Source organism: Hesperophylax consimilis, chromosome 22, assembly GCF_061612785.1.
Source record: "Hesperophylax consimilis isolate HC1 chromosome 22, BYU_Hcon_1.0, whole genome shotgun sequence".
NCBI lineage: Eukaryota > Metazoa > Arthropoda > Insecta > Trichoptera > Limnephilidae > Hesperophylax > Hesperophylax consimilis.
The window spans coordinates 29,764,081-30,917,513 of record NC_142857.1 but is presented as its reverse complement, the minus strand read 5'-3'; the positions used below and the strand labels follow the sequence as shown (position 1 = coordinate 30,917,513).

Here is a 1,153,433-nt window from a genome sequence, read left to right as displayed (position 1 = left end):
TAGGACCTCGGTTCTGTTTTGTTGGCTTTCTGATACCAGAGGTAATGATTAATAGGGACGACTGGGGGCATTCGTATTGAGACGTTAGAGGTGAAATTCTTGGATCGTTGCAAGACGGACTAAAGCGAAAGCATTTGCCAAAGGTGTTTTCATTAATCAAGAACGAAAGTTAGAGGGTTCTAAGGCGATTAGATACCGCTGTAGGTAGTTCTAACCATAAATGATGCCAGCCAGCGATCCACCGAAGTTTCATAATTTTAACCCGGTGGGCAGCTCCCGCGAAACCAAAGCTTTCGGGCTCCGGGGGGAGTATGGTTGCAAATCTGAAACTTAAAGGAATTGACGGAAGGGCACCACCAGGAGTGGAGCCTGCGGCTTAATTCGACTCAACACGGGAAAACTCACCAGGCCATTGCGTCCCTGACTGTCTTATTAAAAAAAAGCATTGCGATGGCCCTCGCGGGTGTTGACGCAATGTGATTTCTGCCCAGTGCTCTGAATGTCAATGTGAAGAAATGAGGGGATATGACTTTGTCACATCGTGGAGTTGTCTCACGGCAACCCCTCTATCCCGGGCCCATCCTCGTAAGAGGATCTTCCTGGGGTACCCTCAGGTACCCGGCCCATCTGGGTACCAATGTTGGAACAGGCAGTAGGCGACTGGAGGACTGTGGATCTGAGAGCGACTTCATCGCGCACACCAACCGGAACGGTTCCGTGCCCGAAGTCAATCGATCCCCCCACATCATCCTCCCTCAGCCAAGCGGCCTTATCAGCCGGCAAGGTTCCGTACCCCCCTCGTTCTTCGACTGGGGGACCTCCCCTACTGCCGCGCATCTGATCCGTCGACCTCCCGTCGACCCAGCTGACTCTTTTCAGAGTTACCCGTTCAGGTGCCAGTTGTTCCAACACTCTCGGCTTCTTAAGGATGATCCCTCGCGGGATGGTCCTAAGGAAGGGGTTCAGATGACCGAACCCGGAAGTGGCTTTTGCCATTTCCCCCATTTTTGGGTTTCGCAGTGCAACCACCTCCACGTGGTGAATCCTGGGTAACGGGGCATTAGCCCCGCGAGCTAAGAGTTGCAAGTTCCCGTACGACATGAGCCGGGACACTAAAATAATAGCATGTCACCGATCCCGTTAAGGTTGTTAGCCGGGACGTTAAAATAATAGCACTTCACCAATCCTGACGCCGTACCGGGATTATATACTAGCACTGGCACACGGAGAGTCAATTTGATCGAAAAATCTTTTGTGGGAGGGTTTTTCATATTTATGTTAGGTGCCAAAATTCTTTTAGTATGTGGATATTTAACAAAGCATGGCTTTTATTTCTTTGGTTTTACTCCTTAGCTTGTTCACCCATCAAAAGGGACCGTGAGATGGGTTTAGACCGTCACGAGACAGGTTAGTTTTACCCTACTTGATGACCGATCATTGCGATAGTAATACTGCTCAGTACGAGAGGAACAGCAGTTTTGGACATTTGGTTCACGCACTCGGTCGACCGACCGGTGGTTTGATGCTACCATCCACAGGATTAGGCCTGAACGCGTCTAAGGCCGTATCCCGCCTAGGCAAATCAGGCGGTGATACGTGATGTGAGTTCCGCGAGTCGAAAGGCTCTCTAAACAATGTGACATCTATCAGGCGGCCCCCGTCCGCGGGGGCCTCCGTCGAAGCTCGACGAGGCGACGCGAGCACTGCGCAACGTGGTTAAATGTCCCGGCGGGATGGCGCCCCGCCTCTGACCAAGCTTAAGTTCGACGTCAGAACTCGGAATCGTCCGCAGACGACCTTCGTACCTGGCAGGGTGTTGTGCCCGGTAGAGCAGCGTCATGCTGCGATCCGTTGAGACTCAGCCCTACGCCAAGAGATTTATCCGATCGTCTCCACGGAGCGTCGGCCCCCGAGCGTCGGCCCCCGAGCGTCGGCCCCCCCCATGCTGCTGCTGTTTGCGGCCTAGCGCAAGCGAGCGTGTCGTACAAGCGTACGGACGACGGAGCGTGTCACGTGTGTAACGTGACGCGCTTCCCGTCCTCTACGCTTGTGCGCGCGTTTGTTCGCGCTTTTTTTTTGCAATTTTTTTTTCCAGTCCACGACTCTCGTGACGGTTTTGGCGTGTTTGAAGGTTTCGCGTACGGAAAAGAAAAAAAAGTTAACATTGAAATGTTACATACATACGTATACATACATACATACCCACCGAGGGACACTCGAACGGAGTGTGCCTCGGGGGCTTTTTTTATGCGATTTTTTTTTAAAGCGGATAAGCGGCGGTAGTAACTGTGACTCTCTCGAGGTGGCCGAACGCCTCGTCCTCCAATTGTTGAAGCGATCGCGCGGATTTACCACATTCCCATCTATTCAAAAGATGTCAGTTCAGTTCAAGCCTCCGCGGTTAGAACGTGTTACAATTTTGCTCCGCAATTAACATTCTCTTTATCAGTTCCGGTCAAAATTCTTACAAACTTTTTAGCGCCACCAGGTGTATTTTTTTACTGTGTTGTTCTTTTTTCCTAGTGTTTAATAGCATATAAGTGTTTAAATTTAACAATCCGCCATATTGGTGGTTCTCACCACTTCCCCGGTATCCACTACCGATACAGGGTAGAAAGTTTACTTCCGCATCGTTTAACAAAAGTTCCGGTGAAATTGACACTACTTTGAGTTTTTTATAGTGATTTCAAATTTATACCGCGGTGTTCCTCATTGAAATACTACTAACGGCCGTATTTCGCAGTGAATCTCGACGACACATACTGTATCATACGCAGAATTTCTTTCTGCGTCGAGTGATCGTCGCGGTTTTTTTGTAAGTGCCATACTTTTGGTTTTATAACCGTTTTAAAGTTCAACACGTGGTCAATTCTCTAGAACATTCTACAATAATTTCTGTGAAGTGACGAAAGAACTTGTGCGAACTGCTTGGAGGACTGACCCTTCATTTGGCAACAACGGTTAATTTTGCAACTTTTTTGAAAATTAATATGGTTAAGTCCAAAATTTTTAAATCTCAGGGAAGTGCCATATCAGTTTGAACATTTTTTTTTTTTTTAGATAATCCATTCACAGTGGAGGACTAATAAGTGGATTTTGAAAACATTAAATTTTGCAGTTTTATTAAATACATTGGGGAGGGCTACTGAAAAGATATAAAATTAATTTACTAAAAATTGGGTAATTGTTAAAATTCATTGGGTAAACGCGTAACTTTGTCAATTTCAAATTTTTTGAAATTTGACAACAGTTAAGGTTAAAAAAATTCCCCATTTTTTCCCATTTTTGGGGAAAATTTCAAAAAGTAGGGTAATTTTCCCCATTTTTTGGGAAAAATGGATTCCGACGTAGTTTCGCCTGGCGAAACCGGTGGTGTCATTAGCAGACGTGCCGGACCATCCAGTACGCGGGAAAGTGCTCTTTTAGCCCGTATGATTAGCCTTCAGGCGGATATTTTAGGGGGGCCAGAGCTCCTGCAGGTCCCTCCAAAGGCAAAAAGAGACCAAAAAGGAAAACAACGTCCAAAGACCAAGATGCCTCCACGCCTGGTGAGTCGGATTCCGCTCACTCTTCAGACCATGAAGATACTAACCGTTCTGCACCTATACCAGAATCACACGAAATGGTCTCCATCACCGTTGCTGCGTCACCCAACGCTGAAAATAAAAAAAGGGTTAGATATAGTGACTCTCCCGACAACCAGGAGCACAAAGCCATCCCTGCTCTGGCTAAATGCCAAAAAATTCGCTGCATCCTGATGGACGGAACAAATAAACTCAACAAGGCCGACAAAAGTATCCTGAACACAACTCTCGATGACCTCATGTCGGATATCACCCGACTAATGCTTGAGTTAAACACTCTTACTACGCGAAGCTCCACCATAGATGAGATGCTTAATGCCCAATCTGCTATGGCATCAAAACTGGATCAAGCACTCCTGACTCGCCCGTCGACAACCACTGCTCCCTTTCCGAAGGAAACCTTATCCTACGCCAGGGCTGCTTCGTCCCTGCCTGCATCTAAAAAAATAGTTATTAATGGGTTCGAGCGTCCGATTCCTTAAAAGCCACTTACAATTTTGGTTTAACCTGAGGCTCCTGAGGGAAAAACCTCGGAGCAAACTCAGAAAGCCTTGGAGAAAATCCTTAACCCCAAGAAGGATGATTTCCAAATAGTCAGATCTAGGAAAATCAAAGGAGCGGGAATGGCCTTTCAAGCCAAGGACTCCAAGGATCTGGAGAATATAAAGAAAGCCGAAGCAAGACTTACTGCAAATGGCCTGAAGATGATCAATCCCTTGGGCCGTCTTCCAAAAATAGTGATTTACAACGTGCCAAAGGGCGATCAATCCACAGATCAGGAATTATTCACTGAGATTTTCTCCAATAATTTATCTGGCCAGACCACATTGTCTTTGGAAGATCACCTTCGGACTATGCGGCGAGACTCGCTGTTTGGCAAGCGCGACACTCCTACCATGAACATGGTGGTGACATGTTATCCAGCTGCCCGTAAGGTGTTACTAGACAGCGGAATGTGCTTCCTTGGGTGGAACGCCTGCCGCACTCGCGATTATACAGGTGCGACCAGATGCTTCAAGTGTCAACAGTATGGTCATATTAGTAAATCCTTCTCCCAGGAGAAAGAAACCTGTCGCCACTGCGCCGCTGTGGGACACAATCATGAGGATTGCCCCAAGAAGGCACTCCCCGCTGTCTGCGCTACCTGCACCCGATTTAAGAAGACTGCCGACCATCCAACGGGAGACAGGGACTGTCCTGCCCACCTGGCCGCCATAAACGCCCAAGTCCGTATGACCGATTATGGCTCCACATAATTTACTCTCCCTAGGTCAGATTAACTTGCAGCGATCCCGATTGGCCACCCTGGACGCTCAGCGGGTCATGTCTGACCTCAACATTGACATTTTGCTTATTCAGGAGCAGTACACCCGGGAAGGTAAGACACCAATTGAATTTCCGGGAGCGGTACTCGAAGTCGGCTCATCCCCAGGGGCGGGTGTTCTGGTCAATACATCATTGATCAGCCCCCTCCTTCTGGCTGGGCTGTCTAATGAGTACCAAACCTGTGTATGTATTAAGTTTGCTGATACTGAGATCTATCTGATCTCAGTCTATTTTAAATGGGGGAACCCGGTAGGACCACATATCCTGAGTCTGACTATAATTAGTTCATATTTAATAGTCTTACATCGCAGTACACTTACGAAAGTGTACTGCAAAGTCGCTGCCGAATTAGTATTTCCAGGATCTTGCCGAGGATTGGGAGCAAGGTTATCGGGCGATAAGCCTTTACGTCGGTGAGTGGTTTGCCGTTCCCTTTAGGTATAATCCTGAGCACGCCCCTCTTCCATTCAGAAGGGAAAATTCCTCTTCTCAGGCACGATTCCATCACTTGAAAGAGCTCCTCTTTAGCGTGGACCCAGACATGCTTCACTATTTCGCCGTTGAGTCTGTCATGCCCTGGTGCCTTCTTTGGACCCAAACCCTTAATTATAGCACCTATTTCAGCTCTAGTGACGGGAGTGATTCTATCCTCTTGGGCGAGGTCTCTAGGTGGAAGCCGTGCTAGATTTCTAATCTGTTTGTGGTGGTCACTTTCCCCAATTACTGACTCTACAGGGACTAACTTGCCCAAAAGTGTGTTGAGAGTAGAGGCCACGTCCACAGTCTCAGCGTCCCTCCCATCAATATTCCCAATTAAACTTGACAAAAACCGATCCGATCCCTTGCCGGATTTTTCAATTGCGCTGTGGATTTCCCACGGGTTGGCGTTGCCCACATCTTTAACCCAATTATGCCAGACAGCTCGTTTCGCAAGGAGAACCGCATGTTTGAAAGTTGTCCTGGATCTCCTGAGAGCGGCCTGAAGGGCTTGAATAGATGGGAATGTGGTAAATCCGCGCGATCGCTTCAACAATTGGAGGACGAGGCGTTCGGCCACCTCGAGAGAGTCACAGTTACTACCGCCGCTTATCCGCTTTAAAAAAAAATCGCATAAAAAAAGCCCCCGAGGCACACTCCGTTCGAGTGTCCCTCGGTGGGTATGTATGTATGTATACGTATGTATGTAACATTTCAATGTTAACTTTTTTTTCTTTTCCGTTCGCGAAACCTTCAAACACGCCAAAACCGTCACGAGAGTCGTGGACTGGAAAAAAAAATTGAAAAAAAAAAGCGCAAACAAACGCGCGCACAAGCGTAGAGGACGGGAAGCGCGTCACGTTACACACGTGACACGCTCCGTCGTCCGTACGCTTGTACGACACGCTCGCTTGCGCTAGGCCGCAAACAGCAGCAGCATGGGGGGGGCCGACGCTCGGGGGCCGACGCTCGGGGGCCGACGCTCCGTGGAGACGATCGGATAAATCTCTTGGCGTAGGGCTGAGTCTCAACGGATCGCAGCATGACGCTGCTCTACCGGGCACAACACCCTGCCAGGTACGAAGGTCGTCTGCGGACGATTCCGAGTTCTGACGTCGAACTTAAGCTTGGTCAGAGGCGGGGCGCCATCCCGCCGGGACATTTAACCACGTTGCGCAGTGCTCGCGTCGCCTCGTCGAGCTTCGACGGAGGCCCCCGCGGACGGGGGCCGCCTGATAGATGTCACATTGTTTAGAGAGCCTTTCGACTCGCGGAACTCACATCACGTATCACCGCCTGATTTGCCTAGGCGGGATACGGCCTTAGACGCGTTCAGGCCTAATCCTGTGGATGGTAGCATCAAACCACCGGTCGGTCGACCGAGTGCGTGAACCAAATGTCCAAAACTGCTGTTCCTCTCGTACTGAGCAGTATTACTATCGCAATGATCGGTCATCAAGTAGGGTAAAACTTACCTGTCTCGTGACGGTCTAAACCCATCTCACGGTCCCTTTTGATGGGTGAACAAGCTAAGGAGTAAAACCAAAGAAATAAAAGCCATGTTTTGTTAAATATCCACATACTAAAAGAATTTTGGCACCTAACATAAATATGAAAAACCCTCCCACAAAAGATTTTTCGATCAAATTGACTCTCCGTGTGCCAGTGCTAGTATATAATCCCGGTACGGCGTCAGGATTGGTGAAGTGCTATTATTTTAACGTCCCGGCTAACAACCTTAACGGGATCGGTGACATGCTATTATTTTAGTGTCCCGGCTCATGTCGTACGGGAACTTGCAACTCTTAGCTCGCGGGGCTAATGCCCCGTTACCCAGGATTCACCACGTGGAGGTGGTTGCACTGCGAAACCCAAAAATGGGGGAAATGGCAAAAGCCACTTCCGGGTTCGGTCATCTGAACCCCTTCCTTAGGACCATCCCGCGAGGGATCATCCTTAAGAAGCCGAGAGTGTTGGAACAACTGGCACCTGAACGGGTGACTCTGAAAAGAGTCAGCTGGGTCGACGGGAGGTCGACGGATCAGATGCGCGGCAGTAGGGGAGGTCCCCCAGTCGAAGAACGAGGGGGGTACGGAGCCTTGCCGGCTGATAAGGCCGCTTGGCTGAGGGAGGATGATGTGAGGGGATCGATTGACTTCGGGCACGGAACCGTTCCGGTTGGTGTGCGCGATGAAGTCGCTCTCAGATCCACAGTCCTCCAGTCGCCTACTGCCTGTTCCAACATTGGTACCCAGATGGGCCGGGTACCTGAGGGTACCCCAGGAAGATCCTCTTACGAGGATGGGCCCGGGATAGGGGGGTTGCCGTGAGACAACTCCACGATGTGACAAAGTCATATCCCCTCATTTTTTCACATTGACATTCAGAGCACTGGGCAGAAATCACATTGCGTCAACACCCGCGAGGGCCATCGCAATGTTTTTTTTTAATAAGACAGTCAGGGACGCAATGGCCTGGTGAGTTTTCCCGTGTTGAGTCGAATTAAGCCGCAGGCTCCACTCCTGGTGGTGCCCTTCCGTCAATTCCTTTAAGTTTCAGATTTGCAACCATACTCCCCCCGGAGCCCAAAAGCTTTGGTTTCGCGGGAGCTGCCCACCGGGTTAAAATTATGAAATTTCGGTGGATCGCTGGCTGGCATCATTTATGGTTAGAACTACCTACAGCGGTATCTAATCGCCTTAGAACCCTCTAACTTTCGTTCTTGATTAATGAAAACACCTTTGGCAAATGCTTTCGCTTTAGTCCGTCTTGCAACGATCCAAGAATTTCACCTCTAACGTCTCAATACGAATGCCCCCAGTCGTCCCTATTAATCATTACCTCTGGTATCAGAAAGCCAACAAAACAGAACCGATGTCCTATTCTATTATTCCATGCGTACAATATTCAGGCAAGTGTTAGCCCGCTTTGAGCACTCTAATTTGTTCAAAGTAAACAGCCGCGACGGCCCGCCTCGGTGCGCGGCCGACCGTGAGGCCGACCGACACAAGCCGGCGGTGGACGCATCGGCGAGAAGCCCCGCAGACGTGCCTGTCGTACCGCATTCGGTAGACCGACACCGCAGGACACAATTTCAACTACGAGCTTTTTAACCGCAACAACTTTAGTATATGCTATTGGAGCTGGAATTACCGCGGCTGCTGGCACCAGACTTGCCCTTCAATGGATCCTCATTAAAGGATTTAATGTGTTATCATTCCGATCACGAGGCCTCGGACGAGTCCCGTATCGTTATTTTTCGTCACTACTTCCCCGTGCCGGGAGTGGGTAATTTGCGCGCCTGCTGCCTTCCGTGGATGTTGTAGCCGTTTCTCAGGCTCCCTCTCCGGAATCGAACCTTGATTCCCCGTTACCCGTGACAACCATGGTAGTCGCATAAACTACCATCGACAGTTGATAAGGCAGACATTTGAAAGATGCGTCGCCGGTGCTAGACCGTGCGATCAGCTCAAAGTTATCTAGAAACATCTCGAATGGCGACGGACGGGGCGCGAACCCCGCCGCCGATTGGTTTTTGATCTAATAAAAGCATCCCTCCCGTTACCGGTCAGAACCTCGTTTGCATGTATTAGCTCTAGAATTGCCACAGTTATCCAAATAACCGTGTACGATCTAAGGAATCAAAACTGATATATTGAGCCATTCGCGGTTTCACCTTAATTCGGCTTTTACTGAGACTTGCATGGCTTAGTCTTTGAGACAAGCATATGATTACTGGCAGGATCAACCAGGGAGCTGCACCACCGTCGGAGGGTTTTCAATTCTCCGAACGACAGAGGCCCGCCCTTGCGTAGAGGGCGCGGACAACACGGCGTTAAAGAACACGCGACGGAGTCACCCGCACGAGTCACGCTCATTATGCGTACCGCTATATTCTCCCGCTCAGCAACCTTCGCCATACGAAAGCTCCGCAGGAAAATTTTTGCTTCAAACGAAGAAAGCGCGCGTAGGACGACTCCCGCCCGAGAGAGAGAGACCGCACCCGCGACGACGCTATCGTCCGATTTATAATTCCCATTCGTAAAACGTGTACACCGAAAGCGCACGCCTTTGGCGAGGCAACAGTGAGACGGGGATAAAATCCTCCGTCTTTTGCTTTTGAAAATTCTGCTCGCGCGGAACTCCAGAGTCAAAACATGAGCGCGAACGCCGCGCAGAAGCGGGCGTCACGTAGTGTCTAGCAAATAACACCGCCGACACGACCGATAGGCCGCCGCAGTTTGCAAACGCCGTGCATCGAGAGCCCGCCACACTCGGCGAGCACAAAGCTGTGCTGGGTCGCGTTCTTGCTCGGGACGGCACCGAGCGCGATGCGCCCGCTCCGACTCCTCGAAGGCGCGCAGACGGCCGGGCCGTCGGGCCTCGGGCGGCTCGCGAAACCGGGCACTACCGCGTCACCTGCGGCCGTCTGCCCGTGAGCGTTCGCATCTCACGCTCGGTCTCGGTAAATAAATTTACTCTCGTCACTTTCGTCTTCGCATTTTCGAAATTTTAAATTATTTCATTTAATCGGTGATACCGTTCCCGGTGAGTTTAATAAAACTTAATACAGAGGTACGTAGTTATTTCAAATTTACATAATAAGGACATATTTCATTTTTATTCACCGTGCTTCATACAATTTTAATACTTCATACAGTAAATTAGACTTATTTAACTCAGCACCCCACAATTTCAAACCTAAAATCAATAAATAATTATATTATCATCATTATTTTTTTATTAATACACATACGTACATGTTACACATTACACAGACTAGATCCATCCCATCCCCCTCCCTTCCGCCATCCCATCCCTATAGGCTAATTGTAACTTTTTTTCTAACATAAATATTATATATGTTCACTAAATAATTAAAATACCTTAGTGAAAACCTATTATTGGTTAAATAATTTAACACTTACTACACCATACCTTGTAATGATTATAACTGTTGGTTTTCCAAATAAAATAAAATAAAAATAAAAAATAAAATAAATTAAATAAAAATTAAAACTCAACATAGATATAATAATAATAATAAATAACTAACGTAACTAACTAAATTAAAGAAATAATAATAAAAAGACCGAGCGATTACTCATAATAGACCCGATATAGTTTTACATGACAAAATTTAAAAAATAACTTATATCATTGATGTCGCTATTCCAAATTCCTGTAATATTCAAAAATATTTTAGTGAAAAAATAAGAAAATACACAGATTTTGGAAATGAAATAAAAAGAATTTGGCATTTTCAGACTATAAAAATTTTACCATTCGTTATTTCGGCTACTGGCATTATACCTAGCTCTCTTATTAAAAATTTAGGTTTATTAGATCTATCAAAAAATTTATATATAAAGATGCAAAAGTCGGTCATTTTGAATACATGTAGGATATAAAAGATTTTTTAAATGTTTATGTTGAGGGATTAGTAGGATTTTTAGGCCCTGTTAGAAGTTCTACCGAGCCGAACCCTCTGATATGAAAATATCTGGAGTCGGTGTATTATTTTCCCATTTGATCTCTGATGAGTTGACGTGTTGTTCTTGTATTGTTTTGTGTTTATTTTACTTATATAATGTTTATTGACTAGAAGGGGGAGACAGAGTCTACGTGGAAAACGGAAATCGACTAAATAGGAAGAAATTGGAGGAATTGCGGATTGGACCATACAAAATTTTAAAGAAGATCTCAAATTCAATCTATGAAGTTGATGCCGGACACAGGAAAGCAGAATCAAACCTCTACCACATTACAAAACTGTCTCCAGTGTTTGTTATTAAATGAACATTCGCGTACATTCTCTTTTGCAAATGTTTCTCCCTGGGGGGGAGATGTAAAGAAAACCACTTAGGAGTGCTTTCTTTAAGTTTGAATTTGCCGCGTTACCGACAAGTTAGTTGGTGGCCCACTAGATGTCACTGATGACAGCATTGACATTTGCGAATTAAAGCGAGATATAAAAGTAAAAGGGTCATCATTATTTCATTAAATACACCGAATAAACCTGAATATAATATCTTACATTATTAAGAAACCTGAAATAAGGGCTTTAAGTGTTGTTTCTTTTGTTTTTACAGGTGAGTGAATCTTTTGTTAACCCTTAAATGCATACTGTTGCAAAACTGCAACATACCGTTCAAATAACCTTTAACTCTTTGGTGTATACTTAATGCATGCATTTGTAATATTTATATTATTTTTTTATTTTTTTTTGTAATATCTGCATTAACTGTACAGCGCCCCTGAGGTGATATTTCGCAAAAGCGGCGCTATAAAAATCATCAAATAAATAAATAAATGCCGTTTTTGAATTATCAAGTTCACGGTAATATATTTTATCGAGTGGCTTCACCTTTTTTTTCTTTCGCGAATGTCAAATGTCACTTTTTCTCTAACAAAGTGAAGATTCTCGAAAATTGGTCGGAGGTTAGAATTACAGTTTTGTTTTGCTGTTATTGTTTTGATTTTCTTAGGTAAATAGATACAATAATACAATACTTATATGTAATAACTCGTATTTTTCTGGTACCTACACTTATTAGTTTTGAGAAATTTTTTTAGGTTTTTTATTTTTTTTCATACGTAAATTGTTCATATTAATTTCTATTAAATACATGGTGTTGTAAATCTGCAACAATTTTTTTTAATCAAATATCATTGAAAAATTACAAAAAAATAAAATTCTTTATATTTCCTTGCATATGCATGTAAATATCTACAAAATATATTTTTTTCCAGAAAAATTAATAAATCATGCATTTAAGGGTTAACAGATAATGTGATGGTTAAGAGTTGTAAATACGTATTGTTAATAAATCTTTTGTTTTTACAGAGAAACGCAATTACGCCTTTGATTTCAAATTATAGTTTTAGATTATAAAAAAACTATAACATATATATATATAGAGATCTCAATATGCATCTCGTGCGAAAAATGATTAAACCCATGTCGAAATCTTTACTATACATTTTTGAATTTCAATTTTCCTAAATTCTACTTAATTTTATTGTCACCTATATGAGCTTTTCCATTTTAACCCGTACTTTCTCTATTTATGTCGTAGATTTGAGTTTTCTTTTTTCTTTGAATTTTCTTTTATTCGCGACGTTTTTCTCCACGAATTTCTTCTTTATTCTTATGTTATTTCTCATAACTCTATAATTAATTATATTCCAAGCCGTATTTATTAATTTTCGTGGATAACTTGGAATTGTATCGCTTTTCCCCACTTGGATCATCTCTTATCCCCGTTGTTTACCCTTTTCTTATCCTCCCCACACTGTTACCGATGTGTTCTGTCTCTAGGAAAATTTCATCCTTCATCTATTATTAATTAATATATCATTTTCCAAACTTCTATGGGAGATATTCCTAATTTGACTCTGGGATTTCTGTCAAATTTACTGTCTGACTTAAATTCCACCCAAAATTCGTCTCTTTCTTACCAAAATTCCCATAAACCATACGTATTGACATTTGTTTAGGTCTCAAACTTTGGTACTCCGATCGTAAATTACTTTTTATTACAGAATCATTAAATTTTATGTCTTTTTCTTTATCTAAACATCTCGTAAGCCCTATGTTAACCTTAATCGCTTTCTTAATTGCTTATTACTCTAACATAAACGAAAATCATGTTCGAAATTTTGATTGTTTATATCCTAAAATTCACATGAGATCGTCAACCTTTTATTTCGTCTCATTTCCCCTGTAGTCTCGTGCAACTCTAAGATCTATCTACCCTGATAATAATTTAAAATACCTCCTTTTTCTGAATTAAAGCTATCGCTTTATGTTTAGTGTTATTGCCTTCCTTTGGTACTCTATTTTTATGTCCCTCTGGACCTTGTAATTGCCCAAGATCTCTGAATTTTTCCTTCGTTCAGTCGCTGCACTCTTTCTTAAATGTCCATTTTTCGTGAAATTATCCTTCCGAATCATGTTCCCAATATCTCCGCTTCATCTAAAATTGATAACGATAAGTTTCCATTGTTTCCAACACTTTCATTTTTCTTTTACACGATTTTCCTCGAATTTTGACACCCTCCCGCTCTCATAAGTAATCGCACGACAGTTGAAAATCCTGCCAGTAATTTTCCTTCGTTTTTCCGCCCTTTCTTATAGATATTTCATTTATAAATTTTTCATTGTATTTTCGCGTGTTTTTCAACATGTAAAAGCCTCCAAAGCACTCGATTCCTGGGGTTCACTATCCCATAAATGTACACGCTCTTCAAACATTCCCTGGGGTTCGTCATACTAAAAACCTTGAAACGTTCGATATTTATATTACATTGCATCCACCTCCTCTTTCTGTGGGAATGAAAAAGTCATTAATTATCTCTTTAATTTTCGGGTCTAAAGGTCATTATTTTATCTCTCGTTGACACACGCCTCTCCGTTTACTGATTGGTTCACTCAAACCTTTATAGTTTTTGTCTCAATCTAATTGGCTGTCAAAAATTCAATGTTTGTTTTCACGCCTAAAAAAGGATTTCCCCTGCCCCGAGACAATTTTAACGACCTCTGTGTTTTCGTTTTAGAACCTCGATATAAGTTCAATTTTTACAGATGTCTACCGTCAACATAACTCGATCAAATTTAATTCAACTGATGTCGCAAGGATGTCCGTTTTCATAAATAATTGATATATTTTTTAATCGCAAAGTGGGAAGCTACGGTTTATCTGTTTTCACTGTTGATTTAAGCCATTCATCACAACACTCTGAAGTAGAAGATCCGTATTACCCTGCTCTAGAAATATATTTCTAAATATCTTTTCAATCCTTTGTAAAACCAGTACCACTTCAAGATCAAACTTTTATATAGTTTGGGTCAATTAATACTTCGCATTGGGAATTTATTAAAATGATTCCATCAGTTTTACAGTATACTTTACCAGGTTATCTTTTCTTGTGTTCCCAATAAAACGAACAAAAAAGTCTTCCCTAAGTGGTACTAATAAGATCTCATTTGTTTTATTATATTTAAAGGAAAAAAAATCGTAAATAATATCAAGTAATATGGTAATAAACTATATGATTTATTTGAACTTGAATAGAATTAGAACAATAATCTTTAAAAATAACATATATAGACTTAAGGGGAAAAATCTATAAAAGGGTTGGAAAGAGGGGAAGTGAAGTGGGCTGGGGGGGAAGAATGCGGGGGGGAAAAGCGGGGGGGAAGGTTTCACACACTTGAAGACTTAATCTTTTGGAAATATGAGAAAAAAGGGGGTGTCACGAAAATAATTCCTATTGTCAAAAATAATTATTTTCCTGACTTTACCTTGTAACGGGATAAATTAAGTACCCGTTGATTTATATTATTTGGTGTGGATATCCGACAACTGGCGACACCATGAGACAAGGTTCGCAGTTGGCTGACGGAACAAGAGGAGCTTCGTCTTGAGTATTCGGGTGGCGGATCCAGCAATCACACGTACGGGGAAGAAAGGACTCTTCGCGGATGGCGGTCAACACGAAATCGGAAAGTTTTTAGTTTATCATTATGCATTTCAATATTCATTTCAATATTCATTTCAAATATTCAATCTTTAGTTCTCTTACTGTTTGCAATATTGGTTTACTATAATTTTATAAATTTTGTTCTATCGTTATATGGAACTGGCGCCCTTAATATTTATAATAATGATATTTAAAATTATAATTCATTTTACTACCTACAATGTAGCATAACTTTCAATCACCATGTTAATTATTTTTACGTAATAATACCGACCTACTAACGCATCTTCGAGGTTAGTCGCACCCTGAGATTATTTATATTTAAATTATTCATTGAGTCTCTTGCTATGTTTTGTTTTATAATAAATTATATTCTCTAAGTATGAATCTTTTTATTTAGATTAACATCCTCATTATTCTTACATTTATTCACTAATAATATTACGTTACATTTGGCGGCCCAACGTGGTTAAACCGGGTTTTTTGTTGTTTCATGGTGATTTTATGTGCAGTTGTGGGTAGTTTGAATAGTTTCATGTTAATTTCATGTAATTTTTTAAATTTTTTTTGAATTATGGAATGCATATATGAAGCTTCACGACTTCGTGTTGATTCGCGAGAGTTTTTTGTTCTTCCGTCGTTATCATTGCAATCGGGGGTTTGATTTTAATTTGAATATTTTTTTTGCAATCCGCCACCAAATACTCAGAACGCCAAGCGTTCATTTTTTTCTTTGTGACGTAAAATTCTAAATCATCATATATTTTATTTTTATTGTTACCGTTCCGAATCCGTGACGTATTTAGTAAAGCGTCATCACATTATTTAAAACATTCTGAATCAGAATACTTGATTCACTGGCAAATATTATTAATTAAATATGTATAATGATTGTGTGTGGGTAAACTAATTATTATTTTATTTCCTCAGTGCACCGGTAGTTTATTTTTTTCACAATATTCGTGAACAACATGCGTCGCAATTTTGGTGACTATTTATTGCAACAAAATTAATTGATCAAACGGAGTAAGATACACTCTTATTGTTATAATGGATTTTTTTCTCATAAATGAATAATAATAATGATTATTATTATTCGATTTTTATAGCGCCGTTTTGTGCTAAATCTCCTCAAGATATATTAATATTCCTTTTCAGGTTATGTTGAATTACATTTGCATACCAATTCAAATTCTGTATAATTTTAATAATAACATTATAATATGATACATCTTAGTCATTTTCATTTCAATTGACTTAGACTTTTAAATCTTCCTGTTATAAGGCATACATATAAATTATTTTTAAATTAATAATCTTTTTAAATAAATTGTCCTGTTATAGGAAATAATTAAACTTTCCATCAAAGATAAAAGGGAGTTATTATTTTTTTTAAATAATATAATAAAATATATAAATGTGAATTTCAGATTTCTACATCAATGCGTTCAAGTATCACGGGATCGCTTGCTGGTAGTTTTGGAGGAGACGTCTTTCATCACTGCGGCAGACGACTCCTGTATATTGCGGTTTGCCTGTATAAGCATTGCATAAAGAGGTTATATTGTTTGTTTATTTTCTTTGGGGCTATGCGAGGTGATATAATGATATCTTCTAGGAAGGATTTAAAGTCATTTTATCGGTTCAATTGGTTTCGTTGGAGTTGACTCAAGTAAAAACAAAAACAAAATTTTTTCTCAATAATTATTTTTTTTAACTGTGAAACCTTTAATGTTTATTGTGGGTACTTTAAATTTATGATTGGTATTGCATCATCTGGGATTAATTGGAATCTGAATTTTATCACAATCAAATTTGATAGTCAAAGTTACATGCTTTATTTAAATCATGACATGGAAGTCCATTAGTAATTTCGATATAATTAACTTATTGCTATATTGTGGATGTAACTCATAGTTTGCCTAGTTTGATATTTTGAATTTTCTGAAGAATTTTTTTTGAAGTCAGACATTTAATTTTTTTGCGTCAATTTATTTCGAAAGGAGATTATTAAATGATTAAAATAGAATCACTTTTTTATTAGAATGTTATTTTAACATTTTACATACAGAACAATGTTACATATTTATTCGAGGAAATATTTATAATATCAATATTATCCATAGAAAAAAAAAATAACATCACACACAATTATTATTTTCATGCATATATTTTTTTTTCTTTTCTCAACACATATTTGATGTTGATGATTTTCAAGTAAAATTTACTAAAATACACTTGAATATTTTACTACAACATGGTAAAATAATGTTGTCTATCTAACTATAAATATTTATATTATTCGTTCTTAACAAATTCTCGTAATCGTTTGAATGCCACAAACGAGAAATGACAATTTGATCGCTTACATTTGATGTGTAAACGTAACGCGTATGTTTACACATTAAATGTATGTTTTGTTTTAGTCTTGTTCAGTGTCTTGTCATAATGTCAAGTTTTGTTTGGGTAGGTCTTAACGTATGATTTTCAAATTAAAAAAAAAAAAAAAAAATGTAGCCTGTATCTTACAGTGGGAATGTCATTTCATGCTTGGGTAGCCTCTGAAAGTGAATTTTTCTTTTACATTGCACATGTTTTTTTAATATAAAACCGCTGAGGCTTTGTACAGCTCGTAAGGGTTGACTGTAAGGGTGGGAATGATGTATATATTTACATCTAATGTCCATAGGGCATAGAGGGCCTGTAGCGTGTGGAAGTTTTTGCCTACATGAGACAGGGGAACTATGTGCTATGTGATATAGTGAAAGTAGTTGGCTTTTGTTGCAATTTTTCTCGGGAGAAAAGTACTACATGCTTTTTAGCCTCTGAGAGTACATTTTCTTTAATGCCGCCATGCTTTTATAAGCCTCTGAGTGTGCACCTGATGAAATTGTAGATAGTGTTCTGGCACATTTTTGGAAATCGATAATCTTAAAAATGGAAAATCATAACGTTAATTTCCTTGTGAGAGCGTGTTTTTGTTTTGTGTTTTTTTTTTTTTTTAAAGAAAAGGAATAAAAAAATTTTTCAAACGCTAATTTCCATCTCTATAACAGAGGATATGTTGGATATTATTTGAATTTTTTTTCATTGCTGTAAATTCAGTAAATCTTAGACAATTCTTGCTATTTTCCATCTCTATTACAGAGGATATATAAGATATTACTTGGCAATTTCTTTTTAATTGCTGTAAATTCAGTAACTCATGCTATTTCCATCTCTAATATAGAGGATTTGTTGTAAACTCATAAACAGTGTTTTTATGTTTAATTGTCCATTGATTTGATTTTTTTTTATAAATTCGGACTATTTTGGTCATTTTCCTTCTCTATTATAGAGGATTTATCAGAAACTTTGTTTTTGGATTTGAGAACGTAAAATTTTTCAATAAATTAAATAATGTAATATGCTTTCAAGGGCGTATTAGAATATCAACTATATGTTGAATTTAATACTTTTTCAAGGGTATTCATATCGGGTAGAAACAAATACAATTGAATTTGTAATTTTGAAATAAGTCCAATTTAATGGCAATCCAAGTACAATTTTATACAATCTATCAGTAATTTTGAGTTCTTGTGCTCGTACAGTTATTTAAAGTAAAATAAAATTGAATATTTAACTAAAATTTTAATTCATTGATAATAATTAATGATGATTTAAATAGTAATTTTAAATTCATACATAAATGAACTTGTATTCGAATTTTATAGGAAAGCTCAAATATGACAACATTTATCGCTTGACAGTAAAGTTATTTTTGTCTTTATTTTAACTTAATATAGGAACTTATAATGTAATCTTTACACATTTTCACACTTTAGATTTGTGATTTTCATAATTATTATTTTGAAATTTAATAATATTTACTGCCATCTTTTGGAAATTGTTCTAAACTTCGAACTCACTTTTAACTAATAGGTTAGCACCTTGGATAGGATGTTGACGTTAATCGATAGTAATTTTGGCAATATTTTTTTTAGAAAATACCATTGAATTTTAAATAGGTGTTAAATTCTATTTTACAATTTTTACCTAAATTTTTTTAATGTTTGTACATAAGTAGAACTAATTGACACATTTAGTTTTTTATCTATAATAACAGGCATTGCAGTTTGATCGCTTCAGAGGCTCATACATTTCTATTTTTTGGAAATTTAGGAAATTTCATTTAATTGGTTATGCCAAATTCATTATATCATGATTATTGGGGCCAGTATGTTTCAATCAAAATTATAACTTTTTTTAGTGTTTATCATCACTTCTATTTTTTATGATTATACTTTTAATATGATTAATTATAATTTCTTCTTACCTTTCTTTGTGAAGTAAGCCAATAAATTAATTAGGGGTTAGAAAATAGGGGACTTTAAGAAGACTTGAAAAAAAAGAAGTGGAACCAAGGATCTCAACATAGAACCAATTGACTACTACAGAGGCTATGAACATCGCATGGCTTACTTCGCATCTCCTACGGGCAATCTCATCATCAAGAAGTAAACTCCTTGGATTCTTCTCAACCCCCCATTCAACGACAATCAGCCTTCTTCTTCATAAGGAACTATTGACCCTTTGGCATTCATCTCAGAAGAAATTATGGAATAGCCTGGCTCTAAAGGCTTCATGCGGAGTTGGATATTCTCTTCAAACTTCTTATAGCCGAAGTGCTGCACTGTACCCAAAATGGACCTTAAGGAAGTGCCAGGAGGCACTACAAAAAAAAATTATAATATAACAAAAACATAATTTTTTTTCTCAACGGAAAGGGGTAATGTAACGGTATAAATTAAGTACCCGTTGATTTATATTATTTGGTGTGGATATCCGACAACTGGCGACACCATGAGACAAGGTTCGCAGTTGGCTGACGGAACAAGAGGAACTTCGTCTTGAGTATTCGGGTGGCGGATCCAGCAATCACACGTACGGGGAAGAAAGGACTCTTCGCGGATGGCGGTCAACACGAAATCGGGAAGTTTTTAGTTTATCATTATGCATTTCAATATTCATTTCAATATTCATTTCAAATATTCAATCTTTAGTTCTCTTACTGTTTGCAATATTGGTTTACTATAATTTTATAAATTTTGTTCTATCGTTATATGGAACTGGCGCCCTTAATATTTATAGTAATGATATTTAAAATTATAATTCATTTTACTACCTACAATGTAGCATAACTTTCAATCACCATGTTAATTATTTTTACGTAATAATACCGACCTACTAACGCATCTTCGAGGTTAGTCGCACCCTGAGATTATTTATATTTAAATTATTCATTGAGTCTCTTGCTATGTTTTGTTTTATAATAAATTATATTCTCTAAGTATGAATCTTTTTATTTAAGATAACCATCATCCATATTCTTACATACATTCATTCACACTAAAAATCTTACGTTACAACCTGACCAGTGAAGGAATAAATTCACAATCTTCAATTTGACTGCCAACATTTTAGGTAAATTTGGGCACCGTTTCCACCAGTAACGTCACTTCTTGAATGCTCGCCGTTTGGAGGCAAGGAGGATTCGATTATGTCACATAATAAAAGTTATTGACTTGCTTTTTTAACTTTTGGGCAATCCTTGTTGTTAGAGATGATTGTGCCGCGAGCCATCGTGATATTTTTTGTTTTCAAATTGAGTACTTTATTTTCGTTTTTAGTTTAAAGTGTGCTGAGTGACACCGGGAGTTTTAGCTTATCCCTTGTGAATCGAAAGCCATCTGCCGCTGGAGTTGATGGAGTACCTATTTAATTATCACGCGGATGAGCCCCGAAACTGAGTCGTTCATGCAAATGCCTTATTTGTGGGCCCCCTCGATGGAAAAAATCTTGACGTGTCCCATCTATCAGCACGTGTGCGGCTACCCTTGCTCGATGGAGCGAGCTCGCCTTTGAATGAATCAGCTCCGTGGGATGCTATGGATGGATGCTGTGAAACCAGGAACCAGGGTCGTGACGTACAAGAGATTTTGCTCCTGCCTTCTGCCCTTCCAAGTTGTTCCACGTACTTTCTACGTAGTTTTTTTTAGATTATCTCAGTTTTACGTAGGGTCCACAGGTTTGATGATTGTTCGATATTTATTTTTTAAATGCTGACTACGAAAACATAATTTGTTTTGGTTTAAATATATATTATATGATTGCTCCTATCAAACTCTTTTATTTCAGAACAAAAGATAGAACCTTTTCCCAATAACAGCACAATCTTTACCTTGCCCCACCTTAACCTGAGAGGATCTCAATAGCCCCTGCAATAGTTTATACATGACATTTAATACCATTCACATGTTATAGTGGGTAATACTTAAAAATACTGACTTTTGAAAATAATGGGGGGAAAAGGTTTGACATAGTTGAAATTACTTTTGGAGATATGAGAAAAAAAATGGAAGGGAAATGGGGGAGGGGAGGGAGTTCAGAGGGGGATAGCAGGGGAAGGGGGAATAAAGGGGGGAAGATAATATTAAGTCCTGCCACCGAACACCTCATCATCCGAATGCCGTTCCGGGTTTTTGACCTAAGAATATTATTCTAGCTCTACCCAGCCCTCATATGCGTGACGAACTACTATCAGTAGTGAAAGCTTTTAATCGTAGGAATGGTGATAGCAAATTGAATCGCCAACATCTTGGATTCCCTGACTCTTCCCCCATTTATGTATGCGAACATCTATCTCCACACAAAAAGGATATACACGCAGCTGCTAGGCGCGCCGCCAAAGATCTTTGCTACAAGTACGTGTGGGTCAAGCATGGGCGCATTTTCTAATGAAAAGATGACACTTCTTCTTCAGTGCTAGTGAATAACAAGGATTCACTCCTTAAACTATCTCAGTCATCATCCGTTCTTTAAACTGATTGTATACTTATGTCTTATAAAATACAAAATAGATCTGAAAATTTTCTACCAAAATGTTAGGGGAATTAGAACTAAAACAAATGACATAAAAAATGAAGTTATACTCAATAATTACGATATAATCTGCTTCACTGAAACTTGGTTAAATTCATCAATATTTAATAATTAATTGTTTGACGAGCGTTACCTGGTGTTTCGGAGAGGTCGCGATTCCACTAACTCGGGAAAGCGATGGTGAAGATTTATGGTTAGTGATAAAACCGCATGAAAATTCGAACTCATTCATCTACATATGTATACTATACATTCTCCTTAACTTATCTGTTGATGATTACTGTAATCGAATCAAAAATATTCAGGATATTTATTCCCAATTCTCAATTTATAATCATTGGTGATTTTATTCAACCTGAAATTAAATGGACACCTGACATAGTATATAATAACAAAATTCTAGCTCCATCCAATTACTCTAGTCACAAAGTTCGCTGCCTTGTTAATTTAGTCTCAGTGTGCAACCTTCACCGATTCAATTATTTACCTAACAAAAATTTAAATATTGTCGACCTTGTTTTATCCGATAAAACCAATATTAATATTTCAGCGACAGCTAACTTGTCAAAAATTGATCACCATCATCCCTGTTTTGAAATAAATGTAAATTTAGAAAAATGCAATTCTTGCAAGAAAATCACTCTCCCGTTAAATACAACTTCAAGTAAGGTAATTATGAAGGACCGGCAATTAAAAACCCGCGGAGCAGTTGGAATTCGCCCATTTAAAGTGATATTAACAACAATTACATAATAGATAGATATCAGGTCATTCACAGAGAGAGGGTTAGTATATTTAGCAAAAAGCTGTCTGCCTGCCCGCATGGCAGCAGAGCATTCTGGTCGCTTGCGGGCTCAATAGGTCGAAATTTTTGCAAACCCAGTTTGCCACCTCTTACCAGACCTGATGGCTCACTAGCAAACACCGCCACCGAAAAGGCTAACTTATTAGGGAAAATGTTTGCGGAAAACTCGACCCTCGACGACGGGGGTGCTGTTCCGCCGTCGGTTCCTCACTGCGGCTTCTATATGAAAAAGCTGAGGATCCGGCATCGGGATGTACTCCACGTCATACGGGGGCTCGATGTTAACAAAGCTAGTGGACCTGATGGAATACCTGCCCTGGTATTGCAGAGGTGTGCTGCGGAAATAGTTCCGGTTTTGACAAAGCTCTTCAAAATGTCCCTGAAGTGTGGCACTGTGCCCTCTGGTTGGAAAAAAGCGGTAATTCACCCTATTCCCAAGAAAGGTGACCGCTCCAACCCGGCCAACTACCGCCCCATAGCGATCACATCAGTTCTGTCCAAAGTGATGGAACGTGTGATCAACGACAAACTGCTCACATACCTCGAGAAGAACAAAATTATCAACGACCGTCAATACGGATTCCGGCGGAACCGCTCGTGCGGTGATCTTCTCGCGTATGTGACGCATGTTTGGGGGCGGTGCCTGGAACGTCACGGTGAGACCCAAACGGTCGCACTAGACATATCCAAGGCCTTTGACCGGGTCTGGCACCGAGGACTTGTCAACAAATTGCATTCTTACGGACTTCCCGCATCCCTGTGTACGTGGATTGCTAACTTTTTAAGGGATAGGTCGATTCAGGCGGTTGCTGACGGTTTCACCTCTTCCTCGCACTCCATAAATGCTGGCGTCCCACAGGGATCGGTTCTGTCTCCGACTTTGTTTTTGTTGCACATCAATGACCTTTTGACATGTGCACCGATTCATTGTTACGCGGATGACAGTACAGTTCATGATAGCTTTTTGTTTGATAAGCCCCCAAAGGGCACACAAACTCCAACGGCTCGGAGGGCTTTGAAGCAGAGAATGGACGGTTATCTCGAGAGTATTTCCTCCTGGGGTAAAAATAATCTCGTCGAATTTAATGTTTCAAAGACCCAATCCTGTCTGATTACGTCTAAAAGGGATCCAAATGATAATCTAGTCTCCTTCAACGGAAGCAATCTTCCGAACAGGCCTTCCATTGATATGCTTGGTGTAACTATAAGTGACCAGCTCAGGTACGGGGGCTCCATCGAAGCCAGAGTAAAGTTGGCCTCTCAGAAGCTGGGCGTACTGTACAGGGCCCGCAGATACTTTAATAGTACACAACTGCTCACCCTGTACAAATCGCAAGTGCGCCCTACGGTCGAATTTGGCAGCCATCTCTGGTCTGGAGCCCCTAAATACCTGAAAAAAACCCTTGACTCTGTGCAGAAACGGGCGGTCCGTTTGATAGATTCCCCAATCTTAACAAACGGACTGCAATCTTTAGAGCACAGGCGTCAGGTAGGTATGCTGTCCTTGTTCTATCGGTATTACAATGGAAGATGCTCTGAGGAACTAGCGTCATTGATCCCTTCGGCACCGGTGCGTAGTCGGGATACACGCCAAACGCGCGCCCAACATTTGTACACAGTTGACACTTGTCACATGAGAACGGGTCGCTTCTACGATTCGTTCTTAAGTTCAACAGCTCGGCTGTGGAACGAACTGCCGGCCTCTGTGTTTCCTCCCTCCTACAAAATGGGACTCTTCAAGACCCATGTTCACTCCTTCCTCTCCACAAAAAGACCCTCCACACAGCATCCCCAAAGATGACATAGGCCCTGAGGGAAATTATTTTCTTCAGGGCCTCCTGTGTGGAGTAAATATAAAAAAAAAAATAAAAAAAAAAGTTAAAACACGGAACAGGAAGGAGTTAATGTATAATAACATGCTAAATTTACGCATAATAAGAATGACAGTTGTTTAAATAAATGAAATTTTACGTATTTGTGATGGATTATTTCAAATGAAACACTATTATTGACTACTATTATTGTCTACAACTGATATTAACTGTTGCCGTACCTAATATAATTAGCTCATAGGAGACTTGCAGTGCTTAAATATGTGTTACAACCGTCAATGTCTATAAGTTGAATCAATATCGTATAGTTTGTCACAATTAAATATAGTTATAACAAAGTTGACTTAAATAATAGATTAATACATATTGATTAATTGTACCCAAAGATATTAGAAGAACGAGATATGCTATGTTGGCCGCCGGACCGTAGCCGGAGTACTACCTAATTAGGGTACTTTGAACGGTATCGGGACATGTACGCACAGAAATCTGTTCTATGTATTAGTGCGGATACCTTAGCGCAAGCGAAGGTGTGCAGTAGTATTGGTGAACAAAACCGGCGACACTCGGCAAAACAATTCCACTCAGTACGAACTGCGCATAGCACATCTCGTTCTTCTAATATCTTTGATTGTACCCGTGTTTATGAATAAAAGGAGGGTAATTGTGCGATGAGATTAGCAGTCGGTTTAATTAAAAGGTGTGAATTTTACTCCAACTGGTGGTAATTTTTTACCTAAAACTGTTACTGTATCTTATAAAGTTTAAAGTTAGATTAAATATACACCTTCATCGGGAGATTAACAATCTATATATAAAGGTAGATTATTACAATATAGCACCCCTGAGGTGATATCTCACAAAAGCGGCGCTATGCAAATTGTCCAATAAATAAATAAATATAATGTTTACATTTTATTATGTACGTATGCATTGATATATAACGGAAATAGATAAAATAATGTTATCCGATTAAACTTTATTTTATTAAAAAACAAATAACTTTTTTTAAATCACTTACTATATACAACCAATACATGTTTCATGAACGAAGTATACACCGAAGTCAAAAATTAAATATAGATTACAATTGGAAAAAAGAAGCGGAAGGAGGGGGGGAGGGGTAAGAGTAGGCTTGGTTTATAAGAATTAGGAATTACAATATGAAAGACCAGTAAAGTGGGAAAATATTTAAAAGATAGTTTATTAAAAAAAATTCTTATTAATTATATCTGCTTTTATAAACATGTTTTCTTATTTCTAAAATTTCTAAATTATTTATTTGCGATGCTTTATATCCTGTGTGAAGTATTTTAAGACCTGAAAAAAAATAGCATGTAACCATAAAACAATATATTCATAAGAAAAATAACATTTAATAACGGTTATTCTAATAAATTGATAGTTGAAGTAAAATAAAATAAATAAAAAAATTAAACATATTCTCTTCAAACGGTATTTTTACCCTATTTTAAGAAATTATGAAGGACCGGCAATAATCTTAAGAGATATAAATAAACAATCGGGATTAAAGCATCGCAAATAAATAATTTTTAAATTTTAGAAATTAGAAAACATGTCAATATAAAATCAGATATAATTAATAAGCAAAAAAAAATATAAATAATAATGAAAAATGCCATTGCAAAGTTTAAATAAACTTCCAGAAGAAATCTTTTTATGAAACGCAAGTAATTTTCCATTTTTAAATATTCGCGCCAGTTATTTGGTTCGTTCTTACAACGCCAGAGGTGCGCTCTGTCGGCCAGCTATTGCCGCGGTTAGCCGCAGTGCGTATCGGCCATATTGAATGAACGCGTGCTTTTTTCGTCAAACGTCAAACGTAATCACGTAATTGTGGATAATTTTCACTGTAGTGTAATTAATGCAATGGATTATGAACTTTCTAAAACATATTTTCTTCGATATTATCAGAAAATTGTATGAGCAGAAACGATATTTTTGAAGAAATATCGTATTACATGTGGCGATTCTTTTTCAGTATGAAATCGTGTCTTGATTTTTAATGTCTTATTTTTTTGTATCCAGTCGCCTGCAAACCGAAATTAACCTTACGGTTGCTTAAAATTGAGGGGCAGATTGGTATTTTTTGCCTGCAGACCCCCTATGCAGAATTTATCAGAATCACATAATTTTAATTTGACCAATCAGAGGGCCTACATCGTCCAGACGCCGGGACAATAATACTATCAGATGTTGTCAGGATTTAACAAATGTAAATTGGATCTCACTTTTCAGCAACTGTCATCTCAACAATAAGGTACAGTTATTCTACAATACAATATGGGATATTATAGATAAACACATTCCAAAAAAAAATCACATAAGAAATCACTATCCCAATTGGTTTGGCGAATCTCTAAAAATGCTCCTCAATGAGAAAAATAAGGTTAGACTACGGGCTAAAAAACACAATAACCCAAGAGACCATGCCGAGTTTTTTTTCCATTATTTCTGGCTTTCACCCTTCAAGGGTGTTCTTGGCCATCATTTAAAATTATTGAGAAATGAAAGGTGAATTTAAATATTAATTTTATTTAAATAGGCAAATTTCAAAATTATAATGAAAATTGGAGTCGAGTTCAGACTTAGAAGAGATGAGATGTTGAATGGAGGGGAGGCAATTTTAGATAAGGCTTGATAGAAGAGAGGATATTTGTTTAGAGAGGGACAACCAAAAAATATGTGATCTAAAGTTCCCACTTCTAGACCACAGAATGTACAATCTGGGGAGTCAACGACGTGAATTTTAAAAAGATGGGAAGGAACGTGTAATGGTTCGCCCTTCTACATTTATACCTACGTAAAAATAATGATTATTCCTCCTGTCTGATCTGCAAAATGTTGTAACACCCTGGTCATTGTCCTTCGATTTTCCTAAGCTGTTGGTGGCGCCCTTTAGAAGGAATACCTTAAAAGGAAACCCTAGCTAAGCCTTTCGATCTCCTTATGGAACATACGGTAAAAGATCTTAAGAGTTATTTCGCAATAATGCTCTTTTTCAGCGTTGTGTTTTTTTTTGGTTTTGAAATTCATATGAGATATGAACGAGCTATTAATGCATATGTTTGTGGTAATCCAGTTTCGTTTAAATTAGAGTGAGTGATCCCCTTACCATTGAAATTTTTTAAACTTTCTTATAAGACCGCGCGTTTAACCTACTCTTGTCCCCTACAGTACGCCTAACTCTAATACAGTAGTAATCACTTGTAATTTTTCTTTTAAGCTCTTTCCGACCTTAAATAAATCCGAGCACATGAAATAGTTTCGTTATTGTACAAATTAGTATAGTATAGTACTGACATGCATAGAGCATCGGTTTTCGGGGAATTCCCCGCTATCTCAGCTCCGGGGTCGCCTTCATCTGTTTTATTATATATTAATTTTGTTACTCGACACCTTATTCTTTTAAAGGAAAGGAATGAGAGGGGGGGGAGAAGAGGTAAGCTATATGATCGAAATATTTTTTCAAACTACGTTGGCTCCTCCACTGACCAATACGATAACGGTGGATGGTGATCAGAAATCAAACGCTGACTCCGACGCGTCTAGACTATCCCCATACAGCTGGCAACCCATTTCATAAAGGTACCCTGACCTATTGGATCTGTTCACGTCCAAGAGAAAGCGAATTAAGTCATCACGCCATTTCCGAAATCGCTCCAACGCCCATTCCTTCGGACAAACTACTTTACTGAGTCTAGATGTGGGAGGTAATTCCATCCCATATCATGATACTAACGCGAAAAGTGTGTCGTGTAGGTTTCGTCTTATGAAGCTCAAACTCCCACGTGCCGTCAAACCTACACTCCACCTCAAAGAAGCTGCTGTAATTCCGCCAAGGGAGCGTTCCAGTTGGCTTAAATCAGCTTTCCGGTCGATACCATTGGATAATGTGATAGCGTGCGGACTTATTCTCACGTAATACCACGCCGTCGCCCCCTCCACGTGGATTTCACAGACGCCCAAGATGCCTCCATCCTAGACGCCCCAACTGCTGACCATGTTCCCGTTCATTACTAGGTGGCATCAATTTTCATTCCACTTTCGCGCCCCTCACTCAACACGGTCCCGTCAGAGGGAATAGTCCTCAACACCCCGTTGGTCCGATCCGTCCGCGTTGGCAACCCCTATCACGTGATAGCGTGAGAAAAAAATCCTTCTGACTAGTCCATATTTGTAAGATACGAATTTGCAGCGTCACTATCAGACATTTACCAACTATGAAGTTTAATAGGAGGTTTAAATTCGGGAATGAGGTAAGGTTTGCGAATGATAATATCGATCTTGTTGGGGAATCCTGAAAATTGACATGTAGGTTTTATATACATATTAAAATGGATTAGTAGTAATTATTAGTCAACAGATGTCAGCTTCGCGCGTTCTAGGTTAGACTGGAACACCTCAGTTGAAAATGAAAACCACTTACCAAGCTCCTACCCGCTAAATAGCAAACATCCAGGTGGGATCTTACACAACCGTCGCCCTTGGGTGGAGCGCCCGCATAACCACTAGATATATTTTTGGATGGTACCCTAATATTCTATCTTTACCCGAGATATCATCAATCTTATTTTCCTAATTTTGATTGTGTTACCCTCGTCATTCACCGTAATGAATGTACTTCGATCTTCCCTCCCTAACCTATTAATTAATAATTTTATATACTTAATTAAAACTATAATTTTTCCCAAAATTGTTATGAGATGTCTTACTGACAGCCCTGATTCAATAGAGCTAACTCTTAGTTCTCAGCAAATTCAACCAAATTCAATATTGAAGGTAACAATAACCTCAATACTAAACTATTGTATGGATTGAAAATAAAAATGCTAATGTACCTATGTATACCAGATGTTATTTTTGTTTAATTTTCAACATAATTTCTCAGTAATTATTCTGTTTAACATAATACTGTTTCGCTCCTGTGAACCACTGTAAACATAAATCATGTATATTGTAAAAGCCTTTTACGGCGTCTAAATAAATAATTAAATAAATTATTGAAAAATTTTTCGTTGTAACACGGCTTCGATCGAGACTAACACTCGCGATAACAATATATTTAGGTATATAAATTTTCAATTATAAATTTAATTTTAGCCGAGACTTTATCAAAATCCCAAAGAGAGATCTTAGGTATATAAATTTAATTTTAGCCGAGACTTTATCAAAATCCCAAAGAGAGATCTTAACACTTTTATTTATAATTTTTTTGATTACAATTTTCGTTTATAATCCGTGATTTTATTTAAATCCATAACAATCGCGTTTTATTTTATTCGAGAAGGAATTTCGGTATATAAATTTTCAATTATAAATTTAATTTTAGCCGAGACTTTATCAAAACCCCAAAGAGAGATCTTAACACTTTTATTTATAATTTTTTTAATTACAATTTTCGTTTATAATCCGTGATTTTATTTAAATCCATAACAATTGCGTTTTATTTTATTTTTTATATAAATTTTCAATTATAAATTTAATTTTAGCCGAGACTTTATCAAAATCCCAAAGAGAGATCTTAGGTATATAAATTTAATTTTAGCCGAGACTTTATCAAAATCCCAAAGAGAGATCTTAACACTTTTATTTATAATTTTTTTGATTACAATTTTCGTTTATAATCCGTGATTTTATTTAAATCCATAACAATCGCGTTTTATTTTATTCGAGAAGGAATTTCGGTATATAAATTTTCAATTATAAATTTAATTTTAGCCGAGACTTTATCAAAACCCCAAAGAGAGATCTTAACACTTTTATTTATAATTTTTTTAATTACAATTTTCGTTTATAATCCGTGATTTTATTTAAATCCATAACAATTGCGTTTTATTTTATTTTTTATATAAATTTTCAATTATAAATTTAATTTTAGCCGAGACTTTATCAAAATCCCAAAGAGAGATCTTAGGTATATAAATTTTCAATTATAAATTTAATTTTAGCTGAGACTTTATCAAAATCCCAAAGAGAGATCTTAACACTTTTATTTATAATTTTTTTTGATTACAATTTTCGTTTATAATCCGTGATTTTATTTAAATCCATAACAATCGCGTTTTATTTTATTCGAGAAGGAATTTCGGGGTTTATTACTTTTAATTACTGAATTTAAGCCAGTTAAATTTTTCAACCGCTCCATTTTCCATAGACGAGTTAAAAAGAGCCACGGAAGACCTAAAAGACTCATGAACATATTCATCCGCCACACTGATGACGATTCCCTTTCCTACTTTCTCTCTCTCATCAATATCTTTCTGGACTCTGGTATTATTCCCCCGGACTGGAAAATTCAAAAAATCATTCCCATTTGCAAAAGTACCAAAGATCCAAGTCTAGGCTCAAGTTACAGACCGATTGCTCTCTCTTCAACACTTTGCAAAGTAGCTGAAAGAATGATTAAGAATAGATTAGACTGGTTTGTAGAGAAAAATCATATTCTTCCCCCTTCCCAGTTTGGATTTAGAAAGGGTAAAAGTACCCTTGACAACCTTTCCTCTCTTGTTACAGATGTCAAATTAGCGTTATCAAAAAACGAATATTGTATTGCAGTATTTTTAGACATCTGTGGAGCATACGACAATATAAATATACCCATTCTTAAAGAAAAGTTACTGGCGATTGGTATTCCTCCTAAATTGGTTCAATTCATTATCAATTTGCTCTCCGAGAGAACTTTTTTTGTAGATGGATCCGAATCCTCTCCCCACATAAGACAAATATTCAAAGGACTCCCGCAAGGGTCTGTCTTAAGCCCGATACTGTATAATATTTACACATACGATCTGGAAAAATCTATTAATTTCATGTGCAACATACTCCAATATGCTGACGACTTAACGTTTAACAAAATATCCGCCAATCTTTTCATCGCAGCATCAGCAATTAACAACGCTCTTAGAAAACTCTTGGCTTGGTTAAATAGTAATGGTCTTGAACTTTCCCCTGCCAAAAGCAAAGTTGTCATCTTCACTCGTCGATGAAAGCTTCCGGATATTCAGGTAATATTTGGCGATGAAGTGATCCCTATCTCGAAGGAAGTTATATTCCTTGGAATGTTTTTGGACTCCAAGCTTACTTGGAACTCTCATATAAATCACGTTGTTACAAAATGTGAAAGCAACATCGATCCCCTCAGATTTCTAGCAGGAGTGTGGTGGGGATCCCACCCAGCTTCATTAAAACTTCTATACAATGCCCTCATCCGAAGCCATCTCGATTACGGATCTTGTCTGTTTGATCCAATGTCCACTTCAAATTCTCATAAATTAGATAAAATCCAGTCAAAATCACTTCGCCTTGTCTTAGGAGCCATGAAATCTTCTCCAATCAACGCAATGCAAGTGGAATGTTGCGAACCTCCCTTACATATAAGAAGGCGATGCCTGGCAGAAAAATATGTTTACAAAATATGTTCAATAACATCCCATCCCTCGATTCCTATACTTCAATCCTTAAAGTATGAGGTTAATTCAAATTACTTTTGGAAAAATTATACCCCTCCCCTTTTTTATGATTGCTACAACTCTTTCCTGGATTATCTACAAACACCTATCTCAATGAATCTCTTCCCTTATACTCATACCCCTATGAAAGCCTTACTTTCTATCCGAAGGTCCATCAATTTATAGGAATAAGTAAAAAAAACATTAAAAACTCAACTCAATTAAATAATGCAGAATTTAACACAATTATTGAAAACAACTGGCCAAATTACATAAAAATTTTCACAGATGGCTCCAAACTCAGTCAGGACTCCCATTGCGGGACCAGTGTCTATGTTCCTCACAGAAAATTGTGTTTCCCACACAAACTTACCAAAGAATGCTCAATTTTCTCTGCTGAATGCATAGCTATCATAGAAGCTCTTCAACTCGTCAAATCATTAAATATTAAAAACGCACTCATCCTTTCAGACTCGCTTAGCTCACTACAAAAAATAAGCGCATCCCCACTCAATTCCAGTAGCGACTCTCTAATCTGCTCGATCAGGGACCTACTGCATTCCATGTCACTGGTTCATGCATCAGTGGTCCTAGCCTGGATACCGGGACACCTCGGTATTACTGGGAATGACATGGCTGATTATATTGCTAAGGAAGCCACTGCCCATGGTCCGTTAAGTGATATCCCTATTCCGGTTAGAGACCATTTCCCTATTCTAAAAACTAAGTACCAACTCCGATGGTCTTCTGAATGGAAAAAATCTTCTCTGATAAAAGGTCACAAGTATTCATTAATTCAACCTTCTATTCCTGTTAAGCCCTGGTTTCACAAATACACTACTATGCCTAAAAAATATATTTCTTCCTTAACCCGAATGCGGCTGGGTCACACTTGTTGTCTTAGCCATCTTGCCAGGTTCCACATAGTCAGTTCGCCGTACTGTGATTGTGGGTCAGAGGATACTCTGGACCATAATTTTTTTGAGTGTCCTATCAATGACCAATTTCCAAACTTCATGCATGAATTGGTAAAACTTGATATTAAATTGCCTACCAGTATACCTTGCCTTGTTAGTTTAAACACTCCTGAAATTTACCATTTGTTGGCAAAATTTATTTATAAAAATGGCCTTAATATCCGACCATAATAATAAATATAAACCAAATTTCTTTCACTTTCATTTGTATTCACTTGTTCAGGTTCCTATTTTCATCTATTTTTACTAATCCCAACTCTGCATATTTTGACTGAGTTAAAACACTATTCTTTATGAATTTGTATATTTTTCTTGATTCTTTATTGTATTTGTTTATATTCATATCATAGAACTGTTTTAAAAAAATAATGCTTCTAATTTTGGAAAAATCTGTTCTTTGAAATAACAAAAAATGCCCACTACTATTGTGCACAGGTTCCTATTTTTATAATTTTGTAATTACCCATTATTACCAGCTCTGTATTGTTTTTGTTAAGTTATGTTTATGTTACACCCATGTTATGTTTATGGTAGGTTTATTTTTATGATATGTTATGTTGATGTTATTGATATGCTGGTGAGTGGGGTTGTACCTACTTTGTGATGCTAGGGGTAGTAGCCGGTCAACACCTCTTGTTAAATGGGTGCATATAAGGATTGGTCATCATCACAGTGGTCGGCTTTGGTTCCGATGTGGAACCTTTGGACGCCAAATCTTGCCGGAGCAAGATATGCCGAGCTCTGCGGTGAGACATAAGAACCCTTCTCAGGGTGGTGGGCATATGGGGCTTATTCACAAGTAAATCAGAGTAAAAGACAAGTTTCTGTACATATAAGTTGAACTCTATTTCATGATAACAGGGTTAACATTAAGCAAGGGATTTTAAAAGACTTACCCCCTATCAGACCGATTCTATCCTATCTAACTATCTAAACGCGGATGAGTGGAGATGCCTTCCTCCCAGGGGTACGTCTGCTTCGGCGCGGTCGACCGGCCCACCAGCTCCGTCTCTCTTCCAGTCTCCAGCCAGGAAACCAGTCTCCGGTGTCCATCCACCCGATTATTGCGGATCCTTTCAAGGCGCGCGTGTGGATGGCGGTAGGCGGCGTTCACGCACCCAAATACAATACTCGTCCGAACGATCTAGTATTCCTCAGCGTACTCAAGGTTTGCATGTACGAAGCGAGAGAAGATTGTCTCTTTAAACGTGTTATTAAAATTATTTCGGCGCGGGTTTTTTTTACATTTAACCATTACTCCGCGTATCTCAGGATCGGATGCCTGATTTTACTTTTAAGATTCGTCGCGTACTTGCTCCGAACGGTTTTTTTTAAATTGCTCCATATAAACTTGGCACTTGACGTTTCAACTGAGTCCTCGCCCAACTGGGCTCCGTTGGAAAAAAGTGTCGAACCTTGCAAGAATAACCTTTTCCCGTTATTTTGTGCCGATTTATGGCTGTCAAAATAACCATAGACAAAAATCAAAATAATAATTAGTACCTAATTATAATTGTTATGTTTCTAAATATTTTCATAACATTATGTGCATGTTATGTTATGATATGTTTATGTTATGTTCATAGTATGTTTGTGTTATGTTTATCTTTATGTTTTATAATCACATTTGTTTACTCCTATATGCTTTGTTTGTTTATAAGATTGCCAATTTCATAATTCTGTTTAAAAAAAACGCTACTAATTTTAGAAAAATCTTTGGTTTAATAACGAAAAGCGCCCACTTATATTGTACACAGGTTCCTATTTTTATAATTTTGTGATAATCTACTGTTACCAGCACCAGCTCTGTAGTTATTAAGTATGTTATGTTATGCTTATGTTATGTTATGTTATGTTATGTTATGTTATGTTATGTTATGTTAATGTTATGTTATGTTATGTTATGTTATGTTATGTTATGTTATGTTATGTTATGTTATGTTATGTTATGTTATGTTATGTTATGTTATGTTATGTTATGTTATGTTATGTTATGTTATGTTATGTTATGTTATGTTATGTTATGTTATGTTATGTTATGTTATGTTATGTTATGTTATGTTATGTTATGTTATGTTATGTTATGTTATGTTATGTTATGTTATGTTATGTTATGTTATGTTATGTTATGTTATGTTATGTTATGTTATGTTATGTTATGTTATGTTATGTTATGTTATGTTATGTTATGTTATGTTATGTTATGTTATGTTATGTTATGTTATGTTATGTTATGTTATGTTATGTTATGTTATGTTATGTTATGTTATGTTATGTTATGTTATGTTATGTTATGTTATGTTATGTTATGTTATGTTATGTTATGTTATGTTATGTTATGTTATGTTATGTTATGTTATGTTATGTTATGTTATGTTATGTTATGTTATGTTATGTTATGTTATGTTATGTTATGTTATGTTATGTTATGTTATGTTATGTTATGTTATGTTATGTTATGTTATGTTATGTTATGTTATGTTATGTTATGTTATGTTATTTTATATTTATGTTATGTTTATGTTATGTTTGGTTTATTTATGTTACGTTATGTTATGTTGTTTTATCAATGTTGTTTTGTCAATCATATCAATTTTATCCTGTAATTTGTTGTATTTATTAATAAGAAAAATGTTGTAATTGGCCAAGATCACTCTTAATGGGTGAAAGCCAATATAAAGAATAAAAAAAATAAATAAAAGTTCACTGAGTCTAACTAATTGTTCGCAGTTTCGAAATTCCCTAAGGTCCGGCTTATCATTTCTTCAAACACTGAATTTAACTGTATGTTTTTGACCAGAACAATTTTCTAAGTCCAGAATAAATTTCCAAGAGAGTAAATTACCACGTGATTAAGTCGTAGCGCGACGTGTATATTTTCTTGAGCGGTTTCGGCGATCTGTCACGAACTGAGTTTAACTAATTGTTTGACTAGAATTTTTGAATTTGAATTGACTAGAAAAGTCCAGAATAATTACCAAGTGATATTAAGACGTAGCGCGACGTGTATATTTCTTTGAACGGTTCCCGGCGATTTGTGACGAACTCCCCTCCTATTCCCCGTGCATGACGTTTTATACCGGTAAGTAATTATGTTTGTTATTGCAATCCCACCTTTATCGAAGTGCTACGGCCCTATTTTTCTCGCACAATATCCTCTGTGTCACTTAAATCTTATCGGTTCTATTCCCCTGCGTTTCTCAGAAAAAACTGGCATTTGCGGTTTCATAGTATTTTTACAAGACTTTAACACTCATTTCGATATTATCATTTTAAGCGAATGTTGGATAGACGAAACTTTCACTGACATTAACATATTAGGATATACGACTTTCCACACAACTACTAAACTGAACAAAATGATGGGATCGTTATCTTTATTAAGGACTCGCTGAACTCTTCTCTATCGGAAATAAAATTAACAGAAGCAAATTGCGTCAAAATATCTCTAGGATCAGATTTATCTATTTTGGCTATTTATAGGCCCCCATGCTACAAAAATATATCACCTTTCCTAAACTCTTTACAACAACTCATGGAAAACAATAAAAATACTCAACAACTCATCTTAGCAGGAGACATAAATATAAACCTTCTTAACTGTAAACCCAAAACTAACGAATATCTAAGTCTACTAGCTCACTATGGCCTTCAGTCAACTATAAATTCTTCGACAAGAACCTCACTAGAGTCAAAATCCTGTATTGATCATATTTTTGTTAAAACAAAAAATAAAACCATCTCATCCACTATTCATTCCACCGTTACCGACCATTTCACCACCACACTTGGTATGCGATTGAAAAATGAAATAAAACGTAAAATATATACAAATATGTCACAGCATATCATAGCAGAGCACAAAACACTTCAAATTAAACCATGGATTACAGCAGGGCTAGTAAAAAGTATACACAAATGGAATATAATGCATTGTCATTTTTCCAACGTTGGCTTAGATTTAGCGGAAAAAATACTTACAAAAAGAACCACACGACAGAAGAGCTACTTGTCAAAGAAAGTTCCTCCTTGCAACCAAATCATTCCTTTAACATTTATAAAATAAATAAAAAAGAAATTAACGAACTCATTCTTTCTCTCAAAACTCATTGTGCACCTGGCCCGGACAACATATCTAACCAAATCCTGATTAATTTACGAGAATATATCGGTATACCTCTCCTACATATATTTAATCAAAGTTTCTTCCAATGTGTTGTACCTGACAAACTTAAAATTGCCAGTATTACCCCGATCCATTAATTTGGAGACAAAACGTTAATCTCCAACTACAGACCTATTTCACTACTTAACTCTCTATCAAAACTCCTAGAAAAAGCAATGAAAAGAAGAATAGGACTCACAACTCGCCTCTTGTCGAATTAAATGGTGTACACGTCCGTTCCTCCCTCTACCTTCCGAATCAATTACTTCCGACAGTCATTCCCATTCCAGCGTATGCTTATCCCTTGCGTACGATCGTCTCCTACATCTCACATTTAGTTATCTTCCTTTTTCCTTGGTTTAGTATAACTGTTTCATTTTTCACCGATTATTTCAATCTCCTAAGGTTCCCTTGGTACTCGTTCTAGTTGAAATGTCCCAGTACTCATTATGTCACCTATTTTTTTGTCCTCCGCCCGAGACCGCATCGATTTGATATCCTGTTTATTCCTCCGGCCAGTTTTATTTCAAGAATTATTACTGAATTTTCACGGTCCCTCTCTGTAATTACGGGTGTTAACCCTAATGATACTGCCACACGCCAATTTTTTGTCTTCGTCTCTCATCTCATTTCACATTAATCAGAGGCCTCTAGTCCCCGTCATAACAAAACCGAAGGTACTTGCTCATAATTCCTCTGTTAATCGTTAATACATTGATTTTAATGTATTTTCTTCTTCCATAAGCCCTGTGTTAATTTTATTACTTTCTTGAATGGTTATTAGTGCCTTGATGGTGCAGAACCATGTTCGTATTTTTTTTCCAAATCAACCCGTTCGAGTGCCAGAAATCGTCAACCTTTCCCCTCTTGGTACCCCTTTTCCAACTACCTTTGCGTCATTTATCTCCTGTAAACTCACTGCTCTCTCTTGGCAGTCCCACGTCGTGTTTACGATAGAGTCTCAACGTTTGCTTTATTTTCTCTTTTCTTACGTAATTTGTCGGCTTTTTCCCTTATTTCTGTTGTTTTCTTCTAAATAACGCGTATAACTGACCTCATCCCTAATGATTTCCACTTCCAGTGTATTTTAACGTAGAATTCTCCCAATTCCTCTTAGTCCTCTGTATGTTCGCGATATTATTTCACCTCACTTTGAAACACGTCTCTTCCGCCCTTCAATGGTCTACGACCCCGTGCGGCGCACCCTAAAATTCCACGTTTATGACGTCATTGCACTGCTCTAACCCCAATCCTCCGTTTTTTGTGTAATGAATCGAGATAGCTACGCCCCGTCCAAAGTCCAATCTTGTGTGTGTGTAGTCATAACACGCCCATTTGCTATTTTCTCATTTTCCTGATCTTGGATTCGTGGTCGATTAGATCTAGGCTTACAATCGGTCGATCTCCGCTCGCCCCCTTTATTTCATAGCGACATCTATTTTCAACCCTGTGAAGCTTTATTCCTATCTCCATTTGATTGTAATTACTCCTTTCTTGTCTCGAACGCTAGAGGTCTCCGTCTGCAAAAAGTCAATCTCAGTGAAAAGTGCACCATATTACATCCCTCTCTGTAATTCCTATGCGTCTGTTCCGATAGATGGCTCTACTATGACGGTTTATATCATTTACCTTGGAAAAGACCTTGGTCCATCACAAACGGAACAATGTCCGATCCTCATTCGAATGAGTGAAGAAATTTATTTTTTTGGAAAAATGAGGGAATTGCTGAAACCACGGTTTTGATGGAATAGTCCTTTGTATTGAGACATAGCAGGCTTCCTTGGATTGAATAGCAATCTGCCAATACTCCAACCAAACATTGCGGGATCTATCTTTGATGATGGAAAAAATGTCAGATAGGGGAATGTGGTTTACGAGGGTAACAACAAGGTTGGACGCTCCTTGTTTTGCCAAGGCATCCGCAATGTCATTACCCATGATACCAACATGTCCAGGAATCCAAATCAGAGTTACAGTTTTACCAGAGCTTTGAATGGAGGCTATCATCTCTCGAATAAGGCATACAAAGTGATCATCAGGATGAAGAAGAGGACTGGATTTAAGTTTTTGGAGGGAACTGAGAGAGTCAGAGATAACGAGGGAATGTTCAAAATTATTTTTGATTATATATTTGAGAGATTCTATTATTGCAATGCACTCGGCAGAAAATATTGAAAATTGATTTGAAATTGAATGAAATATTCTGTGATTAGAATTATTGTGGTAAACGTTAATACCTATACCACAGTTAGGAGAGTCGGGAGATTTGGATCCATCAGTAAATAAAAGAGAAAAGTTGAGCCATTTAGATGAAATAATGTCATTGAACATATTATTGACAGTTCGGGCCGGGAGATCGGAATGACTTTTAAGGATTCCGATCCCTTCAAATATTGTTGGGGATAGGGTGACTTGACTATATTTTAATTTGTATCAGGGAATTAGATCATTTTGGATGATGTGAAGCTCTGAGAGAGACTTAAAATTTTTACAGATGTCAGGAAGAGGTTTAGTTGAAGCTCTGATTGTAGATGAATGGGTTGAGTCAATGAACAACGAGACGCTGGGGATAACCTGATGACATTTAGAATTTAAACATTTAAGAACAAATTTGTCAGCAAATAATTGACGCCTTAAATAAAGGGGAGGATCGAAACATTCTACTTGAAGGGAATTGATGGGTGACGATTGCATCGCTCCAGTTATAATTCGCAAAGATTTAGATTGAATTTTGTCTAATTTATCAAGTACATTTTTTGAGGCAGTACTAAAAAGTGGGCAGGCATAATCGAGATGGCTTCGAATAAGTGCGTTGTAAATCAACTTAATGCAAGTAGGGTGAGCTCCCCACCAAACGCCAGATAATAAACTGATGATATTTAATTTTTTTTTTCGCATTTAGTAACTAAATTATTAATATGGGAAGACGATAGTCGTGCTCTGTGTTTGACGAATTGCCTACCTGCTGTCGCGGACTTCGTACAGATAAGAAATTATTGTTACATTTTTGTTTTCTATTATTTGTTTGTTATATTTAGGTTTTGATAAATTCTTGTGTACAGTCAATCAAATAGACTGTATTATTATTTTTTTGTTAATTAATTTATAAATATGAAAGAAGATGAAAATCGACCTTCTGACCCCGAGTGCATATTTAATATTGGAGATGAGTATGAATCGGATGTTTCTATAATACTCCCTTCCAGAAAACGAAGACCATCGCTCTGTCTTAATGTACCACCCAAAATTAAACCTTCGCAATCCGATGAAACCTCAAACCCTAAGTAAAGTCTAAATCTAGTCTAGAATCTAAAAATACTGAACTAAGTTATTCCCCATCCTCCTCGGCTCCATTCATTGTCAATGTCCAAAGTACTGAACAAGGAAAAATCATTCATCCTCTGGATTTCGGGAAATTCATTTTTAGTTCAAAAACAGTAACCTTGGCATAGTTAACGGATCTATTAAGCCGGAAGGCCGCTATAAGTTATCCCTAGAATTTAAATCCGCAAACTTTGCAAATGAATTTGTACAAAAAATTGATACGCTTTCACACCACAAATTTAAATCTTATATTCCAACTTACAACCTTACTAGAATGGGCCGAGTGAGAGGTATACCAACCGATCTCTCAGAATCTCAAATTGTTGATGCACTTAATGATTCTCAATTGACCCACGGTTTTAAAAGCACGTAGATTAAATTACAAAGATACATCTAATGGAACCACTACATGGAAACCCTTACAATCGGTTGTTATTACTTTTGAAGGCCAAACTTTGCCATCTCGGGTATTTATTTATTACAACGCACTCCCTGTGGAAGTATACAAATTCCCGACGATCCAGTGTTTTAACTGCTGCCGTTTCGGACACTCAAAACCCATATGTCGTTCCCCTCCACGTTTTTTTCATTGCGGAGAGGACCATCCCTTTGATCTTTGCCAAAAATCATCGAATGATCCACGTTGCATTAACTGCAAGGGAAATCATACAGCGGTTAGTGTGGCCTGTCCAGAATTGACCATACAAAGGAATATTAAACAATCAATGGCTTCAGACAACATTTCCTATTTCCAGGCATCAAAATTATTCCCATTTGCAATAAAATCGTTTGCAGAGGTAACATCTACCTCAATTCCTTGCAATTTATCTTACTCTAAATCTCCTCCATCATCTTCTCACAGGGAAACAATTTTTATACCACTAAAACCAAAACAAAATTTATTGCTTCTTTTGATAAAAATCAACATAATGATATTTTGTTTAACCCAAATGGGAATTATAAATCTCAGACACTCAATGGGAGTGCTTTAAATAGTTCCCAATCTTCCCCTAATTTAGGGAAAGTGGTGAATGAAAATTCTGCTTTCATTCAGACTTTAATTACCCTCTTAATTTCTATTCTTTCAAACAACAATAATATACCGTCCAACGCTGCTGATTGCATTAAATCTTTACTATCCTGTCTTCCTAATGTCTCCGAAACTGAACAGAATTCTTCAGTGGAATATCAGAAGTCTAATCTGTAATAAATTTGAACTTGTAAAATTACTCGATGAACATGAAATTTCAGTTGCCGCTATTTCTGAAACGTGGTTTAAACCCTCGTATCTATTTAAGATTTTTGGATATAATTGTCTTAGACATGATAGACTGGATGGTAAAGGTGGCGCTGCCTTAATCATCCATGACTCTATCCCTTTCAAACCAATCATGTTTCATACTCTCTCTAACAATTTTCAGATAGTAGCAGCTGTTGTATGTGATATTACAATACTATCAATATATGTCCCTCCCTCCACTATTTTTGATGAAAACGAATGGTCATCATTTATGTCTCAGATCCGTCCCCCGTATATGTTACTGGGCGACTTTAACGCTCATTCTACCTCTTGGGGTAGTGGATTAACGAATCGTTCTGGCCGTAATCTTTTAGATTTTATTGATTCCTATAGCGCATTTACGAGATTTTTGGCATTGCATATACACTGCATAAATGGTACAATTATAACGTCTTAGGCTTTATTACCTGTAATTGTTATAAATAAATGTACAAATTATATATATAAATAAATAAATAAATAAATAAATAAAAAATAGTTTATGTATTTTAAACGACGGATCTCCAACCAGATTCACCCCCCCCTCAACAAAGGAAAAGTGTTGTTGATTTATCTCTCTGTTCATCTTCGGTGATACGTAAATTTTCTTGGAACATACTTAAAGACCCCCTTTCCAGTGATCATTTCCCTATTATAATCCTCTTTCACTATCTAACCACCTCGCATTCCTTTACAATTAACAATAATTTTAAATTTAAAACGAAAGATGCGAACTGGAGATTTTTTTCTTCTGTATTAGACTCTCTTGTTCACTCTGTAAAATCTTCTCTTGGGAACATCAGAACACAATGTGAATTCATTCCTAGTATAGTTATAAAAGCAGCAGAAAAATCCATTCCAAAGCGTAAAGTTAACATTAAAACTAAACATTCGACTCCGTGGTGGGACGAAGAATGCACTCGTGCTGTTAACTCTAGAAAAGAAGCAGTTTCCATTTACCGCAAATGCATGTCTTTTGAAAATTTTTTATCAGTGAAACGTGTCCAATCAGAAACGAAACGTATTTTGAAAAATAAAAAGCGGTCTGGATGGCAAAAATTTTGTGAAAACTTGTCTCCTGAAACTCCTCAGTCATCTGTTTGGACTAATTTAAAAAAAATTCGGTTCGTCATATGCTCCGGAGCGTACCAAACATATTCCGGAGGAAATTATTATAGGTTTTGCTGATAAGATTGCCCCTCCTTCAGTTGCCAGATGTGAAGAAATGCCCTCTTTTATTTCATATCCATCTCACTCTAACTGGCTAGACTCTCCTTTCTTAGTTAGTGAACTAAAACGAGTAATTAAATCTCTTTCTGACTCTTCTCCGGGTCCTGATGGAATATTATATAGCTTTTTTAAAGCATTCTCCGACATGTCGGTTGAATATTTCTTATCCTTAATTAATAACATGTTTGAAACAGGATTTATTCCGGATGTCTGGAAAGTTCAAAAAATCCTCCCGGTTTTAAAACCAGGGAAAAATCCGTCCAAAGTCTCATCCTATCGTCCTATTGCTCTTTCGTCGTGTTTAATTAAAGTAGTGGAACATTTGATAAGGAACAGATTAGAATGGTTTGTTGAAAATCACAGTATTATCCCTCCAAATCAATACGGCTTTCGGAAAAAGAAATCTACTATGGATAATTTAAGTTTTTTAACAACAGATATCCGTATTTCTCAATCCCTTAACTCTTGTACATTGGCCACATTTCTAGATCTTTCTTCAGCTTACGACGATGTATTAATTGATGTTTTGAAGGAAAAATTAATTAAAATAAAAATCCCCATAAAATTAGTTCAATTAATTCAATCAACTTGCTAACAGACAGATCCATTATTATCCACTCTTCCTCAAACATATTGAAGCGCAAACTTTGGAAAGGGCTACCCCAGGGGTCTGTAATCAGTCCATTATTATTTAATATTTATATGAGTGATTTAGACATTGTAATCCCTTCGTCTATTAAGCGACTTTATTTTGCGGACGATTTTCTCATATATTCTCTCAAAAAATATAATCTCACAAAAATTTATCGCATGCTGCGAAGGAATTAAATTTGGCCTTACATAATATTAAAGTTTGGATGTTGACAAATGGAATGAATTTAGCTACCTCTAAAACCAAGGTAGTGGCATTTACTCGCAAAAGAAAACTGCCTGACTTTACAGTCTCTTTTGATAATTTCCCCCTTCAAATCGTTAAACAAATAAAATTTCTTGACCTGCTTTTGGACCATAAGCTTTCCTGGCTCCCGCATATTCAGAACGTTTCTGCTAAGTGTGAAAAGGGGCTTAATATGATGCGAGCTGTTTCCAGAGTATGGTGGGGATCCCATCCTACAACTTTTAAACTAATGTATAATTCCCTCGTTCGAAGTCACTTGGATTATGGCACATTTCTTTTCAACCCACTTCCTAAATATCTGGATAAAAAAACTTGAAAGAATCCAATCACAAGGGCTCAGAATGATTATTGGGGCAATGAAATCTTCTCCAATTAATGCTCTTCAGATAGAATGTGTAGATCCTCCCTTATTTTTGAGAAGACAATACCTCGCGGATAGATATATCTTCAAGGCGTTATCTTTATCGCGTCACTCATTGGAACAGAGTCTCGATCGTTTGTTCAGTATTTTGAATAACAGAAGGAGGGTAATAGATAGAGATCGATTCCCTCTCTTATTAAAAAGTTTTCTATCATTTAGATCTCTGTCTTCTTACCTTCAAAATCTACAAGATGATCCAATCCTTCCTATTTACAGTACCCCGTTTAATGCTAATAATTTTATCCCAAACGTAATAATTTCTGACTTCCGGACGAACATTTTATCATCAGCTAATAACTTTCAAAATGTTGAAGAACAATTTAAAAACATTATATTTTCAAAGTTTCCTGGATTTTCCCTCATATACACAGATGGTTCCAAATCCGACCACAAAGAATATGGCGCATCGGTATATATTCCTGAATTCAATGTTAATCTGTCTTATAAATTGCCTAAAGAAATTTACATATTTACTGCAGAATGCTTCGCAATTGAACAAGCTTTAATTCAAATACCACATATAACCATTCTCAAAAACAGAGTACAAAAATTAACCTTAATTTTTAGCTGCTTGAGACATATTCTAAATAAAGAACTACTGAGAATGACGTACTTCGCATTCTGTCAATCCATAATCCAATATGGTATAATAGGATGGGGGGGCCCCTATAAAACTCACACACAACCTCTTTACATTGCGCAAAAACTAATAATTAAAATAATATTAAAGAAATCATTTTTATATTCATCTGAACTCATTTTCAAAGAATTTAAAGTCAGAAAATTAAATACTCTTTTCCTGTATCACGCAACCTTACAAGTTTACAAAGATGATATCCTAAACAAAACCGTACCATTCAAAAACATAGCAAATCTCAGGCAAAAATACATGTTACCAATTCCGATTTGTAAAAAAACTTTGGGTCAGCAAAACTACAAATACTTAGGAACAAATTTCTTCAATAAATTGCCAGAAAATATAAGATCACTAAATGATAGTTTCAAAGAATTCAAAACACAATTAAAAAAATATACTGAAAACCTAAACCAAATTTAAAAAAGAAAAATAAATAAAAGAAAAACAAAAACAAAAAATTAAAAAATTATATAAAAATCTAAGAAACTAAACAAATAATACCTCATCCCATACATACATTGAAAAATAATAAATATTAATCATATCATAATATCTTATCTTATTACTAGTGAAATATATATTTTTTTTTTTTTTTAAATATATATATATATATATATATATTTATATTGTGAAATATATATATATATATATGTATATCACACATTGTAAATTTTTTTATTGAATAAATTTAATTGGTTTTAAAAAAAAAAAAAAAATCCAACTCCCCAATATTCGTCGAGCCTTACTGTGTACTGACTCTCTAAGTGCAGTATTAAAAATTTCCTCTAATATCGTTCGATGTCCAGAAGACTATGTTATTTGTAATATTAAAAACATCCTCGATTCTTTAAACTAATCTATGTTTGAGACAATACTGGTTTGGGTGCCTGGCCATCTAGGAATTGAGGGTAACGAGAAAGCTGATTCTCTCGCTAAACTTGGAACTGTATCTGGTTCTATTCCTTTAGATTTTAAAATTCCTGTCTCTGACGTCTTCTCTATTCTTAAATCCAACATGTCTCGTTCCTGGGAAGAAAATTGGACAATCACGAAAACTCAAACTGGATCTTTCTATGCTGGAATACAAAATCATATTCCAAGTAAACCCTGGTTCCACGGCAAAAAAAAGTCCAAAAGATTTATTTCCTGTATCTCGAGAATGAGAATTGGCCACTGCTCTATTGCAACTCATTTGTTTAAAATTCGGGTGCTCGAAAGTTCATTATGCCAGTGTGGTGTGGAGGATTAGACTCTTGACCATGTCTTCTTCAATTGTAAAAACCACTCTTCTTTCAAAGGCATGTATCGATTGCTTATTAAAATCACCCACCAGTCTCCCCTTAGTATTCCATATTTGCTGTCTCTCAACAACTCTCGCGTATATTCTATTCTTTATAAGTTTATAGGTTTATAGACTTTAATATATGATATGTCCAGTCCCCTTCTAGATAATTCACATCAGTTTAACCATATATCTTAACCCAATCGGCACAAAGCACTCTCTTTAGGGAGAATTGCCTAATACAAAAAAAAATATGGGAATACCATTTAAGTTTCCTATCAAATGTTACTCCCAAAAAATTACTTCAGAAGCGTTGGGGATTGGAGAATTTTTAAATAAAATTTTAACGGGGGGGTTTTTATGGCGGTTTGAGAAGGTGACACATTGAGTCTTTTGGATTGAAAGTTCAAACCCATTTAAGGTGAGCCATGTGCAAAGGGCCTTCATGGCTTCGTTAAGATATTTGACGGCGAGAGGGATGATTTTGGATGATAAGAAGAAAGCTATGTCATCTGCGAACTCAATAACTTTTACTTGTGGGGGAATGGTGACATGCATATCATATGTGTATATATTATACAGTAAGGGGGACAATACATCGCCTTGTGGTAAACCCTTCCAAAAGACCTACTTTGAGGAGAAATATCTGGAAGTTCAATGAATTTTTTTCTATCTAGAAATAGATTAATAATAGATTGGACAAACATGGGGGAAGGCCAAGGCCTAGAAGTTTTTTTTTCAGGGTTGGGATGGAACATTGTCAAAGGCGCCTTATATATCTATAAAGACGGCAAGACAAACTTCCTGTTTAGAAATTGATAAATTAATATCAATGCTGATGATGGCAAGGTTATCCTGAGTGGATTTTTTTTCCTAAATCCAAATTGAGATGGAGAGAGAAGCTGTTTAGTCTCGACAAAAAATTCTAATCAGTTTTTAATTAATTTTTCATAAAGTTTACTGAAGGTGGATGAAAGAGCGATTGGCCTGTAGTTGGATGCAGAATTTGGTGATTTGTTTGTTTTTAAAATAGGGATGATTATTTGACAACTCCAGTCATCAGGCATTATACCAGTCTGTAAGATTTTGTTTAAGATGCTTAAGAAGTGGTTTAGAACATTATCATTACTATTTTTGATTATGCTGTAAGGTATACCATCTCTGCCTGGAGATGAGTCCTTGACTATTGATAAACAATTTTTTAGCTCAATTAAGGTGAATGGAGAGTCTAGCCAATGATTAGTCATAGGAGTATTATAGATAGGCGTTATTTCATCTAAATTAGGAACAGAAGGGGGGGCAATTTCGTCCAAGAATTCATCTATCCATTTAGAATAAGACGCTCGAGGAGATGGTGAACTGAAGGAGGATCTAAATCTTCGGATCATAGACCAAACTTCCAAAATTGGAGTGTTCGGAGATACTGAACTGCAGAAGTTGTACCACCCAGATCTTTTTTTTGACCTCAATACACTTTTGGCATTGGATTCAGCGTTTTTGTATATAAGATAGTTCTCCATAGTCATATTGTAACGATAGGAAAGAGTCTTAGCTTTCCGAATTCTTACTATTTTGGAACATTCCTCATCCCACCAGGGAGTTGGAGGTAGTTTTTTTAAAAGAGATTTAGTTTTAGGGGGAGGATTCGATTTATTTATTGAAGTTATGAGCATTGATTTGAAGTTATTATAGTCATCTTTGACGGAAAATATATCGTTGGCGGGTAAATTTAGTAGGAACTTGTCCATATGAGAGTTAAATTCGTCCCATTTGGTGTGTTTCGTTTTAATCTTTGTCGAAATATGAGACTTGTCCGATTGGAAAGAAGTTTGATAAGTAATGGTGATCGGGAAATGATCACTGGAGCAAGGGTCGGGGGACACCACCCACGAGGAGAGAGAAGCCAGACTAGTAGAACATATTGAGAGATCCACTGCACTGGGGTTTGTGCTGGGGCGTGAGATTCTAGTAGGAGATCCGTCATTCAAAAGGAAAAGGTTGGATTGATCTAGGAAATCCATCACACTTCGACCATCTCGGTCGGAGAAAGCAGAACCCCAGACGGGGGAATGGGCATTAAAATCGCCTAATATAAAGAAAAGAGGGCTTAATTGACTTACAATTTGCAACCAAGTTTGTTTATTGAAGTGGACTGTTGGGGGAAGATAGACTGAAATAAAGGATGTGTCCTTTTTTTTAGCTAAAACCATTTGGAAGTCAGCATTGGGGGGTTTTATATTATTTATTGGGGAAAATGATATGGATTTTTTAATAAAAAGGGCAGCACCGCCGCCCGAACCTTCCGGGCGGTCGTCGCGGAGACAGGAATACCCTCCCACATTAAAGTGGGTGGATGGAGTAAACCAAGTCTCCGAGATAGCAGCCAAAGAAATAAAGTTGGAATTTAATAGGTTAAGGAGATCAGATTTGTTAGAAATAGCACTTCGGCTATTCCACTGAAGTATTTTGACATCTTGAAGAGTCATTTTGAATAAATGATTTTAATGTGGAAATAATAGTATCAGCGTTTGACGGTAGATTAGTTTGAGAAGAATTGAGAAGAATATTGTAAACATTGTGATGAAATTGAATCTTTGAAATTGAAATATCCTGATGCAAAATTAATATTTTTTGGGGATTTTAATCTCCCAAATGTAAACTGGGTACAACCCACTGAGTCTTCAAATCCCATTTCTGCTAAAGCCCAATTAATCATTGATACCATCAACTTTCTCAACCTTAAACAATTAAATCATGTTAAAAATATAATTGACAGAATTCTCGACCTTGTCATATCAAACATAAATAATAGTAATGTCAGCAAATCGCGTGAATCAATAGTATCCATTGACTCTCATCATCCCCCTTTACAAGCGATCATTTATTTGGCACCCATTGAACTCCTTAGTCCCCAACCTCCCGTTCACGAACTAAACTACAAGAAAGCCGATTATACCTAATCAAGTGCGCTTATATCTTTCTTTGCTCAATTGGACCCGCATCTTTATGTCTACAAACGTAGAAGAAGCAACAAATGTGTTCAACTCAAACCTTTATGATACTATTGAAAATTGGATACCAACTTCTATTGTAAAACGTAACGACTGTTACCCAAAATGGGCTAGTACTGAACTAAAAAAACTCATTCAATGTAAAAAAATTGCCCACGTTAACTTTAAATCCAATAACTCCACTGACTGCTATAAATTTTTTTCTGTTTTACGAAATAAACGTAAAAGTCTATCTAAAAAATGCTATTCAGATTATATTACAGATGTAGAGCAGACTATCAAGTCAAATCCAAAACATTTTTGGAATTATGTGAATTCTCTTAAAGACAACAACGGCTGTCCTCGATCAATGTATTCAGGGCGAAAACATGCTGACAGTGATCAAGAAATAGTTGACCTCTTTGCTGATCATTTCTCAAGTGTTTATGAACAGAAAAATGATAATGTAACTATACCTGAATTTAAATACACCAGTGTAACTGACATATCAACATGCCACATTTCTCTAGATGATGTTAATACAAAGATCAGATCTCTAGATTGTAAGAAGGGGTCAGGTTCTGACAAAATTCCACCGGTATTCATAAAGGAATGCGCTCAGTTTATAGCAGTTCCACTTCAACACATATTCAATCTGTCACTTCAAACTGGAATATATCCTGATCCTTGGAAACTTTATCACTTGACACCTGTATATATATGTAAATCAGGTGATAAAAATTGTGTTTTAAATTATAGACCAATTTGCATACTGTCTACCACCCCGAAAATGTTTGAAAGTATTGTCTTAGATAAAATTGCTGTTAAGTTTAGGCATATTATTACTCCAGAACACAATGCTTTTGTGACCGGTCGGTCTACCACAACCAATCTTCTATTGTATGAACACTATATCTGTGAAGCTTTCACGTCTCGTGCACAAGTAGATTCAATATATACTGACTTTTCAAAAGCCTTTGATAAAGTAAATATTAATATCCTTCTCGCGAAACTGCAAGCCCTTGGTATACATGGATCATTCCTAAAATGGTTGAATAGTTACCTCTGTAACCGTGAACTGATGGTAAAATTAAATAATAAAGTCTAATATAAATTTAAAGTAACTGCGGGAGTTCCTCAAGGCTCTCATCTGGGCCCACTTCTCTTCGTATTGTTTATAAATGATTTATCTTTATGTTTCGAAAATGTCAAATTCATTCTATTTGCAGATGACCTAAAGCTTTTTAAGATTATAAAATGTTTAAATGATGCACTTATCCTTCAGCATAATATAGATAGACTTGCTAGCTGTTGTGAAATAATCAAATTATTCCTAAACGTAAAAAAGTGTTTCCACATGTGTTTTTAGTGTTCACGGACTCCAATAACCATATCGTATTCAATTAACAATAATGAAATTGCATTAGTACCATTTATCAAAGACCTTGGTGTTATTTTTGACAGAAAACTTACCTTTGATCGTCGCTATGAAACAATTTCCAACAAGGCCATGCAAATTCTAGGTTTCGTAATGCGTAACACAAGGACTTTTCAAAACATTGAGTCAATTAAATTACTCTACTGCTCTCTTGTGAGATCGCACCTAGAATATGCATCTCCTGTATGGTCTCCGATTTATACCTGTAACTTACACCGCTTGGAGAAAGTACAAAGAAAATTTCTTCGATTAGTTCAATTCAAATTGAGACAGCCTGTAATTGATATCTGCTATAATACATTAATGTCTGGTCTAAATCTACCACTTCTTTCTACCCGGCGAACTATTAATGACATTCTTATACTTTTTAAATTACTGAACAATCTCATAGACTGCCCTCAAATGTTAAGTGTTATAAATTTTCGTGTCCCTGTTAAATCAACTCGACTCCACCATCTTTTCCACAGTGACAATCATAGCACTGACTATTTGTATCATTCACCATTGGCGCGTTTTCACCGCACTGCCAACACGTATACAGACCTTTTTGATATTTTCAAAACCTCACCGTCTTGCATCAAGGCAAAAATACTTGGTTGTGAATGTAACTGATATGTTTGTGAAATGTTAAATGTCTGTTTGTACTGCATCATACTGACATGTTATTCTTTATGTGTAACATTTGTATGGTGTTCTATACATATACATTCCACATATATACATATATGTGAAATGTATATGTATAGCATCAATATAAACTGCTTGCTTCAGATGTCTTATAGCGTTGGCTAACGGATGTATTATTTTAATGAAAAATGTTTTTTTTTTAATTGTCAAGTCTCTGACAGCACTGAACTGTGTACTTATAATCTAATGTTTCACATTACTGTAAAAGCCTTTTATGGCGTTTAATAAATAAATAAATATTTATTAAAAAAAAAGGACAATTAGAAGCATAATAAGAGTTTGGATAAATGAAGAATGTGAAAAAATGAAATTTGAATGTCTTGGGAGAGTTTTTCAGAAAATTTTAGAGAGTTCATTGAGGACGGATTATAATTATTTGCACGCCCATTTGTGGCATTTAAAAGAGGTGAACCATTGGGATTTAAGAGCAGTGAGTTGTGTTGTTGCTGATCGTATCCAGGAGCCGGTTTAGAGATAGCGTTTTTGTATGTGAATTTAGTTGAACGAGAAGAAATTGTTGTAGAAGAGGGAAGAGGGTTGGATGAGGAGTTGCTGGATAAAGCCTCAGCAAATGATTTTTTGACAGGCGGGAATAGTTTAGAAGCCTGCAGAAAAGACAAGTTCTGAGAGGCCATAGAAATTTTTATATTTTTTTGGCGAGATTGTTCTGGGCAAGAGGTGTTGATAGCTGTATGTGAGCCTGAGCAGTTAAAACATTTGGGTGAGGAGGAAGAAGGACATTGGTCAGCTGCGTGGTTTTCTTCACATTTAAAACATCTGGGTTGAGATCTGCATGCAGTTTTGGTATGACCAAAACGGCAGCAATTGAAACATTGAGTGGTGGGATAAGTATACAATTCAACTGGTAATGAGTTGAAGAATAAATATATATGGGAGGGAAGAGATTGACCTTCAAAGGTGATAACGACAGATTGGGAGGGCTTCCAGGAAATTATACCCTCAGAGGAGTCCTTGTAATTTAGCCTCCTGGCTTTTATGGGATTGCCAATGTGTTGGGGGGTTGAAAGTGAAGACAGAATTTCTTCGATGGACAGATCGGTCGAGATACCTCTGACCAGGCCCATGCGAGTGACATTGAAAGTAGGGATATATGCCTTGAACTTTGAATTAGATGAAATGAAGATATTTTTGATGAAACTGTTGGCAGCTGGCCCTGAGAGGAATTCGACGGAGATTCGGAAGCGACCCTCGGCTTTTACACCTCCAGACTTGATTGAAAGATTCTTGCTATTTGATAGGAATTTGCCAAATTCAAGAGGATAGATGGTTTTTCCTTGCTCAGTTTTTTGGGCGTATACTATGAATGGGCCACGGGAATGCGGAGAGTAAAAGTTTGTTGGAGGAAGTTGAGAAAGTGCTGGTGGGGACTGTGAAGTCGAAGGAGAGTCAAGTTTTATTGGGGAAGAAGGAGTAAATTTCCTTTTTTTGGTAGAATTCAAAATGACAGAATCACTGTCAGAAATTTTTCCATTTCCCCGTCTGGGGGGTCTGGAGAGGGATCTGGGGGCTTTGTAGGGGGTCCAGGAGGGAAATCTTCCTCCATTATTCACAACAGTAAACAACTACAATAATAGTATGGAAAATGACAGAAGTAAAAAAAGTTTATAAATATCTGGAAATCAGCAGCGAAAAGTGACTCCTGGAAGATCAGGAGGGAGAAGAAACCTCAAGGCACAAAACACTACACTTTTTTTTGCCAGAAAACAAAAAAGAATGGTTAAAAAAATAATTTTAGATAGAGCAAAACAAAACAACTGATGACAGCCAAATGTTATTGTTGCAATCCATGCCGAGTTTGCTACTCTTAGAAAAATATCAAAAAATACTTAAAGAATGCTACACAACCTATATTTACCTAGTTGAGCAAGGGATAAAAGATAATGTTAAGACTTTCTTGGCGTATTCTAAATCATTATGTAATACAAGTTCTATTCCAAAAATAATGCATATGGATTCAATGTCTGCAAATAATGGACAGCAGATTGCCAACATGTTCTCTAATTATTTTGGATCAGTTTATACTCAGTCGAATCCCACTTCAACTACTTCCGGACTGAATGTTCCTCTATTCAACCAATTTAATCTTAGTAAACTTAATGTAAGCATGGGATCCATCAAATCTCGTTTAGAAAGAATTGATAAACATAAAGGCCCAGGACCAGATAAAATACCTCCCTTGTTTGTAAGATGTTGCTTTAGCGCGTTGATTAAGCCACTTTTCATTATATTTAACGAATCATCATCAAAAAGAACTTTCCCAGATTTATGGAAAAATTCACATATTGTTCCAATACATAAATCTGGCATCAATTTTTTGTGAAAAATTATAGACCAATCAGTATTTTATCAAGTTTTGCAAAAGTCTCTGTATATTTATAATGTATAATTCCATATTCACACACTTCAATCCACAATTATGCATTAATCAACATAGATTTTTTCCCAACAGATCCACTAATTCCAATCTTCTTGACTTTTGTGTTATGTTTGCAATGCTTTTAACGAAATAACTCAAGTAAATACCATTTACACAGATTTTAAAAAGGCATTTGATAAAGTAAACCATTCTATTCTACTACAGAAGCTTGATCGTATAGGTATTCACGGTGATCTGTTTAGATGGCTTAAATCTTACTTGGAAACAGAACACAGCTAGTACTTATAAATGGGTATGAGTCACCTCCCACAATTGTAACCTCAGGTGTACCCCCAGGGGTCCAATCTTGGCCCTTTGATTTTTTTAATCTTTATTAATGACCTTGGTTCCATGTTACGCTGCGATTTTGTTTTATTTGCTGATGATCTCAAGACTAAATGCCATACTCCTGTCTTACGAGGAACGACTCCAAAACTTTAAATTTACGAACCTGGATAAAAGAAGACAATTTGCTGACTTATTGTGTCTACAAAAAATTATTCATGACAAGCTTGAAACAACTCATTGTCTGAGCAATATTCTTATTAAAGTTTTTTTTTTCTTGTATTAGGCAATTCACCCTAAAGAGAGTGCTATGTGCCGTTAAAGTAAAAGGAGATGGTTATAATTTTATGGGAAATCCATACGGGAATAGGAAATCTCAAATATTGAAGTCATTCAAGTCTATGAACTTGTATAGAACTGAGAAAATGCGAGAATTGTTGAGAGAAAGTAAATAAGGAATACTAAGGGGAGATTGGTGAGTGATTTTTATAAGTAAACGATAAATGCCTTTGAAAGATGAATGATTTTTACAATTAAAGAAAACATGATCAAGAGTCTCATTTTCCATGCCGCACTGGCAGAGTGGACTATCTAGGACCCGGATTTTAAACAAATGGGATGCAATGGAGCAATGACCAATTCTCATTCTCGAGATACAGGATATAGGTTTACTTGGAATATGATTTTGTATTCCAGCAAAAAAAACACCAGTTCTGGTTTTCGTATTAGTCCAATTTTCTTCCCAGGAGCGAATCATGTTGGATTTAAGAATTGGGATGACGTCAGAGATAGGAATTCTAAAATCTAAAGGATCAGAGCCAGAAATCGTTCCAAGTTTAGCTAGGGAATCGGCTTTCTCGTTACCCTCAATTCCTAAATGGCCAGGGACCCAAACCAATATTGTCTCGAAATTTAATTCATTTAAAGATTTAAGGGTGTTTCTGATATTATAAATAATATAGTCTTCTGGTTTATGGATATTTGAGGAAATTTTCAACACTGCGCTTAGTGAGTCAGTGCACAGTAAGGCTCGTCGAATATTGAAAAGCTGGATTTGACTCAAAGCTTGTTCAATTGCGAAGCATTCTGCGGTAAATATAGAAATTTCTTTAGGCAATTTATAAGACAAATCTAAATCGAATTCGGGAATGTGTACCGCAGCTCCACAATCTTTGTTATCAGACTTAGAACCATCTGTGTAAATGAGTGAAAATTCTGGAAACTTAGAAGATGTAAAGTTTTTAAATTTTTCCTCAACATCTTGATTAGATGAGGTTAAAATATCAGTTCGGAAGTCTGTAGTTATAACTTTGGGGATATAATTGATAGAATCAAATGGGATGGTGAAAATAGGAAGGATAGGATCTTTTTGTAGATTTTGGAGGGAAGAAGACAGGGATTTGAATGAAAGAAAACTTTTTAGAAGGAGAAGAAGTCGATTTTTATCTGTCGATCTTTTTTCGTTATTTAAGTTATTGAACAAATAATCAAGGCTTTGTTCTCAAGGGTGACGCGATACAGAAAAGGATTTAAAAATATATTTATCAGCTAGGAATTGTCTCCTCAAAATTGAGGGGGGATCAACACATTCTACCTGGAGAGAATTAATTGGAGAAGATTTCATCGCTCCAATAATTATTCTGAGCGCTTTGGACTGAATTCTTTCAAGTTTTTTGTCCAAATATTTAGGAAGAGGATCGAAAAGAAATGTTCCATAATCTAAATGGCTTCGCACTAGAGCACCATACATTAATTTAAGAGTAGTAGGATGAGATCCCCACCACACTCTGGAAACAGCTCGCATAATATTTAGCCCCTTTTCACACTTAGCCGAAATGTTCTGAATATGCGGGAGCCAGGACAGTTTATGATCCAAAAGTAGTCCAAGAAATTTAATTTGCTTAACGATTTGAAGAGGGACATTATCAAAGCAGACAGAAAAGGGGGGTATTTTTCTTTTGCGCGTAAAAGCCACTACTTTGGTTTTAGACGTAGCTAAATTCATCCCATTAGTCAACAACCAAACTTTAATATTATGTTAAGCCAAATTCAATTCCTTCGCAGCGCGCGATAGATTTTTGTTTGATAAATATATAAGAAAATCATCAGCAAAATAAAGTCGCTTGATAGATGAAGGAATTACACTGTCTAAATCACTTATATATATTCCATTTGCAATCCATACAAATGATACTCCTAAAAATTTTAACATTGTCATACATAATAATACTAAAATTCACAGCCAAAACTATTGCAAATCAAACTGTACAGTACTAAAAACAGCAAATAAAATTAAATATCTAGGAGTAATTATTGATAAAAATCTGAAATGGAAGGAACAAATATGTCAAGTAGTAAACAAAATTAGAAAATTAATATATGTATTTTTAAGAATTAGAAACTTTCTGTCGATAAAAAATCTATATTTAATTTACTATGCCTTAGTTCAATCCACTTTACAATACGCTATTATTAGTTGGGGATCCGCGTATAAATGTAACCTTCTTCCAATTGAAATTATACAAAGAACAATTATTAAAATTATATTAAAAAAACCCTTTGACTACCCAACAGAACGCCTGTTTGAAGAATTTCAAGTACCTACATTTAAAGACCTATATATTAAAAACTCACTAATCCAAATTATAAAAGAAAAAGATAAATATCAATTTTTAAATAAAAACAGAACGCGACTTAGACATGTTTTTCTATGCCCAAAACTAAATACGTCTTTTGCACAACATCATTATACTTACCAGGGAAGAACCTTTTTCAATCGTCTACCAGAAGAAATCAGAAGCATTAATGATAAAACCCAAATACTGCTCTCTGTTCTTCTTCTTCTTTCGTATGGTGGGGGGTCAGAGGGGGACATCTAGATCTGCGAGCCATTTTAGGGCCTCAGGCGTCGCCATGTGGACCTCATCAATCCCGCCGGGGAATGAATGGAGCGGGCATTCGTTGACCACATGTTCGGTAGTCTGCACCGCACCACATTCACACATCGCCGACTCTTTAAGGCCCCATCTGTGCATCATGTGGGCACAGCGGCTATGGGAGCACCTTAACCTATTGATGGCGGACCAGGTTTTGCGAGGCAGTGAGAACCCAGGCTGTCTCTCGGTGGGGTCCTGTATGAGATGGGCATTTCCCACGTTGGCCGTTTGCCACTCAAGTTTCCACCTATCTTCTGGGGTGAGAGGTAGTCGGAGGAGCCTCTCTCCTTCCGCCCAGAAGGGCTTTCGGGACTTCAAGCGGCATGCCGGGTGGGAAACGACATCTTCGTGTAGAGGTATTGCGCTTTTTTGCAGCGCCTTCTTGTATTCCCTCAGTGTTGCAATTTCTCGCCTGATGTTTGGCGGGGTTATGTTTGCAAGTACGGGGAGCCAAGGGAGAGGAGTAGATTTTAAAGTCCCGCTGATGGTTCGCATTGTGGCATTAAGCTGAACGTCTACCATGGAAGTGTGGGCGCTTCTAGCCCATACTGGAGCACAGTATTCAGCCGTTGAGAAAACCAGGGCAATGGATGCTGTTCTGAGCGTGTTGGCGTCGCATCCCCAGCTAGTTCCAGCTAGCTTATTAACTAAGTTAAGCCTTGTCCTGGTTTTTTTACCCACTGTTTCCATGTGTTGCCGGTAGTTCAAGCTCCTGTCCAAAGTAACTCCGAGATAGCGGGGGTGGGGGTCATGGTAAATATTTTTTCCATCAAACTGAACACAGAGTTTGGCATCCGCTTGTGAATTGCTAAGATGAAAAGCTGTCGCAACTGTTTTCGACCCATTTGGCTTTAGTCGCCAATTGAGGAAATATTCTTCCAAAGCCTTTAGGTCAGAATTGAGGATATCTTCTGCTGCTTTAAGGGTTTTGGCTTGAGCTGTGACGGCGATGTCATCTGCGTAAGCAAATTTTCTGCCTTCAGTGTGAGGGAGGTCTCGAGTGTAGATGTTAAATAGCGATGGGGCCAGCACTGAGCCCTGGGCAAGGCCATTATTGAGGGGTATTTTTTTGCTTTTTCGCCCTCCTAGAAAAACCCTGAAGGTACGGCCAGTTAGCAGTTGCTCAATGAGTAATTGCTCTTTAGTAAGTGTCTCTTTACAGAGAGCACTACTCATTGCAGTTGCAATGAGTAGTGCTCTCTGTAAAGAGACACTTTAAAAATATTCTGAAAAAAAAAACTACTGTCACTTAATTAATCTCACAAATATCCTTAGTTTTCCATAACTTTCTTTCTTTTTTTTAATTTATTATATTAATATATTATCCTTCACTATTATCAAAAAAAAATACTACAGCAAACATACATGTACAATGAACTATTTAAGTACTAACTAACAACAACATTTATGTACACTCCCCTTCCATACACAAGCAAATGCTTTCAATGGAAGAGTAGTAAAAAAAACCCAAGATGTAAAATGAATTATGTACCATGTAAACATATTATTAAAAATAATAAATAATTACAAAAAAAAAAACAAAAAAAAAATATTAAATAATAATGGACTGATAACGGACCCCTGAGGTAACCCCTTCCATAGTTTGCGATTTATCGTTTTTGAGGAAAAGTGGATAATAATGGATCTGTCTGTTAGTAAATTAATAATAAATTGAACTAGTTTTAAGGGAATTTTTATTTTTATTAATTTTGCTTTCAAAATGTTAATTAATACATCGTCGTAAGCTGACGAAAGATCAAGAAATGTGGCCAGAGTGCAAGAATTAAGGGACTGAGATATACGGATGTCTGTTGTTAACACACTTAAATTATCTATGGTTGATTTCTTTTTCCGGAAGCCATATTGATTAGGAGAGATAATTCTGTGATTTTCAACAAACCATTCCAATCTGTTCTTTATCAAGTGTTCTGCTACTTTCATTAAACATGACGAAAGAGCAATAGGACGATAGGATGAGATTTCAGATGGATTTTTGCCTGGTTTTAAAATATGAAGGATTTTTTGAACTTTCCAGACTTCCGGTATAAATCCTGTTTCGAACATGTAATTGATTAGGGATAAAAAATATTCAACCGACATATCTGAGAATGCTTTAATGAAACTATATAAGATTTCATCAGGGCCAGGAGAAGAGTCTGGAAGGGAATTGAATACTCGATTTAATTCACTTACTGAGAAAGGAGAGTCCAGCCAGCTAGGCTAGAGTGAGATGGATAAGAAATAAAGGAAGGCATTTCCTCACATCTGGCAACTGACGGAGGAGCTATCTTATCAGCAAATCCTATAATAATTTCTTCTGGAATATGTTTGGAACGCTGAATTTTTTTAAATTGGACCATACGGATGACTGGGGAGATTCAGGAGACAAGCGTTCACAGAATTTCCGCCATCCAGACCGCTTTTTGTTTTTCAAAACACGTTTCGCTTCTGCCTGGGCGCGTTTCACAGAAAGGTAATTTACGAAAGACATACATTTACGGAAAATGGAAATTGCTTCTCTTCTGGATTTAACGACACTAGTGCATTCTTCATCCCACCATGGGGTGGAATGTTTTATCTTAATGTTTACATTACGTTTTTTAAGTGTTTTTTCTGCAGCTTTTATTATCATGTTAGGAAATAATTCACATTGTAAACTAGTGTTGACAAGGGAAGACTTAGATGCTTGAACAATGGAGTCTAATTCTGAAGAAAAATTTCTCCAATTCGCGTCTTTCGTTTTAAATTTAAAAGTTTTGTTTATCGAAAAGGAATGCGTGGAAGATAGATGGTGGAAGGTAATTATTATAGGAAAATGGTCACTGGAAAGGGGATCTTTAAAAATGTTCCAAGAACATATGGGAATCACCGAAGATGAGCAAAGAGATAAATCGACTGCACTTTTCCGATGTTGAGGGGCAGTGAAACGAGTTGGAGATCCGTCATTTAGAATACATAAATTATAGGTATCCATAAATTCTAATAGATTATGGCCAGAACGGTTTGTTAACTCACTGCCCCAAGAAGGAGAATGAGCATTGAAGTCCCCAAGTATCATATACGGGGGACGAATCTGGGATATAAATGTTGACCATTCGTTTTCAACAAAAATTGTAGAGGGAGGGATATATATTGATAGTAATGTAATATCAGATACAACAGCTGCTACTATCTGAAAATTATTGGATAGAGTGTGGAAAATAATTTGTTTAAAAGGGATAGAATTATGTATAATAAGAGCAGTGCCACCTTTGCCATCCAGTCTATCATGTCTTAGACAATGATATCCAGGAATCTTAAATTGGTATGAGGGTTTTAACCACGTTTCGGAGATTTTCAATTCAATTTGTTTATTCCTTTAAAAACATTACAAAATTACATTTTATTTCGTTTTTAAGTACATTTGTAAAATGGTATTACATAATAGTTAGCGGTGTATAAACTATACCAGCATCAATAGAGCTTGCCTTTTAAAGGCAGCTTCACCGATGCTAAATATGTCGATATCCGAATTAATTCTGTTCAACAGCAAGACTGCTCTCCCCACCAGCATGACCATTGACAAGTTGGTCCTGCAGGCCGGGAGATAAAACAGTCTATGCTGTCGGTGACGGAGATAACCATCAGGAACATAGAGAACATAGAACATAATACTCTCCATGATAGTCGGATTTTCAAACCATCCATGAATCAGTTTGAAGAAGTGTGATACAATATGCACATCTCATCTGACCCGTAGATGGTTCATACCGAGCATGCCCAAGAGAAAGTCAGTAGGATAGAGCCACGGGTAGTAGCCATACTCCCTCAGGTAGAGGAATCTCAGAAATTTCTTCTGCACTCTCTCCAACATAAGGGAATACTTCACCTGATGTGGGCTCCAAACCACCGAACCACTCTCAAGCCTACTCCTAACCAACGCAATGTTTAGCACTTGGAGAACCCGGGTGTCTCTAAAATTCATCGCAGTGCGTAGGACGAAGCCCAGCATTTTCAGTGAAGCACTACACGTCATTTCGATATGAGTATGAAATGTCAGCCTACTATCAAACATGATGCCAAGATCTTTCATAGTGGAGACACGTTTTAAACTTCGGGCATTCATGGTATACCGGTAAAACCAAGTATGACGTGCCCGTGTGAAAGAAAGAATGAAACATTTAGAAACATTGAATTCGATCCGAGATGGCAGCAACTGAAATATTATGTTCATCAAGTAACTGTACAAGATCAATTTTGTTGGCGAATAGACTTCTACTATTCCATTGAAGTATTCTGCTCAGTTGCGGATACATCGGGAAGGCTAGAGAGTAAAGATTTCATATAATCGGCAGCGTTGGACGGTACTTTATTGTTATTTGAAAGGATCGTAATTAATAGGGTAATTAAAGTTTGAATAAAAGAAGAATTTTCAATCATGACTTTAGGTAAGATATCGGAAGTGGAACAGTTATTTAAGGCAGTCCCATTGGGAGCCTGGGATTTATTATTCCCATTTGGGTTAAGTAAAAGATCATTATGTAGTTTTTTATCGAAAGAAGGAATAAATTTTGGATTAGATTTTATCGGTTTGAAAATTGTTTGTTTGTGGGAAAATGATAGAGGGGATTTAGGGGAAGAAAAATGAAAGAGAGAAGCGTTAGATGTTATCTCTGCAAAAGATTTTTTCGGAGGAGGGAATAATTTAGAAGCCTGAAAGTAGGAAATGTTGTCTGCGGCCATTGACTGTTTGATATTTCTCTGTCTAGATAACTCTGGACAGGCCACACTAACAGCAGTATGGTTGCCCTTACAATTAATACAAATAGGGTTATTCGTTGTATTTTGACACTGTTCAAAGGGATGATCCTCTCCGCAATGGAAGCAACGAGGAGGGGAACGACAAATAGGTTTTGAATGGCCAAAACGGCAACAGTTGAAACATTGGATCGTCGGGAATCTGTATACTTCAACGGGAAGAGCGTTATAATAAATAAATACACGGGATGGTAATGTTTGACCTTCAAAAGTAATGACAACGGATTGGGAAGGTTTCCATATAGTGGTGCCGGTGGAAGTATCCTTGAAATTCAAACGACGTGCTTTTAAAACTTTTGGAGTTAATTGAGAGTCATTAAGAGCGTCTACTATTTCTGTTTCTGATAGATCGGTTGGGATACCTCTTACTCTGCCCATTCTGGTTAAATTGAATGTAGGTATGAAAGATTAAAATTTATTATTTGAAAGAGAACCTATTTTTTTAACAAAATCGTTAGCTAATGTGGCGGATTTAAATTCTATGGATAGTTTGTATCGACCTTCTGGTTTTATTGATCTATTTATAATACCGAGGTTATTGAGTTTTGAGCTAAAAATAAATTTACCAAAATCCAGGGGATGAATTATTTTCCCTAGTTCAGTCCTTTGGACATTAACAATAAATGGAGCTGAAGATGAAATAGAATACATAAGCTCAATGGCTTTTGCTTCTGTAGGAATGGTATCATTATAACTTCCATGAGAGATTGGGGCTTCGTTTGTTTGTGAAAGAGATTTAATTTTAGGAGGTACATTAAGGCAAAGCGGAGGTCGTCTTTTTCGGGAAGGAATGGTTACAGAAGTTTGAGAATCGTCAGAATCGTAGACGTCTGCAATATTTGAAATGGACTCAGGGTCTGGAGGTCGATTTTCATCCTCCTCTATTTCAACAAATTAAAAAAAAAAATTAAACAATAATTATTATTTTAGAAATAATAAATTATAGAAATAATACACGCAACTGCGTCGCAAACCAATAACAGAAACAAAAATAATGAATACGAAAAGGTAACAATAAATAAATCTTATCTGTACGCCGCGCCGCCGTCAACAAGCCATCAAACACAGAGCACTGGAAGTAAACACGACTGCACACTACCGAGGTTCGGTGACTCCTTATTAAAGTTCATAATAGACGTAATCTAAGGAGACAGAATATATTTCTAGAATTATTTAAGAACAATATCAACAGAACAAATCCATTGTTCTTATGTGTCGTCTGTACAATTCTATTGAATGTAACTACATAGATATATATGCAAATAGTCTGGCTTATTTTAAAAAGCAAATTAGCAATAGATTATGAATGTTTGTTTGTATTTTTATTTACTCAATTTGTTTTCTGTATTTTTTTGCTATTATTTTTTGGATCATATATTGAACTGTATGTGTTGTTGATATGTCTTTGTTTGCCTTTGTTCACGTTTTGCTGTTTTTATTTTTTGTTAGTACATAGTGTATAACTATACTTAAACTGTGCATGAGAAATGTGCGCATTGCTACAAATTTCTTTAGACTGATTCGTGGATGGTTTTAAAAGCATTCATTTCTATGTTCCCGATGGTTATCTCCGTCACCGACAACATAAACTATTTTATCTCCCGGCCTGCAGAACTAACTTGCTAATAGTCATGCCGGTGGGGAGAGCAAACTTGCTGTTGAACAGAATAAATTCGAATATCGACATGTTTTGCATCAATGAAGCTTCCTTTAAAAGGCAAGCTCTATTATCACTGGTATAGTTGATATACACACTGTTAGCACAATGTTTGCGGGGGGTTTTTTAATCAATCTACGCCGTTAAGCGGGCAATTTTTATCATGTTCGCGCGCAAAATTCCGATTCATGTAAAATAGCTATAACTTCTGAACTATTTATCAAATTTAAATAAAATTTTCAGTATTTTACCTTATTCGAAATTTTTATTATGATCTGGTCACAAATTTTTATATTTTTGAAGAAAAAATTACGATATATAAGTTTAAATTAAAAAAAATTGTAAAAACTGCACTATTGTCGTATTGTCTATTTAGTCATTTTATGCACATTCAACAAAGTATATATATTTTTTTAAATACACACCACTAAACACTAATATTGTTTGAAAGTATGAAATCGTTGGAAACAATTCCCTTCAGTTAAGGTACATCATAGAATTTACACATGTACCGGGTTTCGCTAAGTATTTTGTGTACCGCGCACACACGACATCGCTTTCGCAGATTCTTATTTTTACCAGGGCCTTCAATCTTTTCCAATATATGTTTTCGCATATCCATCGACAGTCTTCTTGGAGGATCAGATTTTGAAGATTTTTTTCGGATACCAGATGTTGATGGTGTTGGTTCCGGGTCTTGACTATTATCTGACGAAATCTGATCAGCCACCCAGTGCTCTGCGATTTCCTTAAAATGTTTATATTTTATTTTCCTTTCTTTTACGGAGTTGTACACAACAAATGAGTTGAATAATGCACAATTTATTATATACATCGCTAGCCTTTTTGTCCATTTAGTGGTTTTTCGTAAAATAGAATAATACGAAAGATATTGGTCTGCTAGGTCAATGCCTTTCATATATTTATTGTAATTGATTATCATTAACGTAGTCCATTTTATAGGGTATTTTTATATGAAAAAATATCCCTTTATTATGTAACAAATAAATTTTCGAGCACAGCACACAAATACTTTGTACGAATTTTTTAAAGCGGAATGTAGACAGAAAAGAAAATATAGAACGTCTTGAACGAAACAATATCGCTTTAACACTGAAGAAATATAAAGATTTAAAAAAAAAACGATACATTTATCACAGTTATTTTATTTCAAGTGCTTGTTTTATGACCACAGTCGGCCGGCCAACTGTGGTCATAAACCGTACCAACCAATTCTACGAATTGCCAGGTACCTAGTACACGTATCACGAGAGCTGATGCATAATTTTTACTTCACAGAGTAACCAACATCATACGTTACTCGTAATATATTGTTACTCTAAGTGTACCTACAACGCATTTTGACGTCTCCCGCGCTTTACCAATAGTGTACAAATACGAAAAACGCTTTTAAGCGTCTCCCGCTCTCTACCAACAGTACGCAAAAGACGCTTTTAAGCGTCTCCCTCAAACAATGTGTTAATATTAATCTAAGAATTCTTATTATAAAAATGTTTTTAAAACGCATTGAAATTAACAATTTTGTAATGTTTTTGAAATGAATAAACAAATTAAATTGAAAAAAAATGATGTGAACATTTTTAAGTGGACTGTTGACATCTACGCTTTTTCATAAAATAATTTCATAATTTCTTTTCATGTTAAGGGGGGGCTAGGGTTTTAAAATTTATTTTTTTGCATTTTTTTTTTTAATTTTTTTTAAATAAATGCATAATATGTTAAGAATATTGTGTTCAAATTTCAAGTTGATTGGAGCAAAATTGACGAAGTTACGAGTATTTTTATACCTGTCGGATTTTAATCCCTACACGACCATACGTATAAGCCGAGCAGAGCAGGAAGCTGAGAGACAAACTAAAGAAGGCAGGATTCGTCGTAGACAGGAGCAAAAAGGTGCTTTAGACATCATGGATGATAGCAACATCCTTTATAGACCTGGCATTGATGATTCAGTGTGAGGTAAGCCGATAAAATTTGCTTATAAACGTTTAATACCAGATTTTTTAGTGTTCAAAACTTTATAGCGTTTTTCCCACAACTCACGTTTTCAAAGTCGGTGCCCGTCATAACTTCAAAACTACTGCACCGATCCTTTTGAAATTTTGAAAACTATTTCTGTACATAATTTACGAGGTAACGCTGGAGAGTTTTTTTTTTCAAAATGTTAATAATTATTATTTTACAATAACAAATTAGCCGATTTTTTCACTAAAAATAGCGTTTTTCCCTTCAAAGTGTTCCAAAAAAGTGAAAAATTAAAATTTCGAAAAACTCTCTCAGCGTTACCTGGGAAAAACTATTATCTAACGAATGAACTTTAATTTTTTGATTTCAGATGACCCAGCACCGAGTTATGAGGGGCACCGCCATTCTACTTTTTTTTGAGACACGTCCGAATAATTGCTGCCATTGCCGTGTTTTTTAATATTTCTCCGTGAAAATTTTATACAACATTTTTAAAATGTCATACTTTACTGTCCTATTAGATTTAATAAAGAAATTTTTAATGTGTTGTCACGAAAAATTCACAAAAAATGCCTTTTTTCGTACGAATTAACCCTAGCCCCCCCTTAATAACCTGTAAATGTTCCTAAACAATAAATAAATAAAATTATATACTGTAAAAAAAACTATTTCATCTTGTTTTTGATTCTACTCCGTATATCATTTCAGTGCAGAACTGATGCGTTAAGTCTTCCACGAGCGTTCCCGAATACCATTCCCTACTGATTATTACATTTATACGAGTGCGAGGAAATTCTCTTAGATTTATGAAAAAACTATATTATGACCAATGTACCTGTGAAAGAGATCGTGCTTTTCGGGATCCAAGTAGACATCGAGCTCGATACATTTTTTTCTGAAAAGTGACTGTATGAACCAATCTTGTTAAATACATTTCTACAAACCTTAACTTCCAATGCTGGGAGCCATGTTAAACAGTTGTCTATTCGTTTTTTCCTCAATGAGGAAGTTTTGTCTATGTGTTATTTGTTCTGTCAAACAAAACGTCAAATTTGAAATGGTGACAGCGCGCGGGGACGTGTGAATGCGAAGCGGACGTTGTATGTGTCATCAGAATCAGGATCTGAATCAGAATCAGGAGAGCAGAAGGGAGTGAGATGCGCCTCGTCAGCAGTCAGCTGGTGGTGGAGCTGCTCTTGCGCTTCTCCATGGCGCTCATCTTCCTGTGAGTACTCAGGGTCCATTTCACTTCAAACAAACATATGTTTTGATTTCCTAACAACGTGTCGCCGAGTCTTGGTATTGACACAACGTCGCTCTAGTTCGTTTTTGTCCAACAGACCATTTTTAGCAAAATTGAATCAAGTACGCATTTGTTCTGAGAAAGCATTTATTTATACTATAGAAGCAAAAAAATATTATTTAAGGGGTTTTTAAAACGGATTTTATGAAGTCCTCCAAAATTAAACAACATTCAGCGCTTGCTTATCCACAGTCATTCGTAGCCTAAGCGTGAAACTTAAACACTCTGTTACGAGCGCAATTCTCACGCCACGTGATCGCTCTCAGCCGAGTCAATCGTTCGTTCATACGCATCACGAAAGTAAAAATCTTCACATATTATATTGCTCTTTACGAAGTTATTTTAGTGGGTTTTAATATATCATTTTAGTAATCCTTCAATTGAACTAATTTCAAATTGTATACCTTTCAATTTGTATACCTTTTTGAGCTAATTTCAATTTGTATACCTTTTTCGTAAGAAAAACTTTATTGTGCTATTTATGTTTGGTCTGTTAGACAAAAACGAACTGGACCGACGATAAGGAGACTATCGTGTCGTCTGTACTCATCAAGATGTTGATTTATATTCTTTTGTTTATGTAGAAATTAATTATAAAATTGTCACTATTGTGTTTCATCGGCTATTAGAGTAGGTATTTAAAATCATTGTAAGATAATTTAGACAACCTTTTGTGGAGCTACGTAAATATTCCTGATAGCTACGGAGCTGGCTCCAGTTAACCGTGAAAACTCGCAGCTCTGACGGCAGTCAACACTAGGAGCTTTATATTTATTTATTTACTAACTTTAGGATTTGTGAAGCTGAAAGTATTAATAAAATATTTGCCTCAGGATCTTTTATTGCCTATCAAAAAACTCATTAGAGACCATCAGAAATTCACATTTTAAAAAAAGGATTATTATAAATAAAATTATTTTGGTACCTACTATATTTTTGTTTCCCACAATTAGTTTCAATTTATAAAATAAATAGTTCATTGAACGAAATGAATCTGTTTATGTTGTGGGTTATGTTATATGTTCTATACTGACAGAGTGTGTGTGTTATGTTATATGTTCTATACTGACAGAGTGTGTGTCCGCGTGTAGGTACATGGAACGCATGAGCCCCTTCAACCGACAGATCCACCCGGACGAGATGTGGCTGTACCGCAACCCGCGCCGGGAGTCCTACGTGGGCACCTCCCTGCTGTGGTCACTGGCACTCCTCGCGCCGCTGCTCATGGCCCTGTGCCGCTTCGCCCTCGCGCGGGACCGAGAGGACCTCCTGCAGACCCTGCTCGGCGTGTCCCTGGCGCTCGGCATCAACTGCATCCTCACCGACATGGTGAAGCTGATGGTGGGCCGGCCGCGGCCCGACTTCTTCTGGCGCTGCTTCCCCGATGGAGAGCTCAACCCCGAGCTGCGCTGCTCTGGCGCCCCCGAGGACGTGGCCGAGGGCCGCAAGTCCTTCCCCAGCGGACACAGCAGCATCTCCTTCTGCTCGCTAGGCTTCATGTCCTGGTGGTGCATGGGCAAGTTGCGCGTGTGGGGGGGCCGCCCCCCCGGGCCCCCGGGCGCCCTCCTGCTGCTGGCCCTGGCCCCGCTGACCGTGGCGCTGGCTGTGGCGCTGTCCCGCACGTGCGACTACCACCACCATTGGCAGGACGTGCTGGTGGGCTCGCTGATGGGTCTAGGTGTAAGTTTCATGGTGTACCGCCAGCACTTCCCCCCGCTCTCCTCGCCCCACCCGCACCGCCCCCTCTCCCACTGCCCCCCGCCCTCGCTCGCCCCCCAGTCACAGCTGCCCCTGCCCCCGCCCCCCCAACAAGTCAAGTGGATATAACACTATATTGTACTTAAACCAAATTATGTTTTATTTGTACTGATAGTTTAAGATGACACATATCTGTGTCCGTTATTATTTCTACACAAACTCCTACGAGTTATAGAATCTGTTGCCACATAATATTATAACAAACCCACGTTGATGGGTTACTTATTTTTCATAATTTATTGTTAAGAATGTTACATATTTTGTACTTATCCTTTTAATGTTCCAAAGTATATATTGTTTGCTCTCTGCAAAAAGTCAATTTTTTTTTTGTAAATTCTTCCTTAGTACAAGATGTTTTATGTATCTTACATTAGGCTAGTTACACATTGGCGACTTAGAAGCGCGATTCAATCGGATACATCATATATCGCAGTGCTATACACATTTAGCGACATAGTTGCGCATTCAAATTACTTAGAAAACGATGTCCCCGGCTAAATTACCAATGTGCCAATGTGAAACTAGCATTAATCTGTCGAGGCATTCGAGAAGTCAGCCATAAAAATAATAAAGACCTAAAATGACAATATGGCTGAAGTAGGTCTTATAGCTATCTATGTTAGTGACTTTTCTCAGATTAGCAGGGATTAAGTGATTATAATATTATTTAATCGCTTACTTGTGTTATATTAATCCTTTTTGATACCAATGATTGAAGCCAAAGCCTAAGCCCGGGAACTTAGCGCCTCATTGTCCCCCTTCGTTAGAGATATATTTAAGAATTAGTATCTTGAAAACATGATTGGGGGAAGGCACAATACTTTCTCCCAGAAGATGTACTTAATTAAAATATTACATTCATAATTAGGAATAAGTTTTGGAGCAGAGTGGAAAAAATACTATTTTACCTCTTAAGTCTTCTAAAAGTCTCATGTTTGCATTTTATAAATTTATGTTAGAACATTCCTGTACTTAAACCGCTGTGAATTATTATTAATAGTTAAATGTATTTGTCGAGGAAGGAGAGATTCCTCATAACTAAAAGGTTCTACTTGTATTAAATTATTTATTTAAAACATTAATTTATGTTTAATATAACATTTTCTTATACATAATAAAATATTTACAAATATGATACAAAGTTTTATTTTACATAACATCCGTAATTAATAATGAATTATTATTGCTTATCAGTAGGTACACGCTTCAGTGAGGATGAGCTCAGATATCAGTTCTGAATGGTGAGGACTTTTTACGGAATTTCATAAACACATAGTGACCATCCTTTTGTTTTGCAGGTGAAGTGTAGCTAGCAAAACTGTAGATTTGTATACAAATTAAATCCACGCTGCCCGCCCGCAACAAACAGACACTCTCCTTTATATATTAGTTATATAAATAATTTATACAGCATTCAATCCTTTTTGTTCTATTTCTATATCATACAAGTAAACATACAGCTAGTAGTTACAGTAGCACAAACAAGAGTAATAGATAACGCATCACGCACAGGGGACTAGGAAATGTGATGCGTCAGAAGAGATCGGAACTGACTACCAAATCAAACGTTGTACGTGATCATAGTCGGCCCACTTGATCTCCTTGGTGAAGAAGATATAGAAGGTGAGGGCGTTGATGAGCAGGTACAGCAGGGACTCGGCGCGCGGGGCCGGGCTGCGCAGCTCCAGCCGCAGCAGCACCAGCGGGGGCACGAAGTAGCGTGGCTCCAGCAGCCTCTGCGGCACTAGCGCCCCCACCAGCGCTAGCACGAAGGGCACCACCAGCCCCGCGCCCCCGGCCCGCAGTGCCGCGCGCCACGCACTGCGCCCCACGTACACGTACAGCGGCACGCAAGCGTACCTCGCCCACCAGTAGCGCCCCCACCAGCGGCTCCACGCATAGAACGTGTAGTGGCGATTGTCCGCCAGCAGGTACGGGTGCACGAGCGTGTTGTAGCGCACCACCAGCGCACACGCGGCCAGCTGCAACACCACCGCACCTCGCCACCGCACGCACTCCCGCACATCCTCCCGCACGGTGCTCAGCAACAGGGGCAGGGAGAAGGCGGCATAAAACAGGAGGAAATAGAACAGTTGGGGGACGTGGACACTCGCCTCGTGAGCCGCCTTGTCCCCCAGCACGATGGAGCCATTCATCGCCACAAACACTACAAACCCCGCCATCACGGACAACAGAGACAACATCACCTTCAGATCTGCGAGGGGAGTGCGCCGGAAGAAGTATACGAAGAAAGTATTGAGGTGGAAGATGACAGCGGAACAACTCTCCCCGATGGAGTAGTGCTTGCGGGAGGGATCGCGCGTGTGAGCCACCACGGCCGCATCGAGCATCAAGCGTGCCAGGCAGAAGGCGAGCCACACCACGTTGGTCTGGCGCACGAACACGGAGAGCGCGGCGGCGGCGACGGCCGACAGGGGGCGGCGCGCGCGCACCAGTTCCAGCGTCAGGAGCAGTGCGGCCAGCGCCGCGGCGTCCGTGTAGTACAGCTGCGCCAGCAGACAGAGGGGAGGCAGTAGCGCCAGGCGGGCTGCACCGCGGCGGGCCAGCAGCGCGAGGCCGACGGCGGACAGTAGCACCGAGGAGAGGCGCAGCGCGCGCACCGAGCAGCCCAGCGCGGGGGCCAACAGCGCGGACAGCAGGTAAAGACCAGGCGGGGTGGTGAGCTTGGGCTCCCAGTGTGCCCAGTCCCCGCGGCAGTATGCCAGCCCCTGCGGCAAGTGGAACTCCTCGTCTATGACCATCGTCGATGCTTCCTCCACCTTCGAAGAGAGCATCAGAGACACCCCGAGGTAGGCCGCCACCATGAGCGACACGCGCCTCCACGGAGTGATCGCCGGCTCCTTCTCGGACATCTTGCAGCTAGTATTAATGTGATATAAGATATTACCATAGCCAGGGAAGCTCGGCAACGTACATTAATTTTAATGAAATTTGAAAGGCATCGGCATGAAAAATATTAGGATCATTATTTGACAGACTGTCAACGTCAAAACTGTCAAAACCATACACAAACCACTCACGTCAAAACTATCAACGCATCAAATTGGAAACAACGAAACCAGAATTAAAACCATAGATTTGTAGTATTTTGAACCGTCAGAACAACAGTGTGGCGATTGTTATCAAACGACCTCTCCCAAATTTCATAGAATTTCCATTTGTAGAAGTATTTTTTTGGGGTAAATTTGCAGAATTACGCAATTTTTTTAAGTTATTTGGTAGGTTTATTTATGACTACAAGCATAAACAGGGGCGTACAACTCCCGTCTGACCTTGTAACCCTGATGGGAGGAGTTATTCAATACCCAAATTCTTATAGACAAAGCTGTTGTGGCTGAAAGCTCAGATCTCAGCCAATGGGCTCAGAGCAAAAATTGTAGTTTGATCTCTCGCTCTCTACCATAGCGACTTGTGTAACAGAAAGAGAAGCTAAGTATGTGTTATGCTGCGATAAAAAAAAAGAGACTGGGACACGGTCAAGCGGCTTGATCGCAAGCACGTAGTTTTTTTGTCTATTGTTGTCTATTGTTGTCTATTATTGTCTATGCTTAGCGGCTTGACAGCCCGCATCAAGCCTCTCCGTCAAGCATGGCCACGCCTTCCTGTGATTTCGTGGTGGTCTATGTATATGTACTTCTATGCCTTCCTGTCATTTCGTGACTCGCGGCAAAATGGAATCTGTCAAAGACGCGTTCTTGGCTCTTACGTTAGCTTTATGTTTGAATAAAATAATAAAAAGAAACGAATTTGGTGTCAAGAATGGTACAAGTTAAGGTACCGCTTTACCCATGAGCATTTGCAAAGTGTATTACAGGCTACAGCTATTTTTTGTATGAATATCTTGTGCGGTATTCATACAAAAAATATGTTTTCTCCATTGAAAATTCAGAAAATTATTTATTCTACAGTTTGATTATTAATGACCTTGAAAACCGCTGTCATAATTATTAAAAAATACTAAAATACTTCCAAAATTTTTAAATTAGATGGATTTCTACAAATTGAACACAAAAACAATAACTAAGTACCTATTTTACAACAATTTTATTCAATTTATATCATTGTTTATGATACGTGATATTTATTTGTCTATTGTCGTTTGTCTATTCCCACAAAAATATAAATTCGCATCAAGCCTCGCCGCAAGCACGTAGAATTGCGCAATGCTTGCAAGCCAGCTTCGGTACACGGTCAAAATGCTTGACACAAAGTGCCATAGACAATAAACTACGTGCTTGCGATCAAGCCGCTTGACCGTGTCCACGTCCCATTAACGGTAATTTCCAAGACGCCATTTCGGAAGTCGAAGTCAGTTGAAGTTTTTAGCGTAAATATTTTGAATTTTGAAAATCGTCTAACCCATCTAAAAATAATGTTGCGTGCTAGAATTCTTCAAGGTGATAAATTAATGCCGTGTTGTGTTAAAGGTTGCTCAGACGGATTCGATAATCCGGTGCTAGCAAGAAGCAGCAAGAAATACGTTTGTTTGTGGATGTCATTTCGCAATTCAAAGCAAAAATACGGTACTTTTGGGATTAAAAAGAATGCTTGGCAACGCTTAATCTTCCAGTCATCATCTAATATCCTGTCTATCTCCACCAACTGAAAGAAGGACCCGAACCCGTTGTTAAATACAGGTACTAACCTCTCGTTCTTTGATACAATGTTCCTGATTCCTCAATATACGTCATTGGCTAATAATTTAATTAATTTTCCTTTTCAGACCTATCCGTATTCCGACGCGATACTAACCACGTATTAGGATGTTAAAACTGCTAAAAAAAAGCCACGATTACATCAAACAAGGTCATTTAAACCTCTCCAGAATTGCATCATGTAAGTATTCAGATTTAACCAGCATTTTCCATGATGTTTGCTGACGACAAAGCTGTGGAAATTATAATATATGAAACCCTTGCAGGAGAATTTGAATAACTTCTAGTGCTGTGGCAATAATAATTAACACTTAAATTTGTTACTCTTCTAATATTTATAAGATCACCTACAGTACGCTTGAACAGTGTGGAATCCTCATTTGAAGGAATATTCTGAAGGTATACACCTAATTTATATTGCAGTGAAACTCGCTCAAGAAGTTTTGTTTTTGCTCCCTTTTTTATTACTTGACATAATGAATATCTTTCAACACGTTGAATATGTATTTTGTGAATATATTCTTGTATTTTTGTGCAAGGTCAAATTAAATCCTATTAAGTTGTTGCAGTAAGACAGAAATCCTGGGTTCGATTCCTAGTTGAGACCGTTACTTTTTATTTTTCTGTGTCTTGTTCTGTTTCATGTTTTGTTTAGATATATTAGTATTATCTTTTACTTCAATGATAAATCAATGCTCAAAACATCGGTTGTACTGACCCTGTTTTGTATTACTGTCCATTGTATTTTTGAAAATAAAAAGTATTTTTATGTTTTTCACTATTACCTATTATTTCCTAATTTTATGTACAATGTAACAATGTTATAACTTAAACAATAAAAACAACAACAAAAAATTAAAAAATGTGTGCATAGCTGTGAGTTTTTTTTATTTTCCTTTTCCTGCAATCCAATATTTTTATTTTTAAAATATAATTTTTTTGGGCTAATGAATGAACGATGTTAGCTGGGTGCAGTTATATTGTCTATGTTTGCACTTTTTTGAATGGCCTTGAGATTTATTTATGGTCCACAATATATTTACCTGTCTGGACCAAACGACCGTTTTATCTGTGGTTAAGGGGGTGACAAAATGGGGCCATACAAAAAGCCCGAAGATATCGATCTAGAGAGTGGTTTATTTATGCCACTCACACTACAAAATAGAAGTGAGTGGTTCATTTGAATTGCGCTGTATTACGAACCAACAAGAACAAATAAATAAAATCAAACTTTTTTTCCAAAAAAACTTATATTAAAAAATATATGTATATATATATATATATATTATATTTTACACATAACATTGAATCTAAGTAAGAATCGTGGCTCCCGCAAGGGACTGGGACACGGTCAAGCGGCTTGATCGCAAGCACGTAGTTTTTTTGTCTATTGTTGTCTATTATTGTCTATGCTTAGCGGCTTGACAGCCCGCATCATAAATGAACCTACACCTAGATCGTCATCTTCGTGCTTTTAGTACTGAACATATTTCGTCCGACGGATTTTTTTGGAACTAAGAGAAAAAGAAAGAGAAGGGCGAGAAGGGCATGAGAAGGGAATAGTTGTCACGACGTCACAAACCATCGACCAAAGATAGAGGAAAGTAAAAAAAAAAAAACGGTACTACCATAGACAATATAAATACGGTCCCAATTTATTAGCCTAAAATATTATTTAAAAATGAAAAACTCGTAATTGCATGAATTATTTTATTACTCAAACACAGATAACACAAAAAAGGGACATACAAGCTTGTGTAAACACAAAACACATTTTAAATGAGATTAAAATGTTAACACACCAAAACAGAATATTAGAATATTATTTCATTTAGAGAAAAATAAAACAGTTGTATATAGAAGCGTATGAAGGTATACGCTTCTACGTCCATTTTGGCAGCAATGAGCCCGCTGCTGGGTTCAGGGAAGAAATCTGAAATAAATAAACATCACATTACTCAAACAAAACATAGAATATTATATCTGTAATTCAGTTGCTGGCTTTGAAGAAATAATAATTCTATTGAATGAATATCTTTATCATAATAACGACTCAAATCAACGTCTATTCTTTCATTCTATCTCTCTAATAATAAATAAAGTTAATGATAAGTTACATTAGAAACATTAAACAAACAGAGGGAGATTCGCACCTGCATTTTGGTTAACATCCCGGGTCCCTTGTGCACCAGGTAAATCCCGATATATTCCGATATCTGGAAGATTAAGGGTCGGCAAAGCATCTTTTTTCAACGAGCCACGTCGTTTTTAATTCTTTTGCAAAATGCGAACTACAAACATGTGCATAATTTGCCAAAATCGGGTAATAAATATAATCTATTCTGCCAATTCTCCACGCACATTCCCGAAACAGACTCTCGTTATTGTCGTGTCGCACTGAAACAACATCCTCACAGCTTTCGACACTACAGCGAAATTAGCGAGGCATTTTAACAAATCTACTTTCACTTTTCACAAATATTTACGTCGGCGAAGAACCATGAATATAACCATAAACATGTGGTGTTTTGACTTTTGACTTTTGTTACCACAGATATCCCATTTTATACAACTCAGTTCTTCTATGGCGTTCAAAGTGTTCCTATTGGATATTGGCATTTTAAATATTGCTATGACGTCACCAAACCGCCACCATTCTAGGACCAAAATTTAGGTCGGAGTCGACCCCCCCTGGCCCGCATCAAGCCTCTCCGTCAAGCATGGCCACGCCTTCCTGTGATTTCGTGGTGGTCTATGTATATGTACTTCTATGCCTTCCTGTCATTTCGTGACTCGCGGCAAAATGGAATCTGTCAAAGACAAAGCGTTCTTGGCTCTTACATTAGCTTTATGTTTGAATAAAATAATAAAAAGAAACGAATTTGGTGTCAAGAATGGTACAAGTTAAGGTACCGCTTTACCCATGAGCATTTGCAAAGTGTATTACAGGCTACAGCTATTTTTTGTATGAATATCTTGTGCGGTATTCATACAAAAAATATGTTTTCTCCATTGAAAATTCAGATAATTATTTATTCTACAGTTTGATTATTAATGACCTTGAAAACCGCTGTCATAATTATTAAAAAATACTAAAATACTTCCAAAATTTTTAAATTAGATGGATTTCTACAAATTGAACACAAAAACAATAACTAAGTACCTATTTTACAACAATTTTATTCAATTTATATCATTGTTTATGATACGTGATATTTATTTGTCTATTGTCGTTTGTCTATTCCCACAAAAATATAAATTCGCATCAAGCCTCGCCGCAAGCACGTAGAATTGCGCAATGCTTGCAAGCCAGCTTCGGTACACGGTCAAAATGCTTGACACAAAGTGCCATAGACAATAAACTACGTGCTTGCGATCAAGCCGCTTGACCGTGTCCACGTCCCATTACGTTAGCTTTATGTTTGAATAAAATAATAAAAAGAAACGAATTTGGTGTCAAGAATGGTACAAGTTAAGGTACCGCTTTACCCATGAGCATTTGCAAAGTGTATTACAGGCTACAGCTATTTTTTGTATGAATATCTTGTGCGGTATTCATACAAAAAAATATGTTTTCTCCATTGAAAATTCAGAAAATTATTTATTCTACAGTTTGATTATTAATGACCTTGAAAACCGCTGTCATAATTATTAAAAAATACTAAAATACTTCCAGAATTTTTAAATTAGATGGATTTCTACAAATTGAACACAAAAACAATAACTAAGTACCTATTATATAACAATTTTATTCAATTTATATCATTGTTTATGATACGTGATATTTATTTGTCTATTGTCGTTTGTCTATTCCCACAAAAATATAAATTCGCATCAAGCCCCGCCGCAAGCACGTAGAATTGCGCAATGCTTGCAAGCCAGCTTCGGTACACGGTCAAAATGCTTGACACAAAGTGCCATAGACAATAAACTACGTGCTTGCGATCAAGCCGCTTGACCGTGTCCCAGTCCCTTTATCAGGCACAAGAGCTCCTCTTTTCTGATAAGGTATACATGACCAACTATGTACCTAAATATTATATTTTGAAAAATATGTATGTATTTATGTAACTATGATCTATATTAAAATTTAAAAAAAAAAATTAAAAAAATTTATGTAGAAGTGAGTCGTGAGTGGTTTATTTATGAGTGAGTCGTTCGCGAACGACTATGTGAGGGAGATGAAAAAATATGCATGAATGTTCCATTTTTGTCGAAGTTCAAAATTAATTTCATTAATTTTTGTGTAAAGCTTGAAACGGGATTCTGGAACTTTACCTATTGTTGTAACATGAAATGTAGTAAAATTAATGCCAAAGTTATTTATATTATACGTGTTTTCAATCAAAATAAAGCATTTAAAAAGTGTTGAGCCAACTTTTTCATTATTTTTAACTTATATTAATCATCTTAATATAACAAAGTTTTCGTGTCTTTGGGAATATCAAGATAATTATATCGTTTACAAAATTATGGATTGCTGAATTGAAACATTAATTTAAGGTTCGTGGAAAACCGGCTCATACTTATTATATTGAAAAAGAAACAAAAAAATTCAAACCAAACTATCAAATAAAAAAAGACAATGGGTACTTAATTGATCTTGACATGCAAATAGGCTATCAAAACTATCCTAGCTGGTGTCTACTTGCCCACGAAATGCATCTTTCTAAACCATCAAAAATGCTTATGTAAAATAAAAAGAATAGCTGATGCGAGAAACGTAATAAGCCTTAGCAAATGCTGACTGGGCCCCTCTAGGCCTGTGGGCACGGTGAGAGGAGGGTTCAGAAAGGTATAAATCATCAGGCCCGGGGCCCAAGCAATCGCAGTACTAACCTAATATTTAAAGCGCCCTTGAGATGATTTGTTGGAGACGGTGACCAGGGACTGGTTTTGTTTAAACATCTACTCCATGCAGAAGGCCTCGATAGAAAATAATTTTCTTAAAAGCATAATATGTCAACTTTGGGGATGCTGTGAAAATGGTACACATTGAGGACACAGGACTCGAAAAATAATATATCAAATGTTCCATAGGGCTCCAAGCATCAGGAGTGACCATGATGCACATGAGGACACAAAATATTTCACATATTTGTGTAAGTGGAAAATTTTGCTGAAAATTTGTTTGCATACACAAAATAACCTTTACGTACCCAAAACTAAATATCATGTATGACTCTATATTACTAAGGTCCCCAAATATGTCGCTGATACGTTTGCTCTTCCCAGTAACGTAACACTCAGATACATATTACTGTTTTTCTAGGAATGCATAAATTATAGAGTATATGATGTAAAAAATAACTTAGATATCGCACAAAAACTGTCATTTGGGGGAAGTGAATTACCCCCCTCCCCCCTTCGGAGCGGGAGTGTTAAAAGAGAGTAACATGAATTTTCATAAAATAAATAATAACAGGTATAAGTCACAATCTTTATTTTATAGTTAAAAATAAATGTAGATTTGCATTATAAATAAAATTAACAATGGAAATCATTGTTACACAAGCAAATTAAAGTCTACCTTGGTCGCCCTAATTCTTAAACGTGTTGAAATATTGCAACAATTTTATTGAGACAAAATTATAAATACTGGTACATCATTCAATGACCAAGTCACAGTCACAACTATTCTATAATTCTACCAATAAGTACACGCACGAATACAGAATTTATATCTGTATGTATCTACAAATCAAACACTGCAACGAATCCAATGGCAAGATTTGTATTGTATCACTTATAATAATATATTCCTAACTTATATCATCCTCCAATAATATACAATTGTCAGCTACTCGCACACAAAAAATACTGGAGATCTAGCGATGGTGGAAACGAACTTGTTTTCTAGAAGAGTCACTGCTGACGGGGGCTTCCCTCTCTCTCTCCTCGTAGGAGGAGCTCAGTTCCGAGTCATCAGAGCCCTCCTCGCGGCACCCCCGGGTCCCCCCTGCCAGAAGTCCCCCCACAGAGCTCACCTTGTCGGCCTCGCTTTTAATGGAATTGAGCAGGCGCGCCTTCTGGCGGATGTGCGCCAGGAAGTCTGTGCCGACCTCCTCTTCCGCGGTGGACACGGATGCCGTCTCTGACTCCTCGGGCTGCCTGGACACCTCCGCCTCCGAGCTGGAATTCAACGTCTCCAAGGACATCCCCAAATTATTCTTAAAAGCGTCTCCGCCGTACAACTCCAGAACTTGAGAGCTCTTTCTGTCGGTCGACGAGGACACGTACACGGAGCCTTTAGCGGAGGACTTGCCCAAGAACTTGGGAGCCGGCAGCGGGATGGTGACTCGCTCTGTGGCCGCTGTGGACGTAGACATGGTGGACACACTCTCGTCATCTTGCTCCCCTTGCTTCTGACGGTAGGAGGAGTCGTCCAACAGGAAGATATCTAGGCAAGTGGAGTGGAAGGTGTACAGGAAGGGCTTGCGGAACACAAAGGAGAGAGGCAAGTGTCCCCAGGTGACGTCACGCGCCCGAGAGCGCTGCCCGTAGCCATCCACAAACACCCCCAGCTCCTTGTAGCACAGCAGGTACTCCGCACAGCCATCGCTGGCCCCGTCACGCACTCGCAGGATCTCCAGGGGGGAGCGCCCGCGCAGGCTGCCCAGCCCGGGGTCCGAGGGATCCAGGAATTCCTCCAGTGCCAGGGTGGCCAGGTCCAGCTCCAGTGGCAGAGGTGCGGCGAGCAGCGCCGTGTGTGCAGTGAGGGTGAGGGCGCGCGGCGCGCCGGGTAGCGCGAGGCGTCGGCCGGGTAGGAAGGCGGCGGTACGCGCGCAGTGTGGCATCAGGTGCAGGTGGCGCGCGGTGGTCAATAGCAGTAGGGCGCGGCGTGCGCACAGACGCAGGGCCAGGCAGGCTTCACCCACCTCCAGGGACACTGCGAGGGCAGGAGCCGGCAAGGCGGGGCGGGAGGAGGGAAGGGCTCGCAAAGCACAAGTTAGCTGGCGCAGGGACAGTAGACGCGGTGCGGCACCACCGATGGGCAGCAACACGCACGCGTCTAGCGGGGATGCCAGGACGGCGGCCGCTACGCCCCCGTGCTCCCAGCAGGACAAAGGAGGGACTCCATCTCGTCCGCGCACCCAGCTCGAGAGGCCTCTGTCGGTACCTGGAAAACGTAATAACACAGTGAATAAAGTAACTAGGGAGAGCTCTAGGAAAACTAATGGAAAAAATATAAATGCTTACCGATGAGCAGCACGTCGTTGTCCACCTCCAGCAGGAATGTAGGTGCGTGTGAGCAGACTGCGAGCTGGCGGCCCCATGTCTGGCCCCCGCCTCCTTCCTCCCGTTGCATCTGCACTCCGGCCTCGGCCAGCCCCGTGATCCAGTCGGAGCGCTGGCTCTCCGAGGGGCACACCACCACCAGGCTTAGAGAATCCGGTATCTCCAACTGCAAAAATACATTTATAAGTATTTGGTAATCCTATTCATATAATATTATTAATAATCACCCATTGAGTTAAAATAATCATAAGAATTCTGACCAGAAAGGCGGTGCTGGCCTCAGCTTTGGACAGAAGCAGGCGGGCGGGCGGGGGCGCCGGCAGCACACGCGCCCCGCCCAGTTGTACGGGGGCCCGCGCCCCGCGCCAGCTCAGTCCGCAACCCCTCAGCTCCATGTACACGCGCTCCAGTAGGCCCTCCCTGAAACACAACATAAGGATAATGTATGTACATATGTATGTCGCTAGTGTAATATGTAATACAATAGTGCGGACTTACTTTTCAATTCGCACCCAGCCCTCCATCAGCGGATGATCCGGAAGGGAAGTCTGCTTACTGAAAGGAATATATAAATAGTATTACTATTCCATATCTTTAAATCGGTGACTGTCGATAACAGCGTTTTTATTATTATTAATGCAGTCTATTCTTCTCCGATATCTCATACCACGAGATGAGGTAATTGACCAGAGTGGCAGTGTTGGGTATGTGCCCCCTATTAGCGTTACCTTTCGGTGACGGAGGGAACAATGGGGGCACTAGGGGCGTAGGGTGTGCTGGGGGTAGAGGAGGCGCAGTCTTCGAGCAGGCGGTGGGCTTTCAGGCTGCGGAAGCTGCCACTCCTGAAAAGCACAAACAATTTACATTTTATAACATGAGCACCATAAGTGTATATAACTTATAAATGTTGATCGCCAAATATAACATATGAGGCAAGGGGTATTAAATTTTATGTAAAATCTATTGCCGGGGCAAATGAGATCCTCTCAGGTTAAAGTGGGGCAAGGCTTGTGCTGTCATTGGGAAAAGGAAAGGTTCCATTTTTGTTCTGAAATAAAAGAGTCGGTTAGGAGCAATCATATACAGTAGAACCTCGTTAATTCGAAATCCACGGGACATCAAAAATCAAATTTCGAATTAACGAATTCCCACGTAATTCGAAATTTTGAAAAAAAATTGAAAAAAAAAAAAAAAAAAAACGCCGAAAATCGATTTTCTCGGCCGCCTCTTCAAATCCGAGTGGTATTTTAGGAGTAAATTCGTATTAATCCCAATTATTTCTTTATTTTCGCGGCCGATTACCGTAGCGGCGGGCCCTTTAAGTTCAGATATTCGCAATAAATTCGTAAAAATGCTAAATATTTATTTACGCGTAAATCGAGATTTCGCTGCCGATTTTAATCGCGTCCTACCCTTTAAATTGAGATATTCGTAAAATTACGATATATTTCCGCGTAAATTGAGATTTCGCGGTAATTTTCCGTCGCAGCCGGCTCTTTATTTCAAATATAAATTCGTAAAAATACGATATATTTCCGCGTTAAACGAGAATTCGCGGCCGTATTCCGACGCGGCAGGCTCTTTAAATGCAGATATTCGAAATAAATTCGCAAAAATACGATATATTTCCGTGTAAATCGAGAATGCGCGGCCGATTTCCGTCTCGGCCGACCCTTTAAATTAAGATATTTGATGTAAATTCGTAAAAATATGAAATATTTCCGCGTAAATCGAATTTTATCGGCAGTTTTTCGTCGCGGCCGGCCTTTTAAGTTCAGATATTTGAAGTAAATTCGTAAAAATATGTCATATTTCGGCGTGAATCGAAATTTTTCGGATATTCGAAGTAAAGTTAGTAAAAATACGATATATTTCCGCGTAAATTGAAATTTCGCGTCCGATTTCCGTCGCGGCGGGCCCTTAAAAATTCAGATATTCTAAATAAATTCGTAAAAATACGATATATTTACGCGTAAATCGATATTTCGCGGCCGATTTCCGTCGCAGCGGGCCATTTAAATTCAAATATTATAAATAAATTCGTAAATATACGATACATTTACGCGTAAATCGAAAAAACGCGGCCGAGTTTCGTCGCGGCCGACCCTTTAAATACACATATTTGGTGTAAACTCGTAAAACTACGACATATATCCGAGTAAAACGTATTTTCTCGGCCCTTCAAACTCGGATATTCGAAATAAATTTGAAAAAATACAACATTCCAGTGTAAATCGATTCAGATTTACAAAATAATAATACTAATTAGGACGATGTATAACCACGTAAAAATACATTTTTCGGCGTTTTTCCGCCACGGCTGACTTTTAGATTCAGATTTACGAAATATTAAAATTAAAATGATTTATTTTCGCAAAAATCAAATTTTTTCGAATTACACAAACAAATTTTCGTGCGCGGACAAAAATAAATTTCGAATTACGAATTAACGAATTTCGAATTAAAAAAATGTTTGTATGAAAAAAATTTTCTGCGGAAATTTTTTTGGCGAAAATTTCGAATTACGCGTTTTTTCGAATTATTGAGGTTCGAATTAACGGGGTTCTACTGTAGTGTTTATTTAACCAAAATAAATTATGAATTAGTAGTTAGCATTTGCAAAATAAAAATCAAACAACCATCATATCTGTGGACCCGACGTAAAATGGAGCTAATCTAACAAACTACGTAGAAAGTACGTGGAACAACTCGGATGGGCAGAGCAGGATCTCTCGTACATCACGATCCTGAATCCAACCTCAGCATCCAACTTCAGTATCCTGCGGAGATTCCTTCAAAGGCGAGGGTAGCCGCCAACGCGCTGGTACACGGGGCACATCGAGGCCTTTTCCATCGAGGGGGCCCACAAATAAGGCTTCTGCGTGAACTACTTAGTTTGGGGGCGCATGTGTTGTTGTTATGACTTTGTGCTCAGCTATCCAGCAGTGTTCTTAAGGTGTGGAGTAAGTGAGATGACACAGTGCGAATACAGACCTGGTGCGAGGGGTTCCGTCGGGTTCCTCACCCCTCTCCGCAGACTGCAAGCGCTGACGCAGCTCAGACACCTGCTCCCTCAGTTCCCTGAAAACATACATATTATACTAATGCAGACTAGAGGTACTATAACATATTAATTTCTCATTGAAACGCGAGGAGCTGATTCGGTAATTTCCGCTAGTTCAGTGTTGTTCAGAGTGTTGGGAGCATTGAAGGTCGAATTGGATTAACCGGTGAAGAGTCGAAACAGAAAATCTTCAGAATACACTCAATTGCCAGACGAAAATAAGCAATTTACTAAAAATTTTGTTTATTTTTTTCACTGTTTTCTGTTTATCAAATAATATATCTTATTTTTTAAATACATTTCACATTTATATCGTAACACATTTCTCTATAATAGCTAACTTTATCTAAAAAAAATTCTCCCATTCCGATATTACATTCAAATTTTGAATGCAAACATAATAAAGTTTTAACAATGGCTTTTTCGTAACTAAAATTCCTAATAGTGAAAAAAATACACACACACATTTTATTTGACAAATTTATTATAAGATTTGTGTTTTCATATAAAAACTATTAGTGAAAAATTCACAAAGTTTCATAATTTTTTTTCAAATTGCATTCGGAACTTTTGGTTTCATATAGGTTCATTGGTTTCATTTAATTATTTTGTGGTAATCTTCTAGATTTGAATACAAAGCATGATGTTTTTTCTTTTAGATCACATTTCTCACCATGACAAGGAGGGAGATACAACGATTTCTATGGGACAATATGAGCTGTTCCATTAATTAATTGATTAATAAAATTAGAGGTAAAAAGAGGGAAACCCATTATTTCACTTCCTGTCTCGTCAAATTGGGATAGTCTGAATTCTCGACAAATCAGTTCCAATTTTTGAACTGATTTTCAAAGCAAAAGTTCTAGGGCTCAATGAACCTGAGTTACAATCAAAACCACAACCATAATGAATGATACTAACTTGTTGATCTGGCGGTCTCGCAGCGGGGTGGGCGTGGAGGAGAGAGAGGGCGGCAGGTTCTCCTTAGCAGCCCTCCCCCACAGCAGTTCTCCCAGTCCCTTCTTCTTTTTGGAAGCCTCCTCCACCTGCAACAAACGTTTTATTACAAAACTTATTTATTTCATTTTACATCCAGCTGGACTTTTACATAGATTGTTAGAACAGAATAGAGGGTGTCTTGGGTGCCCTAACTAGTACAGTAGAACCACGTTAATTCCAAATCCACGGGATTTCAAAAATCAAATTTCGAATTAACGAATTCATTCAAAATTTAATAAATAAATTTTTGTTTTTAAAAAGACCCCAAAAATTAAGTTCCTCAGCCGCCCCTCCAAATTCAGGTAGTATCTTTGGAGTAAATTTGTAACAATACGATATATTTCTGCGTAAATCGAAATTTCGCAGCCGATTTCGCTCGCGGCGGCCATTTAAAATTCAGATTTTTGTTGTAAATTCGTGAAAATGTCTTATATTTCCACGTAAATCGAATTTTCTCAGCAGAAATTATTCGCGGCCGGCCTTTTAAATTCAGATAATTGGTGTATATCGTAAAAATATGGTATATTTCCTCATAAATCTAATTTAGTAATGGGTCGATCCGCACCAAATCATCCAGGCCATGTCACCCACCATCTCAGATTTTGATGAAACTTTAAATTTTTAATCCTTCCATATAGATAAGAAAATATACCAAATTTTACCTTCCTACCTCAACTCGTTTTTTTTTTATGGGCAGTTGAAGTTTGGGCAAAATAAGCGTTTTTACATATTCCGAGCACTCCGGAAGAGCTTGTACCTTCAATGAAAAAAAATTGTATCTTTGTCATTTATAGTGCAAATGCAATGAAAATTTTCAATATTATCAAGAAAACTATGCTGATTGCAGAAAAAAATAAATAAACCCTTTACATTTATCTACTTGACTTTAAAAAATTACCAAAAGTAATTTTTTAAGTAATTTTTGGGACGGAAAAGGTACTTTACAAAAAAGCAATATCTCGGGAAGGTACAGTGTTAATGAAGTAATTTTTTTTTTATTCATATCTACAAATAGCATAGAATCACATACAAAAATAAAATTCATGGCATTTTACTTGCTTCAATAAATAAAATCCATTTTAAACTTTTTTCAAACTTTTTGTAATTTTTTTTTATTCTTATCTACAATAAACATAGTACAACCTAAAAAAATAAAACTCCTGGTATTTTGTGTGCTTCACAGTGTAGAAACGTTTTTAAAATAAGAAATCTTTATCATACAGAATTGTTCTAGGTTTTTTTAAATCTAGATACAAAAATAAATAAAATCCATTTTAAACTTTTTTCAAACTTTTTGTGATTTTTTTTTATATCTATTTTTAGTTTGTAATTGGGCAAGTTATAGTTTAGGTATATAGCTAGTAATATAGGTTGAATGAATGGACTAATATCAAAGAAACAGTCCTAGAGACAAGTCACTACATGGAAATGATGTATCTGCAACAAGAACAAGACAGAACATGAAAATTACTATCTGCCTCATCACTAAGTTTGCAGGATACTACATGCTTTGTTTCCTCTGACGTGCTTAGTTCTGAGTCAGCTTCAAAGCAGTGATCATCTATATAAATACAGTAGTTGTTTCATGTTATGGTGTACGTTGTTAAAATGTCTCTAATCGAAACAAGTTTAGTTAAATGTAGTGTGGGACAACATAATGGTACTGAATGTCACAAAAAAAGTTATACTAAGTCAGAGAAATTAACGAGTGTGGATTTGTTAAGTGAATTTGAAAAAAAGCTTATTCAACAAAGAAGTTTTGTATCTACAGACTTGGTTTTCAACATTTGTGAGCACCACAGAATATTTAACTTAAATAAATATGAAACATTTCAAAAAGCTTGTTTTGACCCGTTCCAAAGCCACAAAAGGAAAATTACAAAAACTTTGAGAACAGTACCCTTGGAATTTTCAGAGAACATTAATACCATTCTAAAAGTAACTAATAAAGCAATCCCTGGACAAAAAATTTGTAATGCATGCAGAGCAAAAATTAGTAAGAGCCAAAACCTTAACAATGAAATTGAAGAGCTTAACACTTTTCAAGAAGACATAAGTGAAGTTGAAAATGTTTTAAACAAAGAATTTTTTTTACAAGAAATCAACACTTCTTTAACTGACATTGGAGAATCTCCATTTAAACTACATGCAATACCATCCCACAGTAAGTCTAGTTACGCTAAACGGAAGTTAGATTCTGCTTGTTCAACCTTAAAGAAAAAAGTAAGTAAAGTTTTAGAAAAAGAATTTTCCCCAGTAAAATGTGATGCAAAAATACCAAGATGTATTCAAGAAAAAGCTAATGACATGGACAGGCTTGTTGAGTTGGTTAAAAAAAAATTGGAAACACAAGTTACACGCCGTGAGAGAATTCAGCTTCTAACTCTCGCTCCAACTTCGTGGAGTAGAAAAAAGGTTGCTGAAGAATTCAGTGTTGGTGAATACTCAGTTCGTAAAGCACGAGAGCTACTAAATGAAAATGGTATCATTGCTTTACCTGATCCAAAAAAAGGAAAACCATTAGACCAAGGAACAGTTACTTTGGTTAAAAATTTCTACCAAAACGATGAATTTTCTCGTGTTATGCCAGGGAAAAAAGATAAAGTTAGCATAACCAAAAATGTTTATGAACAAAAAAGACTATTGCTTTGTAACCTGAATGAACTTTATGCTACCTTCAAGTTTGAATACCCTGCTTCAAAAATTGGGATTTCGAAATTTTGTTGGTTGCGTCCCAAATGGTGTGTGCCAGTAGGTTCTCCAGGCTCTCATTCTGTCTGCGTTTGTGCAATTCATCAAAATGTAGTGTTGCTTCTTAATGCTTGTGACAGTGAAGAAACGTACAATGATTTAATGGACTACTTAGTGTGCTCAAAGAACAATAGAGACTGTATGCTTCGACATTGCGATAAGTGTTCAACATCTAGTGAAAATCTTAGGCCCAGGCTACACGAGCGGTTCTCCCGCCGCGGGAGAACCGCTTGTAAACCGCTACAGACGGGCCCAGGCTACACGAGCGGTTCTCCCGCCGCGGGAAACCGCTCGAGAAAGCGACCGCGGACATTATTTGGTTCATTCTTCAAAATGGATCCGCCAATGATCACTGCTCTTGCAGCGCTTATTTTAATAGAGTTATTAAAAAAAAAAAAACGACGTAGTGTTTGGGTGGCACCAATATTAAGTAATCGTTTAAATTCCGGAATATTTCATTTAATGTTTAGTGTACACCGAGATAATCCTCAAAAGTTCTTCACATACTACAGAATGTCTGTGAACTCGTTTGATGAACTTCTATCAATTGTGAGCCATAGTATTAACAAACAAGATACAAACATGCGACGATCCATCAAACCTGCAGAACGCTTGGCTATCACACTCAGGTAAATAAAATCACATAATATTATTTATTATTTTATTTAAAAAAAATTATTAATAAAAAGTAGACCAGAGTAATTTATTGAAGAGGTAGGTAAGATATAATATTATAATAATCATCATTTTCTTGTGATGTGTCAGAAGCAGTCTCATTTTGTGGCGATGCTACTCTGCTTATTGGAGAAAATGCTTCAGAATACGTTCTTGAGCCTGAGCTCCCATCCTGGTTTCTGCGGTAAATAAATTCAGACAAGTTGCTGGGAATATCGGGATTTGTATTTTAATTATTTGCGTAGGTTGTTTGCTTTCTTTGTATATTTCTGAATAAACTGGTGATTTGATATCTGGTTTCCATAGCCAAATCTGGTGTAATCGAATTCATAATGGGTAAAAACGACATAAGAAATGCACGATTTCCCTTTTCATCCTTATCCTTGTTATCTTTTTGCAATTGCAAACTTTCGTTCAAAATTTTGGTTATTTGAGAAATTGCATTTTTTTCTTTTTGTTTTTTCTTCATAGAAACTTGTCTTTCTTGAGGTGGTCTCATTAGAACATCTGCTTCTATCTCCTGATTTTGTGTTAAAACCACAGGAGAAATATTAGACTCACGTTCGTCTGAAGTACTGGCAGCAGTAGGGCGTAAAAAGGACAAGAGGTCAAAATAAATATATCTTTTTTTTTTGTGCTGATTGTCCCGACACTGTGTTGGTTTCTGATTTTACTTCTTTCATATAACTGTCTTTGATGTTCTTCCACTTCTTCATGAGATCTTTTACTGTAAAAAAAAAAATATATTATATTTATAATGCATCTATTATTTTTTACGTTGTGGCGAGCTCTGATACAGGCCTATGTTCAGCAGTAGACAATATTGGCTGATGATGACAATGATTTATTTTTTCAGATATTTGGCTTCAAGAGGAACATTCACAGATTTGGAATACGATTTTCAAATTTCACGAAAAACCATACCATTTATTGTAAAAGAAACATGTCAAGCTATTTGGGAAGAACTGGCACCTTTAGAAATGCCAAAACCAAATAAAGAAAAATGGATCAATATTGCTGAGAAATTTTACAAAGTAGCGAACTTCCCTAATTGCGTTGGCGCCATGGACGGCAAACATATTAGAATTATTTGCCCTTCGAAAGGTGGATCTAAATATTTTAATTACAAAAAATACCATTCTCTTATTTTATTTGGAGTGGTGGACGCAGACTACTGTTTTACATCTATTGATATTGGTGCTCCAGGTCGAGAAGCTGACTCATCAATCTTCAAAAGTTCAAATTTTGGGCAAAAGTTAATAAATTCTCAGTTAGATCTACCAGAGCCCGCTTATCTTCCTGACAATATAGGACAACCACCTGTGCCTTTTGTATTTGTAGGTGACGCTGCGTTTGGTCTAAACAAAAATGTTATGAGACCATTTTCTTTACGAAACATAACATTGCCCAAGAAAATTTATAACTATCGATTATCAAGAGCTCGCCGTTTTGTCGAATGTGCGTTTGGTATTCTCAGCGCCAAGTGGAGAATTTTTCATTCAAGCATCATGATCAATCCACCGAGTGCCATACCCATTATAAAAGCAGCTTGTGTGCTACACAACTTTGTAAGACGCAGAGATGGGTATCGATTTGAAGACACGATTGAATGTGATTTCGAAGAATACGATGTAGTTCAGGCAGTTGCAGGCCGATCTACTGGCATTACAGTAAGAGATTCGTTTATTCGATACTTCAATGGTCCTGGTGCCGTTCCTTGGCAAAACAGGATGATTCATTAAGACGCTGGTTACTAACATTAAATTTCAATTATTATAACATTATTATTTAGCGTTTATGATTTAAAAAAAACTGTATATTCGTAAATGCCATATGGTTACCCTGTGATCCCAAAAATATTGGTGAAACTTTTCAAGATGGAGAAGCGTTCATTATAATCGTCAAATTCGCGTACATTTATTCATACTCACGTTAACTGCATCGCAAAACCAAACAATTTCAAGCATATTTCAATTAATAGGAACTGATCTAGAATGTTCATTATCGATACAAAACCATCCTATAAAGTTTCTCTAACATTTTTGAGGTCACCCTGTATAAGAATAAAAAGTATACTCACTAGATCTGTTTTTATCTTCTGGTCCTAAATCATCCCAATGATCCATCATTTGTTGTCCTATCTCCATCCATAACTTTGCTTTTAATTCTCGATTGGCGTAATCATTTAACTTTACATCATATAAAGCAGGCCGATCTTGTATTTCTATTATGAATCGCTCCGTATCAAACATGTTGTAACATGAATCCTTCACGCGCACGACCGACCAACAACGCTCTCTCGCAGGGAATGAGCAAAAGCGGGGAAACCGCTCGTGTAGTATGAACGTGGCGGTTATCCGCTGCGGGAGAACCGCTGCATGCGGCGGTCGAATTTCTCCCGCCCGTGAACCGCGAGCGGCCGCGGCGGGAGAACCGCTCGTGTAGCCTGGGCCATACAACGTTCATAGTAAATTGTGTCTGGAGCGGTTTACAGCGGTTCTCCCGCGGCGGGAGAACCGCTCGTGTAGCCTGGGCCTTAAGAAACATTTGTTAGAAAAATTTGAAGAATGGGACCAAGAAGATGAAATTACATACAGTGCATGGGTAACTACTGATAGAACACAGCAGGTTTCAGTTACAGTTCCCTTTCATGAATATGTAGAACATCTTGTGAAGAGTCTTGTAAAACTTCTTCCTCATTCTTTTATAACAAAGTCTCAATCAAAATATCTCAAAGAGTCCCTAAAAGCACAGCTTCAGATAAATGAAGCTGTTGTGTTATTAGACTTCAGTGAAAACTTCTCCTATGTTATCCAGAATGAAGTCCAGGGTTACCACTGGACGCAAGACAGTTGTTCACTCCACCCAGTGGTAATTTACACTTGTGAAGAGCCTGGCAAAGATCTCACAGTGTCAAGCTTGAGTGTAATTTCAGATGACTTGGAACATGATGTAAGTTTCGTTTACGAAACTCAAAAAATTGTTGCTCAATTTTTAAATCAAAAATTTCCCCAAATTCAAAGTGTTCATTATTTTACTGATGGTTGCGCAGCGCAATATAAAAACTGCAAAAACTTTTTAAATCTGTGTCACCATCAAAAAGACTTCAACTTGAAAGCATGTTGGTCGTTTTTTGCTACGAGTCATGGGAAATCTCCCTGTGATGGAATAGGTGGAACAGTAAAACGTCTTCTAACTAGAGAAAGTTTGCAACTTGGCCCTGGCAACACTATCACAACTGTAGACAAAACTTTTAAGTTTTGTCAGTCGAGAGTAGAAAATATATATTTTTACTTGCTGAGAAAAGAAAGCTTATTCACTTGCAGGCAACAATTACAGCAGCGTTTTTCACAAGCTAAAACAATACCAGGCACTCGAGGTTTCCACTGCTTTGTTCCTCTGTCTGAAAATGAAGTTGGCACAAAAAGGATAAGTTCAGATTCAGATTATGCTTTGATTTTTAACTTCAGTGGGGAACGAAATCGCTCTGAGCAACTAAGTATGGTACAAATTTGTACAAACTCTTATGTAGCTTGCGTATATGACAACCATTGGTTTTTTGGACTTGTGGTTTCCAAAGATGAAGACGAGTGTGATGTATCAATCAAGTTTATGCATCCTTTTGGCCCAGCTCCATCCTTTTACTGGCCACATCAAAAAGAAGATATTTGTTTTGTTCCACTACAAAATATTTTTAATATCGTTGACCCTCCCACAACAAAAGGTTCAGGAAGAGCTTACTACTTTCTTGAAAAAGACGTTCATCATGCTGATCAACAGTTCAACCATCTTATGGGTCAGATCAAGAATAAAAGTAAAAAATGAACTTGAACATTTATTTGTAAACAATATTATTGTAATGTACTTTCATTTAACCTAATCCTACATTGCCTGTTTTATTTTTATTGTATTTGTTTTTTAAAGAGTTAACTTTGTATTGAAAAGAGTTAATAATAAGAGTTAAATACTTAAAAATACAATATATTTACGCGTAAATCGAAACTTCGCAGCAAATTTCGGTCGGGGTCGACCCTTTAAATTCAGATATTTGGTGAAAATTAAAGTAAAACTACGACATATTTCCGGGTAAAATGAATTTTCTCGGCCCTTCAAATCGGATATTCGAAATAAATTGGAAAGAATACGGCATTCCAGTGTAAATCGATTAAGATTTACAAAATAATAATACTAATTAGGATGATGCATAGCCAAGTAAAAATACATTTTTAGTGCCATGGCTGTCTTTTAGATTCAGATTTATTTTTGAGAAATCGAATTTTTTCGATTAAATTACACAAACATACTTTCGTGCGCGGACAAAAAAAAATTTCGAATTACGAAACGTAAATTAAAAAACCATTTTGTATGCAAACATTTTTCTGTGAATATTTTATTGGCGAAAATTTTGAATTATCGAAGTTAACGAAATTAACGGGGATCTACTGTACAAGTAAAAAGAAATTGATACTTATTTCGAAATTCAAACGTTTTAGGGTAGTTTTAAGGTAAATAAAGTTGTTGTATGGGAAAAAAGTAGGAAGAAGAAGTTAGCGCACTTTACCCCGGACACCCTGTATATTTAATGAGCTGTAGAAAATTATACACCGAGTATTTAAAGCATGAAATAATGTTAAACTGATTTACACCAAATCGCGAATTTGTGACATTGGTGTTAATTTAATATTATTTGATGTATATTCCTGTGCGAGAAATGTATTATGTATTTATGTACTGATAGTGAATTGATGGTAACAAATGTAAATGTATAAGTTTGAACCTTGGCCTGCAGGAAGTCAATAAGCTTGAGGTGCTGATGTATGGTGGCCTCCGCCTTGAGTTCTCGCTGCCTCCAGTGCTGCGCCTGTGCCTCCATGTCCTCGAGCAGGCCGCGCAGAGCCTGCGCACGCTCCGCTCCCTCGCGCAGCTCCTGACGAGCGCGCATGGCGTCCTCGCGCGATGCCTGGTTGTGTGAGTGCAACGTGGCCAGCTCCTCCTTCAGCGCGGCGGCCTGTGCGCGCAGGGCGGCCAGCTGCGACTCTGCGAGGGAACGCCCCGAGCCTTCCCGCTCCGCCGCCAGCGCACGCTCCTCCACCTCGCTCTGCAGCCGACTCTCGCGCTCCAGAAGCTCATCCAGTTGTTTCTAAACAGAGATAGAGATTGGAATCGGGTTTCAGGATCATAAAAACCCTCATTCTAGGAATTGAATTACTACAATAACAAAATACGTTATTTAAATAGTTTTGGAAGGAAGTCCAAAGGTCCCGGTGTGGTCCAGAAAACGGAAGCGTGAAAGTGATAAAATCGAAAGATGGAAAAATGTTGACAAATTAGGAAGAAATAAAAGAGAGATGGATGAAGTATTTTGAGGAAGTCTTCGTAAGTAACCCGAGTGATAGTGTTTCCAGCGGCGAATCAGATATGAATGATGATGGGGCAAATGACGATGTATGAATGTGAATGAGGCAAGGAGTGTGTGCCAAGACCTATTCTCATAGTTAGTAGTTTACTATCCTTTTGTTGAAATACCGATGTAAACGAAAGGCATGAAGATAAATATAAAAAGAATACTTGCATTACGATTCTATAATTATGTACATATAGTTGGGATCTTTACAAAGATGTTGGTTTATAATATTCATATAAAAAATAGAATAATCTTTTTTTTGTCATTGAAATTAGGCCGGCGTAAAAGGTACAACTACCCCTCCAGCCGTTAAGCATCAATCGAGCGAACGGGTGGAACTAATAACTAGTCCCATGCCCCCATCTCTTATACAACATTTTGGCGTCCAACGTGCTTCTTTTAGTTATTGAGGTTCGAATAAATGCGATTCAACTGTATCTATTTGATTTATATAATACAGTTATTAAGTAAGGGTAGCTTGAGGGGATCAACGGTGCTAGTTCCTTTGTTATAGCATAGTGAGTATACCTCCAGATCCATATTGCGGTCTCTCTGAAGGCGGCCTTCGTTGGTGGCTTCCTGCAGCAGACACGTGGCCTCCGCGTGGCATGCCTCGGCCCTTTCCAGCGCGTGTCTCCCCGCACTCACCTCTACTTGCAACCGCTCCACCTCACTCTCCAACTCCTCCTTCTCTTTCTGAAACAGTAATTTCATATGCGTTATTATTAGTAGAGTTTTAATTTAATCTTCGAGTAAATGAGTCTTGTTAGGGGATTAATATCAGCTGTTTAATGAATTTTTAATACTTTATTAGCTGAAAAATTTTTTTTAAAAGTTTTATAAAAGCAAAAATCGAAATGTGCAGATTGAAAAAAATAATAATTTCTCTATATAATGTAGATTCAACAGTCTCTCACTTGCACGAGTATCCAGATACTGTGTACATAATGTGATGGTTACTAGTGCCATGACATCAGGATTTAGCTCGCAGATGAGAGCATGTGGGAACACAACGCTCGGCAACTAACCGATAAACAAAGATTCATACCGCTAACTGAGCACTGGTGGTCTCTTGTAGCTCGGTGAGTCGCTCAAAATCTAAGAGCTGTTCCTCCAGTACGGTGCACGCCTCTTGCAGCAGTCGGTGGTTGTGCGCCAAGCCGGCCAGCTGCTCTTCGCGCTGATGAAGCTGGTCCTGCATGCGCCCGCGCTCCTCCCGCTCCATCTGGCGTTCCGCCGCCCGCTCCGCCAGCCCCCGCTCTGCACGTTCCAGCCGCCCTTCCGCCTGCAGCCGCCGCGACTCGCTGTACTGCAGCTCACCCTTCATCTTCATCATCTCGTTTGCGCATCTAACACAACAAACAATCCATTTCCAGCTCAACTTTCTTAAGTACAAAATATTATACCAAAATATGTTGTAATAGATGTACGAGACATTCAGGAGTGTTTCTACAGATACTGTATTCAGGATGATGAAGGATGCAACTTTGTGGGTGAAATAATAATATTTGGCTAATTTATATAGCGCCGTTTTCGTGAGAAATCACCTCAAGGGCGCTGAAATACTTCTAACTTGGTCAGTTCAACTCACCTAACCCGTGACCTTAAATCTCGTTTATTTTTATTTACATATATTGGCTCTGATGCTTAACATTCTTTCAAAGTGCGAGAAATACAGTTAGGTGTCAGTTTTCAGGTAATTATTTTAGCGTATACTCATTTTTTGATGTTGATATTTATTTCCTGGTCATAATTAAGACCAGTTTCCCGTAATTTAGTCTTACGTTATCAGAAATGGTAATTTTGAACTGTAATTATGCTCCTTTGCTGTGATTGGCTGTAGGATTCGGCCATTGAGAGTTCACATTTCATCTGGTGATTAGTGGAGGGGGGACAACGTAAATACTGAGGCAGTTCTTTAGCGGTAGTCATTCCTTCGTCTGGTGGCTCCGGGTGAGGAGACAGATGTTTATTTAGACGTGTTTCAGAATCTGTTATTATATCGGCATGTAATAAATTCTCTTTACCAATTACATTTGGCTTTGTATTTGATAGAGTTAATTTAATTAAATATCTTTTATGTGTCGGCAACATGGTATCTAAAGATTTGGGAGTCTTGGTGTTTGGCTATGATATAAATTTGTAATATAAATTTCATTTCAAAATGTTGACATAATTCTGGAAACGTATGATACAATATTAAAAAAAATTAATACAATATTAAAATCACAGAAAACGATATTAAAGGTAATACTCAAAAAACATAAACTAACCGACACAGACCAAATATTTAAAAGCTGTGACATACTTGATATACGCCAATTATATGTTAAAACCTAAAGTTTAAGTTTAGACTTACGGAATTCAATACTTCGTTTGTGTGAAAATAAATAAAACTCTACTAAACTACATTTTCGACCAAAAAAACAAACCCCAACAAACACAAAATATCACTAATAGACCGGTCAGAAAAGCGTATAAAAAAAACATAAAAACTCCAACGGTAAACACTACCTTTGGACAAAGACACCATAAATACCACGCTATTAAAGCATTCAACAGTCTTCCACTTGAAACAAAAATTGAGGAAAATAAAAATAGATTCAAACACAAAATAAAAAAAATGGATTAAACAACAAAAAAGACAATATTTCCAAAATTCTATAACATAAAAGAATAAAACATATACACGCGACACAAAAAAAAAAATATAAAACACGCAACACGCACAAACACATAAATCATTATAAATGCCGATTTCCATTCTCTTTTAATATTTTTATTTTAGTGTGAAAATTAAATTTTAATTTCTAATCTTTATTTTTAGTTTAAATTTATCTTTATTTTAATGTTGTTTTTTGTTTAAATGTATAAATTCGTATATTTTAAAATGGGGCCTCAGCACGGGTAAATAACCCAGTGAGGAAAACATTACTGAATTAAGATATGAAATACTGTAAAAATAATGTATCAATAAAAAAAAAATAATAAAAAAAAATGGACGCCTTAATAACAATAACAGGCCCACTACTCACAAGCTTATAGAGGCTTCAAAATGTATCATGCTGCTTGTGCAGCCACACAAAGGCTTATCCACGAAGCGTATTAGAAGTGTACGTTATCTCTCATTTGTGATAATTTTATCAAACGATTGGCATTATATATTGGCACATTAAGTGTGTAGGCGTATGACACGCACGGCATTCTTGAGAAGAATTAATTAATAAACGGTGAATCAAAACCATCTTTCTGTGGATTCTTTATGCATATTCATTATTATTGAATGAGCAGGCAGCATTCTGCTTATGTACTCTTATCTGATATCTATGAGTTTAACAGTCATTGAGATGATTTAAATTTAAAAATGGTTTAATCCTTTCTTCTCTCCAAATAAGAACACAATCGAGCTTCATATTGATTTATATTTGTAGCATCAATAGCGTACTGTGAAAGTTTATTCCATGTTCCACTACTCTATTTGCAAGTATTTTCTAGGATTGGATACAAAAGATGTTTTGTTAATTTTTAAGTCCACAGAAATTTACATTTGTGTTAGTGGTGAAGATTTGTTGTATACATGAGATTGGTTTCTTCAAAATATTATGCATGAGAACCAAACAGAAAGTTGTAATCACTTTACTAGTCGTAAAAGACTTGCTGTTACCTGTCATGCTCAGCAGTAAGTTTATCTGTAGCTTGCTGCAGTGTGTCCAGGTGGGCGGTAGCTCGCGCCAGGGCGGCGGTGGCATGCCTCTCCTCCCCCCGCACACCACGCAACTCCTCCTGCGCTCCGCTCAGCACCCTCTCCACCGCCGCCTTCTCCTCACCCAGCACCTTCACTCGCTCCTCGGCCTGCTTCAGCTCGCGCACTGCAATGCGTCGGTCCAAGTCGCAGTCCGTCAGCTCCTTCTCCTGCACCACACAACATACAACATTTACACGAGTTCCAACTTCCTGAAGCCGTTGGAACTAAGTGAGATTATTCTATCATTCATATTCATTTTATAAACATTACAAAACACAATTCCAATAACATCCAAAGAGTTAAAACACCAAGTATTAAATCATCTTGCAACAAGAATTAAAAACATGCTGTTTTGAAAATTAATTCATAGTTAAAAATATATATTTACGAACAACTTTCGACCACCACATCGCTTGCTTGTGCCTAGTTTGGTGGTCTTAACACACCCAAAAATTGTAAAATAACCAAAAAACACTGAATAAAGAAAAATTAAAAAAAAAAAAACTGTTTGACAAAATATTCTGTCGGGATTAGTGTAGAGCGAACTCTTTATAATGACTGACAGCGTGCAAGTCTTCTTCCACATTCAAACATCAAATCACAAATATAAATGTAGACACACACGCACACTCCTTACTTCATCCACATTCAAACATCATACCAATTAACAATTAATTGCCTGCATCGGGCAAAAAGCTGGTAGAAATTAATGCTAACCATCCACGAATCAGTCTGAAGAAATGTGAAGCATGTGCAAAAAATGTGCACATCATACCATCTGACCCGTAGATCATCATCCATTACGAGAATACTAAGAGAAAGAAAGAGAGTTAATACCTTCTTCCACAATGCCGAGCTGGTCTTCCTGGCCTCCTGCTTCAGCAGCGCCGCCTCCTCGTGGCTGCTCTTCAGCTGCAGCTCCAGCCCCGACACGCGCTCCTCCAGGAAGATTACCTTCTCCCCCTTCACCTTCTCCTCTCCTGGGGACATTAATGGTAACGCTGTTAAGAGCATTGTTGAAGGAAAACCTCATTTTAACTGTTCCAATGTTACAGTTGTTGAATTAAGCCATGTCATATTTGCGGTGAATTGAAGCTGCTATGAACTCATGTACAAAATATGCACGTTTTAATATGACAGAACGATTGTTTACCTTTGGGAACAACTTCTTTAATTGGAATAGTCTTAACGACTTCCAGGCGAGCCACTTCCTCTTGCAGCTTGCTCAGCAACTCCTCCAACTCTGTCACCTGCAACCAACAATCAACACATTGGTACCCGACTTGTCCACCCACCCAGTCCAATAGCTGGTTGGCATTAGTCATTTCAAGTTGGGAGGCGGGTTCGGGTACGTTAACCATTTATTGGATAACCAACACCTCTACTACAAGTCACCCCAAGTGGTTCTCTACTCTGGTTGGTGATTTGGCAGGTGTGAGGTGTGTGCAGGATGCACCTGCCCACCGGCTGTGTGGAGACCCTCTGTTCTCTCTTACCTCGCATTGCAGCGGCAGGGATAGATCATCTGTCCGTCACTCTTGGACAGGCTGATTCCTACCCTCCCCTCACACCCTTTTCCTTACCAGACCGCCCACACAACATCCCCAACCATGGGCTGATGACATGATGTGTGGGGTTAATGTGCAAATAAAGTCCCGTAATCACCTTCCTGCGGTACTTGTCCTCCTGCTTGTTGGCTGCCGAGAGCCTCTCCCGGAGGACGGCCTCCTCTCCCCGCCACTCCAGCGCATCGGACTCCAGCGAGCATACGGTGAACTCCAGCTCCTGAAATATTAATATGCATTAATGCACCATAATAATTATTTATATTGAGGGATCAGTTGGATTTATGAGTCCAATTAGAAGTTCTACCGAGCCGAAACCTCTGATACGAAAATATCTGGAGTCGGTGAATTATTTTCCCATTTGATCTCTGGTGATTTGACGTACATAATGTGGATTGCCTAGATGATCATTTGTGGAAAAGTGTGTGGAAGGGTTTAGTTTTTCCTGTGGGGAAGATTTAACCCGGACATTAAGTCGGAAAAAAAAAGGATGATTTGTATAGCGCCGTTTTTGTGCAAAATCACCTCAAGGGCGCTGTACAAATATATAATACATTTCTACAATGATCTAACTTTATATGGAGATAATATACAGTACCATATTTACCTGGCCTGCGATTCTGGAGTTAAACGATCAATCGTTTTCGTATGCGCCGTCTTCGAGTGAAAAACTACTAGTCGTCGCGACTAACTTTTTCGAATGTTTCAATTTTACGTATTCTTGAGCGTCGAACGGTCGAAGTTGGTAGAAGAGATGATTATATTGGCACCCCTGTGAATATTGTCTATGTTCCTGATGTTTTTGGGATTTCTATGGTGTGACTGTCAAACAGACAACATTTATTCGTTATTCAAAACAGAAATGGCTGCGGGACATATTACAAATTGCCAAAAGCAACTCTTAATTAAGCTTGTAAGCTCCGATAAAGACTTAGTAAGTGGGAAATTTTCACCCACTTTTACATTTGCGGAATCCGCGCGGTAAAACAAAAATTGACAGCTAGACTAGATTTTGACAGCCAATTCCATAGAAACGCCAACAACCTACCACTCGCTGCCCTGTTTCTACTGGTTGTACCCAGTAGATGTTGTGTGGAATGACTTTTGACGTTTGGCGTCAAAGTATGTACCTTCGACCAATTTCGGGAATAGCAACGACGACCAACGTACGTACTTTCGACGACGATTACGAGCGCCCTCGATTCAGGAATAGAGCCCCTGGTAGGTCACTTTAACACTTAATTAACATTAACTAATTGTTTATTAGCGAAATTTAGATACAGGATTTAGGACATAATTGGTTATAATTGGACTTTCTCTCCGGAATGGTATATTTAATTTGAGGGTATGACAGCTTACCTTGCATATTGGAAGTAAACTGTCACACCGATAATAAAACATACCTCCACGCGGCTCTGCAACTCGTCCTTCTCCTGCTTCATGATGGCCGTATCAATGTTTCCCTGGTCCCGCTTGCATCTCAGGTCTGCGCAGGTGTTGCGCAGTGTAGACAACTCAGCCTGAAGCGGACGTAGCTGGTCTCCGCGCAGCGCCGCGTCGGCATAGTCCTTGCTGCGCTCCTGCAGCTCTACACGCAGGTTCTGCTCCGCGTCACGCGCAGAGGCCAACTGTTTGCGCAGGTCGTCCAGCTGCTCCGAGTGGTGGCGATCTCGCGCTGCGTCCCTCTCCGCGCGCTCCCGCTCTCCGCGTTCCCTCTCCGACTCCAGAGACACCAGCGACTGCTGAGTGAGTCGGCGAGCCTTCACCATGCTCTCCTGCCAATCCAATTACACTTTACATTATTATATTCTAACATTGATATTTTCTGAAAGCTCCCAAAAATAGTATATACATAAAATTAGAATTCAATGTTTGTATGTGTGCTCTATAGACTCAAAACAAAGTTGGGTATCAGGCTGAGAGCTCCAGGTTAGAAAGCACTGTATAGAGTTTGCTGAAGCGCTACGGGAGATTGATGCAAAAGCTCTGTGAGTTGGGCACAGGCGGGCGTGAGGGAAATAAACAGTTTATTTCCAATTCTTAAAACCCCGGGACTGCTGCATATTATTTTAGCGCCTTGGCGTAACGCACGTTACACCAACCGGGGGTATTAAAGTTTTGCAGACGCTCTACCGTCTTCAGCATGGCGTCTGTTGGTGCTCTCTTTAGCGGCACCTTTAATGCCACGGTGGGATCCGGCATATGGAAAACCGGAGCAGCTAATGTGGAACTGGGCCACGGGGCTCAAAGCCTCTATGGGGTCAGAACCCCCAAACACGCTCGCGTCGTAATTGCTGGCGGCATCTCACCTGAACACTAAACGCTGAATGTATCTTCTTCTGCGATTTCTTTCTGCGTCTCTTGTTTTTAGATCACGAACAATCTGAGCTCCAAGACAAGTCCATACTCTTACTGTGGCATTTGCGTATTGAAATCATTGGATCTACAGAGTAAGTAGTACACACTATGGAGGTAAATAAAATGGCATCCTAAGCAAGAAACTGCATTATACTTGTTGGCATTTTCACAAGTACACAGTTAAACAATTTTACAAGGAAGGAGAGACTTAATTTACAATTTTTGGAGTTATCTCAAGCACTATCGTACAAATTTAACAAAACTTAGCATCAGATAATTCAACCACATTCGAAAGAATTTCGAAGTTAATTGACAAATGAAATTATGTGGGAAGCCAACTGCCGGTGACAAAACAGACAACCAATCACAGAGTTAATAGATGAAGCCATCCCAGGATTGACAAAACAAGGAAAATGGAAGTAGAATTAGACTACAGAGACAAGAGTCGACATAGGATGAGGAACGGCAATACATAATAATAAATGCCGGGAAGCATTGCCGGGTCCGCTAGTAATACATAATTATAAACCTTAAGGAGGTGTCCCAATTACTCACTTCATAGGCAAGATATTGCCTACTTTTTTGTATTTCTTTATTCATAATTTTTTTAACCCGTTGTTTATTGCGAGGCCCAAATTGTCCCAAATCATCATAATCCTTTACGAGTGCAGGTAACCCATATTGTCCCTCAGCGGTCTTACATTAGTAAAAGTTAGATATCTCTCTTCCTCTTATGCGAACACTTGTGATTTTTTTTGTGTCAGAAAGAGAACAAAATAATGTTTGTTATTGTCTTTGTAATGTAAAAGCTATTTAGCATAGATATTTTACAAATCCGACCCAAAGTGACGGTTTCATTTCGCGCCATTTTCTGACAACGTCGTTTATCTCTTGACAGTTCTACGCAATAGTAAAACAGTTTTTTAGTAAAAAAATAAGTTGAAATGTTCAGGTAAGCAAACTTTTATTTGTTAATAATTATATTGTAGACGTGTTAATGTTATATTTGGTAGATTTTGTAATATTATAATGCAATTAATGTCGTATAGAAAATTAAAAATCTTTAAAATTACGGCAAACACATTTTTGAAATCATCATTACTAATTGAATTCCCTGTATTTGATGAATATCTTTATGCATATCATGGAAACATATATTATCATACAATATACAAGAAAAACATATCATTGTTTCAATCTATTTACAATGTTTTCTACGTTTTTATCAACTCATGCTTCGAAATATTTGGACCAATGTCAAATCGAACGCAAAATCTTGTAGTGATGGCGCGACCTATATCGAATCACTGTGACGGCGATTTTAATTTCGAGCGAGAGCTCGAATAATTTTAATTTGTTATACAATTAATGCTCTTGTATAAATAATTAAACAATAACATATCTTTTACTTGGTGTTTATACATTAGTGTTTATTAAAATATTAATATTATTGTGTATAATAAATACGTAATAACTTTTAATATCAATAATTTATTGGAAAAAAAAAATTTTAACACTGAAATAAAAGGTCTTTGTAAAGATTCTTTTGCTACCAAGATTCAGCGATAGATTATAAAACTCATTATTGTTATAATTATATAAGGAATAACTGGAAATGCGGTAGCGATGCACCTCCACCTACCGAGTTATTGGAGTTTTTGATGGCCGACACCGACCAATACGGCAGCAGCGAAGACGAAGCTGACGGTATTGAGGAAGCGGTTGTCAACCCACTTGAAGTTGAAGTAATTGTATGTTTTTTCTATTTAACACTGCAAATGTGATATTACGGTAAATAATGAAAAATATTCATATAATTGCTTTATTTACAGTCATCTACATGTTTCAAGGAGACGGTGGATATCGGCATGATGCAAATCATATTTGATACCACGGACGACGGTAAGAGTGCTAATAAAATTGATTCTAATAGTAAATCTGGACAATATAAAGCCCATTTTTTTATGAAGATATTTATACTATATTTTTACTTGCTTTCTAATAAATTTGTTATATTTTCAGAATTGATAAGTGATGGCGGTGAAGCTGGCCAGGCGAGCGACAGTCGCCCAGAAGGTTCCTTTATATAAATATATACATATATTTATGAAAATACATATACTGAGTTACGTACGTGCTTTCTAATAATTTATTGTTTTCAGAAATGATCGCAGACGTCAGTGAGGAAGAGGCTGGCCAGGCGAGCGGCAGCCGCGCGGCTGGTACATTTATACAAAATTCTATATACATATATTTATAAAGATATTTATATACATATATGAAGATAATATTTATGTATGTGTGAGTTACGTACTTGCATTCTAATAATTTGTTATGTTTTCAGAAATGATGACAGACGTCAGTGGCGGAGAAGCTGGCCAGGCAAGCGGCAGTCGTGCCGAAGGTACTTTATATATTTATATTTTTTATAATTTGTTTTCATTTTTTTCAAATATTAACAAAATAAGACGTCAGTTGTGTTGCTTATATCTTCTAGCATTATTTTCAGAGTTCCAGTTCCTTGTGCCACTAGAGGTGTCACGGGGGGGACCATCCCGGAGTAGACGTGGCCGCGGAGTCAGACGCGCCCGCGGGAATGGACGTGAAGGCGGAGTAATCGTCCGCGATGCTGCCCAGCAACGCCGCCGGAGGGTACGTCCTGTTGGAGCGGGAGATACCTGGGTATCCGGAGACTTACCGAATGAGGTTTATGGTTCGAATGACCAGGTTCCTCCCGAGCTCTCGGCTTTATCTAAGGCGCAAATCACCCGTGCGGCTCGCGGTGGGCGCATTCGCCAAGCGCGAGGCGCACCGTTGCCAACGCGTTCTAATTATCCGTCAACAGATGGGACAGATGGTGACGAAGTGGATGACCCCCTTTCGGACACCGATGCTCATTTGTTGACTGATGATGGGAACGCACCGGAGTTCTCTTGGGCTGGCATAAGTACATATGTCGGTCAAAGGGAAACGTTTGCGCCCGAGAGGTCAGGGCCTACCGCTGTGTATGGTACTGCGTATGATGCTTTTCGAGCCATATGGACGGATGATATTCTCGATGTTATTGTAGCAGAGACTAACAGATATGCGATGGACGCTCGGCGTCGTGATAGCCTAAGCCTTACATGGAGGAACACTGACAGGGATGAAATATTAATTTTGTTTGCATTTTTCATGATGCTAGGCATTATTCGCATGCCAACACTAAATTCATGTTATTCAACTCATTGGGTGATGAAAACTAGTGTGTTTAGAAAATTACTGACTTTTAAGCGGTACTGTGAGTTGACGAGATGCTTACATTTCAACGACAATGACAGGACGTACACTAGTCCTGAAGACAAGAAACTTTTTAAATTATTGCCTATAATAAATCACTTGAATTTTAAATTTCAAGAACTTTATGTTCCAAGCCAAAACGTTTCAATTGACGAGTCTCTAACATTATGGAAAGGTAAATTGGCTATGAAGCAATATATTAAAACAAAGTCTGCTAAATTCGGAATAAAAACTTTTGAACTTTGTGATTCCGAGACTAGCTATTTGTGGTCGTTCTTTGTGTATACAGGAAAAACAACTGAGCTGACTGATTCGGTACCAGGGGTCTTGAAATCCACATCCACAGTTCTGAGGCTTATTAAACCACTGTTGAATAAGGGTTATACGGTTTGGATGGACAATTGGTTCAATTCTCCTCTACTCGCTAGGTACCTCAAGAGAAATAAGACTGACTGCGTCGGGACATTGCGCACCAATAGGGTCAATGTTCCACCAGAATTTGGTCGTATCAACATGGCGGACGGACATTTTTTCGGTCGGCACGCTGGTGATGTCGCTATACTTTCATGGCAAGACAAAGGCAAGGTGACGACTATATCGACTTATCATGGCGCGGAAATGGAAATTGGACCTTCCAGGGGTAGGCCGAATATATACAAACCAAAGGTTGTTAGAGACTATAACAAATTCATGGGAGGTGTCGACAAAAAAGATCAAATGCTAGAACCCTACTTGATTGAACGCAAGAGATGCCTTAAATGGTACCATAAGCTGTTCAAGCGTCTACTGAACGTGAGTATTCACAATGCTCTTGTGATGTATCGCCACTCATATCCATCGGAGGGAAGCACCTTGATGTTTAGGTCGTCACTGGTTACGGAGTTGGCGGACAAGCACCTCCTGTTGGCACAGCGTCCGGCGCCGAGACGACTAATAGTAAACGACATGTTTTCCAACCCTGCCCGCCTGATCCTTGGTAACCACTTCCTAAAAATCAATTGCATTACTACTGACTCACAGACTGAGACACACGATGACCAACCTCCACCGGTAATAAAGAAACGGCGCTTACGGTGCATTTGGTGTACCAACCGCAACGGAGTTGAAAAAAGAACTATTTATATTTGTGAAATCTGTGAGGTACCACTCTGCATGGTGCCATGTTTTAAATACTATCATACTTGCGTTTAGTTTAAAAAAAAGAGATTCGGGGGAAAAGGAGGAGGGTTCGATCCGTGGAAAATTTTATTAAAAAGTTTTTTGGACTTCTACTTACCAAATATATTACCACAGACCTATTATTAACATCACATTGGTTTTTTTTTTTTTTTTTACAGTGAATACCTCACAAGAGTCCCAACTGCTCCCGTCTGGAGCCAGTGAGACTATGGCATCCCCAATTGGGGGATGTTGTGAGGCTGAAGGTAAGTGGGGAAGGGAAAGAGGAAGGTGGGGAAGTACCTGGCTATTCAGATCTAGTCACTAAACACGGCTAAAGCCATTTGGAGCAACGTTTCAATTCTGAATGGTGGTCTTACACCAGGGCGATACTGGTAGTATCTTCCACTCTGGAACGTGCCGCAAATATACTATATATTATTTTAATTAATTAATTGTGAAATAACACAAATTAATCAAATAAAATTTATTTGCGCACGCCGGGTTCGAACCCGCGACCTTCGGAATGGCAGTCCAATGCGTTACCACTGGACTATGCCGGCCGTCAAAAGAAAATGGTAGAGATTAAAGCGATGGTAGAAAAAAATATTTTTGTCTTTTCCAGGAATTTAATCTACAAGTACTATTCTCTTTTGTCTTACGCAATACTAAGGTCGATGGTTTCGCAAGTATGACATATTTAGAGCGGCGACCGTGGTGTGTGCACAAAATAAGCTTGTAGGTTTTGCCAATATAAATACATGAATATTCACGTTGTGTGGACTAGGGTTACAGTGTTTTCTGATTGTCATGACTATATTTTGGTTGATTGATATCATTTGGATGGCTTCTTGTGCGTATATTCCCCTCCCACAGACGGTCCAACCTGATTTGCACATTATAATGCTATATAGTCGTCACTCGACCGCCCGTCAAGATTCTCTTGAGGAACACTTTGTTTGACTGTGTTTTGCAATGTGACTTATAGCTATCGGATAATTAGATATTACCATTGAAATATATAAGAAATGGCCCTGCGATATTTGTCCGGATAGCTTATGTTTCAATAGTTAGTTTTCCGAATCTAGCGGCATAAACATTGCTGAAAACCAATATTTCATTTCATCTTTTTACAGACTTTTTAGGCCTAGTAAATTAACTGAATTTTATCAATCAGGAAGTTGATGTAGGTTCGATTTTATGAGTTTCTTGTTTTGATGGCAAGTTTTGTTAACGCTTTTTAGTCAAGTGTTTTTCTTTATGCAAAAGGTATCAAAACTTTTGGAATTAAACATGTCTTAGGTGTTGACTGCTTTTTGTGTCGTATGTACTTGTCACAAAATCCCAAAATAATCAATTTCTTTCTTAGAGTAATTTCACCATTATGAGATCCTTTACTAATATTTTTATGTTCGCTCGAGGTACATCATTGGCTAGATGACGATAACGATCGGTAGCGTTTAGGCGTCACATGCTAAATCAAATTTTGTCCAAACGGAGACTTTTTGACCAAAAACTAAGTTCACCAAGTTATAATTTTTCTTTAATTGTTATCATGGCAAAACTTGAACGTGGCATTCCTTTGCAATGACAAACCAAAAAGTTAATGCTAATATGAACATTTCAAAGAAGTATACCCGAGTCAAATTTTAATTAGAAATTAAATTTATTTTCAAACGAACTCAAAGTTAAAAAGCAAAATAAAATTATAATTCGTAAAACTTCATGATACGGAAAAGTATTCTGATGACAAGAGCAGCCATTTAGCATTACCACAGCCGTTCTGCGTCTGGGCGGCTATGGCTTTACTCATTATTCAAGAATGGTACTGGTTAATATGAACCATCCGAGGATCTTATAATGGTGAAACTTCTCTACTGTTATGATTTTTCATGTACGCTTAGATGATGGAGACACGAATCTATTTTGATCTGCTACAATAACATTCACTCAGGCCGCCAAGACACTGTGCGGTATATTCTGTTCTCACTAAAATTGCCAATGATGATTAATTTTTAACATTAATAATATTTCTTTGTGTATATTTTTGATAAAAACTAAATAATTATTTGTTTTACTTTTATTTTCACTTGCTCCAAAAAAATCAATTTTGGTGTTTCACATCTTGCCAGGCGTTCCGTGATGGCTATTTTTCATTTTTTTTTCATATGGCTCGAATAAATCATACCTTTTTTTAAATTTTGGTATCCTTCGCACAGGACGTCCCGATGGTTATAACGGCTATTTGGTTGTTATCTTATTTTTATGGCTTCTTTCTGTATAACACTGAATGTAACATTTTCAACGTGTTTGTAATCTGTATATATATTTTTTTAAATTTATTTTTGCTATAATATGTATAAATGTAAAGCCAGAATATCTTCATAGTTGGACGGTCAAATCACTACCACGGTATTGTTTCCAGGTAATGTTAAGGAATGTGAATTTATAATTAGTACAATGCCTATCTTTGCTGAAAACACGGCTCCTATGTTGAGATATATTATTATTAAGCTGAAATAAATTATATTTTTACTATAATACTAAATGCTAAATCAATCTTTAGTTTTACTCAGAGTGGCATATATGTATATTTTTAGAGGTGTCAATAATAATATTCTGTATTTTCACAAAAATGTGTAATAATCTTTATCTATTGTTATAATTTACGTGTAATCCATCTCATGTAACTTTTATGTTATTTTATATTGTGTTTCTCTCTTATACATATATTGTATATAATCGATTTGTCAAAAAATAAAATACAATTCCATGATTTTGAACAAAGTTATTGATTTATTTCATAATGTAAAAAGGGCATGATATGTACTGAATACGCACAGCGTGTGTGTTATAACAATGTTGTGCATTGTTTAATTATTCTTCTCTGCCTATCCCTGTGGTGAAATGGTGACGGCGGAGGCATTATAAATAAATAGTTAGATCATTATCGAATTATAATGAAAAAAAAAATTTATTCATCTTATGTACTTATATATTGTTATCTAGGTAAATTTGTAGATCTTCATTATAATTAAAAAAATTACACGTATATAAACGAATTTATAATCAACTTTATGTGAAAAATCTACAACTTACCCCGTTTTCGCACTAGAGTCGATTATGTTTAAAAAATAGCGTACCGCCCATCACTACAAACAACACGAAATGACAGTTGTCTTTGAAATGTTGTCCGTTACGCGTGGTTTATTGTTCGATTCATAATAATTTGCCTTTAGGTTTTGAAATTCGTTTTATTATATTTCGAACTCAATTAAACAATAAGTTGTAATATGTTCTATGTATTATTGAATTTGTTCTATATATTAATGTATATCTTATTCGTGAACGCGTTACGAAGTGTTTATAACTAGGTGAAATTTTAGAGATTTATCCGAGACCTGTTCAAAATTGATAAAAAAATGGTTGAATTTTACAAGACACTAACAAAAATTATATAAATTCATTAAATAAATGCCTCAGGATTATGTGAATCGCAAAGTTTTCCAGAAATGATCCATAAATACTTATGAAAACCGCGTTAAAATATATGGTATTTTAGCAAGCAAATATTTTTATGTTGAAAAAAGGTTACTCTTTGATACGTAATAAAAAAAATAAAGTGTATTGACAAGATAAAAAGTGAAGTGATAGTTTTATTGCAAATTTTCTTATCAAAAATAATGTATTTTGAAATTGTGAAGTTTCATAGATTTTTCATACGTTTTACGGAGTAATACACAGGTATGTTTTTTTAAACCCATAATACTTTTTAAATTTCAAAGTATATCTATTTAGAAATAAAAATGTTTATTTATAATAAACACGTCTGAAAGGTTATTTTACCTAGTTTTTAGTTCAGTTTTTGTTTTTGAAAAATGATCAATATTAACTTATAGAGAAGAACATGTATACCACACGGGAACAATTGGGAATTTCGCGCGCGAAAGTACGTTTGCCCAAGACTTCCTAAGTAATAATAACCATTATCTGAAGGGTTAAAAGGAAAATAAACAGTTTTTTTTTAAAATTTTCGAATAACTGAATTAGTAAAACCTCAAATTGTAACATTTAATCATTGAAGACAATATCAGAGACTCCCAGTGAAAATTTGAAACAGAAAAAGATTCGGTGGCATATACGAATTGAACACCTCAGCCTTGCCGAGGCTTTGTTCTCGTCCTTCTGCTGAGCAAAGCCCCGACTAGTTCTCGTCCTTCTGCTGAGCAAAGCCCCGACTAGGCAAGGTTGAGGTCTTGGGTTCAATTCCTAGACGCGAACGAAAATGTTTGTCTGATTTTTCTACTTAAAATTTTCGTTTGAGAGTCGCTAATATTGTCTTCAACAAGTTTGTAAATGGAAAATATTATATCAAACCAAGTCTGGCTATGAAATGATTGTTCTTGTGTGTGTTGTATAGTATTGAACAAAATGTAAAATTTTTCATCAAATTATTGGATCAACATAAACATAAAATTATATTTATAAAGATAATGGGCATGTGTATATTGATGGACACTGCAATGCTGTCCGAAACGTTGGCTAAGAAGGAGGTAGCGCAACAGGGCATAATACCCCAAAAACAAATCACTATAATTCTCTGGAAAAGGTTTTTCCAAAACAACACTTCTGCGTTTAGGAAATGAGTGAGAACCGTATAAGATTACACATAAGGCAAATTTCTTTTATTTTAGTTTTCAAAGGAACAAAATATCTAGAGCGCGAAAACTTGTGGGAACCTAAAATGCGGGCTTTACTTGTGTGTATTTTATACTTGTCCGTGACTAATAACTACAACATCAACAAAGGACACCACAAGTAGGTCCAGACAGTGCGCGGCATGTCTCCAATGAGATAGACAAGGGCTGTTACATAAAGGATTTTGTAACAATAAGATACCCATTGGGTATGAAAAGTTGTACCCCTTGATCGCCGGAGTATCCATACTACGGTAATACAGAGTTCCAAATATTATTGGAAAGGCCCAATATATGTGATTTCCAAATATCCTGCAAACTGGACAAAACTATTCATAAAACAAGCACGAACCTTATGGTCCTTCTGCAGCTTCTGTAATCCCTCTAACTGTTTGTGAGCATGGACCAGTTCTGCGGTGGAGGCCTTCAGCTTGGCTTGCAGGTCGTGTGCAGTGGCTTGCAGGCGGGCGGTCTGCTCACTCTGCTGCGCCGCGCGCTCCCTCATGGCGGCATGTTCGACGCCGCGCTGCTGCTCCCACTGGGCGCGCGCTGCCCGCACCGCCGCCAGCGAGCGCTGCTCTAGCGCCGCGCGCTCCCGGTGCTCCGCCTCCATTCCCCGCTGCAGCTTCTACCACACACACACGCACAGCACTGTTAGGACAACACAACACTAACTCTACATGACTATACATTGAAGGCATGTGGTACGCACTTGGTTGTGGCACGCCATGTCGGCCAACTCCCTCTCCAGGCGGGTGCGAGCCTCCTCCAGGTCTGCCAGGCGCCGCGCGCTCTCCTCTCCCAGCGCTGCGCGACACTCCGCGCCCGCCAACCGCTTGTGCAGATCCTCTATCTCTTTGCGGCGCGACTCCAGCAGGGACTCCATCTCTCTAAACCAAACATTACATTATCACACTATTCTATTTTTGACTAATGTGATGTAAATGGTACAATTGACTGTTGGTTTGGCACCTGAATGTGGAGAGGCAGATGGCCGTGGAGTTGAGGCTGGCATTGAGGAAAGGTTCCCCCTCTCCGTCCCCCTCCGAGCCGGCGTCCCCTCCGCCATTGGTCAGGCCCACCACACTCACCTCCGGGGCGTACGTGAAACCTGCAACACACATACGTACACGTACTTAAATGCTTGTTACAGCCATCCAATGGTAGCAGGCACGAGGATACAGTTAAGACAGTTGGTCTGGAAGAGAAAAGCTACCTTCTGCCAGGAGAGATGTATAAATGCATCCTATTGTGTTTATACAAAACTGCTTTTTTGATAATGCCATTTTGACCACTGAAAACTGCTTTTTTGATAATTCCATTTCACCACATGCCCTGGAGCATCCTGTAACAGTAAGGGTTTTACCATCGGAAGTTGTGTCAGGTAGGACCCAATATCAGAATGATTTTGTATAAGGTACTCAAATATTGAAATGAGGTGATGAGATGTTCCACCTCAAATAAGGTGAGGTATCGCAATATTTCCATCTCCGAAGGGGGGAGGAGGGGTGGCTAGAAAATTTCAGAGAAAAATATGCTAAACATCAAACACGTCATACAAATGCTTGTATTATTGTTGTGTGAGTAGTGCCAAGTTTCTCAACTGGCTGCAGGCTGTATGGAACAGTTGGGACTCTTATGCGGTATTCACATAGTAAAAAATAACCCCAATTAACCCCTCTTCAAAGGTTCCGACCGTATTTGAAAAAAAAAATTTCCATACATGTATTCAGAAATTGTGTTGACAAAAATATTTGCTCGGTATATCAGTGAATCTACGTCGTTATAACAAACAACAAATATATGAAGATAAGGCTGAACTAAAATATCGTTGTAATTGCTCATTTTAGCTGTGAACTCTATTTCCGTGATCGTTATAACCAAGTTCGACTGTATGTTTATTTCTAATATTAAATTTGAAAGCGTATTTCATCAATTCTTAAGGATTTTCAAGGATTTATTGCAAGGCCTGACTATTATTAAGTGCAGTATAAAGTTCTCACTCACCCACAAAAGGAAGATTTCTCCCACTGAATGTAGTCCTTGTCCTCAAACTCCCGATGCTGGGAACTCGCTGCAGCCGCTCCGGCCTGCTGAAGTTGCTCACATCGTCCTCCGCCCTCAGCGGGGGCACGTGGTGAGGCGTCTCCTCTCGCAGCGACCCCCACTGTGTGCGAGCAAACAACTCGTGGCGCATCAGCTGTTCGTGGGTGGGGCGAGCAGCGGGCTCGGGTGCCATGAGGCGCGTGACCAGGTCCCTGTACGGCGCGCTGGGACCGGAGGGGCTGGGGGAAAAGGGGGGCGTCGTGTGCCGCAGGATGGCTGAGTACACCTGCCCCGCGCTGCCCCCGCTGGCCCAAGGCGTGCGCCCTGTCACCAGCTCAAAGGCCACCACTCCCAGGGACCAATAATCACAAGGAGTCTGAAATAAGATGGAAGTAAAGCATAATGATCACTAATTAACACAATTCATACAAATAGATACACAGACACGCACCCTAGTAATTATTAATAAATCCTTGTAAACTGTTTACACTCATTTTGTTTACGTACTGATTGATTCGAAAATAATAATAAAAAATAACATGCTGCCAAACTTTAGCAGGTTCATGATACCAAGAAAAAACATTATAATGTAGCAGCCATTTGTCCTCTTCTGCTGATCACAATTTGTTCAAAAGCTGAACCTTATCATTAAATCGGCATTTAATGGAAACGTTGAAAGGTTGAAATGGTTGAAACCATAAAAAAAAAACAAAATGGCACTGAATGGCCATTTGATGACAGTGTTACATTTGAATTTCTGTGAAACAACTGGGCCTTACACTCGCCTGACATTGTAGATCTCAATACCATTTGAACAAGCTGAAATGTGCAACAGCATTGTCAACAACAAATATATTTTTAAATAATACGGAAAAACATTTTAGCAATATTAATTCGTACAGATAGAAAATTTATGTTTTTTGTATAGGAAATTTAAGCCCCGATTGGGCAAATATTTGGAACACGAAACACATTCACAAGGTATTCCTTGTGTCTTCTTTATTCTATGACTACAGCAATATAGTTTGAGCCTAACTTGGTTTTTTACTTACAAAGGTGCAATCAGTTTGACAATGCTTTTTGAAGGCAAAACAGCTGTCGCATGTTATAATAATCAAAAAAAGAATGAATGTAATACAGACCCCATGCGGATGGTTCTTGGGGTCCTCCAGGGCGCGCAGCAGCTCGGGCGCGATGTAGTGCGGAGTGCCCACGGGCGCTGGGGCGCGCACCACCCCGCCCGGTCCCAGGCGCGCCGCACTGCCAAAGTCCCCCAGCTTCAGGTGACCGCATCTACACTCACACACATTAGTATCACCCCATCGCAACTACATACAAGGACAGATCAGTCTAGGGGTGGTGCGCGCCCTGGAGGACCCCAAGAACCACAGACCCCATGCGGATGGTTCTTGGGGTCCTCCAGGGCGCGCAGCAGCTCGGGCGCGATGTAGTGCGGAGTGCCCACGGGCGCTGGGGCGCGCACCACCCCGCCCGGTCCCAGGCGCGCCGCACTGCCAAAGTCCCCCAGCTTCATGTGACCGCATCTACACTCACACACATTAGTATCACCCCATCGCAACTACATACAAGGACAGATCAGTCTAGGGGTGGTGCGCGCCCTGGAGGACCCCAAGAACCACAGACCCCATGCGGATGGTTCTTGGGGTCCTCCAGGGCGCGCAGCAGCTCGGGCGCGATGTAGTGCGGAGTGCCCACGGGCGCTGGGGCGCGCACCACCCCGCCCGGTCCCAGGCGCGCCGCACTGCCAAAGTCCCCCAGCTTCAGGTGACCGCATCTACACTCACACACATTAGTATCACCCCATCGCAACTACATACAAGGACAGATCAGTCTAGGGGTGGTGCGCGCCCTGGAGGACCCCAAGAACCACAGACCCCATGCGGATGGTTCTTGGGGTCCTCCAGGGCGCGCAGCAGCTCGGGCGCGATGTAGTGCGGAGTGCCCACGGGCGCTGGGGCGCGCACCACCCCGCCCGGTCCCAGGCGCGCCGCACTGCCAAAGTCCCCCAGCTTCATGTGACCGCATCTACACTCACACACATTAGTATCACCCCATCGCAACTACATACAAGGACAGATCAGTCTAGGGGTGGTGCGCGCCCTGGAGGACCCCAAGAACCACAGACCCCATGCGGATGGTTCTTGGGGTCCTCCAGGGCGCGCAGCAGCTCGGGCGCGATGTAGTGCGGAGTGCCCACGGGCGCTGGGGCGCGCACCACCCCGCCCGGTCCCAGGCGCGCCGCACTGCCAAAGTCCCCCAGCTTCAGGTGACCGCATCTACACTCACACACATTAGTATCACCCCATCGCAACTACATACAAGGACAGATCAGTCTAGGGGTGGTGCGCGCCCTGGAGGACCCCAAGAACCACAGACCCCATGCGGATGGTTCTTGGGGTCCTCCAGGGCGCGCAGCAGCTCGGGCGCGATGTAGTGCGGAGTGCCCACGGGCGCTGGGGCGCGCACCACCCCGCCCGGTCCCAGGCGCGCCGCACTGCCAAAGTCCCCCAGCTTCAGGTGACCGCATCTACACTCACACACATTAGTATCACCCCATCGCAACTACATACAAGGACAGATCAGTCTAGGGGTGGTGCGCGCCCTGGAGGACCCCAAGAACCACAGACCCCATGCGGATGGTTCTTGGGGTCCTCCAGGGCGCGCAGCAGCTCGGGCGCGATGTAGTGCGGAGTGCCCACGGGCGCTGGGGCGCGCACCACCCCGCCCGGTCCCAGGCGCGCCGCACTGCCAAAGTCCCCCAGCTTCAGGTGACCGCATCTACACTCACACACATTAGTATCACCCCATCGCAACTACATACAAGGACAGATCAGTCTAGGGGTGGTGCGCGCCCTGGAGGACCCCAAGAACCACAGACCCCATGCGGATGGTTCTTGGGGTCCTCCAGGGCGCGCAGCAGCTCGGGCGCGATGTAGTGCGGAGTGCCCACGGGCGCTGGGGCGCGCACCACCCCGCCCGGTCCCAGGCGCGCCGCACTGCCAAAGTCCCCCAGCTTCAGGTGACCGCATCTACACTCACACACATTAGTATCACCCCATCGCAACTACATACAAGGACAGATCAGTCTAGGGGTGGTGCGCGCCCTGGAGGACCCCAAGAACCACAGACCCCATGCGGATGGTTCTTGGGGTCCTCCAGGGCGCGCAGCAGCTCGGGCGCGATGTAGTGCGGAGTGCCCACGGGCGCTGGGGCGCGCACCACCCCGCCCGGTCCCAGGCGCGCCGCACTGCCAAAGTCCCCCAGCTTCAGGTGACCGCATCTACACTCACACACATTAGTATCACCCCATCGCAACTACATACAAGGACAGATCAGTCTAGGGGTGGTGCGCGCCCTGGAGGACCCCAAGAACCACAGACCCCATGCGGATGGTTCTTGGGGTCCTCCAGGGCGCGCAGCAGCTCGGGCGCGATGTAGTGCGGAGTGCCCACGGGCGCTGGGGCGCGCACCACCCCGCCCGGTCCCAGGCGCGCCGCACTGCCAAAGTCCCCCAGCTTCAGGTGACCGCATCTACACTCACACACATTAGTATCACCCCATCGCAACTACATACAAGGACAGATCAGTCTAGGGGTGGTGCGCGCCCTGGAGGACCCCAAGAACCACAGACCCCATGCGGATGGTTCTTGGGGTCCTCCAGGGCGCGCAGCAGCTCGGGCGCGATGTAGTGCGGAGTGCCCACGGGCGCTGGGGCGCGCACCACCCCGCCCGGTCCCAGGCGCGCCGCACTGCCAAAGTCCCCCAGCTTCAGGTGACCGCATCTACACTCACACACATTAGTATCACCCCATCGCAACTACATACAAGGACAGATCAGTCTAGGGGTGGTGCGCGCCCTGGAGGACCCCAAGAACCACAGACCCCATGCGGATGGTTCTTGGGGTCCTCCAGGGCGCGCAGCAGCTCGGGCGCGATGTAGTGCGGAGTGCCCACGGGCGCTGGGGCGCGCACCACCCCGCCCGGTCCCAGGCGCGCCGCACTGCCAAAGTCCCCCAGCTTCAGGTGACCGCATCTACACTCACACACATTAGTATCACCCCATCGCAACTACATACAAGGACAGATCAGTCTAGGGGTGGTGCGCGCCCTGGAGGACCCCAAGAACCACAGACCCCATGCGGATGGTTCTTGGGGTCCTCCAGGGCGCGCAGCAGCTCGGGCGCGATGTAGTGCGGAGTGCCCACGGGCGCTGGGGCGCGCACCACCCCGCCCGGTCCCAGGCGCGCCGCACTGCCAAAGTCCCCCAGCTTCAGGTGACCGCATCTACACTCACACACATTAGTATCACCCCATCGCAACTACATACAAGGACAGATCAGTCTAGGGGTGGTGCGCGCCCTGGAGGACCCCAAGAACCACAGACCCCATGCGGATGGTTCTTGGGGTCCTCCAGGGCGCGCAGCAGCTCGGGCGCGATGTAGTGCGGAGTGCCCACGGGCGCTGGGGCGCGCACCACCCCGCCCGGTCCCAGGCGCGCCGCACTGCCAAAGTCCCCCAGCTTCAGGTGACCGCATCTACACTCACACACATTAGTATCACCCCATCGCAACTACATACAAGGACAGATCAGTCTAGAGTACTTCTGTAGTTCACAACCTCTAAATTAACCATTTTACTGTCAAAAGGGCAAAATAAAGAATTTGAGTAAAAAATATTTGGACTTTTCCAAAATATGTTCATGTAGACCAAATTATATTTTCATGTAGACCAAAAAATATATTCATGTGGACCAAAAATATATTCATGTAGACCAAAAAATATATTCATGTAGACCAAAAATATATTCATGTAGAACAAAAAATACGTTCATGTAGAGCAAAAAATATTATTGGTAACTTTGTACAGTGTAATAACTAAACATATCTGTACATCTCTTTCTGTTACACGGCGGACTTTGGGAATAAGCGGGAGAGGTGGCCATACAGTTTTGTGTGTAGTTTTGTATGCTTATCTGAGGTTCTCAGATGATTTGTGATAGTCTTTTTAGTTTTATCGACGGTTGTGACCTGACTGCGATCTTCATAAGGTAGTGTTCATTAATGCACTAAATTATTTTAAAACATATATATAATAAAATGTCACAAAAAACAGATGGCTTAACGCCATCTACCATTTTTTTTGCGTAAAAATTTCCTGAAACAATGATAAATTGCATCGTAACACTTGTGTTTTTAACACATCGCATTAATTTAATTAATAATAATAATTAGCACATTTTAGAAGGTTTTGTTAAATTGAAGCTATTAGCACACAACACAAACTGAAAATCACCTAATCCCAAAATTAACATTTTTTTAATAATTAATAAGTAGGAACTCATTTCAAATTTACGTAAAAGCAATGTTTTAACCCTACTGGTGAGTACACGTTGAACTGCAGCAACGTGTTAGACTGTGAGCTATGTGTATATTTATATATATATATATATATATATATATATATATGGATAATACCATGTGAACCTCAATGTCCTGCCATGTTTTGGCGGGAATAACAAATTCTAATGTTAAAAATGAATTTTTTTTTGAAATTTTTATTTAAAAAAAAAAATTTAACACCCCTAATTTAGTTAGATAGTTAATATTGATAAAAAAAATGACTGGAATTCCTTAAGACGTAACCGGGCGTTGATTTTTCCATACAAACGTAGTCCCCATTTATCTTTCTGGATTTTAACCCCAGAGCAAATATTTTTTTAACATAAAATAGATATTGGCGACTTGCGTGTCGGTACATTTTGTTTTTTTTGATAAATTGCTTCTTTATAGAAGTTATGACCTTCCAAAAATCAATAAAATTGCCTGATTTAAACGCAGTCAAAAGACGTTCAGTCTACAAACTAGACAATATATTTTGAAAAAAAGCAAAACGGTCCGACATCGAATAGTTTCTTCTTATGTAGTTGGTAAAAAAAAATTGAAAATCGGTTAACTTTTGGAGGAGAAAAATGGGGAATACAAAACCTCGATTTTGAAGATTTCATTTAGGTATTTGTAGCCCGAGCTGCATGTGTCCCTTTCGCTCAGTATTCGGGAGGTAAGGGTCGGGGGACAGGGTTTAGATAAATACGTATGTATTTGTGCGAAGTGATGTCACGTAGTCATAAATCGATATTCTAGTGTTGTGTTGTCCCGAGTAATCGATGTTTTTTTTATTATTTTTTCCGTTTGGTCACTTTTGTGTTTGTTTGGTGAAGTATTCCGATATTCTTACTTAATTTCATATGTTTACGTAAAATAATATCTGTAAAAAAAACATCCGTTACGGCCAGACCAACTCCGAGGTGATTTCGTTCCGTATTGCCAATATGGATACAAAACACTCAAATGGATATTTTTTTAAAAAATAACTTTTGGGTAACTAGCATAATATTATAATTCTTCAATAACCTATAATGTATATTGTTATTTTATTTATTTAACTTCTATTTCGACAAATAAATATACAGCAAATTGATGTAGCGTAGTATATCAAATTGTGTTGGTGCACTAGTGTTGTCTTTTCCCGAGTTATTGATATATGTTATTAGTTTTTTTTTGGTTTAGTGACTTATTTCGAGTATACCATACTTGCCGATCTTACTAAAATTGGACCAAATTCAATTTGTATACGTCAAGTACTATAATAATTTTCAATTTGGGAGGTGGTTATAGGTACCGCCGCCCCGGGAACCATTTATTGGATAACCTCTGTCATAGGTCACCCTAAGTGGTTCGCTACGTTTGGTGACTTGAGCAGGGGTGCCCGGGTTCATGGGGGTGAGGATTGTCCGGGTCTTGGCGATATATGCATCGGTCCGCCAGTTGCGTGGCAGGCCGGATCGGGAGACCAGTCTAAACGCACGCTCAAGTCGCGACGCTACTGAAGATGAGTTAGCAGCAAGAAGCCACCTGACTATTGTATGTGCGCGCTCAAGTTGAGACGCGACTTATTTGGACGAGTATTATAACAAAACCCTGTAGCAACCCGATACAGAATTTGGTCGTAACACGGACATGTACCTAGCATGAAAGTCAAAAAATCCTCAACTTACAATGAATAAAGAATTTTTTTTTAAATATATATTTTTAAAAAGATGCCATTTGCGTGGTGATCTGTTAAGAAAAAACACAGTAGGAAAAGTTGCGCCGTTTAGTCATGACATTTTCTATTATTTTCGAGTTACATGGATATTTAAATACTAGTTCATTTTTACTCATGATCCGATTTTCAGAATCCCGACATGTCTGGAGGTAGAGTGGAAAAAATGAAGGTTTCCTCCACACCATCCGATTTGCAGTGTGGTTTCATGTCATTTTCAAAATTTCAACAAATGGCATTGGCGTTGGCTCTATTAAAAAAACACAATAATAAGATTCGTAAAACAAAATAGTGAACAAAAAAAAGCAATATTATATCGAAAATTGGTCACTTGCGATGTTTATGTGGTAAAAATTGGTCGTTTTGGCCAAATAAACATCGCAAGGGAATTAAAACCTGTTGATTTCAGGAATTTTACTAAAATAAAAAATAAATATTTTATTTTAATACTTTTCCCTGTCTCGAACAACTTGAATGGTTTAGTTAAGTTTTGATAAACAAAAAAGATAACTATCTGTCCAAACAAGTATTTTATATTATTTTTAATGGATTAATTTAGCAAAACGACACAAATTAATTTAATAAAATTTACTTGCGCACACCGCGACCTGCGGATTCGTAGCCAAGAGCCTTGCCCTTCAACCACGGAAGCAGTTCAAATGTAGGCACCTACATATTTTAGTAGGTGTACCTATATGGGTAGTAAGATTTTTTTTTAATTTTTAAAAGAAAGACAAACATTCCCTAGTTACGAATAACCTAACATTTGAAAACCTCCTACTACCACCACACTAAGCGGAAGGTATTGCTTGTGTTGTGATGGAGAACTTAGCCAGCCGAGGAATCGAACATGGGACGCCCGGGTTGGACCCAAACGCGATGCGCACTCAGCCACTGACCGGTCAAGTAAGTAAGAGCAATACAATTAATTAGTAGTACATTATTTTGATGTAACTCACAAGGTTTAGCCAGCGTTAGCAATTTAAGCGCCCGAAAATATATTTTAAATCACTTGATTACACAATGACTTTCCTCTACTTTTTATAAATATAATACATATTTATAAATTACGTGTGTAAACCTTTCGGAAGAAAATCTTTAAATGATAGTGAAAATCCTATCAAAATCCATTTCGCCGAGATTATACGCCGAGACAAAATCAGTAACGGAGAAATAAGTTGGAAAGATAACCACAAACACCAGATACATGACGAAGGACGGGAGATGCGGGAGGCGGAGGAGGCGGGATGCGGGAGAGGCGGGAGTCGAGCGTAACATGCACACACACACTCTTAGTTGGGTGGGTACCTACACATCGATAGCGCGCTCGCTGAGCAGAGTGAAATAGCAAGTGATTTTTAAAATACCTATTGTTCAAATTTCTCAGCGCCCGGGTTTCCTCTTAATGAAGAATAATGAAAATCCCCATAAAAAATGCCCTACCCAAGACTATCCACATCCACGGCTGTGCTCTGCACGGCACGTGCAGAGCACAGATGATGTCACGCACCCCCCTACCTCTTATCACTCAGATTGTAGTTGTATTAGAGAGTGGACACTCTTCTACAATGTACCTGTCCACATTCACACAATGCAGAGAGTCCCCTTAACCCTATATGTGCATCGAGTACGACATGTGACTGTGACTGTGAGAGAGAGGAACGTGGAAACAGAAAGAGAGAGACTAACCTATCGATGAGCACATTGTCGGGCTTCAAGTCTCTGTGGATGTAGCCGAGGGAGTGGAGCGCGTGTATGGCGAGCAGCAACTGCGCCAGGTAGGGCCGCACCTGCTCCTCCGGCAGCCCCCGCCCACCGCGCCGCTCTAGCAGGCCGCCCAGGTCGCCGCCTGCCATAAACTCCATCACCAAGTAAAGCTGGCCCGCATCCTGGAAGGCGTACTGCAGCGCCACCAGCCAGGGCGAGGCGCCCGTAGCCAGGATGGTGCGTTCCTCCTCCAGCGTGCCGGCTGCCCCCGCCTTCAGAGAGCTCTCCTTGCGCACACTCTTCATGGCGTACACGTCGCCCGTCTGCTTCTCACGCACCACCTGCCACAACAAACAACAAACTGTTATTCAACTTAAGAAACAATCCAATTATCAATTATCCCTAAGCCTACCTACTAGCGAGAGCCTACCTAACAACTAATTTACAATAAAAGCAGTGACTTTACAACAAGACCTAGGAGTTTATGTAGTTAGTTCATAAGACTTGAAATAGGAACTACTTATTGCTGGTTTAGGTATACGGGTGTATACTTACTGAACTAAGTATGTGTGGAGTCAACACAATGGGATAGAAATGAAATACACGACCGAGCGGTAGTAGGTGCATTTATTGACTGGTCTGATTAAAAAGAATACAGTTTATATATCCTCCGTGGAGGGGGGTGAGGTGAGGGGAACATGTCACCTAACCGCCACATCCCTCCCCCCCTAGTGGAAAGGATAACAAAATATTTCCATAGAGAAATTTAAAGGACATAAACTTAAAAAATATTAGATACAGAATTGTTTCAATATAACACATTGTAAGGAACAAAATATTTGAAATCACTAAGATAAACTTTAAAAAAAAAAAAAAAAAAATGTGAACAAATTTAGTTGGTAACATGATATTAAAATTTTGTAAACATGTTCAGTTTCATTTAATACATTGAAATTAGAGTTCGATTGTGAACAAAACATAGAAATTATTTTATTTGAGAGAAATCCCTCCATATTATTAGTTTCATAATAAAACACAAACAAAAATCAATGAATAAATCAAGCAAAATACATTAAAGACATCTTGGTTAATCGAGGTAAAACATGAAGATAAAGTGGAATGCTTATTTTACACAAAACACAAAAACAGGTTGCACAAGTTCATTGCATTATTTCAACGTGCATCATGTAAATTTTCACTTGGAGTTTAGAATTACTTGTTCGTTGCACATTATATTGGATGTTGACTCAGCGAATTGTTGGAATTTGGTTCCAGAGCTCGGCAAATCTATTGATCTCTACAGGTGTATTATACTTATCAATATTTAAGCAAAACGCACTGGTTTCTTTATGGTTCGTCCAACACGCGTAACGTATTTTGCTGACGGTGTGTCAGGTTCACTGTGCCCTTTAGTCATTGCTGCAGTCGGGCTGCTATTTGCTGAATCAGTTGGAAGAATTTGTAGGTATGCTGGTTTTAGTCTGTCGACTGACACGTTGACCTCTTTTGAACCTATTAAAATGCTGAACGATTTTTCTCTGCGTTTGATGACTTCATACGGACCTTTGTACGGTGGGGTGAGTGCTCTCTTCACCTCGTTTCTAAGAAATACGTTTTTGCAATTTTTTAAGTCTGGGTGCATGAAAATATTCCTTTTATCTTCCGTTGGTCGTCTATTTGAAAAAGAGATGTTTTTGAAATGATCCATAAGTCTCCTGGTGTAGTCTGTGTCGTTAATTTTTGGCTCGGAAGGCACAAAAATATCTCCAGGTAAAGTCAAGGTTGTTCCATAAACCATTTGTGCTGGGCTGTAACCTTTATCATCTTTGACTGCTGAACGTAGGCCTAATAAAATTATAGGTAACTCTTGTGACCACTGGGTGTTATCTACACATTTTGCCATAATTGCAGCTTTCAGTGTGCGGTGGTAGCGTTCTACCTTGCCGTTAGCTTTCGGGTTGTAGGCGGTAGTGTGAATTTTTTCCATGCCTAGTTTTTTTACCGTTTGATTAAATAGGTCAGATTCGAACTGTCGACCCTGATCTGTTGTTAAATAAGTTGGACAGCCAAATCTCGAGATCCAATGAGTTATTAGAACATCAGCTATAGTTTCCGCATCGATGTTTTTAACTGGAATTGTTTCTGGCCATGAGGTTTCTCTATCTACCATTGTTACGCAGTATCGGTTTTCCTGTGAGATTGGAAGTGGTCCGATTATGTCAATATGTAGGTGTTCAAAACGAGATACGTCATGGAACTCGCCAAGTGGTGAAATTGTATGCCTACCAACTTTAGCTTGTTGGCATGCTAAGCATTTTTTTACCCATATTGCTATGTCTCTGTTCATTGCGGCCCAAAAATATCGCTGCGTTATCAAATGTCTAGTCGCTTTGATTCCAGCGTGACTCGTGTTATGGACAGAGTTCAACGCCTTTTCGCGGAATTTCAGTGGTAGGTATGGCCTCACTCGTGCTGTTGAAATTTCGCAAGTTATTTGAACATTTGAATCTGGCATAGTTACTAATTTGAAAAGAAGATTACCTTGCTTTTTCAGCTGTTGTAATTCTTTGTCTTTGTTTTGTTCTTCTGCAAGCTCTTTGTTATCGAATAAACTGGGAAGGCAAATTTCTTCGATTCGTGACAAAGCATCTGCGACGGGATTGTCAGCTCCTTTAACATATTCGATTTTAGAACAAAACTGCGAAATAAAATCCAATTGTCTGATTCTTCGAGGTGTGTCAGAAGTTGAAATTTTCTTAGTAAGCGCAAACGTAAGGGGTTTATGATCTGTATAAATTATTAAGTCCCTTCCTTCTGTCATATTGCGGAAGTGTTTAATTGACATGTATATAGCTAATAATTCGCGGTCGTAGGTACTATATTTTTGTTGCGTTTCACTCAATTTCTTTGAGAAAAAACCTAAAGGTTGCCATCTGTTGTCAACTCGTTGTTATAGGACAGAACCGACACAAGTTTCGGATGCATCAGTCATGAGGGCTAAACTTACATTGAGAGCAGGGTGAAACAGCGTAACGGTGCTTTTTAAGCTATCTTTACACTGTTGAAATGCCTCCTTTGCGACTGATGTCCAATCAATACGTGTTTTGTCCTTTTTCTTAGAGTTATGTAAAAAAACGTTGAGTGGTGCCTGTATCTGTGCTGCTTTCGGAATGGAGCTGCGGTAAAAGTTTACCATTCCAAGGAATCGACGTAGTTCCTCTATGGTGGTGGGTTGCGGAAAATCGGTAATGGCCTGAATTTTCTCCTCGGTAGGGGTAACTCCATCGCTTTTCACGCAGTATCCAAGGAAATTAAGCTCCTTCTTTCCAAATTCACATTTGCTTGCGTTGATGGTCAAACCGAATTTATCTAGTCGGGATAATACTTCCTGAAGATGCTGCATATGCTGTTCTTCATTTTCAGAAGCAATTAAAATATCATCAAGATATGCGAAAACATAATCGAGTCCACGTAAGATCATATCTATAAATCTTTGGAAAGTATTTGCTGCATTGCGAAGTCCAAAGTTCATTTTAGTAAATTCGTACAACCCAAAAGGAGTTAAAATTGCTGTCTTGGGAATGTCCTCTGCTGCGATTGGGATTTGATGATAGGCTCGACATAAATCAATTTTTGAAAAAATTTGTCGCTTGTTAAGTGCGTAAGTGAAATCTAATATCCGTGGAAGAGGATAACGGTCTGGCACCGTGTTTTTGTTAAGAGAGCGATAATCCCCGCAAGGTCGTATTGCACCAGCTGCTTTATCAACAACATGCAGGGGATTCGCCCACGGACTCTTAGATTGTCGACAGATTCCAAGCTCAAGCATATATATGTTGGAATTCCTCTTTGGCTGCTTTGTATTTAATCGGGTTCAATGGCCGTACTTTTGCATGTACTGGTGGTCCCGTGGTTATAATATGGTGACGAATATCATGTTTGGGAGCGTTTTTCAATGAATCTGGTCTCGTCAAGTCTGGATATTTCAGTAGTAACTTGTGGTATTTGTCGTTAATGTCAACTGAATAAATGTTTGTGATACCTGGATCCTTTGTTATTGATGTATTGGTGGTCAGGGTTGTCACCTTGTCTACCAGTTTTCTTCCATGTAGATCTACGAGTAGCTGTTTCGCCCGTAAGAGTTTTGCTCCGATGATGGATTGCTTAACATCAGCAATGATGAACGTCCATCGAAGAGGTCTGCGCAACCCTAAATCCAGGACCAGGGATTTTTCACCGAAAGTGTTAATTTTAGTTCCGTTTGCAGCGTACAGTTTATAATCGGTTGGTGTTGAAGAGCAAAATTTTTTGGATGATAACACTGAAATGTCTGCACCTGTGTCGATCAAGTATTTTATACCACTTTTTCGGTCGGTAATTTTTTTTTTTTTTTTTTTTTTTACAGTAATACCGCACAAGAGTCCCAACTGCTCCCGTCTGGAGCCAGTGAGACTATGGCATCCCCAATTGGGGTATGTTGTGAGGCTGAGGGTATTGGGGAGGGGAGGGAGATGGGGAAGAGGAAGGTGGGGAAGTACCTGGCTATTCAGATCTGGTCACCAAACACGGCTAAAGCCATTTCAAGCAACGTTTCAATTCTGAATGGTGGTCTTACACCAGGGCGATACTGAGAGTATCTTCCACTCTGGAACGTGCCGCAAATATACTATATATTATTTTAAATTAATTAATTGTGAAATAACACAAATTAATCAAATAAAATTTATTTGCGCACGCCGGGTTCGAACCCGCGACCTTCGGATCTGTAGTCAAAAGCGTATACCACAAGACCACGCCGGCCGTCAATAATCGAGATGTTTTATCGACGCCGACTATCTCGATCGCGGGCGTCAGTTCTCGTTTTTTGGCTTGTAAGTGCACTGGTCGAGGCACTTATGAGCCTTTGGTCTGAATTTAAAATGATACCAACACAAGTAGTTAGAATCGCCAGGTTGTGGTATACGGCGGCGATTTGAAGAGGTTGACCCACGGCCTCTTGACGTTGAGTGTTGGCGCTCGCGGCTCCGCGGTTCTCTTCTCAAGCTGGCTATTTTCAGCTGCAGCTTTTCCACCATGCGAGTGAGCCTCTCCATGTCTGACGTAGCCGGTACTTTTATTTCAGCTACCTCCGATGCGCGTGTTGTATCATAGACTTTGTCAGCAATTTGCGCCAATTTCTCCGTCTCCTGCAATTCGCAAACGGTGAGGACGGCTCGAACGGTTTGCGGGAGACGTCCCAACCACAGAATCTTCAGGGACTCTGCGGATAGCTTGTTGATGGCCAGCTCACTCATTCGCCTCAGGAGCTGAGACGGCTTCTGGTCCCCTAGCTCCAGCTCCCCGAGAAGTTGTTGAAGCTGGCGGGATTCAGACTCTTCATAGACCTGTAAGAGTCTATTTTTCAACGTTTGATACTTGTTTTCGGCCGGTGGTTTGTTGAGCAGATCACTGATCTGCCGCAGTTCATTTTTCCCTAGTTTTGCGACGAGAATGTGGTACTTGCTTTCGTCGCCGAGTTTCTGCGGTGCCAAAATGGCATCAAGCTGATGAAACCAGAGCCTGGGCTGCTCGTTCCAGAATTCAGGTATTTTAGAATGGAGCGAAACTCCCATAACTTCAGCCTCAGGGACGGCCCTGCCACTAGCGTATGTATCTGCATAAGTCATTATAAATTACTGATAACGCAATTTAAAACCAATCACTTCAATTAAAAAAAACAAGTACTATTATCTTTGCTGACGCACCAATGTTTTTGCTGAGATTGCGCTCAGTCCCGAGAAAGCTTGTCGGTCTACTATTCACACACACTAAGTAAATCACGTCGGGGTCACCACTTTAGGTATATGGGTGTATACTTACTGAACTAAGTATGTGTGGAGTCAACACAATGGGATAGAAATGAAATACACGACCGAGCGGTAGTAGGTGCATTTATTGACTGGTCTGATTAAAAAGAATACAGTTTATATATCCTCCGTGGAGGGCGGTGAGGTGAGGGGAACATGTCACCTAACCGCCACACTGGGATTGTCAAAAGAGCAAATTCAATAACATATTTAATCAGGAAAGCCTTCCTTGACCTAACACCGGACTTGATGTTAGAAATATTTAAAACATATGTGCGACCTCTCCTGCAATATGGATTCCATAGTTCGCCAAAGATATACATAGATATACGAAGGTGGTCTGAAAAGTTTCCCACCTCAACGCAAAGATGGCGGTACTCCTCAATAAGTTAGCTAGAGAATGTAGTTGTGCATCTTTTGACAGTTACTCACCAAAGTTTCGTAGTTGACAGTCATTTGAGTGAATCGATGTGTGTGTTTTTGTGAAAATGGAAAAAATTGAGTATCGAGCTGTTATTGAATTTTTGTTTTTGAAAGGCAATAAGCCTACGCAAATCAAAGATGAGTTGGACTCTGTGTATGGAGACTCTGCACCATCATTTACCACAGTGAAATTTTGGGCAGCTGAATTTAAACGTGGCCGTAAGAGCTTGGGAGACGATGAACATTCGGGACATCCAAAAACTGCAACTACTGACGATAACATTGCTAAACTTCACCAAAATAGTGTTAGACGACCGCTGAATTAATGTAAGAGAGATAACAGAGGTTATGAAAATGTCCAAAGAGAGTGTCCGTCACATATTAAATCAAGATTTAGACATGAGTAAGCTGTCCGCGCGTTGGGTGCCGCGTTTGCTTGTGTTAGACCAAAAACGTGTTCGAATGAACATTTCCAACGCTCTGTTGGCGCAGTTTAGGCGCAATAAATCCGAGTTTTGGCCCCGATTAATTACTGTAGATGAATCTTGGATACACCAGTATACGCCGAAACAAAAATACAGTCAAAACAGTGGACTGCAAAAGGGGAACCGGCTCCAAAAAAAGCAAAAACTGTTTTCTCAGCTGGGAAAGTGATAGCGACTGTTTTTTGGGATAGTCATGGAGTTATCTTAATTGATTAGCTTCAAAAAGGAAAAACTATTACAGGAGCATACTACGCATCATTACTTGACAAGCTGAAGGCGGAAATTGCGGAAAAACGGCCACATTTGCAGAAAAAGAAAATCCTATTTCACCAAGACAACGCGCCGTCTCACACCTCAGCGGTTGCCATGGCAAAAATCCACGAATTACAGTTTGAACTGCTTGACCATCCGCCTTACTCACCAGATCTAGCCCCAACCGACTTCGTTTTGTTTCCTAATCTAAAAACTGCACTCAAACGACAGAGATTTTCGTCAAATGAGGAGGCCAATCACCTTTGTGAACAATTATTTTGCAGAGAAAAAAGCAGACTACTATTTGGACGGATTAGAGAGATGGGAGCATCGCTGGGAGAAGTGTGAAGAGTTACAAGGAGACTATGTAGAAAAAAGCAGACTACTATTTGGAGGGGTTAGAGAGATGGGAGCATCGCTGGGAGAAGTGTGAAGAGTTACAAGGAGACTATGTAGAAAAAAGCAGACTACTATTTGGAGGGGTTAGAGAGATGGGAGCATCGCTGGGAGAAGTGTGAAGAGTTACAAGGAGACTATGTAGAAAAATAAATAAAAAAACTTAAGAAAAAAATTCTTGTTTCATTGTTAGGTCGTAAAAGAAAGAAGAGAAAGAGGTTACTTGATTGAGATTTTCAAAATTATAGTTGCCCTGGCATCCAAGAAATCTTCACCACCAACAAAAATATAAATCTCCGTGGACACTAATTAATAAAACTCCTTTTGCATCCAATCCTAGGAATCACTTCCTTGCAAATAGAGTAGTGGATGCATGGAACAAACTTCCGCAACATGTCATCCATTCTACTAATAAAAATCAATTTAAGGCTCCATCGGATTCTTATTTGGAGAGAAGAAAGGAATAACTTATTTTAAATTAAAAGCAACTCAATTACTGTGAAATTAAACTTGTTGTGAAATCAGATGTGAGCGCATCATCATTCTGCTGATATCGAACCTGCGCCTGCTCATTAAATAATAATAAAAGTAATTCCCGTTGTCACAAACTAATTTTGTGCTACAAGCGGTTTTTGAATAAATAGATAAGGATATTTTCAGAATACAAACATATTATATAATATATAAGTAAATGTTTATTGAAATATTTTGTAAATATTCTTTAAAATGTTTGAATTACCGGAAATGGAAAATAATGCATTTAAATATATGGCGAAAAATGTATTATTATTAATAATTTGGAGCTTTTTATTCTATTTGGCAGTCAAATATTACATTGAAAATAAGTTGAAAAGAAGTGTGGTTGTTGGTAACATACTTCGAGGTAATGAATCCAAATAAAGGGTCCCATTATATAAAAAGGATATTCTTATAAACAGTATCTTTGAAAATAATACATAATGATTTCTTTTTTACATAGTACTCGCCACAACTCAACTATAAAATTATTAAATTTCCGCATTTAGCAAACACTTTGTGGACGTGCATAATTATAATCTCTAAAGATTATTAAAAACAAAGTCGCTATTCGCGTCTGTCAGTTTGTGTGCTTAGTTCTTCTAGATTACGCAACGCATTTTCATAGTGTTCGCTATCATTTAGAGAAAGTAGAGAAAAGTCAATGTTTTGTAATGAAGGCGTAAGAAAATATTTTCTGGCCCTTACGTTGCTAACTTAATGAGATCATCTCAACCTACACAAGCCCCCGAGCAAAACCGGGTACAAGCTAGTAATTAGAATAAAATAACTATACCACCTATTAAAAGTATATACTAATAATACCACTTTATTGTGTATATTTATTTAACTCTCGACCGGCCGAGATGCCAAACAAAACAAACGTCTGTAACCAAGTCGGTCTTCCGACAACCCCATGCATGCATAGTCTTATGGGATTTTAAACTTAAATTATTAATGGTAACTTATTTATTTGCGCAGAAATACGTAAAATACTAAAATAATATGGCAAGTATTTAAACTAATATAAGGAGGATAGTAATTTTGGGTACTACCTACTCCCCCACACGGCTGTGGGATAGTTGAAAACAAAGTTATTTTATTCTAATTATTACATTAAATTATTGTCTGAAATTAAAGCCTACTTTTGGAATACGGCTCCATAAACTGAAGTTAGAGTCAGTGTTGGGCCATTTAGCAATGTTTTATGTGTAAAAAATGTACATAATTTATTATAATTACAAATAAAACAAAAAAACTTTGGCATTTCCGGTATGGTAAGTGTAAGGATGTATTACCCATGTTACAGATTTAAATATAGTTTCCCTTTCTTCTTCCACACAAAAGATAAGAAACTGAAGAAACAACGAAAAGGAAATACATATGCATATAGTTGGGAATCTTACAAAGAGATTAATGTAAAAATAATCAGACAGCAATGCCTTTCCCGCCATTCAAGTAGGACCCGAGTAAAAGGTAGAACTACCCTTGATGCCGGAATAGTAAATATTTACCAATAATTTGTATAGTTTGGCCATTCCTGATATAATAAATAAAAACAGTATATAATATATTGGTATTTCTCACATGAACTTCTCCAAACTGTCCGCGCCCAATAATGTCCTTTACCTCGAAGTCCGAGATGTTTACCCGCAGTTGGCGGAGCTCCGAAAGAACGCTACGATCTGCGAATATACATAACACATGTACAGTATCTTTAAATATAACAATATCACAATTCATAACGATGGCAGCATTTTGTATTTTTTCTATCATCGTAATAATATATATCACAATTGTATTACTTTTTTAAGTACGTCTAATTTTGACAGGGACAGAAATTCTCGGTTTTTTCACAATTTGAGTAATACAATAATAATAATATAAAATAATTGAGCAACTTACACTTTTCAACAAATCTGGCGATATGTACGTCTCCTTTCTTGAGAGTTTCATTGTTACATTCATCGTAAAGGACAGACAATGCGTCTAGAAGTCCGTCTCTATGCAAAGAGCGTTTTCCGGCAGTGGATCTTCCGAGGAATTGATTGTTTAGTTTAGCGAGGCGAACACTTATCGCGTCCTTCGAGGGCTCCATCGTAGAAAATTCTACAGATCTTATATCTCACATAACATTCCCTGATTGAAAATTACACATCACGACGACAAAATCCGGAACAATCAAGTCAACATTAAAACAATATAAATATCGTGACAATAGCAAATAACAATAACGAGTAGTCAACTATTAACGGCCATCGGTTTTCAAATTTTGAAACTGACATTCATAAACCATAGAAAGAATAAATTTGTAATACTTTTATTTGCGTTCAAAGATAAAATTTCCACCACTGTTTAGGTACCTATATATTATTATGATTTATTTATCTATATAATATTGTGAGTGGTTTATTACGGTAATATTATTATCACCTGAAAATAATATTTAACGCGATTAATTTTGGAAAAATCTCTTTGGTTGAATAACGAAAAACGCCCACTATTATTGTACACAGATTATTATTTTTATAATTACCCACTATTACCAGCTCTGTACCGCTCATGTTATGTTATTTTTATGTTAAGTTTATTTATGTTACGTTATGTTATGTTCATGTTGTATAATCATAATCATTTGTTGTATTTGGTATAAAGTTGTGGCTGTACAGTGCCAATGTTGAAACATTATTCATTTAATTTTTACTTTTTTCTATTTTGTTTCTGTATAGTTATTATTATTTTATTTTGTGTTCTTTTAATTCATATATATTATCTTACAATCTTTATTTTTACTTTGATTTATTTTTAATATGCACCTCTTGCAGAATCTTTTAGACTAACTTTAATTATAATCCTACCGTTTTTCTTTATTATGCTTACTGTTTTTACTTTATTTTATATTTTTAGGTACAAAAATCTAATGTATTAACATATATTACCCACGCACAGACTGCGCCTTAGTGGGTTCCCTTTCCTATTATTATAAAACTTGTAATGTGAAATATATAAATTGGGAAAAAATAAAGGAAATAAAAAAAATAAAAATTGTTTATAAAAAAAAAAAAAATTGTGTATGGCCAAGATCACCTCTAATTGCTGAGCCATAATAAAGAATAATAAAAAAATATTTGAATAATATCTTTTGTGAGTCAGTGAAATATATATGTAATTATAAAGCATCGGTGGAATTATCGTATAGGTACATAAAACAGTTTAATAAACATAATGGTTGTTTTGTATTACAAAGAAAATATATTTAATACATGTATTGTTTCATAGTGCTTTCACACAAACGAACTATTGAATTCCGTAATCTAAACTTAAACTTTAGGGTGCACAGTTTACATCCGCGCTGTGCAAGCGGGTTCCCTACAGAGCATCGGACCATTCCTACATCTAACTATCTAGGTATATCTTTTTTATCTTCCATCTATGTAGTTATACGTTATAATAATATACCTAAAGAAGAGATGAAGAAGAGCAAAGAAGAGTATGCAAGATTGAAGCGCGAAGTGGCGGGCGGGCTGCGAAGCTTTGTTTTTTTTATACAAATCTACAGTTTTAGTCGGAGATTGATGAAATTTGGCTCACTTGATCTTCAAAACAAGGGAAACGTGACTGTATACACGATATTTAGAAATATCGTCAGTAATACGTGGGTAAAGTTTTTCCCTAATAATTACAAATTAAGTTTTGTTTGCGATCGGCGTCGTGGTGATTTTTCAAAATGGCGAGTGGTTCTGGTAGAAAAATTTAAAATACGAAATATATATGTGTTTTTTACGTAAATAAATATTATGACAATAAGATTGACGAATGTTAAAATTTGTTGTACCTCAGTAAAAAAAAGTTATTTGTGTATCCACATTTACACATATTATATATTTTTTAACTCAAAATGTATTTTTTACATAACTTGATTCAATACAGAATATTCGAAGTAAATTACAAAATTATTACGTTTAAAAGTTATATTAGATTTAGTACAACATTACAGATTTAAAAATTATGTCCCAAAATCAATTCGGAGGTGATGGCCGATTTTTAAGCTCAACCAGATCTTAATAGCCAGGTACTAACCCACCTTCCTCTTACCCGTCTCCTCCCCCTCCCCACTAACTTCAGCCTCATAACATTCCCCAATTGGGGATGCCATAGTCTCACTGGCTCCAGACGGTTGGGAGCAGTTTTCACTTTTTTTTTAAACGGAATGCATCAATCAAGTATAATATGCATTTCCTTTCCGTTTTATCATGACATACGATTCAATAATAAAAGAAAAATACCCTGTTTCATTTTTTGGCATGTTTTGTGAAGTATAGCGACATTTCGCCTAAATAATAAATTGTTATAAAAGTCCGGTGATTACTGTAGCAAATTACTGCTCACCTGACATAATATATTGTGTGTGAATGACAGTAGCATTTTTAATGGCTATAATTTACTTTAATATTCAATATCCGTCATATTAAATACTTACTAACGTATTCAGCACCTAGATAAAATAAATATTTAGTTTATTGAAGGTTTGTAAGTACGTATTTATATTTGAAGATTGTAAAGAATAACGTAAGAAATTAAGTACCTAGTAATTATTTTTACATGGCCGACCCTGTTCAGGTGAAATTGTAGTAGTCCGCTCTGGGCGCCGACTTGCCAGGGCCCCAAGGACCCAAACATAAATCAAGACCCAAACACAACGGGTTTTTACTGGCGCCAGGCGTCTTTTAGCTCAGGGCCGAACCTGAGTAGGTACCTAAATAATTTGAATGTAACGAATCTGAGTAGGTACCTAAATAATTATAGTGTAACGAATATGAGTAGGTACCTAAATAATTATAGTGTAACGAATATGAGTAGGTACCTAAATAATTATAGTGTAACGAATATGAGTAGGTACCTAAATAATTTGAGTGTAACGAACCTGAGTAGGTACCTAAATAATTTTACTGTAAGTACCTACCTAATAATAATTCAGCTATCCTTGCAAATTGACCACCAGTGAGCTTGTAACGTGAATCAATAAATAATTGAATGTAAGCGAATGTAAGTAAGGACGGGTTCGCAGAATTTGAACAATTCATCTAATTTCAAAGTTTATCTTCAAGTTCTGTGTTCAAATTCAAGTTAAAAACCTTGTTATTATATCATTTTTGGCCAGTTGTTTCACAAAACAGAAATGATGAAAGGACTTGTATTTTGACCCCTCCTATGTATGTGTTTAAATCAGTAAAGCAAGTTAAATAAACACAGTTGAAGGGACGAAGTTTAAAAGAAGCATCGAAACATGAACATGAAGGAATCGGAATATACTGCAACTGAAGTGTAGAGATCATACTGCGGAACATACTGCAACTGAAGTGTAGAGATCATTCTGCGGAACATACTGCAACTGAAGTGTAGAGATCATACTGCGGAACATACTGCAACTGAAGTGTAGAGATCATACTGCGGAACATACTGCAACTGAAGTGTAAAGATCATACTGCGGAACATACTGCAACTGAAGTGTAGAGATCATACTGCGGAACATACTGCAACTGAAGTGTAGAGATCATACTGCGGAACATACTGCAACTGAAGTGTAGAGATCATACCGCGGAACATACTGCAAGATCCCGATCCCGATCCGGATCCCCGAGGGGAAGGTTAAATGCTCAATCCTCAACATTATGTAATCTAGACATATTGGATCTATGGCAAATATTATATAAACAAAACAGATTTATTTTGGTTACAAAGCTTGATTGATTGATTATTGTTAAGAAAGTATGATTTTTTACACATTTAATCACTAAAATATTCACTAAGTCTTCGTGCGTAACTCTTTTTTTACATTCAAATGTGCAGGAGCACTTTAGTTCTACTCAGGTCAGTAGTTAGATGTTTCGTGAGAAGTGAGGTATGCATCTAAATTTTATTTTTTTCAAATACGTCTATTCAATTATAATTTTATTTCCCCTTTACTCACGTAAAGGTAAACAAGTTTTAAATATATTGACCGATCAGTGGCTGAGCCAGCTGATGCCAGCTTTTGGGTCCTCCATCACAACACAAGCAACATTTTCCGCTTACTGTTATGGTAGTAGGAGATTTTCAAATACTGTCAGGTTATTCGTAGCCCGGGAATGTTTGTCTTTCTTTAAAAAAAACTTTTATTTATGAACTGAAATTCTGCATCATTAAGTTATTCTATAAACAATAAATAAAATGTATAAAAATTTAGTAAGTTTTAGTATTTTACTAATGTTTTATAATTATTATTTTTCACCCTATTGGAGTATCTGCCGATCATAAATCATTGAAAAAAATAATATGAGTTACAAAAAAAAAGATTATTGTCACAGAATGGAGTTGTATCTTTTATGGCACGTTTTTATTCATTACTCTTTCAGAATATCAACACAGGGATGATCCCCGGATATGGAAGGCAAACTCCCATCAGAATGTTCTGGAATCAATTTCTCATAACTTCACATCTTTTTTTTTTTTGTAATCCTCTTTTTGGAAAAAAATTCCCGACAATAATTATGAAATGGTTTGGTTCATTAATTTCACAATGTAAACGGTTTTGATTTCATTAAAAGTTTTGAGATTTACATGGTGTTGACTTTTGTAATAATAATAATTGGATAATTTGTAGATCGCCGTTTTTGAGAAAAACCACCTCATGTAGCAGCCTTAATTATTTATTTATTTATTTATTTAATATAAACGGTATAAATATACCATAAACAATGATAAAATGTCACAGTTAAAATATTTAAAAAAAAGAATTACAAATATATGTGGCATTTGATTGTGAAATGACATTAGAGAGTAAGTAGGTAAGTAAGTAAACAAGAGATACAAGTACATAAGTTTGTATAGTGCAAATAAGGTAGAATTAGATTAAATTAATATTGATTGAAAAGATTTGATAGCATAGCCCTCTTGTACCTACCTTGCGTGCAGTTAAATAGATCTGCCACATCTGCGTATCTATTACTAACTTCATGCAACCTAGGTACAAGCGAGTGTTTGGAATACTCAGTCCTGATATTGTTGCATTTAAACAAAATTTTAGAACGAGTAGCTCTCGTGGGTATATGAAATTAGTAAGTATTATATAATTTATTAGCTTTAAAAAAAAGTCTTGTCTCTATACCTTCCAACGTTTAACTCACATACTCCTTATTTTATTTGTTATTTATTTTTTTGGAAGCATAAATTACTGTATGCATGTACGGTCATACTTGAAATGGTAAAGTCATATTTTACTTTGATTTACTTTACCATTTCAAGTACTATTATTTAAATTCAATATTAATTACGGCGTTGGTATTTTGCCATCACTTATTATTTTTTTCTCTATAGATACAACAGACATTATTTTTCTTCTTTTTTTAAACATTTGTTTTATATATAATACATATAATTGTTTTATATATAAAATATATATAAAACAATTATATCAGTATATTACATAATTTTTTTTTCTAATTCCTTATGAATACATTATATTTAGAAATTTTATCCATGTACATGTTACACTTACATACACATACTGTCAACTTACTATGTAAAAGCCCGATAGGGCGTTAATAAATATTAAATAAATTATGAGAAAAAAATCATATTTTATACTCTTACAAAATAAACGAAATACAATCTCTTTTTTCCTGTTGGGTATTTTAGTCGCCGGTCTCATGAGGTTAACTCATGGGTTAACTACTAATTCCGATTTCCGCTGACGTTATGACGGGTAATTGTGAGAAATATTGTGGACAAAAAACTGCGTGAATTATGAAATATTTTCAATAATTCTCAAATGATATATAAACCCCTAATCTCATAGTTCCAGGCACAGTTCTTTTCAAGTCATCTGACCAGAATCATTTGAGTGAAGTGAATTTTACAGAAGTACCTACAAAATGAAGATTTCCTTTGCATGGCTGCTCATGGCAGTTGCTGCTCTCTTGACAGTGGTGGTATGTTTTTTTAATTTTATTTATTTAAAAAGAAAGACAAACATTCCCGGGTTATGGATAACCTGAAAATATTTTAAAATCTCCTACTACCAATACACTAAGCGGAAAATATTGCTTGTGTTGTGATGGAGGACTTAGCCAGCCGAGGAATTGAACACACTACGCCTGGGCGGGACTCAAACGTGATGTCAACTCAGCCACCGACCAGTTGTAAAAGAAATTTTTCCAAACTTTTTTTTATTGATTATTTTTTAAATTTTTTCCGACAAGTCTTTAGTTCGAGAGAAAGTAGGGAAAAAAATTCCTTTAGGCACTAACAAATCTTGAAACATGTAGATTTTACTTTATAAGTACGTACATACATTTTTTATTGGCGTCAGGCCAAATACCTGAACAGGCAAGTCTATAAGCTCTACAGCGTGGGTGATAGGTAGGTGTATAGGTAAATTTCACTGAAGCTCCCTATCGGCTTTTGACTCCCCCGTTCCTGGTCACTCCAGCCAGTAAACGAGTTCTGAACCCATCAACCACCCAATTGACTATGATCCATGTTTATGTATTTGTTGAATAGTTTGGAGTGCCTCTGCAAGATGGCCACGTGCACACCGCTAAATGCGACCACGGGGGCGCAGACGGTCGAGGCCCCCCAGGAGACTTCCCAGGAGGCACACCCCCGGTTCGCCCTGCTAGTAAGTCCACCCCACCACCATTATTATTTAATCTAAAGAAAATCTTTATTTGTGGTGTCAGTAAGTGTACGAAGGAGATTGTTTAATTGGGTTTATAATATGAATATTGAGAAATTAATAACACCTTTATTTTTGCTTTCAGATACTACAACCACTGGATAGAAAACATCGGTGATGTTGGAAAAGTTTCTTCTCGTACTTACTTGAATAAATATAAAAATTATGTTGCTCGACTTGACATTATTTATCATCTTTCTTTGTACGTCCCGAAAGCAAAAATTTATTCAATTAAAAAGCATAAGTAACAACTACATCGTATTATTTCACTTAACCAAAATTCATAAATTCGACATCGCTCACGATTTCGTTTTAAGATTCAACATTTTACCAGATTTTCATCAAACGGGTCGATGTCATCGATGTCCGCAGCAGAGAAACATTGTTTTAATCTGTCAAAAAGCCGTAAACCTATAAGAAAATAACAAACCACGTTTTTATGAACCTACAAATGAACGAAAAAAAATTAAAAAATCCCGCCATTGCATAGACATATGAATATTAGTAGACCTGCCCTAAGTGATTAAAAGCGTATTATCCCCACTCCCCATACCGGTTCCATTGAGCCGGCTGGGCTCGCGTACGGCCTCAAGTGATATTTGAAAACGTGACGTCATCATTCTTGTGCGAACTATGGTCGAGGCATCATCGGTTCATTTTACGAAATAACACGGCAAAATGTTTACTTGTACTATGAAAACTGGTAAAAATAGATGCGAAAAAAGAGAATAAACCCAATTGTCGTATTACATTCCATATATAAGCATTATTTTATTTTATTTTAAGCATATTCACATCGTATAATATGAATCAGTTGTTACTATCACATCGAGAAACGTCTGGACGCGAAACACAAAGCTGGTTGGTTGCTGGGAAGTAAATTATGAACATTTATAAAAGTGTCTTAACTAAATACTCTGAAACTAACTACGACTCTGAATATAGAAGCTGCCTTACTTTGCCGAATTTGGACTTCGGTTAAATTTGTTCATAACGTGGCGAGTAATTTGCGCTCCCATGTAAAAATGTCTATTCATTCAAAGCAGATTTTACTTTTAAGAAGTAAATGGTGATATTATAATGCGAGATGCCTATTTACTGTCAGATTGATTTATTGACGAATCACAGTCATCTTCACTCCCTTCGTTCTTCAACAGTTGATTTTACCCCTCGCCTTTATCTTCTCGTCTATTAATTCCTATGTCTGTGCGCCATTGTCATTTTGAATTGTGTGTAATACAATTTGTGTATGAAAATATTATTTTGCATTTGTATAATTATATAATCATATAAAAATGGAATGTAAAAATTATTTTTTAAAAAGATGTTTAGATTACCTCGAAAGATGTAAAAAAGAACTGTGAAAACCGCACATTAATCCCAATTCTTCACAAATCTGATATTATAATAAATGACGAGATCGAAAGGAGTGGAAAATTAGTAATTTTCTCCAACATATCCCCCAATAGGAATAGGTATTTAGTGTGGGTGAGGGGAGTGGAATATGAATTGCTTCGTCGTTACCAATGTCCTGGGAAAGCGCCGTAGGTGAAAACAATTCTAGGTTGAAGCGCAAATAAATAATAGCTTACCCGGTGTGGGTGGAAGGAGTGATGTATAAAGTATTACACTCACAAACACAAAATTTTCTGGGTTAAAGCGCAAACCAATAAATGCTTTCGATTTTAATTTTTTTAAGATTATCCTAACAATATTTAAATGAAAATCCTTCAGTATTTTCTTATGCGAATACATTTGTGTGTTGTTTAAAATGGAAACCTATAAAACATATCAGTTTAACCTGCTAGTAGCCGTGTGAATAAATGCGTCAGGTTTTCACACTGCTTGCTAAGTCGTCCATCATTGCACAAGTAGTAGTAGAACTATATTGAACAGTTTCCCACATAGCCAACACAGGCCAGTCATGCTAAGCATAGGCATACAGATTCCGTGTATTTCCAGCAATCCGTTGCCGCGATGGAATCTAAGAAAGGCAGAATGGCGAGACTTCTCGGAATATGTTGACAGGGTTGTGGATAACATACCACCAAAGCCGAATTCCTACGACCGTTTTTCAAACCTTTTATTTATAGCCGCAAAGAAATTTATACCTAGAGGCTACAGAAAAGTGTATATTCCAACATGGAGCTCAGAAAGTGAACAGCTTCTAGCCGAATTCGAGAGGACGAATGACCCAGACACTGCCTCTGACCTTCTCCAGTCTCTGGACGACGGGCGTATGAAACGGTGGAATGAATTAATGGAGGAAATGAATTTCGAGCACTCGAGCAGAAAAGCATGGCAAACACTAAGGCGACTTGGAGCTGCAGATCAGCCAACTAAAACAATGCCCAAAGTGTCACCAAATGCTGTTGCTCAGCAACTACTCCGTAGTTCAAAAACGACAACAAGGTCTAACATAAACCACCAGGTCCAAAAATGTCTGAAGGCGGCGCGGCTAAAATGGCCGGTGAACCCCAACACTGTGGTCGCCGTTACAGCTTACGATGTAGATATCGCCCTCACTTCAACAAAAGCTGGGAAAGCAGCTGGATGTGATGGAGTTCTCCCAGACTTTCTGAAACATGCTGGACCACGGACAAAAATATGGATCGCAAAACTATTTACTGAAATTTTCAAAACTGGAGAAATACCAAATACCTGGAGAAAGTCTAAAGTTATTGCGATCCTCAAACCCAACAAGCCAGCAGAGGATCCGAACAGCTACCGGCCAATTTCACTTTTAAGTACCATGTACAAACTTCTTGAGCGAGTTGTGCTCCGCAGACTTACTCCAATTTTGGAGAAAGTGGTCCCACAAGAGCAAGCTGGCTTCAGACCAGGCCGTAACTGTTGCGATCAGGTGTTGGCACTGACAACACACATTGAATCTGGTTTCCAGAAACGGCTGAAGACTGCGGCAGCGTTCATTGATCTCTCTGCGGCCTACGACACGGTGTGGCACAAAAGCCTCCTTGTTAAACTGTACGACACCATAGAGGATGGCAACACAGTACGACTCATTGAGCAACTGCTAACTGGCCGTACCTTCAGGGTTTTTCTAGGAGGGCGAAAAAGCAAAAAATACCCCTCAATAATGGCCTTGCCCAGGGCTCAGTGCTGGCCCCATCGCTATTTAACATCTACACTCGAGACCTCCCTCACACTGAAGGCAGAAAATTTGCTTACGCAGATGACATCGCCGTCACAGCTCAAGCCAAAACCCTTAAAGCAGCAGAAGATATCCTCAATTCTGACCTAAAGGCTTTGGAAGAATATTTCCTCAATTGGCGACTAAAGCCAAATGGGTCGAAAACAGTTGCGACAGCTTTTCATCTTAGCAATTCACAAGCGGATGCCAAACTCTGTGTTCAGTTTGATGGAAAAAATATTTACCATGACCCCCACCCCCGCTATCTCGGAGTTACTTTGGACAGGAGCTTGAACTACCGGCAACACATGGAAACAGTGGGTAAAAAAACCAGGACAAGGCTTAACTTAGTTAATAAGCTAGCTGGAACTAGCTGGGGATGCGACGCCAACACGCTCAGAACAGCATCCATTGCCCTGGTTTTCTCAACGGCTGAATACTGTGCTCCAGTATGGGCTAGAAGCGCCCACACTTCCATGGTAGACGTTCAGCTTAATGCCACAATGCGAACCATCAGCGGGACTTTAAAATCTACTCCTCTCCCTTGGCTCCCCGTACTTGCAAACATAACCCCGCCAAACATCAGGCGAGAAATTGCAACACTGAGGGAATACAAGAAGGCGCTGCAAAAAAGCGCAATACCTCTACACGAAGATGTCGTCTCCCACCCGGCATGCCGCTTGAAGTCCCGAAAGCCCTTCTGGGCGGAAGGAGAGAGGCTCCTCCGACTACCTCTCACCCCAGAAGATAGGTGGAAACTTGAGTGGCAAACGGCCAACGTGGGAAATGCCCATCTCATACAGGACCCCACCGAGAGACAGCCTGGGTTCTCACTGCCTCGCAAAACCTGGTCCGCCATCAATAGGTTAAGGTGCTCCCATAGCCGCTGTGCCCACATGATGCACAGATGGGGCCTTAAAGAGTCGGCGATGTGTGAATGTGGTGCGGTGCAGACTACCGAACATGTGGTCAACGAATGCCCGCTCCATTCATTCCCCGGCGGGATTGATGAGGTCCACATGGCGACGCCTGAGGCCCTAAAATGGCTCGCAGATCTAGATGTCCCCCTCTGACCCCCCACCATACGAAAGAAGAAGAATTGCACAAGTAACATTTTCCGCTTAAATAAAAAAATTCGAGTCCTGTGTCCTCAATGTGTGTCATTTTGGCACCCAGCCGGGTCCACTCCCACTTTGGGGCCCCGTGGAAAACTAGATTTTCAGAGTCATATGCCCTCTTTATGTATCCCCAAAGATGATATGTTATGCCTTAATAAACTTATTTCCTATCGGAGCCTCCTGTGTGGAGTTAATTCAAAAATAAAAATTAAACCGGTTTCTGCCCGGGACCCTATCAATAAAATAAAAATGTAATCAACTGGGAATCAACCCCCCTCCCTCCCTCCTGCCCATCCCTGACCAACCTGCCGACGCCCATGCTTGCGACTCTGAAGTGAACAGTCTTTGGGTGTGTAAAGACCGGACAACGCCGAGGACTTCGGCTAGTATTTTTTTTCTAGCTCATTACGATGAGAGATGAAATGATATATATTTTTCTATCCATATTATAAAATAAAATAAAACAAGATAGAAGAAAAATAAAAGAAGAATAGTTTTATTTTATATAAGATTTCGAAAAACCATCCCATCTCCTATTCCATCTCTTAAAGCAGAATAAAGCACGGGCAACGCTGGGTACTTCAGCTATTATTTATATACGCGGGTTTAAGAACCTCATAAAAGAAAACGAAATCAAAAAAATATTAACCTACCTATTATATTATAAAAAACTGAAATGTCATAAATTATTATTCATTCATTCGAAAACTGAAATGATAAATAATTATTTATATATTTTCCGACTTTGTGTCCGGGTTAAATCTTCCCCACAGGAAAAACTAAACCCTTCCACGCACTTTTTCACAAATTATCATCTAGTCAATCCACATTATGCAAGTGCATTATATAAGCATAATAAATACAAAACAATACAAGAACAACACGTGAACTCACCGAGGTCAAATGGGAAAATAATTCACCGACTCCAGATATATTCATATCAGAGGGTTCGGCTTGGTAAAATAAATCCTACTGATCCATCAATATAAATATTTAAAAAATCTTTCGTTATACGTTTTTATTAGTACACATTTTTTTGTTATTACAGTGAGTGATTTATTTATGCATATTTAGTTACTTGTGTGGTGAGTGGTTTATTTATGCCTATGGGAGTTATTGCACCGCGTAAAGTAAACTCCTAATCAATATTTACAAAAGTTTATTAAAAACGTTATAAATCATCCATTATTTATAATTAAAACTAATCAAATGCGTATAAACATAATTCAATGGAAAAGCAGCATTAACAACGTTTAAATGTTTTACTTCGTGGACAATTTAATTTTAACTACATCCTTTTATTAAATTTCACTGATTCATATAATTCAGGTAAGTACTCCTAGTTTACGCGGCGATATTCTGAGGTTGGCAACGATATTTACTTGCCAGCATGTCCGAAGAAATAAAAATATTAATATTATGAAAAGTGATTATAGTTGCCATCTGAAGAAAAAAAAATTAAATTAATTTACTCTTTCCTGCGCTGTGTTTTTTGTGTTTTTACTGTCAGTTTTGCCGATCTAAACACAGATTTTTTGCGCAAAATCTCAAATACACGAAACATTTATGGATTACGATACCTTAGAATCGTATGTGAACGAGCGGGAATACATGTTGTAACCGAAATCGATAGTTCTCATCGCCAAACAAAGGTAAGCTTCTTTCACTGAGGACCTAACCTAATGTTTTTCAGAAGTGGCGTCCTATAGCGTCTGTCATAATTGCCTCAAATACATTGTTTTTGTTCCCGTTTTGTGTTGAGAAGCCACTCTCCGCGGGAAAAATACCAAGTGCGCAGATATGAGGGTTCTTAACTACCTCTATTGTTGTTTGTTTTAGCGAAGTATCCAACATGAACAACTACGAGGATAGGACCATGAACCACAAGAGGGTCCGAATGGATGGCGAAGGTGGTACTGGGGTTGTGCAGGGCAACGGCCTTCCGCTCAACTACATGGGTGAGTTCTGACAACTACATTAATAATTGTTCCTTTCTGTCAACCCTCTCCTCTAGTGACACCAGTGTCTATCGGCAGCTCTGTCAGCGCTCTGTCGGTGTCCGCGTGTAATGTTTCTCTTTCTGTTGACTCTCTTAGATCATTTACACAAAGTTGTGGGCCATTTTCCCGCAGACAACGGGCACCAGGTGTACGGAGGCGGCGCGGGGGCGTATGGCGCCGGCGGGGCGTACTATGGCGGCGAGTGGGGCGAGGGGTACGGGGCCCGCCTGCCCTACGCGCCCCCCGCGCACCAGCCCTACCAGCAGCCGGCCTTCTTGCAGCACCAGCAGCACCTCCACATGGGCTACGAGCCGCAGCGCCACCACCCCCTGCTGGCACAGCACCACGCAGCCCCACACCACAAGTGGGCGGCGCAGCCGCTGATGCAGCCCCCGCAGGAGCCGCCCAAGCCGGAGCCCAAGTCCGAGGTCAAGGCGGAGCCCGAGACGGTCCCCTCGCAGCCCACCTTGCCCACGCCGCTTCTGCGCGTGAGTACTACACCTTTACATAGTAAAGCGCTCGGTGTTTTAAAGTATGTATCCCATTGTCATGTTGTGTTAATGTTGTCTGTGCCAAAGTGGCCCCCTGCCGTGCTAATCCCCCCCCGTGTGCAGGCGGGGCCGCTGGGGTCGGCAGGGCTGCTGGGAGCTGCGGGGCCTGTAGGGCCTACGGGGCCACTGGGAGCCGCGGGACTGCAGCAGGAGGTGGAGGACCCGCCCAAGATCAAGATCAAGACGGATCTCTTCAAGGACGAGCCCTCCCCCCCGCGATCTCACCCTGAGGCGCCGCGCGGTGAGTCCCATAATAATTTAACATTTATATTAACAAAACCGTACCGGTTCAACCCTGCTATGACTGGTCACAGTGGTGAAATCAGTCCGATCTCAATAAATGAGATAATATTACAAAGAATTCCACCGTGGATTCACAGTTAGAAAAATATAATATTATCATTTAATGAGCAGGCAGCTTTCTGCTGATGCGCTCATATCTGATTTCACACTAAGTTTAACAGTCATTGAGTTGTTTTAAAGTTAAGTTTATCCTTTCTTCTCTCCAAATAAGAATCCAATCGAGCATTAAATTGGTTTATATTAGTAGAATCAATGAGATGTTGCGGAAGTTTTTTCTGTGCATCCGCTACTCTATTTGCAAGGAAGTGTTTCCTATTATTATGTATTTAAGAGTGCAATGTGCATACACACTGTTGGCAGATGGCAGTGGTGGCGCCAAAGGAGACGCAGAGGAGCACAAGTCAGTGGGTACAGCGCTGGCCGTGGCCCCCGTAGCAGACAAGCCCCCAGGTACCCCCAACTCACTCTTATTCGTCTTACCAAACTATTTGATAAATCATCCATTTCTCCAAAAGTGTGCCAATTCAGTACAAGGGGTTGATTCCAAATCTACGTGTCGGCAGTGGCCGGTGAAGGAGACCCATTGTCCTCTCCAGCCGGACTCTTGACCCAACGCCTTGCACTGCACTGGGAGGGACGGAGTCATTCCTGGACACATTGACCCCAGATTCCTGCCATCCCTCATTTTCCCTCCCCATAAATTCCTCTCCTCACTTTACTTAAATCCACACAGAATTCTCAAAATTGAAAAGTTCCTATGAAAAACCTAATGACAACCCGGGTGAACTACATTAAAGAGATTCAGTTAATGTCAACAGAATAAAGTAATACATGAGAGATACACATGGAATAAGGAAGTCCACTCCTTTTATTTTATTGTTTTTTTGTCAATATTAATAACTAACTTAGATACCAGTATTTTTTTAGAAGGGTTCAATTCCTGTCGGCAGTATTTATTTATTTATAAATTCACGCCCGGCTGGGCTTTTACATGTTATTTTCTTATTTTTTTTACAAAGAACATCTATCTAAATAAACAACAAAATCAAAAAAAAAATAATATTCAAAAAACACAACCTCTTAAACAAAAACAATGTCAAAATGAAATTCAAAAACAAAAAAAAACTAATTTATTTTTACTCCGGAGATATTTTCAAGTTGTACCCATACCCATTTCAGATGAATTACATTATTGCTTATAATATTTTTTTTAAGCAATAAAAACCTTGCATTATAAACATCAGTTTATCATTTAAAATAACAATTTACAAATTCTACATATAAGTCGGGGACGCCCGAGAAAGACATGGCACGATCAAGTGAATCAGATACTCGAGTCGGGCCATGTCAAGAGTCAGAATAATAGAAGAGTATGTATGAGACGATGTATGAATGTGAATGAGGCAAGGAGTGTGTGCCAAGACCGAGTTGTTTGGCGGTCCGTCCTCTCTGCCTACCCCTGCGGGGAAACGGCGTGATGGTTAGTTAGTTAGTTAGTTACATATAATATATACTAAAAATTCTACATGTTCAGTATCAGCATTTGTTGATCTATACTATATGAATGGAGTTATGCTGATGGTGTTGGTACATGTATATAATTGACTAGCTGCACCCCACCACGTGTTGCTGTGGCTAAGTCTGTCTGTGTAGATAGAGAAACAATAGCGCGTGTTGCTTTTACATCCAACATTATGGTTCTTTTTTCAAAAAAGCATATTTTTACCTGTCACAGGTGACATCTATATAATAATAATAATGATTGGATTATTTGTATAGCGCCGTTTTCATGAGAAAATCACCTCAAGGGCCCAAATATAGGTATATAAATACAAATACAGGTATATAAATCAAATATAGGTAGATAAATACAAATACAGGTATATAGCCAGTGGTCGGTAGCTGAGTTGACATCGCATTTGGGTCCCACCCAGGCTTAGTGTGTTCAATTCCTCGGCTGGCTAAGTCATCCATCACATAATACAATACAAGCAACATTTTCCGCTTACTGTGGTTGTAGTAGGAGATTTTCAAACATTGTCAGGTTATTCGTAACCCGGGAATGTTTGTCTTTCTTAAAAAAATATAAAATCACTATTTGAATGCAATGTTGTGTCAAAATTTCAGAGCAATTAGTCAAGAACTTTCAGAGCAATTAGTCAAGAACTTTCAGAGCAATTAGTCAAGAACTTTCAGAGCAATTAGTCAAGAACTTTCAGAGCAATTAGTCAAGAACTTTCAGAGCAATTAGTCAAGAACTTTCAGAGCAATTGGTCAAGAACTTTCAGAGCAATTAGTCAAGAACTTTCAGAGCAATTAGTCAAGAACTTTCGAAGTTTAAAGATTTTCAACAAACGAACATTTATATTTATATAGATGATAATAATTGTGTTATTCCAGAAGGAGACAGTTCGGTGGGCGGTGTGGAAGGAGCTGGTGGGGCAGGGGGCGGCGGTGGCGAGGAAGCGGGGCCTCCGTCCAGCCAGCGCCCTGCCGACAGCAGTAGCTCTGACAGTGCGGCCAAGACCAAGATACCCGGGTAAATATACCAACCATTTCTAACCGTGTTGGGCGCTCGTCCCACGGGTCGGTAAAGAATTGACCAAAAGCGAGAAAAGCCGCGCGGAACGCACCGCAGATAAGCCATGTAGCTTGTAGCTCATTAAACTGTCCAGAGGCGGCTCTAGTGTGGTCGGTCAAATGTGCGACTAATCTTTATTTGATATTGTGAAAAATGCCCATATATTATTATCTATATCAATTTGTAAGTAGGTAGGTCACGAGTCCGCCACTCAAATTACATATTATGTTAATACAGTCGACTCTCGTTAACTCAAACCTGCGATAATTCGAACCTCTCTATAATTCAAAGTTATCACGAGTTCCCTACGAAATCTCTTTATATTTCAAACTAAATCCATACATTTTTGTACACTTGGTAATTCAAACGAAAAAATCATTGCTATATAACAAAACGACGCGTTAATTCGAACTCATCGGCGTTCAACATTCGACAATTCAAAGTTGCAGAGAGAAAGAGGCGGAAAGATTGTTACACACACGTTAGTACAAATACAATTTTGCGACAAGAAGATGTTGCTGTCTCAGGTTCACTAACCGATGGCGAAATTTTATCTGCGACAGATACTAATGAAAAAAGTAACGATGAAGATGAGGACGATACATCAGAACCTTTGGCAGAAGTGTCAGTTAAGGAAGCAAGATCCTCATTCGATACCTTACAAACCTTCTGTCTAAAAAGTGATGAAAAAGCATTTCAGGCACTTTTTCTCTTAAAAAAAATTACTGAGAAGTCTGAGCAGCAGCAATGTGCTTTGAAACAAACCAGTATAACAGAGTTCTTTCTTTCGAAAGATTAATTAATTCACATTATGATTACATGTATGTACACGAATGTACCTATAAACTTTTGTCATTGTTATAGAATAGGAGTTAATAAATAATAATTGATCAACACTTAAGAATTCGAAGTTTTATTTATTTACTCTCACAAATTTCGAACCATTTGATATTTCAAACACTCGATTATTCGTAATATTTTAAGAGTCCCTCGAGTTTCGAATTATCGAGAGTCGACTGTATAGTAAATTGGAAATAACTACACAATACATGTGCGTACGGCAAACTTTTTTAAAGAGGATACGTTTTAATGTAGTTGTGCACACTATAATATAGATAAAATATAATAAAAAAATAAAAAATTTGAAACACACATTCGTAGTATCCTGGTTGCGAATCTAAGAGTAGTGGGGCGAAGCGACTCGACGTTTATAAATTTTATTTAAATTTGGACTTGCGATTCTATTTGACAATGATCTTTTACGTTTTTATTTTGTTTCATTCTTCTAAAACTACAATATCCATCATGCTGTCTCCCTCACGGCCATGTCCTAAGCGTCCCTAAGCTTTCTTCGGTACCTAATATTCACTTAGACCAGGTGCGGGCAACCTTTCCTAGGTCTGGGGCCAAATTATCATTCTCTCTCCGAGTCAAGGGCCGGACCAAATTATTAAACATAATATAGTAATATTAAATTAAATAAAACACGTTGCTATTTCTTATATATTTTTTTATTTATATAATGAATGACATAATACAGGGTTTTCCAATAAGAGGTGTTATTTTGAATAGCCCGCTATTTCGGTAGGTGTTACTTTTGAAGCTGTCATTTTTTGACAGTAGAAACTACGCCATTAATAAAAATGGAACGATACACGCTTCAACAACGCATTGAAATTATTAAAATTTACTTGAGTGAATCAAATGCAAATCATCTTGAGTGATGAGGCCCATTTCCACCTCGGTGGCTTCGCCAACAAGCAAAATTGTTGCATCTGGGGCTCGGAAAACCCAAGAGTTATTGTTGAAAAGCCTCTCTATCCTCAACGTGTGACTATTTGGTGCGGTTTATGGTCCGGCGGAGTCATTGGACCTTACTTTTTCGAAAATGAGGCTGGAGCAACAGTTACGGTGAATGGATTGCGCTATCGAGAGATGATTAATGATTTTTTTATGGCCGGAATTGGATGGTATTGATCTGGACAACATTTACTTTCAACAAGACGGCGCTACGTTCCACACAAGCAACGAAACCATTGATCTTTTACGATTGAATATCAAAATAACACCTCTTATTGGAAAACCCTGTACATATTACTATTATTAGAGTAGTAGAGTAGAGCACTAGTACTGCAAGCGCCCGTGTTATCTCCATTATTTAATCTCTCCCCGGAACTATTCATTTCATTCTCTAACGTATTACTTAGAGATGAATCTGGGCTGGATAAAATAGCTGGGTGGGCCAGCGGTTGCCCATATACGGCAGATGAAATACATAGTGCCATTTCGTTTATTCTATGGGGCGCATAGGGACAGAAGATGCCAAATCCGTGGACATTCTTTAAATTAACATAACCCAGCCAATTGTATGTCCTTGTGAATGAAACTTTCTATTAGAGACAATAGATGTCACTGCTCGTTACTCGCCGCCGCCACTCGCAGCTCTGCTATTTCACGGTACATTTCAATTAAATTAAGAATATGACCAGTTGTTTTGATATACATAATTTATTATTAAAAACCAATTGACCTATGGGAAGAGCCGCCCCTGAAACTGTCGATATTGCAGATTTCTGTTACCGGTAAAGCTAAAGTGATCTTATCTGTCAAATTCAAACTCGCATTGGGTACTGTGATAATAATAACAATATTTGGGTAATTTGTATATTTGGGGAATTTTGTGCAAAATCACCTCAATGACAAATATATAATACATTTCTACAATTATCTATCTTATTACTAACTATAGACTAGTCAAACTATTATCAATTTATGGCTAACTGATTACATCCACTGATTCGTCGATCACCAATACAAAAAGCTAGAATGTACATATGTTATTATTATTTATTTATATTTTGTACAGGCAGATAATATACAGTACCATACTTACCTGGTAGGTCACTTGAGATTAACTGTAATGTTATATATTCAGGTTATCGTCCGAATAATACTTATAAATCTAATAAAATGTCATGCTTTAATAATAAATTTAACTAAAATAAATGTTATTGATAAAAATGATAATTAGAAGTTCATTATTTGACATCCCCGCTGAAGCTATAAATATGGAGCACCCGCGTTTCTCTCGTCGACTAGACCCTCCTCAGTAAACCGCACTCGTTCTTTACCGACCCGTGGGATACATTATGTAATGTATACTATCGAACTGAGTGTTGTGTTTGATGTCTTTTAAACTTGTATGGTTTTACACGCCTGCCCACGGCATAAATCAATGAAACATTCTTGGTTTGGGCATGTAGAAACGTTATAAAGCTTAGTGTTTTGGCATCTCTTGACTCAAAGCCGACAATGCCTTTTGATAGAATCCACTAATGGTACTGGGCGCTAGTAGCTAGTAGTAGTGTGTGAATTAACATATGTGTATGTGACTGTTTCCATGCCTGTCCACTGCCTGGAGGAGAGCTGCACACAGCCGCTACTCTACTCTACTCTTACTAAGTAAGCCCTCAACCCTCAAACTCAAACATACATACACACTCCCAACCAGCTCTGCCACGTTGCGTACTAACCACTGACCCGTGCATGAAAATATAGTGGAACAATCTACCTGTTATTGGTCACTCCCTCCTGTAGGGGCAGAAATGTTGAATATTAAAATACAACAAAGCAACGTTTGTTGTTGGATTGCAGTGACCTACTTCCCTCCTCCAGCTCGGACGACGAGACTAAGATCCCCAACGACGTGTACTTCGGGGGCCCGGAGGGGGGCTCAGTGGCGGCGCCGGGGGCCCCTCCCTCGGAACCCCCCGCCACCCCCGTTGCTCCCGTCACGCCCCGCACGCCCGCCATGCCCGAGGGCAAGAAGCGCGGCCGCCCCAAGGGCTCCACCAACAAGCCCAAGCCCCCGGAGCTGCAGGGCGCTAGTGTTGCGACCCCCGGGGCCGTGAAAGGACAGGTGGGGCGCCCGCGCGGAGGTGGGCACAGCGGCAGCTACATGCGCCCCTTTAAAAGGGACTTTTCCGGAATACGCTTCAGGAGGTCAGTCTAGAATTCCTTTATTGCCATTCTTGCATCCCTATATTAGCTCTCGGTTGCTGTATATACCACTTGATTAAATTCCAACTTCTTTCCCACCCTTACTCCTTAGTCCTCTAATTACACTGGATACATTCAGCTTACACTGGATTCATTTGTACAGGCACAGGATTTGGGAAAAATGATTCTGATAATTGATAAATTATCCCCTGATATTTTTAATTGTAAATTCAAAATGTTTATAATATTACTAGCTGTACCCTGCCGTGGCTCAGTCTCTGTGCTGATAGAGAAACAATAGTGCGTGTTGCTTTTACGTCCAACAGGTGGTGCTGTTTTGAAAAAAAAGCATGTTTTTACCTGTCACGGTGATGTCTATATATAGGTATGTAAAAACACACGTACTCGAGTGCAACTTTGTGTCAAAATTTCAAAGCAATACCTTCAGAGATTTAAGATTTTGAAACAAACTAATATTTATATTTAAATAGTTTATTACAACATAATGTAAATTTATTATTGGTTACGTTAACTGTAAATGTATATTAAAAAAATAAATAATTTCCATAGTTGAATAAAACACAATTTGTGGTATTTTTATATGACATAAAGTTAGTTTATAACCAAATGTATCCTCCTCAGGAGATGGAGTGACGATGGCCTGGATTCTGTGCACATCCCCAACGAAGTGTACTTTGGGGATGTGCCAGTGCCTATGGAAGTGCTCTACAACTTCCACGATGCCCACGCCGAGAGGGAGAAGCAGCAAGCGCAAGCCCAAGCCGTAAGTATTCTCCCATCAAGTGACCTAACCTAACCGCTAATAATAACCACTCTGTGCTAACCATACCTGTGTTGGTTGCAGGCCGCCAAGGCAGCCGGCGTGACCCTTGTGTACTCCTCCTCGGACAGTTCTTCTGACGACTCCTCCGACAGCGACTCCTCAGACACGGATCCCAACCAGGTAAGCAAACAAACCACCACACTTGACACATGTTCATCGCTATTCTAACAGTGTAATAAGAAGTTAACTTGTTTGTTTCTAGGACCCGAACCTAGAGCAAAAGAAGCGGCGACCGGGAAGGCCGCGGGGCTCTAAGACCGTGAACCGACGCTCCGACGGGCCGCGCACCCCTTCCACGCACTCGGGGGACAAGCCTGCAGGCATCACCGACATGAAACGCTTCCTCAAGGCCGCCGGCATCCAGTACGACTACACCAAGTTGGTGGACGGTGAGTGCCACTATCCAACCTCTAACTAATAAGGTGGTTTTATTGTAATGTTACGTATACCAATAGCTGTGGTAATTACAGGCTGCACCTCCAACAAGGACCGGGTGGGGCGCTTGCTGTCCCTGCTGCGTGACAAGGGTTTGGAGGGCGAGCCCACGCTGGAGACCTGCCGCGCCCTGTATTCCGGCCCGGCCCAGCGGCGCCGCGGGCCCAAACCCGGCACCAAGCGCGGCCCACGCAAGCCCCGCCTTAGTGCCGTGTCCCCACACGCCTCTGACAACGAGCCTGAGCCGGACAAGGAAGCCAAAGGTAATGACTCCATCCGCTCTTGTACTACTTCACCTACACCTATGTACCACAGTAGAATCCCGTTAATTCCAACACCGATAATTCGAAAAAAAGTGTAATTCGAAATTTTCGTCAAAAAAATATTGACAGAATGAAATTTTTCTGACAATATTTTTTTAATTCGAAGTTGAAATTTATTTTTGTCCGCGCATGAAAATTTGTTCATTGTTAATGTTGTTTTGATAAAATAAATCATAAAATTTCGTAAATTTGAATCTAAAAGACAGCCGTGGCGGTACAATGTATTTTTACATCGTCCTGATTAGTATTATTATTTTGTAAATCTGTATCGATTTACACTGGAATGTTATATTTTTCCCAATTTATTTCTAATATTCGAGTATGAAGGGCCGAGAAAATTTTTTTACGTGGAAATATGTCGTAGTTTTACGAATTTACACCAAATATCTGAATTTAAAGGGTCGGCTGCGACGGAACCCAGCTGCGAAATTTATTGCATTTTTACCAATTTATTTCTAATATCTGAATTTCAAAGGGCCGACTGCGACGGAAATCGGACGCGAGATTTCGATTCACGTAGAAATATGATTATTTTTACGAATATACTTTAAATACCCGAATTTGAAAGGCCGGCTGCGACCGAAATTGGCCGTGAAATTTCGATTTATGTGGAAATATATCGTATTCTTACGAATATCTCAATTGAAAGGGTAGGCCGCGACCGAAATCGAATGCGAAATTTCGATTTCGATTTAAATATATCATATTTTCACAAATTTATTTCTAATATCCGAATTTAAATGGCGGGCCGTGACGGTTACGAAATTTGATTTATGCGGAAATGTGTGGTATTTTTAAGAATTTACTTTTTGAACTTGAAGGGCCGACCGAGGCGTTAATCGTATTAATACGAATTTACTACAAAGATACTACCCGAATTATATGTTGGATTGTCCCGTGGATTTCGAATTAACGAGGTTCTACTGTACAACTGTAGTAGCTGTAGTAAGTACATCCTATTTCTTACAGCTAACCCAATTAACAATAAGTTAAGGACAGTTTCACGAAGATGGTATGACTGAATGCGATGACTCCGAACCGATCAGGGGCCAATTCCCCAGGCCGAAGATCGACACCGCGTCTTCCAGCTGCGCCAGTGAGAAGTAAGCCGAAGGTACGGTGGACCTCGTTGACAGATGATGTGGCAACGTCGGGAACGCTTGTACATACCCATGGCCCTGTGGAGGGTCGCAGCCGAGCACGAATATAGGACTGACTGACTTGGTACCGCAACGTAACCGTTTTATATAGGAAACACTGGTAGAATCCAGAATCTTCCCGGCCACAAATGGATACACTGGCGGCTTTGTTATAATTCTAGGAGGTACTATATACGATGCGCATCAGAGCGCGCTCTGGAAGATCTCCAACGTTCAATGTACTATGAATAATATTGTAGTAGCGTACCGCTACAGATTAATAAAATACTTATGTTGCTCTGTAAAAAACAAAGTTTTATTTTATCAGTTTTACATCATAACTAACACACTTTTTACCAACACTCCTACCTACAAAAATACAAAGAAACGACATTGAAGTTTACTAAGTAAATTTCTTTCCCCTTTCCTTTTATTATTATTTTTACAAACTATATTCTTTTGGTTACTTCGGCCATGTAAAAATCAGACGCAATATCGCCATCTTGGTTTGCATTCTGTTTTATCTTCCACCTCGTACATCATCCGTCAGTTTTGACATTGACATTCTAACTGTGAAGCACTGCTTTACATGCATATCTAGTTTCCCCCCAAAAGAGCACTAGCTCAAACTATAACTATATAATTATATTCAGAGAAATGATTTTATTGAAAATATCCTTATATGTTGGAAAAAAGGAAAGTTGGTTACAAGGAATGACTTTAGTGTCCTTTCAAATTGGAGTAGGTATATTGTGTATTTGTCTAATGTTGTGTGGAAGATAAGTATTAATAGCCATGCAGTATTGTAGTAAGGTTCTTTTTGAAATATTGTTTTGTTTGCTTTTAAGAAAAATCCCATATTCCAGTTAACTGAATTCATGTAGATCCCTTTTTAAAAACTGAAACTTTTTTTTTCTTACACATCTCATTTGTATAGTAAAAACATCTTTGGTGTTTAATGAATTTCCCAAAAAAACTATTCCTATTTGTATTAACCCCTTCAGTAATCATTTAAAAATTAAAAATGGAAAAAAAACACCTTTTTTTTATCAATGAATTTTATTTACTCAGAATATATATCCTCATATAAAAGCCATTTCGGGCCCAAAATGGGACTGAATATTGATGTTGTGGTGCATAGTGTGAAAAAATAATTAAAAATCTTCTTTAGTATGAATTCCGAATTCTGGCACATAATAGCCATAGTCCTTAACCGCTTCTGTGCCAAGAGCGAGTTAACTCGCATTCTTGGCCTGCTGTGCACAGCTACACTTCTACCTACTGGCATTTAAAAGGTTAAGAGGTTAATCATTAAATAAAGGTATCCATAATATGCAGCGATTACTAAATCGATGTTCATGAAGTACAAAACAGAAGCTACTGAGTTGTTTGAATCCAGTTGCATTGCCAGCAGTACAGTAGTAGTACATGAATGTGTGTGTGTTACAGATCCGGTAGCGTTGCCAGTGGAGACCACCCCCAAGGACGGACGCCGCGTGACGCGCGGGCAGACATCCGGACAGCCGCGCCGCCGCATCGTCATCTCCTCCGACGAGGAAGACGCGCACACGCCCCTCAGCAAGCTGCGCTCCCTTCGCTAGGTCTAGTAGCAATTCACCTCCAGTGTCAGTGCCATTCATCGTTCAGTGACTATAAGCCTGGATGGAAGACTCAAAACTAAAAACTAAAAAAGATATAACGCAGCTATTTTTATGACGAATTTAAATCCTATTTGGAGTAAAATTAAGAGAAAAAACTCATCAAGTGTAAAGTAGAATATTAATATAACTATGTTTGGATGCGCGTTCCTATTGAAAATGAAACATATAATTGTAAGTATGTAAGTACGTAGGGGAGGGTTCTAGGCTTCCACACTACTCTAAGTGAGGAGACGTTTCTCTCGAGGACGGCGGCTATTGCCGCAACCTCTTTCATAGCTTCTTTTATATTTTAATCCTTTTTATTTGTATATTGAAGATATTATGTGTTTAATGAGCTTTTATCGCCAATTTATTGTTAGTCTTTATTTTTACCATGTTTTTTTAAATGATGCGTAACATTATTGTATAGTTATTTTATGCCCGCAACAATCACGTCCGATACATCGGACTTAATCTTTTTAAAAGCAATTTCAGAGTGAAACGCGATGTGATGTTTTAAAAGGGGATAACATAATGTCGTATAATATAAGTAGGATAGTGGTGAATAATCAAGTACTGAAACGATGGCCTTTACATACATTTTGCTAACAAAGTGTCTACGCTAATGCTGTTTTTATGTTTAGTAGATTAGTCAGTGGTGTAACAAGGAACTTGCCCTTGAATCCCCTTCACACGCACTCTGCATCAGGTAACCACCAGTATAGGTGTGGCAATATAAAGTGTCCTTTGCGATGTTACACTCGGAGCCAGAGACGGCTGGAGCCTCTCTGTCGCGTAATCCTAGGTGTCCTCAATCAATCCACTATCCCTCGCCTATTTATTTATAAATAATAAATCATCTCTCGTAATCCCCGTGGACGCTCCGCTACTCGGATGTACGGTTGACCCGATGCCGTGCGCAGCAGAAGAGACTAGTAGAGACATAGTATTCTTAAAGAAACGAAACACCATGTATATTGTATTAGACGCTAAGAGAAAAGAGTTTATTGATAATGACTATGAAATGTGTCCCATGTCTTTGATAGAATACGCAAGGTGGCTGGTGGCTGGCTGGCTGGAAGAGGTGATAGTAGAATGTGATAGCGGATCTTGTGTATTGTGTCGCATGGAGAACTCGATATAGATTTATTTGGACGGACCCGCGACACCACGGAGGCATAATACATATTTTATTATTTTAAGAGTTAGTTAAGTTAAGGAGTGTTAGGTTCTGTTTATATCCATATCAGAAACATTTTACAAGTAAACATTATCATAAGAGTAACAATACAAGTTTATAGATTATGAAATATATAATAGCCATTTGAATTGAAAATATTTGGGAGTTTTCTTTTATAGGTATGTTTTTCACACTCCCTCTGGAAGGTTTGCTTCTGAAGGAAGACGGTTCCACCCTCTGATATCAGATGGCGTACGTTCCAGTGGAGTTTGTTGTGTTCAGGTCAAGACAGAAGTATAGAAGTAGTTAGAATCATGTAGGTACAGCCTCCGAGAAAGCCCCGATGAGAATTATTAAACATTTATTTATACATTTGTAGGGAAATTGCCATAACTATTTGTGACTAGAAATTAATTAAAGAGATGTAACTTTATTAAGAGTAGTTCTATTTTAGTATCCACTTTGTGTATAGACAAGTCTTGCTTAGTGTATTTGTGATTCTCGAGACAAAATTATATGTTTTTGTATGCTGATCGAAAAATAATTAAGTATAAAGTTTCATTTACAAATATTGCATTGTATTATAACTATTGTAATTTTACACAAAACTGTCTTTTATTTTATTCCTTTTCCTCGATTGTGTATAACTTTGGGAAGAGATTCACTTGAGACCAGTTGATTGGTACGGTTATGTTTTGTTAATATAAATAACGCACTAGCTTTAAACTAGTGTGCCAAGACTGCCAAGAGGTCAACCATGGTTTTGCAAGTAACTCACCGCACTTGCCTCGATTTTATGGTACTTTGAACCTTACAAGATGTTCCTGGCATACTAAAATAACTATTATTCAAGCTTGTCGTTTTTTCACGTGCATACATTGATTTTTTAATATGTGAAAAAGTTTGTCACAAATTTCATAATTTTTCAGTCGTAGTACCAATGATATTACAATACATCTAGACCCATTATTGTCTCACATTATTAACAGAAACTGTGGCAAGTAACAAACACTCCACGTTTCCGGTAAATTCTTAATTTAGACATTGTTCATATTATATGACAAAGATAAGCATTCAAAGAATATCTGTATGTGAACTAAATAGTAATGGTGTTTTCGTATCTAAAAGTTGCAGTGAATATTACATTCTACATCACGAGTGTGATTGAGATACCCGCCAGTAGGTTGTCCTTACACTTATGAGTTGCTATGTTCACTATCTCATTTTCTCTAATGGTGCTTAAATTCAAAAACAAGCAAAATTATTGTATTATTTGTAATCATGAGTAATTTACGTGTATTTACAAATGAAATGTTATTTCTTGACTTTTACTAGTGTTTGATGTGTAATGGAAAACTTTCTCATCACACACAAGAGCATTTTAGCACTCATTTACGCAATTTAGAGATAGCACACAATCTCATGCGATGCGTGACAGTTTAGTACTAAAACCACTAAATCAAAAGTACGATAATTAGGTACCGTATGTATGTATGTTGCCATTTTTGACATCTCTACAACACATCAGGCAGATAGACTCGTTATAGGACTTCCTTTTAACAAGGTTTCGAAATGACACCGCTACATTCCTTCCATGTATGTACTATGCTCAGAGAGGAATGCGGGATGAAGGAGGTCCAATAACAGAGTATTTAATCCTTGAATATGCTATTATCGGATTAATAAACTTGAAAATCATCTATTTATATAATTAAAAATCCAAATGTTTGTTTGTTCAAAATCTTAAATCTCCCAAACTTCTTCACCGATTGCTTTGAAATATTGACATAACGTTGTATTCGAATTCACGTGTGTTTCTATATACCTATATTATATAGATGTCACCTGTGAAAGGTAAAAAAAATATTTTTTAAATTTAAAAGCACCTCAGTCAGTGAAAGAAGCGTTTTTGTTTTTCTCATTTTTCATACTTGGCGAAACCATGACAACAGAACTTTTAAGGACGGGTTGTTGACGGTATGTTATTATATCATTATAGGCTAGTTGCTTGACAGAACTGAAATAAAAACAGAACATGAAAAAATCTTTCACAGAACTTGAAAATGAATGGTAAGTTTTTAGATTCTCACGGCCAAAAGCATTTTTGTTGTTTGTTTTTGGGGTGTTATGCTGTGTTACGCTAACTCCTTTAGCCTACGTTTCGGACAGCGTCGGCTAAAGAAGGAGTTAGCGCAACACGGCATAACACCCCAAAAACAAACAACAAAAATTGAAAATGAATGTTGAAATTTGATGAATTCTCCGAAACAACCCGTCCTAAACTAATCTCAACAAACCTCGCCCATTGTCTCTTCTAAATGGCGCACCATCGCATTTCTCCTGGCGCCACCATGATTATGACAGGAGACTACAATCTGCCAAATGTCATATGGGACATTGATAACAATAAAACTTCTACCACGGACAACATCAACCATGGTTCTCATGAGATAATCGAGATGTCAAATTTTCTAAATCTACGACAGTTAAACTATGTACTCAATATTAATTCTCGTCTTCTCGACCTTGTTTTTTCAAATTCTTTATTTGTTAAAGTATCCGCATCTATTGAATCTTTACTCCCAATAGACAAATATCACCCCCCTCTACTTATCGAATGCAACAGTTCAATTAAAAAAATAAATCCATCGGCATCAACAAAATTGAACTTCTTCAAAGCCGATTATAATCAAATCACCAATCTTTTATCTTCAACTGACTGGAACTTCTTAGACTCTGAAGAAAACATAAATGAAATGGTAGATAAATTTTACTCAATTTTAAATAAATCTATTGATTCGCTTGTACCTGTCTCAAAAATGTATGTACATAACTATCCAAAGTGGTTCAGTAAGGATGTCATTAAAATAATTAGAGACAAAAAAATAGCTCATAAAATCTACAAATCAACACGCAATCCTATTGATTACGCTAAATTTAACGAACTCAGAAAGTCAACCAAAAAAATATCCAAGCAATGTTATAAAAAGTGCATCGACAACTGTGAAGAATTGGCTCTTGCCAACCCCCATAACATCTTTAAATTTTCAAAATTACTTAACAACAATGACTCCGGTATTCCCTCTAACATGTATTTAGATAACAAAACGGCCGATAATTCCCAAGAAGTTGTTAATCTGTTTGCTGAATTCTTCAGTAAAATCTATGCTTCTACAAACAACTCACCAATGCTCGACGCCACAACACCTAATAATAATAACATCGATTTCAATCAATGCATATTTGAAGAACGTGATATAAGAACCAAATTAAAATCCCTTGACCTTAACAAATCGGCTGGTCCTGATAAAATTCCCCCAATCTTCTTATCGAAATGCTCATCAGTATTGACTTATCCTCTAACTAAACTTTTTAATTTGTCCATAAAAACTGGCATTTTTCCGATAAAATGGAAAACAAGCTTTCTGTCTCCAATATTCAAGAAAGGTGATAAATCTGATATATCCAACTATAGACCTATCTGTATCCAGTCGTCAATCCCGAAAATACTTGAATCTGTCCTGCTCTCTAAACTCTCGCCTGAAATCAATAATGAAGTAATTTCACATCGACAACACGGTTTCATAGCAAAAAGATCTACTCTAACAAACTTAATGATATATCAGGAATATATAACTAATTCCATGAACAATCGTCTTCAAACAGATGTAGTGTACACAGACTTTAGTAAGGCTTTCGATAAAGTCTCACATAAAATTCTTTTAAGCAAACTAAGATCCTTAGGTATAACTGGGCATATTTTAAGATGGTTCGAAAGCTACCTTCACAAAAGAAAAATATCAGTAAAAATTAATTCACATTTTTCACATCACTTTGAAATCTTCACCGGAGTCCCACAGGGGTCACATCTGGGCCCAGTGTTATTTTCCTTGTTTATTAATGACATAACTACCATCTTTGATGGAGTTATGATACTTTTATTTGCGGACGATTTAAAAATTTACAAAAAAATAACTAATCATAATGACTGTAGCGTATTGCAATCAAATCTTGTGAGGCTACATGAGTGGTGCACCCTTAATGAACTGTTCCTCAACATTGAAAAATGTCAATCAATAACTTTTACCCGAATCAAAAATCCCATTAAATATCAATATAGCATCAACAACAATGTCCTAAAAAGAGTCGAACAAATTAAGGACCTTGGTATATTATTTGACAGTAAATTAACTTTTGTTCCTCATATAAATGAAATAACCAACAAGGCCATGAAATGCCTGGGGTTCATTCTGAGGACGATAAAAGAATTTAAAACAATTAATTGCTTTATAATGGGTTGGTAAGAAGTAATTTGGAGTACAACTCAACAATCTGGGCTCCATTTTATAAGACTCATCAGCAAAAAATCGAAAGAGTACAACATAAATTTCTAAGGTTTAATAATTACAAACTTGGAATACCAATCGAAGAACTTAATTATACATGTCTAATGGAACTACTAAACCTAAGCGATTTAACTACAAGACGCACAGTGAGTGACTTAGTTTGCCTTTTCAATATATCTAATGGCAACCTAGACGCCCTCGATTTAACGAGCTTAATTAATTTGCGTATACCTACCCATGATACCCGTTTAAATGCTCTATATTTTGTTACCAAATCTGCCAATAATTACTTCGTAAACTCTCCAATTCAAAGGCTTCATAAACTTGGAAACAAATATAGTTCAATCGATGTCTATCATTTCCAATCGGTTTCCAAATTTAAAACCAAAATATTAGAACTTTTAAAATAAAACAATAAACATCTAGCTATTGCACCTCTTATTGAATTATTTCCTCAAGATTGACAAAACAGGCTTATACCTACAAACTATCATGTTTAGATTTGCTTTTTGCTTGGTTTTATATGTCTAATGGTGAATGTTATATTATTGCTTTAATATTCTTTATTTATAATCTGCACAATATTTTTTTTATATAAACTATGTAAAATGGCTGACCGATCGCCCTCGATTGAGCAGGCCACTACAACAAGTCAAACGCAGTATATTTGTTAACAATACTGCCAATAATAATTATTTCGTTAGCTTTTTTACTCAAAGGCCTCATACACTATGTGTCGTATTGTATCATGTTACTGCTGCCACTACCTATTATTTACATATAAACTTTACATTTCTTATTAACTAATTTAAGTCTGTATAACTTAGGAGTAGGAATATTCTTATTTTTGTACTATTTACTTGCTGTTATAATATGTCAAATGGATATGGTTATATATATGTATTTTTACTATTACTTTTGTGAACTTGCAATCTTCAGAATATTATTATTTTATTAACTATGTATGTAAAAGCCCAATGGGCGTATAAATAAATAAATAAATGTGATAACCTCTACTCTCCAATAAGGTGCTCGACGGAGTAACATAACAAAGTGAGTGACTCGGTAGGTGTGATTTGACCATAAAAGCAACATCTGCTATTGTTTCTCTATCTCCACAGACAGACTGCGCCACAGCAACGCCAGTCCTCGGGGAGGAAGGTTCAATCCTCAGTCAAACAAACAAAAACCCTCTTTGAAATTGGCAACTAGGTTGAAAATAGATGTATTACGCAGCGGGGTTTAGTAACTCTACCCTGCTAAACCCAGTGTAACAAGTCCCAAAATCAGTTTCTACAGTATAGACTGTGTCAATAAAGATGGCACGAACTTGGTTATAAAGATCACGGCAATAGCAAATTCACAGCTATAATGAGCAATTACAAAACGATATTTTAGTTCAGCCTTATCTTCATATAATTGTTGACTGTTATAACGATGTGGATTCACTGATATACCGAGCAAATCATTTTGTCACAATTTCTGAATATGTACCATTTCCATGGGTCCTTGGGTCTGAAAAAATAGTTATTCAAGAATTATTCTCGAAGTAAGTAGTAACAAAAAGAGGGGCAGGAATTTCTTACCCCATTAAGGACGGATTCATATTTTTATGGCACTACCTGTGTAAGATTGTCGGCTATGCGCACCATGCTATCCAACGGGCACAATGTAAAATTATCGTAAAATCTGCAAAAATCATTTCAAAATTGTTCCCTTTTTATATCTTCTTTTGTATTACAACTCATAGTCAATTTTGTTTTAAAAACCAATAAATATGTTTATGATGGTACCTAGTTATTTATTTATTTATTAATGCCCTTTTTCGGGGCTTTTACATGAGAATATTAAGAAATATACATTATTTATTGTACATAACTGAATTGCTTCATTAACAACATTTTATATTTATTTAAACATAAATTGAAGATGTTCACTGACTTGGTATAATTGTTTCCCCCCATTAGTATTCTGGACAAAGAGGTAGTTAGTCCCAGAATTTCTGCTATAATGCGTTGATTGTTTTGAAGAGGAAATTGAGAAGCATGAAAGCGAAATCTTTAAAACAATCATTGATAATAAATTTGAGTAATAAAAGTGTACCTATATAAAGATTAGCGGCTATAAGGAGCAAATTTAGTCAGTCCCCTTTTTTAGTTTCTCAAACTAAGGTTAAGAAAAGCAGGTAATGTAGAAAAGGACATATGGTAGAGGTAGGATAGATAGATTTTGAATTCGAAATCCAACAAAGATCAACAATTCTATATTTTCTGAGGCGGATGCAGAAATAAATATCTTTGGAAAGTGTGATAAGTCAAATAATTTATGGAATGTGGTTAAAATCAATAAATAATATAAAAAATGATTATGTGCACAGCATAATTACATAATTACACAAATTACAACATACGCAGTATGAATAAAGGGTATTTAATGAAATTTATGTTCCAAGCTAAATTGCACCTTGTTTGACGGTCATGGGTGGGCAACTATCACAGTTTGAGTAAAAACAGAGGTGATGAGAGGCTGCTACCTCGAGCCGCTGGAGTCCAGCAGGAGGCGGCCAGCCTTGTCCTTGACGCGCACGCGCCCGTTAGCGTAACGCGTCTCCGCTGTGCCATCGCTGTACACCACCTTCACCGTGCCGTCTGGGAACTCCCGTCTCTGCAATGGTAGTAATTTATATTGCAACGTTGGTTACAAAATTACTTCAAGAGTGCTTTACAATCAATCAAACTACCTTGTGGTCCTTGGTGTGCACCTCGACCTGCCCGTTGGGGAAGCGCAGCGTGCGCTCACCTTGCGCGCTGACGGCCATGACCGTCCCGTCGGGGAAGCGCCACTCCTGCGCCCCGCCAGGGCCCCCCCAGCGCGAGGCCCCATCACTCAGCACGCTCTCCACTGAGCCGTCCGGATAACGCCTCTCCATCTGCCCACTGGAATCAATCTAATATAAAACTGACTCGCTGTCACCCCCTAGGTACTGCGCTCAAGGTATGCAGTCTTCACCGTGGCAGTGAATGAAATGACAGAGGAAGAATGAAGTACATAGGTTGGATGAGGGGATTCGAAAAGAATGCAAAGCCTACGTAAGCGTAACTAACAAGATTTAGAAAATTACACTGATGGTTTAGACATATAAAACAGGTAGCGGGGAAAGGAAAGTCAGCAGAATAGATATCACACAAGTCAATGAAAGGAAAAGTCAGGGATGCTCCAGAAAGATACGGTAGAACAATCAGTTGAATGAAATACTTGAGCAAGGTCATGTCGAGAGTCACAATAACAGAAAAGCATAGGAATATCATCAAATATATATCCAAATGAATATAATTGCCCTTACTTCAAATCTGGGTATATTTTTGGCACCAGGAGGGTTTGAGAAAGCTTTGAATAAACCATAGTCATAACATCAGTTGTATGTTAACATAGTCATAACATCAGTTGTATGTTAACCACTGAAGAGTGCGGTCTCTTCTAAACCCATGTTCACTCTTTCCTCTCCTCAAAAACACCCACTACACAGCATTCCCAGAGATAACATAGGCCCTGAGGGAAATTATTTTCCTCAGGACTTGCTGTGTGGAGTTAATCTTTAAAAAAAAGATAGATATAAAAAAAATAAATTAATTACTCAGGGAACTGAAGGACTTGCGATCCATCCTTGTATGTGGTGTGATGTGTGTTCACCTCTTTGTAGTAATACTTGATGGTCCCTTCATTGTAGAAGGTTTCCTTGATGTCGCCGTTGTAGTAAACAAACTTGGAATAGGATTCATCAGCTGACACTATTTTGGTGTTGCCATTGGTAAACCTTATTTCTTTGCTGCCGTCTGCTCTGTCTAATACCACGTGGTCTGTGGAATTATTTGGTAAGGGATTTCTCTTTTCTACAAACGGTTCGGTTAAGCGTGATTTATTCCCAGAATTGGTGCCACAGTCAAACTTTTCAGCGTACATCTGCTCGATGATGCGATCTTCGTTACTATCATTATTTGATAATCGTTTAAAGGAGCTCCTTCTTGAAATGGAATCAATATCAAATTTGTGGTTGGCCGTATCACTTTTCCTTTCTAGAACTATATCTCGTACCTGGGGTAAATCTGACAACATGCCCTTGGTGGAGTGCGGGGGGCTGGAAGGACAGGAGTGCTCCACACTGTCATCGGAGCCTTCACTACTGTCGGAGACTCCACTACCGTCGGAGTAGAGGCTGTACCCCTGCTGCTCCTTCTGTCGCTTGCACTCCTGATCCCTTTGACTGAAGAACTTGGCATAGCGAGAAGTCGGGGCAAGGTTCGGAACACTTTTGGACCTCTGCATCGGTACTTTGTGTTTAATTACTGTTGCCTTCGTTACTGTAGAATTCTTCTGGCTGTTTGACCTTTTCTCTTCATTCCTTTCAGGAAATACTTCCTCCACATCCATATCTACAGCTGTCAGTTTATTATGAAGGGAAAATTGCGCTAGTGATTTATTGATTTCCGCTAGAGAGTTGATGTTGGAAAGGCGCTGGGACCTGATGTTGGCGGAGCGCAGCCTGTTGTTGTCCTTCCTCAGCTTGTCAGTTTCCAGCTTAAGTTCAGAGTTCTGACCCTCCAGTACTTTGATCTGATTCCTGAGCCTGGATTGAGCCGCTCCCACTTTGGAATCTCGCACTTTAGCATTCTCTTTTAAATCATTCAATTCCTTTTTCAGCAAAGCTATTTCCTCTCTCTCTTTTTTTGCAGAGTTTCCTTTCATATCTTTAATGTGGCGATCGTATAAAAGTTTTTGCTTGGCCAGTTTTTCTTTCTCTTCCGCCAAATAATATTCGGAAACTATTTTATCTTCATTCAGTTTTCTTTCGGTTTCCGCCTTCTCTTTGAAGAAATTTTCTTTTTCCGATTCAAGTTGGCTTTTCATCTGCACTAGAGATTCGTTTTCGTTTTTGAAAATGTCGATTTCTCGCTGCAGTTCTCTCAAGCGAGCTTTGAGCAGCTCCGCTTTTGCCGCCAAGTCTAGATCTCTTATTTTATTACATTTCATTTCCACACTAGCATCGGTATCCTCACTTTGAATTAATGTTGACTCTCCTGCAGAAGGATTGTTTTCGCTGTCTTGACAGATCATTATTTTAAGAACTTTATCTCTCAAACTATTCTTCTTGGATCTGTTCTGTGTCTGGTTGGGAGTGGAGGTGGAGATCCGGTGGCTTGAGGTGGACTTGCGGGAAGATTGCTCGGTATCGGTGCTCTCACTGTACTCATCGTTCCCCGAGCTCGCCGGGTCCGTATCGTCCTGTGGGTTGTCACAACTGTCATCGGTTTTCAAAACAAAAGAATCTCGGCTACTGTCCAGATTATCCATTGTTTTGATATCTGTCAGGCCGGGTTTCAAACTGAGAACATGTGGGAAGGTGTGAAGGTAGTCCCTACTGGCCGTGGGGGTGTCTGTCCCGGTTGCCCCGGTGGCGCGCGCGACGAAGCTGCTGCTGGAACAGAAGCTGGAGTTGTCAACTTTCCTTTCTAGGAGGTCAAACAGATTTTGCTCGGCACTTTCCTTGAAAGACCTAATTTTATCCAAAGTACTGGGCCTAGAGAAATCTGACCAATCGTGCGGGGGCCCTGTGGAGCTCTGGGAGGCTTCTCTGTCCCCGTCGGGTGACCGCAGCAGCCGCCTGTAGCGCTCCTGCTCCTCCTCCAGCAAGGAACCCCAGGTATGTTTCCTCCCCCCCTGAAAAAGAGGTGAGCAAACACCATTTTTGTGGGAATCATCCGGTTCTTTCTTCGAGATACTTTCTTTATGGGAACATCCAGAACTCGGTTGAACTACGTTTGATTTGTAATCGGACAATTTATCACTTTTGACACTAGTTTCGGTGATTTTGTTCTTTTCTTGGCATTTACTTAGGACTTTAGCATCTGGAAGGCGCAATGGAGACACGTCCTGAAGTGTGGTGGGCAGTTTAGCCACGGCAGCCTGCTTCTTCCTCCAGTCGCTCTTCTTCCTTCTGGCCAGGCCGATGTCGTCGGGGGTGAGGTTGAATCTGACCATCCCTTGGCCTCTCTTTAAGAATGTTCTAGGTTTGGGAGGTGTAGGCTTTTTGGCAACATTTTTATTATTTTTCTGCACAACAATACCCGCATCGTTGCTTTTAATTTTATCTTCCAGCAAAGTTTTGAAATCTTTAGCGGTGGGTAATATCGGCACTTCATCGAGAACTATCTTCGATTTGGTTTTGAACTCATCTCTGATATTCGAAATTTTACTTTTTGGTAATTTCTCGAAATTATCGATTTTTCCGCGTGGATCTGTAGATGGGACCGATTCACACGAAATATCGAGTATAGTAACCCCTTCCATTTCTTCAGACAATCGAACGAGGTTTTCAGAGCTGTTAGAGCCATCTTCTTGATGTAAATCATCCTGAACCGAAGTGTCCTCTCCGTAGTTGGACTTTGGTAGGTTATAAGAATTGTAAAGTTTAGATTGGGCATCCGTGAGCTGTTTTCTCTGAAGCATTTGTTCCTGATACAGACGTTCTTCTTGCAACCTTTGCCATCGCCGAAGCTCTTCAAGGCGATGCAATATTTTACCCGGAGATAGCTCATCCATTTTACTGAACTAATTTGACATAATAAAATAATAATAAACTCACAATAAAGCCCTGTAAACTATAACTTGGAATTGTTTGAAACTTTTGACAGATCAACTGTCACTTTTTACTTAACTTTTCTTTTTGCCGCCGGGATATTACCATAGAAAAAAATCAGTCGTGCTTTATCTGTGGAAAATTACTAAACAAAAAAAAAATACAGAAACATGACAGAAACATAGTTGATTTATGACAGAAACTACGTGACTTGAAACTGGAAAAAACGTAGACGCTACATGAGAGTGGTATAATGGTGGTATATTTATGCGCTACATGCAAATACATGTGCCCTATACATGGACCGTGAGTGGTTTATTTATACATGGACCTAAAAAGCCAGCCTGGACAAAGCATTATTGGGATTTTGTATGAATGGCATTGAAGCCCAATCTAGGGTGGGGATATTGCCTGGTAGCCATCTTGTATGACTAACTTTTCAACTGATTTGTACGCGAAGAGGTGCATAATGAACTATTATTATTTTGTTTTTGTGTTGTTTGCAGTCATAACGGCTTATGATTTGTTTGGTATTTTATGAGACAATGAATGGGATACGTCATTAAAAAATAACGGTTCCATGAACCTAAAAAGCCCTGGACAGAGCAATTCGAGAACAATTTGAAGCTGCGGGTTGAGGAAGATGTATGAAATGTGATAAAACATTCATTTTAACGACAAATGCTTGGTCTCATCAAATACCAAAAAAAAATCATCACTTCTGTGTTCAAAAGGATTCAAACAATGATGTATGCAATTACAGACCAATTTTTATTTTATCGTGTATTTTAGAAAAAACATTTTTAGCAAAATATCCTCTAATTTCAAAAGTGTTATTACCAATTGCCTACATGGATTTGTCTCATATAGATCTTATTTCACAAACCTTCTAGTAAGTGAAAATTATATAAACATAGCATCAACTATTAGGAAACGGGTAGACTCCGTCTGCACTGATTTATGTAATCCATTCGATAAGTCTGCCACAAAATACTAATTAATAAGCTCAGAAAATAAGGGATAAGTTGCAATATATTGGTATGCTTGATTAGTTACTAATCTCTTTTTTTATATCTTATGAATTTATTGCTACCAGCAGTGTCCCCCAAGGTCTGCACCTGAAACCTTTTCTATTTATCCTATTCACCATATCATGAGGTTCTACAAAATTAAACATCCAATAATATATAATTATTCATTGTTTAATGTTGAATTATTCTCAGTATCGAAATACTTGACCTAGGCATCATACCATATGTGACCAAAAACTCAGCTTTTTATCTCATATAACTTCTATCTCTAATGAAAATGTTAGGTTTTATAGTTTCCAACGATTTAAAATATATTCACACATCTCTCGTTAGAAGCGGTCTAGAAGAAAAGCTTCTGATCTTATATTTTTATATAAAATTCTACGATATCAGTGTTGATTAACTTTCATGTTCCTACCAAAGTTTGATCAAGGTGTCCTAGTAAGTAACAATCATACTACGGTTTCAGGCTACAATTCTGTTATAAATAGATTACAAACCAATGGTAACTCGTATGCAATGTTAGCTGATGTTTTTGATTGCGTCTATCGAAATAAAAATCTGTTCATATTAAACATTTGAGCAGTGCTTATATTAATGTGATCACTGAATAACAGGTTTTTTGTTTTTGTTTCTTCTTTCTTTATTTTAATAATTTTGTACTATGGTGGTTTTTTTTCTTGTTAACTTATATAATCTTATAATTTTTCTTTTCTTTCCATATTGTATATGACTGTCAATAACTTTCATTTATGTAAATGGAACTTGTGTGCTGTTAATTTGACATAAATAAATAAGTCGTTATAACTGCATTCACAACATACAGATAAAATTATAATAGTTTATTTTGCACCACTTTGTAAAAAAACAGGGCCAGCCTTTGGAGCAGTCCGTTCCGGGCGCCGAATTGCCAAGGCCCTGATAATACAGTGATCACCTATCTAAGGCGCCAAAATGATACTCGCGCCGGCCCTTCATACAGATGGCTGCCAGGCAATTTCCCCTCACCCTGGATCTGGCTTCAATACCATTCATACAAAATTGCACCAATGCTCTGTCCAGGGCTTTTTAGGTCCATGGTGAAAAGCCCATGTGTCCGGGCATATCCGGGGGTGAGTGGTTTAATTACATCCCGGTAAAGTGCACTAACTACATGGTGCTACATTTTATTTTTCGAAATTCCAACGTTTTACAAGTCGGTGCATATTATGTGTCTATCAATCGTTGTCTTCGTCATAGTATTCACACAGATTGTAATAATAATAATAACTTACCTACAGCGTGTTTCATTTAGACCTAAAACATAAAATATTTTTGAAAGGTACATGACAAACCTTCCTAATCATTTTTTTTTGTATCTCTGATATTTTCAGTAAATTATTTTTAAATTTTATCCAATGGGGTATTTTCACAAACAATGAATACTGAAAAAATGTGTGGAAGATTTAAAGTTTATTTTTGTGATTCTGATCATTGTACTAAAAATGTGTAATTTTTATATTTTCATTCAAAATTATTGATTTGAAGAACCGCCACTGGCTGACGGCTGTCACCAAAACCAAAGTCGCCGGGCATGTTGAAAATGCCACAGAACCATAGACATATGAATATTAGTAGACCTGCCCTAAGTGATTAAAAGCGTATTATCCCCACTCCCCATACCGGTTCCATTGGAGCCGGCTGTGCTCGCGTATGGCCTCAAGTGAAATTTGAAAACGTGACGTCATCATTTTTGTGCGAACTATGGTCGAGGCATCATCGGTTCATTTTACGAAATAACACGGCAAAATGTTGACTTGTACTATGAAAACTTGTAAAAATAGATGTGAAAAAGAGAATAAACCCAATTGTCGTATTACATTCCATATATAAGCATTATTTTACTTTATTTTAAGCATATTCACATCGTATAATATGAATCAGTTGTTACTACCACATCGAGAAACGTCTGGACGCGAAACACAAAGCTGGTTGGTTGCTGGGAAGTAAATTATGAACATTTATAAAAGTGTCTTAACTAAATACTTAAACGAAATATTCGACTCTGAAAATAGAACCGAATTTTTTTGCCGAATTTGGACTTCGCAAATTTGTTCATAACGTGGCGAGTAATTTGCGCTCCCATGTAAAAATGTCTATTCATTCAAAAGCAGATTTTACTTTTAAGAAGTAAATGGTGATATTATAATGCGAGATGCCTATTTACTGTCAGATTGATTTATTGACGAATCACAGTCAGCTTCACTCCCTTCGTTCTTCAACAGTTGATTTTACCCCTCGCCATTATCTTCTCGTCTATTAATTCCTATGTCTGTGCACAGAACAAATAAACCACTCTCCCACCGAAATTACGAATAAAAACGAATATGTCATTTTGGCGGCAAATCAAAATGTCACATTTTAAATCGTAATATACCTTCTTTATCGTAATTTTTTTAAAACAAAAAATAAAAACGAAAATACCCTATTGTAATGTAGGTAATCATTATTTGTTACAATCATTGTTTATTTTATTACTAACCCTTGCGTAAAAATTGTAGACATTTCATGTATCCAATGTAAAAGTCCCATGGGCGTGTAAAAGAATAAAAATAAAAAATACACTTTTTTTTGGAAAAATGAGCAGAGCAGAACTAATTTTGCACAAAGAATACCTACCAGTGGCGGTCGGTGACTTCTGTAGAAGGGATGCTGGACATCAAATGTTTATACTCGTACTTACTACGTACTTGACATCAAATATGCACATCTAGATGCTAGCCCACGAACAAGATACAATTAGGTACCATCTAAATTATCTCCATAAATCCATTAAGCTCCATAGCTCAATAATAAAATTACAGATACAAAATATCTTAAATGTGTTATTCGTAATATTCAATAAGAATCCGACTTCAGTATTCAAGCTCAAAGCAAACTGTCAACGCAGCTCGCGCGTACACACGCACTAAGAACAATCCATTCTAGCATTTTGGAAGTGGTTTACAGATCGCTTCCACACCACAGTATTGCTTGTATACGTGTGTTTTACGCAGTATTTGAGAATGTATGTGTATTTAGACTCGCGCTCCTTGTATCGTGTCGTTCGTTGTGCGTACACAGAAACGGGATGATAATATGCACGATGTATTATAATAATAATATTTGTATGATTTTCTACAGCGTCGTTTTTGTAAAAAAAATCACATTAATGTCGCTGTAGAAATATTAAAATTGCAGTATTGCTGTTTACGGCTAGAAGTCAAAATCTTTTTAATCTAAAATGCAAGGGATGCGGAACATCCACAGCATGTATGGACTGACCGCGCCTTATACCTACATACAAATAACACAGCCTGAAATAATCATGTCCGTGCTTTGTGTCGGTAGACAGCAGTTGTATTCCGTTTAAAGTAACATCTAAGGCAGGAGGAAATTATCCCTGATACATGTTGAGATCTTATTTGAGATTATCAGTCCACATAACAGGTATCAGATAATACAAATTCGATTTTCAACCAGTATAGGTCAACGGAATAAAAGTAACTCCATCACGGTATTCTATTTGACGGCAATCAAAGGACGTTCTACACTGACTCGGTTACAGCTCGCAGAAGCATATACGGCTTTAGAAGAATACCTTCATGGTGCAGGAGCAATATAGAGACTAGAAAGGAAGAGTTGGGGCTTGCGGAAGTAAAACCACCCGAGTGTAATTGTGTTTGCTTTATTGTTACAATAAGTGACGGGGCTCGCTATTCTCACCCGCGACAACAGTTTCATCTCTCCAAATTGACATTGAACAAATGTTTTACAATTCACAGAAATGCCTCCTTAAAACATCACAAAATATTTTTGAATATATTTTTTCTAACAACCATTTACACTTTATTTACAATATAATATTGTAGAATGTCCAAATATATTATTTAATTTCCGTACAATTTAATAATTGCAAATTCAGAATATATCATTAATGTTTTGTCTAAAAGATACAGTGTTACTAAAACATCCGACCGATGAAAATATACATAGAAAATATTTAACAGAGTTCTGTCTAAACTTATACAAGTTGTGAAACCAATGTCCTATCAATTATATACAGTAATCGGCTGAGGAAAGAATTACATTCTTCCCAACAAGTCGGTCCGGAGCAATAACATCTCAGTCACCGAGGAAGAAGTCAAATGGAGAAGTAAACAATAGTAACCTAACCCAACATGACCTCGGCACTACACTTACTAGGTCAAGTCACTATCACTAGATATCAACAATGAAATGTTCACACCGATTGCTAACTCCTCCACACATCGTATTAACAAGAATAACAACATGTAACTTTAGTTAAACGTAGATTAGCACTCTAACCGTGACTCTCTTCAGTGACCTGCAGCGATGGGATTCTTCTTATAACTAAGGCATCGGGATTTCTGTCCTTATGATTAATACATATAATGCTTCCTTCTCTTTTGTACACTCAAACATAATTCTTAGTACGCCAGCTAAATGCCAAACACTATTTTCGTAATAACTTACTTTTTATAAATTGTACCGTCTTAAAAGATAATTATTTTATAAGCAATAATTATTAACCTGAAACACTCATCCACATTGAAAAATCTCCTGATAAAAGATACATGACGCCAACGGGACTTGAACCCGTGTCCCTTCGATTTCCGGTCGACAGCTCTGACCACTGAGCTATGGCGGCTTATCTCTTATCCGCGAAATAATTCAATATATACTAGTGTTTCATTCAACAATTACTGCTTATTACATTTTTTTCACCTGAAACAACCAACTTTATTTTATATGAGAAAGGCATTGTAAGTGCTAACTCTCTCACAAGATGGCGTCTAGACAAATTGTCTACATTTTTTGGTGAAGATACTAGAAATAAGATTTACAATAAAAATAAGTTATACGAGACTTTCCTGTAAATAAAAAAAAAAATTGAAAATGAAAGATTATGAATTTGCAACACAACTTTTCACAGATAAAAAAATCAATGTTTGCAAGTGACGAAACAACACACTAGAATAATAGTAAGATAAGTAGTTTAAGGTTTAAAATACCACAAAATAGGAAATACACGGTGGATTTGATGTAATACTAGAGTTTAATGTATGTAGTGTAGGAAGAGAAGTCGGCATCGCTTATTGTCGGACAGAATACCCCGACACCCAACAGAACAGGTCTGCGAGGCCAGTAGATAGAAGATACCATCTCTGCACTAGACACTTCTTATTGCATTTTCAAATCTTACAGACTTTCATTAATTTATTCAATTCTACTTGCACAGAGCCAAGTTAAAACAGAATTATTAAAAATATCTCCTCTTTTGTCATCTCGTATGATTAAAAGTAATGTGTACTTGCAAGGTAAAATGCTTTCTTGCCAATGGAAAATTTCACAATTCATTTTCTTAGCTAAAATGTAGGTTTTTGAGATGAGACAACACAAAAAACACCCACATCTTATGAACAGTCGTGCACACGCCATCTGCCGTCATCATAAAACAACACTGAATTGTTGTTGGAAAATAGAACAGCTGTTATTGCTCTAAAACCATTGTGGCGGTTTGTCTTTTGATTTTGTTTTGGGAAATCAGACTTATGTTATTTTACCAGCAAATAATAAAAAACAATTCATTCCACTTTCAGTATTAGATACTTCATATTATTGTTAATGTCTGATTAACAAATTTCATGCACTTAAGTTAATATCTAACATAAAACTTAGTATTTTAGCGGACACGTACTAAAACATATAATATTATAACAATCATATAATATTCTGGCACTAAGCACTTGATGCAATAATATATACTTATTTCGAGGCGAGGAAAACAAATAAATAGATACAACTTTTAAATTAACAAAAATATTTATTCAAATTTACAAAATGCAAAATGTTATAGATTTGGAAAATAAAGATAATATATACAAGGATATTGTTTACGTAGTCCTTCAGAGCTGGTCGGCTGATGAGTAAAATACAGTTTGTGTGCAGCTATAACAGCCAACAGCAACCAACACATCAGTCTTTGTGCTTGCTTCTCGGGTGGAATCTAACTCATATTGCCAAGGTGTGTCTGTCTACATTATCCGCATGACTAATATAATCACAAGGTATATAAGGTTGGCTCCTGACTTTCTAAAGACGCGGATTACTCCTGCTCGCGTGTTACTATGAAATCCCGTCAAGTAGATAAAACCAATTCCTTATTGCGAATGACGAAAAACTCTAGCTACTTTAAATTGGAAGCCTAAACAATAATGTAGAGCTACCAGCTTCCCCGCTGACCTGGGACGGCTCATGGAATGTGTCCCCTCCAGGGAGGGTGGATGGGGGAGTACGTAGCGCCTATGTACTACGTACGGAGGGGACATGGCAGCGCACGAGTAGCCTTCATTCTTTAAATTAGTCAACACCTATAGGATGTGTGCCATTAACATATCTTTTAGATAATTATATAACGTCTTATAATACAAACTATTCAATGGCCCAAAGAGAGTACAGAAATCAATGTTTGGTTTAAAATAAATTACAAATATCTCACGGGCCCAGCGCAGGCGGTTTACTGGCGCCCATATAATTAATACTCGAGGGCGCAATAATAAAATAGTTTAATAATCACAAAGAAAAGAGCCCTCATTCCATTAATGGCCTCTTCAATACACCCGCCATACCACTTTATACACATTAATACAAATAATAATTATAATTAGTGGGAAATAAGGAGTCCCGCAAGTAGGACCTGTGTCGTATATACAATACACCCTCGCATACATACGTACATTAGAACTCTGAACTGTATTGCAATAATCTAGCTAAACTACCTCTCCGCTCGCAGTGTACTTGTACTGTCCCTCCCGAACCAATAATTAAACTATTTAGTCTATGGCGGCCGACCCGACTCGATACTAAACACTGGATACAAGTTATTCTCTATTCGTCTCCCGCACGCATCCCGCGCACCTCCCCCTGCTTCCGCAGCTTGTCCAGGTCCTCCTTGGTCTTGTCCTCGATGGCGCGGATGTCGGCCATGGTCAGGCCGTGCCACTTGTCCAGCCAGCACACCACTTGCCGGTGGAAGGTGGTGAACAGCCGCCTCTCCGACTTGAGGATGAAGCTCTCCACTTTGCTCTGTAATGGAGATACACATATAGATACATACAACTGGTGATCGATTGGTTAGTGTGTATGTTTGTTGACACGTGCACATACCTGCAGGCCGAACCACTTGAACTCCACCGTGACCAGCTTGTAGCAGGTCATGGCGGGCTTGTGGCCGCGCCACCACTGCGGGCCGGTGAAGGGCCCGCGCCCCGTCTTCTGCGAGTGGAACTTGGTCGGGTCGAGGTCGGGCTTGTAGTCGCTGCTGGACACCGGGTCGTTGGCAATGTCGATGTACACCACCTCGCGGTTCTTCAGCTTCTCGGGAGATAGCTCGTGGACCTACAGACACATATAACACATCGGTTATAGAGTGTCAATGTACAAAGTGAATAAGAGAATAGGATCTGTTACTGTATCATTATCTCTAAATATTATAAAACAAAGTCGCTATCCGCGTCTGTCTGTTGGTGCGCTTAGTTCTTCTAAACTATGCAACGGATTTTGTTAGGGTTTTCACTATCATTTAGAATATTTCATCCGGAACATTTATATATATAATACATGCAAATTGTATTTATAGAAAGTAGAGAAAAGTCAATGTTTTCTAATTAAGTAGTAAAAAATATTTTCAGGCATTTACATTGCTAACGCTGGCTAAACCCTAACAAAGACATCAAAATAATGTACAACGGAACTGTATATCTTAAAAAGGCCTACAGAAAAGTGTCGAATGGTACATGTCTATCTCCTAAGCGTAACCCCCAGTAACGCCGGGTACACGTTATTGTATGATAAAATGGTAAAACATCTCATTTGACTGTAGGTAGCCCAACGTAGTAGTGGACCCATTTAAAAGCTGGGGATCAATCGTAATAAATATATTGATAGCCGCAGAGTTATCACTATTCTCTTGTGCCACTTCCGACACATTATCACTAGGAATTATTATATAATTATTGCATATCTATTGTATATTACACATTATTGTATCATAAAATGGTAAAACAACTCGTTTGACTGTAGGTAGCCCAGTTTAGTGGTGGATCCATTTAATAGCTGGGGATCAATCATAATAAATATTATTGATAGTCGCAGAATTATCTCCATTTTCTTGTGCCACTCCCGGGACATTATTACATAATAAATAAATTGACATTATTGTGACAAACAACTTGAATGTAACCTTCACTTGTAAGCCATAACAGTTAGAATTTTTTTATAATTTCTTCTCAGTTGATAAATTTTTAAATGTGACATCCAACCTTTGGTTTTTGAGGTACAGAATAAAGATAAGTTTGAATGGGCTATGATAATAACATATTTCACCTGTCTAATCAACTAGATCTGGCTTGTATGCCACATTAACCACCAGTTACCATGTACAGGGTTTTCCATTAAGTGTTTTTATTATTTTAATTATTATTTTGATATTCAAAGAAAAATGCCTTTTTTTAATATAAATGATCGAATGTTTATTTCATTATAAAGAGGAAGGTATGCCGTTAATAGTGAAAAATAACATCAGTCAAATGACCACCACGACCACGCCTACAGTACCATATCCTTTTCATGAAATTGTCCGTAACCAAATCGCAAAGCGGCTGCCTTATATCCTCGATAGCCTCACGAATTCTATCTTTGAGGTCTTGAATCGACTCTGGGCTGTTGGCGTAGACCTTCTCTTTCACGTGGCCCCAAAGGAAGAAGTCGCAAGGTGTTAAACCACAAGATGGCGGCCAATTGTGATCACCTCTTCGAGAGATAACACGGTCCGGAAACTTTTCCCGTAAAAGATCAATGGTTTCATTGCTTGTGTGGCACGTAGCGCCGTCTTGTTGAAAGTAAACGTTGTCCAGATCAATACCATCCAATTCTGGCCATAAATTAAATACATATAATCATATTTTTTGTTGTGATTTGAACGACAGTCAATTAAAACACAATTGAGTTTCTCTGTAATGAAAGGAACGACATTTAATGTTATTAATTTTATGTCAATTCCTTAATCACGATAGCAATTACAAATTATTTCCATCAATCTGCCTTGTCACAACCCATAGATTATTTTTACTATGTCACCATAGATTACGAAACATCGAGTCGACTGTGTAGGTACTGTGGCGCACATCCAGCCAGTCCACGACACACACAGCCACAATGACGAGACAAGCTCGGCATTGCCTTGAATTAAAGAAAATTATATTTTTCTTTACATACATATAACACCTCTTATTGTAAAACCCTATACTAGATATTTGTTATCTATAAAACGGTGCCACGATTGATATGTCTGTTAAGATGTCGAATCTGCCAACAAAGATTGCCATCTTGTTAAATTACTTTATTTAAAGGCTGCTGAGATAATCTCAGAAGATAAACAAACGGAATTATAAAATAAAGTGTATGAGGAATTTGAGTAAAAAATATTTTGACTTTTAAAAAATATGTTCATGTAGATCAAAAAAACACCCATTCTGAATATACAAATATATTTCTATATTTTTACTCTCAAAATTTATAAATGGTTACAGAAAAACGATTTAAAAGCTATACTGTATAAACACTCCATGATTGATGGAACGAAATTTTAGGTCAAATGTAATTAAGTTTGTACAGTAACTAAACATTTCTGTGCACATTTTACATGCGTATTTTGCGAATAAGAGGAAGAAGTTGCCACACAGTTTTGTGTTTTTCTTTTTTAGTCTTATCAATTGTTTTAACTTAAATTAGGTGACTGTGATCTTGATAAGCGTCCATTATGCCAATATAATGTTGTGTTTATATATAATATGTCAGAAAGCGGATCGATTGTCGCATCAAGATCGCATCTAACATTTATGGCATAAAAGTTCTTGGAACGGGCAATAAATTTCTACGTGACGCTTGTATGTGTTTACACATCGGAACGATACAATAATAAATTGTATTATCACCTGATATTTTAGAAGGTTTTGTTAAAGTCACATAGATCGATAACGTACACAGTACACAATGTACTGCCGCGACTTGTAAGGCTATCAGCTATGTAGGTATATCACCATGTGGGGCTTTGTTTTGGCGGGATAACAAAAGTTCTAAATTAACTTTAATCTGAAAACTGAAATTAAAAAAAAAAAACCCTTAACCACTCAGAACATTAGAACGTCAAAATACGTAAATATGATAATAGCGGTCAAGACATTAGAACGTCTTTTCACGTAAACGCGCGAGATTTTACAAAAATTGATTTATTTCCATCACTAGTATACGGATTCCCATGATTTAAAAAACAGAGTATCGATAATGAATAACGCTATGCGTCTGTATTCAAGAATATCTATGGAAAGTAGAGGTGCATTATCTAAGCCGATTGAAACTGTCAAGATGTTCGTTAATAATTTATTGCGTTTCTAAATAATTTATTAAAAATATTTTAGTTTGGACGGTTAATATTTTGAGGTGACTAATAGTTTTTAAATATATTTCTTCAATATATAAAGTGTTATTCCTTTGTGCTACTCAGAAAAAAGTACATTTTTCAAGGCTTTGAAATAATGGTAAGCGATTTTTACATATTTTTGACGTTTTCATAAAATGTATATTTAGAAACGCAAATATTTACATATAACAACACAATGCGATAGTGGATTTCATAATCTTTCCAAAACATTTTTTAGAATGAGGCTACGTTTCCCAAAACGTGAGTTATGAAGATTTTAGTAAAACTCGTAAATAACACAAAAATTATCACGTTCTGACAGTTCTCAAAGGGACACATAATAAATAAAATTCTATGTCTGAGAGGTTAATTTAGTTAATCCCTTTTTTGGGGCCTCCTGACTGTATATAACCCCTCAACATTGATTGAAAAAATGTAGTGGAATTCATTACAGAAGAATAAAAAAATTCTCTATACAAAATACCCTACTGACTATTGAAGGGTATCGTTCAGAGTACAGATGACGCCACGCGCCCCCGCTCCTCTTACCACTATGTTGGGTTGTGGCTGTTATGGGGAGTTTAAAAAAATTCAAACTTGGGGAATTAATTTACATATGAAAACGGAAATCTATAAACAAACTATAAAAAAAATACTGGCATTATTGGTTGAATGCGGATATTGATAAATAAATAAATTAGCTCAAATTCCTTATTATTCCGTATAATATTATATAAACCCTGGTTACAACCACTGGATTCAAATTGAGCTCGAACTACCATGACGAGTTGTGACATTATCTCTAAATATTATAAAACAAAGTAGCTATTCGCATCTGTCTGTTTGTGCGCTTAGTTTGTAGCGGTAGGAACTGTCCGCTCACTTAACAAGATTTCTAGACACGCGTTGCCATAGAATTTCAAGACGCCACTCGTTGATTTCAAGAGCCGAGCGTGGAATTCCAGAGAAGCCGAGAGTTGGTTTTCGTGGCAGGTGGTGAAAGGTCGTCGGGAACGGGCTGCTTGAATGTCGGAGATTAATACGCACACGTGAGACAAATTTGATTAATCCACATGAATTAGACACATCTCTTAGATATCACCATGAATATAAATTCGTTTAGATAAGTTTTCTAGACTGGCGCTCAGTGGTGATGTCTTATTTTAGCTTCATAGTTAATATAATCATACAAGTTAAACATCGTGGCCGAATTCAACTTACGTTGGCTGTCTAGTAGTCAACCACCCCTGATGATTTAATAATAAGTATTGCTCTTGTATTCAAGTTAAATCTCAAATATACCCCATGTTGTTTATCACAATTAATATTGCTGTATTCATTTCATTCCCTTCATTGCTGCCAGCTAAAGTAGAGCAAATAACCGGAGATACGGTAAGTTGTATTAATACGTGATAAATACGTTACAAGTTCTTCTAAACTATACAATGGATTTTGATAGGGTTTTCACTATCATTTAAAGAATTTCTTCCGGAATAATAATAATGACTTTGCTGCATGTAATCAACATGGCTGCTGCATTACGTGTCTTTTGTATTAATGGGTTATCTATGAAGGAGTTTTTGACTTGTAGCTTAGTTTGAATGGTTTTGTCAGTGACAACGCGATAAAGGATTAGATTACATTTTTTTCACAAAACATGAAATAGTAGGTACCTATTTATCATAAAAAAGACATTTTTTGTTTTGTTTTTGCCAAACATATCTAAAAAAGAAAGTGAGTTTTCACTTCTTTGACCGTCACTAGGCATTAGAAAATAAGTAATAATATAAGGTATATGGGGACTTACATTTTCGGAATCTCCCTCATCGGGCACGTGGAGTGACTCGATAGAGATTATGAAGTTCTCCTTCATGTAGCCGGGGTTCTGCGACACAAAACATGGGCCGATTAGGTTAGGTTAGGACACAGGATGGTTACATGTTCAGAGTGTATGCAACTCACGGTGAGGACTGTGCGGCAGTATGGGTAAGCGTTCCAGGCCTCTTCGTGGATCTCCAGGGCCCCCTTGGGCGCCAGCAGGCGGATGAAGGCCGGCACCTTGGAGGCCAGGTGGTAGATCTTGTAGGTGTACTGGCCAGCTGAATATTTGCCTCCTTCAAGGACAACAATACATTCAATTCATTAGGTCTTTTAAATTGCTAAATAACATTACACGGGTCAGTAAGCTCTAAGTGAGTCATCATCACATCCTCAATCCCCACTTTTACTAATGGATGATGGCGGACAGCCAAAACTGACATAAATGGAAAACTTTCCAAGCCGATTATCCTAAAATATCTAGGGATATTCACAGTCAACCAATTGTGGCTTGGCAGTTTGGTAATATATTTAAAATGCAAGGACAAAGGCTAACTTTAAATGTGGTAGTACCTGCAACATGAATTGTAATAATCATAGAGCTTAATCGGTGTAAAAATGCCTCATTAACGGTCAGTACCCAAAAACACACACTTTGTAGCCTGCAAACACAAGAAATACTACAAATGATGTATTTTCAGTAAAAAGTTCTTAGACTGTAAGCCTTTAAGTTCTATAAAAAGAATGTACTGTAATTTCAGGTAAAACATTTGAAATTACCTTCACTGGTTTTCAAACTGCACCTAATGTTAGGGATATTTTGGTATGTATTTATTTCATATAATTTAAAAGATTTCAATTGGAGGATTATTGGAATTTACAGATAAATCATCTGTGGTATAGTTTGTTTATGGCAGACTAGACGGCATCCATGGTCGAGGGGCAATCCGGAGGTTGCGGGTTCAAATCCCGGCACACGCAAGAACATTTTATTTGATTAATTTGTGTTATTTCACAATTATATCATTAAAAATAATATAAGGTATATTTGCGACAGGTTCCAGAGTGGAAAATACTCTTCAGTATCGCCCTGGTGTAAGTTCACCATTCAAATGGCTTTAGCCGTGTTTTGTGACCAGATGTGAGTAGCCAAGTACTTCCCATCTCCTTCCCTCCCCACTACCTTCAGCCTCACAACAAACCCCAATTGGGGTTGCCATGGTCTCTTGTTGGGACTCTTGTGCGGTAGGTAAAATTATAAATAAATATGTATAAAATGGCATTGAGAGATCACAAGAGTAAACACATTTGATAATGACAGGTGAGTTCGACAGGTAGATCAGTTCATGTTATTTATTGTTAGAACTGTGTCTATACACACAAAAAGCACCGCGGACAAATTTAGAATGATTACTCATTAAGGATACAGAAATAATAATACAAAAACCCTGAAGGTGTTTGACCTCAAACACATTGAATAAATGAGAAATGTTATTTCCGAAATTAGTAAGCAATTTTTCTTTAACATTGTCCATTTTATAATCATTAAAATATGGGGCACAAATAATCTGCACATCCAGCGCTAAGCACACACGTGTATGTAGATATTCATTTTGAGACTGACATAAGAAGTGCTTCATTTACACTGTTCTCTCGGAACTAAAATATCAATCAAATAAAAGATTTAAAAAAGAAATATGTCTACAGCTCTCTATACATATCTAGGTATTATAATATAAATTAACTACAAGGAGTGCTGATAATTTTTACGAAATGGTCAAGTTTTAAGTGGACAAATTGAATATTTTATTGCAAAATCGAGCAGCTCACCTTTGCCTACATAAATATACTACTTTTATATCAGTCATAGGTTCTACTTTAGAACGATTTATCACATAATAATTAATCAGAGGAAACTAATTATTTCAAGCTTTGATATTCTAAGAACAATGTCATTAACTTGTGTAAAAGAAACACGCCAAGTTAATATACATAAATCTATATTGTGTGCAGTTGATCATAACATTGTTAAACGGCCCTGCATCTTTCACACTTATATAATTTAATCCACCGATACATTGAGTTTAAACCTACATCAGAAGATAAATAAAATAATAATGTGGGTGAAAACAATTGTGCAAACACGGCTGTTGTTACGCGCTTACATGCTCTGTGCCGATACAAGCTACCTGCAATAAGTCCGCAGTATTAATAATAACAATATGTTTTTAGACTTACTTAACCTAAAGGTAAAAATTAAGTAGGATCCCAACGGGGGTCAATATGGTCCCCCATAAAACCGTAAGCGAATGGGGCTCTTAAAATGTATTTTGTCCTTTCCAATAACACTGAGATATTAGTACTCGCCTAACAGTCAATCATCAAATAATGCAAAGCGGTAAAATAGTTACTATTATTGTAGCCCTTTTCAGTAAAATGCTTATTTTAGGAGTGGCTCTAAGTGGGATAAGAGGGGGGAGGATGGAGTAATTTCATCAGAATTTATTTTGGACACTGCCGTCTCAGGAGACACATGCAGATATTGGGAGTGGAAAACACCAACAGATGCAGGAAATGTGAAGACGATGAAGAGACTCTAATTGGCCTTTGGTGCCAATGTCCTGCCCTGGTGGGAACTAGGCTCAGATACCTGGGGAGACATACGGTAGAACCAGAAGACATAGCCACATACCCAATAACAACCCTGGTGAACTTCATTAAAGGGACTGGATTACTGTTAAAGGAATGAGGTAAAATGGGAGATGGCACAATGGGCCTATGGCCTGAGTGCTCACGGGAACTACGTGTAAACCGTCTCCGCCCTTAAAAAAAAATAAAAAAATAGTAAAGCCTCTATCATAAATTTCCTGAGGTGTAAAATTAAAAAAGTCAATAGATCTTTTGTAGGTACTACGGATGTGTAGTATCATTATCAGTAGGCATCATGTAATGAAGGATATGATCTATTTTAATGGGAGATTGACCGCCTAGCAAGTAAATGAATAGGCACAATGTAGTATTCGAAAGTTCATGACATAATGAATGCCCCAATAAACTAATGATATAATAATGAGCGTATCCAAATGGCCGCGTTCCGATTCCAGGACTGAGTTATCCGGCTTATCTGATTGCGGCTTTAGGTAGAATAAGTACCATCCTTATCTGAACTAGGAGTTGATACCAGAGATAAACTGAATGCCATGTGATCCAACTGGTGACAAATTGACATTGACCATGGTAATTATGCCTATTGCGAAAACATAAAGACCGGAGAACAATAACTAATGAAGCTAACTATCCAACAAAAACTTATTTATTGTATTTGTGGAACTGCACTATAAATTATTTTCACTATTTTTAAAATTAACTAAGTTTATAATTTCATTTAATTCAGTTTTAGATTCAAATTTTACCTTTGACAATGCCTTTAACCCAAACGGAACTTAATCGCACACTAATTACTTAATTAAATTATAATTACCCACAAAGCAGAGAATCTATTTAAGCATCTGACTAAAAACACTTGAATGGTGAGAACTAGTGTCACATTATAAAATTTGTTTAGTATTCCTTTTAGTTAATAATATATTAGAGATTAATTAGATAATTGATTAAGTTTTGAAATTACAAATGAAAAAACAAAAACATTAATTATTTTAATATCAACCTAAATTTTTTAGTGTCGAAATATCACCAAAATGAATAATTTCCTTATATTGACTGTGAGAAGGAAATGCTTTAAAAAAATATGTCATTATTTGTTGCCAAATATGCATCGTAAAAAGAAATATGTTTCAAAGTTCAAGGAATATTTTGATGATTTAAATTAACCTTCATATAAAAATCATGACAAGGCAAACGTTTAGATTCTAGAAGTCATTTCACACTAAGGCCACGTCCGCACAGGCAGGCGGCTTGCTTAGCGCCTAGAGTCTAGCGAGTCACCTAGCGAGTAGCTTAGTAAAACAAACGTTCTAGAACACTCGCGACTGACCGCACTGCGCGCTTGGCGTCTAGCTAGTCGCTATGCTAGTCGCTTTGCGGGTATCGAAGTGAACGAACGTGTTGGTTTTTTGTCACTAGGCGCGAGGCATTTTTGAAGAGAAAAATGGACGAAATATTAATTGCATCTGTTTTTAAAAGAGAACCTCTGTGGAATCCAGCTAATGAACTACATAAAAATGTAGTTTTCTTAAAAAAAAAATAATAATAATTATGTCATAATTTTTTTACAATGAGATTTTATGGTTATGGCGTTGGATTATGTATACTAAGAAGTATATCAAATGATTCTCTGGGCTGGACTGGTAAAATTTTTCGTCAAAATTACGCAATTATTTATACAGAACATTAAACTGCCCATGACTTGACCGTGACTTATTTATGTCATGAACCCAACATGATGGATAAGGCCGTGAAATGGTATATTTTAAAGATGAATTTTCTGTAAGTAGCAGTTTTAGAGCTATTTTTGAAAGTGACATCTCGTCAACTAGACGACAAGCAAATGACCAAGACACCTAGCGACCCACCACGCAAACCACCTTCAGTGCGGACACCGTGTATCCTAGCAAGTAGCCAGAATGCAAGCCACTAGGCTCTAGGCGCTAAGCAAGCCGCCTGCCTGTGCGGACGTGGCCTAAGTCAGGGAACAGCATTCAAAAACGGATTATGTATTATATATTTTTTTAATTGTTTTAAATATAAGGTCTATACTGTTGAGCATACTATAACTTAAATACTGTGTTAGCTACATAGAAACATGAACAAATGTTGGGCACCTGTTTATGGCTAGTCTTTTACTGCAAAGCAAAAGGGAACAACAAGTAGCCAGCCGTAGGATCATAAAACTTCCATAAATAAATAAACAATGAACCATTATAAGACACCAAATCAATTTTATAGAAAACTAAATTATGAAATAAACAACAACTGCAAAAGGAACAAAACAAGCGGAATGAAAATCTACAATTCGATTCAATAGGATTAATCTCCACACATAACCATGACTTTTGACAATAATCCAAGAATGAATCTGGGGATATAATATCATTATATGTATTGTGATTCACAGACAGTAAGTAAGGTAGGTATAGTTAGATCAGTTTACCCAGCAGGGGATAGTCCTTGAAGGGTTCATTCTTCAGTACCTCGATGCCCTCTCCTCCGCCCGTCTCATTCTTGGAGGCCTCGGCCACCGCCCACAGCTGACCCACCTGGTACTGAAATACAACAACAACCATTTCATTAAAAACAACAACACAAAAGAAGCAGCAAACCCATAGACATCCAAATTGATAGACTTGCCCCAACATGAATCTGGGTATCATTTATATATAGATGGCGTAGTGATAATCAGACGTTGTCCGCTGAAGAGCGTACATTGAAATAACCAGACAATATCAATGTCTCTGAGCAAACCCAAGCATTTACAAAACAGACCATTTCATTGATAGACTTGCCCCAACATCAATCTGGGTATCACTTCCACGAACTGGAGGCAAACCACACATCAATCAGACGTTGTCCGCTCAAGAGCGTACATTGAAATAACCAGACAATATCAATGTCTCTGAACAAACCCAAGCATTTACAAAACAGACCATTTCATTGATAGACTTGCCCCAACATCAATCTGGGTATCACTTCCACGAACTGGAGGCAAACCACACATCAATCAGACGTTGTCCGCTGAAGAGCGTACATTGAAATAACCAGACAATATCAATGTCTCTGAGCAAACCCAAGCATTTACAAAACAGACCATTTCATTGATAGACTTGCCCCAACATCAATCTGGGTATCACTTCCACGAACTGGAGGCAAACCACACATCAATCAGACGTTGTCCGCTGAAGAGCGTACATTGAAATAACCAGACAATATCAATGTCTCTGAGCAAACCCAAGCATTTACAAAACAGACCATTTCATTGATAGACTTGCCCCAACATCAATCTGGGTATCACTTCCACGAACTGGAGGCAAACCACACATCAATCAGACGTTGTCCGCTGAAGAGCGTACATTGAAATAACCAGACAATATCAATGTCTCTGAGCAAACCCAAGCATTTACAAAACAGACCATTTCATTGATAGACTTGCCCCAACATCAATCTGGGTATCACTTCCACGAACTGGAGGCAAACCACACATCAATCAGACGTTGTCCGCTGAAGAGCGTACATTGAAATAACCAGACAATATCAATGTCTCTGAGCAAACCCAAGCATTTACAAAACAGACCATTTCATTGATAGACTTGCCCCAACATCAATCTGGGTATCACTTCCACGAACTGGAGGCAAACCACACATCAATCAGACGTTGTCCGCTGAAGAGCGTACATTGAAATAACCAGACAATATCAATGTCTCTGAGCAAACCCAAGCATTTACAAAACAGACCATTTCATTGATAGACTTGCCCCAACATCAATCTGGGTATCACTTCCACGAACTGGAGGCAAACCACACATCAATCAGACGTTGTCCGCTGAAGAGCGTACATTGAAATAACCAGACAATATCAATGTCTCTGAGCAAACCCAAGCATTTACAAAACAGACCATTTCATTGATAGACTTGCCCCAACATCAATCTGGGTATCACTTCCACGAACTGGAGGCAAACCACACATCAATCAGACGTTGTCCGCTGAAGAGCGTACATTGAAATAACCAGACAATATCAATGTCTCTGAGCAAACCCAAGCATTTACAAAACAGACCATTTCATTGAGCATAATTTGTGTTAAAAAGGGAACATTTCGGTTATCCCACTGTGAGTATCAACCTCGGCATGTCTCCTAGTTATTTTTATTTTGTTGAAATGCACTATATTAAAGAGTTAATAGCAACAATAAAATAAGTTTTCGATATCTCCAAAAATGACAAAGTTATAATCTTTCAAAGGGAACGGTAAAATGTTTACAATTGTGCGTCGTGACGTCACACGAGGTACAATATAAATTCGAATGGCAGTGCTGCAATACTGCCGTTCCAATCTTGTATTAACTGTGACATCACACGCTTATCCAATGACATTATTTAATCAAATTTAGTAATGTTATTATTAAGATTATGAATAAAACTAAAATACATGAAGAACTCAACAATAACATTATTAAAATTGATTCATGTAGATAACCACTTTAAATAATAAAAAAATCTGTCTGGTTTTTAGTGAATAAATAATAATCGAAAAAACAAGCGTAACTAAATCCATTGATTTTATAATTTTACATTAAAAAAAGTGTTGCCGCCAGTGAGACTAACATATCTAAAAAGGCAAGTTTTTATGAAATAACCTTTGGATTTAATGTACAGCTACATCAGACCAAGCTACACTTTCATAGCTTGGCCTATTTCAGCATATCGTTTGCCCACATTCCCAATTGGAATGATTGGCGAGAGATATTCTGAAATACGAGAGTGTAGCGCGTCAGCACATTTATGCAAAAAGCATTTGATGTTTGATTATTCTCAGGGGCAGGCAGGAAGTATTGAGCACCACAGAACTCTGTCTTGACACACACTACTTGCTTCACCCACATTCATACATTGCCTTCCATTATTCCGACACGATGGCACTCATTCAACTAGAATTTAATTCACTTGATCATCAAATTTTTCTTGGGACATCCTCAATATCATTCATAAATCACATAAATGTGATGTGACGTGGGAGCTCGGCATTTCAAAGGTTAAGACCAAGTATATCCGTATCTTTGTGGAATAAAAAAACAGTGTCAATAAATGCAATTCCAATATTGGAACCAGTAGACTATCAGAACTGATATTCAACGGGAATCATTTAGGATAGGTTTCCCAAAGGTTCAGGTTAGGTGTTTTTGAAGCCCCCTTCTTACAAACAACATCTTTAATCTGTCTCGTTAGCAAAATGAAAGTACATTCTAGAAGGAGAAGGGTTTATTGACTGTCGAAATGACAACTAAATTAAGGCTCAAGCATTTACTCCGGGCACTGAGTGGACTTGCACAAAGAGTAAATTCTGCAAAAGGATCAATACTCTAAAGGGCTGGTATGTTATTCATCTAAAGTCGTTCATCATTATTATTGAAAACAATCAAAGCTTTTGATAACCCATATTTCAGTGGTGTGTAAAAATATACACACGTTATGTTAAATAAAAACATGATTTTCAAATAATACATGACGCGAAAGTGTCAGTTTTGAATGAGAAGAATGGCAAGTGAATTTTTAAAACTAAACAAAAAAAAAAAAAAAGGTTCCCTGAGTCATGAATAATTTGACAATATTTTTAAATCTCCTACTACCACCACAGTAAGCGGAAAATGCTGCCTTGTATCATCATCACAGAGTTGTGCAGTGGTGCTTGGTGCATGCTTTATACCTGCTATGCCCTGCAGCTAAATGTTCCATGGTTATTTAGTTACTTTTCAAAATGATTTTCGATAGCAGGTAAGTAGCGGCACTTTTAATACTGCATGGTTCCGCTACTCAATTATTTGTAGAAATGGCTTGGTATTTCTTTGCACAAGTGAGCACACATCTAATTTGGATGTGTTGTAACCACACCGTGCACGTTACTGCTGTATCTGATGCAATTCACTTTAAAATATATATGTATATAATATACATACATATCTAGCAAAGTGTGAGCAGGTGCATTAAAAGTGCCTCTTTATCAGAAATCATTTTAATAAATTGAGTTTTATAATATCTAACGCATGTTTTACACAAGATCGCAAGATTGTACAAAAAATACTTCTTATCAAGTGGTCTGATTATATGTCAATCGTGTAGTGAAAAATAATGCAAATATCATTGTTTTGAGAAAAACAATCAAAAAAGAGAACCTGAATCTTGAACACATCCGTGTTGTAGGAGGGAGGAAATACTACAGTCGGTGAGTCATTCTAAGAACAAGTTGTACTCATAAACCATTCTATCGGAAAATGTCAACTGTGTACGAACGTTGGGAATATTGACTGAATCAATGCCGGACCATTCATGGACTCTTTGAAGCACCATCAATAGAAATAATAGTAAAACAAAACACATAATTCCCACCTGTAATGTGTTTAACCATCAATGTTGTAACCATCTGTTAAGATGGTTTGCTAAATCTATTTTTCAGATTGAGAGATTTTGAAAGAATTAAGATATTTTTCGATTATCTACATAAATAGCTCAATACCAAAGGTGGCCTCTAAATTTAATATGGTTCACTTTAAATTTGTAGTCTCAATAGTGGTCCTATCATTTTTATAACCAATGACCGGGGTCAGTGGCTGAGTTGGCATCACATCTGGGTCCCACCCAGGGGTTGTAAGTTCAATTCCTCAGCTGGCTAAGTCCTCCATCACGCCACAAGCAACATTTTCTGCTTACTGTGATGGTAGTAGGATATCTTCAAATTATTTTCAGATTATTGGTAACCTGGGAATGTTTCTTTCTTTAAAAAAGTAATTTAAATATTACGCTGATTGTTTTCAAACAAACCAAAACATATTATAAATTAATAGACAAATAATTATGTAAACATATTGGTATTGAACTTGGCTAGCAAGAGATCGAGAGGTAAGCGCCCACACCTATGCTTGTCTACCGTTGAATCTTCTCAATTTATGGCCAAAATTAGAGATCGAGAGGTAAGCGCCCACACCTATGCTTGTCTACCGCTGAATCTTCTCAATTTATGGCCAAAATTACATTCAATAAAAATATATTGGTATCAATTGTACACCATCGGTCACAATAGGTCACCAATTGGACCTGGTTAGTTAACATTATCACCCACAAAAAATGTATGTTCACCAACAAACAAAATTTATAAATGGATTAAATTATGAATATCATTGGAGACTTGCACTCTGAGCGCCTACTGATTCAAAAGAAATGTTGAAAAAAATTTGGGGAAGGTACTTTCTTGGTGAATTTTGCTCATATTTCAAATTGTTCTACTTTTGAAGTGAAATAAACATAGAAGAAAAGAAGTTGGTTTTGACAGATGGAATTTGGGGGGAAAATGCTTAACAAAGATTTAGGATTGATTGGAGGTTAGCACAATGTATCAAGAAAATGAAAAAGAAAGATTTGGGATTGGTTAATAAATAAATACAGAAGCAAAGAAAGTGGTTTTGAGAGATGGAATATGGGGGAAAATGCAAAACAAAGATTTGGGATTGGTTAATAAATAAATACAGAAGCAAAGAAAGTGGTTTTGAGAGATGGAATATGGGGGAAAATGCAAAACAAAGATTTGGGATTGGTTAATAAATAAATACAGAAGCAAAGAAAGTGGTTTTGAGAGATGGAATATGGGGGAAAATGCAAAACAAAGATTTGGGATTGGTTAATAAATAAATACAGAAGCAAAGAAAGTGGTTTTGAGAGATGGAATATGGGGGAAAATGCAAAACAAAGATTTGGGATTGGTTAATAAATAAATACAGAAGCAAAGAAAGTGGTTTTGAGAGATGGAATATGGGGGAAAATGCAAAACAAAGATTTGGGATTGGTTAATAAATAAATACAGAAGCAAAGAAAGTGGTTTTGAGAGATGGAATATGGGGGAAAATGCAAAACAAAGATTTGGGATTGGTTAATAAATAAATACAGAAGCAAAGAAAGTGGTTTTGAGAGATGGAATATGGGGGAAAATGCAAAACAAAGATTTGGGATTGGTTAATAAATAAATACAGAAGCAAAGAAAGTGGTTTTGAGAGATGGAATATGGGGGAAAATGCAAAACAAAGATTTGGGATTGGTTAATAAATAAATACAGAAGCAAAGAAAGTGGTTTTGAGAGATGGAATATGGGGGAAAATGCAAAACAAAGATTTAGGATTGATTGGAGGTTAGCACAATGTATCAAGAAAATGAAAAAGAAAGATTTGGGATTGGTTAATAAATAAATACAGAAGCAAAGAAAGTGGTTTTGAGAGATGGAATATGGGGGAAAATGCAAAACAAAGATTTGGGATTGGTTAATAAATAAATACAGAAGCAAAGAAAGTGGTTTTGAGAGATGGAATATGGGGGAAAATGCAAAACAAAGATTTGGGATTGGTTAATAAATAAATACAGAAGCAAAGAAAGTGGTTTTGAGAGATGGAATATGGGGGAAAATGCAAAACAAAGATTTGGGATTGGTTAATAAATAAATACAGAAGCAAAGAAAGTGGTTTTGAGAGATGGAATATGGGGGAAAATGCAAAACAAAGATTTGGGATTGGTTAATAAATAAATACAGAAGCAAAGAAAGTGGTTTTGAGAGATGGAATATGGGGGAAAATGCAAAACAAAGATTTGGGATTGGTTAATAAATAAATACAGAAGCAAAGAAAGTGGTTTTGAGAGATGGAATATGGGGGAAAATGCAAAACAAAGATTTGGGATTGGTTAATAAATAAATACAGAAGCAAAGAAAGTGGTTTTGAGAGATGGAATATGGGGGAAAATGCAAAACAAAGATTTGGGATTGGTTAATAAATAAATACAGAAGCAAAGAAAGTGGTTTTGAGAGATGGAATATGGGGGAAAATGCAAAACAAAGATTTGGGATTGGTTAATAAATAAATACAGAAGCAAAGAAAGTGGTTTTGAGAGATGGAATATGGGGGAAAATGCAAAACAAAGATTTGGGATTGGTTAATAAATAAATACAGAAGCAAAGAAAGTGGTTTTGAGAGATGGAATATGGGGGAAAATGCAAAACAAAGATTTGGGATTGGTTAATAAATAAATACAGAAGCAAAGAAAGTGGTTTTGAGAGATGGAATATGGGGGAAAATGCAAAACAAAGATTTGGGATTGGTTAATAAATAAATACAGAAGCAAAGAAAGTGGTTTTGAGAGATGGAATATGGGGGAAAATGCAAAACAAAGATTTGGGATTGGTTAATAAATAAATACAGAAGCAAAGAAAGTGGTTTTGAGAGATGGAATATGGGGGAAAATGCAAAACAAAGATTTGGGATTGGTTAATAAATAAATACAGAAGCAAAGAAAGTGGTTTTGAGAGATGGAATATGGGGGAAAATGCAAAACAAAGATTTGGGATTGGTTAATAAATAAATACAGAAGCAAAGAAAGTGGTTTTGAGAGATGGAATATGGGGGAAAATGCAAAACAAAGATTTGGGATTGGTTAATAAATAAATACAGAAGCAAAGAAAGTGGTTTTGAGAGATGGAATATGGGGGAAAATGCAAAACAAAGATTTGGGATTGGTTAATAAATAAATACAGAAGCAAAGAAAGTGGTTTTGAGAGATGGAATATGGGGGAAAATGCAAAACAAAGATTTGGGATTGGTTAATAAATAAATACAGAAGCAAAGAAAGTGGTTTTGAGAGATGGAATATGGGGGAAAATGCAAAACAAAGATTTGGGATTGGTTAATAAATAAATACAGAAGCAAAGAAAGTGGTTTTGAGAGATGGAATATGGGGGAAAATGCAAAACAAAGATTTGGGATTGGTTAATAAATAAATACAGAAGCAAAGAAAGTGGTTTTGAGAGATGGAATATGGGGGAAAATGCAAAACAAAGATTTAGGATTGATTGGAGGTTAGCACAATGTATCAAGAAAATGATTTAGTAAAAGCAATTTTAGTAAAATATCAGAGTAAAAATGAGAAGGTACAATCGATTTTTAATAAGATTTCTGCATAAGTGTCAACCGCACGAAGGCAGTGGGACTATGGTATGTTGTAGGCTGAAGGAAATGATGATAGAAAGATGAGCAAGGGGAAGGTTATAAATAGCCTCACTATTCAGATCTGGTCGCTATAGCTACATGACTAAAGCTATTCCAGGCAATTTTCTATCACACCAGTGTACAAAAAAATGTTTAGTGGACACAATATAGTAATAATAATCAAGCCTATTATATACCTACATCTATATACTAATCTAAGGCCAGCTATGAATTGATTCAATCCATTAATTATTCCTTATCTGAAAGTAATTTTACAGGGCACTTAAATACATTTACTGCAGAGAACAGTACATTTTTTTTATCTAGGCGTGAACTAGAGGCACTTGCATAATTTATATTGATATCTCTAAATAGACATATAATCATCATAATATATATATTATTATTTATGATTAACTATTGTCAATTTTGGAGATTAAAAAAAAGTTTCCGAGTATTTAATAAACCAACACAAGCATCACGCAAAGTAGATGTAATAATAATAAATTATTATGGCAATTAATTAATACCTTCAGCTAGATAACCATGTAATTAGCACTAATGATTTTAAAATGAAGAAAACATGTAATTAAATAGTATTCTTTGGAATATTATATGAACAAAGTTCAAAGTGTCTAGAAGTAACTATCGACGGATATTAATTATAGATTTTTTTTATTTTTATTAAAATGAAGTGCAATAAAGTGGATTGAGCTGGTTCGGGTTCCAGCAAGGGGTGCAAGGGAAGCAGTGAAGATGGGGAGGAACCAGAACTAGGCAGTGGCTGAAGGTGTATGTGTAGAGTGCCTGCCTAGAGTGCCTTGCGCCATCCTTGCCATACGGAGCAATGTGTGGGGGAAAAGACAGTCGCGTGAGTCAGACAGAGAAACAACTCACCTCCTCAACTGTCAGCGGCAACGGCAATCGGCTGCAACAAAAACATTATCATATTAACAGCAAGAAAACACTCATTAATAACTGTTATTATTATAAACAACTTCTAGAAAACAACACGCGAGAGACCGAAGGAAACGACATGACATGTCTCAGAATTGCACGGCAGCCTTGACCCGAGGACCTGTCAGTGTCACTTCGTCGCTTCAGAACGCTCCCAGGCGAAAAGAAAGAATAAATATTAACTATTAATATGATATTATCGATTTGCCACATCAATAGGTCTGGGAAAATGATATTTCGTAACGATTAATGTCACGAAGCAAAGATAAGCCTGGCCTCGGAGAAAAGCTGAGGCATTGATTTTCAACACTTTATAACAGAAAACTGCGGAGTTTGGCGGATAACGTTTATAAACCGAGACATTATGTTGAATTTGTACTTACAATTCTTTATAAATCATTTTGCTATTGACTAAATTTAATACACTAATCACACACAGAAAGCGCTACCGCCGACAACCGATGGAGTGTTCCACTGGGAAACATTCGTTGACTGCGCCGGCGCGGCTGCCGGCTAGTGTCGTGACGCAACGGAAATGGCGTCAGGACAGAATTACAGCTATAGATCTATACCGAATATAATACTACATTTGCATTGCCACCTGGCAGATAAGAGCGAAACTAGCATTAGAACGCAACGTTTCACTATGGTTTTACTCGTGTAATTATTATAGTTCTACTCCGCACTGCGAAAATCGCTGTTCCCAACAATTTTATCGCGGTTGGTTTTCCTCTAAACTGTCCTCCATAGTATCCATTTGGAGAACGGAAATTGCGTTAGAAAATTATAATCCTGCGAATCCCGGAAAGTGATTTTTCAAATAAATCCATCTTCGAATGATCGGATATCTCTTTCAATCAAATACGATTTTCAACCTTTTTTTTGTAATGCAGAAATACTGAAAAATGCGATTATACTCAGTGACGTTACAAATTGTAACGTAATTGATTATTATTATTTTTTTGGTGAACTAATGTTTAAGACAAGATTTTTTATGCATAGCACAAAGGGTAACAATTATTTTACAAGCAAATTTGTATTTTATTACCTGAAACACCCTGAGACACGGGTTCAAGTCCCGTTGGCGTCATGTATCTTTTATCAGGAGATTTTTCAATGTGGACGAGTGTTTCAGGCTAATAATTATTGCTTGTAAAATAATTGTCATTGATTATAGTAAATTTATAAAAAACCTAAGCAGGAAATATTCGAATAATCAAAATTTACGAATTACTTATTTTTTTTAACACTGTTCTCTCAATTTCACAATGAAATAAAAAAGCTACAAAATTTTTGAAAGGGAAGAAAATTAATATTTTCAAGTATACAATTGTTCACTGAAATAATCCTTAAAATCATTTTGCTTAAAACAGAAAGATGTGTTTTTTTTACATTACCTTCACACACCAAGGAAAAAAATCCCTCAGGGCCTATGTTATCTTTGGGGATGCTGTGTGGAGGGTCTTTTTAGATAAAGGAAGGAGAGGAAGTTCCTGGCTGGAGAGGTCAAAAGGACTCCCTAAACTAGTCTCTGCCAGTCCGGCCTACCGCACAGTAGTTGGCAAACGAATCCGCCGCCTCCTTCCTAGACAAACCTAACCCCATGAACCCGAACACCCCTGCTAGGTCATCAAACGTAGCAACCCACTTGGTTGTCCAATAAATGGTTCCTGGGGCGGTAGTATCCATAACCGCCTCCCAAATTGATTGGTTTAAACTAATTTCAGGTATTCTACAATAATTTTATTATTATTATGTGCCAGCATTCATTGTTGGGTCCAATTATTGTCCAATTGAAAAATATTGTATATTTATTTATTTATTACACGCACTAATGGGCTTTTACATAATAATTTACAAGCTAATTGTATCAATATAAATTCTTAAAAATAAATATTCAATAAAGAATATATAAATATAAGGGAAAAAAAAACAAAGTTACAACAAAAACAAAATACATAGATAATAAATAGGTACTTACTAATACTAATGTTTTGGTTTATATACAAATTATGAGTTGTTGTATGAATGTGAATAAGGCAAGGAGTGTTTGCCAAGACCGTGTTGTTTGGCAGGCTGTCCTCTCAGCCTACCGCTGCGGAGAAACGGCATGATGGTTAGTTAGTTTTAAAAGGCATGATCATTCTTTTCATCTCAATAAATATTTGAGATATTTGGAAGAAATTGTATACCATTGTGCTACTGGGTAACAAAACATATAAGCTATAATAAAATGTGCATACCTAAATCAAAAAATCTATCTATCTATAAATAAATAAAAATGTTCATTTGTTCAAAATCTTAAATCTCCCAAAGTTCTTCATCGATTGCTTTGAAATTTTGACACAACGTAGCATTAGAATACAAGTGTGTTTTTATATACCTATATTATATAGATGTCACCCGTTACAGGTAAAAACACGCTTTTTTGATAAAACAGCACTATCTTTGGACAAACATGCTTTTTTTTAAAACAGCGTCATCTGTTGGACATAAAAGCAACACTCCCTATTATTTCTCCATCTGTACATACAGACTGAGCCACGGCAATGCGTGGCGGGGTACAGCTAGTATAAAAATTAAATATTTAAACAGAAAATAAAAAATACAGTAAGAAAAACAAGCTTTGTAAATTGTAAATTCATTTATTAAAACATTTTATACAATTAACTACATAATAATAACATTATCTTTGGTTTGAAATTGAGCAGATATGTTGTAAAACTCCATTACAAAAGTACAGAATCTTATGGCGACCTAACATAAGCATAGTGCAGTCTCACAAATAAATGTACAAAGCAAGGAGGACCTGTACGAGTATATGGCAACACCAACGTGGTTCAAACGTAAATAGATGTAACTTTTAAAAATAATATTTAGTAATATTTGGCTAATTTATATAGCGCCGTTTTCGTGAGAAATCACCTCGAGGGGTCTGTAAAAAGCCCTATTGTTCAGGTCCATTAGTGGTACTTTACGAATGGAGATGATCTACAGAATCTAAAGTAATTTAACCTTCAAACCAGTTATCAAACTTTTACAATTTATTTCTTTCTCCAGAGTTTTCTCGACCACCATACTACCCTCATGTCCGTGTCACGGTAGTCGTAAATAAGTTATACTTACGTGTTAAATAAAACTGAAGATATACACAGCCAAATTAAATGAAATAAAAAAATATTTAATTATAATTCTTTTAATTTAAAAAAAAAAAGACAAACATTTCCGAGTTACGAATAACCTGACAATATTTGAAAATCTCCTACTACCACCACAGTAAGCGTAAAATGTTGCTTGTGTTGTGATGAAGGACTTAGCCAGCTGAGGAATTGAACACACTACGCCTGGGTGGGATCCAACCGCGATGTTAACTCAGCCACCAACCGGTTCAAAAGTAATATTTTAAAGCTTTGTAAAAAAATATATATTGAAAAAAAACTATATGAAAGAGATGCACACTTTCAGTATATTCTTAAAAACATAAAAAATGGAGTTTTAACATTTTTTTTACGGTCAAATATTAAACTTTCGAATTTTTGAGTAAGCACAAACTCACATCGGAATGAATTATAATAAATTTGATCCAAGATCATAAGGTTACTCGGTGTTGCCATAGTAATTAAAAGAGTTCTTCTATATAAAATTAGTACATTGAATTGTGAAAGTATACTATATGTTTGTTTGTACTTCAGTCATCTAGCTCCAGTTCTAGCTCCAGGTCGAGGATAGTGACCTCCTTGAGGGTGTTGATGACGATGAACCGGGAGAAGAACAGGTACAGATACCTGAACCAGACCATCTGGGACTTGTGCTCCTTCATGGAGCAGATTACCCTCTTTCTATCCTTCAAAGGCAGCACAAATCTGGAAACAAATACAATCATTAATAGGTTATAGAAACGATTCGCAAAAATACCAAGACCAGCAACATGAAGATAGACTAGAGGAATTAAAATTACTAACATTAAAAGGAAGAAAAGAAAGGTGTGACTTGATTGGGACAACAGAAATTTTTATCTGCACATTATAGTTGCCCTGGTATTCAAGAAATCTACACCATCAACATGAATGTAAGTCTCCGCGGGCATATTTTTTTTTATCAAAATACCTGTTATAAATTAGGGTCCTTGGAATTGAAACTCCGTTCTTGAGAGCAAACTGAATCACTTTTATTTAAGAATAAACCTCCACTATCACATGATATGACTAGGCACTTTTTAATAAATACTCTGGGTACAGGCTAGTTCCTGTAGTTCTTTAGGAAAGGTGAAACCTTCGGTTGTTTTTGAGCAAGAGAGAGTTTTTAAGGAAACACGAACTTTTATATGACACCTTCAAATTCAAAAGGGCCGCAAAACAGGGATCGTCTTTGCGGACACAATTTAATCATAAACAAATAGCAGAGGCGAGAACCTTTCATAAATAATATAATCTAACCTTCATAGGTGTCACTAGTGGTACATAATTACTCTGAAAATTATACAATACCTTTTGCAAACAATCCTAGGAGACATTTCTTACAAAAAGAGTAGTAGAAGCATGGAACAGACTTTCACAAAATATTGTCATCGATGCTATAGGTATAAGTAAATTTAAAGCTCGATTGAAGAGAAGAAAGATTGAATAATTGTGAAATTAGATATGAATGCATCAGCAGAATGTTGCCATCTCATTAACTAATTAGAGCCGGCCCTGGGCAGGTGCAATTTGAGCAGTCCACCAGTCATTATTAGTAAGGGAGATAGAGTTTATTAACTTGTGGGTGTTCATTGCAATAAGAAATGTTTTGATTCAGCCGCGTAATTGGTTTTGTATGTAAATCGTAGGGCTATACATATTAGTAACTTAGCCTTGTGATAATGGCGTTACTGAGTTACTAGCGAATCTGGTTGCCACCACCGCCAATCTCGTGACTGCAAATCTCAGTTGCGCAATTTGATTGCGTCATTGGCGATTCAGCAGCGCTGACGAGTCTTCAATTTGTAACCGCAAAAAGAAAGATTATTATGGATAAGATATTTTTTGTGCATATTTCAAGGTTTTTTAATGCATATTAATCCATTACCTCGGAATAACCAGAGATGTGCAAAATGGGTACCCAAAACCATTTGAAATGCAAAATGGAAATGGGTCAAAACTTTTCCATTTGAAAATGCAAAATGGTTTTTAGAAAAGCATTTCAAATGCAAAATGCAAAATACCTATTTTAAAAATGCAAAATGGTTTCTCAGGTCATCATCATCATCACTTTTGGCTCTACAACCCCCGGTGGGTCTTGGCCTCCTCAAGAGTCTTCCTCCACTCATCTCGGTCCCGCGCCAGCTCTCTCCAGTTTCGAAGCTCCAAGGGAGACAAATCTTTGAGGACGTTGTCGCTCCATCTTAACCTTGACCTTCCCAGGCTCCTTCTCCCTATCGGTCTTGAGCTCAGCAGGGACTTTGGTTCTTGATGCTCGGTCATTCTCTCCACATGACCTAGCCACCAAAGTCTTCCCAGTTTTATGAATTTTGTGACGTTTAGCTCCTTAAACAGAGTATAGAGCTCATTGTTAAAACGTCTGCGCCAAAATCCATTTTCTAGAACCGGTCCGAAGATGCGCCTCAAAATTTTCCTTTCAAAAACGTCCAGTGCTCGCTCATTCTTCTTAGTTAGAACCCACGTCTCGGCTGCGTACGTAAGCACTGGTCTAATTAGTGTTTTGTACACTAATACCTTGGTGGTTCTGGAAAGCAGTCTGGATTTTATCTGTTTTTGTAGGTGGAAATAGCAGCGGTTTGCATTCACGATGCGCTTCTGGATCTCCTCTGTAGTGTTGTTAATGTTTGTTATCAGGGAGCCCAGGTATGTGAATCTTGGTACCGTTTCAAAATTTTGGCTTCCACATACGAGAGATGGGGTTGGTTGGGTACATCCTACGGCCATGTATTTGGTCTTCTGCTGGTTTACTACAAGACTCATATTTTTGGCAGAACTTTCAAGATTTATGAAGGCGTCTTGTAAATCATCGGGATTTTTCGCAATTATGTCGATATCATCAGCGTAAGCCAATAGTTGCACAGAGTTGTCAAATATCGTTCCTCTTTTCTCAATGCCTGAGTCACGAATAACTTTTTCTAAGGCTATATTAAATAAGAGGCAGGCCAATCCATCTCCTTGTCTCACCCCGTAGAGCGCTTCAAATGGTTCAGACAGATCACTGCCAACCCTGACTCTACACGCTACTGGGGACATTGTCAGTTTCACCAGATTGATCAGCTTACGCGGTATTCCAAACTCACTCATTGCATTATACAATGCGCTCCTATTAATACTGTCATACGCGGCCTTGAAGTCTACAAAGAGGTGATGAGTCTCGACATTGTATTCTAACGTTTTTGGTTTTGGTTTGGTTTTTCTCAGGTAAAACAATTAAAATAATTATAGAATTTTTAAACAATTTTGTCATTTAATAATGGACATCAATGTAGAACAAACATGATGGTAAATCCAAAAACACCACAACTACAAATTATGAAACAACAAAAAATTTGCGCGGGACTAATGTTGCCAACGTAAAAACATAGAAACTGCTATCTAATATTTAATATTACAGCGTCATGGCCCCATGTTCAGTATTTGAATCAGTATTTTTTGTAATGGTATCACTCAATTGCCAGGGCTCCTACCAGGGGGCAACTTGACAAATGTAAATTATCTCTCATAGCGAGGTTGAGAACCGACTGATATTTGGGGCTTATGAAAAAAGGATGAGTAGAGATAGTAGGAAAAATGTTGCAAATAAGCATTTAAAATGGAAAATGCATTGAGAAAAGCATTTAAAATGCAAAATACCCATTTTGCATTTCCATTTGAAATGGATTTATTTGAAATAAAGCACATCTCTGGTAATAACAGAGTGACAACTGTTTGCATTGTGCGCTACAGTTGAATGATCAAAGAGATTCTTGATTGTGTAGTGGTGTAGTGGTGTAGTGGTGTAGTGGTGTACTGTACCGCAGGACTACTAACTGCAGGGTAGGCTTGGTCGTGGGCGCGTTCCAAACTATTTAGAACCACTTTTAATTGGTATGCACAAATACATTCAAACATGCGCTCTTTGATTTGCCTGTACATATTTTACCTGTTGGAAGCAAAGATGAAGCTGATTGGTATATCCAAATATCCCCAATACTTTCTAAGAATATTCACAGAATCTAGAGTCAACAGGCTGCAATCTGGAAATGAAGAAAATAAACATCAAAAGTACTTTTTTTCTCCTTAAGAGTTCTCTTTTTATTACATTGGCTCCACACAGTAGGAGTAAGGTTTGAAATATCTTATTTGCTATTCATCAGTGGCATGTATTGTTCTATGACCTAGGTAGGCTGCGTAGTTTTTTGACAATTTTTAAAAATTCCAACTGAAAAGTTTTCAAAACTTAGGTCAAAGTATATATGACCAAATATATAATTATTCCTCTATTACCATATCATTTACGATTACCTAATGGTAGTACATAGTAGCAAAAAATACTAAAAAAAGATAAATTGATAGAAAAAATAGTGGTTTGAATGGAAAGGTGACGGCACGGCAAGACAGCGTGACAGGGAAGCAAAATGTATGGGTTTATATGAAGATGCTTTTAATAAGCGTCTTGTTTCCCTGTTACGCCGCCGCAGTGCCTTGCCATTCCATTAGAAATTATAAAACGTAATAAATAATCAATAGGTAATAATTTTCTTCAGTCAAACACTTCTTAATTCATCTTTTTCCTCACAGATGATGGCACAGCAAAAAATATTTTTCATGTTAGCTGTTAACCTAGCTGTAGTTTTGAATATAAAAAAAAACAGATAATTTATGAAAAGGGTAAAACTTGTGTCCCTAATTTCAAGAGACATTTTATAATTGTGTAAAAATTACAAGCAGTAATTTCTTTACAAAGTTTAAAAACAACTTTGCCCCGCTCTCCGTATATGTACAGGTAATCTGAAAATGTGTTACCTACTTTAAAAGAAAATTATTTCACAGCTTTTAGTGCAAAGCGGTAAGGGGGTGTGTGGCTTTACATTATGTATTTATTCTGTAAGAAAACTTCAGGTTTCAACTAAAATTATAAATTTGTCAAATAGAAACAATTTATCACGAAAGAATTTGAATTGTGAATACAGTTATGGAAAAAATATTTCAATCAAGTTTTGTCTTTTTAAAGAATATTTTTTTCTTACTGTAGGCGCAGGTTTTCAGCCTTTATGGACTGAACACCACTGCTATACATAATATAATGTATACAACTTAATGGATATAAATACTTTGTTATGAACTAAGAACAAAAAGAAAAAAAAACCAAAGAGAAACAGTAGCATTGGCTACTTGAAACTCTCGTGATGTAGACAACATGAGAGTAAAGGCTGATTCACAATGCTTACAGTCCGGCAGGCGCCTCTCCATGCAGAGGTAGGCCACGGCCAGGAAGATGGCCTTGTGATTGGCATGACCCGATACGCCGGCCTTGTCGAAGGTGACCAACGTGTCCACGGCCAGAGCCTCCACGTACTGAAGCACTAGTTGCGCCAGGTGCTCCGTAGGCCAGCGCACGCTGGGGTCATCCTGCAACTGCGTGTCCCGCAGAAGAGTTACCCGTTCCGCCGGGATGCCCAGCGCCAAGCAGGCCCGCCAGAGTTCCCCCTGTCGCTCGCGCCCCTTGCCATCGTGGTCCCCTAGAATACAATGCGTGATATTGGTATGCATACACACAATGTTAAAACTTGTTGGACTACGAAAGTAATAGTGGTGCAATATAGAGGAAGAAATGTTCCCTACCTTCAGTAATACACAGTAAATGCACATCGATACCCTGCTGGACGAAATGAACTATGGTGGGTCCAAAGAACATACATTCGTCGTCTGGGTGGGCGGTCACAAAGAGGGCCCTCTTTGCACCTTTAATCTTTGAACACGACCAGTTCTTCTTAAAATATAGCAGCGTATAAAGAACTCCGCAAATAAGATAGTAGCATAAAACCCATATCAAAATGTTTTCCGCAACGCTGCGGCCGTACGTTGTCAACTCATATTTTGCTGATGAATATAATCTCCACAGCAGATCTCCGAGATCATATTCGAACGGTTCCTGTAATGACATTTCTTGTTGAGAAGATTTGAAACTCGGTTGACAGCGTAGATTTACACATAATATAGTCGGAAGCGATTCTAGGCGAACTGAAGGCTTCAGTTTGGCAATATTTATCCCATATTTTCAGAGAACTTTTATATTTATAACCTAAAATACTGGGTAAATGTCAAACATAAGACCAGAGACAACCATTGAAAACAATGTAGAAGAATGTTGAATAGATAATAGATACTTTTCATTCTGACGAAACCAGTTCCATGTCAGTTCCAGATTGTCTACGACTGAAGCCGGCATTTATTTCAGATTTCTATGGTTTTATTCACGCTTTGCGAATGTTGACGATGGGTTTAATTATTCTGTTTTGTTAGTTTATTAGTCCAATAAATGAATTATTGCCCGTACTAACGTATCGTGCAACCGTCTTAAAAAGTTAAAGCCAGAATCTGGAATAACTTCTGGGGCTGACGTCCCCAGGATTTGACAAATTTGATCAAGTAAAGACCGGACGAACACAATGTCGATGAGGACTTACGGAGATAAACCGATAAGTTTCCAGGTCGAAGATGGAGGAGAGTTCTACTGCGTGGGGTCGGAGGTATGTGCAACGTCCAGTGCACGTTTTGGTTATACTTTACACGATTAGAAATATTGGTTTATGTCATTAATTTGTTGGTTTTGATCGGTTGTCTTGAAATCTAATGATGCTTTCTCCAGGTGGGTAACTATCTCCGGCTCTTCCGCGGGTCGCTGTACAAGAAGTACCCGGGTATGGTGCGGCGTACCCTGAGTAACGAGGAGCGCAAGAGGCTGGTGGATGCCGGACTAGGGGCCCACGTCCTGTCTTCTTCTGTTTCCCTCCTCAAAGCCTCTGAGGTGGAGGAAATCATCGAGGGAAACGACGAGAAGTACAAGGCCGTGTCTGTGGGCGCCTCGGAGAGCAATACCCCGCGTGAGAGCAAGTCCAAGAAGCCGCACAACGCCCCCTGGCTGCCCGCTCTCCCCAACTCCTCGCACCTGGACGCTGTGCCACAAGCAACTCCCATCAATAGGAATAGAGTTCACAATAAGAAGGTTAGCCTTGTGATTTATACATTTAACCCCTTGTTCGCCAGCGCATCCTTAAAATTAGCATATATACAGCGCAGCGTATCCTTAACAGAAGGTAAACAATGTCTCTATTTAAGAAACCCAATCAAAGGGTTTTTACCACACGTAATATGCATAATTGCCTGAAACAATGTTTCTGTTTAAGAAACCCAAACTTACAACCAAAAAACCTATTTTTAAAAATAGGTCGTTGGCTTCCGAGTACGGGTTTAATTTTAAAAGATAAAAGACAGACTAAAAACCCATTCATCAATTTAAGTTTATGATTAAACCAACATGAATGGTGTAAAATATTCATTTTGATTTGAAAGAAATAGCTACAACTGAAACAACTGTCGTTGAATCAATGGCTTGTTTTTAAAAAAATGTGTATTAAGAATGGTAGTCGAAGGTAAAAGTTTACCTAAATGATTTCTCAGAATATAACTACCTATTCTGGGGAAATTACTTATGGTAAATTATATATTGTTAATCACAGACATATGAATATATGTATAGACTAGAAATTAAAGGTGAGGGGTAAAATCAACTGTTGAAGAACGAAGGGGGTAAAGCTGACTGTGATTCGTCAATAAATCAATCTGACAGTAAATAGGCATCTCGCATTTTAATATCACCATTTAGTTCTTAAAAGTAAAATCTGCTTTTGAATGAATAGACATTTTTACATGGGAGCGCAAATTACTCGCCACGTTATGAACAAATTTGCGAAGTCCAAATTCGGCAAAAAAAATTTCTTCTATTTTCAGAGTCGAATATTTTGTTTACGTATTTAGTTAAGACACTTTTATAAGTGTTCATAATTTACTTCCCAGTAACAACGATGCGCACACTTGGGAATCGCTACATTCGACCAATGTTGGAGGGTTGTCACAACTGCTATGTTCCTATTAATAATAAAATATTGAAATCTTTAAGAAAGAAAAGTAAAACAACTAAAAAAACAAATGAAATTATATACACACAGTTTTTACCAGCGATTCCTAAGAGTATTTGGAGTAAAAATTTGGACATCATTTTGCCTTCCGATGACATTTTTTCAATTAAAAACAAAAAACATGATTTTCGTTCACACATCGCCACTCGGTATAACCTAGCACATTACGTGATATGCACTCCTTCTCGTTCCAGCAGTACCGTACATACGAAACAAGCGCGTACCTAACACGTGGTACCTAAAGCGCAAAAGGCAAAGGCACATCCCTGATTCTTATGCAAACGGCTTTGTATTTTGCGTCCAGATGTATCTCGATGTGATAGTATATGTTTCTACAACTGATCCATATTATACGATGTGAATAAGCTTAAAATAATGCTTACATATGGAATGTAATACGACAATTGGGTTTATTCTCTTTTTCACATCTATTTTTAGAAGTTTTCATATCACAAGCCACCATTTTGCCGTGTTATTTCGTAAAATGCCTCGACCATAGCTCGACGCTAGTTCGAACAAGAATGATGACGTCACATTCTCAAGATTCACGGGAAGCCATACGCGAGCCCAGCCGGCTCCAATGGAACCGGTATGGGGAGTGGGGAATAATACGCTTTTAATCACTTAGGGCAGGTCTACTAATATTCATATGTCTATGCTGTTAATATAAATATATTATAATTACATTATCTGGTGAGACAATACAATTTAAAAAAACATAATAAATTAGTTATTATGAAAACAGAATCACCTGGCCCACGACCATAATTTAGTGTCGGCGATCAAGAAGTTAAAGATACTTGTTTGAATTTTAATGGTGTGAAGAAATCTATCAATTATACATTTCAATTAAAAAGTTGATCAAGTTTGTTGAAAAGGGTTCACATTTTATCTATTTTTCTTCGACTGTCACTCGACAGTAAACATAACCAAATGATTAGAAATGAGAATTGAATTCTCGAGCTGGATGGTAGAGGCGATCTTGTGTCGAATCCCTCCGAGTTCGAATTGTGATTTTATAAGCTTTGATCTTATATGATGGTTGACTGAGAACTCTGAACCTTCAAGTTAAATACAGTATGGTGATATTCATTTAGAGTTGATGCTTATCCTATTCTAGATAAGGACATTCCCGCTGTGTTTTGATGACACGGACATGGCAGCCAACTTGGAGAATGCGTCGCAGAAGCAGTGCCTAGTCCCCATTCGACTGGACATGGAGATTGAGGGACAGAAACTGAGAGATACCTTCACATGGAATAAGAATGGTGAGCTCTCCAACTTATCCTTGCCCTAGGAGAGGGGAGGGCGGGGGGGGTCTGCTCTTTGCTCAATGTAATTTGTTTTTAACCAGATAGAAAAAGCTGAGTTTGAAAAAAAAATTCCATTGCTCACTGCAAGTTTTTTGCGAAACACACAAATTTTCTGCCTTGTAGTTAAAATAAAAGACTAAAAACTCGTTGATCACCGATGCCAAATTTTCGCCTTGTGACAGCTGATTCTATTTTCGTAATAACCTACTTATTTTTTATTGCAAAATCATGTTTTTGTAAATTGTTAATAATATTGGGTAGTTTGTATAGTGCCATTTTTGCCAAGGGCGCTATACAACTTATTATGAGTTCCTAGACTCTATCTAATTTTGTAATTTACAAACAGATACAGAAAACATGCTTACCTGGCAAGTCACCTCAGATAAATACACTTTTATTAGATTTTTTAAGCTTGGATAAGATAGGACTTTGCACGCAGAGAGCGGGACCATACCATATCAAAAGCGCAGGACATTACATGACTTTATCTTTACTATTTTACCCTCCATTATTATTGATATCACAACTATTAGAAGATTAGTGGCAAAAGTAGATTTTATATTTATTTTAAAAGACTGGAGAATTTGTATGAATGGACCTAAAAAAGCTTAGATATTTTTAGTTACTTACATTTTTTACACATTCAGTTATTTCCAATGTCGCGGACTGTGAAGGTAAAAGATTTCTTATTTTGTGGATCGACTGTCTGAACAGGTGAGGTTTGAGTTTAGCTCTAAAGTCGCCATGTGTACCGGTCCATTGAACTCCAACATCCTTCCTCTCAGAGCATGTGTAGTATGTGGATTGTTTTTGTTTTAGGCTGTAAAATTTTACGTGTCACAAATCAGTGATGCACAATCCGCGGCCCTCTTGCAGCCAGTATGTCAATTTCATACGGCCCACTTGTCTGTAGAGAAAAATTTAAATGTTTGAGGTAATTTGTTAATAAGTTACGATTACTAGATAACAAAGATTGAGAGTGAAGATTCTGACCCACAGTGACTTTGGAACTCGCTTAAAACTATCATAGGTGAGTCTGAAAACTCAGTCCGAAAGATTCCTCCCACTTTTTCCGAGAAAAAATCGATAATATTCGGGTCACGACAGCATCTGCACCTTCACCTACGTTCACCACCTACAATGGCAAATTCTTTATTAAGTTCACACACACAACACCGGAAGAAGTCACCAAAATTGTGTCCAGTTTTCTAAACAAACAATGTGCATTAGACCCAATCCCAACGTGGCTTCTCAGAAAGTGTCTGAAACGTGTAGTACCCTTCCTAGTTTACCTGTATAACTAAACTTTCGATTTAGGCGAGGTACCCCAATTGCTTAAAAAGGCCCACATCTCACTACAAGGCTAAAGAAATCCCAACTAGATTCTGAGGATTTAAGTTATTATCGTCCTGTGTCAAATTTACCTTTTATCTCAAAAACCTAGAAAAAATAGTGATCAGGCAGATAACCGCCCATCTGGCGAAACATGAACTGCTGTCTTGTTAAGTTACAATGAGCTTATAGGAGGTACCATTCTACAGAGACTGGATTACTGGATTATTAGATTTAGTGCAGCATTTGACACCATCGACCACAATTTCCCGATCGACAGACTGGAAAAAAACTTTTGGACTGGGTGGTAAATTATTAAGTGGATAAAATCATACCTCTGTGGCCGAACCCAATCTGTACAAGCGGGCAGTAAAAACTCTCCCAACGTGACCCTGAATTCTGGAGTCCCCCAGGGTTCAGTCCTGGGGCCCCTTCTTTTTATTCTGTTCATCAACGATGTTGCCAAAATAATAGAATCATTCGGACTTCTCTCCCATTGCTATGCTGACGATCCACAAATCTATTTCTACTGTGCACCAAATGAGAAAGACAAATTAAAAGATATTGGTGCCATAACGGAGTGGATGTCTTCGAACAAACTAAGACTAAATCCATCCAAAACAGAATTTCTCTGGACAGCAACAAAAAAGTGCCAGTCAATATTAGACAAATCTCCTCTCATTACTTCTGGCTGCAACATTATCCCTAAAAAAGGCATTAAACTCCTAGGTGTTCATCTAGATGAAGATCTCTCACTCAAATCCCAAATTAACAAAACAGTAAGCGTAGATTTCTTTCACCTGCTTCAAATCAAATCTATAAGAAGAAATATTCCGGCCAACGCCACAAAGTTGTTGGTAAACTGTTATGTTTTATCACGACTCGACTATTGCAATGGCATATACACAAGTCTCCCTAAAATATACACTGACAGACTTCAGTCAGTTTTCAATGCTGCAGCAAGGCTGATAACCGGTGTTTCCAAATATGTATTCCCACATCTCATAACGTTTGCGGAACCTTCATTGGCTTAAGTACCCTGAGAGAATCCAATTCCAACTCTGCTGGATGGTTTTCAAAGCCGTACATGACAGGGCACCACCCTACTTGTCAGAACTGTGCATTCCAAACGATGTTAATGTTAGGCATGGTACCCTTCAATCAGCATCTTCAACAGCCATAGGTAGACTCTTAGTACCTGTGCGCAATCCTAATTTTGGAGACCAAGCTTTAGCAGTAGCAGGCCCAACAGCTTGGAACAAACTCCCTTCACATTTGCGAAAGATCGACAGCTCATCTGAGTTCAGAGCAAAACTAAAGACTCACCTTTTCAACTTGTCGTATCCAGAATAATGACCTTTTTTCTTAGTAGTATTTCATTGCTCAGTCCAGGGGATTTTTCTCCTTGATTACCCACTTTAATATAATAACCATTCATTATGCGTAAACTATTTTGTAATATTTTATACCATACCACTGACACCACGGGCAGAAATTTGTTGTTGCCACTAGTTGCCGTCCAGTTCAGTTAGAGGCGGGCACTTACCTATAATTGACCGTCTGAGTGTTAAAGACCTACTGCTTAAGACTGACTCACTGCTTAGGTACTGCGATGTGGTATTTATATAATGGTACACACGCGCCTGATCAAATCTTTCAGGCCGTAAGTAAGTAGGCTGGCGGCTTCGTCATAGTTCCGGGAGGTACTACATCTACTGCGTGCTGCTCTGAAAGATCTCGAGCGTTCAAGGTGTACTATGACCACTACAGAACTATTTCAATTATCTTTCTTCTAGGCTACAAGGGAAATATGTTTGTATATATTGGTAACTGATGATTAGAAATGAGAATTGAATTCTCGAGCTGGGGGTAGAGGCGATATTGTATTGAATCCCCCCAAGTTCGGATTGTGATTTCATAAGCTTTGATCTTATATGATGGTTTCACTATACCACCCCACCTCGAATAGCAATTATATATACATGTATTAATATTTATAAATCTGCTTGTATTTCTTGTTGTGTAGAGTCCATCATCACCCCGGAGCAGTTTGCCGAGGTGCTGTGCGACGACCTGGATCTGAACCCGGTGGCCTTTGTGCCGGCGGTAGCATCCTCACTGCGTCAGCAACTGGAGGCCTTCCCTTGTGAGCCGCCCGCGCTGCTCATGGATCAGCCCGACCAGCGCGTGCTCATCAAACTCAACATACACGTGGGGAACACTTCGCTCGTAGATCAGGTAATGAACAACTCCTAGGCGTAATAGGGATTTGGGCAAAAATTATCAAATAAATAAAAACTGGTGGGGACATTTAACAAAGAAAAATACCCCGAAACAATTGGGAATACTACAGTGCAGTATTACAATTTTGTTGCTGGTTTAAGATGGATAATTAATTATAGCTTAAGTTTATGGAGAAGGCAATCAGCAAAAGCAAGCACTGCATTATAATCTTAGAGGCTCTGCAATCACATTTCTCTTATCTAAACTATAATCACAGTACTCAACAATAATGTAAATACATCTATCTCCCTTGTTGACATGTTTTTGCCTTTTGGGTGCAGGTGGAGTGGGACATGTCGGAGGTGGAAAACAACCCGGAAGAGTTTGCGGGGAAACTGTGTGCGGAGCTCGGGCTGGGCGGGGAGTTCGTGACGGCCATCGCATACTCGGTGCGCGGGCAGCTAGGCTGGCACCAGCGCACCTATGCCTTCAGCGAGGCCCCGCTGCCCACCATCGAGCTGCCCTTCCGCACGGGGCCTGAAGGCGACGGCTGGGCCCCCTTCCTGGAGACGCTTACCGACGCCGAGATGGAGAAGAAGATCCGCGACCAGGACCGCAACACCCGCCGCATGCGCCGCCTTGCCAACACCACGCCCGGCTGGTAACATCCGCACAAGTAGGGACCTAATGTACTTAGGTTCTCTCTGTCTCAAGTGCGGCTCCGTGTAGTTACCAGTGAGTTTAGTGCCAAACACAGAATGCCCCACTGGACTGCAAACTTGAAGTTCTCTCTAGTAAACTCAAAGTGATGATTGATCTTTTGGGTGTTTATGGTTAATAGATAAGGACTATTTCATCATTTTTTGATATATTTTTTATAACTACCTAAAAGTTGTATTTTAAGTGGTGATAAACATTCAAAGAGGACTGGAATAATATTCCTATTAAGCAGGATACATTATGGTGTTCTCCCAACAGATCTGGGAACTCTTGTTCATTGTAAACAATGTAGTTTCAGGTTAGTATAAAAATATATTTAAATATCCTAAATTAAATAAAAAAAAAAAAAACATGTGTACAGATTATACATAATTGTTTTAAATTATTACTTTTGATTTTCCCTGACAACGTAATCATCATTTTGACCACAAACAATTCATTTAAAGTGAAAAAATAATGTACTGTGTAACTTCTTGCAGAATATTTTAGATATAAGTAAAAGTATTGTACATAGAAAATCTTTTAGTAAATAACTATATTATAAATCAATATGTATTTTGTTTAATTTTACAAAAATTAAGGAATGTAAATTTAGTTCTACATATGTAAAAGAAACCGAATTACAAAAAAATTCTCAAGGACACTGAACCAGTAAATGGTTTGAAAGAAAATCACTACTGTCACTTTACATAAGAACTTTCAAATAGACTGCTTTGTACTGCACCCTGCATCTCTCCATATTATAAGGCTTGAAGAAATATTGGTGCAAATCGTGATATTAGCGGCTTCAATAGAGTACGATTGACAAATGGAATTTGAGTAATTAAGAATCTATGAGTTTAATGATTGTAAAATTTGTCTTCAGGCGACTAAACTGTTGGGAAATAATACTAACTCGCAGGTAAAAACTCAATGCTGTTTAAAAACATCGGCGGTTCTTTATGAAAATAAAGAACCGCCGATTTTGTTTACAACAATGCTCAATTGTACGGTTAATAAGATAATAATACTATCAGATGATGAGGCAGCAACATTTTTTTTTTGGTAAGGAATCGACAAAAACTGAGTGCTGAACGCAGGAAACTTTGCGTGAAGTATTTTGCATGGTCACTGCACACAGATAAGCTATGTAGTTTGTAGCTCTATAAACTACATCTACTTACTCCAGTAGACTGTCGGTATTGCAGATTCCTGCTGAATAGCGGTTGTGCATAAAAAAACATCAACAATAACAAAAAACAAACTGGTGAGTCAAGCCAGTCACCAAGTGGGCGAAGATGTGGATGTGGTATCATTAATGTGCCCAAATAATAATTTCTTAAGAAAATTTTAAAATCATTTTTAATTAAAATAAATATTATTAATTAAAATGATAATTATAAGTTTGTTAAGTGATATCGGCTGATCGGCGGATGACTAGCGGTGTGTAGGTAAAGTCGGAATGAGTTCTTCAACCCCAGCCCTTTGCGGGGAGCGTATCCTCCTTTTTCAAATTAACCACTCCCAGAGAACTTGGACCCTTCGTATGTACCCAGCACTTGGTAGTGTGGCTTCCCGGCACCCGCGTCCGTAATTTTCGGTATGTGGTGAAGCGTCAGCTTTCGCTTATATAGCGGTCGATTCTGTTTACGGACTTACAATGAGTGAATTTTTTGTTTATTGTTCAACAGTATTGGAGTTATATGCGATTGTGGGTTTCTTTTCGGTACCGATGAGTTAATTGGTTAAATAATAATATCAATATAAAATATATTTTTCAGTGTCAGTAATATTTGATTAATTTAAATGAGTTTCTTAACTTTTGGGAATGTAATAAATAAAATAAAATTTATAGGTACATAGGTCCAAGTCCGGGCCTGCACTGGTGTGGCCGGTTTCTGGTCTTGGATCAAATTCGGGGCCGGAACCGTGTGTCATACAGTTCGTATCCAATAACTCGGAACCCGGAACCACTCCCAGAACTCGAATTCTTTTAAAAGGAAGCACTCAGAATCGAAGCGAATTTTCATTTTACGTAATTAAAATGCTAAAATTAAAAAATCCCAAATGCAGTCAGTTTCCTTTTATAGTAATTAAGATGAATCAAAAGGTTTTCTGAATCCTGAATAATTACCATTGATTGTCTTGCTGAAATAAAAATGCTTGACATGTAACCGAGTTTTCTTTTATTTTTCTTTCGTGAGGCAATGTTTTGATATTTCAAACGTTTTATTTCTCTGAATGAGAATTGTACTGCTTATATATTAGCTTATCTAAGCTTAAATATAGAACCAATTTTTTTCATACAATAAGTCTGAAGATATCGATGTTGTTTATTTATGCGTCTTCTTTACAATCGCGTCCAATGTCCAGCTGCCACTCCGGTGAACCCTCCATTCAGTGTCGCATCCTTTGACATTAATTTATATTCGATTAGGATGAAAGTGTATTTAAAAAATCAATCCAAACCAAAGAGTCCAACACATAAATATACGTCCAACACGACACACATTTCCACATTTTTACAATCATATTATTTTTTAAAAGTGTTGTGGAGCACAATGCTACTGTGATTGTAAAAAAATAACCAGGTAATCCGGTGATGTGCCATCACTTTGAACCATGAATAACTTTGAAGTTATATGTATTATATGTAATTATATTAAGTCGATAACAAATTGAAACGAAGGATTACACTTAAACACACTATGATATGTCCCTAGGTATATACATGACTTGAATTCACAGAAAGGCCAAAGCAAACACGTGCGCCTGCATCTGTGACTGTGATTTTACACGCAGACGGAGGCGGCAGTTCGAATTATCAGACCTTAAGTATTTACTGAATAGTTTCACCGGTCCCGCAATAAAAAAAAAAAATAGAAAGCCAACTTGGAAATACACCCATTAGTCGGCAGATTTAGCTCTAGACCCTCATCAAGTCGTAATCCGAAATGGGTGTATTGTTAAACCAGCGACCCGGCAATAAAAACCTTCGCCCAAGGCTAGTGCTAGGCCATATTGTAATTGTTTGAAAGCTTTGTACAAATGTCATTTTAGCATCTTTTAAAATAATAATAACGACTACGGTGAGAATGTCGATGCCAGCGCCACGGACTCAAACAGCGTACCGAAGTGGTGTAAAGCGGAACCACTTTAGTTCCAGCACCCCACGACAAGGCGCGCTACGGTCGCTGGATTGCGCAGCTGAAGACAGTCCCGAGTCACACAGTCAACGGTACCCAGTCAGAGAGTAATCATCTCGCCCGCCCCTTGGGGCGGTCGCCAAGGAAGCTGCCCTCTTGGCAGTTCTCATCTCGCCTCAGCTGAAGACAGATTCCGCAGTGTCCAGTACCCAGTCAGAGAGTGATCATCTCGCCTCCCCTTGGGGCGGCCGCCGAGGCGCCTCCGCCCAGGAGGCTGCCCTCTCGGCGGTCACGATCTCGCCTCAACAGCTGAAGACAGATTCCGCAACCAACAGTCCCGAGTCAAGAGTACCCAGTCAGACAGTCATCATCTCGCCCCCCCTTGGGGCGGTCGCCGAGGGGCCTCCGCCCAGGAGGCTGCCCTCTTGGCGGTCACGATCTCGCCTAGTTCTCGACACTTCACATTTCCGCACTCGACAGTCATCATCTTGGGAGTCATCAACCTGCTCTCCCTCTTGGAGCGGCGCCGAGGCAGCTGCCGACCAGGGAACTGCCCTAGCAGAAGTTACCGTCTCGCCTCCGCCGAGAAACTTCCTGCTCTCCCCCTTTGGAGCGGCACCGAGGCTCTTCCGACCAGGGAGCTGCCCTAGCAGAAGTTACCGTCTCGCCTCCGCCGAGAAACTTCCTGCTCTCCCCCTTGGAGCGGTGCCGAGGATTTTCCTACCCAGAAGCTGCCCACTCAGAATTCGCTGCCTGCCGACTCCGCCCTTCGGAGCCTTGGCCCAGGTTGAACAGCTTCCGCCCTTCGGATCCAACCCAAGTTGCCGCTTGTGTGCGTCGGTGATAAGTGCGAACGTGGAGATCCGTGATTCCAGAATCATCGTAAAGGGAAGTGTCTGCACAATTTTTGCATAATTATCTCGTAACGTGACCCAACTTTTAAGACAGTGAATGAAGATAATTTAGGATTAAGAAAAAGGACAATTAGTTTTAAGAATTAATTTTAAGAACTATCATTAAGCCTAGATTAAGACTAACCCTTCTTTATACATTTTATTAAATAAATTTTAAGAGTGTTTTGTAACTAAGTAATTTCTTTTTTTACTCGTTCCTCCTTTTCTTTTACATGAATAATATTAATTATTAACTTCCCTTAAGTAGAGTTATAACAACTAGTCTGTTTTCCGGTTAAAAAAACGAATTAGAACGATTCGTAAATAAAACGATTGGTACCTACTCAATCCGTTTATTGAGCATTATTTTCCTGGCAACATTTGTTCAAGTGACATGTCAGTGTTTACTTTTCTCTATGACTATCACTTTTGCACACTTTTGCAAGAATGGTGGCGTGAGTGCGTAGCCGGCTGGAAGTGTGTGTTTGATATTATCTCTAATATTCTAAATTTGGACTAGTGTTTCAGTGCTGTGATCTAAAGTAATTATATTGCTGCTTATTTTATCATCTATTTTAGTGATAATACTCTCAGTAGGAAACATGTCCTGTCAACAATAATACATTTTGGTTTGAATATAAATTTTGAATTAAAAACTATCCCAGTTTAATTGAAAAGTTGCAGTAAGTTTTATTTGTGTGATATTGTCGTGTTGTTGACACTAAAACCTCAGTGGGTCAAGTGTCAAGTTCCACGAATATTTATACATGTTTACAGCTATTGATTCCTGATCAATATTACGCACCCGCGTTTTAGAAATAATGTTTTTCCGTATAAAACATAGCCTAGGCGAACTATAAAGTGACCTAAAAAGTCTCAGGATATTCGATTTTATGGTTCGGTGATTCTAGTAATGTCAATAATGTTTTCTAGTATCAGCTTACACTTCGGAAAGATGTAGATCAGTAGTTAGGTGACAGTGAATTATTAAAATTTTCTGATCTTCAGCCACCACAGGTGTTGGTTTTGTTGTTGTTTTTTCTCTTAAAGTTAATAATCTTTCGTTGTTTTTTTTTCTCTCAAAATTAATTAGAAGGTAACCACTTAGCAAATCATCCAAACAATGCAAGAATATTTTTGCGATGAAATGAGTTTGTCCATGTCTTCGGAAATAAAATTAATAATAATGTTAGTAGGTAACCACTCGGCACACCATCCAAACAATACCAGAAAACTTTTCCGATGGAAATAATTTCTTCATCCCCCTCACCATGTTTCAACCCCCACCATGTCTTCATCCCCTCCACCATGACTTCATCCCCCACCATCCCTTCGGAAATAAAATTGAAAACTATAGTTTTTAGATTAAAACAATTGACGAGAAATAAATAACGTTTTTTTAGTGTAGGTACTGTTTTAAAGTCATCCTTGGAAATTGATTGCGATTTCAGAATTGTGCATCGAATATTAACACGAGCTAGACGAAGAGCTTTACCACCGACCTGTATAACCAAAATGTTAAAGCCCAGCTACACTACTCGCGAAGTTGATCGAAGTTGACCTAATACGATAGGGTGGGCACGAACTTCGCTTCGCTTCGGGCATCTTCGCTTCGCTTGGCCCGACTTCCGATTGTTGTCGGTAAATGCGCCCGAGTCAAAGGACTCGAAGTTCGAACACGAAGTGTCTGCCCACACTACTCGGTTCACTTCAGTTCGCTTCGAGACGTCGTGTTTGGTGGTTGTGCGTGCGCAGAGTCATAGTGACTATACGTAATAAAATATGGCTTCTACACTGTGGTCACAGGACCTAATTTTTTTGTTTCTAGAAACACTCCAATCCGAGGCGATTATTTGGGACCCAATTGAAAGGGACTATAAAGATAACTAACTAACCATCACGTCGTTTCCCCGCAGGGGTAGGCAGAGAGGACGGACCGCCAAACAACTCGGTCTTGGCACACACTCCTTGCCTCATTCACATTCATACATCGTCTCATACATACTCTTCTATTATTCTGACTCTTGACATGGCCCGACTCGAGTATCTGATTCACTTGATCGTGCCATGTCTTCCTCGGGCGTCCCCGACTTCTGCTACCATTCACATTTGCATCATATATCCTCCTTTTTTTTATATTTTTTTTATAGTGAATACCTCACAAGAGTCCCAACTGCTCCCGTCTGGAGCCAGTGAGACTATGGCATCCCCAATTGGGGGATGTTGTGAGGCTGAAGGTAAGTGGGGAAGGGAAAGAGGAAGGTGGGGAAGTACCTGGCTATTCAGATCACTAAACACGGCTAAAGCCATTTGGAGCAACGTTTCAATTCTGAATGGTGGTCTTACACCAGGGCGATACTGGTAGTATCTTCCACTCTGGAACGTGCCGCAAATATACTATATATTATTTTAATTAATTAATTGTGAAATAACACAAATTAATCAAATAAAATTTATTTGCGCACGCCGGGTTCGAACCCGCGACCTTCGGAATGGCAGTCCAATGCGTTACCACTGGACTATGCCGGCCGTCACACTCCTATCTTCGCTCATTCGCTCTACATGCCCAAACCATCTAAGCGTCCCTTACTTAATCTTACTCATTACGCTTACATCAGCCTTGCACTCTTTGCGGATCTCCACATTCCTCACACGATCAAACATGGTTTTACCACACATACGCCCTTGAGGTGATTTTTCACAAAAACGGCGCTTTACAAATTATCCAATTATTATTATTATTATTATTATACGCCTCAGGGATCTCATTTCAACAGCATTTAATCTATTTCATCCTTTATTTGCCACTTGAACGTCCATGTTGCCTAGTGCACGGACTCCGAGAGACTGAGCTACTCGCGAAGTTGCACGAGTGTGTGGGCACGCACTTCGGACTTCGGCTAACTTCGTCGAGGACTTCGTCGAAGCGCCGAAGCGAGTAGTGTAGCGGCCGCTTTAGGAGTCGAAGAGAGAAGGTGCTGTGTGCAGTGCCAACCAGCCTCCCATCTAATAAGCATAGAGAAACAATTACACACTTATCAATGCATTCCGGTTCTTTACAAATCCAACAAATTTACTAAAGAAAAATTTACTGTTTTGAATAAGTTCGTAAATAATTTTCCCTATTTTGAACACTCAAGTAGATTTTAATAGATACCTGAAGTAGGTACCTGAAGTGCCATTAAATTAGTTTTGATTTGTTCGGACCGTAATATTTCTTATTTTAACTCCAAATAATGAAGATCGAAGAAGTACCTACCACAACCAAAGAGTGATGTATGAGGTGCTGATCAATAGGGTACTCTTTAGCTGGTGAAGTGGCTGGATTAGATCGAAACTACCCTAAGTTAATTGAGCGACCGCTCCGCAGGTGAGATGTCTATCGCCAAGAACCCCTTCCGGCGGCCGTGGGCCGACAGCACGATGGCGGCCTCGGCGGCGCCCCCGGGCTCCGTGGCGCTCAAGGGCATCATCGCCGGAGGCATCACGGGGGGCATCGAGATCTGCATCACCTTCCCCACAGAGTATGTCAAGACACAGCTGCAGCTGGACGAAAAGGGTAAATATGTACACATAAACTTATTATCATATTTCACCTCTACTCCGCTACAATTAGGGTTTGAACATCGCGCACCTTTTTCAAATCCCCCTAGATTGGGGAATAGAATTTAGTAATCCCGCGGGATTTTTATTAAGGCTATTAAATTGAAATAATGCCAACATTATCAATCATCAAGTACCAACTAGCAATATTATAAAACATGCTGAAAAGGTTACATTTAATCCCTCCAGCGTTTTAGAGTCATATATGACCGGGCGACCATATTTGATAAAAGTAATTTTATATTTTTTTCTATAATGTGGAAATACGTATTTTTTTGGCGTTAAAAAGAGAGATACTAATTCTTTCCAGTTGGCTTCAAAATATTGCAATCCATTAATAAAATCCTAAAATTAACCAAAATGAATAATTCATATTTTGCGCCGCTATCGTAACAATCATGGGTTTAACATAAAAAAAATATTTTTTATTACATATGATGTTACGGTTTTCTTACAAATTCCCCAAACAAAACGATTGTGTTTTGAAATATTGAGTTCTCTCAATTTTTCTATGATTGGAGAACAAAAGTGTGGTTAGCGTAACATTTTTCACGTTTAATATTAAAATTTGATTATTTAGAAATATGAATGTTTATTTTAAATGAAATAAACAGTATTTGTTTTTACGGAAAGTAAAAAATATAAGATGTTTACAGCGCATTTAAAATACACAGAAAACATTTCAAACTGTGCTGTGTTTTCAACGGTATAAATATACCATACACAATAATTACATGTCACAGAAAGGCCCCCTGGGCCTCTTGAATATCGCCCACTGTCACACAGAGACAACACCCTTCAGTGAATAAAAGAATATTTCTATGTTGTGCTGTATTATCGGTGCCTATTATAAGTTTCCCCGATATCCGAATTTGCCGAGAAAAGAAGGTTGCTCTATTGGAAGTCGAATCTTGAATAAATTTCAATAAATGATTACTAGACGTTTTCAATAAAACAAGAAGTTGTAAGTAATAATTGTTTGACTATCATTAGTAAATTAGAATCGGTAACCTTCACTAGATATGTTGGGTACTTTGCTGGTGCACTCTCTGCGGTTGCGATCTTTGCCCCCGACCTGTAGCGCCGTATCACATAAGCGTGCTATCTGTTATCTTTCCACTGTTACGTGCTCCGTGTATTTTCTACACATTATCGTAATCAGGTAAAAAATTAACGTTCATTATTTTCTGATAAACTGCTCAGATTTTCGTCTTACAATTTAATTACAATTTTGTGATCAGTTTCGATGATTCGAATATTTAAAACACTATTTATTAGACAAGCCTAGAATTTCCATACAATCAATTCTATGTGTTTAGCAAGCAAAGATGTGCTTTATTTCAAATAAATCCATTTCAAATGGAAATGCAAAATGCAAAATGGGTATTTTGCATTTTGCATTTTGCATTTTAAATGCTTTTTCTAAAAACCATTTTGCATTTTGCATTTTAAATGCTTTTCTCAATGTATTTTCCATTTTAAATGCTTTTTTGCAACATTCTTCCTACTATCTCCACTCATCTGTTTTTCATAAGCCCCAAATATCAGTTGGTCCTTAACCTCGCTATGAGAGATAATTTACATTTGTCAAGTTGCTCCCTGGTAGGAGCCCTGGCAATTGAGTGATACCATTACAACAAATACTGAACATGGGGCCATGACGCTGTTATATTAAATGGTTTCTATGTTTTCAACATAGTCAACATGTCAACATTAGTCCCGCGCAAATTTTTTGTGGTTTCATAATCTGTAGTCGTGGTGTTTTTGGATTTACCATCATGTAATATGTTTGTTCTACATTGATGTCCATTATTAAATGACAAAATGTTCAAAAATTCTATAATTAATTTAATTGTTTGACCCGAGAAACCATTTTGCATTTTCAATGCATTTTGAAAATAGGTATTTTGCATTTGAAATGCTTTTCTAAAAACCATTTTGCATTTTGCATTTTCAAATGGAAAAATTTTGACCCATTTCCATTTTGCATTTCAAATGGTTTTGGGTACCCATTTTGCACATCTCTGTTAGCAAGCTATAATAAATGATAATGCAACCGTACTAATCGGTGTATGTACAATAAATATATGAATTCCAATAGCTCTCCGTCAATTGATGCCGCGATTCAATGCAAATTAGCATGATTCGGTTATTTAGAAGATACCTAAACAAATAATAACGAATTGTTGAAAGTCGAATATCTCGGGTGTACCCATATTGGTGCATTCGATATCTATACAAACTGCAACTCTCCACAATTCTTCGTTCAACTCGCGGCACTTAGATTGTAAGCGCTGGATGCAATTAATTAACTCAGTCGCCTTGTTCATTTAAATAATTAACCGTTGTCTTCCTTTATCCATAAAGTAACAAAACCTCAGAATGTAGGTTTCAATTATGACCTTTGCCACCGAAAGTAGTACGATATTATTATGTAATTCTTTGTTTTCGAAATCAGAAGAGCATACATTCATTTTTCACGATTTTCACGGCCAACAATTCATATGGTTTTGTTCTTTTGCGATTGTTTATCAGAAAATTACACAAATGTTGTGTGTATGCTATTCACTGAATTCTGCTCTTTACTTATCTCGCAGTTTCTTAACAATGGAAGTTAACAAAATCGACTTCGATTTAGTGGCTTATTCAATTTGTACTGATGTTTCCACTGTTCAAAACAGACACAATAGTAAAATTGATAACTTTAGCCAACTGATATTAGTGAATCACTTTCAGTATAAATGCTTAAGGTCATTCGAAACTAATTTACACAAAAAATAATGTTTTCGTTTATTTTTATCTTGAAAATGTGTCTAAACGTCTCTTGGTGAATAATATGAAGTCTAAAATACGGGCAGTAGACAGAGTGACAATAATGGTTGCCTTGGACCATGTGCCGTCAGCGGCAGGTGGGGGCGTTTTTAAAAATACGCCGGAAAACATTATAACACTAGAAAAATCGCCGATATGATATATGGAACGATGCCCGCACGCGCCGCAGGCATGCGTATTCGTAGCTCAGAGGTGTACAAGAGTAGGTGATAATATATCCGCAAATAAACGTAGCCTATGTGAAAAAAATACTGCACTTCTTATTTTTTTCTTTCTTACAGTTTCCAGTAGATTTGTTTAAATGTGTCGACCAAGCAAATGTTTAATTATCATATATTATAAATGACTATAACTTAGTGGGGATTGTACAGTGTACATTGGTACTCTAATGATACTTGATTACATTTGAAGGTTAAACAAATCTAGATTGTTACAAGTAATGATAACAAACAATGTAACGAGAGTTTAAATACATGCACAATTTTAACGGTGAACACAATTAATTAGTCTTTATTTTGGGTACAATCAATTTACAAGTATGACACGTATTTATAGCAGTTTAACAATAGTAAGAAAGTGGTAATAGTAATACTTTAATAACCACTTTGTGTGTTCACTGAAGAAACTAGTATCGTTCCTCACAAACGACCTAACCTTTTGTTTTACCAAAAGGATTTCAATTCGTTTTTTTCTCTCTCTGAATTCCTAAAGTAGTTGCGTAGTACGGTTTACTACGCGTCGCTTGGGTCAGACCTGTCAGAGGTTGCCGTAGTTAATACATCCCTTCCAGGGATCACATCTAAGCCTGAGCGGCGCGGCGAGGTGAAAACGTTAGTTACAAAGCAACCCTCGCCCTAATTAGACGATGCGATGCGGAATGATAACGTAATTAATAAAATAATTAAACCCTAATTAAACTAATCGATGCGGAATGGAAGAACTAATCAATATACGGTTTATATAGATGGTTTATTATAATAAAATTACATTTATTATGTAATCTATAGTTACTGTTTGTATGATCAAATTTAGCATAGTTCACAAGTACACTCAACTCCATTTACCAATAAAAATAATTACGTTATTTCACTATATGTATACGTTATTTTATTACATAATTTAGTATTATAGGTGTTAACAAAATACTACATACTTTACAATTGTTATTATTCGAACCACAGGCTATCCGATACGAAAATTATGTATTATTTTTATTACACCGCGATAACAAAATATTCATTCATTCACCTCTAACAACTCAGGCTTTCGATTGTGTAAGTATTTAATTGATTTACAATAAAAATATATAAATTTGTTTTATACTAAGTACTTTAAAACAAATTTATATATTTTTATTGTAAATTATGACGAGCCACAAAGTAAATGCTTATTACAAATATGAAATATGAAATATTCAATTGGTTGGTGTGATTCCCGAATTCTTTATTAGGCTCACCGGAAAGATATTATTTTGAATAGGTATTTTACATAGATATTTTTAATCTCCAAACCCCTCCAGGTACACTAGATCGCTTTCGCTTTATAATAGCATTGACTTAAAGATCTTGCATAATTAATGTAAATCCCACCAAAAAATTGGCATGGTTCTCTCTTTCGGAATGCATGGGGACTTATTATTGACTGTGCATTGTTTGAATGTGGACAAGTTCAAACACCAGAGCATATTGCTTTGTCCACTCGTATCATTTGTCAGGAGGTCAGGAGGCACAGCGATGCTGTACAACGCAGCGGCTTGTACTTGGCAGAAAGATGGTTCACAACAGAGCTCTTTAGCCTGGGTAGGTCCATAAACTCTGAAGCCAAGGCATGTAACTGCTGTAACATAACGCCTTGTAGAATTTGAACGATTACGTAAAGAAGTTGAGAGTGTCAACACCCACTCCGCATTGCGTATTATCCAACAGGACAAGATGAGAATAACCCGAAAAACTGTATTGACGTCAGTAGCCAAATTTTCGACAATTTTTTTCACTGCCTGCCAGTTTACTGGTCATTAGGTATGAAATGCCAGAAAATGGATTGCCAAATAACGGGATTAGGTACATCTGAAAAAAAAAACTATGAAATGAATTACTTGGCCTTTGAAACAATCGAATCGAATCGGAACACGTGCTCACGAGAATCCGCTCGGTAGAGTGGTTCTTTACTTACCGCCCACAACCGTCAAGGGCTAGAATAAGGGTGAATAAGGGTACCTAGCGTTCAAAGATGGTTTAAAAGAATGGAAATACGAATGTTAGAGGGACCGCGCTGATATTAAAAAACGATAATAATTAAGCGAAAATGGTGAAAATATTTTATAAAACACGACTTGTTTGAAATAGGGTAAAAATGTACATAGATACGAAATTTAATCCTCTTGGAACATCCGATCAAAAATCCACATAACATACGAATAACTGACAATGCAGTTTTACATTTAGCAGAACGCGCACATCCTTCGTCAAGCCATACAAGTCCTGGCGCCGAACATTTTACTCCCGTCTGGAAAATACTATAGAGCATGGGTAACCAACCTTTTCAGCATCCGGACCGGATTTAAGTAATTAGATTTCCTACAGGGCCGTACAACTCTATCTATCTTTTGTAATCAAAGCAAACCATAAATATATTGCTCTTTTTAGAAGATATAACAAAAATGAAATTCAAACATATTTATTAGATTAGAGTTAGGCAAAACAAAATAATAATAATAAAAAATAAACAAAATGTAATAAATTTTAGTGAGACGTCTGATTTTGTTTGTCAGAACTAAGTGCATCAATGTTGATAACGATTAATGTTGTTGCTACAGGCAAACCGTTTTCCAAATGTCCGTCAGTGATTCGTGTTCTCATTTGAGATTTAATTTGCTTCATAAGTATTTTAAAATAGCGAAATCATCGATAGAGCATGTTTGTGGATATTTCTCCTTGCCCAAATATGTTTTGTAAAACTCTTCCACACCAACCTGATCCATTTGTAAAATTCATGGCAGTAAACTCACGTCTACAAATGCAGCAAAAAGCACACGATGCTTTTTAAAATCTTGAAATCAGTTTTCAAATTCCAGTTTCAAGTCGGATATCAACGAAGTTTATCTCTGGCTGCAATAACAATGTACTAAAGTGAGTGAAGATTTTTGTCCTTAACTGTTGTTCCAAAAGCCCAAGTTTCAGTTGGAATGTGGAAATAAGATCATACATGTTATTAATTATTTGATCTTTCCCTGTAGACGAGTATTAACAACATTTAGGTAGTCAACTATATCGACCAGAAATGCAAAGTCGCTAACCCACTCCTTGTCTTCAAATTCTGGGATACTTTTTGACTTGCTCGCGAAGAATGATTGCTTCAACTCAAACACTATTTTCAGCATTTTGGCACGGGTCAGCCATCTTACTTCTGCATAAAATATTAGGTCACTATACTGTGAATCCAAAGACTTGAGAAACTCTTGGAACTGACGGTGATTCAACCCCTTCGACTCAATAAAGTTCACTGTTTTGATGACCACCTTCATGACATGATCCATTTTAAGAGACTTGGAACATAAATTCTCCTGATGAATAATGCAATGAAAATTTAGCATCGAAGTATTACCAACTTTGCAGGCCTCATTTTCAATTTTACTAAACCTTCGTGTTTCCCAACCATTGCTGGAGCACTATCTGTTGGTTGTTGAGTTGTAACGAAAAGCGATTCAATGTCGATGTAACAGCTCCTAACAAATCTCGTGAGCAGGTAGTGTGTGCCGCTAATTATTCTATCTTGTTAATATGGACATCAACACCCCTGATAAAAATCGCCATTTGGGCGGTATGTGTTAGGTCTGTGCTTTCATCCGATGCTGGAGCATAAAATATGAACTTGGATGCTCGCTTTTCAAATTATCTTCAATATGTTTTCCAATGTCATCGACACGCCTAGTAATAGTTTTTAAAACGAATATACCTACGATAGAAGAAATTCACACGATAGTTGAATCAATGTATTGAGATACTTCCATATATGAGATATGATACGAACTACACACGTTGGAATGTTCTTTTGGTGGTTTTATATAGACTAACAGAAAAAATGTGTGCATATTCTCCGCGGGCCCCAAGTAGACACCCAGCGGGTCGCGGTTAGGCCACCCTTGGTGTAGAGCGTACCAGAAACCGAATTGCATTGTGGTTCATTCAACCCCTCCGATAGCCGATGAAATTGCTCGATTCATTTTATTTTTTATTTAAATTATATACATTCTCTTACATAATAGTATTTCCTCATGGTGTGAATGTAAACCAATATAGTAAAGTTGTCTTCAAGGAGAAGGAAATAATAAAGAAATAGCCCTTTTAATGTCGTATTTATTAGGTTCTGCTCGTATATTTTATTACTCCTGTTGGAGGCGCGGTTTGATCTTTAAATGTAAAACAAAAATAAAAATTATAATATCCCACGTGTCTCAAACGGGCAAGGCATTTAGCATTAGATTGGTTGCGTCGAGGTCACCAAGGTTCTTAAAAACCCTGGAGGTCACACGCGACATACTACATATTATTACGAAGACGCTGGTGAACTTGATTTGCGATAACCTCAAAGTCGAGGTTTGTGTAAGATTAAGACATAGGTACCGCTAATACTGACAAGCGTAGGTAGCTCTATTTGGTACATTGTTTGTCTTTTCGTTGAAAATTTTATCTGAAATTTGCCGCTTAAATAACCTCTATTACTAAAACTATAGATATTAAATATATGAACCCACGTTTGTCGGTGAGTTGTTATTGCATAATATGACTGAAACACATTGCAGTTGCCGGGTTTTGGTAACCTCTTATTTCGCATAGCCGAACTAGAGCAAATATATATATCAAGTTATAAAATATAACATTTTGTTGTAATACGTTTTCCTTTCCCATAAATTCAGACTTATTTAAGTTTGTTCACTAGAAGGCGAAACAGCTGCCACGCTTAATAATAATTACACAGGAAAACTTGTTTAAAAATAAACTGTTTTTTTTTTTGTAAATTTAATAATAATATTATTGAATATATAAAAGAAAAACCATAATTGTTCACTCTTTACTTTAATTCTATATTAATTTTCGGAATAACTTTATTGAGTAAAACCCGAACTAAATGCAAGACGCAAGACAAGACGCTGTCTAGATTGCATTTAGTTCGGGTTGAATCTTGCGATCATACATAAAGATAGTTTCCAATAAAAATGTGCGGTGAAAAATGGAAGACAATGTTGGTAGTTCTTATTCGAAGTATGATACAGTTAAAAGTGACCGAGGGGGATAGGGTCCCATTAGCTCAGTTGGTAGAGCGGTGTCCCGGAAAGACAAGGGTCCTGGGTTCGAGTCTTAGATGTGACCGTATCTATTTCTGATTTTTCTGTTTCAGATTTTCGTTTAGAAATCGCTAATATTGTCTTCAATAATTTAATTCTATATGTAAGTATTTTTACACACACTTGAAAAACTGTTTATTCCTTATTTTATAAAATATTTAAAAATCGTTGCCGCAATTGTAGAACTTTTTCATCTACACAATATTTACCGTAGACTTAATTTACCTAAATTGTGGACTTACAAACCATTGGCAGTAATCTCAAGAGTTGTAATTATGCGTACGTCAACAACACTAGTTAATTTTTATTTAAATCTTGGTTAAAAAACAATGAGTTAATGACGATAGCTGTCACTATCGCTAATTTCCAATTGGATTTTAATCACGAAATTTTCAATTGATGTAATTACATTGTGGAGATTACTTACACGTTTACAATATAAGAGATGATTTAGGTAAGCATCTTAATTTTTTTCATTGTTTCTATGATGTGTAAGAATTATTATTTTAACTGATTTAATACGTGTTTATAGTACATATCATTTGAGTTTGTGAAGTGTGGTAGGAATTTTAGGTCTAGAGGCCAAAAATATTAAATAATTATATGAACGTACTAATTAATCATTCGTTGTTTATCTGTAAGTTAGTATATGTTCGCTCTTAACTCTCCCTAAGTCCAGAAGCCAATTGTAAACCGATTTACGCAGAATGCGTGCACTTTTCGATTTCCATGTATCGGGTATGAGGTTAAACATATTTGGCCCCACAGACATAGGAATTAATAGACGAGAAGATAATGGCGAGGGGTAAAATCAACCGTTGAAGAACGAAGGGGGTAAAGCTGACTGTGATTCGTCAATAAATCAATCTGACAGTAAATAGGCATAATTTATAATATCACCATTTAGTTCTTAAAAGTAAAATCTGCTTTTGAATGAATAGACATTTTTACCTGGGAGCGCAAATTACTCGCCACGTTATGAACAAATTTGCGAAGTCCAAATTCGGCAAAAAAATTCTTCTATTTTCAGAGTCGAATATTTCGTTTAAGTATTTAGTTAAGACACTTTTATAAATGTTCATAATTTACTTCCCAGCAACCAACCAGCTTTGTGTTTCGCGTCCAGACGTTTCTCGATGTGATAGTATATTATGTTTCTACAACTGATCCATATTATACGATGTGAATATGCTTAAAATAAAGTAAAATAATGCTTATATATATGGAATGTAATACGACAATTGGGTTTATTCTCTTTTTCACATCTATTTTTACAAGTTTTCATAGCACAAGTCAACATTTTGCCGTGTTATTTCGTAAAATGAACCGATGATGCCTCGACCATAGTTCGCACAAGAATGATGACGTCACGTTTTCAAATTTCACTTGAGGCCATACGCGAGCACAGCCGGCTCCAATGGAACCGGTATGGGGAGTGGGGATAATACGCTTTTAATCACTTATGGCAGGTCTACTAATATTCATATGTCTATGGGTTTAACATATTTGGCCCTAACTAAGAGTATTGTCCTTGAGCAAGGGATGTCTTAGTATTAGGTGGAACTACTGGATTCCCCTCTGCATGACGGGTGTCGTGAAAATGGTCGATGGAAGGGTAGTGGTGACGATGTTTGTGTGTATGTGATATAATTTTTCTTATGTATAGTTTCCTTACATCAAGAACTCGTATTTCTTCGAATAATATATCACTGGGGTACCTAAATGGTTTTTTAAGGATGACCCTTAGAAGTAATTTTTGAGCTTTTGCTAAGGGATCTAGTATTGTTTCGGTACATCTGCCCCAACCTGAGGATGCATATTCTAGTAAAGATGGCATAGTAAATTTGTTTTTTCTTTCTAAGGTATTACATTTACAAGTAGTTAGGTAATTGCAATTGTGTTTAATAATATTGTGTATTTCTTTTGGTTGTCCTGCTATAGTTGCACTGAAACGGATGAATTTAGTTTTATTGTAGTCATTGCTTAACCTTGTTTACACAAATTTCTTAGATTGTTGATTACTAGTTAACTAACTAACTATATAATATAAGCAATCTATAATACAAACAATAACTTATTTGTTTACTACTTGAGTTATTATTTTTAGAGACACATAAATCTTTTTTTTTTTACGAGATGCATTTTTTTCCTAATGAACAAAGGAGTGTGAGTAGATATGTGAAAAAGTCGGTGACGCCCGAGGAAGACATGGCATTACCTGCATGTTATCAAAAATCCAAACTAGATCGCTATTATAATGCTTACTCGAACAGCGGAGTCGAGATATACTCGAGGTCTCAGAGCAACCAATACTAATTCAAGTAACAACTGTGCCTTACGAGCGTGTAGAGTAGAGAAGGAATAATGGTTTCATTTTGAAAATTGCCTGGAAGCTGGAGCGACTGCTTTCCGTTCTATATGTAACTTTAAAATGGTAGTTGAGAAGTTGTTAGGGCAGTAACCTTGCAATGGTCACTTGTTCTCCCCTAGTGCACCAACAGATCCGCAATGGATGTTTTTATGATATTTTGAACCTTAAGTGCCCCTAGCGTACTAAAATATGTTTTATTCGCTTGGCAGTCAAATAGTGTTTCCTAATAACTATGTTAAAATTCCATGTCAAATTTTATACTTCGGACTTATTTAACGTTTATTTAGCTAGAAAATATAATAAAACTCATGTTGCCAAGTAACATAAAACAATTGTATATTCCCAAATAGATGCTGAAAAAATGGCTCATAAGTAGAAATACTTTATACTAGTCACCACCAGTGGCGGCTCGTAACTTTTAAGTGTACTAGAGTGCTAATATTACAAAAATGGGATTATTGATGTTGTTGTATCCGAAAATGAATTTTTTTTTTGAAAATTTGTTTTTTGTATGAAGATTTTCAGGAAATTTCAGTTTGGTCGTGCAATTTTGAATTTTCAAGAAAAATTCAAAATCATTTTCAGATACAACTAATAATGTCGAATTTGTCAAACTTAGCACCCTATCAAACTTAAGTCGGGAGCCGCCACTGGTCAATAGAATAGTCAATAATCAATATAATCAATAGTTGATATTTATTATCACGTAGATTTGGTGTTATTTTAGATGTGTGCCAATAATAATAATCTGATTAACACTAATAAAGTAACAAATTTTATAATTAGTATTAATATTACGTATTCTTATTTACAATTATTTGTAATTAAACATGTACATCCTTGTGAGAAACTGCTTAAATAACAATAAAAAACAATGCTTTCGTATGTCTTTAATGTATAATATTGATGTTAGCAATTATTTCAAGTCGTTTGCGACTTTTATTATCGCCTGCTGTTTATCAATGATGTCGGAATTTACTTACGAAAGTTTTACAAACGAATACATCCGAAAATAATGCAAGGCCGATGTGGGCGCTACTAACTAGAAGAAAGAGACGCGTTTTTTTTCTTTCTTTATTCGTAAAATATATATTTATGCAGTTTTTTTTACATGGTTTTCGACTACCACACTAGACACATGTCCGTATTATGGTAGTCGAAATTTGTGTATAATTATATAAATGTAATACATGTTCACTGGTTAATATATTATTTTGTTAAATGCAATGTATTTGTAAAATAGGTAATACTTTTACTGGTTTTCTAGTAAAGCACATTTCACACGAATAAACCAACCGTATTGCAAACTGTTGATTTTAATGAGATAAAATAAATATAAATATAAATGGGCAAATAAACAGACTTTACTTGTTGTTATAATGAAAATAAAGATAAATTAATTAATTATTTTGAAAAGAAATTTTAAACATAATTTAAATGAAAAAAAAATAATAAAGCAAATAAACTTAATTCAATGATGTCAGGCATTCTTTAAAATACATAGTTAATAATAGATAATATATAGTTCCTACCCTTCATAAATAACCAATTCTGAATATATAATATTAAATAGATTATCACATACAGGAAAGGAGTTCAAGTAGGTGAATCTCGTAAAAATAAAAATAAAGTAACACAAATAAAAATAATAGATAATGTTAGGAAAAATAGAAATAAAACTAAGAATAATCGCATCAGCGTAATATAAAGTTTTTGTTGAAAGTTAATTAAGAGATACAATTTTACTCGAGAAATATGAAAAAATAAGAACAGTTTTAAGATGTAAGGCATTCTTTATAATATTTCCTTCCCAGAGCAAATAACCAGTTCTGTACACTAATGGCATAAATATCATCAGTTTTCGATGTCTTAATATCAATACTCAGTAAGTTGAACATTTTAGGCGCTATATAAAAGAACTATAGGGCGCTATAATATAGTTGGGCGTAGGCTGTTTTTGTTGGAGGAATTTAACATTTTTGGTGTGATGAATGTGTGACATTTTATTATAATCCTTAGTAGCAGTTTTTGAATTAAGATCATGGGATAAATAATTGAAGCTGCACAGCCTCCCCATCCCACGATACCGTATGTAGCTATTGATTGGAAAAGTGCAAAATATATGCATCTCATTGTTTGAAGGTTCAGGATTGATCTGAGAGAGAGAAATATATAGCACAATTTGCGGAGTCTTTTTGTTATGAAATTGACATGATCCTCCCAACGCAGTTGATCATCTATAACAAGGCTGCCCAACCCCAGGCCCGCGGGCCATAATGTGGCCCGCGAACGAATTATAAGTGGCCCGCGTGAAACATTTTCAAAAAACCCGCCAATCCGCCAATTTGAAAAAGTGTCGCGGGTCCGCGGTAAAACAAACAATGCATCTTGCGCGCGGTCACCAGTGTTGCCAACGACGGCGATTTATCGCTATTTAGGCTACTCAGGACGAGAATCAGCGACGAAAAAATCTAACCTGTTGAACTTACTTTTGAAAAAAAAATACACCGGTTTTCGACATAATATTTTTTGCGTCGAAATGGAATCCTGTAGCCAACCCCCCCCCCCCCATGGAATTTTTTCTCAGCGAAGTTCCGTAACAACCCCCCCCCATGGATTTCAAATTATTTTGCGGGGGAGCACTTATTTAGATTTTTTTTTTGTGGGGAATTATGTTTTATAGAAATTCTCTAACAACCCCCCCCCCATGGATTTCAAATATTTTGTGGGGAGCACTCATTTAGATATTTTTTTTGTGGGGAATTATCTTTCATAGAAATTCTCTAACAACCCCCCCCCCCATGGAAATAGGAACCGTCAGGTATTCAGTGGCCCGCCAGTGATTCAAAATCGTCAATTTTGCCCAACTGTTAAAAAGGTTGGGCAGCCTTGATCTATAACAACCCCTAGATATTTAATTTGGTCGGATTTTTTTAGGTTGGTGCATGAGCAATTATTGAGGAGAGGCGTAGGGGTAATATGGTTTTGTGGGCTTGAGTGGATGATAAGATTACGACAGTTTTGAGGAGTAGTGACTTTGCGTATGGAGAAAAGTAAGTATTTTGTTAGAGTCAGAAGGTTGTCGTCTAACCGATGTTTTACTTTATTTAGGCCCTCATTTGCTTTTTCCTTAGTTGAGTTCCAATTTCAGCAAAATAACTTATAGTTCCATCAATTGCCAAGTTACATAAAGTGTTTATATACTTATTAGTAGAAAGAGAGAGCATTTGAGGCACGAGTGAATGGAAGAAGTCGGGGATACCTCAGGAAGGCATGACACTATCAGGTCAACAATTGGTATACCCAATAGAAGAGCATGTGTGAATGAAGTAATGGGTGTGCGTAGATAGATCCTTGTGGCGATCTAAGTCTACCTAGCACTCTCACAAACAGGTATAAACACTCCATAGGTACCCACAAAGGTACCTTGCGGATAGTAGGTAACTATAGACATGACTATTGGTAGTCGACTAGTTGATGTTTTATCGATATTCTATCTCTGGTCAGTGAACTTTCACGGATTCATTGGCTGAAAAGAAAGTCATTTTTCAGAGTCGCTCCTTTGGGCTATTAATATCACAGTTATTATTACCAAAATACATTGCCAAACAGGCTGTTATCACCCGAGACTGCTGTGTGTTGCATAACTGACCTAACCGTAACCACGCGTGTTGAGTTAAATTACGGCCTGCTGAGTTGAGAGTGCTTTGTATTGCGGGTTATCTAGAATAATGCGGTTCGAAGGCGAACCAGACGTGAGGAACACGTCAATGTTACGTTCAGTGCCAAGTGCCAAGAGCTGGAAGGATATGTAATCGGCCACCAGGGAAAAAGATAATGATATACATATTTAGATTTCTACGGTAGATTAATAATATTTACCTATTATCGATTTATCATTATAGATGTTCCGGGCGTCAGAAACACACATTTACATTAATTTGACAAATTATTAATCACGACAGCGGATAAAATAGCATTAAACTTGAATTGGCACACGTCCGACCTTAAATTAAATATCCCCACTAGATTCAAACGCGTGCTATTTATAAGGCAATAATATAATGTATTAACGTTTTCTATAATGCTAAAAATAATTCATTTTATTCCGGATTGTGGGAGTTTTTGCGATCCCACTCACACATAAAGTATATACGTACATGTGAGAAAGTACAAAACAAAACACGTTAATGGTGTGCAACATTATTCTTGATTGATAGGGCCCAGGGGAACCAAATTACCCTGAATGCACACTCTAGAAGAATTCTTCTATAGTGAGAACATTTCTGAAGTTCTGAAGTTTAATTCTACCACCCGGGTTTTGATGAGGGCTGCAAGCACTGCCGTATCTTTAGGTTGGGTTTACACTTGTAAGTAAAATTTACGACTTTCGTAAATTTTTGATAAGTTACTCACAGGAGCGATTACATATGCATCCAACTTATCGTAAATAATGCTCACGGAAGTTGTTAGGAAGTTTAACTTACAAACTTCTCACAGAGACCGCTACACCAGTAATTCTATTTTTGGTAAGATGGCTTCCTGACAACGCGTTGCCGCCGACTTTGACAGCTGTCAGTTAGTAATATTTGATAACAGGGATTTGTTTATTTACGGTTAGATCATGGATCCCCATATAATACCCATTTCCGCACACAACGGATTGCCGCTGCGATATTATGCACAATTTTGTCAAACAAAAACGTAAGGGCCGCAGAGTGTGTTGGATTAGGAGTTGGCTTCAAAGAAGAAGTACTGATGGGGCTTACGTTCGTTTAACGGCAGAATTAAGAATTGAGGATCAACAAAAATTCTTTAATTTTATCCAAATTATAGTAACTGACTTCTAATACATATTGGAAATGATTGGCCCGTAATTAAAAAAGAATGATACTCGTTTTCGGAATGGCATTTCACCAGCTGAAAAATTAATGAGATTCCTTAGGCGTATGAGTGTAACACCATGTTACGATCGTGTGAGAAATGCGGAGATCCGCAAAGAGTACAAGGCTGATGTAAGCGTAATGAGTAAGATCAAGAAAGGGACGTTTAGATGGTTTGGGCATGTAGAGCGAATGAGCAAAGAAATGAGTGTAAGGAGAATATACGATGCAAATGTGAATGGTAGCAGAAGTCGGGGACGCCCGAGGAAGACATGGCACGACGAAGTGAATCAGATACTTGAATCGGGCCATGTTAAGAATCAGAATAATAGAAGAGTATGTATTAGACGATGTATGAATGTGAATGAGGCAAGAAGTGTGTGGAAACGGCGTGATGGTTAGTTAGTTAGTTAGAAAAAATAATGGTGACTCTTCGATTTTTGGCGTCAAGTAATGTTTTCTATGTATTCTTGTATTGCATTGTTGTATGCATTCATTGGAGATATTAATTTGTTGTGAAGTTTGATAGCTGATCCATCAGTTCGTGAGGTCGAATACTAGAATCATTATCACACATTTACACGGGCATTTTTTAAACATGACAAAATAATGTTATGTTAGTCTCCATAGATTATTGCAGTGTATTATTTCATAAAGCTGTTCATGTCGACAAATAAACAAGTCCCGAGGAGCAACGGCAGAAAGACCTGTCAGTGTTGCAGATTTCTGTTTTACCATCCCGACAGTGACGTCAAAACTTACCGTAAGCGTCTCAACTTATCAATCTGTTTTGATAAGCTGTGAGAGAGCCGTAAATTCCCGCGTGAGCGATTAGACCTGTCAAAAACTTACGTAAAAAAAACTTCCGTAACTTGGTATAAATTACGGTAAGTGACTTTTGGTGTCGTTTACATTGGTAAATTTGTCGTAAGTCGCTTACGTGAGCAACTTACAGGAAAAAACTTACAAGTGTAAAGGCAGCCTAAGGGTACGTATACATTTGCGAACCGAAACGCGAACCGTACCACGAATTACGGGAAAGGAACGAATCAACTGCAAGAGGCGTTTCGCGCCATTTGCGGTTGCTTCGTTTCTTTCCCATAAGTTGTGGTTCAGTTCAAGTTCGGCTCGCGGATGTATACGTAGCACAAGATAACCGAACATCTTGCGGTAGGCGTAACACTGCACGCGAAACATTTCCAAGGATAAGGTTTTCACCATCATTTAGAGAATTTCTTCCGGAAAATTTATATATATAATACATGCATATTATATTTATATAAAATAAATTGTAATCAAGTCGTAAAATATATTTTCGGGCACTTACATTGGTAACGCTGGCCAAAACTTTTGAGATACATCAACATAATGTACTACTGAATTTTATATCTTTAAAAGGCCTACAGAAAAGTTCTCCACTGTATATGTCCACCGCCTAAGAATAATTCCCACCAACGCCGGGCATAGTTCAGTTAGTACTGAATAAATATGTATGCACGTATTGTATTATTATGTCAATGCGGTAACACGATTCAATGAGGAGAGAATTTTCAGGACTAACATACAAACTTGGCTTATTTAACAGATATCATTTTGATTAGGTTAGTCCGTCCGTAGTACAGCGTTACATCCTTTATGGACCAAGTTTATTTCTCTAATCTAGCTACAGTAATATCGATGGCCTAGCGCACATATGGGTTAAGTGCAGTTTATGTAAACATAATTACGTGTTTTGAAAAGCATTTATCAAGATTACTTACTTTGTAAATGGATGGTAAAATTTACTTTACTTATTTCATCTAGAATGGATGAAAAACAGATACTCACATTAATTCTTACGAATAGAATTTACAAATTTCGCAACACGCGTGCGCTAGGTCATCGATGCAATGTCCGGTGGTTGGCATGGACCTAAGAGCCCTGGACAGAGCGCTAGTGCGATTTTGTATGAATGGCATTGAAGACAAATCCAGGGCGAGGGGAAATTGCCTGGCAGCCATCTTGTATTACTAACTTTGAAACTGATTAGTATAAAAAGTGGTGCATAATTAACTATTATTATTTTATGTTGTTTGTGTTGTTAAAGCTTGTCCAGCGCATTGTAGGTCCATGTTGGTTGGCCCCAGGCGCCAGGCGTGAGACGCGCAGTGCGGGAGTGTGTAGATTAGAGAGTGGAGACGATAGAGCTAGAGAGATGCTGCCCAAATAGTATCATCTGTGCTCTGAGGTTACGGAGGAAAGTATTTTTATATTTCTCTCAAATCTACGGGAAATGCCGCAAGCAATGTTGCGCAGTATTATGTATTTCGCTTTCTGTGACGCAAGACTCGTCCTTCAGACGAGGAAATGCTACATCTTAAATTTATTTCCTTCATATTACCTAAGTACCTACTTGTTATTTATTGTAAAATGAATTCTAATGAATGTTGTCGATCATCTTCTGAAGTTTTCCTTGTCCTCTGCAAACAGGAACAGCTTGTCCAATCCTTGGAACTCCTGTCCACTGATGGATGTTTTTCTGCTACGGTCATATCCTATTTACCTACTCGTTAACATAAATGTTATGATATTATAATACCCCTTTGGTCGTGTTCCTTTTCACATTATTTGTCCAAGGTATGCCGTGCCGTCTTGCTTCTAAACATTTCGCTTTTCTTGATTTACAATCTACTTTACGATACTTTTACGAGGAAATAAAGGTTTAGATGTGTTAGCTCATAGGCAGAAAATTGATTGCGCTATTTACAACAGTGGCGCTGGTCACATTATTTGATCGTTTGTCTTTGGTAAGCTTGGTTGGGAACGAAAAAGCAGTTTCTTTTATTGTAATGATCCATTTATGAATTTGAATTTGATAGTAACCGGCTTGTGGCCGAATCAACTGCAAGCGGCGTTTCGCGCCATTTGCGGTTACTTCGTTTCTTTCCCATAAGTTGAGGTTCAGTTCGGCAGTTTGGCTCGCGGATGTATACGTAGCATTAGAGCTGTAAGTCACGTTGTATACGGACATAATATGTACACACAACACACTCCGATGTATCGTTTAAAAAATAGCCCACTCTAAAACAGTGGGTAATATCTAAGTAATATTTGGAATCCCTCTACACAACAATATTGCGAATGTGACGGTACAGAATAATTTTCTAATAAATCATCCAAATTGTATACTACAGACTACAGCTGATCATTGCACACATTTATTACAGATGATCATTGCAGCCGATCGATTTTCAAGACCCGCCCTTCGATGCACTGGAATGCATCGATCGTTGGAATAATTACATTATCAAAAGCCCGTGTTTTTACCCGAAGCAATGAAATAATGCTCGAAAGGCGAATGAATGAACCTATGTAATAAATGATAATATGATTTCGGATTGTTGGCGGTTCGAAGGTCTAACATTCCCCGCGGCCCGCGCGCTCTCTCCCCTTCTCTGTATCACTCTGTCTCTCTCTGGGCCAATGTAATAACATTATCATTCTAATGGATTTTGGATGAGGTGTTGCGGCATCGTCATTACGTTAGCCGGGTTTTTCGATGTGAGTTGTACTTGACTGACATTGTTATTGATGCGAAAGTTTTATCTTAGTTTTTTCTTCCTTTATTTAACCCACAGTATGAACCTAATATTTGTTCTTAGGGCCTTGGTTCTGAGTTTAATTAAAAATATATATTAAACTATTATATCAAAATATGACCCGAAGAAAAGACGTGAAATTATCCGTTTTTCCGACGAAATAGCTACTAAAATGCATTATTTTCCATTTCAAGAAACTGAAATACTTACTTTTCATTATTATCTAATAGTGTTTTTAAAATAAAAAGTGTTTATGCGTGTCCCTATTTTCTTTACATATATACCCAAGAAACAACTATTTACTAAACTAGTTTTCTCGTAAGCATGATCTGAAATTTGTAAGACTATGTTTGAAGGTTAGGAAATACGCATAAATTATTTATATAACTCAAACAAAGAACCTAATCACTTATTTTGTGTATTTATTTTTCGGAATAACTTTGTTGAGTAAAACCTCAAATTGTAATATTTAAATATTGAAGACAATGTTAGTGATTTCTAAACGAAAATCTGAAACAGAAAAATCAGAAAAGGATACGGTCACATCTAGGACTCGCACCCAGGACCCTTGTCTTTCCGGGACACTGCTCTACCAACTGAGCTAATGGGACCCTATCCCCCTCGGTCACTTTTAACTGTATCATACTTCGAATAAGAACTACGAACATTGTCTTCATTTTTTTACTGCACATTTTTTTATTAGTCCTAGATGTGACCGTATCCTTTTCTGTTTCAGATTTTCTAATAAACTTATTTTGTGCATGTTTTTCCATCTCCCCCGGCGTAAATGCTTGTTTCTTGTAGTAATTAAGATAAAACGAAATGTTATTTGTGCGTATAAATCGTTCAGTGGAATTCTCAATTTTCAATTTTCCCCGTACTTAGGTTTTTTCTTACAACTCAGTCCTTTGCCCTTTTTATTCTATAAATTCGCCATTTTTACGTTGTTATGCGTTGTCCATGCATTTAAAGTTATCTATTTGCGAGAATTGGTGTTTAATTGCTGTTGGGTTTGGTTGTTTGCAGGCGGCGGCCAGAAGAAGCAGTATGCCGGCATCGCTGACTGCGTCAGGAAGACCGTGAAGAGTCACGGCTTCTCCGGGCTGTACCGCGGCCTCAGTGTGCTGCTCTATGGCTCCATCCCCAAGTCCGCTGTCAGGTGAGCAAACAAACTACCCAACGTTTGTCCACTTTACAGAATTTCCCTTTATACGTGGGAAATATCAATTAATTTTCTCATTTTCTGTCCACCTCTTGATTGGTAAAATTTCCGTGCTCTGCTTACTTCTAAATATGCCCAAATTATTGATACAACACTTCTTTATACCTCTGTTGGGGAGATGGAAAAATATGCTTGTGTTATTGAAATAATTTGTGCGTATTGAACCGTAATCTTCCAGCAACCGTCACATAATACTGACAGGATTAAACATGGCATCATTAAGAAGAAAGCGTAGTACAGAAATTTAACCTTCAGTTTAAGACAAGGCAGCGTCTTTTTACTAATGTTATTAATGTAATATTATGATGATCTGATATTTTTGTCAACTATTATTGAATGTACTGTATTTCACAATCTATATAAATAAAAATAGAAATGTTTGTTTGTTCAAAATCTTAAATCTCAGAAAGTTTTTCACCGATTGCTTTGAAATTTTGACACAACTTTACATTCGAGTACTTGTGTGTTTTTATATACCGATATTATATAAATGTCACCTGTGACAGGTAAAAATATGCTTTTTCAAAAACAGCACCAACTGTTGGTCGTAAAAGCAACAAGTCTGCACAGGCAGACTGAGCCACAGCAATGCGAGGCGGGGTACAGCTAGTGTAGCACTCGAATGGTCATCTAGCATAATTATATAATTCCTAGCTGTCCAGTGGACTGACAAGTGTTTGTACGGTTCCAGGTTCGGCTCGTTCGAGGCGTTCAAGAAGCGCATGATGGACGAGAAGGGCAACCTGTCGCCGGGCGCGCGGCTGCTGTGCGGACTCGGCGCCGGCGTGTCGGAGGCCGTGCTGGCCGTCACTCCCATGGAGACCGTCAAGGTCAAGTTCATCAATGACCAGCTGTCGGGCAAGCCGCAGTACAAGGGCTTCTTTCATGGTGTCACCACCATCATCAAGCAGGAAGGTAAAACAACCACCACTGCAAATCTAACCAATACTTACTCTGAAATAACTAACCTGCCTATTCTATATGATTTAAGATTTTCACGGCCAAAAGTATTTTTGTTATTTGTTTTTGGGGTGTTATGCCGTGTTGCGCTAACTTCTTCTTTAGCCAACGTTTCGGACAGCATTGCAGTGTCCATCAACACTCACCTGGCTGTTTTTAGAATCCATCCTTTGACTTACTGGTGACCTAAGAGAGAACTAACCTACCTATTTTTAAATTCAAAATTTGAAACACTTGTGACCTAATAAAGAACTAACCTATAATCTTATATCTAACCCATATATTTTCTGTATCCACAAAATCTATTCTTGCAACTTCACCAACTACAAATTTACCAATGTCGATCTGTACAGTAATAAATTTAAGGGTATACTCAAAAGATTTCATAATCTGCTGTTTCATAGATGGAGCCAATAACATTATTTTAGGAAAAACACTTTGCAAGTTATGCTTTGAAATATTAAGATGAAGTATTGGATTGAGCCCGTACATATGCAATATGACAATAGTTTTATCTGTATGCAATCACAATTCTTTCAAGAAAGGCATTCAAATACAATATTGTATCGGTGATTCAATCCAATATTGTATTTGTATGCGTTTCTTGAAAGAATTTACTTAGAATACGGACAAAACTATACATATTCATTTTGCATGTGTACGGGCGTTAGTGAATAATTCATTTTAATATTTTAAAGCATAACTTGCAAAAATATTTTTTCCTAAAATAATTAAATCAGCCCCATCTATGGACGAGCAGATTATGTATTCTTTTAAGGCTAAATACGACCCTCGTTATATTCTACATGTTCATAGATGGCGTTCATTAATTTATTGCTTTACAATATTAAGACAAATTATTTGTTTGCGCCCGTATATACGCAATATGGATATGAATAAATAGTTGCAAAAAGTGTATTTAAATAAAAATAAATTAAGTAACGCCATCTATGCACATATAGAATATAACAAGCTTTGCGTTTAACCTTAAGTATACCCTTAAAGCAATCAGTCACCTAAATACTTCTTGTATACCAATAATAGTAAATTATCATTTATTTAAAATACCCTTTATGGCACGGCTATTGTAATGTGACAAAAACACTATTATTTTGGTAAAATGGATGTCTTTTAGTTGAATCATTAACCTAACTGTTTTTAATTCTTTGAGAACTTACAATGTAATAGTCCAAGGCTTTAGAATATTAAATATATAATTTTTGCGTCAACTCAAATTGAAAAACTAATTCATTATTTATTTGCACATGTGCTTTCCTGATTTATCAGAGTAATAATAATACAGTCCTAAATTCTAACTGATAACAAAACAAGTCAATTCATTATTGTATTATATTACCTATCACTTACAGAATTATAATTATTATATCATAATATGAGGTAGAAGCTTAGTGGACAAATCTATGCATTATTATATCATAATATGAGGTAGAAGCTTAGTGGACAAATCTATGCATTATTATATCATAATATGAGGTAGAAGCTTAGTGGACAAATCTATGCTTTCCAACATGCATGATGATTTTGGGAATAAGCCTGAATATTAAATCCCAGATTGGAAAAGGCGAGTAACATATGGTAACATATTTTGTGGGTGCATTCAATAACCACGCAAATATCACACTCAAAATAGCATCAACAGGTTCACTGCCGCCAACTTTACCCAAATGGACCAATGACAGTGTACGAGTTCAAAAACATTTTTATACATGATGTCTGGAATCTATTTGTTCAAGCGGGAAACTTTGGAATCTATATCCCATTTGAAGTTGATTTTGTGTTATAACTTTATTGAATTGAGCTTTCATTTTCAAATAAATCGAGTAGGAAGTTGGAATCTTTTAGGTAAAATTTGAAAAAAATAATCGCTATTGTTTATCACGCTGGTAGCTCTGTTGTAACTTCTCCCTCTTATGTATGTAAACAGAATCAGAGCTTACCGGAGTTCTCAGTGGCAAAATCAGACGTTAAAATTTTAAATGCAGCGTAGTGCGATATTCAGTGACCGCAATTTTAAAATTATGTGTAGTTCTTCTGCTAAAAAAATCATGCGCATATTATTAAATTGCAGTGCTTTTTCATTTGTTCCATTCCATGTAAAGTTAACATAAAAGTATAATAATAATGACTGGTATTTATTGAATTTAGTTTTAAAGATTAAATTATTTCCCATGACTTACGTTCTGACGTTGTTTGTTTTGTTGTGTGTGTTTAGGTATCGGCGGCGTGTACAAGGGCGTGACGGCCACCATCATGAAGCAGGGCTCCAACCAAGCTATCCGCTTCTTCGTCATGGAGTCTATGAAGGACATGTACCGCGGCGGGGACAACACTAAGCACGTGCCTAAGCTCCTCGTGGGCGGCTTCGGAGCCATCGCTGGTCAGTCAATCTACCTTCTTCTTTTTCACTACTTTCCCATCACTCTATTCACTTCTTACTTTTCTATCCTCTTCTTAATTGCACCTAGATTAATCTGTCAACCTTTTTACAAACTGTTAACTGTCCTTATCTCTTCTAACTCTTAGAGCTCTACAATTGGAAGGCGCTATTGTGTACTAATAACGCATTCAAGAAACAGTGCGCGGGGATCTGATTCAGTAGTTTGTTAGAGGACAATTGGAAAGTGGAAACACAAAAATGGAACCAATTTATTTTTCACGTCTTGTCTAAATTATAATACATCGATGTTCCAACCAAATTTTCCCCATCACTTTATAGAATTAGCTCTTATCACTTTTGAATTTAGATTTTGTTTTCCAGATGAATGAATTCTCGGAAGTGGAAATAAACCCACTTCCGGACATCCATTCGAGCTGAAACTCGGCAGATGGACTCGTTGTCGATGAGAATGATTTACTTTTGGTGGCACTCATGCACAACAACGCGCGTGCACATACTTTCCTTTGAAATTGGATGACATTGTACAAATTAACAGCAGTTTATACAATATAAAATAAATCTCAGTACCGTTCAATTAGGATTTAGCTAAAGTGATAGCGGTGTTCACTTATTTTACTCCTGCGGAGAAAGGTTCAATCCTCAGTCAGATCAAAAAAATATAGATTTATATTTATTTTAAAATACATCTATAAAAATAGATGCATGAATTATAACAAAAAACTTTGTTTTTTACGTGTTGATTTTTTCTTAATTTATGTCGGGGACTGTCACTGATTTACAGATATTATCTTTATTAATTGGATACTAAATGCCTGGTTACAAATCACAGGAGTTATAAAAATGTTGGCATTCTCTTCAAGGTGTAATGTTTCTATCTGCCTTGCAAATTATATTGTGCATTTCTGAGCTATTAGCTTTCCTATTTAAAAAAATAAATACATATCAATAGTTATTATTTATTGTGAGATAATATATATTGACAGCTTGTTGTGGTTAAAGCACTCTTGCACCTGCACCTGCATCTACACCTATACTGCTGTTATGTTAAAATATGTCAAACTAACGGACTTTATATTACTTTCTACTGTCTTACGTCATAGTGCACAGTTATTTAGAGCCCTCAACACCTGATGACATAATTATTGAAACTTTAAAATTGTAATAAATATATACTTACACAGTGAAGATGCAAAACTTCAATGTCCATTATCCCAGTTTGATATATTTTGACTTACATCGATGTAGTTACGGCTGTGCGAAATGTTTTTTTTTCTTTTTCTTTCCTTTATTTGTAAAATGTATGTATACATTTTTTTACATGCTTTTCGACTACCACACTAGACGCGTGTCCGTATTATGGTAGTCAAATGTGCATGCAATCTCCCTTGCTCACCCATCACAAAGTGCAAACTCTATGGTTGCCCCTTAAATTTGTGCTATGAGATTTTGTCAGTTGGAAGTTCATGTAATCTGTTTTGGTTTGGTGAAACTCTGCCTTTCTCCCTTTCTAATTTCCAATGATTCTGCGTCATATCAATATTGGTATTGCAGTCAGTGAAGCCTTGTGTATAACCTGGTTCATACAGTTCCCGTTAATAGAAATACGAATTGAAGAGATAAAAGAAGTAATTGCGTGATTGCAGGAGCGGCCTCCGTGTTTGGTAACACCCCCATCGACGTAGTGAAGACTCGCATGCAGGGATTGGAGGCGTCCAAGTACTCGGGCACGTGGGACTGCTTCGTGAAGATCTGGAGGAACGAGGGTCCGCTGGCCTTCTACAAGGGCACTGTGCCGCGCATGGGCCGCGTGTGCCTCGACGTGGCTATCACCTTCATGATCTACGACTCCTTCATGGAGGCCTTCAACAAGGTCTGGCCCTAGACTCACATACTCACAGACTCACAAGGTATGTAATAGTATGGATGTTGTACAGAATTAAAAAAACAAACATTCTAGATACACAAAATGCCTTACAATTCTTGAAAAACTCTTTACCATCATTATACTCAGTAGGAAAATATTGCTGATGCAATGATGGAGGACTTAACTAGCAGAGGAATTGAACCCCCAACGCCTGACTGGCTACCTAACGTTTCCATGATATTTCATCAAAATGAAAATTCAACACACCTTTAAAAAGTGATATAGAGTCATTAAAAGTGATGTAAAAAAACTAGGTTTAATAGTTACCTATCTAACATATTTAACCTAGTTTTTGTTTCATCACTTTTCATGACTTTATTTGTAGGTGTGTTGAATTGTCATTTTGATGAGATACCCGGTCACCCAACCTAACATATTGTCAACTCACTAGCCAGTGAATATCTGTAGGAAAGAGAAATGGGCAGAAATAATTTAAAGCATTCCGCATTAAAACAGAAATATTATATTACAATGTCCGAATTCAATAAGGAGTTCATATATATGAGAAATAGGAGCGGACCTAGAACACTTCCTTGGGGCACACCGTATTACTTCTATATTCCTGATTGGAGTGAATTACAGTTGTTTGTGATCTCTGTGTGAGGTAGTTTTTAAACCATTTCAGGGCTGTACCTTCTATCCCAATCTGTTGCAGTTTTTTTAGAAAAATTTGGTGTGAAATTGTATCGAAGGCTTTAGTCAGATCTAGAAAGACAACAAGAAGTTTATTGCCTCTATCGAGGATATCAGATATCAGGTTGGTAAAGGAAAAAATTACATATGCAGTACTACGATCTTTGCGAAAACCATAATTGATAGGATTTTATTATCCTCGAGGAACTTGATTATTAGTTTTAATACTTTTTCAATGATTTCGGAAATCGTGCTCAATAGGGATATTGTAATGTACGTACATAAAAACTAATTAAAATAAAATAGACTGCTTGTACTTGTTTAAAGTCAATTCCGCGAATGAACCATCCCCAATAGACTGCTTGTACTTGGTTAAAGTCAATTCCGCAAATGAACCATCCCCATAATTGTAGCGGTTTATACTAGCAAGCAAGAGTGCCCTTGAAGTGATTTTTCACTAGACGAGTCAATCTTATTGATCTTCCACAGACAATACGATTCATGAATCTTGAATATTGTATCTGAAGAATTTTTTAGTAATTTTCTTCTGGCATATTTTTGTACTTGCGTTAGTGTGATGTGTTAGTGTGATGTGTTAGTGTGAAGAGTTAGTGTGATGTGTTAGTGTGATGTGTTAGTGATGCATGTTTTCTATTTTATGTTTCAGTTAGATGATCATTGCCACCAGTCCGAACTACCTCCCACCCATTCTGCCAACTACGTCGTCTAGTTAATACATGTAGGAGCCATTACGACAGTCATACTTGGAGTCGACTGTAACGCTCTATGATGAATGGACTACGTGCATCCATTTGGAACGCCCGAGACAAGGCCACTGACATATCAGACCAGCACACGAGCCGACAAGCCAAGCTCACCGTGTCTAAGTATTCCATATGGATGACTACTTTTAGTTTAGTTGTAGGAAATGCACTATTTATAAAATGCCTAAACAGGGACTTACTGACTACACTATTGTGAACACTAGTTTGTATTCTCCTAGCGGCAGAGTGGCAAACTGTTTATTAGACAAACGTTGTATAGAAATATATCGATATATTTTGTAAAAATATTGATATGATTGTTGTAAATTTTAAGGGGAAGCCGAAATGTCCTCAAAACGCTTTTTTAGAAGAGTTCTTTATAACAAAACAGCGGGTGAAATGTGAATGTCAATTATTTATTATGAAAATATTATTGAAAAGCAAGTTGATTCTTGAGTAAGGTGTCGCTTAATATTTAGGACATTTTGGCCTCCGCGTGCACTGACGTAAATGTAAAATTATACACACACTTACTATAATATACAACATTGGGAATGACATGTGGGAATAAAAATGGTCCATAATGGAGTAGTGTGGGTTATGTTTGACCCGCCTAGAACATCCCCAATGTTCCCCGCGTTAATTAGTTAAGTAATCTGTTACTAGGTAGCTAAGAGAGGTGTACATTATGCCTCCCTGTTGTATGAGAGACAATTTCATTCCAATCAATTTTACAGATTATCATTTGCCTGTTCCATGAATTTATTTATATACAGATCTATATTTACCTTTATGCCATTATTATATCCTCCTTTATTTACAAACCTAAATAACAAAGATAATACAATACATTTATTTTTTTATGTAATTTTTCAATATTTTTGTGCAATTTCGAATGATGAAGATGCATATTTTTTATAATTCATTTACAATGCATTTTAACTGCATTTTTCTGTAGAAATAAGCTCTATTCGTTAAGAATAACTAAATTGTTAATGAATTATTGTCACAACTCTTCAGTCTGTTTGCTGTAAATATATAGAAACATTTAGAGTTTTACGCCATTGAATGATTATTTTATACGAAACTGAATTGGTTTCTTCCATCAAGAAATATGTTCTGTTCATCTAATTTTAAACTGTTCTGGCTTGAAATAATATGTGAATGTTATTTTATATTTCTTTTTATAGAAAAATGAATTGTTGAATTATGAAAGAAAGAATAAAACTATGAATTTGATGAATCCTTTTCATTTACTTGATGCCCATCTAATTCCTAAATAGTACAGTATCGAGATAGCCAAGCCGATATAGAAACATATTAAATAAGAAATCACCCTATGATGGCAACATTGGCGGTGTCTATGGAAAAATGGCTAGGTAGGTGCATACAAATAAATTGACGATTTCGAATTGAAATACACTCACTTTAAATACTTTTGACATTGAAAAGGCAGGTAATGAGATCTTTAGCCATAGATCATGATATTAAGCTGAAACGGATTCAATTGATTGTGTCTACAAAGTTTTTCAATTCTACGAGCTTCGTTGGTCTGCCTCCGTTCATTAATAAAGTTATGTACATTGACAGTTAACCGCGACAGCCAGAACCATGCCAGGACACTGCGCTTAATAAGGCGACTTGTGTCTACCGGCTGTCGGAATATTTTACATCAATTCAGGGGTGATGGAATTAAAAATGCAAAAGAAAAAAATTACTATTACGTGTAGAAATAGTGAGAACACTGAACGAATATTGAGAAAACTACAGGAAGACAAAACAAAGTTCTGTGAAAAATCCCGGATAAAATGTTCCCATCAACAAATTATAAGTAGCTGCAATTAACCGTTTGAGTGCCAAAAAAATTCATACAGTTGCTTGTAAAATGCCACCAAAAAAACATTATTTTTTATGAAACTGTATATTACGTACAATGACAATACTGAACCCCCTTCGCTGGAGGAAGTGAAGCAGGCAATAACACAGCTGAAAAATAACAAATCCCCCGGGTCAGATGAGCTGGTGGCTGAATTATTCAAAGCAGCAGGTGGAGAGCTTACTCAATACCTGCATAACCTAATTCAAAAAGTATGGACAGAAGAAGAGATGCCCGAAGAGTGGAGACTAGGAATTGTTTGTCCACTACACAAGAAGGGCGACCAACTCGAGTTCTGTAATTATAGGGGAATAACGTTGTTAAATACCGGCTATAAAATTATGTCTAACATCTTGTACAAAAGATTGCTCCCAATGTCCGAGGAAATTATTGGCAACTACCAATGTGGCTTCAGGCCAGACAAATCATGCATTGATCAAATTTTCTCCTTGAGACAGATCTTAGAAAAAACGTTAGAATACAATGTCGAGACTCATCACCTCTTTGTAGACTTCAAGGCCGCGTATGACAGTATTAATAGGAACGCATTGTATAATGCAATGAGTGAGTTTGGAATACCGCGTAAGCTGATCAATCTGGTGAAACTGACAATGTCCCCAGTAACGTGTAGAGTCAGGGTTGGCAGTGATCTGTCCGAACCATTTGAAGCGCTCTACGGGGTGAGACAAGGAGATGGATTGGCCTGCCTCTTATTTAACATAGCCTTAGAAAAAGTTATTCGTGACTCAGGCATTGAGAAAAGAGGAACGATTTGATAACTCTGTGCAACTATTGGCTTACGCTGATGATATCGACATAATTGCGAAAAATCCCGATGATTTACAAGACGCCTTCATAAATCTTGAAAGTTCTGCCAAAAATATGGGTCTTGTAGTAAACCAGCAGAAGACCAAATACATGGCCGTAGGATGTACCCAACAAACCCCATCTCTCGCATGTGGAAGCCAAAATTTTGAAACGGTACCAAGATTCACATACCTGGGCTCCCTAATAACAAACACTTGTAACACCCATATGGCCAGGAATGGGGCGCGTCAAGGAGAAGAAGAAGAAGATGACTTTTCGAGAGGGATGTTTTGCTTATCTATGGACACTTCCGGCTAGCGATAAGGGAAGAAGGTGGAATTATAAAAACACTGTGAGAGATACTGCAGAATAAACAGTTTAATCCAAAAGTATACAGACTATTATTGACTTTACCCCGCTGGATAAGTAGTGGTGGTTACAATTCAGAAGTGGGATTGGAATAAATGTGCCGTGAAGTATAGTGAATTCTGAAATTAGTGTTTTCAAAGTTCGTAACATCGCGTCCGTCGCCATCGTTTTTATTGTTCGTTTGCGTAATGTCGGGAATCGGAAAAGGTGTCCTCCTCAACAAAGGCTACAAGGCAAAGAGAGACGTGCTGAAGAAGTCTACACGAGAATTGATAAAAGAAACGTTGAAGGAAATAATGGATGAGAAAGCAAACAACGACGGCGTCCGCAAAGGTCCGCCATTACGTGTCATGGCGGAGTTAATTCCGCAGTTCGACCCAGAAGACAAGGACTGCCACGTATCGTCGTGGCTTCATAAGATCGAGCAGCTAGGGCTTATCCACGGATGGAGCGATTATGAAAAGTCTTTCACCATGCAAACTCGATTGACCGGCCAAGCGAAAGCATGGTTTAATCGTTTGGAACGCTACGATTTGGTGTGGTGTGAGTGGAAGGCGGCACTCGAGCGACTTTCCCGCGCCAACATGATTATGCCGACCTGCTCGAAAAATTGGTGAAGCGAAAGAAGTTGCCGCAGGAGACAATGTCTCATTTCTATCACTCCAAGCTCGCGATGATAAATCGGTGCCGTTTAGATACGGAAGCGGCAGTGTCACTTCTCATTAAGGGACTTCCGAGCGAACTACAAGCGAATGCTCGTGCGTTTAAATGCAGCGAACCAGACGAATTGTACTCAGGATTTTTGGCAGCCTTGGAGCACTATCAGTCTCCAGTGATACCAACATCGACGTCAACACCGCCATCAACATCGGCGTTAAAATCAGCTGGCGTTCCCCGAACCTCCCAGACAGGAGGCTGGCAACCCAGGCAGCAATACTAATATTTTATGTCACGTTGGTGGCGATTGTATGTCACCTTAACTCAGGTGTCGAGCAATATATTTATGTCACGTTGGTGTCGATTGTATGTCACCTTAACTCAGGTGTCGAGCAATACTAATATTTTATGTCACGTTGGTGGCGATTGTATGTCACCTTAACTCAGGTGTCGAGCAATATATTTATGTCACGTTGGTGTCGATTGTATGTCACCTTAACTCAGGTGTCGAGCAATATATTTATGTCACGTTGGTGTCGATTGTATGTCACCTTAACTCAGGTGTCGAGCAATACTAATATTTTATGTCACGTTGGTGGCGATTGTATGTCACCTCAACTCAGGTGTCGAGCAATATATTTATGTCACGTTGGTGTCGATTGTATGTCACCTTAACTCAGGTGTCGAGCAATACTAATATTTTATGTCACGTTGGTGGCGATTGTATGTCACCTTAACTCAGGTGTCGAGCAATATATTTTATGTCACGTTGGTGGCGATTGTATGTCACCTTAACTCAGGTGTCGAGCAATATATTTTATGTCACGTTGGTGGCGATTGTATGTCACCTTACTCAGGTGTCGAGCAATATATTTTATCACGTTGGTGGCGAATGGTAATATGGTTACTTGCTTCTAGAACTTCTATGGCAAGGAGAGAGAGAGTCGTGGGGACACGACAACCAGTCAGGATGGACGAGTGTAACACCCATATGGCCAGGAATGGAGCGCGTCAAGGAGAAGAAGAAGAAGATGACTTTTCGAGAGGGATGTTTTGCTTATCTATGGACACTTCCGGCTAGCGATAAGGGAAGAAGGTGGAATTATAAAAACACTGTGAGAGATACTGCAGAATAAACAGTTTAATCCAAAAGTATACAGACTATTATTGACTTTACCCCGCTGGATAAGTAGTGGTTGTTACAAATAACAACACTACAGAGGAGATCCAGAAGCGCATCGTGAATGCAAACCGCTGCTATTTCCGCCTACAAAAACAAATAAAATCCAGACTGCTTTCCAGAACCACCAAGGTATTAGTGTACAAAACACTAATTAGACCAGTGCTTACGTACGCAGCCGAGACGTGGGTTCTAACTAAGAAGAATGAGCGAGCACTGGACGTTTTTAAAAGGAAAATTTTGAGGCGCATCTTCGGACCGGTTCTAGAAAATGGATTTTGGCGCAGACGTTATAACAATGAGCTCTATACTCTGTTTAAGGAGCTAAACGTCACAAAGTTCATAAAACCGGGAAGACTTCGGTGGCTAGGTCATGTGGAGAGAATGACCGAGCATCAAGAACCAAAGTCCCTGCTGAGCTCAAGACCGATAGGGAGAAGGAGCCTGGGAAGGCCAAGGTTAAGATGGAGCGACAACGTCCTCAAAGATTTGTCTGCTTTGGAGCTTCGAAACTGGAGAGAGCTGGCGCGAGACCGAGATGAGTGGAGGAAGACTCTTGAGGATGCCAAGACCCACCAGGGGTTGTAGAGCCAAAAGTGATGATGATATATTTTTTTAAAACCCCATAAATTCTTTGAATTTTCAAGGATTTCGATGATTTTTTCGGTGTTTTATTAAAGAATATTGGTTTAGAATCACGCGGAGGAGGATCCCGAAGTCCAGGCGTTTCGAAAAAATGAGAATTTTACGTACAGACATACGCGCGAATCAGAACACGACTGACGCAATCGACGGAAATCGACGATCGGCAATCTTCGTTAAAACACGGATCGACGAAAATCGACGATTGGCACCCAAACGGTTAAAGATCAGAAATTAACCCTACAGGCCTCTGGCATAATTACTGTTATATTTCTTGAAGATGCTGTCAGAAAGTTGGAGAATTTGTGTCTACTTTCACTTCTGAATTGAATCCATATAAAAGGGGTATTTATGAACATATCCGAAAACTAAAAACTGCTTTTAAAAGATGATGAAATACGCTTTCAAATTTTATTATTAAAAATAAACATAATTTTTTAAATATTAAAACTTTGTAATCAAACATAAAAAAGTTTTAAAAATGGCTCACCGCTTTTTTGTCTAAACACTGAAGTAAAATATACTGATAATGAGAAAAAAACATATTAATGTATAATAAACATTACCACCACCTCAATTTTTTGTTGTTTCATATAAAAATTCACAAAATTTCATAAATTTTTCCCAAATTGCGGTTGGAACTTTTGGTTTCATAAAAGGGTACATTTTGATTATTCTGTGGTTAACTTCTATATTTGAATATAAAGCTTGGTGTTTTCTCTTTCTAACACCGCATTTAGTTGAGATTTCTAACTATGACAGTAAGGGATACACAACGATTTCTATGATACCATAATATATTATGTGCTGTTCCGAAAAGCAAACAAGTTGACTTTCGGGTTTGTTACTTTACTTAATTTTTATGATTTTTTTGTTTACTTTTGGGTTTTTTTCCCCAAAACCGAATCAATTAGTTTACCAAAAAAAAATTATTTAAAAGCAAACTGGAATACAAAATTAAACTTGATAAGCATAAAAAATAAATAAAAAGAAACGTGGAAAAATGTAGAGATGAGATGAGATTGCAGGGGAGGCAGTTTTAGATAAGGCTTGATAGAAAAGAGGATATTTGTTTAAAAGGGATAACCAAAAAATATGTGATCTAAAGTTCCCACTTCTAGACTACAGAATGTACAATATGGGGAGTCAAGCATGTGAGTTTTAAAAGGTGAGGAGAAGGAATGTAACAATGCCCAATCCTCATTCGAATAAGTGAGGAAATTTCTTTTTTGGAGAAATGGGGGAGTTATTGAAACCACAGTTTTGAAGGGATGATAGTCTTTTGTATTGAGGCGTAGCATACTCACTTGGATTGTCTAGCAATGTACCAATACTCTAACCAAACATCTATCGCTGAGGATGGAAAAAAATTCAAATAGGGGAATGTGGTTTACAAGGGTAATAATAGGGTTGGATGCTTCTTGTTTTGCTGAGGAATTCGCAATATCATTACCAACATGTCCAGGAATCCAAATATAGATAGAGATACGGTTTTAACAGAGCTTTGAATGGAGGCTACCAGCACTCGAATAAGGCATACAAAGTGATTGTCAGAATGAAGAAGAGGACTGGATTTAAGTTTTTGGAGGAAACTGAGAGAATCAGAGAGAACAAGGGAATGTTCAAAATTATTTTTGAGAGATTCAATCAAGTTGTAGTACATGAATGTGATGGGTCGTTGAACAACGAGACTCGGGGGATAACCTGATCACCGTTTAGAATTTATACATTTCATTGTTGATGCTTTATAAAGAGGGGGGATTAGAACAAGAATGTAGAAACTTGAAGGGAATTTATGGGCGATGATTGCATCGCTCTAGTTATTATTATCTAAGATTTGGATTGAATTTTGTCTAATTTACCGAGTACATTTTTTGCAGTATGTACTAAGAAGTGGGCGGGCATAATCAAGATGGCTTCGAATAAGAGCATTGTAAAGCAACTAATGCAAGTAAGGTGAGCTCCCCACCAAACTCCAGTTAATGATCTGATGATATATTTTTTAATGCATTTAGTAACTATATTATGAATATGAGAAGATCATGTTTCCTATCAAACGACACTATCAAAAATTAACCTTCAGAGACATTTTTTTCACATATATGTATAACCATTTTTGTACAATAATTTTTACCTTTTTTGCGTGTACAAAAATCCAGGAACCTCGTAGCATAGTAAATCTTATCTCTTTCTGAGCAGTTTGTTACGGGGGACCTGAGAAAAATACTAACTTAACGATATTTACAAATTTGATCGCTTCAAGATCATTTTTACACTTTTATTTAAATTTAAATTTAATTTAAAGATCTCCTCTTTTCTGATAAGGTATACATGACCAATTATGAACCTAAATATTATATTTTGCAAAATATGTATGTATTAATGTAACTATGATCTATATTAAAATAATAAAAAAAATTGGGGATTGAAAAGTTTTTAAAATTAAATTTGAAAAGGCGGATTTTTATGACAGTTTGAGAAGGTGACACACTGACTCTTCTGGATTGAAAGTTCAACACCATTTATAGTGAGCCATTTGTAAAGGTCATCCATGGCTTTATGACATTTGACAGCGGGTGGGATGTTTTTGGATGATAAGAAGAAAGCTATGTCATCTGCGAACTCATTAATTTTTGTTTGTGGGGGAATAGTTACATGCATATTGAGAGCCATTGACCTGTAGAATCCAGTATTGGGTGATTTGTTCAAATTTAGAATTGGGATGATTATTTGAAAACTCCAGCCATCAGGCATTATGCCAGACTGGAAGATTTTATTTAAGATGCTTAAGAGGTGGTTTCACTGGTGTCGCGAAACTGCGAATCCTCTATATTAGATGGTGTTGTTGGAATAAGCCCTACGCTGTTGCGTTAAGAATAATACTAATAATAATAATAATAAATCAGGTAGAAATGCTAAGAACTTTTTTCCATAGGAAAGCTCATAGCTCAGAAATGCACAAAATAATTTGCAAGGCAGATAGAAATATTACACCTTTAAATTTATACGATGAGAATGCCAACATTTTTATAAATCCCAACCAGGAATTATTAGATTCCTGGTCAAATAAAATTTTACACGCAAAACACTTCAATTATCTCAACCAAACGTATGTTGACAAAATTTCGTCAAACAAATGGTTGAGTATTGGAGAGTTGAGCGCAGAAATAGAAGGATTTATGCTTGCCATTCAGGATAGAGTCATTAATACTAAAAATTATAGAAAGCATATAATCAAAGATACAAATCAAATTGATGATTTGTGTAGAAAATGTTTGGCTTTTCCGGAAACTATAGAACATATTATATCGGGATGTTCTATATTAGCACCGTCCGAGTATACATTTAGGCACAATCAAGTTTTAAAAATAATTCACCAAAATTTGGTAACTAAACATAACTTGATTGACTGCCGTAATGTAGTACCATATTATGAATACGAACCAAATTCATTTTTAGAAAACGAATTTTATAAAATATATTATGATAAAACTATACTAACAGACCGAGCGATTAGTCATAATAGACCCGATATAGTTTTACATGACAAAATTAAAAAAATAACTTATATCATTGATGTCGCTATTCCAAATTCCTGTAATATTCAAAAATCTGTTAGTGAAAAAATAAGAAAATACACAGATTTAGGAAATGAAATAAAAAGAATTTGGCATTCTCAGACTATAAAAATATTACCATTCGTTATTTCGGCTACTGGCATTATACCTAGCTCTCTAATTAAAAATTTAGGCGTATTAGATCTATCAAAAAAATTATATATAAAGATGCAAAAGTCGGTCATTTTGAATACATGTAGGATAACAAAAGATTTTTTAAATATTTATGTTGAGGGATCAGTAGGATTTATAGGCCCTGTTAGAAGTTCTACCGAGCCGAACCCTCTGATATGAAAATATCTGGAGACGGTGAATTATTTTCCCATTTGATCTCTGGTGATTTGAGGTGTTGTTCTTGTATTGTTTTGTATTTATTTTGCTTATATAATGCACTTGCATAATGTTGATTGACTAGATGATCATTTGTGGAAAAGTGAGTGGAAGGGTTAAGTTTTTCCTTTGGGGAAGACTTAACCCGGACAACTAAATCGGAAGTAAAAAAAAAAAAATAATAATAATAATAATAATAATACCAAAGGACTAATAAATAATTAAATAATAATTCACCCGAAGGACTAATACCAAAGCTATGTTACCACACCCCTCACACATGAACTTCTCTACAAGACCGTCTGAAACGATGGCTCAGCAAGGAGAATTTTAACAATTCATCGTTATATACAAGTTCTGTTATTATTTCACTGTACGCCGGTTTTTCACAGTACTTGGATACTAACAGAACTTGAATAGGACTTTCACAGAACTTGAATATTAATTTTGAAATTTGATGAATTGTTCAAATTCTGTGAAACAAACCGTCCTTAATGTCTTTACCCCGAAAACATCAAGCATAAATTACAAATCTTGAATCATACATAAAATTAGACATCAATCTGATTATGAAATAAAAATTCACATTAACGCGCGCTATAGAGCACCACCCATAAGTTAAGTAAGTATTTCATTCATTTATTTTTGTAGCTTTAATTATAATCAAAGATACTAATTTTGGTTGTCTGAGCGTCAGACCAGTGTGTAATCTGGTTCAATGAACTCAAATTTGCTTTGAATTCGAGTGCCATCTTCAATATTGGAACTAATTGTGTGAGAATTATTAAGACAAGATGTAAAGTAGGTATCTATCTACCTATAATATAATATTTTTAATGGAAAATTATTTTTACCATTTTCAAAATTAGAACTGACTTTACCAAGAATTCAGGCTATCCCGTGATTTTTTACGGGTCTGAAGTATTTAATTAATAATTTCGCTACATTCATCGCATTCTTTCCGTGTTGCTAGTAAACTGAAACTATTTCCCATTCCACTGACAGCGCGCATTCATATAAATCTCTACTTCTTTGTTTTGTCACTGATACAGTTTGGCCACACCCCCCACTTCTTTTTAAATTATGTACCCCTACCACTCTGAAATCAACATTGTATAAAACTTGCTTTAAAAATATACTTTAATGGCTGAAACGAAATGGATTACGCTAAAAGTTCAAAGCGTTTTATATAACTCCATATTACTCGCCTTACAATTCCATAAGTGCTATAAGTGTGGGTGTGGCGACGATATGCGCTGTGATCTGCTAGCCAGGCTATATTTGAAAATCCTGCGACAGGAGAAGGGGTCAGAACAATTTACGGAGCGCCTGTAATTACGCGGCTGTCATCTATCAAAGTGACAGCTCCCATAGAAAGAAATGATATTCCGCGGCGGTCCCCCAATTGACCTGACTGAGGAAGATTATAGCGTAGTGTGTCAGTTCAACATATAATACGTACATACCACGCGTAATAGCCTGCGCCTTGCACACGGAACCAGCTCTGAGCGCTAGTCCAGGAATGTCCCCAAATCATACGACAGCAACATAAAGTTGGTCACACCATTTCACCTCCATATTCACTACCCACCTCCCCAATTTACTTGACTATTCTATCTACTGCCCAGAAATAGTGACTCAGATTTATGTTGCCTCCATCAACTGTTCTGCTGGGTTCCTATTGTTTTAGATGCCGCGCGTGTTGAAAAATATTTGTCTTGGAATGGAAATGAAGCGAAAACAGAATAGCAGTTTTTCTTGTAGACAAGTTGTTTTAGTAAACGCCACATAATGGTAAAATTGAGTTCAATTTACATCGTAAATTGCGAGGTATTTTTTAATTTACTCTCGACATATTTTTCGACTCCTTGCCGTCATTTAAGAAAAAAACATGGCTGGTAACTAAATCAATGCGCACTCACAAGACCTCCACTCTTAACACAATTCAGACGCATCACAGGAACACATACACACATACACACACACACACACACACAATAATTTATGTGTACCGTAAAGAAATTTAAAATTTAAAATTCGCATCAACCCAATTAAAATCAGTTCTACGAAATTCCAAGGAATTAATGTTCGCACTTTCCCAAACTCACTTTATTATGAATCTAAAAAGGTATGCGTCAGACCTTTTTGGAAATGAGTCCCCCTCGCCAGGCGGACACATTGTTTGTAACTAACTGTCTCTGAGTTTTCGTGTCAGGTATTAAATTAAATATCCATCCGAAAAAACTTATAATGAGTATCCGGAAATTCAGGAACTGATTCTGCTGCGCGCGAATTCTTGACATATGTACATACAAGCTACCGAATTATCTACTAGAAGTAAAAGGATATAGAATGTAGCAGAAAATCTGTGCGCTGATGAAGATGAAGGAGTCGCATTGCCTTATACCGGACACATGTCATCTCTCTCCCTTTCTGTACGATTTTATGGTTAAAATTTACTGTGTATAACTTAGAAACTTTTCAGTTTTTCAAACGACCTTCCCAACTCTTTTATTTCGACAATTTTAATTTAGTTTTCATGTTCATAAAGGGGAACCCCGTGTAGATAATAATTGATATTTTCCTATCATAATGTAGTGTTCAACTCGCAACGTCGGTCAGTAAATGTGTAAAACCAGTGCCAGTGTCAGACTTTTTTAAACATTAGCTGTACAGTGTACATAGGAGACCCTGAGAAAAAAATGGGATGTGGAGGATCTTTTTAGGGAAAGGAAGGAGAGGAAGTTCTGGAAAGAAAAAAAGATTTGAGGGGTGGGTAGGAATCTGGGGTTCAATGTATCCAGGACTGACGGACGTATGAATCCATCAAGGAGATGGGCTGATAGAGTCCGGCTGGAGAGGTCGAAAGGCCTCACTCAACCAGTGTCTAACGATCCGGCCCACCACAGAGCAGGTGGGCAAACGCATCCGCCACCCAGACCTAAACAAACCTCACCCCATAAACACGGGCACCCTTGCTAAATGACCTATGGCAGGGGTGTTGATTATCCAATAAATGGTTCCCGGGACATCGGTACCCAAACCCGCTCCCCAAAATGATTCAGATATGTTTCTCTTAGAATCGTCGTGGTGAAATAGCACAATTCCAAATCGACCAGATCTAAACAACCATGTAGGTACTTACTAATCTTCCTATCTCCTTACCTTTACCAGTGGCGTGCATGGCTCTATGGCCAAGGTTAGGCTGAAGTATTTTTGACTGTAAAAATTATACAATATTAAATATTTTGGTAGCCTTAAAAAAGCCTTGTTATAATATTACTATTACCTTCCGTTAATGATTGCGGCAGGATTGAAAACAAATGAGAGTAACACTTGTTTTCCGGTACATAACATCCCACCTCAACTGTCTATTTTAACTGTCAACTCACGTATTACATCGTCATAAAAAGTTCGCGAGCCATGTTCATAAGGTAGGCGCACGTTTTTAGCCTTGGTGGACTACACGGCACGGTTCACAATTGTGAGTAATTGATAAATAAAATAGTAATAAATAATTAATCCTAATTGGGTGTAAATTTACACCCAATTAGGATTGCCCTGGTCCTACTTGCTGAGGTCAATCGGGACTCTCGTGCGGTTAATTAAGATTGCCCTAGTCCTACTTGCCAATGTCAGTCGGGACTCTCGTGCGGTTAATTAAGATTGCCCTAGTCCTACTTGCCAATGTCAGTCGGGACTCTCGTGCGGTTAATTAAGATTGCTCTAGTCCTACCTGCCAATGTCATTCGGGACTCTCGTGCGGTTAATTAAGATTGCCCTAGTCCTACGTGCCAATGTCAGTCGGGACTCTCGTGCGGTTAATTAAGATTGCCCTAGTCCTACTTGCCAATGTCAGTCGGGACTCTCGTGCGGTTAATTAAGATTGCCCTAGTCCTACTTGCCAATGTCAGTCGGGACTCTCGTGCGGTTAATTAAGATTGCCCTAGTCCTACTTGCCAATGTCAGTCGGGACTCTCGTGCGGTTAATTAAGATTGCCCTAGTCCTACTTGCCAATGTCAGTCGGGACTCTCGTGCGGTTAATTAAGATTGCCCTAGTCCTACCTGCCAATGTCAGTCGGGACTCTCGTGCGGTTAATTAAGATTGCCCTAGTCCTACTTGCCAATGTCAGTCGGGACTCTCGTGCGGTTAATTAAGTTTGCCCTAGTCCTACCTGCCAATGTCAGTCGGGACTCTCGTGCGGTTAATTAAGATTGCCCTAGTCCTACCTGCCAATGTCAGTCGGGACTCTCGTGCGGTTAATTAAGATTGCCCTAGTCCTACTTGCCAATGTCAGTCGGGACTCTCGTGCGGTTAATTAAGATTGCCCTAGTCCTACCTGCCAATGTCAGTCGGGACTCTCGTGCGGTTAATTAAGATTGCCCTAGTCCTACCTGCCAATGTCAGTCGGGACTCTCGTGCGGTTAATTAAGATTGCCCTAGTCCTACCTGCCAATGTCAGTCGGGACTCTCGTGCGGTTAATTAAGATTGCCCTAGTCCTACCTGCCAATGTCAGTCGGGACTTTCGTGCGGTTAATTAAGATTGCCCTAGTCCTACCTGCCAATGTCAGTCGAGACTCTCGTGCGGTTAATTAAGATTGCCCTAGTCCTACCTGCCAATGTCAGTCGGGACTCTCGTGCGGTTAATTAAGATTGCCCTAGTCCTACCTGCCAATGTCAGTCGGGACTCTCGTGCGGTTAATTAAGATTGCCCTAGTCCTACCTGCCAATGTCAGTCGGGACTCTCGTGCGGTTAATTAAGATTGCCCTAGTCCTACCTGCCAATGTCAGTCGGGACTCTCGTGCGGTTAATTAAGATTGCCCTAGTCCTACTTGCCAATGTCAGTCGGGACTCTCGTGCGGTTAATGACTTAACAAAGATTATTATTCAGTTTACACAGATTACAACATTTTTATAAAAAAAAGATTACAAACAATTGTAAACACACGAATATGATTTAAATTAACTAAAATTTACTAGGACGCAAAAAAAATGTAAATTAATACCCCCTTACTAATTAAACCTGTTTTACAATTAACGCAACATATTCTATCATGTTGTTTTAAAATTTACGCAACTATTATTATCAACAATTTACGATACATTAATGCTTGTTTGATAGTCGTGTAAAATTTATAAGCAAGGCCTAAGTTTAAAAAAAATATCTGCTACTTCTGCATATTGGTTACCTAATCTGTGTATGAGTGGTATAACATATCTGCTACTTCTGCATATTGGTTACCTAATCTGTGTATGAGTGGTATAACATATCTGCTACTTCTGCATATTGGTTACCTAATCTGTGTATGAGTGGTATAACATATCTGCCACTTCTGCATATTGGTTACCTAATCTGTGTATGAGTGGTATAACATATCTGCTACTTTTGCATATTGGTTACCTAATCTGTGTATGCGTGGTATAAAATATCTGCTACTTTTAAATAAATTAGGATTTTTATTATTGTTGCAGTGAAATATATATTTAGGTATATAGATAATATTTAAAAGCATCTATAATATTTCTAAGCGATCAAATGTTTAATACAAAAACATATAAATGTACACTACGTCGCATTGCATCGAATGAACGCAACGAACGAATAGACAATTCCATTGACTCCGGGCAGTTGTATTGGGACTCTTGCGATATATCACTGAATTTTTTTCAAACATTTCTTGACTATGCATAACCTCACAATACTTGTATCTTGCAAAAATCCGACTCGTCTGATCACCAGGACACCAAAAAAAGTTTTGTTAAGTATAAAATGACATAATATTATAAAAGTTCTATATTTGCAAATTAGGAACATTATTCGCTTTGGGATCTTTTAGTTATTTATTTATTTATTACAAGATAATACATTACAAAATGATAACAAATTTATAATGTATTATTTATTCCCAGTGAGTTTACAAAACTCATTTGAAAGTTGACATTAGTTTATTTCAGTTTTGTTGTTCTTCATACTACATAACTATTATTTTAGGACAGGATATTAGAATGACAAATCACAGAATATTATAATAATTGTAGGATCGTGAAGCTGAAAATTTATGTAAAGAACAGATCAGCAACAAAATGTACTTACACGAAAAAATATTTACAGCAGCTAATATGTTTCTTGAATATTTAGTTTTTTATTAGTTTATTAACTGAGAGAATAGCTGATTAGATATTAATTTAATTAAAAATTGGTTCGATGAAAATACACCTTCGCTAAATATATGTATTTATTTTTTTTCAATTATATTTACTATCCCAATACAATTCAGTAGTTATTCAACAGGATGTAAATGTTCAATTGCAGTGTAATGCAGTGTAAATACTGACAAAAGTTTTGTTCTAAACTCCTCTGCTCTTAATAAAAATGCTATTTCTGAGAATTTAAATATGTATGTATACATTATATTACATAATTGTAAATTAAATTAAAATATATGCAAACATGACTGCTCTGTACTTAGTGATTAGAAAATTATCTTACACTTTAATTAGAAAACGAAACATTTCAAATTTTAGACTCTTAAGAACCATTTATTTTTCCCGATGTCAATCTGTATTGTAATTTGGAATTGTTAGCTAGGGTGGTCATTCGTTTCATTAGAAATCTGTATTGTAATTTGGAATTGTTAGCTAGGGTGGTCATTGGTTTCCATGAGAAATCTGTATTGTAATTTGGAATTGTTGGCTAGGGTGGTCACTCATTTCCATTAGAAATCTGTATTGTAATTTGGAATTGTTGGCTAGGGTGGCCATTCATTTCCATTAGAAATCTGTATTGTAATATGGAATTGTTGACTAGGGTGGTCATTCATTTCCATTATAAATCCGTATTGTAATATGGAATTGTTGACTAGGGTGGTCATTCATTTCCATTATAAATTCGTATTGTAATATGGAATTGTTGACTAGGGTGGTCATTCATTTCCATTATAAATCCGTATTGTAATATGGAATTGTTGACTAGGGTAGTCATTCATTTCCATTATAAATCCGTATTGTAATATGGAATTGTTGACTAGGGTGGTCATTCATTTCCATTATAAATCCGTATTGTAATATGGAATTGTTGACTAGGGTGGTCATTCATTTCCATTAAAAATCCGTATTGTAATATGGAATTGTTGACTAGGGTGGTCATTCATTTCCATTATAAATCCGTATTGTATTATGGAATTGTTGACTAGGGTGGTCATTCATTTCCATTATAAATCCGTATTGTAATATGGAATTGTTGGCTAGGGTCCCTTCACTACAAATTATTTATAAAAATAGTCCTTTTACAACAGCTATAGACCAAATTTTATTGGCTCCGTAACTATCCCGTGCTGTAACTATCCCGTGATGTAACTATCCCGTGATGTAACTATCCCGTGCTGTAACTATCCCACGCTGTCACTATCTCGTGATGTAACACCACCACAGCCCAACAATATGTTGCATTGAAATGGTTTTACCAATTACCGGTTAATATAAAATAGAAAACAAAATTCAAAAGTACTTTAAAAACTTTTCGCTTTCGTATCTATTATTGTCATTTGTAATATTTGTTTTTTTTTTGCTCGAAAGAGCAAAAAAAGAACTAGAAATCTTTCTCAAAAAATTATGTTAAAAGTTTATTTACGTATGTGCGTTTCTTCGCCTTTTTACCACGACCTTTAGCTCTAAAAATTTATAATATAAATGATATAAAAAAAGATATAACACGATTCTTACTATACATAAACACATAAAAAACATTATGTATTGTATATGTTATTCGTATCGATTAGTATGGAAAAAAGCAAGTTATCAAATGATGTCTGAATTCTGGAAACATCAGTTCTGATTTTAAAAATGATAATTAATCAATAATTTTCTGTTAAAATCATTGAATTATTTTGATATGGGTCGGTACAATTAATCTTTTTAAAAACACTTCAAAACAAAACCGAGTTCATTGAACCAGAGTCCCAACCACTCACAGACAGATCTACAACCGAAGTTAGCATATTTTGATAAATTAAGCAAGTTTTCTGGGTAATCATTAGTTACGCGTGACAGCTGCAGAAATCATCATATGTTTATCCTGATTGAAGATAAATCCTAGTCCTAGTCAGAGACATTGAAAGAATATTTAATAATTCTAAAAGGGACCCCGTCACGTGTCTTTCCAATAGCATGTACGGTACGCATTCTAATGTGAGGATTCCCTCCTAACCGTTGAAACAATTCCCAATATGTAATGTAATGTTTCTACCCCTAGTGAGACGATGGCTCCGAATCCCTCGTTAATTGGATGGGATGGCTCTGGCCATGGCAGTGAATAGATAATACGCACTAGTATCACTCTTCACGTATATTTGAAAGGAAACCAATATCGCCACTGACTTAGGACCTTTTGATTCTAGCCCATTTAGCACGCGCTCTGTCTCCTCTTACATTTGCCAGACATCGTATATCGTTATCCCATTAGATCTAAATGATGATTAAACCCAACTGTCTGTCCGTGTAGAAATGAAGCAAAAATAGAAAGTCTGCACAAGAAATTATGCAAAGAAAGGTCAGACTTTTGGACCACGAAACACGCCCACATCGCATTTCTTGTGTTGTTAATGGGCAGTAAGGAGTGGGTGGTGCGTATGTCTATAACTGCGGAGGTGGGGGTTTGCGTGAGGTTGTAGCGGCATACAGACACAGCCTGCAGTAGCGAGGGGGTGCGCACTGCGCATGCGCATCCTCCGTCAATCAGCAGCCTCTTCCTCTCAGGCGGATGTGACGTCAGCCTACTTCCCGCGGGGAGAGGAATAGGGCGGTTCTACCATCCATTTTGAATTTTCACGGTACAAATAAAATACAATTTTTTATTAATGTTTTTTGGTTTATTATCGAAAATATTCCCTAGCGTCCAGAATCCTGCATGTGCATTTATTTATGCATAATAAATGTTGACATTATAAAGTTAAAACCCTTATTACATAGGTGCATCGTAGCCTGACTGTAAAATATTCTGACTATATTTTTTTCATTCTCGATTTGTTGTTAAATGGGAAATCGACGGAAAAGTGTATTTCTGTAATCACACGGAGAAAAATGCGTATTGCTTATTTATTAAGAATCTCTTCAAATTATTTCCAATCTGGTTAAAAACAGGATGGATAAACTCTTAATAAATTTTGAATGTATTATATATCGACAGTATTATTATTACATGGTAAGTGCATAATCAACGCGAATAGTTCGTAATTATTTTAAGGGTAATAAAAATAATATTTCATAGTTACTTTCTGTATCTAAAAATGTTTTTAATTGATATAATTGGTGATTCTAGCACCACAAGAAATATTTAATTTACTGAAAATAAACCCAATTTGAAATGAAATTCATGAATACATTTATGTGGAACTAATTTCATTTTAATTTTTAATAAAATCACACTTTGTTCAATGAAATCATATTTTTTTTTGTTAAAAAAAAGGTTTTGAAAATTTCGTAAGATATAAAAGCAGTATAGTATCATCTGAATATATGAATTACCTCCCTCATTATCCATATCATGTGAACGGAGTTTCTTCCTGGGAATTAATGACACGATAATAAAACCACCGCGCATTAATAACTCGGATCGACTCATAAAGCACTTAGACGATTATTAATTCACTTGTAAAAAATGGAGGTTTGTTCAGGTTGCCGGGCCGCCCCGAGTTCCTCGGCGGCTCCAGACCGATGTCAGCCTCCTCGGCTTCAGTTCTGTCAGGCACGCGAGCCCGGAGCCCGCCTCGACTGTCCACTATCCACTGTTCCCTAACCTAACCCACGTATAACGTTACCAAACATTACTTAATCATCCTAAACATTAAACAAACTTAAAATAAAGTCAATGAAAGTTGTATAAAATAATATAAAAAAGTATTTTCTTTCAGTGCGTTTTGATTTTTTTTCGTTATGTAAAAGTTTGAAGTGTCGGGGGTTGAAGTGCGGGGGTAAGTTAACCCCGCGAGAGCAGAAGTCAGAAGGCTAACTTCGCACGTGAGGATGAAGACGTTATGTAAGAACAACATCAGTGTAATGTGGTTATTGGAGTGAGGAAATTTGCATTAAGCTAAGGGATGTAAATCAACATTAGCGATGTTTTTTGAAACTTAGTTCTAGACTTTTAGTTTATCAATATGCAAAATGGTATATTTTATTTATACCTGACCGCTGTTTTGCTATCAAAGTTGATATTGGACAACTGAATAATTGACGTGAAAGTTGAACATGAACAGAGTTGAATGCAGTTTTAGTTTTGGACGCAAAACACGAAGACAAGTTAAAGGTGAGTCATTTATTAGTTAAATTAGTTTATTGATTTTTACGGCATTTTAATACATTGAATTCTTTAGCAATGCAAGCCGGAAACATCAATTCTGTTTTATCAAATAATTCGTCAAATTATCCTTTGGTCTATGCAATATCTTGGTGGTTTGATACTCTACAAGTAATTTAATAGGTTATAATTAATAATTGCCAATAAGAAAGGTTATATATATTGAAAAAATAATAATAATGCAGGTACTGGACGGATTTCATAATACGAGTACATACCTACATACCAAAAAACCTCATACCTGATGGTACATAAACGAATGCTGTGGGAATGTATATATATACCAATATTCGTGTTTTTCCTCCCCATTCAACTGGGCTTTTTGAAGACGCGATAACTGATTCCTCTTTTATAGGATACAAAAGTGCGCACAACAAACACAAGAGCCGGTCAGAGTTAGGAGTCATCTAAAACTTAAACTGCTTTGTGACGGAATAAAAGTAGCTTGCATTTTGTGAGCACTCTTAACGTGCAAAGGTTGACATTTAACCCTTTGGAATCTTCATATTTACTGTACAGTTTTAAAGTAAGGAAAGGATGAGAATCGTAATAATATTCATTTTTTTCTTTCTACTTTACCCCGCTTTTTTGTAAAGATTAAATGTAAATCTCTCAAAACCCGGTCAGGTTGGAAACTGTACATTTGTATTGAAATGAAACTATTTATCAGGGACTCATTAAGGTTATTATACAATAAATTAGTAGACCTATGCAACGAGATCAACAATAAAACTATACAAATTACTTAAAGAAAAGGATTTAGATTAGATTTAGAAAATTTCGTCCAAAACACGACAAAATCTAAAAATTTCCACGTGCATTAACACGAAATAACATTGATGGCTGTCACTCCAAAAACTCTCACGTTCAACTACCACGAAACAACATTGACGGCTGTCACTCCAAAAAACTCTCACGTGCAACTGACACGAAATAACATTGACGGCTGTCACTTCAAACTCTCACGTGCAACTGACACGAAATAACATTGACGGCTGTCACTTCAAACTCTCACGTGCAACTGACACGAAATAACATTGATAGCTGTCACTTCAAAAACTCTCACATGCAACTGACACGAAATAACATTGACGGCTGTCACTCCAAAACACTCTCACGTTCAACTGACACGAAATAATATTGACGGCTGTCACTTCAAAACACTCTCACGTTCAACTGACACGAAATAACACTGACGGCTGTCACTTCAAACTCTCACGTGCAACTGACACGAAATAACATTGACGGCTGTCACTTCAAACTCTCACGTGCAACTGACACGAAATAACATTGATGGCTGTCACTTCAAAAACTCTCACATGCAACTGACACGAAATAACATTGACGGCTGTCACTCCAAACATTTTTTTAAACATACATAATGTTACCTTACTGTTAATATTATCCAGTGCATAATGTACATCGTGAAATTTTAAAATTAATTTTAAATCTTATATTTATTATTTTACAATTACGAGTTAACATAATATAATTACAAATTAACAGGTAAACACAATTAAATTTTTTAAATATTGCAGTAATTTTAGCAATATAAAGTTATAAAATATAACATAAATAAAATGGAAAAAGAGAATACGGTAAAGATACTTCACTTCAGCATGTTTGCAAATAATGAAAGTATAATATGGTATCTATTCTTTGTCAGTCTTCTCTGCTCTGACTCTAATCCTTAAGTTTCATATCTGCTATCAGAAAAATGAAACAGTGCCCTAGGATGAAAACAAATACACAAGTACAGTTGTACTTAAGAAATACCGTGGTTTAAAAGCATAGTTCACTTGTGTACAATTCAGTAACGATTCTGTTTGAGCGAAACACAAGTAAATATGTGTACATCATTTGATTCAGAGGTCCTTTATCAACATGAGTTTTCCTTTCAAACGAAAGATCTTTCAACAAAGTCTAGTTTAAAAAATCTTATTGCAAGGTAGAGTATCTACAAGGAACGAAGCTATCGATTGCTGTTCAAACCAACTCCTACCACACTGAAAGAAAGAAACACACATGATCATGAAAGTGGTTACGTTATTACGTTGTTACGTGGTTGCATGGCTGGATACTGTATATATACATAACTATTGCCAGAGTTTTCTTTTAATATCACGTACAAGTGGCTTTTGGGTTATTACATTATCTTTTCCTTTCATTGCTAGTACAAAGCTATTCTAAGTGAATTACTTATTTTTATTTCCAGAATGGAAAAAATGAAACCATCTATTGATTATTCTTTTCTAAACGAATTAATAAATGAAGGAGAGTTCAAATTCTGAAGAATTTTGAAAAAAATATTGTAATCGATTACAGACATTTTAAGGTTTTCTCGGCCCTCTATATTGTGTCTCCGGGGTTTCTCACAAACTATCTTATTAAATAAAACTCCGGTTTTAACAAAACACTTTAATTTTTAACGTAACAATGGGTTTTGATATCTTAATAAGCAAGCGGTTGGAATAATCCAGACCTCGACCTTGAGATTTCCACCGTGTTTAATATTCAATCGGTCTCTAAAATTCTCGACAGCTAACGCCATCTGTGGGTAACCTAAAGACTACTTCTAGTGCCAACTATGGGTGATCTCTTACATCAATTATATTTATATGAAAATCTACAGTTTTTATGAATTTTTACACACTTCAAAACAAAAGCAAGGTGAACACGAGATTTCGAAAAAACACCTCATTACCTTTTCCCATCCCTCAAAGCAAGACTTCTTGGTGAAATTCTCCACACTTGGCGTTTAAATTGAGAGGAAAATTATTGTCTGCGTCTTATTTAGAAAAACTCTGCGCGAAACTCGGTAAGCCGGGGATTTTAGCTAGTGGTGATATATTTAATTAGTGGTGTTAGCGGAGGGCGGTGTCTCCTCCTTGACTCTAAATTTCAGACAGCTTTGCATTGTCCATCATCAAGGCCGACAGATCCCATCAAAGTTCTTAATCTTGTTTCCAAGTCAGCTTTAGTCGGATTTGAAGGGAACTTAAAAGCAATAGCTGGTATACACTACACTGACCCACGTTAGAGAGTTGGCTTTGACAGGTGTCACTGATATGCCATTAAACGTGCAAACTTCTGCAGTCTACAACATTCACAGCACAACACGACACAACTCTGCTGTTGCCTCAACAAATAAGCAGTGGCATGACCTGAAACAATAATTATAATACAGTTCCACTACTGATTAAGTGAAATTAGACCCTTAATCTGAGAGTGGGCTGTGACAGTCGTCTATCAGAAGTGGGAGGTAGTGGAATTCCACTACTGATTAAGGGAACTTAGACCCTTGATCTGAGAGTAGGCTGTGACAGTCGTCTATCAGAAGTGGGAGGTAGTGGAATTCCACTACTGATTAAGGGAACTTAGACCCTTGATCTGAGAGTAGGCTGTGACAGTCGTCTATCAGAAGTGGGAGGTAGTGGAATTCCACTACTGATTAAGGGAACTTAGACCCTTGATCTGAGAGTAGGCTGTGACAGTCGTCTATCAGAAGTGGGAGGTAGTGGAATTCCACTACTGATTAAGGGAACTTAGACCCTTGATCTGAGAGTAGACTGTGACAGTCGTCTATCAGAAGTGGGAGGTAGTGGAATTCCACTACTGATTAAGGGAACTTAGACCCTTGATCTGAGAGTAGACTGTGACAGTCGTCTATCAGAAGTGGGAGGTAGTGGAATTCCACTACTGATTAAGGGAACTTAGACCCTTGATCTGAGAGTAGGCTGTGACAGTCGTCTATCAGAAGTGGTAGGTAGTGGAATTCCACTACTGATTAAGGGAACTTAGACCCTTGATCTGAGAGTAGGCTGTGACAGTCGTCTATCAGAAGTGGTAGGTAGTGAAATTCCACTACTGATTAAGGGAACTTAGACCCTTGAACTGAGAGTAGACTGTGACAGTCGTCTATCAAAAGTGGTAGGTAGTGGAATTCCACTACTGATTAAGGGAAATTACACCCTTAATCTGACACCTACCAGTAAACTTCAGCTGTGGCTGATATTTAGTAATATTTGTGTTTATATTATATAAAAATAAAACTGACGTGCAGAAAAAAAGACGAAGAAAGTGTTATCCTGCCTACCATAGAATGTCTCGTTTCAAGATAGTGGAAACAGATTAGGTAGATTGACACTAGCGTAGGATTGCAAAGGGGGCTGTCGAAAGTACAGAGCTAAGGGTGGGAGAGGGATAAACATTTATTTCAGAGAGGACTGAACGCTTATTTCGATTGGCAATTAATTTTAGTATTAGTCTCTTCCTATACACCACGCATATACGAGTACATATATCTCTTTACTGCAATAACACTTTATCTTCTAAATTAACATATTATTTAGTAATAATTATTATGTTTATTTGTCGTTAAATTTGACGAGCAGCGTCTCCGCCAAACCGCAGAATTTCGGCTGTATGGCAATGTAATGCACGTATATATTTTTATTTCTGAAGATTATTTCTATCATTCCTACAAAGGGTGCCTTCAAAACGTAGTAAAATCTGGAAATTGCTTTACTGTATTCAATAAGACAAGATATACACAGTTTATAGTATCCTAAAGCACAGCGTAGATGGGGAGCAATAACCCTGTCGGTGAACACGTATGCTTGTTTGCATTGCACGTCATAAACACCCACTGCATCATTCCCGTAGACAGTAATGCAATGGCGAGCGTACACAGCAATTGGCGAGACTCATTTTTAATAATGGAGCAATTTGCTTGAGTATATCGACACAGCTTACTGAACCTACAAATATACATCCTGTAATCTATATAATATGTACTGGGTGTTAAGGGACTTACTTGACTTACCAGTGATTCCTGACATTTTTTGGAAAGAGTTTAAACGAAATTTCGATCTCCGGTGATTTTTCTTTTCAATTAATTAATTAATTAAATAATTTAATTTGAATTTATGGTTATATTATACTTTATACTTACATCATGTACAAACTTTGCAATTGCAACTAATAAAAATAAAAATTAATTACAAAAAAAAGAAAAAATCTTTAACATGTCACATGGTACTTAGCAGGGTTACCGCCCGACCCGATTTGTCCGATACCTACTGATTTTTTATGTTTTTTTTTGTGGAAAAAAAACATCAAAAATGTTACCGTAGTTCAAAATTTCATTTACAATTTAACTCCAAATAATGTAAGGAATCACAGGTCATGTACAACTTGTGCATTATAGAAGAGTGTCTATGGGTTGGTTTGTTTTTTAATAAAATCCATAGTATTATTTCGAGATTATTGGAATTTAGCACACTTGTCCTTCAAAACATGAGTCCAGTCAATGTCGGGAGCTAGTTTTGTATAAAATCTGTAGGGATGGGTCTACAATCGCCTTGGTTTATGAGATGTTGGTTCTAATTAATTTAAAATAAACAAAAATAAACACGAATCCACTTAACTATTGAATGGTAAATATGATTTGGTTTGTCTTTGGATGTCCATGCCAATCCTGCCAGCGGTTCACCTGTTTAAAGCAGGAGGTGATTATACACATCAGAAACTCAGATTTCGGCTGATTTTTGGTTTAAAACGAAACTCGATTATTGACTTCGATCGGTCACTACTTTGAGATTCTTGTCTCTTTTATATTCCAGCACATACACACTAGATATTTCATTTCTACTGCATTTTATTTACTTCTGTCCTCTATAACCAGTCCCATGCCTCACAGATATGCATCAGAACACCTTTGTGAATAACTAGCCTCGCTTCCTCTGACTCTGACTTTTTACTATTGACTTTTGTATTCTATTCACTTTTCATTTGTTTTCTGCGTATCTCATTTTGGTTTCTCAATCTTCCGTCTTAAAAATACCAAAAATGGTTAGCACTGATGTTGAACTACTCAAGTCTGCTATGAATGGTTCTAAAAATAAATAACACCTTCTTAACAGCAATCGGATCAAGTGCGCAGGACAGCCTGGAGACTAATTTCCTTTCTATTCTGCTATCAAAATCTCTTCTAGAAACCTATCTGTAAGAAAACCTCGGTTTTGAATGTGGAGGTGCCAACTGCCAACCTATACACTAGAGCAGTGTTCCGCAAAGTGTGCTCCGCGGCACACTGGTGTGCCGCGGCCATTTGTAAGTGTGCCGCGAGTCCCGCGTCATTTCTCACAAAGTGCTCTGTAAATCGGTCTTTAATTTTCTGTGCGGCGCGGCGGCCGGAGGTGGCGTGGGTGGGACTCGATCGCTGCGAAGTGGCCGTGTGCTACGCCGCTACGCTACATTATCACGTGTGCTACACTACATAAGTGGGGTGCTATTGCTACATTATCACGTGATTGCGCACGAGCTATCGGGGTGCATGCGCGTGACAACATAACATTACGAATTACGACGGCGACGTTGCGCCCGCTTGTTTAGTAGTCATTCGTTAATGCTAGTGTTTGGTTGTGTCGTCGCGAACTTAATTGAATTTTTTAATTGCAAAAAAATATCCCATATTACGTGTATATAATGGATAAATTCATTTAACGTACCGCAAGTTTGTCAAGTGAAACTAATGATTCCCAAGAAGAAGCAGAGTCAACAAAAAAAAAACCTAAGCTTTTTGATCCGAAATACGATGAGAGCTATGTGCGTTATGGCTTTATATATTGCGGTGACGAATCGTGCCTAATCCCAAAATGTCTTGTTTGTGGAGAAACTTTGGCTAATAATTCGATGGTGCCCAGTAAACTTTCACGACATTTAACAACTAAACACCCATCGGGGGCTCACAAAGATAAAGCCTTCTTTCAACGTATGAAAGACCAGTCTAAGAAACAGGTAACTCTCATGAGTTCGTCTTTTAATACATCAAGCAAAGCGCAAAAAGCAAGCTACGTGATCGCTAATATGCTGGTTAAATAGAAGAAACCTCATTCTCTCGCTGAAACTTTAATTTTACCTGTCTGCAAAGAAATTGTCAAAATTATGATTAGCCAAGAAGCCGCTAAGGAAATCGAAAAAATACCTGCGTCAGTAGATACGATCTCACGTCGCATTAATGAAATATCCACTGACATTCAATAAACGTTAATTGAAAAATTAAGGCTAAGCGGAGTTTTCGCGCTACAGGTCGACGAGTCTACTGATATCAGTGGTAACGCGCATCTCATCACAAATGTGAGGTACACGGATGGATATGAAATAAAAGAGGAGTTTTTATTTTGTCTGCCACTACCTGGTTATATCACCGGAGAAGAAATATTCAGAGTAACAAACCAGTACTTCAGTGAACATAATTTGGAATGGCGCAACTGCTTAAGCATTTGCACAGACGGAGCAGCAGCTATGACAGGAAAAATTAGGGGATTTATAACCAGGGCTTCTGAAAAAAATCCTAATATTAAAAATTTACATTGCTTTTTACACAGAGAGGCACTGATGACGAAGTCTCTGCCTGATGAATTGTTGTCTGTCTTACAAGAAGTCGTCAAAATTTTCAATTACATCAGGTCGCGACCGCTGAACTCTCGTCTGTTTAATGCATTGTGTCAGGAAATGGGAACAGATCATCAGTCACTTCTGTTTCATACAGAAGTACGATGGTTTTCTCGCGGAAAAGTGCTTTCTCGGATTTACGAGCTGAAAAATGAGACCCAGACATTTCTAGAAACCCAGGGTTCAGACTTTGCTTCTCTATTTAAAAAAGAAGAATGGGTAGTAAAACTTGCATATCTGGCGGACATATTCGATCAATTAAATGAGCTGAACAAAAAATGCAAGGAAGAAATTGTAACATTTTAACGTCTTCGGACAAGATTGAAAGCTTTCGCGCTAAGTTGGTGCTATGGATCAGCCACGCTACCAATGGTAGTAACGAAATGTTTCCAAATGTCATGGCTGCCGATTCAGAAAAAAGGCTTTGGTAGTGAAACACTTGGAGCTGTTAGCAGAAAAAATGAACTCATATTTTCCTTAGTGTGACCTGCAACCTATGGACTGGGTAAGAAATCCATTTTCGGAAAGCATTTCCCCTGGACATTTACCAATAAACGAGCAGGAAGAATTCATGGAGCTTAAAACTGATCGGACACTAAAATTAAAATTTTCTGAAACAGAGTTAGCACATTTTTGGCTCCACGTAAAAAATTAGTATCCACTGCTGTCAAAGCGAGCTATTGCAATTCTATTACCATTTGCCACGACCTATTTATGCGAATTGGGGTTTTCAACTCTCACAACGATAAAGTCAAAAAAAGAGAACGCCTGAGGACAATCAACGAAGAGATGCGAGCAGCGTTATCAACGATTGTTCCAAATTTTGATCGTCTGTGTTCAGTTAAACAGGCTCACATTTCGCATTAAACATCTTTTCATGTTATATTGATTTTAATAATAAATATTAATAAAATATTGTTTTTGGTAAATTTTGGTTCGGAGTGGCCACGCTTATTACGAATAATTTTTAGAAAAAAACTTTAGATATGCCGTGATTACTATAAAAGGAAACTTTTTGGCTTGGTGGCGGCGAAAAAAGATGCATTTTAATTATCAATTGCGTCAAATTAAAATTCACTTCTCGAACCGATTCGGTGACAGTTCGTGGTCATTCTGTCACTGTTATGTGATAAATATCAATCATAATTACACAAACCCGGCTAGACAAACCCTGCTTTGCCAAACAAACCATTCAAAACCTGGGATGTTTTTTTAAATTATGATGACATGCAGCTTTCGTAGTTTAACCTCAAAGTTCGCCGTTATTCGTAATAAGCCTAGCCAATCCTATCCAAAATTTATCTTGTTTTTTTTCTTTGGTGTACCGTTAAAATTTCTTGATTAGTTAGGTGTACCGTGAACATAAAAAGTTTGCGGAACACTGCACTAGAGACATCTATAAGTTCTATGAACTAATAGAACTAGAGTAATTTATGCTACGTAGCTCGAACTACCACAAAACCATCATATCATTATTTATACCATAAATAATTATTTCTGTCGGTCGTTTTTCTCAAATTACGATGGTGATTTTAATTATAGAGTGTATACAATATTATACACCCTGTCATATTCTCTCAGCGGCTGAGTGGATGACGCGATAAATCTCTTGACGCGGAGGAAAGTGTAATTCTGGGAGGAGGAGGGAGGAAGCAGCCGACTGAGAGAACTCATTTACATATTATTCACAAGTGAAGGACGCCGGAGTAATATCACCGTGTCGAAGCGGGCTGGCGCAGGGCGCTGGGTGCTGGGCGCGGGCGCTGGGCGCTAGGCGCTAGGAGCTAAGAGTTAGCAGCTGGGAAGGTCGGAAACATCTCTACCTGTCCCGTGATCAACTTCCCCGTTCGTGAACATATATTAAGCTTGCGGTGCAAGAAATTGGTGATCCACAGGATTTGGCAGAATGGGGGCTATTGGTAGACTGTCCACGCTGATTCAAATTAAAATTGAAAGTATAGGAAATTATTTTATTCCTTAACAAATTCAATGTCCAAGTCAATTAAGATAATGGAAATAAAATCCCAAAGATGACCCCATCTTCGATTCTACAAATACCAAATTCGAGGAAATGCAAACAGTTATATTTAACAAAATTGAGTCTGAGTATCAAGAAATAAAATTTTTCAATAACTTTTTAAACGATAAATTCGACGAAATCATTCATAAACCGTCACAAGTCATGAATACATCTAAATAAGTAAATAAACTCAAACTTGTAGAAAAAGATAAAAGACTGACTACGGTAGAAGTTCATCTGGCAGATATTGAACGATCAGCCCTATTAACAGTATTGAAATAAGGGTCTGAAATTACAGAACTTCACACACCCAGTCCATACTGTTACGCAGATTACTGAGCTCGCAGGCGTTAACACGTCACCAGAGGATACATTAAAATCAGAAAAAGATCCGGTCACATCTAGGACATGCATCCAGGACCCATACCTTGCTTTGCCGGGGCACTGATCTATATCTTTATCTGATTTTTCTGTTTCAAATTTTCTACAAAATACATTCACTCACCGGGCTTCCCATACTTCCGACAATTTGTACAACACATTTGAATTATTTAACAAAAAACCTCGCATTTTAAAATCAAAAATCAAAAAATAACATTTACATTAGCATGTTACCATCACACAGACTAGATCCATCTCATACCCCTCCCTTCCTCCATCCCATCCCATCCCCATAGGCCAATGTAACTTTGTTCTCTTTTATATTTACTAAATAATTAAGATACATCAGTGGAAACCTATTATTGGTTGTATTTTACATAACTTTAAATCGCTATACATTTTAAAATATTATAACTGTTGGTTTTCCAAATAAAACAAAACAAAAAGAAAATAAAATGGTTGGTCAAATACTGCAAGCAAACAAGATGGGAGAGTTCAATGCCCTCCACCGCCCAGAAGACAGATTGCTCATATATTTCGGCTTGAGCAGACTTGGCCCAGTTTGCCACCCTCCCTGGTCTACTTTATCCTTGTTCGGTATCCTCCCAGTCCTTTAATCTAATCACCAGCCCCCCCTCTCCAGCGTGTTTATCTTCATATAATGAAAATGGAGCCTACACATGTATGGAGAGAGAAGCGAAGGTTCTGCGGCTCTAAGGCTTTACTGCTCTACACTTCTACCCACTGAGCACTGCCGGGAATTGACTTTAGATTTGCACAGTGGAGGTGTTTCTTCGTCTAGCCAGGCCTTTTTATCTATGTTATTCAAGCAAAAGTTTTCAAATCATCGAAAAGAGATTTTTAAAATCTCTGTAATGATAATATTTGTGGCTCGGTGTTTAACCACGCTTCAATAAAACTCCAGGATCAAACAACTGGACACACTGAACAGCCATTAGCATTAGGCCTGTGTCCGTAGTTACTAACAGGCAGAAGTGATAATTCTGGCCCTTGAAGTTAGAAGCATTGTTATTTATCTACCTCCAAATCTCTGTATTCCGCTTTGAATAGCACTTTAAATTTATATCCAGGATACCACACAAATTTTCATTTATAATATATATAACACAAATTAGTATTAATAAATATCTTTACGATTATTCACCGTGCATTATTGGGAAGTATTACCCCAAAGATGCTTTATTTAGTAGAAAAATATCTATGATACTTAAACAACACAGAACCCTTTCAGATTTTATTAAATAATAGTGATTTAGAAGTATGTCAAAAACAAAACAGTTTTCAATGAAACGTTAAATAGAAAAAATAACCGTCTCGGGATGCCTGGCAAATGTGAATAATTTCTTTGTGAATATTTTTAAAATATTCACAAAGAAATGTATTACAAGGTAAAAATTCATTATCATTTAGGACAGATCCATTGGCAATTTTAGTGAGAATAGAAGAAAATATACCGCACAGAGTTTTGGCGGCCGGGCGGAAAGAGTCGACCAGTCACGAGTGAAGTGTCGTTCCCTGCAAGAGCGTCGTTCCGTCTTGCCACGCTTGCTACGCAGAAAATATGTAAAGGTAACGGTCACAACTGGGACTCCAACCCAGATCCTCGAGTCTTACCGGGACTGACATAATCTTCTTCACTGATTAAATATTACAATGAGGTTTATAAACCTTATAAGATCTTATAAGATTCTATAAGTTATTTCTAATCCATTAAATATTTAAAAAAAACATCAGCTGATGGAATTTTTGATCTCTGTCAGAAATAATTAATATTTATAAAAAAAAAACAACAAATAATCTACTAAATTTTACATAATTAATAGCATTATAAGATTTACAGTAATTAGTTTACGAGTAAAATTATCAGATATTTTGTAATCATCGGCGGCAGAAATCAAAAGTTCAACTTTTAAGTTCCCTTTTGAATTCTTTACAAGTATAATATTTGAAGAATTCATTTTAGCAAATTGTAAATAGAAACAAATCCGGTTTTCATTGTCAGCCTTCCGACTTTATGAACATTTACAAAAACTAACTAACTGTACCCGACTGGGTCAGTGGGGTACTTCTTCTTTAGATAATGATCTTTGTGTATTATTAATGATGGAGGGACTATAATAATTAGAGTATCGAGTGTCTGTATACTATTGACACTGTTTTTTGTCGCAATTGTAAAAATTATTATGTAGAAGGAAGGATACTGGTAAAAAGACGAGATAACAAAGCAGACATACCCTTTTATGCGTCGGCACAATCATTCCATCTCTTTCATTTACGAATGTCTCCTTCGTACATTTAGCAAATACGTTAATTGCACTGTGAGCTGCAGGGGTAGACAAATAACACGGCCAAATAACACGGTAACACCGCCAAATAACACGGTATTGGCACACACTCCTCGCTTCATTCACTTTCATAGATCGTCTCATACAGGCCATTCTGGTATCTGACTGTTGACATCGCCAGACTCAAGACATCGACGTCACATATTCGACGATTATATGTTGTGAGGCTGAATGTAGTGGGGAGGGGAAGAATATGGAGAAGGGGAAGAACCTGGATATTCAGATCTCGTCACCAATACTTCTATTCTGAATTATGATCTTTCACCTGGGCGGTACAAAAAGTGTCTACTACTCTGGAACGTGTCGCAAATATACAATATATTATTTTAAATTAATACATTGTAAAATAACACAAATTAATGAAATAAACTTGCCATGCGTTTTGAGGGATTTTAGGGATGAGAGCGTGCCATCGTGAGGAATTTGTAACCGCTACTTCCGGATTCGTAGCCACGATGGTAAACACTCAACCACGAAGGCCGTCGAGGCTTGAAGCTAAAGAAGAAGGAGTAAAACTATCTTTTTCTTTCTAAACAGCTGACGTCCGATTAGGATTTTTCTTTGATATTTTATCGCTTAGGTCCTTGAAAGTACATGTTACTTTTACATTAACTGCTAAGTGAAAATTAGCCTCAGTCGCTTAGATAGCACAGAAATTGTGCGTTTAAACTGAATTTTAACATTTCGGCCCACTCAGTTTCATTAGTGAAAGCGGTCATTAAATCCTCAAACACTTGGTTTGACAATTCCGCGTCTAATTGGTATTGCGAAATAGCAGAGAAACCTTCCAAAACAACTTTCAAATAATTAAACTCTCAAATGGAAAACTATTTTGGCCTTTAAAAAACTAACATATTAAAACATTGTGGCAGAAACCATAGCGAAGTCTTCGAGTTTTTTTATAAATTTAATTTAGATTAAATTTGATAATATTATTATTAAGTTCTGCAAGTGTTTTAGTTTTTTATTATTGTGACAGCTGTTTCGGCTTACAAGGCCATTTTCAAACAGTTTGAAAATGGCCTTGTAAGCCGAAACAGCTGTCACAATAATAAAAAACTAAAACACTTGCAGAACTTAATAATAATATTATCAAATTTAATCTAAATTAAATTTATAAAAAAATTAAATGGAGTTCTACGAATTAAACACAAAAACAATAAATAAGTCTTCGAGTCTTCCACGGGCGGTGGCGGGTCTAGAGGGCAGCCTTGGCTTAGCTATTTACGAAATGAATAATAAAATTCTGCATTTCCTTCATCGCATTTGGCTCAGCGTGGGTTCAGTACAGTACCAAATTTACTTTCTAAAAAAACGAATCAGACTGCAATTCACTGATCGCGGCGATATGCGACTGATATTGACAAAATAAGATCCCAAAATTAACGAATTATTGGAACTTCACCAGATAACTTCTCCAATGCTTACTGTTTTTTTTTGTTTTAATTTCTAGATTTTTTAAAAACGTTCTTCTACTTAATTTGTCAGTATTTTTAATTTCTTCTATCTGGTTCTTAATTGATAGATAAATATATTGAACATAGATCACGTGCAACAACAGTTTAATATTTGGTAAAAATATATTATCTTTTAATATATTTTTTTCATTATTTTGTAGATGTATATATTTTTTCATATATTTAAACATTTTTATTCTTATTATTTATTTATTTATTTATTTAGACGCCGTAAAAGGCTTTTACAATATACATGATTTATGTTTACAGTGGTTCACAGGAGCGAAACAGTATTATGTTAAACAGAATAATTACTGAGAAATTATGTTGAAAATTAAACAAGAATAACATCTGGTATACATAGGTACAATAGCATTTTTATTTTCAATCCGTACAGTAGTTTAGTATTGAGGTTATTGTTACCTTCAATATTGAATTTGGTTGAATTTGCTGAGAACTAAGAGTTAGCTCTATTGAAACAGGGCTGTCAGTAAGACATCTCATAATAATTTTGGGAAAAATTATAGTTTTGATTAAGTAAATAAAATTATTAGATAACACTCTTCTGTCTGATATCTGATGTAAGTGCATAGTTTAGGTTCTGTGATAACTTATGAATAGTATGGTATTATGCCTAATAACATTGATAATTACGACAGAGGTATGTTATTATAGCCTTCTTATAAATATATTCCGTGCAGTTGAACACATCTACTACTTCTGAGAAAGCATTGCCAACTGCGTGCAATCTAGGTATAAGCGAGTTTCTAAATGACTCAGTCCTGATATTGTTATTGAAATTAAAAATAATTTTGGATCGAGTGGTTCTAGTGGGTATATGGAAGTTATTAGAGGTACAGTCACAAATAGGAAATTCAAATAAAAAAAATCAATAATTGGTTACATGTACAAAACTGATAAAATATAAACGTCGATTTCCCAAAAATAAATAAATTATGGGTACAAGTATATAAATTATATATAACATATTTTTTCTCCTTTTAACGACTGGAAATCATGCAATGGCATGTAATAATCAATCTTGGATAATGTATTTGATATTTAATTTTTGACAATTTGGAACTAAGATCTAAAACCGAAATTTCGGCTTCTGTTCTAGTTTTGGCCGGGACCGATACTGAAACTTATTTAAATAAGTTGAAAACACTCTAAGCCCCCAAAAAAGCGATTTTCACTGTTAAACTTTTAGGAGTTGATCAAAGTTAGTGGAAGAATAAAATTTACTATGAAATAATGAGTAAATTATGATTCGTTGTCACGTAACAGTTCTTATTATACTTCAAACTACTCTATAGGTTCTGTGACTTTAAAGAAAATACAAAATATCTTATGGGACTGGGACACGGTCAAGCGGCTTGATCGCAAGCACGTAGTTTATTGTCTATGGCACTTTGTGTCAAGCATTTTGACCGTGTACCGAAGCTGGCTTGCAAGCATTGCGCAATTCTACGTGCTTGCGGCGAGGCTTGATGCGAATTTATATTTTTGTGGGAATAGACAAACGACAATAGACAAATAAATATCACGTATCATAAACAATGATATAAATTGAATAAAATTGTTATAAAATATTTACTTAGTTATTGTTTTTGTGTTCAATTTGTAGAAATCCATCTAATTTAAAAATTCTGGAAGTATTTTAGTATTTTTTAATAATTATGACAGCGGTTTTCAAGGTCATTAATAATCAAACTGTAGAATAAATAATTTTCTGAATTTTCAATGGAGAAAACATATTTTTTGTATGAATACCGCACAAGATATTCATACAAAAAATAGCTGTAGCCTGTAATACACTTTGCAAATTTAATGCTCATGGGTAAAGCGGTACCTTAACTTGTACCATTCTTGACACCAAATTCGTTTCTTTTTATTATTTTATTCAAACATAAAGCTAACGTAAGAGCCAAGAACGCTTTGTCTTTGACAGATTCCATTTTGCCGCGAGTCACGAAATGACAGGAAGGCATAGAAGTACATATACATAGACCACCACGAAATCACAGGAAGGCGTGGCCATGCTTGACGGAGAGGCTTGATGCGGGCTGTCAAGCCGCTAAGCATAGACAATAATAGACAACAATAGACAAAAAAACTACGTGCTTGCGATCAAGCCGCTTGACCGTGTCCGAGTCCCATTAGAACTACTAACTATGGAAAAGAAATCAATATTTAATATTATTTAAACAATAAACTTACTAAAATAACTAGTCAAATTTTAAAATTACGAACTCTTTAAAATTTGAACTTCAAAACAACTTTTATGTGGTACCTTCCTTGAAAATAATGTTAAAGTTATTATATATTATAGCGCCCGACAAAAGCCGAATGTGATCCGACAAATCACAAAAGCGGGAGCCGAAATTTCCTAATTTTTGGCAAAAAACGAAACCGCGGCCAACACTAATTTATTGGCCGAAACTGGCCAAAACCGTAACTTCGTTCGGCCACTATAGAATATAGTTTAATTGATTCCCGAGAAAAACTTCTATATTAAATGTAAGCTTAATTGAACATATCATTAAATTAATTTGTTAAATAAATGTTTTGTAGACTTGGCTTTGTATAATAAGAAAAAGTTAATTTGAGCATGCCAATTTGAGGAATTTCTTAAATAATGAGAAAGGCTTTGCAAGGAGAGTAGAAAGTTGGAAGAAGAAAGGAGAATATAGGGCGCGAACGTGAATGGTGGAAAAAGTCGAGAACGTCCAAGGAAGACATGGCACGTTGAAATGAACTAAATACTTAAGTCGGGCCATGTCAAGAGTCAGAAAGAGTTATGGTTAGTTTTTTGCCTACTCACATTCATGTTAACAACGGATTGCACCCGTACTTATTTTCCTAGGGTACCTGAAGAACTTTAAACTATGAATCACTTACGAGAATAACAAACCTTGACGTTTTGAGTTGGAGTCATCCCTTGTCACTTCGCGAGCAGTCCCGTAGGGTAGTATTTATAGTGAGTCCAGGCGCCAGGGCCCAGTGGGGAGCTATCGGGACTCAGAATCCAACCGGTGATGAATGCCGAACGCATTTCCCGAAATGACCCATTATTAGAGTCCTAAATGTATGGGCTCATTTTTCGTTGAGATAAGCAGCATATTTTCTCGAGTGTTAGCTGAGAAAAGGTTGTATCTTGAATTTAAACAAATTGTACAAAGAAAAATAAAATAAAATTATTAGTTCAAAGTTCAATCGTCAGTCAACCAAAAAAATTTATCTATTAATAAAATGAATGTATTGTAGTAAAAAAAGTTGGTTTTTAACGGGTTGATTTTTTAATTGGTGAAAGCGGGCATTAATCACGGGATTAAAAACATATATTATAATTGGTGAAAGCAGACGATAATCACGGGGATTACAAACATATATTATAATTTATCAGTTAGAGTGGTAGGATGGTTCACAATAAGACTTCACGATATTACACAGGTTGTAGTTTAAGCGGGAAAAAGGTGAATTTGCAACACATTTCTAGTCGATTTCGTGGCATATTTTTTTTTTAATTGAGTTCTTTTTTGAATAATCGAGTTCGAAGTTGGTATTTTTTAGGTAAAATAAAAAAAAACTATGTTAAGGATTTAGTCATCTTTGGGGATGATGTGTGAAGGGTCTTTTTGTGGAAAGGAGGGACGCTAGCTTCTCGGAACGTCTTTCATTGAAATACCGGTAGAATAAAGACAGCATTCTCACCCGACGCCTGTGCTCGATAAGATAGATTAAGAAAGGAGAATCTTTTAAATGGACAACTCGTTTCTGAGTCGAGTGTTTTTCAGGTATTTTGGTGCTCCAGACATGATTTGGTGACTTTCAAATAGCCAAAGTTGAGATAGTTCCTTAATATTGTACTTATAAAGAAGCCGGATATCGGCCGAGTGACAATCTTCCGAAGTTTCCACCTCGCGTGGCGTGCTATGATTAGAGACCTTCGCGGGGATCTGGAATGTATTCTATTGGCTAGGTGACCTACTTGTCTGACCCGCTTCAGGGAAGAATCTGCCATACGTATTAAGTCAGGAGGTTGCTACTGACTTCTAATACTACCTTCTGCCCACTTCTGTATCCGGGCATTCTTCTATACGCAGTAGGCGAGGGGCGGAGGCTGAATTAAAGGAATTAACAGAGGGCTGCAACGAGAACAGTTGATATTATGTTATGTTTTGAATCATATTTGTATATGTTATATCTGCATTTACTAGGCAGACTTCGGTGTGTTGGGAACTCTTTGAAAAAGTAAAAGGTTTTTCTTATAATTGTGTTTATTTACATTACAATAAAAAGGTCTGGATTTAGCTACACTGTTCATTACCGGAGGGTTGGTAATTGTCTCGTTCGAGAAGCTTGTTCCCTGTCAATATAATCTCACAAGTACCTGTTACACTCTAGTGACATCTGACGGACTCTGGAGTAAGCTTTTAATGATTAGCGCCATCTATCTATTAAGTACTCAACCTCAACCTAACTCAACCATACATCACAGTATACAATGGTAATAGAGTCGCCAGTTAAAAACAGTTACGTTGAATTAGATAAGGTGTATAAATTTCATAACGCCAAATCTCACCTTTCGTGTATTTATTGTGATGTATTATATTTGTGTACAAATGGACAATAAATGTTATCCTTTGCAGTAGATAAAATATGTCCGATTATATTTTTTAAAACGAAGACTTGAGTAGTTGAGCGTCTTTTTGAACTGATTCTACAAGTGAAACTATGAAAAACAAAATTCTATAAATACTTTGAAAATGAAAGAAGTGAGGATAGAGAAACTGGAAATCGGAAGATAAAGATACCTGACTTTGACTATATAGATGTGATGTGTCATAACTGAAAAACAGAGTGGGAGAGAAGAGAACTGAGCATGCTTTTTTTGTTATATATAATATTCCTTGAAAGAGAAAAGATTGAAAAATACGTACCTGCTTTCATCTGTTAAAGTTGTGATTGTGAAAAATACTCGTTTAAGGTAATGGAACTTTTGTAACTACCGAAGATTTTTAGAAGTATCTTGGTATACCGGTAATTCAATGGAAGATGCTCCGATGAACCGGTGCATAGTCGGGAAATGCGCGCCAAAAATTTGTACACAGTTGACAGTTTTCGCATGAGAACGGGTCGTTTGGGACTCGTTCTTGAGTTCAACAGCTCAGCTGGGGAGAGATTCGCCAGCCTCTGCGTGTCCTCCCTCCTACAAAGTAACTGTCTTCAAGAACCAAGTTCACTCTTTCCTTTCACCAAAGAAATCCTCCACACAGCATCCCCAAAGATGATAAAGGACCTTAGGGAAATTATTTTTCTCATTTTGCTCCTGTGCGAAGTCAAAGTAAAACAAAAAACTTTTAACATTGAAAAAATTGTTGTGAATAGGGAAGAAAGGCGGTACTAGCTGAGGGTACCAGCTCAATCCGACCGACTGCTAGTCAAGCATCCTACCTATCGAACTATCAACCACCAGCTAGTGGGAAGGGTTAAGACGTTTATGACGTTTTAAATTTTGTTGGACTATTAATGTTGCTATTTGATGTTTTGCGGTAAGTTATTGTGGACTTTTATAGCCATTTAAGTCCTTTTTGGAAGAGAGTTTTGATTGTTTTGGGTACTTATTAAGAAGTTTAGTGTAAATCTTGTTTTATGTCTGTATAGTGGAAAGAGTATGTACACAAATACACACAAGTAATAAAGTAAGTTGTAAGCTTTGATCCATTAAACTGTTTAATTTCATTTGCACCGCATACTTCTAGGAGAGGATAAATAAACCTTTCTGTCTTAGAAGGACGTTTGCGTTTCTAGCACTTACGAATCCCGCATTATTTAATGTACAACTTCCAAGACAATTACAGCTGTTTAGTAAAGGAAAATTGGGTTAGACAAATGACAAAATTTTTACTGAAATTATCCATTATTTATACTTCTAAGGCTGACCAAAGTTTCATGAATGCACTATTGTTGCCTTTTAATTATACTGCCAAGATGAATGTCTGACCAAAGTTTCATGAATGCACTAATGTTGTCCTTTAATTATACGGCCAAGATGAATGTATGACCAAAGTTTCATGAATGCACTATTGTTGCCTTTTAATTATACTGCCAAGATGAATGTCTGACCAAAGTTTCATGAATGCACTAATGTTGTCCTTTAATTATACGGCCAAGATGAATGTCTGACCAAAGTTTCATGAATGCACTAATGTTGTCCTTTAATTATACGGCCAAGATGAATGTATGACCAAAGTTTCATGAATGAACTAATGTTGTCCTTTAATTATACGGCCAAGATGAATGTATGACCAAAGTTTTATGAATGCACTAATGTTGTCCTTTAATTATACGGCCAAGATGAATGTATGACCAAAGTTTCATGAATGCACTATTGTTGCCTTTTAATTATACTGCCGAGATGAATGTCTGACCAAAGTTTCATGAATGCACTAATGTTGTCCTTTAATTATACGGCCAAGATGAATGTATGACCAAAGTTTCATGAATGCACTATTGTTGCCTTTTAATTATACTGCCGAGATGAATGTCTGACCAAAGTTTCATGAATGCACTAATGTTGTCCTTTAATTATACGGCCAAGATGAATGTATGACCAAAGTTTCATGAATGCACTATTGTTGCCTTTTAATTATACTGCCAAGATGAATGTCTGACCAAAGTTTCATGAATGCACTAATGTTGTCCTTTAATTATACGGCCAAGATGAATGTATGACCAAAGTTTCATGAATGCACTATTGTTGCCTTTTAATTATACTGCCAAGATGAATGTCTGACCAAAGTTTCATGAATGCACTAATGTTGTCCTTTAATTATACGGCCAAGATGAATGTCTGACCAAAGTTTCATGAATGCACTAATGTTGTCCTTTAATTATACGGCCAAGATGAATGTATGACCAAAGTTTCATGAATGAACTAATGTTGTCCTTTAATTATACGGCCAAGATGAATGTATGACCAAAGTTTTATGAATGCACTAATGTTGTCCTTTAATTATACGGCCAAGATGAATGTATGACCAAAGTTTCATGAATGCACTATTGTTGCCTTTTAATTATACTGCCGAGATGAATGTCTGACCAAAGTTTCATGAATGCACTAATGTTGTCCTTTAATTATACGGCCAAGATGAATATATGACCAAAGTTTCATGAATGCACTAATGTTGCCTTTTAATTATACTGCCAAGATGAATGTCTGACCAAAGTTTCATGAATGCACTAATGTTGCCTTTTAATTATACTGCCAAGATGAATGTCTGACCAAAGTTTCATGAATGCACTAATGTTGCCTTTTAATTATACTGCCAAGATGAATGTCTGACCAAAGTTTCATGAATGCACTAATGTTGTCCTTTAATTATACGGCCAAGATGAATGTATGACCAAAGTTTCATGAATGCACTATTGTTGCCTTTTAATTATACTGCCAAGATGAATGTCTGACCAAAGTTTCATGAATGCACTAATGTTGTCCTTTAATTATACGGCCAAGATGAATGTATGACCAAAGTTTCATGAATGCACTAATGTTGCCTTTTAATTATACTGCCAAGATGAATGTCTGACCAAAGTTTCATGAATGCACTAATGTTGTCCTTTAATTATACGGCCAAGATGAATGTATGACCAAAGTTTCATGAATGCACTAATGTTGCCTTTTAATTATACTGCCAAGACGAATGAATGACCTAGATAATAATATACTAATATAATAATAGGCTAGATGAGGTCTATTCTGCCCTACTAATAGTAATATATATCTTAATACAAGTAGTTTTCGTCTGAAAAATAGTGCTTACTTACTACTTACACGGCTATTATTCTGGTAAACAATCAATGAATGTAAATATGACATTAAACAGGAACCTGACATTAATCCCCCGAAGAGTGGGTGTGTGTTTGTACTGAGTATCACATGGCACCAACACACGGACAAGGGTTTATTGCCGTTAACGTTTATGGATCAGTTTGATGGCGCGATTATTAAAGGAAAATTTATTATTTCATCCCGATCAACATTTCGATACCATAAACTTGGAGCAATGGCGCGCGGAGATCGCCGGTATTGCACGTAAAAATAGCACCGACTTGATTTAAAATTGTGTACGTCTATTAACAATTCATTTTTTATAAAACGTTACGGAGATATATAATTACGTAAAACCTTCTGACTTTAACTTTGGCTTACAAATAATTTTTAACAAATTTCTTAAAAAAACAACTTTACACTGACGACAAGCTTTAAGTACAGTTCGTTTCTCAAATCAGATTCTGAAATTTTTAGATTATTTAGTTTTTTGAGGGAATTTTTATACATTTCGACAATTTTCGCCGTTAAAACAGCCATGTGGCACTTATTTTTATCAGATTGGACTGTTTAAATGGTATCCCTGTTTTATGGACCGATTTAAAGTAGGAAACTTATGCAATTACAGAAGTAAATGGAAAATTTCTTTAGAAATAAGAAAGATTCAAATTGATTTTGGCTCAGGTAAAAAAAGTGATAGAAATTCAAAATAAATTCACTTAGGCTACATGAAATATTATGCCCTGAAGGCAGTGGTCGAGAGATAAAACTCTCGACTATCAATCTGGAATTTAAAATCCGGGCGTTTGTAAATTAATTTTATTTCATTAAATTATGTTGATCACACTTACTTCAATTAAATTAAATTTCACTGTGTAATTGCGGTACAATATACACCAGATTGAATTCCCTGTTGGTGACCAGATCTAAACAGCCAGGTACTTCCCAACTCCTTCCCCTCCTCAACTACTTCAGCCTTACAACATACCCTAATTGGAGATACCATAGTATCACTTGCTCTAGACGGTTGGGACTGTTGTGCTCTATTATTATTTACATAAAACGTATGTATAACCCCAATGTTCTTTCTTTATGAAATCATTTATTTTGGTATTGAAAATAATTACACAAAATTATTGTGATGGGGTTAGAAATGATTCAATTCTTGAAGTTTTTCAATTATACTACCCGAAGTAACCCACTAAGACCACACACGGAATTTACGATGACGTTCATTTTTAACGGAATCCTATTTCATTCTTAACTGCATGATAATAAAATTTTAATATTCCAACGACGCCATCAAAAGTTTAAGGCTGCTTATCTATTAAATGATCGATGGGGATTCTAATAATACTAGAATCATTTGTATAGCGCCGTTTCTTGTGAAAAATCAACAATTATATTTCGCGAAGCAATGCACACTTTTTAGTTTTGATAGGGACCTTCCAATTTTTTTTTCGAAGGAAGCTTAAACTCTGGCACGTTACATACATTTAAAAATCATTAATCAACCTCAAATAATTATTTATTTATTTATTAAAGCCCCTTTTCGGGGCTGTTACATGAGAATATTAAAAATATACATTATTTAGTGTACATAACTGATTTGATTCATTAAAAATATTTTATATTTGTTTAAAGTTAAATTGAAGATGTCCACTGACTTGGTATAATTGTTTCCCTCTATTAGTATTCTGAAAAAAGAGGAATACATATGGTAGTTGGTCCCAGAATTTCTGCACTGAAATAAATCCTGACTTCTAGTATTACGTTGTGCAATCCGAAAGCTTATCAATTCTAGCAATACTGGACTATCAACTAAATCATTTAGAATTTTATATAGAAATAACAAGTCAGTGAAAATTTTTCTGTCTGACAATTGTAGCATATTCATATAATGTAACAGAGTGTTGTAGTTCAACATAATTGCTGGAATACCCCTTTTAAAATTTAAAAAACGTAAGAATTTGTTTTGAATTCTTTTAATGGCTTGTACATGTATATTATAATGTGGGTTCCAGACAGGAGAATTCTACACAAGTTGACTTCTTACATAGTCAAAATATAACAATTTAATACATTTTATATTGTTAAAATTTCTGGTTAGCCTAGTTATAAATCAATTTAAACACAATTTATAATATACCACGTTATTGAATTTAATATACGGACAGCCGATCGGGTTTTGCTTAGCTGGAGCTTCTTCAGGGCTAATACATAATATTTATTTATTTGTTTATTCACGTTTTTCACAAAATGGTTACGCACCAATATATTACGGATATGATTACAAATTTAAGGCAACTTTACAATTTTGGGATATACGTCAAAATATAGTTGCTGAAAAGTCTGTAACTGACGGGTAAAATGTCGATGGTCAATGCAGAATCGTTAGGCAGTTGAGTCTCCCACAAGTTTAGTTGTTAGGCACACATATGTTAATGTCTTTTAATGTAAGTGGATTAAGTATAGTTCTACTGTTGTTATCATCAAAAATACGAATTTCATGTGTGAAGGGATGTGAAATATTCGTGCATATTCGTATTCCTGCGTGAAATTATTCATGCTGAATAAACTTATGATTTTAAAAATTGGAACTGATTATAATTCCGGCAAGCTTTAATGTGAGTATTTTTTTTAATCAATTAATTAATAAGTCTACATTTAAAATTTTGACAACAATAATACCGCTGTACAGAAACACGCTGTGAATTTCGTTCCTGTTTAAAATCAAACAAGTAAATATTCTAAACGTATTTGACAAAAAATAGTGCACTAATATATACGGAATTGCAGTAGCAGTGTAGTAAAGAAGTGTCAAGCTGTACTAGTACATCTGTAATAACCTAAATCCGAATTTTTGAAAAAAAAAGTTTGCTCTCAAAACATTTGATAAACAGCGATTCCTCGGTAATAGGCCAGTGTTGAACTCAGTTTGTGTTTGTGTGTGTATACGTGCTACGACGTTCGACCGCCGACCAACATCGTCCACGCAGGGCCGCTAAACCTTTTACCGCTCTACATTTCGAAGCAGTACCATGGACACCAGTGACACCTTTTCTTTCATCTCTGCGGCAAACCAAATTATAAATTCCTTACAAAATACTATAATGGACCCAAGCAATAAGTTTACAAAAGAACAAATGGGGAAATTGTCACCAAAACTCACAGAACTGCTAGGGAATATAAGCCTTGTTGCTACCAAAATGGGCTTTCTGGAGAATAATCAACCTGCTGATATAAAAAAACAAAAAAATATAAAAAACAAGTACAGTATCTTAATTACTCCAAAAAATAAAGATACATCAACAGAAATACAAAATAAAATTCAAAGGCACTTTAAAACCAGCCAATTAGGAATATGCATTGAAGGCATTAAAAAAATCTCCCAAAATCGAATTGTAATCGATTGTGTTAATAAAGAAGACGCTAAAAAACTACAAACTTTAATTACTAAAGATCTACATGATATTGACTGCAAAGAATTAACAAAGAAAAAACCAACAATGATATTCAAGGGAATTTTCAACGACTTTATCAAAGAAGATTTTACTGACGATATCTTGAACAAAAATGAGGATATCAAAATTGTAACGCAAGAAACACAAAAAAATTCTATTTTTAACATAAAAGCAATAATTAAAAACAAATACAATGACACCGCTAACTACATAGTAGAAGTAGACAGCACAACCAGGAAGATTCTATTAAATAAAGAAAAAATAAACATTGGCTACCAGCGAGTTACGGTTGGCGACGCCTGCCCAGTAATACAATGCTACTTCTGTCTACGTTACGGACATACATCAAGAAACTGCAACCAGAAAGAGAAAAACAATTCGCCTTCCTGCTCGCACTGTGGAGCTGCTCACTTGTTCAAAGAATTGTTCAACTTTTCAAAATGACAGGTTTCAACTGTCATTTCCTACCAATCATAATGCGAATGATAAAACCAACTGTTTATATTATAAAAAAATGCTGGCATTCGCACAACAGAAAATTGAATACTAATTTGGATTCAAGGTATATTTTTCATAGTAACTCATGTTTATTGTCAATATATTATGCATGTACCTGCACTTTCAAAATTTTAAAAACTAACAAAATTAATAATGCTATGATATATTCTTTAAAAAAACATGATGTTCCCTATCAATCTCCAGGATATAAAACAAGTATACTTACTATTAAAACTGAAAATTCTAAGAAATATTCAAAAATGATACTAACAATTAAAAAAAAAATGTCCATAATCAAACGAACTGTCAATATTACAAAAAAATACTTGCTCTCACGGAACAAAAACTGGAATATTGTTATAAATTTTAAAGATGTCTATAAAAATATTTCATATCTATTCTCAATGTCTTACAAATATGCATGTACTTTTGAATATCCACAAGCTATAAAAAATAATAATAATATAGTCTATACATTAAAAAACCGACAAATCTTTCATCATTCTACATACTTTAAAGTCAGGATATATGTATTTAAAACCAAAAAATTTAAATCATTCTCTATATTGAAGATAAAAAACCTAAATATTTTCTTCATGATAACACATCTCTACTTAATACACTTTTATGTTTATTTTTACAATTCATTACATCTACGTTCTACATTTGTATATTCCTACCAGAAAATAGAAAATACAATAACAATCCACAACTGCATTTATCGAATGCTAGTAAATTACAGAATACTAAAGTCTAATTATAGATATATTAATTTGTCAAAATTATTATTATATACATTACTAACCCATATATCATGCTGCCAATATTCTATAGGCAATAAATCTCTACACTATATGTTCACTTGTACTATTGATATATTCTTCCAAACGCTATTTTTTATTGTAATTATTATAAAAAGAAGAACGAATCAAATTAATTATAATAAAAACACATAAATTTGTTTTTGACCACGATAGTTTTATTTTCACTCTACCGGTTTCGGAAGATCCCTTCCTTCGTCAGGAGAATATTTAAAACTCAGTCAATTCTCAAAAATTCAGGAGAATATTTAAAACTCAGTCAATTCTCAAATTCTCAAAACTCAGTTCAATATTTAAATCAGTTTTAAATATTCTCCTGACGAAGGAAGGGATCTTCCGAAACCGGTAGAGTGAAAATAAAACTATCGTGGTCAAAAACAAATTTATATGTTTTTATTATAAATTATGATGAGCCACAAAGTGAATGCTTTTTACAATTACAAATTAATTATTGCTGTCAATTAAACAAACACTCACTATGTCTCCGAGTATTATCTAAACATAAAATAAATCTTATAGAAAAAATCAAAACCTTCAATTTTAGATATGAACTGAAATCGAGCAAGAATAGTGTTACACTAATTATGAGCATTATTACTTATTCATTTACTCGTAGAATTTTATATACATATTTTATCACACCTAAATAAATACAATGGAAAATTTTAACTTAAGCGAAATTGATAAAAATCTAAATATAGAAGAATACGTATGTGAAGCAGCCAGTGAATGCAATAAGATCTATGACAATATAATAAATAGACTAACAATCTTGCACCTAAACATTAGAAGTATAAATAAAAACATGGATGAACTTTTGGTATCCCTAAATACATTATGTTCACAGCCAGATTTCATAATACTATCCGAGGCGCACATACATGCAAACATAAATATACCAATCATCCCAAACTACAAAAATTACAATACAAATTATCAGATTAATAAAAATAGTGGAATTGTAGTATACGCTAAAGAAAAATTTACTGATATCAATATTACCGAAATACACATATGCAAAGCAAACTGTTTGTCATTAAATTTTGTTTTAAATAATATGCCATTCAATATAATCGCAATATATCGAACACACAGTTCTGATGTACCTTTATTTATAGAAGAATTAAAAAAAATACTATGTAACAAAAACCATCTAAATTGTATCGTAATAGGTGATTTAAATATTAATATTGGTCCTAATAACCACTGTAAAAATAAATTAGATTATATAAATGCTATGAATGAAATGAACTTTATATCATGTGTAAATAATTTCACAAGAGAATTTGCAAACCAATCGCCATCATGCCTGGACCACATATGGAGCAATATTAAACACACAGAAAAAATTAAATCTATTATATGGAAAAATGATATAACAGATCACCATACAAATATTTTTATTTATGATTTCAATAAAAACTTAGGATTAAATGACTCTAGAAAAAATATTAACATAATTTCCAGATTGAACAATGTAAAATTAAACAATAAATTAAGTAACGAATCTTGGTCCTCAATACTAAATTGCCAAAACCCAGACATGTGCGCAAACTTCTTTGAAGAAACTTTAAATGCTCATATCGCAGACTGTACAACCTTTATAAATAATCAACCAAGTTCTAAATTAAGGCAAATCAAACCATGGATTACGCAAGGATTACTCATATCTATCCGGAAAAAAGAAAACTTTTCATAGACACAAAAAAAAACCCTACCAATAGCCAAGTAAAAAACGAATACAAAATATTCCGGAACAAACTCATTAAAATTATCAAAGACACAAAAGAAAAATATTACAGGGAGAAAATAATCCTCACAAAAAAAAACCCTAAAAAAACATGGAACACTATAAATGAAATAAGGAATAAAAATAATAAAAATAAGTCTACAATAAATGTCATAAACAATAATGGAACTAAAATAAATGCTATCCGTGAACCAAAAATGTGCGCAAATATTTTCAACAAATTTTCGCTACCGTCGGTCAAAAACTTGCATATAAAATTGACCAAAATTATCAACCTGATGACATACATGAAGATAAAATAACAAATAGCAATCTTTTAATTTTTAAACCGACTTCAGAAAAAAATATTGAAAACATAATACAATCACTTAAAAATGGTAGTGCGCCAGGATACGACGGTATAACTACAGAAATCTTGAAAAAATACTGCAATTTTCTAACCAAACCGATTACGCATATAATTAATATAAGTAATAAATACGGAATATTCCCGTCTAACTACAAACAAGCCATTATAATCCCAGTATATAAATCCGGAGATCCAAAAGAAGTAAACAATTACCGCCCAATATCCTTATTATCCAACATTGCAAAAATACACGAAAAAGTAATAAAAAAACAAATTACTGATTATACAGATAACCAAAAAAATATTAACCCTAGTCAATACGGTTTTAGAGATAAACTTAGCACACAAGACGCAATTGCAGAATTAACTAAGCTTATTTACAAAACATTAGATAGAGGCAAAAAATGCTTAAGTATATTCATTGACCTCAGTAAAGCTTTTGATAGTGTCTCACATTCAAAATTAATTAATAAAGTAAATAATATAGGAATTACTGGCAAAGCTAAAACATGGATAAAAAGTTATCTCTATCAAAGAACTCAACAGGTTAAAGTAAACAACGAATTAAGTGAAATAGAAAATATAGATTTTGGAATTCCACAAGGAACTGTTTTGGGACCTTTACTTTTTATATTATATGTTAATGAACTTTTTCAACTCCCAATCATTGGAAACATCATATCTTACGCAGATGATACAGTTATAACTATTGAAGGAAATTCATGGAATGAGGTCGTAGTATCAGCTAATAATGCAATAAATATCGTTAAACTATGGTTTGACGAAAATTTATTGACACTGAATGTCGAAAAAACCCATTTTATACCTTATAGCCTAACAGGGAATAACTCAAATGTAAATCTAAACATAAAAATTCACGAAAGAAATTGCCTCCTTAAATTCGCACCCTGTAATTCAAACTGTATAAACATTAGTAGTAAAAAAGAAATAAAATATCTTGGAATAATTATTGATAATAACATTAAATGGAAAAGTCAAATAAATTCCACAGTAGACAGAATGAGAAAACTAATCTATATATTTTTTAGACTAAGAAATATTGTATCATTAAAAATACTAAAAGATATTTATTATGCATTGGCGCACTCTGTCCTACAATATGGAATCGTGGCTTGGGGGGTGCATATAAATCATCCCTACTCCCACTGGAAACTATTCAAAAAATACTAATGAAAAACATCTTAAAAAAGCCATATTACCACCCAACTATAAATGTTTTTCAAGATTTCCCGGTTCCCCCACTTACAAAAATTTATGACAAAATTGCACTTCTACAAATACATAAAGATTTCTTTAGTAAAAATAATTTACCACAATTGAATATTAGCAAAAGAATAATATCTGTTGGAGGACTAACCGTGCCACTAGCACGAACCACAACAGCACAACATCACTATATATTCAAGGGTGTAAAATTATTTAATCAATTACCCCTTGATATACGATCGGAAGAAAACTACGAAAAATATAAAAAAAAATTAAATTAAAATACTCTTGTACCATCTCATAACTTTACTTATTGTTTAGAAATATGTTTTTGCCTTTTAAATTCTTTGAATCATTTATTAACTAACCTATATTTTTATTACTTTTATTGTTATTTTTGTGTTATTTTTTGTTTTATTACTAATATTTTTTGTTTAATTTAAACAAATGTAAAAATATTTTTGTTGTCCTCTCCTAAACACAAGCAGCTGCTTTATTAGGAGAGTGATTGATATATTGGTGTTTATATTGTTAAAAAAATTAAAAAAAAAAAAAAAAAAAAAAAAATGCCTATTTCTATTTTTTATTGTTTTGACGGATGTTTAAAGTTAACTAACAGTGTTTATTCCAAAGGTAAATTTCTTAGTTAGTTCTTATTAGTGCCAGGAGTGTTTGAATGGTAGAAGAAATTCTAGAAAAACTTGACTCATTATCTCTGCACTGGAATGACATACGGAGGAAATTAAAGCCTATATTATGCAGGTTTTTTTTATCAGTAATAACGTGGATTTAAAACCACACGAAGGGACTGGTCGAAATACACAGTTTTAAGTGTTTCAGTGAGTTTTGCCACAGCCTTTTATTGAAGCAGTCCAGTCGACTGGATTCTGAGAGATTCTCAGCTCTGTCATTTGCGCTGTGTTTATTTTACAATCCTTAGTTCTTTTCCGTTATTCGAATTAATTAATTCTACAATCAAGGTAGAGATTAGTGGCAATGCCTTGAAGTAAAGAGCATAACAAATCTTATGGGTTCAATGGCAGTAATATAACTATACAACTATGGTAATCATTTTGTTGTTGTGCTGCATACACAATTGTATACCCGATTAGAGAATTGTAGTAGCGTCTTCACTAGACATCTACGGAACATCTTTTGTGGACATTGTCATGTGGAGTCAAAGTTAGCAATTCAATATGTCTGTTAGCTTCGTACTTCGTACTGCTCTTTGGTATACTCGTAGCTCACGGCTGCGCTGAATCAATATGAGCCCCGCCGGCTGGGGATTATGAACCGCTGAGATTTATGCATAGTAATGGGATTCTTTCTACTACGCCGTAGCCGTAGACGTAGTCGTAGCATGTAGCCTTTGGGGTTTCCAGACTGTGCATTTTGACATCCATAATAATGTCTGGTTTGCAAACCAATACCACGATATCAGTGACTACTATATAATTTACATTGTTTCGGTTCAAAATTGTCTAAAGTCATTTTTGTTGAGGCGAGGTAATTGCAATAATCGAGATTACATAAACATAGGTACAAATCGTAAAAATCGTTTCACGTTTTGAAGGATTATTTTTCAATTTTATTTAGTAACTTGCGCAGACTCAAGAAAAATCACGCGATGTTATATTTGTAGGATTTGTAAAACTGAAAGTATTCGTAAAATATTTGCCTCAAAAACAAATAGGTGTTTTCAATTTTCTTTATAAAGTAACTAATTAAATTTTTTGTTGAGAAATCAGAAAGACGACAAAAAATTACCTTCCAAATAAACACCGTTTGTAAACTTGTGAAAAATAACTATATCTGTCAAAAATTTAAACAAGAGAAATAATCAAAGCAAATTTGAGTTCATGCAGCAATATTTCACATCACATACAAACGAAATAACTACGTTTCATAATAATAAACAGGGTAGCTTTTTTGTGATAAAAAAAGTATAACGAAACTAACTAACTAACCAACACCCCCTTTACGCAGGGGTAGGCAGTGAGGGCAGACCGCCAAATAATTCGGTCTTGGTACATATTAATTGCTTCATTATCATTCCATTCATGACATTCTTATAATGTAAACAAAATGTTTAAAGGAACAGTTTTTTTGGCCTCCAAAAGAGTGGCATTTGACTAGTTTTGTTGTGAAAACCTATGAAGAACTTGTATAATTTGTGACTAGACCTGACTTTCTTCTCAAGCAAGTATGACCGAGCATGAAAACAGATTATTTCTAATTCGTTATTTGTTTGGATTGTAGAGACAATATATATAGAGAGATATAGATATGAAGATATCTTTACCAAAGTAAATACGAATTCTGGATATTACATTTATCATCATAATTGTCTTTGGCACTCTTAAAGGGTACCTTTAGTCATTGATTCAAAGTGCGAAGAAAGCGGATGGAAAATAATATTTTTATATAATTCAAATATTCTTATGAGAACATTTTAAAATTATTCGTAAAGTCAATAAGTAATTGACACCGAGGAAAGATGGTGGAAAAACGGATATTATAGTAGAAAACATAAAAAAATGTATCACCTAAGTTCCTAAGACAAGGTTTTTATGCATAGCACAAAGGAAAACAAATTATTATAAATATTAATTACTCGCCTGAAATATCCATACAAAAATAAATGCCGCCGACGGTAATTACTTAAGATATTCACTCAGGAAATATTTTCAATTTGAATGTATATTTTAGGCGAGTAATTAATGCTTATGATAATTTGTTGCCTAAGTTCCTGCTCCAAGGTTACAATGAGTAGCACTGGTAAAATCAAAGAAACAATGTTCAATTTTCATGCGAATTAGAGAGGATTTTTGCTAAAGTTTTGTGATTTGGCGGAACCTTGGCTTTAATGAGATCATTATATAAATTTGTTTGTAGTAGTTATCCTTTTTTGTTTAGTTATTATTACGAGTAGTATGACTGTAGCCAATAGATACCGAGGATATTCACACGAAGCCATAGGAAGTCGGCTGAACTCAGACTGACTGGCGGACAATCGATATGGTATCAATCGGAGGGTACACGGCAGACGGGAGACGAGACACAAGATAAGGCAGACCTAGATTGTACCACTGAAGATATACACCGATAATAAAGTATGGTGTGCTCTAAGTAATATCAAAATTTCCTTGCTTTATGTGAAATTAATCAAACTTCAAAATGGAGCTATCAGTTGAAAGGTCTTATGCAAATTAATAATATCACTGTTAATTCATATCGGTAGATTAATTATAAACGGAGGAATTGTTGGGTTATTTTCTGTTCAATAAAATTTCATCTCTCTACTCCCATAATCTTTAAGGTGAAATGGAACTCTTAAATAATATCTATATTCTTTCTTGAATAGAAAATTAAATTAATTTTCCTCAATGGGGCTCAAGAACGATATTATGTGAATTTATCATCGACATCAGATTTATTTAAAACAAGTGTATAATTTTTTTAAAGAAAATTAAACTATTAATTAACAGACTTTTTGGAATGTCATAGAACATTATTTCAAAAAAGTAAAAATAAAAGCTTCATGCCAGTATTGGAAGGTACCACGATGTAATTTGCTAGGAATTTAAATTTGTTGTGACTAAACCGAAATGAAGGCGTTGCTTCATTTTTGTTGCAAGTACAGTTGGTTTTTTAAGATAAATTTAACCTTTTGTGACCTCCTGTCAAATTGAGGTTTACCACGTTGTCGATGTTAAAAAATTCCATACCTCATTCCACTACCGAAATAATACTTGAACAACGTTCCGAACACACAGAAATGTAAGAATGGCGAAGATCACACTTCTAGAGATTGTCCTTTCAGTGTCTGAATCAGACTCCGGCGCCATTTCGACATCGGTCTGGAAATCGTACTGACGTTGAAGTCCTAATAATACATTATTTGTGGCTATTTTTAAATCACGTGTTTTAGGAACGGTGAACTAACAGCCCTTGGAAATAGAATTCTAATAGTATTACATAATGTGATTGGTATGATACGAGTAAATACAGATGATTCATTCATAAATATTCATCAACACGTTTATTATTGTAATATATTTTTTATGACATTTTATTAAAATATATGGAATATGGGATATGGGATATGAGATATGGGATATGGGATATGAGATATGGGATATGAGATATGGGGTATGGGATATGAGATATGGGATATGGGATATGGGATATGGGATATGGGATATGAGATATGGGATATGAGATATGGAATATGGGATATGGGATATGGGATATGGTATATGGGATATGAGATATGGGATATGAGATATGGGATATGAGATATGAGATATGGGATATGGGATATGGGATATGAGATATGGGATATGGGATATGAGATATGGGATATGAGATATGGGATATGGGATATGAGATATGAGATATGGGATATGAGATATGGGATATGGGATATGAGATATGGGATATGGGATATGGGATATGAGATATGGGATATGAAATATATGATATGAGATATGGGATGAGGGAGACTTGCAAGATGTAGGTCACGTGTTCAAATCCTGGCTTGCGCAAGTAAATATTATTTGATTCATTTGCGTTATTTCACAATTTACTAATTAAAAATAATATATGGTATATTTGTGGCAATTTCCAGAGTGGAAGATACTCTTAGTATCAGCCTGCTATAAGACCATCGTTCAGAATTGGAACGTTGCTTGAAATGGCTTTGGCTGTGTTTGGTGATCAGGTCTGAATAGCCAGGCACTTTCCCACCCATCTCTTCCGCATCTCCTTTTCCTCCCCTCTTGCGCGGTTTCACTTAAATTTTGTTTGATTTAAGATTTGTGAGTTTTTAAAGAAGAATCACTACAAAAGTTTGGCAGTATGAGCGTGGATCACGGTATATATAAAACACTTGACACAAATCTAAATAAAGATAATAAAACAAAATCCATTTTGTTTTCCATACAATTAACCAAAGATATTAGAAGAACGAGATATGCTATGTTGGCCGCCGGACCGTAGCCGGAGTACTACCTAATTAGGGTACTTTGAACGGTATCGGGACGTGTACGCACAGAAATCTGTTCTATGTATTAGTGCGGCTACCTTAGCGTAAGCGAAGGTGTGCAGTAGTATTGGTGAACAAAACCGGCGACACTCGGCAAAACAATTCCACTCAGTACGAACTGCTCATAGCACATCTCGTTCTTCTAATATCTTTGCAATTAACCCTAATGAATGATAGTGAGGCGTGACAGGCTGAAAGTAAAAGGGTGAAAGTAAAAGACTGAATGCTGCACACATGAGGCGAATGTATGATCAAACTATGTGTGACCGTGTTAAAGGCTGGTGTAAGCGTAATGTAATGGTAAGAACAAGAAAAGGACGCTTAAATGGTTTGGGTATGTAGGGCGGATGAACGAAGAAAGGAGTATAAGTGGGTATGCCCCCCGAAGAAGATAATGTGTCACTACCAAGTGAAACAATTACTTGAGTCGGTCATGTCAAGAGTAAGAATTACAGAAGAGTACATGAATGTGATTGAAGCAAAGAGAGTTGTTTGGCGGTCCGTCCTCTCTGCATACCCCTTCAGCGAAACGGCGTGGCGGTTAGTTAGTTGGGCATTTCAAGACTTTGAAATTATTTTAAATGTTCAATCCATCTTCCGCCTCACGCATCATTCGTTAGTTCTCTCCGTTTTTGCGATCCATAAATATATGAAGTTCTTCCTCTGTGTGAACCAATAAAAAGCTAAATAAAATGCCTTGCAAAAGAATAAACACAAATACATTCTCAAAGCCATCAATATCTAAATCTTATTATAGATTATACACAAAATCCTGTGCCGGACATACTAAACACAGTTTTTATTACCAACTGTGCTGTACAATATGTCCAATTTATATGATATTCCATAAAAAATAAATGTGATTGATTCTCAATGTCAGATTACATTGTGCGAGGAAGGCTGTTGAAAACTATCCGTGATAAAAATAGAGCAGCCACATTTAATCCACATAGTAACAAAACACCCAACCAGAGTTTCCCAAACTCATTTGACTTGTCACCCTTTCTTCATCCCTTCCCTGTCACGGGAACAAAATTACTAACATTGGACACAAAAGCATATTTTTCAGGATATGTCATCTTGAAAATCGTATCAACTGTATTGTGGCCAAATGCGTTGTTATTCGACACTTTTTGGAAACTAAAGTAGTTCTTTCACAAAAGTGTGGAATAATGCATTTGACCAAAACACAGTCGGTATTGTTGTATACATCTTCTGCGTTTCTTCGCAAAAAAGCACACGAAACAAAAAGTAGAAAAATATGTTCCTCTTTTGCGTGTTTGTTTGTTTTCCTGGACTGAGGTATTTTATGTGTTAAATTACTACCATGATGTTTTTTTTCAATATACTGTCCCCCTTACTAATAAATATGTTTTATATTTTACACAACTGAAAAACAATCATTTACAACAAATTAATGTAGTTTATCAATTGTGCAAAATAAAAACACGTTGTAATTCCTCTTCTCTGATTTCTTGCGTGGTTTTGACTTTTTTTTCGGATTTATTTTAACATTATCTGTTGATTTAAAAAAAAAATAAATATGATTTACTCTGTGTGTTTAAAGACACTTGAATTGTAAATCAATAAATAACTGCATTTAAAATCGAATGTTAATGGCCTACAGAAGAATCAAATAGTCGATTAAATTTATTTAGCTCCTTTTATTGCCCTCCCCGCTCCCCTACTAACCTTCAATAGCTCGCTGTAAACTTTGCAGCCACCACCACCCTCAAAAGAGGCATTATCACGAATATTGGGAATGAGTGCTTTTATAAAGACGTCGAAATACCCACCCGGTAGATACATGTGATAAAGACATGAAATAATCCACCCTTAAGGCCGCATTACACCTGACGACTGCTCGCCCGGGTAACTTATTGGAGAGTAGAGGTAATCATATGGAGAAGAAACAGTGGGCGAGTCACTTCGTTGAAACTAGTTTATAATACTGTTGCCATGGTTTCGCAGTATTAAAAATACTAAAAAATATATGACAGTTGAATAAAAAAAAACGTCAAAAATTCCTAAATATTCTAAATTTTTAATTTTATAACATTCACTGACTGATTCAGGTTATCGCACTGACCGAGTGGCGAGCGAGTGAAGCACCGAGATGAATATTCAGATGGAGGCCCCTCCACTACTTACTCGTCCGAGTCATGAGGCCTTGCTTCTATCCACTCTCTCGCCTGAATCACTCGTCCACTATCATACCGAGTACTGACTGTACTGATCACATTCACACTCGGCTGGTGTAATTCAGGCAATAATGCAGAACTGTTCGATTGTTCGGAACCTTGAGCTAATGACGATTTGCTCTATCTGTCGATATATCTTTTCTTTATGACACACTGCGAACATTTGGCCGCTTTAATTACACATCCAATTCGAATGTCTATGCTCTACAAAGATCTTATCACTTTACGACCTCTGTAAGGGAGCGAATTACCTCCAATACTTCCTGACGCTTGAATTGCTAAAAGGGGCGTGCTTGGGCGCAGCCTCGAAATTATGTCAAAAATAACGTAACATTTAGTAAAGAACATATGGCAAAACCTACTGTTGTATTCCCACAAACAGTTTTCCAACTCGTCGTGGAAGGAGATTATAAATAATTAGTTCTTTGTGGTAAATCAGGGATTTATTAATATTTCGCGTATTACAATGGTGACTCGATAGTCGACCTAACTAGAAGCTGGCTAATTAAGATTTGAGAACAGTAAGTTTGACTTGGAGCATTTTCACTGGCCCTGGCGACTACTGGCCACTAGCTAACATCTTACGGATTTCCACGCTAGCTTTTTGCACTACCCTCTATAAGTGCATCTGTGGAGATCTTACTTCCCAACAAAGTCTGGATATCTTTCATGTAATAATGCACCATTATAGATTATAACTTACTTGAAATGGTTTGGGCTTAGTAGAACAGTAATCTATATATTTACATAGATATATAAAAATTAATGTTTTATGCAGTTCATCCGATTAAGCTGAAAATTTCAAAGTTTGTTCTTATGAATTGTAGAATAAGTCAGGGACCCTCGAGAAAGACTTAACGCATTATATCTGCACTGGAATGAGATAAGGAGTCGAATTTATGACGACTTGTTATTTTGAAGCTGAAAATGTAGATTTGATCATACAACATGGAGTGAATGGTATAAAAAATTGGAGATACCCGAGGAAAACATGAATCAAACATTTTTTGTGGATAATTTAACGTAAGTGATGAACGAATAAAGAGGTGGAAGGAGAATGAATTACTTCGAAGTGAATGGATGAAGAGGTCCAGGACGCCCGAGGAAGACATGGAACGATCAAGTGAAACAAATACAATAATGTTATTTCCACCTTCAAGTTGTCAGATACTCTGGAATTCGCAACCGCAAAACTTTAACCCAAAACATTTGAAACAGAACAAGACACAGAAAAATAAAAAGTTAAATTAAATTAAATTAAATTCTCAACTGGGAATCGAACCAAGGTTCTCTATCTTACCGGGACAACGTAAAAAAACATATATTTAATTTATGTAAATTTTTAGGTGTTTTGAAGTGCTTTTATTTCGGTGTTCTCTTGAAGAGATCATTAGATTTCATGCTTACTACCGTTTACCTAACTAGATGTACATATTATTTCGGTGTTCTCTTGCAGAGATCACTAGATTTCATGCTTACTACCGTTTACCTAACTAGATGTACATATTATTTCGGTGTTCTCTTGCAGAGATCACTAGATTTCATGCTTACTACCGTTTACCTAACTAGATGTACATATTATTTCGGTGTTCTCTTGCAGAGATCACTAGATTTCATGCTTACTACCGTTTACCTAACTAGATGTACATATTATTTCAGTGTTCTCTTGCAGAGATCACTAGATTTCATGCTTACTACCGTTTACCTAACTAGATGTACATATTATTTCAGTGTTCTCTTGCAGAGATCACAAGATTTCAGGCTTACTACCGTTTACCTAACTAGATGTACATATTATTTCGGCGTTCTGTTGCAGAGATCACTAGATTTCATGCTTACTACCGTTTACCTAACTAGATGTACATATTATTTCGGTGTTCTCTTGCAGAGATCACTAGATTACATGCTTACTACCGTTTACCTAACTAGATGTACATATTATTTCGGTGTTCTCTTGCAGAAATCACTAGATTTCATGCTTACCACTGTTTACCTAACTAGATGTACATATTATTTCGGTGTTCTCTTGCAGAGATCACTAGATTACATGCTTACTACCGTTTACCTAACTAGATGTACATATTATTTCGGTGTTCTCTTGCAGAGATCACTAGATTTCATGCTTACTACCGTTTACCTAACCAGGTGTACGAGTATTATATTGCACCATAGAATTTTGCACGTCAGTTATGTCTCTTGATACACAATATATAACGAATTTAATTACTGTTACTTTCCAACCAACCTGACTCTCCGAGACCCTTTTTATATTTCTCCCTTCATTCCTTTTAGCCAGAAACAGCTCTCGAGCAAGCAACCTATACTGTTCTTATGTTGGTTGATACTACGAACGTTAACAAAGCTTATGAAAGAAAATAAACATTTTGTGGCTTGACATATATACAAGTGAAAAAAGTTATTTGTTTGAAACCACTTTATTTGAGTTATACACGTCGACCGGTTTTGGTTGATATCAACCTTCATCAGGACAGTTTATATGAAGGTTTATATGCCTCGGCGAAGGTTGAGTTCAACCGAAACCAGTTAAAGTCTAAAACTCAAATAAAGTGGTTTTAAACAAAGAATTTTTGTCATTTGTTAACAAATCTATTTTCAAAGCATTTTTTTTAAGCCTACCATACATTTCAATATTTCTACTTCGGGTGCTTTCTCTTATCGCGGTTGGAAATCATCACCCCACAGACTGCAGACAGTCAAACAATTCATACAGGTTTCTAATACTTGAGGTTACATGGAAAAATGCAAAGATCTTTGATATAAAAGTGTATTGCGATTGAAGCTTTTTGAAGTAGTTATGTTTTTCTTGGAACATATTCGTCGCCTAACGAGGTCGCCTGTTCGTTTTTGAAATTTGAGCGGACGTGGCGGTATCGGGTGGCAAAAAAATAACATCGCCTGACAGCTCCAGCCAAGATGGCCGCCAGTAGTCAGCGGCACCACCCAGTAGCCAGAAAACGCTTTGTATTATTAGACGACAGAGTCGTGGAGGCTAGATAAATGGAGGCATCAATCTATTTAATATTGCGTTACCGAAACCAGTGCAGGATATTTCATATTTTTTCATATCATTATTGAAACTATCATTACCAATAAAAAGGGGAAAATGCAAAAAATAATTTTGGCATGTATTGAACTACTAAAATATTGGGTAAATATGCAGAAAAGTGGGACTCGGTAAATGAGCACACTTTAAAAAAAATTATCAATTAGATAACATTGAAACTATTTCAGTAACCGAAAATATTGCAATTTAATAGCTATTTCGTCAAAAAATTGATAATTTGAAGTCTTTTCTTCACGCCGAGTTTTAAAAATAATATTAAATTTTTTTTTAAAGAATTTATTTTTTTAAATAAAAGTAGAAAAAAACTAACCTTAATAAAAATGGCCGTCAAGTGAACAATCGATTTTAATTTTAACGAAATAACTATTAAAAGCATTAATTTCCATTTCCAGAAACTCAAAAACTTCCTTCTTATTATTATCTGACTGACAAAGTGTTCTTCTTTTGTTTAATATGTCATTATTATTTATGTGTGTTTTAACCGTATCTCGTTTCAAAACTGCAATGAGTTTACAAAAAGTACAATAAATTAGAAAAGATTGATAATAAAAACTGCACTCAGACAAAACAAACATTTCAGTTTAGTCAGTACGAATTAATCACATTTTGATGAGGCGGGACAACTTTACTATCGGTCACCCTAAATGGTTCGCTAAGTTTGGTGACTTAGCAGGGGTGCCCTGGTTTATGAGGTGAGGTTTGTCCGGGTCTCGGCAGCGAATGCTTCTGCCTACCCACTGCTTAGCGGACGACCGCATTGGGCGAGGTAAGACGAGGGAGACCCTTTGACCTCTCCAGTCAGACTCTTTTGACCCATCTCCTTGCACCGCAGTGGGATTATACGTCTGACACTCCTACCCACCATTTATACATTTTTCCGACTTAGAACCTCCTCTGTACAGCATCTTCAAAGAGACGTAGGTTTTGAGGGAATTTATTTTCTTCAGGTCTTCTTTTGTGGAGCTAATATTAAAAAAGAGAAAATGAAATACATTAATTTTCATCTACACTATGTCCGGAAACTCGCAGTACAAACTAAGCACTGGGTAATTTGTATCACACTTGGAGTAGATTTTGAAGCGTTACTTTTTTATTTGAGCTTTCGTTTTCGAGAAAACCAAGTCCGAAATTTCAAGTTTTGAAAATTTGATTAAACTTTAATTCATTCGAAAAATCGGCAGCTGATAAATATAAGCTGTTTAATGTGTTTTAAAATGCTTCAAAGCGCAGACTCAACTCCAAAACTATTTTTATATATTTACATCGATCGAAAAATATATTTTTTGGTTTTCTTTGTGATGTAGATTCACTACATTACAGTACTTCATTTATATCCTAAGGAAAAAATGTGATTGTATAATTTTTAAACAGAGCTCGTTTTATTCTTCCATCAATCGCAGCTTTCAGCCACGATATATTCTTCCACAACATGAGTCCTCCAAACGCTTCCACCCGCGGCTCAGGTTACCATTCAGTCTATCTATCTAGCCTTTCTACCATCCATCGTACAGTCCGCGCCGTACAGGACATTTGTCTACTTCAGACAGGATAGAACTATATTTCAGGAACACGTGAGACCTCACAATGAGACGTCAGAGTGTTGGAACATTCACCATATAACCTATCCGCAATGTACTGTATGTTATGCATAACAGTAACCTTCAGAGTCTTAAGGATGATGCTCTGTTTGCAAAATAACACTTTATTTAAAACATGCGAACACCTAATCACAGGTTCTCCTACTGAGGTTTTCACGAAACACTACTACTAACTCTCCAATTAACCCTCAATCGTCCATGAGAATCTTAGGGACGATGCTATGTTTTTACTTATGAAGGCATAATAACACTTTATGCGAACACCTAACCACAGGTTCTCCTACTGAGGTGTTCACGAAACACTACTACTAACACTCCAATCGGCTCGTGATGGAACCGGCGAGCAGATCCGTGTGTGATTTTTGCGCATTACTGATTATTAAAAAAATGTTTATATTACTGGTACATACAACCTACGTAAACTGTATGTACGAGAGTAAAAATATATAAATTTAAAAACAGCTCGGTAGGCCACCAGGGGAAACTGTTTTAGCTTGACACAGATTTAAAATACCGACGCTTTAAGAAATATATTCAGTCTTGAAGTATGACTACAAGATGGCAATAACGTCACATGTGTGAAGGTTTTAACGACCACTATTCAGAACCGAAACGTTGAATTAAATGGCTTTAGCAATGTTTGATGACCAGATCTGAAGAGACAGTTACATCCTCTTCCCCATCTCTTTCAGCTCCTCACTACCTCCAGCCTCACAACATACACCAATTGGGGATGCCATAGTCCCACTGGCTCCAGATGGTTTGTAGCCTTTGGTACTATTAAGCGGTACTGAAATAAAAAAAGTACCTGAAGTGAGGTTAATTGTCTCCTATTTCGGGTGAAATTGATTGAACATTTTTAAATATTGAAATTCTTTTTTTGAACTGGTAGTCATTTTGGTTATGAGTTTCCTCCTTCTTTAGAGAACGTTTCGAAGAGCGTGAAGTGTCCATCATCAGGGCAGATGGCGAAAAGTGTGTTTATGTATGTGAAAGTGATAAAGCGTTGGGCGCGCAATCCTTTTAAGGCCGGTATTTCAACAAAATAATTAGTTAAATGTGTGTAGTTTAGATGTAGTCGTCAAGTAAGAAGTGAGGAGGCGCAAGATAGCATTAACCGAAAAATAAACCACGATAATAGATATTCAATTTCATTGGTCTATATGTTGAAAAGCTTATGTAAATTTTATTTCAAATTGGTACAGATCACATTTCTGTTTTTGATTTTCTCTTCTATGGTTTAATCCTTGTACAAGATTTATTGCCCGGTTCACAAACACTTCAATGTGTCCATTCATTCTATACAATTGATCCCCAACGGAGGCGGTACCGCCTCCCTGGGAGCGTTGGTGAGATCCAGGGGGGGGGGGGGATGAACCATACAATTAGTGATTATTATTGAGAATTTTGTTTTTAGATGCAGCCCTTAATGTAAGAAGTTTTTACCACTGTGATCGTGGTTCGCAGCTGAAAGACGTTCTGTCAATGGACGGGGAAAACTCTAATTCAAGAGGAGAAGGGGGTCTAGATAAAACGGCAGCAATCAGGTCAAGCGAATTTGCACACAGAAAAGAGGCATGAGATACCATGAGTGATGAGCGATGAGCACCCTTATTTATAGCTCACACGGGGAGGGTATTTATATTTACAAGAACCATTTTTGATATTATCGTAATTGTTTTTATTTATTTACTTTGAATATTGTATAAAATAAACAAAACAAATCTCACTACATATTCATTTAACTGGATTTCAATTTACAAAGTGACAATTGTTATGTAGTTAAAATTGTTCACTTTGAATCGAAAATTTTAGAAAATGTTTAGAATACTTATAATTATTATATATCAGCTCACTTCAGCATGCCACAAACTCCTGGGGTTTATCATCAGAACATTTCTTCACCACCTAGAATTCTTGCTGCAGAGTCTCCATCTTCTATCTTCGTCAGCGCTTTATTAGCAGCAGACACATACCTGGACTGATGACGAATCTCGTGCTGGCACTGTTGGTGGACGCTGTGGACTCTTCGTATCTTCGTGTCACCTGTTCCTTTTCTTCATTTTACTTAACTTTTTTGTAATATTTATATTTTTTGTAATACCTGCATCAACTGTAAAGCGCCCCTGAGGTGATATCTCACAAAAGCGGCTCGATATACAAATTGTCCAGTAAATTAATTAATTAACATGTAATTCCTCGGGTACGTCTATGCGGAGACATGGAACTTATCCGAAATTTGTGCACCATATAGACTTACTTGAGGCAAAAAAAGTTTTAAAATAATTCATAACTCTATTCGTTAATTACTCTTGGAATGCTATGGCTTATATGTTCCCCAAAACATCAGCCGCAGTCGTCGCCATTACTTGTTCAAGATACCACACGGCAGAACAGATGTTCTAGCATAGACCTGTTTCTGGTGATGAGAATTTACACAGATTAAAATGTTACAGAAGGTATTTAAATATATCAGATTCCTTATGGATTAAATTCTTAGAAATAATAACAATACAATAATTACAATAAAATTATTACAAATTCGGTTTGGTAACCTGCTCTAGAAACATAATTTTATTACACATCTGTGACGGAATTTCCATTTAATTCATTTAGAAAATTAAGTTTGCTGGTAGTCGCGTTCCACATAGCAAAATAATAACTTCAAATTCAACGTGTATTCGGTACGACAAAACATACATTCGTCGTTATAAATCAAGTATTTTAAACAGCCAGCTTTCCGAAAACCAACGTTAATGGGATCAACATATGTACGTATCTATCTAGACCTTTGAAATGTAAATCCTCCCCCTGACTTCTTCCCATCCCCAGTTCTCCGGCAGTTCGGCCGGTCTCTGTGAGATAAAGCCGGTGCGTGGGATTCTTGGGATGAGAACTAGGAATGATAATGCATTTCTAGTTCTGAAGCGAGGAATCCATTAGGTGTTAGATAGCTTATGCTTTAGACAAGAATTGATGGACGTAGATAACACCGAGATCGACGTATTTCTTGTACAAAAAATAACGTTTTTTTTGTTATAACATTTTTGTGAAAAAACACAAGATTTATAGTGAAAATATTTACGCTGAGAAAATAATTTTAGTTTATTTTTTCAAGTGTTCCTTACGACAGCTGAAGAGCCATTTCACAGGGTCCAACAAACTGAAAAATCGATAACACCACATCAAAACTAGGCAGCGAGCAATTTGTTAAATTATATAAATGTTTAGAAGTTGCTACTCGGTGAATCAAGTGCCCAGATATGTAAAATATTAGTATTTATTGATTATTTTAACAAATTAACATTTAAATACGTTATTGCTACCTGCATGACGGAGTTGAAAAGTCAGTACAAGCCGTGGGATTAGAGTTCGATCCACCGACCACCAGATACCTGTATAACCTTCTGACTAAACATAATAATGAAGAAAGAATGAAGGCTGTTAGGGATTTGAAGATGTAGTACATAATATAACAAATGCTCCGTAGGTACTCGTAAGCCCCTTCACCCGAACAACTCACTTTAAATAAGCCACCTCAACTAACGCATTTATTTCACGTAATCCACATGAAATAATACATAGACTTCACATAACCCACTAATAACTTATTTACTGCACACTTCACATAAACGTTGCACACATCCATTTTTCAATTTGGTAGGCGGGAATGGGTACCGCTGCCCTGGGAACCATTTATTGGATGACCAACACCTCTGCCACAGGTCACCCCAAGTGGTTCGCTACATTTGGTGACTTAGCAGGGGTGCCCGGGTTCATGGGTTAAGGTTTGCCCAGGTCTTGGTGGCGGGTGCGTCGGCCCACCTTCTGCGTGGCGGGCCGGTTGGGAGATGCTGGTTGAGGGAGACCCTTTACAACCGGTTACCGCTGTCCGGGCCGCTGGATAGTACAGGGGCCCGACCCTCGGGCTCACGACTAAGGGTGGGCTGTCCCATCAGCGAGTGAAAAAACCCCGCCACTGCTGTTGTGCCGGTTCGTTACCGGAGGGGACCCAGCAGCAGCGTTTGGGGTGCATTGGATGCCCTCTCCAGCCAGACTCTCCCAGCCTATCGACTAGCACCGCAGTGGGTGGGCTGGAACCAAACGCTCATCACTCCTGGACAGCCTGAACCCCAGATTCCTACCCACCCCTCATACCTTTCCTTTCCAGACCTTTTCTTTCACCTCCTACCCTTACAAAAAAAAAAAAACTTTAAATTCATGAACATACAACATAACAATTTTAACATCATTACAGCGGCGAGTAGCAGGCGTCCCCGGTGCGGGCCAAAACTGTTGGTAAATTTTGCCAACATTCGCGGCCTGCACACAAATTTAAATTCCGTCCATCACCATCTTTTGTCCCAACGTCCCAACCTTCTTTTCCTATCCGAAACTCAGGTAGCCGAGCCGCCAGACTCCTCCTATCTGGACTGCCCGGGCTTTACCCTCGCAAGCAAATTCCGACTCAAAGGAGGAGTCTGCCTCTATAGTCGAGCTGACGTCAACTGTGTACGACTATTGAGTCTGGAAAACTCCAGATTCGACGTAATGTGGGTGCGCGTCAATCTTGCCAGTACGGCAAGATTTTACGCATGTCTATACCGCTCACCGAACCATAGCGAATCAGACACTTCCGAGCTCTTCAAACATTTGAGCGATACTATTGATGATCTCTTGCCCCGCTACCCTTCGGCCGAGTTTGTTGTTCTGGGGGACTTCAATGTTCATAACGAACCATGGTTGAAGTTCTCAGGCCCAACGGACTCGGCTGGCCGACAGGCGGAATCGTTTGCCATTTGCTACGGATTAGAGCAATTGGTTCAGGAGCCTACAAGGGTTCCTGATGTCTAGACTCACCGCTCCAATCTGTTAGACCTATTTTTAACTACTGTGCCACACGGTTATAAGATTGACGTCACAGCGCCTCTGGGATCATCTGACCACTGCCTAGTGACGACATCAATCCCTGTTAGCCTCAGACCAACCAATGAGAGGCTGAGGAGAAAAGTGTGGCACTATAGGTCAGCAGATTGGTTCGGTATGCGCGCCCATTTAAACGCTTTTCCGTGGTCAGCTGTTTGTTTTCGGACTTCGGACCCTTCAAGATGTGCCCATGAGATTGGTGAAGTCATCAAATCGGCGATGGATGGCTTCATACAATCGACTACTAAAGAAACTGGTGTGGGCTCAAAGCCGTGGTTCAGTCGACAATGCTCCAAAGCAGTTCGACGAAAAAACGCGGCTTACCGAGCCTACAACACATCTCGAACGCCCGAAAGCAGATCAGCATACAAAAAATCGGCAAAGGAATACAAGAGAATCATTAATAGGTCAAAATTCGAACACGACCTGCAGATCATCAAAAAGCTGGCTGCCTGCCCGCATGGCAGCAGAGCATTCTGGTCGCTTGCGGGCTCAATAGGTCGAAATTTTTGCAAACCCAGTTTGCCACCTCTTACCAGACCTGACGGCTCACTAGCAAACACCGCCACCGAAAAGGCTAACTTATTAGGGAAAATGTTTGCGGAAAACTCGACCCTCGACGACGGGGGTGCTGTTCCGCCGTCGGTTCCTCACTGCGGCTTCTATATGAAAAAGCTGAGGATCCGGCATCGGGATGTACTCCACGTCATACGGGGGCTCGATGTTAACAAAGCTAGTGGACCTGATGGAATACCTGCCCTGGTATTGCAGAGGTGTGCTGCGGAAATAGTTCCAGTTTTGACAAAGCTCTTCAAAATGTCCCTGAAGTGTGGCACTGTGCCCTCTGGTTGGAAAAAAGCGGTCATTCACCCTATTCCCAAGAAAGGTGACCGCTCCAACCCGGCCAACTACCGCTCCATAGCGATCACATCAGTTCTGTCCAAAGTGATGGAACGTGTGATCAACGACAAACTGCTCACATACCTCGAGAAGAACAAAATTATCAACGACCGTCAATACGGATTCCGGCGGAACCGCTCGTGCGGTGATCTTCTCGCGTATGTGACGCATGTTTGGGGGCGGTGCCTGCAACGTCACGGTGAGACCCAAACGGTCGCACTAGATATATCCAAGGCCTTTGACCGGGTCTGGCACCGAGGACTTGTCAACAAATTGCATTCTTACGGACTTCCCGCATCCCTGTGTACGTGGATTGCTGACTTTTTAAGGGATAGGTCGATTCAGGCGGTTGCTGACGGTTTCACCTCTTCCTCGCACTCCATAAATGCTGGCGTCCCACAGGGATCGGTTCTGTCTCCGACTTTGTTTTTGTTGCACATCAATGACCTTTTGACATGTGCACCGATTCATTGTTACGCGGATGACAGTACAGTTCATGATAGCTTTTTGTTTGATAAGCCCCCAAAGGGCACACAAACTCCAACGGCTCGGAGGGCTTTGAAGCAGAGAATGGACGGTTATCTCGAGAGTATTTCCTTCTGGGGTAAAAATAATCTCGTCGAATTTAATGTTTCAAAGACCCAATCCTGTCTGATTACGTCTAAAAGGGATCCAAATGATAATCTAGTCTCCTTCAACGGAAGCAATCTTCCGAACAGGCCTTCCATTGATATGCTTGGTGTAACTATAAGTGACCAGCTCAGGTACGGGGGCTCCATCGAAGCCAGAGTAAAGTTGGCCTCTCAGAAGCTGGGTGTACTGTACAGGGCCCGCAGATACTTTAATAGTACACAACTGCTCACCCTGTACAAATCGCAAGTGCGCCCTACTGTCGAATTTGGCAGCCAAAATACCTGAAACAAACCCTTGACTCTGTGCAGAAACGGGCGGTCCGTTTGATGGATTCCCCAATCTTAACAAACGGACTGCAATCTTTAGAGCACAGGCGTCAGGTAGGTATGCTGTCCTTGTTCTATCGGTATTACAATGGAAGATGCTCTGAGGAACTAGCGTCATTGATCCCTTCGGCACCGGTGCGTAGTCGGGATACACGCCAAACGCGCGCCCAACATTTGTACACAGTTGACACTTGTCACATGAGAACGGGTCGCTTCTACGATTCGTTCTTAAGTTCAACAGCTCGGCTGTGGAACGAACTGCCGGCCTCTGTGTTTCCTCCCTCCTACAACATGGGACTCTTCAAGACCCATGTTCACTCCTTCCTCTCCACAAAAAGACCCTCCACACAGCATCCCCAAAGATGACATAGGCCCTGAGGGAAATTATTTTCTTAAGGGCCTCCTGTGTGGAGTAAATATATATAAAAAAAAAAAAATGGCTATGCAGTGAAAGCTCGAATTTTCATTAAAAATATCGGCGTTTGTAAAATGAAGCGAATCATCATTTTAAATACATCTGTCTATGAATTGTTTCTTGTAATGAACGAATGTAAACATTGGAAGCGGAAATTTACCCACTTTCCTACATCCGATAGAGCTGAAACTCAGCAGATAGACTTGTTATCGATGATAATGCATTGGCGGCAATCACGTACACCAGGGCTGGGGGACCTGCGACTCGCGAGGCTTTTAGAATAACGGTTTTGTTTCACGACGTTTCAGATATATTTTTAAGACATCATTACAAAACCCAAAAAGGTATAACATAGCTTGAAAGGTACTTACGTATGCTTCTACATTACTAGAAAGCAGTTTAGATATGCCATTCAACATCGCTTTTTAATTTAATTTTAATTACTTATTATTTTACCAATAATAAATAAAATGTGGAGTGAGAATTATGGGTGTAATATCAAGTAAGCTGTGGACTCGCTTAGAGATAAAACTAAAGTTGTGGCTATATCTGTAGACGCATTTAAGAACGAAAACATTCTCTTGTTTGAAATGCAGCTTTAAAATTCTAGTTGCAGACTATGTGTTGTAAAAATTGGACGAGCTATTTTCGTGTTCTGGGTGTAGTTTTAATTAAATTTGAAGGACTTCACAAAGATTCCCCACTCTTAAATTAAAACCAGTTTTGTGTTCAGAATGTAATGCCAAAATTACAGATGTGTGGTCCCATCTGCAGACGCATTTCGAAGGAAATCATTCTCATGTTTTAACTAAAGTAGGGAACTTGGACATGGATTAAGTCTTAAGCTAAAACCAGTTTTGTGTTCAAAATGAAACGATACGATTCTAGATGTGGATTTACCTGCTGAAGCATTTTGAAAGAAAACTTTATCGTTTTCGAAGTGCAGTTATAAAATCCAAGATTCAGACTGTGTCCTGCTAAAATCGGAGGAAACCATTTTCATGTGCTAGGTGTAGTTTTAATCATAGCTGGGGACTCTCACAAATATTCATTCTCAAGTTAAACGCCAATGTTAAGTTTTTGCCTTTTTTCATTTGCTTATGATTTTGCAGAATTATTCTCAAGTTTAAACTAGTCTAGTGTTATGAACGCAACTTTAGATTCGATTTGAGAACTCATCTGTAGACGAAGCTCAAGGTAAATCATTTTCCAATTGCCAGTGCGGTCATATAAATTTCTGGTGGTATTTATTTAATTCGAAGAATTATTTGCAGATATATATCAAGAATTCCAAAACCCCTCCCCCCTGCCACTAAAAGTGCGGAATACTATGAACATCAAGGTTCCTTACCCCTGACGTACACAGACGCTCAAATACACGCATTTCTCCTGAAATCAGATGACATTACAGCAGTTAATATACGAAATAATTTGTCCTACCAGATCGGCATTTGCGAGATTGCTAGAATTGTCGTTTACAGTTCTGGGTAGGAGGGATCAATCCTGTTAAACCAATTTACTACATAGTATAACTCACATGGTGTGCTCTATTTTGCTCTTTTATTGCATGAGAAGATTGCAACCCAACTACGTCACATGAACACATAGCATAAACCATCACGTACAGTAGGATTCTGGTCTAGAACAGTACGCGGAACGAGCGCAGAACATTGGAGGTGCTAGTTTCCGCTCCCCTTTGCCTAAGGGTGTGTTTAACTGCACAGTAGATAAAGTGTATCCAATGCATTCTACTCAATGAAAAGAATTTACTAGGGAAATTCAAATAGCTTCATGTTTTCTTCAGGGAAACTGAAGGTAGTTTTGCTTAACGCAATTTTTACACTAAGCCCACAGAGTTGTGAAAATCTACTCGCAAATTGTTAAAGCGATGAAACTACTTACAGAACAGATAATTGTCCGGTTTAAAGTAGTAATCGAAAATACTAATTTCGGGTGTCGGTACATCAAACTATACTTATTCCTGTGTAAAATTGTTGTTCATAGTTCAGGTTCATTGAACACTTTAATATTAATGTAGGCATCATTTAACAAATTGGAATTGCTTATATGAAGAATAATTATTCAGACGAGCGATAAATGGGTAAAAATATCTACCTAAAATTAGAAAATAATTTTATTTTAATTAATTAATAATTCTGTAATTGAAATGTGTATTTCTTGTCAAGTTTAGTAACTGTGTTCATTCGAAAGGGAAATTTCTGATTTAGTCTATCTAATTTGTCACCAAAAAATTATAATAATTAAATGACAAAAAAATGACAATATTTGTTTTTTAAAGACAATAATCCTGGGGCAAATAATTTATAATTACTTTCTGCATCATAAATCCTATAATTACAAAGTCCCGTGATTATTCATGGGTCCAAACATCCTAGAAGGCAACTTTCGATTAAAATAAGAATATTGTTCGGTATTAAGATGATTTACTTATATCGAGTATTATACAATCAATCAGGCATAGATCTTATCTGCAGGAGGCTTTCATTAATACTAAATGATATTATCTGCAAAATACCGAAAAGATATTATCATAACATTAAATATAAGATGATATGTGCTCTTCAAATAATACGAAAATTTTAAGATTATCTCCGACATGCGCAAAGAAAATATAATTATTTTTAATCTTATCTAATAATGAATCCTGAGATCCTTTACTTCGAAGTATCAAATACTTTTAACAATTTCTACGGCTTATTATAAATGAGTTTTCCTCGATAATGACGATAATGGCACAATTTCCTTTCGGATTAGAAGCAATTGAAACATAGTTTAGCCCCGAATCCAGGGTGGGTTTCCCCGCTTGCGCCGGAGCGCCTCTGGCAGCTGATTGATGAGGCTTGTCAATTGCAAGGATTCGAATAGCAAAATAAAATCGAAAAATTTAGATAAAACATTAGAGAAAGGTCAGCGACAGATGGAATCCGTGATATTGATGGGAAATCATCTATTGCCTCCGTAATACCCGTGCCACGAGCCCCGAGCCCCCTGGAGCCAAGAGTACAGTGCCGGCTGCCTATATCCCGTTAAATTACAAAGCCTACATCTAATACCTCCATGATACACGAGCCCCGAGCCCTCTAGAGCGTAGTCCAGTGCCAGCTGCGCATTACATGACCTACATCAAATTCCTCCGTGATACACGAGCCCCGAGCCCTCTAGAGCGTAGTCCAGTGCCAGCTGCGCATTACATGACCTACATCAAATTCCTCCGTGATACACGAGCCCCGAGCCCTCTAGAGCCTAGTCCAGTGCCAGCTGCGCATTACATGGCCTACAACAACACGCTGCTCATTCAGTCTCCAGCTGATCGCTGGAATGGAAATCAGAACGATTTATAACAACCGATGAAAGAAATAATCAAAAAAACTGTTTCCGTGTACAATTTGTAGTCTTACTAAGAGAGGTACGTGACAAACATTTTTTTTGTGGCATTTACTTTTATTGTGAAACCTATATGAGATTGACTATCGTTAGGGAAACAATAACAAAAAAACAATTTTCACACATTTTTAGATAAAGTTCACCCCTTTTTTTAGAAAAAGCGAAAAAACTAGTCTATATTTTAGGGAGTCTTGCATTGTATGCCATTGCAATAGTAAAAGGTGCACTATCAGTGATTTTTAATCAGCTATTGAAAAGACACCTATTTTCTTACCCTTGATCAACTAGTAATACACAATTTTAATGCAATTTCTTTATTATTTCAATAAAAAAATTAGATTCATACAAAGATAGTCAATTACGTTTAGAGAATGTACCCCCTATGTTTATTTTGTAGGTTGTCGGTATACGTTAATGTTCTGAATGTGTAATGTTCCCGCGAATAATCAACAACGTATTATGATGTAAATCTGGAAGAAGAAACGTGCTTTTGAAAAAGTTGTTTAACTTCTGAAAAAGTTTATATAGCGGAGAACTTTGAGGTGCATCGCAGGAGACAAGTTGCCGAGGAAAGTTTTATTACCTCCTCCTTAATAGGAAACAATGTTATCTCCGGAGTCGAGAAGAGACAGGAACGGATACTGTATACTGGATAGAGTGTATAGATGGTAGTGGAGAGGAGAGGAAGGTAAACTTCGCAGGGTATATCCGAGGCTTTATGAATTCCACAACACTTGAGTTAAGTTATGACGTAACTATTTAGTACATGTACCTACACAGCTGAACAATTCATTTGATCATCTAGGTAAAATTCTGTTTTGACGTGTGTTACATTAGAATTTTAAACATGCATACTTTGTGTGAAGAAAAATGGACGCCTTAAGTTTGAATTGTCAAACACCTATTAGTTATGTACGGCCAAAATTTATTTCAAAAACAATTTTCTCCGATTTAAATTAAAAAAATAAATGGAAACCTTGTTTTCTCTATCAATATTTACAAATTTACCTTTATTTTTTCTTTTCCAATGTTTGCAAATGTACCCTTAAGTTTTCTTCACCAATATTTTACAAAGGAAACTTTAAATTTTTTACCGAAATTTTGTTTTCACTGATAATTTGATTTTCTTTTTTGTTCCGATAAATATTATGAATTCGTTTAGATACTAAAAAGATATATTTATTGTGCAGATGCAATAATAAATATGCACATTTATTCGTTTTAATGGTGCGAAATGAAATATTACGGTTTAATACCTTTATTAAAAAAAAAAACTTTAAATTTACCTTAAAACGGAATAAAAAGAGTTCTTTTTAATGCTTTATACATTTTTATTTCAGTGAAAAGTGACAGTACAGAATTTAAAATCTTATCATCTTCTTCATTTAAACTATAACTGGGCAGTCATCTCCCCTCGCCCGCTTCAGAAACTTACTAGCTCCTGGCCCAAAAAAGTTCTTGGCATTGAAACTGTAGGCAGCCACTACGCGCGCATTTAGTAGCCATAATATTATTTTCATTACGGTATCTCCAGCGTTCTACTTACCTGCTGAGCGGAGCAATCGCCCATGTCCATTCGCTGTTGGAGACTGGTTCGGTGTAGCGGCTCGCGTACGTGGCTCGCCTACATTTCTTCTAATATTAATGTCGTGTTTGTAATATTGCAAATAAGTGTAATAAACGATAGATTCTGTAAAATACAATCTTCTTTATTTTAATCAACACGACACCCCTATAGCATGCGAAACGACGAGGTAAGCGTCGGCCTTCACATCCTATAAAACCATAGCCCAGCATAGTCCTCTTACAAACTTTCCTAAGCAGATCACGTTTGTCGGAGAATCGTTTCAGATTAAGAAGATCACAGACGCGCGTACACACTCCTGCGTAGTCTTCTTTGAGAACCATGGACCACGCGAGATCAACCTTGGATGCTGAGAGCAAGGATTTTTCACCTATTTTCCGATGTTTAAAACGAGACAATACCCTAAAATCACATTATTACTCACCAATCAGTCGATTACACATTTTGGGAAATGAACATGCCAACATCGGCGACATTTATTTCTTAAAATTAGCGCAATATAAACATGCACTCAAAACTTATTTTTCCATAATGTAACGTTATATACGCAATATGGACATGTTGAAATGAAATGATGATATTTCTCATTGTTCTTTTTTTGTTATTTTTGGTTGTGATACACAAAATAATTGTATGTTATTTTTAAGTTTAAAACTACTATAATGTAATAATATTATTTTCTTACTTTGTACTCTATTATATGTTTATTTATAAAAGGCAGTATAGCCGTTTATGAATTTAAAAAAAAAAAAAAAAAAAAAAAAAAATAAAGCCAGAATTGTAACGACGTAAGTGAAGCAGCTCTGCACAAAGATATGCGACGAGCGGTCCTGGTGTATTGGACATACGTGCCGTTGATTTTGCCCTAGCAAATCTCTAAAATAAAGTGGGAATTTTATCGACGTGAGTAATAAAGTCATAAACAATATTCGGCACGTGGTCCGGCGTAATGGACGGACCTACGGTCGACTTTGCCCTAGCAGGCCTAGATAATCGACCTTTCCGTGGGGTTTATTTTAATTATTTCCGTTGAAGGTATTACAAAAAAACAAAGGTGTCTTGAGGGATCCCTTGGGAAGTTTAGAAAAATGAAATCTTGTGCTTACAGCTAATTTTACAGTTGAAAAACGTTTTATACAATTTTCACCTGTTTTTATTAGATACCTCTAGAAAAATTTAAGATTTTAGTAATAAGTTCATTATGTCACCTTGAGTCGGTAACATCGGAAGCAACTCGAGATAACCATCATAAACAAAAGCGAATAGAATGTATCCATATTTATTTAGACGTCTTTACGTCACCTTTTACTTTTACCTTTGTACTGAAAAATTTTTGTTGTTATTTTTTACGTTTTTGGTAAAAATTTGTTGAGAGTCCTTCGGTATTAGCAATATAGCGTCGCTAACCTGTCGATAGTAAATTGTTTTTTTTTTTGTTTTACAGCTTCACACTGTGTGCCATGTATTTTATTTTTTATTTTTATGTGACACCTCACAAGAGCGTCCCTGCCTGTGCAGTGTACAGACAGGGTAACTATGTCACCACCCGGTTGGGTGGCGTTGTTAGGCGGAATAAGGTAGGGGCGGTAGGAAGGGATTTGTTAATGCGGGCCTTGAAGAGGCTCGGATTATAGGAGGGAGGAAAAAAAGATGCCGGTAGCTCGTTCCACATATGAGCCGACTTACACTAAAACGAGTCGTAAAAACCGCCCGTTCTCATGAAGCCAACGTCAACCGTGAACGGGTGTTCAGTTCGTGTCCGTCGAGTTTCGCGCACGTGCACCGGTGCATCAGGAATCAATGCTGCTAGCTCCTTGGAGCAGGTTCCATTGAAATACCTGTAGAACAGACACAGAATGCCTACATTGCGTCTATGTATTGAAGAAGGCAATCGGTCTGTTAACAACGGATTATCAATCAGACGGATCGCTCTCCTTTACACAGATTCAAGCAGGTTTATTAAGTATTTTGGGGCACCAGCCCAAAGGTGGTTCCCAAATTCAATAGTTGGGCGGACTTGAGACTTGTACAGGGTCAGCAGCTGGTCACTGTTGAAGAATCTCCTAGCCCTGTACAAGACGCCAACTTCTTGGAGGCCTGATTTACTCGGGTTTTTATGGATCCCCGATACTTGAGCCGGTCTGATATAGTAACTCCAAGTAATGCCGTGTTTGTCTTATGAAAATAGTTAATTTATAAAACCGGTCAATTCACGAGTCGGTAAATGTTTTGGGGTCCCATCCTGGCATCGTAAATTCAATTCCTGGACTAATTAAGTACTCCATAATTGCAAAACCGAAATCTTCCGCTTATAATGATGATAGTTGGAGATTTTAAAATAGATATCACCATGTGACTCGTAACCCAGAAATGTTTGTCGTTCTTTATAAAATATATAAATTAAAAGCTCTGAGAATAGAGATCTAAGATATGCAAGAATCATTTAATTGAAGAAATTCTGTTACACCACGAGATAAAATCGTTGAAATTTTTATTTATTTTAGAGCCGAAATTCAACCTGCAACTTCCGCAAATAGAATCTTCGTTATATGCACTACCCACGTCTGAAACGTGGAGTTGTTTATCGTACCACTATGTGAATTCATGTTCGAAACAAGCTCAATAACAATAAGCTTAATGGCCACCATTACTATTTACTATGATGTGTCTACGTCCGTAAACAAGGACAGTTGGAATTATTAATCAAAGCGATGAAAGTCGCTAGCTCGGCTCGAGTCGGCCGACGTATTTACGAGTTTTCCAATAGGAAAGAGGACCGCTACAACTCAGGCCCGGGTAGTGTTAAATGAACCGTAAAATTTGACAGCGTGTAATAAAATACCCAAATAAAACAATCCAGACCCAATTCCTTTAGTAAACACGACCCTTCAACCCCCGGCCGCACCGCGCCTCACGGCTACAGCAGGGGCACAGAGAGGACCGCATTGCCATGTGTCCATTCGGGTGAAATAGGCATTACTGTGTGAATATTCGGGTAAAATAGGCATAACCGTGTGGCTTTACGGGTAAAATTGGCATTACCGCGTGACTGTCTGGGAGAGAAGGCATCACCATGTGGTAACACGGTCACAAGTTGATGGCATTACCGCGTGGTTATACGAATAAGAAGGCATTACCACGTGGCTATATGGACACGATTGGCCATTAAGCTGGCAAGTAGCCATTATTGTCTGGCTATACGGGCACAATACGCGTTACTGTGTGGCTACTTTGGCACATAAGCATGTGGATTTACGGAAATGATATTATTGGATCAATTGGAAGGCTGGTATGGGTACCGCCTCCCCGGAAATCGTTTATTGGATAACCAACACTACTGCCAAAGGTCACCCCAAGTGGTTCGCTAAGCATGATGACTTAGCAGGGGTGCTCGGGTTTAGGGTGAGGTTTGTCACATGAGAAGGCCACTTTATGGGGATTTCGTTATTGATTCCACTTAATAATTTTGATCTTCGTACGTTTCCAATATTTGAGTGCGCTGGGATATTAGATCGCGAGAAAAACTCTTTAGAAGTTCAAGCATAAGCCTTACAATTATCCCCATAGAGATAGTACTTTATGGGGATTTTGTTAATGATTCCACTTAAGAATTTTGATCGTAGTAAGTGTCCAATATATGAGTGCGTTTGGCGCCATAGATTCCGAGAAAAACGATTTGGAAGTTCAAACACAGGCCTTGCAAATATCCTCATAATACGAGTAATGCCTCTTTATCTATATTTTGTTATTGATTCCACTTCAAAAACAAAGTACTTATTTTAAATACGAGTGCGTTTGGCGCCATAGATCCTGAGAAAACGGCTTCAGAAGTTCAAACACAAGCCTTGCAAATATGACCATAAATATACTGCTAAGTGGGGATTTTAGTATTGATTCCATTTCAAAACCGTCATTTGAGTAAGTATCCAATATATATATCCAATAGCCAATAATCTTGATCCTAAGAAAAACGCTTTTCATTGGATAACCGACACTCCTACCAAAGCTCACCCCAGGTGGTTTGTAAATATGGTAACTTAGCAGGGGTGTTCGTGTTCGTTCGTTGTGTGAGTGGTGGGTCGGATTGTGGGAGACCTTTTGATCTCTTCGGACTCTCTCTCGACCCATCGTCTTGCACCGCAGTGGGAGGGATGGATTCATATGTCCGTCACTCTTGGATACATTGACCCGTAGAATCCTACCCATCTCTCATACCTTTTCCTTCTCAGAACTTCCTCAACTTCCTTTTCCTAAATATACCCTCAACACAACATCCTTAAAGATGACATAGGCCTTGATGGATTTTTTTTCATCAAGGCCTCCTCTGTGGAGTTAATGTAAAAAAAAAACAATAAGGCCACTCAGGAATAGGCAACGTGTCCTTACGGAAAGCCAGGCACAGGTGTTGTGGGTTGTGGCTATGTGGGAATACACGAACAGTCAGTTTTGTGGCTAAACGGATCCATATTCATGAAGCACGTGGTCATGCTGTCATTTGGCTAGAGGTTATACATTCGATAGAAGCACAGGTCATGTGACTTTCGTATCCGTACACTACGTCATACACTGCGATTACTTTCGGCTTTGGAACAGACTGAAAAATATTATTGTGAAATTACTTTTTGACTTTAAATTAAATGACTTTTTACCTATTACATTTAATTTGAGTTCTTTTGAACACCTTGCTAGGCCGGTATAATGGTCATATTTAATAATAAAACTTGGCAAATTTATATAGCGCTGTTTTCGTTAAAAATCACCTCAAGGGCGCTGTAGGGAAAGGTAGTCATATAAATAAATTATAATAAAACAATACCTTTAATATGTATATGTAACAAAAGTATATAAATCATTATAAAAATGAAACTGAAGATTTTGTGAAATTAGAATGAATTAGATGAGGTATTCTCAATTTTCTGATAATCAAATCGAAGTTTTCAAAGTGGATACTACCATATTTTTGGAAAAGAATGAATAAGATTTTTCGTCAATAAAGTCAATCCCAGAAAATGGTGAAAGTGATGTATCTTTCATGGAACTACTTGGTCATTGCTCATATCTCGCAAGTTAGCAACTATACATTCGCTCCCATAAGAAGGGCTAGTGATTTAGGACCGCGATGCTTCAGATGAATTCTGACGTTAAGTGGTGATTTATTGCTCCTTCCGCGGCATTTATCAATGGCGTGCTCCCGTGCATTAACTAACTACTGGATTCCTCGCAAGTGCCAACCAAATACTGCCTTCCTACGTCATGTGGCAGATTAAATGCACATAAATTATTTATAAAAAAATATTATTTATCCTTTACATATGTTTATTTCATCTACTAAAATACTAGGTACTAAAATTATTCGCAATATTTTAGCAAAGTGAATGTTTCAAAATAAATATAAATTATCTTGAAGTGGAGATGAATGTGAAAGGAAATGAAAGGATTGAAGGAGGGTGGTGAAGCTGGTGTGAACAGAGAGTGCTATTTAATTTAGCTTTGAGTTGGCGTTTGAGAGGGCAGCTCATTTCATTCAAAGGAGTAAAAGCTTTGGTGAGTTACGAGATTTAAAATATGTATATTTATTTGGGAAATTACTACATGCACAAAAACTGCCTGTTTTTTTTGAAAACTTAACCAATAATTAATTAACATTAACCTAGGCCTCCATGGACGAGGGGTAAGGCCCTCGATTAGCAACCAGGAGTTCGCGGGTTCAAATCCCCCGCGCGCAAGTTTTATTAAATGAATTAGTGTTATTTCACAATAAATTCATTCAAAATAATACATACTATTGATTAAAAGTAACGTATTATTCCAGAGTGGAAGATACTCTCAGTATCACCGTGTGGAAAGGCCAGCGTTCAGAATCAAAGCGTTGCTTGAAATGGCTCTAGCCGTGTTTGGTGATAAGCTCTGATTACTATACCGATATGTACTAGTACAATATACCATATACCCCATTCGATGATACTGTATATAGTATAACTGGTTCCAGACGGTTGGGAGCAGTTGGGGCTATTGTGCGGTCTTCACATAATAAATTTATTGAATTCCGAACAACCCAAATATGGGACAAATAAGTCGTGGACAAGACTCAGTCAGTATAGAGCGAGACAGATAGGTGACAGACATATTAAAGCCGATGTGGTCGGTAGGTCTCCCTCTCACATCTCAGCCTTTAGCGGCCGCTACACTACTCGCTTCGGCGCTTCGACGAAGTCCTCGACGAAGTTAGCCGAAGTCCGAAGTGCGTGCCCACACACTCGTGCAACTTCGCGAGTAGCTCAGTCTCTCGGAGTCCGTGCACTAGGCAACATGGACGTTCGAGTGGCAAATAAAGGATGAAAGTAGATTAAATGCTGTTGAAATGAGATCCCTGAGGCGTATAATAATAATAATAATAATAATAATTGGATAATTTGTAAAACGCCGTTTTTGTGAAAAATCACCTCAAGGGCGTATGTGTGGTAAAACCATGTTTGATCGTGTGAGGAATGTGGAGATCCGCAAAGAGTGCAAGGCTGATGTAAGCGTAATGAGTAAGATTAAGAAAGGGACGCTTAGATGGTTTGGGCATGTAGAGCGAATGAGCGAAGATAGGAGTGTGACGGCCGGCATAGTCCAGTGGTAACGCATTGGACTGCCATTCCGAAGGCAAAAAAATAACCCGGCGTGCGCAAATAAATTTTATTTGATTAATTTGTGTTATTTCACAATTAATTAATTAAAATAATATATAGTATATTTGCGGCACGTTCCAGAGTGGAAGATACTACCAGTATCGCCCTGGTGTAAGACCACCATTCAGAATTGAAACGTTGCTCCAAATGGCTTTAGCCGTGTTTAGTGACTAGATCTGAAAAGCCAGGTACTTCCCCACCTTCCTCTTTCCCTTCCCCACTTACCTTCAGCCTCACAACATCCCCCAATTGGGGATGCCATAGTCTCACTGGCTCCAGACTGGAGCAGTTGGGACTCTTGTGAGGTATTCACTATAAAAAAAAAATTAAAAAAAGGAGGATATATGATGCAAATATGAATGGTAGCAGAAGTCGGGGACGCCCGAGGAAGACATGGCACGATCAAGTGAATCAGATACTCGAGTCGGGCCATGTCAAGAGTCAGAATAATAGAAGAGTATGTATGAGACGATGTATGAATGTGAATGAGGCAAGGAGTGTGTGCCAAGACCGAGTAGTTTGGCGGTCCGTCCTCTCTGCCTACCCCTGCGGGGAAACGGCGTGATGGTTAGTTAGTTATCTTTATGGTCCCTTTCAATTGGGTCCCAAATAACCGCCTCGGATTGGAGTGTTTCTAGGAACAAAAAAATTAGGTCCTGTGACCACAGTGTAGAAGCCATATTTTATTACGTATAGTCACTATGACTCTGCGCACGCACAACAACCAAACACGACGTCTCGAAGCGAACTGAAGTGAACCGAGTAGTGTGGGCAGACACTTCGTGTTCGAACTTCGAGTCCTTTGACTCGGGCGCATTTACCGACAACAATCGGAAGTCGGGCCAAGCGAAGCGAAGATGCCCGAAGCGAAGCGAAGTTCGTGCCCACACTATCGTATTAGGTCAACTTCGATCAACTTCGCGAGTAGTGTAGCTGGGCTTTTTAGCTAGTTAACATGTTTCCGTAATTCTTGTACGCGGTTCCTAATGAATGTAGTAGGTAATCCATCTCGAAGTATCTTTTGCATGATAACCAGGACCTACTCAAACCATATTAATAACTAAAACACCAAACTAAATTCAGTTCTCGAATCGCAAAACGTTTGGCATTTTAAAAATAGTTTACTAAATCTCTTTGTATTCACCACCATTTAATCAAAATAATCGACATGTTTCGAAAACGATTTTTTTTATCCTGACGAAGAAACCGTTGGTTTCACAACTTGTGGATTATTTAAATTTTTATCCATGGAACTACATTGCTATTGAAAGGGTTTAACGATAGACCGCACATTAGTAAAATGTCCTTCACCATAATATTTCCTTTTTCTTTTGTCAACTCTTCGTTCTCATCTGATCCAACGGAGATGATAACATTGCTGAATGAGATCAAACCCCAGCTTTCATGAATGACTTGACAAAATATAAGCACTCATTTTATTTAAGTGGAAAAGAGGGATTTTACAACCGACCTTTTTAAAACTCTTCAGATGTGATTTGTGATCATTGATAGAAATGGATTCGCCGAAAGTAAATAAGTTTATCCGCTGAGAAAACGCTGACTCCATCCTTCACGGGAATGTAGGCTGTTAATCATTTTATTTCTTCAAAAGAAAATCCTTTTAGGCGTGAGAGTATTTTAATAAGAGGTTTCAGGAGAGCTTTTTCTGCAGATTCCCTCACACGAGTCTGTTGGTACATCGCTATGGGTGTTGGAGATTTTCATGGCTTTTTACGAGAATACTTTGTCATGGCATAAACATCACGAAAACCCACTCCAGGAGAATGTAACACTGTTTTATTAATGTTTTTTTTTTCACGTTTAATAATATTAATCTATAACAGCACTTTGTTGAATCTTTCAAATTACAGAAGAGTTGGTATTGTACTTTTAGTGATTTGTCTTATATGTAGCATTGTTCTAGTTTCTATTTTATTTTATGTTACTGTTAAATGTTTTACAAATATTGTTTCCTTTTTAGTTTATCAGTTTACTGTTATATCATGTTTTATTTTTTGTTGTAAACTTTTCGTTAGCTCACTAGGTATATCCTGTTCTTAAAATCAATGTAAAAACTCGGTACGCGTGGTACAAAACAAAATACTCCCCTAGCCAACAAAATAATATACATCAGAATATTCCCGCTTTACATTCAATTCAAAATATATTCGCTGTTTTTTTAAAGTCTCCCAAAAAGTAAAAAAAAACTGGTTTTGAAAGAAACATTTTGTATTTGGCCACGAACCTTTATTATTTTACGTATCGACCGGTTTCGCTTACCCAGCTTTTTTCAGGATATAATAATAAAATAAAGTTCCTTAAGAAGCTTTGTTTTTTACCGACGGTTTTTTCTCTTACTGTATTTAAAACTTCATATTCTTACTGTATTTAACAATTTATATTCTTTCTGTATTTAACAATTTATATTCTTTCTGTATTTAACAATTTATATTCTTTCTGTATTTAACAATTTATATTCTTTCTGTATTGAACAATTTATATTCTTTCTGTATCAATTTATATTCTTACTGTATTTAACAATTTATATTCATACTGTATTTGACAATTCATATTCATACTGTATTTAACACTTTATATCCTTAATGCATTTAAAAATTTATATTCTTACTGTATTTAACACTTTATAGAAAAAAAACTACTTTATTTAAAAAAAAACTATTGTAAAGGTTATTGTCACTTCTTTTTTTGTTTCATTTAAAAAATATTATTTTTAAAAATTGACAAATCTCGAATGGGTGAACCCTTTGGTGGTTTTCTGTTTTAAAGAATTAAAACATTTTTATGGGAGCGTCCATGGTTAAATGCAAAGAGAGAAAGCGTGGCGTTCTCTCTTTCTTATTTTGTTTATATTATAATATGTCTGACCATAACAGAAAAGGTCATAGAACAAGATTTATAAGAAGATGGTGACAGAAATAGCATCATATGATCCGAATGGCTTGAGAGAAATCCTAAAAAAATCCAGCCAGTAAATCAAAAAAGGATTCAATTATTATTATTTAAATACAGTGAAAGAGTTATATTTGACAAATTTGCAATCATTCTAAGTTCCCATTTAAAAAAGGAAAAATAGCAACCACTATTCCCTTAAAGCTGTGTAAAATTTACGGACAATTTGACTAAACATCCTATTTTTTATCTTAATCTGATATTTATAAAGAGGTGGCGGTGAAAGTTCTTTCAGCAGTTTCATTTAGCAATGTTTTATTTATTGTGAGTCGGATTACGAAGCAGAACGTTGAACCGTGTTTACCGAAGGATTTAAGCCATTTACTTTGAGGGATTTTTCTAGCAACTTATGTTTAACGGCGATACGACAAGGCATTTATTTACCGTGGAAATAAAAAAATCAATTTAGATTAAGAAATATTGAAGCAAACACAATGAATATATATAATTATACGTTAAAACACTACTAAACTACATTTTTGACAAAAAAAAATTTCAACAAACACACAATAACACTAACAGACCAGTTAGACAAGCGTACAAAGAAAACATAAAAACTCCGACAGCAAATTCAAGCTTTGGACAAATACACTACCAATACCATGCTATAAAAGCTTTCAACAGTCTAAAAATTGAAATTAAAATTGAGGAAAATAAAAATAAATTCGCACACAAAATTACAAAATGGATTAAAGAACAAAAAAGACAATATTACCAAAATGTCATAGCATAAAATAAAAATAAAACCTGCACGTAACACACAAAACCAATATAAACACATATCACTCACAAACACACAAGATTATATATTAAATGTATTATTTTATCTTATATTGTAGATTGTATTTAGATTATATTTTCATATTATAAAATGAAGGCCTCAGCACGGGCAAGCCACCCAGTGAGGCCAACATTACTGGAAAACTTTGAAATGTAAAAAAATATTGTACCAAATAAAAAATAAATAAATAAGCAAAACGTAATGCTATGTATTTATTTCGACTATTTTTGAAATATTTTAGATACCCACTAGACACTTCTAGATAACTGGGTTTCACTTGTTTCGGCAATAGGTACTTTAACTTCTTGATTATTATTATATTATGAAAATAGAAACACATTTTTGAAAATTATGCGTCTAAAACACAAACACTTTATTTTTGATTGAAAATCTTTCGGTAAAACAAGTCAAGGAAGGAGTCAACGGCATCAGAAAATGGAAAGTTTTCTTCTGTTGTTTCTGTCTGTGTTGTGGTTTTGATTGATATCCGTTAAAAACTAAAGAAATAAAGATTTACGAAATAAGTTTAACCGGCTTTAGAGCATTAAAGGTAGAGAATTGAGAATATGTTATGTAGTGATAACTGAAGCTTATATGCGGTGTCCTGAAATTCGTAGTATCAGCGGAAAACTGGTAAATCTTCGAGTACCTACATCACATTTAGAGACGATTTCTTTATGCAACTTTTTTGATTTGATCTTTCATTTTCGAGTAAATCGAGTCAGATTGTATATCAACTCTTTAATGAATCGGAGGGTAGACCTGGCTCTGTTTTTTTAATCCTTTAGATGCCGAAGAAATGGAAAACAAAAAATAAAAAATCGTGTCCATTCATAAGTTTCAGAATTTCCGGACACCGTGTACCGAGCGTCATGTATTGTATGCATATCTTTTAACGTTCAGGTGTCGGTAAACGCCGTATTCATTTGTTATATAATTATACCTACACAGCTATCTAATAATCTAGGCAAAGAGTTCTGTGATCCTTTCAACTGGTGTAAGATCACGTTTTAATTTCTTGAAACAGAATAAACAAACTTGGAGTTACCTGTCATTAAAATCAAATAAATCGAATACCTCGCATTACTTCCACGGTAACATTTCCCAGTAACGAGGAGATTTTGGATACAGTCAAAGTTAAAACAGTATATTATTATGAATTCAAGTTGGCGAAGTAATTAACCAAAGTCTTCTAATTCATTAAAGTTGTTTGCATCTCATGAATATTCCAATATGGCTTTTATCTCCGCCAAAAGACATTCGGAGCGAAGCAGCCACTCGCGGCTGTAATTTACAAAATGCTGTTATCTCCATTAACAATTATCATATTATCTTTGCAGGGGAAGGTGGATTCATAAAGTTTTCATGTGAATTATGATAATTATAATTCGTTGTAATCTTTTGTTTGAAGGTTTTTCTCCATATAAATACTGATAAGGCTTGATTGTTTCTTAAAAGGCAAAAGATTTCCTTACGTGAGCTTAGTAAAATACTTATTTTATTATTTATTTATTTATTTGAGGAAAATAAACAGTCTTAGTAATACAATATACATAAGATGATAACAAAAAAAAACAGACCAATTATTAATGTTCACAGATAGATATTCAGAAACATAAAACTAACCTATAAACTAGAATATTTAATAAAATAGAAAAAAAAAACAGAATAAAGCAGCAAATAAGAAATATAATAATACTAATGTAAATTCAACAAACGATAAACCTATAATATGCCTACAATAAACAGCAATAAAATAAATGTGATTATAACTATACTTAAATAGACTTGGGTTGGAACGGGAAAGGGGAGGAGAGGGATGAGGAAAAGTTGCCACGCAAGTAATATTAAAATATTAGGTACAATCAATTTAACAGTCGTGAATATGAGTTAGAATGTGATACAATGAAATTCTGTGGTGATAGTAACTAGCAGTGAATATGTCAGCACGAGTGTCTATATTTGCAAATTTATTATTATAGTAGTTACATGTCCTTTGCATAAATTCATTTTGTTTGGAATTGGTATTGCATCTATCAATGTAGAAAAGGGTATTTTGTCTGCTGTATCGAATTGGCGCATGGAAATGTATTTTGTTCAGCAACTCCGGGCAGTCAACTTTACAGTTAATAATTTTATACCAGAGCATCTGTAATTATAATCTGTTTATATATATGTATTTGTTTGTTCCTTGGTAGTCAAAAGTTGAATATAGCATTGTTCAACGGTGATACTAGTGTAAAAAATAACTGCTTTGATTCAAAATGGATTAAAATAATAATAATTAAAATTTGCTCAGTGATCAGGACAATGCCTCGGCAAGGTTTGAGGTTGAGGTTCAGGGATCATTTTCCAGATACGAATCAAAATAAAAATACATACATTTGAGGATCGGAGTAGAATAAGCAACCTATACGTTTTTAAATTGCAAATCATGAGCTCGAATGAGTCTGGTAAATTTAAGGGTACCTTCTAGACCCACTAGGCATAAAGACCCATTTCGAGGTCACCATAAAAAAAAATTATATAAAAAGTTGAAAAAAATGAATATACTAATGATATCGAATTTTTTAATGTAACTAATTCGATATTCATAATAATATATATGTTTTTTTAAACCAATGTAATGTAAGAAATAATTTTTTTAACCATTGTTTATAACCCTTATTTATAAAATTTTAAACATTTCAATTGACCCAATGTAAAAGCCTTATCGACGTATAAAAAGAATAAATAAAATTATAAACTTGATAATCGTGTCGTGCGTCCTTTTCAGAAAATTTTCCTGTATTCAGAAAAAACGAAAAACCGTCCCAGCTTAGAAATCCAGCTTTCCAAACAATCGGTCAAGCTATTAGAAGAGTGGCTTACAAATTCCCAGTGAGTGCGTTTGTTTGTCGCCACAGCGCAAACTGGCCACGGCATGCGCTGTGAGTGTGAGTGAGCAGCAAACACTCCTCGGCTCTGTAGACAGGAGAAGATAAACCTCCGTTCTGTTATTATTTATACTTCTATGTCTATATCATCTATATCAAACACATAGGTATATATATACATCAAATTGATAAGTCTACACAAAGGAAACAGTTATTTAGTGTTCATTAAAAGGGGAACATTAAAAAACACATAAATTTGTTTTATTGTAAATTATGACGAGCCACAAAGTTAATGCTTTTTACAAATAATTTATATATTATTTTATTGAAAATAATGTACAAGTTAGAGGAAGTGTTATAACCTTGGTGGAAATTATTCCCGAACGCTTATAATTGAACATTTGTTTATCCCAGGGGTCGGGTTTGCAGCTCTTCAAAAATCAACTCCAATTTCACCTCCACTCAAAGCCGCCAAACGAACTGTGATGCGAACAGAATTATTGTTGCCAAGTCAGCTTTTACAGCTAGATTTTTCAGATATTCAAGCTCTTTATTTTATACAGAACTCATTCACGTAAAACAATAATTTAAAAGTTATAACCCAGATTCTAAAATATTCTCCCCCCTCACTATTATATGGCTCTCTGATAAATTTGCAAATCTGTTTCTTTGACAACTTGGCTCTTCTCGCTTGAAATTCAACCCTGCAGACTTGAATTTCAAGTGAAATGGTTAACGGAACATTGATCTTTTTACTTCGTGACATTAAAAAAATAGTCTATTCCCGGTTATGAATTTCTTGACATATTTCATGACTATTTGAAAATATCCTACTACCATCACAGTAAACGGAAAATTTTGCTGTGTCGTGATGGGAGAATTTAGCCAGCCGAGGAACGGAAATCTCGCCCTCGTCGCCAGGATGGGAGCAAGACGCTGTAGCAACTCACTCTCTGGCCACTAAGCCACATGGACTTACTTATGGACCTCAGAGGTCCCCGAATAAACCGACGTTTGGAAAAAAAAAAACCATACAAATGATTGTCTAATGTAGCTACAATGCAGAAAAAACAGACCTAAAACCACATCAAAAACCCTATATACACATAACATAAGCGCCCTTGAGGTGATTTTTCACAAAAACGGCGCTCTACAAATTATCCATTTTTTTTTTTTTTTTTTAACTTCCGATTTAGTTGTCCGGGTTAAATCTTCCTCAAAGGAAAAACTTAACCCTTCCACTCACTTTTCCACAAATGATCATCTAGTCAATCAACAGTAAGTGCATTATATAAGCAAAATAAATACAAAACAATACAAGAACAACACGTCAATTCACCAGAGATCAAATGGGAAAATAATTCACCGACTCCAGATATTTTCATATCAGAGGGTTCGGCTCGGTAGAACTTCTAACAGGGCCTATAAATCCTACTGATCCCTCAACATAAATATTTAAAAAATTATTATTATTATTATTAACTGTTTCCCGGCGAATTCTGGGCCCTGAGCCAAAGAGCTTGCCACACTACCACGAAGATAATCAAAGCATCGATTTACTGAAGTATCTATGTTGAAGGAGCAAAAAATGCAAAGTAAAGAATTCATAACACTTAAGTCAACAACATTGTAAATGCGGAAAGAAAATAATAAGTCCTTAAAGCCGCTTCCTACGCATTTGAGCTGGAGTCGAGTCTGCTGATTTCACGTGGGGGTTGACATTTAGTGTGCACGTGGGTACCGCCAGGATGTTATTGCGATACTAACAATAATTACAATGCGGTTATATAGCGCAATTCTCACATTTCACCTCTATAACTCAACCCTTAAACCCAACACGTTTACTTGCAATAATTACATTAAGGGGTGCTCTTCTTAATTTATATTACTAGTAAAGTGGTCTTTACAAAATCTTGGCGTAGTTCTGTGAAAAGTAGATTTCGCGTCCATAAAGTATGTTCCTAATATTCTCTTGTTTTATTAATATTTCATTTGAAATCATTAGATTTGTAAGTAGGTGCTTAAATACCTACCTACTTTATAAGGATCTCCAGTCCCCTATCTTCAATAATGACGCTCTAACTCAAACACCAGGATATTTTATTTATTGTTATAGTAAATTTTGAAAGTTTTAATTTTGCGAGTGTCCCGAAATTGTACCAAATCTGTGGTTATCTGTGTGGCATCAACAGTCACAAAAAGTCTGCGTTTCATTTCAACATGAATTGTATTTTGTATGGCAGCCTCGAGAGCCGAGACGTTTTAAATTCTTATGTTTAACCGCTTTTAATATTGAAGAACACGGGGTAAAATGTCAGCATCTCATCATAACTGTTATTTTATTCTACTGAAGTGCAAAAATACATCTGTGATCGCATCGGATAAACAATTTAAAAACCTGTATTATTAAGAAAAAATGCATCTTATTACAACACACTAGTATTTATAAACATACACTGATAATGACGACGATAATAATACGTTTTGATTAGTGCTTTGATTATTATTATTTTTTTAATGTTGTTTTAGAAATAAGTACACACAAAATAATATGTTCATGATATTAATAATAATAACAGTTTATTTCAGAATTTATGCAGGGGTATTGCAATACAATACATTTGATAATTTAAAATAAGAATACTACTCTTCCATGGATGCGTGTCTTTCCGTTTATTATTAGTACTGTATCGACGGCGTATGAAGTAATTTGTGTATTCTTTGTACATGTATGTAAAAAGAATCGTTCAATTGAATTCATTGGATCAATATTTTAAATTTTTTAGATTTTTTAAATTAAAAAAAATGGAATAACACAAACAACTCTAAATCTAATTAAAAGTTACTTAACTGGAAGAGAGCAGTATGTACAAATTGGTAATAAAAGTAGCAAAACTCTATCAATCAAGTACGGTGTCCCTCAAGGAAGCGTATTGGGTCCAATACTATTTCTCATTTATATTAATGACCTTATGAGTCTTCCCATTGAAGGAGACATAATGAGCTTTGCAGATGACACTGTCATTATATTCTATGAACAAAATTGGACAAGCACACATAAAAAAGCGGAGCAAGGTCTGACTGTACTCCAAAACTGGTTAAAAGCAAACTCCCTTACATTAAATGTGAGTAAAACTTAATATCTAACTTTTTCTAAAACCAAAAGAGGTCAACCAACGAATGAGCATACACTCAAATTACATGAATGTCTAAAAAAATATCAGCAATGTTCTTGCCCGCATATAGTCCAAACTAAAACAATTAAATATCTTGGGATCGTATTTAACAACAAACTTCATTGGGATGCACACATCGAAGGAACCTCAAAAAAGCTAACAAAACACATCTATTTCTTCAAAAAATTACGAAATATCTTGTCAACTACAGATCTAAAGAGAGTATATTATGCTCTATGCCACTCTCTACTGGAATATGGAATAATAGGATGGGGTTCAGCATCATCAAACCATATTAAACTACTAAAGAAAACTCAAAATTGAATCATAAAGACCATATTAAAGCTCCCCGTAAGGACGCCAACTACAGATATTTTTAATCTGTTTGATGTTCCAAATTTACAAAAAATCTATGATAAAAATATTCTAGTTCATCACTTAAAAAATAAACCAGAGGCAAACCCCTCTCACGATCATAAAACCAGAGCCAAGCAAACCTAGATGCTAAATATTCTTAAATGTAATTCTACCTTTGGACATAGAAACTCTGAATTTTTAGCAATTAAATTATAAAATAAACTCCCTCTCAACATCAAACAAAGGAAAACGAAAAATAACTACATTAAGGACATCAAATCTTGGCTTAAGGAAATATCGGAAGAAGAACTAGCTAATATATTTAAAACATCATCTTAGTTGCTGAAAACGTATACTAACATATATAGTCCCCCTCAGCACAGGATCTCCTAGTGAGGAGGACTTCAATGATCTGTTTTAATTTTATATATATATTTTATTTCATGTGCCATACAAAAATGTACCTAATTATTTAAAAAAGTAACTAAATAAAAAAAAAAATATATATATATATATATCTAAAATATATATATCTAAACAAAAATACAATGAAATTTTGCCTCGTGGACTTAGTTCCGTTTCTGGTGATCTCAGCATCGATATCAGTCGTACTAACCAAACAGTGCGTTTTAATGTGATGGTGTTTTATTGGGGTATAAATGACAATTTATCAATGCTACGTATAGTCATATATTAAAAAATTATATATTCAGAATCAGCGTTTATTGAAAGTTCAAACACAACCATTTACAAGACGATTTCGCATTTGAAAAAAGATTCAATACTGAACGTTGACAAATATTTTTAAATAGAGACGGAATCTACAAACCAATTTAACAGACAGACGAAATGTAAAATAATCGAGATAAAGAAGAACTTTGCTACGCTCAGTGTAAAACAACTTCAATTTCTTGTAGTTCAACATATTCTGAGTTAATTTCACATCGAGCTATTTGCTACTAAATTGGAAAAGTAGATGTACGTATCAGAACCCCTTGCAATAATGAAGTTAGTTTCCTTCGTTCCACGTGAGGGAGAAATTGAAAACTTGACGTATGTTTTCCCCGCGTTCATTGTGAAGTTTTGTTCGATAATTGGGTGAAGAAAACAGAAAGAGTTTAACAAATAATTATTTGCATTGAATCGCTACAGAATTTAATGCAAACACATATTTATTTCATATTTGATTGAACATACAACGACTTATCAATAAGTTATTGCACCACAATTGACCATGTAAATAAAGAACAAGGCATATTCGCCGATCTTCTGTATTTTTAAACCTCAAGTAAAACCTCAAATTGTAATATTTAATTGTTGAAGATATTTTTAGCGATTCTCAAACAAAACATTGAAAATACGCGTTAAGAAAATGATGATACTGTTGGTAGTTCTTACTCGAAGTATGATTCCGAAGAAAATAAGGAGGGATTAGCGCATATGGTAGAGCACCGGACCGGCAAGACGAAGGTCCTGCCAGTTGTCAATGACAATGCATTCTTTCAACTTTTGGTGGCAATCACGAATACACGCGCGGACATTTTTTTTCTAAAATTAGGTGACATTACAGCAGTTAATGTATGAAATAAATTATAGTCCTACCCAATCGGGAGATGACTCTAGTCCCCGGTGAAGACGATTCAATCTATTTTTTAAGTTTTAAAATAAGTACTTTTTAAAAGTTAAGCAAGTAAAGTTAACAGCAGTTAAGAGCACCGGGGAGAAAGGTTCAATCCTCAGTATATCGTACCGACGCGACGATTAGTACTGGAGATGGACTGTATTATTAACGAGAAAGAAACAATCAAGCGATCGTGTTTATTTATTACAAGGAAAATTAGGAACGGGGTAAAGAAGACAATTACCTGTTAACGGTGCTTATTTCATTTGGAAGTTATGGTAGTTTCTGGAACACGAACTGTTTTGTAATCACCACACGACACTATTTAATATTTTTAACTTGGGGATGATAATTTACACGTTTTACGGACTTTTTACGAGATTAATTGTTACGAGGAGCGAAATAATACGCAACTTTCAACGACGACTAATATTCGAACATAAAAAAATAACACCTACGCTGGTCTTCTTTTTTCTAATTTTCTTTCTTACTTTCTTCCAAGGAAGACCTTTGGGAATGGAACAAAAACAAGGAACAAGGCAATTTGGGTAGGAACTGGAATGCGGAATAATCATAAAACTGTTTCAATGTTAAATACTCGGTCAAACCAGATTTTTGTATATTTAAATAAATACATCTATTAATAACAATAGTGGGGTTGATTTTTTGGTTATCTGAGATCAGTATCACACTGACCAAAGTTGATGATTTTGTTGATCTATTTTTATGTTTAACTTATAATTCGGAAATCTGGAATTAATAAAGAAAATATTTAGTTTAACATTTATTTTAAACGTAACAATGTCTACTCTAAACAAATATGATACGCGTTTTCTATAGTATTATTTATTCATTTACCTTTAAAATGGTTTTTACCTGTAGCTGTTTAGTTGTACTCCGCAACGCATTGCTGTGTCTGTGCAGATAGAAAAACAAGATCGGGGGTTGCTGTTTTAAAAATAATAAATTTATTTTATTTTAATTTTATTTTATTTTATTGATTTATTGTGAAAAACAGTATAATCCATTTACATTTCACAAATAACAGTTTATAAATTACAGTTTATAATAAATAAGAAGTCAGTACATACATTTATTTGCATGGGTAAGTACATCAATACTATCTGATTAACCAGATTTGTTAAATAGTATGCTTATTGCCGTCTTAAATTCTCTTTGGTTCAAATTGAAAATGTCAATCACAGAAGAAATGTGATTTAACAAAGTAGTTATTCTCCCCAAAGGCATGATCATTGGTAGGTTGGTCCTGCCCCTTGGAAAAATAAATAATCTGTGCTGTCTAGCTCTGATGAAATTATCAGGGACATAAAAAGAAATTCGTTCCAGAATATCTGGATTGCAAATGTGCCCATTTAGCAGCTTATATAACAGATTACGATGTTTTTACCTATCACAGGTGAAATCTATATAATATAAAAACACACGCGTATTCGAATGAAACGTTGTGTCAACATTTCAGGGCAATCGATGGAGAACTTACGGAGATTTAAGATTTTGAATAAACGAACATTTACATGTTTATTTAATTAGCTATTCATAAACAGTACTATTTTCTGTAAGTAACAATTTCTTCTCTAAATACAAAATTACAATTAGAGGCGTTGCTGCCGTCCAAACTTGTTCAACTATTAAAACGCGATAAGCGCGTAGACCGGATTCGGTAGTTTAAGTTAGAGCTAGAGTTGGAGGTCCTATTTATACGCTTCATGTCTGATCTAAATAAAATACATCAGAGAATATTATGCATTATTCTTAGTTAAATTATTTTATATACCATACATATATACTACTGACTCTTGGAAATACATTTTTATCCTTCCTCACTGCAGTGCGCTTAACACAGTACTTGCTTTTACACTTACATTAACATAATGTATAAAATATACTTAACAGGATAGTAGATATTGTGTGACCAACGTGAAAACATCTATTTTTTTTTAATTTAAAAAAATGAATAGGTAAATAATTACATATTACAAGTAATATAAAAGTACCAATAAAATTTGTCTCTTTCAGTTATCGAACCAACGTTCATTTACACATCCAGACTTTCTCATCTTTTCACATCCTCGTGCTAAAAACTCGTAGTCAATTTGTTCGCTTTTAGGAACAGCTCATATGATCTCGTAGAAATCATTGTGTATCCCTTACCGTCGAAATATGAACTAAACGGAGTTCGAAAGAGAAAATAGCAATATTTATATAAAAATATAAAAAAATAACTACGAAACCAAAGGTTCCGACCGTAATTTAAGAAAAAAATTATGAAACTTTAAGATTTTTATATGGAATGATAAAAAAATGGGATGGAAATAATTTTTATAATGCATTAATCTAATAAAACATGTATTTTTTATACTTTAACTACTTTTAGTTAAGCTTCCAGAAAGAAAAACGTAAGGTGAGCTATTTTTAAAACTTTTTTGTAAGAAGCTTTAAAAATTATATGTCTATTTCCAATAATAAAATTAGAAATCGTATTTAATCACTTTTCAAAATCAGGTTTTTAATTTTCGGATACGTTCAGAAATTGTCCATTTATTTGGATTTTATTGAGATGCCGAGATACATGAAAATTCTCTTACACATCTTTAAGAAATAAAACGTTAAAAATGCCAGAGGCCTGAAGAGTTAAATAGTTTCATGAAATAAATTGGCTCAACTGGATGAGAAACTGTATTAAAGTATGCTTAATACATGCAGGTACCTGTATTATTAATCCCTGATAAATGACTTCAATAATGTATACTCCCGTTCCAACCACAAGCAAACGCTTCTAATTGAGGAGGAGTATTCAAATCTCACATGTAAAAACATACTTTATTCGTGGTATATACCTTACATTTATTCAGTAAAATATGTATATAAATAAACCAACTACCAATTTATTTGAGTGATATGCTTTTTTCACATATACACGGTGTCCGGAAACTCGTGGTACAAAAGGGAAATTAGTGAATCTACATCCTATTTGGAGCCGATTTCGCAGTATAACTTTTTTAATTTGAGCTCTCGTTTTCAATTAAATTGAATAAAGTTAGAAGTTTTTGTGTCAAATATGAAAAAGAAAATTGGTCGCTAGGGGGTCAATATCAACATTAAAGTCTTTTAAAATGCGCGAACGTAGACTCAGCCTCTTATTGTCGAAGAAAATGAATAAATGTTAAAAAAAAATTAAATATAATATTCATAACGAAAAAAAAGTTATTTTGGATTTTATATGTGACACTGTAGATTTAACAGCTTCCCTCTTGTACTACGCGTTTCTGGACACCTTAAATGCAACTTTTCACCTTTTTCGGTAATGAACACTGATTTATCAAAGGAAAAACAATCGGAAGTATTCGCAATCAGCGAAGTTACCGAAGGGAGTCAACTGTTTTTTGCGCATACGGAGAGAACAACTCACGGTCCATTAATCTTGTCCAAGTTTCCTCCAGCGCAGTGCCAGTACCAGTGCCAGTGTTGTCGCAACTGGATGAATTAAATAGGTAAGATACCCTCACTACAAAACGAAGCAAATACTAGCAGTATTCAGGTACAAAGAATCACGGTTATACCAGTCCCAACGAGAGATCTTTTTTGTTTTCAAACAAGATGCGCGAGAAAGAAAAGGACGATCGTCGATGTGGTCCGTACGAGCTCTCGCTGAACCAAGATAACATAACACGTTTTTGACAAAACAAACTAAGTACGTGTTGATATTAGTTAAGACTCCGTTATAAGCATTAAAAAAGTAGAGGAAAGGAATGAAAGGGAAATATGTTAATACGAATGTTGGAGAAGGCACGCTATTATTAAAAACAAGTGATAATAATTATGCGAAAATGTGTAATAAAACACGACCCGTTGAAAATCAAGCAAAAATCTCTCGCTTATTGCCTAAATAACATTTAAAGAAAAACTGTGTTTATTTTTAGATCTATTACATGAGATAAAAAAAGTTGAATTTTTTATTATTTTATGTGGAACAAAAAACAATGAAATTTTCGAACAAGTTATTTATCTTTTTTTATTTCTGTCATGTAGAAGGTGTACCTAGTCATCAGCGGGATGTGTCCCGAAGTACGTGCATTTTATTTCTGTCATCATGTAGAAGGTGTCCCTAGTCATCAGCGGGAGCTGTCCCGAAGTACGTGCATTTTATTTCTGTCATCATGTAGAAGGTGTCCCTAGTCATCAGCGGGAGCTGTCCCGAAGTACGTGCATTTTATTTCTGTCATCATGTAGAAGGTGTCCCTAGTCATCAGCGAGAGCTGTCCCGAAGTACGTGCATTTTATTTCTGTCATCATGTAGAAGGTGTCCCTAGTCATCAGCGGGAGCTGTCCCGAAGTACGTGCATTTTATTTCTGTCATCATGTAGAAGGTGTCCCTACTCATCAGCGGGAGCTGTCCCGAAGTACGTGCATTTTATTTCTGTCATCATGTAGAAGGTGTCCCTAGTCATCAGCGGGAGCTGTCCCGAAGTACGTGCATTTTATTTCTGTCATCATGTAGAAGGTGTCCCTAGTCATCAGCGGGAGCTGTCCCGAAGTACGTGCGTTTTATTTCTGTCATCATGTAGAAGGTGTCCCTACTCATCAGCGGGAGCTGTCCCGAAGTACGTGCATTTTATTTCTGTCATCATGTAGAAGGTGTCCCTAGTCATCAGCGGGAGCTGTCCCGAAGTACGTGCATTTTATTTCTGTCATCATGTAGAAGGTGTCCCTAGTCATCAGCGGGAGCTGTCCCGAAGTACGTGCATTTTATTTCTGTCATCATGTAGAAGGTGTCCCTAGTCATCAGCGAGAGCTGTCCCGAAGTACGTGCATTTTATTTCTGTCATCATGTAGAAGGTGTCCCTAGTCATCAGCGGGAGCTGTCCCGAAGTACGTGCGTTTTATTTCTGTCATCATGTAGAAGGTGTCCCTACTCATCAGCGGGAGCTGTCCCGAAGTACGTGCATTTTATTTCTGTCATCATGTAGAAGGTGTCCCTAGTCATCAGCGGGAGCTGTCCCGAAGTACGTGCATTTTATTTCTGTCATCATGTAGAAGGTGTCCCTAGTCATCAGCGGGAGCTGTCCCGAAGTACGTGCATTTTATTTCTGTCATCATGTAGAAGGTGTCCCTAGTCATCAGCGGGAGCTGTCCCGAAGTACGTGCATTTTATTTCTGTCATCATGTAGAAGGTGTCCCTACTCATCAGCGGGAGCTGTCCCGAAGTACGTGCATTTTATTTCTGTCATCATGTAGAAGGTGTCCCTAGTCATCAGCGGGAGCTGTCCCGAAGTACGTGCATTTTATTTCTGTCATCATGTAGAAGGTGTCCCTAGTCATCAGCGGGAGCTGTCCCGAAGTACGTGCATTTTATTTCTGTCATCATGTAGAAGGTGTCCCTAGTCATCAGCGGGAGCTGTCCCGAAGTACGTGCATTTTATTTCTGTCATCATGTAGAAGGTGTCCCTAGTCATCAGCGGGAGCTGTCCCGAAGTACGTGCGTTTTATTTCTGTCATCATGTAGAAGGTGTCCCTAGTCATCAGCGGGAGCTGTCCCGAAGTACGTGCATTTTATTTCTGTCATCATGTAGAAGGTGTCCCTAGTCATCAGCGGGAGCTGTCCCGAAGTACGTGCATTTTATTTCTGTCATCATGTAGAAGGTGTCCCTAGTCATCACCGGGATGTGTCCAGAAGTAAGTGCATTTTATCCCTGGACAGGACACTGTATTATTTGTGCATTTTAAAATGTTATTTTATGGTCATTGATTTGACTCTATTCGAAGCCCTTTGCAATAGTGCTTATTTTTGATTTGAAAATCTTGTGGGTATTAAACCAAACATTAAAGTGTGGCTTTGTGTAAGTAACATAACTTATTCGAACGTGCCAACTGCTTTTAACATATCGAATTATCGTTAGGACAAGTATGAATGACATTTTATAACGGCTCTGACAAATGCACGACATCCAAAAATGGCTGCGTCGCCAGTATAAGTTAAATCAACATAGAAAATTTTTTTATCTCAAAGGATTCTCAAATACCATAAAGCTACAAATTGACTTCATCTTGAATCCAACAGGCAATCCATAAATGAATAAGTAATAATTGTAATCACAAATCCACTTATATCATGTCACCCAGGACAGATTCCATAATGCTTTCGGTGGCTAGAACACTCCGACCCTTCGCTGTCAAGTTGTCAAGGCTCCAAACGAACACAGTCATTAATATAATGCGGACCAAGGACACATTCACAAATGAATTGTGTTGATTAATCAGGCGCTAATATCTGGCAGCTGATCCTAAACTGAGCCCGGCCCAATTGTATAACGGATTAAAAGGTAATTATTGATGAATGATCGATCATATATCCGATATTATCCGTAGGGAAACTGCTATCGCCCTGGTCAGTTGAACACTGGTGCTGTTAGCAGGGCAATTATTCCCCAGTGTTGGGTTGTGGGCCGTGGGGGTAACGTATCATATTAGTTGATGGATTAAAACGCCGTTGTTGGAAATGTGAATTTATCTAGCGACGTGATCCTTTTTGACGCAGAATTCGATGGTATAAATATAGTGGAGTGAAATGGTTTAACCAATACCTCCAGATGTAAGATTACAAAGTGAAATTACGTTAAATTCAAAAACACTATTTAAAAAATAATTCAGTAGAATTTTTTCGATTTCACTTTTAAAATAATTTCATAACTCTCTTTTTTCTATTAATTTTTCATAACAATTGGTTGTAAATTTTATTTTTCTTTGTTTAAAATAATAATATTGTTAAAATAGTAATTGACTACGTTTCTCCGCCTTTTTAACACGAGCGTTTGCTCAAAAAAAGGTGTGTTACGATACTGTATCCGATCTAAAAAAAATATGTATAAATTATAATTGTACATCTTTTAACTATTAAAGAAATTTAAAACAAATACGGTTGTTAAACTTTTGAAAACTATACTTAAATTCAAAGCGAATCAAAGTTCTAAAATTATTTGAACCATAATTACAGACAGACTTTATCGCTTGTGTGATTTTTGGAAATACATTGTTCTATTTTTAAAAATAACATATCCGAGTTAATTGAACCAGAGTTAAAATCTCATAGACAGGCAAACATTTCAGTGTTGAAATGTCGCTTATCGCTTAATATATATATATATTTATTTATAAATGTATTTTTTAAAGAAATTTTTGTTTTGTTTTAATTATGCTTTTGAGTCAACAATTCGGTTATGGTTATCATCACCATTCTTGAAAAAAGTTTACTCAAACTGGAAAAACTTTTCGAAATTTCAATATAGTAATTCGAAAAGATTCATGAATTGGTTTCTGAAAACCTTCGATTAGGTAGGTACTTTTAAAAGAGTACACTATACCTCTTAAGAATCTCGTTTCGGAATCCCACACCCCTCGTAAATCATCATGCTCATTTGTAGCAAGAAAGGGTGTCGCGAGACACTGACCTAAATACTGCTAACTTGGTTACGACACTCGCTGCTTTCCTGCAGCGGTGTTCCTTATCCAGAACGGTACAAAGGACCCTGCAAATTACCCCAAAACGACAAAAGATGACAACGTTATGTTTTTTAATGCAGACAATATTTGACAATTTAATAATTATTATTTCAGTTATAACATCTATCAAAATAATAGCAATACTGTTTACACGGGGTCTGGGGGTAAAGTGCACACACTTCGAGAGGTGATTCTAAATGATACATTTTCAAAGAAGAATATTATTTTCGCCACAAAAACAATTCAACTTTTGTTCCAAAAAACTAAAATTTAAAAAAAGAGTATTTTTTTCCTTTTAACTAAGAATTTGATTCTTGGCACATTGCTAGTCAATCCAAGGCAGCCAGCTATGCCTCAATACAAAAGACTATTCCATCAAAACCGTGGTTTCAGCAATTACCTCATTTTTCCAAAAAATAAATTTCTTCACTCATTCGAATGAGGATCGGACATTGTTCCGTTCCTTCCCACCTTTTTAAAATTCACGTCCTTGACTCCCCAGATTGTACATTCTGTGGTCTAGAAGTGGGAACTTTAGATCACATATTTTTGGTTGTCCCTCTCTAAACAAATATCCTCTCTTCTATCAAGCCTTATCTAAAATTGCCTCCCCTCCATTCAACATCTCATCTCTTCTAAGTCTGAACTCGACTCCAATTTTCATTATAATTTTGAAATTTGCCTATTTAAATAAAATTAATATTTATATTTACCTTTCATTTCTCAATAATTTTAAATGATGGCCAAGAACACCCTTGAAGGGTGAAAGCCAGAAATAATGGAAAAAAAACTAAGAATTTTTAAAAACTGATTCTACATGATAGTACAAGCCTTATACTATCGTGTAAAATCACACCCCCGAAGTTTGTGCACTTTATCTTCTGATACGCAGTATAATACATTATCCCCAATAGAACTCCTATTAATTTAAAAGAAATTATTTTTTCATAAGAATACGAATTTAAAAGGGAGTTAATAGGCGATACAATACAAATTTCGGTTGTGTGTATGTAACCAGTTCAATGAACTCTGGAACTTGGATTTGGTTTGAATTTAAGTGTCATAATTTTTATAGTTTAAGTGTTTGTTCGGAGAATTCAGACAAGCGATAAATACCTTATTTTTAATATAAGTAATATTCTTAAGAAGCAATTATTTAAATTGATTTGTCACAAATTGAGATTATTAATGGTTTTTCACGGGTTCTTTCTTAGAATCCAAGAACATTATTATTAAAATGTATTCCACCGCCGTTATAATAGTTGGTCGTGTAATGATCCGCACAGTTGCCTTCCAAACAGTTATAATAGTTGGTCGTGTAATGATCCACATAGTGGCCTTCCAAACAGTTATAATAGTTGGTCGTGTAATGATCCACATAGTGGCCTTCCAAACAGTTATAATAGTTGGTCGTGTAATGATCCACATAGTGGCCTTACAAACAGTTATAATAGTTGGTCGTGTAATGATCCACATAGTGGCCTTCCAAACAGTTATAATAGTTGGTCGTGTAATGATCCACATAGTGGCCTTACAAACAGTTATAATAGTTGGTCGTGGAATGATCCGCACAGTTGCCTTCCAAACAGTTATAATAGTTGATCGTGTGATGATCCATATAGTTGCCTTCCAAACAGTTAAAATAGTTGGTCGTGTAATGATCCACATAGTGGCCTTACAAACAGTTATAATAGTTGGTCGTGTAATTTTATTTTATTTATTTTATTTATTTTATTTATTTTATTTATTTTATTTATTTTATTTATTTTATTTTATTTATTTGGGAAAATCAACAGATTATTTACATATATAAGAATAAACTAAATAATAAAGATAAAATCCAATAACAGTAATGATCCACATAGTGGCCTTACAAACAGTTATAATAGTTGGTCGTGTAATGATCCACATAGTGGCCTTACAAACAGTTATAATAGTTGGTCGTGTAATGATCCATATACATAGTTGCCTTCCAAACAGTTGTAATAGTTGGTCGTGTAATAATCCACGTAGTCGCTTTCTAAACAACTAATGGAGAACGGTTCTCGATCGTGCTTTAAAAAAACATAAATTTATATTTAAAATTAGAATTTAATTTAATTTCAATTTTTATTACTATCCCGACAGTCTTCACGGATCTGACCACCAGTAATAATAAACATAATTAATATTACAAGATCTTCAAATGAATCATCGACAGAAGCATCGTTAAAAAATCTCAGAATCTTAACAAATAATGACAAATTTGAACATAATACTCCTCTCCAAAATAACATTTATTTCAATATTTAAAATGATATATTGTATATCTACAGCATGTAAATGTTCCGGAGTGGTAGATACTCTCAGTAACGCCCTGGTGAAAGACCACTATTCAGAATCGAAATGCCGCCTGAAATGTCTCTAGCCGATTTTAGTGACTAGATCTGGACAGCCAGGTACTTCATACCTTCCTCTTCTACATCTCCTTACTCTTAGCACAATTTGGGGGTGCTATAGTGTCACTAGCTCCAGACAGATGAGAGCAGTTGAACAGAAGTTGTGCGGAACTCATGTAAAAAAAATCCTTAGGAAAAAATGGGCGCAAATTCCTACAGTATATATAGAATTACAAATCCCAGTTTTTAAAATGGCAAAATCCAGGAAAACCTTTGGTGAAAAACTCCACGCTTTATATTTCTTTTCACCTTCGTTGTTTTCTTAAAAAGCTTTTATCTCCCTTCCCCCTTCCCTTCTCTTCTGCACGGACTTGTCGTCGCACCACTTGACTTCCTTAAAATAGAAATACATTCTCTCACCTTTGTGTTAACATTCCCATATACATTACGACTCATACACCATTACATGGGCACACACACGACTCAGCATACATGTTGAGGTTCATTTATGTACCTACGTAAATACTATTGTGAGAAATATTAGAATTAATAATTGCAAGCGAACCACAGTAAACCCGAAGCAAATTGTGATTTTCGATTTCCACAGATATATACACAAAATTATACGGCAATATTTTCTCAGTGTGGGTATTTTACTACAAATGTAGAAGAGTCAAGCCAACGATAGCAGAGGCATACGTGCAACGATTCAGTGCATACTTAAACTCAGTTTGAACTTGGTTAGAATCTAAATAATCGTTGTAAAAGTGCAATTTAAAATATCCACAGATATGCATCATTAGATAGATGGATGAAGGTGGTGACACCAGTCAATACATCTATCTCATGTGCATCCCTTGGTGTAGATATGTGATCAATTTGACACCAGTACCGCAGGAGTCGAGCAACACACCAAACGCTCGCCTATTTATACACGGTTTCAAATATTATTACACGGTTTACATTTGAGGGGTATTTTGCGAAAATGACTTATTTCATTTTGACGTATAACCTGTGAATATAATATATTTGAAATGGCAAAAGCTACTTATTTCCAATGAAAAATAACTTTCAAAATGACTGTTTTTTGTAAACTTTTCTTATTACATCAAAACATGTTACTATCAACGCAGTCTTTTTTTCCATTTCTGCCAATAAAAAATAGAGCACTTCGTCACATGATGAAATGGCCGCCTAGTTGATTTGCATTAAATTTTTCGTCAGTTGTGTTATGTGACTTTTCGAAATCAGCTTATATGAAGTCAAAACAGGATTGTTACTGAAACTGATTAAAAAACTGGATTTGGCACCTGTATAAGTTTATTGCGATTTCCAAACAAAACGTTCAAATCCAACCTCTTTTGAAATATGAAACTTATAATTCGTGTTGAATTCTGAAATGTGGAATTTGAGTGAACTCTGCAACCTACAAAGGATTCCTAGAAATGTTTTGAACGGGTTGGAGACCGCGCTTTTCCGTATTGTTATCAGCCCTCACCTATTGCCATTAAAGGGTTGGTCGGTTTGCAGCGAGTGCCATCGAGAGCTGCGGAATTCTCTGATTTGCGGTCACATCGGTTAATATGATACAGTGCAGCAGAAAGCACAGCCACATGGAGCAGCCACGCGCGTGGCTTGTAGTCCACATTCAAATAGATTGCTAGGATCACGGATATACAGAACTGCCGACCAAAATAATTCTATTAATCCCTCGATTTGGCGGTTATTACCGCCGTTCCTCTCTGTCTAACCCTCAAACCCGCATTAGAGAATATTGCCAACGTTTTGATATAATTTGAACGGAGACGTATTTCGACTTTTGTCTTTGCAACCTTAAGCTTACTAGTCTGATTTGATGGTTTTTGAAGATTTTTTTGAATGTTAAAGAAAAGGAGGTACTTTTATCTAATATGTCCATTAATTTTTATTGGTGAACAGAGAGCAAACTGAATCCACACAATCGTCGTTTATATCATGAATTCAACCAAGTAACTAATTTCTCTCCCTTAACGCGTTATAAGCTTTAACTTTAATAACAAAAAATTCATTATTTATGAGTTATTCAAAAATAGAATCGTTCACACGAATGATATGAAATAACTGATGAGTATTTCTAATAAAAAAACAAATATACTCGTCCAAATATATAGTCGATGTAAATTAAGATAATTCCAAATAAAATATGAACATAATTTTTATCAAAGAACACTCCAAAGATTGAGCGGCTTCCCTAACTTAGAAAATGAACCAATCAGGTGCTCCTGCCTCGTAGCAGGTAAACACATCAAACGGACAGCTGGTAGAAGTTTCAACTGAAATAATTTTAAATGTAAAAGGAGTAAGGGAGCAAATGGCTTCATATAATTAGCTACATTCCACAAAGGTAAGACAAGGAAGGTTTTCCTTTAGCAGATAAGGGTATAACGCTCTGTTAACAATTCAAATGAGAATACTAATTTGAATCGGTATCTTAGAATAAAGTAAAGATTTTATGAAGGAGTTTGAAGGATATTTGGGTCCATTGTGAATGGACAACAATAAAAACCAGCTTCCGCACTCTGTTATATTTTAAATGATTTTTAAGAATGTATTTGTATACGCCTATTTATTTTACAGTTAGTTATTATTTCTATAGCCATTGTACTAAAAAATATAGTTATTTCGATAAGGACTAATTTTTTTTGGCATCTGATTTTTTTGTAGCCGAGTCTAAACTTTTGCAACCGAGTCGTGAGCTTTTGCAACCGAGTTTATGCTTTGGCACACTTTAAGAGACATCAAACAGCTTTTATGAATCCCCTAAAGACCGATTAAAAAAATGACCATTTGACCTTAAAATTTTCAATTTTGTACTCGATTTACTCGAAAACGAAAGCTCATATCAACAAAGTTATACCCAAAATTCTACTGCATAAGCGATGTAGATTCACTAGTTTCCCACTGGTATGTAGAATGTTGATATTATTATGTACTATACAGGTTGTCCGGAAGTAAAGAGCGCTAACTTCGGGAGGTGATTCTACATGATGGTAGAAGAAAAAAAGACGAATGAGTTTTTTCGAAATTCCATAGAAGAATATATATTTTCTGGTACAAAAAATCTTTTTTTTTGCCTAAAAACTACCTTATAACATTGAAATTTTGAACTTTTCCCCCGGACACACTGTGTATTTGATTTTCTATTTATTAGTTTAAACGCCCTCATGGGCATTACATTTACTGCATAATATAGTGACAACAGAAGGTTCTTATTTTTAAAAACACAACAAAAAATAGCAAAAAACCTAAAAATGAACGTAATACATACTACCCATAATCATGGTAAACATTTATAATAGTGTTTCAAGAAAGCCACACCTGTGCCGAGGTGTTCACGTGTTCGTGTGTGATGAGTAATTTTGTGAATTGATTATATTATTATGTTACCTTTGGCAATTTCGAGAGATATTCTTCACATACAAGAAACAATCGTATAGTATTTTTTAAGGTTACAAATTAAGTTGTAGGTGTGAAATTTGATTTAAACAGTGTAAGAAAGAGAAAATATCGCGCTTTTAGTTTGTTTTAAAAAATTTTCTCCCTAAAAATAAAAAAAAATAAATGATTCTATGAAACAACATGATAAATTTGTCACTGTTTGCAATTTTTTTTAATGGATGCTTTTATATTAAGGCGATGCACTAAGTCGTGTAATATTTTAAATGGAGCCGCTATCAATAACACCCTTTATTAAGATGGCGATAAGGTTTAAATTCCCGCTTAACACCATCAGCCTGTTTTGATTTATGCAAGAAAAAAACATGGCCAAAAATGCCATTTATTTTATTTTGTGGATTTTCAGGTACAAATATTATTTTTTTCCGATAATTTTATAAATAACTTAATTTGCCACATTATGCAATAAAATTTTAACCGAAAATGGGTTTGTAAGTAGGAGATTTTGAACTTAAAATCAGTTTTCATAGGCCTTATACATAATTTTTTTCTGGGCCTATAAAAAGATTTATCTAAAGAATACTCGATTATTTCAAAGGCCAAGATGTATTCTACTCGCAGTATTTAATTAAAGCATCTGAAACATTTCTAGGCAACCAAATTAACAAACCAAAAACACATGATTTTGCATTAAACGAAAAAAAGAGTGAGTGGAATTTTTGTAATACCTTTGTGTAGTTATATTTTTAATAATTATTAATGTATAGTAATAATATGTATATATATATTTTTAATGTATAGATATATTTTTTAATTTCGCGTAAATTAGTAATTAAAGTAAACATGATAAAAACCATCCGTAAGTGACTTTAAGAACTGTTTTGATTTTGTTTTGTTTGCGTTCAAATGTTTTAATTCCATTCGTCGATTTGTAAAACTAAAATCTTTCATATTATGCTTTCAAGAACAGTATTTTTTTTAAATAGTAAAAAATAACGATTTGATCTGAATTCGAATATAACGCGAAAATATTTACACTGGAATCTGCGTTCCAACAGTTTTACAAAACTACATTGAAAAATGACAGAGGATTTAGGATTATAGAATGTTACAAAATATTATAAGAAAGACAAAAAATACAGCTAATAATATAATAATAAATACTGATGTTTTATGTGTGATTTGGTGTTATTAATGTATGCGAAAAATCTGCACCTTTTGTTTTTATCCAGACCGAAACATTATGTTTATGTAGGTTTGTGGATTGTTTCAATAATAGTGTTCAATTTTCTAGTACTTAAAATGTCTTGTCGGTGGGTTAAATTATGTTATTTGAGTATTTTGAACAGTAAAAAGTCAGTTTTTTATTGTAATCGATTAAATAATAACTGAGAAAGCAAATACTTTCAACCTTTATAATAATACAAAACAGATAAAATCATCCCCAGGCGGTAGTAACTTATTGTATACATTATTATTTAACCTGGCAAATACTTTCATCCCCTATAATAATACAAAAGCGATAAAATCATGCCCAGGTGGTAGAATCTTATTGCATACATTATTATTTAACCTGGCAAATACTTTCATCTCCTATAATAATACAAAAGCGATAAAATCATGCCCAGGTGGTAGTAACTTATTGCATACATTATTATTTAACCTGGCAAATACTTTCATCCCCTATAATAATACAAAACCGATGAAATCATTCCCAGGCGGTAGTAACTTATTGTATACATTATTATTTACCCTGGAAAATACTTTCATCCCCTATAATAATACAAAAGCGATAAAATCATGCCCAGGCGGTGGCAACTTATTGTATATATTATTATTTAACCTGGCAAATACTTTCATCTCCTATAATAATACAAAAGCGATAAAATCATGCCCAGGTGGTAGTAACTTATTGTATACATTATTATTTACCCTGGAAAATACTTTCATCCCCTATAATAATACAAAAGCGATAAAATCATGCCCAGGCGGTGAAAACTTATTGTATATATTATTATTTAACCTGGCAAATACTTTCATCTCCTATAATAATACAAAAGCGATAAAATCATGCCCAGGTGGTAGTAACTTATTGTATACATTATTATTTAACCTGGAAAATACTTTCATCCTCTATAATAATACAAAAGCTATAAAATCATGTTCAGGTTCAAATGGTATCATTTTAATCGAAAATTAAAAGGTTGCAGTTCTACTCACAATTAAAGTAATGTCAATTTAAGATGAAATTTTTTATAGTTTTTTTACTACCTGTAATAAATATTTGATAACGACATAGGTGCACTTCAATTTAAATTTGTTTTGGATCACGGAATATTACATCTCAGTTTACAACAAAATCTGATTTTTCTATTGGTGTTGACGTCAGCACCTATTGCTTATTTTGGCGTACTAAATAAATAAAACTTACACTACGACAAGTATATGAAAAGAATTTATTTTATGGATGTCAAACTCTCACCAATTCGTATTTTCAAGGTTCATTTCAGAGTTCGGAATCACCCCGTCGTCATTAATTAAATACCTACTTAAGGAAAATAAATAGTGTCTCAATTTAAAAATTAAAATTCGCAAGATCATGCCAGTTTAAATTGGCCTGTTATATTTTGCGAGAGATTCTGCATTTCTTTCACGATTCTCATTAGCTAAACTTCCCTTTAACATTTGATCAAAGTAATCATAGTCCCTAAGATAATATTATGCAAAATTTATACGGCGTTGTTTAGAATACCGCGAAGTACTTAGTTTCTAATAAAAGTTTAACTAAATATCTTCATCTAAGGACGTTCTTATCAATCTGCATCGGGTTATTCTCGGATTATCATGTCAGACACGATCTTTCCCGAACACTTCCGAACTTTCCCGAGATGTGACAAGAAACTAAACGAAGTAGAAAATACAAACTTTTGCTGACAGTTTTTTCCTCCTTTTATACCTGTTCTTATTTCTGGTCTCCGGGGAGCTGTGACTTGATCAGAGATATAATGAACTATCCGAGAATATGCATTATTCCGGAGATGAAATCTTTCATCTTTATTTTAACGTCTTAAAAGTTTGTATTTTTGTTGAACATACAATTCGATAAAAATAACATTGACGTTCTTTGAAAGATTATCAAAATTATTTGTAAATTTCAGGGAAATTTATCACAATTTTGTTTGGATGATTGATAGGAAAAAAACAAGGTAGAACTTTTAACGTAGAAAAATTACCCCTCATCATGAAAATATGTATATTCGTTAATGCACTGCAATCCAGTCATGTCATAAAGAACTAAATTTTTCAACTAGAAGATAAAGTAAATGAAAATATATATACTACATAATTCAAACTTGAACATCTATAGATGAAATAAAATTCAAGTAATTTGATAAAAGTAATAAATTTCTTACAACTTTTCGATTTTGAAGACTTAAATTCGGTCACATTGTGATAAGTGGTTAAGTCAGCGCCAAATTGAATTTTAACAATTTTCGTTAAAAGGCGATTATCGGATCATTTGCTGTTTGCTGTGTTTCTTGACAGCCCTCTTTCTACACATTATAAACAAATCGCTTGTGAGATGTTCCAAATACTACTTATACTCATTTTTTAAATTTTTATTTTCTATGTAAACAACAAACAGAGGGCTAATACAAGAAAATTATAAATAAATAACAAAGAAAAATTGCAAACTGTTAATAACCATTAAAATAAACAAATATATAAGCATCTATTTAAAACAACAACAAAAAACCAAATACGATAAAGTTTGGATGAAAGTCATGTGAAACTAAGAGATTCAAATGATTATACTCACACAATAGCTAAAAACTTCGACCTAATTAAATTAATATCATTCAAATAAAAACAAATAAAAATGAGTGACATAACCTTTAATTTGCATTATGTCTAAAGTGTAGCTGTAGGGACTATCTAGAATATTGTCCTGTAATGTGAGTATTATTAGAATCGTAAACCGAAAGTCCGCCTTACGTTTTTTAGTATTTTATTTGGAACCTTTTCCTTTCGGAGGCTGAATGTTGATTTGGTGATTTATTTTATTGCTACTGATTCTTTCTTCTATAATTACAGCAGCCGTAACTCACGGACTGGCCTTTTGGCTTATTTGTAACCCGAAAAGACCGTCAAGTCAAGAGCCAATTAAAAAAACGGGGCAGATGTTTTATTGCTTGCAATGAGGAAGTCGATTTATTTCTGTAATACTTGGAAATGGGCTACAAGTTTTAAAATGCTGGTAATAATTTTTATGCGACGCGCTACGTCCATGTTGCAGAAACAAAGTAATGTTTTGTGATAGGTATTTATCTTCGTTCTATTTGTATAGGATGTCCCAAAACACAACGTTATCCCTTAGAGGGCTGATAGACCAACTCATGACGGACTAGAATATCATAAAAGGATGTTAGTAAATAGTCGTTGGCACCTTTATTAATTTCATGAAAATCGATACCCTAGATCAGTTTTTCGAAACAAAAGATTATGAGTCTACAAGATTAAGAGTAAAAGTAAGAGTCTACCCGAGATTTCGAAAAAACCACTCCATCCTCTATTCCCACCCCCTAAAATGAAGATCTGATACTTCCTGATGAAGTTTTCCACACTTGACTATAAATTGACAATAGATTTCATATTCTGTGGGGGTATTTTGAAGTCTGTTTTCCCCACATTAATGTTATTTTAATTGTTTAATATTGATGTAGCAGCCATTAATTTATTGCCATTATTAAAAGATACTTGCAGAACTTAATAATTATATTATTTAATTTGATTTTAATTAAAAAACAATAAATACTTAATTTACCTTTAAATAAAAAAATGAAGTGAAGTAAAGTATGCGCCTTTTACAAGATGGAATATTATATTCTAACCTGATGAGATTTCTCCAATAAGGTAATACCAACCATTCTCTTACTCATCTCCTGCCCTTTCACCGTTTCTTAAGATACCACAATTGTTCAGGATAATCAAATAAATCCCGATGAAATAAAAAAAAAAAAACTATTAATTATTTTGCAGAACACTAAAATTAAAAAAAATAGAAATTAAAATTGTCTACTGTAATAGGAGCTTTACTTTTGGAATTCATAATGCAAGTTTTCTAATAACTCCTGAGAAGCGTTAGGTATCTACATTCCTAGTGACAGCATTTATTAATTTGAAAACATGTTCCAATTACCGTTTAAAAGATAAACAAAAAACAGTGTTTATTTCAAAATCAATGTAATTTATAGAACATTTGACCGAGCGCGAAGAAATAAAAAATATAAAGCTGTGTTTATACGATCGCTTCGTAAATCGCACAAAAATAAGATATTTATCATATGATTAGGATGAACATATTAATAAAGTTCCCCACTTCAATCAGCATGGTGCTATAACCGAGGGTACTAATTTTTAAATTATTTCGGTGGAGTCAGGAAACTTCTCATGAAATTGTTTGACATGTGCCTGCTGGCGCCTCGGCGCCTAAAAAGTAACTATTCTGCGGTTTAACAAGGCTTGAGCGGCCAATTTAGCCTGCTTAAATTTGAGCGAGTATACGGACTAATTAATATACCGGACCTTATCACGTTAGTTACACGCTCGGAAAGTAGACTTAAAGACGAGGAACTCAGAAGTAGTCATACTGCCTTTCATGCTTGGTTGTTTCTTTAACATATTTAGACATTCGTTCCCTACCATACATTATCTATAGTTTTATTAAATGTCTATAATTATTTTGTAACTTTGAAAGCGCCCTTGAGGAGATTCCAAAAATAACATTTGCCAAGATGTAGTGATAATTATAAAGTAGTAGACGTATGTTTGAATACGAGCACCCATTAAGTGTGGGATGGAATAGTGTAAATATAATCAAGGATTATCCCAAACAGGTGTGACCTACAGAGCCTTCCTAGCCCCTAGAGAAGTAGTATTACTATTATAGGACCTATTGATGTGTAGTCGGTACGGAGCGTGGAGGTCCTCATTAAGGCAGCTGCAGATCGATATTTGACGGTAGAGTTTTCTGCAGCGGATGTTATTAAGACTCTAAAAATACTCCCAAGGGATGACTTCACTTGAACGGAGATAAATTATTATCTTTGGTATTGAGTTCACAGATTTAATCTTTTATTATTGAAAATATACTTAGATGTGAGTTTATTCATCTCTACTGGGATTATGCACTTTGTAAAGTTCCTCATACCACCTTTAAATATGGATTATATTTAATATTTTATGGAAGTAGTAAGATGATCGGATAGGAAGGCACACAAATTCTGTAATTTCTCTTCCTGAGGGAGTATGGCTACTACCCGTGACTCTGTCTATGGGTCAGAAGGGATAAGCACATTGCTACACGTCTTCAGATTGATTTGTGGATGGTTTGAAAAGTCGCTTATTATGTAGATAATTCATTTCTCTGTTATCGATGGTTATCTCCGTCAACGACAGCATACACTGTTTCCCAGCTTGCAGGACTATCTAGCCAATAATGATGCTGATGAGGAGAATAATCTTGTTGTTGAACAGAATCAATTCGGATATTGATATATCTGGCATCAATGACGCTACATTTAGAAGGCGAGCCCTGTTGCTAATAGCATAGTTGGTACTTACTTTTTATATTTATGTAATTCTCCCTTTAAATTTATTTCAAAATGAACAATTTTGTTATGTTTTTGTAATAATATTGAATTGAATTGAAAATCTCTATCTTGGCAAACATTTCTTGCTCATTGCCTTTATGTTTACATGTTATTCAATTATTGTAACTCTTAAAGCAATCCGACTAACATTTCTAGCACACAACAAGAAAAAAAATCATTCATAAATACGCCTAATAGTTTGTACACGTCCAAATTGTCTTTTCGACTTTCTAAGCTAAAATATGTGTAAAAAAGTAATTACGAAAAATGTGAAGGAATTCAGTTTAATGTCACAAAAACAGATAAAAAACCAAATTGTGGAATTTAGGTAGTTAAAGAATATTAATTAGAAGTGTAGCCAATTAGTAATAATGAAATGAATAATTCCGCCATCGCGAAAGCAAAATTCAGTGAAAAGAAAACCTACAAAACATTTTACGAGTTAAAATAAATTATAAAAGTATTCGTATATTTTTTAAATTTAGACAAGATACGATTTTCTTCGGCCGTATATATCCCGAAAGAATTGCTCCATGGTAATTTGGAAACTGAATTATGGAGAAAAACGTACGTCTAATTCTGGAATGTCGGCTTAACCTACTCCACAATTCTTTTCCCGGATAATTTATTCTTGTTAGAAATATTTGCCAGAATCTGACTTAAGCTTCCTGGAATTCCTATTCATCGTTTTTTGCATTTATTTCGCGGAACCTACTTAAACATGACTGATTTTGTTATGGTTAAAATCAAAGACAAGTAAATGATTTTACTTTGTTTTAAACCAATTTATTGAGTTATACAGAGTGTATCGGCACGTACCCGACAAACTTTAACCAGCTATTCCTTAGCACATTTGGAGTAAAAAATGTTATGGGCACTTTGCTGTCCGGTAACATTTTTTTTTAATAAAAAATTTATTATTCATATTTTCACCACATGTCACAACTGTTTTATCCTTTGTTAAAGTTTGAAAACCCACCTGGCAATATTTTATTCGAGTTTCGTTGAATAATATACGTACGTACCTACATTATCGCGCTTTTACGATCACAACGAAATGGCATGGCGCCATTCGTCTCATTTTTAGCTATTATTATTTAGTGTGTATGAAAGAGCGAACACGCTTTTTGACACACTTGCTGCTGTTGCTGTTGCTGTTGCTTGCTTGCAATAACAGCTGTTGAACACGAGAAACAATGCCAATGACAGTGACGGAGTGTGGATTTTTTTTTATTATTTTTTGTTTTTAATTGAAAAAAAATGTTACCGGACAGCAAAGTGCCGATAACATTTTTTACTCCAAATGTGCTAAAGAATAGCTGGTTAAAGTTTGTCGGGTACTTGCCGATACACCTTGTATAGATCGATCGGTTTCGGTTGAACTCAATCTTCTTCAGAACAATGGAAATATAAACTAATTTAAAAACAAAGCAAAAAAATAAAGCGTTTATATTATTTCATTCCAAGTATTTTCTTTCTTCGATAATCACATGCAAGTCTTTATAAATCCTTGTTGGTTAGGTTTATTTAACTGTACACGTGAAGGCTGTTTCATTTTACAAAAATGTTGTCAAGCCATTAAAGATTTGAATATTCTGTCAACAGCTTTTTGAGAAATGAGACGATAAAATTTCGACATGTAAAATTCTTTATACCAACAGAACTAAAAAAGCCCATTTGATTTTTTATTTATTTTATTTTATTTGGTACAATATTTTTTACATTATAAGTTTTCCAGTAAGTTTTGACGGCCGGCATAGTCCAGTGGTAACGCATTGGACTGCCATTCCGAAGGTCGCGGGTTCGAACCCGGCGTGCGCAAATAAATTTTATTTGATTAATTTGTGTTATTTCACAATTAATTAATTAAAATAATATTTAGTATATTTGCGGCACGTTCCAGAGTGGAAGATACTACCAGTATCGCCCTGGTGTAAGACCACCATTCAGAATTGAAACGTTGCTCCAAATGGCTTTAGCCGTGTTTAGTGACTAGATCTGAATAGCCAGGTACTTCCCCACCTTCCTCTTTCCCTTCCCCACTTACCTTCAGCCTCACAACATCCCCCAATTGGGGATGCCATAGTCTCACTGGCTCCAGACGGGAGCAGTTGGGACTCTTGTGAGGTATTCACTATAAAAAAAAAAAAAAAAGTAATGTAGGCCTCACTGGGTGGCTTGCCCGTGCTGAGACCTTCATTTTATAATATGAAAATATAATCTACATAATACATTTAAAGAGAAAATAACACATTTAAAATTAAAAATACATAAAACATAATAATATATTTAAAATTAAAAAATAATAACATTGAAAATAACCTTGTGTGTTTGTGAGTGATGTGTGTTTATATTGGTTTTGTGTGTTACGTGTAGGTTTTATTTTTATTTTATGCTATGAAATTTTGGTAATATTGTCTTTTTTGTTCTTTAATCCATTTTGTAATTTTGTGTGTGAATTTATTTTTATTTTCCTTTATTTTAATTCCAAGTTTTACACTGTTGAAAGCTTTTATAACATGGTATTAACATGATATTTTAACAAGACTTTGTTCAATTTTAAATGTTTTTTTTTTAAATACAAGTTATTGTTACGGTGTTTAAGCAAGTCTTGCAAGTTCTACAAGACAAATGTATATATGTATATTTTGTATAGTTTATTTTTTGATTAATCTTGAGCTAGGTCACATCTTCGTATGTGCTTCAGACTGTTAAGTTTATCTTAATACGCTGAGTTCGTCCACGCTAATCTCCAAAATCGCCCAACCTATTTCAATGAAATTTTATGCATGTGTATCTGTGTATGGTTGGTTTCAGTTTGAAACATATTATAGATGAAGATTTTTTTCATCTATAATATGTTTAATCATCCAAACATAGTTCAAGGTAGTTTTAAAGCGTTAGGAACGGTAGAATTTTTACTTATTTTCTCTCGTACTGAATTTATATTTATATTTATTTATTTTTTTATTCACTGAAATTGTTATTACAATTATTAGGAATGTTTAGACCACTAAGCTAGGCACATGCCCGTGGTTGTTGTGGTTGATTATATACACAATACATTAAGGCGATGTACTACGTCGTGTAATATTTTGAATCGAGCCGTTATCAATAACACACCTTACGTAGATGGCGATAAGGCTTAAATTCCCGCTTCTCACCACCCACCTGTTTTGATTTATGCAAGAAAAAAGCATGGCCAAAAAGAGCCTTTTATTTTATTTTGTGGATTTTCAGGAACAAATATTTAAATGTTTTTCGATCATTTTATAAATAACTTAATTTTCCACATTATACAATAAAACCATAACCGAAAATGGGTTCGTAAGTAGGAGATTTTAAACTTTAAAGCAGTTTTCATGGGTCTTTACATTATTTTTTCTGGGCTTATAAAAAGACTTATCTAAAAATACTTGATTATTTCAAAGGCCAAAATGTATTCTACTTGCAGTATTTAATAAAAGCATCTGAAACATTTATAGGCGACCAAATTTTCAAACCAAAAACACACGATTTTAAATTGCTACATAGTGCATCGCCTTAAAAGAATATATCAAGTGTGAAATATAGAAGAAATTAAAAGAAATATAGAAAAGTATACAATTTAAAAGAAAATATTGAAAGAAGTATTGAGTATAAGAGAATATAAGAAGTGTATAGTTAAAAAAATATATATAAATTCAATTTGCGCAATCAATTAAAAAAGGTAAGGAATTAAGTTATAATTTTTTTTTGTTTAAATATAGAATCAAAATTAATATGAATTACTAGGTAAGTAAATAAGAAAAATAAAATACAATATTTACAATCTACTAAAATGATCGATATCAAACGAATTGTTTATAATAAAACAATATATCTACGATAGATGTGACTTGAGCATGTATTCTATGTATGTCAAATGCATAAAATATCCAACAACAGGGACAACAGATAAAAGGCAGTCTACATAAAATGAGGTCTATATAAAAGGCGGTCTGGGCAGTACAACGTCTGTAATTATAAATACATATATATATATATATATATATATATATATATATATATATATATATATTTAAGAAAAGATAATATTTTTTTTTTTTTTTTTTTTTTTTTTTTCGTAGGAAGCAATCACTTTGTGGTTCGACATTTTATATTAAATCAAATAAAACACTTTGTTTATTAACCACGACTTTATTATTATTACATCTACCGGTTTCGCTTCAGTCGAGCTTCATCAGGATGTGAAATATAACTAAAAACTAAGACAGAGGTGATGCGTATTTATAGGAAAACAGAGGGAGAGAGAATATAATACATTATAAAAGTGGGAGGAGTCAAATATTACATAGGCATAGTGAAATGAAGATATATAATAACAATTAACATTTTTACATGAATTATACATATAATAATACATTTTAAAGACATAAGAAAAAGCATAAACTTATTATTTAAGAGTGGAAAGGATTCTGGGAAACAAGTTAAATATAGGACTATAGAATGTGTTTTTTTGATTAGAGTCTAATTAGAGTCTAAATGTTAATTGTTATTATATATCTTCATTTCACTATGCCTATGTAATATTTGACTCCTCCCACTTTTATAATGTATTATATTCTGTCTCCCTCTGTTTTCCTATAAATACGCATCACCTCTGTCTTAGTTTTTAGTTATATTTCACATCCTGATGAAGCTCGACCGTAGCGAAACCGGTAGATGTAATAATAATAAAGTCGTGGATTTTTATTATTTTTTATTTGATTTAATATAAAAGATAATATATTTTTGAATATTTAAAATTTAAACATATTAAATCACAAACAAAACATCAATATTTGAGGTGGACAAACTTTCTTAATTCACTTTTAAAATGTATCATATTTGGAATTTCAATAATATTTGTTGTAAAATTGGACGGCCATCGGTACATCGAAGATTATCGGGTGCTTGATTTCTTCCAATGATTAAAAATAGGCAGAAATTTTACGGAATATTTACTAAAAAATTAAATATTTCGAATTAATTACTACTAAATAAATCACAAAATTTGATTCAGAAATAGAACAGATTTATTAAGACTTCTGAAGAAACTTATTTAGAAGAATGATTGAAGTAGTACGCATCTGTACAGATCTCCACTAAACGATGTAAAACTGTGTAATATTTTTGTAAATCCCACTGAAGTTTACTCCTCGCGGTCGGAATAATAAAGCGATTGAAATCAAATTAAGGCCATTCCTAAAGTTTCACAGATATTTTATTATGTAAAGAGTAAAATTTGTCCCCCGAGAAGACAGCGGTTAACAGCAAGAAGCCAGAAGCAAGAAGCAAGGAGCCTTGATTTTGTAAACGTGGATGGAAAGCTAAACAGCGATGTGTGTTTTTTTTTTAAATTTTCTCTGCGATAACGTTTTCGTATTCATGGGTCTGATTTATATTTTTAGATAAGGAGATGTTTCGCAGTTGCCAATTGGAGAAATATTTTTTTATACGTCTACAAACCGTTTCACGCTCACTCCGTAAAACTCCAAAAGTACCTACTTCATGAAAAACTCAAGGAAATGTATAAAATAAGGAATTTGAGTAAAAAATATTTAGACTTTTAAAACTATATATATTTGGCGGCGTACGCATAACAATGTGCGGACTCAAGTTAACACCTCGACTCCGGTGATGGGTCTGGTTTGACCCAGTATTTTTTAAATAAAAGATTTTGCCGCAAATATTTCGTTTAGGATAATTTCCTTTTGTTTATTCTTTCATCAAATATTTACCCACATTTCTAATAATAAATTTAACAAAGAGCAGATTGCAAAAATAATACCGGAGTCCAACAACATCATGGCTTCAGTTTCTCATATGGCGGCTATAATGGCGAAGTTGGAAGGTGAACTCGCCGTTTACAAAAACTTGTCTCAAAATCAACCGACTCAAAAAATTCCAGACCTTTGTGAAACCATAATGGAATTGGAAGAAAGGAAGGAAAAATCGAAAAATGCAATCTTTCTAAACGTACCGGAAAGTGAGTTGTCTCAAGAAGAAAATTTGACAAATGACTCAAAAATAATAATATCCACTATCAAAAAAATTGATGACATACCAACACAAAATCTAAAAATATACAGACTTGGTGCTAAAAAACCTGGAGTCATCAGACCAATTAAAGTGGAATTTGAAGATTCTTTCCAAGTAAAATACATTCTTGGGAATAAATTTAAAATTACCGATGCAATAAAGATAAAACCGGACTTGACAATAACTCAACGAAATCACATGAAGAATCTGATAATAGAATTAGAACAACGGAAAAATAGCGGTGAAACAAATCTCACAATAAAATATGTTCATTCTATTCCGAAAATCGTTCAACAGCATACACCAAAAAACTACACAATAAACTAAATCACTGTTACCTATATTATCAAAACGTCAGAGGAATTCGAACTAAACTGGACACTCTCAGACTAGAAATAACTACTTCAATATTTGATGTGTTGATTTTCACAGAAACTTGGTTACATCCGGATATTCACACTGCAGAACTAGGAATGTCAAGATACAACGTTTTCCGCCGGGATAGAAATCAATCTACAAACGATGACATTAAAAACAATAAAAGAAGAGGTGGTGGAGTTCTGATTGCAGTAGCGAAAAATATTGTCTCCAGACAGTTAAATACAAAAAACGTTGAAATAGAGCAATTATTTGTTATGATTAATACAGGTAAAAACAGAATTTTATTGGGTAATGTGTACATTCCGCCTAAATCGGATTTAAGTATTTATACTAAGCATTTTGAAGATATTGAAATTTTACAATTAAAATATCCAAAAGTAAAAATAATTATAACTGGCGATTTTAATCTTCCAAACATCATTTGGAATCAAAACTTTATGGAATTGACAGGTATAGAAAACGCTGGCTTGTCAACTATAAACAAAGAAGTTATAAGCATGTCAAATTTTATAAATCTAACACAATTAAATAAAATTGAAAATTGTAATAACAAAATACTGGACTTGGTATTTTCAAGTGATACTTCAGTAACTGTAGCAAAATCAAGTGAAATAATATTACCTGTAGATAACTATCATCCTCCATTAAACATTAGCGTATCACTAAATAAAATACCAAATCTACAGTGCAAAAAATCACTTCACAATTTTAATAAAGCTGATTTTAATCATATTAATGAATGCTTAAATGCAACTGATTGGACTTTTTTAAAACAAGAAAATATTAACGAAAATATCAACGTATTCTATAAAATAATTCACAATATCATAGAAAAAAATGTGTCTTACATTAAATGTAAAAATAATGTTTTCCCTCAATGGTTCAATAAAGATTTAATTGACTTGACTCTATTGAAGAAGAAAATACATAAAAAGTACAAAAATTTTAAATCAATTAAAGATTATATTCAATTCAATTCAATTCGACGCCAATGTCACGATCTTTCTAAAAAATGTTACAAAGAATACTTAAATAATGTGGAAAATTCAATTGCAAATAACGACATCAACACTTTGGAACTCATGGAAGTACTCAAAGTCATTAAAAAGAAATGAAATAGATATACCTGCTAGCATGTATTATAACGGCATAAATGGAAATAATGCAGAAACTATTGTTAATTTATTTGCTTCATTTTTTAAAGATGTATATGACAACACAATTGATAATAGTGAAATTTCTTTTTTTTCATCTAACATCAATTTACAAATTTCTAACATTCACATAGATATAAATGAAATTAAAACCCATATTAACAAATTAGATATTAAAAAAAGTTCGGGTCCTGACAAAATACCACCAATTCTATTGAAACACTGTATACATGCCTTTTCGTATCCCCTCTATTTAATTTTTAATATGTCATTGTCATCGGGATATTTTCCAATTGCATGGAAAAATAGTTACATCACACCCATATTTAAAAAAGGTGACAAATGCGATATACGCAACTATAGACATGTGTGTATACAGTCAACTATTCCAAAATTATTTGAAAAAATTATTTTGGATAAAATTAGTTTTAAATTAAATGGGATTATAACAAGGTTTCAACACAGTTTCATGAAGAATAGATCAACTCTGACAAATCTACTAATATATGAAAACTTTATAGCGAATGCCTTTGCAGATAAATGTCAAGTAGATTCGATATATACTGACTTCAGCAAGGCGTTCGATAAAGTTTGTCATAAAATATTGATAAATAAATTAAGGAGTATGGGTATAACCGGGAACTTTCTTAAATGGGTAGAGAGTTATTTAACAAATAGGCAACTTTTTGTAAAGTTAAATGACGTATTATCGGATGCTTTTTCTGCCACAAGTGGTGTGCCACAGGGCTCCCATTTAGGACCAATACTGTTTATTTTATTTATTAATGACATTGTAGACGTTTTTTCCGATGTTGATATCCTGTTATTTGCTGATGATTTAAAATTATATAAAAAAATTAAAAATATTTCAGATTGCATAATTTTACAAAAAAATTTAAACAACTTGTTTAATTGGTGTATATGCAATAAACTGGCACTTAACATCAGTAAATGTCAAATAATAAAATTTTATAAAATAAAGAAACCGACAATTTATGAATACAATCTTGACAAAATTATATTAAACTCAGTAGAATCAATAAATGATCTAGGTATAATTTTCAACTCAAAACTTACATTTATTAGCCATGTAACTAATATTATTAATAGATCAATGAAGATTTTAGGATTTATTATTAGAATAACCAAACAATTTTGTAACATTAATACTATTCGCATTTTATACATAACGCTAGTGAGAAGCATTTTGGAATATAACTCTACGATTTGGGCTCCACATTACAATATCCATATTCAAGCGATTGAAAAAGTCCAGCATAGATTCCTTAGGTATATTAATTTTAAATTAGGTATTCCAAGAGAATCCGTGGACTATAATTTGTTATTCAACTGGACTAATCTCGTAAATTTATCAGATCGCAGAAAAATCTGTGATCTATTAATATTATATAAAATAATTCACTCGGTCCTGGATACCCCTGATTTAATAGAACTAATACGATTTCATTGCCCTGGTCGCGCTAACAATAGACTGACTCTACCGTTCTACTATAATAATACACATAAATTATCACATTATTACTCACCAATCAGTCGATTACACATTTTGGGAAATGAACATGCCAACATCGGCGACATTTATTTCTTAAAATTAGCGCAATATAAACATGCACTCAAAAATTATTTTTCCGTAATGTAATTTTATATACGCAATATGGACATGTTGAAATGAAATGATGATATTTCTCATTGTTCTTTTTTTGTTATTTTTGGTTGTGATACACAAAATAATTGTATGTTATTTTTAAGTTTAAAACTACTACAATGTAATATATTATAATAAAAATGTAATAATATTATTTTTCTTACTTTGTACTCTATTATATGTTTATTTATAAAAAGCAGTATAGCCGTTTATGTATTTAAAATAAAATAATATTAACGACTCTCAAACAAAAAAATGTGAAACAGAAAATACAGAAAACGGTTCAGTCACATTTAGGAATTCGAACCCAGAATCTTTTTCTTGCTGGGGAAGTGTTCTATGGTTATGACATATGTTTTAACCGTTAGTAAACTAATTATAAGTTTACTAACGGTTTACTATGGCTTTCAAGGGGTTGAACAACGATTATTATTTTAAATAAAATTAATAACTTTGTTTACACCACCAAAATAAAATGAAAGAATCTACATTAAATGATAAGTAATATCTAACTATTATATTGAAAATAGCCAAATTTTAATTTATAAAGTTTTTGATGCATACATAAATGCGTTAGTTTTTTTTTTTTTTTTTTTTTTTTTTTTTTTTTTTTTTTTTTTTTTTTTTTTTTTTTTTTTTTTTTTTTTTTTTTTTTTTTTAAACTTCCGATTTAGTTGTCCGGGTTAAGTCTTCCCCAAAGGAAAAACTTAACCCTTCCACTCACTTTTCCACAAATGATCAGCTAGTCAATCAACACTATGTAAGTGCATTATATAAGTAAAATAAATACAAAACAATACAAGAACAACAACACGTCAAATCACCAGATATCAAATGGGAAAAAAAATTCACCGTCTCCAGATATTTTCATATCAGAGGGTTCGGCTCGGTAGAACTTCTAACAGGGCCTATAAATCCTACTGATCCCTCAACATAAATATTTAAAAAATCTTTTGTTATCCTACATGTATTCAAAATGACCGACTTTTGCATCTTTATATATAAATTTTTTGATAGATCTAATACGCCTAAATTTTTAATTAGAGAGCTAGGTATAATGCCAGTAGCCGAAATAACGAATGGTAATATTTTTATAGTCTGAGAATGCCAAATTCTTTTTATTTCATTTCCTAAATCTGTGTATTTTCTTATTTTTTCACTAACAGATTTTTGAATATTACAGGAATTTGGAATAGCAACATCAATGATATAAGTTATTTTTTTAATTTTGTCATGTAAAACTATATCGGGTCTATTATGACTAATCGCTCGGTCTGTTAGTATAGTTTTATCATAATATATTTTATAAAATTCGTTTTCTAAAAATGAATTTGGTTCGTATTCATAATATGGTACTACATTACGGCAGTCAATCAAGTTATGTTTAATTACCAAATTTTGGTGAATTATTTTTAAAACTTGATTGTGCCTAAATGTATACTCGGGCGGTGCTAATATAGAACATCCCGATATAATATGTTCTATAGTTTCCGGAAAAGCCAAACATTTTCTACACAAATCATCAATTTGATTTGTATCTTTGATTATATGCTTTCTATAATTTTTAGTATTAATGACTCTATCCTGAATTGCAAGCATAAATCCTTCTATTTCTGCGCTCAACTCTCCAATACTCAACCATTTGTTTGACTTAATTTTGTCAACATACGTTTGGTTGAGATAATTGAAGTGTTTTGCGTGTAAAAATTTATTTGACCAGGAATCTAATAATTCCTGGTTGGAATTTATAAAAATGTTGGCATTCTCATCGTATAAATTTAAAGGTGTAATATTTCTATCTGCCTTGCAAATTATTTTGTGCATTTCTGAGCTATGAGCTTTCCTATGGAAAAAAGTTCTTAGCATTTCTACCTGATTATGTTTCAAAGAAGTTATTTTGACTATACCTCTACCTCCTAAATTTCTAGGTAAATTAACTCGTTCTATAGTAATAATAATTTTATTATTTTGTTGATAATTTTTTTAAAATTTAATAATATTTAAATTTAGTTAATTTTCATTGTAATATTTTTTATCTATTCTTAAATTTGTTGATTTTCAATTTATGATTATCCTTTCAATGGGTTTTGAATTGATTTTGAAAAATTTCGATTCTTTTGAAATAGTAGTATATACAAATTAAAACAACGCAAAAAATTGAATGTGAATTTATTGAATAATTTTAGTATTATTAGTGGCTCCTCACAAGAGAGACCCTGTCTGTACAGTGTAAAGACATGGGTACTACATAGCCACCCGGTTGAGAGCGTTATGGGGCGTAAATATTACAATGGGGCTATATAAAGGGATTTATGAATGCGGGTCTTGAAAAGTATGAGCCGACCTACACAAAAATGAGTAGAAGAAACGACCTGTTCCTATGAAGCCAATATAAACCAATTGTAAACGGTGTGGTGCTCGAATCCGTCGAGTTACACGCAAATGCATCGGTGCACCGGGAACGATGCTTCAAGCTGCATAGAACAGACTCAGCATGCTTACATTGCGTCTGTTCATTAGAGATTTTCAATGTATTAAAAAGATTATTTTCATTTACCAGTTAAGTGTATTCTGTAAGTGACTTTAGGTAGTAATCGGCTAACGGATAATGTGAAAGATTGGCAATTTCCCCGTGGATAGTGTGGTAGGAGGCGGGAGGCATGAGGCGGGGGGAGGTACAATGGCTGGAGGGCTGCACTGGGAACCGAGAATACGATCCCTACTTATGAAGGTTTAATTTAATTTAGCTTATTACTAACTTTTAGTCCATTACATATTCGTTAGCCTTAGAAAAAATACAACCACCGAGACCTTTCAATAATGCGGAGTATTTTTTTGTGACTGTTTATTTTTCAAATTACGTTGAATGGGTAGATAAAACGAAATATGTATGTAATTTTTGCTATATTTACTAATATCTGACAAATGGCATATAATAATAAACGCAAAATGTTAGAAGCTTTAGGGATTAAAGATATCAGCTACATTAACGAAAGACTTACCAATGATATGTAATATATTTATAACAAAATTGTAGCCATATACCGTAGTATAATTGTCAAAATAATACATACTAGCAGTTAAAAACCCTTTTCGTTGCTAGGCCCTGCGGGCGGCACATAGTTGGGCTTCGCCCAGTTTCAGTGATACTAACAACAGTCAACATATAATAACCCAACCTAACCTAACCTAACCTATAATTTTATTATGCATATAAGTACATGTCAGAATGAGAGATTTTTTGGCTAATTTTACAATCGACGAAGCGTTTCTAGCTTCTGATTGTGTTGCATGTTTTTTTATAGCGTTGGCAGTGCTTAAACTTTCTACAAACAAAAACGTATTATGCGAGAACTATCGTATACATTTCGGTGTTCTGTCGAAATGGTGCGAAATTATTATTTACCTTTAATAATATTAAATATCAATATTTTTAAAAGTCGTAAATACAATGAGCTGTTGTTTATTGTCATTAAGTTGAATCAAATGTTTGTTTTCTTTTTAAATGCGTATTAAAACCTTCGTTTGGTAGTTTGAATAGATGAAATTGTACGTATTTGTTATTGATTATTTCAAATGAAATTATTCGCTATTATGCCGCCAGAGGTGCGCTCTGTCGGCCAATAAGGAAACTACTCCAGCGGCCGGTAAAGAAGGGATTGACATTTTCAAGGAACCTTCAATGAACCTATGCGGAATTTACCCGAAACATACGATTTGAATTCGACCAATCAGAGGGCCCAAACCGTCCAGACGCTGGCGTAATAATACTTATCAGATCAGACTAGGGAACTTTGATCTGATTATCGGAACACGAATGTGCATATTTGCACATTAATTTATCAGCACTATCCAATATTTTTGTTTTCATCAATTTGATCGTGTTTGTCATAGTAAAAAAAGGTCTGGGGGTTGATTATTTATGAAAAAAATGTGAACTCCTTTTTTGTCATTGGTGCCCAAATAAAACTGGACAATTTTTATTACAATTTTGTAATTAGAAATGCTTATTTTAAAAACTTCATTAGGATATTTTTCTTAGAATATAGTGAATAACAACCCACAAAGTTTTGCATTACGAGTTAAGAACACGATATAAAGACGATACGTATTTTAAAATAATATTCAAATGATTTTTATTCAGAAGGGTGTCAGCGGGTCCTCGCGTGAGCTTAAAGCACCCGTCACCTGCGCTTATTTTCAAGCAGAGATAACGAATACGGAAAAATAGACGTAACGAATATTATAGGGAACGATTTCGGCGGAGAGGTGTTTTGGGTGCGGAATATATTCAAATTGCCAAAATATTCCTGAATACGTGTCACCGTTGCGCGATAAAAGTGAGATTGCAAATATATTGGAATCGGGACGAGGTTACTAAATAAATATGTCAAATGGGTTCACGTCACGTACACTGAAATAACGTTTTATTTAAAAGAAAGTTAGCGATAATGTAATGCCAAGGTCAGAAAACATTGTTTCGATTTCGGAAATTTGCATGTTATAAATTATTGAACCACTCGGGTCACGCAGTGCTGTATCCGTCACCAAATGACTCATAGTCATAAAACTCGTACCATATCCATTTCTATTATGGTCAGACGCATGTAGCATAACGTTGTGTGTCATATGCATCTGATACACGACGTTATGTTATATTATCTCCATAGTGATCATTATAAGTAAAGCATTCTCCAACAAAGAAGTTCCTTGAGCAGGTAATCGCAGGTATTCTGCGAGCAAACTGACGAGGCCACTTTTCGACGCAGAACTCGGCAGATAAAACTCCTTCCGTTAATGCGCTGAGCAGTTTCAATTTGAGATTAATGTGTAGTGAGTGGAGGCTGTATGGAGTGAAAGGCAAATGGACCATCTAATTCTTTGGGAATATAAAAGTTACATCTTTTTTTATTTTTTATTTTATTTTATTTTTTTTATTATTTTTTTTATTTTTTAAACATACAACAAACGATGTTGTATTCCCATGAGTTATTAAACTCATTAAGGGATCGCCAATTGGTAGTTTTCAAATAGAAGAGTAAAAAAATTAAAAAAAGAGTTTTGTACAGAAAAATTAGATTAAAAATTAAAAATAACCAACCCAACCCAATGTGCAGACACAATGTATGAAGAAAACATTTCACAGAAGCAACATACAGACACAAAATATGAAGAATCACTTTACAGATATGTTACAAAAAAAATTGTCTTATAAGACTTTATGAATTATTATAATCACTCATTTGATTTATGTACTGTTGGTGTCAAAAAGTTGAAAAAGTATCCTCAATGATGGACTATATAAATGCATAAAAAAAAATCAGGAAAATACATTAAAAAGTACGGGGTCAAAAATAAACAGACCTAATACAAGATGTTTTACATTCAAAATACATGAGAAGATTAAAAAAGCTCATCATCTCTGGATGTACAAAGTTATCTATCTAAAGCTATCAGAACAGAGTTTGTAACTACTTATGACTCGTTTTCAATTTTTTTTTCATCTTCAGATATTAACTTTATTTAATAACACCTTAAAACATGATTAACACATAATTCAGTTTTTAATTCCTACATACACCAGCACAAAACACAATCATAAAATCAAATACACTTATCGTCATCTACTTAAACGACTAAATTTGGAATTAACTCCTTACAATAAAACGCATTACCTAGTAACCTAAAACTTCCAGCAACGAACAAAAAATCATTGTCAAAAGCTATTTCCTCAGCAGTTTTATTATTGAGTGACGCATTTAATTATTTCTTTAGAACTCCAAAAGACCTTCTGTGTTTATTTCTTTTAATGTATTTAAGAAATATTTTTATGTGTTAAGTCTGTCTAGTCCGTTTTAAAATCTTTGTACACTATTGATTGAACTCTCCTTGAATAATGTTGTTTTTCCCGAAATGATTTTTTTAAACTCACTGGAAATAAATAAAAATACTATTATTATTATTTTATAATGTATTATCACTAAATAAAAAAAAATAAAAAAATCTCTGTTGTTTCTCGCAAATTACTATTCAATAAAAAAATTGTACTAGCAAAAAATGCACTCAGGCAGCCGGTGGATTCTCAAAGTTTGCACAACTAGTATGATCTACAAATATGGTGGATGGTCACAAGCAGAGATGTGCAAAATGGGTACCCAAAACCATTTGAAATGCAAAATGGAAATGGGTCAAAACTTTTCCATTTGAAAATGCAAAATGAAAAATGGTTTTTAGAAAAGCATTTCAAATGCAAAATGCAAAATACCTATTTTCAAAATGCATTGAAAATGCAAAATGGTTTCTCAGGTCAAACAATTAAAATTATTATAGAATTTTTAAACAATTTTGTCATTTTATAATGGACATCAATGTAGAACAAACATATTACATGATGGTAAATCCAAAAACACCACAACTATAGACAAACAACAAAAAAATTGCGTGGGACTAATGTTGCCAACGTAAAAACATAGAAACTGCTATCTAACATTTAATATTACAACGTCATGGCCCCTTTTTCAGTATTTGAATCAGTATTTTTTGTAATGGTATCACTCAATTGCCAGGGCTTTTACCAGGGAGCAATTTGACAAATGTAAATTATCTCTCATAGCGAGGTTGAGGACCGGCTGATATTTGGGGCTTATGAAAAAAAAATGAGTGGAGATAGTAGGAAGAATGTTGCCAAAAAGCATTTAAAATGGAAAATGCACTGAGAAAAGCATTTAAAATGCAAAATGCAAAATGGTTTTTAGAAAAGCATTTAAAATGCAAAATGGAAAATGCCCATTTTGCATTTCCATTTGAAATGGATTTATTTGAAATAAAGCACATCTCTGGTCACAAGGCACCTGGATTGGTACAATAACGCAATGGGGATTCGTTTCAGACTCGTTCTTGGGCAGTACCTACGCGCATGATTTAAGCTGGTGGAATTTTTAACACGCAATATGAATTGCGCGCTGTTTACATATGATACAAGTTTGTTAGATTTCCTTATATTTTTGGGATTTCACAGCATAAACGTACTTAGACAAAACCGCCACCCAGATTCCACCCATCATGTGATCGGCTTACCTCCAAGATAGAAGAGAAACCTTTTTGTGGCATTCATGGTGAAATATCGTGTATTTTTTTATTTAGCACTGAGAAGATTCACATATCATAATTAAAACCAGTTAAAATTTAGTTAGACTGGACTGTAATCTGAAGCGACACGGTTTTGATGCTATGCGCTTCTCATGTGAATGAATTAAAATAAACGGGTTAACCTCAATAAAACTGTTACTAAAATAAAACTGTTCTCACATAAGGCAAGCAAAAGTTTCAACCAAATACTTTGAACAATTGTCAAAGTTTTAACTGTTACGTCATTTTATATTATTTCAAATCGAGCGAACTTCAAAACTATTTCCGGAATTTATAAAGTTTTCGCCTTTCACCGAGCGTAGGTTCTCGACCCTACCATTGGCGACTCCTGAACATAGTTAGAACTTAGAATAGCTCCTTTTTCCTGGCTTTGGGTTGTTTGTTATCTGCTGTCAGCTACGGAGTTTACTTTAATTCGTTGTTTTTAGCTCACAGAACGATCGTATTGGCAATGGAAACGTGTTAAATGCAGAAACAGCGTAGTCGATACGAGTCTAGAATCTGAAAGATTTTGCTAGAATAAACTTTAACCATTTGTTACGGCGGAATTAGGGGGCTACAATTAATAAAATTGATTTGTAAGAGACAAACAAATATTCTCTAAAGGGTGGAATTTTTTTATCACGCGAAAGAAAGAGTTACGCACTTAAGAATTATATTCAATTTTCAACAGTGTGGCAAAAAAGGGGTTGCATAAATATGGAATGTGATACTGATTGCAGAGTGGTTGAAGACAACTTGTGGCAGCAACTCATATTGGCTTGAAATGCAACAAATAATCCTATTGTCAGTTTTAGAATCGCCTTGTCAATCCTGTCTCCAAGATAAAGATCCGCGATAGTGCAGGATCGGAAGATACTGTTCGATTCCTCCTCGATCAAGTATAAAGACCAGTTTGTTAAATTTAATGATGAGTAAATCGAGCGGATCCATCAGTCACCAGCCAAAAGGATGCCCACTGCTCTCGGCTCTGGTGGAACAAGGAATGAATCCTGCTTCGATTTGAACTCCTCAAGGATTTGCGATACGATCGCAGGTGTGGCAATCGAGGCATCCCAAAAAATTCCAGAGTTGACAATATAACCAATGCACAGTGGTTAATGGGTAAACTGGAGGTGCCACATACGGAAATCATAGATATAAAATAAGTTGAAGAATCCACACACTCTGTTACAAATTCTTCATGTAACATATTATACGATATCATTTATTACCGTAACACTTGGAAGAACTTATCTTTATGAATATCTTTATGTTTAGGCGTGGCGACGATGATCGACGTGATCTGCTAGCCAGGCGATCTTTGAAAATGATGCCACTTTCTCTCCTGCCATAGAGAACGTATTCACACGGCTGTGACATATCCCGTACAAATTATGATATTCCGCGGCAGCTCCGCAATTGACCTGACCGGACGGAGTTGTCAGCCAATACAAATAAATTTTGCGAATATTTTACTGGAGTTGGGCGTATTTCTAAAGTATTTTCTTACACTCGGTTACCAAGCTTCTAAAGGATGAACGTTTTTTCTAATTCCATAGATTTTTGCATCCACATAATTAACGCTGGTGAAGGCGCCGACTGCAAAGTCAAGCATGTACAGAACTAATTTAAATTAAGTAAAAATCAACAAATGTTTGACATTATGGTATATTGATTAAACTTGCCATGTCAGGAGTAGGAATAACAGAAGAGCATGTTTGAGACGATGTATGAATGTGAATGAGGCAAGGAATGTGTGCCAAGACCGAGTAGTTTGGCGGTCCGCCCTCTTTGCCTACTCCTGCGGGGAAACGGCGTGATAGTTAGTTAGTTTGATTAAAGATCACCAGATTGACTGCACAAAGCTCAAGTTACAGTCGGCGCCATTTCAGTACGGTTTGTTGAAATCATTGTTGAACCAAACTTGTTATGATTTTGTCGCGGGATGTTTAAATGTCCAGACAATGTGGACATTATGTAATTTAATTTAATTGGCTAGGAAACTTGCATGTCTTTCTGAAAATAAAGTGCTCGCTAACGATTCTCATGTTATTGTAAGCGATATATTTTTACTACCCACGTTTTCCGTTTTATGACGATTGGTATGCGCCAATTATCAGACATTGTTATGTACTGATTTTACGTAATAAATATTCTGTGAGAAGTACAACAAAGTAAAAACAACGCACCAACGTTTTAATCTCATAATTAAGAAAAATCAATACGTAAAACCAGTATCTCGTATTATTATAGATTATCACGTCATTTACACAAAACATGTTACAATGTAATCATTTCACACCTCGTTATACATAAGATATACCATCATTATAAAGGTAAGGCTAGGCTTGTGTGTATGGGGGGCGTGTTCTTATGTTAATTTTTCTTTATTTATAATATTTTAAAGCATTCAATTTAAATTTTATGTGTGTTTTGTAAGATGAAACTAACAAAAGGATTTAAAAAAGGAAAGATACCGCGATTGCAATAAATTATCGATAATCAATATATTACAATTTACTCTCTTCTTAGGTAACGCATTCACAATATACGTTGAACAAAGCAGTTTGCAGATGCTAATAAAATTTCAACACTCGAACCATTCATTGAATGCATACGATACGAAGCTCTAATCTATCTGAAATATTATAGATCTGACACCAAACAGCACCCCCTAGCATCATATAGCTCCATACAGCCTCCATTAGCATCACACAGACACAGAACCTTATTACTATTACTGGATGCGTGGGAAAACATTCAAATCTTCCTTTGTTCCCATCCCCTATCTCCAGAGAGAGAAAAAGCTCGGAAAACTTTCACGGAATGGAAAATGAAAACGCAGCTGTAATGGAGTTAGCGATGTATGTGTTTGGGAATTGATATTGATGTGGTATTGGATATTCATCTGGCGTGGCGTTGTTGCCAGTAGAAATCTCGCACTAGATTGGTTGATTTTGAGTTGATAATGTAATGTACCTAATAATGTAGATCAACGGCTCAATTTCTTTCATTTCTGTTAACCCAACTAAAACAGTACTAGAGGTGGTTCGTGGTTATTCTCAGTAGGAGTTCAATGAAGTTTTACAGAAGAAAAATAAATTGTGTAATTTAAAGCTCTGTTTAAATAAAAATCCTCTCAATTTTTAGTGTATTTGCAAATGGATAATATATATGTAAAAATGAAGGAAAAGTGGTAAAGAACCCAAATATATTTTTTACTGAACGACAATATTGCAAAAAAGTTTATTTATTTTTTATTGTTTTTGATTTTATACTAGGCGTACACAAATATAAACACAAAAATTACAAGCATTATTTTATAGTGACATTTAGCGAATTTTATAAAAGATAAAGGATTTCACGTGAAAACTGTGTGGTAAATGCTAGGAACGTGCGCCGCAACAAAATATGAATATGTTGGCCATGGGGATACATAACTCTCACTCTACGAGATAAAATATAAAATTCCACAAGAAATTAGTTCATTACCAAAATCCTTATCGAAAAATCCGCCCGCCCGTGAATAAATCTTTTCATAGGTGCGGAATCTAAAACGCACCGACGGACAGTATTATTCTGAATAAATGTATTATTATTACCTGAATTTGATGAATAATACATTGGTCCTTGCATCTGTCCAGGGTATTATGATTTTTCTTCAAATTTTAGAAAAGAAATCATATTTTTCAGCCTGCTATAGCAACTGAGCTCTTTATCCCTTGATCTGCGAACATGTGCCCCGTCTCTTGGGCCGAACACTCGACGCGCGACGATCAAAACCGCAAATAGAAATAAAGCTGTGTAATAAAAAAACCATGGCATTCGAAGTTGACCCTCGGGGGCTGTTAGTTCTGGTTGCACCACTGGGGCCAGAAGTTTCTTCAGTAAAGTTGAAGAATAATTTGAAGCATGAGGGAAAGATGAATAAATGCGAAGTGGAACGCAAAACACTCCTCCACTGTTCTCCGGCAGAGGTTTCAAAGTTTGCTTATTTCGGAACGATCGCATTTAATAATGTGAACAGTAACGATTTTATGATTTAAAAAATTAGTATGCAAGATTTTTACTGCATTTTCAATATTGTAGTTTTTAAATCATAAAAAAAAATTTATATCATCTGGGCCATGGGTAAAACATATGAAAACGAAGTATCGAATAAATCAATAAAAAATAAAGTATAATAAACTGTTCGATCTTAACATAAGTGAACTAAATTATAATATATCATAATGTGGAATTTTTAAACATTTTATAAAATAAGTACGCACAGTAAATTTATTTTTTTATTATAGCGACTGTTTAAACATTGTACATACAAAATATGATGTTAAATATATGTACAGTAAATTGTATTTCTTAGTCCTCACTAGGGTGACCTGTGCTGAGGCAAACTTCAGTTGTTAAATTGTGTTTTATTAGTTTTCTATGTCACTTTTATGAGTTTTTTCATTTATCTCTTTCAGCCAGATTTTTATTCTTGATTTGTAATCATTCAAATTTCCTATTCGCTTTATATCAGTGAGAAGGATGTTGTGGAGTTTCTTCGTTTAAAATAATTATAATTTCTTTACATAGCAACCCAAAATATGACATATGCCTGGAGGGAAATTATTTTCCTCAGGGCTTCCTGTGTGGGGTAAATGTAAAAAAGTAGCATTAAATTATGGAGTTTTTTAAATTTTTTATTTATTAACTTTGTAAGGGGCGCCAGTGTGAGGGGCCGTGATATTCCCCACGGGGCCCGTCGTAGAAAGGGTGCCTTGGAACAAATCGGCGTTAGCTCAGGTGGTAGAGATTGAGTTCCATGACATCAGGGGTTAGGTCAGCCAATTGGGCTTTTACACGAGGGACTGAAGGCCAAACAACCACTCCATATTCGTCAAAGGAAACGCAATGAATGGGATATGAAAGTATATTCACAAAGCACATTTACATAACAGATACACACATGAAAAGAGTAATAAACATCCTAACATTTCTAGCTTTTCGTTGGGTCAATCTCTATCGGTATTTTAGGTTCTGGCTGGCAAGCTTTGTAGGTGAGCAGGATTCAACATAAAAGGCACATAAAGGGGAATTATAGTTATCAGCTTACATGGGTTTTGCAGGATGAATCTCGTACTTGTTGAACCACAATTAGCGGTCATCGGCTGTACTGTACGCGCTATTGCGCGCACGGTCCTTCATCGTGAATTGGCACAGAATTGATATAGGTTTTATAAAGTACTTGTGCGAAAAAAAGTCGTTAATTTAGGCGCGCTTATGGTTGCGTCTCTGTTGGCGGTAACGCTCACATGTTATCAAGGCCGAGGCCAGATTGCGAGTGGGCGGCCGTTGGTGATTGTGCCCGCGTGTGTGGAGCGTTGTGCAGTTTACCAACCTCACGGTGCACGCATGCGCACAGCGAACGATGGTTACAACTGATAGGTACTAATTTGAATTCGCGGGAGTTTTGAACGTGTCAATTCGTTACGTGACAACTTTCAAAAATGCAGTTTTTTCTATTAGGTTCCGTTAAACTGATTGATATCAGTTTGTCAACGGGTTCTTTAAACAATTACTTTTTAAAATAAATATAAAATTTTAACAAGTACATAAAATATACACATAATTACATTAGTACATGAAAATTCCTTCACATAACCATTTTTTTAACATACATTTTCTTCTGTGAGTCAATTCACAGCATTTTATTGAGTTTGATAACATGTTGTAAATTATTGGAACGAATGCGAAAGTTAGAGTTAGAATGCGAAACATATGTATATATTTATTTAACATTAAAAATAACAATTAAATAATTACCTTCTAAACTTTACCATGAAATCGTAAACGTATTTATCTAAAACCAAGTTCTACTGTTAAACGTTGTATTTTGAACATAAATAAATACGACACGGGATAAATAACTAATATTTCTGTGATTTAATTCAAGTAATATGACCTTTTCCTGATAATATTATTTCGGGGTTAGTGATTTGTGATATTCCAGATATTAAATGTTGGAGAATCACTATTATATTGGTTTAAGATAAACTACATCGTGTTTCATCAATTTATTACTTTAATTATGTGGGAAGCCCCACTCCTGAGTGAGCGCTGAGCCCGAGCTCACTCAAGACCAGGTCTGACATAATATTGCAAACGCCACTCCCGAGTGAGCGCTGAGTCCGCGCTCACTCAAGACCACTCCCGACATCAGGGTTTTAAAAGATGATCTCGCTTACGTGAGCTCAATCCAGTTATAAAAAACTCAGTTTAAACACAAAAAGGAACCTTAAAGTTTATTCGAACAATCTAATAACACATTTTCTCCGAAAAATAACTTTAATTTTTTGATTTATAACCATTAAAAATATCTGAATAAATGACTTATTGGAAAAAAATTGCCTGACTCTCGAATGCCATTAAAAAGTTTTATTTAGAGGAATAATTTATTTGTAATGAGGGAAATTTTGTCATTATTTTAACGAGTATTTTTAAAGTAATAAAGTTTTTATAGGAAAAAAGATTTCGTGTCTAAAGTTGGACAAGATAACTCACATTATATCAGTAGATTTAAAGGGCTGTCTTCTTTTGTGTATAATAAGTGTTCCATTATTATTATTTTTTTGTAAAACGTAGATAATAATATCTTTATATAATAAATTTACAACCGTAAACATGTAAATAGATAGAATACGAAACAATTTGATAAAGTTGAGGATTCTCATAACCTGCCTCACTAGGCTAGTAAGGCTAGCCTGTGTTGAGGCAGACATTTTAATAGTTAGTTTAAATACTTGTGAGTATACCCACACTTATATTATAATATAAACACTCAATATTTTAGAATTTGGGTAAGGTATAAGGATATCCTCACTGGGATCTCCCGTGCTGAGGATTTGATTTACATATGATTAAAATTTAGTAGTATGGATAATATAAAGTCATTGTGAATACATTAAATAGTGTTTTTTCTGAAATAATTAGAAATATGTTACAATGTAATTTTATGTTCAGTTCAGCGGTTTGAATGAATGAATCTATGGCATCCCTTATATTGGAGTTTGCCGTGAGACTGGAGGGAGTGGGAAGTGGAAGGATATGGGAAGATATTATTATCTGATCATTCTAGAGTCACCAATCACAGCTAATCCCATTTCAAGCAACGCTAACGTAGGTATCGATTCTGAGCGGTGGTATTTTTTCCAGGGCGATACTTAGAGTATTAACCTCTCTAATTATCAGAGTCTTCAGTAGCACTAAGCTATTCCGACGCAGTTCCTCCTGCCAGGAAAAATTCCGTCGTCTGATTAAACATTTTACCTCGAACTTTTATTTTGTAGGTATTTTTCATTTCGGGGGTTGTGGTCAAGATGGTATACAATTTTCTCTTCCCCTTTGTGAGAAAGGTTCTAGATGTTGCAAATATTACTTTATAAAATATACGAGATAGATAAAACTAGTGGTCATTATGTAAAAAATAATTTATTTTTACAAAAACACAAAAAATGATTTTTACAAAAGGCGATTTTTTTTTGGTTGGTTTCAATAAAAGATACACATTGTGATTAATTTATGGGTTACTATGCCGTGTTGAGCTTCCTCATTTTTTTAGCCATTGTCAAATGTGTCCAAAAAGATACCTGTTTAAATATTGACCTCTTGCGTGGTCAATTGGTATACGATCTCTGGATACGTGTATATTTGTATAAAATAATGTATAAATATAAAAAAAACGAATAAAAGCACGAAACTAAGTCGTACAAAAGCTAACAATGTTGTCATTTTACCATCGCGCTTCCTAATTCATTTTGGTTTAGCATTGTAAAATGAGGATGTAAAACTTGAACCATTTGTTCCCAGTGTATTCTTGGCGGTATAATGCTATTATATGTGTACTGTACCTTCTCTAAGGGTAGAGCGTGGAGTGGAGTAGTGGCAAACTCACCTGAAGAGGTACAGTCCTCAGAATACAATGTTACGTAACATACTCTTACTTTCGTATAAGCAGTAAGAGCTTTTTAACCCGTACCAGTTTCAACCCACTGTCAAATGTATACACGGTGTCCAGAAACTAGTAGTATAAGCGAAAAACGAGTGAATCGATGGCACATTTGGAGTTGATTTTGTGGTATAACTTTTTTAAAGAGCTTTCGTTTTTGAGTAAATCGGGTCCGAAGTTGGAAGTTTTTAGATCAAATTTGGGAGTAACGTACGTCTTCAGATAACAATCTGCCCACCCTTACATTTCAAAACTTAAATAGGACAGTTGACCAAGTGGGAAGAAATACTAATAACAAAGGTATGTTTATACGAACGCTTCGAATACCACCCAAAAGAAAATTTATCTTATGTGTTTTATTTCAGTTTTTTTATTTAATTTAAAAATAATGTTAAATATTTTTTCATAAATTTTGCAGTGTGGCCACAACATTTTGCGGTATGAGAACGGAACACGATTTATAAATTTTTTTATTTGTTTTTTTTTAAAGAAAGACCAACATTCCCGGGTTACGAATAACCTGACAATATTTGAAAATCTCCTACTACCACCACAGTAAGCTGAAAATGTTGCTTGTGTTGTGATGGAGGACTTAGCCAGCCGAGGAATTGAACGCACTACGCCTGGGTGGGACCCAAACGCGATGTCAACTCGGCCACCGACCGGAGAAGAAATAACAAGCAAAGTTAAATTCAGTAAATTTAAATGACTAATAAGAATCTAGAAACGGAAAAAACAAAGGTAAAAAACATTAAATTATATACACAGAGTCAATATTCCTTGCAAAATCAGTGTGAAATATTGTAAAAGTGCGGGAAGTAAGAAGGAGTGTTTGGCGGTTGTCGATATCGCCCGCATCCTTCCGACCGCGAACGAGCTCAATGAACCGGTCACCAGACCGCCCGTCCCGCCACGGCCCGGAGTTCTGGGTTACCTACCAGCCCGCCAACTTCGTTGACAAGTGCTCCTTGTTTTTTTTTTACATTTAAAAGTCAATTTACACTATATTTTCCAGTACGACTTATATATTATCTCAGCGTCCATGTGGGCATTTTGAAGTTATCGCCGGAGACCTGTGCCAAACGATTGCTTGTAACAGACAGTGGTATCTCACAGCGTACAATTAACCGATGTTTTTGGCCCATTCTTCGAACGTCAATGTAAGCTCTATCTATATACCTCGATGGTAAAAAAACATTGTTTTTTTGTAAAATAATCACAAAACTTTTAATGTTCGCGTAGCTTCTAAATCATTATTCAATTATTTATAAAACTTTCAAATTAAGTGACATCGTTTGTATAACACTTCCAGTTTTTACAGTTCAGACTCAACTTATTTCATCCAAAGCTGGAGGTGATTACTGGGGAGACATTTAGTTGTTGCTGGCTGACAGGTAGATCCTCACAACTTATTAGTGTACTCACGACGACGAGTAGTTCATGATCGATTACACATTTATCTAATTATACATTTACGCATTGGAAAAACATGATACTGACGTGTAATCGTTGTTATGAATAGTAACTTCTTTCTTTTATATAGTTAAATTTTAATCGTTTATTTGAAGCGCTTATTTTGTTTTGTTGCCTAACAAAATTGTTAAAAAATACCACCTTTATAGATTACCCGTGAAAATTCACGGAATACTCTGAATTCATGTCAAATCTTTTCCAATTAACGCACAGACAACTGAAATTAATATTTTTGATGATGTTTCAAGCATACAATAATTGTGGTAACTACGCTGTCCAACTATTTATTGTTTTATTTAGTGTCTGCCCGTTAATAAAAAATAAATTGAAATTACTGAATTCAAATGTTTCTCCGCCCTTTTGGCGCAAGGTATCTTCAATAAATTCTTATTACAGTAAATTGCACGAACCCAGCAGGTGGCTTGGGTGGGAGAGGCATGCACCTGCCACGTCGCGACGCGTTGACTGCAGTGTGCAGTATGCGATAGCTCAATATTAGCAGCGACTTTAACACCAGCTGGTCTCGCGTCGCTACTGAAATCAGGAGACCCGTGTCGCCACCATCTCCTGAAACATCAAAACTAACTTTCATAACATCACTCATTGCTGTAGCTGCTATGTCCCGAAAGGCACTCAATAAATACATTATGACATTACCATTAGTGTACCTACTGAACTATGCTTATTGTATTGTATGCGGATGTTTTAACTGCCATCAACAAATGTCTCAAGAATAATATATATATCTAGTTTCGCTAATTTCTACAATAAATTTTTTAATTACCTTTTGGGAATTTATAAACAAGCACCAAAGCTCTTCAGAGCAAGATTCAGTTCTGCTGTACTTAACATATCTCCGGAATTGACCTACAGTAAAATAATAAACTGCTCTTCATATTTATCAAATCTTCAGTGATATTATTTAAAAAATGCCAAATAACACAGCTCTCAATTTTTGATGACTTTTTTGTTTCTAGCATTGTTCTAAAGCGCACGTATTGCTACAAAATGTATGACAAAAGTGACGGTGAGACTATCATTTTTATTGATTGCTCCGTCATGTTTAAAGTCTCAATGACCTGAGCTGTAATGACTTCGATCGATTACAAAAAGTCGGCAATGAGTGCCCGTGTGTAAACCCCCTCGCCTGTGCATGACAGTAGTCGCCAAGATACTTGACTCTTCGAGTATTGGATACTTGTATTCCTGTGTAAGAAGGGCCTAGTATTATAAAAAAATTATGTATTGCGGATATTAAAAAAGGAAACAGAGGTCAAGCGAAACGAGAATCGAATTGAATCAAAATGACTGTTAAACAAGAGGCGCTGCCTGTAGCTCGTCCCGGGTGGAGAGGGTTATTGGCTAAACATTTGCCGACGGCATAAACTTTGCAAGTTGGTACATAGAATCCCAACATAAAACGACACAAATTCATCAATCTCAAGAAAAGACAAAATCTACTAAAACATTTTCGTAATAAAGTAGAGTGTTACCTTAACCTTCAACCTCACACCTTTCAATACATCGTATTCTTAGTGTGTGGTGGCGCTAGTATTTACCTGAGTTTGGTTGGCACCCATTTCCACAAAAGCCCTACAAATCCACATCCTTCAGGATACGTCAGTAAACAACAATAAAACGACCTTGGAATACAATCCCAGTTCAGGATCAGCCCGACTCGGGAGACCGAAGGAAGGTGAGAGGACAAGCTAATAAGACTAGGTAATCTCTTCACTTCAAAGGGAATATACGGTCTAACTTTTATGTTCCGCACACAAACCCTTTTTATTTACATTTCGGGAATCTTTAGTCTTATTTTAAAGTGGAAAACACAAGGGACTGGAGTTCCTTAAAATAAAGTCTTCTTTGAATAGAAAATGCAACGAAATTTAAAGGAAACGTATTTTATAATTCTATCATAACATTCTAAACTTATTATATCAGTGTTTTGTGTTTGTTTTGCAGAATTTGGACTTTATGTTTTATATTTTACGATAATTTTTAATATTTTGAGATTTTTTCTGTGATTTTTATTTTATTGACGCAATTACGTTTAAATTAAAAAAATAAATAAATAAAGCATGAAGTACAATTATCTCGCTAACTGAAGAACCTTTGAAATATATATTTTTAAATATTATGAGAACTCGTTATTTACATTTAATAAAAAGTACTGAATTTATTTGGCTCTAAATGTGTCAAAATTTGTGACTCAAATATCAGCAAAATCTATTAATTAATTTCCAAGTCTACAAATTCTCTCCATGACAGAGTTGAACACGAAGTTATTGTTGTGAAATAATATGTTCCTTCTAGTATGCCAAGATATGTTTAGTAATGTATCATAGATAATAAATTATCTTAAAAACTAAACGCTATACCAGTGGGGGCTCGTGACTTTTGAGTGTGATGGAGTGAGGTTAGTCTGAAAATTCAACATTGTTGGTGTTGTTTATTCCAAAACATTTATTATTTTTGTTCGTTAGTTGAATTGTTTTCCGTATGGAGATTTTCAGGAAATTTCAGTTTGGCCGTGCGACGCATGAATTTCCTGAAAGTAAATAAAAAACGATTTCGGCTACGTCAATAATTCTATTTTCTTAATATCAGCGTTCTAGTACACCCTAAAGTCTCGAACTGCCACTGCTATATACTCTATACCGGTCACTACTTTGATATACCTTGCAAAGCCGAGAAACAAGAAGTATTGAGTTTATGCTGTATACCAACCAACCCTTATATGTTAATTAGTCGCTTATAAATCTCAATTGTATCTGTTACTAAGCGAGCTTGATATGTCTTGGGTTTTCCATTAGACTCCAACGAAGTGACCAGTATTATTCTAGTGGATGTTTCAATTTCCTTTGAGAACTTTTAGTATCAGTCTTTTTATACTGAATTTGGAGAAAGACAAAGGTAGACTTTGTTTTAAAGTGCGTTGCAGAATGTGAGATATGAAGAGGGATTACACGATAGCAGTCATCTAAGCTTTGAATTATAGTATAGATCATAACTTTAACAAAACATTGTTGGTTGCACAGATTGCATTATGCAGAGCCTTCAGAGTCTTAAATATTATGCGAATTTAAAAAAGTCTGTGTTGACAAAATCTCTGTGCTGTTTAAATATGATGATACGTCTAGATAAAAATATCGCTTGGCAAAAAACTGTAATTTCTACGTCAGCTGTCAGCCTGCTACGTCAATCCATTACGAGCTATTGAGTTTTAAAGAATTACGACATGTTTTTTGTTCCATATTTTCAAATCATCTGAAATAAAAAAAAATAGGAAAAAATTGTTGACAATCAGGAAAAGTTGGCTAGCAAATCTACATAATTTGCTACATCGTATTGCTACATCTATCACAAAATGACACGTTCTCACAAAACTCGTGCTATCTCCTTGTCTATTATGGTAAGATGTAATTTTTACAGATTTAGAAAGAGAGAGCACCAATCTTTCACTTTGCATTTAAAATTTTACCACAGACGATCCGTTATAATTTTAAATTATTCTAAAAATAAAAAATAAAAACCGCCAAACAGTTCACACGGACTAGCTGGCACAGCTTATTAAATTATTATTTCTAATAAAACGAAAAAAAAGTGAGATGACAATAACATTTAGATAAGTATATTAGTATAATTAAATGTTTCTAATAAATGGTGAATAAAGTTTAAAATAAGAAAACTATCTGTGAGCGATTTTGTAAACTTTAGCAATAATAAAGTTTTTAATTGCACCTTTCGTAAAATCCAAACCGAAAGAGTTCTACACTAAACTTGCTATCAATAACTGTATTTCATTTTGGGACACGTTTTAAATAGCGAATCTCTTTGAAATTGAATGTCAGGCGAGAATAATTTGATGACAATATATTATTATGTTTAATCCCGCGAGGGTTAAAGCAGTATGAATTTAGAGGCAAATCGTTTTTTTTAAATTAACCTTTCATTAAAAAATAAAGTGTTTTTCCTCTAATTTATTTATAGCTCCTTTCATCCGACATTAATCCGATAGTCCTTTAGCGAAATTCAACGAAGGTACCTAATTAAAAAGGCAATGCTTTTTAAGTCTACTAATAATTTATTTAAATGAAATATTAATAGTATTGTGCGTCTAATTTATACTTTCCGAGTCCTCTTTGTGAAATATTACCCAAAGGTCGGACTTCACAAATGAGGAAAATAATTAGAAAAAGGGTTTCACAGTTTTCATCTTGTTACGTGAGCTTTCGTAAATGATCTAAAGATAAAAATACTTATAATCCAGAGTTCCAACCGCTCCCAACTCTGGAGCAAGTGAGACTATGGTATTCCCAATTGAAGTTTGTTGTAAGACTTAGGGTAGTGGGGAGGGGAAGGAGATGATGCAGAGGAAGCTGGGGAAGTACCTGGCTATTCGGACAAAGCCGTTAATATTGTAAAAGGTTGTCTTACACCAGGGCAATACTTTTTTTTTACACTAACCCAACATAGGAGGCCATAAGGTTTGGGTACCCCGGTCACCCCAAGTCTTCGCTACGTTTGGTGCTTTAGCAGATGTGCCCGGATTCATCGGGAGAGGTTAATCAGGATGCGTCTGCCTACCAGCTGCGTGGCGTACCAGATCGGGAGAGGCTGGTTTGGGGAGACCCTTTGACTTCTTCAACTGGTCTCTCGACCCATTGTCTTACGACACAGTGGAAGGGATATATGTCCATATGATTATTCATATGTCCGTCACTCTTGGACACCAGAGGCGGTCCCTGCATTAGTGCATTTGTGCGATGCGCTGCCGCACATTCATTGTAAAATAAAATTTTATATAAGTATTAGAAAATAGTATAATAGCACAGTAATAACGACAGAATACGCACTCATGAAAGATTCCCGCTGGTACATTTAAACCTTAGCAACTCCTTACTAGACTCGCGTCGTGCTCTTGTCGAAATGCCGAAGACGCGATGTCACATGAATTGATCTCACTTTGGGCACTGGCCATAGTTCCTGAAACCGTCAAATAAGGGAGACAGACTACTCTCACAATGGCGATTCATTTGATAGAGCAGAGAAGACGTTTGTTTTTGATTGTTAAAGTTGTTTTTGTTTTTTTCAAAACTATTGTTGAATTGGCTTTTTAGGTAAAGGCAAAAACTGTGAACAGGGTATTTAAAAAAATTTACTTTAATCGACATCATAATAATGATTGGATCGTTTCTATAGCACCGTATTCGCGAGAAAATCACCTCAAGGGCAAGACATTATCATGGCTTTGTTGATGTGATCGTTAGTTTGTCGTGTACAATTTTCGAAGTCGATGTATCGTGGAGTTACGGATATGGCTCCTTTTGCTGAAAAAAATGGGAGTTACAGGTATGCAGCTTCCGTTACCATTTAACCCTCAGGCATATTCTGTCAGAATTCCGCTTTACAATAAAATTCAAATACATTGAATATTCCTATTAGAAATAAAAATATAATTTTTGAAATATTAAAATTTTAAATCCAAACATAAAAATGGCTCACCTGACATTTTATTAAACTAAAATTACTGATAACGACAAAAAACAAAACACATCAATATATTATTAGAAAAATGTATTTTAAACGCTATTATCACTTTGATATTTTGTCGTTTCATATTAAAATAATTAATCGCTTAAATTAAGTTTCATAATTTCTTTTAAATCTTGGTCAGAACCTTTGGTTTCATATTTCATTGTTCTGTTGTTAACATCTTTAAAAAAATATTATAAGCAATAATTAGTCACTTGAAAATATAATAAGCAGTAATTGTTGATTGAAGAACTAGTACATATTGAGTTCTTTGGCGTGTTGGATATAAGCCGACGTAGCTCAGTGATCTCAGAGCACATAATAAGTCATCAGAAGGAGGAAGTTCAAGTCCCGTCGGCGGAATTTATTTTTTCTCGGTAGATATTTTCAATTTGTATGGATATTTCAAGCGACTAATTAATGCTTATAATAATTTGTTATCCTTTGCGCTATGCACAAAAAATCTTGTCTTATAAACATTAGTTTTATCATTAAAAAAATGTTAACATCTATGCTTGAATATAAAGCGTGTTATTTCTAACACCGTTTAGATCAGATTTCTCAACATGACAGTAAGGGAGATACAACCAATGAGCTGTTCCCAAAAGCGAACAAATTAACCTGATGGGTTAATTTACCTGTATTACATTTTACCACTTTTTAGTGCAATGCACTGCTGTCAAATTTATCACTAGATTTCTATCCAACCCTCATACCTCTTACCTTCTCAGAACTTACTCCCCTACACGTAGCATTCCAAAAGATGACATAGACCTGGGGGAAAATTATTTTCCTCAGGGCTCCTGTGTGGAGTGTAAGTAAAGAATATATAAAAAAAAGTCATACCTACCACTGTTGCCAAACAATAAAATAACCTTTGCAATATAAATGCCTAAGCATAGTAAGAAAATGTATAGGTACATACCTTGGTCGTACAATATAAGTCAACTTTAACTGGAAACTATACTGAAAATATGTGAAATAGATTAGGATCCATATTTGGTAAATTTTATCACTTTAAAAAACTTGTTAACAAAAACATATTATATATATATATATATATATATATATATATATACATATAACGCCTTAGCGGAATCAGTTAAAGGACAATAGGAAAAGTTATGGATTAACTACAAAACGTACTTAAATAAAATAGAACAAATTAATTTTAGGCGAAGTATGTGCTATAAATTTTATGGGAAAATATAAAATCCAACTATGTGAAGGCGATCATTAAATGATTTCATTATATAATGTGCTCCCAAATGAGTAGATTACCAATTAATGCTGGATGAATTCTGAAACATAGAAGTCAAAAACCTGTGAACCACACTACCCTACTAGGCATTGAGAAGCACGAATGTTTCAACTTAATAAATCACAAAATGTATACGGAGATAAAACCAAGAGCGTAACATTCCTGAAATGTTTAACGCATTACCTGAACATATAGAAAAGACATATATTTCGAAAGTAAAAACTAAAGTCAGGTTTTTTTTGCCTCCGTAAAACATGAAAACAAATACCCAGTTATCTTTGGAAATGAAAATGTAAAAAAATGAGAGATTTTTTTCAATCAAACTTAAAACAGTTAATAGAACTCAATTTGTAAGAAGTATGTAAAAACAAACGTAAAAAAAAACTGGAATAAAAAATATTTAATAAAAGTGAACACTTTAGTCAGGCATTGCGAACTGAAGAGTATGTACAACGCGATGTATGCATGTGAATGAGCCTAGGATATTGATTTGTTTGGCGGTGCGTCCTCTCTGCCTACCCCTGCGGTAAAGGCATGATGGTTACTTATTTTATTTTGAGTGCACAACTGTGGAATACGAAAGAGAGGAAGATTAGGAAGTTGGTAGAACTTACATTTAATAATTATTTCCGTATTCGATCGATTTTGTTGTGATCAAGACCCTAATATTTTAGTACTGGATTGAATACAAGTCAATTGATAATAATTTTCTGTAATGACAATATTCTGTTTTTAAATCGGTTTTAAAATTTTCGAAAAAATCATTTTACTAACGAGACATTAACCGGCAGTGGCCAAAAAGTTTTGAAAAATCGTTTCGTTAATTACTTTTTCAGGCTTCTCTCGCCGCTGCGGTCAGGGGTAGTTTTATTACCCCTCCCCCGCTTCTACAACCCACCCCCGAGGGGTAATTGCTAGAATTTCCGCTTTGTTTCACGCGCCGGGATGAAGTCCCCCAGTTAATTTACAACACGACACGCGTCATGGGAAACATCTTTGATAAGAGAAATGGAATCCACACCGAATGTCTTTGATTTATCTTCTAACATAAGTTCGAAAATAAATGTTTTCACGGTCAATACACTTGATTAGAACATTATTTTATAGCACATTCGAGTACAGGTTTAACTCTGTAAAGCGTATTATCATACCGGATTAGTTATGCTTACTTCTTGACCTTATTATTATGTGAAATGTGGATATAATCATATTTAACAAAATTTAAGCCTTTCTTCTTTAGAACAAGTGGAAAAGGGATTTAATTTTACTGTATTCTCGACTCACGTTCTTTGTTATAATTCATCCAATTCAACATCCCTTTCAGTAGACTCCGAAATAATTAATTCTTTCTGATCCGGAATAAACACTCTAATAGGGAATTTTCACTTTTTTTAAAACCGAAAAAATTATGAAAAAAATTACGATAGTGAAATTTTTTCAACGATTTAAAATGTGCCATTTTCGATTTGCCGCTATTTTTTTATTCGTGAATTTGGTGGCTTTGTGTTACGCAGAGCGACGTTTCTTAAATTATTTCGAATCCTACGTGATTGGTAGGAGATCAGTTTTACTCAGTTGTTTACAGACTGCAGTGTGGAGGGTGGATGTTGTCCATATGAATCAACCTCCGATTGCAAAAGACATCAGAAGAAGATGTAGGGGAAAGCTCGGCATGGGGAATTCTTAGCATCGGATAAAGAGTCATCATCATCATCATCACTTTTGGCTCTACAACCCCTGGTGGGTCTTGGCCTCCTCAAGAGTCTTCCTCCACTCATCTCGGTCCCGCGCCAGCTCTCTCCAGTTTCGAAGCTCCAAGGCAGACAAATCTTTGAGGACGTTGCTGCTCCATCTTAACCTTGGCCTTCCCAGGCTCCTTCTCCCTATCGGTCTTGAGCTCAGCAGGGACTTTGGTTCTTGATGCTCGGTCATTCTCTCCACATGACCTAGCCACCGAAGACTTCCCAGTTTTATGAACTTTGTGACGTTTAGCTCCTTAAACAGAGTATAGAGCTCATTGTTATAACGTTTGCGACAATATCCATTTTCTAGAACCGGTCCGAAGATGCGCCTCAAAATTTTCCTTTCAAAAACGTCCAGTGCTCGCTCATTCTTCTTAGTTAGAACCCACGTCTCGGCTGCGTACGTAAGCACTAGTCTAATTAGTGTTTTGTACACTAATACCTTGGTGGTTCTGGAAAGCAGTCTGGATTTTATTTGTTTGGTATCCGATAAAGAGTATAAAAGGAAAAATAACGAAGGATATATTCTTTGCCATTCAGAAACGGTCTCTTGTTATGCAAGTGCTCTCCTCTGTAGAGATTAATCTATAGTAGGTAGGTACTGCAGCCGTCGAGGATAATTTGAATATCTTTACAATGTGATTTTACGTCTCTGAATATTGACTAGTATTGGTACTTTATTCTCATTTATCATTTTTAATATTCCAATGTTCATATTTTAAGTTCATACCTTTTTGATGGAATATACAAAAAAACATATGAGTACATTACTTTGTGTTTGAAGCCAACTAACAGAAAGAAAAATGTATTTTATTACGAAAACGGTGATTAAATATTCAAGGAGTTCTCATTTTGAGTGCTTATTGGAATTCCCTTTGTAATAATTATATCAATAAATCATTAATTAATTAGCAAAGTTGAAGTGTAGCCCACGCTTGACATGTTTCAAGTAAACCTTTACCTGTCTATTTGTATTCAACTAAAACTTTGCCGTTGTCCATTACAAAAATAAAAGAATTTCGCTTAGTAGAACACCACTTTATTTTGATTATTTTCCTCCAGGGAAATCGGAAGTAAATTGGGAAAACAACACGCAAATTTGATATAAAGATTATAGCAAAAATTAGACGCAGAAACAATTTTTATTTTTATTATTTTTTTTTATTGTTATTAAGTTTAATTTGTAGAACTCCATTTTATTTTTTTTATTTTTTATATATTCAATAATATTGTTATTGGGTTGATAAAAACAGTTTATTTTTAAACAACCCACAGTTTGATAATGCCTTCAGAGGGCGAAACAGCTGTCACGCGTAATAATAATTACACAGCAGAACTTGTTTAAAAATAAACTGTTTTTATAAACCCAATAACAATATTATTGAATATATAAAAAAAAATGCAGAAACAAAAATAACATTTCAGAATTCACTAAATACATAATTTCAAAGATCACAGTTTTGACATTGGGATCAATATTCTACATATTATACAGCAAAGGGAAAGGATTTCACAACTTAGAACTCGCAAATTAGGAAATCAAGAAATCTGTAAATAACAATCAAATCATTATTATATTAATATATTTATACATAAAACACACACTTTGTAATATAAAATTTTTATTGAAATAATAAATGACAGCCATCCAGGTTTCGTATGAACTGTTAATATAAAAGCCCCGACGAAGCTTGATATAAGCAAAACCTGGTTATTTGTAAACATAATTAATAACCACAAAAATCTTTTATTCTGTCCTGCGATTATGTTGAATATGCTCGCCACTACTGTCTCTTTCTCCCATCCCAATCCTTCCTAAACCCCCTGTCACACCTCAACCCCCACTTCAACACCAAATCTATTGATCATGCCTTTGAAATGATTTAAAGTTAGTTTGAGTTAAACCCTGACGAAGGAATGTTGGTTCCGAAGCCGGTCGGAAGAATACTTAACATAAACTGTTCTGCTTAGTGAAATTCCTTTATTTTTACCTTTCTATTTAACCCTATATCTGTAACAAGATGATTTGTAAAATTCCGTTTCATTTGCGCATTGAGAATTATAAAAAAAATAATGAAGAAATAATATTTGCATCTTACAACCTAGAAGAGCGAAATTATTTCAAGAATTCCACGTGCAAACAGTTTATTTGATTTCACTTCCATTCTCAGAAATGTTTTACTATCAAATATTATAATGTGGATCTATCTGAATTCAGTCGTAAATTTCATAGAATACAGAAATCATAGAGTGAAACCACTTTGAGATCATAAGCCACGTTTGAAACCACTGCGCCCTGGTTCGGTTAACAGAGTATGGGGAATTATCATTTGTTATTCCAGACTTCCAATGGAACTCATTAATTGCGTGGGAGCATTTCCGAAATCCCAGCAGTCAACACAACGCGTCGAGCTGATGAGTATTATTCAGTCAGTCTACACATTATTTGGAATGTGCCGACTACCGTGCTACCGACTACATCTGTTATGAAGACAGTTGTGTTGCAGTGAGATACATATTAAATTGTATTAGTTGTTTTTCACCGTTTTTGTAAAAATCACCTCAAAGACGCTGTACCAATAAATGCGGGTACCTAGGATCAATTTATTATGTGTACTTTATTTATTTACCATGTTTGTAAACAGATACAGAATTCACACTAATCTGGTAGGTCACTTTATATAAACATAGTTATATTAGAAAGTTTGAGGTTGGAGAAAATACGATTTTGCACGGAGAGGACACCATATTAAAAACACTGCTCAATGTCTGATTTTACAGTTGCCATTGAATCCTGATTCAATATTGATATTCAATTTATTAGAAGATTAGTGGAAAAATCTCGCCTCTTTCATATAAGTTTAAGTAATAGAGCTATGCCTTTGCCAGTTATTGAAAACTTTCAGCAATTTTTGATTTATATTTTTGTTGCGCTCAGACTTTTTAATAATTTTTTGAAAAATCAAATCTTATAAAACAAAATTGTTTATAAACTATAATACACATATTTTTTTTCTTCATATGGGAGGCGATGGGAGCTCCGACTTCTCCCCTCATCGCCGACATATTTATGGTCAATCTAGAGAATAACATTTTTAACTGTGTTATTGAAGAATGTGTTATTGTGGAAGAGATATGTCGATGATGTTTTCTGTATTTGGACAGGTACTGAGCGCTAACTTGATTCCTTCCTAAAACTAATAAACTCTTTTCATACAAAAATTAAATTCACAATAGAAATAGGAACTAATTCTAGCTTAAACTTTTTAGATCTTACCCTATCAATCATTAACAATAAAATAGAATTTAAAATCTATCGTAAACCCACTTACACTGATACAACTATTAATAATTCATCTAACCATCCCATCTCCCACAAAAATTCTTCTTTCCATTCGATTATATCCATAGATTAGTTACCGTCCCGTTATCAAATTCCAACTTCTTATTAGAATTAGCGACGATTAAACAAATCGCGATTAATAATGGCTATAATGCAAATATGGTCAACAACATTCTTAATAAGAAATTAAAAAGATTATTGACACGTAAATTTCTATTTAACAGCTCCCCTCATAATAATAATACATCAACTAATAATAATCAACCTCAACAATGGCGTAGAATTTTGTACATCAATAATTTCTCTCAAAAAAGCATAAAAAACCTCCCACCAGTTATCAAACCAGCTTTTTACACTAACAATAGTACCTATAGGTAAATTTTTGATAAACGTTAAAGACAAAGAACATCGGTTAAATCATTCAGGTATTTACTCACTGCAATGTAATGACTGTCCCGCGTTTTACATAGGCAAAACAGCTCGTAATATCAACACGCGAGTCAAAGAACACCTAAGATGCTTAAACAGTAATGGGTTCTCCGAATTTGCAAATCATCTCATATCAACCAACCATACGTTTGACAAAAATACTGGCGTCAGTCTATTACATAAAAACGGAATAGGTCTTAGGTTGGATAACTTAGAGGCGCTAGAGTTAAGGAAAGCCAAAAACGTTAATAGCAAAGTCATCAACAACCAAATAAACCTAAATAAAAGCCCTATACTCAGATTGTTCCCTATTGACAAAGAGCACTCGCCTCTCAATCTCCCACCTATCCCTACCTCTTCCACTGTAGCTCAGACTGTCCACTCACCGTGATATCAACACATGTTAATTTAGATTTTAGATGTTTAGTATTATACTGCCCTGATGAAGCTACGGTTGTAGCGAAACCCGGTCGGCATTAAGTATTTACCTGTAAGTGATGTTTACAAAGTTATTGTTTAATTTTAAAACACATATTTTTATTAATACTTTTATCCTACCTTCTCAGATACTGGTTCTTAGTTGCTGTGAATTTTTAAAATGTCATTTAAAACTTCTTTTAAACATTTTTATTACTAATCCCACACAGGAGGCCCTAAGGGAAAAAATTTCTCTCAGAGCCTATGACATCTTTTGTGATGCTATGTGGAGGGTCTTTTTTAAGGAAAGGAAGGCGAGGAAGTTTTGGAAAGGTAAATGTATGTGGGTTGGGTAGGAAACTGGAGACCAGTGTGTCCAGGAGTGACAGACATATGCTGCAATGTCATCTAATGTGTATAAGTCTACGTGTGTGTACGTAATATTGTTGTAAGAATAAGTAATACGTTGAAAGAATGCATTGTTATCGACAACGAGTCTATCTGAAGAGTTTCAGCTTGATCGGATGTGAGGAAGTGGGTCAATTTCCGCTTCCAAGATTTGCTTTCTTCCATTACTAAAAAAGTGAAATTAAAATAGATTTATTTGAAAAAGGGAAAAGTCTTCAAGAAATGCTTTCACTAATTTTATACTACTATTTTGTACCATTGTTTTATATTTCGTCTGGTGTATATACTTACAATTAGGTTCGACCTGTACAAGGTGGCAGACAACGTCTGGTGTATATATTTACAATTAGGTTCGAGCTACGCGAGGTGGCAGACAATATCTGGTGTATATACTCAAAATTAGATACGAGCTGCGCAAGGTGGCAGACAACGTCTGGTGTATATACTTCCAATTAGGTTCGAGCTACTCAAGGTGGCAGACAACGTCTGGTGTATATACTCAAAATTAGATACGAGCTGCGCAAGGTGGCAGACAACGTCTGGTGTATATACTTCCAATTAGGTTAGAGCTGCGCAAGGTGGCAGACAACGTCTGGTGTATTTACTACCGTAATTTAAATACGATAGAAAAAACTGCCGAGACTGATGATAACTAGATACCCACAGTAAAAAGTACCAGGTAAAACGTATTAACAGTTTGAATATATTAAGTCGATTCAATTCTGGTCACTAACAAAAAATCAGTCCAACATTACTTACAGCTCAAGATGAGTCATTTTGATAGGCTTGTTAAAAGAAATCTCTAATGAAAATGGTGATTAATTTCGAAACATTTTTGACCATGAAAGATACTCTGCAAAGCCACCAGGCAAGTGATGTCATAACAGGGAGTACTTTTTAGGGAGGCAGTTAATTGTATACTCTGTTTCCAATCTCAATAAGGAAAAATCATATCGAATTTTCTACGGGCCTAGTTTTTCGACCACTATTAGCATTATACTATTGATTTTTTTATTTATTTATTCGTGCAGCACACTTGGGGTGATTTTTCACAAAATAAGGTTTTTTAAATTACTCCACACAGGAGGTAAGAAAGAAGAATAATTCTCTCAGGGCGTGTGTCATCTTTGGGGATGATAAGTGGAGGGTTTTTTAAGGAAAGGAAAGAGAGAAAGTTTTGGGAAAAGGAAAAATGTATGAGGAGTCGGTAGGAATCTAAGGGTCAGTGTGTACAGGAGTATGAATCTATCCCTTCCGATGCGATGCAAGACGATTGGCCGAGAGAGACCGGATCCAGCCCGCAAAACGTCTGGTGGGTAGACGCATCCGCCGCCAAGATCTGAACAAACCTCACCTGATGAGCCCAGCCACCCCTGCTATGTGAGTTGGTTATCCAATAAATGTTTGTCGGGGCGCCGCAGCCGGTACCCATACTCGCCTTCCGAAATGCGCTATGCAAATCAGCCAAATATCATTATTATTATTATTATTATAAAAATATTGTTTTTTTTCTTGTTTGGGGAGATAATTATGTCCATATTGGAATGATGTGTTAATTTATATCTTCAGTAAAATTTATACATTCGATGTCTTCTAAGAATGGTAAAAAAATGTTGTGCTATCAATTGATTCAGATAGGATTTTATTTGTTTTGTTATAAGCGAAATTGCATTTTAAACGCTCTCTAGAATTAGATCCGGTAATATCTAAACCGTTACATCTCGCAATAGCGCCTCTGTCTGTACGGTGAAAAGACAGGGAAACTGTATCGCCACCTTGTTGGGCAGCGTTAAGAAATGGGTTAAGGTAGGTGAAGTAGGAAGAAATTTATCAATGCGGGTCTTAAAGAGGTTGGATTACACGAAGGCAGGAAAACAGATGCCGGTAACTCATTCCACATGCGAGCCGACACAAAAAGAGATAAGAGAATTGCTCATCTCATTAAGCTGACATCAACTGTGGACGGGTATTCTGCTCAATCAACGAGATCAATGCTGCCAGATCTTCGAACAGTGAATTAGTGCACATTCAACCAGTTTGTTGATGTGCAACACAATAGCGTTGGTGTTAGCACAGATCCTTGTGACACCCCCTATTGTGTGATTTAGTGCGGAGAGGAAAAAGAGCCGTCAAATACGGCCTGAGTTATTAGTCCGTTAACAAATTACTGTAATAGATGCTTAATAAAATCTTTTATTGATTAGTTGTGAAGTGAAAAAAATATTGCCATCAAACTTAACATTAATCCTTAAAATTCAAGTAATTCAAGTGAATGATATGTATGTTAGCAAACTGTGCACGTATTTTCCTTAAAACGAATACACACATTTGAAGCTTGAGATGGCGTATGTATTTGATTTCCCCCGGACGTCAAACATAGACACGTCCACTCGTAGGCATATCACGATGCCGCTGTAGACTTTATAATCTTTATTTAAAGTACAAAAATCGGCCTTTTAAAGAGCGAATGGATTTTCCGGCAATATTCATAAATTTTATCAGCCACATTGGCTTCAAAACCATTTCATATAATTTCTTCTCTCGATTCCCTCTCCAAGGGCGATCCTTACTCTGAAGGCTGCAGCCCAGATTACCTCTGAAAAACTGCACTCTCACCATTCACCAATATTTCGTAGTTATGCTCTCATTTTAGATATTTTGTTAATATTTTAAGTTATTATTATATTTTTGTTATTATTATTCAATTTACAGCAAAATAATTGTTTATTTCTGACCAAATTCTCTTGTGTAGTTATTATAACGCGTGACAGCTGTTTGGCCTTCTGAAAGTATTATCAAACTATACAAATTAATCTTGATAACTAAAAATAATATTTTTTTAATATGCTGAATAGTTAAATCTTCCCGGATCCGATAGAACCATGGCTTTAACCCTGTTTAGTGACTGAATAACCAGGTTTTCTCCACCTTTTTTCCCCATCTCCTTCCTCTACCCATTACTTTCAGCCTCACAACATACCCCAATTGGGGATGACATAGTCTCACTGGCTCCAGATGGTTGGGAGCAGTTCTGTCAAATGTTACATGTCCTAAATTTTAGTATACTTTATTTCCTGTTAAAGAAACCCCCTATTTTGAAACATTATTTTGTTTTTAATGATAACCAAACGTTTATAATGTTTTTTATGCATTGTACAAAGGTTAAAAAATTATTATAAGCAATTATTATACCCGAGTAAAAATAAATTCCTTTCGGTGGCATTTATTTTTACTCAGGAGATATTTTCAATTTGTATGGATATTTCAAGCGACTAATTATATTATTGCTTATAATAATTTGTTATTATTTTACGCTACGGAATGAATTTGCCATTTATTGGAGGAGTGAAAACACAGCTAAGGCTATTTGTAAAAATTGATCGTTCCTGAATTGTGGTTTGAGGCTGTGAAATCTGCGGGTCTTCGGTTTAATTAATATTCTTGATGTTGTTCAAAATTTAAAGGTCATCTATTTACGAAACGTTGTTTTGACATCGCCTTGTATTCTGAATATTTGAATAAATTTGCCTGTAAATAATACAACTTTTGACTAAATGTTTGTCAATTTGAAAGCGCCATAAAACAAGCTGAACAGCCAATAGATACAGATGTAGACATAGATGTCGGATTGATGGTGAGCGAAATTCTCCGCTGAAACTCCAACATTGAATTATTCAACACTGATGCGCATATTTGAATTTCGATTTAGGATTATTCAAAGATTCGATATTCAGGTCCCACGTGTCGGCCCAATTTATCTGTAAACTGCCGCAAGGAGACCAAACTGTAAACTTCAGACCGCTGCGTACACTTAGCTGTAATCGACCTCAATTTATCCTCTGATTTTCTTTTGAAATGTGTCTAAAATGAGATTGTTTTTTTTTTTAATATAAACATTAATTGTATTTTATTTCTCGATTCGGCCTTGGAATGATTTGCCTTTTTTGCTTTTTAATTTTTTCTTCCCTCGTACAAAATAGCTCTCTTTAAGACTCGGGTTCACTTTTTTTTTTTTTTTTGTTATTTGTTTTTGGGGTATTATGCCGTGTTGCGCTAACTCCTTCTTTAGCCAACGTTTCGGACAGCATTGCAGTGTCCATCATCAGGGCAGATGTGTTATTAACAATAACACATCTGATGACGCAACACGGCATAATACCCCAAAAACAAATAACAAAAATACTTTTGGCCGTGAAAATCTTAAATCATATTTCTCGGGTTCACTATTTCATTACCTTAAAAATACACGATACTTAAAAGTTTTGAATCCTAGAGATTTTTTGTTTGGAGTAAATTAAAAATAGCTATAAAGAGGATGAACAGATACGATAATAGTTATAGAATACAGAATAACACAAGAAATTCCCTCTGGACATGTTTCGTGAATATTTAAAATTTTAAATTGAAATATTCCAATAGAAAACTAAAAATAAAAAAAGAAAACATTTCAAATTATAAAACCGCATTCAGTAAAAGAAACTACAGTTATTTTGAAACAAACCTCCACAAAACCGTTCCGCCAGATATAAAACGAATAGAAAAGTTTAATGAGTACAAATCAAGAACAAAAATCGGACTTAAAGAGGTCAATGAAAAAATGAATAAAACCGACATAGAAGATAAATAAAATAGAATTATATAACTTTAGTCCGCCTCAGCACAGAACATCCTGTCCCTAGTGAGGACTAAGAAATACCATTGCTATACTTAAATTCACCATGGTTATTTTGTATGCACATTGTTTTATATCGTCGGTAAAATAAAAAAAATTTAATTAAATTGATTATTACCAAGTGTGATGGGGATATACAATGTCAGGCGAGACCAAGTGAGATAGAGCGCGTGCTAAATTGGCTAGAACCAAAAGGTATTAAGTCAGTGACAACTTTTTTTCAATCGAATTTATTTGGAAATTTTTCTAGTTTTCTTACTTACTCTATGACAATAGTTGTTAGGGGAGAGGTTCTTCACAGAGTAACAAAAAATTAATTGAGAAATGAAATTACCCTTATCACATATAATTTAAAGAAGAAATCTCCCAGCACAAACACTGACCAAATATTGACCCAGATATAATATGGGCATACACATAGGCGTACTCCAATAAATCTGTGATTAAACAAAAATATCGATTCAAATAAAAAAAAAATAAAAAAGGTGTTAAATTTTATTTTTTAGTGAATGAGTTCGGTAAAAAAATAATGCCTATAAGCGCCTATGCAAAGAACAACGTTTAGTCGAGAACTGTCCATTGCTCAACAGGCAATCCAATTCAAGATACATCATTAGGAAAAAACGCAAAAAAAAATTGCTAAATAATATCTAGATACATCGAACTCAGCGTACATTTCTTTCATTTATAAAAGCAAGACTCTTGAACAGCGTAAACAGCGACGTTTTCGCCAGTCCCAAAATATGAGAGCTTCCGGCAAATATTTACCCTCCCCCTCTAGTGTTGTTCCACGGAGCTTTTAACTTAAAAGCTTCTGCCTCTATCCCCGGCCTATCCCGGCCTAGCCCGGCCTATCTCGGCTCTACTGCGGATCTAGCCATCCCGACCAACTTCCCCCACAGATATGGTATCACAGTTTCAAGTGGCAGGTAAAAGTATCTTTTATGAGATATTATTTATTAAAGACCTATGTTATTTTGTTTTTATATGTGAATTATGTTTATTTTCCCTTTGTTCTTCGTGTTTCTTTGCTCAAACGGAAAATTGGTGAATCTTCGTCGCCTAGAGAACCCAAAAAAACATTTTTTTTATTCTGCGGATTTCGATTTTTTTTTCGGCACATAAGGGGTTAAACGAAATCTTTAGGAGCTGGGTCTACGCTTCAATGCATTCAAAAGATAATAAACAGCTGATAATAACTAATAATTTTTTTCAAAATGGCTCCAAAAAACACCCAATTTACTCGAAACGAACGAGCTAAAATCGAACAAAGTTATTCTACATAATCAACTCCAAATATATGATTTAAGATTTTCACGGCCAAAAGTATTTTTGTTATTTGTTTTTGGGGTATTATGCCGTGTTGCGCTAACTCCTTCTTTAGCCAACGTTTCGGACAGCATTGCAGTGTCCATCATCAGGGCAGATGTCTTATTTTGATAAATAAGACATCTGCCCTGATGATGGACACTGCAATGCTGTCCGAAACGTTGGCTAAAGAAGGAGTTAGCGCAACACGGCATAATACCCCAAAAACAAATAACAAAAAAAAAAAAAAAAAAAAAAAAACTCCAAATATGATTCGATGATGTAGATTCTCCAGTTGCCAAGCTTGTGTTGAAGTTTCCGGACACCATATACATATAAGAGCATAGTTCAAAACTTTTTGTTGTGTATTGCTACAAGTACACAGTTAATTACGATTAAATATTAATACAGTTAAAATATGTAATTGTGTTTAGAAACGGCGTACCCTGGTTCACGGTTGGTTAGAGCCAAGGAGCTTACCAATCTTACTACCTAATACTTACGGAGCATACTTCGATATGATTTAAGGTGCTCAATACCAAAAGCATTAAATTGGTCAATTAATGGGTTGTTAAGCTTTTAGTGGTGTGATACGGTACTGAGACACGAACAAACCCGCATAGCCCAACATTAAACTTATCACTCGCCCTTCAGAAAATCATAAATGCATAGTAAAAGTCAATCCTTATTTCAGAGGACCTTCTCCATTCTATAACACAGTGATTTTTTAGTTGTTTATTTTACTGCATAAATGTATATCTCCTTTGTCCTTTTATATTTTTTCATTGTTGACAGTTTATCGCGTAAATCTCACCCCTTTTTCATGCTGCGACTCTTTAAACGTGTAAAACGGGTTCTAGTTTATTTCACAATGCTTCGTTTAATCTATGTGAAAGAAATTAACACTTTAATTTGCTGTCAGTTTTAAGTGATTTTCTAGACTTGCATGAAACTTTTCAGGAAATCTTTCACTGAAGATTCAATTATAAAACACAACGAGTATTTGAATCTGCCTCAAATCTGCGTCCTGTATCAGACTGACAATTGACACTTCTAGGTTATCCAAAACCTTGGATTAAGTTGAAGATGCTAACAACACACAGCATCCCCAATTATGATATGGATTCATAAAGGAGGTAATTGCCCTTTTGCTTAATGGGTGGGTTTGATCCTACCAATAACATTACAAATTAAATAAATAGTTTCATAATATTTAAGTAATATCTTAATTTAAATCTTTCTATCGTTTATGTTACACCATAACTAAACGACATTTTTTTACACGAAAAAAATAGATAAATATAAACTGATCGACCACTTGTTCATAGTGATAGTCCACAATAATGACAGTGATTGTCCACTTGTTCACAGTGATAGTCCACAATAATGACAGTGATTGTCCACTTGTTCACAGTGATAGTCCACAATAATGACAGTGATTGTCCACTTGTTCACAGTGATAGTCCACAATAATGACAGTGATTTTCCACTTTTTCACAGTGATAGTCCACAATAATGAAGTGACTGTCCAATTGTTTGCAGTGATAGTCCACAATAATGACGGTGATTGTCCACTTGTTCACAGTGATAGTCCACAATAATGACAGTGATTGTCCACTTGTTCACAGTGAAAATCCACAAAAATGAAGTGATTGCCCCATTGTTCCCAGCGATAGTCTACAATAATGACCAATTAAGTGATTCGACAAAAATCGTTGGTAAAAAACCCTGAATATGGCACATACTTATTTTTGTTTTGTTTTATCGTCAATAACAAAATCTGATTTGACTTTTGAACAACGTGGTTGTTTCTACCAATATATTACTATTCACATTGAACTAATAGAGATTTCAGTGAAATATTTACAAAAAATGTAAAAGGAATCAAAATATGAGAGGGCAATCACTGCATGCGGGTAATTAAAGTCTAGTCTAGTCTAAGTCTAGTCTAGTTTTGAAATAAATTATAAACACATTTGAATTCATGCGAATAACTTCGGGAAAGCAGTGACAGAAGTTTCTTATACAATTTAACGTCGTGTATGCAATAAAACATAATAACACTATTACGGTGAAGATAAAATACGGTTTTATATAATATGGTACGCCAAGCACACCGCCAGCGGGGGATTCGCAAACAAAGGGTTTAAGATTTGACAAACTTTTCATATTAATAATGAAATAAGCCAACATACAAGCAGTAACTTCACTTAGGTAACTCTTGTGACTAGATATAACTCATTCTTAACCAAACTTCAATTTGTAACAGTGATGTGATTAATCGAAACGTTTTACAAATCGAATATCTTTTCGATTAAGCTGCGTTTAAGTGGGAGAAATCTATGCGAACGCAACGAGGCGCACTCTGATTCGCCCCATACAAGCTAGAAGGCACATAAATCCATTCGGAATTTTTAAAAGATAACGTAAAATATTACCAGATTAGACAGTGTGACAAATGCATTCTTAATTGGGTCGATAAATGCGTGGGTTTACTATAACCAGTCTGAAAATCTGATTATTAGTTTTTGAAATCTTCGGATTATTGGTTATTAGCTTCTTGCTGCGCTGCATTTTGGGTTGTTTATTAAGATTAAAGTATTGTGCCAAAGTTCTGAATAAAATGGAGTTTACTTTGAAAAGTATATTTTTAGTTTTTTTCTAATACTTTTAAAATTAAAAAAAAACTTACATGGTTTAAAAAATATTATATTTATAACTATTGTAATTTATATACAATTATCGTATAATTTATTTTAGAGAATATTTTAAAATCACATATAATTTTCATTTTTTAAGTAGAGCAACTTATTTCCAATACAAACCAGTTTCGATATTTTCCTGTAAGAACCTTCATTAAGCTTATGTTGTTATTTTAAAGGTGCCACACAAGAAATTTCCAGGCAGGAATTCCTTGATGTGGAGGAGCTTGTCGAAGAAAGAAAGACTTGATGGAACGTTCAATAATATTTTCCAATTGATAAATTGAATAAAAATTTTGTATTGGTGCAAAATAGTTAAAAAGCATAGGTGGGTTTACTTTAGTCTTCGAATATTACATATTTTTATGATAATTTGTAAATGCTGTTCATGGCCAAAATGCGAACAAATTAATGATTTTGGAAAAAAATAATCTTAACAAAAAAATTTTAAAAAAATGTCATGTTATGGTATAAATACACCCCACAGGTTTTTACCTTCTTGCTGTGCGGTGCAGCGCGCAAATATCAAATATAGGGTTTTCCAATAAGAGGTGTTATTTTGAATAGCCCGCTATTTCGGTAGATGTTACTTTTGAGGCTGTCATTTTTAATTTATATACATAATAAAAAAAAACAAGTGATAAGAAGTGATGTGTAGTTTGTGGCAAGTGTGTGTGTTTATGTATATAAAATATATAAAAATTTAATTTATACACATAATAAAATAACACCTATTATTGGAAAACCCTGCTCCTCCACTTTAGGTAGTTTGAAGATGAAGTTTTACACTATATAACATTTTATTAAATGGAAATTATAACTTTTCTAAAAATTGAATACTTAATACCTGGTGGGTGTAATACTCACACAATAATGGTCCATTGTCCGCAGCATCCTCTTCGCGATAAAATGTCAAACCAATTGATAGCGTCTCGTCGCTGAAGTCACGTGTTATTTGTCACGTAGGATGCTTCCAAGCGGCGTAGAAAATTTGATATTTTCGTGCTGCGGTAGATAGTGCATGGCTCCTTAGTGTTAAGAGCAAAATATTTTAATAGAATAATTGCCACAGTTCTATTTGACATAATGATTTTTTTTTAAATTTAAAATGCGTGCATAAAATGGATCACATTCGTACTAGATATTTGATAAATTTTTCGAAATACACAAAATATATTAAATTTTGTTGACTGTTTTGGCTTCAAATCCAAAATTAACCTTGGTATGAAAAAGGCCCCGCAATATACCTACCTCACACCCAGCATAAAAAAACACCATATTAACAGTTTTAAATTTATGTATTAAATACAAATGTAAATATTTGGTAGACACTGTAATATATGTATAGCAATAAAAAATAAAAAAAATTGTTTGTTCTTTTTAACATTTCAGAAATAACATAATATTCTCTATTTTTAAGAGTTACTAATTTTATATTTATTCTTAATATATAACTGAAAAAATGCAATAATAGTTGAATCATAAACTCTTATCTTTAAATATTATTCCAACCGAAAAAGCAAAAGATCTATGGCAAAGAAGTAGTTATTTCCATTTTAAGTTTTTTTCTGGGTAAAGATTAAAAAGATACGTCCCGGTTACATAAGGTTATATAAGGAAGCAAAATTAAAATATAACAAAAATCCCTGAAGAATATACTTATTCCTGAAAGAATATACTTGTTTTTAAAAGAATATATTTGTTACTAAAATACTATACTTATTATTAGTTTTATAATGATTTATTAAAACAATTTAAGACTATCATCTCCCTTTTGTATTTTTGACCGTTACCACAGCCCTTCACAGCCATATTTAAATTGCTATAATTTTTCCTTAAGCTGTATTGATTATCTTAAAGATTTGATATCTTTACAAATATCTACTAGAGCGATTTTTGGCATATTATGGCAAGTTTACAAAACACGTTTTAAGCGATCGCTTTAACATAATGTGCCACATTTATGGAACCTAAAAATGTGAGATAAACGGCGAAATCAAAGTGGATTCATTGGCTTTAAACCGGAGTAAACAATTCTTATGTTTCTATGTTGATTTTTTTGAGGAATTTAATTAAATAATATGGTAAGTGTACATATATACACAATCGGAATACGATGGAAGAACATTAAAAAATATATTAAAAAAATCAAAACAGATGTAGAGTAGAAAAATATTTGATGGCAATTTGTATTAAGAAGAAATTGTAACCGCTAATTTCACAAAACAATTTTAATTTCTATTTTCTGTCCCCTTTATGTATCACAAAATTGTCGTTTTAAACATAGTTACCTATTCTAAATTATTTGATATCGCAAGATAGCGATTGAACTTACTTAATATTTGATATCGCAAGATAACGATTAAAGTTACAGAATATTTACGATTGGGACGACAATAAAATAAGGAATTCGCTAATTTAACTTCGGATATTCCAGATTCATTACTACATATTTGGAACATGATGGCGAGATATGAATGTAGTAGTGCGGTGCGGGTCACTGTTCGGAAATCTTCAGGCAGCTGGGGCCGTTAATAATATCGCAGGGTATTATGAGAGAACTGTCACTGCTCAGAATCATTCCGCCAAACTTATCAGAAGATATAAATGATTCCGGCAGATGAACTCTTTTTCAGACAATAATGTTTCCTATTTATATAAGAGTAATACATCTACCCCGCTTCAACTAAGATTTCAACGCCCTTCTCTCGGTATATTTTTTTTAAATTATCGAAGGAAGCAAACACTTTGTGGCTTGACATTATTACACAAATGAAAGAATATCTTTGTTTTAAACCACTTTATTAAATTTATATACGTCGACCGGTTTCGCTTGAACTCAACCTTCGTCAGGACAGTACAAATATAAACTAAAATATAATACAGAGGAAGATAATTAAGTAAACAATAAAGAAAGAGAAAGTATATAAATGTGAGGGAGAGAGCATCAGGGCAGCGGAGAATATATAAATTTAATAAAGTATAAGGTATATAAATTTAATAAAGTGGTTTAAAACAAAGATATTTCTTCATTTGTGTAATATTTTTCTTATCCTGTTGAACATTTCTCTTATCCTGTAGACATTTACAATTTTATTTATAATATTCCGACAAAGTTTTACTTTTTAATGTGGATACCGCACAAGAATCCTAACTGCTCCCAACCGTCTGGAGCCAGTGAGACTATAGCATCCCCAACTGGAATATGTTGTAAAGCTGTAGGTAGTGGGTAAGATAATCGGGGGGGGGGGTGTGTAACTGGCTATTCAACTGGTCACAAAACACGGCTTAAGCCCTGTTTGCCTTTGAAGAAATTCAATTTTTCAATTTGAAAGTCTTATTTAGCAAACTATCATGACAGGGAAAGTATTGAGAATAATTGTATTTATACCAAGAGTCGCACGTGGTGGTAGATACTCTCAGTATCGCCTTGGTGGAAGTCGTGAAAGACCACCGTTCGGAATCGAAGCGTTGCTTGAAATGGCTTTAGCCTTGTTTGGTGACCATATGTGAATAGCCAGGTACTTTCCCCCACTTCCTCTTCTCGATTTCCTTATGAACGCTTACTACGGAGCCTTCAAATGCTTATCTGTTACTGTTGAACATCGTAGTATATTATTTTATGAGACATTTAAAATAAGGGATTATACAATTTTTCAAAAGAAACGTCACCATCTCAATAACAATCTTTTTTCAAATTTTTTTCGGGCAGATAGGTAATATTACAAATATCAGTCAATGTTAGTCATCTACTCAAGTAAAGCTTAAAACCGGAAACGTGACGGTCTTTTTGACAGCCTCCACGGTCGAGGGTTAAGGCTCTCGATTAGTAAACCGGAGGTCAAGGGCTCAAATTCCAGCGCGCGCAAGTATATTTAATTTGTGTTATTTCACAATTTACTAATTTAAAATAATATATAATAGTATATTTGCGGAACGTACGAGTGGAAGATACTCCCAGTATCGCCCTGGTGTAAGACCACCATTCAGAATTGAAATGTTACTTAAAATGGTTTTGGCCATGTTTGATATCCAGATCTGAATAGATAGGTACTTCCCTATCATCCTCTTCTTCCTCTTCTCCCCAACTTTTGCCTCACAACATACCCCAATTGGGGATGCCATAGTCTCACTGGTTCCAGACGGTTGAAAGCAGTTTGGAATTTTCTGCGGTTCCACATAAAAAAAAAACAAATCTTCATACAGATGAAATGCCAAACGGTCGAGTTAGTAAAATCAAGCTACTCTCAGCAGTTACAGCTATAATTAACCCCAGTGGTGAATTTCAAGAGCGAGAACGGCACTATCGTCACATGCGTTTTTCTTCTTATTTGTGTAGTGGAGGCTTTCCACAGAAAATACATAAAAAGTGTTTTTAACAAAGCAGCCTCTTATTTATGTTGTAATTTAAGCAGTAAGTTAAGAAATATTTTATAAAATTCTCAAGAATTCGAGAAACAAGATAATACTGTGTGCAAGAATCTCACCGTAGTTCCCAAGAAGCTGAAACTAAATAAATTTCACCGCATCTTTCAGACTTCTACTGAAACATTTTGGCTCTCCTTTTCTCCTCTTCGAAGATATTTTATCTTGATACTCTTCGGAAATTGAATTTTTACCCTGCAAAAATAGTAAAAAGTAGAAAAGCAAGGCAATATGAGACATTGATTTTAATTGCATAGCCCTTCAACGTTATTGAAGTTTTCCCAAGTAAAAGCGTTTTTTTTCTATGGAGTTTTAAAAAAAAAATTCAGGATAACTTTAATATTTTTATAAAATATTATCCCTCCTTTCCTATTAAAGTTAAGTTTCTATCGTAGGTTCAATAATATTGTGGTAACCTATATCTCAATTATCTTCGACCCTACCCGGAAAATGCAGTACTTTTGGTAAAACATTTAAAGCTGTTTTCCTATAAAAAAACAAATTCCATAAAGAGGTGCTGCAAAACAGATAGTGCACTTTTGAAGGGCTATTAAATAAAACGGTGCAACTTATAGAAATGGGGTTTATTTTATTTTATTTGGTACATCGTGTCGTTGTATGCAGAAGTCCTGAAGAATACATCAGAATGTTGATAGCACTCAGCAACGATAAATTGATGAAGGCGATGATTGATGAAGTTTTCGGCAGTATTTTGGCACATCTCAGCGGCTATAGCGGTGATTTTTCTCCCGAAGTCAAACCCTTGAATTCTTTCAAGGGTTGATGTTTAAAAACATTTTCCTTCAGGTAGTCCCCCATAGGAAAAGGTCGCAAATGTTCAAATCAGGTGAGCGCGCTGACTACCCTACGTCAACCCCCAGAGACGAGGCGTGCATGGAACATCTATCGCATTGAAACTCGAGAAAAATGGGTCATAGCACCACCCTGTTTCCTCCGTTAGTTCTTCCAAATGAGGTGAAAAAAAATTCCAGCATGGAAACATAACGTTGACAGTCACGGTTAATCCATTATCCTTAAAAAAATAAAGCGCAATCACCCCAAATTTGGAAATCGCACACCACACGGTCACTTATAAAGACTACAAAGATCTTTCATGAAGTTGCCTCCGGTTATTTTCAGCCCAGTACCGAAAATTTGTATATTCACCGCTCCACAAATTGGCCGTCATTTCTACTGAAAATGCGGTTTACGTAGTGAGGAGGCTTCAACTCTTGGACAGTAAATCTTGATAGAAAATCCTCCTTAGTGAGCGGTCAGCAATTACAAATACAATTGCATGCTTCCGTTTGGTAGCTTCTCTCACTCTCGTCAAATTTTCGGGTGTTCTTAGTTCTTACCGTTTTGGGTTTTCCTAAATCCCTAGGTCTTAGTGTGGAACCAGTTGGTTTGAATGTACGCACCCAACTCGCGATTAAATTAAACTGAAGGACGGTATCATGACGCGCAAGAATGAAGTGCAGCCAGAAGGCCCGCTGGGTGGCGATAAAAGAACGGTCATTTTCAAGAAACGGGCGGACGGCGAAGCCCCGGCGTTGTCCGGACCAAACCATGTTAACGAATGAAAACGGCACGACCCTCCCGATACAATGAGACCCCTCCCAGGTTCCTGCTCCACCACACGGGATGTAATGGCCCTTTAAAACTGCACGGTCTGTTGTGCTGCATAATTGTGTACTTTTTCACAATTCTCTCTATAAAGCCATTTCCCCCTATTATAAATAACTGTTCTACATGAAAAATTACAAGTTATTAGTGAAAAAAAAAACTCTTTGAATTTACGTAAATTTGTAACTAATTTGCAAAATTTAATTAATTTATCTGATGCTATGTTAATAATTTATAAGATATAGTCAAAACGCAGGTGAGTTTTATAAATTTTGAATATTATTAATTTAATCCATTGCGTGGGTATGGGTAACGCCTTCCCGGAAACCAATTATTGGATTATCATCACCTCTGCCATATGTCACACCGAGTGGTTCATAGGGAGTGAGGTTTGTCTAGGTCTGGGCGGCGGATTCATCTACCCACCTGCTGCTTGGCGGGCCAGATAGAGAGGCTTAGATCAGACTGAGGGGGGCTTGTTAACCTAACCTATTGGACTCTCCGGACTCATAACCTTGCACCGCAGTTAAAGGAATGGATCCATGCGTCACTCCTGTCCACCCCTCATAACTTTTCCTTCCCAGAACTTCATCTCCTTCCTTTCCTTAAAAATACCCTCAACACAGCATCTTTTAATAATTTCTCTCAGAGCTTCTTGTGTCGAGCTAATGTAAAAAAGTCCCCTCTTTTACCTGGCTCACAATTCACAACGCTATTCAACGGCTATCGGATAGCAATATAGTTTCCCTGGATTTATTTTGTACGGACAAGGGAGCTATTGCGAGGTGTCACGTTAAAACACAGTGGAATTATCGCTTGTCTACCGGATATAATTTTAAAGAAAATGCGAACCAGACCCATAAAACACCGATTGAAGCGTTAAATAAAACAACATGTCAAATTTATTATTTTCCAGTGAATTATGATAGTTTGATAACACCCTCTGTGCGCTTAACGCGCTGAGCGCTCGATCTCGGCTTAAAGGTTCTGTGTATTGGGAAGTCATCTGAAGTAATCTCCTCTGAGCAGCCCGAAGTGTAGTTTGTTAGCTTCTCAGCCTCCTTTAATAAAATATGCATCAAGATTAAATATTCCCCAGAGTTCCACGGAATTCCCCGCGACGCCATTATATCGCGCATTGTGAGCGGATTTCGGGGTAGCTGAGAGCTGTGAGCTAGTTGCTTCAGAAGCGGGGGGTGTTCAAAAACATTATTTGCGTTTACAATACCCTGATATTCCTCTGCAGCGAGACATCATTAATTTCTGAATGACAATCCACGGTTGATAAATCCTAAATTTAATTAACCCGAAAAGTGACGTTCATGAAAACTAATTAAATTTGTCACTTGACATTGATGTTCAAAATTTTATTTACCTACTTAAGCTGTTTAGCTAGAAACTTTTTACAGTAGTTATATTCAAAAATACTAATTTAAGTTGTGTGTCTGTAACTCTGGTTCGATGAATGTGTCATTTTCAAAATTGGAACTGATTTTAATATAGCGATAAATCAATTTAGTACCAACCAATAATATTTTTTTTCCAGATTTCTTTTCTATATCATTATTTTGTCTTTTTAGTAAGTAACCAAAGTACCTTCCTATGATAATTATATATTTTTTAAACCGGAAAACTATTATAGTAATACATTTTACATTCAGAATTTGAATATATATTTTTTAAATCGTTTTAATATTGTCAAGTAATGTCTGATTTCGTGATGGTAATTATTTACCTACGACTACCGTTTTAACACGCATTTAAAAATAAACAATCATTTGATTCATCTTAATGACAATAAACAAAAACTTTTTGCATTTACGATTTTGAAAAATATTGATATTTAATATTATTTACGTAAATAATAATTTACGAGAAAATTTTCCGCACGACACACCATTTTGACACACCGAGTTCTCACATAGTTGGGTTATTATAGGATATGTTAGGTTGGGTTTTTATAGGATAGGTTAGGTTAGGTTAGGTTAGATTATTATATGTTAGATTATGATAGGTTAGGTTAGGTTGGATTATTATAGGATACGTTAGGTTAGTATAGGTTAGATTGAGTTATTATTGGTTAGGATAGGTTAGGCTATTTACATATAAAAAACCTTCCCTTAATACGTTAATTTTAATAAATAATGGGTTTTTTATTTACAATATTTTTTATGGATAAATAAATTAACACATCATTAAAAAAAATATTTTTATTGTCTACGATATAAAAAAAAAACTATCATTGTGTTTTTTTAATTGTTATGTTGGCAGTGCCCTACACTACGTAAAAACAAACGCGAACTTTGCGAGAACTCGGTGTGTCAAAATGGTGCGCGAATTGGAAAATTTTCTCGTAAATTATTATTTACGTAAATAATATTAAATATCAATATTTTTCAAAATCGTAAATGCAAAAATTTGTTTTTTATTGTCATTAGGATGAATCAAATGATTGTTTATTTTTTAAATGCGTGTTAAAAACGGTAGTCGTCGGTAAATATTTACCTTCGTGATTTTTCGAGGGTCTGCGCTTTTTAGCTAATATACTATTATCAATCTTACAATTATAATATCCCATGATTTTTAGCGCATCTACGTTAGAAAATAAATAATTTGGAATGAGGTTAAAAGGATAAACATTTTTTTCTTTGTTAAAAAATTTATCACTGAGGTCAGTTATTCGTGCATTTACACATTTTTATTTTATTTGAAAACATTCTGTTATAATATTATATGCATGAAAATGTTTGTTTGTTTGTCCCCTATAGACACAAAAACCACTGCACTGATTTCGCTGAAAATTCCAAAGTTTTTTTCTTTATTATTGCCAGTGTTTAGAGAGTGGTTTAAATGGTAGAAGAAATCGGGGACGCTCAAGGAAGGCTTAACGCATCATCTCTGCACTGGATTGAGATACGGAGTCGAATGAAAGAATAAAATGTAGTTTTTTAGTAGAACCAATGTGGTATACAATAGTTAATGGTGGAAGTCAGGTACGAGGAAGACGTGGTACAATCAAGTAAAACAATGTAACCATCTTAAAAATACACCCGATTTTCAGAATTAAAAAACTCAAAACTTACCTCCAAATCATTCGTAAATAATAAATAGCGATTGATTTATAAAAGAATGAGTAAAATTGAGGTACTTTTGTACTGATTGTAAAGCAGATAATCTGTATGCATTAACAGCAAACTGTTAAAGTTCTGGCATCGTGAAATTTCCTCAACTTTTCCATTTATTAACTTTAGTTTAATGTAACTAATTTTAATAACATATCATTCTATGCACAGGGAGAATTAAGAGTATCGAAATAATTATAAACTGTATTGAAACTAAATAAAAAACATGGGTATTATTTATAAACCAAATTACAATTCCTTTGGTTGGAGTCTTCGATATTCATATGTTTGTAATATCGATATTATCTAAGGTTCCTTTTTAAAAAAAGCTGACGAAATGAGCAAACATTGTTTAATGTCGCCCAATCATGCGCATCTCCTTTAAAGTTATTAGGTTCCTTGTCTTTTACGTACTCGATAGCTTCCTCATTAGCGCGTTCGTCACTGGTACAAAAGACTACCTGGGTCGAGTGAGACGAGCGACCATCAAAGGTTTTACGCAAGGCTTGGGATTGGAACCTAATTGTTTTATCTCTGCAAAGATTGCCCCAACTCAATACTAAAGCTTTTTTTTTCTTTGTCCCGGAGGTTCCCTAACTGAATCACCCCGTATTGTTATTTTGTTAGAAACGGCGCTACTTTTAAGACCCTGAATAATTACAGGAAAAATAACGAAATTTCGTTTTAAAATACATATTTTTAGGCTTCATCTACGGTCTCCAGAAAGAAGTTTACAAGTGTTTTAAGAATTCCCAAGGCAAGGTATTGATTGAAATTTTCAAAGGAAGCGATTGATTTTAAGGGGACTTGAAGAACGCTGGAAGGCATTTAAGTATAAAAGAAATTATCAAGTGCTGTAGAATATTACTCTATTTATTAATAGATTTTTCATTAAAAGCAATTGCTAAATGCAGTAGATGAAATCTTCAGTGTCCATAAAAATCCTGTAAGATATTTTTTGAATTAAATAAACCCTCTTTGGCGCATTCACCAATTAAAACTGAGCGAAAATTGAGTTAAGTATCAATTTATCTATAGCGGAAGACTTACTAAACATAGTTCATATCAAAATAACCATTTAGGCTTTGAATCCGGGGCGTTTTACGGTGTTTATTTTTAGCTTATTACATTATTCCTGATATTCGTGTCCCTTACCTTATTAACTCATGCCTTAATACATCACATTCCTCACAGGGAATTCTCATCCCTCGAGGCATGAGCTTACCAACGTATGTAAATATATCACCTTCTGAGTATCACTGAACACCTCCTCTTAAATACCCCATCTGTTGCCGCTAACCCGCTTGATGGCATCAACAGCCTCATTCGATAGGCCTGGAATTAGTATAATAGCCTATAGCCCAGAGCCTACTGCCAGCGTACATCCTGACACGGGACGGAACAAGGCATATACCTCATATATTAATATTCATAAATACATTATTATTTGTCCAAGTACATGCCTTCAAAGGGTTTAACAAGATGGTAATTGTAAATTAAGAGCGAAATAAAATAATTACGACATTATACTTTGACGACTTCTGTGGCAGATCGTCAATTTGTTTGTTCCCAGACTTCCGGAGAGTAGCATTACTCATAATACATATTATGCCAATGAAAAGTTACTTTGTTTTTAACCAAAATAAAATTTAGGCATTGAATATTAATATCATTAGTTCTGTGAACAGCAGACAGAACGCGAAATGTTATCTACCCCGACTTGACGCTCGCAACGCTTTTGCGCTCTGACGGAATAAGCAGGTACTATTAAATACGGCTACTATCTTGGCAGGATTAACCGGATACAGAACACACAAAAAAAATTACACAGACGAAATGTGAAACGGTCGAGTCAAAAAAGAACTTCCAATCTCAACAGAACTATGCTCAATAAATAATTAAATTTAAGTTTTTGTACAAAGTTTTTTTTTATATGACTTTCGACTATCACACTATATTAACATTAATATATATCTTTATTGAAAGAAATTATAAATTGTAAATAATAACTAAGGATACGTGTTAAGTGTGCATAATCAACATTTCTTTTATAAATTAGGTAAGCAAATTAAATGAAAAATATAAAATATTAATATATAAGCGGCAGCAAAATATGTTTAAAAATAAACAGTTTTTTTGTTAAATTGAATAATAATATTACAAAAGAAAAATAAAAAAATTAAAGTGAAGTTCTACATAATAAACAATAAAAATAAATACTTAATTGCTTATAAGCAATAATTATTCGCCTGAAATATCCATACAAATTGAAAATATCTCCCGAGTAAAAATAAATGCCGCCGACAGGAATTGAACCCGCACCTTCCAATTGCCGGTCAGGTGCTCTGAACCACTGTTGTTTACAGGTGAAAAAAAAAATTATATGCAGTAATTGTTGATTGAAGTACTAGTACATATTGAATCATTTGGCGTGTTGGAAATAAGCCGACGTGGCTCAGTGGTCCAGAGCAATTGACCGGACATTAGAAGGTGCTGGTTCAATCCGTTGGCGGCATTTATTTTTACTCTGGAGATATTTTCAATTTGTATTGATATTTCAGGCGACTAATTACACAGGTCAACACATTTTTTGTTCCTTTAACTAAAGTAGCCAAATCTGACAGGAAATTTCACGATTTCAGATATGTGATTAGTTTTTTTCTATCACGTCAGGTTTATGGGTTTTTAGTTTAACTAAAATGTGTGTTAATTCATATTTATTCGTGAGTTATCATTGATTTTTTTATAATATGGCAACACTAGGCTCGAATGTCATTTGAATGTCACAAACATGAAAGAGAACTATGACAACATGAGGCTGCGGTTAACAAAAATTAAATATGTAAAGTACGAATGGAAAATATGTGGTGATCTAAAAGTAATAGGGCTCCTACTAGGACTCGAAGCGGGATACACAAAGTATTGTTGTTTTCTGTGTAAGTGGGATAGCAGAGACAGGAAAGACCAAGGACTGGCCTACTAAAAAGCACCTTAAACCTGGCACAAAGAATGTTCAACATGCTCCTTTAGTAAAATATAAAGATATTTTACTTCCACCCTTACACATTAAATTGGGTTTGATGAAAAAAAAATTTAAAAGGCTTGTCTAAGAATGGAAATGGCATGATTTACTTAAAGCAAAAGTTTCCTAAGATCAGCGACACAAAAATTAAAGAAGGAATATTCGTGGGACGACAAATAAGGAGATCTTGACTGATCCAAATTTTATAACAGTGTTGAGACCAGTCGAGCTAGCCGCTTGGTCAGCCTTCAAGAATGTTGTCGAGAACTTTCTTGGAAGTCAAAAAAGTGAAGACTATATCAGCATTGTGTCTGAAATGCTCATGGCCTATAAAAATATGGGATGTAACATGTCCCTAAAAATACACCTCCTTCACTCTCATTTGAATTATTTCCCGAAAATATGGGAGATGTCAGTGACGAGCACGGCGAACGATTTCACTAGGACATTGCGGATATGGAAAAGTGATACCAAGGAAAGTGGAGTCCATCTATGCTAGCAGACTTTTGCTGAACCCTGCAGAGAGACTCTCAAAATAATCACAAGCGTAAATCAGGAGCAAAAAAAATTAAATTGAATTAATTTTGAAATTTTGTTAAGTAAGTAACCGTCATACTATGGAAGAATTATGTAAAAAAACATTGTTAAATAATAAAAAAACCTGACGTATAAATTTTTTTTTGTTTCATTTGGTGTTTATTGATACTAAATACATATTAAAAAATTAGCTTTGCTTAAGGGACTGCAATTAAAAAAATAAATGTCGACCAGTGTTATTGCTTATAATTATTTCTTATCCTTTGTGTTATGCATAAAACCTTCTCTTATAAACATGAGTTTATCATTAAAAAATAATAAATGCTTTGGTTTATTTATGTCATATTAAATAATAATTATTTTCACACGATTTACTTATTTATTATGCCAAATAATTAATGCACCAACCTATTCAATTTTTTTACAAATTTTCATTCAAAATATCGTAATTATTAATTAAGGGTTCGGCAAATTCTTAAAAACTTGTAAAATAATACATTAGATGTGTTATTTTATTCTAATATTTATGTTCCTCGCGGTTTTATCTATGTAGAGATAGCCGCAACGTACGTATATATAATAAAGTAATTTTTGATTAAATTAAAATGTCAATAAATATGTTATCAAGTGATTTATTTGATAAAATATATATTAAATTAATCGGTTTAGAGGTCGAGTGATGCAAATAGCCGGATTTACTTAGCTCAATCTGTCGTCGCGTGTTAACTAATTTGCTGGCTAAGACCGTTATTGTGATTGCTAGGTTAGGTTATATTATATTAACCCGGAAATTTTGTCAATTAAAAATATGGTAATACGAAAAAAAAATTAAAACCCCACATTCGGGAACGGTACAGTTAAATTGATTTCAGGTAGTAGTAATACTTGTAGGGCACCTATCACAATACATGTAAAATACGACAATTACCACTAATGATTGAGAGATTATAAAGCTTATATTTCATTTCTGTTTTCAATTCTTGCAAACTATAGTTATTATTTGGTTGTAGTTTCGACACCACCTGATATCGGTAGAGCGTGTAGATCTAAATTAATACTATCCAGTGAAGTTTTATGGTACAGTCGACTCTCGATAATTCGAAACTCGAGGGACTCTTAAAATATTACGAATTATCGAGTGTTTGAAATATCAAATGGTTCGAAATTTGTGAGAGTAAATAAATAAAACTTCGAATTCTTAAGTGTTGATCAATTATTATTTATTAACTCCTATTCTATAACAATGACAAAAGTTTATAGGTACATTCGTGTACATACATGTAATCATAATGTGAATTAATTTATCTTTCGAAAGAAAGAACTCTGTTATACTGGTTTGCTTCAAAGCACATTGCTGCTGCTCAGACTTCTCAATTATTTTTTTTAAGAGAAAAAGTGCCTGAAATGCTTTTCATCACTTTCGTTTTGTAGACAGAAGGTTTGTAAGGTATCGAATGAGGATCTTGCTTCCTTAACTGACACTTCTGCCAAAGGTTCTGATGTATCGTCCTCATCTTCATCGTTACTTTTTTCATTAGTATCTGTCGCAGATAAAATTTCGCCATCGGTTAGTGAACCTGAGACAGCAACATCTTCATCCACTTGAACAAAGTCAAGAAAACTCACATCGCTGATGTCAATTAATGGTTCTATTGCTGGTTCTTCATCATCCATAAGTATTGGAAGATTTTCCTGATCTTCTTTTAAGAAACCAGATTTTTTGAATCAGTTGAGAATGGGGTGTTACAGCTCTCCATGCCTTGTGCCTTGCCAAACAATACACGTTTGAACTTGTCGCAAAATTGTATTTGTACTAACGTATGTGTAACAATCTTTCCGCCTCTTTCTCTCTGCAACTTTGAATTGTCGAATGTTGAACGCCGATGAGTTCAAATTAACGCGTCGTTTTGTTATATAGCAATGATTTTTTCGTTTGAATTACCAAGTGTACAAAAATGTATGGATTTAGTTCGAAATATAAAGAGATTTCGTAGGGAACTCGTGATAACTTTGAATTATAGAGAGGTTCGAATTATCGCAGGTTTGAATTAACGAGAGTCGACTGTATTTCCATATTTGGCACTTACACTACATGACAGAGACAGCATATCGGTTGTACCCGAATGATTACGAGTTCAGCCAATGCTAGCCGATCCCTAGGTACGGAGCTCACTTACAATTGCTTCGCTCTTTAGAATAACTGGTGGTCTCTATTCTAAAACTTCCGGAAATTGTTTGGATTCGGTTGCCTCCTTGTACCTTTTAAAATGTCTGCTCAGAAAATTCTCATATCTGAGCACAAACTGCTTCCTGTTTTATATTATGATTTTAGTTTTAATTTTCTTGTTTTGTCCTGTCCTGCTGTAAGTTTTTAGATTCTCACGGCCAAAAGCATTTTTGTTGTTTGTTTTTTGTTGTTTGTTTTTTAGATCCGAAGATGTGTCCACATCTTCGGATCTACCGGATCTGCCCTGATGATGGACACTGCAACGCTGTCCGAAACGTCGGCTAAAGAAGGAGTTAGCGCAACACGGCATAACACCCCAAAAACAAACAACAAAAATGTCCTGCTGTTATTGTTATTCTAAGTTTTGTCACCACTTTGTATAAACAGTACATTTAGTAATTAAAATAAAATAACTTTGTTTAAATACCACTTTATTGTATATATTTATAACCAACCGGTTTCAGTTCAGCCCGAACCTTCATCAGGGTTAATAAAAACATATTAAATTAATTACAGAGGTGTATGGGTACTTATAGTTAAGCTGGAAGAGGGAGAGAGAACATCAACTTTGGTGGGGGTGGAAGACTTAGGTAGGAGAGAGGGGGTAAACATAGGTGCAGGAAATGGAAATATATTTAAAATGGGGCTGTTTGTTAAATCTAATTGTTTATTTAGTAAATTGATTTTATTGACTTTAAGGGATTTTTTTATCTCGAGTGCTTCTAAATTGTTGAGGCGTAGACCTATCCCGTTTCTATGTAATACTTCTACACCTGAAGGCTTATCAAATGAGTGATCTTTATCTATTAAATGTGTTGCGAATTCCGAAAAACCTATGTTGTTTAAGCATCTCAAGTGCTCAACTACCCGCGTTTGAACATTTCTTGCAGTTTTACCAATGTAAAATGCTTCGCAGTCGTTACATTTAAGTTTATAGATGCCAGAATGACTTAAATTATTTTCTTTATCTTTTGAGTTAATTAAAAGTTTACCAAGGTTATTATTGGTATAAAAAGCGGCTTTAATTTCTGTTGGAAATTTTAAAACGCATGAGGACGAGAAATTATTAATGTATAAAATTCTACGCCAACCATGGTTTTTATTTACTGCGATGTTGGGGATACTATTGTACAGGAATTTATTACAAAATATGAGTCGTTGTTTTTTTGCAAGGATTTTATCAATTAAGGTATGGGTATATCCGTTATTTATGGCGATAGATTTGATTATAGAGAGTTCAATATTGAAGTTAACTTTAGATAGCGGAATAGTGACAAGTCTGTGGACCATAGAATGGAAGGCAGAATGTTTATGGGAAATGGGATGGTTAGAAGTACTATGAATGACTGTATCGGTAAAAGTAGGTTTTCTGTAAATATTAAAATTAAATTTATTATTAATAATGGAAAGGGATAGGTCTAGAAAATTTAAACTGTAATTAGTACCTATTTCTACTGTAAACTGAATATTTTTATGGAACGAATTAAGGAGGGACAAGAAGGAATTAAGTTGACGTTCTGTACCTTTCCATATGCAAAAAATGTACAAGTGAAAAAAAAAGAAAAAAATTAAGTACATTTAGTGTTATAATATTAGATATTGGGTAAAACACACTGCAGAAATAATTTTAAGAACATGACCACTAATAATACATTGCCGTTTTTAAGTTTGTTATACGAGTAGTTAAGCGCACGCGAAGTGAAATGAGACTAAACTGCGCTATATAAATGCCATGTTATTATTATTATTAAAGTACGTATGTCCTGCAAGAAATTCATTATAATTATCTATATCTTACGACAAAAAGTACTTGTAATCTTTGACGAACCAAAGAATTTATTGAATACTCCGGATCTCAAGTATATTCCATACTAAGAAGATAATTAAACATTAGAAACCATCAATTTAACTTAATAAACTAAGTACACATAGTTAGGCCATTTTGGTAACAGTTAACAACTTGGCCCATTCTATTCTCGCCCGACATCCGTAATGTAGATTAAGGATGGGTTGTTTCGGAGAATTTGAACAATTCATCAAATTTCAACGTTAATTTTCGGGTTCTGTGAAAGACTTATTCAAGTTCTGTTTTTATATCATTGTAGGCTAGTTGCTTGACAAAACTGAAATAAAAACAGAACTTGAAAAAATCTTTCACAGAACATGAAAATGAATGTTGAAATTTGATGAATTGTTCAGATTCTCCGAAACAACCCGTCCTAAATCTAGCCTGTTTTGACCTGACGTCTCGTTACTGAACACAATCCAAACCAAACATGACAACCTTCATTGCTGGAATCTTCCCAACAAGCCTGTAACTCGGTTTACCATCTCGAGCCAGAGAAAGCTAAGTTAGCCTCTCAAAAGCTGCAAATAGTCCGTCGGTACAATACTAGTGAATAAATAAATCTGTAAAACTCTGGTCTGATTTTGTACAAACTGGCCATCCGTCTAATGGATTCACCCACTTAATCTTTGGAATACAGACTCTAAAGGTGCGGTTACTGTATAGGTACCATCCATCGGAATTTTAAATGATCCCTTCAGTATGCACCAAAAAATATACATTTGTGAGATGTGAGAGAATAAAACAAAAAAAAAATACCTGACCTCCACACAGACTTCCCTGAGGAAAATAATTTCCCTCATGTCATCTTTGGGGATGCTGTGTGGAAAGACCGACTGAGCTCTGGAACCCTATCTTATTTGGTCATAAAAGATAGCAGCCAATAATAAATGTGCGATGAATGAATGAAGATAATGTTGGTAGTTATTATTTGAAGTATGATAGGTTCCCATTAGCTCAGTTGGTAGAGCGGTACCCCGGCAAGGCGAGAGTTCTGGTTCAAGTATCTTTTTCTGATTTTTCTCTTTCATATTTTGGTTTCAATTAAATATTACAATTTGAGGTTTTACACATCAAGTTATTCAAAAAATTTAATTAAAAGAATAAAAAAATTATGTTTATCTAACCCTTTATGTATGAATTTTTAGATTCAAAATATAATATTTTATTATTTCTGTATATGCTCAAATGGTAATAAAGTTCGACGGCCGGCATAGTCCAGTGGTAACGCATTGGACTGCCATTCCGAAGGTCGCGGGTTCGAACCCGGCGTGCGCAAATAAATTTTATTTGATTAATTTGTGTTATTTCACAATTAATTAATAAAAATAATGTATAGTATATTTGCGGCACGTTCCAGAGTGGAAGATACTACCAGTATAGCCCTGGTGTAAGACCACCATTCAGAATTGAAACGTTGCTCCAAATGGCTTTAGCCGTGTTTAGTGACTAGATCTGAATAGCCAGGTACTTCCCCACCTTCCTCTTTCCCTTCCCCACTTACCTTCAGCCTCACAACATCCCCCAATTGGGGATGCCATTGTCTCACTGGCTCCAGACGGGAGCAGTTGGGACTCTTGTGAGGTATTAACTATATAAAAAAAAAAAAAAATGACTGAAAAATATCAATCACTTTAATTTAAAATTTTTCAAAAAATACACTATTTTCACAAAAAGCTTAGAGGCAATAATTCGTTGTATAATTTGGTCGAAACGTGTTATCTACTATAACGCAATAAGCGGTGACCGGTTTCGGTAGTTTTAGTTAGATAATTGGGAGCGGTGGAAGTCAATTTGAAAAAAGTTAGGAGGTAAAAAAAAAGGAACCCATTTTTTCGCTTTATGTTTCTCCTAACTTTAAAACATTAATGGTGTATCACGAAAATATGAAAATGAAACAAATAATATAAACAATAGCACAATATTTTTTTTTATTTTTTTATTTTTTTTATTTTTTATTTTTTTTTTATTTTTTTTTATTTTTGGAGTTCTACAAATTAAACTTAATAACAATAAATAATAGCACAATAATTATTATTTTTAAAAAGTTTTAAAATGTACGTTCATATTGTTTGTTTTCAAAAATCGAAAATTTGAACAGGCGCTCGCACATGAAAAACAAACAAAACAGTTTCGAAAATTGGGTAATGTTTTAAAATAAATAAAAAACATTGTATTTTTTATTATTTTTTCTGCAAAAATATGAATTGATATATTATAATGATTGTATCACATACACCACTATTTTAATTTAAAAAAATAAAAATAATCATTTATAATTTTTAATAAAAAAAGTATATACAATATAATTATTTAAATTTCTTCAACAATTTTACAAAATCAAATGTGTCATAAAAAAATAATAAACTTTGTATCCTGATATTCGGATCTGAAACATATAGTCATGTTTTATATTAAAACAGTGGTTTAAACGAAGTTAATTATTTTCCTACAAGAACGATAAAACAATACGCTACAAAATTTAAACACTGTTGGTATTACTACTACGGAACGTTATCTTCTGTCTTTAATATTTTTTACATTTTCACAATTCAAATTTTATTACTTTATTTACTGCTTCACCTACTTACTGACAGACTGTTGTTTGAATTTTATATCTCTATCTATGACACTTACACTTTTATCCTCTTTTTGCAATTTACATGGTATTGCCAAATTACTTTACCCCATCCTATTGTACTTATTTGACAAACTATAAACTAACGTCTAATGTTGAATAAGGTTAGTTACAAGTTAGTATCTGAAATAAGATCTTATCTTTATAAAGTAAAGCAATAAAAAAAGTTTATTTGAGAGAAAAAAAGACTGCTTCAAACTCAGGAAGAAAAAAATATAAATTTGGTAAACGCGATGTGAAATAAGAGAGGTTTCGCAGTTTTCAGCGGAAGTTGGACTAAATCCAGTGTTTTTGGCAACATGAAATTATTATAGCTCGTCTTCTACACTCCTCGTTCTTGTGGGAATTCAATTTCGGTTGTGCGGAACACTTTGACAGGTTAAATCCATCAAAATTACTTTCTTGTGTCTTGTATGATGTATTATAGAGGACGCCATAAATATATGTGTTATCTTTCTTTTTTTAACCTTGGTTACATGCGATAAAGTCTTAGATAGGGAAAACTCTCGTTGTTGATGGTGTTAGAGTATATGAACATACAAAATTAAATCTGCGAGGTGAATTTTTAAACAATGCGTGGCAACAAAATGATTACAAATCAGAATAGTATGCAATACGTGATGAGTCATATTGAAAAGGATGGTGGCATCGTTTGTCACATAGAATGCAGAGTGAATTAACGGAGAAAATGGATGACGGGCAAGAGACGGGATGGATGAATCGTGGCATTCAGGATCAGCACCTCAACTGTGGACATCAACATTCTCTGCGGGGAATGAATGGAGCGGGCATTCGTTGACCACACTTTCCGTGGTCTGAACCGTACCGCATTAACACACCGCCAACTCTTTAAGGACTCTCTTGATATATGCATCATGTGGGCACAGCGGCTATAGGAGCACCTTATCCTATTGATGGAACTTCAAGGAACCAGAGTTTACACGGAATAAAAATGAATATATTTTTTTTTTATTTATTGTTTTTGTGTTTAATTAGTAGAACTCCATTTAATTTTTTTTTATAAATTTAATTTAGATTAAATTTGATAATATTATTATTAAGTTCTGCAAGTGTTTTAGTTTTTTATTATTCTGACAGCTGTTTCGGCTTACAAGGCCATTTTCAAACTGTGGTTAGTCCACATTGAGACGACGTATTTATATTATTTCAAATGTAAATTTTGAAGGTATATACATTGATTTATTACTGGTTAGACCGATGCCATGATCTATTGGTGGTTAAACCAATCTATGTTTTCCCCTCAGTAAATGGTAATGAGTTCTTAATTATTTACTAATGACTTTATTGCTATAAATTATTTGGGTGCATTATACTGCTTGGGTTTTGTGAAAATACTGAGAAGTGGTGAGTAAATTATTTTCCGTACTTTATTAATTAGTGTTAAATTTGGGTCATTCGTTCGTTTATTGATTTCTAATTGTTCAAGTAAATTTAATCTAATGCCCTTTTTTTCTATATGCAATGGTTTAGGACCCTTGTTGTTAAGTGGGGTATGATTATTCACCAAGAGATGTTCTGCGAATTTTGAGGATGTGTTTTTATTATTATAACATCGTATATGTTCATTGAATCTAGTTGAGAATGCCCTCCCCGTTTGTCCGATGTAAGTGGCGTTACAATCGGCGTGGTCACATTTTAATTCATATATGCCATAATTCATATATAAAACTCTAAAAGTAAAATCCCTATACTCAATAACAGTGGCTATATATATATTATTACTATTATTAAAGGATTACCAATAATTTTAAGAGAGAATCCAGGAAGTGGGGACACAAACGGGTTGGTCTCTTCTGGAGTAAAAGATAACCCGAGGAGCACATTCTTCCACCCAGAATCGATTTCGAATAATTCGTATACATAAACATTATTCAATTTTTTAAATTAAGGCGTAACCTATCACGGACATCTTCAGACTGATCCAATTTGTCCCTGAACTGTGGTATATATGTTACGATTTTTGGGATAAAGAAATTTAAAATAATGATTTTATTTCACTTATATTAATCACTATTGATACTCGTATAATATCCTGATTTAATTTGCAATACTTATATTGTAAAGTTGAGACTTAAATTTTTTTTTGAATTTATAAATTATTAAACTTTACACGCCTTTCTAGTATTTAAAATTATTAAAGATGTAATTTTTATTTTGTTTTACATTAACATCACACAGGAAGCCCTGAAGAAAATAATTTCCCTCAGGGTCTATGTCATCTTTTGGGTTGCTATGAGGAGGGTGTTTTTTTTAAGGAAAGGAAAGGAAAGGAAAGAGAATATGTTATGGGAAGGTAAAAGATACGAGGGTTGGGTAGGAATCTAGGGGTCAGTTTGTCCAGGAGGGAAAGACATATAAATATATCCGTTCCAATACGGCACAAGGCTTTGGGTCAAGATACCAGTTGGTGAGGTCAAAGTGTCTCCCCAAGACAGTCTCTTCCGGTCTGGCACGCCACGCAGCTGGTAATACATCCTTAACACACCTCACCCCTCCTGCTAAGTCACCAAACGTAGTGAACCATTTGGGTGACGTATGACAGAGTTGGTCGAATATTTATTTACATTGTAATGCATTTACTTCTTAAGCTGTTTGTGAATTCTAAATCTATTACGAATTTACTGTTAACAATACTAATTCAAAAAACTATGTTCAAAAGTCGGAACATTAGAAGATCATATGAAATAAACTAATGTATAAATATTTTCTATGTTCATATCCAGTCCCAACTACTCTCAACTTTCCGGAGCCGGTGGGACTATGTCATACGTAATTGAGGTATATATAAAGGAAATGGGGAATAGAATAGTTCAGAAGTAAAAGGTACACAAAATTCACGTCTGTCTATTTCAAGCAACTTTATATTAAACAGTTCGATGTTTGAAGATGCAATGAATGTGCGTATTATGGAATTCTAATCTCTCTCCTCACCGCGAAAAGGAAATGCGTGATTTCGTTTTTTCAGTGGTGACCTAAATATGAATAATCCATCAAAGCGCGACGTGACAACAAACATCTAATGGTAAACATATTTGTCATTTCCGAAAATTGTCATCGAAGCGTCGTCATGTCAGAATAATATACATACATACTTCCTATTTATTAGAGTGGTTCCAATATTCAAATTTTTGCACGGGCAACGCCGGGCGAGTTAACCCCTTTCCTTATACACGATATTATTATGAAACGAGAAGTGGGTCGTCATATTCGTACGTATGATTCAGTTGGTAAAGACAAGTACCAATAACCAAGTATAACCCATAAAACTGTAACCAGGATCCACCCTTCCAACTGTATTCAGTCTCGAGGCTGTGTGGGATGACAGAATAGTGCGGGGAGGGGGTGGAAATGGGGTGTAGGTGGTTTGTGGGGGGAAGCTATTTTTTCATGGGTTGCGGAAATAGAAAGTATTGTCGCGGGGGAACATTTTTACTTCCTTTAATAAGCTGAAAGAAAATTGTTTTGGGACTGTAATATAATTCATTCATGTTTGCTTCTTTTATCGCTGAATAAGATGAATTGCGAATGTGGTATCCGGCAAGGCGGGAGGGGAGATTATTTGTAGCACCTAGTCCAAGGAATAACTACACATTTGCGTACCTTATTTTGCATTCAGTATAAAAAAATATGATTTTCAATTATAATTGGTATTTATTTCCGAATGAAAGCGAGTGTTTCTACTACCTTGGTACAAAAACACCCCATGGTAGGCAGGAAAACATTTTCTTTAGTATTTTTCCTCACATCAGTTTTATTTTTACAATATATAAACAAAAAAATAACTAAATTTCAGCCGCCGCTGATGTTTACTGGTAGGTACCAGATTAAGAGTCTAATTTCCCTTAATTATTAGTAAAATTCCACTACCTACAACTTCTGATAGACTACTTTCAGATTAAGGGTCTAAGTTCCCTCAGTAGGTATTCCACTACGATACTGAGTCTCACACACTCGCTCTCCGATGCTCACTACGATACTCACTAACAGCCGCAGCTGAAATTTACTGATAGGTACACACTTCTTACAGACTACTGTCACAGACTGCTCTCATAGCCTGACACTCCAAGACTGACTCTCGATGTTCGGAATATCTGCTCGTTTAAATTAAAACTACAAGGAAACACATTAAAAAAGTTGACCTTACTCAAGCTATTTTCTCCCACGCCTTTCAAATTATTTCAAAGGAATGTGACAAGAACAATAGAAATATATTTACAGTATCTTAGGAATACATTTTGCATTTTGAAATCTCTTTTTCTATTATGGGTTCACAATAATAGCGTTGCCTTTCAGCAGGATCCTTGCAATCATTACACCCAGTGGGCAATAAAGTCGAAACTTCTTTTTGGAGCCGAGTGCAATGAAATTTGGGAGATTTTAAACTAAAAAAACAATATTCAAATGTTTCAGAAAGTAGGTACTTAAAAGTATTGGTCAATGCAAACGAACCGACCTTTAAACATAAATTTTACAGAGAAATAATTTTTAATCCTAGGTCGACATTGTGATTATGAAATACCAAGCTATTAGATTTTTATTTAGGATTTTACATTGCAGATCTGGGAAAAAAATATTCTGTCGTGATAATGCTAATATTAAAAATGGTGGGAAAATTAATCTAATATCTAAATTATTTACAATGGGTTTTATCGCATTCATTCTGGAATGAACAGTGAGTACTTATGTAAATATTTATTGTTGGTTTCGCCTCGTTTCAATTTAATATATTGTTCTAAAGCTACACAGAAGAAACTTTAAATGTTTGATGAAAAAAGCAAGAAGAAGCAGTGATAAAAGCCAACAAAAGTAATACGACACAATAGTTCAATCCTAATGAACTGTTTTCCGATTTCAATAAAATTATAAAGTTTTTGGATAATCCTTTGTACCATCAGAAAGAACATGATTTAGTTCTCATTGGGTTGTGAGCGCTGATCAATGATATCCTGTTTAATAATATCCTCCTGCAAATATTCCGTGCAGGCGGCCTTCTGAAAACAAATTCTTTTCCATTAGGAAAGCTTCTCCCATAAGGCGTGAACAAATACCAACACGAAGCTTTCGCATCAATTTATATTGCGAATATAAATGCTAAGCCAGCGGTGGACGTTGTTCCTATTTGAAATCGTTATAATATTGATGATATAACCTAATTTATAATATGTTTTCATGTGTCCCAATAGCCTAGAGCTAGTGAGACTATAGCTTCCTTAAGGCAGTATGGAGGGGAAGGAAATAACGAAGAGGGAGGTGGGGAAGCACTTGGCTATTCAGATCAGAGCATCAAACACGGCTAAAACCATTTCAAGAAACGTTTTTATTCTGAATCTTCTTTCATAAAGCGATTGTGAAAGTATCAGTCCTTATACATCCTATGCAATGGCGAAAGCTTTTTTTACAAAATGTTAAACTAGTGTTTATGACACAAGGTTTCTTATGCATAGGACAAAGGATAAAAATATACTATAAGGGTATTTAAGGCGTATAATTATTGCTTATTATGATTTATTATCAATGTCGTATTGTGCCTTTAGGCTTCCTGAGAACGTCTGGATACAGGTTTGTAAGTGATGAACACTTATCGATGTCGTATTGTGCCTTAACGATCCCCGAGAACGTCTGGATACAGGTTTCCAAGTGATGAACAGTAATCAATGTCGTATTGTGCCTTTATGCTCCCCGAGAATGTCTGGACACAGGTTTCCAAAATACGTGCCTTAAAATACGTAAATAGTTACTTTTTGTTTTATCAGAATAAGAGATGCCTCTGGAATCTGTTGTAATCGTAAGTATAGTCTAATTTGAACAGAAAGCTATATTAATAGCGAATCGCACTTTTCAACATTTTAGTTCTTAAACATTTTTCTCAGAAATTTGCAATTTCTGAGAAAATTCTCATTCTTACAATCATGTAATGGTTGGGGCAGGATGTATAGCTAAATAACTATAATTTTCTTAAAATAAAACAAAGAGCTATAAAAAACCCATACTATTTGGGAAACCATATCCTTTATTGAGTTTTGACCCTCTGACCCCCCCACCATACGAAAAGAAGAAGAAGAAGTCGAAGAAGCAAGTCAGCCGCCATGGTACGGTCGAAATATGTTGAGTTTGCACTTCTTGTAGCAGAGTGAAATTTACTCTCAGTATCGCCCTGGTGAGAAAATCACCATACAGAAAAGAAAAGATGCTTGAAAAGATGGCTTTAGTGACCAGAACTGAAATAGCAGATGTTTCCCAACTTTTTCTTGCCTTCTTCTTCTCCTCTCCATTTTTTCAGCACTTCTTCTTCTTTATGTGCCGTATCAGGTCCCCCCGACGTTGGCGATCACTCTAGAAAATGTCTCTTTGTCTTGCGCTGCCCGGAATAGCTCCTCCACACTTCTAATGCCGGTCCACTCTCGTATATTTCGCAGCCAAGACATTTGTCTCCTACCAGGCCCTCTGCGACCCTCTATCTTGCCTTTCAATATTAACTGGAGCAAGTGATACTTTTCCCCTCGAAGTACATGACCCAGATATGAAATTTTCCTGATTTTTATTAATCTAAGCAGTTCTCTCTCTGCTCTAGCCCGCCTGAGAATTTCTGTGTTGGTGATCATGTCGGTCCATGGGACTTTGAGTATTCTCCGGTGAAGTCACATTTCAAAAGCCTCTAACCTGTTCATGGTATTTACTTTCGAGGTCCATGTTTCACATCCATACAACAAGACCGACCACACATAACATTTTAGCATTCTCTGCCTTAGTTTTAAGCTGATATTATCATTGCAGAAGAGGGATTTCATTCTAATAAACGCAGTTCTTGCTGCTTCAATTCTGCACCTAACCTCTACATCTGGGTCAAGAGTCTCCGTGAGAATACTGCCGAGGTATCTAAATCTTTCGACCTTTTCGACATTGCAACCGAGTATCACTGTAACTGTATCATAACTGTATCACTGATTCAGAGTGATCTAGTCGTCCAAATGTCATCCATTTTGTTTTATTGGCGTTGATTGTTAGGCCCAGTTGCTCACCAGCATTATTAACAAGATTTAATAGGTCTTGGAGGTCATCAATACAGTCAGCTAGTAATATCTATGTTATTAGTATCTTATGTTATTAATGACAACTCCGTTGATCTTAAGACCCTTCTCAGTATAACTTAGGGCTCTTTTAAAGACATAGTTGGAATAGAGATTAAACAATAGTGGCGACAGGATACAGCCTTGTCGTACTCCACGCTGAATGGCAATTGCATTAGATCTCTCATTCCCATATCTCATTTCTGCTGTTTGGAACCAATACAGGTTTTTTATGAAATTCTGGTCTTTGGTGTCAACGTTACAATCCGCAAGCATTTTCATCAGGTCAGCATGTTTTACCCTGTCAAATGCCTTTTCGTAGTCAATAAAACAGGCAAAAACTTCCTTTCTTTGGTCACGACACTTTTCCAATAGTACATCGATAGACAATAATGCCTCACGCGTCCCAAACGCATTTCTGAAGCCAAACTGAGTGTCATCCAAGTCCTGCTCGCACTTATTGCGTATTCTGGCATGTATTATTTTAAGGAATAATTTAAGAACATGACTCATCAGGCTTATTAATCGATAGTCACTGCACTTCTAAGGGTATTGTTTTTTAGGCAATGTCACGAAGGTAGATTTTAGCCAATCTTGGGGAATATTCCCTGTGTCGTATATAGAATTAAATAACCTCAACAGGTAGTCAATATTTTCATCATTAAAGAGCTTCAACACCTCAACTGGAATATCGTCTGGTTCGCACGCTTTTCTATTGTCTGAAGTCTTTATCGCATGAAGAATTTCTGATTTTAAAATCAATGGTCCATGCAATTGATCATTGGGAATATTAATTTCAGGTCTAATATCTTTGAATGTATCATGAATATACTTTTCCCATGTTTGTAAAATATCTTTTTCATCCAATATTAATTTATTGAATCGTCAACTAAACGTGATGGAGTAATTCTTCTAGAAGTGCCTGTAATTTCCTTTAATTTTTTGTGAAGTTTGAATGCATTGTGACTACGACTGTACGATTCTAGTTCTTCACACTGTGACTTCATCCATTCTTCTTTGGCTTTTTTAATTTCACGTCTAATCGTTCTTTGTAAGTTTTTATATTGTGTCTCATTATGTTTGTGTTTACGTCTCTCATCCATTAAGTTCAAAATGTGGTCAGTCATCCAATCCTTTTTTCTAATTTGCTTATCAGCTTTCAAATTTGCATCACAGGTTTCACGTATAACTGACTTAAGGTTATCCCATTGTGTTTGTATTTCTATCGATGGATCACAAGGGAGTAGCCTAATATTATCGTTCAAAGTCTGAGATACCCTATTTCTGACCACTTCTTCATGGAGTTTCGAGATATCCATTTTAATTTTGGTTTTGGGCTTTTTTATTTGTTTTAAGCGTAAAACAATATTGGCAGTTAACAAAACATGGTCAGAACCAATGTTCGCACCAGAGTACGTAGTGACTCTCTTTACTGAGTTTCTGAATCTATGGTCTACTAACACATAGTCAATTTGGTTCCTGACAATATCATAGATTGTTCCATCCTGAGGTGATCTCCACGTATAAAGCCTTCTTTTCGGGAGTTTAAACCAGGTATTCAATACAACCATATTTTTATCCTAGCAGAATTCATATAGTCTATCACCTCTTTGATTGCTTATGCCTAAGCCATATTCACTAACTATATGAGAGCGGCGACCTTCACCAATTTTGGCATTTAAGTCTCCAATGACAAAATTGACTTCTCCTCCTTTCAAACTTTGCAATATACTGGCTAGTGAGTCATAAAAAGATTCCACATCACCATCATATCTCACTTCCGCTGTTTGTGCATACACTTGAATAATATTCATGTTGATGGGTTGACAGTGTAATTGTAATAATATTATTCTGTCCGAGATGGGTACAAAATTCTTAACAAATTTTACATACTTCTCCATGACAAATACAGCAACTCCGTTTCGACGGTTTCTGTCCTGTGGGTCACTTCCTGAGTAGTATAGATTTCCCTTCTCATGTTGGTGTATGCCGCTGCCAGTCCATCTCAGTTCACTTATTCCAAGAATATCTACTTTTAATCTTTCCATTTCCTGTATTGCATTATCCAATTTACCGCTGTATAAACTTCTTACATTCCATGTTCCTAGTCTTATTTTTGAATTCACTATTTTGAACCGGGAGATTCTTCGCACCCCTGACCCATTTAAGGGCCGCCCGGGACTCGGGGCCATTGGTTGGTTTCTCTCCATAGTGATATGCTGGGAAAAGATTCTGGAGTGGTTTCCCATTGCCTTCTCCAGGGTTTTTTCTGTAGGGGTTTCCTTCCCTTAGCTGAGCTGATCCGGTTTTATGGCGCCGGAAACTTGCCGTTCGCCCTCTCCTTATCAGCTACGACCATGATGTTAGGGTCAGTGGTCATATTGCCCGGGACTCGCGGGATCATAAAGACCACTCTAGGACGCTAAGGAGTAGGACTTACTGGAAATGTTGCTGATGTTATTGCAAGATGGCGTATCACGGTATTTTATAGGCCCACATCCCCCAGCAGGAAAATGCTCCACCGTGGCCTTTCCAGTCATTACACACACTTTTTTCAGCACACTATGTAGCAATTACTTAGCAGTGTAGCACGTACTTCTATGAAGTTTTCAATTAAGCAAGCAAATTTTTCGTCCTACAAAAAGTTTTAAAAATCGTTATCTACTTTGTGATTTTCATACAAAAACTAATTGTATCACATTCAAAAAGTGGATCGTTTTCCGATTATTAAATAATCAAAGTGTGAACACATCTACTATAACAGTGATTCTAAAAACAAAATCTTATTTGCGTGACAAGTGACATTTGAAGCCATAGACATAAACCTAATGAAATATTGTTCTGGCTGTCACTGAAACCAGAGACAATATTTTGAATTTGAATTGAAGTGGGGGCATTTTTGAACCCAACTTTCTTGTAAACTGTGAACAAAATGTCTAATACCCAAACACGTAGCAATAAATCAAACCTTGATAAAGAGGACAAACAAACTATGGATAAAATTTTTGATTATATCGACAAAAAGTTTGATTCTTTAAAAAAGGATATAATTCAAAAAATTGAATGTCAGAATACGGAATCTATAAAAAGTATTGAGTACATAAGTGCTCAATATGACGAAATTATTAAAAAATTGGATACAAATAATAACCAAAATAAATCAATCCAAAACGAACTTGAAAATATAAAAAAAGAGCAAGTGGGAAAAAAAGCTACAATAAAAAAAATGGAACTAAGACTAGATGAAATTGAATATACATCAAATCTGCACTACCTAGAAATTGCAGGAATTCCACAAAAAAATGGTGAACAACTGGAGGAAATTATAAAAAAAGTCGCATCTGCAGCTGGAGTTCAAATCAAACACGCTGATATAAACAATGTGACCAGAACTACAGACCGAAGACTTAATGCTCCGCCAAAAATCCTAGTAAAATTTACAGAAATTAAACTAAAAGAAATCCTTCTATCTAAAAAAAGAGAAATGGACCTTAATTTACTAAAGCATTTGACAAACGAAAAAGTGTACATAGGTGAAGTAATAAGTCCCTACAAAAAAGAGTTGCTTTGGAAAGCAAAGCAACTAGCCAAAGAAAAAAATTATGAATTTGTTTGGATCAAAAATGGGAAAATAATGGTTCGTAAAGGTCATGATCAAAAAATTTTGTACGTAAATCATCTGGACGACCTCGATAAATTAATATAACAAATCACTTACTTGAACACACCAAACTGAAATACCTACTGAGAACATGGATAAGGAAACAATAACTACAAACAAACCAGATGAACTGCTAACTCTTAAAAACAATTTTAATATATTAAATAAAAATATACGAAGTATCAACAAAAACTTCGATGAACTTCAAATACTAATTAAGAATCTAAAAATTAATCTTGATATAAATATCCTCACTGAGTGCTGGATAAAGGATAAATATTCACCCTTACATATTAATAATTACACCTCATATGCAACCAATTTGAATTACACAAAAAATGATGGTGTGATAGTGTACATTAAAGATGACACTAAAACTGAAGTCAATGAAATAAAATTCCCAAATGCAAACTGTTTGAAAATCAAAGTGGGTGATGAAACCACTATATTAGCTCTGTATCGATCACCAGCTACAACTAATATTAATCAGTTTCTTGAAACGCTTTCTAATGAACTCAATCTTCTAAAAAACAAAAAAAATGTCTTCCTCATCGGAGATATAAATATTGACATACTAGAAAACGGTCATCCAAATAGAACTGATTATCTGCAAACACTGGCCGCCCACGGACTTGAAAGTTTGATAAATAAACCTACGCGTGTTACAAATGACAGCAAATCTTGCATCGACCACATATTCAGTAAGACTGTTAAACCAACCAACTCTATCATATTCACCTCTACTATAACCGACCACTATACAACAATTTTATCTATTACAAAAAAGAAAATACAAAGATCGCAGCCCTACCCAATTATCGTGCACAAGACAGAAACCATATGGAATGAAGTGAAACAACAATTACTAAATACAAACTGGATAAACCTACTGGAGAACCTTGATACAAATAGTGCCTGGAGTAAATTCATTGAATATATAACTCATACCATCATGTCAAATACCAAATCAATAGAAACAAAGATTTCACATAAAAATCAACATCTTAAACCATGGATAACCCAAAGCGTTATAAATTGCATTAGAAAAAAGAGATGAACTACACAGGAAAGTTAGTTTAAATCCTTGTGATATTTTTATACAACGATATTATAAAAGATACAGAAATATTTGCAAAAATGTTGTACGCAATGTCAAAGAAAATTATTATAAGAAAAAAATAGACGAATGTAACAATGACCCACGCAAATTATGGAAGATCATTAATGAAATTACAAGTGCAAAATCATCCCATAACAAAAGCATAGATGAACTAACAATTGAAAATACCCAAATCTCTTTCGAAAAGCATCCGGACAAAATTCTCGAATACGTAAACGAATTTTTTACAAATATAGAGTCAAATTTGGCAAAGCAAATCAGACATCCAAAAACTAACATTTTACCAGAAGAAAAGGAAAATATGAACCAGATAGATAAATTAAAGTTAAATAATGTAACCAATACTGAAATCAGAAACGCAATTGTATCCCTCAATGTTAATAAATCATCGGGAAATGATATAATCTCAAATAAAACAATAAAACAACTCCAAAATGAACTGACCTTCCCTTTGACATACTTGGTCAATCTGTCTATATCTACAAATGTATTCCCCTCATGCCTTAAAAAAGCAACAGTTATACCTATACATAAAAGTGGTAACAAAAAGGATATATATAACTACCGACCCATAAGTCTCTTAAGCTCCTTTTCAAAAATCTTGGAAACTGTAATGAAGAAGCAAATTGTTCATTTTCTTGAACAAAACAAATTATTATCACCATCCCAATATGGCTTTAGGGAAAATCTAAGCACCAATGATGCCATAGAAAATCTAACAAGCATAGCCATAAAAAACATAGATGAAGGGAAAAAGTGTTTGGCTTTATTCATAGATCTTCAAAAAGCTTTTGACACAATAGACCATAAAATATTACTAACTAAGCTAAAAAAAATTGGAATGGCCGAAACAACAATGAACTTATTAGAGTCATATATAACAGGGCGAGAACGACAAGTACAAATTGGCAAACAAAAGAGCAAACTACTATCTTTAAACTATGGCGTCCCTCAAGGAAGTGTACTGGGACCGATCCTATTCATTATCTATATCAACGATTTAACTAACCTTACCATTAAAGGAAACATAATCAGTTTTGCTGATGATACTGTTTTATTATTTCAAGAAAAAAATTGGACGGATACATTTAATGAGGCTGAAAAGGGGCTTAGTGCACTTCAAAATTGGCTTAAAATCAACTCGCTTACCCTTAATATAAGCAAAACAAAATATACAACATTTTCAATAAACGCAAGGAGCCAACCAATAAAATCACTAGAACTAAAACTACACGAATGCCATGGAAATAATATACAATGTTACTGCCCCGTCATCGAAAAAACACAAAACATAAAATATCTCGGAGTAATAATCGACGAAAATCTTAGGTGGGACCTACACATCAAAGGTATTACGGAAAAACTCACAAGCCTTATATATTTCTTTAAAAATCTAAGAAACATATTAAATAAAAAGGATATGAAAAAGGTCTACTACGCATTATGTCATTCTCGAATTGAATATGGAATCATAGGATGGGGATCTGCTACACATACGTACCTACACAACCTGAATACGATTCAAAAAGGAATCATAAAGACCACATTGAAAGTACCAATTAGAACGCCTTCAATTGAAATATTCAATTCCTTTGACGTACCAAATGTACAGCAAATATATGCCAAAAATATATTATTGAAGCTCTTCAAAAATAACAAATCCTCTACTAGACTGTGTATGCATAACACTAGATCGAACAAAAATGATATAAAAAATATTCCAAGTTATAAAACCACATTCGGACAAAGAAACTATACATACTTTGCAACAAAACTCCATAACATCCTTCCCCAAGACATAAAACTAATAAAAAATCCTAATGAATACAAATCATTAATAAAAATATGGCTGAAAGAGGTCAATGAAAAAACCCTAATGAAAACACTAAAAACGATATAGAAGACACTAAAAACGACATAGAAGACACTAAAAACGACATAGAAGACAAATAAACCATATTTAAATAACTTCAGTCCGCCTCGGCACAGGACCCCCTAGTGAGGAGGACTAAGAAATACAATATTTTATACTTAATTTCACCATTATATTTTGTATGTAACAATTATTTTATATAGTCGCTAAAAAAAAAAAAAATAAAAAAAAAATAAAAAAAAATTATGAATTTCATAATCTCATTTATTTTTTTTTTATTTTTTTATTTGCAATTTTTTTGATACATACAGGTACATATATAATTATACAAAACATAAGACAGTGGGTGTCGCGATAATAGCCCGACCAGGATTACGGCTAAACAAAGTAGCTCTCGGTACATTTAACACGTTTGAGTATATTGGATGCAGGGTTTCTTCTTCAGGAACGTCGTTCATGTTGTGCACCCTTTATAGGCCCGGATCGAAACAAATCTCAGTCGAATTTTATAATGAGTTTTCACAGTTTTTGGAAGTTTCAGTCGGACTCTCCGACACACGCATTATTACAGGCGACATTAATATTCGTCTCGAGCGCGTGACATCACCAAACACTGTTAAATTCTTAGATCTATTAGCCAGCTTTGGATGCCACCAATGGGTCGACGTCCCAACTCATGATGCTGGTGGTACATTAGATGTACTAATTTCAAAGAACAGTGATCCACCGCTTTCAGCAGATATTCGTGATATAGGACTGTCAGACCATCGGCTCGTTTGCACTGATATTGATTTTAACCCGCCTAAAGTACCATATAAAACAATTGTATCAAGGGAATGGCGTCAATTTTGCTTTAGCGATTTTCTGGAAGAGTTACAGACCTCTCTCTTATGTACACCCAATGTTTGGGAAACAAAGACCCCTACCGAACTTGTCAAGATATATAATAAAACACTTTCATGTCTGTTAGATAAATATGCCCCGCATCAAAAACACGGAAAGTTCGAAAGTCTGACGGCTGGTTTGACGATGAATGTCGAAACCAGAAGAGACTTATGCGGAAATTAGAGAGGACCTATAGGAAAAACTCTTCTGTAACTACAAGAGACGAGTGGATCCTTTCTCAAAAACAGTATACGTGTAAAATTAATTCCAAAAGATCAGACTATTGGAAAGAAATGATTAACTCTGAGCGAACCGACCCGCGACGTCTTTGGAACTCAATAAAGACAGTAATTTCCGAAGTCACTGTTCCAACGAAAATAGATATTACCCCGGAAGCTTTCTCAAGTTTTTTTCGGGAAAAAATTGAATCCATTCGTGCTTCCGCATCTCACGCCCCTCCGCCAATATTCACTTTAAATTCTAAAGGAATTTTGTCTTCCTTCAAACCCACAACGCTGGAAGAAGTAATAAAAATTATTTCAAGCTCGCCTAATAAACAGTGCAGTCTTGATCCCATACCGACATGGTTATTAAAACAATGTTCTACTGTTTTAGCTCCATTTCTAGTTTACATTTTTAATAAATCACTTAGCACGGGTGACTTTCCTGAACCACTCAAGTCAGCTGTAGTTACACCAATCCTGAAAAATTCAAAACTAGACCCCGATAACTTAGGTAATTATCGGCCCGTTTCAAACTTACCATTTATTTCAAAAATCCTGGAGAAAATTGCTGCCGCACAAATAACCAGTCACTTGAATTCAAATAAATTATTCGCAAAACGTCAATCTGCGTACAGAAAGTTCCACTCAACTGAAACCGGACTACTTCGTGTGCTATCAGACATAACTCTGGCCGTAGAGTCAGGTAAGTTATCACTTATCTCACTCCTAGACATGAGTGCAGCGTTTGACACGATTGATCATGAATTCCTCATTAGGAGATTAGAGGAAACATTTGGTTTGAATTCCGACATAAAAAATTGGCTGGTATCCTATTTATCCAATCGCTTACAAGCCGTGAGGGTTGGAAATAAATTGTCCAACTTAGCAACACTATCTTCAGGGGTACCCCAGGGATCCGTTTTGGGTCCACTTCTCTTCATCCTTTTTACAAATGATGTCGCCAAAATAATCGAGTCATTTGATCTCTTGTCTCACTGCTACGCTGACGATCAGCAAGTTTATTTTTACTGCGCTCCAAATGATATCAATAGTCTCAAAATCCGTATAACTGAATGTCTAGAAGCAATAACTCGTTGGATGTCTTCAAACAAGCTGAAGCTCAATCCATCTAAGACTGAGTTTCTCTGGGTAGCCACAAACAAACGTCAACATTTCATAGACAATTCACCTATTACTATTTCCGGCAGCGATATCATCCCAAAAACAACAGTCAAACTTCTCGGTGTCAATTTAGATTCAGACTTTTCGTTTAAAAGTCAAATAAATAGGACTGTAAGCACCGGTTTTTTTCACCTAAGACAACTCAAGTCTGTCCGAAGAAACCTTCCTTCAGAAGCAACAAAACTACTTATCAACTCTTACGTAGTCTCACGTCTCGATTACTGCAACAGCATTTATGCCAGCCTCCCAAAATATCAAATTGACAAACTTCAATCAGTGTTTAATGCAGCAGCACGGCTCATAACCGGGGTTTCAAAATATTCGCACATTTCAGAACACCTTCGTAACCTTCACTGGCTCAAGTGCCCTGAAAGAATCCAGTACAAACTGTGCTGGATGGTGTTTAAATCCATCAATGAAATGGCCCCACCCTACATCTCTGAACTATGCTTCCCGGAAAACACTGGTCTGAGGCAGTCAACGCTTAGATCAGCAACATCAGCAGCTGTAGGCAGACTGATAGAACCTATGCGACAGCCAATTACTAAATTTGGTGATCGCGCTTTCGGAGTATCTGGGCCGAAGGCTTGGAATAAACTCCCTCCGGAACTAAGATCCATAACAAGTCCAACAGAATTCAGGTCTAAATTAAAAACTTACCTTTTTAAGCTGTCGTATCCTTAAATTAAATATACCAATCCTAAGAGAAAGTCCAGTTATATTCAATTTTTCAATTAAGTCCTAAATCCTGTATCTAAATTTCGCCAATAAACAATTAGATAATGTTAATTAAGTGTTAATCTCAAGTGACCTATCAGGTAAGTATTGAACTGTATATTTTCTCCATAAATAGTTAAGTAATAACATAGACCACTGTACAAATGTATTATCAGTTTGTACAGCGCCCTTGAGGTGTTTTTGCACAAAAACGGCGCTATACAAGTCATCCAAGTATTATTATTATTATTATTAGTAGCAAAAACATCCCACAAAGGCGAAGCCTGTGCGTGGGCATTATAAGTTGTATTAAAAACTATATATGCTATTATGGTTTAAATGAAAAAATAAATATGAATAAAGAAAAAAAAAATAGCACATATAGTTAGATTAAATGATTTTACTGGAGTTTGGCGTATTTAATAAAAAACAGTTTAAAAGAAGTTCATTGCAGTTAGAACTCGCGGATTTTTGTAAAATAATAAAAGATACATATAAATTTTTTATTAGAACAACTTATTTTAATTACTTTTGAAGGTTATTAACATCAATATAATATATAATTTAAGAAGAAGATAATATTAATACATCTAAACGAAACATGAAACAGAAAAAGATTCCATCTTGGAATCGAATCGAGGAACTTTTTCTTATCCCTCATTATTTCAAATTCAAAATTAACAGTATTATCTTGCAACTAATTCATCATATATACTCCAACATTTTGGCCAACGAGCAGAAATTTGTCGATCTTTTGTCGTCTGTAAGAGTATAAAATGGTAATAAGTACATTCTGAAACTTATTTCTTTGAATAACTTAACAAAACAAAGGCTTTCAAGTTTACTAAAATTTTAAACTGTAAATGTGGAAAGTGGCAGATTTTTTTTTTTTTATTTAGAAAAAAAGTAAATATTCACAAGAGATAAAAAATATATTACATTTCATATCAGACATCACTTTTTTGTTTACCCAATTTGTAGAGAAATATTCTCGGGTCAAACTGGGGAGCTAGTCTATGTGCTTATATATATATAGATAATAATATGTATAGTTACAAAAATGGAAAAAGAATATTTTCAAAAATACTGTAAAATACTACAAAATATTGTACAATAAGAAAATTACATATAATTATAGAAACATAATATCAAAAAAAATCAACGAAAAATCAACAAAAATATAAGCAACAGAAAATAAGCAACAGAATGTATCTGAAAATCATCGATAAAAGTAAGTCAATCTTCTCTGTAAAAATACAACGAAAGTTTTTTTTTAAATTTAAAATAATTTTTCTCTCTTATTATTGTATTCTATTCTATGTTATTATATTCATGATGGTGTTGTGCAGCTGTCGTATTACATCTAGGTACATACATGTTCCCAGATGTTCTAGGTCTTATACTTCGCGTTGAGCACCTTTCAGAATCTTTGAAAACTTTTAGAATAACATTTCTTTGAAATTGTTTTGAAATCGGTAGGACCTTAAATTTTTCAAAAAGTTCGTTGGTTGGAAAAATTCTTGGTTTTTTAATAATAACTTTGATTATCATTTTTTGTGTTGTTACTATCGAATATAGATTATTCTTATAGATACCTCCCCATGCGATTATTCCGTACTGCAATACTGACTGTACAAGAGCAAAGTAAACCATTTTAATATTTGAAAGATTAAGGATATTTCTTAATTGTATAAAAATGTAAGTAAGTTTTCTAATTCTTTTTACACAGTTTTCGATATGTTTCTTAAATTTAATGTTACTTTCTAAAGTGATCCCTAGATATTTGACATCTGGGGTTTTCTTCAGGATTTTACAATTATTATCGTTACATTCTCCTTCTTTACACGAACGACTGTGCACTATCACGCTAATATTGGAATCTGTGACAGGATCATTAAGATAAAAAGGTATATATGATATTTTTTCTACATTAAGACTAAGTAAGTTATCATCAAACCATTCCTTCAATATGTTAATGTCAGCATTCGCAGCTATATTCACTTCTGTCCATGTTATTCTTTCGATTATGATGACTGTGTCATCCGCATATGAGATGACACTTCCATTAAGAGGGAGAGTGAACATGTCATTGACCTCCAAAAAGTTAGGCGTCTTATTCGGGGCTAGGAGATTCTTCAACAGTGACCAGCTGCTGACCCTGTACAAGTCTCAAGTCCACCCAACTATTGAATTTGGGAGCCACCTTTGGGCTAGTGCCCCAAAATACTTGATAAACCTGCTTGAATCTGTGCAAAGGAGAGCGATCCGTCTGATTGACAATCCGTTGTTAACAGACCGATTGCCTTCTCTAATGCATAGACGCAATTTAGGCATGCTGTGTCTGTTCTACAGGTATTTCAATGGAGCCTGCTCCAATGAGCTAGCAGCATTGATTCCTGATGCACCGGTGCACGTGCGCGAAACCCGACGGACACGAACTGAACACCCGTTCACGGTTGACGTTGGCTTCATGAGAACGGGCCGTTTTTACGACTCGTTTTTGTGTAAGTCGGCTCGTATGTGGAACGAGCTACCGGCATCTGTTTTTCCTCCCTCCTATAATCCGAGCCTCTTCAAGGCCCGCATTAACAAATTCCTTCCTACAGCCCCTACCTTATTCCGCCTCACAACGCCGCCCGACCGGGTGGTGACATAGTTCCCCTGTCTGTACACTGCACAGGCAGGGACACTTTTGTGAGGTGTCACATAAAAAAAAAAAAATTGACATATATAAGGAAAAGTATTGGCCCAATTACTGTGCCTTGTGGAATTCTATATTCAGAAGACAAGGGTTCACTTAGTGAATTATTTAGTTTAACGTATTGTTCTCTATTGTTTAAGTAACTCTGGAACCAAGATAAAGCTTTGTCTTCCAGTCCAATTTTCTCTAGCTTAGCGATCAGCCTAGAATGCGATACACTATCAAAAGCCTTTTTTAGGTCGATAAATATTCCCAGACACTTCCGACGTCTATCCAAGTTCCCCATAACTAGAGAAGTCAATTTTGCAATTGCATCCTAGATCCTAGATTAGGTCTAAATCCATATTGGTTAGAATGCAGAATTTTTTTTTCTTCTAGAAATAGGAATAGTCTCTTTTTCACTATTTTTTAAATTATTTTAGAAATGTTTGATGTCAAAGATATAGGCCGGTAGCTAGTCATTTCCTCTGGGTTGCTAGATTTAAAAATCGGACTAATAACAGTTTTTTTGTAATTATTTGGAAATCTTCCAACCGAAAAGCTTAAATTAATGATATGCACGATAGGTATTTTTAGAAAATCTTTAAGATTTTTTATGATTTGTACTGTTATCCCATCGTATCCCGGCGCTGAGCCACCTCTCAGTGAACTAATTATATTTACAATTTCCGGTTCCGATGTGGGTCCAAGAAGTTGCATTTTATTTGTATCTATTGAATTTCTCTCAAAAGCCTCAGTGGTTTTGCTATCAGCTAAAGGGTTAATTTGTTGTGCTAAATTTTTTCCAACATTTGCAAAAAAAATATTGAATAAATATGATTTGAGATTTTCACGGCCAAAAGTATTTTTGTTATTTGTTTTTGGGGTGTTATGCCGTGTTGCGCTAACTCCTTCTTTAGCCAACGTTTCGGACAGCATTGCAGTGTCCATCATCAGGGCAGATGTGTTATTTGAGGTTGTGTAAAAATGTGAGCTTATATATGAGGTTGTGATACCGTGTTGCCAGCTCCAACCCTCTGAGCTAACATTAACGAATTATTTTTTTATTTTTTATTTATTTAAAGTGGTTTTCTTCGTTTAGCTCTGGTGTAGCCGTCAATTACCGGATACCAAGAACTATTGAGCTTAGCTCCATCGTCTCTATTAATGTTTACGGGATTTTTATGTATTTCAATGGCCTCCGTAATCAGCCGTGCTCTATAAGTTTTGGGTCTCCCCAGGATTTCAGGAACAAATCCAAAGTAATGCCCGGTGTCAATCAAATGCTCGGCAATTGCCGATTTGTCAGGGTGGCCGAGTTTACAGGCTCTGAAGTGTTCTGAAATCCTTTTGGAGATAGTCCGCTCTGTCTGGCCTACATAGACCTTGTCACATCCGGAACAGCTGAGTTTATATACTCCATCTGTTTCCAGAGGAAACTTAGTCTTTGCAGACCTCAGTAAGTCCTGTATCTTTGTTGTTGTTCCGAAGACAGTCTTGATATTTTCTTTTCTCAATAGCCTGGCAATTCTGTCTGTCACATTGTGCACATAAGGCAGGAAGGCACAGCCTTTCGACTCTTGTTCAATTCTGTCTTCGTTTGGTGCAGATTTGGCTCTTATGATTTGCCTTGTCTGACTTGCTGGGTAGCCGTTACGCTCCAGTGCATCGGTCAGCTTCGTCAGTTCCGCTCCGATTTTATGTTCTTCACATATTCTGGTCGCTCGGGTCACCAATGTATGGATAAGTCCTCTCTTCTGCGCTGGGTGGTGGTGCGAATCAGCGTGTAAGTACCGATTCGTATGGGTTGGTTTCCTATATACAGTATGCCCTAGGCTACCATCGCTTTTTCGCATCACCTCCACATCTAGAAAAGGCAGGATTTTATCTTCGTTTTCCAGTTCCATTGTGAATTTAATTTTGCTGTGGAGAGAATTAAGATGGTCCAAAAATTCGTTTAGTTTCTCTGTTCCATGAGGCCAAATGGCGAAGACATCGTCGACGTAGCGCCACCATACTTTAGGGACAGCCGAAGCTGTGTCGAGTGCCACTTCTTCAAACTTCTCCATAAAAAAGTTGGCTAGTACTGGCGATAACGGACTGCCCATCGCAACTCCCTCCAATTGCTCAAATAGTTCACCCTGAAACGCAAAGTATCCCGTTTTGAGGCAGTGTTCAAAAAGTTTGCAAATGTCTTCCTCATATATCTCCCTGAGCAATGTCATAGAGTCTTCTAGAGGCACATTTGTGAAAAGTGACACGACGTCAAAGCTGACCAGAATATCTCCTTCCTCAGTCTTAACTTTCTTAAGCTTACTGATCAGATCTGTTGAATCCTTAATCCACGATTCGGTTTTTCCAGTTTGCATCTGCAGTAATCTCGAGAGGTATTGGGAAAGTTTGTATGTAGGAGCACCAATAGCGCTGACAATCGGTCTCATTGGGATTTCCTTTTTGTGTATTTTTGGGAGACCGTACAGGGCAGGAGTTCTAGAGGCTTTTACAAAAAGCTTAGACCAATCCTCTTTCCTGATGCTAGAAGCTTTCACTAGTTCCCTTGTCTTTATGTCAATCTTGTTGGTGGGGTTGTTTTTAATCTTCTTATATGTGCCTGAATCGCACAAGAGGTCTTGTGCGATTCAGATTGCGAGTTGATCGAAAACAACTCGATCAAAATAAAGTTGTCATCAACATTTCGACCCTTGCGTTGAGCCCAGACGCAACTTCTGTGCTGGCAAAGGGGATGAATTTTGCAGTGGCCCCCAAAAAGATACCTGTGGAATCCATCGTATGTGGTGTAGAGACTGCACTACATACAATGATGAAAGTACACAAAATGTCAGAGGTGCAAGCAGAGGACATCCGGCAAGAGACTTGCCATATTTTGAAAAGGGCTGAAATACCCCGCCCCAATATCACGAAAGGAGAGTTTGCGGCCCTAAAAGAATTACGCGCCAATGAGGAAATCTTGGTTCTGCCAGCCGATAAAGGAAATGCAACTGTTGTGATTAATACGGCAGACTACACAAAGAAGATGGAAGACCTCTTGTGCGATTCAGGCACATATAAGAAGATTAAAAACAACCCCACCAACAAGATTGACATAAAGACAAGGGAACTAGTGAAAGCTTCTAGCATCAGGAAAGAGGATTGGTCTAAGCTTTTTGTAAAAGCCTCTAGAACTCCTGCCCTGTACGGTCTCCCAAAAATACACAAAAAGGAAATCCCAATGAGACCGATTGTCAGCGTTATTGGTGCTCCTACATACAAACTTTCCCAATACCTCTCGAGATTACTGCAGATGCAAACTGGAAAAACCGAATCGTGGATTAAGGATTCAACAGATCTGATCAGTAAGCTTAAGAAAGTTAAGACTGAGGAAGGAGATATTCTGGTCAGCTTTGACGTCGTGTCACTTTTCACAAATGTGCCTCTAGAAGACTCTATGACAATGCTCAGGGAGATATATGAGGAAGACATTTGCAAACTTTTTGAACACTGCCTCAAAACGGGATACTTTGCGTTTCAGGGTGAACTATTTGAGCAATTGGAGGGAGTTGCGATGGGCAGTCCGTTATCGCCAGTACTAGCCAACTTTTTTATGGAGAAGTTTGAAGAAGTGGCACTCGACACAGCTTCGGCTGTCCCTAAAGTATGGTGGCGCTACGTCGACGATGTCTTCGCCATTTGGCCTCATGGAACAGAGAAACTAAAAGAATTCTTGGACCATCTTAATTCTCTCCACAGCAAAATTAAATTCACAATGGAACTGGAAAACGAAGATAAAATCCTGCCTTTTCTAGATGTGGAGGTGATGCGAAAAAGCGATGGTAGCCTAGGGCATACTGTATATAGGAAACCAACCCATACGAATCGGTACTTACACGCTGATTCGCACCACCACCCAGCGCAGAAGAGAGGACTTATCCATACATTGGTGACCCGAGCGACCAGAATATGTGAAGAACATAAAATCGGAGCGGAACTTACGAAGCTGACCGATGCACTGGAGCGTAACGGCTACCCAGCAAGTCAGACAAGGCAAATCATAAGAGCCAAATCTGCACCAAACGAAGACAGAATTGAACAAGAGTCGAAAGGCTGTGCCTTCCTGCCTTATGTGCACAATGTGACAGACAGAATTGCCAGGCTATTGAGAAAAGAAAATATCAAGACTGTCTTCGGAACAACAACAAAGATACAGGACTTACTGAGGTCTGCAAAGACTAAGTTTCCTCTGGAAACAGATGGAGTATATAAACTCAGCTGTTCCGGATGTGACAAGGTCTATGTAGGCCAGACAGAGCGGACTATCTCCAAAAGGATTTCAGAACACTTCAGAGCCTGTAAACTCGGCCACCCTGACAAATCGGCAATTGCCGAGCATTTGATTGACACCGGGCATTACTTTGGATTTGTTCCTGAAATCCTGGGGAGACCCAAAACTTATAGAGCACGGCTGATTACGGAGGCCATTGAAATACATAAAAATCCCGTAAACATTAATAGAGACGATGGAGCTAAGCTCAATAGTTCTTGGTATCCGGTAATTGACGGCTACACCAGAGCTAAACGAAGAAAACCACTTTAAATAAATAAAAAATAAAAAAATAATTCGTTAATGTTAGCTCAGAGGGTTGGAGCTGGCAACACGGTATCACAACCTCATATATAAGCTCACATTTTTACACAACCTCAAATAACACATCTGCCCTGATGATGGACACTGCAATGCTGTCCGAAACGTTGGCTAAAGAAGGAGTTAGCGCAACACGGCATAACACCCCAAAAACAAATAACAAAAATATTGAATAAGTTCGCACATTGAGTCGGCTCATCTTTTACGTCTATAGAATTAGGACGGGTTGTTTCGGAAAATTTGAACAATTCTTCGAATTTCAATGTTAATTTTCGAGTTCTGTGAAAGATATTGTCTAGTTTTGTTATTATTTCAGTTCTGTCAAGCAACTAGCCTATAATGATATAATATCAGAACTTGAATAGGACTTTCACAGAACTCGCAAATTAACGTTATTAAGATTATATACATAGCAACTTAGATCAAGGGTTTAAATGCATAGCGATATATTTAGATTTGGCTAAAGCCTTTGATTCAATATGCCACAAAACACTTTTTAAAAAATTAGAAAATATGGGTATCAAAGACAAAGAACTACAACTATTAAAAAGCTACATGAGCGACAGAACACAACAAGTCAAAATTAATAACTATACTAGCAAACCACTGCCGATTACACACGGAGTTCCACAAGGAAGCATACTAGGGCCCGTTCTTTTCATAATTTACATAAATGAACTTTGCAGCATGGAAATAGATGGAGAAATAATTAGTTACGCAGACGACACAGTTTTATTATTTAAATCTAAGGATTGGAATAAGGTTTATAACATAGCGAATCTAGGAATCACGCAAGTGAAAAAATGGTTGGACTCAAATACACTCACACTAAACATATCGAAAACAAAATTCACAACGTACAGCATAACTAACACAGGACAGCCAAAAGACAATACAAACACCATAAAAATACACGAATGCATAAACACCAACATCTGCGATTGCCCCCCTCTAGAAAAAACAGAACAAATAAAGTATCTAGGAATCCTAATTGACCATAATCTTAGATGGACACATCACATCAAACAAATCACAAATAGACTCCTCAGAACAATACAAATTTTCCTAAACATAAGAAACATATATAAAATAAAACAATTGAAAACAATATATTATGCACTATGCCAATCAATAATAGAATATGGAATAATTGGGGAGGAGCAACAAACGCAGATATCGCTCAAATAGAAATCGCACAGAAAACGATATTAAAGGTAATACTCAAAAAACATAAACTGACAAAAACAAAACCGACACAGACCAAATATTTAAAAGCTGTGACGTACTTGATATACGCCAATTATATGTTAAAACACTACTAAACTACATTTTCGACCAAAAAAACAAACCCCAACAAACACAAAATATCACTAATAGACCGGTCAGACAAGCGTACAAAGAAAACATAAAAACTCCGACGGTAAACACTACCTTTGGACAAAGACACCATAAATACCACGCTATTAAAGCATTCAACAGTCTTCCACTTGAAACAAAAATTGAGGAAAATAAAAATAAATTCAAACACAAAATAAAAAAATGGATTAAAGAACAAAAAGACAATATTACCAAAATACTATAACATAAAAGAATAAAACATATACACGCAACACAAAAAAAAAATATAAAACACGCAACACGCACAAACATTCACACATTCTCTTACGATTTACATTCTCTTTTGATATTTTTCTTTTAGTGTTATAATTATATTTTAATTTTTAATCTTTATTTTTTATTTTAAATTTATCTTTATTTTAATGTTGTTTTTCTTTTATTTTTTTTAAATGTATAAATTCTTAAATTATAAAATGGGGGCCTCAGCACGGGTAAACAACCCAGTGAGGCCAACATTACTAAATTGAAATATGAAATATTGTAAAAAAAATGTATCAACAATAAAAAAAATAAATAAAAAAACGTTGAAATTTGATGAATTGTTCAAATTCTCCGAAACAACCGGTCCTAACCGTTGTACGTCAGTCTGTGTATTTCCGACCCTTTCCGTTTCTTATCAATAATTTCATTAATTGTTGACCACATTTTTTTAAATCATATTCTATATTTACTTTTATACAACTTAAATATGAAAAAAGAGCGAAGAGATTTCAACTTAATCAAATGTATTTGCTTTGTTTTTGATTCGCAATTTTCCGCTGCACTTTGCCGATTGAGTTTCTAAGCTCTCTTGTCTCTTCGGGGATGTGTACAAATCCCCGAGGAGTAAGAAAACCTTCTCGTGGATTCTCTTTTATCCCTCGCTCTTGGAGGATCAAACTGAGGCCGAGCTTACAGATGTTATGGTCCATAACGCAGGCTCTCTGAAATGCACACGTTTCATCTAACAGAGAGAGAGGAGAAGTGATTTCATCATTTCGAGTGCATCAGGATTAAAGTAAGACAGCTTTGATTGTGATTGCTTTCGGATAAACAATGATTAGACATTTATTTATTGTTTTAAAGTTTAATTTGTAGAACTCCAAAATATTATCATTTTATTTATAAAAAAAAGTTTATTTATAAACAAGTTCTGCTATGTAATTATTATAAGGTGTGACAGCTGTTTCGCCGTCTGAAGTCATTATCAAATTGTCAATTTTTATAAATTGAATAATAATGTTATTCAGTACATAATAGAAATAAAAAAAATAATTAGACACACCACAAGGAATTTCTCACTTTCTTTTAATGAAAAATTAATTACAAAATGAAAAAAATTCTCGAACAATGAGCTCTGGCGTCGTAATTTATGCACACCTGATATTTTCAGTTTTTTAGTCATTATCTGCGCCAGTTATTAAGCTTAGAAAATCTTTTTCGCTGTCAAATAATGTTTAAACGGGGTATTAATAGATACTTTATGCGGTGATTCCTGTGTGGAGAATATTTTAAGGAAACGAAGAAGAGGAAAAGGTGTGAGGGAGGGTAGGGAATCTAGGTATCAGTGTGTCCAGGAGTAAAGCCCGCCGGCTGTCACGAAGAGGACAGACGCATTCGCCACCTAAACCTGGACACACCTCATCTCATGAACCCTAGCACCCCCGCTAAGTCACCAAACCTAGCGAACCGCTTGGCGTGACCTGCGGCAGAGGTGTTCGTTATCCAAATAAAACTTTCAAGGGCGGCGGTACCCAAACCCGCCTCCCAAATTAAAATAAGAAACAATGCCAATTTTATGTTCCAAGTCCAATAAAGGAAAATTGTTGGTAAAAATGCGTCTTTGAGAAATGCTTAAGTATAAGTAATAATTAGTACATAAAGCTGTAATTCGTTGGTTTTATACATTCACTGGGTAGAGTTTCTACCGTTAATGTCTAAATGTTTCAAGATGTTACGCGTTGCCTTAATTATTATCACGGATTTTATTTTGCATGAACTGTTTACGGATACTTTGAATAATATAAACTGAGCGAACGCTAAGTTACACAAAAACCATATTTATAGGCTTTGGTAGGAGCGATGGCGCAATAGGGTCCTCTGCATAATTTCGATTTTAATGAAACTGTATGTGACATGAATATCCAATACACCATTTTAGGTCCTATTATTTAAACTCGATATTAATTAAAGAATTGGTATTTTTACGTGACTTATTAATTAGTTTTGTTCTATAGATACAAATGATATCATTTTTTTTTAATTCTTCTCTTTTACAATATTAGTAAACTTAGGAGTAAATTATTTTCCTGTTTTCAGTTTTACTGGTGTGCTGATTTTTTCTCCATCTTGTATTCCAGATGCCCAGATTTAATATTTTAAACCCCCGAATCGAAGGCTAAAAATTGTAAATACTCTTTCTTACTTTATTTATTGTTACTAAGTTTAATTTGTAGAACTTCATTTTATTTTTTTATTTTTTTATACATACAATAATATTATTATTGGGTTTATAAAAACAGTTTATATTTAAACAAGTTCTGCTGAGTAATTATTATTACGCGTGACAGCTGTTTCGCCCTCTAAAGGCATTATCAAACTGTGGGTAGCCCACTTACAGACGATACATTTATATTATTTCTATGTAGGTATTTTAATTTAAATTACTGATTTCTTAATTGATTTCTGTGTAAAAATGTTAGAAATTATTGATGGTTATTACCCTAGTAAAGTTTCCCCAATTAGTGTAATGTTTAAATTTGACTGAATATCTTAATGTTAGTTATTCCCAAACGATGACTCATAGGGTTATTTTAATAGTGTAATTAAGTACTTCAATGTGCACTCGTATTTGCACTAGGTTTGAAGATATCTAGTAGGGGTGAACGAATTATATTGGTTTGTTCATTAATTAGAATAGCTTTCGGATTATTAGAATTTTTGTTAATTTCTAACTGCTCTAAAAGATTCAGTTTACGGCCTTTATTTTGTACGTGTAACGGAGTTAGTTTATTATTATCATTAATTGAGTGATTTTCATCTAGGAGATGTTTGGCAAATTGAGATTGCATTTTATTATTATTTTTAAAAGATCTTATATGTTCTTTGAACCTAGTGTTAAAGGACCGACCCGTTTGTCCAACATAAACAGCGTTGCATTCGTCACACTAGAGTTTATAAATGCCACTATTTTGTAATTTGAGTACCTTACTTTTTGAGTTTTTAAGAGATGATCCTAAGTTGTTATTTGTGCGGAAGGCAATATCTAAGCCACATTTTTTGAGGACTTTGGCAATTTTATTAGATGTCTGTCCGATGAATTCTAAACACCCGAATTTATTATTCGTCTTATTATTAGTCGCTGGGTAAATTAATTTAAGGTTATTTTTGTGTTTATTATTATTAATTATTTTTTCGATGTCTCTACCCTTGAAGCCATTATTTTTAGCAATAGTTAGGATTGTATTTTTTTCCTTCTCGTATGCTTTCTTGTCGAGTGGGATGTTAGTAAGCCTATATACCATTGAGTGGTAGGCAGATAATTTATGTGACCATGGATGTAAAGATTTATAATTAATGGTCGTATCTGTAAACGTAGGTTTACGAAAAATTTCGAACGTATGTTTATTATTTTCTCTACCGATTGTTAGGTCTAAAAAATTAATTTTATTTTTACACTCTCTTTCAACCGTAAAGCAGATTTTACGGTTGATGGAGTTAGCAAATGTGACAAAAAGATCTAATTGTCTGTTGGTGCCTTTCCAACAGACCAAAATGTCGTCAACATAACGAACATAGTAAATGATGTGTTTGCTAAAGATTGAATTTAAAATTTGTTTTTCAATGTAATCCATGAATATTTCTGCAAGAAGTGGACTGAGGGGCGATCCCATTGGTAATCCGTCGTTTTGTTGATAGAATTTATTGTTAAACTCAAAGTAGTTGGTTTCCACACAAATTTTAAATATATCGAATAAGTCTTTTTTAGTAACTGGGTTTATATTAGATTCGTCTAAAATATCTTCAATGATTTTAAGGCATTCTTGAATAGGTATATTGCTAAAGAGGCTTACTACGTCTAAAGATATGAACTGGCAATTGTGCGGTAGATTTATGTTTTTTATTTTATTTACAAGTTCGAGAGAATTTTTAACGCTATGTTTTGGGGAGAATTTAGTATGTTGTTTGAAAAGAAAGTTAAGTTTTTTGGCGAGTATTGTCGTTGGGGCGTTTATAAAAGAAACAACGGGACGTATGGGGATATTATCCTTGTGAATTTTAGGTTGTCCGTATAATGCAGGAGCCCTTGGATTCATCACCATTGCACTTCTTCTAGCGTATTTATTTGGGAATAATGATTGGCAATTATTTATTAGGTTGCGCACGTTTACTGAAAGTTTGTTCGTTGGGTCTTTTTTTAAGATTTCAAAGTCTTCTGGTTTTAGGAATGCTTCTACTTTATTTAAGTAATCAATTTTGTTTAATATAACGACGGAATTCCCCTTATCCGCTTTAGTAATTGTGAGGTCGCTATTTTTAATTTTGGCTTTAATATCATTTAAAATTTCCGTTTCTTTTATATTGAATTTATTTTTATTTTTACTGGTTGATTTCAAAGTTTTTCTCAAGATATCCGCTGTTATTTGTTTAGGTAAGCCGTTATTTTTTATTTTAGACAGAGAAATTTCTGTGTCGATTGCCAAACATTCAATTTGTTTTTTAGTGATATCTGAATTTATTTTATATTTGAAGCCTTTATCTAGTAAATTTATTTCATCTTCTTCAAAAGTTTCACCTGATAGGTTAATAGTTTTTATATAAAACTCAGTATTTGTATTACTTTGAAATACAAATACTGAGTTTTATATAAAAACTATTAACCTATCAGGTGAAACTTTTGAAGAAGATGAAATAAATTTACTAGATAAAGGCTTCAAATATAAAATAAATTCAGATATCACTAAAAAACAAATTGAATGTTTGGCAATCGACACAGAAATTTCTCTGTCTAAAATAAAAAAATAACGGCTTACCTAAACAAATAACAGCGGATATCTTGAGAAAAACTTTGAAATCAACCAGTAAAAATAAAAATAAATTCAATATAAAAGAAACGGAAATTTTAAATGATATTAAAGCCAAAATTAAAAATAGCGACCTCACAATTACTAAAGCGGATAAGGGGAATTCCGTCGTTATATTAAACAAAATTGATTACTTAAATAAAGTAGAAGCATTCCTAAAACCAGAAGACTTTGAAATCTTAAAAAAGGACCCAACGAACAAACTTTCAGTAAACGTGCGCAACCTAATAAATAATTGCCAATCATTATTCCCAAATAAATACGCTAGAAGAAGTGCAATGGTGATGAATCCAAGGGCTCCTGCATTATACGGACAACCTAAAATTCACAAGGATAATATCCCCATACGTCCCGTTGTTTCTTTTATAAACGCCCCAACGACAATACTCGCCAAAAAACTTAACTTTCTTTTCAAACAACATACTAAATTCTCCCCAAAACATAGCGTTAAAAATTCTCTCGAACTTGTAAATAAAATAAAAAACATAAATCTACCGCACAATTGCCAGTTCATATCTTTAGACGTAGTAAGCCTCTTTAGCAATATACCTATTCAAGAATGCCTTAAAATCATTGAAGATATTTTAGACGAATCTAATATAAACCCAGTTACTAAAAAAGACTTATTCGATATATTTAAAATTTGTGTGGAAACCAACTACTTTGAGTTTAACAATAAATTCTATCAACAAAACGACGAATTACCAATGGGATCGCCCCTCAGTCCACTTCTTGCAGAAATATTCATGGATTACATTGAAAAACAAATTTTAAATTCAATCTTTAGCAAACACATCATTTACTATGTTCGTTATGTTGACGACATTTTGGTCTGTTGGAAAGGCACCAACAGACAATTAGATCTTTTTGTCACATTTGCTAACTCCATCAACCGTAAAATCTGCTTTACGGTTGAAAGAGAGTGTAAAAATAAAATTAATTTTTTAGACCTAACAATCGGTAGAGAAAATAATAAACATACGTTCGAAATTTTTCGTAAACCTACGTTTACAGATACGACCATTAATTATAAATCTTTACATCCATGGTCACATAAATTATCTGCCTACCACTCAATGGTATATAGGCTTACTAACATCCCACTCGACAAGAAAGCATACGAGAAGGAAAAAAATACACTCCTAACTATTGCTAAAAATAATGGCTTCAAGGGTAGAGACATCGAAAAAATAATTAATAATAATAAACACAAAAATAACCTTAAATTAATTTACCCAGCGACTAATAATAAGACGAATAATAAATTCGGGTGTTTAGAATTCATCGGACAGACATCTAATAAAATTGCCAAAGTCCTCAAAAAATGTGGCTTAGATATTGCCTTCCGCACAAATAACAACTTAGGATCATCTCTTAAAAACTCAAAAAGTAAGGTACTCAAATTACAAAATAGTGGCATTTATAAACTCCAGTGTGACGAATGCAACGCTGTTTATGTTGGACAAACGGGTCGGTCCTTTAACACTAGGTTCAAAGAACATATAAGATCTTTTAAAAATAATAATAAAATGCAATCTCAATTTGCCAAACATCTCCTAGATGAAAATCACTCAATTAATGATAATAATAAACTAACTCCGTTACACGTACAAAATAAAGGCCGTAAACTGAATCTTTTAGAGCAGTTAGAAATTAACAAAAATTCTAATAATCCAAAAGCTATTCTAATTAATGAACAAACCAATATAATTCGTTCACCCCTACTAGATATCTTCAAACCTAGTGCAAATACGAGTGCACATTGAAGTACTTAATTACACTATTAAAATAACCCTATGAGTCATCGTTTGGGAATAACTAACATTAAGACATTCAGTCAAATTTAAACATTACACTAATTGGGGAAACTTTACTAGGGTAATAACCATCAATAATTTCTAACATTTTTACACAGAAATCAATTAAGAAATCAGTAATTTAAATAAAAATACCTACATAGAAATAATATAAATGTATCGTCTGTAAGTGGGCTACCCACAGTTTGATAATGCCTTTAGAGGGCGAAACAGCTGTCACGCGTAATAATAATTACTCAGCAGAACTTGTTTAAATATAAACTGTTTTTATAAACCCAATAATAATATTATTGTATATATTAAAAAAAAAAAAAAAAAAAAAAAAACTCTTTCTTACGTTGGAAGAAAGGCAATATATCCTAAAATCTAAATCTAAAAAATAATGTGTAAGAAATTTGCAATTGAAAAATCCCCTTTAATCTCTCAAACCGCTAGCCTGAGAATGAAGAGGAATTATTCCTGGTCCATCCGTCTTCTTCTTAAGCAACTTCCTTGATGTTATTTCCCGCAGCCTCCGCTTGAAGTGATGGATGGAGAGATCCTGTGACATCTTTAATACCACCGTGGGAAGAGTTGAAGAGAGGGAAGAGTTCAACAGACAATGAGAACGTGTGAATGAACACTTCACAATGCGTTTCTTTTCATTGGATCTTTTCTAGTGAAACACTGGCGAACGTTTTCACAATCAAATCGAGTTCATTTTTGTGAACTCGGGAAACTAATGTAATGGTGTAATTCATTTCATCTTTTCGATTTTTACTCTTGACCGTTCGCTCGATACCAGATTTATTTTATTTAACTATTTATATTCCCGTCTGTATGCAGTTAGCGTCCCCAATTGGTGTCGATGATATCAGATTGGGAATTGATATAAATGCCGCAAGGTTGAAGGTAGTAGGACGGTGAAGAAGATTGAGAAGAGGTAGTTGGGGAAGTACCTAGATATTCTGATCTGATTACCAAACACAGCTAAAACATTTTTATATGCAACGTTTCCATTCTGAGTGGTAATCTTTCATTAGGGTGATACCGAAAGTATCTACCACTCTGGGACGTGCCACAAATATAATATATTGTTTTAAATGAATAAGTTGTGAATTAACAAAAATTTAAAAATTAAACTAAATTTGCACGGTGGGATTTGAACTCACCACCTCCGGATTCGTGGCCGAGAGTTGTAACCACTCAACCACGGAGGTCGTCATTATAGACAATGCAGGAGTTTACAAGATGAAAACGAAGTTTAATTGTATGCAAAACTTTTATTAAATCCATATTTACAAAGGGTTATTGTGGCAAATATACAGAAAATAGGTACAGGGTTAAAAAGCACTTTTAATAAAAAAAATACTGTATATCAGTTAGGTAACAATGAGAAGTTAGTATTTCAGTTTCCTGAATTGGAAAATGATGCATTTTAGTAGCTATTTTATAAAAAACTCATAAATTGACATGGCGTGCATGTTGCCAGTTTTATTTTTTATTAATTTATGTTTTAATTAAACCCAAACTGACAACCTAAGAACCTACTTTATAGGTTCATAGTTTGGTTTAAATAAGAGAATAAATAAAACTAACCTCAAAATTTTCACATCAATGACAATGGCTGTCAAGGAACAATCCGTTTTTAAATTTATCGAAATAATTGTTAAAAAGCATTATTTTCCAATTCCGGTAATTGAAATACTTCCCATTATTATCTAACTACTACAAAGTATTTAAAAAATGAAATGTGCTTGTTAAGCTTGTCCCAATTTTCTGTATATTTGCCATTATTCTTTACTTGTTAGTTTCGAAACAAATACTTTACAGAATTATGAACTAAATATGAATATTGTCAGCAATGCGCAACTGAATATTGTTCACGAGGGCGTTCGGCAATTCAATTGCACTGAAGCGACGCGACATTGTGAGTCGAACCAAACATTTCGTACACGTTATATGCTCAAAAGCACTTTTTATTGCAATGATTTATTTTTTAAGGATTTGAGAAGTATGTTTACGAGAGATGGGGAGGCTGAGAGATATATTGAAAGAAGGGTAAATGCAGGTAACTCCATTAATGGAAAATGGAGTGCTGGTACCTACTCTGATGTGTAACAGCGAGGTATGGAACTAGCAAAGGAAGGATGAAGGTAAACTGAATGCTGTACAAATGAGATCCCTCATGTAAAACCATCTGTGATCGCGTGAGAAATGTGGATATCCGAAAAGAATGCAAGGCGTATTGAGTAAAATTAAGAAAGGGACGCTTAGGTTGTTTCTGCATGTAGAGCGAATGAAATAAGAAAGGAGTTAGGGGAATATATGACCTGAGGTGATATCTCACAAAAGCGGCGCTGTACAAATTGTCCAAATATTATTATTATTATTATTAATGTGAATATTAGACGAAGTATGAGACGCTCGAGGAAGACATAGCACGTTCAAGTGAATCAGATATTTGAGTCGGGCCATGTCAAGAGTCAGAAAAATAGAAGAGTATGTATGAACGTGAATGACGCAAGGAAAGTGTGTGCTAAGACTGAGTAGTTTGGCGATCCGTTCTCTCTGCCTATCCCTGCAGTAGTATAGTTATTTAATAAGTTAGTTGATTTATTCCTATAAACTAATGTTTATACATAAGACAAGATTTTTATGCATAGCACAAAAAATAATAAATTATTATAAGAGATTTTTAGTCGCCTGTAATATCAATACAAATTAAAAATATCTCCCGAGTAAAAATACATGCCACCGACGGGAATTGAACCCGCGCCTTCTGATGTCCGGTCAAACGCTCTGGACCACTGAGCCACGTCGGCTTATTTCCAACCCGCAAAATAATTCAATATGTACTAGTACTTCAATCAACAATTACAGCTTATTATATTTTTTCCACCTGTAAACAACCTACTTTATTTTCGTAGGAAAGGCTTTGTTAGTGCTAAATTTCCCAATAGATGGCGTCATCAGAACAGCGGCGACATTTATTTTTGCTCGGGAGATATTTTCAATTTGTATACTTTAAAACTGACTGAAATGATGCACAAAGTCAGAATGTCATGAGTCATTATTTTCTATATCCGTAACTCAATTAAGTGAGATGGTAATAAAACAGTTACAGTAGCAATAGATTGCGCAGAATGCAGACGGATGCACTGGCGTGGTGCAATCATTACGACCTATTACCACTGCTATAACGAACTTATATTTTAGTTCGAGATCATTTATGGTTAAAATTATGTTCCTTTTAGGGGTTTGGTCATATTTATGCTTTGATGTTCTGTCTTCAGTGCAATAACTAAGATAACAGGATACAGCAATGGGGAAGTTACGAACCTAAATTAATGTTTTTAAATAAAACAATGACTTTGTTGGCATCACTTTTATATATTTTCACATGAAACAGATAATTTTTGATGTCAGATTTTAATCAAATATACTGATTCCGGTTGTGGTGCATTAGTAAGCTGGGAAATAATGTAAAATACTTCCGGGTAGTGCTTAACATTCAATCTCAATGAGCTTTTAATTAAACATTGAACTACTTATGATATTAGACAAGCGATAAATTAGGTAACAAAACTATTTTATTAATGTGTTGATAAGTATTTAAACGAAATGAGCATATTTATTTTCTACAAATGCTTGGCAGGTTTTTATGAATAAAACTCCTTTTGTATTTTTCTAGTCTTAAATTATATAAGGGATTCGAAGTGTCTCAATTTAATAGTTGTTTTCAATAGACATTTTAATTCTGTACTTATCGATGATTGATTATATAGGTAGGTACACGCGGTGTTGCGATTCATCATTTTTTATCATCATCTGTTTCGAACAGCGTTACGGTATCCATTATCGGGGCATATATTAATTTTGGCAGTGAAAAGCTCAAATCAACTTCTCTACTTACATTATTATTTTTTGGTAAACTAATGTTTTTAAGACAAGATTTTTTTATGCATAGCACAAAGGGTAACAATTTTACAAGCAATAATTGTTCGCCTGAAACACTCATCCACATTGAAAAATCTCCTGATAAAAGATACATGACGCCAACGGGACTCGAACCCGTGTCCCTTCGATTTCCGGTCGACAGCTCTGACCACTGAGCTATGGCGGCTTATCTCTTACCCGCCTTTTTTTTATATATTATAAAAACAGTTTATTTTTAAACAAGTTCTGCTGTATAATTATTATTATGCGTGACAGCTGTTTCGCCCTCTAAAGGCATTATCAAACTGTGGGTTGTCCACTTACAGACGATACATTTATATTATTTCTAGGTAGGTATTTTAATTTCAATTACTGATTTCTTAATTGATTTCTGTGTAAAAATGTTAGAAATTATTGATGGTTATTACCCTAGTAAAGTTTCCCCAATTAGTGTAATGTTTAAATTTGACTGAATGTCTTAATGTTAGTTATTCCCAAACGATGACTCATAGGGTTATTTTAATAGTATAATTAAGTACTTCAATGTGCACTCGTATTTGTACTAGGTTTGAAGATATCTAGTAGGGGTGAACGAATTATATTGGTTTGTTTATTAATTAGAATAGCTTTCGGATTATTAGAATTTTTGTTAATTTCTAACTGCTCTAAAAGATTCAGTTTATGGCCGTTATTTTGTACGTGTAACGGAGTTGGTTTATTATTATCATTAAGTGAGTGATTTTCATCTAGGAGATGTTTGGCAAATTGAGATTGCATTTTATTATTATTTTTAAAAGATCTTATATGTTCTTTGAACCTAGTGTTAAAGGACCGGCCCGTTTGTCCAACATAAACAGCGTTGCATTCGTCACACTGGAGTTTATAAATGCCACTATTTTGTAATTTGAGTACCTTACTCTTTGAGTTTTTAAGAGATGATCCTAAGTTGTTATTTGTGCGGAAGGCAATATCTAAGCCACATTTTTTGAGGACTTTGGCAATTTTATTAGATGTCTGTCCGATGAATTCTAAACACCCGAATTTATTATTCGTCTTATTATTAGTCGCTGGGTAAATTAATTTAAGGTTATTTGTGTGTTTATTATTATTAATTATTTTTTCCATGTCTCTACCCTTGAAGCCATTATTTTTAGCAATAGTTAGGATTGTATTTTTTTCCTTCTCGTATGCTTTCTTGTCGAGTGGGATGTTAGTAAGCCTATGTACCATTGAGTGGTAGGCAGATAATTTATGTGACCATGGATGTAAAGATTTATAATTAATGGTCGTATCTGTATACGTAGGCTTACGGAAAATTTCAAACGTATGTTTATTATTTTCTCTACCGATTGTTAGGTCTAAAAAATTAATTTTCTTATTACACTCTCTTTCAACCGTAAAGCAGATTTTACGGTTGATGGAGTTAGCAAATGTGACAAAAAGATCTAATTGTCTGTTGGTGCCTTTCCAACAGACCAAAATGTCGTCAACATAACGAACATAGTAAATAATGTGTTTGCTAAAGATTGAATTTAAAATTTGTTTTTCAATGTAATCCATGAATATTTCTGCAAGAAGTGGACTAAGGGGCGATCCCATTGGTAATCCGTCGTTTTGTTGATAGAATTTATTGTTAAACTCAAAGTAGGTGGTTTCCACACAAATTTTAAATAGATCGAATAAGTCTTTTTTAGTAACTGGGTTTATATTTGATTCGTCTAAAATATCTTCAATGATTTTAAGGCATTCTTGAATAGGTATATTGCTTAAGAGGCTTACTACGTCTAAAGATATGAACTGGCAAATGTGCGGTAGATTTATGTTTTTTATTTTATTTACAAGTTCGAGAGAATTTTTAACGCTATGTTTTGGGGAGAATTTAGTATGTTATTTGAAAAGAAAGTTAAGTTTTTTGGCGAGTATTGTCGTTGGGGCGTTTATAAAAGAAACAACGGGACGTATGGGGATATTATCCTTGTGAATTTTAGGTTGTCCGTATAATGCAGGAGCCCTTGGATTCATCACCATTGCACTTCTTCTAGCGTATTTATTTCGGAATATTGATTGGCAATTATTTATTAGGCTGCGCACGTTTACTGAAATTTTGTCCGTTGGGTCTTTTTTTAAGATTTCAAAGTCTTCTGGTTTTAGGAATGCTTCTACTTTATTTAAGTAATCAATTTTGTTTAATATAACGACGGAATTCCTCTTATCCGCTTTAGTAATTGTGAGGTCGCTATTTTTAATTTTGGCTTTAATATCATTTAAAATTTCCGTTTCTTTTAGATTGAATTTATTTTTATTTTTACTGGTTGATTTCAAAGTTTTTCTCAAGATATCCGCTGTTATTTGTTTAGGTAAGCCGTTATTTTTTATTTTAGACAGAGAAATTTCTGTGTCGATTGCCAAAAATTCAATTTGTTTTTAGTGATATCTGAATTTATTTTATATTTGAAGCCTTTATCTAGTAAATTTATTTCATCTTTTTCAAAAGTTTCACCTGATAGGTTAATAGTTTTTAAATAAAACTCCGTATTTGTATTACTTTGATATTCATTGACTTTTACATTTTTATTTTTAGATTCGACAAGTTTTTTAAGTTTATTTTCCTGAGTTTTGAATTTATCAGATATAATTCCGCCGATGTGTTCACGAGTATCGTAATCCAGGGTATCAAATTCCCATGGATGCAGTTTAAAAGTTAATTCCGAATGCAATACCTTGATGTAGTGAAGTATTGTGTCCAGTCCTGGATTTGTCAATAGGCCTTATAGGCCGCGGCCTAGGGGCGGCAGAGTTCAGGGGGCGGCACTCGCTCGCTTTGGTAAGCCGTGTATGCGATTATAAACAAAAAAAGTCCCTGTGGATAGACAGAGTTTTATAATTATTAGACGATAAAAATCATTTTTAAAGGCGCTAATTCCTAGTACTTTAGTTAGGTAGTTACTTATATTTATGCTACTGCCCGGGCGGCAAGGTTGCGGCGGATCGGGGGCGAATGATGTGATGAACAGTCACCCCCACTACCCGCCCGCGCCCGTACGAACACATAATATACCGTATCACGCGCGCGCCGTGCCGGCCCGCACTACAAAGCGGCAGTTTCGTGTGTATACTTATGTCAATTAATTGTAGACTCTACTCCGGATGCAGCACACGTAGATCAACTGACACTTGTGATTAGATATGTTTTAAATAATGGAGAGCCATGTGAGAGATTTCTTAAATTCTTACCTTCTGTAGGATACAAGGCTCAAGATATGTTTGATGCCATTACTTTAGAGCTAGAAAAGTTGATAATGCCTCGAACATGTCAGGAATTAATAATGGTTTACAAGCCAAAATTCAAGAACAAGCACCACTTGCCATGTTCGTCCCTTGTGCAGCTCATTCATTAAATTTGGTGGGAACCTCGGCCGCTGAGTCTTGTACAGAAGCCTGTCACTTCTTCATGTTGCTGGAAGAGGTATATACTTTCTTTGTGAAATCAACCGACCGTTGGAAAAAATTGGCTAATGAAATAGGAAAACGAAAGACGCTGAAGAGAGTAAACCTCACGCGTTGGTCAGCAAGAGCAGATGCCTGTCAAAGTGTAAAAGATTCCTGGGATGAAGTACTTACGGTTTTAAAAATGATTGAAAATGACGCTACACAGAAACCCATCCCACGAATTGAAGCAAAGGGAATTCGCCTTAAATTGGAAAAACTGGAAACGGCATTTATGATCGTATTTTGGAATGCTATTTTGGACAGATTAAATAAAGTGAGTGCTCAGATTTAGAACTCATCTGTTGATGTACTGACGGTATCTGATCTTTATGGATCTCTTCTCGAATTTACAATAGCAGAGCGAGAAAACTTTGATTTTTTCGAAAAAAGTGCAATTGAAATGAGCGCACTTAAGCAATATCAGGGCGACATTAAGAGTAAGAGGAACCCTAAGAGAAAAAAACTTCGTAGACGAAGCATCAAATGAGGAAATTGAAACAACCTCCAGAGACTCTTTCAGAGTCAACACCTTTTTGGTAATTCTGGACAGAATGAGAGCTGAATTAGAGAGAAGACATGGTGCATATATAATCTTTAAAGAAAAATTTTCATAGTCTCAGAAAAAGCTTAGTCTCTTGTGCAATATTACTGTAATGATTTAAAAGACAATTTAGTTCAGGAATGTGTACACTTTTGTAGTCACATTTCCTCTAATAAGACGGCAGAGAAACCTGAATCGACATCATTACTGAATCTTTTTAAGTTTTTGAGGAAACAATCTCTGTGTAATGTTGAAGCAGACTTAATGAATACTATAAGCTATGAAGATATTATAGATGATTTTGTTAATAAAAAAACCCGAATTTTTTTTAAAATTCTTGTTATTAAATTTTACTAATTAAATTAAATTGTACTAATTCGTTTGTTTATTTTATTTTTGAATTTTACATCCTACATTTGAATATTTATTTTGAAAATTGTGTGTCACCTAATGGCAGTCTAAAACTGAGTGATTATGTTTTTTTTAAAATTTTTTATTTATTATTTTTTTATTTTTTATTTTATTTTTATGATAGATATTATCGGTGGCAATTTCCAAGAAGGGGGTAGGGGGCGGCGCAAACGAAGTGGCCTATACTTGTGAAAAGTACAAATACGGCCCTGATTGTGTCCCTTTTCCGACAACATTCCTTAGTCTCCTCCTTCAGCCATATCCTCTGCGCTCGATGCACAGTTTTTATGGCTGCCGAGGATTTGCTTTTGGTAGAAATATGCACGTACTTGGGGATCACGTTTAACTTCAAACACTCTTGGTTAAACCAAAGGTTTTGCACTATTTTCCGATGTTTTAATTTTACGATGTTTTAATTTTAATCGTCTGTAAAAAATCTTAATGTTGTATCCATTCAGAGATGGCATATCCTTTGAAATTTCCAGTGGAAAATAATCAAATGAACATACTGAAGGATTTATTTTGAATTGCAGGAAATCTTCACGTTTGAACATTTTCTATTTTAACACCCATTACACATTTTCTGAACATTTGGAACTGTCAATTATACATACCTAAATGGTATACTAAAACTACGATTGACCGCCAGAAGTCACTAAGTGACATTACGTCACAATTGAGTTAGAAGTCACAGTATACCTATTTTGTTATCCTATACCCCAATAAATAAGTAATTATGTCAAATAACAAATTGTTTTTTGTACTGTTATATATCGATTGGTTTAAGCCAAACTTTATCTGAACATATACGTTAGGTCCCCAGTCCGGTGAAAACGACCAATAAATAAATTGTGTTACTTATTTCACTTTGCACGCAACGGGGATTTGAACTTGTAACTTGTTGTTGGTTGCGCAGTACAAAATGTACATGCTAAATGACGCAGAAACCTCAAAATAATTCTCTAACACGCACGAAACTTCCAAAATATCATTCTTTGACAATTATTCTAGAAACGAAACAAAATCCGATAATTGACTAGCTACCTATTTACTAATTGAAAATAATTATGGAAAAAATATTTTTGAATCTGTCCATTGAGTACAATATCTGTATGCAGATGAACTGAAATCTGGAGGAAAAAACTCCAGATTTCAGTCTCTACCTGAACATGAACGCGAATCCAACGACCAGTGTATCTACCTGAACATGAACGCGAATCCGGCGAAGGACAAGTGTTTCTATCTAAACATGAACGCGAATCCGACAAAGGACCAGTGTTTCTACATGAATATGAACGCGAATCCGATGAAGGACTAGTGTTTCTACATGAACATGAACTCGAATCCGGTTCTAAGGACCAGTGTTTCAATAGCTATTGGAAATGTTATGTAGGGCCGTGAGTTTCTTGATGATGAAATGAATAGAAAAAGGGAATTGAAATGAGGATGCCACCAGAATATTGAAGTCCCACTTTGATGATACTTTGCACGCAACGCGGACTTGGTGTTGGGTGACCATTAGAAAGCGGCAACTCTTCGTCTCCTAGTGACAAAAAGGATAGGGCGGGAGTGGGAGGTAGATATAGATTAAATTTAAAATTGTAAAAATAATAATCGACTATATGCCCAAATATTTGTTGATAAATATTCAGGTTTTTAAGCTCCAATAAGTTATCCATAATAAAAGCTACCCTTTTATGAACCCGTAAACTAAATAAATTTATTTATTACAGAGAATTGAGCCGGACTGCTTTTCTGATATTATATTCAAACCACAATTATTTATGCAGGTTAATAATATTATAAAAAGTTCCTGAATTTAAAAGTTTGGCATTTAAGAAGGTTTGTATATATTCCGTTACAATAATCTAGACGCCAGAAGATTTAATTTTAATAATAATTTCAACACATCTTAATGGCACTTCACAAAGTTACTGAATTACTTTGCCATAGACCACCCCAAGTGGTTCGCTACTTTTGGCGACTTAGCAGGGGTGACTGGATTCATCGGGTGAGGTTTGTCTAGATCTTGGCAGCGGATGTGAATATCAGACATCGATCTTTTTCGTAGCTTGAGTATTTTTTTAGAAACACGTAAAAATCAGTTAATTAAATCGCCAGAGAAAATGCATTAAATAATGTACAGTGGACAAATTGTTAAATTTATTTATTATTTTTTTAAATGAAAGACGACCATTATCAGGTTACGAATAACCTGATAATATTTAATAACGGAAAATGTTGCTTGTGTCGTGATGGAGGACTTAGCAAGCACATAAATTGAATACACTACGCCTGGGTGGGACCCAGACGCGATGTTAATTTAGCCACCGATCAATGAACGGATAATTTTACGAATGAAACAATAAAGTCAACCAACGCATTGTCGTGGTTGCATCCACGTGGCTCAGCTCGCTCTAAAATGGATGAAGGGATGATGGATGAAGGTGTTAAAGCAACCTCCTTGAAGGACGATCCTTTAATTTAATTTAATTATGTATATAGTGCTTTACCACAATTCTTTGATTAAACGTGATATTAATGTTTTATTAATTTATTTTCAGATTCCGAAAGCGATAGCCCTTCAAAAACACGAAATAAAAAAGGTTAAATTTGAAAACCTTGTGGAACGCCATGATTAATTAAATCACACTTTACCAACGATGAACACAGACGCGGGCTCGCCCCTGGACTCCAGATACGATTTTAAATCCACTGAGAGTGCGGCGGCTACAAATAGCCGGCCCAGCGTCCCGGGCAACTCCGGGTCGGCATTACAGAAAGTAATTACAGTCAGTTCCGGCGCAGATACTGCCTTAATCCCGGGATCACTGCTGAGATGCGGTCTCTCTCCATTCCACCAAAGAGACCGTTGCTAGGAAACCACCCCGATGCAGTTGACACGATACAGTTTGTCCTAATTCCCAGTGCTTATTGTCAGTAATCTAATTTCAGTTTGCATTGTTTTCATGTTGATTACTAATTACATGTTGTTATGTTTGAATTCATCAGTTAGGGAGTGTTTCTGAGTGATTGTAGAAAGTTTTGTGGTATGTTGTTCGTTTTCACACCAGTGTTTTAAAGTTTTCAATTTCGATTTAATCAAAGTGGTCACTTTACCGGTAGTAGGTACGCTCGATAAGCAGGAGGTCGGTTCGCGTGCATTTTCACAGAGGGAAGGTACTAAATTATTTCCCTTTCAGCACAAGCCATGCGTGGTGAAACGATCTTTATGATAAATCTAAGAGTTTATAATAATAACATCCTTCCATTTTCAAACTATAAACGAAAAAATGATCGTGGAACAAAAAATTAATATAAGAATCATTTTTAAGGTAGTTTTAAAGTAATAATAAATTTAGCTGACAGATTATAATTAATCGTGTCAGTGCGTAATTCGCAGTAGAAGCAGGTGTAGGCTGTGAAGAAGCCTTAAGGTCTCAGGGCTCGAGGAGATGAAGCTGAGCGTGTCAGCGTACAGGGCCCACGCCTCAGCTCACAAGAAGATCCTGTCTAGCAGCTACCAGCTCAACTATGGTAGCACCGCCCCGGCGCCCTCATCCTGCACTACACTTCCACAGTTTAAGGTGAGTCCTCTCTGTTCTCTCTGTCTATATGTACATACTGACGACCGTTTAATTTATTTAATTATTTAAAATAACCTAAGCCACGTCCAAACGAACGTACAGTACAGTAGTGCCTAGTGTTCTTCATCAGTCGTTTTCTCATTGCCAAGGATCATGACCCCCACTCCATCTCTTCTGTTTGAAGAGCCTCCTCCACTCCTCAAAATCCTGTGCGGAGAAGACTAGCTTAAATTACGCCAATCGCACAGTCTATAATAATAATACTTTGGGTATTCCTGCAATCTTGTTGAACTTAAACACTCTTTTCAATGATCTGAATATGTTTAAATCGTCGGAAACAAGCATTATCACAGGTATTTCTATATAAAATTCTAAATTATGCATTTGATCTTCAGGATTGCTTGCATTGATATGCTTCGTAAGTAATTCGGAATTTATTTCAGAGTAGATATTCTGGGATTAACTACCATGATATGTACTACTCATTGCCCAGAAGACTTGTGGGGGGAAATATTTTTTTCGAGTCAGTGAATATCTAGAATTTATCACTTAATAAATATAAAAGATTGATGCAGGGACAGTTCAGTTATGAATAAAATCCGTCGTGAAAATATTGCCTGATTTTTTTAAACTTTCCAGTTGTCTACAATTAATCTTTAGTCGATGGTCACGCATTGTTTTAAAACCCTTCTAATTATTAATTAAGTTAATCGATTATGTATAGTTAACATAATAAGGCTTCCTCTTGCACTAAAAAAGACGTCGTAAAATCTTAGTGGTCCCGAAGAGGAAAAACAAAAACAACACTTTCCCACCAATTTCGGAAGAGGTCACTTTTTCTGAACTCACGGATATATAAGTACTATTTATTCTCTGCCTGATACTTAAGTTTAAACAGGTAGCAAATAAGGTACTTAAAAAATTGACAAAATTAAAAATTTACAATTCTGCAAATTACCATGTACAACGTGACCTTAGAAAGGGGTACCCCAGTCCGGTCACATTCTTTTCAACAATTGTAAAAAATAATAATAACTTGAAAACTGAAAATTGGCATCCTGTAATCAACTGTGAAGATGTTGAAATATGTTCAAAGAACTTTGAAAACATTTTGTCCACGCATATAGAAAAATCTAAAACTGAAATTCCGAATCGTAATCTGGCAAAAAAATAAATTCTTGAAACCGTGGATCACTCAGGGTCTATTAAATTCGATAAGAGGAAAAAGTAAGCTTTACAAACAAACAATTAATTTCCCGGACAACGTAGAATTAGATTGTAATTGTATTGTAGATCGCGACTAATCAAAATCAGTAAAGATGACTACTACAGACATAACAAATAAGCTCTGAAAACAACCCTAAAATAATCAACTTTGCAGTAGAAAACAATAAACAAAACAGTCATAATTGAAAATTCATTAAATAAACTAAAAGTCAAATAAATGAAATTAAAGATGAAAATAACGTTATAATAAATGCCAAAGAAAACCCAAAATAATGTGCAATGTTTTCAACTCATTTTTTGCAAAAGTGGGACAAAACATAGCCAAAGAAAATAATGTTACAAAAGGATCAAATAAACAACCAATTATAGAAAATATACAACATCTAAACTCACTATTCCAATTTCAGCGAAGTAGATATTTTAAACATAATTGAAAATATGAAAGGAAGGTTGTCTCCAGGTTATGACAATATGATGATAAAACCATTAATCACTTAATAAATGTGAGTCTCAAGAATGGAATATTTCCGTCTAATTATAAGAAAACGGTTCCATGATAACTCAACACAGTGACAATTCAACACACTTTTAAAAAGTAATATAAAGTCATTAGAAACGATAATTTTTTTTTAACCTAACCTAACCTACTTAACCCAGTTAATAAAGTTTTTGTTTCACCACTTTCCATGACTTTAAATAACTTTGTTATTTAAAGATGTGATGATTTATCCGGTCACCATTTTTTTTATATCACACATATTTAATTTGTATTTTTACGGTGACTGGATAAATCATCAAAATGATAATTCATCACATCTTTAAAAAGTTATATAAAGTCTTGGAAAGTGATGAAACAAAAACTTTATTAAATGGGTGAAGTAGGTTAGGTTGGGTTGGGTCAGTGATGGGCAAAGTACGGCCCGCGGGCCAAGTCCGGCCCGCCAGGCTAGTCAATCCGGCCCGCGACATTGTTTTGAATAACCCTACCACAATTTACCAATTGAACCAAATGTATTTTCTACGTAGATGGAATAGAATACTTAACGGTTTCTTTCTCATTGTGTTTTAAGTACGGTATTATTGCATCTAATATTAGTTTGCACACAACCTCGCGCTATGCAGATCGGTAGCATGGCGAATGCATGGCGATGTGAAGTGCAATGCGTGACATGCGAGTGTTGCTCGGCTAAGTTTGGGACGAATCGGGCGCTACCATTTTCCTTTCCTCTGTTGTCAAGGTCACTGTTCAATCGTTCAATGTTCATCAGTGTAGTTCGGACAGTCGCGACGCGACGTCGCGTGCGTAGTCAGTGTCAAGTCACCTCTGCGGCTGTATGTCTGGCTTGTGTTTCTATGGTTGTGCTTTTTTGGTAGTGTTTTTGACATTTTTGATCATTACAATGGCAAGTAAAAAACGTAAAGTTGATTCAGAATGTCGTATTTTTAAAGATGAGTGGACTTGGAAATACTTTTTTACACATATTAAGGATAAACCTGTGTGCCTAATATGCAATGAAGTTGTAGCGGTATTTAAGGAATTCAACCTCTCACGACACTTCATGACAAAACATAACAACGCCACTTATGAAACTATGACCGAAGAGGAACGGTAGCAAAAAGCAGAAGCTCTACGTAAGAAACTGTCAGGTCAGAAAAATATTTAAAAAAAAGCAGTTCTCAAAAGCTAGCTACACATGCCAGTTTCGTTGTAGCATATAATATTGCAAAAAGTAACAAAGCATTTTCTGATGGTGAATTTCTAAAAACTTGTATGATCCAAGTATGTGATATTTTGTGTCCTGACAAAACGAAGGATTTTGAGACAGTAAGTTTGTCTCGAAAAACAATTTCTTCTAGAATTGAAGTAATTGATAAGCAGTTTGTCTCACAACTAGAGTCAAAGATAAGCGAGTTTAAATTCTGTTCTTTTGCGTTGGATGAAAGTACGGACATAATTGACACAGCTCAGTTACTGATATTTATAAGAGGTGTTGATGACAACTTTTGTGTTACTGAAGAATAAGCTTGCATGCGTTCATTAAAGGGAACGACCAAAGGATCAGACATTTTTCAAGAATTTCAATAAAATATCACGTCTTTGAAAGTACCTTTGACCAAAATTTGTAACATCACTACTGATGGAGCACCGAATATGACAGGGACGAAATCTGGTCTCGTAGGCATGTTTAAGGAATCATATCCTAGGAACGAAGCTGTGTTTCTTCATTGTATCATACATCAAGAAGCTCTGTGTAAATCTGCTTTAGACATGAAGCATGTGCTTGATGTTGTTATTAAGCTTGTTAATAGCATTCGTTCACGAGCACTCAATCATAGACAATTTCGAGAGTTTCTTGACTCATTGCAGTCTGAGTATTCTGATGTACTTTACTACACTAAAGTAAGGTGGCTCAGTGCAGGACGAGTTTTCGAACGAGTTTGGGATTTAAAAGACGAAATAATCTCTTTCATGGAAGAAAAAGGAATGGACGAATGTGAACATATGAAAGATATTGTATGGCTTTCAGACTTTGGATTTTTTACAGATCTTCTCAGTCACATCAATAAATTGAACCTTAAACTCCAGGGAAGAAATCAATTAATCAATAATATTTGGGGTCATATCAGGAGTTTTAAAATGCAATTGAATCTATTTTCTAAACAACTAGTCAAGAAAGACTTTACCCATTTTCCAAGACTAAAAACTATTGCAGTTAGGGAGGACCAACTTAAGAACTATGAGAAAAGCGTGAAATATCTTTATGAAGAATTTGAACGAAGATTCCAAGACTTCAAAGTTATAGAACAGGACCTGGACATTTTTAGTATGCCATTTAATATGGATTGTGAATCAGTCAAACCAGAATTGCAGCTCGAATTGATTGAGTTGCAATGTAACACTGAATTGAAGCAACTGTTTTTCAACGTTTCCAAAATTGAGTTCTACAAGGCCCTGTCAAAATCAAGTTTCCCAAACCTGAAATCTCACGCTCAGAAGATAATTGCGATGTTTGCATCTTCCTACATCTGTGAACAGGTGTTTTCTACTATGAAGCTTCGCAAAAACAGTGTTAGAAACCGATTGACTGACCACCATTTAGCTTCACTACTGCGAATCAGCTCATCCCAGTTTTTACCAGATTATGATAAACTTTTAGAAGCTCAGCCACAGTTTCATCTGTCACATACGCCTTCATACTCTTCTAAAGAATAATCAATTTTTGTTACTTTTTTACCATTTTAGCATATAATGTACTCAATATTGTACAAGATGTAAAAATTAATAAATAAAGTACTTACATCACTTATAAATAATTATTTTATTATTTTTTTTTCCGGCCCGCCTAGATAATTTTTTATTTTATCTGGCCCTTTTCTTAAAAAGTTTTTTCATCGTTGCTAATGACTTTAAATCACTTTTTAAAAGTATGTTGAATTGTCGATGTGTTGATTTATCATGGAACCATTTTTACCAATGAAACGTAAAGTAATCGAGTAGTTCTAGTTGGTAGTAGTTCTATATGGAAGGTAACTAGGCTGAGTAAATCAGAGCTGTCTATAATAATAATATATATAATCCATCACCGACAACATAGACTATTCTATCTCCCAGCCTGCAGGAGTAACTTGTCAATTGTCATGCCAGTGGTGAGAGCAATCTTGCTGTTGAACAGAATCAATTCGGATATCGATATTTTTAGCATCACTGAAGCTGCCTTTAAAAGGCAAGCTCTAATATTACCAGTACAGTTGAGATATCCCCACTTTTTATATTAATGTAAGAATTTTTACGACCAAAATATATTTGAAAAACGCATTAAAATGAGCAATTTTGTAATATTTTTAAAATTAATAAACGGAATTGAATTGGATTGAAAATACCGTTATAAATTTTTAAAATAAAAGTCAGTAACAAGTGACCTGTATAAGAGTTTTAATAATTTTATTTCGTTTATCAAGTGGTCGTAATTTATGGTTTCAAGGTAACCGAGTGTAAATAGTCAATTGATTTTAATTTAAAAAAAAAAATCAATGGAATCGAAGTGGATTTTAAAGTGAGGGGACAGGATAGAAAAGTTGTGTTCGACTTTGACATTGTATTTAACTTTGAACTTAAAAATATAAGATTTTTAATGTTGAAGTGTTCTTAAAGTCGTAATGGCTCTTAAATCATAATGGTTCTAAATGCCGCCTAACGATTTCAATTTCAAAGGTTTCATACACTTCAATAACTACAGCAACTATAAATCATTTTCCAATTAGGTTTCGAAATTTGTCCACCTCCCGCAGCGCCCGTTCAAATGTGCGCTTCAAGCAAGTCCCGTAATATACCTTATATTAATTACGCTCCAAGTGACAAAATAGTTTTCGACTGTCGCTCGCGCGCATTTGGCATTAGCCCTGTCCGGACGACCAATTTGCGGTCAGCTGACCAAGTGGGACGTCCACTCTACTGAAGATGAAATAACAACTAAACAAATCATTTTTATTAGGTACCTACTTATTTATTATAACATTTAAAAATATTATAAATTCAAAAACATATATTAAGGATTAGAATAATACACAAATAACATTGTTTACATCACTTTAATATATATGACCTATAATACAGAGGTTATATATATTTAAGTGATGTAAACAAAGTTATTTGTGTATTTTTCATAGACATATGAACATTAGTAGACCTGCCCTAAGTGATTAAAAGCGTATTATTCCCCACTCCCCATACCGGTTCCATTGGAGCCGGCTGGGCTCGCGTATGGCCTCCCGTGAATCTAGAAAATGTGACGTCATCATTCTTGTGCGAACTAGCGTCGAGCTATGGTCGAGACATCATCGGTTCATTTTACGAAATAACACGGCAAAATGGTAGCTTGTGCTATGAAAACTTGTAGAAATAGATGTGAAAAAGAGAATAAACCCAATTGTCGTACCTATTACATTCCATATGTAAGCATTATTTTACTGTATTTTAAGCTTATTCACATCGTATAATATGGATCAGTTATAGAAACATATACTATCACATCGAGATACATCTGAACGCAAAATACAAAGCCGTTTGCATAAGGATCAGGGATGTGCCTTCGCCTTTTGCGCTTTGATAAAATACATAATCGTATCATTTGGAACTTCTATTTTTTCATCTGTTATATCTCGCTGGAACTCCGTCGTATTAATAAATAATAATAAACCAATCATTTTAAAATTCCACTTTAATGGCGTTATTACTAAACGAGTTTCGAATTTTACACAAATCATAAACAACACTTAATATAGGATAAATGGTTTGTTATCAATTGTGAAAAATTGGTATGTTTGGAAGTAAAATGTAGATACAGTGAGCATGTTTGGAATGAAAAATGTATGTGTCATTTTGCTGTCCGATGATGTTTTTCATCTATTAAAATTAAAAATATTATATTTTTCTATCGCACGTCGCCACCGATCATATATTATCTTTGGATCATACTATCACACGTCGCAACGGACCACGTGTTAGGTACGCGCTTGTTTTGTATGTACGGTACTGCTGGAACGAGAAGGGGTGCATATCACGTGATGCGCTAGGTTATTCCGAGTGGCGATGTGTGATAGAAAATCATGTTTTTTGTTTTTAATTGAAAAAGTGTCATCGGACGGCAAAATGATGTCCAAATTTTTACTCCAAATACTCTGGTAAAAGCTGTGTGTATATAATTTCATTTGTTTTTTTAGTGGTTTTACTTTTATATTATCTTCTTAAAAGTGAAATGTTGTATATTTTCTTAAAGATTTCATTATTTTATTATTAATAGGAACAGAGCGGTTGTGACAACCCTCCAAAATTGGTCGAATGTAGCGATTCTCAAGTGTGCTCATCGTTGTTTACTGGGAAGTAAATTATAAACATTTATATAAGTGTCTTAACTAAATACGTAAACAAAATATTCGACTCTGAAAATAGAAGAAATTTACTTTGCCGAATTTGGACTTCGCAAATTTGTTCATAACGTGGCGAGTAATTTGCGCTCCCATGTAAAAATGTCTATTCATTAAAAAGCAGATTTTACTTTTAAGAACTAAATGGTGATATTATAATGCGAGATGCCTATATACTGTCAGATTGATTTATTGACGAATCACAGTCAGCTTTCCCCTCTGCGTTCCCCAACTGTTGATTTTACCCCTCACCTTTAAATTCTAGTCTATTAATATTCATATTATGTCTGTGGTATTATTCTAATAAATAATGACATCACAAAGTAATAAGCTTTCAGAAGAAATTTTCTTCGAAAAATTTATTTAGGAATAGATAGTTAAATTACTTAATGTTGCACAAATGAGATCCCTTAGAACCATGTACGATTGTGTGAGAAATGTGGAGATCCGCTAAGAGTGTAAAGCCGATGTAAGCGTAATGAGTAGGATTAAGAAAGGGACGCTTAGATGGTTTTGGAATGTAGAGCGAATGATCGAAGAAAGGAGTGAAAGAGAATACATGACGCAAATGCAAATGACAGCAGAAGTCGGGGACGCCCGAGGAAGACATGACACGATCAAGTGAATCAGATATTTGAGTCGAGCCATGTCAAGAGTTATAATAATAGAAGAGTATGTATGAGATGATTTATGAGTGAGGCAAGAAGTGTGTGCCAAGACCGAGTTGTTTGGAGGTCCTGAAATCACAAGATTTGTAAGTAGGTACTTAAATATCTACCTACTTAATTATGAACCACATATTTTATTGAATTTCAATTATGGAATTGTACAGATTCAAAGACAATTCTTTTCTAAACTTGCTTTAGGCAAATAGGTACTTTAATATTGAAAAAAATCCGAATAAGAAAGTTCAAATAAACCCGACGATTTTCCATTAAAAAATAGTTTTTATTGAACCATAATCAAAGTAAGGCATCTAACAAAGCAAGGCTTTCTAAAAAGTTAACGGATTAACAAATAACAAATTTACAGATAGACAAAACGAGACAGAATGCAAAACGGTAGATTTAAAATAGGACGCCCAGTCAATAAAAGACTCAAACAGCACGCTAAAATATCGTTACATCATAGATAAGGAATCGGAAAGGTTAACAACGATACAAATTCCGTTGTATTGTTTTGATTTACCATTTTACTGCCCAACTTCATCTAGGACTTTAATTTCAAAATGGAAAGAACAAAATGTCCTTTTCTTCCGAATCTAACAAAACTAGTGAAGTAAACTGGCAAATAATGTTGAGTGACGCAAGATTTAACAAAAAGTTTTAGATTTGATAAAGTTGGATTGATGGTTTTGCTACAATCTCTACGGTTGTATGATCCGATGGTTCTATTGGTCCAATTATACCTGAAGTGACGATACCTTTGCTCGGCGTTTTACCCCAGGGAAATAGTATCTATGTTGATCACCGATGCATTCATTTCAGACGAACAATTTCCCTGCCGTTTAACGTTTGATTTCAATGTCGTTAATCTGCACGTTGGCTTTATTGCATATTTTACTGCTAGTTATTTAAGTTTACTGCTAAAATCCTACCGGCTGCGCCAGCTGTTGTGTTCGTACAAACAGGTCTCCAACTCGTCTTGGAAGGAGTTTATAAATAATAAGTTCTTTTAGATTAATCAGGAATTTATTATTACTCCGCGTATTATAATGGTGACTCGGTAGTCGACATAACTAGTAGCTGGCTATTTGGAATCTGAAACAGTATGTTTATCTGAGAGCCTTACCACTGGCCCTGGCGACTACTGGCCACAGGCTCCATCTTGTGGACTTCCACGCAAGCTCTAAGCACTGCCATCTGTTCGTGCATCTATGAAACTCTTACTTCCCAACATCATTAGAAAATAAATAGTCGTCACGGGACGCCTCACAGACGTGAAACAGCGAAATTGATTTTTAATAAAGGAAATTAAATGTAAGTAAAAAAGTTTTGATAATAAAACAATTATTTTATTATTATTAAAATATACACAAATAAATATATTACAAATAAAAAATTAATCATCATTCAGATTAGATCCATCGTCTATTTTAGTGAGAATAGAAGTGAAAATATAGCACAGAGTAGCGGAAAGAGCCAACAGTTGGCCGAATGAAGCGTCGCTCCGTGCAAGCGCGTAGTTCCTTCTTGCCACGCTTGCCTAGCAATAATCGGTTTCACAAGCGCCAAAAGATAAAAAAAAATTAAAATACCATTCCAATAAAATATAAAATAAAAAGTATTTTCCGGTATTTTTTTATATCATAGTTAGGTAGGTACTTTGCTTATCTGAACTTTTATTCCTATTCTAAAAATGTCAACTAAAATAATTTTGTTAAAATATTATATTAGTAGTATATAAGTAGGTACTTTATCTTTTGACTGAATTCTTGATACAATCACTTTCAATTTTGAAATTAAAAACAAATCCGAGTTTAATTGAACCAGAGTTACAAAACAGACCAACCGAAACCACAAGCGATATAAGTAAGTTTGATAACTCAGAAACGGAGTGTATTGATCTGTGGACAAAAAAATTATTTTAAATCAAAAACACTTTTCATTCATGCTTATTCTTGCCTTTTGTATTATTACTAAAATAAAATAAAAAATATTACAGACCGACAATTTTATCCAATGTCTATTTTACTGAAGTATCGAGTTACAAATAAATTGTAACTTTTCTCAAAGTTATCCAATACATCTTTTAGCTCCAAAAAGACACCATCCGGATCCTAATAAATAAAATAAGATAAAAACTCTATGTTCAGTCTATTTTATAAAAGAAAACGAACTGGCCATGGCGAAGCAACAAATTAAAGAAAACGTGTTTCGGATTATATCAGATAAGTGCTTTAAACATAATTAACGCGGAGTAGCTTCACAAACTCGCAATTTATTAAATCCGTCCATTAATTACGTTGTTTTTTGCGTAAAATAACATCTAATAAGCTAAGCAACTTTCTCTTCTCGGAAATCTTTACAATATCCAACAGGCGCCTATTACTTCATCCGTTGGTTCAGGAAATACATTAATTTATTGTTATACTTTAAGTTATTCATTCATATTTTTTGGTAAAATTTTTCATGGCTGCAATCTTGTAAACTTTTTTTTAACTTATGTTTTGGATTAACAACATATTTTTTTATGGAACAAATAAATATATTTTATTGCTTAATTATCAATGCTCTTTTGTGTCTTTACGTGATTGTTAAAACGATAAAAAGACATCTCCTTAGCAAAGCTTAGGGAGATTAACGTTTTACATGGTAGGCACAAAGATGTATCAATCTAATATCTTGTCCTCGTCTGTTAAAAATATGCTCTAACAATAAATTATGAAAATAATGTTGCGGATTGAAAATTATTGCAATGTTCTAGAACCGCGAATTTCAAGTTTTTGGCATCAAACAAACAAATCAAACAGATTTACTACTTCATAGTAGAGATTCAATTTCTATTAATAAAAAATTATTCTCTGAAAAAACGGTTAGAAGATGCTGTGTTTGAATGATTCTTTAAAAATGTGACATGTCTGTTATTAAATTAAAAATTTTCACCGCCTTTATCCACTTCGACTTAAAAAATCCTCAAAAGTCTACGAAAGATAATATTACGATTTCCGGTATACTTTTCTCGGCAATAAATATCTCTGCCTGTTTGCCGATCACAACACTAATCCTGCAGCCAAAGAACTGCTTTATATTCTTCCTTCTGTAATTCTGGAAGTTACGCAATACTCACAAAACATATTTTTTATTGTTATTGCGTTTATTTCTCAAGTTCGTCTAGAATAAAAATTAGAATTAAATAAAACGATATATTTTCAAGAAACCTAAACAATATAAATATGATTTAAGATTTTCACGGCCAAAAGTATTTTTGTTATTTGTTTTTGGGGTGCTATGCCGTGTTGGGCTAACCCCTTCTTTAGCCAACGTTTCGGACAACGTTACAGTGTCCATCATCAGGATGATCGAAACAACATAATTTAACAAAATAATTCGGGATTTTACCAAAAACATTTTAATTCATTTTCAAAATCGAAAAGTAATTGATTTATTTTTTATATTAACTCTACGCAGAAGGTCCTGATGAAGAAAATTCCATTCGGGCCTATGTCATCTTTGGGGATGCTGTGTGGATATTTTTTTGAGGAAATGAAGGAGAAGAAGATCTGGGAAGGAAAAGGGTATGAGGGTTGGGTAAAAATATCTCCCTCGACCAGTCTCCTTAAATCCGGCCCGCCACACAGTAAGTGGGCAGACGCATCCCCTTGAACCCGGCCAGTCACCAAACGTAGCTAACAAATGAGGTAACCTATGGCAGAAGTTTGGTTATCCAATAAATGGTTCCCGAGGCGGCGGTCCCCATACCCGCCTCCCAAATTGATATATTAAATAGTCATATTTTTTCACGTCATCACAAAGTAATGAATTCCAACCTGTCATCATTAAAGGTGGGAAATTTTTTTTACGGTAAAAGTGCCTTTCAAAATTTATTGTGTAAGTAAATCTGTCTGTACTGAAAAATAAATAAATCATTTAAAATATCTGAAATAGAAATTGGATAGGGGTTATTTCCGAAGTCACTCTTCCAGCGAAAATAGATACTACCCCGGAAGCCTTTTCAATTTTTTTTCGGGAAAAAATTGAATCCATTCGCGCTTCCACATCTCACGCCCCTCCGCCAATATTCACTGTAAATTCTTAAGGAATGTTGTCTTCCTTCAAACCCACAACGCTGGAAGAAGTAATAAAAATTGTTTCAAACTCACCTAATAAGCAGTGCAGTCTTGATCCTATACCGACATGGTTATTCAAACAATGTTCTATTATTTTAGCTCCATTCCTAGTTCACGTTTTTAATAAATCATTGAGCACGGGTGACTTTCCTGAACATCTCAAGTCAGCTGTAGTTACACCAATACTGAAAAATTCACACCTAGACGCAGATCACTTAGGTAATTATCGACCCCATTCAAACCATTCATTTAAAAAATCCTGGAGAAAATTGCTGCTGCACCAGTCACTTGAATTCAAATAAATTATTCGCAAAATCGTCAATCTGCGTACAGAAAGTTCCACTCAACTGAAACCGGACTAATTCATATGCTATCAGACATAACTCTTGCCGTAGAGTCAAGTAAGTTATCATTTATCTCACTACTAGACATGAGTGCAGCGTTTGACACGATTGATCACGAAATCCTCATTAGGAGAAACATTTGGATTGGATTCCGACGAAAACGAAATCAATAGTCTCAAGATCCGTATAACTGAATGTCTAGAAGCAATAACTCGTTGGATATCTTCAAACAAGCTGAAGCTTAAACCATCTAAGACTGAATTTTTCTGGGCGGCCACAAACAAACGTCAACATTTTATAAACGATTCACCTATTTCTATTTCCGACAGCGATATTATCCCAAAAACAACAGTCAAACTTTTGGTGTCAATTTAGATTCATACTTTTCGTTTAAAAGTCAAATAAATAGGACTGTAAGCACCAGCCACCTAACACAACTCAAGTCTGTCAGAAGAAATCTTCCTACAGAAGCAACAAAACTACTTATCAACTCTTACGTAGTCTCACGTCTCGATTATTGCAACGGCATTTATGACATCCTTCCAAAATATCAAATTGACAAACTTCAATCAGTGTTTAATGCAGCAGCACGGCTCATCACCGGGGTTTCAAAATATTCACACATTTCAGAAGACCTTCTTTACCTCCACTGGCTCAAGTACCCTGAAAGAATCCAGTACAAACTGTGCTAGATGGTGTTTAAATCCATCAATGAAATGGCCCCACAGTACATCTCTGAACTATTCGTCCCGGAAAACACTGGTCTGAGACAGTCAACTCTAAGATCAGCAACATCAGCACCTGTAGGCAGAATAATAGAACCTAAGCGCAAGCCAAATACTAAGTTTGGTGATGGTATTTTCGGAGTATCTGAGCCGAAGGCTTAGAATAAACTCCCTCCGGAACTAAGATCCACAACAAGTCCAACAAAATTCAGGTCTAAACGAAAAACTTATCTTTTTATGCTGTCATACCCTTAATTTAAATATACCATTCCTGAGAGAAATTCCAGTTATATCCAATTTTCCAAAATCGTCCTAAATCCTGTACCTAAATTTCGCTAGTAAAAAATTAGTTAATGTTAATTAAGTGTTAATCTCAAGTGACCTACCAGGTAAGTATTATACTGTATATTATTTCCATATATAGTTAGTAATAGCATATATCATTGTAGAAATATATTATATATTTGTACAACGCCCTTGATGTGATTTTGCACAAAAACGGTGCTATACAAATCATCCAAAAATTATTATTATTATTTAAATAAAATGACATAAATAAGTCAACTCAATGCGGTAATGCCACAGTTTGATAATAGCCTCGAACTCTAAAACATTTAACGAAAACTAAAATACTTGCAACTCGCATATACGTATTATGTGTTAGGGTGATACACTACGCCATAAACTTACTCAGGAGAGGCGGTCTGGCCAATTGAGGAACTGCCACCGAATATCATTTCTTTGTATGGGATCTGTCACTTTGACATATAACAGCCGCGTAATTATGGTGCTCCTTAAATTTTTCTGAACCCCTCAACATATCCAAATATCGACTGGCTAGATCACGGCGCATATCGTCGCCACGCCCACACCTATAACACATAATCTTTTTTAGGTGTGACAGGTCTGTATGGGATTGTATGGCGAGCAATATGGAGTTTATAAAACGCTTTGAACTTATTGCGTAATGTGTCACCCCCTTTAAGGTTTTATGCATATTTTCATCCTTTATGTTTTTAAATATTTCGCTTGACAGCTTGTCTCAAATATCTGAACCTTTTCATGGCGTCACTGTCCTCGACATATATATAAAATTATTTACATCAGAAGTAGTTTATTTTCCCACGCCTCTTTTAATACAAGAACGCAGTAAAGATTGATATTAATTTCACGATAGTTTTAAGGTATTTCATAGCTTTGTAAAACCTTTTTGTGGTGATATTTCATAAAGATGACGCCATAAAAATAAGTATTATTAATATTTATAGCAGTATAAAAAGATTTTTGATGTAGCCTATATCCAATTCCGATTTTACACAGGGTTTTTATAAATCTTTTTTCCAATAAGACGTAATAATTTATTACCTCGAGTGAGTTTTCTTAGACTGCTCTCAGACTAAATGCTGACGTATGTGATTAAATTGGTAAAATACAAGTAGGAAACTGTGTACATAGATATAGCAAACGAACAAGCAAAGGACTGTGTGAAAGGCTTAGACAAATTCAGGTATGTAAGCAATTTTAAACTATAAAGCAGAATGTTATAAAATCGTTTTTGCTCGAACAAATTAATAATGTTCGGGTGTAGATGCGCTTCATGGAAATGGGATCGGTCTACGCCTGAATAATATAGAATTATTCCAGAAGTTCTAGAAATAAATAAACACCTAGAACTAAATAAAATCATTATATTGATTAGTTCAATTTTAAACCTTCCCTTATCCCCTCTCTCTTATTTACCATTGTTTTTGTGGTGTACCTTTTTTTTGATTTGAGCTTTAGTTTTCTAGTAAAAAGATCCGATGTTGAAATTTTTAAACATTAAGTTTTACGAAAATCATTTTGCTAAATTGATAACCTCTTTTCTCCATAATTTTGAACTTGTTCCTTTCCATCTATCAGGAATATTTTCTCGTTTAGATAAAATATACATCTCGTCATAGCAAAGATACCTGATTAAAAGTGTTAACCGTGGCCGCCACAGGAATTCAAACACTTCAAAGATAAGCCTCCACCCATCCCACCACCTTTCTCTCCTCATTTCCTCCTGCCGAGATCCTTTAGACTAAATGTACATTTATAAACAATCGCCCAGGATTAAGCGGAGAAGTCACTCAGATGAAACTGAAAAGAAACTGCCTGCTTTTGGCAGGAGTACTACACCTTAGATTGCTGTAAAATTATATTAAATAACTAACTAAAAATAAAACATATCTGGACTAAAAGTTTAATTCATTTGACAATATTGTGTATTATGTTGCTGTGGCGGTTAATTTGTAAATATTTAGGTGTCAAGGTGTTTTTTTTCTGAACGCACATAGTAAAAGTGGGCAAGATATGACACCATTTAGAAATACGAACATAAATCGGGCTCGATTGGAGTCATTTAAATTTGAAGACAATGACCGCGAAGCCATATTAACATTTTCAAAATTTTAGTCTCATCGTAGGAATACTAACAAAGTTGGATACTGTGACACCTTGAGGTGATGATTGAGATGAGGTGATTTTTCACAAAAACGGCGCAACACATATCACAAAAACTTTATACGATAATTATTTGTTACTAGACAGTTTTATTTTATATTGTACCTTTGTTATTCATTGCAATAATTAACTACCAGTTTCTACACGCCCCGCGCAACCAACGTTTTTAAAAATAACTTAAATTATACTGGTAGAGACAAATAGATATTTTTAGGTGGGAGTATTGGGCGTGGTGATTTAGGGAGGGGGGGGAGTCAAAATAATTTATTTATGTCTATTCTTGAATACACATTTTAAAAATGATTACATTGGTTTATATGGTAGTACAGAAAAAAAGGTACAAAAAATAAATAAAATAGTTGATATAGGTAAAACTCTGTGTGGGTGATATTGTATGTTGCGAGAACACCTCACTAGGAGAACCTGTGCTGAGGTGTTAAAGTGTTTGGGATTGTGTGATAGGTATTTATGTGTTGTGGGAGAAAGGTGATTTTCAGACATATTCAAACATGAAAAGCACACATTTCTATGTGAGTGTGTGTATTTTTGGATAATTCTTGAAAAACGTGTATAATATTTAATTTAATTATATTTTGGTTATGTTTGGTTTGGAATTATAATCTTTTGAATAAAGTGAATATCTTGATTTTTATCTTGGCTAGATCACTTCGTAGATGTATTTATAGTCAGTAATTGTTTCAAAGTAATGGTCATACTGTTAAAAAGTTTGGTTGTGCAGTACTGAAAGTGTCTTTGTCCGTGTGTGGTGTGTGTCATCGGAATGTTCAGTGTTTTATTTGTTGAGGACCTGGTTTTTAAGGAAGCATGGTAAGGAAATGTTATTTACAGTGGACTAGTATGTTGATAACAAAATAATAATAATATTTGCGTCGAAACAAAGGAAATGACGGCGTCCGTAAGTAAATTTTATTGATGAAAAAGTGTTAAAATATTTAAAGGTATATTTGCGGCACAATTCCAATTGAAAGATACTCTTAGTATCGCCCTAGTTTAAGATCCCAATTCAGTATTGTAACGTTGCATGAAATGGGTCCCCTTTTTTTTTATTTTTTATATATATTCAATAATATTGTATATATATAGCGATAAAAATTATCTCGAACTTGTAAATAAAATAAAAAACATAAATCTACCGCACATTTGCCAGTTCATATCTTTAGACGTGGTCAGTCTCTTTAGCAACATCCCTATTCAAGAATGCCTTAAAATCATTGAAGATATTTTAGACGAACCTAATATAAACCCAGTTACTAAAAAAGACTTATTCGATCTATTTAAAATTTGTGTGGAAACTAACTACTTTGAGTTCAACGATAAATTCTATCAACAAAACGACGGATTACCAATGGGATCGCCCCTCAGTCCACTTCTTGCAGAAATATTCATGGATTACATTGAAAAACAAATTTTAAATTCAATCTTTAGCAAACACATCATTTACTATGTTCGTTATGTTGACGACATTTTGGTCTGTTGGAAAGGTACCAACATACAATTAGATCTTTTTGTCACATTTGCTAACTCCATCAACCGTAAAATCTGCTTTACGGTTGAAAGAGAGTGTAATAATTAATATTATTTTAATAAAATTATTTTTTTAGACCTAACAATCGGTAGAGAAAATAATAAACATACGTTTGAAATTTTCCGTAAGCCTACGTTTACAGATACGACCATTAATTATAAATCTTTACACCCATGATCACATAAATTATCTGCCTACCACTCAATGGTACATAGGCTTACTAACATCCCACTCGACAAGAAATTAATAATAACAAACACAAAAATAACCTTAAATTAATTTACCCAGCGACTAATAATAAGACGAATAATAATTCGGGTGTTTAGAATTCATCGGACAGACATCTTATAAAATTGCCAAAGTCCTAAAAAAGTATGGCTTAGATATTGCCTTCCGCACAAATAACAACTTAGTATCATCTCTAAAAAACTCAAAAAGTAAGGTACTCAAATTAAAAAATAGTGGCATTTATAAACTCCAGTGTGACGAATGCAGCGCTGTTTATGTTGGACAAACGGGCCGGTCCTTTAACACTAGGTTCAAAGAACATATAAGATCTTTTAAAAATAATAATAAAATGCAATCTCAATTTGCCAAACATCTCCTAGATGAAAATCACTCACATAATGATAATAATAAACCAACTCCGTTACACGTACAAAATAAAGGCCGTAAACTGAATCTTTTAGAGCAGTTAGAAATTAACAAAAACTCTAATAATCCGAAAGCTATTCTAATTAATGAACAAACAAATATAATTCTTTCACCCATACTAGATATCTTGAAACCTAGTGCAAATATGAGTGCACTATGAAGTACTTAATTATGCTATTAAAATAACCCTATGAGTCATCGTTTGGGAATAACTAACATAAAGACATTCAGTCAAATTTAAACATTACACTAATTGGGGAAACTTTGCTGGGGTAATAACCATTAATAATTTCTAATATTTTACTCAGAAATCAATTAAGAAATCAGTAATTGAAATTAAAATACCTACCTAGATATAATATAAATGTATCGTCTGTAAGTGGGCTACCCACAGTTTGATAATGCCTTCAGAGGGCGAAACAGCTGTCACGCGTAATAATAATTACACAACAGAACTTGTTTAAAAATAAACTGTTTTTATAAACCCAATAACAATATTATTGAATATATAAAAAATAAAATGGAGTTCTACAAATTAAACTTAATAACAATAAATAAATGGGTCCCTACTTTTCCCAATATCTTAAGGCTCACAAACATATCCCAATTGGAGATGTCATAGTCTCACAGGCTCTAGATAAAAAGGCTTTGCAGATAGTAAAGCAAACAATCCTCGTAATAATAAAACAATATAACAGTTTTTTATAACGGCCCCACACTGTGCGCCAATTTATAAAAGGCTTTATATTACCCGTATTATTAAAACACGTCTCAAATTCCCTATTTAATATAAATATCACTTGCCATTTTTGTCAAGACACATTTATGATTTACATAGTTATAATTATTTTGTTATAGTAAAGTACTGACAAACTACCTTTACAGTTTCATACTGAAGAATAAAAATTTAAAAAATATATGTTTTCGCACCAATCAAATGTACCTATTTACTTTAATCTATAAACTTCGTCCACAAAACCAGGGGGAAATTCATAGCATGGCGGAAAAAATAGTACAAAAAGTATATAATATTGTACAAACTTTTTTTTTTAACGAAACAATCGCAACAGTTATTACGAATATATAATCTCGCGAAAAAAGCGACACGGCGCGCCAACTCCAAAATAGGTGAGAAAGATGAAGATTCCACTAGTTACTCTTCAACCTCGGTGAAAGGCACGAAGCATCTCGCACAAGGTATTGAGCCTAAGGTTTGATCTGAATCTTTGTTCGTTCAAGGCCATGCACCAGCTTTTACAGGCCGTCCACGGTTGATCTATGGTAAGTTGCTGGAGTACAAGCAACTGATTGGTTAATTGTGAGCTGCGTGAAAAATCAGATATCTATGTTTATCTGCGTTTGCAGAATGAGATCATGTTTAAGAGAGAGCGAACAATTATTCAAAAAGTAACAATACTTATATATTTGATTTTATTTTAATTTCATTCGTCGTCAAGTGCGGGTTCCCAACCCCTGTTCCTGTACACTTGTACAATATAAATTTCCTAGAGTGAAGCCTCCACCATAACAGCCCCCATAATTCTCACTTAATTATCTCCAGACAAACGGGCCTCCAAGGTAATTACTTTCAGCTCCCAACACTTCATCTGTCGCCTCGGCCAACAAACAAACAAACCAACTCCGGCGAACACACAAACGCAAGGATAAACGCAAACGAAAAAAGCGTTGAAACATTCACAAATATTATCACAACAGTTTGTGGATTTTCACCAAGTGCCTGCCGTGAGCTAAATGTTTGTTATAGTTTTAAAACCTGGCTCCAGTCCTCTTTACTGCTTAATCCTCAAACAACCAACGTGAGCGTAGTCCTCCTTTAAATTAATTTCACGTATTGGGCATTTATAAAAGTTGAAGTACCTACACATTTTTTTGGCATTTAAATAAATATTTCATTGCCCACTGAACATATTATTTGCAACTAAAAGTCGTGTAAATTTCATTGTACCTACTAGAGCTCCACGTTGAAATGTTTTTTCTGATCCCGAAGTACGCAGATTGTATACTTTGAGTTAAATTCCGGTAACACATCTACACAATACAAGCAGGTATGTTTGTTCAAATTATTTTTATATTAAATTAACAATGTAAACTTTACACTACCAACAAAACATGTCCAAGCGTACATAACACACTTAAAATGAAGATACAAAAGCAGATTTCTTCAAATACTAAAAAATAAATACTTCGTTTTAACCACAGTTTATTGTTTAGAAACAACCGACATGTTTTGTGAGATATGCTCACCTCATCAGGGTTTACTTAACAACATATATTTAATTCCACAAATCCAGACAAACTACAGTTTTCATGATGAATTAAGGAAAATAATGAGTTTTCAGCATTCAGTCTCTAACAGTCTAACTATCCGCGCCGTGTTGGTTCATTCATTTTGTTTACAATAGTCAGCAGATAAAGACTGCTACTGCTATTCATATTTCATTTAAATAATCCCTTCAGACACCTCGGGCTCCTACAGCGAGGGTGTGAACCCGACACCCTACTCCCAACTCCCTACCTTTACTACCTACCACCCTCTTCCCACCTCCCATCTCCCACCTCCCACCGCGGGACGTTGAAGCTAGAAGCGATGATATTAGCATGTTAAGTGTGATGAAATTAACTCTTGTCATCAAAGTTGTTAATGTTGGGAATTGTAGGAGCATGTTGTGGAACGTTGCGGATTGATGCGGAATTGTTTTGTCTTGTTTAATGTTCATAGACTGTTGTGGACTGCCGTGTATAGAGGTGGACGGGATAGTTCTGATTTATTGTTCATAGACTGTTGTGGACTGCCGTGTACAGAGATGGATGGGATAGTTCTGATTTATTGTTCATAGACTGTTGTGGACTGCCGTGTATAGAGGTGGACGGGATAGTTCTGATTTATTGTTCATAGACTGTTGTGGACTGCCGTGTATAGAGGTGGATGGGATAGTTCTGATTTATTGTTCATAGACCGTTGTGGACTGCCTTGCATAGAGGTGGATGGGATAGTACTGATTTATTGTTCAGAGACTGTTGTGGACTGCTGTGCATGGAGGTGAATCGGATGATACTGATTAAAATTAAATAATAAAAGTCTTGATCGAAAGATTGATCATTAAGATATTCTTGAAATAACCATCTTAATACTATGTTATGAATTTTTTTTTCAATATTCAATGTACGATATACAAAATATTTAAACAATATTCTATTTTTTAAAGGAAAATAGTTAAATAACTCACAATTTAATATATTAGCAAAACATCAGAACGACATCAAAATCCTTAAATTGTTTGAAATGATGGCCTAGAATACCCTTGAAGGGTAAAGGTCTGAAAAAACTAGAACAAAAACACTAAGCAATGCTTAGTAAGCACATTAAAAATACCTATATGGGAATATTTTATTTAAAAAAAAAATTATGTGACATCCCACAATAGCGCAACTGTCTGTACAGTGTAAAGGCAAGGGAGCTATGGCGCCACCTGGTTGGGCAGTGTTGTGAGGCGGGTTAAGGCATAGCTAAAGAAAACGTCGTAATAACTCAAAACTTAATCACGATAATGCCGTGAAAATCTGAAATCATTATTATTACTATATAAACATAACCTGCCAATATATTTTGAAAATCTCCTACTACCACCATAGTAAGCTGAAAATGTTGCTTGTGTTGTGTTGAAGGACTTAGCCAACTGAGGAATTGAACACACTACGCCTGGGTGGGACCCAAACGCGATGTCAACTCGGCCACCGACCGGTCTAAATGTACATAATAATTGTAAATTAAATTTACGTATTTTTAGAATGTATCGGTCAATGTGCTGTAAAGTGCATCAGGACATCTGCCGTGTTGATGAACACTGCAAGACTGTTAGAAACGATGGCTAAATGATCTAGAAGTGGAATATTGCTTATCACTATCACCCTGAAAACGATCACCTTAATTCTTTTGGCCGCGAGAATCTTAAGTCGCATCATTCATTGCCAAGTTCAGTGGCATTGTTAAACAAACAATAAACTTTTGGAAGCTTTCTGGGATTGTGGTTAACCTTTCACAAACAAATTGCAATACACTTAAAATGAGGTAAAATGAAGACAGGAGATTTGGTCCACGTGATCCAATCACTGACGCAGTTAGAGGCTACGTGATCATCTATTTTGGGTTCATACGTATTGATTTAATGTACCTACCCTTAAACCGTGTTTTCTATTTATTAAATTGGTTCGAAACGCTGATTACGTGGGCGTGTGTTAAATTTCTCGAGTATTTAGTATTAATATTAACAAGCAAATGTCTCTCGTGTCTAGGATGAACGAAGTATGTATGAAGAATGAGTTAGTGATGAATGCAAGTACGTCTAAAGTCATGGTGTTTGAAAGAGAGAGTACACAAACAGTGTGCAATATTGTTGTGAATGATGGATACTTGAAGTATTATAGTGGTGGATACGTTTGTGTAATGGAAAAGTAGCGGGAATTCGCGATGGTTAGTTAGTTAAACATTTATAATTAATTTACTATACGGGGTGTATCAGGACGTACCCGAAAAACTTTAACTAGTGATTCTTGGGTTTACTTAGATTAAAATAAATAATGTAGAAGGCATTTCAATCTCCGTTGAATCTCTTTTTTGAACGTTAAGTAGATTTAAGGTTTTGTCCTAGTAGTGTGGGCTTGTTAAAAAATATATGAAATACTCCTAAATTTTGGTATACCGCCCAAAATAGTCAAGCTTGTAAAAGCAACGATGGTTGGATCACGATGTCGAGTAAGGATAGGAGGTGAAACAACGGAGGATTTTAACGTCTCCCAGGGGCTGAAACAAGGTGATGGCTTAGCTCCCACTCTCTTCAATATAGTTCTGGAGCACGTCGTGAGGAAGACAATGATTGCTACCGACTCAAACATTTGCTACAAAAGCAATCAAATAGTTGGATATGCAGACGACCTTAACATTGTTGGAAGATCCTTACAGGCTGTAAGAGAGGTGTTTGACCCTTTGGAGACTGCAGCAAGAGAGGTGGGCTTGCAAATCAATGAGAACAAAACTAAAATCATGATGCAAACCAGAACCCCACACCGCAGAATAAAAGATAAAGTGAATTTTAAAAACTCCTATAACTTTGAAGTGGTCGAAGAGTTTGCCTACCTGGGCTCCATCATAACGCAGGACAACGAAGACCCAGTAGAAGTAAGGAAGCGCATCACAGCCGCTAACAACACTTACTTCGCGTTGCTGCCAGTGTTCAAATCCCGAAACGTCCATAGGAAAACCAAAATAACCCTGTATAAAACAATTATTAGAACGGTCTTGGCCTATGGATGTGAGGCGGGAACACTGACAGCAAAGTCTGCGGAACGGCTGGACACCTTCGAAAGAAAGGTACTTCGAAGAATCTTAGGAGCGGTGCGAGAGGGAGAGGCATGGAGAATCCGCCACAATAAGGAGCTATATGACATCTACCAAGCTCCCAGACTCTCTACTCATTTACGGCTTCAAAGACTAAGATGGGCCGGACATGTGCACCGAATGCCAAGCACACGTGTACCAAAGAAGGTTCTAACAGGACACCCGGGAGGCAAACGAAAGGCGGGCAGACCTAGGCTGAGATGGGAGGACGATGTCAGGAAAGATGCCAGAGGACTACTCCATGTTGCAGATTGGAAGACGACGGCCGAGGATAGAGGGCGGTGGAGGCTCATGTTAAAGGAGGCCAAGGCTCGAAATGGGCTGTAGCGCCATTGAAGAAGAAGAAGAAGAAGTGTGGGTTTGTTGTTGGTCTGTGTACTTACTTTTTCCTTTAAAAATGTTTATTAGAACAAAGAGTTTTACAATATTGAAAATGATCTCAAAGATATATAGATATTTATAATACTGAAAACGGTCTTAAAGATTTATACATGAAGTAAATATAAAAGCAAATAATACAGTTGTGTTAACTCGGTATTTATTTATATATATACGCCTAAAAAGGCTTTTACATTCATTAATTCCTTATGTCACTTCCCATTAACAATTGTTTTCCTCGATATTATGGTTATCTTATATAATGATTGTATTTATTAGTTCATTAATTAACAGTACTCTGGTCATTATAAAACAAAAAATGCAAGAAAATGAGATGAGAAAATTTAAAATTGACAGATACAATGAAAAGAATTATCGGTAATTTGTCGCAATTCAATAAACACGATAAAGCACAAAAGTTCATTTACTGAATAATATTCACATATCTCCTTCATCTCTCCACTGCCGTGTAAGTCAACTTATTCAAGAATATTATAGTCCAAACAATTAACAAAGTTTTCCATCTTTCCTGTTGTTTAGTAGATTTCCTGGAACCTCCCCCCGTTACAACCTCCTGACATTGCCCCCACCACCCCGTGACAACGTCCATCAATCATCTTGTTGTCGTGATCGGCCACATTCCGCAGACTCCGCTTTTTTGGTTCACGACAGAACTCCTCAAACTGGGGAATTAGCAGCTTATCGTTTTATTAAATTTATGGATATAAAATAAATACATTTAATTACAATTCGTAAATTAAGTTTTTATTCTAACTTCATTATTGTTTCTTGCTGACAGTTCGAACGTTTTAAAATACCCTTGTAATTTCTTTGGGAGTGCGCATTTTGCCCAGGTTTAGTGGTGAAAGAGACAGGCGAGCTGAAACAATTACGAACAAGTCTTGATTTAATTAACTAATTAATAAAATCATTTGAGTGTATCAAAATAAAATACTTGTTAATTAATTTATGGACTGGGATGGCTATCTGAAAGAAATCGTATGACATTTTTATGAAGTAATATTTTATGCTTAATGCTATAATGACTTCTTTATTGTAGACGAGTGTGATTATTTATTGTGACTTTATTGTGATGAGTAGAAACAGTTTGATTAGTTAATATTTACATTGTCAGGATTCAATGATGTTATGTTTGCTTTATTTTATATAATATGTAAGCAGGTAGGTATTTAAACAGTAAACTACATGTAAATGACAAGATTTTGAAAAATACCCCTTAAGGCGAAGCCATACGTAGTAATGCAAAATCATGTGTTTTTGGTTTGAAAAAATGTTTCAGATGCTTTAATTAAATACTGCGAGTAGAATACATCTTGATCTTTGAAATAATCGAGTATTTTTTAGATAAGTCTTTTTATAAGCTCAGAAAAAAATTATGTAAAGGCCTATGAAAACTGCTTTAAAGATCAAAATCTCCTACTTACGAACCCATTTTCGGTTATGATTTTATTGTATAATGTGGAAAATTAAGTTATTTATAAAACGATCGAAAAAAAAATATGCCTGAACATCCACAAAATAAAATAAAAGGCACTTTTTGGCCATGTTTTTTTCTCGCATAAATCAAAACAGGCGGATGGTGTTAAGCGGGAATTTAAACCTTATCGCCATCTACGTAAGGGTTGTTATTGATAGCAGCTCAATTTAAAATATTACACGACGTATTGCATCGCCTTAATCAAACTACTAAAAAATATTTCTTCATATGAAGCGGTTACTTTGTGATGTGATATTATAATTTAAAATTAAACAATCACTTTGTAAACATCACTTATAGGTAAATACTTAATGCCGACCGGGTTTCGCTACAACCGTAGCTTCATCAGTATAATACTGCCCTGATGAAGCTACGGTTGTAGCGAAACCCGGTCGGCATATAGTATTTACCTATAAGTGATGTTTACAAAGTTATTGTTTAATTTTAAAATACTAAAAAATAGTTTTTCGGGACTCTTTCGTCTTATTTTGTATTTTTTTACTATTTAAAATTGTCTGTGCACATAGAGAAAAAATAGCGCGTTTTGCTTTTATGTTCAACAGATGACGCTGTTTAAAAAAAAAAATTTACCTGTAACAGGTGACATATATATAATACAGGTATATACGTATTTGAATGTAACGTCGTGTCAAAATTTCAAAGCTATCGGTGAAGAACTTTAGGAAATTTAAGATTTTGAACAAACGGACATTCAACTTTTTATTTATACAGATAGATAGATAGAAAAAAATATTTGCTCCTCTTTGATTCTAAAGAAGTCAACAACTGTAGATGTTTTTTTATTCAAGAACGCTTAAATTAGGTCTATGGTTTATTCCCCATATTCGATAAAATATTGGTAAAACTTTCTCAAGTTTTATCAAAGTTAATCAAATTATAGGAATTATCTTATAGGAGTCCTCACTATCAGTTTCAAATCAGATTTTTATTTTTTTTTTATTTTTATTTATTTTTTTATTGAATAAATAGTTAATACATAATATCAAAAAACAAGTCCTGCTAAGCCGATTGAATTGGCTTGTCAACAGGTGCTTAAAGTTAGTTTCAAATACATTTTTTAAAGTTATAATTTACATCTTATATCTACAGAATTAACAATTTTTTCATACAATATTTCATACATATTAAAATAAATATTTTTTTTCCGATAGCCAATTTTTCACCATATATTTAACCTTATTCATAGATTTACATTGCTTTATAGTGTCAGGTAATAAATTAAATATCTTCGGTATGTTGTATTCAAACGTTCTCTGTCCGTATTTATTATTAAATTTCGGAACTATTAACCCGTCATTGCGCGTGAATCTAGTACTGTATTTATGTTCTAATTTTTCTTTATGCTGCGGGGTAAATATATACTGAATTATGATTTTTTGCCATAGTATAGCCTTAACAGGTAAAATTTTGGCACTCTGAAACAGCAACGGTGTATTATGTCTCTGTTTAAAAATATTAGGGACGACTAGTAATTTTACAATTGCGTTTTGTACAACTTGGACTTGTTTCAGATTGGTTGTACTAGTATTTCCCCATATGGTTAATCCATATCTTATAATAGATTCTGCCATTGACATATAAATTATTTTAAGTGTTTCAATTGATAGGAAAAAATTTAATGTGTACATTCTGCCAGCAATTGATCTGAGTCTTTTACAGGTTTTTTTAATATGTTTGTCCCATTTGAAAAAGCAATCTACTGTAACACCAAGATAGACATATTCTGTAACTAATTTTAAGCTTTCACATTTACAATTAGTCGGGATATTTTTATGGATGCAATTAAAACTATGAGAAATAATATTAGGATTGAATTGAAATCTGGCATTAGGTGATCTTATATGCATAACTTTGGTTTTGTTAGCATTTATTAATAGTCCTGCATCATGTGACCATTTACAAAGTTGATTAAAGTCAATTTGCATGAGTTCAATTGCAATTTTTAGATCTTTATGTGATATGACCAATGCCGTATCATCTGCAAATACAAAATGTTTAACAAAAGAGAAAAGTTTTTTCATTATAGTTACATAAATTATATATAGTGTAGGTCCCAATATGGAACCTTGTGGAACTCCTGCAGATACATTCTTTGTTTTACTAAAAGTATTATTTATTTTGGTACATATTTTTCTATTTCTAAGATAATTTTTAAATAAATTTAACACATTTCCTCTTATTCCAATTTTTTCTAAGGTTTCTAGCAGTTTTTTAGAGTTAATTGTGTCAAAAGCTTTAGAGTTATCGATAAATAACACAATAACATGTAATTTATTATTTAATTGATTATTTATGTAATCGGAAAAATCTTGCAGTAATTTTTCAGTATTTTTTTTTCTTTGAAAGCCATATTGATTTGGATCTATGATAGCGAATTTTTCTATGTAATTATTTAATTTATTTGATAAAAATTTTTCGAGAATTTTTTCTAACGCAGGTAGTATACTAATAGGCCTATAATTTCCCAGTTCAATGTGTTTTCCACCTTTAAATATTGGTCTAGTAATGCTACATTTAAATTCTTGTGGAATTTTTGCTTGCTTTATTATCGTATTGATTAAATGAGTAATTATTGGCCCAAGAGTTTTTATATTTCTTTTTAAATCAAACATTCTTATATTGTCAATACCTGTGCTTTTAGAGTTTTTCATTTTTTTAACAATGTTTTCAATATCAGTTATAGTAGCTCTTGGTATAAATAAACTGTGAGGCAGTTCTTCCAGTACAATATTAGTAGCTTTGTGATTGCATTTATGTAACATGTTGCTGATGCTATCCGAGAAGTAATTCACAAAATCATTTGACACAGAATCCTCAGTTCTATCTTTTAACATATATCGTGTTATTGTTTCATCACAATCGTTTTTGGGTTTACGTCCTAAAATATTATTTATCACATCCCAAGTTTTTTTTGTATCATTAAAACAGTTTTTAAATTTATTATTATAGTAGTTAGTTTTATCTTTATTTATAATTTTATTGACAAGGTTTCGTGATTTTTTGTATTCTGTTTCATATGTTTTGTTTGTTGGTGTACTTTTCCATTTTTTATATTGTTTATCCCTTTTATTTATTTGACATAATAATTCACTGCTTACCCATTCATTTATTGCATAAGGTCGTGTTTTCGGGTTTTGCACTATCGTTTTAGAACTACTCTTGTAAAATTTATTAAATAAAGATTTTATTTTTTCATATAATGAAATACAATCCTTATCCTCTATAAGTTTACTCCAGTTATAATCTCTGATATGTCTATCAATATCCTTTTGTGAGATGATTTGAATATACTTATTTGCAAAGTCTACCTGACGTTTATGACATTTTATATTAATAGCAGTGATAAAATGATCGGCAATATTATTTTCACAGACGCAAGCTGTTATTTTCTTGCCTCTAAATTTGACAAATATATGGTCAATACACGTGCGAGTAATTTGTCCATTTGATACAGCTTCTCTGGTTACTACATTGATGCATTTAGTTAAATAATGGTTAGTAAGTAAGTTTTCATACGAAGTTACAATATTATCTTGTTCATCAAGCAAATTAAGATTTATATCTCCAAGTAAGATAATATTTTCCTTACTATTAATTGTCTCAAGATATGATGATAATTCCGTCAGAAATGAAGATTTACTGAAATTAGGAGGTCTATAGATAGCTATTATATTGACTTTAGTTTTGTCCTGGAGTATGAGCTTTCCTGATATATTTTCAAAATGTATTGATTTTAATGTTTTTAGTCTAAATTCAAATTTGTTTCTTATATACAATATAATTCCTCCTCCTGACTTATCAGTCCTGCAGTAGTTATATACATTATATCCAGGAATATTGTAAATACACATACTTTCAGTTTGAATAGATGTTTCACATAGCATCAGAATGTCAATATGCTTCAAACAATTAATTAAATATATATGCAATACATCCCAATATTTTTGTATAGATCTAATATTTAATTGAATACAAACAAGATTATCAGACGAATTTATGTTTTGTTTTTTTATCCAATCTTCTAAATTATTTACTGTACTACTTTCTATTTCATTATCATTATCTATATAAGAAAAATTATTCTGCGCCATTTAATTCGTGATGGTAATTAATTGTTTTCTTGTTTTGTTTAACAGACATATTTTGAGTATAAATTGAAGAATTTAATGTTAAATATTTAACAAAATAAAAGTGATTGTATTTGAAGCTAATTGGTACAAGTAATTTTTGATAAAGGCTTAATAAATATAAAATAAACTGTATGTTCACATCTAGTGTTATTTCAGAATATTTTTCATATTTAAAAGCTGTTTTTATAATTATAAATGTGAAATATAGTACACAGTGAAAAAATGCATGTTTAAGTAAACAAAAAAATGTTTTTGAAGGTGACGTTATGATATTACTATTAAAAAAATAATGTAATATAATAATGTTATTTTTGTTAGTTAATTTGTGATTTTTTATAATTTTTATAACGATATTTATGTAATAAAATGTAATAACACTAAATCTATTTTGAGACAGGTTTAATCTTATTTCTAGTCAATATTCTATTTTTTCTTTTGCTAAAAAGCTCATTTTTTTATACACATTACATTTCGTTTTATCGTTTTATTAAAATTCTATTTGTCATACGTAATAATATGTTTTACTTAATTCCGACATAGTTTCAACTTCTCCACGGTAACTAGTTTATCAATGTTTATTGAAACTTTGTTAAGCCTTAGGTATCTGTGATACAGTTTTACAAACTCGGTCTCCGTACATGAAATAAGCTCCCAAAATATGATCTTTGACGCGTGACGAAGACTTTTTTGTTTAATTTCTTCCACACCACTTTAGGGTTTTTCTGCGATTAAACTTCATCAAACGTCGTTGAAGAGCGCCCATCGCAGCCATCCTTCCAGAACCCCATTCCTCTCTCTGCTGTTCTTGAAAGACTTTGTTATTCTGGATAATTGAATAAATTTGTGTGTGAAAGGTTTAAGGAGCGGAATGAAATGAAAAGTTTAGCTAATAGCTGAAACAGATACCAAATGCCCAAATCTTCATTTATCCACATTATGATACAAGGATTACTAGGATTTCTGAAATGTAGACGATGCAAATGGCTAACGAAGACAAAATGTAAATTTTAACCAAATCCAACTATGATTAAACTTTTTACCAAATTTTCCTTTTCAATAGACAGAACATCGTAACCGTGCGGTAGCACTTTTTTTCCATTTTTATATGAAATTACTAAACAATAAACTTATTTTTCTGTCAAAAGCGTTGTAATGCAATCAGTTATGTCTAGTCAGAACATAGATTAAGAAATAAGTATTATTTTTATAAAATATAACCGACTCAGCCCTTATATGTGCTTAAAAAAGTATAGACGTGGGAGATCCTATGAACTTTTTTCTCCGAAAGCCATGACTTGTGCCATCAGAACATCATCAGAACACGCCACTCAACAGAGCGACTCATCTGCTTAACGATTTTGCATTGACCATCGACATTTTTAACGTCACTTTTAGACAGTTCAGCAACTATCTTTTGAAACATGTTGACCTTGTTTCAATTTTTCCGCCACCCCGGGAACCATTTATTGGATGACCAACACCTTTGCCATAGGTCACCCTAAGTTGTTCGATAGGTTTAATGATTTAGCAGGGGTGTCCGGGTTTATCGGGTGACGTGTATTCAGGATGTGCCTGCCCGGGAGAGGGTGGTTCCCCTTTTAGACCCTTTCACCTTTCCAACTGGTCTCTCGACCCATCGCCACTCGCTGCAGTGGGAGGGATATATCCATTCGTCCGTCACTCCTTGACAAACTGATCCCTATATTCATACCCAACCCTTATACCTTTTACCCTTCCAGAACTTTCTTTCCTTCTTTTCCTTAAAACACAGCATTCCAAAAGATTTCATTGCATTCCAAAAGAAAATGTGTGAGGTAAATTATTTTCCTCAGGGCCTCTTGTGTGGGGTTAATGTAAAAAAACCCTTTTAAATTTACTTATTCACCTTAAACTTGTAATTTTTTGCGTAATATATTGGTGCATAATTGTTTTATGGAGAAAATAACTAAATACATAAATGAAACTATCTCGCAAACTTTCGTGGTGCAGAAAATAAATTCATAAAGTTATTTTATGGGATTCAATACTCTCACGGAGTCTTTCTCTCCACTGCTTCGAGAATGTTTCACAATTCACCTCCGGTATCTACGAGATAAATGCCACGTTCAATTTGTTCCAAGTCTTATATAATGTAGCGTTCTCTGTCGGTCGGTTACTATTCGCGAGCGTGTTAAGCGCCCAGTGCCCTGTAATGGCTCCGCCACTGAGAACTCCGATGGAACCTTTCTTTTTTTTACCGCTTTTCAAAGCCAATGAAACAACCTAGATTTCACTGTTTTTTCTATGATTTAAGTTCTATAAATTATGCGCATTATGGCAAACGATTACCCAAAACGTTTTTGCAAGCCTGGCATAAATACCAAAAATCGCTCGAGTGGATATAGACTGTGCATAAAATATTATGTATTGTAATGTATGAACGAAGCAAAGGTATTGTAAAATATTTGTTTACACCGCATTCCGCGCTGATACCGTGAAACTTTGATAAATTATAAAAATAATTGTAAACTGAAATCATAGCTTTAATTTTTCTATCCTCAAATTTCAAAATTAAAATAGAACAGCTGACCGAGTGGGAAGTTACGTTTTTATATTTAAATGAGTTACGTGTTGTTTATGAGAAAGAGGGAGTAGTAATAAAAACAATAAAGACCATCCTCTATAGTTCGCTCATCATCGGAAGAACATTATTAGTTCGTATCTCCGGGCGTAAATGTTATTTGTTTTGCTTTTTGGACTGAAAACAAAGAGAGAGCTCAAAGTAGTGGGCGACCAAGCTTATCGAGCTGTTCCGGATTCAAACTTTAAACAAAGGAAGGGATATACCCAAACCCAATACCTAGTGAGTTTCAAATAAGGCGAGAATATCATATGAAAGAGGATATATAAAACATATTGTGAGCAGTATAGTACGTAACATCTATCTAAAAGGCTGAGAGAAGCTGTCAGCTGTGTGTATTATATGAAATACACTATAAGCAAGTGTATCTCAAAGTGTTTGTTAAAAAATGATTGAGAGGGATTTACTTGTAATTGATGTATTCTGTAATGTGTGGAGCGAGATATGCAGGGTTTTACATACAACGTAGAACGAGAGCATTATTAGAAACATATTTGTAATATCAAGCTTGGTAAAGCGAAACTTGTAGTTTTAGACTGATTTATTTGGATTCGTGCCTGGGGGGGTCAAACCGACTCTTGCTTAACAAGCGTGGCAAGACGAACAACGCTCTTGCACGGAAACGGGACGACACTCTTGCATGGAACGAAACTTCATTCGGCCAGCCTCGTGACTAGTTGTTCTCTCAATAATGAAATTATCACGAATATTTAATTTATAACATATGTTTTATTATCAGAAAAATAATGAAATTTTAACTATCAAAATCAATTTCAATGTTTCACATCTACCAGGCGTCCTATGACAGCAATTGTTTTTCTTGCAATTATTTACGACAACAACACATTTAATTTTTTATTAAAATTTTCATAAACACTTTATGATGAAAATCGTAGGGATATGAATTAGGTAAACATTCATGAAATGAATTATATATGAATTAATTAAATATTATCACCCTATTTCGAACATCCCTATTTTTCACAACTTTTGGGATAAAAAAGTCGTGGGAGAATTTTTAATAATGTCAAGCACCAAACAACACAACGGAAATTTGTGTTTAATAATTTGGGAAGAAACGCGGGCGAATTTTTCATTACATCATACTTTGGCTTAATATAAGTGAAGAGGAACGTTCAAAATTATTTCTACGAGAATTTTGGTGTACTTGAAACAGAAAAAAAATTCACTCAAGACAAATCATTTTACTTTAATTGAAATTAATTTTTAATTTTGTCCATATTGTTATTAAAGTCTTTTTTGATGTTTCAAACACGAATCAGAATAAGCTAAAAGAAACAATAAGTTGCAAGGAGCAAACGACATTATTCTAAAGCCAAAAAAAATAGAAGGAGCACTGTGAAGGAATAGGCTAATAGCTGTTTATGAATATATAAATGTTTTTGAAGTATACCTTCACCAGCAAAACTTTTCATAGTCCTTGCAGATTTCTCTACAATCTATTTTAATCCACATGTATCGTTTGATCATTAGTCAAATACACCTTTAGACTATCCTAAAATATTTAGTCATTATAAATTGGAAATAATGTTTATGAAGGAATTTTCATAACATTTTACCGATCCAAAGGTTTCGTTTTTTAACATTGCGAGTTTATTACTGTGCTTACTTTACGGAAGACAGATTTATAAATTTTCTGTTCATATATACCTACATAGTTACAGTTTCATTAAAGATTTGTGAAACTCAAACATTAAACAAATGAATACAATTTATAGCAACCATGCCTTTCCATTATTGATCAAATGACACAATTATTTTGTAGAAACAAATTCCTTTACTTTGTTTTTATTAGATGCCGAAATTTATATAGGCATTTATGAAACTTTACCCTTTGCTCTTTTCACACAGATAATACGAGCTACGTGCTCCGAGTCTTAAACAATTTGTCAACAAGGTAGACTATCGTACCTTGTAACTTGTAACACACACATAAAAGACCCGACTATGTTTCTTGACTCCTATGAACTAGAAAAGACAATGTTATAGCTCATATCTACGAGACTAACTGTTAACAACGACAACGAAAAGACTCACTAGAATTCCATAAAATTATCATCACTAGAAGACAAAAGATATAACGATATCCAACCAAATTTATTTTATTGATTTTCATCTAAAAGCTTGACAATGACTAATTTCCAGAAAATATTCATTACCACTGTCCAATACAAAACACCCGATCATTACCAATGTCCAGTACCAAACACACGATCATTAACACTGTCCAGTATAAAACACACGATCATTACCACTGTCCAATTCCAAACACACGATCATTACCACTGTCCAATACAAAACACCCGATCATTACCACTGTCCAGTACCAAACACACGATCATTATCACTGTCCAGTATAAAACACACGATCATTACCACTGTCCAATACAAAACACCCGATCATTACCACTGTCCAGTACCAAACACACGATCATTATCACTGTCCAGTATAAAACACACGATCATTACCACTGTCCAGTACAAAACACACGATCATTACCACTGTCCAGTACCAAACACACGATAATTACCACTGTCCAGTACCAAAAACACGATCATTATCACTGTCCAGTACCAAACACACGATCATTACCACTTTCCAGTACAAAACGCACGATCATTATCACTGTCCAGTATAAAACACACGATCATTACCACTATCCAATACAAAACACCCGATCATTACCACTGTCCAGTACCAAACACACGATCATTACCACTGTCCAATACAAAACACACGATCATTACCACTGTCCAATACAAAACACACGATCATTACCACTGTCCAGTATAAAACACACGATCATTACCACTGTCCAGTACCAAACACACGATAATTACCACTGTCCAGTACAAAACACCCGATCATTACCACTGTCCAGTACAAAACACCCGATCATTACCACTGTCCAGTACAAAATACACGATCATTACCACTGTCCATTCCAACCACACTGAAAAGGTTAGACACACAACATTCAAAATAAAATAACAACTGTCAGACGCTGATATTTTTCATTTGTTCTCAGGTACTTAATGCATATAAGAAGAAAATATCAAAAGATAATTTAACCACTCTACACCCCTCCCCCTTATGTCTGGTAAATCATTAAATTAATTATCTTATTTTCAATGTGTTGTTTTTCTTTCTTTATTTTGTTTATCTTTGAACATTATTTTGTGGTGTATGTATATTTACATAATTTTTTGTCCTAAGAAAATATATTTTTTCAATTCTAATTCTTCGGTTTATTTAATTTTTTTGTGTATACTATATTGTTTAGTGTATTTACTGCTTAATACAACTCAGTAAACATGTATTAAAAATAAAATATTCGTTGAACTGTTTGTTTCTTAAATGAACTATGATAAAAAAGTATTATTTAAATAAGCAAATAGATCCTTACTTAATAATTAATAATAGTCCGCAAAGTAATATGTAAAATTCTGCGGAATGATTTTTTTCACATTGACTCCTCACAGGAGGCCCTGAGCAAAACATTTTCTGTCAGAGCCATGTCATCTTTTGAGGTACTGTGTGAAGGGGCTTTTAAATAGAAAAAGGAAGGGGAGAAGTTCTGGTATCAAAAGAGGTATGAGGGGTGGGTTGGAATCTGGGGGTCAGCGTGTCCAGAAGTGACGCCCGTCTGCCAGCCGTGCAGTTCGTTGGCAGATACCTTTTGTAACCACTCAGGTGGCTTTTGTAACCCAGTGGCTTTTGTAACTACTCAGGCGGGTCTTGTAACCACTCAGGCGGCTCAATGACTCTTGTGAAATTGTTGGGATTAAATTCCGTACTCATATTAAGTTCACTTAATAAAATAAAATTTTCTGATACAGGATTGATTCTGAGCATAATCTGAATTCCACGAAACTCGGCTCCATATTACTTGTAGCTTGTATTATGTTTTCAATAGGTTCTGTGTTTAGTATAACCACATGTAGCCCTTAGCTATTTATATTATTAATTTGGCAGCTAACGATACATTATTCAAAGCCTAGGTGTTACAACAATAATTAAATGAATTCATCGCGACCTATTGTTCCGGAGTACAATGAGCATTCCGCCTTTGCCATACGGTTTTATTTGTCGCGCTTTACCGACACGAACGAGTTTCGCGATATAAAGCATTATTATTTAATATCACAACAAGGATCGTCATAAAATAATAGATAAGCATGAGAAATGAGATTTTGGCATCAGTAGGATGTTTAGCGAGCACTACCAAAATATACTGGCCATATACTGCTCTGGTTAATAATCATCTTACAAAGATTCCCTAATAAACCGCTCCAGTGTTGGTATAGCTGTACGGTGAAGAGAGCCATATACTGCTCGGGTTAGTTATCATCTGAAAATACGCCGTTGCAGTGTTGGTATAGCTGTGCGGTAAAGAAGGCCATATACTGCTCGGGTTATTAATAATCTTATAAAGATTCTCTAATAATAGGGTTGGTGTGGCTATACGGTGAAAAAATATCATTAATAATTGATATTTTTTTTTAAATATAAAGCACAACCTAAAAAAGTATTTAACGATGCAAGATGGACAAATAGTAGATAAGGTATAATTTTTTATTTTTTTATTATGTTAGTTTCTGGAGATAAGATGATAGAAACAAATGTTTTGCTGGTTTGCCCGTATTCAAATCCGCGTAGAACACATGGTTATTGGTTTATCACTTCAGTGTATTTACATTGTACACATTACAAAGGTATAAATCGCTAAATAAATACATGAAATAAGTTTAAGCAGAGCAGAGGCAGTTTTTTCTTTAAAGACTTGTTTATAATTAGTGATTGATCTTCAATCTGTCATAAAAATCCTTATAATTACTACCCAAATAGATGGATTATGCATCGATGGTCTCTCATTATTCCTATCTTCGCAGTTTTCTTAATATCTAATTCCTTCCGGGCACTGACAAAATATTTCCGACTCCTTAAAAATACATCTCGGAATAGGACGTTGTGTTTTGTGTCCAAATCAATTTCCGTGATTCCTCATGAGATTTGCTTTTCCAGCTGTCTTTTACCGGATATCTTCTGTGCACTAAAAGCTGGAGTGTTACCCATATATTTAACATATTTAATAATATATTAATAACACATTCTGAAACATACAATTTATAAACTGCGCAATTTAGTGACATTCACCACAAGTGCGCTTTTTTTAAAAAAACCTGAACTATCTTCAACGTCTATATCTATATTTTATTTATATCTTTATTATTAAATGAAAAAATACACTTTGTAAAACACCACTTTTATTTTGAATTAATATTGACAGCCAACCAGGTTTCGCTTAGCTCAAGTTTCGTCAGGGCTTATTATATCAACTTAAGTTATTTTCATACAGACACATATATATAGAAGAAAATAAATCAATGAGTGAAAGAGATAGAAATAAAATACACGAGTGAAAGAGATAGAAATAAAAGAGCAGACACCTTATTAGTGCTAGAACGAGAAAGGATGTAGTCGATAAAATTATATCTTTATTTTGTATTTATTTATTTATTTTATTTTAATATTACATTTAGTTACAATAGTGACGTATTGCCCATCTCACTAGGTGTGGAACGCCTGTGGTGAGATGGCAATTTACATAGTGGTTGTTAACTAGGTTTTAGCTTATACAATATTGTGAAAATGCCAGATAAAATAAAATAAAATCAGTATTTTTTTGTTTTTTTGTTAAATTATACAATTCAAGAATGAATGTAGAAGGTGGAGGCCAAGCAATAATGATTGTAATTAATTAATTAATAAAGTTTCAGTTTGACCAAAAGGCGTATTATACATTCAATGTATATTTTTATTGGAGGTAATCAATGATTTTATTTTTAAATAAAGTTTTGATTTGTGTGTTTCTAATGTCAATAGGTAAAGATTTGAATAGCTTAATAGCATTGTATTTAAAGCTTTTTTGTCCATAAGAGGTTTGACAAACTGGGATGTTAAAAGATTTAACATGTGAATATCTCAAGGCTCTAGTGCTTGTTCGTTCTTCATACATATGGGTATTTTTAAATTGATGAAGCAGGATATTTTTTTTATATAATTTTTTCAGGTTTGGAACATTTAGTGTCTTAAAAATAAAATCAGTATTTGTTCTTAATGGGACTTTTAGAATAACCTTCAGAATTATTTTTTGAATCTTTGCTAATGGCTCCAGGCAAGTATGTGTGGTACTACCCCAACTGACAATACCATATTCAAGAGACGATTGAACTAGAGCACAGTAAACTTGTTTCAGTTGTTTTCTATTTAAAATATCCCTAACATTTTTAAAGAAATAGATGAGTTTCCTCAGTTTTGTCGTTAGGTTTGCAACATGTACATTCCATTTAGGAAGATCGTCTATTTGAATACCAAGATATTTAATAGTATCAACTCTACTTATAGAAGGACAAGTACATGGGGTTATTACGGGGTTGCAGCTGTGCAGTTTGAGGCTTTGTTGAGACGGTAAAAGCTTATTTGATATTTGAAATGTTAAAAATTTTGTTTTGTCTGTATTCAGGGTTAATATGTGAGCATCAAGCCAATTTTTAACAATACGAAGGCCATTTTCTGCCGTTTTACAGACTTCATCCCAAGATTTAGCGTTAAATAGCAAAACAGTATCATCGGCAAAAGTTGTGATTTGTCCACAAATTTGTAGGTTGTATAGATCATTAATATATATTAAGAATAATAGGGATGACCTAAGATGCTACCTTGTGGGACGCGATAGACCGTTTTTTGAGGACGACTATAGGTACTGTTTATTTTAACGCATTGCGTTCGAGCTGTTAGATAACTACAGAATAATTGCAGGACTGAGTCTGATAATCCTATCCTCTTAAGTTAATCTAAAAGTATTTTATGATTCACAGTGTCAAACGCCTTTGCAAGATCTAGGAAAATTGCTAAACATTTATTTCCTTTGTCTAAATTACTTATTATGAAGTCTGTAACGTTGGCGATGGCATCTGAGGTTGATAAGTTTTTTCGAAAACCAAACTGGTTTGCTGATAATATTTTACTAGAGTCAAGGTAAGTAGTCAGTTGATCTCTTAGTGGTCCTTCAACAATTTTTGAGAGTGCACTTAGAACACAAATTGGTCTATAATTAAAATTTCAGTTTTTTTTCCACCTTTAAAAATTAGAGTGATAATACCTTGCTTTAATACATTAGGGAAACAACCTTGAGAGAAGCTCTTATTGATTAGAAATTTAAGGGGAAAGGCTATATGAGATTTCACCGATTTTAATAGCTGGCTTGGAATTTTGCCATGTCCAGGTGATGTCCTCTCTTTCAGTGAGTCTATTTCTTTGATTATATCCTCGATTAATATCTCTTTTAGAGAGAATTTTTTTAAAGTTTCTTTTGGGAGATCATCTGATGATGGCATTTTAAAGCTGCAGTTGATGTTTTCTTGCATTTTACCGGCTAGTTTCGATGCAACGTTTGTAAAAAAGGTATTTGCATGATCGGAAATTGTCTTCGGGTCCGAGTCAAAAGTCACATTCTGAGTATCAATTGTGGGTTCCTCAATTTGACTTTTAAATTGTTTTGCATAAGTTATCTCTTTAAGAATTTGCCACATCTTTCTGGAGTCATTATTACATTCCATAATTTTTCTTGAGTAGTATTTATTCTTTGCATGTTTAATTAGCTTAGTTATATAAATAAATTTTTATTTTTCGTTTGTTCAAAATCTGAAGTCTTTGAAAGTTCTTTGCCGATTGCTATGAAATTTTGACACAACATTGCATTCGAAACAGCGTGTTTTTTTAAATATCGCCATCTGTTGGTCGTAAAAGCAACACGCGCTATTATTTTTTTATCTGCATAGACAGAATGAGTCACAGCATCGCATGGCGGGATACAGCAAGTTAAAGGATACAGTACTTAGTTTTGTAAACTCACTGGGAATAATACATTGTAAATTTGATATCATTTTGTAATGTATTATCTTGCAATAAATAATAATAAAAAATAATATAATTAGACAACTTTGCTATTATAGTGATTTTTTTGGGGTATTAGGCCGTGTTGCGTTACCTCCTTCGTTAGCCAACGTTTCGGACAGAATTGCAGTGTCCATCGTCAGGGCAGATGTATAACTTTGCTATTTTTTTAAATTTATCGATGAAATATTGCCTTTTATCAGCATCTTGATATGATATTTAATTTCATGAAAAAATATATTATTATATTTAACTACCTATTTGCGATGGAGATACTTATGCTTTTTTGTAGTTTTAACAACAGAAAAATATGTTTAATTTTTACAATTGCCGGAGACTTCAACACGGTTTTATGTTTTTTTAATTAACACACATAAATATTTTATTGGTTACAAAATTTTACAAGGGAGGTAAAATAAATCATCGTTTCTAATTTGCCGTAAAAAATCTCCCGGCGCATTGATGTAATTTTGAGGAAAACCACCAACAACCTCTCCGAGCCAACACAGGCGACCACTGGCGACACGTTTCAGAAGCTGTCATAAACCAAGAAAGTTTTTGGAATGCTTTTTAAAGTCTGTCTGAACTTGGCGTTAACATTTCATCCAAAACCACATTGATGGGAAAATTGTAAATACATATTTTTAATTATATAATTATTTAAAACAATAATAATAATTTTAAACAATCATTTTTACCCCGAAACAGCTATATAAGATTAAAAAAATCTTATTACATTCAACATGTACTTTATTTTTTTAGGAAAGGCATTGATAATACTAAATCTCATAGGTACTACTATATACTAGGTATTTAAGGCTAATTATTATTGCTTCCAAATAATATGTTTTTCTTTACATGAAAATCTTGTCTTGTAAACATGAGTTTATCATTAAAAAATTAATAATTGACAAGTCAAAATATAATGAAAGATTAATTATATCTCCATTAGCATTATCAAATCCAAAACTACATATATTCTTTATAATATTATCTGAGACATAGTATAGGACTTTTTGATTGCATGCCACGTCTATTTCCTATCTTAATAGGATTTTTTTTTTTTTTTTTTTATTTATTTCTCAAACGTTGACTGACAGAGAAAATACAAGATGAGCAAGGATTTTCAAAGGACGGTCGTATTTGAAGACTCACTTGTTTAATTGCTCTGTCAAAATTTATTTTTATACCTATTTTTCAGTGCGCCAGTGTGGTGTTACTAAATCCAGATACTCTAGTCCAGCGTTTTTTAAACTTTTTGAGTAAAAAAATAAAATTTATCTCCACGTGCTATTTTAATTTTTATGTGAAACCACACGAGAGTTCCAACTGCTCCCAACCATCTGGAGCTAGTGAGACTATGACATCCCTAATGTGAGACTGAATGGTAGTGGGGACAGGAAGGAGATGGGGAAGCGGAAGATGAGAAAGTACCTAGCTATTTTGAACTGGTCACCAAATACGGCCAAAGGTATTTCAAGCAAAGATTCAATTATGAATACAGGTCTTACACCAGGGCGATACTAAAAGTTTCTTACACTCTGGAACGTGCCGCAAATATATTATTTTAAGAGGAAGCTACAAGCCAAAAATGTGTATATTCTTGGTATACTTTATATTGTAGGTAATATGCATTAAAATGCTTGATAAAAATCGTCTAGAAACGTTCGATTTCAAGCACAAAACTGGTTTTTATTTATTTTGAAAATAATTTCATAAGAAAGCAAATAGTTAAACAAATGAAACTGTCAAAGATAATCCTAACTATAGTACTGTATTTTTTTAAAATTGTTTCCATTATGCGTTCATAGATTTCTATTGAACAAATATATTTTTTAGTAGTTTACATTTATATTTTTATTGAGTATTTTTTTTCTGTATTCTGCTTAAGCGAAACGATAGGAAAACGTTCTATTAATCTAAATCACAATTTTTGGTATTCATAATGTACACCAATTCGTAACAAAAATTAACCAAAATAGTGATTTGGCATTAAGCTTCGCCTTAACTGAGTAAATTGTGAAATAACACAAATTAATCCAATAATACTTACATGCGCACGCTAGGATTTGAACTCCTCACCTGCAGATTGCTAGTCGAGAGCCTTATTCGTCGCATTCATTTCAATTATTGGGTTTAATTTTTATTTCTGTTAGTGACCTACTTCTTCTTCTGTAAAATTATGCCCACTGTTTGCTTTTTATAATAAAGTTAAAAAAATATTTTTGCTGTTGATGTCTTAGCGAGAGTGGTATCTCTACTAACTAAGCAATTGCCACCAATTTAAATTCCATAATTTTTATCTATCTCATACTTCCATTTTGAGTTAAAACACTAACCTACAATTAAATTGAGGTTATTGATATTATCCTCATCAATGATTAGTATGAGGTTTATACCTTCAATACGTTATCCTAATAAATTAACCTTTTAAAATGGAAATAACAAATTTTTTTTAGACCACTGTTTAATAAAATTTATCATCATGTTTTAAAACTAATGGTTTCTTCATTGGAATGCAAAATATACGGAAAATAAAGATATGCAAGAATAGAATAGAAAGAGAACCTTACGACAAAATATTACGTACATATTATTTTGGTACTAGCGAAGACCCGTGAAAAAACACGGATCATCTTCAATTGATCATTGTCATTTATTGACAAATAAGTTTTAATGCTTGAAATAATATGATGCAGGACTATTAATAAATGCTAAAAAAATCAAAGTAATGCATATAAGATCACCTGATGCCAAATTTCAATTTAATCCTAATAATTTTAATTGCATCCATAAAAATATCCCAACTAATTGTAAATGTGAAAGCTTAGAATTAGTTACGGAATATGTCTATCTTGGTGTTACAGTAGATTGTTTTTTCAAATGGGACAAACATATTCACTTCGGACTTCAAAAACGTAAATACCCTTAGAACTCTTTACTGCTCCTTGGTTTGCCCCCATCTTGAATATGTTTGTGTTATTTGATCTCCTTTTTATTCTGTCCACATTCGACGCATTGAATCTGTTCAACATCGGTTCCTAAGAGGGATTGCTAGGAGGCTAGATTTAGAAAAAGGCAAATACTCATATGATGAAATTGAACTAACTCTAAACCTCTCTCCTTTGGAAATCCGTCGGGAAAGAAATGACCTCATTTGCTTCGTCAAAATTATAAATGGTATTATTGATTCACCTACTCTACTGCAACTCATTCCCTTCAATATCCCCCCGCAAAGACTCAGAATTAATCAACTGCTCTTCCTCAACCATCATTAGACAAATTATGGATATTATTCACCATTGTCCAGAATGTGTAGACTGGTCAACTCAAGTCAAAACCTTAACTTTTTTGGGATAAGTCTAAATGATTTTTGCCAGTCGCTAAACAAGTGACGGAATATTATAAGTGTCCTGTGGTCCTGTGACCCACGGCGTATTCTTGACTTGATTCGACTTGTCACTTTATTTTCTTATATTATATCTACCATATGTCTTTGCTTTCATGAACCTTTGTCTACTCCTATATTTTTTATTTTAATTTATTCGTGTTATTATTTTGTAATATGGACGACGTCCGTTAATAAATAAATAAATAAATAAAATAGATAAATAAATATTAAAAAACCTGTAAAAGACTCAGATCAATTGCTGGCATAATGTACACATTAAATTTTTTCCCATCAATTGAAAAACTTAAAATAATTTATATGTCAATGGCTGAATCTATTATAAGATATGGATTAACAACATGGGGAAATACTACTGCAACCAATCTGAAACTAGTCCAAGTTGTACAAAACGCTATTGTAAAATTACTAGTCGTCCCTAATATTTTCAAACAAAGACACAATACACCGTTGCTGTTTCAGAGTGCCAAAATGTTACCTGTTGAGGCTATACTATGGCAAAAATTTATAATTCAGCATAAAGAGAAATTAGAACATAAATACAGCACTAGATTAAGTACCGACAAAGAACGTTTGAATACAACATACCGAAGATATTTAATTTATTAACTGACTTGGCTATCGGAAATTTTTTTTAAATTTAATATGTATGAAAAAATGTTGAATCTGTAGATATAGGATGTAAATTATAACTTCTAAAATGTAAATGTAACTTAACTTTAAGCACTTGTCGACAAGCCAATTCAATTGGCTTAGCATATCAACTTCTTTGTTGATATGTATTGACTATTCATTCGAAAAAAAATAAAAAAAATACTTTAAAACTTACTACACTTTTGTATTCGAAACTCCTTCTCTTTAAAAGGAAAACAACAAGTAGTGTTATGCACAGCGTAAAGTGATTTATCATATCATCAGATTCTTTATTTGTCATAGCAAATATAATACACAAAATAGCTAATAATATTTGTTATTTCGTTCAATATCTTTACCATTGTATACTTATCGTCTGATCAGTAACGAAGATGCGTTTAAGGTTTGTATTAAATGTAGCGTTTGTCTGCTCCAATTTGCCATAAACTCCAACTGGTCATAAAGGTCGAAGATCGTGGACCGTGACGCAGAATCGTTAAATCTTTATAGTTGGAACATAAATAACCCAGTCGCAATTGAAGATATCCAATGAGATTAGGGAAACAGTTGTCATAAAGGTGATGGAAAATGATAACATTAATCTAAGTTGTGATTCATAAACCGCCAATCCAATGTCAAACTGTACCAAACAATATCGTTTCGTTTTTTTCTCCATAATCAGGTTCAATAGGATCGTATCAATCTTTCTCTGTATCCCAAAATATTAAAAAAAAATTTTAAACAAAATTTAATTTTTATTTTATCGACTATGTAAAACATTGTAAATACAAAGTATTTTGGTGAAATTAAGTATAATAATGGTGTTTCTAAGTCGTCCTCATTTGGGTGTCGTGTTCTGAGGCAGACTAAAGTTGTTTAATTATTTTTTCTTTGTTTTCTATTATTATTCTTATTATTTTACTTTTTAGTATTTGTGGATGTGATAAGGAGACGAATGAAAGAGGTCGAGAAGGCACAGCGTTTATTGAGTCAGTGTAGTTGTGAGAGATGACTCCGGACCGATGGTGGACTTGATCGGTGGATGTAGTTAACTGTGAATCTTCCAGGTTGATGGTCAACACCAGATGAAGCGAAGAAAAGGGTGATGAAGTCGGTGGCTTGACACCGCGTCAGTGTAATCCAGACTTGTGGATGGTGTTCAGCATGTTGAGTCCTACTCCAGTTTGTACGGTGGTCCTGCTAGATAAGCTAATTTCTAGAAACTTCTAGTAGCTACCGCTACAAGTAATTTTAAATTTTCCATTAACCACTTTCAGCTAGATTTTTACACTTAATTCGTCTTCATTAAACTTTTCTACTCGTTTTATATCTGGGGGAAGGATGGTGTGGTGTGTTGGAAAACAAATGAAGTTTCTTTGTCAACTTTGAATGTTTTTATGTCATTTTGATTCAATCTAGTTTGATGGATATGCGGTCTTGTAGAGGATTCCGATTTTTTTAAATAATTTCTATTATACATTTTTGGCAAATATTTGCAGTACATTTAGTACATAAAAAAACTATTAAAATTTTCTGGCGTTAATATATACATAATTTCAGTATGGTCTTAATGATTCCTTTTTGAATTGTATTCAGGTTATATATGTACTTAGATATAGCAAATCCCCATCGTATAATTCCATATTCGATTGGAGAGTGACAAAATTGTTTCCCGTTGTGTGGTCAAATGAGGCGTATGTATAAGGCTGATGAGAGTGAAATGGATAAGATAAAGATACGCTTACACGATTTGGGCGAATAAACGAAGAAAGGAGTATTAAATTAACAATACTATTATTTCCATCTTAAAACTATACCCAGCTTACTAGAATCCACACGTAAAAAAATGATTCTAAACCAATTGTAACACCGAGCGACGCCGGGCACACGAAATGAGAGACTGTTGGCAATTATCAGTTTCCAGCATTGTTTTTGTTTCTTGACGAAACAATCTTCGCACGACTTACCAACAAATAATGACCCGGAGATCCTGCGAAGGAGAAAAAACACTCGAGAACGCAATATCCCGTAACTTGAAGGGCTTAGGTTAGGGAAACACAATTTCTGAACGTTTTATGTAAATTGCTCCGAAAATTTATGAGGCAAGAAACTCAGAGAGAATGAAAGTCATTGCACATACAAATTACTAGGTGATTTTGAGAAGACTTCATTCATATATTTTCTTCTCTAATAAACAGGATATAGTTGAGTTGAGTTGAGTAATGAGAATACACCCCTGCCATAGGTCACCTCAAGTGGTTCGATACGTTTGGTGACTTCGCAGGTGTTCCCGGTTTCACAGGGTGAGGTTTGTCTAGATCTTGGTTGAGGATGCGTTTGCGCACCTACTACGTAGCGGGTCGGATTGGAAGAGACTGATTGAGGGAAAACTTTTGACCTCTCTAACCGGACTCTCTCGGCCTATAGCCTTGCAGCGCAGTGGGAGGGATGGATTCGTATGTTTGTAACTCCTGGACAAATAGACCCCACAGATTCCTACCCACCCCTCATACATTAATTCCTTCCCAGAACTCTCGTCTCCCTTTCCATAAACATACCCACCGCACAACATCCCCAAAAATAACATTACGGATACGGCTCCTCCGGTACGGCTCCCCCGATACGGCTCCCAGTTCACAGCTAAGCGTATTGATGATCGAAGTTCATTGTTATTGATATTACATACTCAGACGCCGTTTACACCTCTGAGTATGTAATAACAATTAAAACTTGGATAATTTAGTAGAGCTATTTTTATAAAATATCTCTTGATAAAGAAGAGTAACCATTCAATTGAGCAGTGGTACGGTTTACCGGGAGTCGTGCAAATATGGTTCATCAAGAAGAGCTAGTTCAGTTGTGCGGCTCGTTCATGAACGACTCACCACTAATTTTTCGGCTAAAAACATCTTAAATTGCGGATTGAAGTTGCGAGCTAATACTATTAAAAAGTTTGATATAATGTTTGTTCGCTCCACTAGATAAGTCGTTAAAAATGAATATGCACACCTTTACTCATACTGCACTTATATGGCTAAATACATTTGATTAAAAATCGTACAATAATGATGAAGTGAGCCTGCGGGTCTGGTAGCCATTTAAAAGAATCGAAAATGCACTGGAAAGTTCAGGATAAAATGGGCTGACATGGAACAAAATACATTCAACAATTCGATCATAGACACCAAGCCGGTAAACTCAGTTTTAGAGCATACATAAATACCGACTTGAAATAACCTTACTTAAGTATTTGATTAGCGTGGTCATACCTTGTCTTTTTCAGACGCCGTAACTTCCTCCCAAGTTCCCTTGTAATAATTACATAATATGTCTATTTCTCTCGGTTTAGGATGTTATTAATATTCGCTCTCACCTGACGTTTGACCACCGTACATTTAAATTCAATTTACATTCACCATTTCCCTTCTGGCCGGAAGTATGTCATCTCTATTGAATTAATGACCTCTGCGCAGACCGGATTTCCGGTGGTCCCCGGAAGTCGACACTTCCTGTTCCAGTCACACTCCAGGATGGGTCCGTACCATAGATTCTTAAACTATTTTGCCCGATGCGATGCCCCCTTTTTGTACTCATCATAAGTATGTACCTAAATGAAACATAAAATTTACTTAAATGATGATCCTCCGCTGCCTCCGAATTACAAAAAAATTCAAAATAAATTAACAATTTTGAGAAACAAAAATTGTATTTACAAGTAACATATCAAAATGGCCTTGTATTAATTAGTACTCAAAGAAAATTTGGGTAATCTCAAAGCTTTTATTTAGATTTTAAATTACTTAAAAATAAAATGATAACTTTAATGTATAATACCTATTAATTAACGTTCATTTTAAAATCTTAAATCACAGAAGTGTGATAAAAGTTATTATAATTCCCACGCACAACACCCTGCGATACTTGATATAAAAAAAATCATTAAACAAAAAGTATTGGAGAAATCGTTTTAATTCCTTTTGCTTTACGTGGAGTAAAAGTTTTAAAGTTTTTTAATTACTTCTTAGGTGCGTCTCGGGAACTTCCTTATTTGAAACGCTCGCTTACAGCAGCCACTTGTGAGAGAGAGTGGGATTGTGCATATTCAAAAGGGCGAGAACAATATTTGTTCTGCTGTTGCCGACATAGACAGACATGCTGGAAAAAGTGGACCGAAAAATCCGATTTCGACTCAATACTATTTTCAGGAAGTAATTTCAAAAAAAAAACTTTCAGAATACCTCTATGTAACGGAAATATAAAAAATGATATCTCCAATATTTTTTTAATGATATTTAAAAAAAAAGAAAGTTCCCGCGCCAGACCCTGTATTTGATTTACTGTATTGAACTATTTATAACAAATCAAAACCTTTTATTAAAAAAAAATCTATCGCCCGCGTCCGCTGCGATAGCTATTGAAATACATAATACTATCAAACTGTAGCCGCGTTCATTTTTACCACTAAGATAAAAAGCTTTAAATGTTTTAAAGCGACTTGCTGTAATGCATATAAAACATTGTGTCATCTTAAAAATACAAATGTATTTCACATATTTTTATAAAAAAATAAGGACAGAAATTGGTGAATTCGTTCATCGGAGTTCATATACCGTGGCCACTTGGACTTCAGTTGGGAAACGCTGGTCCATGCGATGTAATGGCAAGGAATTAAATTCCTATGTTGACCCTTCCGACTGAATGACCTTTGATCCGGAATAGGGTCAACTTATACATAGTTGGGAAGAATTGAGATGAACAACATACGCATATAATATGCTGGGGTCAGCCGGGCTAATTTATATTATTTTAGGTCATTTTCTTGGGAAAACGGATCATTAACTTGGGTTATGAATATCGATTTCTTATATTAAAGTTAGAAATATTGGATAAATACATATTTATAAAACTAATAAATAAGGTTTTTTTAAAACTAATAAATTATTGATATCCATCAATAAGGTTTCCAGAAAAATAGAGCACAATCTGCTTCAAGAATTCTTTACTGTTATTAATAATAATCCGTATAAAAGCAAACATGTAGGTACTCGTATTTGTTATTGACAATTCAAAGGCATTTGATACATCATGGTAAATTACTGTAAATTCTTAAAGAAGTTTAAAATTTTGGAAACATGCACAAATTATTTGTAGATTTAAAAAAAAAAAATTGCACAATTTAAGACTATTGCGACAAGAAAAAAAAAACATTTTGCAGGCGTACCACAAGGATCGATACTAGGCACAAAATTGTGTATTTTATATGTTACTGCGATGAAATTGATTTTCTCTCATGTAAAACATCATGTTTATGCTGACGAGATAGCATTAATAATATGATGTGAAGATTTATCGATGGCCAATATTTTATTATAAATAGATTTAGTCACTCCTTAAATGTGGTCTCTTGACGTAGGATTAATAATTAGTGCGAAAAAACAAGCTAATGCATTTCAGATATTATTTCTAACAGTTTTAATTGCATCCACAATCTGTAATACAATCATGCTCATGTCAGAAAATTTAATTTGTTCCAAAATATGGTAAGTTTTTAGATTCTCACGGCCAAAAGCATTTTTGTTGTTTGTTTTTGGGGTGTTATGCCGTGTTGCGCTAACTCCTTCTTTAGCCGACGTTTCGGACAGCGTTGCAGTGTACATCATCAGGGCAGATCCGGTAGATCCGAAGATGTGATAAAGAAGGAGTTAGCGCAACACGGCATAACACCCCAAAAACAAACAACAAAAATGTTCCAAAATATGTTCATCTGGGCTTAAAATTGACAATCATTTAAAATTGAATATTCAAGTGCAAAAAAGGTACTCAAGTGAGCAGAAATGTTTTGTTTTGTTCAAACAAATACATTGAAAATAGTTAAAAGTGAAAACACTCATCATTGACGGAATCCCTAACGCAACACTCCAAGGACAAATAACTTTTAAATAAAGCTGAATGTAAACAAAGACTTGATGGACCTAAATCATTGTTAAACAAATCTGTAAATTTATTATCTGTTCGTGCTACTTTGTGCCTTAAAATTTTGAGTCCGGTTTTTAATTAAGCAATGGTAATCGTATTTTTCTTTTACATTTGAATAGTTGAATTTTTATATAAAGACCTTTAAGTGAAACCACTTGAAGTTTTTTCAGTCAATAAGTAACACATTGTTGAATAATGCAAGAAATACATTGATGCTCTGAGCTGCAGTACTGCACTCTTAGAGAAATATCCCTGCGAGCAACTGCAGATAGATTCCGCTGCTACAAGGATGCGATGCAAACCTGCGATGAAAGTTGGGATGAAGGCGGAGGTAAGGGCAAGAAAACAGAAGGCTGGGATGCCGCGATCCGGGAACTGAATTAATCATAATCCTTCGCCTTCATAAGGACTCGCTTTATTTGATCCAGGGGTGCTGAACCATTCTTATTAATATTACCAGCCTCAATCTTTTCTAAAAAATGTGATCTTTCTATTGGAAAAACGCATAGTAGAAGTTTAGAAAAGTGCACAGATAAAATATTCTAAATTGACACTCTCAATATTCAGCTTCGCAAATCCTACAATTATAAAATGCCGTGATTTTTCAGGGGTCTGCACTAATTGCAATCAATTACAAACAATACATCAGCCAGAAGTATGCATCTCTAAGGAAAAGCTTAATGTCAAATCACTTGTTTTTCATTATGAATTCCAAAAAATGGCTTAGTAAAATTGAAACTTTTTCTATCGTTTCGCTTGAGTAGAATTAAAATAAAATATAGGCTACTAAAAAATATTTTTTATTTGAAACCGCACAAAAGTCACAACTGTTCCCAACCGTCCGGGACCAGTAAGACTATGGCATCTCCAATTGGGGTATATTGCGAGGCTGAAGGTAGTGGGAAGGGAAAGGAGATGGAGAGAAGAGGAAGGTGAGGAAGTACCTGGCTATTTAGATCTGGTCACCAAACACGGCCAAAGTCATTTCAAGCAACGTTTCACTTTTGAATGATGGTCTTACACCAGGGCGATACGGAAATTATCTTCCACTGAACGTGCCGTAAATATACTCTATAAGTGAATAATTTGAGATATAACACAAAATTATCAAATAAAATTTACTTGCGCAAGCCGGGATTTGAACCTGCAACCTCCAGCTTGCTAATCGAGAGCCTCACTCCTCGACCATGCTGGCCGCCATGTCTAAGATTATCTGTAATAATTTTCCTTGATTACGTTTTTTATAAAATAATTCACCAAATACCACATTTTTGCTTGAAATAGCTCTTTTCAAGACACGATTTTTATGCATGTTACCTATATTCGTGGCGATATAAGGCACACTTAGAATATACACATTTTAAGCTTGTGGCTTCCTCTTAAAAATGGAAACTAAAATCAATAATAGATTTGTGACCACTTCTCCGGCGCTAATAGGTCTCACAAGTTGATCTGCAAACCTGCCTGGTACCATCTGACTATTAACGGAAGCCTGCTTTTCACGGGGATAGAGGGTGAGGAGAGTGGAGACTGGTGACTGGTGGCAGAGCAAGGTCCTGCAGCCTGTGGGAGGGGGAGGGGGTGGGGGCGGGGAAACTTTCTGATTGCAATTATAACATTACGAAGATTGTGTCTCAGATGTTCCAGGCGAGATATTGAATGAACTTAAAACTGCATAACTAGTTTCGTAAGTTGCTGATGAATATTACTAACGATAAGGATTCAAGGATTTACAGATGGTGTGAAATTTACTAATAAGTTTTATGATGTAGATTTTTGTACACGTGCTGTAACATGGCTTATCGTCACAATGAATTAAAATCAAATTGCTTTATACGAAAATTAATGGTTAATTTTAATTTTAATTTCTATTTAATTTTCATTTATATTTATATTTAATTTTAATTTCCATGTAATTTTAATTTCTATTTAATTTTAATTTTAAATTACTAAATGAATAATTAATTAGAGGTTAAACGGAGAGAGGTTATATGGCGGGAGCGGGGGAGGATAAAACCCAAATCGGCAGAAGAATTGATGAAGTAGTGGAAGGGGTAGGAGTAGGGTGAGATACTTAAGAAATTGTTAGGTTATGTTCGTTAGGTGGGGAAAAATGGTCTTGATTCATTGCAATGTACTTTTCGGTACCTACTTATCTTAAAATATTTCATGTATTTGTATTTAGGTTACTAAATGTTGCGTTTTCTCATTCATAATTTCTGGATAAAGAAAATAAACTCTGTATCTGGCTTCATTGATCAGTTCAGCTTGGCAAAGTCATCAATAAATTGTATTCTCAAAACTTTATTCGGGAACTGTTTTATGTGAAATTGAACAACAAAACAAACAAATCGATCTCCAGTTTCTTAGTAAATTTATTTGTATTAATTTCCAAGAACTTCTTCTTCTTCCTAGCACTATCCCAACTCATTGCCTAGGTAGGCTGTTGGGGTCGGCTCTTCTCGTTCTCAGGTTATAGCTTCTTCGGTTCTGAGTGTCGCTTTCATCTAGGCCGTTTCTTTGTAGGATTTTGGAGCATTGGGTCATCCAGGAGTTCTTTGGTCTACCTCTGGATGACTGTCTTTGAAGCTCTATAGACATTGCCTGTTTCACTGTGTGGTCTGGTGGTCTCCGTCTTATGTGCCCATACCATCTTAACTGTCGTTCCTCTAGCTTACTGTTTATGTCAGTGACACCCAGGCTACCACGAATGCGTGAGCTTTTAATTTTATCTTTTAATGATACTCCTGCCGTCCATCTAAGCATTCGCATTTCTGCTGATTCGAGTTGCCTAGAGTAGGAGTTGTACATAGTCCAGCATTCGGAGCCATACATTATCGCGGGTCTAACAATAGTCTGGTATGTCTTTCCTTTAAGTTTTATTGGCATTTTCGTGTCGCACAAAATTCCTGTTACGGATCTAAATTTCATCCATCCTACTCCTATCCTATGGTTGACATCCGCTGCACATCCTCCGTCTCTGTGGATGAGTGAGCCCAGATACTTAATGAGTCACAGTTGGCTAATGTTACTCCATCCAATTGCATCGAAGGAGTTACAGCATTTGGGTCTTCAAATGGTAAATACAAATATTCCGTCTTTTTCCTGCTAATTTTAAGTCCATTATCCTCCAGGATCTTTCTCCACCTTTCCAGGCTATTTTGTAGATCACAATGATTTTCTTCTATCAGTACTACATCATCTGCAAAAAGCATAGTCTTGAGAATATTATATAATTATTTTCCAAGAACTAATTTTCAATTAAAATTTCATTACCATAAAAGTAATTATCTACCTTATTTACCCAAACAATTTATTTAATAAAAATATATGAACAAAATTTGTTAATAATTATGTAATACTTGATGTGTAGGTGTTATTATTTAATGAGCAGAAAGCACTCTGACGAAGTGCTCATCTGATTTAACATTTTCAATTTTAATAATACGTTAATCTTTTCATCTCTTCAAATCCAAGAATCCAATCGAGCTTTAAATAGGTTTATTTAAGTAGAATCGATATACTAGTCTATTTGCAGGTAAGTGTTTCTCAGGATTGAACGCAAAAATTGTTAAAAAAATAAATTTACTGTCTAAGGAGATGAAAATGTATTATTTTCATTATATAAATAAACACAAAGAAACGAATAAAAATTCATATTCATTTAGAATAGATTTATCGCCAATTTAAGTGAGAATAGAAGCAAATGTACAGCACAGAGTTTTGGCGGCCGTCGTTCAATACAAGAGCGTTGTCGTGTCTTACCACTACGCAAGAATCAGTTTTACGGGGGTAAAACCCCCAGGGGGGTAGGCGCGTCAAAAGTTGTGTTCCACATTAAAATTTCTTAAAGATTATTAGTTTATTCGCAATGTAAAGAGATTATGTTTGAGTTTTATAAGCATCACCTCATCCTTTTATACCGTATCGTATTATGGATTGACAGAAAGCGAAGTAGGTCATTTTTAGTTGTTCTTTATTTAGAATATGTCTCAAATAGCTATTGACAAAGGGTCAACTTTTGAAGTCCGTTTGTGAGAATGGTTATATAGGGTGACTATTTTAGAAATCGGTCCATAGTGAAGCACAGCAACCTCAAAAAAATTCCTCCGGTTTGGAGAAAATGAAAAAAAAAACTTTATTTCATGTTAATATAAGACTCTAATTTCTGGGTTTGCTCGACGCTGACATTTTAATTATTACTAAAATCTTAATTTTTTTTAGAGGGATCTCTACGAATGCATACTATTTATATTTAATATTAATAAAGACAAGACCATATCATCAGCATATTTTACGTAAAATAGTTTGAAAATTTTGTAAAACGTTTCTCAACTAAAAATTGGCGATAAGCATCAGAGTTTATTTTTAAATACGATAAATTAGTAACTTTCCTAGGGATCCCTCTATAAACATTTTGGAATTTAGTAATACGTTCATCAGAAATAATTAAAATAAACCCCACGGAAAAATCGATTTTCCAGGCCTGCTAGGGCAAAGTCGACCGTAGGTCCATGTATTACGCCGGGCCGCGCGCCGAATATTGTTTTTACACGAGTTCATCACTTATGTTTTTTTTTTTTTTTTTGTTTTTGTTTTAATGTATATTTTATTTAGTTATAAGAGTTTACATCTTAATAATAATAATAACATGGAATTTATATAGCGCAGTTTAGTGTCATTTCACTTCAAGTGCGCTTAACTACTCGTATAACAAACTTTAAAAAAATGGTAATTCAGTGTTAATAGTTCTTAAAATTATTCCTACAGTGTGCCTTACCCAATACAGATCTAATATTATAACACTAAATACACTGTTTATACAAAGTGATGACAAAACTTAGAATAACAATAACAGTAGGACAGGACAAAACACGAATATTAAAACTAAAACATAACATAAAACAGGAGGCAGTTTGTGCTCAGAAATGAGAATTTTCTGAGCAGACACTAAAAAGGTACAATAAGGAGACAACCGAAACCAAACAATTACCGGAAGTTTTAGAATATGGCTTATTATAAAATATTGAAAAGAAGTTAAAATTTATAAATGGTAAGATTTTTTAAATAATTTTGTTTTTAAAGCTCGTTTAAATTCAGCCAAATTCTGGAGATTAGTAAGAGCTGAGGGAAGTCTATTCCAGATGAGAGGGCCTGTTACACTAAAAGAACGATCATAGTAAACAGCTCGATTTGACCTAGAAAGTTCGATTAGACGATTACTAATATCTAGATCTGCTGACCTTAGAGTAAGCTGTCTATTGCTTAAGTTTTGTCGGATACATAGTTCCGATATATATGCTGGCGCCATTCCTTGCAATGCTTTGAAGGTCATTAAGCAGATCTTAAACTCTATTCTTTCAGGGCATCGAAGCCAGTGAAGGCGATCCCTTAGAAGTGGGGTTATACGGCAATACTTAGATTCACCAAAAATCATTCTTGCCGCAGCATTAAAAACTGACTGGATTCTATTGATTTGTTTCTGGGGTAGGCCGGCATATGCACTATTGCAATAGTCCATACGTGAGACGACGAACGAATTTATGAGTGACTTTGCTCCATCAGAGGGAAGGCATCTCCTGATTGATTTTATCTGCCTTAAATGGAAAAAACCAGAACTCACAGCTTTTGAAATTTGCGATTCAAGAGAAAGAATATTGTCCATAGTGAAACCTAGAAATTTTATTTCTGCAGAAGGGATTATATCCGTATCCTGAATATGGATTGGACTGAAGTCAAGGAGAGCTTGCCTTCCAGGGGAAGCTATCCACATAAATTCTGTCTTTGTGGGATTTAATTTAAGTTTATTGACAGACATCCAACTTGAGATTGTGTTAATGAGGCTAACCACCTGGTTTTTAAGGACGTCTTTTTCGTCCGGAGAACAAAACTTGAAAATCAAACGATCATCTGCGTAGCCTTGTGATTCAAAGCCAGCTGAGTGAATTAGTCGTTCAAGACGATTCGTATAGAGAATGAAGAGAATGGGGCCTAGGACAGAACCCTGGGGAACTCCAAATTCTATGGGAGTTTCAGGTGATGTACATTTATTGAAAGTTACTGAGGCTACTCGTCCAGACAGATGATGACAGTACGATGTCATCCATTGGAGTGCATCACCTCGAACGCCAAATTCGGTTTCAAGCACATTTAGTAAAATACTATGATCTACTGTGTCAAATGCCGCACTCATGTCAAGAACAGATATCAAACCCAACTTACCTGCTTCCATCCCGATGATCAAGTCTGAAACAACCCGCAAAAGAACAGTTTCCGTTGAATGAAACCGTCGATAAGCGGATTGATTTTTGGCAAACAGACTAGCGGAGTTCAAGTACCCCACTAATTGTTTGGCAACGATTTTCTCAAGCACTTTTGATAGGAATGGTAGGTTGGATATTGGCCTGTAATTATCTGTATTATCAGTATTAAGATTTTGTTTTTTTAGTATTGGAGTTATAATTGATTTTTTAAGTGATCCCGGTACAAGTGAATTTACAAGAGACTTCCGGATAATTTCGGTAATTACAGGTGCTATATCCGGGAGACATTTCTTTAAGAGCCAGGTCGGTATGGGGTCTTGAGCGCATTGCTTGTTTGGGCAAGACTTCACAGCACGTACGACATCTTCTTCAGTTACTGCTGCAAAAGTAGTGAAGTTACCAGTGAGCGGAGTTGTTGTTGCGACAGAAGGCAATCCTACCTCACCGAGAGCCCGAATTTTTTCGACTTTACTCCTAAAATATGTCGCAAGACTATCCGCTTCAAGAGAGGAATCAATCTTGATATTGCTCTCTCCACATAAAGTTTTTATATTTTGCCACAGTTTTCGAGGGTCCTTTTCTGCCTCAATTTGTTCACACCAAAAGTTAGATTTTTTCTGCGTTACTTCTTCCTTGTAAGCATTTTGTTTCGCAATCCAAAGTTGCCGATTGCTGAAAGTCGGGTTTCGTCTGTACAACCTCTCGAATTTTCGCATTTCCCTTTTCTTCTTGAGACATTCAGCATCGAACCATTTGCAGCCATTTCGAATGCAGCAGACCTTCTCTGTGAAAGGCGCATTTTTGTCAAGTAATGCCAGTAGCGTAGAATTATAAAGAATTACTAACTCTTCTACCTGGTATTTACAAAACTTTTCCTTATCACAGAGCGGTGAGATTTTCAGTTCATTGCAAAATGCCTCGAAGTCGAATTCTCTCCAATTTCTAGAGATAACGGATTTAAACTCCAATTTTGGAGGATCGAAGGCAAACACGGATGTGACGAGACGATGATCCGATAGTCCAATGTCAGTCACGTGAGTTCTATTCGGGGGAGACCCAACTCGGGAAATGATTACATCAAGTGTACCTCCTGCATCATGAGTAGCTGAGTTTACCCACTGCTCGCAGCCGAAGTCACACAGGATTTTGGTGAATTTTTTGGACATGAGATCAGTTTTCTTTTGTAGGTGAATATTTACATCTCCTAAAATGATAACATCACAGTTGTAATTGGAGGTGCATTCTAGGAGAGACCTAAATTCATTAAAAAAATTTGCAGTCGGTGCGCACGACCCGGAACGGTAGATGGAGATTATGACGAGGGATGCACCATTGGCAGAAGCCTTGCAACTGACGAACTCGAAAGTAGTATAAATCTGACGTATCCTTATACTGTCTAAACGAATACCACTTTGCGCTACAATTGCAACTCCCCCATGATTTGTAAAATTAATGTTGTTAATTAATGTATTAATTAATCATCTTTAATGGGCCTTGCAGCTTCATAAACCGAGAACCCGCTTGATCGAAGGTTTTTGATTGAAAGTGAGTCTGCATTTTCGTGCCAAGTCTCCGATAGCGCCAAAATGTGAATACCTTTGTCACGTATCAGATCCACAATATCATCGTGTTTGTTTCCAATGGATCGCGCATTCCAGGCGGCAACGGTTAAAAACTTAGGCGGACGAGCATTCCTGGTTTGTGCTAAACGCAAGATTTTAACTAGCTTAACTTTCCTCCCGGCTCTACACCCTCGTTTTCTTCCCTTACGTCGGGGAAATAGTACACTATTGTTATTATCATTATTACTATGGTTTTTGTCATTATCACTGCCATTATCACTATTAATATTGTTTTTAACTGGCAAGGGTCGTAAAGCACACAATTCGTCCAAAGTATATCTTATCATGATTTATGACCCTTACGACCCATTTCGAAAGTTCACACAAAAAATACAACGTACCCTTATATCGGTCATCGCACCGTCCCAGCAGAAAACATGTGGCATGCATCTGTGAACTCGCACTGCACCATTCAACAAACTATGTCTGCTAAAAAGTTTTGAATAAAACTTTTACATTCAATATTTGAAAATGTCGTATCTATCAGAATTTACACTATACAATTATTTTAACATAAAAAACACATAATTTGGCATATTTCACTTATAAAGACACACTTTAAGAACACTAGTATAAGAACTACCCTTTCAGGAGAATTTCAATCTGGGAGCTTAAATAGATGCGTGTCTGCAGCTTCTAAGCGCGAACACTTAATCCAAATTATACCTAATATATTATCTTCTCTTCTTACATACTAAAATTTAGATTTAACAACATTGAGACATAATCCACGAAAAACTGCAAGACTTTTAGCTTCCTTAACAATTACCGGGAGTTCATTGAACATTTTAAAACCTTTATAATAAATATTGTTTTGTGTTTCTGATAAGTGTGTTTTAGGAAGCCTAAAATCGTTGCAGTTTCTCGTAGGATATAAATGAACTGCACTATTAATTCTAACATTCTTTGACATATAGTCAGGTAACATTTTATTTTTTAGCTTATAAATAAACACTAAGGTATTATAAACTAATCGTTGCCACACACTTAAAATATTGAGTTGACGTTGCATGGTTTTTATTCTGGTGTACCTGCTACAACACAGTATTGACCTCATACCTCTGTTCTGGATTACTTCCATTCTCTTAATTTGGGTTTTGTTACTTAGAAATATTACACTTGTACAATAATTTAGATGGGATGCTACAGTGGTATTGTAGACCAATATCCTTGTTTTAATGTCCAATTTTCCTTTTATCCTACTTAAGAAATTAACCTTTTTCGCCATTTTTTTATTTAAAATTTCAAAGTTAGTGTTAAATTTTAACTTGTTATCTATAATGATTCCCAGGTATTTAATTTCTTTTACTTCTTCCATATTTTGATTGTCTATATTTAGGACAGTATGTACGTTTAGTTTTTTCCCTAATACCATAAATTTACTTTTAGTTACATTTAATTTCAATTTATTTATGTTTAACCACTTAGATAATTCATTAAGTTCATTTTGTATTTTTGACAACGCATCTTCAATATTATTTGCTATAATATATAAAAGTGTGTCATCTGCAAAAAGTTTGATGGAACAGTACTTTAAGCACTTCACTATATCATTAATATATAAAATAAATAGGAGCGGTCCCAAAACAGATCCTTGAGGAACTCCAATGTTGATTTCTTGTTCTTCAGAGATAGTATCTCCAATTTTGGTTTTTTGTTTTCTATTTTTTAAGTAATCAATAAACCACTGCAATTCATTAGCACGGATTCCTATGTCCTTCAATTTCATTATTAGTCTTTCTCTGTCTATCGTTTCAAAAGCACGTCTAAAATCCAAGAACACTGCTATTGTGATTTTCTTCTGATCCATAGCTGTTTTCCATTCATTTATCACATAGTTTATTGCTGTTTCACAGGAATATTTATTTCTAAACCCAGATTGTTCTTTTACTAGGATGTTATTTTTTTCTATAAATTTACTCATCTGTTCTTTCACAATGCATTCTAGTAATTGTTCATATTTAGGCAATCCATTTATTGGTCTGAAGTCTTCGAAATTTTTAGCATTTATTATTTTGGGCACTGGTGTTATTATGGAGGTTTTCCATGACTGCGGAAAAATTCCCTTAGTCAGAGATTCATTTATTAGTGCAACTAATCTGTCTCCTATAGCTGGCAGTGCATCTTTGATTATGCTTATAGTAATTCCATCCGGCGATGATTTTGGTTTCATTGTTTTAAAGATTTTCATTAAATACTCATTGTCAATTTTATTAAACCTGAAAATATTTTTATTCTCTCTTTTTTCCGATGATTGAGAAGAGGTATCTGCGACTAATGGAATACTCTTATTTATGTTTTCGACACTAAGTACAAAATTTGTGTTAAATTTTTGGGCTATTTTAAGTGTATCATCTTCAACTCCATCTGGAAACCGAACTTCCTTAATGTTTTCCCTCTGTTTGCCGCTTATAATTTCTTTAAGTGTAGTCCACATTTTTCTTGAGTCACTTTGAGAGGTAATTATTTTTTGCCTGATATACAAATTTTTGGTATGTTTTATTTTTGTACTGTACATGTTTCTAAGTTTCTTATAAGTTTCCCACCTTTCTTCAGTGAATTGTATTTTACAGGCTTTATAGGCTGTATCCCTTTGTTTTTGTAGAATATGTAGGGATTTCGTATACCATTTATTTGTATCTTTTAATATAATATTAGTTAAAGGCATTAGCTCATTTACTACTGTTTTCAGATGTCCTACTAGTTCATCGGCTTTTCCGTCTAAATTTCCTTGGGTATCGCAGATCCATTTTTTGTTTTGTAATGCTGTACACAATGTATCCTTATTATAGTTATTTTTTTTTCTATACGTTATATTTCGTATTCCCTGTGGCTTCGGACTTGTGGTCGTTTCAAATATTGTTAATATATTTTCGTGGTCAGATATTTTTGGAGTATCCATAACATTAACATTCAAGTAAAAATGATTTGTTATGACTAAATCAATAATGCTTGCTGATGTATTTGAGATTCTAGTTGGTTTGGTCACAAGTTGTTTCATTCCTAGATAATTCACTAAACTCTGAAGTCTATTACTGTAGGTATTCTTGACTTTCATGTCAATGTTAAAGTCACCGGTTACATAAAACATATCTTGATTTTTCATGTTTTTACTACACCAACTTTCGAAAAAATCTAAGAATTTTGAATGGCTTTGGTTTGGTGAGTGGTATAATACAGCGTATGTTCCTTTAATAAAGTTTTTTCTTATTTGTACTGCCAGTATCCATGTATTTTTTTCATCAAACACTTCATTTGATATTATTTAAAAAGATATACTATTTTTAATAATCATTAGAACTCCTCCCGTATGCCGACTAAATGAATTGCATCTTACAGTTGAATACCCAATAAATGATACTTCAGAATCGTAAATATCACTGGTTATACATGTTTCACTTAACATTAAAATTTCTGGTTTCAATTCTTGTAATAAAACTTCAATTTCATTTACGTGGGCCAAAAGACTTGAAATATTTAAATAGTATACGTTTGTCTTTTTTTTAATCCTAAAAAATCAATTTTTTTCTTCTCCGATTCTATGTTTCTTTTGTAAATAGGACACTCTTTGCTCCATGCATGGTGATTATCATTCAAATTTAATGAAAGTTTTTCATTTGTCAGTTTGCAATTTACACATTTGATTTTGTCACTATTTTCCTGACAGTCTGACGTATCATGTTCATTTGAGCATCTTCCGCATGATTTTTTATTTTTACAAACGCCTGCTTTATGTCTGTATCCGTTGCAATTGAAACATCTCAAAACTGAGAGATGATCGAAGACAGCACATCTATTCCATCCAATATTTATCTTCGCTTCCTCTAACATTTTTGAGTGTGTTTTTCCATCTACTTCTATGAATACAGTAAAGTTATTGTTTTCACTACTTTTTTTATTTTCTTTTATAAATTTTACCGATATTTTTGAGTTTTCCTTGTCTATATAATCATTTTGCATCCTTATTTTATTTTCTATTTCTTCGGCGGTATATTTATCCGTCATTCCTATCACTTTTACTGTTGGATTCTTGGGTTTAGGAATATCAACATCATACCTATCCCCAAGCTTAGTGATAACTTCTTTTCGGATCTTTTTTGTTGCCTCTGTGTTTTTTAATTCCACTATAACTGATCCTTTTTTGAAATTCTTGATTCCGGCCACGCCCACATCAACTGGATCTATGTTGTTCTTTATGTCCTCTTGTGTTTTTGTGTTTTTTTGTTCATGATTTTTAGGTTTAATTATAACAATTGGTTCATGTTTCCTTAATTTTTCTTTGAAATGTTGTTTATCATCGAATTCAAGAGATTTGCTTGCTTCATCAATTTATTCTGTCATGTTTATGAGATATTGACGGCTGAGGTCAACACTATTTTTCATATCTGATATATCAAATTCAAAAATTTTTCTTATGTTCAGTGTCTCATCTTCAATTTTTTTGAATAGTTGTTGCTTTAAATCCTCCATCTTTTTATCGACATACTTTATAAATTTATCATATTGCTGGTCTGCACAGGCATCAGTTCGATGTGGTGATTCGGTTTGTTTTGATCGTGTTTGGACTTTATTGGTAGTTGCCATTATGCCTGGTTGTGATTTTGGCTAATAGTGATGTTGTCGATAATTAGTTCTTATTTCTTTAGAAAGATGGTGTAGGATTATTTATTAATTAATTAATTTAATTTATTTTATTTAAAAAAAAAAGTAAAGTGTTTTTTTTTTTTTTTGGTCGGTGTGAGGATCGAACTCGGTGCGCCGCGGCTGGATAATGTGCGAGCGATAGCTGTGTGTTAACCCGCGCTGCCACGGCCGCCTTTCGTGTAGTGGCGTATTTCACTCCTATATACTGTGAATTGCCTTAGTATGTAATAACAGATGGTTGATTTTTCGGCAACAACACTCTGACACTTCACAGTTAGTTGTTGGTAAGATTCCCACTTAATTTTAGAGATTTGATGGGAAAAATTCAACCGCAGGTCGGCCTACATACGCTACACAGGTCGGCCTACACACGGTACACAGGTCGGCCTACACACGCTACACAGGTCGGCCTACATATGCTACACAGGTCGGGCTAAACACGCTACACAGGTCGGCTTACACACGTTACACAGGTCGGCCTACACACGCTACACAGGTCGGCCAACACACGCTACACAGGTCGGCCTACACACGCTACACAGGTCGGCCTAAACACGCTACACAGGTCGGCTTACACACGCTACATAGGTCGGCCTACACACGCCACACAGTTCGGCTTACACACGCTACACAGGTCGGCTTACACACGCTACACAGTTCAACTGTTATACTGTTATTTACAGACTTGGTGGAACACAATAATTATAACGCGTGTTCCAATATAATGATTTATTAACAATTAAGTGCGGATTGTCTACGTCTTATCTCTGAGCTGTCGGTTTGGGTAAAGAGAGCGAGCAGATGCATCCGTCATCTTTTATACCCCTATCAGTCATCTCGCTCTTACGCATTCAACAAGCAGGCGTACCACCAAAAACCTTTCTTACATCCTCCCCTACTAAAATTGAATGCCCCTATCTATATATATCATACCCTATTACTACATATTTCATTAACAATTTTATTTTATATATTTCATTTACTAAACAATTAACACAACATATTTTTTTTTTAATAAAATTAACTATCATATGCCGCGTTTCTTTCTGCTTCCCTTCTCTTGTCTCGTCGCCCGTCCACTCCTCCTCCTGGACTGCGAGGTCCTCATCTTGGCCGAAGTCTTCCCTGCCATGGGTTAGACCTGAAACATGGAGAAACAGTATTAGAGTCACTTCTATTACGTAACATACCTGAGAGATTAACTTCATCCGTCGACAGTTCCCTAGTGTCAGACGTACCGACTTCCGGCTTATCTCCCTCCTGCCATGAAACATGTAATTTCTTTATCTGGTCTAAATGTCTTTTCCACACCATATTAGACTTGTTAATTTTTATGATATATATTTTTCTACCTTTTTTTTCAACAATAACCCCAGGGACCCATAACCTATTACCCTGAGCTCTGAAATCTCTAGTCATCACTTTCTGACCTATATTCAAATCTGACTTATTTCTACCCTTATATTGTCTTTTCTGATTGACTTGACTCTGAATAACCTTTCTTATTACTTTTTGTTGACGAGTAGAACTTGAAGTATTCGTTCTTTCCTCAACCTTCCTAGGAATCAGAGAGTCAAATACTGTTCTAATTTTTCTTCCCATTAATAATACAGATGGTTCACACCCTGTTGTTGCATGAACGGTATTTCTATAGTCAGTTAAAAAGTTACCTAACTTTTCTTTATAATCTGAAGGAAATCTATTATTTTTACAAATTTTTTTAAGAAAATTTTTACAGGTTTTAACAGCATTCTCAGCTTGCCCATTGCTACTCGGGTGGTTAACTGGACTAGTAATATGTTTCATACCATTTTTCTTACAAAAATTTTCAAAATCCTCAGAACAAAAACACGTACCATTATCACTAACTAAAGTTGCTGGAAAACCAAATTGTGAAAATAATCTATGAAGTACTTCAACATTTTCTTTTGAAGACAGACTGTTCACTTCCAGACACTCGATCCACTTCGAAGAAGAGTCTATCACAATTAAAAAGTTTTTATTATGTAAGCTACCATGATCAATATGCACCCTGAACCATACTTCAGGTTCATAAGGCCATACTGCTAATGAACTCTTTTGTGATTCTGGTTTAATTTCTAAACAATCTCTACAATTTTCTGTTATTTTCTCCAAATCTAGATTAATTTTTGGCCACCAGACAAAGCTTTTCGCAATGCCTTTAGTCTTAAAAACCCCTAAATGAGATCTGTGTAACATCTTTAAAACTTCTTGTCTTAAAGACTCAGGAATAACAACTCTATGTTGATATAAAATACACCCATTTATCAATGACAATTCCAACCTTTTTTCCCAAAAAACTCTAATAAAATTAACGTTTTGTGCCTTTTTTACTGATGCTGGTCAACCCTCGATAAGAAATTGTTTTACTTGACTTAAAATTTCGTCCTTTTCGGTCTCACTTCTTATCACGTCTAAAGACAAATTAAACCCGTTATTTTCAAAATAATTAATGTAACCAGACTCTATATTATCTTCACAGCTAACCTTTTCAATTGGACACCTGCTCAGAAAGTCTGAACAATTATTTTTCGACTTTACGTATTCAATCGTAAAATTGAACGATCCTAACATAACTGCATAACGCTGTAATCTTGACGCCGCAATCTTAGGAATTTCTCTATTCTGACCGAAAATTTTGACCAAAGGCTGGTTATCTACAGCTAAAATAAATTCTCTGCCATACAAATATTGATAAAACTTCTTAATCCCAAAAATTATAGCTGTTGCTTCAATATCCAAAATCGAATAATTTTTTTCCGCTTTATTTAAAGTTCTGCTTGCGAACCCTATTGGTCTTTCTACGCCGTTTTTAAATACATGGATTAACGTTGCTCCGATCCCATTCAAACTTCCATCCGTGACAAGTTTCACAGGAATATTCTCGTCGAAATGCGTTAAAATCCTATCCGAAGTTAATATTTTTTTTATTATCGCAAAACTGTTTTCTTGTTCTGTATCCCATTGAAACTTAACATCTTTTTTAAGTAAATCGTATAATGGTGACAATATATCTGCCATGTTTGGAATAAAATTACGATAATAACTAACCATACCTAACAAACTTCTCAATTTATTTAAATCACTAGGCGCTGACGCGTTTAAAATGGCTTCTTTATTCCGCTGACACGGTTGAATTCCTTGCTCACTTATTTTATAACCTAAAAATTCAATAACTTTTAAATTGAATTCACACTTTTCACTATTCACCGTTAAATTACAACTTTTTAACCTATCTAAAACGAGACACACGTTTTTTTCTAAGTCGACTTCATCTTTTCCTATAACAATAATATCATCCAAGTAGAACGTCATGTTCCGTAATCCTGATAAACAATTTGCCATTGCTTTAGCAAAAACTGCTGGCGCTGGTGCTAACCCAAACACTAAACGTTTATATTGAAACAATCCCAAGTAGGTATTTATTGTTGTGAAACGTCTACACTCCTTTTTCAAAACAAACTGATTATATGCGGATTTTAAATCAATTTTAGCAAAAACCTTGCCTCCATTCACTTTGGTTAATAATTCCTCAATTCTAGGTAACGGATACTTGTCAATTAATAACTGATTATTCACTGTAGATTTATAATCACCACATAATCTAATGCTACCATCTTTCTTGATCACAGGTACGATTGGACTCGCGAAATCACTATACTGAACTTGTTCTATAATACCGTTAGAAAGTAAATTACTTAATTCTTTTTCAACTTTATCCTTCAAAGCAAACGGCATCATTCTGTGATTACGAAATATCGGTACAGCACAATTTTTTAAGGTTAAATTCACTTCGTACTTGTTAAACTTTCCTATTTTATCCGTAAAAACTTCTGGAAATTTTTTCACTAATCGCTCTTTTAATGTATTTTGTTTTACACAATTAACGATCCCCGTTATCCCCACGTTAAAGAGATTCATGAAATCACGTCCTAAAATCGAAAGTGACGAACTACGCACGACAATAATTTTTAGTCGGTGTTGTAGACCATTATACTCTAGTATCGGTGTGAAAGTACCTACCACACTAATGAGCGTATTGTCAAAACTCCGTAAGCTCACGTTTTCGTGCAATAACTCAATACTGCTGAATTTATTGAGATAACATTCTTCCGGAATTACGCTACAAGATGCTCCAGAATCTACCATGAATTCATTATTTATTCCGTCGAGTGAAACTTCTATATAATATGGCTCAATACTTAGTACATCACCAACCATTCCATCCGATAACAAAATATTCACGTTTTTACGTGTTGTCACCTGTTTACACTGTTTTGCTAAATGACCTTTAGTACCACAAATTTTACATACATAATTTTTGAATCTACATTCTACCGCCGTGTGATTATTATAACCACAACCCGTACAATTACGCTTTGTAACATGATGAATCGGCGAACGAGCCCGATTACAGCTACTGCTTCGCTTGAAACTATATTCATCTCTCTTTTTCACATGCGTATTAGGTGAGACACGACCTCCGCTGACTGTTAAATAACTGTTAGACTGTTAAATTAGCTAAAACTCTGTTATCAGCTGATTGAGATTGGGTTGATGCTACAAGTTCAATACACTCTGCTACTTGCACACATTTTTCGAAAGTATATGATTCACTATCGAGAAATAATTTTTCTCTAATCTTACCGGGTTTACAACCTAATACAAAGAAATCTCTTAATTTCTCTGATAAACTATTCCCGAATTTGCAATTGCTAGAAAGAGATTTTAAACGAACAGCAAAATCGCGAACTGATTCGTCATTCCTTTGTTTAGCTGAATAGAACTGTGACCTTTCTTCAAAGAAACATTTTGTCGTACAACAATATTCATTGAGCTTAGATATTAAATCTTTTAAATCAACCTCTGTTACTTTTTTTGGAATACACAAATTTACCAGTAAAGAAAAACAATCATCTTGCAAAGCATTTAGGAAAATAGCTCTTTTTTTAACATCCGATGCGTACTTTTTATCATTCACAAGGAGGTACTGCTCGAGACGGACCTTGAAGTTCTCCCAGTTACCGTCACGCAAACTGAAGGACCCCAATCCTGACTCCATGCTTCCTCTACCCAGAAGGTACCCACAAGACAAGAAAAGAAAAACAGAAAAAAACTTCCCAAAGATTTCTCCGCTCTCCAATCTGCTCCTTGGACCCTCTCAGGAAACCGCTCCTTGACCCTTGTTGCTGGATGGCTCTTCCCAGACCGCTCTGAGACCTGGCAACACCGATCCTTGACCCTGGTGCTGCTGATGGCTGCCCCCAGACCACTCTTGTGGCCCGGACCCCTCCGATCCTTTGACCCTTGGAGATGCTGCCGCTTGACGCCCTGGACCCTTCCGTGCTTCCCCCTTCCGAGAAGCTGGCTGGCTCCAGTGGCTTCTTCTTCTTCTTCACTCCTTTCAGTGAAGAAAACAATATTTTCGGTCCGGCCTTTTTTACCGACCCGAATAATATGTTGCAATCCGAACTTTTCGATAATATTGCGTATTTCTTTGAGCGAAATCTCGCGCGTTGATTCTTTTAATCAATGTTTTACTGATTTCCGTAGGCTGCGCCACTGTTAAATAACTGTTATACTGTTATTTACAGACTTGGTCGAACACAATAATTATAACGCGTGTTCCAATATAATGATTTATTAACAATTAAGTGCGGATTGTCTACGTCTTATCTCTGAGCTGTCGGTTTGGGTAAAGAGAGCGAGCAGATGCATCCGTCATCTTTTATACCCCTATCAGTCATCTCGCTCTTACGCATTCAACAAGCAGGCGTACCACCAAAAACCTTTCTTACACACACGCTACACACTTCGGCTTACACACGCTACACAGTTCGGCTTACGCACGCTACACAGGTCAGCCTACACACGCTACACAGGTCAGCCTACACACGCTACACAGGTCGGCTTACACACGCTACACAGTTCGGCTTAAACACGCTACACAGGTCGGCCTACACACGCTACACAGGTCGGCCTGAACACGCTACACAGGTCGGCCTACACACGCTACACAGGTCGGCCTACACACGCTACACAGGTCAGCCTAAACACGCTACACAGGTCGGTTTACACACGCTACACAGATCGGCTTACACACGCTACACAGGTCGGCTTACACACGCTACACAGTTTGGCTTACACACGCTACACAGGTCGGCCTACACACGCTACACAGGTCGGCTTACACACGCTACACAGTTCGGCTTACACACGCTACACAGGTCGGCCTACACACGCTACACAGGTTGGCCTAAAAACGCTACACAGGTCGGCCTACACACGCTACACAGGTCTACGCATCTCATATTTTTAAGCATTGCTACTTCACTTACATCGATAAGATTCTCGGTTTATTTAAGGGCGTTGTCTCGCCTGCCCCGCATTCCCAATTTCGACCGATTTATAACAAGTTTCTCTTTAAGTTATTAAGTTCTACAAAAAAATGTGTGTTATTTTTTTTACAGATGATATCTATACATTTGTTTTGCCGAAACGTAAATTTTTGAAATTCCCTCGATAGAAAAAAATTCAAAAGTAAGCTCCAAAAATTATTGAAAACACGTTTTGTTCTGTTATTTAATATGTTATGATATATTATGTATATATTATAGAATGAAAAATCACAGCGTATCTTTAAATGCAACTTAAGCATTTGTCAAAAGATTTTTGATCTATTTTAAACGAGTCGTGTTTTATAAAATATTTTCACAATTTTCGCTTAATTCACATCCATTTTAAATATTCGGGCTTCCTGTAACATTCGTATTTACATGTCTCCCTTTCAAACCATCTTTGGAAGCTTACTACATGACCTCAAATATTATGCTCATTCCTCAATGATGCCAAGTGTTTTCACTCCACTGAAATAAATTCTGATTATGGTTTATTAATATGAGATATTGCGGTAGGGACACACTTGTTACTTAGCAATTGGTATTTGTAATGTACTAGCGAATTTTTAATTGTTTTCTCAAATACTACGAGTGACTTTATTATCGTGAGATAATTACAAATAATATTTAGCAGGACATACTCCGTTATATAGGAGACTCTGAATTATTTTCAAGAGGAAAGTAACTTGAACTGAGCTGCCAGCTGCGGCCTTGGGATCGACTGGCTTCGGCGATACTCGCAATCATTCGGGTACAGCCAACATGTTGTCTCTGTCATGCGGCGTTACTACCGCCACCTAAAAGATTATCTTAAAATTACATAAACTGAATAACATTAACTTAGATTTACAAACTCTAGGTACTGACATCTGTTGGGCGGTGTTGAAACTTCTGCTGATTATCATCACTATAGTATTTAATCATTGCATCCAAATTATAACAAATACCAAAATCTCAGTCAGCCAAATGACGTTCACTTCTGCCTTCAATTTTTTTTTTTTTTTTTTTTAATAAAGAAAGACAAACATTCCCGGGTTACGAATAACCCAACAATGTTTGAAAATCTCCTACTACCACCACAGAAAGCCGAAAATGTTGCTTGTGTTGTGATGGAGGACTTAGCCAGCCGAGGAATCGAACACGCGACGCTCGCGTGAGACCCAAGCGCTATGCCCACTCAACCACTGACCGGTCTGTACCTATTCTGTGTGAGGTTATATAACGGAAATATTAGGTACTTGTTTAATGTCTGTTCTTGGGAAAGTGTTTACTAATATTGTTAGGAGCAAGCCTCAAATTCACCGCAACATAACATAATAATATTATGTCCGTGCCCAAACAGAAGACATGGTACATATTTACAACCAAGTGTTTATGTTAGGATTAAGTTGTGTTGTTTAACTGTTTAATTGTTTTCATTGATGTTAACTTGATAATGAGTACCTACCCTACACGAGGGTATAATATTATGGACTTTAGTATTCTGGCTCCCTCTTTTATTTTTATTGTTTTTATTTTTATGTACACATCACAAGGGGCGCTTAAAAAAGAAGACGGGGAACTATATCGCCACCCGGTTGGGCAGAATTGTAAGGTGTGTTAAGGTAGGGGCTGTTGAAAGGGATTATACGAGGGAGCATAAAAATATGCCGGCAGCTTGTTCCACATGCAAGCCGACTTACACAAAAGAACGTTCGTTTTCATGATGCCAACATCAACAGTGAAAGGGTGTTCCGCTCGTTTCCGTCGAATTTTGCGTACGTGCAACGGTATACAGGGATTAATGCTTCCAACTCCTTCGAGCAGACTTAATTGAAATACCCGTAGAACATGAGCGAAATGTGTCAAAATCCAAGTTTCCAAATTTATCGATGGTATTTTTCCTTTGCTCATTCGGTCTGCTTTCGTTGTTTATTTTTCATTTTTCATTCTGTATGTTATGAAGAAAAGTATCCCAGTGCTGGTTTGTTTTCAAACAAATCTACAGTTTTATTCCGAGATTGATGAAATTTTGCTCACTTGACCTTCGAAACGGGAGAGAGGTCACTGTCTAAATGGAATTGAAAAAAAAACACCCCTTCCCTTTTCTAAAGCAGAATTTTGATTCGTCTTGATGAAATTCATCTTGTCGTTCAAAATAAGAAATATATTACTGTCTACATCTGATTTCGAAAATATCGGTGTAAAGCCCGTGCAACCCAGCCCAGGACTTGATTTAGTAGGTAAATTATACAAGGCTTCCATAAAGATAAGTTTTTTGTAATGCTGTATATAGTTCCAAATTTTCGAAGCCAGTGGAACTATATAAGTATATACATATATTTGGGGAATATTGTGAGACTAAAGACAGTTGGGAGGGAAAAGAGAGAGGGAAGAGCAAGGTCAAGAAAGAAACTATGCAATTTGAAAATATTCGCGGACATAAAACTGTGGTAGATACTTTCAGAATGGGACATCACTTAACCCTTTGGAACCCATTGGTACTGTAGCGATTTTCAAAATCGCCCTTAATTTCTTTTTTGTTTGTACGTCCAAAGAAACACATTACCGAAATCAACAAAAAAAGTGCAAAAAGGTTAAAACATTTGTAATAAAAAACTCCAACAAAACAATTTTATTTTATTCTTACACTTACGTTGTCCCTTACCCATCAAAAATCATGGGGTAGTCAAAATTGAATTAGAAAAATTTGTTAAAATTTTATTACTGTTTTAAATTTTGTTTAATTTAATTTCAGCTAAGTGCGTTTTTTGGCCAAAAAACCATAATTTCCTTGCAACAAAATTATATAATGCCCTTCCAAACTAAATTAAAAACGCGATGGAGATAAAATGTTTAAAAACGACATCAACACATTGCTTACTAAATATGAAAATGATGAAATATTTCAAATGATAAAGTAACGCCAACACAACCGTCAATAGTCAACAAAAAAGAAGATTTTAATTTTTTGTAGAAATCAACATGCACGAAGATAAGGGAATCATGATGTAACACCTTTACAGCATTCTACAGTCCTCCTCGGAACAATAATACCTATTGAAGAGGGCTGCGAATAATCAACTTTACTTAATAAAAAAATGAGTTTCAAATGTTCAAGAAACTGAATGCAGTAATATTATGCTAAAAATAATTACAAACATGGATTCAGCGCCTTCAAATCAGTAAAAAATGTTATGTAACTCATTTTCATCAAGTTTGGTGATAGTCAATATGTGTTTCAGCTCCACATGTGCATGTTTATGTATGTCTTCCATTTGTTACTGCTTTTCAAATAACCGCATTTGCTATTGCCAAGTACAGAAGAGGAGTGTACTTCATTATAATATTGAAATGACACCTGTTACTGTTACATGCAGTTTATTTATTAAAGTTATAATATAAAATTACATTCATACTCCACTACACGGAAATCTGTACGTTCATGTCTGTATGATAATTATTATTTTTTTTTTAAACATACAACAAACGATGTTGCACTCCCATGAGTTATCAAACTCATTAAGGGATCGCCAATTGGTAGTTTTGAAACAGAAGAGTAAAAAAATAAAAAAAGTTTTAAGTTGAGAACCAAAAAGATAGGTATTCGCAAATGTGACTTACGGAAGAGTTGGTTTTAATATTCGATGATATGGTTCTTTTGGCAGCGCTCATATGGGTGGAGAAATTCACAGGCACTCGTATAAAATTGAATTAATTATAATTCCGACGAAAATCGAATTGACACATCGATTGTTTTCTCGGTACGGTGTTTCCGTCAACTGTCATTAGCTGACGTTTTCTCTATGGCGCGGGCGGCTCGATTCAAATTAAAACAACACTGCGCAGATCCAAACCAGTAAAATTTGAATCCTAGCCTCCTAATTAGTTGGAGCGGAAGAAGCGTTAAAGTAATTCAGCGTCACAAAACATACATGTCTGTCAGTGCAAAATAAGTTGTTTTTTGCATTCTTACAAACAGGTAACAGCGAAATGAATATAATATGTATTATAACTCCATAATAAAGCTGTCCTTCAAAGTTCTCTGAAAAATAATAGTGATCCGAAAATAGATAAATGAAGGAGAAATACAAAAATAGCGTCTCAAGAAATCAAGCTGGAGTGGGGTCGGACTGCTGTCATCCGCCAAATACATATTATTATTTATCGAATAAAGATAAGTGTCAGATGAGTGTCTTTCTGACGAAGAAGAAATGTTATTAACCGGCAAATCACAGTTGGAAGTGTAAGTACCTTTTAATATTTATATTTGTGGAATTCTATCGAACAATTCATTTTAAAATTGCTTCAATGTAATACCATAATGAACATTTTTTATTTAAATTCAAATGTTAAATTGTTGATTTCGACAATCACACTGAGCATCCGCTTAGCTTTGTTTTTTGGCGTCAACGATGCTCAACATAATTTTTGCAGGACAACCATATCTTAAAATAAACTATTTGTTCACAATACGTTACGATAGTTTGTTAAAACATAAATTTCATAATTTTTTTACAAAAATATATGTGATAAAATTAAGGAAACTTTTAGGTTGGTGCATCTGATTAATGTGTGGAATTTTTTATTATGATGAGACTATGGAATTACCAACTGCGGTATGTTGTAAGGCTAAAAGTATTGGATAGGGGAATGTAGTAGGGAGAGGAATGAGATCGGGGAGAGGAAGGTGGCGCAGTATGTGGCTAATCAGATCTGATCAAGGAACACGGCTAAAACCGTTTCAAGTAACGTTTTAATTCGAGATGGTGGTCTTACACCAGGTCAATACTGGGAGTATCTTGCACTCTGAAATGTGCCCCAAATATATTATTTTAACTGAGTAAATTGTGAAATAATACAAATTAATCCAATAAAGTTTCGTTGCGCACGCCGGGATTTGAAGCCGGGAGCCTTACTCCTCGACAACGGAGGCCGTCAAAATGCTCGGAATCGGCAGCAGCGGACTGGCTGGAGTATAAAATGACAACACGTCTGTTTGGCAAAGATTCTATTTAACCGAGAGGGTTGATCAATCAATAATTACCCAGGTGACGTGAGCTCATTTTCTTGCTAAGTATTCCATCGCGACATTTTCCCATGGTAGTAGGAGATTTTCATCAGGTTATTCGTAACCTGAAAATAATAAATAAAAAATGAATGTCTTAGTGGTGAGAGAGTTCCTCTTCATTAATTGAAGAAATAATGAATGTTTGTTTTCTCTCCAGCAACGAAGGCGAAATATTTAATTTTCGCAGGCATTTCTGAATTTTTGAAATCGTCTTTAAGGCGAAATAGGTAGACTTGACCTGAAATTTGGCATTTTTGAAGCCACTTTTAGACGAATGGACACTTTTCTAGAAAAAAACGCAAATTGATTTCGAAAGATCGTTATTTTATATGGTAAAGTAAGATGTTAAATTTTAAAAATAATATTATTTTTATATCATAATAAAGTTTTACCGTTGGACGATGCGCAGATTTGTTGTATTTTCAAAGGTGAATTTGTATCATACAACAAATATTTAAAATCATATAATAAAACAGAATAAACAATCAATAAATTATCTACCAAAAGTACGCATACGAAGTTTTGTTCTTATTTCAAATAAAATTACTAATAAATAAATCCGAGCACTCGTTTTTGACGAAAATCCCTCAATTGGAGTATTTATTTATGGTCTTACAAATGGTATAGTTCAGATGTTTTTACAAAAATAATTTACCAAGACATTATTAAAACATTAGAAATAATTTATTAGCAAAAATATATTCTTAAAGTATATAGTAGTAATTAATTTCGATTCGCGTTTGTGCATTTTTATTAACTCGGCACAAGACAAAATTTTGTCAGTTTCTATTTTATTGTCCAATTCACTATTACATTGGTATAATTCAACATATTTAATATTTTTTGTGTTACTTTTTGTCAGTTTCATAATGTCATATTGTGAATTGAGCTTCTTGTTTTAGGAAAAAACACGAGTTTATTTTTGACATACTAACCTATGACTTTTCAATCGAAATTTACCTAGTGAATTTAATAACATTTCGACATTAGACGAGTCAGGTCGCTTCGTTAACCATGAAAATAAATAAATGAAAGCGATACAATATTATGCAATCGCATAACTACATATGTAGGTAGGTAAAAGGAAAAAGGAAAATAGTTGGAAATAAAACCTTGTTTTAATATATATACTACTTCAGTTGTAAGGAATAAACCCTATTTTCAATGTCATACATATCAAATCAAGTAATACTTTAAAGATAAGTATTAGAAATAAAACTTACCGGTAATACCTTTCAAACAAACGAATACATATGTAAAACAAAAGATTTTTACTCACCTTTGGAAAACCTATGTAAAATAAATAAAAAAAAAAACAAATATTTGAAACTTTTTTTAAATGTTTATTCATATACCTACATATTTTATATCTACCATGTCAACAAACTGCATTTGTATTTATTTATGTTTACGCACTCCGACGTATAATTTACTAATATACATGTAACTACTAGTCACGTAACGAATCGGACACGTTCAAAACTCCCGCGAATTCAAATTATTTAGCTGTCAGCAGTTTACCATTGTTTGCTGTGCGCATGCGTGCACGGTTAGGTTGGTAAACTGCTCATGCTTGACACACGCCGGGCTGACAAAATCACCAACGGCCCGGCACTCACAATCTAACCTTGGCCTTGTCAACATGTGTGTTTTGCAATCAACTAAGACGCTATCGTAGCGCGCCTAAATTAACGGCTACTTTTGTACAAGTACTTTTGAAACCTGTACCTAATTTCTGTGCTAATTTAAAATGGAGAACTGCACGCGCAATGGCGCGTACAGTATAGAAGATAACCCTCCATTTGTGGTTCAACACGTACGTGAAACCTACTGCAAATTCATGTAAGCTGATTAACTATCATTACCCTTTATGTGCCTTTTTATGACTTGAATCACGCCTACGTACAAACTTGCCAGCTAGAACTTTAAATAGAGAGAGATTGTTCCTAACAAACAACTAGGAATATTTAGGATGTTAATAATTCTTCTCACTTGTGTATCTGTTATGTAATCGTGCTTTGTGAATATACTTTCATACCCCCATTCTTGTGTTTCCTTTGACGAATATGGAGTGGTTGGTCTGGCATTTGTCCCTCGTGTAAAAGTCCTATTGGCTGACCTAACGCCTGACGATACGGAACTCAATCTCTTCCACCTGAGCTAACGCCGATATGTTCCAAGGCACCCTTTTTGCAATGGACCCCTCGCAGGGAAAATTGCGCTCTTTACATACTTTAGGAAGAAAGCTACAACCGAGAATTCAAAAACAATAATTGTTATTTCATCGGAACCATGCTGTAGTTTTCGTCAGCCACGTGAGTACACGGCTTGCAGTGGAATGAATTCGGTATTCCCGTCTCGTTCTAAAAAAACGTCCGATCGCGAGACCGTCTTTTAACGAAATTTGAATTCTCGTCCGCTGGTTAAGACGCCTTATCAACGAAAAACAAAATTTTATGGTTTTCATATTGTTTAGATTACTTTGCATCAATGATGTAAATCAGCTATTCATATTCATTCGTTGGGTTCCTGTCATTAATTTAATATTAATACATTTTTGTCGATCGTTCCTCTTTATTCACGACTATGATAATGAATGTGATATTTTACGAAAACGAAACGGGTGTCTAAACTGTTCAGTGACCTTAAACCGCGCTAACCGCAACTCTAGTTGGCTGAAATAGTTACCTTCTAGGAATCCCGTGCTAAATGCTTGTGGCTTGAACGCTTATAGCTAACTTGTTTCCTTGCTGGAATTTATACCAGTGGTTATAATGAAACGATTCCATTCACAGATCGGAAAGTTTTCTCAGTATTCCATCATTCCTTGGTCAGAAATCACAAATTAGCATCGAAATCATATTTCTAAATAGTTTTAGCTTTTGTTAAGTGATCTGATTTATATCCAGGTACAATCATCCATCTATTTTCCTTACTTATCTATTTTCTATCTTCTCTCCTCTAGATTTTTTTTAGTATGTCTAGAACGGCCTGGACGTCAACGTCCCTCTTATTATGCTCTAAAAATCATCACAGCGCCCCTTACTTCGTTACCTACCATTAAGGGGTGACCCTATATACAACCGACATCTGTCGGAAAAGTCTACAGCTTCTAAGATTCTTCTACTCTAGTACTATATATGTCTTACAGCTCGAATTATTATAGGAAGCATCAAATAAAATTCAATTAATTTGAATTAGGTTACACGGGCCTTCCTGAATGAGGAAGTAAAGTCTCTATACTTACGTACAAGGAAATCAGATATATTAAATGATTTTTTTATATTAATGGTTATATATTTGGAGGCCTTAATGGAAGACTTAATAATTTTTAAGCAGAAGATTATATTAACAAATATAGTTAAAACAAGAATCATAACAAGACACAGGAAAAAGACAACGGTCGCAACTGGGAATCGAACCCAGGATCTCTGGACCTAATTTTTATTTTATTTAGTTACTTTTTATTTTAATATTTGGCATAGATTTATTAATATTTGCTTTATCAAATTATCGAAGAAAGCAATATCTTTGTAGCCCAAAAATATTATTTTAATGAAATATTATTTTTTTTAAACAACTTCATTATACAATTTTATACATAGAGAGCTAGTTTTGTTTATAACTCACCTTCTTCAGGATAATAACTTCCAAATATTTAAATTGGGATTTGTTGATTTCATGCAGAGCCGAATGGGACTTTACTGCCGACTGACTGAAATCTGGCTCGGTACGCGTGACGTCACGCGAAATCGAAACTTAAATTTTTATTTATTTTTTAGATTAATCCGACACAGGAAGCCCGTAGGAAAATAATTTCCCTGAGGGCCTATGTCATCTTTTAGAATGCTGTGTGGAGGGTCTTTTATTAAGAAAACGAAGGAGAGGAAGTTCTGGGAAAGTTAAAGGTATGGGATTTGTGTAGGAATCTAGGGATCAGTATGTAGAGGAGTGACGGACATATGAATATATTCGTCCCATTGGGTAATGGGTCGAGAGACCAGTCGGAGCTACCAAACCAGCCTCTCCCGAAAAGGACGCTACGTAGCTGGTGGTTCAGGCGCATCTTGAACACACCTCACCCGATGAACCCGGACACCCCTGCTAAATCAGCAAACGTAGCGAACCACTTGGGGTGACCTGTGGCAGAGGTGTTGCTAATCCACTAAATGGTTCCCGGGGCGGCAGTGCTTAGAAGAACAATATATATATATATATACATATTTTTAAAATTGACTGAATTTCCTTATTTTCTTACCTTTTAACCATAGAATAAAGAAGAACACAAGAAATACCTCGTGGACGTGTTTCATGATGCAAATTTTTGTCCAATCGGGACTTAAATTCTCAATACTAAACCGTGTTTGCGAAATTCAAATGGGATGGATATGTACGATATCAAGTCTAAATGAAACATTTGTTTCCATAAACTTTTTTATGGAAGGTATTTCTAGTTTTCTACTTTATTCTATGCTATGGAATTCATCTCCGCAATAACAAATAAGGTAAATCACATACAATATTTCAGCCGTTGCATAGTATTAACTACTACAACATGCGAAAAAATTACCTACTTAATAAGATGAAAATGTACCCGAAACCAAGAAATGTAGTATATCTCGTTGAACCAGCAAAAATAAATGTTTGTTTACAAAACGAAACATTCCACAATAACTAGCAACGTTGGAACACGAATTATTTGACAAGCAATTCAGGCTCCCTGCTTAAAAACACAATTCTGCTATCCATTTTTGTATTTTGCGATCTCACTAGAGACAAAGGTGGAAAATCTGTTTTTGGCTCTGAATAAAAATTTGAATACTTTCGGCATTAAGACAGAAATTTCTCTCGGCTGGAAATACCGATATTTTAAGCATCCCGAGAACGGAATTTTAAATCGCAGGGGTTTTTCGGGGCACAATGGATAAGCACCGCGGGCAGAGAGCCTTGAGCCTGTAGGCGTTGTAGGCTGTTAATACACTTATCTTTTGTTAATTAAATGTGTTAATCATTTTCTTAACATGTTGTACAAACACTTATTTAATAAATTTAACAGATTATAAAAAGGAGAATGCAAATCAATTATTTCGAAACTTTTATATTTTATGTTAAATATTTCTAGCCTGAAGGGTTGTACTTGGCTCTCAATTTTATAAGAATGTTAAGAATTTTTACTCAAACCTTTCTTATAGTTTAAAAATGGAGTTTTCTGTGAATATTTTCACTTAATTTTTATGAATTTCATCAATCAATCGATATAAATTTCATCAATTAATTCCATTAATACTAATAAAGAAGACGGGGCAAAACTTAATAGTTCTTGGTATCCGATAGCCTGAATACTTTTTCGCTCATATCTAACACGGATTACTTATCTACAAACGGGAGGTTGTCGTAGACCTTCTATTGGGCATACAGATCATAGTTCACCAATAGTTGCTCGACCTTCTGCTACTTACCGAATGATTGAATGATAATACTTATCAGTCGGTCTATTTAAGCGAGTGCACGGCCTTTAACGAGCAGAGAAAACAAGCCGGTCGCATGCTCTAGACCGGATGCTGGTAGCGAGATATATCGTCTCTTCCAGTGAGTTGTTAAAGAAATCCTAGGTTAATATGTGATGCTGATAACTACATGTATCGTCCCTTTCAATAGGGTTGAAAAGTGTCTAGGAGAATTCTTTATCTTTCATACTAAGTCCAGAGATAATTAAATTTGTTATGTTCGTTCTATTCATTATGACTGTTTACTTTATTTTACATTGGCGCCCAACGTGGGGCTTCGATAAAAACCTGTTACATACTATTGTTTCCATACTTAAACGTTTATTTAATGCAAGATATTAGCGCCCTACGTGGGGCAGTGATAAAAAATGTTTACTTCGTTTTAATGTTTTACAATAATGATTTAAACACAGTTTATTATTATAATTTATTTTAAAAAAAAATCTGTCGAGGATTTTTGTATTCCTCATTGCTACTCAACTGTATAATTTCTGTCAGGACAATCAAAGCTAAGGTTTAGCGGTTACAAAAGAGTATTTTCAACTAAAAGTACTTTTAGCCATCTCGATGGGAACTTTTATTTCCTGAGATGGAACCTATTTATCGCTAACCCAAGCCAAAGTATTTACATTGAAATAGCCCATTTCTTGGCTCTTTCCCATTACCTAATTTCGCCGTACAAAAGCTTCGGGGTTTAGTTCAGAAAAATTAATTTTTGGTTCATATTTACTACTTGCTTCGTCAACTCTACTGTCGTAAAATGGGGTGACTTTGATAAATTATCAACCTTGAAACTAAACATTTTTTTATGAAATCATTTTTATGAAATCACATTTGTTGCACATGCACATGTTTAAACTATGAAAAGACACATATATAATTGTGTTTGTGTTTGGGAAGTAAAAAAAGGTTATAAAAGTCACTTTTCTAAGTGGAGCGACTTTTGATACCATTTTTGATTAGAAAATGAAGCATATTACAATGATACGCCAACTATTTTTTTTTAATGCGAGATCGAATAACCAAGCAGTAGATATAATTTACATTACGAATGATATAAATCTATTATAGTTGTTGAGGAATTTATAATACGAATTTACATTTTTGTGTGTCTGAAAATATCTAAAAAGCAGCTTCGCAATTCAACCCTTTGGTTACATACTTTTTGAGCTTTTGTCAAATATAATAGAAAATAACTAGAAACCTAATATTTCTTACACTTCTCGTTGTTACATAGTGTCGTTGTATCATTAAAAAAAATCATTAAAAGAACCCAGTATTTTCTGATTTCTGAAATGCTAGCGAGAATTATGCGGAAGAAATAATTAATCTTTTTTTTTATTAACAAAATTTTTGATACATATACAATTCAGGTACATACATAGTAATATAGAATGAAAGAATAACAAAAAAATCCCACAAAGGCGGAGCCTGAGCGTGGGTATTATAGTGTAAGGATAAAACAGTGGTGTTTAAAATATATATTTTTTAAACTTGTAAAAAGTATCTATAGAGATCAATGTGATTCGTTTTTTTACAGAAGTTTCTATTTTTCAAATACACACACACACACACACCCTCACACAGACACACACACCCTCACACACACACACACCCACCCTCACACACACAAAACATAGATGCATGTATATTTCTTTGATTTACAGAAATTAATCTTTAATTTACATAAAGACATGTGGTATTTAATTATTTAGAAACAGATAGCTTAAATTATAGAAAAAAGTTACTCGCTTCGAAATTATTTCTTATCCAACTTTTAACATTTTTCTTATTTAAGTTCAGGTTTTGACACATGTTGATGGAATTGGGTAAAGAATTGAACAATTTTGGGGCAATATAGTTGATGTGCCTTTGGCCCAGCCTAGTTTTGCAGTGAGGGACTGTGAACACGCATGTGGTATGTCTCTGGCTCGAGCGATTTGTGTTTTTGGTGAAATTGGTAGAACGTGTAAATATAAATTTGGGACATTGAATACAATAGATCCGTCTTAGTTCCATAATTTCAGTTTCTTGAAATAACTGGTTGGTGGGATATGTTTACGATGATCAAAGATGCCCCATGATTCAAAAGTCACCCTATATTACTTTCGCTTGATTGCATCTGTAAAGAGTATTGTGTCATTTGCCAATATCATATTATTTATAAGGCAACCATTATCCATTATTTGGCGAGCGTCTTTGTGAGGCAATGCTTCGTAGAATAAGTTTTCCTTGTTAGGGTGGATACAATAAGTAACAATAATTCCAAGATGAATTTAAATAGCCGAGTTCTTTTAAATTATTTTATGGGCATTTAGTACCAGAAAAGGTAGGAATTAGTGCAATAAATATATTCATGCGTATAGATATGTCAGTACAATAATATAGGTACATGCCTAATAATTGCACATTGCACTCCCGAAACAACGCAACCATATGTCAAAATGGGATCATTTCTATGGCTCTCAGGTAGAGGGGTATATGTCAGTAAAAGTTAAATTGTTCAATAAATTTAAAAAAAACAATAATCAATATGCTACTGATGTCAAATATGAATGTTACTAGAGAAACTGGTAAAAAAAAACAGCAAAAAACTATTTTCTTTATCATTTAAGATTTTCACGGCCAAAAGTATTTTTGTTATTTGTTTTTGGGGTGTTATGCCGTGTTGCGATAACTCCTTCTTTAGCCAACGTTTCGGACAGCATTGCAGTGTCCATCATCAGGGCAGAAGGGTATTTGCTTATGTAACACATCTGCCCTGATGATGGACACTGCAATGCTGTCCGAAACGTTGGCTAAAGAAGGAGTTAGCGCAACACGGCATAACACCCCAAAAACAAATATATTTTCTTTATCGTTTTTTTCAGCAGTAAATTTGCGTGAAAACAATATATCCACTTTTTTGTGGCTTAAACTCTGCTAATTAAAAGTATCACATTTGCAATTTATTTATTTAGTTTAAGTTTTTTAATTCAGCACGACTGGGAGGATAGTGCAATCCCAGTCAGCTGTATTACATGAGATGTAAGCAATTATTACATTTAAAAAGAAAAAAATAAATCATAGTACGTATACAAAAAGTATGACAACATAACTTGAAAACCATGAAATAAATATATTAAATGTGCGTCTCAAAAAATTGTTTCATTTTTAAACATCGAACTTAAATTATTATCAAACTGCCAAGTTCATTGTTACAGTTTAGCTTATTTTGACCTAGTAACTTCTGTAGATCAGGTAGTCAAAATCAGTGTGTATGTAAAAATCAGCATAAATCACTACACTATGAAAACCGTTTTCAATAAGTTGAGGAAACATCCATCAAATTTTTATCCTTGGTAACAATGTTCGCAATTTTATTTAAGACTAGAGAAGACCCGTGAAAAGTCACTGAATATGAGAGCTGAAAATATTTATTTAAATATTATTTTTGGAAGCATTGACTTGTTGAAAAAACATTTTCAATTTTATAGAGGACCGGAAATTTACAAACGTAATTGCAATCAATTTTCTAGACATTATCTCGATCCCGTGTTTCAGTCGGAATTCTCTTGACAGTTTGCACACAATATGTAAAAATATATAAAAATATTTTTTTGATTATCTTCATTAAAAGCTACTTCAAAGTTGTTATAAATGTCGTATAGGTGGAATATCCCAATAAACTTAATTATAATACAAAAATAAACTATTATCAACCAAACTGCATGAACGTATGTTTAAATGTATGAACAAACATGAATAGACCAACGTGTAAAGGAGTATTTCTGCTTTGTTAATGCGTTTTTTTTACCAGTAACCTTCCTTCAAGTAACTTAACACATATAAATTAATATTGTTTTCTTATTATATTCTATCCATCATTAATAAAGATCAAAGATCAACCAGTAATGATCAAAATCAAAAGTACCAGAAGGTACTACATTTGTGCAGTCACATTAAGAAAGCTCTATTTTTAAAACAACCCAACTATTAAATACAGAAAATCACTTATAACAAACTACTGCAGAAATACTTGGCAGATACACATATCCATTGTATGAAAATAATAAAAAAAACAATTCTTGAAAAATAATTCAAAATGCCACATTATTTTCTTAAATTAGGAACAGCATTACGAAAGAAGATCGTAAAAACTCGGGCGAAGCCGGGTGGCAACTAATAGCGCCATAAACACAAGCCAAGTATTATTATAATTAGATTGTGTTAATCATTAATCTTCTACTAAAAGTTATCACGTCGATAACACTCCGAAACCCTGGTAATTTAAATCCCACAGTGTCCCATATCCTTGCCATGTTCCTACCGCACCATAAATCAGGCTGTACGGTGTACAAGTTGTGAGGCCGTCGGAAAAGCTTCCGAAAACATTTAATTTCACAGTTCCCGCCGCAAGTCTCGCTGGTCGCTAGATCCTCCCCAAACTGCCCCCTACCTCTCCCACCTCCAACCCACCCGCACTGCTTGGTCGGGTGCCAAATGACAGGAAACAACTTTTCGGATTAGCCCCTACTTGTAGTTTTCCGCTTTCAGAGCTACCGCAGCATCGCGACTTTAGGAGAGCTAGACTTCAGTCAAAACATCGATCACGAAATAAAAATAGTCGATGGTTGCAAAACCCACGTTTTCGCACGCAAACGGATTGTTTTAAGCTGAATCAAACATTATTTAATTATTTAATATTATAGCGGTTGGCTTTTAATTATTATATAGTTATATGAATATATATACGACTAAATTAATTTGGTTTGCAGTCACGGAATTGAGTTTTTTTTATTTATACTGTACTTATTTTCGCCCCGTTCCAGAGTGGTAATACTAGATGCTCTCCGTATTATCCTAGTAAAAGGTCAACAAATTTGAATTGAAACGAAGTGAAAGAAGATGGTTAATTCTAAGCGATTTAATGTATATTTTTTATTGCCACTGTTTTTCAGAAAACTCACCAAACGCATTTAAGTCGGGTAATTTAGAAGAGAGCACTCATACTATTTATATTGGAAAAGTTGTCTGTTAGAAGATTGGTCATTAGGGGTTGGTTGGTTGCAGGTCCCGCCGTCACGAGCAGCCGAGCCTTCCCGGCGGCTACTAGCGAGTAGTATGGTGGCTTTAGAGCAGTGATGAACAACTCGTGGTCCGCGAACTCATTTTATGCGGCCCGCAAGATTTTTTGCACGTCCTTATGTTTTGTATTTAAAAAATAAAACATTAAATACAATAAACTTTTAAAGTTATTATAAAAACGTACGTGTAATAAATATATGTATTGAGATAGATAATGAGAATGAATAAGCATTATGCCTAAATTATGCTTACCAACTCGTTATTTAAATAACCTTAAAAGTGCTGAATCGAAATTAATTTGGCTTTGAACGTGTCTAGATTTAAAACGAAAATATCAGCGAAATCTGTTAACTTATTGCCCAGTCTATTTACTCTCTCCATAACATAATTTAATACGTACCTAGTTATTGGCGTGGTATAATATATTTCATCCAGTATATTTCGGAGCTACATTTAGTGACAGTAAACCTTTAGCGTCAGGGCAGTCAATCCTTGAATTAAAAATTTTATAAAATAAAAGGAGATTAAATATTTTTCGCCATTCAGAAAATTTAGATAAATTGATTACTACGTAAATTTATTATATGTATGTCAAATGTTTAATGGTTTTTGTTATTTTTTTTAGAAGGATTTAGCGGAAAACTTTAAACTGGATACTTTGCATGGGCTCTTTTTTAAAAGGTACGATTCCAAGTTAAATTTCTGAAAACATGCAATTAACGAGAGAGAGTTTTGACATTTCTTATTTTAACCGTATGGATTTCCGGATGCTATCAAAACTCGTATTACAAAACAAGAAAGGGTTTTACATCAATCTTTTTATCCGTTTGATGTAATTTGAGATTTCCAAAAGTATTTTACTGATTTATTGTTAAGGTATTGCGCCATGTTGCGTTACCTCCTTTTTTAGCCAACGTTTTGGACAGCATTACAGTATCCATCATCATTTACACATTTGCCCTGATGATGGACACTGTAAACCCTTTAAAATGATAAATTCGACTGAATCTAACGGTTTAGCTTTGGCGACAAACAATTCTGGCCGGCGACGATTTTCTTTTTGCGGTCTGTGATTGTTATATCAATAATAACGGTGTTCTAAAATAAAAATAGGTTTGCGACACCACCGACTGCAAAGTTAATCAAAACCATGTCGAGCTGTGTGTGCCCTACCCTCTGCAGCTCGCGAATAAATTAAAATTGAATTGATTAATTTGCCCTCCAGTTCAAAAGGTTGGTAATCACTGATTTAGATGGTAGATGGTAGGTGTAATAAGGGTTGGGGAAGGGTATTGCTATTAAAGAAGCAGACATTATTAGAGCACGCCGCCGGTTGATTGCCTCGCTCCCTATACAGGTTGTTATTATATTATTTAATTATAATAACACAAATAATATATCCTCGTGATGGGAAATTCCAATACGCAATGAGAAAAAATCAAGCTGTTTTTATTACGTCATCAATAGTATAAAGTTCTAAATCTGCGCTTTACAGCGACTTGGGGCACCGCCGCCCCGGGAAGCATTCATTAAATAATCAACGCCTCTGCTATGATCACCCTAAGTAGTTCACATCGTTTAGTGACTTTGCAGGGGTTCCTGAGTTCATGGGGTGAGGATTATCTTGATCTTGGTGGCGGATCGTCTGCCCACCATAGTGTGACGTGCCGGATTTGGAGAGACTGGTTGATGGAGTTTTTTTTACCTCTCCAGCAGAACTCTCTCGACCCATCGCCTTACACCGCAGTGGGAATGATTCCTACCCACCCCTCATACCCTTTTCTTTCCCAGAATTTTCTTTCATTTCTTTCCAAATTCAAATTATGAGGTAGGCTGACGTATTATTTTTCTCCGGGCCTCCTGTGAGAAGCTAGTGTAAAAAATAATTCTTAAGTCGTTCGTTTTGGTATCATCTCTAGTATCATTTCCTTCGTCTCACAATAAACTTATATCGGAGCTCGTGGTGTGAAAAAATCATTTAACTGTAAACAATAAGGTAAGTCATCATATCGTTTATTAAATATTTTTATACCTACAGGATCTTCCCTGATGATAGACACTGTAATACTGTTTGAAACACTGGCTGAAGAAGGAGGTAGAACAACAAATAAATCACAATAATTTACAGAACATGTTTATTACGTTAAGGTCACGCACTAAACTTGTTCTGTAAGTTATAGCGTTTATTGATACGTTAAACACAATAACTTACAGAACATGTTTATTGATACGTTAATGTCACGCAATAACCATGTTCTGTAAGTTATTGTGTTTAACGTATCAATAAACACAATAACTTTTTTTTTTTTTGTAATTATTTTTTATTTTTAATAGTATGTTTACATGGTACATAATTCATTTTACATCTTGGGTCTTTTACTACTCTTCCATTGAAAGCATTTGCTTGTGTATGGAAGGGGAGTGTACATAAATGTTGTTGTTAGTTAGTACTTAAATAATTCATTGTACATAAATGTATGTTTGCTGTAGTATTTTTTTTTGATAGTAGTGAAGGATAATATATTAATATAATAAATTTAAAAAAAGATAGGAAGTTATGGAAAACTAAGGATATTTGTGAGATTAATTAAGTGACAGTAGTTTTTTTTTTTTTTTTTAATATTTTTAAAGTGTCTCTTGACAGAGAGCAGTATTCAGGTTTTATCATTAATGCTTCTGATTTCTTCTGGTAGACTATTGAAGAAAGTTTTTCCCTGGTAAGTATAATGATGTTGTGCAAAAGACGTATTTATTTTTGGGCATAGAAAAACATGTCTAAGTCGCGTTCTGTTTTCTTTTAAAAATTGATATTTATCTTTTTCTTTTATAATTTGGATTAGTGAGTTTTTAATATATAGGTCTTTAAATGTAGGTACTTGAAATTCTTCAAACAGGCGTTCTGTTGGGTAGTCGAAGGATTTTTTTAATATAATTTTAGTAATTGTTCTTTGTATAATTTCAATTGGAAGAAGGTTACATTTATACGCGGATCCCCAACTAACAATAGCGTATTGCAAAATGGATTGAACTAAGGCATAGTAAATAAAAATATAGATTTTTTATCGACAGAAAGTTTCTAATTCTTAAAAATATATATATTAATTTTCTAATTTTGTTAAATATTATAGAAAATATTTATATTATAGAAAATATTTATATTATAGAAAATATTTATTGATACGTTAAGGTCACGTATATAATTCATCGGTGCTGGTTATTTTTTGGGAAATTAGAAGTAGGTGTAAGCTGTTACGCCACGCAACAATATTATGTGAATAAAGTTGGAAGGTATTTATAAAATATTTATAGGATTCAGTTAATTCTTATTTCTTATTCAATATTCATCAAAAAGATTAAAACAAAATATTTAAGTACCTATCTTAAGAAATGGAGTTTTATTCTTACTATTAAAAGATAGTTTCACAATGTGTTCAAAAAATCGATGAAATATTTCAAAAATTTCCGATAATTTTTAAAAGCTCTCTCTAACGATATTTCACTCCACCCGTGTTCCCGTTTTTTATCCGTTCCCGAAATTCAAAAGCAATCCCCCGAAACACCCTTTCTGGCTTGTCCAGCAAATGGGACCATCACAAATGAATTCTTTGTGACAGATTTTGTCCCCTAATTAATTAATTAATTCAATATTTTTTCCACGCTACGTCACTTTTCCGAGATACCGGCTGGCAAAGGCATTATAATTAATCCTGAATTCATAATAAAGGAAAAAAAACAAATGTATTAAGAAGATATTTTAAAGTAAATGAATTCCCTTTACCGTTACACTTTGAACCCAAAATTAGCTTCATTTAAATAACTTTCGACATCCTATAAAATAACTCACAAGTTTATCGTGAAAACATCACCATGTGAAATAAAGTACCACATAATTTTATCGAGAAAACATCACCATGTGAAATAAAGTACCACATAATTTTATCGAGAAAACATCACCATGTGAAATAAAGTAACACATAATTTTATCGTGAAAACAACACCATGTAAAATAAAATAACACATAACTTTACCGATGTGCAATTTTCCAGAAACAAATAAAAGGACAGATTTTATGCTTTTGATAACGCTGTTTGTTTTACATTTTTTTTAAAGTAGTCTGGGGTAGAGCATTTAGATAGCAACAGTGAAAATTTTGTTCAAAAGTATCGCTAAAGTTGAATAAAAAGGCAAAAATCTACTACAGTAGCAAAATTTATTGAAACATTACAATAACAGACTTAATAATCTACACTGCTACTGTGTCAATCATCGGGACAAATGTGTTATGTGTAATTACACATCTGCCTTGATGTTGTTGTAATGTTGTTGAAACGTTGGTTAAATAAGGGAGTAGCGCAATACGGCGTAGTACCCCAAAAATAATTACTACACTACTTTTGGCAATGAAAATCTCAAATCACGTCAGACGGATAAAAACTTTATTGTAAAATCCTTTGTTGTTTTGTAATATCAATAATATTTAGTTCACGGAAAAAAATTAAATAAAATGTGAACTGATTCATTTGTGTGGTGTAAAAAAAATATGATCCAATCTATTTTTATTTCCTATCCAATATTCGTTAAAACCGCAAAATTTAAAATTGAGTACCTAAAATAATTGTCCTAGACTTCTTCCACCATTAATGACTAACACGATGTTACTGATATAAAACTACATTATGTCTACTTTATTTCGACTCCGTATCTCATTTCATATTACATTAATTAACATCCCCGATTTCTTCTACCATTTAAACCACTCTGTAAACACTCGTCGTCATTTTCAGCCATATCGGTTGACTACCTTTCGAGTTTGGCGAGCTCAAACATCGCAAGCTGAATTTTTGTATATTAATGATAAGATTTGCAATAATTTTTATGGGAATCACTATGAACAAGTGGGCAACCACTGTACATTTACCAATATTTTTTTTTGTTAATTTAAAAGGTGTTATTTGGTTATGTTGAAATATAATCGATGAATGTAATTAATTGAAATTTATGCATTATTTTTATGTTTTGTAATATGGTGGAAAGTACTAAATTCTTAAACGGACAATAACCGAGTTTAGCTCAACTACCATAACAAAAGATAATTAGGGTGAATTTGGTCGAGCATAACAGGACACCCTGTGAATAGTCTGTTTGAGCCGTTCCAAAGCTACTAATAATTGTATTAATGTGTGTGGTGTGTACTTGATTGCCGAAAGAGAAGCAAAAACTGTCCCACTCTTCTATTTCTTTTGTTGGTTTCTATTTGGTTCCTTTTAATTATGTCATGCGATCATTTTTATTACATCTCACCCACACTTTGTAGAATTTCATTATTATTATTCGCGTGAAAGACTTGTATTTTAGTTCTTGCAAGGGCACATTTATTGATGCGTGATTAATGTTTCAACACGTCGAAATAAATATATTAATAAACTTTATTTGATTTAGTTTTTTTGTCAAAAATTTATCATGCTATTTATTAACAGGATTATAGTAAAAGTGATGTTTTACAGCTGGATTTAGAACGTCGATATTTAAAGGTGGAATATTGTAATATATTTAGAGAGTGGTTTTTTTGTTGATTTATACTCGTAGCTAATTTATTTCGGATTGGATCTTAAGATTTACCTTAATTGAAGAGAATAAAAAAGGATTAGAAAATTGGGGTGTCAAATCTCTACACTAATCTTAATTTTATGAGTGAAAACGTCTTTCGTTCGTCACTTTGCACTATTTTGCTCAGCTTTCTTTTTAGAGTAGCTCGAGATCTACACGACTACGGACGAATAATTCATAACCCTTTTAGTTGCAGAATTATGACTGATTCTTTGGTCGCGCAGAGTGAATTTCTTGAACGAATGAAGGACCTCATTTAACGTTATCTAATTATTTAATTATTTCTTCGACAACAAGCAACGGACAATCGTCTATTTTTAGATTATAAACGCCACTTGGCACCACAACCCTTGGGCCACAATATATTTAAATATTTGGCGACTACAAAAGCGTTTAATCGCCAACCCTGGCGTGACCTAATTAAGGACCTAATAAATCAGAAACAATTTATTTCCCTTTTTAATAAAGTACGATGGATTAAATGAAACTCCTATGCCAAACTAAAGCCATTTTAACAAACGTAGCATAAAACAAAGAAAGTCTATGCCAGAAATGATAAGTCAGTGTTTGGAATGAGTTCATAAATTAGCATAGAGCCATTGTACTCGTAAATGTCACGCTCTAATGCACTCTCAATTTTACATTCTTCCTATACACGTGATCGCAAAAAGAGAACACATAATTGAAGTTGAACAGTACTCAGCCTCTGAGGTGAATTTATTCCATTGAATGACGCAATTAGAAGCAGATTGTTTGTTATCGTTAATAATTTCACAAAAGTTACCAAATATACTAATTTTATTTGTCGGTGTTGTGCGTTGGTAATTTCTGTGTGAACTCTAGCGCAATAAATTCTAATTTCCATTGAATATTTGATGATGTTTTTAAAATTGGAACAAATTCTTAGAAGAATTCTGACGAGCGATGAAGTACCAACCTATGATCATGATTTATTTTTCGGGTATAATGCCGTATTGCGCTAACTACTTATTTGGGTATCACGGCATGATTCCCCACAATTAAATTACTATTGCACTTTTGACTGTGAATATCTCAATCAAATCAAATCTCACATACCTATAATAGAATATTTGTAATAGAAAATGATTTTAATTGTCGTTATCAAAATTGGCATTGATTTGCCGAGAATTCAGATTAACCCGTTATTTTCACGGGTCTAGTTTCCATATGAAGTTAGGTAAGACTCCGTGTTTGCTTCATGAAACCATTATTTTTTCAAATTTAGAAATATAATACAAACACTGGTTCCGCTGTGATAAAATGTAGGTATTATAAGATTACGGCACCGTACGTTGGGGAATTTGTGATCAAATATAGGTTCTGTCCGATTACGTCACCATAATTTGGAAATTTATGATAAAATATAGGTATTGTCAGTTTATGGTACCACACTTTGGGGAATTTGTGATCAGATATAGGTACTGTCAAATTACATCACCATACTTTGGGGAATTTGTGGTCAAATATAGGTACTGTCCGATTACAGCACTATACTTTGGGGAATTTATAATCAAATATAGGTACTGTCAGATTACGGCACCATGATTTGGGGAATTTGTGAGATGGAAGGAAATTATGCCAAAACAGATCTGGAATATTTCCAGATAAAATTTACGAAAAAAGACAAGCAGCAGAGAAACGACCCATTTTAATGTTGCAGAAGTCGATAACTGTGAAATGATGTTCCGTTCTTGTCCACCTAATATCACCTTAAATAACTAACTACCTATCACACCAGTTGCCTGAAAGGGTGGACAGAGAGAAAAAAACTGCCAAAAACTAGGTCTTGGCAGACACTCCTTACTTCAGTTACATTCAGTCTTATGAATACCCCTCTGATCTCTGACATGACCCGACTCAAGTATTCGTTTCTCTTGATCGTGCCATGTCTTCCTTGAGCATTACATTTGCAACACATATCCTCCTTGTACGCTTTTTTTTGTTTATCTGCTCTAGATGCCCAACCATATAAGCGTCCCCTTCTTAATTTTACTCATTAAGCTCACATCAGGTTTTCACTCTGTGCGGTTCTCTACATTTTCCCAAAATCATTCGTGGTTTTACCACACGTTCGCCTCAGGGGTCTCGATTTTTTAGCATTCAGTCTACGTACATCCTACCTCTGCTACTGACTGCTAGCTTCGCTTCTTCGATTTTTGTTTTGTTTTAATAGCCCAAACCGCGTTCAATCCTCCAATATTTTCCTGCATTTACCCTTCTTTCAGTATCTCTGTCTGTTATTCTTATAAGCATACTTCCCAAATACACAAACTTCTCCATCTGCTCCAAGTATTATTCACTCATAAGTATGCATGATATTTTCGTAGTGCCTTTTTCAAACACAGTGATGTTAAACTTACTTACATTCATTATTAATTCATTTTTCATACAATACTTCATTCATCCTTGACTTCAGATAGTGTAGATATGCCATTCTACCGCACCATCATTATGCAACGAGAAACATACTGTCAAAATAAATAAAATTTTCATAGATGATGATATTCTAATACTCAAATAAAGAATCTGAAACAAAAAATCAGAAAAAAAGATTCGGTAACATCTAAGAATTGAACCCAGGGACTCAGCCTTGTCGATGTTATTGCATAGTTATCGAAGAAGAAAATCTATTGCAGAAAGTCAATAGATTTCGCATGTTAAAATAATGGATCTATTTATACAAGACACCGTAAATATTGCAATTAAATTAGGATTTCGCAATAAAGTACAAAGATAGCAGCCAACAAAATATGCGTTAAGAAAATGAAGATATTGTTTGTAGTTCTTATTAGAAGTATTATACAGGGCGTATCGGCACGTACCCGACAAACTTTAACCAGATATTCCTTAGCACATTTGGAGTAAAAAATGTTATGGGCACTTTGCTGTCCGGTAACATTTTTTTTAATAAAAAATTTATCATTCATATTTTCACCACATGTCACCAATGTTTTATCCTTTGTCAAAGTTTGAAAACCCATCTAGCAATATTTTGTTCGAGTTTCGTTGAATAATGTACGTACGTACCTACATTGGCGCGCTTTTACAATCACAACGAAATGACACGGCACCATTTGTCTCATTTTTAACTATCATTATTTAGTGTGTACAAAAGAGCGAGGACACTTTTTGACACACTTGCTAATAATAACAGCTGTTGAACACGAGACACAATGCAAATGACAGTGACGGAATGTGGATTTATTTTTTTATTTTTTGTTTTTAATGGAAAAAAATGTTACCGGACAGCAAAGCGCCATAACATTTTTTACTTCAAATGTGCTGAGGAATAGCTGGTTAAAGTTTGTCGGGTACTTGCCGATACACCCTGTATATAAATTATTTTTACCTAGTATGGTGCTCTAATCTATCTTCTCTAAATAAATGTATAAATCATGTAACATGTACTTATAAATAAATAAATAAGAACTATTGTGATCAGCTCAGTGGTTAGAGCAAAGCCCCGGCAATACTTGAGGTCCTAGGTTCAATTCCTAGATGGGACTGAATCTTTTTCTGATTTTTCTGTTTCACATTTTTCGTTTGAAGGTTGTTAATATTATATTACATAAAAATACTAAATGTACTCTAAATGTACTCTAATGTACCTAAACATTACAATATTTGTAGAGTAAAAGACAGAGAGATAATAGCTACATCACTCATGTTTTATCAGCATCATGCACCATGGAAAGTGAGAATGGCACAGCCGTGTATTACACGAAATGAACTTCTTAGCGGTTGAGCGAACGCAAACGGCGGGAGAGCGACACTTCACAATACTTCATGTACGCAACAATGAGTTTACTTGTGATAGAATCTTTCATTCAAGCCTCAATATAACTCTACCATAGAGACAAATCCATTGTAATTCAATTGCTTCGATTCAGATAGTATCAATATAACCTATTTGCCATGAAAAAAAATTAAAAAGAAAAGTTACTTTGTTTTTTAAGCACTTTATTATAATTTATACATCGAATCAACTAGTTTTGGTTAATTCCTAACCTTCTTCAGGACAGAATTATTACAATTCACAGTTTATAACTTTCTAAACTTTATATTTAAAAAAATAAAATTTAACCAATATATAAACACACTTTTTTTTATAAAAAAAGGAATGAAAATCGATACCCTAAGGAACGATATACAACCGTGAGTAACTATTTCCTGTTTTAGGGTGGATTTGGGTCTTCGCTATTGCACATTGCAATTACTTCTTGGCAAAATACCCTCTCGCATTCTTACTTTTCTATAAAAATTAAATAAATACATTTCACTAGATATTAATTCATTCAAAAAATAAATGTAAAGTTTGTAAAAAACTCACGTAAACGTCTAACAGATTTTTATTTGCTAGTACCCAGATTTGAAACCCACGATTTGGTCCAAAGAAGGGGAGGACTGCAAGGGAGGACTTATTAGTTCGCGTCATCTTGCTTCCTCACTAAAAACACAGTTCAAAGAAAATATTTTAACTTGACTGAAAGCTTCTTAACAGTTGCAAGCATTCTACTTCAAGTGAGCTTAAAAACCCTGTTTAATATAATAAAGTTTGTCCTACAGAGAAAATTGAGGTACTTTTTGGCTGCCGTCGACTCAACGAAACAAACAAAACGAGAAACTCTACCGTCCGTAGTAGGAACTTGCGACCGTATTTTTTTTCAGTAATAGGTAAAATAATATTTTATTGTTAAAACTGTGGTGAAGCCACTTACAGACAGACGATCTGTTTACAAAAAGTATTTCTATATTGGGTGCTTATAAAATTATATTGGAGAAATTGCTTTTATTTTTTGTCGGTTCCTTTATTGATTTCCAAGTAAATTGTCGGAAATTATTAATCTTATTTATTACTCTGTCAAGTTTTCCTACTTACAGAATTCATTAAATTTGACAGTTTTCTTGCACAATCATACTAACTTTTTGTGTATAATAATTGAACTCGGCCTAAACATATGTAGGAGTGGTCTATTAGGTACCTACCTGCAATAAACTATTTGCTGTTCTTTTCCCCATATTAACCCATTTTACAATATCAACGTACAAGTTATTGAAATAATGCTAAATGCATTTTAAGTTTTAAAATGGGTATTCCAGCAATTTTGTTGAACTATAACACTTTTTTTAAATTAAATGAATTTACTTAAATCGTTCGACAGAAGGATTTACACTAACTTAGTATTTCTATATAAAATTCTAAATGATGCATTTGATAGTACATAATTGCTTGCATTGATAAGCTACCATATGCATTCCTCATTGTCCAGAATACTTATGAACTGAAATAATTGTACCGAGTCATTGGACATTTTTAATTTATCACTTAAAAATACAAAAGATAGTTACTGAGGCCTTTTAGTTATGTATAATACATTTGTACTGCATTAATATACAAATTTTACTATTCATACGTAAAAGCTCATAAAAATTAATATGTAGTAACAAATTAATAAATATCCTAAATCCGTATTTAAAAAAATATATACGTACCTACCATCCTTACATATGATGCATTATTCGATTAATATTAATGTAAAATGACCTTACATATTATTTTACTTAGGTGTTATATTTTCTACCGTATAAGTAATTCTATGAAGAGAACAACATATTTTCCCCTCGATTAAGTCTGGTTCATCGCTTAACTGAGCTGAGAGTAAATTAGTTGCAATCAGTCTGATGAACCAAGAGCTCCTTAATCTTAATTGTGGAGAAATGCGCCGAGTTAATGGTTCGGCCCAATCAAGTGATTCGTGCTCCCAACTCGCTACCCTTTCTCATTCCCATTTCTCTCCGCTAATCTCACACGAAGACGACTGCTTTTTCAATATTTTGATGCGTCGCGAGAGTAAACCTCTCATGCTAATTTGTTCACTTTTGGGAATAATTCATATGGTGTCATAGAAATCGTTGTGGCTCCCTTATTATTATGGTAAGCAAAATGATCTAAGCCCTGTAAGAAAGAGAAAATACCACGTTTTAAATTCAAATATAAAATTTGCACACGTACGATACCAAAAACTTTGACCGAATTATAAAATATATATTCTTATATGAAGCGACAAAAAAGTGAGGTGATAGTAAGGTTTGTAATAAATTTGTCTAATAAATTGCGTGTGTTTAAAATTTTTGCCTTTTCAGTAATTTTAATTAGAAAAAACGTAATGTGAGTAAAAACACCGATTTACAGAAATTCCTATATTAATACTGGGTTCTTAAAGATATTCTCTCTTCCGTAAGAACAATCCTGTTATACAAAGTCAGTTACTATTCAAATTTTAAAAAGTCTACTCAGAAAGAGGATTAAAGATTCTATGCAGATAAATAATATCTGCATAGAATAACCAAATTATGAAAATTCATTCAAATGATCAATAATAATACAAAGAAAAGCAAGAGACACAAAGAGAGCAAGAAGTGACACATAATATAATTAGCTCAACAATTGTAACACATTTTTTAGCAAAAACAGGATATTTTTCTGAATTTGTATAAATTATCGATGAAAATACCTCTTTCAAGCAAACTCTATTTTATTACACTTATAGTTGACATATTTTGGTTAAACAAAGATGCTAAACATAAGCGATATTATTTTTAAATATATTCAGGTGAACTAAAAATGTTATAAAAGTCATAAACAATAGAAATTGGGGACATTATCTCAATACTGCCAAGACAATGTAATATCGAGAAGTGCCAAACTGACTTTTTTGGTTAGAATTTTAAGCAAAATGTCATTATTTAGCCCAAATATTTGTTTGTAAACTTGTATAAATATATATAATATAAATAACAAATGGAAAAATCTTAAATCTTACGAGAAAAAACGTACACAACTTTAGATCCATCTGTCTATATACATTTACACTACTCTATTAAATTATGAATAAGTACCTGTCTTCATAATAATATGTTAAAATTTTCATGGATCTGTTGGGTTTAACGCCTTATTTAAGCTGAAGTTCTGGAAGGTAAAGAGTATGAGGGTTGGGTAGGAATCTAGGGATCATTCGAGGATTCCACCACTTACCCGCCCCGGTATAGGTAACTTATGGTTACCCCTTCAGGGCTCTTGCAAGGACGCTAATTTTTTGTTAAGAACGACTCTACATTTAATAAGAACGAAGCTAAACCTCGAATGTCCCCGCATACGTTTTTAGGGAAGCAGTCTGCGAGTGCTTACTGTGTACAATGTTAGTTTGTTAGTAGAGTACTTGCCTCTGTTTCTATGTTAGTAGAAGCGGAGAAAAATAAAAACAACTGGTGTAGACTGTTTGTCTACATAGTATGTGCATAGTAATTTAGAGAAAACAAAAGTATAAACGAAAAACATCTGGTGCTGGTCCGGAGAGGAATAATCCACATTCTTCTCGGCGGTCCCGAGGCGAGTCAGTTGGTGATTGGGTATCATAATCTAGAGATCAGTGTATCCAGGAGGGACGGACGTATGAACATATCCCTCAAGGGACAAGAGACCGGTTGGATAGGTCAAAGGGTCTGCCCAAACCAGCCTCTCCCAATCAGGCACGCCACGCAGCTGGTGTGTAGGCGCATCTTGAGTACACTTCACCCAATGAACCCGGGCACCCCTGCTAAATCACAAAACTTATCAAACCACTTGGGGTGACCTATAGAAGATGTGTTGGTTAGCAAATACCTAAATGGTTTCGGGGGCGGCGGTACCTAAACCCAACTCCCAAATTGAAAACATAAGTGTGTCAAGGTATTTATTAAATATTATCGTTTGCAGAAAAACCCCGTGATGTGTGCAATTAAAGCGGGCGCCAGATTGGCGCGTGCGTAAACGTCATATTAAAAGCTACTACATCATTCTCACCAACCTTTAAGCAGATTTTATGATATTAATTGAGTTGAAGGTCAAAAAATAAATCTCTTAATCAGGACATTAAAAAACAAACCTCGATATAATGATGTAATATCCCATAGAGCAAGGGCAAAACTTAGAGTACATTCAAACTACGAAATCAGTGTTGTTAAAATAATCTAATCATGTGTTTATTTAATATGTTTGTTGTAAAACAACTCATAAATCAGCGGTAACAACGAACATCAACAAAAATCGCCGCAATTATTTCCAAACTGATCACGTGGCACTTCAAAGTCCCTGGCCCGTGTTGTACCAAAACCTCCTAGATAATTTTTGAAATTAATGTTAATCAAATTTACATAAAATTAAAAAAAAATAAATGGAGTTGTACGAATTAAACATAAACACAATAAATACATATTCCTAGATCACGATCAGGTGATCTAGGAGGTTTTGGTTGAAGTTGTTGTTGCCATGTACTTCGCTAGATATACTATTATAAATGGTGGAGAGCAAGATTTTGTTTTATAGTACTCCCACGCAATATATGACAATTTTTACAGTCTTAAATGAAGTGAAATTTCCTCCATAAACTTGACGGCGCGAAAGCTCGTAAAGAAGTGACCACTATTGGATGTTCGGATGATACTAAAATACATTTAATTAAACTATCGCTCTCCATATATTTACCTAAGTGATGTGGTTAAGAACTATTATACTCTAAGCATAGAAGAAAAATATTATAAGATCTTCTTAGATTATTTTCATGTGCACCAGTAAAGAACTCGAAATAGGAACAATGTTCCCTTTTCAGCTCAAAGTATCGTTTTGTTTTGTGTCGTTTAGTGTCGGTTAAAACTTTTATAAACTATGTTCCGTTAACTCACCAAAGATACTAAATTTGATTGTTGGTGCATGCGTGAAGTGATGCGTTTACCTGCGTAGTGCGAAAAACTATTCAATTCCAATAAACTTTTTATTTTCACAATTGGAACTGATAAGCATGAATTATATCAGACAAAAGATAAAGTAGGTAGGTACCAAAACCATTTTATTAATGAAAAATATATAAAAAAATAATGAATAATAATTTTTTTGAAACGTGTAAGTCTTTTGTTTACATGTTTGGTAGATGTCGTAATTTTCAAGTTTACTAAAATTTGAAAGGTAAATTTATTTTTTCATATTTTTTTTTCACAGGACTGCGCTAGTTAAAAATAAATTACTAATTGTTTTTTAAATAATTGATTAGTCACTTTGGAAAGTTTTTTTATTTGTATTAAGGTTTTTGAGCTTTGATTGAAATTATTTGGTTGTTCGTTTTTTTCTTAATGGCTAATAAATATTAAAGCCGGTAAAATGAAAATATTAAACATTTTTCAGAGCATTTGAAACTGCACGTAAGCAGGGTGATGTTTTACAAAAAAAATGTAGAGGTCATATTAACAACGAAATTTTTTAAGATTTCAAATTAATTCCGCAGAATCTTCCACCCAACATTGTATTGTTGGTTTTGTAGAATGTTGATTAAATATCACATTTGAAACAACAAAACATTGTACTTCTGCGTATCACGAACATCGGCTAAATAGAATTTGTGGTAGTTTAAATGGTGAATACGATTGTAATAAGTAACCATAAAATATGAAATATTGCGTTTTGCAATTTGTAAAACTTTCTATTTCTCATATTAATAAAAATATACCCATTTATAGAGTTTTCCAATGGTTGGTTAAATGAGTTGGTAGGTATTGTGATTTACAAAGACTGGATGTACTACCTACGAGGGGGTACTCACAAGAAACCGAACTGATGTTGCTGGGGGCTAAGTTTTAAGTATCAACTATCACCAAAAAATTCATACCAGCTGACAGGACGACTTCTCCAGCACAGTGCTGGGCTGAGGATAGGTAGCTGTACATGGTCTTACCGGCAGAACCCAATACTAAACAAGCTGAAAAGACTACTTTTCCAGCGCAGTGACTAGCAGAACCTGGTCCTAAAAGAACTATGTTGTCCGCAACATCAATTCGGTTTCTTTTGGGTACCCCTCGATGACCGTGCTTTCGGAGGGTCAGGACCTAAAGCTTAGAGTTAATGGTTGATTAATAAACTGCAACATTATTTTACCCCTCGGGTCTCTTGCATATTTTGTGAATTATTAAATATTAAAATTTTTAAATCAAACGTATATGTATTTGAAAATGGCTCTGAACTAAAGTTACCGAATACAAAAAGAGTACATGTTTTATCGTCAGATTTATTATAAACATTACTGCCACCTTATTTTATAATTAACCAAAAAATCACAAATATATTAATTATTTTCTACAATTGCGGGTGGTGATGGTTGAAAACCGAACAAATTAGACCGGATATTGATAGGAGTTGATATTGATTACAAACATGGACAGAATTGGACAGATATATTTATATAGCAGACATTCAAAGCAACTGCACAGCTAGGCTTGCCGGTGAGTTCCTTCCTAAAGTCATAAAGAAAGAGTATATTATTAAAATCAGAAGCCTTTCACGGTGCACGACATTGTAAATAATGAAATGTTTAAAAAATAGATTATTTCTTATTTAAACCGAAGCAGAATTTCATTTTTATAAATACACTGCCTTTAAATAAACCTCCGTGGTCGAGGGGTAAGGCTCTCGGCTAGCAATCCGAAGGTCGTGGATTCAAATCCCTGCGTGCACAAGTAAATTTTATTGATTATGTTGTTGTATTTCACAATTTATTAATTTAAAATAAAATATATCATTTTTATCAGAGTACAATATACTCTCAGTATCACCCTGGTGTAAGAGTACCATTAAGAATCGAATTGTTGCAATTGTTTAAGCCGTGTTTAGTAACCAGTTCTGAATAGCCAGGTCCCCTCTTTCCCATTACCTCCTTCCGCTACCAACTACCTTCAGTCTCACAAACATACTCCATGTGGTTGAGAACAGTTAGGAATCTTGTGCGGTATTAATATAATTAAACAAATACTAATAATGAGAAGAACGCACTTGAGGTGATTTAAAAAATGTGTACAAATTATGCCATTATTATTCTGAGCTTGTTGTGTGTTTTATTTAAACGTGATATAACCTCATAAAAATATAATTAATTTTTGTATTATCGCTTTGATATTCAGTCACGTCTTGTGACCTCAGTCATGTGTCTTTCATAAAAGTAATATTTTATGTAGGATAAAATGTTAAAAAAAGCTTAGGTAAAAAAGGTTTGTGTACCCCGCTTAACTCAATGTTCCTACTGTTAGGGGACATGCATTCCTACGTAATTCTAAGTGAAACGTGATAAATTATTAAGTAAGCGTTAGCAGGTGTTTGAAATAGTTCTAAAATATTAACTAATGGTGCTGCCACACGCAAAGCTCACATCAAAAGTTAATGTACAGCGCATCATCTTTTCTACCGACACACGACGCTATCAAATATTTCTTCCTATGGTAGGAGAGGGGGTCAGTTGAATTCGAGAGCGGCCGAGGAACATAATTTCATCTGTCAAAGTGACAACTTTACTTACTGACAGCTTGAGCACGTTTTCGAAATGGATGATACTTGTCGCCTATTGCTGGATCTGTTGGACAGCTCATCCTCAGATGATGATGCCGCCAACTATATAATTATAAATGCTATTTATAAACTTTTTAGATTTTAAACAATCTGCGCGTAAATAGCGCACTTTCACATAACCTGACATAACCTCTCCGTCGAATCAGGAAATTCGCAGTTCGCACGCCGATCGACGAAAGCGTCATATAATAAATTATTGTAAAATAAGCTCAACTTTCGTCCAAGCCGTCCAACTTTTATCAAAAAACCGAATGATATTACCATATAAACATACTGAGATTAAAAATTTGATTAATTTTGAAAGGGCGAAAATTTGTTTACTTCAAATTCAAATATTGATTATATTTATATTTTAAATATATGTTAAGTATGTTTGCCAAATAAAGTTTTTTTTATGTTTCTAAATTTACTAGCACACATGACGATATGAGCTAACGTAATAAATAAGAAATGCATTATTAGGCTGCTTATGTCATGGCTGTCAAAGGGAAAACGGAACTTAGTTGGTAGCTCCGTAATTAAAATGACCCCCTCTCCTTTTTACGGCGGAGAGGGGGACGCATAACTTTTCAAATATCGCGTCGGGAGCGGTTACGTAAAATAAATTCGGTTAGCGAAGTTCAGAACCACACTTATAGCGCGTTATCTTTTTACGTGTGTCGGGTCTGTATGGGATTGTATGGCGAGCGCTATTGTGCTTTATATTATCTGTTGATGTGAGCTTTGCGTGTAGCAGCACCATTAATCTTCAAAAGAGAGTGAGAGAGTGAAACATTAACTGAAATACCAGAAAGTAGTTGGCCTTAACTGGAAACACATATAAATAGTTTTACCGAAAGTTTAACGTATTTATGGTATAGTGCTTTCACAGCTCAAACTTAAACCTTAGGGCGCATAGTTTACACCCGCGTTGTGGAAGCGCTTTACTTAAAAAAACATCGGACCATCCCATAATAATTTAATAATAATATTTAAGCGATTTGTTTTTGAGATAATGCCGTGTTGCTCTACCTCCTTTTTTAACCAACGTTCCGGACAGCATTGCAGTGTCCATCATCAAGGCAAATGTGTAATCCAAGGTTGTGGTGAAGTGTGTGATTATGTATAAAAATGCGATACCGTGTTGCCAGATTCAACCCTCTAAAAGCTGACATTATTTATTACATCTGACAATATTTCAAAATCATCTACTACCATCATAGTATGCGGAAAAATTGCTTGTGTCGTGATGGAGACGCGGTGACTCACGACAAGACAAAATGCCAATAATTTATCCCCTAATTGGTCATTTTCCACTAAATTTTTGTTAGTACATACTATCGCCGACTTGTGAAAAATCACGGGATGTTAAATTCCAATTAATAAATAGACAAAAAAATAGTTTTCTGTAAAAATATTATAAATAAATATATTTGTGATTTTTCACGGTTCTTCTTTAGTTCTTTCTTTTGAATACTGTATCTTTTTTGTGATAGGTTTCAAGATATTGAACTTAATTCATTGATTTTTTTATTGTTTTCGTGTTTAATTCGTAGAACTCCATTTAATTGAGTACAATTCTCCTGTATGGAACCCACATTATAATATACATGTACAAGCTGTTGAAAGAATACAAACCAAATTCTTACGTTTTATAAATTTTAAAATGGGTATTCCAGCAATTATGTTGAACTACAACACTCTGTTAAATTATATGAATATGCTCAAATTGTCAGACAGAAGAATTTTCACTCACTTGGTATTTCTATATAAAATTCTAAATGATTCAGTTGAAAGTCTGGTATTACTAGAATTGATAAGTTTTCGGATTTCACAACGTAATACTAGAAGTCAGGATTTATTTCTAACTACCATAAATTTCCTCTTTTCCCAGAATACTAACGGAGGGAAACAACTATACCAAGTCAGTGGACATCTTCAATTTATGTTTAAACAAATATAAAATATTGTTAATGAACCAATTCAGTTATGTACAATAAATAATGTTTTTTTAATATTCTCATGTAAAAGCCCCGAAAAAGGGCGTTAATAAATAAATTTACTAAAAAATATTTATTTTTCGTTAGCTCCTGATTTTGTGCCCCCTTCCATCGGAGTCATACCAGACACGTGTGTTTTGAAGCCGTGATTTGCTCTGATGAAGACGTATGACTCGATTATCCCCTTGGGTCTAGACATTAAAACATCATCTTAGGCACAAAATCACTAATCGTCTTGACATTGTTTTTTTATTTGATACAATAAATTTACATATTTAAAATTAATTAAATTATCAAATAATAAGTAAATTAAATTAAAGCAAAACTGAGATGAAATAAAATAAAATACAATAATAAAGAGGGTAATTTTTTTATATATCTACAAATATTATAAGGTAAGGTTGTGCGTAATGAATTTGCTTTGTAATGGTTTATATTATATAGTTTGCCACCTCTTACCAGACCTGACGGCTCACTAGCAAACACCGCCACCGAAAAGGCAAACCTTTTAGGGAAAATGTTTGCGGAAAACTCGACCCTCGACGACGGGGGTGCTGTTCCGCCGTCGGTTCCTCACTGCGGCTTCTATATGAAAAAGCTGAGGATCCGGCATCGGGATGTACTCCACGTCATACGGGGGCTCGATGTTAACAAAGCTAGTGGACCTGATGGAATACCTGCCCTGGTATTGCAGAGGTGTGCTGCGGAAATAGTTCCAGTTTTGACAAAGCTCTTCAAAATGTCCCTGAAGTGTGGCACTGTGCCCTCTGGTTGGAAAAAAGCGGTAATTCACCCTATTCCCAAGAAAGGTGACCGCTCCAACCCGGCCAACTACCGCCCCATAGCGATCACATCAGTTCTGTCCAAAGTGATGGAACGTGTGATCAACGACAAACTGCTCACATACCTCGAGAAGAACAAAATTATCAACGACCGTCAATACGGATTCCGGCGGAACCGCTCGTGCGGTGATCTTCTCGCGTATGTGACGTATGTTTGGGGGCGGTGCCTGGAACGTCACGGTGAGACCCAAACGGTCGCACTAGACATATCCAAGGCCTTTGACCGGGTCTGGCACCGAGGACTTGTCAACAAATTGCATTCTTACGGACTTCCCGCATCCTTGTGTACGTGGATTGCTGACTTTTTAAGGGATAGGTCGATTCAGGCGGTTGCTGACGGTTTCACCTCTTCCTCGCACTCCATAAATGCTGGCGTCCCACAGGGATCGGTTCTGTCTCCAACTTTGTTTTTGTTGCACATCAATGACCTTTTGACATGTGCACCGATTCATTGTTACGCGGATGACAGTACAGTTCATGATAGCTTTTTGTTTGACAAGCCCCCAAAGGGCACACAAACTCCAACGGCTCGGAGGGCTTTGAAGCAGAGAATGGACGGTTATCTCGAGAGTATTTCCTCCTGGGGTAAAAATAATCTCGTCGAATTTAATGTTTCAAAGACCCAATCCTGTCTGATTACGTCTAAAAGGGATCCAAATGATAATCTAGTCTCCTTCAACGGAAGCAATCTTCCGAACAGGCCTTCCATTGATATGCTTGGTGTAACTATAAGTGACCAGCTCAGGTACGGGGGCTCCATCGAAGCTAGAGTAAAGTTGGCCTCTCAGAAGCTGGGCGTACTGTACAGGGCCCGCAGATACTTTAAAAGTACACAACTGCTCACCCTGTACAAATCGCAAGTGCGCCCTACTGTCGAATTTGGCAGCCATCTCTGGTCTGGAGCCCCAAAATACCTGAAAAAAACCCTTGACTCTGTGCAGAAACGGGCGGTCCGTTTGATAGATTCCCCAATCTTAACAAACGGACTGCAATCTTTAGAGCACAGGCGTCAGGTAGGTATGCTGTCCTTGTTCTATCGGTATTACAATGGAAGATGCTCTGAGGAACTAGCGTCATTGATCCCTTCGGCACCGGTGCGTAGTCGGGATACACGCCAAACGCGCGCCCAACATTTGTACACAGTTGACACTTGTCACATGAGAACGGGTCGCTTCTATGATTCGTTCTTAAGTTCAACAGCTCGGCTGTGGAACGAACTGCCGGCCTCTGTGTTTCCTCCCTCCTACAACATGGGACTCTTCAAGACCCATGTTCACTCCTTCCTCTCCACAAAAAGACCCTCCACACAGCATCCCCAAAGATGACATAGGCCCTGAGGGAAATTATTTTCTTCAGGGCCTCCTTTGTGGAGTAAATATATAAAAAAAAAATATATATATATATTTTATTATTTAACGTTATTGATTTTTTTGTCCTTTAATACAACTTTTAAGTTTCAATATATTGTTGTACATTTTAAAAAACAAAGATAAAGCTTTGCGTTCTCTCTTTTTAAAATTGTTAATATCACATGGAGTCACTGTTTTTTACAAAAAACAATAAATAAATATTTAGTAGAGAGAAGATGAAACGAGTTTTATGAGAACGTGTCAGTTGGTGATAGATATAGTACAAGGTGACTCCATGTCATGTTTCGTGACAAATACAGCACTTGTGACACATAACCTAAGTAGTTAATGAGTGGTAGGAAAGAGAAATTAGCGCTATAATTTTAATCGATTTGGGAAGCGGGTTTGGGTACCATCACCCCGGGAAGCATTTATTGGATTTAACACCTCTGTCACGGGTCACTCAAAGTGGTTCACTACGTTTGGTGATTTGGCAGGGGGTTCCCGGTTCATCCGGTGAGGTATCTTTCGAATGCGCCTGCCCACCAACTGCGTGGCGTGCCAGATCGGGAGAGGCTGATTTGGGGGAGACCCTTTGACCTCTCCTACTGGTCTTCCGACCCCTCGCCTTGCGCCGCAGTAGGAAGGACATATATTTATATGTCTACAACTCCTGGACACACTGATTTCTAGATTTCTACCCAGCCTTCAAACCCTTTACTACTATGACTTAGGCCCTGAGGTAAATTATTTTCCTCAGGGCCTACTGCGTGTAGTTAGTACCCAATATAAATATATATTTTTTCAATTATTGAATACAATATTAGCGATTTCTAAACGAAAATCTGAAACAGAAAAATCAGAAAAGGATACGGTCACATCTAGAACTCGAACCCAGGACCCTTGTCTTTCCGGGACACGCTCTACCAACTGAGCTAATGGGACCCTATCCCCCTCGGTCACTTTTAACTGTATCATACATCGAATAAGAACTACCAACATTGTCTTCATTTTTTCACCGCACATTTTTATTGGCAACTATCTTTATGTATGATCGCAAGATTGTGTCCCGGAAAGACAAGGGTCCTGGGTTCGAGTCCTAGAAGTGACCGTATCCTTTTCTGATTTTTCTGTTTCAGATTTTCATTTAGAAATCGCTAATATTGTCTTCAATAATTAAATATTACAATTTGAGGTTTTACTCAATAAAGTTATTCCGAAAAATAAATATATTTTTTCCATTAAACAAACAAAACAAAAATCTCACTTGCATGCCCATCTTTTCACAGTTATAGTGCACACTCCCCCCTCAATTATGGGATAATTTAACCTACCCCAGAAGTATCTTCCATTTTCCCTTCGATAACTGCAAGCAATCCCAATACAATTTCGTCCAAGAGGCCGGAACGGTTCACAATGGTCCCACTAAGTGTTTCCCGATCCCCTGAAGTGGCCGCTTTCATTCATTTGCTAAATTAAATCTATTCTTTTGGAACGCCTACTGAATTTAAGTTATCTGAAGAGGAAAGAATTAATTCTTTTATGCATTCATTAATTATTAATTAAATCGTTAATTTATTGGGGTTAACTTAAAGAAGCTTGTAAACCTCATTGTAATATTTAATCATTGAAGACAATTTCAAAATATCTCAATGAAATGTAAAATAGAAGAAAAATAAAGAAACAAATAGTTGAAAAGGGCGCAATCAGCCAGATAGCTTCTAGGCCAACCGCCCAAACAAGTGCCTCTTCCAACCTGAGACCTGATTTATTTCGTTCGGTCATTTTCGGCTCTGAGAATTACCAATATTATCATCATTACACCAAAAGATAGCCGCCTGTAAAAGAAAAACCACATTAAGAATTGATAGGTTGCTTGAACTGGCTTTAGCTGTGTTTGGTGACCAGATCTGAATAGCCAGGTGATTTCAAATCTTCTTTTCCCCATCTCTTCCTCCCTAATCTTCAGCCTCACAAAATACCCCGATTTGGGATGCCTAATTCCGGATTGCAGGGGGAAGTTGAGACTCTTGTGCGGTATTCCCATAAAAAAATAATAAAAGTGCTGTTAATCGCTTAAAAATCGAATTGTAACTCTAAAACACTAACAAAGCTACTTTTTTCAATTGATTTCTTGTTTTCGTTTCTAAGTTATAGATATAGTATAATGGACATCTTCACATTTTCCGACTACCTCAGAAAACCAACTGAATTAAATAGGTATAGATATAATACAATGAATATCGTCACATTTCCCGAATACCTAGGAAAACCAACTAAATCAAATAGCTATAGATACTGTACAATGAATATCGTCACATTTCCCGATTACCTAGGAAAACCAACTAAATTAAATAGTTATAGATATAGTATAATGAACATCGTCACTTTTCCCGACTACCTCGGAAAACCAACTGAGTTAATAAAATATAGATAAAGTACAATGAATATCGTCACATTTCCCGATTACCTAGGAAAACCAACTAAATCAAATAGTTATAGATAAAGTATAATGAACATCGTCACATTTCCCAACTACCTCGTAAAACCAACTGAATTAAATAGTTATAGATACTGTAGAATGAATATCGTCACATTTCCCGATTACCTAGGAAAACCAACTAAATTAAATAGTTATAGATATAGTATAATGAACATCGTCACTTTTCCCGACTACCTCGGAAAACCAACTGAGTTAAGAAAATATAGATAAAGTACAATGAATATCGTCACATTTCCCGAATACCTAGGAAAACCAACTAAATCAAATAGTTATAGATAAAGTATAATGAACATCGTCACATTTCCCGACTACCTCGTAAAACCAACTGAATTAAATAGTCATAGATACTGTACAATGAATATCGTCACATTTCCCGATTACCTAGGAAAACCAACTAAATTAAATAGTTATAGATATAGTATAATGAACATCGTCACTTTTCTCGACTACCTCGGAAAACCAACTGAGTTAAGAAAATATAGATAAAGTACAATGACCATCGTCACATTTCCCGATTACCTAGGAAAACCAACTAAATTAAATAGTTATAGATATAGTATAATGGACATCGTCACTTTTTCCGACTACCTCGGAAAACGAACTGAATTAAGTAAATATAGATATAGTACAATGAATATCGTCACATTTCCCGATTACCTAGGAAAACCAACTAAATTAAATAGATATAGATATAGTATAATGAACATCGTCACATTTCCTGACTACCTCGGAAAACAAACTGAATCATTAAGTTGTAGATAAAGAATAAATAAATATCCTCACATTTCCCGAATACCTAGAAAAACCAACTGAATTAATTTTTTCATAAAAAGGTTTTTATCGAAAATAAATCAGAAATTAAAACGTGAAATAGATCAATTTATGAGTAAGCCTTTACTTTATGATACTGAGATCTCGCTCCGAGCAGAGATGATATAGACATGATACCTGTTTGTGTTTCTGCCTACTGTTTTTGGGCAATGGCATTGATTTAGGCTTAATGTCAAACAACATTAACAAAAAAAAAATTTAAAAAATTCTAGGGTTTCTGTCTTGCTTAATTTCAAAATACTTTATAAACAAAACGTAACCAGTAACGATTATTATAATTAGTATATTTTTTTGTAGACAAAGTTGTTTGACTTTAAGCCCTTGAATTATTGGTATGTTTTTTTCTGTAGAAAAAGTTGTTTTATTGCCCAAAACTTGTTCGTATGTTTTGTGTAAATAAATTAGTACGTTTTTTTAATATATCAAGCCTTCGAATGAAGTAATATATATAACCATTTGTATTGCCATATATACGGCCTTCACTTATGTATAAAGCCATAGATTTTACCATAGATGCAGCCATTGATATTGCAATAGACGTACACAGCCATCAGAAATATAATCATAGATATGCAATTGAAGTAGTTCTAAGTACGTAATAATAGAATTTACTCCAGAGATTCCAAATTTTTTCTTGGAAGATATCTCATATTTCGCCAGCAATATAACGCAGAAAGAAGCTTATTCTGCTGAAGTCGGATTATCCTCAACAGTAACTGCTTATCGATATGACACGCAATAATATATTCGTATCTCAACTGAGATATTTACATTTGCGAATAGAAAGAAGTGATATTCTATGTTCAGCAACTTTAATATATATTCAGATTCGATTCAATAAAGCCAAACTATCATGTCAGTTATTTGCGAGAATGAAGAGAAAATTGTATGTAAATGTAAATAACCTACAACAGTGATGCTTGGAAAATATTAAAGAGAAAACCACTATCATATGATTCTAGAAGCTTCTTGTTTTCATTAGAAATAAATTATATTAAATGATTATATTACATCATTTTATTTTGATTGCAGAGAAATATTATTATATATAAAAAGGGAAATACTATAATGGCAGTTAAGACACAAGGCAGGGGAGGCAACATATTCGAAAAGGAGGTAGGTAAGGGAAGGGAAATTTTCAACGAGGGATAACAGAACAAGTAGGACTAACGGTTAAAAACTCTGTACTTCGAGGCCTTCTAAATTGTTTAATTTTAATCCGTGAAAAACCAGGAAAAACATGAATTCTCGACAAACCAAATCAAAGTAAAAAAAATTGCATTTAAAATAATTTTCCGTGAAATATTGCATAACAGGTGGCAACTTTATCGCTTGTCTGAAATCTTCAAACAATTTTTTTCGACAAATCAAATCAAAATAAAAAAATGCATTTAAAATAATTTTCTGTAAAATATATCATAATAGGTAAAATACATCATAATAAACCATCGATATTTCCAACCACGGAGCTGTTTGACTCGTTTAGGGTTCTTAGCTTAAACAAAAATTTTAAAAAGAATGCACTGTTACAAATTCATAAAGACCATTTCAATTCAACAATTTCTACAAAAATAAGTAACCGATCTAGATCACGTGGTAACTTAGAAATTCCTAAATGTAATACTAGTGCTGGTCAACACCATTATAATTATCAAGGTAAAAAATTGTTTAATGCCCTTCCGGATAAAATTAAAACTGAAAAAAAATTACAAAACTTTCAAATCACAAATCAAACAACTTTTAGATAAACCCAACGGTAATCACAAGTTTTAATTTCATTGGATACATTTTTCAAATAATTGTTTATATGAACTCATTTGTAATTTTTACTAATTAAATTTTCCTAAATTTACGTTATGAATTGATAAAATTGGAAAATTGATTAATGATTAATAAAAATATATATATATATATAAACAAAATTTAATATTTAAAAAAAAATACATATCCTCTAAAGTTATATTATCCGCTTCCTAATATGTGCTAATATGCGTTTATTGTTGTTGCATTTTATTAAGTAGCCATTTCATACAAGATTGCCAGCTCGGTCTTTGAACAATTTACTACCAGTACTGTACCTACCTACTATTATTTCGTACCTAATAAGTACATTTTTATTTTTATATCTTATTTTTTCTAAGTTTAGTAACTATTATATTATTTAAGTTATATTTTTTATTTTTTAGTTTGTAATTAAATTTCTTATTTTCTTAATTATATAGTGTTATCAAATTTATCATCTAGTTTTATAGCTATTTGTTAATTTTTAGCTACATCAACTAGTGAAATTTTACAACCTATAAACCATAATGACTCACAACACTCCCCAACTCAAAAACGAGAAATAATTTCTCAATTGAGTTGGGCAATTTTTTGTTAAAAATTTCTAATTTTTTCGCAATCAGCCTCGAAATATCTACATTTGTAAATTATTGTAATGTGTTTATATATTCAATAAAAAAAAGGTAGCAACTTTATCGCTTGTCTTCTTCAAACAATTTGTTTCAATTTTTGAAAAAGAACAATTAAATTCAAATCAAATTTGAGTTCATCATACCAGATTTGCCGCAGGACAAACAAACGCACCGAAATTTGTACGTTTGACAGGTAAGTACCCACGCTATGGTTTGACTGAATTTTTCACATAAGCTTTTCCAATATTGAGACTTTTGCTTTTGCTCAAAATTTTGAGTTCGTTTCAGATTTCCAAGGACAACTGAAATTAGAATGTTTTAGTTCCTGAGGTTTTAGTAAAATAGGATTTCGTTTCGATTAGGTGACTTGCAAATTCTGAAAAGGTGTTATTATTTAAACAAATTAAATAATTCTTTCACTTTTGATTTTGCTGAAAATATCAAAGTTTGTTCTAGTTAATGTCATTTGTTTAGAAAGTGGTTTGAATGATAGAAAAAGTCGGGGACTCCGGAGAAAGTCTTAACGCACTATCTCTGCACTGAAATGAGATAAAGAGTCGATATGATGTGGTTTTTTAATAGTAACAATACGATATTTAATAGTTATTTCTACTATCGTGGTACAAAAACACCCAACAGAACGTAGAAAAATACTTTCTTCCCTTTCTTTACATCAATTTATAACAATAAAATACATTAAGAGGAAAGGGTCTATTTTCCCTTCGTTTTTAGGTGCGTATCAAAATGTACTGTGATCTTTCAAGATCATAAAACTCAGATTAAGGGTCTAATTTTCCTTAATTTGTAGGTACTTGTATACCTAGTGGGTTCACGCGCCTGGCGTGTGATTTAAATATTTTTCTTAAAACAAACATTTCAAGAGGCCGTGACATGAACACAATAGAGATATATTTACAGTGAATCTTAGAAATGAATTTGAATTATGAAAATTTTATTTTGGTTTTTTATTATGGGTCAATATTACCACGTCAGCTATTAAGATATATAATGTAGATTGCTTTAGGGATGGTTCTGGTTATCCCTTCACCAAGGCTGCGGCCGCGGAACATCAGCATTACTAAAACAGGAGTATAATAAACTACCAGGCAACCAAAACATCCGAGGAGATCTTTCGTGGTTTGTCTGTTTGGTACAAACTAAAAATCCCAACATTGCTGACCGACGTTTTGAAAGCTTTCAAATAATTTCGTTTCCGGATTGGTTTAATTTTTTCACAATCCTTTGAAAGTTTCATCATCGCTGTATTTATTGAAAATGAAGGTTACCTACCAAATAATGACTTAACATAAAATAGTACAAATATTAGTTATTGTGTGCGGTGGTTACATTATTTACATATATAAAATCACACAATAATGTTACTAACTAAGTACATTAGGCATTTTTCTTCCGTATGGTGGGGAGTCATGCATTCTTTGACCACATGTTCGGTGGTCTACGTCGCATTGCATTCACACATCGCTGACTCTTTAAGGCCCTACAAGTGCATCATCGAATCGTTAATTAGTTCTTACAAAAAAGGACAAAAAATTATTGAATTTATTTGTGTTACATAGATCTTTCCAAGTCATCGCCCCATATTGGTATTAAATCAACATGATTTTTGCGATCCTGCGCGTTACTGTTGTAAATACACCAATCAACAAAGCGACTTAACTGTTTATCGATTCTGCATTGTGACAGTTCCGCAAGTACCTTTTGACGTTTGTCACAAACCCGTACCTCAAATTTTTAATCTTCTCTGTAAAATATTGGTGCGTAACTGTTTTATGGAGAACAAGAATAAAATATTACATTTTTTCCCTAAAAATAGCTTTTCAAGCTGTCAGTATATCTGGTTAAAAATACTCCCCCGAGCATTCTGCTCTGTCAAGATTACTGTGTACAGCGGGATGGTTCGAAGGGTAACTAGGATAAAATAAATATTTAAGAGAAGGGAGATATATTCCAGGAAATGGAAATCCATTGAACTTAAGGTGGCTTACCAGAATATAAGTTGTAGGCTAATGACGAAGTGTTCAATCTCTTTTTTTACTATATCAAATTTATTTTTTCGTCCGGATAAGAATTTTATTTAATCGATATATTATTTGGGATGTCTTTAGAACACATTTGACACGACATGAAAATTTCACTTGTAAATTTTAGCGATGATATTAAATTGAGGTATTTTGTTTCCGCGTCATCAAAAATATGGCATCTGTTGAAATATGTGTATCTCGGTGTAATTTTACGAAATATTTTTGTAATATTTTGAACATTGTTATTTTCACATGAATTAAAATGATGTAGAAAAAATAGCATTTTATTATTATGCAAACAAAAACGTGATTTGATATTCAATAAGTGCCATAGTAGTAGATGTCTCAGGAGAAGAGTCAAAGCGTTGCTGCTTGAATTAGCTTTGACCGTGTTTATTGACCAGATATGATTTGCCAGGTACTTTCCAATCTTATTTTGTTTGATCTCTTTCCCTTTCGTACCCCTTCTGCTAAACAACGTACCTTAACTGGGGACGCCATACTCCCAATCATCGAAGTTTTTCTTTGATTTATATTGAGTTAACCACTCTTTTAAAGAATTACAATTAAATACTAGAGCTAAATTTCTGTAAAGTGATGGCTTTGAATTATAATGATTAACTGTGGTACATCTCCGCGCAATGTCCCGGAGGATTTAACGTCAATTAGCAAGGGACTACGTACTATAGACGACAGACTGAAGATTAATGTCAATTAGCCTCCAATAACACTGTGTAAATAGGGAGGCCATTATCATTCGATTAACTCGTGAATTTTCTGTGTTTGTCAAACGTAATTTTTAATATGGAGCAAATTACATACATTTATCTTACATACTCGTCCAGAAAATTTGAAGTTGATGCGGTATAAATAGTTCCGTTTGCATTAACACATTTTACTGGCTATACAAATATTGAATGTAAAGCAATTTACATGTTTTAAGTGTTCATTGGAATAATTATAATATGCAGGGTATCCGGAGGTAAAGTGCGCTAATTTTGGGGGGTTATTCCACATGATTTTAGAAGTAAAAAAACACGAACCTTTGTCGAAATTCCAATGTTTAAAGGTATATTTTAGGATAAAAAGTTCAAGTGTTTGTGTAGGAAAATAAATATTTTTCTAAAAAATAAATAAAATTTTTGAAAAAATATTATTAATGTAAAAATAAATGAAATTTCGAAAAAAAGTGTTTTTTTACTTCTACCATCCTGTAAAATCACCTCCCAAAGTTAGCGCACTTTACTCCCGGACACCCTGTATATTTTTTAGTTCACATACGGATTTTAAAAATTTAAACATGTTTTTATTCGTTCAGGGTCAGGGGTAGAATGCATTGATTCTGAGTAATTTTGAATGAAATCAATTTTTATATTGCATAACGCCTCATTTTAAATAAATATTTTTATTTATATTGGTTTGTTACCCCTTTAGAGACGGTTCATAAAATTATTTGCCTCAGAAAAGTCCAATCATCTTCAACAACCAACTAGAACTACTCGATCGAAAATACTTTTTAATTGTAACAAAAATATTAGGACTGAGTCATTTAGATTCTCGCTTATACCTAGATTGGATGCAGTAAGCTATACTTTCGCAGAAATTGTAGATTTGTTCAACTGCACGGAGTATAGTTACAAGAAGGTTATAATAACATACCTCAATATTCTTCTGCATTGGTTCTATACATAGATCTACAATTAGAGGAATCGTTGCGTACTCTTGTGGAAACTTGTTCCACTGTATGTGATTTTAATATTCATTTATTTTGAAATCAAGTGGAAAAGTTGACGAGAATAATATCAAACTAGATAAAAAGTTTGAAAGGAGGATTCTGTATAATACGCCGCTTTTGAATTGTAAAATTAGCAGCGTCACGTGAGAATGTCGGAACACAATAACCACTTTAATATTACCAGTATTATGGCATTACCACCAGATCCTTTGTTAAACCTCCCTCTCAGCACAAAAGGAATCCACAGAATTTGCAAGTAACCTCTTTTTCCTTTAAACCCAATACTCCCGACATAATAATATGGAATTGATATGACCCCGCTCGAACCTGTATCGTTATTTGCGCAAATAAAAATAAAGCTGTTTGAAGAAGCGGGACTTTGAAATGAGAAATGTTGGTAAATAAAAAATATCCAATCACGGAATTTGTTGGAGTCTTGAAATCCGATAGCGGATAACCGAAGCTCGGCGGCTTTCCGCTTGAGTTAAGCGAATGCGAATGATCACCTTTCATTATAAATCTCCTGTCTTGTTACTTAATCATTTACTTGGAATCTTAAACCTGATATTGCGAGACTGGTTTCATTAGAAACGGTTTTGTTATGGAAATAATCACAACGAAAATTCTTTGTGGATTTGATTAGCGCTTGGAATTATTTTACATTTAACATTTCTACGCTTTCTGAATTCTAAAATACCCACAGGTTTCATATTTAAATAAACCGCCTACCAGAAGACTTTTGCGACTTTTACGACTTTTTTCATGAAAACTTTTTACTTGCAAAAATATTTTTTTATGATGAAAACTGTATTGAAGTAATTTATTTCTTGAAAGAGAATTGTAATCTCCGTACAGTATTGCCACTGAACTGATGGAATTTGAATGATATAAAGAGAATACGCTTTTAAATAAATCAAAAATTTCCTTGGCAATTACGTATTGGCTATGGATATTTGCGAACCTAGACAATCCTGAATAACGCGCAAGGGCTATTTGATATTCTCTCATAAAGCTATTTACTATATATTTTTTACACGTTACTAGCTACTGCATGGGATTTAAAAAAACCACCCCAACCTATTTTCCTACGTCTTAAAGCAGAATATTAATACCCCTTGATGAAATTTTGTTCACTTGACGTTCAAAATAAGAAGAAAATTAGTGTCTACGTAACTAACTAATCATTCACGCTGTTTCTGCAAGGGTCTTGGCATACACTGATACTTCGTCTCATACATATTCTTTTGTTATTCTGACTCTTAACATGCTCCGACTCACGTATCTGATTCACTTGATTGTGCCATGTCTTCCTCGGGCATCCCCACTCATTCGATTCGCGTCAATATTCTCTTTGAACTAATTTCTTCATTAATTCGCTATGTATGCCCAAATCATCTAAGCGTCCTTTTCTCAATCTTACTCATTACACTTACATTAATCATTCATTCTTTGTAAATAATTAGATTTCTGATACGATTATGCATGGTTTTAGCACACATACGTCTCAGGGATCTCATTTATACAGCATTCAGTCTACTTTAGATCTTCTTCTGCTTATGCCTCACTGCTCAAACGCCAGGATTAGTACCAGTACTCCATTATGGACTGTTAACCACGTTCAGTCCTACAATAATGCAGTTTCTTTCCATATATAAATGAGCATTTTCGTGTCTCGTAAACATACCTCCCAAATATACAAGCTTTTCCACCTGCTCCAAGTACTCATCATTCACAACTATATAGCAAACTCTTTTCGTAATTTCTTTTTAAAACTATGACTTTAGACTTGAAAAACTTCATGTTAAGCCGGAGCATTGCCGGGTGTTTACCAGCTAGTAATACAATAATGACAACGCCCAGGAAAATGAGAGATAAAACGCCAACATAAATAACTTTTCAAGTAAATATGAAATAATTATTTCATGAAAACGACAACACAACCTTACCAAAGGCTTTCATCAAAATTAATGAATTCTTATTAATCTCCGGTTCCAGGTAAATGTAATTAAAAACACCTACGAATTATTTGCGGGCTAGTAGAGCGAGTAAAGGGTGGGGTTTTACATTAATTTTGCACAAATAATAAATAATCAGATTTTATGAATTTGAAGATTTGTAAATCCACCATTTTGAACCGGAAATGGCAGGATGGAGGCGCTCTGAAAATAATTTTCGTGCGTTAAATAAGCCGGAAGTTACGTTATCTTCCAAAGTACTTCATGAAATGTTCAGTGGTGTGAAAATATATGGCATAATCCACTTTCAAAAAAATCCGTGTCCAGGTTGTATGGAGCTAAAACAGTTACGGTTTGGATTCTTAAATATTTAATTTAATATAAATTTTGTGTACATAATCAATTAATTTTAATGTAAAAGGTGTATAATATGCAGTGTGAAGTCAGAATAATATCATATACTGTAAATGATTTTATACATAATATTGTTTCGTGAAAACCTCACTCAGACAACAATTGATTCCACAGACAGTAGAGAAATTCACGGGTCGTACTGGGGACATCTATTGATGTATTCTTTGTGAACTATTTCATGTGATTATAGAGTTCAATTGTGTAGTACTTAAAATGTCTTCGTACGTGGGACGTATGTTTTAATGGGATATCACGGGTGAAATTTGTTGAGAGTCAGGGCGTCCAGCATAACAACATCGATAACTGTACAATATTTTATTAATTTCCTATTTACTATAACTTGTATTGACATAATTTTAGTTGATAATGTTTTCCCCACTGGGATTTCCCGTGCTGGGATATCGAATCGCTAGTACTGATGTTTTTTTACGGATTTCCCGGGCACGGTCGTACTTTTGATAGCCATACCAATAGAGATAACGTAATAAATAAGAAGTCGACATACGATGGCAACACTGGAGTTATCATCCATCAATTTATAATCCAAAACGTCATATAATTACGTAAAAATATTAATAAATTTGTGCTAAAATAATATTTCTTATCAATCGTTTACCGTGCTCGCAAATATCGCTAACTGACCACAGATGACAGATTTCGTCAACATCGTATTGAAATAGGTCTTTATCAATCGTCCATGCTAGACCTCCAGGTTAATATTGTTGATCGGGACTGCAAAGGAATATGGAGATTGGATTTAAAAAGATAAAGGATTCCCGATTTAGCGCAAAGTTGTCATGACGTCTTACTTCCCAGCCGTTGTTTTGTACCTACCTTCATAAATGTTTCCCATACTTTGATTTTCCATGTACTCTCCTCTACCAGAATGAAAACCTGTAATTTTTTTCATCCTTCTGCTTCTTCTTGCGTCTGATATAATTTCAAACATGTTCACGTATATCCGTTAGCCCCTAAGGATACTTTGTAACCGCCCTGTGGCTGGGAAGCACTCCGTCTGTGGCCATTAACCCCATGTAGATACATGATTGATGGAACACTTTACGGGTTGAATAAATTCATATTATAAGTACTTGCTGCCTTCAAAACGTTTTCACATTTACTACATTTATAAACATTATGATTGTGAGAGGAAGTGGCTAGGAAATGTATAAACCCTTTGTCTATGTACTTAACACTGATTGAATATTTTTAGTATTAATTTGTAATTCTGTGAAGAGTACAGCACGCGTTTTATTTAATAAATCAATACAATATTACTTCTGAAATCATAAAGATGTTTAAGTAGGTAACTCAATAAGTACCTTCTTAATTAAAAAGTATAAAGTATGTCATGTAATATTTTTTTAAATTACAAATAACGAATTATAAAATTTGTCAAAAGAAACGTCACTATTTTAATTAAAATTCTTTTTAAAACTTTCTTCAGGCAGTTACGGTAATTAGGTACCTTTTTATTGAAAAGCTTAGTCAAAGTTCGCCATCTACTAAATATTTGCCATCTACTAAAAGATATAGCCGTCTTGTAAAAGTTATCCATATTTTTATTTATTTATTTATTTAACGCCCAGAGGGCTTTTACATGGTCGGTAGTATAATTTTAATTTGACAGATACTTTGAAACATAAAAAATAAGAATAAAATTACATTTGATAAAAGCTATGCAACAAGTCATACAAACACAAGAAACACAAACAGAAAATTACAGCTATTTGTAGGTTTACATGATGTGTTTAGGAGTATTGATGAAATAAATGTTTTAAATGATCCACAAAACTTGCCAAGTTGGTATTGAATAAGTCAACATTACCCAAGTAATGATTTCCCATGGTGTGAAGTCGTTGTATCGGAGAGTGGGCAATGTAGTTACGATTATGTGTGCTGCTGCTGTAGAATATTGTATTTTGTCGTGTTCTTACTGTGGGTGTATGTATGTTTATAAATTGAAGGAGTTCACAACAGTCGAATTTAGAGTGAAGTATTTTGAATAAGAACGTTAAATCGTTTATTTTACGTCTATCTTCTAATGTATGTATTTTTAGAGTATTTAATAAGAAATTGTATTTTAAGTTTTCGACAGGGATATTTAATTTAAAATTTATAAATCGTAGTAATTTTTTGAAACCAAACTACTGAGTTATATTCAATTAGACTTCTTACTAGAGATACGTATAATAATTTAATGGCTTGTGAAGAATTAAAGTTTTTAGTTGTTCTTAATACGAAGCCCAGTGTTTTCATACCTTTGTTCATAATTTGATGGATATGATTGGTGAAACTTAGTTTTTCGTCCAAAATAATTCCAATATCTCTCATTTCCGTGACTCTTTCTAAAGCTATGTTATTGATGGAATATTCGAATAAAACAGGATTTTTGTTTCTGAAGAAAGTCAAGGTTTTGCACTTAAACTTACTAATATTTGACTGTAGTATATGGCTATGATTTATATCAGTTATTTTCTTGTATAGTTTGATGTCATCGGCAAATAGCAATACCTCGACATCGCTGAAGAAATTGGTTATATCATTGATGAAAATGAGGAACAAAACCGGGCCAAGGTGACTACCTTGCGGTAGGCCACTGGTAGCCCGGAAAGCTTTCGACAACCAAGATTTTATTTTAACGAACAGTTTACGATTTGAAAAATAGCTACTAAACCATTTTAGCATGTTATCCCTTATTCCTAGAGCAAATAGTTTTATTAGATTAGTAGTTTATGAGATACTTTGTCGAATGCCTTCGAAAAGTCTGTATATATACAGTCGACTCGTTTATTTTCTGCAAATGATTGTATAATGAAGTTTTGAAATACCGTTAAGTTAGTTGCGGTGGATCTTCCTTTGATAAAACCGTGCTGTTTTTGATTAATTAATTTTATTAATTTGGGAAAGATTTCTTCAAGGACCAAGGATTCAAAAAGCTTTGGCAGTACTGACTGTATACAAATGGGGCGATAATTAGCTATGTCAGTATCGTCTCCTTTTTTGTAGATCGGTGTAATGAAGCTAGATTTCCAGCGGTTTGGAAAATGTCCAAGGGACAAGAGACGGTTTAATAGTAATGTGAGTGGTTTAAATAATGTATTAGAGCATTTTTTGAGGAATATTGGTGGAATGTTGTCTGGGCCAGCGGATTTGTCAGTGTCTAAGGAAAGTAATTTTTGTTCGCAACACTTTTGTGTGATTCGGCAGTTTGTTAAGTTTGTGGTCATATTAAATTTGTATTCGGGTATTTTATCATCTGTTCAAATTATGGCTTGCTTGAATAATAAAGTAGACGCAGCAGATTTTTGAAAAAGGAAATCAGTCCAATATCTAGTCATAGTTATCCATCTAGTCTAGGAAGGTTTTATTTGTCCAGTTAAAACAGGACTTCGCTATCAATTAATATAAAAGAGAGTGACTGTGGCGGGCGGCAGCGCGGGCGACACCGGGCGGGCGGCGTGGATTTGATATGTATACAAATCAAATCCACATGGTGGTCACTGTCCATATCTGATTAAGAAAAAGTGATGCCGGGGCATTGCTGAAGACTTCATCTAGTACATTATAAATAATAATAATAATTGTTTATTCCAGAATGTGGGGAGGTGAGTGCAATCCCACACATTCCATAAAATATAACTACAATGTTATATACAGAGATAAGTAGGTACAAATAAAATAAAATATGAAATGTAAGTATGATAAAACAAATAAAACATAAGAAAAAGTAAGAGGAAATATATAGAGTGGAGAGTGATAAAATGTGAGCCTGCTAGACAGGATCAAATAATATTTTGAGATAAGCCACTTTGGAGGATTGTGATTATCGCCAATTTAAATGGATTGTTGGCTAAATGATTCTGCGGTTCTCCAATCCGCAGAATCCAAGGTTGCGTAATTACTTTCAATGTGTCCCATATTGAGAATTCGCATATTTCCAATTTAGTTTTTATTTTAACAAAACTCACGTTACAATAATTTTATGAACAAAAACAGATCGCGTACGCTAGAGGAGATTTAGGGCCTGTTCAGACACGGCGATAACCGCGCGATTGATAAAATCGCGCGGTTTGAACCGCAAAAATGTTGACTGTTCAAACATCGGCGGTTAGTTAGCGATTAGCGATCAGTTTCAAGATGGAAGTCGAAGAGGAACTAGCGTGTCTGTGGCTGCTCCAGAAAAAAATAAAGAAAAAAAGGAAAAGGCAGTATTGGGTGCATCCAATATTAAGGGATCGACTGACACATGGCCAATTCGTAACGCTATATCCCAATTTAAGAATGTTTGAGAGGAAATTTTTTGACTATTTAAGAATGTCAATAAAATCTTTTGATGAACTAATTAAACTAATCAGGGAAGATATTTCGAGCTCTGAAACACATATGAGGGCAAGCGTGTCACCAGAAGAAAAACTCGTAGTAACTTTGAGGTAAGATATTTATTATATCGCGCGGTGCCCGCAACGCTACTGAACGCTGAGGAAGATCTCCATAGTAATAAAACCGCGTGGGCGCCGCACGATTCTATTTTCTAGCGGTTGAGTGACGGTAATCGCGAGGTTGGACTATCCGCGCGATTATGTCTGAATGATTATATGAATACCTGCGTAAATAAGACCCACGCGGTTCCCGCGCGATTCTCAAACCGCGCGGTTCCCGCCGTGTCTGAACTAGCACTTAGGGCTAAACCGACGGCTAGACCGCTGGAGACAGAATTAATTATTTGCCGCGTGAGGTATCGCGCGCAGGTTTACAATGAATGTGGGTAAAAGTAATGTTGTTATTATTTTCGGGAGATGTAAACTCCCTATAATTTACCCGGTTCCATGATAACTCAACACAGTTAAATTCAACACACTTTTAAAAAGTGATATAAAGTCATTAGAAACGATATTTTTTTTTACCTAACCTAACCTACTTAATCCAGTTAATTAAGTTTTTGTTTCATCACATTCCATGACTTTATATAACTTTTTAAAGATGTGATGGATTATCATTGTGATGATTTATCCGGTCACCAATTTACCCTACACCACCACAAATAAATATATAGGAAATAAAAAAAAAATAAATTAAAATGAGAAAAAATTAAAACACAACTATTTCTGTAAATAAAGAAACCACTTGTGGGTAATAGAGAAATAAATCTATAGAAGTATTATGTGTCCGTTGTGCATAAAATATAAAATGGCATGCAAATTAAGCTTTTTAAAAATCGCAACTCTTTTCTGGGTAGAAAATCGGTTTCATTGACTGTCTGCTGCCTAATATTCGACAATTCTTATTTAAAGAGGTAATATTAATTCAAGTGTTGTTTATTCTTGTACAGATCACATCTCAGTGTACCTTGTAGTTCATGTGTGTAGGAGCCGAAATATTTATTTTACTGCGCTAAAAAAAACAAATAAAACAAAATGTTTCAAAAGAAAAAATAAAATAATAATCTCTACTATTTTTGGATGTGCTAGAAAAATGAAAATCAGTGCAATGATTTTTAAATTTATCGCAAATCACTTTAAAGCATTGATTTTATTGAAATATTGGTTTCCCGTAAAACGTAAGCAAGTTATGCGAGAGGGCGTTGTAGTTTGAATTTGGAGCAGAAAGGGCAGTGAAAATTTTGTTGATGAAAAAGTAAATTTATGATGGAATTCCTGTTTTTTTATGATAAAGATCGAAATGTTACTCATTTCAACTCGATTTTCAATTTACTGGGCATTTTTAAATAGACAACAGTATTATTTAGGGAATGTTTTTGACTACGCAAAGAAGTCCTATATTAACTCAATCATTTAGCATTTCATCTGACTATAAATTTGTAAGTTTCGTTCCGGTTTTGGTTTAAGATGGTCACCACGTTGCGTACTAACTTTTTATCCCGCCAGAGTTGGCCGTGGTTTCTACTACAAACTGTCAAATCGAAATAATCAATGTTACGGTACCTACCGGCCTGAAAAAACAGTACAAGTTACATCATTCCTCATTTGAAATATGTTTTTTTTACTTAAAATATTTGGCTTAGAATTAAATAGGTGAGTATTTAAGTACCCACTTACATTTCTTATGATTTCAGAGAAAATTATGATTTTAATTTAATATTCTACGTCCAAAGAACTACTAGAATAAAACGTCATATAGAATGAGTAACAAGAATGAGGTCGTGTCTAATCCCTAGTTTTAAATAAACGAAAAGACAAAACGGTCAATTTTTAAAGTTAGCGATGCTTAAAATTTATGAACTGCCGGTTTCAACAAATAAATATGACCATTCCGAACCCACTATCGAGAAATTGAGAAACAACTAAATATATTAACACTTTAACCTTTTAAAAATATCACCCACACATTCGACCATGCAATTTGAAGTATGGATTCCGCCGCCCGGGAAACATGAATTGGATAACCAACACCTCTGCCACAGGTCCCCAAAGTAATTCGCTAAGTTTGATGGCTGCAAAGATTCATGGGGTGAGGTTTGTCCATGTCTTGGTGCCGGATGCCCACCATACCAGCTGCGTGGCGGGCCAGATCGGAAGAGGCCGGATGAGGGTGACCTTTTTACCTTTCCAGCAGGATTCGACCCAAATGCCTTGCATCTCAGTGAGAGGGATATATTCATATGCAGTGGGAGGGATATATATATATATACACTCCTGAATATATTAAGCCCCAGATTCCTACTTACGCCTCATACTCTTTTCCTTCCCAGAACTTCCTCTGCGTTCTTCCCTTAAAAAGATCAACTGCAAAGCATCCCAAAAGTTTATATAAGTCATGAGAAAAGTTATGGTTTTATGGTTAAAATAAAAATAGTTATTTTTTTAAATATTCAATTGAACAGACGTTTATATCTATCTACATCGAAAAAATAAATGAATGTAATTTTTTTTTAATAATTCCAGAAATTTTCACTTTAGTTTATCTCCATATGAGATATCTTGGAGATGTTGCTGTCAAAACTAGGATTTCGCAATGAATTGAATTGATGCTTTAGCGACAAAAAAGGACGAACTTTTTTATAATAAAAAATTGTTTACTGAAAATAAAATGTGAACAAAGAAATTTCAAACAAACGTTGGCTTCTTGACATTGTCGATGTAGTCCTTATAAATACCTTGATAAATAATCATAGGTTATTCTGCAAACATTATTTAACAAAATTTCATATTTATTTATAACCTTTTCCTATTATTCAATTATCCACTCTCATTCTAAACTTACAATAGTATTATTTCATTTTAAAATATTTATATCAAAAAAAGAAAAATACTGAAACCAAATACAGACTGAAACCGAAACCACTCAACTGCACTAAAAATACAATGTTAAATATTTATATTATTTCAGAATAAACATAACATAATTTATCGAAGAAAGCAAACACTTTGTGGCTTGACATTATACAAAATGAAACAAACACTTAGTTTTAAACCACTTTAATTTCGAGTTATATTAGTCGACCGGTTTCTATTGGACTCAATCTTCATCAGGACAATAAAATATAATACAATAGTATTATAGTAATAGTAATAGTAATATAGTAATAGTAATAGTAAAATATAATAGTATTATATTTTATTGTCCTGATGAAGATTGAGTCCAATCGAAACCGGTCGACTAATATAACTCGAAATTAAAGTGGTTTAAAACTAATTGTTTGTTTCATTTTGTATAACATAATTTACTTATATCATATATAAGTATTAAATTATATTAATATGTAAATAAAATCACCAGCACGGGAGATCCCAGAGAGGACATCTTTATCTATGTTTGTTCCAAAAACAGGAAGCTAATAAAACACGTATCATATTCAATTTTTATTGGAACTAATTTTCTTCAACTTTTGAAGGTTTATAACCATCAGTATCATTGAGCAAGAAGATAATACTAACAAATCTAAACAAAACATGAAACCGAAAAAGACACAGAAAAAAAAAAAAGATAACGGTCACAATTAGGAATCGACCTCAGTATCTCTTGTTGTGTCTTGTCTTGTCGTATTATTATTATTATCGATCATTTTGATTACAGAAATAGAAAGTACAGATTCCCTTCTTTTTAACCCCGATTCCTGTGGGAGTCGGTGCTTATTTCACATGTATGACTCCCCTTGTAAAATCACCGCTTACCTTTCACAATAAATGGCAGATAATAAATCAAAGTTTGCTTATTTTCCATCTTTATGCGAGCGTGCTAGAGCGAGAGCGCACGGGGCGAACTTTTCTCTCTAGTTCAGTATATTTATTTCCACCCTCCACGATGACAAATTGTGTAATGCGAGTTGACAACTACCCCCTCCTTCTATCTCCCACCCAACCCACGGAGCCTCCAACCCTTCCAATCTAAACCCCTGAAGCCTTAAAGTTTGATCCCTCGCCCCATCGCGCTTTCCCCTCCCGTAAAAAGGCACCTAAGCGTTCAGGTAAATACGTTCGTCTACGGTAAAAACAATATGTCTGAGATATATTTTTACTACGGCTGATAAATGGAACGTGTTTGTCATATTTTGTTACTGTCTTGAAAACAACATAGCAGGCGCTGAGTAAGGAGAAAAATAACAGATCAATCACAATAAAATGATAAGATCATGATTTGTCGTCAATTATTGTTGGGTTATTATGCTGGGCTACACTTCCTACTTATTTAGCAAACGTTTCGCACAGTGTTACAGTGTTTTTCACGAGGGCATATGTGTAGCATGTGGTTAAGTGTGTTTTTATGTATATTAAAGTAATACAGTAAAAAAATGTTAAATTAATGTAGTGTTTGGTGTTTAGTTCTGGTGTAACCGTCAAGTACCGGATGCCAAGAACTGATAAGCTTAGCCCAGGCGTCTCTATTAATATTAATAGAGATGGTGATGTTGATCCTCACGATGGACACTGTAAAGCTGTCCAAACGTTAGCTAAAGTAGGTGGAATCTCTACAAGGGATAAAACTAAAAAAATAATATCGATAATAAGCAGTTCTGTTCAAGTTATCTAGGCTAAAAATATATAAATTTATGTAGTTAAAAGTAGCTCAGGTTAGGAATGCCTCGCGGGTCTGTATCAAAGTGATGGATCCCCGACCCAAATGTAATTAGGGGAAGAAGATAATATTGATGATTTATTATTGTAGGTTAGGTTATTTACTTAACACGTCAGCTTATGTATAATTAAATCCACGATCAAATACATTTGATAAAAATAAATATTCGATTAATGTAAGTCCAAATGCAATAATAAAAAAGGTTAGATCCCGTTGTTTCACAGAACTTGAATAATAATTGACGTTGACGTTCTAGTTCTGTTAGTATCTTGAATATGGAAATATATAATTTTCGCAGAACTTATTAATATTAATTATGACATTGATGGATTTTTGGGGATCTGGTGAGGAGGCACGGAATGAAAGATGTTGTTGTGAAGGTCAGAGTGTTTTATTTGAGGAGTCAGGTAGCCGTGATGAGATGACGTTGGACAGATGTAGTATTCTCCGGATGCAGGCGGTGATGGCAGGTCAAGCGCGGGTCTGTGAGTCGACGCCGGGCGCTGGTGACCGGACTCGTTGTCTGTCAGGTACTGGCGATCTTGGCAATCAGTACTCCAGTGCTGACGGGAAGGCCGAAGGTGCGGTGGACCTTGTAGGCGGTTGAGCGGGAGTTGAGCAGACCAGTGAGGATGCTGCGTGTCCTCGTGGTGGTCATGGAGCTTGGATGAAGCGCTGGTCAGAGACGCTGGAACCAGGGCGCTGTAATCCATGTAGCGTTGGCCAGGGACGGCGATCTGGGCCAAAGCGCTATGATGATGTTCCGATGGAGTCCATGAGCAGAGCCGGGAAGAATGTCCTTCGCGCAAGTGAGGTGCGCGGATTATCACTCGTTGAGCACCTTGTTAACTGATGGCGGATTGATGACTGACTGACTTCTTCATGCTGTCGCTTTGAAAAGGTGAAGAAGCTTCTGGAACAATTTGGTTGCTATGTAGAATTTTCCAAACAAATAAATAAAAGAACATCCAAGAAGCTTGTTTGGAAAAATCGAGACTTCTAGAATTTCGTTCGAATGAAGTAGTTGCGTACCACTACAGTACTCCCCTTCCAGCGGCATGGTTGAGGGCCGCGATAGAAAGAAAAGTTGAGTCAGATCTTGCTTGTTGATGGTAGTAGGAAGGGTTGGTGCTGGTATCGTTGCATTTATCTTGGGTTCAGGGCCACTGTACAGTTGTTGTATATTCTCTCACGTAAAAAATAAAATAAAACGGTTATAAAAACAAAATTATTATAAATTACAAACACTGTTCACAACACAAGCTTAGGATACACTAAAATAACTATTGTGAGCACTATTATCCGCGCTTGTGCGGAGATGGTCTGGTGCACGCAGCTCCATGGTGCCTCAACCGATCACCCATTTTGAGACGGAGTTACCGGTGAGTCGGGGTAACACTATCTCGTCGGGGCCTCCACTTTGGGGATCTGATGAGTGGGCACGGAATGAAAGATGTTGTTGTGAAGGTCAGAGTGTTTTATTTGAGGAGTCAGGTAGCCGTGATGAGATGACGTTGGACAGATGTAGTATTCTCCGGATGCAGACGGTGATGGCAGGTCAAGCGCGGGTCTGTGAGTCGACGCCGGGCGCTGGTGACCGGACTCGTTGTCTGTCAGGTACTGGCGATCTTGGCAATCAGTACTCCAGTGCTGACGGGAAGGCCGAAGGTGCGGTGGACCTTGTAGGCGGTTGAGCGGGAGTTGAGCAGACCAGTGAGGATGCTGCGTGTCCTCGTGGTGGTCATGGAGCTTGGATGAAGCGCTGGTCAGAGACGCTGGAACCAGGGCGCTGTAATCCATGTAGCGTTGGCCAGGGACGGCGATCTGGGCCAAAGCGCTATGATGATGTTCCGATGGAGTCCATGAGCAGAGCCGGGAAGAATGTCCTTCGCGCAAGTGAGGTGCGCGGATTATCACTCGTTGAGCACCTTGTTAACTGATGGCGGATTGATGACTGACTGACTTCTTCATGCTGTCGCTTTGAAAAGGTGAAGAAGCTTCTGGAACAATTTGGTTGCTATGTAGAATTTTCCAAACAAATAAATAAAAGAACATCCAAGAAGCTTGTTTGGAAAAATCGAGACTTCTAGAATTTCGTTCGAATGAAGTAGTTGCGTACCACTACAGATTGTTTAAGTTCTGTGAAATAAATTGGACTAGCCTTAAGTTTTTCAGGTTGGTTGGCTTGACGTAAGTGTGACGTAAGCTGTAATGAAAAGTTTAATATCTAGGTTTAAATTGAACAGAAGAGCTTTACGTGGTCGTCCGTAATGAAAACAAATTTGTATTTCAATTTACTTCACAATAAATGCATTACATTCATTACGCTTAAAAGCCCCTCTTATGTTTTATATACCTAATCCAATCAGAATGTTTTTAATCTGTTGACAGTATAATAATTAAAATAAGTATTACATTCCGAATAGTCTGACATCGGTTAGTAAAATGAATATATTTAAGAAAAACTGTTTTTTCTTGAGATACGCGAGAAAAATTAAAACCGATCTATCTAAGTGACAGGTAGTTACTGGTTGTTTCATTTAGTTACAGGTAGTAAACAATAATATTTAGATTTTTATTTTTCATATGTACTTTTGAGTTAAGAAAGTGAAATGTGTATATTTCATTTAACTTAAAATAACAAAAAAATTGGCTTTTTCTATCTTCTTTCTTTCTTTCTTTCTCCAAAAAAATGAAAGGTTCCAGAAGCAACGCTTATTTGCGGTATTTTTACGATCTCTTTCGCCAATGTAATTGAGTGGTCGCCATAAACAATAAGGGTAACTCTAACGGCAAATCTCGGCGCCAAAAATGCAATTGGGAGCAATTTTCCTACAGCATTTCTTTTTGTAGTGTTTACAGTGAGTCTGCGTTGATAGCTTTGGTTTTAAAAATAAAGCTTTATTCGATTTATAAATGTTCGACAAAAATGTTTAGAAAGATACTTAAAATGATTTCTACGACTTTTTTTATTGTCTTTGACTATTTGAATATGTTTGTGGAATTTTTGTATTTTGGAACATTTAATCAACAAAATTATGCTGAAACGTAAACAATCATTCAGCGAGTCTTTCAGAAAGATTGATATTTATAAGAATTACACATTCAAAAGATATTTACAAGATTTAGACATTTAAAAGATATTTATAAGAATTACACATTCAAAATATGTTAATAAGATTTATACATTTAAAATATATTTCCAAGATTGCAGCATGAGCAAACACTGCGGTTGGTACTTACTCACTCACATAGGCTTCAATAAAAAGTGACAAACACGAACTGAAAGAAATTTTTGTGTTTTTAAATTTATTCTAATTTTTAAAAATCAGTTTTTGGTATCACATCACAAACGAGACGTTAAGAAATCGTCAAAAACACTAATTTCTTTTGTAGGTCTGTGCAAGTGATTGTGACTCTGCTTCGTTGAATTCGGATTTGTTTTGAATTTAACCCCTTGAGAAATCATCATTTCTCTGAATATATACTCTTCTTAGAAATACATAAAGACATTGCCTTATTGTACAATTTAAAAATAATAAAATTTAATAAAAAAATAAGTAAAGTAAAGTAAAGTACTACATAAATAGAATAAGCTGGCGGACGGTAAAAATTGAACTTCGGCACAACAAGAGTGAGTGAAAATTCAGGCAAGCGGTAAAGTATCTACCTATACTTTAATTGTCATTTAAAAAAACTGGTTTATCAATAATTCAGACTATTGCACTTATTAGCCCAATGGACGTTATTAAAAGCCAAAAAAATACTACACAAGGTCACTGAATTACCTCCTTCTCTCGTAAACGAATGTTTTTATATGTAATTTGCATAAGAAAGGTATATATATATATATATGTAGAATAATGTTCTCGGTTTACCCGCGTAAAGTAGTCCTTAAAAGGACTTTTTAATTTCTGACGTTTCGGACAGATCTCACTGTCCATCTAATTGAGTCATTTCTGGTATTCATATTATTTTTATGTTTATGAATCATATCACTATCAACACGCATACTTCGTCCTAGACATAAGAATTGATAAGCACCCACTTGTATCTTGACTTCCGGACTGAACAGACACGCGAAAGCGTTCAGTTTGAGACGAAACTCAGGACATAAGGCCTCTGAAGATGGACAGTGAGATCTGTCCGAAACGTCAGAAATTAAAAAGTCCTTTTAAGGACTACTTTACGCGGGTAAACCGAGAACATTATTCTACATCTTACACCCGTGAAAACCTTAACCATAACATATATATATACCTTTCTTATGTATATATATATATATATATATATATATATATATATATGATGCGACATAGGTATGTTTGGGGATGTGTTAAGGAGTCGAATAAAATAGGTTGAGAGGTCACACCCATTATTGAGTAAGTGTAGTATGACTGTGCGAGAGATGACTCCGGACCAATTCTCACGCTGTTGGTGGATAAAGTCGACGGAGAATTCCCCAGGTCGAAAATCGATACCGCGTCAGTGGATGTAGTCAGCGGTAAATTCCCCAAGTCGAAGATCGATACCGCGTCGGTGGATGTAGTCAGCGGTAAATTCCCCAGGTCGAAGATCGATACCGCGTCGGTGGATGTAGTCAGCGGTAAATTCCCCAGGTCGAAGATCAATACCGCGTCGGTGGATGTAGTCAGCGGTAAATTCCCCAGGTCGAAGATCGATACCGCGTCGGTGGATGTAGTCAGCGGTAAATTAACCAGGTCGAAGATCGATACCGCGTCGGTGGATGTAGTCAGCGGTAAATTCCCCAGGTCGAAGATCGATACCGCGTCGGTGGATGTAGTCAGCGGTAAATTCCCCAGGTCGAAGATCGATACCGCGTCGGTGGATGTAGTCAGCGGTAAATTCCCCAGGTCGAAGATCGATACCGCGTCGGTGGATGTAGTCAGCGGTAAATTCCCCAGGTCGAAGATCGATACCGCGTCGGTGGATGTAGTCAGCGGTAAATTCCCCAGGTCAAAGATCGACACCAGATGAAAGCGGAGGTGATGGTGGTGGAGTGGTCAAGGCGATGAAGTCGGTAGTTTTTTTTTTATTTATTTATTAAGTTAAAAGAAATTTACATTTCACTTTCTTAACTTAAATATATAACATTAAATAAATAGTATTCTAATATTGTTCTAATAACTTAAGATTAAAAAGTTTTTTTTTAAATACATTTATACTCTCCGTTTTAAGTTTATCTGGAAGGAGATTGTATATTTCTACACCCTCGTGGCCAATGCCTCTTTTGCCACTTTCAGTCCTTACAGCATGTGTGCACAATTTGTTATGTTGCCTAGTATAATGTTCGTGTACTTGTGACGTTTGTTTAAATGTTGTGTTTGTGTGTATAAGTCCATTTTGGATTTTGTAGATTAGTTCGACACCGTGTTGGTGGAGACTGGACTTGGAGATGGTGTTCAGCACTGGAGAAGACGTTGAGTCTTCTTGGTTCTCCAGTATGAAGTAGAGTCGAAGGTATGTTTGATCTGGTCGCAGATTAGATCGGTTGATTGAGCTCGCTGCGCGTGAGATGCAGGCCAGCGAAGAAGTCGCAGGCCAAGGCGCACACTAGCGAATACGTCGCAGAGCCAAGGCGCGTGGGGGCGCAGGCAAGGGATGATGTCACAAGGCTAAGGCGCTGTTGTAATCCCGCGGAGGCAATGATTATCTATAGCCTCTCCTTTAAGGTCGGGCGACACCGGGCGTAGTAGATCCGTGGCCCATGGCGGAGTGGTGAGATAGAAGCGCGGCGCGGTGGTCAGCCAAGGCGGCCGCCCGATTCAGTTCCGAGCGAGCGGTCGTACTGGGTATTCACTTACTGAATGTAGCTTCTAATTACTGACTGAGTTAGGTACCTTGACGTAGCCGCTTTATAAAGGCGCAAATGTATTTGAGAACAAACCAGCAATTCACGAGAAGGTAGATGCGCCGTACATACGATGTTTTACCAGTAGGTTCTAAGGCAATGCGGATTGAATGTATGAACTTTCCCGAACCTTTTAGTAGCTACCGCTACAAGCGAGAAATGTATGTCATAGCAGAGCCGTTTGGCGGTTCGTCCTCTCTGCTTACTCCTTCGGAGGACCGCGTGATGGTTACGATTAATTAATATAATATATCCTGGTCGGCGCGGCTTCTAAAAATACTGTTATGGTTTATTTCGTAGTTAATATGTATCGGGTTTATCTAACAAAAAAATTCAGAGAACAAAACTGTGTTTTAGTAATGAATAAATAACGTCCATAAATAAAAATGTGATATGGTAACGCCTGCTGCAAAAGAGTTCGCCGAAACCTTCCCGCCTATCTGAACGGCGATCAATAGAAAACACGTGGGAAAGTGTGGAATATTTCCACGTTCTGCCAGTTGGATATGGCAAATCTGCATTTAGAGAGTGAGCAGGTTGGTGAGCAGAATACAATAATATCACGGGGTTCATCTTTGTATGGAAGTCGCAAGTTTTGAAATATACAAATTATTCATATTTTAGGGAAATTACCAAAGAATAAGAATGTAAGAACGGAACCGTAAATTAATGAGTTAGGTGTGCTAGTATAATCTTATCTTTGCGGTGTGATAAATCTCGAGTGATATAGTAAAGTTGCTTTTAGAAGAGTTTCCACCAGCCGAATGTAGTGTTTGGTCATTTTCACAGTACGATTGTGCTTCAATTGTGGAAAACAGCGGAATACCAGTGTACAGTCTTGCAATTATTGCAATTTGGCCCAGGGAACCATTTATTGGATGACCGACACCTCTGCCACAGGTTACCCCAAGTGGTTTGCTCCGTTTGCTAATTTAGTAGGCCCTTAGTAGGCCTACCAACTTCGTGGCGAGTCATATCGAGAGGCTGGTATGGGGAAACCTTTTGATTTCTCCAATTGTTTTCTCGATCATCATACTCCGCAGCATGACGGATATACGTATACGGAAAGCCCGAGGGAAATTATTTTCCTCAGGGTCACTTGTGTGGATAAACTTATTCTATTAAAATGACATCATTTTTTTGGTTCTACCTTCATTTCATTTGATTATTAAAATAAATCAATTGTTACTATAATAGTGTATTCAGGCATTCCCATCAATGATCATAGTATCATTAATGAGTATTTTTTATTAACTTACTTGCTAGTTGGCAGCGGCTCAGTTCATTTCGCGAGCGTCGTGTGGACGACGACCATTGATTTACAGACAGAAAAACACTAACGAAGTGTCACAAATATTTATATTCTTCTTTAACTGTAGTTTCTCTAGTCCTGGAAAAGGAATAACGGCGTGCTCTATTCCTGGTAGCAGGTGGGTATGAGGGATGCACTAAATGAACCGAATGCACCCTGCTAGAGAATGTAATACGGTGTCGTATGTCCTGTCATTGTGCACTGTGTACTCGTACTGCATTATTACACTAACTGCTCTTGAGTGTCTTCCGTGATGCGAGCGTTGCCGCTTCCGAGATCTGGCGCCGATAAATATCCACTGACAGTATTCGTGGCAGCTTCCACGGCAAGTTTCTTTTTCAGGAAACAAGACACAAACACAAAGCGAATACAATTTTTATCTTCAGTTACGTGGATGCATTAGTTACAGGCATAAGCACGTAAATTGAAGTAGGGACGCATTAAAGTGACTTGTATGACAACTGCTCAGAAGGTTTTTATTTCACGTATCTACTACGGATGTTAACTAAAGTGTTTTGGAAATATTTATCCATTTTTAAATCAGTCAAAAATACCAGTGTTGTGTTGGCCAATTGTCGTAATATGCGCAATATTTTATATTTTCAAACTAATGCATAACTATATTACAAACAAAATCTTTCATAAAAAGCTTCAATGCACATTAACTAGCGTGTTTTATTATTACATAATAATTTACAAGCTATTTGTATCAATTTAAATACTTAAAAATTAAAACACTGAATAAAATATGAAGAGATAAAAAAACTAACTTAAAAAAAAAACATAAATCCAAATATAAAGACGACAATTGAATTTTAAAAAATTCAAAACAAAATAGAAAAGAGTAGAAGATTTGTACCTACGTGGGTTTATTTGTGTTCAGAATAGTGATGGAATAAACAACATTTATATTGACTAGTTTTAAGATAAAATATATTTAGATCCTAATATCCCAGATCAGAATATTTATAGAAGTCTCGGAAACAGGGAATTTTGATAAGTCAGTGTCCTGGTTTTGTTAAAATTAAAGGGTAATGCAATTCATAAAGATTTTTTGAATTTTGATTAATTGAAGTCAGGACAGTCAATTTTGTAATGCAGTATTGTATGTAAAATTATTTCTGTGCTTATTCTTCTTTCTGAATGTTTCAATGGAGACATTTTATCCATGAGGTAATTGTACTCATTATTTTGTACAGGAATATGCAATTTATAGTTTATATACCCGAGGAACTTAAGTTGAATCTTTTCAATGTTGTCAGAATGCATATTAAAAAAGGGACACCATAATGTGATACTCTAGTTGGCATCTTTTTTTTATTTTTTTTTTATTATTTATTGAGTTAGTTTATACATAGACGGCCGGCATAGTCCAGTGGTAACGCATTGGACTGCCATTCCGAAGGTCGCGGGTTCGAACCCGGCGTGCGCAAATAAATTTTATTTGATTAATTTGTGTTATTTCACAATTAATTAATTAAAATAATATATAGTATATTTGCGGCACGTTCCAGAGTGGAAGATACTACCAGTATCGCCCTGGTGTAAGACCACCATTCAGAATTGAAACGTTGCTCCAAATGGCTTTAGCCGTGTTTAGTGACTAGATCTGAATAGCCAGGTACTTCCCCACCTTCCTCTTTCCCTTCCCCACTTACCTTCAGCCTCACAACATCCCCCAATTGGGGATGCCATAGTCTCACTGGTTCCAGACGGGAGCAGTTGGGACTCTTGGGAGGTATTCACTATAAAAAAAAAAAAAAAAAAAAAAAATAAATACATTTGAATATAAACTAATATAAACAAGATCATATTTCATTTTGTAATTTTACATATTTTTACAATAAATATAACATTTCTTTTTAAATACATTCATTCTTCCTTCATTCTTCAGACTTTCAGGCATTTCATCATACATTTTTAGTCCTTTGTACATTAGGCAGTTCTGTGATTTTGTTTTTTTCATATGTGGCAATCTAATCCTATTTACATTTCTGGTTTCGTAATTATGAACATCTCTATTAAAAACAATTTCATCCTTAAAATATTTTGGCATTTGGTTGTTCATGATTTTATGTACAAAAATTAACACATTAAATAATAGTCTCTTTTTTATAGAAATCCAATTTAGCTGTTCTCTCATTTGATCTATGCTTGCGTATTTTCCTTTTCCTAGTATACATCTCATAGCTCTATTCTGTATAATATCTAGCTTGTTCAAGTTTCCTTCATTGGCCAAATACAACACAGTAGAGCAATTATCTAAATGTGGAGCAACTATAGTTTTATAAATCAGCTCTGTAGTGTTTCCATTTAGTTTATTTCTTAATCTTCTAAGAAAATTGACTTTTTTAGATACCTTTTTTAGCACATATTCAAAATTTGCTGCGAAAGTTAGTTTTGAATCTAGTATCACACCCAGGTACTTAATTTCATTTACTTTTTCAATTTTTTCGCCATTAATTGTCAATTTTAACTCTGTGTTATGTGTTTTGTTGCCTATTTCCATATATTTTGTTTTGTTGACATTCAGTTTTAATTTGTTTAATTTCAGCCATTTCGCTTTTGTAGGTCTTCATTTAATTTATTGATTGCATCTATGTATTCTTCACATGAAATATAGATTAATGTATCGTCTGCAAATAATCTAATTTTGCAATGTTTTATGGTTTTAATTTTATCATTAATGTAAATAATGAATAGAATTGGGCCTAATACCGACCCTTGTGGAACACCGAGGTTGTTTTCTATCGGTTCTGATTCTGAGCTTTCCACTTTTGTTACCTGTTTTCTTTCATGGAGATATTCTTTGAAAAGATTTAGAGCTACTTCAGAAAGACCTATATCTTCTAATTTTTCCAAAAGTTTTTTCCTTTCTATCGTTTCAAATGCTCTTTTAAAATCTAAAAATGTTGCAATGGTGATTTTTTTATTATCTGTTTCTTTCTTCCATGTATTAATCACAATGTTTATTGCAGCTTCACAAGAGTTATTATTACGGAATCCTGATTGTTCGTCACATAATATATGATGTTTTTCCAAATACTCAACGAGTTGTTTCTTTATTACAATTTCTAGTACCTGTTCATATTTTGGTAACATATTTATAGGTCTAAATTCTTCGCATTTTCTGGTATTAACAACTTTCGGAATCGGGATCACAATAGATGTTTTCCATGTGTTTGGAAATTTTCCACTTCTTAACGATTCATTTATTATGTTCAGTAGATGAGGTCCTATCACTGGCATTGCATCCCTTAAAACTGTAAAGCTTATTCCATCTGGACTCTCTTTTGATTTGGTGCTGTTTAGAATCTGTAAAAGATATGTTTCATCAATCTCTTTAAACACAAGTTTTTCTCGGTTTAGGGGAACATTTCTCACGCGGTTGTCTTCCTTCAGTATTGGTATACTCTGATGTAATTCCGTTATGCTGTTTACAAAATATTTGTTGAAGCAGTTCTGTATGCTACCCTGTATCTGATGTGGAAATTCAATGTCATGTTTCATCCCTTTATCTTCAGTTTGCATTAATCCTTTTATGGTTTTCCACATTTTTTTAGTGTCTCCTTTTTCACAGATAATTTTATTTTTGAAGTAATCGTTCTTACAAACTTTCAGTTGTTTTGAGTATTTATTTCTTGCATTTTTGAATGCTTTCCAGTCTTGTGAGTTTCTTGAGATTTTTGCAATTTTGTACAGTCTATCTCTTTCATATTGTATTGATTGTAGTTCTATGTTATACCAATTTGTTCCTCTTATTTTAGTAGTTTGGATTGGTATTAACTGGTCGATTACTTCTTGAAGGTTATTTATTAATGATTTAGCCTTTTCATTAAATTCCATTTGATGAAGTTCATTCATATCACCCAGAAGTTCAATTAACCTTTCACTGTTATATTTTTTATAATTTCTGTATTTTATTACTTTGCTGGTTTTCGTATTATTTCTTTTTGTGTTATCTGTAATGTGGATAAGGTTATGGTCGGTTATTTTTGGCTCATCTAGAACTTTTACATTCAAATCTAATCTGTTGGATATGACAAGGTCAATTAACGTCCTGGATTTATCCGTTATTCGTGTCTCACTTTTAACAAGTTGTTTCATTCCCGATGCTTGGATAATTTTTTTAAGTCTTTTAGTATATGTATCATTCAAATTTTTGAAATTTATATTAAAGTCACCAGTTAGGATATTATCTTCTTCCTCTTCTAGGTTTTGGGTGCACCAGTTCTCTATAAATGATAAAAAGTCTTTTGTACTTGCATTTGGAGAATGGTAAATTACTCCGTATACTCCTTTCTTATATCCAGAAGTTATCCTGATCGCTAGTATCCAGCAGTTCTTTTCGTATTTTGTGTTAGAAATAACTTCAAATATTATGTCTTTTTTGATAATTATTATTGCTCCCCCTGTGTGTCTACTGTAGGAATCACAGCGTATTGTTGAATATCCTTGAAAAGTAACTTCGCTGTCTTCAATATCGCATGTTATGTGAGTCTCGCTTAACATTACAAGTGCAGGATCATTTCGTTCAATCAAAATCTGGATTTCTTCATTGTTCGCTATCAGACTCTGAATATTTAAGTATATAATTCCTTGCAGTTGGTTGCTTTTTATAACAAATTTACCTTTTTCTTCTCCAATTCCAATTTCCTTTTGTATACTGGACATTCGAAGCTCCACGCTGGATGATTTGAGTCCAGGTTTATCTTCAACTTGTTTTTAGTATTAATACAATTATTACACTTTTCTGTTCCTCTAATAGCCTTGCATTCTTCACTTTTATGACCACCTGTACATTTAGGGCATACAAAGGAGTCTTTTTTACATTCGCTGCCTTTATGGTTGAATCCGTAGCATTTATAGCAGCGCTTAATGTCAAATGCATCAAATACTCTGACCCTTTCCCATCCAATATTTATTTTTTGCATTTGCAACATTATTCCATGTGTTTGTGTATCTACTTCCAAATATATTATATATTCTTCTCCTGTTTTTAATTTCTTGTTTTTTATTACAGTTACTTCCATTTTTTGTGGTTCTTCTGGAAACTCGTTCTGAATTTCTTTTTCTGATTTCTTTTTCATCCATTTTATGTGTTACTCCAACGACTTTTATTGATGGGAATCTTTTATTTGGGATCTTCGTTGTATATTTTTCACAGAACTTTATTTTTATGTCTTCCTGTAGTTTTTCAATATGCTGACTATTTCTACATGTAACAATTATTTTACCATCCTTTGCATTTTTTATTCCCATCACTCCTGTTTCAATTGGATCAATTTGTTTTTTAATATCCTCTTCGGTTTTCTCCGTGGTCTGCTCTTCTTTCGGAGTGATAATAATTTTTTTCCCCAAATTTTGGTATTGCTTATTGTTACCCGTAATTTCCTTAAGTATTCTATTTTCTCCAGAAATATCGGCCATTTTGACAACATATAATATCACAAATGTGCCTAAATTATTAAAAGTCTTTTGCAGCTCTCAAAACAAAGCCAAGCGTCTTAAGAACCTTGTTGATAACCTTATTAATGTGACATACAAAGGTTAGCTTGTGATCGAATATGCCTCGGTCGATAATTACACTAAACCAATTTAAATTCTTTTCACTGTACAAATGAATGTACTTAAATTTATTTATTTTCAATGCTAGTTTATTGATAGAGCACCATCCAAAAATCTTTAGTTATTTTGTAATGTAATTCAATCATTAATGTGGTTAAACTTTTTGTATAGTTTAATGTCACCGGCAAACAGTAGCATGTTTTTGTCAGTAAACACATCGACAATATCGTTTATAAATATTATTAACCAAATGGTGCCCTAGATGAGAGCCTTGCAGCACTCCACTTGTAGCTATAAATTCGTATGAAATGGCGCCATTTATTTTCACGCTAAGACTTATTTCGGACAAATAACTAACAAACCATTTTAGTAAATTACCATAAACTCCAAGTTAAGTTAATTTATTAATTAATATTTAGTGGCACACCTTGTCACAGGCCTTACTAAAGTCAGTGTATACCTACCTGGCAGTCTACCAAACTACTATGTAGTCTACCTGGCATCTGTTTGCGAGAGAGTTAGATATAAAGTTTTCGTGTATCATTAAATTAGTAAGGGTAGATTTATTTGGACAAAAGCTGTGTTGGTGGGGATTTATAATTTTAATTTTAATGTTTGTAGATTTTTTATCGAGTACTATTTTTTGAAAAAGTTTATGTATAGACGATTGTATACATATTGGTCTATAAATTGTAACGTCCGTTTTATCTCCATTTTTAAAAATAGGTGTAAGAAAAATGTTTCCTTATATCAGGGAAACAGCCCGTTTCCAATGACGGATTAAAAATTATAAAAAGAGGAACAGGTAGGCTGTTTAAAAAATCTGCAATTAACACCTGTGAATGCGTATTAAATTAATAATATTTTGAATATTACATCCAATTTTTCCGTAACGTTGGTAAATATATATATAATTCCAATACCGCTCAAAAGTTGTCGTTAAAGTGTGTAGATTCAATTTTGTATATTTAGTTTATGTACTTTTAAGATGTCTTCATAGGTGTCAGTAGTAATACCGTGTTATACCCGAATAGTTGCGAGTACTGCCGATGCTAGCTGATCTACAGGGGAGCATCTCAGTACGAGTTCTATACAGCCACGGAATAACTCAGAGCCTACTGTTTTCCAATTTTTTTAAATTTTTATATTTTAAATTTTACTATAGCAACTATTTTAACATTGTGCATACATCGTTCTGGCCAATTTCGACGTCAAAACATTGTAGCGTCCGTATATCGGACGCTGTAAGTCGGTGGACGCTGCAATGCTATGGAGTTTTTAGGGGTCGGACGCAACAAATGTAGTAGGATATATATATATATATATATATATATATATAGTATAGTTAGATATTCATTGAGTAGATCTCATAAAAATAAACGTAGTAAATAAATTGCTAATAAATTACAGATGTTAATAATTGCATACTTCAAACTGACGAACAAAGCTATTGTGTAAAATCTACACACTGACTTTGTAATAGTGAGAAAATGTTAGTTTCCTTAAAAATAATCAACGTTTTAAAAAAATATATGACTACCAAACAAGAGTCCCAACTGCTCCCAACCGTCTGGAGCCAGCGAGGATATGACATCCCCAAATAAATATTTTGTTAGGCAAAAGGTTGTGTGGAAGGGATTGAGATGGGAAAAAGAAAGGTGGAAAAGGCTATTCAGATCTGGTCACCAAACTTGGCTAAAGCCATATCAAGCAACGTATCAATTCTGGATGGTGGTCTTACATCATGGCGATACTGAAATAATCTTCCACTCTGAAACGTTTCACAAGTATACTATGTATTATTTTTAATGAGTGAAATAACACAAATTTAGCTTTACCCCTCGACCACGTAGGCCGTCAAATAATAAAGAAAATAAATAAAGTAAAAATTATTCATCTCTTGCAATATTTCACAATAATATATAATTTTTATTGCAACCGTTACCTGGTCAATATTGTAATAATATATTGAAAATTCAACTCTCAAACCTCAAATCAACAGTTCTATGACTTCGCCCGGAGACCAGTTGTTATTCGATAACATTTTCCAAAAGCAGTTACCTATTTTTTAATAAGGGAAGTATTTGATGAAGGTATCAGTAGAAGCCAAGTTGTAAGAATATTAATTTCCACGAATTAATGTACCTACCTGTTATTTAATCTGCCCCCTACAATTTTCCAGAAAGGTTATTCCCGAAATACGAAAAAAACCTCATCTTAGATGTGAAAATCTAATTCAATGGAAAGGTTTCTTGTGAACAGGTTATATTATTTCCTGAGGCATTGATGTAGGAACCTAATAGGCAGGTACTAATATTTATATTTTCAAAGTTAAAACAAAACTGTGTTGTAGAAATGCACACTTTAGGCGAGTCTGAAAGGTCGTTCATATTGTGGTATAAACGAAGCAAAGATAAGTCAGCATTATGTGAAAATTTTGTGTTGGCTTAAAATTTTGGCCTTGGAATGGCAGTCCGGGCTAAGTTTACGAGAACCATATGTGATTTTTTAGAATTGATTTTCATAAATGTTTTCAATAATTTTGTACTAATAACAATAAGTAATAATTGATTTCATCTCTGACCCTGCCGCTTGAAAACCCTTCTGGATGGAAGAAGAGGGGTTCCTCCGATTTCCGAGAAGATAGGTGGAAACATGAGTGGAGTTCGGCCGATGAGAAAAATGAAAAATGAAAAATCTCGTGCACGACTCCACTGAGAGACAGCTTGGACTCTAACCGCCTCGTGAACTCTGGTTCGCCATCAGTAGGATAAGGACCTCCCTCAGCTGCTGTACCCACATGTTGCATAGGTAGGGTCTTATATAGTTGGCGATGTGTGAATGCGGTTCGGTGCAGACCACTGAACATGTGGCCAAAGAGTGCCTGCTGCATTCATTCCCCGGCGGAATTGATGAGGTCCACCGGGCGACGCCTGAGGCCCTAGAATAGATCTGTGACCTAGATGTCCCCTTCTGATCCCTCCACTGTACGAAATAAGTACAATATTATCTTAAATGATTAAGTAATATGATTTGCTTCAAAATCAATACTCGCTTTTGCTTCACTACACAATTTCTACATTCTAATGTAAAATTTTTGCGTCACTTTATAAAGTTAATACAATCTTGAAAGAATCCAAAAAACAGAAGAGAATGTTTGATATTGAATGAAATAGTAATTAGTGTGCGTTGGTACAGGGTTTTGAGAGCGTCTATCTCATCTGACCACACCTGCGGCGAAATGGTGTTACGGTTGGTTAGTTAGTTATTAAGTTATAGGGAGGTGTTAATTTCCTTAGAATTACGAAGGTAATTCATGTGTAACGTTTGCCAGCGACAACGCAAAGGGAAGGGTTAACACCCGGAATACGGATAAATGGCAAATAATTGAGCCTGGTTTGCGGTAATACGCCAACTATTGCTGAACTCAAACGTGGATTATACCACTTTTTGAATTGTACCTATATGTTACAGGTAGTTACATAATCTGCGGATCATTCCTAAATGTTTTAACTGTATATTTTTAGATAATTTTTTTTTTTTTTTTTGTGGTTCAAGTGGCTTACTTTAATTTTTTATTAAATTATTTTATTATTTTTTACAAATCTCGAAAATGTGACCTTACTTGGGTACCACCATCGAAGGCCATATTGTACGTGGTATTGTGTTTGAATTATAAATTAGATCGAGCTGTTTTTCGGATGTGGTCAGCGGCGAGAGACTGGAATTGTAGATGATGTTCTGTCTTGATACGTTGAATCTTCTTGGTACTCCAGTGTTTTTTTTTTTTTTTTTTTTTATATTTACTCCACACAGGAGGCCCTGAAGAAAATAATTTCCCTCAGGGCCTATGTCATCTTTAGGGATGCTGTGTGGAGGGTCTTTTTGTGGAGAGGAAGGAGTGAACATGGGTCTTGAAGAGTCCCATGTTGTAGGAGGGAGGAAACACAGAGGCCGGCAGTTCGTTCCACAGCCGAGCTGTTGAACTTAAGAACGAATCGTAGAAGCGACCCGTTCTCATGTGACAAATGTCAACCGTGTACAAATGTTGGGCGCGCGTTTGGCGTGTATCCCGACTACGCACCGGTGCCGAAGGGATCAATGACGCTAGTTCCTCAGAGCATCTTCCATTGTAATACCGATAGAACAAGGACAGCATACCTACCTGACGCCTGTGCTCTAAAGATTGCAGTCCGTTTGTTAAGATTGGGGAATCTATCAAGGGTTTTTTTCAGGTATTTTGGGGCTCCAGACCAGAGATGGCTGCCAAATTCGACAGTAGGGCGCACTTGCGATTTGTACAAAGTGAGCAGTTGTGTACTATTAAAGTATCTGCGGGCCCTGTACAGTACGCCCAGCTTCTGAGAAGCCAACTTTACTCTGGCTTCGATGGAGCCCCCGTACCTGAGCTGGTCACTTATAGTTACACCAAGCATATCAATGGAAGGCCTGTTCGGAAGATTGCTTCCGTTGAAGGAGACTAGATTATCATTTGGATCCCTTTTAGACGTAATCAGACAGGATTGGGTCTTTGAAACATTAAATTCGACGAGATTATTTTTACCCCAGGAGGAAATACTCTCGAGATAACCGTCCATTCTCTGCTTCAAAGCCCTCCGAGCCGTTGGAGTTTGTGTGCCCTTTGGGGGCTTGTCAAACAAAAAGCTATCATGAACGGTACTGTCATCCGCGTAACAATGAATCGGTGCACATGTCAAAAGGTCATTGATGTGCAACAAAAACAAAGTCGGAGACAGAACCGATCCCTGTGGGACGCCAGCATTTATGAAGTGCGAGGAAGAGGTGAAACCGTCAGCAACCGCCTGAATAGACCTGTCCCTTAAAAAGTCAGCAATCCACGTACACAGGGATGCGGGAAGTCCGTAAGAATGCAATTTGTTGACAAGTCCTCGGTGCCAAACCCGGTCAAAGGCCTTGGATATGTCTAGTGCGACCGTTTGGGTCTCACCGTGACGTTCCAGACACCGCCCCTAAACATGCGTCACATACGCGAGAAGATCACCGCACGAGCGGTTCCGCCGGAATCCGTATTGCCGGTCGTTGATAATTTTGTTCTTCTCGAGGTATGTGAGCAGTTTGTCGTTGATCACACGTTCCATCACTTTGGACAGAACTGATGTGATCGCTATGGGGCGGTAGTTGGCCGGGTTGGAGCGGTCACCTTTCTTGGGAATAGGGTGAATTACCGCTTTTTTCCAACCAGAGGGCACAGTGCCACACTTCAGGGACATTTTGAAGAGCTTTGTCAAAACTGGAACTATTTCCGCAGCACACCTCTGCAATACCAGGGCAGGTATTCCATCAGGTCCACTAGCTTTGTTAACATCGAGCCCCCGTATGACGTGGAGTACAGCCCGATGCCGGATCCTCAGCTTTTTCATATAGAAGCCGCAGTGAGGAACCGACGGCGGAACAGCACCCCCGTCGTCGAGGGTCGAGTTTTCCGCAAAAATTTTCCCTAAAAGGTTTGCCTTTTCGATGGCGGTGTTTGCTAGTGAGCCGTCAGGTCTGGTAAGAGGTGGCAAACTGGGTTTGCAAAAATTTCGACCTATTGAGCCCGCAAGCGACCAGAATGCTCTGCTGCCATGCGGGCAGGCAGCCAGCTTTTTGCTGATCTGCAGGTCGTGTTCGAATTTTGACCTATTGATGATTCTCTTGCATTCCTTTGCCGATTTGTTGTATGTTGATCTGCTTTCGGGCGTTCGAGATGTGTTGTAGGCTCGGTAAGCCGCGTTTTTTTGTCGAACTGCTTCGGAGCATTGTCGACTGAACCACGGCTTTGAGCCCACACCAGTTTCTTTAGTAGTCGATTGTATGAAGCCATCCATCGCCGATTTGATGACTTCACCAATCTCCTGGGCACATCTTGACGGGTCCGAAGTCCGAAAACAAACAGCTAAAGTGTGAAGTAAGAAAGCCGAAAGTATGGTCACCAGATTGTCTGACAGATCATTATCAGATCTACCAGACACTTACTACCCTTCTTCTTCTCCTCGATGCTCCCTCACAATATACTACAATATTGGGGATGCCATAATTCTGCCTACTACATGACTCCGGCCCACTACATGAATATCATTAATATCAGATATTTACGTAATAATTTAATAAATAAATACATCGATCAGAAAGTCGTTCTATTGATCGACGGTTATAACTCGTAACTTATACAAAGCAATAATTTTTTTTACCATCTACGTTCGCCCCTAAATTGCAACCTTTTCTTGATATGATCGGAATCAAACACAAAAAAATCAATACGTAAATAACGAAGTTTTTTTTACTAGAATACATCTATTATTTATGTACGGAACGTGTTTGCCTGTACAAGAAAAAACTGTAAATAATAAGCACCGGCACACATCAGCCCTCAACCTGGGTAATGATTTAAATAAAACACCGTGAGGTGTTCTATCCAAACCATCATAAAAGAAAGACGATTCAAATCAAAATTCACATTTTAATTAGATATATTGTACTGGTATACAGAACGTACAAAGGGGTGTAGCTTATAGGTACTTCCTATTTCTTACAGCCAACCCAATTCACAAGAAATAGTTATATGTATTTTAATATTAGGGTTAAAATACACAGATAGAAAACTGAGACAATCGAAATTCTTTCAGAGATAATTTCAGTTTGGAGCACATTGTGCATCATCACGCCATACGATACAGTAAATTTCGCAGGCAACTGCTGCATCAGTGGCCAGTTCAATTGGTATCCAGGAGGAATTGAAAGAATTTAAAATATATATTTATATACAGAGTGTTAAGGGACGTACTTGACTAACTTTATCTAGTAATTGCTGACATTATTTGAAGTAAAAAATTATGAAATTTTGGTCACCGGTGATACTTTTGATGTTTTTTCCTTACTGGTAGCAGAAGTCGGGAACGCCCGAGGAAAACATGGCACGATCAAGTGAATCAGATACTCGAGTCGGGCCATATCAAGAGTCAGAATAATAGAATAGTATGAATGAGACGATGTATGAATGTGAATGAGGCAAGAAGTGTGTGCCAAGACCGAGTTGTTTAGCGGTCAGTCCTCTCCGCTTACTCCTGCGGGGAAAACGGAGTGGTGGTTAGTTAATTAGTTAGTTTATCAGTCACTGTGAATTTTTTTTTGAACTGGTTCCTATACAGTATAACTCATTCTCGGAAAGACTTGATGGAATTTAAATAGTTTTTTCTGGAAAAAATCTGTTTACATCAAGTTCATTTATTACTTGGGTACTTATAATCTTATCACAAAAAAGGATATATTTAATTAGCGTTTCTAGGAATCGGTGACTAATTAACTTCCTTGAAGTAACTTTTAAAGAGAAACAGCGTTCTCTTTGAAAAGAGGTATTTATTTGATTCTTGAAATGTTTGTAAAGCGTACGGTAAGAAGCTTATATTATATTTCACTATTTCTTAGCTTCATTTCATAGATTATGTCGTTTTATTTTATAGAATTTTAAGCGCTTCAGAGACGATCAGTTCCTAATATTTTCAACGGTTACGTCAATTTACAATACTGGTGCGATTGACCATGTATTTTAGCGCCCTTCGTGGCAGCCGGACGCGCCCTCGCATCCTCCAACCGCTTTGTGTTTTTTTAGTATTTTCAAGGGACGTCAGGCAATATCCCTTTGAAATTATTTATAAAATCAGTCAATCAACATTTTAAATTTACTGAACAATTAGTGATCCGAACTTTAAAGTAATGTGATTAGAGTGCAGTGTGTTAAAAATGAATAATCGAAAATTCTGCTAAAAATATTCGAAATTCGATGAAGTTGAACTTGCAACGAGGATCGGTAACTTGGGCCAGATGTTTTCAATGGAATTTTTGGAACTTAAGAAATGTTTCGTTAAGCCCAGGGTATTTTATTATCCCGACCGTCGCCTTTTATTGCGGGCAAAATGCACCACTAACACTATCACCAGGAACAAGATTACATGGAGATGAATGATGGACTTGCCGAACATCACAGCGGTGCTGCCAAGGTCTGTTATATATGTGAGGATACTGTGTCAGCTCTTAATTAGCAGCAGACACAAACTTGGATGGATGACGAACCTCGTGCTGGCAACGTCGGTGGACGCGGTGCGCTCTTTCGCTGCAGCAGCTAGTCCAGTTTCCTCACCACCTAGGATTCTTGCTGCAGAGTCTCCATCTTCTATCTTCATATCACCTGTTCATGTACTTCATTTTATTTAACTTATTTTTGTAATATTTATATTTTTGTAATACCTGATATCAACTGTAAAGCGCCCCTGAGGTGATATCTCACAAAAGCGGCGCTATACAAATTTTCCAATAAATAAATAAATTATTATTGCTGTTTGATCGTTTACATCAGAGGTTCCCAAACTTTTTTGTGCCGTAGACCCCTTGCCATGTTTTTCTGTTTTTTGTAGACCCCCTACTTACCTGATATTGATGTTCAGTTTTATACATTTATTAATTGAATTTCAATTTAAACTACTCAAAATAAAATTTTGTATCTGTTATATAAAATAAACGTAACATAAAATAAACTAAGTAATAAGTAAGTGTTTTTAGTGGGAAGGATGAACCTGGTGCTTAAATAATAAATTATCAACATTTGGGGTCAATTTTGTAAGGTTTAATCTTGAGTCTCCTCGGCTAATGATGTCCAGTCTGTTTCTTTTTTTCGTTAGGAGATTGGTAACAGCGCTGAACCCCCTTTCCACTAGGTATGACGATGGAAATTGAAAATGGTTATTCCATAATACGGGATAAGTGACCTGTATGTTTTTTTGCAGCCAGAAGTGCTGATATCCGTGCTTAAACTGAACCTTAAGTTCTTCGTTTGTACTTATTTCAGTCAGTTCCTCTTGTTTTATGACATTCGTTTCTTCTATGTCACCATATGGGTTAATTATCCACGGTGGTATTACCATAGTCAAAACATCCTCAAACCTAGTTTCAAAATCTGAATAGAGGCCATTTAAATGTTGAACGTAGGTTGAAACGTCGTCTTCCTGGCAGTTTGTCTGTGACAAATTGGGGAACTGGGAAAATTCGCCCCGTCCAATATTTTGCTTCATTAGTTTAACTCTGGCAAGAAACGCTGATAAGATGGACTTTGTTTTAATCAAATTTAGACTCTCGCCTTGTAACTGCAAATTAACCATATTAAATTTTGTAAACAAATCTGTTAAATAGGCGATGTCTGTTTTCCACTTCATTAAATTGTCTTTTAAAATTTTATCTTTAGTATCCAGAAATTCTAAAATAGTCTCAAAAAGTGCAAAAAATCTTGTCAAACATAAGCCTTTCGACAGCCAGCGTACTTCAGTGTGAAGGAGTAATTGATGAAAGTGTTCGTCATTTTCTTCACACAACTGCGCAAATAACCGCGTATTCAACGCGTTGGCGTTGCTTCGGATTCGGTTTACTGCATCAATGACTAATTGAAGAGATTCATGTAATCTAACACTCAAATTTTTAGCAACTAAATGTTATCGATGGATGACACAATGTATTGCTAACACCCCTGGCACATTTTGTTTTAAATGGCTTATCAATCCACGATAACGTCCAACCATGGCAGGTGCTCCATCTGTAGCTACTGACATTATATTTGATAAAGGGATTGCTTTTTCAATGAAGTAATCCTTCAAAACATGAAATATTGATTCACCTTTAGTGTCGGTTAAGTGTAAGTAAATATGTACTATCAGTGTATGTTGAGATCCACTATCGTGGACCCCCATTTTCATTTCATGGACCCCCAATTATTTTTTTCGCTGACGTAGACCCCTTGCAGGTTGTCATAGACCCCTGGGGGTCGATATAGACCACTTTGGGAATCACTGGTTTACATAGTCAATGGATGCGATTGACCGCGGGAATGATTTTAGATGGGAATGGTATTTTAGAGTGCTGGTACCTACCCTGACGTATGAAAGTAAGGCATGGAACGGGCAGATAAATGATGGAAGTAAGCTGAATACTCTAGAAATGAGAATACTCATATACATAGGGATATATGGTAAAACCATGTATCATCGTCTGGAAAATGTGGTGATTTGCAATGCAATGCTAATGTGAGCGAAAAGATTATGAAAGGGACGCTTAAATGGTTTCTGCACCTCAACAAAATGAGCAAGGAAAGAAAAATGAACAATGTAAAGAGGATAATATGACGCAATTGTGAATAGAAGAAGTCGAGGACGCCCGAGGAATATATGTCACGATAAAATAAACCATAAACTTGAGTCAGAATAACACAAGATTATGTAAGAAAAGATGTACTACGAATGTGAGCGAAGCGAGTAGTGTTAGCCAATTTCGATATATTTATTGGTCCATCCTCTCGAAACGGCTTGTTATATGTTACGGTGTTCACTATTTAATGGGAATAAATAATAATTAAATTAAAACATGGAAATCTTTGAAAAATAAATTAACGTCAGGGAAGCTAAACTAATTTTTGAATTTGTTTTTCGGTCTCAGATTTTCGATTTATTTTTAGAGTAATTTTATCACTAGCGATGAGGGCTGTGAAAACACAATTGGTGTTGTTTTTTACAATACTGAACACAAATAAGTACTCAATTTGCAATACGTAAAACTTTGGCATAAGTTTTAGAATAAATATATTATAATACCAAGCTTAATCCACAACAAAGAAATATCGTTACCCATTCAGAATCCCGAACTGATTTGCCTTCGCGTTCTCAGCGGCTTTGGTTGATAAATCACGCGGGATTAATCAGATCCTAGGGCCTGCGGCCTGTAGAGTTATAAATTTAAGGGCCTCAAACATTCATACTTCTTCCTCCCCTAGATCTAGAAAGGGCAGTAGAGAATTCTTCTTTGTCAAGTCGCCAGGCCTCCCTTCATCGTGACCAATTCAATGGTCCCAAACGACTAAACAGATAACTCCTGGAGGTGTGATCAATACCAATTTAAAATAAACTGATGTAGTCAATTCACACGACATATTGCGAATTTATTTTTAATGGGACGTTAAAACCGACTATCTATTTAAAATAAATATGTTTCATCATTCGTAGTGTAATGTCCAACTTTTTAATCCTTAACGGTTCAATGTCTAGTAGGAGCCGACGTACTAAGATAGTGACACTACACGGAGAAAAAATGTTGATATTTGAATATCATAAACTTATTAAAAATCTCTTAAAATTATTCGTAATACGGTTAAAAACAGGATTCCAGGCAACTAACAAAATGAATTGATAAGTTGCCTGATAAATAGTAAAAACGAATGTACAGGGTGCGGCAGAGAGGACGGACGGTTTAATTTTTAAAAGTTAATTTTTACTCAAAAACAAATTTATTGATGGAATCAGGTTCGCGAGGAAATAGCATTTGAGACAGTCAAGTGTGGAAAATCACATCAGGCATGTGGTGGCTGAAATCGTTGATGCAGTGCTGGAGGCGTTCTTGGAAGTTCGCGTAGACTCTCTCCAACATCACTCTATATCATATGGATGAAAGCGGAGATCCATATGCAAATTCGCCTTACCGAACAATCACTGAGGCGAAGTGCAGCAGCATGTTTCCGGGCAGATCGAGTCGGACTGCGAAGAAAGGCTTGTCGAACGCGTTGAATATTTTCAGGAGTTCGAACTATTCGCGGAGTTCCTCTTGGTCTTGACTGACTCATTATTTTGGACGAAACAATCATAGGCAAAAACGCGGTGCTCCACCGTCCACGGCTCCATGACGACAACTAGTACAACAATGCGAGGAACTGACGAGTCAAGCGGCACCCCCCCCACCTCTCTCGTAGACGGAAGGGGAGGGTACTACCCATCTTAAAAACGTCCGTCCTCTCTGCCGCACCATGTATTATCAATATTATTTCCATATATAGTTAGTAATAACATAGATCATTATAAAAATGTATTGGGTTAGCTGAAAGAAATATGATGTAACCTATAAGTTGTAACCTTTGTACTCTTTTTGTGCAATAAATATTTTTTTGAATTTTGAATTTGAATTTGAATTTATATATTTGTACAGCGCCTTTGAGGTGATTTTGCACAAAAACGGCGCCATACAAATCATCCAAATATTATTATTGTTATATTATTATGTCAGATTACGAGTTCATAAAAATGCTAATAATTCCGCATTTTTGTCATTGTATATTATCGAGGCAAATGCAGGTGCATGAACACGTGTTCCGATATATTGGGAATTTACGAAAAGTTTATCAGGAAACGGCCTGAAATCATTTGAAGAGATTCTTAATAAAATAGAATATCCGCGTATCTTGCAAAAGTTAGCCATCTAATTTGAAAAATCTCTAAAATAGTATAAAACAAAGTCGCTTTCCGCGTCTGTCTGTTTGTGCGTTTAGTTCTTCTAAACTATGCAACGGATTTTGATAAGGTTTTCACGATCGCTCCGACAATTTGTTCCGAAAGGTTTATATAGGGATGACACACGCCTATCATATTTATAGAAAGTAGATAAAAGTCTCCGAGCAATACCGGTTACACGTCAGTTAGTTGAGTAATACATAAGTAAAGAAAAGTTGAACAATTAACACGAACACGCTCACAATACGCTTCTGTCGATTTATCACTTCAGTGTCGAGGGAGACAACTAGGCGGCAGACAGTCGCGCTGAAGATAACCGCGTTCTATTGAATGATGTAATTAAACCAATGTCTTTGACAACTTTTTCCGCTAACACTCTAATCTAAACTACGTGTATTCTTACATACTTGTCCATGAGTCTAGTTTTTGGACTGTTAATTCGTGGTGGAATTTCATTGTATTAGAATTGCTTAGGGCCTAATTGCCAAATATTGATACACTAAGATAATTATTGTTATTAGGGTTCTCCATATATTTGGGTTATTACGTTTTCATTTACATACTTAAATTACAACACTGTTCTATGAAGTAAAAGTCTCCTGCCTAAGTTTGTATAAATTCCGTGGAATAAGATTTTCAACTAAAAGTCTAAAAATGTCGTAGTAGGATGAAACTGGTCCTGGTGAAAATAAATAAGTGGAACAAAGTGCAAAAGTTGTTTAAATTTCAATTCTAATACGTGTCTAGTTTAGGAACAGCCGCGTTAGAGTAAATTTGAAGTGGTTTATTTGATGTTTCGATCGCAGAATTTTAAAAGTTCACTGAAAATATGGATTTAAATGCGTTTTCCATTTTCCCAACTAAAAAAAAATCTGATAGAACATTGTATGATCTGTCTTTTCATAATTTTACATGACAGTTACTGACAAGTAACTACTAGTTAAATGACTAGTTACTTAGTCAGTAATGAAAAAGCTGATTTTAACGTCTAGTGATCGATTATTTTTTCAAATTTGATGTGAAAAATTTGCAACTTCGGACTCGGTTTACTCGAAAACGAAAGCTCAAATCACAAAAAAGTTATAGTTTCCATACACCGTGTAGCTATGTCACCGACATGTTCCAGAATGGAAGATACTCTCAATATAGCCCTATTGAAAGTCCAGCAATCGGGATTGAAACGTTGCTCTAATTATTTTTAGTCTAATTTTATGGCCAGGTATAAATACCATCTCTACTACTCTACCTTAAGAGGAAGCTACAAGCCAAAAATGTGTATATTCTTGGTATAACTTATATTTTAGGTAATAGGCATTAAAATCGCTTGACAAACGGAGTCTAGAAACGTTCGATTTCAAGCACAAAACTGGTTTTTATTAATTTTGTAAAATTAATTTTATAAGAAAGTAAAAAAGTAACTCAAGTGAAACTGTCACAGATAATCTTAGCATAGTACTTTATTTTTAAAAAGTTGTTTCCTTTACGCGTTCATACATTTCTATAGAAAAAAATTGTAGTTTACATTTATATTTTTATTGAATAATTTATTTTTTTATTTGTGTTCTACTCAAGCGAAACGTTAGGAAAACTTTCAATTTATCTAAAGCATATTTTTTGGTATTTATTATGTACACCAATTTGTTATATAGATCAAAATAGTGATTTAACACTTAGCTTCGCCTTAAGCCTCACAACATATCCATATTAGGAACTAACAGCTCAAGGCGGTTGTGAGAAATTGGGATTCTTGTGCGGTATTTAAAAAAAAATAGATAACATGGGTCTTTTTTCAATCACTCCTTTCTTAATCATCACCTGCACAGCTTCCTCATAGATATATATGAAGGGTGAAGTTAATAATTTTATCTACGAGAAGAATAATGTTTAACTCCGAATAGCTAACATTATAATTGCACCTCAATAAGCTGACTATTTGACTTTTTACGAACGTTTTTTGAATCCATATTTTTTTAGAATTATATTTTATATATTTTTCGATGTAACTGAATAAAGACTGGTGAGGCTATAATATAAACAACGTTATGAGAAATAAACGTAGGTACCTTCATTCAATTTTAAAGTAATAAATCACATATCTAAAATAATGCTACTCTTTTGACGTAACTACGAAGTACACTCTTTTTCACTCCTCAACTAAATTTCACCTTTCAAACTAAATATAGATCTTTAATTGAAAATAAATTGCCAATAATTTTTTAGCGCAAATTAGACAAAACCATTAATCCCACCAAAACCATTGAACTAATCATTTGACAATAGACGAGTAGTCAGTAGGTAACTTGAAAACCAAACAAAAAATTATCGACACAAAAATTATAAACACAAGCGAACGAGTTTAACGGTACTAAATTGACCCGTGGCGAATTCACTCTCGGTAGAAGCATTCTAAAGAGACGGGTAAATTTACATTTTATGCTCGTCATTTTGATTATCGTTGGTTATAAGAGCGAGGGTTACAAAAGAACACTCATATTTTTTCTTTTATTTGGTGTTTTTATGCACATCACTGTCGTAAGTAGTAACATGACATAATGGCTTCCACACCCAGTTAACAGATGGCGCCACCTTCTCCTTTCATACATTTACAGCCTGAAAAATCATATTGTAGACCAATTTTAAGGGCAGCCTTTGAGAAGAGGCATGTCATAACTTTTTTTCACTTTTTGCGGTTAACCGAAACAAAAAGTTTTTCTAAAAACTGTTCGCGTTTTAAAAATGCCGACCTTACAATTAAAATACGAAAAGATAAAGTCAAATCCCACATCAAAATCAAATAATGATATTTCCATATGACCAATTATTTTGAAACAAAATATACGCAGGTATTATTTGTGTTCTGAGATAGACATATTATAACTAATGTTTTAATAAATTTCCGGCAATCCGGGCGTGACCCGCCTCACTAGAAAATTTCTGTTATGAGGTTTGTGTGTTGTGTTTATGATTCGTGCATAAGTTATTCTTTCTTTTTTAGTTTGTTTTTTTACGAAATCTTTTCCTGTGTTACTTTATCCAGTATTTTTTGGAAGCTGGATGATTTAGATTGTTTTAAATTAATTTCGACCGTAATAATATTAATTAATTTTGGTAGAAAGTGGTGTTGTGTCCTTTAAAATATTGTGTATTAATATTTTAAACGAGTAAATAGTTTTTCTGGTTGTTTTGAATCCGAAGAGTTTTTTAAGGGTGAGAAGGAAAATTGTGGATTATGAAGTTCGTCAAAAGAAAGAGCGGACTATCAATTTATATGATATTTTTTGTATACAAAACAATGGGGAAAAACTTGTTTTATTATGAAAATACTAGAAAAATGTGCAAAACTAAGATTAATTTGAGAGCCAAATACATATGTACTTCAATAATCATACATATGATCCTCGTCATTAAAATGTGAATTTCCATCATCGAAGTCTCCATTAATGTCTTCAGAGAGCAAAAAAAATTTTGGGAGCCGATCCTCAATTTCAAATTGCTTTTTAATAATATTTCTTTTCTGAATTATTTTGAAGGAGCCTAATTATCTTTTGGTTTTGTGGATAATCCTACTGAAATGAGTTTGTGTAAGACTTTTGGTTGGCATAATCCCGCAACGCCCGAGGTAAAATACCTGCAAATATGTTTCTTTGGAAGAAAAAACAATTTTTCAAAGTTAAGCTAATTATCTTTATTTTATTATTCCGATCAATGCCATAAATAAAGCACATGAATCATGAATAAAATTTACACTTTACAAAACAAAAAATACATTAAATTCCACAACTTCAACTCCCTTCAAACACAATGCTAAATTTTTGTTTCTAATCCTTTTATTTAATTCTGAATAATGGCCTGGACTCGTCTGACCAATTTTAAATCCAAACATCATCAAGACCAACAAGACAAACCAGCCTTAGGAAAAATGCATCTATTTTCCATATATGTGCGCAACGTAACACACTATTTCATAATATCTACCTTTTTAACATAACCCACTGAAATATCGAGCCGAACGATCACAAACTAATGCATGAGTATATGATGAATCGAGAGTATCTCCTATCCCCATCATATTTTCCTATTGCTCCTTCTCTGCATCTTTTCTTTTAAATTGTTTAATGTAAAAATATCAAAAATGTAAAAAATCTCTAATCAAAATCAGCAATAGAAACTGTATGGTTTAACTTTGTTTGACTTACTATGTAAATGGTATGATTTGAGATTTACACGGTCAAACGTATTATAGTGATTTATGTTTGGGGTACTATGCCGTATTACCTCCTTCTTTTGTCAAAAATCATGGCAGATGTGCAATCGAAGATTGTGGTGAAGAGTATTGCTTATGTATGTATTAATATATTTATCATTCCTTATTTATGTACACTTATGTATGTGTTTATTTTTTAATAAAAGCTGTTTGTTTCTCACGAATAGCAATTACCACGTTTAGTGACGATTGAAGGAAATGTCAGGTTCTTAACAAAATTTGAAACTCGTCCACATCAATATGCAAATTCTATTTTTTTATAATTAATCAAAAAATGACAGTAGGTACCACATTAAAACCAACCGTTGTTGGTATATTAGAGAAAAAGAATTTCAGTTGGCACTAAATTTAGTCTTTCAAGTTTCCTTTGAAAAGCCAAAATATCCCCTCATTTTGAATTTAAACGAGCGGCGCTACGTGACAGTGGAATGGTTGAGTTATAATATATATCTGCATTTTTGGGTGTTCGTTATTATTTTAATTAATTTTCCCCAGAAATACCTGTATATTCATTTATTTAATACACTGAAAGCATAATTATTACAACACCGTTAAGTCGACATCTATATGGTGTAAGCATTTGGCTTTTGTACGATTCTATCCATTACGTACTCGGATGGTAAGCATATTTATAAAATGTCCACTTTGTGGAAATTTTGAGTTACATAATTTCAATATGCGTTAATATATGTTTTTTATACTGTGACGCTATGTCCTAACCCAAAAAAATTTACAATTGTTGCAATTTCAAAATTGAAACTTTAGAAACACGACACAATGAGTTAAATGAGTTTTTTTTTTCAAAATTAGCTATTATGGACAATAAGTATACATTGTACCTTCGTTGTGAAATGTGGGGATAAAATATAATACACACAATCTTATACTGCACAAAAGTCCAAACTGTCATATTTAAATACGCGAAAAATCAATGTTGAAAGTTTGATACATATGTAGATAATGAAAAGTAATACAAATAAAATTACAATTTAGTGTGTTAAAATTTGCACAAAGACAAAGCCTGTGCGTGGGTATTATAGTAATTATTATCAGAATTCTATGGTACGAATAAAACATAAAATCAAGGTGTACATTTCCTTCGAGATAAATAATATTAAATTAAGTTACAAAAAGAGAAACAGTAAATGAATAGTAAAATTAAAAATAACTTTAAATTTTACATTATCCTTGTCAAATGAAATAAAATTAAACATAACCAGTGGGAATTTAAAACCAGACATAAATTGCTTTTTTGAAAAAAGTTTTACAAAAGTATATAAATATTATGATATTGATACAGTCAAAAACAAAACTGGTGTAAGTAAATACTACTACAGATGACCATAAATTTCTTTCGGTGTATTTTAGTCAAGATTTGTTATATTGTTTAAATGAGTTTTTTTATAAAAAATGTATCAAATCTTAAAGGAAGTAATAATTTTTTTTTAAATATTAATACAGAACAAAAGATTCGTTGACAACAGAATAAGTTTTTTTAAAAGTAAGTAATAAAAGAGACTCTCATTGTAGTAATAACTTATCTTCCAATAATTTAGTAAAATGTACATACCAATTGCTATATCTTTAAAATATCAACCAGTTTTAATAATATTTTTAAATTTTAAAATGTCTTAATATAATTAAAAACTATATATGAAAATTTTGGTTTGATTGAGGATTGAGCCTTCCTCCCCAGTAAATGAAGTCAACAACTCTACCAACTAAGTCAACGATATATTTTATGTCTCTAAATATGGAGAAATTATCTCAAATATAATAATATTTGTCTGTTGTTTCAAAATATGAAATGTGTTGCATTGCACTCCTCCTGCATACATTCTGGAATAAACAATTTTTAATTATTAATATATTATCAATAAAGTAAAAAAGTGGTTTGGCATAAAATTCATTACACAAAATTTAAAAAAGCTTATTTTAAACAATTTAGAAAACACGAAACATTTAAAGAAATAATAATTATAATCCACTCTTGGACAAATAACTATAACATAACTGCAATATCAGGTGTTTACTGATAGAAAACAAAACCGAAATAAAATACCTACGCATTACAGAAGAAAAATGCCTAAAATGATCCACACACCTAAACATAATCAAAGACAGAGTGAGGAAACTAACAAACATCTTTAGATGTTTAAGACGTATACTAAATAAAGATTTACTCAGAATGACGTATTTTTACTTCTGCCAATCAATAATACAATATTGCATTTTAGAATGGGGTGCATACAAGCGCTTTATATAGAACATAAATGAATATTAAAAACAATTCTATTTAAACCATGTTATTCATCATATATATTATAAACTTATACATTTTCATTTAAACTTATGTTTAAAGAATTGTCAGAAAACTAAATGCATTTTACTTCTCTCACGCAACGTTACAAATATAAAAAGATAATATTCTAAATAAAAGTACACCATTTAATAAATAATAAAAACACTCGGGAAAATATCAATTCTCTCAACTCCAAAATGCTAAAAAAAATAATAGGGCAAATTCAACTATAAATATCTAGGAGTAAACGTTTTTAATACAATACCAGAAAGTATCCGAAATATAAATAATAGAGAAGATTTTCATTTTTTATCTCAAAAACACAGTTAAAATATAAACTGAATATTTTAACTAATAAATAAAGAAACAACAAACATAAGACCACATTCCCCATACACAAGCCTGGCCTTATTATGGTGGTACATCTTATGAATAAAATTATGTGAAATGATTACTATATATGTGCATTTTAACATATTTTGTGTAACCGATGTAACTTTTTTTTAAAAAAATAAAACGATTTTTAAAACATGTTCGAATGTGTGCACGTGATTGCCATCGAATACATTGTCATCGACAACGAGTCTATCTGCCGAATTTTAGCTCGATCGGATGTCGGGAAGTGGGTTAATTATGGCATCTGAGATTTGCATTGCATTGCATTAATTCCCAAAAAAAGGATTAAATATGGATACAAATGGATGTATGAAAAAAAAATAGGCTTACCAACGGAGAAATTGATATTTTATTTCACTTTCAAGATAAATAGAACCTGCAGAAGAGATGTCTTGTGATAGGTGTGTAGAATTACCTCATGTAAACTCCGCAATAATATGCTAGTTAAAATGTTAGCACAGATAGAGAATAAACAAATAAACCGAAGCCAGCAGGGCTATGTCATCCCCAATCGGGGTAGGTTGTGTGAAGTTGGGAAGGATATAGGATAGAAGTAGTTTGGAAAGTACGTAATCCATTACAAGAAAGCAATACGGCTGTTACTGCCACAACCCTTTCTTCAGATTAATCTATCTATGTCGGGTGGCTCTACGAGAATACTGTTATCACTGATTTATGGCAGCATTTTTTTAGTTTTGTTTTAGTTTTAACCACAGTGTTGACTTGTTGGGACGATATGGCTACTGTAAATTCTGAGTATTTTGAAACTGGAAACCTTAATAACTACTAATAGAAGAAAAACAAATAATCATAGCGATAATTTAAAATTTTGAAGATTTTAACTAATTAAATGAAGTAATAATAAAACAATGATGAAAAAAACGATTGAAACTAACAAAACTCACCACCGTTATACATCAGTACTAGTCTAACTAGAGTCAGTAACTAGAGTCTAACTGCTCCTAGCCGTCTGGAGCCAGTGAGACTATGAAATTCCATATCGGAGATGCCTCAAAGATATGGGCATTTATTTATTGGACAATAGCGCCGCTTTTGTTAAATATAACATCAAGGGCGCATTAAAATTGATGCAGGTAATACTCAAAACATAAATATTACTAAAATAAAGTAAAGTCAAGTTAAGTCAAATGAAGTACAGGAACAGGATATACGAATATAGAAGATGAAGACTCTGCAGCAAGAATCCTAGATGGTGAAGAAACTGGACCAGCTGCTGCAGCAAGAGAATCCACTGCGTTCACCAACAGTGCAAGCACGAGGTTTGCCATCCATCCAGGTATGTGTCTGCTGCTAATAAAGCTCTGTCACAATATCCTCACATAGATAACAGACCTTGGCAGCACCGCTGTGACGTTCAGCGAGTCCATCATTCATCTCCATGTAATCCTGTTCCTGGTGATTATTGAAGTGGTACATTCTGCCCGCAATAAAAAGCGACGATCGGGATAATAAATTACCCTGGGATTAGAGAAACACTCGCTAGTGCCTTCAGAATTTCCGAGAATTCCGTTGAAAACATCTGGGGTGCATTTACCGATCGACTTTCGTTCATCGCGAGCGAATGTCGAATATTTTTGAGCAACTGATTATTTACTTTTAACACACTGCACTCAAATATTATTACTATTAAGTTTTAATAACTGTTAAGTTTATTGAAAATGTTGACTTTAAAAATAATTTCAAAGGGATGTTGCCACATTTCCATTGAAAATACTAAAAAAACACAGAGCGGTTGGAGGACGCGTTCTAGGACGCATCCGGCTGTTACGAAGGCTACAATAGATCTGGCTTTTCAGATATTGTCACCAAATGCCAGCAACGTTTCATTTCTGAATGGTGGTTTTACACCAGGGTGATTCTCAGAATCTACCACCCTGGAAGGTACCAAAAATATACTCAAAAACACAAATTAATTAAGTAAGATTTATTTGCGCCCGTAGGGATTTAAACCCGCGACCTCCGGATTCGTAGTCGAAAGGCTTACCCCTCAACCACGCAGGTGGTTAAACCTAACTCACCAACTGTTACATTTATTAAAGATTTCAGAAAGTTAATTAATTATTAATTTGACAGCTTAAATTTGAAAGAGAGGATCGCGATATTTATTTTTATACCGTTACGTGTATCGTTTTTCTGTGGAAAAAATTGGGGTGGTTTTAATTAAGCAGGCGATTACCTTCTGCCGCTTCTGTCAGATTTATTATTTTGATGAATGGTATAATCAGTCACGCTGACAGGAGACGAACATAAATTAAAAAGTCATTTCGGATCACGGGCCACAGATCCTTTTTAACATCGTCATCGTAGTTTCAAAAAAATCATCACCTTTCTCTTTAAATATTAGACATAAACTAAATGTATTTAATATATGAATTAGTTAATCACACGGAAAAGAAAAAGATTGTGATGACGCCACCTAAATTTGTTTAATTTAATTCTGGTTTGAATCTTTGCTTTAATCAATGAAAATTAAGATGGATGCCCCTCAAGTAAAAAAAGTAAGAGAATGTATGATCTTCTGGAAATTTTTGCGGTTCTCACATATTTCAACATCCGTGACTTTGAGAAAAAATTATCAGCCGAAAAATAACCGATAATTTATTCCAAAGCCGGCAGGGAAGCTTAATACGTCAAATAAAAAGTATTTTTAAAGCAATATTTAGCGCAAGGGATTCAGAACGGATTCTTCTTACAGTTTCTTTACACATAAGGGTTGTAATGATCCGCCCTTTCTACTTCAAACTTTTCCTTCTCTTCTTTCTACGATAAATTTTCCTTAAGTCCCGTAGGTAACTTTTCCATAAAGCTTTGGTTATATATATATCCGGGGAGGGAAGGTCCTCCCTGCCGTCTTTTCTTTATTACACACCCCTTCAAGTGTGTACATCCTAGTTTGTCTACGTGACGTACGACCTTGAACGTACTCATTTCACGTGACGGTTCAGTATAAAAAGGCTTCACCGAACGTTGTGTTGGTTTTTTGTTTCTCGGTTTAGAAACCTAGTTATCTATGTATGTGTGGTATCCCTTGGTTCTTTTGAGATAGAGTGAGTTGAATCCATTACCGCTGTGTTTTAAAACCATTTTATAAACCTTATCTTCTTAGTCGCCTGCTCCCCCCCCCCACTAGCTACTCGATTCTACCTATCGTAGGGTAATGTGAATATAATAAAGTGTTAGATTTTATATATGTGATATACATACGATAAATTTATGGTGTTAGTTGTCGGCGCCATCCATGTATATATTTTAGGAGGGGAAGGAGAGGAAAGGAAATGAATTTTTTTCAAGCTAAGATTGACTCCTCCTCTTACCAAACAAAACTGATGGATGATAATTTGAGCAAGGCGATCGATTTCTGCGTGTCTGGATATCACAACCGGCCGGGTCTCCCCTTGTTCCAAATCGGCAACTGTCACGCCAGAATAAAGAAAACCAGGTCTCATCACCAATTTCAGAATTGCCCCAATCTCATACACCTCCAGGAAAATCTACTTTACTGAGTGTAGAGGGGGAAAACCATGACATCCCTTGTCACGAATCTAGTCGCGAAAATGTGACACGCAAGGTCCTAAGTTACGTGCCACCTCTAGAAAACGTTGTAACTCCCTCGCCGTCGGGGATTTACATCCCTTTCTAGGTCAATACATAGATAACACACGACGATCTTGTCGACATTTAGCCTGCTTTTTAACGATAGGTTGTGTGCCTACCCATTCAGCCAATTATCATGTGAGATATATGTAAGGTCTACTCGAAATGCCAAATTTAGGATGAGGACTGTCTGTATTTTAATATTCGGTTCTAGTAATTATTTTATGAGGTTACTAGCATCCTCGTGTATTAGGTATGGGTAACTCCTACTGAATACCTATCCTCTCAGGTAGGTATAAACGGATAATTGGTTTGATTTTTGCATTTAATTTAAAGAGGCTGCCTACCTCTCGAAAGGTACCTGTTGAGAAAAGTTGTTCGGTTGGTAGTTTTATCTCGGAGATTACCATCTCCCTCTTTCGACTTTAGATTTGTTTTTGTGCATCCCAATTCGTAATTTAGAAAGTCAAACAATAGATGAAAAGTATTAAATTAGAAAGTCAAATAACAGAAGAAAAGTATTCATTCTGTTTTGTCTGGTTGCATCCGATCGCTTTCTATTTGGGCGGTCATACGCTAGCAAAACTTCCCCTTTGACTGACTGTACCTGCGTCTTGTCCTATATATGAAAAGGTCATCGGCCCGTCTCCCTTTTCCAGCTGGTAGATAGTCTGATTGACACATTCCCTTTCGAAACATTATTTGGACGACAGGGGTTGTAACCTTGGATGCTGTATCCGTCCTTTAAAAGGGACTTCTGTTGTTTAATAAATAATATTAAAAAACTCACCCTGCTAGTCACCTCCAAATCCTAGTGTGAAGCTTACCTGGTTACACACTATATAGCTAAATCAGTTTAATTTTCGGTCTCCTCCCTACCGGAATTCCATTACATTAATCATTTTCTCCTTTTAAGTCCTTGTAATTTGTTCCATTTTGGTCCCCTCCCTACGACTTTAAAAGGGTAATTAAATATTCCTGTAAATAAAATTGTACCTCCCTAATCTGTCAGGATTCGAACCCACAGTTAATGATATATTTGTTTCTCTGGTTTTCGGTCTCCGTGTATAAATGCCATCTCGCCAAATCAATAACCTAGCCCGATTAAACACTTCCCGCCTTTAAGTACGTTCACTCTGTTTTAAAAACGCAATCATTATTTTTATTATTTTCATGTTTTTAAGACAAGCAATCTAGTTCGAACTGTATACGAAATCACGTTTAAATCAACACAACTTTATAACACAATCGCGATGGCACAACACCTGGCGCCCCTGAGGTGGGTTTTTACAAAACGGCGCTCTACAAATTATCCAATTATTATTATTGTCATTATTATTAATTGTTTTCTCACTGAGTCCAACCACTTTCACTTCACACAAAAACCGTTCCAATAATATTTCACTTTAATTCAAAAACCAACAAAGCTTTCTAACGCCATCTGAATTCACTAATTCACTGCATTTTCAAACAACACTTCTCATTTGTATCGATTTCACGGAGCTGTCAACGTACTCAAGTTCAAAACCTCACTGACTGTACCTGCGCCCTGTCCCGTGTGAATGTGTTTACTCCAGGCCTGTCTGTCAATAAATCTTCCGTCGTTGTCTAAACAAAGAATTTTTGGAGTACATTCATTTCGTCTATCTATGTGGATATACAAAACATCACAGGGTTAAAATCGCTTAAAATTTTTTCATCGATTTTATTATCGTTGACACCGGTGTCCCATCCATAGTTAGCAGGTCGAAGAATATGTTTTAACGAAACACTATTAAAATGATACAATTTGGATGTGATCCCTCCAACAACATGGGTCCCATAAAAAACAAAGTTCGTTTTTTTTTACTATTAGTGATGTTTCACAGATTCATTCATTAAATATATAGCTAGTACATTTGTGGCACGTTTCAGAGTGCAGACACTCTCAGTATCGCTCTGATAACAGACCCAGAATTGAAACGTTACTTGAAATGGCTTTACCCGTGTTTGGTGACCAGATCTGAATAGCTAGGTACTTCTCATATTCCTATATTTTTCTCCTTCCCACAGCCTCCGAATATACTTTAATAATTGGGGATGCCATTGTCTCATTGGCTCCGGTTAGCAGGGAACAGTTAGAACTCTTGTGCGGTCACATAAATTAATCCTTTCCTTAAAATAAAACACTCCACAAGATGACACAGGGCCCCAGGGAAATGGGTTCTCTTAAGGTCTCCTTTGCCTAGTTATTATTAATTTTTTTTTGTTTTTCGAATACCTTTTAGTATTTCACGGGGTGTATTAATTTCTCCTTTAAAACGACCAAAATATGTTTTGTAAGTTGCGTTAGAAATTTTAAATCACCAATCGGCGTTTAGGTAGTCTGTACCTACCGGAGGTTATTATCCCGTTTCCGCTTTAGCAGGAAGTCACGCCGAAGTTGCGGAACTTCCTCTCAGTGGGCAGTAGTCTAATACCGTCTAATGGACACCATTACCCGGCTAACTGTGCACTCAAGATTTCATTAAAACAATAAACAATACGCTTTAAGGAAACGAGAGAACAATATACCACTATAATAAGTGAATGTGTCTGGTTTATTGTTCATTAGGTATTTTAAATATATTCAGTGCTGAGAAGAGTAATTGGTTTTTAAACATTTCAATTGATTTTTTCACACAAGAGGACCATTGAAAAACAATTTCTCTCGTGGCTTGTGTCATCTATTGGGACACTGTTTTTAAGGAAATAATAATTGGAGGATATTCTGGATAGAAAACGGGGAGTGAGTGTATCCCGAAGTAAGGGATGAATGTATAATCCATCCATCAGATCTCAGCTGGAGAAGTAAAGATGTCTCCCTCGACCGAGAACTGAATAATATTCTCCCCATGAACCCGGATACCTTTTTCAAGTTACAAAACGTAGCGAACCATATGGCACATGTATTGGTTATTCAATTGAGTGGATGCCGGGACGGCGGTACCCATACCCGCCTCTTAAATTGAAAAACCTATCACTTTTGACAATATAAGTATTACTATTGTTTCGATAAAAGCATTTTAAATTCACAAACGTTTGGGGACATTCTTGAGTAATTAATTAAAATTTCCTATAGTCTGTAAAAAATTCTATGGTTATATTTCTACTTTCAAAAAATATTTTTTCAAAGAACATTTAATTGTTGTATCAAAACTTAAATATCTTTCCTGTGCAGGCCTTACTATGGGAAAAAATATGCATTCTGCATATATATATTTTTTCTTTCCTTTATTCGTAAAATATATTTGTAAACAGTTTTTTACGTGCTTTTCGACTACCACACTAGACACATGTCCGTATTATGATCTATCTGACTTCTTCTTCTTTCGTATGGTGGGGGGTCAGAGGGGGACATCTAGGTCTGCGAGCCAGTCTAGGGCCTCAGGCATCGCCATGTGGACTTTATCAATCCCGACCGGGAATGAATGGAGCGGGCATTCGTTGACCACATGTTCGGTGGTCTGCACCGCACCGCATTCACACATCGCCGACTCTTTAAGGCCCCATCTGTGCATCATGTGGGCACAAGGGCTATGAGAGCACCTTAACCTATTGATGGCGGACCGGGTTTAGCGAGGCAATGAGAACCCAGGCTGTCTCTCGGTGGGGTTCTGTATGAGATGGGCATTTCCCACGTTGGCCATTTGCCACTCAAGTTTCCACCTATCTTCTGGGGTGAGAGGTAATCGAAGGAGCCTCTCTCCTTCCACCCAGAAGGGCTTTCGGGACTTCAAGCTGCATGCCGGGTGGGAGACGATATCTTCGTGCAAAGGTATTGCGCTTTTTTGCAACGCCTTCTTGTATTCCCTCAGTGTTGCAATTTCTCGCCTGATGTTTGGCGGGGTTATATTTGCAAGTACGGGGAGCCAAGAGAGAAATACGAGTAGATTTTAAAGTCCCGCTGATGGTTCGCATTGTGGCATTAAGCTGAACGTCTACAATGGAAGCGTGGGCGCTTCTAGCCCATACTGGAGCACAGTATTCAGCCGTTGAGAAAACCAGGGCAATGGATGCTGTTCTGAGCGTGTTGGCATCACATCCCCAGCTAGTTCCAGCTAGCTTATTAACTAAATTAAGCCTTGTCCTAGTTTTTTTACCCACTGTTTCCATGTGTTGCCGGTAGGTCAAGCTCCTGTCCAAAGTAACTCTAAGATATGGGGGGGTTGGGGTCATGGTAGATATTTTTTCCATCAAACTGAACAGAGAGTTTGGAATTCGCGTGTGAATTGCTGAGATGGAAGGCTGTCGCAACTGTTTTCGACCCATTTGGCTTTAGTCGCCAATTGAGGAAATATTCTTCCATAGCCTTTAGGTCAGAATTGAAAATATCTTCTGCTGCTTTAAGGGTTTTGGCTTGAGCTGTGACGGCGATGTCATCTGCGGAAGCAAATTTTCTGTCTTCAGTGTGATGGAGGTCTCGAGTGTAAATGTTAAAAATTAATTATTTTTCGCTTAGTAATTAAATTAATAACTATTCTTTTTTTTATATCTGACTTAAATGAATTTATAAAAGACAAAGGAACATGGACACAATACTTGGATCACAAAGAATGGAGGCTGCTAGTTACAAAATAAATAAATAAATACGGACGGCAAACCCTAAAATATAACCTGCCCAAAATGTTCAACATATTGCCAAGTAACATAAAAAATTGTAAATTCTCAAATAGATTCAGATATATGCTGAAAACATGGCTCTTAAGTAGAAATACTTTATACTAGTCATCACTATCAATAAATACATAGTTGTTATTTATTAGCATGCAGTTAAAGTGTTATTTTACTTTAATAATAATATTTGTATGATTTTTTAGTGCGGTTTTTGTGCAAACTCACCTGAAGGTTTATGTGTGCAAATTATAAAAATCTAAATATCTTATAAATAGTAACAACATTTTTTATATTTATAAGTTTACATATTTACATTATAATTGATCATGTAAATCCTGTTGACAAACTGCTTAAATGTAGTTTAACGGGACAATACTTTAAAGAACAATAAAAAATTCACTAATTCTATTTGAATTTCAGTTTTGTTTTCGGTAATGAATGAATGCAAATTTTGAAAGCGGAAATTAACTCACTTGCCGGCTTCCGATAGTGCTAAAACTCGTCAGAAAGACTTGTTGTCGATAACAATTCATTATATCCACACATTTTGTTGATAATCACAAAAACGAACGCGACACATTTCTCTGAAATCGGGTGATAATTCAGCAGTTATATACCTACTAAATAAATTTCGGTCCAACGCAATCGGTATTTGGTTCAGTTGTTAGCAAAATTAATTCCAATCCCTGAGAAGGAAGATTCAATTCTTAGTTAAACCAAAAAAATACATGTATTAATTAATATAAATGCATTTAAAAAAAAACATTTATTTTTTTTCCGGTTGATTTTTTTTCCGATGAAGTCTAAAATTTCTAAAATTTTTGGAAGACTAACTCATATGAATTCATAGATTCTGCCACATTACTGCAAGAACATGCTAGAACTGCAACACCTGCTAATGAATTCCAATACATTTCAGGCTTTCTTCTCGTGACGATAAAGTGAAGTTCGTATATTTCTATACGGAGAAAACTTACTGATATAAAATATTGTTAATTTATCAAAAATCTCTTCAAATTATTCGTCTTTCCTATTTAAAATGGTACTGCAGGTCTTTAACGAGCGAATTGATAGATTTCCTAGTAAACTTTTGGTAAAACTGCGATGTTCGTGTTCATAAAAAATATAATATTTGAGAGTTTCGTCATTATATAACAACAGGATAAACGCAGCTGCACCAGCACGTGTTCCGATATATTATAAAAAGTACTTATTAAAAAATGACCTGCTATCACCCTTTCAACGGGATTTTAATAAATCGGTAATACATATTTTTTTCTGTGTATTAAGGAAACGGAATTTAGCAGTGTGATTCTCATTACGAAGGAAAAGCGTCCATATGTATTCTTTAATCTTAGTTGAGTGAAATAAATAGGCAATCAGCGCGGAACTGTTTCGAAGGTTGATTGGATATTAATAGGTCTTTTCCTTAAGGTTTTTTCCCGATGACAAAAAGGAAGAAACAAGCTTCTCGTGTACTGATATTCTTTTTCCGAATATTGACATTTTTCTTTCGACATTGTAATTATTTTTCCATCGAAATTAAGGCCTTGTTCATAGCTGACTATAATAAAATTATTATTTGGTTATTGCAAACATATATACATACTTCGGTACAGAGAATACTAGACCAAAACAAGACGAAATGTGTAGTTATGAGCTTTTCAATTAAAAACAAACAAAACAAATCTATCCTTAAACCCTTAGGGCCATCATTGGGTACCTGAAATAAATTATTTATCGGTAAATGTAGGAAAATATCTAAGTGGAGAGTCTGCAAAATTTTAGTTTTTTCTTACAATTCGGGAATGAATTCTCTTACGATTGTTTTTTTAGCATTTGGAAGAGGATTTTGGCTTTGTGTTTTGATGAATATTATTTTCAATTCCACGGAATGTTTATTTTTCTTTGTAAATGAATAAACCTTCACATGATATTAATATCTCTTAAAAACATTATGCACATTCTTATCAAATATGTTAGGTTAACCCTCGACCAATTAATTCAGCGTGACATTATTATAATTTTTGATTATTTAATATTTGTATTTTTTACAATAAATATTTAAATGTAATGCAGTACTATAAAGTAAAAAAATAGCCTTTCCTCACCATAAAGAGAAAAGGCTCTTGTGTCAAGCGAGGGAAATCTAGCTCAATTATAAAAAAACTTATCAAGTAATTAATAAAATATTGTAAATAATAACAAAAAGATAGGTAACAAAAACGTAACATTTATGTTATTTTAATATTTTTCTAATGATTTTAAGATTTTTCTAACAAAAATAACAGATATATGGCCTCTTATAGTAGTCTAAGATAATTTTTCAATTTTAGCTGAAATTCATAAATATATTAGATAATTCTTAGATTTAAAGGAAGGTTGTTAAAGTAAGTTATACCTAGATGAGGATATATATTTTGAACTTGTTTGGTATTAAATTTGGAAATTGCAATAAAATTCTGATATTTTGCTGATATATTCAATTGTAAGTTATTTAATTATACATGCATTTTTTTACTTTCCCAAGAGTTTATGGTATAAAAATCCAATATTAAAAAATAAACAAAACGTTGAAAAGCATACAGATTTAAGATATGAATCGACTAAATTAATGAAATACCTCTGTCAGATGATATTATGAAGATGGTAGAAAAATGAGAATTGCTAATTTATGTATTATGTCTTCAAAATATTGGTAATCCGGTTAGTAACGAGATTGCAGTCCGTTTCGTGATAAAATTTTAGTAAATTCCCAATATATCGGAACACGTGTTCATGCACCTGCATTTGCCTCGATAATATATAATGACGAAATTCGATTCATATGAACACGTTTTCCGACATCGTGATAAAACATTTGTATCTTATTAAAAGTTTATCAGGAATACTATCAATTCATTCGTTAATGACCTGCAATCCTGTTTTTAACCGGATTACAAATAATTTTAACAGATTATTAATAAATTAGCAATACTCATTTTTCTCCGTTTATACGAACGAGTCAAAATAAAAATTAAAAAATGATATATATCGCATTTGATCAACATTAAACACTGGAGGTTATCTGACGGATATGCCGCTCACCCGCCCTGGTATAAGTTACAGATGGGTAGGTACTCCTTCAGGGTTCTCGCAAGGATATTTGTTTTTTGTTAAACGACTATAAATTTATTATAAAAATAATCTAGAGCCCCAATGTGCCTGCATAGTGGTTTGGCTGCAGGATGACTACAATATACACAAAAACATAATTAACCGTATCAAAAAATGTAAAAATTAAAATGAAATAGGCTTAAAAATAATAATGCTTCAACATTGAACAACGGAGATGTTTTAAGTTAGCTGACACGAGGTGAGATTTCTCCTCTTGCATACTTTTATCGTAGAAACAGGAAGAAAATAAGAACATAATATGTTAAATATCAATCCATTTAACAATGTTCAAATAGAGTAGGGAAGACCTAACATCTCCAAGGAATAGTTCTGTAGAGTCTTGGGAAGGAGCTAACCTCTAAAACCATCATGGTTCAAACCCCCATCAACTCCCAGGAGTGTCGTTAGAGGTTTGAACTGTTTAAGAACCTATTTACCTTGATATTTTAAATAAATTGTTTAGTAGTCAATTCTTTTCTGCTGGAAATTTTTATCCACACCTATTTATACTATGTATTACCCATCAACAACGTATTGCAAACATACATTAGACAGAAGAAATCCGTTTGAGAATGGTACGGTTTCGAAAATAGAAAAAAAAACTAGTTTGATACGCATTCAGCGAAACACATTTTCACAAGCATGCAATGGCCACCCAACTGACTTCTAACGGAATACATAGAAGACGAGTAATTAATCGACTTATAACTACCAAACTTGACGATCCCGGCTGACTCCGTTCCACTGCATCATAATTGTTTACTGTAATAAACTGAATTGACCTCTGAAACCAAACCGCATACCTACCTAAACATGACAACCAAAACTTTAACAATTACGAGTAACTTACCAATTATTGACTAACTAACCAACACGGAGAAGCAAATGGAACTTTACATAACTTCTGGAATGCATTGCTCCCTTCATCCGCATTCAGAAACTTTCCTGGGATCTATCTCAATCCATCTTTTCACTACTACTTGTTCATCGATTATTTTTCTGACACCCATATCTCCATCTGACCATATCATCTATATAAACCATCTTTATCATGTTCTGGTAATAGGTCGATCAATCATTTTACACGACTCGGGTCGATCGCGACCCACTGGCGAAGAGATCGAGTACTTTTGATCCGATACGTTACTAAAATAACGAATATTTATGTTTCTGCTCATTTGTATAGTAAATGGAGGCCATCTGTTAAATTTTTTTTAGACATTATATAGAATCTCAATATTAACCTTAGGAATGCCAGGAGTAAAATGCCAATCGCCGTAAACCGGCTAAAGCTATTTTCGTAATAACTGAAATATTTTTGTGCAAAATTATCTTTTTATAAATTGTATCGTCTTTCCAGATAATTTATTTATACATTTATAAAAAAATGTACACAATCATCTATCTTATGTATATCTATCTTAGGATAGCTACTTATATTCAGAGAAAAATTTTCTCTCTCTTCTGTTATAAAAAATGATCTAATGAAGAATTACGAAAATATTCTTGAGTTTTATCGCAATTAGCACCTAAATAAGAGTTCTTGTCAATAAAAAAATACTCACGAGGAAACTTAAAAGCCTTTGAAAATCTAAAATATAACATTTGATATGGAATTTTGCTAGGCGCCTTGCCTCAAATAAAATTCACATCTTTGCAAGTGACGAAACGACAAGCTAGAATAATGTATATATTATTTCCTTACCAAGCTAATAGAATATATTTTGGAATGCTAGGAGCATTTCTTAATATTCAAAATACCATGAAATCAAAGCAAGTGCTGTTAGATACTCAAAACCACGGTAGATTTCTTGGCACAATATTAGCAATCTTCCCAACAGGCCTTCCATTGATATGGTTGGTGTAAATACTGTGACCTGCTCAGGCATGGGGACTCTATCGAAACCAGAGTTAAGTTAGCCGCTCAGCAGCTGGGCGTACTGTCACTTTTTGGCTTTTTAATTAACACTGGCATTGGCAATGGGAGCATTGAACATCTTGATGTAATGTTGTCGCCTCTAATTAAAATGGTTTCCTTTTCATTAATTTGGTGGTGAGCGCGACCGAACGATTTATATTTATTCAGTAGGTAGGTTCACGGTTTATAAAAATACATGCCCACAACCTTCTAGCTTGTCTCGCATATCAATAACGGGATATATTATAATTGTAAGTATTTACAAAAATACACATTTTCTTCGAGAAAATTGCCTGCAACTCTTCTCAAGAAAAAATCTCAAAAATTTAAAATATAGAGAATTATAAGTTTGTTAAAAAAATTAAAGATTGTGTAATTTTGTTGATTATTTTATAGCTTATCTGAATTGGTTGAAGTTGAAAAAATTTGGCTTCCGTTTTTTTACCTCCAATTAGTCCTATTCGACCTTGAACACTCTGACTCTGAACGACCGGAAACTACCGAATCCGGTCCCGTAATACGCATTTTATACGTTTCTTATTATTTTCAATCTCTTCTGAGAAAAAACCTTACGTGACAAAATCTAAAGGTTTCACAGACATAGGAATTAATAGACGAGAAGATAATGGCGAGGGGTAAAATCAACTGTTGAAGAACGAAGGGAGTGAAGCTGACTGTGATTCGTCAATAAATCAATCTGACAGTAAATAGGCATCTCACCAAAGATATTAGAAGAACGAGATGTGCTATGAGCAGTTCGTACTGAGTGGAATTGTTTTGCCGAGTGTCGCCGGTTTTGTTCACCAATACTACTGCACACCTTCGCTTGCGCTAAGGCATCCGCACTAATACATAGAACAGATTTCTGTGCGTACACGTCCCGATACCGTTCAAAGTACCCTAATTAGGTAGTACTCCGGCTACGGTCCGGCGGCCAACATAGCATATCTCGTTCTTCTAATATCTTTGCATCTCACATTATAATATCACCATTTACTTCTTAAAAGTAAAATCTGCATTTGAATGAATAGACATTTTTACATGGGAGCGCAAATTACTCGCCACGTTATGAACAAATTTGCGAAGTCCAAATTCGGCAAAAAAATTCGGTTCTATTTTCAGAGTCGAATATTTCGTTTAAGTATTTAGTTAAGACACTTTTATAAATGTTCATAATTTACTTCCCAGCAACCAACCAGCTTTGTGTTTCGCGTCCAGACGTTTCTCGATGTGATAGTAACAACTGATTCATATTATACGATGTGAATATGCTTAAAATAAAGTAAAATAATGCTTATATATGGAATGTAATACGACAATTGGGTTTATTCTCTTTTTCACATCTATTTTTACAAGTTTTCATAGTACAAGTCAACATTTTGCCGTGTTATTTCGTAAAATGAACCGATGATGCCTCGACCATAGTTCGCACAAGAATGATGACGTCACGTTTTCAAATTTCACTTGAGGCCATACGCGAGCACAGCCGGCTCCAATGGAACCGGTATGGGGAGTGGGGATAATACGCTTTTAATCACTTAGGGCAGGTCTACTAATATTCATATGTCTATGAAAGGTTTACATTCCTCATACAGCGCCCTTGAGATGTTTTTGCCCAAAAACGGCCCTATACAAGTCATCCAAGTATTATTATTATTATAAACTCTGGACTATATTAAGATTGTGCGGTTATTGTTCGTTAAGGCTGTATTCAATTAATTAGTCATGTTAATAATACTGTCGCAGAGTACTGAGTAGTTTTTTTAAAATTTTTATTTGTATTCTACTCAAGCAAAAGGATGGGAGAACCTTCAATTTATATAAAGCATATTTTTAAATATTTATAATTTACACCAATTCGTTATAAAGATTAATCAAAATAGTGATTTGGCATTAAGCTTCGCCTAAATAAGAGTTTCAGATTCTGTAAACGTTATTACTTACCTAAATTGACTAAATACATGTTTTTTGGATGGTTCGGATTAAAATGAGTTAATTCCGAAATCGACAGTGAGGCCATGTTGAAAATTCGTGGAATATTTAGTCAAATTAATTACCATCAATACTATCGTGTACCACATGGTTAGTCACGGAGGATTAAGACCGCGTTATTAGTATTCTATAGACGTGAACCGTCAGTAAACTCAATCCCTTTAATTGCTAAATGCGAAGTCGGCTCTCCCGACCTAGCTGCAAGTTGATTCCCATCGCATCATGAAACCGTTAATAGCATAGCCATTCTCTTTCCACCCCATCCCATCCCAACTTAAAGGGGGGGGGGGAAAGGGTGGGTTAATGGATGTTCACTAAGGACCCGGATATGTCGGAGGAAGTGGCGGGAAACTTGAATTTCGGATACCCTTTTCAGATGCGAGCTTTCGGCGGATTCAGTTGTGATTTCAACATTCCACCATTTAAATGTTTCTTGGTGCTAAAAATTTATGTGAGGCTGTTGTCATGCTGATAGTTTTCACATTATCTTTTGAAGTGAAACTTCTTTACGCGCGTTATGCATTTTCGAGGACCGGAGTAAAACCGACTCATGACCGTCACGAAAAACCGTGATCATTTCGCTATAGGAGCCTAGCGAATATTATATACTTAGCTTAGGTCACTCTCCAAACTCAGCTTCGCGGTCTAGAGGCAGAGCGCCCGACTCTCGTCGTGAAGAACCGTGGTTCGATCCCCGCTTTAACTATTTTTTTTTTCTTTTTGTGATTTTTTTAATACGAGGAAAAGTGATAAAATGCTCTCGTAATAAGAGCTCGCATATAAGAAGATATCTACATGATTGTTGTCAAAAATGCACATTTATATTTTTTTATTAAGTAATTTATTTTTAGAATTTTTGCGATCGAACCTTCTAATTCTGTTTGAAACGATCGATTGAAGGAAGCGAATTTTGTATCGTAATATAATATCATATACAAACTCCGTTATAAAAATAAGCGCGGGACAAGTCAATTGAGGAGTACACGTTGTATAAGCGGTTCTCGTCGCGCGAAATACCTCTCCTCGCGGTCTAGAGGCAGAGCGTTCGACACTCGTTATGCAGGACCCGGGTTCGAATCCCATATTTTTATAACCTTTTAATTTTTTTTATCACATGCTACTTATAAATATGTCAATATTAGGAATCTAGTTAAACGTTCATTTGTTAACAACACGCCTATAAATAAATTTATGCTTTTTAAAACTATAATGTACAGCATTCTGAATAATAATAATATGAAATGAAAAGAGAGAGAGAAGAATACTAAAAGTTTCACTTCCGTCCTGCTTAGGCTTGCCACACACTGTATTTTTTTACAAACATTATCGTTTTAATTTGCTAGTTTTAAACTCATTTAAGTTAATCTAAAATAAAGCAAATATCAAAAAGTGATTTTGGAAAACAGATTTTTATTTATTTTTATTTAATTAACCCTAAAAAAAGCAGTATGATTTGACGAAAATTCTGATTGCGATTATCGGAACACTTTCGGAAAATTTGAATTATAGATTAAGAGCATTAGATAAAAAATATAGGTACATGTAATTGAAAATGTCAGAGAGAACAAATATATATCTTTTATTAGATTACAAACATATAGTGTATATACATTATACATGTACATCCTTTTGTAGTTACGATTTAATTAGAGCCCGTGGTTTCAAATCCCAAGCCAAGGTAACCAAGCACAAACCGTTTTTAATGTATTCAAAAGATTGTAGTTTAAAAAAATACGCTAGTAAATATATTTATTTGATAGATTTGTATATATTTAATTTTTTGGTTTTATTTCACAGCTTTTTTATTTAAAAATAATACATAGATTATTTGCGGCACCTTCTGGAGTGATAGATTCTTTTAGTGACGCCTTGGTGAAAGATCACCACTCAGAATTCAAATACTGCTTGAATTTGCTTTAGCCGTGTTTGGTGACCAGATCTGAATAAACACATTTCTCTTTCCCTCTCATTCCCCCCTCACTTCATTCGGACTGCCATAGTCCCAATGGCTACAAATGGTTGATATTCTTGGAATTGTACTGGTGAGGGACAACTGTGAAAAATTAATATTTTACATAAATGAATTATTATTGTTTTGTAACATTTAATAAAAATGAACATTTAAAAAAAAATGAACATTTAAAAAAATGATCATATAATAAATATGAACATTTAATAAAAAGTAACATTTAATATAATTGAATATTTTATAAAAATGAACATTAAGCAAAATTAACGTTTAGTACATAAAAATGAACATAAAAAATGAAAATTAATTAAAAATGTTAATAAACAAAATTGTGCGATTTCGCCTCTTGCTTAAGCAAAAATAAATAGCATTTAGTTTCAACTTAATAACTATAAGAAACAACTAGTTATATCCGGGAAGATGGTAAAAGATTCATTCAGGTTCAATTTTTCTTTAATAAAGTTAAGTAAGGGTTGGGAAATGCGAATAAATTATTAAAATAACCAAAAAACCTTAAAAATATATTTTGTGCATGTTTACATCTCTCCCGACTAAAATAGCTGCGTCAATTGCTAATTAAGTAAACAAATATATTTTTTATTTTTAACTTTACCAAAAATGAACTCTCAATAAAAAGAAATATGTAATAAAGAGGAACTTTTTATGAAAAATAACATTTAATAAAAATGTGATATTCAATTCCATCCGTACATATTATAATAACGATTTTATTTTTTTAGTTTGCACTTCGGCAAAAATGAACATTTAATAAAAATAAACCTTTAATAAAAATAACTTAAATAAAAATGTGATATCAGACTTCCACTCTCTCCGAGCCGTTAGGACATTCATTTTTCGTATATATTGTATAATGATTTAACAACCCCCAAATAAAAATCCTACAGATTTTCTCACCAATGTGATAGTATACCACCCCCCCATATCCGTTACGCCCCGTAACCGACGGAAGTGAGATAAGCAAAAATGCCAGCACTTAAGAACAGATTATAATCAGAGGGCGTTCTAGCTGAGAATGAGGCCTTTGTAATTCACAAACTTGGTCCAAAGAGCTGGGACATCTGAAGAGAAAGTCGATGAGATTTTTAGATGAATTCAACAAATATATTATTATTATATAATACGGAAAAGACTTGTTAATTATTTACGAAGTCTTCAGTTACTATAGCTACATACCTATACTTCACTTGAAACTAATAAAAATACAATAAAATAAAAGATTTAATTTTCTATAATTACTCTAATTGCTTTTTTTATACCAAAAAGAACTACTTGATCTAAAATTCTATTTAATTAAAACATAGTATAATGACTGAATCATGAAAATACTCGCATTTTTCGTAGACTTCACGTGAAATACGAGGCGTATCCAGAAAGTAAGTGTACTGAGGCTCTCACGACCGAATGAATTCTATTTTGACATGTTGGCTACACTTACGTGTAGCCTGACTCTTCCCCTCCGCAACAAGACCAGTTTAAGGTCAGTACGTTGAAAAGTGTCGACGCGACAACACGTTTCGTGAAAAATGTCAATCCAATCTCCCGCCAAGTGCGAAATACGCGGCGTCATCCATTATCTCGTTTCGAAGGGAAAACCTCCGTTTGAGGTTTATAATTTGGTGAAAACTGCATATGGTGATAAAGCTATGAATCGTACGAGTATGTACAAGTGGTATCGCGAGTTTAAAAATGGTTTTCACCTCTTCACCCTCCGTCAAAAAGTTCAAAACCACAATTTCATCCAAGAAAATTATGGCATCCGTGTTATGGGACTGTCAAGGCAAGATACTGTGAGACCCTAAAAAAATTGCGAAAGGCGATTCGAAACAAGAGGAGAGGCATGATGAAAAAAGGAGTCAGCCTACTGCACGACAATGCCAGACCACACACGGCCAACCCAACGAAGCAACTGCTTGCTTCGTTTAAATGGGATGTCCTAAACCACACCGCGCATTCCCCTGACCTAGAACCTTCAGATTTTTATCTCTTTACCTCTCTGAAGCTGTAAATGGGTGGAAAAAGGTTTTCAACCGACGAGGAGTAAAACGGGGAGGTGGAGAAGTGGACAAAGGGGTTGGCGGGAAACTACTTCGAGGAAGGCATCAAAAATTTGATACCCCGCTTCACCACCTGCATTGAGAGGAATGGCGACTATGTCGAAAAATAGCTTACATATGTACTACGGAACCATGTAATTTTTATGTATCAATAAAAAAAATTGTAACCTACAAAAATTCAGTACACTTACTTTCTGGATACGCCTCGTACTTTCGCAAAAGTGGTAGGTAGATGTCTTAAGTGCACGAAAGTTAGTAACAGGAAAGCTACATCATACCTCTTCAATATAAATACTAATATCACAAATTATTCTATTATTTCACTAATTCGTTTTATTTGTTCGAGCTAATCATTAGTTTACTTCATACTATAACAATTATCATAAAATATGTCAAAGTTCTTATGGTCGTATATAAAACATGAAAAAGTTCTTCCATTAGAATGAAATTTAACTTCAACTGTTCGCCATTTTCGGAAGAATTCTTCTTTTATCTAGATCATTTGTCTATTTATTGAAATCGATTTAAATAAATTTAGTTATTAGTAATGATATTGTTTTGATAGTGAATGTGCAAATGTGATTGCTGCAGACACATTAGTCTAGGAACATTTATATGTACATAAATTTATTTTATACAATACAAGAATGTACTTTAAATGTCCTGTTTGTATATCAAATAAAATAAAATAAAATAAAATAAAATAAAATAAAATAAAATAAAATAAAATAAAATAAAATAAAATAAAATAAAATAAAATAAAATAAAATAAAATAAAATAAAATAAAATAAAATAAAATAAAATAAAATAAAATAAAATAAAATAAAATAAAATAAAATAAAATAAAATAAAATAAAATCTTATATATATGACAATCAGCACAAACTAATCAACCATCTCAACGTTTTCCGACAGAACCGATAACACAATATAATAATACTTACCGGCAGCACAGGAACGATTATAGTTCCGTCGTATATTTTTAATGGATAATCTCATTGTACCCCTGTATTTTTATATCTGAAAAGAATGTAAGACTAGGAAAAACAGTGTGATTTGCATAAAACCTACATATTTAAATTAAATTACATTACATTCATAAAAAAAAAAACATTTTTTTAAAAATAGATTTTTTTTGTATTCAAAATTTATGAAGGCACAATTGTACTTGCGCTGCCTGTTAACTGTGTAAAAGCAACTCAATCGTCCATCTCGGGAACGGACGAATATTTTTTAAAATTTGAATTATAATATTTAATTAACAGATGAAGAATTGTCAAAGTTACAATTGTGCCTATACTGCTATACAAGTTTTAAAGTAATCCATCCCAGGAGTCCACATCCTTGGTTAATAAATGTTGATACAGTATAGAAAAAATATTTGTATAGGTACTATGTTAATAAATAATTAGATTCCACCTTTTGGATCACAATTCCCCGCAACAATATGATATTTTTTCGCAAATAAAGTGAAATAAATCCCATCTGACGGGCTCCACCGACACCAGTTAGAATGAAATACGTAACACAAAAGAGGGAATATTTCCATCGGCCGATTTTCGATTGATTCGCCCGATTCAAAGGGAACCAATCAGAGTAGTGTTGAGAATCGAATGTAGGCGATATTTCACTCTGAATATTTATTTGCGTGAATAATTTATGAAGTTTCGACGGGAGATACGCACTGGATCTACGTTGATTTTGATCAAATGGTTCTTTATTTGGTAAAAAAATACTTAGGTATTTGGAAATACGGTATTTTTAAATCCTTTCACAAAAAGAATGATTACCTTTTAAAAAATGGTTTCGTGTAAGATTGAAGTAAATGATATTATCATTGTTTGGCATTGATGCCTCCATGTCCCAGTGGATATGCCCTTGGGTTTACATAATTTGATAGGGTTCACTTCTGGTTTAGTAGTTCATTTATATACATTTTTTTAAGTTTGGAAACATAATTTAAAATCGATTGCATTATAGTAAATTTTAGTTTTGAAAGTGCAAATGACGAATTGGTGGAGGATACAATGTAGGGTTTTTGAATTGACCTTCCCCTTCTGTGGAAATTGTTAAATATCTGATCACGAAATATGGCGTGATTTTTTGTATGTTAGGAATCGCTCATTTGTTGTCTGTCAATCGGAATTATCTAGCAGCGACAAGTTAATTATGAGTTATGGAGTTTTTTCCGTTTAACTACAAAACATTAAAAAAAGTCATAAGATGTTTGAAATATACTTTCTAAATGCCTATTCAAAATTGACAATGTTTCTAGTGACTTATGCAATTTTAGTTTTTTTCAGTGAAATAATGGAATGTGAAATTATTACAAACGAATCCAAAAATGGGGCAAAACCGTTGGATATAATTAGTTTTATAGAAAGAGAGAAAAACTTTATCTACCCCAAACCTCATAAACAACACAAAAGCGTTTCACTTCTCAAAAATGATTTTTTCAATAATATTTCATTTTCTCAATAGTTTTACCCTTCCTCAGAGGCAGTCCTAGATCCGCAGGGAAATATTGACCCACAACAGTTCGGTTGATAGGGTTACAGGACCAAATTACACACGCGTGAATTTTACGTACCTACCAATTGTTCTCTACCAGAATTACACATGAACAAGATAACATTGGAGAATTACGCCTACTCTAATAATACATGTTAAAAAAATGTAACCTGACTAAACCTATAATCTTACCTAACCTAACCTAGCCTAGACTAATTTTAACCTTCGACGGTTTCCGTCGTCGAGGGGTAAGACACCTGACTAGCAATCCGTAGGTCGCGAGTTCACTAGCTGTCGTGCAAACGTTAATTTTTCATAACTAATTTGTGTTGTTTTAAAATTACTTCACTTAAAATAATATATTTGTGGGACGTTCCAGAGTTGTGGATACTCTTAGTATCTCCCTGCTTGAAATGGCTTTATACGTGTTTGGTGATAGCCAGGTATTCCTAAACCTTCATCTTCTCGTCTCCTTCCGCTCTCCACCATCTTCAGCCTCACCACATAAACTCAATTGGGGATGCCGTAGTCTCACAGGCTTCAGACGGTTGGCATAAGTTGGAACTTACGTGCGATATTTACATACAAAAACTTGAAATAATTTTTTTTTTAAAACGATTTTTTTTTAAATGTTATTTATTTGGCGCGCACTTACAGGACCAGCGCAAATTCACACCCTCGAAATTGAAGAAACATGTGTTTTTGTGGGTGCAATTCTCTCCATGTATAATTTAGTCCTGCGTGTGTAATTCTGGCAGTGTAATATTGGTACGTGAAATTCACGCCTGTGTAATTTTGGACTGACACTGGCTTGATAGCTCCCTTGACGATAGACAAAGGGATAAAACAGATTTGATCCTGGGTCCCTTCGGAGGCTTCGGACTAGATAGATCCTTTCTGTAGATACGGCTGTACAAGGTATTGATACCAAGAGAATTGGAAAGGGGGAGAGGAAGGGTTAGGTTGGTCACGGAATAGAAATAACCGAAATAAGTCAGATGGGTTATCGGGGATTTTCTTTGGTAAAAATGGATGCGTGGACAACACCCGACTTTCTTTGAGGGAGATTTGGAGTTCAGATTCATTTGATAGGATTAGATTTATCGTCCATTTCTCGACAAAGTAAATAAGTGGGCCTGCTTTCTGTAAAAGAGATATACATTTTAATGGTATATTAGTTACAGAAATAGTTTAATATTGTGATATATATTTTTAATTCAAGTATTGCGCGTTATCTTCATATTATTATTTATCTAACGTAAAGTTTGTGTTGGCTTGTATACTCCCGATATAATCCCGATTAACGGCCAAAAGTATTATGGTGTTTTTTTTTGGGATATTATGCCATGTTGCACTACCTCCTTCTTTGGTCAACGTTTCAGACAGCATTGCAGTGTCCATCATCAGGGCAGATATGTATTTAAGGTTGTGGTAAAATGTGTGCTAATGTATGAAGATGTGATACCGTGTTGCCAGCTCCAACCCTCTAAAAGCTGACAGAAACGTATAATTTTAAAGTGGTTTTCTGCGATTCTGCTTTTCTTTAGTTTTGGTGTAGCCGTCAATTGCCGGATACCAAGAACAACTGAGCTTGGCTCCATCGTCTCTAATAATATTTACGGGATTTTCGTGAATTCCAATTGCCTCCGTAATCAGCCGTGATCTATATGTTTGATTGATTGATTATGATTTGATTGAAATCGGGCATTATTTTGGATTGATTCCTGAAGTCCTGGGGAGACCCAGCTCTAAATTGCACAACTGCCCTGATGATAATCACTGCAATACTGTCTGAAGCCTTGGCTAAAGAAGGAGGTAGCGCAACACGGCAAAATACCTCAAAAACAAATCACTATAATACATTTATAGATATCCGTTCTTCTATTTTTTTTTATTTTAAATTTTTTAAATAAATTTAAAATAAATCAAATTTAATAATGTTATAATAATTATTAAGTTCTGCAAGTATTTCTGTTATTTTTACAGTTTTTAATGTGACAGCTGTTTCGGCTTTTGAGGCCATTATCAATTCTAGGTGCGTTTTAATACTTCATAAATGTCTTCTACTCTTTTAAACATATTTTCAAAGCCTGAAACGGACTAAGAATCGGCGTTTAGCAGGGAAACAACTCGTTCTTATTTTAACCAGGATACGCAATGTAGATTTTTTATGTGTTTTATACCAGTAGTTAGCACCCGCAGATTAAAAAATAATATTAGTTCTAGAATCCGACTATGGTAGAAGTCTCAGAAATTTGATTTTTATTTTCTGCTCTAGAATTTGAAATTAAGTTGAATAAAACTTTCTACTCAAGCGTAATAAAATAAATAAGGGAGAGGTTTTCTCAAAGAAACAAGAATGGAAGGTTTTCCTCGATAGCGAGCACTAGAACCTTTTATTGAAGGCGAGGGAGGAATATGAAAGATCATAGCTTTGTCTGAGAATCAGTAGTTTAGGAGTTAAATATTTTGCAGGCAGCGGTAGATTTGTCGGGTTCCTGGTTATCTGGGAGGATTGCTTCGAAATGATCGGCACTTTTATTCTGGGATACGAACAACTGGAATATTTAAGGGTAAACCTATCATTGGTGTACTTCTAGCCTTAGATATTCCAGTTCTGAAATTTGTCTCAAGAAAAGGCAAATCAAACGATTTTTATTCTGATTAAAAACCGACTAGACCATTTTTAATAATTTTCTTTTTTTCGAACAAACTAAATCATGTATTGTGCAGACCTTTTCACTAAGAACAGCTGGTTTCGCAAAGGAAAAAATCACTATTCACTGTGGGAACGGAATAAAACTTATCCGTTCAGTCGAGAATTTCATCCATCGGAGTGAGGACTTACTAAATGGAGCCCTAATTGTAATAATAATGATAAAAAATCAATTAATTATTTGCTGAAACTCATTTTGGAACAACGTTTTTACCACGTGTGTTATTTTAATGAACTAATTCAGTGCATAATAATTTAATTATTTTGCGTTTATTTTTGGAATAACATAAAACTTCAAATTGTAATATTTAATGATTAAAGATAATATTAGCGATTCTCAAAGGAAATTTTGCAGCAAAAAAATCTGCGAAAAATTCGGTCGCATATAGGAATTGAACGTAGGACCTCAACTTTGTCGGGGCTATGCTCATCCACTGAGCTAATTCGACCATATTCTCTTCGCTCATATTTAATTTTATCATACTTCGACTAAGAACTACCAAAATTATCTTCATTTTCTTAACCCATATTTATAATGGCTGTTATCTTTGAATGATTTTTCCAGAATTAAATGTAATTCAGAAAGTGTCTTTGATAAAAACATAAACTTTCTATCATGTGCGACATCTATCTGAGAGCTCAGACAACTGAGATCGGCGAGGCTGTGGTCCCATTCTAATTTTCGTTTGAAAATTGCTAATACTGTCTTAAATGATTAAAAATAATACATTTTTATTTTGAAGTGACATAAAACAAGCAAGTTAATCATGTACAAATGGAGCATTGTCTTTGTGATTTTCTATCGGGTCATAATTGTTATTGATGATTAATAATTAATTTTGGAGTTTGTCACTATTTTGTTGATGGTACGTTTTGGCGTTCAAATAGTGAATCGTGCAACCGAATAAAATCTGAACATATTAAGATCTGGCTGATTTAAAATGATTCCACTTGAGGGGCTGGAGATTTTGATGACCTGGCTGTAACGAGGTTTGTAGACATCAATATGTTTTATGTCAGTGATAGAGATTCAAAAAGAAAAACTTTGTGATTGCTGAAATAATCTTTTCCTGATTGACGCGATCTTCACCGCTCCCTCGGCATAACTTTCGTAATTTCTTCAATGTATTAAATATTTCATGTTTGGATTCGAAAATCTAAACGAAAAAAAATCTTTTACGCACTGAACTGAAATATTGTTTTAAATAGTAGTTTTTTTTCCTTTTATATGCTTATACCATGGAACTTGTTTTATTCAATGGCAATAAATCGTTTTGCACAGCTACATCTCCGTCAAGTCAGTATTATCGGATATGGTATTTAATTTATTAAAATTTATTTAAATACAGCAAAAGAATCCCAACTATTTGGAGCTGGAGGGACTATGGCATTCCCATTTATATGGTGTGAGGCTGAAGGTAGTGGGGAAGGGAAGGAGATGGACATTTCAAGTAACTTTTGAACTCTGAATGATGGTCTTTCATCAGGGCGATATTAAGAGTATCTTTCACTCTGGTCGTATTAACTATTTTAAATATAATTTTAAAATAATCAATTCAGAAACAACAAAAATTAATCAAATAAAAATTACTTTAATTAAATCGAATTAATTACGAAAATATTTGAAACAGCATCCTTATGATTTCTATATTGACCGTATTACCCATATCTGCCCAAAATTTATTTATTTATTTATTACCTACGTCTTCCCAAAAAGTGATATACAGAAAGAAACTGTCTCACATTTGAGAATATTTCCGAAAATATGTCACGAGGGTTTATTTGCATAAAATATTTATTAATTTTCAAGGTGTCTCGAGGCCATAATAAGTAAAATACCGCATTACCTAAGGTACTAAGGTATTTTCTAGTGCCTTTAATTCCAGATTTCAGCTTTGTGGCGTCGAGACGGTGGCAAATAACTCAAAAGTAGCGTCGCAAGCGCCGTGTTAGTGAGCTATCAGATTATATTACGTTAATTTATTGTCTCATTCGCGCACCAAATAAATGGTTTTAACTAACAGCAGTTGTCCTGAATAATTTTAGCTTTAGTTAATATAAATAATTAATGGAAATGAATTGTTTGCCACATCAGAGCTTTATCAGAAAATACTTATTTAATTTTTTTTTAACGTGGATAACAATAACACTTTTCGCTCGTATTAAAGTTGAACCATTACATAACATTATATTATTATTATTATGTAATTATAATTCTGTGTCAAAAATGTGTACAAATAAAATTTATGCCAAAGATTAATTATTGCTAAAACGATTCCTTCACTAAATACCAATTGTTTTATATATAAATTGTTAGGCTAGTTGAAAGTTACAGTTTCTTTTTAAAAATAAGATAATTTTAAAAAGCGTAATAAGAACTTCATAACAATTTAGATCTTTTTGAAAAATAGTTGTAGAATCATAAAATCATTGGTAATTAAAGACAAACATCCTTAAAATATTTGTCAAAATTATATCGTATGGGTACCTACTTACTTTTGATTAATACACAAAATTTGTCAACATATCAAAGTTTTTTTTCTAAAATTATATATTTCATCCACCGTAAAATATCCTATTGAGTTTCAGTTTGTTTTCCAATTTCATCAATATATTATTACCCTATTGAGTTCGTGTTCCAATTTCAGTATAATATTACCCTATTGAGTTTTAGTTTGTGTTCCAATTTTAGTAAAATATTACTCTATCGAGTTTCAGTTTGTGCTCCAATTTCAATAAAAAATTACCCTATATTGTTTCAGTTTGTGTTACAAATTCAATAAAAAATCAGCCTATTGAGTTTCAGTTTGTGTTCCAATTTCAGTAAAAAATTACCATTTATTTTTTTATTTTTTATTTTTTTTCGGAATAACTTTATTGAGTAAAACCTCAAATTGTAATATTTAAATATTGAAGACAATATTAGTGATTTCTAAACGAAAATCTGAAACAGAAAAATCAGAAAAGGAAACGGTCACATCTGGGACTCGAAATTAAAAAAATTACCCTGTTGAGTTACAGTTTGTGTTCTAATTTAAATAAAAAAATTATCGTATTTTGTTTCAGTTTGTGTTCCAAGTTCAAAAAAAAAATTAGCCTGCTGAGTTTCAGTTTGTGTTCCGATTTCAGTAAAATATTACCCTATTGAGTTTCAGTTTGTGTTCCAGTTCCAGTGACAATTTTTCGCTATTTCACATCGATGATAAAATATTATTTACTCATTGAGATTTCAATGTGCCGATAGCTTTGAGCAGTAAAACCGGTATAAAGTAGGTATTTACGTATTGAACTTCGGTTTTTAAAATACAATTTTTTTAACACACCAATAAAAATTCTAATATGATTTTCTAGGTCGTCGCTATATTTCCATTCTCTATCATCTCGTTTGAATCTCGAGCCTCGAACCCTTTGAAGTGTCCATTGAAGACAACTTGAAGAATTCATTGCTTAAATATTTTTATGTCACATATTCCCTTAAAAATTTTTCGTATTTTCTCAAACTTTTAAATAACTTCTTCACATTTTTGCAAACGAAGGACTTATACATAGTTACATGTATCGGTACACGAAACATTGAGTTACTCACGAGTAAAAAATTCAACTGTCTGTTGTCAGTTTTTAATGAAACATTTATGAATATGAGAATATTATTCATGGAACTGTGAAAATAAAAAAAAACATTTCCCGTCAGAACTTTGATTTCTGCTGGTATCTTTACTTTATGAAAATAATATATTACGGACTCATTCGTTCATACATATAACGGATGACTTCGTAGGGCTTTTGAAATTTAGGTATGTATTTAATATTTTAACGATAAATTATTTCATATATATATATATATATATATATATATATATATATATATAATAATTATGCTCGGACCGAAGTAGCGTAGTGTGTGGCGCTTTTTGCTAGAACCGCAGTAACGTAGTGTGTTACACATTTAGCTAGGACCACAGTAGCGTAGTGTGTTACGCATTTTTCTAAGACCGCAGTAGCGTAGTGTGTCCCGCATTTTTCTAAGACAGCAATAGCGTAGTGTGTTAAGCATTTTGCTAGGACCGCAGTAGCGTAGTGTGTTACGCATTTTGCTAGGACCGCAGTAGCGTAGTGTGTTACGCATTTTGCTAGGACCGCAGTAGCATAGTGTGTTACGCACTTTGCAAGGACCGCAAAAGCGCAGTGTGATACGCATTTTTCTAGGACAGCAATAGCGTAGTGTGTTAAGCATTTTGCTAAGACCGCAGTAGCGTAGTGTGTTACGCATTTTGCTAGGACCGCAGTAGCATAGTGTGTTACGCACTTTGCAAGGACCGCAAAATGAATCTTCTAAGACATCAAATAGATGTAAAAAGGTTTACTATGAAACTCCCCTACTTCCAAGGCATCAAATAATCATTTAAAATGGGGTACCTTAGTAAGATCACATTCATTTCAACAGTTGTAAAAAATTATTTAAAAACGATATTTAAAAAAAATAGATAAAGGATTTACTAAGAAATTCCCCTATTTCAAAGGCATCACATAGACGTAAAAAGGTTTACATTGAAACTCCCCTACTTCTAAGGCATTGAGATCTGCATGCAAAACGCTTAAAACCATTAAAATAAACCTACAAAACCATAAAATAAATAAAGAAAACTGAGTAGGTACTTAACACTTACGCTTCAAAAATTTCACACCAACCGTAAAAGAATGATACTAATTTAAAACGGGTAGGCGGTTGGCACTGCTTATAATTTATGAATGTTTTCCTCTCCAGTAACGGCGCATGGTTGAGGATTCGGCAGTAAGTGCGATAAGTAATCCCTCGGGCCGCGGTACATATTACATGAAGCCGCTTTCAGGCTGTGGGACGGAGGCTTCTGGGGAATGTTTGACTACCCCCGAAGGCTGTAGACTCTGCGGTGTGGAGGGGACGGCCGCGGCAGTGGCGGAACTTTTTATTTTATGACCCTCGTAAGAATCAACATAAAAGTCAACAATTTATTTGGTGTTAAGGTTAAACGTAAAGTAAGTTACGATAGCGTTAATTTAATTATTTTATGAAAATACATTTTTTTCTAGTTTTGTTTCAAAATACTAAGACGAATATTATTTCTTTGCCGTATATACAAAATATGAATAAATACTTTAGTCCGTATAAAAACTCAATTATTTCAAGTTGAGTTGAAAATTTTGGGTTTTTCCAGTCAGATATTGGTAGAATTGCTGGCTGGAGTAAAATGAATCAGATTTTGTTTAATGTTTCTAAATGTTTAATTTTGTCATTCACTAGAACGATTCACACCTGGTATTACCGGTATACAATGGACGCCCTAAGTTTAAAATGTGTCTCGACCATGAAGGATCTTGGAATAATATTTGTTAGTAGGCTGACACTTCATGCTCATATTGAGACGGCGTTTAGCACTTCTGGATGCTTGAATGCTGGGTTTTGTTCTGCGAATTTTAAAGATGCCCGGGTTCTCATAGTTTTATTTAATTCCTTAGTAAGCAATAGACATAAAAGTGGGTCAGTATTTTGGAGTCCACACCAGGTCAAGAATTTTCTCATGTTGGAGAGAGTTGAGAAGAAATTCTTGAGACCTTCCTACATGAGGTAGTATGGCTACTACCCGTGGCTCTATCCTGCCGGCATTATTTTAAGTATGCTCGGAATGAACTATCTACGGGTCAGGAGGGATGTGTGCATTGCTACACATTTCTTTAGGCTGATTCGTGGATGGTTTGAAAACTCAGTCACCATGGAGAGCATTCAATTCTTATCTCTGTCACCGACAACATCTCCCGTCCTCTAGGATTATATTACCAATGGTCATGCCGGTGGGGAGAGTAATCTTGCTTTTGAACAGAATATATTATGATATTGATATTTTCAGCATCAATGAAGTGTCTTTTAAAGGCAACCTCTAGTTTTCTAGTATAGTTGATATACACACTGTCTATGTTTATGTAAGAATTTTGAAATGCATTTAAAAACGAATTAAAATTAACAATTTTGTAATGTTTATAAAATTTATAAATAAATTGAATGCAAGTTTATCTTATTCCTGTCGGTGCGTGTTACATTTCGAATCTCTATATATATAGATCCTATCTATATAATAATCGATAATTAAAAAATATATTTGAAATAAGTGTTTTTAAGATAAGCAACAGATGTTAATGTAAAAAGGTTAGTTAAAAATATGGGGGGTACTAGTTTGATTTAAATCTCATAGTCGTCGGTGGTCGAGATAAGCTTGAGAACCTGTGAACTAGATACACATTTGAAAAACTACTATTTTCATCATTTTAAGCGGAAAATGTTGCTTGCGCAATACTGAAGGTCTTCTAACTAGTTGTTCACTCGGTTACACTAACCGGTCTAACTAGCTGTTCACTCGGCAACTCTAACCAGTCTAACTAGCTGTTCATTCGGCTACTCCAACCAGTCTAACTAGCTGTTCACTCGGCTACTTTAACCAGTCTAACTAGCTGTTCACTCGGCTACTCCATCCGGTCTAACTAGCTGTTCACTCGGCCTCTCTAACCGGTCTAACTAGCTGTTCGCTCGGCTACACTAACCGGTCTAAATAGCTGTTCACTCGGCTTCTCTAACCGGTCTAACTAGCTGTTCGCTCGGCTACACTAACCGGTCTAAATAGCTGTTCACTCGGTTACTCTAACCGGTCTAAATATTTGGATTACTGTCCACGCCACGAGACTGGTTACGCTTTACATTGTTACGCCTCTGCTGTAGAGCCGCGGTTCCCAAAGTGTCTACCGCCTCAGCTCAAGGATTAAAATGATAATCATTTATTTGTCACCATACTTCATGCTTGGTAATTTGAGAAGCAATTTGCTGGGATTTAATGAAGTGGTTTTTGTAAGTGGTTGTTTTAAAGTTTCTTGTTTAAATATTATGTTAATTATTTTGAGATTGGTGTAGTCCAAACAATTAAATTGAGGTTTTTGTCAGTGGTCTAGTAAATATTAAAAAATAACGATGGGCTATAAAAATAAATGAATGAATTTCGCTTGAAATTAATTCTGTCCAAAACCAGTAGGACTACAGCAATCCAACTCGCAGTTTGTTGTGAGGCTGGAGCGAGTTATGAGGGGAAATAATGTATTTTATTTTTATTTATTACACAAATCCAATTCATGTGGTGTAATATAAACATAGGTATATTTTGATATTTTTATTTACACTCCCAATACTCACTATATACATATTTTTTTCTCTGAATGAAGGTATCTACCTAATGGTAGATTTTTTAATTTACTAGGAACTAAACTTTACATTTGGATTACTGTAAGCAATAAGCCATTCTGTGTTTTTGTTTGATTATTTTTTTCAGTCAGATGTTTTCTTTCTGTCTTGTGTGGTGTATGTGGAAGTCTTCATTGTATTGTAGTTAATTGGTAATTTATTATGTTTTGTTTTGTTACAAAAAAATAAATTTCTAAAAACATACTTTGTTACAATAGCTCCACACAAGAGGCTATGATAAAAATAATTTCCCTCAAGGCCTATGTGATCTTTGACGATGCTGTATGGAGGGATACAGAAAAATCTACCTCAACTATTCTTTCCAAATCATCACAGTAGCTGGGCAGACGCATCAACCGCCAAGACCTAGACAAACCGAACCCCATGAACCTGAGCATCCCTGCCAAGTATCCAAACGTAGCAAGTCACTTGGGATGACCTATGGCAGAGGTGTTGGTTATCCAATTAATGGTTTACGGGGCAGCCATACCCGCCTCCAAAATTGAAAATGTACCGTTTATTAATTACACTTTTTTCTCTTGTTTCAGGTGAGACCTAAGCCTAATTACTGGTACTAAGAATTTGCAAGTAAGTGTCCAAGTTTTTGCAATTTACATTACATTTCCTTAATGTTCATCATTATGGAGGCTTCGGTACTTTTCCAGTACTTGCCCAAATGCAATAAATTTATTTATTTACAGTATATTAAAATAATGGTAAGGTAAGCTGAAATATTTCACAAAAATGTTTTTTTTTAATTTCAAAACGTTTCAATTGGATTCCTTAATAGTATCGAGAAAATAAAGTACTTATTTTTGTCTACATCAGAACTTTAGCCAATTTAGTTAACTCGTGATAATAACGATTAAAATTCAGTTGGGTTCTACTGGTGTCCCGTCGCCAGTCTATTGTTAAAGTTTTTCTTAGGGAATGTTGGGTAATTAATTGATCAATGGAGGGAGACCTATTCAATAAATTCGAATAAATTTGGGCCAGAGCTTTTACGAAAGGGATATTATTAAATAATTTGTAATACATTAATCATTTTTGTACCAACTTTGGTAGAAGAGATGCAGAAAACCCACAAATACAATAATTAAAAATAAGGAACTTGAGTGAAAAGTATTATGGCTTGAAAAACATACTTCCAATTAGACCAAGAAATGCTGATTCTTAATATATTAGTTTTATATAGATAAAAAAAAACATATAATATTTATACATAGAACTAAAAAATAATCATTCGAAAATGATAAGAACCGTGAAACACTCAAACGCCATGTGATTGGTCGGGTGATTGATTCTGACAGAACTTAACCGTTACTTGAACAACCGCGTGTATTAAGAATGCTGCGTAGACTCTTACACAGGTCACTACTGCGGCTTAGCAATTATTGAAGTGAAACTTCTTTACGCGCGTTATGCAATTTCGAGGACCGGAGTAAAACCAACTTATGACTGTCATGAAAAACCGTGATCATTTCGCTATAGGAGCCTAGCCAATATTATATACCTACTTAAGGTCACTCTCCAAACTCAGCTTCGCGGTCTAGAGGCAGAGCGCCCGATTGTCGTCGTGAAGAACCGAGGTTCGATCCCCGCTTTAACTATTTTTTTTTCTTTTTGTGATTTTTTTAATAATAATTATTTTTAAAGTGATAAATAAATAAATAAATAATAAATAAATAATTGTTTATTCCAGAATGTGGGGAGGTTAGTGCAATCCCACACAATCCATAAAATATAACTACAATGTTATATACAGAGATACAATTAAGTACAAATAATTTAAAATGTAAGTTTGATAGAGCAAATAAAATATAAGAAAAAGTAAAAGGAACTATATAGAATGGAGAGTGTTAACATAAAACATTTAAATATCTTGTAAGCTTATCATCGGAGCGATAATTATGGGGGCCAATATTTTTCTCCAATGTTTTTCGATGCTCGATCCTGAGGTCTGGCGGGATTCGATGATGAGGATGTTTCTGGAGTTATTGATCCTTCCCCTCGTTCCGGCTACCCTAGATCTCATTAGGGCAGCAAAGCCGGGAACTCTTCCCTCCATGAACATCGAGGAGGCACTGCAGTGCCTTGGAAGTCCGAACATTATGCGGTAGGCATTATTGTATTGAATCCGAAGCCTTTCCATGGTTCGCTTTTTGAAATTGGCCCACAGCTCGCAAGTATACAAGGTAGTGCAGAAAGCTGAGAATAGCGTCCTTTTCACCTGCGGGCTGCAGAGTCGAAATCTTCGACTGAGCATGTTACTTTTTATGCTCAGTGCTCGCCTCTGCCTATCGATGTCGTCGTCATCCGTTAAGTTGTTGGTGATGATATGCCCTAAATATTTCGTTGTTTCTACTATTATGAGAGGTTCTCCATTTAAAAACGCTGGGGGAATCTTTTTTGGTCCTTCTCTGTATTTGACGACCAGCAGTGCTGTTTTTTTCGCGTTATATAACATGTTTGTTTCGAGTGCGTATTCTTCGCAGATCTTCAAGAGAATTCTTAGTCCCCTTATTGACGGTGCCATCAGCACCATATCGTCTGCGTAGCTCACGTTGTTGATGCATTCTCCTCCAATATGGCAGCCTACCCCAGCGTTATTTAACCTGTGAGTTAATTCATCCATATATATGTTGAACAGTACTGGGGACAAACAACCTCCTTGTCTGACCCCACTCTTTAAGAAAAAGGGTTCTGAGAAACCATCTTTCCATTTAACGAAGTTTTCTTGTTGACAGTGCCATGTGTCGAGAATTCGTACTACTTTCCATGGTAGACCTCTTTCTTTTAGTTTGGTCCACAATAATGGATGGTAGACTCTGTCGAAGGCCTTACTAAGGTCCAGAAAGCATGCGTAAGTTGTTGTTTTTCTCTTCCTGTAGTATTCCAATGTCCGTTTTACGCAGAATATGGCTGAGTCCGTGGAGCATCCTGTTTTAAAACCCATCTGATTGTCTTTCGTTTTCAATTGGAGTCCGACTTGATCTAAGAGAACTCGTTCAAATATTCTGGCGGTGGCGGTGGCGATGGATATCGGTCTGTAATTTCCTGTAAAGTTATGTCTGTCAGTTTAGATTTTACTATCGGTATTATGATTGTCTTTGTCATGTCTTTGGGTAGATAACCACTCTTTATGATATCGGTGAACAATGTTGCCAGTAGTTTCAGAATCGCTACCCCTGCATGTTTGACGTGTTCGGTACTTAAGCCGTCATGTCCTGCTGATGTTCCGGATTTCATGTTTTTAATGGCGGTTTTCACCATGTTTGCAGTGACTATAGGTTCAATGTCATCATAGGCATTCAAATGCGTTTCGTTTGAGGAGATGGTCGGCGTGGTAGTCGCGAAATGTTTTTTGAAAATATTGGCGATTACTTCAGAATTCGTTTCTCCGTTTATGTTGCACGAGACTTTGGAACGCATGTTCAACATTTTATTAGATTTATTCCAAAATGATTTGAAGTCCCGATTGTCTAAGTCCGCTGCTATTTTATCCATCTGGAGTTGTGTCGAATTCCTTTGGCATTGTTTTAGAGCTGTTTTGAAAGCGGCACGCTTTGTCCTTCTATCCTCCGCTATGGGACCATTGTGCGGTCTCCCATTATCAATCCAGGTGAGCATTGCTTGTCTTGATTTTTCGTATTTGTCTGCAACAAATTCATTCCACCCACAGACTTGCTTATATTTTGGTGTAGTAGTATTTCTAAATATACAAGCGGCACTATATCGTAATGCTTGTACTATACATCCGTAGAGGTGTTTTATTTTGGCACGTTCAGGGTTGCCACCGTCCTCATGAAATGTATTTTTTGGTTTGATTTTAGCTAGATAAGTTTGCGAACATGAGTTATAAATTCCGATATCACGTCTATTTTTCGGATTCCATAATGCTGGATCCCTTAATGTAGATGAAAATACTTCCGATGTTACTATTCCATTCGTATTTAACGTTAGTTCGAGGGGTCGGTGGTCAGTCCAATCAACATGGTAATGTATTTTCATCTCGATAATTTGTTTGTAAATATTTTTCGTAACTAGACAGTGGTCTAACCACCTGGTAGTACTATGCGCGTCACTGACGTATGTGTAAGAATTCTCAGGTAAAATTTCGGTGTCGGCAAAAATGTATTCGAATTCTTGACAAAAAGATTTTAGCTCTATTCCAAAGAGTGAGTCGGGATTAGCGTTGAAGTCTCCGATAATAATTGAATTGATATAATCTTTGTCGTCAATGATCGTTTGTAAGGAGGCCAGGCAGTTGGTAAACTCCTCAAAGTTGTCAGTTAAGCAAGTCGGCATATAGATTGTGAAGATGGTTAAATTTTCAGTATTCAGACTCACCTCGATTCCGGCCATACGACAATTGTCCATCGGGATTGTGGTAACCCTTAAATTTTGCTTGTAAATTATTCCAACTCCGCCGTACGGTCTACCTAGCAGGGGACCGTTAGCTATATTGACGGCAGAGGTGCCCAAGCTATTGAAGTGCGGGTGAATATTTGACAAAAATTCAATCTCGGTTGGGAGTAGCCATGTTTCTTGGAGTAGTATAATGTCATATGATTCGCAGAGATCGTGAATAAATTTTTCGAAGCTACGGACCGATCTGCAATTAATCGAAATAATTTTTAATTTATCGGTTGTCATTTTGATCTTTGGTTGATGCACGCGATTCTATATATTTACGGAATACAATTCCTTCCGGCCATAGTTCTTCCACCAGGTATTTCGGTCCCTCAGTTGCTTTTACAGAAAGTTTAAAGGTGTTAAATGGCGTGGGACGGTAAGGCTTAATTTTTTCGATCTTAGTATTTTCGAAATCATTATCTACAAGGTAGGTCTTTACGTCGTCCTCGGTAGTTTCCAAGGTAAACCTTGAAATATAAATAGACGTAATTAAATCTGCCGACTTCAGTGTAGTTGAGGTTGCTTTTCCTCTCAAGTTGCGTTTGGGTTTTCTAGTTACTAATGTAAATCCTCTCTCATCTTCCGCAGGAGGCCGAGGCCGCGGGCCGTGGTCGCGCGATGCCTGTTTATTATTTTGTTTTAAAGCATGTGCAAAGTTCATTCCCGGCTGCACTGGACTATTTGGAGTGTGTTCGTTCATTGTCTTTGTGTGTGTGGTTGACAATGCATTGCTAGAACCAGTCGATAAGCAGGATGCGCCGCCCGTCGGTATTTGTTTACTATTTGGAAATCGTGGCTTACCCTCAGTTAAGTGGTTAATAATTACTTCCGAATTCCCAGTTAAGTCACTTTGTTTGTTTGGGACCTGAATATTTGCAATTTGCTGTCTTATTAGTGCCAGTTCTTGTTTTATGTCTTCATTTTTTGTGGTTGATGAATCTTTTAGTTCGGTTTTTATATGAGTTATTTCCGTTTTCAGTGCATTGAGTTCCTTAAGGAGTTTGGACACATCTATGCTGTCGAAGTTGATGGGAGGTAATTTATGCAATTGTTTAGCAGCGAATACTGGTAGCTTATCAGGATCGGTCTCCTTCAATGCTCTCAGGATGTCCTGGAGGTCTCGGCTGATTCTGCCATCTCCTTTCCGCAAAGTACGTTTATCCGGAAGCTTTTCAAACAGGATAGTTTTCGCCTCCTTTATTTCCTCTTCGGAGTAAGTAGAGATGCATAATTGTGTAATTGCAATCTCATCCAGAGTGTCTGCCTTGTTTTGAATAAACGTAAGACACTCGTTTATAATTATATTACATGAGTTACACGACATAGCGATGCGATACGGTCTTCTGTCGCGACAATACTGCTCTCGTGCTGCGACTTTCAGATATTTTGACTATATGATATTTTGGTCGAGTACGTAATAACCGCGGTCTAGAGACAGAGCGTTCGACACTCGTTATGCAGGACCCGGGTTCGAATCCCATATTTTTATAATTTTTAATTTTTTTTATCAACGATTTGTAATAATGTAATAAAAAATTAAATAAATTTGTTAATTTAAACTTAATTTAATTTACGGTACCTATATGATATTTTGTTCGAAATATAGCTTACAAATCGAGCCGGTAGAGTTGCTCGGTATTTTGATTAATTATTTTTATTTATCAACGATTTGTAATAATGTACTAAAAAATTACATAAATTTGTTAATTTACCTTTACTTTAATTTACGATACCTATATGATATTTTGGTCGAAATATAGCTTACAAATCGAGCCGGTAGAGTCGCTCGGTATTTTGATTAATTATGTTTATTTTGAATCATTAAAATTACTAATCAAGGCCAATAACGCCGCGTCGCGTGAAATATCTCTCCTCGTGGTCTAGAAGCAGAGCGTTCGACACTCGTTATGCAGGACCCGGGTTCGAATCCCATATTTTTATAACTTTTATTTTTTTTATCAAATGCTACTTATAAATATGTCAATAGACAGAAAAAAGAGAGAATTAAATGAAAAGAGAGAGAGAAGAATAATAAAAGTTTCACTTCCGTCGTGCGTAGGCTTGCCACACACTGTTTTTTTTAATATATAGATATTTTTTTTGGAAATCTTATTAAATAGTTTAATTTTTTTTCAGTTTTCATAACAACCCGAATAGGATTGACCTTATTGTTAATTGATAAAACTCACGTCACGTGTATCCCGTCAGTTTTGGAAAATGCAAACTTTGAAAATTATTGAACTATAAAATTGAAATTTTTAAATAAAGTAAAAAAATATACTGGAACCATTCATAATAAAAATACTGGCATTGGAGTTAGAAGGTAAACAATTCATAGTAAAAATACTGGCATTCAAGTTAGAAGGTGAACCATTCATAGTAACAATACTGGCATTCAATTTAGAAGGCAAACCATTCATAGTAATAATACTGGCATTCAAGTTAGAAGGCGAACCATTCATAGTAACAATACTGACATTCAAGTTAATAAAATAAAGTAATAAAAATTGACGCTATTATACGGTCACTTAAAAATACCAAGGCCCCTAGAATAAACACATCGATGAAAATTATATAGGTTATTTGTTAAATTTATCTAGATATTTCGTTTTTGTAATATTTTATAGAACTCAATACTCATTTCTAATATGACTAGCCTCGTTAAAATCATGAAATATTATAAATTCTCGACAAATCAGTTAGGATTTTGAAAATGGCAATTTGAATAATTTTCTATTAGCAATATGAAATTATGGGTGGGTAGGTACTTTATCGCTCATAAAAATTCTTCAAACAATCAGTTCAAAATTTGAAAATGACGTTATGAAAAATAAATAAGCAAATTTGAGTAAATTGAGCCAGATTTGTATTTCTTTCGGTCATATTTAACTATATTATTCTTCGACTAAGAAGTACCAATATTATCTTCTTTGAAAGAAACAGGGAAGTGAATCCAACTTATCTTATCTAGAAGAAAATAAGGTAATATTAGCTCAGTGGTAGAGCAGCGCCCCGGCAAGGCTAAGGTCCTATGTTAAATTCCTAGATGCGTCCGTATCCTTTTCAGATTAGTGTTTGAGAAACGATAATATTGTCTTCAATTAGTAAATATTACAATTTGAGGTTTTACTGCAAGTTATTCCAAAAATAAAATCCGCAAAGAAAACAAAGCTAAGTTCTTGTCTTTCATAGAAGCCAGTCCCCTTGTTGTTCTCGAGCTAATGAGTAGGCAGGCCAAGTCTGTGTGCTTATTATTTCCTCGGAGCTTGTCTCTTAGCTTCCGTACAAGAAACCTTTGCCTGCGGCCTTTGATAATGTCAGATGCAAACTCTGCATTCTTTATCATCTACTTTCTTATTGTTGGTAAAAGGTTTAGCGTTTCCACTGCAAGTCGTTGAATAATTTTGCAAATACCTACTAATTTCTCCTTTAAATTATGGTTATTATTAAAATGAAACTAATGAAATCATACCTATCTGCTTTATGATTCGTGCTTTTTAACATTTTGTCTTCGGGGATTAAGTTACACAATGTGGTTCTAATTTAAAATATAATTAACCATCTAATAGGCATACTAATTTGTCTCCAGGGATTAAGTTACACAATGCGCTGCTGATTTAAAACATAGTCAACCATCTAATAGGCGTAATAATTTGTATCCAGGGATTAAGTTACACAATGCGCTGCTGATTCAAAACATAGTCAACCATCTAATAGGCGTACTAATTTTGTCTTCAGGGATTAAGTTACACAATGCGCTGCTGATTCAAAACATAGTCAACCATCTAATAGGCGTACTAATTTTGTCTTCAGGGATTAAGTTACACAATGCGCTTTTGATTTAAAAATAGCCAACCATCTAATAGGCGTACTAATTTTGTCTTCAGGGATTAAGTTACACAATGCGCTGCTGATTAAAAACATAATCAACTTTCTAATAGGAGTACTAATTTTGTCTTCAGGGATTAAGTTACACAATGCGCTTTTGATTTAATACATAATCAACATATATAAAATTTTCTCAGTAAGATCAATTCTGTGGTATAAAATTATATTTCAGCATATGAATAGCCCTATATACATAAATAGACTGGACCACACTTACAATACTCGTTTTACGATAAATGAAGGACTAATTGTACCTAAGCATTTAAACAAATATGGACAAAGAACACTGGACTACATGATACCTAGTTGCTTAAATATGTTACCTGCTGAAATAAAAAATGTACAAATGTAAAAACAAATATTATGTTGAAAAATTGGCTCGCTGAAAGAAATAGTTTGTATTAGAGTCTAATACAAACTATAGGTAGATACTATCACTGTTGTGTATATGTTTTTATATTTTTAAAACAAATTGTTATTTTTTATTGTTATCACTGTTGTCATTAAGTAAAATAAGTTTTTACCTTTTTTTGATATTTTTTATGTGAAAAGTTGCCATCGATAAACTACTGAAAAGTAGTTTATTGGAACTTTTCTGTTTTTTTTTCTGTATTTTATTTTATTATTTACTGTAATATATATTTTTGTCTTGCTTTCTTTAATTAAAAAAAAAAAAAAAAAAATATAGGCGTACTAATTTCGGTTGCGTGTTTGTTTTGCGTAACGCTGGCTCAATTATCTCAAAATACTTTGAAAATTTCAAAATTGGATCTTTTCGTGGAAAGGATGTACACAAGCTAAAAGTAGGTAGGTACCTACTTTTAGTATGTGATTTTACGAGAAAATTATAATCATCCTTTTTTAAAATTGGTATTAAAATATTTGCGCTTTTGAAGGGTCTGCGCTAGTATTAAAGTCTTCATGTCAAATTCTTAAAAATATAACATAGTTTTTTAGAAAATACATCACGGTTAACTTGTAATATTTGTATTTGTATATTTTGATGAAATTTCTGTGGCAGAAAGTATTTTTTTATGTTTTATAAATGCAGAAAAAAATAGTTTATAATCTTTGTATACCAGATAATATTTAACGCTATTCAGATTTATAATTTTTTTTTATTAAATAGTATAATGCTAAATCACTGTTTTATCTTGGTTAGTCGATTAATTGGTTTACATGAGGGGGCTTAGGATCAAAGGGGCCTAACTACAAAAACTGTTGTGTTGAGATAAGCTTGGTTTCGGTAATGCCATGATCATATTTATTAGTGACACGCTCAGCTCTGACAGCTCTATCTCGTATAAACAACCGCTTAAGAGATACATACGTTTAAGAAGTACATACAGATAGTATGCAGTTAGACATACTGTTGTGCATATGAGAATTCCAATCTTTATTTTCTTTTATCTCAAAACAATATTTTTGTAGATAGGCCCCTGTGATCCTAAACTCTCGCATTACGAATAGACACAAAAAATATACTTTGTGTATATTGTTTTTGTGTATGCTTTTCCCATCGTTTTGTTGAGAAAAATTAAGATTAAATTGTTTGTAAACACTTTATAAAAAATATAAGCGATATATAAACTTTAAAAAGATACAATTTTATGTCTAGGGTAGTCTGTAATAGTTTCTTATATTTTACTTTTTTCTTTAGCATAAAATTATTCATAAAAGAAATTAAAAAAAAACACTGCGCTAAAATCGACCGATTCTAGATTCGGTTTGCCATGCGATTTTTATGCCTATTACCTGTTTTCGTAGTGTATTAACACACTTAAAACAAATACATTTTTGGTTTGTGTATTATTTAGTTCATTGAAACATTCCCATTTTTGTATAATCCACTGAATTAAAAATCTAACAATGAAAAATTTAATTTTATTTAATTAATAAATAAATTAATAAATGTATCTAAATAAATTTTGAATATTTCTAACCTTGATTCAAGTTTGGACATGTAGAGAGTCAGAATAATAAAAAGGGTGTGTATGGCAATGTATGAATGTGAATGAGGCGAGGAGTATGTACCAAGACAGAATTCCTGTTGTTTTGCGATCTATCGTATCTGCCTACTTCTGCTGTGAAAAGGTGTGATAGTTAATTAAGACGACCAAGTTTGACACCCTCTGCGGTCGAGCGGTTAAAATCCTCGACTATGAATCTAAAAGTCGCGGGTTCGTATTATGTAATTAATTCATAAATTCATTAAAAAACAGTATAAGAGTAGGTACCAACTCGATATTCTAACCATAAGGATCTTTTTCAATATCATTTATTTTGAGGGTATTATGCCGCGATTCGCTCCCTCGTTCTTTAAGATTTTCACGACCAAAAGTATCAAATTAAATGTTTATAATCTCCTATCAGAATTTATTCTTTAAACTTCAAGTGTGGGATAACTACCATATGTTAACAACAATCAAATGATTTTATTTTTGGACACTGCAGTCTGATTTGGCTTGTTTGCAGATCGTGATTATTTTATCACCCAATTAATCTTCTGATTCAAAATTCTACATGAATAATAATTTTCAACGAAGAAGTGTGAGTCAATTAATTTTGTCAATCGTTGCAGAAATGATATCCCCCCAACCCGCACCACCCCTCGCGGTGACAGCGAAGGGATAGACCAATTTAATTACTTTCTCAGAATTTTCAAAATTTTAATTGGAAATAGTTTAAAGCGTAACTTTGGCTGGCAGGCCTCCAGTTTGGGGAAGATGAATCGACTTCAAAAATGTATGAATGAAATTTTTATAAATTACGCAATTTACTTTCCGGCAAAATATTGGGGTTGAGTGTAACATATTTGGCGCAGTGTTTTATCTACATATTTGGCACCGAAAAGTTTAAGCCATGTAAGTATGTACATATGTACCGTTTTCTATGTGAAATTTATAATTTTGATATCAAAATACCAATGTATAATTGTACCTATTAACTCCCACCTATGTATTGTAAGTTATTCTCGTCCTTCAAAGAGTTTTGTAACTCATCGGGATTGCTCTAGCAAGAAATAAAAATAAGAATTTAAAAAAATTGTGACCGTTTCCGTACACCCAAAGTTAGCTTAATTTTTCCTTATTTCTGGATTATTTTTTCAAATATCTTTCTAGAGGAATAGCTGCGACCTTTTTCACGCAAAACTTTATTTTAACTATGAAGCAAAATACCTAACCAACTAAATTTAACAATTTTACAGTTATAATTATTTTATTACTAGAAAATATCGCACAAGGATCAGAGCTATTTCATAAACACATACCATTAAATAATTCAAATTTTCATGATTTTACAATAACATACCTAGATTAGTTGATTACAATGAATCTGACAGCCAAAGCATTAATTTTATTAAATTATTATAAGCATATAACGCACCTGAAATATCGATATAAATTGAAAATATCTACCGAGTAAAATAATGTAATAGTAATTATTGTTGATTGAAATACTAGTACATATTATTGAATTATTTGACGGGTTGGGAATAAGCGCTTAGTGGTTCAGAGTAGTAGAGAAGGTTCGGGATCAATTCCCATCGGCGGTATTTAATTTGTAAGGATATTTGAGGCGAGTAATTATTGCTTATAATAATATTTTATCATTTGTGCAATGCATAAAAAACCTTGCCTTATAAACTTTTGTTTATCATTAAAAAATTAAAAAATAATATATTTTTTTAAACAAATGTGTTTCTGTACTATAAAAATAAAGATTTCTTCTAGGAATTATTTTTTTCTTTTGATAGATTTCTCTAGTAACAAATAAAGCGCATTTTATTTCAAACAAGTATAGATATGTACTTTAATTACTCCCAACTTCGATGTTAATTTTAAATTTATTCTAATGCTCTAACAAATTATGTATATATGCAAGGCAGATGAATTTCCGTAGATCTAATTTCGCACACAAAACAAATCAGTTGCCCCAAGGGGTGGGTATAGATAATGGAATGATACAAACACCATCTCCTCTCCTTGCACAGTGCACATCTTACTCCTTACTCCCTCTCGTCGCTTCAACATTCAAATTCCTGCGACCTCATTCTAACTTCTAATCCTATCTAGTACAGTACTGCAACAATTGGCGTGATCCGCTCCAAGCAGGCAAACTAAATTTAATTCGGGATACAAAAGGATTAATTTGGTAACATACAAAGTGATGTCGTATTTCAATTAAGCGCTCGGCAATTGCCGATTTGTCCAGATGGTCGAGTTTACACTCAGATCAAAAATAGTCTGAGATCCTTTTGTTCTTCCATTTTTTGCCTGAAGTACTGAGAAGGCTCAAAACACAACAAACACACTTAAGGCAATTGAAATCCACAAAAAACCTTCAAATATTAACAGATACGACGGGTTAATCGCAATAGTTCTAGGTATCCGGTATTTAAAAAGACATATATTTGATGCAATAATATTTAAAACATTTATCCACCCCCCCCCCCCCCTTCCATTTTACAACGGCCCCTATTTTACAATGTAATAAAATTCAATTAAAGATAATATGTAATAATACATTGAAATAAAAGAGTGTGTATTGTAATTATATTTACGTATTAGACAAAACTAAACGCAGAAAACTACTTTCAGGGGATGAACGTTTGAAAAACGGAATCGTTTATACGCCCTTCATCACAATCTGCATATCTGATCTAATGTTGGACACTGTAGCGAACTAAACATACAAAGTAAACTAACCAAAAAATTACAATATTAATATGTTTTTATATAACAAATATATTTAGGTCAACTCAACAATTGCTGCATTAGGCGGCAGTTAGAGTTTACTCACTAAACTATAATTCACTATTAAACCTGGAAGTATTTATAAATCTATTTTCCACAAGTAAAAACACAATGCATGATTACTCAGATTAGTGAGTTCGCGCGTCGGGAGTAATAGGGTGAATTAATTGCCTAAATGATGGAATGCACAATAGCTTACCTTCCGTAGCGTGTTATTGCGCGAGCACCTAGTAATACGCTGCTGTGAGTACTCACAGTACAGTACACTACAGGCTTCACGACATAACTTAGGTAGATGAAAAGCCAATATCCGATGATTTCAAATACCCGTCAAACATTATTATGTCTAAGATTCCTCAACATATATAGAGATAAAATCTGTGATAGTTAGATAGAAGAGGCATGACGGCTCTAATATAAATAGATCAAACAGGTATCCGGCAGATAGCGATATTAATATTACAAGACTACAAAATCTATTATAAATGGAAAATCAGCAGGCTACAAAAAATACTATTATACGGGGTTTTCCAATAAGAGGTGTTATTTCGAATAGCCCGTTATTTCGGTAGATGTTTCTTTTGAAGCTGTTGTTTTTTAATATTTGACAAGAAAAAACTACGCCATTGATAAAAACGATACACGCTTCAACAACGCATTGAAATTATTAAAATTCACTTGAGTGAATCAAATGCAAATCATCTTGAGTGATGAGGCCCATTTCTACCTCGGTGGCTTCGTGAACAAGCAAAATTGTCGCATCTGGGGCTCGAAAAACCCAAGAGTTATTGTTAAAAAGCCTTTCTATCCTCAACGTGTGACTGTTTGGTGCGGTTTTAGATCCGGCGGAGTCATTGGACCTTACTTTTTTGAAAATGAGGCTGGAGCAACAGTTACTGTGAATGGTTTGTGCTATCGAGAGATAATTAATGATTTTTGATAGCCGGAATTAAATGGTATTAATCTGGACAACGTTTATTTTCAAAAAGATGGCGCTACGTGCCACACAAGCAACGAAACCATTGATCTTTTACGATTGAATATCAAAATAACACCTCTTATTGGAAAATCCGTATTTGCCATATTTCAATTTATTTTGGAAGTTTGGACCCTAAATTGAATTTTCATGTAAATTATCCAGATTTGATGTCAAAACTGATTTTATAGGAATATAGATTGAAAGGGACCTGAAATATTCGCTTTACTTTTGGAAAAAAATCACGTTATTTTTGAAAAGTTCAGGTTAGTTGCTCGAAGATCGCCTTATTCTAGTAAAAATGGAGAAATCAGCTAAATTTTCAGGTCCTTATAAATGTTTATATTGATTGCCCTACATTATTTCTCATTAAACTATTTGCATTCTACAACCGATCTCTATATTATGGCGGTCATTGCTAGACAGTAAATTCGTCGCCAATATATTTTATACTCTACGAATCGTACTGCAACAGTTTTTTAGCTGTAAGAAGGGATTTCTTAAAGCGGGTCTCGAAGAAGCCCGAATTACACGAAGAAGGAAAAATAGATGCCACGCACAAAAATGTACAAAAACGAGTCGAAAAACCTGTCCATTCTCATGAAGCCAACATCAACTGTGAACGGATGTTCGCTTGTTATGTAGAGTTTCACGCACGTACACCAGGGATCAATTCTGGTAGCTCCTTAGAGCATGCTCCATTAAAATACATATAAAACAGACTCAGCATACCTATCGCCTTCTTTTTCACAGAATCAAGTAGGTTTATCAAGTATTATGATATATGCTTTTTTACAATTGAGCTAGAATTCCCTCACTAAACACAAGAGCCTTGTCTCTTTATGGTGAGGAAAGGCTATTTTTTGTTTTACATTATAATACTGTATGATATGTTAACATTGTATATTTATTGCAAATATATATATTTATATATATATATCTCCACTTCTCATCAAAATGTATGGTTGCATAGTGAATATTAAATATATTCAATGCAATATTTACTTTGCTTCGTTCGTCTGGAGAGCATTATTTATGCTGGAACGTGCACTGCGATTCTAGAAATGGCTTAACTTCCTGTAAATATTTATTTTAATAACAATTGGTTTGAACTGCGATGTTGTTCAAAGGATAACAATGTTTAACCATAGTGCTTAATTATTTTCATTCTACGCTATTATTGACTGAGCCCAGCAAAATATTATTTAAACAATGTAACAAAAAAAAAAACAAACACAAAACATAAAATTTTGATATTTTCTTCTTTTCCAAAATATGTATATAGGACTACATTATGCGACGCAACCACCAGTTATTTAGTATATGTACGAATATATTTTATTTTAATATTATTATTATTTATTTTATTTTTTTTTATTTTTTTTTATTATTTTAATATAGATCATAGTTACATTAATACATACATTTTTTTGCAAAATATAATATTTAGGTACATAATTGGTCATGTATACATTATTATATAAATAAGTTTAGTATACAAACATCATCTAAATGTTTGTTTTAATACATTTTATTTAAAAAAATCTTTTTCTCCTTCTCCTTTCTTTTTTCAGTATTTAGTTGTACAAAATTTTTATGTTAATTTATAAAAAAATTCCGTCCTAAAACGGGAATTTCTCCCAATTGGACAGTCAGACCATATTCCAAATGTATATATCCTGTACTAAATAAATTAATAAAAAACTGAATTTCGTCGTTCTGTAAATTTGATTGTTACGTCCCGGTTCCATTTGATGGCCAGTGGCCGTTTTAATGATACAGTAAATATTCACATGTGATCGATGGTCAAATCGGCGTGTTTATTAATAAAGCATGTAAAAATTGTAATTGATTAAAAAATCTAGATTTCAGCAGAAAATAAGATAAAATCAGAAAAATAGTTTCGCGAGGACTAATAACTGTTCACAGAACTACCAGTTAAGTTAAAAATACTAACCCCAAGGAGGCACAGGAGGCCTTGAGGAAAATGATTTCCCTCAGGGCCTATGTCACCTTTGAAGATGCTCCAGGTCTGAGGTGGCTGCCAAATTCAACGGTTCCATAATAACTCCTCAAAATGACAACAAAAACCGGTTAAATAAGTTACAAGTGTAACCTATTTAACCTTGTTTTCGTTTCTTCACTTTTCATAATTTTATAGCACTTTTTATAGGTGTGTTGAATTTTCATTTTGATCCGGTCACCAAATTGTGTCAAAAAAACAGTGGGCGCACATATGATCTATACAGAATGTACAGGGTCAGCAGTTGTATAGGTAGTGTGAAATATCCGCGGCCTGTGCGGAATGCTTAGCTTCTAAGCTTCTTAGCTTCTTAGTTTCTAAGCATCCCGCACAGGCCGCGGATATTTCACACTACCTATACAACAGTGGGCGCACATATAATCTATACAGAATGTACAGGGTCAGCAGTTGTAAAGGTAGAGTTAAATATTCGCGGCCTGTGCGGAATGCTTAGCTTCTAAGAGGAATGCGATATTATTTTAACGGCTTCTATTGTCCAAGTGATATATTGCATTCTGACTAACTATGAAAAACACATAATTATTAGACAACCGTTCATTATATTTTATTTGTTTAAGTCGACAATCGCAGAACTGCGACATTCACACTCTCTCATCGCTACCTAGTATGTGTCATCTTTTAAGATTTTTAATTTTACAATAAAAAGCCTCTCCTTTGTACTTATGGTGTGTTAATTCAATAAAATGGTCTGAACATATTCCCCACGCTTTTATAAATACAAGTAGCTACTTTAGGTACCTACGTGCCGTTAAAACCACTCGGGCGACGAGTACAGTATTTGTTTTGAAACATCATAAACCGTTGAGTCAAGCTGTGCTTAATCTTTCACCAGCTGACACGTCTTCATGAAATTCGGTTATTTTTTTATATATATTTTTTAGCGTGACATAAGAACTCAAAGCATTCGATTCGCTTTAAGAAATTTACCATACATACGTAAGACATGATGAATAGAATTTCAATTTTAATCTGACAAATTTTATGACTACTATGATATTATATTGCCTATACTCGAGGGGTTAAAATATTGGGTGCACATCCAATTTACTTGAAATTCTACCTAACTCTCTTCAAGTCCTAACAGCACATGAGATAAAGGCAGCGGTTCACGTTTCCGAAAGGTAATTTCCTTGTGTTGTTCTTTCGTTTCCTGTTAGATTTCAGATTCAAGAGTAGGTACAACATTCTGTAGGTATATATGATGCTTATGACACAGTACTTTGAGATAGATAATTGTGCCTTGGTTTGTTTTTACCAATGTCATCACACATTTACCGTTAAGATGAGCAGAAGGCCCTGTAGGCGAGGGGAAGACTCTCGACAACGAACCCGGAGGTCACGGAATCAACTGCAGGTGGACGCCAGTAAATTATATTTAATGCATTGCGTCATTTCACGATTAATTATTTAAATATAATGCATAGTATATTTGCGGCACGTTCCAGAGTGGAACATTCTCTAAGTATCGCCGTGGTAACCACCACGATTCTAGCTTTAAATAGCTTTAGACGTGTTTGGTGACTAGATCTAAATAGCCAGTAACTTACTTACCTTCCTCTTTCTCACCTTCTTCAATTACCTTCAGCCTCACAATATATCTCAATTAGGAATGCCCATCTCACTGTCTTCAGACGGGACACACACTTGAGCTGTATTCAGATCGAATACAGCTCAGCTGTAGTGAAAATGCTTTTCTCATAAAATCTCAGCTGATTCTAGAGGAACACCTCGGGAAGTTACATTTAAATAAAATATTTTAATAGTATAGTACTATTTTTATTTATCTTAAATATAAATTACTAATATCCGTAAGTATCGGTCTAAAAATATTATATATTATTGTTACGAATTTGTCTTTAGTAATTAAAATGTGAGCCTCGAGCAAGCCTCCGTAATTCGGGTCTTGTTTCGCTTTAACTAGACCAAAGGTTGTAATGATCTACCCTTTTTACTTCAAACTTTTTCTTCTCTTCTTTCTACGATAATTTTTTCTTAAGTCCCGTAGGTAACTTTTCCATAAGGCTTTGGTTATGTATATATCCGGGGTAGGAATGTCCTCCCTTCCGTCTTTCAAGCCTTTGTCCCTCTCCTTATTACACACCCCTTCAAGTGTGTACATCCTAGTTTGTCTACGTGACGTACGACCTTGAACGTACTCATTTCACGTGACGGTTCAGTATAAAAAGGCTTCACCGAACGTTGTGTTGGTTTTCTGTTTCTCGGTTTAGAAACCTAGTTATCTATGTATGTGTGGTATCCCTTGGTTCTTTTGAGATAGAGTGAGTTGAATCCATTACCGCTGTGTTTTAAAGCCATTTTATAAACCTTATCTTCTAAGTCGCCTGCTCCCCCAACTGGCTACGCGATTCTATCTATCGTAGGGTAATGTGAATATAATAAAGTGTTAGATTTTATATATGTGATATACATACGATAAATTTATGGTGTTAGGTGTCGGCGCCATCCCTGTATATATTTTGGGAGGGGAAGGAGAGGAAAGAAAATGAAATTTTTTTCAAGTTAAGATTGGCTCCTCCTCTTTACCAAACAAAACCGATGGATGATAATTTGAGCAAGGCGATCGATATCTGCGTGTCTGGATATCACAACCGGCCGGGTCTCCCCTTGTTCCAAATCGGCAACCGTCACGCCAGAATAAAGAAAACCAGGTCTCATCACCAATTTCAGAATTGCCCCAACCTCAAACACCTCCAGGAAAATCTACTTTACTGAGTGTAGAAGGGGAAAACCATGACATCCCTTGTCACGAATCTAGTCGCGAAAATGTGACACGTAAGGTCCTAAGTTACGTGCCACCTCTAGAAAACGTTGTAACTCCCTCGTCGTCGGGGATTTACATCCCTTTCTAGGTCAATAACATAGATAACACACGACGATCTTGTCGACATTTAGCCTGCCTTTAGCGATAGGTTGTGTGCCTACCCATTCAGCCAATTATCATGTGAGATATATATAAGGTCTACTCGAAATGCCAAATTTAGGATGAGGACTGTCTGTATTTTAATATTTGGTTCCAGTATTTATTTTATGAGGTTACTAGCACCCTCGTGTATTAGGTATGGGTAACTTCTACTGAATACCTATCCTCTCAGGTAAGGTATAAACGGATAATTGGTTTGATTTTTGCATTTAATTTAAAGAGGCTGCCTACCTCTCGAAAGGTACCTGTTGAGAAAAGTTGTTCGGTTGGTAGTTTTATTTCGGAGATTACCATCTCCCTCTTTTGACGCTAGATTTGTTTTTGTGCATCCCAATTCGTAACTTAGAAAGTCAAACAATATATGAAAAGTATTAAATTAGAAAGTCAAATAACAGAAGAAAAGTATTCATTCTGTTTTGTCTGGTTGCATCCGATCGCTTTCTATTTTGGCGGTCATACGCTAGCAAAACTTCTCCTTCGACTGACTGTACACTGCTGTAGCCTAAACGCCTCTATCCTTCATAGTGTTCGCTGTTTCAATTGTACGCCAGTGTTGTGGTAGGTACCCTGTAGATAAGTATTTTTATACTGCGAATTTGTATTGGTTGGCCTAATTAGTAATAGGTATTTTATGTTTCGTCGGCGATCCAATACCTACCGCAGGGACAACGTCATGATTTGATTCGTAATGTTTTAAAAGAATAACAGATCGGCAGGTAGGTAAATTTTCGATATGACCCTCGGTCCAAGGCGTTCCCCTAAAACAAAAGTTATCGGCCTACATATGAAAAGGTCGTTGGCTCGTCTCTCGCTCACAGCTGATTGACAGTTCGCCTAGCACATCCCTTTTAATGATAACATTATTTGGGCGGCAGGTGTCGTAAACTTAGTTCCTGTACCTCGGTTGTATCCGTCTTTTAAAAGGGTCCTCTGAAATTTAATAAATAATATAAAAAAACTCACCCAGTTAGTCATCTCTCATTCTCAGCGTGAAGCTTACCTGGTTACACTATATAGCTAAATCAGTTTAATTTTCGATCTCCTCCCTATCGGCCTCTTTCCTCATTTTAGCGAAATCCTTGCAATCTGTTCAATTTTGGTCCCCTCCCTACGCATATAAAAGGGTAATTAAATAATTCTGTAAATACAATTGTACCTCCCTAATCTCTGTTGGGATTTGAACCCGAGTTTATAATTTGTTTGATCCTCTGGTTTTCGGTCTCCGTGGATAGATCTCGCCAAATCAATTCCTCCCTAGACCGATTAAAAACTTGCTGCCCCTATATACGGTCACTCTGTTTTAAAACGAAATCATTATTATTATTATTTTCATGTTTTTAAGACAAGTAATTTAGTTTGAACTACACATTTACGAAATCACGTTTAATTTAACACATTTTATATTATGATCGCAATCGCCCAACCCTTAGCGCCCCTGGGGTGATTTTTCACAAAACGGCGCTCTACAAATTATCCAATTATTATTATTGTCATTATTATTAATTGTATTCTCACTGAGTCGAACCACTTTCACTTCACACAAACACCGGTTCAATAATATTTCACTTTAATTCAAAAACCAACAAAGCTTTCTAACACCATCTGAATTCACTAATTAACTGTAATCTCACACAACACTTCTGGTTTGTATTGATTTCTCGGAGCTGTCAACGTATTCACGTTCAAGAACTGACTGTCTCTCCGATCTCTCCCTTCCCGTGGGAATGTGTTTCTTCAAGGCCCGCCTGTCAATAAATCTTCTCATATTCTAAACAAAAATTTTTTTTTTTTGGAGTATGTTTGTCTCGTTTATTTTATGTGAGTATCCAAAACATCACAAGGTTTTGTTTTTAATTGTCGTTAACTGTCAATAGTCGGAATGACAGGGTAATACATATTATTATACGTATGAGTATTGTTGAAAACAAAGACGCATGATGTTCCAGCCATTTGATAGTACGACAAAGACGGTTTAGTAATTTAGTTCGTGGTGATTATTTCGTAACGTTTCAGACGTACTATTATAATATCTTCATATATATATTGATAACTTCAATTCTTGAAAAAATCAACTTATTTTGGGATGATTTGATTTTATGGATTATAACTGAATCCTTTCATGTTTATAACTAACTAGTACTAGGGCTCATTTGGACTTATTACTATAACCATCAGATGGTTGTATTATTATATATGTTTTATGAGGAATAAGTGTCAAATTAGTTGGTTTCCAATTACGTTTAAACATGTTGATTTTGGAGTTGACAATCTGATTTTAGGTATAAATACAGACGATGTAAGTACATGTTATAAATTACACAACCATTACAAATATCAGTATCTTTGTTTGTTTGTTTTTGAATCTTTATTTAGATGTACGCAAATTTTTTCATACATCTAGTAGGAAAATATAAAAAAATACAAAAAATAACATTACATTTTAAGAGAAAAAGATAAATACCTACACAAAATAAAGGTGACTAAAATAATATTGGTGAGTATGTTCAACAATCAAAAATTATTTTTTACACATAAAGCACATGTCCTACGAAAAGTGCTAAGGCTTGTGGCTTCCTTTATGACATTTGGTAGGTTATTATAAAGTTTTTGCCCTTTATAAAACGCGCCGTTTTGTGTGCATGAAAGTTTAGTTTTGGGAAGCCTAAAATATCTGCGTCTTCTTGTAGGATAATTGTGAGGACTTTACTGTCCATCGTTATAATACTTGCATATACAGTATTCCTATACAGTATTCCTGAGTCACGAGTTAAGACGCACACAGTTTCGTCGCGCGTATTTTGTTAACGAATAATAATAATAAATATGTCTAATAAGCAAAGCATCGCAGTACTGGATGATTGCTACACGCAACTATCGTCAATGAAAACTAAAAATCTCGAACAGGAGCGAATAATTCGGCAATTATCGAATGAAATAATCACTCAAAATAATATCATTTCGCGGCTCGTTACGAGTATTGAAGTCTTTCGGAGTACCTACAGTGCGAATGACAAGGTGATTACAACGCGATCGAAAACAAAAATCAACCAAAATTCAAACTCAGGTGAGAACATTGATACCATCTCTCTCACACCTGCAGTCAGCCAGCCTCGTTTGGCAAACAGCAGTGAACCAGTTACCGTTTCCCCTGCGCCCGCCCCCGCCTCCGAGTCGGTTACACCGGCTGAGAGCAGCGGCGTTAACGTCAAGCAAACCCCCCGCACCGAGCCGCCCTCCTGCCCATTGTTATCATACAGTGCCGCCTTACGCAATAAAAACAAAATTTTAGTCGTAGGAACCAATGACTCGAGTAAGATTAAAGTAATACCCAAACAAAAATTTATTATCGTTTCACGCTTAGATCCCGACACGACGACGGAGGAAGTCATTTCCCATGTCAAAACGAATACAGCTCTCAGCTGTAATGCTGAAAAGTTTATGGCGTTTTCTAAAGAATACTCATCCTTTAAAATAGGAGTCGACGAGCAGAACATAGATTTACTACTAAAAGAAGAACTATGGCCCCGAGGAGTGGTTGTCCGTCATTTTAGATATTATAATAAACGCATTTCAGGTCAAGAAAACGCGAAAAAGCCGACCGAATCAAAATGACTGCTACTATACCAGAACGTGCGAGGACTCAGGTCTAAGATGAATCAATTTCTAGAAAATGTTCTTAACCAAGAACATAAATTCATCGTGATTACGGAGTCTTGGCTAAACGATTCGATATTTAACGCGCAAATTTTCGACAGCAGATACACAGTTTTCCGAAAAGACAGAAGCACTCAACAAACACGAGGTGGTGGACTACTGCTCGCTTTACTAAACGAAGAAAACATGCGAGCCGAACGACTTTCCCATCTGGAAACGGGAGACGAAAATTTATGGGTCAAAGTCACAATTCAAGGCTTATGTTTATTTATTTGTTCTGTTTATATCCCACCCAGTTCAAAAACGCATATTTACACGACTTTTTTCGAAACTTTAATTAGTAACTTAACTTACCTTGTTGATAAAAAAATCTTAGTGATTGGTGATTTTAACATTAATTCTTCACAAAATCCACGTGCAGTGAACACTGAGCTTTTATATGTTATGGAACTTTTTCAATTGAAGCAGTTTAATACAGTACTTAACTCATGTAATCGTACTTTGGATCTAGTATTAAGTAACTTTAGTATGTTTACAAAAAAATCCGATTTCTGTCTTGTTCAAGAAGATAATTATCACCCGACACTTGTGTCAGAAATTAGTCTTGATCATGACAGACCGTTGAAAAGTCGTTGTTTACATTCAGAAAATAACTTTCGTGGTTGGAATTTCCGCAAAGGAGACTTTGAGAAGCTGTACAGCCAATTGCGTGACCACAATTGGCTGGCTATCTTGGAGATCTCCGATGTTGACGAAGCAGTTAAGTACTTCTACGATACCCTATACGCGTATTTTGACAAATGTTTTCTAAGAAAAAAAGCGCCGCGAAATGAAAACTATCCTAGATGGTTTTCGCGTGAGATTATCGGGGACATAAAGACGAAGCTTGTATACCATCGACGGTGGAAACGATCAGGTTTGGATAGTGAACACGAGTTATTCAAATCCTATCGTACAAAAATTAAACATAGCATTTCAATAGCACACAAAAAATATATTGTGGAGGTAGAGAATAATGTTAAACACGATCCAAAGTCATTTTGGAAATATGTTTCTGACAAAAAAAATGACAGAGGCCTCTTAAATCATATTATTCTGAATGATTGTACTTACAAAGGAACTGACGTACCGGAAGCTTTCGCAAAATATTTCCAATCTGTCTATAATCCAGAAAAAGCTGATTTTGATTCTTACGTACCAGGACAGATTGGATTGACAAAAGCTCAAAACATATCTATAGAAAACGTTAATAACATGGATTTCAGTTTAGCAATAAGAAAATTGAAACCAAAAACATCATTTGGCCCTGATTTCATTCCACCCTTCGTCATTAAGGGTTGTTCTGAACCACTGTCTAATCCACTTCTACATATATTTAATCTTACGATTAAAAACGGAATTTTTCCTAAACTGTGGAAGCTGTCAAAAGTTACCCCTCTACATAAAGATGGTGACAAGTGTCAGGCAACCAATTACCGTCCTATAGCAATTCTTTCCGCACCTGCCAAGTTATTCGAAATAATTATTCATAAATATGTATATGCCAAGGTTGAACCATTCTTGATCGAACAACAACACGGATTTCGACGTGGCCGATCAACCACTACAAACTTGATGGCATATACTGATTACGTGGCGAGAGCGCTCGATAATAATGAGCAAGTTGACACGTCATACCATGACTTTGCGAAAGCTTTCGATAAGGTTGATCACTTAGTGCTCTTAAGTAGGCTTGAAGAAATTGGTTTTTCCGAAAACTTAATTAAACTCTTTGCTAACTATTTAAAAGAAAGGGAACAATTCGTTTCCTATGGTGGTTTTAACTCTAACGCGTATCCTACAAACTCTGGTGTGCCGCAGGGTTCCAATTTAGGACCCTTATTGTTTCTAATTTTTATAAATAATATTCGGGGAAAAATCAAATTCGTCCGTTTTTTACTTTTTGCAGATGATATTAAACTGTTCTTAAGAATAAGATCATTAGAAGACTGTAAAAAGCTCCAGGAAGATATAAATGCAATTATTGACTGGAGTATTGACAGCAAACTCGGTTTCAACTTCCAAAAATGCTCAGTTATGTGTTTTACGAGGTCACAAAAGATCGTATATTTTAATTACAAAATGAAAGATACATCACTAAAGCATACGGTGACTTATAAGGACTTAGGAATTGTGTATGAAGCTCGCTTAACATTTCACGCTCACATTGAAAAGATCTGTAAATCAGCTACAAGAATGTTAGGTTTTGTCATACACAATTCAAAGGAACTGACAAACCTTGCAGTCATTAGGCTGCTTTACTTTAGCTTAGTGCGTAGCATTCTCGAGAGTGGATCTCAGGTATGGGGGCCAGAGGACACTGTCTATGTACTAATGGTCGAGAAAATTCAAAAGAAATTTTTACGATACCTCTATATGAGAGAGTTTGGTTTTTACCCATGGCTGTTTCCAACAGCATTTATCTCGGGAATGCTGAATATCTGCAGCCTTAGTTCCAGACGGGAAGTCGCATTATTGATGATGGCTTACAAGCTTCTGAATGGTTTAGTATCAATTCCAGACATTCTGTCAAAAATAGGACTTTATGTCCCGGATAATTTCACGAGAGGCCGCCAACACAGGCTTTTAATTCTTCCCAGGTCCAGAACTAACTTACCAATGGTGATGCCCCTGGGAAGACTCACTAGGTTAATTAACTCCCTTCCAGCTAACTTGGATATTTTCCATATGTCCTACAACGACTTTAAGCGCGAAATATTGTATTTGTTTTAACTGTATACTTATGTATAATTTTTTTTCCATATTTTGTTTACCGCTTTTGCATATGTTTTAACTGTATACTTATGTATAAAATTTTCTTCAATAATTTGTTTACCGCTTTTGCAATGTATTGGTTTTTGTACTGTTTTTGCAAATAAATAAAATAAATAAAATAAAAAATAAAATATTTTTTACAAAATTTTGGGATTGGTGCATCGTTGTAATAAGTCACAACACTCCATAATTTGACTTTGATCACTAACTAACTAACCATTACGCCGTTTCTCCACAGTGGTAGGCAGAGAACAAGGACCGCCAAACAACTCTTTTCTTGGCGCACACTCCTTGCCTCATTCACATTCATACATCGTCTCATACATACTGTACCGGACAGCAGATGGATGTACCTAAATAATTAAGGAAATAAATATGTATCTGTAATCACACATTTTGCGATGCCGAATCCTTTGAGGCCTATCACAAAACATGAATCATGTGTCAAATGTGATTTAACCGTAATAATTAAAATTCGGTTATTTTTCTCGGTTCATATGCTCTCATACATCCTGTTTAGCGATAAGAATAATTCCTGCCCATTAACACGTGTAGAAAGTCTTGAATTTTAGACCGATAAATATGCAAAAAAAACTGGCCCAATCAATCAGTTGTCCGACGACTTTTGTGAAGTTGTGTTTTAATGCAAATCCTTCCCAAGGTACCCTCAAGAGGAAACCGGCATTTTACAGTCAATATGATTAGCGTAGGTGTTCAGTACACATACTCTTCTATTATTTTGATTATTGACATGGACGTCTCAAGTTCTCAAGTATCTGATTCACATGATCGTGCCATGTCTTCCTCGGGCATCCCCGACTTCTGCTACCATGTTTTTTTACTCCCCAACACTTTCCAACAGAAATGATAATTTAGTTTTCACCCCATTTTACAGCCAAATCTCATTAACTATCGTTACATCCATCCATATCCATATTTATGTATAATACGACTGGCAAAGTATATTTTGTATATTTGTGTTATGATAAAATATCGCTTTTTTATCATCCGCAATAAAAATAAATCCTCATTTTCAGAATAACTCATATTTTTTTTGTCAAAAATAATACAGTCTAAGTACATTGACATTCATTCAAGGAGCAAAGTAAAGAAACGTACTTTGGCAGAATTCCAGAAATCTTTATTCATAAAGATACGTTTTCATTGAGCAGCAAATTTATTCCGCACTGAGGCGATCAAAAGGAGCTTTACGTTACGGTGAATAGCTACAAATATACATTACATTATGATACATACATATGGCTAAATCTGCCTAGCGATCAATAAGGTCAGATGTTTTTTTAATTTTTTTATGTCTCAACTGCTCCCAGCCGCCCGGAGCCAGTGAGACTATGACATCTCCAATTGGGTTTGGTATGGTATAAGGCTGAAGGTAGTAGGGAAGGGAAGGAGATGGGAAAGTACCCAAACATTGCTAAAGCCATTTCAAGCAACGTTTCAACTCTGAATGGTGGTGTTACACCAGGGCGAGACTGAGAGCATTTTCCTCTGGCAAATCGCTAATAAATCATTTATACACCGCTTATTACTTAATCACACATGAACACAGTTTTGATAAAAAACACAATACGGCGTGATCAAGTAAATTATATTTTTTGATTTGTTCTGTTTCAAAGTTTATTCATTTAAAATAATATGTAGATAGTATATTTACTGCTATTTCCAGAGAAATAGGTCTTTCAGTATCACCATGGTTAAAGACGAACATTCAGAAATAAAGCATGTGGTGAAAAGGCTTTAGTCGTGTTTTGTGACCAGATTCGAATATTCAATTCAATTAGTTTATTCCTTTAAAAACATTACAAAATTACATTTTATTTCGTTTTAAAGTACATTTTTAAAATGGTATTACATAATAAGTAAGCGTTGTATCAACTATACCAGCATCAATAGAGCTTGCCTTTTAAAGGCAGCTTCACCTTCAGATAAATATGTCGATATCCGAATTAATTCTGTTCAACAGCAATACTGCTCTCCCCACCGGCATGACCTGCAGGCAAGTTGGTCCTGCAGGCCGGGAAATGGCAAAGTCTATGCTGTCGGTGACGGAGATAACCATCAGGAACATAGAGACTAATACTCTCCATGATAGTCGGATTTTCAAACCATCCACGAATCAGTTTGAAGATGTGATACAATATGCACATCTCTTCTGACCCGTAGATGGTTCATACCGAGCATGCCCAAAAGAAAGTCAGTAGGATAGAGCTATCATAGAAATCATCTCCTCATCTCCTTCCCTTCCCCACTACCTTCAGTCTCACAAGATACCTACATCAATCGGGGATGCCATAGTCTCACTGTCTCCAGACGATTGATAGCAGTTGTACCCTTGTGCAGTTTTCAGATAAAGGGAAACCTCCTATTGAAAGTGAAGAAGAATAGGAAGTAAATGGTTATTGGAATGTTGGTCTATACAGTTCTAGTCACTTAACATACCACACCAAGTATTATCCATTTGAAGCATTGATTCTTTTTTATTTTTGGTGGATAGGAATCCAGGGGTCACTGTGTGAAGGAGTGGCGGACGTTTGAATTCATCCATTTCACTGTGGTGCAAGGCGATGGGTCGAGAGAGTCCTGCTTGTGAAGTATAAAGATCTACCTCAACCGGTCTATTCAAATCCGGCCCGCCGCACAGTAGGTGGGCAAATAATAAGGCAAGATAATAATAATAATAATAATTGGATTACTTGTATAGCTCCGTTTTTGAGCAAAAACACCTCAAGGGCGCTGTACAAACTTTTAATACATTTCTACAGTGATCTATGTTACTACTTAGCTATTTATGGAGAAAATATACAGTACAATATTTACCTGATAGGTCACTTGAGATTAACACTTAATTAACATTATCTAATTGTTTATTGGCGATATTTAGATGCAGGATTTAGGACTTAATTGAAACATTGAATATAACTGGACTTTATCTTAGGAATGGTATATTTAATTTAAGGGTACGACAGCTTAAAAAGGTAAGTTTTTAGTTTAGATCTATACAATCCTCACCTCATGAACCCGGACACCCCTGCTGAGTGACCAAACGTAGCGCATTTGAGGTTATCTACGGCAGAGTTTATTTATTCTAAACGATGTAGAGAGTAACTTCTATAAAAAAGACGCCAGAGGTCGTTGTTGTTTTGTTTGGGTATAAGTTTCTATGTTTGCATGGCTTTGTATGTAAATTGTAGAAACGCTATAAATTATTTGAAAAAGTAAGAAGTCATTACTGTTCAAAGAAAAACGAAGCCAAAGGCTGGTGAAATAATTGTTAAAGTTTGCTTGAAGAAATCTTCACAGAAATATGCAGCTGAATAAAAGTTGGTTCTCCAAGGCAAAACGACATTCAGCGAGAATGAGGAATTTTTTCGCATTCAAAAGATTTTTCTCGTTTTGCTTGTCACTGCCATAGTATACTTCTCAGCATTTACTTTCCTCACACTTTTTAGCATCATTAATTTCTCCGGAATTCAGCCTTCTGTTATTCCTTTTAATGAGTTTTATAATCTTATTAGCCAAACCCGTGAAAAATTACGGAGTGTTACAATGGTAGGTTCTTTGAAGCTGAAAGTGTTTATACAATATTGGTGGACCCCGCAATGATATTGTCTTTCTCAGGCGTCTGCGACTTTATCCACCATCCACAACTGTACACCACAATACACGGTGTCCGGAAACTCGTAGTACAAGCGGGAAACTGGAGAATCTACACCACATGGGGAACCCAAAAAAACATAAAGTTTTTTTGATTTGAGCATTTTCAAAAAAAAAAAAAAAAAACCAAAAAAAAATATTTTTCGGCTATTTTAGGGTTAAAGTTTTTTCTGGTGTTTAGGGTTGAATAACAGATGTTTTAACCCTGCAGAGCAGAAATATTTTATGATTACACCGGGTTAAATGAAGGGTGATTTCAAAATAATGCTTCAAATCCGAGTTTCTTCATTTGTTTTACTTTCAAATAGTTTTAATTAGTTGGGTACTTTGATCTTCAGTAATAATTTATAAGAATTTGATTAAAAAAAAAAAAAAAAAAAAAAAAAATCAACTTCAAACTCGATTTACTCGATAACGAAAGCTCAAATAAAAAAAATATATACTACAAAATCGACTCCAAATGTGATGTAGATTCACCAGTTTCCCGCTTGTACTACGAGTTTCCGGACACCCTGTATAACTGTTAAAAACTATATTAGATTGACTTTAATTCGACTCTGTATCTAATTTCGGTACAAAGATATTGCGGTAAATATTCCTCGGGTGTCCCTGTCTTCTTTAACCATTCACGCGAATAAATAATGACTCATTGCACTAATAAGAACCAACTTTGAAATTTCAGCTATGTCGGTCGATTATTGGCTTAAAGTGATAGTTTGTCATTTTTTGTAATTTTTTATAAATTAAGAATAAGATTGGTTTCAGGATTGTTGCCTATCATTTATCAATATTATTTATTTGGTTATTTATTTTTTGACGAATAATTACACGATCAGAATTACCTTTCGAACAAACACCGTTAGTAAACTTTGATTCAGATTCTATATCTATTTATGACGGATTTAGATTTGATACAAAGTTAAGCAAAATAAAAAAATACTATTTTTAATGATATATTAATGTTTATAAGATAAGATTTTTTTATGCATAGCATAAAGGATAACAAATTATTATAAGCAATAATTAGTCGCCTGAAATATCCATACAAATCGAAAATATCTCCCGAGTATAAATAAAAGCCGCCGACGGGAATTGAACCCGCACATTCTGATGTCCAGTCAGGTGATCTGGATCACTAAGCAACTTTTTTGACGTACCTCATAGTTGTACTTGGAGTAAAATAAAACGATCGATATCGAAAAATAAAACGAAAAAATTGTATTTTGTTGTTACTGTGTTGAAATATCGAGCTTCTGTTTCAATAAATCTTCAACATTTTAGCCTTTTCCCTGACTACTATTGCTATACTAAATCCTTGGTTTTGTTTATTACGTTTTGAAACATCGTTCTTAATGTTTATTTGTGATGAAATACTGGATATTTGCCATAAATTATTTTTATGTTGGGTTAAAATCGTGCCGGCACATGTTATATTGTTAAATTATTACTTGCTGTTGGCAAATATTGAAATCAAAAAATGGGTTGAGATGAATGCATATCAAAAACTCAATGATTTAAAATAATTTTACTTTTGATTACCATACGCGATACACATCACTTCTTACATATAAATACCATTACATGGAAACGCTGTCACATTTCATTAAAACAATGTTCAAAACTCGAGTAGGTAATTACACAGAAGAATTTAAATGTGCACCTTTATGACAACAAATACCGAATGCAATTTGAAAACAAAAACTTTTTATATGAAACAACAAAAAGTGAGGAGACTTTGCATTTTGTATATTTTATCGTTGTCGGTAATTTTAGTTACAGAAACGTAAGTTGAGTCATTTAAAATAATATATATTTATTCATAAAAATACGATTTTAAAGCGTATTTAATTACCTTTTAAAAGCAGTTTTTTTTCAATAAAAGATGTAAATTTGTTTTAGAACACTATAATTTTACTTGCACTCTACCGGTTTCGGAAGCACCCTTCCTTTGTCAGGAGAATATTAAAACTTACGCCACTTATTGCCACGAAATCATTCCCTCGGAACAACAAGGTACTATCTACTTAAAATGCTGACACTTGAAATGTATCATAGGTTAGTTTTAATGAATATTAAAACTAACCCATGAAACAAAATATTGACAGATATATACACATAAAATATAATTTAGGTGTTTGAGTGGGAGATTAACAAAGGGGACGGGTAATTGCGGGAATTCCGGCGATAACAGAGCGGTTCACTGCAATAACCCGTCCCCCTTTGTTAATCTCCCACTCAAACACCTAAATTATATTTTTTGAGTATATTTCTGTCAATATTTTGTATCATAGGTTAGTGTTAATATTCTCCTGATGAAAGAAGGGTACTTCCGAAACCGGTAGAGTGCAATTAAAATTAAAGTGGTCTAAAACAAATTTATATCTTTTATTGTAAATTATGACGAGCCACAAAGTAAATGCTTATTACAAATATGCAGTTTTTTTAATTTTCGGATACATTGGATTTTATTGCAAAGCGTAAATACTCTGACCTTCTGTCAAATAATAGCAGAGGCTCGAGGAGTTAACATAATGATAATTAAATTACATTACGTTCTGCATATTTAATTTTTAATAAATTTCAAGTGTCAGCATTTAAACTAGATAGTACCTTGTTGTTCCGAGGGAACGATTTCGTGGCAATATACAAAAGCATGAGATTTGTCTTTAAAGTCATCATTGCGTATAAAAGTAGACAATGAATATAAATCTTCGTCGTTTCCTATTCCCATCGGCCTCGTTCCGAGCACTTGAAATAATATTATTGACAAAGCTGTTTGGGAATCACCGGCCGCGCCGCGCGCCGCTGCGATGATTATGCCAATGGTTTGTTATTTGAGTGCCCCGAGAATGGAATTGTTTTCTGCCCAAATGATAACATTAATATCGCTGATTGCCTTCATTAGTGTGGAAACTGGCGAAGAAGCTACTCTTCAGGATGTTTCGGAAAACAGAATAGCAGCTGATATATTAGAATAATTACGCTTTTCGCGAGAATTACGCCGGTTTGCAAGACATGGTCGCATTTTTCTCAAATTGCAAATTGCTTTGGCTTCGAAGTGCGGTTTTTCATAAACACACATACAGGGTGTATTGGCACTAACCCGACAAACTTTAACCAGCTATTCCTCAGCACATTTGGAGTAAAAAATGTTATGGGCACTTTGCTGTCCGGTAGCATTTTTTTTTCAATTAAAAACAAAAAAAATAAAAATTTCCACACCACATCACTGTCATTGGCATTGCGTTTCGTGTTCAACAGCTGTTATAAGCAAGTATGTCGAAAAGCGTCTTCGCTCTTTCGCACACACTAAATCATAATAGTTAAAAATGAGACGAATGGTGTCGTGCCATTTCGTTGTGATTGTAAAAGTGCGCCAATATAGGTACACACGTACATTATTCAACGGAATTCGAATAAAATATTGCCAGATGGGTTTTCAAACTTTGACAAAGGATAAAACAGTGGTGAAATGTGGTGAAAATATGAATAGTAAATTTTTTATAAAAAAAACGTTACCGGACAACAAAGTGCACATAAGATTTTTTACTCCAAATATGCTTAGGAATAGCTGGTTAAAGTTTGTCGGGTACGTGCCGATACACCCTGTATATCAAAGTCATGAAAGTGGCTGCCTGTTTTGAGAAATTGAACATGCTGTTAATGTAATTTACAATTATTATTATTTTTAAGTTGACTTCAAGACTTATTTCATTTTTTTATTATTTTTTTAAGATTTAAAAAATATATAGAAGTCCCCCTAACTAGGAGATCCTGTGGTAAGGCGATTTAGTTTTGGATGGAGGCTTTACAGCGACTTCTATGGTTCAATTTCAAGGTTTTGACAGTGTATTTCAGCAACTTCTGTACGATATTTTCTTTAAATGCTATTTCTGATAATTCCTTATAAGTCAAGATTTGCTGCAGTATTGATTAATTATTTGTGTGCCCCGGTGCACAAGTGCACGTACGAAAAATTCGACGTACGTGACGGTAAACCCGTTCACAGTAGATTTTGGCTTCATGAGAACGGGCCGCTTCATCTACTCATTTTTGTGTAAGACATGGACTTGTGTAAGTATGTGGAACGAGCTACCGGCATCGATTTTTCCTCTTTCATAAAATTCGGGCCTCTTCAAGTCCCGCAATAATAAATACCTTCCTACAGCCCCTACTGCAACCCGCCTCACAACGCTGCCGAGCCGGGTGGATACATATTTCCCCTGCCTTTACTCTGTACAGACAGGGGCGCACTTATGAAGTGAAACATATATTAAAGAATATTTAAAAGCAATTGCTCTTCCATTAACGAAACTTTTTAATCTATCCTTTTTTTATCTTTATCCAGTGGAATTTTTCCCGATAAGTGGAAAATTAGTTATCTGAGTCCGATTTTCAAAAAGTTTGATAAAATTGATGTTTGTAATTTCAGACTTTTATGCATTCAATTTACCATACCGAAACTCTTTGAATGCCTGATACTTGACAAACTTTTTACACAAATAAAACCTGTAATATCACCTTACCAGTTTGGATTTATGCCAGGTAGAAGTACTCTTTCCAAATTAATTATTTATGAAAATTTTATATCCAAAGCTTTTAAAGAAAAAAACAATATCAAATATTGATTTTAGTTAAGCCTTTGATACAGTTTCTCATAAAATTCTCATTTGGAAATTAGGAAAGCTTGGTATACGTGGCAATGTATTAAGCCTGGTTTGAAAGCTATCTTACTGGAAGCCAACAAATTGTTTTAATAAAATCATCCCTGTCGGAAAAAATAAATGCAATAAGTGGAGTTCCACAGGGTTCACACCTTGGCTCAATCTTATTTATCTTGTCTTACAAAATATATAAATGATCTTACAAAAATATTTCATGATGTATCTATCTTACTTTTTGCTGATGACCTCACCATTTATAGAACTATTCAAAATATTGACCATTGCAACATTCTTCAAGGCAATATCAAAAAAATATTAATTTGGCATAATATAAAATAGACTACTTAAATTTCTCAAAATGTCAAATAGTTAGATTTTCTCGAATAAAAAATCCAGTGATGTTTGATAACAACACTGATAACAATGCTCTTGAGACATTAACACAAATCAAAGACTTAGGCATCACTTTTCAATCAAATCTTTCATTTTTTAACCACATAATAGAAATCTATAATAAGGGCTTAAAAATGTTGTGATTTACAACTAGGCTAACCAGAAATTTTAACAATATAAAGTGTATTAAATTGTTATATTTTTCTTATGTAAGAAGTCAACTTGAGTACAATTCTCCTGTCTGGAACCGACATTATAATATACATGTGTACAAGCTGTTGAAAGAATACAAAACAAATTTAACGTTTTATAAATTTTGAAATGGGTATTCTAGCAATAATGTTGAACTACAACACTCTGTTAAATTACATGAACATGCTCGAATTTTCAGACAGAAGAATGTTCACTGACTTGGTATTTCTAAATAAAATTGTAAATGATTTAGTTGATATTCCGTATTGTTAGTATTGATAAGCTTTTGGATTATACAACGCAATACTAGAAGTCAGGATTTATAGCAGAAAACATTGATGTATTATACTAGATTAGCCCTTTCTAGTTAAATTCATTTAAATAATAACGCCACGTAGCGTACGTCACAAATATGGAGATGAACTTAATAACCCATCTCTGTTTAAACTCCTTGTACAAGCGTTCAAACTCGTAAGCGAAACCACGGAGAATTTGTTGTCAGAGGTGTTGTAATATGGACATAATTCAAATTTAAATATTTGGAACTCGGTTATTTTTGTGATTGAAAAAATGAACTTGCCCAGCATAGCTGAGAAGCAAAATAGACCAACAAAAGGTAAAACGCAATACACAGTGCCCATTTCGCATGGCGTCATAATGCGTGGGCCTTTCCATAAATGTGCATGTGAACCAAACCAAAATTGCGTTGGGGTTATTTTTAAATGAATATGCCGTGTCTAGTCTAATTTAGTCTATGGCAGACAAGCAAAATTTTAGCTTGTCTGTTTGCTTTGCTCTGGTAATGGGGGCTTTAAGCTGAGACTGTAAAACTAAAAACTAAAAGAAATGTTAACTTTTAATTGAATCTTTTAAAGAAACTAAAGACAAAGTATCCACATGTAAGTTACCAGCTTTAGTAAACTACGAACCATTTAATTCTCCATTGAAAACGGTTGTTTTTTAATGTTTCTAACTACTTGTTTAGGTTAGAGACGATTACAATTTTTGCTTCCATAAAATATCCATGAATATTTTGATAACGTCATTTTAAAGCAGATTTATAAATTTAATACCAACGCAGACAATGAAATATCACAAGATAGTCATGATTCTTGACAAATCAGTTCCAAATTTTAAAACTAAAATTATAATTCCGCACGCAATCAGAACCAATTTTAAAAATGATACTTAAAGTCAAAGAATCTGAATTCATTGAACCAGAGTTACGCAGGACGCATAGACAATCGACATTGGCATTTTTAATAATGATGTTGTTTTCTTCGGATTGAGTTCATGGTTATAGCCATTGACATATCTAAGGTTATAGCTAACATCGTCACATCTGTGCTCCATTTCTGTTTGAATTCCGAAGTAACTATTTTACCTTGTGATGTTATTTGAAAAATGTTTTGAAAACATTACCATACCATTCAACATTGTTCATAATTTTTGATAAGACGTTATTATTCGAAATTTTCACGACCATAATAAATATTATTGTTATTTATTTGGGGGTATTATGCCGTGTTGTGCTACCTCCTTCTTTATCAAACGTTTCGAACAGCGTTACAGTGTTCATCATCAAGACAGATGTGTAAACGTTGGCTAAAGAAGGAGGTAGCGCAACACGGCATAATACCCCCAAATAAATAAATCACTTAACTGAAAAATAGTATTCAAACTGGATGAAGCCGGAAAGATATTACTAACGAACAATAGTGAGTTTATATATTTTGATGGCTGCATTACACTACAACAACATACAAAAATAGTATTCAAACTGGATGAAGCCGGAAAGATATTACTAACGAACAATAGTGAGTTTATATATTTTGATGGCTGCATTACACTACAACAACATACAAAAATAGTATTCAAACTGGATGAAGCCGGAAAGATATTACTAACGAACAATAGTGAGTTTATATATTTTGATGGCTGCATTACACTACAACAACATACAAAAATAGTATTCAAACTGGATGAAGCCGGAAAGATATTACTAACGAACAATAGTGAGTTTATATATTTTGATGGCTGCATTACACTACAACAACATACAAAAATAGTATTCAAACTGGATGAAGCCGGAAAGATATTACTAACGAACAATAGTGAGTTTATATATTTTGATGGCTGCATTACACTACAACAACATACAAAAATAGTATTCAAACTGGATGAAGCCGGAAAGATATTACTAACGAACAATAGTGAGTTTATATATTTTGATGGCTGCATTACACTACAACAACATACAAAAATAGTATTCAAACTGGATGAAGCCGGAAAGATATTACTAACGAACAATAGTGAGTTTATATATTTTGATGGCTGCATTACACTACAACAACATACAAAAATAGTATTCAAACTGGATGAAGCCGGAAAGATATTACTAACGAACAATAGTGAGTTTATATATTTTGATGGCTGCATTACACTACAACAACATACAAAAATAGTATTCAAACTGGATGAAGCCGGAAAGATATTACTAACGAACAATAGTGAGTTTATATATTTTGATGGCTGCATTACACTACAACAACATACAAAAATAGTATTCAAACTGGATGAAGCCGGAAAGATATTACTAACGAACAATAGTGAGTTTATATATTTTGATGGCTGCATTACACTACAACAACATACAAAAATAGTATTCAAACTGGATGAAGCCGGAAAGATATTACTAAAAAAACATAGTGAATTTATATATTTTGATGGCTGCATTACACTACAACAACATACACAATTGTTTATTGAAGATACTTTATCTTTTATTGTTTATTATACTCGAATATCGGTATCTTTTACCTTTTTCATAATACAATATTTGATTGGAAAGCAAACACCTTCTTGGGAAACATTATTATAAATGAAATACGATAACTCAGATTCATTTGAACTGTTAATTAATACCTAGTTTGATCAATACAAATACAATCCAAACCTGGTCGGAGTTTAAAGTAAGCTCACTGTATTTTGCAAACGCGAGAAAGCTTAAATCGTAAAAAATATTATTTTTATCCTTGGAATGCCAGCGAATCTGTAACTGATTTACCAAAAGCTCACCGCACTTTCCTCGATTACACATATGGTATTTTGAACCAGAATACAAATATATATATATATATATATATATATATATATATATATATCGCTTGCAAGGAAATAATGTATCTCAATATTATTCTGTGACATGAATTATGGTGTATGGTATATTTATACCGTTGATATTCAATAAATAAATTATTATAGCTTGTCGTTTTGTCACTTGCAAACATAGATTTTTTATCTGTGATTTCTCAGATTCACGCGCTTTTGCGGGTCGTAAATTCCGTTTCAATGTCATAATTTTCCACTTTAAAAGTCACAGGCCTGTGTTTATTTAAAGGAATGCCACAAATCACTTATTTGTATTGAGAAGAACGCTCTTCTTTCGTGGCCGATGGGTAAGGCTCTCGACTAGCAAGCCGGAGGTCGCGGGTCAAATGCAGGCGTGCGTAAGTAAATTTTATTTTATTAATTTTGATATTTCACTATTTACTAATTTATTATTTGTGGCACGTTACAGAGTGGAATATACTCACAGTTAGCCCTGGTGTAAGACCAACATTCAGAATTGAAACGTTACTTAAAATGGCTTTGGCCGTGGTTGGTACCAGATCTGAATAGCCAAGTTCCTTTCTTATCCAAGCCACCTTCCTCTTACCCATCTGCTTCCCCTGTTGTAGTGCTTAGGCATATATTAATTAAAACACCTTACATACTCACAACTTTTGAGAAATGTATTAGATTATTTTTGTTGATTTTTTTTTCTTATTTACGTAAGACGTCCATTTATGAAGAGATGGTCGAAATACTTTTCTCAATAGAGAAAACTTTGAGCTTACGTTCACTTTATGTTCAAAATCTTAACTTCTTAAAAATTCGTACTAATTATATAAATTATAAGTTTATTTAATGATTTAAAGGCTTCGTTGGACTAGATGTCATTAATGAACGTAATTCATATAGTCTTTTCATAAATTTTTCATTTAATTTTCAATGTTTCAATCTTGAATGGTGGGCTTACGCCTGGGCGATATTGAGAGTATCTCCCACTATGGAACATGCCGCAAATATACTATAAATTATTTTTAATTAATAAATTGTAAAATAACAAAAATTCATCAAATTAAGTTTTCTTGCGGGCGCCGGGATTTGAATCCACGACCTTCGGATTGCTAGTCGAAAGCCTTATCCCCCTGGCCCCATCGACCACACACATTATCTTTAGTATATATATATATGACAATGCACCACTCTGTCAAGTCAAAGTGGAATATTTTAATGAAGTTAAAGATCTCCCCGCGGTGCCTAACTACTGGTGATAGTGCTAGTGTTAGTGGTGGGTTATAGAATACTATAGAGTTATAGAGGGTAGCGGGTAGCGGGTAGCGGGTAGGGGGTAGCGGGTAGCGGGTAGCGGGTAGCGGGTAGCGGGTAGCGGCTAGCGAGCCCCGGAGAAACGAAAGTCAAACAATTAAGTCCAGATACTGGCGCAGTGGTCGACAAGATGAATGCAATCTGTCTGAGTGCAATTCAAAGGAATAAGGGGTGCATCTATCATACATTATTTAAATTTATTTTTGTATTTTACTACCTAAGTATAGTAGTGTTTTAACAGTCCTTCTCACTAAGGATTACTGTTCCAATGGGGACTGTATGTTGATGTGTTAGTGTTACATCATGATTTCTTCGTCTCCATGTTTGTAGACCTCGGTTAAATATTTGTAGATTTTCCTGTGTTCATTTTGTTAACTTTGGGTTGTGTTACTTCATAGTTTATTTTTACCACTAGAACCGGCTTCAAATGGCTACAAAATAATGTATAGTACGGTATATTATAATAGTAAATTCCACATCTTACTTCTGAATTCTAGCTTGTGGATACACTGATTCCTAGATTCCTACCCAACCCTCATACCCTTTACCTTCCCAGAGCTTTCTTTTTTCCTTAAAAAAAGACCCTCCATACAGCATCCCGAAATATGACATAGGCCCTGAGGGAAATTACTATCCTCATGGCCTCCTGTGTAGAGGTTAATGTTAAAAAAATAGATACCTCATAATTTCATTATATTTTTGATCAGTCAGAGTTAGTTCATTACCAACTGAAAACACGGAGAAAAAGAGCATCGCGTTATTTATTTATGCAAATCACAGTGAAGACGGTCCCCTTAAGCGCATTAAAGATTCTTCTAGAAAGACTCGTATCAGTAGTCAGTAGTACAAGCGCTCAACGTGATTGCTTTTCAAGCCTTGATCTTAGTCTGATCTTTGAAAAATCGACTATCCGAGTGCAGACTAAATGGGAAATGGCAATTCAAGCGGGGTTTAAATGGTGATTTGTGCAGCGAAAACGCTGCTTTGGTGTCGCCCAGTGAATTATTCCATCTAATCTCGAACCGGTGTCCTTCAGTTGCCTCCACGTGGCCGTGTCTAGTGTCCTTATTGGGTGCTTACTACTCGCTGGTTGCGATTCTAACGATATATTCAGTGGAGGGGTATTTCAATCTGTAGATTTCTTGTTGGTTGCTTTTCATGAATCTACTCTTGTTCAGATTCAGATGCCTTTTTATTTGGAGGGCATGAAGCAAGAATGTCCTCATTGAATTGTGGGTTTATTTTCAAATTAAGTGATTTTAAATAAGTAAAACTGACTTCAACGCCGCTTTTGTCAAGGCAGGCTTTTTAAAATAAAAATTTCAGAAGTAAATCATAAAATAAATTATGCGTTTTCTTTTCTGGTGGATAATTCATCTGCCTTAATACCATAATTACATCCACGTGCACGGTGTCCGGAAACTAGTGGTACAAGCGGGAAACCGGTTGATCTACAACATATTTTAAGTCGATTTTGTTACATAACTTTCGATCATTTAATTGAATCATTTGAAAATAAACCTATTTTTACGGGGTTACTATCAGATATTTGAAAAAGAAGGGAATTGTTTGCTAACGCGCTGGATTAAGTGACACACATTTGGTGAGAAAAATCAGAATTTGAACAAAAAGCTTTATGTCTTGCATGTATTTATATCGTCAGGTTACTATCAATAGTTGGTAACTGTAACATTTTATATTTGGTCGATATCACTGTCTATAAATGCTTCGAAATGTTGACCCAGCTCCTGAGTGATGTAGACTTAGCAGTTTCTCTCTTATACCACCAGTTTCAGGACACTTTATATAGTGAACATGATTTTAGTTCTTATCGACGCATTTATCAACTGGTTGTATTACACAGAGTCATTAACAACTTAATTGATAGTCCTGCCATCCTTGCCACTATTAAACTACATCTGCCGACTAGGAATACAAGACAAAATATAACATTCTTCTGTAATACATACACAACCAACTATCAGACACACTCACTGACCAATAGGATGCATGATCTGGGCAACAAGTATGGGGGTGCTATTGATTTATTTATTGACTCCATATATAGAATTAAGAATAATCTACACCAACACTTTGTTGAATCCTACAAATTAGAGTAGCGTTGGTAAATTAGTTTTAATGATTTGTCTTATAGGTATGTAGTGTTGTTGTAATTTCTTTTTTACTTTATGTTATTCTTACGTTTAATTGCTTCATATTTTTTTAATATTTCCTCATTATACTTGTAATCACAATTTTACAAGTGTGTATTTTGTACCTTCTTTAAAATGGATTATCTATAATATCTCCTGTATAATACATATTCTCCTATGTATACTGCATCATGTATCACTTCTATGTAAAAGCCTTTTTAGGCGTTTATATATTTATAAATAAATTAAATAAAAAAAAAAAAAATAGATTGGCTCTCGGTAATGTAGCCACACCACTTATTAGATTTTACAATCTTAATTTTACAATGCATTACATTTTATTTATTTATTTATCAACGGACAAATAGTCCATTAACAATATAATATATTTTATGATGATGAGCAATGACAATATACATATAATATAAAAAGTACAGTTGGGAGACAATACAAGACAATTACAATTAAAATGCATGAAGGAGGTTAATAAGGCTTTAAAAATGACACATTACGTATCGACAGTCGAAATTCATTCAAGTTTACACCAAAAAAATCAATGCTTTGACTTGACGGTGAGTTTACAAGTCTCGACATTCTAGACAAAGGAGAATGGTAACCATAATTAGTGGAATGCTTATTGAGGAATAGCAATTAATTATTTCGTAGTGTACGGGAAGGGACGTTGAACTGAATGAGCCGCAATAAAGCAGGTGTGTCAGTAATAATAATGTTGATAATTTTGAATATGAAAATCAGAGCAGAGTCCTTTCTACGTTTTTCCAAAGAAGAAATGTTTAAAGTTTGTTCAATTTCATCATAGGAGTACTCGCCTCTTTCAAGTCCAGATCTCAAAGTAATTCCTCGTAGGAAGCGATGCTGTACGGATTCGATGTGGTAAATGTGGAAAGCATAGAAAGGAGACCAAATAACACTAGCAGATTCAAGGTGAGGGCGAACCAATGAGCAGTATAGAGTTTTAAGTGTACTGATATGTTTAAAGTCAGAGGTTATTCTACGAATGAAGCCGAGTAGTTTAAGTGATTTGTTTACGATGTTATTAATGTGATCACGGAAAGAAAGTTTGCAGTCTAGAGTGACCCCAAGGTCCTTGATAGATGTGACAGTAGATAGACAAACACTATTAAGTTTATAATCAAGCTGGACAGGATTTTTGGTTCTATAAAAGGACAAAATTTTGCATTTATCAACTTATGATTGTTTTGCGAACTCACTGGCAGCGTCTAATTACGATTGAATTATAAATAAAAGTATATCAACTAACCAATTAATTAATCAATTATGTTTTAATGGCTACTTGGTTTTCACCTTGTAATAAATTACCTATAGCTTTAGTTAATTTATTACCTATTCTTATGACCCTCGAAATTTAACTAAATTAATAGCTTCTGATGTATTCACCAAAAAGGATGAAAATTATCTAGTTCTATATAACGACTATTAGTTGAAGACTCAAATAATAAGTTAGGGGATGTGGTTATGCAGAAAGCGTGAAATCCATATTTTGTCAAAAACTAGTTTAACATGTTTTCCTACAGATCAATACGAATTGTAATCACCCTAGCTACAAATTCTATAGATTTTTGGCAATTCGTCATTTATCTTACTTAAATTGACGTTAAAAACAGCTATGTTTTTATCATGGGTAAAATGATTAAAAATAATTGGTATAATTTTGGATGTTTTAAATATTTTCTTTCTTTTAATATTTTTATTTCTATCTCCTTTAAATAATATTTTTATCAATGAGTTTAACCTTTATGTTTTGGTTTTACCATAACATGTCCTTTTCCCTTATGTTTCAATATTTTGTTCCACAAAATATTATTTTGTTATTCTTACATAAATTATTTACTTAATACGGGCACGAGCCCAGTATGGTAGTTGAGAAAATTACCAAAATTGTAATCATTAAATAACATTTCAAGTTATAAAACCACGCTCGGACAAAGAAACTAAATTTATTTCGCAACGAAATTCCACAACATCCTTTCTCCAGAAACAAAACGAATAGTTGTAAGACAAGGTTTCATAGCACAAATGATAACAAATTATTATTAGCAATAATTAGTCTCCTGAAATATCAATACAGATTGAAAATATCTCCCGAATAAAAATAAATGCCGCCAACGGGAATTGAAATTGTGCCTTCTGATGTCCGGTCAGGTGCTCTGAAACCACTGAGCTATGTCGGCTTATTTCCAACCCGCCAAATAATTCATTATGTACTAGTACCTCAATCAACAATTAATGCTTATTATATTTTTAAGACAAGGTTTTAAGCAAGAATTATTGCTTTAAATTATTTGTTATCCTTTATAATATAAACATGAGTTTATCATTAAAAAACATAATTCTTAGACTATAACTTGTTCCTGATTTTATCGTTCATACTCATTTTATTATGTTACGTACACACTAACGGTCTTACTAAAAACGCCCTGAAAATTTTATTCAATTGATAATCGACCATTCAGTGTATGTGAAAAGCTACTATTTGAGACGTAAAATAGAAACTGACATAAAATAGTTCATGGAAAGATACATAAGATGTAAATATTGCTTAACAAGTCAAAGGGGGTAGTTTATCTGTTGTGTAAACATAAAATAATAATAATTAAATGTTCTATATTTTTCTTAATTCGGATAAACACATATTTGGTATTTTTGAAATTAGATAAAATTACCTTTTTAAATTATAAATTAATTCTAACATTTCGGAAAAACCAAAATGTAAGTAACCGAATTCTCCCAGTAACCCGACGATTTATTCTAATTATAAACAAATTTGTATATATAACACACATTATTTTTATATACTGGACATCTACGCCAGTGACATTGACTGTAACATTGCTGGGGAAGGATTTGCAACGAAACATAACTTCACGGAAGTCGTCCAGACAACTGACTGATTGGGCCAGTTGTTTGCGTATTTATTGGGTTAAAATTCAGCAGTTTCTATACGTGTTAATGTAGAGCAATTATTCTTAAATCTAAACAGAAATATTATAATGCTTCATTATTAATTACTAAAGTCCCACAGTTTTTTCGTGCGAGTAATTCATCTTTGAACTGGCGATATGACACGTGCACGGTGATTTAAAATCTTTTCAAGATGACTATACGTGCGAGATAAGCCTCAAAGGATTCGGCATCGTAAAATGTGTTTAGCAGATAAATATTTATTTCCTTAATTATTTAGGTAAATCCATCTGCTGTCCGGTACATACATAAACAAGTTAAATGAAATAAAACCAAATTTTCCCAATGAGTACCTACTTACCTACTATCTACTACCCGGCTTAATCCGAGATATCACAAAATATTTAAATAGATATTTTAAAAACATCTATCTCCCTTTTCAACAATTGAAATACCTATATGGAATTAATAATACCGTTCCTTCCACTTCTTCTTTCAGATAGGTCCCATTTGACGAGCCATTGGCCTCCAATCACGGCTTTCAATGTGAAATGAAAAAGCACAGTCTTTATATAAAAATATCTTCAAGCAAAAATTGCGCAATATATATAAGCCTCTATGTTTAAATTGTGAATTCTGAAACTATTTTCACACAAAAAAACATTCAAAATTAATATAAGCACGAATTGTCTAGTCGTAATAATAATACTCGTGATATAATTGTCCTTGTTTTATGATGAATGATGACTGAATAAACAGTGAAGATAAACCGCCTAGCAACAGTAGTTAGTATCTAATACACCCGGCCCTGCGAGGTGACGTTTATATATTGTGGCATTTTGCTCTAAATAATGCGAACAAATTTGTTGAAAGGAGTTAGTCTCGAGATTAATGGAAGAAAGAGCCTGCGTATGGAGGGCTGGGGACTGGGGATGCCACATTACTGGGATATTGTTAGGGCTGTCGCGAGGCGTAAACCTACCCTGTGCGGAAATAAACGCCGCAAATAAAATTCACATAAATAAAAAAATGATCATTTAACTATTGGTCAAACATGAAGAGCACACATAATTACACGAAATAAAACATAACAGCTATTAAACGAACTTCCCAAAACTCTTAATTTTTTTCTGCAAAGCATTTAACTTGCAACAAAAATATTTTATTTTATTAATGTACCTGCACAACGAACAGGGGTTAACATACAAAATTCCAAGGAAATAATGATAAAGATGAAGTTCCAACCGTCCAATAACGGAGTCCAACAATACGTAAAACCTAAAACAATAACAGTCTTACTTAATACACGTGGTGAATATTTTATACAATAGGTAAACAACCTCGTGTGTAAAAACTTTACTAATAGAAAATAACATTTAACAGACATAAAATAATTCATGAAAACATATATACATTGTTTATATAGCCAAAGAGGGATGTTTATATGTTGTAAAAAATAAAATTTACATGGAATTTCAGAATATTTTCAAGGTATTTTAAAGGTATTTTATTTTTTTTCAAGGTATTTTATTTTTTGCTTTTGAATGTCGTGAAAACAATTGACATTTTTAGAAACTACAGAAAATTATATTTTAAAGTTTTAGATTCAGTATTAGTATATTTGAAACACACTTTAATATTCACAAATTAATTATACTCCAAAAATAGAAAAAAAGGAGAAAATACGAAATTTTGAAAACACATTCCTTTTATTAAGGGAATCTGCAAGAAAACTATTTCATAGCTATTTATCTCGTTTCCAGAAAAAAAATTATAATAATAATTCCCGGGGAAAAAAATGTATTTTGGATTCATTTTTTATACAAACACAATATAAACGTTGATTTTTTGCATTGATATTGACCTACAAATGCTTAAGGCATTTATGTTAATAAAAACGTCTCTTTCATGGAATCCATATTAAATTCACGCAGGAACAGATAACTAAGAAAATAACCTAACCTCACGCGTCAGTCTGTCAAATTGCTACATTGCCAGCTCTTTTGCTGCCCGTGTGCGCCAAACACATTACCCAATACGATGCTGCGCCCCTGATTACTTTAATACCGTGTTTCTGTAATTGTGGTTTTGGTATAACGCGTGACTGTATTACGACTGGATACAATCCAAACACCGTTCACATTTCTCTATTCTCTGTAAGAAGCGTGAAGCCATACAAATAAACAAAGTAAACCCATATTGTGCGCGACACAATAAATAACGAGGATGGGTTCAATGAATAAGAAAATAACAAATGGATTTTAGAAACATTTTATGTTGGGCTATTCAGTGATATTTCGTCCCACATACTTACTCACTACGCACTTAGATTTACCTGTAGGTATACATATTATTTTTCTCGCAGTATATATGAGAGTGGGTAGATATGTATTCGCAAAGACTTATAAATAGAAAACCTCAGTATTAAATATTAGTACGTCTGTATAATAATATAATACAATAGTAAGTGTTTTATATATTTTAACAAATTGCTAAGATACCCTCACTGGGATCTCCCGTGCTGACGATTTAATTTACATATGATTAAAATTTAGCAGTATGGATAATGTAATGAAATTATGAATATATTATTTAGTGTTTTTATCTGAAATAACTGTAAATATTTATATTTGTTTGTGTTTTTTTGTTCAGTTGAGTGGTTTCAGTCTGTATTTGATGTCAGTATATTATCTATTTCTGATCTTTCCATGTTTTGTATGCAGATTTTTATTTGAGATCTAAATATTATTGTGAGTTTTGAATGAGAGTGGGATTTTGTTGTAGACTTTAGTACCATAATGTAGGAAGCTTTTTTGCCCAAATTTTATATGTTGTTTCTTGTTGGATATGGTTTTTTCTTTGGATCTGTTTGTTTGTGTCTAATATGTGTGTGAGTTGTTATTTCTTGTGTTTTGTATTTATGAATTTAAAGTAGTATTGTTTAAGAGTAGAGTCTTTAAGTGACTTGTTAAGTTTGTAGAAGATTTCGTAATAGTAGACATCGCGTCTAAAAAATAGTGTTTCCAATTTTCTATTATAAATTATAATTGAAATTTCCCTGGAAATCACAAGATTTGTAAGTAGTACTTAAGTTATTAAAATACTTCCCTTAGGTACATAATTTTTTGCCATATATTATAAAATTTTATTTTAATTTTAATTTAAAATAAGGGAATGTGCAATTTGTCGAAAGAAACGTCAAAAATTTCGACGACAATTTTTAAACACACTTTCGTCAAGCAGATACGTAGAAGAGTCAAATTATTAGTAATCCGGTAAAAACGGAATTGCAGACCGTTTCCTGATACTTTTTTTGTAAATTCATGAAATATCAGAATACATGTTAATGCACGTGCATTTGTTTTTATAATATACAAAATGCGAAAATATTAGAATTTTCAAGAACCGTCACGGTGATAATATTTTTTTAATAACTTCCATTTTATGTCCGGGTTAAATCTTCCCCACAGGAAAAACTAAACCCTTCCACACACTTTTCCACAAATGATCATCTAGTCAATCAACATTATGCAAGTTCATTATATAAGCAAAATAAATACTAAACAATACAAGAACAACACGTCAACTCACCAGAGATCAAATGGGAAAATAATTCACCGACTCCAGATATTTTCATATCAGAGGGTTCGGCTCGGTAGAACTTCTAACAGGGCCTATAAATCCTACTGATCCATCAACATAAATATTTAAAAAATCTTTCGTTATTCTACATGTATTCAAAATGACCGACTTTTGCATCTTTATATATCAATTTTTTGATAGATCTAATACGCCTAAATTTTTAATGAGAGAGTTAGGTATAATGCCAGTAGCCGAAATAACGAATAGTAATATTTTTATAGTCTGAGAATGCCAAATTTTTTTTATTTCATTTCCTAAATCTGTGTATTTTCTTATTTTTTCATTAGCAGATTTTTGAATATTACAGGAATTTGGAATAGCGACATAAATGATATAAGTTATTTTTTAAATTTTGTCATGTAAAACTATATCGGGTCTATTATGACTAATCGTTCGGTCTGTATTATGATTATTAGTGTTTACTTCAACTTACTATTTTTCTATGTACGTAGTATTTTACTAAAAGTTAACAGGAAACCTGTTAAATTATTTTTTAAGGACTTCCATCCCGTTTTTAACATTCTTATTAAATTAGCAATACTGGTTTTTCTCCGTGTAAATTTAAGTCTCATTAAAAATATATATGAAATCCCGAGCGAGCCGCGGTTGTAAAACCAGTTAATAGAAAAGTTATTCGTTATTAGTGTAGAGTCGCGGGAATAAACATTGAAAATAAAATAAAAGACCCAATTTATTTTATAAAAAAGCAAAAATAAAAATAATAAAAAAGATTGCATCGGCCGGGAATCGAACCCGGGCCGCCCGCGTGGCAGGCGAGCATTCTACCACTGAACCACCGATGCTTGTAGACTGCTGCTAAATAATACATTCAGTTTACTTTGGAAGTGACTGCGTCACGATAAGTGAAAGTACTACTAATCTTCGCGGTAAGTTGACTTCAAATAACAAGAATTTCTTAGGTAACTACGACAGAGCTATACAATTAGAGGCGCTATTGCGTACTAATATCTCCGGATTTGGTAGTTTTAGTTAAAGCGTTGTGGGTCGTCATGTAAAAATGTGGCACCTATTTTTTCACTTCATGTCTCATCTAAATATAATACATCAATGGTACTCGTAACACTTAACTGTTTTTGAAAGTAATTGTTTTTTTGTAGTATCGCGGCTTACAATTTTCATCTCAGCATTATCAATGCACTGTCATTACAATATTTTTGGAAAGCGAAACAGCTGTCAAGCGTAAAAATGACTATAAACTAATAACTGCAAATATCCTATTTTTTCAAATTGATATTTTTTATTTGAACTTAATTCGTTTCTGAGTCTATATGACCTTTAAACTGATAAGTAAATGATATAATTAATTTGATATCGTCAAACAACGCCAGCAGTCTAGTGCCACAAGCGGACTGTTTTTTTATGTCTGCTGTGTTTTATCAGGTGCCATCTGTTGGTCATTAAACATATAATTTGTTTGTTGAAAAAATCATTATGTGGATAAATTGCATTTGCACCTCGATTTGTAACGAAAGATACAGTTTAGTGACCACGGTATCTAGCACGGTAGATCGATAAAACCTTATATCAATAAGACCTATTACAAAATCTGTCATCAATAGTCAGTCATGGATATTTTCGAGTACAGTCAGAATATGATTTTGACAGTCGGTAGACAAAAGCCGCTGCTTTTAGCGCGGCCTCTGATGTGTCAGATAAGCTGTCAATATGCAAATTTTTTTAGTTAATATTCTTTTTATCGTTTGCGTAGCTGTCTGACGTTTAGAAATATCAATTTATAGACAGATACGCCAGTGTTGCCATCAATCATAACGATTTCCTTTTATATTTCGTGTCGATATCGGTTCGGTTATCGAGGGCGCAATGTTGCTCGGGATATTGATTTAAAATCGTCGGATCGATTCCATCTTGTTGAGTTATCAATTTGATCGTGCTAGACTTCCAGATCTGAATAGAGCGAACAGCCAGATTCTTCCCAACCATCTTCTTTTCCATCTCCTTCAGCGACAACTTGCCTAAATTAGAATGCTGTAGTCCCAATGGCTTCGTGTATTTTGGAAGCTTGCGCGATACTCACAAAAAATGTATATACGAGTATCAAACGTTCCCCTTTCGTAGTTACCCTCTCTCATAAATTATATTTTTTCGCAGTCTGCACTCATGTAACTTATAAAACACTTCAACTACTGTTTTTATAAACTTCTGTCTTAGCCGTCAAAACTTTCTCCAGTTGGCATGGCACAGCTAAAGCACTTTGAAATAAATCTTTTCCGTGAAAAAACGTTTCAGCGATTGTGTTTAGTTGAGTTCTTTCGAGTAAATCATTTTGCATAATACAACAAGCATTTGCTCGGACATTCGGGGATTTATAACGCTACTTCAGGAAGTTTCACAACAAGCAGAGCACGTCCCTTTTGGTGGCGTGCTTTGATTCAATTTTTTCAGGAAGTTTATGACAGTAAAACATAGAATACTTTGGTTACAACACTGATAAAACATATTATTATTTTGTTTACCTTAACTCTACACAGGAGGTCCTGAGGAAAATAATTTCCCTCAGGTCCTACATCATCTTTGGGGAAGCTGTGTGGAAGGTCTATTTGCTGGAATACTGTGAAGAGCGTGTTGTAGGAGGGAAGAAACACAAAGACCAAGAACGAGTCGTGGAAACGATTGCAAGTTGAGATCAATATATGTTTCCTTGTAATGTATTATTTGGGTTAAGGAGATTAAGTAATTACCGGGTAAAAAATGTGTATACCTACGTGTGAGTGTGTTTGTAGATGTATATAACATTACATTTTAATAAATTATAGGAATTTCATAATTTTTGATAAATGTCAAACTTTTATGCGACAAAAATTTTATAACGTACAAAGCATTACATTTTTTTTCGGAATCGCAACAGGATTATGGAATACATAATTTGGGAATATTGAGAGGCTGAAGGGAGTTTCCTGTTTATTCAGATCTGGTTTCCTAACAAGGCTAAAGCCATTTCAAGCGAGGTTTAGAATGTAATGATTAATTTATTTTAGATAATTACCTTCATGACATATTAGGCCACTTAAGGCTGTCGATTCCGAACGTTGAATAATTTTAAATGTTTCAGTTCACGAAAATGATCATCATGTTTTTAATAGAACTGATAATATTTTTTTACTCCGCCGTTTTTGGAAGTGTTATTTCAAGAGAACTTTAATACTTACTCATGCATATCTAAAAACTTTACTTATTCTCGTAGTAAATAGTTTTTGTTAAACATTTTGACAACCGAAATTCATTCGTTTGATTACTGCTCGTTGACAAATGTTGCCGATCCTTCATTATTAATTTAGGTATATTAATTAACTTTAAATGTATATATTAAGAACATCGGCAAACTGTCTATTTTGAGACAAAGCAGTGCCAGTTTAACTAAATTAAAATGATATTTATATGTTAACAGATGGAGTGTACAGTAAACTGTCCAAATTGCTATGAACGGGTCCAAATTAGAAGGATGCACTATTTGTGAGAGAGTTACAACTAGGGGTAGGCAGAGAGGACGGACCGCCAAACAACTCGGTATTGGCACACACTCCTTGCCTCATTCACATTCATACATCGTCTCATACATACTCTTCTATTATTCTGACTCTTGACATGGCCCGACTCAAGTATCTGATTCACTTGGTCGTGCCATGTTTTCCTCTTCTACCATTCACATTTGCATCGTATATTCTCCTCACACTCCTTTCTTAGCTCATTTGCACTACATGCCCAAACCATCTAAGTGTCCATTTCTTGATCTTACATATCAGCCTTGCAATCTTTGCGGATCTCCATATTTCTCACACGATCATACATGGTTTTACCACACAAACGCCTCAGGAGTCTCATTTCTACAGCATTCAGTCTACTTTCATCCTTTCTCTTCCAATTCCACGCCTCACTTGCATATATCAGGGTAGGTACCAGCACTACATTGTGGACTGTTAGCTTCGGAAGGCAGATTCAGAATATCTATTTATGGTTGCAATTGAATATATCTGTCACTTTTAATACATTTTCAGTATTCCTCTAGTTGAGTGAAACTTCCCCTTTCATTACATTTATTTGAATTTCACTTTTATATTCGGGAAGCAATGAATAAAGGTAAATCTTGGAAGCGGAAATTAACCCACTTTCGGACATCCGATCGAGCCGAAACGCGACAGATAGGCTTTTTGTTGATTACAATGCATTCTATCAACTGGATCAATGGTATCAATGGTGGCAATCACTCACACACACACACGGATATATACATAATGGTACATGTACATTTTTTTTCTATAGTATATTTACATGTATTATCCTCTATTTAAGAAAAACTTTTTTAGCACACTGAATTCGCCCACATAACACATACAACCACACACAGACACACATGCACACGTACACACACACAAACACTCACACACACCTCTCTCCTTCCCCAGCACACTAATTTAACTTAACTTAAAAATGTAACTTAACCGTAAAATGTACAATATACCTCATATGCATATATGTCAGCGACATGTCATTGGTACCAATTATTGTACTAACTTTTATAATTTTGTAACTATTGTCATGTATGTAATTATGTACTGTTTGTTTCTGCAATAAACAAAAATAAAATAAAATAAAATTATAGAAAAAATATGTTCTACTGGTTTATTTTTTTCCTTTTGTAACTAATATTGTATTACAATGAGCTTCGCATTACCCAGATTTAAATACTGTGTTCCACGGAATGAACCTGACACCTCTCAAATGTTATCTGATCATTTGCATTATGACTCGCAAAAGTAAATTACAAATTAAATTAAATTAATCTAAATTACTCTCAAATTAAGTTAAGTAATTACACTAGAAAATTTTTTCATAGTTTTTTTTGATAATTAGAATAGTGGCTTTGTTTAAAAATCTTTTTTGGGATTTTTTTCTAAGTTTGTCATGAATAATTAATTATCGGTCAAGTTTCGCGGTATGAGCTTGGAACACGATGTAAATGTACGAATTCATTCCAACACATTTTTACAGGCTGAATACTCAAAGCTAAGTGAGGTGTTACGAAGGCTGTCGCACAATACTAAACATTGCTTAAAAATTTTACCTTTATCATTTTTTACAAAAGACAGCTATTTTAAAAGCACAGTACCACAAAAAAGTTAAATTTTTGCCTCCTATTGAGATCTTTTTGAATCGTAAAACCGAGATAAACGAGCGGAGGTATTTAATGATATAATTAGTTATATGTATGAATGGATGTTCAGACACTATTACGGCATCATTTGCTTCCGTTTGAACGAACCCCTTGCTTAGTTATTCGAGCTTAAAGCTCCCACAGTCTGCAGTCCGCAGTCCGCCCACGGACTATGAAGCTTTCAAGCTCATATGCGTGATTCGTTGTATTCTGCTTTTCATTTAAGACTTTAATGACAGAAATGTATGCAGAAATTATTACTATGACTCGTATTTAGTCAGACTGCTTTCATGTCGTTAGAGCAACATGTTTTAAATGTAAACACCGCACAGAAGACCCTCCTGTTTGGAGGCTAATTTATGAATCTTTTAAAATTATTGGTAGTTCCGGTGAAAAATGAGATTTCAGGCCTTATGAGTTAATTAAACTTAAATTAGATAAACCTTTATTACATTACGAATATATTATTATGATTTTGTAATACGTGTTGTGTGGAACATGAAAATTCGAATAACTGTGCATTTCGTCATGATATATCAAAGCAAATGCCAGGCGATTTGCAGAAAATCTGTTAATTTGTTAGTTAGGCTTGCAATTCCATTTTAACCGTAATTACTTATAATTTGAAGAGATTCTTAATAAATGAGTAATAGTCATTTTGACAAACGATGAAAATTGTAGTAGTATAGTACTTGTAAATTGTGACCAGTGTTAAAACTTTTGTCTGAAGTATTTGGTTCTTCTGGTAGTTGGTCCGAATTGCACACCGATTTTCGACCCGTTTCAGATTTTGACATAATTGTAATCACTTGGTAAGCGTAAAAAGACGACGTTATACCTGCCAGATTAAGAAATCTTAGTTCCATGCTGTCAGCAGTCTTACAAAAAAATCATGTTTAAGTTTTTGAAAATCTTTGCTAGGTCATATTGGGTGCTGGAGGTTAGATGATTAAGGTCCTTAAAAGCAATACGTAGCCAACCAATTTCAAGGGGTGTTTTGAAAGCTTAATCAACTTGATCTTTCCACAAAACGTCAATGTCAGATCGCTGCAGCCGTTTATTAAACCGCACAAAGCCAGGGCTGGCTCTGAGTCAAACGACACTCGGCGCGAGTAAAATTTAGGCGCCCTTCTAGGTGATCTCTGAAATCAATAATACTCAGATGATTTTTAACTTGAATAGCGCCCCTTCTAAGAAAAAACAATTCCAAGGGCTATGTGTCAGAACTATTATGTGTTGGGTATAATCAGGGCTTTGGCAGTTCGGCACCCAGAGCGGATTGCTCCAATTGCGCCTGAATAGGGCCGGCCCTGGAGCCAGGCTTCAAAAGCTCGACACATCCGTCACGTGACAAAATTCACTGTCTTATAATCTTTCAGGTTTCAGTTAACGCCACTTGACGGGAGAACATTGTACATTTACAAACACCCCACGCGTCTTCTGATTTATAATTCAGCTTTTAATAGCGAAATAGAACACTCAGCGTTGGCCGTGGCCTTACAAAAACAACCCTCTTACAATTTTATGAATTGCTTCCAAACCAGAAACTTATTTTTGTAGTCACCAATGCATTAATGGTGTTGATATAAATCTATTTATTAAAAGCACCTATCTATGTAGAATGATACACGGGAAAAATGAGTATTAGTAATTGAATCATCAATTATTGAATCTCTTCAAATTATTGGAAAACCGGTTAAAAATGGGATTGCAGGCCTTTAACGAATAAATTAACAGGTTTCCTGGTAAATTTCGATTACATTAGTGTTCGAACAAGATTACCAATAGTTCGATATGTAAAAAAAATAAACCAGTTTTAATTTAAAAAAAAAATAGTTACATCACATCGATTATCTATAAGTAAAAGTATGTATAAAATACATACAATTATTGATGAACTAGCTTATGTGTACCCGGCGTTGCATAGGGACTTATAAATGGTTATCTCATAAGGATTAGCTAGCGTTAGCGTAAACGCCCGAAAAAATATTTTTTACAACTTGATTACAAAAAATCTTTTTTTTTTCTACTTTTCATAAATATTATATGCATGTAGTATATACATAAACCTTAGTAAGAAAATTGTATAATTATTATAAAAATTATTTATAATTTTCATTAATAAACACGCCAATCAGTATTTCGAAACTTTGTATGGGGAGTAATTAATAACCTGCGATGAATTTGGAACACAGAGTTACCCTGTAATATTTATTTGGAAATCACTACAAAATACATTTCCTGCCTAAAGAAAAATGCTCAAAATATAATAATTAATAAATCTCTTTTAGTAAAAATAATTGTGTCAAACAAAGAAAAAATGTTTTTTCAACTGAAAAAATTATATTTTTCTTTTAATGTTTACATCAACTCATTTCGAAAAATATAATAATCCTCACAAATTAAAACAACAGCAAAAGATATTCCAAACAATCTAAATAATAAGAAAAATAAAACGTTTATTTCGCTGCTCGCTATTTAGCAGTATTACAATTAATTATGATCAGTGTTATTTTGATTTGTATAAGATTTTATAAATCTAATCTACAATTATTTTCCTCTTATATTTTGGGAGGTCATTGTTCAATTGACCTTATGGTTCAGCCGCCCGTGGTATGTATTTTTATAATGTTATTGAATATATAAAGGGTCGGACCTGTGCGGACACAGTTGAAGTAGTACAATCCGAGCGAAGATCTGGGAAGGATAAAGGTATGAGAAGTGTGTAGGAATCTGGGGATCTGGATTCTCCAATATGCCCAGTAGTCACGGACGTTTGATTTCATCCCTCTCACTGCAGCGCCAGGCTCACTTTATGAAGCCGGGCCCGCTGCTTAGTCACCAAACGTCCGTTCGGAATGGTTCCCGAGGTAGCGGTACCCATACCCTCCTCCAAAATAATGAAATTATGACTGTCCTAAGACACCGCGTTTTATGTGTAAAGTCGTAAAATAATAATAATTGTCTTTCATTTACTTCTTCAGGAAACCAAGTCGAGATTTAGGTTATGATTTAGACGACATGTGATGTGGTTTTAATCAACTTCATCACACTCCAATACATCAGTAATATCTTCACCGTGTTTAGTAGTTTACGTCGTTTACATGTGATTAGGAAATTCCCAGGTGGCAGAATTTTGATTGCGAGGACCCTCCTAGCGTATCCTGTATTAATGGAGGTAATGTATTGATAAATTGGAGCTTTAATCTTCCCGGTGATTACTCAGACCGGATGATTGACACGTCTCGGCTCCCATTAATAGGAAATTAATGCCGTTAACAACGGTGGAAAATATTTGCGCTAAGAGCTCCATAAGCCCTTAAAATCATATAATATTTGATATACTTACCTAAAAAAAATATGTGAGAAACCGCACAAGAGTCCCAACTGCGTCCAACCGTCTGGAGCCAGTGAGATTATGGCATCCACAATCAGCGTATGTTGTGAGTCTGAAGGTAGGTGAATGAAATTGGAAAGAGGAAAGTGGAAAGTAGGTACCTAATTATTCAGATCTGGTGACCTAAATGCACCAAAGCCATTTTTTCTTAATTTTTAAAATAAAGACAAACATTTCCGCGTTACGAATAACCTGGCAATATTTGAAAATCTCTTACTACCACTACAGTAAGCGGAAAATGCTTTTGTTGTGATGGAGGACTTGGCCCAGCCGAGGATTTGAACACACTACGCCTGGGTGGACCCAAACGCGATATCAACTCAGCCACCGACCGGTCAAGCAACGTTTCACTTCTGAATGGTGGTCTTACACTAGGGCGATACTGAAAGTATATTCTACCCTGTAGCGTGCCGCAAATAAAGTGCATATCATTTTAAATCAGGAATTTGTGAAATAACAAAATTTAATCAAATAAAATTTAATTGCGAACGCCGGGATTTGAACCTCGAGAGCCTTACCCCTCGACCATGGATGCCGCTAGTAATAAAAAAATAATAATTTAGTTGATTGAAGAAAATAAACTTATTGAACAGTGTGTAGCATACCGAGGAATACCTGTGCTCTGAGAAAGCTCGTTCACATTTGAAACAGCCACCAAACACGTGTTAGTTTTGTCTCTCTACTAAATGTTTACAGTCGCTAATAAACAAGCTTATTATTTCATCTCGGTATGACATTGAACATTCGTATTTCATTTTGGAGCTTTTTTGCACTGGCGACAAACGTATTATGTTACTGTTTTACGTCTTTTCACTGCGAGACCGTATATATTCTTTATTAACCTTTTGAAGCGGTTTAATGCACTGATGGGATATAACAAATCCATTGTGTCATGTTTCGGATACTTATATGCATAAATGCACTGATGGGATATAACAAATCCATTGTGTCATGTTTCGGATACTTATATGCATTAATGCACTGAAGGTATGTTACAAAATCCTTTATGTCATGTTTCGGATAGTTATATACATTAATGCATTGAAGTGATAACAATTTTTTGGTACAACCCTTCAAGACACATTTTTTGGTATTGTTACTTTTCAGTGGTTTCATACTGAATAGTCTTCAAAGTACAGCCAGAAAATCCAGCACGGACGATCAATAAAGCCATACCCCTTTCAAAATCCGTCATCTATGGTCAGTTAGCGATATTTGCGAGCACGGGCAGAATATGATTCCAGTCGGAAGACAAAAGCCGCCACTTTTAGCGCGGCCACCAAGGTGTCGGATAAACTGTCTATATGCACGACTTTTTGGATAATTGTTCCTTAAGAAATATAATTGGCTAATAATGAATGGGGTGAAATATCTAAGCTCTTGTAACTGAAAGAAATAATATGCACGATCCATAGAATTTATTAATTAATTTAAGACGCGATCAATTGATTCCGTTCTAGCACCGGAAAACAAAAGATGTTAGTTAAGACTAATGATCTCGTTAACTAATTAATTCCTTTTAAAGTGTCAAAGTTTACATGCAGGCTGCCAATGGTATTTAAATAAATATTTCAATTCGACATTTTCAATTTAATAGTATTTTAAACTTTTACGTATCCGTCGGACGTTTAGGAATATGAATTCATAGAGAGTTTATCCAGTGTTGCCAGCGCATTTGAGTTCAGATTTATTGCGTTATCAACATCGGTCCGAATATCAGTCCGATATGCTCGGAAATCGGTATAAAATCATCCGTAGTCACGCCTATCGATCCGATTTGTAAAATTATCGATTTCACTCTGCTAAACTCTGTGGTAAAGAAATTTTTGCTGACTATGGCATTTTAAATACAAAATATTAAAACTTTATCGCATTATTTTTTTGGTTATTTCGAGAAAACCGTAGATAAAATTACTCAACCAATTTCTCAGATTTATAAATAAAAAATAATGATAATAATAGAAAATTTTGATGTTTCAAAAATTAAAACAAAAAAACAACCGCATTCATAAATATGTAAACATTCATAATTATGTTTTTTATTGAACTTTTTTATTCATTTAGAGTGTTGTTAGATATAGGTTAATAAAAATACAATATTGTAAGTAAATTTAAAAGTATTAATGAAAAATCCCACAAAGCCTGTGCGTGGATGTCACAATATGTTTTATCATATTTCTACGATTTAAGATTGTACATAAAAAATAAGTATTTCATAAAGTCTTAGTTTTCTAGAAAAATATGTATAAAACGGAGTTAAAAACAAGATAAAAGGTTTATAAAAAAATGTTAAATTCTCTCTATAAGTAAAAATACATTATAGATGACGATTCTTTAGACTTACACGATAAATATATCCATTAAAACATGTATTATATAGTATATGAATATTTATTAAATACATTAGAAAAAATAACATTTTTTTGAATTTTCATCTTCTCCTGTAAAGTTTTTCGTTTTGCGGCTTGAAGGATTTTACCAAAACACAGTCGAAATAAGTGTGATATCGTATCGTATCGTATCGAAGTAAGATCCATTTTTCCTTACTTCTAAATGAAATCTAACTTTTTCTGTCGTAATTCTTTCTTGAAAATATGATAATCAATTGCATTGACCCCCTTGGATTAAAATTATATGTATAAAGCATATAAAAAAAAATCTTTTTGTAAAGCGTAGTATGTACCACTCTATTAAAACTTCCATACGGCAATTTATATATAACTGCCTCACGTGTACTCGGCGTTACTGGGGTTATCCTTAATAGATAGACATACACCATTGAGGATTTTTGTAGGCCTTCTTAAGATATACAAATCCTTAGTACATTATTTTGATGAATCTCATAAGGCTTAGCCAGCGTTACAAAACATGTATTATATATATAAACCTTCCGGTAGAAATTATCCAATGGGGAATTCTCTTCACACCAAAAAATCACTTATTATTAATTATTCACATGTAGAAACACTTCAGAGACAAGAATACATAGTTTTTATAATTTTCAAAAATCATTTATTAAAGTTATAATGACTTTAAAAACAGGTGCGAACGAAATATTTCAATGCAGCTAAAAACGCCCGGTGATTGATCAAGCGTTCAAGGGTGAACGATGACGTCACTGTTGACCGGCCCGAGTAGATCCTGCAAACCGATGGCGGCGGCAGCGGCAAAGGTGTGACGTAGCACTTGTGACGTAGCGGTCAAAATGGCGCATGACCGTTTTCAGAGCCGAAATAACACGCAATTTTTAAAACAACTACAAAAAATTGAAAATGCATTTAAAAAAAAAGAAAAAAAGAGGCACATAATAAAATAATTATCTTTTTGGAAATAAATTATTTACAAAATGCACGAGAATTCCCTATTGATAGTGAAAACACTATCAAAATCCGTTACGTAGTTTGGCAGAACTAACCGCATACAGACAGACGCGGATAGCGACTATGGTTTATACTGTTTAGAGATTCAATCCATTAGGGTTGAAATTCGTACTCCACTATAATCTGCAAACCTCACTTCCTCTGACAACTTATGAAAATAATAAAATAAGCTTACATTTCAACATACCAGCTTGCACTAAAATGTAAATTTGCAATTCTGAATTTATGAAGCACATTCTTATGAATAATAAGTAGGTACTTACAATGAAGTTCCGGTCATCATGAGAATGACCGGTTTATGGTTATATTGGCCTGGCTCCAGAACTCCAGACAGTTCTGTTAGTGTCAAACAGGGGCAGCTATAAACAGTGCATGGGAACGGATAGTGACTCAGTGAGCTAGTGCAAACTGGGGCCACTCCTATTATTATTAGTACTAGCGTAGACCCGTCAAAAATTATTTTTAAATGATTTTTAACTTAAAAAGATTTTTTTTTGGTTTTACTGATGATTGTAACCTCCCTCTCAGGAACCGCAGTCAACCATACTAACAACCTTGTCAGATGCCGTTCGGGTAGGGCTGACATTTATTTCGTATATTAACTGGTATAGTATCATTCAATTTCAGAAAAAAACATACATGTACACCTACTACAAGTCTATTTGCCGAGTTTCAGCTTGATCGGATGACAGGAAGTGGGTTAGTATCCGCTTTGAAAAGTTAGAAAGCTTTAAAAAATTACGACTCACAAATCGCACAAAAAATTTGCACCGCTGATGAAAAGTATAGCCATTCAAAGAATATTTTTAAGTATGTCCACTGAACCTAGTTCAGTGAAACCATGTGAAATTTGTGGACTGTTAGTAACGTGTCTTCACTCTATCAATTCGTGTAAGAATCTGTCAAATATTAAAGCAAAAAAAATACACATTTCGAAAAAGGAATTATTAATAAATAAAAATATTTTTGCACCTATTTTACGCTTGTCAGATATGTTTTACCATTCGAGCATTATCAGTTCCAAGATTGAAAATTAAAACATCATTTTTGTTGAATAATTTAACGTATTAAGGAGGAATATTATTACATCATGCAGGAAAAGCAAATAGACGTGAGTCAGTGTTGTATGCAAGTGGGTTGAATACATCGCTCCGACATGACACCTTTTCAGGGTCCGTCCATTACAGCATCTTCTTGCACAGTGTTGCCAATTCATCTCCTTTAGAGCTAGATATGGCTCTAAATCGACGTCGTCAGCTCCAAAAAAAGTCATTTAGTTTCTTAGCTCGTTTTTCAGATTTTTCAGCTCTTATTCACGTGAAATAATATTAAAAAAAATATATATTTGCAATAATATTCCAAAATAACGAGGACTTCCCAAAAAAAGAGATTCCCCGAACTCCTGCACAAGTAAACAGTTACTAAAAATAGTGCCGTTTACACGCACACTTCGGAGCGACCGAGTCCCGCGACACCTGCGCCGCGCCGAGGTTCTAAAGTATCGTGATGCCGCTGATGAAAATCCTTTCCATGAAATCAGCTCTTTCGCAGTTTCGGTACTTGCTCTGCCGTGGTCAAACGGAGAAGTGGAACGAGTTTTTAGCCAGTTAAATATAGTCAAAAATAAAACTAGAAATAGACTTGGCAATGACATGGTTAATTCGATTTTAACAATTTAATCGGGACTCAGGCAACACAACAAATGTTGCGAGGATTATGAACTTCCCCCAGAAGTTAAAAAAAAATTGGAACAATGGCTGTATATGAAAAAAATCCTGATGATGCCGGTCCTAACAGTGCGATGGTACAGGAACTGGAACCGGATGACTGCTTAGATTTTTTTGAGGACTAGTCGCTACCTAACAAAAAAAATATATATAAAAAAACAATAAAAATATCCTGAAGACTTCGATATTATCAAAAATAATTGTGTTTTGAAAATTATAAAAACAAGTGTATTGTTGAGTGTTTGTTATGAGTTGTTCAAAAGCAACCAACAAGAAGGACAAAAGGTAAGTTTTTTTTTGTCAAAAATTCTGCAGTCCGCCCCCGAATTTTTCTTCTCTGAAATTCTCTAACAACCCCCCCCCATGCTTTATGTCACTTTCAAAATTTTAGCTCCTTTTTGGCTCTTTTTTGGGTTTCGCCTAGCTCTACTTTAAAATTCGAGTTGGCAACACTGTTCTTGCACAGCCTCTGGTGTTGCCTTTTGAGCGTTTTCCCTCTGAATTTTTTTATTACATGTACCTCCGAAGCACACCAGATGTAATATATTATTCCACAACAATAACTTCTTGTTTCATTCTGTTACGAAGAGAATACATAGACTGGAAAATGAACTAATAGATTTCTCTGATATTGTTGATTTAAATTTTGAGACATTCAAAGTCAAATTAGTTCAGCACTTTTTAGGAAATGTTAATAACGAGTAATCATAATTAATGCACATGCTTATGAGTTTAGAATTTATTAGTTTTTTATTAGTCAATATACATTCAAATGGTTCTTTAAAGTTAGTGTGGTAATAACTTAACACGTTTATTGTATTTTAAGCTTCATTTATAAAGTACTTTTATTTACGTTACTGTTTGTTCATTTCCATTTAATTTATAATTATTATTATCATGTAAATGATAATTTACATTTATATTTGTATTGAATTTATTTTATATTTGTGGTTTGAATTCTGGTATTTTTCACGTTACAGGATTTTTTTTCTTTTAAAGAGAGACAAACATTCCCGGGTTACAAAAAACCTGACAATATTTGAAAATCTCCTACTACCACTACAGTAAGCGGAAAATGTTGCTTGTGTTGTGATAGAGGACTTAGCCAGCCGAGGAATTGAACACACGACGCCTGGGTGGGACCCAAACGCGATGTTAACTCAGCCACCGACCCAGATATTCCTAGGTTTTTCTACAAAACATAGTTATGTTAACCCAATTTTTTTTTACATATCGGAATCGGTATATCATATATTTTTTTCAGAGTTTTTTGGTTTTTGAAATGTGCAATTTTATGAAAAATTTAATCATCTTTAAATATTTGTAAAGTTGCGTCGTAAAGAAATAGAATTAAAAAACAGAGAATATGTTTAACAGTTCCATCAATATTTATGAATTTAAAGGCGTTGGAAATCATCCACATGAAAAATTTAATAATTAGTTACTTTTGTATCAACTTCCAAAGAGTAAGGATCGATGTTGGTTCCCTATTTGTTCTTTAATGATAAAAGCCGACCTCTCATGAGAGGGAACCAGAACAAGAAGAAAGAGTTCTTGATTGCATCACCAGTCCCGAAATATTTAAAAATAATATAATACTTTAATACCGAATATTGTTTTCTTTGAAAGAATCAATTATTATTTATGTTTATTTTAGGAATAACTTAATGAGTAAAAACCTCATATTGTAATTTTTAATTATTGAAGACAATATTAGCGATTCCTAAACGAAAATCGGAAAAATATACGGTCACATCTAGAACATGAACCCAATACCCTCGTCTTGCTGGGACGCCGCTCTACCAATTGATCTAATGGGACCCTATCTCCTTCGGTCATATTTAACAGTATCATACTTCGAAGCAGAACTAACAACTTTATATTAGTTCTATCTGCGTTCCGGCAAGACGAGGGTCTTGGTTTCAAGTTCTAGATGTGACAGTATCTTTTTCTGTGTCAAATCTTCGTTTAAGAATCCCCAATATTGTCTTCAATAATTAAATATTATTTATGTTTTATAATACAATCCCAGTGACGATAAATTTATAAACAAAGTTTATCGTGCTCAAGGTAAAATATTTAGGATTTATTTATGTAATAATTTATAAAAGAAATCAAATACGCTGGAAAAAAACTTTTGCCAGTCAATAATTTGATATTTGTTCGCGATAATAAATAATTTGCTTTTGTATGAAGGAAGAGAAAATCCAAATCGACTCGAAAACATATTTTATTTCCTGTTTACTTAGTATATATGACATTTGATTTAACTACCATTCAATTTCAGGTTTATTCAAAGTCTCTCATATAATCATAAAAAGATTCCAAGGAAATCAAAGAAGGATTTGGACGGAATAAGGGTATTTGAGAGCAGAATCAGAATAAATGGTTTCGAGTTATATTTCAAATTTGATTGTTCCAAGGCGTCGCGATATCCCATTATACCATTTAGGAAAAGGGATATCACAGTTGTAGCAAATATATAAACTAAAATGCTTTACTAATTGTTTTCCGAGAGCCTTTAAATTGTCATTGTATCACGTCACCTCGTTGGACAGGGTTCAGACTTCACTCTACCCTTTTACGAGATATGAGGTGTCAAAGTTTGATAAGACTATTTCTCATTATTTATTTACCGATTTATAATTTTGAGGTTAAATTTTGAGAAAAGGATTTAAGTTTAACACATTTTAAAGGAAAATATTTAAATATTTTGTATACTTACCATTTCAGAACATACCTAAACGTGCAGATAGAACCAGGTGCAACCAGCTGGGGAATAATAATTCATTGCAGAAGGTTCTAACTACAATACTCTAATACCACGTTCTAATGTTATATTTTCCTTTAAAATATGTTAAACTACAATATTTTACACAAGATTCAACCTCAAAATAAGAAAATGTTAAATGGATTATGAGAAATCGTCTTTCCATACTTTGACACCTCATAATATGGTAAGGTAAAGTTAGAACTCTGTCCAACTAAAGTAACGAACTACACTACGCCTCATCAAAACGATTAACTGTCAATTCAAACAAAATGGCAATTGCAAAAGGTTCAAACGAATGTTAGAACCTTGTAAAGTAAATGGAAACTTTAAAAACTTGATGTTAGAACTTTGTTTCACAATTATTTACGGAAACACAACACAGATGGCTGTGAAATTTATTTTGGTTATGGAAATGAAAAAAAAGAAATGGTTTTGCATTCAAAGGACACAAAAAGTCAGTTCGAACGTTGTCCAACTAAAGTGACGGTATGTTGATGGGATTATAAAACTTCGTTACGTCTAAAGCGAAGACAATTTAGATTTTAGATTGATAAATCGACAAAGCTAAAACCTTGTCAATTTTGTCGATAATACAATACTTAGCATTTAGATTGATTTACTCTAATCACGTCGGAGGTCTATTGTAATATTGATTAACAGGTAGGTGAGTAGGGGGGGGAGGGAGGGAGAGGGGGGGATCGAATCAGCATCTTTATGGAAGAAGAAATCTTAAGGTAAATATTGAATTACTTTGGAGAAGAATTTATTCCGGTTTGAAAACCAATATTAAGCTTCGTTGAATTACGGTATCGCCGAGTTTCCACGAAATTTAAAAATGGATAGTGAAAATGTTTTGGTATTTGTTGATGGTCATTTAAGATTTTAAAAAGATTTCGTAAAAGATATAACAACTAACTGACTAACCAACTTATCATGATCCCGTTTCTCCCCAGGGGTAGGCAGAGAGGATGTACCATTCATACATCGCCTCGTAATTCTGGCCCTTAACTTAACATGCCCCGTCCCAAGTATTTGTGTGCAATGTCTTCTTCGGGTATCCCCAACTCCTTCTACAATTCAAATTCGTGTCAAAATATATTCTTCTTATATTGCCCTATTCCCTGATTTGCTCTATATGCCTAAAATATCCAAGCGTTCCTTTCTTAATCTTTTAAATTGCTCTCATATCAGCCTTTCATACGATCATTTATGATTTTACGACACGTATGCCTTAGGGATCTCATTTCTAGAGCATTTAGTTTACTTTTATGCATCCTCTGCCAGTTCCATGCTTAGGGTAGATAACAATACTGCATTGTGGACTGATAGCTTCGCTTCCTTTGACATTTTTATAGCGCCAACCGCGTTCAGTCTACTATAATAATCATGAAAAGCTGAGCAAAAAAATAGCCAACTGACCGACCGTACCTAATGTCTTTAATTTTTTTTCTTTTTATTTTGATTCCACACAGGATTATTATTTTCCTCGAGGCCTATGTCATCCTTAGTGATACTGTGTGGAGAGTCATTCTGAGGAGAGGAGAGTTCTTTAAAAGATCCATGTTGTAGGACGGCGGAAATACAGACGCCGGAAAATCGTTCCTCAGCCGAGCTGTTGAACTCAAGAACGAGTCGTAGAAACTGTGAATGAATAACCTTTTTCTAATAATATTTTGAATAACCTTATCATTTGGCTAATTTCATAATAACTAACTTATAATTTCCAACTAAAATCATCATTTTTATGAATTTAATAAAACATGGCGGTACATTTCTTCCACTATTGATTCACACTTGAAGGGTGTATAATTAGATCTGAAGAATCTAGCGAAGATCAGTCCGGCAGTTACCCCAAGGCTAGTGGCTAGTGATAACGCTTTGTGACAATGGACTAAGTAGAAAATAAACTTATACATTCAGAAGACATTCATTACTCGAATTAGCAGCACACTATGTAACGATATTATTTTTGTTTGATACCTCAAAAGAGCGCCCCTGCCTTCCACCTACGTCACGGTTCGGCAGCGTTGTGAGGTGGGTTAATGTGATGTAGGAAGGGATTTATTGATACGGGTCTTGCAGAAGCCTGGATTATACGAATGAGGAAAAACAGATGCTGGTAGTTCGTTCCACATTCGAACCGTCGTACCGAAAAACGAGTCGAAGAAACGGCCCGTTCTCACGAAGCCAACATCAACTGTGAACCACTCTTGAACGACGAGTTTCACGCAAGTGCACCGGTGCACCAGGTATTAATGCTGCTAGCTCGAGTAAACTCCATTAAAATACATGTAGAAAAGATTCAGCATTCCCACATTGCGTATGTGCATCAGAGATGGTAATCGGTCTGTTGAAAATGGATTGTCAAACAGACAGACCGTCCTCCTTTACACAAATAAGTTTCAAGTATTGTGGTGCTCCAGCCCAGAGGTGGCCCCCAAATTAAATTACTGGGCGTACTTCAGACTTTTAAAGTATTAACAGCTGGTTACTATTGAAGAATCTGTTAGCCCTATACAACACGCCCAGTTTCTTAGAAGCCAGATTTACTTGGGCTTCTATAGAACCCCGATACTTGAGCTGGTCTGATATACAGGATGGGGCAAAAGTAATCACCCGATGTTCTTTCGCTGTAATTTTTTTATGATAAACTTTGGTACTGCTTGTTATTTCGCATTCTTACAGAGTAAACCGATTTATGTCTTATTTGTTATTTACTTGCATATTTAGCTTACATATATTGAAGCAAATTGTTGATATGAAAATATATTACGATATTGATTGGACAGATCACCGGCCTCTCGAGCTGATCTTACAAACAGATGGAACAGCAACAACGGAAGTGTTTACATCTGAGTTGAGGGATCCAGCACTATGAAATCCGAATAATATACTCGATATCGGAAAATATAACTCTTACTCGAAAACCTATCTCGTCAAAATCAAGTCAAATAAAACATTTGCTGAGGATGGTGGCAACCCTACACACGCCAAAATAAAATACCTATACGGCAGTATAATAAATGCTCTGCGTAGCAGTGCCATTTCTGTGTTTACTAAGCGTACTATCCAAAAACATAAGCAAGTATGTGGGTGGAATGAATTTGTAGCGGATAAATACGATGAATCCAGACAAGCGATGCTCACTTGGATAACTAACGGGAGACCAGGCGAGGGTCCTGTCGCAGAGGATAGAAGGGAAAAGCGTGCTGCCTTTAAAACAGCACTAAAACAATGCCAAAATAACTCGACTCAACTCCAGATGGACAAAATAGCAGGGGATCTAGATAATCGTGACTTCAAAAAATTTTGGAACAATTCAAATAAACTGTTAAACATGCGTTGTAAAATCTCGTGCAACATACACGGAGAGACGAATCCAGAAGTAATTGCAAACATTTTTAAAGAACATTTTGCAACTACTACACCGACTATCGACTCAAGTGAATCACATTTAACTGCTTATGATGATATCGATCTCACCATCACAACTAACATGATAAAATCGGCCATTAGTAACATGAAATCTGGAACGTCTGCAGGGCATGATGGTTTAAGCACCGAACACGTCAAACATGCAGGGTCAACGATTATGGGACTTCTGGCAACACTGTTCACCGACATCATAAAGAGTGGCTATCTACCCAAAGACATGACGAAGACAATTATTATACCGATAATAAAATCCAAACTGGCAGACATAACTTTACAGGAAAACTACAGACCGATATCCATCGCCACGGCCATCGCTAGAATATTTGAACGAGTTCTCTTAGATCAAGTCGGATACCATATGACAACGAAAGATAATCAGATGGGTTTCAAGAGAGAATGCTCTACTGACTCAGCTATATTTTGCGTAAAAAGAACGTTAGAATACTACAGGAAGAAGAAAACAACAACTTACGCATGCTTTCTGGACCTTAGTAAGGCATTCGACAGAGTTTCCCACCCCTTATTATGGAAAAAACTAAAGGAAAGAGGGATACCATGGAAAGTGGTAAAAATTCTCGAATCATGGCACCGTCAGCAAGAAAACCTTGTAAAGTGGAAAGACGGATTCTCAGAACCCTATTTCTTGAAAAGCGGGGTCAGACAGGGAGGATGTATGTCCCCAGTACTGTTTAACCTATACATGGACGAATTAACCCACAGATTAAACAATGCTGGAGTGGGCTGCCACATTGGAGGTCTATGTGCTAATAATATGAGCTACGCAGATGATATGGTTCTGATGGCACCGTCAATACGGGGATTGAGAATTCTCCTGAAAATCTGTGAAGAATTTGCTCACGAAACCAACATGATCTATAATGCGAAAAAAACAGCACTGTTGGTCATAAAACACGGGGAAGGCCCAAAAAACATTCCCCCTGTCTTTTTGAATGGTGAGATTCTGAAAACAGTAGAAACCACAAAATATCTAGGACATGTCATCAACAACAAGTTAACGGATGATGAAGATATTGACAGGCAGAGGCGTGTACTGAGTATAAAATGTAACATGCTCAGTAGAAGATTTGGGCTCTGTAGTCCACGAGTGAAAAGGACGCTCTTCATAGCATTTTGCACCACCCTGTACACATGCGAGCTCTGGGCTAATTTCAAGAAAAGAACAATGGAAAGGCTTCGGGTGCAATATAACAACGATTACCGATTGATGTTCGGACTCCCCAGGCACTGCAGTGCCTCCTCTATGTTTACAGAAGGACGAGTTCCAGGATTTGCAGCTCTGTTAAGAACAAGGATTGCAGGACTGAGGGGAAGGATAAACCATTCCAGAAACATTCTTATCATAGAATCCCGTCTGACTTCAGGATCGAGCATTGAAGACCATTGGAGAAAGATACTTGCTCCCACAATCTTAGATCCGATGGATTCCCGTGTCTCTCTGGTTTAATTTCATCTTTAATTTAATTTTTAATTTTTAATCCCTTTTTATTTATTTTACTATATGTAAATACTATCTGTACTTATATCCTCTATGGGATGTGTGGGATTGCACTAACCTCCCCACATCCTGGAATAAAGAATTTATTATTTTTATTTTTTTTTATTTAAACTTCCGATTTAGTTGTCCGGGTTAAATCTTCCCCAAAGGAAAAACTTAACCCTTCCACTCACTTTTCCACAAATGATCATCTAGTCAATCAACATTATGTAAGTGCATTATATAAGCAAAATAAATACAAAACAATACAAGAACAACATGTCAAATCACCAGAGATCAAATGGGAAAATAATTCACCGTCTCCAGATATTTTCATATCAGAGGGTTCGGCTCGGTAGAACTTCTAACAGGGCCTATAAATCCTACTGATCCCTCAACATAAATATTTAAAAAATCTTTTGTTATCCTACATGTATTCAAAATGACCGACTTTTGCATCTTTATATATAATTTTTTTGATAGATCTAATACGCCTAAATTTTTAATTAGAGAGCTAGGTATAATGCCAGTAGCCGAAATAACGATTATTTAAAATTATTATTATTATTATTATAATAGATTAATATTAATATTACTTACATTTTCCTTTTGTTACTATTTTTGTTATTATCATTTTGTTATTATTATGTATTTAAACATCCATGTGTATAAATTTTTGGGTACCATGCCTGCTTTATGTACTTAAATAAAAATAAATGTCTTGTCTGTTTGTATTCTGTGTTTGTTTACTACACAAATGTCAAAACCGAATTGACATTTAGCGCCATTTGCAAAATTTATAGCGTTTTCCAATAGGGTGATTACTTTTGCCTCACACGTCTTGTTGATTGGTATTCTGCGTTTGTTTAATTCACAAATATTAAAAACGAATTGATATTTGGCGCCATTTGCAAAAGTTATAGCGTTTTTCAATAGGGTGATTACTTTTGCCCCACTCTGTACTTACTCCGAACATTTCAATGGAGTCTTTGATAATGACCTCTGTTTTATAATTTGAAACACGAATAAATAAAATACCTTATATCTGTACTAAGTATTAGCAAATAACTTTTAATAAAAAAATAAAACATTCCAAAATTAAGTTTTGTATGAAAAAGGTTGTACAGCCGTTCTTCATAATGGTTTGTTGATTTTTGTATCAGTAATAAATTTATCACAAATTTGAAGTACTTATAAAAATAAAATTTTAGTATGTGAGGTACACAGAAAGTATAAAAGGTCAGGGGGGCAGTTTTACCATTTTGCGACATACGTCAACAGATGACTGCTAACTGCCTGTAAGTGACGTAGAAAATATCGACAGTCTACGTAGAATCGTTAAGCGGTTGAGTTGCTCTAGTGATTGGCACCTTCTGATGGACTGTAGTCCTCGCTTTCGGTGTATGGGAATTGGTAGTGAGACAATGAAATATAATGTTGTTGTTGTCACAGCGTTTATTGTTAATCAGAATAACACATCAGTTGAGTTGCGCAGTTGGGAGATGGCTCTGAGTCGATGATAATGATGACACCAGGCGTAGTCGGGGATGACTGCGGTAGAATGGTCGAGATGCGGGTCAGTGGGTCGACACTGCGTTGATGGAGATCGGACTCGTGGACTTGTTCAGGACTGATGAAGGCGAGAAGTCTTCCGGTTACTTCAGCGTGAACTAGGTAGCCGAAGGTGTGATGGACCTGGTCGGCAGATGAGCGGGAGGTACAGGCTAGCGAAGATGGTCGCGGAGCCGAGGCGCAGACGGCGATGAGCTGGTCGCATGGTCTAGGCGCGTGAGGTTAGCGCTGGCCAGGAATGATAGCCTAGGCAAGGGCGTTGAGGTGAAGAAGGATCGAAGCGTGAAGCGGGGGGAACCGGCCATGATGGCCGATTCCTCCATCACGCCGAGTCGATGATGTCGCGTCGAACTTGTTGAGTGGAACGATGTGGAATGATGATGTACTTAGGTCCTCCACCGCTTATATAGCTGCGGTTTCCTTTGTTCTCGTCTGCTACGGGTCGGAGTAGTGTCTGGACGTCGAACCCGCAGGACCGCTGACTCGGTTCATTGTATGGGCGTTTGCATCACCTGTATGCAAATCAGCAGTTTAAGTATTGCGTTCCCGATATTATTATTGAAGTTTCTTAAGACTGATTGCTGTCTCAGCTTTTTAACTCGTGCATTCTGGTTATGATATGATGACCCTAGGAGCGGTGACTTAATCGCTACAGGTGTATAAAAAGGTGCATGGGATATCCCACGAGTATACTTATTAGGCACATATAAGCTAAAATCGTTCAATATAAGTGGATTAGGTGTAATTCCATTCGCAACCATTGTTTTGAATAGCCTCGTATTTAGGTGTACTGCATAGCCACATCATTAAATTTTAGTCAATTACATATATTTGTCGTACCTATATTGTATTTAAGAAGCAACGAATAAAATCAAACTATTAGTTTGTAGTTTGTCGAAAATGGACTGGAAGGAGTCAATTATTTGACCAGTATATAATTAATTAATATATAATTAAACATTACAAGTATCATAGACATTGACGTTAATTACAAGTACCTAATCTAAAAAATAACTAACTTTTCATCCCGCCGTTACCCCGCAGGAGTAAGCACAGGACGAAATGCCAAACACGGACTTGGCACACACTCTTTGCCTCATGTACATTCATGCATCGTCTCATACATAATGTTCTGTTATTCTCATTCTGTACATGGCCTGACTCAAGTATCTAGTTCACTTAATCGTGTCATGTTTTCCTTGGGCGTCCCCGACTTCTTCTACCATATTCCCTTACACTTATTTATTTGTTCATTCGTTCTACATGCCCAAACCATCTAAGCTTTCCTTTCTTAATCTTACTCACTACGCTTACATTAGCCTTGCATTCCTTGCGAATCTCCACGTGTTTTACCATACGCATGTGGGATCTCATTTGTACAGCATTCAGTCTACTTTCATCCTTCCTCTACCAGTTCCATGCCTCGCTATCATACGTCAGGGTGACACCAGAACTTTATTGTGGACTGCTAGCTTAGCTTCTTTCGACATACTTATGCTAGCGGTAATCGCGTTCAGTCCTCCATTAATGAAGTTTCTTGCATCTATCCTTATTTCAATATCTCCATTTGCCTTTCTATCTTAACTTGAAACGTAATGCATCTAATGCTTATCTCCATTTATGAACAATGCCTAACCTCCGCTTTAAACGGCTATGTGAAACAGTGGATTTGTCTGCGAATCGCACCGACATAAACAGCCTGATTTATTCGAGTAGATACATTGAATTACCCGCGGCGACTAATCCCTACCCCATCCCTTATCTCTTATACTTTACCCACCTCCTCTATTGATCCTATCTTTCTCATGTTATGTGGAGATTTACGAAGAATTATAAGGCTATTGAAACTGTATTGGTTATAATCGGGAATTTTGTATTCTATGTTCGTTCAACAGCATTAAAAAGTTTCAATAGAAAGATTTTTAAATTTTTTTTATTTTATTTAAAGTTTACAAATGTTTTAACCAAACATTGCTGAAACACATACAATTTAACATTCTTTCAAATTTATTGCATTTTTTTCTCATTAATTTGGTCCCTACAAACCAGCTTGAATCTATCAATTTGTACAGACTTTATGATTTCCGGAAACACATTATAACATTGCATTCATTCGTAAAGTATTTTTTATGTTATATCCGTGAATGTCCTTGGTGTATGTGATTTTGTTTGACAAGTATTTTATATGCTGATATTGAACGCAATGACATTTGAAAAAAATGAACCCGTAAAAAAAAGTTTTTTTTAATAATTCATCTATTTTGATTGAATGAATGATCAAAATTATTTCCACGTTTGGAAACCAATGGTTTCTTTGTAATAATATAACAATAGTCATGCAAGTATAGACAAATATTAAAAATAGTAATATTTGGCTAATTTACATAGCGCCGTTTTTAATTGACAAAATGTTACAATGAGCGGTGATTAATTGAATAATATTATAGAAAAATGATTATGTACAATAAATAAAATTATTATTAAATAGGTAATCATTATTCTAATATATACTTACTTCAAAAACTTTTATAAATTAACACAACAAAATCAACAAGTAACTAAGATGTCTAAAATAAAATAATGTATAATATATTTTTTTAAATAATGTTTTTATTTTCATGTACTTATTTGTCTATATTTGTTTCATTATTTATAAAATTTTCATTACGTTTAACCCGACGAAGAAACCACTGGATCCAAAGGTGTCGATTATTTTGCTTAAATGTGGTTAGGGTAGTTAAAAAATAATTAAAGCAAAGTAACTTATGTTCATTGAATTAAAATGATGCCACAAAGTGAATTTGCGATTATTGAAGAAGAAATTATACAACCCGTTACAAAATTATTTATTTATTTTATTGATTCATGATTTAGAGAGTACATGTGGTTTTTTGTGATATTTCACCCCTCTAGGGATGACCCTGTATTATGGCGGGTGAATTTTACAGTTTTCAGACATAGATATTACTATACATTACTATAATATAAAAAATAAAAATAAGAAAAATGATGTATAGCTAGTTTGGGTTGCAAGAAGAGGATAGAGAAGTAAGAGAATTATAAGAAGATGAAAAATTTGAGAAATTATTAGTAAATAGATCACACTAATTAATTATGTATATACTATACCGCTAAGTTAGGAAATAAGGATACATTATGTTTTGTCTGAAAGGTGATTAAATTGATAGAGTGAAGAATGAATGGGTATTGTAGTTACATATAATGTATTCCGCGTGTAAGGATCCATTTCGTAATTTTTTTTTAAAGGAATGGGGTTGACTCACGGTTTTTAGGTTTTCAGGGATAAGGCTAAAGATTTTAGGAGCTAGGAAGAAAAATAGTCTTTGAGCTAACGTGGTATGTAGTGAAAGTACTTTGTAGTGACCGTTTGTTATTGTTCTGGTGGTGTAGTTGTATTGTAAGAGAGTTTTGTTTTTATATTTGAACAGGAAATGTATTAGCGAAAATTTAAGGTGAAGTTGTCGTATGTTCAAGACCTTATACTCTACGAGGAGTCGATTATATACAAGGTTTTATATATATTAAATACAAAGACAATCACAAACATAACACAAGGAAGTGCAATAATTTAAACGACAAAAAAACATAATAATAGCACAACAGCCTTTTTTACATTAACTTTACACAGGAGACCCTGAAAAAAAAATCTCTAAGAGCCCATGCCAAATTTGGGTATTCTGTGTGTAGGGTCTTTTGATGAAAAGGAAGGAGAGGACGTTCTGGAAAGTAAACAGGTATAAGGGGTGGGTAATCTGAGGGGCCATGTGTCCAGGAGTGACTGTCGTCTGAACCCATCGCTCCCGCTGCGGTGCAAGGCGGTGGTTCCAGAGAGTCCGGCTAGAGAGGTTAACATACCAATCTCGCCTGATTCGGCCCGCCATGCCTAATAAAGCCTAGGCCTAGAAAAACCTTGTGATGTTTTGGACATCCACAAAAATAAACGATAAATAATAAAATAACGTGCTCTAAAAATTTTTTGTTTAAACAACGACGGAAGATTTATTGACAGACAGGCCTTGAGTAAACAGATTCCCACGGGAAAGGAGAGACCCGAGGACAGTCGAGTTTGGAACTTGGGTGGATTGACAGCCCCGAGAAAGGGATACAAATCAGAAGTGTTGTTTGAAATTGCAGTTAATTATTGAATTCAAATGGTATTAGAGAATATTGCGGAATATTGAATTAAAGTGTAAGATTATTGATCCGGTGTTTGTGTGAAGTGAAAGTGATTCGACTCAGTGGGAAAACAATTAATAATAATGACAATAATAATAACTGGATAATTTGTAGAGCGCCGTTTTGTAAAAAACCCACCTCAGGGGCGCCAGGTGTTGTGCAATCGCGATTGTGTTATAAAGTTGTGTTGATTTAAACGTGATTTCGTATACAGTTCGAACTAGATTGCTTGTCTTAAAAACATGAAAATAATAAAAATATTGATTGCGTTTTAAAATAGAGTGAATGTACTTAAAGGCAGGAAGTGTTTAATCGGGCTAAGTTATTGATTTGGCGAGATGGCATTCTATCCACGGAGACCGAAAACCAGAGAATCAAATAGATTATTAACTGTGGGTTCGAATCCTAACAGATTAGGGAGGTACAATTTTATTTACAGGAATATTTAATTACCCTTTTATAAGCGTAGGGAGGAGGTCGAAAGTTAAAGTGATTTAGCTATATAGTGTAACCAGGTAAGTTTCACACGAGGATTTGGAGGTGACTAACAGGGTGAGTTTTTTATATTATTTATTAAATTTCAGAGGACCCTTTTAATAATAGGATACAACCGAGGTACAGGAACCGAGTTTGCAACGCCTGCAACCCAAATAATCTTCCCATAAGAAGGGATACGCTAGACGCATTGTCAATCAGCTGTGAGCGAGAGACGAGTCAACGACCTTTTCATATATAGGCCGAGAGGCGCGGAGTACAGTCAGTCAAAGGGGAAGTTTTGCTAGCGTATGCCGTCCCAAATTGAAAGCGATCGGATGCGACCAGACGGAACAAAATGAAAACTTTTCTTCTGTTATTTGACTTTCTAATTTAATACTTTTCATCTATTATTTGACTTTCTAAGTTACGAATTGGGATGCACAAAAACAAATCTAAAGTCGAAAGAGGGAGATGGTAATCTCCGAAATAAAACTACCAACCGAACAACTTTTCTCAACAGGTATCTTTCGAGAGGTAGGCAGCCTCTTTAAATTAAATGCAAAAAAATCAAACCAATTATCCGTTTATACCTTACCTGAGAGGATAGGTATTCAGTAGAAGTTACCCATACCTAATACACGAGGATGCTAGTAACCTCATAAAATAAATACTGGAACCAAATATTAAAATACAGACAGTCCTCATCCCAAATTTGGCATTTCGAGTAGACCTTACATATATCTCACATGATAATTGGCTGAATGGGTAGGCACACAACCTATCGTTAATAAGCAGGCAAAATGTCGACAAGATTGTCGTGTGTTATCTATGTATTGACCTAGAAAGGGATGTAAATCCCCGACGGCGTGGGAGTTACAACGTTTTCTGGAGGTGGCACGTAACTTAGGACCTTGCGTGTCACATTTTCGCGACTAGATTCGTGATAAAGGGATGTTATGGTTTTCCCCTTCTACACTCAGTAAAGTAGTTTATCCTGGAGGTGTTTGAGATTGGGGCAATTCTGAAATTGGTGAAGAGACCTGGTTTTCTTTATTCTGGCGTGAAGGTTGCCGATTTGGAACAAGGGGAGACCCGGCCGGTTGTGATATCCAGACACGCAGATATCGATCGCCTTGCTCAAATTATCATCCATCAGTTTTGTTTGGTAAGCGGAGGAGCCAATCTTAACTTGAAAAAAATTCATTTCCTTTCCTCTCCTTCCCCTCCCAAAATATATACATGGATGGCGCCGACAACTAACACCATAAATTTATCGTATGTATATCACATATATAAAATCTAACACTTTATTATATTCACATTACCCTACGATAGGTAGAATCGAGTGGCTAGGGGGGGGTGAGCAGGCGACTTAGAAGATAAGGTTTATAAAATGGTTTTGAAAAACAGCGGTAATGGATTCAACTCACTCTATCTCAAAAGAACCAAGGGATACCACACAAAACATAAATAACTAGGTTTCTAAACCGAGAAACAAAAACCCAACACAACGTTCGGTGAAGCCTTTTTATACTGAACCGTCACGTGAAATGAGTACGTTCAAGGTCGTACGTCACGTAGACAAACTAGGATGTACACACTTGAAGGGGTGTGTAATAAAGAAAAGACGGCAGGGAGGACCTTCCTACCCCGGATATATATATAACCAAAGCCTTATGGAAAAGTTACCTACGGGACTTAAGGAAAATGTATCGTAGAAAGAAGAGAAGGAAAAGTTTGAAGTAGAAAGGGCAGATCATTACAACCTCACCCCATGTACCCGGGCACCCCTGCTATGTCACCAAACGCAGCGAATCGTTTGGGGTGACCAATTAAATGTGCAAATAACTAAAATAAAATAACTTGGAAACAAAGGGAAAACATTTCACAGAAACGTGGCTTGTTGTTTACACGAGGGACCATGAAAGTATAAAGTATGCGATTTTAATCTTCTGTTTATCAAGAGCTTAAATTACTGCTTTTCATAACAAATTTAATTAATGCCGTTATGCGTCTTACCTTTCATCGTGTTTTCATAATATGGTGCCTGCGTCGTTTTCCACTTGGAAACATTTAATTTGTCGCGTTTACACGTTAATCAAATGTCAGTATTGTAATAGCACAAAAAGATGCCTTATTGCATGAACATTCTCTTAAAAATACTTAAAACATATATACATGGTGTCCGGGGGTAAAGTGCACAAACTTCGGGAGGTGATTCTACCCAAGATTCTACTACAAGTAAAAAATACACACAACTTTTTCGAAATTTCAACTATTTAGTAGTTTTCAGATACAAAATTTCTAAAGCTTCCAACCAAAGCAAACCTGTGTGATTATTTATGTTTATAAGTTAACGTTTATTAATTTATTGTATAGACTTCGTGAAAAAAGGCGAACTTTATGATTTTCGCATGTATAAGTTGACGGGTTGCCGGGTGCTTACTTAATCTGTAAAAAGATGTATTATTTTAATTATCTTTATAAACACAATTTTCTAATTTGTGTACGTATGTTAATATTATGTTTGTATTTATTTCAAAAGTTTTGATTATTGTTTAAAAAATCATTAGAACTAAATGAAAATACTCCTCCCATAAACACGAGCTCTTGGAGCTCAACTTATGGAGAAATAGAATAATAACCAAAAAATTATATATATAAGTCTGCATATTGTTATCATTTATAATATAGTTTGGTGGAATGGGTCATTATCCACTCGTTACCTGCAAACTTCAACTAGTACGATATAGAAGTGGGAGGCGTGTCTTGCATTTAGTGATACAATTAACTTAAAACGAACGATATTAGTTGCAGAAATATCGATACTATTTTCCAAATAGTGACCAGGGCCGGTTCCATGACATATCGTGCCCGGTCCAGTGAGATCTGATTTAAAAACAATTTTACAAATTTTCGTACTCCATTGATCAATATTATGACTTAAACAAATATTTTACAACCCTATAATTACAATTACTTACGTAAAAACACTATTTTATTTTATTATTAGAAAAAACAAATATTTTTTGAAATATTAAAATCTTGAAGGCAAACATAATAAAAACAAAAAATGTTATGGTTCTCTTTAAGTTCTTTACAAGTTAAATAACTGACGGCGGAAAAAATACAAAAACACAGTTTATTAGACAAATGCATTACAAATGTTATCGTCGCTTCACTTTTTTGTTATTTCATATAAAAAAAATATTTAATAACTATTTCACAAAAAATTCGGTTGGTACCTTCACTAAGTCGGTGGTTTCATTAAGGTTCACATTTTAATTCGTCTGTGGTTAACTTCTAGATTTGAATATAAAGCCTGGGCTTTTTTTCTTTCTAACACAATTTAGATCATATTTCTGACCATAACAGTAAGAAAGACACAACGATTTATGTGATACAATGCGATTTATTACCAAAAGCGAGCCTGGAGAGTTAAGCGGAATACAAAAATAAACACTAAATGGTGATCATTAGGATTGTTTTGAAATTAATTTCTACTCCAGATTACTCTAGAATGAAAAATTAGTAATAGTTTAGATTTTTTAAATCTCATTTCATCAGAAATCAACATCATTATAAGCCACTATACAATATTTTCTTTTTGACTTTTCTTCTCTAGTTATTAACAAGATTCTCAATTTCATTTTCAGCAAGTAAAGTATTTTTGCGTAACTTTTTAAGGATGATAACCTAGAGAGCTCAAGGACGCACTCCACTCCTAAATTCCTTAGGGACTACTGGATTTGTAGATCGGTTGTTCGTCCTTAAAAAAATAGTCTTGCCCAACGTAATTTTTATTTCCTTTCCCACGAATTCAATTTTAAGGGTTTTTTATCCTCGTCAAACCGTTTATTTTCTCAAAATTATGTAAAAATCATTAATATGGGCAACAACACGGGCATATGCCAAGCATGGGGGTTAACATTTCTCAATGACCAATAAACAATGCACTGAATTAAGAAAAAAATACAATGATATTATTTAAGTACCTAATTACTACTTCGTCCGAGTTTCAGCACCCTTATTTTTGATACAAGCTTACTTAACTTAACAAATTATATTACAACTTTTCTAAATATACCTACTATCGGTCGATATTTCGAAGCCCCATAACCAGTGAAAGAAAAGATGTTGCTGGAGGAAAAGATTCAGGAATCTGACGAAAGAGTCTTTTTTATAGTAATTTCCCCTCATATTTTCGTGCCTCCAAATCATTTTTTTGCTATAAACATTATAGGAAGGTTCTTTATCGCTTGCCTGAATTCGTCAGACAACCTGTTCCAATTTTGAATAAAACACTTAATTTCAAACCATATTTGAGTTAATTGAACCAGATTTCACGCAGGACTAACGCAAAGCAAGGACAAACAAAATTAAAATTTCATATTTTAATTTTTCTACACAATAATTTCTAAACAAAAGCAATGCGGTATTTTGACAGATGGATTGAGTTAAGAGTGTAAACCGCGGCGGCACAGGGGGTTAGATAAAGGTTTTAAATTGGACGAAGGTTGGAGTAACGCCTTGTGAAAATGATAAACAGGAGAGGAAGGGTTACGTGGAAATATTATTTTAATCAAAATAGCCTTTTCTGTAAACAGGCAACAACAATATTGTTTTAACAATGATAATTTTTCTGCGTTTCACAATGTTTTGATAGAAGCACCTAGATGGTTAAATTTTAACAATAAGTAAATAACAATATGTTTTCGTGAAATCATGAACAAATAGTACATAATACGTTTTGAAATGAAGTAATTCAATCATAATTTGAATTTTGATATCACGTTATGATGGTTGGTTGTACTGTGCGGGCTTTGCGGAATCCAGATTTCACATTAAAATGTTTTATAAAGGGCCCATTGAATGTTCAAATTGGTTTTCGCTATTTTGCTGAGGAGCTTTGTTGTGTTATAGGCGCTATACTCGTAGCTTAGAACGTGATCATTGTTCTGAGTAAATATTTGCTTGCTTTTCTATGTAAGAGTAAGTTATAAATACCACGGTGCTGTTAGTCTCACGGTTGGGAGGGATTTGATTATATTTCGAGGTTATTTCATACACTATGCTTGATGTGTGGTGTACCTCTCTCTTATACTATTGAATAGATGATTGTATCACAGTATACATTATATATTATGTTGTAAGCTGAAGGCACGTGTGGGTAAAACTATTATAATAATTTAATGAGTATCGAGGATTGGCCTTTGAGATCTCTGAATGTCTAACACGGACGATCGATAAAGCCCTATGTCAATACCATTTTGAAGAAATCCGTCACATATGGTCAGTTAGCGATATTTGCGACCACTGTCAACAATATTCAATAGATATATACATTTTAACATTTTATGACAGTAATCTGTCAGAAGTGGAAGGCAGTTGGATTAAAGGAGCTTAGACTTTGACTCTGAGTCTGTGATCTTGGAATATCACAGAGGAGTATACTTATAGGAGTAAACCAGGAGTAGGTACTTCTATAATAGGTATATAAGTACCTACCTACCCTACCGGCAGCTGCGGCTAATAGTTTGTTTTTATCCCTTTGTGTTTATATTTTATTCAAATAAATTTGATGTGAAGAAAAATCAAATAAAGTGTTTTCCTGCCTACCATTGGGTGTTTTCGTATCACGATAATAGAAACAGTTAGTTTTACAAATGCCCTATTGTCTAAGTAGCTAGTTATGCTACATTGTGTTGAGCTTTTTCCAGTATACAGCGACAACAACAGTAAGTACATTTTGATTAAATATATCTTCTCTTGAATTTCCGAATCCCCAGTTGAAAAAACCACGAGCCTCCACTGCTACCGGATCGATGGGCGTAGCTACCGATGATTTTATACCGATTTCACGAGAACGGTCGCGCTGTTAATACTCAGACCAATATTGATAACGCAATAAATCATAGATCGACAAACGCTAGCAACAATGGAGATGTTAATTATCTATGAATTGAAATTCCAAAACGTCAAATTTTATACAGTTACGTAAAAATATTTATAAACTGGCAATGTTGAAATCAAATACTGACCCAAATATTCATTGTCAGTCCGCACTTACTTTTTGTCTTTTGAATTTTATTTTGAATTTGACTTATTCCCTTCTTCTTTTCTTCGCAAGAAAATAAACCTATTAATAATCTGCCCTGATGATGGACACTGTAATGCTGTCCTAAACGTTGGCTAAAGAAGGAATTAGCGCAATACGGCATAACACCCCAAAAACAAATAGCGAAAATACTTTTGGCCGTGAAAATCTTAAATCTTAATCGTCTAAACGTGGTTATAACCACAGTTTGAAAATGGCTTTGATACCCAAAACAGTTGAAACAATAAGAAAATACTCGCAGAACTTAATAATTATATTAATGAATTTGATTTTAATTCAATTTAAAAAAATTAAATGGAGTTGTACGAATGAAACACAAAAACAATAAATATAAGTGTTTAATTTGTTATATCTCTTTTTCTTTTTATTTTGGTGAAATTTGAAAGACCTTATTTTATTGTTCAATAAAAATACCTCACCCTGTCATATTATGAATGCATACAAATCCCCAATTTTATTTTGAATTTTACTTATTCCCTTCTTCCTTTCCTCATAAGATAACAAACGTAATTGTAAAATAAAAGACGCGATAGTGGTAATATTGCCAACCTTATTTTAGTAAGATTAACAGTGTATCGCTAATGATATACTTGTTTTCATAGCTTAGTACATCCTTGTTTTGTGACTGATCGAAAATTTATTTTGGGGTGCCTTGGGAAGGAAAAGTGATTACATGACCCTTGTTTTTAAAAGGTTTTAAGGTTTTATCTAACACATACATTATAATTATTATAAATAAATATGAGTACATATTTTTTGTTCAAGTGAAAGATACCGTTAAAAGTGTTAAAGATTACAAAAACGAATAGTGACGTTTTTCAGAAAAAAATGTTTTAAAGTTCCTACGGAAATGTTCTAAAATGATATTAATTTAAATAATAAACAAATGAAACGTTGAATAATTGCTCTTTTTATAAGAAATCATATCTTGAAATGAGCTGAAATCGCAAAATATTTTACATGTATATTATATATGTAGGTACTCACTACGTACTCTCAATGATAATCTTTAGATAACAATATTATGTCTAAGTCTGAACAAGATATAATATTCTTTATTCGTAGCAATGCCTTAAATATTATTTTTTAAAGTGCTTCTAAGAGAATTGAATCGTTACTTTTATCTGTGTTTCGATACCTTCGTAGACTAACCTCACCTCTGTTTAGGCGCCCACTTTCTTCTCGTTGCGGCACTTCCCCTTTTTGTTTTGCAAGTTCCCTCCCCCCGGCTGCGCTCCTGATCTCCCCAGGGGGGGAGGTATAAACAGAAATAAGACGAGCAGGGAGGGGAGACTGAACTAAAGGGGGTTTCCCGGGATTTAGCATCGATACCGCAGGAATTTAGGTGATACTAACAAAACTCGATTATTATAATTGATAATACAGGAGTACCTTCGGCCATATTGGATTCCCAGAGAGTGACATACTTGCTTATTGGCAAATAGTTTAACAAGATTTCTCCTGTAGGAAACATTATGCAGTAAGGAGATAATATTTTATATTAAACCGATGGTAATTTTTTTTCTTCGGGTGCTGAAGTCAACTCTTATTAATATTGTTTTTAACAATCAAACCAGAAGTCTTAGCAACATGAAAAATGAAAATTATTTGAAAATGCCATTGAGATAAAATATTAGTCAAATTACAATGTTTTGAAAATACAAATAAAAAGCCATAAATACATAAAATATTATTGTAATTACAGTGTTTTCACAATCCAAATGTAATAACATAATGGGAATGAATAAAAAAAATCGCAACAATTAATTTATAAGCAATAATTAGTCGCCTGAAATATCAATACAAATTGAAAATATCTCCGAGTAAAAATAAATGCCGCCAACGGGAATTGAACCCGTGCCTTCTGATGTCCGGTCAGGTGCTCTGAAACCACTGAGCATTCAATATGTACTAGTACCTCAATCAACAATTACTGCTTATTATATTTTTTTCCCCTGTAAACAACCAACTTTATTTTTGTAGGAAAGGCTTTGTTAGTGCTAAATTTTCCACTAGATGGTGTCGAGACATATTATATCTACATTTGTTGGTGAAATATTTCAGGTGACTAATTATTGCTTACAATTATTTGTTATCCTTTATGCTATGCATAAAACCTTGTCTTATAAACTTTAGTTTATCATTAAAAATAAAATAAATTAATAAAAATCATCATATAAATTAGAATATTTAAAAACAAAAAAGGTATTACAATTAATAAACACTTTATAATAATATTTTACATATTATTTATTCACTGTATACTTTACATAAAAATATATCGTGAATAAATAATTTTAAAATATTTGATAAAGTAAATATGTATTCAGAACCGAAACCCCTTAATAAAGTCAAATTTGTAATTCCCTACGGGATGGGAAATGGGGAGCGTTAGATAACAATAATAGTATTCAGAAGATTTTTCAAGTGCTGTTAAATCATCTCAACGGCACTGCTCATTCCAAATAAAACATTGGATTTATACGCCTTATTATGATAAGAAACTTCCAATATTTACAAAAAACTAAAGGGAAATAAGAGGGTGGGTGGTGTGCAAATTTTGAATACGGAACTGGCGCCACAATTCTGTGTTAAGGCGCATGCGCCGACCTACCTTCCCCTCTCCCCCAGGTACCACGTGATCATCCCCATAACTCGGCACCACACAGCTACAACCCTCGGCGGCCACGTGACGCGGGGGTGCCTCGTTAGGTACTTCATCTAGTTGGACAACACGATGATTCACCGCGAGGTGTTTTTTAGCCCAAATAATGAAAACAATCGATTAATTACATATAGAATCCTTAAAAGTCGTAACTTAAGTCAAGTACGCCAATCATTGGATTGGTGTGATCGTTATTTGAAAGGCCCTTATTGTGTATTAAAAAAAATGAAATTGCTTCTTACAAAATCAAATAACAAAGAAACAATGAATAAAAATAAAACGGATAAAATAGTAAAAATAATATTCTTCTGTGGGAAAAAAAAGGAATTTCTAAAAAAGTAGCTTTCCTTTATCTTCCGCCATCATGTAGAATGTAGATTTAAGTAAAAACATCATTGAACAAATATTTTTTTTAAATTATTGCAATTTAATATTATTTTGACGTAATTAGCTTTCGACGTATTTTTATGCATAATTTTTTTTTTTATTTTTTTTTTATTTTATTATTTTTTTTTATTGATACATTACTCTACAGTACTTCACATTTCAATTCAGCAACGTTGACCTCACTGGGTTGTTCACCCGTGCTGAGGCCCCCATTTTAAAATATACGAATTTATACATTTAAACAAAAAACAACATTAAAATAAATATAAATTTACACCAAAAATAAAGATTAGAAATCAAAATCCCATTCTCACACCAAAATAAAAACATTAGAAGAGAATGGAAATCGGCACTTACAATGATCTATGTGCTTGTGCGTGCCGCTTGCCTTATACATTTTTTTGTGTTGCGTGTATATGTTTTATTCTCTTATGTTATAGAATTTTGGAAATATTGTCTTTTTTGTTCTTTAATCCATTTTTTTATTTTGTGTTTGAATTTATTTTTATTTTTCCTCAATTTTTGTTTCAAGTGGAAGACTGTTGAATGCTTTAATAGCGTGGTATTTGTGGTGTCTTTGTCCAAAGGTAGTGTTTACCGTCGGAGTTTTTATGTTTTTTTTATACGCTTTTCTGACCGGTCTATTAGTGATATTTTGTTTGTTGGGGTTTGTTTTTTTTGGTCGAAAATGTAGTTTAGTAGAGTTTTAACATATAATTGGCGTATATCAAATATGTCACAGCTTTTAAATATTTGGTCTGTGTCGGTTAGCTTATGTTTTTTGAGTATTACCTTTAATATCGTTTTCTGTGCGATTTCTATTTGAGCGATAGCTGCGTTTGTTGCTCCTCCCCAAGCAATTATTCCATATTCTATTATTGATTGGCATAGTGCATAATATATTGTTTTCAATTGTTTTATTTTATATATTATTCTTATATTTAGGAAAATGTGTATTGTTCTGAGGAGTCTATTTGTGATTTGTTTGATGTGTTGTGTCCATCTAAGATTATGGTCAATTACGATTCCTAGATACTTTATTTGTTCTGTTTTTTCTAGAGGGGGGCAATCGCAGATGTTGGTGTTTATGCATTCGTGTATTTTTATGGTGTTTGTATTGTTTTTTTTGTGTTGGTTATGCTGTACGTTGTGAATTTTGTTTTCGATATGTTTAGTGTGAGTGTATTTGAGTCCAACCATTTTTTCACTTGCGTGATTCCTAGATTCGCTATGTTATAAACCTTATTGCAATCCTTAGATTTAAATAGTAAAACTGTGTCGTCTGCGTAACTAATTATTTCTCCATCTATTTCCATGCTGCAAAGTTCATTTATGTAAATTGTGAAAAGAACGGGCCTTAGTATGCTTCCTTGTGGAACTCCGTGTGTAATCGGCAGTGGTTTGCTAGTATAGTTATTAATTTTGACTTGTTGTGTTCTGTCGCTCATGTAACTTTTTAATAGTTGTAGTTCTTTGTCTTTGATACCCATATTTTCAAATTTTTTTATAAGTTATTTTTAGTCAATATTTAATAATTGCAGAATAAATAGTACAGATTTATAGAATATTTAAAAAAAATCGGTTGTTAACTGCCTGTATTTTAAATATGGATAAATAAGTGTATCTGTTTCGTTTTTAATCAAATAACAATTTTGTTCCGAGGTTGACGATTTTTTGCACACTTGACCTTCAAAATAAAAGGAAGGTCACTGTCTATATCACTGGTCACTCAAGGTCACTGTCTATATCACTGGTCACTGAAGGTCACTGTCTATATCACTGGTCACTGAAGGTTACTGTCTATATCACTGGTCACTGAAGGTCACTATCTATATCACTGGTCACTGAAGGTCACTGTCTATATCACTGGTCACTGAAGGTCACTGTCTATATCACTGGTCACTGAAGGTTACTGTCTATATCACTGGTCACTGAAGGTCACTATCTATATCACTGGTCACTGAAGGTCACTGTCTATATCACTGGTCACTGAAGGTCACTGTCTATATCACTGGTCACTGAAGGTCACTGTCTATATCACTGGTCACTGAAGGTTACTGTCTATATCACTGGTCACTGAAGGTCACTTTCTAGATGAAATTTTGCGCATTCAAGTTTAAAATAAGAGGAAAATTACTGTTTTCATTCGATTAAACTCTGTTTAAACCCCAAAATCACATTTTATTCGATTCGCAAAAAAAAACAATATTATTTTATTTTCATAGTAAAAACCACAGACATAGGAATTAATAGACGAGAAGATAAAGGCGAGGGGTAAAATCAACTGTTGAAGAACGAAGGGAGTGAAGATGACTGTGATTCGTCAATAAATCAATCTGACAGTAAATAGGCATCTCGCATTATAATATCACCATTTACTTCTTAAAAGTAAAATCTGCTTTGAATGAATAGACATTTTTACATGGGAGCGCAAATTACTCGCCAAGTTATGAACAAATTTGCGAAGTCCAAATTCGGCAAAGTAAGGCAGCTTCTATATTCAGAGTCGTAGTTAGTTTCAGAGTATTTAGTTAAGACACTTTTATAAATGTTCATAATTTACTTCCCAGCAACCAACCAGCTTTGTGTTTCGCGTCCAGACGTTTCTCGATGTGATAGTAACAACTGATTCATATTATACGATGTGAATATGCTTAAAATAAAATAAAATAATGCTTATATATGGAATGTAATACGACAATTGGGTTTATTCTCTTTTTTCGCATCTATTTTTACCAGTTTTCATAGTACAAGTAAACATTTTGCCGTGTTATTTCGTAAAATGAACCGATGATGCCTCGACCATAGTTCGCACAAGAATGATGACGTCACGTTTTCAAATATCACTTGAGGCCGTACGCGAGCCCAGCCGGCTCAATGGAACCGGTATGGGGAGTGGGGATAATACGCTTTTAATCACTTAGGGCAGGTCTACCTAATATTCATATGTCTATGGTAAAAACGGAATTCTCAATCAGATATCATTACTTATATGATGATACAGTAGTTCTTTTGTAATATTCTTAATGGAAGTACTTAGAAAAACAGTATTTAAGGGATCATACCACTTTAGACGGCTGCACAATCAGGTATTTTTGGAATTCTTTGTATTGTTCCTATAATATACAAAAAGCGATAATGTTATGTATGAGTAGATTTATCAGAAACACAAAACCAAAAAGATTTGAGTTGAGTGTGATTGTTACAACCATCCAAACTAGAATTTTTATTATTTTTTATTAAAGCTAAACATACGTTTAAAAAACAAGGTTTTATGCAAAACACAAAGGATAACAAATTATTATAATCAATAAGTATTAGCCTGAAACACAACTATAAATTGAAAAACCTTTCGCTTTGGCGGCATTTATATTTTCTCGCAAGGTTTTTTCAATTTATATTTGTGTTTATAATAATTATTGCGTTAAAATAACGAAATGGCGGCTGTTGAAAATTAAGTCCAAAAAAATAAGCATATTTTGAGTGATATTAAAAAGAACCTTAAATCAAACATTTTAAATAATTTAATTTCCAACGCAAGCCATAAATAAACTCGAAAAAATAATATTCAGAACACTTTGATCTTTATGAAATTTATACACAATTTTTTTGAAGTGGTTCATTTTTGAAATTCATAAAAAAAATCAATTGTTGATAAATGGGATGATACCTTAAAAGTGTACATCGATTTCCTAGATATATAGGTTCCTCCCTATAACATACAAATAATAATTTATGGGAGAGTAGGTGTTGTAATTTTAGTTATTTAGGAGTATTCACTCGGTTGGTGAAGACTAGAGGAAAGTACTCAACTTTACTGTCTGTAATATTATTCATACACGGCAGTTTTTAGGTAACTGGCATTTTTTTATTTTTTATTTTTATATTTTTATTCTAGATAAAAGAAAATTACATTTTCACTTATTTAACTAGAAATAACATATATATTACACATAAATATATTACACACTGATATTATTCAGTTTCTTTGTTTTGTTGATGGAGCATAAAACTGAACAATTTTTTTTAAATGTACCTATACTTTTTTCGTTTTCAATTTCGTCTGGGAGGCAATTATATATGTTGCTCCCCTCGTAACCAATGGATTGCTTGCCATAATTAGTATGTATGGTGTTTAAATGTATTTTATCATGTTGCCGTGTAAAGTGTGTGTGTACTTGGGACGTTTTAATGAGTTCTGTATTTGTATGTATGAGTTTATTATTTATTTTGAAAATATGGAGACATGTATTATATTCATATAATTTTCTTAATTTTAATAGTTTTGTTTCCATATATAATTTTTTTGTTGATGTTCTGGGTTTGAAATGAAATAGCTTTTTGATTACTTTGTTTTGTGTTACCTGTAGTTCATTTATATATGTTTCACATGTATTTCCCCAGATTTCAATCAAGTAGTTTAAATGTGAGTGTACGAGGCTATAATATAGACCTTTTTTAATTTTCTTTGGTAACAGATATGATATCCGGCTAAATACGCTAATTAAGGGGGTGATTTTATCTTTAAAATCTTGAATATGCTGTTTAAAAGTTAGGTGTTTATCAATGCACAGCCCAAGATATTTTTCCTGTATCAGGATTTGCAGGTTGTTATATTCAATTTTAAAGAGTCCATGAGGAGGAATTATTTTACGAGTGAAGCTTAAAATCATGTATCCTGTTTTTTTAACATTCATTGTTAGGATATTTGATTGGAGCCAATACTAAATGCAGCTGAAAAGAGTAATTTAAAGGGTTTTTTTTATTCCTCATACAAATTAATCTAACTATATATTTGTCTTCCAAATATCCTCCCAACAGCTGAAACAAAGAAGGATAACTAGTTTTATAGCAGACTTTATGATGTGATTAGTTCCCGTCCCCTTGTGGCCCGGAGAACCTTGACACAGTAAAAGTGGTGAGCCAATTCTTTCTCCATCAGCGGGACTCCCTATCATTCCCCGGCTTCCCTACATTTAAAACCGATGAAATTCCTCGCTCAGTTTAAATGGCGGAATTACGTGACTGAAAAATGAATTGGGTTTTGTGAAAATTCAACGGGCGTAATGGGAAAACACATTTCGTTCATTTATTTTAGAAAATACAAAACGATCGCTCGGTTTTTGATTAAGATAAGGTCCCACTCGAATCTTGAAAGCGGAACGACTTTTTCGAGTGAACACGATAATATATGGTTCTTACATCTGTTTTTCTAAATAATTATATTGTACTAACGCAGACTCGTAAAATTTACGTGATAAGAAATAAAATTTTTATGTAAAATACATTTATTTTTAACATAAATACCTACTAAATTTTCTATATTATAATGTACTGGAAGTATTTATTGCACAAAAAAATATTTATTATAAAAAAAAATATTTATTGCACAAAAATACGGAGTACAAAGGGTATAATATATCATAGGTTAAGTCCTATTTCTTCCAGCTAACCCAGCAAATATACATTCTGTTACATAACCCAACAATTATATGTTAACAAATGTATGTAAAAAAAGGTATTTAATTTATGTAAGGTATTCATTGGTGTAGTAACATTTGTTTAAAAGAAATGTTTTTAGTGATGATTCAAATTTAAGTATGTCGGTTATTTGTTTGATGCTACGTGAAAGGTTGTTATATACTTTCATGGCTATGTAGTGTGGTCCTTTTTGAAATATAGTTTTGTTTGCTTTTGGGATTAATAAGATTTTTGTGAACCTTGTAGCGTGTTTATGTGTTGAGATTTTTGTGGAAACTTTTCTGGAGATGATCGAACTAACAGGCATAACTCCATTATATATATGTCCGTCACTGTCAGAAGTTTGAGATTTTTAAGAATCGGTCTACATCAATCCCGGTGATCAGAGTTTGTAATTTTTCGTAGGCACCTCTTTTGGATGATAAAAAGATCTTTGTCGTTTACTGAGTTTCCTCAAAAATCTATTCAGTATTTTATCATTGAGTATACGTATCTGTAGTATGCGGTGATTACTGACTCGATGTTTAAGAATTATACCGCATAATTATATTCTAACATTAGATAATAGGTAAGTACCTACTTTATCGGCTGTCTGAATTTTTCACACAACTGATTCCAATTTTCAAAATGACACTCAAATTCAAAGCATATTTGAGTTCATTGAACGTGAATAATTTTACAAAAGATTATTTCACTTCACACTCAAACGAAAATAACATATTAATGTATTTTTTAAAATTTAATTAAAATCAAATTTAATAATAAAATTATTAAGTTCTGCAAGTATTTTTTGGTTTTTGTTATTGTTACAGCTGCTTCGGCTTTCAAGGACACTTCAAACTGTCGACAATTTGAAAGTGGCCTTAAAAACCATAAAGATAACAAAAACAAAAAATACTTCCAGAACTTAATAATCATATTATTAAATTTGTATTTAATTAAATAAAAATAAAAAAAATAATAATAAAAGTTCTACGAATTAAACACAAAAGCAATAAAAATAATATAAATATATATACATAGGTCTTGAGCTATTGTGAGTCTTCCCCTGGTTGCTACCTTCCTTGATCGGGTCTAAGGATTAGGTGTGATTGTGATTTAATTAATACTGGTGAGATATCGTACCTCATGTTGGTGCATTTTAAAAATAATGTACGAGATTTCGTACTCTCTTCTTGTTAAGTTCTAATAAAGAATTAGTATTCAGCTTATGTTTAACTGCTTACCAAATGAAGTAAACACTTACATCTAAAATAATACCTTACCAACCCAAAATGGGTAAATGTTTACCAAAATTTGACACCCTATTGTATAGTAAAACGTTACCTCTATATCAGTGGTTCTTAACCTTTTTGGGGGTACCGAACCCCACCAGTTACATATGCACATTCACCGAACCCCTCCTAATTTGAAAAATTAGGAGTAAATGTCTATGGTCCGTATATAATGACTATGGTCATTTTCGGGCGGCCATCTTGACCGGTAATCGCAAACTCTACCGCTGCGTGATCACCTTTAGCCAATGATGGACAAGCGGGGCATGTCACCGCGAATCATATAAGTCGGGGGTCTTGACCTCCACCGAACCCCCGAGACTGACTCACCAAACCCCTGGGGTTTGATCGAACCCAGGTTAAGAACCACTGCTCTATATATATGTTTACGTTTGTTAAATAAAGTACCTGACACCATAAAGTTTGCTTTTCACAAAAAGTTCAGTTTTATTACATTTTTAATAGCATTTTAATCTTTAATTGATTAAATTAAATCGAGTCTAGTGAATTTGACTTCATTTTACATTGTAAAGTTCATGATCCACTTTATCAGTTATAAATACTTATTTATTTGCGAGGCGGATTTACTATTTTATACATTTGATTTTCGGTACGCTTTTTTTTGTGTTCTTTGCCGTTTCAAGGGTAAAGTGTTAAGAGAGTCTAAATTTTTTTGGTAAATAATATATTTGGTGCCTTAGTATTCACTGTAGAATTTTTACACGGTGCTCAGATGAATAATAAATGATCCGATGCCATGTTCATAAAGTTTTAAACGTTTCTTATTCTGAAACATCTTTTTTCTTATTCTTATTCTGACATTCTAGATAAATTTGATGACTTATCAGGTCTGTTTGATATTAAACAGTCGGGGATATTATTTCAATGCTAGCACAGACACGTGAAAAATCACGAAAAAAAAAATATATAATATATTTTGAAAAAATGTAATGTTTTCCAGGTTCGTGATTAAGAACTACTGTCACTGAGCAATAAATGTTAATAATAATATATGTTTTAATGTAGCTCCACTCGAGCGATTGGTATCATATATATTTTTTAATATTATTTCATTAATACCATTCCTTAAAATATTGGTTTGCAAACATATGAAACTTCTTAGTGTGGTTTAAATCCAACTAGATTTCACCGTTTATCTTATATTTTCTATAAATTTGGCAAATTATGGTAAGCGATCGCTCAAAACGTTTTTGGAAAATTGGCACAATATGCCAAAAATCATTGGAGTGGATAACTTTGTAGTTTTCAATTATAAATAACTGAAACAATGTTTCTTTGAACAATTATATTTTTTTATATACTCCGACCTGTTCCAGAACAATCATTCCTTCCTTAGGGCAAAACATGCTAACTTAACATTACAAAACAATGGGTGAACAAAATATATTAATAAGTGTTGAAGTGGGGGGGGGGGTGCAGGCGTCACTAAGGATTAGCGAAGAGTGCGGGGTGGGGGGGGAGGGAGGAGACGACGGTTAAAGTAAACATGTCTAAGATGGGATGGACTATATGATATTGAAAATGGAATCATTATTATTAAGGGGTTTCTTTATTTCTAAAGCTTTTAAATCATCTAACGATTATTTTTTTTTATCCTTCGAAATTAAAAAAAGGCGTATAAAAAGTAACATGGTTCGCATATGGTGATATCCATTTATGTACCTTCTTACAAATCTTGTGATCTAAAAGGAAATTTCGTTTTAAATTTATTACGGTATAACGCGACGTTCGTTTTAATAAACTTGCTCATAGATGGCGTTAATTTAATTATTTTATTAAAATACGCTTTTTACAAGTTTTGCTTTACAATCCTAAGACGAATTATTTGTTTGCGCCCGTACTTACGCAATATGAATATGAATATCAATCAACAATCATCTACCTACTAAGTGCAGTTAACACCTCGAAATATCTCCCGATTTTTATTTGAAATTAAAGTCATTTAAAAATTATATAAAAACTATAGTAGTGAATAGTCAAAGTTTCAAACACAAAAGAGTGAAATTCAAATAAATATTAATATCAAGTCAAAAACTTTACTCTACCAAACCTAACGGTCTTTTGACAACTAATTTGTCAACACCATTTGTCAGTTCAAAATAGTGCAAAAACTAAGTAGAAGTGAATAAAAACAGTGTTTCCCCACTGCATCGAATTGCATCAAATCATCTGCTGATAAATTCAACATAAAAAACGGATACTGAAAAAAAAAATCATTCGTTATAATTTAAATAATACGCCATCTATCGACCAAAGGACAAAGCGTTATCAGTCACCTACCGAGCAATATCTTTCAAAAACTAGAAGTAAGCCGATAGATGTCACTACAGTGTTAATTTAATAAAATACAATATAAATATAAAATTTAATATGTAAAATTATCAATATCAATGCCAAACCATCTTTAAAAATTGCCCCAAAAAGTGATATGGTTCGAAAATTTGAAAGCTTTAAAGAAAAATTATTACTAACAACGACTGATAGAATTGATCACCAACTGCAAAATTTTATAAATAAAGACAAAATAAAATATTTTTGGATATTAAAAACGATATACAAGACCTAGTTAAGAGTGTAGAATTCTGCTCGAGCAAAATTGATGATTTTGAAAAAGAAATTAAAAAAACAAACGACCACCAAAAAAAAACGAAGCGAAAATTGATGAATTGCAAAAAGAGGTTAAAACCTCAAAATATCTGTAAATCATATACAATAGAGCGTGCTTGAAAATTCTATCGAAATACAAGGAATCGAAGTGAAGAAAAATGATAACGTACAAGAACCCATTGAACTACTGATGTCGGGCCTAGACTGCAGGGACCTATTAAAAAATAATTCTTTAATAAGATACTATAAAAATCCGGCTAATCAATTTTTTTTTAAAGGAGTGGGTTCTTAAACAAAAAAAATAAAGGAATTCTCACCCCTAAAGAAATTAAATACTCGGAGTCAACGCAGAAAATCTTCATCAATGACAAGCTAACCCCACTAAATAAGCAGCTCTAGTTTCAAAATCTAGTCTCCTTCAACGGAAACAATCTTCCGAACAGGCCTTCCATTGATATGCTTGGTGTAACTATAAGTGACCAGCTCAGGTACGGGGGCTCCATCGAAGCCAGAGTAAAGTTGGCCTCTCAGAAGCTGGGCGTACTGTACAGGGCCCGCAGATACTTTAATAGTACACAACTGCTGACCCTGTACAAATCGCAAGTGCGCCCTACTGTCGAATTTGGCAGCCATCTCTGGTCCGGAGCCCCTAAATACCTGAAAAAAACCCTTGACTCTGTGCAAAAACGGGCGGTCCGTTTGATAGATTCCCCAATCTTAACAAACGGACTGCAATCTTTAGAGCACAGGCGTCAGGTAGGTATGCTGTCCTTGTTCTATCGGTATTAAAATGGAAGATGCTCTGAGGAACTAGCGTCAATGATCCCTTCGGCACCGGTGCGTAGTCGGGATACACGCCAAACGCGCGCCCAAAATTTGTACACGGTTGACATTTGTCACATGAGAACGGGTCGCTTCTACGATTCGTTCTTAAGTTCAACAGCTAGGCTGTGGAACGAACTGCCGGCCTCTGTGTTTCCTCCCTCCTACAACATGGGACTCTTCAAGACCCATGTTTACTCCTTCCTCTCCACAAAAAGACCCTCTACACAGCATCCCCAAAGATGAAATAGGCCCTGAGGGAAATTATTTTCTTCAGGGCCTCCTGAGTGGAGTTAATATAAAAAAAAGCTCCTGTGGTTGGCAAAGTCGACAAAAGCATTAGGATACAAATATGTATTGACGAAGGACGGAAAAATTTTTACTAAGAAAGAGCGACGACTCCTATATAATACTAATTAAAAATGCACACGACATACCAATACAGTAAACATGTACTGGGACATGAGGAACAAATCTTATCACCTTGAATACTAATAATTAATGCACAGCAAAAAACTAAAAAATAGAAGACATAGCAGACTTATTAATGATTAATGATTCTGAAATATATACTAATTAGTGTTCAACGTTGAATATTTGAAAGGGGGCTAGAAATATTTAAAAAATTTCTAAAGACTTCCTAAAACTATTTCAAAATATTTATTAAAAAAAAAAAAAGTATATATATATAACGGTTTATTAAAATTTTATTTAATTTTATATATGTTAAAGAGTTATTAGTAATTATATGCCAAAGAGTAATATATGTTAAAGAGAATATGTTAAAGAGGTAAAAATATGGCTGAATGACGCAGATATTGAAACGCTTTTTCTATAAATTTATTGATCCTTTCTACAACTCACTTGCTGAAACTTTATAAACTATTGTACATAATGTTCTCTTTACTTATATTTATTATACTTAGGTACTTGAAATGTAGTAATCGTTTTATATTACCCACACTCAGGCAGTGCCTTAGTGGGTTTTCATTTCCTGTGTATACAATTTGGTATTATATATTATGTTAGTATTTACTATCTATTAATATGTATAATATATGTAAAGAAATTAAAATAAATAAAGTAAAAAAAATAAAAAAATACTGTATTTTTATGCCTTTCTTGAAAAAAATTAGTGTTTATATTATATACATTGCGTATGGGCGTTTACAAATAAATAATTCGTCATAAACGCAGTTGGTGCTAACAAAAAAATGTCCAAAAAAGCGAAACTAGCAATCCACAATGGAGTGCTGGTACCTACCATGATGTATGGAAGTGAGACATAGAACTGACAGAGAAAAGGTGAAAGTGGACTGAATGCTGTAGAAATAAAACAATTCCTGAAGCGTATGTGTGGTAAAACCATGTATGATCGTGTGAGAAAAGTGGAGATCTGCAAAGTGTGCAAGGTAAGCGTTATAATTAAGATCAAGAAAGGGACGCTTAGATGGTTGGGCATTTAGAGCAAATGAGCAAAGAAAGGAGTGTAAGGAGAATATATGATGCGAATGCGAATGGTTGCAGAAGTCGGGTACTCCCGAAGAAGACATGGCATAACCAAGTGAATCAAATACTAGAGTCGGGCTACGTCAATGTATGAATGTGAATGAGGCAAGGAGTGTGTGCCAAGATTTGGCGGTCCGTCCTCTCTGCCTACCCCTGCGGGGAAACGGCTTTATGGTTAGTTTATTAATTAGTCTTAATATTGTAAAGCATAACTTCTAAAAAGAGTATTTAATAAATTCTATCTATGAATATGTAGGTTATAACGAACGTCGTGTTTAACCTTAAACAAGAAAAAGTTAGAAACTGTTCACAGAACTACTTTTTATGTTTAGTTTTTAAATAAATATGTTATCTATTTGAGGTCAACAATCTTCTACAAATTTTACCTTACTAGATCAAAGCTCTTTATCACGATAATAAGAAACTTTGACTATAAAACACTTAGGAATATAATCTTATAAAACTTCGTGCGATTCTTCATAATTATAAAATAATATCAAATTCCGTCCGCTACATTCTTCATTGTTCGCAATGAAGATTCGCCGCCAAGACGTGCGGATACTTTTGGCTCACCGTGTTCCCGCTCTATCTGAATCTGATAATGTCACTTACACACACCCGGTAGGTACCAAGGTCCACAAAGGGCCTGATCAGCTAGTTTTATGGGCCAACTAGTTATATGCTGATCTATGGCGCAGATAACTCTAGTACTAATATGCTTCCTTGGCGATCTATTCCGAGAGGTTTTATTTTATCAGAACTAGGTGAAGTTCCCAGCGTTGCCCGGGCTTTACGAAGAGTTTTTAGAAATCCGAAACAGGCAGTATTTTTATTTAATTTTGATTTGCTTTATATTGCATTTTATTTTGTGCCAAATTTTATCAAGAAGTATCAAATTCTTCTTTGGGGAAGGAAAAAAAGTATGGGTGGTTTTTGAACGTTAACAGCAACATTCCTCTACTTTTGAAGGTCAAGTATGCAAAAGTTCATCAAACTGGGGATAAAACTAACGGCCTTTTTTATATTTTGTCTTATAAATATTAAATTTTAGGTAGGTACTTTTTCGCTTGTCTGAATTCTTCAACTAACCAGTTCCAATTTTTGAAAGCAACACTTCTTCAATTCAAAGAAAATTAGAGTTCATTGAACTAGATTTCCAGCAGGATTAACTAACGCATATCATTGTATATATTGTAAAGCGCCCTTATAGCGCCCGCATAGCGCCCTTCGTGGCAACCGGACGCGTCCTGACGCATCCTCCAACCGCTTTGTGTTTTTTTTTTGTATTTTCAAGGGTAATGAGGCAACATCCCTTTAAAATTATTTTTTAAATCAATCAATCAAAATTTTAACTTAGTAAAAATAAAATTATCAGTTATTAGAACTTTATAATATGTGATTTGAGTGCAGTGTTTTAAAAGTGAATATTCGGAAATTTTGCTCAAAAATATTCGACATTCCAAATGAACGTCGATCGGTAAATGCACCCCAGATGTTTTCAACGGAATTCTCGGAAACTCTGAAGGCCCTGGCAAGTGTTTTGCTAAGCCAAGGGTATTTTACTATCCCGACCTTCGCTTTTTACTGCGGCACCACTTCAACAATCACCAGGAACAGGATTACATGGAGATAAATGATTGACTTGCCGAACGTCACAGCAGTGCTGCCAGGGTCTCTTATCTATGTGAGGTACCAGCGCTTTATTAGCAGCAGACAAATACCTGGAAATGATGAGGTACCTCGTACTGGCACTGTTGGTGGACGCGGTGGACTCTTTCGCTGCAGCAGCGTGTCCAGTTTCTTCTCCACCTAGGATTCTTGCTGCAGAGTCCCCATCTTCTATCTTCGTGTCACCGGTTCCTTTCTTCAGTTTACTTAACTTAACTTCACTTTATTTTTGTATTATTTATATTTTTTGTAATACCTGCATCAACTGTAAAGCGTCCCTGAGGTGATATCTCACCAATATATTTCGTCCAATAAATAAATAAATATCACTGGCAACCACTGACGTATTTAGTCAAAGCCGACAACCGAAATAATAGTATGTTAAAGTACAATAAAGATGTTAGAACAAAGATACTTTTTTAAGACCAAACGTCGCGTTTCGATTATGAATGCTGGTCTCCCACTGAGGCAATACTGAGAGTAAGTATATTTTACTGTAATCTATTATTTCATAAAACATAGTAGATACTTATTTCAGTTGTGGGTTTGTCTGTGATTGATTGTAACTTGTAACTCTGGTTTAATGAACTCTTGAACTCGGATTTTTCCTTGAATTCAAGTGTCATTTTCAAAATTGGTTCTGATTTCGTGAAGAATTCAGACAAGAAATTTTCTTTTTATTTCATTTACATTACGTTCACACATCTTTGGGGATGCTGTGTGGTGGTTTTTATTAGGAAAGGAAGGAAAGAAGATCTGGGAAGGAAAAAGGTATGAGACGTGGTAGGAATCTGGGAATCAGTATGTCCAGGAGTGACGGACGTTTGAATTCATCCCTTCCACAGCGGTGCAGAAATATGTGTCGAGAATCCATACATAATTTAATAATTAAAATAATTTGAAAAAATATTCATAAAGAGTTTGAATCTGAAAATATTTTATCGTGAATATATTTCTTGATCATTCTGTAGCAATACGGTCAGTGGCTGAATAGGCATCGCATCTGGGTTCTACCCAGGCGTCTTCAGTTCAATTCCTCGGCAGGCTAAGTCCTCCAAAACGATGCAAGAAACATTATTGTTAGGTTATTCTAAACCCGGGAATTTTTGTTTTCTTAAAAAAATATATAGGTATATAATAATTGTCCTACTTCTGATGTTTTCTTTACATAACCTTTCAGTTTCACAAATCCTAGAACTATAATATCCCGTGAATTTTCACAAGTTGCACTAGTACTAATACAAATAGTCATCCCTATTTGATAACGTAACCTATCCCAGTGGCGTAATTATTATCGCTGTCAGATTTTGCAACCGTTTGAGGTCGAGAACTTTTTGGGAATCGTGCCAGGTCAGTCATATATTTTAATGGGGTGAAATTCTATGTTCTATGTAGAAGGTTTTATTTTCGGGAAATCGACAGTTTACATTTAATCAGTTTATACATAAGTATTATATAGCCAAAAAAAAACAAATTATGGATTTCCTCATTGTGACTTTATCTCTACTGAGACAGCATAATTTGGAATAAGTAAATTAAATTTGTAAGAAAGGAATATGAATTAAAAAATTTATACAAAACAAAAGATTATACAAAACGAAAAATTTAAAAAACAATACATTTATAGCCATGGAGCGAGGTTGTAGATATACATCAAATCATAAGAGAAATATAAACGATAGAGATATAACATTATTCACAAACCATCATAGAAAAATTATTTTATGCACCTCTTGTATTTCGTAAGTTCGCAACTGAAAATATCAACCTTGGATAATACGCTATTGTAATTATTGCATAGTCTGTTCAGGTAAGAATTCTGCTTAGAGTTCGTTTTGCATTGATCGTCCCTGAACGGGACACAAGAGCGTGTTGAACGCGCAGGTACATTGAATGGAATCTTGTTTAGCAACTCTGGGTATTGAATATTATTGTTGACTACTTTATACGGGAATAGTGCATCCTTGTGATGCCTCAGTACACTCAGTGAATCAATTTTAATGTATGAAGCTGCCTCTGCCTAGTTATTAAATCTTACAAATGACTTGTAATAAAGATATTTTAGGAATTTGTTTTGATTAAATTAAATAATATTTTATTTTTATTTCTCGAAAAGACAATGTGATGACATTTTGAAACATTTAAATTTAGTTGATTTTGTTGGCAATAGGTGGATATATTGTTTAAATCATGTTGTAAATTGACACATCCCTTTAGATTTTTTATTGGCTTGTATAGCTTAGCATCATCAGAAAATAATTCTATTTCGGAGTATTTTACAATATTGATCATATTATTATTATATAAAATGAAAAACAATGGTCCGAGATGGGAACCCTGTTGGATCCCAGAGGAAATTTCATTGAAATCTGATTCAAAGCCCTTTATAGCTACTGCCTGTGATCTGTTTAGTATATAAGATGGAACTCAACGAAAAACTTTTGAAACGTAAGTAGTGATAAAATGGTAATGTTCCCCGCTTAAGGACATTATGACTTTGATTGGGTGTACTTGTAGCTACAACATATTAAATTAAAACTTTAAAAAAATATATAAAGAAACCCTTGACTATGTGCAGAAGCGGTAGGTCAGTTTGATAGATTCCCCCCTTTTAACATGAACGTGATTATCCATGTAATGATATTGATGCCCAAAATAATGACAGTGATTGCCCACGTGTTAATATTGATTCCCAGAATAATGACAATGATTGTCCAAGTGTTAAAATTGATTCCCAGAATAATGACAGTGATTGCCCACGTGTTAATATAGATTCCCAGAATAATGACAGCGATTGCCAACGTGTCAATATTGATTCCCAGAATAATGACAGTGATTGCCTACTTTAGTGATTCCATACAAATCATTAATAACACGTGAAAATAGTTAACACTGAATTAGTTTATTATCAATCATTATAGGTAAAATAAACATAAAATCTGATTTGACTTTTAAAAAACATAGCTGTGTCTGCCGATTTGTTTAATAGAGACATCTGTTAAGATTTCGGTGAAATATTTACAAAGGTTAGTGAGAAAAGAACAATCAAAGCGAGGGTAGGTAGTCACTAGTTGCAGGCAATCATCCTCTAGTTTACCCTACCTGCTTAAATTATTAATTTTAAATTGTAGTATGAGTACATTAATTGTGTTTGTGTTTAATTCGTAGAATTTTATTTAATTTTTTTATAAATTTTGTGTAAATTGAATTTGATGGTGTTATTGTTGAGTTCTGCAAATATTTTAGTTTTTATTATTGTTATTGCTGTTTCGGTGTTCATGGCCATTTTCAAACTATGGTTAGGCCAAGTTGAGACGACTTTTTTGTACGATTCTATTTACTCCTGACCAATTTCAATAAAACCGATTTACTGAGAAATTAATTTGAATAAAATCTCTATTCAAATAATTTTCGTTACTTTATTAATTATTGTTGTATAAGGATTATTACAATTTTTCAAGTAAATTTGTGATTCCTTCCTTAATTTTTTTAGATGTTTTTTTTATCTCGTCTATCTTCCCTCAATTAATTGAAGCCTGATAAATTATTCCAAAAGGGATTGCCATACTTCTACTGTCCTCGGGTAGATAAGACTTTTATACGGTATCATAATACCTACAAATTTAAATGCTGTTACCTTAGTTCGGTTAGAGTAGTCAAATACCCTATAACGTTAATAGTTCGTCTCAATATTAGTACCCAATATTATAAGAAATTAACTCCAGTAAAATATTGGCAATTTAAACAACTCTGGCCGCTAGAGGCGCTAAGTTAAGGCTAAGGCAATTTATTTATTTGGTACTACTTGGTAGCGGTGTTTTGCGCTTCCTAATTTGTATTTTAATCAATATTGATTTTTTTTAAGAACATGTTAAATGTTCCACAAAGGCGATTAAGTGTGTGAAGTTTACGGCTGTAATAATTACAAATAACAAAAAAACTTCGAGCCGTTTTTCAGGTTGCAAAAACGTTGACCGGTTAGTTACATTGCGGAGATTGAATTGATAATACATAATTAATTACAATAATAATAAATACCTTATCAAATTATTTAGCCTTCATTACGTGATGATTCTAACTTTCTACCTATGTTAAAATAATGATAATTTCTTCTATCTGATTTGTAAAATGTAGCACCCTGGTCTTTGTTCTTCGATTTTTCTATGCTAGTGGTGGCACTCCTTAAGAGGTATACCTTAAAAGGAAACCCTAGCTAAGCCTCTCGATCCCTGTATGAAGTATACAGTAACAAGATTTTAAGAGTTATTTTCGCAATAATGCTCTTTTTCAGCGTTGTGTTATCTTTTTTGGTTTTGAAATTCATATGAAGAGGACTTGCCCTATATGAAAGAGCTATCAATGCATAAGTTTGTGGTAATCCAGTTTCGTTTAAATTAGAGTGAGTGATCTCTTTACCATTAAAATTTTTAAAACTTTTCTTATAAAACCGTGCGCTTAACATACTCTCGTCCCCTATAGTACACTTAACTCTAATACAGTAGTAGTCACTTGTATCTTTTTTTAATCTTTCTGACCTTAAATAAATCCGAGAACATTCCGGACCTTTTATACTTTAAAATGATATTGTGTCCGCAAAATTGCTTGCTCTACAGTGATCTATGCCATTTTTTTTTATTTTTTTTTATTGTTGATACATTATTTTACAATATTTCATATTTTAATTCAGTAATGTTGGCCTCACTGGGTTGTTTACCCGTGCTGAGGCCCCCATTTTATAATATAAGACACAAATGAAAGAATATCTTTGTTTTAAACCACTTTATTACATTTATATACGTCGACCGGTTTCGGTTGAACTCGACCTTCATCAGGACAGTATAAATATAAACTAAAATATAATACAGAGGAAGATTATTAAGTAAAAAATAAAGAAAGAAAAAGTATATAAATGTGAGGGAGAGAGCATCAGGGCAGCGGAGTAGGTAGTGGGGTCGGGGAGGGGTGGGGATTACCCAGGGAGAAAGGAAACATCTTTAAAATAGGGCTTTTAGTGAGTTCTATCTGTTTGTTCAAAATTGGGTAATTATTTTTATTTTTATTTGCTTTTGAGATTTCCAATGATTCTAAATTATTGAGACGTATTCCTATTTTATTTTTATGTAGTATTTGAACTCCTGTCGTTCTATTAAATGTATGATTAGTATTAATTAGGTGTTCGGCAAATTCTGAAAAACCGGTATTTGTTAAACACCTGACATGTTCTTTTACTCGAATATTTACATTACGCGTGGTTTTACCAATATTTATTGCCGGGCAATCGTTGCAATTAAGTTTGTAGATCCCAGAGTGGCTAAACGTATCTTCTTTATCTTTACAATTATTTAAAAATTTGGCTAAATTATTATTAGTATAGAAGGCTGGCCTAATTTCTGATGGAAGTTTAGATGTGCAAAGGGAAGAGAATTTACTTATGAACAAAATTCTACGCCATTGGGTAGTTAAATTATTATTATTAATAGTTGGTAGAGCATTATATAGAAATTTATTTGTTGCGATTCGCCGAAGTTTTTTTGAAAGGATTTTATCAATAAGATCAGAGTGATAACCGTTGTTATTAGCTATTTGTTTTATTGTAAGGAGTTCGTTAGAAAAATTATTATTAGATAATGGGATGGTGACTAGCCGGTGGATCATGCTGTGAAAAGAGGAATGTTTATGTGAGATAGGGTGATTGGAGGTATTATGGATTACGGTGTCCGTAAATGTAGGTTTTCTAAAAATGTTGAAGTTAATTCTATTTTTAACGATAGACAAAGAAAGATCTAGAAATTTTAAGCTGGAATTTATGCCCATCTCTAATGTGAACTGGATTTGTGAGTGGAAGGAATTAAGGAGTGTCAGGAAAGTGTTTAACTGGCGCTCTGTGCCCGTCCAAATACAAAAAAATGTCATCCACATAACGTTTCCACAAGAGGATATTTTTTAATAATGGGGATTTACATGCAAATATTTTATTTTCTATATTATCCATAAAGATATCAGCTAGTACAGGGCTAGTAGGAGCGCCCATTGGTAGACCAGACCGTTGCTGGAAAACAACATCATTAAATTTAAAGTAATTTTGGTTTAAACACAGGTTAAAAAGGCGAGTAAGATCGTTAGAGATGTCATTAGGTAAATTGGAACTATTTAGTAAGTTAGCTATTAAAGATTTACATTCTATTATAGGTATATTAGGGAACAAATTGACAACATCAAAAGAAATAAGTTTAGAATTAGCTGGGAGTACTAGATCCTTCAAATCGTTCACTAGTTCCATAGAGTTCTTAATTGTGTATTTGGGGAAAAACACGTTGGCATTATTGAATACGTTGGTTACAAATGAGGCTAATTTAAAAGTAGGGGAATTACAGCGAGTAACAGATCTGTTGCAACCCTATCTCGCGTCGTCATGTGACGCTACGCGTTTAAAAAGGGTTGTGAACACCTCAAAATGTCAAGTTAATCAACCTTGAATTCTGAGTGGTTTCTGCTAGTGCGTTAACCTAATCATTTGGTGGGAATATTTTAAAGGTCGGTGTCATATAAATCAAATCTTAAACCACACTCCTCTCTTAAAATATCCTTTGTCCTGTCAAAAGGCGTACCTCCTTCTTTCTCTCTGTAATCCGACTGGGCAATTCAATTCTTCTGATAATCCCTGATAGAAAATTCCTATCCATGTTTGCAGTTCCCTTTAATTCATACGCGCCTGTTCCGATAGATGTCTCTACCATGACAGTTTATACCATTTACCTTGGGAACAACCTTGGTCCATCACAATTACAGCTTGATATTAATCAAACTAATTATTATATTTGTATATGAAACTTTTTTTGCCTTTCTAAACCATCAAACAGCAGTAATGACGTGTGTAGGTTACTTATTTTTTCGATTTCTATAAATTATCGTCGTAAAATAAATAAATATTTTACATAAAATATATTAAAGAAAAACAAGACACACAACTCATGCCGCTGGGAGGTACTAGTGTAGCATGTTGCCATCGTGTAAAGGAAATGTCAGAAGTTGAAAGTTTTATTAATATTATAGGGTATTTGGTGCGGGGTACGACTGCGTTTTTTTGGCGATGAATTGAATAAAATTTTATAACTTTATACTATTGGTCAAGATGATTCCAAATGTGTTAAAACCCTACTGTACAAGGTGGCGCAAGTCCTTATTCAATTTTCTATGGCAGTAATTTTTTATTACTTGCTAAAAATTATTTTTACGCAGTAATTCCGGGTCCTTAAAGAGAATTTACAGCGATCCACGGTTAGTCGCCGTGTATTCTCCTTCTGTTTACTTCACAAATAATGTCAAAGTCGTGATGGTATGATAGGGTGATGACTTTTACGCATAGGGATCATAAAAAATACCTTCCATTTCACCTTTTATTATAAACCTGGCTCAGACTCGTGGAAAATCAAGTGATGTTATAATTTTATTGTACTGAAAGTATTTATAAAAATCATTACCTATCAAAAATTTTATTATTTTTTAATGATAAAATAATGTTTATAAGACGAGATTTTTTATGCATAACAGAAAGGATAACAAATTATTAAAAGCATTAATTACTCGCCTGAAATATCCATACAAATTGAAAATATCTCTCGAGTAAAAATAAATGCCGCTGATGGGAATTGAACCCGCACCTTCTGATGTCCGGTCAGGTGCTCTAGACCACTGTGCTACGTCGGATTTTTTCCAACCCGCCAAATAATTCAACATGTACTAGGATTCAATCAACAATTACTGCTTATTATATTTTTTCACCTGTTTGTCAAATGTTACTATTTTTTTGTGATAAAAATAATCTTGGTAAAAACCAAAAATTAAAAATAATTATTGATTAAAGTACTAGTACATATTGTTTTATTTGGCTGGTTGGAAATAACCGTAGCTCAGTGGTTCAGAGCACCCGACCTGACATCAGGAGGTGCAGGTTCAATTCCCGTCGGCGGCATTTATTTTTACTCGGGAGATATTTTCAATTTGTATGGATATTTCAGGCGAGTAATTATTGCTTATAATAAACATATTATTAGAGAGATGATCAAAAATTTACCATTCGAATGAAAACCGAAAGTAAGCTTTATTAAAATAAAATAATTTTGAGAACTATATACTGTGTCGCTTGGTCAGTTGCAATTTTGAAAATTAAAAGTTCATTGACTGTCAATATCACTGCGCATTACATTACTTTACGCAGGAATATTTCACATCACGTACATCATCATAGGCAGCCAAAATTAGTTTCTTTTGAAAATCCATCTTGATTTTTATTGTTTTGTTGCCATTCTGTTTTTGTGTTTCACTTTGATAAAAACCAAGTATTAAATATCGGAACTCTATTTTTACACTCTTCGTTTTGAGACTACTGCTATCCGTAGTTACCAATTATTCTGGAAATTGTATTAATTATATATTTCACTATAACTTACCTATTATTGAAAATGTTTAGTCTATATTTTCTAGGCATTCAGTTAACGTGTTCGACATGCATGAATAGTTTCAACACCAAAATTCCCAAAGGCTTTTATTAGTCCATCACTTGTCCAGCGCGCAAAGCACGCACAGTACTAATATTAACTAATCCACCAACTTCTAATATTAACTAAAAGCAATTAGTGTTTCGTTTTCATAATTATGTGTTATTTCAATACTAAACTGAAACCCACTTAATTAATATTGCCAAGGCTAAAAATATACATTTCTAGTTAGGGGTAAAATTAATTCTACCACAAATTACGTAGGCATCATTTTGGTATTTAATCTATTCCAAAAATAGCTATTTATTTTCTTTACATAAATAAATTACCTAATCGTTAATGATGAGAACAAATATAAACTGTTTTGCTATGAAATAGGCTTCTGCAAAACTCTTCAACATTTCCTTCCCCTCCCCACTCACTCCAGCGCTGTAATGTTAACGTATTTATAGAAATAATATATATATATATATATATATATATATATTTATTTAGAAATAATAAATACGTTAACATTAAAAAAAGACGTTGACATACGTTGTCAATTCTATTGTTTCTACACAATCTCCTGAATTGCCACCCGTCATTGATTTAAATGTTCAACGCTTCTTTATATAGAAGCCAGCAGAATTAATGTAGCGAATAACTCACCAAACTTGAGCTTTCACGAAGTATAGCCACCACGTAAAATTACTAAATTTGAGAATGAAATTTTTCATGATTTTTTTCTAATGTACAAAACAAATTCATATTTTTTTTTCATGAAATAAATTATTTTAAAACTACTTACACTTAATTTTTCAGTAAACTCTTATCAGCCAATTACAATTCGTGAGCTGGTAAATTTTGATTTGAAAATTTTCCTTTATTGAGTTTAAATTTTAGCATCCATTGCAAAAATTTAGTGTACTTAAATGAAACCAACAAAACTGCTAAAACATCAGTTAATAATTACTAAGTAGTTAATGCGAAATGTGATTGATGAACACTTTCAAGCCGACAAATACTCCAATTAACTTTACAGAGTTTGAATTGATAAATTCATGTCGATTAATGACTCTGTAATTTCATTTCCGATTCATCATTTTTTGATTGAACGTTCGCGCAATTCCAATAGACATAAATAAATTATTAATACATAATTAATTAACACTTCTGGCTGACGTGTACCCAGCGTTGCTCGAGGTTGGGAAAGGTTTTGAGGTTGTAAATTCTAGTGTACCGAAAAACTGAACCGAAAAACATTTTTAGGGTGGAAATAAGATTATTGTAAATAATTTTAAAGTTTACAGGCGTCCTTGACTTCTTCTAGTATTCATTTCCATGTCATAGATTCTCCTTAAAGCTCTTTCTTCGTTCATTACGTACGCCTCATTTTTTCACACATAAGTCTTTTGTTTAAAGGTTAGGACTGAGTGAACAAAAGGTAGATTCTTCATTGTAAATAAAGCACTTTTGAGAAGTTGAATTTCATCGTTTTTTTGTTGTGTTTTTCAAAGTTTATATTGCTAGCGACATTCTGATGAAATTACTCAACCCACGGAATATAATAATTACTTTGTGTCTATTAAACTAGAAATATCGAGGAAAAGTGGGGTTCTCTAATTAAATTCAGACATTAAATAACCTATTTTCACTGCCCGTAGAGAAGGGATAAAACAACAATTCATTATTTGCTAACTACTGAACTAGCTCCATCTATGTTCTAAATCAGTTAATTTACATTAATTTTATAATTGGTTTGTAATTCCGAGCAAATTCTAATATCTTTGATTCATTTAATCATGTCATGTCTTTTCTACCATTCACTTGACGTAGTATTGTGAAATCTACGAAGTTACTGTTGAAAAAGTACTTTAAATCTGCTCCGTACCTGACATGTTTTTCCTCGGTCTTACTCGGTCGTTGCAGAAATTTATTATACGATTGAAACAACTCTCTAAACACTTTTGGCACTAATAAGAACTAACTTTGAAATTTTCACCAAAACTGACCTCAGTTTTAGAGTCTATAGGGCACAGACAAAAGTGCATTAATTTTTATACATATGCAGAATATCCGGCGTTAAAGTACGCTAACTTTAGAAGGTGGTTCTACACAATGGTAGGAGTGAAAAAGATAAAAACCTTTTTTCTCATGCAAAAAGACATACCTACTAAAAATTCTTAGAGTGAGGACAGTGCCCGATAAATACTCTATGAGCTTGCCGAGCACGAGGTGGCAACGTTGTGATCGGCCCGTATCGATGGAAACCGCAAATAAACAATAACATTTGGCCGAGTGTTAAGTATATGTTTACAATTATGCGACAATTCGTGTGTTTTATTTATTTATCTCGTCGTGTGTGCTAATAATTTTAGAAACAAATAAAAAAAAGTAAATGCCAATCAATGGATCTTTAAGTATTTAAATATGGAAAAAAACATACAAATATATATATATTTATGAGGAAAACATATTTTCTCAATTCCTCTTTAAATTTAACCAACTTCTCAATCTCAGTAACTTCCTTCGGGATTTTTTTATACAGTTGGACGGCCTGGCATATGAGAGATGTCTGAAAAAAAACAAATTCAAAAGAGAGCTGTACTAAAATTAACAAAATGGAATAACACTTTGAACGATAAAATTATTTATATTAATCACTTATGAATGCCACTGCTTTTGACTAATTTAAGGAATTTTAACAATTTCCACTTTCAAAGTATATTAACATCGTGTAGCCTGTAAACCTAATGAATGTCTGACCATTCTTAGTGGGTGAAGCCAAGCATTGTCACAGTTATTAAAATTATTGACAAATAAATACAATGTCAAAAGTAAGTCTGTAAAAACACGCACTGAATAAAGATGTAATTAAAGACTGAGGGAACGATAGCGCTCGGGCGCGGGAAGGTAGATTTAGCAACAGCGAAGTAATAATGCCAGACCCACACGGCGGACCATTTTTACATTTTTTAGCTGAATAGTACCCCTAAAAGTTGGAATCTCGATAAATGTCATGTTTTTTACTTGTAATATCTCGTGGAATCACCTCCCGAAGTTATTGCTCGGTACCCGACACCCTATACATAATTTATTTTTTATATACAAAATATATAATTCTATTTTTTTATTTAATATCAGATCTGGTCACCAAACAACAGTGGTCTTATAACAGGGTGATACTTCGAGTATCTTCCACTCTAGAACGTGCCGCAAATATACTTTATGATATTTTAAATTAGTAAATATTTATAGCTTTACCATAGTAAACTCATAAAACATACATTCTGTCAACGTGTAGCTGGATTGATAACATGAACTCTTATGGACTTCCTAATGCTAATTTTATAAATGTAATAATGTTCGAAAGTGTTCCAAAACAACAAATAAATTAATGGTGATTAATTGAACTATTACCCAGAAAGAATTAATTGAGAATTGAGATATTCTAGGAAATGCAGACATATTGGCGAAATGTGTTAATACCGGGACCTTTTCCCAATACTCCTCTTGCCCAAGAGTCGCCCTTCTGGCATATAATCCTAACATGTATACTCGTATTACTATTGGCTGAGTAATGGATATACATATGTGTTCCGTCACGCCGATTGCTTTGACAGGCCGTGTGCTAACCAATAGTATCGTCAGAATTTGAACTGTACAGTTTAAATTTCGAACACGTCAGCTATAACCACGGAGTGCCGTGAGCCGTTCAGTCGCACAAAAACCATTCATCCTGTCAAAACTCCATCGCCGGTTATCTATCGGAATAATCACAATACGTATTTTATCGCAATTTAATTTAAAATAACGAGTGCTAATGAACCACGATCACCGTCCCAGTGCTGACAGATGAGTCTCACCATGCAGCTTCCATTCGCCACCCGGTAAGTTGATTGTGAATTAACGTTACGAATTGTGTTTTCGCATTCGCCTGTCACAAGCCATAGACTTCATTTATGCTTTATCTGTGTGGAATAGCCCTTTAAAGTACGGCTATTCCAACCCTTGTTCGTTCATTCTCATTCCCAGTATGGAATTTTTGATTGAACAACGGTATTATAATTTATTCTAATTTCCATACTGCTACTAACCGTCTGGAGCCAGTGAGTCTATAGTATTCCCAATTGGGTATGTTGTGAGGCAAAATTTAATGGGTTGTGAGGCTGAATGATGTGAAGCTGTAGAGATAGGGAGGGGAAGAAGATGGGTGGATGAAGGCGGGAAAGTACCTGGCTATTCAGATCTCACCATACACGGCCAAAGCCATTTCTTACACCAGGGTTATACTGGGAACGTTCCGCAAATATACTATGCATTGTTTTAAATGAGTAAATTGTGAAATAACACAAATTAACAAAATAAAATTTACTGGAGAGACTTGAACCCGCGACCTCTTGCTGCTAGTCGAGAGCCTTACCCTTCGACCACGGAGGTCGTCAAATATATATTATATATGTAAATAATAAAATATGAATATTAATTTAATTTTATATATATAAGTAGTATCATGGTATGATCAGAAAATTATGCCTTAACTTTGTAAAATAAACAAAACACACTTTTTGGCCTTTTTTTGCATAACTCAATCAAAACTTCGGCCGGTGAAGAGGGAACTTCAACCTTATCACTATTTGCGTAAGGAGTACGTGATTTCGACCGGTGAAGAGGGAACTTCAACCTTATCACCATCTGCGTAAGGAGTACGTATTTCGGCCGGTAAGAGGGAACTTCAAACTTATCACCATCTGCGTAAGGAGTACGTATTTCGGCCGGTCAAGAGAGAACTTCAACTTTATCACCATCTGCGTAAGGAGTACGTGATTTCGTCCGGTAAAGAGGGAACTTCAACCTTATCACCATCTGCGTAAGGAGTACGTATTTCGGCTGGTCGAGAGGGAACTTCAACCTTATCACCATCTGCTTAAGGAATACGTGATTTCGACAGGTAAAGAGGGAACTTTAACCTTAACACCATCTGCGTAAGGAGTGCATGATTTCGATTGAATTTTACGAATTTTAACCACTTCGTTTGATTTTACCTAAAATACTAGACTTTTTTCAAAAATACACCAATTTAGATATTTTCATTAGTCGAGTAAAAGGAAATGTCAAAATGTTCTTTCTTGGAATTAAAAATATCGAACCAAATCGAATTTTGGATCAATTACGTCAACGGGTGAGAATTTCCGAGAACTTTAATATGTGACTGCATTTTAGTGTAATTTAATCAATTTTTTTAATCAATTTTTGTGTACTAAACACGCAAAACTAAATTGAAATATGCTAATACTTAGAAGATAAAAATTTATAATTTGTGCTAGCTACTATATTTTGGTCAAAATAATGAGGAAAACATAAGATTACGCAATAAATGAAAATCCTGGAGAATTATTCTATTCATGAAATACTTAGCACAGAAAGACGTCGCACACCATGCATTCGCAATTAATGTTACTGGTACAAGTGCAGTTGTGCAGAGTTGTTTTGGGCTGCAGCCTGCTTGGTGAAGGACGATTGTTCTGATGATAGCCAACCTAAAGAAGAACAAGAAATTTTTACATTTTACAAACTAAAATATAAAAAAAAATAGTTTCTAAAAAGGAACATGTTTTCAAGCTTCGGAATTGCGACAAGTGTCTTGGAGTGGGCAACCTTGGCCTTGATTTGATTTCTCCCACCATCGTACATGGTTTTACCACATATACGCCTCAGGGATCTTATTTCTACAGCATTCAGTCTACTTTCATCCTTTCTCTGCTAGTTCCATGCCTCTCTTTCATACACCAGGGTAGGTACCAGCACTCCATTGTGGACTGCTAGCTTCGCTTTTTTGGACAATAAGTTACCTACATTTACCCTTCTTTCAATATCTCTGTCAGCCTTCCCATCTCTCTAGAACATACTTCCTAAATACACAAACTCATCCACCTGCTCCAAGTATTATTCATTCAAAACTATATTGCACACTGTTTTCGTACTCTCTCGCTCTCTCTTTCAAACACCATTACTTTAGACTTACTTCTTCCTACATATTTCGTTCATCTGGACACGAGAGACTGTAGATATTTATGAATAAAAAATTTCACCACCAAACATATTATTGTGATTATTTTTTGGATTATTATGCCGTGTTGCGCTTCCAGTGTTACAGAACACTGAAACGTTGACTAAAGAAGGAAAAGCGCAACTGGCATAGTAATCCAAAAATTAATCACGATGTTATTTGACAGCTTTCAAAAAAAATATTAATTGACAAAAAAAGTCTGAGTTATACCCAACTGGGGTATGTTAGTCATCAGACTAAAGAGAGTGGAGACGAGATGGATAAATGGAAGAGTAAGGTAAGGAAGGACCTGGCTTGTATGGTTTGAGATTAGATTATAGTGAATGTTTTTGGGGTATTATGCCGTGTGCGCTACCTCCTTCTTTAGCCAACGTTTTGAACAGCATTGCAGTGTCCATCATAAGGGCAGATGTGTATCTGAGAATGAGTAATTAGTAATGTAATGTAAGTATGAGTAATAAGATTACACATCTGCCCTGATGATGTGAAACGTTTGCTAAAGAAGGAGGTAGCGCAACACGGCATAATACCCCAAAAACAAATCAGTATAAGGACCTGGCTGTTCAATTCTGGTCAATAAACATTATTAAGCTATTTCAAGAATCGCGCAACGTTTTGATTCTGAATTGAGCTATTTCACCCGTGCGATACCGAGTTCTACTTCTTGGCCATAAAAATAAGGTTTTGTTAACGAATGTATATAGCTTAGCTACATAAGATCCATCTGTAGGTACATATTGTACTCGTACGACGAGCCTTACGGAAACATCATTATGAATAATACGTCGTAATGTAGCAAATCTGATGTAGCCCATTTGGAGCTGTGATTTCTCTCCATTAATAAGCAATAATCTCACATCATCCACCCCAGGAACGCAATCATATCACAACCATCGATGGTTGGGGTTATTGCCGAAGGCACTGAGTGAAGTGTTCGGTGGAATATATTCCTAAAAGTGAGGGGAATATTAAACATACTAAATTTGTTTTTTGAGTTGTAGAGGAATTCACATTTTTGAAGATATATCGATGAAATTTATGGTAAAAATTGTGTGACGCTGATCGTTTTTTTTAAAGAATCTATTCATTTTATTATTGACGATAATATTAGCAACTCTCGTATGATATAGAAAATGAAGATTATGTTGGTTGTTCTAAGTAGCAGTATATATACATTTAAATATGAGGTTGGATTAGCTTAGTAGTAGATCAAAGCCCCAGCAAGGCAGAGCACGTGCGTTCAATTCCTAGATGTGACCGAATCCTTTTAATTTTTCGTTTGAGAATTATTAATATTATTATCTTGAATAATTAAGTATCCCAATTTGAGGTTTTGCTCAACATTATATTCCATCATAAAAGCATTGAATTTATTTATTAATAAACGTTCATTATTAGGACCGACATTTATTTCGTATATTAACTACTATAATTTCATCCAATTTCATAGAAATGCGCGTGTATACTGTATATCCGTGATTGCCACAAAAAATTGAAAAAATGCATTGTCATCAACAAAGAGTCCACCTGCCGAGTTTCAGCTCGATCGAATGTTGGGAAGTGGTTTCAAGATCTGCATTCATTCTTATCTTATTACGTAATGTGTAATTTTTATGATACGTAATGTGTAATTTTTATGATACGTAATGTGTAATTTTTATGATACGTAATGTGTAATTTTTATGATACGTAATGTGTAATTTTTATGATACGTAATGTGTAATTTTTATGATACGTAATGTGTAATTTTTATGATACGTAATGTGTAATTTTTAAAGCCCTTTAAATCTTCTTCGTGCATTGAAATTGTAATTGTCTTGTAACACTTGTCTTTTCTTGATTTTTTTACTGGAAATTTTTTTGATACATACAGGTACATATATAATTAAACAAAACATAAGACAGTAACAAAAAAATCCTACAAAGACGAAGCCTGTGCGTGGGCATTATAAGTTATGTATTCAAAACAGTTGTGGTTACATTATCTATGGTTTAAATGAAAAAAGAAATATGAATAAAAATATATATATATATATATATAGTACGTATAGGTAGATTAATATGATTTAACTGGAGTATTTAATAAAAAAAAGTTTAAAAGAAGTTAATTTTCTTTAAATGTAGATGGTAATGGCATATTTTAGGTATCATATTCGTAGTACAAATTATATAAAAAAAAATCTCTCCCTTCCAGATACTTTTTACCCAGCTTTTGACATTTATTTTATGCGAGTTTAGGTTTAGGCACATCTCGATGGAACTTGGCAAGGAATTTAACAATTTTGAGCCTATTCTATCTGTATTTTTTATATTTTATGTATATTGTCTTTACTATCATTTATATATGCTCTCCTTTCTCTGCCATTTCTATTTCTTATACTAGTAAAAAATATTTTAATGTTAATTGACTATTTCCGTAAATAAATAAATTTACGGAAATGGACAATTAACATTAAAATATTTCTTATACTAGTAAAAAATATTTTAATGTTAATTGACTATTTCCGTAAATAAATAAATAAATAATTATCTTATTAACCTCATCATTCTAACACTACCCCATGTATTTAAAAAAATTGGTTGCAAATAAATACGCTGAGAAAAGTAAATGTGTCACATTAAGCCTAACTTTTCTAGATCTAACTCGTAACGACGCCTCTATTAGAATAAACACATGTTTGAATTCGGAAGAATGTTGTCTTTATCTATATTGAGCACACTGCTTAATATAGTTAAAGACAACATTTTTCAGAATTCAAATATGTGTTTATTCTAATAGAGAAAAGTAAATGTGTCACATCAAGCCCAACTTTTCCAGGTCTAACTCGTAACGACGCCTCTATTAGAATAAACACATGTTTGAATTCTGAAGAATGTTGTCTTTATTTATATTGAGCATACTGCTTAGATGTTGTACCTCAGCCTCATCATTGATGCATATCTCAAATTAAATTTTCAAACTCAAATAATTAACAAAATTAGAAAAAACCTACCCTTTTTCAGAGCGATACGAAACTTTCCCGACTTTAACACGTGAAACTTTTTTTTATTTTACAGTCTGTCAATCTATTATGGAGTATTGTATCATAGCACGGGGAGGTGCCAATTCACCTGCACTAGACAGAATCATAAGGGCATAGAAAAATAATTAAAAAATAATCCTTAGGCTAACTCTAATTGCAGACTTAAACTTGAACATTAAAATTGAAAAAGTGTTTCACGTTCGGTAGGTATGCGCAAAAATAATACTTACACATCTGAATACAAAAATACGTAAATGCTATGAAAAAAAGACTAAATACTCCACCGAAATTCTACGCAGGGTCCTCCAGCTTCTGTCTATGTCGATTACGTAACGACCCGTTGGACGGTGGGCTTAGTTTGACTCCATCAGAATATCTTAGAGTTAAACCTCGAAACAGCTGTCACAAGAATAAAAACTAAAATACTTACTGAACTTAATAATATTATTGAATTAGAACTGGGTACTAATTTAAACTAAAATCAATTCATATGATTTAAGATTTTCACGGCCAAAAGTATTTTTATTATTTGTTTTTGGGGTGTTATGCCGTGTTGCGCTAACTCCTTCTTTAGCCAACGTTTCGGACAGCATTGCAGTGTCCATCATCATCATCAAAATAACACATCTGCCCTGATGATGGACACTGCAATGCTGTCCGAAACGTTGGCTAAAGAAGGCTTTAAAGGCATAACACTCTAAAAACAAATAACAAAAATAAAATCAATTCAGTTCTACGAATTAAACACAATGTCCCATTCGCTACGAAAACAATCATATTTATCAAGAATGCAATGAGAATCACCCTCCTTTAATTCCTCGTCGGGTAGTGATTATATTATTATTGTCTAGTCATACAGAGAACAGATAAAAGAGCCCTCGTGTTAGGTGATCTATAAATCAATTATTTGCTTTTATCACAATTTGCGTTAGATTTGTCAAATTTCGTTTATCAAAAAAGTGATTTTTAGGCATTTTTCCTATTTCAATTTATCCTTCCAAAATAATGTGATATTCTGACCATTGAGAAAAATGTTGTTTGTTAGGGTTCGGTTGGTTTGATATGTCGTGCCTTCGGGGAAATGGTAGCTACGTGAAAGTTTGTCTGAATGTGTTTGTGAAATGTGGTGCGAACGGTTTACACCTGGGGCTGTATTTACGTGCGGACCCCTGTGCGGATCTGTGGGGTCAAATAAATATAGTAGAAATGTGTTATTAATCATAATTGTCGGGGGTTTTCCAAACCAACTGTCACTTTTTCACTCAGTTGTGTTTTTTTTTATTTTGAGAATTTCAATTTAAAGTGTCATATTGAATTTGAAGTGTTGTCGAGTTGACGTTTAATAATTGGTTGATGTTTTGTCATTTAACATTCGTTTTATTCAATGTATCCCTTTTCAGTAATAGTTTTCACAGAAAATCTTTTAAATATTTTTTGGATCTTGTTTCCTCGACAGCCATATTTTTGAAGAAATATACCGATAGAAGTGTGCAGTAGGCAAGCATTTATTTTTATTTTGTTTTGGTCATTTGTACATCGAAGTTTACAAATGTTTACTTTATTATTAATTACATACATCCCTTATAACATTTTTATCATTAATTGCATTTTATTCCTATCGATGTTGGTCCTACAATCCAGTATGAATATATCAATAGGTGCAGACGTTATGGTTTCTGGCAGCGCATTAAAATATTGCATTCCTTTATACAGCTATTTTGTGTATTGCCTCTGTCCTTTTTTCGTAGCCTAGTTTCACCGTTAGCCAATTTACATCCTTTAACCATTTTAGTTACTATTGAAAATCTATTTCGCCTAAGTATTATTCTCACTGGAGAATTTAAGTAGTAAAAATGTGGTGCAATAATGTGAGTGAGTTTTTGTTCTATAATTCTGTTATGAATTTTATGTAATTCTGTTATGAATTTTATTTATTTTATGTACATTTTGATATTCAATTTGATCGATATAATTCTGTTCTGCCGATTGTGTTTATTTACTAATGCCATAAGGAAATATATAATTGGTTGTGTTTTTGGTTCACATAAAATTGTTAAAAATATAATATTCGTTGGTTGATTTCCCAAAGTTTAGTAAATAAAAAGAATAAACAAAAAAATAATACATCAACTATCAATTTGTTTCATATCGGGGAAGATTACATCTTAATCCATTTACCTCTTCAGTATTTTAAATAGAAATAATATTGTGTAAGATTAAAATTCTATCAGAGCTGTTTGAGAGATATCATGCATTAGAAAACAGATTTTTTTGCTTTGCTCTGTTTCACCAATTTTGTACAAATCATTAAATTTCAAAGCTAACAATATTCAACTCCTAATAGACCTCTCATATTATCCAAGTACTGTGAAACAACTGGCCCGTGATGAAATTAAAAAAAAAAAACAGAACTATCGCAGAACATGAATTATAACTTAAATTCTATGAAACAACCCGGCCTTAATCTCTTTCGTAGAAAAAGATAATGACAACATAGTCTGTTGGTGGAGATAAATAAATTAAGCCTTTTGTTTGTTTGTCAAGCGCAACTCCGGAATAATAAATTCTTTCACAAGAAACGGAATATCGCTTTAAAAGGCACGTCCCCGAATTACCTCTCAGTTTTAAGCTGGGCTTTACAAGCTTTAAGCTTACAAAACTAATATTGAAAATTCAAAAATTAAAAAGACTTTCCAGACTTGTAAGACAGGATGAAAAATTGACAGGATCTATTAGCTCAAAGAAAGCCGGGTATTTAAAAGTTTACTTGTTCAAGACGTCCTTCGCGAGTTACGGTCACGGTTGTCGTCATTTTCTGATCAGATTTAGAATAAGGACTTCACATCAATTTTTTTCATCTTTGAGAACTTTACCCAGTAGGCTTTTTTTACAGTAGTTTGTGGAACAATGTAAATTACTTTAACCGATTTAATTTCACAGAGCGGATGAGATTGAGGCTTTTAAATCAATAATTTCTAGGACAATAATTGATTGGATTAAATTTCCGATCTTTGGGTGAATTAGCAGCTAATTAGAATTAGAAGCTTATTGGGTCAGTAAAAAAGGGCGAATATAGTAATTAATGTGATCATTAGACGGTATTTAGCTTGATGGATATCCAAAGTTATTTGGTGTCCTTTCGTTTTATTTTATTAATGATACTGTTTAAAATATATACTTTATGCTGAAAACTAAATGGCAGAAAACACACGCGACTTTATTATTATATTGACACTGAAAGACAAAAGGCCGTAGGCGATGATTTAATCAAAAATGAGCAAAACATACAGTTTTGATCGGACAAAAATTGGAATTAAAATTGTATTTACTAATTTTTACTACATTGTCGCTTACGCCCTTTTGTCTTTCCGGCATCGATATAGTCCCACCCAGGCGTCATATGTTCAATTCATTGACTGACTAAGTCCTCCATAACAACACAAGCAACATTTTCCGCTTACTGTGGTGGTAGTAGAAGATTTTCAAATTTTGTAAGGTTTCTTGAAATCCGGAAATGTCTGTCCTTATTAAAAAAATAACAGTTACAATCAATACTAACTTTAATATTGTAATAAAATATTTGTTTCAAGAAATTATCAGTTCGATAGTTTACCGATTATACCTGATACGATGATTGACAAAATTAATAATGCTCTCTACAGTTATTCACAATTCCCCTGCAAAGTCACATTCCAAATTAATTTGAAATTATTGTATGTTCAACCTAAAATAAAATAAAATTGTTTAAATTTGAACATAATAAATTCATAACAAAATATGGGAGTTTATTTGTATTCATAACAAGCGTATTATTTATATTCCGCGATAATGAGGTTTCGTTCAGAGCATTACATGTTTATTATTTCCTCTGGTTATTTCCCTTTGCGGTGAACTTCCGGTAGGAGAATCTCCGCTTCCGGAGGGCGATAAGGTTGCGCCGGCGGCGGCGGAAGGAGGAAGGCTGTTATAGCGTACTTTCAGCACTTTGCATGGACCTGGATACTGAAATCTGGGGATGGGGACCTCTGGCAATCATTTTTCTTTTCTGTTGTTGGGTAAGATACAAAAGTGGAAAGTTATTTGTGAGACAAATTGAGGTTGTCCTAAATGTGACAATAAGTATATTTTAAATACTCATTTGCAATAAGTGTTAATAATATTTAATTACAACAAAAATCATTTAATGTACTTTTCAAATTATATTTTTACGTCTTAAGAAGTTTGGACACGACTTTTTATGGACGAAAAGATCATTATAATATTTTTCCGCTTTGTTATTAATTACCGGACCGGTTTCACCTTATGACGGCCATCCTTAGATTGGTCATTACTAAAAAAACAGAAAATTATAAAGGTGTTTTAACTCATACTATAGAATTCCACCACGAAAAGTTTCAAAATTAGAAAAAAACGTGAAATGTCTTTTAATATTTGTCTTAAGGTATTGTCAAACAGATATAGCCAATGATACATTGGAACAATTTTGTTTTTGTTTTAACCGTTAATGGTTTCAGCAATATTCTAGCTAGTAGAATTATTCCCCTAATTATAATTTATATACCCAATAAGGTCAGGGGTGGTAAACAATAAATTTATTACAATTCTGAATTAGGTTATTACCAACAGGCACAATTACCTCGGGTTGATGGATTAATTTACAATTTCTTTAGAGAACACTTTACTTGAATTGTTTTTACCCATTTACAGTTGTGAGGCAGGTGTCTATTTCTATTATTATTATATTCTTGTCAAAATGAAATTTTTAATTGACATTTGTGTACTGTTAATTAATTGAAGTGTATAAACTATAAAATAACACAAATATTTCAAATAAAATTTACTTGTGCACGCTGGGATTTGAACCAGTGACCTTTGAACTGCTGGTCAAAAGCCTTACCCCTTGACCACGGAGGCGGTCAAATATAAACAAATATTATTATTTTTAACTTCTTTATAGTAAATAAACCAATATAGACTTTATAAACATTTTTTTTGGTATTTTTATCAAATATCTGAATATTAATGCCTGTTCACTTTTAACGTCTTCCAAAGTAAAAGTAGAGATCTACTAGGCTTAAGCTAGATCTACTAAACTAGGCTTGCGCAGAGACATGCTTTTTTCATTGCCCCAAACATCTACAATGCACTCTATCAGACTATAGAAGTTAGATTTTTTTTTTTAAAGAAAGACAAACATTCCCAGGTTACGAATAACCCAACAATGTTTGAAAATCTCCTACTACCACCACAGAAAGCCGAAAATGTTGCTTGTGTTGTGATGGAGGACTTAGCCAGCCGAGGAATCGAACACGCGACGCTCGGGTGAGACCCAAGCGCTATGCCCACTCAACCACTGACCGGTCGATCTAAAAATCCATCAAGTCTTTATTACAGATCCAAGTCTGTAATAAAGACTTGGATCACTACCATTGATATAAATACTTGCCTGCTAGAACATCCTACCTTTTGTAAATTTACAAATCCTTAATTTTTCTATTTTTTAACCTTTTTTTCTTAATTATAATTTTGTATAAACGGAATTATTTGTTTTATAAACTGCACTAAACAAAATAAGTATACCCACGAACTGGCGATGCCTATGTGGGATTTTTTTTTGGTATATATGCATAGGTACTTTTTTATTTAATTGTATTATTTTATTTTTCTTATCTTAAAGCTACCTTTTTTTATTTTTTATAGTACCTTCTTTACCTGTGAATGAAATGCTTTTTGTAATACTATAATAATTTTAATAATGTTATTCTTGTTTTTGTAATACTTGATTTTTGTAATTATATTTTTATGCATTTAACAAAAGAAAATTATTAATAAAAAAAATAAAAAAAATACTCATATTGAATCGAGTTGGGAGGCTGCAGGTACTATTCAGAAATACAGACACACATTCTTTTACCAGGATTTTTCTTTACTTTACATGTAAGGGTCCTTATGACTCGATGTTCTTGAAGGACAATCATTAAAAATATCAATTTTTTACCAATCTACACGGAGAAAAATGTGTGTGACTGACTTATTGGAATGCTGTTTAAACATCATAGCAGTCTATTTCCTGATGAAATAGTAGTCCATTCAGAATATATCAGAACACGATGTGCTTTTCCTGAAAAATGTAACGACGAAATGCGACAACATTGTCCACATAACACATTAACGTTTTACTGATAATTTGTTAGGAAATTTGTCAATTAATTCGTTAAAGGCATGAAGTTCCATTTTCAACAGGAATACGAACAAATTGACCAGATTTTTAATAAATTAGCATTATTTTATATCGGTAAGTTTTCTCCCATTACAAATAATATCACAGTGTTGGAAATATTGCTACAAAAGAATGAAAATAAGCCTCGAATAAATCTGGTCATTTCATATAATATCTTGATATATTTTAAAGGTTCTATTTGGCGCCCCATCGACAGCCAATCTCGGCCCTCCATTACGATATGAAAACGCCAATTTTGGTGGATTTTCCCATATTAAATTCCACAAGATAAACCTTATGCCGAAAGAAAAAATTAAGAAAGGAAAGCCAAACATTGGCCTTGAAAATATGGAGAATATATTTTTATGGCGTGAACTTTGGAAACAGATTAATGTCCTGATAAATATTAGGTTTCTTGTAAAACGGTATTAAAACACTTTTGAGTTTAAAGACAATTATAATATCTATACTTGATATGATTTGATATTTTCAATTTACTGGGTGTCCGGGTGTAAAGTGCATAAACTTCGGTGGGTCATTCTACACGATGCTAGAAGTAAGAAAAATACTTTTTTCGAAATTCAAACTTTTTGTCTTTTAAAAAAATATTTTTCCGTTTAAGAATATTATTTCTCCATAACTACCTTAAAACTTGAAATTTCAAAAAAGTTAGTTATCTTTTTTACTTGCACTATTTGTTTGTCATATCTATCATGTAGAATCACCTACCGAGGTTTGTGAATACCCCCGGACACCTGTAGTGTATAGTAAGGTGGTGCGGTCTAGTATGGAGAATTTTTTTTTTCGTAATATAGAATTCGGCATACGCGGGATTGGTGCTCCGTTATGTACTTATCTTAAATAAAAAATATTTATTTATAATTACGACATCGCCACCACTTTGATTTTTTTATAAAAACACTGAAAACACCAATAATGTTCTCTCGATTCGTAGAAATGCTAATAATTAAGTTAAAAAAAATGAGTGTATATTTATTACCTATGATATAATTACATTATTATTTAATAATATAATTATAAAGTGGGACTTTAGGAACAGTTAAACTATTCTCACACAGCAACGAATCCTTCTACCCCAAACTCGTATCAAACAGAGTGAAGTGTATCGCGTATCATCTTGGCGAAGTTTCCGATCCGCTAGACATTATCTATTAGATCGGGGGAATGACGCTATTCCTTCTTGTAGTTTAAACTTTAGACTCTCAAAAAATGTGCTTCGTCTTCAATTCCTCAAGAAATAATGCAAAGTGAAGCACAACCGAATAGTTCTCACCATGAGGTGAAAGACTTCCCTGTGGTGGCCAGAACACTAGACAGATATTGTATTTCAGATCGAGCAGGAGCTGCAATTGTTTTCACTTTATTACAAGATGTTGGCTTAATTTCACAGAACGATACATCTCGCGTTGTGGATAGGAGTAAAATTTGTCGAGCTCGAATAAAGAAAAGAACTGCCCTTACTAGTAAGCCGTTAGTAATCGATTCCAATCAATTTGGTTTATACTTCGACGGACGGAAGGACAAAACTTTAAGCATGGAGGACAACCGCCGAAAAATAATAACTGAAGAACACGTTAGATTAGTAAAAGAACCAGGTAGCGAGTACATGGGACAAATTTCATTAAAAACCGGAAAATCTGAAGCAATGAGTAATGGAACTATTTCATTACTGTCTTCGAAAGATATTGCTTTGGAAAAAATTGTTGCAATTGGATGCGACCGAACTGCAGTTAATACGGGGTACAAAGGAGGTGTTATTCGGCGCCTTGAATCACATCTCAAACGGCCTTTACAGTGGATTGTCTGTCAATTACAAGCAAACGAACTCATTTTGCGACATCTCTTTGAGAACATCGACGGAACCACGACTGGACCGCAAAGTTTCACTGGAATTATTGGTAAATCTTTAAATAAGTGTGAACAACTTCCTGTCGTGAAATTTAAAATCATTCAATGTTCATTACCAAGTATGACAAATACACAGGATTTAAGTACAGATCATCTGTATCTACTGAAAATGTGTAAAACTATTGACTCCGGATTCTGCAATGAAAATTTATCAAAAAAAATCCCGGTAAAATTTTACAATCCAGGTGGCTCACTACAGCGAATCAGATTCTTCGGCTTTACATTTCTACCCTAAAACCATAAAAAAATATGGTTACTTTAACGACATTTGTATTAACAGTTTACGTACCTATGTGGTTCAACATTAAGACCAAACCATTATGTCTTTCCGGTGTAAGGCATTTACACGAAACAATAGTGCTTTCACGGTATTTGCCCAGTGATTTAAAAGATATTATTGATCCAGTAATCTAGCGTAATGGCTTTTTTGGGCATCACGAAAATAAATTGTGAGCCATGTTAAACGACAACCGAAAATACGTAAGAGAGTTGGCGTTGAGAAGAATATTGAAAGCTCGGCAAATGAAAATGCAATCAGACTTTATTCGTACCTTCAAAGTGCCTGTTTTTGATTTTTCAGCAGATGATTATATTGATGTTATAAATTGGGAAAATATAACTGAGCCACCACTTACCAAATTTGTAAGTGACGAGACAATTTTACAAGCCATTACCAATCACACGATAATTGAGGATGTCATACTACCAATGATAAAGAATTTCCTTGCCACACTCAAGCTACAGAGAGATGTGTGAAAATTGTAACAGAAGCCTCAACCGTTGTTTGTGGACCCTTGAGGCGAGAACAAGGTTAGAGTCACGACACCTTATGCCTATTTTTAACACCAAAATGCAGTACCGTTCATAGAAACTTTTGTAATTTTCAAGTTTTTCAATGCGGTAAATAATATATGTACATTTTTTATTTCCACTATTTATTCCATTCTAACAATCTACGAATGTATTATCTGTAAAATAAATGATAAAATACAAATTTTATGGGTGTTTTATTTCGCGTACATGAGCTATAAATACTTCGGTAAAATCGTGAAAATGATAAAATATAAAGCTTTGGCGATGTCCAGGTATTGTGAATATATTTTTTTAGTTATTTTTGTTGTAATTTTTAATATATGGAGCATCTTTCCCAACTATGTCGATTTCGAAATTCTCAAAAAAAAAATTTCACTCCACCTTAGTGTATAAGTACAAACACTAAATCAACATTTAACTTCTGTTTTATGTAGGGATGCCCCTGTGTTATGGCGGGTGAAGTTAAGTGAATGGAACTGTACGAATGTTTACTGTTTGTACTGTACACGTTATTGTACTGTATACGTTAGTTTTTCTTGTAACACCACTATAACTGTAATTTTCACAACAAACGAAGCTGAAAAATCGACAAAAAAACTTTTTGTGGGTTTAAAAAGTTTATATTTAGTACATCTATTGAACCTTCCTACCAAGCTACTCGAGTCGACATCTCTACCGACAGAGCTAAATCCCGATTGGATTGATTTGTTGCGTATATTAACTGCTGTAATGTCATCGAAATGACCTCGTGTATGCGATTTTTCTACTATAAGTCAATATAATGCATTGTCGTCGACAAGAAGTCTATTTGTCGTGTTTCAGCTTGATTGGAATAAAGGAAATGGCTTAAATGAGTATTTCGGGATTTAAAATTATATATTAAATGATAAACACATCTTGGGGAAAAGTATTTAATATTTATGGAAAAGACCGACACAGGACTTTTTCGACATATTTATTTTATCTTGTTTATTCCAGATCTCAGGGAGGGTGGTGCAGTCCCACAAATTAAATATAATACATAGAATATAAAGTAAAAATAAAAATACTGTAGTATAGAAAAGAAAAAAGAATATAATGAATACAAAAATTAATAAAATTAAATAAAATGATAATAAAGATAAACTTTTAGACATCAATGATATCAGGAATTGGCTCTATCGCTTGTAAATGGAACCCTGCCAGAAGTAGGGTGCTGTCATCATAATAGCGTTGCATCACTAGCTCGTGGCTAGTCGCGTTCTGTAGCTTGTAAATGGGACCCTGCCATAAGTAGAGTGCTGCCGTCACAAGAGCATTGACGCTCATGGCTAGTCGCGTTCTGTAGCTTGTAAATGAGACCCTGCCAGAAGTAGGGTGCTGTCATCATAATAGCGTTGCATCACTAGCTCGTGGCTAGTCGCGTTCTGTAGCTTGTAAATGGGACCCTGCCATAAGTAGGGTGCTGCCGTCACAAGAGCATTGACGCTCATGGCTAGTCGCGTTCTGTAGCTTGTAAATGAGACCCTGCCAGAAGTAGGGTGCTGTCATCATAATAGCGTTGCATCATTAGCTCGTGGCTAGTCGCGTTCTGTAGCTGGTCACCCGTTTTCTGATTAGGGCTAGGAATCCGGGAACGCGCCCTTCTTCGAACATCTCAGTGGCACTGCAGTGCCGGGACAATCCAAAAAGCTTTCCCTCACATATATTTGAGGGAATTTCTTCATACCTTTTTACCCTCCGAATGAACTCCCAATCACGCTCCGATACGAACCCCACTGATCGTCGTATTAGTTACTTATTTTTTCAATAAATCACTCCCGTTAATGAATCTTCTGAAGCCGCGCTACTGCTAGTAGTTCCAGACTTCTTTAGTTAACAGTTTAATTACACGTGTCAGAAACAGGTCTATTAGCTCGAAGAAAAGAACTTCAGGAAAACTGTGTATAAAAGTACACGCAAAATCTCAAGAAAGTCACGTTAAGTTTATTAATCATTGTGATGCAGGGAGCCGAATAAACAGACAGTCGTTTTTCATGTTGGTCAAGTTAATTGTCTTATTTGTCTATTGTTATCAAGTTTAATTTATAATAATTCTCTTATGCTTTCAGTAATACTATTAAATTTATAAAAAACAATTTATTTATGTACAAACATGTTCTGCTATATAATTCTTACTACGAGTGGCAGCTGTTTCGCCTTCAAGCTATGGTTAGGCCACTTAAAGACGATATATTTTTATTATTATAAAAAAAGAGAAAAAATCTTTATTGCCGATGTGGCTGATCGAAAAAATCAGCGGTGGGTACACTTAAAACATAACCTCGCATAAAATAACTAGTTAAATGACTAATTTTAATAAGTAAATTCATTCATTTGGTCTCCTAATTTTAACTCTCATTGCTCACAAATCGAAACTATTCTAAACATTTTATTAATTTCAGAATTTGTTTTCCTATAAATTAAATAAATTATGTAAATTCAAAAGGAGAAAAATATTTGGTCTATTTTTATTCTATAAACTTTGAAATAACGAAAGCGGTAAATGTAAGCGGTAAACAGAAAAAAACCTCTTTTTGATACTGACAATTCGTGGTGGAATTCCATTTTAATGATACGTTTAAATAATTTATAACAAATTTTCCAGTTATTTTTTTTTTTTACTCTTACTGGTTTTAGCTTGTCATAGCCATCTTCAAACTGGTACAATTATTCGTTGATCTATACGCAAGGCTGCCCAACCTTTTTAACAGTTGGGCCAAATTGACGATTTTAAATCACTGGCGGGCCACTGAATACCTGACGGTTCCTATTTAAATGGGGGGGGGGGTTGTTAGAGAATTTCTATAAAACATAATTCCCCACAAAAAAAATTCTAAATGAGTGTAATCCCCACAACAATTTTTCGAATTCCATGGGGGAGGGGGGTGGCTACAAGATTCCATTTCGGACGCATAAAATATTATATCAAATATATTTTTGTTTAAAAAGTAAGTTCAACAGGTTAGATTTTTTCGTCGCTGATTCTCGTTCTGAGTAGCCTAAATAGCGATAAATCGCCTTCGTTAGCAACACTGGTAACCGCGCGCAAACTGCATTGTTTGTTTTACCGCGGGCCCGCGACAATTTTTGAAATTGGCGGATTGGTTTTTTGAAAATGGTTCACGCGGGCCACTTATAATTCGTTCACGGGCCACATTGTGGCCCGCGGGCCTGGGGTTGGACGGTCTTGATCTATAGCTTGTATTAAAACCATTCAAGTAAGGTATTCCCTAAATAAAAAGTAATAGTATTGCCCGCCGGCAGAAACCAAATAATTGTAAATTCAGCTTTAAAACACCACACAGCAACTAAGCAGTAAATTTTTTTTGATACATACGTTGATAGTTACTTAAAATATTGAAAACTGCAAAAAAATATTGTAATAAATGTACGTAAAAAAAAATCTATGGCTCTGCCACTGAGAGATCCGTTGTGACCTCGTGTCTAATACTACATCAATTGTTTATGAACCAGACCAAAAATCTGTAACTGGTATCCCTCTAAACTACAGTAATACGTGATATGTAAAACTGTAACTACATATCTCTACCCCTTCTCTGGTGTGTTCTCTTTTCCACATGTGTTGACAACATTAAACATTTTGAAGACTGTCACAAAATTTACATGAAATTTCTTTTCAAATTTATAAATAACCATGCAGAATTTTCCCCCTTGGCCACAATTACAATCAATTTCAATCACCATCTACTAAGAAACACGAAACTTTCCATATTCCTTTACAAAGAACCAACATAACCCTTTCCTAACCTCTTGTACGAATTTGTTGACTGTAGCATTATAACATCAACAGATTGGCAAGATACTGGATATATTTAGCGATATATCACAGAACTTCACTAAATTTCTCGAATCTCTTGCATTCGCTTGACCCAAACTTAATTGTCTCTAGTTTTTATTGTTGTTGATTAAAATACACATTGTTTTATTAACTGGTTTTCATTCTTTGTTATTTAATGTTCATTTCTCATGCCTACCCCTGCCTGTTTGTGCAAATTATAAATAATTTCAAAAAATTCATTTCACGTTTCCACTTTTTACTAGTTTCATTATATTAATTTTACAAACTCGCAAAACACCAAAGGGTAATCAAACTAATTTATTAATTTAAAGAATTTTCACCAGTCTTGCGTAGTAATAATATTATTAATTAACGATTACATAAAATGAATTAGATTTTGGAATTATGTTAATCCTAAATAGATGAGATACGGTTAATATTAATATGTAAATACACGCACACGAACAATGGATCAACGTGAATTAGCATTCAAGGGGCGTAAAGGAAAGTTTATGAACATAAGTTATGGTGTGTAATCCTTATCAGTGTATTATGTTACCATTCTGTTGCTGCGATCCCGGGAAAGGGAGCAACTCGGTGTATGAGTGTCGAAGCACACTGTAGTTGAATTAATAGGCATACAATGACACGCTTCCTTTATGTGACATGAGCGATTTCCATATTTTAATTTGTTGAGATAAGCCAAAATCTTAACTTATAAACTGGTTTGAAACTGGAAGATACACCCAGACACTCAGTGCCTAAACAATTTAGTATGAATAATTGTTTGAAAGGGCAACAACAACGCTCAGTAACCAGAACGGAATATCCAGGCACTAGTCAACCACAACCCAAGAAGAGGAGGTAAAAATATTCATTTTATTCACTCTAGTTTTGGAACCCACGGCCCCGAGCCTAGGAGCTCACTGCTTTGGACTTGTGAATTTTAACACCAACAAGTTATTATGAATCCCATAATTGTTTAAATTTTAAATACTGAAGACAATATTAGTGATTTTTTCAAACGAAAATCTGAAACAGAAAAATCAGAAAAGGAAACGGTCACATCTGAAAAAATGAAGACAACGTTGGTAGTTCTTATTCGAAGTATGATACAGTTAAAAGTGACCGAATAGGATAGGGTCCCATTAGCGCAGTTGGTAGAGCATTGTCCCGGAAAGACAAGGGTCCTGGGTTCGAGTCCCAGATGTGACCGTTTCCTTTTCTGATTTTTCTGTTTCAGATTTTCGTTTGAAAAAATCACTAATATTGTCTTCAGTATTTAAATATTATAATTTCAGGTTTTACTCAATAAGTTATTCCGAAAAATAATAATTGTTTAAATTTTGTTTCTACCCATATTTTTAATTGTTCATGCTTCACGAAATTCTTAATTTAGAATCATCAATTCTATTCCGGCGTTTGACTAGGGACCTCTAGGGACCTTCCGCTGTAAAGGCGTGTGCTCTAATAAAGTATGTAAATAAATACATCCGGCATTGAGTCCACAAGCTATGAAACTTTGAAGTGTGAATTTAAGGCGATGCACTTTGACGTATAATACCTAGAATCAAACGAAATTAAGTACCTACTCCTTACGCAGATAGCTATAAGGTTGAAATTGAAGCTTAACACTGGCCGCCTGTTTTGATTTATGCAAGAAAAAACATATCCGGGTTCGTAAGTGTGCAATTTTGGACTTCAGAGCATTTATACAGGCATTATACTTTTTTCTAAGCTTCTAAAAAGTCTGTGAAAAAAAATGTTTGATTATAGCAATGGTTCTACTCGCTGTATAATTTGATAGCTTATGATCAAAGGGGCCTATCTTCAAAAACTGGGGTTTAGAGTTAAGCTTGGTTTCGGTAATACCATAAATATATAGAATACCATTTATATATATATTTTTTTTTAATGATAAAATAATGTTTATAAGACAAGGTTTTACGCATAGCATAAAGGATAACAAATAATAATAATAAGCAGTATGTTGATTGAGGTACTAGTACATATTGAATTATTTGGCGGGTTGGAAATAAGCCGACATAGCTCAGTGGTTCAGAGCATCTTACCGGACATCGGAAGGTGCGGGTTCAATTCGCGTTGGCGGCATTTATTTTTACTGGCGAGATATTTTCAATTTGTATTGATATTTCAGGTGAATAATTATTGATTAGAATTATATTTTAACATATTTATTAGTGACACGAAGCTCTATATCGTACACATAGTCGTTTAAGATATAAAGTTGAATAAATATGCACTTGGACATACAGTTGGACATATGAGCATTCCAATATTTATTTGCGTTTATCTCAAAACTATGTTTTTGTAGATAGACCCCTGTGATCCTAAACTACCGAATTAAAATTTTAACAATATTTATAGACGATTAAATATTTAAACCAAAGGCGATGTTGTATTACTTCGTATTATAAGTCTCTAACACTTTTAATCAAAATTAATCATAAATTAACATCCTCAAAACTTTGCTAAATGAACCGTGAAGGTTTCAACAAAAGACAATACTCGGTAATAAATGAAAAATATATCAAGCATTTCCGTTCCACTTCTAGAGTTTTATTTTGTAAAGTGTTTTCAGCAAAACAAGATTGTCTTTAACGAGCTAATTAGCCTTCATGACGATTCCCGTTAAAAATAAAACTACCATTATCACAGATCACTGTACCCTGGAGATCAGTGGCGGCGGAGTTGGAAAAAATCTCTGCGCAAAAAGATTGCGCAGGACTGTGAAAGAAATTCAAGGAATGTACCCGAGGCTTTAAAATATTTTTGCCCACAAGTCCCAACGTAATGGTGAAATTTCAAGGAACTTCGGAATGCTTTCGAGGTATTTTATGTGCAATATATTTTTTATTTCTTAAGTTTTCTTAGAAATAAATGCCATTGTAGAAACTAAATAAAATTATTTTTCAGATGTTTTCGTATTTGAAATAATAATCGTTGATATTTCTAAGTAATGGAATTATATTATTGAACATAAAAAAACGTTCGAATTATTAAAGAATTCTATATTTAGAAAAAAACATATATATTTTTTTTATTGGTGCCCTTTTTTACTCATTTAAAGTACGCTCTAGCGTGTTTAAATCGCACTTTATGGATCGCGCATTTTTTAAAGTTACCATGGCAACATCAACAAATCAACAAAATGTGAAGTCTAAATGTCAACTTTTAACTATAAATCTGACATGACAGATTGCAAATTAATGTTTGTGTTTTTCATTTCCATGACAACAAGATATTGTGATGTCACATCACGAATTCATTAATAGTTCTTATTTCAAATTTTTTAATAATAATATCAATATTCATGTTTTCAAAGTGTACCAATAAAAAAATAGCGTAAAGTATTCGTGGATAACTGATCTTTGAAACACTTGCTTTATTTCGAGCACTCGGCTACGCCGTCGTGCTCGAAAAATCGCGCGTGTTTTAAAGACCTGTTTATCCACTTATACTTTAATATACTATTTGTGTAGGGAATTAGTAAGAAAACAGTTACTTCACTTTTTACGACTTTATACAATAAAAAAGAAAAATACATATACTTTTTGGATTTTATTCATGGAATCAAGTATAAATATTTTATACACACTGAGAAGAATAATTATCAAATAACATCACATATATAATAAAAAGATAATTTATATAAAATAAGATAAAAGACACTTTTATAATGTATGGAAAGTCCGGCCAGATCTGTCCTTCAGAGGCTCTGGATGTCCTTTAGAAGATGATGATGTTTGTGGCTAGTAATGTCCTGCCAAGGATTGAAGTGTTGAAGAGACATCTCGAAAAATCCCCATTTGCGCGCTAGGTTGTGCGCATTGAGAAATGCATGGACTCTGATAGTCTATTCGCGTTTATGATCGAACGAATTGCTTAAATCGATAGTAAATTCTAAGACAGCACGGAGTGATCACTTGTCGCCCTGATATCGCACTAAAATTTACCTTGAACATATAAAAAAGAATATATTGTAGTTCTGCAAATGTTAATTGCTTAAATGTTTTAAAGAATTCATTCAATCACAGCTTCGACTACTATTTTCACTTCAGTGTGTTTCGGGAATATCTGGTGTATTATTTCCTACCATGAAGAACCGCCACTAACTACTCTATAGTACCTACTCTCCACCAAAGAAGTTTAGAAATAGTGGCATCATACACTATATTTTTTTTGTAACACTTTATCAACCCTTTTCCATGATAATCACCCTGAATGCTGAGCGATCTCCTTCGTTTCTTGCCTCATTTACCCAAAAAAGGTGTAGTCGAATTACTCTGAAACATGCATATAAATTTAGTTGGGACAGCATCTTAATGGGCAATCAGAAGATCTTGCATTTGTCATGGCCGCAATCTCACGAAATTTATTAGCACGTAAAATTCAGACGAAATGATATATAAACGGTTTTTGAGGAGAACAAACATAATTCAACCTTATTCAAAAATTGGTTGAGTTTTTTGCTTGTATTTTTATTTATGTGAACACTGCACAAAATTTGCAGCTTCTCGTAGCCAGTTGGACTACGGCATCCTCAATTGGGGTATTTTGTGAGCAGTAGCGCGCATTGCTTTAATAATACATATAAATTATATATGAAAATGGTCGTATTATTATGACGGCCGTATTACCATATTATTATTGAAGGCCTCCGTAGTCGAGGGCTAAGGCTCTCGACTAGCAATCCGAAGGTCACGGGTTGCGCATGCAATTTCTTTTAAATTTAAATTTTGTTTTTAATTTTGATGTTAATTTTAATTTGAATTTAAATATTAATTTGAAATTGAATTTTAATTTTAATTTTAATTTTAATTTTAATTTTAATTTTTAATTTTAATTTGAATTTTATTTTTAATATATAATATTATTAGTATTTTTTATATTTTGATAGAAAGCAGTCACTTTGTGGTTTGACATATTAATGAAAATAAAACAATTACTTTGGTTATAACCACGAAATTTTATTTATTTAATTTGCTATGACCGACCGGTTTCGCTCAGAACAAAGGTCTTCATCTTTGGTTGTTCTTAAGTAGTAGAGCATGCTTTTTCCTATTAAATAGATAATTTTAATGTCAGTGAGAGATCATCTATTTGGTCGCCGCTAAGAAATTGGGGTAATAAATAGAGATATTGTGCAAGGAGATAGGGAACCTATATTCGACCAAGGTCACGTAACTAGTTGAAGAGAGAAATGCCTCTCTGATGCGAGCAAAGCACATTATTACCGCAGTAAATACTGTGCCTTCTGTGTTTTCTGTCGACGCCATGTTCTTCCTTCCATACATTTTAATTTTCAGATCGAAAAACGATTTCAAAGTAAAGAGTTTTGAAACTCAGGCAAAGACAGTATAGTAAAACTAGTAACGCACTGAAGACATAAACCGATAGACGTGTGTTATGGGCGTGTCTGGTATGCCGATCCTACTTCAGGTGAAAATGATCAAATTTTTTCAAATTTCTAAAGCTTTCTCAAACAGATAAATAATTTGAAGGGCTTGTTCGGAACCTAGGAATCCAAAAAGTTTTCGCAAAATGATAAATAATTTGAAAGGCTTGTTTGGAACTAAGGAGTTGAAAAAGCTTTCTCAAACAGATTAATAATTTTAAAGGCTTGTTTGGAACCTAGGAATCGAAAAATCTTTCTCAAATAGATAAATAATTTTAAAGGCTTGTTCGTAACCTAGGAAACGAAAAAGCTTGTTTAAATTGGTGACAATAATTTGAAAGGCTTGTTTGGAACCTGGGAGTCGAATGACCTTATTGACCACCTTCTGGAAAACGTTCTTTTCCACTGTCCAGTACGAAACTAATTAAAAAACTAACTACACACAACATTCATTTTTCAGAAGGACATGCACAAAATACAATAATATTTTTTCAGACGCCGATATTTTCCATTTGTCCTTAGTTCAGTTTACTAAATGCGTATTGAAGAAAATTAAATCCCATTGTTAATTACGAACCCTCTAGGCCTGCTGTGTGTAAAATATCCTAGTTATTTTCTCATTACCATGTAACGTCAAAGAATTGTGCAAGTTTGGATTGCCACTGTAGTGCCTGATTATTGTTTTGTTGAGAGTTTTTCGGGTGGCTGCCCTGCGATCGGTTTGAGAGGCGAGCAAAAATTACGCGGGTAGGGAGATTGGGAACAATACGCGGGAGGACGATTCCGCGGTGCGCGTGGCGTGAGGCGAGAAAAAATGGAGATTGAAATTTGGAGAAAAAGATCGCGCGGATACCTTGAACTTATCCTTTGGAGACTTTCCGTTTAAATTTACCAAACACATAACCAACGTTTCGACTCCTGTGTGAGATCGGCCTGTGCTTGTTCGAGTGTTGTGGCTTGAAGAGAAGAAAATATACAATCGGTTATTTGGATTAAAAAATGGTTTTATTTGTGAAGCGTAATTCCTTGGAGACTACACTGGATTACCAAGCATGCTGTCGAGGTGACACAAAGATGAATCATCATTGTTCCGTTAAACGTTCAATGGATGCTGTTTAATTGAGGATGGCCTCGCGCACTCCATCAGACGAATCTCTAACCGGCGCAACCTGCTCACCGCTGGCGGACTCTCAAAACACCTTCAGACGTGACAACATGATCAAGGTTCTTCAATGCTTTTACACATTATGTCTTCTTGCCTAAGCCCCATAATAGCCCTGGTGATTGACAAGGGTCCATGCTCATCAGACGCTCATCAGACGTGACATCAGACGTGACAACCATTATGCTGTTTTTATGTTTTTTTCTGTATGCAATATAAATTTTATGTGGAAAATTTACTGGTTTATGCAAACATGTAAAATGTAATTATTTAAATAAAATATGAACCACTGCTTGTTTCCCCAATATCTGGTCAACTATTGAATTTAGAAGCCACGGGAACTTGACTGACAATATATAGCTAACAGACCGATTACCATCTCTAATGCACAGATGCAATGTAGGTATGCTGAGTCTGTTACACAGGTATTTAAATGGAGCCTTCTCTAAGGAGCAAGCAGCGTTGAACCTCGGTGCACAGGTGCATGTGCGTGAAACTTGACGTACTCGAGCAGAACACCCGTTCACAGTACTCGATCTTCTTTGGCTCGTTTTTGTGTAAGACGATGTGGAATAGACGATAATACGAGCCGTATGTGGAACGAGCTACCGTCATCTGTTTTTCCTTCTTCATATAATCTGGGCTTCTTCAAGATCCTTAATAATAAATCCCTTCTTACAGCCCATACCTTACCATATCCGCCTCACAAAGCTGCCCAACTGGGTGGCGACATAGCTCCCCTGCCCTTACACTGTACAAAGTGGGACGCTCTTATGAGGTATCACATGAAAAATAGTCAAGAGAAAGACCGTAAGTAAGAATTAAATTTCAAATCAATATTCCCAGCGGCTTTCAAAATTGTAGTCACTTCGATTACACTGACAAGACGCTCCCAGCAATTTTCTGTTCACTGTCCCGCTATTCGCACATTATGCTTTTAAAATAATAATTAGATTTTCTTAAACTTCAACGTTGTCGTCGACATGACTCTTTTCTTTAACCCATTTTTGTACAGTTCTACCAGGAGTCCAGAAATAGGAGTGGGTGGTGGAACAGTAGGGGGCGGGTAAGGGGTGGGACTAGCTTCGTCAGCTGTTTCTCGGGCCATTGTGAGGCTCTAGCGCGCTACTGTAAAGCTGGAGGTATCTACACACACCTGCTAAGGCTTCCCGGTTGCTATTGGCTACTAAGTAGGCGACGATATTGCCATTATAACTCTGAAATATCAAGATTTTACATTATATGATATCAGATCTCTTTGTGTCGATCAGTTTTTTAGATGAAAGAGTTGGTTTATGAATACTTAAGAACACAGGGAATGAGGTATTACTACGAGTATTAACGCCCTTGGGGTTATTTTTCACGTAAATGGTGCTATATAAATCATAAAAAGGTAGTAATTATTTGAATTTTCGTTTAAAAGTTAAATAAATTGACTTTTCGTTTAAAAGTCAAATAAATAGGACTGTAAGCACCGGTTTCTTCACCTAAGACAACTCAAGTCTGTCCGAAGAAACCTTCCCACAGAAGCAACAAAACTTCTTATCAACTCTTACGTAGTCTCACGTCTCGATTACTGCAACGGCATTTATGCCAGCCTTCCAAAATATCAAATTGACAAACCACAATCAGTGTTTAATGCAGCAACACGGCTCACAACCGGGGTTTCAAAATATTCGCACATTTCAGAACACCTTTGTAACCTTCACTGGCTCAAGTGCCCTGAAAGAATCCAGTACAAACTGTGCTGGATGGTGTTTAAATCCATCGATGAAATGGCCCCACCCTACAACTCTGAACTATGCGTCCCGGAAAACACTGGTCTGAGGCAGTCAACTCTTAGATCAGCAACATCATCAGCTGTAGGCAGACTGATAAGACCTATGCGCAAGCCAAATACTAAGTTTGGTGATCGCACTTTCGGAGTATCTGGGCCGAAGGCTTGGAATAAACTCCCTCCGGAACTAAGATCCATAACAAGTCCAACAGAATTCAGGTCTAAACTAAAAACTTACCTTTTTAAGCTGTGGTACACTTAAATTAAATATATCATTCCTAAGAGAAAGTCCAGATATATTCAATGTTCCAATTATGTCCTAAATCCTGTATCTAAATTTCGCTAATAAATAATTAGATAATGGTAATTAAGTGTTTATCTCAAGTGACCTACCAGGTAAGTATTGTACTGTATATATTATTATCTCCATAAATAGTTAAGTAATAACATAGATTACTGTAGAAATGTATTATAAGTTTGTACAGCGCCCTTGAGGTGATTTTGCACAAAAACGGCGCTATACAAGTCATCCAATTATTATTATTATTAAATAATTACTACTCTTTCAAAAACAAAACACTGTCAGAGGCACACAGTAAAAAATATTATTTTCAATATTCTGTTCGCTAAAACTGAGTGATTTCAAAATCAAACAGTTTTAGCGAACAATATTCTGTTCGCTAGAACTGAGTGATGTTAAAAACTTATATTATTAATATTATGCTGATTTATATATAACACTAAGCAAATTTTTCTGACAGAAGAAAGTTTAATAAAAGAATTGTCATTGAGACAGTGACGTTTCTTTGGACCAATTGTATAATTCCTTATTTGGTATGTTTTAAAAAGTTACGTAAATTTTTTTTAGGTTTAAGATTAGGTACCTAGGTATTTAATTGCCTTCCCACTTACTAATGCGATGATTCCAGATCGAATTTTTGTTGTGATTTATTAAACAAGAGAAAATTAGAAACACACTTTTTTGGACGTTAGGTCTAATGAACTGTTCACAAGACTACTAATTTAGTTTCACCAGGATCGTGTTTAAATTAATTATTTCAAAATAATAACATAACAATTCAAATATTTATATTATTTTTTAACAAACCTCATCCTCTGATTTAAATACGATAGGGTAAATTGCCCTGAAAATTGATTATTTTATTTTGAACTAAAAAAACATCGCATGGTATGCAGCTTTAGTTTGTTTTCATTTCATTTTAAATAATTGGGGCAGGATTATATCAATTGTGTGGCAAACTAACCAATTCTCACCGACACAGTTTGGTAAATGAATAGTTATTTAAATATTCGATGTTTAAAACATACTTCAACATTTTATTGATGTCAAGATATAAGATATAATTATAATTTTTTTTAATTTAAACCACTGTAATGTAAAAATTTATTTTGTTCAATCGTTGTTTATAATACTTATATAAAACATTTTTTACGCGAAATTTCCGTGGGCGTATAATAAGATTAGATAAAAAAAATCCATGTCCATAGGTGTGGATTAAAGAATTAACTTTAAAATGGTTTCCAGTTTTAAACGATTATACTAATTTCATGATTCTGGAGAACGAATTGAATTTGGTAAAGTTAATTAAAATAAATGATGGTAGTTATTAATATCTATGTATTATGTAATAAAGTAAATAAAGCACTTCGTTAGAGTGTTTTCTACATAAATCTTCAATTCCCTGTGGCAGCACACAGCAGGGCTCAAATAGGATTATTAAGGATAATATTCTTCTCATTATAAAACGTGTGCTGATCTAAATCTGAAAACATTTCTCATTTCCGATCCCTTCATATATATTTCAGCAAACCGGGGAATTTTAGATTGCTCACCGTGCTTCAAAAATTACCAAGACAGTTTCTTCAAAGCGTTCATACATTCCATTCAATAGTGTGAGGTTTTTTTAAAATCAATAATTCGTTCAAAGATTTCTGATATTTAGGGAGGATGCTATCAATATAAGGAAATGCGATGTATGTTCTAACGGTAGTTCATTGGAAGGTAGGTACCATGAAAAACCAGCCTTTTAATTTCGATGCCGATTCAATCAACGTATCGTTTCGGAATTCCGATATATCTCAAGCGCGATTCTGACCATTCTGGAACGTATCAGGAATATACTACTTATAAAAGCATTTTATGTCAATTAAATGGAAATAACACATTTCACTGAAATATAAAAAAATTTGCGCACGCGCGCCGGGACTAAAAGTCAAATATCGCAACCGCTCAAAAGATATATTAGAAATAAACTGTCACATTTGTCATTAATTGGTATTTTTTATCGAGTTACATTGATTTTCCTTGTTTCCTATGAAGAGACTTAACGTTAGGCATGCAAAAGATGCAAAATACCCCACAAATTTAATCTGTTAGATGACATTTTTCCATTCGTTAAGAAAATTATTTATGGTTTAAAGAACTTATTTGTTTTTGTGAAATATTTATCGTAATAAAGTTAATTTTATAATAAAACTTTTCATTAAAAAACGAACAAGGCCCCCGGCAGACGGCCGAGGTTGTACTGACTTACAGAGTGGAATGAATATGATTTGGTACCTGCTTTGGTAGCTTACCCCCTCACACAGCTTTGGTAAAAGTATGGTTTCAACTGTAATAATAATAACATGGCATTTATATAGCGCATTTTAGTGTCATTTCAATTCAATTGCGCTTAACTACAACAAACTTAAAAACGGTAATTCAGTATTAGTGGTCATGTTCTAAAAATTATTCCTACAGTGTGCCTTACCCAATACAGAGCTAATATTATAACACTAAATGAACTGTTTATACAAAGTGATGACAAAACTTAGAATAACAATAACAGCAGGACAGGACAAAACAAAAATATTAAAACTAAAATATAATATAAAACAGGAGGCAGTTTGTCCTCAGAAATGAGAATCTTCTGAGCAGACATTTTAAAAAGGTACAATAAGGAAGCAACCGAAACCAAAAAATTACCCGAAGGTTTAGAATACGGCTTATTATAAAATATTGAAAAGAAGTTAAGATTTATAAATGGCAAGATTCTTTAAATAATTTTGTTTTTAAAGCCCGTTTAAATCTTCCAATGTGCAAGTAATGATATCTTTATGTTTAAAAAAACAGTTTTAATCTGGTTCTTTTATTTGTTTTTTAATCGTATTCTCTTTTTATAGGATTTGTACGAAAAAAAAACAGAAAAACTCCAATAAACTACTTTTCAGTAGTTTGTAATTGTAATTATAATTATTTGTTTAATAATTTCATTGGTTTTTTAAACAAACAGCTATTGTTCATAGAGACAAATTGTTCGATTTTCGCAACAGTTCACCGTAAAAATCATTGTGTCTCCCTTACCGATACAGTTATAAATATGAAATAAATGGTGTAAGTTAGAAAAAAATACGAAGCTTAACATTTAAATATAAAAGTTAACCACAGAATAACCAAAATGTAGACCTCTTTAAAATAAAAGGTTCCGACTGCAAATTGAGAAAAAATTATGAAATTTTTTTATTGATTATTTTATATTAAACGACAAAAACTGAGGTGGCAGTAGTGTTTAAATCATTTCTCGAATAACAATTTTTTTCGTCATCATTAATTTTAATTGAAAATTAATGATTATTTCTAATAATAAAATTTGAACTTGGAACTGAAAAATTTGCAACTATATATAACAGAAATACACACAATTTCTCCAACTTTCTGATTGCGTCTTTAAGGAATGTAACAGTCAATATGCCAAAAGCCTAAAGAGTTTAGGCCTATATTTAAAATAATACATGGAGGATGATAATTTTAGGATTTTAAATCCCCTGCTGGCAACGGGAGGGTTAAACCAAGGGTTGTCAGTGTGTCAACAGGGTGTTCACTGAGTGTTTGAGGCTGCATAAAGTTCTTTCATTTCAAAATCCCGTTACTGTGCACGAAAGGTACTCCACTCGCGAACCTCATTTTTCTTCTCTCATCCCTCATCCTCATCTCGTCATTCTAAACGATGAAACTCTTGCGCCATTACAGTGGAACTGAATTACGATGAGCATTATTCTGAATTAATTAAACAAATTTTCTAAATGTGGTGCTGTTTTATCGGTGATTGTATAAAAATTCATATTTTAGTTGTGTTAAATTATTATTTGTATTTGTTAATACCGAAATAACTGTATTTGTTAATACCGGAACAACTGCTCTCAACTGCCTGGAGCTAGTGGGACTATGATATGTGCAAATGGGGTATGTTGTGATGATGGAGGGAGTAGGGAAGAGAAAGAAAAAGGCAGAGAAGTACTAGCTATGCAAATTTGATCACCAAATAGGTTAAAACCATGAAATAATTCGATCGGTGGTCTTTCACAATGGCAATATTGAATGCATCTACATTTATTTATTTATAATGCTAAGTTTTGTTGGCATTTATATTGCAATTATGTAACAGCGTGATTTTAGAGAAATGCGGATATTTCGGCGTATATGTAAATCAATTCTATTCTATACATTCTTCGTCATCGACGCTTAGTCTATCTTCCAACTTGAAGCTAAATCGGATGTTGGAAAATGGGTTAATTTCTTAATTACCACATTCTGATAATACCCCTGAACGCCAAAACAGCTTTCACAATATTATGGAAGTGGAAAATAAAAACACATTTGCATATAATGCCATTCTTAATGTGGCATTATAACATTCTGACAATACCCCTGAACGCCAAAACATCTTTCACAATATTATGGAAGTGGAAAATAAAAACACATTTGCATATAATGCCATTCTTAATGTGGCATTATAACATTCTGACAATACCCCTGAACGCCAAAACAGCTTTCACAATTGTGAAAGTTGTTTTGGCGTTCAGGGGTATTGTCAGAATGTTATAATGGAAGTGGAAAATAAAAACACATTTGCATATAATACCACTCTTAATGTGGCACTATAACATTCTAACAATACCCCTGAACGCCAAAACAGCTTTCACAATAATATGGAAGTGGAAAATAAAAACACATTTGCATATAAATGTCACTCTCAATGTGGCATTACCACATTCTGATAATACCCCTGAACGCCAAAACAGCTTTCACAATAATATGGGAGGGGAAAATAAAAACACATTTGCATATAATGCCATTCTTAATGTGGCATTATAACATTCTGACAATACCCCTGAACGCCAAAACAGCTTTCACAATAATATGGAAGTGGAAAATAAAAACACATTTGCATATAATGCCATTCTTAATGTGGCATTATAACATTCTGACAATACCCCTGAACGCCAAAACAGCTTTCACAATTGTGAAAGTTGTTTTGGCGTTCAGGGGTATTGTCAGAATGTTATAATGGAAGTGGAAAATAAAAACACATTTGCATATAATACCACTCTTAATGTGGCACTATAACATTCTAACAATACCCCTGAACGCCAAAACAGCTTTCACAATAATATGGAAGTGGAAAATAAAAACACATTTGCATATAAATGTCACTCTCAATGTGGCATTACCACATTCTGATAATACCCCTGAACGCCAAAACAGCTTTCACAATAATATGGGAGGGGAAAATAAAAACACATTTGCATATAATGCCATTCTTAATGTGGCATTATAACATTCTGACAATACCCCTGAACGCCAAAACAGCTTTCACAATAATATGGAAGTGGAAAATAAAAACACATTTGCATATAATGCCACTCTTAATGTGGCATTATAACATTCTGACAATACCCCTGAACGCCAAAACAGCTTTCATAATAATATGGGAGGGGGAAATAAAAACACATTTGCATATAAATGTCACTCTCAATGTGGCATTACCACATATACCCCTGAACGCCAAAACAGCTGTCACAATAATACAAAACTAAAATACTTGCGGAACTTGTTAATGGTATAATTTGGTTTCCATGTTTAAAATTTAAACCATTTATTTTTCGTATTCGAACGCACGTAATAATATGTCATTTACATAACATAATGAAATAAAACTTCCATCTAAACGAAAACCGAAGGCGTGTAATCAAATTTATCTCCTTTCTAACTACTGCAAAGGAAAAATAGATTCCTACGCATATTATAATATGCTCTAGTGGCTACCAAGGATTTTGAAATCTAGCGTATTTGAAAATACAATGAATAAGGTTTGAAATAAGTGAAGTGTCAATTTTCTCCGAAATCCGACCTAGGTTGACATTTGGTATTGAGCTTACATTAATATAATTAATTCCATTCTTTGGTAATCAAAGGTCAGAATGTTATTCATGTCGTTGAAAAAAATATTTATTTTTGTTTATAAAACAGAAGAGGAAAATAAATTTTTATCTTACAACAACTTTGACGAAGTTTATTCCTCTTGAACATTCAGAAGGACCGAAGCTCCTGTGTAGTACAGACCAAACCATGGTAACGACTGAAAACGCCACGACCCTCCCGACACAGTGAGACCCAACTACGCGGGATGTACCAGCCCTTCAAAACTGCACTGCCTGTTTTGATGAACCCTGGACATTATTATTTGTAACACTTTCCAGAGATAGATACTCAAAGACCACCAATCAGAATCGAAACGTACATTAAGCATTTATGGTGATTACATCTGAATAGCCAGGTACTTCCTAACCTTCCTTTTCTCATCTCCTTCCCCTTTCCACCCCCTCCAACCTAACAAAATACGCCGATCGGGAATGCTACAGTTCCATTGGCTTCGAGCGGTTGAAGGGTACATACTGAGGCAGCGTAGCCATATCGCAGGAGCAGTTATGAAAAATACTATAATTGACTTAGCGTCGCGAAATGTTTTAATTTGACCATTTTTAAGATGGTGTCCTTTTTAATCAAGTAGTAAAGATCCTTTTTCATATGTTCATAACGACGCGTTTATTTGGATTTTTTTCCGCATTTGTTCAATATTGTAGTACCAAACTGCCTGAAGATATTTTGTAAAAAAGAATTATAGTCATTGAGTTTCTCTTTTCACAGACTTTCACAGAATCCCTTATTTCAAATTTTAAAAAAGGTAGGTAGATGAAATTTATAGTTTCTAATTAAGTAGATAGGTATTTGTGTAATACTATCTAATTAGAAATTTTTACCTTTAGGAGGAAATTATGGTTTTGATTGTTTTATTAAATAAGAAAAGAAAAATCAACCCATAAAAACAAAGTTTTTTCTCTAATACATCTATTTTTATTAATATTTGAAAACAATTTTTTTTATTCGACAGAGGTTTGAATATTCCTTTTCATGGACTGAAGTCAACCACGATAGCAACTGAGCCAATTCGGGACCAATCCCAAGTAGAACCGACACTTATCTCATTTACTAAGTACTGAAATGTCATTCAATTTCAGAGAAATGTATATACATATGTCCACGAAGATTTTCCACCAAAAGTTGACAGAATGCTTTGTCATCGGATGTGGGAAAGTGGATTAATTTCAATTTAATTTTGCTAAGATTTTCAAGATTTGAATTCATTCATTCACGAAAACAAAATCTAAATTAAAAAATAATTAAATTTTTGATAATTGAAGACAATTTTAGCAATTCCGAAACGAATATTTGAAACAGAAAAATCAGAAAAAGATACGGTCACATCAGGACAGTCCAAGATCTGGCCGTATCTTTTCCGATTTTTCTGTTTCGAATATTCGTTTGGGAATTGCTAATATGGTCTTCAATGATTAAATATTACAATTTAAGGTTTTACTACCAAGTGATTCCAAAAATCCAAATAGATGTATTTAAAAATAGAGCAACCCTACTTTGAAAGCTAGAGAAGCTAGGTCTGTTCACAAAATTACTAGTAATTAGAATAATTTTATTCAAAAATATTTTACAGTTCTGTGAAATTTACTTTATGATATTAAAATAAATATAAATTTACAATGGTACACTTTAAAATTAAAACCCCCTAGTCAGTTTGAAAATATATGTTTGTCGTGATTGTTACTTTTACTCTTGTTAAAAAAGATATTTTTAGAATGTTTTTCAATATTTTTTTGCTTAACGTAATATCGTAACACTATCGTCCCAGCAAGTAAAGTAAGTTGGCTGTAATTAGTGCATTATACTCTAGATATACCTCCATATCCCATATCCAATGCAAACTAGATTCCTCCATCTCCTGCGCAAAACACATACGTAACACAGATAATAAGTTACCTGATAATATTGTAACAGAAGCAGGGCTGCGACAGAACTAAATATCGATCTATTTTTGTATGTTCACCAAGCATTAAGAAGAATTCAAATAATCTCAAAGATATTTGAAGCATTAAAATTGTGTTTATTACAGAGAATTAAAAACCTTTCAAACATTTATTACTTGAGCGCAAACTTTTCACTTTTTGCGTTAGCAAATTAGGAATTTATTTGGTCGACTGATCTGAGAAAAAGGCAACAGAAGATTCTTTCGAAGTTTTAATTAAGGTTTTATTCATTTAAGATAAAACGGTCTCTTTTGTCTTTATTCTATCTTTCTATTGATATAATTTTTTAGGCTCTAAATTCAAAATAATTCCATTGCTTACCAATGGTATTTAGCTACCTTTATGATGAATTTATCAGGTAAATACAAAGTTAAATACCTACTTTCAAGATTTTTACCTACTTTTTTATTTTTTATACCTACTTTCGATATTTATAAATAAATAAGAACCTTTAAAATATATATATTTTAAATTGATTGGAAAATAATCATTTCCTAATTTATTATATATTGAACGACAGATTTGTCAACGATTGACAGTAAACGATTTATAATTTTATCCCTTTTGTCATTTGTGATGATAAAACAAGTGTAAAGTTATAGAGAGTTAATACATATATCTACTTTTTAGAAATTTCATTAAATGGCACCATTCCAACTGCCAAAGTTTTCAGCCACCCATAAGCCGTGGCCTTCCAAGAGGAAAGGTATATCAATTGAGTTATCAACTTTATTAAAACTAAGTGTTAAAAAAAACATAGCATCAGACCTGGTTTCCATACTAAATCTATTCATTGCCTCAAGTAAGTAAGATAAGTTCCATGCGTCCACATATAGATATATCTGGAGAATTTTTTCGGATTTTAAGAATTAAAAAAACGCGAGATTTTTACTGTATATGAAAGCTTCTATAATATTAATTATTTACACAAATCTCTATGAAGCTTTACTCCTTACAAAATAATATTATATTATTAATTAGGCACACCAGGATAAGCAACAAATAATGTAAGTTGAAGTTCCCCAAACGTTACTTAATTGAACGTTTTCATCAAATGAGAACTTTGATTGCCTTCCGAAATTTCATTCAATAATGTCAAAGAGCGTTTCCTTTAAGGTAGTTCGATAACGGTGAATTCTCTGAGCTAACTCACTCGTATTTGTTGTACTGGCATGGGTTCTTGAGCTATGTTGCATTAACTCCTTGGATATATTATGCTTCCCATGTGAAATTAACATATTGTGCATATTCCTGTCAACAAAATGACAGTTGCAAGATGGAAACTAATTTTCTTGTTTAATTAATGAATGCATTTAATGAAGAAAGTTGGTGTGCTTTTCACAAAATTTTACAATATTTTCAGGAACAAAATCATTCGTCAAAAAATATCCGATGACTATTTGTAACTAAAATCAAGGAAAAGAAATACGATTTGATTGAAAATTTATAACCATAAGTTGCATTATTATTTTAGCTTTATGTAACGCTTTATTGAAGTGCGCTACGTTAAAGAAATCTGGTCTTATGTACGAAACTAGCAGTAGGTATATAAATTTTATTTATTTAGTCAAATTTTATCAAGTACACACTCTTTATCGAATGGTTTTGTTTGTAACACACATTTTCGTCAAAAGCGATGAAAAACAATATGCTGTGCAACTCAATTACAACTGCTGTCATAACAAAATTATACAGGCGTCATTTTCACAGATTCATATTATTCCGCTAGATGTAGAAAAATCTGTTTTTAGTAAGTTAAAATTATAGAGTTTTGTGCTAAACAGGTTGTGTTAGGTTTTTAAATAATTACCAGTAGGTGTAATTCTCTCCACGTTCAATTTCGTCCGTGTGTAATTCCGACAGTGTTATATTAGTACAAAAACTAAAACTTTCGTTATTTCGACATTTCACCCTTATAACTATGATATTATCATTGAATTATTATGAACTACGCAATTTAGGTATGTTGACAATTTAAGGTAGATAATATTGCAAATTTTCTTATGAATGCTGACACCAAAATTCTAAATAAGCATGAAGGTATAATCACCACTTGGCTACAATTGAAATTAATAGCAATCACTACCTTTTAATAAGTGACAAAACTTTCCATGTTCCTTTACAAAGAACCAACTTAACCTTCTCCCAACCTTTTGTGCAAATATGTCGATTAGATAACATCTACAGTTGCAGTGGCAAGATTCCGGATGTATTTGCAATAGCCCCCAGATCTTTACAATATTTCACGAACCTCTTATTTTCACTTGAACCAAATATTATTTTCTCTATTTTTTTGTACTTATTTTTTAATTTTTAGGTTTTGTCTTACACCGTTAAAAAATCGAAAGGTTGGTATTTATTCTTTGTTAGTTCTTTGCATTTTTTAAATGTTAACTCTCCTTCATCTGATGTGTTCATTTAAAATAAAAATAAAAAGATATAAATTTTATAAATAAATATTTTGTTCATCACACTGTGCTTTACATACTAAGAAATAGTATAATATTATTTATCTGCCTTGGCGGTGGCACGGTTGTATCAAAACTAGTTTACAGTAAAAACGTAATTAATTTTTTTTAATCAGTACCAATTTTTAATATTGCGTAGCAAATTGGTGACACAATTATGATTCTTTATTATAAAGTTTTGGGGACCCTGGCGGGCGGGCCGCGCGCGCTGAGCGCCTGTTCTCCTGCCTAGCGCCCCTTGCCGGCGTCGAACAGTTACCAGCGACGCCCGCTATCGACGGAGCTCCGTCGCGACGCCGCTCTACGGCTGAGCGCTGAGCGCTGTGCGACTCAACTTTACTTTGACTTCGGATTAGTTTGTCGTTGTTTTCGTTGTTGACGTGGCTCGGCGTGCTGCTTTACTACGTTTTTTTTAGAAATTTGTAATGTGTCATTTTAGTGAGTACGTGTGTTATATAAGGAGTTGACGAAGTCTTAAATGTGATAATTGTTTATTGAAAGTGTTAGATAAGAATGATAAACATATTAATTTTTTCAAGCTCAATTTAAAATTATAAATTAGTTTGCCAAAAGATATATATATTAAAATCAAATTGATGTTTTAAGATTTTCAAAAAAAAAATTTAAAACTTTTTAGATATGTTAGAAATAATGTGAAAAAAACTCAATATAACTCAATTTAAACGTAAATTACGAATACGAATATTAAAACGTAATACGAAAATGTTATTTCATTAAAGATTTTGAGTGAAAGTGTATTTTTAAAAATAAAGTTGTTTTTGTAAATTTGTGTTCCAGTGAAACCAAACCAAGAGCTTATTTTCATTAGGTTTTTTCATTACATTTTTTTTTAAATTTCGTGAATGAGCTGATTTTTTTTGTAGATGTTGAATTAATTCTGAGAGTCAGAGAGCAATAGTTCTGTGAAGTGTTTTGAAATAAAAAATCAATGAGTTTAATGTGCTGTGGAAAATAAATAAAGTTTTATTGTGTTAGAAGCAATTTGGAATAATGGTGGATCCGGAAAAAATTCCCCTCATCAGGATTGAAGTAAGTTGAATTAATGCGTAAATGAGTAGGCACTACGAAGTAATAATTATTTTTTTAAATGTGTAGAAATTATTTCAAATCATCAATACAGGTACCGAACCGATGTTAAGAAAACCTTTCATCACAATATCAAGATTATTCTCTCAGTAAAATATTAAAAAAAAAAAATTAAATATTTTGTGTTGAAAAAAATTTTCAACACAAAAATCAAGATTATTCTCACAGTAAAATACAGATAGTGATACTAAAATAAAATGGAATTGTAACACTTCACAAGTATAAAGAGCGTACTTACTTTGAATGTGGGGTAAATTCTATCAGCGAAAATCGTTGAAAATCTAGTTGTTCAAATATGATTTTTGAAAGTGATATTATTTATCAATTCGTTGACGAGAATTATTTTTGGTTGTTGGTAGTATCAACAAGGCAGAGTACTTATTGATTACATTGAAGATTATAACTTTTATATTGATATTACATATAGATGTTAGAATTATTTATGTACCTCAAGGATGCTTTAAAACTTAACTTAATTTATTTAACCTATAACTTATCACTTAAACTTAATTAATAACTTATAACTACTGACGAAGATTTATAACTACTGAAGCACAAATTAAAACTTATACATTTATGGTTATATGTTTGAGTACAAACATATAGATTACAAAGATTGACTACGTAATATTTCAGTATTAAAATTAATACATCGTAATTATTTATTATATTATAAGTCACATTGTCTGGAATTTCTAGGTTATGTGACTATTTTCAGCTCACTAAATCTCAAAATAATAATGAGCATTGTAATTTATTATCATATTTTTAAAATGTACAAAAAAATATTTCGTAAGAATAGTAATAAAACTCAGTCAAAATGGGTGGTAAAGTGTGCACCCAGCTAACAGAATCTAAAATAATGTCAAATTGATTTATTTTTATACGAAGATATTATTTTAATTATTTTTCATTGAAGTAACCATTTTTAATAACCCGTGAATCTTATATCATTGAAGAAGAATATAACACTAATAAATATAAATGAATCACGAAAAAAAAACAAGGCACAGAAAAATAAAAATGTAACGGAATCAACTGGGAATCGAAGCCAGGATCTTTGCCTTACCGGGGCAATGTCTCAGTCAACTCGGCCCTAATATATGATTTTATGGGTAAATAAGTTAAAGGTTAATTTTTAATATGAGATTAGTATATAATTAGTATAATATTAGGTTTCAATAGCCGAGTTGGTTGTGGCGTTGTTCCCGTAAGGCAGAGATTCTGGTTTTGGTTGCCTTTTTATTTTTTCGTGTCTTGTTCTGTATCACTTTTTGGTATAGATATATTATTATTTTCTTCTTCTTCAAATAAGATTTTTATTTTCGCTATCTTTTAGCTTCTCTTCAGTTGGTATATTAATATAAATATAGGGTTGGAGATATTGGAGTTCACGTCTTTTAGAAATGAGAAGTATAATAATGTAATAAAAATAATGACTGGTAATGGGACAAGATCTAAATAATTTATAATAAATCAGAGACAGACTGGAGGGTGGGGTGGGGGGGGGAATGTTCATAACGTAACGATAAAGTCATACTTGATATATGTATTTGGCACAGGATTCCGCATGTAAGGCTTCATTTAATTCGTAATTTAAATATTTTCGTCACCGCACTCACGTGTTGGGAACTGACCATCATCATAAGGTGATTATTGGTTTGTATTTTATTAAGTCATGGATATTTTACTGCTGTCATATTTAAAAAAAAACTTCATTTAGAAGCTTGATATTTGCAAAATCTTCTTAAATCTTCAATAGCCTACTGGATACTCTCTAATCGTTTTCTCTTGTCTTAAGTTGTTGGGTAAATAGATTTTCAGTAAATAGGCTCATTTTCAGTTTTCACAAGACAGAAATTTCTTGAAGGATTGTTATTATCCAATTCCAATTTTAAACTATAACAGTCAGGTTTTATATTACTTTCCGTTAAATCTTCAGACTTAATGAATGTTTCCAATAATTTATCTTTGGATCCTTGGTCAACAGATCTGCGAAAGGAAATACTGAAATATATTAATTAAAATTAACATTTTTTATTAATATGGTAACAAAATATTTTGATAGAATTAAAATTAAAAAACTTTTTCACTTTGTTCCACTTATTTATTATTACCAGGACCGGTTTCATCCTACTACGGACATTTTCAGACTGGTAGTTGAAACTCTTATGCTACTGATTTTATACAAACTTAGGCAGGGGTATACAACATTGTTTATATATAATGAATGATTCTATTTTGTTAATTTGAGGTAGGTATTATGAGTTATTTTGTTAATTTAGGGTACATTAGGTAATTATAAAGTTTATTTTTACAAATTATGAATGATGTTACAAAGCAAGTAGATATTTATAGTTCATATGAATATAAAAGAATTTATATAATTAAAAAGGTTTGTGATTTCTGATATTTTATTTTTGTAATGTTGGGATATTCCCTCCTTGTTGCTTAGGGCTTATTGTCAAATATTGATAGCACTTAAATAATTATTATTAGGGTTCCCCACATATTTGGGTTATTACATCTTTAAATTGCATACTTAAATTATACCACTGCTCTCTGAAGTAAAATTATTCTAAGTGAATTATAATGGGTAAATAAACCCATTATAATTCACTTAGAATAATTTTACTTCAGAGAGCAGTGGTATAATTTAAGTATGCAATTTAAAGATGTAATAACCCAAATATGTGGGGAACCCTAATAATAATTATTTAAGTGCTATCAATATTTGACAATAAGCCCTAAGCAACAAGGAGGGAATATCCCAACATTACAAAAATAAAATATCAGAAATCACAAACCTTTTTAATTATATAAATTCTTTTATATTCATATGAACTATAAATATCTACTTGCTTTGTAACATCATTCATAATTTGTAAAAATAAACTTTATAATTACCTAATGTACCCTAAATTAACAAAATAACTCATAATACCTACCTCAAATTAACAAAATAGAATCATTCATTATATATAAACAATGTTGTATACCCCTGCCTAAGTTTGTATAAAATCAGTAGCATAAGAGTTTCAACTACCAGTCTGAAAATGTCCGTAGTAGGATGAAACCGGTCCTGGTAATAATAAATAAGTGGAACAAAGTGAAAAAGTTTTTTAATTTTAATTCTATTACAATGGAATTCCACCACGAATTAACAGTGCAAAAACTAGACTCATTAAAATATTTTGCTTATGATGGTATCAGACTGAGGTTGTCTATAAACATAATGTCTTTAATTAATCACGGAATGCAGATTAAAAAAAAAATAGTTGGACAACTATTCTGAAATTAAGTATTAAGAGCATGCTCCTTTTCTTTGAACAAATTCAAATGAGAAGAAACATCAACAACATTAAGAGGAGGCTGCAAGCCAAACATGCGTATATTCTTGGTATACCTTATATCGTAGGTAAAATAGGCTTTAAAATCCCTTGACATCGTTTGAGTCTAGAATCGTTCGATTTCAAGCAAAAAACTGGTTTTTACTTATTTTGTAAATAAATTTATAAGAAAGCAAAAAAGTTAATCAAGTGAAACTGTCACAGATAATCTTAGCTATAAAACTGTATTTTTTAAAAGTTGTTTCCTTTATGCGTTCATACATTTCTATTGAAAAAAAAAATTTACTACTTTACATTCATATTTTTTTTGTTGAGTAATTTATTTTTTATTTGTATTCTACTCAAGCAAAGCGATAGGAAAACCTTCAATTTAACTAAAACAAATTTTTTGGTTTTCATAATGTACACAAATTAATTCACTATAAAGAAAAATCAAAATAGTGATTTGGCACTAAGCTTCGCCTTAATTGGATGGTGTGTATATTTTTTATGCTCCTCTGCATTGAAAGTGGTGGTTTCCAAAGGTTTCTGAAAAAGAAACATAATTTGTTTTTTCGAGTCTCACGATTATTATAGTGTTAAAATTATATTCATACAATAAAAAATATTACCCCAAGCTTGCAATAAAATAACGTATTATTATAATTGTTTATACCTAATAAAAAATACAAGTTATTATTTACAAATACATGAAAGTACTTTTAATGTTATGTTACGAATTACAGCTAGACATGGTTAACTCTGCAGGGGGCCAGAAGAAGAACCAAATATGCCATGTTTTTTGTTATTCGGCCATCAAAGCCAATTTTTTAGGGGTACCTTAGGTAAGGATTTTCAAATAACACAAACTTCACAAAAGTTGTCAGACTGACTGATTGGGTCAGTTGCTTCCCTGTTTATTGTCAATGCGGTTATTTTTGTTATCTCCAAAAAGGAATGTATGGAGAGACAAAGACTTTGTTCAAACTGAGTCATAGCACCGAAAATTAATTACACAAGTCCCAAGATTTTTTCGTGCAAATATGTTAACCTTGCAAAAACTATTTGATGTACGGTGATTAGAACCTTAAAATATGTGTCATAATAGAAATATTTGAGAATAGATAAAAAAAACTCTAATTATAACACATTCGAGTCGAGGGGCAGGACTCGCGACTAGCTTTCCAAAGAGTGCCGATTTTATTTAATTCATTTGTGTTATTTCACAATTTATTCATTAAAAATAATATATAATAGGATACTGTCAGTGTTGCCCTTATGTAAAAACACCATTTAGAATTGAAACGTTGCTTGAAATAGCTATTGCTGTGTTTGGTGACAAGAATTGAATAGGTTGGTACTCCCCCACATTCCTCTACCCTGTTTCATTCCTTTCTCAACTACCTTCAGCCTCACAACATATCCCAATTAGAGATGCCAGCATCACTGGCTCCAGATGATTGGGAGCAATTGGGACTATTGCGTGGTAAAAATCTTATAACTTCTTCTTCGTATGGTGTAGGAGAGTTATAGATTTTATTCATCGAGATTACGATATCGATATCCTTCAGCGATGTAATCTGTAATCTGTACGTTTCCAAATGCAAACATTTCAGAATCCTGATGGCCTTATTTGTGCATCATGAACGCACAGTAATTATCACTGAACGTCTTCCAAGGGAAGACGATTGCCTAAAACCTGGCAGTTTAATACTTTCAACAACAATTATCTTATTTTCTACGTCCTAGATCTGACACTTGCCATAAGAGTGTCATGACTAAAACAGACCATCAGTCTAATACTAACAACTACGAGTATATTTTAACAAAAAAGTATCATTGGGTAATTTTTTACATAGCCAATTATGTAAACTATCACTTCAGGGATACTTTACGATACCAGAGAACATAAATATATAATTAAACTGACCTTAACAACGAACAGCCAGTCGACTTAGAATAAACGAGGCTTAGTGAAATAAAAGCTAATTGGAATTTACATATTCAGAGTTGCTGACTGTAACAGGGTTTGGACTCGTTGTATAAAGTGTTAAAAATTTAGAAATAAAACAATAAGAGACCTGGCATATTTAAATTTACATTAATGGTGCTGCCACACGCAAAGCTCACATCAACAGATAATATAAAGCACAATAGCGCTCGCCATACAATCCCATACAGACCCGACACACGTAAAAAGATAACGCGCTATAAGTGTGGTTCTGAACTTCGCTAACCGAATTTATTTTACGTAACCGCTCCCGACGCGATATTTGAAAAGTTATGCGTCCCCCTCTCCGCCGTAAAAAGGAGAGGGGGTCATTTTAATTACGGAGCTACCAACTAAGTTCCGTGTTCCCTTTGACAGCCATGACATAAGCAGCCTAATAATGCATTTCTTATTTATTATGTTAGCTCATATCGTCATGTGTGCTAGTAAATTTAGTAACATAAAAAAAACTTTATTTGGCAAACATACTTAACATATATTTAAAATATAAATATAATCAATTTTTGAATTTGAAGTAAACAAATTTTCGCCCTTTCAAAATTAATCATATTTTTAATCTCAGTATGTTTATATGGTAATATCATTCGGTTTTTTGATAAAAGTTGGACGGCTTGGACGAAAGTTGAGCTTATTTTACAATAATTTATTATATGTCGCTTTCGTCGATCGGCGTGCGAACTGCGAATTTCCTGATTCGACGGAGAGGTTATGTCAGGTTATGTGAAAATGCGCTATTTACGCGCAGATTGTTTAAAATCTAAAAAGTTTATAAATAGCATTTATAATTATATAGTTGGCGGCATCATCATCTGAGGATGAGCTGTCCAACAGATCCAGCAATAGGCGACAAGTATCATCCATTTCGAAAACGTGCTCAAGCTGTCAGTAAGTAAAGTTGTCACTTTGACAGATGAAATTATGTTCCTCGGCCGCTCTCGAATTCAACTGACCCCCTCTCCTACCATAGGAAGAAATATTTGATAGCGTCGTGTGTCGGTAGAAAAGATGATGCGCTGTACATTAACTTTTGATGTGAGCTTTGCGTGTGGCAGCACCATTACAGTGGAATAATTTTAGGTTTTCTCGACAAGGTTCTTAACTTGCTTATTATCTTCTTATTATGAATATGACATTTGAAGCGGACGAGTTTTTAAAGTTAATGATATGTTTGTAAGTTTGTTTTCGTAAAAAACGTGTTTTTTAATTTTTTTATGCAACTTTTTTTTACATAGCTCCATACAGGAGAATTATATTTAGAGGGTATTTTAAAGAAATAAATGATTTTGGGAAGGAAAAGTTCTTAAAGGTAAGAATCTGTGGATCAGTGTGTCTAGGAGTGAAATACGTGTGAATCCACGTGGGCGTAATTTCGTAAGAAGAAAATTCACCCTAGAATATCATTCACATTTTTTATTATTGTATTATTAGTAAAAGTTCATACGAAAAATTAAACTACGATGAAATACAGAAAAATATGACGGGAAATTTGGTTGCGTGGAACGAACAATGATAACCAGAGAAAATCTTGCTACAGTCGATATTTTGGAATTATAAAAGTTTACGCAAGACCTAATCTTTCCGCTTACACAGAGAAAACTTACTGATATGAAATATTGTCAATTTATTATAAATCTGTTCAAATTATTCAGGACTACAGGCATATATCGAATGATTTGACAAATTTCAGAACAAACTATCAGTAAAGCACAAATATGTTATATGGAAATCAGATTACGTGTTTTTAGAATAATAATGTTTTCGCATCTCGTTCATTACATTTATTCGGGCAAGGACACTTCAATGAACACATGTTCAAATATATTCTGAATTACAAATATTTTACTAGGAAATGGTATTTTAACAATATCTTGACAAAAAAACCGTACTCTTTTATCTCCATGTACGATTGAATGATTCGTTCATTTCACATGATTCGTGATCAAGTATGCACGCGCCATTAGACAGTAGTAGAAGGATTGAAAACATTGCCTTTTTTTATATTATCGAGTTGTATTTGTGGAACTCAATTTAAATTTTTGACACAGTTTGATAATGCTTTCAGAGGGCGAAAAAGCTGTCACGCATAATAATGATTACACAGCAGAACTTATTGAATAATAAACATTTTTTTAAATTTGATAATAATACTATTGAATATATAAAAGTAAAACCCAAAAAAAATTCAGGTTGTTCACCTTTGTGTATCTATTTTATTTTTCATAATGTTCATTGAAAAAATTGTTACCTTAACAAACATACCTTTCGAATAAAAAAATGTTCTTTTTTTTTACCACATAACGTGTGATATAAACATATTTTTTTTTGTATTTTCCAGTGCTAAGGAAGTTGTATAACGTTCAAATATCTCTGCTGCGCTGGTAAGAAAAATATTTACACAGCGTTGTTTGATTTGGAAGAGTTCATCTACTGTAACCCATGTTACATTTTTCAATAATATGTAAGATGTTTCCGTGCTCCATTGTGACTGTTCCTGTACTTTTAGACCTGTGACCCTTCGGCCCTTCAGGTCTTCCGGGCGGCAAGGCGTAAGGAGCGAAGAATGAGAAAAACCTATTGAATTCTTCGAAAGCATTGTAGTGGAAGAGCGCGCCTTATAAATCAAAGCAGATTGTCGCATTGCTTAAAATGTCGTTGGGGCGTAACTAGGGACTTGCTTAAATAGTTGCTTATTAATTTTTGTGATTTTTTAATGCAAACTGCTAGGAAATGCTATTTTTTAGTCATTTGTTTCAGTGTTGGGTTAATAACCAAGACAATGGCTTTAATTTGTCTACCATTTGGGAACCATTAATTGGATAACAATTAAAAAATAACCTCTGCCTTAAATCACCCTGCGTGGTTCACTATGTTTGATGACTTAGAAGAGGAGCCCGGGTTCTTGGGGTGAGGTTTGTTCGTGTCTTGAGGGCGGATGCGTCTGACCACCAACTACGTGGCGGGTTGAATCGGGAGAGGCCTGTTGAGAAGGACACTTTAACTTCTCCAGCCGGACTCTTTTGACCCATTGCCTTGCATTGCAGTGGGAGGGATTCAAACTTCTGTCACTCCTGGATACACTAACCATCGGATTCCAACCCACACCTCATACCCTTTTCCTTCCAAGAAATTTCTCTCCTTTCTTTCCTTAAAAAGACCCTCAGTATAGCATCCCCAAAGATGACATATGCACTGAGGAAAAATATCCGTCTTCTTTGTGGAGTTAAAGTCAAAAAAGAGTGTAAGATTACAAATCCAAGTCACCAGGTGCTTCTTCCCATTGAATTTTCCATTTATATATTTATATTTTATATTTTTGTTTATTACAGAAACAAACAGTACATAATTACATAGATGACAATAGTTACAAAATTATAAAAGTTAGTACAATAATTGGTACCAATGACATGTCGCTGACATATATGCATATGAGGTATATTATACATTTTACGGTTAAGTTACATTTTTAAGTTAAATTAAATTAGTGTGCTGGGGAAGGAGAGAGGTGTGTGTGAGTGTTTGTGTGTGTGTGTACGTGTGCATGTGTGTCTGTGTGTGGTTGTATGTGTTATGTGGGCGAATTCAGTGTGCCAAAAAAGTTTTTTCTTAAATAGAGGGAGAGAATCAAAAAATATATCGGTATTTGTGCTTGTTTGAATTGAGTTGAATGTTTGAAGGATGATTGTTTTTAATGATTGTTTTTACTAAATACTTACAGTCTAGCATCGAAATTCCTAAAAAATATCAATTCTTCTAACATTGAAAATCCGTAAAAATATTCATTTCTTATATCACGTTTTAAGATCATGTGGTTCTGCAGCATCCAAACGTTTCTACTCAATCTTCATACACTTGAGAATTAGCCTGGCATACCCCAGAAACCTCTCCTTCTCCTTAACAGTACTCGAAATGCTACAACATGGCTTGGTATTGAAATAGAACTGGAAAGAAAGAAAAATCTTGAAGCCATATATTCTCAGAATCGTGCCTTGTAGTTCGCGGCTTCTACTTGTGATGAAACTAGAAATTACATTCACATTTATTTATGAAAAACAGATATTTTAAAAAGGTTACTTCGTCAATAAATAAAAATAAAATCGTTATGCTCACTTGGGTTTATTTCTCCACGCATTCTTTGACATCAGACTCTAAGAATAAAGATTTGAATGGATAAATTAAATCAGTTTTATATAAACGCCTGCGCGCTCCACACGCTCTTCTGTCATATTTAAAGTGGATCAATGCAACACAAACTACAAGCAAAATTGTTTCCAGAACAGACTATGTAATAATTACAATAACATGATATCAAAAGTGAACATTTTTGCGAGCTGTTTAAATAATATAGAAATCCATAAAATAGTGTTTTTCTGATATAATCACGAATCGTTCTTCTAATTTTATAATAATTCAGAGTTGAACTAGTCTTGTGGTGCACTGGTTCCTTTTGGTGATAGTTCTGGTGGGTTCTTCTGGTATTGATTTGGTGGATGATCTTGGAGTATTATATTGATGGGGAGACCTAGAATAACAATATAGTGTGGGTACAATAATTACTGCTTATTTTCGCACTACTGGTATAAGTTACTTCGAGGAAGCTTACGGTAAAAATACATAATACTAAATCAGACATACCTATTTATACGTGTCATAATAATCATACACGAATGTCTCTTTCATAGATTTAGACACACGTTCATCGCGTAATTTTTTTACACTAGGAGTAAGTCTCTATAATTGGTTGTATTTTTCGTATAATGTAAAATTGAACAGCTAAATGTTGATTTCCAAATATGAATCAATAAAATTTTTGTATGCATATAATAAAATTAAAAAAAAACCAACTTTGGATGGGCGAGAGCAATGAAGAATCTTAAAAACTGGATAAATTTTTATAAAGCCTGTAGTCAAAGGATTTTATGTATTTCTAGGACGTTTTGCTGACTTATTTATGCATTCATTAAATGTGATGGCCACTTGTTATGGTAGTAAATATACAAATTTTTCGCCCTAAGTCGGGGACTCGAAAGAAAATCTTCCTTATAAAAAAATAAGAATGAAAGATTTGGTTGCATCATAAAAGAGAGAGGTACAAAAACCAGTTCAGTGGCCTATTCCTGAACAAACAACCGTAACTCTAGAAGTATAGCCTATAAAGTGGGTGTCGGGCAAAAAAACAGGTATGACATTACATTATCTAGATAAAGGTGGGGTGGTGTGGTTGAAGGAGGAGGATATAATAGGGGTTGTGATTACTGTGGCCTTTTTTCGGATTTATAACCAGCGAGTGGAAAACGCGTATTCCAGATAATAACTCGGGGTTATGGAAGCATGGGAAATAAGATTAAGAAGGAAATCCCAAATTCATGTTAAACGAATTTAACTTTACTCTGAAATCGGAAACATTTGGACTTTCAGTAAATAACTGGCAAAAAAGCTAGGGTAAACAAAAATGTTATGGTTAACATGTATATGTAGATATAAATAAACCAGTTTCAGCGCACGCTGCACGCGCCCTACACGAGGCGCTGTACCGAACTCAAGACGGCAGTCTTGCCCACTAATACGCTACCTGCTTAATTTTACTATGTCAATATTACATTTCTCAACCCCTCAAAAAGGCTGACGCAGTAGCCAGTTGGCTACTTACGTATAATTGTTCACCACTGTACCAAGTCAGAATCATTAAGGTACCCATATAGCGTTTCCGGGGGTAAAGTGCATAAACTTTGGGAGGTGGTGATAGAACTTAAAATAAATTACGTATACGAAATTTCGTTATTTTATTTTCCAAAACAAGTTATTTTTGACAGAAGAATATCTTTTTTCTCCATACAAATAATTCAACTTTTTTACCTGTAAACTGCCTTAAAACGTTGATATTTAAAAAAAAGTTGACTTATCACGTAGAATCACCTCCTCAAGTTTGTGCATGTTACCTTTGGACATCCTGTATTTAAAAACGTAAGGCTCGCGTCGCATTATCTAGGATAAATTAAATGATAACTAATTGAAACATTTTTTTATTATAATTGATGTACATTTGTACATACTAATTATATTAAATCTATTTGTTTGCTTTTAGGTCAAATCATTTACTTCCCGAAAAACAAGAACCTTTTCTTTTTTATGGTGAGGAAAAGCTGTTATTATTTTTCTTTATATTTACTATGTGTAATATGCAATATTGAATTGTATATTTATTGTAAAAATACGCATAAAAAAATAAAAAATATATACAGAAATTCAATTTTTATCTAGCGCTTGCACAGTAAACAGCACCCGTAAAAAATCACGGAATTTAATATTTGTCGGATTTGTGAAGTTAAAAGTATTTATTAAAAATATATATATATATATATTTATATATATATTTCGTCAGGATCATTGAAAATGAGGAAAAAATGCACCTTTTATTTTATACACAATTAGTAAGCTTCTAAAATTACGACATCTGTCAAAATTTAAACAAAAAGAGTAATATTTCAAATTTCTTACGGGGTAGTTAATTAATTGAAATAAAATATTTTTTCTACCTTCTTCATCGCTTTTTTGAATCGTTTCCGCAATCAATACCAATTTTGAATACCAAAGCTGGTATTCATATCTGGAGCTAATAAACAAAATTATTATTTTAATTATATAATATGCATACGCATCTGCTTCATCTATCGAAATATCGTCAAACTGCCAATAGGCGTACCGCTGAAAGCTCCGTTGCAAATTCATATAATCTGAGAAATAGTGGTGACAAAGCAGTAACATAATTTATGTCTGAAATATCGCCATCGCATGTATCCAAGTCATTTGATCGGACCAATAGCAATGTGGAAAGTATGGATATGATTCAGATAAAATCAATGGGTGAAATTGAACCCAGATATCTGATGTCTGGAGGTCACAGCCGCGGAATCCGTCTCACGGAAACCAATTTACTTCAAACCGTCGGACTCATTCAAGTTTAGGAAAAAACTGCTTCTCTGTGATTTAATTGGGGAGTGGTTTATTCATAAAATATATTGACATTGATATCAACTGAAGTTCCGTTCATGGTGAAACCTCAAAAAAAAAATTTTTGAGAAAAGTAATCAATTTATGGGTAATTTTATCTAAATATACTGATTTCGGTGCCTGAATTGAAAATTAAATAAAATTATAAAACCAGCGATAGAGTGGGTGGGTATTAACATTATAACAGTATAATTGACTATTCTTCATTTGAAATAAGTATTTGTTTTGTTTAAATATTTGACAGATGTGAATATACGTGAGAAAATGCGCGGCGTTTGACAGCCAAACAGGTTTCACTTATCTCAAGCCAATTAGGGTTGTTGTATTAACTAATCATAATTACATATTCGGGTCACATAAATATATAAAATAAAATAACACAATAAGAAAAAGAGAAAAATACAGAAAAAGACACCATATTGATGACAAAAAGAGATGATAACAGAAAAGAGGAGGACAAATTATTATAGCAGGGGTAACTAAGGGGAGAAAAAATAAATAAAATTGGAATATCATTAAAATAGATTTGATTAATAATTATGTTGGCGTTATTATTGACAGCCCTTTTAACTTCTAGAGCTTCTACCTTATTCCAATTCCATTTTTATGTAATATTTCTGTACTAAAATTTTATCGAAAATGATCTTTTAAATGATTCGCGAAATCAAAAAATGCATTATTATTATACATCGTAGATGTTCATCTACTCTAACATATGTTTAAGCTCCGAACAATTTTTTTTATACGCAAGTATCTTTTTGCAAAGGTCTAGAATAATTGGGTACGTACACTACTCAAGTAGCTATTATTTAGCATTAATTGGCAGTCACTTGTTAAGAACAATTATACGAAACTTTTATTCTTATTTAAAAACATGTGTGAATACTTTTTGATATTGCTTTTAAATAGATTATTTATTTATTGAATACTAAAATATTAACCAACTGGGAAGATTTCCCGTTTCATGACGAAACTCGTATAGCCTACCTACCGCTATTTTGATGCTAGTATTATAATATGTGATTAAATCTAGTAAAGTTGTTATCGAAATTGTACTTTTGTGCCGTAGATACTCCATTGAACAACAAGGGTAATTTATTAGCGAAAAGAGATAAACTGCTTAATACACTTAACCCAAAGGATTTATGAACATCATGTAGTTACAAATTAACCAATAACATGTTAATACAAACAAGCAGATACCATGAACGCTTTATGTAAATATATATAGATCAACAGAAAACTATGCTAGATTCTGAATAGAAAACAGTAAAAGTACACGAAGACCTTACAAGGGTAAATCCTTCCCCGGGGAGAAACTGAAACCCAACCCCAAGGGCTTGTTTTGTTTAACAAATGAGCATTCATAAATAATAAATATTTACATCCGAGAGATGGTAAAAGAATAAAGGTATCCAAGTTTACACAACATTAACATATCGTCATCTTGGTTGGATAAGGTTCTAACTGACATTATTTTCAAATTTTTTTTTTTTTTTTTTTTATAGTGAATACCTCACAAGAGTCCCAACTGCTACCGTCTGGAGCCAGTGAGACTATGGCATCCCCAATTGGGGGATGTTGTGAGGCTGAAGGTGAGTGGGGAAGGGAAAGAGGAAGGTGGGGAAGTACCTGGCTATTCAGATCTAGTCACTAAACACGGCTAAAGCCATTTGGAGCAACGTTTCAATTCTGAATGGTGTTCTTACACCAGGGCGATACTGGTAGTATCTCCCACTCTGGAACGTGCCGCAAATATACTATATATTATTTTAATCAAGTAATTGTGAAATAACACAAATTAATCAAATAAAATTCATTTGTGCACGCCGGGTTCGAACCCGCGACCTTCGGAATGTCAGTTCAATGCGTTACCACTGGACTATGCCGGCCGTCAAAAATGACCTTTGAATGCAAAACCATTTCTATAACGAAAATATTTTTCAGAGCCATCTGTGTTGTATATCCGTAGATATATGTAATAGATTTCTTTTAATTTACAAGGTTCTAACATCATTTTTAACCTTTTGCAATTGCCATTTTGTTTGTATCTGACAGGTGATCGCTGTCGCAAGTAGAGGTGGGTGAGTTCTGCATTTTTCCGGAGGCATCCGAGGACTGCTTCCTTTTAAAAGAACTCGAGTTCTTGGAGTGGGTCCCGGGTCCGAGTTCTTGGGTGCGGACTGGGTACTGGGCGACTACCGGGACGCACGGGTCCGGCCAAGGACTCGGCACTCGGACTCGGATAGAACCCGCGAAAGAACTCGGACCCGTAGCAGGACAAGGACCCGCACAAGAACTCGGACCCACACGAGAACACGGAGTCAATCCCGTCACCCATCGCACCCGAGTCGCGAGTTGTGCAGTTTACATTTTGGCGAAGTTCAACGAAATCCATTCGTGTCTTGTCGTGTTCCAGCTGATTGGGCTACGGCTAATGCGAGGCCGTAACGGATGTAGTATTAGGTTCCAAGTTCCAGATGATAATTTTAGCACACGCGTAAGCAGTAATAAATCAAATGTAGTAACATAAATTTCGGTTGTCGTTGAGAATTTGTCGTTTTCATAATCTCTGTCCATCGATATAGATAAAGGTACTTGGTCGAAGCCTCTATCAAATGAAACTCAGTAAAGGCGAGATGTTTTAAAAACAAAGTCAGGAAGTAGTTAGGTACAGCATTGAACTATTAAAATTTTAACAATTAACAACATGTTTTAATATCTATTTATTCCAGTCCTTTTTTTTTACTTTTACTTCTTTCTTTACTTTCTTCTTTTTTTTAATCATTTCTTATTGTTTCAATACTAATATTTTGAGGAATGCTGTTAATTGTATCGAATGGCAGAATTGATTGCTGAAACAGAATTGATTGATAAAACTATCGACAATACTAGGAGGGTAAGAATCATTTTTTTTTAAAGTGAAAACCCCAGTCACAGCCTAATTTTTATACACCTAATTAAATTAAATATTACTTAACTTATTTTTTTTTACATCACTCAAATAATTTATTGCTATTATTGATTTATTAGTACATGTCAGTCGATATTATTATTTAACTAATTAGCTCATCGGTTTAGAAAAGCAACTCATTACCCCAAATAACTCCAATAAGTACTAGATATTAAACAATAAACAAAACATCCACTTACTGTAAAGCAGGTAAACAGAAGATGTCTTCACCACCAGAACTTACCACTCACTGCAGGACTCGCGAGGCCGGTGGTGGAGGGAGGCATTCGGGTTCGAGACCCCGAGTCCGAGTTTTCTGGGAGTTGTTGATTAGAGGCATTCGGGTCCGAGTCCAAGTCCTTAGAGGCATTCTCGGGTCCGGGTTCTCTGGGAGTCGTTGATTGGAGGCATTCGGGTCCGAGTCCCAGACCGAGTTCTCTGGGAGTGGTTGATTACGAAAAGGAGTGGGAGTAGGACCCGCTTCCCGCAAAGGACTCGGGCTCAAGGACTCAATCCGGCTGAACCTACACATCGCTAGTCGCAAGGATTAATGAAGCTCGTTATTTTGGTTAGATAGGGTTCTAACTCCGCCTTATAATGTTCTGAGGTGTTTAGTTTGGAAAAGAGGAATTCTATAATCTGTTTAATTATTTTGATTTTGAGGTTCAATCTTGTGTAAATGGTATTATGGAAATGTAGTTAGAACTAAAACCTTTTAAAATGAATTATTATGCCCTAGCTATTTGCAGATGATTTTATCAGCACGTTATACTCTAAAATGGTAAGTATACGTCATATATAAATATTAAACTAAAAGACAGAAGATTCAACCTCTAAATTAGAAATTGGTAAAAAGTTTATGAAAAAACGTCTTTGCAAACTTTGACACCTCAAATCTCAGAACAACATAAAGTGAAGTTAGAACCATGTCACCAAATTGACAATTTTTTTAATAAATAAATTAATATTTTTCTGTCTTGATATTTTATCGTTAAGTGGGCCGCAATATATTTTTCTTGTGTGTATATATTACTTAGATGAGGTTGTATTGTATCTCCATTATTTAAACGTCCCCTCTTTTGTCTTATTTTTTCTCGCTTTGCTGCGTATCTTTTAATATTTTCTTAGTTATATATTTGAACCGTGCGTAATTACTCCACACACAAACACTCACACACACCTCTCTCCTTCCCCAGCACACTAATTAACTTAACTTAAAAATGTAACTTAACCGTAAATGTATAATATACCTCCTATGTATATATGTCAGCGACATGTCATTGGTACCAATTATTATACTAACTTTTATAACTTTGTAACTATTGTCATCTATGTAATTATGTACTGTTTGTTTCTGCAATAAACAAAAATAAAATAAAATAAAATAAACTAAATGAAACCTGTTCCATTCCAGTAAATTAATTTCAAAGTGAAGTTGGTACAAAACTTAAATTTATATTTTAAATTAATGTTTGCTTGTTCTTCGCTGCCATGCTAGTATTATTTCTACGTTTAATACAAACAAAAGAGTAAGTACATTGATGAATATAGGATAGCGACCAAGATAAAATAAATACAAGTGAATCACGAAGAAAAATCTATTTTAGAATTAGAAAAATCCTTACTATTTATAATTCTTCTTCTCATACTTAAGTAGGTGTATAGGTGGGTGATTTTAAAATACTTCTATTTGAATATCACTTTTGTTTTCGGTAGTGAATGAATGCAAATCTTGAAAGCGAAAATTGACGAATTTCCCGACACCCTATCAAACTGAAACTCGGCAGGCAGCCTCTTTGTCGATGACAATACATTTCTATCAACTTTTGGAGGTAAACACGGACACATGCGGACATATACGCATTTCTCTGAAATCGATGACATTACGGCAGTTAATATGCGTAATAAATGTGGGTCTTATCCAATCGGGTTGTGGCTCGGTAGATAGATTTGTCGACTCCAGTTTTGTAGGACAGTCAAAGTCAGTCAAATCAAGTATTTTTATTTCAAGTTTTAAAAGACGTTTGAAAAAATCGATGTAGGAATTTGTGGTAAAAACATGGTTTTGGAGGGTTGTTTTTTTATGTATTATAATGAATTTATTTTGAATTTCCTCGAATCAGCTAACATGTTTAGTCGCTAGCTTGATTAACCCCTCCAGAATTTTAGGGTCATATATGACCGGGCGTCTATATTTTATTATATTTTTTCTATCCTGCGAAAATACTTAATTTTTTTAACATTAGAAAGAAAAACAAAAGTTATTTCTAGTTTGTTTAAAATATTTTTACTGGAATCCACCCATTAAATCCTAAAAATAGCCTAAATAAATAATTCATATTTCGCACCGCTATCGTAACAATCGATTTAACTTTATTATATGAACGAGATAAAAGTGAAGGTAGAGTTTTCTTACAAATTCCCAAAAATAAAACAAAACTTGTTTTGAAAATTTCGAGTTCTCTCGATTTTTCTATGATTGGAGTACGAAGTTAGGTAAAAATGTGGTCAGCGTTTTTGACAACATTTTGCACGTTTGGTATTAAAATGTTATTATTTAGATATAGTAATGTTTATTTTAAATGCATGCACCAGAAAGATTGTATTACATGCATTAAAGTTTAATTCAAAATTCAATATAGGTTACATCCTATTTTTTTATTTTTTATTTACATACATTTGTTAACATGTAATTGTTGGGTTATGTAATATAATTTGTATTTGTTGGGTTAGTTGGAAGAAATAGGATGTAACCTATATTGAATTTTGAATTTGAATTTGATTATTTTATTTTGTTTCTGAAGCAGTATTTGTTTTTACGGAAAATTAAAAAAAAATATATATTTAGCGCATTTAAAATAATCAGAAAAAAATTGAAAGCTGAACAAAATTAATAAAAGTACTGAAGGAGCTTCTATCGAATACCAAAAATGTTATATTAATATTCCTGACTTCAAATATTCTACATATTTTTTGTATCGTGTATTTGTAAATTGTTTTCTGAAAATTTAGCATTTACTAACATATTTTTAAAAGTTACGTCTGTTAGTATAGACATTTTTTCCAGTAGACCATACGACAAATAGAAATAGTAATATTGAATTTTGCCCCAAATAAGTACAATTTCGGTAAATAAGATGCAAAATTCACGCATTCGTAAATTTTAACATTAAAAAATAAATAAATAATATTTAAATATGAATTTATTGGCTTTAAACCACAGTATGTAGTTAATAATATTTCCATAGGCCTGATTTTTTTAATGAGCGCGGCCGATTCCAAAACCGAATGCCTGGAAAACTGAATGTCTCGAGCGGAGGCTAAATTTAAATATATATATCTATATTTATTTTTTTTATTTCCTTTATTTTTTCCCACTTTATACATTTGACATTACAGTTTTATAATAATAAGAAAGGGAACCCACTAAGACGCAGCCTGTGCGTGGGTAGTGTATACATTATATATTTGTACCTAAAAATAACAGTAAGCATATAAAGAAAAACGGTAGGATTAAGTTAGTCTAAAAGATTGTGCAAGAGGTGCATATTAAAAATAAATCAAAGTAAAAATAAAGATTGTAAGATAATATATATGAAGTAAAAGAACACAAACTAAAATAATAATAAATATACAGAAACATATAGAAAAAGAGAAAAAAGTAAAAACTAAATGAATAATGCTTCAACATTTGTATTGTACAGCCACAACTTTATTTCTTTTTGGTATTGCGCTAGTTTAGTTGGTACTTGAATTTTTTTGGTAATAGATTAAAAATGCGAGGTCCAATAAAGCTACTGTGAGTTTGCATTAGTTTGGTATTGGTTTGTGAGGTATAAAATACATGATTTCTTCTAAAGTTGATTTTGGGTTCATATTTTTGAAATTTGTCTTGATTTTTCAAGACATATTTCAGGCTTAAAACACTGATTTCCAAAAATCTAGCAATTAATAAAACAGCTCCAATTATCTTTTGTTGTGCATCACCGTCATATCACCAAAAAAATATATGTGTCCATTCTTACGTCGGAATGTACCAGGAACATCTAAAAAATAAACGTTAAAAGGACTCAAGGTACAGACAATTTTTTTTACATCGATATGAAAACACTTCTAGTCCCAATGTTTGGTGAATAAATATATTTTTTTCTTTTTATTTTTTTTATTTAACAATTTTTTTTATATAAGATAATGAGATAATGTGTCCTTACTGGGGTACCCCGTTCTAAGGACACATTGTACATGGTTGTGTGTTTGAAATAGTATAAGTACATATGTTAAAATACTATATAGAAAATTAAAAAACAATATTTAGAGAAAAATAAAACATAATACAAGCTTTAGTCCTTGTATTATGTTTTATATGCTTAGAATCAACAGGTTATAACGTCATTTCCTACTATTTTTATTTTTATCAGACTTGAAATTGAAGCCGGGTGTTCACGTTTGTTCCTCCGGAAATTATATTCATAAAGAATCCGTGAATAGCTGAAACGAACTATCATCTGGCTCTGCTCAGATTGAGGTTAAAAAACAACCGGAGTTTTTTCTAGCCTTTGGTAGCCATTGGGAACCATTTGTGATACCCTTTACCGTGTGAGTAGGTTCTTTTTTTCTGCCTGATTGCGGCTTCAGTTGTTTGGAGTTCATGTAAGTACTTTTTGAAACTACTCGAAACAATTCTAAGTGTTATTCAGTTGAAACTTTGAGAAACAATCTGAAAAGACGAAAATTCTTGCTAAGATTTCAAGACTTTTGTAAAAGAAAAACATATAAAGTATTGATATTTGGAGAAACCATTATTTGGATACCTTGTTTTTTAAAGGTTAACATATTTTTCGTTTGAAATATTAATATTTTTCTTTGTGGTTTTCACGTCAAATTAAATATTGTTTACCCAAAATTATTCCCATTCAGATCAATAACGATATTCTTCCTTTAAGATTTCTTCCCTGGAAATTATTCCAAGGTTGAAAGAACAATGGTGGAAAACTGTGGTTTTTATTTGCCGACAAATCGTCTTTTCTTTTCTGATTTTGATGCCAAAATTATTGTCATGAATTTAGTTTCATAGTAAATTTTGGTGATTTACTTTCAATTACGCCGATTATTTTTTTGCGCGAAACTCACAATCAGAACGTAACTGGGTTAATTGAATAATGCCATCAGTAAAAAGTCCAATTTTGTACTACCAAGAATATTGAATTAAGTAAACAAATTAAAGACGGTAAAAAATATATAATCCTACTCAGAAATCACCACCAATTTTAACGACAACTTGAAAGTAGCGAGTTATTACTTAATTTCATTGGAAGTAAACGTCCTTGATAGTTGAGTTTCTTGCCTGTCTCTCGCAGTTTCCAGAATTTATAACTGCGAAAACAACCCGATTATAACACCTCCAAACTATGTTACTATTGCCAGCACGTGGAGTGAGGAGCATGTACTCAATATCGTTCGGGTGAAAGGTGTTTTTACCACTTCGTGACGTATTTCACGTGTCTTTTCGGAAATGAAAAAGTTTTTGTCCACAGAAATAAAGGTATTATTCGTTATTTTGAGGCAAAATCTAATCTCACGTAATAACACTGGTATGTGCAAAATGAACGACCAATCGGAATATTTCTGAGAAATTTCCTGTTTACGTCTTGCTATGTTTTAATTTAATTTGTCAGATTGTCGTGTTTTTCTCAAAATGTTCTGTCTTCTGTTCAAATCTAGCACTCGTGTTTCTATTTTGGTATAGAAACACGAGAATTCTATGATAAAATTAAAACACTTCTTTATCATTGTGTTATAGTGCGAAAATATATTTAATAATATGGTCACAATGGCAGAGGTTAAATCCTTGCGTATGACTGAGCATTTCAAACACTCGCTTGTACTCGGTAATATGTACGGCAGGTACAAGAATGCTATAATATCATATCTTTTCAATCAATATGAATAAAACCTAAGTACACTTATACTTGTTTATTTTATTTTGTATGTACTACTTTTATATCCTTCTAGACCTTGAATTAATTTTTAACTTTCTGTCAATATTAAATTAATAAATAATTAATTTACAAATGCGTGACTGTGTTCCTGGTGTACAATAGCAGTAACGATAGAATAATATCTAGAATCGTCAACTTCCTACGCTTAGTACGCTTCCTTTAAAATTTTGTGCTAAAAACATTTAAACTACGATATTTTCATCACATGAAATTTAATTTTTTTATTTATTTATTTATTTAATACATGTTACATTATTTTGAAATTTACATAAAGTAGATATAATGAATCACCATACTAGGCGGCTGCCTGTTTCATGGTGACCAATTGAGTGTAATTACTTTGTATGAAATATGAAATCTAGTGTAAACATATGAAATTAGTAACTATAGATGAAGCTAAAATTTTGGAAAAATTGTAATAAAAAGTAGAAGATAGAAATTAGAAAGGAGAAAGAAGTAAATTAGCATTGGATTGTAAAAATGTACATAATTATATATATATATATAATTTTTAATATGTGTGCATGCAAGCACACATGTGTATATAGCAGCAGACATACCTATATACATATAACAACACATGTATACATACACCCATATGACGCATCCTAACGCATATAAACAATATATACTCCTCTATCTGAGTACTTGGAATAGGCTACTAACACTATAACAATCACACATCAAAAAATCCCCGAGCGCTTTCCTGAAACTGTCGTATTTGGCTATTGATTTTATTTCTAACCTTAAATTATTGAATATTTTTGGAGCAAGAAAGTTAAATTGTCTTTGTGCCATTGAGGTTTTTATTAGGGGAATTCAATAATTTGTTATATATCATTTTCTATCCTTACTTTCTCATAACATTACGAAATTTAAATTTGGTGTTTAGCTTTGTTTAGGTACGTGTTGTATTAATCCCACTAAGAAGTTGTGTGCGGGTGATATTAAAGGTGTAGACTACCCGTGAATACCAACTATTCCGAGCTGCCAACTGACTTCTGCCTCGGGACACTAGGGAGTCCCCTCACGTTCCTGCCCGCCCTGCTTGACAGTACAGCGGGTGATTAAACAACTTCCTCGCCTGCGAGTAATAAGGTGGAATATTCTTAAATTAGGCGTATGGAGTACGGAAGAACGTGAAAGGTCGCACTTTGAGTAATTCAGTAGTTTTAAATTTCACGTTTGGAACAACTTACATTATGAGATATGGACTTTAATCAACCGTTGGAATATGATACGTTAATTGTTTGAATAGCTGTTGATATACACGGTTTTCGCATAATAATGTTTTTCTAATAATATCATAAAAATCAAAATAAAATGAACAGATGCAGTGTGGACATGCTGAGTATGCTGATTTCCTTCCCTAATGCACAGATGCAATGTGGTCATGCCGAGTCTGCCGATTACCTTATCAAATGAGAAGATGCAGTGTGGGCATGATGAGTCTGCTGATTGCCTTCCCTAATGCACAGATGCAATGTGGTCATGCCGAGTCTGCCGATTACCTTATCAAATGAGAAGATGCAGTGTGGGCATGATGAGTCTGCTGATTGCCTTCCCTAATGCACAGATGCAATGTGGTCATGCCGAGTCTGCAGATTACCTTATCAAATGAGAAGATGCAGTGTGGGCATGATGAGTCTGCTGATTACATTCTCTAATTAACAGATGCAGCGTGGGCATGCTGAGTCTGCTGATTACATTCTCTAATGAACAGATGCAGTGTGGGCATGCTGAGTCTGCTGATTACATTATCTAATGAACAGATGCAGCGTGGGCATGCTGAGTCTGCTGATTACATTCTCTAATGAACAGATGCAGCGTGGGCATGCTGAGTCTGCTGATCACATTCTCTAATGAACAGATGCAGTGTGGGCATGCTGAGTCTGCTGATTACATTCTCTAATGAACAGATGCAGCGTGGGCATGCTGAGTCTGCTGATTACATTCTCTAATGAACAGATGCAGTGTGGGCATGCTGAGTCTGCTGATTACATTCTCTAATGAACAGATGCAGCGTGGGCATGCTGAGTCTGCTGATTACATTCTCTAATGAACAGATGCAGTGTGGGCATGCTGAGTCTGCTGATTACATTCTCTAATGAACAGATGCAGCGTGGGCATGCTGAGTCTGCTGATCACATTCTCTAATGAACAGATGCAGTGTGGGCATGCTGAGTCTGCTATAGCGTATTCAGTAGAGTTATATCACGTCCTTTGACACTCGACGCTAGATGACATTTTTAGTTCAATTATTATCACTCTGCCGGTAGCTGTACACAATGAATTGTTTTGGATGCTCCATTTGTGACAGTGAGATGAGATTTTATCTAAAAGAGTTTAAATACGTGTTTTAAGTACCTACTTCTGAAGGAAAAAAATCCATTAATTTATTATCAAATTAATGGTCTGATGTTGATGGTCTCAGTGGATAATTAAAAGTGTGATTGTTTTGAATTAAAACAAAAACAGCTGAATAGTGTTGCGATAACATAGAAGCAATCAATGTAATTTGGGAGGCGAGTATGGGTACCGCCGTACCGGAAATCATTTAATGGATAACCAAAACCCTTGCCGCAGGTCACAATGGGTGGTGCGCTAAGTTTGGTGACTTAGCAGGGGTACCCGGGTTCATAAGGCGAGGTTTGTCTAGGTCTTGGGGGCGGATGCGTTTGCCCACCTACTGCGTGGCCGGGCGAGTCGGGAGAGACTGGTTGAGGAAAACCTTTTTACCCCTCAAACCGGACTCTCTCGACCCATCGCCTTGCACCGCAGGGGAAGGGATGGATTTAGACGTCTGTCACTCCTGGATACATTGACCCCTCGTACCTTTTTCTTCCCAGAACTTAATCTCCATCCTTTCCATAAATAGACCTGCCACACAGCATCCTCAAAAATGACATAGGTCCTGAGGGAAATAATATTCCTCAGGGCCTCCTGTGTGGAGTAAGTGTTAAAAAACATTCTTTGTAATTTTCTTGAAAACTTTAAATGATAATTATTACAAAATAAATGTCACTGAATGTATTTTATATGGAGTAGTTATATTATACAAATCAAAATATTTGGTTTATGATGACCGATTTATACAGTCCCAAAAATGTATTCTAGGAGAACATAATCCCAAAAGGATTACATTAAAAATAATAAACGTTTTTAAAAATTCGAAAATGTTTTTTCAGGAAAAAACCCTTTGTTTTTGACCAAAGATATTAGAAGAACGAGATATGCTATGCTGGTCGCCGGACCGTAGCCGGAGTACTACCTAATTAGGGTACTTTGAACGGTATCGGGACGTGTACGCACAGAAATCTGTTCTATGTATTAGTGCGGATACCTTAGCGCAAGCGAAGGTGTGCAGTAGTATTGGTGAACAAAACCGGCGACACTCGGCAAAACAATTCCACTCAGTACGAACTGCGCATAGCACATCTCGTTCTTCTAATATCTTTGTTTTTGAAAAAATATTTCTGCTCGTGTGGGTGACTAAGTGGGTTTTAAATTAATAATAATATAACTTGATATTTACTGAGTTCGTATTTTGCGTGACGCACGTCCTAATGTGGCCTATTTGATAAACGAAAACAAGTTAATATTTGTAATCGTTGTCTTATTTCGATACGCTCATAGTATGGCACGTAAAACGTGCATTATGCTTATCTCTCATGATGGAAAAAAGTGGTAAACAAAGTACAAATATATGATCAAAACAACTGTAGAATTCAATAAAATAACTGGTTGATGTTGTCGTCAATATCAACGTTGTTTATGCAAAAGGAAATATGACAACTTATTATGCAGTTTCAATTGAGCGATCGATGCCTTTTTTCTATGGCTTCGGGCGATATACACAGAAACAAATATCTCAAATACAAGTTATCAAAATAGAGCGTTAAGGAATATAAATCATCTACCATGGGACACAAGTCAAAGATATATACTTACAGACACAATTATATCATTTTACGATTCTGCCAAAGTATAACATCACAACTGCCACTCTACAAACAATTCAAGACTCCTCATACGCCAAAACCAAACCAGTCTTTAATTCCGATATACACCAGCACAAAACACGATCACAAAATCAAATACACTTGTCTTCATGGACTTACACGACTAAATTTGGAATTAACTCCTTGCAATGCATCGCATATACATAATACAACATCTCATCTAGTAACCTAAAACTTCCAGTAACAAACAAAAAATATTGGCAAAAGCTCTTAAAAGATATTTCCTCAACAATTTTATTAACCAGTGACACAACCTTTCTTTGGAACTCTCTAACTTCTGTTTGTTTTCCTTAAAGTATTTTATGACATATTTTTCACTTTTCATTGAACTCCTCTCTCTTGATTTTTATAATCCTGTATTTCCCGAAAAATATATAATTAAACTCCTCGGAATAATGTATTATAAATGTTATTGATAATATGATTATGTAATTTATTATCATATATAAATATGTCCACTGGAGCTCCCAAGATATTTACGATAAAATACGTTGAGCACTGGAGATTTTCGTACATTTGGTTTTGAATTCGCCGTTTTGAATTGAATTAAAAAAATGAAACCTCCAAATATTGATGGCAAAACAAAACAGTTTTTTCTTATGATTACTTTATTCAGTTGTTTTTTTGGTGACCGGATAAATCATCACAATGATAATTAATAAATTAAATTACTTTTTGTTTTAAAATCACGAGTTTTTAATAATTTTAGAACCGACCGGTTTCGCTTTACTCAAGCATCTTCAGGGTACAAATTATTACTAGACAAAAGGTACAAAGTGTGAGCTTAAATATAAAAAATAAAATGAGGGAGACAACATGATATAAATATAACAAACACAGGGAAATCATACAATACATTTACACAAGTACAAAAGACATGGGAAAAACCGAAAGATAATTATGTAGAGTAATGGATTATAATAATATATCTGGAGAATCAAAGCATCAACTGACATGGAGATAAGGAGAACTTGGACATTTTTTAAGGGTTTATTGGAAACAAACCTAATATTGGACTACTTGATATGTCTTATTGATTATTAAAAATAGGACTTTTTGTTTTTACATCTTTTGTTCTTTCCACTGGAAATAAAAAAAAACCATCGTGAGGTAATTTGAGCGTTTCTTGTTGTTTTCTTTCACTTTTATTGATTGCACCGTGATTCACGGAACGTGTTCGCTGAGAGACCGCGACACATGTAAATGAAAAATGTTGTTTGAGGCCAATAAATTTATCTGTTTTTCGTAATTATTCTTAAGTTGATAGATTTTATGTGAAAAAAAAAATTACAAAGGCGTTAAATTGGTCTGATTGTTTTCAAAAGTAGTTTAGAATGGTATTACATTTAATTTTGTTACGGTTTTCTTTTTTCTAACACTATTTAAATCATATTTTCCACCGTAGTACAAAACGAGATACATAAATTGTATGTAACCGTGATAGGCTAGAAGATATATCTCCCAAAAAAAATCTACTGTTGTTTGTTTGCTGTGAAGAATATCTCCAAAAAATGCCCAAGAGGTTAAACTCCGTAAAAAATGCATATATCATTGAAAACAATCCACACGTAATACACATTATAATCAAACATAATATATTATATCAGTCTGTACAATTAAGTATAGTACCTCCACAAAACGAAGAATACAGCCTTTGCCATTTGTAGGTGGTACCTTCATTAACTCGCACCGTGTCTCAGGATAACTAGCACAATCCAACATTTGTTGTAAAACGCAATCAGTGGATTCGTTCCGTAGGTCGCTAGGTCCAGGGTGTGCGGGTCAAGTTGAAACAGAGCACAGTCGGTTTGTGGAACCGGCATCTCAATATCTCTCTATCTTCACCATTCGAATGATTGCTTTTTGAAGTGGAAGGTGGTTGTGTTAGATTTAGTTCTGTGATACGGGATATTTATTATTGCAGGAATATTGAACATTTTAGGTGACTACCGCGCTTAGTTATTATATTATAGTTCGAGGGTTCGAGACTTCACATAATGGTAGAAGTAAAAAAGATCAAATATTCTTGTCAAAACTACATCGTTTCTTACCCACACACTTTTTTTAAATATTAGAATATTTATCTTTTTAGTATTTTTAAATTTGAAAACTAACTTAAAGAGTTGTAATATCGAAAAAAATAAATTATTGCATTATGATGTAGAATCACCTCCCAAAGTTAGTTCGCTTTATCCCCGAACACCTTGTATGTAGTTATATTATATGTACATATTGGTAAATCAACCGTTTTGCATTTGTTCTGTCTGTAAATTTGGTTGTCAGTTCCGTTCTAAGAGTATTGCCGGGTTGGATACAGCCTTTTCATTCCGCTAGATTTCGCACGAGCATGATCCTTCTACGAGCTTTCAAATCGTAATGATCAATATTACGGTAGGTGCCTACTTACAGTACGGTAGGTGCCTACTTACAGTACGGTAGGTACCTACTTACAGTACGGTAGGTGCCTACTTACAGTACGGTAGGTGCCTACTTACAGTACGGTAGGTGCCTACTTACAGTACGGTAGGTACTTACTTACAGCTCGGTAGGTGCCTACTTACAGTACGGTAGGTGCCTACTTACAGTACGGTAGGTGCCTACTTACAGTACGGTAGGTGCCTACTTACAGTACGGTAGGTGCCTACTTACAGTACGGTAGGTGCCTACTTACAGTACGGTAGGTGCCTACTTACAGTACGGTAGGTGCCTACTTACAGTACGGTAGGTGCCTACTTACAGTACGGTAGGTGCCTACTTACAGTACGGTAGGTGCCTACTTACAGTACGGTAGGTGCCTACTTACAGTACGGTAGGTACCTACTTACAGTACGGTAGGTGCCTACTTACAGCTCGGTAGGTGCCTACTTACAGTACGGTAGGTGCCTACTTACAGTACGGTAGGTGCCTACTTACAGTACGGTAGGTGCCTACTTACAGTACGGTAGGTGCCTACTTACAGTACGGTAGGTGCCTACTTACAGTACGGTAGGTGCCTACTTACAGTACGGTAGGTGCCTACTTACAGTACGGTAGGTACCTACTTACAGTACGGTAGGTGCCTACTTACAGCTCGGTAGGTGCCTACTTACAGTACGGTAGGTGCCTACTTACAGTACGGTAGGTGCCTACTTACAGTACGGTAGGTGCCTACTTACAGTACGGTAGGTGCCTACTTACAGTACGGTAGGTGCCTACTTACAGTACGGTAGGTGCCTACTTACAGTACGGTAGGTGCCTACTTACAGTACGGTAGGTACCTACTTACAGTACGGTACGTACCTATTTACAGCTCGGTAGGTGCCTACTTACAGTACGGTAGGTGCCTACTTACAGTACGGTAGGTGCCTACTTACAGTACGGTAGGTGCCAGACAAGGTGGTCAGACAAGGGACAATCTTCTTCCGCTTATGCTTCATCCCGAAGTACTCCTGATGTGACACCCGTTGCGTCTACCTCCACAGCGCCTACCTCCACGCCATCTGATAGTGATGCGCTGTCCCCGGCCGGCGGAACTGATGTGGATGCACCGCCTCCGCCCGATGGAGCTAAAGCAGATGCACCGCCCTTACGTCAAACTCCAGGAAGTCAACCTTGGACTTTGATTAATCGTAATCGTAAACGGCGTCCCATCACCGTACGAGGTAGTCAAAAAGACCAGGAGGAAGTGAAATACTTCCATCTTTACCCCTTGCATCCAGAGACTACAGTAGATGACTTAACATCGCACCTCAAAACAATAAGTAAATCTGTCAGTATCTCCTCATTTAAGATAACAAAAATCAAAACGAGGGGAGAATATGCGTCATTTAAAATCGGTGTACCCGGGTCAGCGGTGGCAGAATTACTGCAATCTAAGCATTGGCCTAAGCATTCGTTCTTAAAAGAATGGGTCAATAAGGTAATTACACCACGGCTACCAAATTTTAAACCTAGTTGACAGTACAATAGTTTTCATTTCTTTTACCAAAACGTTAGGGGACTGAAAACTAAATGTTCTCTATTTTATTCTAACGTTTTGGTAAACAATTACGATGTAATAGGGCTCACTGAGACTTGGCTGAACTCCAGTGTGTGCAACCAGGAGTTATTCGATGACAGCTTTCAAGTGTACAGAAAAGACAGAGATAGTGGTAGTGGCCACAGACAAGGCGGAGGCTGCCTTTTGGCTGTCAAAACTAAGTTTAAGGCCGAACACATGCCTGATCTGGAAGCTGACATCGAAGACTTGTGGATAAAAATTACAATCGATTTGTTTGTTACTTTTATATGTGTAATATATTTTCCACCGGCATCAACTCTGGAAACATATCAACTATTCTTCGACAAGTTTCACGAAAACGTGGATCTTCTCGGAGGAAGGAATATTATTGTTTTGGGAGATTTCAACATCCATTCAGCGCGTAGCGGCAAGGATGTTGAAAATGACCTCAAATTTTTATGCGAAGTGTTTGGGCTCACCCAGAATAATGGTATTCCCAATTCTGAGTTGAGGATGTTGGATCTCGTTTTGTGTAACATTGAATTAAATGTCATACATAGCGATTCTCCCCTCGTATATGAGGACAAATATCACCCCGCATTAGAGTTCCGGTATTCTTGTAAAAAGCCTCCGAAGACTACCAAATTACCTAAAACTATAGACGGCACTTTGCGGGGATGGATTTTTGGTAGGGGTGATTTTGTCAAACTTTATCAGATGATGAGCCAATTGGATTGGCATGAACTTTCTAAATTCGATACCGTTAATGAGACGCTACACCATTTTTATTCATGTATATATAATGTATTTGACGCTTGCTTCCCTAGGAAACCTCCCAACAGAGGTGGACGTAGATATCCGAAGTGGTTCACTAGAGATACCATCAGGAGCATTGAGAAAAAACATGCTCACCATAAAAAATGGAAAGCTACTGGTGACCAAAATGAGTATGAAATGTTCAGTAATCTCAGAGCAGTTGTTAGAAGAAATGTTCATATAGCATTCCGAACGTATGTCGACTCAATAGAGAGTGATATCAAGCATGATCCCAAGGCATTTTGGGACTACGTAAAATCACTGCGCAAGGATGGTGGTATAACAGACATCATGATGCATGGTGATCGGGAAGTTAGAGGAGCGGATGTAGCCAATGCATTTGCAACCCATTTCCAATCAGTGTACAGTAATGAGCCTCCATTACTAAATCCCATTTCTGCTTCCAAGTTGAATGTGAAGGGAGCCCAAAACATTGATATAAGTCATATAGACGAATCAGATGTTAAATCTTCAATTAATAACATGGAACATACACATTCACTTGGGCCAGACTTTCTTCCAGTATTTTTTTTAAAAGGATGTGTTGAATTTTTAAAAATGCCACTAAGTTTTATATTCAACCTATCTTTAGATACTGGTATATTTCCTGATTCCTGGAAAGTCTCAAAAATTTGTCCCATTTTCAAAAGTGGATCCAAGACATCTGTCGAAAATTTCAGGCCAGTGGCAATACTTTCCGCCCCGGCTAAGTTATTCGAATCGATAATTCATAAACATGTGCTGTTTCAAGTAGAGCCTTTCTTAATATCGGAACAGCATGGGTTTAGAAAAGGTCGATCAACAGATACTAACCTACTGGTACTCACAGATTATGTTTCCAAATCTTTAGATAAGGGCTACCAAGTAGATTGCTCATATAATGATTTCTCGAAGGCATTTGATACCGTAAACCATGACATATTATTAAATAAATTGTCAACTATAGGTTTTTCTTTACGGTTTCTCATATTCTTTGCAAGCTATTTTACTGGAAGAAAGCAATTTGTATCTCATGGAATATTCATGTCAAAATTATTCCTTGTACTCTCAGGCGTTCCACAGAGCTCTAATTTAGGACCGCTCCTCTTTCTAATTTTTATTAACGATATTACAGAAAATATTCTGCATTCCAGGTCACTTCTTTTTGCTGATGACCTAAAACTATTCTTGGAAATTAAAACTTTAGAAGACTGCATTCGACTCCAATCGGACATTAATAGAATTGTTGACTGGAGTAAACGGAATTGGATCGAATTCAATATTTCTAAATGTTTCATTCTTTCTTTCACAAGGGCACGTCATACTTGGTTTTACCGGTATACCATGAATGCCCGAAGTTTAAAACGTGTCTCCACTATGAAAGATCTTGGCATCATGTTTGATAGTAGGCTGAAATTTCATGCTCATATCGAAATGACGTGTAGTGCTTCACTGAAAATGCTGGGCTTCGTCCTACGCACTGCGATGAATTTTAGAGACACCCGGGTTCTCCAAGTGCTATACATTGCGTTGGTTAGGAGTAGGCTTGAGAGTGGGTCGGTGGTTTGGAGCCCACATCAGGTGAAGTATTCCCTCATGTTGGAGAGAGTGCAGAAGAAATTTCTGAGATTCCTCTACCTGAGGGAGTATGGCTACTACCCGTGGCTCTATCCTACTGACTTTCTCTTGGGCATGCTCGGTATGAACCATCTACGGGTCAGAAGAGATTTATTTTTTTTTTATTTTTTATTTCTTTTTATTTCTTTTTATTTAGGAAGCAAACAGTCGTACAGTAAAAATTATAACAATAAACATTCATATGTTCTAGACCAATTAAGTTCCATTAAATTAAATGTAGATTTAGTATTTTTTACCTACACAACATATTAAATGGCAAAAAATAAACATAATAAAGAAATACATAAATATAAAAACAAAAAGAAAAAATACAACTTTTCGCATAGTTATACTATTCACTACGGGTGATAATAATGTACTTTTCACAACAAAAAAAATTGAGTAAAATAAAAGTATTTTAATTTATTAATTTATTAAGCTGAATTTTATATGATATTAAGTTATGGTTGAAAATGTCAACATCTCGTAAGGCATTGTGAGTTTCACAGATACGTACTATTACAGAGTTTTGCGCGTATTTGGATTTACAATGTGGTATTCTAAATAAATCATTCGATCTGGTGTTTTGCTTGGGGCAACGAAATGCAATCCTTTCTAAAATAATGCATATTGTATCACACTTCTTCAAACTGATTCGTGGATGGTTAGTAAATCCGACTATCATGGAGAGTATTAGTCTCTATGTTCCTGATGGTTATCTCCGTCACCGACAGCATAGACTGTTTTATCTCCCGGCCTGCAGGACTAACTTGCCAATGGTCATGCCGGTGGGGAGAGCAGTCTTGCTGTTGAACAGAATTAATTCGGATATCGACATATTTAGCATCGGTGAAGCTGCCTTTAAAAGGCAAGCTCTATTGATGCTGGTATAGTTTATACACCGCTAACTATTATGTAATACAATTTTACAAATATACTTAAAAACGAAATAAAATGTAATTTTGTAATGTTTTTAAAGGAATAAACAAATTGAATTGAAATTGAATTGAATTGAATACTTACAGTACGGTAGGTGCCTACTTACAGTACGGTAGGTGCCTACTTACAGTACGGTAGGTGCCTACTTACAGTCCGGTAGGTACCTACTTACAGTACGGTAGGTGCCTACTTACAGTACGGTAGGTACCTACTTACAGTACGGTAGGTGCCTACTTACAGTACAGTAAGTACCTACTTACAGTACGGTACGTACCTATTTACAGCACGGTAGGTGCCTACTTACAGTACCTACTGCCAGGAAAAACTTTCATTAAAACAGTTCCATAAAACTTGATTTACTTTGATTTACTATTAAAAAACTTTGTTTTGGTTTATTAAATAACAGAAAATTAAACACATTGTTTTTAGACGCGAGGTCTACTAACTGTTCATATAACTACTATTTTAAAAAAATATTACCATTCATAAATCTTAAATTCTTTTCAATATTTTATAATAAGCCATATTCTAAAACTTCGAGTAATTGTTTGGTTTCGGTTGCTTCCTTATTGTACCTTTTTAAAATGTCTCATTTCTGAGCACAAACTGCCTCCTGTTTTATATTATGTTTTAGTTTTAATCTTCTTGTTTTGTCCTGTCCTGCTGTTATTGTTATTCTAAGTTTTGTTTGTTTGTTATCACTTTGTATAAACTTTATATTTAGTGTAATAATATTAAATCTGTATTGGGTAAGGCAAACTGTAGGAATAATTATAATAACATGACCACTAATACTGAATTACCGTTTGTAAGTTTGTTATAGTAAAGCGCACTTAAAGTGCGCTATATAAATGCCATGTTATTATTATTACTATACATTTATAGTTAGTGGTTTTTAGTGAGAAGTTTTAGTAATAATAATTACCGCACGAAAGATAATATTCTTTTTTTTACATTTTTTATCAAAATGCATAATATTATAGTACGATTAATAGTTTGTATCGTTACACAGTCTCAAAATATTACGTTGAGTTCTGACTAATTAATAAATACGTAGCTTTCGCTTTGGATAAAATAGTTAATATTTCGGTAATATCCAAACAATGTGAATTATAGAATAATGTTTTATGTTGCGTACAATATTCTGCCTCATTTATCTACTATATTGCATACACAACTTTATGTTGCGTACAATATTCTGCCTCATTTATCTACTATATTGCATACACAACTCTATGTTGCCTACAATATTGAAAGCCGAAACAGATGTCACAATTTTGAAAAAACTGAAATACTTGCAGAACTTAATAATAAAATTTTATATGATTACATTAAATTTAAAAAAATGAAGTTCTACGAATTGAACACAAAAACAATTATTTTTTTTAAAAATTATATAAGACACATGAGTTGTTTTTTTATTGTAAATTATTAAATTGGTTTTTATAGTAAAAAAAAAACTTCAAAATATGTTTGAACTTCAAAAGCGCAAGTCTAAAAAAACAACATTACAGCTCTCGAAAGCTTAGATTATCTCCTAGCTATACATTAGAGAAATCTCTAGAAACAGTGTATTCTAACAAACTAAATTAATTCGTTCCTGCAGTGGACAATTCCGGGGAAACGCTATCCAGTACTACCTACGTGGTGACCGGACATGCCCGACCAACCGCACTTCCCCCCATTTCCCCTAGAACATACCCTACCACAGGGTCCCTAGGATTGGTTAGGTGTAGTAGCCTGGAGTTAGGGGAGATGGTGTTGGTGGGACAGTTGTTTACGCAATCATTGTGCACCGTTTCAAACTGTAAATTGAAACGTGACGCCCTTTGAAAGAGGCGTTAGTGATTTGCACTATTTGACGAAATGCCGTCAATGTTGATTGAGAAATTATTCATTTTTATTTGTTTAAAGTGGAAAAAACTTAAATATGTTTATTTTTTTTTTTTTTGGTAAACTAATATTTAAGACAAGATTTTTTATGCATAGCACAAATGGTAACAATTATTTTATAAGCAATAATTATTAGCCTGAAACACTCATCCACTAAAACACGCTTATCTCTTAAGAGATAAGCCGCCATAGCTCAGTGGTCAGAGCTGTCGACCGGAAATCGAAAGGACACGGGTTCAAGTCTCGTTGGCGTCATGTATCTTTTATCAGGAGATTTTGCAATGTGTATTTTCCTGATAAACTTTTGGTGCATTTTAAATACATGAACACGATGTTCGACAGCGTGTTCACACATCGTGATAATGTATTCGAAATGTAATAACAGTTTATCAGGAAACCTGTTAATGGCCTTCAATTACGTTTGTATCCAGATTACCAATAGTTTGAAGAGATTCTTAATAAATTAGTAATACTCATTTTTCTTCGTGCAATAAATATAAGCTATGTAACTATGTATAATGACTTCTGTATAATACTATAATAGAGTACCGATATAACAAACAAAAACCAAAATATAAAGATATATTATGTATATAACTAAGTCTCCGACAAAGCAGGGTACTAAAACTCTTCAGTGCTATGAGCTAGTACCCGTTTGATATAAATGTCATTTTGAAAACGTTTAAACTTAAATTTTATCATGTACATATGCAATGAAATATTTTGTGGCAGGAATTTTACTACCCCGAGTGCCATTTGTTTCATCTCCTTAACAGCTTACAAATTATATAGTTTGTGTACGAAACAATATACTGTCCGTACAATAACTGTAGATACGAAGGTAGCTGGGTACACTTTTTAGCGTTTTCAGTCTTGGTAGATGTTGTAGAGCCTTTGTGGTGGAGTTTAATGCCACGATCAGAGAGGAATTTATTCCAGATCTGAACTGACGAAAGGAATTTATTACTGGCAAAAACTGAATTTACTACTAAATAAAACACTTGAAAATATTTCTTGAGACTTTGGAGACTTGGAGATGGTTTCTTCAGGCGAGAGGATTCTCTTTCAGAGGTAGTTGTTGAACTGACTTTGTATGGAATTCGGTTCTCTTTTTATAGAACGTTTTCAAATCGAACCCTCTCGGAGGTGTTCTATCCTCTTTCGTGAGGAGTAAAGTGGTTAGGTATTTTTTCTCTCTGCAATTATCTTGTTGAGAGGAAAGTTATATTTTAATATGATACCTTTCACCAAGTCAGTTCAATCTACCAAAACCATCTCCCGCAGTCCCGTTTATTTATTTTATAAATAATTATACAAGTTTTCATATTGGGTTTGAAGTTAAATATCTTTGGTTTGAACATTTCCCAAAGGGTAACAAATATAGTTAGATATAATTATTCATGCAAATATATTAGTATATAATCATTTCTTGATGTTGATATTCATTTCGTAGTTATATCTTGCATCTTTTTCTTGTAAATCCAGTCTGATGATATCACAATTAATCACATTTGAATCTGTTATCAGTGTTTGATAAGAAAGTCAAGGTGATATGCCGTGCTGTGATTGGTTGGAGACGGCGGCCATCATGGAATTCCATCCGGGGAGTAGTGGAGGGGGTCCTACGTAAATACTGGGTAGCCCTCCTAGCCGTGGTCACTTCATGGGTTGGTGTGTCCGAGGGAGGTGCTGGATGATTATTTTCAGATGTTTTTCAGGTTCTGCTATTATATTCCTATGTAATTATCTTGATTAATCACATATAATACATCATTTGATTGAGTTATTTTGATGTAAAGTTTTCCAAATGTGTCGGCGACACGGTATCGAGCGGTTTCGGGGTTGAAGTGTTTTTGTGATTTTGGCGTAAATATGAATTCTCTTGAAATATTCTGGAGGTCTGGATACGTATGATACAGTTTGTTTTATGAAATATTTATATTAAATCTACTTCGACCGCTAGCACCAAACACCAGATAGAAAGGCTAATAAAATATCATAATGTTCACTGAACGAATTGTTCCTAGAAGTGTGATATTATTTTATGTGTATTTTTGAACAAATTCACCCAGAAAAAATCAAAACCCAATTATATTTGATTTTCTCTTCAGTAACAATACTTTTAGCTATGAGAAAAGTGTTTGTTTGCAAATCGTGTTTAAATCTCCAATTATAACAGAAAACAATATTTCATATTTTGATTATATTTATATTAAAACCGACGTATCTATTTTGCAACAATACAATCATAATCACTGTTTGTGAATAAACTCAAAACTTTTATAGATACTATTTAGGTTTCATCGAATCAGTAATCGCACCATCTCTTTACCGTTCCGCACCTTTTCCTGAGAGAGGAAGGCTTTCACTGTTTTGATTTTTAATGTTTTAATTTTTTGTTAAAGTCACTGTTGTACATTTTCCCCAACAAATTCAACAAATCCCCATTACATGGCACTCTGTAACTCAAATTGCCATTGAATTATATACTGTCGTAAAATAGCCTGAATTCCATTAAGTTTGAGGGGCTAAAAAGTTTCCCATTCACTCCTCCTCTTTCTGGAACCCTGGCAGAAGTTCTGCGACCATCGGCAAAGATAGCCTGAAAGCTTTCCAGTGTTCTTGATGACAGTCAATTAATTTAAATTCGGATTCTTCAAAACAAACCAAAAAATGATATAACAAAGTTACAAAATCTGATATTTGCTGTTTTTGTGTCTAGGTACAAAAGAATAATCTATTTTTCATTCAAGAACGGTTTAATGTTGTAAAATAGCATAGAAATATATAATTAGAAGCGCTATTACGTACTTATAATATATCTCGTCAAAACGTGTACCAGGAGAACGCGATAATCAGGGCTCGGTAGTTTTAGTTACGTTATTTTGAAAGCTTATCAATGAAAGCCATTATGGACCACCAAATGCATTATTTAGAATTTTACATGGAAATACCAATTAAGTGACAATTCTTCCGTCCGATAATTTAAACATATTTACATCATTCAAAAGAGAGTTTCAGACAAATATTTAGTAAATATATTGAATTAAAATAAGATAGTAGTTAATTGGCCATTTTATGAATAATTTATGAAGAGATTACAGAAGCGATTATATAGCTGTAATTCTGAATTCTGACGGAAGAACCAAACACGAAACTGCGTCGGATGCGTCGGACATGCGACGGACATACGTCGGACCGCTAAATGCGAGGTTGCCAGTTTATTCAAGTACAGTTGTTTTTATTGGTATATTTTTGAAACAGAACTAACTGTACAGTCTTTATTCAATGTGTAACTAAAACACCGTAAGGCTGAGTATGTTCAAAGACAAACAAATAACGCGTGTGTAGTGTGCAGTACGGTCAATTTTCCACATTTAACGTCGTTATAACGCTCGTATAATTTTTAAATTAAAATGCGATGGAAACTTCTAAAAAAGAGTGATTATTACTTAATTGCTTTACTTCCACTTCATAATTTTTCTGAAACAGTAAATAAAAGTTGTGTGATGATAATTTTGCAGAAACTACAAAAGGTTAATAAAGCTTGCTTAATTAAACAAATTTTAGAAAGTTTTAACACGAATTCTACGCGTGACTTACTGCAGATAATGCAACATGTGGAATGCCCGCGAACTTCACATTATTTATCTAAAAAGTAAACCACATAAAATTAACAACTATTTCAAGCTCATTAAATAATCAAAGTTATCGAACCATTATAAAAAAAAATCTATTTTTGGAGCTGTGAAATTTGCTGTAGAAGTATTTAGTGTAAAATAAGTAATGAGATAAGGAGTCAAATTAAGTCAACATAATGTAGTTTTATAACAATAAAAAAGTCGATCATAACCGAGAAGAACATGAATCAAATAATTATTTTGGGTAAAATGAGACGTAGGGGATGAACAAAGAAAGAGGTGAAAAGAGAATGTATGTCTTGTAAATGACTGGTTGTAGAAGTCAAGGACGCCCAAACAACACATGGCACGATCAAGTGCAATAGATACTTATTACAATTATTACATTACCTACCCCGAACCATTTACGCGTCCCCGAGCAACGGAGGGTACACGCCAGTTAGTGTTTAATAAAACACGACTAAAATATAGCAAAAATCTATCGACATCTCGGTTAAGTAGCATATTAAGACACTGTTATTTTTGTCATACATATAGCATGAGAAAATAGAAGTAATTGTGTTTTTCGTAATTTTGCGGGAATCGATGGAAATTTATATTTTTTTTATTTTATATTATAGAAACAAACAATACATGATTTACAGATTCATATAGGAATTAGGTACTTCATGTTGGGTACATGTTTCCTTGTAATGTCTGCTAAGTGGTATGTTTATTCCTTAATTACCAGGTGACGTGTGTAGTATATGTGTGTAATGTATTTCCGAGTTTTTGTGTGTGTGTGTGTGTGTGTGTATGTGTCTGTATTTATGTGCATTAAACAGTTTATATTATTGACATGACGCCGCGTTTGAATTTGGGCAGTGAATCCGAAAAAATGTCAATGTTTGAGTTTGAACAAATGTTATTAAGAGTATGAAGAACTCGGTTAATTGGCGAATTAGATGCAGCATTTGTTTAATAACTATGCGTGTGGAATAGCACTGTATGTAGTGAACGTTTCAAATATATATATACTTATATTTTCAACTCTGCATCTGAATATAGAATATCTTTAAAAAAATCATATAATATTTTTTTTAAATCTTACAAACAAGTGTCCAAAGGAAGTATGTTACATCTCGGTAGACATTCGAAATGCCTGGTCTTAAATAAGATGGTTCTTCTCATAGCATTTTCAGAACATATTCAAGTCACTTCACCAAGGATTATATAGTAAATATTACAGAGTTTTGATATCAAGCGCTTCTTGCATTGCATGGTTATAATGACGATATTTAGATGGCGCATACCCCCATATAACAAAGGGTGAAGCTAAAAAATGCTAGCTGAGATGTGTAAATCAGCCCCAAAAATATTGGGTTTTGTCATACACAATTCAAAAATGTTGGATTTTGTCATACACAATAAATGTTGGGTTTAGTCATAAACGAGTACAATTCAAACATGTTGGGTATTATCGTACACAATTCAAAGGAGTTGACCACCAACCTCTTTGTTACAAGGCTGCATTACTTAAGCTTAGTGGGTAACATTCTCCAGAGTGGATCTCAGGTATGGGAGCCAGAAGAAACCGTCTATGTACTGATGGTCAAAAAAATACTAAATATTCCTCCACATGAGAGAATTATTCGACTTTTTCCAATGGCTATTTCCAACAGCATTTATCTCGGGAATTCTGGTATCTGCAGTTCTTAGTTCCAGGTAGGATGTCGCATTACTTCTAATGGCTTATAAGCTTCTGACGGGTTCATCATCAACACCAGAAATTCTGGCTACAATAGGATTCTACGTCCCGGATAATTTCACGCGAGGCCGCCAACACGAGTTTTCCAGGTACAGAACAAACTTACCAATGCTGAGCCGCTGGGGATACCTACTAGGTAAATTTATGCACAGATTATTATTTAAACTATGTGTACCTACTTGTAATCTTTTTAACCTTAATCGTCTTACTAATTAGATTCTTACACGCCCGTTCAACGTTGGTTCGGTAAAGCCGGCCTTGAGCCTGGTTGGAACTTAAAAACGCCATGATAATAAGTTTTTTTTTACTATTCTGACCTTACCTTACACCTGGTTTATAAGTAAAGGGGGAATATATTTATTATGACTAACTATCTTTTTTATTGATTTTGCAATGTATTGTGATTGTATTGTGGTTTAATATGAGTTACAACTTGAATAATTAAATAAGTCCACGTACACTGTACGTAAGAACTCCGTCATAAAAAAATAATAAATCCATCAAAAAGAGATCAGCCGCCTGTTTTATACAGATAGTCGATATAATTTCGCAGTAATCCGACGACTGTTTCATAAAAAAACATTAAATTTTAATTTAAAAAGCTGAAAACAAATTTTAAAAATTTCAATCGACTTTTAAATAAATTTAAGGCTCAACCTACAATAAAAATATTAATTTTATACACTTTTTAAAATTAATCCTTCCCCCATGTACAAACGCAAATGAAAAATATTTTTGGGGTATGCAAATTTCAGTATGGATTAGAAGGATTTATGAATTATTTGGCGTGGACACTGGACAAGGCAGAACGATATGATGGCGAAACGTGGTCCATTTGGAAAACCCGGGCATTTCATATAACGTAAAAGTACACAAGGATTGAGGGTTTTGGAAGTTTAGTGGAAGGGGATTTTTTAATAATTTAATTTAGAATGTAGGTTTTTAGATTTAGGGTAAGGATATTTCATGCGGTGGAATTACTGATACAAAGAATTTATGTTCATACAGATAATGTATGAACATAAATTTTTTTGTAAATAATGTTACAGTAAGCCGCCTATGGCTTGCCCGACATCGCCCGGGACTTCAGCGTATAATTTATAAGACACTAGCTTACGCACACCCGGCGATGCTCGGGGAATTATGAATAATAATAATAAGTGGTTTATTATCTTTTTTGTAACAGATAGATAAAATGATATCCTCAATGGGATCTCCTGTGCTGAGGATTTTTGGTACATCTTGGATTGGTTTGGGGTAACGTCTTGATGTTATGAAATCTAGTGTTCCTGTCAACTGGTTGCATTTTAAAATTGGAAATACTATTATTATATTATGATAAGAATTTGTTTCACTTGATCGTGCCATGTCTTCCTTGGGCGTCCATGACTTCTTTAATCATTCACTTCCAAGTGATATATTGTCCTCATACCCCTTTCCTTTCGTTCATCACGTAAACCTCATTTTACAACAAATAATCATTTGCTTCGTGTCTTTTCAACCATTAAAAAAAAATTACAATATATCTTCTATTATTTGACTCCATATCTCGAATAAAAATAATAAATGTGATATTGATTCTTAAAATTAACATATTCATTTAAGGATTTCAAGAGATTTCGGCATTAATCATTTTCTTCTCATTCCATACAATCATTATAAGGTTTCATGAAAGCAAATATAAACATAATACGAAGCACCTAAGAAATAATATCGTTCTTTGCAAACTTATCCAATAATAAAAACTAAGCCACCAAATGTCATAAGAAGATTCTACGACTAACATAACAGTTAAACTAACTGATCCCTAAACAGCAGATATCAATAAATCGGTATTGATGGACGATATTCATTTAATAGCCTGAATCTCGCAGAAGGCAAACATTAAGCTGCACGAGCCATTAAACTTTTTAATGCTCACTGCTTTCTATCGAGTTATTGAGGTCATCCTGGAGGTGCTTTCTATGGGAGATTTTCGGAACACATCCCTGCCTCCGTGATCAAGGTTAAATCTATTATTTTTCTGCATTATCGGATAACCTATGAAATTTCAGATTGTAATACATTTTTTTACATTAATCCTCCACAGGATGCCCTGTCATATTTGGCAATGCTGTTTGGAGGGTCTTTTTGAGGAGAGGAAGAAGTATCTTAAAGGGATCCATGTTGTAGGAGGGAGGAATCACAGATGCTGGTAAATACTCATGAACGAATCGTAGAAATGACCTGTTCTCATGTAATAAATGACAATCGTATATAAGTGTACTATTCACCGGTGCCGACGAGGTTAATATTGGAGCATCTTTCATTTAAATACCGATAAAAAGAGACAGAATTCCTTCCCGACGCCAACGTGACGACGTGCTCTTAAAATCGCAAACCGCAAGGCAGGAGAATATGTCAAATGGACCGTGACCTATTTGAAGTTGTGATGTTTTATGTATTTGACTTCTTTATAAAAATAACTTCTTTTTCATGTTAACCGCATACAGTATGAGATATTAATTACCTACCCATGTACACAAAAACATGTATCATTAACCTTTTAGAGACCCAGTATTAACCAAAAGTAATGCTCACGCCTGTGTTGTGGTTTGCAAAATAAAAGGACTACAAGTCAACACTAAAACCATTTCAATTATATAACTTATGAGAAGACAATACCTCGCGGATAGATATATCTTCAAAGCGTTATCTTTATCGCGTCACCCATTGGAACAGAGTCTCGATCGTTTGTTAAGTAATTTAAATAGCAGAAGGAGGGTAATAGATAGAGATCGATTCCCTCTCTTATTAAAAAGTTTTCTATCATTTAAATATCTGTCTTCTTACCTTCAAAATCTACAAGATGATCCAATCCTTCCTATTTACAGTACCCCGTTTAATGCTATTAATTTTATCCCAAACGTAATAATTTCTGACTTCCGGACGAACATTTTATCATCAGCTAATAACTTTCAAAATGTTGAAGAACATTTTAAAAACTTTATATTTTCAAAGTTTCCTGGATTTTCCCTCATATACACAGATGGTTCCAAATCCGACCACAAAGAATGTGGCGCATCGGTATATATTCCTGAATTCAATGTTAATCTGTCTTATAAATTGCCTAAAGAAATTTCCATATTTACTGCAGAATGCTTCGCAATTGAACAAGCTTTAATTCAAATCCAACTCCTCAATATTCGTCGAGCCTTAGTGTGTACTGACTCTCTAAGTGCAGTATTAAAAATTTCCTCTAATATCGTTCGATGTCCAGAAGACTATGTTATTTGTAATATTAAAAAAATCCTCGATTCTTTAAACGAATCTATGTTTGAGACAATACTGGTTTGGGTGCCTGGCCATCTAGGAATTGAGGGTAACGAGAAAGCTGATTCTCTCGCTAAACTTGGAACTGTATCTGGTTCTATTCCTTTAGATTTTAAAATTCCTGTCTCTGACGTCTTCTCTATTCTTAAATCCAACATGTCTCGTTCCTGGGAAGAAAATTGGACAGTCACGAAAACTCAAACTGGATCTTTCTATGCTGGAATACAAAATCATATTCCAAGTAAACCCTGGTTCCACGGCAAAAAAAAGTCCAAAAGATTTATTTCCTGTATCTCGAGAATGAGAATTGGCCACTGCTCTATTGCAACTCATTTGTTTAAAATTCGGGTGCTCGAAAGTTCATTATGCCAGTGTGGTGTGGAGGATGAGACTCTTGACCATGTCTTCTTCAATTGTAAAAACCATTCTTCTTTCAAAGGCATGTATCGATTGCTTATTAAAATCACCCACCAGTCTCCCCTTAGTATTCCATATTTGCTGTCTCTCAACAACTCTCGCGTATATTCTATTCTTTATAAGTTTATAGATTTGAATGACTTTAATATATGATATGTCCAGTCCCCTTATAGATAATTCACATCAGTTTAACCATATATCTTAACCCAATCGGCACAAAGCACTCTCTTTAGGGTGAATTGCCTAATACAAAAAAAAAAAAAAAAAATTATATAACTTACTTTTGTTGTTTGTTTTTGGGGTGTTATGCCGTGTTGCGCTAACTCCTTCTTTAGCCGACGTTTCGGACAGCGTTGCAGTGTCCATCATCAGGGCAGATCCGGTAGATCCGAAGATCATCAGATCTCACATCTTCGGATCTACCGGATCTGCCCTGATGATGGACACTGCAACGCTGTCCGAAACGTCGGCTAAAGAAGGAGTTAGCGCAACACGGCATAACACCCCAAAAACAAACAACAAAAAAAAAACAATGTTAGTAGTTCTTATTCGAAGTATGATACAGTTAAAAGTGACCGAGGGGAATAGGGTCCCATTAGCTCAGTCGGTAGAGCACTGTCCCGGAAAGACAAGGGTCCTGGGTTCGAGTCCCAGATGTGACCGTTTCCTTTTCTGATTTTAATGTTTCAGATTTACGTTTAGAAATCACTAATATTGTCTTCAATATTTAAAAATTAACATTTTTATTTATGTAGATGATTCTTTACAAAGGCAGTGGTGTAATTTTCTCTTTACTTCGGTGTTTTATCTTTCTAAAAGAGGTTTAACCGATCAATTGGTTACAACGATACCCTTTTTGTAACTCGGTGAGTAATAAATGTTTACCTTTAGGAAGTACAAATGTGTGGCAAAATAAATTTATTGGTACTACCTTGATTTTGTTTACCTCGAGGTGGTTTTTTGGGTTGTTAGCAGTTAGTGAATAAAATAAGGTTTTTAAAATAAACGCCCTTGTTTAGTCTCTCAGATAAGTAAGTATTTTTTTTTTAATAAATACATACCTCCCCAGGTTACGAATAACCTGACAATATTTGAAAATCTCCTACCACCGCAGGAAGCGGAAAATATTGCTTGTATTGCGATGGAGGACTTAGCCAGCCGAGGAATTGAACAGAATACGCCTGGGTAGGACCCAAACGCGATGTCAACTCAGCCACCGACCGGTCAATATAGTATTTTTACGTGAGTTCTGCAAAGCGTCCCGACTCCTTCCAACCATCTTGAGCCATCGAGACCATGGTATCCCCGATTGAAGCGTGTAGATGCAAAACCCGTTTTGGAAATTTCTCCTGGTTTTGATACACTCACAAAAAGGTACTGAAAATAAATTATTTTCGCTAAATATCGATAGAATAATGTATAACTGTGTTGATTTTTAGCATGAAAGATATATTCAAGTTGTTACAAACAGTTTATCGTGACTATACCCAGATTTCCGATAAATTCCATAGCAAGTTTTGCAACTCCACGACTCAATTGGGGTAAGTTGTGTGTTGTGGGGTATGGTGGTAGTGGGAGGGGGAGGAGATGGGTAGAGGGTGGTGGATAAATACCTGGCTATTCATATCTAGTCACCAAACACGACAAAAAATATTTCAAGCAACGTTTCAATTCCATATCGTGGTCTTTGACCAGGGCGATGTCGAAAGTATCTATCACTGAGAATAATTTGAACGCCGGGATTGAACCCGCGACCTACGGATTGCTAGTTGAGAGTCTTACCCTTCGACCACCTAATCTCCGTAGTTTCAATGTGTATCATTTATTATTTAATTTTAAACACTTATTTTGTACCGATGAAATTGTTACAGCGACGAAACTATTCGGCGTAATGTGTTTAAATAAAAGTCCTGAAAAGCTACCCCTTTCTCTTGCTAAATAACTTACCACAAATCCATCGGGATGATACTTGTACTGAGAAAACATTATTACTTCTAATTATCAAAACATATCCTACCTGGCTGTCAGTCATAAGGCTTTGGAAAATGACGGTTGCGGGTCTTTGAAGTAGTGTAAGATTGTTGGTCATCCTCGTTTTGCTGTCCCGGCAACAATGGAAAGCTTTAAAAGCTCAATTCTAATACCTCTTTGAGGACATTCACAATAGGGACTATAGTATGTAGGTGTACAGTATTCAATGGGCAGGGACATTCCTTCCAATCCTTCTCCCTCTCCCACCCAAACCTCCAGGCATCTGGGGGCGGAAATAAAAAGCCACACATAACGATTATGACACGAACCATTAGACATTAAAGCCCCTTCTTTTGCAGTAACAAAACCCACATAAAGATGCTGGATTTGATTTGATTACTAAGTCGTAGTGCTTCCTACATTTTTCCTTCTTTATATTTATCTCTTCCCCCTATATTTTCATTAAATGCCGATTTCTCCAAAACAGAAAATAAATCCACTCGAACAAGGCAAACAAAACAAAAATCTCAATTCATTATTTTAAATTAACTCAATTTATAGGTTATTTATTTCTAATTATTACTCATTTACTTCTGTAGATATTTAAATATATATTAATTTCAGCATGCAATATTCACAGCCACCTTCAACAAAAAATCTCTTTTAAATGAAAGTAAATAATAATTGTTAACCCCTCAAACCTGGATAAATAATATCATGACATTATATTTCAAGTAGATTCGCCATTTTTTAACATATCAGATTTTGAGCACAAATGTAGCGGTTACGTCACCGTTCTTAGGGTCATCATATCATAACCAGACTGCACGAGTTAAAAAGCTGAGAAAGCAATCAGTCTTACGATACTTCAATTAAAATATCGGTACCGCAATACGTAAACTGGTGATATGATAATGTTTGCATACAGGGTGATGAAAATGCTCATACAATGAACCGAGTTAGCGGTCCTGCGGGTTCGACGTCCAGACGCTACTCCAACCCGTAGCAGACGAGAACAAAGGAATCAGCAGCTATATAAGCGGTGGAGGACCTAAGTACATCATCATTCCACATCGTTCCACTCAACAATTTTGACGCGACATCATCCCACTCGAGAAGTCCGACTCCTCGTAGTGGAGGAATCGGCCATTATGGCCGGTTCCCCCCGCTTCACGCTTTGATCCTTCTTCACCTCTGGCCCTGGACAAGGCTATCATTCCTGGCCAGCGCTAACCTCATGCGCCTAGACCCTGCGACCAGCTCATCGCCGTCTGCGCCTCGGCTCCGCGACCATCGTCGCTAGCCTCTACCTCCCGCTCATCTGCCGACCAGGTCCATCGCACCTTCGGCTACCTCGTTCACGCTGAAGTACCCGGAAGACTCTTCGCCTTCATTAGTGCTGAACAAGTCCACGAATCCGATCTCCATCAACGCGGTGTCGACCCACTGACCCGCATCTCGACCATTCTACCGCAGTCATCGCCGTCTACGCCTGGTGTCATCATCATCATCGATCAAGAGCCATCTCCCAACTCTGCAACTCGACTGATGTATTATTCTGACTCACAATAAACGCTGTGACAACAAAAACATCATATTTTATTGTCTCACTACCAATTCCCATACATGTATTTCGACAAATGCATTATAAATTCGATTAGCACTTTCTTTTTTCTTCTTTTTATGTTTAAACAAAAAAAACTAGCTATATCCCGCCATGCGTTGATGTGACTCAGTCAGTCTGTGCAGAAACAATAATGCAGGTTGCTTTTACATCCAACACATGATGCAGTTTTTCTAAACAGCATATTTGTCTAACAGAAGGCGCTGTTTTAAAAAAAAAATCATGTTTTACCTGTCGCAAGTGACATCCATATGATATAGGTATATAGAAACACATGCGTATTAAAATCATCAGGTAAAAATTTCAATGCAATCCGTGAAGAACTTTCAAAGATTATTATATTTTTATTGTGAAAAAATGGCGAATCTTAAAGAGACAGGCTGGCGGTTTTCAAACTTATTAAAAAAAATATATAGGAGCATCTATGGTCAACTTTTAAATGCAGTGACAAAGCTTAGTTTCCTCTCTTTCTCAATCTGTTTTTATTATTATGTCATAGAAAATGAGATAAGAGGCGTTTCGTGAGGACGTGTCATTTGGTGTTGGCAATTTATAGCATTACTCATGTTATTAGGATACTACTTAACTCATGGTACTGGGATGAGTTGCTAGTTCTGTTGAAGCTTGAAAAACATATATTATTAAGATCATCGTACTCAAAACAAATCACACTTTAATGATAACACAAACTTCAGTGTAATCTATTAAAATATATCTACAATGTAAATTAATCCCTTTTTTGTTTTAGTGATACCTGGGAGTACTTATATCGGCTATGTAAAAGACCTTTGTCACAACTAAAGAATGGAATTTCCAAGGAACGACTAGATTGATGCGAATCAGAGTGAGTGAAATGGACGAGGTGTGTGATTTCAATCTGTGAATGCATCATACAATCTAAAAGTACAAAAGTGTTTGATAAAAGAATTTTCCTTTCATAATTTCCTTGCATACGAAGAATTCATATTTTTAAGTGTACGTATTTTTTGGTTTATTATACCTTTCAAGCCTGTGACAAAATCTTCCATCTGGGTTTAACAGTTTATTAACGACGGACTAACGTTTGACACATTAACACAAACAGTTTCACCTTTATTTTGCGATTTCATTGTTAATAAACGCCGGTAACTTTTCGCCGGTAATTTTTGAAGTTTGACTGGAACGTTGTTAAAATACCACGGTTGCATGTGAAGTGATGTAAGCGTGTTTCCATTATTTTTCTTATTTCACATGTTATATTTTACACTAACTCCACTGAGGAAAATCATTTCTATCGGAACATGGACAGTCATCTTTGGGGATGCTGTCTGGAGGGTTTTGTTTAAGGATAGGAAAGAGAAGAACTTCTGTAAAGGAAACCGAAATGAGGGGTGGGTAAGAATCTGTAGATCAATCTCACCCCACCACTGCGGCAAAAGGCAATAGGTCTAAAAAATTCTGCGAAAGAATAGAGAGGTCATAGGGTGTTCTTCAATCGGCCTCTCCCAATCCGGCCCGCCACGCAGTAGTAGGGGAGATGCATCTGCAGCCAAGACCCGGACAAATAAACTTGGGCACCCCTAGTAAGTCTCCAAATGTAGCGATACATTTGGGGTGACCTCTGGCAGAGGCATTGGCTATCTAAAGAATGGTTTCCGGGCTGCGGTACTCGTACCCGCCAACCAAATTTTAAACGCATTTTGTAAAAATCAGATCAAAATCGAATAATCCAATTAGGGTAAAAACTTCCTTCAATATTTGGAACAGAAAATGGTGTGGACCATTATTTTATTAGTTTGTAACGAATGATCCATTCTTCATCATGACCTACTGCGCATCTAGTCTTTCTTTTTATTTCTGTCTCTAGCTGATTTAAAGCCAGCCGACAAAGACTTTCCTACCAAATGATGTTTGAAATCCAACAGTCTTACATTAGTCATGCTATGTTCGTGACCTGCAATGTTCCACTAGAGTGCGAAGATTATGATTAGGGTTTGCAAATCCGTCTGGAATGCGGCATAGATTTTAAAAATCTGGTGTCAATTAATTATTAACTTTGATACTAGTATATGAGACGTTAGAAAGGTAATTAAGTAAAACATTTAAGAGTACTTTTGGTATCAATCATCTATGGTACTAGAGTCCGATACCCTCAGTATCGCCCTGGTGTAAGACCACCATTCATTATTGAAACGTTGTTTTAAATGGCTTTGGTTGTGTTTGATGACCAGATCTGAATAGTTAGACACTCCTCTTACCTTCCTTTACCCCATTTCCTTCCCACTCGCCGTACCTTCAGCCTCACGATATACCCTAATTGGGGATGCCATAGTCTGACTTCAGGATCGAGCATTGAAGACCATTGGAGAAAGATACTTGCTCCCACAATCTTAGATCCGATGGATTCCCGTGTTTCTCTGGTTTAATTTCATCTTTTATGTAATTTTTAATTTTTAATCCCTTTTTATTTATTTTACTACATGTAAATATTATCTGTACTTATATCCTCTATGGGATGTGTGGGATTGCACTAACCTTCCCACATCCTGGAATAAAGAATTTATTATTATTATTATTATAGTCTCACTGGATCCAGACGATTCGAGCAGTTGGGATTCTTGAACGGTATCACATAAAAAAAAATAAAGAAACGTAAGGTAATTAGTATTTTAAGAAGACTTTGATAAAAAATATGCACGTAAAAACTTCATTGCATTGCATTCTGGCGCACGCGTACCACGTGATCTGTTATCGCAAGCATATAGAAATCATGCAATTTTTTAGTGTAAATTTATTAATTTTTTAATTCCGCAAATTCTGCGCATGAATGTGCGTAAATCGCTAGATCAAGTATTGCTACAATCTCGTGGGATTGCGGGACGCGGGATTGCGGGATTGCGGAATTTCGTGTAGCGGGATTGAAAACCCTAATTGTGAGTGAAATGTCCGCTAACTTTGTCTTACATCTAATGCTCTCATTAGTATTTTCATCTTTCATCGCACAAAGACCCTTACTTTTACACTTTGTTTAAACACTATTTAAGTAAGTGCATGTTTACATTCCAAACGTGAGTGCAGTAAGAGAAATTTACTTTCATTCTAATCCTTTCTTTAGACTGTGCTCCTGGTTGAAGTTTAATTTAAATTCGTATATAAACCATAAATGTAGTGGTTTTATGAGCGCCTAATAAACTAGCTTTACGACCTTCCATATATTGAAATAATATTTTCCCAATCTCTGTTTGAGCTTATAACAAACACATTTTGATTTAAAGTTTTTCCGTAAAAGTTTTTATTGCTTTTCCCTTTTATTTGGACATTGTTAGTGGAATAAGTAAGAATCATTGTACCATGAATCAGATTGTTGGGCTTACGAAGTGTTTTTACTGTCTGGAAATGGAAATAAAATATTTTGTTTGTTCTCAAGACTTCTTATATGAACGCATTTTTCTTTCACTTCTTTTGTACAAGCAGTTGCAATACTACTAGAGAGTTTTCGTCTGTGATAAGTAGTCGAGGAAAATAAAAATTTCGAGAAAATTGTAGTTGAATAATAACTAACCCAACCTAATGCACTAACTAGGTTGAAACTGAAAAACTTTCAACATTATTTGTTACTCTACAAAATGTTCCCAAAAAATTTGTAATATCTTAAGGAAACACCACAAAGTTGATAAAGAGCTGTTCATACAAACAGCGCTGTATAAAACGTGTTTTCCCTTGAAGTGTTAGGTATATTGCCCGAAGCCTTAAAAGATGGCATCGATCGTTCAAGCGCATATTGCAATAGCTTGTCACACCTGATGTACCTAGAGTTAAAGAATGTAAGAGCGAGTATCTACTTGATATTATGTTGGAATAGCTTCTCACAACTGATTTACCTAGAGCTAAAGAATGTAAGAGCGAGTATTTACTTGATATTATGTTGGAATAGCTTCTCACAACTGATTTACCTAGAGCTAAAGAATGTAAGAGCGAGTATCCACTTGATATTATGTTGCAATAGCTTCTCACAACTGATTTACCTAGAGCTAAAGAATGTAAGAGCGAGTATCTACTTGATATTATGTTGCAATAGCTTCTCACAACTGATTTACCTAGAGCTAAATAATGGACGAGCTGGTATCCACTTGATATTATGTTTCAATAAGTTCTCACACACGATGTACCTAGAGCTAAAAAATGTACAAGGTGGTATCCACTTGAAACATGTTGCAATAGCTTCTCACACCCTATGTACCTAGAGAATGTACGAGCTTGTATTCATTTGACATTAAGTTGCAATAGCTCTTGATATTATGTTGCAATAGCTTCTCACACCCGATGTACCTAGAGCTAAATAATGTATGAGGTGGTATCCTCTTGATATTATGTTGCAATAGCTTCTCACACCCGATGTACCTAGAGAATGTACGAGCTTGTATTCACTTGACGTTATGTTACAATAGCTTCTCACACTTGATGTACCTAGAGCTAAAGAATACACGAGCGAGTATCCACTTGATATGATGTTACAATAGCTTCTCAAACCCAATGTACCTAGAGCTAAAGATTGTATGAGCCGGTAGCTACTTGATGTTATCTTGCAATAGCTTCTCACACCTGATGTACCTGGAGCTAAAGAATGTACGAGCTGGTATCTACCTGATATTGTGTTGGGTTAGGCTCGTTATCCGTTTAAATTAGAAAAAAACTTTATTTAGATGAATGTAATTGTTTGAACGATTGGCCGTCTAATTATTTTACGCTGCTCATATTTTTTTTTTTATTTAGCCCAACTGCGTTTTTGCATCCATAGTTTGTTCTCATGACATTGTGGTTAACGTCAACGATTTACGAACTCGCGTTTAGCATATCTTTTGACTCATCCATTGAAACTAGCACATAAAAATCCACTGCCACGAGTTTCTTTGGTGCTAGGCCCTGTAGGCTGTTTTTTCATGTCCTTAATGCCCAATTTAGTAAAGTTCCTTTATAGTATAGTTAGTAAAAATAATAGAAACATAACATTGAATAGTGTAAGTCTGGTTTATTTCATTTTATGTGCGCTTTACTTACAACTTAAAAATACTAATTCAGCATTCAATGGTTATGTTCTTAAGATTTCCCCTACAGTGCGCCTTACCTAATACAGCTCAAATAATGTAATACAAAAATGTACAGCAAATGGTAATGAATTAGCCGAAAATGTACTTATCACATAGTTACCTATTCAAATAAAAATCATTTATGAATGCCTAAGTATATAAGTGGGTCGTACAACTTTCAACAAATTTCCCTGGATGAATGAAGCCAATTTCTACTAAGTAACAAACACTCATTATTTAGAAATTTCTCTCCTCTAATGTTCTCTGTAGCAATGTTTAACCAATTAACACAATTTTTTTCGATCATTTTATAAATAACTTAATTTGCCACATTCTACAATAAAATCATAACCGAAAATGGGTTCGTAAGTAGGAGATTTTGAACTTAGATTTTAAATTTTTTTTTTTTTTTTTTTTTTAACGTTTTCATAGGCCTATACATAATTTTTTTCTGGGCTTATAAAAAGACTTATCTAAAAAATACTCGATTATTTCAAAGGCCAAGATGTATTCTACTAGCAGTATTTAATTAAAGCATCTGAAACATTTCTAGGCGACCAAATTTTCAAACTAAAAACACATGATTTTGCATTACTACGTATGGCATCGCCTTAATATTGTAAGCTAACAGGGACCTGAAATTTTAGTTTTATTTTTGGGTGAAATTCCCATTATTTTTGGAGTAATGTTTTTGGGAAATCTGCCTATTTTCACCTATATGGTTATTTTTCAGCGTCAGTGGTATTACCAACTTTACAACAAAGTTTTTGACGTCAGCCACGTTTCATTTTATGACTATTCTAGATTTAACTTTTCAAAGAAATATTTAGAAATCATTAGCTTTCTTTAAAGTACGAGAATATCGTTAATAATCGCATTTTTACATTTGAAATTGTTTTTCGAAAATTTTTTTAAAGTAGAATTATCCAAATTTTCAACATCTTTCAATTATATCTTGAAATTCTGCATATAGACTCGTTATCGATGACAATTTAATCTAAAAAAAATTGTGGCAATCATGCACACACGCAGACATATATGCATTTCTCTGAAATTGTATGACATTACAGCAGTTAATATACGAAAAAAATGTCAGTCTTACAAAATCAATATTTGGCACAGATGTTAGCGCGGCTGACAGCAGTCCCTGGGGAAGAGGAAAGATCAATCCGCCTTCAAACAAAAACATTTGATTTTTAAAAACATCTATTTATAAAAAATAATTTCCGTCATGGATTCATCTTTGGTGATGCCGTTGGGAGGGTCTTTTAAAGGAGAGGAAAGGGATCTTAAAGCGACCTATCAAAGGAAATAATCTATGGCACAATTCAATATGCAACTAATAATAATGAATGGCAAAATAATACCATTTTAAAAAGCGTAGTTGGGAGTTAAGTAGGCAGTTTACAGGAAAGAATCATTAAATAGCCTACTTATTATGGTAATTTAACGGGGCATCTAGTTTTTCTTGTCGCTTCTTTTGTGATAAATGATATTTGAGTTTCAAATTAGAAGGGACTATGGTACACCATCGCGTGGAGGAAAATGGAATTTATTACCTCCATTTATTTTTAGCCTCGGAAATGTAAGTTTTTAAATTCCGCAAAGTAAAGTCAGTTACTGTTTTTTGTGCTCAACGTTTGTCTTAACATTTGGTGCAATGCAGTTTTAGTAAAATTGCGTTTCAGGTTTTCCGCTTTCACCATTTAAATTTGATCCACCACTCAGTTGAGTAAAGTGTAGTCCTAATTCAATTTTATCACCAATAGACACAACACAGGGGTCTTTTTATCAGCTTAAGGGAACCAGCATGGTGAACAATGACACGCCAACGCGCGCCCAACATTTGTACACGAAAGGCATTTGTCACGTGAGAATAAGTCGGTTCTACGACTCGTTATTGTGTTCAACAGCTCACGGAAAACTGCGAATTTACTAAGAATCTCTTCAAATTATTGGTTATTTCGGTTGCAAAGGGTATTTCAGGGCTTACGAATGAATGAACTTTCAGTAAATTACGAATAAATTATCACATGTCCTTGAAAATCCGAATATTCTCGCGTTCCGTCATTATGTATTATCAAAGCAAATGCACACTTATGCGTGAAAACGTGTTTATCGGGAAATCTGTTATTTCATTCGTAAGGCCTGCAATTCCGTTTTTACTGTAATTACCTATAATTGGTAGTCATTCTTAATAGATGAGTAATATTATTACAATAATATTGCTAATCAACTATCTATTACAAAATTATCTCTCTTTTTCTTCTAAACCCAGGTTCAGCTGCCCTTTCTTTCATAAGAATAAATCCCCAACACAATATCCCCAAATATACAAAAGGCTTGTTTGAAAATTTGAATTGGCTTTCAAAGCCATTATCATAGCCAAAGCCAGTTTGATAGTGGCATTGAAAGCCGAAACAGCTGTCATTATAATACAAACTTTAACATTTGCAGCAGTCAATAATAACATTATTAATTTATACTTACTTTAAATAAAAATAAATGAATTAAAAGGATTTCTACGAAAGAAAACATGTAACTGAAATAAATCTAGGTAGCTTGTGAATAATTGAAAACTGCACAAGAAGTTTACTTAATAAATCTCTCTCTATCAAAGGGTATATTTCCAGATAAACTAAAAATTGCAAAAATTATTCCTGTATATAAAGATGAATGTAAAAAAAATGTCCAAAATTATCGTCCAATCTCTATACTTCCAGCTATCTCTAAAATTTTTGAATGTGTCATTAAAGAAAGACTATTGAAATATCTCGAACACAACAAAATTCTCACGTCAAAACAATATGGTTTCAGACGACGATCTAACACTAAATGTGCAGCCTTCGATTTTATATCAAATCTGCAGAAACATATAGATGACGGTGATTTTACGGCGGCAATATTTATTGATCTAAAGAAGGCGTTTGACACGGTGGATCATAAAGTATTGATCGAAAAACTGAAGCATTTGGGTATTGTTGGTACACCTCTGGAGCTTTTCCGATCTTATTTATCAAATCGCTTTTCGGCAGTAGAATTTAGAGGAGAAATGAGTGAATTAGGTAAAATAACATGTGGAGTACCACAGGGATCAATTCTTGGACCGTTGCTATTCCTAATCTACGTGAATGACATAACAAAGTGGGGTATTAAAGGAACTATACAACTTTATGCTGACGATACGGTAATTTTTTACAATAAACTCAACCTAGCGGAGCTTGAAACGGAGATGAATGCTGATATTTCCCATCTCACAAACTGGTTGAGAATAAACAAACTAACTCTTAACGTAAAAAAAACCCATTATATACTTTTCGGTAACAAGAAAAATTTCAGCCTCGATATTAAAATTGGAGACAACTGCCTCGAAAAGAAAATGAACACAAAATATTTGGGTCTGATCGTAGATTCCCAACTCTCGTGGGATCTCCATATAAATCATATAAAAGAGAAAATTACCCCTATAACTGGTGTACTATATAGGCTTCAAGGATTACTACCCATTCCTTTACTAACTTCAGTATACTATGCCATGGTACATTCACACCTTTCCTATCTCTGCTGTATCTGGGGTTTTGCCTCAAAGAAATTGATAGCTGACCTGCAGGTGGTTCAAAACCGAGCTCTCAGAAATGTGTTTGAACTTCCATGGGACACTCATGTTAGGGACATCTATTCAGTTTCTGGTATCCTTTTAATTACAATCCTTCCTAAATATGAAATCACAAGCACCATCCTACAAATTACCCAAAAATCAACTCACACCAACATCAAGCCACTTTACAATCAAGACATCCACAACCACAATACTCGAAATAACAATAAAATCCGCATTCCTCAAACACACACTACAAAATATGGGTTAAAATCACTGAACTATATTGCCTATACACTATATAATTCGCTTCCAGATATGTACAAACACATCCACCATAATAAAAAATTGCAAAGCAATGCTTTAAAAGAATATTTTTTAACTACATTTAAAAATGAAAATATGTAACTGTGTTGTCATTTCTTGTTGTATCTTATCCATGTTTTTTTTTTCTTTCTGTACTTGTTTTCTATTGTTGTTTGTTCTACTTAACGTGTCATTATTTTAATTTTTAATTTTTATGCTGTATTGAATGTGAAACTTATATTTGATATCAAAATACCGTTGTAAAATTGTTCCTATTACCTCCTACATATGAATTGTAAGTTCCTCCTGTCCTAAAATGAGTTCTGTTACTCATCGGGATTGCTCTAGCAAGAAATAAACACAATAAAAAATAAATAAAAAAAATAATAAAAAAAGTTGTGAAATAAAAAGAAATATCAATCATTTATGTATCTACCATTTTATTATAATAATTCGTACTCGTTATTAAATATTCCAAAGGGAAACGAATTGACGGTTTTCAAACGAATTATAGTCACTGTGTTTTAGCTTAGTATCAGAAAGATTCAAAATCTTTTGGCACAGATTTCAGTCTGCATTTTGATGGTTGTATTCATTGAAATTTGCACCGCATTCATAATTCAGCGTGACATAATGTTCGATCCAATGGCCAAACAAAATACCCCAAGAGGCATACCAATAAAACATTCTGTCCAAAAATATATTTATAACAAGAAGGATATACTTCAATAATATTTACCGTCCAATGTTCTTTAATTTAAAATGTGAATTTTCCATGTATATAAATATGAAATTTTCTTTGTTTGTCCATAGAAGTTATGGACTCAAAACTATTGGACCAATTTCGCTGAAAATTTGTTCTTATTAGTGTGTCTTAGGAGTGTATAGAGAGTAGTTTGAATGGTAAGAGAAGTCGGGGACGTCCAAGGAAGACTTAACAAATTATCTATGTACTGGAATGAGATACAAAGTCAAATAAAAAAATGTGATATAATTTTTAAACGACAGATTTGTAACAATGTGGAGTACAGTAGTAAAAGGTTAAAAAAGTAGATGAAGCTCGAGGTAGACTTAAGAATAATAAAATACGAAATAATAGTGAATGGTGAAAATTGGGAATGCTAGAAGAACATATGGCACGATCAAGTAAAAAAAATGTATAAAAGTAAACTTTTTTTTATTTTTTAGAATAATATTTTTTCCACCTTAAAAATAGACCCAGTTTTCAGTTACACTAGAATTCATAACCTCAAAACTTTACACCAAATCATTCTTAATGTTTTATAAACTTTTTTTTTTCAAATATAAAATTAGCGGTAAGCACCAGTTTTATTTGTCTAGGTGATAAATTGGTAACTTCCCGAGAGATCCCTTTAGAAACATTTGAGATTTTAGTGCGCGCACCGAATACGTTTATCAGAAAAAAAAATTACCCCACAGAAAGATCAATTTTCTAGGCCTGCTAGGGCAAAGTCAACCGCCCACAACGCCAGGCCGCGCACAGAATATAGTTTTTACGCGACTACATCACTAATGTCGTTAATATTCTCACTTTATTTAAAAGATTTGAAATTGAAATTTAAACCGTAGGTATGTCCAATACACCAAGGCCGCGCGTCGCATATTTCTATGCGTGGCTTTTTCACTTACGTCGTTAAGATGTCGACGTTATTTTATGGTATTGTCTCGTCTTAAGCAAAGTTGATTTGCAAAGAAACATTATGCAGCGGTTAAGCATGAAAACTTGCGCTTAATTTTATGACTCGCTTTTGTCTTTCTACTGCTCAAGAAAGTTGAACACTTTTGACACTCCGCAGTAGTTAGTTTAGTGTGGTCCGGAGTTGAGTAAAGTTGTATTGAGTTGAGTCTAGCAGAGATAAATTTAATTAAACTGACCCCATTCAGGGTGGATTAGATGGGAACACCCTGATTGGATTTAAGCTCAGTTTTAAAATCTAATCTGAATTTGGTTTAACGTCTGATATTTTTGTAATGGTTTATGATCTGAACGGTTAACCCTTCAGGCCTCTGGCATATTGACCTTTATATTTCTCAAAGACGCTGTCAGAAGGTAAGAGAATTGGTGTGCATTCCCACTTTCCAAAAAAACGAATAAATTGAATATTGGAATGGAACGTATCCGAAACATTAAAAACTGTTTTTTTAAGTTGGATGAAATACCCTCTCAAATTTAATTTTTAAAAATAAACACATCATTTTTTTAACACAACATTTGAAGGCAAACATAAAAAAGTTTTAAAAATGGCTCGCTTGATGTTTTTTTGTTTGAATACTGAACTAAAATTACTGATTACCAAAATAATACATTTTTTAGACAAATGTGTTATAAAAATTAGTGTTGCCTCACTTTTTTGTCGTTTCATATAAAAATATTTAATAAAAAAAAAACAAATGTTCATATTTTTTTCTCAAATTACGTTCGGAAACTTTGCTTTCGTAGACGTGAGATTTAGTTATTCTGTGATAAATTCCATATTTGAATATAAAGCTTGGTGTTTTTTCTTATTCACACCGTACTGATCATATTTCAAACTATGACAGTAAAGATACAGCAAGATTTCTATGAGATTGTACGGGTAATAGCGGTTATGGTAATAGTGGTTGGTTGCACGAAACCGAACAAATTAGCATAAGGTCCTAAATATTTTTTTGGGTGATGTTTCAATATCGGCAATCATTTTTAATCGTTTTATCATTATGTACCTACACCGCGGTTCGTAGTGAAAACTTTCTCACAGCTCTCAATCATTATCACTTTCTCAAAATTGCCACGAACCAATAGACAATTGAGAAAACTTTTTTAGTGTCGAAATTCGTCCTTAAGCAGTAAATCAATTTTATGTCCTCTCTGGGGACAAGTTATCAATAGGTGATTGGTTAGTTTTATTTCAAATCAAAATAGACGTGCGTGCACTGCTTTACATAACATGATTTCTGTTTTAATGTTGAGGTGGGTTTTATTTTTCCGTATGTTGCGTTAACTACTTTCCTTTAAATATTATATAAGCTAGTTTTTTTGTTTTTTACATTAACTCCATACACGAGGCTATGCGGAAAATAATTTCCCTCAGAGCCTACGTCGTATTTAGGGATGCTATGTGGAGGCCCTTTTTGAGGAGAGGAAGGATTGAAAAGTTTTGTAGGAGGGAGGAAACACAGAAACCCATGAAAAGGTTCCAAAGTCAAGTTGTTGAACTCAAGAAAGAGTCGTAGAAACGACACGTTCTCATGAGAAACATAATATCAATATAATGTAAAAAATGTTGGGCGTGCGTTTTCCGTGTTTGCGCATGGATAAAAATTAATATTGCTAATTAATTGAAAATCTCTTCAAATTTTAGATAATCCGGTTAAAAATCTGACCGTTTTCATGTTCCTCGTTTAGGCCTTTAACGAATGAATTAACAGGTTTCCTGATAAACTTTCAGTAAATTTTGAATATATTTCAGAGCATGTAGCATGTATTTGAACATAATCACACTTTACGCATGCGTTTCAACCCGTTATCTGCAGATTCGTAGGCAAGAATTGTAACCATTTAACCACGGAGACCATAATTCAGTCTACTCTAACTCTTCCCAGGCGTGATCCATGTCTCACTCTCAAGAAATGTTTTAAAATTAATTAATTTAATTATTAAACAAAGACAGTTTATTAAGAGCCAATTAATTTCATAATTCTTTCAAACAAACTATTGCCTTTGTATATCGGATTATAATACCTACCCAATGTAATGGCTTGGAATATCATTTTTCTTGATTGTTTAAAGTTTGCTTTGTTTTAAGTTCGTGAAAAGTTTAAGGACTTCATTATGGTTGACAAAAAACGTGTGTTTCAATTATCATTTGTCTCGTTTATTAAATAAAAAAAACTGGTGTAACCTTTAGTGACATTTTGACAAATACTGATAATGAAAAAAATTGTTTGGTTAAAGTTGCGTACAGGGATACGATTTTGTTCAAAGGGTTTGCCGAGAGCCGCGAAAATAATAAATATTCCTTTGTTCGGTTGTGAAAAGAGAAACCAACTTTTTTCACCATTATCAAATAAAAAGATTTTATTTCGGTAGGTACCGAATGTTATGATGTTATTGGATTTCAAAATATTTTTTTTAGTATTATGAGTCATGTTTAGAGTACAAATAATAAATATAGGTAAAATGTTTAATAGGCCACTTGAATGTTTATTAAAGACTTATTTTTCAAAATTTATAATGAAAAATTGTGTAGATAGATGTTTCTACAAAGATTACGAAAACTGTTATTAAAAAAAATAAAGTTATGGTCATTTTAATAATAAAATTAAAAAATACTATTGTTTAGCTCGTGACGTCATTACATGAAAATGTCTAGTGACCGATTTTCTTGAATTTGCTTGTATAAAATTCCTCACAATTTTTTTTACCTCAAAAATGAAACGATTTTATATTGAAATCAGTGTTTATTTTTTTATTTAGTTATTTTCCGATTTTCTCTTTCGCAAAAATTTTCAATTAAAAGTCATTTTAAATATAATGTTTCAGTATGGTTGAATAATCACGTCAGTTCTTATATTGTAGAATTTCTGCATTTCCCCCACAAAATACCCAATCAGTTAAAATTCTTCGAAATTCCCCACAATTGGCGATCATGTTCCGAGATTTTTCATACCAATTACGTCCAGTAGGCTTTTAAAAAAATGGCTCCACTTTGCAGATTGAAATTTTCAAACAATCGCCAATAGGTTTCAAAAATACGATTAAAATATACAAGCATTTAAATTTTTGGCTGGGCCGGAAAAAAATATTTCAAAAATGAGATGGATGTAGGCCATTATGTACTATAATACTCAGTAATTCTTCACCTTTTTGGAAAATTTTCCTTGTGCAGTGATGATGACTAAAATGACTGCTAGATGGTTTTTAATTGAAATATTTACTAATCTTGTGAATTTTCGGATAATATTTACTATCGCATGTTAAGAAGACTTCCATTTCCGGGAAAGTATTATACTTTTAAATAAGACCGGACTTCCGATCTTGTCGCTTTATTTCCGAGTTCCGGAGCAAAAATTCTAAATTTGAACATTCGACACATCTGTTCCGCTGCACGGCGGGCATACTGACGTTTTGTACCTGAATATTATATTATATATTAAGAGGTTTTGTGTGACGACAGAAGCGGCAATAGCGTTGAATCTGCATATAAATTATAATTTCTCGAGCTTAGAGGGTTTTCCTTGATGTATTTTTTCTGGATATTGGTGGACCAACGTTCTGATGAATTTCACATAAATCGCGTAATAATGTGGATTATTTGTAGGATAAGTCAGTAATCTGCTAACGTTAAGTCGTCTTTTCAAGACTAAATTAGACCAAATAAGGTTGAATACTTTGAAATAGATTCCGTATTGACTAAGAAAATTATTTTATCTTTTCAATTTTATGAAAACTTCCATTTTTATTTGAACTTCAAAATCATTTGATAATATCGGATGTGATTTGAGATTTTAAGGGTTATTACAGAAATATTATTAAAAAATATTATTTATTGGTTTCGACCCCTATTTATTGTTATGTTCAAAATGCTAATAATTAATTCATCAGTTGCGACTAATAATAAAATCTACATTTGATATTGGAATGTATTTCTGTGAGTGTACACGTAAAACAAAACGGAATGAAATCTACAGATTGCTGTACAAAAAGTCAAGGATCTTTCCGTTTAAATTTATTGAGAAACGAAGCATATTTATTTTGTAAAACTAAGTACCATGGGAAGTGATTAATTTTTCCAAGTTAGAAATTGTTGAAAATTTTCTGGCCACGTATTTAAATTTTCTTTGGGTTTCTGGGTTACAAATCGTTTCACCTCTAATATTATAAATTAATATGCAATGAAAAGTAGGTTTTTACATAAAATGATAAGTTGGAAATATTTCATTGTTCTTTTATGGCAAAGGCCTTGGAATACCTAACGAATGTAAAACGCGGTATAATTCTGATGCGCGATTTTTTTAAACAAAATACTTAATTAAAAATAATTATGTTGTAACATTTTAAACTTAATATTTATTTAGCCTTTCCTCATCAAAAGTCGATTCAATTGTCAATATCAACCCCTCTGGCCTCTGGCATATTCTGTCGAAAGGTAGGAATATATCCGTTTTGAAATAAAATCCAAATAAATGGAAAATTTTTGTACTTATCTGAAAATTGTAAACTGTTTTTGAAAGGTAATGAAATATGCTTTCAAATTTTATTATTATAAAAGAACATAATTTATGAAATGTTAATATTATGAATTTGAGCATAAAAAGTTTAAAATATGGTACACCCTACGTTTTTTCGTCTGAACACTGAACTAAAATTACTGAGAAGGAAAAAAAACTTTTCATTAGACAGGTGTATTGTCATAATCTCATTTCATTTAATAATAATTAATTTAAAAAATCAGGATTTTCATAATTTTTTCTGAATTTTCGGATGGAACTTTTGGTTTCATAGAGTACATTTAAATTATTTTATAGTTAAATTCTAGATTTGAATAAAAAAGTAATCTTTTCGCTTTCTAACACAATTAAGATCATATATCTCACCATGAGAGTAAGGGAGACCCAACAATTCTATTAGAACTGTTCCCAAAAGTGAGCGGAACAGTTTAATTCCGTTATTTCTACGAATTTATCGGTTTATCTCTGGACTGAGGGAGAATATGCTATAAGCTGAAACGAACTTATGAATATGATCTTGTATTTTAAAACATAAATGTCCGACTCTGTAAGCCAGATACATAAATAAGACGAACTCTCCCAATGCGACAGTATAAGCCTGATCCAGAAGAGAAACCTCGCGGTAAAACACTGTCAAGAGGCCTAAGCGCAGATAATAAATGTTTAGACCTTTCAAGGACTATACTTTATCTGCAAATAACGCGAACCTTGTGTTACCCATCGCACAAAAGTTATTTATGTCAATCCATCTTTCTTTATCTATCCTCTAAATTTGTTTAAATAATGGTGTATGCGGTGGGCCTGAACCTGTTATTTTATTTTCAACTTGTCAGCATTAATTTTTCAATTGAATTTTGGTTGGGGTTGAAGTCGTCATGAAAAAGCAAATCTTAAGCAATCTAACTCTTCTTTATAGATTTTTTTTGGCAAGTTTTGACCAACTTCATATTTTTTTCATGCTTAACAGATATTCAGAAATGTATTTTTTTCTGATCATGTAAATACAAGTTTTTGTTTAGTATGCAAGACCTTGCTAGTCTGCGTGAGTGTATTATTAAGGTAATTTAACTATAGGTGAAAGTTATTTAATAGCTTAGAAAATCTTAAGGTTATTGATATCTCACCAATAAAAACTGTTTTATTTAACCGGTTATTTTACTGACTAAGCATAGCGATGTCCTGTTTAAACTCAACCGTTTGGAATTTGATTGTGGGTTGATTTTATATTCATTTTATTATTTAAGCAAGGCTTAATTTTGACTAGATTGCTAAATTTGACAATGGTTCTGTAAAGATTCTTTTTTCAAATGTAAAATCTTCGTGATTATTTTAGACTGTCTTATTCGAATTTTTTTAAATATCTTAAAAGTTATCTACCTTCCTGGAAAACGTTTGAGAAAAGGATTTATCAAACGGACCATACGTTTCTGCACAGAATCAAGGGTATCCTCAAGTATCAATAACAGGCTCAATGGAGTCCAGACCAGAGATGGCTGCCAAAGTAGATAGTGGGACACACTTGCAATTTGACTGAGGGTTGGTAGTACTTGGCAGCTTTATATTATTAAAGTATTTGCGGACCCTGTCCAGTACGCCTAGCTTCTGAAATTTCTTAAATCGATTCTTACAGCGTGCCAAGCAGCGCTTGAAACTAATGTTGATCTTACGATCTGTAATATATCGACTTTAATAAATTATCGGAAAGCAATTGAATCGACGGGCAATCTATCAGCCAATCCAGGACAAACCAAGCTGCCACACTGCGTGCCCACTGAGATGTTTTTATATACTAGAGAGGGGACTTCTTGCTCCTTAGATTAAGGTTCCGAGAACAATTGATAAAAAAATACACTAGATGATTTTATAAGGAGTTAATAGATGGGCTGTCTTGGAGTAAATCATGTCGTAAAGGGGAGATTTATCAAATCATTTCATCGAATGATAATCTTCAATAAAACATTTTAAACACTAGAACGACCGGTTACTACCCTAGGCCTGTAAATACCGACCGTAATATTGACGGCTGATCACAACTGAGTGTAATTTTTGGTATAATTTAAAACAATAATTAATGAAATTTTCTTACTTTATTTAATTCGACACACATTTTGTAAAATATAATTTACGAAAACACAAACAAAACGAATATTCGAAAGATTTAAATACGTGCGCAGGAATCAACATGAAATAGAATCAGTGAGATCAAATAATATGCGATTTTGAAAGAAAGAGAGAGAGAGAGACAGATTAGTACTATATCTTCACATTACATCGGGCAGCCGCCAAAATAGCTTCTACCGTCTTTCTAGTGTTTTAACAGGCCATGACAGCCAAGTACTTTTAAAGGGGTATCAAAACCAAACTTTAAACTTATTTAGAAATCTTAAGTTTAAAGAAGTTACATACTTTCAAAGGTAGGTACCTACTCCTAAAACCTATCACTATTTATAGGTCTAAACCATTTACACTTTTTTTCATTAAACCTCAACCCTTTCAATACCAGAGTTCTTCCTGTGGAACATCGAAAAAAATAATATTTCTGTATTTTGTGAAACGAATGGCTCCGTGTAGCTTGAGTACCGCTTGAGAAGGATATTCCTAATGACACTTTTTTCTGGTAGGTTGCAATCTTTAGTCCACCGACAAGTACCGTAAATATAATGACACATCCCGTTCTATTTTTTTGAAATATTTATGCATTTTATACTGCAAATTAATATTTAAAAAATTATATAGTTGATAGGTTATTGATTATACTGTGATAGGTTTATTTTTTTCTAATAAAACTAACCATTTGAGGCCTAAACATTATAAAAATAAAATTTAAAAGAAGCTAAATTAGCAAGAATATTATGAACGAAAATTTTTCAAATAATAAATCAAGATATCATAAAAAATATAATTTATATGTGAAAACAAACGTGCTGTACTGAAAGGGTTAACAATACAATTTAGTTAATATTATAAATCAACATTAATACATTATAGTTTGTTGATGTTACCGCTAAATTGAAATTGAAATAACAGTTTAATTTTTTATGCGCGTCCTGCGTAAAACCACCTGGAGCCAAGAAGACTATGGCATCCCCAATTGAAGTTTGTTGTGAGGCTGAAGGTACTGGGGAGGGGAGGGAGGTTGCTAAGAAGAAGGTGGGGAAGTGCATTACTATTCAGATCTGGTAACCAAACACAGTTAAAGCCATTTCAAGCATCGTTTCGATTCTGAATGACGGTCTTTCATCAGGGCGATACTGAAAGTATAACTTATTCTGGAACGTTCCGAAAATATACCATACGTATATATTGTGAAATAACAAAAAATAATCTGATAATATTTCGAACCACTTCAACACTAAGGCAATGTAACCACTTCAACACTAAGGCAATATAACCACTCAACTACTTAGATATGAAAATTGCTTCAACAACTCTGTCGAATTTTAAAGATCACTTAAAATTTTAAACCTCACTTTTCTAAACTTTATTTAACTGAAACTCTAAGCCTTTATTAACATTACCTCTAATTTTTAAAACTTAATTGAAATTTCCTATTGAACAACCTTTGAAATACTGTCACGCGTTAGTTGAGATGAAATACTTCCAATAATTTGTTAAATTTTAAACTAATTAATGGCACAAGCTGGAATTTCAGCAATAACAATAAAGTACAAAGTACAAACAATATTTCAAATATTTTCATAACAGAAAATAAATTAAGCCATCCATTTCTGTAAATTCGCATTAATGTTTTTTATAATAGCAATGATTTATTTATTTATGGAAATCGACAGTTCACGTAAAGCAGTTTATGCACACAAAAATACAACAGGAAAAACCAAATAATGATGTATTTTGTTTGAATTTGTAAAATGTTAAAATGATTGTAATAGTAATGCGGTAGATTAGTGGCAAATTTATTATGGTTATGAGAAAGGTCAAAACATTTCCTTACTAAATCATCATCAATTAAACTAAAAGGCAGTTATAATGAACGCAGAATTAATGTATTTTCTCTTTCGTTAACTAACCAGCCGCAAAGATTAGTTATCGTCAAACAAATTTAATTCAAATCGTAAATCTAAACTATGTGATGGAATGGCTTTATTTGAAAGCGCCCAAACTACTGAACAGAATATACCAAGACGTGTTGTTGATCTAGACTAGAGTCTATACCGTTGTGATAGAAAACTGTTATCGCCTATTTATACAGGGTGTCCGGGGGTAAAGTGTATTAACTTCGGGAGGTAATTCTACATAGAAGGAAAAAAATATAAATAACTTTTACAATACCTAACATACCTATTAAAAATCCTTAGTTTGGAGTTCAAACTTACCCAATAAATTCATGATAATTTTTGCTGTGAGCTCTTTGTGGAAACGTTGTATATTTATAATTGTCTCGTATCCATGGAAACCATTCCGAAATCCATAACATATCTGAGCTCATTGAAAGACAGTTACAATCACTCACAGACAGACTGACGACCGAAATTAGTGTATTTGATGATTGAGAGGTTAAATGCTCGGTGCAATGAAAATATTATATCGTTTATAACCGCGTCGCATTAACGTTCGCATCGACTTCACCTACGTAAGATGCAGGGTTAGACCTTTCCACCCCCAGTCATGCACCTGAAAAAAGGGATCAAGAAATCAGTTCTATTTTTTTAAATTCTTAAAGAGTTGGCACGCGAACACGCCTACATCACATTTCTTTTGCAGAATCTCTTCAGTGACCAAAACTATTATTCTACGGTTGTCCAAATTGTCAGACTAATAAAATATGACCTCTTTTTCGGATTTTAAGGATTACCTCAGGTCTTTTAAATGACAGTAAAAATGTTTTGTCGAAGATAAAAAAGCGTTTTATTTATTAAGGTTTAGGGAAAAAAATATATACTTAGATAAATTTTTATATTCATGTGACGTGACTGGGTGCTTATTGTGGTCATCTAAGTAAAACATCTACTTCTTGGTGGATGAACTATTACTCTTACTGATATTCTTACTCGTACATTAAGGATTGCTTGGGGTTGATTTTTTATTTGCTGGTGCACGTGCCTTTACTATATCATTAGTAAGAGAATCAAGTTGAACTTTCTAAAAAAATTTACTTAAATAATGTTTTAAATATGCAGTGTTGTTTTTCAGGGGAATCTCAAGGGTATACGGAAACCCGTATGTACCCATATTAACGGTTTGTCAAGGAACGGTTTTGCGGCCTTTTCATACAAATTTAAAATTTGGTTTTGAGCCCCCAAACAACAGTTTACACTTTGGAAGTGGCGGGTATGTGTGCGGATGCCCCGGGAACCATTTGTTGGTTAACCAACACCCCTGCCAGTTCACTTCGTTTGGTGACTTACAGGGGTGCCCAGGTTTATGGGGTGAGTTTTGTGTGAGTCTTGATGGCGGAAGCATTTGCCCACCTACTGCGTGGCGGGCCGAATCGGGAGAGTCTGGTTGAGGCAGGCCTTTTGACATTTCCAGCTGAACTCTATCGACCGATCGCCTTGCGCCGCTGGGTGGATTCTAATACATTTTTCCTTAACCATCCCTAATACCTTTTCCTTCCCAGAACTTCCTCTGCTTCCTTTCTATTACAAGGCATTGGAAAATCTTTTTTCCGCAGGTCCTCCTGTGTGGAGCTAATGTAAAGGCCAAAATACCCATAGTTCAGTATAGATTTAAAGGTTTTTGCCTTGCAAAAGGTGGTCTAAAAGATATTTTGATTTTATATTATAAAATAAATTAAAATTTTGTATGAAAGGTGCCAAAATTATTTTTTTTTGAAAATAATTCCTCAACGGTTGATTGGTTTGATAACGAAGTTGTCAAACGTATACTAAAATAAGATAAATTTTTTAATATATATATATATTTTTTTTTTAAACTTTATTTATTTTCATTTCTTTACATATATTATACATAATAATATACAGTAAATAATAACATAATATATATTACCAAAATTGTATATACAAGAAATGAAAACCCACTAAGGCACTGCCTGAGTGTGGGTAGTATAAAACCATTACTATATTTCAAGTACCTAAGTATAATATATATAAGTAGAAAAAGTTTTTGTTTTTGTTTATAGTTATAATAAAAGTAAAGAGAAAACATTATGTACAATAGTTTATAAAGTTTCAGCAAGTGAGTTGTAAGAAGGATCAATAAATTTATATAAAAAGCGTTTCAATATCTGCGTCATTCAGCCATAATTTTACCTCCTTAACATATTCTATTGTTTTATTTATCATTTGAGTTTGTAGTGGTAGAAGGTTAAATTTACGAGGACCAATGAAACTGCTATGTGTCTGCATTAATTTAGTATTTGTTTGGGGGGTGTAAAATATATTATTTGTTCTTTTGCTCATTCTGTTTTCATTTATTTTGAAATTATTTTTGTTTTTAAATAAATATATTATTGTTTGTAATATAACTAATTTACGAATGCTAAATAATTTAGATTCTTTGTATAATAGGTCGGTCGAGAATGTTTTATTTTTGTTATATATGACTTTAATTATGTGTTTTTTAATTATTTGTAGGGGCTTAATAAATGTATCAGGTGCACCACTCCATTCTATTATGCCATAAGTGATTGCAGATTGCACCAGGGAGAAGTAGATCATTTTCAATTTTTCAGCGTTTAAAATTTCCTTGAGTCTATAAAATATGTAGGTAAGATATCTTAGTTTTGAAGTGGTTTGATTAATATGTGATTTCCAATTAAGATTAATATCTATTGATACTCCTAAATATTTTATATTTTTGACATTAGCGAGTTCGTTGCACAGGAAGCACATTTCTTCATTGCAAGTTGTATTATGGATTCTAATTTTAAGGTTGTCTTTTGGTTTGTTTTTTATGTTTTTGTAAAAAGGTAAGTAAAATGTTTTGCTGTAGTTTAAGACAAGTTTGTTGTATTTTAACCATTTTGAAACAAGTGAAATACATTTAGTTGAAATTTTAAATTTTATTTTTTTCTAAATTAAATAACGAGTTACAGTGGCGGAATTTTTTTTTTCAATCGTGAAAATTGCCATTTTCAGTATTTAATGTGATTATTTCTTGGTATTCAGTACACAATTATGATAACTTTATGAACCTATCTCCACACCAACATGAGGCAGAATAAAAATAGTGTTTTCTTTATATTTACATTGAATTTCCCTTCGTGTCATTGTAAAAAGTATCCATATGGATGTAAAATAGCTTGGCTGAAGTAGTGTTCTATTGTATTGGATTTTGTAATGGAGAACGGAGATGAAGGAAGCCATGTCATCAATAGCAGCCCGTATTCTCAAGAGCACAGACATTGACGGCGAAGATGTCAACAACTACCGACCCTGACCGTAATAGGAAAGTAATAACATAACTTACTAATCGACGGCTACATAATAATACAGGACACGGCTTCAGGAGTTTAATCTCTGCTTGCGAAACTGGAACATATATGTGGATTAGATCTACTATGGATACCACCATACTCTACTTTATATTGGTGTAAAAGTGAGTTCACAAAATTATCATAATTATATAATGAATGGCCAGAAAAAACAAAATAAATTTACGATTTGCCTACTACGTATTGAAAAAACCCGGGAGTGAACCTTATTTTCCTCAAAATAACTAATTTTTCCCACGGCCTCTTGTGCGGAGTTATTGTGAATAAAGCTAAGGGGGTTGAAACACTGTTTTTGTAATTATTGCACGTGTTAGGTATTTTTTTTTATCGAAACCAGTTTTTAAGAAATTGGGCAACACTAACAAAACTTATACGATATCTAATCGAATCTGGATTATGTAAATTCGCCTTTTTCTTTTACAATTTAAATAATTCCGCAATCCGATCAGCTATAAATTCAAAATGGAGAAAGGCGATATAGAACTAAGTCGATAGTCTGAGATGGGGATTTAAAATAGGTACTAGCATGTAAAAAATAGTAATCTGATTTTTTTACCGTAATTTAATTGAGTGATGGGCCCGTTGAATAAGCTTTTCGAATATTTTTATATCTATACATTATGATGAAGGAAAAATAAATCGAAGTAAAAGGCAAAATCAAATTCTGTAAAAACAGAAAACCTGCAACATTATGTCTACAAAACGTGTTACTTATTTCCACGTAAAATCAAATCAAATAAATCACCAAGAAAAATATTATAGTGATGAATTTTCGGGGTGTTGCGCTACCTCCTTATATACCCAGGGATGCGGACAGCATTACAGTATCCATCATCAGGGCATATGTGTACACATCCCCCCTTATGTGTACACATATACCCAAGGATGCGGATAGCATTACAGTATCCATCATCAGGGCATATGTGTACACATCCCCCCTTATGTGTACACATATACCCAGGGATGCGGACAGCATTACAGTATCCATCATCAGGGCATATGTGTACACATCCCCCCTTATGTGTACACATATACCCAAGGATGCGGATAGCATTACAGTATCCATCATCAGGGCATATGTGTACACATCCCCCCTTATGTGTACACATATACCCAGGGATGCGGACAGCATTACAGTATCCATCATCAGGGCATATGTGTACACATCCCCCCTTATGTGTACACATATACCCAAGGATGCGGATAGCATTACAGTATCCATCATCAGGGCATATGTGTACACATCCCCCCTTATGTGTACACATATACCCAGGGATGCGGACAGCATTACAGTATCCATCATCAGGGCATATGTGTACACATCCCCCCTTATGTGTACACATATACCCAAGGATGCGGATAGCATTACAGTATCCATCATCAGGGCATATGTGTACACATCCCCCCTTATGTGTACACATATACCCAAGGATGCGGATAGCATTACAGTATCCATCATCAGGGCATATGTGTACACATCCCCCCTTATGTGTACACATATACCCAAGGATGCGGACAGCATTACAGTATCCATCATCAGGGCATATGTGTACACATCCCCCCTTATGTGTACACATATACCCAAGGATGCGGATAGCATTACAGTATCCATCATCAGGGCATATGTGTACACATCCCCCCTTATGTGTACACATATACCCAAGGATGCGGATAGCATTACAGTATCCATCATCAGGGCATATGTGTACACATCCCCCCTTATGTGTACACATATACCCAAGGATGCGGATAGCATTACAGTATCCATCATCAGGGCATATGTGTACACATCCCCCCTTATGTGTACACATATACCCAAGGATGCGGACAGCATTACAGTATCCATCATCAGGGCATATGTGTACACATCCCCCCTTATGTGTACACATATACCCAAGGATGCGGATAGCATTACAGTATCCATCATCAGGGCATATGTGTACACATCCCCCCTTATGTGTACACATATACCCAAGGATGCGGATAGCATTACAGTATCCATCATCAGGGCATATGTGTACACATCCCCCCTTATGTGTACACATATACCCAAGGATGCGGATAGCATTACAGTATCCATCATCAGGGCATATGTGTACACATCCCCCCTTATGTGTACACATATACCCAAGGATGCGGACAGCATTACAGTATCCATCATCAGGGCATATGTGTACACATCCCCCCTTATGTGTACACATATACCCAAGGATGCGGATAGCATTACAGTATCCATCATCAGGGCATATGTGTACACATCCCCCCTTATGTGTACACATATACCCAAGGATGCGGATAGCATTACAGTATCCATCATCAGGGCATATGTGTACACATCCCCCCTTATGTGTACACATATACCCAAGGATGCGGATAGCATTACAGTATCCATCATCAGGGCATATGTGTACACATCCCCCCTTATGTGTACACATATACCCAAGGATGCGGACAGCATTACAGTATCCATCATCAGGGCATATGTGTACACATCCCCCCTTATGTGTACACATATACCCAAGGATGCGGATAGCATTACAGTATCCATCATCAGGGCATATGTGTACACATCCCCCCTTATGTGTACACATATACCCAAGGATGCGGATAGCATTACAGTATCCATCATCAGGGCATATGTGTACACATCCCCCCTTATGTGTACACATATACCCAAGGATGCGGACAGCATTACAGTATCCATCATCAGGGCATATGTGTACACATCCCCCCTTATGTGTACACATATACCCAAGGATGCGGATAGCATTACAGTATCCATCATCAGGGCATATGTGTACACATCCCCCCTTATGTGTACACATATACCCAAGGATGCGGACAGCATTACAGTATCCATCATCAGGGCATATGTGTACACATCCCCCCTTATGTGTACACATATACCCAAGGATGCGGATAGCATTACAGTATCCATCATCAGGGCATATGTGTACACATCCCCCCTTATGTGTACACATATACCCAAGGATGCGGACAGCATTACAGTATCCATCATCAGGGCATATGTGTACACATCCCCCCTTATGTGTACACATATACCCAAGGATGCGGACAGCATTACAGTATCCATCATCAGGGCATATGTGTACACATCCCCCCTTATGTGTACACATATACCCAAGGATGCGGATAGCATTACAGTATCCATCATCAGGGCATATGTGTACACATCCCCCCTTATGTGTACACATATACCCAAGGATGCGGACAGCATTACAGTATCCATCATCAGGGCATATGTGTACACATCCCCCCTTATGTGTACACATATACCCAAGGATGCGGACAGCATTACAGTATCCATCATCAGGGCATATGTGTACACATCCCCCCTTATGTGTACACATATACCCAAGGATGCGGACAGCATTACAGTATCCATCATCAGGGCATATGTGTACACATCCCCCCTTATGTGTACACATATACCCAAGGATGCGGACAGCATTACAGTATCCATCATCAGGGCATATGTGTACACATCCCCCCTTATGTGTACACATATACCCAAGGATGCGGATAGCATTACAGTATCCATCATCAGGGCATATGTGTACACATCCCCCCTTATGTGTACACATATACCCAAGGATGCGGACAGCATTACAGTATCCATCATCAGGGCATATGTGTACACATCACCCCTTATGAGAATATTTAGCACAAATATACAGTTAACTACGTTAAGCCACTGCTTGACGATTGTTATCACGGATTTAGACCCTATGGTATCGATTCTCCAATCCCGTCAAAAGTACATACATTGCTTAACATTCTTGTTCTTGCGTCTCTTCGAAGGTCGTTCGACCCACTCATAATTCGAGCGGAATGACTTTGTCGAGAATCGAGGCCGAAATGTCAGTAACATCTAACCTCCAATGCATCTCAGATTTCTTAACGAGAACTCTTGACAACGGTGACCAAGTTGATGTTGCTTATTGACCGGTCGGTGGCTGAGTTGACATCGCTTTTGGGTTCAATTCCTCGGCTGGCTTAGTCCTCCATCACCACACAAGCAACATTTTCAGCTTACTGTGGTGGTAGTAGGAGATTTTAAAATATTGTCAGGTTATTCGTAACTTGGGAATTTTTTTTTATGTGAGACCTCACAAGAGTGTTTGGGAATGTTTGACTTTCTTTTTAAAAAAAATAAAAAAAATAATTTTGACCTGGAAAAAGCATTCGACATGGTTGACAACGACATTCTCCTAAAAAATTTAGCTTCGTTTGATTTTTCATTTATGATTATCATTTATTGTAAGGGTTGCAGTTCTCTCGAATTTGTAGTTTTTTTGGAGTTTTTCAGGGTATATTCTTGGAACGCTTTTGTTTCTGTTGTTCATGTACGATATTGGTTCAGTCATCATTCATTCGCACTGCGTACTTTTTAAAGATGACTTGAAACTGTACAGTTTAATTAAAACCTCCTTGGCTGAGTTCTTCTTCAACGTGATATCGACTGTCTCTCAAGCTGGGCTAAAATAAATGGCCTAAACTTCAGTAAACCTAAGCAGTGACGGCTCGAGACTTTTGGGTGTAAGAGAGTGCTAATGTTTAAAAAAATGGTATTCTTGATGTTGTATCCCAAAAAAAAATAATTTTTAAATTTAGTTTGTTTTATAAAGATTTTCAGTAAATCAAAACCCTAACTGAAATTTCCTCAAAATCTTCATCGGCAAAAAAAAATAATTCTAAAAAAATAAAATTTTCTAAAACAAATGAAAAAATCGTTTTTGCGTAAACAGCATCAATAATTTGGAATTTGTCAAACTTAGCATCACACTTACACTCAAAAAGCACGAGCCGCCACTGCACCTAAGTGCAATATCGTCTCGTACACAAGATCAAAATACAAGTATCCGTATGTTTATGATTATAAAATTAGTTAAATTATTTCCCGATTCTTAAACCAAATCCAAGATCTTGGAGTTATTTATGACAGTAAACAAACTTTTCACCAACGCATGAAAAAAAAACCATATGGAACTGAGGTTCTATGTAGAATTATATTCGATTTATCTAACATTTATTTAACATTTAAGCTTATTGGCATCGTAATTATAAATTTGTATTATTTTTAAGACGCAAAAACGCTGAAGATATTGTATAACACACTAGTCTTGAGTGTATTGGATTATTGGTATCAAATTCAATCATTTGGGCCCCTCGCGAAGATACGTACATTTTGGACATTGAAAGAGTTCACAAGAAATATTATTATTTTTATTTTTGCGTCTCGATGGATATTTCGGACTGCTAGCTATACCCATTTACCTTTATCCCAGGAATGACTAATTACCACTCCTTAGAGACACGAAGAGGAATTGCTCTGATTAAATATTTTTATATATCTTAAAAAACGGTTAAATATCCAACAATATTATTCTGTCTTAAATAAATTTCTTTGTAAGAATTAAGACTCTCAATCTCGAGAACTGTTCCATAGTCTCCTTTATTGTAGAGCGAGCCGCACAAATATGTTTAAGAACTCACCCGTGGAGAGAACCACGTACTTCGTAATGTAGTTGATTAAAATATCGATATGTTTTTCATTTCCAACGACGCTCTTACAAGGTTTTTGTTACTGCGAATACAATGTATAAACGGTACAGTTAAAACAATCTAAACCCCAATCTGTAATGTTACAAAAAAATTTTACAAATTGAATAAAATAAATAAATAACACAGGTATGCAAATTGACATTTTTGAAATTTTTTTAAATGGTAATGGTTGAATTATATGTATTTCGGAATGCTGAATTCGAGAATGCCATCCATTTTGACCCATCACGTAAGGATTTTCCGCAAAGTGGAAATTAAAATATAGGCAAAACCCGCCTTACACTACTTCTGTAGGGAATGTTCAAAAGAAAAAAAACATAAAATTATACAAATTTAATTAATTTTAAGTGATAATATATTTTATTTACATCATATGCAATTATAAATCTTTATAAAATATGCTTTTTTAGTTTGAATGCTTCGCTTTGTGCTTTTTCGTTTGTGGGACGTTATATTTTCCATATGCAGCATCCAGCAGTAGTCGCCCATCATATTTGTATCCCATCGACCTTGATACCTTCTCTCCATTTCCTTGATATCTTTGTGAAACCTCTCACCTTGCTCTTCACTAACTGCACCAAGATTTTAAATCTCGGATCAGGTCATTTAATTCAGCTTGAGAAAATTGTTGAGGTCCACTGGAGTCGCCTACTTGAAACTCGTCACTAGAACTTTCTTCTGATTCACTTTCTGATGATGGCAAATCGTCCAGGCTTTGGGGTTCTTGTGGTGTAGGAATGCCAGGTCCGTGAAGGACTGGGCGGAGTGCTGAATCCATGTTTGGGTAGCATATTTGTTTTTTATTTTATTTTTGGTACTATACCCTTGCACATTGCATGAACAAAAGTAGCAGTCATCGCTGTGGTTTCGAGGCTCTCTCCCAATATATATATGATTCAAAGCTGACTAATTCAAGCGTCATGAGTTACTAAATGTTTTGTTTCAGTCTATAAAACTTAATATTATCTTATAATTAGTTGAAAATAATAAAAAAATATATATTTCGGCAATAAACCCCGTTTTGTGACTTAAGATAGGCAATTCCACAGTATTTTGCGTTTTGCGGAAAAACCTTACGTGATGATTACGTTTGATAATTTTCCCGAATTCAGCAACCAAAAATACATGGGAATTACCTCTTATTTTAAAGAAAAAAAAACGTTGCAGACCTGTGTTATTGAAGGATTTAACACTGTAATGCTGTCCAAATTGTTGGTTAAAGAAGGAGGTAGCACAATATGTAGCAAAAATAAATCACTAAAAAACTTTCAGCTGTGAAAATCTCCAATCATATCATAGCCTAGAAAAATAGTTTCTTTTGAACAATATCTTTTAGAAATGCATACGTCTTGTATCACGTTTTCCATTTTTTGCAGAAAAGAGGTCATTTTGGTAATAAATTGACACAATTCATCGCCTAATTCATCTTTAAGGCTGCTGTGTGGAGGGTATTTTTAAGGAAAGGAAGGATGGGAAATTCTGAGAAGGAAAAAGATGTAAGAGGTGGGTAGTAATCTGTGGGTCAGTGTGTCCAGGAGTGATAGACGTACGAATCCTCCCCTCCCACTGCGATGCTAGGCAATGGATCGAGATAGTCCTGTTAGAGAGGTCTCTCTCAATTAGTCTCTCCCGATCCGGCTTGCCAGTAGGTGAGCAGACGCATCCGCCGCCAAGACTTAGACAAACCTCTCCCCTCCATGAAGTTAGGCACTGCTAAGTCACCAAAAGTTACAAATCACTTGGGGTAACCTATTGCAGAAGTGTTGGTTATACAATGAATGGTTTCCGGAGCGGCGGTACCCATACGCCTCTCAAACTCTTGTGTGTTTTAAAATGCTTTATATTTCATATGCGAGCAAAACACATAGGTACTTTTTAACCTTTTTACAACACGACGAGATATATTTATGCAAGCAAGTAAATTATATTGAATCTACCCTTTTTTACTTAACAACTGTTATTTAAGTGACACATTTTTAACGCATATAAAGCGACGTATGTAGTATAAAAATATTTTTAAGGGATTGGGAAAAAAATACTTGACAACATATTTTCATTATTTATGGGTTTTCGCACACGACGATACGCTGCTTTTTAAAGCTGGTTTCCGTACACAACTCTACCTGAATTATACTGAACTTGATAATTTCTTAACGTAAAGCCATGTAGAGATAATACGATCTATAAGATCGATCGATAAGTGACTCAAGCCATATAGACAATATTTTTCTTCTTTATATTTATCAAAAGCATAAAAAACGAAGATTTTGTGTGCACCCACAAAAATAAATTGATATTAATTGTAAAACATTCGTCGCCGCCAAGAAAGTACACGAGAATGCCGTCAAATTGATTTTTTTGTCCAATCTCAATTCAAACCTTCTCTGCTAAATTCTGTTTACGTATTGTTATACATATGGATATTTTCCCATGTCCAGAAAAAAATTACCTTTAAATCATGTTAGGACACCATTTCTGTCAATTGAGTAGTAGGTGTGTATGTTACCGGCAAAGCGTGCTACTATCACTGTCAGTAGTAGCGTGCAACCGACTGCAACACTAGCAAAATAGCATGGCGGATATTTAAGAGCGACGCGTATGCTACGCGCACACAACACGAAAATATCTCCGTGTACGAATGGCCTAACTCATAACACAGATCATTGCTTCGTGTTTCATTTGAGAGTCTGTTTGTATTTTTCTGTCGAAACTGCAATGTAGATTTTGTACAGTTTACGAGTTATTAAAATCAAAAATAAAAGTCTGTACCAGAAACACGCTTGTTTTCCACCGAAAAGTATCCGTGTGAAACTAATAACAGGGAAATAACGCACCATAAACCGCCCTCCGCCGAATGTGAAAAGTAAATGTAGAGAGATTGGTGTTTGTTCTATTTCTGAAAAAATAAAACAGCATTTTGTATCGCTAATGAAAATATATTTCTGCAAACAAAACTGCAGCGTTGATACTATGCATTGTTTGATTTTGAATGGGAGAATATGCTTGGCTCCTACCAGGATGCTACTTATCCAGTTCCTATTCCTACGTCTTCCTAGCCATCACCTTGTTGGAAAAGTATTTGAAATTTGTAATGGCAAGAACATAGTGCAAATTCAAATGCATTTGTTTTGAAAACAGAAATAAAATACAATTAATTGAAAACTAAAAAAATAAGAAAATTGACTATCTTGGAAGTGCATAATATCGTTTAAGTACTCATTTATTTTGTTCTGTAGATAATTATCTCGAGGTATCGCGATGGAACTCACTATATTGTGTTGTGTCCTCCTTTGCAGAGATACAGTGGTAAGTAATTGGTGATTCTATTTTCTTTCTTTCCGTACATTGTGCATTCTACACAAAGTATTACTGTCACCCAATTCCAGCAAACACCAATTAATTTCCAAATTAAAGTTAATCAATTTATAAAATATTTAATCGTTTAGAGAATTTCTTCCGGAAGGTTAACATATATAATACATGCTTATTATGCTTATGGAAAGTAGAAAAAATTCGAGCAAAGTAATATAAAGTAAAATACTTAGATTCCAACGTATTTGATAAAGGTACGTGTACATTATTTCAATTATAGACTCAAAACCTCACGAATCTTAAATAAACGTTTGGTTTTTCAGGATAATTGAAATTATAAAATAAGCTTGCAAATTTCGTTCAATAATGAAAGACGGCCTTTCTTTATTTCAATCTAATGAGAAAACGCCTATCAGGATTTTTTTAATGTATGCGTTAATAACGCGTTAAAACTCATCCGGGTAGTGCTGATTTGGTCTGAAAAAAGACAATTTATAAAAACATAGATGAAATATTAAAACAATTTTAATTTTTCCGACTTATTTTAATTTTTGACTGTTACTAGATTCAGCTTATTAAAGCCATCTTTAGACTGGTACAATTATTCCTTAAACTATGGTTTATAAACAAAACATTTGGAGAAGGGTGTTTAGCAGGGGTGGTATGGTATGGTATAATACATTTTTGTGTCTATGTCGTGTTTCACATCTGAATTTCCAATTACTTGATTACTACCAGCAGGCATAGTTACCTCGGTTTCATAGATTAATTTTATATTTATTTAGGGAATACTTTTGTTAGATTGTTTTCACCCATTTACTATTGCGAGGCAAGTGTCTTTTGCAATTATAATATTCTTGGTAACATGGGATTATTGATGTTTTCTTTCAAATATTTGGTGTATAAACCTTAGTTTCTCTAAATAATATTAAACAAAGTCAATATCCGCGTCTGTCTGTTTGTGCTCATATTTCCAAACTATGCAACAGAGGTTCATAGGGTTTCCACCATCGTTTAGAAATTTTTTTCTGAAATGTTTAAATATATAATACATGGATATTATATTTATTGAAATTAGAGAAAAGTCGAGCAACGCCGGGACATGTCTGCTAGTACGGAATAATTGTCCTAGTCTGAATAGGGCTATGATAAGCTGAAGTTGTTTTAATATATCAGTTTAATGAAATTCCAGTGCGAATTCTCGGTATCAAAAATAGAAAAATATGAAGTAGGTACTTAGATTTTTCTTGTTTCCAGATCTTCAGTATACTGCCAAGACTAATAAAATTTATTAAGCCCTTATATCAGAATTCTCATTAATTTTCATGTAAAATCTGATGTATGACAGTTCTAGTCAACCACCACGACTTTACTGATCTTGTAGGTCCAGCAAGTGTGGTTCGGTCGTAAAGGGAAGCATAAAAACGTCCCAAACGACGGATCATTTCCTCATTTTAGGGGAAAAAACTGTTTTATGGGTAAGTCCTCCCGTCGTATTTACAGCCCAAGATATCAGCCTTGTTGGATATCGATATTCTAGAAAAAAACTTTTATAAAACTACATACTCGTTTCGTAGATTGAAGGAAGTTACAGCGTATACATTATACGCATCAGGTATTCGGGATATGTTTTTTTAATGAACGTCGTTATGTGGAATGAACGAGCGTAACAAATGATGGAAGGAATGATTTTTAGCTGAGAATTTGAATTTTACAGCGCCGGTGTATGCTCTGCTGCGCGTCTATGTTTAAACTGTTTTGCGTTTGAAAAAAAACTCATATTTTCGTATTACAAATAACCTCTAACAGACAGTATTTGAATTTATTTTACTGTGATAATTTAACTTTAAAGAAAACTTTAAAACTTCTAGAAATTATAACACTAGGGTTGAGGAGCACAATAATAATTATTATTCTGAATTTGCAAACCACGTTTTGAAAACAAATCATTCTTTTGACATAAATAAATATACTTTCGCTTTGATACCTTTTTTAATAGTAATATTTTTTACTGTGGTTATTTATACATTTTAGTCACTGTTGGATTATTTTATGTTGAATTATAAAAGTTTTTGATTTTTGCATAATTGTGACAGTTTATATAAAATTTCGGTATACACATAAATACATATTTAATGGTTTTATATTTAATAGCTAATTAAAAACCTCTCATTACATATATTTTTCCCTATGTAAATATTTGTCTAATTCGTTAATTTCCATTGTCCTGACGAATAAGCCATCGGCTATTAAACATTTAGCGTATTATTAATTAAAAATGGTGTTTACAAAGTATTTAATTGTCATATAAAAACAACTTTGCTTGTTCTATGATGGAAGATAGAACTAGTGACTCCTTACGCGGCTTCAGACCATTCAATGTATGCTTACTTTCAACGCCAAGGTTGTTTGGTTTTTAATTTTATTATAAAGTTAAACTATTTCTTATAGAGGGACAAATCACATTTGGAAGACAAATTCTAATCAAATCCTTGTAATATTGCATCACCAATCATAAAACTCAATTTTTCTTTCCTAAAAACGTACGCAAAATCATTAGAAGATCATTAATTATTTTAAAAAAAAATGGATTAAATAATTTCATCTCCAATAACACATTGCATCTGCGTGCGGAACTGCATCTGAATTTCTCTAATAAACAGCTTTAATCTCAAGTGACATTCTTGCTTCTCTGCATTAACATAAAATAGGTAATAAAAACATTTCAATTCATCGGTCAAATGAATTTTACAATACACATATTATATGTAAATGAAATGCTTAAAAAAATAATATTCTACACGTTTCAAAGCCAATGGCTTCTTCCTCAGTAACTATGTACATATAGACAATTTGAATTAAAATATTATTATTATATTATTTACATATTATAGTTTAGTTTTATTGATCGACAAGCAGTGAATCCAACCTGTGTAAGTAATTATAATAGATTTTCTAGTCTATAATAAGATAGATAGATAGTAATAAGATATATAGTAATAAGAAAGATAGATAGTAATAAGATAGATATATAATAATAAGACAGAGCGTTGTTTAAAAAAAATTGACAGCACCCTTTTTGTTTCAACAAAACAAAACATGGAATAGAACAAGATAAGATCTGGAAATCGAACGCAGGATCTTTGTCTTACCGAGACAACGTCTTTAACCACTCGGCCATTGGGACCTAATTAGGAGACGTTATTTTTGTCGATCTCATATTTAAAATTCAGAATTAACAATATCATCTTGCAACTAGTTAAAATCGGATGTTTATCCGACACATCATCTAGGTTATAAAACAATTTTTTATAATTATTTTTTTCATTGATTAATTTAACAATTCATTGAAAATTAATGAATGCATTTACTATCTAATAAATTCATAATCATTATTATTTTTTATTGCAAGCCTTCCGGTGTGCATGAGTGTGGTAATACTACAGAAATGTGGAAATACTAAAGTCGGTGTATAGTGTAATAGCCGAACCGTTGAGAACACCAACCATCAAAGTGGTTTGTTTTCACGCTGCCAAAGCAAATACTACTAACAAGGCCTCTTGAGCGAAGTTAGAATTTGAACAAATTAAAAATAAGTTTTGTTAGAAAAATTATTAAATTTCATTAAAAATACACATAGACATATGAATATTAGTAGACCTGCCCTAAGTGATTAAAAGCGTATTATCCCCACTCCCCATACCGGTTCCATTGAGCCGGCTGGGCTCGCATACGGCCTCAAGTGAAATTTGAATACGTGACGTCATCATTCTTGTGCGAACTATGGTCGAGGCATCATCGGTTCATTTTACGAAATAACGCGGCAAAATGTTGACTTGTGATATGAAAACTTGTAAAAATAGATGTGAAAAAGAGAATAAACCCAATTGTCGTATTACATTCCATAAGTAAGCATTATTTTACTTTATTTTAAGCTTATTCACACCGTATTATGTGGATCAGTTTTAGAAACATATACTATCACATCACAATGTAGCGATTCTCAAGTGTGCTCATCGTTGTTTACTGGGGTAAGTAAATTATGAGATATTTGTAAAAGTGTCTTAACTAAATACTCTGAAACTAACTACGACTCTGAACATAGAAGCTGCCTTACTTTGCCGAATTTGGACTTCGCAAATTAGTTCATAACGTGGCGAGTAATTTGCGCTCCCATGTAAAAATGTCTATTCATTCAAAGGCAGATTTTACTTTTAAGAAGTAAATGGTGATATTATAATGCGAGATGCCTATTTACTGTCAGATTGATTTATTGACGAATCACAGTCAGCCTTACTCCCTTCGTTCTTCCACAGTTGATTTTACCCCTCGCCTTTATCTTCTCGTCTATTAATTCCTATGTCTGTGAAAATACATATTAGGTATTGAAACAAGAAATCAGCTGATCTCGTACTTATACTGTGACATCCTGGCTACAATCATTTCTTATTGTTCAGTTCTATTGTTCTCAGTAATCTTTTACGGACCACGCCTCTTGCCTCTTTCGAGGTGCCTTTTTTGAGCCTGCCTGCCATTATTCGATAATATTATACAGCCTCCGGTAAAAACGCCGTTCAAAATAATATTTTCACTCTGATGAGAAGAATAGGTAGATTCTACATAATACAACCTCTATCTCTGTTATACAGCTCTGTGGTCCTGGTACGAGTATTTGACTCGAATTATTTTCAACTTTGTTTTAAACATGAAATATGTTGTCAAAAACGGTTACAACATTTTTAGCTATTTTTTTCTCAAACGTAGAATAATTGAGAGAAATCGATATTTCTAAAGACACTCCGGTTTTATTAAGGGAATTTGTAAGAAAGTTGTAATTTCATTTTTTTTTCTCGTTGATACAATAAAAAAATAAGAAAGAAATTTGAAAATTAAGCCGAAAGTTACGGTAGTGGCGCAAAATATGAATTATCCACTACGGATATTTTAGGATTTTCACCATGGCATTCTTCATAAATATTTGTGGCAAACTGGAAAGAATTATATTTTCTCTTTCTAAGGTCAAAACATTATGTATTTCCACATGATAGATAAAAATACTTGTTTAAAATATGGACGTTCGGTTATATATGTCCCTAAAACGCTGAAGGGGTTATAGATTACGCATGTAGTATTTTTAGCTGTCCATACCTTTAATGTAGTTTCCACCATTATTGCGCCCCTGAGGTAATATTTACTAAAAAATGCAGAAGAAGGAGGGGGAGAGGAAGATAAGGATGTACCTGGCTATTCGAATCTGGTCAACATATGCGCTTCCTAGGACGAGTTGTTTCACAGAATCCAAACAAATCATTTCATTTAAAAGTTGAAATTCAAATTGCATGAAAGTTCTATTCAAGTTCTGTTATTATTTCATCAGGGCCCAGTTGTTTAAGATGACTTAGATAATAACAGAACTTGAATATTGACTTTCAAATTTGATTAATTTTTCAAATTCTATTAAACATCCCGTCCTTAGAATATCTTCCATTCAGGAACTTGCCGCAAATATAATATATACGTTTATTATGTAAAAAGATTTGTCACAAAACAAATTAATTAAAAAATATATTTATTTAAATTTTAAGCCCGCAACCTCCGCACGAAATTTATACAGAAAATAAATCAAATTATTAATAAAATAGCCTAGTCTGCATTATTTTCCCGATGGGAATTAAATTCAATTTGTATTGTAAATATAAAAATACGTTGAAATAACCTTAACCCTATTCAAATACATTAGTTCTTTAAAAGCACGGAAACCATCCCTTAAATAATAGTGCTCACTGTTCTTATCGTTGTGGATATTTCCACCCTAATAAATCATAACTGCGGGAATTGCAAGACAATCTCATTTCTTCTCATTCAGACCTCCTTCCTCTTGGAAACTAAAACTCCTCTTTTCTTTCGAAACATTTATTGAAAAATTCTTTTAACTTTCTCCCAAGTTGAATCCTGCTGAATGATCTCTTTAAGCCAGCAAATTTGAATGTTTCCATCTGTTTGCTGAGTATTGGATGGACGCCACATTAGTGGAATGAATTAATGAATTATAAATTATTACCACTGAATGGGAATTTTAACATCATTATTAAAATATTGTAGCAATACCAAGAATTCGGATTATATTTTTTTAAGAAACTGTTTTGGGTTAAATAAACGCTAACGTGTTTTTCAGAGATAATAAAAATATTCTTTTCAGATATGGTATTTTAATAACATAGTTTTATTAAAACTAGCAGAGAAAAGATAAAAATAGACTGATTGCTGTAGAAACTAGATCACTGCGGTTTATGCATTGTAAAACACAGAATGACCACATTACAATTAATGTGGAGATTCGGAAAGAATGATGTAAGCGTAATGAGCGAGATTGAGAATGGAAAGCAAAAATAGTTTGGATACGAAGAGTGGATGAACGGAGAAAGAACACGTGACGTGAAAGTGATTAGTGGAAGAAGTCAGTGATGTCTGAGAGAGATATGCCAATTACTAGAAGTGAATCGGTTCATGTCAAGAGACAAGTTGAATTATATAATATTACATGTACACAGTACGTTATATTAACGAGTATATATCATGAAGCTGTGCGTATTGCATATTAGTGTACGTACAAGGTCCACAGATACTTCAATAGTACACAACAGCTAAACCCATACAAAATCGCAAGTGCTCCTCTACTTGCACATTGAATTAAGCAGACATCTTTTTGTTCTGGGACACCAAAATACCCGTTAAAACCCTTCAGAAACTGGCGGTTCCCTCATTCTAAGATACAAATTGCAATGTTCAGAGCACAGGTGCCCGATGGGAATGCTGTCCGTGTTCTACCCGTATTTCAATGGATACTTAGGCACATAGGCACAACAAAGTCGGGAAAAATACAACACATTTGAATACAGTTGATAAAATTTGTATACGGTTGATATTTGTCACATGAGAACGGGTCGTTTTACAAATCGTTATCGCATTAAAGAGCTCGGCTGTGGTACGATTTGTAGAGGTCTGTGTTTTTTCCCTTCTAGTTGTAGGTTTCTTCAGGACCCATGTTTAGTGTTCACCTCAAAAAGACCCAAAGTTGTGTTGAGTTAGTGTAAAGAAAAAATTGTTATGGAACGATGAATGTAAATGAAGCGAGGAATGTGTAAGTTGACAAATAATTTTGACGGTTAATGTCACTCCTCCTGTGAGGTTACGGTGCGATGAGTTACTTAGTCCTATCGAGAAACACATAATACACGTTTATAATTATTTTTCTTTAATTAACAAGATTTTATTAAAAATGGTTCGATTCAACTCCAATTCGCAATCTCCCAGCAATAAATACAACCTGATTAAAGATTTCTGTTAGTGATATTGCTTTTGCCAACTATAAATAACTCTTTTTTTCCAAGAGCCGAGTACTTTACTGTCTAGAGGAGTTTCCCCGCCGAAGGAAATAAGGGGTAGGTTAGGCAGCTCCGGATTATTAAAGGGAAGGTTATGTTGGATGGGTAGTTTTATCGTGATTAAGTAAGGTTAGGTTTATTTAAGCCTAGGAACGGACATTCGGTGTTACGGTTATTGTTATTACGTCGTATTGGGATGATATCATAGATTTAGACAACACTAGAAACCCTTATTTGAGTTAGAGAGAAATCCCAGCAATTTTTTTTCTGCCTGTGTGAAAAAAATGTTAATGCAATATTTGTGTTCAATTTATGACACCCTTTGATATTTTTATATATGTTGGTGTTTCCTGATTGTTTTTTGTTTATCTGAGTAGAGAGGTGATTATCTTCATTTCCTTATTTTGCTATTGATAATAATAGTTGTCTTATTGTGTTTAGTTTCCTGTAAATTTTATAGGCAACCACCCTTATTTTACCACCCTTTGGATCAGATTTTTCTACTTATTCATAATTTTGTATGAATATGACATTTAAAATAAGATGAAAATCGCTATCTATATCTGATTGTTTTTTATATATAAATCCATAGTTTAATTCTGAGATTTGTGAAATTTTACACATTTGACATTTAAAACAAGAAGAAGCTGTTCATGTCATGTGAAAAACCAGACCCGTCCCCTTTTTCTACCCTTTCAAACAGAATACCCACCCAGAAAAGCTAGGGAAGCAACATCGCTTAGCGCTAAAAGCAAATTCGAAAGATTATTACCACTTTAAAATCAACATGACAATACTTATCGTTAATATTGCTCATTTCCACAACATTGGGATAAGCTGTGAGGCTGAATAAACAAAAAAACTAGTATTTGCACGCATTATGATATTAAAATGTATGCAACATGCGCTCATGTGCTCTTTATAGGGTTAAATAAAATCAAGAACAATAATATTTATTCACCAATTGACACGTGATTTTTATGTCTTAATACAGCGCCCTTCGTGGCAGCCGTATGCGTCCTCTAACGCGTCCCCAACCGTTGTATGTTTTTTTTTTTAGTATTTTCAAGGGAAATGAGGCAACATCCCTTTTTCATTCAACATTTTAAATACGCTTAATAACCAGTAATCAAAACTTTAAATTAATGTGATTTGAGTGCAGTGTGTTAAAGGTGAATAATCGAAAATTTTGCTAAAAAATATTCGAAATTCGCTTGCAATGAACTTGGGACACCAGATGTACTGTACGCCAGGTGTTTTAAATGGAATTTTCGGAAACTCTGAAGGCCCTAGCAAGTGTTTCGCTAAGCCCAGGGTAATTTATTATCCCAACCGTCGCTTTTTATTACGGGCAGAATGCACCACTTCAACAATCACCAGGAACAAGATTACATGAAGATGAATGAAGGACTCGCCGAACGTCACAGCGGTGCTGCCAAGGTCTGTTATCTACGTGAGGATATTTTGTCAGAGCTTAATTAGCAGCAGACACATACAGCAGAACCTCGTGCTGGCACTGTTGGTGGACGCGGTGGACTCTTTCGCTGCAGCAGCTGGTCCAGTTTCCTCACCACCTAGGATTCTTGCTGCAGAGTCTCCATCGTCTATCTTCGTGTCACTTGTTCCTGTACTTAATTTTACTTAACTTAAATTCACTTTATTTTCGTAATATGTATTTGTATTTTTTGTAATACCTGCATCAACTGGAAAGCGTACCTGAGGTGATATCTCACAAAAGAGGCGCTATACAAATTGTCTAATAAATAAATAAATTTGTTTTCTGTCTACATATAATATAAAGGAGGATAACTGTGCCCTGTATTTATCTTCTATTTAATTATATAAAGTAGAGTGTATGTGCCCGTAGCGGGCAGCCGTGTAGATTGGATACAAGTCTATTCCGAAACTGATGAAATTTTGGACACTTGACCTTTAAAACATAATGAAGGTTACTGTCATATGAGATTTCGGCAAACTCTAAGTAAAGTCCGGGCAACGCCGGGGACTTTAACTTGTCGCGTATAAAAGTACATTACATTTTAATGTGTAGTATTTGACTCTATAAAAACTCCATGGTGTGTTAGTCTGGTGAAAATATACATAGCAAAATAGCCTTTTTTTAAACTTTGGGTATAAATAATACATAAACCTCGTGAACATTATTTCAAAGGTTACTGGACAAGGGAGTCTGTGTAACATTTACCATGAAGATACGTATTTAATAACATAGACCACTGTACAAATGTATTATAAGTTTGTACAGCGCCCTTGAGGTGTTTTTGCACAAAAACGGCGCTATACAAGTCATCCAAGTATTATTATTATTATTAATGTGACGTTGTTTGGGATCAGGCCATTAAAAAAACTTCAGAAACCAGCAACTCTATAATGCCTATTTCCTGGTATATCTCAAAATCTATTTGAAGCGGTAATATTATTTATTAACGCTATAATCGCTAATCGAGTTAAAGGTTATTGGCCTTTAGCCTGATTTTCAATACACATTTAACCTAAAACACCCATAAAATTAAATTAATCTTGGAATTCCAGTTGAATATGGCTTTTTTAATGAATTTATAATACCCGAAGACTAGACCAGTCTAGAGATGCCCATTGTAAGGTGAAACTAGTCCGGTCATAAATAAAAAAGCATAAGTAAGTTACAAAGGTGTTTTAATCTACAAAAAGACGTATTTACAAAATTATTGTACTAGCAGTTCTGCGAAAAGTAGACCTCTGGTCAAAAAAATAATTTTTTTTTAAAATTTTCCTGTATTAAATTTACTCTGAAATCAAAAGATTTGTAAAGAGGTACTTAAATATCTACCTACTTAATTAATAAGCCATTTTACTTGTTTATAACTATCAAATAAAGAATAATACAATTTCTCCAAAGAAATGTCACATCTCAATGGCAATTGTTTTTCAAACACCCTTACCATATGGTACACCATAAGTTATATACCATATGGTACACCATAATACTAGTAAATAAACAGACGACTTCACATTTGAAAAACGAATCTTTACTGAAACATACCAAAAGAAAGTTAGTCATCTAGTCCAATGAATAGAGAAAATATTAATGATCTAGTCAAAGTAACGTTTACTTGAATATTAAGAGGATATATTGAATGGGGACAATCACTTTCCCAATGACGAAATAAGGAAGTTGATTGTTTACCTCACAATGACTCTAGACCCTCAAATAAACTGGATCCAGCAGATTTTTGTAATTTTGTAATAATTAAAAAACTTTAAATCAAAAATTTCTACTTTAGGGTACTCACGTTTGTAAAGCAAACACTTTTTAAGTGAGTTGTGACAAAAATGTCCATCACCCAAAAATGACATCAAAAGATCAAGAAAAACGCGTCTTCAAACCACATACATAGATAGACTGCTGGCCATGTAAAACAATTAAAATGATTTATTTTTCTCTAGTGCAATCCTCAATTATGTACGGTATATTAGGACGGGGTGGCGCACTAGATACATTTATAAAACCACTACAAATAGTACAAAATCATATTATCAAGGTTATATATAATAAAAAAAGAAGAAGCCGGATTTAATTTACACTGTCGAAAAACTGGTTACGAGGCATGAACGTTATGCTGCCTTCAAAATAGGCATACCGGAAAATTACTTCCACTTTTTCCTGGACCCCACGATCTGGCCTGAAAACGTGGCCTTCAACGAATGGTCATTTCGGAGACCACGACCCCAAACTAGGACGGTTGATACGACGTCCGAAAAAGATAGACATTAGTGGAGTATACCAGAACGTTCGAAGTCTGAATAATAAAATTATCGACTTCATGACAAACGTAATGTGCCAGAAACCACTTCTGATTGCTCTTACTGAAACTTGGCTAACTTCAAGCACCTTTTCGTCGGAGCTATTCGAAAACCTATACCACGTCTACAGGAAGGATAGAGGCAGTCGCGGAGGAGGGACTCTCCTAGCCCTCCGAGCTGACAGCCACTCACACGCGGAAAGAATGGACTGCATAGAAACCCAAGGTGAAGACTTGTGGGTGAAAATATCGCATAGAAATGTCATCATTTATATATGTGTTGTATATTTTCCTCCAAATACAACATCTGAACAGTATCAATTATTTTACGACAAAACTATAAGTGAAAGTGTAAAGTTACAATCAAAAAATATTATTATTTTCGGTGATTTTAACTTTCCCTCAGGGAAAAACCCAATTGACGTTTTCGATTACTTTTGTTCTTTTTATAATTTAACACAATTCAACACTGTTTATAACATAAATGCACACATGTTAGACCTAGTATTAAGTAATGTAAATTCTAAAAATGCTGTTATCTGCCGCCATGACTCCCCATTAGTCAGAGAGGATATTCATCACCCTTCACTTTCATTCACATTCGATTACACAACTCAATCACATATACAAACAGACACATTGCCTCCAGACATAAACATGGGTTGGATTTTCCACGAAAGCTCAGATAACACACTTAAGAATGCCTTAGAACAACATCACTGGAATCATTACGATTGCTTTGACGTAAATCTAGCTGTCGAAATGTTTTATGAACAGCTCAATAATATTTTCAACATTTGTTTTAAGAAAAGATCTACACGTATGCTCAAAGATGTTAGACAATATCCGAAATGGTTTAGTGGGGAAATCATTCACCTCATACGAGAAAAAACTAAAATGCACTATCTTTGGAAAAAAACAAAATCCGAACATGCCTTAGCTAACTTTAAAACTTTGCGAAAATCAATCAAACGGTTAATTGGTCAGGCCTACACTGACTTTACACGTGAGGCCGAGAACAGTATAATAACAGACCCAACTCGATTTTGGTCTTACACTAACGATAAACGCCGCGGCTGTGACAAACTTAACCACATGGACTACAAAGACAATAAATATGATGGATCGTCTGAGATCGCCGCAGGTTTCGCACACTATTTTCAATCAGTATTTAGCGACAATATCCCCAAACTTGACATATCCTCTATAGCTTCATCGTCATTTAACTCTTTACCTGTACAAATTCATGAAATCAACGATGACGATATTATTACAGCTTTCCATAAGCTAAAACCTAAATACTCCGTCGGCCCAGATTGTATTCCACCTATAATCCTTAAAAGATATGCAAGTTATTTTGTTCAACCTCTAAAACATATTTTTAACCTATCACTTCGCAAAAATATCTTTCCGGAAATGTGGAAACTAACGAAAGTAACGCCTATACATAAAAAAGGAAAAAAGTCAGAAATAGATAATTACAGACCTGTAGCTGTGTTGTCAGCACCCGCAAAACTTTTAGAAACCATAATTTATTCACAGATATATAACCAAACAAAACACGCACTCACCGAAAATCAGCACGGATTTCGTCCCACACTGTCACCTTCAACAAATCTTATGAATCTCATTACCTATATTAATAATTCATTTGAAAATTTTGTACCTGTTGATGTGATTTATACAGACTTCGAGAAAGCATTTGATAAAGTCGACCATGATATTTTATTAAAAAAATTAAGTGACATCGGATTCTCTCAGAATTTCCTCGCTTTTGTGGCTAGCTACTTACGCAATCGTCGTCAGTATGTCAGTTACGGACACCATATCTCTCACGAATACAAAACTAACTCCGGGATTCCCCAGGGATCGAATCTAGGACCCCTTCTCTTTCTCCTATTCATCAATGACATTGGCAACACTATAAACCACTCAAAATATCTCCTTTTTGCTGACGATATAAAACTTTTCAAAGCAATCAAAAGTTACATCGATTCCATTCTTCTGCAGAACGATCTTGATTCTCTTGTCAAATGGTCGGAACTGAACAACTTACCCTTCAGTATTCAGAAATGCAGTGTCGTTACATTTACAAGGTCCAAAGATACATTCCTGTTCCCCTACCACATTAATAAACATGAATTAACACGTAAAAATGAGATTCGAGACCTTGGCGTAATTTTTGAAGCAAATCTCTCTTTCAAATCCCATATATCTGATATTGTCTCCCGTGCCAACAAAATGCTTGGATTTGTTCTTCGTAATTCAAGATCATTTACCAACGGAATCGCAATCCGAAGAACGTATGAAGCACTTGTTCGCAGTATCTTGGAATATAGCTCCATTATTTGGGCCCCTTCCGAGCAAAACCATATTCTCGAAATAGAAAAAGTACAAAAGAGATTCATGCGTTACCTATATATGAGGGAATATATGTACTACCCTTTCCTGTATCCATCCTTATTCTTAGCAGGAATGCTCGATCTTAATACATTAGAAGCCCGCCGAAAAATATTTTTAGGAAAACATTTTTTTAAGATAATCTCTGGAACTATACATAATCCACCTATTTTGAAAGAGATTAACTTATATGTCCCAGACAAGTATACTCGTGGAAGGTCCCATACCCTTTTTTATGCTCCAAAAGCGAGGACTTCTGCCTATCAGAACGCCCCAGTCAACAGAGCGACTGAACTGCTCAACGAGTCTGCATTGACCATCGACTTTTTTAACGTAACCTACAGGCAGTTTAACAATTATCTTTTGACGTATGTCACAAAGTAGTGAAACTGACCTTTTTATGTGTTTTGCTATACTTTTTGTCTAATTTGTAATCTTCTCCATAATGTATTGGTGAATAACCGTTTTACGGAGAACATGAAAAATAAATAAATAAATAAATAAATAAATAAATAATAAATAAATAAAAAGAGGACATTTTTGACTGATCAATTGTACAAGGAATCTGAACTATTCAATCTCCGTAAACTATTTTTCCTTCAAAGCCTGAAATATGTCATGAAAAACCAAAACAAATTTCAAAAATATGAACCCAAAATCAACTTTAGAAGAAATCATGTATTTTATACCCCACAAACCAATACCAATCTAATGCAAACTCACAGTAGCTTTATTGGACCTCGCACTTTTAATCTATTACCAAAAAAAAATTCAAGTAACAACTAAACTAGCGCAATACCAAAAAGAATTAATGTTGTGGCTGAACAATGCAAATGTTGAAGCATTATTCATTTAATTTTTACTTTTTTGTTTCTGTATAGTTATTATTTTTTTATTTTGTGTTCTTTTCATTCGTATATATTATCTTACAATCTTTATTTTTACTTGGATTTATTTTTAATATGCACCTCTTGCACAATCTTTAAGTCTTAACTTAACTTTAATTATAATCCTACCGTTTTTCTTTATTATGCTTACTGTTATTTTTAGGTACAAAAATCTAATGTATAAACTTATATTACCCACGCACAGGCTGCGCCTTAGTGGGTTCCCTTTCCTATTATTATAAAACTTGTAATGTCAAATATATAAATTGGGAAAAAATAAAAGAAATAAAAAAAAAAAAACATGTAAAAGTTTGATGCAAAAGTATTAATAATTATAATAGTAATACAGACAATGACAATGTGATAGATTGAAGATCGGATATTCACTCGATTTATTTAAATTTACGATTTTCCGATCAGAATTTTCAAATGTGTTTGTTCTGGATAAATAAAATATGAAAGGGAAAGGAAAAACAAATTCGCAGCGGTAATATTTAAATAAAGGTCGGGACAATAGATTTTATTTCTACCCTCTTAACGTCTAAACGATTGAATTACTGACATGTGGCTCAATCTTTATACGGTTTGCGACTCTGCAAAATTATTTTTTCAAAAAATATAAGACCTTCTCATAAATTGTGTTTTTTAAAGAAAGGTTTTTACTATTTCTCCTTTTTTATTCGACGAAGTTCAAGGGTTTCAACTGAAGCAGGGTAGAATTTGGGAAGTTTCGATTTTTTCAAATAAAAGTCCTTTACAAACATGATCGACTTTGAGATAGTTCAGGCTTTCGGAAGTTTAAATTTCTTCAAACAAACACTTCCAATTTTGAAAATTATGACACATAAATTCAACGTAAATCGATGAGTAACAGACAATTATAATAAGATGCAGTCATTATCATAAATTATAATTATTTTAAGTTCCAATTGTATAATTATAAGTTACAATTATATAATTATAAAAGTTTCAATTATAAGTTACAATTATTATGAGTCATAATTTTATTTTTATAAAATACATTATTTTTATTTTATAAAAATAAAATTATGACTCATAATAATTGTAACTTATAATTGAAACTTTTATATTTATATATTATTTTTACGTATAATTACACTGGTCGACATTTATTTTTTTAAGTGCAGTCCCTTAAGCATAGCCAATTTTTTTTATATGTATTTAGTATCCATAAACACGAAATGAAACAAAAAAATTTAAAAAATTCAAAAAACTAATTCAATTTAATTTTTTTTGCTCCTGATTTGCGCTTGTGAGTATCTTGAGAGTCTCTCTGCAGGGTCTAGCAATAGTCTGCTAGCATAGATGGACTCCACTTTCCTTGGTATCGCTTTTCCATAGCCGCAATGTCCTGGTGAAATCGTTCGCCGTGCTCGTCACTGACATCTCCCTTATTTTCTAAAACTATACTATAACTTAAAATTTAAATGAGAGTGAAGGAAGTGTATTTTTAGTGACATGTTACATCCCATATTTTATAGGCCATGAGCATTTCAGACACAATGCTGATAATATATAGTTTTCACTTTTATGACTTCCAAGAAAGTTCTCGACAACATTCTTGAAGGCTGACCAAGCGGCTAGCTCGACTGTTCTCAACAGTGTTATAAAATTCGGATCAGTCAAGATCTCCCTTATTTGTGGTCCCACGAATATTCCCTTTTTAATTTTTGCGTCGCTGATCTTAGGAAACTTTTGCTTTAAGTAAATCATGCCATTTCCATCCTTAGACAAGCCTTTAAAAAAAATTCATCAAACCCAATTTAATGTGTAAGGGTGAAAGTAATATATCTTTTTAGCATGTTGAACATTCTTCGTGCCAGGTTAAAGGTACTTTCTAGTAGGCCAGTCCTTGTTCTTTCCTGTCAGAAAACAACAATACTTTGTGTATCCCGCTTGCAGTCCTAGTAGGAGCACTATTACTTTTATATCACCACATATTTTCCATTCGTGTACATATTTAATTTTTGTTAACAGCAGCTTCTTGTTGTCATAGTTCTCTTTCATGTTTGTGAGATTCAAATGACATTCGAGCCTAGTATTGCCATATTATAAAAAAAATCAATGATAACTCACGAATAAATATGAATTAATACACATTTAAGTAAAACTTAAAACCCATAAAAACCTGACGTGATAGAAAAAAACTAATCACATATCTGAAATCAGCGTGAAATTTCCTGTCAGATTTGGCTACTTTCGTTCAAGGGACAAAAAATGTGTTGACCAGTGTTATTATTAGCCTTAATTATCATGAGTTCCAATTATTATAATTAGTATTAACTTGTTCATTTTGTTCCCCTCAGGTGGAAGAGCCCGATCGCACCCTCCCAGTGGGCGGTAGCGGGGTTGGCGACCAGTCCGGTCCGGGCGGCTCCTCGGAGGACGCGGGCGGCACGGGATCGCAGGGACACTCGCTGGCCACCTCAAGAGATGATGACGATGACTCTAGCAACAACGCAAGCTCCGATGGCAAGAGTCCTGGACAGAGGTGAGACAGATACACTCGTGATTGACTCACTCCAATGGATTCCCCTTGCAATTTAAACCAATCCTTCAGTGGACTAACTACCTGGTTTTCAGAATCGCAGGAAGAAAGCATTCCACTTATGCACATAGATATGGAAGTTTTATTTTTAAATAAATCTCATCTCATTTTCTACTCCTGTCCTACTAGGGTCGAAGACCCATCGCTTTACAAGGCGCCTTCATGGGTCCAAATCGATAACTTACAATATCGGATTGATAGGCTTAACTGACGACGATTTTAATATCTATTTTCCGAGCGTGATTTTGCATTAAACGCGTCGATAGCACAGAAGATGATAGCGACATAATTGAGAAATTGCCGTACGATAGCAGTACTGGCGGGTAATGTCGATGGATCGGCATTTCTAAATTTCAACTGCAGTCATTGTAAAGATCGATTATCTTCGATTTACACTGTTTTTTTTTCAAAATAATATCATAATAATATTAAATACACTCACTTAAACATACAATAGCAGTCCGCATCTACTTTTTGACACTAATAAGGGAGTTAATTAGTCAATGAGGTCTTTACCCAAAACTCATAGATATTCTGAATAACTGTCCAAATTCCGTTTCCCCGAACTCGGATGGATTCAATTGGTCAACACGACGTCAATTATTTATAAACCTTCGTTAGTCTGCCTCCCTTCATATAAGCCAGTCATTTTACGTAACGAACGACATTTTTTGAAAGAGTATGTTAACAGTTAAGGTGATGCCATACGTAGTAATGCAAAATCATGTGTTTTTGGTTTGAAATTTTGGTCGCCTAGAAATGTTTCAGATGCTTTAATTAAATACTGCGAGTAGAATACATCTTGACCTTTGAAATAATCGAGTATTTTTTATATAAGTCTTTTTACACGACGTAGTGCATCGCCTTAACCGATCTATCTGGCAACTGACTATCTAAATTAGGCTGTTTTACCTACCGGCTGTCGGAATATTTTACATCAACTGTTGACCATGTTTGCACATACCGCCTTACTCCGCCTAAGTATCATTGATGACTCCATTTTAAGGCAGAGTCTTCACAGAGTGGAAGTGGTTTTGTTTTTTTGTTAATTTCTTTTTTTTATTATTATTTAAGTCGAACCGTACTTTCACAAGGTTGGAAATAAACTCATTTTTATTACTCATTTAAAACATTTATTTTAAGTTTTGCATATTAAATCATTATCCAAATAAGTAAAACCAACAACTTTGAATAAATTGAAAAATAGATACTTAGTTTCAATGGATGAAAACCGTGAGAGAATATTAAGACAAAATGAAAAACAAAAACCTATATTATCTTTTGGTGAAAAGTTTGAATGCTTTAAAACACTTTAATTCCGAAGACAAAATATTGTTTACAAATTATTGAAAGTTTGGAAGGCCTCTATTACTTCTTGGAACAAAAAGACGTTCGTTTTGTCGTTATTTGTTACTTGAAATAATATTATGCATTATATTAAAAAAAACGCATACAGCAACGCTAATATCGTCCATGTAGGTACCTATAATGGAATTATACAGAAGATATAATATGCACCTACTAAAATGTTTTTTTTTCAGTAAAGTACTACAAACAAACTGTGAATTAATGGCACTAACAATGATTATCACTAATTCGCTATCTTTCTTAAATATTATTATGAAACCATCATAGCACATAAAAGAGAGTTGTTCTTCAATGCCCACAATCTTAGGATGCGTCGAGGAAGCTCCAGACGATCATCCACGACAATGGCTCCATGCTCTTCTAGAGTAACTTCTCCGCTGAAGGAGAAACTGCTGGAAGAAGTCGCTGATGATGAAGAGAATCCAATAAAGAGTTATGGAACTGGAAATGTCCAGACGCCAAGAACTGGGAGACGGCAATCTGGAAGCCAGAACTGGAGTAATGTCAGAGCAGTCATGGCGTATTATTGCTCGCTGAGGAAGATTAAAAGGTTCGAGACGCAAGCGGGAGGTTTTGAAATAATGGAATATGCCGAAAACTGCAGTAGATATAGATTTTTAAAGTTTTCAATTCAGTAACAAATCTGACATTCTGTGCGTTGTTTAACTACAGTTCTAAACCGTGTTGCGCTTCTTCTTTATTTTTTAGTCAAAATTTTGTTCAGCCTTGCATCATCTGTCATCTCGTTTCCATGGTGTCTGCTCCATTGATAACTACAGGGTTATCCGAAATTTGGCTCTGGCGTTAGCGCAACAAGGATTAATAACACAATAGTCAAATAACATTATACAGAGTCGTGACAATCATAAATCAGATGTTGCAACGTGGTAGTTAATCAAAAAGACGACTTATCGCATGCTTAAAAACCCATAACTTTACCTCTGTTTTATATTTTTCATTCCTACTTTCGGCAATAGTTGAATAATCTTATCCGAAAATAAAATCCGAGAAAGAGTTGTTATAACCGAGTTATCAAAATGTCGTTCAAACAAGTACAGTTAAATCTGTTTGTGTACATCGTTAGTCTGTGTACTTTAAATATGAACAAAAGTTCAAGATTTTAACTATTTTTAAATTCAAAACTTTTTTACTTGTAGTACACTAGAATTAACAAGTAAATAAAATGAGCTCTTAACAGAAAACTTCTAAAGAAATGAGTTTTTCCTGGCATATTCCAGTAGAGAAACCTCCGGCTCTGTCGCATTCTTCCTACTATGCTCCGTGTGATGGTTGTCTGGACTAGGGCCCCATATCGGGTCTGATATCTTGGCCTGCTGTGTGTTTCTAATGGCCTGCCCAAATCTACCTTAACCTATTCTCCTCATCTAGCTAGTGAACGGGAATGGCGCTTGGGTGTTTACGACTAGTGGATTTCTTGACTCTAGAACGGCTCAAAAAATCCTAATGACATATTTTGATTACAAAAGCATCTAATTTGTATTTTGTTTTCGAAATTTATAAAGGGAGAGCATACAGATTATTTCAGTGATATAGACATGTGTGTTTTCGAAAGTGTAGTTGATAAGATTCTAAAATTTACAATTTTTCTAAAATTTTGAGTTCAATAAGTTTTTCCAATATTTTTAATTTGAGAATACCATTTCGATTTCAAAATAAGTGACAAAGATGTTTGAATTAAAGCCATTTATTTTGCAATTAAGGTACATAATATATAATATGTTTCTAAGATCTCTTGTTTTAAACGTTTAAAAATGAAATATTTTCAGTTTTGAATTTTGCTAAATTGTTATTTACAGGTTGTTATGAGCTAGTTACTGTTGGGATTTTTTGTGTCGTCTTTAATCTTTTCGTACTGAATTTTCGTCATTGGTGTGTACGTTTCTTTTGTAATGATCATTTTTTTATACTGCGATGGGTGTTCTTAATTTTTCTAGATCAGACGTGGTTCTTAGAATGTTATAATTTTATAATTCTCTTTCTTATAGCAACTGTTTTCATCTACCATACTGTGTTTAATGAAACGTTTCTTCTCGTTCCCTTTATAGACTTTTAAGTAGATTTCTCAAAGCAATTAGTTATTAGATACATCTGTTACAAACTTCAATCTTTGTATTTTTACTTTTAAGCCTTAAAAATAAAATAAAAATTGCCAGATCAATTTTTATTATTTCTTTTTAACAGTAAATTTTCTGAAGGCTTTATCAGTAGTCACTGAATAAAAAGGCTGGTACATTTAAACATTATTACTAGAAGTCGATAACATTTCAAGTAGCTTTGTAAATATTTTCTTCTTTCGAGACATTTTTAGAATTTATTTTGTCTAGAAGAAACAAAAAATAGTTTGTTATTTCTTTCTATAAACTTTCTTAAGCATGGAAAGTATTTGTACAAGGTTTATAAAGGGATGCACGATGTGTTTATGACTTGTTTTTGTCCATATTTATGTTAGAAAACTAAGGTTAAATCTTAGATTTACGTGATATTATGTGAATTCATCCATTGTCCAAGAACCAGCAGTGATTTAGGAGGTCCGAAGCTAAAGAAAGGGGATATCAAATAACTCGAAGGTTTCATAAAGTTTTCGAGAAAAATGAATAAATTTTGCATTTTAAATTAAGTAAGTACATTGTTTTTACATGCGGAGCCACACCAAGCTCCCTCGACCTGATAAGTAAATATTATCTTTCAAAATTGTCAAATATCCATTAGCGGGTAGAATTTTATATATTATTGTCCTTAGCGATCTAATAGAGAAGATCTATCACAAAAATGCATTCATAAAACATAATATTTTCGATAATTATTTTTAACAAACTGCCCGTAATATTTACGTGTAAGCCCAGTGCACAAACAAGTAGAAAATTGGTAAAGATGTTTAAAACTATGCTGGTGGAAGAATGATACTATAATACTGCTTGCTTGGTAGAATACAAAAAAATATATATATTGATCCAAAATATAATAAGAACCTTAAGAGAATGCTGATTCGTAAAATGTAATATCAATTAAGCCCTCGAAAACCGTTCAGACTTGAGCTCAAATTATGAAGAGGGAGGTCTTTGATAAACGTCTGAATATAGATTTGACTTTGAGATGCTATCGCGTAGTGGGAACTGTCTCTGGTCCTTGGCTGATAGAGTGGAAGGCATGCGCACATTCAACTCTGTCGAAAGCATATTTAAACACCGCTGCTTTATATTTTATAATTACTCACACACGACACACTATTAACAATTCGGTTTCTAAGAACGTGTTTCCCAATCTAGTGCACCAACAAAACAAAAGACCTAAGTCTACCTGCGTAGAAAGATCTTGCCACAAAGTTCACTCCGAATCACTCTTGCACCCTCTCATGTTTGATTGGCTCAGCGATTTTAATAACATTTTTGTGATTTGGCTAGGACCAAGTCAAATCAGCGCTGGATGAAGCTTCGCACCACGGTCCAACTGAGTTCCGCAATTTCCACCATACAGAAGAAGCCACCACTCAAGAGGGAGGACTCCTTCCTCAAGAGATTTTCAACCAGGCAGATTCCAGAGACGCAAGAAACTGTGAGTATAAAAACAGTTAATTCCCTAGTAAGTATTCCTACAATTAATGTAGTGGTCATTATAAATAATGATTGTCCGCTCTTGAAAGATTTGACGATGATTTATTTTAAAAATTTTATGTGACACCTCATAAGAGCGCCCATGTTTGTACGGTTTGTACGGGCAGAGGGGGCGCTATGTCGCCACCCGGTTGGGCAGCATTGTGAAGCGGTTAAGGCAGGGGCTTTATTAAAGCAGGTCTTGAAGGGGGCCGGATTACACGATGGAGGAAATACAGATGCTTGTAACTCGTTCCACATACCAGCCAAAACTCATAAAGCTGACATCAACAGTGAACAGGTATTCCGCTCGTTTACATCGAGTTTCACGCACGTGCACCGGTGCACCGGGTATCAATACTGCTAGCTTCTCAGACTAGGCAAAACAATAAGTAGTTGCATAATATTTAACTAGTCACCCATCAAATAGTATATTACCCATACACATTAAACATAAAATATAGTTAAATATACCGTGATTGCCAACTTGTCCATAGTGATTGACAGGGATCGCCCGCTTTAATAAAAATCGTTAAAAACAACCTGAAGACGGTACACACTCATTTTTGTGTATTATCAATCGAATTAGGACAATACAAGAAATATCTGCAAAATTATAAAAACTTCGAAGCACTTCACAAAATCTTTGCTTTTCAACAATTTGTTTTTTCTGCCGATATGGCAGTTTGTCAATTTACATTGAACTAATACAGATACCCCTTAATATTTCCGTCAAATATTTACTTACGTTAGTGAGAAAATAGCCATCAGAGTAAGGGTGGGAAATCATAGTCTAGTTTACCCTACATAATATGGCATCAATCAATCTGTAATTTAAAGGGTTCGATTCTTGGATGATCATTTGGAAACTATATCACAGGTGGCGGTAGTGGTAGATAAATTAAATTAATAATCTTTCGGAATTCTTTTGATGGCACTCACGCACACACGCATTTCACTGAAATTAGATGTTATTGTAAAAATTTACAGCAGTTAATATACGAAATAAATCACGGTATCATCCAATTGGATTTTGGCTAAAGTGTTTTATGATATAAGGCTCATTCACAGCATTTAAGAACCAGTTCCCGAAGAGAAAAGTTCAATCCTGTAAAACAAAAAAAAACAAAAAACAACATATTTTTTGATACATCTATTAATAAAAATATGTATTATAGTAAAATAAACTTTGGTTTTGACTGGTTGAGTTTATTTTATTAATTTAATTATTTTTTCGTAGTCAGGGTTTAGGTATTTCACCATCCTCTTGATCAGCACTATTCATACGATTACGTATTATTTTAGATTTTCGATTAATTTATTTTCAAAGTCCGAGCTTACTCGAACGTATGAAAATTGTATATCTGATTTTATCGTATGAATAGTGCTTATCAAGAGGATGGTCAAATACCTAAACCGATATTTCAGTACTATTCATACGATAACAATCAGATATATCGTTTGAATAGTGCTGAAATAATGCTTTGATATAAGTTGCTCTAAGAGGATCGTTACGTTTGGCAACTTAGCAGGGGAGCCTGGGTTCATGGGGTGTGGTATGTCCAGTTCTTGGCAGCGAATTTGTCCGCCCACCAACTGTGTGGCCGGCCAGATCGGGAGAAGCCAGTTGAAGGACACTTTGACATCTCCAGCCGGCAGCCTTCCACCACAGTGGTAATGTCACAAGTCCGCCACTCCTGGATACACTGACCATCAGATACCTACCCACCCCTGATATATTTCTTATCCGGAATTTTCTCTCCTTCCTTTCTTTAAAAAGATCGTACAAAACCAAGATCCAAAGATGACACGGGCCCTGGGTCTTTTTTTGTCCTCAGGGCAAAAAATTCGCGTTTTTCTCTGCGTTACGTCGCTTCACAAAACCCTGTAAGTGGTTAGGAATTATTTATATGGAACCCCTTTGAGTCACGTTCTTTACATTATTGAATCAAAAAGCGGTACTGAGGATTTGGTTGTAGATATATTTTATGTAGAAATTTCTCATTGAAAATTATTTTGATTTGTAATTTCTTCTATGTAACGTGCAAAACAAACCACTCTGAGTGGTTACGAGCTATTTATATGAATACACTTTGAGATATTTTCTGGTATTCTGACATTTTGAGATTCTTCGCTTTATTGAATCAGAAAGCTTTACTCAGAATTCAGTTTTAGATATTCAAATAGAATTTTTGAAGATCTACGTCTCATTACAGTAATATTTGTTAGCATGTGAAATACAGGGTGCGGCAGAGAGGACGGACGTTTTTGAGATGGGTAGTACTCTCGCCCTCCGCCTACGAGAGAGGTGGGGGGGGGGTGCCGCTTGACTCGTTAGTTTCTAGCATTGTTTTACCAGTTGTCGTCATGGAGCCGTGGACGGTGGAGCACCGCGTTTTCGCCTATGGTTGTTTCGTCCGAAATAATGAGTCAGTCGCCGTCGTACAGCGTGAGTTTCGTCGCCACTTCAACATTCATCGGAATAGAGCTGTTCGCTCTCGAAACACCATCCTTCGTTGGGTTGAATCACTTCGCAGGCGTGGTGAACTGATCAACAGAAGACCAAGAGGAGCTCCGCGAACAGTTAGAACTCCTGAAAATGTTGAACGCGTTCAACAAGCCTTTCTTCGCAGTCCGACTCGATCTGCCCGGAAACATGCTGCTACACTTCGCCTCAGTGATCGTTCGGTAAGGCGAATTTTGCATATGGATCTCCGCTTTCACCCTTATGATATAGAGCGATGTTGGAGAGAGTCTATGCGAACTTCCAAGAACGCCTCCAGCACTGCATCAACGATTTCAGCCACCACATGCCTGATGTGATTTTCCACACTTGGCTGTCTCAAATGCTATTTCCTCGCGAACCTGATTCCATCAATAAATTTGTTTTTAAGTAAAAATTAACTATTTTATGATTTTTTTAAAACCGTCCGTCCTCTCTGCCGCACCCTGTATTAATGAAAGATTTTATTCATCTGTCTTGATATATATTTTTTTAATCTATCGCACAAGAATCCCAATTGTCTGGAGCCAGTGAGGCTAAGGAATCCCAAATTGGGATAAGTTGTGAAGCTGAAGATAGTGTGAATGAGAAGTAAGTGAGGAAGTGGGAGATGGGGGAGGACCTGGATTTTCAAATCTGATTATCAAAACACGGCCAAAGTCATTTCACGTAACTTTACAATTTTGAATGATGGTCTTTGAGCTCGACAATACTGAGAGTATCTTCCATGTAACCATAAAATATTATTTTTAGTAATAAAATAAAATTTATGGCACACTGGGATTTGAATCCACGACCTCCGGATTCGTTCTGTTTAATTATGATATCCCGATGTCAAATTCACTGTATTATAATATATAAATATTATATACTGTCCGATAACATTGGGCTGTTAAAAAAATAAAGAAATAATCTTTGGTTTTACGACCGGGCTTTTACATGCATTTTAAAACAAAAAATATCTAGTAAGCTATCGAAAATTATACAAAAAAAAAATAATTAGTACAATTTAAAATATTTTAGAAACCAGAACAATACTACTCATAAGACAAATCACTAAAACTACATTACCAACGCTACTATAATTTGTAGGATTAAACAAAGTGCTGGTATAGATTACGCTAAGTTCTATAAATGGAGTAAGTAAATATATCAATAGTACCCCCATACTTGTTGCCCAGATCATGTATCCTGTTAGGCAGTGAGTGTGTCTGATAGTTGGTTCTGTATGTATTGCAAAAGAATGTTATATTTTGTCTCTTATTCCTAGTCGTCACACGAAATTTAATAGTGGCAACGATGGCAGGACTGTAAATTAAGTTGTTAATGACTTTGTGTAACACAAACAGGTCTGACATAATTATCCAGTCAGACAGTATTATTAGATGCAATTGATTCATAAAATTTCCAATTGATTATATTATCTATGAATTGAATTACAACTTGCTAAATATGTCCTCATACTGTTTATAACTAAGCCACGACACTCTGAGGAGGCGAAGTAGATGCGAACGCGATTGGGGAATGTTTTCAAGCGTTATAAAGCGAATCAACACTAAACGGCAACGCTGTCCTTCATACCTACAGCCAGCTAATGCTCCGCAATTTTTAGGAACCTGTTTCTGTTGAAGACAGATTAATGGTGACTTTGAGGTACGAAATACTTATTGATGGTAATTTTGGGTGAATATACGTAAGTACACAATAATAAGTCGCATTCACATCGACTTTGCCTACGTGAAACGCAAAGTTAGTATTTCTTGGATTATTGGCCGCCGAGCTAATAAATCTAAACGGAATATTTAAATCTCGGGCCTCAGATCCCACTGATCCCACTACTCTGAATCTAAGCCATGAACTTAATCGTCGAGCAGTAAATCTGTTATTCTTATATAAACCTAAGTGAAGTGTAACAGTGAACAGTAAAGACGCGCTCGTTATGCGTTTCTTGTCGATGACAAAACTTGAAGCTTCTTAAGTACTGGGTGCACCAACTAATTATCTTAGGAGCTTATTCTCATTCTTCTTTTCATCCTTCTAATATTCAATCTTATTTTATACAGTCTCAACCTTCCCAGACTATGTACATACTACTATAGAACCTACTCCGTATCAGATAAACGTGGGGGTAACAGCAAGCTTCATAAATAATAGTGAAAATACAGTAAGTTTGAAAAACGATGAGACTTTTATTTAATACTAGCTGAAAGTACCCGGAATTGCCCGAGGTTTTTCCCAGAATTTTTAAAAATCAAATGAAAACAGAAATTTTTATTTTATTTTGAACGTCAAGCGTGCTAAATTTCATCAAGAAGAATAAATAACCTGCTTTAAGTATCGCCGATTGAAAAAATGAAAAGAGATACAATTATTATTGTAGTGATTTCCGTTTGATAGATTCTCGGCGTGGGAACGGGTGGGAATGTTAAACTTGTTTGACCGGTATTTCAATGGAAGATGTTATTACACTAGCGTCATTGATGCCTTCGGCACCGGCGGAAAGTACCTACGCCAGAAGCGCGCCGATAATTGTACATATTAGACATTTGTCGCATTAGAAAAAGTTGTCTCTACGACTCATTCTTGAGTTCAACAGTTCGGCTGTGGAGTAATTTGCCTGCCTCTGTATTTTATTCCCATTACAGCAGGTTCATTCTTTCCTCCCCTCATAAAGACATTCCGCACAGCATCCCCAAGCTAAGCTGTATTTAGTGACCAGAACTATATAGCTAAATATGCTTACCATCCTTTACCACCTCCATATTCTCCATCAAAAATTCCTAGTCACACAAAAACATTGCCAAAATGGGGTTGCCACGATCGTATATATTACGATCTCATGTGGTCATTCATAAACGTCAAACGTCAACCGACAAACGTCAAACGGCTACGTAAAATATACATTAATTGACAATGTTGAATTGAAATACACGGGGAGTTCATTAGTTAATTAGGTCTTTAATTATAGCTAACTAACTAACTAACCCGTGGTAGGTAGAGATGACAGACCGCCAAAAAACACACACTTCTTTCCTCATTCACATTCCAACATCGTCTCATACATACTCTTCTATTATTCTGACTCTTGACATGGCTTGACTCAAGTATTTGATTCACACGATAGTCCCACGTTTTCCTCAGGCGTCCCTGACTTCTGCTACCGACTTCTGCTACGACTTCTGTCTTTAATTATAATTAATGATATTTCGTATAACTTTGTTTATCCAACCTGCAACGGAAACAACTATTGATCACGTAATCTATGGATCATGTAGACGATTAATTTTTATCTTAAAAACTTTATTAGTTCACCTCCATCGATAAATAATCCAGTTATGTTGCATTATGAATGACATAATTTTAAAAACATGTGCATATTGGCAGATGACACCTTGGTGGCCTCGCTAAAAGTGGCGGCTTCTCTCTATCGACTATTGGAATCATATGCTTACCGTGCTCGCAAATATCGCTGACCAAAGAAGTCGGATTTTGTCAATATTGTATTATCAATCAACTGTGCTAGAATACCCAGGCAGTTAAGACTGTACCTATTGTGTCACAAAAAACACAGAAACATTTCATTGAAGCTCTCTGTTGACTGCTATATTCCTAATAATGCAGCCTTTCAGTGGGCTTAGGGGTGGATTTCCTTAGCTGTCATTTTATAGTTTTGGCTTTATACTTCACCGGCTTTATGCTGCATTTGCCGTACGAATGGGGAATGGCCTGGAATGTGGGGCGCGCTCGTAAATCCGAATAATTTATTTTATTGTGTTCATGCATATAGATTGATAAAAGGGTCATTTACTGGAATCTTACTGGCTTAAATATTTCTCCTTATTTTTTCATTTTGAAGAAAATATATTATGTATTTAACCTTTGTTTTATATAGAAAAGGGGCGTTTTTTCCAGGTCTTGAATTTCTAACTTTATTATATATTTTTTTAATTTTAATGCAATTGAATGCTTATTAATAATGGTTTTCACTAAAACACAATACTTATTATTGAGTACAGATTAATAGAATTATAGAAGAGTATTTATGAGATGATTTCTGAGTGAATTTTGATGTGAATGAGGCAAGGAGCGTGTGCCAAGACCAAGTTATTTGGGGGGTCCGTCCTCTCTGCCTACTCCTGCGAGGAAACGGCGTGATGGTTAGTTAATTAGTTAGTTAGTTAGACCCATGAAAAATTAATGGATATTATAATTGTAGGATTGATTATTGGATGTTAGTTAAATTATATTATATTCTGTGGCTTGACTACAGTTATCTTGTATATTAATCATTGTATATTATGAAAAAGCTGTTTGTTTCTTACAAATAAATATCATAAAAATTTTAAGTAAATGTGGCTCCTGAAATGCAAAATATGACATTAATTTTACCATAGCAAATATAAAATATAAAAATAAAGAATTAAAGTGATTTTCTGATAAAAAATAATATTATATTAAAGGTAGTCATGTACTTTTTCGCTTGCTAAATTTTTGACACATCAGTTCCAATATTGAAAATGACAATTAAATTAAAAATAAATTTGAGTTCATTGAAGGGAAAAATGATAGAAACAATCGAAGGAAGTTTTTTAAAATTATATTTTTATGTGAATACCACAGAAAAGTCAATAGACTTCACACATAAGAATATATTTATTCAAGGTACTATCTTGATTGTATTTAGTTCGAGTTAAATCTGGCGATCACATATAAAGATAGCAACCAATAAAAATGTACGTTAAGAAAAATTCAAATAACATTGGTAGTTTTTATTCGAAGCATTATATTGTTAAGTATGACCGAAGGAAATAGTTGGTAGAGCAGCGCCTCGGTAAGGCGAAATTCTAGGGTTCGATTCCCAGATCAGACCGAATCTGTTTATGATTTTCTGTTTCAAATGTTTGTTTTAGAAATCGAGAATATTATCTTTAATGATAAAAAAAAAAAAAATTGCGTGTTTCAACAAGAGTGATAGCTTAACGTGAGCAGAATTCCCAAAGAACGAGATTTGTCCTCCTGGCAGTGATCGAGGACTGAAAGAAAAACTTCGGAGCTTGTGAAATGTGGGATACAGGAGATTATCCCAGGTCATGAGTTACGACAAACGAGCAGATGTTAAAGGAACTGAACAAAGAAACAATGTTCCAGAAAGATTGCAAAAATTACCTATAAACTTGAGCAACAGGTGATTTTTGCAAAATTTTGTCATGAATAGAAGTATGGTAGGCCAAAAAAATAAACGATGCATTGTGTTTTCGTAGTTTAGGAATATTTATATATTTTAAAGCAATAATTATTAGCCTGAAATAACTGACACCTATATAAATCGAAAAAAATTTCCGAGAAAAAATATATGCTGCCGACGGCAATTGAACCCGCAGCCTTCTGATTGTCAGTCAGGTGCTCTACCAATTGCGCTACGTCGGCTTATTCAAAACCCGCCAAATTATTCAATATGTACTGGTATTTTTTTCATTCAATAATTATTGCTTATTAGAGATTTTTTTCTATGTGCTATAGGTAGGTACCGATTGTATCGCTTGTCTTAATATTATTCATCAAAAAATCGACTCCAATTTTGAAAATATTACTTAAATTATCAGAAAATGTGAGTTAATTGAACGTGAGTAATTTAAAGAAGAAATAACGCACATCACAGACAGCCGAAATCAGATTTTTTTATGAGATAAATAATACAGATTACAAAAATATGAACCAAAACTCAATAATATTATTTTCCAATCCGTAGCAAGATATGTTACAGCGGGATGGGGTGGTTGTGCTGAATCTATTACCAATCCAGTTGTTACAGTACAAAAACTAATTTTGAGAATTATATTAAATTAACCCAACCTACCAACTCCTCAAATGAACTATTTGCTAAAATTAGGCTTTAAGATATTCGCCAGTTATTTACTATGATATGCATATGGGAAAATAACCTGCTGGTGTCTCCACAGCATCAAGCAACCTGGGATGCGTGCTACCTAAAACAAGAACCACATTCACTCAACTACAATTCTGGTTCATTGCTCCTATGATATACAATCCATTGAACACCCATATTATGTCAAATAATTCTGTACCCCCTTTTACTGACCGTGTTCAATATTAGCTATTTTTTTTATTTTGGTACAATATTTTACATTTTATTGTACAATCCAGTAATACTGGCCTCACTGGGTGGCGTACCCGTGCTGAGGTCTCCATTTTATAATACAAAAAATATACATACTACATTGAAAGAAAAAATATATAATTTTGAACATATATTGAAAATATATATAATTTGAAAGGGGAATAGCTTTCTTTAAAGAATAAACTAGTTCCTAACACTGTTTAATAAAGTTTTCACCATAATTTAATTCATATTTTCTTATCACTAAATTCAAATGTGACCATACGTACATTTGATGTGACCAAAAAATACATAATAATGTACAAATGTGACCATTAGGTACATTTCTAGGTAAGTACATTAAACTGTGTTAAAGGAAAAAAAACACATAAAATAATTGGCATAATTTTGCATTTTTTTTCCGACTTTATGTCCGGGTTAAATCATCCACAAATGATCATCTAGTAAATCCAAATTATGTAAGTGCATTATATAAGCAAAATAAAAACAATACAAGAACAACACGTCAACTCACCAGAGATCAAATGGAAAAATAATTCACCGACTCCAGATATTTTCATATCAGAGGGTTCGGCTCGGTAGAACTTTTAATTGGACCTATAAATCCTACTGATCCCTCAGTATAAATAATTTTTTTTTTCGTAATCCTACATATATTTAAAATTACTTATTATATAAATGTTTAAATTCTTTGACAGATCTAATAATATATCTAATATTATATCTAATCTAATATCTTTTAATATTTTGATTTTTATTTCTATTTTAGTTTTGTAATTGAGAAAATCACCAAAATTGTAATATTTTAAATTTATAAAATAAATACAAAAGAAAGGCCAGTTAAATTAGTTTACATTTTATTCATTTACTAGTTGACGTTCACCCGGCGCTGCTGGAACTTTTCTAATTTTTATAGATATGTAGTGGTACGCCACTACTTGATTCAAACGTCATTTTAGAAATTTCGATTTTCTTCCAAACAAGCTTCTTGGATGTTCTTTTATTCTTTTTAATTTTGGTTTGGCAATATCTACATAGCAACCAAAATGTTCGAGAAGCTTCTTCACCTTATAAAAGCGACAACATTAAGGAACTCGTCAGTCAGTCAGCTATCAGTCGATCAACAATTAGCAAGACTTCGCGAGTGACAACCCGCGCCCCTCCGCTGCGCGCGGGACGATAACACCCGGCTCTGCACGGTTCAATCATGGTCTCCAACGGGATCAACACAGCGCCCTGGCCCCGGCCATCGTCCCTGGCCAGCGTTACACCGGATCACAGCGCCCTGGTTCCGACACATCTGATCAGCGCTACATCCACGCATCTAGACCACGCGGCATCCTCGCCGGTCTATGCCATCTCCCGCACAACAGCGGACCAGGTCCACCGTACTTTTCTGCTACCCTGTTCAGCACTGGAGCACCCGGAAGACCCACGCTCTTCACCAGTTCCTGACAGTCAACGAGTCCGGTCACCAGCAGCGGCGTCGACTCACTGACCCGCACATTGACCAACACTTCACCGCCTGCATCCGGAGTCTTCATTATCGGTCCTCAAGTCAACTCATATGCGGCATCCTGACTCAATAAAACACTGTGACCTTCACAAAATTTTTCATTTCGTGCCTCCTCACCAGATCCCCAAAGATATAATGTGCATGTTTTATATATTTATTATACATTTATATATAAAAACGTTCCGGAAGAAATTCTTGTCAAAATTATTGTAATTTAGAATAACTTAGCGCACAAACAGACAGACGTGGATAGTGAATTTATTATTTATTTATTTATTGTAATACAGATAGAGTTGTAATCCCACACAAATGTTTAAACTGGTTTAAGCCAGAGGGAATGTGGCATCCACAGTTGGAGTATGAATGTTGTCCTCCGCTATGGAATAAGGTTAAAAATATAATACCTGATGTAATATTTTAATTTAATCCCCTTATATTCGTGACTTAAAATAAATTAGATTTCAGAACCCCCTTTATCGTACTGATATCCCTATAAAAAAATAATTGAATCATTTCTTTAGCGCCGTTTTTTTTTTGTGAAAAAACACCTCAAAAACGCTGGCGCTGTATACATTAACTACAAGCCATTTTTTGTTTGTGGTGCCTCCGTAATTTGACAACGCCGCTACAAATTGAAAGCTTTTTAGGTAGATTCATGGACGCGCTTGGCGTTACGTACTTTATCTGTAATTCTGTTAAATTTTATGAGTTTTGGTATTAAATATCATCAAATTTAAGCTCATAAAATACACGTCACTGTCATTTATTTCAGAATGCTTTACGAGAAAACCACGCAATTAAAACTTTAAATCTCGTTCCCGTTAAGTAATGGAATTACAGAAATCTACATACTTTTCACAGGGGTTGTCAGAATACAAATAATATATACTAATACTAATCCTTTGAGATAATCGTTTAATTAAAAATCATTCTGGATATCGTGAATTTAGAATTTTATTTGAGGATCTTTGAAATAGAAAATATAAAAAGCAATATACAGGAATTCCACTACACACGCACCATTAACGTTTTCCACTTATTAATCATCACCCTGATGGGCTTTGGTATGATTTTTATATTATATATGATTTAGTGTGCGTAGGCGAAGAGAAAAAGGTTATGTGGAAGTAAATCCCGGAACGATTATTGTGGAGGAATACATTTTACTAAGTAGCTCGATGAGGTGCTTTAAATTTAAAGTTCATTAGGTGCAAGAGCTCCCAACAGTCTAGTTCAAAGTGAATAATTATTTTTCAAGAAAGTTAAATCAGCTATTTTTCTTCTCTTTTCAGGGACATGTATTTTAAGTGTACTTAGTATTTATTTATTTATTAAGACATACACAGTACAATAAGATAAAGTAAAGGATATTTTTCGTTATTACATAGCTGTAGTACCTATTACGTATGTCCATAAAATATCATTAATAATTAAAATAAATAATTAATAATTAAAAATTAATAATGTAATTTCGCTTGCGATTGTTATAAAAGGAAGAAAATTTGTAGAGAGAAATAAATGAATTGAAATCAAGAATTATAATATGCTCACGAATTGACCGTTAAAACAAAGAAGTTTTGAAAAATGATGTGAAAATATTTTTGAAATATGTCATGCCAGGAAATTTAATAAGTTAGTTTTGTATGTTAGAAAGGAATCAAGAAAGATGTCTAAATGTAGTAATTTTTCGTAGTGGGTGTAAGTTGTAATTGCGCGAGAAATTACTGAGTTATTTGCTGCATTGGTATTGTTGGCTTCAATATGAAAAAGTGTAGTGTGCCTGGTACGTCTCGTTGGAACATTTAAACCAATGACGGAAAGCAATTTGGGACTATCGATTTTATTATTTAGCAGATTATGCAGAAACAACAGGTCTGACAATGTACGTCTTTTTTGTAAAGTTAACATATTATTTGTAGTGTTGTTGTATTTCTAGAGTAAATGTTTCAAAATTTATTCTGTATACTTTCTACTAAATCTATGTATACCTTATATTGAGGATTCCATATAGTGTAAGCATACTCCAGTGGACTTCTGACCAATGAACAAAACAATATTTCTAGAGTCTTTGAGAGAAGGTTGTATTTCCTTTTTTTAAATGTGTAACAATAAGTTTTTTGATACATTTGTGCATTCAGACACAAATAAAGTAGAATTATCGTGATACCCATCTCGTTTCAGTTTGCAAAGGGCACTAATTGAAACATGCTTTGCAAAAAACAAGGAATTTCGCTTTGAAACGCAGCGCTGTTCGCGTTGCCAAATGCAAGCATCCCATGCCTTTGATCAGGGAATTACACGTTATGTTGTTGTTTCGTGGGAAGCTTTTTCGCAAAGTTTTACCAAAACCCGCTTCAAAATTCACACAATGTGTAATCTCCATTTTCGTTACAGGGAATTCGATAAATTTATTATTTATAAGAAAATTAAATGTAGAATGAAGAAACTTTCCACTCCAAATTTCCGAGGATTGTTCCATTTAAAAAAATTATTTCTAAAATAAATGTTTAGGAATCCTCCCTAAAAAAATTATTCATTTTGAATTTTTGTATTTTATGTGAATAATTTAAATGTATTTCATTTTTAAAGAATTTATAGAGGGCTTTTATTTTTCTACAAAATATTTAAGTAAAAGCCAAAGCGCTGTCCTAGTTCTTGTATGTTCAATAGACCTTTTTTGCAAAACTGAGTTATGAATGCCAATATGTACATTAGCCTATTGCGCATTAATGAAGTTCAAAAAAAACATATTTTTTGGTTTTTAAGTGACATTTTAAGCATTTTTCGAGTGCCAATATCCACTCACGGAATAATTTTTCAGTTCTTATTTGTTCAATCTCCTGGATAACATTCAAACACTCAAAGTTATGAATATAATATTTTTAAAAAAGTTTCATAGATATTTGTTCAACATCCCGCAGAAGGTTGAGGTCTTGAATGTTCAATCTCCACTGTCAACCATTCAGGAGCCGGCTAGTTAAAATGTGCGGCCATGTTGATTTTTAGTTGTTTTCTAACAACGAAATTGTTCCACAAAAAATACGTTTAATTGCGAATATATACTGTTAATGACTTCACCGACTCCAGAATCAATAAACCTTAAAACAGTAGCTCAAATAGAAAGGTAAGTCTAAAAATTATGTCATTTATAGGCTTTTTCACCATATTTTACATGTACTTCTTGAATTTGCTAGGCAAATATACAGGATGCTTCATTTATTATTTATTTATTCAATTATTTATTTACAAACTTAGGACTTTTACCTAAAACGAGTATTAATAAATTATGTTAGTGCATTAAAACTTATTTTTATTCAAGAAATACAACAAAAGAGCCAGGAAATGGAAATGTTCAAAAAGTCGACTGTCCTCATAGTTTGATTGAAAGACATCTACGAAACATATTTTGTCCGTTATCACTGCTGAGATCGCTGATGAAAACGAAGTGCAAATATTTCAATTTTGAATTAATTCAATTAAAAGTTTCTGATTTTTGGTTTTTTTTAGTCACATAAAAAACAATAAACATATTCCTATGTAGGAACTACAATAAAACCAACTAGGCAAACGCTAACAACAATAAATGTAATGTTAAATAGCGCACACCCATAACCCAAATCGCGGGATATTATAATTATAGGATTTCAAGAGCTGAACGTATTTAAAAAAATAATATTTTATTCACGATAATCAACATAAATAATAAGCTCACGGCAAATAAGACCTTCCGAAAGAAAAGAAAGTAACCTTTAAAAATTACATTTATCAAATGTAGGTAACGAAACAATAAAAAAAATAAAAACCAATTTTCAACTGAAAATTGAACTACAATAATTTTACGCATCACTCGGGATTTTTTTTAATGAAATACCGCACACAGTCTCAACTGCTCCCAACCATCTGGAGCCAGTGAGACTATGGAATCCCCAATTGGGGTATATTAGTATATTGTGAGGCTGAAGGTAGTGTGGAGGCGAAGGAGATGGAGAAAAGAAAGAGAGGAAGGAGGATGAAGGAGAAGAGAGATGGTATGTGAGTATCTATTCAGATCTGATCACCAAACACGGCTAAAGCCATTTCAATTCTTATGGTGGTCTTTACACCATATCTTCCTCTCTGGAACATGCCGCAAATAGACTATATGTTATTTTAAATGAATAATTTGTGAAATAACATAAATGTATCAAATAAAATTTACTTGCGCACGCCGGGATTTGAATCCTCGACCTCCGGATTTCTAGTCAAGAGTACCCCTAGACCACGGAGGCCGTAATACGTACGATATAAGAATATTTCACATCACGCATGCACTGACAACCGATAGTAGTATATTAGCGGTAGGTACCTTTGTACTTGTGCATTGTTTTCAAACATCCAAAATATTGGATGATTTATATAGAGCAGTTTTTGTGAAAAATCAACTCAAGGACTCTGTTTGTATATTTTAAAGTAATAGGTACTTTAAGTCAACTACAAACTAAGATAAAAGTAAAGTATTTGAAATTTTAAAATCACCCTGTATATACAATTTACCACTAATTGGGTAATTGAACAAAAAATATCTAAAACTTATGGGAGCCGAATTGTTCAATCTCCAGACGATATGTTCAATATCCAAAATAATCATTCATCATTTTCAAGCCATGTTCAACGTCCACCTTTAAAGTCATAATATGGGCATATTATAGCTTAAATCTTCGAAAAATGATCTATAATAATTTCCTATTACACAAATGTATTAAAAGAAATGACCAAAATCGAGATTTTTTTAGAATTTGCCTGTAAAAACAAAAATCGTCTCCTGTAAAATTTGCTAAATGGTCTATTGAACATACAAGAACTAAGGCAGCGAAAAGGAAAAAATGTTATGTAACAAAATCTCTTTTAAATAAATAATTTTATATTTAAGGTAAGAATTTAATTAAGCTTCAAATCATTTCTAATTAAATTTAGGACATTGAAAACGTTTTGTATTTAGATAATAAATAACAAAGTATCAACAATAATATCTATAACACATTATTTCCAGTGAGTTTAATAAAACTCATTTCGGGAAAGACAACATTACACAATTAAAAATGAATAATTGTTTCATAAGAAAACGAATTTAAAAGGGAGTTCAATGAAAAATATACATGGATGTTGAAACAGACTAAACACACTTAACACGGTTAATTGAAAAACTATGTCACACATACATTAAGTAAGAAATACAGAAGTTACGGAGTTCTAGACCAAATAGGACACTGGTTAATAAAACTGCTGAGAAAAGGTTTTAAGTTACTAGCTAATGCGTTGTATTACGTATATGTATTGTAAGGAGTTAATTCAAAATTTATTCGAGTGACTAGATGACATGAGTATATTTTATTTAGTGATCGTATTTTGTGATGGTGAATGTCGGAATTAAAGGTTGGTTTAGTGTTGTTGTGTGAGGAGTGTTAAATTATTTGTAGAATGGCAGTTGTGATATTATTTTTTGTCAGAATCGTAAAATGATGTATTTGTATCTGTGAGTGATCTTGTAGTGATTTGTATCAAACGTGAGATGCTACAAGTATTATATTACGTACATTTTTATATCTGATGAAATCTAAATAAAACATGAGATATGACATCATTGGTAAATAAATAAATAAATAAATTCTTTATTCCAGGATTTGGGGAGGTGAGTGCAATCCCACACATCCCATAGAGGGTATAAGTACAGATAATATTTACATAATAAAAAAATTAGATTTAAAATAAAATTAAAAATGAGATTAAAGCAGAGAAGCACGGGAATCTATCGGATCTAAGATTGTGGGAGCAAGTATCTTTCTCCAATGGTCTTCAATGCTCGATCCTGAAGTCAGACGGGATTCTATGATGAGAGTATTTCCTAACAAGTTTATCCTTCCCCTCAGTCCTGCAATCGTGGTTTTTAACCCTAGATTCATAACCTTCTCTAAGAGGAACATTATTCATAAACATTCGTCTAACAGACGACTAAATTTAAGTGACGAGTTTTGGGGTAATTGTAAATAAAATAAATAAATTAAGTATGGCACTCTTTAATATGCTTAATTAGGTAAAAAAAAAAAAAAATAAACGAGTTAAAATTAAATTTCATCGGTACATTCCACACACATGAGGCCGCGATGGTCAATGCACATATACTTTTTGCATTGCTTGCATTGGAACCTTGTCATATGCCGTTTTTTTATAATCACAATAACCACAAACCTTTTTTTGAGTACCACTTGGACCAGGTGTGGCAATGGTAGGCATTTCACCTAAAACTTCGGCGATTTTCCTTTTTAGGCATCTCTTCAAAGTTGGCATTTCGTGTCTTTTACGTAACCATGTCGCTATCACTGTCGGAATTTGTCGGTACCATTTCATCTTATTCCACATGATCTTCGACATCACTGATTCCTACGTCCTTTTGCTGACTGGTAAAATCATTATCACCAGAATCAGATAAACGATTCAAATCATCAATTTGCCGATCATCCATTCTAAAATAAAATAAAAAGATTTAATGTAAAATACACACGATAATACATTTGTAACCATAAAATAAGATGTAACTATAAATAATAACTCATATAGAATAATATCATATACTTACTTTTACTCTGTATAACCAGAACTCATTAAAAACAATGTTTTCAAAATAACTTGCAGTCTCGTCAAAAGTTACACTATTCATAAACATTCGTCTCTCAGACGTTCAAAGGTCTATAACTTGTCCACAAGACTTCACTTCGAGGAAAGCACACCCGCGTTACTAATGAACAAGCGATCTGGGAAGGTACTTGGGAGGTCATCATTCTATCTCTTTCACTCGAGACACTAGAAACAAATTTACGTTTTGCGCGGTCTGTGGGACGAATGGTTATGAATCTAGGGTTAATAGAGCTGTAAATCCTGGAACTCTCCCTTCTGTAAACATTGAGGAGGCACTGCAGTGCCTGGGGAGTCCGAACATCAGTCAATATGCGTTATTATATTGCACCCGAAGCCTTTCCATTGTTCTTTTTTTGGGTAAAAGATTTATTTTAAATTGTTGAAATGAGACATAATACTAGATAATGATATATATATATATATATATATATAAATATCATTCAGTTTATTATCACGAACCACTACCGTCCCACACTGGATTTAAAATAGTATTTTTTTCCTAAATTAAAGTTAACGACCTGCAGAATGCTTTTCTCAGAATAGACGCACCATTAAACGTAGCATTAAGTAAATGTTGCGTACAAGAGCAGGAGCGGCGTGCCCAAGAGAAGGGACTTTACTTATTATTATTAAATAACGAGAGTTTTACACATCTTCATGTTTGCTGAACGTTAATAAAGTCTTAATTGAAAAACTCATAATTTCCGGGAAAAAAAGTTTCTAATTTATTAAACACATTAAGCGATTATAATTCGTATTTGATGCATCGTTACAAAAATCATAACAAAATAGGTAGCAATACATTCACTTAATAAAATATCATAAATTTTAAGCTTAACATTTCTTGAGAACACATACATTAATTTGTCGTTAATGAATCTTTTAAATATTCCAAGATTAGAAAAAAAGAAGAAAAATAAACTACCTAACCTTTTTATAAAAATTAATGAACTCTAAATTCGATTGTTGTGAACTCCTGCATTTAATAAATCTACACATACATACACGAACAACTAGGCAAATATTAACATTTTACATACATAAATCTCATTCCAACTATAGTTTTCACTCTCCAATACAACGTTTACACAGTCGTGGTAACAACTTAAACAATATAAATATATTAGACAATAATTTGAACTTGGCAAACCTTAAACGGAGTATGTGCAAACTGTTCTACCTACTTTGTAAACTATTGTTATCAACTAATTTTATACCTTCTTATTATCATTATCGTTGATTTGAAGGATTTCGGCAGATTTTATTTTTTTTGTCTCACTTATTGGTATTCTATCATATCTACCTATATTTTTTAAACTCTTATATTTTATGTAACCTATATTTTATTAACTCTGATATTTTTTTATGTAACCCATACTCATTTAATACTGATGATTTTTTTATGTATTCTGTATAACTAAGAAAAATAAGGATGCCCATTAATATATTTAAAAGCCATATGGGCGTTTAAATAAAATAAACAAAATAGATAAAATAATTTGGTAATCGAAATTTACATTGCTCCTAGATAAATTACTCTCGTTAAACCCAGATTCACGTTTCCAAATACCTCCCGCATTTTGACATGTTTTGGGCGGACCAATCGTTGGTAATGTTTCTGCGAGCAAAGGATTTAGTGGAATTTGTCACAAATGAATGAGTTTTACTGTTGATGTTTTTAATTTTTAAACTCGACTTTTGTATCTTGAGAATAGTTATCTACTGATAGCAATAAATCATATGGTTGTGAGCGCAAAAAAAATTTAAGAAATTCTACATAACAATAGCGGTGTAAATTTTGCGACACTATCATAGATCGAAATATATTACTAAAACAAACCATCATTGAATCATTTTTATTAATACTTGATAATTAATATTACTAATGTTTGATAAATTTTTAATTTCCCACTAAAATCGATTTGGGTTCAAGAGATACAGATGTTTTCTCATTTTTAAGACATTTAAAAAATACGCTCTCGACAATTTGGATTTCAATATAGTTAATTTAAAATTAGTTTACGCAAAATAAACATTTACTGTCTTAATAAGATTCCACTAATAAGATAATCGAGAGCCGGCTTTAAGCTTGGTTTAAGATTATTTTAACCAAACAAACGCCATCGTAATAAGTCAAGTTTTCCACTGTGTTGACCTTACGCGTTGTTATCATACTCTTATATTTAATTTAACATACATACACGCATATTAATGATTGTATGGATGTACGAACATACTTGATTTTTGTAAATCCTATCAGGGCGTTTGAATAAATAAATAAAAAATAAAATATTTAGACCACCATAATACGGGCATGTTTTAAATAACTTCTACGATTATATATAAATAAATAAATGAAGAAAAAACCACTAGGCAATTATTAGCTTACTTTTTATGCAACTACAAACCAATTTAAAATGTACGTAACGAAATGTTAAATAAATAAAGGTGGGGTGACATAGGCAGGAAAAAGTCGAGAATTGCAGCGTCATGAATTAGTCTCTCCGCGGTCGGAAAATGAAATCTTTAAAGCTTCTCTCTCGCCTCTCCACTATGTCTTCATTCTTCCTTCTTGTGGTGGCATCTAAAAATAAACTTTTTTGCCCGGCCCCTACTGCAATACAAATTTACAATACAAATGAAGGTTTCATTGCATAACATTGAAGAGTCGTTTCAACCAAAGTAGGCTTAAATAAAGCGCACGCTGAATTCAATGAAACTGCTAGAATTATTCAACTTAACTTAATTGACCGTTTTGAAAAATAGAGGCTTAAATATAAAGCGCACGCTGAATTCAATAAAACTGCTAGAATTATTCAACTTAACTTAATTGTACGTTTTGAAAAATAGAGGCTTCTTCATTAAAATGCTGAACTTTTGGGTAAATTGTTTTATCACAGTTTTACCCCGGAAAACTTGCGAAGTTTTAACTGAAGACATCTGTTATAACTGGAGACACATGTTGAGGGGTGTTGAAAAGTATCACTTTTCTCAATCAACCACTATTCATTTTAAATACGGAAACAAATACTACTTTTGAAAAAAAAAATTATGTGAACATCGCAAAAGAGTCTCAAACGCTGTCAACCGTCTTACTAGAGCCAGTGAGACTATGGCATCCTCAACTAGGGTATGTTGTGAGGTTGAAGATAGCTGGAAGGAAAAAGAGATGGGGGAGAGAAAGGTGGGGAAGGATCTGGCTATCCAGATCGGATGCATTTAGGTCGTAGCTTCACGACAGAAATCATATTCAAATACAATTTCACTTTTTTGTTGTTTATTAAGGTTCCATGATAACTCAACTGAGTGACAATTCAACACACTTTTAAAAAGTGATATAAAGTCATAAGAAACGATGAAAAATATTTTTTTTAACCTTACCTAACCTAACCTACTAAACCCAGTTAATAAAGTTTTTGTTGCATCACTTTCCACGACTTTATATAATTTTTTAAAGATGTGATGAATTATCATTGTGACGATTTATCTGGTAACTGTTTATTAATACTTTCTGCTTCAAAAATCCTACCATTATTACATTATCTTGCGCTTTTCGAGTCTGCGATCGTAGATAATAAATATGTTAAAAATGTAGTATTGATTCCCAAGATTTCTTCGATTTGAGCATTTGATGTGACACGTGACGCGTGATCACACGATCTAATATCCGTATTTTGCAGGTAGAAGACACGGGGTCGGAGGGCGGCGGCAACGGGCCCAACGGCAGCGGGAGCGGGCATCCGCGTCGCCGCCGCCGAGCGCCCCGCCCCCCGCGCAGCGTCGTCAACCCCGACGAGAACTTCTTCTTCTACTGGCTGTGGCTGCTCACTGGCTGCGTGCTCTACAACCTCTGGACGCTCATCGTGCGCCAGAGCTTCCCCGAGCTGCAGGTAACAAACCAGTGCTTAAAACATGCTGAAAACTTGTGCCTACATAATAAAAATGAACGACAAGTTTTTTAGAGATAGTAGAAAAATGTTCATCAACACACAATCATAAAAATTATATACAGCCTTTTTACAATAGCTCCACACAAGAAACTCTAATGACTCCCTGTTATCTTTCATCAGTGGCCGTCATTTTTAAAGATACCGTATGTAGGGTCTTTTAAGGAAATGAAAGAAGCTCTTAGAAGGAAAGAAATGAGGGGTAGTTAGGAATCAAGAGGTCAGTGTGTCCAGGAGTGACATACATTTGAATCCATTCCTCACACGGCAATGCAAGTTAATGGAATGAGAGAGTCCTGGTGTAAAGGTTAGAAGATTTCCCTCAACTAGTCTCCCGATCAACGTAGTGATCGGGAGAAAGAGACCCGGGAAAATAACACCATATAAAACCGGGAACTCTTGTTGCATCATCAGACATTCTTAACTTTTGCCATGGACCAATGAACGTCATTTGAAACTATACATATATTTTTGCAATAATACTTTTAAAGAATTATACTGTATCCACCTAGGTAGGTACTTTTTAATAGAAAAACTGAGAGCAGTTGCCATGGAAACATGAGTTTGTGCACCGAGAGATACATCTCGGGCACGTCATACTTGGTTTTACCGGTATACCATGAATGCCCGAAGTTTAAAACGTGTCTCCACTATGAAAGATCTTGGCATCATGTTTGTTAGTAGGCTGACATTTCATACTCATATCGAAATGACGTGTAGTGCTTTACTGAAAATGCTGGGCTTCGTCCTAAGCACTGCGAGGAATTTTAGAGACACCCGGGTTCTCCAAGTGCTATACATTGCGTTGGTTAGGAGTAGGCTTGAGAGTGGGTCGGTGGTTTGGAGCCCGCATCAGGTGAAGTATTCCCTTATGTTGGAGAGAGTGCAGAAGAAATTTCTGAGATTCCTCTACCTGAGGGATTATGGCTACTACCCGTGGCTCTATCCTACTGACTTTCTCTTGGGCATGCTCGGTATGAACCATCTACGGGTCAGAAGAGATGTGCATATTGTATCACACTTCTTCAAACTGATTCGTGGATGGTTTGAAAATCCGACTATCATGGAGAGTATTAATCTCTATGTTCCTGATGGTTATCTCCGTCACCGACAGCATAGACTGTGCCATCTCCCGGTCTGCAGGACTAACTTGCCTGCAGGTCATGCCGGTGGAGAGAGCAGTCTTGCTGTTGAACAGAATCAATTCGGATATCGACATATTTAGCTGAAAGTGAAGCTGCCTTTAAAAGGCAAGCTCTATTGATGCTGGTATAGTTGATACACCGCTTACTTATTATGTAATACCATTTTAAATATGTACTTAAAAACGAAATAAAATGTAATTTTGTAATGTTTTTAAAGGAATAAACTAATTGAATTGAATTGAATCTCTTCTATCATTTATGCTTTGTGCTGCAGGGTCCATGATTTAATAATTGTAAAGGTACACTGGTGGCCCTGACAAAAATAATTTGACTGTCGTATTTGGGGATACCTTGGATTGTGGATGGTCCTTTTAGGGAAGAAAGGAGAGGAAGTTCTGTGAAGGAAAAAAAAACGAGGGGTTGGTAGGAATCTGGTGATCAGAGTGTTGTAAAAGGGCGCAATTTCCCTGTGAGAGGTCCATTGCAAAAAGGGTGCCTTAGTACATATCGGCGTTAGCTCAGGTGGTAGAAGGTGAGGTCATGATCATCAGGGGTCAGGTCAGCTTCTGCTTTTACACGGGGAACTGATTAACAAACAAACCACTTCGAATTCGTCAAAGGAAACGCATTAATGGGGTATGATGGTATATTCACAAAGCACAATTACAAACAGGTACACAAATGAGATGGGTCATTTACATCCTAAATATCCCTAGCGTTTCGTTAGGAACAATCTCTCTTGTTAATTTAGGTTCTGGCTGGCAAGCGTGGGTGTAGGAATAGATCAAGTCACAAAAGGCACATAAAAGGTAAAGATAGTTAGTCCGCTTACATGAATCTGTAGTAGGTTTCGCGTACATGATGAACCACAAAAGGAGGGTTATCTTCCGTACTGTACGCGCTATTACGCGTACATTTCTCCATGGTGAGTAGGCACAGCGATTAGGTACAGGCTTTGAAAATACTTGTACAATGCGGCCGTTAATTTAGGCGCGCAAACACGGCGTCCTCGTTGATAGCAGAACAGACATGTAGGCAGGGCCAAAGCTAGATTGTGAGTGTGGCCGTTGGTGATTTGAATGCCGGCGAGTGTGGCGTGGAGCAGTTTTACCAACTTGGCCGTGCGCGAGGCAGGTGCGCGCGCACAGTGACAATGGTAACAACTCACCGCTTACTGATTTGAATTCGCGGGAGTTTTGAACGTGTCCGATTCGTTACGTGACACATCCCCGCCCGCCCGAGAAAAAGCGACGTGGCAATGAAGCAATAGGCTTAAGAATCCTCTTTTACTTAAAACATGCCACTGGCTTGCGAGAGAGAGAGAGAGAGAGAGATTGTTGGGTGTGCTAGCTAATTGATGACAAACATAAAACACATAGTGACATGACAAGACAAGACAAAATACAGTAACATATGACATGACATGACAGGACAAGACAGAACACAGTAACATATGACATGACATGACAAGACAAGACAAAACATAGTAACATATGACATGACATGACATGACATGACAAGACAAGACAAAACACAGTGACATTTGAAAGAGAGAGAAAAAAAATGACTCTAAGTTTATCATTGGTCCGGGAAGCTAAGATTTGCGAAGCGTAGTTTGTTTGCGTAGTGGGTCGGAGTTTGCGTAGCACTTGTTATTTTCACTAACACATGACCCTTTGAGATTACACTCAAATGAACACTAGGGTCTTGGAAAAGAACACGGTGTGGAACTTTGTTGTTGCGGAGGGGTTCTACTATCACAGAGGTCAAAATAGGTGCTTCAGGTTTGTAGAGGTGCCAGAATGGGTCCATGCTGGTAGTAAGCAAGGTTGTACTGGTTATTAAAGCGTGCAGGGCTGCGAGTAACATAGGTTGGTGCCAAATGGAGGTTGGTGGTGAGTATGCACAAACGGCATTTGGTGAGTCTGCATGAACGGCGACTGGTTGGTCTGCATGTTTTAGTATTTGCAAGACAGTGCTTGTGTCAGTGCTTGATGGAGCAAAAGACAACTGTTGATTTGGCAGGAACGGACAACTAGCCTGGAGCTGACATGCTCGGAGGTTGTTGTTTGGAAAGTGTCATTATATTGTGAGACAACTTGTTCGCAACTGCACAAACGGCTCACACTTGATTGAGTTGAGTGTGGTCGGGTGCTTTTTATATAACGAGGCTGAAGAGAGGGGACCTCCGTGACGGTAGTGAAGGCGGCAATGAAGAGGGCTCAGCTGGTGATGAGAGAGGCTGCTGGGCTTCTTTTTAGTCCAGGGGTGAATTATTATAAGAACAAAATTCTTGAAGTTTACCTGCCTGGTAGACCAATGATGCAAAAATGGTTGGAGAGAAACAAATGTGCCTTGGGTAGAAGAAAGAGATTTGCTTGCCAGAAACCAGAGAAAGAGAAAGGTAGAGATGTTCCTAACTAGTTGATATTTTACAAATGTGAAAAAAAATATGTTTTCGTATCAAGAGGTGACTCTGTATAGTCCATTCAGTGCAATAGTACTGAATACAAATCCACTGATACAAGAACATGTTTGTGCAGTGAGACAAAAAATAACTTCTTTGAAAGCAATTGACCTTTCATGGTCAATGTCATCGCTAAAGCGGTAACAACGTAAGGCTTTCAAGGAAGAAAACGTAGTGAATATATTTCATTGAAGGGTGAAGGGATGATGGAAGAGGGGGTGAGAAAAAAGATTCGTGGATGAGGTTTGTCCTATTTGACAGACGATAAGCCAATGCTTATCGTACTATTTCCAAATCCGTGAATAAGTTTAACAATATGTACATGGTGAAAGTGATGACGAAAGAAGATGTTTGAGTACAGAAATCTGCTGAAAACTGGCTAGAGTCCGGATTCGATCTTCAAGAGAGAGCGAAATATATTTGACAGCAGGTTTCCCGACTCATTACATTTACAAGAAGGTGTGATGAAACATAACATATAACATAATACAATTCTAGTCTTTCATGTGTATTGGATGAAAGACTAGGGGTCGATTTAATCTTCTACAAATTTGTGAGAAAATGACAGACCCTTGTTCAAATTTCACAAACCTGGGAGTTTTCTTATTCGTTTCCCAGCCGACGAGTTAGGTGTTTTTGTGTCATGTCCCGATTGACCTCCTACAACACGATACCTCATAATCAAAAGTGAAGCCGATGATTAGTCCATGGTCAATGGATAGTAGATAGTTCTTGGGTTTAGTTACAAGAAGTCTACAGGCATCAGTTCAACCAAAATTTGCTGAATGCACAGCTTCAATGTTATTTTTTTTTTTTTAAATTCTTCCAAGAGGGAAATTTCCTGCTGTTTGGCAAGTTTAACAAAAGTGTCAAATATTTTAAAAATGACAAGACATATCCGGGTAAAATGATCTACGTCAGGTAGTTCAAGTATAAACAGGTGGCAATCTTAATTAAGAAAGGCCAATTGATATTATATCGTTCGCACGAATCACGGTAAGTATTATGACGTCTTCACGTATCATGTAAGAATTTGAACGATTTTGAAAAAAAAGGTCGAGCCTAATATTGCAAGGGTGTAAGACAGTAGGTATTTATATCAAAACATTGATACAAATTACCTATTCGCTGCATTGGCGAAAGAATTAAGTGATTATGACGAGCTTCTCGTATAGCGTTGGATTTTATAACGTTCGCACGTATCATGGTGGATTTTATAACGATCTCTCGTATCATGGTGGATTTTATAACGATCTCTCGTATCATGGTGGAAGACAAATTTACGTTCAAGTTGATAAAGAAGTTTCCATTTCAATACAGACGGCATATGAACAAAATACACAATAAACATACTCGGTGATGTCGATAGTTATTGGTACCAGCATAATACAAAAGTAACATGACAAGCAGATACAATTGTACAAGACATGTGGTGTGATGGTAGTAATTACTTACACAGCGCACAAATATAGCGAAAGAGACCTATTGGTTTTACTTACTCTTTGCTTACAATATACTGTGATGACACAACCAAAAGTTGAGTTTACACGGTAAGTGATGACGTAATACAAGACATATGTGAACAAGAATTTTTATACAAGACAAAAAAAATAATATATATATAGCAAAGGAGGCCTGTTTGGCTTTACATATTCTTTGCTTATAATATAAAGGTTTGTAGTGGTTTATTTAAGACCTGATTGGGTTTTACCTACTTAAAATGACCAAACAAAATGAGCAAGGAAACACGCTTGGTGTTACCAATTGCCACAAACACGAATGTTGTGAACTTAACATGTTATACATTTTTATATACAAAAAGGAGGGCACCTTGAGACACAGGATAACTTAATATGAGTGACCTGGCTTGGTGTATTTTAACAAGGCAAATTAATGTCATTCAAGACAAAAAAGTGCGACAAAATAACAGATTTGGGTCAGGAAGTTGAGATCCTATGATTTTACATACTCAACGTGACCGAAAGGTGTTATGCATGGTACAATGTTATTGATTAGGAAGACAAATGCAATTTGTTTTTCTTTACAACAACTATTTTCAGAAATGACGTGTCAATGTCAAATTGTGAAAAAAGACAAGAGCAAATGGGGTAGTTGAGCGCCATTCAATTTTGGGAAAACTGAAAAAACTTTAACATGGTAATTGTAACTTATATTTGTTACACCTGTGTAACTTGAATCAAATGACGATACCGAACTGGAATTACACACGCATTTTGATTACAAATTACAGGGGTAGAACATTCACCTCAATTGGGTGCATGTTGCAAAAAGGGTCATTGTTTTTATACGATGGAACCCATTAGAACAAATATGAAGGACAATAGGAAGAACAAGAGCAAAAAATATAATGATATGTCAAGAAAACTTGGTGTGTTGGGAACAGGGAATGGAGAACATTTTCGAGTATCGCGCGTACCCAAAAATACAAACCGACATTGAGGAGGTGTCTCTTTTCCGAAATGATCAGTTTCAAAAAAGGTGTGTACATGAGAAAAAGTGAAACGTGAGAAAAAGAATAGTAACAAAAGTTTATATACAAAGAAATAGTGTACCGAGGTCAAGGTTACAATTGACACTTATTGTACCTTGTCGTGTAAGATTTACTTACAACAAACCATAATGGATGATTAAATTATGAAAATCAAGAACATTGTGGTTAAAAAGGCTAATGATTTCAACAAAAAACGAATAACACTTTGGTAGACGGCTTGTGAGATCAATAGTAGAAGTCATAGATAGTTGTTTAAGCAAAGTTTGTAGTGTATGGCAGTGGTTGTTTCTGCCAATGAGGTACAAACGTAGGGACAGGAGTGATGGTTTCTATTGTTTCCATATTTCCAGCCTTGACAATGTCCTTTATGTGGTAGTTGCCTATGTGTTTACCAGAAATGTCGGACAGGGTGTACACCAAATCTGAGATTTTTCTCAGTACTTTAGCCTTGATAAAGCGGGGTGCCAATTTGGCAGAGAAGTACATGGCACTTTGTGACAATGTGTTATTTCTTCTCCAGACAATATCCTCTTTATTAAAAGTGACATGTTTCCTGCGTAAGTTGTATCTGTCCGCACTTTTTTGGTGGGCCAGTAATAAAGCGTCTGTTACTTCGCTGTAGATAGCAGAGAGTTCTTCTAAGCGGTGGGCATATGTTTCTACAGGGTCTTCAGATGAGGGGACCGATGATGGAAAATCAATATTCCAATTTAGAGAGCCGTGAACAATTTGTTCCATGCCGTGTTTGAGGAAGAATGGGGTGTAACCGGTTGTAAGATTTACCGTGTTGTTCATAGCTGCTTGAATTTTTTCCAAGTTTTTACACCAAGTGCGTTGGTCTTTATCGACTAGGATAGCCAGGGCAGTATTGATGTTTTGGTTTTAACGCTCTACAGTGTTGTTCTGTGGTGTGTAGAGAGTATTATAAAAAATGTCCTTTATGCCGTATTTGGACAGGAACTCCTTAAATTCAGTTGCGATGAACTGTTTTCCGTTATCCACAATAATTGTACGGGGGGTTCCTTAAGGTATAAATATGTGTTTTTCCAAAAGGCTTACGACTGCAGATGCGGTGGCTCTTTTTAAAGGGAAAATCCAACAATATTTGGTGAAAATGTCCACTACACTGAGTATATGCATGTGTCCAGCATAACTTCTGAGGAAAGGTCCAATAAGATCCATTGACAGTGATTGCAGTGGTCTATCGGCGCGTTTGGGTTTACCCATAAGACCAGCAGGGGGTGCAGTGCTGTGTTTATAAGCTTTACAAGTGTCGCATTTAGAAATATAATTTCGCACTTGTTTGAAAAGACCGGGCCAATAATATTTCAAGGATATTTTCTTATATGTCTTGAAGGTTCCGGGGTGTATGGATTCCGGGGCACTGTGGTTGTTGAATATTATTTGTTCTCTTTCTTCAGGAGGAACAACCAGTTTCCAGGCATGGTCTTCGAGAATAGACAAAGGAGGTTTGCAATTACGGTACAATTGTCCTTCTTTTATGATAAAATTGGGAAACTGTTGAGGAGAGTTAATGCAACCGTTGAATATCTTTAGATACCAGGTGTCCTTAGTGGAAGAAATGGGAGCAGTTGGTTCAGTGTTTAGGAGAGCAAGCTCGATTCTTGAGAGTGCATCAGGTACAATGTTGTCGGCGCCTTTGCGGTGTATGACATCGAAAGTGTATTGAGACAAGCGTGATGACCAACGAGCGAGTCTACCGGATGGATTGTTCAAGGAGATTAGCCATTTTAGGCTGCTGTGGTCAGTAATTACAGTGAATTTGCTGCCGTCTATGTATCCTCGAAAGTGGTGAATAGAATCCATTACTGCCAGTAACTCTTTTTCCGTTATTCCGTAGTTCTTTTCGTGTTTGTTTAAACTTCGGGAAAAGTAAGCTACAGGGTGTTCTCCATCGGGAAATTCCTGAGTTAGTACTCCGCCGATTCCAACATTAGAAGCGTCAGTATGGAGCGTCAAAGGAAGTGTGAAATCAGGGCAGTTCAGCACAGGTGCTGTTTGTAGAGCAGATTTCAAAGTGATGAAGGCTTTTTCGGTTTCAGGAGACCATAAGAAATTACTGATGCCTTTGCGCGTACCAGTGATTTTGTTGAGGGGTGCTGCAATGTTGGAGAAGTCTTTGATGAACCTTCTATAATAACCGGCCAGTCCTAGAAAACCTTTGACTTCTTTTGCGTTTTTGGGTCTGGGGAAATTTGCCATGGCTTCGACTTTAGCTGGGTCCGTTCTCAGACCTTTTTCGTCGATAATAAAGCCTAAATAACGCAAGCGGGACTTGCAGAATTCTGATTTCTTCAAGTTGATGGTGAGACAGGCGAGCTTGAGTTGTTGGAAGACTTTTTCCAGCATTTCAATGTGTTTTTCGAAAGTGTCAGTTATGATGATGAGATCGTCTAGGTAACAGAATAAGTTATTATCCGATTCTGGGCCGAATAACTTGTCCATTAACCTTTGTAGTTCGGCAGGGCTGTTTTTGAGGCCGAATGGTAACCTTTTGAAGTGGAACATACCTCTACCTGGTATGACAAACGCAGTTTTTTCACAAGATGCAGCATCTAATGGTATTTGCCAAAAAGCTTTGCTTAGATCAATTGAGGATATAAACTTGGCGTTTCGTAGTTTGTCGAGGATGACGTGAACAAATGGAAGTGGATAGGCGTCAGCCTCAGTGCAAGCATTAAGCCTTCTACTATCGATGCAGAATCGTGCAGAGCCGTCCTTTTTTGATACAAGTAGAGTTGGGTTGGTCCAGGCGCTTCTACTAGGAACTACAACGCCTAAACTCAACATTTCGTCTAACTCTTTTTCCAATTGTTTAAGTTTCTGGGGAGCTAGGTTATAGTACCTTTGTTTGATGGGTGGTCCATTGGTTTTGATGTGGTGTTCGACTAGGTTAGTTAGACCTAAACCGCATTTTTCGAAGGATATTGATTCGAATTTGTTGATCATCCTTTTTAATTGTTGTGACTGAGCAGAACTTAGATTTTCGTAAGGTATTACTGTACGAATTTCACTGACTTGTGTGGAGTGAGAGGTGTTGTTGCAAGTGTTAAATACCTGGGGGGCGACATTAAAGGCCTTCCAGAAGTCTACACCGAGGATAAAGTTCTGGGTTATTGAAGGAATCACTAAGAAGTTGATCGTGATTGTTTTGTTTCCGCAACTGACAGGTAGTGCTAGAGAACCTGTGACAGTTTGTGCTGTGTTGTCTGCGGTTGTGACGTGTGTAGAATGCATCTTGATTCTAAATCCGCAATTGACGAAAGGTATGTGTGCATTATTGCCGAGGCAACTAATAGATGCGCCACTATCCATAAGTCCCGAAAAGGTGACATTATTGACGGAGAATTGAGCATAGGGTCTTCCGTCTTGAGCTTCTTTGCAACTAACAGTTGAAAGATGTAAGGCCTGGTTGAAGTATTTTACGTGTCTCAACCACTCTATCCATTCCTTAGGCCTTGGAGTGAAATGGATTCCCGAGAGGTTGGGTATTAGTTTTTTTGTTTCTTGTTTACCCAATTTGGAGGGGGTTTCGAAAAGTCCGGTGGAGGTTTGACAACTTTATTGGGAGCGTGTAATCTCTCGTAATTGTGTCTTGATTTTTTGAAAATTTCTCGTAGATTGTCACGAGGTTGAGAGCGATTTTGGGAAGAATGCCTCTTAGGTGCTCTGGTGTCTCGGGGTTCTTGGAGGTTAGCTTGCTTAAAACAAGTAGTTTGAGAATGACCGGTTTTCTTGCAGAATGAGCAGGTTTTTCTTTTTTTTTTTTTTTTTTGTTATTTGTTTTTGGGGTATTATGCCGTGTTGCGCTAACTCCTTCTTTAGCCGACGTTTCGGACAGCATTGCAGTGTCCATCATCAGGGCAGATGTCTTATTTTAACAAATAACAAAAATACTTTTGGCCGTGAAAATCTTAAATCAGGTTTTTCTTTCATTATATTCTGGTTTGATACCAGAGGATCTGCTTGGTTTGGTGATTTCGTTTGCATCGTTAGAGTCTTTTCTTCTGTTTTGGTATGTTTCCAATAGAAGGCAAACGTCGTTGAGTTGGTTTATGCTGAGGATTTTTTGTGAAGTAATGATGTTCTCATATTTATGGAGGAGACCATCGATTATAATCGGCAGCAGTTCGTTGTCCGAAACAGGTGAAGAGAGCCTGGCGTTTATGAATTCAGCTCTTTGCATGTAGTTGGCAGCTGATTCATTTGAAAGTTGCTTGATTGCAAACAGCGACAGTTTTATTTTGTGTTGGGCTTCCTTTTTTCCAAAACTGCTGATGAGGGCTGATTTTAGTTTGGGCCAAGAATCTGCCCTTTTTTTCTGTGATTTATGCCACGAGAGCAATTCGGGTGCAATGAGATCGATAAAGTTGCGATGTAGGATCTCTATGGGAATTCCTCTGACTTGGGCAGTTTCTTCTATTCTGTCAATAAAATTTTCCACATCGGTGCGACCGTTGAATTTAATTTTCCAGGATGATAGGTCGTAACTTTTGTTTTGTGGGATGACCGGTGCTGGTATGTTTTTTGACTCAGGTGGTACTGGTGTAATTATTTTTGCTTCCACTGGTTCGGGGCAATTAAAACGTAAATTCCTGATGTATTTCTTGTTGAAGTACAAGGCGTAATTTATAAGCGACTTCCTTGATTTGTCAGTTGGCGACAGGTCCCTTTTACGAAGAGCTTGTAGTAATGTTTCTCTTTTTGATTGGAAAATGTTGGTGATTACACCAAATGTAGTTTCTGTAGGTACAGTGGGTGAGTCCATTTTGAAGGTTTGCTTGATGTTTGAAGAAGGAAGATGGTTGTGTTCCGGAATTTTTGAAGTGTTTTGAAATTTTGAAAATTTGGCCAGGACTTTGCTTTGTAAAACTGTGTTTTTTAGTTTTACTAGTCACTTTCATTTGTTGAGAAGAAAAATTGGCCAGGACTTTGCTTTGTAAAACTGTGTTTTTTAGTTTCACTAGTCACTTTCACTTGTTGAGAAGAAAAATTGGCCAGGACTTTGCTTTGTAAAACTGTGTTTTTTAGTTTCACTAGTCACTTTCACTTATTGAGAAAAAATTGACCACAGATTTACTGATTTGAAATTGAGGGTGTTGAAGAAAAGGAATGAATTTAATTTCACTTTTCACGTCACTTGTTGTAAGGTTAAAACTTGTCGAAGGCACTTGGAGGGTTAACACTCGTCGAAGGCACTTGGAAGGTTAACACTCGTATTTGCACACTAGAGGAAAAAACAGTTGTACCTATAATTTATTAGAAATAAATGTATAATTAGTGTTGAGACAAACCCGTGTTTTTATTTACACTAGTTGAAGGAAGGTGATTTGTTGGTAATGTTCGCTATGTGAAAGGGAACATTACGGTTTTGAAATGGGCGTTGAAAACAAATAAACAAACACGAATTCGTGATGTTTATTGCTTGTTGAGAAACAAAAACAACTCTGTTGTGTTTGTTTGTAGTTGTCGTGAGTGTTCACGATACGCGGCAAGGTGTGAGCACGCGCGGCCACCATTTTGTGGACCCAGTTTTTTGCGAGCGCGCCAAAAAAACGGTTTGTGGACATTTGCTAAGGAAATCACATGTTGTTACAAGAATAATGTACATGAATAGAATTTCAATTGACGAACACGAGGTAGTCTATTGTTGGCTTATGAAGGGATGACAAAAAAAATTTGACCCATGTTCGGCGACAGTGTAAAAGGGCGCAATTTCCCTGTGAGAGGTCCATTGCAAAAAGGGTGCCTTAGTACATATCGGCGTTAGCTCAGGTGGTAGAAGGTGAGGTCATGATCATCAGGGGTCAGGTCAGCTTCTGCTTTTACACGGAGAACTGATTAAAAAACAAACCACTTCGAATTCGTCAAAGGAAACGCATTAATGGGGTATGATGGTATATTCACAAAGCACAATTACAAACAGGTACACAAATGAGATGGGTCATTTACATCCTAAATATCCCTAGCGTTTCGTTAGGAACAATCTCTCTTGTTAATTTAGGTTCTGGCTGGCAAGCGTGGGTGTAGGCATAGATCAATTCACAAAAGGCACATAAAAGGTAAAGATAGTTAGTCCGCTTACATGAATCTGTAGTAGGTTTCGCGTACATGATGAACCACAAAAGGAGGGTTATCTTCCGTACTGTACGCGCTATTACGCGTACATTTCTCCATGGTGAGTAGGCACAGCGATTAGGTACAGGCTTTGAAAATACTTGTACAATGCGGCCGTTAATTTAGGCGCGCAAACACGGCGTCCTCGTTGATAGCAGAACAGACATGTAGGCAGGGCCAAAGCTAGATTGTGAGTGTGGCCGTTGGTGATTTGAATGCCGGCGAGTGTGGCGTGGAGCAGTTTTACCAACTTGGCCGTGCGCGAGGCAGGTGCGCGCGCACAGTGACAATGGTAACAACTCACCGCTTACTGATTTGAATTCGCGGGAGTTTTGAACGTGTCCGATTCGTTACGTGACAGTGTTTAGAAGTGACGTATGATTCCATCCCTTCTACTGCGACGCAGGGCGATGTTCCGTGGGATGCTCTTACAATAACTGTTCTCCACCTCTGATAGTGGATTACACCGTTATACTGTGTTTAATTTACCAGTTTTATTTACCTATTGAAATAAATGTTTATAAATCCAAATATATAAAGCAGACCAGCGCAGCACCTAGAAAAATCACGGAATATCACAATTTTCAGAATCGTTGCCCTAGAAAATAAGTCATTTACGTGTCGAATGGTAAAAAACCTACGACATCTTTTTAATGACATCATGAAAATACAATCCAATGACGATATATTTATACGAGTCGAACAAAAATGTAGCACCGCTTATGAAAAGGGTCGGATTTAAAGAATAAGCATATAAACAGGCAGCTAAAGTATGTCCACCGGCCTAGTTGAGTTGTTTTGTTAGCACGTTGTCTCAGTAACGTATCTTCACTTTATTCATTTATCTCAGCATTTCAACAAATTAAGCACGCAGTTTATTAAAATACTAGCTCTACCCCGCCAGGCGTTGCTTTGGCTAAGTCAGTCTGTGAACACTAGCGCGTGTTGCTTTTGCGTCCAACAGATGGCGTTGTTTACAAAAAACATCTTTTTACCTTGCACAGGTGACATTTATATAATATGGGTATATAAAAACCCACGCGTATTCGAATACAATGCAGTGTCAAAATTTCAAAGAAATCGGTGAAGAACATTGAGATTTTTATTTATATAGATAATATTATATAGTATAAAATAATACATATAAATATATTATAATATTGTTTTGAGTTTTTTTAAATCAACAAAAAACTATTACCCCAAACAATCCAGAATGAAAATAAATAACGGTGATCGAAATTGATAGAACAGATAATTATTCATAACTATTTAATTCCATAAATTGAAAATAGAATGCGGCTATAAAAATTCCCTATCGAATTCCATGAATTATTTCAATTATAAGCAGAAATTTAAACATTCTTTGGAGTAATGAAAACTTAAAATCACTTGTTTATCTAAGCCCACTGTATTCGACAATCAAATAACAATTTCACCTCCATTGCACAATCAAATTTAAAGTTCCATCAAAATCACCTAATGTATGTTCTATTCGAACCAATTGGTTGCATTCGGAGCACAATTCCGTTATCCGATCAACTTTAAAAATGTAATAAAACGTTACCTTGTTATAATATCCAGAGCAATTTCAGCGATCGTAACACAAATTCAATATTATCAATAAATCCATTTTAGCCAACCGATACTATTCTAACCTAATACAAGCTTAACCTTGCCACGATAGTGCAATTTAAAATTCAATTTTATTTCAATATTCTTGTTTCATTTATGAACCCTTTTTCACATGTTTTAAGCATTAATAGGGAACAGTAAACGGTGGAGTCCTTTTAAATGACTTTTTTAAAAGAAAAACAACTTTAATTTTTTTCGTTTCTAGTTTAATTTTTTTAAGACACACATTCCTGGGTTACGAATATAAAGCTGATAATATTTGTAAATCTCCTACTACCACCACAGTAAGGGGAAAATGTTGCTTGTGTTGTGATGGAGCGAATGCGATGTCAACTCAGCCACCGTTCAGCCAAGTTCATTCCTTAATTTATTTATTTTCCATGTATTTTAGTAATTTGTTCATCCAAATTTCTATTTTTTTATAACCTGCATGCACACATTATAATTTTTTTTATTAATATGGCACCAGCTTGAATTCAGCAGTTGTTTCAAACTTTATAGTTTCCTAAACTGTTTTGTAAGTGCTTTGTCTTTTTGGTAGCCTAATTTCCTGACACGCTTTGTGGTCTGTGAATGTTCTTGTTGTATATAATTTAATTTGCAAAGTATTTTGATAACAGGTTGTTTATTATTTTATGCAAAAATATCATCACGTTCAAGAACAGCATCTGGTAGCCAATTTAGTGTCTTTAACATTATAGTTATTTTTAAAATTCTATTTATCGTGAGTATTCTTATTGCTTTATTTTGAAGAATTTTCATTTTATTTTATTCTCTGTCTATAAAAGAAAAAATATCGTTGAGCAGTAATTAAAAATAGAATTTTGCCTACCTCTTTATGGGTTTTCTGCAGCTTTTTCCAGGTAAAAACATGCAAAATATAATGTGGAATGTATTTGTCTGGGATCTATCCGATTGATGAGAGCAGAAATAAAACTTAAGCGAAACGTTTAATGTCAATTACTAATGTGTTTACGCAATTTGCAATTGAAGTGCGATTGACAGAGCTTCAATCGACCCTTCAATATTTTAGCCCCAACCGCTTTATGGACGTCAGCAGAAACAGAGACGTATTTAAAGTCAGTATGCGGAGACCGTGATACATTTTTGGTTTTACTTTTCATAACTCTGGACGCTTGCGGTATAATGCAATTTGTAATCAAACAAAATCAAATTCAGCAATGAATCTGAATTCCAAAGGGAGCAAAATTATTAATGATTATTAATTACTGCTTGTTCTTGCGCTCAAACAAAATTACCATAATTTTCCCGTTAATAGGAAGTCGTAAATGTCAATCGCTTTAAGTGACTGAGTGAACGATAATCAAGCAATAAGTTATCAAACAAATCAAATCAAATTGGGGTTCTGTAGAAGCCCGAGTAAATCTGGCTTCCAAGAAACTGGGCGTCTGATATAGGGTTATCAGATTCTTTAATAGTAATCAAGTACGCCCAACAATTGAATTTGACAGCCACCTCTGTACTGGAGCCTCACAATACTTGATAAACCTACTTGATTCTGTGCAAAGGAGGGCGGTCCGTTTGATTGTCAATCCATTATGAATAGACCGATTACCTAATGCACAGACAAATTTTGGGCAAGTTGAGTCTGTTCTGCGTGTATTTTAATGGAGCCTGCATTATCAAACCAAAACTTTTTATTGACTGTGTATAATCTCAAATTTTAATATTAAATAATTGAAAATAATATCAGCGATGAAAAATTGAATTGTTCCTGAGTTTATTTTATAGATGTGATTATTCGTTGTAAATCATATATCATGTATTTTACTTTTATATCTAATAATAATAATACCTGGATGACTTTTATAGCGCCGTTTTTGTGCAAAAACACCTCAAGGGCGCTGTACAAACTTATAATACATTTCTACAGTGTTATTACTTAACTATTTATGGAGAAAATATACAGTACAATACTTACCTGGTAGGTCACTTGAGATTAACACTTAATTAACATTATCTAATTGTTTATTGGCGAAATTTAGATACAGGATTTAGGACTTAATTGAAAAATTGAATATAACTGGACTTTCTCTTAGGATTGGTATATTTAATTTAAGGGTACGACAACTTAAAAAGGTAAGTTTTTAGTTTAGACCTGAATTCTGTTGGACTTGTTATGGATCTTAGTTCCGGAGGGAGTTTATTCCAAGCCTTCGGCCCAGATACTCCGAAAGCGCGATCACCAAACTTAGTATTTGGCTTGCGCATAGGTTCTATCAGTCTGCCTACAGCTGCTGATGATGCTGATCTAAGCGTTGACTGCCTCAGACCAGTGTTTTCCGGGAAGCATAGTTCAGAGATGTAGGGTGGGGCCATTTCATTGATGGATTTAAACACCATCCAGCACAGTTTGTACTGGATTCTTTCAGGGCACTTGAGCCAGTGAAGGTTACGAAGGTGTTCTGAAATGTGCGAATATTTTGAAACCCCGGTTATGAGCCGTGCTGCTGCATTAAACACTGATTGAAGTTTGTCAATTTGATATTTTGGAAGGCTGCACATCTAATGCACAATTAAGGCATATATGTTGAACCAATTATTTATCGAACATATTAACGGTATGAATGTCCCAAAAACAATAAATCGGAAACAATGCCATCAGAAAGTATAAAATTAACAGAAACTCTAGAATTTTATAAAAGTAAGACATACAAGTGCATGAAAAACTTATAAGTAGGCATGGATTCAATTAATATTGAGTGAAAAGATATGTTAGTATAGCCTTCTTGTACCTAGATTCTGATCAGTTAAATAGATACGCCGTATCTGCATATCTATTACTAACTTAATATTTTAATTTAGGTTTAAGCGAGTCTTAGAAATAATCACTCTTGGTATTGTTACTTACAAATATGATTTTAGAAGTTAAGTAAATCAATGCTGTCTATACTACCATTTACAATTTTGAACATAAATAATATTTTTTGTTAAAAGTATGAAACAACAGTTCTTTTTGTTGGTCTGATTCCTATATTCACGAAAACCACGTTTATTTAAAATCGATTCTTACTGAATAGCAATTTTCACAGATAATTTAGTTCGCCTGAAGCCTTTTTTATGCGCAATTTTCGGTGAATTTGAGTAATATTTACCAGTTTACGGTTTCTTCAGAATATGAATGTAGCCGTAGCCATAATACAGGGCATAGACGGTTCCGAATTTAATATTAAGAATATTCTGACCGTAATCCGCAATGTAAATTATTTAAGGGAATTTGAACATTTTTGTGAATATTTGCGCGTTTAAATTGTTATTTGAATTTGAAATTTGAACCACTGTGAAAGTAGGCCGTATAATGTTTGGTGTCTATTAAATCTACCATCTGCAATTTTTTTTATTTACATAAACCAATAAGTGTTTTATGTCCTATGTGATTATGTATCCTGTAAAAACCTAATGGTATTATTTCTGTCACTGGTAGCTTTGAATAGCTCAAATACCGGCGTACGAAAAATAGTATTTTTTTTTTAATTTTGAGTAAATAAATATATACACCCTAATATTTAAGGCAGATTCCTGGGCGGAAAATACTCTGTATTGTCATGGTGAGAGACCACAATTCAGAATTGAAACATTGTGTGGTGACAAAATCTGAATAGCCAGGTACTTCCACAGCTTCCACTCCCCATCTCCCTCTCTCCTTACCCCTTCCCCCTCCCGCTGCCTTCCGCCTTATGACATACCCCTATTAGGGATGCCATAGTCTCACTAGCTCCAGACTATTGGACACAGTTAGGACTCTTGTACGATATTAACATTGAAAAAATCATTATAATATTTTATTTTTTTTTGATTTATGATTGAGAGAATACATGTGGTTTTTTGTGATATTTCACCCTCCATGCCAAGGGATTACCCTGTGTTATGGCGGCTGAATTTTACAGTTTGCGGACATAGAATCTATACATTACTATAATATAAAAAATAAAAATAAGAAAAATTATATATAGCTAGTTTGGAAGAAGAGGATCAAGAAGTTAGAGAATTATAAGAAGATGAAAAATTTTTGAAATAATTAGTAAATAGATCACACAAATTAATTATGTACATACTATACCGCTAAGTTAGGGAATAAGGATATATTGTGTTTTGTCTGAAAGGTGATTAAATTGATAGACTGTAGAATGAATGGGTATTGTATTTTAAAGGAATGGGGTTGACTCACGGTTTTTAGGTTTTCAGGGATAAGGTTAAAGATTTTAGGAGCTAGGAAGAAAAATTGTCTTTGATCTGACGTGGTATGTAGTGAAGGTACTGTATAATAGTTTTCATATTATAATGGTTTTCACTATCAATCAATAATTGCCATTTATTACAAGTAAGTACAAAACTGCACTATTAGTACATTAAGTAATAAAAACAACATTTTCAATAATATTTAAAATATTCTCCGTCCTGTGGAGAGGTCGCTTACACCAGTCTAGGTTAACCTTTATGTGTAGTTTCGATTTATCTCGCGAGCTCTAAGTTGCAACGTGCTCGTGACAATGCAACCGTGCGACCTCTTTTCCAAGTGCTACGACCTACGACTCTGCGAGGTATTATAATTCGTAGCGGCGCTTAACGGCCGTAGCAAACGCGCGACGCAGCCAACCGGTACCCTAGTCATAGTCAACTAACAATGACTATGACTGCACGAAGGTCTGAATCGAAATTTTAACTGGTCAAAAATATTGAGCTTTTGTTTAACTTTTTATTGTGTTGACAAGTTTTGACAACATAATATGAAAAACCTAAAATATTTTATACCCCGCTTTGTCGAGGGAGTTTATTCCAACTGAGCTTTCCAGTAATTTATTTGACGTTTTAATAATAGAAAAGATTTTTCCTTTGAGGTTGAAATAGTCCCCAAAAGCTTTCTTCTGATTTTTTTTGGTTAAAAGGATTTGAAAAATATTTATATCCCTATTTCACAAGGTATAAACATAATTTTTATTTTTCTTATTATTTTTTTTAATTTAATTTGGGAAAATACAGTTTACAAAAAAATACACGTTTATCATTTTTAAATATTTACAAAGAATAATAATAATTAAAGAAAAACATTCGTAAGTATCGAACGGTGGACTTAAAAGTAAAACATATGTATGTGATAGATGAAGTAAAATTAAACCATATAAAAAATAGAACATAAATCAAAAAGCAGTTCTGAATCATCTGATAGTATTATTACGCTAGCGTCTGGCCGGTTTTGGCCCTCTGATTGGTCGAATTCAAATCTTATGTTTCGGGTAAATTCCGCATAGACTTTGCGCAAAATATCACGCATTCGTTCCTGGAAAATGTCAATTCCTCCTTTACCGGCTGCTGGAGTAGTTTCCCTATTGGCCGACAGAGTGCACCTATGGTGGCATAGTAGCGAATAATTTCATTTGAAATAATCCATAACAAATACTTAAAATTTCATCCATTCAAACTACCAAACTATTGTTTTAATACGCATTTAAAAATAAAACGAACATTTGATTCAACTTAATGACAATAAACAACAACTCTTTGCATTTACGATTTTAAAATATATTGATATTTAATATTCAATTCGTGTCAAAGCGTAGCTTGAAGTGTTTTTAGACATGTAAAAAGATCTGAATAATTCCCAATTTCCTCATTTCTATATTAAATAATATATTCATTTCAACTCATGCAAGCCTTACAGCATATGTTTATTTATTTAATATCACTGGTATAAATATACCATAAAAAATAATTGAATATAACTAAAAAAAACTAGTGTGGCATTTGATCGTACAGTATACCCAAATCGGGTATGTCATAATCCCACTGGCTCCAGATATTTGAAAAACATATATGTAAGCTATTTACAATGCACAAATCAATGTAATAAGTGGCCTGTTGGCGGTGAAGTACTTTAAGTCCTGCATTTCTGAAAACACATTCAACTTTGATTTGTGATAATTGACTCTCTGCTTATCATTACATAAAGATTTTAAGTTTTGACCATTGTCAAAATCGTACATTGTCCAGATAAATTATCGATTGAGACCATTGTGCAGCCAACCAACGGTCTTTCGACCGCTGAAGCTACGACTCTATAAGTACTGAGTTGTGACTCCTTTAAAGTCACGAGCGTTCACTCCTAGCCTGTTCACACAATTCCATTTTAATATGCAGATCAGACAGATATACTGGAGCCTGTAGCCAGTATCGTCTGTACCTTGTAGCAAGTAGAGACTTTACTGAATATTAATGATATTGTGAATGTTTATTCATGTTATGTTAAATCGATGAAATTTATTGCAAGTACAAATCGATGTTTTTGCATAACTTATGACGCTTAGTTTGTGGAAGTTCGAGTGTAAGATGTGACTTTCTATTTTTAAGTAAATTATAAAGTTAGGTATATATAATTCTTATCGTTCTAGTAACAAGCCAGATTTGGTCCCGATTAAATCTCCTAAGGCCAGTAAAATCATTTGATAAATTTATTTAAATAAAAATGTAAATGTTAGTTTGTTCAAAATATTAAATCTTCGAAATTTCAAAATCACAGCGTTGCTTTCGAATACGCGTGTTTTTTTATATACATATATTAAATAGATGTCACCTGACACAATTAAAAAAACTGCGCCATCTGTTGGACACACAAGCAAAACGTGATATTGTTTTTTTTTTCTTTCTGCACAGACTGACTGAGTCACAGCAATACGTGGCGGATACAGCTAGTTCATTGATACATTTGATTTGTAAATCAATTATGATAACTGATTTTTTTCAATTCCTTCTCTATCAATTTCTGTCTTCACATCCTCACAAATCCTTACTTCGCATATGGTTTTTCCATTTACCAAATCTGTACATTGCGACTTTATTGAAGATTTCCAAAAACATGGATGCCGTGGTTCCACCGGCTTCAATCATCAACAACGTGAAAAAAATTAATAATTATGAAAAAATAGTTTTTAACATTAAAAATGAAACATTGTACCAAATATTAATGTGCCAACTTGAAAAATAATATTAGAATTGAATACACATCCTCGTACCTTCGTAGAAATAATAATTGTGAAATAATGATCCTTTCACTTGGTACCCAACCATTCTACAAGATGCTCCTTAAAATTGTTTCATTTCATGAAAAAAATTCAAATTGTACAAAAAATCGCCCCTTGAACACGGTCGTTCAAGCGAAATAGCTTAATTAAATTTTTCATCATTCACAAATCTATTCCGAGGTGCGGTCTCTTATTGGACACCGTGTAGAAAACTTATACACTGTAAACTGTATACAGGGTGCCTCGAAACAGCAGTTTCAGTAAATTACTGCAGCCAATTTCATTTTGCTTTCATTGAAAGAAACCTTAGAGGCTCCAAATCACCCCCTGCTGTAGCGGTGTTAGTACTTGGTGGTTTTATGTTTCTCTCGAGGAGGTGGTTCGTACTTTCTGTATTAATAATATTTTTAATCTGTTCAGCGAGAAGAAATCAATTTCGCAAACTAACAAATGTGGCGAAAATGATGTCTATCTTTATCTTTAATGCGCGTGATGTGAATATGCCAACATTTATATGATGACCAAGAAGTCTTTGGCTTAATTTATTATAATAATGTTTTTTTACACAATTAAAAAACACTGGGAAGAGTTGAAGAATCTGCACAGCTCGTTAGGTACTTAATTACTTTAAAAAAAAATAATTCCATGAAAGAAAAACATATGTTTACTTGTTTAAATAGAATGATTACCTAAATAAATTCATTAATTACAATATTACATAGTTTAATTATTTTTTTCGGTGACCGGATAAATCATCACGATGATAATTCATCACATCTTTAAAAAGTTATATAAAGTCATGGAAAGAGATGAAAAATAATTTTTTTTCATCCTTTCTAATGACTTTATATCACTTTTTAAAAGTGCGTTGAATTGTCACTCTGTTGAGTTGTCATGGAACCATTTTTTTTCATTTCATTTCAAGGCTTTTTTTAATATTCTTCTTCATTTTTCCGTTTTTTATATCGTATGGATGGCAATTATATAAACTGTTCCCCTCGTAGCCAAAGGATTGCTTGCCATAAAGTGTTTTAATGGTGTGCATATTATCGTATTGTCGGTTTTTAAATGTGAACACCGCACAATAGTCCCAACTGCTCCCAACTGTCTGGAGCCAGTGACTCTATGTCTTTCCCAATTAGTGTACGATGTGAGGCTGAAGGTATTGGGTAGAGAAAAGAGATGGGGAAGAGGAAGGTTGGAAAGTACCTGGCTATTCAGATATGGTCACCAAACACGGCGAAAGCCATTTCAAGCATCTTCCACTCTGATAGTATCTTCCACTCTGAAACAGGTCGTGTAAAGAATATCCGGTACTTGTAACGTTTTGATAAATTAAATTATTTATTTTGTAAATTGGTACACATATTTTATAAATTCATACAGTTTTCTTTGGCTGAAAATAGTGCCAAAATTGTCCACGACAATAAACAAAATTCACACATCGGCACGATCTGAGAAACCGCGACCTTTCGCATCAACATCGAATGCGTACACCATTACGTCACAAATACCATCAAATAAACAACATAAAATTGTTTTTGACAAGAATACATTATATTCGATCACTTATCGGCAAATAAAATCGTGGAACCTTTTTCAGAAATATTCGGAAGCTCCATGCAAACAACGAACACTGAACGTGTCGCGATTGACTACTTTACTGGAAGCCAATTTTTGAAAATGAAACAAAACAAGGGATGACAGGGCTGAGATTCCTATTGATTCACGACACTGAGGAGATAAGCCGATGGAAATATGTTGTGGGCGTGTCTGTGCGCCCAAAAGCTAGTGCGCTAGTGTAGCTGGGGGACATACCAGCTGTCAATCATTGTTTAATCCTATGTAGCGACGGAAGTGTTTTGCAAAAATTTATTAATAATTTACTATAATTAAAATGCCTCAAAGTTGTATTGTGGATTTGTGCACCTCGACAGGACGTCTGAAAATAGTTTTCTAAATTGAGAAAAAAGTGAATTGTTGCTATAAAAAAAGATAAAAACTAAATTACTAAAAATTCTTATAATTTAAAATAAAAAAAATTGTTCTGTCAGACTATAGAATAAGGAATAACACAAGTGCCTTTCGTACAAATTTGAATGGAAACAAATGTTCAGATATTATATACAACCACCATTTTTACCAAACATTTTTTTAAATTTCTTCAAATCCAATGACGTTACTAACTTATGGACATTTCTGTTAAAAATGATGTCTCTAGATTAGCAGTATTTTGTTTTTATTTTTTTCGTTTCAAAATTTCTGTACGATTAATCGTTGACCCTATAGTACATGAGAAAAAAAAAAATATATATATATATATATATATATATTTACCTGCGATGTTATCTTCACGTGGCGCGGTTGACCTGAAGTTTACAAAAAAATGTTTTTTGATTTCGAAAACAAAATGCTTTATTTTTGACCATTCAGAAATGTCAAGTAGTAAGATTTTCCAAAACTTATTATAATATCTGACATGAATGTACATTATATAATATTAAAATAATACCATAATCACAAATTCGTGACTTGGGTGTAATATTCTATGGAAACTTGACATTCCTTTAACACATGAACTATATAACTAATAAGGCTTTAAAGATGCTTGGCTTCCTTTACAGAACTTTGAATGATTTTAAGTCCTTAGATTGTATGAGAACCCTCTATTATTTCATCAGTCAGAAGTTAAGTGAAATATTTTACCTATTTGATCCCCTTTGCAAAGTTAAAGTTCTATCGCCCTAAAGTTCACTCTCACAATATAAAAAAAGATAAGCACAAGTTTCTTAGGTACGTAAATTTTAAGCTTAAAATTTCAATTAATAACATTATTCATGTCAGTCTGATGAACCAATTGCGTCTAATAACACTGTCTGACAGGAGAATTATTTCATACCTGGTTGTGTTGCGCATTGTCATTAACTTAATTGAGAGTCCTGCCATCGTTGTCACTATTTAATTCCATGTGCCGACTAGGAAAACAAGACGAAATGTAACATTCTTCTGCAATACATACACAAGCAACTATCAGATACACTCACTAACCAATAGAATGCATGTTCTAGGCAACAAATTTGGGGGTAGGTACAATTGATATATTTGTTGACTCCATTTATAGAATCAAGCGTAATCTATACCAGTTCAATCCTACAAATTTAATTATAGTAGCGTTGGTAATATAGTTTTAGTGATTTTCTTATATGTAGTATTGTTTTAGTTTCTAAATTATTTTATGTAACTGTCACATGTTTTACTAATATAGTTTCATATTCAGTTTATCAGTTTACTGTTATATCACGCTTAAAATGTTTTTTGTATAATTTTCGAAAGCTCACAAGGTACAAATATTCTATTCTTGAAATCCATTTAAAAACATGGGTATAAAACAAAAAAATGAATAAATTAAATACTATACTAAAAAATGCCCAATAAAATAAATGATTTGTCGTGTCGTGTTTTTGGCGATAAAGCAGTTTAAATACTACGTATTACCGACTTATCATAATATTATAGAGTACCATTTGAGGGTGAAAAACTATTAATTATTCTTGACTAACGGAAAAAGTGTTTCGATTTGAAAAAGTTGAAATATTAGGAAAGTAAGTAGAAAAAATGTGTTAAAAAAAATTATACCCTTGTCGTAAGCCATCAGCAAATAATAATATAAATTTATAAGCTTGTAATATCATTCTTTAAATCCTTAACTCCTCAGGATTCTTACTATCTTCATAGGTAAAGTGGAATCTTTCTGAACGATTACAAAACTAAAAACACTCTTAAAATAAAATACGCTTACAAATAAAAATATTATTTTTGAAATATTGCATTTTTAATGCGGACATAAACAATAATAAAAATGGCTTAACTTACGTTTTTATTCACTAAAATTACTTTATCATTATTATTTATTTATTAATTAAAAAAAAAAAAACATGACATAATACATATTACAGTGATCTTTGGCTGTCCAACTAGGAGATTACCTGTTTTAGGAACTTACTTAGTACTAACTTGCTTACTTAGTAGTTTACTTAGTACAAAACATTTATTTTAAAACAGACGCACTTTGATAGACAAATTTGTTCATTACCTTAATTTTTTGTCGTTTCATATAAAAATATTTAGTAAAAAAATGAAGAAATTTCGTGTTTTTTTTTAAATTGCGTTCGGAACTTTTTGTTTCATAAAAGTGCACATTTAGTAAATTTGTAGATTTAATATGAAACTTGTTGTTTTTTCTTCCTAACACTGTTTGAATGGTATTTATCGCCATGACGGTAAGGGAGATACAACCATTTCTAGGAGACCATATGAGTTGTTCCCAAAAGCGAACAAATAAGCTTGAAGGGTTAAATAAATTCATTATAAACCGCATTACATAGCTGCCATGTCATTAAAATGACTTTTAACCACACCAGCGCCATCCGATTTTAGCTACCTGCCATTGGTCAAACATTTTCAATTTCTTCCTCGAACATAAATCATTTTCATTGTACTGGTCTTGGATTGAATTATCTTTCAAAGGTAAATATGCGACAAGTGTTTTCCTTGAAATGGGTTTAGATCACACTTCTATGAATTATCTGATCAGTGGATGACGGCATCCGATATAATCAAATCAGGGAGGGAAAAAAACTTGTAAAATCTCTGGGCTGCTCTACTTGTGACAGGTTGTGACAGAAAAAGCTAGTTCTGTCATATTTATTGATGGTTATTCGATAGAATCCTCGTATTTTATGGCGTAAATAACGTTTCAAACAGCGTTACAGCATGTCTGGCAGGACATCTACCCTGATGATGAATGGTGTAACACTGTCCGAAATGTTGGCTACAGAAGGAGTTAGCCCAAAATAGCATAATACAAGAAAAATAAATCATTATTATTCTTTGGAATGTCATGATTTTGGAAGCGTTGTGTAAAATCATGAAATATCAACAATCACGACTAATACATTTTTATTCGTTTCTTTGAACTTCCGTAAAAACTATCGTGGTTTTTCCATGTTGGATGAACTTCATTGAGAAAAAATTATAATATTATGTATTTTGAATATATATTACTAAAAGCAGCTACTTTTGTCTACTGTCTGTCGAAATCATATTCTGACCGTGCTCACAAATATCGTATTGACATTACTACTTTATCGATCGTCCCTGCTAAACCTCCTGTGTCATTTTAAATTCGTTCCAATTAAGCAAGGTACTGTGTGACGTATCTAGTTTGGAATAACATTTTATCTTCCAACTATAACAATGTAATTTTTAAAATAAAGATACATTTTCCTGTGTTACGAATAACATTACAATATTATGAAATTTACGATCGTAGAGGATTTAGTCAGCCGAGGAGTTTACCTTGCGATGCCTGGATGGTAACTAGACGCTATACTAATTCAGCTAATTACCGATCGCATTCCTAATGTTACAAGCGTTTTTTCTTTTAAATACGTTTCTCTTTCGGAACCCCATATTTTAGAAAACCTACTTTTTTACGTGTCAGTGCTTTGTTTAGTGTCAAACCGAAGAATGGATAAAATACAACAAAGAAACATTTACATCGTTCTTCAATTTATTTTAAAAGGTTTATAATAAAACTATCAATCCAACAGCGCATTCTGAATTCCGTTTCAAATCGGAAACATTCATGAGATTCGATTCAAATATACATCACGTGTTAGATGTCGCAAACTTCCTGAAATAACCTTCTAAAAGCTGTACGAAGAACAACAGAGACTCCCCAGTCTCATATATCTATAACTATAATATCAGGTTTGGAGGAAGCGCGTACCCACCCACTCAGTACGCGTAAAATAGTAGGGGGTGGAAATGAAACCTATTTCTTCAGCACTATTAATCTTATGGGGGGTGGGAAGTGAAGATAGGCAGACTTGAGTCACTGGGCTTTCGTGATAGTAAATTTCAGGTTCTGTTAGAGAAGTAATGAATTGTGTGTACGTGTTCGTGCAGAGTTGTGGAATGAATGATAATATGTGACGTAATCACCAGCTATCCATAATTTATTTAGCCAGGTGGGTTTGGGTGCCGCTACCCCGGGAACCATTGAATAACCTCTGCATGCGGTCACCCCAAGTGGTTCGCTACGTTTGGTTACTTAGCAAGGTTCATGGAGTTTGTTTAAGTTGTGGGGGGAAATGTATCTACACACCTACCGGGATCGGGAGATACAAGTTGAGACTTTGACCTCTCCAGCAGGAATCTTTTGATCCACCGCTTTGCACTGCAGTGAGAGAGATGGATTCGTACGTCTTCATTTTGACGTAGCGAAAACTCTCAAACTGTGAGATCTGGCGTCCACAAAAGTATTCTGCGTTTGTGCCCAAGGCCGATAAAACTACTTTCAGTTCGCTATGTTATTTAAATCGTGAACTATAGAAACGTTCGTTTAACTTAATTTACACACAGGAAAAAATAAAGCGACCGTGTTTATGTCATATTTTTCAAATATTCCATAATAATTCAAACAACTCGAACACAGGTTTGACTATAAGTCATTTGGATCAAGATTGATAAGCACAGCGGCTAACTAACTCTTTTTTAATATAATTTATTCTTAGGAAAAAGTTCAGTTCTAGTCTTGCTCGACCGATACCTTACCACTAATTTATCACCAAGCTTTTTTTTTCATATTCTACATCCGACTTAATATTTATGTTCAAATGGTAGTATAGACAGCCCTGATTAAATTAACCTCATGAAACTTCACATACCTGCGAGAACTACCAGTTTCAAAATTCTGTTTAATTGTAATAACACCAGGACTGAGCATTTCAAACACCTAATTGTATCTAGATTACATGAAATTAGAAATAAATACGTACATGTGGAAGATCTATTTAAACAATATTTATTTTATTCTTAGTGTACTTATACTTTTAAATTATATTTTGTGTGTTCTCGTATATCCTTGTTTTATGTCCTTCTGGAAATTGTATTAATTTTATATTTTTTGTCGTCGTTTTACGTTCAAATGCCACAGTTAATTGTTATTTAAAAACATGTATTTCTAGCATTTGATGATGCTGGTTTACTGTGACATGCAATTATTGTTTATGGTATATTTATACCGTGGATAATAAAAGTAATTAAACTTTAAATCAATTTAAAAAATCAATCCATTTGTTTTGCTTTAAGATTACATTCACACTACAGATGGCACTCAATGCACATGCCCCCATTCCTATAGCTGCATTTCCCTTGCAATTCTGGCACGACAATGCAATCCGTGACATTGATGTAAAGTCTCTCTATGCCGTGCTTTCTGTATATACGGCATCTTCGTGAAATTAAGGCCTTTCACCTCGAACCTACCTTTTATAAGATTTTATTGACGGCATCCTGGGGGAGTGCTGATACCTACCCTGATGTATGGCATTGAGTCATGGAACTAGGAATAATGAAAGTAGACTAAATAACTGTATAAATGAGATCCCTGGAGCACGTGCGTGGTAAAAAATCTTGAGTTTCGCAAAGAATGCGAGGTTGATGTAAGCGTAGGTAATGGGTAAGATTAAAAATGAACGCTCAAATGATTTGGGCATGTAGAGCGAATGTACGAAAAAAAGGAGTGTACGGATAATATATGACGCGGTTGTGAATGATAGAAGTGAATGATAGGTTGTGAAATAAGAAGTCGGGGATGCTCGAGGAAGGCACAACCAAGTGAACAAGTATGAGTTATTATCAATTAGGAAGGTATTAATTAACAGCATGAAACATGTATTATACAATAACCAAATTCAAACATGAAATAAAGAAATGGATAACAAGTATTGGGCGTCCCACTATCGCTTACATCTGTAAACCAAATTACACGTAAACAATAACAACAATTCAAATACAATATAAAATATAAGAATCAATAATCTTATAAAAAACCCCTTTGTAACTACGTCCTCCAACTAAATGCATTTTTCATAAATATTTACAATATTTTCGTACCTGTACCTACTCTTTCTATTATCTATCTATTGACTCCATAGTTTAAAATGTATACCACTTTGTAATTTGTATTTTGATTTAGTCATGCATGTAAATATTCTTTAAGTATCTGTATTATCGACGCAGGTGTACCCTAGTGAGACATATGTCGATAATTACACGTAAGAAACTTTATATTGATAGATAAATAAATAAAAAAATATATATTTATTTTGTTGTACACCGTTATTGGACGGTTGGTATATATACTCTGTAATTTTCTTAATGTTAACCCTCTATCTGCTGTACACTTACTGATTAAATTACTTATTGTTTAATTTTGTAAAAGATAAGTTTTAATAATTTTGGATACAGTCGCCATCTATGGATTGTTTGAATAGTTGATTATTAGAAATGGTGTGAATCTGTGCTAACATTTTTAGAGCTCTAATATGTCGATACGCAGTTGCCTTTTTTTCATTGTGTATATCAACAAGTGTCAATGGATTAGTATTTTTAACTTATAAAGGGATTGTTCCCAGTAAAAAAGTGTTCTTTCCTTCAGAAATTCATTACAGTAAACAGTGTTTAGTTGTACAAGGGTCGGGCCCTTTATCAATAAATTGTTATTGTCAACGTAGATATTATAAAAAGCATGTTTTGTGATACGAAATAAAAAAGTTAAAATAAGCTCCAAGTGTTTCCAGTAAAGTCCATAAAACAGAAAAATATACATGGTCCTTACGATCAAAATGAATTATTTGTTATTACTCTGTTTATTGCTTCTATCAAATCTGTATAAATAAAATATGCGTTAAAAATCTTTAATCTAGGAAATGATTCACCGATTGCGTTGAAACTTTGACACATCGTTGCATTAGAACACGTGTGTTTTTATACACCCATATTATAAAGGTATCACCCGCGGCAGATAAAACATGTTTTTTTTTCTAAAACTGCGCCATCTATTGGACGTAAAAGCAATACGCACTACTGTTTCTCTATCTGCACAGACATACTAAGTGGTGGGGTTTAGGTAGTGTTAAATTTATTTTCTTATTTCAGAATTTATGTCCGGGTTAAATCTTCCCCATAGGAAAAACTAAACTCTTCCAAACACTTTTCCACAAATGATCATCTAGTCAATCAACATTATGCAAGTGCATTATATAAACAAAATAAATACATCTCATTTCCTAATTCTTATATTTTCATGAACAGATTTTTGAATATTATTATTATTATATGTATTTATTTTATTTTATTTATTTGTATATACATATAACTAAAGGCAGACAGAGTATTGAGCTCATATTACAATATACATACAATATTGCGCTCTGTTAAGCTGAAATAAACAAACATCATTATTATTAATTTCTAGCAAGCTGTATAGTACTCGAATGGAAAACCTCGGCGATGCTAGTACTTAGCTGTCAGAGCGATGACTGGCATTATAATTTGAAGATGATTAATGAAATCTAGAAGATGTTTTGTGGTCTTCAGTTTAATGATGATTGATGCAATGGCATCAGAAACAAATTATAAAGCTTAAGCTAAGAAGCCCACCGCGCTATTTTGTCAAAAAATCAATCGCTCAATCGACATTTTTGTATGTATTTTCTTTATCAAATTAGTGCGCGTGTATGTAAGCGATGTGCGTGCGTGTGTTTGCGCGAGTACCAGCAAAAGTTGGTAACATGCAACGTCATCGACAACGAGTCTATCTGCCAATCATATGTCGGGATGTGGGTAAATTTGCATTTCTGAGACTACATTCATTTTTTATGTATTAATTAATTCAAGAAAAAAATAGAAATACATTGAAATTGCCTCCCAGCGCAGCGCGTGCCCCACATTGAGAAACACTGATCTAGAATAATATATTAAAATAATTTCAATTTTTTTTCCACCTTATTTATTTTTTAACGTTACCGGTTACAATTATTCCTTAAACTAACTAACTAATGGAGAGAAAGGACCGTCAAACAACTCGGTCTTGACACGCACTCCTTGCCTCATTCACATTCATACATCGTCTTATACGTACTCGACCATGATTAAATTGATGACTCAACATTTTTTTTTATTTTTTTTATTTTTAATTTTAAAAAGAAAGACAAACATTCCCAGGTTACGAATAACCCAACAATGTTTGAAAATCTCCTACTACCACCACAGAAAGCCGAAAATGTTGCTTGTGTTGTGATGGAGGACTTAGCCAGCCGAGGAATCGAACACGCGACGCTCGGGTGAGACCCAAGCGCTATGCCCACTCAACCACTGACCGGTCATATTGGATAGATCGGCTCAAATTCCTTCGATTTTATGTTGGAATCCCTAGCAGTCGATATCCGAACCGATATTGACGTGAAATAAATATGAAATCGATGGCAACACTGGCGGATCTCTCTATAAATCGACATTCATAAACGTCAAGCGTCAACGTCAAACGGCTTTCTAAAAGTTTGAATTAATTGACAATGTTGAATTGAAATACAAAGTGAGTTAATTAAGTCTTTAATAATAACTAACTAACCAGTGATAGGCAGAGAGGATGGACCGCAAAAAAACACAGTCTTGACACATAGGTACTTCTTTCCTCATTCACTTTCATATATCGTCTAATATATACTCTTGAAATGGCCCGACTCATGTTTCTGATTCACTAGATCATGCCATGTCTTTAAACTTTGGTTTATATACTCGTATACAACATTTGGGGAGAGGGGTAACAGAGGTGGTGTACCATGATTTTATAAAAATTATGTGGTTTTCCATATCTTCGTAGCTATTTCGTGTTTCAGATCTGAATTTCAAATTATTTGGTTATTACCTGCAGGAATAATTACCTCAGTCTTAAAGATTGATTCCCAATTTAGAGAATACCTTACTTGAATTGTTGATTTTCACTCTTTATAGTGCGCAAGCCAGTGTCTATTCCTATTATTATTATATTATTCATAATAAAGGGTTTGTGAGTGATATTTGCCTCACATTAGACTTTAAAATGATATTTTAAGGTTGCCATAATAAGCTGCAATCGGTAATGGTTAAAAATACAAAAAGCTTAAAAGTATATCAAAATATCAATGGAATTGATATTTTGGGTCGCCGGGTGACGTAGCTGACAATCGTGTTAACTGACATAAGCGTTTTCTACATATGTCATAATGACGTTGTAGCCAGTAGGAACCGTCATTATCAAAAATATTATATATTAAAAACTGATCTAGAACACTAAATATTGTTGGCATTTAGTATTATTAGATATTAGAATAACGTTGCGGTACTTGTACAGTGACATTTAGTCTAAAGCCGGGAGCGTATGTTTATTTAGCACAGTCTGCTAGGAGACGGGAAGAGAGCGAACACTGTTTGCCTTCGGCTCGAGGAAATTATGCATGAGATGGTACTTTGAAATACATTTGTGATTTTATGGATTCACATTCTAATTCTGAGAAACTTTAGCCCATTGCGTTTATATTTACTATGGAATCATACAATTTTAGCAACTGCGATAGATTTATAAAACAAATTACATTAGCTCCACACAGGAAAAAATTCCTTAGAACCCTTAAGGGAAATAAAGGCAAGGAAGTTCTGGGAAAGAAAGAGATATGAAGGGTGGGTAGGAATCTAGGGGTCAGTATCTCCAGGAGTTACGTGATTCATACGTCATCCATCCCTTCTACTGCGTTGCAAGGCGATGGGTCAAGGTGGAGAGGTCAAAAGGTCTCACCTGGAGGTAGGTGTGCATCCGCCGCCAAGACAAACCTCACACAATTAACGTGGTTATCCCCGCTAAGTCATCAAACGCGAACCATTTGGGTAACCTATGGCAGGAGTGTTGGCTATCCAATAACTGGTTCTCGGGGCGGCGGTACCCATACCCGCCTCCTAAATAGATTGGCATAATTTGACATTATGAATATTCAAGCTGCCAAATCATACGCATAAATTATGAATACTTAAGCTACCAAAGCATTTGGATAAATTATGAATACTTAAGCTACCAAAGCATTTGGATAAATTATGAATACTTAAGCTACCAAAGCATTTGGATAAATTATGAATACTTAAGCTACCAAAGCATTTGGATAAATTATGAATACCTACTTAAGCTGCCAAAGCTTATGCATTGATCATGATTACTCGTTATTAACATTTACTTAAAGTGCTGAATTAATTTGTCTCTAAATGTGTTTCTCAAATTCATTTATGTTATACCGTTTTATTCAAGTGAATTTATAATCTTATTGTAAAAGCCCAATAGGGCGTTAGTAAATAAATACAAAAATGACACCTAGGTGGGAAACCCGACACCTTGGACCACTTGGCCACCAACAGGCAGGTCGATTAAACATCTAAAAATCTCAATTAATAGGAAAATGCATGCTTTATACTCTATACTCGGATGTTATAAATTAATAACATAGTTCAAGTTATGTCTTTAAAAGGTGTGTGATATTTCTGTTTAATGGAATGTATGTATCGCATAGACTAATAAAATCAATGATGTTTCGTCAAAATCTTTATACAAAACTGAAAAACACATTTAATTAAACAAACGTAATACAGAGGTTTTTGTCACTTCCCTTTCTTTGTTGTATATAAAAAATAATATGTCAATGCTTGGCGGTTGTTGGTTTTATAGAATTATTTAAAATTATGCGGGAGTGTCCATGGTAAACTTTTAAATGCAAAGAAAAGCTTTGTTTTCTCTCTTTTGTTTATATATACTATGAGTGGTCATCATTGGAAAGGTTATTAATTTAATTTTATAAGGATGAGTCATTTGATAACAGATATAGCACTACGTGGCCCGATTGGTTAAATAATTATCATTCACAAAATAAGTTTTCCAAAATATGAAAAATCCTTCTGTCCATCTGATTGATAGTTTGTGGTAACAGTCCGATTATGTCTAATGCACAGACGCAATGTGGACATGCATGTTTTACAGGTATTTTAATGGAGCCTACTCTATGGATCTATCAGCATTGATCAACGATGCATGCATGTTGATGTTGGCTTTATGAGAACGGGTCGTTTCTTCGACATGATTTGGTGTAAGTCGGTTCGTATGTGGTACGAGCTCCTCCTTCATATAATCCGGACCTTTTCAAGACCCGCAAGTTAATGTATGTATCTCCGATCTCCGTAGTTCACGCTTGATTGACTTATCATGTTTAAATGTTCCGCGACACGCGATTCATTAAATGTGACATGTAACGCGACAATGTACGAAATTCCACAGTCTAGAAACACCTGACCTTTTTAATTCTGCTTATTCCACAATACCCGACCTATTTCAATTCCACTGTTCCGCGACATATCTGACCTATTTCATTCAACTGTTCCGCGATAACCCCGACCTATATAATTTCCCTCGCAATTCCTCTCCACCCCTATGCTCACATGCAATGCTTTTTAATGAAGCTATCGGATCCCAATCCTCCCTCTCCATCCACGTGGAGCGTAGAGCCTACAGCTGGAACGTTTGGTACCCACCCCTTGCTTCCCCACTCTTGCTACCCCTCTGGCAATGGCAATAACAGAGCCTTATTTGGGTATATTTAATTTAATGACGACACATTTAAAATATGTGATTATTGTTGGAGCACATTTGTCGTGCCAATTATCTTATTGCTGACTAAGAACGAAGTTTTTTTATTCGAGTACCGCACAAGTCCCAACTGCTCCCAACTGTCTAGAGCCAGTGTTACTTTGATATCCCCAATTTGAGCATATTGTGAGGTTAAAGGTACTGGGGAGGAAAATATGGGATAGATGAATGTGGGAAATATCTGGCTACACGGCTAAAGTTATTTTAATCAAATTTTCGTTTCTAAATGTTGATCTTTCACCAGGGTGACACTGAAAGTTTCTGAAATTCTAGAACGTGCAGCAAATATAGAATAAATTATTTTTCATTAATAAACTTTAAAATTTAATTGGGCAAGCCGGGATTTGAACCCGCAAACTGTGGATTGCTTTGGATCATAATCACTCAACCACCGTCAAAGTTAATAGAAACATTTATTATTCATTATTAATGTGTTTGTTTATTTTTTTTAATTTAAAATAAAGCGAATTTGACAGTTGTTTCGGCGTTCAAAGCCATTATCAAAAATAAATAAAAAATTCAGTATAGTGTACTTTAAAATTGTTTTATTAAGAACAGTTATTAATTGGTGATAATTATTTTAAATCATTCCTACATATCAGCACCACCTATATCAAAATCATTTTAAGCTTATAATCTTCTTGTGCACGAAACCCTTTGTGAGAAAAATAGGTTTTAAATAAATTAACAAAAAAAGCAAATGCTAATTTTTGTATCCTAGGGTTTTAGATTAGGTCGGTGAGGGTGTGATGTATGGTTATAAGTTGGGTATTCAAGCGATAGATGATACTAGTCATAAAATTTATAGTGTCATCTATCTAGACTAGATGTCTAGCGACATCTATTAAGATGTGTAGCAATTGCCTGTGAGGTATTATTGTCAGACAACAAGCTTCTAGAAAGAGAGAATTACCAACCCTCGGGCAGTGAACAGTATAGCTAAAAACCAATTTTCTAAATAAATATTATTACACTACATTATAATAAATACTCTTTTTTGTGCTAAAAATTTTAATATAATTAGGCATGTTGTCACGTCATACAGTACCATTTCTATGTACCATTACATTGAAGTTTTTTTTCCAAAAAAATGCAGGTAGGTTTTTTATATAATTTTTTTAGCTATAAAAAATGTATATTTTATCGCTTTTGAAGTGAGCCGAACGCTCCAGTGAGTTGCATTGGCTGCCGTATATAAACACGCGGATATATTCCCCTCGTCTGAACGTAGCCGTAGTTTAAATCAACATCACCGTTTGCTCTCCAAAAATAAATTATGTTTGTTGAAAAGTTCAAAGTAAGGAGAAAATAGTTTTTTATTATGATGAAACTTTGCATGTGTGCAACTTTAGACAGTGGGGTGAATGCAGGAGGTACTGATCTCAACTCTGATGTGTGGTAATGAGGCATCCATCAAAGGAAGAACAACGTTAAGTAGACTGCAAATGAAATCCTTATGGCTTAAGGCTCTTCTTCCACAGTGATACTGAAGTATCCGATACTGATGTTGTGTACTCACGTCGCCAACAACTAGTCGCGCACAGTCTGTAAACGTCTCTCTCATAAATAAACAGGGATGACTGAGGGTTGATCAGTTGAGGTGGTGAATTCTTCCATCATGTTGGAGAAGGTTCAGAATAAATTTCTTAGATTTATCTACTCGAAGAAGAATGGTTGACACCGGTGACTCTATCCTGCTGACTTTCTCTTGGGTATACCCGGAATTAACCACCTTTGTATCAGAAGGGATGTGTATGTAGTAACATTATTTCTTCAGACTGATTCCTGGACCTTGCAAAAAATCAGCTATCATTCTATATTCCCGATGGTTATCACAACCTGTTTTATCTCCCGGTCTGCAGTACTAAAGTGCCGATGGTAAATACTGAGGGGAGATTAAATCTCATTTATCTTATTGTTAAATGGAACTACTTACAATGTTTAAATATTAAGCATCGATAAATCCGGGTTTCAACGGCTAGCTTTATTGCTGATCCCATAAAATCTGCTTTTTTATATTATTTCTATTAGTTTTTTCATTCATGTTTCTCTCTTTAATCTACATGCTAGGTATACGAGTATACACTGTTTATTTTTGATACCACAATATAATTTAAAACTCAATAAAAGTTTTTGAAATATTATGGTGTTTTATAAAATAACATTTCCATATTTATTTTATCTAAAATAAAACAATAACTTAGTATACACCACCGTTATAAAAGTGTTTTATCTGAAAGTATCTGCTTCGTATGAACAAATATTTAATCCCTTTGAAAAAAATTTCCTCAGGGCCTATGTCATATTTGGGGATGCTGAGTGGAGTGTGTTTTTGTGGAAAGAAGAAGGAGAAGAAGTTCTGAATGAGTAGGAATCTGGGGGTCAATGTATCAAGGAGTTACGGACGTATGAATTCTTCCCTTCCATTGTAGTGCGAGGCGATGGGTCGAGAAAGTCCGGCTGGAGGGGTCAAAAGGTTTTCCCCGATTTGGACGGCCACAAAGTAGGTGGACAGACGCATCAAGACCTAGACAAACCTCATCCCATGAAATCGAGCACCCCTGTCAAATCATTATTAGACGTAGCGAATCACTTGGGGTGACCTATGACAAGGGTGTCGGTTATCCAATAAGTGGTTCCCCGGGAGGAGGTACTCATACCCATCTCCAAAATAAGGTTTGTAATCGCTAATATTATCTTCAGTGACTGAATATTACAATTTCAGGTTTTATTCATTATATTATTCTACAAATAAATAATTGAATTAAATGATAGTAATCAAGTACTTGTGAGTCTTGTCCCTATAATCCCTGTATAATCTATAATACGGTACAGAGCAGTGTTCAATTTCGATGACAACTATCCCAAAAGGCTCGTTGTCCCAACAAAACCCCCTCACATTGGAAACCACCCATTCATTAGGCTTAATCAATTTGCATAAATTACTAGGCGCGGGTGTCTGTTATTTTGCCACTGCGATGCATTCATGTGATGCTGCTGCGTACAATATATATGTTTATCTATACTTCATCAACTGCTGCGTTTCCGTGACTTGATGTGAGGGGAATGCTCACTGCAGATATTGCACAAATGCATATAGCCTCGTTCAAATTATACCTGGGAGGTAAGGACGATCTTCATTTGTCATTCCGGAAATGAAACTAATATTTGAGAAGGAAAATAAAGTAATTCTTATGAGATGCAGCTTGGCATAATGTTACTTACAGATTCCGATTCTTTCCCATTCCCATCTTCCTCTTCTCCATCTCCTTCCCCTCCCAACTACCTTCAGCCTCACAAAATATTTTTATCTCATCAAAGTAATTACAGAATATATAATATATCGTTAGTAAGTAAAATACCTATATGTAAGTTAGTTACAATGACATTTTTGAAAATCTAATGTTACAATAATAGAATAGTTTCTAATAGAAGAAAAAGTAAATATGTAAGAGTGTTATACAGATATGGCATAATATACTTTATTTTAAGTTGTGCATTACCTGCCTCACTAGGCAAACCTGTGTTGAGGCAGATTTTTTGTTTATTATTTCTTGCACTTTGTCTTATAAACATGAGTTTATATTTTTTTAAAATTGTAATATTAGTGATTATTAAAAAAGGTTTGGAGAAGCAATCTTGTATTTCTGTCGCTCTTAATAACACGACTAAGATTTGTTTTGTGAGATTATTCAGTTACTCGATGGCATTGACTCGATTCAACACAAAACTGTGTAACTCAGAGGAACTGGTAAAGTTGCATTTCTAATTCTTATTCTTACAGTATAAGTGTTTTTGTTTCAGGCCCTCGCTTCCACCTTCTGGTTTGCCTGCGATTGTTTCACCGACATAGTATTCGCAGCGGACCTTGCAGTTCAACTTAGAACCGGCTACCTAGAGCAGGGTCTGATGGTGTATGACTCGCGCAAGCTGGCGGGCCACTACCTCAACTCCAGGGCCTTCCTGTTGGACCTTGTATCTCTAACACCGCTAGACCTGCTGCAGCTTAGGTTTGGGCCCAATCCGATGTTGCGCTTTCCGAGGTTTTTTAAGGTTCGTTTAATAATTTCTTCAATTTTATTCTGCTGTCTACTCAATCAAACGCCTGAATTACATCTGCCGAGTGCTCGACAGTGAATTCTGCCGAGTACTTGGCTGATGTGATTAGTACAATCAGTGCTTGGTCTAGTAGCAGGCGAGTGATTCAAAAGAAGGCCCAATGCCTCAGTCGAGTAAGTCTCCATCTGCATACTCAGCTCCGCACCTCACTCGCTCTTCACTCGGTTAGTGCGATCAGCTGATCAGTCAGTGAAAGAAAGAAAGTTAAATTTTTAGAATTTTTCAGAAGTGACGTGACGTTTGTTGTTGTAAAACTCTCTTAATTTTTATCTTTTCCCTCCACTGCGAAATCTTGTTAACAGCACTTTCAACAAATCTCATAGAACTAACTCACCCATTGTCTCTTCTCCACTCACCCACTCTCCAATAAGTTGCTCGGCCGAGTAACAAAGCGAGTGATCTTTTCCACCATTGCTTCCAATGACTCCGGTTCCATTTACTTCCATTTCGTTACATGTGGATGTGAATATTAATTTACACACAACCTAACCCAACTTAACCTAAGTACCATAATATTAACTTACCTTAAACTTAACTTCCATTATTATTATTACAATATCTACATTATTTCTTATTTTCTTTCTACATTTATAATATTATTCTCTTTACAGGATTGACCTACATTCCCTAATACCTTTACCTTTACCCCTTTTAGGTTTTTATTGGAGAATTATTCCATCCACCTCCAAATTTATGTATTATTTATACATGTATGTTTGTACGCATTTATGTACTACTTGAGTCTGTCTCGCCACAGGTATACAGGTGACACAGGCATCGAAAAAACGCTTATAATCAAACCTTATACACAAAAATAAAATAATAATAAAAACTTCCAGTCCTACATCCTAGTACTTTGTTATTCCATGCAGTTGGTCCACCCCTTCCTCGGACTGCTACTGGGTCAATTAGACTGGGGTACCCACTTTTCGCGCTGTATCTTACAGCAATCTTTTCACATCTGTTTGTGCCGATCACAAATTACATCACAATACCCAACGCCGAAGGATTTCTTTTGTGGGTTTATCTATCAAAATACAATTTACATTTGGGAAAATTGTTTGTGAGGGTAAATTTATGTGATAGTTCAGCAAGTTTATTGTTAAGGGTTTAAAAATGTCTTCTGGTATCATAATGTGGCTCCATGGAAATCTAAGTCTTCTCGCAATAAAAGGAGGGATAGAACCATTGCATTTGTGTGGCTTCATTCTCTCTACGTTTCCTACAACTTTTGATGTTTCTATAAAATATTACATGTTTCTCCCGACGTGGTATTTTTTAGTAGATTTAAATAAAGGCCATTGTGATTTTCATCATTATTATTGAAAAATAAATTTGACTTTTTAACTTTCTATTTTTTTCTCTATTATTTCAGTGACAATGTGTTTACAATTTGGTAGGTGGGTGTGGGAAACCGGCCACTATATATTACCAGTTTAAATATTAAGTGTTTCGCTAAGTTTAGTGACTAAACAGAGATTTATTTATTTATTTTACTTTACGCCCAGAGGGCTTTTACATATATACCTACATAAAGGTAGTACAACTTAAAATGAGAAAGAAAAATACATACATACTTGAGTCAAAAATAAAAGTAACAAAAATTTTAAGTCTAGTGAAAAACAATAAAAATAAAGTTACGATAAAAAAAAACATACAAGATATATAATTACAGCAACAAAAATTTATAGTAGCGTGATCAGAGAATTACAACATTATGGTTTCGGTATTGGTTCGGAATTGGTTTCCCATAGTACCAAACCGCTGTACCGGAGAATTAGCTAGTTGCAGGAGTTCAGAACTGTCCGATTTGGATTTTAACATTTCATATAAAGTTAATTTGTAATGATGCCCAATTTCATGGGGTGAGGTTTGACAGGCTATTTGCAGCGGATACGTAGGTCCACATAGTGCGTAGCGGGCCGGATCCGGAAAGACTGGTTAAGGAAAACCTTTTGAACTCTCCGGCAGAACTCTCTCGATCCAATGTTTTGCACTAGGAGGGATGGATACACACGTCTGTTACTCCTAGACAAACTGACCCCAGATTCCTACCCACCCCAATACCTTTTCCTTCCCAGAACTCTCTTCCTTCCTTTCCTTAAAAAGCCTCTCCACACAACATCCCAATTATTTCCCTCAGAGCCTCCTATATGGAGTTCATTTTAAAAAGGAAAAGAAAATAAAGATCACCTTAATTTGTGTAAATGCAGGTGTACCGGGCTGTGAACTGCTACTATATCGTGGAGTCCAGGACGGTCTACCCCAACTTCTGGAGAGTCATCAACCTTATCCACATCCTGCTGATCCTAGCGCACTGGTTTGGCTGCTTCTACTTCCTGCTCTCCGAGGCGGAAGGCTTTCAGGTTGGTTCATATTACTACACTACTATATTACTCAACCAACACCTGTCATTCTGTGAGTCTGCCAAATCAATATTTGAGAACAACCCTTAAGATAGGAAAAAGCTCACCCTTGCCAAGAAGACTTGCAAGAAGTGCAATACTGAATTAGGTGTATTTCGTTGACCCATATTTCATTTCTAAAAAGATTATTTATTTAATTTCTATTCTATTCACTTAAATTTCCACTTCTTGTGGCCTAAGATAAACATACACATGTTTGCATACCAATTTACTTATTTACTGTGTATTTATATTAGGTTCAATTTGTATTTCTCCGGCAACTAAGTAATATATTTGAGTGCCTTTATATTGTAAACAATTTTCAGTTTTAATAATTTAAGCATTATTTTATTTCTGTTTCGAATGGCATCTATGGAAGTTTTTATTGTAATGTAGATTGCCTCTAAAATAAGTGTTAAAACGCTTCAGAAAATTCTTCATTATTTTCAATTCCTCAAGCATTATTTTCTGAACTGATTTATATTTTTTACACTTCAAAATGTGTCCCATGGCTCTATTCTGGAATATTTGGGACTAAGTTAAAATGTGTCTCGTGGCTCTATTCTGGGATATTTGGGACTAAGTTAAAATGTGTATAATGGGTCTATTCTGGAATATTTGGGACCAAGTTAAAATGTGTCTCGTGGCTCTATTCCTGGGATATTTAGGACTAAATTAAAATGTGTATCATGGCTCTAATCTGGAATATTTGGGACTAAGTTAAAATGTGTCTCGTGGCTCTATTCTGGGATATTTAGGACTAAATTAAAATGTGTATCATGGCTCTAATCTGGAATATTTGGGACTAAGTTAAAATTTGTCTCGTGGCTCTATTCTGGGATATTTAGGACTAAATTAAAATGTGTCTCATGGCTCTATTCTGGAATATTTGGGACTAAGTTAAAATGTGTCTCGTGGCTCTATTCTGGGATATTTAGGACTAAATTAAAATGTGTCTCGTGGCTCTATTCTGGGATATTTGGGACTAAGTTAAAATATGTATCATGGCTCTATTCTGGAATATTTGGGACTAAGTTAAAATGTGTATCATGGCTCTAATCTGGAATATTTGGGACTAAGTTAAAATGTGTCTCGTGGCTCTATTCTGGGATATTTAGGACTAAATTAAAATGTGTCTCGTGGCTCTATTCTGGGATATTTGGGACTAAGTTAAAATATGTATCATGGCTCTATTCTGGAATATTTGGGACTAAGTTAAAATGTGTATCATGGCTCTATTCTGGAATATTTGGGACTAAGTTAAAATATGTATCATAGCTCTATTCTGGAATATTTGGGACTAAGTTAAAATATGTATCATGGCTCTATTCTGGAATATTTGGGACTAAGTTTAAATGAGGCGTATGTGTGGTAAAACGATGTATGACCGTGTGGGAAATGTGGAGATCCGCAAAAAGTACAAGGCTGAAGTAAGCGTAATGCGTAAGATTAAGAAACGGACGCTTAGATGGTTTGGGCATGTATAGCGAATGAGCGAAGAAACGAGTGTAAGGAGAATATATTATGCGAATGTGAATGGTAGTAGAAATCGGGGACGCCCGAGGAAGACATGGCACGATCAAGTAAATCAGATACTCGAGTCGGGCCATGTCAAGATTCAGAATAATATAATATTATGTATGAGACGATGTATGAATGTGAATGAGGCAAGGAGTGTGTGCCAAGACCGACTTTTATGGCGGTCCGTCCTCTCTTCCTGCCCCGGCGGGAAAACGGCATGATGGTAATTACTTATCTATTTATTTATTTATTTGGAAAAGTTGACAGCAAATCTTTTATTATATAATGATACAATAATAATATTATTAATTATGCCAATTATGAACTTTCCACTGATGAATAGTTAATGGTAAGGTGAAAGAAAGAGAAAGAGAATACTCAATGTGTCGTGCAATAATCGTTATATAAATTATTAAACTTGGTAGAAATAGAAGAAAAGCAAATTATTGTTGAAAATTGAAAAATTTTGTAACTGAAATAGGATTTTGCTGAGAATCTGGAAAAACGGTCTGGTGTTATTGATTGGAGAAGATAAACCGAGTTCGACCAAAGATGAGATGGGCTGCCGACTTACAGAGAATATCGAATTTTTGAAAGTCATCAAGAAAACGCAAACTTCAGAAATTTATGAGGACTATGTTCAGAACTGAACTCCAAAACGATGAAAAAGAAAACTCAAATCACAATTTTTTGGGATGCTGTATTTCGAAAGTTGGGATATTATGAAGGTATTTGTATTTCTACCCAAAAATTTAGAAATTTATATGTTATTATATGAGATATCAAGTTTTATCTACTTGCGTAGCGAGAATATGATATAACAAAGAAAAAAGTGTTAAAATCAGTTTTTTCTCTTCTTTAACATCTTGTTTTCACCTGAACTGGGACGATAATCAAACATTGGTAATATCTCGGTTGTCTGTGCTATACATTGGTCCTCCATGAAAACTGGGTCAGTGAACTCAAATTTTCTTTTGAATTTAACTATCATTTTCATAATTAGAACTGATTGTGTAAAGAATTACGTATTTTATACTATACTTACAATTTATTAAGTTTCTTAGGGTTAATCTCGACAAGTAAAATCTAATTTCATGATTTTTCAAGGATCATCGTTTTTCCATTTTTAAGAAAGCGTTATTTGCGAGCAGTCTTACAAACTAGATTTTTTCACGCACGTTCAACGTTAGTGTGATAAAGCCGGCCTTGAGCCTGGTTTAACACAGTTTAAACCAAACAAAAGCCATGTTAAGTTCTTCACTGTTCTGAAGATACGCGCCGTGTAATATTTACACCGTGTTTATAAATAAGGAGGTCAGTAACTAAGGATTTAGATATGCATGGTTACTCTGGAAAACATTTTATAAATACTTTTAGCTTCACAAATCCTTTAAAAATAATTATAAAATCCAGTGATATTTTTTACTGGTCTGTGCTAGTAATATACTATTATATTATTCATTGTATGATAGTATAACTGCACGGTTATATATTTTTATGCAATGTTCAGTGTTCAGATTAGCAAAATCATTAAAAAAAACCCACAACGAATATAAAGTGAATTCATCAGATAAACGCTGCTATTTTGCAGGTTTTGTGGTCCCCAATCATTATCTCAATCAATACCACATTAATCATACGATCTGATTGTCATTGGATTTCACATGTGTGGAATTAATGTAATCTGGAGGTGCAGCCATCTGCGGTGAGTGATTCGTTACTGTTTATCTGAATCATTTCATTCAACGAATTTACTGAATAATTTTATGGGAATACTGGTAACACCAGCAGTTTAAGTAGGATTAAAACGCTGAAAAATCCTCTGTATTTGAGGAGTAAGGTTTTCGACTAGAAATCCTGTTCGAATTCTGAAATGCGAAAATTAATTTTATTATTAATTTTTTTACCGAATTTATTTATTAGGTACTAGAAAAAACTCACTTTTTAATATTCCACTTTTATACAATTATTGCAATTATACAATAATACTGGTGCATTACAAGGTGTGTTTAAAAAAAAGAATATATATAATGTATAAGTTTTATTTGATTGATTTGTGTTATTTCACAATTAAATATAAAATAATGTATATTTGCGATACAGAGTAGAAGATAGTCTTAGTTAGTACCGCCCTGTTGTAACACCAAAATTCAGAATTGAAACATTGCTTGAAATAGCTTTAGTCGAATTTAGTTACTAGATCTGAATAGTCAGGTATTTCCCCGACTTCCCCACTTTTCTCTTCCTTTCTCCTTCCCCTCCGAACTACCTTCGACCAGACAACATACCCCAATTGAGGATGCCTTAGTCTCAATGGCTCTAGATGATTGGGGGCAGTTGAAGCTCTTGTGCGGTATTCACATTAAAAAAAATAAATCAACTTTTTTTTTTTCTTTATTAAATTCCAGTTAATATTTTAAAAGATAAAACATTCGTTTTAAAAACATTTTTTCCTTTGTACCAAACAGCAGTAGAAAATCATAAGCATCTACAAAGTTTCTTGTAGTTATTTAAATATATCTACTGCTGGTACATAAATAAATTTATTCAGATACATTGAGTAAGCCTATACCTTGTATAAAATAACTTGCCCATAGAATGCAAATTATTATCTCATTATAGTCTTTTTATGGGTAAATTTTCTTCCTGACAATGGAATGCAAGTACTATGGGCAATAAATAAATTGAAAAGTATATTTTTAATTCTTTACGTAAGCTTATTTTTAAAAAATGTTAAATTTCTGGCTAAAAAAAATATATTTTTTTTATTCTTTTAAACATTAAATTTTTATACATGAATCTATAAACATTTGGTTGTTTTTCATCACTAAGCATTTTCATTTTTTGTTTTATTGCCATATCAAAATGTAATTGTTATATCGGTTTTATTTCTGTCTCTTACTATGGTTCAATGAAATCTAGAACTCTTTAGACTCATTTTTTATGAAAGGTAAAATTAGGTTTTTACAGTAAAAGTTTTTGATGCAAAGCACAAAGGATAACAAATTATTATAAGCAATATAGCCTGAAACACAAATATGATTAATTATTTGTCGGATAAAAATTAGCCGACGTAGCACAGTGGTTCCGTGCACTTAACCGGAAATCAGAAGGAGCGGTATATTTCTGTTTCAGGCTAGTAATTATTGCTTATAATAAGTTTATAATTTTGTTCTTTGCATAAAAATCTTGTCTCGTAAAAACATAATTTTACCTTTAATAAAAAATAATAATATTTGACAAGTCAAGATATTTTACCATAATATGTCTCGACGCCACTTAGTCAGAAATGAAGTATTTATCAACCTTTCGTATAAACATAATGTTTTCAGGTGAAAAAAATCAAAAACCAATATTTGTTAAATGAAATAATGGTAGTATTTATTGAATTATTTGGCAAATAAGTCGACGAAGCACAGTGGTTCCGTGCATCCGGCCGGCAATCAGAAGGTGCGGGTTCAATTCCCGTCGGCGGCATTTATTTTTTCTCGGAAGATTTTTTCAATTTATGCTCTTTTGACTATAATAGATTTGCTTTGAATTTAACGCTAATTTTAAAAATTGGAACTGGTGGTAATAAAGCGATAAAGTAAGCCTGCAATATAATATATTTTAACAGAATTCATCGTTTACATTTTTTTAGTACTTAAGAATTAAAAAGAATTTTTTTATTCGAAAATTATTTTACTTATAAATTCTTTATTTGAATTCTGTATTTCTTTTGTTTAATATTATTAGGGTTAATCTTGATAAAAAAAGTTGGCTTTTCCATTTTCTAGAAAGCGTTGTTTACTAACATTATTTTTATAATATTTCCCGTGATGTTTTAAAGACAATGTTTCTCGTTACAAAAAAAAATCTATATAATAGAAAAATGCATCTGAAAGCCATCAACGTCCAAAGTAAACAAAATTAAATTAAAATTTTCAATTTCGAGGTATTTTGAAGTACAGTTGTAGCAAAGCCACCTTTGTATATAATATGTATATTTGGGCCACGTCAATTTCACCTCGCAAACCAGCCTCGTTTCTATTCAAAGACTTTTTTCATTTTTGTTTACCGTTACGCGTCACTAACCTCGATCAATTTTCACATTTCAAATAATAATTATAATACTAGGAAATTCCCGCAATGCAGCTTCATCTGCTGCCAAAACTAACAGTGTATCATCGTTATGTATTACAAATATGATCCTACTTTTACTGCCGGGAGTTGTGGAATCTCGATAAACCTTCAAATTTTAATATTCATGTTTTATAGACAGACAAAGAGATGTTTTGATAGGGTTATTTTCAAACCGATTCAAAAGATAATTACCATCTGCTAATTACCATCCTTGTGCTATTTCCCACTCTAACAATACTTATTCAAATTAACCATCACGCCATTTCCTCTTATTGATTTTAAATACTGTTAATTTATTAAAAATCTGGTAAAATTATTCGTTTTCCTGGACAGCAGGCCTATTACAAATGAATTGAAAGAGTTCAAAAGCGAATATTTTATGACGACGGCGATACAAATACTGATATTGATATTGACACAATGTTAATGATATTATCGCAGTCCGTCAAGATATAGGAAAAAAATACGTGATCTTGATATTTTATCAGAAATTGGCATGCTGTCACTTTTTTAACACGATCATTTTTTTCCAGGTATGGGCAGAGAAAATGGACCGCCTAATAACTCGGTCTTGGCCTTGCGCACTTCGCATTCATACATCGTCTAATCTTTTCCTTCCGTTATTCTGACTCCATTATTTGGTTCACTTGATCATGCCATGTCTTTCTAGGGCATCACCGACTTCTTTTACCATTCCAATATATTCTCCTTAAATCAACCTGGCATTATTCGTGAATTTCTCACAAGATCTTATAAAGGTTTTACCACGCATACGCCTCAAGGATTTCAGTTCTACCAGCGTTCAGTAAAATTAACAAAACAAAGTCGACAAACAATCAAAACAAACAATAGAAATATGACACTTGGCAGAATCGGTAGTTAGGATGTCTAATCAATCCATTTCAAAGAAATTAACATCAAGAATGCAAAAAATGCAAAACACAAGCACTAAAAATGGAAATGGGAAATTATGCTGGACTCAAACTGCATGGAATTTTTACTACAATGAATAATTCTTTCAGGGAGATTGGGTGTACCCGCACAGACCTGGAGATTACGCCACCCTGACCCGGAAGTATTTGGGCTCTCTCTACTGGTCCACCCTAACACTGACCACCATAGGAGATCTCCCTACTCCAGAGACGAACGCGGAGTAAGTTACTCTTTATTATTCTCTGTTGCATTATTTTTTCCTTGTATGATTGTTGAATGCATCTGTAAAAATTTAAGCTAATAGTTTTGTCGATAGGATTCATGAATGTTTAAATGAATGTATGCAAAACTCAGCAAAAAGTAAAATCTACCTTTCGTTTTTTAACGGACTCGATTTACATTATTCTTGGGAGCACTCAGCTATGGGCCCATTGCGCATCTCCCAGCTTACATTATTTCTTTGAAAGTAACCTGATACCTTTGATAAAGTTCACCAAGGTTGTCGTGGGATATTTGGCTGTCTCCTGGTTCCACGATGTATCTACCCATATTACCAAGAATTGGAGCCTTGCTTCCATCAGGGCGAGACAATTGCACGATAACCAGTGATTTTGATAGCACGCCATAATATGCCATTTTGACTTGCCGAATTCACGCATTTACGACTTTTTTATATATTTTTATAGAATCCTAAAAATAAAGGTGATATCAATTGCTATATATCATTATAATCAGTTTACATGTCTCCGTATTAAAAATCAGATGTTTGATTCTTTTTGAATGAGAGCGAGAAATTTCGAGTGGTTATGTGAAATGGAGTCTCTTCATCCATCACTTTTCCTGCATCTATTTGTGTTCCCACTCCCAACATCTGCATGTGTCTCCTGAGGTGGTAATGTCCAGTTTCCTACCAGTTCCAGTTTCTACCAGTTCCTTCAGTGAGTGCACTGTTCATATTGAGTAGTTGCCTGGCTTGTCTAGGATCTGATCAATTTATGACTACTTTGGATTATATTATCCGGGTGCACTCTCAAATTCGTTGCAGTGCTTAAATGCCCCACCTTACGATAACATTATATTTTACCTGACTCAAATCGAATGGAAGTTTTAATTCCACGCCGCTTTCAGTGCAGTGAACACGTGAAAAGCTACGCGATGCTGGCATTGCTTTGCCAGTTCAACGCGTACGCAGGTTAATCCATAAAGATAGATGGCTTAACTTTATGGATTCCGCTGATCGAAAATAACGCTTCGCTGCTTTGGCAAGACTGAGATTGCTCAATGTTGCCAAATAGGTTATTTATAAAAGAGGGCCAGTTTTTGAAAGGTTTATTTTATGTACCCATGGTATCACAATAAAATAAATTTGGATGGGCGTCATATAGTCTACGACGGTCTACGTGACTTCAAATTGACTCGTACTGTGTATTGTATTGAATCATTGCAAAAAAAAATCTTTTGTCTTTTCAAAGTAATTCATAATTTCCTCGATGGCAGTTTACTAAACTCTGGAGAAAAACTTGCTGAATGATCGCAATATATAAAATTTATTTATAGGTAATGGTATTAGTTATTATTTCGTTGTTCGGGATGTTTTATTTATAAATATTCATATTCATTTTAGGACAATTTAATTTAAGAGTTATTGTTATCTTAGGTGCTTTCATTATGTCAATTTAGAAGACGATTTTTGTAGACTAAGATAAAAGTTATTCCAATAAAAAAATTCATTTAGACTTAGTATCCCATATAAATAAAAATTAGAAATGTTTATCCGAGAAACTATCTATCACGTTAACACATCGCTCTTGGGATGGCTGCCATTTTTGATCTGATATTTTGCTTAAATATTGTCAAATTTGTCGGTTTGTTCTCGTATACCTTAATGTTTAGGTGTCGGCAAAAAAAATCCAGCGAACGGAGGTCCGAGTTCCTGGGTGGTCCGTTTATTGTGCCTCTACAAGAAATCACTTTATTCGGGAACAATTTGTTCACAGTTCTTCAGTTCATTGGTCAAATGCATGGTTCCAACAAGATGGGCCAAATGGCAGCCATCTCAATAGCGGTGAGTCAACGCGTTGTTGCCAATCTTCAGCAGTGAAAATGACGGCATCTAGACAGTTCAACAATGTTATTGTAACATTACAATTACATTTTTGAACAATTACAATTAAAGTTACAATTACATTTTTGAACAATTACAATTAAAGTTACAATAACATTTTTTAACTGTCAATGAAGGTTAATTTGTGTGTTAGAAAATAAATGTTTAATTCAAGATGGTTTAAAAATTGCAGTTGGCTTTAAAAGTAACACACATGCAAGTAAGGCATTGCTCTGCCGGTTTTATTTCTCAACTATACTGTATTCTTGTGTGGTAAGCAAAATTTAGTGCGAAAATAAGTGGGGTTGTTCTGATTAATTGGATAACTCAGCATCAAATATGATATGATAAGTGCGAATATGATTTTTACAACAATTATTAAAATCTTTAAAACATTTCGAATTGAAAAAATATTAATTTTCTTTGATTTTTTTAATTTATTTTTTGCATCATCTATGTACATGATAAGGAAAGTATTCGTAACATTTGATATTAATTTGTATTTTCACATTTAATTGCAAGGGTCTCTAACAGTATGAATATGACCAGGGCCTCACAGTCGGCTGACGGGCCCAAATCTTTGCCGCGGCGGGGCCTCAAATCCCGGCTCCTGCAGTTCAGGTCCAACAAGGGGTATGTCTGCACTAATCCTGGACCCGAGGACAACTAAACAGAAGAATATATAAACCAAAGGGTTTCACGCGCTCATTATACCAAATTTCAAGGAGTGACTGTACTGACTATTTATAATAATTATTTAGAATTTGGATTCGCTATTAGTAAACAAGGCACGTCTGTGGAGAGAAATTCTTTAACTATGAAGATAAATGATATTATTTATATCGTTATGATAGCAAATCCACGTCCTAACAATGTTAAACGAAACAAATGTTTTTCAAACAACTCTGATCCTAACCTTACTTTGTATTTATTTATTTGTCCGCGCTTGTCAACCGGACGCAAATGAAAACTTTATCAAATTAATATTTTTATTTGGACCCTTAGGGTGATTAATAATTGCCCTCTAAAGTTAACGAATTATAAAATTCGTGCAGAGAAAGTCAGGACGGTAACAGATTGCATTATATATACTCGTATATCTATATCTATGAAAAGTATCTTTAAAAAATAAATGGGCGATTTCATTATCAAAAATGGAACGGTCCAAAAAAATATACATGAGTAAAAACACACTGAAAAATATTCAGAAAGACATTCTCTTACTAAAGTCTATTTTCCTGGGTTGACCTATTTTGGTAGAGTCCCTGGAGCGTTTTTTAAGAAAATGGCTGCCTTTTATTTTTGGTTATGAAAACGATAACAATGAAACAGCATAAGAGTCCCAACTGCTGCCAACCATCGGGAGCCAGTGAGACTATGGCATTCTCGATTGGGGTATATTGCGAGGCTGAAGGTAGTGGGGATAGGAAGGAGATGGGAAAGATAAAGGTTGGAAAGTAACTGGTCACTAAACACGGCCACAGCTATTTCAAATAACGTTTCAATTCTGAATGGTGGTCTCACACCAGGGCTATACTAAGAGTATATATATTTATTTAATGATTAATTTGTGAAATAAAAAATAAATCAAATAAAATTTTCGAACCCGCGACATCCAGCTTGCTAGTCGAGAGCCTTACCTCTCGACCACGGAGATAGAAGTAATAAAATTAATAACAATTGTATAGTTTGAATAGCACCGTTTTACTTTAAAAAAAACACCTCGAAGGCAAGTAGCTGGATAGGTAGATAATATTTTTTTGTAGGTAGGAACTATTATGATTAATTGGAATTTTGATATTTTTCAAAAACATATTTAAATTATTTTACACAATGCGTTAATATAATACCAAAAGCGTTACCTACATACATGAAAATACACTTTACATGCATAAAAGAATATAAGCAAGGTTGAAGATAATAAAATTATTAATTATTACCAAAATTATATGTTTGAGAATGTTACGAGGGTGGTCTGAAAAGTTTGCGACCTCAACGCAAAGATGGCGGTACTCGTCAATAAAAGCTAGTCGTAACTATTCTAAAACAAAAGTAACTATTCCAAATTTTTAAATAAATCTATGAGACCCGGAGGAAATTGATGATCATTTATTACTAAAAACACCATTGAAAAGTTGTCTCTTCCAACCTTTTTATATCAACGTTTCAAAAATTTATTACCGACTTACAAAAAACATCCAAAAAGAACTCGAAACTGGTATTGAACTGTTTTATTCGTAGATTTTTATTACGATGTTTTTACGGTAAACAGTTTTTTGTAAGTGAGTCTGTATTGTAGAATGTTTTTTTACCATTCCGAACCCAGTTTGATTTACCGTCCTGACTCGCCCTTGTCCCGAGTTTTTATCTCTGCGCCCTCTTCTTCATATTCTTCTGTTTAACATTCCGGTCCATGGAGATATGTAAATAGTACTCTGTCTGTGTTTTGTTCTTGCGAATGTAAATACACTCGGGCTACTTGCGGCGGCAGAAATGTGGAGGCTGTTGGCTGACTGTCGAGGATTTATGTGTAAACTCTTTCGCCGAAACTTAAAACATACATTTCGCGCTTAAAATACGATAAAAAACGCGCAAAAAAATGACGCAAAAACATAATTATTTCATTTTCTATGCTGAAAAGCGATAATTTTGTAAGCGCGCATTCGTAAAACGTAAATCAAATGTATTTTATCAGTATTACAAGGATCTAACACAAAGTTTTCGAACAGCCTTCATTATTTAACCGCCTTTAGTAGAAAGCATTCACGGGTGAAGTAACGCTTGTAGTTTTATTTGATTTTATTTTCTTCGTTTCGTTATGTTTCGATTTGTAAGAGTCGATGACCGCCTCGATTTCATCTCTCCAAGAACTTCTCTGTTCGAAAACTTTGTTCAGTTCCTTTTTATCTGTTTGACTTGAAGAAATAATAATGGTCTACCGGAGATATCCAAATGACGATCGAAAGAAACCAAAACTCTCGCATCAATTTTCAGTGTTCGTATTCTAAGCGCTGGGATACAATTTTATTGGAACGTTTTCCTTGGAAAGTTATGTAACCTTTTGTACTTGAAGAAGCTAGTTCATTGATTTATTTAATAGATTCTGATTTTTCGAAGAACTTTATTTATAGAACTTTATTTGAACTCCGTTAATTGTCAAAACATGGTTGTGAATATTACATTAATTTAGTCTATTACCTTCATTTGTTGCTTACTGATATGTTATCCAATCGTCAACACAGCTAGAATACGCCGGGAAATTTAAAAACAATAGCAAATATTCATTTCTCTATATTTGCTTTGAAATCTACGCGAAAAGTGCAATTCCCCTGAGATGTTCTCAGCAGGTATCGGGCAGTATGTAGCTTCTAGGAAAAATATTGCCCTGATATTATTTAACTTCTGAGAGGAGATGGCACCAGAAGAAGAAAGACAGATTCTGTTCGTAAATAGGGATCTCATAATTAATTAATCAATAATAATATAATCGTAACGTTGCCGGAAAATAAAGAGCACTTTAAGATAAATAATGTTATGTTGCTCTGTGTTAAAATACAATAGAAGACGGAAATAGACCATTAATCCCTTCGAATAATAATCTCAGCCCCCCCCCCCCATTAAAACCATTGCAAGCTTCATATAAAATAATGAAGCAAACTTAATGACTTCCAACCACTGATCTCTCTCCGTAAAAACAATGGCTTGCACCCCCAGTGAAATGGGTTGAGTGTCACTCTATGAAATATTTGCATGACAGGAAACCTATTCAGTATTTGTCATGGGGTGTTTCTCTTTGAGGGGATATTTATCGCCGTTGGCCTTCAAAGCTTCGATATCTGCCGACAACACCGGGAGATTTATGCTACCTCTCTACAACCTACAAAACCCACCCCTACCGCCAGAAAAACGGAAGGAAATAAAAATACGCAGTAAGAAGTAAAATGAAGTATGTGCCATCGCAGAATGGAGAATGTACGATTTAACATCCGGATAGTTTCGCAAATGTTTCATTATGAAACTGATTTTGTTTGGCAAGTTCTGTTATGAAATCGATATGAGAAACTAGTGTTAATGAGATAGAATTCAAACACCAAAATAGCTCATTGGACAATAAACATGTGCTTTAAAAAGCACAGTGATCCAGGTGCATATTTTTGACTTTAACGAATCAAAAGAGGTATAAAAAATCTAATTCACAAATCAAAATCATAAAATTATAATAATAATATTTGGATGATTTATATAGCTCCGTTTTTGTGAAAAATCACCTCAAGGGCGCTGCTCAAATATATAATATTCTTTAGTGAAATAAATGAAAACACTTTGTTTTTACCACGATAAGCGCACTTAAAGTGAAATGACACTAAACTGCGCTATATAAATGCCATATTATTATTATTATTATAATCTTTAATTTTTTTAAATCGACATGTTTCGAGAACGATGTTCTCTTCATCAGTACATAAATTGTACTAAAACTAATTCTCAAGTATAGAAAAAGGCGTGGGTAGAAAAGTATGGAGGGGGGGGGAAGAGAGGTGGAAAGGGGAGGAGCTTAGAAGATCAAAGACAAAAAAATATAATGTAAATATATTTAGGATAGGGTTATTCACAAAATTATTTGATTATTAATAATATTTAAATTTCTATTGACATTTTTCCTAAATTATGAATTTATAAATCTTTGTAAAAATTTCTACATTTTATTGCCAAAGTGTATACGTTTATGACTGGAAAAAGATTCAATACTAATTTTAAGACTTTAAGTCTGTTGAGTATTGATTGTTATGCTTAAAGTTATATAACCTGTATTTGCACAAAATAACAATGAATAGTTATAAAACATTTTGGCGCCCCTTGTCAAAACCAGTAGAAACCTATGTAGGTGATTACTGAAATCAATAATATTCTAAATGTCAATGTGTTAGGACTGTTAGGTGTTAGGTATGATTAGAGCCTTGGTTCCTTGGGCAATCCGGCACCCGGAGCATTTTGATTTTTAATACTAATTAATTTAGAGTGATTAATAACACAGAAATAGGTACTATTTATTACTCTAGGATAATTTTTAGTCTGAAGTATTGCGATTGACAAATTATTTGCCGTATTTAAGTGAAAAAACGAAAAAAAAAACAGTTGCGAGAAAAAAAGTTTCATGTCTTTTTGTCTGATAAATTACAATTGAAATATTATATGAAGTGAACAGACCAACGTTTTACCAATATTCGGAGGTACCTATCTCCAGCGCTCAACGCATTTTATCGTAAATATCTTAGCGCTCCAGTTAGTAGGTATAATTGTTGGCTCTTTATTTTAGCAGTAGCTTGCAGAGCATTCATTTTAAAAATAAACAATGCAGACATCTTCCAGGCTACCAACAATGTAAAACACGGTATATTTCATTTCGCCATCGAAGGCAAACAACGCGGGTCTGTTAATTAAAATTCGCGAGCCGGAAGGAAGGAGTGAATCCCAACCATTTGACGAAATGAAATCGAGGCGGTGTTTGACGAGAATTTCTGTATTGTTATATTGTACCAAAGCATAACAGATTTTAGAGCACGATTTCCGCTACAATTCCGTCTACGGACGAAATATTGGTATTGATTTTATGTTCATTAAATCGCATAGCACTCCATGATGCGGAAACATATTGACGAACATAAAATCATATGTTTTAAATAAAAAAAGACGCGGAAATTGTTTTTGTAGCTAGCGAAATTTGAAATCGGGAGTTTCCGTTACACAGAAGTCTGTTCTTACCATTGAAAGAAAAACGTATACATTATTTTGTTTCAGAATTAAGATAAATTTTCCACTACTTTGGGCAAAATTGGTGAAATTTTATTACATCACACAAAATTATTGCTTAAACAGATAATTAATTACATTAGCTAGTTTGAAACCTAGCAGTTTAAAATCGGTAATAAAGATTACGCACATCTTTGGTGAGATTATTTTTTTTTAAATACGATTCTATGGTTATTTATATTGTCTCTATATTTTTTTTGTCATCGTTGTGAACCTAAATTAATTGTTCATAATCTTTGCACGAGTATCGTAGGTTTTGAAAGCAACATATTTCATTAGAACTACATTACATTATATCCTTAAATTAACTTGCATTGCTAATGTTCAAGGTACGTGTTCACCATAGTGAGCTACCTTATTGGAGTTTTCATCTTCGCCACCATCGTGGGTCAAGTGGGGAACGTCATCACCAACAGGAACGCCAACAGGCTGGAGTTTGAGAGGCTACTTGACGGAGCAAAGACCTACATGAGGCACCATAAGGTAAAGACATTACTAGGAATTCATTCAGAGTAGGTATTTACGTATTCATCATAGATAGCTACCAGACGGAGTGTTCAACTTAAAGATCATTACCAATAGGAACGCCAACAAACATTATACCTGTAAGCATTCGCGTCGTGTTGTTGTGTATGTTAAGTCTCTAAAGTTGAAACGGTGTCATTAAATTGCAGTACCTACCTCGTGCTGTTTATGGGTGGAAAAAATAAGCTAAAAGATTTTTTAACTATAACTAAATAAATAAGGAAAGTGCAACGTCCATAATATGTATGAAGGAATCGCAGCTGATAGGTACATAATATGTACTCTTATGATATGTGTACTACTATTATCTTTGTCATTTTATACTTTTTACAGTGTTATACTTATACAGTGTAACTAACTCTAAAATGTAATGTGTAGGCCAATAGAACATCAATAAATAAATAAGTTTCTCAAGCGGTGGCAGATAAGTGCTCTGAAAGTGTGCACTGGACACTGCAGTATCTCGAAAAGCGGAATAGTTGCGATACAGTGTAATGTACTCACAGTTCGGACGTATATAAGGAATAGTTTAATGAATCGTGTGCTATAACTAGGTGCCTGGGGGTATGAAGCGCCGCGTGCTACGCTGGTACGACTACTCCTGGTCAAGGGGCAGGATCCAGGGCGGAGGGGACATCAACACGGCGTTGGGACTCCTTCCTGACAAGCTCAAGACTGAACTGGCTCTGCACGTTAACCTGAGCGTCTTAAAGAAGGTAGCTACCAATTAACAAACATTCTCTTTACTCGTAATATTTAAATAAAATATGAAATTTCATCGTTGTAAATAATTATTCACACTTTTCCTCAAAGCTCAAACATCTTCATTTTTTCATCATTGTTAATAATTATTGACTGTTTTCCTCAAAGCTCAAACATCTTAATTTTTTCATCATTGTTAATAATTATTGACAGTTTTCCTCAAAGCTCGAAACATCTTAATTTTTTTTATCATTGTTAATAATTATTCACACTTTTCCTCAAAACGCAAACATCTTCATTTTGGAAGGCGGATATGTATACCACCACCCCGGTAGCCATTAATTGGATAACTAACACCTTTGCCATAGGTAGCCTGAAGCGGTTCGCAACGTTTGGTGACTTAGCGAGGGTTTTTGGGTTCATTAGGTGAGGTTGTCCAGGTCTTGACAGCTGAATTACGAGAGTCCAATTAAAGGAGTCCCTTTCATCTCTTCAGCGGGACTATCTCGACCCATCGCATTGGAAGGGTGAATTCCTATTCAGGATTTCTTCTGCTTCGTTTCCTAAAGACCCTCCACAAACCGTCCCCAAAGATGACAAATCTTTTCCTATGTATGAAACTAACGTAAAAATGAGCTATACTAAATATAATGGGTGCCAACTTTAGATTCCATAGGTATTTTTTTTTTTAATTACCTTAAATATAAATACTCATAAAATGTTGTCTTACATTTAGGTAACAATCTTCCAAGAATGCCAGCCAGAATTTCTGCATGACTTGGTTCTCAAGATGAAGGCATATATTTTTACTCCTGGGGACTCCATTTGCAGAAAAGGTGAGAACATTCAGTAATGAATTTCATTCGATTTTTCAGAATAATATTGTTTCCTTTTATATCTTCATTCTGGGTGCTACAATGATCTAGATGCAATATATATTTTTTAAATTCATTATTAGCGAATATATAATTGAATATCATATGAAGATACAAAATATTGTGTAGATAAGTAAGCTTAGAGAAGTTTGAAGTATAACCGTTTGAATCAAAATAAATTGGTTTATTAACAAATTAACATTTTGTTAAGAAATTTTGGTTTTTTCTTAGTCTCCTCACATGGGGGATTCTGTGTGCTGTGCTGGATGGATTGAAGTTTTTTTTTAATTTCATTAAGTTAGATGGATCTTCTATGTTTTTATAAGTGCTGTTTTTAAGGTTATTTCAATGACTTTTTCAGCCAGAATGTAGTTTACGACTTGTAGTCATTATTCTTTTCTAGTAGTTTTGTATCTGGGGGAAGAACGTTGTAAAGTTTTGTTGAAATATAAACGTACGCAGTTTACTTGTCCGAATGCAATATAATATCATGGAATGTTTTTTAAAATTAATTAATGTGCGATACATTCCAAGCACGAAACATAATATGTAGTAGGGGAAATGGAAAAGGATTTAAAATTTATTCAAAACAACTTTGTTATTTTAACAAAGCTCGAGATCATTTTTCAGGGCGGAGATTATTTTTTACATTATCCATAAAAAATACTTTGCGCAACTAAAAATATAAAATCTAAACATAAAAAATATGAATTTAACCCCTTGGGCCTCTGACATATTCTTACATATTTTTTTTTAATTACTCGTCTTACCTCGTTTTTTGTCGTTTCATGTAAAGATAATTAATAAAAAGTTTCAAATTTCATATTCTTCTTTTTAAATTGCGATGGGAAATTTTGGTTTCAAAAAGGGGTACATTTGATTTATTCTGTGGTTAACTTTTAGATTTGAATATAAAGCGTGGTGCTTTCTTTTTCCAACACCGTTTAGATAATAATTCTCACCACAATGAAAGCAAGGAAGACACAATGAGACTTATATGAGACCTATATGAGCTATTGCCAAAAGCAAACAAAGAGACTGAGGGGTTAACACAGTTGTTCATATCATCTGTTTACTATATTAGTACAGATTTCGATAACAAGATTCCAAAATCTCAGCCGTTTGATAATTATGTCAATAATAGAAAAAATTGTATCACCGTGAATCTACATGATTTTCAACTGAAATACAATAGAGTAACGACTACCACGTTTATAACACGTTTTTAATATTGTATTCCAGGCGAGGTGGCCCGTGAGATGTTTATAATCGCCGACGGTATCCTGGAGGTGATCTCTGAGACGGGGCGCGTGCTGACTACTATGAAGGCTGGAGATTTCTTCGGGGAAATCGGCATCCTGAACCTAGATGGACTCAACAAGTAGGTCACGCTATAATAATAATCGGTATTAGCAATTCTTCTGGTGCTATGTAATTTGCCTATGTGTAAGAGCCACGAATGCATAAATATTAAACCTGACCACCAAATTGAAGACAGTGATGTCGCTAAGTAAACTTATTTAAAATGCTTGCAATAAAACAAGACACAAATAAGCAGCAGTAACAACACTTGGAAACCCGATGGCACTGACTTGATCATGTGACACTTCAAAATTAGTCGCGCAAAACCTGTACTGTAGTCGGCCGTGTAAACTTGAGATCGACGACTTTCGTTGAGCAAAAAACTCACGACTGCTCAAAATTGGGAATGACTTAGTGAGACGATGACAATAAGTGATCGCACATCCAAAGGCTGTATATAGCACGATTTTTCCAATAGTATGGTGTTTGTATAGTTATACTGTATGGAATATCATTACAGGCGAACAGCTGATGTCCGGTCCGTGGGTTACTCGGAGCTATTCTCCCTCTCCAGGGAGGATGTCCTGGCCGCCATGAAGGACTACCCTGAGGCGCAGGAGATCCTCCAGACGCTAGGTAGGAAGCGGCTTCAGGAAGCAAGGAACTGCTCGAGGAAGGCTAAGGGTGAGTATTCACTGATCATCAAAATTGGCCCAAATGCCCACTTTGAACTACCGGAGCTTTCATTATTCCCCAAATACATTAAAAAATATTTTAGACATTGTGAAAAACTACACCAGGAACCAGGAACTGCTTGAAGGAAGGTCGCTTGAAAATATCATTGTGTAAACTCTACTTACCTCGAAAGGGAATTCTTACAATCCATTCGGAATAACTACAATAACTATTGTTTGACTCTTTTCCTCTTCCAGGTGAGAAAGTAGATGACAAACTGGACGGGGACGATCCAAGCGGACCGAAAACAATCGTCCACAAGCTGAGAAGTGATGTGAAGGTAATGCAACATTTGTAAAATTTCCATGAAGGCCAAGTTTGACCTCGAATGCAATGTTTTATATTTTCAAAAGTATGCACATTTCCAGTAATTAAATTGTTTAACATTATGTATGTATTTAATTAGGGCCTCCGTAACGCCTTGAGAAGCCGCTCGCGCCCCTCCCGGCGCTCCGGGCTCGGGGCGGAGTCCCTGGAGATGCGCACGCTCAGCGCAGGAGGTGGGGGCCACGGCCACAACGGGGCGGGGGGGAAGGGCATGCTCCGGAGGATGAACCGCGTCGAGAGTGACGAGAACCACCAAGGGGATGTCATGAAGGTACCTAAATAATAATAAATAAATACAAAATACAATACTCAGTTTTTCCAGATTTGCCGATCCAAAGCCAAAGACTGCAGTTCTCTGATCTGTGGGCGACCTCTGCTTGAAATGAGCACGACCAGTGATGATGATTCATTTTTGATATTGCAGGATGAAGCAAGCGGAGGTGCTGAACCAGGAACTTCCCACAAAGAAGAGAAAGTCATTTCTCCCCTGGGCGCCGGACTCCCTCTCCTGGCCAGACTGAAACTGCTAAAGGAAAGACAGGTACTAATAGACGTGTAAATCTATCTAAAACTAAACTTATTGAGACCTTTCAGTATAAAATAATAAACTTTTTGAATTCTTTCAGGAAAGGGAAGAAAAAGAAGCCAACAGACAACGAGGGGGTCTTAGCATCCCGCAGCTTAGTGCCGCTCCTCATTCAACTCCCACCACCTCCACTCCCAGTGAACCAGAAGTCATAGGTGCTGGTCTTCCATTGCTGCAGAGACTCCTTCTTCTCAAGGCCAAGGAAGACAGGGAGAGGATTGCTTCAGCTTCCTCCACAGGACTAGACAAGTCCACTCTCAACAGCAATCCTCCTTCTAGTTCAGATACTATTAGTCCTTGTTCATTAAAAAGTCCACTAAGCCCAACAGTCAAAACTCTCAGTCCAATGAGAAAGGGGTCTGGATCAACTTCTCCTGGAAAATCACTCAGTCCAACCACGAAACCTTCAAGAAAGAACTCATCAGGTTCAAGTGACTCTTCTTCCAAGCCCAAAGTTAGTTTTAAAGATAAAATACTGAAACTCCAGGAAGACGGCACTTCCGTTTCGCAAATTCTTCCGGTAGAGAAAGACAAAAGTGAAAAGAAAATCCCTGTTCCCATTGTTATAACTAGTGATAAACTTAGTGTTGTACAGTCTGGTGCTAACCGAGTGCCACACACGCAGACTATTTCAATTCCTACGAGTGTCGTCAATAAAATTAAATCTCCGGCCAAAGCCATGGGCTCCACTTTCCGAGATAAGCTGAAACTATTGCAAGGAGCACCACCCAGTCCCAGAGAACCTCCCACACTAGAAGCGGTGCCAAATAAAGTAGAATCAGTCAGTGCCAAAAGTATAAACATAGATATTATCAAACCAATCCAGACAACAGAACCAACAAAAACTCTTGAGAAAGCAGAAGAAAAAGCGAGTGGAAGTAAAAAGCCCTGGTCCAAACTCAAAAAGGCTTCAATTCTAGGTGAATCGAGAGAATATATATCAATTCAACAGCCGGGTGTTTCGGTAAATAGTTCGCAGGGCACGAGTGTTGCTAAAACTGAAGGCAGTGCCAAATTTTCAGCTTTATCCAAATTAGGTTTAGGAAAATGTATGCATTTGCCTGTTGCGTCCCCGAGTACTGGAATGCCATCCTCTAGCTTAGTAACAAGTGATAATAATAATATAGATTTAGACAATAGAAACTTAGAGTTAACGAATGCGATGAATAGTGATATAACCTCATCGGAAGTTCCTTCGAAGGATGTTAGAATTACTGAGTCAATTAGTAGGGTGAAGGAAGCCAGTCGGTCCGGGACGTCTCGCGCGGATTGCTCCTCATCAGATGCGGCCAAGAATGTATCGAAAGCAAAACCAAAACAAAGTATGTATATGGTAATGAGAAAAAATAAAAGCTACGTATCAGTAGAAGATTTATCTCCAGAGTACGGATCATTGCCATTCGTTAAAAAGCTGAAAATATTAAACGAAAGACAAAAATTAGAAGAACTAGAAAAAGTTATTAAACGTAGTTCTAGTCTCGAATATCCAGATTCCTCTAGTGATGTGGATGTATTAACAAGAAGCAATTCAGAAGGTAGCAAAATGGACACGCGCAGAAGCAGAAATGTGATGCAAGTTGGAGGACCACACGCAACACAACTGAATGCTTCACAATCTCTTTTAAGTCCAGAATCAAATGAGACGTTAGAACGAAGAAACTTAAAATCTATACTTAAGAAGTTATCTGAAGATACGCAGATCCAAGATTCTCCGGTGTTTTGTGCCAAGGAGTTTAAAAAATTGATCAGAGCTCCAACGATCGAAGGCTATGCGGCCAGACATTCCAAGTTCACAAAGAGCGTAACATTTAACCGCGATACCCTTACCTCTCCCCCTAATAGTGCCAACGAACAAAGGACTCTCTTCCCTTTATCGAACCCTTACCAACGGCTGACGAGTGTTCCATCGAATGAGTCAGAACGAGTGGACGATGTCGATGACTGGGCTTGCGACGATGAAGCCAGTCCCCCGATGAGTGGTAGTTTACTAAGCGTTAACAGAGACAGTAATGATTCATTACCGATAGTGCCTGATACATCAATGTTGATCGGAGAAATTCTAGCCGAAAAGCAAGCGAGAGAACTAGAAGAGATTAGCTCATCCCTGGACCCTAAATACAGATACTCCACACCTGGTCTGGAAGGACTGCACCCTGAAGAAATCAGAGTGCCGGGTGAAAGACCTAAACCTAAGATTAGATTGATAGCTGCAGTAGCCAACCAAAGAAAATTATTTAGAGGTATGTGTGAATTCCTTTCCTGTAATTACTTCAACCTGGTGAATAGACTTGTAGCGGTGAGTTGCTATCAGTGTGATGTAATAATATGCGCTATTCTTTTAGGTTCCCTAGAAGAACAGGAATACTTCAGTGAAGTTCTACTGGGAATCAAACATGTGATACAAGGTCACCTCCATGAGGTGCAAGGAAAATTCCAAGAGAGGTATTACACTTTCCAATCCTGTTTTGTATTATGTAATTGTAAAATAATAATAATAACACATTAAATACAAGTGAAAGTAGGGCTATCCTAAAACACTAGATAAAATAATAACCACTTTAAACTACAAACATATTCATAAGTGCTAAAATAAATCAAGAAGCTAGAACAACTTTCGCCTACCATCTTTTATTGGAAAATTCCAATTATCGGTGTGACAGAGTATCATCATGTCATATCAATCGTAGAATAAAGAAAAAAACTAAAAGTGCCTTCCATACAAATTTGAATCCATTTAGCACGGGCTTTTTTCTCTCTTACCTTCGCCTGACATTACACATCTCCATCCCATTTGAATTTCGTCATCACAGTGAATCACAGTTTTGTAGCGGAAATTTAAGGCCAGATTAGCCAAATATTTATTGTATTCTTCTTTATTCTATGGTATCAATAATGCAGGGGTTTAGGTTCACAGGGGCCTAGCTACAAAAACTGGTGTTTTGAGTAAGGCTTGGTTTTGGTAATACAATAATCATATTAATTATTGACACGAAGCTCGAAGTTTAAGAAATACAGTTGGGCATACAGGTGGGCATATGAGCATTCCAATCTTTATTCGCGTTTTTCTCAAAACTATGTTTTTGTAGATAGGCCCCTGTGATCCTAAACCCCCCAATAGTCTGTAGGAATTGGACTTTTGCTTACCTACCTAATGATCACACAAAACAAACCGTTCGGTAGAACCGTTCAGTAATCAGAGGTAGCACTAGAATTTCTTCACCCTGGGAAAAGTACCAGCAATTTTTCTTGCAGAGGGTTTAAGAACTTTCAATTAGAAGATATTTTGTTCTTCTCAGTCAGCGTAATGTAAAATGAAGGGTAAATGTCAAGTCCACAGTTCTTTCAACAGGTTTAACAGTCTGGAGATGGAAGTGCGTAAGAGGGACGAGATAATCTCCCAGCTCCAGTCCAGGATCTTGGAGCTGGAGCGCATAGGGGGGATGGAGTCCAGACTGGGGGGGTTGGAAATGCGGGGAGACCTGCACCAGATCGGTGGCTCTACACAAGAAGAGGGGGGAATGGACGACCCCCCTTCAGTGCATGCTGATGTCATCTCGGCTCTCACGGCTAGTTCGGGGAGTGATGATTTCTCTCAGGAACATGGCTTTATGGTAAGAAAAACTATTAATGATGTAATTTAAATAATAGATTGAACTTTATAAAAGAGTTTTGGGAGATGATAATATTAGGCATGGAGTGGGTCCCATTAATTTTTTAATGAAAGAAAGACAACCATTCCCGGATTACGAATAACCTGACTTTGAAATCTCCTACTACCACCACAGTAAGCGGAAAATATTGCTTGTGTTGTGATTGAGGACTTAGCCAGCTGAGGAATTGAAAGTGATAAGAACGAAATGTTATGAATTATTTTAATCCAGAGTAAAAATTGCGCTAAGCGGCCAACCGTTCCAAGAAGCCGAGCGTTGGAAAAAGTCTTTCCAGATAAAATATTGTTTAAATATCACAAATGACAAAAATATAGACAGTGTAATTGAAAAATATATGAGCATGAGAGGATATTTGAATGTAAATAAAGCAATAAAAGAGCCCGGCAAACAGTGTAGATTCCATATTTAGTTTTAAGCATAGACGTGTAATTCAGTCTGACTCAATAGTTTTAATGTAAAATAAAACTACTATCTCTAACTAACATTGTATTGCATTTAACTTTTTTTGTGTTAACCTTTTTATAATAAAAACCGTTTGTTTTTCTACAAATAAATAAATCTTTCTGCAACTCGGATTGGTTTAGTGAATAATAGTCACGAATAAAAACAACATTATTTTCGAAAAGTCTTCGCGGATTAACTGACATATTTTTTAGAGAGGAGATTCACTGGACACACTTTTTACCACATCACCACCGAATGTGGCTGCTTTGGAAGATGATTCTAATACAGCTGAGCAAGCCTACTGCTTAAGGTGAGTTTACTCAATATTATTCATAACACAAAATAATAATAACCTAAATGTGTATCAATTAAAATAATATGTTGTTTTTTCACAGTGAACATAATCCTCAGCACGCCGATACCATATCCTCGCTGGCAGCAGAACTGAGTGGCGGGAGGCAGGACGATGCAGAGACTTTGAAGAGACTAACAGACGAGCTGGAGAGGCTGGCCGCTTCAGGGCTGGACCCAGATCAGCTGGAGATGTTGGTGGCGGGCACCAGGAGACCATCAAAACCCAGAAGATCTGATCTGAGGTAAGGAAATGAAACGTCTTCTTATTGATCCTCATTTCCAGCAGAACTAAGTGGTGGAAGACGGGACGTTGCAGAGACCCTCAAGAGACATACAGAGCTGGAGAGGCTGGCCGCCTCAGGGCTGGACCCAAATCAGCCGGAGATGTTGGTGGTGGACACCAGGAGACCATCACAACCCCTACTGAAAAGAGTACAACCGAACAAGCAGTCCACATTATATAAAGAACTTGTTTTGATATTGTATCATTATTTGCATATCTAATATTAGTTCAAAGTGGAAATGGCTTGTTTAGATTGAAATGGAAAATAGTTAAAAGCGTAATAAACAAGATTATGAAAAGAATGCTTTAACGGTTTGAACTTGCACATTGATGGAGAATAGGGTGTCAGGAGAATATTATAAGGCACAAGGGGATGGAAGAAGTCAGCAATACCTCACCAAGACATGGTAAGATAGTTAATCAAACTAGCAGATAAAAAACCCGATGCTCTTTGAAAACTTAAAAGGTTCTTTTTGAAAATAACAAAGGGCGCCACTTTTGTTTACAACAATCCTCAACTGTACAGTCTTTATGATAATACTATCAGATTTTTTATTTTATTTTTGGAATAACTTAATGACTAAAACCTCAAATTGTGATATTTAATAATTGAAGACAATAATAGCGACTTTCAAAATGAAAATTTGAAACAGAAAAGATTCAGTTGCATCTAGAAATTGAACCCAGGACCTAAGCCTGGCTCGGACTTTGCTCATCCTAGACTTGAAGAAAGAAAAGTCAATAGAAGTCGCACAATAACATAAAAATGGATATATTTAACCAAGACACTGTCTAGATTGCATCTTGCAATCATACATAAAGATAGCTGCCAATAAAAAATGAGTTAAGAAAATGAAGATAATGTTGGTAGTTCTTAGTCAAAGTATGATACTATTAAATATGACTGAAGGAGATAAGGTTGAGTTAGCTCAGTGGTAGAGCAAAGTTCCTGCAAGGCTGTAGTGGGGAGGGGAAGGAGATGGGGTAGTGGAAGGTTGGGAAGTAATAAGTAAATCTTTTTCTGATATTTGTTTGAGTCATAATGATTTGTCTTCAATGATTTAACAGAAAAAAAGTTGTGAGAGAATGAATGTTGGTGAAGTACCGAGTACGAACATATGCATTACACCCTCTCTGCTTTCACCAGTAAAAAAATTGTGAGATGCTGTTAATAATTGTTTTTACTCTACAAAATATAAATTTTGTAAACATGTTTTATCATCAGGTTGGATCGCCTGGACGTGACATATTCCCGCCAACGTGCTGCCAAACTGCGCGAAAGGAGGTCCTGGGAAGAGAGCAGCGATCAGGAGAGCATGGAGCTGCAGGAGTTACCAAGGTAAGGCCTTTACCAGATACACAAATCTTTATTTTGTCCATCAACGTTTCTCATTCGCCAAGTATTTTAAAATTTAATGGAGGACGGTGAAACTTTCAGAATGCGCCATTATTGTTTCTTATTAATCACTAAGAAACAATAATGTTTTTTTATAATAAGGTATATTCAATTATGTATATCATATGACAGCGGGCAATCTATTCGTGGAAATGAATATAGAGTAATCTCTAAATAGTATAAAACAAATTCACTATCCGCCTCTGTCTGTTTGGCACTTAGTTCTTCTAAACTATGCAAGGGTCTTCACTATCAGTTTCTCCCGGAAGGTTTATATATAATACATATTGAAAGTAGAGAAAAGTCAAGCAACGCCGGGTACTCGTCAGCTGGTAAGGAATAATATGACAGCAGGCTCTCTTGTATCAATGTAGAAATATGCAGAGATGTGCAAAATGGGTATCCAAAACCATTGAAATGCAAAATGGAAATGGGTCAAAACTTTTCCATTTGAAAATGCAAAATGCAAAATGGTTTTTAGAAAAGCATTTCAAATGCAAAATGCAAAATACCTGTTTTCAAAATGAATTGAAAATGCAAAATGGTTTCTCAGGTCAAACAATCAAAATAATTATAGAATTTTTAAAAAATTTTGTCATTTAATAATGGACATCAATGTAGAACAAACATATAACATGATGGTAAATCCAAAAACACCTCTACCACAAACCACAAAAAATTTGCACGGGACTAATGTTGCCAACGTAAAAACATAGAAACTGCTATCTAACATTTAATATTACAGCGTCATGGCCCCATGTTCAGTATTTGAATCAGTATTTTTTGTAATGGTATCACTCAATTGACAGGGCTCCTACCAGGGGGCAACTTGACAAATGGAAATTATCTCTCATAGCGAGGTTTAGGACCGACTGATATTTGGGGCTTATGAAAAAAAGATGAGTGGAGATAGTAGGAAGAATGTTGCAAAAAAGCATTTAAAATGGAAAATGCATTGAGAAAAGCATTTAAAATGCAAAATGGTTTTTAGAAAAGCATTTAAAATGCAAAATGGAAAATACCCATTTTGCATTTTCATTTGAAATGGATTTATTTGAAATAAAGCACATCTCTGGAAATATGTGATTGTGATATGAGAGCAGGTTCTGTTATGGAAATACATACATACAGAAATATTTAATGACAGCAGGTTTTGTCCACAGAAATGTGTAAATACATATAGAAATGTTCATCAAAAGTCAAAATTGTTCATGATTGATCAGGTCATTTTTTTTATTTAATTTAATTTAATTAGAATATGTAGGTATATACATAAAACAGATTTTGTAAAAAAAGTGGTGGTGTTTTGTAAAAATATGTACTAATTTCCGTAGTCTTCATAGATACACAACTCACATTGTCTGTGCTGTGCGTTAGTCAGTCCTGAGTGAAATCGGATTCACAAATTTGCTATGAATTTAAATGTTATTTTAATAATTGGAATCAGTTATGCGAAGAATTCAGTTAGCGGCAAAGTGCCTACAAAGAATGTAATATTTTATTATTTAAAAAATTGGAACTTTTTGTCAAGAATCAAGTTTTCAGGGTCTAGGGTATCTAGTGATTTTTCATGGGTCTGTGCTAATAATATTTAATTTTTGTGAAAAATCACCTCAAGGGTGCTGTAAAGCTGGTACAAGCTTTAGAAGATATATCATGAGTGGTAAAAGAAAAAAGGTCAGCCGTGTAAAATTTGAGGACCTCTAAAAGTGAACAAAAAAATTTGATTTTTCAGTAGTTATTATTTAAGACGGGTATATTAAATACCATGGTAGAACATTTCTCCATAACTAGAGCCGATCCAGAGAATCTAATTTTGTCAGAAACTAAGTTTGAAAACAGTGTTCCAAGCATACACGAGTATAAGTACATATGTAGTTACAACATACAGGGATTTGTGAGAACATATTTATTTATTGTAAGAAACAAACAGCAATTTTATACAGGATGAGTTATACAAGAGGTTAAATATGAGGTAAGCCAAAATAGTTTCTTATGTTAATGTTGCAATATGATATAATACAAAATTGTAATTGGTTATAACCATTAACTGAAAATGAAATTAACAAAAAAGAAAAATCATATAAATATATTAGAAGGAAGAAGGAATAGGAAAGGGCAAGAGGCAGAGGAAGATGGGATGGGGACAGGAGATGCTCATGTAGTACCTTTTCTATAACTAATTTAATTAACATTTGTGGTGGTACGTTTGACTTGGTTTCGGTATTTCACAAGAGTATTATTAAGAATTGTTAAATAGCGTGTTATATTGCGCGCATACACGGGGGATTGGAGAATGGTTGGTTCTGCACGCCGTCAAATAATGGTTTTGTCTGCTTGGCCTTGTAGGTATGTGAATTCTTAAATAATTTACGAGTTCAGGAGAGTCCAGGCCGTTATTCAGAATTTTGTATAAAAATATTTGATCAGATATTAATCTACGTGTTTGAAGTGGAGTAAAGTTGTGAAATTTTAAGGATTCGGTGTTATTTGCAAAGAGTAATTTGAATTTATAATTTATGTGTTTAAAAAATTTGTTTTGCACACTTTCGATTCTGTCAATATAGCATTAGTAGAACGGTGCCCAAATTAGTGTGCAGTATTCTAAGTGGGGGCGGATATACGTGGTGTAAAGGGAATACATAGTTTTAATATTGCGAAAAGGTTTAGATATGCGAATTATAAATCCCAACATTTTATTGGCTTTGTTGATTACTTCGTTAATGTGTTTGATAAAATTTAGTTTTACATCCAGTACTACCCCAAGGTCACGGATTAATTCTATTTCATTGATATGTGTATCATGAAAGTTATAATTAAAAGAAATTTTATTTTTGTTACGCGTAAAAGATAATTTGTTGCACTTGTTGAAATGTTTATGATTAATTTGTTTAATTTACAGTATGCAAAAAGACGATTTAGGTCTTCTTGAAGTTTTATGCAGTCATTGATAGATTTGATTACTAAGTATATTTTTTTGTCATCTGTATATGCAAGGTACCTGGTGTAAAAAACATTTATAAATATCAAATATATATACATTAAACAATAATGGTCCCAGATGGGAACCTTGCGGTACGCCAGAGGGCACAGTAGAAAAAACTAGACTTAGTTCCCTCAACTGATACGCACTGTAGTCTTTTCTGCAGACAAGAAGTTAGCCACCTAAGTAAGTCGCCATGGATTCCTAATTGGTGTAATTTTTTAATGAGGATAGAGTGGTTAACTTTATCGAAAGCTTTCGAGTAATCTGTGTAGATAACATCTACTTGGTGTCCATTATCCATATTGCTTGTTAAGTATTCAGTAAAGTTGACTAAGTTTGTTATTACTGACCTTTTTTGTCAAAAACCATGTTGTTGATTTTGTATGCTGCGGACAATAGTTATATAAATTTGATCGTACACAATACCTATATCTTATGTACCTATGCTCAAAATGCAGTGATACTATTATTCATGTTTATCTTATGTTTTCCATGTATATCATAGACATATGAATATTAGTAGACCTGCCCTAAGTGATTAAAAGCGTATTATTCCCCACTCCCCACAATCCCCACTCCCCATACCGGTTCCATTGGAGCCGGCTGGGCTCGCGTATGGCTTCCCGTGAATCTTGAGAATGTGACGTCATCATTCTTGTTCGAACTAGCGTCGAGCTATGGTCGAGGCATTTTATGAAATAACACGGCAAAATAGTGGCTTGTGATATGAAAACTTGTAAAAATAGATGTGAAAAAGAGAATAAACCCAATTGTCGTATTACATTCCATATTATGTAAGCATCATTTTAAGCTTATTCACGTCGTATAATATATGAATCAGTTGTAGAAACATATACTATCAGATCGAGCCAACATTGGTCGATGTAGCGATTCTCAAGTGTACGCATGGTTGTTACTGGGAAGTAAATTATGAACACCTATAAAAGTGTCTTAACTAAATACGTAAACAATATATTCGACTCTGAAAATAGAAGAAATTTTTTTTGGCGAATTTGGACTTCGCAAATTTTTTCATAACGTGGCGAGTAATTTGCGCTCCCATGTAAAAATGTCTATTCATTCAAAAGCAGATTTTACTTTTAAGAAATAAATGGTGATATTATAATGCGAGATGCCTATAAACTGTCAGATTGATTTATTGACAAATCACAGTCAGCTTTACCCCCTTCGTTCTTCAACAGTTGATTTTACCCCTCACCTTTAATTTCTAGTCTATATATTCATATGTCTGTGATGTATATCATGTTAATAATACTATAACATTGTATATCTTTCATGTACATATCTATCTACAATGCTACTAATAGATATTATCTGTATTTCAAGAATGCCTACTAACAATAATCCTGATATGTACTGTTGATCTACTTTATTTTATTCGTATACTTACAAGCTATAAGCAAGCTGTTCATATTATTTCCTGTATTTATAACCATATTTTAAGATCATTCGCACGATCTGCATTTTTCTTTTAATTTTAACTTACCGTTGAATAATGTTATTATTTTTATTTCCTATTTCGTTTATACCTAGTTATCTTATAAATCTATAATATCTTATAAAATCTGGGATATAGCACAATGGGCGTATGGCCTAAGTGCTCTCGGGAACTATGTGTAAACCGTCTCCACTCTATAAACAAATAATACATTTGAGAACATATATACACAAGCTCAGTAATTAGTAATCAAAACAAATCTGCAAATTGTAAGGAAACAAATAAATTGTTTGTTGTTGTTTACCACGAGTTTAGTCGATGTGACATTAAGCGTTTGACATGTGGAAAGCATAAAGAAATTGGTTTTTTCACATTATGTAATTTATAAAATACAATAAGAAGGCATTCACGGCTGTATATCCAGGCGTTTATTAGTCAATAATCAGGTCTTATTACTAGGGCGCCTAACAAACAAATTATTCAGATAACCACTAACAAATAGAATATAATAAATAATACGGAAAAATAGACAACATAACCGTAAACTTATAATACAACACAATATAATTGAGGGCCCAAGAAGAACAAATACTTAGTATCAGAAGAGTGAAGAATATATTTTTCTCGATCCTAAAATTTATTTATACTTGATAATCTTCGTTTTTCGAATTGCGTACAGGTTAAAAAATATTTTGGGTGTTTTTACAGGGTGTCCGGGGATAAAGTAAAAAAAAAAGTGTCAGTAGGTGATTCTACATGACGGGAGAAGTAAAAAAGATAACTTTTTTTCGAAATCCATTGTTTTTCCCATACAAAAATATTTTTCCATGGAAGAATTTTTTTTTCTAATTAAAATTAAATTGTTTAACCTGAAAACCGCCTTAAAATTTTGGAATTCAGAAAAAAATTATCTATCTTTTTTACTTGCTCATCATGCAGAATCGTCCCCCGAGGTTAGTGCAATTTACATCCGGACGTCATATATATTATAATGTTTACACCAGGGAAACAGAGAACATTTCATTTTATAATTTCAGTCAGCGCAAATTATTTTATAATGGCCACATTTAAGCACATAAATAAATACACATCAATAGACAGTACAGCAGAGAATAAATAACATTGCATTATTAAAAATATATTGCAATAATTAATGAAATATAAAGTAATATAGCGAATGATGAATAGTATGAGTATGATATGGAGAAGTAACACGGAGTTTCAAAATACATTCATATCAATTTATAACTTGTCGCTGGAAGACTGGCGCACATAATGTAAACAAAAAATAACATTCTGATCGCACAAGCAAACACATTTTTACAAGAATAGTTTTATCATAAATAGTAGATACCAGCATCCAAAATGAACAGATGATTTTTTTTCCAAATCCAAGATGAAATAAAAAAAACAACCTTTTTTCTTTAAATATTGATTTTTAATATAAGAATCATATTACACATATCGTATATCATAGACACAGAAGAGTACAATATTAGAAACATAGTTGTGGTTAATAAATAAATAAGTTATTATCAAATAAATAATACTAGGTGATAGTACACATTATAAATACGGCAACAAAACATAGAAAGCAGTAATAAAAATAGTATTAATCATTACAGGTTAAGAGTTACAAAACTCAGTTTATGGCTGCTACGGACTACACCTAGATTTGGAATTGTAGCTTTAACACAAAATCCATAAATGAAATACAGGACATCTCGGCTAACGTGACCTGGAACCTAATACATATAGTAATTCTTAGTGCACTTGAATTAAATTGTAAGTTAAATGTTGACTAGGACGCTCCGATGCGTCCAAAGCCACTATAACCGAGTTGTAAGGTAAATGTTAACTAGGACGCTCCGATGCGTCCAAAGCCACTATAACCGAGTTGTAAGGTAAATGTTAACAAGGACGCTCCGATGCGTCCAAAGCCACTATAACCGAGTTGTAAGGTAAATGTTAACTAGGACGCTCCGATGCGTCCAAAGCCACTATAACCGAGTTGTAAGATAAAACACTTTGAGATTTGTGCTTATTCAGATTGAATGGCTTTGTTATTTCGACGGGAAAGAAGCAGTTCTTTTCGAGCCCGCAGACGAGCCCTCTGTTGTTCGATGCGGAAGATCTTTTGGTCCAGGGCTTTGTTCTTGAGTCTCATGATTTCAAATTTTTTTCCGACCTTTCCGAGTTTTCTGAGCAGATTTTCTGACATCTCGTCCATGTATTTGTCATCGTAGCGTTGACGGGATTCATTCCGGTTCTCCACAGATCTACGCAGGACTTTCCTGCGGATGTTGGCGGGTGGTTTGGTGATTGTTGTAGTTTGTGCTGAAAATAAATAAAATAATTTGTTGAAGTGGGCATATTTTGATTCTTTAACGGAATTGGCAATTCAGAAAACAGGCAGTCAATGAGGGAAAACCTCCAGGATTAATATGCAAAAATGACATTAATCGATAGATGGATGAAAGGATCAGAAAAATTTGCCGGCATCCTATGTCCAAAGCCGGACGACAGAAGGCTTATGAAGAAGAAATAAGATATCAATTGAAAATCATACAAAAAAGTTGTCACAAACATCTATCTAGACACAGTGAACTCTCCTCCCAGTGAAAAAGGCATTGTTCTCTGAGGATTGAACGTTCCTACACAGGAACTGGAGACGACAAATCTACCAAACGCCAGTCTGTAGGACAGACATTTATTTAGTATATAATGTTGTTAGTATTATAACTGCTGTAATATCATCTGATTTCAGAGAAATGCATGTGCATGTGTGTATACAATTGCCACCAATAAGTTGAAAGAATGCATTATCATTGACATCGAGTCTATCTGCTGAGTTTCAGCTGTATCAGATGTCGGTAACTGAGTTAATTTCCACTTCCAAAATTGGCATTCATTAATAACAAAAGTGAAGTTTTAGAAACACCGTTACCTTTGCACTGCACTGTTGGCACGCTTCCCTCCTTTAAGTTGTCCTCTTCATCATAGCAGTCATTTGCAAAGTGTTCTGAGCAAAGGACACTGCCTTCCGGGGGTAACCAACCCTTTCTGCCTGTGTACTTTATCCATTCAGAGCGTAGATCCTCATCTCCTGGAAATCTAAATTTAAAAATGAAATAAGTAATCTTATGAAATATTCACCATAGAATCCAATTTGATAGTATTATTGACTGTACAGTTAGGATTGTTGTAAACGGAAGTGGCGCCCTCTGTTATTTTAAAAAAAGAACCCTTGAATTTTTAGCAGGTTTTATCTGCTAGTTAAAAGTATTGTTGGTTGGTCTAAAATTAAAGCAATGGAAATATGTTTAAATCAAAGCCTGTTAAAATAGTATGGCAGTTCAAAGTTACAGAAATGTTGAAATAAGTATTTTTAAAGACTGATTTGTAGCTGATGCTACAAATAACACGGAATGTTAAAATGAGCGGTGTTCAAAATCTGACGAATGTGATTGAAATTCTGTAATCAATATGGCGACATAAATGAAACATTTACTTCGAAGTACGTAGGTGAATAAATTAGTAATTGCAAGAAAAATCGACAAGCTTCTACTGAACATGATGAACAGTTTATTTAAAACAATAAAACTTTGTAAACTAATTTCCCTCAAACGTCGGACACTCCCAAATATACGAGTATTAATTTGGCGCAAAAATGGTATGAATCAACACACCCATAAGTGCAGCAGACTGCAACAGGCGGTAGGTGCATTCGTAATATCGATCGATCATAATTACGCGCTGGAAATAGAATACCGAGAATTACTCACTCGTGAAAAGTGATTTCCCCATCTGCATCATTCGTCTGCGACTCCATTTTCTTGCAATAAACACAACGACGCATTGCAAAAACAAGATGGCTTTACTCTCGCGAATTAACTTTAATAATTGACTGGAATATTTCAAATATCACTTCGAGACGATAAGTGGTCAACGCAATAACACGTTAACCAAATAAATTGAACTGAGGGCTACAATCATAAATATACCACTCTCAATACGAAGAGCTCTCGGCGCGAGCTTCGCACAACTTCGTCAATATTATTTTTTAGCACTGTGCAGTTGCAGCGCCCGGCAGTCTGAGTTTTGACAGATAAAGTCACGGTGCTGCCGCTAAGGAAAATACCCGGCCAGTCGGGAGAATAATGATCGATTTATTTTTAACTGTTGCCACACCCAAATTTGTTCCGCCATGTTGGCTAAGCCGGGGACCGCGCATGCGCAGTGCTAGACGTTTGTCGATGTCAAATTCAAATGTTAAAATGTCAACATTAGAACGCACGGTAATCTACGCTTATTTATGATCTACGCCTACAGTTACTTTGTAACTATCAAATGTGTGTTAAAATTTTTAACTGTTTTTCAATTTATATATTCCATTTACAAGAGAACGTTTTGAAATAAAAATGCTTGATTTTTATAATGTTCTACGACGTGCTTTGACAATTAATTGGTATAAAAGTTCCACTCGCTTAAAATACATTGCTTTCTAGAAGTTACAAATGCATTTGGTACAGTGCATGACTTTGAAATGACAGGCCAATAAATAAGATCAAATTCTCCGTGTCGCATTATGATTCAACGGCTACATACTTCAGGTAAATTAAATTGAAAGAGCGCTGAAACCTCCATTCATTTAGAACTACAACGTAAACAAGGATGGTCATTATTTTCCTAAATTGGAAGGGCGTTGAAACCTCTATTCATTTTAAATTACAATATAAAAATGGATGTTCATTATTTTCCTAACCGCCGCACTTTCAGGCACAGATTATGGAAATTATACTTTATTTCAATAATTAATACAAGAAACAACCATTTACATGCACCAAATAAGTTATTAGGTTCGGTTAATGAAGTAATTTCTGCGTATTTAGATTGAAACAAAACTACCGCAAGTGTCATTCCATACAAAAGTCTAAAATGGCGACAAAGGGATCGTTTTGGTGAATTTTGAACTTTCATTGAATGAAAAAAAAGAATATAATGCTAACAAATTTTAATGAAACATGAAACAGAACAAAAGACAGAAAATAAAAAGAAAACGGTCTCAAATAGCAATCGAACCCTTTCCCGGTAGACAAGAGATCTTCGCTTCGATTCCTAGTTGTGACCATTATCTTTTTATTTTCTGTGTCTTGTTTTGTTTAGTTTGTATTTGTTAGTATTATCATTTTCTTCAATGATTGCATTGTTGGGGTAATAACCTTCAAAGGTTAAAGAAAAGTTGTTCCAATATAAATTGAATTATAAATGCATCTTTTACCATCTACCCCGACGTAAATTAAGTTGAAACGAAGTGTAATTTCCATAATATGTGCCTATTAAGAGTGCGGAAGTTAGTGAAATACAATAGTACAAAATGTGTTTAACTATTATTACAATTTGACTACCCTTCCAGAATTTCTGATACCTACCTACTCAAACCAATGAATGCTTTCGATTTTCGTTTTTTGGAAAGTCAACGAAATTCTTTCAGCATTCTCTTAAATGGAAATCTCTTGGTATTGTTTGAAAAGGAAGCCTTTAAAACATTTCAGCTTAACCAGCTAGTAGCAGAGGAGACAAATGCGTCGGATCCCCACCCAGACATCGTGAATTCAATCTAATGCTAGCTAAGTCCTCCATCATCGCACAAGCAACATTTTCCGCTTAAAAAAATCATTAATGTGTTTCGTTTTGGCACCTAGTCGAGGTCCCCTCCAAACCATTTCCACAGCATCCCCAAAGCTGACATATTAAGCCTTATTCTTAAGGAACTTGTTTCCTATCGCTAATTAGAATTGACAGCGCTAATTAAAAAAAGCTGTACCTTCAAATAATAAGAAAACATAATTTAAAAAGCTTTCTGTGGTTTAAAGCCAATTGTTTCACCTATATTTCACCATTTATCCCATATTTTTAGGTTTTATTAAAAAAATTATTGATTCATAAAAAAATTACCTACCACAGATACCCAAATTTGGATAGCTATCACTCAAGGGCATCAGCGGTACTACCCAAATTTGGGTAGCTATCACTCGAGTGGTTAATACACACTCTAATAAAATATATTCCCACCATTCACCAGGTCTCTTTCTCCCCAAACCCTAAGCGACCGCCACTCGCTGCTGAGCCCCGAGGGCGGGCGCCAGGGGATCGAGGCCCGCACCCGGAGACCAGCGGCGCCGCACACCTTCCACCTATTTGGCTCTCATCCCCACCACCACTCACATTCCACACCGCACAACAAGATCAAGAAGACCCTGTCTGTGGACACGGGGATGCATCATGCGGGGACTAAATCTGGCGGTAAGAATATTTTTTCAGGCTTTTAGTATCCGCTGTTGCTTATTGTTATTGGCCTCGAGGAAAACACATTCCCTCAGGACCTATGTCATATTTGCAGATGCCTTATGGAGGGTCTTTTTGAGGATAGGAAGGAGTGAACATGGGTCTTGGATAAACCCATATTTTAGGAAGGAGGAAACAGAGGCCGACAAATTGTTCCACAGCCGAGATGTTGAATTCAAGAACGTGTCATGACCCATTCTCATGTGATAAATGTCAACCATTTACAAAAGTTGGATGTGTGTTTGTCAGGTTTGTTGTGTGCACCAGTGCTGGAAGGATCAATGACACTAGTTCTTTGGAGCATCCTCCATTAAAGAATACAGGTGGTAGAATACCGGTAGAACAAAAACAGCATTCCCACCTGACGCTTGTTAAGATAGGGGAATCTATCGAAGGATCTCCCATTACTGCACATAGTCGAGGGTTCTTTACAAGTATTTTGGGACTTGTACAGCGTCAGCAGCTGAGTACTATTAAAGTATATGTGGGTCCTGCGCAGTTGTAATCATTGAAGAAGATAAATCAACAACTCTCAATGTAATATGAAAGAGACAAAAACAAGAGTATAGCTCAATTGGTGGATGGAATGACTAGATGAACTGGGTTCGAGTCGCAACCTTTACCTTTTTATTTTTTGTGTCTTTGTCTCTTTCATATTTTCATTGAGAGTTGTCGATATTGTCTTCTTCCGTGATTATATATTTTATTTGTTGTTTTATGCAGGCTTTTAGCAATCCCTGTTACCGATAATATCCTTGATATTAATTGGTGTAAGAGCTCATCTGTAGATGGCATAGATTAGTCTATTAGGTGACCCATAGACGGCATTTAGCTGTAGGGACCGAGTGTTCAAAGTGTTTTGTTGAGCCAAAGTTTTATTTGATAAGAGAGTTTGTGACAAAACTCGGAAGTAAACAGTTATTAGCTTACATTACACCACTTACCCTCAACACCAACGCTTACGTTCCTTACTTGCGTAACTCTGATTATACATGTAATCCATTCCACCATTATAATTATCTACATAGTTATAATCAAACAAATAAATCTGATACTTTCATTGCATTTAATAACCATTACGATTGTAGATCTTCTATGTATACTTACTTGTTTAATTAATGTTATTCTCTCAAAAACTGTAAAATTCACCCTCCATAACACAGGGTCATCCCTAGCATGGAGGGTGAAATATCACAAAAACCATATGTACCCTTCTAAGTCTTGTATTAATAAAATAAAAATAAATAAATAAATTTTATTTTATACAGCCTCATCCTAAAATTTAGTTAATTTAAATCATATTAGTATGTTTTCTTAAATATCATTTATGAGTACTACATTGAAGTATAACATAATCCAAGTTGCATTGAAACAAGTACTTGTTTAACAACTTAATGATTTTCATAATTAATTATGCTCTTTTTTGTGAAATTTCAACCTTGTGTATAATAGTCAATCCTCACTAAAACTTTCAGAACACCGGAAGTTCAGTCTAGGCTCCTTCTTCGGATACCACCGCACGGGTCATGGGGCCCCCAAACCCCCCGCTAGGACCTCGCCCCCGCACCCCTCTCGGCTCCAAGACACCGTGGTGCTAGACATGGGCAGCGAGAATGGCTCCAGCGATGGGAACAGGTAACACAGTATTGTCCACTTAAGCCATAGAGATTTCTAAGTGTTCTGCGACCTTTACTCAACCACGGAGGCTTTCCTTTAGGTAAAGACACACTGGGCTCACATACGCGATGTACAAAACGCATTAAGATACCTTGACAACTTGAGAAAATAGAAAATTGAGAACATTCATGCTTCCCACCCATCGCTGATCTGTGCTGTACAAATCGGCGTGGGACGTGAGCAAGAAAGATGGCAATGGTGCAAGGTCCTTCAACGAGTTGATTTGCCCTTTAAAGTTATGTTTTTTTTGGTGTTTTGCGTTTACTGACATTGGTCGCTGGTTTTTCTGTTAAAATGGGAGATAAATAACTTTGAAGTGATTTACAACATGAAATCCATTGAATATCGTGATACTACGATTTAATAGGACAAGTGTGCACATTGGCCTGGGAACATAGTAATGTGCATCCTTACCTTTATCGTAATCCATTCATTTTTCAGTTCCGCTTCGAGCAGCAGCAACGACTCGGATTACCTCCCCCGTACGCCCGTGTTCGAGCACTTCCAGGACACGGAGGGAGGCCCCAGCCGCCAGGGAGGACAGGGGTGTGAGGGTGGGTCGGGGGGGGCTCTGCAGGGGGGCTCCAGCCGAGGGGGCGGGGGGGACTGGGAAGTGCGCATGCTGGCTGAGGAGCTGGAGAAGAGGGAGCGACGGGAGCGCAGGGGACGAAGGCGAGACCCCACCCCGCTCAGAAGCTTGGAGGAGGTAAGAAGATATGAGAAAACAACTACAAAGGTAATTGTCAGATTAAACTTTCTTCTGTCTTTTGGGTTGTTCACGATTATGAGGACTGAAAATGATTTTAGATTTAACACTAGCGCAGACCGCAGGATATAGTAATTGTAGGATTTATGAAACTGAAAGTATTTTTTATATTTGACCTGTAGTAGTGACCTTGAAAAATTACAACATTTATCCAATGACAATATAAAAATTCAAGACACGTTATATTTATACTAATCAAAATGTAGCAGTTTGTGAATAGGATAGCCTTTCAAAGAATATGTATACGAACTAGCCACTAAAGGGTGTCCATTGGACTTAGTTCAGTAAAACCATGCACATTGTCTCAGTAACATATATTCACTCTAATAATTCGTCTAAGCGTTTGTCAAGCATTTGAACAAAAGAGATATGCATTTCGTAAAAAGAATTGTTAATTCACCAAATAATTGTTGTACCTAGTTTATCGCTTTTCTGACATGATACACAGTTCGAATTTCAATAAAAAATTCATTAAACTTGAATAATGCTACGCATTACGCAATAATACCTCACATTACTTACCAACTTACCCATGCACCGACATCCGAAATTAGTATGTTTAATAAGGGATGTTTTCATTTTACTGTTCAAAGTAATTCACATGAATGAATTCAGTATTCATAGAAAAGTGAACTTTCCTTGAGTTTATTGAATAAAAAGCGAACTTAATAGACAATGACACTACAAAACTTACAGATAAATTGTAGAAAGATAAGGTAATTGCAGTCCTTTCAATTTAGTACTAAACTGTCGAGCGTCGTGTAAGGTTGTGTGCGACTCTATCTCTAACCAAATTGTATAAATACGGCCAAAATGCCCTCATGTGTGATGAGAAAGTGCAGCAAAAGTTAAAAAAAAATAACCAAAAAATAAACATTATATCCTTTGAATGTCAATTTTTATCATTAATGGATTAACGTTTGAATTAAGAATTTACTGGAAACGTGTTTTTATGTTATTGTCACATTGTGTTAATTTTGTCAGACAATAACGTGTCTATATATTATGTTTGTTATTCCATTGTTGATGGATTACTAATATCAATGGACTTCTTTGTCTGACCATTTGTTTGACAGATAGCTAAAATAAAGACACACAAGACTAAACATAACAGACAATATACAATAAAGACAAACTTGTTGTATTGTTGAAAATTATGTGGTTTGCCTCCGAAAGCATTTCAACAAATATTTTCTTGAATTAAAAACCACATTGATTTTTATTCCTTCATTTCTTTGTAACTGCAAAAAAATTATAGAGGAAACAACGAGAAAAACTAATATAACTATATTTTTTATAGTTATGTATTATGTTTTAAGGAAATATATTATGTTTTATAGGGCTTCATGGTGTTAACCCAACCAAGTTTTTTTTTTTAAATATATCGTATTATACAGGATTAACCCTTCAGGTTTTAAAATACTTTTACATACAAGTCCCAAGGACACGGTGAAATTTCACTTAATTTCTGAATGCTCCCGAGATATCTAAAATGTGCTACATATTTCTTATTTTTGAAATACCATTTTAGAAACTAGATAAAATTATCTTGAAAATGTTTGCATTTGAAATAAGCATTGATATTTCTAAAAAATAAAATTTGAATAAGTTTCAAACATAAAAATGTAAACTATAAAACATGCCGGGATATTATGACTTGAAACATCCATTAGTAAGAAAACTGTCACTTCACCTTTGACACTATTCATACAATAAAAAATGTAAATAATTTTTAACTTTCTACTGTCAATGAAAAAATCCTGTCAATTTGTAATCATGCTTTTTGACATTTTTTTATCTGCGTAGTCAGGTATAGGTAAATATTTGAGACAATATGAGAAGAATAGTTATTTATCTTTCCAACTACGAACAAATCACATATATACAGGGTTTTCCAATAAGAGGTGTTATTTTGATATTCAATCGTAAAAGATCAATGGTTTCGTTGCTTGTGTGGCACGTAGCGCAGTCTTGTTGAAAGTAAACGTTGTCCAGATCAATACCATCCAATTCCAGCCATAAAAATCATTAATCACCTCTCAATAGCGCAATCCATTCACCGTAACTGTTGCTCCAGCCTCATTTTCGAAAAAGTAAGATCCAATGACTCCGCCGGACCATAAACCACACCAAACAGTCACACGTTGAGGATAGAGAAGCTTTTCAACAATAACTCTTGATTTTCCGAGCCCCAGATGCGACAATTTTGCTTGTTGACGAAGCCACCGAGGTGGAAATGGGCCTCATCACTCAAGATGATTTTTCGATGGAATTCTAATAATTAATAATAGTGAATTTTAATAATTTCAATGCGTTGTTGAAGCGTGTATCGTTTCACTTTTATTAATGGCGTAGTTTCTACTTGTCAAATGTCAAAAAATCACAGCTTCAAAAGTAACATCTACCGAAATAGCGGGCTATTCAGAATAACACCTCTTATTGGAAAACCCTGTATATATGCATTGTAGAAAAAAAAACTTTTATATTGTATGGACACCCCAGTCAGATGTGTCCTTCAGAGCCTCTAATGGAATATGATGTTAGTGGTGAGTAATGACCTTCCGAGCTTGAAGGGTTAATGCCATCTTGCCTAGAGTCAAATAATTTTGAACTAGGCTTCAAAACGTCACTTCTTTTTATGTACTTCTTATCTTCCCTTGGCTATGCATTGTAACTCCATACCATTATTTCATAATCACTAATTATGTACTACTTCATGGTAAAGCAACTTTTTCTTTCAAATCAGTATGATATAGTATTGTTTTCAGTCCTAACGTCATTCCATTTCATCGGATGCAGTCATTTTATTCTCAACACGGTTTTAATCGTCGAAGTGCTTTCTATCATATCAAACTATTTAGCATTTGTGATATAACTGTGTGGTAACTTTTGACACTGTGTTGAGAATAGGGCGGCATGAGTGTTGGTTGGAATGTACCGTGCAAAAGTTCTACAAACATCTTGGAATAAACAACCAACTGACGGTGGAAGGCATGACACTGTATTAATGCATTTATTTTCATCAACATTGATTTCATGACATTTAAAAGGAAAACTGGATGTGTGGGTAGGTATGATTTCATATCTCTTTACTAGTTGTACCAGAAAATGTGTTTGTTTATATTAAACAACACAAAATTTTGTCCTAGGCTTTGCTATGTAAATTTCAAAATATTGTCAATGCAAATCCATCGCCGTGTAGCTCATCTTTGACTGTTTAATATAGTTTAGTCTGGAGTCAGTTTAACTGTCGTCCCTATTTGCGGAGTGTTGTGAGTCTGAAGGAATTGGGGGAAGGTTCATCCATTGGAGCGTGGATATCGGGTAAACAAAAGTTCAGTCTTGTTTACAAAATTTAACATTTTGTTATACTACATAGTTAATCATTAATATTTACTAATGTGTTATAATTTACCCACCGCACTCAATTTTAGCGTCGCTACACCAGGCGATTCGTTTAAGAATGAACATTTAGATCCTGCGTAGAAAAGTTCCACAATAGACTCCGCTGCAAGCCGGCATTTACTTCAGCGAACTTTACTTGCGCTCTTATGTCATGTCATAGTTTATTCAAAGCATTCTTGAACCCTCATGGTGCCAAAAATATGGTCACATGGTTTGTCTCCAGCTCGTGGAAATGTCTCCCAAATTTCACGTTAAAGCAAGTTTGTCTTATTTATCTATCTCTTCGACATCAGTGGAAAAATCTGATTTTATTTCTACTGGGGTAAAACTATTTCCGTGTTCTGATAGTGTATCAAGATGACTTACTGATTTACATGGTGATGGATTTGTAGCAACGATATTACAGTATTACTATACTGTTAGCAATAATAAAACGCTAAGTAAATTGTTATGATGAAATATTATATTGTCTTCACGGTCTATCACAATAATAACATCCAATATTCAGTAAGGTTATATCGCGCATTGCGCTGTTCCAAGTCTCAGCCGCTTGCCATCCTTGCTCGTCTCGCGGGTGGCCGCTAGGTGGCGGTGGAGTCGCTCTCGCCTTCAACCAGTAGCGCCTCTGCCGGCCATACTGTGAACCACTCGCGAAGTGTAGATGCCTGATTGGCTGACAGTGATGAGAGTGGCGCCTCTGGCGGCCAATTGGTGAACTAAACACTGTGGCGGCAGTATTTGAATGCGCTGCTAACAATACAGTACAAGCTCATCAACCAGACTTATATTTATAGGTATTTTTGATCTTTGTAATCAAGAAGGTTGATTCATGTCCAATTAGTGAGCTTATGCTGTATTTCTATTGTTTGATTGAGTGTGATCATTGCTTACGTTTTTTATTTGGGATACTGCGCCAGTGTTGCATCTGTCCAGAGCCTGTGGATATATGGCATATCTATTTTTGGGCTTCGCTGGGAGGTTGAAAGAATGAGAAGAAATATAGAAGATTTGTGAAGAAAAAAATTTGTCCACAATTTTATTTTCTTTTTTTCTCGGGGCATGTACAGCATTACAGCTTCTACGGACTGCCCGTCCCTTCGAATCAGCTATTTTAAGATCTTTCAACCGGTTTGCTGTCACCGTACTCGATCGGGACATTTGACTTCAGTTTGTTTATGTCCTCTTTTATTTTTTTATGTCACTTTTGTGGCGGTGAACCTGTTCACTAAAGGCCAGTTGTTTTACAGAATTTGAACTATTCGTCAAATATGAAAGTTAATTTTCAAGTTGTGTGAAAGTTCTATTCATGTTCTGTTATTGCAATTTCAGTTCTGTGAATCAACTGGCCCATAATGATGTAATAACATCAAAAGAATCAAAACTTGAACATGACTTTCACAGAATTTAAAAATTTAGCTATAATCCGTCCTCAGCATAACTAATTCTGAAAAGAGAGTCATTAGGTGCCCACTGTGAGTATCAAGCTTGATCATTTCAACTTGTATTCGGGAGTAAAACCCACCGGGCTATCAAACATTCAAGCAACGTTTTGATCCAGGTCGATGGTGATCTCTCACCATGGCGACAGGGTGACTCTTAATCGTCCAGAGGTAGACCTAATATTAAGTAGTTGAATGCTTCATCCCTTCATGAAATTTTTAGGAGTCTGACAGTCCAACAACTCCCCAACACATGGCCTTCCCAGAAGAAGAGTACAACCTGCCAACAGACCCTCGCTCCCCGTACTACTCCCCCCGCCGGCTGCAGAAGACGGGATCCTTCAGCGGCAGAGGGTCCTCTTCCACGGCCCCCGACTGGCTGCAGCGGAGGTCTCGCGGGCTCATTCTCCGGGCCTCCAGCCTGGAGCACCCCGAGCCCTCCCGGTCACCTCCCGCCCTCGGAGGCAAGTCCAGCAGCATTGAAGGGGGCCACAAGCGCCTCTGATGCATGTCCCTCTGGTGTCTCGTGAGCGAGGGGAAGGAAACCCATCAGTTTGTTATATTCTACTGTGTCTATTGGGATTGCTACGTCATCTACTGTTACACAACTAATAATTGAGTTGAGAGCAAACAATTGCAATGGTTATTATGACGTATTATCCTTGAAGCTCTTTGTGTCAACATTTGTGATATTTTATTTTATCCAACATCAAGAAAGAAGTTGGTACTCTAGCAATTATGTATCATTGTTTTTATCAAGCACTACAATCAGTTCTTATAGTAAATATTCACCAATTTTCCGCACCAATTTTATATACATAACAGAATACTTTTTGGCTGTTCATTTATCACAAAAAATATTGTCCTTGTGATAATTTTTATTGATTTTTGTTCTGCACAATTTTTTCATTCTAAATTGTTTTTTCAAAACAAAATTTAAAAATGTAAGATTTATACGACAAACTGATGAATTTGTAATAAAAGCTATTTCAATGCCCAACCAAAACATTTGATTGCAAGTATTACACGGACTGCACATGTTCATTGCATTCACAACACTTTAGAGTGAAAAGGATAAAATGAATTAATCGCCTGAAGAAGTTATCAATTGCAGGCGGAGTGTTTTGTTGAGAAAGATGGACAGATTGGTTTAATGACACAGTGAGACATTTAATTAATACTATTAGGAACATTATTGAGTGATTTGATATTCAGTGATATTCCTCCTTCATAAACTTCATGTTCTTAAACCTATTTTTATTTTTAACGAGACTTGAAAATTTTATGTTTTAGTGGGTAATTCACCAACCACGAAAATTCTAGTGAATGTGAAACATAGAAAAAACAACTTATTTATTCCTTAGATGGAACCTATCTTTAATTCTATACTGACGTTAAATCTTGCAAATGAAACTCTATCTTGTTTAATTTTTTATATTTATCGCCTTATGTTTTTGAAACAATGTACGTACGTATGTATGTACATCATTATGAATAAAATTGATTCATAATAATTGATATTCTTGAAAACTATTGTAGTTGATCTTTTCTCCTCTAAGATATTTAATTTTAGCCTAAAATCTTCCTATCTTCTTATTAAAAAGTGATATGAAAAAAAAAACATATGTAGATAAATTAAAGTATTTTAAAATTCTTAAAAAGTAGTCATTTGAGTAAATTACTTTTATATAATAATATTTTCTTCTGGGTGCATAACGAACAAGTGCCAAATTATAATTTTCGAAAGCAAAATTTTTAATGCTTTATATTATATTATTATCTTGAAAAAAATATCTAAGTCGATCGACAATGGAGAAGATAATTTAGTGTTGCCAAAATAAAAATTACTTCAATACTTTTGTTAAAACTATTTTTAATTCAAACACGTTATCAGTAATGAAACGATAACTAGAGCACAAATGATACAATTAAGAATAAAGAAAACTATATACATATTATTGTTTAGCAGTAGACACTGTTTTGAGTTTTTACTTAATTTATTTATCTTTCCCTTTAATGACAGATTATTTTATTACAAATTATTCATTATTTTTCTTGTTTTTAAACATGCCTGTTTTAGGCCCTTCTTCCTCGGGGATATGCAAGTATCTCATTCTCATGTTATGTACTCACGTCACAAACACTCGGTATACATCGCTATTGACGGCCGGCATAGTCCAGTGGTAACGCATTGGACTGCCATTCCGAAGGTCGCGGGTTCGAACCCGGCGTGCGCAAATAAATTTTATTTGATTAATTTGTGTTATTTCACAATTAATTAATTAAAATAATATATAGTATATTTGCGGCACGATCCAGAGTGGAAGATACTACCAGTATCCCCCTGGTGTAAGACCACCATTCAGAATTGAAACGTTGCTCCAAATGGCTTTAGCCGTGTTTAGTGACTAGATCTGAATAGCCAGGTACTTCCCCACCTTCCTCTTTCCCTTCCCCACTTACCTTCAGCCTCACAACATCCCCCAATTGGGGATGCCATAGTCTCACTGCCTCCAGACGGGAGCAGTTGGGACTCTTGTGAGGTATTCACTATAAAAAAAAAAAAAAAAAATTCAAATCAAGTGACCCGCTTCGCCATCAATCATTGTTAACCTTTTAAATGCCAGTAGGTAGAAGTGTAGCTGTGCACAGCAGGCCAAGAATGCGAGTTAACTCGCTCTTGGCACAGAAGCGGTTAAATTCTGAAAACGTCAAAACTAGAATTCTTTTATAACCTCACTCACAACCAGAGAGTTGTTGTAGCTGTCATTTTTATGTCCTATCATTCTTTGTTGACTGTTTTGTTGGTAGCATTGCTTTAAACATATGCATTGTTACAAAATGTCTGATAGAAGCGATGCCATGTTTGAAGTCTGGTCAACACGAGTGGCAAATACCACACCCAGCCTTGTCATGGGAGACTGGCATCACCGATGAGTTTACAAATGTCGGCAACGTGTGACTGTGCACGAACCTCGTCACATATGTATGGTTGTACATAGTCGCAAAGATACTTATATGCTATCGTTGAGTATGTGATACCCCCGTATCTCTGTGGATTAGGGGCCTTGTATGTTTTTTTGTAATGTTTCTTCTTCTTCTGATGTCCTCTCCTATTGAAGGTTGGATATCTTCACATCATTTGGGCAATCCGCAGTAATGAATGTTTACTTTCCCTTCTTTACAAGTTATGTTTTGGAAACTTTAACCTTTTTACTGCCAAGAAATCAGTGGTCTGCAAACTCTTCTTAAATTAAATTGTATTATTTACTAATTTATAAACCTATAAACCCGTCCCAACTATTTATTTATTCTCGTGACCAAATCTAATGACTGTAGTAATAATAAATATACAAGAACAGCTAACATTGCTATGTTTTTTTCACAAAATGTTAAGTCTTTTGCAGAAAACTATTTAAAATGTGATGTAACATATTTTCATATTTATTTCAAGCATTTTCTTTTAAATTGTAAATAATTATAGATAAATAAACAAACAAAATTATTAGAACTACAAATATTATACATAAATATATAACATATTATTATAAAATAGAATAAAAAATATTGCCAATCGGTTTACAATAAATGGTATTTGTGACTTCGAAATAACAGTAAATGTAATGAGGAACCCGCAAAAGTAATAATTCTATCTCTCTTTCTTTCTGAGGATTTGATATTTTATTGTATGCAAAACAATTATTATTGAAGTCACAGGTACGATTGTGTTCTTATTCAGTAAAGGTTTAACATATCAATAATCATTGTCAAATAAGTTTTTTCTTCTTCGAATGTGAGCAAATTAACCTTTATCCGTTTCTAAAATACAGTATTCACCCATTATCTGTGGTAATTGAGACACTATCTTGAGATTCTTGAAAAACATTTTAAACTTCCACAGCCTTTTCTGTCCTATATGTTTAGTTCAACGCATCTATTTTAAGCTCCAAGTGACATGTTTTTCATTGACTATGGAGCTTTGAAATGTAAATAAGTGTTGAAAAATATTACATCAACGTTATAGTGATTTATTTTTGGGGTATTATGCCGTGTTGCATTACCTCCTTTTTTAACCAATATTTCGGACAACATTACAGTGTCCATACAGCTGTCTGAAACGCTGGTTAAAGAAGGAAGTAGCGCAACACGGCATGATGTCCCAAAAATAAATCATTGTAATACCTTTGACCGTGAAAATCTCAAATCATATCGCACATCTAAATTTTTACATATTTCGGTCAAAAGAAAAGATTTCAAACACAGTTTTCTTATCCGGGTAGCATTGCAAATAATAACAAAAGGGATTCTCATAGCATTAGACTTACAACAGTTTAGGTCCTTCATGGTGATTTATCTTTGGGGTATTATACCATGTTGCACTTCGTCCTTTTTTAGCCAATAATTTGGACAATGTTACAGTGTCCATTTTGGGAGGCGGGAACGGGTATCGCCGCCCTGGGAACAATTTTTTGGGTACCCAACACCTCTTCCATAAGTCACCCCGAGTAGTTTGCTACGTTTTGTGACTAGAGCAGGTGTGCCCGGGTTTATGGGGTGAGGTTTGTCCAGGTCTTGGAGGCGGATGAGTCTGCTTATTTACTGCGTGGTGGGCTGAATCAGGAGAGACAGTGTGAGGGAGACCTTTCGACCGCTCCAGCTGGACTCTTGACCCATCGCCTTGCATCGCAATGGGAGGGATGGATTTATACGTCCGTCATTCCTGGATCCCAGATTTCTACCCGCCCCTCGTACCTTTTTACTTCACAGAACTCCCTCTCATTCCTTTCCTTAAAAAGGACCCTCTGCAAAATATCCCCAAAGATGACAGAGACCCCGATAGAAATTATTTTCCTGAGGGCCTCCTGTGTGGAGGTACTAATTTTAAAAATAAAAAACATCAGTCTTATATCGAAACATATCTGACCTATTGATGGACACTGTAACACTGCCCTAAGAGTTGTCGTAAGAGGAGGAAGTGCAACACTGTATAATACCTTAAAAATAAATCATGGCAATACTTTTGGCCGTATAAGCAGAAATCAGCCTAGGTCCTAGCTTAGTATTTTTCAACTGGCGGACACATGAAAATTACAAAATCAATTATTAAGCAGAAGACCACGATAAATCAATCTCACAAATAATAGTTGTTTCACTGTATTTTAAATATTTTATTTTCTGCAATTCAGATATCATTTATTTGCCTTTTTTAATTGTATGTTTATTATACAATGGTTTTTAAAATATCTTTTGTGGGATCCCACCTGTTGAATCAACCAAATGTGTAAGATACAAATGAATGAATAATATTGATGATGATGATGATACTTTATCAGAACTATGTTGACTTATATTATAATGTTATTCTATGGAATCGTGAGGGACGTTTCACGGCAGATATTGTCACAAGTTAAATTTTTAATAAACTAATAAACAAAAATGACTTATGACCAATAAAATTGTTTTAATGTTTTTATACAATTTTTATATGACGACATGCAGTGATGATTTAAAGTTGTCAAAGGAAATGAGGCCATCAGTTCAAAATTGAGTTTTTACTAACATGACAATAATCGTGAGAGGCGATTTCATTTCTAGAAGAAAAAGGATTTTTTCTTAAACTTAAAATTAACAACTTTTCACTCTCATCCGAGGGAAATGAAATCGCAGTTAATGAAAAAGTCATTCATTTTACTCTCCCCTGCTCTACCTACTACCTGCGCCAGTGCGGTTGTCCCAAAACACTGTACAAGCCATTTTTTCCAAAATAAGTTTTATTGCATTTTTCTGGCTGAGGAAGAGAAGAGCAGTAGACTGGACACTGGACTGTACAGTAGAATTAAGAACCCAGACAACAAGATAAGCCTTGGACATTTATTAATGGAACTGGAGAATGTATGATGCGTAAGGGAATTAAAAAAAAGTCGAGGATGCTCGAGGAGACATAGACAGTCTAGAACTCATTTTATTAGTAAAATAATAAAACAGTATTTGTCTTCAAATCAATTTGTATTTTATACTTTTTTTTTTTTTTGGTTTTAGGCATTTCACCCTGAAAAGAGTGCTTTGTGCCGGTAACAGTTAAAGTGGATAAAAAAATTCGGTAATTATATGTATTGGGAGAATAATAAAACAAATTAAATATTGGACTAATTTAGATCACTAAAACAAATTAAATGTTGAATTCATTTAGGTTAATAAACTTATATAAAGCTCTATAAACACGAGAATTGTTAAGAGATAAAAGGTATGAAATGTTAAGGGGGGACTGGTGTGTGATTTTAATAAGCCGGCGGTATATGTTCTTGAAAGATGAATGGTTTTTACAGTTAAAGAAAACGTGGTCGAGGGTTTCCTCTTCCACACCGCACTGGCAGACCGGATCATCCAAAACTCTAATTCTAGCCAAGTGAGATGCAATTGAACAGTGACCAATTCTCATTCTCGAAATACATGAAATGAATCGTTTTGAAAGTTTTTTACCGTGAAACCATGGCTTAGCAGGGATATGGTTTTGAATTCCAGCATAGAAAGATCCAGTTCTTATTTTGGAGACTGCCCAATTTTCTTCCCAGGCACAAGTCATGTTGGATTTAAGAATCGGGAAGACATCGGAGATAGGAATTCTAAAATTTTGTGGGATAGTTCCGGAATCTGAACCAGATTTGGCGAGAGAATCGGCCATCTCATTACCCTCGATACCCAAATGGGCAGGGACCCAGGCCAATATCATCTCAAACCCAGATTCACTTAGAGAATTGAGAAGATTTTTTATTTTACATATAATACTGTCTTCCGGATAACATAGAATATTTGACATAATTTTAGTTAGAGCACTTAGCGAATCAGTACATAGTAAGGCTCGATGAATGTTGAGAACCTGGATTTGATTTAGCGCTTGTTCAATTGCAAAGCATTCAGCTGTAAATATGGAGACTTCTTTCGGTAATTTATAAGTGAGATTGATGTTGAATTCTGGACTATATATCGATGCTCCACAACTTTTATTTTCAAATTTGGAACCATCTGTGTAAAGGATGGAAAATCCAGGGAATTTTGAAGCCACAATGCTTTTAAAACAGTCATCCACATTTTGAAATTTATTTGGGGAAGATAAAATATTCTTCCGAAAGTCTGATGTTATTGTGTTTGGCATAAAAGTGATTGCCTTAAATGGAATATTGTATATAGGGAGATTGGGAACTTCTTGAAGATATTGGAGTGAAGATGACAGAGAATTATAGAGATGAAAACTTTTAATTAGGAGAGGAAAACATTTTTTTTCTCTCAATCTTTTGTTAGAATTCAAATTAACACTTAACCGATTAAGACTTTGTTTAATAGGATGATGTGATAACGATAAAGCCTTGAAAATATATTTATTGGCAAGGAATTGCCTTCTGAAATATAATGGAGGCTCCCCACATTCCACCTGAAGCGCATTAATTGGAGAAGACTTCATAGCTCCAATAATCATTCTGAGGGCTTTTGATTGAATTCTTTCCATTTTCTTATCTAAATATTTAGGGAGGGGGTCAAAAAGGAATGTGCCATAATCCAAGTGGCTCCGAACTAGGGAATTATACATTAATTTAAGAGTGGTAGAATGAGATCCCCACCATACTCTGGAAACTGCTCGCATCATATTAAGTCCCTTTTCACACTTTGTAGAAATTATCTGAATGTGTGGAAGCCAGGATAATTTATGGTTCAAAAGAAGACCAAGGAATTTGATTTGAGTAGCGGTTTGTAGAGGCACATTATCAAAAGAGATTGAGAAGTGGGGAATTTTTCTTTTGCGCGTGAAAGCCACGACCCTTGTTTTAGATGCCGCCAGGTTCATCCCATTCATTGACAACCAGCTTTTAATATATTGTAAAGCCAAATTCATTTCCTTAGCTGCAAGAATAATATTTTTATGTAACAAATATATAAGGATATCATCCGCAAAGTAAAGTCGCTTGATAGAAAAAGGAATGACTGAGTCTAGGTCGCTCATATAAATATTAAACAACAGAGGACTGATAACAGAACCCTGAGGTAAACCTCTCCATAGTTTGCGCCTTAAGCATTTAGAGGAAGACTCAATAATAATGGACCTATCTGTGAGCAAATTAATAATAAATTGGACCAATTTCGGGGGGATTTGTTTTTTAATTAGCTTCTCTTTCAAAACATTCAGTAAAACATCATCGTAAGCTGATGAAAGGTCAAGGAATGTGGCCAATGTATAAGAATTTAGGGATTGAGAAACTCGGATATCAGTTGTGAACAAACTTAAATTATCCATTGTAGATTTCTTTTTCCGAAAACCATACTGATTTGGTGAGATAATATCTTGACTTTCAACAAACCACTCTAGTCTGTTTTTTATTAAACGCTCTGCTACTTTCATCAAACATGATGAAAGAGCAATAGGCCGATAAGACGAAATTTCAGATGGATTTTTTCCAGGTTTTAAAATAGGAATGATTTTTTGAGTTTTCCAATCATCCGGAATTAGTCCTGTTTCAAACATATTATTAACAAGAGATAAGAAATATTCAACCGCCATATCAGAAAATGATTTAATGAAACTATAAAATATTTCATCGGGACCCGGAGCAGAGTCAGAAAGGGCTCTTATCACTCGTTTCATCTCATCAATGGAGAAAGGAGCATCTAGCCAGTTAGAGTGGGATGGATACGGCTTAATAGAAGGCATTTCTTCACATCCGGCAACTGATGGGGGGGCTATTTTATCCGCAAATCCTATAAGAATTTCTTCTGATATATGTTTGATTCTCGGCGGAGAATACGATGATCCGAATTTTTTTAAGCTAGACCAAACTGAAGACTGGGGAGTTTCCGGAGACAAGTTCTCACAGAACTTCCGCCATCCAGCGCGCTTCTTATTTTTCAAAATTCGTTTGGTTTCTGCCTGGGCTTTTTTAACTGATAAAAATTTTTCTAGTGACATGCACTTACGAAAAGAGGAAATTGCTTTTTTTCGAGAGTTGACGGAGCGAGTGCATTCCTCGTCCCACCACGGAGTAGAGTGTTTTATTTTAATATTCGCATTGCGTTTCGGGATGGATTTTTCTGCTGCATTTATAACCATATAAGGAAACGTCTCACATTGCATTCTGATGTCTCCCGGGGACGATTTTGTTTTTTTTTTTTTTTTTTTTTTTAAGTCGGAGGCGGTTTACTTAAGTTCCCTGCGAGCACTTAGGCCATAGGCCCATTGTACTATCTCCCATTTTACCTCATTACCTTGCCAGTAACCCGGTCCCTTTAATGAAGTTCACCAGGGCTGTCATTGGATATGTGGCGATGTCTTCTGGTTCCACACTGTGTCTTCCCAGGCACGGACGTATATATAGCTTTGATAAGAGGGGGGTCCGCAAATTAAAAAAAATATATAAGGTCATGTTTTCGTGAAAAAAAATAGTCAGTCTTAATCAATCAGCCTTTATTTTTAAATATTATATATGTAAATCATTCAGTCTCTGATATTTGAACTAAAAATAAACATAACATAATTATCGCTCCTTATTTAAATAAAATCGCTTCGTTTATAACATAAAAAAAGAAATAACATAAAATAAAAGGTGGAAAACAAAATAACTTTTTTTTATACCTAATTTGTTAAGGTACACTAAACAAAAATACTCTTTCATCTTAAGAACAAATAATTTGTTTTAAAATTGAAACACCTTTTATTTAATCACATAACCAAATAATTTATTCTAAACTTTGGTCATATTGTAAGGCACTCTTTTTAATGAACTACAATTATAAAATTAAAATCAAAAAGTATCATCCTACCTACAATAACAAAATATTTTTAATGCAAATAATACTTAATGTATGAAAAAAATAAGCGTTTTCTCTAAAGCTAAATGAAGAGCTTTCATCTTAAGAACAAAATAATTTCTTTTAAACTTTGGTCGTATTATTATGACACTCTTTTTAATGAACTACAATATAATTAAAATTAAAAATTACCTACCTACCTACAGTAACACTAACAAAATATTGTAAATTCAAGTTATACATGAAAATAAATGTAGTTTTCTCTCAAACAAAAAAAACTGACACGAGATTCATTGTTTTACAACTACTATTAATTAAAAATTATCATTCCTTATTTCAAATAAATGGTTGTGCTTTTTTAAATAAGTTATAACTTCTTCGTAAATAATATAAAAAAATAAACAGTATCTAGGTATTACCTGTGTGAACATTATTAACGAATAACATAAAATAAAAGGTAGAAAACAAAATTACTTTTTTAGGTGCACTAATTTATTTAGGTACCTACCTACACTAAACAAAAAATACTCTTTCATTTTAAGAACAAAATAATTTCCTCTAAACTCTGGTCATTTTGTATGGCACTCTTTTTAATGAACTACAATATAATTAAAATTAAAAAGTACCATCCTACCTACAATGACAAAATATTTTTAATGCAATAATACTTATTTGAATATAATGAAAATAAAAAGTGTTTTCGTGGCTCGCAGTTCAGTGCACCGAACATGTCCGACCGCAGGACGAAATCTCCCGAATTCAGTTTCGGTTTCGGCCGTAGTTTCGGCTGGATGGCGGCCGAAACCGAAACTAAGCCGAAACTCGTTTTTTGGCCGAAACTAGGCCGAAACCGAAACCGAAAGTTCGGTCGGACACTACTTTAAAGTGATACATTTAGTCTTTTACGTTTAATTGCTAACTGATTAATAATTTCTTCGGAATCAAGTTGCACCGCCAGATCTCGGTGTACGCTCATTAAAGCCAGACCAGTAAGTCTTTCGTCGCCCATTTTATTTCTTAGGTAAGTTTTTAACCTCTTTAATGTAGAGAAAGATCTTTCAGGGGTTGCAGTGGACACTGGGAGTGTGGCTAAAATAATTAGAAGCTTTTTTATTAAAGGGAAAAACTGATCATCGCAGTTATCGATGGTGTCGATCACAGTTGCAGGTTTTTGTGCTACAGATTTCCAGTGATTGTGCCATATCTCATATTCACTCAGAAATATTGTGCCTTTATTTTCCCCACCCAGAAATGTTTGTGTAATCTTGTTAAGATTTTCTTTTATCCTGGAGTCATTACTGGTTTTTTCAGGTAGCAGCATTTGAATTCCTTCGATCTTCGATTCATGTGGTTTAAAACGAGCGTCGAGTTCTGTAATAACATGATCAATGAAAGGGTAAAACACATTTCGTCGGTAGTATATTTCGGCAGTTTCTGCTGCAATATTATTGCGCAGGGTTTGCCTTCCAGTTATTCTTGGCATTACTATATCGCTTGAACTCATCTGCTGTGCTTGCTCAAAAAGAATTGCGAACTGACTTTCGTTCCGAACATTTAATAAAGTCGTTTTTACATTTTTTGTATATTCGCAAATGTTGGTCAAATCGACATTGACTTTCTGCATTGCTTTGTTAAGGTTTGCTGTATATGAAAAAACTTTTCTCAGTATAACTAAAGAAACAATAAACTGGCTGTTATCCATAGCGATTTGAAGATGGTATGCTTGAGTAGCGACATCGCTACTAGCAGCATCTTGAAGTGCCCCAAGTGTTTCGCATATAACGGGAACCATTTCTGCAAATCTTTCGACAGCCACGTGTTTCTCGGTCCATCGTGTCTCACAAAGAGAGATAAGCGTTGAATGAGATGAATTAATTTGATCCGCAATTTTCTTCAAAAGTCCGTCGCGAAGCGGTGATAGGCGAAAAAAGTTTATTACGCTCTTAATTGTTCCGATACAGTTACGTATTATTGGTATCTCACATGAATGCGCTAAAACTAAGTTGAGAACATGAGCAACACAGTGTACGAATTGCGCTCTCGGGTATTGCTCTGCGATTATTGTTCTTACGCCCCGTAACCGGCCGCTCATCACTGCAGCGCCATCATAGCCTTGACCAATCCATTTATCCATATCCAAATTATATGATAAGAGATGTGATATAATAGTCGTTGCCAAAGCTTGAGCTGAAACATCTTCTACGTGGATGAATTCTAAAAAATCTTCCCGTATAACCGATTTCCCAGATGAGCAGTGTCTTAAACATAACGCTAATTGTTCTCGCCGTGATATGTCTTGTGTTTCATCAGCAATTACAGTAAAAAAACCAGCCTCTTTGACCCTATTAAGTACTTGCGCTTGAATAGCACTACCACATAGTTCAATCACTTGATTTTGAATTCCTGGTGACGTATACATGGCTCTACTGTGAATGTTTTGTGTTAGTAAATGATTTTTAAGTGCTTCATCGCCAGATCGCGCACGAAAACGAAGAAGTGCTCTAAAACTACCATCATTATGTTCGGGTTCATTTATCCCAATTTCTCCAAAATCACGACTTCCTCTTAGTGCTATTTCTTGCCTTCCACAAAGAATAATTGTTTCAACAATGGCTTTCAATCTTTTTCTGTTCTCTTCGGCAATTTTACTGTTTTCTGCATTCATGCACTCTATAACATCAAACGTTTTTCCTTCCATGATCCTTGCAAAATTTGCTGCCTGCTCAACAGCAAATTTATGATACTTAGTATCTGCATGGTGATCAAAGCTCTCTAAAGCTTTCTTCCAGTAAGTAAATGGCTTACTAACCAAGGCTCCAAGTTCTTGCTGACCACGACCGCCATGCTTTTTTTCCAAATAAAACACATACTTTGCAAAGTGCTCCCTGCATGACGTTTGAATATACAAGCCATGAGTACCTGGTAGTCCAATGGCGTTGAAAAGAAAGTTTCTTTTTACCAGTGATAGTGACTGGAAATTTAAATGTATCCGGAGGGGTCCAAAGCTCTTTTAATGCTCTCAGCTTTTCCTCGTCATTGCTTGGAGGATGACATACGTAGAGCGCAATATCATAACCCGTCCTGGCTGCGGCTGCGGACGTAGCCGAACACAAATCCATCCTGGCTGTAACAAAGGCATATTTGACTAAAACAAAACAACAGCACATACCCATCTTCAAACAGCTTTTTGGTCATATTTAATTGTAAGAATAATAATAATAATTTGTGACTCTAATACTCTAATCCATACTATAATTAAATCGTAAGCGTTCCGTTTCTGTAAGTGCATAAATATTTACAAAAAAAACAATTCATACGCACTATAATTATGTTACTGAGGTCAATAAAATAGTTATTAAAATTTTTGTCTGTTTGTCTGTGCGTTTGACCACGCTAATCTCAGAAACGGCTTAATCGATTTGTATGCGGTTTTGTTTAACATTTTAGTCTATGTTTCATTCCAATCGGTTCATAAACTAAAAAGTTATGTTAAGAATAAGAATTTTCAACTAAAAATTAAGTCTACGCGAACAATGTCGCGGGCACCAGTTAGTTGTTAGTTAAATATAATTGTATTTCTTTCTTTTAAAAGGCGAAATGATTTTATAACACTTAGGTACACGTCGCATATACACTGAAATTACCATTTGTCAAATATTTTATGCTCACGGCAAAACATTTGTTTACAGAAATTCTCTGGGAATAAAAATAAGAGCAGGATAAAAGTTTTTAAAATTCTAGTAACTGGGTTCCTTCCTAATAAAATAAACAAGAGACTTACCTTTCTTCACTTCATCGTCATCAGTATCTGTGGATGGCCCCGCTCTATTTATTCCTACTTCTTCAATATGACAGGATTCCACATTGTCTTTTGATAAAAGTTCATTGGGATTTGGTCTCTCTTTCTTAGAAAAAAAACTCAAAAGAGATACCTGATTTGATCGTTTCATACTTTTTAAATGCGACACTTCTTTCTGTATTAAAACAACTGACAACTGCGCAACGCGAAAAGACAAAATAGACTAAACTAGATTCTAGCTTGGTATGGTGCGCGCGGCCGAAACGCGGGCGGCGGCGGCGCGCCGCGGCGGGGGCACTGCCCATTCCCCCGCTCCCCGCACTGTGGCGGACTTAAGAAACTATCGTATTCTACAATCGGCGCGGTGCAATGGGGGGGGTCCGGACCCCCAAGACCCCCCCCTTATATACGTCCGTGTTCCCAGGTATCTGAGCCTTATTCCCAGCAGACCGGGACATTGGCACCATAGGTGAATTGGAGTCTCTTCCTCCTCTTCACATTTCCTACAGATGTTGGTGTTTTCCACTCCCAACAGTTGCATGTGTCTCCTGAGATGGCAGTGTCCCGTTAATAGTCCTACCAGTTCCCTCAGTGAGTTTCTGTCCATATCGAGTAGTTGCCTGGTTCGGTTAGGGTCCGGTCCGTTTATGAGTACTTTAGATTGCCTCATTCCGGGTGCCTTCTTCCATTCCTTCCAGTGTTGGGATTTGACCCACCTCTTGATATGTAGTTTGGTGTGGCAAGCTGCTACTCCTACGGCCGGCTCGGATCCCGCAAGTGGTGCTTTCGCCCCTTTCCTTGCTAGTTCGTCAGCCCGCTCGTTGCCCTCAATACCTTTATGTCCTGGTACCCAGAGCAGGGTTACTTTATTGATGGTCGCCAGTTCTATAAGGATAGTCCTGCATTCCATCACCAGTCTGGAGTCGCATCGGTTACTTTCCAGTGCCATTAAGGCCGCCTGGCTATCTGAACATATATTTATGTTCTTATTTCTGTACCCGATACTCATATTCTCCTGTGCGCAGGCTAAGATGGCTTTCATCTCAGCTTGAAACACAGTGCAGTGCATTCCTAGAGGTATACTGAGTTCCCTCTTAGATCCCTGTAGACAGACCCCGGCCCCTGTTCCTTCCTCCATCTTGGACCCATCTGTGAACCAGATTAGTTCCTGTTTGGAGTTTGGACCTGGGACCGAGTCCCATTCCTCCCTTGTGGGGTACGTCACTTTAAACAGCTGTCCGAAGAAGTATTCGGCTTGCTTGCCGTCCTGCTTCATCCCAGCCGTCGGACTAATTGCCCTCAGTCTTATTCCTATCTCCGTGTGACTGTTTCTGGGCAACTCTCCTCTCCATTGGCCATTGCAATGTAACCTGTAGGCTGCCGCCATCGCCGCCCCCTCTATTTCTATGTTTAGTGGGGGTAGGTTCAGCAGCACTCCCATGGCTAGTATTGGAGTGGTTCTCATGGCTCCTGTGATGCTTCTGCATGCAAGTCCCTGTATGTGATTGAGTGTGACCATCACTGTTTTCAGTGTTGTTCTCCTCCACCAGACCAGGGCTGCGTGCATGATCCTTGGTTTTACAACGGCTGTGTAAAGCCATTGCATCATTTTAGGTTTGAGACCCCACGTTCTGCCGCAGATTCGCCTAGTTGCCCACATCAGAGCACAGGCCTTTCTGCCTACAGTTTCCACCTGGTTTTTCCAGCTCAGTTTCTCATCTATGATGACTCCGAGGTACTTAACCGTGTCAGAGGGTTCTAATTCCTTTCCATAGAAGGTTGGATTGCTCCATCCTTCTAGTTTCCTTTTACGCGTAAAGATTACTAGTTCTGTCTTGTCTGGGTTGACTGACAGTCCTGTTTCTTCACACCATTCTTCCACTGTTGCCAGTGTTGACTGTATAAGGCCTCGGGTTGTGTCTGCATCCCAACACCTTATTATGGTTGCAATGTCATCCGCATACCCTTGCGTATATAGGCCCCTGTTGTTGAGTTTCCGGATGAGGTTGTCCACCACCAGGCTCCACAGCAAGGGTGATAAGACCCCTCCCTGTGGACACCCTCGTGTCACCAGCACTTTGATGCTTACCTCACCCCTTGTCACCGTAAGTATCCGGCCTGAGAGCATGTTCCTCAGCCACCTTCTGGTGGTTTTGTCGAGTCCATGTCTTTCTGCCGCTTCATCAATGGATTTAATAGTGGTGCAGTCAAATGCTCCCTCTATATCCAGGAATAGCCCTACCGCCAGTTCCCCAGTCGCTTGTGCCTGCTCCAGTTTGTACACCAACCTGTGCAGTGCCGCGTCGACTGACTTACCTGCTTGGTAAGCAAATTGTAACTCGTGGAGGGGCTTCTCTTTCAGTGCCCCGTCCCTTATGTGCCTGTCCATTAGCCTCTCCATTGTCTTCAAAAGAAATGAGGTGAGGCTAATTGGGCGGAATGCACCTGGTTGGTCGTAGTCAGCTCTCCCCGGTTTGGGTATGAACACTACCCTTGTCTTCCGCCATGGTATGGGGATGTATCCGAGGGCACAGCATGCCCTCAGGATCTTCGTCACCGGAAGTAGGATTGTATCTAGGCCCCTCTGTAGAAGTGCCGGAAAGATTCCATCCTCTCCTGCGCTTTTAAAAGGGTCAAACCCTTTGATTGCCCATTTAACTCTGGAGGGAGTAACTATTTTAGCCGCAGTGTCCCAGTCCTTACCTTCCCGTGTAACTCGGGCTGGTGGTGGACCGGTGTCATCTGCTTCTAACTTTTTGTAGCCGGGAAAATGTTTCCCCAGCAATACCTCCAACTCCTCCTCCCAACTGTTGGTAAATCCTCCATCTGATTTTTTGAATGGGCCTTTTGCTGCCCCTGGGTCTTTTGCAAGAATTTTTTGGATTCTTGCAGTCTGTGGGATGGTTTCCACCTCCCCACAGTATTTCTCCCAGGAGCATGTTTTGGCTTTCTGGATTGCCACCTTGTACTCTTTCTGGTATTGCTTGTGGGCATCCCAGTTTCCTGACTTTTTGGCCTTGTTGAAAGCTTGACTTACTATTTTCCGTAGCTCCTGCAGTCTTCTGCTCCACCACGGTGTTTTGTCCCTGGTACTTGTCTTCAGAGGGCAGCTATTTTCGTATGCCCTTATCATTGAGTCCCTCAGTACTTCTACTGCGTCCTCAATTTCTTCGGGGCAGCCGTATTTAGCTGGGAATCTTGTCATTCCTATATTTAGTTCCTCCGAGTATCTAGTCCAGTCAGTTGCTTTTGGGTTCCTATATGTATCGGTCCCCGTTTTGCTTGTTTCTCCCTCTAGTTTAAATTCTATGTGTCGGTGGTCCGACAGGGATGGTTCGTCCGATACTCTCCATCCTGAGACTCTCAATGTTCTTAGGGTCAGGTCTATCACCTCCTGTCTGTTACTTATAACGAAGGTGGGTTCCCTACCTCTATTAAGAATCTCAAGGTTCACTGTCATCAGGTATTCCAGGAGGTCCTGTCCTCGTTTGTTGATGTCCGTACTCCCCCACACAGTGTGGTGCGAGTTAGCATCTGCTCCGAGTATCAGTTCCCTACCCTTCTCCCTGCAGTCCTGGACGAGTCTCGTTATTTCCCTTGAGGGTGGTGGTTCCACAGAGTCATAGGGCATGTATGCTGATGCCACAACTACTTCCCTGCTTCTTTGGTCCAGCGTGACCTGTAGCTTCACAGCCACTAAGACCCTACTGCAGTGTTCGGGTAGCAGTGTGCCAGGTATCCCTCTGATGAGAATACAGGCCCTGGGTCTGTCCCCCGACTCGTTATAATAGAGTAGACCTTGGTTCATGTTTAGTCCTCTGACCTTCCCCCTATAAGTCCAGGGTTCTTGGATCAGCGCGACGTCCACACTGTCCCGGGTGACTCTACTGCTAAGCACTGCAGTCGCTCGGTGCAAGTTTATTTGAATGAACTGTAAGTTTTTAGCCATTACTGCCTAATCCTTGGGTCATTCCTCCTATTTACGCTCCTCGGTGTTAGGAGGGCGCACCGTGAAAGTGGCCTTCCTTATCCCGACATGCGCTATTTTCCAGGTCCCCTGATGGTCCCTGCATTTCCACGTCTGGATCCCCTGGGGGATCCCGCCGCGTTGCGTCCGTCGGAGGTCCTTCTTTACGGTTCCCAGAGGGCCCCTCAAGGGAAGAGTCCACCAGGGTGGTCCCATCTCTCCTCTCCACTTCCTCTTGGTTCCTCAAAGGCCCCAAGAGGGATGAGTCCACCGAGGCGGCCTCAACTCCTCCTTCCACTCCCCCTAGGTTCCTTAAAGGTCCCTCGTCAGTGTTGTCTTTGTTTTTGCAGTCCATATTTGGTCCCACGAGTATCTAGGGAAATAAAAGGTCCACCCCAGCAGAGCCCCGAATGCTGGGGTAAGGTCTGTATACTCCGAGATGCGACCTTGTGTCTCGGAGGAACCGTTCGTGACACTGTTCCCCAGTGTCATTCAGCCCTGAGCACGGTATCCCACACCTTAGCTTGGGATGGCTATTGCAGGTCGTGTTTCCACTCCCTGAGCGATGGGTTCGCCACACTCCCTACGCTAATTTTGTTAAATTAATAAGGTTATCTAGTTCAGAAGAGAAAGTGCTCCAATTCGCGTCTTTCGTTCTAAATTTGAGATTATTTTTAACTGGGGGGGAATAAGTGTTGAATTGATGGTGGAAGCGGATTATAATTGGGAAATGATCACTAGAGAGGGGATCGTTTAGGATGTCCCAAGAGCATTTAGATGCTAACGAATACGAACAAAGAGATATATCAACAGCACTTTTCCGTTGATGAGGGGGGGTGAATCTGGTTGGAGATCCGTCATTTAAAAAACATAGGTTATGGGTATCAATAAAATTTAAAAGATTGCGGCCAGAACGATTTGTTATTTCGCTACCCCAAGAAGGGGAATGTGCATTAAAATCTCCAAGGATCATATAAGGTGAACAAATCTGGGTTAATATTGGTGCCCATTCATTTTCAATAAAAGTCGTAGAGGGAGGAATATATATTGACAATATTGTGATATCAGATAAGACAGCTGCTATTATCTGGATATCGTCGGAGGGAGTATGAATATTAATTTGTTTAAACGGGATAGAATTATGGATTATCAGAGCCGTGCCGCCTTTACCATCCGGTCTGTCGTGTCTGAGACAATAATAACCTGGAATTCTTAAATGAAAGGAGGGTTTTAACCACGTTTCAGAAATGGCGGCTACTGAAACGTCGTGTTCGTCGAGTAATTGAATTAGGTCAGATTTGTTAGCGAAGAGGCTTCTACTGTTCCACTGAAGAATTTTGTTCAGTTTCGGAGCCATTGGGGAGGCAAGATAATAAAGATTTAATGAAATCGGCAGCGTTGGACGGTACAGTATTGTTGTTTGTGAGGATAGAAATTAAAAGGGTAATTAATGTTTGTATAAAAGAATTATTATTCATTATTTCGGGGAGAGCAGGAGGGGAAGTATTGCCATTAATGGCACACCCATTGGGCGTCTGGGATTTGGCATTCCCATTCGGGCTGGCCAAAATATTATTCAATTGTTTTTTATCAAGGTAAGGTGTATATTTTGGGTTGGGTTTGACTGGCTTGAGAATGGTTTCTCTGTGAGAAGATGACGTTGAATTTAAAAAGGTGGTTGTTTGGAAAGGAGCTGAGGACGATGTCATCTCTGCGAATGATTTTTTCGCAGGAGAGATTAACTTTGAGGCCTGGAAGTACGAAATGTTGTCGGTAGCCATTTTATGTTTTATATTCTTCTGTCTTGTTAATTCCGGACAGGCTAGACTGACCGCGGTATGTGCACCCGAACAGTTAATGCAAATGGGATCATTGGAAGATTTCGGACATTGATCAAATGGGTGACCTTCTCCGCAATAGTAACAACGTGGGGGGGAGCGGCATACGGATTTCGAATGTCCGAACCGGCAGCAATTGAAACATTGAATTGTTGGAAATTTATAAACTTCGACGGGAAGCGAGGTATAATAAATTAACACACGAGGCGGTAGGGATTGTCCCTCAAATGTAACAACAACAGACTGGGAAGGTTTCCAAATCGTGTTTCCATCAGTAGAATCCTTGTAGTTCAGTCGACGTGCTTTTAATACTTTCGGGGTTCCATGAGAATTATTCAAAGCATCAACAATTTCAGCCTCTGGGATATCCGCGGGAATTCCTCGCACAAGACCCATTCTCGAAAGGTTAAATGTAGGGATAAACGATTTATATTTATGATTTGAGAGCGAGTCAATTTTTTTTACAAATCCATTTGCGGAAGCGGCAGTGTTAAACTCGATAGATAATTTATATCGCCCTTCCGGTTTAATTGAACCGTTAACAATACCAAGGTTTTTATTTTTTGAGTCAAATACGAATTTTCCAAAATCTATAGGATGAATAAGTTTTCCCTGTTCAGCTCTCTGAACACTAACGATAAATGGACCGGAAGCTGAAGCAGGATAAAGTAAGTCAGTACTTTTTGCATTATTGCTAGTTAAAGTACTTGGCTGGATGTTACTATTTGTGTTAAGGTCGTTAGAGGTCGAGGTTTGTTGAATCGGTGGCATAGATTTAACTTTCGATGGAATGTGAAGGCTACGCGATGGTCGTCGTTTTCGAGATGGGAGCGTAACAGAAACCTGGCTCGTATTAGATTCCGAATCAGAAAAATCCAATATCGACCCTGGGTCGGGAGGCCTATCCTCGTGTTCCTCCATTATATAAAAAAACTTAACTTTTAAAAATTAAACTGAAAAAATAATACGCAGTCTATTTCATTGACTGTACAAACAAAAGCCGTAAGCAGGAATGCAAACAAATAGGTATACGATAAACAAAATTAAATAAAATGTAACAATAATCTCTTATCTGTACGCGGCGCAGGAACGGGCGAATGGCACTATGCAATAGTAAGGTACACACAACCACTGTTGACCGCGGCTCGAATCGGACTGCTATTTTATACTTATGGTGGACTGTAATCAACTGTTTTAAAAGTGGTACATAATACACACAATCCCAAGAGCGTGTGTTGTATACATAGGTAATGCAGGTAAGTATTGTAGGTAGGTACTGTAGGTAGGTACTGTAGGAAGGTAGTGTAGGTAGGATGCAGGTAAGTATTGCAGGTAGGTACTGTAGGTAGGTACTGTATGAAGGTAGTGTAGGTAGGTACTGTAGGTAGGTACTGTAAGTAGGTACTGTAAGTAGGTACTGTAAGTAGGTACTGTAAGTAGGTACTGTAGGTAAGTACCGTATTTAGGTACTGTACATAAATACTGTCGGTAGGTAGGTGCTGTAGGTAGTTTCTCTGGGTAGGTACTGTAGATATGTAATGTAGGTAGGTACTGTAGGTAGGTAGTGTAGGTAATAATAATAATATAAAGTCTTTATTGTGACAAATTTTCAAACTATAACTATAGAAATATATGAAAGACTGTTTTGTGTACATTGGTTTATAAATTAGATGAGTATATAATTTTATCAACGGAAAGTAATATATAAACAGTAGGTAAAATAAATGTAAATAATAGAAATGTTAATGTAGTTATGTGTTAAGGTTTATCATAGCCCACCTCACTAGGCTTAGCCTGTGTTGAGGCAGCTATCTACCAAGTTTATTTATAGTACTATAACGTACCTACAATTATATAAAAATACATCAATACATCATTTACCAAGTTCGTTTATAGTCCTAATAATATACCTACAATTATTTATATGAAAATACATACAATAATTAGGTTGCATCATAACTGCGAATTTGGATGAGTGCACCGGTAAAGGCCCTATCATTACTTTTGATCCAAATTTTTACGCTATCCTTGAAAGTTTTTTGTGAATGACATGTTTTTATTTTATCAGGAAGAATTTTGTACACTATAGATAAGTAATAGGTAGGTACTGATACTGGAACTATTTTTCTTTTCATATTTAATTAATGGAACCGTAAAATACCCGCAATCTGCATCAAACTAAGTGTATCGCACTACGCAACTCGAGTGACTCAGTGATACATAATTGGTACATTAGACTTTGGAAGAAATCTGACCTTCCTTATTCGTTAGCTGCACATCTTATATTCGTGAGAAGCGAACTAATGGGCATTGAGGGATCACTCGGTAATTACTGCACAAGTTTCTGGAAGAGACTGACTGGTACACTTGTTGCAAAATATAGAATAAATAATAACACAAGAAGCGCCTTGTGTGCATGCTTCGTGATCCAAATGTAAGCCGAATTTAGGCCTATGTTTCCAAAACAGTGTTTCACCGTGATTACGAAATTCAAATGCGATGGCGATATACAATTTCAGGCAAGTGTAAGAGAGACAGACTTCGTGTTAAATGGTCTTGAACCTAAAGGTACTAGGTCAGTGACACATTAATTTCAATTCAAATTTATATGGAAGGCAAATCTAGTTTTCTTCTTTATTCTATGTAGCAAGGTCAGCTATATAATATAGGTACGCACCCCAACATTGTCAGAAAGGACAGGTGATGGACAACGGGTTGCATGGAGGAATGAGGGGACATACAATGTTAATTGGGGATGCATATAGTTCTGTATAAAATAGCACAGCTAAGGTGTTATACTGACCATAACACAACCAACTATTGTAAAAACGGTGGCATAAATTCAATATCAAAAATACTAATTTTGGTTGTCTGTAATGATGTGCGTGATGTGAAATATTCCTGCGTAGTGTAATGCGTTAAACTATTGATGTTCAATGAACTTTTTGCTGATTGTGGGAGTGAGAACGTAGGTAGCATAATTATTTTATTATAATAATAATTTTATATGTGATATGTGCATTTCTTTTGTTTAAATTTTTGACAGATCTAAATCTGAATCACTAATGATTTTTAAAGTTTCTTACGCTGTTACATGGTATGAAAATTTCTGAATGTCTCGTATTATTTTTTTAACAGGCCTGAGGCAAATATTATTTAAATACTATCAGCCGAAATTATACTGTTCATTAATTTATACTAGTTTATATTAGTTATCAATCTAGATTTGTGGTGCACTCAGGGGGGGGGGTTCAAGTCCCCCCGCCCCTCCCCCAAAACTTATAAATATATATTTATAATTTTTTACTTTGTAGAAGATTTTTCAAGAAGTAGCTTAGCATTTTATGTGTGCGTATTTTTCTTTACATTAGCTCCACACAGGAGGCCCAGAGAAAATAATTTTCCTCTGGGCATATGTTACCTTTGGGGATGCTGTGTGGAGGGTTTTTTAAAGGAAAGGAAGGAGAGGAAGGAAAGGAAGATCTTGGAAGGAAAAAAAATATTAGGGGCATGTAGGAATCTCTGGGGGTCAGTGTGTCCAGGAGTGAAGGATGTTTGAATTCTTCCCTCCCACAATAGATAGGTCGAGAGAGCCCTGTTAGAGAGGTAAAAATATCTCCATCAACCAGTCTCTTCAAATCCAGCCCGCCATACAGCTGGTGGGCAGACGCATCCGCTACCAAGACCCTGACAATCCTCACCCCTTAAACCCGGGCACCCCTGCCAAGTCACCAAACGCAGTTAACCACTTGGGGTTACCTATAGGGTGTCTGTGCCTTTCGAACAATTTTATACTGTGCTAATGTTTTTCACCAGTTAAGGTATTTGAAAAAGTCAAATTTGTTTGGAAAACGTGCACAAAGTGATATATAGAGACTGATTGAAAAAGGTGATTTAAATAATGTGTGTGGTAATATGGCGGTAGGGACTCTTGTGCGGTATTTAAAAAAACCACGAACTATTCAGATCCCTTATTATGTATCCAAACTTATTGAAATTGACTTCTTCACATGTACGCAAGACATCTGTAAAACTGGTGTTTTCTTGAAATTGGCTTGTTCACATGTACGCAAGACATTTGTAAAACCTGTGTTTTATTGAAATTGGCTTGTTCACATGTACGCAAGACATTTGTAAAACCTGTGTTTTATTGAAATTGGCTTGTTCACATGTACGCAAGACATCTGTAAAACCTTTTTTTTATTTAAATATTGAAGACAATATTAGTGATTTTTTAAACGAAAATCTGAAACAGAAAAATCAGAAAAGGAAACGGTCACATCTGGGACTCGAACCCAGGACCCTTGTCTTTCCGGGACAATGCTCTACCAACTGCGCTAATGGGACCCTATCCTACTCGGTCACTTTTAACTGTATCATACTTCGAATAAGAACTACCAACATTGTCTTCATTTTCTTCACCGCACATTTTTATTGGCAACTATCTTTATGTATGAGTTTATTGCTTTTATTGAGTTATAAATTATAATTATGAATAGAATATTTTCATTATTTTAATTCGGCCACCCTCAACACAAAACCTGGGTGCGCTACACATAAAGCGAAGATGAAAATTGTATTAGTAATATTTCTATGTATATAAGATTGTTTTTTAAATTAGGGCGTAGAGTGATATTTCCAAATGAGGATACTATGCAGTAAAGGGGTAGTTAGGCGAACGGTCATTTAAAATTTTGTTCTGGAACATTCCACCACCACGTGACGACGCTGCATCGACGAGGAATATTGTCCCGCAGTTGCCGTTCAACCGGTGCAGCGATCCAAAATATTTTTTTACCATTTTATCATATATTGTGATAAAATAACGAGAATGAACGTGATGTTGATGATGATATGTATAAAGTTTGTTTTACTATAATGACTATCGTATATAATATTGATCGGAGAGCAACAAATTTCTTAAAATTAGGAATGAGACAAATAGGCGAATTCCGTTCGGGGCGGTTTGGCGAATTCGTCTACCTGCCCCGACGGCATGGAAATTGACGTTTATGCGTGTTATTTCTAATGTATGATTTTTTTTTCACAATAAAAGTTTTCGCCAACTTCCCCAATGGTGTTCGCCAACCAACCCCGAGCAAGGGCTGAATATGAAATACTTCCCAAAAAAAAAAAACTAGAAATAAAACAAGTAGAGTTTTGTCTTTCATTGGTATCAAAACTTGTTTCTAAATACACAATCTTTCTAACTGACACCAAACAGTTTTGATTATTTTGTTTAGCTTTTATTCAAAGAAATACAAAAAGTTCGCCTACCGGCCCCGGTCTCCCCCACACTAGGGTGGAGAGAAATGACCTAACTTTGTATTATGGAAATTGGGAATATATCAAAAGTTGTGGTTTTGCTTCACTAGTTACGGTGTAAAATTACAAAACCGTGAAATTAAATATCTTTTCTTTGCGGATGGTAAGATTTTTTTTTTTGAAAAATCGCAATGAAAAGTATAATGTATATTTTTTCTCATACAAAAAAATGAATTAAAAGTATATAGGTATGTAATAAATAATTATGTCTGCGGAAAAGAAGAGCAGATTAAAAATGCTAATAGTCACATGATTTATCAAGATTTCTGTTTAACTATTTATTTATTTATTTATGTTCTCTATAAAACGGTTATGCACCAATATAGAGGAGAAAATATCTAGAAGAGTTTCCTAGGGTGGGTTTTTTTTCTAACCAATCTACAGTTTTATTCCGAGATTGGTGAAATTTTGCACACTTAACCTACAAAACAGTAGGAAGGCTTATGTCTACACGAGATTTCAATAAACCACCCACCCCTTAAAGCAGAGTTTTAATACTTCTTGAGAAAAATTACGGAGTTTTTTCACAGAGAAATCTACCCTAAACGGTTTTTTAAATTAATTTTCTCCCATGGATCTACGAAATGACTAATTCAGATTTTCAAAAACCAATATATTTACCTGCTTTATGCCTAATAGAAAACGATAATTTTTCACAAAGTTAAGCATCTTTGTATCTACATTTATAAAAAAAGTGAACTAACTAGGTAGGTATATAATGTGAATAAGCCTTTATTATCTTATTTCAATTTATCTGAGTAGGCCTCCGGTTATACAGGGTGTCCGGGGGTAAAGCGCAATAACTTCAGGGGGGATTCTACATGATTTTAAAAGTAGAAAAGACAAATAACTTTTTTCGTAGTTTTTAGGTAAAAAAAGTTGAATTGTTTGTATAGGAAAATAAATATTCTTCTATGAAAAAATTTTTTGGTACGGGAAAAAAGTTATATCTGATTCCCTTTTTAGGTGTAAGAAGGGAACTTTGAAAGATAAAACAAATGTATTTTTTATTAAAACAGTAATTTAGCCGAGTACCCGGAGTTGATCGGTGTTATGAACAGAGCCGTTTTAAGCCTTGAAGCGGCCCATGAGCCGGCATTTATTACAGTTTATAACAAATATTTTTTTCTATTGTATCCTCAATTGGTGTAGATATCTATGTGGTGTGAATGAAGGGTTTAAAATGTGAATTATTTCTTTAATAAATGTACGTACGGAACAAGCGTGTCTTGCGAAAAATGTTCTAGGTCGAACTGCAAACCAGTAAGTGCTTCCGAACTTGCTTACTAAGTCCTTTATAACTGGCCGGGGCCCCCACCCCGAGGTTGGGACCCTAGGCCTTGGCCCCTCGGCCTTAGGCAGAAGCCCGGCCTTGACCGAGACGACGCGTTATGTCTGTATCATTCACTAAACTTGTATTATTAAAAATAACAGATTTGTAGTTATGGCGCCAGTTGTAAACGTTTTTTTCCAAAAATCGTCTAAGGGGTGGGAGGGGGTGTAGCTGTTCCGTCGACGCCCATGACAGCAATAACTGATCGTAAATCCTACACCGCACGGGCCTACTTTCAAGACTGCAGCAAACCATGGAAGTGTTCACGAATATCCCTGAAGATTTAAAATAATTAAAAAGTAATTTAAATTCAATACTAGGGAATACCCACTGGATCCCAAGGGATACCACTTTCCACCAAGGTACTACCGCTAGCATCACAACATCTTGGTATAATGAATTTACCTCCCAACGATTATGTACAACATCAACTATGCTAAATGCTGCTTCAATATGTCCTGAATTTTGTTACGCTCTTACTATTTTATACATCACGAAAAGCCCTTAAAGCACCTTGAGGACCAAAGGGTTAGGATTACCCCCTTCTTATTGCCCTCCCAGAGGCGGTAAAGGTCTGGTGGCCTTTAATGCCACCCTAAAGTCCTCGAGGACGATAGCGCAGTGGTTTTGATCTTGGTTGCCATTTTCCAGTTGGTTAAACATTTCGTTTAGCTGCATCTTTCTGAAAATAAACATTTTGGAATTTATTTTCTGTGTTTTTCTTGTACTTACTAAAGGATAAAAATCCTGCTTCAAGAGTGGGAAAAAGGTGTAAGGTGGTTCTTAAATAAGAAAAAAAATATTGTCATCATCTGATTATGAAAAACTCTGTGTGAAGCCTGAAAAACTCTGGGTGAAGCCTAAGAAACTCTGTGTGAAACCTGGAAAACTCTGTGTGAAGCCTGGGAAACTCTGTGTGAAGCCTGGGAAACACTGTGTGGAGCCTGAGAAAGTCTGTATGAAGCCTGGGAAGATCTGTGTGAAGCCTTTGAAACTCTGTGTGGAGCCTGGGAAACTCTGTGTGAAGCCTGGGAAACTCTGTGTGAAGCCTGGGAAACTCTGTGTGGAGCCTGGGAAAGTCTGTGTGAAGCCTGGGAAGCTTTGTGTGAAGCCTGGGAAGCTTTGTATGAATCCTGGGAAGCTCTGTGTGAAGCCTAGGTAACTCTCGCATGTTCTAGAAGTAAAACTTTTAATTTTAGACTAGAAATTTAGGCAGCTACAGTGTCCACGTTAAGATAAAATCTGTAATTTTTTATTGGGTGAACTGTTTGAAATATGATTTACCTCCATGTACCTACTATTTACCATTTGCACTTGATATTTTATTTATACGATAAAGTTTTTGAAATTCGAATTTGCATCCAAACGTCAACCGTAAAATAGGCAAATTCTCGAAAAAGCTTTTACTTTGTCGCTTGTCATAAATCTTTTTTAAACCACTTTATTTTAAGACGACACAATATCCTGAAATAAAGTGGGAATCATAAGTGAAGAAGGCGTCTACAAAAATATTCGTATTGAACGGACCTACGGACGAATTTGCCCTTGCAGGCCTGGAATGTTGATCTTTCGCGGGCTTTATTGTAATTAATTCTGATTGTATTAACCACCTTGGAAAGTTACTAATACGTCTAGAAAAATTAAATCTGGTGCTTACTACTAATTTTAGAATAGAAAAACCTTTTACACATTTTTCAAACTAAAATATTTTAATGATTAGGTACTATTTTTTTAATCTTAAATGTCAATAACTTACATTCGTGAATATCGGTTTAAAAACGGTATTATTACTACGAATTCATCCAAATTAGTTAAAATGTAAGCCTCGAGCAAATTGCTCTACCGATTTCAGAAGTGTTTTTCGTTCATAAATATATTTAAAAATATAATATATTGAAACTGTTTTAATGAATTATATTAGTTTTAACATTCTCTTTTTGAAACTACTGAAGCAATGTATTCAAATAAAGTCTTTTAAAACAAATTTATGTGATTATATTGTATTAACATATCAATAGTTATTTTTTATTCACCACTACAAAAGCAAGGGTCTGTTTAAAATAATATAAAAATCTTTTTTAAACCTACGAGGAACTTATCTTCCTACAATATTTGAAGTCCTCTCCTGTCTTAGCATTCCTGATAAAAGCAGTCTAGAGCGGTGGTGATGGGTGGTGGTTGTTAGGAAGTGTTTGTGTTGTTTGGGAGCAGCGTTAAATCCCTAATGGTTTAATCAGGCGGTTAATGGTATCCACTCACCCCACCACCCCGTCTGATGTCACCGGGGAAACTATTCACTACCCACTGTCTTACGTACGGAATTAAATCCCTTCAGTTATTATTGTACGGGGTGACTTTGATATGCTTTTAGTGTGTGAATTCTCGTTGGCTCGTTTTATTAAAAGGGATTAAATGTTCGGTGCATTATTCGACTACCATAATACGGACATGTGTCTAGTGTGGTAGTCGAAAAGCATGTAAAAAACCTGTATCCAAATATATTTTTATGAATAAAAAAAAAAAAAAAAATGCAAAACTGAATGGCCCGGATTCACAATATTCAATTGAGGAACGGTGGCAATTCGGGAGGTACGGGTACCGCCTCCCGGGTAGCCATTTATTGAAAAACAAACCAATTGTCTAATTCTTAAAAAAAATTGTGCGATAATCACCTAAGAAATTGAATATAAAGCGTTTTTCAAAGTAACCCCCTGTGAAAAATTTGTGTCACCTTTTCGCATATTATTATTATCTTGTGAGAATATCGGGACGGCACCTGATTAGGGCTGTGTATAGATTTCCAAACAGGGTCCGGGTCTAGGGGTCACTTCAACCTGCGTTATATTGTTAACAATACCATTCCGTGGCTACGCACCACCGTAATGCCGAGGAAGTACAAACGCAAGGATATTTCTATCATTGAAGGATTTTAAATAACCAACTGCTGAAAAAGTCACCATCTGCCAAAACACTTTTTCTTGAAAAAGTAAAGCCTCAATTTAATTTGTGAGGAAGGTATTTGTACTGCCGCCAGGGAACCATTCAATTAATCAACATCTCTACCATAGGTCACCCCCAATAACCAAAGGTTCACTACGTTTGGTGACTTAACAGGGGTGTGTGAGTTTATGGGGTGATGTGTGTCCAGGTCTTGGCGGAAGATGCGTTTGCCAACCAACTGCGAAGCGGGCCAGATCGGGAGATGGGTTGATGAAGACCCCACAACCTCTCCAGCAGGAATCTCTTGACCCAACGCCTTACACCACAGTGGAAGGGATGTACTCATGAGTCTGTCACTCCTGGACACACTGCCCCCAGATTCCGAACCACCATCTTACCTTTTTCGTTCACAGAACTTTCTCTCCTTCCTTCCCTTAAAACGACCATACACACACCATCCAAAATATGTGGAGTTCATAGTAAAAATTCTTAGAAGGGCGCTTTTTTGCAAGTCATGGAGATAATAATAATAATCTCAGTATCGCCCTTGTGAAAGACAAACATCAACTATTGAAACTTCGCGTTGATTGAAATAGCTTTAGATGTGTTTGGTGACCATGTTTAAATACCCAGGTACTTCCTGAAATTCCTCTTCCCTATTTCATCCCCTTCCCTACTACTTTCAGCCTCACAAAATACCCATAAGGGAATGCCATGATAGTTCCACTGTCTCCACAATTTTTTAATAAAAAAAACACCCTTTTGCAAGAAAGGACACACACTTTAAATTTCTTACGTCTAAAACCTTTATTTTTCTTGGTGCGAAAATAAAGATTTTAGCTATGAATGTAAATCTATCGAAGGCATCCATTATATTTCATGTACCATTGTTAAGACTATCCTATCTCACTACCCTTCTAGTTCTTGAGGATAGGAGAGTGGACTTTTCGTGTAGAAAATTATCCTGGAACCTTTGATCTCGGTGTTTAAGACGAATCGCATTATTCCTGTATATTTAGGAGGGAAATTCATCAAGGTATCTAGGCAGCAACCCGCTGTGCCTAGAACCTCCGACACACGGGCCGGTTTTGTCTCCGTTAGGTTGCCGCGGCGAGTGATCGCCACAGTAATCTTGCAACCGCTAGTAGACGTAGACAGTAGACGTAGTCGTACAGAGCTACTGGAATTTAGAGTAAGTAGCGCTGATTGGAATGTCCTACAGTTTATACTGATAACAACTTTAGACAGACAAGACTAGCCTATTGATTGGAAATTTGAGATTTCAGAAGGCGACTAGGTCACATGACCGATGACTAGATCACTCGACTATCAATTTTGCACGTTTCTGGAAACGAGAATTATTATTCATTTGTGTTTTTTCGATACAAGTCACAAACACAGATTAAATCTTTTTTAAAATAACAAAACAATCATAAAAAATGTTGACTTTCTATCATGATTTGAATTACATTTAATTAACAACGGAGCTAGCAAAATATTAACTGATAACTTTTGTTAACTAAAAAAATATTGGTAAATGATTTTTGTGAGTTTTGCGGTGCTATTATAAATATCTGCCACTTCTACATAATTGTCATCTAAGCTATGAATGCATGGTACAAGAGAGTTTATAAGCTAATTGGGTGAAAGAAATTAATGCAGACATACTAGAAAATGTATTAAAAACATCATAGAAACTAAATAATAGAAAATCAAAGAAATCTACCAGTCCGCCTCAGCACAGGACTACTTAGTGAGGAGGACTAAGAACAAACAGATGAAATATTATAGATTATCATATATTGTAACTCTCACCAAACCTGTAATTAAATAGACACTAATAAAAAATAAAAATAAATTAAAAATGATATTGACATTATTATTGTCACTTTATAAGGAAGTGGAATGAAATCAGATTTAATAATGCAGGGCTGTCATCAAACGAATAACTAACTAATGGGTTAAAAAAGAAACACGACGTCAGATACTTTAGAACGTCTTTTAAATTGGACATGTTCTAATCGAGTCGCCGCCACGTTTAGTAGCTGATAGTTGAGTCACGCGCAGCGAGTACTTCATACCGGGTAGCGTTGTCGTTACTATTCAAGTAGCAGCGGCAAATTTTGCCGCGTGTGACCGAGGCTTAACAGACATGTAAAATTTTACAAGAGACTGTCCCTAACCTCTGCCTTTATCCACCGCCCTAATATAACTCGGTAAATATGACCCTTGTTAATTGATTGAAGCCTCGTTACACATTGATTAACAAAACAAAGACTTCCAACTTACTTTTGGCTTAAGGCAAAGTATGATGTTATTGAAGAACTTGAAATGACCAAAAAATTGTGTTTCTCAAAGGAAGATTGATAATGATAATGTGATTTTATCAAATAATCTGCTTTAGTTTGAATACTAGAAAAATCAAGAGAGTTAACAACATTCTTTATTTACCTAATAGTTAATCGCTGCTCTGTGTGAGTTTCTAAACTCTACAAGACTTCTTTTATCATTCAAACAATATTCCAATGCAGAACTTGGTGGAAATGATGCTGAAAACTTGAAAAAAGATTAATAAGAAAACTCTGCAGCTATGTTATTATGAATTGGAAAATTAGAAATATTAGGTTAGTTAGATTAGATAGGTTCACATTCACTGGGGCTGGAATACATTAGAAAAACTTGAAATTGCATGAATCATTATTATTTCATAAAATTCACTTTAATGCAATAATCAGAAATCAGTAGTATTACTGATGTAAATATATCCAAGCAATGATATTATTACTATTGTTAATATATACAATAAGTCATAATATTACTGATGTGAATATATTCAAGAAATCATATTTTTACTATTGTAAATATATCCAAGAAATCATAATATTACTGATGTGAATATATTCAAGAAATCATATTATTACTATTGTAAATATATCCAAGAAATCATAATATTACTGATGAAAAAATATCCAAGAAATCATAATATTACTGATGTGAATATATTCAAGAAATCATATTATTACTATTGTTAATATATCCAAGATATCATAATATTACTGATGTGAATATATTCAAGAAATCATACTTTTACTATTGTTAATATATCCAAGAAATCATAATATTACTGATGAAAAAAAAAAACAAGAAATCATAATATTACTGATGTGAATATATTCAAGAAATCATATTATTACTATTGTAAAAATATCCAAAAAATCATATTATTACTATTGTTAATATATCCAAGAAATCACAATATTACTGATGTGAATAAATCCAAGAAATCATAATATTACTGATCACTTTTCATGATTCTTCATTTAACGACTATGGCAAAAAAAACAGGTACGTATCTAATTTACTTTTTGAAATATAGTGATTTATACCTACAAAAACCGAAGCCGTCAATGTGACGGTTAGGGCCATTGAGCTCAGTTTGTTTACAACATACCCATTCCACCTTGCAAAATAATAGTACTAATCTGTATGTCTCTTTCTTTTGATATCACATATCATTCGAACTTGATCTATACGTTGATTGTTCGCTGTCTTTTGGAGTCAGTTGTTGAACCTTTTGAACGCGTTAATTTGCTCCGTTTTATCTATACCCGTACGCGGTACATATTTTCAAATACCTATGCATGCAATTAAATATCAAATTATAGCATTCTGGCATGATTTATTGGACTATATAGACAGAACAGATTATTCTCCACAATATGAAAACAAATCCTCGTGTGTCAACACTCTTAGATGTTTATAAAAACGAAAACATAAAATTTCATACAAAGACGTACCGTATCTTTTGAATGTGGTCCCGCCATTCACTCGGCGTCATAAATAAACCACTCTCGGTGTGTGTGTACTTAGGCCACTGTGTTTATAGACACAAGTGGGACACCATGATCACTTAGTTATGAAAAGTTGTGAATGACAAACTAGTACTAACGCCATCCGTTGACAAAAATGTAAACTAAAGGACTAAAAGGCGTGAAGAGGCGCACTTGGTTATCGATCTTTTTTTATGAAATACAATTTTATTTTTGAGAAATTCTTGTAGATGTCAGCATCGTGATAGTTCTACGAATGTCCAAGTGAGCAAGAAATACATTTATGACGAAAGAGAGCGGGAATATCGGCCGTCAAAGTTGCCGTATCAACTGTTGATACAGCCGCGTGTGAGTATAGACTTTTTGCCGTAACAACAGTTGATACGGCCGCGTGAAAAGAGTATTCTATTTCATTTTGATCTCTGCGCACGTATTTCAAATCTCCGATTATTCGTTTCGTTTGTGTTTTTGTAGATTATATTCTACCAAATGTTTACTTAATTAAATAAAGTAAGCAATTTAATTAGTTATTGATTTATTTATTTTATATTATACCAAAAATTACACTCACATGTGATCAGACGTCAATATGAAGGTTGCGGTCTTTATATATGTGTAGCAGTACCAGTAACTCTATAATTTAAACATATTTCTTTCTTAGTGCGACAATAATCTAAAACATTCATAAAAATATATTTATAAAAAAAAAACAAATAAAATGAAAAATGTAATTGAAAATACACAAAAATAACACTATTTATGTGTTTTCAAAACATCTTCTAGAGACACCGTGTGGCGCCGATTTACATAACTAAATTACCTACCACTAATTTCTAGAGCAATCAATATTTTTGTGTAAGCAAATTACTGATTCCTGATGTTTTTTTTGCGATTTGTCATTGCTATATTCAGCTGGTGTAGTTCAAAATTGGCTTAAAATCAACTCGCTTACCCTTAATATAAACAAAACAAAATATATAACATTTTCAATAAACGCAAGGAGCCAACCAATAAAATCACTAGAACTAAAACTACACGAATGCCATGGAAATAATATACAATGTTACTGCCCCGTCATCGAAAAAACACAAAACATAAAATATCTCGGAGTAATAATCGACGAAAATCTTAGATGGGACCTACACATCAAAGGTATTACGGAAAAACTCACAAGCCTTATATATTTCTTTAAAAATCTAAGAAACGTATTAAATAAAAAGGATATGAAAAAGGTCTACTACGCATTATGTCATTCTCGAATTGAATATGGAATCATAGGATGGGGATCTGCTACACATACGTACCTACACAACCTGAATACGATTCAAAAAGGAATCATAAAGACCATATTGAAAGTACCAATTAGAACGCCTTCAATTGAAATATTCAATTCCTTTGACGTACCAAATGTACAGCAAATATATGCCAAAAATATATTATTGAAGCTCTTCAAAAATAACAAATCCTCTACTAGACTGTGTATGCATAACACTAGATCGAACAAAAATGATATAAAAAATATTCCAATTTATAAAACCACATTCGGACAAAGAAACTATACATACTTTGCAACAAAACTCCATAACATCCTTCCCCAAGACATAAAACTAATAAAAAATCCTAATGAATACAAATCATTAATAAAAATATGGCTGAAAGAGGTCAATGAAAAAACCCTAATGAAAACACTAAAAACGATATAGAAGAAACTAAAAACGACATAGAAGACACTAAAAACGACATAGAAGACAAATAAACCATATTTAAATAACTTTAGTCCGCCTCGGCACAGGACCCCCTAGTGAGGAGGACTAAGAAATACAATATTTTATACTTAATTTCACCATTATATTTTGTATGTAACAATTATTTTATATAGTCGCTAAAATAAAAAAAAAAAAAAAAAAAAGTTAATTTGTAGGTGCCTATCTACTACCTACCTACTATTTCTATTGTTTCTCAGGTCGTGTCGTATGCTGTGAACTGTGTTATTATTAGATAATAGACTCTAAACAAATGTAATTTATTTTGTCTTTCATATTTGAGAGGGAGAGCTGGGGTGTGAAGGCCATATAACATAAAATATATTTGCAAATATGTTAATGCGAATACGAATACAAGTTTAAAATTTAAAACATCCCTCGTTTGAATTTCAATTTCCCCCCACCCTTGTTCATAAATTCCATGAAAGATCCTGCTCTGCATTTCAGCGCAGCGTTCCAACCATTATTCCGTTTTTTTGTTTGTTTTAAATTTGTTTACAGCAACAACATTGTGAATATTTTAACATGTACTTACACTTGTTACTTAATAAATCTAAAAATTTATTATATAATGGCAAACGATATTTTCGGGATGTATGATTTTTAAAAATTCTTTTAGTACCACAGAAGAGTCCCAACTTCCCATTGTTAGTTCATTACAATGCATTCTAACTATCATTGTGGGCGTTCATGCAAAAATTCCCGGACACATACCTACGAATGTCTCTGAAATTGGATGACGTGACAGCTGCAGTTAATATACGAGATAATTGTCGGTCCTTCCCAATCACGCTTTATTACAGTTGTTAATACGGTTAACTCCAGTTCCTGGGGATGCAGGTTAAATCCTCAGTCAAATCGTTTTTTTATTTATTTGTGTATGTTTTTTAAGACCTCGTAATTTAAAAATTAATAACCGTGTACACAAAACTATTTAATCAAAAAGGAACTACATGTTTTAAAACCAATGGTTTGTTCGTTTTTTCCCTTGTTGATTAAATAGTGGTGTATACAAAGTTATTTATTTAATTTAAATCGAAATGATGCCAAGGTGATGTAATTATTGAAAAAGACATTATAATGGTTAAAACTTTTGATGAAAATTGATGTTTTATAATAAAATTATGTTTTTTTTTTTAATGCATAATTTCATAATATTTGACCATTGGAAAAATAATTATTTTGAGATTGTACCAAACTAATACCGATACATAATAATATTTAAAATACGTACATATTATAATAATAAATATTTTTTCTTTTTATTTCTTTCGTTTCAATTAATTTCTTGAAATTCGTTTATTTTTTTTTCTTCTCATTACCTTTAGGATAATTAAAATAAAATTAGATTATTGGCCCCTCGGTACAGGCTCAGCCTAGTAAATAGTTTCATAACAGCCTAAGTTTATACCAAAAAATATTGATACTTTCTATGTGTATGGCTTATAATTTATAAAAAAATATGAATAAATATTGTAATACTAATTACAAAACCGTTTGCATTAAAGTTTTGATATTTTTAATTTGTTTAGCACTAAAAAAATAATAAGCGCAATTATTTTGAGAGAACCAAGAGACCAGTTGGAGAGGTCAAAGGGTCTCCCCAAACCAGCCTCTCCTGATCTGGCATGCCACGCAGCTGGTGGGCAGACGCATCCTGAACACACCTCACCCGATGTTTTTATTTATTTATTAATTAATTATAACGCATGATAGCTGTTTCGCCTTCCCAATATTGTGTTGAAACCACTGGTAAATGATATTGTGATAGTATTTAGGCTTGACACTTGAAACAAATTTCAACACGTTTAGATTTTAAAAAAGGATTTGTTAAGTATGCACTATTTCGAAACATGATATACGTGTATTAGTCACCTTAGATCATTTGATCTGAGATAGTCACTGTTCGTTGCCAATCAACCACCTTTCGAATAGAACATCAGTTCCAGATGATTTATTTATTTATTTATTTTGTAAGAAACAAACAGCTTTTACATAATATAAAATGATAGATATAAATATACAAGTTAACTGAAGTCAAGCCAAAGAAGTTTTTTTATGCTAAAGTTCATTGGAAATGAAGTTTTAATATCTTAAAATTCATTTGGTGTTAAAGGAAGGGGAGAGGAAGAGGAAAATAGGAAGAGGATAGGAGATGCTCCCGATACATTCCATACTTTCATATATTATTAATAATCGATCGTACGCATTTCTTCATATCGATATTTCTTTAGGTTATTACCAAAAATGTCAATGCTGTAAAATTTTGTATTATATTGTGCACATATACGAGGATTTGGGGAATTTTTTCGAATGTTTGTTCCACACGAATGTAGATAAAATAAATCAGATTGTCAGGTTGATCTGGACGGAATATGAAGATTTATTAAATTGGTAAGTTCTGGTGAGTCCAGAAAATTATTTAGGATTTTAAGCAATAAGATTTGATCAAAAACTAGACGTCGTGTTTGGAGGGAGTTAAAATTATGAAATTTAATGGATTCGGTATAATTTGAGAATTTTAAGTTTAGTTTATAATTTATGTGTTTAAAATTTTTTTTTGAATTCTTTCTATTCTTTCGATATGGGCTTGGTATAAAGGAGTCCAGATCGGTGTACAGTGTTCCAGGTGCGGGCGAATATATGAGGTGTAAAGGGAATAATATAGAGTGTTTATGTTGTCGAAGGGTTTTGCTATGCGAATTATAAATCCCAGCATTTTATTAGCTTTGTTAATGATTTCATCAGTGTGTTGGATAAAGTTTAATTTAACATCCAGTGTAAACCCAAGGTCCCTGATATATTTTACTTCATTGATGTGTGTGCCGTTTTCTGTGTATTATGCAAAGATGATGCAAACAGTGTGTAACATGCGATGATAGAAATCTCTTGTTGAAGTGCCAAACTACTTAATTAGATTTGGAATTAATCGAAGATTTCTAAGAGCGTGGACTTTTGAAATAATTACGATAAAGGTTCTTGCAAATTGGCTAAAATATGGCCAAAAACGCTCCAGTGGTTAGATCGTAACATTGTTACTTCACAATAAATCAGCAAGTCAGTTTAAAGAAAATACAATTTCTGCAGGCACTACAGATATTAAAAAATAAATAAAACTATTGAAAATATTGTATACAGTAGTTGAAAATCTCTTTTCAAAAATGCATTGTCATAAACTCGCACTTGGCACTTAATTTTGTTTCCCCCCTAAACTTATAATCACGGAACAAAGCTTTGAATTCAAAAACGTTCCTCGTTCGAATTTCAATTTCATCTGTGTTCATAAAGTCCAGAGAGATCCCGCATTGCATTTGTGAGCAGCTTTCCAACGTAGATATAAACTTCTTACTTAATAGTTTCAATAGTTCAACAATAATTTATTTACCGTCGAATATGAAATGAAGTATAAATAAGCACTATTTTTTAACATTAAGATTTCTACGTGTAAGTGTAGAAAGTGCTTTGGTCGCATATAGACATATTTATGCACTAACTTTATCATAAACACATTGATGTTTGCATATAAACTTCATTATTCAGCACATTGTTGAGATCTACGTGTGATGGAATTCAAAGGTTTCCGTTTCATAAATTACCAAAAGGTTGGGTTATAAAAAAATTATTTAAAAAAAATATTTTTTTTCGTGTCTTCATCAATATTCAATAATTAAAAGAGTTTACTTATTCACGAGTTGTTCAATGTAATTATTATTAGGCGCGATAGCTGTTTCGCCTTTCGAAGTCATTATTTAACACAAATAAAGCCAATTACAGTAATATTCCGAAATAATGCAACGCTATGTAATATATTGAAAAAACTGGCCGGTCTTTGAACACTAGATTTAAATAAAAATTTTTTTAATTATTTGGAATCTCACTTTCCGAACGATAAGAACCAGTAGTATAATTTATTGGTTTGTCATCTTGTGTGGCATCTCTTACGTAAATGTTAAAATAATATTTTGGTGTATCTCACGCCAAGAAAATGACAAACGAATGCCTCCCCTGAAATTTTTATTTTTGTAGTGTTGATAAATATGGTGACCGGATAAATCATCAAAATGATAATTCATCACATTTTAAAAAGTTATATAAAGTCATGGAAAGTGATGAAATAAAAACTTTATTAACTGGGTTAAGTAAGTTAAGTTATGTTTAATTTTTTTTTCATCGTTTCTAATGACTTTATGGCACTTTTTAAAGGTGTGTTGAATTGTCGCTGTGTTGAGTTATCATGGAACCGATAAATATATGCAAAACCCCTCAACGTTAGATTATGTAGATTTATGTTAGGATATTTAGTTTATGTAATTTTAAGATGTCTCCATAGGTGTCACTAGTAATGCCACGTGAAAGAGATAACATGTCGGCCATACCCGAATGGTTACGAGTACACCCAGGCGAACATCTCAATACGAATTCCCTCCCGCAATAGAATAACTTAGAATTTTCTATTGTACGGAGCAGTTAGATATTCATTGCAAAGATCTTACGACAATAAATTTAATCCTAATCTCAGACGAACCGAAGTAATTATTGAAATCTCCTGGTCATCAAATTAAGAAGAGAATTAAAATACACCACAATTTTTGACAAAACATTTCCAGCATGTAACTTGCAGAATTAATAATTAGAACTCTTACTATAAATCATCATAGCAGTATTAACATTTACAAGGTTCCTGTGGTTCTCTTTATTATTAGGTAGTTGCAGGGAAATGTTACAATTCTAAGAATCCTTTAGGTCTGAATACCAAACAAAACTCAACAGTAGAATTTTAAAATACAGATATTTTCAGTTAGAGTTCCCGTGGCTTTTCGCCCGGGAATTATATTTTAAATGCAGCGGCGGAATTAAACCATGCACGCGATATAAATATGTAGTGTCCGCAGTTTTAGGTGTTCGGCACTTTGCATTCAGTTTTCGGCATTCAGTATTGGGAATTCGGTATTCGGTTTGCCGACCGACTGCATCTCATTAAGTAGAGGTTTTATGTGAAGCATAGTGCATCTTTTATTTCGTATGATTAATTATTCTGTAACTACAATCATAATTCCCCATCAGTGATAATCATATTTACTGCCAATCTGTAAACGATCAATTGGTCTGACATAAACATCGATAATTTGTATGGAATGTCTCCAGCAGCACTGGCGGCTTCCATAGTAGAGGAGTAAAGTTCTCAAGTATTTTTTTATTTGATTAAATTTAATTATTTCACAATTTAACCAATCAAAATAATATAAGGTAAATTTGCCGCAAGTTCTATAGCGGAAGATACTCTCAGTATTATCTCAGTAAGACCAACATTCGGAATTAAAACGTTGCCTGAAATGGCTTTAGACGTGTTTGTTTACCAGATCGGAAGAGCCTGGTATTTCCGCACTATCCTCTTCGCAATCTACTTTCTCTCCCCACTGCCTCCAGCCTCACAACATAGCCCAAATGTGGATGCCATAGTCTCACTGGCTTTTAAGATGGTTGGGAGCAGTTGGGACTCTTATACGGTATTCACATAAAATAGCACTTTAGTGTAAAGACTTAAGATATCTGAAACCATTTTTTATTGTCACATTTCATTATCCTGATTTTTTCCCATTCTGTTTTACGAATTTATTCCGAACAGTATAACATACGACATTAGTTAGTGTAATAATATTAGTTTGACGATAAAAAAATAGTCAAATAGTTATAAGTAACTAGCAGTTGAAAACCCGCTCCACGGGTTTTTGCTGCTAGGCCCTGCGGGCGGCACTTAGTTGGGCTGCGCCCAGTTTAAGTGATACTAACAACAGTTACATTTCATAGATAGATATTAGGTCATTCACAGAGAGAGGGTGAGTATATATTGTTAAAACACGGAACAGGAAGGAGTTAATGAATAATAAAATGATCAATTTAGGCATAATAAGAATGACAGTTGTTTGAATAAATGAAATTTTACGTATTTGTGATGGATTATTTCAAATGAAATACTATTATTGACTACATGTCTACAACTGATATTAACTGTTATGGTACCTAATATAATTTGCTCATAGGAGACTTGCAGTGCTAAAATATGTGTTACAACCGTCAATGTCTATAAGTTGAATCAATATCGTATAGTTTGTCACAACAATTAAAGATAGTTATAACAAAGTTGACTGAAATAATAGATTATTACATATTGATTAATTGTACCCGTGTTTATGGATAAAAGGAGGGTAATTGTGCGATGTGATTAGCAGTGGGTTTAATTAAAAGGTGTGAATTTTACTCCAACTGGTGGTAATTCTTTACCTAAAACTGTTACTGTATCTAATAAAGTTTAAAGTTAGATTATATATACACCTTCATCAGGAGAGTAAAAATCTATATATAAAGGTAGATTATTACAATATAGCGCCCCTGAGGTGATATCTCACAAAAGCGGCGCTACGCAAATTGTCCAATTAATAAATAAATATAATGTTTACATTTTATTATGCACGTATGCATTGATATACAATGGAAATAGATAAAATAATGTTATCCGATTAAACTTTATTTGATTAAAAAACAAATAACTTTTTTAACTTCACTTTATTATATACAACTAATACATGTTTCATGAACGAAGTATACACCGAATTCAAAAATTAAATATAGATTACAATTGGAAAAAAGAAGTGGAAGGAGGGGGGAGGGGTAAGAGTAGGCTGGGTTTATAAGAATTAGGAATTACAATATGAAAGACCAGTTAAGTGGGAAAATATTTAAAAGAGAGTTAAGAAAAAAAATTCTTGTTAATTACATGTACTTTTATAAACATGTTCTCTTATTTCTAAAATTTCAAAATTATTTATTTGTGATGCTTTATATCCTGTGTGAAGTATTTTAAGACCTGAAAAAAAATTGCATATAACCATAAAACAATATATTCATAAGACAAATAACATTTAATAACGGTTATTCTAATAAATCGATAGTTGAAATACTAAATAAAAAATTAAACATTTTCTCTTCAAACGGTATTTTTACCCTATTTCTTAAGATATAAATAAACAATAGCGTAGAATTCTGTTTGTGGATAACGACACTTCTAAAATTATATATATAAACATTCCTGGTACTATTCAACCGGCGTTTTACACTAATAACAGAATAAATAAATATATTCTTAATAATAAAGATGGCGAAAATCAAACAAAAAAATCAGGAGTTTATAAACTCAATTGAGCTGGATTGTAATTTATTTTACAAAGATAGAACCAATAGAAACTTTGAAGTCAGAACTAAAAAATATCTTAGGGTTCTAAATGGAAATAGTAAATCTGAGTTTGCAAATCATCTTTTGAAACACACTTTCGATAAAAATTCAGGTCTTAAAATACTTCACTCAGGATTAAAGCATCGCCAATAAATAATTTTGAAATTTTAGAAATTAGAAAACATGTCAATATAAAATCTGATATAATTAATAAGCAAAAAAAAATATAAATAATAATGAAAAATGCCATTGCAAAGTTGAAATAAACTTCCAGAAGAAATCTTATTATTAAACGCTTGATGTTCAAGTAATTTTGCATATTTAAATATACGCGCCAGTCATTTGGTTCGTTCTGACACCGCCAGAGGTGCGCTCTGTCGGCCACCTATTGCCGCGGTGCGGATCGGGTATCGGCCATATTGAATTAACGCGTGCTTTTTTCGTCAAACGTCAAACGTAATCACGTAATTGTGGATAATTTTCACTGTAATGTAATTAATCCAATGGATTATGAACTTTCTAAGACATATTTTCTTCGATATTATCCAAATATTGTATGAGCAGAAAAGATATTTTTGAAGAAATATCGTATTACATGTGGCGATTCTATTTCAGTATGAAATCGTGTCTTAATTTTTAATGTCTTATTTAAACACAATTTGAATTTGACCAATCACAGGGCCTACATCGTCCAGACGCTGGGACAATAATACTATCAGATACATTACATACAAATTACGGCAAAAATAGGTCATCACGATAACAAAACTGCTTATGAATTACAGCTTCAAATTAACGTGAAAGTGGATTATAAAAAAATAAACGAAACGAAATCAAAGTCAAAACCTGAAGGATTCCAACATATTTTTTAATACATGCAGTACCTTTAGAAGAAAATTGAAAGCTGTTTTCCTACAAAATAACATTTTAGAATTAATTGACTTTACCCTCTATTCTCTAAAAAATATTTTTTGATGGATATTGTGCACTTTCTCTTATTCTTTAATTAATAATTGTCAATAAAATGCCACTTATACTTTGTAATATTGTATTTGTTAAGGCTTATTATTATTATTTTTAAAGGATGAGACTAAATCAGTGAGATATAGTTAGGATGCAAGCGAATTCTCCAATTATTTTTTTTTTGCTGTCATGTTTATAACTGTTTATAGCTGTGTTTTCTCCAATAAAAAATGAATTAGTGTTTGCTGGAATTGGGTAATAGTATGTGTACGAATGAACAAGATATGGAAGGAGGTAAAACAGGATGATCAATCACTTACCACACAGCACAATCACAATATAGTAAGTTCCACCGCAATGCCTCGAGGTAATTCTCGCCACAACAAAGCCAATGTGTACTTAAAACGATGTTATGCACTTTAAAGATTGTTTATTTTTGATTTTTCATTATTTTTATTTCTTGCTAGAGCAACCTCGATGAGTTACAAAATTCATTGAAGACGAGAGGAACTTACAATACATGGGTGGGAGTTAATAGGCATAATTTTACATTGACATTTCGATATCAAAATTATAAATTTCATATAAAAAAACAGTACAAAAACAGAAAAAGGGAGGTTAAGTAGAACAAACAAGAAGTAACAAAAAAGGAAACAGACAGGGATATACACATAAGCACAGAGACGTTTTTATGTAGTTTTTATATGTTTCAAAAAAATATTCTTTTAAAGCCTTTCTTTGAATTTTTGGATTATGCTGGCTGTTTTTATACATATCTGGAAGAGAGTTATGGAGTGTTTAGGCAATATAGTTAAGAGATTTTATTCCATATTTCGTAGAGTCTGTTAGAGGAATGCGGATTTAATTGTTATTCCGAGTATTTTGGTTGTGGATGTCGTGATTGTAAAGTAGCCTGATGTTAGTGTGAGTTGATTGTTGGTTAATTTGTAGGATTGTGCTCGTGATTTCATGTTTGGGAAGGACTGTGATTGGAAGGATACCGGAAATTGAATAGATGTCCTTGACATGTTTGTCCCATGAAAGACCTAGAACATCTTCCTTATTCCTTATTCTGTTTTCAAAACAATTGCACTCGATTTTGCACTATTTGTGTTACCATTGTTCCGAATTTCAAATACTTTTCCAGCAATGTGATGGTCAGGGAGAGATAGGAAATGAATAGTTGATATCTTGGTAGGAACTATAATATTAGGAAGAAGCATATTCTCATTTCAAAACCAAACATCGGTAATAACTTCGCTTCAAGGAATGTATGAATTTACCTTACATTATAAATAATTGTTTTTTTATCAAAATACTTATTAATGTAAATAATTTTACTATAATATTGCATTTCACAGTAGTCATAAGACTACCATCCACGTGATATACCTACGCGGTAGTTTATTACGTTATTATTTAGTATTTTTGTCAAAGAAAAATATTGGATACAATTTCTAAAAAAATAATACAGAGAATCTGTATTTTCATCTCACCCCCATCATTTTACAAAGACATCAAAGCCATATGGAATCAGCACAAAATATCTGGCGACCTTTTGCATACAATACCATCTTCGATTTCCCCCACACAAACGGTCCGTGAGATGAAAAAGAAGATGTGTTCTCGACAGACGTTAGCGTGATATTGCATTTTCAATATTTTCATCGCCTGGTAGAACAGTAGGCTTCACTAAGAATAGATTTTTTATTATGTATTATGATTTTCTTCATTTGTATGTATATAAAACATAGGTAAAAAAATATTTTAAAATTTAAATAACATTTACATTGACAGAATTTAGTGGTAATTTAAGTGTGAATTTAGTAAGACCCTTGAGGTAGTTGTTTGATACGAAAAGTTTATAGCATTCCAGGAGCATTCTGTGCACTGTCAATATTGTGATGTATTATTCCAAAGCTGTTACTGTAAGGTCCTCGTTCCTCCTACTCGTTACTAAACTGAAAACTTCGTAATTATTTAATAATTATTAACTTTGTTAACTTCATTCACCATAACACAGAGAGATCCGTAACGTGGCAGGCGAAATAATGCAAAAAAATCAACCCCTAAAAAGTGTTTTTAATATAAGAAAACATTTTTTATTAATACATGTATTTAAAAATACGCATTTTTTGGTTGACTGAAGTTTGAACCTTCTTCCGAGGGACTGGAGTAAAAAGCTCTACCAACATCGATTAAAACTGAGTCAAATACCGATTGAGTAGGACCGACATTGATTTCGTATATTAATTGGTGAAATCCCATTTCATAGAAATGAGTACATATCCACGTGTATACACGTGATTGCCATCAAAAGTTGATAGAATGCGTTGTCATCGACAACGAGTTTATCTGCCGAGTTTCAGCTCAATTGAATGTCTGGAAGTGGGTTAACTCATTCCCGAAAACACAAGTGGAATTCGAATAGATACATTTAAAAAATAACTTTATACTCTGCCAAGTACAATAAAGAGTATTTTAAAGGGTATTTTGACAATATTTGTTCGTGGATGAAAAATTAGCCGAAGTATCTGAAATTATATTTGAAATTAAATCTTGAAAAAATATTGTTTCCATTTTTGAAATTTTTATTTTTTTATTTTTTTATTTACGAATGAAGCTTTCTTTTCTGTAAACTCTCTGGTCCCCGCTAATATTCCGGACAACCCGTGAAATATCAGGGGCATTATTTTGGGAAAGAGCTTACCTTATGGATATTTCATAACCTCGGCGTGTCGGCAGCTCCGATCCGTCCATAAGTAATACGGGTTTCGGTTCGAGTTCTGGCTACTGTGGTAGCCGGTGGCTGGTGGCTGGTGGCTGGTCCATGTATATCGGGCTGCTCTTTCACGGCGGGTTAACTGAGCTTTTAATAATATTACTTAGGGTCGCATTAACATGCTAAATATCATGGTAGTAGCTTATGTTTTAAATTGTTTGGAAATTTCATTGCACGCTTCTAGGAAACGTTTTCCACAATGCAGGTTCATAAATAAAAATAAAAAGTAATATTTTGGACACCTTTGTAATAAAGCGACCACATATTTATATTATGAAATAAAAACATACATTTGTTTTAAGACAATTTTGAAAAAAATATTATATTTAAAAAAGTAACTACACACTATGGCCTATATTACAATTATTAAGATATTAGGTTTGAAGCTCGACTGAACCCTGTCGTAATTAATGTTTTACCGAGTGTATGAAAGGGGTTTTCTCTTTTGAATTTAAAAACTAACATAAGATACAAGATGGTAAAAGAAAACATGGCACGATCAAGTGAATCAGATACTTGAGTCGGGCCGTGTCAAGAGTCAGAATCAAATAGAATATGTATGAATGTGAATGAGGCAAGAAGTGTGTGCCAAGACGTAGTTGTTTGGCGGTTCGTCCTGTTTACCTACCCCTGCGGGGAAACGCTAAACGCATTATCTCTACTTTGGAATGAGAAGAATTTGGAAGGAGTCGAATTAAAATCGGAAAAATGTAGTTTTTTAATAGTAAACATGTGAATTTCATGATACTACATGAAGTGAACGGTAGAAAAATGGGGATGTCCGAGGACGAATTATTTATGGTGAAATAAAATGTATGTGATGGACGTTGAAAGAGATGTAAGTGATGGACGTAGAAAGAGATGTAAATGAAGGACGTAGAAAGAGATATAAGTGATGGACGTAGAAAGAGATGTAGTGATGGACGTCGAAAGAGATGTAAGTGATGGACGTAGAAAGAGATATAAGTGATGGACGTAGAAAGAGATATAAGTGAAGGACGTAGAAAGAGATGTAAGTGATGGACATAGAAAGAGATATAAGTGATGGACGTAGAAAGAGATGTAAGTGATGGAATAGAAAGAGATATAAGTGATGGACGTAGAAAGAGATGTAAGCGATGGACGTAGAAAGAGATGTAAGTGATGGACGTAGAAAGAGATATACGCGATGGACGTAGAAAGAGATATACGCGATGGACGTAGAAAGAGATATACGCGATGGAAGTAGAAAGAGATATACGTGATGGACGTAGAAAGAGATGTAAGTGATGGACGTAGAAAGAGATATAAGTGATGGACGTAGAAAGAGAGGTGTAAGGAGATCGTATGACTTGAAGACATGGCACAAGTGAAACAAATATTTATTTAAATACAATAATATAAAAATGTACCTAGTTGTCAGTCATTCTAAATTTCACAGCCTCAAACTTTACCACAAACATTTCTAAGTTCCCGAGCAACAACAGTTAAACCCCACCAAGTACATTATATTTATAAAAAATCAATTTTAGTGATCTCGACTGCGCTTCAATCTTAAATTATCTTAAAGTTTTTTTGGGGTATTATTCCGTGTTCCGCTACCTCATTTTTAGCCAAAGTTTCCGACAGGATTACAGTGTCTATCATCAGGGCACATCTGTCACATTTGGGCCGTGAAAATCTCAAATTAAATTATCTTGATAAAACTTTGACCGTTTCTCGACCTTCCACTTAAAAGCTTATTTTTTGTTAGCTTAGAATTATTTTTTTTTACAATTATATTCAAACTGATAATTACTAATTTTATTTAATTATTACTTCTTGTTAAAACCCTGTAAAGGTATTGAGAAATTAATTTTAATGAAAATACGAGTATATCCGAAATGTTAATAAAACCCGTAAATCCGTAACGAATATACCAAATTCCCTCACCTTTAATAGCACTCGTAAATAAACGATGTTTCCGAACTAAAATACGTAGAAAACAAAAAGGCTTCGTAGTATTAAACTTCAAACAAAATCGATGGAATTAATGATGCCCGCATCAAAACATTCAATTTAGTTTTAACTCACAAATGGTAACCAACTTATTCCCTTGCAAACAAAATAAGCAAACGCAAAACCGAATAAAACACCCCAGTTTGATTAAACGTGGATTTAATTGGAATAAAAGTTCGATAAGCCCATTAACGAAAATTTGCTGATTTGTTAAAAACGTTATTGAGGAAGAGTATTTGATTCATAAATATTAAATATTGAGATATCGGAGCGTGGATGTTCTCATTTGAATATTCTACCTCTAAGAAGGGATTTCGGGACCTACTTTGGCCGGAGTTAAGAAATATAATTAAGTTGTTGGAAACAGTCGTCGATTTGGTTGGATTATTTAAATTTATTCCGTTTACCTACTTCGGGCTAGGGATGGTGACTTTGTCATTATAACGAAATATCTTCTAACATTATAACACGCCTTGTTTCTCGAAATAGCCACCGTATTCGTGTATTCTTATTCTTCTTCTGCTTCGTAAACCTTCTTTTAATCACGGACTTTCCACAAATAAATGTCTTATAAAAGTAAACATAATTTTTTAATTTCTTCCCGTATCTTTCGATTTTCCTGTTTGGATCTTTCAGTAGCACTGCAGACTCTGCAACTACTTACCCCAACTTAGTCTAGGAGGACAACTGGATGTCTTTAATTTATATTATACTATTTTGAAACACACCCCGCATTCCCTTCCTACCACGAAAATGTTTAAAGTTGAATTGAGACTCACGATTCAATTGGATAGTGTTCATTTTATATATGTTTTTTGTTTAATTTCAGAAATTACTTTTCTTTAAAAAAATTGGCCCTGACAAAAATTATTTTCCTCCAGGTCCCTTTGTGGAGTGTGGAGTTAATACAAAGAAGATATTTTATTTTATTTTATTTTATTTATTAGCGTTATAAACAGTCTTTATACATGCATATTTGACAGTGATCAGAGTAGTTATGTCATTGACCAATAAAATAACGACAAAACAAACCATAACAGAAAAATACATAACAACATACCTAATACAAACAATTTTGATAAAGTACATCAATTATCAAAAATGTATTAATCAATTGAAATATTTAAAAAAAAATCAATGAACTATTAAGTTTTTTGGTTAAATAAGATGCAGTATCACTTTTTTACGGATGCTGTGAATTTAGCTAGGTTCGTGTTAAACACATCGATGTTTGGGCATAATCTATTAAATGTGCTACAGCTTCTTCTTATAAATACATTTTCAAGGTAGTTTGTATTGCTTTTAGGTATATAAAATGTATCCAAAGATCGAGTAACTCTTTTTGGACATTTGAAATGAATATTTTGTAGTAAGTATGGGCTATCAATATGGTTATGAAGTATTTTATAGAGCATCAATAGGTCTCTGATATCACGGCGTTGTTCAAGAGATTTAAGGTTTATAGGGACATAGTATTCATCATTTCGTACGCGATAGGAGACATATTTGATAAACTTTTTCTGAACTCTTTCTAGATGTGCTTTATAAGTAGAACAATGAGGGTTCCACACTGTCGAAGCGTACTCCAGGTGGCTTCTGACGTAAGAGATGTAAAGAATCTTAAAAGTTTGTGGATTTTTGAAAACTGAACTTACCCTAAGTATAAATCCCAACATTTTCAAAGCCTTTGACGTGATATGCTCGACGTGAGATTGAAACATAAGCTTACTGTCTAATAGAACTCCAAGATCTCTTATTACATTTACCCTGTTTAAAATATTGTTCTTAATTAAGTATGGATATAATATTGTGTTTTTCTTTCGAGAAAAAGAGATGACGCTACATTTATCTGCATTCAGAAGAAGACAATTTTCTAGACAATATACATTAACCAGAGAGTTCAGATCATTCTGGAGCTCCATACAATCCCTCTCAGACTTAATTATTTTGACAATCTTTTTGTCATCCGCATATAGATACAGCTGAGAGTTATGGATAGTTTTGTTGACATCATTTATAAAAATATTAAATAAAAGGGGACCAAGATGAGAACCTTGGGGAACTCCTGAGGTTACAGGGACGAAACTAGAGCAGAACCCTTGTACCGTTACAGCTTGAGTACGATTGTCGAGATAAGAGGCTAACCAACGTAGCAGGTCACCGTGAATACCCATTGCTTCGACTTTATCGATTAAGATGCTGTGTGGGATTTTATCAAAGGCTTTGGAGTAGTCTGTGTATACTACATCAACTTGATATCCGACACTCGACTTCTTCTAAAATCATCAACTTGGCATCATAAAATTTTCTAGGAATCAATTTTCCATTTACCCTTTTAGGACCTTTAGATAGGTACCTAAACAATTCTAACATAAGCCTGGGAGTACACGGACTACTACAAGCAGTCAATATCTATCTTTTTAATAATGTTATTTATATGTAGAAAAACAACACCTTCTTGCAGTTCTTATATTCCCAGTCTAAAGTGCTCTTTACAGACGCACCATGAAAAGTCTTCCAAAATATTAACATCCCATACGAAACGTCTTGGGTATGTCCGATCAAACAATAATTAAAGCACAAATTTAAGGGCGGGTTTTGGTTCAGGTGAGAGCATAAAAGCCTTCATGGTCCAGGGGCGGCTAAGACCCCGGGGAGCTGACTCCAGCCGAGGGGTAATAGAGCCTGAAACCACCCCAACCCCATTAAAACCTAATCGGGTAGTTTGGACCGCCATCACGGGGGTAACAGTCTGTAAAATAACGCATTCCGTTTTATTCTGCCTGATAAAAAGATGAACCGTGTCACACCGCCATTGAGATGTTCAATACGCAGTTGGATTCGTTAATTATTCTATCGGTCTTTTATTGGATAGTGAATTTCTATGTTTCGAGTTTTACGGGAGTTTTTATTATGAATTGACATATGCAAGGAATAGCTATCCGATAGATAGTGCCCATCTAGCGAATAAAATAACGCATTCCGTTGTATTTCACCTGTTAAAAGATGAACTGTATCACGCCGCCATTGAGGTTTTTTTAATTGCAACATTTAATTATTTCAATAAGGAAGTTGAGTCCATTTTTTTTATTTTTTTTTATCAATGTTCGCATTCAAACTTAAATACTGGTTTTTTTTTTTTTTTTTTTAAAGTTTGTTTTCATAGTTAAATTAATTCTCAAAGTTTAAATTTTATTAAGCCCGCCAAAACGAGCGGAATCCGAGCGGTAACAGGCGGGGTGTAGTGTGACGTCATTAGAACTGTGAAAACCACGTCGCTTAAGCATTATGTATGGAAAAAATTTAATTCTTCAACAAGGAATTCCAGTAATTTTTTTACCAATGTTAACCGTCTATTATAATTGATGTTATTAAAAAAAAAAGAAAATTGATTAAGATTTCATAGTTAAATTAATATTTTAAGTTAGAATATTTGCTTTTCACGCCCGATACGGTACTTGTACGGTATCGCCGTCGCTACTTGTTGACGTTCCCCGCGCGAATTCAGGACCACCGCGCAGAAAAGTAAAGACCAAAAGTAAAATAACGGTTTACAGCCCAGTTCCTCATTTTCCTGTTTGGATCTTTCAGTAGCACTGCAGACTCTGCAACTACTTACCCCAACTTAGTCTAGGAGGACAACTGGATGTCTTTAATTTATATTATACTATTTTGAAACACACCCCGCATTCCCTTCCTACCACGAAAATGTTTAAAGTTGAATTGAGACTCACGATTCAATTGGATAGTGTTCATTTTATATATGTTTTTTGTTTAATTTCAGAAATTACTTTTCTTTAAAAAAATTGGCCCTGACAAAAATTATTTTCCTCCAGGTCCCTTTGTGGAGTGTGGAGTTAATACAAAGAAGATATTTTATTTTATTTTATTTTATTTATTAGCGTTATAAACAGTCTTTATACATGCATATTTGACAGTGATCAGAGTAGTTATGTCATTGACCAATAAAATAACGACAAAACAAACCATAACAGAAAAATACATAACAACATACCTAATACAAACAATTTTGATAAAGTACATCAATTATCAAAAATGTATTAATCAATTGAAATATTTAAAAAAAAATCAATGAACTATTAAGTTTTTTGGTTAAATAAGATGCAGTATCACTTTTTTACGGATGCTGTGAATTTAGCTAGGTTCGTGTTAAACACATCGATGTTTGGGCATAATCTATTAAATGTGCTACAGCTTCTTCTTATAAATACATTTTCAAGGTAGTTTGTATTGCTTTTAGGTATATAAAATGTATCCAAAGATCGAGTAACTCTTTTTGGACATTTGAAATGAATATTTTGTAGTAAGTATGGGCTATCAATATGGTTATGAAGTATTTTATAGAGCATCAATAGGTCTCTGATATCACGGCGTTGTTCAAGAGATTTAAGGTTTATAGGGACATAGTATTCATCATTTCGTACGCGATAGGAGACATATTTGATAAACTTTTTCTGAACTCTTTCTAGATGTGCTTTATAAGTAGAACAATGAGGGTTCCACACTGTCGAAGCGTACTCCAGGTGGCTTCTGACGTAAGAGATGTAAAGAATCTTAAAAGTTTGTGGATTTTTGAAAACTGAACTTACCCTAAGTATAAATCCCAACATTTTCAAAGCCTTTGACGTGATATGCTCGACGTGAGATTGAAACATAAGCTTACTGTCTAATAGAACTCCAAGATCTCTTATTACATTTACCCTGTTTAAAATATTGTTCTTAATTAAGTATGGATATAATATTGTGTTTTTCTTTAGAGAAAAAGAGATGACGCTACATTTATCTGCATTCAGAAGAAGACGATTTTCTAGACAATATACATTAACCAGAGAGTTCAGATCATTCTGGAGCTCCATACAATCCCTCTCAGACTTAATTATTTTGACAATCTTTTTGTCATCCGCATATAGATACAGCTGAGAGTTATGGATAGTTTTGTTGACATCATTTATAAAAATATTAAATAAAAGGGGACCAAGATGAGAACCTTGGGGAACTCCTGAGGTTACAGGGACGAAACTAGAGCAGAACCCTTGTACCGTTACAGCTTGAGTACGATTGTCGAGATAAGAGGCTAACCAACGTAGCAGGTCACCGTGAATACCCATTGCTTCGACTTTATCGATTAAGATGCTGTGTGGGATTTTATCAAAGGCTTTGGAGTAGTCTGTGTATACTACATCAACTTGATATCCGACACTCGACTTCTTCTAAAATCATCAACTTGGCATCATAAAATTTTCTAGGAATCAATTTTCCATTTACCCTTTTAGGACCTTTAGATAGGTACCTAAACAATTCTAACATAAGCCTGGGAGTACACGGACTACTACAAGCAGTCAATATCTATCTTTTTAATAATGTTATTTATATGTAGAAAAACAACACCTTCTTGCAGTTCTTATATTCCCAGTCTAAAGTGCTCTTTACAGACGCACCATGAAAAGTCTTCCAAAATATTAACATCCCATACGAAACGTCTTGGGTATGTCCGATCAAACAATAATTAAAGCACAAATTTAAGGGCGGGTTTTGGTTCAGGTGAGAGCATAAAAGCCTTCATGGTCCAGGGGCGGCTAAGACCCCGGGGAGCTGACTCCAGCCGAGGGGTAATAGAGCCTGAAACCACCCCAACCCCATTAAAACCTAATCGGGTAGTTTGGACCGCCATCACGGGGGTAACAGTCTGTAAAATAACGCATTCCGTTTTATTCTGCCTGATAAAAAGATGAACCGTGTCACACCGCCATTGAGATGTTCAATACGCAGTTGGATTCGTTAATTATTCTATCGGTCTTTTATTGGATAGTGAATTTCTATGTTTCGAGTTTTACGGGAGTTTTTATTATGAATTGACATATGCAAGGAATAGCTATCCGATAGATAGTGCCCATCTAGCGAATAAAATAACGCATTCCGTTGTATTTCACCTGTTAAAAGATGAACTGTATCACGCCGCCATTGAGGTTTTTTTAATTGCAACATTTAATTATTTCAATAAGGAAGTTGAGTCCATTTTTTTTATTTTTTTTTATCAATGTTCGCATTCAAACTTAAATACTGGTTTTTTTTTTTTTTTTTTTAAAGTTTGTTTTCATAGTTAAATTAATTCTCAAAGTTTAAATTTTATTAAGCCCGCCAAAACGAGCGGAATCCGAGCGGTAACAGGCGGGGTGTAGTGTGACGTCATTAGAACTGTGAAAACCACGTCGCTTAAGCATTATGTATGGAAAAAATTTAATTCTTCAACAAGGAATTCCAGTAATTTTTTTACCAATGTTAACCGTCTATTATAATTGATGTTATTAAAAAAAAAAGAAAATTGATTAAGATTTCATAGTTAAATTAATATTTTAAGTTAGAATATTTGCTTTTCACGCCCGATACGGTACTTGTACGGTATCGCCGTCGCTACTTGTTGACGTTCCCCGCGCGAATTCAGGACCACCGTGCAGAAAAGTAAAGACCAAAAGTAAAATAACGGTTTACAGCCCAGTTCACTGTGAGACTTTTCTGAGCGGCCGGCGGCCTGAAGTGTATCACATGCTATGTGACATGTATAATAATAAAAACATCTAAGTTATGCAATAAACAACATATTATTATAAAGCACTATACGAATATGTATCTTTAGAAATCCATTTCATATAATAATAATAACAAATACGTACATATATTTGACAAACCCAAATAAACCTTTGGCCTATACACCTCTCTCATGTAAATCGACCATCTCTCATGTAATAGAAAGAGATGCACCATAGGTGTTCCGTTGTACGTACAAGTCACGACACATGTGACGACAGAATTCTTTCGACCAATCGTGGAGCGTATACAGTCTATTGCTATTGAATGCTTTTTCAAGAACGTTTAACTAATTCTAAGAATAATAATATAGAAATATATTTATATATTTAGAATCGATATTTTTTGATCTACATGAACACATTTTTTATAAGTCAAAATATTTTTCACTCAACTTCCTTATTATGTACTGTTGTATCTATAAATCAATTTTAAGATTTGGTCCTATATAATCTGTTATTGTGTGAATAGAGGGAGGTTTGTTTGTTCTAAATATTAAAATTTTTAATGTAGACATAAAAAGTTTTAAAAACCTTACGTTTTTTCTTACTAAAATTACTGATTACAAAAAAATAAAAACACCCACACACGTTGTTAGACAAATGTATTATAAACGTAAGTGACACATCGCTGTTTTGCCGTTTCCCATAACAGCGACAATAAGGAAACATTCGCCCAAAAGCGAACAAATTATCCTGAAGAATTGATGTTTTTTTACTACATTTTTGTGACTTTGTTATTTTGGTAAAATTTTAAGTACCTACACTTTTTTGTTGTGTATTGAATTGCTTAAAATTATATTCTCTGGTAAGTTATTAAATAATTTCATTCCTAGATATTCTGTAGTTCTGTTAACCCCCAGTTTTTTTACATATCGGAATCGGAACAAACATGTACTTTTGCCATAGATTTTCTGTGTTTTTGAAAGGTGGGGTTTTATTCAAAATATATCTTTAAGTTGCGTAGTATATACTCATGTATAACCGGAGTATTTAATTTTCTAACTTTCTTTTATTTTTAAATACGAGTTCTAAAGGATACAAAGAAAGTATCTAGAGTATAGACTATATAAAATTATATTCAATAAGTAGTTATTTTCGTCAATTATTTTTATGTGTTGGTATTGGTGGTGACCCACATAAATTAGTTTTTTGGTGCATTGTTGAGATTGCTTAAGTTTCAGTTAATGACAAATAAAAGTTCATTTTGACACAAATTTGACGATATTTTTATCGATGCGTTATTTGGCACAACGTGTTAGATAAAGAATCAGCTGGTTCTGACAGTTACACCAATCGCAAATATGTCCTTCCGATAGAACCGTGTTAGCCGGTAGATAACGTTATCGGCTAGTTGTTATACGTACTGAAGATTATTACGGCAGCTTGGTTTATTTTCTCTATCGGTAACAGTATCTGAATGTGGTAATACCAAGATGAAACTTTGGAGATTTTAGACTTCCAAAAAAAAATTTGTCGGGAACCCAAAATAATATCTATTTAAAGGATTTAAGATTTTTAATAAGCTACCGACAGATGTTTAAGAAGCTAAAAGCCATGCTGCTTTTTGTGGGTTATGCCTTAATACTATAAAGAATAAGTTTTAGATGTATTGTAAAATGTCCTTAATGTCATAGAAATAAGTTGTTAAAAGGTTTATACTAGATATAAATATGTAAGTTTTAAAAATATCAAAGATAGATCCCACAATGTTTGGACAGAGTATTGGCACATTGCTAGTCAATCCAAGGGAGCCTGCTATGCCTCAATACAAAGGACTATTCCATCAAAACCGTGGTTTCAGCAAATTCTCCTATTTTTCCAAAAAAGAAATTTCTTCACTCATTCGAATGAGGATCGGACATTATTCCGTTCCTTCCCACCTTTTTAAAATTCACGTCCTTGACTCCCCAGATTGTACATTCTGTAGTCTAGAAGTGGGAACTTTAGATCACATATTTTTTGGTTGTCCCTCTCTAAACAAATATCCTCTCTTCTATCAAGCCTTATATAAAATTGATTTCCCTCCATTCAACATAACCTCTCTTTTAAGTCTGAACTCAACTCCAATTATCATTATAATTTTGAAATTTACCTATTTAAATAAAATTAATATTTAAATTCACCTTTCATTTCTTCATAATTTTAAGTGATGGCCAATAACACTCTTGAAGGGTGAAAGCCAGAAATAATCAGAAAAAAATGTTTCAAAAAGATTAAATAAAAGCATTCATGAAAAATACCGATCGCATGTAAAGATATTTTATGTTATTGTCTTTTAAATGTGAATAACTTACAAGAGTCCCAACTGCTAAAAAGCCGTCTAGAGCTAGTGAGACTATGACATCCCCAATTGGAGACGGTTAAGAGGCTGAGATATTGGGGAGGGGAAGGAGATTGGGAAGAATAAGGAGGGGCAGTAATATATATGACTAACAGCTAACCATCACGCCGTTTCTCCGCAGTGTTAGGCAGAGAGGATGGATCGCTACACAACACGCTGTGTTTTAGCACAAACTCCCTTCTTTATTTTCATTCATACATCATCACTTACAAACTCCAACGACGCCTCCGTGGTTGAATGGTTACGATCCTCGGCTACAAAACCGGAATTCGAGTGTTCAAATCCCGGCGTGCGGAGATAAATTTTGATTGATTTATGTTATTTCACAAATTATTAAGGAAAAATAAAATGACGTACCTGTATTTGAGGCACGTTCCAAAGTGATAAATACTCACAGACCACCATTCAGAATTGAAACGTCGCTTGAAATGGCCTTAGCCATATTTGGTCCCTAGATCGGAATACAAAGGTATTTCCCCCCCTTCCTCCTCCCCATCTCCTTAAGCCTCACGGCATTCCCCAATTGAGATTAGATAGTCACAATTGCTCCTGACTGTTGGGACCAGTTGGAACTTTTGTGCGGTACTCAAATAAAAATAAAATTACATTATTCTGACTCTTGATATGACCGGACTCAAGAATTTGATACACTTGATCGTTCTATATGTTCCTCGGTCGTCCCCGACTTCTGTAATTCCCTTTACGGCATAACATGTCCTTATCCAACAATGTCCAAACAATCCCCTTTCTAAATATTAAAAAGCACTATTTTTACCAATCTAAGTAAAAATCAATATCCGTACATGCTTGCCTCGTAGACTCAAAATTACTGAACCGACTTGGCTGAAATACTCAAAATCTGTACTTATTAGTTCTAGGAGTATTTAAAGAGTGGTTTGAATGGTATAAAAAGTCGGGGACGCCCAACGAGAACTTAAAGCTTTATCTCTGCACTTAAATGAGACACTCGAAGAAGACCAACGGATTATTTCTTCACTGAAAAGAGATACGTAGTTTGTTAATAGTACAAATATGGTATTCAGTAATGTATGCTAAAAAAAGTCGGGTTTGTCCGAAGATATAAAACTAGTACTTATGTATGGTAAAATGACGTATGTGTGATGAAAAAAGGTAGGGGTGTAAGGAGAATATACGACATAATGATAGAAGAAATCGAGGACGCCCGAGGAAGACAGCACGATCAAATGAAACAAATACTTAATAGAAAACTTTAGTTCTTTTAATAATATTATTTCCACCTTAAAAATGCACCCATTTTTCAGGTACACTAGAATTCTAAACCACAAAAATAATTTGAAACCATTTATAACCACAAGCAACGTCCGGTACACATCAACTAGTCTGTAATTAATAAAACATTGCTCGACTTTTCTGCGAATCAGCTTTAACGTTTCCTATCTTCTACAAAATGAGTTTCTTGAAGCGAGGTTCATTTCTTACTCACATTAAAAAACCCTCTGTACGGCATCCCTAAACGATAAGGATATGTGTGGAGTTGATAAAAAAGGAAATAACAAAACCTATCTTTTCACTATAAAACTTCCGAGAACTTATGTAGGTAAATTGCACGTTCGTTAGTTCATACATCTGCCGTCCTTCCGCTCCGAGCTTCGAGCTTCGAGCTTCGAGCTTTCGGACTTAAGGAGATAACATACATCCACCCCTTTAAGGTTAAGGCTATTATTTCCCGGGTAATCCCCCAACCATCTTAATATTGAGCATCCCTCGAGGATTCGCTCCTCTCCGGTGACGTAACGGAGGCGATTTCCTCCGTTGCCAGGCGACCCCGCAAGATCAAATTTTCACGTTCCAATTATTACGGCATGTGAGCAGTTCGGCAACGCTGCTTCGCGCGATTACTGCGGGGAATATGTACGTTGATATTGCTGTTGTTATTATTATTTTAGTCAAAGAAAACCTTACTTGGTGCCTAATGGCTACTACTTTACTTCGATTTTCACTAACTTTTGAACCCAAAAAACAATCATGATAATATGTTTTGTTTTAAAGTGAAACCGCACAAGAGTCCCAACTGCTCCCAATCGTCTAGAGCTAGTGCGATTATGGCACCCGCAATTGGGGTATGTTGTAAGGCTGGTGGTAGTAGGGGAGGGGAAGGAGATTGGAAGAGTCTGGTTACCAAATTGTCTACCAAAAAGTCGGGTTGTGGTGACCAGATTGATATTAGCAGGTACTTTGATTTGACTGAAGATTAAACCTTCCTCCAGAATCGAAATTTTATTTCGTATAATGACTACTATAATGTCATCCAATTTCTGAAAATTCATCCAAAAGAAAATTTCGTACATGTCCGCATGCGTACGTAATTGCCACCAAAAGTTGACAGAATGCATAGCCATTGACAACGAATCTATCAGCCAAGTTTGGTTCTATCAGATGTTGAGAAGTACGTTAATTTCCATTTTCTCACAAGATTAGCATCAACTCATTACCGAAAACAGAAGTGAAATTTAATAATATTCATAATTTCTAATTAAGCTAATAGTCGTTTTTATTGGACGATATTTTACCATCTCCTGTCGGGCCATCCGTGGGGACTCTATGTAGGCAGTCATGGTAGTGATGATAGTATTCTAGGATTGGCGTAGTCTGCGCAATAAGCTTCCCATGAGGTGACGGAAATCGAGGATGCCATAATATCACTGGCTCCAGACAACACTCTTGCGCGGCTCACGACTCACATAAAAAAGGCTGCGTCTGTAGGGATTTCACTCCTTCCTTTCCGCGAAAAGACCCCCACACAACATCCCCAGAGATGTCATTGGCCCTAAGGGAAATTATTTTCCTCATGTCTAGAATTAATGTAAAAAAAATCAAAGAATTTAGACATCGCACATGAACAAAATTATTAAAATTTAACATAGGTTTAATTTATAATAATTGAATGAACCAGTGCCATATTGTGAATATATTTTCTACACTGAAACTTTTTCAACAGTAAAAATAGATTTTTCTTTTATTACGATTTGTCCTTTTTCTCATAGGTGTACCTAGGTGGGTTGTTATTATGATAAAAAAGTACCCGAGTTTACTGTTCGGTTAGGTTCGCCCCTTGTTTGCACGTAAACATCGTGTTTTTATGAATATTGTCTTACAACTGTATTTATTTGTATTTATGAGGTTTTTTTATGTAATAAACAAAATAAAATGGCTTATTCCTATATGAGGGCCAGATTATCTTTATAACTTGAAATCTCAAAGGTAAAAACATACTTTTTTTATTTGTATCATAAATAAATTGATGAATAATCGATAGTTTTTGATAAATCACCTATAACAAAGAACTTAAAAATTAAAATAAAATATATGTGTCCCGAAATAACAGCTTTATGAAATTTAAATGACTGACCGATTGTATGATACCATTTTAGGTCGTCTCCCGTACTGGGTCAGAAAAAGGAGATCGAAAAAATCGTTTTACGGTGGTGGATATCTTCCCACATGTAAGTTGATCGATTACTCTTTTTGCATTTTGCTGCATTCTGTACAGTGGTGTTTCATGCGAATCAAGAGTAGACACAACTGGTGTTATCCCTAGCTTTGCGGATGGTGGTAGCCGAACGAAGGTACCGGTGTGATGTTACTAGGAGAATGATGTCGTGACGAAACACCGTTTAAACAAAACGTTTTTTTCTGTCTTTACATGAAGTGAAAATTTCAAAATTGTCCCTGATCCTAGTAATCCAGATTATTATTAAGTACCAATTATTTATTTTTTATTGGAGTATTATTGCATCAATTGAATGGGGTAATTTCAATTTAACTATGAAAAATCCTATTGTTTCACCGTAATATTCTATCTATTCTCGTAATTAATATTTCGATTACATATCTTACATTAAAGTTCCTATGAACATTGTTCAATACAGAATAATTCTAAATCATCGAAGATAATATTAACAACTCAAAAGAAAAATTTGGAACAGAAAAATCAAAAAAAGATACGGTCTCGTCTAGGAATAGAACCTAGACCTAAGCCTTGCTCTACCACCGAGCTAATCCGACCCTATATCTTTCAGTCATTTTTGACTCTATCATACTTCGACTAAGAACTACCAAATATATCTTCAATTTCTTCAGGCATGTTTTTTGGCTGCTATCTTTATGCGAGATTGCAAGATTCTACCCGAATTAATTTGCAATATGTATAGTGTCATGGATAAATTTATAATAATATTCCGGCAAAGCATATCCCCGGCAAGGCTGAGGTCCTGGGTTCCATTCCTAGATGCCGCCGAATCTTTTTCTGGTTTTTCTTTTTCACATTTGTCGTTTGAGAGTTGATAATCTAAAATAATCATACTAATACAAGTTATTATAAAAACAAAACTCCATTACACGTCGTCCGCAGTTATAAGTAGGTACATCGTTTTCACTGTGGAATGTATTCAGTATTTCATCGAGCAACTATAGCTATCGCGTTTGGTTAAGTATAATTTAACGTTTTGGAAAGCTATAAAATGAGTCTTTATTTCAGCGAGGATCCTTGATCTTAGCATAAAAACCCTTTGCTCTCAAAAGCGCGTATTAAATTGCCATTCAAATGTATACAAAAAATATGCACGGTAAAAACCTCTTCGATGTTTCCTTTCCCATAAGTCGTGTACTATGGCCACTAAATATGGGCAGGATCGAAAGATAGTGCCGAGCGCTTGGAGCCAAAAGAAACATGCAAAATTATTATAAGATATTCCGTCAATTCGGCATTAACGGTGGCAAGCAGGATCAAAGCTTCCTTCCGCAGCGTTCCTGGCAATTCCACAGCCTTTAGGTCCTGCCCGGGAAACAAAGCGCCCGTTTTTACCTCACATTCTCGGGGACATTCGTATTTATGGGGCGTTTTTTTTTCTTGTCAAACGGTTACTGAATATTTGGTTTTTGTTGATCGAGTCGATATTTTTTCCATTTCCCGTCCCTGAATGGGTCTCTCAGAGGTTTTATCGGCTTTCACGGCGGAAAAAATTACCGAAATAAAGCTTGTAACGTTTATTGAAATTACCGAAAAGAGTTTCCCTTCTAGGATTAAGTATTATGGTAAATTAGGTACGCATAATTCGACGAAATCTATTTGTTCAATGGGGGCCTTTGATAATTCACATTCCGAAAAGGGGGCAATATACTAATCCCAAACAGACAGTTTTGTGCAATATCTAAGTTATATTCACATCATAATAAAAAATAAAATAATAAAAAGTAATCCTAGAAAATCTATTTGGTAATAGATCAGCATTAAATAAATATCCCGTTACTATTTTTATGATCTGTCATACTCCCCCCTCGCCCCCGGATACCCAATACTTTTTCAAAATTTTCCTAGCCGCAAACAAGCGGGGAGTTCGGTCGTAAAAGGTTCGTTTTACAGGAAATGGCCACTAGTCATGCTCGATTTTGTACTATCTATCGTTTTGCATTACAAAAGACGATTGATTCACAGAAGAGAGGATACGAGCAATAAAAATATAAATTAAATCATTTCCCCTTACTTAATATCGCGGTATGAACATTAACAGCCTTACTAAAAAAACGTGTTGTATACACTACGTATTGCCTAAGGTCAGAACAGTGAAAACTTGACTTATCACCATGACGTTTGTTTGGTTAAAATGGTCTAAAATCAGGTTCATGGCTGGATTTAGTACACCAACGTTAAACGGGCGTGTAAAAATCTAATTAGTAAGTCGGATAGTCGTAATAGTGAAAAAAAAACAACTTTTTAACACACTTATCAATGGTTAAATTTGCCTAAAGCCTCGCTTAAGGCCGGCTTAACTGTACTAATGCTGAACTGGGGGGTAAAATCTAATAATCACAGACGGATATAGTATTTTTAGAAGTGTTTCATGAACTAACTAACATTTAAATTTATACATATTACAGTACCGAGAAGTATCTACAATACTTCCAACATCTTGGGATAATACGAGTACCACGCGTTATATACGATATGGGTACTGTACTGCATAAACGCATTTTGCATCGCAAATGCATTCACATTTGGCAAACACCGCGAGATAAAAACACCGGCAAGTTGCTGAATGCATTTGTGCCCTGTATCGCTTGTTCAACGGGTGCTGTAAAATCCTTAATTGCATTCGAATTTTAAATACAACGTTATTATTTCTCATGCAGAATGTTTTTTATAGAGAGTGTTTCTAAAATAGAAAACACATATTATGTTAATTAAATACATACACCATTCTACCACTAATTTATAATATTTATAATTTTTATAACAGAAACAAATGGTAGGTTCATTGGTTAAAATGAAATAATACACAGATATAAAATATTTTAAGGTAGGTACATGTGATATGTTTCCTTCTAATGTTTTATGTAATGTTGTATGTATATTTAGTATTTACCGAGTGACGTGTGTACTGTATAAGTATGTGTGAGAATGTATGTATGTCTATGCGCATTGAACAGTTTATATCATTGACACGATGCTCCTTTTAAATTTGGGCTATAGCCCTGGATTTCGTGTACGTCTCAAAGGTATGTTAAAATTAGTTTGGAACAGAAGTTCAGCACATTCGATATTATTAATTAAAAGTCTGTGTACAAATGTCAAATCGCACAGATTGAAATGCACATTCAAAGTTATTCCTGAATTTTATGGAAAAATGGGGTTTGTAAAGCTCCATATATACCTATTATATTATAAATTTTAACACCGCACAATAGTCCCAACTACTCCCAACCGTCTGAAGCTGAGTCTTTGTCATCCTCAATGGGGTATTTTCCCAAAATAAAATGTGTCGAAGATTTAAAGTTTATTGTACTAAAAATGTGTTATTTAAATACTTTTCATTCATAATTATTGATTTTAAAAACGATCTTAAACCCCCACATTCTGAAACGGTTCCAATTGGCTACAACGTTATTAAGAAATAAAAAAAGTCACTGGCTGGTAAAGCCAAGACCAACGTTGCTTGGCGTTAAGTCAACGCGCCGCCAAATTCACGAATTAAGGCCCCGTAGTAAGCGTTCAAAGATGATTTGAAAAGGAGATATGTAAATATAAATGATAGAAAGAGAAAATGGTGAAAAATATTTAATAAAACACGACTCATATAAAATAGAGCAAAAATCTTTTGTCAACTGCTTTAGTCGCGTTTAAAGATACACTGTAATTTTTTTAATATTAAATAACTAAATAAAACATGTTTTTAATGATTTTCGGAGCTTACTTTGCGATTTTTTTCTATCGAGGGAATTTTATATAATTAACATTTCAACATAATAAAGTTAGACATTATCTTCAAAAATAACATATATATATATATATATTTTGGGACTTAAAAACTTAAAGAGTTGACGAGAAACTTGTTTTAAATCGGTAGAAATTGGGTACGCGGGAGCTTAAAACGAACGTGTCGTTTTGGCGGCAAAACGATAATGTTACATTTTAAATCATCATAGAAAATGTATTCGTTAACATTCATAACAGTGAAAACAAAATAGGTAAAAGGAAGGTGGGGAAGTGCCTGGGTATTCAGATCTGGTCACCAAACACTGTTAAAGCTACAAAGGTGACAACAAAAGTAGAAAAGCGTGGGGGTCGTGTTGATGGATATGTTTACTTCTCACATTCTTTGGAATGTTGTGAAGGCGGTCGATGGGTTTTGTTATGGCTCTATGAATTGTTTTGGCTGAACCAAGTTTTTGGGTTCTTTGTTAAAACAGGTTTGTTACTTAAGTTTTTTTTTCATTTCAGCATATGAATAGCTCTATATACATAAATAGACTGGACCACACTTACAATACTCGTTCTACGTTAAATAAAGGACTAATTGTACCTAAGCATTTAAACAAATATGGACAAAGAGCACTAGACTACATGATACCTAGTTGCTTAAATATGTTACCTGCTGAAATAAAAAAAATGTACAAATGTAAAAACATATATTATGTTGAAAAATTGGCTCGCCGAAAGAAATAGTTTGTATTAGAGTCTAATAAAAACTATTGGTAGATACTATCACTGTTGTGTATATGTTTTGATATTTTTAAAACAAATTGTTATTTTTTATTGTTATCACTGTTGTCATTAAGTAAAATTAGTTTTATGTGAAAAGTTGCCATCGACAAACTACTGAAAAGTAGTTTATTGGAACTTTTCTGTATTTTATTTTATTATTTACTGTAATATATATTTTTGTCTTGTTTCTTAAAATAAAAAAAGTCATTTCTTTATTAAAATTCACACCTCTCCTGTATTGGTATGATTTGACTGCAGCTTTTCATAATTTATTTTTATTTTCGTATGAATAAGATTTGGACTGTTGTATGGACAAGCCAGTGGGACTATGGTATCCCTATTTGGGATAGGTTGTGAGGCTGAATGAGGAAAGAGTTGGGAAAAAGGAAAAGTTGGGAAAACATAAATATGTTTAAACGTAGTAAACAATCTTTTTTACGCGAATGCGCATAAGAGTTCCAATTGCTCCGAACAATCTAGAGTCAGTGAGACTAAGGCATCGCCAACCGTAGTTTGTTATAAGGCTGAAGGTTGTGGGGAGTGGAAGACGATGGTGGAGATGAAGGTGGAGAGTCCCAGGCTATTCAGATATGGTCACCAAACACTGACATTTCAACGTTTCAATTCTTAATGGTGGTCTTACTCCTAGTGATACGAAGAGTACTTACTCCTAGTGATAGGAAGAGTACTTACTCATTGTGATACGAAGAGTATCTTCCATTCTGGAACGTGCCGCAAGTATACTACATATTATAAATGTAAATAATTGCTAGGTGAGTGCCTTAGCATTAACTCAATCATGGACGCCGTCGAATATATTTATATATGAAGTTTCAATATTCTTCAGCCACACCAAAGACTTTAAAACTGATTGTACCTACGTATAATACATGATTTTCAAAGATTTGAAATAAAAATACTTCACTTTATTACGTTAGAAAGTCTACATAATTCCTCAATGTCCATCATCCCGTCAACCGCTGTCATCATCCAAGTGGAATATTTCCAACATACAATGTAGGCATATCCGGAAAAAATAATAAGCCTTCAAAAACATAATGAAGCTTGAAAGCATACGTTTGGCAGGTTGTACGACGTACCTACTTACACGAATACACATGACTACTACCTACTGCCTACGATACATCAAGTATATCATATTACACCCTTCGATATAGGATACACTAGATTGAGTAGATTAAAAGTTGAACAATTTATAATTCATTATTATAGAGAAGCACACACAATACTGCTTAACAGATAGTTAGAGTATGTAGAATAAAGTTAGGATATTTAGTTTATGTAGTTTAAGATATCTCCATAGGTGGCAGTAGAAATACCACATGACAGAGATAACATGTTGGCCGTTTGGGTCTAATACCCGAATGGTTTGAGGCTTGAATAGCTGCTCTACATGCTAGCAGCTCAGAACGAGTGATCTCCCGCAGCAGAATAACTTAACACTTCCTATAGAACGGACGCAAGTTGAGTTAGATATTTATTGTAGATATCTAACAATAATAAACAAACTTGTAATCACAGAGTAACCTAAGACAATATTAAAATTTCCCGATCATCACATGAATTGCAAATTCAGAAGAGAATTAACAGTTCAAATATTGAAGACAATATTAGTGATTTTTTAAACGAAAATCTGAAACAGAAAAATCAGAAAAGGAAACGGTCACATCTGGGACTCGAACCCAGGACCCTTGTCTTTCCGGGACAATGCTCTACCAACTGCGCTAATGGGACCCTATCCTACTCGGTCACTTTTAACTGTATCATACTTCGAATAAGAACTACCAACATTGTCTTCATTTTCTTCACCGCACATTTTTATTGGCAACTATCTTTATGTATGATCGCAAGATTCAACCCGAACTAAATGCAATCTTAGACAGCGTCTTTTTAGATAAACCTATCGTATTGTTTTTATTCCTGGGTTCGAGTCCCAGATGTGACCGTTTCCTTTTCTGATTTTTCTGTTTCAGATTTTCGTTTAAAAAATCACTAATATTGTCTTCAATATTTAAATATTACAATTTGAGGTTTTACTCAATAAAAGTTATTCCGAAAAAAAAAAAAAAAATAAAAAATAATAATTAACAGTTCATTTAACAATTAATAAATCACACAAGAAAAACATAGGAAAAGAGACATCTGTTTGAAAAATAAAAACCAAATACAGGTATTTCTACTTCCGAAGAACATGAAAGCAAATAACTATTGATCCATGAATGCATAATAATATGAAAAATGCTTAACTACATACCGTAGAAAATAGTTGTTAGAAATAAAACCTAATTTTAACATACCACAATATGAATCATGTAAAACTTTAGTTGCTAGAAATAAAACAAAATATAATAACCTACTAATACTATCAAGTAAAACATTAAAATTAACTAACTAACTAACCATCACGCCGTTTCCCCGCAGGTTGGGGGACGGACCGCAAAACAACTCGGTCTTGCGCTCTCAACACTCAAACTCAAAAAGCCACAATGAAAAATATTCTGAAAGTCCCTGTAAGAATTAGCAATGACAAAATCTTTAACAAAATTAACATCTTGTCACTTAAACAACTCTATTCTAAAACAATACTCCTTTACATTCATAAATACAAAACACAAAAAATAACAACTAACACACATACGAGTATTAGACACATTAGATCTCAGGGTCAAAAACATATCCAACAAGGAACTACAAACACAACATTTGGGAAAAAAAAGCTTCCTATACTATGGTACTAAACTCTACAGCAAAATCCAACTCTCATTCTAAACTCATAACAACATTTTAACATTTAAATTTCAAATATAAAGTTGTATACAAAACATAGGGAGATCAGAAATAGATAATATACTGACACCAAATAAAAACTTAAACCAAAACCACTACACTGAATAAAAAACACTATTCAATTTATTTATAATTACTTTATATTATCCATACTACTAAATTTTAATCATATGTAAATGTAATACTCAGCACGGGAGATCCCAGTGAGGATATCATTATATCCTTTTATATTACAAAAGAAGATAGTAAACACTTATTATTTCTTTTAAAATTAAACAATAACTTTGTAAACATCACTTATAGGTAAATACTTAATGTCGACCGGGTTTCAATACAACCGTAGCTTCATCAGATGAAGCTCACTACAACCGTAGCTTCATCAGATGAAGCTACGGTTGTAGTGAAACCCGGTCGACATTAAGTATTTACCTATAAGTGATGTTTACAAAGTTATTGTTTAATTTTAAATTATAATGTCACATCACCAAGTAACCGCTTCATATGAAGAAACTTATTATTTCATTGCCTCATTCACATTCATGCATCGTCTCATACATACTTCTCCTTTATTCTGGCTTTTGACATGACCCGACTCCAGTATCTGATTTGATCGTGCCATGTCTTTCTCGGGCGTCCCTGACTTCAGCTACCATTTACTTTTGCTTAATAAATTTTCCTTACACTATTTTCTTCGTTCATTCGCTCTACACGCCAAAACCATCTGAACGTCACTTTCTTAATCTTTCTCAATACGCTTACCTATTTACCTTTTGAGGATTTTCACTTATTTTCAAAAACATACTTAGTTTAACCACATATCTCAGGTCTCAGGGGTCGCATTTCGACAATATTTAACTTGTATATTAGAAAGAAAACTTACAATATTTTCTGTTTAAACGGGATTTTACTGAAATATTATTTTTTTTTTTAGGTAAACTAATGTTTTTAAGACAAGATTTTTTATGCATAGCACAAAGGGTAACAATTATTTTATAAACAATAATTATTAGCCTGAAACACTCATCCACATTGAAAAATCTCCTGATAAAAGATACTATGATAAGATAGATAAGTCCCGTTGGCGTCATGTATCTTTTATCAGGAGATTTTTGAAATATTAATAAATCACTACATCATAAATAAATGAAAATTAGGTATTGAACTAATATTTAATAATGGTCTTGAACGCCGAAATAGCTTTCATAATAGTAAAAAAAGAAATACTCGCAGAACTTAATTTAACATTTATTAACATTAAAAAACGAATGTTAATAAATAAATCACTTCTTCAATAGTTACAAAATTACTCTGTGACGTCATTTTAATTATATGAAAATCAAACACATTGTATACACCACTTTTAATTTATAATAATATACATGTTTCAAAGCCAATGTTTTCTTCAACAGGATAATGCAAATTAACGATTTAAAAAGAAAGAAAATAAGTACATTCAGAAATAAAAATAATATTATAACGAGTAATAACTTCTAGAAAATTTAAAACTAGAATTAAGGAACACTTTAGAACATAATAATTATTATTCTGAATTTTCCAACCACATTTTGGAAAAAAAACATTCTTTTCATATCAAAAATACATAAAAATTCAGTGGATTTAGAATTAGATTAACCTGAAATTTTATAAATTATATATTTTTTTAAGAGTCAATTAAATATTATGAATATCCAAATATATTTTTTAAACTACTTATCTCTTACATTTATTTTCGCGTTGATAATAATTTTAATTTCGTATTTCAATTATAATTTCTGTTATTTGTATGTCTTAGATACTCCCTGATTATTTTATGTTGAATTATAAAAGTTTTCGATTGATACATAATTGTGTTAATATATTTAACAAGATGCTATATAAATAAATCTAATAATTTACCATTTTGTGAAAATTTAATTTATTTATATTTTTACAATTAAAACTAATTAATTACCTTTCAATAAATACCTTTAATTTTTTTCTTAAAACTTATTTTCCTATTATTAAATTCGTTAATTTTCACTATCCTGACTAAAAAGCCATTTGATTTGAAACAAGTACTTAGATTATTTTTAATTAAATGTGGTGTATCCAAAGTGTTATCCATTTTCATATAACAGATAAAGCAGTTTAATCATGTTTGGTAACCAGATCCGAAGAGTCAGGTAGGTAGGAGGTTTCGAGAAGTTTATGTTGATTCTTTGGAAAGCAATATGAAAAATTTAAGGGTTTCTTTGCAGACAGTGGTGGCCAGATTAAAGATTCTAAACGGTTATTCATAATTTAGAAAAAAATTTAATCTCATTTCTGTCAGGACATTGTTTTTTTTTACTGTCCCTTCTTATAAACGCCAAAGGGAGAGACGAATGCAAAATCTTTCTACTGATAATCATATGGAAGGTTAACGAAAGACGTAGTTGACAGTTGTTGAGGAAAAAGTCGTTTTAATGTTAGGAATTTTAGACAATATTGCAGTTGTTATCTGTTATTCCGGGCTGTAAGTTTTTAGGATGAAGATTTGACATTAGTGAACCTATATTTTTTCATTTCATTGGCATAATTTAAAAATTAATCATAGTAATGTAATGAATATAACGTGGTTTAATTCCTGCAAATTTTATACATTCGCAATCGAAAAATACGAGATGGGGAATGGAGAATTATTGAAAGCGTAATCTGTATCGATTTGAAAGAAAACTGACGTCGGCTGATCTTTCTACTCTTAGGCCCCAAGCAGGCCAGTGAGTGTTATTAAAGAAATCGATATTTTGGAAAACCTTATTGCGGGAACACTTACCCGGGTAAGAACGTAATACTCCGTACTCACGTGCCCGCTTCATTTGGCTTGATCAATATATTATTTTTATGTATTTAAAAGTGGGAAAATTTTGATGAGAATTAGAAAGTATTGAAGGATATCGAAATAATTTACGACATTCTGAAGATATTTTTTAAGGTTTTTAATAAAAAATATCATAAATATTTTTATAACGCTGCCAAGTTTTTGTACGTGAGGAAAATTCTTATTTCTCCCGTCATCATGCTGGGCGTTCATCAAGTGGAAGAAATAAAAGTTGAGTATAACTATGCCTTTATGTTTGAATACCTGATCATGATTATCTCTGATCAGATGAATATCATTCTGTTTATTCTGAATGAATCTTCTCTTATAATTTGTCGATTCTTATAAGGTAGCTCTGATTGGATGAATATCATTGCTATAACGATTACTTCTGGGTTATTTAGCCGTGTTATGGTTACTTTGTCCATTATCAGGGCAAATTCATAGATTGTGGTGAAGTAGTGTGTGTTTGTGTATGTACGTGATATAACGTGTTGTGCGCGTTAATCATTTTAGGGCCGGTATTTAGCATAATAATTCATGACTTTAATGTGGTTTTTGGAGTTTTGTTTTGGTGGAGTCTAAAATAATGAATACAATAAATGTTAAGCTTAGCCCCTTCCTCTCTATTATTATTAATTGAGTTTTTGCGTATTTTATTGACGGCTGTAAGAGCTTTGTAAAATCATTGTTTTCGTATTTTGACTATTAGTTTTAACTTATGTTGCATGTTTTGCACAGAACCATTTGAAATAAAATGATCTAAAGAAAAAAAGTAACTTAAAAAGAAGATATATTATTTAAAAAAAAAGAATTCATGAAAAATTTAAAAAAATGGAAAACCAATTTGGATAGAGAAATTTTTTCTTTCATGTACTATGTGACATGTCAAGTTGCCTTTGAGTATAAAACAGTTTAAAAACAGACAGTAATTAATAGATATGCCCCAAGGGGTCTAGAAAAAGCGTATTCAAAGCGATACTTTAATATTCAATTATAATCTGAAAGCAGTGCTTATCTTGTAGAAAAAAAAAACTGGAACCAACATCGCGTAAAACTCTAAAAAATATCATAACTCCCTTTCTTATTTCATATGAATAACAAAGTAACTGTTTTTTAAGTAATTTCGTTGAAAACATTATACATGGACATCCCCAGCACGGCAGGTGAAAAATATATTTATTAAATAAATTAAAACACTTTTTTTTACCACGATAATCTTATAAAAAAATATATTTAAATAACAAGGACAAAGACCGAAAAACGAAAAAATCCGGATGTACGGGACTGCACAAGAAAAGACTGTAAATAATAAGCACCGGCACACATCAGTCCTTAACCTGGGTAATGATTTAAGTAAAACACCGTGAGGTGTTCTATCCAAACCATTATAAAAGAAAGACGAGTCGAATCAAAATTCACATTTTAATTACAAGTATTGTATTGGTATACAGAACGTACAAACAGGTGTAGCTTATAGGTACTTCCTATTTTTTACAGCCAGCCCAATTCACAAGAAATGAAGAAATTTCAATACAACTGGGATTTAAAACACAAATAGAAAACTGATACAACCGGAATCCTTTCAGCGATAATTTAAGATTGGAGCAAATTGTGCATCATCGCGCCATACGATACAATAAATGGCGTAGGCGACTGCTGCAGCAGTGGCCAGTTCAATTGGTAGCCAGCAAGAATCGGCTAGCTTCTAGGTTGTCAGCATCAATGGCTAATTTGGTCGGTAGCCAGGAAAAATTGGACAGCCTCTAGGTGTTGATCATCAATGGCTAATTCAGTTGGTAGCCAGGAAGAATTGGCCGGCTTCTAGGTTTTCAGCATCAACGGCTAATTCAGTTTGTAGCCAGGAAAAATTGGCCGGGTTCTAGGGTTTCAGCATCAATGGCTTATTCAGTTGGTAGCCAGGAAGAATTGGCCAGCTTCTAGGGTTTCAGCATCAATGGCTAATTCAGTTGGTAGCCAGGAAGAATTGGCCGGCTTCTAGGTTTTCAGCATCAATGGCTAATTTAGTTGGTAGCCAGGAAGAATTGGTCTGCCTCTAGGTTATCGGCATCAATGGCCAATTCAGTTGGTGGCCAGGAAAAATTGGCCGGCTTCTAGGTTTTCAGCATTAATGGCTTATTCAGTTGGTAGCCAGAAAGAATTGGCCGGCTTCTAGGTTTTCAGCATCAATGGCTAATTTAGTTGGTAGCCAGGAAGAATTGGTCAGCCTCTAGATTATCAGCATCAATGCAGTAGGGACTGGCCAGCCTCTAGGTGATCACCGGCAGTGGGCAGTTCAGTCGGTAGCCAGCAGGTATTCGTCAGCCTTTAGGTTGTCAGCATCTGTGGCTGGTTCAGTTGGTAGCCAGGAGGAATTCATCAGCCTATAGGTTGTCAGCATCAATGCAGCAGGGATTGGCCAGCCTTTAGGTGATCACTGACAGCGGGCTCACCACTGATCACCAGCAGTGGGCAGTTCAGTCATTTGATTATAAGAGCCGGCACACGGAGACGCCCCATTATTGTAATGATGACAGATGCTTCTGACTCAGCTGATAGAGTGTCGGCTGTAAACAGCTCGTTAGAAATAGTTGTTATCTTTAAAATGATTGTGCCGTGATGGAGGAACAGAGCGACTACAGATTTCAGTTGACACTCAGGAATTTATAATTTTAATTAACAGATCGCGTTTTTACTGGAGGTGTTCCGTCCACTCGTGTTAATTTTTGAATTTTGACTGACGAATATTGTAGTGTTTTTAGCTATTTATAATTTCTCTAGCAAGCCCTCTTGTGACGTCAATATCTTTACCACAACTTGTTTTCGTTTCAGACGCAGGCGTTTTTAGGTGACAGTAATAATTTCGCACAGCGACTGGTTTGTCAATATTTAGATTTTTCTCCGGCTCGATTCGCCTAGTAACCGATTATTGTGGTGCATTTTTCGACTCGTAAATTTTATAATATTAAATGCAATAAATTCGTGTTTTTATGTTCGATACACCGGAGTAAACCAATTGAATTGTAATGATTGTAACCATTTTTACATAGGTTAAACTTGCAGAAATTTTGAAACGAGGCTTAAAGAACATTTGAGATGTCTAAATACCAATAATTATTCGGAATTTGCTAACCATCTAATTAAATTTAACCATTCGTTTAATATAAATACAGGTTTAAAAATTTTACACACTAACGTTAGTGGTTTTCACTTAGATCTTTTAGAAATTAGAAAAAATTCAATAGAAATTTAAATATTATAAATAATTAAATTAATTTTGTGAATAACCATATCTTAAACATATTTCCATTGTAATTGTGTGTCTTTGATCTTCTAAGCTCCTCCCTTTTCCACCTCTCCCCCCCCCCTTACTTTCATTTCTACTCACGCCTTTTTCTATACTTGAGAATTAGTTTCAGTACAATTTATGTCCTGATGAAGAGAACATCTTAATATCGTGGTAAAAACAAAGTGTTTTAATTTATGTCGTTAAGAAAATGGTGGCACAAAGTGAATTTGCAAAATTTAAAGAAAAAAAATATATTTGCTGAAAGTACTTACGTCAATCTTTAACAGTGTGCGTTAAAGGAACAAAAGGTCTCAAAGATCAAAATGAGACCTTTCGTTCCTTAAACAGTGTGCTTTAAAGGAACGAAATGTCTCAAAGATCAAAATGATTCTCAACGAAGTTCTTGTAGGAATAATACATATAGGTAATATACGTATCTACGAAAACTGGCGTACAGAACTTCTATCGAATCTCACAGTCGTAGTGGATAAATATTTATGAGGACATATTCACAAAACCTTTGAATCATTATATATTATTTTATTTGTAATATGGTGTTGCTTTTTTCAAAACTCCAACGATCATAAGTATGACACGTCGATAATGGGTTTCAAAACGTCGCTCCTGAGTGTTCTGTTACAAAAGAAGCACTGGCTGAGAGTGGGTACCTTTATCTATCACAAAAGCACCCGACCCATCTCAAATTACACACCGAGGGCTCTTTGCTACAGTTTAATTTTTTTTTTTTACGTGCTTGAAAACGAGACTGTTTTTTAACATTTTTATTAAACACCAACACAATATCTAAGCACTCTGTACTGGTAAAATATGTTCACTGTATTATTGACATTGCTCTTGAATAAGCGAGATGGATTTTTTTTAAATGAAACTTTTCTCGCTATTTGATGTTTAACAGCATTTTATATCGTTGTGTGAATTTAGGTGAATCACAATTATTTCTTACTGAAAAAATCGCTGGTTAACAATTGAAAAAAGGTAAATATGTTCATATGTACAATTTATACATTTTTTGAAATCGCCATGGCCGAGAATCGACCGAGAATTGACGATTGGAAGGCAACATAACTATATTGCCCACACACTCTATAACTCTCTTCCAGATATGTATAAAAACAGCCAGTATAAACAAAAAATCAAAGTACTGCTTGAAAAAAATATTTTTAAACATATTTAAAAGAAAATACGTTTTTCTGGTCGTGTTGTATTTTGTCTTGTTTCTTTCTATCTCCTTTCCTATATCCTGAATTTGTAATCGATCATAATTTTTTTTTTACCAATCTATTTGTGGGTAAGTACCATTTTGTAAATTCCTACCTTAGTTTTGTGCTTATGTTCCTAAAAACTAATCTATTCCACCAACTTTTGTAAGAATCCCGGAAAAAAATTCAGTGTATAATATATCACCTATTGAACTAATTATACTACTGAACTAAAATATAAGAATTATCTTTGTTTTAAATTTTAGAATGTTACGTACATTTGTAGAAACATTGTCAAAAATCTTGGTTCCATAAGACAGTTGATTGCCTACAAGGCTCAGCACCCAAACTACATAATACAATAAAAACATTATAAACAATGCAGAAAAAAAATCTTCGAAGTAAAAATAATTATAAGTAAATATAGAAATGATTTTAGTATTTCAGGGGTCGTATAGTATTTTCTTTATCTATGGATGAACATATTGTGAACAGGGAGGATAGCCTAGATCAGTGTTCCGCAAAGTGTGCTCCGCGGCACACTGGTGTGCCGTGGCCATTTGTAAGTGTGCCGCGAGTCCCGCGTCACTTCTCACAAAGTGCTCTGTAAATCGGTCTTTACTTTTCTGTGCGGCGCGGCGGCCGGAGGTGGCGTGGGTGGGACTCGATCGCTGCGAAGTGGCCGTGTGCTACGCCGCTATGTTACATTATCACGTGTGCTACACTACATAAGTGGGGTGCTATTGCTACATTATCACGTGATTGCGCACGAGCTATCGGGGTGCATGCGCGTGACAACATAACATTATGAATTATGACGGCGACGTTGCGCCCGCTTGTTTAGTAGTCATTCGTTAATGCTAGTGTTTGGTTGTGTCGTCGCGAACTTAATTGACTTTTTAAATTGAAAAAAAATATCCCATATTACTTGTATATAATGGATAAACTCGTTAAACGTACCGCAAGTTTGTCAAGTGAAACTAATGATTCCCAAGAAGAAGCAGAGTCAACAAAGAAAAAACCTAAGCATTTTGATCGTAAATACAATGAGAGCTATGTGCGTTAGGGCTTTATATATTGCGGTGACGAATCGTGCCCAATCCCAAAATGTCTTGTTTGTGGAGAAACTTTGGCTAATAATTCGATGGTGCCCAGTAAACTTTCACGACATTTAACAACTAAACACCCATCGGTGGCTCACAAAAATAAAGCCTTCTTTCCTATCCAAAATTTACCTTTTTTTTTCTTTGGTGTACCGTTAAAATTTCTTGATTAGTTAGGTGTACCGTGAACATAAAAAGTTTGCGGAACACTGGCCTAGATGACCATAGCGTAGACGGGATGATTAATTACCCCTGGAAATGAAAATGAAAAATATTTGCATTCTGACAAGTCAGCAACAAATTGTATGTATTTTTTTCGTATAAAAAAATTGATAACACCAAAGTTAAGGGTAGAATGTTTTAAATCCAGAAGGTAACATTTCTATACTTAAAAGAAAATATAAACAATATATTATTTTGCGTTATTGATATATACTTATATAATAATGAGTTGTGACTACAACAAATATTTTATAAAAATTCTATAGTTTTAAATTAGAATATTGAAATTCCTAATTGCTTCTTGTTGAATAAAATATTCAGCACGATAAAAGTACCACAATCGAATTTCTAAGTAAATAACAAAGTAATTTATAATAAAAATAGATCACTTTGTTTAAAATCACAAGTTTAAAATTAATTTATTTTCCGACCGGTTTCGCGTTGATCAAGCATCATCAGGGTACAAATTATTACTAATTAGTAATTAGTAATACAAATCAGAAAAATTAATACAAATTAGTAATAAGTAATACAAATAAGTAATTAGTAATACAAATTAATACAGTATTCATTTGTACCCGATGCTCGAGCAAAGCGAAAACGGTCGGTAATTAAATTAATGACACGTGGTTTTACACAAAAATGTGTTTTAAATATGACAAACTACGCAAAAATTGCTTTCTATAATAATATAAAGTAATATATATTACGATGTATTATAATTAATTATTAAATTAATAATTGGATGATTTGTTAACCGCCGTTTTGTGAAAATTCACATCGAGGGCGATTGACAATGGACGCTGGACATTTATTTGTTATTTAACCCTCCATTATTATAGATATTATGTATATTAGAAGATTAGGGGCAAAAGAGTTGATATTTCTTTTGAAAGACTGGAAAATTTAGGACTCTTTAAGACAGGAGAATTTTTACACATTTAACTATGTACTCGTATTTACAATGTCCCGGACTGTTTAGATGAAAGGTTTAGAATTGAAATGACTTTATGGATATGACTATCTCAATAAATAAGTTTTAAGTTAAGCTCTGAATTCCGTCGAGTCTGTGATCATTCTTATATCAATCGAATTTCTAAGTAAATAACAAAGTAATTTATAATAAAAATAGATCAATTTGTTAAAAATCACAAGTTTAAAATTAATTTATTTTCCGACCGGTTTCGCGTTGATCAAGCATCATCAGGGTACAAATTATTACTAATTAGTAATTAGTAATACAAATCAGTAAAAATTAATACAAATTAGTAATAAGTAATACAAATAAGTAATTAGTAATACAAATTAATACAGTATTCATTTGTACCCGATGCTCGAGCAAAGCGAAAACGGTCGGTAATTAAATTAATGACACGTGGTTTTACACAAAAATGTGTTTTAAATATGACAAACTACGCAAAAATTGCTTACTATAATAATAAAAAGTAATATATATTACGATGTATTATAATTAATTATTAAATTAATAATTGGATGATTTGTTAACCGCCGTTTTGTGAAAATTCACATCGAGGGCGATTGACAACGGACGCTGGACATTTATTTGTTATTTAACCCTCCATTATTATAGATATTATGTATATTAGAAGATTAGGGGCAAAAGAGTTGATATTTCTTTTGAAAGACTGGAAAATTTAGGACTCTTTAAGACAGGAGAATTTTCACACATTTAACTATGTACTCGTATTTACAATGTCCCGGACTGTTTAGATGAAAGGTTTAGAATTGAAATGACTTTATGGATATGACTATCTCAATAAATAAGTTTTAAGTTAAGCTCTGAATTCCGTCGAGTCTGTGATCATTCTTATATCATGTAGCAGTCCATTCAAGGCTTTATTTAGTTCATGGAAGTAAAAAGCCATGGAAAGGCAATAGAACCCATATTCCGTACTAGAAAATGAAGCATATTTTTGGAATAAAGCCCCTCCCTCAACTATCTGTCGTGGTTATAAGGTAAGTAGGTACAGGGCCGCATTGGAAATTTATGTTTAATATATTTTGTATTAACAAATACAACATTTATATTTATAAAATAAAAAAATCACAACATTATTCCTAAAAAATATTTAAACTTGCATTTCGAAAAACATGGTAAAAATGATGAACCGGTTTTGATAACATAAATCAGACGTATTATCGCAACAGCCGAAAGGTTGTTCATTACAAACCATAAAAAATCTGGCATATCTGCATTTTATTTGTTTGTTTTGGTTAAAACCTAGACACACATAATACAATAAAATCCAATTTATGTATATGTAAGTTTCTTAGTTTTTTAAATACGCTTAAAAAATATTCAAAAGAATAAAATACGGAATACAAATCGTGAAACCTGTCGTGAAGACTAAGTGCGAGCGAATGATATCTGTACACGACCTTGACCCCAAGTATGAACTAAAAGCAGCTTCGCATACTTTCCATACAGATTGCCATTCCTTAGGTTATTACATCCTTGCTTTAGGTCCTGATACTTCGAAAGCACGCTCACCATACTTAGTATATGGTATGCGCTTTAGTTCCTTCAACATTTCGATAGCTGATAACGCTGCTGACATATTATGAGTCGACTGTCGTAAATTGGTATGTTTCGCAGTACACATTTTGAACAAACAAGCCGCTGTCATTCCGTTAAGTGATTTTAATACCATCCAGCAGAGCTTAACCTGGATTCTTTCATGACATTTGAGTCAGTGAAGATTTTTGAGAAGCTTTGAAATATGAGAATATTTAGATGCGATGACCGGTGATAACTCTTGCTACAGCGTTTAAGACGAATTGCACTTTTCAAATTTGATATCTGAAGAGACTTGCGTATATTGCATTGCAATAATTGTATCAATAGACGTAAAACAACATAAGAATCGGCTAACAATCACATAGTCGCATCTATTGGCAAGTTTCTCCTCACTGCTTTAGTTTGTCTTAATTGAAAGAACCCCGTGCTTACAGTTCTGTTCGCTTGAGATTTAAGGGACAGATCAGCGTCCAGATTGACACCATTGTTTTATATGTCTTTGGAGTGATGTCACTTCTTGAAATGGTTATTGGAGAGTTATCAATATTATGCTGACGTCTGCTTGTGGCCGCCCAGAGAAACTTAGTCTTTGAAGGATTCAGCTTCATTATGTTTGATGTCATTCAGCGAGTAATTTCTTTTAGATTTTAGCTAAATATTTGTATTATCTAAATTTATTTTAGCGAAATGATTTCTAAAGAGGATGAAGAGTGGTGGGCCCAGAACGGACCACTGGGGTACTCCAAAAGGGTATTAAAGGGTGGCTTGGTTTGATTATTTTTGGCCAACCTTCACGGCTTGTAAACGGTTTCTTTAATACGATGTCAGCCAGTTCTTAACGCCACCGCTTAAACCAAAGGATTCTTCTAGTCATTTAGTGAGAAAATCGTGATCAATCGTGTCAAAAGCGGCACCCATGTTTAAGACTTAAAGGAGTGCCAGCTTACCTGACTCGATAGCAAGAGTTATATCGGACAAAACGCATTATAATCCAGTTTCCGTTCAGTGCATTAACATTGAAAAATAAGTTTTCGAAGAATGCTTGAAGTAATCGAGATATCGAGACGTTTTCAACTTAATATCAACCCGTAGGACTCATTTTGTCTTATAATACCATTTAAAAAAATATGCATGCTGTCTTTATAAGATTTGAAAGTCTTGTGTATAAACATATTATTGAACATCCATGTCTAATTCGAAGATATCTTATTGAAATATGAAAATTAAATATTTTTTATCACAGTCATCCTAATGGGAATTTTTTCATGTTGATCTGATACGGAGAATATGGAATAATGACTGAAATCTAAGGGCCTATAAGCTAAAATCCTATTGTATTATTTATTGGTAAAACCTTGTTCAGACATTTTTATTTAGTTTAGAGAAAAATTACGGAATATCGACTGAAATCCAAGTGCTTGTTAGCTGAAATCCAATTTTTTTTTTATTTATGAAACTTGTTCAGTTATTTTTATTTAATTTATAGAAAAGTTAACTCAGTTGTTTAAGGCATTAAAATGAAGAGAAAGATTAAAGATTAAAAGACTAAAGATGGTTTAAAAGAGACATATTTATGAATAGAATAAAAAATAATAAAAGAAGAAGTGCCTTGTGGGCGTCTTTCGTGATCCAAATATGAGACCAATTTAAGCCTGTATTTCCGTGTGTTTCATTAAGATTACAAAATTGAAATAGTATGTCAGTGTAAGAGAGATAAACCGAATGCTAAATGGTCGAAAACAAAAATTCATTGGCACGTTTGTTTCCATTCTTATTTGTATTGAAGGCACTATTTTCTTCTTTGTTCTATGCATTTATCTAAATAATAATGATAGAGCGAGCGCTCAAATATATTCTCTTTAATAAGCAAATTCGTAGAAGGTTAATCAGATATGAGAATATCCGTTATTTAATTTATTTCTATTCAGAAATGTGACGTAACAGCATGGAAACCATGAAATTATGTTGAGTTTATATTTGGTTTTTTTATAGAATGCCCTGATGTTTGTGCTGTCTTACCTAACATGGTCATAGCATTGATAGGATGTCTCTCAAAATATGAATCACCTTAAACGGAAAACTGACATTTGTGGAAACGCAAATGCGGGAAATTACTTCAAATTCAATATAAATTTAAATTAAAAAAAAAACATTTATTGCACAAAAATAATAAAATAGTATCAAAGAAAACGAGGATAGCAGTTCATGAACTTTTTATATACCGACACTGATGTGTGACAGTGTGGCATGGCGCTAGGTAGGATAAAAGAAAACCAATTTAATGCAGCAAAAATGAGATCCATGGTGTGTATGTGTTTACACTACGCACGACTGCTTAGAATGAAATGCCTCCATTGTTTGAAATAGTTTTAGGCGTGTGTAGTCACTAGATTTGAATAGACAGGTATTTCGTAACCCCTTTTCCCCTCACCATTTACACGTTAATTTGTGTACAGTACTTTGCAGTAAAATTGCAGTTAAACCTTCCATTCACTAGATTGTGGCGATCCTATCGCCTGTGAATTTCAAAACCCCCGAGCTCATCGTTAAGAGCTTTTTTATCATTCAGCACACAGTTTTTTGTGTTATTTTATATATTTATTCACGTTCTCCAGAAAACGGTTACGCAACAGTATTAGATTATGAATTTGAAGTACATGTAAGTATAAAAGATAATGAAAGCAGTTTTAATATTTTGTGACCTGCGTATAAAGATAGTTGCTGTACTGTCTGTAGGTGACGTTAAAAATGTCAATGGTCAATGCAGAATCGTCCCTTGCAGTCCAATGCAGTCCTCGCTTTAAGAGTATAAAAAATGCATGGGATCTCCCTCGAGTATACATATTTTAATATAAGTGGATTAAATATAGATCCAGAAAAAATTAAAAAAAAAATGTTTACCTAAAAATATATTTCGCCGTGCTTCTTTTTTAAAATATATTTGTAGGTGTTGAAATCGAGCATTCCTGTTAAGAACAACGATGGATACAGTCATGGGTCAAGCATAAACCTCTTTTGTACTTTTTCTTTTTCAGAAGGGGCCCAAATGATGAAGCTGTATTCTAGGATACTGCAAACAAGCACTTCATATATACGTTATCTTAAAAATAAAATACAATACACAGTATTGTGTAGTTTCCTGCAAGCCAAGCGGACTCAAAATGCTTACAATAATTTACGAGTCTTTAACTTTGCGATGTAGAAAGCAGGAGGCGTTGCAAAATGGGGTTATTGGGCCGTGAAATCTTTTATGCCACTTGAAGGGTTCGCAGACACAAGATAGCTAACAACTAATCTCTTTGGAATAAAAATGATTTTAAATTTGAATAGATAAATTAATCTAGTTTATGGAAAAATAATGGATGATTTATTCAAGTATTCAAACAATATTATTGAGCCATGTAGCGGTCGGCAGAGAGTTATCAACGTGTGATGGCTTCATTATACCTGACTTGTTTCTTTCACCTAAACAATCTTCAATGTTTACAGAGTGAACGACACAGCCCTTTATTCCACCTTTACCTACTATAAGTTCCATTATTTAATGTTATTAGTTTAATTCGTAGCACTCCATTTTAATTACATATATTGTAACATTATTTGCCAATGGATGGGTGATGAAAGGATTAATTGTATAAATTAATGATGGATCTTACGATTGTGACATTAATTGGTAATTACCAAATACAATAATCTAGTCATCTACGCACACGCACTGAACGCATTGTATGTAGGTAGTGATGAGATCTGATAAGGAAGTTAAATAATAGAATGATTTAAATATCAACAGACGCTAATTTATTAAATTATTAAAATACTTAACAATTATTAAAATAATTGATCAATAAAAATAAACATGAGACTCTAACAACATCTTATCTCCGGGCGTGTCAAGAATGTACGTGAGTTTAACGCCATCTTGATAAAATTTTGACTAACGAGCAGGTAACATTAATAAATTAAATACTTAAAATCTTGTAAGGAATGTCTGAGCGGGCTCCAGCGTGTTATAAAATAACAACGCAAGAAGTTAAATAAGTAATCCCTATTAGAATGATAAGTTACATGATTAAAAAAAGTTAAAAGTGAAAAGACTTTTCGTGACTTGCAAAGTAGTCCCTCATTGTTCCAGTGTCGCACGAACACACCGTAGTCCTCTGAGTCCAGCCAGCAACTGAGCTCGACGAAGTGCGCTCCGCTTAGAGAGCTCGCAACAGTCTTGCCAATCGGAGAAAATTGACCAATGTTTATTCTAATCGGGTAGGGACTGCGCCGCCCAGAAGTACGCACTGCTACAATATTTAATAAAATTCAATTAAAAAAATAGTTGCCGCATAAGAACCTCTCCGAAACATTTATTATTTTTAAGCAATAGTAAACAGACTAGCTAACCAGTTAGCTAAAACGGTAACATTTTTATACAAACTTTGTAGTTAAATTCGATTAGAAAATGCATGCATAATATTATTAAGTTGTATCTTTGATTTATAATTTCTTATATAAAAAAATAAAGGAGAGGAAGTACAGGGATGGTAAGATATATGAGGGTTGGGTAGGTATCTGAGGTTCGGTGTGTAATTAAATTGACGGACGTATGCATCCATCCCTCCCACTGCGGTGCAAGGCGATGAGTCGAGAGGATCCTGCAAAATGGTCTTAAAGTCTACCTCAACGAGTCTCTACCAATTCTCCGCCTAGACCAAGACCAAGACCTAAACAAACCTTACCACGTAAATTCAGGCACCTCTGCTAAGTCATCAGACCTATTGCAGAGGTGTTGGTTATCCAATGAATAGTTCCCGGGACGACGGTACCCATACCCGCTTCCTAAATTGGGTGGTATTATGTAGGTAATAAAAACGTAAAAAATCTCACTGACCAATATTTTCCAAGCATGTGGTATGTGTTGTGTATTTTTCATCTCCAATTATTCCTTTGGTTCCGAGAAGGTTAGTTTGTTTAATAATTGTAGTAGTTATCTCAACAGCGGCAAATTACCCAAAAATACTTAAATTTTTAAGTATTTATCCAATAGGGATCACTCGGCTATCATAACTAATGAATTCTAATGGATATTCAACCACCGGGGAGTATTATCCAGTAAGGTCACTCGGCTATCGTTACTAGCGACTACTGATGAATGTTCAACCACCGGGGAGTATTATCCAGTAAGGTCACTCGGCTATCGTTACTAGCTACTACTGATGGATGTTCAACCACCGGGGAGTATTATCCAGTAAGGTCACTCGGCTATCGTTACTAGCGACTACTGATGGATGTTCAACCACCGGGGAGTATTATCCTGTAAGGTCACTCGGCTATCGTTACTAGCTACTACTGATGGATGTTCAACCAACGGGGAGTATTACCCAGTAGGGTCACTCGGCTATCATTACTAACGAATGCTAATGGATATTCAACCACCGGGGAGTATTACCCAGTAGGGTCACTCGGCTATCATTACTAACGAATGCTAATGGATATTCAACCAACGAATGCTAATGGATATTCAACCACCTGGGAGTATTATCCAGTAAGGACACTCGGCTATCGTTACTAGCTACTACTGATGGATGTTCAACCACCGGGGAGTATTACCCAGTAGGGTCACTCGGCTATCATTACTAGTGACTCCTGATTGATGTTCAACCACCGTTGAGTATTATCCAGTAAGGTCACTCGGCTATCGTTACTAGCGACTACTGATGGATGTTCAACCACCGGGGAGTATTATCCAGTAAGGTCACTCGGCTATCGTTACTAGCGGCTACTGATGGATGTTCAACCACCGGGGAGTATTATCCAGTAAGGTCACTCGGCTATCGTTACTAGCGACTACGGATGGATGTTCAACCACCGGGGAGTATTATCCAGTAAGGTCACTCGGCTATCGTTACTAGCGACTACTGATGGATGTTCAACCACCGGGGAGTATTATCCAGTAAGGTCACTCGGCTATCGTTACTAGCGACTACTGATGGATGTTCAACCACCGGGGAGTATTACCCAGTAGAGTCACTCGGCTATCATTACTAGTGACTCCTGATTGATGTTCAACCACCGGGGAGTATTATCCAGTAAGGTCACTCGGCTATCGTTACTAGCGACTACTGATGGATGTTCAACCACCGGGGAGTACTATCACCAGGAGGTTTACAACATCACGTATTCAACTCCACAAAAAGACCCTCCACACAGCATCCCCAAAGATGACATAGGCCCTGAGGGAAATTATTTTCTTCAGGGTCTCCTGTGTGGAGTTAATATAAAAATAATAAAAAAAACAATCACGTGAATTTTACGTTTATAAACGGATACACTATTAAAACATTTATAAGCTTATAATATTCCACTTCATTATTCAAAAAACGTCGTTTTATTAAATAAAATTCATTTCTTCATTCTTTTAGGCCTCTTTCATAGAAAATCTGAGAATTTGCGTGTATTTCCGCTTCTCAATAAAATGCATATGTATGAACGTATCTGGAAAAAACTGTTTTTGAAGAGTGATTAAATACACTTTAAAATATTATTATTACCGATAAAAATATAAAGTTTGAAAAATGAATATTAAGAAATCAAACATGAAATGTTAAAAAATGGTTCATCTTAGGTTTTTTCGTTTAAACATTGAATTAAAATTACTGATAAGGTAAAAATTAATATTTTTTTTTTGAAAAATATATTTTAAACATTAATGCCATATCATTTTCAAAATAATTAATAAAAAATTCTCAAAATTTCATATTTTTTTACTCAAATTACGGTCGGAACCTTTGGATTCGTAGAGGTAAACATTTTAATTATTTTGTAGTTAACTTCTAACATTTTAATATAAAACTTATTTGTTTTTTATAACTCCGTTTAGTTAATATCTCTAACCACGACGGTTATAAGGGAAATACAACGATTTCTATGATACCATATGAGTTGTTCCGATAAACGAACAAATTGGCTCCACAGGTAATGCCTATTAATTTGTTCCCAAAACCAAACAAATTAGCCTTTATGAGTGCGGAAATACCTTGAATTTCTAACGATTGCCTCCGGGTTCAGAGTTTCAGAAGCAAGGAGCTTACAACTCTGTCACGGAGATCATGTGAGATCCTTGATTATTTAATTTCTAACCATTGAATCCGGTTACAGAGTTTCGGAAGCAAGGAGCTTACATCTCCTTCACGGAGATCATGAGAGATCATTGATTATTTACTTTCCATGTATATATTTTTTAACAAAAATGATAATATTGAAATTTTTATTATTAAATCATTTCTCAAGAAAAGGAGATGGGAAAAACGGGTTCCGCCGTCTCAAACTTTGTCATAAAATCGTTTGAAGTCTAACCTTTAACATCAAGAAGATTATTTAAAGAGGGATAAATAAATTTCTTGTGAAATTGAATAAAGATTCCACATTTCTGCCGTTGATAGTTCCCTCTGTCACCAGAAGGGGATGTTTGTATTTTAATCAAAGACCACGTGACCTACCCTGCAACCTCTCCCACCCCCAAACAACCCTTTCCTTCGCCAGGAATGTCGGTATGTCTAACCTCTCTACCGAGGGGCTGGATGTAATTCTGCCTTATTAAAACATTTTATTGTTTTGCTGCAGCCCTTGGGAACAAAATTATGAGATTGTCTTCTTGAGATTGAACTTAATTAATGTATATTATTTCAATATTTGAAACATTTATGTAGATAAAGGTCCTTCTTTTGGTCTTTTTTATTTTTCGCCAGGCCGGTTTCACCCTGTCTTTTAGACTGAAACATGAACAGGGTCACTTTTGGGGGGCGATTTTGTTATTTTTCTGGTGCCCTCTAGTATCATCGGGGTATTTTTTATCAAACAAGCTGAAACAAGGAAAAACTCTGCAATAATGCAATCAGACTAGTCACGTAGAAATAAAAAAACTATACGTCTATAGTATGAGGTAAGAGGAAGGAGATGGGAAAGAAAAAGGTGGAGGAGTACCTACCTGACTTTTCAGATCTGGTCAACAAAAACGACTAAAGCCATTTCAAGCACCGTATCATTTCTGAATGGTGTTCTTACACTAGGGCGATACTTAAATACCTTCGGCTTGCTAGTCGAGACTTGTAACCCTCGACCACGTAGGTCGTCTAAATGTCTGGTTTATTGTTCAAATTTCCATGCCGTACCGAAGAAAAGATGGTAATTATTCAGGATCGCTGGCCACGAATAATACGAAATATGTTTAAATTAAACCTTTTCATTGTCCTTAATTACTTTAAAAGGAAAGTGACTGCATTTGGGAAATTTTAAATTTTACCTTATTAATTTCTTAAAATGAAAATTCGCTTTCGCTGTGTGGGATGACAGCCAGAATAATTTCTGTTGATGACATTTTCTTATGTTGGTATTCCTGATACCGTATGAGTAGCTAGAATTTTTACCATTTACTCTATGCAAAGGTAGGTACTATTTTGCCGGAATATTAATTTACATTATTTTTTTTATTAACGTTATTCAGTTGTCTCTAGCCGTTCGTTGAGTCGTTTACAAATTAATCTTCCGAAATAATTAACTTAACGGCGGGACTTGATAAATATTATTTTGCTGTCTAATTGTTGTTCTTTTGGTTTATTTGGTTTTTTAAAGTTATAGTATATAAGTTATTTATAATATTTAGTCCCTGTACCTACACTTTCTATTATCTCTCTAATGTCTCCATGGTTTAAAGTGTATACAACTTTGTAATTTGTGTTTTGATTTAGTTATTCTTTAAGTATCTGAATACGTCTGTCTCGACAAAAGTGTACCCTAGTGTGACAGATGTCGAAAACTACACGTAAAAAAAACTTTATATTGATTTAAAACAAACAAAAAAAGTTATTAGAAAGGAGGAAGTTTTATTAGAATAGTTGCGGGAAAAAATGTGAATAAGTGGAAATGTTTGTAGTTTTGCCAACTTTATGTATATATGACGAAAAACTGAAATAGTGAGTGCCGATCACAGACGTAAAATCAGGTTACCAGTGCGACTCTCAAGTAATTCTGATTAAAGGTTTGTTTACATTATATTATTCATTATTTCACATTTTTCGTTTCAATTGTGTTCTTTGTTCGGCTGGTGGAGTAAATAAAATTTGTTTCATGCCGCTAATATTGTAAACAAAACTTGTTTTCCTCATGAAGTCGGCCACTTATGTAAAATCAGTAATACCAATTGACAGAAATTATTTGAAATAGCTGTCATACTATACAACGAAAGCGAATTTTCATTTTACGTAATTAAAAACACTAAAAATAAAAAAAATAAATCCCAAATGCAGTCATGGTGAATCAAAGGTTTCATTAAAAAATATTTCATATTAGTCGTGGCCAGCGATCCCGAATATTTACCAAAACGATGAAACATAACAACGAACCAATCTGATTCTTAAATTTAGCATTTTGTCTTGGTTACCGAAGCGTTTTTCATCTTAAAATATATTTTATTCATTGTTTGGAGTGGCACGTACCAAACGGATACAATATTTCCGCATATTCACCATAAGATAAGCCACTCTGAGCCTAGGCCTGCGGTAAACCAACCACAAATTTCATACTATAGTGTTCGTGTTCATACCATGTCCTACTGTATACTTTATACTAAACACTGTACACTGTACAGCCTTCCTTGAGAAAGGATTAACGCTAACTTGGACCTATATACGAGGATACAGAACGTTTCCATTATAACCCAAGAGGATAAGTTAATGTTGCGTTCTACAGTGGTGAATTCAACCCCAGTTTTGCTAAACTCTGAGAATGTTGTATATGAATAGCATTCTTTATGACTACACAGCAACTTTTATCACCACTGCATTCATTTCTCGTGATATTAACTGGTCGAAAAATGTGTTCCTCTAAAAATAAAAACTACGACAATCTCGTTTCAAAGTGAACGAATTTTTTTAATTTGGTACAATACGTAATATATTTTAACATATAATTTGATAACGTGGGCCTCACTGGGTGAATTAACCGTGCTTAGGCCCCTATTTTACAGTTTTATTTACTTAGATTAAGGAATCTGATATAATTTTTAGAATTATTTGAGTTTAGCAATAAGTTTGTGTTCAATTTTATTAATATTATTTATAAGGATGCGTAAATATTTATTTTTCCTAAAAAATACAACTTTCTTCCAAATGATCTATTATATAATAGTACCATTTATCCCTTGAAATACAATTTATTAATTTTCACACCCTATCAGACCCCTCCCTAGGAATGTGTTATCCGACCATCCGGCGTGTTTATGTAAATAATTTCAGCGAAATAATTCCAGAAGGAATAACGATCTCTTGTCCCAGCTTCCCACTGGATTATTGCCTGTTCTGGGTAACATCTCCAGTCTGCGCCTCCCTCTATTTGACCTCCACAATGATAACACGTGTGATCAGTACATCATATCGGTCCTATTATCATAACAAGACGCACACGTGGAAGATTAGATGATTATTCCAGAAGGATACATTATTATTTGCTGACGCGAATCAAAATAATGATAATCCCAATAAATGGGGTTTATACCGATTTTAACGAAAACATAGTTTAGGTTTTTGCTTGGAGGTTAGGACTCCTTTTTTTTATTTTTTCGTTTGGTGGGGAGGTCAGAGGGGGGCATAGGATCAGAGGGGGGCATCTAGAGCCAGTCTAGGGCATCAGGAGTCACTCAGTGAACCTCAAAATTCATGAAACAGCCAGTTTACATGTAATGCCTGGACAGAACATGTTTCTTTGGAATGTTGAAAATAATTTTGTAAGAGTGTTATAAAGATATGGCATAATATACTATATTTTAAGTTGTGCGTTGTGCACTTGTGCAAGAAACATGAGTAGGAAGTCGGCCTAGTCAAGGGTGACGCTCTCGACTTCAAATTCCGGCGTGCGTAAGTAAATATGATTCGATTAAGTTTTGTCATTTAACAATTTATTAATTTTAAATAATATAGAGTACACTTGCGGCACGTTCCAAAGTGGATGATACTTTCAGTATTGCCCTGATGTAATACAACGATGCAGAATTGAAACATTGCTTGAAATTGTTTTGTCCGTGCTTGGCTTGGTTTGATTTACCGGCATTTGTATTTCCTCCTTCAAATAACATAAATAATGGGTCTTCACTCCTTTCACTTCTCAAAAAGACCCTTCTGACAGCGTCCTCAAACATGACAGACGCTAATGGAAATTATTTTCTACTGCGCCTCCTGGGAAGAGTAAATACAAAAAAAAAAAAAAAAATTGCAAATTGTGGAGTCGAGGTAAACTAGACAAATTTTTTAAAAGAAAGACATGTTTAAAGCAAAAGCTGAAAAACTTTTCGTAAAATAATGAATTGCGATGTTAAAACAGAGTAAATCTTTTCCACATTTTAGAAAAAAATATTGTCTTGGATATTCGACTGTATCAATTATAATAGAATTTTTGGGAAGTTTTTTCATTTTCAAGTTTCTGGTTTTCCAAGAATTTTTTTCGCTCTATTTAGATTCACCTTGTCTTGCCTTGAGAAGAATATGGCAGGTTTTCTCTGCTTTCAAGGTATTTCTGCAGAAATATCACCTGGCAATAACTCAAGGTGACGAATATTCAGCAGAATCCATTTAAACACGCCTTAATAGGCATTTCCTGTCTCCGGCCGCCATGACAGCAAAAAAATGGAGGCCATTTCCTCTCCCCCGGAACCGGATGAAAGATTGCAGAAATTATTTTTATTTCATTACATGTGACAAAACGAAGCGTTGTCGCGCGATATTACACGAGTTTTCCGAGTGTAATTCTCAAATCTGGTTTGGTGAGTGTTCTTCTCAATCCTCGAGCTGTGAGTGAAATTCCCATCTCTGGTTCATCTAACGAATTGGTGCTCTTTCCCCTCGTTTTGCTCGAGGCTGTGTTATGGTCATTTGTACAGAAGAACACAAATGTATTTTAAACTGAATTAAGTAAAAGAACCGTCCCCCAAAGACTAATGCTTGGAGAGTTTTTGCTCCAATCAAAAACTTTCTTGAATTGTTTTTAACGTCATTTATCAGCGTCCCCTACTACTGCTTCAAGCATTAATCGTACTGTCTATCTAAATTAAAAATCGTTACCATTTTACACAGGTGTTCATAAAAATATCTTATTATTTTGCCAGGTGTCGAAGCTGTAATAAAATTGCACTTGTTATTTATTATCTATAAAGAAATCTAATGAAAACTGGAAACTAGCTATAAATATGAACAAATGCAAGTCTAATATTTCTGAAACAATGAGTTTCTGTAGTTGTTGAAATATGACTAGTTGATTGAAAACAACAAAAGTTATTTTGCATATTATAATTGATTTGTTTCAATGAAAATCAACATCTACGTAAATATTATTGTATTGATTGACAATAAATAATTTATCGTTTAACGTATCTTACTCTACTACTGATAAGATAAACCGATGTAAGTAATTGTTGTATCTCTAGGTTTTCTCACAAACTCTCATATTAAAGCGATGCACTACGTAGTTTAATATTTTAAATTGAGCCGCTATCAATAACAACCATTACGTAGATGGCGATAAGGTTTAAATTCTCGCTTAACACCATCCGCCTGTTTTGATTTATGCAAGAAAAAAACACGGCCAAAAAGTGCCTTTTATTTTATTTTGTGGATGTTCAGGCATAAATATTTAATTTTTTCCGATCATTTTATAAATAACTTAATTTGCCACATTATACAATAAAATCATAACCGAAAATGGGTTCGTAAGTAGGAGATTTTGAACTTTGAAGCAGTTTTCATAGGCCTATAAATTATTTTTTTCTGGGCTTATAAAAAGACTTATATAAAAAAAATACTCAATTATTTTAAAGGTCAAGATGTATTCTACTCGCAGTATTTAATTAAAGCATCTGAAACATTTCTAGGCGACCAAATTTTCAAACCAAAAACACACGATTTTGCATTACTATGTATGGCATCGCCTTACATAAGAACTTTTTATGTGATAAATTGATGATGGGTTCAGATGTCTTAATTAGCAAGCGGTTTGAATTAATATGGACCCCGACCTTCAGTTTTTCACCTAATTTATCATACACTCGGTTTCTACGATACTCGACAGCTACTCGCGATCTATGGGTAGCCTAACAGACTTCTACTCATGACATCTATGCGTGAGCTATTACACTAATATAAAAAAGATATTACGGTAATATTGTGCGCGTGTCTGCGTGCCGATGTTAGGTTTTTCTTACTTCGGGTGAAATTATTCACACATTTTAAATAATTAAAGAAATTATTTCTTGAAAAGATATTCAATTTCGTATGACCGTATGCGGCTTGAGGTCGAAAATTTGTATGTAAATTGGCTCCATTAGTGTTTTCAGATCAGACTTCTGGGAATTAACTATTCGGTGGTCTCTAGTAATGGAATTCTTTTAAATCGTTTCAAACTTCGGCGAAAGGGATGGCTTTATAAAACAAGAGTCTTAACTGCTCTCAACCATCTGGAGCCAGTGAGACTATGGTATAATTGGGATATGTAGCGAGGCTAAAGGTAGTAGGAAGGGAAAAGAGATGTGGAAGTACCTGGCTAATCAGATTTGGTCACCAAACACGGCTAAAACCATTTCAAAAAACGCTTCAATTCTGACTGATTGTCTTTCACCAGGGCAATACTGAGAGTATTTTCCACTCTCTGGAACGTGCCGCAAATATACTTTATATTTTTTAAATGAGTAGATTGTGAAATAACACAAATTAATTACATAAAATTTACTCGCGCACCCCGGTCTAACTAACATTTCAATATTTTTTGAATTTATTAATATGTGTTTTTGAAAAGTTTGAGACCAATAAAAGGGGAGAGATAAAACCTATATAATTGAAGTAAGACAAAAAAAACAATTCGGTTCAAGTACAATCTTGGGAGTAAACAAATTGAATTTAAAAAGACGAGAAGTTGTAATTACATGCAAATAACGGTAGAGTACAATTCAAAAAAACTCAACTCAGAATTCACGTCGTCACTACTTTAAATAAAATTTTCCGGAGCGGCAAAATTCCAAGTTTGAGTTTATTAATCATTATTCCAAGACCAAAAACAAACAAAACACCAAATTCAGGATCTAATTATAGGACCATGGCTCTTTCATCTGTCCTTTGGAAACTTTTTGAAAGATTAATTAAAAACCAGAGAGCAATCATCTTCTCTCGCCAGCCTAATTCAGCTTCAGAGAAAAACATATAACGACAAAGATTAATTGGTGTACGTAAATTTAATACAACGATTATTTTTTCTTTGGTATATTACAACTGTATTTTAACAAATTGTGGGTTTTGTCACTAGATCCGGTATGCGGCTTGTTATTTATTTTATCTTAGGGAAATCAACCGTTAAAATTATCGGCGCATTTGAAGTTTTGTATAACAGAGGCAGTAGTAGAGTATGCTCATTCTGTATAACAGAGGCAGTAGTAGAGTATGCTCATTCTGTATAACAGAGGCAGTAGTAGACTATGCTCATTCTGTATAACAGAGGCAGTAGTAGAGTATGCTCATTCTGTGATTCTATTATTAATGATAATACCATTTTTGTTGAGGTAAAATAATTACCGATTCAGTTTCATTACAAACTTAACAGTTTTTTTTAGCTACTGTCACTTCTATAAAGGAACACGGGTTCACTTAAAATGACAAGCTTTTTTTCGAGACTATATGAATAATATCTTGAATAAATCACTTCTCACTCGGCATCTTTCAGAGCGTTAAGCGGCCGCTACACTACTCGCTTCGACGCTTCGACGAAGTCCTCGACGAAGTTAGCCGAAGTTCGAAGTGCGTGCCCACACACTCGTGCAACTTCGCGAGTAACTCAGTCCAACCAGTCAGTGATTGGTTTATTTATGCCGTGACGCTTCGAGTCCTTTGACTCGGGCGCATTTACCGACAACAATCGGAAGTCGGGCGAAGCGAAGCGAAGTTGCCCGAAGCGAAGCGAAGTTCGTGCCCACACTATCGTATTCGGTCAACTTCGATCAACTTCGCGAGTAGTGTAGCTGGGCTATTACCGCTAAATTTAAACATAGAGATACCTCTACACTAAAAACGCTTTACTGTTTGTTGGGTTGCCGTTGTTCGCATTGAATCCGTAAAACATCGCTTCTTTCGAGCAGTTGCTTGGAGGTTAGGACTCTTTCATCTTCTTTCTTTTTTCGTTTGAGGGTCAGGGGGTCAAAGGAGGATATCTGGAGCCAGTCTAGCATCAGGAGTCACTCAGTGAACCTCAACATTCATCAATCCCTGGAACGAACGGAACGGGCTATCATTGAGCACATGTTAGGTGGCCTACAGGACCAGAGTTTACGAAGCAGTGAGAACCCAGGCAGTCAAGTCGGGTCATGTACGAGATGGGATTTATCCACTTGCCACCAGGTTAGGACTTCTTAGTTAGAAAAACATAAAAATATATAATTTGAATTTTAAAAATTATCAATAGTTTATTTTTTTTCCTCATTTTTTTGGTCACAACTTACCCAGAAACAAGATAAAATTATGAACAAATCGTTAAGATATTTTAAAAATTCAGTTAGGTGATAAGAGAGTGAAGAATAAGATTTTAAAATAGAGACAGTCTGGTATTCATGATATAAGCCTTCAGATTTAAAAAAGAGACAGTCTGGTATTCATGATAAAAGCCTTTAGATTTAAAATACAGGGAGCTTTATTCACATCATTTTTTCGGTTGAGCTTTCACCTCCCCTAAAAGCTTTTTTGTCATTACCTCGCAACGCATACAAGGCCCGATGGGGTGCAGCCATTCTGTTCCCGCCGGAAAACATTGAAATAAGTAGAGATTAGATATTATAATGTATATATAGCGGAAGATATTTCGAGGATCAACAACAAGAATATTTTTCGCTCATTTCAGTGGATTTCTCTTATAAAATTTATGTAAAAAATGCTTTGGTCCATTTTTTTTAAACTTAAAAATTTCAAATTACTTTGAATTGAAAATATCTTTTATCGCAATAATACTGTCAATACCAAATCGTTTATAAACTTTCTTACATCACGCTTGAACAGCTTAGGTAATCAATACACAGAAGTAGTTGATATTTTATAATAGCACCGAAAAAACATAAAAAAGAACATTTTCCACATATAAAGAATATATTTATTTTAAATTTTGTTTCCTATAGACCGATTGTAAACTTAATTCTATTTAAATAACATTTCAAACCATAATTCTTTTGTAATACTTTGTTTAACGTTTTATTCAGTATTTAAAGGTTCTTGTACCGAAAATAAAAAAATAACTACCTGAATTTTGTGCTATTTCCTGCAGAGGACATTTTATAAAATTTGTAACCGCACAAGAGTCCCAACTGCTCCCAACCGTCTGAAGCCAGAGATACTATGGCATCCGCAATTGGGGTATGTTGAATGAAGCGGAGAGGGGAAGGTATCGAAAAGAGGAAAGTGAGTACCTGGCTATTCAGATCTGGTCACCAAACACGACCAAACGTTTTGATTCTCAATGGTGTTCTTACTCCAGGGTGATACCGACAACATCTTCCAGACTTCAACGTTCCTCCAAAAATATGCTATACATTAATTTAAATGAGTAAATTATGAAATAACACAAATTAATCCAAAAAAATTGACTTGCGTACACCGGGACTTGAACCCGCGAATCCGTCTTGCTAGTCGAAAGCCTTATCCCTCGAGGACATTACGTTCATCGTCCTTCTGCTCTACATGTTCAAACTACCTTAAGGTCATTTTCTTAGTCACGTATATTGATCTTACAACCACTTTTTATTATTTTAAATCTCTACAAAAATGAAGACGAAATAAAAAAATCTAGGTTTTCCTTGTTCTGTGATTCCTTTTCCTAGATTCCCGTAGTAAAGGGTATCACTTACCGGTAATAATATATCATGGCCTAAGTGTTTCGTGACACCACAACATAATTCTCTGCTGCAGGTGAACTTTATACGTCTCCGAGGCTATACGGCATATTCATTGTGGGACATTTAGCGTTGATCCGATTACTTAATTATTTGTTGTGCTAAATTATTTATTAATGTAATTGCAATATTATATTCATAGTTATCGTGTCGAACCAGCTTTATGTATTTTATAAGTTCCTCCCATCTCAAAATTATTTCGATTACTCGTCGGGCTGTGTGTGTCACAAGTAAATAAAAAGGCAGTATCAATGTTGCGTTCGTTCAAAACTAAATAAAACTTCCCAGACAGCTGTCACGACGAACAATGTGTAATTAAAATCCTTGTCAGCATACAATCTTAGTTAACCTTTCACATAATTATTCCTTTACGAAAAGAAATTCTGTTTTAGGTAGGTAAAATAAAATCATAAAAGAGAATTCTTCATTGTTTAGTAGAATCAAAGAATCATTATTTTAAAAATAATTTTTTAAAAGTTAGTGGAATTTGGTGGATGCTTTGCGTTTGGTATACGACGTGAATTCATTCCTAAATATTTAAATTTGTTTTATAAATATTTTAATTTTATTAATATTGTCTATGATGGGGTTATTCACACAAATTAACAGATTTATTCCGACATTGTTGAAAATTTTGCTCACTTGATCTTCAAAAAAAGAGAAAGTTAACTGTCTACATGGTATTTCTATAAGCTACCCCATCCCCCTTTCAAACCCCTTAACGCAATATTTTGATCCTTTTGATAACATTGAGCAGACGTGAAATTCAAAAAAAGATGAAAATTACTGTACGGGCAACGACGGGGACTTTGGTCAGTTAAAAAAAGCCTTAATGTTAAAATGAAATTCAACAATAATATATTGATTAAATTAAAAGAAATTTCTACTTTTTATTTAGTAACTTATGTTCACTTTTCATTTATAGTAAAAAGTGGACAGAAGTTTAAAATTATTTGAGAATTTCATTAGAATTCCATCGCGAATTTATTGTCAGTACCAAAAATGTAAGTATTAAAAACATGTTCTACAAATTAAGCTAAAAACAGTTGGAATTTAATAAGATAAATCTAAACATAATGAACACGTGGTAACAAATAGTATATTTGTGAAAACAATTGGATTTACGTCGTTAAATAAATGACAAGTCCTTAAGTTAGAATAAATCCCTAAGCAAAGTCTGTGATAAATACGTCGGATTGAAAAAGCGTTCGAGCACAACACAACAGTATAGTTAGTAGGTAAACTGTGCTTACAGGGGATCAGTTCCACCCGAAGAACTTATTATTGATGAGGCCGATTCATCATTCTTGGTACTGCCGTTGGCCTGAACTTCATATGTAGTTAGCCTCAGAAACTCTACTATTTTAAGACCTTAAAGATAAAGGAATACAGTCAGCGTAAAAAATATGTATTTTAATTATTTAGGCAAAACGGCGTTGTGGTTAGTTTGTTTGATTGAGTGAACGAAGATTAAGTTTAAAATTAAATTTCAGACTTTTAAACAACCAATTATCTTGAAAGATGGAAATGTGCTTAAATTGTCGGACAGAAAGATTTTGACTTACTTGATACTTACATATTTACATACTGTATATATAATGCACTAGCCGAAGCAATTATATGATACGCAATCAACAGCAATGGATTAACGTACAAAACTTTCTTTAATAAAATAGAGCAAATACAACTCCGTTTCCTAAAATTGATAGCAGGTAAAAAAAATCCAATAATTATATAATAAAATAATGATTATAAAAAATGTTTTCATTGTGTAACGTACTCCCCATAGAGATAACCAATTAACGCTGGATGAATTCTGAAACACAGAATTCAAAAACCTATTAACCACAATTACCCTACTGGACATAGAGAAGCACAAATGTTTAAAATTAATAAATCACAAAATGTGTACGGACATAGAATAAAATAAAATAAAATTCTTAATTTTTCTTGTCAATGCTTTCGTATGCCACTACGTAATACTAGAAGTCGAGATTTATTTCAATGCAGAAATTCTGGGACTAATTGCAATATATGTACTTATTCCTCATTGCGCAGAATACTAATGGAGGGATACACTTATACTGAGTCAGTGGACATCTTCAATTTATCACCAAACGTTATGTGGAATGCTGCATAATGTTTACCATTCCTATGTAAAATCCCCTAAAAAGAAAACAACGATGGTTAAAACTGACTATGAAAAACTTTTAAATGCAAGTACAAAGCATGGTGCTATCTCTTTTTACCACTGCTCAAATCATATATTTCACAGAAAAACAGGAGATAGAACGATTTTTATGAGTCTTTGTTTGTGCTCCTTTTTAAAAGAAAGAAAAACATTCCTAGGTTACAAATAACTTGACAATATTTTATTTCTTCGTATTTCTATAAATATTATTTATTAATATTAAGTTAGCTCACTTTTTCGTGTGTGTTAATAATTTTAGAAATATGTATATTTAAAAAAAATGTTTTTTTATGGCAAACATAACATCTGCTCAAATATACAAAACAATAACCATTTCGATGAGAGCAAGTAGATTTTTTTTTAAATCTCCTTATAAATTAAACGCCCATTGGGCTTTTACAGACATAATACAGTTTAAATAACGCAAAAATAAAATACCTAGGTACATAAAATTAAAATCATTTTATCATCAGATACAATAAATCGATCAACTCACAGACATATGAATATATAGACTAGAAATTAAAGGTGAGGGGTAAAATCAACTGTTGAAGAACGAAGGGGGTAAAGCTGACTGTGATTCGTCAATAAATCAATCTGACAGTATATAGGCATCTCGCATTATAATATCACCATTTAGTTCTTAAAAGTAAAATCTGCTTTTGAATGAATAGACATTTTTACATGGGAGCGCAAATTACTCGCCACGTTATGAACAAATTTGCGAAGTCCAAATTCGGCAAAAAAAAATTCTTCTATTTTCAGAGTCGAATATTTTGTTTACGTATTTAGTTAAGACACTTTTTTAAGTGTTCATAATTTACTTCCCAGTAACAACGATGCGCACACTTGAGAATCGCTACATCCGACCAATGTTGGCTCGATGTGATAGTATATGTTTCTACAACTGATTCATGTTATACGAGGTGAATAAGCTTAAAATGATGCTTACATATGGAATGTAATACGACAATTGGGTTTATTCTCTTTTTCACATATATTTTTACAAGTTTTCATATCACAAGCCACTATTTTGCCGTGTTATTTCATAAAATGCCTCGACCATAGCTCGACGCTAGTTCGAACAAGAATGATGACGTCACATTCTCAAGATTCATGGGAAGCCATACGCGAGCCCAGCCGGCTCCAATGGAACCGGTATGGGGAGTGGGGAATAATACGCTTTTAATCACTTAGGGCAGGTCTACTAATATTCATGTCTATGGATCAACTACATTTTGCACATCCAGAGTCTTAACTCTGCTTGGTCTATAGCGGTTTATATTTCACCTTTTACACAGTTCTATTTGAAGACTTAAATGTATTAAAGCGAATTTATATTGGAATATTGTTGAGCTAAATAAATCTACTAAAGGTGTTGTTTGGTGACTAGATCTAAATAGCCCGGTACTTCCCCACCTTCCTATTCCCCATCTCCTCCCCCTCCCCACTACCTTCAGCCTAAAAAAATACCCCAATTGGGGATGCCATAGTCTCACTGGCTCCAGACGTTTGGGAGCAGTTGGAACTCTTGTAGGGGATTCACGTATTACGCGTGACAGCTGTTTCGCCTTCTGAAGAAATTATCAAACTGATGAATTGAATTTTGTTTCTTACAAAAAAAAAATTACAAAATATATTTATTTTTGTTGTTTGTTTTTGGGGTGTTATGCCGTGTTGCGCTAACTCCTTTAGCCGACGTTTCGGACAGCGTTGCAGTGTCCATCATCAGGGCAGATCCGGTAGATCCGAAGATGATGATGATGATCTACCGGATCTGCCCTGATGATGGACACTGCAACGCTGTCCGAAACGTCGGCTAAAGGAGTTAGCGCAACACGGCATAACACCCCAAAAACAAACAACAAAAATGCTTTTGGCCGTGAGAATCTAAAAACTTACAAAATATATTTAGGTTCACAATCTCACCAATGAAGAAACTGGTTCTTGTGCTTGGTGAGCGAGTTACACTAATTATCAGAAAAATAGAATACCATTATGCTATAGGTAAGTATGTATATATATAATAGGAACAATTGAAACTTCTGGATTATCTATATGTGTACATATATAGTTTTCTGTTACATACTAATTATTGAGTAATTAGGAACATCAAAATACAGTGTTGTTTGTTTAATTATTTTGGATTACATAACAGAAACAACACAGTGAAGTTGGAATTTTTCTAAACCTTTTTAATGAAATAGCACAAGTTACAAGTTAATTTTTTAGTACCTCCACATTCCACAAATTAGTTGTTGTAAAGCGCCTGGTAAAATACCCAATAGCAAAAAGTTAGTCAGTAAATTATTAAAATAATGTTTTATTGTTGGTCTTACAACTCTCGTCTTGGCTTCATTCTGCATTCCTTCAGCTGATAATGCGGAGAAATTAAAGCAGAGAGAAAGAGAAGAGTGGATAGCTTCAGAAGATACCTTGAATAAAAAAAAAAGAGTCGAAAACGTGATTTATAAATTCATTCACTGAAGGTTTCAAATTATATTATTACCAGCGTAGACCCGTAAAAAACATAGTTTTTATAATTATAATTGAAATCTAAGGTTTGCTTCGAAAAATGTTTTACCAAAATCAATCCTTGGAAACTACTGATTCTACGACTACTTTTTTTTTGAACATGCAATTCTTCAAATATCTCAATTCTTAAATTTTTATGATGTGCCGAAATTGGTTGAAAAAGCCTCTATGCCACCCTTATGTTGTCTCTATTAGATATTAAAACTAAAATAATATATTTTTTTTTTAAAGACTTTGCGTGCAGCGAAATTTGACATGAATTCAAAAAATTGGTATATTCCATTTCATTTCATTTTGAATTTGTGCCGAGAAAGAAATTCTGAATTTGAAATTTATGTTTCGAATAGTCAGACTTTTGGATCACGAAACACGCCCACATCGCATTTCTTGTATTATTATTTATTCTTTGTTCACAAAGCTTAACCTACTGGACAACGATCGATTTGAATTTTGCATTCTATTCGTAAGTTAAATTAATTTTTATAAATAAATTTTGACCCCTAAATTTTAAATAAATTAAATATATATTTATTTTAAATAAATGGTAATGAATATAATTAAAATAATAAATTGTTAGTAATTTATAAATTTAAGTGTAAATTAAATAATTACCTTTAATGATTTTTAATTTTTTTATTGAATGTATTTATTTAATAAGTAAATTTTATTAAATGTTTACATTTAATATGTAAATTTTATTTTATGTTTTTTTTTTTTAATTTAGTAAAAACATTATTTAATATCGTAAAATAAATTTTAATAAATAAATAATAATAAAATAATTTTATTAAATAAATTAATTTTAATAAATAAATTAATTTTAATAAATAAGTTTATATTTATAAATAAATTAATTCAAATAAAAAAATGTTTGAATAATTAAATTGCACTTAACAACTCTTAATAATTCAATTTAATTTAATATGCATTTTGAAATAAATGATTTATTGTTAATAAATTTGATTGAATCACTTGTAAAGTTAAATAAATGAAATTGAATAAATTAAATAACGGTAACGCGTTTAAAAGCTGCGACCTCCACAGCAGAGCTCCTGGACATTAACAAGAGGAAACACCATATTAATTAGCTGCTTCCCGTCTCATACATCTTCCCAGAGACAGTCGGAGCTGTCGCCTTTTAAGTAAAAACTGGCTAATTTAGCGGTTTCTGGCAATAAAGGGGCGCGGGTAGTTAATGGTGACGGTGACATTTCTGTCCTAGGTTAATTTAGGTCCGGCTTGTTATGAAAATATTCATTAGGCGCCCAGACAGGCGGATAGACAGTGGGTACTAAATAAATAACATTTGACGCCAAATTGCTCATAAGGATTGTTTCAGCGAACATTATTGTTTTACTAGCGCACACTCGTGAAAAATTACAGGGTTATTATAATTTATTGTAGCATTTGTAGAGCTGAAGGTATTAATAAAATATTTGCCTCTGCCTCTGAGCATTTGTGACTCTAGCGCAGTAATCACATTATCAAAATATCTGAAAACCGTTAAAAATAATAATTAAAACATATATAAGGTTCGACAAACACAAGAAGCAGTGTACAGTGACATGTCACGTGATATAATAAACACGGACGTAAACAAAAACGCCAATTCCACGCAAGGTATTGCAGGGAATGCATTGCACGTTTTTAACTCCCACGGAATACGTTCCACCCAGTGGCAAAATAACTAAAGAAAATGTTTTTAGAAATACGTTTTTCTTTTGTTTGATTTGAGGAAATATTAGATTTTATTTTTGTCTTCACCTTACAAAAAAACGTTGTGGAATGTTCTAAAAAATCATCCAGTTGATAGTCTGAATATTCTTAATTGTAACAAAAATTTGTGGTTAGGGAATTATTTCAGTGAAATTCTACATTCTGGTTTTCCAGTCATATTCAACACAAATGAGGTGTTTTGAGCACTATTGTTATATTTGTTATTCACAACTGTTTGTTTCATAGGTCTACTGGCATAAAGGCATTCCTCAAATATACTTATAAGAGTCAAACTTTGATAAATAAATTTTAATAAATAAAATAATTTTAATACAAAATTTTTTTTTTTTAAATTTGTTAATTTTAATAAAACATTCATTTTCAATTTTTGATGCCTGTTTTCCTAGAAAATGGTTCTGTAGAGATATCATCGCGAGCATCAGGGTGAAACATGCTCTCCATAAAAAATTGAAGGCTACTGGCAGTTGGCGTTACTATGATTTGTTCATTGCGCATAGAGCCGTGGTTAGGCGCAATATTCACACTGCTTTCCTAATTTATAGATGAGTGTAAATTCCATTGAACACGATATCAAACATGATCCCAAGATGTTCTGGGACTACCTCAAATCGCTACGTAAAGATGGTGGTATTCAAGACACTATAATGCATCGTGATCGGGAAGTTCGAGGAATGTATGTAGCTAACGCATTTGCAACACACTTCCAATCCGTATATAGTAATGATTTTTAGTAAAAATAATTTACTACAATTGAATATTAGCAAAAGAATAATATCTGTTGGAGGACTAACCGTGCCACTAGCACGAACCACAACAGCACAACATCACTATATATTCAAGGGTGTAAAATTATTTAATAAATTACCCCTTGATATACGATCGGAAGGAAACTACGAAAAATATAAATAAAAAAAAAATTAAAATACTCTTGTACCACCTCATAACTTTACTTATTGTTTAGAAATATGTTTTTTCCTTTTAAATTCTTTGAATCATTTATTAACTAACCTATATTTTTATTACTTTTATTGTTATTTTTGTGTTATTTTTTGTTTTATTACTAATATTTTTTGTTTAATTTAAAAAAATGTAAAAATATTTTTGTTGTCCTCTCCTAAACACAAGCAGCTGCTTTATTAGAAGAGTGATTGATATATTGGTGTTTATATTGTTAAAAAAATTGTAACCTTGTTTATATGTTTCAATAAATAAAAAAAATAAAAAAAATGAGATTCCGAAACAAAATATTAATACTGCTGCCAAGTTGAATGTGAAGGGAACCAAAAATATTGATATTGGTCAAATTGATGAATCGGATAGAGAATATTCCATTAGGAAACTGAAAAATACACATTCACTTGGTCCAGATTTTCTTCCGGTATTCTTCTCTAAAAATTGTGTTAAAACTGCCACTAAGTTTCTTATTTAACCTTTCCCTAGAAACTGGTGTATTTTTTGATTTGCAAAAAATATCAAATATTGGTCCAATTTATAAAAGCGGTACGAAGACTTGTGTAAATTTTAGACCAGTGGCAATACTATCTGCACCGGCTAAATTGTTCGAATCGATTCTTCATAAATTCACACTACCACAAGTTGAACCGTTTTTAATTTCTGAACAGCATTGATTTAGAAAAGGTCGATTGACAGAAACTAAACTATTGGTGTTTACGCATTTCATATCAAAATCATTAGACAAAGGCCATCAAGTAAATTGTTTATACAATGATTTTTTAAAGGCTTTTGATACTGTTAATCACGACGTCTTACTCGATTAACTGGCTATAATAGGATTCTCCATAAAACTGCTTACCTTTTTTGTTAGCTATTTTGCAGACAGGAATCAGTTTATGTCACACAGACTATTTCAATGTATACATTGTGAGGAATTTTAGAGGTTCTTCGTTTTATTTTATTCCTAAGGAGAGAATTGTCAGCGGTATTCGAAATATCTTTCATTTATGTGATAGGAACCCGCCGGTCGTACTTCAGTGTCCCTTTTTTAAACTTTAAAATAGCGTATTGATGGACATCGCCTTCTTGGATTCGATGAATTCGGTACAGCTACTAGTAATTGAAGCAATAGGGCACGTGCACCGATGAGGCTGAATTTTGGATGGTTCTCAACGGGAACTTCTCAAACCATTAAAAGTTAGAGAGGCCTTATCTGGTAAAAAGAACCTTAAGGTGTCCGTACATAAACAAAGCGAAGATTTAAAAATAGTAACTAAAAATAAGAATACTTAAAAATGGAGTGACGGCTTCGGATTTCAAATGACAAATATTGAGTTTTTCGAGTAGGGAGGGACGCCAGAAGGCCAATGAAGAATAAAATTAAGCAGAGCAAAAGAAGTAAAGAATAAAGATGGTGAAGATGAAAAGGAAGAATGTGAGAAAAAAGAAAACGATAAATAATAAGTAGATATGATTTTTATACAGGTAGCAAAAAGAACTTTATAGTATTTCGCATCCTCTAGAAATGAACAATCACTAGACTCACCCCCACATCCATTATCCGAGTGAGAACAGCGTGCCCTCTCATGCACAAAATAAAATATTATATTAAAGACATTGCATGCTCTGGCTTATCCCGAGCGCAATTATATTTATTGCACGAATAATTGCAGTGTTACGGCACGGGACATGCATAAATCATACAGACGTGTATTTTATTATATGAATGTAAATCACAGGTTTTTGTTAGACTCTTCATGCAGTTTTTTAAGTGAGTTATGATGTGAAATATGCACATTTTATTTCATATTTTGGTTTGCGCTAATTTTTCAACAATTTCAATCAATTCAAAAACATGAATATATTATTCACAACAATTTTTGTTTTCAGATTAAAAATAATTATTGTGTATTATTATGTGCTTTTTTGTAACAAATAGATTTAATGATATCCTCACTGGGATCTCCCGTGCTGATGATTTCATTTACATGTTCTAAAAATTTAGTAGAATGGGTAAAGAAATAATAAATATTTAAAACAGTGTTGTTTCTGAAATAATATAGTATAATTTATGGTGTTTTTCTGTTCAATTGAGTATATTTACTTATTGTACATGTACTTATAAACTTTTTTTAACTTTCGATTTTATGTCCGGGTTAAATCTTCCCCATAGGAAAAAGTAAACCCTTCCAAACACTTTTCCACAAATGATCATCCAGTCAATCAACATTATGCAAGTGAATTATATAAGCAAAATAAATATAAAACAATACAAGAACAACACGTCAACTCACCAGAGATTAAATGGGAAAATAATTCACCGACTCCAGATATTTTCATATCAGAGGGTTTGGCTAGGTAGAACTCCTAACAGGGCCTATAAATCCTATTGTTTGGCTGGTCCCTCAATATAAATATTTAAAAAATCTTTCGTAATCCTACATGTAGTTAAAATGACTGATTTTTCCTTTTCATACATAAATTCTTTGATAGATCTAATACGCCTAAATTTTGAATGAGAGAGCTAGGTATAATGCCAGTAGCCGAAATAACAAATGGTAATATTTTTTTAGTCTGAGAATGCAAAATTCTTTTAATCTCATTTTGTTAAATTAAAATTAAATTAAATAATAAAAACAACTTATTATTATTTACTTTTTATTATTATCCACTTCATTTTCGTATTATTATTTACTTTAATTATAATCTACCCAATTTATTTACTTACTTACTATTTATCATTTTTATTTATTTATTATTACTTATCTGTAATTATTTTCCTATTTTAATTACATTATTGCATTTTTTTGGTATAATTTAGTATTGATTCTATTCATGTTGTAATTGTTAGTACGGTTAACCTATGCTTGTGTCTGATAAGCCAGCACAGGTACCTTGTACTTTGGTTTACAGAAGAATATTATTGTTGCTAAATAAACGCACTGCCCAATGTTTCTTTTGTAGACATTTTTTACTTAAATTTTGTTTATTTTTGCTACAGGTCTCGAAACAACCGTGTCATTATTTTTTTGTGGGTTTAAATTTAATTTTATTATTATATTGAGTTAACCTATATGTATTTTTTAAATTATCTAATATTTAAGCTGCACATATTGACACAGGAATGCCCTGTACTAATGTCTGTACATTAGAGATGGCAATCGGTCTGTTAACAATGGATAGTCAATCGGACGAGCCGCCCTCTTTTGCATAGTATCAAGTAGGTTTATCAAGCATTTCTATTGAATATTTATTGGGAAGGGTGCTTCTACAAAATTTATGATCTCCCTCTTTACCGAAATTAGACAAGCTTGGGTTTTTGAGATGTTGAAATGGACCAGGTTACCCCAGGCATGAGCCTTCTCGAGGTGGTGGTAATTTTTTTGTCTCAAAACTTCCCGAGCTGTACGGACAACAAGAGTGGAAGGGGGCTTATCAAAACTATAACACTCGTGAACGGTGCTGTAGTTAGCGAAGCAATGGATTGATAAATGAAGCATATTCAACGAAATCGTTGATGTTCTACAAAACAGCGTCGGCGACAGCACAGGTCCTTGTGGCATCCCCGCTTTGCGTTGGTGCGGAGAGGAAGTTCTTTCTTTGAGAAAGTTCGCAATCCAGCTATAGTTATCACTCACCAGGGCAATACTAAGGGTATCTACCATTCTGCTTGAAATGACTGTATGGTAAACTACTTCTGCAAACGAACAAGTGTTGCATAAAGTCATACATTTCAATCAATTTGTTGTCTGTAAACGTTTTAAAATCGTCACAACATTACTATCAACTAATCAATTCCCCTGCACAATTGTTATGAACATAAAATATCTGTTAACGAGTTTTATGATTATTTGTGTGAAGTTGTTTGTTTCAATGCAAATTTAAAATAAAACTCATTTGTATTTAATTGCTCTCAGAATAATAATGTTACGAATGTTTACTGAATGAACAAGTGTGATACAAGCAATTTTCCAGCATTTCAATAATTATAATGTGAAAACACTTATAAACAACGTTGTATTTATTTCAAATAAGTAGTTACTTGAATACGCAATTGTTTTGAGTGTGAAAACAATATGTGCGATATTAGTTAGCTTTTTTGGTTCTGCAGAGATATCTGAAGCATTTTTTAAATATTTTTTAGTTTTCATTAAAATCCTTAATGTTTTTTTGGTATCTAAGGTTTTTTTTTAAATTGATGTTTGAGCGACCACAAAAACGGGAGTATCCACTTATATGAAATATGTATATAGACGTGTGAAGGAAGAAGGCCATGACGCAGAAGATGGGAATCGTGTGCGTCGAATGCAAGAACTTCATTTGAAATTGTGGCGAATCTCGAATTCGTTGTGCTCTATGTAAACAAAATTCAACAGTCTATCTTTGTTCACAAACTGCTTCGAACGGTATCATCTGAAGAATAATTTGCTTAGATTTGGTTACTTTTCCTCATTCTACAATTTTTTTTTAATAACGATTTTTTTTATTTTGCGTATTTTCCATCAATATATATTTTTTTCATTGTATTATAAACAAAGGCAATTATTTATTTTATATTATCAATATAATTCATACAGTTGACTGCATTTACCCATAGTTGACATAAATTTTGCTGAGGGGGGTTACCTCCAAGAGTTGCGTTTAGGCATCAATTTTCTAGACGCTCTGGCGAGAGGGCGGGCTGGTGGAAAATTCTAAAACTGATTTTGGGATCTTTTTTAAGCCTATACTATCGGATTATAATGATGATTCAAGTTTATAAAAATAAAAATAAAATCATGGAGGTAATGGGTTAAGTGAATTTTCAGTTGGGGTCCACAATTTATGATAATCTTTTTACATAAATTCAATTTATTTATTTTTGATAAACTTATGTTTACAAGACAATGATTTTCATGCAAAGCAAAATGGATAAAAAAATATTGTAAGCAATAATATTTAGCCTGTATCACAAATATAAATTGAAAAAAATCTTCCCAGTAAAAATGAATGCTGACGGGAATTGAACCCGCCCCTTCTTTTTATATATTTTTTTTATATTTACTCCACACAGGAGGCCCTGAAGAAAATAGTTTCCCTCAGGGCCTATGTCATCTTTGGGGATGCTGTGTGGAGGGTCTTTTTGGGGAGAGGAAGGAGTGAACATGGGTCTTGAAGAGTCCCATGTTGTAGGAGGGAGGAAACACAGAGGCCGGCAGTTCGTTCCACAGCCGAGCTGTTGAACTTAAGAACGAATCGTAGAAGCGACCCGTTCTCATGTGACAAGTGTCAACTGTGTACAAATGTTGGGCGCGCGTTTGGCGTGTATCCTGACTACGCACCGGTGCCGAAGGGATCAATGACGCTAGTTCCTCAGAGCATCTTCCATTGTAATACCGATAGAACAAGGACAGCATACCTACCTGACGCCTGTGCTCTAAAGATTGCAGTCCGTTTGTTAAGATTGGGGAATCTATCAAACGGACCGCCCATTTCTGCACAGAGTCAAGGGTTTTTTTCAGGTATTTTGGGGCTCCAGACCAGAGATGGCTGCCAAATTCGACAATAGGGCGCACTTGCGATTTGTACAGGGTGAGCAGTTGTGTACTATTAAAGTATCTGCGGGCCCTGTACAGTACGCCCAGCTTCTGAGAGGCCAACTTTACTCTGGCTTCGATGGAGCCCCCGTACCTGAGCTGGTCACTTATAGTTACACCAAGCATATCAATGGAAGGCCTGTTCGGAAGATTTCTTCCGTTGAAGGAGACTAGATTATCATTTGGATCCCTTTTAGACGTAATCAGACAGGATTGGGTCTTTGAAACATTAAATTCGACGAGATTATTTTTACCCCAGGAGGAAATACTCTCGAGATAACCGTCCATTCTCTGCTTCAAAGCCCTCCGAGCCGTTGGAGTTTGTGTGCCCTTTGGGGGCTTGTCAAACAAAAAGCTATCATGAACTGTACTGTCATTCGCGTAACAATGAATCGGTGCACATGTCAAAAGGTCATTGATGTGCAACAAAAACAAAGTCGGAGACAGAATCGATCCCTGTGGGACGCCAGCATTTATGGAGTGCGAGGAAGAGGTGAAACCGTCAGCAACCGCCTGAATCGACCTATCCCTTAAAGAGTCAGCAATCCACGTACACAGGGATGCGGGAAGTCCGTAAGAATGCAATTTGTTGACAAGTCCTCGGTGCCAGACCCGGTCAAAGGCCTTGGATATGTCTAGTGCGACCGTTTGGGTCTCACCGTGACGTTCCAGGCACCGCCCCCCAAACATGCGTCACATACGCGAGAAGATCACCGCACGAGCGGTTCCGCCGGAATCCGTATTGACGGTCGTTGATAATTTTGTTCTTCTCGAGGTATGTGAGCAGTTTGTCGTTGATCACACGTTCCATCACTTTGGACAGAACTGATGTGATCGCTATGGGGCGGTAGTTGGCCGGGTTGGAGCGGTCACCTTTCTTGGGAATAGGGTGAATTACCGCTTTTTTCCAACCAGAGGGCACAGTGCCACACTTCAGGGACATTTTGAAGAGCTTTGTCAAAACTGGAACTATTTCCGCAGCACACCTCTGCAATACCAGGGCAGGTATTCCATCAGGTCCACTATCTTTGTTAACATCGAGCCCTCGTATGACGTGGAGTACATCCCGATGCCGGATCCTCAGCTTTTTCATATAGAAGCCGCAGTGAGGAACCGACGGCGGAACAGCATCCCCGTCGTCGAGGGTCGAGTTTTCCGCAAACATTATCCCTAAAAGGTTTGCCTTTTCGGTGGCGGTGTTTGCTAGTGAGCCGTCAGGTCTGGTAAGAGGTGGCAAACTGCGTTTGCAAAAATTTCGACCTATTGAGCCCGCAAGCGACCAGAATGCTCTGCTGCCATGCGGGCAGGCAGCCAGCTTTTTGCTGATCTGCAGGTCGTGTTCGAATTTTGACCTATTGATGATTCTCTTGCATCAGATTATTCTGACCGGGAATCAGAATAATCTGTTACAAATTCAATTAACTGTTAGGCATGATGAATAATAAGAAATTAATTCAATAATTGCAAAATCCCTCTGTGGCATCATTGAATTTAAATTAAACTATTACCTTAGTAACAACAAGCTACCACAACTACTTCGCATAAAACGCATCGACATGTTTTAAAACCAATAATGGTTTCTTCGTCAGAAAACGTAGCGCATCCATTGATGTAATAAGTCGTATTTGGTCAATGAGCGCATTACTTGAGATGACATATGGCATAAATTTGTTGGTTTTCAAATAAATGGTTCCTGTTGCGGCGGTACCCATACCCGCCTTTCGTATTATAATAAATCAAATAATATTGGAAATAGACCCATTGATACTGAATTCACATAGAGTTTTAAGAAACCTAACTGCTGTAAAAAAATTATATGATATTTTGGTCTCCGGTGAATTTTTTTTACAACTAAAAATATTTAAAAAAATAATTAGATATTGGACAGGTGGGGTCGAGTGGAGGGTTTTCGCAGTTACTTGGCTGAGTGACCAGTGAAAGAAATTTACTTTTTTTACTCAATTACTTAATTCTGTCAGAAATCACTGGTTTAAGTAAGTCGGGTACTCCTTCAATAAACATTCGTCACATGTTTATTTTTTTAATTATCAAACATTTCACAGCGGTGGTATTTTTTGGCGTTGATATAGATTATTTTCACGCAAATTTACATAAAACTCGTTAATACATTTTTATATTTGAATTTTTGGTGTAGAGTGTAAGGTAATACGGATTTATAGCAGGTGAATGCAAAACAATTCAGAATTGAAACGTTGGCATTGCTTGGCCGTTTCACTTAATCCTAAATCTATAAATCCTTAACACAATTATATTTGGTCGGTTAGTCGGTCGAGCAGGACTCTTTTCCCGCTTATTATGATGGTAGTTAGAGAAAATAAAATACTGTCGCATGTGTTACTAGCTCAGGATCGTCTTTCTTTAAGGAGAAAAGAAATTAATACATCTGTCCCTCAAATAACACAATTTGAAAGCCTGGCCGCAAATGTTGTAATGCTTATTCAAATTGTTAATCTTCCATGAGGACTTGCAACATTGTGTCATTCAATTTTATTGAAAATATTTTTTTTTACTTTTGGAGGATAACGCATGATATAAACCCATGAAGGTAATACATCATCTAATAAGAGGATAATAATAATAAATCTAAATGACATATGCAATTATTTTCTTATGATGCTTTACATTGATGGGAATAACTTTTAGAGGTTATTTAAAAAACTTATATATTTCAAATAAATTGAATATTCAGTGTTATGAAACGAACTTTCTTAAAATTAAAACATTCAACCCCGTAATATTTTCTTAAAATCAAGTACTTTGTATTTTTAAATTCTTTCATATGGTAACCCCTTGGGGGCGTTGACCATTATCGGGAGAGGCGGGGACAACGAGCGGTCCTCAGCTCGGTTGGAAGAGACACCGCTCTTTTTTGGATTCCAGCGCTGTTTGCGAGAGGTTGTTACGTGCTCCACTTTGAATTCGAGACTTGCTTTGCTAAAACAGTGTTTGTCAATTAATTACTAGTACATTTCGATTCATTCTTTCTACAGTGTTTGTCAATTCATTACTAGTATATTTCGATTCATTTTTTCTACTGCCTGCTCCCTGGACGTCTACAAAACTACAAAAACTGCGGTATCGTTCCTTTATTTTTTTATTAATTTCTGTCTCTGCTTTCTGCCCACTAATTTAACATCATTCTTTTAACCGTCCACAACGAGATTTAAGCTTTTCCTACGCGTAGATTCCTGTGCTGTAATTATATAGTCTTTTTGAAGGCATTTAAAGGCACCACAATAATAGTGTTTTATTTCCAAGATACCCTTTGTTCTACCCACTTCTAGAAGGCGTATGTTCTCTCTTAATACCAACGAACTGAAAACACGGTACCTGCTCGAGCTAGCCAGGTATTCTTGAAGATATAATACATTTCTATACGCGGTTCGATTCCGTAGAAACTCTTTATCTAACACGCGGTTCGATTCCGTGGAAACGCATTATCTAACATCATATATATATCTGAGACACTGTCTAGGTTACAAAAACATTATATGGAACATCAAAATAGACGAAGATAATGTTGTCAATTCTGAATTTGAAATATGAGAGAAACAAAAATGGCGTAAAATAATTATTTCCCAATTGCCGACTGGTTAGAGGCAGCGTCCCAATAAGACAGAAATCCTGGGTTTGATTCCCAGTTGTCTGTTGAGACCGTTAACATTTTATTTTTCTGTTTCTTGTTGAATTTCATGATTCATTCAGATTTATTAGTATTATCTTCATCTAAAATAAAATGTTATTGTTCGTGTTCTCCCAAAAAGCGTTAAAAATATAGAAACACATATAAAAATTATAATGTAAGAAAAAAATCTTGTCCCTTAGTTGTTGCTACATATCAGAAGAATCTTAAAAGTATTAATGAATAAAAGTGAATTGTGAAATTGAAGCAGATTTATTTTAACATTTATTGAAGGAACATATTAAATAACAAAAAAAAATGGTAAAATGAAATTCATACAAATAAAGATTTTAATAGAAAAACGTCTCAAATTTATATATTTATAAATAGTTGCTTGCATTATTTGAGATAGATATAGCGACCAATAAATTCCAAATCGAAACAAGTTTGGGAGTAGCCTTTAGTACGTAAGATTTAATGTCGTACAATATACGGTGCTGGAGGACAAACCATATGTCCATTTTTGTCAAGAAAGCATGATCCCCAACCATGATTTACACCTTGAACAAGATTTCGGTGTTGAACATGATGACCACGATGTCCATGATTACCATGATGTTCATGATAATCTTGGTCTCCTTGAAGTTCTTCATCTTCGTGATATTCTTCGTTTGCATGATGTTCTACGTCTCCGTGATGATTTTGGTCTTCGTGGTGTTCGTGATCATCATGATGACCGTGATTTCCATGAACGCCCCCATGAACACTTCCGTGTTCCGTTTTTTGTCCACTAGTGTGTCCAGTCTCGAATTGAATCGTGAGCAAGCCGTCGGATTCGGTCAAAAAGTTTTCTTTTCCACTACGCTGATGAGGTGGCATCCGCCCTGTTTAGGTAATAGAATTAGTCAGGTTAGTGATTTGTAAATAAATTAATATTTGCATGAGTTAGGTTGAAAAAAATTAATTCGAATTTCATATAAAAAGTTTTTATTGATCAAATTTTATGATTTTCTTACAACCATTTGCAGGGGAGATCGCCACGAGCGCTATGAAGCAAAATAATATAGTAACCTGAAACAAAACATCCTTATTAATAATAAACAATAATTGTTGATTGAAATTATAGGACCTATTGAATAATTTGGCGGGTTAAGAATAAGCCGATGTAACTTAGTGGTTCAGAGCACCTGACCGGCGATCAGAAATTTCCGTCGGTGGAATTTATTTTTACTCGGGAGATATATTCAATTTGTACGGATATTTCAGGCGAGTAATTATTGCATATAATAAAATATCCTTGTGTTATATAAAGAATAACTTTATCAAATGTTAAGGGTTTTTCTTGAATAGTGACTAACTATCTAACCATCACGCCGTTTCCCTGCAGGGGTAGACAGACAACTTGGTTTTGGCACACACTCCTTACTTTATTCACATTCGTAAATCGTCTCATGAACAGTAAAACAATATAAACAAGCGATCAATCTATGAGTATGACTGGTTTATGCAGAGAAAAAAATCTATTGTAACAATCGGAATATTAGAGCCATAGTGAATAAGTAAGTCGAACACGCAGCAAGAAAAAAAATCATTTGTGCAACACGGTTCCATTCCAGAAGGGAAAAGGCGACAAAAAAGTACGGATTTGGGGGGAACATAACATATTTATGTTTTATTTTATGATACGCTGCGATTGCTATTATTATATGCGCTGTTACCTGCCACAATTGACATCCATATAATATATTAAAACAAACGCGCATTCTGTGCCTTTGTAGATCTACAAAAAGCATACGACTAAGTCGACAAGAAAAAGCTATGGAAGGTGTTGTCTAAGTATGGAGTGAATACAAATCTGACTTAGGCAATTGCGTCTCTGTATGAGGGAAGCGTTGCATGTGTTAGAGTGAACGGTGGTTTTACGGGGTGGTTTGATATCACAAAAGGTGTTAAAAAAGGCTGCGTAATGTCACCGTGGTTATTCAATCTGTACATGGATAATTGTTTGCAAAAATTGAAAGAGGTGGGATTGGGCGCGAATTTGAGTAATTTGAAAGTATGCTGATGATGCGGTGCTGATTGCTAATAGTATGGATGAACTACAGTCTCTCGTGTCTAGTATGAAAGAAGTATGCTTGTAGAATGAGTTAATGATGAATGTAAGTAAGTCTTAAGTAAAGGTGTTTGAAAGAAAGAGTACAAAAACAGTGTGCAATATAGTTGTGAATGAGGAATACTTGGAGCAGGTGGATGAGTTTTGTGTATTTAGAAAGTATGTTTACGAGAGATGGGAAGGCTCGCAGAGATATTAAAAAAGGTTAAATGCAGGTAACTCCATTCATGGAGGAATGAACGCAGTTGGCGCTAAGAAAAACATTTCCAAAGAAGCGAAGTCAGCAGTATACAATGGAGTGCTGGTACCTACTCTGATGTATGGAAGTGAGGCATGGAACGGGCAAATAAAAGATGAAAGTGGATTGAATGCTGTTGAAATGAGATCGTGTGAGGAATGGAATGTGAGATCCGCAAAGAGTGCAAGGCTGATGTAAGCGTAATGAGTAAGATTAAGAAAGAGACGCTTAGATGGTTTGGGCATGTAGAGCGAATGAGAAAAGAGTGTAAGGAGAATATATGTTGCAATTGCGAACGGTAGCAGAAATCGGAGACGCCCGAGGAATACATGGCAAGATCAAGTGAATCAGATACTCCAGTCGGGCCATGTCGAGAGTCAGAATAATAGAAGAGTATGTATGAGACGATGAATGAATGTGAATGAGGCAAATAGTGTGTGCCAAGACTGACTTGTTTGGCAGTCCGTTCTCTCTGCCTACCCCTGCGGAGAAACGTCGTGGTTGTAACTTAGTTACTTTACGCGTATTGGAATGAAACGTTGTGTCAACATTTCAAAGCAATCGGTGAAGAACTTTGGGAGATTTAAGATTTTGAACAAACGAACATTTACATTATTATTTATATAGATAGATAGATAGATCCTATAACTTTGAATTGGTCGAAGAGTTTGCCTACCTAGGCTCCATCATAACGCAGGACAACGAAGACCCAGTAGAAGTAAGAAAGCGCATCACAGCCGCTAACAACACTTACTTCGCGTTGCTGCCAGTGTTCAAATCCCGAAATGTCCATAGGAAAACCAAATTAACCCTGTATAAAACAATTATTAGAACGGTCTTGGCCTATGGATGTGAGGCGGGAACACTGACAGCAAAGTCTGCGGAACGGCTGGACACCTTCGAAAGAAAGGTACTTCGAAGAATCTTAGGAGCGGTGCGAGAGGGAGAGGCATGGAGAATCCGCCACAATAAGGAGCTATATGACATCTACCAAGCTCCCAGACTCTCTACTCATTTACGGCTCCAAAGACTAAGATGGGCCGGACATGTGCAGCGAATGCCAAGCACACGTGTACCAAAGAAGGTTCTAACAGGACACCCGGGAGGCAAACGTAAGGCGGGCAGACCTAGGCTGAGATGGGAGGACGATATCAGGAAAGATGCCAGAGGACTACTACATGTTGCAGATTGGAAGACGACGGCCGAGGACAGAGGGCGGCGGAGGCTCATGTTAAAGGAGGCCAAGGCCCGAAATGGGCTGTAGCGCCATTGAAGAAGAAGAAGATTTATATAGATAGATAAGAATTCGAATTGTAAAGGGAGTTCAATGAAAAGTGTACAAAGATTTTAAAACAAACAAGTTAATTGAAAAATATTTTATACAGACAAAAAGTGTACAGAGAGTTCAGAAAAAGTTTTAATACTTACGAAAGGTTGCATCTTGATTGAAGTGTTGTGTCGACAAAAAAAACACAACTGATTTCGTTATATCTCCGCTTTCTTTTATAATATTATTTTGTAAGGTAAATAAAAAAACTTACACGAGTCCATGATATAAAATTACGTTGTTATTGATTTAGTGATAAACACAATTTTATGATTAGCGTGAAATTAAAATGTTGGAGCCGTGATGATTTCGCACTATAAGGTGGGGATTAATCAATTAGGATTGTGGGTAGGAGTTAGTTAGTCGTTCTCTCACCTCTTTATCAAAGAGCGAACCTGCGGTTATTTTTTAAATTAGTTATCATTTAAGGCATATAATTAAAAACATATTTTATAACCAAAAACAATAACATTTGGCTGTCATCAGTTGTTTTGTTTTGCTCTATCTAAAATTTTTTTTTTCCATTCTATTTTGTTTTCTGGCCAAAAAAAAGTGTAGTGTGTTGTGCCTTGAGGTTTCTTCTCCCTTTTGATCTTCCAGGAGTCACTTTTTGCTGCTGATTTCCAGATATTTATAAATTTTTTTACTTCTGTCATTTTTCATACTATTATTGTAGTTGTTTACTGTTGTGAATAATGGAGGAAGATTTCCCTCCTGGACCCCCTACAAAGCCCCCAGATCCCTCTCCGGACCCCCCAGACGGGGAAAATGTAGAAATTTCTGATAGTGATTCTGTCATTTTGACTTCTACCAAAAAAAGGAAATTTACTCCTTCTTCCCCAATAAAACTTGACTCGCCTTCGACGTCACAGTCCCCACCAGCACTTTCTCAACTTCCTCCAACAAACTTTTATTCTCTTCATTCCCGTGGCCCATTCATAGTATACGCCCAAAAAACTGAGCAAGGAAAAACCATCCACCCTCTTGAATTTGGCAAATTCCTATCAAATAGCAAGAATCTTTCAATCAAGCCTGGAGGTGTAAAAGCCGAGGGTCGCTTCCGAATCTCCGTCGAATTCCTCTCAGGGTCAGCTGCCAACAGTTTCATCAAAAATATCTTCATTTCATCTAATTCAAAGTTTAAGGCATATATCCCTACTTTCAATGTCACTCGCATGGGCCTGGTCAGAAGTATCTCGACCGATCTGTCCATCGAAGAAATTCTGTCTTCACTTTCAACCCCCCAACACATTGGCAATCCCATAAAAGCCAGGAGGCTAAATTACAAGGACTCCTCTGAGGGTATAATTTCCTGGAAGCCCTCCCAATCTGTCGTTATCACCTTTGAAGGTCAATCTCTTCCCTCCCATATATATTTATTCTTCAACTCATTACCAGTTGAAATGTATACTTATCCCACCACTCAGTGTTTCAATTGCTGCCGTTTTGGTCATACCAAAGCTGCATGCAGATCTCAACCCAGATGTTTTAAATGTGGAGAAAACCACACAGCTGACCAATGTCCTTCTTCCTCCTCACCTAAATGTTTTAACTGCTCAGGCTCACATACAGCTATCAACACATCTTGCCCAGAACAATCTCGCCAAAAAAATATTAAAATTTCTATGGCCTCTCAGAACTTGTCTTTTCTGCAGGCTTCTAAACTATTCCCGCCTGTCAAAAAATCATTTGCTGAGGCTTTATCCAGCAACTCCTCATCCAACCCTCTTCCCTCCACTACAACAACTTCTTCTCGTTCAACTAAATTCACATACAAAAACGCTATCTCTAAACCGGCTCCTGGATACGATCAGCAACAACACAACTCACTGCTCTTAAATCCCAATGGTTCACCTCTTTCAAATGCCACAAATGGGTGTGCAAATAATTATAATACGTCCTCAATGAACTCTCTTAAACTTTCTGAAAAACTCTCCCAAGACAATTCTTCATTTATCCAAACTCTTATTATGCTTCTAATTGACCTTATTTCTTCTCAAACTAATCTACCGTCCAACGCTGCTACTATTATTTCCACATTAAAATCATTTATTCAAAATGACTCTTCAGGATGTCAGAATACTTCAGTGGAATAGCCGAAGTGCTATTTCTAACAAATCTGATCTCCTTAACCTATTAAATTCCAACTTTATTTCTTTGGCTGCTATCTCGGAGACTTGGTTTACTCCATCCACCCACTTTAATGTGGGAGGGTATTCCTGTCTCCGCGACGACCGCCCGGAAGGTTCGGGCGGCGGTGCTGCCCTTTTTATTAAAAAATCCATATCATTTTCCCCAATAAATAATATCAAACCCCCCAATGCTGACTTCCAAATGGTTGCAGCTAAAATAAAGGACACATCCTTTATTTCAGTCTATCTTCCCCCAACAGCCCACTTCAATAAACAAACTTGGTTGCAAATTGTAAGTCAACTAAGCCCTCCTTTCTTTATATTAGGCGATTTTAATGCCCATTCCCCCGTCTGGGGTTCTGCTTTCTCCGACCGAGATGGTCGAAGTGTGATGGATTTCCTAGATCAATCCAACCTTTTCCTTTTGAATGACGGATCTCCTACTAGGATCTCACGCCCCAGCACAAACCCCAGTGCAGTGGATCTATCGATATGTTCTACTAGTTTGGCTTCTCTCTCCTCGTGGGTGGTGTCCCCCGACCCTTGCTCCAGTGATCATTTCCCGATCACCATTACTTATCAAACTTCTTTCCAATTAGACAAGTCTCATATTTCGACAAAAATTAAAACGAAACACACCAAATGGGATGAATTTAACTCTCATATGGACAAGTTCCTATTAAATTCACCCGCCACCGATATATTTTCCGTCAAAGATGATTATAATAACTTCAAATCAATGCTCATAACTGCAATAAATAAATCAAATCCTCCCCCTAAAACTAAATCTCTCAAAAAACTCCCTCCAACTCCCTGGTGGGATGAGGAATGTTCCAAAGTAGTAAGAATTCGGAAAGCTAAATCTCTTTCCTATCGTTACAATATGACTATGGAGAACTATCTTATATACAAAAACGCTGAATCCAATGCCAAAAGGGTATTGAGGTCAAAAAAAAGATCCGGGTGGTACAACTTCTGCAGTTCAGTATCTCCGAACACTCCAATTTCGGAAGTTTGGTCTATGATCCGAAGATTTAGATCTTCCTTCAGTTCACCATCTCCTCGAGCGTCTCATTCTAAATGGATTGATGAATTTTTGGACAAAATTGCCCCCCCTTCTGTACCTAACTTAGATGAAATAACGCCCATCTATAATACTCCTATGTCTAATCATTGGCTAGACTCTCCGTTCACCTTAATTGAGCTAAAAAATTGTTTATCAACAGTCAAGGACTCATCTCCAGGCAGAGATGGTATACCTTACAGCATAATCAAAAATAGTAATGATAATGTTCTAAACCACTTCTTAAGCATCTTAAATAAAATCTTCCAGACTGGTATAATGCCTGATGACTGGAGTTGTCAAATAATCATCCCTATTTTAAAAACAAACAAATCACCAAATTCTGGATCCAACTACAGGCCAATCGCTCTTTCATCCACCCTCAGTAAACTTTATGAAAAATTAATTAAAAACCGATTAGAATTTTTTGTCGAGAGTAAACAGCTTCTCTCTCCATCTCAATTTGGATTTAGGAAAAAAAAAATCCACTCAAGATAACCTTGCCATCGTCAGTACTGATATTAATTTATCAATTTCTAAACAGGAAGTTTGTCTTGCCGTCTTTATAGATATAGAAGGCGCCTTTGACAATGTTTCCATCCCAATCTTGAAAAAAAAACTTCTAGGCCTTGGCCTTCCCCCCATGTTTGTCCAATCTATTATTAATCTATTTCTAGATAGAAAAATTTTCATTGAACTTCCAGATATTTTTCCTCAAAGTAGGTCTATTTGGAAGGGTTTACCACAAGGCGATGTATTGTCCCCCTTACTGTATAATATATACACATATGATATGCATGTCGCTATTCCCCCACAAGTAAAAGTTATTGAGTTCGCAGATGACATAGCTTTCTTCTTATCATCCAAAATCATCCCTCTCGCCGTCAAATATCTTAACGAAGCCATGAATGCCCTTTGCACATGGCTCACCTTAAATGGTCTTGAACTTTCAATCCAAAAGACTCAGTGTGTCACCTTCTCAAACCGCCATAAAAACCCCCCCGTTCAAATTTTATTTAAAAATTCTCCAATCCCCAACGCTTCTGAAGTAAAATTTTTGGGAGTAACATTTGATAGGAAACTTAAATGGTCTTCCCATATTAATAATTTAGTTACTAAATGCGAAAAAAATTTAAATATCATCAGATCATTATCTGGCGTTTGGTGGGGTGCTCACCCTACTTGCATTAAGTTGCTTTACAACGCACTTATTCGAAGCCATCTTGACTATGCCTGCCCACTTTTTAGTACTGCCTCAAAAAATGTACTTGATAAATTAGACAAAATTCAATCTAAATCTTTGCGAATTATAACTGGAGCGATGCAATCGTCACCCATCAATTCCCTTCAAGTAGAATGTTCTGATCCTCCTCTTTATTTAAGGCGTCAACTATTTGCTGACAAATTTGTTCTTAAATGTTTAAATTCTAAATGTCATCAGGTTATCCCCAGCGTCTCGTTGTTCATTGACTCAACCCATTCATCTACAAACAGAGCTTCAACTAAACCTCTTCCTGACATCTGTAAAAATTTTAAGTCTCTCTCAGAGCTTCACATCATCCAAAATGATCTACTACCCTTATACAAATTAAAATATAGTCACGTCACCCTATCCCCAACAATAATAGAAGGGATCGGAATCCTTAAAAGTCATTCCAATCTCCCGGCCCGAACTGTCAATAATATGTTCAATGACATTATTTCATCTAAATGGCCCAACTTTTCTCTTTTATTTACTGATGGATCCAAATCTCCCGACTCTCCTAACTGTGGTATAGGTATTAACGTTTATCACAATAATTCTAATGACAGAATATTTCATTCAATTTCAAATCAATTTTCAATATTTTCAGCCGAGTGCATTGCTATAATAGAATCTCTCAAATATATAATCAAAAATAATTTTGAACATTCCCTCGTTCTCTCTGACTCTCTCAGTTCCCTCCAAAAACTTAAATCCAGTCCTCTTCTTCATCCTGATGATCACTTTGTATGCCTTATTCGAGAGATGATAGCCTCCATTCAAAGCTATGGTAAAACTGTAACTCTGATTTGGATTCCTGGACATGTTGGTATCATGGGTAATGATATTGCGGATGCCTTGGCAAAACAAGGAGCGTCCAACCCTGTTGTTACCCTCGTAAACCACATTCCCCTATCTGACATTTTTTCCATCATCAAAGATAGATCCCGCAATGTTTGGTCGGAGTATTGGCACATTGCTAGTCAATCCAAGGGAGCCTGCTATGCCTCAATACAAAGGACTATTCCATCAAAACCGTGGTTTCAGCAATTCCCTCATTTTTCCAAAAAAGAAATTTCTTCACTCATTCGAATGAGGATCGGACATTGTTCCGTTCCTTCCCATCTTTTTAAAATTCACGTTGTTGACTCCCCAGATTGTACATTCTGTGGTCTAGAAGTGGGAACTTTAGATCACATATTTCTTGGTTGTCCCTCTCTAAACAAATATCCTCTATTCTATCAAGCCTTATCTAAAATTGCCTCCCCTCCATTCAACATTTCATCTCTTTTAAGTCTGAACTCGACTCCAATTTTCATTATAATTTTGAAATTTGCCTATTTAAATAAAATTAATATTTAAATTCACCTTTCATTTCTCAATAATTTTAAATGATGGCCAAGAACACCCTTGAAGGGTGAAAGCCAGAAATAATGTTAAAAAAAAAAAAAAAAAAAACCAAAACCAATGGACTTCCAAGTTGATAGACTTACCCTAAAATGAAATTTGGGTATTATTTCGACGAGATGGAGTCAAACCGCGTGACTCTATTTTTGTAACAAAATATTTAATTTTACAAACCCTAACTTTTGTTTACCCGATTTGGGATTCGTGGTTAAGTTTCTACCCGGCCAGCAATTTGCGCGTCAGTATAAAAAAGCACTAGTAATTCTGAAACAGAATTTATTTCAAAGAACTGAACTGGAAAGAGATATAACAATGCATGTTGCGTGTACACAGGCAGATTCATTTACTAACAAATCACAGCTTGGTTTGTTACAGTCCTGATAGTCGGTTATATTAATTTTCAGCGTCTATGACTAAAAATATTAAATTTTTAACACATTGTAACAAAGTAAATAAGATACAACTGCTGCTCTTCTTCATAAAGAAAGGTGGTTCTGGCTTTTACCGCAGGAATTTTACTCAAATAAACGAATCATATTAAAAATAAGTAAGGATGAAGTTATTTTACGAGATCTGATATTTTTGTAGATATCAATATAGTCTACAATTTTGTTTCCTGAAAAGTTTTAGTTTTACTTTGGAAACGAGATTAAGCACTTTTATGTCACGTGAAAGCTTTAGAAATATTTTATTGTGTTATTGACCTTCCCATAACTAATATGACAACCTAAGTAACCTAGATTTTGAAATGTTATAACGTACAAAAACCTTGCTGTTACTCGATAATCTAACAAAACGTAACTCAATCTAACCTCATGATTATCATGTATTATACATAGATTCTACATTTTGTATGGTGGAGGGGTCAGATGTGGAACATATATTATGTGAGTCAGCCAGTCCAGTTCTTCAGGGGTAACTATGTGTACCTCATCAATCCCTGCGGGAAATGAATGGAGCGGGCATTCGTTGACCACGTGTTCGGTGGTCGTCACTGCACCGCATTCACATCGAGTTGACTCTTTAAGGCTCCACCTGTGCATCATGTCGGCACTGTGGCTATGGGAGGACCTTACCTTAATGATGGCGGACCAGAGTTTATAAAGCAGAGAAAAACCAGGCTGTCTATAACACACATTACTCTTACAGATGAACGTAAAAGGTTTTTAAAATGATTTAATTTATGAAATGCTATTTTACACTACGCAACGTTTTGATTTTGATTGGAAATCATTCATCAGGGCGATACTCAGTCTATGTACCATTCTGCTTATAGTGGATAAATGATTTACTTCTACTGTAAATGAATAAGTGTTGCTTGAGGTTGGTTCAATTTATCCAATGTCTGTGAAAATAATAAGTCATTATCGTGACAACAAAACAATTATCTACTCAATTCCGCTGCACAATTGTTATGTACATAAGAAATTTATTTTTTGAGTTTTATGATCATTTGCTTGGAGATGTTGATTACGGGCAAATTTAAAACATAAAGGCTGACATAAAATCTTTTGTTTTTAAATTGCAAATTTAAAATAAGGCTGTTGCTACAAAAAATGTGTATTCAATAGCTCTTAGGACAATAATGTTACGAACGTTCACTGAATGAACAATTCAATGCTAAGCAAAACCAAAAAGGACTCAATGAGTCTCTTATTTATTGTTATTAAGTTTAATTTGTAGAACTCCATTTTATTTTTTTATTTTTTATATATACAATAATATTATTATTGGGTTTATAAAAACAGTTTATTTTTAAACAAGTTCTGCTGTGTAATTATTATTACGCGTGACAGCTGTTTCGCCCTCTGAAGGCATTATCAAACTGTGGGTAGCCCACTTACAGACGATACATTTATATTATTTCTAGGTAGGTATTTTAATTTCATTTACTGATTTCTTAATTGATTTCTAAGTAAAATATTAAAAATTATTAATGGTTATTACCCCAGCAAAGTTTCCCCAATTAGTGTAATGTTTAAATTTGACTGAATGTCTTTATGTTAGTTATTCCCAAACGATGACTCATAGGGTTATTTTAATAGCATAATTAAGTACTTCATAGTGCACTCATATTTGCATTAGGTTTGAAGATATCTAGTAGGGGTGAACGAATTATATTTGTTTGTTCATTAATTAGAATAGCTTTCGGATTATTAGAGTTTTTGTTAATTTCTAACTGCTCTAAAAGATTCAGTTTACGGCCTTTATTTTGTACGTGTAACGGAGTTGGTTTATTATTATCATTAAGTGAGTGATTTTCATCTAGGAGATGTTTGGCAAATTGAGATTGTATTTTATTATTATTTTTAAAAGATCTTATATGTTCTTTAAACCTAGTGTTAAAGGACCGGCCCGTTTGTCCAACATAAACAGCGTTGCATTCGTCACACTGGAGTTTATAAATGCCACTATTTTGTAATTTGAGTACCTTACTTTTTGAGTTTTTAAGAGATGATCCTAAGTTGTTATTTGTGCGGAAGGCAATATCTAAACCACACTTTTTGAGGACTTTGGCAATTTTATTAGATGTCTGTCCGATGAATTCTAAACACCCGAATTTATTATTCGTCTTATTATTAGTCGTTGGGTAAATTAATTTAAGGTTATTTTTGTGTTTGTTATTATTAATTATTTTTTCAATGTCTCTACCCTTGAAGCCATTATTTTTAGCAATAGTTAGGATTGTATTTTTTTCCTTCTCGTATGCTTTCTTGTCGAGTGGTATATTAGTAAGCCTATGTACCATTGAGTGGTAGGCAGATAATTTATGTGACCATGGGTGTAAAGATTTATAATTAATGGTCGTATCTGTAAACGTAGGCTTACGGAAAATTTCAAACGTATGTTTATTATTTTCTCTACCGATAGTTAGGTCTAAAAAATTAATTTTATTATTACACTCTCTTTCAACCGTAAAGCAGATTTTACGGTTGATGGAGTTAGCAAATGTGACAAAAAGATCTAATTGTCTGTTGGTACCTTTCCAACAGACCAAAATGTCGTCAACATAACGAACATAGTATATTATGTGTTTGCTAAAGATTGAATTTAAAATTTGTTTTTCAATGTAATCCATGAATATTTCTGCAAGAAGTGGACTGAGGGGCGATCCCATTGGTAATCCGTCGTTTTGTTGATAGAATTTATCATTAAACTCAAAGTAGTTAGTTTCAACACAAAATTTAAAATTTGTGTAGAATTTGTGGAACGAGTGCGGGACACTATCAAAAGCCTTTTGGTAGTCTATATAGCAAGTATGTAAATTACTCTTTCGAATCTGAATCTGTTTTAGAATTACAGAATCAATAACTAATTGTTCTTACATTCTATATGTTTTATTCGACTACGTTTTTGCTGTTCAGATAAAATATTTTTTTCATATAAATGATAATAATATATTAAATCTGTCAAGCAAGAACTTAAAATTTTGTATATTGTCTATATTATATAGTCAACATGTAAGTAGAAAATTATGAGTTTGTATGTCAAATTTTGAAAGATTTTTTATAGAGGATGTAAAGTAGTCAGACGTTTGTACGAAAAATTATATATCCAATCGCAACCTGTGGCTTTCCAGTTATGAGTATTTTCAATAATTTTGGCTAAAAATTTAACCTATTTATTAGAAAAACTCGTGAACAAATGTCTGAACAATTGAATTCTTAATTTTCTATGCAGCAACTTGACTCGTTATGTTTTGAATCTTTACTCAAAATTTTAGTCCAAAAATCGCTCTTAACTGATTCAGAAGGCAACGGAATATTATTATTCAAAATAATATTTTGTCTATCGTCAAGTTTGGAATATTTTTTTTTTTCTGGAATAATATATTATTATATTTTTTTATTATACATAATTTTTTTAATCTAATAGCTTATTAACTTATTGTTATTATTATTTACTTATTGTTATTAATTTTTTTCCCGACTTTATGTCCGGGTTAAATCTTCCCACAGGAAAGACTAAACCTTTCCACACACTTTTCCACAAATGACCATCTAGTCAATCCACATTATGCAATCGCATTATATAAGCATAATAATTACAAAAAATACAAGAACAATACGTCAACTCACCAAAGATCAAATGGGAAAATAATTCACCGACTCCCGATATTTTCATATCAGATGGTTTGGCTCGGTAGAAATCCTAACTGGACCTAAAAAATCCTAGTGATCCCTCAATATAAATATTTAAAAAATCTTTCGTCATCCTACATGTTTTGAAAATGAACGATTTTTGCATTTTTATATATAAATTCTTTGACAGATCTAATACGCCTAAATTTTGAATGAGAGAGCTAGGTATGATGCTAGTAGCCGAAATAACAAATGGTAATAGTTTTATAGTCTGAAAATGCCAAATTCTTTTTATTTCATTTCCTAAATCGGTGTATTTTCTTATTTTTTCATCAACAGATTTTTGAATATTACAGGAATTTGGAATAGCGACATCAATGATATAAGTTATTTTTTTTAAATTTTGTCATGTAAAACTATATCGGGTCTATTATGACTAAAAATCGTTCGGTCTGTTAGTATAGTTTTGTCATAATATATTTTATAAAATTCATTTTCTAAAAATGAATTTGGTTCGTATTCTTAATATGGTACTATATTACGGCAGTCAATCAAGTTATGTTTAATTACCAAATTTTGGTGAATTATTTTTAAAACTCGATTGTGCCTAAATGACTCGGACGGTGCTAATATAGAACATCCCGATATAATATGTTCTATTGTTTCCGGAAAAACCAAAAATTTTCTACACAAATCATCAATTTGATTTGCATCTTTGATTATATGCTTCCTATAATTTTTAGTATCAATGACTCTATCCTGAATGGCAAGCATCAATCCTTCTATTTTTGCGCCCAACTCTCCAATACTCAACCATTTGTTTGACGAAAATTTGTCAACATACGTTTGGTTGAGATAATTGAAGTGTTTTGCGTGTAAAATTTTATTTGACCAGGAATCTAATAATTTCTGGTTGGGATTTATAAAAATGTTGGCATTCTCATGGTATAAATTTAAAGGTGTAATATTTCTATCTGCCTTGCAAATTATTTTGTGCATTTCTGAGCTATGAGTTTTCCTATGGAAAAAAAATTCTTAGCATTTCTACCTGAATATTAGGGTGGATCGCCATTGTATGGAATTTTTTTTTTTTTATAAATTAGTTTTCGCGGGGTGCGGAATAGATGCTCTAGGTACATACAATTAAGCATACAAAATATCAATTTAAAATTTTGATAGCAAGTACTGCCCCAAAGCAGTTGAATTATTTAAAATCTGGTAAAAAATTGTCCCTTTATAAAACAGTTTTGTGTCAACATTAATACTTTAATTTTTACTTTTACATTTCATAATGAATAAAAATTGCCGCGCCCTATTTAATAATATTAAAAAAATGTGATAATATTTATTTTTCCGCGAAAATTTGACAAATTGCCGAGTCCACTTTCTCGCGCCTCGCTCGCGCACCGCGCATCTTTAGATCAACCGTCCATATCTCGCAGTACAGTTTCAAATTTTACTAACGTTGATCTTCCAACTGACCAACATTACTTTGCTTCATCTACTCCTTCTTCTTATGTTATAAATCCAACAGACAGTGGACTATCTGTTGTATCCAGAACATTGGATCGATACAGTATTTCTGATCAGGCAGGTGCTGCCATCGTCTGCGCTACATTGCAAAATATTGGATTAGTGATTAGTGAACAGATAATCTAACAAACGTGATCGATCGTAATAAGATTCGAAGTGCTCGTTCCAAAACTAGGACCACTCTGACTGCCATCAACCAGCCCCATTTTGATTTGTGCATTTGCATATCGTTTGGCGGCCAAAAGATAAAACATTAATCATGGAGGATGGACGCAGAAAAGTTGTGATAGAAGAACATATCAGTCTTTGAAAAAACCTAGCTCACAATACATTGGCCACATGGGCGTTAAGTTCGGTGATGCTAAAACAATAGCTCACAAATTGTTTGCATATTTTGTGGCAAAATCCATTGATTTAGCGTGCATCGTGGCTATCGGATGTGACGGAACAGCAGTTAATAATGGAACTAAGTCTGGCATTATTCGACTTGTTGAAGGAAAACTCCATCGTCCACTTCAGTGGTTGGTCTGTCAGTTACATGCTAATGAGTTAAGTTTGAGGCACCTTTTCGAATATCTTGATGGAACGACAACAGGTCCTAGAAGCTTTAGCGGCTAACAAGGAAAGTTACTCAAGAACTGTGAACATCTTCCCGTGATAGAATTTCAAGCAATAGAATGCAACTTACCTATGAACCTTACTTATGAAATTACAAAATCCCGTGACGACCTCAGCACAGACCAGCTTTATTTATTGGAAATGTGCCGAGCAATCGCCGAAGGACAATGTAATGAAAACTTAACGAAAAGAAATCCGGGTAAAATCTGTCATTCGCGTTGGTTAACAACAGCCAATACTATTCTCCGACTTTACACATCAACCAAGAATCCAACAGAAATCAGGTGATATTGACTGAATTTGTGCTAAGAGTGTATGCTCCGATGTGGTTTAAAATAAAAACACAGCCTTTAAGACAACCAAGAGCAGACTTCAACCGGCGAGACACCTCCACGAAACCATAAAATTGTCTCGTTACCTTTCAGAGCATTTGAAAAAGGTGGTAGATCCCATAATTCAACGCAAAGGGTATTTTGGCCAATCGAAAATATACTTATTAGTATCTTAAACGACGAACGAAGACAGACATTAGAGAGTTGGCTCTCAGACGGATTCTAAGTATCCAAGAACGTTGGGGTTCTCTCCAATAAGAGTATTTAAGCTACCTACTTTTAATTTCAACGCAGAAGACTATATTGACTTGATCTACTGGGAAAAAACATCAGAAGCACCTCTTACAAAAATGATATCTAGCGAGACAATAATTGATGCCATTGCAGACCACAAAATTATCGAATTCAACATTTTGTGTAGGTTCCGATTGATGCCCTGTCACACGCAAGCCACGGAAAGATGCATCAAAGTGGTAACGGCATCATGTTCTGCTGTTTGCGGCCTTGAAAGACGTGAAGGGTGTATACAAAATAAGCTAGAATCTTGTCGTATAATGCCAGTATTGAATTCGAAGAAGGACTATAAAATACAATAACTTTTATGATTTTTGACTATATTTTTAAACAGTGTTTGTGATTTTTTTGTGTAGCAATGGTACTTTTATTGTTTCTTGATTAGTAGATAATATTATTAGTAAATGAAAAGTTATTTTTTTTATATTTCAACTACTTTTATTGAGCAAAGATTAAACCCTTCTTTTTCTAGTTTCACGCTATTTTTTAAAAATTTGAATCGACTTGGGGCAGTACTTGCACTCGAAATATCTTAATGCTGTCATAATGACTTTTAAAGGTATCCCCATAGAGCATCCATTCCACACCCCGCTGCTAAGAAAAACATAAAAACAAAAAATCGATCCACCCTACTGAATATGTTACAAAGAAGTTATTTTGACTATACCTCTACCTCCTAAATTTCTAGGTAAATTAACTGGTTCTATAGCCGAATTTGGATGATGGCAATTAAACTTTGTTAGCGTAGTTCTAATTAATCTTTCTAAGTTATCTAAAACTGTATTAGACCATTAAATTATGCCAAATGAGTACGTTAATAGAGGTATTGCCCAAGTATTTATTGCTTTTACTAAATTTTATATTATTTACTTTTTATTATTATCTACTTATTACTATCCACTTCATTTTCGTATTAATATTTACTTAAATTATAATCTACCTAATTTATTTACTTACTTAATATTAATTATTATTATTTATTTATTATTACTTATCTGTTATTATTTACCTATTTTCATTCTGCTATTACATTTTTTTCGTATAATTTATCATTCATACTCTTTATGTTGTAATTGTTAGTACGGTTACCCTATGCTTGTATCTGATAAACCAGCATAGGTACCTTGTACTTAAGTTTACAGAAAAGTATTATTGTTGCTAACTGATTATAAACGCACTGCCCAATGTTTCTTTCCTAGATATTTTTGTTTTATTTTTCGTAAATTTTTACTTAAATTGTGTTTATTTTCGCTACCGGTATCGACAAAACTGTGTCATTAACTTTGCGGGTTTAAATTTAATTTTATTATTATGTGTATTTTTTAAATGATCTAATTTTAATGCTGCACATCTTGACACAGGAATGCCCTGTACTAATGTCTGAACATTAGAGATGGCAGTTGGTCTATTAAACATGGATTGTCAATCTCTCTTTTGCACAATATCAAGAAGGTTTATCAAGCATTTCTATTGAATATTTATTGAAGAAGGTGCTTCTAAAAAATTGATGATCTCTTTCTTTGCCGAAATTAGACAAGCTTGGGTTTTTGAGATGTTGAAATGGACCAGGTTACCCCAGGCACGAACCTTTCTCGAAGTGGTGGTAATTTTTTTGTCTCAAAACTTCCCGAGCTGTACGGACAACAAGAGTGGAAGGGGGCTTATCAAAACTATAAGACTCGTGAACGGTGCTGTAGTTAGCGAAGCAATGGATTGATAAATGAAGCATATTCAACGAAATTGTTGATGTTCTACAAAACAGCGTCGGCGACAGCAAAGGTCCTTGTGGCACCCCGAATTGCGTTGGTGCGGAGAGGAAGTTCTTCCTTTGAGAAAGTCCGCAATCCAGCTATGGTAATCACTCACCAGGGCAATACTGAGGGTATCTACAATTCTGCTTGAAATGACTGTATGTTAAACTACTTCCGTAAACGAATATATGTTGCATAAAGTCTTAAATTTCAATTAATTTGTTGTCTGTAAACGTTTTAAAATCGTCACAACATTACAACTACTCAATTCCTCTGCACAATTGTTATGAACATAAAATATCTATTTTTTAACGAGTTTTATGATCATTTGTTTGAAGTTGTTGGTTTCTATGCAAATTTAAAATAAAAGTCATGTGTATTTAATTGCTCTCAGAATAATAATGTTACGAATGTTTACTGAATGAACAATTGTGATACAAGCAATAATGTGAAAACACTCATAAACAACGTTGTATTTATTTCAAATGAGTAGTTTTTTTTAATATTAACTACACACAGGAGGCCCTGAAGAAAATAATTTCTCGCAGGGCCTATGTCATCTTTGGGGATGCTGTGTGGAGGGTCTTTTTGTGGAGAGGAAGGAGTGAACATGGGTCTTGAAGAGTCCCATGTTGTAGGAGGGAGGAAACACAGAGGCCGGCAGTTCGTTCCACAGCCGAGCTGTTGATTTTAAGAACGAATCGTAGAAGCGACCCATTTTCATGTAACAAATGTCAACCGTGTACAAATGTTGGGCGCGCGTTTGGCGTGTTTCCTGACTACGCACCGGTGCCGAAGGGATCAATGACGCTAGTTCCTCAGAGCATCTTCCATTGTAATACCGATAGAACAAGGACAGCATACCTACCTGACTCCTGTGCTCTAAAGATTGCAGTCCGTTTGTTAAGATTGGGGAATCTATCAAACGGACCGCCCGTTAGTCAAGGGTTTTTTCAGGTATTTAGGGGCTCCAGACCAGAGATGGCTGCCAAATTCGACATTAGGGCGCACTTGCGATTTGTAAAGGGTCAGCAGTTGTGTACTATTAAAGTATTTGCGGGCCCTGTACAGTACGCCCAGCTTCTGAGAGGCCAGCTTTACTCTGGCTTCGATGGAGCCCCCGTACCTGAGCTGGTCACTTATAGTTACACCAAGCATATCAATGGAAGGCCTGTTCGGAAGATTGCTTCCGTTGAAGGAGACTAGATTATCATTTGGATCCCTTTTAGACGTCATCAGACAGGATTGGGTCTTTGAAACATTAAATTCGACGAGATTATTTTTGCCCAGGAGGAAATACTCTCGAGATAACCGTCCATTCTCTGCTTCAAAGCCCTCCGAGCCATTGGAGTTTGTGTGCCCTTTGGGGGCTTGTCAAACAAAAAGCTATCAGGAACTGTACTGTCATCCGCTTAGCAATGAATCGGTGTACATGTCAAAAGGTCATTTATGTGCAACAAAAACAAAGTCGGAGACAGAACCGATCCCTGTGGGACGCCAGCATTTAAAGAGTATGAGGAAGAGGTGATACCGTCAGCAACCGCCTGAATCGACCTATCCTAAAGTCAGTAATCCACGTACACAGGGATGCGGGAAATCCGTAAGAAGGCAATTTGTTGACAAGTCCTCGGTGCCAGACCCGGTCAAAGGCCTTGGATATGTCTACTGTGACCGTTTGGGTCTCACCGTGACGTTCCAAGCACTGCCCCCAAACATGCGTCACATACGCGAGAAGATCACCGCACGAGCGGTTTCGCCGGAATCCGTATTGACGGTCGTTGATAATTTTGTTCTTCTCGAGGTATGTGAGCAGTTTGTCGTTGATCACACCTATTTTACACTAAGCATAGTTTTAATTCTGATCGGAAATCATTTATCAGGGCGATACTATGTCTATTTACCATTCTGTTTATAGTGGATAAATGATTTACTTCTACTGTAAATGAATAAGTGTTGCTTAAGGTTGGTTCAATTAATCCAATGTCTGCCAAAATAATAAGTCGTTATCGTGACAACATTATAATCATCTACTCAATTCCGCTGCACAATTGTTAATTTTTCCCCACCATGGGGGCGGATAGACCCTGTTCCTGCATCCAGTAAGGTGACATTAATCCGGTGCGGCTGTCCCACAAACCCACACGGGTGCCTCCCCCGGCATCTTGAGCGGGTCTGGGGAATGTTTGCGCGAGCCTGGTCCCCTTCCGTCCTGCCTCCAGTGACCTGAGGCTCACTTCATTCCCTAGGGTCTTTGGGAGTATCTCTCCCCCTCCCCCCATTTACATTTCGTCGAGAGTACTCTCGGAAAACTGGCTAAGGGACGCGGGTGCTTAGGATCATTGTGGCCAGCCCGCTTGCCACGCTCATTCTTGCCGGGACTGCCCCGTGATAGTGAAGTAAACTGCCCTCGAAACGCGGCTTGTATATTTTTATGTTTCAATCATACTTCCACTTATAAATATTGTGCTCATGCGAACACATTTTACATGTGTTCTTATTTTGTGTAACTATTAATGTAAGTATGCAATCAATACGGCTTTAGAAAAAATATGGGAACTTCCGATGCCATCGCCTCTATTGTAAAAAGTATAAAACATAGTCTCGATAATGGTAATAAGTGTATCGGAATATTTTTAGATCTATGTAAAGCTTTCGATACAATTGATCATACATTGATTTTCAATTTGGTAGGCGGGAATGGGTACCGCCGCCCTGGGAACCATTTATTGGATGACCAACACCTCTGCCACAGGTCACCCCAAGTGGTTCGCTACGTTTGGTGACTTAGCAGGGGTGCCCGGGTTCATGGGTTAAGGTTTGCCCAGGTCTTGGTGGCGGGTGCGTCGGCCCACCTTCTGCGTGGCGGGCCGGTTGGGAGATGCTGGTTGAGGGAGACCCTTTACAACCGGTTACCGCTGTCCGGGCCGCTCGATAGTACAGGGGCCCGACCCTCAGGCTCACGACTAAGGGTGGGCTGCCCCATCAGCGAGTGAAAAAACCCCGCCACTGCTGTTGTGCCGGTTCGTGACCGGAGGGGACCCAGCAGCAGCGTTTGGGGCGCATTGGATGCCCTCTCCAGCCGGACTCTCCCAGCCTATCGCCTAGCACCGCAGTGGGTGGGCTGGAACCAAACGCTCATCACTCCTGGACAGCCTGAACCCCAGATTCCTACCCACCCCTCATACCTTTCCATTCCAGACCTTCCTTTCACGTCACACCCTTAAAAAAAAAAAAAACAAAAAAATTAAAATCATGAATATACATAAAAACAAACTTAACATCTTTACAGCGGCGAGTAGCAGGCGTCCCCGGTGCGGGCCAAAACTGTTGGTAAATTTTGCCAACATTCGCGGCCTGCACACAAATGTAAATTCCGTCCATCACCATCTTTTGTCCCAACGTCCCAACCTTCTTTTCCTATCCGAAACTCAGATAGCCGAGCCGCCAGACTCCTCCTATCTGGACTGCCCGGGCTTTACCCTCGCAAGCAAATTCCGACTGAAAGGAGGAGTCTGCCTCTATAGTCGAGCTGACGTCAACTGTGTGCGACTATTGAGTCTGGAAAACTCCAGATTCGACGTAATGTGGGTGCGCGTCAATCTTGCCAGTACGGCAAGATTCTACGCATGTCTATACCGCTCACCGAACCATAGCGAATCAGACACTTCCGAGCTCTTCAAACATTTGAGCGATACTATTGATGATCTCTTGCCCCGCTACCCTTCGGCCGAGTTTGTTGTTCTGGGGGACTTCAACGTTCATAACGAACCATGGTTGAAGTTCTCAGGCCCAACGGACTCGGCTGGCCGACAGGCGGAATCCTTTGCCATTTGCTACGGATTAGAGCAATTGGTTCAGGAGCCTACAAGGGTTCCTGATGTCCAGACTCACCGCTCCAATCTGTTAGACCTATTCTTAACTACTGTGCCACACGGTTATAAGATTGACGTCACAGCGCCTCTGGGATCATCTGACCACTGCCTAGTGACGACATCAATCCCCGTTAGCCTCAGACCAACCAATGAGAGGCTGAGGAGAAAAGTGTGGCACTATAGGTCAGCAGATTGGTTCAGTATGCGGGCCCATTTCAATGCTTTTCCGTGGTCAGCTGTTTGTTTTCGGACTTCGGATCCTTCAAGATGTGCCCAGGAGATTGGTGAAGTCATCAATTCGGCGATGGATGGCTTCATACAATCGACTACTAAAGAAACTGGTGTGGGCTCAAAGCCGTGGTTCAGTCGACAATGCTCCGAAGCAGTTCGACGAAAAAACGCGGCTTACCGAGCCTACAACACATCTCGAACGCCCGAAAGCAGATCAGCATACAACAAATCGGCAAAGGAATGCAAGAGAATCATCAATAGGTCAAAATTCTGTTTTTTTTATTTTATTATTCTTATCTTATTTCTTTTTTTTTACTGTACCAGCTGTTGCAGATGATTTCCATTCGTTTATATTTTGTTTTTTGTTTTTTTTTTTTTTTTTTTTAATTAACTTGTCTTGTACTTTTTAATTCTTATTTTCTGTTTTCTTTTCATATGTTTCTTTTTCCCTGTCTAAGGTTAACACACTGTTTTTCTTTTTACAGACACTGTAAGCACTCTTATATATCTGTGTTTACTAATTATCTCTCTTACTTTACTTTGTTATCTTATTCAATACTTACTGTCCTCTTTACAGACCATGCAGATCTTATTTTTACACCTTTACTTTTGTTTTTACTTATTTACCGTTGCCCTTATGTGGCACTTTTTGGATTGATTATTGTTTTTCATTTTTCCTCTTATTTTCTCTTCTTTTTACATGTATTTTTTCCGGTTCTCTTTTCTTTTTTTTTAGTAACAGCAACGAGTTTACAGGCGAGAACTGAACTCCGTTGTCTGTTTTGTTTTGTTTATTTTCCCCATTAGGGGTTGGATAACGGGCCTCGTCCCCGCATGCACGACTGGAGCTTCTTATTATTCTTTCTTACTGGGGGACTCCGCCAATCACCTGCGCCACCCCTGATGAGCGTTGGTGGTCAGAGGGGTGACTGTGCGGGCTGGGGTAACCTCCACCCTGCCTCCGACCTCCTGACGCTTCTTTCCCCTAGGTTCTTTAGGGTTTTATCCCTCTTTTTCCAATACTTATCTTCAGGGCACCACCGGGTGGTCGGCTAAGGGGTGTGGAAGTCCTGACCTGCACCAGTCGCCCCAACCACCACCAATTTCTCAACAGGACTGCCAGTCGTGGCTCGGCGAAACTCCCCCTTCACTCTATTGTTTATTTTACTTTTATGTGTTTACAGGTACTGGAGTGTGGGTCCCCTCCACCAACTATCTGCCTGACACTTAATCTTGATTTTTTGTTGTTTATTTTTCTGTGTTGTCCTTAGTTTAGTACTTGTAAGCGCTTGCATACCGCTTCATAACACCGTATGCGGGGACTTTGAAGGCCTAGCTTCATTTATATAAATTGTAGAGACTTTTATTCAAAAAAATTAGATTCATGCGAGAGCTCCGAAGGGGTGACCATAAGTCATCTATACCGGGGTGGGACAGGGTGGGTGTACCTTCAAAGGTCAAAATTCGAACACGACCTGCAGATCAGCAAAAAGCTGGCTGCCTGCCCGCATGGCAGCAGAGCATTCTGGTCGCTTGCGGGCTCAATAGGTCGAAATTTTTGCAAACCCAGTTTGCCACCTCTTACCAGACCTGACGGCTTACTAGCAAACACCGCCACCGAAAAGGCAAACCTTTTAGGGAAAATGTTTGCGGAAAACTCGACCCTCGACGACGGGGGTGCTGTTCCGCCGTCGGTTCCTCACTGCGGCTTCTATATGAAAAAGCTGAGGATCCGGCATCGGGATGTACTCCACGTCATACGGGGGCTCGATGTTAACAAAGCTAGTGGACCTGATGGAATACCTGCCCTGGTATTGCAGAGGTGTGCTGCGGAAATAGTTCCAGTTTTGACAAAGCTCTTCAAAATGTCCCTGAAGTGTGGCACTGTGCCCTCTGGTTGGAAAAAGCGGTAATTCACCCTATTCCCAAGAAAAGTGACCGCTCCAACCCGGCCAACTACCGCCCCATAGCGATCACATCAGTTCTGTCCAAAGTGATGGAACGTGTGATCAACGACAAACTGCTCACATACATCGAGAAGAACAAAATTATCAACGACCGTGTAACGGACGTAGTTGACCATATTATTTAATATCATAAAAATTGTTTACTTTTATAAAATGTCCCTACTCCACGCCACTGGCAAAATCACCACTCCCCGCCACTGGTCATTTTGTCCAGTTTTCGGCCCAAGCGGCTTGAAAACTTTGTCTACGAACGGCATCGATACCGCGTCGCCGGCTTACCTGCCGCGTGGATCAATGTCCAGCATTTTTTCTATGTAAAATTTACATAGAAAAATCAATTTTTAAACATTGCAAATATGTATATTTTACTTGTTCATCCCCTCGGCGGTAGTCAAATAAACACTATTTTCGATATACTACCGCTGAGGAGATATTAAAAAAGCTGTTTTTCACCCATATGTAAACCCATTTTTGAACAATATTTTTTACCTTTTTTGCGTGTACAAAAATCCAGGAACCTCGTAGCATAGTGAATCTTATCTCTTTCTGAGCGCTATGTTACGGGGGACCTCGGAAAAATACTAACTTAACATGTTTTACAAATTTGATCGCTTGAGATCATTTTTACACATTTATTTTACAAACATTTCTTATTTTTTGTCGTATCTTGGCAAAAAAAAAATCTAGTTGTCAAGATACACATTCTCATAACTACTATGCTTTTAAACTATGTAATTGTCATTCATGTAAGCGTTCAAAATCTTTTCTAACTCGCAAATTTAAGCGACCACTATCACCATTGCTGCCGACAAAATGAATATGCAACAGTTTGTCGGAGGCTATAAACTCATTGTTGGCGCGGGTACAACCCCCCACCACTTTTGGGCTCCTAGCCCAATGTCGGGCGCGAGTCAGGCTAATTAAATATAAGCAGCCACATAATTCAAAATAAATCAGTTCATCTTTACCACCAAAACCAAGCGTTTTATTATCTACAATGACTCCTGCCCAACATCTGCCTCACCTCGCCGAGTCTTCTGCTCCAAGATCTTCTGGTGTTACCTCTTCGAGACCAGCCGGCCCTCCTTTGGAAAACCGCCAACACCAGAAGCGAGCAGAGACGAAAGCACACCCAGTGCCCACCATTCACCAAGCCTGGGTGCGGGAGGCAGATTTCATCACAATATCAACTACAATCATCATCATCGGCCGTAAAGGAGCATTCTCATCGGTTGAAGACACGGTTTGGACCCGGCGCCTAAATCTACAGTCTTGTGCGGACTCCCGTCCAGTACAAGTGGTCCTTCGAGCCGGATTCTCACACGCCTTCAACCAGGATGTCTCCAACTTTACGGTCGAGCCGGATCCAAGACGATGGATCCTCAACACCATCTGCAGATGCCCTGGATGCTGGGTCTCAGGCCACGGCTGCGGTTCACGTCACGCCTGACGTAACCCCCATGCCCACGCCCAGCACTACTCCTGACATGGCACCACCTGCACATCATGACTCACCGCCCTCCACATCTCAAGAGGATGCGATGGAGTCATTGCGACAACAGCTTCGCAGTCAAACCGAGCACATTGAGAGACTTAAAGCAGCTCTTCAATCAGCTCCAACAGCAGCAGCCCCTGCCCCTCCTGGACCTTCGAAGCTCCTGGAGAGGTCACCACCATCATGGACGCAGCCCGGCCAATCGAGCCCGGTGCCTCTGGTGGACCAGAGGTACGAGGAACCAGCAGCAGCAGTGCCTGCCCGATCTGGACCCGTACTCCTGGAAGGGTATCCTGCCCAAGGAGGACCCTGGCGCTTCCAAGGGTACAGCCCTGGATGGGTGCAGCCCGGCCAACCGAGCCCGGTGCCTCTGGTGGACCAGAGGTACTCAGCAGCGGCGCAGCCAAGGCCAGCCGGTCCCCCGCCCTCGTCACCCTGGCCCAATGCAGGGTGGCCAAACATGATGCAGCCTGGACCCTCTGGCCCCGTACCGCCCGCCCCTCTGATAGAACAGAGGCAAGCCGTACCTGAAGTGCCAGCCGGACCTGTACCTCTGGTGGACCAGAGGTACGCATCACGAGCGCAGCAAGAGCCAGCAGGCCCTGCGCAACCAGCACCCTGGACCATTCAGGGATGCCCAGTACTGGTGCAGCCTGGACCTCATGGCCCTGTGCTGCCCGTACCTCTGCCCCACCCGGGTACCCAGCGCCGACGCCAGGATCACCTGCCGGACTGCTGGAGCAGTGGGACGTGCCATGGACACAGCCTGGACCACCTGGACCCTCTGGACCATCTGGACCATCTGGACATGTGCCGCCCGTACCACTGCGCGAACAGGAGTATGGCGTGCCGGCACGGCCAGATGGCCCGCCCACAGCCAGTACCAGCTCCATGCCGAGATTCCCGCCCCAACCTACGGCGGATGAGACGGCCCAACATACCAGAGCCTGGGTTCAGCATGATGGCAGTCCCATGGCTCAGCTGGCCTCCGCCCTGACAGAAGCCATCAGAGCTTCAAGGGCTCAGGACAGCCCCCGTCCCACAATCGAGGACGATCCACGAATGGCGGCC

The 1,153,433-nt window shown here is 35.2% G+C and overlaps 13 protein-coding genes, 2 long non-coding RNA genes, 1 other non-coding gene and 2 pseudogenes across 19 annotated transcripts in view; 8 read left to right on the top strand and 10 right to left on the bottom strand.

The window, feature by feature from the left end:
* LOC149413453 (small subunit ribosomal RNA) overlaps window positions 1-303 on the top strand; it is a 1,173-nt pseudogene extending 870 nt beyond the window's left edge.
* Window positions 304-7,966: 7,663 nt separating this feature from the next.
* On the bottom strand, window positions 7,967-9,139 carry LOC149413452 (small subunit ribosomal RNA; annotated as a pseudogene).
* Window positions 9,140-66,374: 57,235 nt separating this feature from the next.
* LOC149413451 (phospholipid phosphatase 5) lies at window positions 66,375-69,324 on the top strand. Its single transcript, XM_089645327.1, has 2 exons — window positions 66,375-66,554; window positions 67,724-69,324. The coding sequence occupies exons 1-2, from the start codon at window positions 66,487-66,489 to the stop codon at window positions 68,457-68,459; spliced, it is 804 nt and encodes a 267-aa protein (XP_089501453.1). The 5' UTR covers window positions 66,375-66,486; the 3' UTR covers window positions 68,460-69,324.
* A 118-nt stretch (window positions 69,325-69,442) lies between these two features.
* Window positions 69,443-71,515, bottom strand: Alg10 (alpha-1,2-glucosyltransferase Alg10). The gene has a single exon (XM_089645326.1). It carries the CDS (start codon window positions 71,261-71,263, stop codon window positions 69,944-69,946), a length of 1,320 nt encoding a protein of 439 aa, XP_089501452.1. The 5' UTR covers window positions 71,264-71,515; the 3' UTR covers window positions 69,443-69,943.
* Window positions 71,516-78,499: 6,984 nt separating this feature from the next.
* Window positions 78,500-131,044, bottom strand: sti (citron rho-interacting kinase sticky). Its single transcript, XM_089645499.1, has 23 exons — window positions 130,699-131,044; window positions 130,381-130,478; window positions 120,858-121,216; window positions 116,452-116,602; window positions 112,008-112,422; window positions 110,973-111,111; window positions 110,713-110,890; window positions 110,353-110,628; window positions 99,912-100,283; window positions 98,609-98,728; window positions 98,097-98,193; window positions 97,781-97,923; window positions 96,863-97,110; window positions 94,247-94,547; window positions 93,727-93,894; window positions 92,572-92,934; window positions 84,291-84,415; window positions 83,300-83,386; window positions 81,034-81,147; window positions 80,804-80,860; window positions 80,566-80,725; window positions 80,267-80,471; window positions 78,500-80,186 (listed from the first exon to the last, which is right to left on the bottom strand). Exons 1-23 carry the CDS (start codon window positions 130,889-130,891, stop codon window positions 78,895-78,897), a joined length of 5,661 nt encoding a protein of 1,886 aa, XP_089501625.1. The 5' UTR covers window positions 130,892-131,044; the 3' UTR covers window positions 78,500-78,894.
* On the bottom strand, window positions 125,726-126,541 carry LOC149413449 (uncharacterized). Its single transcript, XM_089645368.1, has one exon. It carries the CDS (start codon window positions 126,539-126,541, stop codon window positions 125,726-125,728), a length of 816 nt encoding a protein of 271 aa, XP_089501494.1.
* A 5,581-nt stretch (window positions 131,045-136,625) lies between the features above and the next one.
* LOC149413447 (uncharacterized) lies at window positions 136,626-137,716 on the top strand. Its single transcript, XR_016304279.1, has 3 exons — window positions 136,626-136,763; window positions 137,335-137,452; window positions 137,595-137,716. It is a non-coding gene; the product is annotated as an uncharacterized LOC149413447 (long non-coding RNA).
* Window positions 137,717-143,229: 5,513 nt separating this feature from the next.
* Window positions 143,230-157,373, top strand: LOC149413446 (uncharacterized). 4 transcript variants are annotated; one of them, XM_089645510.1, is made up of 12 exons: window positions 143,230-143,430; window positions 143,618-143,736; window positions 143,911-144,266; window positions 144,357-144,570; window positions 144,993-145,082; window positions 147,033-147,171; window positions 150,868-151,215; window positions 151,855-151,996; window positions 152,078-152,176; window positions 152,259-152,445; window positions 152,527-152,754; window positions 155,403-157,373. In XM_089645510.1, the coding sequence occupies exons 2-12, from the start codon at window positions 143,631-143,633 to the stop codon at window positions 155,552-155,554; spliced, it is 2,061 nt and encodes a 686-aa protein (XP_089501636.1). In that variant the 5' UTR covers window positions 143,230-143,430; window positions 143,618-143,630; the 3' UTR covers window positions 155,555-157,373. The 4 variants fall into 4 exon arrangements, with proteins under 4 accessions (XP_089501636.1, XP_089501635.1, XP_089501634.1 ...); XM_089645509.1 differs by having other exon boundaries at window positions 143,875-144,266; window positions 144,393-144,570; XM_089645508.1 differs by having other exon boundaries at window positions 143,875-144,266; window positions 150,889-151,215.
* Window positions 157,374-163,125: 5,752 nt separating this feature from the next.
* LOC149413445 (uncharacterized) lies at window positions 163,126-167,823 on the bottom strand. Its single transcript, XM_089644934.1, has 3 exons — window positions 164,754-167,823; window positions 163,860-164,055; window positions 163,126-163,783 (listed from the first exon to the last, which is right to left on the bottom strand). Exons 1-3 carry the CDS (start codon window positions 167,714-167,716, stop codon window positions 163,649-163,651), a joined length of 3,294 nt encoding a protein of 1,097 aa, XP_089501060.1. The 5' UTR covers window positions 167,717-167,823; the 3' UTR covers window positions 163,126-163,648.
* Window positions 167,824-172,474: 4,651 nt separating this feature from the next.
* vib (phosphatidylinositol transfer protein vib) lies at window positions 172,475-195,288 on the bottom strand. Its single transcript, XM_089645506.1, has 7 exons — window positions 195,153-195,288; window positions 194,710-194,740; window positions 186,235-186,346; window positions 181,269-181,420; window positions 181,114-181,191; window positions 175,994-176,224; window positions 172,475-175,912 (listed from the first exon to the last, which is right to left on the bottom strand). The coding sequence occupies exons 1-7, from the start codon at window positions 195,167-195,169 to the stop codon at window positions 175,715-175,717; spliced, it is 819 nt and encodes a 272-aa protein (XP_089501632.1). The 5' UTR covers window positions 195,170-195,288; the 3' UTR covers window positions 172,475-175,714.
* Window positions 195,289-197,449: 2,161 nt separating this feature from the next.
* On the bottom strand, window positions 197,450-204,049 carry PIG-L (phosphatidylinositol glycan anchor biosynthesis class L). The gene is made up of 4 exons (XM_089645504.1): window positions 203,571-204,049; window positions 203,177-203,467; window positions 201,889-201,982; window positions 197,450-198,632 (listed from the first exon to the last, which is right to left on the bottom strand). Exons 1-4 carry the CDS (start codon window positions 203,890-203,892, stop codon window positions 198,458-198,460), a joined length of 882 nt encoding a protein of 293 aa, XP_089501630.1. The 5' UTR covers window positions 203,893-204,049; the 3' UTR covers window positions 197,450-198,457.
* Window positions 204,050-204,201: 152 nt separating this feature from the next.
* Snr1 (SWI/SNF related, matrix associated, actin dependent regulator of chromatin, subfamily b, member 1) lies at window positions 204,202-212,027 on the top strand. Its single transcript, XM_089645535.1, has 5 exons — window positions 204,202-204,478; window positions 204,598-204,954; window positions 207,048-207,195; window positions 210,599-210,810; window positions 211,137-212,027. The coding sequence occupies exons 1-5, from the start codon at window positions 204,398-204,400 to the stop codon at window positions 211,458-211,460; spliced, it is 1,122 nt and encodes a 373-aa protein (XP_089501661.1). The 5' UTR covers window positions 204,202-204,397; the 3' UTR covers window positions 211,461-212,027.
* Window positions 212,028-215,945: 3,918 nt separating this feature from the next.
* On the top strand, window positions 215,946-247,129 carry sea (mitochondrial citrate transporter scheggia). The gene is made up of 7 exons (XM_089645598.1): window positions 215,946-216,075; window positions 218,904-219,092; window positions 239,171-239,303; window positions 240,058-240,281; window positions 242,560-242,724; window positions 244,389-244,652; window positions 245,970-247,129. The coding sequence occupies exons 2-6, from the start codon at window positions 218,909-218,911 to the stop codon at window positions 244,625-244,627; spliced, it is 945 nt and encodes a 314-aa protein (XP_089501724.1). The 5' UTR covers window positions 215,946-216,075; window positions 218,904-218,908; the 3' UTR covers window positions 244,628-244,652; window positions 245,970-247,129.
* Window positions 247,130-469,218: 222,089 nt separating this feature from the next.
* Window positions 469,219-1,015,982, top strand: LOC149413438 (uncharacterized). Its single transcript, XM_089644997.1, is given in 28 exon segments — window positions 469,219-469,501; window positions 903,746-903,930; window positions 905,663-905,989; window positions 908,021-908,047; window positions 908,778-908,928; window positions 929,477-929,686; window positions 968,049-968,297; window positions 970,577-970,729; window positions 977,437-977,571; window positions 980,011-980,084; window positions 985,592-985,745; window positions 986,342-986,503; window positions 987,226-987,325; window positions 988,607-988,745; window positions 989,187-989,350; window positions 989,599-989,681; window positions 989,808-989,999; window positions 990,153-990,269; window positions 990,355-992,554; window positions 992,657-992,756; window positions 993,664-993,925; window positions 994,642-994,739; window positions 994,825-995,025; window positions 996,292-996,405; window positions 1,006,993-1,007,213; window positions 1,008,731-1,008,890; window positions 1,009,374-1,009,668; window positions 1,014,766-1,015,982. Coding segments are annotated over 28 exon segments (6,687 nt in total). The 5' UTR covers window positions 469,219-469,369; the 3' UTR covers window positions 1,015,048-1,015,982.
* Window positions 708,202-708,272, bottom strand: TRNAG-GCC (transfer RNA glycine (anticodon GCC)). Its single transcript has one exon. It is a non-coding gene; the product is annotated as a tRNA-Gly (tRNA).
* On the bottom strand, window positions 1,001,326-1,005,028 carry LOC149413439 (uncharacterized). The gene is made up of 3 exons (XM_089645628.1): window positions 1,004,693-1,005,028; window positions 1,003,855-1,004,021; window positions 1,001,326-1,003,244 (listed from the first exon to the last, which is right to left on the bottom strand). The coding sequence occupies exons 1-3, from the start codon at window positions 1,004,764-1,004,766 to the stop codon at window positions 1,002,949-1,002,951; spliced, it is 537 nt and encodes a 178-aa protein (XP_089501754.1). The 5' UTR covers window positions 1,004,767-1,005,028; the 3' UTR covers window positions 1,001,326-1,002,948.
* Window positions 1,015,983-1,126,936: 110,954 nt separating the features above from the next.
* LOC149413437 (uncharacterized) lies at window positions 1,126,937-1,130,534 on the bottom strand. Its single transcript, XR_016304277.1, has 3 exons — window positions 1,130,444-1,130,534; window positions 1,127,681-1,127,735; window positions 1,126,937-1,127,548 (listed from the first exon to the last, which is right to left on the bottom strand). It is a non-coding gene; the product is annotated as an uncharacterized LOC149413437 (long non-coding RNA).
* Window positions 1,130,535-1,153,334: 22,800 nt separating this feature from the next.
* The window catches only part of LOC149413436 (uncharacterized), a 5,256-nt gene continuing 5,157 nt past the window's right edge, over window positions 1,153,335-1,153,433 (top strand). Inside the window, exon 1 of the mRNA XM_089644995.1 lies at window positions 1,153,335-1,153,433. This exon is cut by the window's right edge and continues 580 nt beyond it. Coding sequence (XP_089501121.1) covers window positions 1,153,335-1,153,433 — 99 coding nt within the window.

Excerpts from the sequence above, each read along its gene's own strand:
- LOC149413451 (XM_089645327.1), top strand. The coding sequence starts at position 66,487 with ATGCGCCTCGTCAGCAGTCAGCTGGTGGTGGAGCTGCTCTTGCGCTTC. Across the intron at positions 66,555-67,723 it reads TCCATGGCGCTCATCTTCCT|GTACATGGAACGCATGAGCC; the intron begins GTGAGTACTCAG and ends GTCCGCGTGTAG.
- Alg10 (XM_089645326.1), bottom strand. The coding sequence starts at position 71,263 with ATGTCCGAGAAGGAGCCGGCGATCACTCCGTGGAGGCGCGTGTCGCTC.
- LOC149413449 (XM_089645368.1), bottom strand. The coding sequence starts at position 126,541 with ATGACTTATGCAGATACATACGCTAGTGGCAGGGCCGTCCCTGAGGCT.
- sti (XM_089645499.1), bottom strand. The coding sequence starts at position 130,891 with ATGGAGCCCTCGAAGGACGCGATAAGTGTTCGCCTCGCTAAACTAAAC. Across the intron at positions 110,629-110,712 it reads ACATGGCGTGCCACAACCAA|AAGCTGCAGCGGGGAATGGA; the intron begins GTGCGTACCACA and ends TGTGTGTGGTAG. Across the intron at positions 98,194-98,608 it reads AGGACAAGTACCGCAGGAAG|GTGACAGAGTTGGAGGAGTT; the intron begins GTGATTACGGGA and ends TGTTGGTTGCAG.
- LOC149413446 (XM_089645507.1), top strand. The coding sequence starts at position 143,631 with ATGAACAACTACGAGGATAGGACCATGAACCACAAGAGGGTCCGAATG. Across the intron at positions 143,737-143,874 it reads CCTTCCGCTCAACTACATGG|ATCATTTACACAAAGTTGTG; the intron begins GTGAGTTCTGAC and ends TGACTCTCTTAG. Across the intron at positions 152,446-152,526 it reads CTACACCAAGTTGGTGGACG|GCTGCACCTCCAACAAGGAC; the intron begins GTGAGTGCCACT and ends TGGTAATTACAG.
- LOC149413445 (XM_089644934.1), bottom strand. The coding sequence starts at position 167,716 with ATGGATGAGCTATCTCCGGGTAAAATATTGCATCGCCTTGAAGAGCTT. Across the intron at positions 164,056-164,753 it reads CAAGTCCTTCAGTTCCCTGA|TGGGCAGATGGAGAGGCGTT; the intron begins GTAATTAATTTA and ends GATTGATTCCAG. Across the intron at positions 163,784-163,859 it reads TGCACACCAAGGACCACAAG|AGACGGGAGTTCCCAGACGG; the intron begins GTAGTTTGATTG and ends CTACCATTGCAG.
- vib (XM_089645506.1), bottom strand. Across the intron at positions 181,192-181,268 it reads ACTGCCGCACAGTCCTCACC|AACCCCGGCTACATGAAGGA; the intron begins GTGAGTTGCATA and ends TTTGTGTCGCAG. Across the intron at positions 176,225-181,113 it reads ATGAGGGAGATTCCGAAAAT|GTCCACGAGCTATCTCCCGA; the intron begins GTAAGTCCCCAT and ends ATGTGTCTGTAG.
- PIG-L (XM_089645504.1), bottom strand. The coding sequence starts at position 203,892 with ATGTCATTACAGGAACCGTTCGAATATGATCTCGGAGATCTGCTGTGG. Across the intron at positions 201,983-203,176 it reads GGAGAGGCGCCTGCCGGACT|ATTGCAGCCTGTTGACTCTA; the intron begins GTAAGCATTGTG and ends CTTCATTTCCAG. Across the intron at positions 198,633-201,888 it reads TTCATCTTTGCTTCCAACAG|ATTTGTGCTGCCTTTGAAGG; the intron begins GTAAAATATGTA and ends ATTTGTTTCCAG.
- Snr1 (XM_089645535.1), top strand. The coding sequence starts at position 204,398 with ATGTCGATGAGGACTTACGGAGATAAACCGATAAGTTTCCAGGTCGAA. Across the intron at positions 204,479-204,597 it reads TCTACTGCGTGGGGTCGGAG|GTGGGTAACTATCTCCGGCT; the intron begins GTATGTGCAACG and ends TGCTTTCTCCAG. Across the intron at positions 210,811-211,136 it reads ACACTTCGCTCGTAGATCAG|GTGGAGTGGGACATGTCGGA; the intron begins GTAATGAACAAC and ends TTTTGGGTGCAG.
- sea (XM_089645598.1), top strand. The coding sequence starts at position 218,909 with ATGTCTATCGCCAAGAACCCCTTCCGGCGGCCGTGGGCCGACAGCACG. Across the intron at positions 239,304-240,057 it reads ATCCCCAAGTCCGCTGTCAG|GTTCGGCTCGTTCGAGGCGT; the intron begins GTGAGCAAACAA and ends GTACGGTTCCAG. Across the intron at positions 240,282-242,559 it reads CACCATCATCAAGCAGGAAG|GTATCGGCGGCGTGTACAAG; the intron begins GTAAAACAACCA and ends GTGTGTGTTTAG.
- LOC149413439 (XM_089645628.1), bottom strand. The coding sequence starts at position 1,004,766 with ATGCGTCGTTGTGTTTATTGCAAGAAAATGGAGTCGCAGACGAATGAT. Across the intron at positions 1,004,022-1,004,692 it reads GGGGAAATCACTTTTCACGA|ATTTCCAGGAGATGAGGATC; the intron begins GTGAGTAATTCT and ends TTTTAAATTTAG. Across the intron at positions 1,003,245-1,003,854 it reads GCCAACAGTGCAGTGCAAAG|CACAAACTACAACAATCACC; the intron begins GTAACGGTGTTT and ends ATTTATTTTCAG.